General features: G+C 42.4%; 2 protein-coding genes and 1 long non-coding RNA gene across 6 annotated transcripts; 2 read left to right on the top strand and 1 right to left on the bottom strand.

The window, feature by feature from the left end:
• Positions 1 to 249,931: 249,931 nt before the first annotated feature.
• Positions 249,932 to 1,141,096, bottom strand: CACNA2D3 (calcium voltage-gated channel auxiliary subunit alpha2delta 3). Of its 4 annotated transcripts, XM_090021141.1 has the most exons (38): positions 1,140,741 to 1,141,095; positions 1,140,365 to 1,140,446; positions 945,666 to 945,782; positions 835,982 to 836,041; positions 772,885 to 773,047; positions 735,817 to 735,948; positions 733,564 to 733,624; positions 733,325 to 733,475; positions 718,938 to 719,012; positions 673,645 to 673,734; positions 660,575 to 660,688; positions 531,841 to 531,919; positions 516,073 to 516,206; positions 462,203 to 462,220; positions 445,875 to 445,946; positions 444,844 to 444,924; positions 435,401 to 435,475; positions 418,687 to 418,770; positions 412,000 to 412,071; positions 411,126 to 411,187; positions 407,518 to 407,585; positions 402,043 to 402,088; positions 401,795 to 401,892; positions 400,438 to 400,531; positions 398,181 to 398,276; positions 395,579 to 395,700; positions 392,823 to 392,912; positions 312,247 to 312,308; positions 310,539 to 310,583; positions 301,278 to 301,340; positions 296,660 to 296,730; positions 285,482 to 285,557; positions 281,838 to 281,890; positions 280,147 to 280,202; positions 276,305 to 276,416; positions 256,869 to 256,981; positions 255,652 to 255,734; positions 249,932 to 250,338 (listed from the first exon to the last, which is right to left on the bottom strand). In XM_090021141.1, the coding sequence occupies exons 1-38, from the start codon at positions 1,140,857 to 1,140,859 to the stop codon at positions 250,246 to 250,248; spliced, it is 3,282 nt and encodes a 1,093-aa protein (XP_089877267.1). In that variant the 5' UTR covers positions 1,140,860 to 1,141,095; the 3' UTR covers positions 249,932 to 250,245. The 4 variants fall into 4 exon arrangements, 3 of the variants coding, with proteins under 3 accessions (XP_089877267.1, XP_089877269.1, XP_089877268.1); XM_090021143.1 differs by lacking the exon at positions 462,203 to 462,220 and having other exon boundaries at positions 1,140,741 to 1,141,094; XR_016438419.1 differs by lacking the exons at positions 249,932 to 250,338; positions 255,652 to 255,734; positions 256,869 to 256,981 and having other exon boundaries at positions 276,333 to 276,416; positions 281,838 to 281,904; positions 1,140,741 to 1,141,096.
• LOC149855783 (uncharacterized) lies at positions 301,633 to 302,968 on the top strand. The gene is made up of 3 exons (XR_016438420.1): positions 301,633 to 301,782; positions 302,610 to 302,670; positions 302,777 to 302,968. It is a non-coding gene; the product is annotated as an uncharacterized LOC149855783 (long non-coding RNA).
• Positions 367,515 to 375,570, top strand: LRTM1 (leucine rich repeat transmembrane protein 1). Its single transcript, XM_090021144.1, has 3 exons — positions 367,515 to 367,942; positions 369,469 to 370,065; positions 374,098 to 375,570. The coding sequence occupies exons 1-3, from the start codon at positions 367,870 to 367,872 to the stop codon at positions 374,529 to 374,531; spliced, it is 1,104 nt and encodes a 367-aa protein (XP_089877270.1). The 5' UTR covers positions 367,515 to 367,869; the 3' UTR covers positions 374,532 to 375,570.
• Positions 1,141,097 to 1,153,433: the final 12,337 nt, after the last annotated feature.

Genomic DNA, 1,153,433 nt, shown 5'->3' with positions numbered 1-1,153,433 from the left:
GGCTGCACACCCTTATAACTTTGATCATTGTCCCTGAGCAGAGCTACTGCATGCTGGGCAGGACCATCCAGGACAATCTGTTCCTGCTTTAAGACCTGCTGATGGCTGCTGACCTCTTCAGTCTCAACAATGGGCTTGTCTCCTTGGGCCAGGAGAAAGCCTTCGACTGAGTCGACCATGACTACCTGCTTCAAAACCTAGAAGACTTTGGCTTCAGGCCTGTCTTCACCTCAGCCCTTTGGGTCCTGTATCAGGACATTTTGAACCTCCTGAAGGTAAACGGCATGCTCTGTGCCCCGTTCCCAACCTGCAGGGACATCTGCTTGGGCTGCCCTCTGTTGGTAAAGCTGTACACCTTGTCTACTGAGCCCCTACTCCACACACTGCAGTAGCACCTAATTGGATTAACTCATAGATTTCATAGACATTTGGGCTGGAAGGGACCCTGGAGGATCATCAAGTCCAGCCCCCTGCCCCAGGAGCAGGAAGTCAGTAGAGATCATAGGATCCCAGCAAGATAAGCATCCAAATGTGTCTTGAAGGCGTTCAAAGTAGGTGCTTGAACCACCTCCGGTGGCAGGCTATTCCAAACCTTGGGGGCTTAGACAGTGAAGAAGTTCTTTCTTATGTCCAGCCTGAATAGGTCACAGTGAAGTTTGACTGTTCGATCTTGTCATCCCTTGGGGGGGCTCTGGTGTTTCCCCAGATCCTGATGAGCACCCCTGATAAACTTATAAATGGCCACCAGGTCACCCCTGAGCCTGTGCTTGTCCAGGCTAAAGAGCCCCACTGCTCTCAGCCTCTCATCATAAGGTCTGTTTTCCTGACCTCTGATCATGCATGTGGCTCTCCTCTGCACTCTCTCAAGCTTCTCCACATCCCTTTTGAATTGTGGAGCCCAAAACTGGACGCAGTACTCCATCTGCAGCCTCACCAAAGCCGAGTACAGCAGGAGAATGATGTCCCGAGATCTGCTTGAGAAGCATCTATGGATGCGAGCCAGTGTTTTGCTCACTTTACTAGCCGCAGTATCACACTGAAGGCTCATGTTCATCTTGTGGTCAACCATGACCCCCAAATCCCTTTCATCTGTAGTGCTAACCAGCGTAGCACTGCCGAGCCTATAAGCATGGTACGGGTTTTTCCTCCCAAGGTGGAGAACCTTACATTTTTCAGTGTTGAACACCATCAGGTTCTTGTCCGCCCATTTCATGAGTCTGTCCAGATCCACCTGGATCATCCTCCTATCCTCAGGTGTGGATGCTTTACCCCAGAGTTTGGTGTCATCAGCAAACTTAGCCAGTCCGCTTCTGACACCAATGTCCACATCATTGATGAAGATGTTAAACAGTATAGGCCCTAGGACAGAGCCTTGTGGGGACCCCACTGATCACAGTGCACCAAGACAATTGGCTCCCGTAGACCACCACCCCCGGTCCTACCACGGAGCCAGTTCCCCAGCCAGCGAATCGTGGTGATGTCAAGGCTGCAGTTAGCCAGTTTAGCCAAGAGGTGATCGTGGGATACCAAATCGAAGGCTTTTTTAAAGTTGAGGTATGCAACATCGATCTCTTCCCCCTTGTCCAGGTGATAAGTCACCTGGTCATAAAAGGAAATGATTGGTCAAGCAACAAACCCATGCTGAGTATCCCTCAGGATATTCCCTTCAGCTAGTCTGTTAAGGATGGCCTCCCTGATAACCTTTTCCAAGACTTTCCCCAGGATAGAGGTCAGGCTGATGGGCCTGTAGTTTGCCGGATCTACTTTCCTCCCTTTATTGAAGATAGGCACCACACTGGCCTTCTTCCAATGGTTGGGCACTTCACCAGAGCACCAAAAGCTCTCAAAGATCCATGCCAGGGGCTAAGCTATGATGCTCTCCAGCTCCCTGAGTACCCTTGGGTGTTACCCATCAGGGCCAGCTGGCTTGAAGGTATCCAGCCTGCACAGTATTGGTTTGTAAACAAAGATATTTTTTAAAATAGGCTGCTCATCTATTTAACAGACATTAGGGATGTAAATATGATTTAAAAATGATCTGTTTAACCTCCTCTAATTATATTGGTTAAATGGTTAACAAATAATACATACCTAGTTTAGTGACCTCCAGGAGGAACAGCCCAGCCCCAGCCCCTTATGTCTTCACCGTGTGCCTAGCAGCAAGGATTCTGTGGGGTAGCATTAGGGCTGCAACAGCAGCACCCCAGGCTGAAATGGCTGTGCCAGCGCCTCTCAGGAATGCCCTGGGGCCACGCTTACTGCAAGAGGGGACAGCAGTGACATCTCAGACCTGATGCCACCTGCTCTGGCTGCTGTGGTGCCTCCTTGGGCCAAGCCAGCTGCATGCTCAACCCTGCCTCAGGGCTGGGCCAGGCCACATGCAGCCCCAGCAGCACAGACAGGAGAAGGAAGGACACAGTGTACCCAGCAGAGGCTACCCCACTGGAACTGGCCCTCCCTTTCCCGCAGGGCCAGTTGGGGAGGGCTCGGCCCAGCAGCATGGAGGAGCCTTCCAGGGTCAGACCATGGCAGCATAAATGTAGTGGGAGGCGTCAGAGGCCCATCACCCTGCCCAGCCCCTGCTGCTGTAGGGGGACAGGGAAAATCTACCACAGGGCTTGGAGTCTTGCTGCTGCATCAAGAAGGCCCCACCTGACCTCTGGGTGGGTGGGTAGGGGGTCCCAGCACCTCCCTCCCACCCATGGCACAGGGGAGGTCCACAGCTGCAGCTCCGTCCACAGCCCTAGCCCCTGCCTGCAGGGATGAGGGGAAGCCATGGCTCCGCAGTGCCCCTTAGTGCCTCGGCTGTGCTCACCTCCCCATACCCCCAGTTCCCCACCAGCAGCCTGGGGCTCACACAGCACGGGGTGCATGGTGAAGACATAAGGGACTGGTGCAGACGTGTTCCTGCCAGAGGCCACTAAAAGGTAAACAATATAAATAGAATTGTTGTTTAACTGCTTAACAGTTTACATCCTTAACAGGGATATAGTACTTGGACAATAGGTCAAACGTGTTAGACAACAAAACTAGTGAATAAGCTGCAACATTTCTTAACTATGAATAACGACACTATTTGTAATTCTTTTCAAGGAACAGGAAAAGGAGAGGGGAAAGGCTAGCAAACTAGGAATAAAGACTACCAAGGATTACTTGGACTGTGGAGTAGCACAGGGGGAATTCAATGATTAAATATGAACAAAGCTGAAATTGAAGGCAATAAGATAACATGGCTAATTTAACTTGATAAGACTAGTCTCATGGAGGTATAGCAGGTGTCTCTTGCAGAACAGATAAGGTAGATTGTTGCCCATCCCACACAGTAAAGCCTCCATTCTAGCACCCCTAGAGGCCTTGTTAAGAACTTGCAAAGCAGCTCTGTTACTGTTCTGTGTGGTGGAGGAAGTGCAATCTCCAAGTGCACTGCATAATAACTTGAAATTTGTTCTGGGATTTGGCCCAAAAAACTGTTTCAACAAGTAAGCACCGGATATACTCTGACAACAGGTTCTTATATGAATACATAATTTGAGTAATTCTAGAATATGAACAAAATACAGTGCTGGATGAGGAAAATAAAATCCAAGGCACATGTTTTTTCTTTTTCTTTTTTTTACCTCCAGCTCTGTGGGCTGCCTGTCAGTCAGACTGATGGCATATGCCAGGGTGATGTTCAGTCCTTGGCCGACTGTCAACAAGCTCTTGAGCAGACTTCTTTGACTCACATGAATGGGACCAAGAGTGACCGCCTCCTTTTTGGTCCTTGGGGCAGCCCCCTTCCCCCTAACTTTTCCAGGGATCTTTCCCAGTGTCAGTAGGACCTTAAGGTCCTGGGGGTGTTCCTTGGGCCATCAGTCTTCTTGGTGCAGAACTAGGAGGACCATGGTGCTGAGGTGGAAGCATGCCTGCAGTGATGGTACTGGTGTCTGCCCAGCATCTCCTACTGTGGGTGTCAATAACCTAGCAGCTGCAACATTGTGTCACCAGTGTTCTGTGTTGGACCCTGCACTGGACCTGCTTCAGAAGCTCCAGTGACTTTTGTGGACTTCTTTTGGGACGGGCGTCACTGGGTCCCCTGAGCCATTCTTTATTTGCCAGTGTCCAAGGGGGGACAGGGCTTAGTAGACCTAGTGGAAAGGGTGGCTGCCTTCCACCTGCAGGTCCTCCAAAGGCTCCTCTACTGTGAGGACCCCTCCCTTGGCAGGAACTAGCTAAGGTGTTTTTGTAGCAAGTAGGGGGCCTCGGTTTTGACCAGGAGCTTTTCCTTCTGGATCCCACCCTCCTGGACTGGGATATCCTCCCACCCTTCTTTCAAAGCATGGCATGGTCCTGGCAAGCTGCCTTTTGCCCCAAGCCAGGCATCTGTGGTTTTGGGAGTTACTGCAGGAGCCTCTGGTTCATAGTCTGGCCCTGCAGCATGGGCTGCTAAGCCTCGCCTGTAGTAGCCTTGTTGACTCCCTCATCTGGTTGCATATCATTCAGCTAGGACACCTCCTCAACATGACCCAGTCAGACTGGTTGTCAGCCGAAGCCCTGGCTTCCCGTTTGGGCATGCACTTGGTCTGCTGTGCCGCCCGCTTCCTAGAAGACATGTGGGCCATGCTCCCAGCAGATGTGGAAGCTGTCCTGGAGGACTTACCTCCAGGCACAGAGAGGCCTCCCTGCTGGGGATGTCTTGGGCAAGCCCTTTGCACTACTGCCCACTGTCTCGGTTGTGGACAGTCACCTGGATGGTGGGCCTGGCACTTTATTGGTTCTTCCAATGTGATGGAGGCACATGGCAGCACTGGCACTCCCACCAGCCCACCCCACCCGGCGCACACTTTACAAGCCCCCCTCTCCAAAAAGACCGGTGACCTCCAGTGGCAGTTGCTACATGAGATACTGTCCACCAGCACTCTTGTCAATTTACTTGTTCTCCCTCCCATACTGGTCAGCCAATGGGGGTATCATCTGCTTGGCCAACTTCTTACTTGGCCAGTCTAAGATGGGCATCTACAAGAGCTGCAAGAACCAGCTCACCAAGGCCGGCTCAGACGACACCCTGCAGCTCCAGTTTTTGGTATGGGCAAGCCTGTCACTGCAGTTTGAGCATGCAGTCTTTCAGCAGATGGTATCCACCTTCCAGGCACATTGGGCAATTCAGGGGGTGCTCTGCAGCATTGAAAGTGACCGTTTGGTCCTTGCATGGTGACACTGCTCCCCCTCCGCCCCCCACAACATACACACTCCTCCTGAGGTACTAGCAAGGGCCCTAGAGGATTGCTGTGGCACTGGGTGGGTTTTTTTTTGTTTTTTGTTTTGCTTCCCTCTAATAAACCTTTATAAAAAGTCAAAGTCTTTCTTTCTAGTCTTCTGTCTTTCTGTCTTTCTTTCAAAAAGTTTTTCTAGAAAGGCAAAATCACCTTGCTATCTTGAATGGAAATGCAGTGGGTGGGACTGGAAACTGATGATTCATTTTTACTACCAGTTTATGTTTATTTTCCCCAAGTCTCTAAAGCATTGATTTATTCTCCTTGCCCACAAGGATATCATCTTTCCTACTGTTGTTTAATGTTTTACAGTTTAATTAAGCTCATTCCATAATTCACAACCCACAAATAGGCAGCTTTTCATACTAAAATAAGATGGTTGCTTAGGATCAAATAAGCCACTGCTAGTGCCACCCACTACTGTGACCTAAAAGAGACTCACAACCTATACACCTGCACTGAAACAGCTGAGGAATGGAGCCTGTACTAACTGCTGGACACCAGAGACATTTTTTTGAACAGTGTGACCGAGGTAATACTTAGTAGGGAATGAATTTAAGACCTGGTTTCTCACCATGCCAACCAGATAAAGACCCGATAACTGGCCAACTCTTTCACAGTCAGGTAGTGCAGAGTGAGCTAGACAGTGTTATTTATAGTGTGCACTACTAATTAAGTGTATCAGAAAGATAAAATCAATGACCTCTGTCTGTCCTCAGTTTTCATGTGCAGAATATATTTCAGCAAGAATAATAGTAATAATGAATGGTCTCTTTCCTCTTTGCCTGACCACCAAAAAATGTTTTTCTTCTCTTGGGAAAGACTAGAATACTTTGCCAAGGGTGTGTTTGATTTCTCTCCATAGTTCTGTTTCTTTTTTTTTGTTTTTTTACCCAACACAGTACACACTCAAAATTTTTATAATGAACAAAAATACAAATCAATTAACTGTAAGATTAAGACTTTGCCTTGTTGGATTTCTTTCCAAAAGCTTCCATTTCCTAGTATTTTTAAATTTTTTTTGCCAGAAATATTCTCCTGCCATTATTCTTTTTTCAGCATTGATATATAGTGACTCCTGTTCAACTGCATAATTTCAAAATGCCTAGGTGATTGTGCATTTATGAATGCACAAAAGAGGACTACCATACTGACTGCACACAGCCCTGTCAATGCAGCTATGTCCTCATTGGTGGTATCACTGCCATTGCATTCCTGTTCCTCTGTGTATCTGAGCAGCTGTAGTTTTGCTGAAATGGCCTAGGCCATGATATGCACAAATACCACTAAAACACATTTTCACTTGTGACATAAATGTAGACTCAAGAGCTGTGATGGGCACAATAAGGATGGTTTTAGCTTTGCAAAAAAAAAAGAGAAAGAAATAAAAAAAATCTTTTAAAAATAGTGGATCGTAGTTTTGTTTTTCAAAACCAAAACTAGGCGTGGTTTGGATCTGAGCTCATTTTAGCTGAACTCCTAGCAATCAGGGCAGAGAGATCAGGGAGTAGTTCTGTGAAAAAATTCTGGCTTTAGCTAATTGCTAGATGAGAGGCAAGTGAACTAATGCACTGCATCAGCAAGACCCCTCTTTCTCTCTCGCTCTCTCTCTCTCTCTCTCTTTCTTCATCCTATTTCTTTTCAACCCACCTCAGCAATGACATTATTGGCAATGTGCCACAGATGGCAACAGCTTTTCCCCTGATGAGATGCCAGGATAACAATTAAGTAAATCTAAACCAGATTGATCCTGGAATTCATACTTAAAAACTCCAAAATGCATCACCAATTCCTCTTTTTTTTACAGGAAACCAAGTCATCAGTTCTCAAAAGCAGGAAAAAGTCTTATAAAAATGCTGTCAGGAGAGTAGTGTTTTCCCCATTTTTAGATTGTTTATTGCACTATAAAAAAGGCTTTTCTTGCCAATAATTCCCTTAGATATTCAAGATGGACTACAACAAGCTCTTCTTTCTTCTTATGGACAAGTCCTACAGATCTTAATGGAAACCAGTAAACACACACACACACACACACACACACACACACACACAATCTTGATCTTAATCTCATTTATTAACAAGTAGGAAGAACAATACATAGTATCTTGAAAACTTCTGTACCTGTACAAATAACATTAGGAGGAGTTTTGTTACTTAATTTGCATGTGTCAAATGTGTGACAAAATTTTCTAGTTTTAAAACATAGAGCACACAGAAGGGCAAATTCCATATGACCTCAAACACAGCCATCAAGAAGAACATTTTCCTCCTGAAAGTACATGCTTTCCTTTTTAATGAACACTACACTGGGATGGATGGGGCAATGATATATATAAAACAGACTACCATTATAGGACTAAGTTGCATTCAACATATTTCACATATGGCTCATACAGTATCATTACTGAAAGTGTAATAAATCTAAAATTGTGAGTGAACCTTATTCAATTTCCCCATTTCTCCTCCCCTCAAAAAGGGAGATCAGCTTAAAAAACAGGAGCTTTTTAAAATGTATTTAGTTTTTCTTCTTTGTTCAGTATTTTCTTATTCTTTTCTCTCCTCTCAGTTTGAATATGCAAGAATATGTGCAAGTGTGCATGCAGGAACAAAGAGAAGATGGCATTTGAAAATTTAGGGCAGAATCCTATTTTGCGTTGCCCAAATAACAGCATTACTACTGTTTTTGGCACTTACACACAGTTTGCGATCCTACTCTACATGCAGTACCGATGAATAAGAATCCACACTCTGACTAAGCATATTCAGCATAATGAGCTCTGGCTGGCAGGTGTGCAGCTCCTCATTTGTATACCCTGAGAGAATGTATATCATGACATTGCAAAAAGTCTGCAAAAAACCCTAATGAGTGCATGTTAGGTGGAGGAGGAGAGCCTGTCCATGTTTATCTTTCAATGTTAGGATATTTTCCTAGGAGACCAAGTGGGTGTATGGCTTGGGGACCAGGAGAAAAAAAGCAAACTAAAGGGTATGTCGCTTGATGAGACAGAACATTATGAGTTCTTGTCTAGACCACTGGTTTTCAATCTGTGGTCTACGGACCTCCAAGGGTCCACAGACTGTGTCTAAAACAGGGGCAGACAAAGTCCAATCCTGTGGGATGGATCAGGCCCACAGTGGACTCCATTTCCAAGCAGCCTCTGCCCATGTGGCTTCGGCTAGTTTCCAAGGAGATGCCAGCAGTGGCAGTGCCGTGACAGCATGCGGCCAGGGTTTCCATGGAGACTGGCCCCAACAGCACTGGCAAGGTGTGTGGCAGAGAGGGGAGCTGCTCTGTGGCTGGGACTGGGATCTTGCGGTGGTGACTGCCCCAGCTCTGGATCACACTGTCACTATCGCAAGATCCCAGCCCTGGTCATGGAGCAGCTTGCTGCCCTGCTGCGAGCCCTGCCAGCACTGCTGGGGCCAGTCTGCATGGAAATCCTTGTCCTGCACTGTCATGGCACCACTGCTGCTTGGGTCTTCATGGAAACTGGCCACAGTGATGCAGGCAGGGGCTGCTGGGAAATGGAGTTCGGCTGCCAGATGGATCTGCCATTTTGCCTACCCCTGGTCTAAGTGGTCAACGAAAGATGATTATAATCAGTCAAAAGTACGTGAATAAACCCATACTTACAGTTCAAAATTCTATACATTCATCATTTTTTCGGAGTCCACAAATGAAAAAAAGGTTGAAAACCACTGGTCTGGACCATTACTCCTAATGTGAAATCTAATGAATATTAAATGAATAATGACTCTTAAATGTAAGGTGCAGTGATTAACCTAAGGCTGGGTGATTAGAGCACTATACAGAGAGTCAAATTTCAGGCATCCAGATCTGTCAGGCATCCAGATCTCATACATATCATTCATAGGGCCTTTCTGTTTATTGAATCAAAGGCCTTTGTTAAATCAATGAAGGCCATAGATTTCATAGATTTCATAGACATTAGGATGGAAAGGACCTCAAAAGATCCAGCCCCCTGTCCAAGGGGTGTGATGTCCGCTGGAATCAAATGATCCCAGCAAGATAAGCATCCAAATATGCCTTAAAGGTGTCCAGAGTAGGTGCTTGCACCTGTCGGGACTCTGTTCCAGACTTTGGGAACTCAGATGGTAAAGAAGTCCAGTCCTTATGTCCAGTCTAAAATGGTCTTCCTGGAGTTTGTGACCATAAGACATTGTCTTCCCTTGGAGTGCCCTGCTGAACAGGTGTTCTCTAAGTTCCTAGTGCATACTTGGTTGCATACTAGTGCATACTTGGTTGCATTCCATCAGGCCAGCCGATTTGTGGATGTCCAGCCTCTCAAGGTATCCCCTCATGAGAACTTCACCAATGATAGGTGTGTGTTCGCCTATACCCTGGCAATCCTGCATCTTGTTTGGCAGGGTGATCCCTTTGGGCTTCAAGGATCATGTCCTTAAGGAGACACCACTAATGAGCAACCAGCCTCCAAGCTTATGAAAGTCAGCTTTCCTAAAATCAAGCATTTCTGCATTGAAGACTGATTTGCCAGCTTTGCAATGAATAGAGAAAGTGATCAACTCATGATCACTGTTTCCCAGCTTCCCTTTAATTCTCAGCTCACTCACTAGATCATCGCCTTTGGCCAGTACCAGATCCAGGAGCACCTTACCTGTTGTTGGTCCATAGACTTCTTGAGACAAGTAGAATTCATCAAATGCTAGGAGGTCTCTATTATCCCTATGAGATCATATTTATTTTTATTTAGCAGGAGGGCCAGTTCTTTCTGTATGTTCCCCAGGCTCCTGGCATTTGCGTATAGGCAAGTAAGTCTGCCATTGGAGGTCCTAGGCTTCCCAGCACTCCTAGAAGGGTTCCATCCCTGGGCTGGGGTAGAAGTGAGTTCCATTGGGAATTCACCTGTGTTCCCTGTGCTGCATGACTTACTAATTCTGCGGTTGTCACTTGGTGGCCTTGCACTGGTGGTTGTCTGGCCATCCCCCGGCGAGTTTAGTTTAAAGACCCGTCCGTCAAGTAGGTCAGCCATTCTGGCTGAGAAGAGCTTCTTCCCCACTGGAGTGAGGTAGAGACTGTCCCATCCCAAAAGATGGATGCCTCTATATCTGAAGTGCGGTCTACGGTCAAAGAAGCTGAAGCCTTCATGATGGTACCAGTGCCGCAGTCTTCTATTGACTTCAACAATTTGTCTCTTCCTCCTGTGCCCGTGACCTGTAACTGGGTGAATCGAGGAAAAAACTACCTGCACCCTCAGCCCCTTGAGCCCTGCTCCCAGAGCCTGGTAGTCACTCATAACCTGGCTGGGGTTGTTTCAAGCCATGTCATTTCTGCCCATATGGTTGAGGAGCATGGGGTAGAGATTAGAGGGCTGGACATGTTTTGGTATCCTTTTAGCTATATCCGGGATATGGGCCCCTGGGAGGCAGCAGACCTCACAGGCCAAGGGGTCCGGGTGACAGATTTCTCCCTCTGTCTCTCCCAAGAGGGAGTCCCCCACAATGATCACTCCGCTTTTCTTCCTTCAGGTGGTTGCAAGTTGTCTTTCTTCCCCTAGTGCTGGAGCTGGTGGCTCAGTTGGTTCTACTGGTGCTATGAGGGGTGACCTTGGTGCAGGGTGCCTTGGGGCCAGACACGACCTTTGTCCAAGCAACCCCCAGCTGGGCTTCATGGGGACACCTCTTGTACATCCTCATCCTGCTAGCCTTTCTTGCTCCTACCTCCTCATTCTTTGGACGAAGAGCCTGGTGGTAGGCACTGATCTCCTCTTCACCATCCTTGATGGCATGCAGCCTCTGCATTGCAGCCTGGAGCTCCCCTATCTGGCACTCCAGGGACTCTAATGTGGAGCACACCCCACAAGGGGAGGTGTCTTTGCTCCTGATCCTAGACACCTGCATATGTGCCAGGCAGCCCCCACAGCTGAGAGACAGAGGATCGATCTGGGTGGAGGATGGAGCCATTGGCTTCATCTGGGTATAGGCTTCAGTGGTACCAGAGGTGGGGGGCTCTAGCTGCAGGGGGAGGGGATCTTCAGGGTGCAGTGCATCACCACCATTGCACAGGTAGCAGCCTGGGCTACTGCTGTGCCAATGCTTCAAAACCTGAGAGCATTCAGGCTCACTGTTTCCCAGCTTCCCTTTAATTCTCAGCTGCCTTAGGCCCCCTCCTGCTCAACATCCTGCACAAACTCCCACACTAATTCACATGCTGGGCCCAGAGTGTGCCTGTTTGCATGCTCTGGTCAGGCAGCTCCAGCCATGCAGCTCTAGGGACTGGCCTAAGTAGGATCTTTGGGGAGATGTGACCCTCCTTGGCTCCTCTTAGCTTCCCCACTGGCTAATGCCCACCCACGGTGGGCCCCACTTACCACCCAGCTCATGCTGGCATCAGGTTGAGGGTCTGCCAGGGTCCAAGCTCACGGGGGCTTGGACCCATGCATCTCGCACCAGAGACCCAGTACCTGGGTCCCAAATGAGACCAAGCATCTGTTGATGCTGCCTTTTAAAAGCCACTCATGTGCAGTATTCCTGCTGGCGCTGTGCTGCTCTCAGGGACAGGGAACACTGGTTCCACCAGAGAAGGGGCAGGTAAGTGCCCCCCTTTCCCCTACTGCTCCCTGGCCTAAGTAGGTCCATGGTGGGGTGTGATCCTCCTCACCTCCAGTCAGCTGCCCCACTGGCTAGTGCCCACCCACTGCAGACCCCATGCTAGGGTCAAGTTGGGGGTCTGCCGGGGTATGAGCTCATGGGGGCGTGAGCCCCCAATCCATGTAAAGATTATTACAGCAATTATAGCAATGATTGTAATATTGCACTCCTATCCATGGCTGGGAAGATTCTTGTTCACATTCTTCTCAATAAACTCACTTTTCTCACTGGGGAGATTCTATCAGAGTCCCAATGTGGTTTCAGACCACTTAGAGATACAGTAGATGTCACCTTTGTTGCTAGACAACTGCAGGAGAAAGCCGTGAACAACATGGCTCAAGTATGTGTATATAGAGCCATGCACTTGCCCAACCTGTGTGCAGCCTACAGCACATGCATAATAGTTGTGTGGATGCTTATGCATTCTAACAGAGTAAAATCTCCAAATTTGTGTAAGTAAGTGTCACAAACAGCAGTTAAGGGGCTAGATAAGAGCCATTTGGGTAGGTAAAGTGAAATAGGATTTTTCCTTTAGTGTACAGTGAGATAAAGGTTATAGAAAACAGAGGCCTAAATGGAAGCAGCACTGAAGAACAATTGTGCCTTCTATCTTGAATTATATATCTTAACTATTTAGCAATAAGAAATGTTGTACTAAGAAGCAGTATAAATGAAATGAAATACCACTTCTGTTACCACAAAGTTGTTTAAATTAATTGACATTTAGGTATTTTTCTACTGTAATTGAAAATATTTTGGTTTTTAGTTTAATTTTTCTCTCGTTTGTATGAGAGACATGCTGAAAAACTCAAGTCACTTGTTTTCCATAGACAGTACATTTAGAGAGGACTGCCAACCTGGACTCCATCTAAACTTCATATAATGTTTTTAAGATTCATTTCTTATTTCTTGATGAGGTTTTTCACTACCACAGCTCACATAATAGTAATGATAATACTGTGATTATGATTGGGATGGGCCTTGTGATGGGCCTGTTCCAGGAAATACTAAGTGCCTTTGGGAGTAATGCCATTTACCTTCCCTTCTCATGGGAAGAGGTCCCAAGTAATGACACTTACTGGCTTTCACCATTTGAAATGAAAAAGCAAATGAATTTCTAAACATGCAAGACATGACAGTGAAAGTGAATAGTCCAAACTGATTGCCTCATTTGTAATAGTCTTTGAATTCTTAAATAAATAAAGATTGCATGAGAAAAAAATAAGTTTAAACTCCACCAGGCACTGTTATTTTAAGAGATATCAGCCATCTTGGAACAAATGGCCATTAGCACTACTTTTCCTTTCCTCCTCTTGTGTGGCCTCTCTGGTTACACTTACAGTAGCTTGTCAGCACTTTTTTTAAAGGTAACACAAACCCTTTTGAATTTCCCAAACTATGAAAAATGAATTATGATAATATATAATAAATAAAAGCCTCCTCTTAAATCAGTCATGATTCTTTATAAGAAGTCTCAGGACTCTTTTCCAGTTCTAGAGTAGATGTGTAGTTTAGGTCAAAATCTTTCTTAGAACAGTAACCAGAAGGTGTGGGGTTTTTTGGTGGTGGAGTGGACAGTGAGAGGAGCGTCAGCCAATGGCATAGATTGCACTCAGAGCCCAGGCATGTTGGACAAATGATTGCTTTTTCAGACCTGACAAATTCAGTGTATAAGCTGTGTCAGTTTATTGAGGGCCAAATTCTGATAGACACTCTTGGCTACACTGGGCACTGCCTTGCTTTATGTGGAACCCCACTGATTTCAGTAGAGTTGTTTGCGAAGGAAGCTTGAATCTAGCCCTCAGGCAGCCTGAGTGCTCAATGGATACATATGCTAGGAGGGTTCTCTAAACATTGTTAGAAGCTGAAATAGCTTTTTCTGAAGTTAAAAAAGTAACTAAGACGTGTGTGCTGGTAAAGGACAATCATGGAAAAATGGTGGATGAGAACAAGAAATTAGCTAATAGCTTTGTTATGTATTCTGTCTAATATTCCTTTTCCCCATCAGGGAGTATAGAAACCTCTTTCGCTAAGGCAGCCAGTGGGGAACTGGGTAATTTGAAACTTTTATCACCAGCAGGAAATGCAGCAGAATGTTAACAGCAGAGTTGGTCTGCAGTTACAGCAGAAAAAATGTTTATTGTAAGCCATTGTAGTGATCATTTCCAAAGGAAAAAAGTCATTTAACCATGTGGGAAATGAACTAGCTCTTACAGGCTCTGGTAAGAATTAGTCATTCTGTACCTTAGTACGTACTTAGGAAACTGGTGTGCCTCTTTTTGTGTTGTAGGACCAGGGAAAGTGAATGAGGAATCCTGTGGTGTACATGAATGTTGAGCACTTCACTTTTCTCAGAAGTGTCAGCAATTAAAAACTGGTGAGGCTACAAGAATAGGTAAAAAATAAATAGGTAGCGCACACATATCTGCATCTTTCACCCTTGGAAAAAGCAACTAATGGATGGCCAAGGAAAAAAAGTTGATTTAAAACTTTTACACCTTATGCATGAACTGCTTTAATGTGCTAAAAGGGGGTAAAGGGATATTAATGGCTCTCACTCAACAAAAAGCTTTCAAAGTGACTTACTTTCTGTGTGCTTCAGTATTGGCATTCTCTATATCCAGAGATTAACAGCAATTTTAAAAATGTTCTTCATATGATATTTACCCTGACTTTTGTGAAAATGAAGAAAGACCCTTCCTTAAACATGCATATACTGAAAAGCTCTGCTGTATGGCTTCCCCAATCCTCCTTGCCACTCCGCCTTCACGAGGGCTGAGTACAACAATAACTTTGGAGATCAGCAACAGAAATCATTTATTTATTTCTCAGGGCATAGAGTGAAATCAGTAAAGAAGACTAGATAACCCATGATACTAAGAGTTTGTCTGCAAAGAGCATCTTACCAAAATAAGCTATACTAATTTATTAATATTACTATAATAATACCAGTATAGCTCCGTGTGTGAACACTCCTATTCTTGAATAAGACTAGATAATTTGAGGAATCCAAAATCATGGCAGAGGTAATATCTTTTATTAGACCAACTAGATATTGCAAAAGCATGTCTTTATTTGCAAGTTTTCAGGTACAGGTATAGGAGATTGCAAAGATTGTAAAAGTTCTCCTACTATGTCTGCCTGAAAGCTTGCAAATAAAGAGAAAAAAAAAGCAAATATCTAGTTGGTCTAATAAAAGAGGCCTCTGCCATGAGTTTTGATTCCTTTTTTCTCTAGACCAATACTGCTGCAACCTGGATACCTGACACACAGATGATTTGAGCGCCTTTTTCTTTTTCCAAAACAATATATGCTAAACTGAATAAAAGTGCTCTTATTCTAAGATAAGAGAGTTGACACAGTGAGGTATACTGGTATAACTCTGATGGTATAATTATAAGGCTCTGTTTATGCTGGTACATTTCCCCATGTACACAATTGACACAAGTCCTATAGGGTTCACGTGTTGCTGGCTCTGTCAGCATTGCCCTTAAAAAGAATCACCTGAGGGGAAGATGAGTTTGAAATGCTGATGTCAACTTCACAGTTTCCTGTCCCCTCTGTTCTCTTTTTATGGTTTTCTTTGAAGGCAGGAATGATCTTGCCTGAGGGTAGGAAATGACAGACAAATGTTGTTCACAGCGGCTGCATTTACATGGGGTTTTTTTCCATTGCACATGACCACATGCAGTAAAAAAGGTTTGGCCTCAAGTCTCTGTATCTGGATCCATGAGGACTTTGCTGGTTTGATTTGACATACAAGGTGTGTCAGTAAATTGCCCCACCAGTTCAGCAGCTGACTTCTGATCCTCTTTCCCTTTCTAGGCAATATCCTCATTAAGGTTCAGAAAGTGTTTTGACATCTTTCAGAAGAAGGGGCCATTGTTAGAGTTCTTAAATAATTGAAAATGGCAGCTGTTTGTACCATTTTCAATCAGCAGCATCAATCAGATGCTTTTGACCCAAACCAGAGCACCATGCAGTAAAGGTAAGTTTTAGTGTGTGAACTTCCAAGCTGGCTCTGTTTCCATAATGGGTCAAACCAAAATCCTGGATTCTTAATACTGAAAAAATGTGCACCCAAACTACAGGATGAAAATGTTGCAGGCTTTTTGTCATTTTTTCCCCAGAAAGAAAAGATAAGGATAGAATCAGAAAAGTATGGCTGAAAAGGACCTCTAGAAGTAATCTCATCCCAACCCCCTACCTAAAACAGGCTCATCCCTGTCCAAACCTTCCTATACAGGGATGTTATCATGAGTTGGACTTGATATTTAAGCTGGTTATGCCTCAGTGTTTTAAGGTGAGGAGACATTATATTCATAAATATTGGCAAGGCAGTGCAGTATTACAATGATGACTAATATAATTAACATTACCTAGACTCTGTGACTTCCAAAGAAGAAACTGAGAGCACCTCCTGTGCATATTTTACATAAGGCAACATTGGCAACTCCTGTGTCCCACCCAGCCTTGGTTGGGCCATGCTAACTCTTTTTGGGGTCTTTTTGCATGAGAATCCTATTGGCTCAAATTCTACACCGTAAGTAAGGTAACAATATAAGGCACTGAGGATATATGAAGGTGTGTTGGAAAGTGCTTTTGGAGATGTTTGCACTTTGTATAAACATTTGGAAAGCAAGGTTTCTATCCAGGTTCCTCCCTGATAAAGAATGTTTGGCAAAGGTATGTTTTTGAGTAATTTATTATTAACATCTTGAGATATCAGAGTACAGGAAATTTCTGGCTTGGCGTTTGCAACTAGAAACTTCAGACTCAATAAAATGAAATGCAGCATTTTGGTTGTTGTGTAGGCTGGTTGATACAAGAGTATGGAATAGAAAAGCAGAAGCAGAAGAAAGCCTTCACTTTAAAATTCATGATACAGTCTATAGTCTGATCCTGTGACCCTTGCTCATGCAGACATGTTGTGCACATTGACAATTCACATGAGTAAAGATTCAAAATGGGGCCATGTGTTTGATACATTTAAAATCACTTCTTTAACTGGTTGTCAAATATTTTGGAGTGACAGATACTGAGAGATGCTTTGCTGCTTGCCTCTTCATTCAAAGCTGTCTGTTCAATTCATATATCACCTCAAGCCCACCCAAAACGGAGGGCAAGGAAGCAGCATTACACTGTGATTCAGGTACAATGAGAAACTACAGTAGGGGGTCTGCAGCTGTGGCTTTCTGAAGTATTTCTGGTCTTCATCTGTGAATATGAGTCCTTTGGCTCCCATGTGCGTGTCACATCACCAGACCAGCTGTCAGCAATCTTGTTATTTGTTATTTCTGTCCCGAAGCTTGCACTTTTAAATTTGATTTATTTGTAGTTCATTTGTCTCTTCTTTACTCCTTCACTTTCTATGTCCAGTTTCTTCTCTTGTGTGTGTTGGACTTGGAACTGAATTGTACAAACCACACACTGCCCTGGTGCAGAACTACATCATTCCTGGGAGAGGAGAGGCAGGATAACTGAGATTGGCAGGTAATAAAAGGGTAGCACAGCAAAGTAACTTAACTGAGCAGGGACTACCAGGGCAGCACCATCTGATGCACCACCTTGAGATGTTGGTGGGGGGGTGTGCACAACTATGCATTGCTGCAGCTCACAAGTGCCTGTGCCTCTGCCATCAACAGCAAAGCAGTCTGTGCTGCCCTGTATGCCACCACTGCTCAGGTCATAGCATTGCCTCTGGCTTATAGATGGGGTCTCTTCCTAAGCTAACCTTCCTTGCGGTATGTTCTCTAAGTTCTTTCAGAGAGTTGCAGGGAGGGAGCAGTCTGCAGGCACCAGTTGATCCTTCTGGGATATGTACAGGGGAAGCAAAAGCACCTTTGGCCCTATCCACCCAATGGCAAGCCACAATGGCAGTATGTCCTTAGTGCTCAAAGTCCTTTATCCTCAAGCACCAACTTTGTTGGATCAGACATGTACAGATGCCTGACCTTCAACTCCCAAAACAAGTACTCTATCCCCAGCTTAGTTGTGGCCTGAGATCTTGCAGTGGCCAGAGGAGACACTATAAGGCTACTTTAAAGGCATACCTCAAGAAAAAGGATGCCAACATAAAGAGCAATGCTCTTAACATTTGCTTCAGTAGGATACTGGCATTTGTGCAGTGATCTTCCCCTTTGATATAGAGGATTTTCCAGAGGCATCATTGGAGATACCTCTCCAGAGGTGCCTGTACATATGGAGAGGCTCTGTGTACACTGGCTGCCAAACAAGAAGCAGTGTAGCTGTGTTACTGCAGTACTATGCATGGCCCAATAAATTCTGGGCTTATTTGGGCCTTTTAAGTTGTAAATTCTGAGGAATGGAGACCAGGACTTTTGTGAAGACTTTCACAAAGGCAGTCAAAGTTGGGCATTGCATATGCATGTTAAAATGCCTAAGCAAGTCAAAGAGTGAATTATGTTTGTTGCCCCATAATGCTGTAGTTTTCAATTTTCACTTAAAAGAAAAGATGTAACTATAAGCCAACACTTCACAACTGCAACCCTTTTCTCCAGGCCAAACTTGTCAGTGATGTGTAAACAACTAAAAGCTACACTTGCAAGTGTGTACTGCTTGATATTATTTATAGGCACATTTAAGACAGACTAAACCTGGTAGACATGTCATTAAATGGGTTTAAGTTGATGTGACTGACACAAGAAGGACATGGGGCCAATAAAGAGGCATACCAGATTAAATGAGTAATAACAGTAATCTAAGAAGCTCTAAGTATAAGTAGTTGCCCTAACTTCTTGGACTGATATATTTAGGGACTAGAGGAAGATGTAATATTCACTGAAATAGACTTCCCTACACAGCTGCAGTCTCACTTAGATTCTCCTGCACCTTATGCATCATATATGAATTTGACCCCATAAATGGTGTTCTAACCTTGACAAGATTGGTACATCAATTATAGTTTTATTTGCTACCTCACAAATTCAGAATTTAGTTTTCTGACAATTGGTGAGTGAACTGAAGGCTCATAAAAATAAAGATTCAGTAGCTCAGACAGCCATGAACCAGAGTGAAATTAAACAGTACAGAGGTTTTCTCGAGCAATTTTCCAAATAACTTTATTATTGTTACAGTGTATGATAGGAAATAAGATTTGTGTATATTTCTGGACATGGAGAACAGTAGGTAAATATGTAACTCCTGTACAAACTGATTCTGGAATAAATGAAAGCATGCTGAAAACAAATACATACCTACATACATATACACACACATATAACTATAGGTATATAACTATATTTGTGTGATGTGTGTGTGTATAGTTTTCAGCTTACTTTCATTTTTTATCTATGATATTTACACACATACATACACATAAAAACTTAAAGAGGAAGAGAGCGCCTTTGTATTAGCCATTCCCTGCTATAAAGTATTTAGGAAAAATACCAATTATCTATACTAATAATACTAGCATACTAATTATCACAGTCTGAATAATTTAGTACAGATGTGTTTCCCACCAAGATGCGGAGAAGCTAAATGCCTAATTTATTTTAGCTGTGTACTCTTGTTCTCTTTGGTGTTTCATGCCAAACTGCTGTCTTTTGGTAAAAGAAATCACATACATTAAAGCAAGTATATTTTAACTGAAAATATTAAGCAGAAATTGTTCCTTTTTATTACTAACAGATTGTTGGCTAACTAAAAGAGCAGAATTTCTTACTCAGAAGGCATGTATTATTTTGGTGAAATAAAACTAAGCGTATGTGTTAAGTGGCTATGTTGACCAACCTTTTGCCTTTGCTGCTGCTACTTTGTAAACATGTGGGCCACATTTGTGATGGGTGTAAATCAGTTTACACTAGGTGAGAATTTTGACATTGAAGTCAAAGTTATTAATTTGATCTATTTGGTTTGTACATGTAGATTTCAGCTTTGTGATGAGCCCATTTGTGGTCATTATCTTAAAAATGTCATTAAAAAATATAACACCCTATTACTTATGCCAATTTTAATGGAGGTGAAACAGGGATTAATTCTGTAAAAGTAAGTTTTGTCTTTACTTATTAATAGCTTAAGTGACTAAACCAGGCAAGAAAAGTAATGATTTGTTGCAGTGCCATCCCCGGGTGTTATAATAAAGGATGTGATACTGATACAGCATAGGCTATTTTCATCATTTTCTTCCCTTATTTGTCATCTTTATCAGCGTGGTTTATGTAAACCTGACACATTTATATATGTGAAACAGATGCACAGTGAGGGGTTATGTCTATGCTGACCATGTTTTTTGAATCAAAGACATGATTTATGAAAACACTTTTTTGCTGCAAAACATTAAAAAAAACCCAAACCAAACCCACACTAATTATAAATCTAACATTCAATTTATTCTGATACTTCAGGGAAGTTGGGGATTCAGATCTTCATCTCCCTCTTCCCAGCGATTGCATGAGAGTGCTCTGAGCACACTTAACAAACAGATCAGGCCTCTCCAGGAATTTAGGTGGAGCTAGGTACCACCCCAAGTGCCCCACCACCCACCCCCAGAACTAACCTGGATCACATTAGAGCTTTTAAAATGAATAAAACTGTTTTCTATCCCACTTACATGCTGCTCTTCATTTCCACAGACCATTTCCTATAACTCTCAAATTATCAAAACCTTGGCACCTTTTTTATATGTGGAGCTGTGCTTAGGAGTTGGTTCCAGGTTCAGTGAACGATCAGTAGCTGATTGTTTCAGCCTGGTCACTGATCCCAGGATACTTTCAGGGTTTTAACCAATGACTGTATTATAAAATGTATAAAACTCCACACAGTTTGTATGGAGTGCTGGAAGTCATGACTCTTAGGACAGAGATGAGAGCCCCACTCAACACCATGGTACTGCCTACATGAGGGGTATTTTGTCCACCGCTCTGTCTTATGAAAGCTATTTCATTGGCAGAAAAGAAGGGAAGATTCATACGGGCAGGCAGTTAGAGCAAATGTTTCTGTCTTATTTGGGGCATTTGCTCTTAGAAGGATGTTTCCCATTGAACTGTCTGTCCCACCAGAGTGTTTCACTTTGTGGGCAACATTTCCTGCAAAATGCTTCAGGAGTGACTGGGGCCAGGACCAAAAGAGAAGACTCTTGGCAGCACAACTAAGGAGGCAAGAAGCAGACTTGCTCTGTAGTCCAGTTTCCCAGTATCCCCTCAGAGCTTTCAGTTCCATGTTCTGTTCTCTGCCCTGAGCATTGTTTCAGGCTTTTACCAATGAATATTTAGTTTAAAAGTGAAGTGCTAAACTTTAAATAGTTTAAAATATAGCAAAGCGCTTTGGGACCTGGGACCAGTATGTCAGACTGCATGCAAGGGCCCCAACCACCAGGCTGTAACATTCCCTATGAACAAAGGAAATAAAATCTGCCTGTTCTTCCTCTTGTACCTATGCCATTGTCAAGCATGTCAAGTCAAGCATGGTAACTACTAGCCTGGTGAAGGAGCCTGAAGGGAAGCTAAAAACTGTCTCAGGAAGCATAAGTCACCAGCTACTGCTGCTCACCACCTCTCCTCCTTACTTGGAGCATGCCCAAACCACCAAGCTATAGGCTAGGTCAGGTGTGGCCCTGTGCCACGCCTTCTAAAGTCGTGCTCCTATGGGGAGAAGATTGCAATATTTATGGGGCCTGGAGGAGTGAGGCAAGCAGGCAGCCTCACCCTGTAGCCTCAGCACTTTGGCTTGCTGCCTGGCTGCTTGGTGTTGTATGTTCTGATCTCTGAACCCGGTTATTTTTTTAAGTTCTTTTAGTCATTGCAAAATGTAAAATTCATAAGGAGTGTTGGGAACCGGGGCTTTGTTTTTATTTTATGCTGAGGACTCCCCACTTCCTAAGGCAGCGTTCCAGCCACCAAGCTAAACAGCTCCCAGCAGAGGAAGCAATCAACCTTTGCTCTTCAAGCGGTGGTACAATGCAGGCAGGAATTTAAGATTTATGAGGGCAGGGAGTGTGAGAGCTGTGAGACAACCTCTGTTGTCTCCACGTTGGAGCCTTGTTTCTAGGTTCTGAACCCTTTTTGCAGGTTATGTTCAGTTTTTTAGCCAGGTAATATCCTAAAATGTATTAAGAACAGAGGTTCAGGAAAAGAAATACCAAGCAGGAACGTGACCCTGTAGTCCTGTGTTGTGAGCTCTGTCCTTAGAGGGTGGAGTCCTTGCTTTTAAGGTTATTTCTTTTCTTTTGCCAGAGAACATCTAATGGAAAATGCTTAATTAGTCTTGGGATTCAAAAACAAATTCTAGGGATATTCCAGCTCACTGAGCTTATGGAGTTGTGATTTACTTTATTGAGAGGCACTGTTACGGGATCATAGCAAAAGCATGCTAAGTTGGTTATAGAAAGCTAGCATGCTTGTGTCTGGAGCAGTATCATAGCACTCTTTGTATAGAGAACTTATGCACCTACACCTGTCTATTGAGGTGGTCTACCTCAAGTCAGGCACTGCTCAGTGCCTGAGTGGAATGACCCCATGGCCTCCATTGGATCCAGATCTAACTCCCTCATATGCTCTGGGAGAAGGAGGGAGAATCCAACAACTATGAGTTATAGAAAAAAATTAGAAAAAAATTGTGGAAGCACAGAATGTAATGGTTGCAAGTGTCACAGAAATGAGTTCAGGTTGCTTTACCATGTTAGCTGAAAGAGAACTTTGGCTACAGTAGAGCTGTGAGAGCATTGAGGTATACAAATCTGGCAGTCAATCCAATAGAAGACAGTGGTAAATATTTGGTTTGTAGCTCACAGTTTATTTTACCATGCAAACAAAGCTGTCATTTTTCAAAGGTCTTTCCCTCAAGTCTTTGGAAATTGCTGGGGGTGAGGACTGGCAGGGAGGCTAGGAGGAGGGATTCTGTTGTTTCTATGTACATTTTGGGTAAAAGTGCTTTCAAAACTGTTTTTTTCCATAACATTTCAGAAAATGCATCTGGCATCAAAACTCATGGCAGAGGTGATATCTTTTATTAGACCAACTAGGTATTTGAAAAATAATTATCTTCATTTGCAAGCTTTCGGGCACAGGCATAGGAGATTGCACAAATTGCAAAAGTTCTCCTAGGTAGAAATGAAAATTCATATTTCACGGGAGACCTGAAGGTGTGGTAAAGTCTCCTATTTGGAACAATTCATTTTGTGCAAACTAGGCTCAGAGAAAAGTCGGAAAAGTCTTTTTACCTCGAAGTTGTGTGGTGGTAATCAGGATGTAAAATCATATTTCCTTCTGGTTATGATGTTTTATATTTTACAAGAGAGTTGAAAGATGGAATGCCCTTTTGGGCAGGAATCTGTTTTGTGGAGAGGTGTCTTTCTGCTCTGTTAGAATGTAAGTTAGCTTGAACAAAGGCAGAAGCAGGGTCTCGGGTGTCAGGTGGTAAATTTTGCCTCTTTGTGAAATTATGAAGTTTTCATTTAGAAAAGTGTCTAAAATGTGATGTCTTCTATGTGTCAGGTATCCAGATTGTAGCCATATTGCTCTAGAGGCAAAAGGAATCAAAACTTGTGGCAGAGGTGATATCTTTTATTAGACTAACAAGATATTTGCAAAATTCTTTCTTTATTTGGAAGCTTTTGGGCACAGGCACCCTTCATCAGGCAGAGGAGATTTTTACAATCTCCTATGCCCAAAAGCTTCCAAATAAAGAAAAAAATTTGCAACTATCTTGTTGGTTTAATAAAAGATATCACCTCTGCCATAAGTTTTGATTCCTTTTGCCTCTAGAGCAATATCTCAAGAATAAAAACTGCAAATTATCATAGGATAGGTATCTTCAACGGTTTACATTGTATGAAATGCGTGTTAACAGACTGTCTCATGGACACCTTACCTTCTATTACTAAGTATGTCCATTCTCATTGAATAATGATTCTAGCACAGCAGTTGCTAAAGAGGAAAGGGAACATAAGGGAAAGTATGTAAAATATTTTTTGCTGTTTTTTAATGAGAAATAGCAGGTGGAAATACAGGAATGAGAGGTAGCAGCTCACTGCAGACCACCACGGCTCTCCAGACCACAGTCTGTCATGAGGGATTTGTTTTATAAAGTTGAATTTATTTCCTGGTATTCAGGACAGCCAGATCTGTGCGTTCAAAAATCATGAATATTGAGTTATGTTCTAGCATGGTATGGAGAAAGAGGATAGTGGTTGAGATGGTTGAGACTTTAAGAAAGTTGTTCATTGATTTATCTGTGGGGTTAGTCATGGGTTTGTTAGATTTCTATTTACTTTTTAAGGTCTGAAGGACTGAAAACTCACTATGGTCAAGACTGCCCAAAGGAGGACAAGGAAAGACTAGTTTGCATGGAAAAACAAAGGTCATGGTGTCCTAGGCTTAGTGTGAAGCAGGAGATCATTGTGCGTATAATGTTGGGAGGGACAGGGAGCGCCAAATGGTCTTGACTGATTTCTCCCAATCTTTCTATCTCCTCCTCCCTATCTGTCTTTTTATAATAAGAGGAACAGAAAATAGATGGGGAGCTGTGTAAGTGTAGAGGGGTCTGGTCCATGAACATCATGAAAGAAGGATGCTTGTGTATTTTTGTGTTTGTCACAGATTTTAGGATGAGAAACATATCTTTCTAATTACAGGATTATATCTAGTTACAAAACATGTCTTAGCTCTAAACAGGGAAAAACAATCTTTTGTGTCTGATAGATACAATTTGAGAAGATTCAAATTGTCTACTGAAATTAATAGGGTTAGCTTGATTTTTTGGCCTCAACCTACAAAAACTGGGCACCCTGGGAGTTGGAGGAATCTTGAATCTCACAGGTAAACTGTGTGTGATGAGAAGTATGAAAACATGGTGCAATGCTGACAGAGCGGTATGCAGGAATTCCTGTGCATCGGCCATGTCAAAGTGTGGAGTTTATGACTGCTGTTAGTTTTTTCCTTCAGCATCAGCAGACACAATCTTTTCACTCCCTTATGCTAAATCAAACTGCTCCAAAACAAGTCATGAGTAGCAAGGGTAAATTTCCACTGGATTAATCTGATCCAAAACATTTCAGACATACACAAAATGGATAGAGCAAGACTAGTCAGCCAGATTAACAGTTCCAAAGTGGTTATTTTAAAGAGATTTTGAGCCACAATTGGTGAAATCAGGGTAGCTCCATTCACTGGCACCAAAGTAATTGGCTCTTTACTGGATTACACCAGCTGGAGATCTGGCTTTCATCTTTTCGTGGCAGACAAATTTAATATCTGACTTTTTAAAAGCTTGCTTAATTTTCTTAATGAGAGAGCTATTTTTCCTCCAGAAGAAAAATAAAAATAGTGTCTAAAATACCAATTTTACTGAAAATACAATGCACAATTTTTAAAACAAAAGTTAAGGACACCTCAGCCAATGTCACCGTGTCATGAGCTTTATAACATCCATAAAAGAGGGGAGGGTTTCTATGCTATTTCTTGAATGTAATCAGAAACTTACTTAAAATAACAAGCACATTATTTTAAAAGAATGTAATACAGGTTAGATTTAGGGAAAAAGGAAAAAATATCCAACAAAACCAGAAGGAAAAAATGCCTTTCATGCTAGCTATATATTTCTAAATTCATAGGGCATGGGTCCTAAACTGTTTTAAAATTTGGATAGGTTGACAAAATGACCAGAAGTGTGACAACACCTAAAGGTAAAAAGTCAGATCGATCGCTAAGGTAAAAATTTACTACTGTTATATAATGGAACTCAAAAAACAAGTTTTCTCAAGGAAGCAGAAACTACATATTTATGCAGTGCAGATTCTTCTTCCAATACAAACTGAATTCAGAGCAGAACCCTGTTATGTGCATGAGTGACTAGGATTTCAAAAAGGAGGGTGCAGGTGTTAATGGTATATCATCGCATAAAACAATGCATATTTCTCTCCAATGACAAAGAAACTAAAAGTTTTATTAATATGTCAGGGGCCTAGGGCTATATTAATTTTAAGATCCAGGCAAAAAAAATATAAACGAGTTTGGGAGAGGGGGAACTGCTAGCTTCAGGGTAGGACAGATACCTAGTGTCAGGGAACATAACCTCCTCCTCAGCCTGGCAACAGAGAGAACTGCACCCCAATACATGGATTCTCCAGACATTCCACCATAGCCCCAAAATGCCCCTTACTGACCTTTATGCCTCTGCCACCTCAAATACCCCCTGGTTGCACTCACTCCCCTCTTATCCTCCTGCTCAGCCCCACTCCATCATGTTCCAAGCTTCTTCAGACTCCACCCTCCCCCTTTCATCTTTCCTAGCTCCTCTGAGCACCCAAACCTCCCTGCAGGCCCTCACACTCTCTAAGCCCCTCACCAATAATCACTCTTGCTCCCAATTCCCCTCATACCCAATGTTACCTATAGTCCCCACCCCACCTCATCTAGTAACCTCATCTGCCGCTCACACATAGCCACCCCCATAATGCCCCAGCCCCTCTTCCCCTTATTCCCCTCTACCCTGTAGCTCCCCCTTACCCCCCAAAACCCCTTGGTGCCTATGATACTCCCCCACCCCCACATCCAGCCCCTTCCCATCAAAATCCTCCCCAAACAGTTCCCCCTCGCTCTTCATAGCCTTCAACCATGAGGCAGGTTGGGGATAGTGGTACTTGTTAGGCCTGTGCAAAGTGGCTAGTGGCTTTGGATTCAGATTTGGCTGATTCGGGGGATTCGGATTTGGCTGATATAGTAATTTGATTTGGCAGTTTGAATCACTGTCCTGATTTGATTTGGCCGAATCTGATTTGGAGATACAGCAGCAGCTGAATCTCCAAATCTCTGAATCATGCAGGCCAGGCCTGTCCCACCTGCCCCAGCTCCCAGCACTTGGGGGGAAAAAAACCCCTGGCTCAGCAGGTGCTGCTGGGTGGGGGGGCAATCCCCACTGCCCCATGCTGCTTGGAGGGCTCTGCACAAACCCCCAACCCCCCGCCCCCCGCTCCCCCAGCCCCCTCACATGGAGCTGTATGGGCCAGCTCTGGCCCTTTAAGGAAAAAACAAACCTGAAGAAACCCCAGGACTCACCGAGGCTGTGGGTGAGGAGTGATCCCTGCTGCCCCACGCCACGTGGGGGGTTCTGCACAAGCTCCCACAGCCCTGAGGCTGAACCAGGAGTGGTGGGTCCTGGGGATTTTCTCTGCTTTTTTTTTCTTAGAGGGTCAGAGCCCCAGCAGGCAGGGCAGCCATGGGGGGACAGGGGAGCCAGAGGGGGTTGAAGGGACTCATGCAGAGCCCCCCAAGCAGTGGAGGGCAGTGAGGGAATCACACCCTGCCCGGCAGCACTCAGTGAGCACTGGAGCTTTTTTTAAAAGCACCGGGAGCTGGGGCAGGCAGGTCAGCCATGGGGGGGCTGGGGGAGCAGGGGAGATTGGGGGGGCTGGAAGGAGTCCCCCAATGATCCCCTCCTCCCTCCCCCAGCCCCCCTCTCCCCTGCCCCTAGTACTTACCAAGTCGGAGTGGCTGCAGCTCCCTGCTGCAGCCACCAGGGACTGCCCATATCTTCAAAGCTCTCCGAATCTTTGTCGAAGATTCGGAGAGCTTTGAATCAATTTGGACCTTTAAATTGGTCCCCTGATTCAATCTGGATTTGGAGATTCAGCTACCAAATCGGGCTGAATCTTCTCTGAATTGAATCACCACCACAAACTTCGCACAGCCCTAGTAATTGTCCCCCTTCTCCTCAGTTGTTCCCCTTCTTCCTCACAGCATGCCTGTGGATGCCCTCCACCAGAAACATGCAGAAACAATTGGGGTTAGGGGCAAAGACACTTCAGCCAACTGCAACACCTCTACTTGGGGAGACCAACACTTCTGGATGCACCCAGCTGTATATAACCCTAGTTGTGCTGCTGGTTCAACCTGTGTCAATGACTAATGCAGGAAAGGGTCATTGCAGTAACTTACCTATTTGCCTCACCTTTGCAACTCCCTCCTGTGTGTGACCACTGTGCCACCACACAGTCTTCACCCCTGCCTCCTTCTTCTCTGACTGTTTTTTGGTGGGTTTGAATTCTGTAGGAAGAAAGTCACCTATGTCAGGTTCCTAGGTATCAGCATACTGCTATTGGATATGCTGGAGGGAAACATTATCATGAGTAGATAACAGCTAGGATAATTGTAGAACAAATGATAGCTTGCTTAGTGGAAAACCAAGGGTTGTTAACATTTATGGAATGAAGAGATTAGCAGGAATCAATTAGATAATAATGAGCCATGAAATTGAATGACTCCCTCAGTTCCACCTGAATAGAAATGCATCTGTTTCAACTTTGAGTGGAGCAGGAATCAAAGATTACCAGATCATTAGATGCCGGGGTAGCACTGGACATAGTCTTCCTGGACTTCCGGAAGGCATTCGACACTGTCTCTCACCCCGTTCTCATTAAGAAATGGGGGACTGTGGTGTTGACGCCCACACAGTCAATTGGGTCACCAACTGGATGGAGGGCTGCACCCAGAGGGTGGTAGTGGATGGGTCCTTTTCAACCTGGAAGGACGTGGGCAGTGGGGTTCCACAGGGCTCAGTCCTTGGGCCTGCACTGTTCAACATCTTCATCAGTGATTTGGATGAGGGGGTAAAAAGCACCCTGTTCAAATTTGCTGACGACACTAAGATGTGGGGGGATGTTGGCACACTAGAAGGAAGCATCAGGCTTCAATCAGACCTAGACAGGCTACAAGGGCAGGTGGATGTGAATAGGATGGGATTCAACACAGACAAGTGCAAGGTGATGCACCTGGGGAGGAACAACTGGCACCATTCCTACAGATTGAGGAACTCCCCTCTTGTCAGCGCGGAGGTGGAAAAGAATCTTGGAGTCTTAATTGACTCCAAGATGAACATGGACCGGCAGTGTGGGGAGGCAGTTAGGAAGGCCAACCGTACCTTGGCATGCATCCACAGATGCATCTCAAGCAGGTCCAAAGAGGTGATCCTCCCCCTCTATGCGGCACTGATCAGGCCACAGCTGGAGTTCTGGGCATCCAGTTCTGGGCGCCGCACTTCAAGAGGGATGTGGACAGCATGGAAAGGGTCCAGAGGAAGGCCACTTGCATGATCAGGGGACAGCAGGGCAGGCCCTATGAGGACAGGCTATGGGACCTGAACCTGTTCAGCCTCCAAAAGAGAAGGCTGAGGGGGGATCTAGTGGCCTGTTATAAATTAGTCAGGGGGGATCAGCAGGCACTGGGGAAGTCACTGTTTCCCCCATGCACTGCCAGCAGTGACCAGGAATAACGGTCACAAGCTGGCAGAGGGCAGGTTTAGACTAGATATCAGGAAGCACTACTTCACGGTCAGGGCGGCTAGGATCTGGAACCAGCTTCCTGGTCCTGGCTCCTACCCTGGGGGTTTTTAAGAGGAGGTTGGATGAACATCTTGCTGGGGTCGTTTGACCCGAGTATTATTTCCTGCCATGGCGGGGGGTTGCACTAGATGATCTACTCAGGTCCCTTCCGACCCTAGAAACTATGAAACTATGAAAGGTGAATGCAACTATACCACCAAACCTGCCCTGCATCCTTCCCTGGATGTATGTACCAGGAAGTTTTTTGGTTCCACCTACTGTATTGTTTGTCAACAAATGACAATTTTTCAAATAGTAATTGTATTCATTCAATGCCTAGGACCAATACTTTTGACAGGAAATGTTGATAATTTTCCATACAGCAGTTACGGCCATATTACTTTGAAATGAAGTTGCTATCATCTATGACGTAAGCTTGCCATAAAACCTTTATTTGTTCCACTTGGACCTGCTATGCATAGAAATTATTTTTCATGTGAAAAGCTTAGATGTTAAAGTTACAGTCAGTGGACAGGAAAACCCTAGGGACAAATAATCAGGGTGTGTGAAGTGAAACTTGAAGCAAATCTTGTATCAGTCAGTTTTCCTACAATAGATGTTGTTTATAACTAAGATAATAAGCCACAGAGATAAAATGATCTTAAGTATCATGGAATAAAGAGGTATATCATTGTGTCACCAAAGTAAACGTTCCTTTGTTAAACTCTGTGCCAAAAAATTTGGGGGCTGGAACCTTCACTGCACCAAACTCAGGCAAAGGTCAACCAGCAAGAAGAAGCAGAGATGGCTTTAAGCTTCCTTTATTCCTCTCCTCATCTTGGAAGCAGATAGTGCCTACCCCAGAGCAAATAGTGCCTTCCCCAGAGCACAAACTTTAGGTGACCCACAAGGTTATTCCTAATTTACATCATCAGGAATGGTCACTTACAAACCATCTGGAGTTGCTGGAGTGAAGAATATTCCCTCCTGTTCCTCTTTCTGTACCTTGGCTAGGGACAGACATTACATTTATCCCTGGGCAAGTTCTGCCTGTGTTTGTCCCTGAACAGTAATATCCTGAGATTGGCATATGCACACATCACCCTTCTAATCAGTGTTTAGTGAGAGGCTGAATGCAATGCCCTTTTCTGCCATTGAGTCAATGGTGCAATCCCAGGATAACTGTTCAGACATGCTTAGCAATGCCTGGGTAAACTGTTAATATTTCCTGTCCTGTGAACCTTTTTAGGATTCATCCCAAGACAATGGATAGAGACATCTGTATGGTTGCAGTTTTTCTTGGGATAAAATGATTTATGCCAGGAAAAATGTGACCTCTGCTTGTAGCCATGTTTCCTTATTAAGGCATCTTAAAATCCATTTAGTATTTCTGGAGCAGTGCAAAGGACCTGAGCATACCCAGCTGGTTGTGTTCCTTCCTGATCTGCATTGAAGAGCTCTTCCTGGCTTAGGAGGTTCATGGACCAACCAGAGGTAATGCTGTCCTAGACTTGGTCCTGGCCAAAGGAGATGAGCTGGTGACAAACTTAAAAATAGAGGGTAGCCTGGGCGACAGTGATCATGAAACCATCATGTTCACTGTCCATCACAAGGCAGACAAATCTGATGGCAGGGTTGAAGTCTTGGACTTCAAAAATGGAAATTTCAACAAGCTCAGGTCACTAGTAGGGGAAGTGCTGTGGGACTAGGGACCAAAGGCAAAAGGTGTGGTCGCTCCTTAAGGACACAATCCTTGAAGTGCAAAGGAAGTCCATTCCCATGTGGAGGAAAGATAGCAGAAGGACTGGGAAGCCCTGTTGGCTAAACAGGGAAATGATGGTCCTTTTAAGAAAGAAGAAAGAGTTGTACAAACAATGGAAGCTTGGGGCATGCCCCAAGGAGGACTATATAACAATGGCCCACACTTGTAGGGAACAGATTAGAAGGACTAAGGTGGCAACTGAATGAAAGTTACTAACATGGATCAAGGACAACATGAAATCCTTCTTTAGGTATGTAGGGAACAGGAGGAAAACAAATGGGAGTGTGGGGCCACTGCTCAACAACTCAGGAGAGCTGGTTACCAACACTCAGGAGAAAACTGAACTCCTGAATGACTAATTTGCCTTGGTATTTCACCAGGCCACAGGGAAAGTCATGCCGGATAGGGTACAGAATGAGAAGAGCAGCAATGACTGCCTTCCTACTGTAGCTGTAGAACTGGTGTGTGATCAATTAAAGAAATTAGACATATATAAGTCAGCAGGACAGGATGAACTCCATCCGAGGGTGCTGAAGGAGCTGGCTGACATCATCATGGAGCCCCTGGTAAAACTGTTCTAAAACTCATGGTGCTCTGTAGGTCCCTGAGAACTGGAAGAGGGCCAGTGTTGTGCCCATCTTCAAGAAGGGGAAGAAGGAGGACCTGGGTAACTATAGGCCAATTAGCCTAACTTCTATCCCAGGGAAAATCCTGGAAAAATTAATTAAGTCTATGTGCGATAGGCTTGCAGAAGATAGGATTCTGAATGACAGTCAGCATGGCTTCATTGCGGGCAGGTTTTATCTTACCAACCTCACCTCCTTTTACGATCAGGTAACATGCCATTTGGATAAGAGAGAAGTGGTGGATATTGTATACCTGGACTTCCAAAAAGCCTTTGATCTGGTATCCCATGATGTTCTCGTGAGAAAATTGGAAGATAGTGGGCTTAACTGTGAGACGCCTAGGTGGATATGAAGCTGGCTGCGGGGTAGGACCCAGAGAGTCGTAATGAATGGATCTGTGTTGTCCTGGAGTGAAGTGAGCAGCAGTGTCCTGCAGGGGTCGGTACTTGGTCCTGTACTTTTCAACATCTTTATCTATGATTTGGATGAGGGGGTGAAGAGCTCACTGGCCAAGTTCAGAGATGACACCAAGTTATGGGGAAGCGTGGCCATGCTTGAAGAGAGGCTGCAGATACAGGCAGACCTAGACATGTTGGCAAGTTGGGCAGATTGGAACCAGATGAGGTCTAACATTGAGAAATGTCAAGTGCTCCACCTGGGGACAAACAGTCCCCTGCACAACTACAGTCTTGGCAATGGCAACCTGACCAGCACTATGAATGAAAGAGACCTGGGGGTAATAATAGACCACAGAATGAATATGAGCCAGCAGTGTGACTCTGTTGCCAGCAGGGCAAATAATACTCTGGCATGCATCATTCGATGCATCTCCAGCAAGACCAAGGAGGTTGTTCTTCCGCTGTACTTGGCACAGGTGAGATCCCAACTGTGTCCAGTTCTGAGTGCCACACTTTAACAAGGACGTGGTAGAACTTGAAGAAGTCCAGAGAAGGGCTCTAGTGTGTATGACTAGAGGCTTGCATGGCAAGGCATACAAGGAAAAACTGAGGGACCTGGGATTCTTTAGGCTGAAAGGGGACTTGGTAGCAGCTTACCACTATGTCAGGGGAATACATCTGGGGCTTCATGAAGAACTGTTCACCAGGACGTCTTTGGGGAAAACCAGGAATAATGGCCACACACTTCTTGAAGACCATTAGGAAAAATGTCTTCATATTTAGGGCATCTAGACTGTGAAATAATCTCCCTCCAAAGGTGGTGCAATTGCCTACCCTGAAAATCTTCAAGAGGAGACTGGACAGTCATCTTGCTGGGGTCACCTGACCCCACCTGTCATTTTTCCTGCCCAGTGCAGGGGCTGGACTCAATGATATTCTGAGGTTCCTTCCAGCATTACAAACTATGAATCTATAAAACATTCAATAATCTTCTTAAAAGTGACATCAGGTGGTCTGATGTGGGGGCTCTGAGTCTTTCAGTCCACCGCAACACTTTACAATCTGGAGCCCAGAATTTTGAAGGTATTTAAGCATTGCTAAGCTAAGGAAACCACTCCTAGTCTGCAAAGAGCCCACTGTCTAGCAGAATTTTAAGCTCCTAGTTAGGTACTTCCGTAATTCCTGGACTCTTTATAGAGGCACAGGTGAGAGTTAAGTGTGTTAAGAAGAAATATTCAATAGTCATCCACCTGAATTAAATGCTTGCCCAAGTCAATCAGGAGGTAAATGCTTATAAGAGGGGCAGTGAAAAGAAAGAGGCTAAGCACCACCAGTGATGGCGATGGGTTAGAGAGACAACTCCCTCAGGATCTTCTCATGCCCATCTCCTGAAGTCTGGAACTTAAGTTATGCCAAACTTTAGACAGTAAAAATTATCTCCCTGATTCCCTGCTTATGCTTGATAGCTCTTCTCACCCTTCTTGTATACTTCCATGTGTCCCCTGCTGTCTTTTAGGTGGCTCCAAAAGTGTGCCCCATTGCCTGCCGGGCCTGAATGTGTCACCTCTGCTGTGCATCTCTGACAGTATGAGTTAGGCCTGCTCCAAGCATCCTGGAAGTTCAGGCCCTGTTGGTGAGACTGGCATTCCCTGCCTGGTTGGAGAATCCCACTACAGGGCTTCTTAGACATCAGCTTGAGTTTGGGCTCTGAGCAGCTCCTTAGCTGTGGAGCAGCTCATAAGATGTTTGGTCAATGCCAAGGGGTGAGAATGGTAGGGTTTGGAAACACTTTAGCTGCATCTTTCAAAACATCAATAGCGCTTCATGGTGGACTCAGACACCTGTCCACCTGTTTAGGGACCTAAATTCCTTTAAAAATCCTAAACCCTTGGCTGTTCTAGACCCTGGTTATAATTCAGTGTACGCTATTTGTATTTGGAAAAGCTAAACAAGACATTGGAGTATTTTAAGTACTTTTTGGCCACAGACCTATTGCTACAAGGATCTATAATTGGGCACTTTCTTGCTCATTATTGATTCTGCCCAGACTCCATCAACTTTCTTCAGTTCTTAGCTTTCAGCCACCCGCTGGATTGGCCTGCCCAACTCTTATTCAAATGGAAAAGTACAACGGAGTATGGACTACTCCAAATTAATTCACGTGAATTGGTGTAATTTGCAGCTTTCTAGTCAGGACATGCTGAATGGAATGGGAGACAATCATGGCAAGTCTCCATAGTACCAACCACCATTCTTGTACGTGGTGCAGACAGGGAAAGTAGCATAGAGTGATTATGGAAGACCTAATAATAATAATTGAAATGACAACATTTTTTTAGTCCTATAACCATCTAGTTGACATTTTAGGTACTTTCCAATGCAATCATAATCTAAAGTGCAACTATAAGTGAAATATATCTGTGATCTGAGAATCACTGATCTAGTGACCAAACATCAGGCACGTGATGCAAAGCATATGGCAGGACACTGGTACAATTCCATTTCACAGATATAATATCTGTTCCTTTTTGCATAACTGTTCCTCTCTAATTACTAGTGGACAGATAGTTGTTTCTGAAATTATATTCTGTATTCTTAAAGAAAGAGGAAGAAGAGATGTTGCTCCGTCAGCTAATTTTGAGAGTGCACAGAAGCCTTGTAGAGATTATGGAAGAAAGCTTAAAAAGATCTCATAGGAGAAAACAAAGATACAAGGTTAGCTTTGAACCTTAGAGTTTCCCACACCGCAAATCAATTGCATTGCCAGAAAATCACAGGTGTCCACCATATGTACAGGTTAAAATGTGGTCCCGAGTAGCGTGATGACAGTTCTGTGTTCATAATGTATATATCCCCAAGTGCACTTGTGCATCTGTTATAAATTCAGGGACTGGGGGAAGGTGGGAGAACTGAGCAAGTCCTGATATGAGTTATAATGGTGTAAATTAGCCTAACATCACTGGTTCAGTAGAATTATTTTTCCCCTAATATTTTGTTTCAGAGTTTTCCATTTTGTAATGATATCTTTTAGAGAGCAGCATTTAAATACTTAAGCACCTTTCTCCATCTGAAGACATAAAAAAGATTAGCTAGCGGCTTTGCAGTGGCATGTTAAGAATGGTGAAACCTTCTCTGAAGGTATGTAAGTGCTAAGCATGGCAGATGGTAGTTAAATGGACTGGGAAGCTCTTCATAGCTTAAGAGGGTTAATAGCTCCCAAAATGACAAAATGCAGATATAGCAAAGAGTAGCTGAACTTGTTCTGTGGTTGGAAAAGAAATGAGCATAAAGCTGGACACAAATAGAGCATAAATAGAGCATAGAAATGAGCATAAAGCTGGACACAATTTTTTTTCATATGAAAATGGGTCCACTGTATGTTTTGCATCAAAAGCATGCAGATACTCACTTTTCCCAGGCAATTTTGATGCAAAAATCACCACTGTGGAAAAACTGTATAGATTGTAAAACTTGAAGGCAGGGTGGCTATAATATCATGAGCAATGACTTATAACTAATTAGTTTTGGTTGAAAGGCTGCAAAACATATTTTTAATTCTTGCACAACTCTAATGGAGTCCAGATACCAAATGAAACTACAAGCCTCACTGATCAATCTCGTTGGGGTGGGAAGTGGAGGTTAGTGGACTGAAGCCACCAACAGGCAACACTAATGAGGTTGTGGCATCTCTCTCCCTGTGGGAGTCCTACTTATGGCTTCTTCCACAACCTCAGATCCCACAGGATAGAAAAAAAGAGACAAGAAATTTAGAACAGACTCAGTAGATATTTTGGCTCATTGTTATGCACCTAGAAATCCAAAGCAGGGATTGAGTTACGTTGTACTAGGCATATTATACATGCAACAAAAAATATGGTTCTTATCACCAAGTGTCCATAGTCAAAGTACCCTTTTACTGACTTGTTCTTTACTGAGAAGGACATGGTTTGGCCAGGTTGGACACTCACTAGTGAATTGATACAATACTGGTTGTTATTTCACATTGAAAAAACTGAGGTTAGTAAAAAGAAGACTAAAGATGTGTTTTGAACATCACTAAGAATTAAAAATATGTGGTGGGACTGGAACTAAACCACTATGTGAAATCTGCTATGAAGGTGATCAATAGCCACATTTGTTATGCATACCTCCATGTGAGAGGCTGACAGTCAGAATGGCATCATTTGTAAATAAGACAGTGGCACCAGGAAGACAGAAATATTTTCTACATTCTCTCCCATTTATTTAACCACTTTCTACTTCCTTGGGAGTATGACAGAATTGATCAGCCAAGCTGAGTGGGCAACACTAGTATTGCACACATTTATTCATACCATCTGGTAGTAAGTCAGACCCAAGTAACAAAAGCTTTTATTTTCCCACAAAGGCTGAAGGTTATATAAATGTAACCCACATACTTGTGGCATCCCAACATGTTATTCTCACGTGCTGCAAAGAGATTGACAATTCCCAGACCAATGCAAGACAGCTAACCACTGAGATTCTTGCATCATAATTGCTTATTAATGCCTCCAAATACACATTTGAAGAATGCTCAGTCTCCCTACCCCTACTGTAGAGGTAATATACACTCTTCAAGAAGAAAGGCAACACCTCTGGTGGTAATTGCAGGGCAATGCTGCTTACTTTCACTGATTTGGAATGGCTTCTTATTCAAATTTAATTATGATTAAATTTAACTCAATTTAAATACTAATTAGGCATTGTGACCTCATGAAATAAATACATTACTAGATGCTTTTACAGTGTCTTTCTCTCTCTTTCTCAGTGTATGTTGAAGTGTCTACATGAAGCCTATTATCATTAGCCATACCTACAAAGCTACCCCTGAATAAATTGAAGCCTCCATGTGAAAGACTCAGAAAAAGACAAAAACATTATTTCTTTTGGCTTATTTTCATAAAAAAAATAAGACTTTCTATAACCTCGATTTCGCAGTCTAGCCTCTACAAACATTATTAAGAACATTTTAATTGAAGCAACTTCAGGGTTGCATGAAATAAGGCTAAATGGAATTCTGCAAGGCAACACAGGAGAGGAATGTTAGAAAGAGTATGAGCACTCTGAATCTATAAATAGCCTCATTCTTTATGCACACCTGTTGCCCATCCCATTTTTATGAAATGTTCCTGCACTTATCAGTTAATCTGACTTCTGTTCCATGGAAGGAGCCTGATCTTGCTTGTACAGAACTTCTAAGGACATCACGTATTTGACTTTTAATAGAAGTTCTATATATGGAGCGGAGACCAGGCCAGCATTGTTATTTTTCTGAAGAGAGTTGCAGTAAAAATGGGGGAAAGGTAGGAAATTTCTATATTTTTAAACAAATCTAACATTTATAAATCTAAAACTAAACATTAATGGAAAACCAGATAGGGTGAAAGCTGAAACAATTGTTTTAGAAATGCAGCATGTAATGACAGTTGTAGTTCCAATGTCCCATGTCTCATTCCATGAGTGACTGGTGCCTCCTGAATTGGGGGGGGCGGGGCACCAGCCCTACCAACAGCATCAGTGTCGGCCATCGGGGGTGCCCTAGATCCATCATGCACCTGTGCACCTCCTACTAGTCGCCTATGTCTCATTCCCTTTTATAAAATTAGCTTCTTAGCCATACAATGTCTCTTACACTGCTCCAACACTTTCTTTCTTGCTAAGATGCTACAATTGCATCTTGGGTCTCCCTTGCAACCAGAAAGCATCATGGAGAACAGTGGAGCTAATTGGCATAATTTGGACCGCTCATGGACTTAACTTTAAGCATGTGCTTAATTCTCACAGAAACCTTACTTTTTCCCCATATTCCAGTTGTTCTCTCATTTTAATTTTAATCTGTACAATTTTAGATACTGCTTCTTTGTTGTCCTTTAAAATATCTTAAAACTTGAGCAACTTGCTATTTAACTCAACTTCTTATTGCTTGTCAGTTTTTAAACCATTTCAGTCTAGCTTTACTTTAATTTCTTCATGTTAATTACAGCAGGAACTGCAGTTGCAAAAGTGGGTTTAGCCAAACCTTTACTCTCCAAAACTATAAGAAGTGGTCACTTATTGACACATATGATCTAGTAGCATGGCACAAAGTTCCCAGAAGATTGGATACCACTGTGCTGCATCATGATCATGATGATTAAGAGCTGGGGCTATATTCTAGACTTAGATAATAAATCACCTTTTATTTACATGTTTGGTATGGTCATACATGTCATATTAAAGAAAATGAATGTGACAATTAACAGCAAACTATTTTCTATCTCATTCCCCTTCAATAACACTTCCTGTGGAGACGGGAAGAGATGTTCTAACCCTCTATGGACAGTTTATTAAGTTAAACTGGGCACACCATCCAGTAGGATATGATACTCCAAACCTTCCTGGTTTTCATTACCACGAGGGTTTTCCAGTGAGCGGGACAAATTTTAACTCACACTCTTATTCTGAGAAAGGACTGTGGGAGAAGGCACTTAGTGCCTTCATTAAAATCAGAGTTCTCTGTTATGTTCAATAGTACCTTTTTCATTACTAAGATACTACTGAACCTGAGTGAGGGTAGCAGAATCCGGTCCTTAATGAACTGTCTGGCCTGAAAAGATATCTCTTCGAAAATAGTGGCCCTGCTCTTGAAAAGGGGAGATATCGTACTTTTAAATTGTCTGCTATTATGTCACTTTCCATATCACAAAACCCTACACTGCTTAATCACAGTTACATAGTATGAACTCTTGGCCTTACTGAAGTCAATGGCAATATTTCCACTTGCCTTCCAGGGGGTTCAGTTTTTACCCCTAGATTTTTAGACCTGATAATCTAGATACTTCCTAATTCTAAGAATAATTTGGGCTTTGCAAAATGATGAATAAAAATAAGATAAGAAATATAGTACTTTTGGAAGCTGCTATTGAGATGGTTACACCAAAGTCACTTGACATGGGAGAAAGACAGGATGGGCAAATAAGTCAACTAATCATCCCTGGGCATTATTAATGCCATTATAAAAATCTTTTTTGAAATCTTTGAACCTGCTTTCATGCTATAGCATGATTGCCCCATAACATGATTTAACATGAACATTTTCATAAATCCCAGTTGCTGGCTACGGAATTTGTTCCACCAAAGATCAGGCTGAGCCAAGGTCTTGCTACCTTCAGAACATGGTATAAGACTCATTTTTCTGGTACAACCCCTCCTAATAATGGGAATGGTGTTGGCTGTGTGCTGTTGGAAACCAGCCAATTATATAGGATTCCTCTGAGGAAAACACGTTTAATATCCAGAAGATTGGAATGTTATTTCTCTTCCTTGAGGGAGATGATGTACTTTTAAATTTCTGAAATGATGTACAGATGTGATGGACATCTTAGAAAAGCAAATAATAATAACTAGCATCATCATCATCATCAGCAGCAGCATTATACATTTACTTTGGCTTTAAAGAAGCTTCAGATTTTTGGATGTATGCATCTTTAGAATAGAAGAGTCATGTTTCCTTTTACAGTGTTTTCCTTTCTCATGGATGTGTCTCTTTATACAAACAGAGGACATTTTTCTTCCTGTGTGCTGTCCCAGTTCTTTAACTTTTCTTATACAAATGCACCTGGGTGCATGTTGCCTATTCATTGCAGAGAGCCTTTAAAAGAAGTTGGTCAAATGGAATCAACTGATTAAAAATAATCACTGATTTAATTTATATAGGAACACTTTGTATATACCTGCTGCAATTCATCACCTGTGCTGAATTAACTCTAGCACCTTCCCTTAACCATATGTTTAGTCACCTTTAAATATTTACATTAAAAAACTGAACTCTGTACAAATGGCACAAATGTATATGAAGACACGGTTTCTTTGCTTAAAACGACATATAACAGATTCATAGAATGTAGGCTGGAAGGGACCTCAGAAGAACATCAGATCCAGCCCCCCTACACCAAGCAGGAAACACAACTGGGGTCAAGTGACCCCAGCAAGGTGATGGTCCAGTCTTCTCTTGAAGATTTCCAGGGTAAATGATTGCACCACATCTGGAGGGAGCTTATTCCACAGTCTGGACACCCTAGCTGTGAAGAAGTTTTTCCTAATGTTGAGCCTGAAATGGTCTTCCAGGAATCTGTGATCATTGTTCCTGGTTTTCCCCAAGGGTGCCCTGGTGTGGCACCCAGAACTGAATGTAGTACTCCGTCTGTGGTCTCACCAATGCCAAGTAGAGTGAGGAATCACTTCCTTGGTTTTGCTGGACATGCATTGATTGATGCATGCCAGAGTGTTATTTGCCCTGCTGGCTATAGCATTGCACTGGCGACTCATGTTCATACTGTGGTCAATTATTACTCCCTGGTCTCTTTCATTTGTAATGCTGATCAGGTTGGCATTGCCATGCCTGTAGATGTGCAGGGAATCCCAGGTGGAGCACTTTACAGTTCTCGGTGCTAAACCTCATGTGGTTTCAATGTGCCCAACTTGCCAGCCTGTCTAGGCCCGCCTGTATCTGCATCCTATCTTCAAGAGTGATCACACTTCCCCATAACTTGGTGTTGTTTGTGAATTTAGCCAGTGAGCTCTTCACCCCCACATCCAAATAATTGATGAAGGTGTTAAAAAGCACTGGACCAAGCACTGAGCCCTGAGGGACACCACTGGCCACTTCTTGCCAAGACAACACAGAACTGTTCAACAGAACTCTCTGGGTCTCACCCTGTAGTCAGCTTCTAAGCAAAGTAGTCATTCAGGAGTTCAGTTTCCTCCTGAACACAGTCCTGATTTGTTGAGCAGTGGCCCCACACTCCCATTTGTTTTCCTCCTGCTCCCTACATACCTAAAGGAGGACTTCATGTTGTTCTTGATCCCTGTTACTAACTTTCATTCAGTTGCCACCTTAGTCCTTCTAATCTGTTCCCTACAAGTGTGGGCCATTGTTATATAGTCCTCCTTGGGGCATGCCCCAAGCTTCCATTGTTTGTACAACTCTTTCTTCTTTCTTAAAAGGACCATGATTTCCCTGTTTAGCCAACAGGGCTTCTTAGTCCTTTTGCTATCTTTCCTCCACATGGGAATGCACTGTAGGGATTGTGTCCTTAGGGGACAAGCACTCTTCATGTACTCCTTTTGCCTTCAGTCCCTGGTCCAGCAGCACTTCACCTACTAGTGACCTGAGCTTGTTGAAATTTATATTTTTGAAGTCCAGAACTTCAATCCTGCTATCTAGTTTGTCTGCCTTGCAATAGACAGTGAATGTGATGATTTCATGGTCACTGTTGCCCTGGCTGCCCTCTATGTTTAAATTGATCACCAGGTCATCTCCTTTGGCCAGGACCAAGTCTAAGGTGTAGGCTTTCCAAAAGTTTATAATAATCAAAATTATTTTCTTAAGGCACTGCAAATAGAGAGATTAGCATCAAGATAAAAGGAAAGACAAGAAGAAACATAATGCTGTTATATATATATACGTAAGCTTGCAGTATCATAAAGACAGGGAGGTAGAGGGATCTGTACAATTAGGAGAGGGGGATGGTTAGAGTTAGATTTAAATATTAACCAAGCCCATTTTATCCCTTACACCAGTCCAGGCAGGGCGGGCTAGGGTCAGCCATGTCCAGGTGGGGGCAGGTATGGTTTGGCTGGTTCCACCCTGGCCTGAGTGAACCCTGGGCTTTTTGGGTCCACAGTGGGATAGGGATCATTGTGGCTAAAAAGGTGGAGCATAAGAACCAGGAACAGAACATGCCTTATAACTGCTTCAGCACTAGGCTTTTCCAGCCCCAGGTACTCAGGGGGTATGTTCTGTTCCCTGCTTCCCTGAGATTGACACACTGTCTCCCTGGACCCATGTTGGGGAAGTCAGTAGGCCTGTGCGAAGTGGGTAGTATTTGCTTCAGATTCAGATTCGGCTGATTTGGGGGACAGTGATTCAATTTGGTGATTTGAATCACTGTCCTAAATCGATTCAGCTGAATCGGATTCGGAGCTTCAGCTGCTGCTGAATCTCTGAATCTCTGAATAAGCCAGGCCCATCCCCACAGCCCAGCAATGGCTGTCCCACACACCCCAGCTCTCGGCACTTTGGGAAAAAAAAGCCTGGCTCACCAAGTGCCTACTCTGCATGAGGGGGCTCTGCATGAGCCCCCCAACCCCCCCACCCTCCCCATGGGTGCCCCACCCGGGTCAGCTCCAACCCTTTAAGAAAAAAAAAAAGAGAAAAGTCCTGCACTCACTGCTCACGCCAGTGGGGGAGCAATCCCTGCTGCTCCTAGCTTCCCTGTGCCATGTGGAGGGCTCTGCATGAGCCCCCCGCCCCCCAAAGCCCCAAGGCTGCTGCAGGAGTGGTGAGTCCTGAGGCTTGTCTCCATTTTTTTTTATTATGGGCCAGAGCTGGCCTGGGTGGGGCACCCATGGGGGGGGCTGGGTGAGTGGGGGGGGGTCAGGGGGCTCATGCAGAGTGTGAAGCAGTGGGGTTAGCAGGGATCACCCCCCCCCCCCGCCCAGCAGCACCCAGTTTAAAGCACTGGGAGCTAGAGTGGGTGGGGCAGCTATGGGGAGGGCTGGGGGAGCAGGAGGCCGGGGGGGCTGGCAGGAGTCTCCCCTTGGCCCTCTCCCCCCTCTCTCAAACCCCTCCCCAACCTCTAGTACTAACCAGTTCGGAGTCCGGCTGCAGCTGAAGCCACCGGGGACTGCCCAAATCATCAAAACTCTCCAAATCTTTTCTGAAGATTCGGAGAGTTTTGAATTGATTTGGACCTTTAAATTGGTCCCCTGATTCAATTCGGATTTGGAGATTTGGCCTTTGAATCAGGCCAAATCTTCTCCAAATTGAATCACCACCTGAAGCTTCGCATTGCACTAGAAGTCAGGGATCAAAGCTCTCTGGGATTCCAGGGGACTGTTCTGTGGCTTGTCCCTGACAGGTACTTGTACAGATGTTCAGTCTCCTGAGAGAGATTCTGTCAGGAGCCATTTCATTTGGGTTGTTCCTGAGTTATTTTTCTCTCAGAGCCACCATTTTTGCTGTGGGAAAAGAATCACGAGTGTCTCTTGGCAACTCTTCCAGGAGAAATTGAATGTCTATATGAAGCCTCTGTGGTGCTTGTACATTTGATGGGGGTTTAATCCCCAAGGTTTTATTCTATGCCCTTTAAATTGAAATGGTGGCGCATAGAATAAAACCTTGAGGACTTGAACTGTTTAAATTTTTCTGTCATGTTACAGTGAGGAATCTGTGTTGTTGTTTTTTTTCTGTTGGAGCTGGAGCCTGCCCCTTGCTGGGGGGTGAACTGCCAGTGCGCTGAGTGGCTCCTGAGCTGTAGGGGCTCTGGTCCTTCCCTCCATCATGGTGGTGTCCCCCTGGGGAAGCCTGGGTGGGCTGCTAGCAGGCCAGATGCTGCCCCAGCTCACAGGCAGCACCCAGCCAGATCCAACTTTTTCCTGAGTCTGCCAGGGCTTCCAGGACCCTGTGCACTGTTCCCACTACCTTCCTGCTACCTGGGACCACCTGGGCTTGGACTGGCTTGCCCCTGGGGGTAGCATGGGGAGGCGGAAGGAGGGTAGTTTAGTTTGCAATGTTGCACACTCATTTGAAACTCCCCAAACCTCATGTATGTGTATTGTGTAATGCTATTAAGCCACACAAAGGAATTTTTCATCATGTGTACATGGTGACTATCATTACATGTCCAAGCACCCTGTGTGTTTTTAAACAATGGAGTCATCTAAATCTATGGTAAAACTGATTTACAACTGATATGTCCTCACACAGCCATTACTGAAACAGCAGAACAAAAATTTAACTCTTCGTATGGGGCTTTTTCAAAAGCAGAAAGGGGAGGTGGGATCGCTACTTCCTATTGACTTTGAGTAGCTGCCTAACTTGATTTTTGTCAATGAAAATATCCTCCGCATTGACTGTTTTACATCTTGTACTGTTTTATTTAACCTCAGTCATAAAACTAAAATACATGTAAGTGTATATGCCATAAATGTTGCACATAGGTTTTACTATTGCACACCATTTTTACCTTCTGCAACTAAAATGTTCTTTAAAAATGGGGCTAAAGCTATATCCATGTTTGACTTGTTAATAATATCTGGGCAGAAACTTTCAGCTCTGCTATTTTAAATGGGGGCACAGCACAGAGGAGCTTTTCAGGATTGGGCTTAATAGGCCTGATTTTCATAAGCAGCTTTACTTCAGTTTTGCAAGTACAAGTCTGTAGGTGCAAATTTTATGACTGACACATCAAATTGCCTTCCAATCAGGCAGTTAGACAAGTAAATAGCATCATTTGTGGCCTGGAATTAATTGCAGGCTGCAGAATTGGAAAAACCAATCAAAGCCCTGAGGCCTTATTTAGTGAAACACTTAAGCACATGATTAAATTTAAGCATATGTTTAAGTCCCAAGAGACTTAAGCAGTCTCCTAATCAGGGCCTTAAAATTAGATGTTGAGAACCATATTTTTCCACTCTTACTTGAGTTGAATAAGTGCCCTGTGTGACTAGTTTGATTGAAATGATTGGAAGATGAAAGTACTTTTCTGGTCCTAAATGTCTACAGAACCCACCACCTAGTCTATTAGATTTTTAAGTACACTGAGCTAATAAACTTATGCTAGCCAGCAGTCAGGAAGTAGCTTGTTGAGTTTTACCTGCTTTTAACACATTCATCAACCAGACTATACACTAGATATTTTAAAAAATTCTGTTCCTTTTCTTCCTGTATATCAACATTATTTAAAGCATCCCTGAAAAAAGGGACTCTTATGTTAAACATTTATGTCTTACTGCTGGATTTTAAAAGTTACTCATCTTTAATAAAATGCCCACAAGCTGTACTATTTACGTGTGCACAACAGGAGTCTGTTTTTTCCATTTCCATAAAATATACAAAAACAGGTGTCTAGACTCCCTGAGAAAATCCATTTGAAATGTTTACTTGTTTACAGATTTAGTTAGGAATGTTAAATGGTCTTAGAAAAAAATTACAGTACTACAAGTTGCCACAGTATTTCCTTCTTTTTAAAAAAACCCAACCCTGTAGTCTTACACATTTCTAACACATTTTAATTATTCATTTTTCTATACTCAGTTGTTTTAAAATGGCATAGGATGACAGCATTGAAAGAAATGGGTTATTTCCACATGAGGTAAATATATTTTCAAGGTGGGAAAAAATCCTTTACATCAAATATTAGTAGAGAATTATGGTATATTGTAACATTTCTCAAGTAGTGGGTTAGGAAAGCTTCAATACAGAAAATATGTTTAAATATAAATTATGATCTTTCATGCCTTCCTTTAACTGTCTAATAATTTTTAAAAAATGCAACCTATGAAGAGACTTCAGTGGAAGAATGTGGGGCTGTAATTTTCAAAGAACTTAAAACTGTGATGAAAAAGTAGCAGCATTTTTTCAAAACATTTTTCTTTTCCTTTTTAAAGGCTTCACATTATTGCATCTTGATTACCCTAAGAATGGCTTGGCTAACAAAACAATAAAATCTTTTGTTTCATAAAAACTTGGAGATACCCATATATCTAAATGATATCACAATTTTATAAAGGGGCCCTTTTCCTGTGAAGTTCACAAATTAGATTTAGTTAGTGGTTATGCTGCCATTTTTGGCAAGCTTCAGTTCTATGAGGTTTTTGGCTGAGCCTCTAGTCCAAAGCTGAAATAGTTTTGTCCCCACAGTTTGCATTGTTGCATATGACAGCACAATGACATAAAATACAACAAATTTGAATTCCCCTTAAATGACACCGAGGTCTTGCAAAGAGAAGACAAGATCCTAACTGGAACAGGATAATACAAGATGCTGTCCACCACCTGTCAAATCTTTAGAGCTCTGACTCCCACTGAGTTTGATGAAATCAGAAGAGACAAGTTTTAGAAGGCATTAAGCACCTTGTAGGATAGTTTTGCCTCTTTATTCAGTCAAACTGCCATTAAGCTGCAAAGACTCCAAAATGTTGTTCTTCATTTGAATCAGAGCAGTGTTTAAGATCTTGTATAGTTTCATTTTTACCTCTTTACAAACTTAAACATGCATGCTTAATGAAAATCAGAATGAGAGGATCCTAATAGCTAACATTAGGAGAGTGGAGTGATTGAATGGAACCTGTGTGTACTATAAATTCCCAATGTTTCCTCAGAGGTCATGCACAGTAGCAGGTTCTGTGTAGCAGGTAAAGCCATTTACGTGCTTTTTTATCCTAATCAAAAGATTGTTCTATCATGCGGTAGTGCTATCCATAACAGTCTGGAAAATAACAAATTAGTAGTAAAAGCTTTATGATTTTCCCCACTTTTGGAAAACCAATGATCTAGATCTAAATACGAAAATTCTGACAACAGATTGTAGAAGCAAACAAGCTAGATAGAGCAGCTTAAAAAATGTATTTTTTCTCCTTTTTCTTTGGTGAGATGCCATCAATGCAGAATTTGAAAAAGCATAGTGTAAGTCATGTTCAAAATAGTGATTGAAATGTAGAGTTTATTACATTCCCATGTTTGTAATCGAGGTACAACTCAAGTAGATGAGAAGCAAAAAGTTATAATTTGCTGCTTAGCATCATAGCTGCTGCACATTCATTTAAATAGCTTTATTTATCTTCTTCCTCATAAAGAACTTTCCATACTGTAAATTTATTGAATGGTTAATGGCCTAAAAGTATGGGGTTCATTACAGAATGAAGTATTTATTGCAGTGTTAATTAAATAAAAGCGTTGTAATCTTTCCAAATTGAACAATTATACTCATTTGAACATTTTTAACACAAAATCTTTTATATACTAATTGAGTTGCATAATGAAAAGCACGTGTAATGGAAATTTTAATCAAAACAAATACTGAAATAATTTGAACACTTTTTACAATATAAAATGTCTACCTCAGTTTTTATTAGAGATATTATAACAGCCAGATTAGTTTCAGAACTCATGACCTTTGAGTGCGGTATATTATTTCTGAGCTGATAGGCCACCCTCACATACCAGTTGGCTAACCCCTTAAACATCAAAGTTACTGCTTGGCTACCAGCCTCAGACCATGACAGACTGGCTGCAAGCCCAAAACTTGACAGCCTGGCTCTAGGCCTACAGCCCTAGCTGACAGGCTTTTCTGCAAGGGTCTGATGAATGATTTCTGGCAACTTGTGCCGCATTTTGACTGACTGTGAGAATAGTATTCAATCAGAAAAATGTGCATGAAACCTCCACAGGTCTTTAATGGATGGCACTTTGCCTACTGCTCATATCAACTGCATGTTCACACCCAATTTTGTTTTAATATTTAAAAATTTCACCAAACAGCTCTATGGTATTTATAATTGCTGATGAGCAGAATTCCATTTTAAATAGCCAAACTACCCTGCTTGTAAAGTTTATCTTTTTTGTTTTACCATTTTTGAACACTGCTTTTGGGAAATGAGCAGCAAAAAAACCCAACCAAAACCAAAACCCACATTCATTTGTGATTCTGAGGGGAAACATTTTATAAGATAAACTTGAATCACAAAGTGCTTTAGCTAAATTCTTCCTCTTTTAATGGACTTTGTTTTATCAATGTTTTTTCCTCTGAACTTCACTTCTTAAATTCTGTTCCTCCTTTAACAGTTTGTGCCATTGAGAAAAGGATTGCAATCATTTAGATCCTTTTCCTTGCCTGAAGGATGTCATTGCACTGTAAAGGGGGCTGGTCCATTATTCTACATCAAATTTTGCTGGGATTACTGAGAGATTTATGGATAAATCTTTAGAAGAAAGCCTTATGTAATTAAAAGGTATCAACAGTAAGTTGTCAGTACATTGATGAATATGCTTTGGAAGTGAATTCTTGCTTGCTTATCCTTAAAATGAACAATTATTTATAGGAATATCCAATAGTAATCCCCACAATGACTAAACATATAAGTCTCTATTAATAAAACAGGCTTAAGTGAGTACAAGTGAAAAAATGTAATGTTATTAGGAAAAGTAAGCAGACACGTTTTACTTCTGACTGCAATGAAAACTTGGCTCATGAATCAGATGTGTAAAGAGGGATTTGAATCTATCTGAGAGAATGGAGGCACAAAAGAATGAGACAAAAGAAGTGCAGGCATATGGTTAAAGCACCCATGATGACTTCATTGTATTGTGTAGATAGATATCCATGCCAGTTGCTAGATGGTAGAGGACATTATTCTTTTACTGATATAATTGTAACATGAAAGTCTGAAAGCATTAACAGGTTTTTAGGTTTGAGTGGTTTTTTTTTTTTACATTATGCACTATTCATTTTCAGCCATTTGATTCACAGGTTGTATGAATCAACCTGAAAGTGGACATGCATAGACATTCATAGGGTACTAGTAAAGATAACTGCTTTGCCAACACGTTATGATACCAATATGACTAGATAGCTGTTAATATGATATGACGGACCCCTGAGAAGAATCAGCTATAACTTTCTTGTATATTTCAAAAGCCAGTTTCATCCCTTCTCACAGAAAGCCTGAATGGATTAAGAGAGGAACTTCCAACAGAGAAAACTTGTTCTTATTTTTCTTATATTAGCGAGGAGTAGACATCCTGCTGTTTAGAGCAGAGAGTCAGGGTAAGTGGGTTGGAGCCTCACTGGAGTCTCTCCTTAACTCATTTCTGAATTTCTACTTTGCAATCCTTTAATCCAAACACAAAGGTAATGAAAGTGGGTAAGCTTTGCTAAATAATGAATATACAAACTGAGGAGAGAATCTGTGTTTTTATGCAAAATGATGATGGAATTAAGAACTAATAAAGATATCACTTGATCCTCACTTCCTAGATACAGACTACTATAACGTCCAACTTTTAATGCCAAAGATGTGCAAGAAAATTCTATTTTCTATCAGTGTGGTTGGTAAAAGAACATTTTTATCCCTAAAATATTTGTGTTTCCTTCAAGAGCCAGGTGAAACAGACTTAGCTCAATGTACAGGGAAGTAAAGTATATACGTTTCATTTAAGAAACCAAAGAGAGGGAGATTGCCTGGCTAGGGAGCTAATCACAATCTGCTATTGTACTAAGCCCTCAAGCAGTGATTTATGTTTGAAAAGGAGACATCCAGTTGTTATGGGAGGTGCTTGAATACAGCTCACTGAAAGATCTTGACCCAGAAGGAGAAAGTGGATATAAATGAATGTCTTGAAGTAAAGCAAATTACTAGTGCTGTGCGAAACAGGCCATATTCAATTCAGATTTGGATTTGGCCCTTATCGGGGACAGTGATTCAATTAATTGATTCAGATCACTGCCCCCAAATCAATTCCACTGACTCCGAATCTGAAGATTTGATGCTGATTTGGAGAATCAGTGAGTCAGCCATAGACACAGCTTTAAATGTTTTTTCTAAGTACCTCGAGGTACCAGGCACAGCTCATAAACGTTGCGATGGTGGGGAGGATGGAGCATCCCACAGGAGTACAGGGCCCCTCCTGCATGCTTGGTGTTGTACCCAGAAGTGGACTGAAAGTACTTCCGGTCCACTTCTGGGTCCACTGGGGAGTGTGCGGGAGGGCCCCTCCTGTAGTCCCCCCAGCTCGCCTTGGCAATCAGCCATGGGTGCCCCGCCCCCAATTCAAAGGATTGACGTAGTATTGGATATATAAACTATGGGAAATTATGGCCAAAAGAAAATACAGTTATTAGGAGACCTTGTAGAGTATAATATAAGGTAGTTTTATTTAGTTGTTACAGAAAGATAGGGTCCTTCATTAAGTGCCCGTTTCTTATTTACTATGATAAAGCAGGTTTGTAGCACTGTCCGCTATGTGAGAGAGCTAGTGGAGAAGCGAAAAAAAAAGTTATCAGTTTCTGGTTCAGACATAGATTTAGTACAAGGTGTACTATTTATCTGATGCTTTATAAGAACCATAAAAGGCAATTAAAATACCTGCTGAAACAAGAAAAAACCTCATTTGATCTATTTGTCAACAAACGTCACCAGTTGTGTTTTGTTCCTAAACCCGATGGACACCTGGTGGTTTCAGGGAGCTAGAATGTTATCGGAAACCCTTCCTGGATGGAAGTGGGTCAATATTCAATTCCTAAAAACACAGTTCAGTTATTAAACTGGTAGGATTAGCAAATGGGGGAAGGAAGTTTACAAGATCTGTTTCAAACATATCCATAGGTAACAAAACAAATCAGATTCCAATTCCTAATATGTGAGTTTTGCACTATGAAGGAAAAGTGAGCACTCTTCCAAACCAAGATGTGTATGCAGAGACGATATATCTCCTAAAAGATAAAGGATGGCATTTTCAAGTCTCTCCCTGAAGTTATTTGGGATGTAACTTTCCCCTTTGTCTGTCTGGACATACTCCCCCGAGGTATTTGTGCACCAAACTTCCACTGAAATCACATGCAATTTAGTGCCTAAATATCTTTGTGGGCCTTGACCTCTGTATCTTCACTCCTCATCCTTAAAGGAGGAATAGTAGCACACTCTTATCTCACAGGTGAGTTGTGAGGTTAAATACAGAAAGATTGTGTTCACATACATCCATGACAGGTTTAAGCTGTATGACAAAAATGGACAGGCAGGACTGGGTTCCTGGTGCTAAATGGTTGCCCACTATCTGGTTCAAACTGGGCCCAATCCTCTAGTATTAACACAGGCAAAAAGGTTCAGATCAATGTGAGGTTTGCTGGGGAAAACATGCTACATAATTTCTTTCTCTTTTATCATTTGTTAGATCAGGAAACTATTCTCAGTATGCAGTATGCACAAAGGAAAGCATTTGGACAACCTACAGTAGAGCTCATCTGCTTCCTAACTGAAAGTCTTTAAAAACTGGAATGTAAATATGGTACTTCAGGCCAATTATGCGATCAGTTTTGAATGAAGTTCTGCTTAAAAAAATCAATGGCCTGGCTGGCCTCATTAGATTTCAGAAGCACCTATGATAGGGTTGTCTTCATGACGCTCTGAATTTAGAGACCCTGAAACTTCTTACGCAGGCAAATTTCACTCTGCTTTGCCTTAATAAGGAGTGGACATAAAGCCTATAAAGTTAGTTTAAGTAAAATAACTGAAGTGAGATGGCAGATTTACAGGAACAGATCTTTCTCTCTCTCTGCTTCCACTCCAGATTTACTTTAGTAGACAGGAGAACAGAACTGGACCCAGAGTGAATGATAGCTTATATTATTTGCTCATTCTACAGTTGCGCCAAGAGGCCTGACGGTGATCAGGGGTTCTTTGGGCTAGGCACTGTATAGAAACACAAAGACACCATCCTGCCCCTTAAGAACTGAATAGACACAATTGTAAAAAATGTGCACAGTAGGAAGAAACAAAGGCAGTGAGAGGTGAAGTGTTTGGCCTGTTAGGTTATACACCAAGTTACTGGCACAGCCTGAAAGAACCTAGGTGTCCTGATTCCCATATCCATGCCTTGTCAACTGGACCACACCACCACAACTGCTTTGGTTGTGTTCTTCCTTGAATAAATACTGTTATAGTACTCCTGGTAATCCTAAGCACTCTAAAGTCCCAGCCATTTATGGGATATGGAATTTCAGTGGTGTTTGTATTTCCATGTGAAAACCACTGATATGACAACTTAGTCATTTATGTAACTTTAGGGGATAGATGAAGATGGGATTCTGGCCTCCTTCCATCCTCAAACATGTCTTAGGTTTGCAACGTTATACTATGTTTGCCTAGATATATTTTTGCTGCATTGATGAACTTGTGATTAATGAGATGTTATCATAAAATTCAGTACACAACTATAAATCACATGCAATTATGTGTGAAGAAATAAAGAAAAAAATATTTGCATTGGAGTGTCCAACTTTGATTTGGCCACATTTGCTGGTGACAGGCAACTGAATCTGGTAGTTTTTCTTACAAAAACAACATAATTGAATAATAGTAAAGATACTTCTGTATGTAGACTGCATGACATAATGTAGCTCATAAAGGAGAACAACAAAGTATAGCAGGGTTCAGTTTACTCCCAGTATAACTCAAAGCTGCTCTTATCAATGGGGATACACTGGGGAGCCATTTGATCTTTAATTCATATTTTCGTCAGGGGACAGTGAAATGCAAAAGGTTCCCATCATAGGGAAAGAAGGAAAATAGCTTGGCTTTAAAATGTTGATGCCCTTTTCACATCTGCCCTTTCCCATTGCTTTCAGTGTATTTGCACAGGTGTAAACAGAGGCAGAATTTAATCCCAATGTGTAAACAGATACAGGCTATAATTTTCTATATAATAAGGAGGAGGAATGCTTTAAGTTTACCAAGACTTTAAACTGTTTGCAAACAGCCTGTCTGTAACACATCAGTTTAACTTAATTTAAACATATCCAGAGGTTCTCTTAAACTGGTTATCCTTGAACAAGAAACATAGTATGTAATGTGTTGAATAATCAGGTCCTAGAAGTGTCAGTTGTATTTAAGAAAGTAAAAAGAACAAAAAGCATTTAAAAATAAGCCTGCCTTTAACATCTTCCAAAAATTTCATAAACAAAGAATGAGCACAATTAGTCCACCTTTACAATATAGAGTAATAATTGGTTCCTCACTGGGTGCATCTACATGAGATGCTAACTGCGCAGTAGCTGATTCTACTGTCCAGTAGTGCACAGGGCAAAAACCATGCTAATACACTACTGTGCAGTAGTATTAGGCTGCTGCACAGTTAGCATCACTAAAAAACTGCACCAGTGCTACTGTGCAATAGCACCAGTTACTGCACATTGATTTAGTACTTAGTTATACAAATACCAAACTTAATGCACAGTAACTATGGTGCATTAAAGAATGTGCAGACATACCCACTCAAGTCAATAAGATTTTCATTGATTAAAATATTCTGTAGCATATTTATGGCTTCCTCAGCATGACTGTGGTAGAACAATCAAGCTCTATATGAAATAACTGAAATGATGGAAAAAAACATTGTCTTTGGGCTGTTAAGCTGATGCTGACATCTGTCTGACCTGTTCGACTAAATGCTGTTTATTAAAATGCATATGCTATTATTAAAAGGGATATTGCTAAGACTGGCACAGGCTAATTTCAGGCTTCCCTTTGGTCTAATTTGCTGGCAAAATTATACCATTATTTTATATTTCTAAGGCCAGATCCCTCCATTGTTAGACACTGATAACTCTCATTTAATTCAATGCTGGTAAGAAAATCAATTCCAGCAGCTGAGAATTCACAATAATGTCCTACAGTAAAAAACCAATATGCATACTCAGTGGAAGAAAAATAAATTCAGGGAGGCAAGATATTTCAGCTGCAAACTTCTGAGGACTTATTACAAACAACAGTGAGTCAAACGAAAAAAATCAAATTATGAAACATATATTGGCAGCTTCCTTTTCACAATTTTAAAATAAATTTATACAGATAGCAAGATTAATACAGAGCAATAATACTAAGCCATCTTGAAGTCTAGAAAATGAAATACAATAATACCCCAATGTTATATTAAGATATAATACTCCATACCCTAATTTGTGTGCAGAGTAACATGTTTTTCTTGGATAGAAACATTTTGTATCAGTTCTTAACCATGTTAAAATTTCTTCTGGCATCCAACCTTTAGAAGCAAACATTTATCTAATCAAACCATTAACACCTTACAAACCCGATTTAAAATATTTTTTCTGTAGTCCTTTCTACTAAATAAACTTACGCAAAGATTTTGGGAATTATAGAGTACTTTTTCTGGAGACTTCCTATAACTCTTACCGTTCCCAGCTACATAGTTATTTAATTTAGAAGTTGTTTTTTCCGTAACAGTACACTTCTGTGGAACACTAGAATGCTTAAAACTACAGTAATTTCCTACAGAGGAAAAGAAACAGAAGTTGTCAATATGCTTCAGATTTAATTTGTGTCAGTGTAATCATCTGTAATGATTTAGAAACTGGGACTATTTTAATCTTAATTATATCACCATTTTAAAAGAACAATGGTGTCTATATTAAACATTTGGTGTATAGATTTAAATAACTTAAACTTTAATTTGAATCTAAAAAGAATTTAGTGCCCACTAGGCAGCTTGATTTACAAAGTATCTTAACTGCAGAGACTAATATTGAATTTGGTACTAATTTTACAGAAGGTAATAATATAGCTGGCCTGTCTGACTACTGAGTTATATTACAGTTTTCTTCAGCATAAAATTCAAGTTGAGTGTTTCTGTTATAGGAGATTGCACATAGTATTATGTTTAATACAAAATCCACCCCACCCTTGTTTTAGTCAAATCTAGGTATGCAGATATTCATCAGACTGCAGCTCATTCCTACCCAGCTGTAAGGTAGCAGCCTATCAAGTGATGAGATTTTTTAGATTGATTATGTACTGGAAAGGTGCTTGAAATAGATATCACATTTTGAAAAAGTCAGTAGATAGGTATCTATAATTCAGGGTTTTCTTAAAAAAAATGTAAACCCACTCAGAATGTTTCTCCTTTTACATTAATGTAAATCAATGTACCTACCAGTCATTAAACTTCATATGGTTATGGAATAGAACATCCATCTCTGTGGAAAGCCCCATGAGAGGAAATCTCTGCAAGGGGCACTGATTTTGGGGGACTGGGAAAGTAGTGAGAGACTGTGGAAATAGCTTCCTGCTCCCAAAGGAAACATGAGAGGACAGGCCAGTCAGCTCTGGCTTGCAGCAGTCTTTCTGGCACTACAGTTCTGGGAATTACTGCTGCCTGGGGCAGCTTCCAGGGCCTTGTTAGGAGAAGGTTGCATACAACAAAATTATAGCCCATGCTGTACTACCTTTCCACCTGAAGTCTGTGGGGCCAAAAAAGGGATCATACACTTTCTGCACTGATTGTTCCCCAACTGTGAATCCCACACTTATGAAACCCTTTCTGTGGGGCTTCAGGGGCATCCACTTTCCATCTCTCCCCCAACCCTCTTCTATACAGTAGTAGAGAATTGTGAGGTGTGTAGGAGGTGTGTAAGGGGAAGAAGGAAAAAAAGGGAGGAAATTATTCCATCCTCTATTACTATGACTAACTGGAGTTCTTTACTGGTTGCACGTACCATACTCACTGAGATTTGATACGTCAAAAGTCCACTTGTCTTTAAACCATCTGTTCAGATGTACGTCTAAGACATCCAAGTTGCATTTAGACTTGTGGTTAAGTACAATACAGTATGTGTTTTGAATTCCAGAATACCTCTATTTTTGTTTCAAGGAAACACTATCTTACAGATAATTATGTTATAGCATTACTGTTGAAGCATTGCTTTTCAAACATGGTACCTTCCCTTTTACAAAATCTGTCTCAGTTTTATCTAAACCAGTAGTAGTCATAACTATCTCCCCTTTCTTCATACAAATTTGCTATCATTCCTTCTCATACTTGAACGTTCTCCCACCTGTCCTCAATTTAATCCACAAATGTAAGCACATAAATCTTCATGACATTTTGGCAGAAAGCACCTATTTTCAGATGACTCCTTTAGGAAACTCTGAATCCAGGTGTTTGGTTTTTGCATAAAGTGTTGCAAAAGGAGAATTTTAATGTGACCATGCAACTAAAGAAAAAAAACCCCAGTTAAATTTCAACTGTTTTAAGTGCATACTTAATATGTCTCTTCCACACCTTGAGTTAAATTTAGACAGCTAAATTAGAATTACAGCACTGTCTGTAAGAGGAAGAAGTGCAGTAGTTTCCTGGTAAAAGCATCTGATGTTGTAAACTTAACTTATATGTGTGTGTGTGTAAAACAAACACACATTGAATATTTAGTGAAGTTTGATAAAAGGCATGAAAATTGAATGCTGACCTCAAAACATGTTCTGAGGTTGGGGGGAAAAATGGGAGGGAGGGGAGAAGAAACAATTGTCTATTTTTCTTTAGCCAGATGGTTTCCAAACAAAGATCAGAATCTATTTGAAAGTTTTATCAGAAGGTCTTAACAAAATATTTTTGGCATAAGGGCTGCATGATTTGGAACATGAAAATGTCTTTCGCCGTGAGTTACTATGGGGCCCATAGGGAACTGTTAGCTTTACTTAATGAACACATGCTGAATGAAAAAATAGTTGCTCACGCTTTGCCCAATATGATTTACAGGCTACAAACAGACATCACACTTGTCCCAGGAAAAAGCACCCTGTTCAAATTTGCTGATGACCCTAAGATGTGGGGGGATGTGGGCACGCTAGAAGGAAGCAATAGGCTACAATTGGACCTAGACAGGTTACAAGGGTGGGCGGATGTGACTAGGATGGGATTCAACACAGACCAGTGCAAAGTGATGCACCTGGGGAGGAGGAACCAGCACCATACCTATAGGCTGGGGAACTCCCTTCTTGTCAGTACAGAGGCGGAAAAGGATCCTGGAGTCATCATTGACTCCAAGATGAACATGGGCCGGCAGTGTGGGGATGCAATCAGGAAGGCCAACCATACCTTGTCATGCATCCACAGATGCATCTTGAGCAGGTCCAAGGAGGTGATCCTCCCCCTCTATGCAGCACTGGTCAGGCCACAGCTGGAGTATTGCATCCAGTTCTGGGCGTCACACTTCAAGAGGGATGTCGACAGCAAGGAGAGGGTCCAGAGGAGGGCCACTTGTATAATCAGGGGACAACAGGGCAGGCCCTATGAGGAGAGGCTACGGGACCTGAACCTGTTCAGCCTCCACAAGAGAAGGCTGAGGGGGGATCTTGTGGCCTGTTATAAACTAGTCAGGGGGGACCAGCAGGCATTGGGGGAGTCACTGTTCCCCCAAGCACCGCCAGGAGTGACCAGGAATAACGGGCACAACCTGGCAGAGGGTAGGTTTAGGTTAGATATCAGGAGGCACTACTTCACAGTCAGGGTGGCTAGGGTCCGGAACCAGCTTCCAAGAGAAGTGCAGGCATCTACCCTGGGGGTGTTTAAGAGGAGGTTGGATGAACACCTTGCTGGGGTCGTTTGACCACAGTATTCTTTCCTGCCATGGCAGGGGGTCAGACTAGATGATCTGCTCAGGTCCCTTCTGACCCAAGAAGCTATGAAACTATTAAATTGATGTGGAGAGATTCGGAAAGATTCGGCAATTTGGACATAGACACAGTTTTAAATGTTTTTTCTATGTACCTGTAGGTAGGAGGCAGTTCATGAGTGCTAAGATGCTGGGGTGCATGGGGTGTCCCACAGAAGCATGGGGGGCTCCACAGCATGCTCAGCAGCAGACCTGGAAGTAGACCAGAAACACTTCCTGTCCACTTCTGGGTCCTCTAGAGAGCACCCTGGTGCTCCGCCATGCCTCCTGGCTTGGTGACTGGTGCCTCCTGGCTCTGGGGGGGCACCCAAGGTTGCCCTGTGGCCAATTGCTGAGCTGGGGGGTAGGGGGGGCGCACACTCCCCAGTGGACTCAGAAGTGGACCTGAAGTACTTCTGGCCCTTTTCCAGGTCTACTGCCAATCACATGGGGGCCTCCCCTGCACTCCTGTGGGATGCTTCATGCACTCCAGCATCAGACTGTTCACAAGCTATGAATGCTCGTTTTTCTACCTGCCTGGTACCTCAGGGTAAACATTTAAAGCTGTGTCTATGTCCAAATCACTGATTCTCTGAAACAGCATCAAATCTTCAATTTGGATTCAGCCAAATCAAATCAGGGACAGTAATCCAAATCAATGAATTGAATCACTGTTCCTGATTTGGACTGAATCTGAATCCAAATTGAATAGGGCCTGCTTCACACACCCCTAGCAGTAGGTACACTTAAAAATGAGAGAATCTTATGAAAACAAAACACCTGACTCTACCTACAACACCTTCATGGAGAGAGGATGATAAAATGGAGCACATTTGACAAATATTAGTTGGATCACTTAATGAACTATTGGAAGGCATTCAGACATTATGATGATGAGGGCCATGCAATAATCTGGACAAAATACAAAAGAGTACTCAGCTTATTACCCAGTTATTCTTTGAAGAAGTCCCTCCAGTGACCACTCATTCATCAAATCAGAGGACCCTTTCTCTTTCACTAGTAATTGCACTGTCCTATAAATAGTAGGGTGGTGTGAAATGGGCCCTGTTTGATTCAGATTCATTCTGAATCGGGGACAGTGATTTGATCCATTGATTTGGATCACTATTGCTGATTCTATTTGGCTAAATCCAAATCTGAAGATTCAATGCTGATTCAGTGAATCAGCAATTTGGACACAGGCACAGCTTTAAAAGTTTTTCTCTACATACCTTCAGGTAGCAGCGTGGGTTGTGATCACTGTGGTGCTGGGGCCCATGGAGTGTGCTTGGGGCTCTCCAGTGTGCTCAGCAGCAAACCCAGAAGTGGACCAGAATTACTTCTGGTCCACTTCTTGGTCTGCCAGGAAGCGTGCATGTGGGCCCCCCTCACCCTGCTGAGTGCAGCTGCAGGGTGACCCTGATCCCCCCCCAGACCCAGGAGGCACCAGTAACTGAGCTGGGAGGGTGCAGGGGCCCCCCCTGTGCACTCCCCGGTAGACCAGGAAGTGGACCAGAAGAGCTTCTGGTCCACTTCTTGGTCTGCTGCTGAGCATGCTGGGGAGCCCCGCCTTACTTCTGTGGGATGCTGCATCTGCCCCAGCATCAGTGTTCAGAGCCCCTGCTACCTAAAGGTATGTAGAAAAAAACATTAAAGCTGTATCTACTTCTGAATCTGTCCGAATCTCTTTGAATTGATTTGGAGGTTCTGAATTGATCCAAAGAGATTAAAGGGTCCTCTGATTCAGCTTGGATTCAGAGATTCAGCCATTGAATTGGGATGAATCTCCACCAAATTGAAGCAGGGACTGAAGCTTCACACAGCCCTAATAAATAGAGCTTTCTTATGAATTCACATTTTTCTATAGAGCCACGTCTCATTGTCAGTGAAAAGGCAATAATCTTTGCATCTGAAACACATTCAGGACTGGAAGAGAAATGACAGCTAGGATCTGCACCCTATATGTGACTACATTTTCAGCCTCAGCATAGTGACAGCAACTGCAGTTCTCAATATGCCCTATATGGTACTTTTGACCAATAGATCAAATTTTCACATGTACATTAAATATTGCATTAAAGCTGCTAGAACCAGGGAAGGACAATCATAGAAACTTAGAAAAGTAGGGATGGAAGGGACCTTAGGATGTCATGTAGTCCAGGGGTTCTCAATCCCTGGGCCACAATGGGTTGGCTGCCGGTTCACAGCATGGCAGCTGCTGGACTGGAAGTATCGCCCCAAGAGCTGGGTGGAGAGACCGCAGATCCTTCTGCAAGGCACACAGCAGCACAGGGTTTGGCCCGCTGTTCTGCCCCATTTTAGAGGTATCCTTACCTGTCTTCTGGCTGGAAATTCCAGCCATGGTTGGCTGTGACTGCTGGGCTGTTGTTTGCTGGGCCACAGCATAAAAACTTTGGGAACCCCTGATTTAGTCCAAACTACTGGTGAAGGCAGGATCGTCTGTGACTAAAACATAAAAGTCAAATTTTTGTCTACCCTGCTCTTAAAAGCATCTAAGGACGGAGTTTCACAGCCTATTCCAGTGCTTGACCACTCTCTTAGTGAGAAAGTTCTTCCTAATATCCAGCCTAAATTTTCCCATCCTACAACCTGCCACCACAGAAAATATGCTACTTTCGTCTTCCATATAACCATTCTTCAGGTATTTGAAGATTGTTAACAAATTCTCACCTCATTCTTCTGTTCTCCAAACTAAATAACCCTAGTTCTTTTAGCCTGTCCTCATAAGGCATGCTTCCCTGGTCTCTAATCACTTTTGGCCCCCGCTAGTCTTTTATAATGTGTCCACATCTTTCTTGCAGTGAGGGGCACAAAACAAGCAACATGTCTATTAATAAATCCCAGTATTAATATATTGGCTTGTTTTGCAACCAGAACAAATTTATATTTCCTTTATAGTCCACTGTAACCTCTGGGTCCTTTTTTGCAGTACTGCAGACTAGTTAGTCATTCCTTGAACTATATTTGTGCATGTGATTGCTCTGTTCAAGTGCAGGATTTTGCACTAATTCTTGTAGAATTTCATTTTGATAGGAGAGAAAGATACAGGGCTTGTGTCATGGTGATTTGGGCAAACTTGTTTATCATGCTATACTCTTTGGCTAAATACAGGCAGTCAAAAATCCTGAGGTTGAATTTCATAGTTTCATAGTTTCTAGGGTCAGGAGGGACCTGAGTAGATCATCTACTCCGACCCCCCGCCATGGCAGGAAATAATACTGGGGTCAAACGACCCCAGCAAGATGTTCATCCAACCTCCTCTTAAAAACCCCCAGGGTAGGAGCCAGCACCACCTCTCTTGGAAGTTGGTTCCAGATCCTAGCCACCCTGACTGTGAAGTAGTGCTTCCTGATATCTAGCCTAAACCTGCTTGTGACCGTTATTCCTGGTCACTCCTGGCAGTGCATGGGGGAATAGTGACTCCCCCAATGTCCACTGATCCCCCTCAGCCTTCTCTTTTGGAGGCTGAACAGGTTCAGGTCCCGTAGCCTCTCCTCATAGGGCCTGCCCTGCTGTCCCCTGAGCATGCGATTGGCCCTCCTCTGGACCCTCCTGATGCTGCCCACATCCCTCTTGAAGTGTGGTGCCCAGAACTGGATGCAATACTCCAGCTGTGGCCTGACCAGTGCCGCATAGAGGGGGAGGATCACCTCCTTGGACCTGCTCAAGATGCATCTGTGGATGCATGACAAGGTATGGTTGGCCTTCCTGATTGCATCCCCACACTGCCGGCCCATGTTCATCTTGGAGTCAATGATGACTCCAAGATCCTTTTCCGCCTCTGTGCTGACAAGAAGGGAGTTCCCCAACCTGTAGGTATGGTGCTGGTTCCTCCTCCCCAGGTGCATCACTTTGCACTGGTCTGTGTTGAATCCCATCCTAGTCACATCCGCCCACCTTTGTAGCCTGTCTAGGTCTGATTGTAGCCTGATGCTTCCTTCTAGTGTGCCAACATCCCCCCACATCTTAGTGTCATCAGCAAATTTATTCATTCTTCACTAGTTTCTGTGAAGATAATGATAACTGAACTCAAGTTCACTTTTCAGTTGGGAAAAGCAACCAGATGCTTTCACTGGCTCAGGCCAGAATACAGGGGGTGCTAGAGCACAGCTTCCAGCCAGCCAGCCAGCCATCGCTAAGCCCAGCTGAATAGGAGCCATCCCTGATTGGCTGCTCAACATATGCCCCAACCCCTTGCTTTCTCCCGTAAGGCAGGCCAGGCCAAGGCTGGGATAACCCTGTGAGGAGTGGGCTCTCCCCACATGGGCAGATGCCTGGTTTGGTGGGGGATCTGGAACCAACCCAGGGAACTGCTCCCCTCCCCACCTGTGGGGATGGCACTGAGCTGCAGCCTAACGATGCAGGGGAGGGAGTTGGGGGGAAATCCCCTTCTGATTCCATGGCAAAGCAGACTAGAGCTCAGGGGACCTTGACATAGGGTGAGGCAAATCCCCTGAGGCATGGGCAATGTTGGACCCCTGCTAAACCAGATGGGGCAACTGACAACTGATGCCCAGGAAAAAGTCAACCTATTAAATAGGTACTTTGCGTCAGTCTTTCATCAGTCACTTGGGATGCCCATGCCTGCTATGGGACAGGGAAATCTGGGTGAGGGGGATCCCCTACCCTCCATCAATGCTGACCTCGTGAAGGAACACCTTGAGAAGCTGGATACCTTCAAGTCAGCCGGCCCTGACAATCTGCACCCCAGGGTACACAAGGAGCTGGCGGGCGTCATAGCCCAGCCCCTGGCACGGATCTTTGAAAACTCCTGGCGCTCTGGTGTAGTGCCCAAAGACTGGAAGAAGGCCAATGTGGTGCCGATCTTCAAGAAAGGGAGGAGAGTGGATCCGGCTAACTACAGGCCCATTAGCCTGACTTCTATCCTGGGGCAGATCTTAGAAAAGTTTATTAAGGAGGCCATCCTTGAGGGACTGGCCCAGGCTAACATTCTAAGGGACAGCCAGCACGGGTTTGTTGCGGGTAGGTCTTGTTTGACCAATCTCATTTCCTTCTATGACCAAGTGACCTATCACCTGGACAAGGGAGAAGAGATTGATGTCATATATCTTGACTTCAAAAAAGCTTTTGATCTGGTATCCCATGATCACCTCTTGGCCAAACTGGCCAGTTGTGGCCTTGGCTCCACCACGATCTGCTGGCTGGGAAATTGGCTTCGTGGTCGGACCCAGAGGGCTGTGATTGATGGCAGTCACTCATCATGGTGCCCTGTGACCAGTGGGGTCCCTCAAGGCTCTGTCCTGGGACCCATACTGTTCAACATTCATTAACTATGTGGACATTGGAGTCAGGAGTGGACTGGCCAAGTTCGCCGATGACACCAAACTTTGGGGCAAAGCATCCATGCCAGAAGATAGGCGGGTGATCCAGGCTGACCTGGACAAGCTCAGCAAATGGGCAGATGAGAACCTCATGGCGTTTAACACCGATAAATGCAAGGTTCTCCACCTTGGGAGGAAAAACCTGCAGCACCCTTATAGGCTCGGCAGTGCTACGTTGGTTAGCGCTACAGAAGAAAAAGACTTGGGGGTCATCATTGACCACAAGATGAACATGAGCCTGCAGTGCGATGCTGCGGCTAGTAAAGCGACCAAAACGCTGGCGTGCATCCATAGATGCTTCTCGAGCAAATCCCGGGACGTCATTCTCCCCTTGTACTCGGCCTTGGTGAGGCCGCAGCTGGAGTACTGCGTCCAGTTTTGGGCTCCACAATTCAAAAAGGATGTGGAGAAGCTTGAGAGAGTCCAGAGGAGAGCCACGCGCATGATCAGAGGTCAGGAAAACAGATCTTACAATGACAGGCTGAGAGCCATGGGACTCTTTAGCCTGGAAAAGCGCAGGCTCAGGGGTGATCTGATGGCCACCTATAAGTTTACCGGGGTGACCACCAGGATCTGGGGGAATGTCTGTTCACCAGCGCGCCCCAAGGGATGACGAGGTCGAACGGTCACAAACTCCTGCAAGACCGTTTCAGGCTGGACATAAGGAAGAATTTCTTTACTGTCCGAGCCCCCAAGGTCTGGAACAGTCTGCCAGCGGAGGTGGTTCAAGCACCTACATTGAACACCTTCAAGAGTAAATTGGATGCTTATCTTGCTGGGATCCTATGACCCCAACTGACTTCCTGCCCTTTGGGCAGGGGGCTGTACTCGATGATCTCCCGAGGTCCCTTCCAGCCTTAATGTCTATGAAATCTATGAAATCTATGGGGCTCCCCCCTGTGGGGAGATGTCCAATGTGGGGAGTGGGCTGGCACTGGTCTGGGGGACTGCTTCCCTCCTCCCACCTGTGGGTATAGGACTGAGCAATGGCTCAACCACATAAGGTTTAGGGTAGGGGAGGGAATCCCCCTTTGCTCCTACCACAGAGCAGACTAGGGCTTGGGGGACCCTGAGCTGGGACTGGGAGCTATTTTCTCCCACTTCCTGCCTCCCTTGCAGGGCTGACAGGTGCAGGCAAAATGCAAGCTTGGGAGCAGATGCAGAGGCTTTGCTGCTTCAGCAGTGTGACAGCCTGGGGGCAGGGCCAGCTAGGCTCTTGGCTGGAGCAGTGGAATATGAGCCATGTTCTGGTGGGGTGCCCTGCGAGGGGGCGGGGCTAGTAGGGAGTCCCATAGTATCCTGAGATCCTGGGGACTACAAAGTAACTTTTTTCTGGAGGGGATCTGGGACAGAAGTTTGATGGATTGGTCTAACCTAAAGTGATTCAATCTGATTGTAAAGGCTCCCCTTTACTGTAAGGTAGAAACAAAAGCAGAGGGATCCCAAGGTTGGGAAGGCTGCTTCTTATGAGCTGCAAGAGAACAGGCTGCCAGGGACTTAGAGGCTATTTGCAGAGCCTGCTTGGGCAGCAGAGTGCCTATCACAGCATGTGGCTCTGCAATAGTACAATAGGACAGAGCCCTGCTTGAGCAATAGGGATGTAACAATATGTATAGATCTCAGAGGCAAAACCAGCAGCAGCAGAAAGGAGGAGTCTGAAAGAGGAACAGGACATGAGGGGTAGGAGACAGGAAGAGGAGGAGAGTTAGAGAGGCTGTGGGAGAACGGCAGGCCCTGTAACAGCTCTGTAAGATACTGCTATAATAAAGATACTGTTTATATTAAGTAGGGAGCTGCTCCTTGTTACCCAGCAGGGTCACATGAAACATGGTGGCAGCAGAAAGTCTGTGAGGAAGCCCAAGAGAAGAGAAGGACCTGGACTCCAGCAGGGATTCAAACAGATTGCAAGAAGCATGGAGGGACTGAAGCCTCTGGGACAGCTGGATTTCAACACAAAGAGCCTGGCACAGACATGGAAACAATGGAAGCAAGAATTCAGTCTGTATACAGTTAACCATGGCTGATAAAGAAGAGAAAATGAAGGTAAAGCTGTTTTATTATCTAGTGGAGGAAAAAGGCCATGAAGTAAGTGCAACTGATGCCAGGGAACCGAGACACACTAGAACAGTTAATAGAAGCGTTTGACCACAGGAAAAATGAGACTGTAGAGACATATCAGTTTTTCACCCAAAACCGAGAGGAAGAAGAAGGAATAGAGGCCTATATCACAGTACTGAAAACTCTGGCATCCTCATGCAGCTTTTGAAACATAAAAGACTCCCTAATCAGGGATAGGATTGTGTGTGGCACATGGGACTCTGCCCTGATGGAGAGACTGCTAAGAGAGGTAGATCTAACCCTGGAAAAGTGTCACCAAATTGCAAGAGCAGCAGAATTGTCTAAACAAAGGATCAAAATGATATCAACAGCCATGTGTACAGAGCAGGTGCACAGGCTCAACCTAAAGGATTCTGGAAAGCAGGAACCTAACAGGCCAACTGCAAACACCGACAATATGATTCAGTGCATATACTGTTTTAAGCTACATGAAAGGCGGAAGGACAAATGCCCACCCTATGGAAAAGAGTGCAAAAAATATGGAAAAAAGAATAATTTCAGGGGTCAGTGTCATAGTCACCCAAATAGAAAAAAAAAAACAGTCCATGCAGTGATGAGAGATCAGGAGACTACAGATAAGGAGGAAGCTTTCAGTATAAATTTGACAGATTCACAGATGCACAAGGATATGCACATTACAAAAAAAAAGTGGGCAACAACTCAGCCATATTTGTGACTATGATGCTAGAGAAAGACATATAAGATTCCAGGTGGATTGTGGAGCCATTTGCAATGTCCTTCCTGTGAATCTATTGACTAGCAGCATCAGAATGAAAAAATGTCACCAAGTCCTGTTAATGTATAACAAAACAACTGTGAGGCCACTGGGAAAGTGCCAGCTGACTATAATAAATCCACACAACAAGAAACTGCCTGGAATTTATAGTGATTGACAGGGCAGACACCCATCCACTGCTGGGCAACCGGGCAGCACAGGCCATGGATTTCATTACAGTGCAACCCCACAACATCCTCCAGGGCACAGAAGAGCAAGAATGGTCATTAGGTTCACTACCTAACATTCTGCTAAGATATGGAGACATATTCCAAGGCACTGGACTCTTTGAAGGTGAACTGAAGTTAGTAATAGATCCACAGGTGCAACTAGTATGACTACCAAAATGCAGAGTTCCACTAAGCCCTGCTGGAGCCACTGAGGAAAGAATTGACAAACCTGCAGAAAAAAAGCATGATCACACCAGCTGAAAAAAGGACTGACTGGATCAGCAGCCTAGTAGTAATAAGGAAGCCATCAGGCAAACTGAGAATCTGCATTGATCTGAAACCACTTAACAGGGCGCTCAAAAGAAGCCAATTCCCACTGCCAACAACTGAGGATGTACTACCTGACCTGTCTAGAGCAAAAGTGTTGCCAATTTGTGATGTCAAGAATGGATTTTGGCATGTGGAGCTATATGAATCTTCCAGCCATCTGAAAACCTTTAGTATGCTTTCGGCAGGTATCACTGGTTAAGGATACCCATTGGGATTAATCCAGCACCAGAAGTTTTCCAGCAGAAACTGAACCAAGAGCTGGAAAGTCTTCCAGGTATCAAGATTGTGGCTGATGATATTCTGGTCATAGAAGAAGGTGATAATAAGGAAGAGGCAATCCGTGACCATGACGCCAAACTGCAACAATTCCTTAACAGATGCTGGGAGAGGAACATTAGACTGAATGCTGACAAAATACAGCTGAGAAGAATGGAATTACCTTGCATTGGACATCTGCTGACTTCGGAAGGACTATGGCCAGTGTAACAGGGTCCCAACTAAAACCCTGTTACTAAAGGAACAGGGGCAGCTGAAGACAATTACAACATGGGGGTGGGCCCCGCCCATGGAGAAACAATGAGGCCCACACCCGAAGGATAAGAGGGAGAGAAGGTGAAGGAGAAATTGCCTTCGGGTGCAAGAGGACAAGCTCCAGGTTAATCGAGACCCCAGGAGAGGAAAAGTGGAAAAGGGTTCTGATCTGGGATACCGGGGAGAGCCGTGAGGTTGGGACTCCAGAAGACAGGTCAGATATGACGGATGACTGCCCAGGTAATTGAGATGCATTTTGGTGAGTACGGGGAGAAGCAGAGCCACAGCCGGCATTAACGATCGGAGAGTCTATGCTGATCCGAAAAGACAGTGGGGAGGGACAACCCCTGCCTAGACCCCTAAAGAGTCTGGGGAAGTCAGAACCCATCCTGAGTAGGGAGAGACACTGAAGGTCGAGAGGGCAAGCCCCGACCATGGGAGAGCCATGGAGCCTGCATGCCAGCTGCCAGAGAAAGACGCAGGCTGCGGCTGTAATAAGCCACTAATGAGATAATTAGCAGTGGATACCGGGACTTTGTGTGGTACTTACCGATTGTATTAGTAGACTGGGTTCAGCCTGGATACTTGGGGGGGGGGGCCCAAGATAGGTCTGTTAGACTGCTTCCTCCTCCGAAGGGGGTTCCTGTAAATAATAGAAGAGAAAAGAGCTGAATAAAAGCACCTGCATTATACTGGATCCAGCATGGTACTTCTTGCAGGTACTCTCTCAAATATCACCCCTTTCCTCCCTATTTCTATTAAGATCCAAGCTGTGGCAGGCAAGAATCAAGAGGCTTGGGGTGGGGTTCTCTGTGCAGACCTGCTGACAACCAGACTCAGAGAATGTGAGAGCCATTATGGAGATACCTGGGCTACAAGAAGTCAAAGGAGTTCAGCGCCTTATTGAGATGGTTAACTATCTATCCAAATTTTGGGCACACTTGGCTAACGCTTGTGAGCCACTCAGGTTGCTAACACACAATGATGAAGCCTGGGAATGGGCACAGACCAAGAGGAGGCATTCAAAAGAATTAAAAAACTCATCAGCGAGCCCCCAACACTGAAGTACTACAACACAGCTAAGCAACTAGTACTACAGTGTGATGTATCAGAAGGAGGTCTTGGAGCAGTCCTGATGCAGAAACCAGTGGCCCATAGCTTTTGCTATGACTGACACCGAAAGGAGATACACACAGATAGAAAAGGAGTTACTAGCAGTATTGTTTGGACTGGAATGGTTCCATCAGTTCACTTTTGGACAGAGAGTAGATGTGCAATCACATCACAAACCATAAGAGATCATAATGAAAAAACCCTTGCTGAGTGCTCCTAAGAGACTTCAGTGCATGCTGCTGAGACTTCAGGCCTTTGATGTGAGTATAAAATACTACCCAGGGAAGTCCCTGCAAGTGGCAGACACACTAAGTAGAACATACCTTCCAGAGTGCAGCACAGATGGATCTGTAGAACAGGCGATAGAGTCCATTAATATGGTACAAGACTTACCCATCTCCAGAAGCAGTCTCAAAGCAATACAAGAGTACGGAACAGGATGGTGTGCTACAAGTAGTTAAATAAACCATCCAGGAGGGTTGGCCACAGCACAAGGCACAAGTACCACCAGAAGTTTCATAGTTTCATAGTTTCTAGGGTCGGAAGGGACCTGAGCAGTTCATCTAGTCCGACCCCCTGCCATGGCAGGAAAGAATACTGGGATCAAATGACACCAGAAAGATGTGCATCTAACCTCCTCTTAAACACCCCCAGCGTAGGAGCCTGCACCACTTCTCTTGGAAGCTGGTTCTGGACCCTAGCCACCCTGACCATGAAGTAGCGCCTCCTGATATCTAACCTAAACCTACCTTCTGCCAGCTTGTGCCCGTTATTCCTGGTCACTCCTGGCGGTGCTCGGGGGAACAGGGACTGCCCCAATGCCTGCTGATCCCCCGTGACTAGTTTATAACAGGCCACAAGATCCACTTGTGGAGGCTGAACAGGTTCAGGTCCTGTAGCCTCTCCTCATAGGGCCTGCCCTGCTCCCCCCTGATCGTGTGAGTGGCCTCCTCTGGACCCTCTCCATGTTGTCCACATCCCTCTTGAAGTGCGGCGCCCAGAACTGGACGCAGTACTCCAGCTGCGGCCTGACCAGTGCCGCATAGAGGGGGAGGATCACCTCCTTGGACCTGCTCAAGATGCATCTGTGGATGCATGCCAAGGTGCGGTTGGCCTTCCTGACTGCCTCTCCACACTGCTGGCCCATGTTCATCTTGGAGTCAATGATGACCCCCAGATCCCTTTCCACCTCCGTGCTGACAAGAAGGGAGTTCCCTAACCTGTAGGTATGGTGCCGGTTGTTCCTCCTGAGGTGCATCACCTTGCACTTGTCTGTGTTGAAACCCATCCTATTCTCGCCCACCCTTGTAACCTGTCTAGGTCTGATTGTAGCCAGTTGCATTCTTCCAGTGTGCCCACAGCCCCCCACATCTTAGTGTCATCAGCAAATTTGAACAGGGTGCTTTTTACCCCCTCATCCAAATCACTGATGAAGATGTTGAACAGTGCGGGCCCGAGGACCAAGCCCTGCGGAACCCCACTGCCCACGTCCTTCCAGGTTGAGAAGGACCCATCCACTACCACCCTCTGGGTGCGGCCCTCCAGCCAGTTGGCGACCCATTTGACTGTGTGAGTGTCTACACCACAGCCCCCCAGTTTCTTAATGAGAACAGGGTGAGAGACAGTGTCAAAAGCCTTCCGGAAGTCCAGGAAGATTATATCCACTGCAACCCCTGCGTCTAACGATCTAGTGATCCGATCGTAAAAGGCCACCAGGTTGGTCTGACAGGACCTTCCACTGATGAACCCATGTTGCCCCTAAGCATGCAGTCTCCTGCTGGCCCCTCCTGGATGTGTGCCAGCATAATTTTCTCGAACAGCTTGCCTGGGATCGAGGTAAGACTAACCGGCCTGTAGTTTCCTGGGTCCTCCCTCCTGCCTTTTTTGAAGATGGGGACCACGTTGGCCCTCTTCCAGTCCTCCAGTACCTCACCAGAGCACCACGAGTGCTCATAAAGGTGTGCCAGGGGACTTACAATGACCTCAGCCAGTTCCTTTAGAACTCTAGGGTGGAGATCATTCAGGCTGGCTGACTTGAATACGTCCAACCCCTCCAGAAGCTCCCTAACTAAATCCTCGCTAACCCGTGGCCCAGGTGTGCCTCCCCCGGGGCCCGAGGGGGGCCCAGCAGGGAGGTGGCTGTTCTGGTCCCTACTTAGGAAGACGGAGGCAAAGAAATCGTTAAACATGTTAGCTTTGCCATCTGGTGTGACGACCAAGTTTCCCATGGCGTCCTGCAAGGGCCCCACATTACCCGGTACCTTCTTTTTACCCCCTATGTATTTAAAAAAGGACTTCTTATTGTCCTTAATCTGGGAAGCTAGTCCTAGTTCCATCTCTGCCTTGGCCTTCCTGACTGCCCCCCTACATCCCCAAGCAACTACAGAATAGTCCTCCCTGGTGATGACCGCTTCCTTCCATTGGGTATAAGCCTCCTTTTTAGCAAGGAGACATTCCCAGATGCTTTTGGTGAGCCACGGAGGCTTGTGTACTCTCCTGCTCCCTTTGATCCTCGTTGGGATTACCTTCCTTTGGAGCGACCACTCTCCTTGGACACCTGGCTCCCCTCCCCTCCGGGACCTCAGTGCTTCTCCAACTATCCTCATTAGCTTGTTGAAGTCTGCCCTCCTAAAATCTAGGGCCACTGCCTTACTGCATGCCTTTACCACCTTGTGCTGCATGGTGAATTCCAGCAGGCGATGATTGCTGTCGCCCAGGTGGTCAAGCACCCTCAGCCCCCTCACCAGGTCATCACCCGTGGCCAGCACTAGGTCCAACAAGGCGTCGCCCCGGTAGGGCTGTGCACCTCCTGGGTTAGATGGAGGTCCTGAACTCTAGCCAAGAACCTACGTGAGCGTTCAGACCTGGCTGACTGTTCTTTCCAGCAGATGTCGAGGAAATTCAGGTCCCCCATGGCTACCAAATCCTTAGCCTTTACTACCTCTGTGAGCTGACCCAAGAATTCCTGGTTAAGCTCTTCTCCCAGGTTGGGAGGTCTGTAGTAGACTCCCACCGTTAAGTCCCTTTCCCCTCGACTGCCTTGTACTCTAACCCAAAGCACTTCAGAGTGCCCCTCCCCTGACTCCTTGCTAATTAACGAGGATGTGTATTCCTCTTTAATATAGAGCGCCACGCCCCCACCTCTCTTTCCTATCCTGTCCCTCCTGTACAGCCTATAGCCCTTGACATTGACTGCCCAATCATGCGTTTCGTCCCACCACGTCCGGGCTGGTGTCAGCCAGCAGGAGGGTGAGTTCTTCCTGCTTGTTGCCCATACTACAAGTGTTTGTGTAGAGGCATTTGAGGCCTCCTGTGGGTGTGTGTACTGACCCCCTAGTCCCAGCGTTACCCTGGCCCCTCTCTCTTACCTGTTTGTTCGCTTCGCTCGTTTGTCTGGGCTGTAGTTGTGGGTGCTGTTTGGTCTGGCAGTCTGATGTTTCCTCCGCCCTCATCTTCCCCTTCCCCCGACGAGCCTAGTTTAAAGCCTGCTGGAGGAGGTCCACCAACCTAGAAGAAAACACACGCTTACCTTTAGGGGGAAGGTGGAGCCTGTCCCATCCCAGCATGTCTCTTGTCGTGATGTGCCGGTTGTGGCTGAGGAAGCCAAAGCCCTCCTCTAAGCACCAGTCCTGTAGCCGCCAGTTGGTCTCCGCGATGCACATTTCATGCCGTCTGCCTCGTCCACTCACTGGCAGGATAGAAGAGAAAACCACCTGTGCACCCACCTCCTTCAGCACACACCCCAGAGCGTGGTAGTCCTCCATCAGGCGATCGGGGCTCCTCCTGGCCGCATCCTTAGTGCCCACATGGACTAGGACCATGGAGTAATAATCGGTGGGCTGGATTACGGTCTGGAGCATCCCTTTCACATCCTGAATCCTCGCTCCAAGTAGGCAGTATACCTCGCGTGCCGAGGGGTCCTGGTGACAGATGGGGCCCTCCGTACCTCTCAAGATGGAGTCACCAATGATGATCACGCAACGCTTCTTCCTCCTGGCCTTCTTGCTTCCTTCAGCTTGCATGGGACACGGTGTGTGTGGAGTTGCCTCCTCCCTGGTTTCGTCCTCTCCATCCTCCTCCTCCAGGGCTGCCAGAGCTTCGTACCTGTTCTCCAGCCAGACTGTAGGAACTGGTGCTGCCATGTCTCGAGCAGCCCTGGCACGGGAGGTGACCGTCTGCCACTTAGCAGTGGAGGGCTCATCTTGAGGTGCATCCTCCTTGGTCATACAACCCTGCAGGGAAAGAAAATAGCTGTCAATTTCTTCCTCTGCCTCCCTGATTCCCCTCAGCCTGCTAACCTCCTCCTGGAGCTCCCTCACCTGCACCTTCAGGGCCCTAAGGCGGGCACCTGCAGGACAGATGTGGGGGTCTCCAGTCCCTGCCCCCCCAGGCCTTGCTGGGCAGCTCCCGCAGGCCAGGGGGTTGGGGGATGTCAGCCCCCCCGTGGGCTCCGTCTGGGTGGAGGCCTCAGACAAGCCCCGGGAAGGCCGCGCCCCCCCGGGCAGGGGCCCTGGCAGCACTCTGTGTCGACACCATCATTGGAGTTTCTAGCTGAGTTCGGATCCTCTGGCCCGCGCTAACACGAGTCAGCCTCTGGGCCCCTCCTGCTCCTCCTCCAGCGCGAATGCCGGTGCAAACACTGGCACACTCTTACAATGGTAAAGGCGCAGCATGGGATACCTGACACTGTTCTCAGCTAAGAGGGATCTGGGGGGCTTCCCTCCAGATCCGGCGGGCTTCCCCTCCGGATCTGGCTCAGCTGCGTCGGCCCCTCTGCCCCACTTACCTTAGGGGGATAAGCTGCTGCTGCCCCCGCTGCTGCTCCATTTGCCTCTGCTGCTCTCGCCTCCGCTCCGGGTCAGGTAAGGGGGCACACGTGTGTGTAAGACACACGAGTGTCTGTGTCCTTCCTCTCCTTGCTGCTCCTAGCTCCCGCTGCTCCTAGCTCCCGAGTTGCCACATACCACCAATGGAGGGATGAACTATGTACACAGGATGGAATTCTGTTCAAGGGAGATAGGGCAGTGATCTCAGCAGCTCTGCAGCTAGACATCATGAACCAACGCCATGCTTCACATATGGAAATAGAGTCATGCCTGAAGAGAGCACAGGAGTGCATCTACTGGCCAGGCATGAATGCCCACTTAAGAACATACATGGAGCAGTGTGATGTGCAAGGAATACAGTGACAAACAGCAAAAAGAGACATTGAACCCTCATGATATCCCCTCTCAGCCCTGGGAGAAGTTATGGACTGACTTGTTCAGTGCCAATGACAGAAACTATGTGGTCACTGTGGACTACTATTCCAATTTTTGGGAGGTGGATTATCTTGAAGACACTCAGCCAAGGATGGTAAAGGCTCATTTTGCGCAGCATGGGATACCTGACACTGTTCTCAGACAATGGCACACAATACATCTCAAGAGAATTAAAACAGTTCTGCACTAAATGGAAATTCTAGCACAAGACATCATCCCCTAGGTACCCACAAAGCAATGGGAAGGCTGAATCAGCGGTAAAGACAGTCAAGAGATTCTTCTTGAAGGCAAATAAGACTGCAGGGGATCCCTGCCTGGCTCTATTGGACCCCATCACAGCACACCCTCCCAATGAATGGACAGCAGATTGGATAGCCCAAAGATTAATGGGCCGGAGAACTAAGACATTACTCCCAAAGAGAGACTGTTTGCTACAACCCCAGGGGGGAAGGGGCGACAGTACATGGAAGCAGCTAAAAAAGCAACAGTCTCAGCAAGTATCACAGTATAACAAAGGATCCAGGGGCCTAAGACCACTGTGCAGAGGGGAAAAGGTCTAGGTACAACCAGTAAGTCCACATGTGAAAGAATGGCAAAAGTCCACCGTTGAGAGAGCAGTGGGAGATAGATCCTATGAGTTTGTCACAGATAGTGGACAGTGACTGAGATGTAACTGGAAGCAGCTGTGGAGAGCTAGCAGAGCAGAAATACAAGTGAGCAAAAGATTCCAGGATCAGGACCAAGACAACTTTGACAACTGGTTAGTCATTAGTGAGCCCCAGATAGGGGAGAAAGATGCCATGGGCTCCACAAAGGAAAGAGATACACAAGCAGAGTCCAGCCCACACAACAATGATATGGACAGAACAGAAGCAGGCGTAACACCCAGAAAAATCAACCAAAGAAGAAGTGGGAGGCTGGTACAACAATTAGCATACCTGGATGACTATGAGTCCTAAAGAACACTGCAGATCAGCAGTAAAGGCTCCGTCTCCACAGTGGGCTACATGCTAGCAACCTCTGGCCCAACCAGGGGAATAAGTTAATCATAGATTTCATAGATTTCATAGACATTAGGGCTGGAAGGGACCTCGGGAGATCATCGAGTCCAGCCCCTGCCCAAAGGGCAGGAAGTCAGCTGGGGTCATCTGTTTTGATGTCACAATATGTTAGGATGTCACAATATGTATAGATCTCAGAGGCAAAACCAGCAGCAGCAGAAAGGAAGAGTTTGAAGGAGGAACAGGGCATGAGGGGGAGGAGACAGGAAGAGGAGAATTAGAGAGGCTGTGGGAGAATGGCAGGGCCTGTAACAGCTCTGTAAGAAACTGCTATAATAATGACACTGTTTATATTAAGTAGGGAGCTACTCCTTGATTACCCAGACAGGGTCACATGAAACAAGGGACACTGCTAAAGCTGCTGTGGGCTGCTTTGGAGGTCAGTCAGCAAGCCAATTAGAAAAACCTGTGGGTGGCTCGGGACCCACATGACTGGAATGGATAGGGCTTGAGAGGCATGTAAGCCCAGGGCCTGAGCCAGGGCAGTCAGTTTGGCCCTGCAAGCCACAGGGGGAAGAGCTCTGCAGCAAGCTGGCTGTGGCTGAGCTAATGCTTGGGATCCTGCTATCCCTGGGACCAGCAAGTAAGGAGCCAAAGGCTCTCAGGGAGTTTTGGACCCAGGATGAGTAGGGGGGTTTGTTATACAACCAGTGTGCTGAGAGACTTAGTTCTGGCCAGAGTGTTTATGCTTTCCATTTGAGTCTTAAGTGGTGGTTTGGGTTAAGCTATTAGGGATGGTATGGGTTTCCCACTGGTTCCTGAGGGGTACGTGACTGTTTTGAGTCTAGCCAGAGGCCAGGCTCAAGGTGCTAACAGGTTGCAAAGAAAGGGAAGATACCCAGCAGAGCAGGAACCGAGTAGCCACCGGGGGTGTTAAAGCTAACACCCTGTAAAGCCCTGCTACACTGATACTACATGTCTATCTTCAGGTTTGGCCATTTTGAAACCAGTCCGTACCCACTGAGCTTCTGTTCTGTTAAAGGTTTAGGCCATTTCCTGTCACTTACACCGGTTTATATATAATTTCTGTCCATAGCCTTTGTGAACTTCTGCTGTCACCCCATCAACATTGTTATGTATGGAGTGTGTGCGTGTATGTGCATATGTGTCTGTTAAGCTTGAAGAGCATTTAGTTAAGTCTTTTGTTTCTACAGTAAAATTGGTTGCCTTGTTGCTTCCTGTTGAATCTCACTTCGATAAACAACCCTTGCAATACACAAAAAAAGCATGTCCAGGAATATTTGGGCATCTGGTGTCACCTTTGTGGTTAATTTCTAACATGGGAATGTTACAAGAAATTGAAAATAGTTCTCTGCTTCCTCTCCTCCCCCAAGCCACTGGGAAGAAGTTGGCTTTTGGATAGTCCCACAGAGCCTGTGCGACTGCTGTTTTTCTGTTATCTAAGCAACTATTCTTTTAAAATCCCAGCTTCCCATGAACTTGCCCATTCAGATTTGGATTTCTAACAGCAAGGATTCCTGCTGATCATCCTAATCTCCTGCCTCTGTAGAAAGGTTCCTTTTATGCTTATGACACAAAAGACTTTGTTGTGGTTTTACACAGAAAAGAGAAATGAACTGATCTTCTGTTTGCAAACAGGAGGAGACTTTAGTTCTTAACTATTCAATTCATATTGGCCCATTCCTTTTACTTATTTAACTAACCCCAGGATAGAGAATCACTTTCTTGCCAAAATAGAAGAATACTCCACTTCTGGAAGGAAAATAGCATTACTATTCAGAAACAACATGTTATGTTCACTATAACAATCAGAACAGCTTAGAGAAAAAACATTATTCTGCTGATAAAAAAAAAATGTGGTGAAATTCTGCCCTGAGTTCAGTGAAATTTGTCAAGGGCAATTTTTTTTTCCACCTGAAATTTCATATCGTATACTTTTTGCTACTAAGTGCACCAATATAATTTAATAATGGAAACTGCCTGATGAAATATGACACTCTTTGTGAGTTGAACATGGCATATGAAAATGAATTAACTTTTTAGAAAAGCAAGGAAAAACTTGATAGGAGAATGGAAGGTTCAGTGTTGAATGTCTAGCAGAATGGTAAATATTTCTGGTACCCAAATGGGACTGTGTTTCCTAAATGTGTTGCTATGGTATCTCTTCCAGTCCAGCCTGTAGCCAAGACACCTTGTGCCATGATCTTACCAGATCTCTTATATACCATGTAGCTAAGTCAATTCTTGCTTTAAAAAATGAATAGAATATATATAGGGGTATGTCTACACTCTAGACTTCAGTCTAGTGTAGAGATACCTAAACTAGCTGTAAACAAGCCAATAATCAAGAAAAGGATATCTGTAGTAAAGAGCTTCACTCAGGCTAATCTATTCTGTTGTGGTTAGATTACTTCTGGGGCCTCAATTAGCTCATAGACAACTATCCAATGAGCATCTACATTACATGGTAGAATATAGTGGGGGGTTTTTCATTAGGATGCTCAAAAATCATTAATTTGGTGCTCATTCATGCTTTTCATACAGCTACTAATTGGTAACAAGGACTAGGACAGGAAGACAAACCTAGTGCTGTTGGTACCAGTAAGAACTGGTTAGAACTCTTTCCTTCCTTCACAACAGCCAGCATACATTTGTAGAAATTCTTTTGTTTCAGTGTACACGTATCACACCACATTTCCTATCACTGACACTCCATCTCTCCTTCCCCCATCATTTTTCCCTGACTCTGAGGCGGTAATTGTGCTCCTGTGCAAGAGTGTCCACAAAATTAATCAAGAAACACTTGCACTAATTGACTAGTTCTGCTTCTTAGTTTTCTTGTTTGAGTACAGTTTTCAGGGTAGACTCTAGCAGCAGATTTTTTTTTTCTTAACATGGAGAAATTTTTTAGACTTGTTTGGAAGAGAAAAAAGATTTCAGAACTTTTCAATAAAAATGGAGACTTTTCTTGTACAAATTCATCTTATTTTTACCAGCTAGAATTTTGAAGTTCAAAATTTTTGATGAATGAAGGAGTGCTTTATTGGCAAATATATTCACATTTTATCCCACAGTGCAAGCAACTGTTCTTTTTATTTCCAATCAGGATGTGGTTAATTCTTGCATTTCTGACTTTGACATGAGAAATCTAAGCTGGAGAATTCAGAATCACATGATACTTAAAAATATGTTTCAGAATAATCTTTAACAGTTCCAATTTGTTTTTCACTTTTAAAATGCTTTATTAACTTTTGTCTAAATATGGGTAAAGATTAATGTACAAAATGAATAATTATATAGGCACAGTCAGTACCTCCCATATCAAGGGAAACATTATACCTTGTTTTCTGTATCAGCTGTGTTGTTGCTAATCAAATAAAATTATGTAGCCAACAAAAAGGATGTAATAATGCGTGCTCTTTCAGAATGAATCTCCTATCTGGCACCTTTGATATTTTATTTCAGTCACATTAGGCGCAACTACACATGCTGATTTAAGGTGCTTTAGCCTGTTTTAGAGTGCATTAAGGCTGAATGTCTACACATGCACACCCTTAATCCACCTTAAAAATGGTGATTTTAGACTAATCAAAAGCAGGTATCAAATTTAGGTGTGAACAGCTAAAGTGCATTATCACATGTGTAGCTGTGTTAAGGTGCATTAACAATGTGTATGGACTGACTTGGGACTAACTTTAGTCCTACATCAGTCCACGCACATGGTGTTAATTCGCTTTAATGCATGGAAGGGTAAATGCGAGCCTAAATTACCTTAATGGCATTAAGCTAATGTGCACCTAAATGTATGTGTAGACATGCCCATTGTCTCTTCAGTCACTTTTGTCCATGCAAAGTGGGTCAGTTATTGACTCTGGTCTCATGTGGTTGCAATTAATCACCAGTTTTCTCTTAATATGCACAAGTAAAATTGAGTCGTAAAAGCTGCAAATCCAAGAAGAAACTATCTCCTCTAGGATTAGGAGAAGCAGGAAATTGTTTATCAAGGAACTGAATGTGGCCAGGGTAATGAGGACAGCCACCAAAAAATAAACCCTAGTCACTCTCTCTTACTTAGTATGTGTCAAAACCTCAGAAATTAGGCTGTGTAGCCAGTTTAGGGCCACCCTGAGGATGTATGCAGAATGTCTGTCATGGGTTTCTTTTTTTTTTGCTGCATAGTCAGAGCTATGCTAAATAAGTCAGATTGGCCAATTTCCAGGTTTTAGCATGTGTTGAATGGGAGCAAGCGGATAGGGCTTGCTTCTCAGTGGTAGTCCTGAACTTAGCAGGTGCGTCTATATGTTCATTAATGCACAGTAGTTACTGCCCATTTAATGAAGTACTAACCAAACATGCAGTAACTAGAGTTACTGAACAGTAGTGCCGGTGAGCACCTTTTTAGTAACACTACTGTGCAGTAGCCTAAAAATACTGCTCAGTAGTGTATTAGCACTGCCATTTACTGTAGGATATGAAGAAAATAAGAAAAGGAGAGAAATAGAGAGAATTTATTTTAACATTCATAGTTTCAGACATTACCATCCTCTCCTAGAGAAATTTTTCTAGTAAATTAGGAAGCCCCTTGTAGGGGCCTGAGGGTCAGGAGGGACCTGAACAGATCATCTAGCCTGACCCCCTGCCACAGGCAGGAATGAATGCTGGGTTCACAAGACCCCAGACAGGTGATCATCTAACCTCTTTTTGAATTTGCCCAAGGTAGGGGTGAGGACCACTTCCCTGGGAAGCTGGTTCCAGATATCGGCCACCCTAACTAAAATATTGCCTTCTGATCTCTAACCTAAACCTATTCCCCATCAGCTTATTACCATTGTTCCTCATCATCCCAGGTGTTGCTGGGGAGAAAAGGGCTCTTCCTATTTGCTGATATCCACCAGATTTGTGCACAGGGCAGGGGAGGGTGTGGGCTGCCTGCTGTGGGCTCAGGCTCCCCACCCTGCTGCCGTCCCTCCAGGGGACTGTGGGTGGGGAGTGAGAGTCACTAGCAAGCTGGAGGGCCATTGGTGGGGACTGAAGGGCACTAGCAGGGATGGGGGGATGTAGGTAGGGAGTGAGGGGCCTGGACTTGCATCCTGGTGAGTGAAGGGGGAAAATTTTTATCTGATTTTTCATGATAAAAAGCCCCAAATCAAATACCAAAATTTAGAGTTACTTAGAATGTTTTTATTATAGTGACTGAGGTGCTGGTAGGCTTCAATTGCCTACAATTGCTTTACAATTGTAAATGTATAATTTGTTCAGTTAATGCACATTGTGTTCAGTTAATACATACATACATACATATATGTATATATATATGTGTATGTATATGTGTGTGTGTATATATATATATATATATATATAGAGAGAGAGAGAGAGGTGTTTCATTTTCATTATGGGTTTGGGGGTTTTTCCCAGAGAATTTGCAATTTTTAAACAGATAACCCAGGATCCTTGAGAAAAGCCTAAGATTGAGCCTAAGACTATTTAGTTGGAGAAGAGAAGACTAAGGGGTGATTTGTTAAGAGTCTTTGTATCCTTGAAGGGTGATTACAGAGAGGATGGAGATGGGCTTTTCTCTGTGGCTGTAGGGGACAGGGCTAGAAGCAATAGCCTCAAGCTTCAGCAGAGGAAATTTAGGTTGGAGGAGCTTTTTGTTATGAGAGGGTCAAGTGCTGGACCAGGCTTACCTAGGGAAAATGTGGAATCTGTATCCTTGAAAGCTTTAAAAGTAGGTTAGACAGACACTTTGCTGGAATGGTTTAGTCAGGGATGGTCCTACTTTGAAGAAAGGGCTGGACTAGATATCCTTGTGAGGTCCCCTCTAGCCCTCCTTTCCTATGATCTTATAATCTTCATTTTGTAGCTGTATCATTTTGCATGACCTTGCTTGATTTGTTGAAAAAATTATTTGGTTTCAGAATTTTTAAAACTTTTTAACTGTACTTGACTTTATGTAGTAGTTTAAAATGTCTTTTCAATAAATTGTAATTCATTGCTATGTGTTCAGTGTAATAGTCTGACTCTTGCAGCTGCACTGTAGTTGAAAGGCAATATACTCACAATCTGCTGTGGTTTCTCTGCGAAAGATGGTACTTGTTTAGTACTTGAGAATTCAAAAGTACACAAGATGCTGACTGCACAGTAGCCCGTGAATACTGCACAGTAGCACTGTGTGGCAGATAGTGTGTTGTGATACTACTACGCAGTAGTTTCGAGTTACTGTGCAGTCAGCATCATGAAAAAGCCATTCAGTAGCAGTACTTGTTTATACAAGTACTAAATGACTCCACTGTAACTGGAGTAGTACAGTAGTGCTACTGAATGTCTTTTTCATGATGGTGACTACACAGTAGCTCGAGACTACTGCGTAGTAGCATAACGTCACACTATCTGCCACACAATGCTGTTGTGCAGTATTCATGGGCTACTGTGCAGTCAGCATCTTGTGTAGACAGCCTGCGCATAGCAGCTACTGCACAGCACAGCAAATCAGTCTACTGCAGAGTTAGCTATATAAATTATATATTATAATTATAGTTAGTTATATAAATATAAATATAAATTTATGTAAATACAGCTGTACTAAACTAACTGTGCGGTAGTTACTGTGCAGCAGAGCTCATGTAGTTGCTGACTGGGAGCAAATTTGCTCCCAGTCAGCCATACCAGCAGAAGGCCTGGTTCTGGTCCTGCTCAGCTTCCAGCTCCTCCCTCCCCCAGGACCCAGGATCCAATCAGCGTGGGACTGGGTCCCTCTCTGCCCCCTCCCTGTCCCAGTGCTGCAAGGCTCCTGGCTCCTCACAGGAGCAGGGAGTTGAACAGCTCTGGGACTGGGGAGCTCTTGCTTCCCTACTCAGCCAGGAACTGGCCACAAGCAAGATCTTGGCCACCCCCCAGCTGGGTGGGGATTCCCTGCCCAGGCAGGAGCTCGCTGCCAGCTGCCCCACCAGCTGATCTGTCCCCTCCCCCACAGCTGTTTCCCAGCCCCTGCCCCAATCAGTGGATTGGGGTAGGGGGCTGGGAAACAATGGCGGGAGAAGGGACAATTTCCAAGTCCCAGGGCACAGGGCTGGGAAACAGTTGCCCCCCACCCTCCAGAGCCCAGGCCTGACCCTGGTGTTCTCTGCCAGTGTGGGTCTGGTACCCACCTAGAGCTCCCTCTGGCTACCATATGGCAGGATAGCAGGGCAGAGTATTCCTGCCCTGAACTGGTCCCGTTGGGAGCTAATTTGCTTCCAATTAGTGCATGTTTAGACATGCTCTCGTGGAAAGCTTACTGTGCCATACTTTACAGTGTAGTAAGCTTTCTGTGCATTAATTGCACATGTAGACATACCTTCTTAGTCTAAAAAAGATATTTGAAAAATTCAAGATGTTTTATTTCAATATTTCTGAAATAAAATGTTCAGTTTTTAAAATAATATAGGTGCTATTTTTTTAAATCTAACCAATTATTTATTTAAAAAGTAGAAAAAAGTCCCTGAGAATGAAAGGTTTAATTTTATATTGACCTCAAACAAAGATTTTTCACTGGAAAATATGCAATAGTGTTTTATTCAAGTCAACCTTAAATGTGGCTTCTACCATAGTATGTTGAACTGGAGCAGGATCATCTTCTATAGCAAATAGTCTCACAGAAGTCAAACAGCAGCAATAGCTAGAGAACACAACTGTGGCCAGGGGCTTTTAGGTCAATAGGACTACTCACAAACTTAAACTTACATTTGTGCTTTACTTAACTGCAGCCAAAGGGCACAGCACCTTGCAAAATGAATAAGATATTATATCCTAAGTTTGGTACCATCCAAAAGAGTTAAAAAAAGAAAAGAGAATTAAGACACACAGGAATAAATTCTACTGGCATTCATGAATCTACTGCACTGGTGCTCAACCTTTTTAGATTTAATTCCCTCCACCCCCCCAACTGGTTAAACCCAAGGTTGCCCTTGGAACAAGCCAGCTCCTAGTTTTCACTTATCTTTTGACTACAGAAAAATTAGAGTTTGATTCTTCTTTTGCAGAGAACTCAGAAAGATCACAACAAGTCAGTATGGGCATTTATAGATGTGCTCCAGGAGGTGCCAGGGGGCACTGTAATTTGAGCAGCTCTGAGAGCCACTCTAATTAAAACACCTAAAGTGTCATGTGAATTAGCATCCCCGTGCTGAAAAATGGTGATGGAGGTGCTTTAACTAAAGCTTGTTGAACAAGCACCCACACCATTTTTCAGTGTACAGATACTGATACATGGGATGCTGGAGTCTGCTGGAGTGTGGTAATTACAATGCTCCAGCAGATTTGATTAATCAAGTCTAACGCACTGTAATTCTTGCTGCACATGAATAGGCTCCCTATGTTTTTAATACTGTGTATTCTTATTTGAAATCTCTGGGTTTAGCTGTGAAATCATATGTAAGTTGTTTGCATATCTAACAGTGCTAATATTGCAAAGCACCCTTATAAGGCTCACACAGCACTCCAGGGTGCTGAAGCACCCTGGTTAATAATCACTGCTCAATTGACACTAATGTTATCACTTCAGAATTGTACCTGTATAATAGAGGTAAAAAATCAACCCATTTCAACAAACCTTCTTTCTCTCTGTGCCTGCATGAATCAGGCTTCACTGGAGTGAAAAAAAGGTCTGAATTTTGTAAGCTGCAGTTTGAGAATTAGGGCCCCATCAGCACTATATGGAATGTTTTGCTCATTCATGCTGTATAAATAAATATCACAAAATATTTTTTGGATTCTGCCTTGTCTGTTACAGAAACCAAAAGCATTCAGGCTTCCAAAAAGACCCACTGAGGCTTCCTTCACATTTACACAGATTTTCAAGTTGGCTGACAGCCACTGGACAACTTATTGAAAATAAGCTAGAAGCAATACATAGGTATTGTACATGAAAACACCATTTAGGAGAATTCATAAGTATTACATCTCTCATTTAAAGAAGAGAATGAGAGCAATGGATGTAGAAAATGTGCTTGTTTCTCAAAATATAAAATCCTAAAACTTTAAACTATTGTTACTCATGTGTTCTGTGAAAGCAATTCCATATGCTCCTTATAGAAAAATAAGATCTATTTTAGTTCACCACAGTTAGATCCATATTAAAATGTAATTAGGGAGTGAATCCTTTCAAGGGGATGGCATGGGTGCAAAGGCCTTCCCATGTGGTTCTCACTGTAAAACCACAGTTTAAATTTGAGAATAAAGCTGAGCCAATAATCTACCATGAATAATAATTTATTTTTCCATTCACTTGGAACTCTAGAAATACTTCACTTAATTTATTTCAAATCATTTACCAACTTTTTCATTTTTTCCCTATTTAAATAACTCACAAATCATTTATTTTAATGATTCACCGTTCATAGTTCCAAACTCTAGTTGTGCTTAGTTATGTAAATCACATGGTTTTATTTTTGTTCCCTGATTGGATGTCTTGTGTAAATAAACAACACAGCAGAAATTACAAAAGATAATACCATTCAAAATACTTTTGGAAAATATTTAAGTAGCTAGATTTACCCTGTTTCACAAGCAGTAAAACTTGAGCAAGTGGATTTTGGGAACCCCTAGTTGTTATTCTTGCTCTGCCAGAGACTTCCCATGTGAACCTGAACAAATTATTTAGGAGCAGATGCTCCTAAAGGAATTAGGTGTTTAACTATTTGACAGTACAATAATGAAGTAGGTTTTTGCCTTTGAAAGCTCTGAACCAGTTAGTCTCTCATATGACTTCCTGTCCTACCTCTGCCCAACTTCAGACTAATATGCCTAATCACCTCTACATTTGAAATCGGACCTTTAGCATCTCAGTGCTTCAAAAGCCCAATTGTAAAATAGGGATAATAGTACTTATTTAGATGTTATGAGGACTTTCCAATAGACAGATTGGCTGAGGGAGATCAGAAAGAATTTTGAAGAAGCAAAAAAGAATGCTCATTTTTTATGTCAAACCTATACTGTTCCCCCCCATTCCAGACTTCTGGACTTGGAAGACATTGAAGTAAATGGAATGGGAATTTTGTGAGCTATTCTTGTGTTCATTTTGGCTATCCATAGTTCAGACCGTTTTAAGTTCCTGAATAGCTTGAAGCAATTGTAAGGGAATTATTAGATCACCACAAGAGTCTATACTGCACGTAGCTCTGAAGATCCTGAAAGGTAAAAAACATTTTAAACTTGACCACTGTACTTATTCATTAATTATTAGCTCTTATTGCTATTTATAATTTAATTTTGTTGCTTAATTTATAAGTACCCTGTCTATATATTAGCAGGCAGATGAAATGCCCAGGAAGAGAAGACAATAGGATATTCTGTTCTCCTTTAGATCAGGAGTTAGAGAAACGTTCTTCTCAGTGATGAACATAAATGCAGTGTGACTAAGTGAGGAGTGCTTTGTCAGAAAACTTAGGTATACTTACTAAATGGTGGCTTACTGTCTTGTAGGGCTGTGTGAAGCTTTAATTACTGATTCAATTTGGCAGGGATTCGTCCTGATTTGATGGCTGAATCTCCGAATCTGAATTGAATCAGGAGACCCTTTAATCTTTCGAGATTGAATCAGAACCCTCTGAATTGATTTGGAGAGATTTGGAAAGATTTGGCGATTTGGACATAGACATAGCTTTAAATGTTTTTTCTACATACCTCAGGTGGCTCATGAATGCTGAGATGCTGGGGCAGATGGAGCATCTCACAGGAGTGAAGGCAGTGTGCTTGGCAGCAGACCCTGCCAACTTCCAGACCTGGCTTGGCAACTGGTGCCTTCTGGGTCTGGGAGGGTACCCGGAGTCCTCCCATGGCTGACTGCCAAGCCGGAAGGGTTCGGGGGGACCCACCCATGTGCTTGGTGTACTGGAAGTACTTCTGGTCCACTTCTGGGTTCATTGCTGAGCATGCAGCCTGCTCCCCGCCCCCCACCCCCCCCGTGCTCCTGTGGGATGCTCCATCCACCCCACCATCACAGCATTCACAAACTGTACTTGGTACCTCAATATGCAAAGAAAACACGAATCAGCATCAGATCTCCAGATCTGGATTCAAACAAATCAAATTGGGGATAGTGATCCAAATCAACAAATTGAATCACTATCCCTGATTCGGGCTGAATCTGAATCAAATACAGCCTGTTTCAAACACCCCTACTGTCTTACTTTGTGACCGTGGGAAGACACGTAAATATACCTGGCTATGCTGCAGTTTCTGTACCAAGGATAATGTAGATGATGATACCTGCGTTATCTGGGAAGGGATAAACGGGGTTAGACCTTGATTATTTGAATTCTTCAGAGAAAGATGCGATATTAATTCATAGTTTATAGTAGGTAGGGTCAGAAGGGACCTGAGCAGATCATCAAGTCCGACCTCCTGCCATGGGCAGGAAAGAATGCTGGGGTAAAATGAACCTGGCTAGGTGATTGTCTAGCCTCCTTTTGAAGACCCCCAGGGTAAGACTTCCTTGGAAGTTGGTTCGAGTGCCTAGCCACACTGACTGTGATCCCTGATGTCTAGCCTGAATCTACTGTCAGTCAACTTATGGCCATTATTCTTTGTTACTCCCGGTAGTGCTCGGGGCAACAGAGAATCTCCCATTGCCTGCTGGTTCCCCTTGGCAAGTTTATAGATGGTCGCCAGATCCCCTCCCAGCCTTCTCTTGTGGAGGCTGAACAGGTTCAGGTCCTGTAGCCTCTCCTCATAGGGCCTGCCCTGCTGCCCCCTGATCATGAAAGTGGCCCTCCTCTGGACCCTCTCTATGCTGTCCACATCCCTCCTCAAGCATGGTGCCCAGAACTGGATGCAATATTTCAAATTGGCGGCCCATGTTCATGTTGGAACCAATAGTGACTCCAAGATCCTTTTCTGCCTCTGTGCTGACAAGAAGGGAGTTCCCCAGCCTGTAGGTGTGCTGCTGGTTCTTCCTCCCTAGGTGCAGTACCCTGCACTTGTCAGTATTGAATCCAATCCTGTTCTCATCCACCCACCCCTGTAACCTGTCTAGATCTATTTGCAGCCTGTCCCTCTCCTCCAGCATGCCCACTTCTCCCCACATCTTAGTGTAATCCCCAAATTTGAACAAGGTGCTTTTCACCCCTTGTCCAAGCCACTGCTGAAGATGTTGAACACTGCGGGCCCCAGGACTGAGCCCTGGGGGACTCCAGTGCCCACATCCCTCCAGGTCGAAAAAGACCCACCCACCATCACTCTCTGGGTGTGGCTCTCCAGCTAATTTGTGACCCATCTGACCATGTAGGCATTGACAACACAGTCGCCTAATTTCTTAGTGAGAATGGAGTGAGAGACAGTGCTGAAGGCTTTCCTAAAGTCCAGGAAGACTATGTCCACTGCAACACCTGCATCCAAGGATTTTGTGACCTGGTCATAGAAGGCCACCAGGTTGGTCTGACAGGACCTGCCTTGAATGAACCCATGTTGGTTGCCCCTAACCATGATCTCTCCTGCTGGTCCCTTGCAGATGTGCTCCTGGATAATTTTCTCAAACAGCTTCCCCAGAACAAAGGTAAGACTAATGGGCCTGTAGTTTCCTGGGTCCTCCTTCCTCCTTTTCCTGAAAATGGGGACCACATTGGCCCTTTTCCTGTCCTCCATCACCTTGCCAGAGCACCACAAGTGCTTGTAAAAGCATGCTGGGGTCCCGCAATAACCTCTGCTAATTCCCTTAGCACTCTGGGGTGGAGATCATCAGGACCTGCTGACTTGAACATGTCTAGACCCACCAAAAGTTTCCTGACTAGGTCCTCACTGACCCTGGGCCTGGCAGCGCCTCCCCTGGGTCTGTTGGGGATCTCAGTGGGGGGGATGTCCTGGTCCCTGCTCAAAAAGATGGAGGCAAAGAAATTGTTAAAGAGATTAGATTTGTTGTCTGGTGTGACCACCAGATTTCCTAGCATATCGTGCAGAGGCCCCACGTTACTTGGTACCTTCTTTTTACCCCCTATGCATTTAGAAAAGGACTTCTTGTTATCTTTGATCTGGATTGCTAGTCCCAGTTCCATCTCCACCTTAGCCTTCCTAAGAGCCCCCCTACAGTCTTAAGCAATGGAGATAATCCTTCTTGGTAATGGCCCCTCCCTTCCATTGGGTGTACGCCTGCTTTTTAGCTTTGAGACATTTGTGGATGCTTCTGGTGAGCTATGTGGGCTTTTGAGCACTGCCTCCTTTGATCCACATGGGGATTGTCACCCTTTGGGCTTGGAGGATCGTCTCCTTAAGGAACAATCACTCTTTCTGGACACCCAACTCCCTTCCCCTCCGGGACCTCAGTGCCTCCCCAACTAGTCTCCTTACCTCATTGAAATCCACCCTCCTGAAGTCTAGGGCTGTTTGCTTGCTGCAGGCCTTGAACACCCTGTGCTGGATGGTGAATTCCAGTAGGTGATGATCACTATCGCCCAGGTGATTGAGAACCCACAGTCCCCTCACCAGGTCATTGCCTCTGGCTAGGACCAGGTCCAACAAGACATTTCTCCTGGTGGGACTGTGCACTTCCTGGGTTAAATGGAGGCCCTGTAACTCTGCTAGGAACCTATGTGAGTGGTCAGACCTGGCTGACCTGAGAATTGCCCATCTAGATCTTCCTGCTGGTTGGATGACCTGTAGTAAACCTCTACCATTAAGTTCATTTCCCACCGACCCCCTTGTAGACCCAGAGCACTTCAGACCCAGACCCAGAGCACTTCAGTCTGCCCCTCCTCTGACCCAGTGCTGTTTGTTGAGGACGTGTATGGTTCTTTGATGTAGAGCACCACACCCCCACTTTTCCTCCCTGTTCTATCCCTCCTGTACAGCCTATAGCCAATTATGTTTACTATAATTGTTAACATAATACCTTGCCTACTAAATAGACACAGACTGGGTTTTCTAAACATGGATTGCCCACTCCCTCTGCTCAAAGTACAGGGGAATCCATTGGCATCATCAGATGGATTTTCCTTCTAAGCTCCATAGAGGACATTTTGTGGGATCAGGGACCTCTGGATAGAAAGTGCTTGAATAATGGCTGGATTAGAGGAAGAGTGGGATAGGCAGGTAGATTATAGACAAGTGGATTATTGGCTCCATTACACAATCCAGAGGATTATCAGCTTTACTAGCCAGTCCCTTGTAGTCCCTGAGATCTCAAAGGACCTAGGGGACTGGTTGAATTTCTGAATGGGTTATTTCTTTTGAAGAGAGCAGAAAGGAAGAAAACTATACCCTCTCTCAACAGAACAATATGGAGGAAACATCTCGAGGGGACTTGTTCCTATATCAGGTTCTTTTTATGCCTAGTTTTGGAATTTGGTCCTGTATAGTATATTTGAAAAGAAAAAGTACGTATAACTCAGTGGAGTGTTTATGTGGATAAACTATAACTGTCTTTGATTGAGGGGGTAAAATCAAAGGAAGTCACATATCAAACCAAGCATAGAAATAGCTGAACAACCATGTGTGGATACCCCTAAACCAGTGTGGATACCCCTAAACCAGAATGAGACTATGCATACAAAGAGTTATTGAGAAATAATGATTCCAGGTTAGCTATGCTACAATAACTCCATGTATAGACATGACTCTGGCTTCCAGTTTCCACATTGTAATGCAAATCTGAAGAGTTCAAAATCTTGTTCCCTATATATGAGTCCCCTATTTTATGCATCCAGATTACATAGGAAAGAGCCATATTCTCAAAAGTAGATAAAATCCTAAAGTTTGAGTTTGAATTTTGGCATTTCCAGGTGGCTTTCATTTAGAATATACTTTGCAACCAGGCACTGGTGCACAGTACTTTGTTGACCCTAGACCAGTGTTGAGGGGGGGAAAATGATCCCTGATTTTCAACTTCTGTCATTGTCACTGCCCCTCAGCACACAGGAAAAGCATTAAGACATTTGCGTGCCTGGTGTGGAACGTGTGAGCAAAAAGTGGATGCCTGCTTACCTTCAGAGACAGTGAAGGATATTTGCCTGCAATGAAGAGATGGCACATCTGCTGTGGCCACGTTTTGTAGTATAGCATCCTGTAAGCCAGTCAGATTTTGGCAAGAATCAAAAACATTTACTGAATGTGCATTGATTTTGAATTTAATGTATTGAGTGAAGTTAAAATATGTAAGCTCATGAAACCAGGATTTTGGTTTTCTTAACAATGGGATGCCTCTAAGCAATAACAGCTCATTTACTATTTACATATGTAAAAAATGTAAAGTACTGTAAACAAGGGGATGTGTTCTGCTCTAGTTATACCAATGTAAATATGGAGTAGCTGTATTAACTTCAATGGAACTATTTCTGTTATGGACAAGTACAAATGAGCACAGAATCTGGCTCTCTGCTCTCAACATTAAAATAACAGTCAGTCATTATGTTTGGCAAATAAAGAACAGTCATTTAACCCTTTCTCATTGCCATTTCATATGTATAGTATATATCCTTTTGGTCAAACACATTATTCTAAATTCAAGTTCTGGAGTTTATTATTTTTTGTTTTCATTTTTTATGACCGCAACTATTTTTTATAAGCAGCCCCATGTAAGTATTGTCTTAGTTTGTGCCAGCGACAGAAAAAGAATAACGGGAATAAAAAATAATAAAAAATGACAATGGCAGTGACTGGCATGAATTGCCTTTTTTATTAGTATATTTATATTCCCTAGATTTTTACAATCTGGAGATATAATCCTTGGCTGATGGAAGCCATTTGAAAGTTTACTATCAACTACAATTGTGAAAAGACAAGACAAGAGTGACCACAAAATTGTGACTAGAGAAATTATTATTATTTATATGCATTGTGGTAGTACTTGGAGATAGTAGTAAGACTTTGGGTTCTTTTTTGCTAGGAGCGGTATATCCATAAATTAAAGATGGTCTACAAAGGTTTATAAAGATTCCACAGTCACACAGATTTTATACTTATCAGCAGGGATAGAAGCAAGGACTGTTTGTTCCTCTCACAATTCTCTTCTATTTAAGGTAAAGGAAAGTCTTTAGGAGAATTTGCTAAAGTTTTTAACCTTTGTGAACTAACCATCAAAAGACAATATGACCATCTACCCCACAACCCACTTAGCTGGGATATTACATTTAAAGAATGGGCAACACCAGAATCCGCACAAACCTGTAGTATACTACAGAAAAGGATAAGCTCCCTTCAGACTGATCACCAATCAAAAGACAAGTATCTGTTGTTATGGGCACCAAATACCTAGGAATGATGAGACTCACCCCTCTCCCCTTCCCACAAGGCCAGCTGAGGCATATCAGTGTTGCAGCACTATTGCATTCAGTGCAGATTCTAAAATTAATAGCCAAAAATCCCTCTCCAGAATGTCTTGTACTCCCTATTAAAACTATCCTCTGCAAAGATTTGTTGCTACTTCTAAATTTTTGCTCTTCCATGTCCTTATAGGATGTATTATAATTAAAATAGCTCTGATCCTGAATCTTACCTATATTTTAGAATGGTTTATTTTTTTACCAGTTTTATCATTTTCCAAATCACATAGCCAGGAAAAATGAAATCATATTTATAAAATGTCTATAAATGTGCTTGCACATGCTGTAATGATTCAGACTATGGGATACATTGATGCCTACTGAAACACAGACTGCCAGCTCTTGTTAAACCTTTATGAAAACAGAAAATACGGGGTCAAACATTTCACTTTTGACTTGTCTTTGAAATAACAAAATGTTAGAACAAAGACCATTCATAATTCTGCTTTCTCAGGAATGTTTTGGCTTTGAACGTTCCAGGTGAAGCGAGAGAGGCAGGGTCTGGTGCCGCAGTCTTTACTCCATTGAAAATCTAAGTAAGGATTAGATGATTGGGCTGGAAAAATCTAACCAGACAGTAAACACTCTTTCTTATATTTTTATATTATTTATATTTAAAAAAGGATTGATAGGATGGGAATAAAGCACATGGAGTACGCTTAGGTGTAATCTACTTGGCCACTGGATGTCACTGATAGCCTCAGAAACACAATGGTAAATGTTCTGCATTTGTAAGCTATGCACAGGTAATAAGAAGTTATTTTCAAATTATCCTTGGAACTTGAGCATCTTCAGTGAGGATGAAGGCAGGAAGGGAGAAAACATCCCTGAAAGGCTGAACTGCTAACTGTTTAAGTGGTCAGTGTAAACATTTTAGAGAGGATTTTTTGGCTATCAATGCCTGTGTTCTGGAGGGAAGTAGCAATACCCTCATGTAAACGATGCATTTTGGAACAATATATAGCAATAAATTGAAGGATTTGCTAATGGTCTACAGACCCGCATTTCCAGACTAGTGGTTAATATATAGCATGTGACTCAAAAAGTTAACCAAATCAATGATAAAACATTATGTGGAGGTCAAAACATTTCAGATCACTCTTTTATTTCTAAAAAAATGTTTGTTTCCATATTTCCCCTGTAATTGCCAAATTACTCCATGAAATGTCATTCTTGTGGTATTCCTGATCTAACAGGAAGTGCTGGATATCCCAATTCTGTTGGCTCAGGAAGTTTAGATAGAAATACATCTGACATTTGGGGTGTTTATCTGAACTGAAGTGAACTTCTCCATGTTTGGAGGTTTGCCACCTGTCACCACCCATGGGCTGAACACACAATGTAATGACAGAAAAGAAAATTGCTTTAATTTTGGTAGTGGAAAAATGTTAGTGTCTGATCCTTTAGTCCTCTGATGCAGGAGAATACCCAGGGCTTTTGATTCTGTTCACAATGCTTCCAGACTGCTCCACCCCACCTCCTTACATGATCAGTGGTGCAGCAATACAGTCACTGCCCACCCCACCCCCTTCTCGCCACCTCCTCCCAGCATGGAAATTACACAGTTCTGATCCATTGTGGCAGCAAAGAATTCACATAAAGAAGCAGCAGGCTAGACAGGAAGCTTTCAAAATGCCATAACTCATAGGAAAATTGCACACAGTTGTGTTCACTGCATATGCCTATGTCCTGAAGAGGTAAAACCCTCTTGGAAGTCAGTAGGAGTTTGGCTTCAATGGCTTGTACTCTACTGTATGTTTTTAACACTGCTGAAAGTCTGACTGATGATTAATTAACTAAACCACATTTCTTGAAAGAGCAAATATAAGTGCTATTGAAAGGGTCCATCTTCTTTGTATTTTCCTAGGATTCAAACTGCATGAGTAGCATTACATTGCTTCAGGTTAGAAATCAATGTATTAATATGGGACTGCCTGTACAGAAAAGGTTAAAAAAAAGGTAAATAAGGGCCTATGCAAATGCATGATAAATGCATGATAGGGAATTTTAAGCATTTGATATGACCAGTAGTAGAAATATAACTAGCAGTGTTTGGACCCTGCTGGAGAGCTGGGATGGGGAGCAGGGGGAATGCTACCAAGTGCCAGAAAAGAGTGGATGCTGGGCATGAGAGGAAGGAGACTTTCAGGAGTCTTATCTACTCTGGGGACTCAAAGTCCCAGGCTGCTGCTGCCACAAAGCAATCTATCCACCCTAGTTGTTGCTGGTACAGTAGCAGTGCAGTGTCTCTAGACCTAGTTGCTGCTGGTGGCCACAGCACATGTTCTGTAGAGAGCTGTGTTTGGTGCCTGTACTAAATTGGTGCCTGAGGGATGTTGCCTTGCTTGCCTCCTCCCTTCTCCCCACCCCCCATCCCTGACCCCCTTACATTACTGCCCAGTAGCACCTGGACGTTTCCAAAAGACTAAATAGCTTAAGACAGAGTGGAGTGCTTTTACAGCAGTGCTGGCTGGCCCTTTTTAAAATTCTAACAAACCTGAGTCTCCAGTGCTTGCTAACTGGTTGAAAGCCTTCTCCAACAGAAAATTAAGGGGTTAAATGTTCATACAGTGCTCACATTTAGAAAAACATAAAACAGATGTCCATATCAAAATATGGTATTTTTTCACTAAGACCCAAACATGAAAAAGAAGTTAAGCTAAAGCATGCATGCTAATAGTCCTTTTCAAATACTTCGGTCTTTTTCAGATGCATGCATGTTCAGCAAATCTTGGTTTAAGCAATTGTGGGTAACTTAAAAAAATCACTGCTGGGTTAAGCTAATGGAGCTGCTGCTTTATCTCAACAAGAAAGAACTTTCCCTCTATTTCACCATAGAATTCTCACTGTAAATTAACTTATTAATCAGCATGTGTGTATGTCTGTATACATAAGGATAACATGTGGCAAACAGGCTACCTGTACAGAGGTACACTGAACTCTTAATGTCCATACAAGGCAAGATGCGAATGCTATTGGGAATTAAATAATGCCATGTCCTTCTGTGGTCAAAAATAGACATATCTGGACGTGACATGATGAATCAGAAATGTAACACAAATACTGCAATATCAATGTTGATAGGAACTTAGCATTTATGACCACATTGTTGCAATTGCAGTATTAATGCTATGCTGTCATCTGGCACATGGTGCAGCTCCAGATCATTTTTAGATTCTACACATGCTCTATGTGCCTTTGTCTCTATAGATGACTAAATTGTTTTGTGCAAATCCTGCTTTCTCTTGTGCAACTAAATAACTGCATACACACATCTCAGCATACTGTTTAGAAAGATAATTTTCTTTAAGAGCCTCTTTTTGATTTTCTTAAAAGAGAGAGTGTCCTTTTCAAGTAAATGTACAAATGTACATGAAAAAGCCCATATTATAAAAGGTTAGGGACTAAGCATGTACGCATCAGCCATTGGAGGAAGCGAACTACAGAGTATGTTTCAGACATAGCAAAAAATATGCATGAGAACACAGAACCAGACTCTAACTTGTCTTTCATTCAGATAAATGCCTCATAACTCCCAATTTAGTGCAGAGTGTTGAGATCAGAGTTTAGCCTTCATTGATTAAAAAGTGTGAATGCCAGATATTAACTACTATGTAAATTATCCAAGCTACAGTTATAGCACAAATTAAATTCACAGGCTTAGTTCTCGGCTATGGCCAAAGTGCAAGCAAAGTGTCTGTGTACTAAATGTAGTTTAAAGCTTGAAGATTGCTTGGCTAAAATGTGCCAAGAACATGAAAATGAAGTCTATGATCTGTCTCATGAAAATATACCTACAATTTTCCTTTCCTTCTGCAACACTTCCATAACTACACTGAACTTGGGGATAGGACAGTTGGATAGGAACATCTGAATTTCTAGGCTTCCAGAACCAGATTTATCTTGGGAACAGATGCAGAGTAGTGCAACATAGTGTGAGCTTATGCCTCAGATATTTATCATTTCCTAAACCTTAGAGTCATTGAAATAGGATGATATTTTCTTACAGAAAATACATACAATTCCAAATGTTCCCCAAGGAATGAAAGTAGGGTGCTCACAGCATGCGAATCAGGTGGATTCATATGAAACAGATCATTCTCTGGACTTGATTTTTTGGGAAGTCCTAACATTTTTTCTTTCGAGGAAATATTAAACAAATAATTAATTGTTGGTCATGAATCATAATTGAGTTATCATGAATTCTAAAGCTTTGAGATGTACTGATAATACTAACAAGATTATTACATCAGCAGATGCCCTATACTTTATGAACTTGGCTGTGAATTTTGGTAGTCCTTTACCATATGCAGAAGAGCATTTTTTTCATTTAAAGAAAATGAGTTCTATGGCATTATAGATGAAATGAAGGAAGAGAAAATGCTTGCAGAAGAAAATGATAGTCAACAATTCTTCTTTGCCTGGCAAAATGTCTTGTAGTAATGGAAATACCCTTAGCAGGAGATAGTACTAGAGCTCTCTTTCGCCTCCATAGCCAACCACAGGTGTTAGAACAACTTTCAAGATTCCAACCCCCTTTGCATACACACATCTGACTTGTGTGCTGTGTACTTTACTCATGCCCAGTAACTTAGTCCTTAATTAATTTAGAACTTAACTTGGGCTGTGGCTCTAGTTCATTTGTTTTCTGTTTAAACACTACATCAAAATAGGTGGCTGCTAGCCTGTGTTTTGTAACTGATTCTCTTTTGTAATTTGCAGTTCAGCAAGTCTCTGTCTGCAGCATAGCTGGTACAAAAAGAAGGAAGCAAATCTGCCTATGATTTGATTGCAAATTCGAAGGGAAAGTAAAAGTATTTGGTTTACTTAAGCATGAAGGTATTATCAGAATGAAAGATGAACTAAATAGATTTGGAACTATGTCCTCAAAGGGCAGCCATTCCTTTTTTCAATCTAGTCGCTTCAGGTATTGCATCTTGTTTAATTTTACCAGTTTAATGTGGCTTTTGGCATAGCCATCAGATCCGTCTATTTCTGAATGGATCTTTTTCTAATATAATATACCTAAGGTGATGTACTCATCTTGGTGGTATCTGAGCATTGTTCTCTGAGGGCATGTCTACACATTCATTACTGTGCATTCAGTTTAGTACTTGGTTAACCAAATACTAAATCAATGTGCAGTAACTCATGTTACTGTGCAGTAGTTCCGGAGCATAGGTTTTTAGTGATGCTTACTGTGCAGCAGCCAAATCTGACTGCATGAGTAGGTCCCCAAGTGTGTATTAATATGGTTTTTGCCCAGCACACTATTGTTCAGTGTTATTAGGCAATTGCACAGTTAGCATGTCATGTAGACGCACCCTGGGGTGTATTAAAACACTCAAAGGCCATGTCTAGTAGGAGTATTTTTTAAACTGCTGCTGGGCATGTCTACACATGCATTAATACACTGTAGTTACTACATATTAAGTTTCATACCTGTAATAACAGATATTGACTCAATCCTCAGTAACTGGCACTACTGTGCAGTAGCACCAGCGCATGCCTTTTTAGTGACAGTAATGTGCAGTAGACTAATTCTACTGTGAATTAGCACATTAGCATGGCTTTTGCTGTGCTGTTAATGTGCAGTAGAATTAGTTTACTGCACATTTAGCATATAGTACAGTTCAAGCCTACCCATATTAGCACCGTGAAGATAGCTTGCTAGCTGCCATCACCAATGTAATGTATGAACATTACATTGCATAACCATGCTGAGAATAGTTCTAATCTAATCACAGTATTCCTCTTCTCCTCAGCCATATGGGCTTTGGGTAAGAAGCAGAATGGGGCTTAGCATAAGGCTAACAACTGGGGCTTAGCATAGGCTACTATTGCCCAAGCCAGCTAGTTCAAAATTAACAACTGTCCTCACTACACTCAATCCAGTAGTGCTTGCAGTAGAGACACTAAGGTGAAAAAAAAAAACATAGAGGTACACCGATACATCACTTTGATATCAGATTGGCACCAATATAAAGAAATTTTTTTGCATCGGAAATTGGTTTAATGGGCCACATAATTTGTCCAATAAATTCCCATGTGTGTACACAGCCTCAGTATAGCATGTAAGCAGTGAGGAGGAGAGCTGGCAGCATGGAATGTTGTATGCAGCTGATAAGTCTGGTGTGGTGGAAGGGGGACAAGGAGGAAGGAGTGTAGGGGGGCAGATCAAGGCTCCTGCAGTGAGGGAGGGTGTGAGGTGTGGGCTGGGGTTGGGGCAGGGGCTAGGGCAGGCATGGGATGGAGATGCATCTTATCAGAGGAAGGCATGGGAAGGGAGGGGGTGGCTTCTGCCACTGCACATGGCTCATCTGGTGCTCATCTGGCAGCTCCCACTGCTGCTCCTGCTGCTTGTTCGGGAGGACATGGGGGTGCGGGGCATGTGCCCCTAGATCTGCATGGGGGGGGCTGGGGCTGGGCTCTTTCTGGTTGGGCACATCTGGAAACACCCCCTCCCCCCACCATGCCCTCCCAGATGAGTGGCAGGAGCGGTGATAGGAGCCACCAGATGAGCACTGGATGAGCTGTGTGCAATGGCAGGAGCCACCCGCCCTCCCTTCCCAGGCCCCCTGATAAGCTGAGCCTCTGTCCTGCCCCAGCCCCGGCCCCAGCCCCAGCCCTGGCCCTGGCCCTGGCCCTGGCTCCAGCCCTGGCCCCAGTCCATGCCAGCTGGTCAGCACCTGCCCCTGCCCCAGCCCCAGCCCCTTTCCCTCCCTCACCATGGGGGCCTTGATCTGCCACTCCCACACCCCTTCCCTCCCCTCCTAGCATGCCAGACTTACCAGCTGGACACAGCTCTCCAAGGCTCTCAAGCTGAAGAGCTGTATATCAGAAATCAGATCCGTATCAGCTGATATACCTCCTTAAAAATCAGCAACCAGTATCACCCCCCAATCTCTATTGGTGCACCCCTAAAAAGCCCCTCTATATCAGTGGTTCTCAACCTTTTTAGACTCAAGGCACTCATGGTTAGACTTCAGGCAGCTCTCAGAAAATGCCAGCTTAGTTTTCAGTCATTTGACTTAGAAAAATAATAAAGCAAGTCTTCTGTTGCAAAGAACTCAGAAACTGCTAACATAACATTACATGGCAACTGTAGCACCTTTGAAAGGCTCTCAAGGCACCCCATGGTGCCACGATATCCTGACTGAGAATCATGGCTCTATACATAGGCTTTGTAATGAAAGTTATTGACAATTTGGCATAGGCAATGAGGGAGGGTGGACTTCTCAGGAAAGTGAGTTCCAGCATGCTGGGACTGTCAGCCTCCCCACTGTGGATGCTGAGTAGGTACAATACCAACTAGAAAAGCTAGACATTTGTAAGTCAGTGGGACCAGATGGACTCCATCTGAGAGGGCTGATGGAGCTGGCTGAGGTCATCGTGGAATCCCTGGCAAAGCTTTTTCAGAATTTGTGGTGCACAGGGGAGATCCCTGAAGATTGAAGAGGGCCAACATTGTGCCCATCTTTAAGAAGGGGAAGAGGGAGGACTCAGGCAACTATAGGCCAATCAGGGAAAATCCTGGATAAGCTCATTAAAGAATCTATGTGTGATACACTCACAGAAGATAAGATTCTGAATGACAGCCAGCATGGCTTTGTTGTGGGTAGGTCTTCTCTTACCAATCTCATCTCTTTCTATGACCAGGTCTCTCACCACCTGGATATGAGAGACAAGGTAGATGTTATATACCTAGACTCCAAAAGGCTTTTGATTTAGTATCCCACAATATCCTTGTGGGAAAACTGGAAGATTGCAGGCTCAGCTGCTCGACGGTTCAATGGGTGGGAAACTGGCTGCAGGTTAGGACCCAGAGAGTTCTCATGAGTGGATCCATGTTGTCTGGGTACAAATTGGCCAGGGGTGTCCGTCAGGGGTCAGTGCTTGGACCGGTGCTTTTCAACATCTTTATCAATGGGGGAGTGAAAATCTCACTGGCCAAGTTATGGGGCAGTGTGGCCATTCCAGAAGATCGGTTACTGATAAAAGCAGACCTGGACAGGCTCGAGAGCTGGGCAGACTGGAACCAGATGAAGTTTAACACTTCCAAGTGTAAGGTGCTCCATCTCGGAGCAAATAACCCTCAACATACATACAGGCTTGGAGGTGACAACCTGACTTGCACCATGGCTGAAAGGGACCTCGGGGTAATGACTGACCATCACATGAACATGAGCCCTCAATGCGATGCAGTGGCCAGCAGGACAGACAAAATGCTGGCATGCATCAACCAATGCATCTTGTGTAAAACTAAGAAAGTGGTACTCCTGCTGTACTCAGCACTGGTCAGAATGCAACTGGAGTACTGCATCCAGTTCTGGGCACTGCACTTCAATAAGGACATGCAAAAACTTGAGAGGGTCCAGAGAAGAGCCACCCATATGATCAGGGACTTGCAAGACAAGCCATGTGAGGAAAGGCTGAAGGACCTGCGCCTCTTTAGCCTAAAGAAGAGAAGGTTGAGAGGAGACTTGATAGTGACTTACCACTATATCAGAGGACTGCATCAGGAGCTAGGTGAACAGCTGTTCACCAGGACACCCCTGGGGAAGGCCAGCTCTAATGGATACAAACTCCTGGAAGGCCACTTCAGGCTTAATACCAGGAAAAACTCCTTTACAGTCAGGGTGTCCAGACTGTGGAATAACTCCCTTCAGAGGTGGTGCAGTCACCTACCCTGGAGGTTTTCAAGAGGAGACTAGACAGTCACCTCGCGGGGGTCACTTGACCCCAGTTGTCTTCCTGCCTGGTCAGAGGGCTGGGCCCAATGATCTGAAAGGTCCCTTCCAGCCCCTAACAGTCTATGAAATCTATGAAATTTCTTTCACTCAGTCAGCACTGGGATAAGCTGAACAGGAGCACAGTTTTGCCAGTAAAACTGTATCTTCACTGAGATCATTTTGTGTACAAGAACAGATATACTATCCAAGAAAGACCTGGGCTAGGCATGCAAGAACTATGAATTTGTACCCCTACTACAGTGCAGCACTTAGATTCTGAGGGAGATCAATCAAAGACCAGAAAGGCAATAGGATCCCAGTATTTCAGATACCTGTTAGGGCTAAACTGCTGAGAGTAACAGCAGACAGTGGGGCATGCTGAAACACTTCCCCATGGCAAAGAGGGCACGGGGGGAAGCAAGCTAACTAACTGTGTCTTGTTTAATTTTATCAATGCAAAAGCTAATCCACTCCTAATGTGGCTTTTGGCATAGCTATCACATCTGTCTATTGCTGAATGGATCTTTTTCTAATATAACTTAATACATGAAACATCTTGTATCAGATTACCCTGCACTGGCAGCAGCTTAGCATTTTTATATACACATATAAATTACGTATGCATGCAAACACACACGCAGGTACATTCCTATGCACATACAATGTATAGCAGGCCACTCCCTGTCATTATTCTTCTCCATCTGCTTAATGTTTCCTTCCCCCACACTATCACTGGCCAAAAGTGAAACAAATGAAGTGAAGCTGCAGAGTTGTGCTTTTTGAGATGTGTTATGTGTGAATTCTATGCATATAATATGGAATCTAACACAACTCCTGTTTATACAGATTATATATTTTTAATTGCTCAGCTGCTTCTGTTGCTTTCACCTCTTCTATTCCACTATTGTCAGAGGTCCCTTCATTCAAACTATACTTTGTGTGTCTCATTTTGTCTGGGGGCATTTGAACCCTGCTTTTTCTACCACTGCTTAAATTGCAAGTAACACACATCAACTTTGTACTTGCACATTATTCAGTTGGAAAATAGTCCGTAAAACTGGGTTTCTTTTCACTTGGGGAGGAATTTGTGACAGCTGACAAGGCAAACTGCTTTAAGGAATAACTAAAAATTCCACAGTAAAATTCACTAAAACAAACAGACATTAAAAAAGCACAAGGCAGAATCAATTTACATTACACAATTTTCTGTAAGCAACGTAGTTTAGATCAGTAGTAAGCAGCACCCTTTAGGGGGAGGGAGGCAAATCTTAGGCTAGATATAGACGTTACACTTATTAGATCATAGGGTTGCGTTCTATGCACCCTAAATTGAAACTGTGAATTTTTAATTGAAATGGTGGGTTTTATTGGGCAGCCTCAGGTACCTGCTGAAGACAGAAGTGCCAAGGGGCTTGATCCTTTTTTTCTCCAGAGCCTGCCCACCTTTTCCGCAGCCAGTGGAACATTAATTTGTGCCATTAATCTGTCAGCTCACCCTTGGCACAGCCAAGTCACCTGGACACTTACCTGGGCAACACTGAGTCACCTGGGCACCAAATCCAGGCATAGCCAGGGCACGTAGGCACCCAACCTGGGAAACACGGGATCACCCAGGCACTGCTTGGTCACCCAGGCACTCCACCTGGGAATTGCTGGTTCACCCAGGCACCTCATTTAGACACCACTGGGTCACCCTGGCTCCCAACCTGGGCACTGCTGGGTTACTTGGGCACTACTGGGTCACCTTGGTTTTCTGCCTGGGAACTGCTAGGTCACCCGGGCACCACATCTGGGCACTGTTGGATCACTTGAGTACCCCACCTTGGAATTAACTGGGAGCCCTACACAAGGCACTGCCAGGTCACCTGGGCATTGACAGGTTTCATGTTGGCATAAAAAGCTTTAGGAATAGATTTCAGACTGGATTACTCTGACCAATCATTTGACTTCCATTCACCCCACCCCTTAACTAAAATTAGTACAACACACAAGGCCACAGTACATAGTCGTGCAGCCTGTTATTAATTTATGCACTGTTAGTGTGGAGCGTGGAGTGTGGGGCTTTTAGTGTAAGAGCTTCTGGACCATACAAAAACACAGTAATCTGCTGGGGCATATACCATTGCAAGTGTGGTGGCTCTGAGCACTTTGAAGTTGGCACCTCACATCGTGCTGGTTAAACATCTTAAGGCAGCTAAACACACAGGGACTTTATTGCTGAACTTCTGAATGTGATGTTTATAGGTTAGGGAATGGTCTAGTGTGACTCCTTGAGCTTGGAGTATGCTCATGGTGACGTATGCAGTTGCCCATGATATTCAGCATGTTCTTGGCTCAATGATTGTCCAGGTAGAAGAGTGATGATACTGATTTATTGATGCTCCTCACTGAACCCATGCCTTTCAGCCCCCCTCCCCACTGCAACCCCTGCACCACTGGCGGAACCAGAGCTGAGGTGCAAGGGTTGGTACAGTTGTCAAGGCCTTATTCGTCTGTGTTACACTAAATGGGAACATAAATCTGGTTAATTAACAATTGCTCATCCTGTCACTCAGGGGCATGTTGCTTTCCTCAGAGTGCAGTGCATTGACACAGAACCACTTTACCCAAACCAGCCCACAAACAGGCACTGAAAGGCTTTTTTCAAGCCCGTAGCCAAGATGTAATCAACAGTTGCAACTTCAAGTTTTTGATGGCATGCCTCCAGGTGCTATTGCCACTGAGCCATTTGGCAGAGCACCTATATATAAGAACTGCTGCAGGTATGGTGCAGCAGAATCAGGAAAAATTCCCCCTAGGAACCCCCCGCCCTTCCTTCCCTCTCCTCCTGGAGAACTGGAGAGGGCTTATCCCTCTGGGCCCAGATGCTTGAGCACATCCTTACTCCCACAGCAGGAAGATGAAACTCAGGTGTCCGGGTTTTCCCAGGTGAGAGACAGGACCCAGGTGTTCTTTGGTGAGGTCAGTGCTGGGTTGTGAGGAACAGCTTGGCTTCCAGCTCTGGGGACTCACCATAGGTCCCTCAGCATCTCCCTTGTCTGCAGACTCCACATTTATGTGTAGGAGGTCCAGTTGTAGATGCTGAGATACTGGATCCGGGAGGGTCATCCAGACACCTGCAGAGTGCATGAGACATGAATAGACAGCACTGGCAAAATAAGGAACAAATGTGGCTCTGTGGAAGGTGGGAATGGACAGGCTAGGGACTGCTTATGCTTGTGCTGTTGCAGCACTTGAACAAGCCACCCAGACGCAGGATCGCACTGCAAAGGTCTAAGAGTGAGGTCTCCAAATGGCAACCCACTGTCTGTGGGAGGCCACCCACTGTCTGAGAGAGTCACAGTGCTAGGATAAGGAGTTTATGCACATGGTCAAAGACCACTTGGGATGCAGCTACAGCATCCCTTAGTGGAGTTAGCACCACCTTCCACAGAGAGACTGTAGTCCTGTTGGGCAAGAGTGTTGGGAAGGCTGATGACCAGTTCCCCACCATTGCATGGTGAGCCCCACTCCAGGGATTGTTCCTTGGGGCAATGTGACTGAGGGTCCCATGGGGGGAGATTCTGGATGGTACCAAAGGAGGCATGCTCTACACCATGCATTGATTGGGAGATGACGGGAGATGGAGAGGCCCAGAACAAGAGATGTGGCATGTGAGAGTCACTGACCCATGGTACAAGGAGCCAGGGAGGCATCTGGTGGGGCCTGCTCTGGGGAGCAGCAGTGCAGGAGGAAAAAGGGACCAGGTTGCCTGAGAGCCAATGGCAGGGCCGCTGGAGCCAACTCATTACCCCTGGCCACTGACAGTCACTGGAGCAGGAATAGGCCCCCCCAAGAGGTTTCAAGCTAGTCCCAGAAGGGTGCAGGGGCACTTAGAAAAGGCCACAGCCAGAGCATGACCCACCAGCCCACCAGGCCAGGCCATTCTGGGTCTGGATGCCACTCAGGGGAGCAGCATGCCTGTAGGGATGCACAGCCCTCTGGGTTTGTGTCAGAGTTTCAGAGCACATCTTTTCCCCCACTCTATTAATGTTAATTGAGCAAATGGTTCCAAGTTCCATAGTGGGCCAAGATCCACAGTTTTTCTTTAGTACTAAATGCACTAAAAATTTGGCAGATTCACTGTTTGTTTAAAATGAGGCACATCACTTCTTTAGGCCACATTCCCCCACACCCTGGTGTGTGCCCCAGTGGGGATTGGAGAGGGAGAGGGGAAGGGGAATGGTTCCTGGGCAGCCTGGGACACTCCAGGGTTCAGGACCACAGGAGGCTGGGGCTGGAGACCCAGGGCCTGGTGCCAGGGCAGGGACACTCAAAACCCTCTGGCCCTACTTATCCAGGAAGGGCTGCCAGTCCCCATGGGTGAGGAGCTAGTCAACCAGGGTTTTGCAGATCTGGACAGCATGCCATGATGTGCTGCTGCCATATCAGGTCCAGTTGAGTGGCTGTGATGTCCTGCAGCCTCCAGTGACTCACACAGGGCAACCTGTGACCTACCACAGTCCCTGGGTTCCCTGTTTGTTTAAGCATGCAGGCCAGGAAATGAAGGCAGGGTGTCGTGGGGCATAATGGCCTATTCAATCAGGCTTGGCCAGGTTGGGAGGCATGCCGGGTGGCATGCAAGAGCACCCCCCACTCCTCCCACACTGAGTTTTGCCTGTGCAGGCAGGCTCCGTGCCCCACCCCACTGAAGGGCAAAACTCAGTGTGGGAGGAGCTCTTTCACTTTAATTAGAGTGGCTCTTGGAGCTGTGCTAATTGTAGCACTTCCCTGCCCATGAAGCACATGTAAAAGTGCCCTTAAAGCTCTCAAGCAAATCCCGGGACGTCATTCTCCCCTTGTACTCAGCCTTGGTGAGGACACAGCTGGAATACTGTGTCCAGTTTTGGGCCCCACAATTCAAAAAGCATGTGGGGAAGCTTGAGAGAGTCCAGAGAAGAGCCACACACATGATCAGAGGTCAGGAAAACAGACCTTATGATGGACAACAGGCTGAGATCTGAATTCGATGATCTTCCAAGGTTTCTTCCAGCCCTAATGTTTATGAAATCTATGAAAAGTTAGAACATTCCCTTCTTGAACACATGTACTTAGTCTTAGACTGGATTCTGCCATTTTAAAATCAGCCTGTGTGTACGGAACATCTATTTTGTTATGGTTATAAACTGGTTTCTGATCACTTATACTGGTAAAAGTGTAATGTCTGAACCTGGCCTATATAACAGGAATTTTGCAAGTAATAATAGCAGCAGCAGCCCTAATATTGGTCGAAAGCAGCAAGTGTAACCAAAGAAGTAGATAGCAAGGTTGTGGCCCCTATAAAACTTCTCTTCCACTATTCTTGTATTTTCCTTGCATGAAAGTGATGAAATGTCAGCTGTTTTTGCATGTGTGAAAAGATCTTGCACAGAGGACCTATTCCTAAGAACAAGCACATGGTGTTTTTACAGCAAAAATAATGTTGGTTTGCAATGCCCACATACATAGTATTTTTACTAGAGCTGGGAGAGCTTAGAAAAACCTACTGGGCGGGCAAGCTTGTGTGTGTGTGTGTGTGTGTGTGTGTGTGTGTGTGTGCGCATGCATGTCTATGAATATACACACATGCAAATGCTTTCTCCCCCCTTAAAGCAAAGCCCATCAAAAGCTTAATTCAGGAATGAAAAATGGGGTGGAAATAACTGGAAACAAATATTAATAAAAAGCATAACAGGAGAAGGATCACCAGGGATGACTATACTGCAGTCGCTCAGGGATGTAGGGGGGCAGTCAGGAAGGCCAAGGCAGAGATGGAACTGGGACTAGCTTCCTAGATTAAAGACAATAAGAAGTCCTTTTTTAAATACATAGGGGGTAAAAAGAAGGTTCCGGGTAATGTGGGGGCCCTGCAGCACACATTCGGAAATTTGGTCGTCACACCAGATGACAAAGCCAACATATTTAACGATTTCTTTGCCTCCATTTTCCTAAGCAGGGACCGGAACAGTCACCCCCCCGCTGGGCCCCCCTCTGGTCCCAGGGAGGCACACCTAGGCCAAGGGTTAGTGAGGAACTAGTTAGGAAACTTCTGGAGGGACTGGATGTATTCAAGTCAGCTGGTCGGGATGATCTCAACCCTAGAGTACTAAGGAAATTGGCTGAGGTCATTGCAGAACCCCTGGTACGACTTTACAAGCACTCGTGGTGCGCTGGTATGGTTCCAGAGGACTGGAAGAGGGCCAATGTGGTTCCCATCCTCAAACAGGGGAAGAAGGAGGACCCGGGAAACTATAGGCCAGTTAGTCTTACCTTGATGCTAGGCAAGCTTTTTGAGAAAATTATTCTTGCGCATATCCATGAGGGACAAGCATGGGAGATCATGCTTAGGGGCAACCAACATGGGTTCATTAGTGGCTGATGAAGATGTTGAACAGTGCGGGCCTGAGGACTGAGTCCTGCTGAACCCCACTGCCCACATCTCTCCAGGTTGAAAATGACCCATCCGCTGCCACTCTCTGGGTGCGGCCTTCCAGCCAGTTGGTGACCCAATTGCCTGTGTGAGTGTCAACACCAGTTTAAGTGATCAGAAACTGGTTTAAACCTGTAACAGAACAGATGTTCAGTGCACATCAACCAGTTTGAAAATGGCTGAAACCAGTTTGAGATAAACCTGGTTGAATGTAGTATTAGACTTAACTGATTTGGGTCAATCCGGTTTATGCAATGTCTGTCCCAGACCAATTGCTAGTTTAAGTTAACTCAGACTCCCCCAGCATCCTGGCATGCTCTGTGGCTGGGCGGGGCTCTCTGCTCCATAGCAAGGCTGGCCCCTCCCTTCTTCTCCCTGGCTGCAGCTCTGGCAGAGACTGCAGGCATTTGCATGGCTTCAAAGATTGAATCAATTCAGGCTCAAGCTTATTGAATGTCTATTCCTAGCCCAGCACTTCAGGGGACAGACTTCCTTCTGTTGTCTTTCTCCTATTAGAATGTTGTAGCTCAAATAGGAAGAACGTTTCCTTTTCCAAACTTTTATTAGGGAAATTAGTTGGGGGAAAATAGAGACAAAAATGCTCCCTGGAGAGATGAGTCTGGGGAAGAAGATGCTTTGACTTTGTGTCTATTTTTTTGGAGTGGCAGGGTGCAAATTCTGGCAGTAGCTGAAAATCACCATTACCTTACCTTTAATGGGCACCAGGAAAAAAATAAAATAGCAAAACACCCAGAAGTATGTACCTATAAGTTCCATCACAGAGGGAAAGAGACAAAGAAGTATAGGCAAGGACTATATATTTTAGGTGAGATTTAGAGAGACAGAGCTAGATGGGAGTAGTGAAACAGTTTTTTAGTCATGTGGATTTCAGAGGAGAAGACATATACCAATAAAATCTTTGCAGAATAAGAAAAAAAATATAGACTGCTTTTAAAATTGTATTTGTAAAACTACCTTCTAAATTCTGAGATTGTTTTTTGTTTAATGGGCCCATTTCCATTGGCATGCCATTTCAGCATTCTCGTGCTTACAGTAACTCAGATACTTGGTAAGTTGCATATTTCTCTATTATTGTACAAAACCTCTGTATTCTGAGGTCTATCAATGAAAATAACTTCTGCAAATGACTGACTCATTGTTGTACTGTCTTGGACTTGTTAAAGTCAATATGTTAGCTGTGCATGATGATTCAAATGGTTTGATGTTTTCTATTAAGTACTGAATAAAACCCCTTTAGGGAGTCAGCTAAAAATGCATAAATTATTTAATGTGAGGTCTCTGCAGATGACTGGCTGATAAAACAAATTAGCTGCTCTGGGCTAAAGAAGAATTTGAAACAGGGTTTGCTCTGTGAAAAGACACTAGTGAATCCATGTGATTGGTTTAGATGCCAATTTTTGCATTAAAATGTAAATACTCATACAACAAAAGTAGAAGAAACTAAATGGCCTTTTCTTTTAGTGATATCTTTTAGTGATCATGTGCTCCATAGCTTTACTAGATACATTACAATGATGAACCCAGCTAAAAGCTCATTGAAGCAAGAACTTGCCATTTCATTATCTTGAATGAGCAGAAAGCAAAGTACTCTTACTACTACCAGCAGTACCTAAGTTGGCTGTTGTATTACTTGGGGCTTCCATCTATCTTCTTGGAATTGAACAGCAGGTATCAATGAAAAAGACAAGCCCTGAGGCTGGAACAGGGCTCTTAAAAACTTAGTTTCTTCCCCACATAGGAATGACTTCCAGCACCACTAGCAACTTTTCATTGGAAGATCCTGTTTTGGATTACATTGTGTATACAGTGGGAACGACTTAACTGAGGTTTCCTGAGTTTGCTAGTTCCATTCTCATGAGTTCACAGACGTTAGATCAAGTGCTTAAAAGTCAAGTGTTCCCATGGCAAATATCCACCAATGTCCCTTTCATCTAATGTAATGGCATAAGGCCCATTCTTTTGCTCCATCATTCTCTTTCAGGATGTATTCAGTTCCAGTAAAGGGTAACATCACATATTAGGCTATGTGGGAGACATCAAGCCTAATCTTAAATTTAATGGTTCTGCTTTGTATTTTGCTGACCACTGGAAACAATTACATCATAAGCAACAATGAGGATATTTGACAGCTTCCTCAGACTCCCTACACTCCATAACTTGATGGGTAATCTTTAGGTTCTTGTCCATGACAGTTAAATCCCTGTGTATTTACTAATGTCAACATCCTGATTATGGGTGAGAGCAAGGCAATTAATTTTATCTGTACTTATCATGACCTATTCACCATATCATTAGTTTTCATTTGTGTGTGAGAAGACATACTGTCTTGTTTTTGGCTTTCTGTTATATGGAAAGTACCAGAAATAAATATACCACAGACCAGTCAGTTCTTAAGCATTTGACTTGACCAATACTTCTCCAGGCTACTGCCCAACTTTTGCTTTGTGTTCAGTTACCATAGCTTTGTGTTGAAGTCTATTCCCATTAGTTATTCTCATGGTTTTGACTTTGGCCAGAAGGTCTCAAAATGTGGTCCACAGACCCTCAGTGACCAACAAACATTCAGCACATGCTTGGTTCCTCCTCCTCCTCCTTAATTCCAGTACTTGTTAGAAGAGCCTGGGAATCTAAAGAAAGCACCTCATTAGGAGGATAGAGTTAGCTTCATGGACATACATGAGCCCCAGGGTGGCTGAAACTTACACACTGACAGAAGCCAGGAACTGTGTATGGGACTGGAGCTATTGCTTTGAGAAGCAGGCCCAGGAATAGGTGGAATGAAAAGGATCAGGCAACCCAACAGTATGTTGAGAGGAAGCAAGAACTGGAAAGAGAAGATCCCAAGTTCTAGGATCCACAGAGCCAGTTATCTCATCACATAAGGCAATCAGGTTAGTCAGACATTACTTGCCCGTGGTGAATCCATGCTGACTGTTCCTAATCACTTTCTTCTCTTCCAACTGCTTAGAAATTGATTGCTTGAGGACCTGCTCCATGATTTTTCCAGGGACTGAGGTGAGGCTCACTAGTCTGTAGTTCCCTGGATCCTCCTTTTCCCTGTTCTTAAGTATGGGCACTATGCTTGCCCTTTTCCAATCTTCTAGGACCTCTCCTGATCACCATGAGTTTTCAAAGATGATGGCCAATGGCTCTGCAATCACATCAGCCAATTCCCACAGTACATTCAGGTGCATCCCTTCTGGCCCCATGGACTTGTATATGTCCAGCTTTTCTACATAGTTCCTAACCTGTTCTTTTCCCAGTGTTGGATGGTCACCTCCTCCCCAAACTGTGCTGCCTGGTGCAGCAGTTTTTGAGCTGATTTTCCTGTGAAGACTGAGATGAAAATGGCATTGAGTACTTCAGCCTTTGCTGCATCCTCTGTCACAAGATTGCCTCCCCCACTCAGTAAGGGACCCACACTTTCCCTGACCATCATCTTCTTACTGATGTACTTGTAGAAACCCTTCTTGGTACCCTTCAAATCCCTTACTAGCTGCCACTCCAGTTTCATAGTTTCATAGTTTCTAGGGTCGGAAGGGACCTGAGCAGATCATCTAGTCCGACCCCCTGCCATGGCAGGAAAGAATACTGGGGTCAAATGACCCCGGCAAGATGTTCATCTAACCTCCTCTTAAACACCCCCAGGGTAGGAGTCTGCACCACTTCTCCTGGAAGTTGGTTCCAGACCCTAGCCGCCCTGACCGTGAAGTAGCGCCTCCTGATATCTAACCTAAACCTACCCTCTGCCAGCTTGTGCCCGTTATTCCTGGTCACTCCTGGTGGTGCTCGGGGGAACAGTGACTCCCCCAATGCCTGCTGGTCCCCTCTGACTAGTTTATAACAGGCCACAAGATCCCCCCTCAGCCTTCTCTTTTGGAGGCTGAACAGGTTCAGGTCCCATAGCCTCTCCTCATAGGGCCTGCCCTGTTGTCCCCTGATCATACTAGTGGCCCTCCTCTGGACCCTCTTCATGCTGTCGACATCCCTCTTGAAGTGTGGTGCCCAGAACTGGACGCAGTACTTCAACTGCGACCTGACCAGTGCCGCATAGAGGGGGAGGATCACCTCCTTGGACCTGCTCAAGATGCATCTGTGGATGCATGACAAGGTGCGGCTGGCCTTCCTGACTGCCTCCCCACACTGCTGGCCCATGTTCATCTTGGAGTCAATGATGATCCCCAGATCCTTTTCTGTCTCTGTGCTGACAAGAGGGGAGTTCCCTAACCTGTAGGTATGGTGCCGGTTGTTCCTCCCGAGGTGTTCCTCCCTTGCACTTGTCTGTGTTGAAACCCATCCTATTCTCGTCCGCCCACCCTTGTAACCTGTCTAGGTCTGATTGTAGCCTGTTGCATCCTTCCAGTGTGCCCACATCCCCCCACATCTTAGTGTCATCAGCAAATTTGAACAGGGTGCTTTGTACCCCCTCATCCAAGTCACTGATGAAGATGTTGAACAGTGCGGGCCTGAGGACCGAGCCCTGCGGAACCCCACTGCCCACGTCCTTCCAGGTTGGGAAGGACCCATCCACTACCACCCTCTGGGTGCAGCCCTCCAGCCAGTTGGCGACCCATTTGACTGTGTGGGTGTCTACACCACAGCTCCCCAATTTCTTAATGAGAACAGGGTGACAGACAGTTACATTTTGGCCTTCCTGATTTTGTTTCTGCATGCCCCAGCAATACTTTTATACTCATCCCTAGTCATTTGTCCAAGTTTACACATCTTATAAGCTTCCTTTTTGTGTTTTAGCTGCTAAGCCAAGCTAGTCTTCTGCCATACTTGCTGGTCTTTTGTCAGACTTGCTAGTGTTCCCGGGCATCAGGATGGTTCGTTCCTGTGCCCCTAGTAATGTTTCTTTAAAATACAGCCAGCTCTCCTAGACTTCTTTCCCCTTCAGACTGGCCTCCCAGTAGATCCTGCTCATCAGTTTCCTTAGTGAGTTGAGTAAGAATCAATTCTAGAACTTGCAGAGAGCAATTCAAGGCATGCTTCTTTGCTTTTCTCCATAGCAGGAGCATCAGAATATCAAGCGCTTCTTTCCATGAGACAAGAAACAACACCAAAGTGTCCAAACCAGTGAAGTGTTACAGATGGAGTTCCTGTTAGATTTTAACTGGTGTATCTGGTGTTTGGATACTACAGTGAAGGGTAGATTGCAAATATCTAAGTACATGGAAAAGACTATGTTGATCTATCTGCTTCCATGTCCATGATGCACTGTCCTGGGCATGTAGTAATTAATTTAATGTCCTTGAATCTAGGGAATCTCTAGATTTAGTGAGAATGGATGATAGCGGCCAGTCAGAGCTCTAATATGTCTGTAATCAATTTATGGGCTGAACACTTATTAGAAAGGAGACATACTCAAGGTTTAGTAATAAGGGTAGTTATTAGGGAGACTTTACAGCGAAGTCTTGATTTGGGTCAGATAAACAGACTGGCTGACTGAAATGTATCTTAATTTATTTGGTTTTGAATAGCCTGAGAATTTATGAGCTCTCATGAAATGGTGACTAACTCCAATTATGCTCATACCACAAGAATGACAAGGAAATCAGAAGGCACTACTTCACTGTCAGGGCAGCTAGGAGCTGGAAGAAAATTCCAAGGGAAGTGGTGCTCGCCCCTACCCTGAGGGTCTTTAAAAGGAGGCTAGACAGCCACATACCTGGGGTCATTTGACCCCAGCATCCTTTCCTGCCCATGTCAGGGCATTGGACTAGATGATCTTCTCAGGTCCTTTCTGACCCTACCAACTATGAAACTATGAAATAAACTTAAAAGAAGATTAACAAAATTTGTTTAAAATCAAAACGAGATCAAGGTTGGGAGGAAAAGGTATTCGGGCACTTTTGCAAGTGACTCAGGTTAGCTTTCATTTTATTTGAATCAAACAGTGTCTTTGGACTTATTTTGGTTGAAAAATCAATGGTAGATAATGTTGGCACTGGCTTTATGACCCAGATACCTTGTTCCAAGCAGACCAAAACTCTCAGACTGAGCAAGACCTCTCGATTCAATAACAGGTGAATTTTATTGATACACGGTGATCGCAGATAAAAATAAAGTGAACAATTCTGTTCTACCAGTCCAAGGGTTTACAGAGTCAAGGTATGTCTGGCCAGTACACAAGCTTCACCCTGAAGTTCTCTTTTGAATGTCACATGTCAGCAGTCTGGGGGTCAGATGCTAAGGCCCACCACCCTGTGTGGGGTGGGTGAGATAGGCTGGTGGTGTGACCTTTGTTGCCTCAGGCTCCCCTCTCAGGGACCCTTTGCTGCTCTGAAATCCCTCCTTTTGTATCCTTTTTGTCCTCTGATGACTCTTCATCTTTGCACATTGTGGATTGATCATTATGCTGTGCACATTCTGTCCTGCCAGTATATTCTTTTGTTTCACAAGCCCATCATATGCACACATCCTAATTTGGACTTTTTCTGGTTTTCCTCCTAATTTGGTCCATCTACCAAAACCAGAAATCCCAAGGGCTCTGCAGTAAGTATTGTGACCAGCCAATGCAGCAGAGTCCCTTATCTCATGTTATGAAACACTGTGGGGTACATGTCTTTTATTTTCCCGGCCTGTGTGTCTGCTTGCTGCTTGCCTGTGTCAGACACAGTGGGCCTTGGCCTTGAGGAAATGGTCACAAGCAGGCTTTTTAGAAACCAGTTAATCCTTGTCATTGCCTTGGACCTTTGTTCTAATGAATGTCTACTTACAAGCCAGTCCCCAAAAGTAAACCTCTAAATATCATTTTCTGGTCATCAGATAAAAGCTTTACAACTTTGATATGCTACTTTTGATAGTAAACACCAGTCAACTCCTCAAAGCATTTCAATGAAAGAAATACCTAGCAGATAGAGACCTGTTGATAGTTCCCCAATTTTGAATGAACAGTAGAAAATGGCCTGAATGTAACTGGGATTAATGTGAAAGCCTGTTTTCTTTGATCAGATAAGTGTAATAAATATAAGATTGCTATGTTTAAGTGAGTAATACTGTATATACTTCCAGGAAGATTCCAAAAACCACGCAGTACATTGTGGTAGACTGCCCAAGACAATACTCACTCATTTATAACGTCTGTGTGAAAGAAGTAGCAGATTATCATCAAGATACATTTGTGTACCCAATTTGTTAGCACTCACTCCCAAATTTCTTCGCGAAGTTCCAGAGAATCTCAGTATGTTTCTGTTACCTTTTGGCTGGCTGGAACACTACAGAATAACTTTTCTGATCCTTATCAAAACACACACAAGTGAGAGGCAGCAAGAATCAGACAGAAATGTGTGAACCATGAAATAAATTCTATATTTGATTTTGCATATTGGAATTATGCAATAATTCCCATGAAGGAAATATATATTAAAAATGGCATACCTGCAAGTGATTGCAAAAGCTGATTGTCTTTTTTTTTTTACATAATTCCAAAATATGTAGTGGAATTATGCAATAATTCACACACAGGAAATTTGTGTTAAAAATGGTGTAATTGCAACTGATTGTAAACACTGATTTTCCTTTTTTTTATTTTTAAAGTTGATTTTACTAAAAAAATCACAAAGACAAACTTAAATGCATAGGATTGTATCCAACTTCATTCATTCAAATGGCCAAGCTGTTGTCATTAAGAAAAAAACATGGTAGTTATTCAGCCAACTGCATATTGTTTGTATTAAGTCATATTCTGTGAATGTTTAACAATAAATTATTGGCTGCAACCAGCCTACATCTAGAAATAATTTAAACTAAAGAACCTGGAACAAAGCAGTGACACAAAAAGGTAAAAATAAAATTCTGGTAGCATGTATTATAGAATAAAGTCATGATTGTCACCCAATATTCAGCAAGACATGTTTAACAATGCTGGTATATCAATAGTAGGTATCCTGTCCCTATTTTCATGGACTTCAAATAAATCACAAAATATCCATTCTTAAAGACATACTGCAACATTTGGACTACATGTTTATAGCCCATTAGAAAAAAAGGACTGAAAACCACATTCTGAATATAAGGACTCGCATCTCTGGTAAGCTAGCGCCAATGATTGTATTATATAGGCCCAGAAATTTAAGGGTACTTCATAAGTGCAACCAAGAGAACTTGGATATTGAACTAAATCTGAGATTGTTAGCTGAGTTTAAGGGACCTACTTCTACTATCCTTAGAAGCTGGATAAACATACATATAAAAGTGCTTTTGGAAATGTTTTTAATTTACAGTGCTTCAGCAGCGTATGCTCAGGTAAAGTATCAGAGCAAAGCACTACAGTTAACCCTATTTCATTCTGTATAATTTTTATGGGTTTGGGGCCAATTTCTAGTCCTATTACACTGCGTGTCATTTATCCATTCAATTTTTATGGTGCTTTAAAATTGTATAAAGCACACAAATATTATTTCTGCCTATGTCCTCACTTAAATTGGGTAGAATCTTCCTCTGCAAAGACTCCTGTTAAATTCTCTGGGATGGAATAAAGTATTATTCAAGGTAGGAAGGGCAACTGTCTCACACCTAAAATGGTTAAGCAGCATGTCATTCCTTCCCTATTCTAATTTTGAATAGTCATAGCCACAGTGAAGGTCCCTCAGTCTGATATTCACCCAAATGGCCATGTTTGCACCCCTCCAGACTAGCTCCATGATTTCTTCCCTCTGTCTGACTAGGCCATAACACAGTTTACATCCCCGGCCTCGCCTGACACATTTCTTGGGCACAAGCTCTTTCTCTGTCACCTCTTCTGGAAGTGAGACCTTGCAATCCAGTTTTCGTAAGCCCCAGAGAGCTGTGCTTAGTCCCGAGACTTCCCACTAGCTTAAACATGCCCTTGCCTAAAGCTCAAGACTCGTGTGGGTATTATCCTTTCCCTTTACCTCTGCAGAGACACATGATAGTCAGAGTCAACTGTAACTCTGCATAGGTTGCCCAAGAAATATGCAGAGCTAGACAAAACAGTGACTCACCTCTACATGTTTCCCTGCCTTCAGTCCCTCACCACTTTGGGGTCTTCTTTGGACTTAGGTCAAAGGTTTCTACGAAGTACACAAAAGTTTTCTTCCCCCTTCCCCTGTGCACGTGGTTTCCACTCCAGAGTATGGAGTTTCCTTTCACACCTGCAGTCAGTTCTATGCTTCTAGTCTCACCTTGTTATATCTGATCTCATTTATTCCTTTTCTCTCTCTCTTTCCTTAAAATGAAGCTGAAAGACCCTTTTACCTCTAACCTTCAGTTCCTTTGTGAAATGACTGCTGATAAACCTCACCAAGTAATTAGAATTCCTCACCAGGTGATCCACTGCTTATTTACTTCCCTGCTGAAGTTCAGATTTGAAAAACCACTTTGTCCTTAATGGTAGCCAGCTCTTGATCCATGGGTTCTCCATCTAAATGGATGATAAGCCAAATTGAATGATCCTCCATTGTTAACCCGGCGCCAGGTATAAGAATTTCTACTGTCATGTCCTATGTGAGTTTTAGTTTCATTATCAAAGCAAAAGTCAACAGAAAAGTCAACTTAATGTTACATTCAAAATGCAGTTTTCAGTCTGACAGATACTCAAGGAAAATCCATAGTATCACACAGAATTTATAAGCTGTACATAGACAGTCCCCAAATTGTGATACCAATGCAGTCAGTAAACTTGGTGAATCTCTTTACCTGCTTCTTTCCCTTCTGCCCTTTCATCATCTGTCTCTTTGTACCCAGGGTAGGGCAGTGGAATAGCATTTGGTACCACAAGAGGATCTTAACAAAAAACATGACTGCATTTATATGGGATTTCCAGTAAGCATTCAGACATTCCTCTGCTAATAAACTTCCTTACCACAACTGCTAATGTGCAGGTGTGCATTTTTAAACAATGAAATGTCAGTTTAATATGGGTTTAAACCAAATACTGCAAAAACAAGCTTAGTCCTGCATAGTGACCTTTAATGTTGATTCCCTTTATTGTTTTGTATATCTGTTAGAAACACCCTCAGCATTTTGTTTTATATGAAAAAGATGAAGAATCAGTGGACTGAAAGGTATTTCATCACCTCATGTTGCTTGGGATGAAATGCTTGTGAGAAACATGTTATGTATATGGACAATTACTGAACATGGCTTGGCTTTTGTAGACCTTTTTGTAATTCATTCCGCTCCTCTCTTTGCCCCTTCTCCCCGCAGTTCACAATTTGCTGAGTTTTCTTGTGCTTGGCAGATTGGGTGTCTTTTGAAATTTGTTTCTGTGGATATAATCTGACTGGAAGTTTGGAACAAGCTCTGAATTTGTCTGGTCTATGCATCAACCCTTGAGTGACTCAGCAATGGAATGACCCATAGAGACGAGTGTGCTGCAGCCTGGGCATGGCTGTAAAGTTAACACATTCCTGCATAGTTTTATCCTCATGGTTTTCTTTGACTTGCTGACTTTTGTTTGCTCTTTATAGCGCCTATCTAGTCAAAAACTCATGTAGACTATGAATCAAACTCACTAGGAGGTCTACACAAGGACTATAGTCTACACTCTAGCCTACACAAGGACTATAGGATCAGGCTCTTAGAAGCAGAGATACATATTCCATTATGTTGGTAGGTATATCTCATTCCTAGTCCCAAAGCTAACTTGATTTCAGTAAAGGTTATACTTACATTCTAGGATTTTTTTGTGATCAAGGAGCAGCAAGCAGAGCTTCCAGTACAGCAACATTTTTATTTGGGTACATTTTGTTTTGTTTTTTTACTGAAAACATACAACATCCTTTGCTTCACATTACATACAAAAAGAAACAGGAAAGAAATGAATAGATGAACTCATTATCACAGTGCATATCAAACCACAAAGTAGGTTTCATTCACTCCACTAAATCTTGATTTGGCATTCTTGGATCACTGATGGGAAATCTGACAAATGCGAAAGGACACCAATGGAGAGGGCTTTTTTAATGCTTCTGGAGATTTTCAGTACTTAAACCTGTTTATCTAAAACCTAACAAACCTTATCTACAATAACTTGTGCTTTTCTCATGCACTCTGTAGATTAGCAGAGCATGTTTCTAGGTTGGTTGACCTTTAATAAAAGCTAAACACTCCAGGGGAAAATAAATAGTTTTTATTCTATAGCCACAGCTCAATTTCCTTTTTGTTTGGAAACTTAGCTGGGTGCTTCTAGCATCAATGTACATTCATATGAGGTGACACTAATCACAAACTGAAATCAAAGAAGGAAGGCTTATATCTGTCTTGTAAAGATCATATTTTTTTTATAATGTTAGCTATGCTCTATAGACGGAAATACATTTTCTTAACAATTCTATTCCTATTCAGCACTTTTTTTTTTTTACATATGCCTGGCAAAAATATAGATTTCAGTGGGTTAATTAATTAGTCCAATCATTAGTCCAATCATTTGGTGTTTCAGCAACTGAATTATTGCCATTGTTTCAGGGGTTTTATATTGAAGTGTACCTCACTCAATTATGAGACCAAAATGGAGGGCAGTTTAACATACCAATTAAAACAAGATGGTTGATAATAAAGTTACAATGAAGCTTTAATACAATCTGAAACATTCATTAGGGACATTTGGAGTCATAAAGAGTCACAAAAGGCAGCAGCATAACAACACGACTGTGTGCACGGCACAGGTCCCACACACTGGGGCACTGGCACCTTACTTTGCTACTGCTGCTGTCAGCAGTTGTGTGGCAGCAGCAGCAACTGTGTTTTTTTTCATACTGTCCACACCCACAAAGTTGGGACCTGGGGCAGCTGCCCTGGTCACCCTGCCTCGTTATGCCACTGACCAGGGCCAGGGGACAAGGACATATATTATGGGTATGTACCAGTATTACATTTAGATTGCCCTAGACAAGGTTAAAGTGATCTAAATGTCCTGGCCTAAATGCCTAAAAATGTCACCCCTGATCTATAGTAGGTTCACCTCAGAGGTGAACTAACTGTAGATCAGCCTGGGATTAAACTGATCTAGCAAGGGTTAACCCAGCCTAGTGAACACCTGCATGCATTCACAGCACAGCACTGGGGCTAGTGAAGCCCAGCCACTTGTCACATCCTGCGGCTGCCTTTTTTTTAACCTTTTGACCATGACTGAGCTATTTATCCCTACCCAACTTACTCTTCTTCTGCCAGCTCCCTCCCCTACACAAACCCACCAACCACCTGGACCTACCAGTACCCCCTACCAATTTACTGCCCACACCTCCTCCCTGCAAGCAGTAAATGCAGCTTAAACTGTGCCATCTAAACCTGAGCCAGGTCTAAAAAATGCTTGCTCACACCCTGTGAAACTACACTAATGGTCCTCTCCTGAAATGTTATACTGTACTTCATAAAGCTTAACATGGTGCACTGAATCATTTTTAAAATGATCAGTGGAAGGGTAATTATATGCAGGCATCACCACTCTCTATATAATTGCACTTGTTTTTGTTGTACCTAATGAAAGTAAACCAGAGTGACACCTAAGAAATTTTAAAGCTGTAATTCTTATTACCAAGTCCTCCCAGGACATTTGGGTCTGGCCAAACAGAAGCGTTAAAACACATTTTCACTTAACAGCATATTGGCTGATCCGTTAAATGGCATCAGGAAGCATCAGACAAGGATTAAAGCATTATAAACTGTGAGCACACAATGTTAATTTTTTATGAGGTTTTAATACAGACTGCACACACTCACCTTTTCATATTTAATGTTAACTTTGGAGACACAAAACAAAAAGTATCCAAGTAACTTGTAAGGTTTACGTACGAAGTATTATAAAAAAAAGTATGTACATTTGGCTGAAAGTACAACTTATAATTTACTTACTTTACATAATTCCTCATGTATCTCCTTGCTCTACCCAAGCTTGCAAGCTTGCCTTATACTTATATTCTATTTTAATTACGTTTTATATTTGCATTGTGCTGTGTGTTGTAAGCACCTAAAACCACCACTGACTGCTGTTAAGATGAAGGAGTGTATTTATCAATGAAAAGGACAGTGCTGCTAGGCAGTGGACTTGAGGTGAAAGGTTGATTCTATTAATAAAGCTTTTTTTTTAGTACAGCTTTTTCCTACTACCTAATACATGGAAACATCTGCCACCATTTTAAACATAATATTTATATTTTCAACAACAAAATGCTACTTTTTAACACCAAACAATTTGCAAAAAAAACCCCCAAACCTCCAAAACCCCCTTGTCCTTGTTCAACAGTCCCTACAGAAATGACTTGGCTGAGTCTCTGTGCAGTCTGTAAATGAACTCCAAACCTATGCTATGAATATTACTTTGTAACGCTACTCATACAACCCTGACCACCACTGCCACCGCCCCCCTCCCCCCGATCCCCAACCCTCTTCCCACTTCTAAGTGCTAGGCTAATAGCAGATCTGCAGAGCTAGTACAAGTTTCACTGGGATTTGGAAAAATCCTTTAAATAGATTTTTATTGGTTTTTAAGAACAAGGTTATTTTGTGTTAATAATGGGCATGCATTAGGCTTTAGATAATTGCTTTATGTAACTTAAAGTTTTGGCTTTCAGCTAAATAAACACTGTATGTGTTCACAGGTGTATTGTCCTCAAGGGCATTCTGCTTTTAGGGGTGGCAGCTGTTGCCAAGGTGTTGCTGATACAGCGCTGTGTATAATTTATTGGAAACAGGTGCTGGCTTATGATGAAGATAGACAGGAAACTAAAGCAGACAACATGTTTAACCACCATTTTAAAAAGTTTAGGTTCAGAAAGACAATGTGTCTGAGATGTTTGGTGGATGTTGCCAGCATCTTAGTGAGAGTTTATAAGCTCCCACAAATCACCATAAGGAACAGATTGAGCATGAACTTCAAGAATCACATCGTGATAAGCACCAATAAGCACTATCGGTTTTAATTGATTATAGAAAAACTGTAGTTTGTATAACCCTAATAAAAATTATAAAATACTTTCCTGAGTTAATTGTTAAAAATTACATTAAAATGAAGTAATATATGTTAGAATTCTTTGGCCAATGTACATTTTGTTAGGTATGTTCATTAAAAAAATGCGAGATTTTCCTTAAAATTGGTATTTGCCTTTCAATGGGAACCAAAGGGTATTTAATACACAAAGACTATAGACTAATAACAAATAAAATAAAAATAAAATAACGTTGGAGGTCTTTCTCAAAAGTAAGGACATTCAGAATAAAAGTTGCTATGGCATCTAGAATTTGTCCCAAATCATGTATAATGCACGTTGCAGCTGACAGAGATGAGTGTGCTATTGTGTTATGTATAATAAATGCTGTAGCATATCAACACAATAGGGTAAGTGAGAACTGAAACAGGGGCCTGAACTAAAGTGAATTGAACTCAATGAAAAGACTCTTATTGACCTTCGTGGGCTTTGGATCAGATCCCAGGAGAAAAACTGAACTTCTTTATTTTTTGTGGCCAAGTTAAACCATTAATGTTACTTAAACACTGCTTTTTCATGTCTTACTTTCCTTTGCTTTTATTGTAATTTTAAAAGAAACAGATTTTTTTAAAAAATAAATACTTTCAATGGGAGTGCATGAGACTGTTTATTCATGGATAGGAGTTTGCATATTTTAGCAAGTAATCTGCAGTTTAATCTTTGCTCTCTATAAGACACATGTGTAGTAAATATGCATACTAAATATTTTTTAAAGAAGTTGTTAAAGTTCGTGCACAGTTTTTAAACCTCAAACCTTAAATATCTTGATGATTTACATTTAAAAAAATACCCAAAGGCATTAGACCACATTATGGACTAATGGCCTGCCAAATTTCATTTTTTTGAAATATTTGAGTTACAATATATGAGTGTAAAAAAGGCAACTGAAACAACAAAATTTGGTAAAGAAAATATTGACCCGAGGCTGAGACCTTATATGCCAAAAATGTTGACAAAACTTTATACCAACCCTAGCAGGCATGTCCTATTAAATATCTGTAGAATATGGAAAAAGCACTGGCAATGTAATGTTTGTATTAATTCGAAAGAATTTTATGCAGTGGATGGATGCTTTTACATTACCATTCCTAATCTATACCAGCCTTCTTTTCTTTCTCAAAGGATAAGTTATTTACAGTACTGGAAAAAACCAAGTTCTGTGAGCCTCTGAAGCCAGCTGTAGTATCCCACCCAAAGCCCCATACCTGACCTGGAAGAATCATCCCATATTATATGACAAACTCAGTTTTCATATGAAGTTTTAGGTTCTGGGATGCTCTTTGATACAAATTTAGCATTAAGAAGCAAATAATTTGTGCAAAATGTGAACCTTTTATTTAGAATACATAGGGGATTTTTATTTATAGTGACATATATTTAAATAAATACTCACATAACTTGTGCCAGGAATGATAGGAGATACATACTGTACCAAATGGTTAGATGCACTGACAGAAAACAAGTGCAGAAATCTGGTGACTGATAATATACCTGTTAAGTAAAGGCATACTATTTCATGATCAATCCTTTGTGATGAAAGTCCTATTACATAAAAGCTCAATAAGGAAATCAACCAGAGTCAGGAATCAATGGAGTATCCAGTGCAAAGCACTGCTTTAAAGATGCTTTCAAGTGGCATGTTGTGCTGAGAAATGTGGTGCTTTGCATACATGCATTGTTCTATATCAGAGATGGAGCTATGGCTATCAAGCTGATGGTGGAACATGAATCAATGGTAGAATATGCTCTGTTAGGTTATATTATGGCCATGGCTTTTGTATTCAGTAGAAAGGAATTATGATGGAGCTGCGTGTCAAGGCCACATGTGAACAGGAATAGTTATGCCATGATGATTAAAGAATGACTAAAAAGGCCACAGCTTGATTACTAAACAAACAAAAACAAACAAGCCCCACAGGCTAAAAAAGGTCTGGCATCAGATGAAAGTAGAAAAGCAAGGACAGCCCTTTTCCTCAACATCAGCCTAAGCTGTATCAGAACATATATTCCAATGAATGGGGACACTGATATCCCTAAGCTTTCCTTTAGCCTATTTGATGCTATTTATAATCCAGGTGCTACTCAGATAGGTACTGTTGAGGGTGAGACCGGGACTGACCTACAGCTATAGAATAGTTATGGTTCCTATGGAATTCCATTGAGAGTTGTTATAAGTAGACCAGCTCATGCACTCTATATGACCCAGTGGACTTGGGTCATCACCTAAGAAGGCTCTAGAAGTGAAGAGTCAGGTGCACATTTGTGTGTCATGTGCTACCTGCTGGAAGAACATGCGCAAAGGCACCCTGTGAGGGTGAGGCTCTCTTGGTGTAGGTATGGGTGCAAGTGTGAGGAGAGAGAAGTGACAGGAAGGAGAGAGAGAGAGGGTGAGTGAGAAGGAGACTGAGTATAGGATAGATTGAGAAATACAGAGAGAGAAAGAGAGAGAGAGAGACAGACTGAGACAGAGAGACAGAGTAATAGATGGAATGAAGTGAGTGACTGGGTGAAAGGCGGAAAATGAGCAGACCACAGCATGGAGCTGAGATTCCTCTCGATGCCGGCGATCATCCATCGCTGTGGCTGCCTTGAGTTGGCACCCTGACCATTCCCCATCAGATGCACGAGTGCTATAGTAGCAGGTCCCCTGATTGCAGTGTAAATATCATGCTGCCTAGGTGGGATTGGATATGGGCTGTCACTGTCCTGAAACCCTGTAAGTGAAGAAGTTTACCATACAGAAGTAGGTAAACTTTGGGTACTGGGTCGAAGGGGAGACAAAGCCAAATGCCGGTGGAGCCTTCAATAAATAAATCTTTCTCTGAATCTCTCTGGTCTTTGACAAAGTTCAGATTTATAGAATTCACTCCGTGTTTATACTTTGTTAACTTTACTGTTTTTCCCAAAGTGTGTTAATTAATAAACGGCTTTATTTGTGTACCTTAAGCAGTTCTCTTAGTGATTATTAATTAAAACAGGTGAAAGGACAGGGCACCTTTCTGGGGAGAGATCCAAAAGGAAGCAGCTGTTTGGGCTTGCTTTATGATGTGGTTTAAAAGAGTGATTTTTTTTCCCCCCAACAGTACCCACTCTTCAAATGAAGGGATGTTAGTGAGTGCAGATGTGCTGTGGGAGACATAGCTGCTTAGCTGTGCGCAGCTCCCCTCCTCTCCCTACAGAGCAGAACCAGGACACATGGTGAGCCTTAACTATGTACAGTTTAATATAATATAGAAGTTGTATATTAACTTATATACATATATTAACTTATATATATATATACACATGAAATACATGAATTAGTTGCAATCTATCTATCTACGCAAATACACACAATTAGCCCCAAACCCACACTTAGGCCGGTCCTTTGGGGCCCTCTGGGGTGGACTGCAACCCCCTGCCTCCCCACTCAGTGCCCTGCAGGCTGGCGGGACGGGGCCCTTAAGGACACAGGGATTGGTTTAGGAAATGAATAGTAGTAGGACTGGCAGTGGCAAGTTAGTGAGGAAACATTCATAACAGGGGTTTCATCAAACAGTATACATCCTTAAACAATAATATGGCACAAGGTTCACAAACAATAAAGTGAAGAGCTTATAGAGAATAAGGCACAGGGCTTACCAACAATAAGGACCAGGATTTTAGAGAAAGGGAAAGGAACAGCTTACTGCACTGGTGCAACTGCTGCACCCCTGGAAGAAACGACTCTGGAGGGGAGAGAGAGAGATAAAGAACACCCCGATACCCAGTGGGTACCCTTTTAACCCTGCTTAAATTACCCCGTTGGGAGGGCCTCAATCCAGCACCCCCCCTTTCCCTCCAGGGCTTCCCCCTCAGCTGCTTACCACAGAAGGGAGGGCCCTCCTCTCCTGTGGGAATCCCCTCCCTGGGCAACTCATGACTCCCCTAGGACCCAATGAGGCTGCACTTGTCTCCTGGGGTGAAGCGGCTCCTCCCTCTGCCACTGATCAGAAAAAAATCTCTCAGTCCTATTGTTCAGTACAACAGCTCCTACAATCCTTGTTCAGGATGTGAGGCTGAATTAGATTTTATTTTAATCCACTTCCTCCCAAGATACAAATAAGGGTAAACTGTTTGCTTACAAACTTTTTAGTTATATTTTGTAGGTTTGTTTCTTAGTTCTGACTCTATTTCAGTTCCTTTTAAAGTAAATTGAATTATACAACACATGGTAATCTCAGCAGTTTGGTGGCATAATTATGGGTGGCAAATATACTACTAAGCCCTAAACTACTCATGATACCTTTAAATTCCCACAGGAGGTTGGTCCTGGAACAAAAAGCTTCCATTTTTCATTTGTGAGATGTTGTTTTACATCATATTATATCACAATCATATAAATACAGAAAAAGAAAAAATCAAAATGAAACACTGCTGTTTTATGAAAATAAAAGCAAGCTGATAGAACCCAGGCAATTTCCCCTTCCCTCCAGAATTATCCTTCAGGAAGAACATTAACATTTTGGCTTTATTTCAACCTGGAACAAAGCTTGATTTCAAAATTCTTTATGAATCTGAATTTTGCTTAAGGTACAGCTCCAGGTGTATCTTTTAAAATTCTGACTGAAAAAACCCCCCCACCCCCATGGAAACAAATGTGCTGTTGCCCCATTGACCAAGCCTTGAAGAAACTTGGCTCCAAATTGTAAGAAACAGCAAGTGAACTTTAAACCCTTATCCAGGCTAACTTACTTCAAAGAGATGCAAAAATCTGCAGCCTAGCACCTGATTTACTACAATAATGTAACTATGGACCTACTAATAAAAAGATCATTTCCTTCCCTTCCCTTCCCTTCCCTTCCTTTGGAAATTAAAAGGAATAAAATCACCGCTGTTCATGTGGCATTGAGATTGCACATTTATTCAGTCAAAGTCAAGAAATATGAAATATAAAGCTCCCATAAATCTCTAGGAATGGACAATGAACAGAACCAGAATAAGGATGGCTAGGGCAAACCTAGGGCAAATATATACATTTTCTTTCTTTCGTAGACTGTGGGAAACACCTGGAGAAATAACTAGCACCCCAAGGCTATATTCATTTTTTGTAGTGTTTCACCCCTGCCTGTGGAGATATCTCTAAAGGGAATTCTGGAGCTTTCCTTTGGTGGAAGCCATGGAAGGAAGCCAGGAAATGCCACAGCTGGCTGAGAATCAGGAAGAGGCACAAGGTCCGCCAAGAGGATCCTCTGAGCAATCTGGTGGTTGCACCAGAGGAGAAAGCAGACCTCTTTAACCAATTCTTCATCTCTGTTTTCTTGGGCAGAGACCAGGACTTTTCCACCATGATGCAAGATGGACTTGAGGGGAACACCTCCAGACCTCAGGTTGGGGAGGACCGGGTTAGAGAGCTTCTGGAGGGGCTGGACATGTTCAAATCAGCAGGTCCAGATGCTCTCTACCCCAGGGTGTTGAGGGAGCTAGCAGGGGTTATTGCAGGGCACTTGGCACGGCTTTACGAGTGCTCGTGGTGCTCGGGCCAGGTGCCGGATGATTTGAAGGTAGCCAACGTGGTCCCCATCTTTAAAAAGGGAGGAGGGAGGACCCGGGCAACTCTGGGCCCATCCGTCTTACCTCAATCCTAGGGAAACTCTTTGAGAAGATCATCATGGAGCACATCTGTGATGGACCGGCCTCAGAGATGATGCTCATGGGCAACCAGCACAGTTCATTAGGGGCAGGTCATGTCAGACCAACCTGATTGCCTTTTATGATCAGGTCACAAAAGCCTTGGATGCAGGTGTTGCTATGGATGTCGTCTTTCTGGACTTCAGCAAGGCCTTTGACACCGTCTTCCACCCCATCCTCATTAAAATTTGGGTGACTGTGGCATTGATGCCTACACAGTCAGATGGATTGCAGATTGGCTGCAGGGTTGCACTCAGAGGGTGGTGGTGGATGGGTCATATTCAACCTGGGGAGAAGTGGGCAGCAGAGTCCTTGGGCCCACGCTGTTCAATCTCTTTATCAGAGATTTGGATGACGGGGTGAAGAGCACCCTGTTTAAATTCGCTGATGATACCAAAATTTGGGGTGAGGTGAGCATGCTAGCAGGGAGGGAAAGACTGCAGCAAGACTTGGATAGGTTACAGGGTTGGGCTAGCAAAAACAGGATGCACTTCAACACTAACAAGTGCAAGATGCTGCACTTGGGCAATAGTAATCAGCAGCACACTTATAAGATGGGAAACTCCCTTCTTGAGAGCACAGAGGCAGAAAGGGATCTTGGAGTCATTATTGACTCCAGGATGAACATGGGCCAACAATGCGAGGTCACGGTTGGCAGGGCTAACCGGACCTTGTTGTGCATCCACAGGTGCATCTCTAGCAGGGCCAAGGAGGTGTTCCTTCCCCTCTGTGCAACACTGGTCAGGCCACAGCTGGATTACTCTGTCCAGTTCTGTGCACCCCACTTCAGGAGCACTAGAGGGTCCAGAGGAGGGTCCAGAGGAGGGCCACCCGAATGATCCTAGAGGAGGGAGACCCTAGAATGAGAGACTGCGGGACCTGAACCTGTTCAGCTTTCACAAGAGAAGGCTGATGGGGGACCTGGTGACAGTCTATAAACTCACTAGGGGGGACCAGAAAGGTTTGGGAGAGACCTTGTTTCCCCTAGCGCCCCCTGGCATAACAAGGAATAACGGCCACAAGTTGTTGGAGAGGAGGTTTAGATTAGACATCCGTAAGAACTACTTCCCAGTTAGGGCGGCTAGGATCTGGAACCAACTTCCAAGGGAAGTGGTGCTGGCTCCTACCCTGGGGGTCTTTAAGAGGAGGCTTGATGCCTACTTAGCTGGCATCATTTGAGCCCATTTTTTTTCTCCTACCCTGGCAGGGGTCAGACTTGAAGATCTATAAGGTCCCTTCTGACCCTACTTCTATGATTCTATGATTCTGTGATCACTTGGGTTTGGAACTATGCCCCTCCTGCCTTTCCCAAACCTCCCCCTCTATAGTTCAGAGCTCTGCCTTCAAAAATGGAGGATGACCACACACCTTACAAAACAAGAGCTGTTCCATGCAAGCAGCTCAACAGCTTGGCACTGGTACATCTTAAAACCTTTTATCTGAGGCCATCAGAATAAAGCCAGCCAAGATCTTAGGGTGTGAATGTCATTACAATACAACAGCTCATCAGTAATATACTTTACAATGATTTAGTGTCTCAGTCCAGTTCCCAGACACCAGAACTGAAACATAAGGATGGAATGAACTAGAATACTGAGCCACCTTCTCTGGAAATAGATTGGTAAGATACTTGTGGTATTTCTAAGGCAAATCATTCCCAGACCATGATACCATTGTGATGCGTTGTACAGACACAGAACAAAAAACTTGTTTGGTCTCTAGAAGAGTTTGTAGCCTAAGCATAAGACAAAGGAACTACAGGTGGGGAACATAAGGAAACAACATGGCATTTTAAAAAAATGTACAGAAGTATTCTTATACATTACAAACTAAAGACATAATTTCAATATAAGGTAGTGAAATCAATGGAAATTTATTAGTGGAATTGGATTCTTTCATGTCACTTTTAACCCATTGTGTAAGAATTTAACTTTCAGGCTAATCTTATAACTTTCTGACAGAGAAGAATCAGTTCTTTGACCTTTCAGTACTCAAGCCAGGAGTCACAAAGTCAAGCAAGTTTTATATCTATGGATATTTCTGAAGAGTTAGGAAATGCTGGGGTTGAACTAGAGCCTGAAAATAAAAGGAAAAGCCAGTTGCAGCAGAGCACGCATTAAGAGAATGACACTAGATGGCAAGCAGGCTATGATATGAAGCATAAAGCAAGAGGCCTAGACTTCAGATGGCTAGGGTTTCAATTAATATTATTAAATAATAAATATCTATTTAAGAGACTATGGTACATACTTGTTTCATTCCCAATCCATTTTCTTCACTCTATAACACAGCTGCAGCATGGTGGGAAGCATGAAGTGATGTGCCTAGTACGCAGGTCACTATTGGAGGTTCATTTAGTACTCTGTTAAATCTGTTAATGTCAAGCTACAGCAAACGACAACAAATAAATATGCTGATTACCAAGATTGCATCTATCTGTATTGGCAAAGAAACCCCAAAGGCATGTTTTATAAGAGAAGGGGTGTCCAAGGCAAAAATTTTCCTCACCTCACACAGAAGGGTTTTCATGTTTCCAATGGCCCTCCTTGGCTGTCATCCTTTTATCTTACTGGATGTTGACTGATTTGTCATACTATGAAAGATGCAAAATCTTTGGTGTTGCTTTTAAAATCTCAAACTCCATGTGTGTTTGCAACTAGTTTGGAATTCTCCAGCATGGAAGAAAGATGCTGTACAAATGTCAGATTTCTATATATTATTAAACCTCACATAGGTGTCTGCCGATTTAGCACTTGGAGAGGAAGGGTATTGCCTTTCTCCTCATGACCAAAAAATAAATCCATCCACCTATGGTCATAGCATTCTGCCAACATAACAATTGTTCTTTTTAAAGTCACAAAATCCAGCAATTTTTATTTTAAAAGTTTGTGAAGTTCAGTGAATTTTGGCTACCTTGTTCCTGTGGATGTTTGTGTATACACAAAATCAATAGCTTGATTTCGTGAACAGATTTTGCCTCAAAATGTTTGCAAAGTAAAAACACAGACATTTTACATATTTCTGAGACCAGCTTTAGATCAAAAGGTGCAAAGATGTCCAATCAATGTCTTTATTGAAACATAGATCTAAGAGGAGACTTACAGAAAAGAGTTACATGCAACAACTATTGCAGAAATCAAAAAGTTTAGTCAGTGTCTCAGACACAAATTCAGCCCCAACAAAAAATAGGGAAAATTTCTTTGAAGGAAATATAATTTACACCTGCTTTTTCCTGGGTTTAATTTAGTACTCACAGCTGCAAGGAAAGATCACATCTCAAAAGCTAAAATTCCTTGCAAATATGATGCCTTGAAATAGATTAATTTATTAATCCAGACAACCCACAGACATGTTGATACATAGCTTGAGCTGGATATAGTAGGCTTTTTTGAGTGACAGTCCAAAGGATCTTACCAAAAGATCTGAATTTGTTTGGAGTGGAGTAAAGAATTCCTATGGAGTTTAGGGACAAGTGCACGTTCCAGCAGCAGCCTTGACTAGAGATTTTACTGGGGCTGTGTTACGGAGTTCTAAAAACACATATTCTGTGGGCGTGTCTACTCATGCATATTTACTGTGCAGTAACTTAAATTACTGCATAGTATGGCCATGTGTCTACATGTGCACGCCCATTGTGCACAGTAAATATGGTGGCTTATACCAACTTGAGCATAAATTTGATACCTGCATCATGTAGGTATCAAATTTATGCCCGATTAGTTACTGCAGATTAATGCACATGTGGATGAGTTACTGTGCAGTAACTTTAGTCCCAAGTCAGTCCCCACACAGCATTAATGCACTTTAATGTCTGCACATGTAGACACCAACCTATTTCCGCTTACTGTGCAGTAAATTTAAGCTGGCATAAATGCATGTGTAGACACACCCTGAATATACAAGCTTCCTTCCTTCCTATTGTTATTTCTTTTATCTACAGCACTGAAAAGAAGTAGGTGTGTAGTATATATAAAAAAAGACTAGGAAGAAAGAGTTGCAATCTTCACCAACACATTTTTCTACCAACAAGAATTTTACCCAGCCCAATTTTACTACAGGAAAAACCTTCTCCTCTCCATAGTGAACCTAAGCGGGGTACCAGTCCTAGCCACTGACTTAGATGGGGGCAGGCACAAAAAAAGCAGCTACCACCACTGCCAGTTTGGAGCACATGTTTAAGAAATGTACATTTGTCTTGGAGTTAAAATTCCTTAAGTTCATCAGAGGTTTGTGTTCTATCTTCATGAAACTAAAACGTCCACTAGCAAGCTATAAGGAGTAAGCTGTCTAGAGGTACATTCTGCTACCCCTGACTAGAAATACTACCAGTATAAAGTTCAGAGAGAAAAGAAATTTCAAACATGACCCATTGGAGTTCATTCCAAGTTGTTAATGAAGTTGTTGCAGGTTCTTGTTTTACCTCTATGGTTTGCTCATTTTTACTAAGAAAGCAGTACAACACTTATGCAGGTCCTCCACATATTTGAAGCAGACTGTATAAGACTATATCTAACACATCTGAATTTTTGTTCTTGTAATTTAAGGTATAACCCAACTCAGTCATACTTTTGATATTTTGAATACAAGACTAGGATTAAAGGCTTTAGGTCAAGGACTTGAAAAAATGGTAGTTCACTGCTAATACTCAGAGCCTTAGCATTCCATAAATACAGAGGACTGGAGCCCTACAATGACACTTCCAACTACTTTAAACTGAGAATTTGTCTGAGGAGTCACAGATACCCATAGGTTACTGTGCATTGTTAGCAGCTCAGCTTAACCAGTCACTTGCTAATGCATTATGTTAAGCACACGATTTTGCTGACTTCCTAGTTTTTAAGGAACTTTTTAGGGCACCTTATAGAAAAAAATAAAAATATTCTGAGTCAGATTTCCTAAGTCCAGCTGACCTGCCTTTGACACAGGATGCAAAGAAGTGGGGAAGATGCCTCTAAACCAACTCTCTTATTCCTTGATCCTGGACATGTGCTTGGCCTGACCTGGTTGATTTAGAGCTACCTTAGAAGCCTGTTTTAAGTTACACCAGCTGGAGCAGTCCCCTAGGGCCTGTTCTGCTGACAGGAGATCTCTGAAATATTGTGCACTCCAGCCACATCCCTTCATTCCCCTGGGCTAGGGAAAGCAGGTGGCAAAGAGATGGCTGGGAAATACAGGGAATCCTGTAAGTCATGAGATCCCCCACCTGTCCTGCATGGGCAATTTACAGGGTGCTCCTTTGCTGCTTGACCAGAGCAAGCAGGTGTAAGAAGAGCTGAGGATCTGACTGACCTCTTTCAACATTATTTTTTTTCCCAGCATATGATGTGGTTTGCCCCTCTCTTAAATGTCTGATACTTGAAAACAAGTTTTTTAAATCTGAAGGGCTGAATTCCATCCACAGATGGAATTCTAGCTCTCATTTTTTATAGTATATAGCTCCCATTTTTATATGCAAATTTCCCATTTTCTATGCAAATTTCCAGGGCTGGTTGAACCAACCCTAGGGCTTCCTATAAAGCCAATCAATTGATCTCTAAGCTGGAAGACTACAAATCCAGCAGACAGCCTTCCTTGTGGCTCCTGGCTCATGTTTCATTCAGGTTTGCTAAAGGGAGAAAAGGATTGAGGAGCAAAGGCAACTGTATCTCCTTAAAAACAGGATTGGAAAAAGAGACAAAGATGGTTTACACAGAGCCACTGGGGAGTTGGGTAGTGATTTCACAGGGTTGAACAGGAGAGAGCAAGTGTCTCACAGGACGGTGAAAACAGGAAGAAGAGGACCAGCCACAGGAGTGCACAGTAGCAGTTCTACCACTTTGTGTCCTTTGTAGATACCCAACATGACTCCAGTCCTAAAGAATGCTACCTCAGACAAGGGTGAAACCTCACCAGAGTACTCTGGTCTAGTCCTGTATCACAATATTTTGTTATTAAACTTTTGGAGATCTTTATTAACCTGTTAGGCAGTCTGGGGTTTAGCTTGGGAGTAGTTGAGATTCTTGGTAAAATCGCCTGAACAGTTCTCACCACAACCATCCACCCATCAGGAAAAATCTCTATGTGCTAAAAGTCACAGATGTATAGCTGAAAAAACCCATGAAAATCATGGAATCTCTGATGCTTATGACTGACAAGTCAAAAATGACTGTCTACAATAAAGTTTTCCAAGCTTGACTGCTGACTGAAAAAATATTAGTTCACTCTTCTTTTTCCAATTGCTTTTGGAATGGATTTGATAAGTCGGGGTGCTATTCCTCTGATTTTGGAGTCCATTGCTAAGCAGAACTTTAAACAAACAGTCTAAAGATTCAAGGAAGAAGCAATTAACTTGGCAAGGTCCTAATTTTCCCTTGTGATATATCCTGATAGACTGTCTGAAGAATAGTCTTTCTTATAGCAGTGCAAGCAACACAGATATTCTGCATATTCATAAATATACTGGATCAGATTTACTATACTATCTCTGATGATACAAAGTCTAACAGGAAATCAAATTCTGTGGCATAAAATATCCATAATCTACCTTATACAAAGAGCCAGAAGAAGTCACTGGGTGTGTCACATGAAATGCTAAACCTGCAATAGTCTAATACTACTGCATTGTAGCGTGTCATGCCAAAAACAGTGCTAATATGCTACTGTGCAGTAGTATTACGCTACTGAGAAATAGTGTCACTAAAAAGGTGTGTGTGGGTGCTAATGTACAGTAGCAGGGGTTACTGTGCATTGATTTAGTACTTGGTTATACAAGTAGTAACCTTAATGCTCAGTAACTACAGTGCATTAATAACTGTGTAGATGTGCCTACTGTAACCTGAAAAGTGGGTTATATTGACTGGGGCCCAGGAATTTGGGGAATCTACCTATGTAATAATTTCTCATGAAAAAGAGCACAGAATATGCAGTTTAAGGGGCCCAGTCTTGTTCTCCTTGACTTTCACAAGAATAAGATTAAGCCTGAATTCTAACTGGAAGATCAGGGACAAGAATTTTTAAATATATTTGCTTAGATTTTAATTTGCATGTATGTGAGAGGTCTTTTCTGAATATTCAAACTATTGCAGGCAGTTACATCCAAATGAATGGAGTAAAAAGATTACTAGCTAAATTAGTTGAAGAATTGGCAATCAGAGTATTGTGACCTGGGTGCAAACAGGTGGGAACTTTGAGAAATCACACATAGCTTAATTCATGGAAAAGTTATAAAAAGGAGGTTGGGGGGAGGGGGTCCTTTTCTGAGGGAGTTTGGGTGGGTGTCTGAATGAATGAGCAACCACTGAGAAAATGTAAGAGAGTCTGTTTCTTCTGTTTCACTTGATCTGCACAACAATGAATAAAAAGAAATGACATGAAAATAAGCCTTTAGTTAGTTGTTACTTTGAAATTTCCAACTACTTTAATGAAGCTCTTGAGTCTGACAAAATTTGTCAAGCTTTTCTTTTCAAAATAAGGGCAGGCTTCCTTTTCAAGGCAGGTTTCCCAGAGAAGGCAGTGCAAAGTCCCAAAGAAATACTGGACTGATCCAAAGTCCTCTGAAGTCATGGAAAAAATAAACCTGCCATTGTTTTTAGCAAGCTTTGGATCAAGTCAATAATTCTAATTTGAGCATCCATCTTAATTGTCCTTCTCTCCGTTAGTCCATATAATTAACTTTGTTTGGGGAATTAAAAGACACAGGAAAGCAGCCTTGTTCTTCCCATTGCATACATTCTTGTGCAGTCCAGGAGAAATATTACTTTATCTAATTTTAAACAAGTCTATGTGGATTTTTTCTCTCAGGAGGAGGAAAAGAAAAGATGCTGAATGAGATAAGATGAAAGAGAACAAAGCAGGATTGGGGCATGACAGGTGAAAACTGAAGAAAAGGACATCAGCTAAAACAACTCATAGGATTACAGAGAATTGAAATGATGGGAATACTTAAACTGGGCAGGCTTCTGAATCCTGTTTACTGTGGTGCAACACTAGTAATGTCAGTGGTATAGCTCTGGTTTTAGACTAAACAAAAGCAGAAGCTGACCAAGAAGATTAACAAAGGTACAAAAAGATTACATCTCTTTTGAAACTGTCACTGTCTTCAAAGAACCAGATGCTTAGGTTTTACTCAGCCTTTACTCATGCAAACTCCAAATAAAGTCAAAGCTGAATGGAAGCTCAGGATGTGGAATAGCCATGCTGACTTGTTTGGAAGTGGGAGGGTTCTGTCAGAACTGCAATTACTGTTTAACTATTGTTAAACACTTCTTTTATTTAGGATGAAGCAGGAGGATCTCCTATTTGGTTTGTCTGAGGCCTGGTGTCCATTATACTGTTTGAAGATAAGTACTTTAACCAAGCACCTGAGACAGGATTGAATTTGGCAATGGATGGATGGATATCAGTGATATCAGCGATGAGCAAAGACATTGCCATTGGGCACAAGTTGATAGCAATCATGCTACTAAGCTCAGGTTTATTCCTGGGGAACAGGCTGAGATGGAAGCTAAAGTTAAGAAATACCAAATCCCAAACATTTGGAGAACAGATTGTATAGATAAAAACCTACTGGCTAGGGACAGAAATTACACATAAATTGGTATGTGAGATTGGAAACTGCTTCAATCTGCAATGCAAGATAAACCATTTTCAAAATCACTGAAACCGGTTTAAGATAAACTTGGATGGATGTAGTATCAGACTTCATTGATTTAGGTTAAATCAGTTTATTGAAACTCTGCGCCAAATTCCATCCAGATTTAAGTTCACACACAGTCCTCCAGCATCCTAGGAAGCTTTGCACCTCCCCAGTAAACCCCCTGGCTTCTGGCCTGAGCCATTGAAGGCATGTGCTTGCATTTCCAGAATCAAAAGTGAATGTCTGTTCACTTGCTTATCAGTTCAATCTACACAGCTTCGACTAAATGGCAAAGATTGAATTTATTCAGCCTTGGGATTTTTGACTATCTGTACTTAGCCACTATGGCTGCACAGGTACATCTGTAAAAGCATTTGTCCACTAGATAATGTCTGAGAATGATTGTACCTTTGTTTTACAGGAGTTAATTGTTAATAAAGCTGTGCCTAATACCTCTATGTAACAGAGTTCTCTCCAGAGTCATACGCATTATCCAAATGTATTATTCCATAATAAATAAACAAAAGCATTTATAAAATAATACACTTTAATTTAATTAAAACGAAGAAAAATAAACACTGATAAATTGCATGCCAGATGCTTTCAACAAGATCTCTTGGACACCTAAGAAAGCACAACAAACATCTGTTTTATATCTGAACGTTAAACCTTAAAGAATGTTCTCTTGTTAAAAGTCCAACTCCTAATTTTCACTAATCACCAAGTGTTTATGAAATATCACACACTTCTGAAACAGTAGTATACAGATGAGATTAAAAACTCAGATGGGAAACAAGGCTTTACCATGTCACAAAGATACCATTAATTGATAAAGTGCCATGACAACCACTAGGAGACAAAAAGAAAGGATTATTAAGTTATTAAGAATGAGTATTAAACCCAACTATTATTACACAGAAAAATGTGGAAAAGCATAAAAGGAATTCCGGAAAGAAGCTGCAGTGAGAGTATTTGATGAAACTGTCAAAAAACTAGAGCAAAAGGGACTCAAATCATGACATCTCAACTGTTCATTTTTTCATTTGTTTAATTTAGAATGGTTTTGCAATTAGTTTTCATTCTGAGCACAAACATTTTCTTTAGACATTGCTGCATAAAAGACAAAATAACATATAATAAATGGACAAACAACAATCAATATAAATGAGAATTATGTATAGATTTGATAAGAGAAGATAAAGACCATTGTTGCATTGCTGGGGACAATAAAAATAAGCTTTTAATATACTTCAGGATCAAAATAATTACTAATGTAATATATACATCAGTAAATGTAGACATTAATAATAATATGGAAGTGGCATAAGTACTTCTGGTCTGTATTTAGAAAGAAGTAAGATGCTATATCACATGAGCAAAATGAACTGCTTTCTAATCCATTAGTGTAAGAAAGAAGTTAAACAGCATAAACATTTTCAAATCAGCCAGCCTGAAAACCTTGCTTCCAAGAGTCCTAAAGGAGCGAACAGAGAATCTCTTTCACCTGCTGTTAATTATGAATAACTTGGAATCTCCTGGGAATTTCAGAAGGGTAGAAGTATCTAATATCACAACAATATGCAGAACGACTAGCAAGTATGGCAGAAGGCCAGCTTGGCGTATCAGGGAACTCTTCAATAAGCTAAATCACAAAAAGGAAGCTTATAAGAAGTGGAAACTTGGACAAACAACTGGGGAGGAGTATGAGTATTGCTCAGGCATTCAGGATGAAGTCAGGAAGGCCAAACATTGGAGTTGCAGCTAGCAAGGGACATGAAGGGTAACAAGAAGGGTTTCGACAAGTATATCAGTAAGAAGAGGAAGATCAGGGAAAGTGTGGGTCCCTTACTGAATGGGGGAGGCAATCTTGTTTCATTGTTTCATAGTTTCATAGTTAGTAGGGTCAGAAGGGACCTGAGCAGATCATCTAGTCCGACCCCCTGCCATGGCAGGAAAGATTACTGGGGTCAAACAACCCCAGCAAGGTGTTTGTCTAGCCTGGTCTTAAAAGACCCCCAGGGTAGGAGCCAGCACCACTTTGCTTGGAAGTTGGTTTCAGATCCTAGCTGCCCTGACAGTTAAGTAGCGCCTCCTGATGTTTAATCCAAATCTACCCTTTGCCACCTTGTGACCATTATTTCTAGTCACTCCTGTAGTGCTTGGGGGAACAGGGACTCCCCCAATGCCTGCTGGTCCCCTCTGACTAGTTTGTAACAGGCCACTAGATCCCCCCTCAGCCTTCTCTTGTGGAGGCTGAACAGGTTCAGGTCCTTGTAGGGCCTGGCCTGCTGCTCCCTGATCATGAGAGTGGCCCTCCTCTGGACCCTCTCCATGTTGTCCACATTCCTTTTGAAGTGCGGCACCCAGAACTGGATGCAGTACTCTAGCTGCGGCCTGACCAGTGTTGGATAGAGGGGGAGTATCACGTCTTTGGACCTGTTTGAGATGCATCTGTGGATGCATGACAAGGTATGGTTGGCCTTCCTGACTGCATCTCCACACTGCCGGCCCATGTTCATCTTGGCATCAGTGATGATTCCAAGATCCTTTTCTGCCTCTGCACGGACGAGAAGGGAGTTCCCCAGCCTGTATGTATGGTGCTGGGTCTTCCTCCCCAGGTGCATCACCTTGCACTTGTCAGTGTTGAATCCCATCCTATTCTCATCCGCACACCCCTGTAACCTGTCTAGGTCTGATTGCAGCCTATTCCTTCCTTCTAGCGTGCTCACATCCCCCCACATCTTAGTGTCATCAACAAATTTGAACAGGGTGCTTTTTACCGCCTCGTCCAAGTCACTGATGAAGATGTTGAACACTGCGGGCCGAGGACTGAGCCCTGCAGAACTCTCCAAGTTGAAAATGACCCATCCACCACCACTCTTTGGGTGCAGTCCTCCAGCTAGTTGGTGACCCATTTGACTGTATAGGTGTCAACACCACAGTCCCCCAGTTTTTTAATGAGACTGAAGAGGATGTGACAGAGGATGAAGACCTGGCTGAACTCCTCAGTGCCTGTTTCACCTGTTTTCACAGGCAAGATCAGCTCCAAGACTACTACACCAGGCAGCACAATTTGCGGAGGAGGTGAGCAGCCAACAGTGGCAAAAAAACAGGTTAGGTACTATTTAGAAAAGCAGGACATATACAAGTCCATGGGGCTGGATGGGATGCAACAGAGGGTGTTGAGATAGTTGGTTGATGTAATTGCAGAGCCACTGGTCATCATCTGTGAAAACTCATGGATATTGGGAGAAGTCTCAGATGAATGGAAAGGGGCAAACATAGTGCCCATATTTAAAAAATGGGAAAAGGAGGATCCAAGGAATTACAGACTGGTCAACCTCATCTCAGTAACTGGAAAAACCTTGGAGCAGATCCTCAGGGAAATAATTTTGAGGCTCTTGGAGGAAAAGGTGATTAGGAACAGTCAGCATGGATTCATCAAGGGCAAGTCATGCCTGACCAAAGTGATTGCCCACCCTCACATGGCCCATAACCCCCTGCTCCCCACAGCAGCAGCCCATTGGGGTACTTGGGGCCCTCCTGGTAAAGCCCCTGCACGGTGTGAGGCAATGTTGAGCAGCATGGCTCAGCCCTGGCTGCCTGGCACCTGGAGCTACTTGTGCCAAATCATGCAGGCCAGACCTGGCTCATCACAGTGCAGTGTGCCTTTGTGCAGTTCTGGGCCACTCAGGCTGTCACCCAAGACCCCACATCACTTGCAAGGACCACCTATCATGCTGGGCCAAGTCCTGTAAGGACAATCTGCACTTGTGTGATGTGGCAGAGGCAGTACCAGGTGGCTGGGGCCAAGTTGCACTGCTGTGCACCACATGTGGGGCAGTGCCAGGAGGCCCTGAGTGCCCCAATGACCGCTGCTGCTGCTGCAGGTGAGCTATGAGCCATGTGGGGGGCTGGAGCCCTGTGGGGGGGGGGGGCTCTGGGCACTGTGGCAGGGTGGGAATGGGGGCCCTGTGGGAGGAGAAATGCGGGCCCTGTGGGGGGACTGTAACCCCTGAAGGGGAGCTTTGGCTCCTTCAGGGGGCTCCAGGCCTGTAGGTGGACTGTAACACCTGAAGGGGGGCTTTGGGCCCTGTGGAGGGGCTGTGGCCCCTATAGGGGGCTGTGGTTCTGTGAGGGGAGCTGTGGCCCCTTGGGGGGGCAGTCCATGAGCTCTGTGGGGAGGCTGCATCCTGCAGGGGGCAGGGGACCCACCCCTCCTGAGCAACTCCTCATATGGCCCCCACACACCAACAGTGATCTCACAATCCATCCACAAACCACAAACCCTTAAGCCACCCCCACAAACCCCTCATCCACATACCTAGCCTTGTGGGTCAGGAGTGAGGGGACTGGAGTGGGGGGCAGGCTGTGGGTAGAGAGTGAGGGGCAAGGATAGGGGCAGGGAATTGGCATATCAGTGATGCTCAGCACTGCACATCCTGGTGAGCAAAGCAGGTACGGGAAGATCTGATTTTTCTATGAGAAAAAAGCCAAAAGTAAATGCCAAAGTGTATAGATATTTAGAATTTATTTTATTATGATGATAGAGGCACTGGTAGGCTTCCAAATTGCTTTAACCTTGTAAATTCTATATATATCAAAGCCTTAGTCTGCTTTATTCACAGATGATTGGTTGTCTGTAATGCTTTATTCACAGATAAATTGGTTGTCTGAAACAATCAATCAGAGTGCTCCAAGAGCTTTCCAGATAGGAGGTGGCAGTGGAGGCATGCCACCATGAGTGGGACATGAGGCTAGCAGTGCTGTCCTTACCCCCTTCTGGCCCTGCTCCTTGGAGGTGGTGGCAGCATGGGGTGCTGGTGTACAGTGCTGGCCTGCCCCCCTTCAACTCTGGTGTCACTGCTGCCTCTGGGCCCCAACAAAAGCCAGCAGGGATGGGGAGGTAGGTGGGAGGCAAGCCAGAAAGGGGTGGGGGGCACAGTGGCAATGTGCCACCACCAGGCCCTGAGAACAGCTTGGGGGGAGGCTAGGGAGCCGGGGGAGGAAGGGGGCTGTGCGACTGGATGTGCAGCGGCAGCAGCATGGGGTGGTGGGTGGCGGCTGCAGCCACTGTGTGCAAGTTTCCCTCCCTCCTCCATGCCTGGGAGGTGGTGGTCCTGTGGGGTGGGGCAGGGGAGGTGTATGGAGTTGAAATGGGGGGGCGTATGGGGCCAGAGGTAGAGCAGCAGCAGTGCAGGTTGGTGGGTGGCAGTGGCTGACGCTGTGTGCAAGCTTCCCTCCCCCCATTCCTGTGAGCAGGCAGCGGCCCAGGGTGGAGTGGCTGGCGGTGGGGAGGGCCTATACCGGGAGCAGTGGGGGCTGGGGGTGAGGCACATGGGGCCAGACAGGGTGGGTGGGGAGGAGCATGGGGTGTGGGGGGAGCACATGGGGCCAGAGGCAGAGTGGCAGCATTGCAGGGCTCTGGGTGACAGTGGCTGCCACCATGCACAAGCTCCCCTCCCCCATTCCTGGGAACCAGCGGTGGCATGGGGTGGAGTGGCAAAGGGTCAGGGGGTGCACAGGGCTGCACTGGGGGCGGGGGGCCCTCGGGGCTGGACACAGTAGGTGGGGAGGCACCTGGGGCCAGAGACAGAGTGGCAGCACTGTGCAGTGCTGGGTGGTGTTGCTCCATCCCTGCCCCCCCACAATTTGACAGTATATCTATAAAACACTGCCCTACTGAGCTCTTTAAATATGGTGGCATTTCATTTTAATAGCGAAAGAACGCTATTTGAGGTGTTTTAATGAGAGAATTTGGGTTTCTTATCAGAGAATTTGCAGTTTTTAACCAGGATCTCTGCTGGTGAGACAAGTGGTGAGACACGGGCAGAGAAGCCTGTCCAGGGCCAGCACTGGGGGCCCAGATGGAGGGCAGATGAGGTAGCTGACCTCTTGGCCATTTGGAGCCAAGAGGATAGGATACACTTGGACAATTAAGACTGGGTCTCTGCAAGGAGCACATCTTCTGGGTGATAGGTGCCCAAATGGCAGTGGGGGCACCCCAGCCAGGTCTTGCAGCCATGCAGCCATGGGGCTGCAGGTCCAAGGGAGCAGGTTCCATCACAGGTGGTAGCAGGTAACAGCCAGGCAGTAGCCCCCACTGCCAGACTGCTGCAGTTGGTAGAGGGGGCAGTGGCCACACCAGGCCAGGGTTGTTTCAGCAGTCCAGCTGGCACAAGGGGTAGTGTCCCCAGATACCAACCAGCTGGGCCTCAGAAGGTTTTTATCCTGCTGAGGCCAGCACAGGTGCTGGACCCAGACTCTAGTTCCCCCTGGCTGCAGATCTGGGAGGAGATGGACAGGGTTATTTTACCCCAGGTGGCACATCTTGCGCCACACCAAAGTGCATGTCTGGGCATGTGCACTGAAGCAAAAATCTCCGGCTCATATCTGTGCCACTCCTATCTGAGCTGCTGCAAGTGCATGTGCCTGCATGTGTGGATGTGCCCCTGAGGTCCCTTCCAACCCTATTTTCTATGACTGTAATATTCAAAAAGAGAAAGTAGAAAGATCTGGGTAATTATAGGCAAGTTAGACTGATATCACTCCTCAGCAAAATAAAAACCTTATAAAGAACTCAATTTCTGAAAAATTAAGGGAGAGCTGTATAATTGGAGATAGTCAATTTAGTCTAGATAATAAGTCTTGTCAAACAAATCAAGAGAACAGGTATGAGTGAAAAACATAACTGCATAGATGAAAGACTTAGATGATTGACTTATTACAGAGCAACATTCTGCATGACACAAATACAGCTTTTATGTAAGCTTAAAAACAAAGGAGATTTGTCTGTCATTTTATGCATCTCAATTTACCTGCTTAATAGGCCTGTGCGAAGCAGCTAGTATTTGCTTCAGATTCAGATTCGGCCAATTCAGGGTTTAGTGATTCGATTTGGTGTTTCAAATCATTGTCCCAGTTCAATTCAGCTGAATCTGATTCACCTGAATCTCTGAATCAGCCAGGCCAGTCCCATCCTGGCAATGGCTGCCCCACCTGCCTCTCCTCACTTGGTGCTACCAGGTGGGGGCCGATCTCTGCTGCCCCCCACTGCCCCATATTGTAAGGGGGGCTCTGCACAAGCCCCCTAACCCACCTTCAGTCCCATAGTCCCCCCATGGGTGCCCTGCATGGACCAGCTTTGGCCCTTTAAGAAAAAAATTTGAAAAAAACCTGGGACTCACTGGTCCTGCCAGTGGGGGTGATTCCTGCTGCACCTCATTGTCCCATACCACATGGGGGGCTCTGCATAAGCCCCAAAGCTGCACCAGGAGCGATGAGTCCTGGGGCTTTTCTCAGCTTTTTTTTTTTTCTTAAAGGGGCAGAGCTGGCCCAGGTGGGGCACCTGTGGGGAGGCTGGGGGAGCAGTGGGGGGTCAAGGGGCTCATGGCAGAGTCCCCCATACAGTGTGGAGCAGTGGGGAGTAGTGGAGATTGCCCTCCCACCTTTTCTTTAAAGTACCAAGCTGGAGCAGGGGGGGCAGCCATGGTGGGCCTGGCAGGGGTCCCCCCATGGTCCGCTCCTCCCTCCCCTAGACTTCCCTCCCCTGCCCCTAATACTTACCAGCTTGGAGCCAGCTGCAGCTCCCTGCCTGCCCAAATTTGGGCACAAAGGACTGCCCAAATCATCAAACTCTCTGAATCTTTGCAGAAGATTTGGAGAGCTTTGAATCAATTCTGACCTTTAAATTGGTCCCCAGTTCCATTTGGATTCAGAGATTTGTCCATCGAATCGGGCCGAATCTCCTCTGAATCAAATCACCACCTGAAGCTTCACACAGCCCTACTGCTTAAAATTTTTCTGGTTAACTACATGAGATCAAATTGTCATCAAAAGAGGGTTGGTTCAGAAATTTGGGGGTTTGAATGCAAATTATTTAAACTGATTCCTAAAAGTGGTTACAAAATAAGTCCTGCATTATCCCACCTTGTACCTCCTACTGCACACATCATTGTGTAGCCCAACAGATTTGTGTACATATATCACAGCACACAAGCTCTGATGTCTTTACTCTCTGGAGATCATTTGATGTTTTTGTTTCTTTTGGAAGAAAATAAAATAAATGAAAAATACATAGTACTGTTGACAGAAAGATATAAAGGTAGGTTTCTAAGAATGAGGATAACTGGTTAGGAGAAACTCTCTTTTACCTAGAAATTAAATTTCTTGGTATGAGTGGTTGTCTTTTTTGTAGAATGTGCTACAGATAAAACCTTGTACCAGGCTGAATCACAAAAATACATTTTTTGACGCTCATCGCAGATCAGAAGCAACTGAGAAGAATATAGAGATATATGACAAGAAATAAGAAAAATACACTTTATTCTATTACCTGTAGGTACAGTGCTAGAAGGATTTATAACTCTTTAAATAATAATTCTTAAAAAGTATACAGAAAGTCACATTATTTTATTTTTATATCAATTTAGACCCATTAACTGGCCTTGGGTATCAAAGGTAAGGATTCACTAAGAGAAAAATTAAGGCACATGGGCTTCTCTATTATAATTTAACATGATTTTACACAAAAGTCTGAGGCTTGTATGTGGTAGCTGTTTAGAATTAAGGGGATTGCAAAACTGGATCTTCCAGTTGAGAGCAACAGAACATGATACTGTTACTTCAGCTCTCCTTGATACAAATATTAGATAAATATAAAGCCCAGACAGAGTAGTACTATAAAGCCAAAAAAGAGACACATACTCATATAAACTACAGATTATCTAAAGCCAAAATACCACAGTATTTAGGTGCCTTTAGCTGTGCAGATTACAGATTATATAAGAATCAAGATAGGCACTTAGTATAAATTTGCATCAAGCCCCATAAATACTATATTTGGGATACAAACGAAGATGTGAGGCCCTTTTACATATATGAGAAGGACTCACTGTTACATATATGAGAAGGACTCACTATATTCTTAAATTCAGAGTACCGACATGCATCATGTACCCCCTTCTATAGACTCACAGGAAGAGAAGTTACAGGGTTTGGAATGTGGATTCTGATGTGTATAGACATCTCCAAAAAGCTGCAGAATAGCTGCTCTCAATTGTTCAGCTTTGGTGTAGGGTCTGTGCAAACTGTAATTTGAAAGTAATTGTGGTAATTGCTATAACTACAAAAATTAAAAGACCAAGCTTCATTTTGCTTTTATAAAACTGTGCTGGTAATGGCACCATTCATCATTTTCCGTCAAAACAGTAACAGGTGCTAATCTACATCCAACAATGTGTGTAATGGTATTGCACAATGTGCAAAATGTCAAAAAAGAAAAACAATACTCAAACCTTAAATTTACAGAAAAACAACTTCTAGTACTATCTGGGTAATTAGACTTAACTGAAGAGTATGCAAACACATTTACCACTTTTCAGTGATGAAGACTGTTGTCATTGTCAGGTGTAGGCGCAATATGGCCATGGTCCGCACCATTAGCCCTCAGGGTACAGGACAGTACCGTCACCACCAATCTCTGATATTCTTTTCTCACCTTAATGTTCTTTTAACTGTTGGGAGCTGGATGTGTGGGTTGGCAAAGCTGGTCCTCTCGGAGGGTTTTCTTTATGGAGATCTACCTCCCCTCACATCCCACACTTATCACTTCCTGGATGACACGTCAGGGCCTGGACCTTGTATTGACCCCCTGTGCTGCTGCCAGTTAAGCACTGGCTTACCAAATGAATGTCTAGGAGTTTAAATACATTAATTTGGGCTCCCTGAGGCCCTCCTTAAGTTCATCACTCATTGGTTCGTAGGTGTATCAATTAAGATAAGTCTGCCTACAGCCAGTAAGACAAATAACCTAACATCAATTCACCCCAGGTTCCTGGGTTACTGAGTCTGGATCAGTCCGTTAAGGATCCAATCAGATCACCGAATATACCATCAAAAATTAAATTAACGCATCTGAGGTTCCTGGGCCGATCAACTGCAGTCGGTCCTTCAAGGATCCTTCAGATCATCAAGTGGAATCAATGCATTCCTGGCTCCTGGAGCAGAGCAATCAACTAAAATCAGTACCTTAAGGATGCATCAGCTAATCAGAAATGAAAACAATTTATCCCAGGCTCCTGGGTCAATCAACTCAAACTAGTGCATTCAATAATCAAACAAAATTTACTCTGCAGGGGTTTCTACCCTGCCTTGGCTCTTCCAGGTCAGGACCAACAGGAACTTTCAAGGAAAGCTGTCCTTCCTGCTACTTTCCTAGGCACAGTGAGATGGGAGTACCCCCTGCCCCCAACAAACAACCAAAAGCACAACAACAACAAAAAAGAGAGAAAAAAAGTAAAAGGGAGCCCCTGATAACTCACAGACCCATTCACAATGGCTCCAGCGCTTTAGTCTTTGCCCAGCTGTCCTCAAGTCTTTCCCTGGCTCGGCATGTCCAGGGGTTTGTCAGTGGTCCTGCAACCACTCTGGCCAGTGGGCCTGCTTGCTTCTTCTATGGTTGGCCACAGGACACTGCTGGCTGGGAAGGCCTCCGGCATCTCCTTGGTCCACTGGCTATGGTTCTTTCCCGGCTGCCCCTCTCCAGCACCAGAAATACCCGTTCTCATACTCCCTCTGCCAATCTGTGGGGACCACGTGCTGCGGAAGTGCAGCAGCTCTCTGCTCCAGCTGGGCTTCTTTCTTCACCTGGGGTAAATGTCCCTCCTTCAGGTTTCTTGGGGCTTTCTTCTTGCCCCACTCTTTTCCTTAACTTCCTTTATCCCTCTCTCTGTTACCAGTCTCCAACACCCACGCTTCTAAGTACCAGGCCTCAGAATATGAACTCTCACTTATTCAGCTCTCCCTGTTAACTTTACATACCAAAATATATAAGATATGGGCAAATACCACAGGCATAACTTTAATTTTGGTGCTCAGTGCAGCACAGAGGGAGAGAGCACTTAACTCCTCACACAGGCTGCGGCGATGGCTGATTGATTGTAAGCACCCCCAGTCTGGGCTGCAGCAATGGCACAGGCTGCCTTGGGGCTGCCATTCTGGCATCTCTCTGAATCAGCACCCAGTGCTCGTATTCCTAGATATACAAAAAACTAGAACCCTTGGTTCCAACATGATACCTTTTATAAGACCAACTAGAAAATGGCAAGAAAATTGTCCTTTTCTGCAAGCTTTTGGGATCAAAGTCCCTTTGGCAGGCTCTGGGAAAAGTATAGATGGTACAAGATGGTAAAAAGCCCTCAAAGGTAGGAAATAAACTTCATTTTTGCACATAGGGAGTTCAAGATGGAAGGCTGTCTCTCTGGGTCCATGAGAGTGTCTTTGTGAGCTGTGTTGAGTAGTTTTCCAATGTGTTGATCAGGTAGAAGTCCTTCCCTGGAGATGTTAGATGGCAGGCAGGGAGGTAAAAAAAACTTCCTTGTTGTTCTGCAATGAAGTTTAAAATTCAAAATAGATAACACTTTCAGTTTATTGTCACCCAGTTTCCAGTCTCTGTAGTGTGGCAAGCAGATGATTTCCTGACCATTAAGGCCAAGCCAGGATTTATAGAAATCCTCATATAATGACACCACACATCATGGGCTTTATCAGTCTAGGAACTAAAGAATCATGGAGAACCATAAGGGATTTCAGTGTCCAAGAAAATGATTAGATAATGCTACAACATTGTGCCACCGCTTCTTTACCTGAAGACCAAAGCTACGAGCTCCTGTTTATTCAGGGTCATTTTCTACCAATGGAAAGGAAATCATTTTTGCAAGATATAACCTTATGGTCCAACCCTGCCATTCTCTCTCTCATAAGTAAGCATCCTGAGAGAGAATTCTTTTATGGCTACTCATATTGCAGTCAGATACGCTTGGTAAAATATTGCTTGCTCAGTTGCTCATAAAAAAAGTTATTTTTTTGACAGGTGAGTAAAATAGCATTTGTTTTCCCAGAATCTTGGAAAACAGTGGAGAAGCAAAATTTAAACAGGGACTTATTAATTTTCAAGGCAATTTTGCCAGACTGCTATACATCTCACACTGTCCTCAGAGGCAGAGCATTTCTCTCAGGGTTGTACACATTAATCATAAGATTCCTGTGGTAGTTCCCAGACCTGGGTCTCTTGCACAGCAATGAGCAGCCCTATCTGCAGGGGCAAAAGGTTAGCCAAAATCTGTATTTTATTTTTAAGTGTGTAAATTAACCCAGGCAACAACCTTCCTATTTATTTGCCCTTAAGTTCATATTTAAACATTTAACAAAGCATTTCTCATGAAACATAATAAGATGCATAATCGGGTTCTTATATTGCATTGTTTGGCTACGTTCTGCATTTTGAAGAGTTCAGAAAGGTAATGTTATATTCATCTCCATGGGAGAGAGACATAAAGATATGCTTATGACAATTAGTGCATTTGTGCTTCAAGAGGCCCATGCTTTTTTACCAAAGGCACATTTCTAATTGTGGACATTGAAGATCCATTTTGGTTCAAACCACAGACCATGATCCTCATCTTGTTTGCTATCCTGTGTATACTGGGATATTATTTGGGGAAGAACATCTGGACTGGGCATAGGATACAAAGTCAGCCACATGCACTGCCTCTTGTTCCAACTGGCTGAGCAGAACACTGATACTCCCTTCTGGAGAAGCTGAGTCATGTGAACGCAAACATAATACGTGCCTCATTTCAGATCCTAAAAAAAGCACCTTTCATTCACATAACAGAAGACAATAGTATGAAGACTTTATGTTGCGGTTTGTGTGATGGTGGACCCAGGACAGGAATGTAGATATAAAAGATATACATGTTTAGCAAAAACAGGCACAGTTGGAGCAGTATCTGTCAGAGCATTATATTAATATAACTTGATATTACCATAAGTAACAGTTCATTCACTCCTTTTCCTCCTAGAACAGTATGATATAGTGTAAAAGAGTATTAAACTCATTTAAGGTGGAAGCCTTACTATATGGAAGATGAATCTACACATTTCAAATATCAATTTGGCATTTTCCAAGCCTGAAGACTGTATTTTCTGAAATACATTTATATGCTTTAATGTCAGCAGGCAAGTCTATTTGTGTGACACAGGGCAGGACTCCAGTCTGCTATTAATACTTGTAGCACTTTAGCAGGCGAGGGACAAAATCAAGACAGCAACCCCACTGCGCAGACAGACAGGTGGACTGCAGTGAAAAGGTTATAGTCTAATTTGATGTGATCTAGTGAAAAAGAGTAGATGAAAATAAGATAGACTAAGGGTAAAAAAGAAACGTTCATACAACGGTTTAACCCTATCATCACTTCCTTTAAAGAAAACTGCATGACTGAGCCCTGCCCCCATGCTGCTCTCCATTAAATTCTTCTTCTACATACTTCTAAATGAGCCTCATCCTGTGCCACTGAGGTCAATGAGACTTTGCTGTTGACTATACTGGAAACAAGATCAGGCCCTAAAAGCTAAAGTAAAAGCCAAATTTTGAGAATGGGTCTTTTCTGCCCCACTCTGGTCCCAGCTGGCTCGGTGCTGCTCCATTTCTTTACTACTCAGCAATTCCATGGCTACTCTAAACTAAGTCAGCAGGCCGCAATCACCAAGGCTGCCTCTGGCAGCTTTGTAGGGATTCCACACTCACACCCTATTAGCAAAGCACCAGGGCAGGTTTGGGTTGAAAGACTCTCCAGCAACTTCACATTACCTAATGACTCCCTTAGGCAGGAAGAATTCTCAAGTGGCCAGCTAAGATAGCTTGAGGGCAGTTTGCTCTATTCTGACAATTGTAGCTGAGGATTTGGTCTTAAAGTTTGTTGAAAGATGCATAATAGTGATACTAATAAAAAATAGTCATGCCAAGATTAAATATGCAGCACTTTTACATACTAAATTGCACATTTTTTTTTACGGAACATTAACGGTATTATCCATTTTACAGTTGGGGAAACTGAGCCACAGAGAGGGAAGTGTATATTTGCTCGCTTAATTCCATCAGCTGTGCCAATTTGTTTCCTGATTGCGCTGGCAAGGAACTTTCAGAAATTGTCAGACACCCAAATTCCCACCCAAAATTGGAAAAAAGTGTGAAATTACTCACAGAAATTAAAGTTCCTACATCTTAGGTCTCAGAACCAGTGCAAGGTTACATTTTGACAAGATCAGGTCTTTCGGCTTTCGCCACCATATTATGACAACCTAAATTACTATTTTTAACTTCATTTAAAATACAACTAAAAACACTAAAAATACTAAACATAAAAATAGAACTTTATAGCATGTATTATAATGTAGAATATAAAATATAGGGTATATTACAATATAGTAAAGGCTGTATTAAAATCAATATTAATACATTAATAGAAGATAGCATCAGCATGCACAAGTAGTTAAAATTAATTAAAATGATCAAATGAAAATGTATGATATGACATGAAAAGTTCAAACAAAATGTTCATACTTTTTCTTGTCAAAAAACCTGTTGGAATCAGCACAGTTCCATGAAATATTTTGATTTTATCTAACCTGATTTTTTGGGAGAGGAGGGGGGTGAGAAAATGGTGAAAATTTTTCATTAGGACCAGTCTTTTCTTTTTTTTGGCTTATTTCAATATGTTTAGTCTCTGTGAACCCACACCATTGGGAAACCAATGGATGAAGTCATGGTTAAGGTTTTTGGGTGTGGGTTATTAATTTTTTACACTGAGTAAACAGAGAATTCTGAGCTTGTAAAGGTTCACAGAATAACTTGGGAAATATCTAGTTAAATGAGATGCAAACCCATATGAAATCCACTGTTGTGTATGTATGTATTAAATATAAATGTGATGTATACAGGTAGAAATAAGCTCTCAAAGAACTAAGCAATTGGGAAGGTTTTCTGTTTTTTGGCAAGAACATTGCAATCAATTAAAATTCTTTGAAAAATGAGTTTAGGTTTCCTGTATGAGAAGTAGAAGACAGGTGTTAGAAGAGTGACTAACCGAGTAACTAAAGCTGAAGCAGCACACGGTGAAGCAACCAAGTCACCATCAACAACAGCTTCAGAATGTACAGTGCCAGGAATGGAAATCATAGGCTTCTGCATGCTGCTACCACCACTTCCTTGATTTACCTGACAATATGATTTAATTGCAGATTATGTAGTATTTAATTGCAGAGTATGTAATGAACATAAAAACCCCTGCAGTACATGTAAAAAAGAATACCTGCATATGTAAATGCCATTTTCTTAAGGTAAAAAATAAAAGCTACAGCATGGAACAAGCGTGGAATTTCTGGGAAAAATGTTAATATGCTCATAATTGTGCAAGAAGGAAAATCAGAATATGTAGACCATATTTAACTGGATGACACACAGGCACACAGCACATAAACACTGTTTCAGGCACCAAACAGATTTCATTTCATAGCACAAATGAGTAGGTTAGTGTATATGAATTTGATGTAATGATTGTGTTTTGTTTTTCAGGCACAAATGCATATGCATAATCACAGTGTTTATGAATGCATCTACTTTTGCATTTTACTGCAGAGTTGACTAATTAGCTCCATAGTACATGTCACCTTCTACACATGCACCAGTATTAGGGCACAATAAATTAATTAACTCTGTTGTAAGATATTAGTGTTTGGGACAATACCACCATGGCTACAACCAACAACTCTGCATCTTATGGCAGAGTCATTTATTTTGCAGAAATGCACATGTGGATAGGGACCAGGACTGCAGCAGTTTGAGGCAAGGTGGAGCAGCCTTAGGTTGGCAGCAGGTTTGTGGGGTCAGTCACATGGATCCACAGTTTCAGTACTCTTGTACCCCAGCCAGCCCCTCTACTCCCCAGTGATACCATCTGGAGCCCGGGGCTGACCCCCAGAGCCTGCTGCCAGCATGGCAGTGCTCCATCTTGGCTCAAACTGTGGTTTCCTGGGGCATGTGCAGACATCGTGCCCAGGAGCAACTGACTCCAGTGCAAACTGCACTAGAGTTTACTGAGCTGCATTAATAGCTCATGTAGATGCACCCTATGTCACCTTTTCTCTCGCTAGGCTTCTTTCCATAGTTCCTGCAATCAGGCAATACTGTACAGATAGAAGAAAACTGCTATCTGAATGTTCTCCTTATGGGAACCTTGAATTTATTTTTATAGCATTAGGCCAGGAGGAAAGTTTTAACTTAAAACCCATTGTAATATTTATGGTAGTGTTGGAATGATATTATAGCCATTATGGTCCAGGAAGTATGCAAGAAGAAAGGTTTTTTGGGAGTTGATATCTTTTTTGGACCAACTGCATGACTGGGATAAAATTAGACAAGCTTTTGAATGCAAGACAATCTTCACAAGACCTGAAGAAGAATACCTTGCATTTGAAAGTTTGTCTAACTTTATCCCAACCATGCAGTTGGTCCAATAAAAGATACCACCAAAAAAATCTTTACTTGTTTTAGTGTTTATATCAGATTGATGGAGGGGACTGAAGGACTGAGACCATGAGCATTCAGGAGGAAGGAAAAAAGGGTAAAAGAAAAATGGTAAAAGAGAAAAAGAAATGTGGACACTGGAAAAATGTTTTGCCAACCTTGGTGCATCTTCTATATTATTAACAAATCACATCCTATATACTAATCTTCATGTGTAACCACAGTGATGTCAATGGGAGTTTAATCTATATAACAGGATAGAATTAGACCCATTATTTATTATGAAGGAATCTTTAAAATATTATCATATATGTTTAGAATTACTCTATCTATCCAACACTTACAAATAGTAAATATGAACCAGATCTTAAAATAGCTTTTATATCTTCAGCTGCTTTAAACTTTAAACTTCACAGCTCCATTGGTTGGATCCCCATATGTAGGCACATGCAATTTGTGACACCACAAGCCCCTTTGTGACATCACAAACCACATGCATGGAACATTAAAAAATGCTCTCCACTGCAAATTCGCAGTACGGGACAAAAATTTGCTACTGGGATTTCTCAGTAGCAAAAAAAAAACAAACCCAGAAAAAAAAGTGGCATGGCCAAGGCTACAATAGTGTGTAATGGAATGGAGGCTTGACCCTCCAAGGGGATGCTCTGGCTGCTGGTCAGAGCATCTCCAATCCTCCATTTGTGTCCCAGAATGCTCCAGCAAGCTGGGAGGCGCTGGGCAAGGGCAGTGTGCCTAAAGTGGAACACAGTGTCCCACAACAAAATGTACATGCAGGGGCATGCACTGTGGTACAAAGTAGCAGCACAGATTTGTGCTGCTACTATTCATGCCACTGCAGGAACATGTCCCTGCGTATCTGGACACAGCCACTGACTCCAAGGAAGCTAGGCTTATATGTCCAACTGAGGCTTGGGCTGCTCATGTACGACCAAATTCAATGCTCACTGAAATCAGTGACAAGGCTTCCATTGACTTTCATGGGCTTTAAAACACACCCATAAAATATGTGTGGTCAATGTACATACTTGGATATCAGGTCAGACTTATTTGAAACTTAAGTCCTTGAGAAAGACAAGCAACTGAAGAATGCCCTGGAAACTATAAAAAATACTTGAGCAGGAAATGAGAGCCTACTTACAATACTGGAAGAAAAACTGCATATGGGTTATGTAACTCATCTGAATATAATTAGATATTGTAGATCTTCCTTCCCCTCTGACTGAATATTACAGATGAGTCAATGAGTGAAGCTTATACCAATGGGAACTGTTTTTGATTAATTTTTATATATAAAAATGACTCCAACCTATGAAACCAACCCGTGTCTTTCTCTAACAATAACTCCCTTTGAAAATATTTTACCATTATCTGAGATTTTAAAAGTAGATTTCAAAAAAGACATTTGTTATTTTACTTCAGAAAAAAACATGAAATGCTAAAATATATATCATGCAAAAGGTCCAAATGTTGACAACACTGACAAAAGCCAATAAATCCAAATGTAAAGTTCACATTCCATGTCAAGAAAAGCAGCATAAAAACAGTTAAGAGAAATGGGTCAGTCCTTTCATTACCATGTTGGTGTAAGTATACATTATTTGCATTTAAATAAAAAAAGAATTATTTTTTTAGCTTCATAATTCTTTCTAAATGACACTGCAACTCTAGCTGTTTAGCTCGCAATTGGCATGCTTTTCCTTAATTTTTGCAACTGTTGAATTTATTCTTCAATTTTTTACTAATAGGTTTCTATACCGAGACTGAATATCTATAACAAATTATTTATAGAATATAAACTCCCTTTTATTAAAATACATCTGTCCCTCTAGGTGTAAAGATAATCTTCCAAACAAAAATTGCTCCAGTAATTATTTTTATTGAATATATTGCTTAGTGTTACCCAAACTTGAGTAGAAAATATTTTGTACAATGCTGATATAGTATATATACAACTCTTGGATAAGTGAAAAAAAAGTGTAACTTGAACAAAACCTCAATAAAATAATACATTTAAAAAAGTTTTTAATCTTGGCATACATTTCTAATATTTGTCAGGCTTTGTTTTTTTCTCTCCATATCATTTCAAACAAATTCACTGTACCGTGGATTTAAAACAAAATCCTGTTTTAAATTTTAAAATAGAAATAGATCTATCAAGGCAGCTATGGCATTTCTGCATCTCCTGTCAAATGCGTCTTAAGCCCAATGAAAATTTTTTACCCCATTTCCATTGTCACCATTGACCAATATTAAATAGTAATAATTCAAAATGTTTGAAGAACCTGAAATTCATTAATTCAACAGTTAAAGTGGCCAAATTTTACTGCATTTTTAAAATGTAATTATCAGATGAGTATGCCTTGAATACTCTGTTTCCATGTTGGTCATTTTGTCATCATTTATGGCACAATAAATAAATAAAAAGAAGCCCCCCACTCATCTTTATAATGTGATTTCAAAATGGTTCCATGTGTAGGCAAGAATTCCCATGCCTTATAAACTGTAGGATCCCTGTTTTAAAACAGCATATTGTCTCTAGCTTTGGGCTGAAAAAGAAACAAGCAAGCTGTGACAGAAGTACAAAGATTTGAGATCCAGGGAAGATTCATCTGAAAAAAAAAAGTGTGCTGGACTCAGAAGTGGAATTAGGTCGAGAATCCTTGATTTAGAAGTTTAAGGTAAAATTCTGGTCCCACTGAAATCAATGACAAAACTTCCACTCATTAAAATTGTGCCTGGATTTCACTGTGTATACATCATAGAGCAAATATCTTTGATTATAAAAAGAGTGAAAAAGATAAGCTCTGCTATAGGAAAATATTATGCAAGTAATTCTTAATTCATAACACCCCCAGATGAAAAGATTAATATCATAAAGCCTCTAAACAGTATTATATTCTTCATTTCTCTTTTTAAAATATTATAATCATATGCTAATATATCGACCTAGAGCATTTCCTACTTTAATTTAATTTTTAAAAAAATCTGCATTATGACATCACCTAATCATACATCATTTCTCTGGGCTTTTATGCGAATTCTTAACATTTGCATTAACAACAGAATTTAAGAAAGTACCTAATGTAAATCCTTGAATCTCCTACGGGCTAGGAATGAAATGTAATGCTAATTTGATTTAGTAATTTGTTCTCTCTCCTCAGAAACACACAATTACTGCTTTTGAAATACTTTTTTTTCTTTTTCCATCAGGCTTGGACTAAATTGAAAGCTGAGTCGGCAAGCAAAGTCCAGGCTGGGAAATTAACAGATTTCTACTACTTGGTCTGTTACAAGCCAGAACGTACAGTGCTGTGAGATTTATTTCTGAAAACGGCATGTTCATTATCATATTTTTTAGCAAATGGAAAGAAAATAAGTGTTCTAAAGCATTCCATAATAATCTTACCGTGAAATGTGAGATGAAAAGCATTTGTGAACGTGTGTGCTTGTGTGTGTGTGTAGAAATAGTTTATCAAATGAGTGGTTTCCTGTCTTGATCTGTACATTTATTTTCTTCCATGGAAGGAAATGGAAATAATTGATCTGCCTCCCATCAGTACATAAAAGAGATTGTCGGCAATTTTGTTTTCTGCAGGAACACTTACACATTTGATGTTGTAGCAAACAGTAAAGATCACCTACAAAATCTGTAGCAATCACAAGACTCTGGGTAGGCACACCCAAGGGACTGATGCATTCCATCATTTGCAAAATATGGATTTCTTTGCTTTCTCTCTCTCTCTCCCTTTTCTCCTTCTCTCTCTTTTAAGGATACAGGATGTCCCTCCAGGTTCTGCAGTCTGGGTTTGATTAAATAATTATAAACTTCAAGCAGCAGCTGTATCATTAACGTTCCTGAACATGCCAACATGTGCCTTTTGTGGTGATGCCAACCAATACCAAAGCTTCTCTCATTATTGTCATTGAAAATACAGTGGTTCAATGTTTGTGCTATTTCCTGGATTTTGGCGATATAATGTTGCCCAGCAATTTGCTGTTGGTGCCAACGACACTAAAGAACTTTATAATAAATCCTTTCTATATTTACTCAGTCCACCACTGTGTCACTGAAATTAGCATTTTATGATCTTATGCTCCAAAGCACCTATTTTCTTTTTTAACTGCATGCTATTATGAATCTTAACAGAAAGTCCATCAAAGCCTGGTTAGCTTCAGCTTTTTTGTATAATGATTGCTGTCTGTTGTGTTTGTTTTTTGAAAGGACGTGGAGCTTGTAACTTCATGGTAGACGATAGTAAAGATAAACCAAACTAACAAACAATACAGAGCGTTTTATTTAGCAGTGCTGCAGAGACACTGCTTTAAAAGTCAGATACTGCCACTTCACGCACAGTTGAAGTACAGAAAAACATAATTCAGAAAAAGTAAAATGGCATTAAACAGAAACGTGGCCAAATCCTGCTCTGAGCTACAGGCTGGTCAGCCTCACCAAACTGGCCCAAAGGGAGCTTGGCTCATTGCCTAACTCAAAGAGTATACAACTTAAAAAGAAGGAAAATCAATGCAGGGACTTCTAAGCAGCGCTCTCCTCAGGGAGAGCTCTCCTCAGTGTGCCCCAGGCTGTCGTACGCAGCACCCATTTGAATAGTCATGGAAGCCAGGCAGCTGGATTTTTAAGCAGCAGACCGCAAAGCCTTTATTGCGTCTGCCTGCCTGGTCTCTCTCCTTGCTTAAGATTAATTGGGCAGAAATATGCTTCTGAAACCAAAGCTACCCCTGTGCAAAATGCCATCCTTTAAACTGACTAAGATTGAGGTCCTGCCCTGGATCTCCGCACAGGGATGAATTTTACCCATTGTGATATTTTAGCTTCTGCCAACCTGACGACATGCACCTGCTGATTTTTCTCATTTTCCTCTGGGGAGGGGCAGGAGCAATAGGAAGACTGAGGGGTGGGGGGGGAAGCCAGGTTTTTTCCTGCTAGCCAGGAGAGCAGAATTTGTGGAAGAAAAGCTATAAATGAGGTGGAGGTGTTTTTGTCCGTGTTTTGAGGGGAGAGAGAACATGCTTTGAGGGAAAGGAGAGAAAGCAGGCAAGCAGAGTAGGGCAAGAGTGGATAGTGAGAAGAAGAGGAGAGCGAATCTGTGAAGATGAATGTGGGGGAAGCTGAAAGAGAAGCAACTGGGAAGAGAGAACTAAAGTATCCAAGGAGGTTTGGAGACAGAAGAAAGGAAGCTGAGGAAGGAGGAGAGATGTAATGTAAATGAGGACAGATGAAAGAAAGACATTGCGAAGAGAGTAGGGAAAATTGAAGGGCACAGAGAAGGAAAGTCATGCAGAGAGAGACCCTAAAATTGAATGATTCCTATTTGTTTTGTTTGTACTTTGCCGAAAGGAGAGGCTCGACATTATTTTTAGTAACAGGGAAAATGTTATTGTTATCCTTTCATAACCCCAAAAAGGCCTAACAGATTTTGCCGAATGCTCTGGCAGAGGCCAAGCATGTAACAGTCACATCCCCAAAATTAAATGTCTGTGTGTGAATGTGTGAGGGTGTAATCAGGGGGTTAGGATGGAAACTGTACTGTACTCTTAGCTATAGTGACAAAACCAGTTCCCACAGTAACATATGATGTGGGTGCACACAACGCTGAGTAATAAGTTTTTATAGATGTAACCGACCCTTATGAAAAGCTCATTGCAAAGGAAGTTTAACTCCTTATATATACAGTCTCAGTCCCATAACACTCCCTCTTAGGAGCAGTCCTTACTCACTGAAAATTGATTCACCAAAGGCAGTAGGTCTGATTTACATTTGCTAGCACACTCCAGTTACTTACAAGTAGTTCATGTGGAACATCACTGATACTACTTACTGCATTTTATAAACTGCTGTTGTGTGTAAAAGGGTCTTAAAGTGGATGCAAATCTGAGTGCCACCTCAGTATAAATGGTTTTTAGCATAAGTGAGGGCCATGCCCACTGTACTGTCTCAGAAAAATAAGAACCACTCCTGTGGATTTATTTGAAATTTGTCATTAACTACTGAGCATTTTGGATGAAAAAGAGATCTACAAAGAACATGTCATTCCCCATTTCATGCTGAGAAAGCAGAAACCATTTGACAAAATTTAAGGTATCATCATAATAGGACATTGGCTCACCAGGGTAACCCATTATGCTCTGGGTTATAGTCTCTTCATGGGAAACTCAGGAATTTAAAGGTGCCACCTCTGACCACCAGAGGGCAGTCTTATTTTTCTTGGAAAACAATAGAACCATATTAAGACTAATAACGAAACATTAATACAGAATTAAACTTAGATGCTAGTAAAGCTGAAAAACAATGTGTTGTCTAGATCATACCAAAATCTTTGTGAATGCAAAATTTTGTAAACAACTGTCTGAATACAGTTTGGGTTTTGCCTCTTCAAAGCAAAAAGAACAAAGCAGGATATTCTTATATTTGTATTATAAACTCTGTTGGAATAAGACACCTATCAAATTATTTCTTTGTCGGTGATAATAAGCTAGCTATGTTTGAAATCACAAAGAGAATAAACATTACAATCCACTGAGTTGTCAGGCAATATACCAGATCTCCCTCCATGTCAGAACTGTGTCATGAAGAAAGAAATAGCACACTCCTTTTTCTGTTTGGTTTTAAGTCACTACTAATAACAGAAAGCAGGTCAGTATTGTAGTACAAGTAAAAACTGTGACCAAAAGCATTTGTGTAACTATGCATGTGTTTGTAGCTGCTGGTCGAGTTGATATCCAAATGTTCTTTTTTACGTGAGTAGGAAATCTAAAGCATGCATTTCAGTGTGCAAATGCACACACATTTTTATATCAATCTACATCAGGGAATCTAACTACTGGAAATATTTTCCTTTCATTAATTTATCTTTCAGTGTTTAGCTCAGGTAAAAGTGTAGAAGATCCAAAAATAATCATTATAATACTCTAAGAAGTTAAGTTTGAGAATTTGCAAAAGACTTTACACTGTATTCTAAGTTATGGTGTCAAAATTAACCTTAGTGAAACAATATCAATTTCTGTGTATCATTGTAATTACTGATATGGGAAGGAAGCTATGTTAGAGTTTTTTTCATTCTTATTGTAATAAAATACATTAAACTGGTTGCAGAACATATAGTTCTCTCCTGTTAAAGTTGTAAGGAATCACACTGGCATTTAGAAGCTGAATATAGCCATTAACTGTTTATTAAAATCTATATATAGAAACTTCTCTCTCAGCTCTACAGACGTTACTAAGAAGGAAGTCCACTATTGTAAGAGATATTACTCCTTGCTTGTACCGGTATAACGAGAGAATCTGATTCCACACATTTACATGGAAGAGGTTTGCGATATGACCAGAGACCACCCTTTTTTCCCCTGCTTCTGAATTTCTTGGATAGTAAAGACAGGGCTATTACTGAAATTCTTGAATAGAATTTTCCCACTGTGCTTTCTCTAAAAATATTCCTAACCCTATATTTAAATTTGAAACTCAAAACTTACATTCTAGCATTTTTTATAATTTTTCCTTGTTCTAAATTTAACTTAATGGAGTCAAACAAAATTAATTGTTCTAATTTATTTCAAGCTTAGGTTGTAACTGCTTCTTTTCTAGATCTGAGAAAGACATTTTTGTGCCCAAAAGCTTATCTAGCATCTATTCCAGTTGTAAATATGGTCCAGTAAGACACGTTACCAAACAAATCTCACTTCTCTCATATTCCCTGGACCATCAGGGCAACTGTATCACTACTGTAAATTTATTTCAATGTAAAAATGACAGAACTGCATCATTGAACATACTGAAATGAAAATAGAAAAACTTCCCTGTTTGACAATTATTTGTGAAAATAAAAACCTTGGACATTATTTGCCATTGCAAATCCAATTAATCACTGGATGTGTACCAGCATGTAAGCCAAACTATACGTAAATAGCTGGGGGAGGAGGGGAGGATTCCTTTATTTGAAATCTGAAGGACAGCAATTGACTTAAAAAAAGAGATACACAAAATTTCAGAGCCTTTGAAATGCTGGGGAATACAACAGATTTCAACATTTGTTTAATTTATTTTGCTTGTGTCCATCTGCACACACTGTGATGCTGGCTTGATGCAATACTTGATTTGTTATTTTATACCAGTAGGTATTGTGGTCACTTACTCTACTTATGTTTTCACTTAAGAGACACAGTTTGTTTGACAAACCACTATTGCAGGGATGATAGGGAAGTCTGTTGAAATACATGAAATCTCTCTGATAAAAAGGTGGCAATGATTATCTGTACACTGCGACCATGGAGAGGAAATCAGCTTTGGAGACCATGCTGCTGAGCAGATACAATCTGCCAGATAATCCTTTCCAGAGAAAGTGAGTTTATTTACAAGTATATTTTTGGCAGGGAATTTTTCATCACTTTTGGCAAAACAAAAGCATTCCTACACAGGTACATCTACAAACAAAGTAGCTTGTAAATAATTAACATCAGGAAGGTAAAAATCAATATATATTGTACCCTAACATTTTCTTTTAAATTGACTTTTGGCTAATCACAGGGAGCCAGATATTTGATTAGTGTAAATAAGTGTAGAACTTCTAATTTCAATAGATCTATGCTGATATATATCAGCTGAAGATCTTGCCAGAGAATATTTCAGAATCATCATATTTTCAGTTATGCCCAGGGCTTGAACTGAAAGTGAAGGTAATTTGCCAGGTGAAGGTAATTTCTTTCTTTCCTTCTACTGCCATTCATCTGCTTGCTTTGTCTGACCAAGCTGTACTCCACTGATATCTCAAGATCCTTACAGAGACCAATATCTAGAATGAAAGTAACCACCACCACTTCTGGGCAATTTCATGAAGGTTGGAGGAGATCAGAATTTGGCCCAACCTGCCTAAAGTGAAGCAAGGAAAGGAACGTATTCACTACTAGCCGGCTTGACATTTACAATAAATATGTGTTGAATAAGACCCATTTTCAATTTTGCAGTGAGCAGAGAGAGCACTGATACTAAAAATGATGCAGAATTAAAAGCATGTTGCATCATTTTCCCACCCCTTAGGATTCAATTATTCATTATATATATCCTCTCTGCACAACAAAGTATGAAATAGGAACTTTTGCAGGCAATTTCAACAGTTAAGACATGTTTTCTTCCCCCTCTACTAACCCAATCCCATTAAAGGCAATGTTCTTGTGCAAGGGAGGAAAAGTCTTGGATAGCTGTTTCTATGCACTCCATCAGTCACTGATCGCCCAAGCCATACCACACCCTTTTGGACTCTTACTACAGCCAGCTTATTTTCTACCATATCAAATTTAAATGGCATGTCCTCACCTTCAGGAGCCTGCATAAATCAGCACATTGCAGTGCTGATCTTCACTCTAATTGGATCAACAGCTGTGAAACATGGAGTGCTGGAAAAGAGTGCTGTTTATTTCCTGCCTATAATCATATGACATGGATCAGGGCTCTAGAAGGTCCTATCCATATTAAATGGCATAGGTCAGCATCCACTGAGTGTTTAAAGCACTGCTATTCTTGTTGCCTGTAGCACTAATGCCAACCACATTTTTACTACATGCATTTGACCATGCTGTCCTTCTAGGCATCACCCTTTAAAATATTTGTCCTCAAAGATATATGATATGCTCTGTATTCAAGTTGTCCCTTTCAATGCCTTTCAATGCATCTCTTCCATATGACTCACAAAAGGTGAATCAGTAATTAATTATTGTTAATAACAATTAAAATACAACAGTTTTGAAAGAACCATATAGAAGAGCATTCATCTCCACTGAGTATTAAAGATGCTAAACTTGTTCTTTCTCTCCCAAACCTCTTGGTCCTCCATCTCCTGTTTGTTATATCATATTGAAAAGGTGAGTGGAAGCCCCCGATGCCATGGTTTAGGTTTCACTAATTGCCCTTACAAGTGTCCAGTACTCTGTTGGGTGCTATTAAAAAGAGTCTTAAGTCCAAATTAAAGATTTAACAAAACTTCAGTGGAAACTTTTTGCTTGATACTATGAATAATTTCAGCTGTGATCACCTTCACCTTAGGGCTGTGATCACAGTCAAATACTATTGCTGCAAGCTAAAACAGACAATGGAAGAAGTAAATAAAACCCAAACAAGTGCTCTCTCTCCTCCATAGTTCACCACCCACACTCACCCTCCAAAGTTTGCTCCATATCCTTGGGATCTCTCTTCAAGAAATTGCTGCAGGATTTTAGTTTGCTGCTAAGGTGGAGCCTTTGCTGGCAAACTTCCAGACTGTACATCTGGGATTCTGTAATGCTTAATATTTTCTCTTTCAGGTAAAGGAGAAAAAGTCTGTGTAAGGCATGAGCAAATGGCATTCTGTAAAATAATCAAACTCCTTTCCATTGCTAACCTTTCTAAATAGAGAACAGACATAAGAACAAGACAACAGTAAGTGAAATCGATCACAAGATACCCGTGATTAGAACATCATGTGGACGAATGCATTCAGTCCTACTCGGACTCAATCTTAGCTTGGACTTAGCCTTCGGGATTGGGGGAGAGGCATCACAACATACAGACTGATGGGAAGCCATATGTTTACTTACACGATTGAACTTTTAGCTCCGTATTTCTATTTACTTACCTGAATCCAAGTAGCTATGTTTTACTCTTTTTGCTTTTGAAACAGTATTAGTTTAAATGCTTTTGAATATGCATTATAAATTTAAGTCTATAGTCTTAGCTCTTCCAGAGGCAGGAAAAGTTGCTTTAATGCACTAGCTGAGAATTCCCCTTGCTGCTAAAAACTGGCATATCCAGCCCCTATTGTCATAAGGGAAATTCTGCGGACTTGTCAGGGGATAGAACTGGAATACAGCACCCCTCAGTGAGTGTGGGTAATAAAACAGCCCCTTAAGGGTCTTTATCTACCAGCATGGGTTACAGCTAAGGCTACTTCAATTTTTGCTAGGCATGTGTTCCTGCACCCTCCAAATGGAGTGATGGGTTGCAAGGTGGCACAGAGCCACCTTCCGCCAGCACACTGGAATGCCAAACATAACAATCCTCCTACATTTGGTATTAATTTAAGAAAATTATTTGGTAACCTCAGCAGGGGACGAAGGACTGAATGAATATAGAGATTTAACATCTCCCCTTCTGAGGTGATTCCTGTAGGTGAGAGCTGAGTCACACTGGTAAGTCATTGTGAAAGACCTTTTTACTGCTATAGCTCACACTGTATCTGTTCTGCATATGTGTGCGCTTACATGTGTTGTGATAAAGGACATCAGAAACTAAACCTAAGCTTCACAGTTTCAAGCATCTTTAACTTCTCTGCTGTGAGTGAGACAGAAAAAAACATCTCCAGAGAACAGAAACAAACCCAAGAGCATCCCAAGTGAGACAGGGCTAAGACCACTATGACCATGTTACTGTAACTGTATGTCGTGGAGTGCTCCTTGGGATAGCTATCCTGAGACAAGAAGGACCACAAGAAACAGCGTTCATTACCTTCCCAGTGCAAGGGAAAGTACATCAGGTTTCTGAGCAGAGAGAGAGCTGAGAAAGCTTTATGAAAAGACCCTAAGCTAGTGCACCCATCCCTTTGGTGGGAGTTTGCATGCTCTCACAGCTCTAATAAAAACATATGGAGAAGGTAAATTAGGGCAGATGACTGCTTCTGTCAGCACTGAACAAACAGCATCTTTAAGGTTTATGTGTGACTTAGAATTCAAGAATGCAGACTTTGTTTTAGTTGATTGCCTTGGTAAAGAAAATACTTTGATAGCTCTGTAAAAAGGAGGGGATGATGAATTATATAGAAATGAGAAAAGATTAAAGCAAAGAAAGAACCCTGATGTCAGACAGGGGCTTGTTTGGTTAGGTCACTCCATAGGCTAGAAATAACTTAAAAGAAAGATGGTAAGTGAAGGATTTCAGGTGCTTCTAGATACATCATGGAGTATACCAAAGCTTGCAATACTGCAAACCAGGAGTAAAATCTTTGATGCAGATGTTGAGATCTTCTGTTGGCTGAAGGACAAGGAGAATGACTGGCATAGTGAAAGCAAACCTAACACCAAATTTGACATCAAATTCATGGAAAACTGACATTAGGGAAAACTTTCATTACTACTAGCAAGAGGTGAAATGGCCACTTTGTAGACCTTTTATACATAGCTCAATCTAGCAGATAGAACAGCTTCCGTTGCCACCCAACATGCATCCAATTCACTCCTCTATTCTGCTTCTTGTTCACCTTCACCTTAGGGCCACCCACCTGCTACCTGTTGGCCCACCCAGCCCTTTGAATTAATGAAGTAGATATTTGCCTTCAGAGTCACACCTAACAGTCCCAGGTGAGCTTCTCCTTCCCACCTCCTCACTGTATGTCCTACAGCAGAATGTGTCAGCAGATTGGCAGGTGTGGGTAAGATCAAAGGAAAACCTCCCACAGAGTTGTTGGGGATTTCCTCACTAATATGCTGATGCATACATCAGTTCTCTGAGTGACACTGCCTAAATATTTGTCCTTTACTTCCATGTGTGGCCTTGATTTTATAGCAGCTTAGGTGGTTTATGACTTAGCCTCTTTATCCTACTTTTATACATAGACTTCTCTTTGATTTTCCCCCCTTCTGCTAAACACCACAAAAAGATTAGGAGACTTGCTACCAATTAATCTTGCCTCAGCTGCCTCCTCTTCCTCTGCAAGAACTGAACAAATTCTTTTGCCCTGACAAAACTCCATTACTCATACTATAATTGATAATGAAGTATTAGTCGGGTTAAAATAAAGAAAGCAAATGAGAGGTCCATACACTATATTTTAGTTGAGTAAGAGGTCAGTTCTCATTAACTAGAGGTTAATAAACACCTGTTCATCAGGAATCTATACATCCCTTAGGTTCTTACTGGTTAGATGGTCCAGGAAACACAAAAATGTGGATACATTCTTGCAACGTATGTTCTGACTTGCACCAGAATCCAATCTGTAACCAGGACCATGCAATGTAGTCGAGCACTACTTATGAACAGACTGAGGTCTTGTACAGATATTCAGTTTATCCTGGTAGAATCATTGCTCTCCCAGGAGAAACCACAAGTATACAGATGTTCAGGCTCTTTCTCCTAGGGTAAAAATGGCTGCTCCAGGAAAACAACCAGGGTTAAAACATTCTGTACATGCCGTGACTTTTCTCAGAAAAGAACCTGCAGCATCCCCTCACTCCACCCATCACCACCCCACAGGGGTGTCACTTGCTGGACTCTGCTGCTGCAGCAGGGAGCAGAACACACCCTCTTCCCAATACCTGCACTGAGCTGCAGGGAAAGACAGGATGACCACGGGCAGTCTGGGTCAGCTAATCAGGGTTGCCTTGTGCTGCTGTCTGTTGCCAGGCAGACTAAGGAAGTATACTGAGATATATGTACAGAGTATGCTGATTCCTTGCCCCTGGCTGCACAATGTTAGCACAGCAAGGTCACTACTCTTTAGGCCCTCAGCATTCCAATGGCTGTCCACACCACTTTAAGTCAGTTTCTCTACCAGAAGAACAAACCTGGGAGAACTCTTTTTGATTATTTGAATGTGCATAGGCAGCCTGAAAAAGCAGCCTCAGTGACGCATAAAAATAAATAAGCATAATCTCTACTTTTCTTTCTGTTTGGACAATTGGTTAAGTTAGACAATTATTAAGAATATCCAGTGACTATCTTCTGACACTGCAATACATAACAACAAAACAGCAGTTCAAATTATTTCCAACATATTTGCAGTTTATTGTAGTTCACAATCTCAAAATGTATTATTAGATTTTCCTAAAATATTAAACAAAACGGGTCATTTTGATTTTTTGACTCAAAGTGATGTGATTATGCATGGTATTTAACTACAGTGATACATACATATGGTTTAGGAACTCAATTATACAAGTTTCCTCTAATAATGTTAGAACAGCTGGTTGCCAGACCCACAGATTGCTTCAACTTTGTCAGGAACATCCAGCATTTTTAAAAAAAAACCATCTTTTGACCTCATAGAGGAGGTCAAAGTTTCTCCTGGAAGCTGGCTAGTTACTTTTTAAGTGTCTTGATTTTTTCTGAGGCATAATGCAATTTTACTCATTATCACTACAGATGTCAGCTCAAGACTAGCAAGAATATAGCAGTAGCTAGAACATATGGTTGAGTCATATGAATAATAATCATAAATCCTTTTTGACACTAGCCCATTATTATATGCTGATCATGTCCCCTTGGAATCTCTTGTTTGGTAAAATGTTTAAGTCATTATAAGGTATCTCTGGAGGTCTAGATTTATAGAGAGTTGGATGGGAGAAACACAGTATTAGCAGTGTGTTTATACAAACATAAAATACATGAATAGCATATACCAATATATTTATGTGTATGTAAGTTTACAGATGTGCTGTTATTACAGACATAGATGATAGGCAACTAAGGACAGTCTCTCACAAAATACTACAAGTGTTCCAACTGACATTCAAAATGAAAAAGTAAGTTTAACAGAGACATCATCTAAACAATAATTATGAAAAAAATTGCATACTTGCTCAGCTGGAAAACTCCATCACTTTTCCTGGTCTTCATTTCAGTTAATTCACATTAGCATTGTTCTTTCTGGGGCAGGGGAGAAAACAACTGTAGGGAAAGAGTAACCTTTTATTGGATCTGAGCATTCCAAACTTCAGAAATGTCTAGATCCACATCTGAATTTAATGGATGATCTGTTAGCTCAATACTAAGCTGACTCTAGCAAAATTGGAGTCCTGACAAAATTTGTCAAGAAGGTAGATAGAAAGCTGACCGGATTGTCAGGCTCAATGGATAGTAATCAATTGCTCAATGTCTAGTTGGCAGCCGCTATCAAGTGCCCCACAGGTCAGTCCTGAGGCCAGTTTTGTTCAGTATCTTCATTAATTATCTGTACGATAGGGTAGACTGAATCCTTACCAAGTTTGTGGATGACACCAAGCTAGGGGATATAGGAGATTCACTGGAAGGTACAGCCAGGAGGGTAGAGCTAGGAGTCACAGTGACCCAGCCAAAAGAAATTTCATGAGGTTCAAAAAGGATAAGTGCAAAATTCTGCTCTTAAGATGGAAGAATCCCATGCACTGCTACAGCCTGGGGACTGACTGGTTATGCAGCAGTTCTGCAGAAAAGGACCTGGGGATTACAGTGGACAATAAGATGGATACAAGTCAGCAGTGTGCCCTTGTTGCCAAGAAGGCTAACAGCATACTGGCCACATCTACATGAGATGCTAACTGTGCACTAGCTTGTTATAACTTCACAGTAGTGTCGTGTGGCACAAAGTAATGTGATGGTACTGCACAGAAGTAATGAGCTACTGCACAGTCAGTGTCACCTAAAAGCTGTTCAGTAATGCTACTGGGCAGTAACTCCATTTATTGTGCAGTCATTTAGTACTTGTGTATGCAAGTACTAAACAACTGTGCAGTAACAACTGCACTATCAGAATCTCGTGTAGATATGGTCATTGTTCTGCATTAGTAGAAGTGTTGCCAGCAGGTCAAGGAAAGTAATTATTCTGCTCTATTCTGCACAGGTGAGGCCTCATATAGAGTACTGTGTTCAGTTTTGGGCACACCCATTATAGAAAAGATGTGGACAAGTTGGAGAGAGTCCTGTAGAGGGCACTGAAAAAGGTTTGGGTGCTAGGGCACATGACTTATAAGGAGAGGCTGAGGGAAATGGGCTTATTTTGTGTGGAGAACAAAAGACTGAGGGGGGATTTTAGCAGCCTTTAGCTAACAGAAGGATGGCTCCAAAGAGGATGGAGCTAGACTGTTCTCAGTGGTGGCAGATGACAGAACAAGGAGCAATGGACTGAAGTTGCAGCAAGAGAGGTTTAAGTTGGATATTACAAAAAACCTTCTCACTAGGAGGGTGATGAAGCACTGGAACAGGTTACTTAGAGAGGTTGTGGAATCTCCATCCTTGGAGTTTTTTAAGGCTTGATTCAACAAAACCCTGGCTGGAATGATCTAGTTGGGGAAAGTCATGCTTTGAACAAGCAGTTGGGCTAGATGACCTCCTGAGGTCCCTTCCAACCCTAATTTTCTATGATTCTAAGAACATTGGATTTATAATCATTAAATTCTCAGGTCATAATAATACCTGACCAGGGGCATTTCTTTTTATTTATCTAAATTTGGACAGAGTGGTGAAACAATTCCTACTTTTAACTTCTCTTGTTGAGGCAGTGCTGTGCTGAGTGGTCACAAAGTGGGTGACCAAGTAGACACAGTTAAGAGGAATTCAGTGTCCTGTTGCACAGACTGAAGATGCTGATGGTGTGGATACATTACAGGTTTGTGTAAAAGGAAAATTTGGAATAAGGATATTTTGTTTTCACATATCACCATCACTAGGACCTTTAGTTATGATTTTTTTCCTGCTTTATTTTGTTTGGAGTATTACAATACAGATTTTAACACTAATGTTTTATGCTCATAGTATGGGGAACAAGCAGGAGGAACTTGCCCTCCTTCTAGCTAACACAAACCCATAGTGGGGCTCACTGAAACTTGGTGGGATCCAATGCATGACTGGGTGGTAAACATCAACTGCTATAGGCTGTATAGGCGGAATAGAACGGGGAGGAAAAGTCGGGGTGTGGTGCTCTACATCAAAGGGCAATACACATCCTCAATGAACAGCACTGGGTCTGAGGTAGGGCAGACTGCGGTGCTCTGGGTCAGAATACAAGGGGGTTGTGGGGAAAGGGACTTAACAGTGGTGGTCTACTACAGGCCACACAACCAGGGGGAAGGGCATGACTGGGAATTCTCAGGTCAGCTCACGGAGGCAGTTAAGTCAAGGAACATGGTCATCATGGGTGACTTAAACTATCCAGACATCTGCTGGGAAGAGAAGTCAGCCAGGTCTGACTGCTCACATAAGTTCCTAGCAGAGTTACAGGGCCTCCATTTAACCCAGGAAGTGCACAGTCCCACCAGGGGAAATGTCTTGTGGTCCTAGCCACAGGTGATGACATGGTGAGGGGACTCTGGGTTCTCAACCACCTGGGCAATAGCGATCACCACCTACTGGAATTCACCATCCAGCACAGGGTGTTCAAGGCCTGCACCAAGCAAACAGCCCTAGACTTCAGGAGGGTGGATTTCAAAGAGGTAAGGAGGCTAGTCAGAGAGGCACTGAGGTCCCAGAGGGGAAGGGATTTGGAAGTGCAAGAACAGTGATCATTTCTTAAGGAGGCAATCCTCCAAGCCCAAAGGGTGACAATCCCCATGCAGATCAAAGGGGGCAAGAGTGCTCAAAAACTGCCATGGCACGCCAAAACCATCCAGGAACGTCTCAAAGCCAAAAAGGAGGTGCACACCCAATGGAAGGGAGGGGCTATCACCAAGGAAGGTTATACCTCCATTGCTCAAGATTGTAGGGGGCTGTTAGGAAGGCTAAGATGAAGATGGAACTGGGACTAGCAACCCGGATCAAAGATAACAAGAAGTCCTTTTCTAAATGCATAGGGGGTAAAAAGAAGGTACCGAGTAAAGTGGGGCCTCTGCAGGACACACTTGGAAATCTGGTGGTTGTACCAGACAACAAACCTAACCTCTTTAACAGATTCTTTGCTTCCATTTTTCTGAGCAGGGACAGAGACATCCCCCCACTGGGATCCTGGACAGACCCAGGGAAGGCGCAGCCAGGCCCAGGGTCAGTGAGGACCTAGTCAGGGAACTTCTGGTGGGTCTAGACATGTTCAAATCATCAGGTCCTGATGATCTCCACCCCAGAGTGCTGAGGGAATAAGCAGAGGTCATTCTGGGACCCCTGGGACAGCTTTACAAGCACTCTTGGGGCTTTGGTGAGGTGCCAGAGGACTGGAAAAGGGCCAATGTGGTCCCCCTTTCCAAAAAAGGGAGGAAAGAGGACCCAGGAAACTAGAGGCTCATTAGTCTTACCTTGGTCCTGGGAAAGCTCTTTGAGAAAATTATCCAGGAGCACATCTGCAAGGGACCAGCAGGGGAGATTATGCTTAGGGGCAATCAACATCGGTTCATTAGAGGCAGGTCCTGTTAGACCAACCTGGTGGCCTTCTATGACCAGGTCATAAAATCCTTGGACACAGGTGTTGCAGTGGAAATAGTCTTTCTGGACTTTAGGGAGGCCTTCAACACTGTCTCTCACCCCATCCTCATTAAAAAATTAGGTGACTGTGGTGTTGACACCTACACAGTCAGATGGGTCACAAATTGGCTGGAGGGCCACACCCAGAGAGTGGTGGTGGATGAGTCATTTTCGACCTGGAGGGATGTGAGCAGTGGAGTTCTGCAGGGTTCAGTCCTCGGGCCTGCATTGTTCAACATCTTCATCAGCGACTTGGACGAGGGGATGAAAAGCACCTTGTTCAAATTCATGGATGACACAAAGATGTGGGGAGAAGTGGGCATGCTAGAAGAGATGGACAGGTTACAACTAGATCTGGACAAGTTACAGAGGTGGGCAGATGAGAACAGGATAGGTTTCAATACTGACAAATGCAAGGTATTGCACCTGGGGAGGAAGAACCAGCAGCATACCTACAGGCTGGGGAACTCCCTTCTTGTCAGCACAGAGGCAGAAAAGGATCTTGGAGTCATTATTGATTCCAAAATGAACATAGGCCGCCAATGTGGGGACGCAGTCAGGAAGGCTAACCGCACCTTGCCATGCATCCATAGATGCATCACGAGCGGGTTCAAGAAGGTGATCCTCCCCCTCTATGCGATATTGGTCAGGCTGCAGTTGAAGTACTGCATCCAGTTCTGGGTGCCACACTTCAGGAGGGATGTGGACAGCATTGAGAGGGTCCAGAGGAGGGCCAGTCACATGATCGGGGCAGCAGGGTAGGCCCTATGAGGAGAGGCTACGGGACATGAACCTGATTAGCCTCCACAAGAGACGGCCGAGAGGGGATCTGGTGGCCATCAATAAACTTGCCATGGGGGACCAGCAGGCAATGGGAGATTCCCTGTTCCCGTGAGCACAACCAGGAGTAACAAAGAATAACAGGCATAAGTTGACTGAGAGTAGATTCAAGCTAGACATCAGGAAGCGCTACTTCACAGTCAGGGTGGCTAGGAGCTGGAACCAACTTCCAACAGAAGTGGTGCTTGCCCCTACCCTGGGGGTCTTCAAAAGGAGGCTAGACAATCACCTAGCCAGGGTCGTTTGACCCCAGCATTCTTTCCTGTCTATGGCAGGGGGTTGGAGTTGATGATCTGCTTAGGTCCTTTCCAACCCCACCAACTATGAAACTATATAATAAATAAGCTTAGACTCCTAGTTCCAACGACACTGGTTCTATAGACTTGTGGCTACCTTAGTTTTCAGACTTCTCTGTCTTTCTACCAGCATCTTAATATGGCAGAGTCCAGTTCTGAGTATAACCAGAAAACCTTATATCCTCTGTATCCCACTAGAGATAACCTTCCGCTATCTCACCTGCCTGGACTTTATATTATGTGTAACCATGCTCTAGTCATGCCTTCTACAATGAGCTTGAATAGGCTCTGTGGTTAGTAGGCATATCAAGAAAAAAATCTTTTCTGCCACCTTTCTGCCCTAGATTGTGTGACCCAGCATATCTCCCTTAAGACATTGTCAAAAAAGTAAAGGAAAGAACTTAGCTCAAGCCACCCTCAGGTGGATCATACTTCTGTAAAACTCATATCACACTCTGATATCCAAAATCCCACATGTCTTACTGAAAGGGAGTGCTTCATTAGAGGAACTCAAGGATATTTACTCACAGAGCAGGAAATACTTTTGCAGGACAGGGTAGATTTTACAGGACAAAAATGTACATAGATTAAGTGACTTGCCAAAAGACACAAAATGCATCTAGATCACCTGAATCCCAACCAATTGTATGATCACAGAACCATCCTTCATTTTAAGTTATGTTATTTTTTATGATACCAGGAAATATTCAACTGAGGATTAACAGACATATAACTAGAAACTATTACACCTTGGGTGGTGGCAGTGTGTAGGCTGGCAGCAACAGGTACTGTTTTTGTACCTCCTTTAACTCACTAGTTAAATTAGTTAAATCCATTTCATGATGCATCTAGCAATAAAACAGGGTAAAAATAAAATAGTTAAGTCTTATGTTTAAAGTAACCTAAGATCAAAATTATCTCAGATGTAATTGTGCTATGCCAGAAATAGGCTTTTTGAATTTAGAAGATGAGGATCAGGCTCTAATGTAATACCACATGGTAACTATTTTACACATTTAAAGATTAAAAATATGAACTACGTGTCATCAGTTAATACTGTAGGAGTGAAATTTGACTGCTATTACCTCATTGTTGCTAAAGGAAGTTTCTTCAGTCATGGTCAGTCAGTTTCTGCCATGCCTGGCACCAAACAGTCCCTTCTGTATTTAAAAATGTGCATCAAACTGTTTTGCAGCTGATCTAATCCCTTTGGATAACTGTGATGATACCAGCTGTAACAGCAACTTATTGACAACTCTCTCCCCCTTTTTTCCCTCTTTGTTCCCCCTGCTTAACTGTCTAACTTTTTTCAGTTAGACCTCCTATACTAGATATGCCAGAGGGCAGCCAGAGCATAAATGTAATATAAACAGTGCCTGAAGCACGATTAGACCATCCACTCACTGTAGGTTCCCTACTTATTTTCTCACATAGAAACAATCCAATGGATATGGCTGCAATCCTGTTACTGTCCGGATGTTAGTCACTGGGGCTTGGATAAAGCACAAATCGACAAGTCTGAAGTATATGCCAGTAAAGTTGGAAGAACAAAATCTTGAGACCTTGCACAATCCACTAGAATAAGGATTACAAAATGAATTTGATTTGTTTTTCTTTTTCTGACTAACCTGATGACAGTATCATCTTGGCCTCATTAGGAGTGAGACGATCTTTATTTGAAAGCATCTGCCAATTCTAACTCCAAGTGTAACAGAAATAAGCAAGGTAAATCTAAACATTGAAATGTTTATCTCCAATATTTGGCCAGCAGTTCTGACCGTTATTGGCAAATAAATCAAATTGTTACACCTGTGAAAATTATTTGCCATGGGACTGAAACCTGAAGAATTTAAATGATAAAGCACGTTTACTGTTGAAAATAGGATAGCCTTCTTAATAATATCAGTACAAGAATATTCATTTTAGTTTAAAATTATTACTTTGAATCTCAGGACTCAGAGTGCTTGATCTTGGCCAATCAAGAGGGCTTTTATAAGATGTATTGTGTATCCAAAAAAAAGATTTCGATTGCAGTATACAGAAGTAATTTAACAGGATACTTCATACAGATGTAACAGAGTTGACATCTTGTCATTAATAAAAGTGATATAGAGCATAGAATCATAGAAAAGTAGACCTAGAAGGGACATTTGGAGGTTATCTAGTCCAACCTCCTACCTGAGGCAGGATCATCCCTGTCAAAAGCATCCCAAACAAATTCTCATCTAACCTATTACTAAAACTACACAGGCAACCCTGTCACACAGCCACAAAGCACAACACCCTAACTTGCCACAAACAGAGCAGGGAGATAACAGTGTCCTAGTGCTTCAAGGGTTGTTAAAATACACCTGAGACTTCCAAGGAAGAGGGCCATGGCCCCCACTACTGAGTCCCTCAGTTGTGGGACTCCTGGCCCTGGATGGGAATGGTGCACTCCTGAAGCTGGGAGCCCTGCCAGCTGATGGGGCTCCCAGCCACAGGGAAATTAAAGCTTGATAGCAACCAGCTATAAATAGGGACCTACCTAAGTTGTGCTTAAACAATAGGTTTTTTGCACTCACAGCTGATTCTGAGGGATTTTTGAGGCAGCCCTGCCCCTCACCACTGGTTGATAGAGGGACTCTGGTGGCCCCACCCCTCACCCCTTGGTGGAGGGCAACTTCATTCAGTTGACATCAATACTTCTTTCTTTGTGCCGCCCCTTGCTGCTGATTGACTGAGGGCACCTTCACTCAGTCTACCTTACTACTTCTGGGGGTGGGGGTTGGGTAAATTTCATGGCAAATTGTGGCCAATGTCAGATTTCCCAGCAATCAGAGAAAATACTGTTTCTTGCAGTGTCTGTGGAACTGCAATTTAGGTAGGTCTCTAGCTATAAAGTTAGTATACATTATTGACACCTACATTTTTAGCTGGTTGGAGCTTTTAATAGTGTGACAGGTACTTTGCACACATAGCTGGTCTTACGGTAATTGTGCAATTAACCAATTCATTGTGTAATACCTGTAACATGTAGTAGCAGCCACTGTGTCCTATACCCTTGTAATTCCTTCTGAGTGCACCTCACTGATGACAGGCCTCCTCACTCTGGGTGGAAATGCATTCTGATTGCACCTTAGACTGAGGGTGCAAACAAGCATTTGCAGAATCTGGTTCAGGTTTAGGCAGCTTAGTTTAAGCCGTCTAAAACTGAGGCAGGATATGTGCATGCACACATTTGCTGTTTACCACAAGGAGGAATGGACAGCTGGAAGAAGGTAAATCAGGTGGGGAAGGTCTGGGGGTGGTTGGAGGGTCTGCGGGAGGGAGGGGGTTGATGGGTTCAGAAGTGGGTTGTCTGGCCAGGGGGAGGATAAGTTAGGGGTATGGGGTTGTGGAGGGAGGTAAAAATAGCTTGGTCAGGGTCAGGGGGTAAAAATAGCACAGCTTCTTGGCTGTGGAAAGTGACTGAGCTTCCAAGCCCTGGAGCTGTGCTATGAACATCTGGAAGCATTCACTGGACCAGGTTAACCCTTGCTAGGTTGAGTTAACCCCAGGCCAATTTAAAGTTAATTCATATCTGATGAAAACTAACTTTAGATCAGGTGTGCCATTTTTAGGACAACCTAAGCCCTGTGAACACTAGCACATCTGGACATTTAAGGTTAACCTAACCTGGTTATCAAGGTTAGGGTGATCTAAATATAATGCTTGTTCATGCCCAGTGGGTGCATCTACATGAGATACTCTACTTCACAGTAGAGCATTTTACTATGCAGTAAGCACATGCATCCACACATACACATGCTTACTGTGCAGTAAACTGTAGTAATTGTGAGTAAATTTCCTACCTGCAAATGAAAGTAGAACATTTACTCATGAGTAGTTAGTGCACAGTAGCACATGTGTAGATACCAACTGGGAGCAAATTTGCTCCCAGTCAGCCCTACCACTAGATGGCTAGCCTTAGGCCAGTCCCAGGGACCCAAGGCTGGGAGCCTGTTCTGCCCCCGGGCCTGGGCCATCTCCATGGCAGCCCAAGGTCCTTGAAAGTCTGCAGGCAGCCTGGGGTGACTTCTGGGTACTGCTGCCCCTGAAGCCTGCCTGAACCCCTGCACTGCTCCCTGGCTCTGGCCAGGCCTAGCTACAGCCAGCTCCTGGCCATGGAGGCCAGCTGGCCACAGGTAACCCCCAGCAGCCTTCCCAGACACCTTACAGTTCCATGCTGTATCCCTGCGCTGGGTGCTGCAGGCAGCTGCCCAGGCCCAGCAGCACCAGGACAGCTACATGGAGGCCTGGAGAGCTGACATGAAAGCCATGATGGCATTGCTGCTGATGCCACATGCCACCTCCTGGCATAGCAACTGGTTGATGGAGGAGACTGGCAACCTCATGGCACTGTGGGGCCAGGTGGAGGTGCAGAGGCAGTTTGCATAGGGTGGGAGCTCCAATGCGCATGTGTATGAGAGGCTGCCAGGACAAATGTGTGAACCTGGGGTTGACTGCTTGGCATGGCAGTGCCACATAAAGGTCAAAGCATTGTGGTCACAATTGGTTACCATCACCAACCACAACTGTTGGTCAGAGAGTGCCCGCAAGTTCATGCCTTTTATGTGGTAACTGGATACCATACTTATGCCCCAGAACCCAGGCCACAGCCATGCTATGTACTGCAGCACAGGCAGTCTGCCTGAGCTCCCACTATGGCCTGGCACCCACAGTGATGTGTTATCAGGGGAAGGCCCCTTGGCCCACCCCACTGAGCTCCCTGCTCCCAGCATCCTCCAGCAGCTCTGGGAGCCCAGGCCAGTGCCTGACCCAACAGCTATGCCTCAGCCCCCACCATGAGGTATAGCTGGTTATGTACCCACTGGCCACTAGCAGCACCAGCTCTTGCTTTGGCGGGAGGGACGGGAGCTATCCAGGCAGCTACACATTGCGCCCCTCTGACCAATGCCTGTACTGGGAGCTGCATGCCATTGCTGCCAGTGGGGACTGACCTGATCCACCAGACACACCAGTCCCACCCATGTGGTAAGCTCCGCACTGCAAGGAGGGCCCTCCCCACCCCATCCTTTGGTCCCTGCATCTGGCCCCTGCTCCACTTGACACAGCAATGATCTCCTAGCCCCTAGGGTTCCCCCCCACAGCATGCAGGGAGGTGGAAGACAGTGCAAAATTTCATTGAGCTGTCTGTGCCCCTGCAATGAAGTGGGCACAGGTCTCTCATGCTGAGGAATGGGTTGATGCTAGTGGTGATGTCTTCCTTGACATCAGGGGCCCAGAGGCATGTAGCACAGGCACAGTAGCAATCCATGCAGCACCAGAGATTTTGGGGCAGTGCAGGCTTGCCTTTTACACTGTTGAAGCTGAGGATCCCATGCCAGGTGCATAGGTGCACCCAGGACACCATGGCCAGCAGCAGAAGCAGGACATAGCGGGTTGGGCATTTCTCTCTGCATGGAAACAGTTCCTTGCAGTGCCCCCCCAGTCACACACAGCAGAGGCATGCTTGGGGTGTAGAGTGGCTGTGGGGAGGAGCTTGCCCTGGGGTGCCTCCTCAGAGAGGCCCCCTGCAGAGAGGGCGGGGGTGTGGGTAGCTCCACTGTGCAGTCAACCAGGACCCCCATGACCCTCCAGGCCCAGGCACCATGGGCTTGGCAACAGCACAGAAGACAGGCTGACCTACAGAAGAATAAGTGGGGGAGTGAGTCTGGTGCCATGGCAGCAGGTGCTGCCAGGATCCAGGCCTGGTCCATCCTGGGAATTGGGCAGGGGAGGCAGGCTGCCTGCAGCCAGCACCCAACATCCACTGGCCCCTAGGGAGTGAGTGGGGATTTAGGGCCTGGCCAGTGAACACCTAGGCCTAGACCTGCCTGGCAGAATTACCATGGTTCCTGTGCACCCATGTATGCATGACCCCCAATCTGAGGCTAGACAGTTCATGGGCCCCTGGTACAGAGCATCTTATCTCTGAATTGTTGCAAACTCTCACAAGCAGCTTCTATCTTATGCAGGTCTTGCAGCTGTACATGGGGGAAAGGCCACAGTTGGCATTGCCACCCACACCTGGGGCTCTGCAGATACACCAGCTCTGGAGGAGGAGGACCTAGGACCAGATCCTCCTCCTGGACCAGCTGGTGACAGCTTCAGAGGACTGGTTGGCAGATGTGTGGGCATGGTGGGTGGACATCATCATCCAGCAGGACAGGTAGTGGGGGGAGGACATCACCTGACAGGACAGGTGTCAGGTGGAGGACACTACCCATGAAGACACACGGGACTAGTGTGAGGAGGTGTGGGACTGGGCAGACTGTGAGTTTAGAGTGCAGCTCCTGGCTCTAGAGCAGCAGTGCATGGAGGGCCTGGAGCAGAAGGCTGCACTCATGGCAGGCTGCATTCATGGCAGGCCACAGAGGAGGACCGTCAAGGGCTGGACACTGTCCTGGCCCTGGCAGTCACTTTTGTACTACCTTCTGCCCTGCCTCTGACCTTAGCCCTACCTGGCCCCTGTCAGCCACTCACCACCCATCAGTAGGCCTCCGTATGGGCCTGGAGGGAGGTTCAACACCACCTCCACTAGCAAGGAACAATGTAAGGGGTCAGGCACCCTGGGATTGTAGTGGAGTGTGAGCAGCCTTGTCTGGGGTCAGGGACCCCAGGGGACTGGGATGACATGTGGAACAGGGCCTGGTGCCTGGAGCCCAAAGGGGCTGCAGAGCACATTGCAAGGTGAAGAATAGAACTCAAAATATCCTAGAATTCCAGGCTGCAAGAATAAGAATTAGAGTTAGCTAAGCTATTACCAAGTAATGTATTTATGGGGAACTGCAGTTAGTTCACACTGACAAGCTATTGGTCATGTAATATTCTTTCAAGAGCTGTTACAAAAGTCAGGAGGAGTCTGCACACAAACAAAGAAGGGAACCCAAGTTCTATCTCGGGGTGAGCAAAATACAGCCCACAAGCCAAATCCAACCTGCCAGGCAAATTAATTCAGCCCACAGGTAGGTGCCCAATTAACTGCATCTGGCCTGCCCTGCAGCTGCCCTGCTACACTCCACATGAGGCTGACCCCAGCCCATTCCCCCGGGACAGCATGATACACTGCTACACTCACCAGTGGGAGGGCCCTGGCCCCAGCCAGCGTGCACAGGGCAGTCACCACTGCTGCAGGCTTCAGCCCATGCCAGCCCCCAGCCCCAGCTCCTGCCCCCACCTGCTGGAGTGCGGTAATTGCCACAGTTCAGCAGACTTGATTAATCATGTCTGCTCTGGCACTCTGGAATTACAGTGCATCAGAGAAACCACCCTGCTCATGTATAGTCCCCCTAAAATGCTTGACTTCAGCCTAGCCTACTAGGGCTGTGCAAAGCTTTGGTTCATGATTCAGATTCAGAGATGATTTGGATGATTTGGAGGCTGAATCTATGAATCTGAATCGAATTGCTGGAAGCTTTAGGCTTTCCAAATCAATTCAGAGCTTCCAGATCAATTCAGAAAAGATTTGAAGATTCGGCTATAATGGCTATAATGGGGAATCAATGAAATATCTATAATTCTGTTGTCTTTTGGCTGATTCAGATGAAACTTGCAGTCTATGGCAGTCCTATAGATATTTATAAAGGAGAGAGATGACAACTTTTCTCTCTTCCTGTAGAGAGTAGGGCAGGTAGCAATGGTTTGAAACTGCAGCAACAAGGGTTTAGATCGACTATTAGGAAAAACTTCTTGTCTGTTAGAACAAGGAGGCAGTGGAATAGACTGCCAAGGGAAGTTGTAGAATGTCCTTCTTTGGAAGCTTTCAAAAAGAAAATTTCGTTGGATAAGCATTGCTCAGGGATGATTTAGGAGCAGGTTTTCATGAAAAGTGCTCTGTAGCCTCAAGCAGCTGTGAACTGGAGAGTACTATGCTCAGCGGCAGAAGAATGAACCAGAGCTCCACAACCACCTCGGTTGTGAAATGGATTAAAGAAGCTGAGATAAGTTTACAGAAGGGATAGAATGACAGAAAAGGGAGTTTTGGCTCTCCAGTCAGGATATGTAATGTGTGGAGTTGTGTTTGCGTTCTCTACCTTGTGGTGCCGAGTGGAGGGTGTTTGATTATCTCATATTTCTCGGTTTTGCTGGTTGACACATGAGGCTGGGAAGGAATCTTTCCCCTCCTGTTGCTATAGATGACAGGGAGTGGGTTGACTTCCTCAGAACTATTGGGTATTGACTGGATTTTGTTGATGCTCCTGTTGAGGCTTAAAAAATTCCACAGGTTCCTGGCTAGAGGGTGCTACCCTGCAGCTGAGGGTTAGTTTGATCACCACATTTGGGACCAAGAAGGAATTTCACTACATGGTCAGATTGGAATGGACCGGTAAACTGCGTATGTAGGGAGAGTGAAGGTGGGGGAAGAGAAGGGAAGGTTGCCTCTCTCAGTAGCAAGGTCATGGTCCTCTTCCTTGGATCTCTTGAGTGCAATTTAACACCCACTTCCTGTCCTTGTCTGGCAGGGCATTGACAGTGCTCTCATCTCCCTCCTTTACCTTTCCATGATTCTATATGAATCAGTGCAAGTTAGATTCGTACTTATATTTACAATTTTTCTCAAGTATCAAAAATGATATACCCCCTAACCATATTATAACTATTAGCCTAAATATGTTTACACAGAATCTAGAATGCAATTTTATAACTTTTATTTTGTTTTTATATTGTATATTTACTTGTATACAATGTTTTGAAAGACGTGCGAACAAATTCATTATTGAGATTTGCTGTGTAACAGTGTCCATTTTTTCAAAGCTAGAATTCCTTAATTGCAAGTTGTACAAATATTACAAATAACAGGTTTTATAACTAGAGTGCATCCTGTTAAAAGGCAAGAAATCAAAAAGAGAGGCTGCTCAGAGAACAGAAAACATTGTCTTGTGCAAGGCACCAGTTTTGTAAAGATATAAATGTTGTCTTGAGAAAACAGAGATTGTAGAATTTTTATGTTTGAGAAAAAGACCTAATTATGTAAAAGAATGCAAAGATATTCTCTGGTCAAGATCATGAGTCTATATTAATATGCTTAGGGAAGTAATTTCAGAGCAATAAATGAAGTCATAAAAATAGGTCCTCGTAGGTCCTTCTGTTTCCAAAACAACCTACTAATTTTAAAATCATACAAAATAGTCTAGAAATATTACTTCAACTGATATATTTTGTAAAATAAGGAAAACTTTTATGGGTGGGAAATGTTCTACATAAAGTATTAATTACTTCTAAATCTTGCTTCCACTTAAAGGGGAAAATCACTATTTTCCCTCAACTGTTTACAGTTGTATAAGCTTCTTTTTAGATGTATATTTACAAATATTTTATATTGAAATGAAAGTACCTTATAATAACTGCCTAACACCACTGCAGTGTGAATAGTAGGTCATTTTTGTATGCTATAGTAGGGTCACCTGGGCTAGGGAAAGAAGTTACACATAAACAGTTATAAGTGAACAAAAACTGGTTTAATCCTGTAACAGAACATAAGTTCAATGCACATAAACCAGTTTGAAAACACTAAAACAGGTTTGAAATAAACTTGGTTAAATGTAGTATCAAACTTAACTGCTTGAACTCAAACTGGTTTATGAAACTTCTGCCCCAGACCGTTTCTTGGTTTAAGTTAAACCAGAGTCCACCAGCATTCCAGCATGCTTTGCAGCCCTGAGCTGGGCTCTTTGCTCCAGCAGGGCAGGGCTGGCCCTGCCTCTCTTCTCCCTAGCTAAAGAATGGTGGAGGTGTGGGGGCAGGGACATGGCCAGATACTGGCCCCCCATAAGGCAAAGGTGGCAGGGAAGAGGTTTGTTTCCCATTCCCTCCCTTGTCCCACCAGCATGCACCTGCCAGACATCGCTCACTGCTTCAGCAGCGGGGAGCCTGGCCCTGGCAGTAGCCTGAAGTGAAATGGCTAGGGAGAGGCTTTAATTCCCCCCTCCCTGTTCTACCAGCACAGACCCAAGCCAGGGAGCACTTAGCACTCTCTCGTCTCTGCCACAGTGGCAGGGATGGGGGCAGAGCCAGGTGCAGGCCAGTATGGCCCCCTGAGGCAGAGGGGGCAGGAAGCAGGTTTATTCCCCCCTCCTCCCCCTCTATTCTCAGGGGACCACAGCTGGGGTCCACCAGCCCTTGACACCGCTGTTGCTGGGCAGGGCAAATGGCAGAATAAGACCCCTCCCTTCCTCCTACACAGGGTGAGCAGCAGCAGTGCTAGGAGGTCTTGGGAGGCTATGGCCACCCCTCCAAGCCTTGGTGGTGCTACTTGCATTGAGCAGGCTGTAGCAGCTCTGACTGCAGCACAACCACTCCACTGGGAAGAGGCTTGCACTCCAGGAAACATGAGAGGGGCAACTGCCCCCATCACAATCTCTCCAACTCTGCAGCTGAGGACATGCTCTAGCACCCCCCGGCTCCTGGCCTAAACAACTGAAGGCGTGTGCCTGAATTTCCTCAGTCCAGAGGAATATCTTTTCACTTGCAAATTTGTTCAGTCTAGGGAAGTTAGACTAACCCGCAAAGATTGAATCAAGTTAGGCTCGGGCTTTATGAATGTCTGTCCCTAACCCCAATGTTACAATTAGTTACTGAAATAAGAAGCCATTTATATATATAAAGACTTAGATTAATGGAAAGATCTGTTCGTTTCCCATCAATACCTAACCATTTTTTTGCTCAACTCAGAAAGACATGAAGAACATTTCCAATGCCAGGTAAAAAGTAAAAATAATAGTTTATTTTATGATCACTTAAGTTTCAAAAAAATATTTTAGGAGCTGAAAATAGTTTTATAGAAAAATGGAGTGCTTGGACTCACTTGAAACAGAATTTTCACTCTTGTTAAATCATAATAGAACTGAAGGGATAGTTCTGTCTTTAGTTTAGGAAGTGCACTGAAGAAAGAAGAGTTAACTTCCTATAAGACAGCTAGCCATTTCCCTCCCCACTTCATTATTTAAATTCCTATATTTAAAGATGTTCTAGAATCTTTCTGCACATACTTACTTAGATTGCATATTCAGTACCTGAAATACGACTATCTGGTGAGCCAATGAAAGATGATAGCAACTGATATTAGAATCCAGCCAAATCCCTGAAAGAAGGATGCCTACCACATTTAGTGGGACTGCTGGCAGAGAACAGTATATCAATTCCTCTGTGTGAAATGCACACACACGTGTAACCCTCTCACTTTACTGTCTCACACTTACTCTTATTACATTCTTATGCATTTTTGCCTTATAAACTTCCATGTACACATTATTTCCTTGTCAGCACTCAGTGTGCTATTTTCAACACTACAAGAAAGAAAATAACATTTATGTATCAGGAAAGAAGAGGAAAGCCACAATCAAGCATCGAGAATGAGCAACCATGCAGATACTTTCTATTCTCAGAATATATCACCTAGACTTCAGCATTGCTGGTGAAATAGAACTCAAAAAGAGCACTGATAAAGGGATAAGATTTTATTTTTATTGTAATAATTGTTATGGGATACAGAAATGCTATTGTAACATCATGTATTAACAGCAGCTGTTAAATTTGGAAGGTTCCAGTTTGATTTGGAGAGATTAAAGGGTCCTCTGATTCAATTCAGATTTGGCTACTGAATCAGGCCAAATCTCCACTGAATTGAATTGGGGACCAAAGCTTCATACAGCCCTACTATTCATGTCATCTATTATTCACCTCCCTGCAAATGAAATTTTCTTGTCCTATAAATTGTTTTAGGTGTCTCTGAAATGCTACAGATTTGGGGAATAATATTCTTTGGGTTTAATTTTCTTAGAGAGGACACTAAGGTAGACATGCTCTCAAAGGTGTTGGCTCCATTAAAAACTCTACAGAGACCATAACTGAAATAATCTTGGCTTACCACTTGTTTGCCTTCTGTCTTGTTTCACTTGGTTATATTTCTCTTCTTTTTTCCTTTAGTAATGTAAAGGCACTATTTTCTCGGTAAAAAGTGACAGGTTTAATATCCAGAGATTTCTACTAATACTTTAAATAATACCAGCCTGAATCCCCCTCCAGAAAACTGGGAAAACTAAATACACCATCTGGGCACTCATGAGCAAAATTTCCCAACTCACAAGCAATGGAGTCCTTGGGTTAAGCAAACAGCACTTTATTAAAGGGAAAAGGAAAATCCCTGTAAACCTAAAAAACCTGTAAAGCAAAACAATAAATTAACAGCAGCCTTTGTATCCCTCCCCCCTTGTCTATGATTGGGTAATGAGGTAGCTAGCCACTTCCCTCTTCACTTCATTATACCCCACAGCCACCCTATTCACAGTTCATCATTCAAAAGCTGAAGAGTCCAAGCTTCAGGCACACTGATCTCTTGTGAGAGTGTGTAGTTTTGTTGCAACATTTCTGGTTTAAATGTATTATTGTTGTTATCATGTCACATACCTCAGTTTCCCTGACCAGCTTGTATAAGGTGGGGAATAGGGGTAACTGGGTTCTCCTTAGAAGCCAGAGCTGCCTACCTGCTAGAAGAGATTGGATTCAGCAACAAAGGATGGAAACATTTTGTTGATGCTTCAGGTGAGCTTGGCAAACATCCCATGATAGACAACCTACTGCTCAGAAACAGCAATAAGATAAGGACAACGACGGACAGAAGGTGCTAAAAGAGTGGGTGTCAGCCTGAGAGCAGCAAAGTGGAACCATATAGGCTGGTTTGGGGACAGAGCAAGTGCTTAACACTTTGGAGGGGGCAAGAACTCTGCTTGCCTGATAAATCCCTTTTTTGAAGAAGAGCTATGTGCTTTGTGCCTGTGGACTTCACAGAGTGCTCCTTTCCCATTTGAGAAGTTGAAATCCCTCTCTCAGGAGTTGAATTTGAAGATAGCTCCCTGAAGCAGGGCCCTGAGTAAACAGAGAAGGTCAGGAACTGAAAGGCGAGATCTCAGCCCAAAGATCCAGGGTGCTGGCCTACTTTAGAAGTGTTCAGCAGGCTAGAGAGACTGACTATACAACAGTGAAGATCCTGATCAAATGTTCCCCTGGGGGAATCCATTGCACTTGTCTTTCACAAGATACAGTTTCTATGGGCTCTATTGCCTATCCCAGCTAAAGCTACTGTGGTAGACAGAGAGGACCTCACTGGAAACCATTGTCTAGACAGGTGGCTCTCTAGGTAGCTGTAAACTCAGCAGCCTTCATTACTGCCAATCTGCATTATCTTCACTCCATTATTTCTTAGCCATCTCAAAACAACCTCCACAAATATTTCAGCAGTTTTAGAGAGAATCATTGGCACACAAATGAGCAACCAAATGAGTCCTTACCATAAAAGACTTTCTCTCCCACCTTTTTTCCTCTTTCTTTAACTGCCAGCTAACTCCTGACCACTAGACTGTTTTATACTGTTTGCTTAACCCTCTACTTTCAAACATAAATAATATTGTTTATATGCTACTAGCTTCAAAGCCTAATGGTGTTTTAACAGATTATCACATAACAAATATGGAAATAATTGACACATTCATAAGACCTAACCTGCCTAATCAGTTGCTTTTGCTCATCCACAGATGCTAGTGAGCAGTTTCCTTCTCTACAGGGCCTCCATCCATCTTACATTTTAAACATCTTTGGCCAGAAAGTTCCCCACTCTTCTATAGCTTCAATCCACATGCTTACTGTAAAGAAATAGTGATAATTGTTACTTTCTATTTTACGTATCTTGAATTGGGAAGTCCTCTAAAACATGGTCAGAAAAACCCCGTTTGACTAACTGACAATAACAATGGGAATATCGTACCTGAATTCTCAGTGAAAACGACTATTGTTAACATTCACCCTACCATTGCTTGTTGTTTTAGAATTAGACTATGAAATTGATTATTTTTTGGAGAAAATTACATGTGGTTTAACAATCCCTGTTGATTAATTCTTATTTTAATTACCTTTAACTTCACTGAAGAGCTGGGATGCATAGAAAGAATTGTACCAATGAACAAATCTCCAGACTTGATTGTTGTCTTTGCAGAATGAAAAGGGTATCCATACAACATTATTAATTGGAGCCACACATTCTAAAAATATTCACTTACTGTGACCTGCACCTTTTGCCTCTCAATGTTTTCAGTATCCTAACTGTAATGTGGTACATATTAGAGATGCATGAACCAACCTGAACAAAATAAGCTCTGTGTACATCCTTGACACAAACTTCATCTTCTGACTTAGCCTACATTTTTGGCATATGTAGTTTTGTAACTTTTCTGCCTTTATTTTCTTTATTTCCTTGTTTGAACCCAACATAGCATCAGGGCCACATACTGTTTGGTGATGTAGAAATAATGTAGCATGTTACATAAGAAAGCAGTGTTGTGCTCTCTCTCTCTCTCGGCAACATGTATTTTTTAAACAAGAAGGCTCAGTTGGTAGTCTCCAATGTAATATAAAAGGCATAGATAGTATACAGTTGTTTGACTTTTGTATGGAAGTTTTAACTTTTGCAATAATCATGAAAGAAAAATGTGTTTTAAATAGCATATGCTATTTCTAGCAAAACAATATTTTCTGCTGAATTACTAGTTGCAATTTGAAAAGATCAGATGCATTTAAAGTGCATTTGTTTAAATAAAGGCACCATTAACACTGACAAATTCTGCATTTACTAAAAATTATTCAAGGTATTATTCCATACCCTAAAACCTCCTGGGAATCCATTGACAGATTTTGCTTCTATTAGGTGTATAGGGGTAACATCAGTCTCTGAGACACTGTCCTCCTGAACCCTATGGAAACAACCTCCTTCTTTCAAGTAATTCTTTGCAACACTAACCTGGCTACTTAAATCTAAACTGTCAATATATAAGACAGAAAGGATAGGAGATGGGAAAGCAATATGTCAGACTTGCTAGGAGTAGCAAAAGGCTATACTGAAAAGCATGCCATTTATTTTAAATACTTGGAGGTATTATAAAGCTAGAGAAGCTGTAGAGATGCAAAGAGGAAGATTTCTTTATAACAACAGAAAAATGTAGTGCTTAATGTCAATGGACTTTGTCTGGGGAAGTAAAGGCAGATTGGGACGTAGATGACCCATTTCAAAGATAACATGCATCTGATAGCAATTTTTTAAAAAATCAACAATTGTAATCTGACTGTCCTTACTCAGGAAAAACATCCAATTCAAAACAGATGCTGCTCCCATGATTATTTGCTGTCTCAGCAAGAAAATAATGAAGAAAGCAAGATTGTAACTTACCTTGGCACAACCCTATAAGCAAACACAATCAGCAAACAGAAGGAAAAAGCAGTGTGATATGGCTTGTTGAGTAGAACAGCAAAGAGCAGATTCAGGAAACGGATGTCTCACTAAGTCAAAGCGACTCTGCCAGTATGTATTTAGCAGTCAATGAAGCCAAAGCAAGCAAATCAAAAAGTTGATACTAAAGCAGACATACAGTGAACAGCAACGTACCACCACAGCTATCCAGGCTCCCTAAAGATTATCGCCGCAGTAGTGAAACTATGTATTGTGGTTTCCTGACTTAGTCTTTGGTACACAATTTGGGCTTCAAATGACTCATGACTGTTACGGTGCCAAGATGGAGCATACCATCTCCAACACCCAGCAACCTGCCCAAATCTATATAGGCCTCAAACCCTGGAAACCCCATTAAAAACCCTGTAACATATTGAAGAATCACTACTGTAAATTATGCAGGGCAGTTACACTGCAGTTGGAAGTGTGAGGGTCACATGGGTAGGTATTATATTGATCTAGCTAGCTTGGGTAACAAGAACAATGAGGCACTGTAGTATAGGCCTCAGCAAAAGTTTACAATTCAAGCCAGCACCTAGAGTAACCAGTCGGATTCTCAATCTCACCCCAGAAAGCCATGTCACATCATCATTACCATTAGTATCTAAATCAAAACTAACACAGGATACCTGCAGCTGTAGTCTAGCCATACTCAAAGATCCACCTTTTGCTTTCATTTTCAATGCTTTGAAATCAGTGGAGTTACACTAATGAGAAACTGGTAGGGCTGTGCGAAGCTTCAGACCCTTATTTGATTCAGCAGAGAATCAGCCTGCTTTGGTGGCTGAATCTCCAAATCCAAATCAAACCAGAGGAGCCTTTAATTTCTCCAAATCAAATCTATTTGGAGAGATTTGGTGATTAGGACACAGACACTGCTTTAAATGGGCTTTTTTCATACTTCTAGCTAGCATGCAGTTCATGAATGCTGTGATGCTGGGGCACATGGAGTGTCCCACAGAAGTGGGGGGGGTCCCCAGTGCACTCAGCAACAGACCTAGAAGTGGACCAGAAACACTTCTGGTCCGCTTCTGGCTCCACTGGAAAGCGTGCAGGGGGCCCCCCTACACCCACTGGCTTGGTGACTGGGTCTGAGGGAGCCCATAGGGTCCCCCTGTGGCTGATCACTGAGCTGGGGGGGGCATTCGGTGGAGGTCCCCCCATGCTTCTCTGGGATGCAGGCCACGCCTCCCGCATTCCTGTGGGATGCTCCATCTGCCCCAGCATTGCAGCATTCACAAAGCGTACCTGATACCTTGAGGTATGTAGAAAAAACATTTAAAGCTGTGTCTATGTCTGAATCGCTGGTTCTCTGAAGCATCAAATCTTCAGGTGTGGACTCTGTGAAATTGAATCAGGGACAGTGATCTGAATCAACTAATCGAATCAGTGTCCCTAATTTGGGCTGAATCCGAATCCAAATTGAATAGGGCCGGCTTTGCACACCCCTAGAAACTGGTATATTCAAAGCCAAGCACTGTAATGTAGTTCTAGAGTAGTAGTTCTAAAAGTCTGCAATGGCTGAAAATACCTCTGTGACTACAAAGTACTGTGTACACATCTTCAAAGACAAGGCCAGCAGATGGAATCATTTCTGTTGTCAATTCTGCAGGTTTTCAGTCTATTTTTTATGTAACTAATTTGTCAGTTGTATAATTTCCAACATGAAATGCCCTTTCATAATACACGAGTTTCTTGTTTTGATTCCTGATTCTTCACAAACATTAAAAGTTAAGGCTTCCATTCTGTAATGGGCCTCGTGCATATGGACTCCTATGCCCACACAGAATCCCTTTAAGGTCAACAGGATATATGGGCATAATTTTTTGTCTGAATTTGCAAGTTTCAGAATTAAAGCCTGTCAGTACAAGCCACTGAATACTGAACGGCTTGAGCCTGTCACGGGATTTTGGTCATCTAAATCTCATGGAAATCAAATTCCTAGGATCTCTCTAAACATTTTCCCAACATTCCCCCATCTTAAAAACAATGACATTTAGCACCATCCAGGCTAAGAAGCACCCATTCTTAAAGGCTCCACCATGTTCTGATAAACAGCAATTTCTTTTAAAATCCAGGGCTTTAACAGACAGTTTAATGATACACAGACCTAACAGTTATGAAGAATCAAGCAGACCTTTTCCCTTTCTTTTCCTTGTTTTTTTGGTACTTCCAAAAGCCTCTCTAATTCCTTCAGAACTAAGAAATATCATGCATTTTTTATCAGTAATGTATCCCATTAGGAAAAATTTATCTTTTAATTTTCATATTTCTACTTTGGTAGAATCTTGTGTAAATGACAATAAAATACACACAACTTGAGAAGATTCTTTGAAATCTTGGTTTCTAATAAGGAATTATAGCCTTTCTTTTAGCTGTTTTCAGGTGCTTAAGCTGTACTCCTTTGAAGTGCCTGTTAAAAAAGAAGTCTCACTGACAGCAAGCAACAGTAAGCTAAATACCAAAAATGGAGAACAAAGGAGACATTTGAAGGTAAACATGGAGAAATCAGAAGCTAATACTGCAGCTGTTCCACACAGTATGTATGCAGATATATTGCATTTTCTGCTCATCATAATCAGCATTATATAATATCAACCCAGGTTGAGATGCTATAGGAGAACAGAATCCAGTGAAAAGCAGTCCCACTGGAATACTCTAACAGAACTACTTAGAAACCATTGACTTCCTTGACTTGGAGATGATTAAGTACATAGCTACATATGGCATACATTAATTGCTAATTGCTTTAAAAACCAAAATACTCTAGGTTGTTTTCTTTTAGTCCTCCCTTTAGTTAAATAAATTTTGACAGATATAATTTGGAGTATCACTTCACTAGGGTGTGATAAAAATGTTGTGCTACATAAATAAAGAAACTGTGAGGAAGCTATAGACTGATCTGGCACTCTGTCAATAATGCAGTAAAAGTATCGATATTGTCTCCTATGGAATGGGTGAATCCCTAGACAGTTTTTTTTTTCCTTTGGAGATATAACCTTTTAAAATAATCATATTTATCCATTGATGAGGGTGATGTAGAAATCCATTGCCTTAGTAGGAGAATTGCGAAGCATTCTGTCATAGAAAGATCCCACTTACCCCCAAATTCTCTGGTTATACTGTTGGGGTGGTGGTGGTATATTTCCTACATGTCTTCATAGATTCATAGTTTCATAGTTTCCTAGTTTCTAGGGTCGGAAGGGACCTGAGTACATCATCTAGTCCGACCCCCTGCCATGGCAGGAAAGAGTACTGGGGTCAAACGACCCCAGCAAGGTGTACATCTAGCCTCCTCTTAAAGACCCCCAGGGTAGGAGCCAGCACCACTTCTCTTGGAAGTTGGTTCCAGATCCTAGCTGCCTTGACTGTGAAGTAGCGCCTCCTGATATCTAGCCAAAATCTACACTCTGCCAACTTGTGACCATTATTCCTGGTCACTACTGGCAATGCTCAGGGGAACAAGGACTTCCCCAGTGCCTGCTGGTCCCCTCTGACTAGTTTGTAACAGGCCACTAGCTCCCCCCTCAGCCTTCTCTTTTGGAGGCTGAACAGGTTCAGGTCCCTTAGCCTCTCCTCGTAGGGCCTACCCTGCTGCCCCCAATCATGTGAGTGGCCCTCCTTTGGACCCACTCCATGCTGTCCACATCCCTCTTGAAGTGCAGCGCCCAGAACTGGACACAGTACTCCAGCTGCGGCCCGACCAGTGCCACATAGAGGGGGAGGATCACCTCCTTGGACCTGCTTAAGATGCATCTGTGGATGCACGACAAAGTACAGTTGGCCTTCCTGATTGCATCCCCACACTGCCGGCCCATGTTCATCTTGGAGTCAATGAAGACTCCAAGATCCTTTTCTGCCTCTGTACTGACAAGATGGGAGTTCCCCAACCTGTAAGCATGGTGGCATGGTGCCAGTTGTTCCTCCCCATGTGCATCACTTTGCCCTTGTCGGTGTTGAATCCCATCCTATTCTCCTCTGCCCACCCTTGTAACCTGTCTAGTTCTGACTGCAGCCTATTCCTTCCTTCTAGCATGCCCACATCCCCCTACATCTTAGTATCATCAGCAAATTTGAACAGGGTGCTTTGTACCCCCTCATCCAAGTCACTGATGAAGATGTTGAACAGTGCGGGCCCGAGGACCGAGCCCTGTGGAACCCCGCTGCCCACATCCCTCCAAGTCGAAAAAGACCTGTCCACTACCACCCTCTGGGTGCGGCCCTCCAGCCCATTGGTGACCCAATTGACTGTGTGGGTGTCGACACCACAGTCCTCCAGTTTCTTAATGAGAACAGGGTGAGAGACAGTGTCAAAGGCCTTCCGAAAGTACAGAAAGACTATGTCCACTGATACCCCTGCATCTAGGGATTTGGTGTTCTGGTCATAGAAGGCCACCAGATTGGTCTGACAGGACCTGCCACTGATGAACCCATGTTGGTTGCTCCTAAGCATAATCTCCCCTGCTGGCCCCTTGTGGATATGCGCTAGAATAATTTTCTCAAAAAGCTTGCCCAGGACTGAGGTAAGACTAACTGGCCTATAGTTTCCCGGGTCCTCCTTCTTCCCCTTTCTGAAGATGGAAACCACATTGACCCTCTTCCAGTCCTCTGGCACCACACGAGAGCACCACCAATGCTCGCAAAGCCGTGCCAGGGGTCCTGCAATGACCTCAGCCAATTCCCTCAGTACTCTAGGGTGGAGATCGTCCAGACCAGCTGACGTGAATACATCCAGTCCCTCCAGAAGTTCCCTAACTAGTTCCTCACTAACCCTTGGCCTAGGTGAGCCTCTCCTGGGGCCTGAGGGGGACCCAGCAGGGGGATGATCGTTCTGGTCCCTGGTTAGGAAAATGGAGGCAAAGAAATTGTTAAATAAGTTGGCTTTGTCATCTGGTGTGATGACCAAATTTCCTAACGTGTCCTGCAGGGGCCCCACATTACCCGGAACCTTCTTTTTACCCCCTATGTATTTAAAAAAGGACTTCTTATCTGGGAAGCCAGTCCCAGTTCCATCTCCGCCTTGGCCTTCCTGACTGACCCCCTGCATCCCTGAGCAACTTCAGTGTAGTCCTCCCTGGTTATGGCCCCTCCCTTCCATTGGGTGTATCCCAATCCCTTTTTGCTAGGAGACATTCCTGGATGCTTTGGGCGAGTCATGGGGGCTTATGTGCCCTCCTGCTCCCTTTGATCCGTATTGGGATTACCTCCCTTTGGGCTTGGAGGATCGTCTCCTTAAGGAGCAACTACTCTCCTTGGACACCTGGCTCCCCTCCCCTTCAGGACCTCAGTGCTTCCCTGACTATTCTCCTTAGCTCATTGAAGTCTGCCCTCCTGAAATCAAGGCCTTTGCCTTGCTGTAGGCCTTTGCCACCCTGCACTGGATGATGAATTCTAGCAGGCAGTGATCACTGTTGCCCAGGTGGTTGAGCACCCACAGCCCCCTCACCAGATCATCTCCCACAGCCAGCACCAGGTCCAACAAGGCCTCTCCCCTGGTGGGGCTGTGCACCTCCTGGATTAGATGGAGGTCCTGCATTCTGGCTAGGAACCTATGTGAGTGGTCAGACCTGGCTGACTGCTCTTCCCAGCAGATGTCTGGAAAGTTCAGGTCCCCTATGATGACCACATCCTTTGAATTCACTACCTCCGTGAGCTGACTTAAGAATTGCTGGTTGAGCTCTTCCCCTTGGTTGGGAGGTCTGTAGTAGACCCCCACGGTTAAGGCTCTTTCCCCTCGACTGCCTTGTATTCTAACCCAAAGCACTTCAGAATGCCCCTCCTCTGATTCTTTGTTAATTGATGAGGATGTGTATTCCTCCTTAATATAGAGTGCCACGCCCCCACCTTTCCTTTCCTTGGAAGTGTAAAACATGTTATTCAGTTTGTTGTTATCTCAGTAGGATAACTGTCACTCTTATGAAAATAATGTGGTAACAAACTCTATATATCCACAAGCATCTGGGATGTGATTCTGGTCCACATAGAAAAAAAAATGTCTTTGGGCATTCAGGAGGACTGAAGGTCCCTAAGCAGGCTGTACCCAATAAATGTTCCTTCTGTAGCACCAGGGTGAGACATTCTCAGAAAGATACACAATGTAAATTTACCAGCACCTTGAAAACACACATTTCGTCAGTCACTTGTTTTAAGTAGCTAGTTCTATTCTGCAAAAATGTTGGTAAGTTAATATTGCTAAGCAGAAAACCACAATGAATGAGACAAAAGATTTGCATATATGTGAGTGAGGCAGGGCCAGAGTAAGGATGCAGCTGATGTGTCTCAATGGAACAGACACAACCAGTACACCCTTGCTGGACTCCTAATGGAGGGTAAATTTGTTGCTGAAATTGTATGTAGTAGCATGTGACTGATCCCAACTTACTGTTTTCAACTCATTTTGACCAAGTCTCCTCCCATCAAGAAAATATGCTTGTACTTAGAGCCCTGTTACACATTGCACTTTGAACCCAGAAGAAAGAACTTGCATTGTTCTGCTCAAATGTTGATAAGTGTTAGTGCCAGCTCAAGCTTGTAGCACTCATACCTTAAGGCTACAAACCTTCTCTGACTGTCCCCCACCTGCACAGCTGCAATTTGCCACTAGAGGGCCAATGAGTAGGACCTCAGTCCAGTCACTAGGATCTACAGTTCTGAGTTGCCACTCCAGGGCTGGTTTGTCAGGATAGGCTTCTATCCTTGCTCTAGCTGGGGGCGGGAGGGGGGGGTGGTGGTGGTGGTGGTGAGAGAACATGAAGCTGGGAGGTAGAGAGTTAATGGGATGAGGGTGGGTAATGAAATGGGAGGTGGAAAAAGAAATAGGGGTGGGGGAAGGGTGGGAAAATAAAGCAAGCCAGCTACTGAAGGATAAACTAAAAAGAAGTAAAATAATAATAATAATAATAATTGTAAAATAAATTAAAAGGCAGTCAATTAAAAGATTTCATGTTTTAATTAACTGGTATTTGGGATTGGGGTGTGGAGGGTGCTGGTTGTGCTTCCCAGAGTGTCTAGGAAATGGGAGCAGTGAGGGAACAGACTTTTGGGGGAGCTGCTTCCCTTGCTCTGGGAAAGAAGCCCCACTTCATGGGGCCCTTCCTTGTTCTCCCCCAGATCACCCCCAGATCCCATTCCTGAACTTGCCTATGACCCGTGACCTTGCTAGCTGGCATGTGCTCTGCAGGCTGTTTGCACCACTTGCACCCCTGAGGGTGGGAAGGTCACATTCATGGGGACAGAAAGGGTAGTTGGCTTGGTGCCAGAATCACTGCCTGGGCAGTAGAGTTCAGGGTGTGGAAAGTATGTTCACACAGAACAGAAGGGTGGGGAAGGGAACATTGCATGCTGGGATGCTGGAAGACTGCAATTTGGGTCCTTCATTTATAGGCAGTGGCCAGACATTAATTGAACATGAGCTGGTAACATGGATCAGAGATAAACCTGCTGTGGAGTGCTGTAACTTTAAGATGCCTGAAGTGCGGTTAAAATTAGTTTCAGGTTCTAATGTGTGGACAATCCACAGGTTAAGAGCTCCAGGAACTGCCTAAAATTAACATGTAAAAAGCCTCTAATATTTGGGAATGGTAGATTTGATAAACATATCAACAGTCAAAGTCAAATGTCTACCACACCTCAAGACCCATCAGGCTTGTGTGATTAAGGCATGTCCATTTCTGCAGTCAAGGTCACACAAAGAACTGATATGACTAGCATTGCACCTGGATGCTTCTGAGTACCTATAAAACCAGATCATTTGACTGGAAATGGCACAGGACAGGGGTGCTCAATTCCCCAATCCACTCCCCCTTCCCCTCCCCCACCAGAAGAATACCAGCTAATGCCCCCTTCTCCTTCCTCACCCTTGTAGGTCTAGGCCATGCCCCTCCCCCACACAGATTTGGCCCCTCCTCCTTCTACTCCCTCTGCCCATCTCCATAACCCGTGGGGCTAAAACAGGGCTGAGTCATGTCCCCTTGCCCCCTGCCCTGAGCCAGTTTGGGGTCAGGATAAGCCAAGCCCCCTTTTCTCCTGCATCTGGATCTGTGTGGCTGGCTAGGGCACTGCTATGCCCACACCAGGCACTGGTTTGGGCCCATCAGCCAGATACAGCCAACAGAGGGATTGGGCACTGCCCGTCCAGCCCCCTGGACAAAATGATTGAGCACCACTGACATAGGGCATGAGTTTCAAAAAAAGCTCTAGCTCACACAATTGGAGTTGTAGCAAGATGCCTTAACAGCAGTGCTACCATGTCCCTCAAATACATTAAAGCCCATAATTATATGAGTGACATTTGTATGAGTCCTAGGAAAAATTTCATACAAAAATAGTGAATAGAAGATACGCTGGCTCTTACTGAATGCTTTTAGTAACAAAATTATTTACTTTGGCTTCACACAATGTTGTCACATTTCAAATGAAAAAAATTGATAACTCCTGTAAATAAAATTATATTTTAAAACTATGTTTCAGTTGCATTAAAGTGGCTATCCAAACCAACAAGAGCTCCAGGGCTTATGACATACCACCCATAAAATTCTTACCATAGTGAAAAAAAATCATAGTGATACATACTATGTGGAATGTCAGTTTTAAGTTTGAATGCTCCACCATGGCACATGTGCCATCTGCTTGGTGGACTTTACTGAGAGAGACACACAGTCAGAGAATAAAAAGCACACCAGAGAAGTGCTACACCAAAAACACAAACACATGATCATTCTTTGGGAGACAACAATAAAAAGAAGTTAAAAGAGTGGTAAATATAAATGCCTTCTGTACAAATTAAGTATGTGAAATATTTATACTTACAAAACATCAAAAATAGAACTTAGCAAACTGCACGTCAAACAATTTAGCTGATGAATTTAGAGTTTTTGTTAGCACATTATCTGTGACCAGACTTCATTTTTTTAAAATGTATGTATTATTTAAAATTATTCCCCAATGGTTTATCGAGAACATATTTCAGCCTATGGCCTGTTTGCTATGACACAGATTTCAAATTCACTACTTGTAATACCCTATTGGTCCCAAGTATGTTATTACTGTCCCTGATTAAATAGCTCACAAACTCGCTTCCAAATAGTGACGCCAAGACTTACAGCATGAATACTTGTGACTAACAGAGTAGTATTCACAACTTTTACTCTGTCTATGAATATACCTACAAATAAAAATAAACTTGTCTGATGGCTTTCAGAAAGTAAATGAAAGGGCTGCAAATCACAAAAATGAATTGATGGAGTTTAAAAAAATATTTTTTCAGGAAATGTTGCTTTTGATATTCAGCTAGCTCTGTTTAAAATATGCATTTCTTTGTGCTGTAAGCAAAGTCATTTAGGTCAGACCAATAACATAAGAGAGAGGAGTCCACGAAGAGTGGTTACTCCTTAAGTATGTGATCCTTGAAGCACAAGGAATATCTATTCCAGCCTGAAGGAAAGGCAGCAAAAGGGTTGGGTGACCTATGTGGCTAATTAAGGGACTCATGGACCACCTGTTTCTGAAAAGCCTACAAGGGTTGGAAGTCAGGTAACATCACCAAGGAGGATTATTCAGCACCGGCCCACACCTGTAGGGAGCAAACTAGGAAAGTCAAGGCTGAAACTGAGGGCAAACTGGCTACAGGAATCAAGGACAACAAAAGGTCCTTCTTCAGATACATAGGTAGTTGGAAGAAAAACAGAGACATCATTGGACCCTTGTTAAGCCAAATGGAGCAGCTGACAACTAACACCCAGGAAAAAGCTAATGTCCTTAATGACTACTTTCCATCAGTCTTGTACCAGCCCAAGCAGATCACCCTGGCCAACAAGATGCAGGATTGCCAGGAGATGGGCAAACACACTCATCATTGGTGAAGACCTCATGAAGGGTCACCACAAATGTGGCTGGATTGTGAAGGCTGGACACTCACAAATCAGCTGGCCCAGATGGAATGCACCCAAGAGTGTTAAAAGAACTGGTGGACATCATAGTGTGGCCATTGGTGAGGATATTTTGATAACTCATGGCACTTGGGTGAGGTTCCTGAGGTTAGGAAGAGGGCCAGAGTGGTACCCATCTTCACAAAAGAGAGGAAGGAAGATCCACAGAACTACAGGCCAACCAGTTTGACCTCAATCCCTGGAAAGATATTGTTAAAAAAAATCAAAGAAACCATTAATAACAGCCTAATGGAATGCAGTATCCTGAAGGGTAGCTAACATGGCTTCATTGTGGGTAGGTCTTGCCTGGCGAACCTCATTTCCTTCTACGACCAGGTGATGCATCACCTGGAAAAAGGAGTGGAGGTTGACATCATCTACTTGGACTTCAAAAAAGTTTTTGACTTGGTCTCCCATGAAGTCCTCATGGTTAAACTGGGGAACTGTGGCCTTGACAACCTCATGTTCCAATGGCTTGGAAACTGGCGCCGTGGTCAGACCCGGAGAGTGGTAGTTGATGGAATCATGTCAACATGGTGCATGGTGACCAGTGGGGTCTGCCTGGGCTCCATACTTGGATCAGTCCTTTTAAACATATTTATAAATGAGCTGGACTCAGGTATCAGAAGTGGACTGGCTAAATTTGCTGATGACACCAAACTATGGGGAAGTGTGGTCACACTAGAGGATAGGCTGGCAATTTAGGCCAACCTGGACAGGCTTGCAAGGTAGGTGGACCAAAACCTGATAGCATTCAACACTGAGAAATGCAAAGTGCTTCACCTCGGGGAAAATAAATCCACATCACACCTATAGGCTCAGCAGTGCTACACTTGCTAGCACCACAACCAAAAGGGACTTGGGGGTCATGACTGACCACAAGATGGACATAAGCTGCCACTGTGATGCCAAAACCAGCAAAGCAAACAAAATCTTGGCTTGCATCTATTGATGAATCTCCAGCAAGACCCAGGAAGTTATCCTCCCGCTGTACTAGGTTTTGGGAAGGCCACATTCAGTTCTGGGCTCTGCACTTTAGGAAGGATGTGGAGAAGCTTGAGAGAGTCCAGAGGAGGACCATGTGCATGATGAGAGGACAAGAGAACAAGTCTTATGAGGAAAGACTGAGAGACATGGGACTCTTCAGCCTGGAAAAGTGAAGGCTCAGGGGAGACTTGGTGGTAGCCTATGAAAATATTAGGAATATGCACGAGGAACTTGGAGAACATCTGTTCACCAGGGCACTCCAAGGGAAAACAATGTCTAATGGTCACAAACTCCAGGAAGATCATTTTAGACTGGACATAAGGAAAAACTTTACCATCCAACTTCTCAAAGTCTGGAACAGATTCCCTACAGAAGTGGTGCAAGCACCTACTCTGGACACCTTTAAGGCACATTTGGATGCTTACTGTGTTGGGATCATTTGACCACAGCGGACTTCCTGCCCCTTGGGTGGGGGGCTGGACCCAATGATCTTATGAGGTTCGATCCAGCCCTAAAGTCTATGAAATCTATGAAAATGAATTACTCAGTGGAGTAACTAGGAAGGGAATGCTGGGAGCTCCCACCAGGGGTACGGACTTGAGGGGTGGAGCGGAGAACGGCTGCTCATGCAGTTGCACAACTGTATCATTGGCACAGTGGCAACTGGAAGCCCCCCCTTCCCCAGCATGTCACAACTGCCCTGGGTGCCTGGCTATGTTTTTACAGCTCTGGAACTACTCTATTAACTGCATTAAAAAGAAGGAGAACATAGGATAAATAAAGACTTACTCAAAGAATTAAAAGTTAGAGGCACAGAAACTACTAAAAAGAGAGAGCTGTAAAGCCAAAACAGTTGCAAAACAAAAGGAAAGGAAGAAAGAGAAATTTTGTGACATTTTATTTTCTCTGATCATGACTAAGATTCTGGAGTGAGTGAGACAAAACAGATAATTCTGGGAATCCTATGGGCTCATTCCTTATATACAGAGTAATGAACAAGCAAAAAACAATCCAGAGCTGTTTCAAATTCCTTTCTGGCATATGAGCTGGGCCTATGTCTAATGGAAATAACATTCTGGGTTCTGGGTTGCTTGTCAATGTATGACAATGGTTGTAAGGAAAGGATTATGATTTCAAAGGGTAGTTTTTAAATTGCAGATTGAAAGAAATCACATATGTAGACTCAACTTTCATTCTGAAAATCTGCCTGTTTGTGGGTACCCCTCAAAACCTCACTGTGCAGGATTTGGAGGTACACCAAACAGCAGGGGGCTGCAACGTCATTGCATCTTAGTAAAAACTTATTTCTTTGAGCTTTGGTAGAAGCAGTCTTTCCTCACACAAGCTATGCTATTGACTTTAATGGGATTTCTTTCATGAGGAAGCATTTCTCAGGCAAGAAGGATGACAATAAAAAACAATATTTATGAAAGGAGCATAATTATGGCATATAATGTCACCCATACCTAAGCCCCTGTATTTGTGAGTACCATATATTATCTATCTTCAGATGACATAGAAGTGTCATGATGAACACAGGTGGGATGTAGAAGAACTCAATTACCAGAAATTGATTTTGTTTTCTTAGCAAAGTTCAAAATATTTTCTTTAGTATAAAGATATTACAGTATGACAAAAGACAGCTACATCTATCACTTAAGGCAAGGAAATGAAGTTGATATGTATGGCAGGCCTTCAGAATCTGTATTAACTTACATTACCTGAATTTGGTTTTCCCTCAAAATATTTTTTAAATGACTCTGGCTGCTGCATTCAGAGCTGAGACTGATATCAACCTGTCATCCAACATGTGTGGTGCTCTCAGTTTACTGAGGCCTTTTGTACACTGTTTTCCATGCCAGAAGCAAACTGCTATTATAACTGGTTCTGCTCAGAAGTAACTCCTAACTTTAATAGCTATTCCTGTCTCTACCATTCGGACCATTATATAGTTTTAAGCACTCTGCCCATTCTTAAATAATTAAGGCATTTTCAGGAAACAATGAGATTGAACTCCTCAAGTCACTCAAGGAGTAAAAGTTTCTAATGCTGATAAGAGCTGAAAACAAGACAACATACTCCAAAGTGCTTATGAAAGTAAGTAGGAATTAGAGAAGCCCTAGCATTCTTAAGATTTATTATTCATTTTTATAACCGTATGCATTTCAGGAGTGATCCTTGAAGGCTAAAAAAAAAGTGGCAATATAATACTACAATTTAAAATAAAATCATAGATTAATACCAGAAAACTACAGACCATTCTATTTAACATCATGTGGGGAAGTCTTTGAAAGTATTTTAAGTGACACCAGCCTTTTATTTATAGAAATTGCTTAGATTTTGGTACCGAAAGCAAGGGTTCTTAACTTTCAAGTAACACTGAACCTCAAAGAGCAATAAATGATGAGGAACAAGATGGTGAGATATTAGGGCTGTGCAGAGCTTCGGGTGCTGATTCGATTCAGAGGAGATTCGGCCCGATTTGGTGGCTGAATCGCCGAATCTGAATTGAATCAGGTGACCAATTTAAAAGTCCGAATCAATTCAAAGCTCTCTGAATCTTCGGAAAAGATTTGGAGAGCTTTGATGATTTGCGCAGTCCCTGGTGGCTGTAGCAGGTAGCTGAAGCTGACTCAGATCTAGTAAGTACTAGGGGCAGAGGAGGGGGGCTGCCCCTGCCAGCCCCAGCTCAGTTCTTTAAAAAAAAGCTCCAGTGCTCACAGGGTGCTGCTGGATGGGTGGGGGGGGCAATCCCTGCTGCCCCCCACTGCCCCATGCTATATGGGGGGCTCTGCATGAGCCCCCTGATCCCCATCACTTTCCCAGCCCCCCCATGGGTCCTCTGCCCAGGCCAGCTCTTTAAGAAAAAAAACAACAAGAAAAGCCCTGGGACTCACCACTCCTGCAGCAGCCTCAGGGCTTCAGGGGACTTGTACAGAGCCCCCCATGCAGAGTGGGGCAGTGGGAGGTAGCAGGGATCACCCCATGCTGGCAGGAGCAGTGAGTCTGGGGTTTTTTCAGTTTTTTTCTTAAGGGCCAGAGCTGCCCTGGGCAGGGCACCCATGGGGGGTCTGGGGGAGCGATGGGGGGGTCAGGGCTCATGCAGAGGCCCCCACATAGTGTGGGGCAGTGGGGGTCAGTGGGGATTGTCCCCCTTCTGGCAGCACCTGCTGAGTTGGGCCTTTTTTTTTTAACAAGTGCTGGGAGCTGGGGTGAGCGAGGCAGCTGTTGCCAGGCTGGGAGAAGAGGCGGGGGATGGGCCTGGCCTGGCTGCTTCGCACAGGCCTATGAAATATTGATATAGCTATATAGATATAAACCTAACCAGATCTTTCACATATCTGCACTAGTGAGTGTGGAAGTGAATTTTAGATGCAAAGCAACCAAAAATACTGTTTGGACCCAACAAATAGACAGAGGGTGCATGTACACATGGAATTAGTGCACAAACTCCAGAGCTTATTGCACCAAGTTTTTTACTCCTTGGTGCACTGTTTGAACATGTGCCTGGGAGCAATTAACTCTGGAGCAATCATCTCCAAAGTTTATTTATGCAGACCATGTGGAACTTAGTCAGAGCATCATTAGCTGGTATGGGACCCCAAATGCTAGCTTGCCAGCCGAGGGTGCTTTGACCAGGCACAGTATGCTGTGAAGGGGCTTGCTGAGGCACAAGGGTGCTTCAAGATGGGGCTAGCCAGCAGGTAGCCCCCACACTGAAGCACCCTCGTGCCCCAGCCAACAGGGTCAATGTCTACATGTGCACTGCTGGGAATGAAAAAACTCCATAGTACTACCCTGCTGTGGAGCTTATTAGTTTCCTGTACTTTAATAGGGGCACATGTATAGATACTGAGACATTTATTGCAGAGCTAATTAGTCAGCTGCACAGTAAATGTCTCATGTAGATGTGCCCAGTGGGAGGGACATGAAAGCAAAGGGACCAATTTTTCTCCTTTCATAGGTAAAGCAAAATTGCTACAAACTACAGTAGGAGCAGGGCAATGCTGTTGTAAGGGAGCAATAACAGGGATAACTCTCCCCTGATGTTTTCATCTTACAGTTTTAGATAACAAAAAACGGTCATCTGAATCTCAGGATATATCACTCTAAAAATGAAATGTACTTTAAAGGATCAAAGGATAACTATATCCCTAGTAAAAAAAATCCCAGTCATGTAAAACTGAGGTTTGAGTCAAAACTAATTGCAATACTTTCAAAAAGGTATTTATTATAAACTTGTTACAAAGCTCTTTAAAGTCCCACTGAGCCTCTTTCTCAATCTTCTCAACCATCTTAGAGCCTCATGTTAAGCTGGAAAACATTGGAAACATTCATTATATACAATGGCCTACAGGCTTATTTGAGTACTGGGCTTGTGTTAGGCCAATAGATATAAATAATACATCTGAAAAGACACTAGAAGTCATCACCCCCCCCCCCCCCCGCCCTGCCCCCCCAGCCCAGGTCTGCTTAAATATCCCAAGTATATTTTTTGTCTTTGTAAAGGGTAAACTGTTGCAGGCTCCATGCTTTATTCATGTTGTTGATGTTATCTTTCCACTGCCAAAAATAGCCTAGATTCCTAATTTTTTAAAGGCCAGAAGGGGTCATTATGATAATTTAATCTGTCCTTCTGTATAACACAGGCCATACATATCATTCAGTGGTTCACATATCTAGCCCAATATCTTGGGGTGAAACCAGATCACATCTTTCAGAAATATTTCCAACTTTAATGTTAAAACTCTGAGCACTGGAAAATTTACCACAGTCCTTGGTTCTTGCTTCTAAAAGCTCATAGTTAGGTATACCTGAGGACTCCTTTTTAAGGAGTACTTTTGAAAATAATATAAATATAGTTTGACAAATAAGCAAATAAACTTTAACACATAACTCTTCATACCTTCATATGGCAGACAGGAGGAAGACTTGTTTCAATGAGCATTTGAATACCTAGATGCCTGACAAAGAGATAATAATTATTATCTGAAAAAATAATTATTGAAAAACAATAATAGTTCAGTTCTGCTACCTCTGAAGTGCTACAGATGCCAAGAATATGGAAAAATGGCAATAGCACATACACATTCAAGTAGAAGATTCAATTTTATCAGACACATGAAGATGTGTGCTGTGAGCCCATTCTTATTGATATGTCACTTTTAGCCATTCATATAGACTTTTTTTAAAAAAGCACAGTTTTGTCTTTTGAAGATTTTTGTAGGTTTCTCACTTAGTGGCTGCAGTTAGCTTGGTCATAGCAAGGAAAGAAACTTTTATTGTTCTGCTTCTCCTAAAACTGGTAATAACTAATCATTAGGTCATCTAGTTCAAGGGTGGCCAACCTGAGGCACGGGTGCCACAAGTGGCACACAGAAGATCAGGGAGGGGTCAGGCAGCACAGTTGCTAAAATAGGGCAGGGAGCAGAAAGAGAGGAGTCAGAAACCAGAGCAGCAGCTTGGTCAAGGTGCAGAAAGCAGATCAAGAAGTTGGGCAGAATAAGAGGATCAGAGTGGCCCTTGGGGAGTGTTTAGGTCAAATTGGTGGCACACCTACCAAAAGGGTTGCTCCCCACTGATATAATTCATCTTTGTGTTGGTGCAGGATCTTTCCCATATAGCATATCCATTACTGCTGTTTTGTTTAAGTGTCTCAGACAAGAAAGCATCCATGATTTGCTGCTTTTCCCCTAATGTTCTTTTAGGCTCTCTGCTACTATTTTTATTTCATAGATTTCATAGACATTAGGGCTGGAAGGGACCTTGGAAGATCATTGAGTCCAGCCCCCTGCCCCAGAGGCAGGAAGTCAGCAGCAATCATAGGATCCCAGCAAGATAAACATCCAAATGTCACTTTAAGGCATTCAGAGTGGTTGCTTGAACCACCTCCGGCAGTAGTCTATTCCAAACCTTGGGGGCTCGGACAGTAAAGAAGTTCTTCCTTATAGCCAGCCTGAAATGGCCATGGTGAAGTTTGTGACCATTCAACCTTGTCATCCCTTGGGGCGCTCTGGTGAACAGATGTTCCCCCAGATCCTGGTGAGCACCTCTGATAAACTTATAGGCGGCCATCAGATCACTCCAAGCCTGTGCTTTTCCAGGCTAACAAGTCCCATGGCTCTGAGCGTCTCATCATAACGTCTGTTTTCCTGACCTTTGCTTATGCATGTGGCTCTCCTTTGCACTCTCTCAAGCTTCTCCACATCCTTTTTCAATTGTAGAGCCCAAAACTGGACGCAGTACTCCAGCTGCAGCCTCACCAAGGCCAAGTATAATGGCAGAATGACATCCCGGATTTTCTTGAGAAGCATGGATGCAAACCAGTGTTTTGCTCACTTAACTAGCTGCAGCATCACATTGAAGACTCATGTTCATCGTGTGGTTAATCATGGACACAAGTCCCTTTCATCTGTAGTGCTAACCAGCGTAGCACTGCTGAGCCTATAAGGATGCTGCAGGTTTTTCTTCCCAAGATGGAGAACCTTGCATTTTTCAGTGTTAAACACCATCAAGTTCTCAGCTGCCCTGAGCCTGTCAAGGTCAGCCTGGATCACCCTCTTGTCTTCAGGTGTCGACACTTTACCCCAGAGTTTTGTGTTGTCTGCGAACTTGGCCAGTCTGCTTCTGACACCAATGTCTGCATCATTAATGAAGATGTTGAATAGTGTAGACCCAACGACAGTCTTGAAGACCCCACTGGTCACAGCACATCACAATTGACTTCCATCAACCACCACCCTCTGGGCCCTACCACGGAGCCAATTCCCCAGACAGCAGATTGTGGTGAGGCCGAGACCACAGTTAGCAAGTTTTGCCAAGAGATGATCATGGTATACCAGATTGAAGGCTTTTTTAAAGTCAAGATATATGACATCAATCTCTTCTCCCTTCTCCAGGTGATAGGTCACCTGGTTGTAAAAGGAAATAAGATTGGTCAAGCAAGACCTACCTGCAACAAACCCATGCTGGCTATCCCTCAGGATGTTGCTGTCAGCCAGTCCATTAAGAATGGCCTCTTTGATAATCTTTTCTAAGACCTTCCCAGGGATAGAGGTCAGGCTGATGGGCCTGTAGTTTGCCAGATCCACTTTCCTCCCTTTCTTGAAGATAGGCACCACATTAACCTTCTTCCAGTCTTCGGGCACTTCACCAGAGTGCCAGGAGTTCTTGAAGATCTGTGCAAGAAGCTGAGCTATGATGCTAACCAGGTCCTTGAGTACCCTGGGGTGTAAACTGTCAGGTATCCAGCATTTCAAGGTGTTCCTTCATGAGGTCAGCATTGATGGGAGGTAAGGAATCTCCCTCACCAAGGCCTCCCTGTCCCATAATAGGCAGGGATGTCCCATGGGACTGGCAAAAGACCAATGCAAAGTACCCATTTAGCAAGTTGGCTTTTTCCTGGGTGTTGGTTTTCAGTTGTCCCATCTGGTTCAGCAGGGGTCCAATGTTGCCCTTGCTTTTCCTCCGGCTCCCCACATATCTAAAAAAGGACTTTTTATTGTCCTTGATACTTGTAGCTAGTTGGAGGTTCCATTGCAACCTTGGCTTTCCTGACTCACTCCCTGCAGGTCTGGACCAGTGCAGAATATTCCTCCTTGGAGGTGGATCCAGTCTTCCATCTTTTGTAGGTCTGTCTTTTTAGATGCAGGAGGTCCACTAGTTCCCTGGAGAGCCAAGGGGGCTGCTGTGTGCTTTTGCTGCCTTTTCTCCTTAAAGATAGAAGAGAGTTGCTTTATCTTTATACATGGCAGAGAGATAAAGCAACAATGTAATTGCATAGCATTTACTAAAATTGCCTCCAGACAATTGCTCTTGAGGAAATATTCTATTTGTATGCTAAATATGGTGGCCAACAGGTATGTCTAAGATAAATAAGTCCTCAAAATGACTGCCAAAATCATAATGGAAACAAAACTTCTAACCAGAAAAGTCTTAAAACGTTGGGTAAGAAGTGTAATAGTTTCTTTCCTTTTAATATATCCAATTTTGTCTTCACTAGAGGTAACTGCAGAGGTTAAAATCAAATCTATATGTAGACATAAAAATCCATAGGATCCACCACTAGTTATTCCTGGCTTGTCAAAAACTATTAGGAAATAAGATGAAAACGAAATAATTTCAGAAGTTAAATAGAAATCAGTCTTGCAGCTTCTGTCATCCCTCCTATTCCTGTTTTAACTCTGCTGCTCCCAAAATGCTTTCCCCAACCCTCAGCCTATTCCAGCATTTTCTGGCCTTATGATTTTTCTGTCCCTCCCATTTCAGAGCCATTACCAACCTAGCTTACTGGTCTAGGGACTTAGGCCTTCATCCAGCAAACCAGTTTTGTGAGTGATACATTTTAAGTAAGTGAATTGACCATTTATTTCAGTGGGATTGTTTATATGCTTAAAGATAAGCATGTGCTTAACTACTTTGCTAGGTCAAAACCTTAGGGACAATTTGAAAAGTCAGTTAATCCCCTAGTTAAATTTACAAAAACACTTAACTAGGTTTGGTGCCCAACTAAAAGTTCTTTGTAAGCTTTTGGGCACAAGTACCCTTCTTCAGGCATAGGGCATCTCTGCTGTTCTTCAATCTCCAAGGAATGAAAACAGCTAAAAGTGTGACAGGAGATGAGTGAGAATGTAAATAGGTGGAAATTAAGAAAATAGCGGGTAGAGGGTGTGGGGCAAGGGGGAAGTACAGGCGACCCACACCATGCATGGGGGATACGTTCTTGTGATCCCTGCAAATGACGAAATCTGAAAATAAGGCACTACGTTCATGAACATAGTACCTCCAGTGGTGGGCACAGCTCCAGTGGCAGAAGCCTGGTGGCAGCAAGCGTGGAGCTCCCAAGGAGCTCCTGTAAGCAAGGTCCCCTCTAAGGCACATGTGTGTGTGGCTGCACAAAAGTCTTGCCGCACACCAACTTTTTAAGGCCATGCACCTGCTGGGATAGGAGATGGGCTGCAGCATGGGACACTTACAGAAGGTAAGCTCCTCCACAAGGCAGGGCCGGAGGTGGGGGCGGTGGCCTGGCGCGGGCTCCACCAGCTCTGGGGAACTGCTCTGCTCCCCTGCATCACCTCGGGTAGTGAAGAGGCACATGGTGCCTAGGGCTGGGGAGCGGAGCACTTCCCCAGAGCTGGTGGAGCCCACGGAGCAGTTCCTGGAGCCAGCGGGGCCCACGTCCACCCCCGGCCCCAGCCTTCATTCCTGTCTTGCCTCACATCAGAGAGGAGCCGCTGCCTGCCCCGAGTGAGGCTCTGCCAGCTCTGGAGAACTGGTCCATGAGCTCTGCCGGCTCCAGAGAAGTGCTCCACTCCCCAGCCCTGATGCCACGTTCCTCCTTGCTACATGAGGCAATGCAGGGGAGTGGAACAGTGCCCCAGAGCTGGTGGAGCCCGCGCCAGCCCCTAGCCCCCACTGCCTGCCCCAGGTGAGGAGGAGCTTACCTTCAGTAAGTGTCCCACACTGCACTGAAAGGGGGAGGCGGTACTGAAGCAGCGCACTCACGGACCACTACTCCTTAGAGGGAACATTGCCTGTAAGTGTACAAAGTATATTTAAAATGTGGGTTCAGCGACGAATAGCGACGGTTTCCTGTAATGCCAAAGGTAAGCAAGGGAGACTGCTGTAGTTGAGTCCTCCAAAGTAGAAGAGAGACAGTCTGTGAAAAAGTAAACATCTGGAAATTAGGAAGACAAAGGCTAGAGAAAGAGGGGAGGGGCAGAAGTCGGGGCGGAGTGTGAATGGTAAGGTCAGGCAGGTACCTGGTGAATCAGGTGTCAGGCAGGTTATGAGTCATAAATCCAATGTCTATATTGAGTCCATGATTTTTTTGTATCCAGTAGATTTATGAAGTGAAGTTTGTAGGATTGTCTACAAAAGATGTATTGGAAGTTCCATTTGAGGATTAGAACTGAGAGTGATTGTCTTGTGAGACATGTGCACCCATAGATAGTTGGATATTTTTGTCTTTGATGGATTTTCGGTGTGTGTTAATTCTAATGCACCGTTCTTGTTTAGTTTCTCCTACATATTTTCCATCAGGGCATTTGGTGCACTGGATAAGATATATAGCATTTCTGGAGGTGCAGGTGTAAGATCTAGGAATGGTGATATTGTTACTGTAGGGTGCAATTATTGTGGGAGTGATGGAGATGTTTTGCAGGTTTTGCATTTCTTGTCCTGGCATGGTCTGGATCCATTAGGTGTGGTTTGGGTCATACGGAGTTTGCTTCTGGTGATGAGGTTAGCAAGGTTTGTTTGGTGCTTGTTTAAAGGCTAGGATGCATGGTTCTGGAAAGATCTCTTTAAGAATGGGGTCTTCTTCTAGTATAGATTACAATTGTTTGAGGATTTTTTATGTAGGTTCCAGAAGGGTGGCATGTCATAACTAATGGTGTGCAATTTGTGGGGTTTTCTTTTTTGTACTGCAGCACATCTTCATTTGGTATCCAGGTGGCTCTTTCAAAAGTATGATCTATCTTTCTTGAGGAGTGTCCTTGTTGGGTGAAGGCCCTTTTGAGATTTGTGAGGTGGTGATCATAGGTATTCTCCTCAGTCCAAATTCGGTGGTATCAGAGAGCTTGGCTGTAAATGACAGCTTTCTTGGTGTGTTTAAGGTGATTGCTGGTTCTGTGTAGATATGTATGTTGGTCTATGAGTTTCTTGTATATGGTGGTTTATATTTTACCATTTTGGATATTGATCATGGTGTCAAAAAAGGAAAGGCTGGTCTTAGAGTATTCGAGTGATGGTTTGATGGAAGGGTGATGCTAATTGAATTTTTGGTGGAAATCAGAGATTGCAAGGTTTCCGTCTAAATAATGAAGATGTCATCTATGTATCTCAGGTGTAGCATAGATTTGATGGTAAGGTTCTTAAGGAACTCTTTTTCCAGGTGGGCCATAAACAGTTTGGCATATTGTGGGGCTATTTTGGTGCCCATAGCTTTGCCCATTGTCTGGAGGAAGTCATGGTTATTGAAACAAGTTGGTGTGTGTGAGGATGAAGTATATAAATCCAGTGATATCCTAAGGTCTGTACTTTGAGTTGTAATCTCGCTCTGTTCTGAAAGTGGAGGCAGGATGGAAAGGACACAATCTAAAGCCCATTGAAAGGAGAGGGAGTTCCAAATTATCTAGATTACCAAACACGGATATTTAGTATAAAAAAAAAATCTAGATTAGGAGGATGAAATCTTGACACCCCCCTCCCCCCCCTTGAAGCCAACAGGCGTTTTGCTGTTAACTTAAATTGGGGAACCACTTTCAGAAATAATAGAAATTACTAGTGTTACTTTTAGAGGTACTTGTTTGACCTTCATGGCCATGTTCAGATGAGCATGGCCATGCGATATGTGGCATTGCAGCCCCATCTGTGGCCCCACATGCTGCCCATTCAGGCATTTCCTGCACTGCTAGCTTGCAGAGCAGGGCTGTTTATTTTGGGGTTTTTTGACCCCAAGAGATCCCAGCGTAAAAAAAAAAACATGCAGAAAAAAAAATCAAGGGTGCGGGGGTGCACGTAGGGGCAGCGCGTGCTGCCCCAAACCTCCCAGCTGCAGGACCAATGCAGCTTCTTCCATGGCCCCTAGAATCCTAAGTAAGGCTCCTGGGTCCAGACTCCCCTACCCCACCTGGGGTAACCTGCCTCATGTCAGATGGTATGTGGGATGGGCATTCCCTGGGACAACTAGCACCAGCACAAGGTGTGCCACTGGTAGTTGTCCCTGGGGAACCAAATGTCCATGCTTGTCTGGGTGTGGCCCATGATTTTAAATTTGGGAGAAATTTGAGGGGAAATCAAATAATTTGAAAATAGTTATAAATCTATTTTAATGTTGGTGTTTTACAGTTCAGCCAACCAGTTGGAATAGTCAACTTCCTTCTTCAAAATTTTATAAATCTATTTTAATGTTGGTGTTTTACAGTTCAGCCAACCAGTTGGAATAGTCAACTTCCTTCTTCAAAATTTTTATATGTTTTTAAAGGCTTAAGACATTTTAGATACATGCAACTAAAAGAACCCTTACTCTTTTCCATCATTTTCAAGGTAGTATTTTTCCCCCATGCCCTTCAATTATTTCTGTCTACAGCTTCTTTAACTCTCTCTCTCAAATCAATTTTGCCAGCTTTAGTGGTCCTTCTTGGTAATCTGTTCAATATGTGTATTTCTCTTTGCATGAAATAGGAATTTAACACAAAACTACTGTACTGCTCCTAATTTTCTAGGCTGCTCATTATGTCATCTTATTTTTGTGTTTTTGCCATTGGGAAAAAGTTTGTCCAGATCAATTTTATCAGTCTTTTTCAGATATTCAAAAATGTCAATTAGAACACCACAAAGTTTCCTCTTTCCTAGTGAGAACAATCTTAATTTCCTCAACCATTGCTCATTATTTAAATCCTTAGTGTTAACAAGTAGCATGGTTTTGTCATTTGACACACAACTTTACTTTTGTCATGTAGTCACATGGCAAACTTGGTTTTGCATATGGCTGCAAGAACAACTGGAATACTGAAAAATTAAATCTAGCAACACACAATCCTTCTGGCAACATTTGGTAAGTTTTGCTCCCAGAGCAGAACTGCTAGTTCCCACCATCTTGAATTTCATAGAAGTATCACAAAGAAATTCTTGAGGTTAGCCCAATTAAAGTGTGGTAATACTGTACTCTGAAAAGTGACACTCTAAAAATGACATTGCGGGGTTCCATTTTTATTGTCTCTCAATGGCTTCCAGAACAAATTTGCTGAGTCAACAAGTTATACAATATTTTTCCTAGTGGCATTTTGTGCAAACTCTGTCTGGATTCTGAAAGTCAAGCCATGGCTTTAATAGGCTTCTCATCATTCTGAGTTAAGAAAAAAATCTACAATCAGAATTTACTATACAGTATAAACATGTCAAAGAAAAATCCAGCTCATTCTCCTATAGTTGTCTCTTCAGTGTTAAGAGGAATAAAAATACCATATTTACCTGTCTCATTAATTGTGAGTGAGGAGGAGCTGGCAGGAAAGAGGGAAATTGGCACGTGGGGAAACAAAGAAGATCTCTCCTCTTGCAAGGAATCTCACACAGCAGCCAGCTGGAAGGAGAATGAAGCTGACTGATTTGTGATCTCTCCTATGCTCAGTCATTTAAACATTTCCCTAGATATTTTGAACCTCTTGCTCTCTCTATTGTTCTGATCTTCCTTTATATAGCTGTGGTAGCATAGAAGCTTTGCTTTGTCAATGTTGTGGGTCTGACAGCTCATCTGTTTTGGTATCAGGAAGGATTTCCCCCCTCCTCCCGTTAGACCAAAATTAAAAGAGGTCTAGTGAGTTTTTCCTCACACCATCATGGAGTCCCAGCTTTCAGAACAGGTTTATAACTCTATTAACCAATAGATTGTGGGAATGTTTCAGTTTATCAAAGATCGGGAAACATTATTGTAGGAAACCTACAACCATGGGGTCCTGGTTGACAACTAGCATCAAGAGCAAAAGAAAGGTCCAACACACAGGCTAGGGAAGGTGAGAGTGTCCAAAGATTGAGCCTCATTTATGGGTTTATAGCAAGAGCCTGGTAACACCCATACTGGACATATATAAAGAATGGATAGTATATTAATTACTAAAGTGACCTGCCAATTAAAAAGTCACCTTTGCATCTGTCTTGTATCACTTACATGAACAGATCAACTTATTTTGTAGGACTGTCTGAAGTTTCAGGTGCTGATTCAATTTGGAGGAGATTTGGCCCAATTCAATGGCTGACTCTCCAAATCTGAATTGAATGAGGGTACCAATTAAAAGGTCTGAATCAATTCAAAGCTCTCTGAATCAATTCAGAAAATATTCGGAGAGCTTTGGTGATTTGGGCAATGAACCCATGCTGATTGCCCCTGAGCATCATCCCCTCTGCTGGCCCCCCACAGATGTGCTCCTTGATGATTTTCTCCAAGATCTTCCCGAGGACCGAGGTGAGACCTACAGGCCTATAGTTTCTTGGGTCCTCCTTCCTCCCTTTCTTAAAAATGGGGACCACATTAGCTACTTTCCAATCCCCTGGCACCTGGCCAGATGACCATGAATGCTCATACTGTCAGGCCAAGGGCTCTGCGATGACTCCTGCCAGCTCCCTCAACACCTTTGGGTGGAGGGCATCTGGACCTGCAGAGTTAAAAATGTCCAGCCCTTCCAGAAGATCCCTAACAACATCTGCATTGACATCATGGCAAAGCCCTCCACATGGTGTGGGGCAGCATGGGGGCAGTAGGGATCACCCCACTCCCTGGCAGCAGCCGGCAAGTTCGGGCTTTTTTTTTTTTTTTTAAAGGGCCAGGAGCTTGGACATGTGGGGCAGCCATGGGGGGAACTGGGAGAGTGGGTGGGGACCAGGGGGCTCATGGCAGAGCCCCCACATGGTGTGGGGCAGTGGGGTGCAGTAGAGATTGCCCCCCTGCCTGGCAGCAGCTGCTGAGTATGGGCTTTTTCCCCCAAAGAGCTGGGAACTGGGGCTGGGCTGGAAGAGCTAGCAGGGGATGGGGCCCGTGTGATTCAGAGATTTGGCTGATTCAGCAGCAGCCAAACCTCCAAATCAGAGTCAGTTGAATCAATTTGGGACAGTGATTCAAATCACCGACTAGAATCACTGTCCTCCAAATCGGCCAAATCCGAATCTTAAACAAATACTGTCCTCCAGATACTATTCTTCTCACAGACCTATTAGTTTGGTGATCAGATCAGAGATTTAGAACACATACAGGATACAGAAAGCCACAACAGGAATTATTTAAGGATGAGTAGGAAAAGGAAGCTTCTTACACTTGGAATAAATCTTTCAGATGCTCCACAGAGCAGCTGCATAATGGTGTAGCACATACACAAAAAGTAGGAAGTACAGTGGTAAGCATACCATAGTCACATACAACATGCACTGTTTTCCCAAAAAACAACTGCCAGAAATTGGAGAGGTTGCCGTTTGCCAGGTGAAACCAAAAGTAAAATGTACAGTAATCCACAGAGACTAGAAAAGCAAGCAGGCTCAAGTCCCTAGATGCTGTTATTCAAGGAAAGACTTTTTTTCCTTCATCTTGCCTTTCAAAAACAAGGTGCATTATATACTGGGGTGCATTGTATACAAGTAAATATGGTAACAACATATAAATAGTAGATATAAAAAGGAAACCCAAGTATACAGTTTAAGATGTGTTATCCTGGATACAAACACTGGTCTGTCTCTTGCTGTAATCCTTTGCTTTGGAGATGCACTGTATTCATTTCAATACTAAATACCTCATTTATTTTCTTTGGATATTAATTTGAAAACACATTCACTTCAACTATTCTGTCTTGCATTTTGTTGGTTTTTCACTAATATTCTAGAGCAGTGGTCCTCAAATTTTTTTTCCACAGACCACTTGAAAATTGCTGAGGGTGTTGGTGGGCCACTTAATAAACATTTTTTGTTCTGCAAATCAAAGCACACAACTCATATTGTAATATCAGTAGTCCTACCTTACAAGTACAGATATTCTTGACTGTTCTACCACCTTTCTGCAAACCACCTGAATGGAGCTTGCAGACCAGTGGTGGGCCACGGACCACAGTTTGAGAACCTGTTCTAGAGCATGAGATTATGAGCAGGACTCCTTCCTGAAATAGCATATTTAGAAACGAATGTTTCAGTAATGAAGTGTGATTAGGTCATTTTTAGTCTTCATACCAGAAACCTGATTCCAAGAATTATGCTCACCATGCAAGAGGAACAGAACCTACCACATGACCTATCTTGAACTGTGCATAAATAAACAGACCAAGTAGCAGTTCACATACAATGTTTGAGGAGTAATTTCAAATAAATAATACATCTGACAGAATCATCTTGCCAGCTATTTAACCATCCAATAAGGCTTTTGATTAACTTCAGATACTTTCATTGGATCAGAATAATGGAAACAAGAAGAACAAACACACTGAAATCAATCAGGATAGCACACTAAGTGGATTCTTATTTACAGCCCACATCCAACACTATTCTTTAAGATCACTATCCAATTCCCATACAGCCGCAACACCTTCCAGGCAACTGTACCATGATCACTATCTTATTTTCATTCACTCTAGTAGTACACACTCAGAGGTTATCAGCACAGTACATTATCTGAGAAAACTACACATACTTTATTCTTTTATCTACCATCAATACTCTTTTTTATTTATCAGGGTAACCTCCACTAACTGAAGGAAGCTACTAGAGCCTGAGCTCTTCCTTTGAAACAGTCTTTACTCTCTGTTAAGGAATCAACACCTTTCTGAAAATTTCCTAGTTTGTAGGCCCTTCCCCCACCTCAATCTCCTGTAACAGATGTTAGCCTTCCTGGTTTGTAATTTCCAGTATGTTTTTAGATACTCTTTCAAATAAATGATGTGCAATAGCCAATTTGCAAACCACATGTATGTTCCTCAAAGCAAGCAACAGTGAAAGCATGATTAAAATCCTTTTCAAGCTTGTACAGTGTATACACAGTACATCACATGGACAAGAGGCTTCTCATTTATATTTGTTACCTTCTCCTTAACCATTTCCTGCTTTCAGGGGCACTTTTTTGTGTGTTTTGCCAGGTGTGCCTTATGATTCTTTTTTCATTTAATTTTTCTGCAAGTAATTTATTTTCCTTCTACATAAATATTCATTAACCTTCCCCATTTTTACCCAGTTAATACTTATATTTAGAGACATAAACTCAAAGCGTAACTTATTTATTTAAATATTTTCATTTCACAACAGATTTGTTTGATGAAAGTCACTTTCCTCCCCTCTCAGGCATTCCATTTTCGAACAGGGTTTTTAGGAGCTGTCAGCAATGAAGCAATTCTGTTCCTGCTTATAATCATAAAACTCACACTGACTCAGTGGGAACAGATGAAGACTCACAATGGATGCTTTTGGAAATCTCACCTTTAAAATACATAGCTTAAGTGGTGATGTCTACTCACCTGGTCTGGGGAGGATCTTATATGCCTCTTAAGGAGCACCAAATATCCCCCTGCCGTGTATATGACAAGTCTAGAGCTAGGGACAGAAGTTACACATAAACCAGTTTAAGTGATCAGAAATGGGTTTAAACTTGTAACACAACAGAAACTCAGGTTCATTTTAAACCAGTTTCAGCCATTCAGCACTGTTTGAATGTAGTACCAGACTTAACTGATTTGGGTCAAATTGGTTTATGAACTCTGTCTCGGACCCCTTCCTGGTTCAAGTTAAATCACAATCCCCCAGCATTTTGTAGCCCTGGGCTGGGCTGTGTTGTCTGCTACAGAAAGCAGGGCTGGCCTCACCCCTCTACTCCCTAGCTGGAGCAGTGAGGGCTGACTGACAAGGAAAGGTGGGCAAGGCTAGCTGGGGATGCAGGTCAGTGTGCAGAGGGTGTGGGGACTGCTCCTCCCTCCAGAAAAATCCCATCTGGGGTTAGGGAGGGGTGGGGTTAAACATCCCTTCCCCTGTTCCAACTTACTGCTAGCTGCAACTGTGGACTACAAATCCCTGAGACACCTGGAAGCAGGGAGATGAAGCGATGAGCAACCCTGCAGAGTCTGACTGCTGTGATTTTGGACTACAAATCCCAGAGACCACAGGGGAAGAGGAAGTGAATACAGCTTATGCTGGCTATGTACCAGAGATCTGTGATCTAGCCACCTCCTGGATTCTGGCTGCATTTCCTGAATCAAAGATAAATAAATGCCTGTTCACTTCTGTTTCAATTTAATCTCTACAGCTCAGACTAACCTGCGAAGACTGAATCAATTCAGCCTCAGGCTTTTTGACTGTCTGTACTTAGCGCAGATGTGCAACTCTGCTTAACTCCTCTGTTGAGGGAATAAGTTCCACAAATTTTCATCTACCTGTGGATTTTTCATATAATGTGCTTAACACTTTATTGGATTAAGTTCAATGTGGTTTGAGGTTCAAGCAAAGCATGCTAGCACATGTTTCTGTCCCTCTCTCTTCAGCAAAGCAGATACTTATTTTTAAGCAAGTTCTTTAATGCCATTGGGCGTATCCAGATGAGCCCTCATGTGCTTCTTGCAGCATTTCAAACCCCTCTGAGAAGCTGCAAGAGGCATGTACAGGAACAGGAAAAGGTTTGTCCCACTGCAAGTTTGCGGAGTGGGGTCAAAAATAGACCCCTGGATATCCAGGGGTCTTAAAAAATGGAGTTAAAAGAAGTGGAGCAAGGAGGGTTGGTCTTCCACAGAGATGCCCTGGCTGCCAAAGTATCTCTGTGGTTGGCTCTTGCTGTGGTGCTAAAGCATGCTGCCTGCCCATGTACGGCAGCCAGCATGCCAGCAGCAGGGCTCTAGTGCTGGTAAGTAAGGGATTGCGGGGGCTGGAGGAGAGGGAAGGGGACTGTGGGGGGGACCACCACTGACACCACCCAGTCCCCCAATCCCTGCCTTACCCAGCCCCACCCCCTGCCTGCCCCCCAAACCCTCCTGATCCCTCCTCTACCTGACCCCATCCCCCCAGTCCCCTGAGCCCCCTCAATCCCTTCCCTGCCTGGCCCATTCCCCACCTGCCCCCCTGAGGCCCCCAATCCCTGCCCTCCCACCCCAGCATTCCCACAATAATAATAACCCCCCCAGCACTTACCGACAGTTCCAGCTTCCCTCTGTGTCACTGGGGCCCTGCCTGCACAATGCAGGGCAGGGGGACAGCTCTGATATCCCCAGTCTGGGCTCTGATGCCCCCTGCTGCTTGGGGAGGTCTATCAGAAGGCACCAGAGCCCCCACAGAACTTGCTTCTAGGGTGAGTAGAGGATTTTTTTTCTTTTTTTTTAAAGTGCGGGTGCCTTGGGTGGTGACGGGTAGCCATGGGGATGCAAGTGGGGGGTGGGGCTGGTGGGGCAGCCACTGTGGGGGCTACAGCAGCCAGCAGGTGGGGCAGTGATCGTGGGGCTAGGGTGGGGCATGTGGGTCCTGCAGGGGGGGTGGTAACCCCTGTGGGGGACATTTGGCCCCTGTTGGGGGCCTGTTACCCCTGTGGGGGTAACCCAAGTGGGGGTTATAGCCCTTGTGTGGGGGCTGTAGCTCTAGTGGGGGGCAACAAAATATATATTCATGTATTCACGAATACATGAAATGTGTTTAGAGGTCACTTTGTTATTATGATAGAGGCACTGGTAGTCTTCCAAATTGCTTTAACACTGTAGATATATCAATAAAACACTGCCCAACTGATTGCTGTCTCTGTGTGTCTCTCTGTTTCTGGTAGTTTTTTGTTTTAATTGTGGAGGAACATGGATTTTGGGGTATTTTACAGAGTGGCTTGGGGATTTTTTTACCAGGGATTTATCAGTTTTCCAATAGGAACACCAAAATTCCTGCTAGGGAGGCCAGTGGCAGGACCCTGCCTGCTCAGAGATGGCACCTTGGACCCAGCTGGCTGTGGATGGCCTCCTGGCCAAAGGGGGCCAGGAGGACATGCTTTGACAGTTCAAAACAGGCCACCACACTCGGAACATCTTCCAGGCGATAACTGCTGAGATGGCCAGGCAGGGAGCACATGTGGCAGTAGTGTTGCACAGAGGCCAACTCTGCAGCCACAGCCCACTGGCAGCTGGGCCAGACAGGCAGATGCCTCTATTGGCTGTGCAGTCCCCATCTGGCTCTGGCAGGTGCGCAGCAGGTCACAGCCAGGCAGCAGCCCCCACTGCCAGACTGCTGCAGTGAGTAAAGCGTGCAGGGAACTCTCAGGGCTGTTTCAGAAGTCCAGCTGACACAAGGGTTTGTGTCCCCAGGTACCAATTGGGTGGGTCCCAGAAGCTCCTGAGAGTGGGTAGCCCTGAGCCACTTGCCAAGGCAGCTTTTTGTACAGATGGGGCCAGGAAAGGACAGCTTTTTATACTGCAGGGGACAGCACAGGTGCTGGCCCTGGGTTCTAGCCCCCCCCAGCTGCAAATCTGGGAGGAGCTAGGCAGGGTTATTTTGCCTAAGTGGCACAATTTGCTCCCAAATGAAGTGCATGGCTGAGCACATGCGCTGGGGCAAAAGCTCTGGCTCAAATTTGCACTGCTTCTATTTGAGCTGCTGCAAGTACCTGTGCTTGCATGTGTGGACACGCCCATTGCAACCAACAGGACTTAAGCATTTCCTTTAAAATTAATCACGTTGTTTGGTAGTGATGCATTCAAGCACTTAGCATGTTGTAGGAGCCCATTTCAGTATATTTGAAATAAAATGAAATGAATACCAAAATTATAGTCTTAATGCATTGACTAAAGTATCATATGATTAGCAGGGAGAGCAATGCCAAGGACCTACCCCATTTCATTCCTAGAGTGCACTCCAGAGAACTGTGGGACTTCGTTACATGTCAAGCCCAAAGCATAGGTTTCCTTTAGTTTAGGTGGAAAGGAGTTAATATTTCCCCAGAGGCAACACTTTTGCCTTTGATTGCTGTCTTTTTTCCTTGTATCAGATCTATTGGATAATGTCATTCCCCTCATTCAGAGAAATAGAGCAAACAGTATGACATAGAAGATGATAATTTCAAACACTTTTTATACAAAAAACTGTCAGAACAAATCTTGAGATCTCTGAGTAAAAGTTGTAATGTTGCCTCGAGGCGGGGGGGGGGAGAGGAAATGATGTTTCATGGTGCAGTTCCCATGTAAGAACAGGGGAAGAGATCCACAGCAAAATCCCAACTCTCTTGAAATTGATTGGAATTTTGCCATTGAATTCAAGGGAGCCAGGCTTTGTATCCTGATACAGAGTACAACTAAAAAAGTTGTCAATTTCAAAGCTATAAACCTCTATGCATTCAATGCTGAAACTTTTGAATGAAAGGATATGTAGTCTTTCACATCTCACAAATGCTTTTACTTATGAACTACCCTTTTTCTTTACAGGCACTTGTTGATTCTAATAATGGCTTTTAGCAACTATACCACATTCCAGTAAAGCCTACATGAGCTATTTATTCTTATCCAACCCTATTCCTTTTCTTTTCCCTATTGGTAAAATGAACATGAATATAAATGAAAGTAAATGAAAATGATTTGGACTCTGGGTGCACTGGGGCATTTTCTGGTTTCCTGATGGTGGTAATATTTTATCATTTTGTATGCTTTTATCCCCTGCAATAAATTTAGATGGGATACTTATCTGCTTCTATTATCTCTATCATCCCAACCACTAAAAAGTTACAAATGTAGGGGAGGAAGTTTGGGGAGCTTTTATGTGGTTATTTTCATTGGGAAAACCACTTGCTTGGTGTCCATATGTTCAGCATATCTGTCTAACCTTATGTTTGACTTTTGGAGAAGTATTGCTGGAGTTTCAAGAGAAAAAAGGAAGGAATTTGGAGTGCAGCTGTATGCTTAAAATGCAAATATTCAATTAGCATAATCGATATAACATGGTATGATTAAGACAAAGCATTATGATATGCCAAGAAAAGCTAAATCTATTCCTTTCAGGACCAATCCTCAGCTGGTATAATTTGGCAGGAAAAAAGAGAAAATAACAAGCAATATATTTCACAAAATATATTTTAACAGAAGGTTTTGAGTTTTTGTTTTCATGATTTACATCCTAGCCTGATGCTTAAAAATATTCAGCTAAAAAGTGCTAAACATAGGGTCCAATATTTTTTACACATGACTGCTTAATGTTAGGTAAAAAATGCCTAACATTTGCCGCCCCCAAAGCATATTAATTAGGGCTGTGCAAAACACTATCAGTTCATTTTGACATGAATTTTGCTGTTTCACAGTGACAGTGTTTTATTTTGTAGTTTTGTTTAATTTCGAAGCACTATCCCATTTCATTTTGTCGAAACTGTGTCACTGTTTTGATGCGTTTCGATGTTTCGCCCATAGGCTATAATGGGGAATCATAAAAATGCCTAAAAGTTTGTCATTTCTTGCCTGATTTGGATCAAAATTGAAGGTTTGGTAGCCCCTTTGGATGGCATGAAGCCTGCCAAGTTTCAAGGAGATAGTTGTGGAGGCTTCTGGGAAACTGCACCTCAAATTCTTCAAAGCACTATTCCTGACACTTGCCAGCAGCAGCAGCCTCCTTTCATCTGATATGCAGATCTCGGGGCTCACAACCCTAGGAGGAGTCCAGCACAGCCCAGCAGCCCTCTTGAGGGTGTGAGCCCCTGGATCTGTGCCCCAGATGAGGGGAGGCCTCCCTGTCACCTCAGACCGTTGCTGGGCATGGGCTGCACCCAGCACTGGAGATAATTGCTGCTGCCACCTGTCCCAGGCAGCAGCTGCAGCCTCCCCTCATCCAGCATTTAGATGGGGGCTTGCACCCCTGGGAGGAATCCAGTGCAGACTGGCAGCCCTCCTGGACATGTGAGCCCCCAGATCTGAGCCCTGGATGAAAGGAAGCTACTGCTGCTGCTTGGGACAATTATCAGCCTCCTTTCATCCAGGGCCAGATCCGGGGGATCACACCCGTGGGAGGGCTGCTGGGCTGTGTCAGACTCCTCCCGGGGGTGTGAGCCCTTGGATCTGTGCACCAGATGAGGGGAGCCGGCAGCAGCAATTATCTCTAGTACTGGGTGCAGCCTGCACTCAGTGCCCATCCCAGGAAGCCTTCTCTCATCTGGGGTGCAGATCCAGGGGCTTGCCCCCCCAGGAGGATTGCTGGGCTGTGTTGGACTCCTCCCGGAGCTGCAAACCCCCAGATTTGCATGCCAGATGAGAAGAGGCTGCTGCTGTCACCTAGGACTGGCACTGAAGCCAAGTAAGCCTGGCTTTGAAACTTGAAACTTTTCAAAACTTTCAAAACATTTCAAGTGCCTCCATTTCATTTTGAAGCTGTTTCAAATCCTTTTGTTTCATTTCATTTTCATTGTTTTGAGTTTGAAAATCATGGAAATAGCTTTCAAATGAAACACCCAGCAAAGTTTGTACAGCACTAATATTAATATCAGTGGAAAGTCTCTCTCTATTAATATAAGCAATTTGTCAGATATCCTGTACTGTGGCAATCAAGTAACATAGTCTCACCTAAAACATACATTAACAATATATCAGATAATCTATATCTGAACTAAATATTCCCACAGTGGCTGCCTTTATTGACCTTTCTTCAGAGGTCAACCCAGTAGTAGTATATGAAAGCAGGAAAAGAAATGGAGAACAAAGGTGATAAAATATGGGTAAGTAAGGTAAAAACACATGCCACTTAGTAATGAGGTGTGCTTTTCTCTGTAATGAACCAAAGTCCAATACGCGCAATAATTCTCTACTACATTGATCAGTCTCATTCTGTATATATCAGCACAGGTGCCATGCATCTTCTTTTGGCTTGTCAGTTCCACAGTGAGACTTAAGGGAATTTTCCTCAGTTTTCTGTAAAAAGAAGCCCTCCATAAAAAAAATGGATAGATTCAAAAGTGAATCATTCTCATTTGCTCCAGTGTCACCCTATCAGAACAGACAGGATGAACTGGGTGCAGGAAAGAATAAAACTTTTGCTCTATGATATTGCAGGCTTGTTTCTCTGTGATCATACAGCCATGGCTTTTAAAAAGCAGCAGTTACTCATATTGGAAAAAGTAATATTTTATGGTGCATTCAGTCTGCCAATGTTTTGAAAGAAGCTATTTGAATATTCTCCATCCTGACATATTTTTCAAATTTAATGATGGACTGGTTCCTCTAGTACTTCTTCACTCTTACTTGCCTTTTTATTTTAGGGCCTGTGATATGTGACTGCCTAGCAAGATGATAGTGGCTTGTCCTGCAAAGTGGTGAGTGCTCTCAGCTCGTGGGGCATAATGGGTTATTGGTGCCTGCCATTTCTAGCCAGGCAAAAGAGAGAGAGGAGATGTAGGCACAGCCAAGAGGTTTTATTCCTTTCTGTATTGCCAACCTGAGCAAGCTGGATACTGGTAGGAGCAGCCATTCTAACTTCTTCAAGATTTGTGCAGGAACTACACTTCCAGGGTGGCTCCCAAAGTGGTAGCAGGTACTGTATTTAAGTCAGTATAAGCTTTCTTCTGTGGTGGTGAGCCTCTTCACAGCACTGTGTAACACCATGCTTATTAGTCACTGGTTTGATGTCTTCCATAATATATCATGGTGTCAATGAAACAAGCAAAGGAAATATTTTATAACTGTTTTTCTGAAATATAGCTGCAAATATCAGAGAGCTCAGGTAAGTCACATGAATTTAATAAACACATCTTTAAAATAACGCTTTTTTTGAAAATGTTTCATTGATCATAGCTTGTGAGGGAATTCTCATTAGGGGCACACATACAGCTGTCAGATTTGACATATAAAATCAAGTTATTCTGCTTCAAATTAAATTTGAGAAGAATGAGGGTTAAAATGAAACACAATTGGTTTAGAATGAAATGGCTACTTTGTAGTTCTTGACCCTTTTATTTATTGTAAATATTTGGCTTGCCTTTAAGTAATTTTTATTTTGAATGTCTGTAATTAATGACATGGTTCATTAGTTATAGGGAAGTCAGTACAGTTCTGCAATACAGTAGTTCACATAATTGTGGGAGGTAACTCATTCCACATGCTTAAACATTGCAATTCCAAAATATTTTTCTAATAGTTCTTATACAGAAATATTTCTAAGTGTACATAGAAAACTGCCTATTTCCCAGTAACATTAACAGTACATAGTTTAAGCACAGCACGTCAAAAAGTATTATTTTTGGCTTTAACAAAATTGGTATCACATGCTTTTTCTATTTTATAGACTCTATTCCTTTTTTTAACTTAGCTTTGTTATTTTATTTGAGGACAGGTATTGCCTAAAGGTACTTTTGCATAACAAGATATTGGTGTGTTCTAGGTATCCAAATTTTAACACATTTATTTTGTCTTTGTTAAAACTGTGCTGAACATATAAAACACGTGCATCAAGGTACTATTTCTACATTTATTAAATAGTTTTCCTTTGCATGGCAAATTAACAGTGTAATACAGACTTTAAAATCAGACTAGATAACTGAATGAGATTTTAAAAAATCTGCCCCGTTCACAAGATACTTTGGCTCAGTACAGACAGTCAAATATCCTATGGCTGAATTGATTCAATCTTCACAGTTTAGTCTAAACTGCATGGATTAAATCAATAAGCAAGTGAACAGACATTCACTTCTGATTCCAGAAATGCAGCCACCTGCCTGCAGTGGCTCAGGCCACAAGGTGGGGGCTCTAGAGCATGCCTCCCTGCTTGGCTGGAGCAGACAGCTTGGGTCAAGGCTAGCCCACCCACCCTGTGGGGGACAGGGGAGTTGTGGGGGAGGTGCAAAGCTTCTTGGGATGCTAGGGGACTGAGAGTTCAAACTTTAATCTGGAGGGATCAGTTCAGTCTGATACTATATCCATAAAGATTTAACTTAAACCAGCTTTGGCTATCTTGAAATCAGTTTATGTGTACTAAATGTCTGCTGTCTTACAGATTTGAACTAGTTTCTGATCACTTGTATCAGTTTATGTGTAACTTCTGTCCCTAGCCTTAATGTCCTAAAATAAGATTATATATAGAAAAGAAGAACACAAATAAAATAAACATTTAGAAATGTATAAATATTTTCCTTTATATAGGTAATTTGGCCCAGGGTCAGCAAAGAATTTAAGTGTATGCTTAACTTTAAGCATCTGAACTCTTTACTCATCCTCAATAGTGAGCTTTTCAAGGATGCCTCATGACCTATTTTCTGCTATGGTAGTGCTTGCTTGCCCCTGCTTCAGGTTTCAGGAGGCATCAAGCAGCCAGAAGATGATGGGGAAGTGCCAAAACATAACTAGAGCTTCCAATAAGGAAATAAGGACAAAGAAGCATTCTTCCTTCTTTTTTGCAGCTATTTACTTGAAGTCTAGGGGTAGAGCAGAGATGCTCTGAAAGTAAAGCAACACTGTGCTAGTTCTTATGATGGGCTCATGGGCCATATTTCTAAGTACACAAATACTATGAACTCTCAGACTCCCTGGCTACCAAAATAGAGATAATCTGAGCCTGAAGCTACACAATAATGTTTCTCCTCCTGAATTTATTCATTATGTCACCACAGGCAACCTTATATTTGTGAGTCTTTCTTCCAGTTCCGGGTAATAGACATAACCTGCTCAAACTGAATTTAGATTTGATATGCATGTTCTCTTGAATTCATAAGATAAAATTCAGCATAGCAGCCCATCAGACCATTGGCCTCTATTAACTTGACCTATTTTTATAAGAACCTGATTTAAAGCCTGTTAACTTTAAGTCAACAGGCTTTGGGTGATTTTTTTTTTGTTACTATCCAGCGATGGAAAAACTGCACAACAGTGACATTAGAAAATAAAAAGATTATTTAGTCAATGAGATGAGAAACTGATTTACAATCCAATACTTCAAAAAACCTAGATAGTAGATTTCTAAGAAAGAAGTGGACATGCTAAGATTTAGTAAGACATTTTAAGATTTACTAATCATGGAGAAATGGCTAATGATCATGTTTTCACAGAATAAGCATTTTTGAAATCAAAAGCATGGTTATATACCTAAATAGAATCACATAATGTATGACAGAGATTTATAATTAACTATGTAACTTAAAAAGAACGTATCATTTACTTACATGCTGGAAAGATATACAGAGCTGGAAAACTGATGTGTCAGTAGATACATTGGTTGAGTAATTTCATGTTTGAGGAGACAGGACTGGAGAACTATCACAGTACCTTAAAAATTCAAAGCTTGCTTTGAATTTAATTGCTTCAAAGCTGCTTTGAATTTTGTTGCATCTTGTGAAGGAACATACAACAAGCCCTTAGAAGAAACTAAATTGTTTCCTGCAGTTTTTCACATGAGACTCTTGTTGTTAAATTTCCAGAAATTATACTGTGCTATATGAATTTTATTAACATTTTATTGCAAGTTGTCCTGAGCCTGTTTGGGGGGTAACATATAAATCAAATAAATCAATAAATAAGTAAATAAAATGTTAAGTGACTTCCTATATAAACAACTCACTTCAATTTAAACAAACTGGAAATAAGTCAATTCATTTTTTAGCTTAATTGAACTACATTTATGCTAAAAAATGTACAGACATATTTCCAATTTATTAATTTTTTTTGTAATGAACAAATTTAATCCTGGAGTGCTGTTAATGGAAACATAACTGATAAGGAAAAGCACTAGACTTAACATTCAGATTTGTGGCAGCAAGAAAAAAATATTTAAAATTTCAAAATACCATGAAAGATTGTAGCCCTTATTTCAAGCCCTTCCAAGCTAGATTTCAATATCCTAATATAGTTTAAAAACTATTTTTATTATTTCTTAGTATTACCATAACATTAGAAAACCTTCTAGGAATGAGAATCCTATTACTGTGTTCATTTTTACAAACAAAACAAAAACACAGTGCCTGCTCACAAGAGCATTCATGATATTAATCAATGTAGCAGAGAAATTAAAAGGAGAATTGCTCAATCTAAGGTTGAGCATCATATTCTTCTCAAATGCTTGGAATAATTTCTAGTATAATAGTTTTCAGAATAGTATGTGCTGGTTAAGTTACAAGTTGGAAATGAATAAGGACTTCTAGTTCTGATGCACCAAAGTTTCTAGGAACATACTTACCTTTCAATATGCAAGTGTCCCACAGAAGTCAATCTAACGCCTCACATCGTCAAAATTAAGTCCATGCCTAAATACTTTGATCTCTCTAGCCTTCCTTAACATACAACTGAAAGCCCTGGCAGCTTTGGCAACATGAAGAATCTAATGTAAGGTACAATCATTTTTCTAAAGCTGCTCTGCCCACTGGAGCTCAAATTAACAGAGCTTGATGAAAATATTCTCCATTAATTTGAAATTACACTATCAAAGTATCACTGCATACTTTGGAGTTTGATGTTGTTATTCAGCATCTTATATAAAATTTGCAAAAGCTTTAAAAATGTTAACATGTATAAATACGTAAAAGTTTATATGCTGATATATTACAGACCTCCTACATAGCTTGTGAAACCACACTGATTTTTTATTTTTACATATTTTTAGTGTAACCTGAACATGCTTTTGAAGTAGAAATGTCTATTTTTATTATTAGTAATAATAAACCCTCTTTCAAATAGATATAATGTATTAATTTAAAAAAAACCTATGGAATATAAAAACCCTCAACTATTTTTTTAGGTTTTGAATTTAGAAACTCTTTCAAAATAGCTAACTTAAAATAATATGCATTTTGCATCTTCAAAGCAATTACTTAAAATTGAACCTCTCCATTACAATACATCAGTTCACAGAGACCCACACAATCTAATAGGGTAATGGGGACCTTTACACAGCATATTGTGTCCAATGAGAAATGTGATGTTTCTTGAAGTTCCAAGGGCCTAATTGAATAGACTTGTGTTTTTTTCTCTTAGCTTTTCCACATTGTATTTTTAGATATTTTAGATATTAAAACATAACCATTCCTCGACTTCTGTAAAAAACAAAACAAAGAAAAATGTAGGGGGAGGGGGGAGCAGTATAGACTATGATAGACTATGTTTAATTTGTCACAATGTTGCAGAGAGGTGGTTAGCTTTGTTAGTTTGAAATCAAGTAAAAGGTGCATTTATGCATACATATTTGTCACACATATAAACATTTATATATACATACATTTGTCTGCACTGACATGCCCAAAATTCAGCATGTGAGCTGATGCGCCTGGTGCTGTGTTGCATGTGTTTGTATAAATGGTGAAATTGTGTCAGTGCTGAGAAAGTGGTGGTGCAACTAAAATGCCTTTGATGTTTCCTTTCAAAGGTAACAACCTACTTTATCAGATGCTATCACCTGACTTCATCTGATGAAGTAGGTTGTTTCCTATGAAAACTTATGCCTCTTTAAACCACTTAGTCCCTAAAAAGTACAACCTTGTCCTATCTTCTGCTTGTCTAAATTTTAGGTGTCATCCAAAGCCCATGGAAACAAGAAGGAATCAGGCAATAGTGTCAATATGTTTTGGATGCGGACTACTATTCCTCACAAGGGAATGCGCAAACATGGGATCTTTCATGTCTATAAATACAAGACTTCTAAGCTCTTAACAGTTTGTTTTCAGCACAAGCTGAAAGAGGCCTTCAGGATAGTCCCTTCACAGCATGCAATAACCCTCTGCTTATGAAGTCTTATGCTACACATCTGATTTAGTTAGTCTATCATGTGAAAATGTATCCTGCCATCTGCCTGGCTTTATACTAACAAGTCTAACTACCTCTCCCTTCAGGATAGTGGTCACTATTAAAAATCAGTAGTGACCAACAACTACTACAAAGAAGTATCTGAGTTACAAAAGCTAGTTCTTATTTTACATTTAAAATTTAAACATTTAAAATAATTTGATATCACAGATAAAATAGCATAGTTAAAATAGGTAAAATAGTGGTAAATGTATACCACTGTATGTGATTTTCAGAAAGTTGTTTTATCTATTTTCATAAAGGAAATGCTCTTTTCTAAGTTTCCCAGTGAAATCCAACTATATGAGTTGATTTTGCATTCAAAGCAGATTAGACCTGAATACTCAGCTGGATATAGTAAGAGAACAGACTTGCTTGTATTTTTTTCTATTTTGGACATATTGAACATAAAGCATGACAGGCAGACAGTTATATTTACTTATAGCCAGGCCCTTGCCAAGGTTTAGAAACAACCTTTATCAAAAGATTTTTTGTCCGTCATATTTCTCTCTCAGATATATTTTGAATTTTCATTTCTTTTCATATTCCCTTGGATACTTTGTTGATTTTTCTCTCCTGGCAATATAGTCTATCATTATATCTTGTTTTAAAATGTGTTGAGTGATTAGAGAGGAGTCAGCATAAAAATAGCAACAGCCCATGACTGCCTGTGCCTGACAGAAAATATCCAGCCACTGAGTACTGGATGTTGAGCTGGTGAGGCCAGTGTACCTTTAATTTCAGTCCAGAATGTAGGTGACCTGAAAATAGTGCTTATAGGAGTGACAACAGAGCACTAGTCAAATTAGGTTTTCTAATACCTCTTTAAATTTGCTCCTCTGCAGACAAAAAAACTAAGCTAGTACTCCATCCTGTATAAATCATGGGCAACAAGCTAAGACTATTCTTTGATTTTTTTCTTTTCCTATGCCCTTCCTTCTTTCTGCCTCTATAGCCAATTAAAATAAAACAAAATCCTGAAATACATGTAACTAGCAAAGTAGTGCCAATTCTATACTATATTTTGCTTGTACTTGTCTTATTCTCTACCCTTCCACTACTCCTTGTATCATTTGGCTGTATGCCACTCAGGGCAGAGATTGCCCCCTTTTCTGTGTTTCTGCAATGCTTAGTCTGAAAAGATTCCAAGCTCATCATGAACTTTTTAGTACAACATCATACAAAACCAGGAGTCAGCAACATTTTTCAGCATCAGGCTGAAATGACCCAGGTCAGGTCTGAGAAAAGGTGGCACTAGGACTCAAGTGCTGCTGCCACTTCTCCATGCCACCAAACTACAGCTGGGTGTGAGCCTCTTCTTCAAAACCATTGCGAGGCAGAGCAGGTAAGTACCTGATATATATGTGACCTACCTGTCATAGTCTTAGATTAATGGTTTTAAAAATCCACTTAGCTTTCTTGCCTTTAAGCATATTAAGCATGTTGATATAGTTTGTTTAATTCATCCATTTGGGGTCCTTTCTCATAATGGAATTCCTGTCATGGTCTTGCTTAAGATTTTTAGGATAAAAGCAAACCAACTACCACATTTTCTTGTGGATGGAGCTTTGTATCTTGGCCAAAAGCCATTTATAGAAGGACTACATCAGTTGGAGGCCTTCCTCTGCAGTCTAAATGAGAAATTGCTCCTTATGTTGTCTTTCATCTTTTAAATATGCTCAGATCTGATCTGAGCAGCTGTCTATGTTAGATTGGTTCTTCTGCTTGTTCACTGATACTCTCATCTATGTTAATCACTCTTCCTTTGTGTGTCTTGAGCATTATCTTCTTAATCAAGTTAATTTTCAAACCCCATTTCTTGGCTTTCATGGTCCAGTTGCTCCATTAATTCTTGCATGTTATTTCTGTTTTTTGGGACCATCACAATGCCTGAAAATCTTATTTACTTAAATTGTTTTTGTCCATATTGAACTCTCTCATTCTCTCTCTTATTAGCACAATCTTTTTACAAACATGTTACAGAACATCCGTGAACAACTTCAAAATGCTGATATTACCTTGTTTTATTTCTTACTCTATAAATATTTAATATCCCTATGTGATTTAAACATGTGGTCAATGTCTTGCTTTACTGTATGCTTCCTGGAAGCAGGAAAAAAGTGTTACATTTTTATGTGCTTAAGCTTTTCAAAGCTCTGCATCTTGAGACTTTTCCAGCTGAATAGCTATGTTCATGCAGTCTCTGAAAACCATACAGAGAAATCAGTTCTATACTGATTCTCCACTAACTCATTAATCACTTGGGTTTTATTCATTATAAAGCACTAAAACAAAAGCAGGTCTGTTTTCATGGCTTAGCTCATGTGTGGCTATTATCACAATAAGTATCTTACACACTACACTTCTGAAAGAACACAACCCCAGCACTTACACTTTCTTTGCTATCCTGTATGCTCAGGCAGCATGAAATTGGCAGGGAATCGATTACAGCAGCTCCTGCACCATTTATTTTCCTTTTTCCTACCTGCTTCAGTTTTTTGTTTGCTTTCTTCTTGGACATCATAGAATGTGCCTTCATTGCTATTGGGCAACTGATTAGGCTCAGTGTAAACTGGCCTTATGCCAAACCACCAATATTTAGGGTTGTTTCGCTTTACTTCTCTTTCACCTGCCCTCCAAGATGGAAAACCAGCATACCTCAGTTTGCTCCCAAATCTAATGTTCTGGTCTGACCTGTGATGTAATGGACATACAACTCAAACATCCTAATTATCTCAGGCAAGCACAGAAATAGCAGTAAGATGACTGTACATTTGCGATAACTGAATATAAAGCAAATAGGTAGCCCAGGACAGTCGATCAGCTCTCTGTCATCCCTCATAGCCTGGCAAATAGCCATGAGGAAGTGGTAGAAAAAACCTTCCTCCTCCCCTTTCTCTCCCTCTGCCTTCTCAGGTACAATGTCTATAAGTAGTCAGCCTTAAGAATGCCAGGACAGCTTCATGCCCAGGACCCCAGAGATGTATTACAGGGGTCTATTATCCCCTGTAACAGGTCCATACTTAGATGGTAGAAGGGAAGGGTGACATATTATACTGTTCTTTATTACACAATGGGCTAGAATTTTGTTTGGAAAAATGATCTGCTCATTAGGAGTAGTCTGTATAGAAGGCAGACCACATATTCACTGCCACTGTTTTAGGAAGAGTGAGTCCTGCTTTATTCGTTCAAGAATTTTTGTGGGCTCCTGCCTTCAAAAGTAAATAAATTGATAGCCTCTTCAGGTAGACTTCAGATTGCACGTGGAAAGAGGTACCTTTCTGGCAGACTAGCACCTAAACCCTGGAGAGGGGTAGGAGTCTGAACATACCTCTGTATTTCATGTTTCTTACTGAGTAGGTCTAGGTGACTCCATGCTCACTCTGAAGGTTTTCAGACCAGGTGTCTGAGATGGTTTCAGCCACATGTCTCATGATTCTGGTGCCAAGTGTCGGAAGCCCAGTTGTCTGATTCTGCTTTGTCTCCCTCTAAAGGGGTCTGGCATCTAGAAGTCAGGTATTGCAGTCCATGACTTGTATGAACCTTTATGAATAGGATATTAGTTTGCTTGTGTTAGCTAACTTGGGGCAAGTAGATGTTTACTTCTGATGTTCTCTTGCAGTTTATCATGAACCTGCTTAAGCAGCATTCATTTAGAGACATAAAAAGCAATAAAACCAATCAAAGAAAGGCTTGTTACAGCTTAATTCTATTTCTGTTTCATGTCCTTTTTTTAAATTGAGGATGTCCAGGCTTATCAGCTAGGGACAGAAGTTACACATATAATGGTTTAAGTGATCAGAAACTGGTTTAAACCTGTAACAGAACAGAAGCTCAGTGTATATAAATAAATTTCAAATTGACAGAAACTGGTTTAAGATGAACCTGGTTGGATGTAGTATCAGATTTAACTGATTTGGGTCAAACTGGTTTATGAAACTTCTGTCCCAGACCCCTTCCTGGTTCAAGTTAAAGTACTGTCTCCCAGCATGTTTTCCAGCCCTGGGCTGTGCTGTCTGCTCCAGAGAGCAGGGCTGGCCCCACCCCTCTGCTCCCTAGCCAGAGTAGTAAGGGCTAGTTGACAAGGGGGTGAGGAGGGGGCAAGCCTGGCTAGGGATGCAGCCCAGTCTACAGGGGGGACTGCTCCCCACCTCCAGCAAACCCTGGCTGGGGTCTGGGGTGAGGGAGATGGGTTAAGCACCCCTTCCCCCACTGAAATTTACTGCTGGCTACAGCTGTGGACTACGAATCCCAGAGGTACCTGGAAGCAGGAAGAGGAAGTGATGAACAACCCTGAAGAGTCCTGCTGCTGTAATCCTGGACTGCAAATCTCAGGGACCTCGTGGGTAGTGGAAAGAGGAAGTGAACACACAGGCAGACATCCATGCTCTAGCATCCTCCAGCTTCTGGCTCAAGCCACTGCAGGCATGTGCCTGTATTTCCTGAATCAAAGGTAAATGCTTGTTTACTTCTGTTTCAATTTAATCTGTGCAGCTTAAAATAACCTGCAAAGTCTGCATCAATTCAGTCTCAGGCTTTTTGACTTATTTAGCCATCATGGCTCAAGACAGGAGGAGGAGAGTCTCTCATTTGGCTCATATTCAGGATTATTTGTATTTAAATTAATATTTTGGAGCACAATATATCCAAAATTAAGACATATTTAAATCAAATGGTGATTAATTACTGAGAACAGCTCAGGAACACATCATGCATACAGTTTCTGTATGATTTGTTTTGTAAAATACCAGGCTCATAAGAAGCAAAGTCCCTTAGAAAGTTAGGTCCTGAATAATTACAAGAATGGACTAAGATTAACTTTTACCCTAAATGTAATTCAACTGAAGTTCATGGGACTATATACTGACCTATCACATACATTAGTGCTTATTGGATCAGGGCCTTTGTCACACTGACTCTCAGGAATTAAAGATAATTTTTTCAGGATCGGGGTGGCTTTATGCTGGTTCAGAGATTATTTGGACCTAGCAAACTGACAGCTGTCTGGTTTGATATATTCTTTGGGATAGCCTGTTTTCTTTGCTTATATATCCTGGTTTTAATTAATCTCAGGTATGCTTAAAGTCTTGTCACTTTACTCAAACATGCTTCTCTCTTGTTATCACTGTAGCTAGTCAAAAAAATATTCTTCTATAAGAAATCTTAAAAAAAATCCTTCAATTTTTTCCAGGTTCAGATCTCTAGCTTTCTCCTGGGAAGCTTCACACCTATTCAAAGCATTTTTCTCACTAAAAATATAATTTAGTTTAATTTTTAGATGTTTTTTAAAAAGAAAAAAGGCAGTGAATCAAAACGACACAAGTCATTATTTCAAAGCACCAGAAAATGCTGTATCAATGAGGTTGCTTTTTTAAGCTGAAAGCTTGAAATAAAATTATATTTAAGCAATGGTAAATAGGGGATTTTTTTGTTTTAATTCATCAGTTCAAGAGGCACATTTATGGTTTTGATGCTCCCTGAAGAAAAACTGAAATTTTGCATCAGAACTAAAATACTGCAGGGGGGAAAATGTGGTCCCAACAAAACAGTATTAAAACTTTTGCCACAAAAATTCTTGACCTTCATTTAACCACCACCAGTTTTTGTACTGTTAATTGTCATAAAACTGGGTCATTTTATTTATAATCTAAACTCTGTACTTTCATCAAATTGATGTTCTCATTTTTACTTGCAACATACACAAATAATTCATTTTTAGAAGACAAGCTCAAAGATGATCACAAAATGACAAGCACACCAAAGAAGCACTAACATTTTATAAAAACACAAAACATTTTATTAACTACTAAATAATGAGCTATAATTATTTTTCAGAATAAAATGAAATAAAAATCTGTTCTGTGCAGTGTATTATAGTCCACTGGCCAATCCTCAAAGTATGCCAAGTAAGTTCAGGAATCAGTTAATGTATTAAACAGAGTAGAGGAAGTGGCATAAATTAACTAAGCTTCTGTATTTTGTTTTCATTTCTAACCATATTACTCAAGCTGAGGGAAAAACAGCCTGGCAATCCACATTTCCCCAAGAAGCTCTCAAGCTGAAGAGCCTAGGGAGAGCTTAATTAAAGGTACTTGCTTGCTATTGCTTTTACATATGCCTCTGATTTCAATTTTGGTTCAAGAAGTTCTGTCTCAACATTGTGTGAAAAGTCTGAGCAGGCATGTTTTAAAGCTAACAACTTTAAATATAATAATTGGTATTTATAGCTTGCTTCTCATCCCAAAGGATCTGGGAAGACTTTACAAAACAGTGCACTGATTCTGCTCTTATATAAACCAAACTCCAGCTAGTTTCAGTGAGTATTTTCCTTAAGTAAGGACTGCAGGGTTTAAGCCATAGCTAAAGATAGACGAAAACAAAGTGTGAAGAAGTTTCAAAGTGATACGTTAGACTGAAATGCTCTCACAACTGTCATTATAGGCAGCATTTTTAAGCTAATGATATCTGATGGGGTGAAGTATGATGTACAGTTGCTACAACAGGAAAATATTCTTCACTGTAGAAATTATAATTAAACAGTGCTCACCAACTATGAGGAAGGGAGCACTTTTATCACTCTCCATGATTTATTGTCACTAATTTGTGGTGGTCACCTTTTTGAGTCAAAGGACGTCAGCTAAAGACCTCAGCATGATTTATCAACCCCATACCATGTCAGCAAACTATATGAATTGCTATTCTTTATCTTATTTTCGCAATTTATTAATAACTGATTGTACTGCCAATTGCAAATGGCTTAGAGGTCCTTTGCCTTTTGAATGCGTTTAATGTGTTCATTCCTTTTTATTCGTCTTGTCTTTCTGGATGTTGCAAAACTCCATTAATCATCTATTTCTTCTGTTGGTGTCACTCTCAGTGTCACTACTGCTTGCGTGCTGAAATCTTAGTATCAAAAAGGCAGAAGTATAGTATTAAAATATATACATCAGTTAGCATTTTAATATGTACAGTACTGTCCATATTGCTCAACAATGTTTTTTTTTTTATCGCAGTGAATTTTTCAAAACAGAACAAATATAAACACTTTTTACTCCCAAGAGCCAGACCCACAAGTCTTGGCATACATTTTATTAAACTATACCACCCACAATTTGAATAAGATTTGTTTGAAATACAATGCTGCCAGTGTCTTTGATGGCATACAAGTTTACCAAGTTGTATGAACACACACTGATCAATGGCCTTACATCCACATCTGTGCACCAACCAGAATACCAAACAATAATTTAAATGGCAACTTTGCAATACATAAAATATGGAATTCCAGGCCCCTGAGCAGATGCCAGCCCCATCAATCCCCAGTTTCAACAGCAGTCATGTAAACAGATTTGTCTTGCCACTTGTTCGGAAGATTATTTTGGATAATAGGTGATGGAGCTTGTGCATACACTTTTGTTCACATAAATGGAAAGCAACTTGAATGTCCCTGCTGATCACACATGTGCCAATAAGGCTCAGAAGAGATAGTTATTCAAATGAGGAAGCCTCAAGGATTTTATATAGTTAAAAAAAATAGCATCTTAAATTCAACCTGGAAACAGATACCTACAACTCAAGGCACACTGGGACCTTGTGCTGCCACAATACAGTGTCACCTAATAGGTAGGTCATCAGTTTATGTTCCTGGACTAATTTAATATGTAGCCCACTGGGAAGTGCATTGTAGTAATCTTATTTGAAAAGTGACAACATTTATGGAGTGTATCTAAAAGAAACAGTCAGTAACCTAGCAAGGCACAAATGGTATAAAGCAGTCATGGGACACAGAAGATGCAAATATACATGAACAGTTGGAGGTGCAACACAACAGAAATCTCAGCTTGTGTATCCTGACAGCAACCAGTGGGCAACTGTTTTCATGCAAAGTGGGATATATTAGCTTTGTTGTACCTTCTGTTTGATTTCCCTAAACTACCAATGTTATTTTGGTCATGTCTATCTGGATAGAGCTTTAAGCCAGTCTCAAACTGCCCCAGACATTTGGCTAGGCATAAAACAACACTAGCTGAACTAGTAGACTTGTTGATTTAAAGCGGGGTGGCACAAGCATACAGAAAACCCTTCAGTCTACACCTCCTAATTAAGGGCTTGTCTGTACTGGGAAATTTACCAACAATGCTACACCAGTATAATTATAACTATTATAATTACAGTATCAATGTAACTCCCTACATGGACACTCTTATCCAAGAATAGGACAGCTTTTCTTTGGTTTAGCTTACGTCACTTTGAAAGCTGTGTAAACTAAATCAGAAAAAGGCACACTTGTTCTGGGGTAAATATATCCACATCAGTGATATTGGCATCAATAAGCTGGTATAACCATCCTGGCATAACTGTAATGGTAAATTTCCTTGAGTGAAAAAGCTGTAACCTTCCTAGCAGTCCCATACCCTGTTGAAGTGGATCAGTGGCAACATTAATTCTTCATTTGACTTAAAGAAACATGTTCCATCTACTTCTTCAAAAGCAACATTTTTGATGTACCTATATTTTCATTGAGATCTTCAGCCAAAAATTGACCCAGGAAACTTTGTATAAATCTGAGAAATAATCCAAGTTTATATGACAAACTTCTTATTTTAGGACGCTGAAACATGGTCCAAATAACTTCATTGGTAATAATGAGGTTTCCTTCAGTGTTTACTGAAGCTATTCAAATGTCTTGTTTTCTTTTGGTAGCTATGATTTCACCTTAAGGGCCATGATCCTTCCATTCCTGGTTTGTTTCAACAGGCTGATAATGGATCTGACTTTAAAGCAAAGTTTTGTATGCTTTCTCCTGTGGTTTATTCAATATCTTTTTGAGGGTGAGGTAGAGGGAAGGGTAGAAAGAATTTTGTACATATTGACAGTTTCTTAGGAATATGACATAATGGACTCTACATAGAAAAGTAGGTTATATCAGAAAACAGACTTTCAAAGAATTAACTTTTTAAATAAATGACAGATGTATATACCAGTTGGGCCCTTTTACAGGCAGATGAATATTAATATGAAAGTCAATTATTTTTTAAATTAATTTATCCAGTTTGCCCCTTTTGTATCTATATGTGAATATTTATTGAATGAATTTCCTGGCAGTAGTATTTTGGTAAGAATTATATTTTGATTTGAATACTAAAGAGTTTGATTTGTAAATACAACTTAAGAGTAAAAACTATTAATTTATAAATAAGGTATGAGCATGGTATTCTCAGAACATTTGCAAATATAAAATGGTGAATTTATTCAATATGTATTTTTCTGGGTTTTTTTAATCCTCCCAGCTTATTAATAGACTCTTCTTTATTCCTTCAGACCACTAGAATTCATTTGATTAAGGGAAAAATCCTTTTAGAACACAGGTTTTTCTAAATCCTCTTTAGAGTTTATTTGTTTAAAATGATTCAAGAAATTATATTCAAATGACATCTGCTGATATTTTGCAAGTTTACTGTTGCCTTTGATTGTCAAAATTTAAGAACTCTGAGTTAAAGCAAAAGGAGTTCAACCAGGCACAAACCAATTCCTCATGGAAATGGGATAGAGGACCTATGGCATGGGTGAAGATAGAATGACATATTACTAACACTGGAAATCCAGGAAATCATCTCCTGAAAACTCAAAAAGATTTACGCCTTTCTAATCCAATCATAATTCACTCCTACTAAATATGGAATGAAGTCCACAGAGAAACATCCAAGGAAATTCTTTGGAGCAGACATATGGGGAAATTCCTCAGTAAAGGTAAAAGGTCATATATTATCTTGGGACAACTGGATAAAAAAAAGGAATAATCAGGTTCTCAGACCTTTGTGAGAAGGGTAATTTTATTAGATTTGCAGAGTTGAAAGGAAGGTAAAAAAAAATAGCAGCAACCACAGCTGCAAAAAGGACATGCCTGACAATATATTCATAGCTGATGGGTTAAATTCATTGGCGCCAATAGAGCTATCACTTGAACGCATTTAAATGGGAAAAAATGTAGAGATATTACCTGAAAATCTGTTAAGGAAAATTTAAACTTCAGGAAGCCATATGAATTTAGAGCCCTGCTTTCTGTGGCCACTCAGAGCTCCCACGGATTCCAGCGTACTGCAAGATCCTTTCCTTCGATGTGCTAGAGTTTGAGCTCAGAGTCGGAGGCACCAAGCCTTTTCAAGGCAGGCTCCAGCAAACCCCATGAAAATGGGAGAAAAGAATGTCTTTGTTGTGTTCAAGCCTTTGCAAAAAGAAGACCTAGTAGTGACTAAATGCAGTTGCTCTGTTGATGGTCTCTTTTATGATTGAGCCCAAAGGGAAGATGAGTCAGCCTGATAAATCATGAAGCTTCCCTTCCATATGGGCATAAAATTTAATTTTAAAATGCACCGTGAAAAACAATCTGTTTATAATGCTTTTGCCAAGGTACTTGGAGTGGGGCACAGACAATTACAGTATTAAACAGTATAGTAATTAGAACATCATAAAATTCAAAGCTGGGATTTTCATAGGGGCCTAAAGGGTATTAAGTGATGAAACACTTTTTTTAATTCAATGGTATTTATAGGTGCCTAACTCCCCCGACTCTGAAAATAACAGCCTAAAAAAACCCAGAAAAAGGCCACTGTCCTTCAGTGGTAGAGATCTGTGCTAACTATTCCTCAAACATTCTTCAAACATTTTAGAGAAGGTCCATCCATTTGTAATTAGAGTTATAAAATATATCGAGACATAACTAAGTCTGGGAAACCAGTTCTAAAATGTATGGTTATATGGAAAGCTGGCCCACATTTCAAATTCATTTGGGATGGAAAGGAGTTGAGGATTTACATTCTCGGTTGCAGACTGGACCAGAAGATTGTGAAAGAGTTATACTGTCACTAGCGAGGCCAGGTTAAGATATATGTGGCCCATAATATTCCAAAAATTATTGCACCCAAGTGCACATGCACAGTCTAGGGTTAAGAGGGTGTAATCAGAACCAGAAAGTAAGGATGTTCTAGGATGACATTCTGCTTATCATTAACAGAATGACTAAATAAAGAATGCCCTCTCCAATGTCAATTTTTCTGAAATAAAAAAATATCCTCTGGAGAATTGCAACACAATTGAGGATAGCAAAAAATATTCAAAACCCTGAATAAAAATACATTGAGGCCATTACCATCTTAGACCTGATACTAGTTGTTTTTTGGAAATGTATGGAAAAAGGAATAAGGGATAGAAAGCAAAATGGAGGAATTTAAAAGGAGACAGAGGTCTATAAGCTCTATCAGAACAGATTCATCATGATAAAACTGGAGGAGAAACAGATGTGGGGCACAGCAGTCTGCCTAAAGACTGGGAAAAATATGGCAACTCTTCGACCATTTACTTTCCCCCCCTCTCGATAGCAGTGCAGTTCTAGTTTCTTCTGTGATTCTTTTGCTGAATACACTAAGAAATGATTTGTACTCACAATAATACTTTAAAGAAAAAAAAATCTAAATTGAAAGAAAAGCATTAGTCTATTGGTATTTCATCAGTCTCATTAAGGAGCACTTGTTTTGAATCAGAAAAATATCTTGCAGCAAAAAATTGGCTGTAGAAATAATCGTGCTTCCATCCTCTCATGTATCATAATTAAGCTTTTTTCATACTCTTTACAGTTCCTTTCCTTTCTGGTGCCAATTTTTAGGATAGCACTTCAAGTTTTGCAGGTGATTTTACAAGAGAAAAAATAAAGTGTTTGTTTCATCTTCCCAGGATTCAAAGCACTAAAAACTCAGTTCTCCAAACAGCCTTTTTTTTATCATAAGGGTATCGTTTTTATATTTCAGGGTTTTCTTTTAATGTACTTATGAGCCAGTGTCCTCATCCCCAGACCCTCCTGCTGGGTACGTGTTTGATTTCCCATGTAGGCTAATGCATCTATGCCTGGGTATAAATGGGTTTCTTGCATATATATCCATTTCCCTGTCCTTGTGGGTAGGTCTTCTGTGCTGTAGTGTGATAGTTTCTTCCATCCTTCATTTTGAAATTTCCTTTTTTACCAAAGTCATGAATATTATACTTAAACAAAAATTAAACTCCTCTCTCTTACTAACACCAAAAAACTGGCTCTTATGCCTTTTAATTTCCTTTGCATTTGTTTAGGGTTTTTTTGTTTGGTTTTTTTTGCCAGTTTTTATATCAAAAGAATTCTGGCATATAGATATTCCAAGAATATGGCATGGGACCTTCTCCTGACTGTTACCACAGGAGGACAGAAAAAAACCATGTAATTCTCCCCTTTCAAAAGGCCATGATTCTCTCTTTCCAACCCCGCTGTGTTACAAGGTAGCCTACTTCCTGTGCCTAACATTTAAGTCAGGCTGAGGGGGGTCTAAGTGGCTAGGTTTGGTTATTTCGTTGCAGGTTTTTTTCCATGAGCCTTTCCTCATATAGCTCTTTAACCTTTCCTTAGGGTATCCTGTCTATACTAATCTTAAATCTGTCAGATCCTAAGGAAGGGATTGCTGCATTTGAAAAGGCACGGGTAGGACACATTTCCAACTTTTTTGCCATGAATATCAGAAGAATAAAGCCTTCCTCTCTTAAGTGAAACAGTTAAAAAAATCCATGCTTTGTCCTAATCTGAAACAGTATTGCCTAAAGGTCCTAAATGCAGAACTGAAAGTATGCAACAATCTTTGGTTCATTAGGAATTGTAGATCATTTACATGCTTGGTGAAATGGTTTAAGATCATTGCTTACTGTTAAGAAGTCCTTAAGTGATTATTACAAAATATGTTAAATGGAAGGCTTTTAAATACTTTCCTTTAGGAAAAAAATCTTTCAAGATAGACAGATGTAAAGACATAATGATTGCCATATGTCAGAAGGATTTCATGGTTAAAAAATGGTTAAAAAAAACATTGAACAATGCCTTTCTAAGTTCCCATAAAACCGACACTTTTATAAGTTCCTGAAGTTTTCTTGCCAAGGAAGGTTTTATCACTGGAAAATAACAATTCTTGACCTTCCAATATCTTACTGAATATTTATCTTGCTAAAGAGATCTTTAGTTGCACCACCACTAATGGAGCTAGAGGATATTAACTAAATAGCTCTTTTGGAATCCATATTCATATACAGTTAAATGTATTCACTTCAGGTTTTAGGCTGAACTCAGAAGATTCTTTGCTAACCATTTTTCCAGAGGGTAGGTTTCCTGGGTGTTCTTGTAAAATTCTGCACTCAGACTTTTAAAGAGTCCAGAACAAAAGCCGGAGGAATTCTACTTTAAAATAAAACATCTTTCTGAAAACCACAAAGATCCTACAATGGAAATCACAGCCTCCATTAGGGTCTTTATCACTAGATTTTTGTAGTGCTTTATAAGTCTGTTAGAGATAATGAAATTATAAATTAATTGTGTCTCTATCTTGTTTTGGTCTCAATTTGATGCCTGGAAACTAACAATATAAGCACATTTTTCAAAAAGAATATTTCACTTGCATCTGCAGACATGAAACAGATGCACCTAAAACAGCTTCTTTAACTACAAGTGATAATACAATATTGACAGAATCTTGGGCTCCTGTCTATCTATAGTGCAGATCACATTCATGTCTCAGAGGTGGTATTAGGAGAACCAGAACTGCAGCTGGCTGCTTACAAATTTATTTTGCTTTTTTAAAAATTTTAACAAACTGATCAAATGAAAAATACCCTTTATTTTCCAGCTAAGCCTGTCTGACCCATTGCAAATATATTGACAAAGAAATTAAACCAATCTAACTCTTACTAAAGTGTGCCACTGGGGCAAACTGACCCTGCCCAGCTCCTCCTGGATCTGCAGCCAGGGGGAGCTTGAGGCTGGGGCTAGCAGGGACACTAGCCCCTTGTGCCAGCTGGACTGCTGAATCAGCCCTAACCTAGAGTGGCCCCTGCCCCCTCTGTCCACTGCAGCAGTCTGACAGTGAGGGCTACTCTCTGGCTGCCACCTGCTGCCACCTGAAATAGCACGCAGCCCCATAGCTGTGCACCTGCAAGACGCAGACAGGGACTGCACGGCTGCCTGGGCTGTGGTACTGGCACTGTCACAGAGCCTCCTGCACTTTTGGGCCAGTAGGCCGTGGCTGAACATTTGGTTTTCATGCGGTACTTCTGTCATGTGTTCCGGTGCCCCTGCCTTACCATCTGGGCAGCTATCACCCAGAACATGTGCTCATTGTGGTAGCTCACTTTGAACTGTTAAAGCATGTCCTCCTGGTCCGAAATGGCCAGGTCAGCCATCTCATCTGCCCTCTAGCTGGGTCTCCAATGCTGGCTCCTCTACCCAGGTCTTGCCACTTGTCTCACCAGCAGATATCTTGGTGTTCCCTGTTTAAAAATTGCAAATTCTGATAAACCCCCCCCCCCAAATTCTCTCATTAAAAAACCCAAAATCTGTGTTCTTCTGTGATTAAAATGAAACATCACTATATAGAGAGATCCATTTGGCAGTGTTTTATTGCTATAAATCAACTTGGAAGCCTACCAGTGCCTCTATCATCATAATAAAATGAATTCCAAATATATATATATTTTGGTGTTTGCCTTTGCTTTTTTTATCATAGAAAAATCAGAGTGGTCCCTGACCCCTTCACACACCAGGATGTGCGATGTTGAGCAGCATTGATATGCTGGTGCCCTGCCTCTCTTCTTGCACCTCACTCTCAGCCCCCACTCCTTCAGTGCCCCTCACTCATGACCCACAGCCCCTGCCTGCCCGCCATTAGCTCCCTCCTTCCAGCAGCTCCATCCCAGCGCCAGGACATGAGTCCCCAGCTGCAGCTGTTCTACCCACTGCTTTGTGGCTCTACGCAGTGGTTCCAGCCTTTGCTGTTCTGCTCCCTAAGCCTGTGTCCAGGCTCCAGCGATTCCTCATGCTGTTCCTGGAAAGCTCTTGCCTGAGGCTCAGGGAATGGGCTGGGCAAGCCTGTTCCCTTCCAGTTGAGCCTCCTCCTTCATGAGCTGCTCTAGAGGGGCAAAGGGGGTGCTAAGCCTGGTTCTGGTGGCCTCTCCTACCTGGAGCTCTCCTCCACACTGACCCCCAGACCATCACATACCCAAGTGGTTCCTGGGACCAGAAGCCTTCCCAGACTGGGGCTGCATGTCCCTGCACCAGTGTGGTCATGGGGCAGGGCTGCAGTGTGGTAGTTTCCCTTGCATCCATGGCTCCTTTCAGCAAGTCCCATCTCATCCCATTTGGCTGGCTGGGCATGCAGGGTGTAAGATTTGTGGGCCAAATGTGCAGTATTGAGGGGTTTTGTGGGTGATTGTATGCTTTGGGGTGGTGAGGTTTGTGGGCGGCTTTAGGGCTTCTGCAGGGATCTGGGGAGTGTGGGGTTTGTGGGGGTGGTTTGGGGTGTAGGGTTTGCTGGTGGATTGTGAGGGGTACTGTGTGTGGGTGGGGAGGACTGCTCTGGAGGAGTGGGTCCCTTGCCCACCACCCATTTGGCACACAGCCCCCGCAGTGCAGCATGGCCCTGGCTGCCTGAGACCCAGCGCCACCTGTACCTCAGGTTGTGGGCACAGCCTGACCTGGAATTGTGCACCTTCAGACAGAACTGGGTCACTCTTGCTGTTATCTGGGGTCCTGGCACTGCATGTAGGGGCCATGCATCTGGCAGGGCCGGGTCCTGTCTCCATGGAGCTTGCTCAGTCTGACTGCATGCAGGGCACTTGGAAGCGGGACATGGCCTGGCTTGATGCACAGCCCCTGTGTGTGTGGGCACTTGGAGGTGGGATTTGGCCTAACCTGTTGCACAGCCCCTGTGTGCAGTGCTGGGACCCCTGGGTGACAGCAAGAGCACCCCAGTTGTGCCCAAAAGTGCACACCCTTGGGCCAGCCCAGGCCCGCAACATGTGACACAGGCAGTGTTGGGTCTCAGGCAGCCAGGCCTGCCCTGTGGAGGGGGCTCTAATAGCAGCAGGACCTGTGCATCTGCTGCTGCATGGGGACTGTGCACCATGCAGGGGCTGGGAAGAGGAGCCACCCCTCCCGAGCAGTCTCCCCATCCACACAATCCCCCCCACACAACCCCTCCACCCCCACAAGCCCCCCCCCATATCCCCCCTCATCCCCACATCCTTACTTACTGGGGATAGTGCCTGGATCCAGGTCACTGCTTCAGCCTTGCCCTGCTCCTATTTGCCCCAGCATGCTGAAGCAGTGTGCTATTTCCTTTAAGTGTTATACCCAGTATATTATTGCTGCAAACTAAATCCTAATGTAGTCAAATAAAGCCAGCTTTAACCACTTGAACTCCTGGTGTTAAGGTTCAAATTTGACTTCAAATTGTCAAGTGTAACTTTTAGTAGATGACTGCTTTTGACACAATCACAAGTGCAGTTCAAGATCACATCTGGAAGGAAGGAGACAGCTCTTGAGTTTGATCTTACAGAGGCCATGTGAACCATCAGGTCTTTATATCCTCATGATAAAGAATTCAACAGAGGCTCCATGCACTTCCAAGCAAGCTGGATCAAAATGCTGCATCATGTGCTCTGGATTCTGTAGCATTGTAGTGTGACACACTGGAGACAAAATGCTGAATGCTTAAGAAAAATTCCACTTCTGAATTCCTGATAGACTAGTATTATGTATGAAAAGAAAAGCTCAAAGCTATTCTAAACTCACAATTGTGTGCATTTACAAAGACCACCCATTACTTCAGTGAAACCATTACTGTTAAAGTTTTGTTTTTTGAGGACTGACTGTGCTTTTTTGAATCCCTCCAAATACCCAAAATACCAAATACCCAAAATTTCAGGGTTTTTAGAGTCATGCATGGACAAGTCCTAATTCAACCCTTTTGGCCCCTTGGGAATAAAGTTCCCACTGAACTTAATTTTAAAACACACTGGATGCATCTACATGTGCATTAAGGCACTTTTGCTAATGTACTTTAAATTTAGCACCTCTAATGTGAGGTATTAAAGAAATGAACATTAGGCTGCTTTAATGTGCAGTAGTGAATGTGCACAGTTTTTTTTAAGTGACAGTGCACAGTAGCCTATTTTACTGAGCATTAGTGTAATCATACTTTTTTCACATGACACTTTAATGTGCAGTAAATTACGCTATTGCACATTAAAGCACAGATGTAGATGTGCCAATGAGGGAGAATGTAGGATATTTTCTGAGCGTCAATCAGTTTTGTTAGAAGCTTCTTGCAGTACTTTTGAGTACATACTTGTTGGCTTGGCTTGGTTAAAATGATACTTCTAGTCCATTTTCCATTTTTAGAAATGTAGTTGAATTAAATCTACTTTCTAAGGTGCTAAATGTTTGTGTAAATTTCTCCCTTACCACTTTCCACTAGTGGAAATTGCACTGTTTTCACCAAAGTTCAAATATTTCTTTTTATTAGTAAAAAATGTCTTCCTGAGTCATAACAAAGAACACAGATTACAGCAAGGAATAGTAGCTCACAGTGAAAGAACAATTCTTAGTTTGTGGCTGGAGCTTTACCAACATACATAAGAACCTACAGACCCATTGGGAAGACCAAGAAGATAACAAAGGTGTTCAAGATGCTACATTGGCAGAAAGGTTCAGAAAACAAAGGGCCTTGTCACACATTAAACTTAGCACATTTTATTTAGACTATAGTAAGCATGACTCTGAGTTAGAATGTTTTCTGAGAAGTTGCATGAAGACTCAGGTACAATATGGTGTGCTGCAGGGGCTGGGACTGATAAAATCTGTGTTGGTAACCTTACAATTGCATTTAACTTGTTTTTTACTGCCTGAACATTTGGGACGGGCCTACACGTGTCCTTTAATGAGCATTAGCCTATTTTAATGCACACTAAAGTGTCCCTAAAAAAAGTGCCATTTAGTTAATGTGCATTAAAAGAGGTTAATGTACAGTAAGCATCACTTAAAAACCATTCTTTTTAGTTAAGTGCATTAAGACATTAATTAATGTGCATTTTCCTAGTATAGGAAATAGATGCCTATATATTAACAGTGAGGCTGCTCTGATGTGCTGTAGTTGGAGCAGACTTACTTCTGCTAATTAAGGTTACTGTACATTGGAACAGACTTACTTCAATCTAATTAAAACACCACTCCCATTCCCAGAGCACATGTATACATGCCCTTAATGCACACTAACTAAAGTGCATTAATGTTGGTGTAGATGCGCCCTTGGACTCTGGGTTTTTAAGTACAGTTAATGCATCCTAAGTGTGACATTTATCAGGGGAGAAGCTTTCCAAATCTTTCTCTGTGTGCACATTTGATACTGGAAGAGAATGAGTCAGCATTTCTAGAAGTAGAAAAGGGCACAGGATAAAAAAGACTTGAGAATACTAAGGGACCTAGGAAAGAAAAAACAAACAAACAAGCAAGACTTCTTTTGTCTAAGCTGCTTAACCCAAATCTCCACCTTATCTGCTGAAACCAAGTAGCTGAAACAGGCCAGTATCTTGTTCTAGGGGTCTCACTGCCAGACGAAAACTGAAATGGTCTCTTGTAGCCATGTACACAATGAAACAATCATGACTGGTTTTAATATCTTTCTGCCCTAAGCAACCACCTGTTCAGCCCATTGCATACACCTATATAATATACAGATGTATACATCAGAATTGGCCCGGGCAGTGAAAGACAATGGGTTAGGCAGTCTCCAAATTACAGAAACAATGAGAGAAGATAGCACAGCTGCAGAAACCTCCCTCAGGCTCTCTGGCTTGCACAATTTTAAAGGAGTGTTTCCAACACTGACAGTTATGGATAAGCTGTTTTCCCACTCAAGCTATTAGATGGTGGCATGTCCAAGTCTGGATTTGAGCCCCAAAACAGCTTTCTCTGTATCAAGATAAAAGGAAGATTATGCAGCTGGTGCTAGTAAGTCAAAAATCTATGCCATTACCACAGGAAAAAAAAAATGCAGGAGCAGAATGCTGCAGCTATGGTGCGTATGGGTTAAAAAATGTTTTATGAAGCTGTCAGGGCTGTACCTGGATCTCGCCTGATAAAAATACAGATTTATAGTTCAACTCTTGTTATTAAATATAGTCTCTACATGTATGTGTGTGTGTATTATTTATGTATTTATATTATATTCAGTGGAGATTCAGCTCGATTCGGTGGATGAATCTCCGAATCCAAATCAAAATCAGGAGACCCTTTAATCTCTCTGAATCGAATCTGAACCCTCTGAATCAATTCAGAAAGATTAGGAGATCTGGACGTAGACACAGCATTAAATGTACTTCTACATACCTCAGGGTACCAGGTAGCTCGTCAGTGCTGTGATGCTGGGGTGGACGGAGCGTCCCACAGGAATGCAGGGGATGCCCCAGCATGCTCAGCAGCAGATGTGGAAGTGGACCAGAAGCACTTCTGGTCCACTTCCGGGTCCACCGGGGAGCATGCAGGGGGGTGTGCTGCACCCCCTCTGGCTCAGTGACTGGTGCCTCCTGTGTCTGGGGGGGCACCTGGGGTACTCCTGTGGCTGATCACCGAGCTGGGGAGTGTGCAGGGGGCCCCCCTGCACACTCCCCAGCAGACCCAGAAGTGGACCAGAATCTGCTTCCAGTCCATTTCTGGGTTCGCCACTGAGCACGTGGGCCCCCCACACACACCCTCTTGTGGGATGCTTCATCCAGCCCAGCATCACAACGTTCATGAGCTGTGCTGGTACCTTAAGGTATGTAGAAAAAACATTTAAAGCTGTGCTGAATCGATGATTCTTTGAATCAGGATTGAATTTTCAGATTTGGATTTTGCCAAATCGATTTGGGACAGTGATCAGAATCAAGAAATTGAATCACTGTCCCTAATTTGGGTTGAATCCAAATTGAATATGGCCCATTTCACACAGCCCTATATCTATCTATGTATCTATCTATCTATCTATGTGTGTGTGTGCATGCTGATTTCATCAGGCTTTTTTCATGCAGTGAAAGTCTCTTTCCAGTTGATTTTAGCCATACAGCCACTGACTGCCACAATATCTCTGAGTCTTTCAAAAGCTGGTATAATATTTCTTAGGCTGCATCCACACATGCAGGCATGTGTGCTTGCAACAGCTCAAATAGAAGAAGCACAAATTTGAGCTGTGGCTTTTTGTCTCAGCACACATGCCCAGACATGCACTTTGGTATGGGGCAAAATAATCCTATCCAGCTCCTCCTGGATCTGAAGCCAGGAAAGCTAGAGCCTGAGGCCAGCACCTGTGCTGTCCCCAGCAGTATAAAAAGCTGCCCTGGATGCAGATCCACAGGGCTACTTGCTCTCATGAACTTCTGGGGCCCGGTCACTTGGTATCTGGGGACACTACCCCTTGTGGCAGCCGGACTGCTGAAGCAGCATCCCAAATTCACTCTTTAAAACACCCCAAATCCATGTCCTTCCAGAATTAGAACAAAAGATGATTATATATCTATAGAGTGAGAGACCAAAAGAACTCTCTCTATGTGTATATATGTAGCTATATATGTGTGTGTATGTATGTGAGTGTATGTACACACACATACACACACACACACACACACATATACAGAGAGAGAGAGAGAGAGAGAGAGAGGTCTTTCTCACTGTATATATATATATATATATATATATAGTGGTCTTATAGGTGTTTATCTATATATATATACACACACAGAGAGAGAGAAATATCAGTCAAACAAGTGTTACTATATTCATAATAAAATAAATTCTATATATCTATCTGTTTTGATGTTTGATTTTTGTTTTCTTAGCACAGATGGGTCTGTGATGGGGGATGTGGGGTTTGCAGGAATGAGTGGGAAAGGGGGTAGTAGGATGCAGGTGGGTGAGTGGGTGGGTGTGGAGGGATGTGGGGGATGTGGGTCAGTGTGTGGGGGATTGTGAGGGACTGTGGGTGTGGGGGGACTTTGTGGGAGGGGCTGCTTAGGAGGGGTGGGTTCCTTGTCCCCCACAGAGCACAGCCCCTCCCACAGGGGCTACCCACCTGCTCCCCTGCATAGCCCTACCCCCCCTGCACGGCCTGAGCTTACTGCCAATGGCAGCTGTGGTTGAGGCACTCAGAGCCTTGTGGCACAGCCCCCTGTGTGGTGGGGGGCAGCAAGGCTCAACCCTAGCCACCTCCCACCGCCGCATCATGTGGGTGCAGCCCAGATCAGCAGCATGCCGCACAGCACTGTGCACTGTCTGGCAGCTCAGAGCTGCTCCAACTGTCACCTGGGGCCAGCATTGCTCAGTTGCAGTGGTCCTGAGCTGCCTGACAGTGTACGACACCACACGGTCCCCTTTTCAGCTGTGCCACACCCGAGTGATGCAGCAGTGACAGCGTAGGTGCCAGGTGGCCAGGGCTGAGCCCCACTCCCCTGCACCATGTGGGTGGGGGGGGGCTCTGCCATGAGGCTCTGAGCCCCACAATTACTGCTGCCACTGCTGGTGAGTGAAGGGTGTGTGTATGGGGGGGGGGGCTGGGGGAATGAGTCAGGAGCTGGGGAAATGAGCGGGGGATGGGGGAACAATTGGGGGAGCTGGGGGAATGAGCCGGGGACTAGGGAATGATGGGAGGAGTTGGGGAAGCTAGCAGGGGCTGGGGCTGGGCAGTGACCCCGCCCATGGATTCCCCCCCACCTCCTACAGCCCCCCACAAACCCTACTTACTTGGCATGGAGCCCAGATCTCTGCAGCCTGCAAATTTGTTGCCCTGCAGGGAGGGCAGCACACTTCAGCACCAGGGCAAGGGCTCATAGAGATGCTCTGGCTGGCTACCAAAACAGTTCTGTGGAGGACCCAAGCCTCCGGTTGCCTCAGGGCATGGTCTGGGACTGTGCCCTGCCCGGCTTTTTTTGCCAGGGTTGCATTTTGAGCCTGCACTGAAAATATGCAGTGCAGGGGACATTTTTTTGTTCCCACATGTGCATCTTGCAGCATCTCAAAGGGGCTTGAGACTCTCTCTGCAAGAGGCACGTGCAAGCTCATGTGGATGCACTGTGTTTATCCCTCTGATGCCAGTGTGTCACTGTGATTGACACTGCCACTATTTTCCCCGAAATTGTACAGCAACGATGAAGATTCATTCACAGCTGATGCTATCAGGGCTTTTGGAAGGCAGTAAGCAAGAATTTGTGTGAAGGTGGAGTTTAATCCTCTCTAACCTGCTGCAGATCACTGAACTCCAGTGCAACTCTTCTTAGCTTGTCTGCATACCTACTCAGGATTTTTGGCCCAGAGAGTCCTATGAAGTTGTAGATCTCAAAGCACCTCATCAAGCTCTCCCAGAGCTACTTCATACACCCATGACTTATTCTTACAACTTGGGATAAGGACATATAGACAGTCTTATGAATTTATAGTGCAACCAAATAAGAGGAATATCATAAATAGGAATCCCGAAGTCTGAAGACAGGCTATATTGGTAGTTTCTGCCAAACCACTGGATAGCTAAACCTGATAAAAGCCAGGAAGAAAACAAACATGTTCTAGTGGAATTTACTCAACATTTTAAAAATGTCTTCATGGGCAAACAAATGGACAGTTGTGATGAAATAGGACTTTTTGCACAAGAGTTCTTTTCTTTGCATCTTCTTGCTCTACACTGTAAATGATTTGTGCACATTAATATATTAGATCTTTATAATTTTGACTGCCTCAATAGGGACAGAAAATGAAATGTGTCATTTTTCTGAACAAGATTCATTAAGCCTGCTATGTTTAATCTTTCCTATTACTTTATTGTTCCTTTCTTACTATGTGTCTGCTGCTTTCCATATTTAACAATTTTTTTATTATTACTATGAGTGTTCACATCAGTTAAGCATAAAATCAATTTGCTCATTGACTTTTATTAGTTAAGGTTTTTTCTTCATAGCAGCAGTAGTCACTTATGATGTAGCCAGCAGATTTAAGTATTTTCAAAATCATTACTTAGATTCTTCTTCCTTTTTCCATTTACAGGAATGCTGCCTGTGCTGCATGCAGCTTTTAATTATATAAATTTACATATGAACTCGTCTGAGAAAGATCATGCCTCAGAAGTACAAGACCAATAAAACAAGCCTCTTGTTTTATATGAGGATGTTTTGGAAACTAATGGCAATTTCAAAATAAAACCATTTTGATTACATAATTTACTGGGCCACAGCACTTCTCTACATAGTCATAAACAATAGGTGTGTTTGACAAGGAGACCATCAATGTCCTCCACTGCCGTGTAGTTTTCTATTGTGTCAAAAAGAGAGAGCACAGGTAGCCCTTCTATCATTAGTTTAAAAAAGACCCTTGTATGAATGTGAGACCAGAACATTTACTAGGAGGGGAGAAAGACAACCAAATATATCGGAGAACAAAGTATTAAGATTTATTTTGGGACCATTAAGGGAAAATTATATGTGGAAAAAGATCTAATAAGGAGACTTTGTAAGATCTATAAAGATGCAAATACAGTACAATAACTTTAGTGAGGACTGGGTATGTGGTCAGGATGACAGAAGACAGATCTACTCAGAATCACTTGGAAGGCCATTCCTCCAGTTAAAATAGCATTGAGAGCCATTAATATGAATTACCAACAACAGAGAAAGTATGTCTGTCACAGAAAGAACTGGGGCCAAATGGTGAGGGTAGTCATGAGGGTGGTCCAGTGGTTGAGCTAGGCATAGTAGTAGAATATCTGAACCCCTTAATACATTAATAGTAAATAAACTTATCACCAGGTAAAAGTTTTGCTTTTTCTACGTCTTTATCTGGGTCATATCCTTTGTGACCCAGCCCTTTTCTAGCTATCTTTGTATCTCTGTTCTTATCAGCCAGGCTGATGTTAAATTCTGTTTTTATCCGAAGTATAAAGGACTTTGCCTACCACATAGAGTAAATGTCCCATATAACTTCATTAGGCAGCATTTACTGTGGAATCTAGCAATTGAGTAGGGACTCAACTGAAGTAGTTACAGTATTTTTCTAACAAGCCTGCCAAAAAAATTAAAATGTGTATAATTTTTTTCGCTCTCAAATTTCTTGGTCTGAGCAGCTGAGGTTCTGATGGAGGAATGAACAAGAAGCTTGGACTAAGGAATCTTCAGTTTTAATTCTGACTCTTTGGGCATGCCAAGAGTTAAGCAGAGGTATTTGAGCTAGGTGTGACTGGCCACTGCATTGTGCCATGCAGATAACATCCATTGCTCCTCTGCCTTACTGTGAACAAATTACAGTGTTTTTGGTTATTGATTTCCCCATAAAGAATTTAACTTCACTAGCTACTTCACAGTTCATGTATGTAAAGTGCTAACATATCATTGCTACTGTCATCATTATTATCGTTTTTATTATATTGTCTTTGTGTATATATGAATTCTGCTGTATGATTCATATTTCTAAAGGACCTGATCCAAACTTAATATGGATATTTCAATGGACTTTTTTCTCACTCCCTGAACATGACTGAATTTCTTTACATACATCAGAAAAGCACCATCCTATCCCTTTTAAAAAAACATTTAATTTGTATCCAAGGCAAATTAGCCAAAACTAATTCCAAATCCAAATGTCCAGAACCATAAGTGTCCCTACTACCGGCAAACATCCTCCACCCACACCTGGGGCTTCAGATGTTTCCAATTCAAAGTAAATTACCTGTGCCTGGCTTACCATGCTCAGTGTTAAACACATGCCCCCATTCTGTCAGCTTATTAAGATAGGGTTACAATATTTCCAGGTCCAAAATAGAGGACACCTGTCACCGGCGGGGGGGGGGGGGAGGGAGGAATATGATGGAGGGCAGGGGCAGTGACATGCTGGTGCCCTGTCCCTGCCCGTTCTGTTGCCCCTTATTGACAAGCCACATCCCACCCCCAGCCCCGCTACTGCCCTTCACTCCGGACCCACTGACCCCAGTCCTGCCATTATCCCTCACTCCCAAACAGCAGTACCTTGCCCCCCACCCCTTGCTGGTGTCCCTCACTCCCAAACCACACCCCCTGGCACCCCCAGCCCTGGAGGTGCTCCTCACTCCAGACCCACAGCCCCCTGCCCTGTCTCCCAGCCATGGCGGTGCCCCTTGCTCCCAACCTGCAGCTCCTGCATGTTGCAGCCCTCATGGTGCCCCTCACTCCCTACCTGCAAGCCCCTGGCCCCTCCAGCCCTGTTGTCCAGGCAAGCTCTTGCATTGTGCACACGCCCGCTCTCTCTCTCTCTTGCTGGAGCCCATGTGGGGAGCACATGACCCCTGACAACCAGTCAGCTTGCCTGCTGCTCCCAGCCCGGAGCAGCCAGAAGTGGACAGCAGAAAACCTGGACATTTCCTCTGATTTTAAAAACCTACCCAGATGCAACACAGGGGTCCACAAAAGAGGACATGTCCAGGAATACCCAGCCATATGGTAACCCTAATGAAGAGTAATGCAGCCTTTATTATAAAAAAAAAAAAAAGTAGCCATTATCCCCTCTATTCTCTTGCCATTATCTAAGAAATAGGTTAATGTAATGTGAAATCACCCTTAACTTGATGTATTATTTCCCTGTTTTATTTGGGGGAAAATATCTGATTGCTACATTCAAAAAGAACACTATGAAACTGTGATTTTAATATACTTTATTGAAAAAGTACAGTTTTAAATTGTTTCAATGGAACAAAGCAGAAAGTAATGGTCATCTCTGCTTATCTATTAAGTCCTGTTTTGATGAATCATGACTATCATATGGCAATTTCACATTTGCATGATTTGCAAAGTAAAAAGAGAAACCTTTTCCCACATATCTTTAAGATTTTGTATCACCAACAGTTTAAAATCATGAAATGCTGATGTTCTGACTATACTTCATGTCCTCTATGTTGTACCATTTCTCAGTTCACAGTTTATCCATGTATTTAGCATGCCAAGTGAACATATCAGTCAATGTCACCTTGAGAAAATCGTCAAAAGCAGAGGAAGAAGAACAAGAGTAGGTTTAGCACTAAGGCATAGAACACCACCACATTCTCTTGCATTCTCCTTTAAAAAAGAACAGAACATAATTAAGACAAAACATTAACAAAATTCATCATGATCCATGGATGTTTATCAAAGCATGTATGCAGGGGATACCTAAGACAAGAAAACAAAATTTGTGTGGCCTAAATGCAGAAAAATAAAGACTGTTTGTAAGCTACATTAGAATCAGTTTGTAAGCTAATAAACTTAAAACATGGAGTCTAAAGCAGCAGCGTGCTGAGACATGTTGTGCTAGCGTTGAATGGGAAACAGTCAATCTGCTTTACTTGCTTATTGGCCAGCCCACAACCTTAGACTAACAAGGCTATGCTACTTCTGATTTGGGAGATAGTATGAAAATATCTGATATGACATGTCTCAGCATAAAACCACCCTGAACCACATTCCCAGACTTCCCAACTCGTCTGTAAAGTAGACTAGCATGGTATTAATAAAAAAATCCATAATTCTAAAATCCTTATAACCTAGCAAAGATGAAAGCTTATAAAGGTCCATATTCTACTCCACCTATTGGGTGTCTCAGTAGACTTCGGTGCCCAAGTGAGAATCTATTTCACCTTGTTCAAGTGCATAAACTGACCTTGACATTGACCTAATTCTGTAACTTACCATCATCTGACTCTAAAGCAAAAGTCATAAAAAAGCAGCAAGGGAGACAAGCATCTCCCTACTTGTGTATTAACAGTTTTTCAGGGATTTCAACCAGATGGAACAGAATCACAGTTAGATGCCTAAGTCTATTTATGTGCCCAACAGTAGGCCTGTGCAAAGTGGCTAGTATTAGCTTCAGATTCAGCTTCGGCCAATTTGGGGGCCAGTGATTCGATTCAGTTATCTGAATCGCCGTCCTGATTCAATTCAGCCAAATCTCCAAATAAGCCAGGCCAGACCCATCCCCTTCCTGCTCTCCCACACTGGCAATGGCTGCCGCTTCCGCCCCAGTTCCTGGTAGTTGGGGGAAAAAACAGCCCCGATTCAGTGGGTGCTGCCAGGTGGGGGGAGATCCTTGCTGCCCCCCACTGCCCCATGCTGTATGGGAGGCTCTGCATGAGCCCCCCGCTAATCCCCTCACTTCCCCAGTGCCCCCACAGGTGCTAGCTCTGGCTCTTTAAGAAAAAAAAATTAAAAAACCCCAGACTCACCATTCCTGCTGGTGGGGGGCAATCCCTGCTGCCCCCCACTGCCCCACACCACATGGGAGGTTCTGCATGAGCCCCTGAAGCCCCAAGGCCGCACCGAGAGCAGTGAGTTTTGGGGCTTTTTTTTTCTTAAAGGGCTGGAGCTGGCCTGGGTGGGGGACCCATGTGGGGACTGGGGGAGTGGGGAGGGGTCAGGGGGCTTGTGGCAGAGCTCACCATGCAGCATGGGGCAGTGGGGATTGCCCCCCCATCTGGCAGCACCTGGTGAGTACCGGGGCAGTAGTCATAGGGGTGCTGGGGGAGCAGGGGAGTCAGAGGGGCTGGCAGAGGTCCTCCCATGGTCCCCTCTCCCTCCCCCAGCCCCCTCTCCTCTGCCCCTAGTACTTACCAGCTTGGAGTTGGCTGCAGCTCCCTATTGCAGCCACCAGGGACTGCCCGAGTCATCAAACCTCTCTGAATCTTTTCTGAAGATTCGAAGATCTCTGAATCAATTTGGGTCTTTAAATTGGTCCCCTGATTTGATTTGGATTCAGAGATTTAGCCACTGAATTGGGCCGAATCTCCTCTGAATCGAATCACTACCTGAAGCTTTGCACAGCCCTACTAACAGGTGGAACAGAATGTGGCCCAAAATATATATACTGTACAACATGGAGACCTAGTCCATATTAAGTGTTTTAAAATTGTAAATCAAATTATTAAATCATCTCATAAACATAGGGTGCCTAGAGATGTGCTCTGACATGTTCTACTTAGAATAAGTTGGGGCAGACATGATGCGAGTCTGCTCCATGTTCTAATTAGATAGCTCTACCATCACTTCAGCATCACATGTATTAAGCCCTCACCACCCCCCTATGTTTCAAAATGGCTGTGGGGACACTATAATTAAAGCACGTAAAATGAGCTTTAGCTAATTTGGCCTAAAGCCATTTTTAAGTGTGCGGGGCTTAATGCACTTGATGCTGCAGCCAGCGTTCCCTCTAAGCTGTGTGGCATGCACAGTCACACAGGTGCACTCAGGCTGCGCTGCCAGGAATGTCTGCATGGCCACACATGCTTGTGCAGCTTAGAGTGAACGCTGGCTGCAGCTTTTGAATTAGAACAGCTCTCCAGCAGCTGTTCTAATTAAAGCGTCCCCCACCCCGAGCATGTATATAAGCAGCTAAAATTGCTATAGCAAGATAATAGATATTAGGGGTGTGTGAAACAGGCCCTATTCAATTCAGATTCAGCCCAAATCAGGGACAGTGATTTGATTCCTTGATTCAGATCACTGTTCCTGATTCAATTTGGCTGAATCTGAGTCTGAAGATTCAATGTTGATTTGGAGAATCAGTGATTCAGCTATAGACACAGCTTTAAATGTTTTTTCTACATACTTTGAGGTACCAGGTGCAGCTCATGAATGCTGCAATGCTGGGGTACATGGAGCATCCCACAGGGGTGTGTGTGGGGGGTCCTCTATGTGCTCGGAGACAAATCCGGAAGTGGATCAGAAGTACTTCTGATCCACTTCCACATCTGCCAGGGAGCACGCTGCCCCCCTACTTCCCCACACCCCTCTGGCTTGGCAATTGGCCATGGGCCCCCCAAACCCAGAAGACACCAGTCGCCGAGCCGGGAGGGTGAGGGGGGCCCCCATGCACTCCCCGGTGGACTTGGAAGTGGACCAGAAGTGCTGCTTGTCCACTTCCGGGTCTGCTGCCAAGTGCATTGGGGAGCCCCCCATGCTTCTGCAGGACACTCCATGGGCCCCAGCATTGCAGCCGCCTGGTACCTAGAGGTATGTAGAAAAAACATTTAAAGCTGTGTCTGTCTGAATCGATGAATCTTTTCAAATGTCTCCAAATTGATTCAGAGGGTTTCAATTCTATTTGGAGACATTCAAAGGTCCTCTGATTTGATTAGGATTTGGAGATTCAGCCACCAAATGGAGCTGAATCTCCACCAAATCCAATCAAGGACCAAAGCTTCACACAGCCCTAATGGATATACTTAAATTATTTATCACTATAGGTGCTAAGTCATTCCCTGCATGACACCCAAGGAGCTAGGTTTACTTTTAGAAAGTTCTTTTTCCTATTTCTTTCATTGCTGTGAATGGGGTGGAAGAAAGACCCAACCCAGAACCTTAGCTAAGAGACTTTCTTAAGCTATGTGAAATCCATTTTGAAGTCCATGCACCACCTGGTTCAGATCAAAACTGGAACCTTGGGCCAGGTACAAACAGTACACTTTCACCAGTGTAAGTGCTTGGAAACTGGTCTATACCTGTAACAGTATAGAAGTTCAGTGAACATAAACTTGTTTAATAATGGTGGAACCTGGTCTAAGATGGATCTGGATTGATATACACTCAAACTGAATTGATTTAGGATAGACTGGGGAATTGAACTTCTGTGCCAGATCCCCTATTGATTCATGTTAGAATCACAGAATCATAGAACTGGAAGGGACCTGAAAGATCAAGTCTGGTCCCCTGCTGTGGGTAGGAAGTTATTGGGCTCAGACGAGCTTGACAAGGTTCCTGTCCAGCCTCTTCTTTAACACCTCTTCAAGGAGGGTGACTGTACCACCTTTGCTGGAAAGTGTTCCAGATTCTGGTGATCCTTACAGAGAAAATGCTTTTTCTTATGCCTAGCCTGAATTTACTATTAGTTTATGCTCATTGGTCCTCATCCCCCTTTGCAGTGCCTTCCTGAAGAGTTGCTCCCTTAGTTCTTGATGATCACCCCTGACACACTATCAAGTCAACTCTCAGCCTTCTTTCACTTGGACTGAACAGGCCCAGGTCCCAGCGTCTCTCTTCACAGGCCTACCCTCCATGCCCTTAGCCATACAAGTGCCCCAGCCTGTGTCTGTTTCATAGATTTCATAGACATTAGGCCTGGAAGGGACCTCGGAAGATCATCGAGTCCAACCCCCCGCCCAAAGGGCAGGAAGTCAGCTGGGGTCATAGGATCCCAGCAAGATAAGCATCCAATTTTCTCTTGAAGGTGTTCAGCATAGGTGTTTGAAGGTGTTGGGATCCTAGGAAACTTTGTGGTCTTCTGTTATCCCTCCTTGCAGGAAGGGACAATACCACTCACCTTGTGCTTGGCTGCTCTGGCCAAGCACCCAGCCAGCCCCACACCTGGGTTCTCACAGAGCCGAGTCAGCACAGTGGTTGACGATGGTGTGGCAGTGGTAGGCATGCTTGGCCATGTCCTGAAGCCCAGTTGGGAGTCCCTGGATGCGTGTGTGGAAGCCCACTAAGGAACCTCCATGCACTCCATGCAGCACCAGGGAGCATAACCAGGAACAAGCTGCCTGCAGTTGACATGCCTGTGGCTGATGATGACAGGGGAGAAGGGGAGGCATGCTTGTCTGTGCCCAGAAGACTGTCAGGGGGGCCCAGATACTCGACCATGCTTGGCTGCAATTGGCAGTCTCTGGCAGCTTGGGGAGCCCACTGGGAAGCATGCAGGAGTGCCCCCAACATGCTGGCTTCAGCCAGTGCAGGCAGCCTGTATGCCCCTCCCCACCCAAAGGGCGGATGTATGTTCTGTTTGTTCCTGAACTAACCTACGCTGCTTATGGAAACCTGCATAAGTTTGATTGATTCCACACTGGGCTTTCTGAGTGTCTGTACTTAGCTTTGGTTTTCCATATTCCAGGCAAATATCTCACCCACTCATCCATTGCCTGTGCTGTGGTGGGTTTGTCTCCCCCTTTCTGGTTTTGACCAGGAATTCCATATTGGATCTGAGAAAGCTTCCTGAACTTTGTGCCAAAATGTTCATTTCTGCTAAAAGTGTCAGTGTTGGCAAATGGGAATTTTCTACCATAACATTTCATCAAAAAATTCACAGTCATCTCCAATAAGCAATCCTGTGACTAGCATTAAAGTGAGGAGATCTCAGAAGTTCATGGTTCTCCATTCTGTTCTTAAATCATACCTGTATCTCTTACATGTTCCCTGTAGCATATGAAAGCAGCTGTTAATCGTTGTATTTAGTACAAGGCTGCTAGAAAGTGTTCACATTACTTTCAGTCAAAAAAATCACTTCTCCTTACTGCTGTTCAGAGTATCCAACACATCAGCTTTTCATCCTAGAAGATTGCTCTGTAAACGTCTACTCAATGGGAAAAAAATAGTTACCATACAGGAAAAAAAAGAATCAAAACTTACTTCAGGATGAAATCCATGGCAAGATTCTGGGCGCCTTCTAATCTTCTGAGATTTTAAACGTTCACATTTGAGAGATTCATTATGTTCACAGCAGTTAAGGAGAGATCTTATAAACATTGCATTTAAATATTCAAAGCTTGGGTTTTAAATGAAGATAAAGCATACCCATTGGTTCCTTTCTTGTCCCTCTTCTCTGAAACCCATTTGGTCAACAGAAGAAGTAGGGCACAACTCTAAAACTTTTCCCCCAGTGCTGTGTCATTTAGGCCATGTGATCTGCACTTACATTACAACTTTGCTGTTTCAGCAATCTGTAACTGCAATAAAAATACACTAGATTCCATTTTGCAAATTTCAGTTAATGAGAAGAAACAAGTCTCAGTCTGGCAATAGAAAAGCAGTGCTGAGACTATAAATTAAGTTGTACATTTACTTTGTTACAGACTGATCTTTTTCAGATATTCAGAATACAATGTTTTACAATGCTCTTACTGAACCAAGTCAGTCTTAAAAATCAAAGACTGAGATTATTTCTGAAACTCCTGTGGAAGAGGTATTCAGTGTCTACAAATTATCTTTGTCAAAATGCACAACATTTTCAAAAGTGTCCAAGTTACTTAGAAACCCACTTTCAGAACTGATCTTGGTACTTTGGGCGTGATTTACAAAGATGTATAAGCATAAAGATGGGACTTAAAACAGCACTGACTTCCCAGGGATGTTCAATGGACTTAGACACTTAAAAGCTAAGATACATTGAAAATGAGACAAAAAGGTGATCCTCATCTAACTTCAATGCAGCCAGACAATTTATAACAGCTAAAGATCACATACTTAAGCAGCATAACTTGGGGGTGGGGGGAAAAAAGGGTGCAGTGAGCAGGACACTAGCTCCAGGGGCTGATTCAGAGTGGGTACTAGAATGGTAGCCCACAGGGAGTGCATTCTGCTGCTGCTGGCACCACCACAACACAAGCCCATGTTCAGGGAACCTGTGCTGATGCAGCAGTAGCCATGCCACTGCTAAAATAGCAGTATCCCCCATGTGAGACATTAAGCCCCTGCCACATCACACATGGTGTCATCATTTCAAGTTACACCTCTGATTCCTTTCCTTTTAGGCAGAAATGGTAATTTTTACACACACACACACACAGAACAATTTTCTATATCTGAAATTTAAGCATCTCATTTATAATTTTCAAAATAAAGGATATACCTTATTTCTATGGGTTCCATTGTAATTGGTGAGACAGAGTCACATTTGCATTCATTATCTACTACCACCATGAAGAGGTTGCTGCTTGGAATTTGCTGGATAACAAAGGACCTGTAAATTTAAGAGTTAGTGATTAATGGTGACATTTTCTATTGCAAAAAGTTTCTTAGCAAAGAGTTCTGTTAAGGCTTTTTCAACATGTGAACAACAGTGAAAACAAACACAGTACACAAGAGTGCACCATTTCATATATGTAAATGAGATGTGTATGGTCATGTACAGATGATACTGTACAAGACTCTTCTCATTTCATATACCTGGAGGTGCCCTTCTTGAAGTCGAGTGACTGTGGAAAGAACAGTGACACAGAAGATGCCTACACACATCTTGACATAGAAGATGTGACATAGAAGATGTTCTATGTCAGTCAAGAACAGGGTTGTACAAAAAGATGTTTGCCAGTGAGGAAAGCTACTGGATTTCTACTGACACTTATAATCAATTCTAATGGTTTTGGGAGCCAAGAGCATTTCAAAATAGCTCATGGATTTATTTTATAAATTCCAAATCAAATATCCAGTTATATACTTGCTATTACTATTAAACATACTCTCACTTCAAGGATCCTGATCTGCCTTAAAGTTCTGCTAACCAAGAACCATGGGCATTCTCTAGCCCAGTTGTGACAACATGCAGTTCCCAACTTTACATGCATAAGTCAAATTATGGGTGGTTTTATTCACCACTGAACTTGCATTAAGCAATGTGAACTCAAGAAGAAGAACCCAGTTAGCTGACATCTTGCCCTGCTGAGAGTCATTATATTGCCAAGCCAATGGAACCAATATTATGGGTCAAAGTTTTATGAGTCAGGAGGCATGTATTGCCAGTGGTAACTAGCACTGCACTCAGGGGAGTGCTAGAAATGTTCTTTCTAGGCATAATTCAACTTTCACTAGGGCCAAAAAGTCCTTAATGATTTCAATGAGGGTTAGATTAGACCCACAATGGACCCCAGGGAGGGAGAAGACAAGAAGCCAAAGGCTGCAGCATAAAGAATAGCATGAACAGAACAATACAAGGCAGTCTGAGGCAAAAGGGACTGGGCTGCATCATAACAGCCCTATTCAAAGCCAGCCCTAATGGATACAATTCAGCCCAGGATGTAAAGTAGGATCTTTCTGGCTCAAAGCTGGTGATTTACTTATTTTTTCTTATGTCAGTATTTACCTGTCAGATCAACATAACATTGTCTTGCCACATGTAACATTTTTTAAAATTGGCACCTTCAAGACTGAGGTTTTTCCGCATGGTGAGCTGGTGAATGTGTATGAAGTTAGATCAGGGCTTGTGCATGAATTGATGTGGACAGAAACATATTTTCATTCAGACATCCCCATTTAAAATACATATTGTCTTACAAAGAAAACTCCTGGGTTTTCCAAAAATCACAGAGGATGAAATATGGGGGAAAATAAATTCTGAACCTGGCTTGAGGGAAAAAAAATTGGAAAACCTGCTATAAAAATATTGCCAACGGAAAGATTAAACATTTTTCAATATTTTTAAAACTCACTGAACCGCCATTAAAGTTACACTTTGAGAGATCTGCAATATGTTAGTGTTATGTTTATACATGAACTATACATTTATGGCATAATGTACAAGGCTGAACTTTATAAATGCACCTACAAGCAGCTGGAGCATGTAGCAAGGCTGACATCATTGTAATGGAGCATCTGTGGCTTTGTGGATTTGTGTGTGGGAGAAATGGGGCCAATAAAAGGAAAGGAAGAAAATTCTTTAACAGAAAATATCAGCAAAATAGTATATGTATGAATATCTTTAAAAAGTTATAAATAAATTAAATCTCAAAGGAGAGGAAAAATGTAATTTTAGATTATCCATCTCAGGAACTGAAGCAACCCTGTTCTGGTTTTTCTGAAAGTTATGTGTTTCTGTTCATCTCTACAAAACAAGCTAAAAAAAAAATCCAAAAGGAGGTATTCAAAAGCATTGACACAATTACTGTTTGCTGGAATTGTTTATTCTTTTTAGTTTTTTTTAAGTGACCACTCATCAGTCCAAGTTGAGGCCTGCCTGACCTCAGATGTTTTTCGTGGATTGGCCCCATTTAGAGGGTCTTTCAGACACTCAAATATGTGAGAAAGCATGTGTGTCTGGTAGTCTTTCTCGTTGGGCTTAATGTTAATATTTCATAAAACATGGACATACTTGCCATTTAATTCTTTCATGCACCCAATCCTCTGGGGCCTTGTAATGACTATACAGCATAGGATATTGCTTTGTTATAAAACATTGATTTGTGAGCTTTTCCTGTACCCTCACCTAGCTAGAATGAAGAAGGAAGTGTTTTAAGGCAGAAAGTTTACATCTGGAAGCCATGACAATGAGTAGACATCTACACAGTTTGCTTCTCTACAAAAATCAAAAGCTGCAAAGAGTGTTAGAAGCATTTAAGCCTAAGAGAGCATTTTTGTTGGTGACTTGATGCAGTCATGTACACACCTTACCTTAAAGAAACTACAGGTACATGAAGCATACAATGCACAGTATTAGTTTAATATGAAAAACCTTTCTAGGTTTGTCATATTTGTTATATGATCAGATAAATCTACAGATATGATCTGTAGTGTAAATAGGATGGAGGTTTATATGTCTTAAGTATCTAATACTATGAAGTACCTGTCTTCCAAAGAGGTTACACATATTCAAAGATTAAACACTGATATTCACAGTCCAACTACCAGTTCAACAGGAAATGCTGAGTGACAAGCACCTTGCAAGATGAAACAGCTCACTTATTTGCACCATTCTAAGGGCACCTCAAATAAAGCTTTGCTACTTCAATATGACTTTGGTTCAGTAAAGCGCCTAATTATATCCTTCACTAGGACTTAGCACATGTGTTAACATGATTCTGAATGGAAATATGTTCTTAAACTCAAACTTTCTTTGAATTTAAGGAAAACAGCTAGTGTTTTAATCATGCTCTTGCAGCTTGTAAAGCCTTTTTCACCTCTGAGAAATTCTATTCTGTTTCATCTACCACATGTAGCAAATTAATTTAACATAGACTTTTAGAAAATAAAGATTACAATTTAGGATTTACTAGGATACATTTTAAAGTATCCCGCTTATCACATTTGTTTTTCATTCACACACTTCAGCAAATTTACTTTTCATTATCCTCCAAGGGAAATTATAATGCCAAGTATATGTCTTCATCAATTACTGATTTGTGGGGTCACAGGGAAAAGATTAGAATGTCATCATTAACTAACAAAGTGGGTTGATCAAATAATTTGGAAAGAATACGTCATTTGACCAATTTAGCACTCTTTTCTACAAATGAAACAAGCAGATCAGAGATTTTGTCAACTGAAATTATTTAAAATTCTGTCATGGAGATTGGATGATTTAAAAAAAAAAAACAGAATTGATCATAAGCAAACTTCTAGTGGGTGGTTCAAAATTCAAGGTGCACTGGTTATGTGTGCCTGGCCAGATAAATTACTTGCTAACATTTCTGTCCTCCAATGGGTAAACTATACTTATGTCTGAGTCTAAAATTCAGTTGCCATAGATATATGCACATGCCACTCTGAAATGCATTTTAAGTGGCTGAATCTCAACAGTTGAACACTTACGAAAAACAAAGACAAAGAGCACACAAAGATAGTCAGAGCAAAGTCATTTCCAACTGAACTATTCAACCAAAATGTTTGGCAGTATATGCCAAGCTCTAGTTGTGAAGGAGAAAAAACTCCAAACAGGAGGCGCTTCAATGGCTGGATGGAGAAATAAAAGAAAGTTGCTGACAAAATAATGAAAATGGTCTTGGCTTTCCTCTGTGAGCCTCTAAAGTTGAGATCACAATGACTGCTTCTGAACCACCTGCTGGGTTAGGCTGTCATTTGTGTCACCAACAATATTAGAGCCAAGTATCAGTGATAGATTAAGGTCTTTTATTGAATTTTATTACTGGTTTAACAATCAAAAGAAAGTCTATGTTTAATAGCCTCTGCTTAATATTTATGGAAATGTTTCATGTTTAAAGGGTAAAGCTCTTTTTAAGTTCAGTAATGTAAATCTTTTGATTGGAGCCTTTTGCTTTACAACAGTATCAAAATCATCGTTTGATAATGATAGCACCCAGAGAGTCCTGCATACTTCTCCATACATAAAATGTAATAAACTGCTGTGATCCTTGTTCTATTGAAGCCACATTGAGTCAATGAGAACTTTATTTATCATTTCTACCCATCTTTCATCCACTGTGGAACTGGTTTGGTTTATTTTCAGTGCAGATCCTGAGGATCAAAACAACCTTGAACAGGAAACACCTCCTCACTCTGCTTTCACAGGGAAGGCATGGAAGGAAGAAATGAAAGGACCCTTAGAAAGTGGGGTAAAGGGTTCTCAAGAAAATAAGGCCAGAGAAGTACACAAAAGTAATTACTGTATTTTGGTTCACATAATTAAGCACCAATGTTTTCCCATTCGCATCCCTTGTTTTTTGGGCCATTTTGGCATCAACAGTATGAGTTCAATGCAAAATAACTCTTTGCTTGAAAACAGTTTTTGCTCACAAAATGCATGTATTTTAGTAAACTTTTCCATGAAAATGAGCCCATTTCTGAGTGTGGAACGAGATTAAAAATGTGTGTATTTTAAGAATCTAGCTTTGCTTTTGCAAGTATGTTTTCTAAACTGCTGCTTAAGCTGGCAAATTAGTATGGCGCCCTTGCAGTAAGTAATGTGCTTTTTTGTTCTTTGAGATTTCAGTATGGTTGATGCAAACTGTACAGAGGAGGTACAGTTGAGGGGTCCTACTCACCCCACCCCTCAACTGGTTGTTTCTAGCCCTTTAGGACAGCATACAAGAGAGCAGCCTGAGCATCTAGCATCCAGAAGTATCCTGCCTATGCTGTGGAACAATGCCAGACATCTAAACAATAAGACTGGCTTTGCATGGATCCAATTGCAAAACTTTCAAATTCTGTTTTAAAGTTTAAGTCTGAATTTTTCACTTTCACTCACCCATGACAAAGTTTTAATCTTGTTGTATACAACTAACAAATAATTATTTGCAATCAATGGATTGTGTTTCTGACTGTGACTGAAATGCTGCTGGCTTCAAATTTCCATTCTGCAGACACACTTTCTAAACGTATTCATTACTCATTTACTCATTCTGGAAGAAAATTTGAAAGCAGCAGAGATGGTGGTTACTTTGAACTACAGCTCCATAAATGACCATGCACAACTTTACAGAATTTAAAGTAAGCCTCCCATCCAGTCCCAAAGAGCTTCATGTCCTCCAATACTCATTGACAAAAATGTGCACAGGTGTAGCAAGGTAGAATAGGGCCTTTTGCTGTCCCGGCTATTCTAGACATGAGCCTGGTATAAAATTTGATGGGAAAATTATGGATCAATTTTATTGGAACATGCAAAATCCAGTGTGCCAGGCAGAAGATGCCTCGCTTCTCTTGCTTGCTATTTCCCCCATGTCATTCTTTTGCTGTAAACTTACTCAGCCCACAGGGGACCAAAAATGCAGTCCAGGATCAGTGTAGGCTTTATGATAAGTGACTGGATTGCTGCTGGCTTTCAGATTTCCTTTCCCAAAATCACTGGACCACAAAAGAAACTGTTGAGCTAATTTAGAATCAAATATCCAAGAAAAAATATGCTTGATCCAGCAAAGCTAACTGAATCTTCTCTATAAGGCTTAACTAAAACCACTTCTGCTAAAGGAAATCAACATTATTATTAACAGTTTTTTCCTTGGATTTCCATGCAGGCAAGGTAACCTATTTCAGTTTGCATATCAACAATATGTGCATTAAATCTAAGTCTCTCCATTATTCATAAAACAAGAAGAGAGGAGCCCCGACTCCCCAAACAAATCTTGGGGTTTAAGGCAACTGGATGGACAGGGTAGCCTACTTTGTTTGGGACTCATAGCAGCCCAGACACCTGCATGACGAACAGATAAAATCAGATTCATGGAAATCCCCAAGTTCTATGCAGCCATTAGGGTGGACAGCAGTAGTGCCTTCTCTCTGCCAATGAAACCCATGACCTATACAGGAACAAAGTTACAGCTCCAAAACAGCACTACACAAACCCTGATTTTAAAAGACATCTCTAAGGAGAAAAAACAAAAATACAAAGCTTCTATCCCTGCCACTAACTGTTTTCCCTTCCTTGTTTTGAGGCAGAGGTCATAAAGCATTCAAGCAACCCAATTTGAATGATGAATATAGGTATTTGAGGAAGCAGAATGACATAGAACTTGAGTTCATCTAAAGACAACACCTTCCTTCCACTCCATGGACTGGAAAATCTACAGACTTGTGATTTTTTGGGGAAAACTTGTGTCTAAGTAGCTCATTAACTCTGAAAACAATTAGATTAATTTTAACACCATTTAGATAGATAGATAGACTCCACTTTACCTGTGAGCAGTAAGTCTGGATGCCTGTCTGTCTATACACACACACACACACACACACACACACACACACACACACACACACACTTATATGTTGCTTGTAAAATATGCACACACAATATATTGTGTACATAATAGTTTACAAGCAACTTTTACTTGTATGCTTTTACTTCAATGTTTTGTATAGCACCTGTCATTATTAGTACAGAATAGCATCATGGAAACCTACCTTTAAAGAGATTTAAAAAGTAAAAGTGGCTTGTAAAATATAACGCGTGCACATGTGCATAATATTTTACAAGCCACTTTTACTTTTTAAATCTCTTTAAAGGTAGGTTTCCATGATGCTATTCTGTACTAATAATGACAGGTGCTATACAAAACATTATGTGGTCATAATGAATGTATGGCTTAGGTAGGGTTTTAATCCCATGATTTAAATGCTGTAGAGATCCATATTTATTTTCATGATGATGGACTCTGACCATTTGATTTAACAAAAAAATTAATTTCCAGGTTGTCTGTTTTTCATTTTGTCTATAACCATTGTGGGGACTGTTTGATACCATTGCTTAGTATCAAATGGCTGGACATATTTCTAGAGCCAGGCTATAGTTATAGATATCACTCTGCTGTGACACTGAATACCATACCAGCCAAAAATGGTCTATTGGTTCCCGCAGTTTTCTTTGCCACAGGTACTGCTGGAATGATTAATAACAACACTGTTCCAGAAAATATAACATGAAGAAAAAATGGGAAAGAATTTAATCCTTGCTGGAAAAAAACAACTTTTCTGATTTCTTACCTGGAGTGAGCAACTAAAGTTCAGACCTGAAAAAGCAGACTTATTACTAAAGTTGCTGAGCTCCTGGAGCTCCCCTGGAATTCTCTGGGAGCTCTGATTATTCAGCACCTCTGAAAATCTGGATATAGATTTTGATTGCTAACTTTGAGAAAGCAAGCCTGAAAATTCTGGCCCCCGGTGTTCAGTTGTTACTTTGGGATTTGGTTCTCATGTTTGTCAGATTTTGATCTTTCCTATTTTTAAAAGTAAAATAAAAAACCCACATGTTTACATTAGGGTACAGTAAATGGAAAATGTTGTGCACTCTACACTCAAATATCTGTTACTCACATAACTGTCGGTTGCACAGATCCAACCCTAATGGTCTGGAACAAGCTTTGCCCATTCAACTGAACTGCAGATATCCGTTGTTCTGGTTTCCAACTCCCATCATGTGTTTTCCAGGCTGCCGATTATGTTTCCAACTCACATTTCTCTCACTTACCCATTTTTAAATGAATGAATTAAAGTTAAATTACAGTAATAAATTAAACTACTTAGCCTTAAATAAAAGATGAAACAGAAAATGGAATATTTTTTTTACAGTTTATAAAAGTAATATATATCCCAATAACAAATTTTGGAGTTCCTGAACTTTCAAACTGTATGAAAAAATCCTGTGGTTGTCTGATATGGAAAGATAGATAACTTCTTGGACTTCAGTCCTGCTATCTGACCCTGGCAAGGCAAATTCTTATTATTGTTCAGAGCCCCACTGACTTCTGCTCAGTTATGTACATTCACCCTTCAGCTCATACTACAGGAGTTTAAAAGACTGTCACATTACATATTTCCTGAGAACACAGAGGAGTTGATAACTGGGTGTGAACTGCAGTAGTGATGTTGATTTGTTTCAATATGGAAATATAAATGAAGCTTCTATTAATCCCACTAATAACTAACTATAATGGAATGCCCTTCTGCTAGGCCAACGTTGTTCAAATAATAATACAGTACAACCTGCTCACTGAAAATGTTATGGGACATCCAAAACATTTGAATAAAACAGAGCTTAAAGATGGACAAGGTACTGGTGCCATGATGATCTTGCCAGTTTCCCTGGACTTCAGTCATTTCTCTTTATGGGGTTACAACCAAGCTTTAATTAATTTAGAGCTAACAGTTGACTGGGCACGTCTACACATGATACTACATCAACGTAGTGTCAAGAGGCACAAACTGTGACACTGCAGCTACATCGTCATAGCAACGTGCTCCCTTGGTATAGTGCATTGCTATGGCAACATAGCAGCTAAAATAATCACATGCCACTGGCACGTGCAGTATGGGCTGTTACTGTGCTGTCAGTTCTTTTGGAAGTACTAAATGACAGCAGTAACAACGGCATAGGGACACGTGTTGACACGCCCACTGAGTTTAAAATAGTGGGTAGTACTTAGAGCTATGTAAAATGTCTGCCATGAAACCAAACTCCCTGTAAAATATGCCTGATATTATGAACGTGAAACTTCAGCCAACCTTCCTGCACTTTTTGTATGCAATTCTAGATTCACGTTTGAATACAAATTTCTTGATTGTGAATTACCATACAAAATTAAATCAGTAGTCCATTGAACCCACCATCTATTTGCTGAGAGTGGCCAGATACTTAAAGAAACAAGACAAAAAACTCACAAGTTGTATTTAAACTAGAAAATACAGTGCTAAAAATGTATTAACTAATATGTTAATTAATGTTTTGATCCTACTTTGACAACTGCAGTCAATCCTAAGGCACCTTTCAGATAACATGCCTTTGAAAGCGATAAATCCTCTCTTCAACAGGTTCTACATGAAACCTCCTGTCTTTGTAGTCTAGACACAAAATATTGTATGATCATACACTATAGGGAAAGTTTCTCCATAATTCTGGGAGGTATCACTTTTGAACTGAAGGCAGGACAATTCCCTCCAATCATTTTCACAGTACAGGAAGAAATCTTGCTTTGCACTACACACAACTTGAAAAGAGTGAGAACACTGGTCTTCCATTGGGAGTGTGTCTACACAAAACTCTATGTCACTGTAGTGACAAGCTATGGTAATGTAGCTCATTGTTATGGTGATATAGCCATGATGCTACTGCACAGTAGGGTCAAAAATGACCCGGACATTGCTGGGACTGCGCAGTACCAGTGGGTACAGTGTAGTCACTAAATGACTGTACATTACTAAATGCGCAATCAGGGGCATGTGTAGACGTGCCCTGGAAGGGCTAGCTCAAGAGCTAATCTACTTTACACACATTATACCAGTAGATACAGTGAAGACACAACTTAAACAGCTGAAGGAGTTATTGAGAAGTATAGTCAATCACTTGCCTAATAACATCACTTTGCTGGTGAAAATATAAGGGAGAGGGGGAAATTTTCTGGTATAGCTATGTCAATTGTTTCACACCCCTAAATATGCCAGCAACACTTTGTAGTGCACAATTGACTGAACTGTACATGACCTGAACCAGTGTTTCACCTATGTATTCTAAAGAAGGAATGCAACATACTTATATCAGTATAATCAAACTTTGTATGGGTGAAGCACAAGACTGGTAAACACAGTAGGCATATGCTGTATTATAACTTGACCTGGTATAGAATTACCACAAGAAAAAGCAATATACAAATTCACTACATCAGTATAGGCACAGTGGCCACATCTACACAAGATGCTGACTGCGCAGTATAAACAAGCACTAAATGACTACGCAGTAACCCATGTTACTGTGCAGTAGCACCAACTAAGCTTTTTTTCTGATGCTGACAGCACAGTAGCCCAAGACTACTGCACAGTAGCATCACGTCATGGTTCCTGCCATGCAACACTACTGAGCAGTAGTTTCAGGCTACTGTGCAGTGAGCGTGTCATGTAGATGCAGCCATTGTGTATAAAATTATCCTGGGGTAGCCATTTGCTATAGGCACACTGCCCTATCAAAAAGTGGTTAGGCATAATAATAGTGCTTACTGAGAGCTGCCACCCTGAACAGCAGTAGTGTGAGGATGGGTGCATGAGCAGGGCACAAGCTGGGTCCTGAATTAATTGGGAGGGGCCACCAGAGTGGAGCAGGTGGAGAGGGTGCCTCACCTTCCCATCCTCCCTCAGCTCCAGCTCCAGCAAGGGGAAGGCACAGCAGGAGTGGCGGTAGTTGAGCATGTGTCCTCCATAGTACTATAGCAAGGCATGCTGTAACCTGATATCTTTATTGATTTGAGGGGGGTGGGTGGGGAGAACACAGAAGTCAGAATACACTTTGAGCAAACATTATCAATCAGAGTCTTATACAGTCTTGGAAATAATAATCCTTTAAAAATGCATTTGGCCCAGACATAAATCCTAACTCCTGGCTAATTTTCAAGTCTTTACTTATGGAGAATCATTCAGGAAGCCATCTGGAGGCACGTTGCTTGTGGCTTTTTTTTTCAAAATGCCTGCCAGATGAAGAGAGCGCTCTCCTTCCCTGTAGGAATTTATCTGGCCAGGTCACCTGATTGACCAGCCTGTACCAAGAAGAAAACTAGGAGATAAAGGGGTCACTTGTTTTGGCTCAAGTGAGGGGCAGACAGGGGGATCACTTCACAAGAGGAAGTCAAAATGTATGCAGTGTAGTGGCAAAATAGTGGCTCACCATGACTTGAAAAAGAATCAGCACCAAGGGGGATTGCATGCAATGGGTACTACTATATATCTTATGCAGACGGACTGCATTAACCTATCCAGTATGTTTGTGTTTTATAGCTGGGCTCATTGTTGGCTGTACTTAATCAACTTCCTAGTTGGTTTCCATTGCTAAGCACATGCTGCTTTTGACAGCAGTTTAATAATAATAGAATATTTAATGAGATTTCCTCATATGTGAATGTAAGATAAGAAGCTTCTCCGCCATGCAGATTTGGGGGAAAAGTCTTATCTTGTGTTCAAGTCATTGTATAACTTTCATGAAATGTTTAAAAGGCTTATCATTTAAAAATCATCTCTGTACTGTGTAAAATATCATCTTTATAATGTAGTTATTATTTGTTGCTGCTTATTGTCACATTATTACCTAAGAATTTACATTTTACAAGGAATATCAGATATGTATAACCATGATAAGTGACTGGAATGGATCATGGGCATAGAAATCATACCCTTCCAATAAAGAATTAAGGTCACCAACTTCCACAGCAGTCTTGTTCCAAGCTTCTTGGAGGGCTTTATCAAGATCTTAGTTTTGGAACCCTATAGCCAAAGCCCTTTTCAGGCAGAGAATTAGACCACATGCTCTATACTACCAAATTAAATGGTATTTGTTTACTTATGATTATTTTTGCTGACAAGATTTCATTAAAATGTCTTTCATGTCTCTGTAGAGGGAAATAAGACCAGGTGAAGGACACTCTTTAGACTGCATGTTGGTAGCACTGACAGAACACAAGTGGTGTTTAGATGGCTAATAATAAGAACATTTTTCCCGGTCACAGAGACAAAAAGCATTAAGTGAGGAATTTTCTTCTTAGATTCACAAATGTCCCTTGAAACATATTGATATGGTCAAAATTTGTATCTAATTATAAAATGCAATCAATTTAATCCACCTGATTTATTCCAAAGATGGTTATTAGCTTTTTATAAAATTTTCTAGCTAAGCAAATGAAAGCAGAATCTGAACTAACAAATTCAGATTTGTTAACAAATACAAATACAGAACTGACTTTTTCAATTCAATAGGTAAACTTAGACATATTATCTGGGTAAATAACAAAGATATATTTTGCCAGAATTGAAATATATCTTGGCAGCCTGTGACCACTAACAAATGTGAACCACGAAAAACTGAAGAAAAGCAATGAAACACTATATTTAAAGAAATGTTCTATGGATAAGAAGGAACCAGGCTACTGAATCCAGCGCACAAATAAAACCATCCCAAACTTAAAGATTGATGCTGGAATCTTTTTTCTGCTTTTAAAAATATAGCTGTCCGAGGGATTGCAAGGCTAATGACTGGTAGGTAGATACTTTTCTGGTAATTTATATACCTGCTACCCTTTTATTTCACAGTGCCATGTTTTTAAATGAAAACAGTAATTTACAACATTTCCTGTACTAGCCATTCAAAATGTAACGTTATCAAAGGGTAAAGATAAAATTACCCACACAGTGATTTTAAAATCTACTTGCCTAACAAACATTATAATCACCATTGCCTTCGGAATGAAGAGGAAGTTATTTCACCGTGCAACGGAAGGAAGCTTAAGTAATACTTAATATAGGATTCTACAGTCAGCACATAGCTTTTAATAAACAGTTTTTGTGGTTTTGATTGGATAATTTGATACAGTTTACAAAGAAAGAAGCAGAAAATGTTTTTGTATGAGATCAGCTGGAGGTTTCATTTTGGGCTACCTTAACAACCACCAATCTTGCTGTTCCTGCATGCACAAAACACACACTGATGTCTCTGAGGTTCTGTATGAGCAATGACAAAATATGCCATTTATGACTGAAAACTGTGCTACCACAAGATAGCATTCTTATCTCTTCCTTAGCTTCTGCAGCCACAGAACTTTCCTCCCAGAGGTAATTTCCAATCAGCTGGCTTTTTTAAAGTGTTTTAAGGAAGAAAAAAAAAGTCTGTTGTTCCATTAATCCAAAAGAACAAAATATATATTATCTTTCCATTTAACCAATTCATACAATTACTTACATAAAGCTTTCATTTCTTAGTGTTCATAGAATTAATATTTAATGAAATTATAAAAAAGATGTCCACATAATATAAGCCTAAGTAATTAGTTCTAGTTTAGAAAGATAATTGCCAGTTATATCAGAAATGTATTTTTCTGCTCCTTCTTCAGGATCACCCTAATTCAAGTATTACTGTTTCTATTTTAATATTTAAAAAATAGTAAGCATGCATTAAATCCACTAGCAATTTATTCGAGAACTTTAAAAGGGCCTGGAGTCAGATTCTTATTTATACTTTGGTCAAGTTATGTTGATTTGGTTGCCAGGTCAGTGTAAAGGAGTTTTAATGTGAATGAGAACTTGGCCTTTGGATTCTTTCCAATGACTGAAGTCTGAAAAATGCCTGTAATGGCCTCAATGCCCAATCAAGCCAATGAGACTTGAGGATGGTTAACCTATCCAGGGATCAGTCCCTGTTTCAACTCTTCTACCCCTTGCTATGAGAAAAGGAGTGATGATCTACCACTGCTCAATTTGAGCACCAGTCAAAACCATTTGTGCATAAGTGTACTTGGTATGACTGCTGAAACACAAGCAACTACATGAAAAAAATGCAATAACATCAACTATAGCCAAATATAAGGAAAAGCGGCTTTCCCTCATGGTCGTATAAGACAGATGTAGTAGAACAAATGGAAAACAAAACTACTTCTAATAGTTTGATTGCAATTTACTGCCCATCCCCACTCCTGGAAATCCCCACGGAGATCCTGATATATGCATGAGGAGCTTCAAGTGGGAAGAAACTGTCCACTGGTGTTTTGCTTGTTTTATGTGGCAAGCTGATTTGTTCAGAAATAAACTAACTGCATCTGAAAAGGCAAATGATTTATTTCATTTCATGGTAAATTGAACTGTGTATTTATTTACACTTTTAAACAAGATCAAGTATAGAGCAGTTTGGCAAGTCTCCGCTGAGCAACAAATGCAGAAACACTTCAACAAATAATGGTATATATAAAAAGTGAGTTTTAAAATACATTACAGTTTTAAGGTCTACAGATTGTACCATTCCTAACACTAACATAGTCCTGCCAGACAAACTCTGCACCTAACTTATGTTGTCATTTATTTCTGATCACTACTGAATAAGCAATTTTGTGGACAAATCTTAAACTTGCCATTACAAAGCTCTGTGCCAGGCTAGATGACATTACGAAATTAACTACAGCACCATCCAGCCATTTCTTGGCAAAACAAGAACCTAAACACTGGGCTGTAAAACAAGAAAGACAATACTCTTGAGGATTTACTTTTCCCCATTTATATGTGGAATTCATTGGTGTACGCTACTATCAAAGAACGGGTAAGCATATTCTGATTTCAGGCAAGCTACACATATAATATGTAAGACAACCCTTGATCAACACAGACAATTCTAATCAATATCAATCATAGTTGTGACCAGCTCAGTATAAATAGGAAAACCTAAGTTTCTTAAAACACGAGCTGTGGTCCTTAATTCATAAGTGTCTTTCTTTAAGAAAACACTTAAGCACATGCTTATGTTTTTTGGTGTCTAGCACCTTCTTAGGGTGCCTTCATAACAGGCATCAGTAGAACATATTTAAATGGGTTCTGATGGGAAAAAAGCTTATTTCTATTTACATTTCTTTTTATTTATATTTTATGACTGTTCACAAGAAAACATGTAAGGAATGAAACAATTTCTTTAGGATTTTGCTACTGTACACTTAGTTACTTGGATCCAAACCGGCTTAAATAAAAAACATATTCAAGTTTTTTACTTAAAGCAATGGGGGCAGGTCAGGTCTTAAACAATCATGCCCTAGAGTTGTAGCCGTATCTACCATGTCATGGCTGTACCCTGACAATGTAATGTGAGGCCTTTTTTTTTCAAATTTGCACGCATGCAGTTACTGTCTGATTTGCACACACAGTTGCTACAATTGAACATTCAGATCTGTCAAATATGAATTCAAATAGCTCCTTGACATTTTCAAAGCATAATTGTATTACCTGAAATTTAAGGAAGTGAGTTGTCACGCTAACCAGAATAGGTATTTTCCACATTCATATGTCCTTGAATTAATGCCAAAATTAATAATATACATCAAAGTGAAACTAACAAAAATAACAGGGTTTTAAGGTAGAATGAAGCTTATAACTGTAGGAAAAATAGCTACCATGCAGGAGAAACATTTTACCAGTTGGAATACATTGGAAAGTTTCATAGAGTTTTGTTCATCGAAATCCAGCATGCTACAGGCTACTTTCCCTGCTAATTTATAGGAATAAATTCTTTGCACTTCCAAGTTTCATCCAGGTAGTTCCCAGCACTTTGTGGTAGTATTAATTAAACCTCATAATACCGCTCCCAATGTAGGCAAAGGAGGACAAAAAAAAAGTTGTACTATGGCACTTGAAAGTAATGAGGAATTTGGTTGAAAGAATTATCTGCATTAAAATTTGGCTAACGTATTGGAATATGCCACGTATTTGTGATAGGGTTGTAGATACTTATTTAAGCAAGGACTTCAATTGGATGTTTAATTAAAAATATAACTCCAAGGAGCCTAGTATTCCTTACAAGGTTTTGTGGGGATTATGCAGTACTGGCTGAGTAGGAAGCACTGCTAACAATTGATATGCCAGTATTTCTTTTAAGCAATTGTCTATTTCCAGTACTGCAGCTGCTTCTTATTCCACGGAACATTTAACAAACTGCCATCTGAGTTTAAAATGCAACAACCCCCCCCCACACACCCCACCTTTTTTTTTTCTTTTCTTTTCTTTTTTTTTTTTTTAAGTACAAGAAAGGAATTACTTACTGGAAAATATGAACACATTTTATATTTTAAAAAATCTTCAGTTTTGTGCTCTTGTTGACAGTCTCAAATACCCAGAAAATATGGGCTGACTTGTTTTTGATTGCTGTTTAAACAACAGATTAATTTAATAATCAGTAGGGTATTGGATGACAACAAATTATTGGTTGAAGCATCCAAACCCTGACCCAAATGACATTCTTATGTTAATTCATATTTTCTTTTAGGCTCCTGCTTTCTTAATAAAACCTATATTTTTGAAAATCATTTTTAAACACTGCAAATTGTCCTGAGGTACTATTTATTTCTTTAAAGTAAGTGAAAGAGATTACATTACACAAACAGAAGAAACTATAGACGGCTGCACATGCTTAGTGCCTGCTCCAAAGCCTAGTTAAAATCAATAGGTGTCTTTCCCTTGATTTAAATGGGCTAGATTTCAACAAATGCGAAGTGAACTGCTTTTAAGGGAAGTACTAATTTACTTTATAGAGCCCTTTATGCTCTTTGTGATTTATTTCTCACCAAACATTTTTGCCATACTCAAAGTATTTGAAAATATTATGCAAACCAACTGTTAATTTTTAATTATTTGCTTTGGACTAGACTAAGCAAACTACTCTTCCTATTTAAATTTTTCTTGCATGTTCTTAAAAACAAATAATGGAAGACTGAATGCTACTGGAGTGTGTTTGAGATAAAAATTCAGCTTGAATATTTGTAAAAACCTTTGTTCCATAGTCATTCATCTCTACCTGTATCTTCTTTCAGTGAATATCATACTCAATTAATGGTAAGCGCAACACACTCTTGAATCAATGGAAAGACTCTCTAGAATCTGGATCAATTCCTTAGTGCTCCATAATGCAATGCAAAGTACCCTAACCTCCCACTAAAGATGGTAACTGTTAAGGGTACTCATCTTCCAGGATAGGACTCTCATATATGGATCAATTGAGTTCATCTTTCTTAAATTATGAGCATTGAGCAATACGCTTGCTCATAAAAATATTTACTAGTAGTGAAGCTGCGAAGCTGAAAACTGGGTCATGAGATGTGGGTCTACAAAGGACTTTGGGTCAAATATCTGAGTAGTTTTGCAGGAAAGTTTCCCAAGTTATAACAAAATATTTGGAAACCAGTGCAGTCTGCAATCTTAAATACAATCTGTAGATAGTTAATGACAGTCAGTGGGTAAACGGCATAATGAAGAGTGTTCCCATGAGAATCTATCAGTTCTTCAGAATTATTTCTTTATGGTTTGCCATTGCTTGTGGAGAAAAGTAATGGGTGCCTTGAGATCAGTTTTTTTGTTCCACTGTGGAACACAAAATGTTTTTCTATGAAAAAGATCTTAGCGCATTATTTTTAAAATACTATAATTTTCACTAAACTCAGTTTCCAACTCTCTGCTGTCCAAGAGTTGCAGAATTATGTTATTTTTGAAAGTTATTTCCTTTGACCTGAAATTACCTAAAAGCTCAGCCTTAAATCTGCATTCATTTGGGGAAAACTAGTACTATTAATCACTTTTTAATAAAATCAGGTCTTTTTCAGACTGTTCAAAAAATAAGACGCTAATTTGTTATGTGAGTTCTCTAATTATTTAAGCATCGACAATAAAATAAGGTTGCTTTATTTCTACATAGCTGGCACTGAGTATAACCATATCAGTGTAATGATAAATTGTGTTTGATATGTCAAGTTGAAATGTAATGGCATGATTTTCTTGAATTTGTATTTTCCAATCTATAAGAGATATTGTTGAACTAAAAGTGTTCCCTAGCATTAGTTTACAATGTACAGTTGCTATTTCTCTCCCCCAAAGCCATATGAAAATAATTACTCATACACAAATGCAAACATTTTCTTATAATTAAATATTAATTAGAAGTCAAAATTAATTTCCAGTGCTTTTTATCTCTGTGTTGCCATAGCAATGCTATGACCAAAATGCATTCCCACTGAACTTTACAAAATGGCAATTGGCAGTTACTGTCTTTAAAATGAAGCTGCAGCCAAAAGACTGAAAGTACCAGTATGTCCTAATTCATTTTGATCCTAGTCATCTGTACCATAATAAATATAGAATATTCAATGTTCAGACCTGCAATTACCATAGGTCACACCTTCACAATAAATGTGCATAATGATGCAATCTGTTCCACTTTATAAAAATTAGTTAGGCTACTGACAAATTACTAATTGGTCACTTAAGTAGGTTAAAGTGTATTTTCCCAGCACAGTATCCTTCTGAACTCCTGCAGTAAGTGTGGCAATAAATGTGCAAACTGAATACTTTTGACATGTGACCCACTAGCTTCAACACAACAGTGACTTCCTTGCATGATGTGCTTCACCCTTTGCCATAAGGATACAAGATCTATACTCAAAAGTTTGTCTCTTGTGATAACAGTCAGTTCATATTGATAAAATGGATTTCAGTGATGTACTTTATTGTATCTGCTTTTTAAAAAGGTGGTTGGTTTATTACAAAGCAAAAAAAATGAAAAATTTCACAGAAAACTGCAAAGCTCCAACTGTTCTCAATGGAGCAGGATTTTACCCTTGGTAGCTAACAGTATAGAGGCTCCAAATGGAAGAGCAGAGCTGTAGCAACTTTTCTTTGAACCAGATAAATCAAAGATTTCCTTTGATTTTTTTGTGGCAGTCCAGTGTTAGAAAGGATTCTTTTGCAAATGTTCATATGTTTGGGGACAATGATCACTGATCGCGGAGAAAGTTCAATTAAAAAACCGAAGGTGTAATGAAGTACAAGTGTATAGTGATTATTTGAATAAATTATGCATGTTTCAAGACCCGTCAATAAGCCATCATAGAGATCATCCTCAAATCAAGGGATTGCTGCCATTAATGTTTAAAAATAGAGCGATGTTCTACTTACAATGTACTGTCCCTGTCATAAGCAATGTCACTTTACATTGATTTAGAGAGTAAAAGCAAAGAACAGGCATATTACTTTTTTTTTTTTTTTTAAGCGGGGTGGGTTGGGATAGGAAAGCGAGCTGGGATGAATTCATTCTCTTTGAACATTTTTCTTTTAATATTCTGAGGCACTACTTTACTTGTAGTGTGGTAGAACTGACCAAACGATAACACACTTGCTGGTGAACACTGCTTTCCAGCACTAACACATTAATGCTTTGAAGAATATCATTATTCTGCTCCCATTCATTTCAGCCTAAGGACTTTAATCTGAGGACAAAATTAGAGAGAGAAACAGACCAAGCAGATATCTCTATTTCAAAAGCCAGTGGGAGGACAGCTAACTAACCTTTCAGCTGTAGAGAAATCTCAAGATTTACATTAATCTCTTGATTCATTTCAAAATTCTGTACAAGTCTGATATGTCAGTTAGCAGCAGCCTGAACTTAATCAGTGTTTTTGGGTATAGAACAATATGCACTGTTTTAGGAATATTAAACCTTTAAATGAACCCCGTAGTAACAAAACAAACAACATCCAGAGGTGAAAGTTATCCAAGACACAATGTAACAGCTAGAGCTGCATGTCATTCAACAATTCAACTGGTTTGCTACAGACTATAAAAAATAGAAAGGGCTTACTTGAAACAGTCATCACAAGCAATGTTCCCCGTGGTCTCCTTTATAGTGCGCTCAGAAACAAAAGCTGGGTATTCAGTATCACAGGGCTCTAGGGTTTGTTTCTGTCTCTGGGCTACAGGCATAGACAAAAAAATCTTGATATTAACTTGGGAAGAACAGCACACCAAATTCTGAACATTGTGAGAGATATTGTATTAAACAACTTTCACTGAATGAAAATGTTACTCAACTTCTGCCACCCTGTGATGTTTCACAGGCAGTGCATAATGCTTTATTTTTTAATTAAGAACACCCCTTCTATCTGTCATATGTCATTTTGTAAGACATTAACATTGAAGTACTTACTTATTCACAATTTAGCCTTAGCCAACCTTGCTTGCATTTGTTCACATTTTCTTCCCACGCCACAGGCAGACATGCATTGTTTTTCCATTTCAAGTGCATATATTTATTATTTAACTTCTCATTAAAAATAGTATTTAAATTCATTTTCTAATGAAGGTACCTTAATTAAGGTATATCTTATTGTAGTCAAAAATCATTTCTGTGGATGATGAGGTGGGAAACTTTGCAGGATCTCAGGACTCGCAAAGAACAATATATTTAGGGGGCCAAAATATTACCTTGGTCAGAAGTGGTTCTCATTTTCTTGGTGCCTGTATCATATTTACTTCTTTCCTTCCCAAGCATACTGAGTAGCTTTTCATAGCATTTTAAATCCATAGTTCACTTAAACTGCTTTATGGGGGAAGTTAATTATCCCTATTACCATTTAACAGATTGGGAAACTGAGGCACAGAGAAGTAGAATGACTCACTGAAGGTCAAACCACAGGCCAGTGATAGAGCTGGGAACAGAATTCAGGTGTTCTGATTCTGGCCCTAGTGCTTTATCCACTACAGGTATATGCATACATAAGCATCTTTAGACCTACCCATCTAATTTTTAGGTAGGAAAATCAGTCACCAGCTATGACAAAAACAAATCACATTGAACTCCAGGGTTTTGCTACTGAAGGCAGTTTATCTTAAAGCAAATTATAAGCCTTCTAAAGATCAATAGGAGAATGTTCTAAAGCTGGGTCTGTAGTTCAAACAGACTCTAGGACATACACTTCTGAACTTTCTGGGGACAGTGAACACCTTTTACCTAAGTGTGGTTTCTGTTTCGGGATTTACCTTCATTTGTATCTACACATGGCCTTAGTAACAAAGCTTCTGAATGGACCAGATTTTTCTATACCCCAATGTATATTTTCATTAATCACTGTAGAGCCCAAAGTTTTGAAAACCATTTATTGCCCTTCTGCAGTGTGTGACAGAGGTTATGTTGTATATGGACAGAAAAAATTTCTTAGCATGGGGTTCAGAAGTTGCCAAGTATTTGGTAAGATTTAGTATCAGCAACAATGTGAACTTCTCCTATGCTTGCCCTGACCAGGAAGGAATTTTGCCCTCAAAGAGAATGAAAATCTCTCTTGAGCCATCAGGCATTGCTAAGGAAAGTAAAGAAATCTGACATTCCTGGGGGAGTTACTTTATTTTAATTTAGTAAGGGTAGCACTGTTGGGAGCTGTACCTAAGAATTTGAAGAACATACCTGGACACTTGCCCTTTGAATACCCCATTTTTCTTTTGGCTTTGCTAGTGCAAACTGCTTTCTAGATGGCTATGCCACCAAATTTAAATTAAATAAGTGAGCTGCATCAAAATGATACATCTCCAATGAGTTGAATTAGGGGGTACTCTTTATAGTTTTATCCATTAAGGAAATGGAATGGGTGATATATATAATTACATGCTCCATTTTGAGTTACAACATGAAGGAACTTCCCTCAATCACATAGTCTCTATCTAGTGAAGTTATGGTAATTTTTTTGGCTTCAAGGAAAAAAAAGGTGGTTGTAAATTAATAAGACTGATGTGCTTGGTCATTAAAATATAACTATGATCCCAAGCAGATATTTATTACCATTCATCAAAGAATGATGCTGAACATAAAAGATTTTTTCCAGACAAATGATTGGGGTGGGTCACCTCAGGACTCATTACATCCCATGGTAATAAACACAAGGCACACCAAGGTGCAAGATGCATTGGCAAGTTGATCATGCATTTGAAAGAACATTGCAAGTCAAATCTTCAGCCAGGTCTTTGAGCTGCTCCATAGCATAAAGCAGCTGTAAAGAAGATACAGTGGCTTACCTGGGGATTCCTTTTGTGTAAGTGAATACCACATTTCCTGTGGGTAACCCAACAGCCATATATTACCCTCCCTTAAGGACATCAGCACAGGAGCACATTTTATTTGTGATTTGGTATCCTTGGCTTCCAAAAAGAGCTATTAGGGGACATGCTAGCCATGACTATGAGCTGCCCAAAAGACAAAACAGTGCCCACATAAAGCCACATATATGTTTTATGCCCCCAACCTGAATGGGGATCATCACTGGGGCAACTTAAGATCTGACCTTGTAATCCTACATTGTAATTAAAGGTCTCCATTTCTTGAAAATAAAGTACTTCAGATACAACTACATTCCTAGAAGTCATGTTATCCAATCTTCATCTGTAAGTGCCCACTTCCCATTCTTATCTTGATTTATGGTGTTTGCAATAGTTGTAACATTCCCTAGCCTTAGATCCAGATGCTGAACTGCAATTCACTGCAATCTTGAGGCAAATGACTCATTCTGGTAGGCTCCTCTGCAGAGGGCATTTGCATGCCCTGCTGAATCTCATGTGTTCTACTTTTTGCCAGGATATTGGTCTGGCATACTAATGCAAGATGAAGGCTACACAAAGGTGACATGAATTTTAAAGTTACCTTTTTAGCCCCAGTTCCAAAGTTGTGCTGTGTGCAAAACCGGACCTTTGACAGGAACTGAACTTTAAATGGTTACATTGGAAAACAGCAAGTGTTTGAAAAGATTTGTACTCTAATAAGCAATTCAAAAGCACTGTTGTTGCAACCCACCCTATTGCTTTTGAATTAATTATGAAGTATGATAGGATGTTTAATTTGGTTGAAACAGACTTTCCCTCCTGTGGGTAATTTTGAAATCTATTTTCATTCTGAACTGACCTGAATTTTAAAAAAGAGCTGTCTATGAAATTAAATGTAAAATTTGTTTTCATTTAAATGAAATCAAAGCATTTCATTTTGATTTCAATTTTCAAATTGTATATTATCTTAGAATTCATTACATCAAGTAAATTCATTCATTACGTGAAGTGAACAGTAATTTCAAAGCAAAAAAGATTTAAATTTACCACCTAAAGGTGCATTCTTTGCTTGTTTTGAGATAAACTTATGCTCAGATTGATATGTTTCTGTGAAAAATTTTGCTCTAGACATAACATTTTCCATAGAAAAATCTTCTACAAGCTCTATAAAACGTATGTTATAAACAGAATAAAATGTGACAGTAATGTTTCAGTCAGAAAGGATAGTCTGGGATGTAGGGAAAAAATAAAAGATTTGGAATCATTCCTTTTATTCTCTATTTACCTGTTTTCTCTATCAAACATCCATGGAAGTCATTCCTTTTGTTGAATCATCTTTTCTATTATGTATTTATACCATGTATTTTTAATTTTGCTTTATATTAATGTGCTATCTCTATTGCAGTACTAAAAATGCACATGAACACACACACACTTATACAACTTATATATACAACTTATTTTGTTAATAACTGAAAATATTGAAACAACAGGCAAAAAGTTACTATGAGCCATCTCAGTTTTGTATCTAAAATTCTTTTAAAATTAATGCTTGTATAAAGTTCAGTTAAATATAGACATTATTTTCTTTGGGCCATCAGCATAATTTACACCTACCTTTTGCTGTTAGATCTGAATGCCACCAACTGCATAGATTAAATTCCACCAGGAATCTAAACAAATTATCAAATATCTCCTGTTACATCACAGAGCATTTTCAAATTTCTAAATTGTCAGTAGCATGATACCATTCAACTTATTTCAAATAAAAACAAACAAAAACTTGAAGTTCATGCTGCTAGCCTAACTCCTGGGTTATTATCTTTCACTACACACATACACACACACAGACACAGATATATCTATTTATATATATTTCTCTAGTCTAATAATGAAAAGTTTTTCTGATATCTATGAAGATATTGTAGCTGTACCATTTAATAATCAAAAGCTCTATCATGAAAAGCTCATATAATTCCCAGTGCATGGTGGCCCACAGCAATTTTACAGCTGACCATTATTTATAGTTATTCTTCATTATACAGTATATTTTGATTCTCTTGTAAAAAGCCATGTGGTTATAACTTTCCTGGCCATGGTACAGAAGTACACATAAAATACTTTCTTATGATCCTTCCAGGATCCTGAACAGTAGAATATTATTTTACTTGTAGTGACTACACAAATTTACTTAACCAGTGGCTAACCAATTTTAAATATCTGTATGTGTATAATGTATTTTCCCGTGAATATATGCTGTGGCCTTATTATTAAAAGTCAACTGAAATTAATCAGATTCTTTTGTAAATGTAATGAACATGAACCCAGCATCAACAATTTTCCTTGAGATTGCAAAATGTGCAAACCCAGAGGGTTACACATGGAGATCTTGCAGCTTTTGATGTCATTACAATCAGCAACAAAACATAATTTTAACATGAATTCCCCCCCCCGATATATATATAGATATCTATATATAGAGATATATCTATCTATCTATCTAACTAGATATAATAACGCATTTAAGGTTCAGCTCTGTATACTGGTAACTGCCATCCGTTACCAACTTCTTAAATCTTATTTGCAACTGTCTTTTATGGACATTCATAACATTTGACATTAAAACCAAATAGTTTAGAGAAAAGATTGCTTTCTGTTTCTGAAGAGAAATTCCATTTGTAGCTTCAACACTGCTGTCTGAAAGTACAACAGTAAAACACATATCATAATAGCACCAAATGCAGTTTGTAATTATATGAGATTATATTTAATATTTCCCTGTGCTTTCTTAGAAAACAAGTCTAATATCTTTCAAAAGCCATGTTCACTAATGCATCATCTGTATTAATGTAAAACAATGCGGGGATTAGACAAAGTCAACAGTTAAATAACACATAAGAGGCATAATTTGATATAGCATAAGCTTTAAAGGGTTCAAGATAGAGAATACAAAGTCACAAAATAACACAACGGATGGCTAAGACAGTTGTACTGTTGACAAGAGCCCACCCAAGCAGCATTAAGAACAGCCAGACATTCATGTTAAATTTAACAGTGACCACAATAATAAATTTGGTTTGCACATCCAAGCTATTAGATGACTAAGCAAAGGCATAAGGATATAAGCGATGACCATGAATAACTTAATAGAAATTACAATTATGTACTCATATTTTAAATATTTTCTCAGATTCTAACATTATGATAGTGATTTTAAAATAAAAAAGTTACTGAATTTATAATAACAAATGATGAGAATGAGAACAAAAATACAAATATTCTTTAAATTTTTGACAAAATTTACTTACAGGACAAGTTCAGTCATTATCCATTTTACTGCAGCAAAGAAGGCATTATAAGGCTGAAGAGAAGCAACTGATTTAATGAAAAGGTAAAGCAGATAGCATTTGTACCTTAACTGAAGTCTTTATATGAAGATAATGTTATTTCAGACATATGGGTATCATGTCAAAAAAACTAGAGGAAAGCAGTGAGCTGTATCTAAGAGATTATAAAGCAAGATACTGCGTCTCAATGGTAGTATTTTAAAACATTCCATTACCCTGTCAGGAAATGTTCTTTTCAAGTAGAACAAACGTGATCCAATGTAGGGGTTATCACTTAGGTTAAAAAAAGGGAAGTTCTGCAAATGATACTTAAATATTTAACCTCTAGGGGCTACTATTTCCCAGGCTAATGCTGAAGGAGTAATACTGATAGATCATGTAAGATTTTTCAAATTGTAATTGACAGACATACCTAACTGCAGCACAAATCTCTATTCACCACCTGACTGTTATAAACTGTAAATAGGACAGGAAAACTGTACACTTTCAGTTTATCAATGAGAAACTAATTGTGGCTTCCTGGAGCCCCAGGAGTAAGCAGTATAAAGCATTTTTTTTAAAAATATGCATCAGGTCCTCCACTACCCCTCTCCCTCTGCATTTTTCTGGGATACAGCAAATTCAACACATGCTTCAAAATCATGGTTTTGCAGTATTTAACCCAGGTTTTAAATATTTTACTTTTCATTTTGGAAGTGTCTGAGTAAAAACAAATCAAATATCTTGAATTGAAATATATGAAACTCAGTCTTTTCTTTCTTTCTTTTTTTGTGATAGATATTTCAAGATGCTCTAACCTCTTCTTTTTAAAATCCCAGATTGGCATAGTAATTTAACAGGTGAGTCACAACATTTTAGCAGTCACATTTAACAGAACTATTTGCATGCTTTAAGGCAGTGGTGCTTAACCTTTTTTGTACCAGGACGCATTTGTAAACATCGATGGTCAGTCTTGACCCAGTGCCCCTCACTCCTGACCTGCTGCCCCCCACAGGCCCCAGTTTCCCATTGTGTGGGGCAGGGCTTAGGTGTTTGAGGAGGAGTAGGGGATGGTGTGGGACATGGGGGCGCTCAAGCAGCCCCTTGTAGGCTAGAACTCTGCCAGCCTGCAAGAGAAAAGCCAGTTTCCCACATTTTTCTCTTTTAAAGGAGAAACCATTTTTAAAGTTTGTTGATCCATTTATAAAGTTTGTTCATGACCCTTTCATATATTCTTGTGACCCGCTTTTGGGTTGCAACCAAGAAATGCTGCTTTAAGGTACAGTTAGCTGTAAGAGCCAGTACCTTACTGATGCCTGTGTTACAAAAACACCAGCTAGTCACAACTGAAAAAAATTAAGAACGGAATATTGATTTCAACTGATTGGTCTCTGAACTATGAGGTGGGTGTTTTAAGAGACTGCTGTCATGCATTTCCTTGTCCTACATGGAACAGAACAACCTTAATCACATAGAGGTTGTTTTGTGCACATTTGCCCTCTCACAGAAGAGGCACTTAAGAAGCAATTTGCATGAGAACAGTTATTTGCCAGCACCCTTGGAGAGGCAAGAGAAAGGGTTTTGGCAGATGGCCAATGAACCCACAGCTAATGGTACTATTCTATGCATATAACCCGAGACAAAATATTGACCTAGGAAGGACTGACTAATGGAAAAAATAAGAGAGATAAATAAGAGTAAGTGATGATTAAAGGAAGATATGATGACTCCCTAAAGCAGCTTGTTGGAAAAGAGAATTTCTATTCTCTAGGACATTTCAAAATGTGTTTTCATTTTCAGTTGAAAATGCCTGAAACACATAGGTTTAAAACCACAGAAATATTCATTCTGAAAAATTGATCTACTAAAAAAATAAATATTACATTGTATTAACTGTTAGATTCAATAGGTTATATAATTCGTATTTTAATAGAGAAAGTAAAAAACAAATCAAACATTATAAGTAAAGTGAAAAAAATTATTTTACTAAAAAACAGGAACAGGCAAACCATCTGTTTCAATGTTTTTTGTAGCAAAAATTTCTACATTTCCATAAAATACACTGATTTTGACAAAGCTCCATTGTCATACAACAACCTATTCCACTGAAGGTGGGGGGGAAGCTCACATGTGGCTGCTGCCACCCACCACCCTGTACTGCAGTCGCTCTGTATGAAGCCACTGCTGCCCCCACTTGCTCCCCCTCCCCCTCCCCTCTCCCCTCAGTAACCGGCATTTTTAGATACCTGGCAACTTCCATTCCCAACTTGTGCCGGAAAACAGGGATTTTACTGTATTTAACTGGGAATATAGTACTTTTGTGGGTTTGGGATTTTCCTGGCAAATGGAGAAGACTAGTATGAATAATAAATCTATATCTGCAGGTATGTAAGAACATTTAATACAGAAAGGACAATGTTTAGAATGCATATGATTATTTTGGCTACTGTCAAACTTTTAAATATTTACTCAAAGAGTTAAGTCACCATGCTCACAGAAATGTTAGTGCTAGTTTGTATAATTGTACTCAGGTATATTAAAAAAGAAATCCAAAACAAAACAAACAAGCAAACAAAAAATAAGGTATTTGATAACTTTTTTTGAGGACTGTTGATATCTTGAACTTTAAGATTGTGTCTATACATCACCATACGGCAATATTGCTACAGCACGTCCAAAAGGAAGTACTAAAGCACAGTACAGTATGGATGGGTACTCCACCGTGTGCATGGTGCATGGTTAAATTTTGCTGCTATATCACTGTAGCAGTGCAGTATATCCAGGGAGTGCACTGTTATGGTGATGTAGCTGATAGCTAATAATCACGTATAGACACATGTGATCACTAAGTTGCCGTAGTGTATCACTGTATATTTGCCGCAGGGCAACATGTAGATGTACCCTAAAAATGACTTTTTTCTGTGTTTATATGCATTTTTAACATTAGTTTAACATTATTGTTAAGTTCAGTTTTGATATAAAAGAAATAACTTAATTATGTCGCATCTAACAATTCCTGCCAGCCTTAAGACTTTATGAAAATTACTTTAAAACAATTAATTAAGGATGTGATCCTGCAGTGAGCAGGTACCCACCCAGAGCCGTACTGATTCATACTGACCAAACAAGTTAAAGGACTGAGGTTTAAACAGTCACTGAAATTCTATGTTAGAGGAGGAATCTGTTCTTTACTGATGAAGTGTAAATCCATTAAAATGTAGGCTTTAAAAATAGCCAAATCCTTATAACTAAAAACCCCCAAACATGAATTCTTTTTTTTTTTTAATTATAGAAGTTCTTTAATTCCAGATCTAAATATTTGAAGTAAATATTTATAGCTAATCTATGAAGTTTTGAACAAGATTCCCTAATGGGACCATGCTGACAAATCCTGAGCATTCATGGTCCTAGTGAGAAAAGCTACTGTAAAACTGAAAATACTTAATACATTATGTTTGTTTATACAGAACCATTTTTCTTATGCAGTGGGAGAGCCTAATAAATGCAAAGGTCATAAGAGTTCCAAGTTAAAATGATAAATAAATGCATAAATAAATAAATAAATATCTGCAAAACATTTCTTGGTGATTTCATGGAAGGGTGCTCATAATGTAAACTATACTTACGTCCAGTAAGCTACGGGCACTGTCGCTACTGTCTCTGTTTGTTCTACACATGGCCTGGTAGTCATAAAGTGTAATTCTATAGAGAAGAACAGAAAACTGCTTGACTAAAAGAAGAAAACATACCAGAATAAAATTGTGAAATACAACAATCTGCTCACAAAGTAGGCAGCAAACTAAATTTTAAAAAAAGGTGGGGGGGAATAAAGGGTCATTAAAATGCATTCTAGGCAAAGAAGAAGAAAGGCAAGAAAAACTGTAAAATATTGTAAAGATTGTACCAGGCTGTGGGAACAAAATGACAGTATATTTGGGAAAAGAGAAAAAGCAAGGTGGAGGTGGGAACACATACAGCATAACAGATGATGGGATAAACCATGTGAGAAGGGGAAATATACATTCAACAAAATGCTTAAACAACTACGTATTGATTCTGGACTGAACTCTAAAAATTTTCTTCCAGAGAATGAACCAACTTATGAATTTGAGGGAATACTTGCACCAACATTTTCTTGTACTCCCCAAAATACAAGGGGACACAGATGCAAGTCTAGGAAATCCACGCACAAATTATCCCATCCAAATAGATATGGATTCCTAAGACGTGGGAGGTTGAAGCTCCAGGTTATTAGCTATTGAACTATTCCAACTAGAAGAAATATAACTGTCCTTTTCACAAACACAAAATATTCAATATGTGTAATAGTTTTTGTAATAGACAACTCAGAAGGGCCTCCTCAGAGCCATGGTCAATAGGGAGCTCTGTGCCTATTTGTGATTTTACACATCTGTGACATAATTCAGAGAACTAAACAGAAAAATCAAGCGTTCAACATTATGTGGAATTGTGATAATCTCTTTAGGGCTGTCTCTCCATAAGAACAATGAATTGGTTATGCCCATTTACATAGATGGCTTTTACCATCTGTGACTGATGTAATAATGATTAGAATCTTCTTTCAGTAAATCATTCAAACAAAAGGTTACTGATAGAAATTAAATATATCCATTTAACTATTTCATCATCAGAGCCTGAGAGAATATAATTGGATGTGAATAACTTATAAAAGTGTGAGATGGAGTATATTTTCTAACATATTTCTAATGTATGTCTTGCCTCTAAGTGAAGTAAAAAAGCATATTATTCTCTGGTTTGGTCATGAAGGAATGCTAGCTCCTGACATCAAGCGGCATTCTGCTTTGCAGCCCATGAAGTGTGCAACATAACTGCAAAATGTTGTAATCTGTACTGATTTGTCACTCTTTAATTTGGCTGATCTAATTTGTGATTGAAATTGTCACTGAAAGCTTCTGAGAAATCATTCAAGTATTACATATTAGTTACACACTACTTCTTTTTGTCTCATGTACCCAGTGACTAAGTGCTTTGGATCCTGCAACATTTTGCAGGTGCTATAAAATGCTTATTTTATTAACTCCAATTTAAGTCCAGGAAAAAAAATGGCTATTAAGTCAGTGCCCTGTGGATTGGCAGAAAGAGGCACATGGTAGACAAATGCATAACTAGAGACCTACACACAGGTGTAGGTTGCACACTGACCATATTTGGCAGAATCACGCCCACAGCCAGATCCACGCACACAGATCTGCCAAGACAAACAGAGCAGTACATGTTGTAAGTTGTGCTGCCCTTGTGGCATGCAGAAATACACCACTTTTTTCCTTTTTTTTTTCCTAACCAAGATCCCAATCCAGTCAATGTGGTATATTCTTTATACTTTCTCAGCCTTCCCAGTCCAAGCACTGTTCTTCACACCTGGAACTCGCACTGGTGTCAGCAGGTATTAAGCAAACAGAGAAGGGCAGTTTACAGTTTTTAATTTCTTTGATGCAAAAAGCCAAAGGAGTCTGTCCCTATGTTTCCCCACCCCACTGTCTCTGACTAGCAAGTGAAATAGTGTTCAATTTAGTTTTCATAAATTGCATGGTGCGTTTGATCATAATTGTTTGCTAAATATGTATTTAAAAAGTGAAATCGTATAATATATTCTCAAATTCACCTGTCATAATAACTTGAATAATCTATGGACTGCTTTATACTGCACAGAGGATTGAATCAATTAGCATTACTATCTATGACTTAGGACATCTGTTAAAATTGCAATTTAGACTTCAATTAATCCTTTTTTTTTTTCTTTTTCAGTATTAGCACTTGAGCATTAAGAATGTATTTACTGAAAATTTCTTTGTTTCTGTAAAATATCTCAAAGTGAAAAGCAAATAAAACTGGAATACAGCTTGAAACTATTACAAAGTCATTTTTAAAAATAGAAACGAAACCTAATATTGTAAACCGCCTTGTTGGAAATCTGATCTTTGAGGATTTTGTTAATTCTGCATAGACAGCAGACAAGAACCTAAGATCGGCATTATAAACAGTAGGGAAAAATTAAACCTTACTACATTATGAACCACAATTTTACTTCACTGAAAGACAACAAGGGTACTTTATCCTTACGGAAGAGAAAGAGAATCATAAAAGAAAGCCTAAAATCAAAGTAGAGCACAACACAAGTGGTTGACCCTCTACTAACACCTGTGTGCTTGATACTGCAATGCATTTCTAGCCTTTTCTAAATAAATCTAAAGCTGTTACTGGATTGAAGATTCTGGTTCAAGAAAAAAAGCTTGGCCAATCTCCTTTAGATCACAGATAATGTATCCAGGTGGGAAAAAATGGCTTAAGCTGAAGGAGAGATACATGACATACACAGCTTTCCTAATAAAGGCCAGGCACAAATTCACTTTGTGAAGGCAGTAATGAGGACGTTTTCAACAATGCCTACTGAATCCTACCAGACAGCATACATTCCATATTTTGCTCCTTTTTCATGTGGCCATCTTCAGTGCTCATGAAACCTGACTGAAGTGTTTTTAAAGTCAATTCAAACAACAAGAAAGGATTTGCAGATTATATTAGCAAGGTTATTACTGTGGAACTTTGTATTAAAGCTAACTCTTCACCAGTGGGAATCAATGAGTATTTTAACTTCAGTGGTCATACTATTAGGACTATAAGCACGTTGAAATTTAAACCCTGCAACATGTTGAAACAATTCAGGAATTTAATTCTTTTTCATTGTAACCAGATATTTCAGTTCAATACAAATGGCTTCTATGGCATTCATGAATGAAGTGGGCTGCCTTTACTTTTAAAAATGTTAAAGAAAATAAAAAGTCACGTAATGCTATCATTTGCAAAAATATTATAGTATTTGTGGTAAAAGTAGTGACTTAAGATGCTACAATAATTCTATGTATAGTATTGGTTAAATGATAATAATGTCAGTCTAGGATGCTCTAAAATGTGCTTTTTCACATTTCTCATTTAGACAGATTTAACTAACTGTTAACTAAACAGTTAACAAATTTAACTAAATGTTTCAAAAAGAAAGACTTTCAGATTATTACCCTTTTTGAAGCGATTATGTAACTCTTTTAAATAACGGCTTGTGGCTACCTGTATCCTGTTCTGCTGATTATAGCTAAAGGACATGATAATTGCCTGCTTTCTCTCTGATCTAAATTTAAGCCCATCTACTTATGGCAAACCAAACCCTGATATAGCATACTACAGCACTTCACTTCAATAGGTTTTTTCTTGCTCGAGATAACATGCCTGATTATGGGTCTTTATGGCATCACCACACTGTTAACCACTCACATTTCCATACCTGCTGATCATCACTGAAGTCTATAAAACAGCTGCTTTCAAAATGAGATGTAAGCCAGATATGTAATATATGTAAGAAACTTTACCTAATGGAAAACCAATTTTCAACAACTAAATGTGCACTTCTGTTATATATACATTTGGGGGATGAACCTATTTTTATGAAACGCTGTTATAGTCAATTTCCTGATACTGCTAAGACAAATCTTGCACATTGAAATGTGCTTGCAGTAGACCAAAAGTCCAATGCAAAGAAACTGACCTAAAAATCACAAGCAGTCCACATTACATTAACAGATGCAAACACTAATTTTCATTTAGATGTTCAAGATATACTTCACCTTCTACTTTGTAATGCAAAACATTAGCATTCTCAATCACACTAGTAAAAAGATATGCATAAGAATAAAAATGAAATATTCTGTCATCACTTCAAGATATGTTGAACATGTATGTCATTTATGTAACATTCTATCTTGTAACATAATATTCTGTCTTGTAACTTACATAAGCCTGAATTCTACAAGAAAGGAGGAAATAGATGAAAGAAAGGTAGCTGGATAATTGTAAGTGAAAATAACACTGTCCCACTAGTGTCTTCTCAAATGTAGCAAACAAAACATGCTGATTTTGGGTAGCATTAGCTGATGGGGTTTACCCTATGCACATATGTTTTATTTATCTTTTAATATCACCTAATTGTGATCCCATGATCAATGCATTTGCTTCATATACAGAATTCCAAGAGCAAACATTCGTCTCAGTGATATTGAAGAAACTATTATTTTGCAGTTATCTGACAGGAGAAGCACCATAAATCAATCTGGTAAATATTTGATTATGGGGCAGCCAAGATGAGTCTGAGAGCTGGTACTGAGTTGTAGAATTTAACTTCTGTTTTGGGAATAGAAACTGCACCCAGACAGGTAATGATTGAGTAGGTACCATTGGAAGGCTAGCCAGCAGTCTATGGGAAATGAGCTGATGGGTCTCACTTCAGTTGTAATGGACAGAGATCTACATCTTCAGCCCCAGATGGCACTGTTGCTGGCATTCTCAGCCATAGGGCCAGAACTGAATGAGAATGGAGAGAAAACTAGCCTAGAGGTGGAAGCTGTAGATAACAGCCTGGACAGTAATAAAGGAGCCTGCACTGATGCTATCCAGCTTATACCTTTTCCATTGACAAATAGACTATTTAGTGTTCGTGGCCATGAGTACACTGCCTTTCACCACCACTAAGTTCATTTATATAGATATAAAAAAAAATAAATGATAGCCCTTGACAAAAATAACTTGTCATCACATGTCTTGGGCTGTGTCTTAGGAGAAGGGCTAAAATAGCTCAACTATTTCTAACTGCCAAGATGCTGCAAAACATAACATTTATAAAACCTACAACTCACCATGTATTTCTAGCATACAGAACAAGGACTCTTTTACATGGTGCACATGTTTGGGGCCTTTTTTAGCTCAGTAAAGGTATTGCCACATACCTTAATACACTGTACGAAAATGGTAGTAAAATTTACAGAGATGTAAATTTTAAAACAGGCCCAAATTCAGTTATGAGCAGTAAAGGCCAGAAGGGTAAAATACTGAGCAGACAGCCTACCACAAAGCCATGGAAATTTAGCAAGTACAAGTCACAATAGGTACCTGGTAAATTCAATCACTTAGAATAAGGCTCCTATTATCGGCCATATCTTTAGGGGAAGACATGGAGAGTATGCAAGCTAGGCATGAAGCCTACTGGTATAGCGATACATCATGGCTGCTCCCCACTCTGTATCTGACCTGCTGATGATAAGAAGACTCCATTCATCTAGGCTGTTAATTTAGCATCTTTCAGCAGCAGGAAATTCATTTGAAAATTAATAATTAAGTGAAGAGGCCTTAACATATAATGTAGACTATACAGTTCATTTGATATTTCCTATTTCAGACAGTCTGCTCACCATGACTGATTTTTTTTTTTTTTGCCAAGACAAACCTGGGGTGTATGTTAGGTCAGAACCTGCAACAATTAAACATATCACCAATGATAAGAACTGTCAGTACCAAAAATATCAAAATTGCACTTCAAAAAGTGAAAATCCATCCTGATTGTGCCTGTAACCTCATAGCACTAGTCTGCACTGAAGTATATTCTTATATTCATATACATTGCCAGAAGAAAGATGACACTTGAATTTTAAAAAGTTTGAATTTCAAAAAAAAACCTAAATCAAAACAAAACAACTCTCCCCCCCAAAACAGTGGAAAGCTAGGCATTAATGTAACGAAAACAAGATTTATGAATGTCACAGCTTAACACATTCTCTAAACATTTCTGAAGAATTTAATTAAAATGCAAATCATAATCAAGTATATCAAAATGTCTTATGCTGCACAGGTGAATATGCTTCATTAAGAGGCTAGTACACATTGCAGGTAGTAGGTAATTCATTAATAGCCAGAGATCCCATTTTTCTCTGTTTAGAAATGGCAAATTTTCTGATTTAGCTCCCCCCAAATTCCACATTTTTCTGTGATTAAAATGAAACACCATTCTATATATATGTAGATATCTATATATAGGTATTAGCTGAACACAATGTTTTATTGATGTATTTACAATTTTAAAGCCATTTGGAGGTCTACTGGTACCTCAATCATTATAATACAATAAATTTGAAGTACCTATATATTTTGATGTTTGATTTTAGTTTTTTTGATCATGGAAAATTAGAGCTGCCCATGCCCCCTTTGCTTAGCTGTGGCTGTACCCGCCACCCCTAGCAACTTTGTGGTGCTGAACAGTCCTGATATACTGGTGCCCTGTCCCTGCCCATGACATTGCCCCTCACTCCCAACCCACAGCTCCCTGGCTCCGCCAGTGCCCCTCACTCCTGACTGACTGCACCCCCAGCCATGCTGGTGCCTTTGACTCCTAACCTACTACTCCCTTCCCTGAGGACCCAGCCCCCACAGTGTATGGGTGGGTGTGTGGGGAAGGGGAGTGTAGGCCTGGGCAATGCATCTGGGGGTTGGGGGTGGAATGGCAAACCCGGGTCCCTGCTGGTAACCCAAGTGTTACACTTCATCAATATTTCACCTCCCAAAATGCTTTGTCATTTTGCAAGTCACTTTGCAAAGCTCTCAGAATTTCTTAAGCCATGTGTATCAAACTCACGTGGCACTGCAAGGTCAGATGATGGGTGTGGGTCCAGTCTGCAGGCTGAATTGGTTTCACACACAGGCCCCACATGCTGCACGCAGTCTGTGCCCTGGACCAGCCCTGTGCACTGCATGCAGTAAGTGTGCCAGCTGCATCTTCATATGCCACATGCAGCTGTGTGTGGCACACGGAACCAGTCTAGGGCACAAGCTTTGTGCCGCACCCACACTGAACTAGCCCTGCATGCTGGATCTGGGGCCAGTCCAAATTAGGCCCACAGATTGGCCCAATGTACCAGAGCCAGCATGCAGGGGCAATCCTGTGAGATACATGAACATATTGAATCTGAACATATATATCTAAAGTTACTTTCTGTCAAATCTGCTAATGCCAGTGCATGTACAGTTTTACTTTATGTCTACAATATATTCTGTGTCTGCCAATCTGGCAGCACCCTTTCCCACACTTGTGACTAGAGTCATTTATTTGTGAATGTATTGGACAAACAAAACAGGTCCGACGTGCATGTTATATGCAGTATGTGCCCCAGATGAGCCCTGTACACCACATGCAGCACACAGATGCACGCTGTATACGGGATGTGGGGTTGATCCAAGATCCATAGGCAGTGCCACGGATCAGACAATAGGGCTCTGTCGGCCAGATCCAGCCTGGGCTGTATCTTTGACACCCCTGCTTTAAGTGAACAGGATTATATCTAGGAGGCAAAATATTTGTAAGGTTTAGAGAATTTCCATTAAAGATAACTAAATCAAAAGAGTGAGAAAAAGAATATGTCCTTATGTGTGTTGAAAACATAAGTGAAGGGGCTAGAATCTACTAGACTGGAAGAGTGCAGACAGCTTGTATTATTTGCTAGGAAGCATACAATTCAGGAAAAATGAATGAAGCTGGAAGGATGAACAAGACGACAAGCTCTTAAATCAACATTAAATTGTTAGAATAAGCTTTAATAGCTGCAGAAGTTGGAACCTAGGGATCTACCACTTCAGTCTTTTGTTCTGACACTAAACTGCATTAAAGGCCATTCCTGCAGCGGGCCAGGGGAATGCCTGATAGAAAAAAAAAAGTGTCAAGAACAAAATATACCATGCTGCTGCTGCCATATTTGCTTTTAATACTTACTCACTTTTTCTTCTAAGAATGTGGGGACTTTTGTTGCTGTTGTTTTGGAGGCTTTTTGGGTTTTGTTCTAGGTTTCTCTGGGATAGTCTTCTCTTCTGGTGTTATTCAGTTTTATAATAACCATATTCCCTCCTTGACCTCCTTATTCTCTGGAGTTTATTTTTCTCTTTAAACTCCTAAACAGTATGATTTTCTTTCACCAATTAAACAGTAATTCACAGTATTATAAATTCAAAGTGTCATGAAATCCTACGAAAAGCTATGGTTTATTTTTACAAAACAGGTGTCATAGCAAAGATTTTTCATTGATAAGAGGTTTTCTTTCTAACACTGTTTCAGCACCAGGAAAAACTGAACATTTAGGGTTTATATCAGTTCTGTTCCTTCCATTTGTACATGTTAACTCAGCTGGTAACATATTTTAAAGGCTTTTTAATGACCGGATTGTATGCAATGTACAGGATGTACAATATATACTGTTTTGATAACTAAGGACTTAAAACAGACAGCACGTCATGTTATTGTAGAAGGACCCCTATGTATGGAAAAAATATATAAATATATTCCTGAAAGCAAAGTATCCAGGCAAAAGTAACAGGCATATGCTGCTCAGTTTAAAAATTAAGTATATATTTTTAAGTTCATTTCAGGCCTTGCACTAAAAGCCAAACTGCCATGAATGCATTTTGCAAGTACTGTTTTTCATGGTGGAAACAAATGAGGCCAAAGAGAAATATTCGCTTATGTCCAATGCATTCAGCCAGATCCTGCAAATGCTTAGCATTCTAATATCCCAAAATGTCAGCTGACTTGAGGAAACTAAGCCTCCCATGGGAGATCATCTCATTTCTTTTTTGGACCAGTCTCTTAGTTTGACAGCATGAATTAATGATATGGTGGAACACCGCAGTCTTGCCACTCCAGAGATACAGATTCAAGAGAAATGTTAGAAATCTACTCCCCAGAATAAACAGGGATGTCAATAAAGCATACAGGCATCATGGAAGCCAGCACTTTGCCAACGAAGTGACTGAGGAGCATAAACAGCTCAGATAAGTTTTTACAGCACTCACACCTGCTGGACGGTAGCTAACATATAAGCAGAACACTGAAAGAAAGCATGCCTCTGGCAATCATCAGAGCAAGATTCCAGAGGGTATAAAGGCAGATAAGAACCTGCTTCCTAACCCGATCACCATAACAACAATAGTAATAGGAAGCGTAATGTTCATTGTATTTATAGCAACTATTTTCCTGCACTCCCACACCAACAGTGCCTGGAATGTCGAGTTCATTCTCCTAATCCTTTGCTGCTTTGTAATTTTTTTTGTTAATCCCAATGAAAATATGCCCAGTTCATTTTCATTAAAAAGCCAGAAAAGTTTCCATTATATACTGGTAGAAAAGTTCTTTTGAAAGACCTCATCTATCACAGAGGAAAGCAGGTTTGTTTTTTTGATGCATTTTTGTGCTATCTGCTATATAGCAGAAGGAGCAGGTGGCTTGGTTAGTATAATTATACCAGTTTGCTTCTAGCCCATGTTTTAAGGCAGTTGCAATGGCTGGCTTATTGTGTTTAAATAATTGTCTTATTGTGTTTAAATGTTGCTTCCAGCATGCGACTCAGTTGCTATCAGCTAGTGGCTTTGATGTTGGCTTCATTATTTCTGATTGCCTCAGAGCTGAACACCAGTGAAACTGTGAACCATCTCAAGCTGGCTCTCGCTGTACTCTAGATGGAACACTTGAGCTATGGATCCTTCACTTTATTTATGTCAATTGTGATACTCCTCAATGTCCTGAATTTTCCAGTGCAAGCTCTGTTAAAAATGCCACTAGTCTGATATGCAAGAAAAAAGCAAGACTGATGGAAGTGGGATGTTATACTTTGCATTTGACTTGGGTTTTAAATTGGAATTAAAAAATATTTTGCTTCCTGGTCTTTTATCATCTAACCCATTTTAGAAATAGGAATTAGCTCACTTCATTTTATGGTGCCTGTTAGAAATATACAAGTAAATAAACAACACTGTCCTTGTCAGAGCATAAATTGCCACCATCAGACAACCAGGATTTGGGGCTATTCACTAAGTGCTAAATTTTGCCTTTGCAAGTTAGCTATTTATTACAGTATAGCACAGCTGTATGGCCTTAGGGAACCACAGAATTCATTCCGTCTCAAAGAGAACGAGCTGTCTGTACAAAGGAGCACACCAACTGCAACATCCTTTTAAGGAGGATGACACCATACTTTAGCTCCAGTGTCTGGTAAGAATGGAGCTCTACCTATAAATTCATAGTTGGTAGGGGCTGGAAGGGAGCTTGCAAGATCATCAGGTCCAGTCTCCCCTGCACTAAGCAAGAAAGACAACTGGGGTCAGGTGTTCTATTCCATCGGTCTTCCTTTATGTAATAGGTTCCCACAGAAGAATAAAAGGGAGTAGCCCTGGGGACATAGACTGCCTTTAAACAAGCAATGAAAGGTGAAGAAATGGGGGGGAAAGGTGTTTAGAGTTATGAAAAAGCCAGAATCAGATACTGATTTTGGGAGCCAGAGTTACTATAGCCTTGTAGAATTCCATGTGGTCACTTCCCTGGAGTGTGCAATTTATTTTATGGCCAGGCAAAAAAAAAAATTATTTTAAAATATCATGAGGATTATCAGGACCAACAAGTAGCTTTTGCTTGACCTGGTTAGTTTTCAGGACATTTTAGTGAGGCTGAGTTAATAAATGTGAGTGAAACCAAGTCAATTGCCAGTAACAACCTCCTTTTTTCTACGAGACATGGCTACTTTCTCTGCTTAAAACAGTCTTCAACATTTTGTTGGTTAAAATGCTTCCTGTTTCTTCCATGGCTTGCTTCAAATCCATTTAAAGCTACGTTGCAGAACATGGGGCTGAATCCTCCTCCTATCAAATCTGTGGAAACAGGACTGGACTCATAGTCTTTCAGTATCATACTCCAATAAACTATGCTGCAATAAGAGAAAACTCATTCATTGTATGCTGAGTCTCCAAGACTTAGCACTCTATGTGTGTGGCATCAAGTTACACTAAGATCATCTGGAACATGAACACAAGCAAAGTCCCAGCCACTTTTGGGTTTGTTTTATTTGAATTTGCTTTTATTTTATTTATGCAAACTTTTTTTAAGGGAGAGAGGGTAGTAAAATTCTTACCTTTTAAAGGAGCCCATTGTTAGCAATTTGTTCATCACAGCCCCTTCAGCCTCACCAAAGAAGTAACCAGTCTGAGAGAGAAGAACATAAGAAATGACCAGACGTGTAGACAAATGCAAAACAACAGTGGATACAATTTAAGCTGGTATATCCTGGGATCTGACAAGAGTAGCTTTTGACAGTTACATAGATAGCTTTTCAGGGCTACTGCTGCATAACAATTGAAGAGGTCTTAATAGTCATGACGAGTTATGGGGATTACCCAATAAACCCTGAGCAGATGTGAGAGCTTATACAATAGATTGAGATATATTATGTAACATCTAATATCTGAAATACACCCCCCCAAAACCTAAAGCTTCTCAAGAAAATGCACTAATCTGATCACAAATGCTTGTGATTAAAACACTACTCCCAAAAGATATAAACAGGTTTTGAAAGGATTTCCTAAACCATCATAAAAATCGTTGTTTATAATTCTACCATGACCTGTTTAAGGAACACTACATTTCATCAACCCCATAAATTTTTACTTCATTCAGAGTCACTTTATACTTAAAACCACTCAGCCTGATGAATTATCCATTTTGTCTTTGTTTACTGTATGAAAAGTTGTGAATTAATAATAAAGACAGATCTCTGATGAGAAAACAAACGTGTGCACCAAATTTGGTATCCAATCTGAGAGAGACCTTATTATCTTGGTCTTGCTGGCAATTCAAATTACATTCTTAAAATTAGACATGTATATATAGTCTTTTTCCCAGTTTGGGGACAGCATTTTCTTATTTTAGGGTCTCAATTTATCAAAAGATTGGGCATGTTCTTTGCATTTTTAAAAGGGGGGAGGGGGAAATCCCACAGTTTAAAGGTAGAAAGGGCATTGTACTCTCAAACTGCATGTATTCCATAGATTTTGTATTAGCTAAACCCATTCCATTACAAGTAACTTATATGACCTTAACTATGCACTTGGGAATTTGCAGGCAGAAAATTTACAGACCTAGCCAAAAAGAGATATTTTTGGCCTCTGAAAAGAAAGCATTGTGTAAAGCCTGCTAAAAAGCGAAGAGAGCATTTTTATTTCATGTGCCTAAATGCACTAGTTTCAATAGCACTAGCTGACTGAAGAAGAAGAATTATTTTAATTGCAGGACAGGAAGTCAGTGTCAAACAAGCCCAGACCAGAAAAGACTAGCATAACACTCAATAGCAGTAAATCTGATTTATCAAGTCATGCTTCAATTTCATTCAGGTATGTAAAGGACAGTTCTCACCACAAAATAGTCTTTCTATGTTAATAAGCTTTAGCTTTTCCCAAAAACTCAGCAATCCTTAAAATCCTTAAGTTCTTATTTTTGTGGATCTAGATCAAGTGAAGAACCGCAATGCCTGAATGCAAAGCAGGGTGTAGTGCTGTGGTGGTTACCCATGATACAAGAGTCCTCAGAGTGGTAGAAAAAGAGAATCCCAGTTATTAAGGTAACTGATAAAATCGCCCACCCCACAAAGAAGTCAGCTTTGTGTGGTGTGTAGAGTCAGGGAAGTACAGAATCTTAGGCTTAGTGCCTCAAAAGTTTTATTTTCAGTGCCTTCAATGGAAGTTCAATATGATTAACTCATTTGAAGTCTGGGCCTTAATGCCAGTGCTAAGCATTACAGAAAGAGGGGTCAGCAGTCCTCTCTTTCCAGCCGATGCTAAGAAAGGGAAGAGATCCTTGTTTTCTGGGAAGTGGTAGCAGAGGAACAGCAGTCAAGGGCTCCTATTAGCAGGACTGCTGTAATAAATGCCTCTTGCCAGTGGGGTGGCTAGAAAAGGCTCCCTGTTTGCCTGTGAGCTTGCAGCAGCGCTGTGTGGTTCTTTCTGATGTTTTCCAGTTCTACACAACAGATGTGGTTTTGTAGTGGTGATGATCATTGTAGTAGTATCTAAAGGCTCTAGTCTGGACTGGGCCTCCACTCTGTTGGATGCTATACAAACACATAGGCAGATTTGGTTCCTGCCTTAAGGCTTAAACAGACTTGGGAGATGGAAAACATGACCCATAGACAATGGATCCAAGTGATGGCCGTCAAATTTCATATAAGTTATGTGTGTTCATGTGTCTTATGGGGACAAGGCTGGGATAAGGGACAGTAGGAGAGGATGACTAAATAACTTCAAGAGAGTAAGAAAAGAAAGGAACAAGGAAAATTGAAGGGAAGTGGCCATGTGTCTAGGAAGGGAAAAAGGAGAAAAAGAAGGAGGGATGGAAGGAAGGGTAAGCCAACTAGGAGAAGGACTGTGAAGGAGAAGGCTTGAAGTAGTCAGCCTTCTGGTAGAGGGAAGAAAGTTCAGAAAGTCAATTCTATGCTATTACTGTTGTGCAGGAGCTTGTGAAAGGGAGTTTATTCACCAAGGGACCTAAAAGGCTCTGAAATGAGTGTCCTCTACTCAGTTCTGGTTGTGGAGGCCCAGTTGATCCTCTGAACTGATGCTACCTACCCTAGCTCCTCTGCAGAGTGAGTTACTCTACTTCTACGGGCTTGGTCTGACCTTGAGCATTCTGCTCTACTTCTTGTGGCCACGTAAGAGAATTTCCAACCCAGGTCCTTCTGGCTCTTCTCCTTGCTTTACTAGTGCTTTGATTTGTCAACCAGATCTTGTTGAGGGTAAACCTCTTTGCTGTGAGGTACAGCAGGATCTGCATGGTGCCACTGCCATGAAAATGAGGTGAGCATTGCTAAATGACCTCCCAGATGCTTCAAAACTGAAGCCACTGAAATCTTCTCAGCAACCTAGATCCCATCCTAGCTACCTCTGGCTAGTTCTATTCCAGTATTGTCCCTCCCAACCAGTTCTAGCACCACGCTTCTGCCCTCCATAAGTTTTAAGTCAATGCCAATTTTTCCTTCTGCCCTCTGCACTGTTCAGACTCTGCTTGCTTAAGATGCACTCACACGAGGGTCATAAACTCATGACAATATTTAAAGTGCTCAGATAAACTGTCCTTCTAGTCCAGCATCCTACACCACAGGACACAAGATGAAAGAAAGATGAAAGATAAACTCAGAACAGACAATTAAGAAAGACCCAAACTATAGGCAAAAAGTTCTTCCTAAACCTAGTTAGTAGACATGTCACATGATTTGCCTCGTTGCAGGAAGCAGAAACAGTAAAATTCTTTATTCAAGTCAAATTAAACGGTTGTGAAAATTAAAAAGAAAACAGTTTTGTGGTTACTAGAGTAAATGTTTAAAATGTATCAAGAGTACTTTGCGGTCACAACTGTTCTTAGATGGTTGCCTTTCTAAGTAGGTACATGGATCAGATAGCCAGAGAGATAGAAAGGAAAAAAATATCAACTGGCCATAACATAAAAGTGGGTAATGTCTAAGAAAAGTCATGTTAAATTGTTAATTTATATTTATAATACAGAAATGTATATTATATTTGTATTATACTTGTACATCCTGGAAGTTATATTAACAATGTACAGTATTTCCCAAATGGGCTCAGCAATGTATTTAATAAAGTAAAATAAAATAAAATAATAATTTTTACTCCTAAGTTTTCCAAGAAAAAGCCTTCTATTGTGAATAGTGACTATTGTGCTGAACAGGACAATATTTGCTTTGCAGTGAATGGTCTGATGTAGCTAAGAATTCAAAAGCGTATCAGTTAAAATCCCATGTTTTTCTTTATTGCTTTGAGGAAAAAAATTCCTTTTCCACTAACATTTTTTAAAGTCTCAACCAAAATGTGTTTTTTGCAGGGCAGGGAGATTGAGCAGGGAAGGAACTGTGGAAGTTTGGGAAAATATTCTGAAGCTACATTTTTTAGTTATTCAAAGTTGAAAAAATGTAGGCGTATTTCCTGACTTCAGCAAGTCTGTTGCTGCTCTGTGAAAGTATATATTTGCATTAATGTTTTTTTAAATGTTTGTATTAGTGTGCTTTTTTTTTTAATTTAAAGTGGAGACCAGTTCAGTTGGCTAGATCGTCAACCTTTACCAAGAATTGCCTTTATATTTCTGGATATTCCTCTAAGTTGTTTACAGAGAATCTTAAGTACTTTTAGAAACAGCTGTCTTTGTAACCTACCTAACTATATCAACCTTACGTCAACTAAGACTTAACTAGCAATATGGGGATTCCTATTCACAACTCTGCCAAGCTGAATAAGGAAGTCCCTCTCTACTACAGTACTGAGTGTTAATTTTAAAACCTTAAGGCCAGCTACAGACTTTACACTGTTACCGGTGTAAGTGATTGGAAACTGGTTTGTACACAGAACAGAACAGAAGTTTTGCACACACAGACTGGTTTAAAAATGGCAGAACCTAGTCTAAGATCATTTGCTGACAGTCCATTGGATTTGATAATTACAAGTTTGAACCTAAGGCTAACCTAAATATGGTAAAAGGCAATGGGGAATCTTTTGCTTCAAGATCAAGCTTCTTCAAAGGGAGCAACATTTCTACAGCACATAGTTCTATACTTCGAGACTTTTATGAGTTTGAGAGTACCCCTCCACATCGAGAGGTAAAAATTTGTTCAGCAAGACATGTACACCTTTCAAGGACATTATATTTCTAGCACATTACATGGTACTGGATAAAAAAAAAAAACTACTTACTTGTTCATTGTCCTCAGACACTAAAATAAATCCATTGTTATCTATGAGGTAACAGTTAATTGCCTAAAAAAATAAGACCACAATTTCAATTCTAGTTCTTAAAGCATATCATTAATTTCATTAAGCTATTCATTTTAATCCCAAATGTTCTGTAAATGGATACACATGTAGCCCTTATGGAATTACAACTACTCATGTACAACTTTCAGCTGAGTGCAGTTGTTAAGCTATTTTAAGTGTTTACTTCATGCACACAAACCCAGTGCAGACACATATAGGAATAGGAAACAGAACAGAACCACAAGGGTAAAGAAGAACAAGTGCCGTGATGTTATTAATGCATTCTTAAAAATAATTCCCTGTAACAAAGAATACAAAGGCACACAATCCTATTGTTTCTTATGGCTTGGGCTGTATTTAGAGAAAAACTTCAGCACAATGTCATTACCTTAATGATGTATTAATGAAAACATAGTGTCAGCTTGGAGGACCAACAGGGGACCAGGTAATATTTTTTTAATTTGTTCATAGAGTGAGAGGGGGTTGAGGCTTCTGTAAGAGAGGCCCCATAGGTCTCCTAAAGTTTTTCAAACTGTGTTTTTAATTGGGAGTTGGATTTTGGTGGGTCAGACTTATAAACTGCATAAAGCAAGGGAAACCCCAAATCAGTTTTCCACCTCCTCCCTCCCTCCCCCACCATGCACAGATCATTTTAACCTCAAGTGAATGAATTTGCTACAGGCTAAGATTTAATTACTGCTCTGCAAAGTTTAAGCATACAACTTAATTCAAACTCTGATATAACTTAGTTTTACCTTTATTACAGCTTTTAAAGTCTACCTCCACATTAATTTGTAGCATATTGCCATGGTAGTGCTAGTGCTAATGCAGCAAATACTGTACCATAGTTACTACCATTTTTTGTGACATTTACATAAAAATGTACCAAAAGGCTTCCAACAAAGTAAATTTCATGTTTGCTCTAAATCCAAAGCCATCCTTTCTCACTACATCTGTGGTAGACCCAGCTAGGAATAAAAGCTGAACTATGCTACATTATAGTTACCCAGAAAAAAAAATCTTTAACTTCAAAAATTCAAGCAATTTCCTTCAGAACCCAATACTGCAGTGATATAGACTAATGCTCGGGTCTACATCTTTCAAAGCATAGGACTGATTCTGATCTTGGTTCTCCATTGAAAGTTGTTAATTATTACAGCACTACAGTCCAAACATAGGACAAATAGGAAGATACAGAAATGATGTATTTGTATCAATTTTCAAACTCCATTCTAGATAAACAATCTAATTTAAAACTCTTAAACCTTCCAGGTTGCACTAGAAATCTGAGAAGATTTGGTCCATACTGAGAGAATACTATGTAGTTCTTCAGGTAAGTTTTAGACTTTTTTTACTCTTATGTTGGATAAAGTATGGAAGTGTGGGAGAGGATGTCAGACAAATACCCTCAAACTTCATGTTTGTTTCTCAAACTCCAGGGTCAACATCTGGTGCAGCTGTAACTCCACAACTCATTTAAAAGTTGTTCACTGTGACAATAGAGTGAAAGGAAAGAGAAGAAGAGAAATGTGTGAAGAATGCACCCAGGGCAGTCTCCTCTCAAACTTTCTTTCTCTCTCCTTCCTCCTGGACCTTCTGGCTTTCACACCAGGCAGGGCGCAGGAGCAGCAGCAAACAGCAGCTAAGTCAGTGTGTATAATGGACTGCCAGGTATTCTGGAAAATGTAATTTTCTAGAGTGGCATTTACTGCTGCTGCGGGGAACTTTCACCCCATTTTTTTGGCCAGTGAAGCCAGAGTCAAGAAGGCAAAAAAAATTTTTTTAGCAGAAAATATGGGGTCAGTTCTCAACCCAGCAGTAGCAAAGTCCACTGATTCTCTATAGAATTATGATTCCCATAAAATCTTGCATTCTGTGACACACACTGCCTGTGCCAGCTGAAAAATGCAGGCAAAGTGGTAAACAGGAGGGTGCGCATGCCCCACAATCTCCCCGCCACCCCGGACTTCTGGCACTCTTCCACTTAGATAGCACCTGGGGCACATACCTCACTCACCCATCCAGTGCTACTGGGAGACTGGATTTGTTTCTGGGTATGTGGGGATAGGATTTGTATAAGGAATGTTGTTCACTTCTTTTGCCTGTGGTCTATACATTTTATGGGACTATGCAGTACTTACAGGAGCGCAGTCATTTTTCTTTTGCTTGACATCAGAGGCAGATCCAGAAGGGGCGCACATCCCTATCTTAAACCATACCACAGAGGCAGCACCTGGGGATCTTTTTTAAATCCCTGAAGCAGGTAGGAGTCCCTCACCCCCACCTTGCTTCCCCTCTGTACTCAGCAGCACAACTCAACTCCCTCATTTCACCCTTCCTCACTTGCTGGTGCTACTACCTGCCCCTGCCAACCCAGAGGTAGGGGAAGCTCCAGAACTGCTTCTGTCCCACTCCAGCTGTGCTACATAAGGACCAGGTTCAGCTCAAGACAGTGGCAGTGACTGCAGCAGTGGATAGGTAACTCCACCCTGCCTTATATCCCCCAGATGTTCCCTGCCAGCCTGGGAGCAAACTCAGGGTGTGGTAACTAGCCTACTACCACCACTGTGGCTGTCCCTGGATAAGCCCTGCTCCCCATGCAGCCTGGATGGAGCAGAGGAAGAGTGGTGTTGGAGCTCCCCTGCCCTCAGGTCAGCTGGGGATGGTGGTTATTGTGGGTGGGGATCAGAATGAAAGGAAGGGGAGGGAAGCTACCATTGAGCACAAAGGGGAAGGGAGGGGATGCTGCAAGGGGTAGAGGGCAAGATTCTTACCTGCTCTGGGGACTTTTTTGGTCTGTCAGCTGTGGTGGGAGGGAAGAAGGAGGGAATGGCACGGGTTACTGTGCCTGCACCCTCTTTCCTGCATCTGAGATTGCTTGCTTAAATAAACAACTGCCTTTCTCATATAGCTCCCATTCAGGAAAGATTTTGTAAAGTGAAATGCAGCACTGGAAATGACCATTTGCAGGCATTTACCTGTCCAGCACATTAGTGTGTAATTTTGAAGCTTGAGATTCATTCTGGAGACCATACTGTTTGCATACAGTAGGCCTGTGTGAAGCAGTAGGGTGGTTCATGATTGACTAGTGTGGGGAGTGCACTAAACTCTGTCAGTTGGCTTGAAGGTTCAAGTTCAATGAACTTTTGACTTCCAGGGAAACTTTCCATATGTGCAGAGTCCCTGGATTTGTAAGCAGAGTAAGCATGAAGTGCCAAAATAATTAACAAAAATGTGGCCTTCGTTCTGAGAACATACCTAAGGAAGACCCTGAGTATTTTGCACAGCTCCAGTATATTATTGTATTAACAATAATGGAAAGTAGCATGGATTAAATGACCAAAGAGGGGGGGGAAAAAAGCCAACCTGAAAAAGCCTTAAAACACCTATAAAAATACCACTATTATACTAAATTCCTAGCCCTAACAGGAATAAATTGTGATTTCTACTTTACTGCATGTCTGGGATGTCATTATTTGAAAGCAAGACAGTCTGGGAACTGAGTTCATGACTTCTGACATGTGATATGGTGTAAGGTCCCCCCCCCCATTACTTTTTTACAGTCAAAACTTCCTTTTCCCAGCATTTCAACAGATTCTGTATTTGATGTCTTTTAAATACACGGTTTTCTTTAATTACCAAGGTTTGCACTATTGCTAAATTCCTCTACACTGTTGCATGATGTTTACTGGTGTAATTGTAAAGTGTGGCACATACTTTAATAGCTCATATGCAGCCCCAGACCTGTTCATGCACATGCAGTGTTAAGTTTCATATATGCAGTCAAGATAGCAATTGGCTTTTACAGCATGCAGTCTTTTATAGGTGATGTGATAAAACAAAGTCTTTCCTTAGTGTTTATTCATCTCACTCACAGAAAGCTGGTGAGCACTGGCACAAAATAACAAACATAATTAATATGTTCATAACCATTGAAGCAGATTTGGCAGAAAGCTACATGAGTTATCACAATAATGTGTTGCTTTAGATATAGAAATTGTGTGCTCTTCCTATGTAGCCTCTAGGACAGTCAAAGATGAAGAGATCATCTCTTCTCTGTTCACCAAAAACTGCCCTGAATGAAATGCACGTTATCTCAACCCGAACTGCCCAAAGCTATACTCAGCAAGCTCCTTGGGTATGACTGGGAGCCGATTGATGAGAATATTTAAAGGCTGTTGGAAGAGATCCAAAGTAAAGCTTTTACATTTAGATCACAGAAAGCTGGCACAAAGCTAACCCTAGTGGAGAAATACCAGGAAACATATGAAATTAACAGTTCTACAGAGCTTATTTTCTTAATGGGAACCTGATTACTTTTGAGGAGATGGGGCTGGGAGTACTCAGAGCTCTAATTAAAATTGGTTGAAATACAAATGATAACACAGAAACGAAGCCAGCAGGTTGGAGGTAGGAGCTTTAGCTTGAAATCAGAGCATCTGGGTCAAACTGATTTTTTTAATTAATTAGGAATTGCAGCAGAAAACTTAACTTTTAAGGGGTAATACAAATAATGATGGCAACTTCAAAGCAAGTAGCTTTAAGTCTTTAAAGTTAAAGATGAAAAAGACCAGTAGTGTAACTAAGGTGGGATGAGTATGGGGAGAGGGAGTGAATGTGGACAACAGGGTTGGCTCCTAGAGAGCCCAGCCATGGGGCTGTTTTTGCCTGAGCAGAGATGACACTGCTACAGAAGTGGTAGTGGTAGCAGTAGCTGGGGACGGTAAGCCTTCCCTTCCACTCACCTACATTCCCCCACCCCCCCAGATCTACAGTGGTCAGCATGCCCCTGCGTTCCCCCAGACCCTTCCCACCCAGTCTCAGGTGCTTAATAAACTTATTACACTTATGGAAAAGATCCGTTGGTTCATACAGCCCCAGACCTATTACAAAGATGTAGCATAGGCACTAACCCTTTCACAGCTGATTGCCTACTTTTGAATTTTGGCTGTCATTTTTGCAATCTGAATTGCCACACATTGAAAAAAGTGGTATCACGGTACCTATATGTATCCTGGCTGAATTTTCCAATAAAATACTTGTTCAAAGTGTACTGAATGCCGGGCTATATTGAGGTGCTGGGCATGTCTACGTGAGATGTTAATTGCACAGTTGACTAAATAACTGCACAATAAATGTCTTGGTGTCTTCATGTGCACTCCTATTAGGCTGGAGTAAACTAATTTACTCCACAGCAGGATAGCACTTGTTTTTACAAGTACTATCCTGCTGCAGGTAAAAAATTACATAGCAGTACACATAGCAGCCCATATCTAGATGCCGCCTGGCTGGCTGGGGCATGAGGTTGCTTCAGTGTGGGGGCTGCCTGCCTGCCCCTTAGCCCCACACTGAAGATGCCTCCTGCCCAGCCAGCCCCTCCATACCACAGTGACCTGCAAGGAGCAGCCTTGGGCTGGCAGGCTGATCTCCAGAGTCCTCTGTCAGCCGGACCTGCTCTGCCTGGGCTCCACATGCTGCACCTGAATAAGTTGCAGAGCTTATTGCCCAGAGTTAATTGCTCCTGGGCACACATTCAAACAGTAATGTAATTGCACATATAGACACACCCCCAGTATACAATCCTAGAAGTAGGTTTGATGAGATTCTTGGCATACCCAGTAAAAATTTTTGCAAATTAATTTCTAGAAAACTCTCATGTGAAAATGAAAATAATTTTCGCTCTTGTGAGCCAAATGCTCATTCTTATACTCAAATATGTTTCAAAATACTGTTAAGAAATTGTGCTGACCATTTTGGATAACTTCTAATGGTCTTTGCATCTTTGCATTCTAAATCAGATTTTCTTAGTGGACCTCCAGTTTGATTTTCATAACACTATGTAACTATTTTTGTCAATTATTTATATGACACTAAATAAACTTACCGCTATCCATAACACAGCATTTTTCAAGAGAGTTTACTACTGAATAGACAAAAATATGTATAGGGCAACAGTTCAAGTGTAGGAGAGTGTAGAGACTTCATTGACAAAGGCGCTATGAAGTCAAACGTAAGGAACATTTTAGACAAGAACAGGCAGTCTGTTTCACATATTGGGGATGGTCCAAAAGAGGACAGAAAGCCAAGAGCAGCAAAAAGGAGATGAAAGAGGAGAGGGAGTTGGGAGGAATTTGGACATGTATAATAATAAGGAAAGGATATATTTGAGTAATACTGTAGTGGAAGAAGTGAGAATTTAGTGACAACCTGGATAGATTTGTCAGTGAAAACTAACTGAGAAACCAGGGGCGATATATATTAACCTGGGACGGCAGGGACATTGTGCACTGATTGGGCAGAGAGGTGAGGCAATCTTATGAGGACAGAAACTAATAGACTAGTAGTCCTCAGTCTACTTAAAAACAAAACAATCTATCACTCTTATTACAATGCAATTAGCCCTTTTAAATGCCACACAACACTGATAGCTCATTTTTCTTTCAAGTCTCTTTTAGTCACTGCTTCCTAGAATTGAATCTCTACCCACCCTTATAAGTATGACCTGCATAAGTGGATGACTTTGTATTTGGCTGTATAGAAATATATGTTGTTTACTTCTACCTGGTTTACCAAACAATCTATGTCTTTCTGAAGCAATGACCTGGCCTTATTGTGGCTTACCGTTCCCAAAATCCATGCACCACAACTTTGGTGACAAGTTTTTGTTTCTTTCTATTTTCCCAACTCTTGTGTTGCTTGCAAACTTCATCGGTGATTAGTTTTTGTTCTTTCAATCCCTTAATAAAATGTTAAGAAGTGAAGAGCCAAAAACTGATCTCTGTAGGACTTCAATAGACACATACCTGCCTAACGATAACCTATTTGCAATTACATTTGGGACTTAACAACTGGCCAGTTTTTAACCCGTTTAACCATCTACAATGTAGTATTCTCAGTTTTCAATCAAAATGCCCTAAGGTATTCAGTCAAATGTCCTAGCAGCAATTTAAGCATATGATACCAAAAACAGGAGTTTTTTCAACCAAACTTGTCTCCTTAACAACATGCATATTTCCCCAAAAAATCACTCCTCTGAAATTGGGTTGCACGTCTTAAGCAGGGAAGCTGATTACAACAGTAGAAGGGAAGCATGGGGACTAGGGGTGTGCAAAGCGAGCTTTATTCAATTTGGATTTGGATTCGGCCTGAATCAGGGACAGCGATTTGATTAACTGATTCAGATCACTGTCCCTGATTTGATTCAGCCAAATCCAAATCTGAAGACTAGATGCTGATTCAGAGAATCAGTGATTCGGACATAGACACAGCTTTAGAAGTTTTTTTGACATACCTTGAGGTAGGAGGCATGGCTTGTGAATGCTGTGATGGTGGGGTGGATGGAGCACGGGGAGTTCTCCAGCATGCTTGGCAGCAAAGCTGGAAGTGGACTGGAAGTATTTCAGTATTTCCAATCCACTTCTGGGTCTGCCAGGGAGCATGGGGTGGGGAGCCTTCCCATCTCAGCATTCAGCCTCAAGGGGACCCCAGGAGCTTGCAGGGGGACAAAAAAACTTTTAAAGCTGTCTCTATGTCTGAATCTCCAGATTGATTTGGAGGGTTCTGATTCAATTCAGCAAGCTTAAAGGGTCCCCTGATTCAATTCAGATTCAGCCACTGAATTGGGCTGAATCTCCGCCAAATCAAATCAGGGACTGAAGCTTTGCATAGACCTAATGGGGACACTGAAATGGCTGCCACGCTTCTTTCTAAGCTGGTCACATGTAGGGATGGATGGAGCTCACTCTTCAGTGTCACTAAATGTTGCCAAACTGGCAGCACTTTTGACTGAGTAGTCATGGGAAGGGTGAGTAAACTGAAAAGCATACTTCCTGTATTCCATGCAGTCAGAATTCAGCTATGACTTGGCAACTGTTCTTTTCTTCATTCTACCTGCCTAAAACGTGGTGTGTGTTATACAGGAGGCAGTATGTGAATAAATATGGTATTTTTTATAAAGTCACATTATATTGACGTTATATTACTTTCCTTTTCATTATTTATTCATATATTAATTAATTATTTTTTAATGTAACACCAACTCCTTATTCAACTGCATAAGAGATGAGCTTGCATTATATACAGTTATGTAGTGTTTCGGAATATTTTTTACACTTTCCAAACCTGGCTTTATGAAATGTGTTTTCTTATTTTCTTCTGCCATTTACTTCAGATAAAGCTGTTGTAGTAGAAATTAAAAAAAATATATGTATGGTATTTAATTAGAAAAACATGTCTCAATTCATGAGCTTCATAGTGTTTAGGAGGGGTGTGCGAAATGGGCCCTACTTGATTCGGATTCAGATTTGGCCTGGATCAGGCACAGTGATTCGATCTCTTGATTCGGATCACTGTCCCTGATTCGATTTGGCTGAATCCAAATCTGACAATTTGATACTGATTTGATGAATCAGCAATTTGGACAGACACAGCTTTAAAAGCTTTTTCTACATACCTCTAGGTACCAGTGTGGCTCATGATCACTGCGGTGCTGGGGTGGATGGAGTGTCTCACAGCAGCACAAAGGGATTTTCAGAGAGCTCAGCAGCAAACCTGGCAGTGGACCAGAAGTACTTCTGGCCCACTTCTGGGTCTGCTGGGGAGCGTGCTGGGGGCCTCCCCCACATCCCCCCGGCCTGGCAATTGGCTGCAGGGGGACCCCGGATACCCTCCTTCCCAGACTCAGGAGGCACCAGTTGCCAAGCTGGAGGGCTGCAGGGGGGCCCCCTGCATACTCCCCAGTGGGCCAGGAAGTGGACCAGAAGTTCATCTGATCCACTTCTGGGTCTGCTGCTGAGCGTGCTGGGGAGCCCATGGCACTCCTGTGGAATGCTGCATCTGCCCCAGCATGGCAGTGTTCAGAGTCCCTGCTACCTAGAGATATGTAGAAAAAACATTTAAAGCTGTATCACTGAATCTGTCTGAATCTCTCCTAATCGATTCGGAGGGTTCCAAATCGATTCAGAGAGATTAAAGGGTCCTCTGATTTGATTCAGATTCAGAGACACAGCCACCAAATCAGGCTGAATCTCACTGAATCGAGTCAGAGACCAAAGCTTCACATAGTCCTAGTGTTTAGAAGGCTTGAACAGGAGGTTTGTATGGTATGAAAATCTTCACATACATGTCTATTTTGTTTTATTTGCTTAAAACTAGTACAATCAAGGTACACAATTTGAAAGAAAATGTGTGTAAAATACTTACTTCATCATCACAGCTTATGGAACATCTGCCATCAAGAGATGCGCACTGTAAAGGATACCAATAAGATGTATATTTCACACTAAGGTTTTTTTTTCTATTCTGATAATTTTATGATTTATATTTTAAACATGATAATAAGCAACATTTTTAAAAGAATGATATAACTGATTGCAGCTGAATCAATGACAGTAACTTACTGGGGAAAGGCCACAAGAGGATTTGACTGTAGCAGGAACGAGTTAAATCTAGTATAATTACATCTGCATCAAAGGGATTAGGTCATGCTATACAAATTTCAGTTGTTTGGTCCAATCTTTAAAGCCTACCTTAAATGATACATGTTCATAAACCTTACATAGAGAAGAGTTAGTTATTCCCCACAAGGGATTGCCTAAGTCACGTGTCAGTCCATATTTCAGATAATATTTTAGAGATGCTTATTCTCAAAAATAGTACAGTTCCAATTTACTCTCAAGCTGAGAATGTAATCTCTTGATCCTCTTACAATTGGATGAGATTATTTTGTTTAATAAATACACATTTTAAACCCTAAGTAAACCATTTTAAATGCAATTTATTAGAGGCTGTAAAGAAGAAGATAGCCAAACTTGATTTAATTGAGGTGGTACACCACTACATCATATTTCACATTGCTAAAAGCTAGACTACAGGTCCTGAGTAAGGGACAGGGCATGAATCTGCTGCTCAGGAATGACCAGCAACCAAAATGTGACTCAGGGTACACCTACATGTTCATTAATGTGCTTTTGCTACTACACATTACGCTTAGTACCTGCACTATAAAATACTACATAAAGGCACATTAGGCTGTCCTAATGGGCAGTAACTGAAGTGAACACTTTTTTTAGTGATGTTTAATGTAGACTAATTCTACTGTGCATTAGCATATTAGCACTGTTTTTGAGAAGATGCTCTAATGCGCAGAATAGGCTACTGAGCATTAAAGTGTACACGTAGATGCTCCCACGGCTACATTATTTAGTGTTTGATTACTTCTCCCAGTGCTGCCTGTACTACCTTGTGCACCAAAGCAGGAGTGGAGTCAGAGTTCTACCTGACTCTTGCTCACCTACCATAGATTGGGAATTGGAGCACCATGGAGGCTGCTCTCCCCTCCTAATCACCATCCATAATACAGGTAACCTGCACAAGGGAATGATTAATTCCCTGAATGAACATGAGGAGGCCCCCAGCTATGCACTTAGTAATAAGTGTGTACATTGGAAGAAAGTGAGCAAAAACTGAGCAATTTGAAATCATGTGCAGATATTTTCAATACAATGAAATCATGTTTGTATGTATTTTAATTCTGATATTAAAAAGTGTTAGCTAGTGATAAAAACATTAACACTGAAGAGGAAATTCAGAATTATTAGGTGATGATTTTGACTTTCCCTTGATTTACCCTAAAGTAATTATTCATGGCTTTGTACTTTACTTGGAGACCTGATCTTGAGAGCCCTTTCACTTCTACAAGTGAAGGATCAACACCAGAGCAATTAACCCTGTGAACATTATGTCATAATGAATTAAAAAGTAAATTGGAACAGCCTGTAGTAATAGCTTTACAGACACCCATAGGAACTCTTGCACTTCCTTGGCTAACCATATGCTCTATTCTATCATCCATACAGTAAGAGAATGAATATGGACTTATCTACATAGAAAACACCAAATGGAAACATACCTGTCTGCTGGCAGTCCAAAACTTCCGCTGGAAAAATTCAAGTTTCATCTGGATACCTACGGCTGGTAAAAACGATAAATAAAAATATGGTTTTAAAAACCCTATCGTGATTATTTAGAGTTAACCATAGTGGAAATGCTGATGAATCTTCTTGAAATCATACTAGTTTAGTTTAAGAAACCATGTGATCATACATAAAATAAGACTTACCTTTTGTTTAAAAATATCAAGACACTGATGACACAACATGTTAGGAATGCACAAACCAGGAGTTAAGAAGATTGTGCACTTATTTGCACTTAAAATAAAGGGCCTACAAACTGGCAAAAAGGAATTGGTTCCTTATTAATCCTGTTCCATTCTTAAAACCTGCTGTAGAATGCACAGGTATAACTGCGCATTTCTGCACTCTGGGTGAAGTAGTCACAGCTGGGCTGCTGCCAGCGGCCAGAAGAGCAGCAGTGGTGGCAACTATTTATGTTGCCCTTATTAAGCCCCATCTACATGTTACACTTAAGCCATGATTCAGTCAAGGCTACACACTCAGTCAATTAATGGCACAATAAGAAGAGGAATAAGCTACAAAGTCATTTCACAAAATATGTGTAATACCTTTGTAGCTGCTTCCTATCACGTCATTAACTGAAAGTGTGGCCAAGGGCCTGTGTGGCTGGGAGCCCTATCAGCTGATTGGTGAAATGCCCCCCTGCCCTCCCTTTCCCATGGCTCACAGATTGCAGCAGCTGTGGTTTCTCAGCCTCCCCCCCACTCCCCCCCCACAGCTGAGAGATCACAACAGCTGCAATCTTGCTGCTGTAGGGTGCATCCACATAGCTGAGAGCCCTGTCAGCTGACCCAGGCTCTCAGCAGGCTCTCAGCCGAGGGAACTTGTTTGCTTCTGACTCCCCCTGCACTGGGAATAAGGTGCAATGAGATCTAATGTGACCCACACAATTGTGCATCCTGCCAAGCATATGTGGCATGGCAGGAGGTGTGATTGTGTGGCTAGTGCATTAGATTCCATAATGTAAAAATTAAGTTTATTTCCTACCTATAGGGACTTTTTCCCCTGAGCCTGTTGGGCATGTGAGCCCAAAAGCTGGCAAAAAAAGGGTTTTTTTTTGCGATTTCTTAGTTGGTCTAATCAAAGGTATAATCTCTGAACCAAGAGTTCTAGGTTTTTGTATTTCTTTTTGTCTCAGACCAACACAGCTAACAAATACATCCCTGAAACATGGAAGATGTCAAATTTTAGCCAATTTTGAATTTTAAATTTCATTGCTGAACAACAAGAAAGATTTCTACACCTCCCTGCTTGCCATGTGACACCACTAGGGAAGGAATCCTGCCTCATCTGCAACAGAGGAACTCATAAAGTCACTCTCATGGACCCAAAGGGTCAGATTTCCATCTTAAGCTTCCTCTGCGCAAAAATTAAGTTTATTTCCTATCAGAGGCAAACCGAGCAGGGCCCCACCCTGCTCCAATCTCAGACCCAAAGAAGCTGCTGCTGTCATTGGTGGCAGCAGCAGCAGGGGGTGTGGGGGGGTATTGAGCGGCTGGACATGGAACTGCTGCTCCACCCAGCTCCATGCCATCACTACTCTACCTGGCTCCATGGGCCCCCCCCCCAAAGCACGGGGCCTGGGGCAGTCGCTCCGATTCATTTCCCCCCTAGGGACAGCCCTGTTTCCTATCTATGGAGACTTTTTACCATCTTTAATTTTCCTTGAGTCTGATAAAGGGTGTGTGAATCCAAAAGCTTGCAGAAAAAGATAATTTTTTTTGTGATTTCTTAGTTGGTCTAATAAAAGGTATCATCTCTGAAGCAAGAGTTCTAGATTTTTGCATTTCTTTAGATCCCATTGTGCCTTTACCTGCTTATGAGGAGCGGCCCTTAGCTATGCCACTGGTAAAATGTCCCTGGGCAGAGATACCTGCAAGTTCTGTATGCCAATTTAAGTTCTTGAAGCACTGAAGATGCTCCCTGGCAAATTCACTATATAATTTGCTACTTAAAAATAAACTATACAAAAATTCAAATTGTTCTGGGAAGTCAGCAGAGGCTTAATTCATTTTTTTTCTTGAGGATCTATGACATGAATCAACTTTAATCGTATTTGCATTTTCCACAGTCTCTTACTCCAATCAAACATTGGTCTTGTTTCACAAATATGTGGCAGATGAAATCATGAACACTTTTCATATTGTTTTCCTCATAGTGAATAAGGAAAACTATGTGCATAAAACTCATAACATACTGATAGATGTGAGGTAAAATTAAAAATAGAGGAAAGTTTCTCTATTGAATCAGCCTAAAAATATTTCTCTACCAACTGTGCCTCATATACAACACTACTTGAGAGGATAAATACGGAAATACTCTGTGAATCAGCTTCACAGCACATTTTCTCCATCTATCTTATATTATATTGTCATTTATTTTATGGTCAGTGAGGAGATGCTATCTGACAACCACGCAAAACATATTTCCTGCATCTGTTATATTCCTTTATAGCCATTTCTCACACAGAAGTAATCTGCACACTCCACTTTCTTTTTCTGAAACAGAGGCAAAATATGCACCATATTTGCAGGCTACACCGCAATAAATGCTATCTGAATATTTTTAAATCTTAACCTTATATTCCAGTTGTATTGATAGATGTATGAAACGTAGTTCACTAAAGTGTCTAGTACAGATTCTTTAAGCCAGTGGGAGACTTGATACGCAGTTCTGCATGTTTACCTATGTGTGTGCCTAGATTTAAGCATATAAGCATTTTTATTGAAGTCACTGGGGCTAGGGACAGACATTTAAAAAGCCTGAGCCTGAAGTGATTCAATCTTTGCTGGTTAGTCTAACCTGGCTAGGCTAAATCACTGTGTAACTCCATAGACATCTCAGAAATGCAGGCATATGCCTGCAGTGGCTCAGGGTAGAAGCTGGGGGGTGCTAGAGCAGCCCTCCCTTCCCTTCCAGAATGCTGAGCTGAGGAGGAGGGGGCATGGCCAGGCCCCAGCAGGATGCTCTGATTAGCCCAGCAGGGAATTGATAACAATATTTATCACCTCTCAGTGTTTATCATTCCATTAAGAAAACAACAGAGGGACAGTACCGCTACCTGGTGATTCTGCCTATTGATTCTACCTGTTGACTCAGCAGGGACCCATGGCCAGCATATGGTCTGCTAGCTGATACACAGATACCTCTCAGCAAGGCAGAGGGGAGGGGGGAATTCCTGCTTAGCAGGGAGTGGTAAGGGGGAGGGAGGAAGCAACCCGCAGTCTCTGTCAGGGTTGCATCCAGGGAGCAGAAGGGAGAGGCCAGCCCTGCTTTCGGGCAGAGAGCCTCACCTAGCCAAGAGAGCATGCCGGGATGCTGAGGGAGTTTGGTTTATCTTAAATCAGCCAGAGGTCTAGGATAGACATTGCATAAACCAGTTTGGCCCAAATCAGTTAAGTCTGATACTACATTCAACCAAGTTTATCTCAAACCAGTTTCAGCCATTTTCAAACTGGTCTATATGCACTGAACATCTATTCTGTTGCAGGTTTAAACCAGTTTCTAATCACTTAAACTGGTTTGTGTGTAAAGTCTGTTCCTAGCACAGGCATACTTGCATACTTAATATTAGGTACATGATTGCTGTATTGAAGTTTGGATTTGCCCAGTCCTGATAGGTACAAAGAACGTCAGGTGCAATATTAACTATCTTCATCTCCCCTCAATTTTAACTGATATTGATTAATGCTCAGCACCATGAAGGTTCAGACTTATTTTTAAATTGATGGGGAATGGATTACATGCCTTTCTATTCAGTATTAAAACACGATCCAGTTTCTGCAAAGAAGAAATTTTTGCAGAACTTTTCTCTGTACTCTGCAGGGGAATAACATGTATTTCTCAATCGGTGCTACTCACCTTCAAATTTTTTAACCTTTGTTCTTAAAATATATTTGGTGAGGCACAGTGGATTCTTCACTGGTTTGCCAAGTCTGTGTCATAAGGCCTACTTAGTTGTGGAGGACAGATAAAGACATGTATACAATAAAATCTCTTTCTACAGGTTATTTACTAATCTCATCTTGTGGATAACCTATGCAGAAGGGTTGAAGTACTAAGGACAAGATTTTCCAAAGTATTTTGGTGCCTGACTATATAGATTTTTCAAAAGACTCAGGTTTGGCCATTAAATCCCACAGACAGCAATGGACATGTGCATAACTTTCTTAAGTATTTTGATAAATATTGCAAATGCTTATCTGAACCTTTAGATTCCTAAGTGGCTTTGAAATGCTACAGAATAAGTTTAACAACCTACAGTTACTAAAGAGCACTTTTTATCCAAGGATGTTAAAGCACTTCAAGAACCTGTTGACTTTTACGATCAGAATCTGGTGGCCTTTTACTATCAGATCACCAGATCATTAGATGCAGGAGTAGCAGTAGATATAGTCTTCCTGGACTTCCAGAAGGCTTTTGACACTGTCTCTCACCCTGTTCTCATTAAGAAACTGGGGGGCTGTGGTGTAGACACCCACACAGTCAAATGGGTCGCCAACTGGCTGGAGGGCTGCACCCAAAGGGTGGTAGTGGATGGGTCCTTCTCAACCTGGAAGGACATGGGCAGTGGGGTTCCTCAGGGCTCTGTCCTCAGGCCCACACTGTTCAACATCTTCATCAGAGATTTGGACGAGGGGGTAAAAAGCACCCTGTTCAAATTTCCTGATGACACCAAGATGTGGGGGGACGTGGGCACACTGGAAGGATGCAACAGGCTACAATCAGACCTAGACAGGTTACAAGGGTGGGCGGATGAGACTAGGATGGGTTTCAACACAGACAAGTGCAAGGTGATGCACCTCAGGAGGAACAACCGGCACCATACCTACAGGTTAGGGAACTCCCCTCTTGTCAGCACGGAGGCGGAAAAGGATCTTGGGGTCATCATTGACTCCAAGATGAACATGGACCGGCAGTGTGGGGAGGCAGTTAGGAAGGCCAACCGCACCTTGTCATGCATCCACAGATGCATCTCGAGCAGGTCCAAAGAGGTGATCCTCCCCCTCTATGCGGCACTGGTCAGGCCGCAGCTGGAGTACTGCGTCCAGTTCTGGGCGCCGCACTTCAAGAGGGATGTGGACAGCATGGAGAGGGTCCAGAGGAGGGCCACTCGTATGATCAAGGGTCAACAGGGCAGGCCCTATGAGGAGAGGCTACGGGACCTGAACCTGTTCAGCCTCCAAAAGAGAAGGCTGAGGGGGGATCTTGTGGCCTGTTATAAACTAGTCAGGGGGGATCAGCAGGCATTGGGGGAGTCACTGTTCCCCCGAGCACTGCCAGGAGTGACCAGGAATAACGGTCACAAGCTGGCAGAGTGTAGGTTTAGGTTAGATATCAGGAGGCGCTACTTCATGGTCAGGGCGGCTAGGATCTGGAACCAACTTCCAAGAGAAGTGGTGCTGGCTCCTACCCTGGGGGTTTTTAAGAGGAGGCTACATGAACATCTTGCTGGGGTCGTTTGACCCCAGTATTCTTTCCTGCCATGGCAGGGGGTCGGACTAGATGATCTGCTCAGGTCCCTTCCAACCCTAGAAACTATGAAACTATGAAACATGGCCATCTATTATTTTACCCTCTATTGATGGAAAATGTGAAACATATAGAGAATAAAATGGCATGCTAATGCCACCCAGGCAGTCAAAAGCAAAACCTGGGGACACAATGTAGATTGGCTGACTCAAAAAACCCTGCTCTAACTACTAAACAGTGCTGACTATTTAAGAGGGCACAGCTTGTGGTCAGATATTCTTCAATTGAGGTGTAGAGTTAGGTCAATGGCAAACTTCAGAACTTAACACAAGACTGCAGTTATTAGGAAGCAAATTGTTGAGAATAGAGATGGGGTTTGTTGGCAATGAAACAGGTTAACAGTGGTTCATCCACTGCAAGTTGAGGAGACAGAGCTTTGATCAGCCCCCAGTCAGCAAGCAAGTAGTTCAAGCAGGGAGGAGCAGGAAGACAGGCAGAGCTTTCCCAGGGGACCAGACCTCAGTGCTGCAGGCAGGCCTCTAGTGCAGCCTGGCTCTGCTGCTCAGCATGAGCCCCCTCTTGGCACCGCCCCCCCCCACCCGGGCTGCATGCTGCATCCTGCTTGCTGCCACTGGCACCAGGCTGTGGCAGAATTTGCTGGGCAAGCGCTGGGCAACAGGCCCTAATCCTGCCTTTTATGGAGTCAGCCTGGTCCTGCCATCCAGCATGTCCCACAGGAGCCCAGCACCAGCGGTAGCTAAAAGGTTGCAGCAGGCAGTCCTACTGGGGTAGGTGAGGGGGTGGAGTAAGCCCACATCCTAGCTCCAGAAGCCCTTTTAGGGAGGGCTGCGACAGGGGCTTCCCTCCACATTGAGCTCCTAGCCCAGCCTGTCCCTGCCACTTGGCACAAGCCCTGCAGGGCTGACTGCTGCATCTGCTGGCTGCTGCTGGTGCCAGGCTCTGGCAAGACATGCCATGCAAGCTGGAGGCATGTGCTGGGCAACAGGGCCTAATCCTGACTTGTATGGAGCCAGCGCAGCCCTGCCACTTGATGAGTCCCACAGGAGTCCAGCACCAGTGGTAGCTGGAAGGATGCAGCAGGCAGCCGTAGGAACTTATGTTAGGCAATGAGGCCCAATCCTTCCTTTGATGCGGCCCACCTGCCTAGGTGGGAACAGGGAAATTCCCCAGGGGATAGCACAGCTTGTGGGGCTGAGACTGGGGTGGTGGAGGTGGGACTCCCTACCCTGCATTTTAATGACATGCTGGCCCAGCTGCATGGGAGGGAGTCACCACCTCCCCACATCCCTGCAGCTGGGCAGACCAGGGCTCAGGGAGATCCCATGCCAGGGAAAACCTCCCTGAAGGCCTGGAGTTTCCACAGGTGGGAAGATACTCCAGTCCAGGCTGGTCAGGGACAGGGGACTGTTTACCACCTTGTGGGGACAGCAGGAGTTTGGCGGGGGTGTGCTGACCAGCCAATTGGGGATGGTCCAGCTGCCAGCAGGCTAGGAAGCATGCTTTAGCACCCCTTGACTTTTGGCCTACACCAATGTAGGCTGCTGCCTGCTTTTCCCAACTAAAAAGTAAATGTTTGTTATGTTTGGTATCCATTCAATCTACACAGATTAGAGAAACCTTCATAGATTGAATCAATTTTGACTTGGGCCTTTTGACTCTCTGTACTTAGCCCAAAGAGACAGCTACAGGACTTCAAAGGTTCTGTGCTTTGCTACAGTAAATAGCAAATAGCTACAGTAAATTGTAGCTATGCAAACTAAATAGCAAACACCAGTAAATAATGGTGTGATCTTGATGTCACAGGCTCGTGGCCACAGGGGTAGCTGTGACACCCCCTGGTGGCCTTGCATTTCCTGCCCAGCTCAGATTCTAATGCCTCTCTCCCTAGATTGCTCCCCCACCATGCCTTATTTTTAATATTAAAGGTTGATTAAGAGAGTTGCCAACAGGCCTTAGAGTGAGACCTCATCTTAATAATTTCCCACTAGGCATCTCATAAGGCCCCACTAGCCTCAATCCAGCTCTCAGGCCTGATAGGTCCCTCTCAGTCTGCCCAGGTCCCTGTAGGGCACCTGTAGCCTTAATGGCAAATTGCATGGCTCTTTTTCCTTCCCTACACCATGCCCCAAGCTGTGCAGATGTTCTCTCCCTTTGATGTTGACTATTTATACACTCATCCCCCTTGGGCCCTTGTACCTCCTGGTCCCATACTTCCTGGTCTCCTCTAGGCCCTCAGACCCCTGGTCCTGCATGCAGCCCCTCCTCCATAATCTTGGACCCTCTAGTCCGGCTTAGCCTACTCTGGGCTTATGGAACCTCTGGCCCAGCTCAGCCCTTCGCTGGGCATGTGGACCCTATGGTCCAGGTCTCAGCCTTCCGGACCCCTTACTGGGCCCCCGTCTCAGTCTGAGGTCTCCTGGGTCAACAGTTCTCTACATAGGGTTTGAGCCTGTTACCACAGGGCTCAAGACTAAACTACCACCATAACTTAAATAAACAAGAAGAATTGCAGCCCTCCAGCGAACACCTCAAACCCACTAAGGCCTCTTAATACATAATACAAAGGCCTCTTACCTGTAAACCCAGTCTTTCTCTGCCAAGGAACCTGCCTCTATTCCCAGGCCTGCAGAGTTGTTTAGCTAAAATCAGGTCCCTTCAGGAGCCCTGTTGCCCTGAAACCAGGAGCTCCTCACTGCATGGTTGTTAGAGCAAGACCAACTGACCCGTGCAAGCTCTGAATTATGTAGCTCAAGCCTGAGCCCTCTTTCAGTCAGGTGAGTCCCTCATAAGCTCCCCTCTGCCACCTCGAAGCAGCCTATTCTCTTCCAGGGCCAGGCACATCCCAGTGCCTTGCTACACTTGAATCATGTTTTTCATTGTATTGTGAGGGTTGCATGTTCATTAGTGTCCGCTGAAGCCAGCATGAATTACCACATACATTCGGCATGTATCCAAATGGTAAAAATTCAGAAAAGGATCATAAAGCATACTGAGATAATATGATGATATATTTTATTGCTTATAAATTTCAAGATATCAACAATTTAGAAAGAACCTGTAAAGTACCTAGCAAAGGAATTTTTGTTTAAATTTCATTTTTATTCTTGTAAACCATGTTTGTAGACATGTAATAAACATGGGGAAAAAAACTTATACTGCACAACAATATTTTTCCTCTGTGCTAGTATTTTACAACCACTCAAGTTTAATGATAAACCCTTTGTAAAGAAGTGCTAAATATATGCTGATGGCCTTACTTCAATCAAAGATGAATTTATACTTAACATTTCCTAATGTCCGGTATAAATTACTTACCACATGAGAGAGAATCTGAAACTGTAATGAGATAATTATGACACAGCTCATCTGTAAAACATTTCATGTGCACTTTTTAATGAATTGCACAATGGAATGTTGGAATATAAAGACAATTGAAATCCTGGGACCAATTTCTGTAAAACTTAGAACATGCACTCTTCATGGAGATGAGAGAAGGCAGGCAGCTGCAGTTTTGTTTTTATTGGTATCAGCTCTATGAATTTCAATGCCTTTTTGGAAAGACTGGAGAAAAGCAGAGAGCAGGCAATAATATTGGGTTTGCTCTCACTACAGTAAAACTACAGTTTTAGTGGGAGTTTTGCTTGTGCAAGTACTGCAGAATGGGCTTTATACCAATTTACTTGCTATTCTGGCTTTTTAAAAACACAGTCCAGTTCATTTAACTATATGCTTCTTTGTAGAGCTTCAATATTAATCTCTGAGGTACAATATTATTTAAGCAAGGAAAACAGAAATGTAACTAATAGTTTAGCATTCTCTGGTCAAGCTATATCTCTATGGTGAAAGAGGAGGGAGAAAACACAGCTCCAGTTAACAGTTTATGGTGAAAACAGCAATTGAAGGTTTCTTTAAAGAGGCATAACCTAAGACGACATTTTAATATCATCATTTTTAATTCTGTGTTGTTTTTTGCAATATCATAGGGAACTTTACAAAGTTTTTATATGCAGTTTGAGTGAATAACTTCTTAGCATTCATTCTTCTTGACACATTGCTTTGAAAGGTCACCTGTATATGAAGTACAATAAATGGCAATTATAAATGTTTCCTACATTTCTGATTATAATTATTTGATTGAACCCATGCTCAAAAGAATTAACAGTGCTAGTGGATGGAATAATAATTTTCTTTTCAACCCCTGAGGTAATGCTAAAGCATTTTTGCAGGCTTCATATGAGGAAATATATATTCCCTCTGCTTTTCAGGAACACTGAAACTAGTACAGGATATTTTTTTTGGTCAGCTCATTTTATGCTCTAAGAACTATTCAAATATACTTCAAAAGGATTTTAGAGCCAATACGTTCTTCTGGGCAATCCCCAGTCCTTCAACATTTTAGAACTTCAGAATGAAATATTTCATCTCCAAGCTACTTAATATTTAAATCTGTGTTCTACAAATCAGCTATATGTTTAAAAAGTTATAAACCTCAAAATTATAGCTCCCATGTGACTAATTCCTTATTTAGCCCTCCCTGATGTAATAGTTACTGTAGAGGTTGGAGAAAAAAAAGTTATATATTTTTCCAAGTATTACTCAAGAATTTGTGCTGATAACATTCACATTTTAATAAAAACTTTTTTAAACTGATACTTAACTCAGATGGGAGTAAAATTTTAAAAGGCTGCTTAAAAATGTTAGATTTGACTCACCCAGTTGGCTACAGAGTTGAAACTATTTTTCACTGGCCAGTGGGGAAGGAATCACAGCTGGAGGAGGACAGTGCTTTCTACATTGCTTCCATACCCTCAGAGTTTTATTAGGGAGGACAGATTTAAATTGAAGTTGGTACCCGATTGGAGACCCACCAGTAGTGACTGAAACACCTATCTGGTGATTAAATGACTCCCCCCACCACATAAAAGGGTCTCGACATCTTCTGATACTGAAAAACTGAATTGCAACCATTCCCCTTTACCTCCCAACCTAAATAAAAATTTTGATTATTCTGTGGTAAACTGCAAACATATTCAAGTGTGAGCAAGTGGGTATATTGTAAGTTTGACTGAGTAAAACATACTGACAGAAAAATATAAGGTTTTTGCAATTACACTCTGATCCAGAAAAGCACCTCTGCACATGCTTAATTTTAAACATATGAGTATTGTTGCTGAACTGAAGAGCAAGTTTTCTGCTGGGCTGGGACCCTAGATCTGAAAGTGGCAGGGTCCATAGCCATTCTACACTGCAAGACTGAGATCCGTGGCTCCTGTACAAATCCTGTATCGTGTAGTCATGAGACCAAGTGAAACTGTCAAGCAATGCAAGGAAATTTCATAGGCAGAAAAACCCTATCCCATTGAATTCTCCAGGGGCAGACCCAGAGAGGGTGCAGTGGCATGGTTGCACCTCCTCCCCTCCCCGCTTTTGGCTGTCTGCTGCATGTGCAGTGAACTTTCGGAGCTCACCAGCATGTCAGTGAGCTCCTGCTGAGAGCTCTGCCCTATGCTGTGACCTCTATGAGCTTATGAGCTCACTGGCTGGTTGGCAAAGGGTCTGCTCTGTGTCCCTCCTTTGAAGCAGCTCCACAGTCCAAGTGATGCTTGCTCTTTCCTTCCTTCTGCTAACTGCTCTTTCTCACACTTTCCCTTCCCTCAGAATTCAGCAGCAGGGGAAAGGAGGGGACAAGTGGCCAGCTGGCAACAAGACCCTTACTTTCCATAGCTCCAAAGCCTACCGGCTGTGTATCAGTGCTGGTGGGTTGTTCCCTCCTTTCTCCTGCTGCTGTATTTGGTAAGAAGGGTTGGGGGGACATGGAAGGGAGGGGTGGGAAGGACGGAGAAGGAAAGAAAATTGCAAACGGGAGAAAAAGGGAAAGAGCAAACCTTGCTTGAGCTCTGGAGTTGCTTGAAAGCAGACCCTGTGCTGACCAGCAAGTGGGCTTTGAGACCTCACTGGCATCGGGATCACAGTGAGGGCTTGTGACACATGTGCGATGAACTCTCTTCACTGAGCATGCACCAGACAGTTGAAGGGATTGCAGCAGCACCTCCATTGCCATGATGCTGGATCTGCCCATGAAGTTCTCTGAACATCAGGGCACAAACCTTGAACCATTGAGAGGTAGTTAGCTGTGTTAATCTCAAGTCAGGCAGAAGACAAGTAGAGGTACAGTGCATTCAGTTATAAGGTGCACCCCTACTTTGCCTTCTGTTAGATTGTGCATTATGAATCTCTGGGTCAACATATTGTGACTTGTATTACTGCTATATCTTTTTTTGGTTGGGAGTGTTTTCAGGACACTTGGCTTACTTTCTAAATATGAGTTATAATAATTCAGTCTGAAGGTCATAAATGTCTGAATCACTTTAAAATGTGTGCCACTGCCATAGCAATGAAATTTCGCATGTGGGGCAAAGCCCACAGCAGCAGCCCGCCCTTGCCCCATGCACAGATCCAGGGGGCACCCCCCCCCCATGTTTGTCCAGGAGTGCATGCAGCAGCAGGAGCCATCCTTCCTCCATCCCCACGCCCCACCAGACAAGCTGCTCATAGCTCTATCCCACACCCCACCCAGCTGGGCAGCACCTGTTGGTGCCCCTTCATTTCAGCACCTACGGCCTCAGCTTGCTCGCCCCCACTTGCTACAGCACTGAAGTGGTGCATGTCCAAAGCTAGGAACAAAGATTTCTTGCCAGGCACAGATGAAATTGATACTTTTTTCTGGCATGAGTGCTTAGGTTATGAAAAGTCCAAAAGGACCCCAACCTTGTAAATGGAGCTCATAATCTGAGAACAGGTATCTTCTATAGTGGGGGATCTTAAGTAGGAGACACTTTCTTTCAAGCTTCTCCTTTTGTTTCTAACCCCACTTTCTCACCAAAGGATCTAGCTTTAGTCAATGGTTCTGCATCCAGATACAGATTCTGGCTAGATCTTCAGAAAACTGAGAGATTGTGCTGTTGACCTTTAACAGGAAGAACAGCTGAGTACTTTGTGAATTGTTCTAAGACTTCTTCCCATGTATCTCAATGTATTTCATCTTTCCAACTTACTGCTCCAGTATGGTTGTTTATAACAAAGTAAAGACATAGGGCTAGCATACAGTGCTGAGGCTTTGAAGACATGGCTTTAGCAGTACTAGTCAGCAATACTAGGGACTACTGGTAATACTAGGGACCACTTTATATTGGCAAAGGGAGTTATTGGCTGATGCAGTTAGTGCAAAACCATTTCTTCAAATGATATGCACTAAGTTGGCAATTGCCAAAATAAGCTGTATATACAAAGGAGGGAAGTGCATTTTTAGCATGACTACATCAATTAGCTGTCTCATTTTTTCCCTTCCAATTCACCTACCTATGATGGCAACACTTTGTACAGACCTTACAGAGAAAATAGGAAATCAGCACATGATAAAAACTCATTCAACAATTTCTAAATAATCCCTGCAGCCTTACCAAGAAAATACATACTAAAGGAAAAATATATTATTATTGTTGCTCCTCTTGTTAGGTCAGAAGAGGACAATGTTTTCAAATGAAATGCTACTAAAGGAACATAAATTTTGTCAGCTGCAGCTGTAATACTGAACAGTGAACAATAGAAGATAGGCAATAGAGACCCGTTTCTCCTTTGCTAAAGATAAAACCTAAGATGTTTGTAGATATTTACATCTAAAGTCATACTGGATAGCATAGCCTATGGGGTTCACTCCTGTCACAACTAGACCACCCCGGGGAAGACTGGAGAGCTGGAATCATGTTGTGTGTGTGTGTGTGGGGGGGGGGGGGGGTTGGGTTGTCAGGGCTCAAAGGGCTCCCCACAGTACAGCCATTTCCCACTACATACAATTCATTAACACATGCAAGATCTTTTGGTCTTTTTTTGTTTGCTTCTTTTATTCTTTGGTCTTTTATTTATTTTATTTCACTTCAAGAATGTGTTACATAAACTTAAACAATTTATTTTGGAATAAAAGGAGATGGAGGAGGCTAGTAGGGGGAAGTCACAGCCCTGATGCCTCTCCACCTCTTGTATCCATGCTTCTGATGTTGCAACCTTTCCGCCCTGCCCTCTCACTCACAGTGGGAATAGAGCCCAAGCATCTATGTTCCTAGTCATACCTCTAGTCACCAGCTCTCTAAATAGCAAAGAAAAGTTCTGCAGGTAAGAAACAGTATTAAGTGTTAATGTGACTGCTCACAGCATATTTTAATTTTAATACTGCTTAACATTCCACAGGAATACAATGACCTATTAGGTAGAGGCCGACATTACACATAAACTGGTTTAAGTGATCAGAAACTGGTTTAAACCTGTAATAAGCCAGAGCTCCAGCAGAGACCACAGGCACAGCAGGATCTGCTTAGCTTCCCCCTGCGCCTCCTCCCTCACCACTTGCTGCTCAAGCAGGGATCTCCCCTCTCTCCCCCTCCCATCTCCCACAGCACAGACCTCAGCCACATGGACCTTAGGTATGTGGTATGCTAATGCTAATGCTGATAGGTGTCTGTGCTGTGTGTCTCCAGTTTCACTGGGACAGGACAAAGGCAGATAGGACAGTGTCTGCTTAGGGCTTTTTGGAGCTAATCAACCGGTCATCTGGTAACGTCCCTCCATTCCTTCCTTGGAGAAATCTGTTTAAGAGCTTGAACTAATGAGAGAAGCTTTTTTTTCCCTTGATTGGCTGCTAAACAGTGTTATCAGGTCCTTGTTGACTCTGTTGCCTGTCAGGTTTGTAGACAGTAGGAAGAAGCAGGAAAAGGGAAATTGAAAAGCTCAGTATCATCAACAGATGCACACAGTCCACACCCCTGCTTTGCCTCAGAGTGCTAGCTGGGGGCTGGCAACACTCCTACCCTTTGATCAGCAAGTGGGGAAAAGCCTAGGAGTGTGCAGGCAGGGTGGGGTTTAAACCCCTTCCTAATCAGAGCATCCTGTTGGGGCCTGGCCATGCCTCACCTCAGCTCAGTACTGTGAAAGGGAAGGGAAGGCTGCTTTAGCGTCCCCTGGCTTCTAGCCACTGCAGATGAGTTAAAGAATTTCCCATTGGATCTGGTCCAAAGGTATACTTCTTCTGAACAGATACTGAATGCATGTTTGAGTAGGACAGCAAAAGAACCCCCCCCCCCCAAGTGTCAGAGTTAGGACATAGCCCTGTTTGACACCACTCTTGGTTTCAAATTCTTCTGAATGTGGCCCATCAAATGGCACCATTTCACACATACTAACATGGAACGACTTGATGAGTCAAGGAACAGATTTAAACTAAATCCCTGTCCACAGCATAGATATTGTTATCAGATCAGTGCAACTCTGAATAGAGATGAACAGCAGTATGGGGTTTGCAGTGGCTTACACTCTGTAAAGAGAAGTTGCCAATTGGCAAGGCAGCATAAAGGGGAACAGACAAGATGGTGGCTGCCCCCTCATCCCAACTCCCTATGGCAGGGCTTCTCCACTAATCAGTGTCAAGGGGCAGGGTGGCATTATGGTGGCCACCCCCTTTTCTCTTCTCCCCCTCCGCAGGGCCTATTTGCCAATCAGTGTTGAGGGGTGGGGTTGCTAATGCCCACAAAATTAGCCCTGCGTCTCGCAAGTAGTCTATGAAAAGCTCTCTGTTTCACCATGATTTAAGTAGGTGCCTATTCATATATTCTGTATGAAAGAACAGATACAGAGTTACAAGTTCAGGTCATGCTCAGGGGCAATCAGCATGGGTGCATCAAAGGCAGGTCCTGCCTGACCAACCTGATTGCCTTTTATGACTAAGTAACTAAATACTTGGATGATGGTGTCGCCATGGATGTAGTCTTTCTAGACTTTAAGAAGGCCTTTGACACTGTCTCTCACCCATCCTCATCAATAAATTAACTGACTGTGGCATTGATTCCTGCATAGTTGGATGGGTAAAAAATTGGTTGATGGGATGTACACAGAGAGTAGTGGTGCATGGGTTGTACTCAACCTGGTGAGATGTGAGCAGTGGGGTATCCCAGGGCTCAGTCCTTGGGGCCTCACTGATTAACGTCTTCATTAGCAACTTGGACGAGGGGGTGGAAAGCACGCTGTCCAAGTTTGCTGATGACACTAAGATGTGGGGTGAGGTGGACACTTGAAGGGAGAGAGAGGCTGCAAACAGATTTAGACAGACTACAAAAGTGGGCAGATGAGAATAGGACAAATGTAGACAAATGCAGGGTGCTGCACCTTGGGAGAAGGAATCCACAGCATACATACAGGCTGGGGAGTTCCCTCCTTGAAAGCACACAGGCAGAAAGGGATCTTGGAGTCATTATTGACTCCAAGATGAACATGAGCCACCAATGCCAGACCGCAGCCAACAAGGCCAGCCTTACCTTGTCATGCATCCAAAGGTGCATCTCAAGCTGGTCCAGAGAGGTGATAGTCCCTCTCTGTGCGACATTGGTCAGGCTGCAGTTGGAGTACTGTGTCCAGTACTGGGGGCTGTATGTCAAAAGGGATGTGGCCAGGGTTCAGAGGAGGACCATCCACTTGGTGAGAGGGCAGCAGGACAAGCCCTACGAGGAGATCCTGAGGGACTTGAACCTGTTCAGCCTCAGCAAGAGGCAGCTGAGCGGGGGCCTGGTGGCTGCCTACAAACTCATCAGGGGAGATCAACAGCAAATAGGTAGAGCCCTTTTCTCCCCAGCACCACCTGGGGTGACCAGAAAGATGGTAATAAGCTGATGGAGAACAGGTTTAAGTTAGAGATCAGAAGGCAATATTTTACAGTTAAGGTGGCCAAAATCTGGAACCAACTTCCCAAGGAAGTGGTCCTCGCCCCTACCTTAAGCAAATTCAAGAGGAGGTTGGATGATCACCTGTCTGGAGTTTTGTCAACCCAGCATTCATTCCTGCCTGTGGCAGGGGGGAATCAGGCTAGATGATCTGTTTAGGTCCCTCCTGAACCTAGCTACTATGAAACTATGAAAATATGAAACAAAGCAGTTACTTTCTGCCTCTTTAACTCTGAATCCTAATCTATCCAGTCATTTCATACCACAGAGATTAGACCCTAGAAAGGATTGTGATTGTTTTAGGTATCAAAATATAAAACATTGGAAGTACTTAAATCGCTTATGATTCATACAGATTACTGAGTAAAAATAATTGGTTGATGGCAATTTACAATGCAACTGCAAGAAAAACATCTCTTATTTTCGTTGGTCAGTGGATTAATTTGTCTGTGGATATTTGCCAGTACAGATGCATTATATTTAAATCATAGATGGACTGCAGAAATCACAGACAAAATGCTTTTAGTGATAAGTGAAAGCAATAAAGTTCAAGACTGCACCACAACCTTATGGATGCTTTCATTTTTCAGTCACAGTGAGACTTCATACAACTTGCAAAACTCCACAAATAATGCTTGTAAAAGCAACAGAAGTGAAAGAAATAATAGGCCTGGTTAAAAAGGCACTAAAGCACATCAGAAAAATATTAGCTTGTCTTTAAGACACTGTTTTAACTGAAATGTAATTCATATTACATTAACTGGCAAGATGAAATGTTCTGGAAAGATGCCGTATATCTTGGTGTCAGAATGTAGTGAATAGGGTTTTACGCAACAATCAGCATATATAAATGAAACAATCAGTATATATAAATATAATCCTATTTCCCATGTTGACATTATTGGAATTCCACCAACCTTAACAGAAAAAAAAATGTGTTTTTTTTCTATATTAACGAGTAGTAACAGTTTGGAACATATATTTTCACTCTGACCTGACATTCAAATTTGTTTCATCTTCCATTCCCACTTTTCAAATTCATAATTTTGAAAGCTAGTGTATTTGATGTATTTATTTAATATTCTGCATCTACTATGCAGCTGTGATGGATGAATTCTAATGACTTGGGTTGTCTAAAAGTCATCATTGAAAGACATGGATGATCTTGAAATTCAAGCAGATGAAAAGAGCCTGGGCTTAGCTAACAATAGAGACCATCCTGACCCCCTGGTTGTGAGGGAACCACAAAAAAGTGAATGTTGTACAAGCTCCTTTTTTCCATGAAAAATGGAATATGACCTATGTTTAATAACATTTTACTTACTGGTAATATTTGTTAAGTAAAAAGTAATCTTTTTACTTCATATCTACTTTATGGAAATAAGTAAATGTTTTTAATGTTCTGGTCTGGAGGTTAGAAGCTCCACAATATTTTTGTGTTCAGCACTTCCTCTTTTTCTACCAATACTTGCCTTGAATAAAACTTACAGGTCCAAAGTCAGAAATTGTGGAGACATATTTTGTGCCTGACCATGTTATTCTTGCCCTGATCCTGTTTCTAATCAAATCCTCATTTCCATGATTTAATCCATTTCCAACAACTCCAATTGTTTTCTTCCGTATCTTGTCTCCAAATGACAAATACTACAAAATTATGCTATTGTTTGCATGAAAAAAATAAAAGTCTAAGTCTGTCTGTCTGTCCATAATGCTTTATTCATGCTCTGACTGGCTGACAAACCAGGACATGAAGAAGCATTCTGACAGAAGGCAGCCTGCCGCCATAATGGTAGAGACACAGGGGATGAAGTGGGGGAGTGAGACAAGTGCAGCTCCTCCCGACCCGCCCTGCCCTGCTCCTTTGAGGTGGCAGCAACAGAGCAGATGGAAGAGGGGGGTGAGGCCAGCAGGGTTGGCCTTGCCACCTCCCTCCTCTGCTCCCTACAGGTAACGTGGGGGGGAGTGGGCCTAGGCCCAATGCAGGATCTGGGGGGGCAGCGGGCCCAGGCCCAATGTGGAACTTGCCCAAGCCAGGGGAAAAGCCAGCCCACTGCAGCGGTTGGGGGACAGTAGGCCTGCCCCAACACAACAGCTGTGGGGGGGAAGGAAGGAGCAAGTCTTCTTCCATTGGGCCTGGGCCCACTCTTCCCCTACCCCCACTCTCCCACATCAGCCCCGAGCCCACTTCTCCTGTCCCCCTGCCAATGCTGGGTCAGCCTGGGCCCGCTGCTCCCTTTTGCCCCCCTGCCACAGCAGTCCAGCTTCTCCCCCTGTATCAGGCCTGGGCCCGTTCCTCCCTTTCCCTTGCTGCTGTGGTGAGAGGGGGAGAGTGGGACCACACCCTAAGCAGCAGGAGGGAAGGGGGAGCAGGCCCGGATCAGCGAGGGGGGGGCTGAGGCTCCATTCCACCCCGTCCCTCCCCCCATCATTCTTGACGGGCAATTGGCTAGTACAGCATAAGTGTCAATAATGTACATTTATTGTGGATAAAGAGAGGACTCATCTCCAGAACTGACAGTATATAGCTTCCACAGTACTGAATTCACTCTAAAAAGTTGACTATACAGTCTTCAGTCAGTAAACATGTAGGCTAGGGACAGACAGTCAAAAACCCCAAGGCTGAATTAATTCAATTTTTGCAGGTTTCTGTAGACTGCTTAGACTGAATCAAGAAGAAAATGAACTGATTCACTTTTCAAAGATGAAAGGGAGCCAGACCCCTCCAGTGGACCATACCAGGAGCAAGGGAGTGCTTGCACATGCCTCCCAGCCTGCTGGCCAGTTGGGAGATGAGTGATTTCCCTAGCCATGCTCCCTCTTTAGTATCCACTTGGCTGAGGAGTGAGTGTGGGGGGAACCTTCCCACCAGACCTCCAGTAGGGTCTTACAAGTGCTGGGGAAGGGGGAAGAGGGAAGTCCCCAATGGGGTGCTTCTCCCTCTTTCCCTGTGCCCAGAGCAGGTCCCCCTACCCATGCCCCCCCCCTCAGTCTGAGCAGGCTGAGGAGCGGGCCTGGGGAAAAACCTGACTCTTCCCCCAGACCCCAGCCATGGTCTCCACCACAAAGAGGAAAGGAAGGAAACCCCCAGAAGGGCACTTCTTCCCCTTTCTCCCCATGCCCAGAGCTGGATCCCTAGTCATACCCCCTCAGTCTCAGCACTGGCTGAGGAAGGGATGTGGGGGGAAACCCTCCTTTCTACCTCACATTGGACTCCCAGCTGGGGTCTCCTCAGGGTTGGGAAAGGGGGAGGCAGGACCCCTAGCACAGTTCTTCCCCACCACACCCCGAACCAAGAGCTGGGCCAATCACCTGGCCATGACCCCTTCTTGGCCAGCATCCGGCTGAGGAGAGAATGGGGGAGGAATGACCCCCCACCCAGCTCTGGAATCCTAGTGGGGCTGTGCCAGGGTCAGGGACCCTTCAGTGAGCAGCATTCCCCCCCGCCCCCCACACTCCTTCCTCAGCCAAGCAGGTGCATGGCCAGGTACTTGGCCTGACTTCCAGCTGTGGGGAAGCCCACAGTGAGGACCTTACTCCCCTACTCAAGCCAGGAACCAGCTGAACATTCTGCTTGGCTGGCAGGCCAGCTGAGGAGGGAGTTGGGGGGAAACAGCCCCCCTCCCCTGCCTGGCTTTGGACGTCCAGCTGGGCTGTATCCAGCAGAGGGAGTGGGAAGCCCTCAGTGGGGGCTGTTTTCCCCCCTTTCCCTCATCAGCTAGCCTGCCAGATGAGCAGGGGGAATGGCCAGATGATTGGATTGGCTCCTGGCTCAGGTGGGGGAGTAAAGGTCCCATTAGGCTTCCTTGTAGCTGGAAGCTGAGCCAATCACCTGGCCACACCCTTTGCTCTGCTGGCAGGCTAGCTGATGGGGGTGGGGGAAAACTACCCTACTGAGGGCTTCCCACCCTCTGTACCAGGCACACCCCAGCTCAGGATCCAAACCTGGGCTGGGGGGGGGGCATTCCCCTCACCCACTGCCTGCCAGGTGACTGTGTGATCAGCCTGACTCCTAGCTGAGGGTAAGCCTATGGTGGGAGTTTTACTCTGCCATCCAAGATGGCAGCTGGGGCAGTCAACCAGCCATGCCCCCTGCTGAGTTGGCAGGCTAGTTGAGGAGGAAGTGGAGGGGAAACAGCACCCCCCGCCCCAACTTTGGATCCTCAGCCAGGCTGTGCCCATGGAAAGCCCATAAAAAGGGGCCATTTCCCCCCCCCCCCACTCCCTCCTCAGGTGGGGAGGTGGCTGGGTGAATGCCCTGGTTCCTGGCTCATGTGGCCTGGAGCTGGGCTGATCACTTGGTCAAATTTGCTCCCTGGTCAGCAGGCTGGTTGAGAAGGGATTGGGGAGGAAAAAAGGCATCCTCCTGCCCCTCCCTCTGCCATTCCTATTCCAAAACCCTGTTGCTGTCCCAGGAGCCACTTAGTGAGCATGGCTCCTAGTGCTGACGCTTCACTGGAGCCGGCTAAGGGGGTCAGAGCATTGGCTGCCCAGCATCTCTTGGGCAGAGCTGCAGCCTTTCCTGGGAGCCAGGCCCTGCTGCCCCTGCCAGCTGAGCCAGGAGTGTGGGAGGGAAAATGCCCAATCAGTGCCCTGTGGAGAAGGGAATCTGGCAGTGGGGGTTTTACTTCCCTGCCCCAGCTGGGAAGTGGGTCGATTCCCTGGCTGAGAAGGGGGAGGTGGGGAAATCTACACCTGGATGCTGGGGATGGAAAAGTCCCTGCTGGCAGCTGGGGGGCAGGGCCAGCCCTGCTCTGTTGGAGCAGAGTGTACAGCCCAGGGCTGTAGAGCATGCTGGGATGCTGGAGGACTCTGATTTAACTTAAACCAGGAAGGGGTCTGGGACAGAAGTTTCATAAACTGGTTTGATGCAAATCAGTTAAGTCTGATACCACATGCAACCAGGTAAATCTGATATTACATTCAACTAGGTTCATCATAAACCAGTTTTGGCCATTTTGAAACTGCTTTATGTGCACTGAATTCCTGTTTTCTTATGGGTTTAAACCAGTTTCTGATTACTTAAGCTGGTTTATGTGTAACTTCTGTTCCTAGCATAAAATAACAACCAAGATGTATTCTAAAACATAGAACACTGTTACACTGCTATGATTATACTTTAGAATCATCTATTGAAGCTATCAACTGAAGTACAGTAATTCTAACATCACCATGGGATGCATTAAAAATTGAGTCAGCCTTGATGTACTATTTAAACATAAAAGCCTATTCTCCAATCCTCAGATGCTTCTGATTCCAGTCTCAGCCTAGTTGCCCCAATGTCACCCCTCCCCCTGACTTCAGCTCTTAGCCCCAAATTTTCCCCATACTTGCAGTTTCCTTTTCCTGCAATAGTTGTTCTCATTCCCCATCCCAGATCTCTTACTTTGTCCCACTCTCCTTGATCAGTCAATCCCAATTCACTCCTACACTCTAGTTTCCTGGTCTGTCATCTGTCTTTGCTGTCCTGATTTTCCTGTTCACAATCCTTTGTCACTTTATAGGGATGGCATGTACAGTCCCATCAGAAATAGGAGGCATGAGAGGCTCAAACATACTCTTCATAAAGGACTCTTCAGGGAAATTCCCTGTTAAAATCTAAAAAAGTCTCTATAGAACTCATGTATGTACCAGCCACACCTATAAATATTAGGTATGTAAATACTGTGTGTTAAAAAAGCAATACAGAACCACAGAAAAGTAGAGCTGGAAGGGACCTCAGAAGGTTATCTAAGTTGACTATACAAACAACCTTGGCTCACAACAGCCAGGTGCATTCTCTCAAAACACCAAGATCACTCTAACCTACCAAAAGTAAAACAAGGGGGTAAGGGCAACATAAATACCTTATCACTGGGAGGGCAGAATTAGTTTGTTCAAATACATTCTAGAAATCCAAGGAAGAAGATCATGTTCCTTGCTGCAGAGGAACGACTATCAAATTATTCCATCCTTTCCTGCTTGAAATATTTGTTCGCAACTCTTCTACAGAACAGTAGAATTCCCTGTGAAAATTAAAATCTTTTATGGATAGATTCCTTCCAAAGCTTGGCAATTTTTGTATTGAGCACACATTTAAGCATTTCACATGTTTCATAGATTTTATAGACATTAGGGCTCGAAGGGACCTTGGAAGATCAGAGTCCAGCCCCCCGCCCAAAGGGCAGGAAGTCAGCTGGGGTCATAGGATCCCAGCAAGATAAGCATCCAATTTACTCTTGAAGGTGTTCAATGTAGGTGCTTGAACCACCTCCGCTGGCAGACTGTTCCAGACCTTGGGGGCTCGGACAGTAAAGAAATTCTTCCTTATGTCCAGCCTGAAATGGTCTTGCAGGAGTTTGTGACCGTTCGACCTCGTCATCCCTTGGGGCGCTCTGGTGAACAAATGTTCCCCCAGATCCTGGTGGTCACCCTGATAAACTTATAGGTGGCCATCAGATCCCCCCTGAGCCTGCGCTTTTCCAGGCTAAAGAGTCCCATGTCTCTCAGCCTGTCATCATAAGATCTGTTTTCCTGACCTCTGATCATATGCGTGGCTCTCCTCTGGACTCTCTCAAGCTTCTCCACATCCTTTTTGAATTGTGGAGCCCAAAACTGGATGCAGTACTCCAGCTGCAGCCTCACCAAGGCCGAGTACAAGGGGAGAATGACATCCCGGGATTTGCTCGAGATGCATCTATGGATGCACGCCAGCGTTTTGGTCACTTTACTAGCCGCAGCATCGCATTGCAGGCTCATGTTCATCTTGTGGTCAATGATGACTCCCAAGTCTCTTTCTTCTGTAGTGCTATCCAACGTAGCACTGCCAAGCCTTTAAGGATGCTGCAGGTTTTTCCTCCCAAGCTGGAGAACCTTGCATTTATCGGAGTTAAACACCATCAGGTTCTCGTCTGCCCATTTGCTGAGCTTGTCCAGGTCAGCCTGGATCACCCGCCCATCTTCTGGTGTGGATGCTTTGCCCCAAAGTTTGGTGTCATTGGCGAACTTGGCCAGTCCACTCCTGACTCCAATGTCCACATCATTAATGAAGATGTTGAACAGTACGGGTCCCAGGACAGAGCCTTGAGGGACCCCACTGGTCACAGGGCACCACGATGAGTGACTGCCATCAATCACAACCCTCTGGGTCCGACCACAGAGCCAAATTTCCCAGCCAGCGGATCGTGGTGGAGCCAAGGCCACAACTGGCCAGTTTGGCCAAGAGGTGATCATGGGATATCAGATCAAAGCTTTTTTGAAGTCAAGATATATGACATCAATCTCTTCTCCCTCGTCCAGGTGATAGGTCACCTGGTCATAGAAGGAAATGAGATTGGTCAAACAAGACCTACCCGCAACAAACCCATGCTGACTATCCCTTAGGATGTTAGCCTGGGCCAGTCCATCAAGGATGGCCTCCTTAATAAACTTTTCTAAGATCTTCCCCAGGATAGAAGTCAGGCTAATGGGCCTGTAGTTAGCCGGATCCACTCTCCTCCCTTTCTTGAAGATCGGCACCACATCGGGCTTCTTCCAGTCTTCGGGCACTACACCAGAGTGCCAGGAGTTTTCAAAGATCTGTGCCAGGGGCTGGGCTATGACGCTCGCCAGCTCCTTGAGTACCCTGGGGTGCAGATTGTCAGGGCCGGCTGACTTGAAGGTCTCCAGCTTCTCAAGATGTTCCTTCATGAGGTCAGCATTTATGGAGGGTAGGGGATCCCCATCACCCGGATCTCCCTGTCCCATAGCAGGCATGGGCGTCCCATGGGGCTGATGAAAGACTGATGCAAAGTACCTATTTAATAGGTTGGCTTTTTCCTGGGCGTCAGTTGCCCCATCTGGTTTAGCAGGGGTCCAACACTGCCCTTGCTTTTCCTCCGGCTCCCCACATATCTGAAAAAGGACTTTTTGTTGTCCTTGATGCTTGAAGCTAGTTGGAGTTCAGTTGCAGCCTTGGCTTTCCTGGTTTGCTCCCTGCAGGACCAGACCAGTGCAGAATAATCCTCCTTGGAGGTGAATCCCGTCCTCCATCCTTTGTAGGCTTTCCTTTTTAGCCGCAGGAGGTCCACTAGGTCCCTGGAGAGCCAGGAGGGCTGCTGAGCCTTCTTGCTGCCTTTCCTCCGTGTTGGAATAGATTTAGCTTGTGCATTGAGGATCGTTTCCTTGAGAAGTAATCACTCTTCTTGAGCTCCCATCTCCCTGGGGTCATGGTCCCTAAGGGCCTGACCAACAAGCCTCTTGAGCTTGTCAAAGTTGGCTTTTCTGAAGTCAAGGACTTCTGTGTTGCTGACTGACTTGCCAGCTTTACGGCGGATGGTGAAGGTGATCAGCTCGTGGTCGCTGTCACCCAGCTTCCCATTGATCACTAGGTCGCCGATTAGGTCGTCCCCCATAGCCAGTACCAGGTCAAGCAGCGCTTTGCCTCTCGTTGGCCCATAGACTTCTTGAGTCAGGTAGAGGTCATCCACGCATGAGAGAAAGCTTTGCGACCGCTCGGATTTTGCTGAGAAGTCCGGGTAATTGAAGTCACCCATGACAACCAAGGTCCTGGAGCAAGCGGCCTCAGTCAGTTCCCGGGCGAACTCCTGGTCAAGCTCAGGACTTTGAGTGGGAGGTCCATAGTAGACTCCCACCGTTGTGTCCCCTGTGCCGTATTCCCCAGGAATTTTTACCCAGGGGGTCTCTAGCTGTCCATGCTGGTCACCAACATCAGCTTGCAGGGACATGTAGCTTTCCTTTACATAGAGAGCTACACCCCCGCCCCTTTTGTCAACACGATCCCTCCTGTACAGGGTATAGCCCTCTATACCCGTGGTCCAGTCATGGGTGGAGTCCCACCAGGTCTCCGTTATCCCAATGGCGTCACAATTCTTTGCACTGAGCAGGAGGATGAGCTCCTCTTGCCTGTTGCCCAGGCATGATTATTACTATTTGCCTGTCGTATAATGTCGTATAATGTTGTAGCTAAACATTATAAAAAAACCTTTTTAAAGTGTGGAAGGCAGGGGTGGGAGGGCTAGCAATTAAAAAAATGTCAATCCACCTTGACTGTAAGGTCCCTTCCATTTTGTAGGAAAAAGAACACATCACAGATGCATATGTATGTACACATAACATACTGATGTATGTCTATAAACACACTGTTGCCTTCAAACTATCGTATTTAATCAAAAAGTAAATACAAAAAGAGTTCCCCTCCACTAGCATGTGGAAAAAAGCATGCACCTTATAACTGCATATAAGTAAACCTCAATAAATACTTTGTCTATCATTAAACTGCTAACAAAAGCAGCATGTGCTCAACAATGGACACCAACTATAATGTTGATTAAACATAGCCGACACTAAGCATTATTATAAAACACATGGCCCACATTTGGCAAACAAGCTGATAGGAACCTACCACAAGGATATGCAAGTGCAGTTCATCTGAATAAGACATGACAGTGCCCATTAAGTACAGTCCTCCTCACTGCTGACTCTTATTTCAAGTCATGTTAGCCATTACACTGTATACCCAGAATCCCCCTGTCAGCCCCTCTCTCAGCCTGGCACAGATGATTAGCATGGTTCTGCCCCCCCATGTTGTAAAGCCACACAAAATTGCCTTCTGCTTCATCTGCATATACATTTTTGGGACATCCCAGGACTTGTGACAATGGAGGCTAATTAGCACATGGACCTTTTGTGGGTAACATCAGGAGTACACATGCATATTGAGCAGTGTTGAGCTGTGTGTGTACTTCCATGGATTGAAATGTTGTTGACTTTGGTGGGGTGCAGTCCAGTGAATTATGTGGTAAATCATAAGCTTTTTGGCTTTGGACTAATATCAGGCCTAATTTGTGTTACATATAAGTAGGTGCCAATTTGCTGTTCAAACATATATTTATGGAGTACCTATGCTAAACTGTACATCAGCTTCAAAAAAAGGCAACATGCATCAATCCTGTATAAACTAAATGCATGGGTACTATATGCAAATTGCTGCAGCCATGTTTCAATTTTTGTTCCTCACTTCCATGTGCTCATGGAGAGCAGGGTCTGCTAGTAAGGAGAAGAGGAAGGGTTTGCCAGGGGAAAAAGCTGGGGGGAAGCAGAGAACAAAGGGCTACCTGATCCTCCCAGATTAAATTTTCCTTTCTATAGCAGTAGGAGAGGGACAAATTCAAGGTAAACCTCCAATAATTAGTTTGTATACTTGGAAAATAATAACTAATTTATATTTTTTCCATATATAGAATCTAATTATTGGGGGGGCTGTCTTATAATCAGGGTTGTCTTCTATTCAAGTAAATACAGTATACAGATTTTTTTTTCTAAACAGGTCCCTATTACAAACAATTTTAAAATTAAAAACCTTAATAAATATAAAACGTCAATCATGTATATGTATACATGTAACCCTGGTCGTGGCCTAATAGTTGCTACCCTTGCCCAATATCAGGGATGGCGTGGTGAGTGGGGCAGGGCTTCCAGCCAGCATTAATTTACTTTCCAGCCAGCCCCTGCTCCCCACAGAGCAGCCCATGGTCCCAAGAAGGTCTAACACTTAACTGATTTAACTATTTACCCTTTTTTTACAAAATAAGAATAATAGGAAAGGTTATTTACAAGTGAACTTAAATGGCATAACCAGAATCACAAGACAAACCAGAATGCATTAGTCAACCCTTGACTCAAGAACCATGGGTAGGGTAACCGGCAGCTTTCAGCCACTGCTGAGACGCCACCACAAGGAAGCAAGGTGCTCACTCCAGCAGCTCCAACAGGCTTTCGAATAAGTGACAGACTGCAACAGATTAAGCTCTTCTGGTCTGCAGCAATCAAATTGTATGAAACCCCAACCCCCCCAAAGAGGGGAGACCCTTTGTGGCAATCAAAAAGGCAAGCAACAAGCAACAGAGTAGGCTCCTGCAGCAATCGGCATGACCCAAGCACAAAGTTCAGGGACTCCATCTGATGACAATCGGCTACAGAATAAGGGACAGGACTGAGTCCCCACTGGAGTAGTCAGTGGCAGAGGGTCAGTAGCGCAGGCAGCTCCCAGGGGTCATTGCTTTAAACCCCTGCTCCAGATGACTGACCGGGCACCCTACATGCCTCGTGGCTCGCCAATCCCGCTCCGAGCGCTGGCCTGCGCCCCGAGCTCCTGGGGACCCTTGTCCTGGTGCTCTGCTGCTCCTCAGGATCCCAGTGGCTTGCCTGCTGCTGTTCCACTTCCCACGGGGAGGTGAGGGGTTTCCTCAGCTCACCGGCTCAGCTCCCTGCTCCTCATAAGGATGCTGCCTACGCTCCCAACTGCTGCCTCTTCTCTGCAGTGGAGTGGGGGGCCGATTGCCACCCCTAGCCTCTGGGATGCCTGGCATGTCCAGCACACTGCGATGGGGCCTTGGGGCACCAGCTGTCTGCCCCAAGCCCTTGCCACAGCTCCCTGTCTGCTGCAGGGCTGGAGGCATGGCTGCCTGCCGCTGCCCTCTTCTCCTAGGGCCTTTGAGGCTCTTCAGAGGGGTCACTCTGCTCCCTTCCATGTGAATGAGGGGACTGAAAACCCCTTCTTTAGATTGGCTTCTTCTTTTCCACAGGGCAGGGCTCCCCTACTCCACCCTTGGGTCACTCAGAGTTCACCAGCAGTGTTTCTAGACCAGATTAAGTATCTCAAACCAATCTGGTGAGACTTAATTGGCAGTCTGTTACATATATATGTGCACATGGCTTCTGATTAAACAATGTTTTTGTTTCTTAGGACTCTTAAAAAATTGTTCTTCTCATTATTATTGGTACCTTAATATTACCATTACCTGGAATGGCAGCAATGCACATTTAAATTGGTAAGCTCAGTTAAAAGATCTATAATTTTGTTAGGTGAGACAGGATAATTTACTCAAAATCATAACCTTCAAGATGATACAAACAATGTTTTTCTCATTTCAGTGATAGGGAAGTTGGGTTTAAATCATTCTTTCTCTTGCATAAGCATAGTGAAACATGGAAGTTGTGTACACTGTTCATTGTTAATATTGTACCTGCTGTACCTCCTCCAAAAAGGTTTTTGGAATCAACGGTGGGAGGAGAAATGCTGTTTGGGGGTCACCAAGGATAGAAGGGAGGCAGTGGCAAGAGATATCTCTTGGAGGCCAAGCAAAAGTGAAAGGGAGGAAATCCTACAGCTTGATGATCCCTTTGAGACCCTAAGGTCATTCAAACTGAAACCATCAAGAAAAGTTTGGTTTACAGCCAACCCCTGACAAGCTGAACCGTGGAGGTCAGTCTGTGATCATCCTCATAAACCAGACCCTCCTAGAATCTCTGACATGCATCTTCCTCCTGTACAACTAATGAAGTAGCAGTGAAAGCAGGATGAAACAAGAAAAGGAAATCAACTGAGTGAAAGCATGAAAATATATAGATGCTGCTGAATAAAAATACATTGCATTTCAAAAAGGCTTCATTGAGAAGTTTGGATGGAAAGAAGTTACCAATAAATTCTCATTTAGACAGTTATGCTATACTTTAAACTTTACAAAAAAACATTTCTTGTAAAGCCAATAATTTAACAAAGGGCTCCCACAAAAATATACTCTTTTACCTTGTGATAAACCCTTGTGTACCAGGCATAGTGCCTACAGTAGATGCTTGGGAACCTATGTGTAGTTTTCTTGTTTAAACAGAAAATCTCTCTTGGATATAATGAGGGAGGTAAAAACTGATGAAAGAAACTTAGATTAATTACACTTTGTTGGAAAGGGATACATCCTGCTCCTGAAAAATATAATGAATCCTTTGATAGCAGAAATCAGAGATTGAGCCTGTATAATTTGAAGGTGGGACAGTGTGTTGGATAGACCAATTATGGTGTCCAGAGCACCCTCCCACAATGTTAAGAAAATTCCTGACATCTCTTGCAATATTGTTCACTCCACTAGCACAAAAATTTTTCAAAGTATTTTTATTAGCTTCAGGAATGCTTTAGCAGTAGCCAGAGATGGGGTGAATGCCATCAAACCAGGAAAACTGCTGGTGGCAGAATTTTTATAGGAGAGTTCCTGTGAGCCATTGGGAACCCTCCCTTCAGCACCTCCCTACAAGTTCACTATTTTGTGGGATATTTCTGAACTAAAGTAATGAAACAATGATTGCATTTAAACAACTCCCGATTTTATAGGGTTTGGTCATTCATTTTTTGGCAATATTTAGACACAGCCCATGACTGGAACAAAAAATAAGAATAGTACATTCATAAATATTAAGGGAGGATTCCTGTAATGTCATGTATTCAAAAAAAAGTTCCATTAGCTTTACTTATGACAACTAAGGTTTTAATCTTACTTGCTAGTGTGGCTTAGCTGGTATTCCTTCACCTTAGGGCCAAAAGGGTTGTGGTTTCAAGTCCATAATTAACAAACCTCAAAAAGCTCAAAGTTCAGATAAATATCCAAGAGTCAGGATCCTCATCTGTACCCCTAATGTCTGTGAGTGGATCTTCACAACATTTCAAACTCTTTCACTTACCAGCTTGGTAAAAAAACAGCTAAAATACAGCAAGAACAATCCTCCATGCATTATCTTCTGTCTTCCAGTTCTGGCCCTGGCTACTGCTTGGGTTGTGCATAGCTGCACACTCCACAATTTTAAGACAGACTAGCTACAGAAATGGGTGATGGCTGAAATATTCTTGTCTCTCAAGATATAAGAACATATCATCTCCTAAGATATCTCCTATCACCCACTCCTGGTCCAAGTCTTATGCTAAGACTTTGAACTCCTGACTAATCTGGCCACAACAGTACACTCCTGTGAAGAATCTGCTGTTGTAGAGAGGGTATTTTTTTGGACACAATCCATTGAGGATCTGTGCAAACACTCCCCATTACATGCATGCTATTCTGAGTTTTTCTGTTTGCAATTTGGAAGCAAGCAAAAAAGTATGATGCACTTTAAAGAAAAAAATGTGCCTTTTACCTAATTATAGTAGGTGAAAGTAAAGGCAAAAGGATGGACAGCAGTCAAGATTCTCCATAAATGGTATTTGCTGTAGAACCAGTGTACTTACCTGTTTTTCATTCCTTTAATTCATCTTTTTACAAAATGCAGTTCTCCTTAATCTATACATGGGTGAGAGCAACTGAACATGTTTGTTCAGTTTAGCATGAGGCATTAAGTTGGCAAAAAGCCACATATCCTGAAAGATTCTGAAATGCAGGTTCAAGGCATGTTGAAAGAGGTAATTGTAATTAGAATACTGAAAAGATTTTTCCTGAACACTTAAAGGCAAGTGTTTTTTTATTATCCTCTCCCTAAACTCACTTTATTCACTCTAAAAAAAGGGAGGGGGCTCTTCAAAAAAGATCAGTAGTCTGAGTGCTTACAGCTTCTCGATATGTTAACCATAGGTGCACCTTGCATGGCCTAGGATTTCCGTAGGAGGTTAATAACGTTAGGAAATTTAACCCTTGACCTCTTTCACAGATTAAAAAGTGAACTATATGTAATTAAGGGACAAATATTTAGCACATACATCTACATATGCACTTTAGACTGTTTTCCAGCACATAAAAGCGTCACGTAAAAAACTGCTTAATTCACATTTGTTTAGTACCTCACATTGGGGGTACTAAATTTAATGCACATTAGGAAAAGTACCTTAATGCACATGTAGACATCCCCAGCAGGATACAAGTTGGGCCTTAAGAACAGTGACAGCCTTCATTTTGATAGTACTATTTTTATGGATTTAACAAATAATAACCTTTCAACAAGTTCTGACTGCTTTATAAACATAACCTAATTAATCCTTGTTACCCATTTGGAAAAGGGCATGGTGGTAAGTATTTAAAGTATCTTGCTATTATTCCAGTAGCATGAGATGGAGCATTATGCCAGACTCATGTTCAATATCACCCTAACTTGATTCACATGTAATGAGATACCCAGCTTTTTGGGGTCAGGACTCAGAAATGGCCAGAGGTGAAGTCTAGTAATGACATCCCTCCTACATGTGCCATTGGCTATGAAAGCTGGCATCCCTCAAACATACTAACACGATGGATGGGTCTTCTAGCCTTTGGCAGTCCATGACAAACTGATCCCTTTGTAGGTGGGTAGGTAAGTATCATGCAGAATCATGTACTAATAATATAATATTTTCATGAAAGTCAAGGAAATTATTCACATACTTAAAGTTAGGCAAGTACATAAGTGCTTACCTAGATTGCAAACTGGATTACTTCCCTGGTCCCGCAAAGCATCAAGAGAAAATTAGAGACTTATTACTGTCCAAAGGTATATAAAATTCAATTGTTATCCGAAACCTTTATGCCAAGTTGCAGCAGAGTGAATTTCCTGGTATGAGTTATTAGCTTTTGGAAATAGTGTAAGTACTGACATGATTTCTGAAACAGCAGTGCTAAGATGTTCAACTTATGTCACAAACCATTATCCAGATGCTCCAATGAGTATTATATTACAACTTATCCCCTAATGATTAGAAGGGTTTTGCTGTCAATACCAAATAAATCACATTTTAGATGTGTACATAAATATTTTGTTTGAAAGAAATCAATATCATAGACATCAGCCACAATCCTCTTTAGCAGAATGGCTTTTTTAATAAATCAGGCAGGTTTGCTGAAAGACGACTATCTTGGTCATTGTATTAAACTGAGGATTTTCCACAACCACCAGTTTCCACTTCTAGTAAGTCACAAGTGCAAATTCAGTTAGGGTTTCTGTATGACAAGTGCTGTGCATCCTTGGTGCCTGTAGCAGGACTAGGCTCAAAGGGCACCTTTGATGCCCCTGGTGGCCCTTTGACTCCTGCCCCACTCTAGCTTCTCAGGGTACCCTCCCTTTTCCTTTTTCCTTCCATGCCTTGATGGAATTAATTTATGATAGAAGGGAGGCTGCTCCAGGGTCCCAGAGTCCCTTAGCCTGCTTTGCCCAGCAGGTCCCTCCCATACTCAGCTGACTCCCTGCCATTCCTGTCTTTCCAGCCTAAGTGGGGACCTCCTTGGCCTTGTCAGTGCCTCAGGGAACCAATCACCTTCAGGGCTATGTGTGGCCCTACAGCCATGCTCATGCCTAGCAGATGTTACTCTGTCTACAGTTTAGGCCACTTTTAGAAACCTCACCCCTCTTGGCTTTAGCCTCCCCTTTACTCTGGCTACAGGTTTCCAGCCCTGGGCCCTGATTCAGGCTCAGCTTTCTCAGCCTTTTTGGTGCTTGGGATCTCCAGACCACGCAGTCCTGTCTTGCACCTTGTCTTAGCACCCCTGGAGTCCTGGACCCAGAGGGAAAGCTGATTTTGGTTCAACTCAGTCCCCTTGGCATCCTGGACTTGGAGAGAAGCTGCTCTTGGTTGAGATCAGCCCTATTGGCATCCCTGACCCAAAGTAACACTGCTCAGCTCAGTTCAGGCCCCCTTGACATCTTTGACCCAGGGCAATGCTGCTTTTGGCTTAGCTCAGCCCTTTAGCATCCTTGACCCAGGACAAGGCTACTCTTGGTTCAGCCCACCCCCTGGCATCCCTGACTCAGGGCCAAGCTACTCTTAGTTCAACCAAGCACCCCTTGGCATCACTGACCCTGGGAGGGCTCTATCTTTGGTGCCTCTGCAACATCTCTGTAGTCTCCAAGTCACCCCTATCAGCCACACCCAGTCCTCCAGTCTAAACTGGAAGAAAACACCACAAGTAGCTGCTTTAAACTCAAAATCTGCCCCTCCAGGTCAACATACTGCTGCCAAGCCACCTTTCTACTCTCTCAGCTTTCTGAAGTATTTGCTACAGCTTGCAGCTATCATTCCCCATCAGACTGAGCTGGCAGGAGCTCCTCCCTCTGCCACATTCAGGGCTGCTCTGCCTGTCTGCTTCAGGGGCCCAGACTTACATGCCCCTGGATCCTCCACTTAAGGTCAGGTGCTCCTCTGACCAGGTCTCACTGAAAGTTAAGACTTAGGGCCTGCAGTTTTGAAAATGTGTGCCCTTTCTGCCTCTAGGGCAGCTTATTGCCAATGCCCTGGCTCCTTAACCAGCGCTCTGCCCTACTCCCCTACTGCAGCCCTGCGATAAACATTGCAGCCTATAGATGCTTGGTTGCCTACTCCACTGCAGCTGGCCCATAGTGTGCTGTCTTCCCCCACCTGTGGAAATCCCTGCTGCACCTTCTCCCTTAAAGTAACAGGAGCCCCTGGCTCCCTGTTACTGCCCAGTGAAGCCAATGGAAGACTTGCAAAGAATTCTTAGTACCTTGAAGAACTGAGTCCTTTGAGAGCTTAGACATTAGAAACTGCTTTAATTTACATTAGTGTTCAAGGAGACCTTGGGCAACATAATCAAAACTGAGTAGTGTAGGGCTGTAAGTCTTATTAACTTTCAGTGAGATGTAGGCTCATAAGCATCATATTTTAATGGTATTAAGGCACCTAAAAGGTGTAGACAATGCCTAACGAGGTTTTCAAGTGTGCCTAGATATTTATGAAAAGACAGAAATGAGATTAAGATATCTGTAAAGCTTCCGAAACTCCTATGCTCCTTTCCACACAGTAGGCACCAAGATGCTTCTAAATATCTGGCTCTAAGCACCTAAATCATGTTAGAAATTGCCACTCTTAACTCATTTACATTGCTTGAGTAAATATTACCTGCTAATTCACCACACTACTGCATTATTTTCTAACATGGTCATTTTTGTCTTCTAACGCTGTCAATTATCATAGTAATGATCAAGAGCAACATTACACTTACTGGTGTTTTTCAAATAAAGATGTTATGATGCTTTACTATATTATTAAACTTTGCTATGGGCCCAACAGAGAAAGAAAGGAATTTATTCTTTTTTTTTTTTTAATAATTGGAAAGTATTACCCCACAGGAAAAAAAATTAAACAGAAATTAAACTACTGTTTTTCTGGTTTTCTATTATTTCATTAAAGATAAAACAAAACAAGCTTACTGCAAACAAATGGAATAATATTAATACAGTAATAACTCCCATAAAACATATTTTCAAGGATTTTTTATATTTTGGTCTTGTATAATTTTGTAATAATATGACAAGTAAAAGAGAGAGGGAAAAAGAGGTAGGTTATATAAAAAAAACTCTTTGTTGAGCCAAAAAGTATTTGGAAAATGGTGTCTGTAAGGAGTTTTGCTTTGAAGATTTGCATTACTTTTGCATATGTCAAGATGCTATTATAGGGTGCTGACTTCATAAGTAAGATTTTTTTTCATTTAATTCAGTCATATTAGATTATGGTACTGATTATGATCATATCCATAAATCAGTATTCTAACAGTTTCCATGGAAACACTATATGCCCATTTTAAAAATTTTTTAGACAAGGCAATGCTGTTTAACAACTTGAATAAGTTTGACGAGGACAACATGTTTTGTTTAAGTTACATTAACTGGAGCCAATATTTCCTAATTGCATTACCAGGAGAAACATTTACAGCAGTGCTTTTACCATGGAAAGCCTTCCACAGTCCAGAGTTCAATTCATTTTAATCACTGAAGGACAGGAAATATCAGCATTGCCGTTTCTTATCAAACTTAATATGTGTTAACTGGTCTTGTATCTATAAAATAATCTCCTTTATTAAATGACAAAATTGGTCTTGTTTTATAACCTTCATATACAAGAACACTTATCCCTCAGCATCTGGATTTCTGAGACGTTCCTCCCAGAGACCATATGCTTCTAAAGTCAGGGTGGTCCAGTGGCTACAGCACTGATTTGGAGCTAGGAAACTTGAATTCTGCTCCTGTCTCTGCCATTTATTTGTTGTGTGACCATGACCTTAAACAAGCTTCTGTGCCTGAGGTCCCTGTTTGTTTAATGGCACATATTGATATTTACCTGTCTTTGCAAAGTGTTTTGAACTTTACAATTGAAAGAGACATAAAAGTTAAGTAGTGAAGTGTCAACATGTTATGAAATAGAGAAGGACCCCAACTAGAAACATTTTTTTCAAATGCAACAACTTTCACGAGTAAGCACTACTCCTGTAAGAAAAAGACAGTAGGGTCAGGCTTTTAATATGCGTAGAATACAGGTAGCCCTTGTTACATAAACAGAAGCAACTCTTCAGAAAATACTGAGAATGCAGACACATACATACATGCACATGCTGTTTATAAAATAATATTTTCATTAAAGGATACAGTTGTAAATTTTTACATGTAGCATCTACAAGAAGTGGTGGTTCCTATAATAAGAATTTTTAAAAATACATAATTTTATAAAAATCATGGTTGAAGGATTTTACCAAATCTGCCAGAAGTTCCCCCCACCAGCATATAAAACATAGGGCCCAAACTAGCATGAGCCATCTATATGCCTGAAACACTAGCGGAAGCTTACAAAAATCAGCAAAGAATAGTTTAATTTTACAACATTAGACACTGGGGTAGTAACCTGAGTGGACTGAGCTGGATTTTGATACACTGAAATATACTGTGCCTAGTAAGGAAGGCTGCATTTGTTTAAAGAAACACAGTCCCTATTCATAAGCCCTTTTCTGCAGAAGTCTTCCACTGTGAATAATGCTTCTATAAAGGGTCCCTAAAAAATAAGTTCCTATTCTGATTGAAACTGGTTGAAACTCAGAATTTCTGTTTCATAGGACATTTTTAAATTTTAATTTTGAATCGAAACAAAAACAAAGAATGCCAAGATCTTCCTAAATAAAAAATTTCAAAATTAAAAAAAAAAAAAAGTTTTTCCAGAGGAATTTTTGTACAGATTGATATGATGTTGTGAAAATGTTTGGTTTCTGAAGGAAAACTGTTTTGACCAAAATTTTTGAAGCAACTCTAATCCTGACCTCCTTGATGCATCCAATTTAATTATTTACCTATTAATATATAAAACAAATTTTCTGTTTAATCATCTTTTACAGGAAAATATTTATTAAATTTAAATGGAAGAACAGCAATAACTTGTTTCATTAAATATTCAGAATAGAAGTATAGGCTCTAATGTTTAAAGCACAGAGACACAGAAATGTAATTTATATAAAATTTTGGTCAGCCATTTGCCACTTCAGAGAACTTGTATCTTGGATCAGCTGCATGCTCTGATTGATACAGCACTGGAGTCTGAAGAAAGAAAGGTGTCTGTTGCAGCATAATAAAATGATTAAAATTTCAGTAATAAGAGAGATGTGAGGTTCCCCTGAAAGCTACCAAATATTCATTAAGTATAGCATGGTGTTAAAAGTCCTCATGCCTCACAATTAAGGCATAAGGAATAAAATCTTTAATCCGAACTCTAATACTGAATTCATGATACAGTACTTACTCCTGAATCCCACCATTCTTTTTCCCTCTGGGATTATATCATAAATTTCTGATATACAGTAGATTTCTCAGAACTCCAGCTTCAGGAATCATGTTATTTCCAGCCCTATGGCTGTAGAGAAAAGCTTGAAGCCCAAGGCTCAAATCACAGAAAAAGCCAAAAAAGCAAACAAACAACACCTCCCCCCAAAATAAATCTCTCCATTTTAAAGCCAAAACAATGTTGTCTAGGTCTTGACTTGTGATTTTCAATGCTATGTCCACTCAAAGCCCATATCCACATTACCAGGAAAGCTTCTCCCCTGCATCTAAAACTTCTCCCCCATATCAAAAAAAGCTTATTTTGTGTACTTAAATTTGTAACGCTCGTCTTACAACAGTACCTAGATATCTCAGTGGTTGGAACCAGGGCTGTGCGAAACAACACCATTTCATTTCAATTTCCGTTTCACCATTTTGAAGGCACAGTGTTCTGTTTTGCTGTTTCGAAGCACCATCCTGTTTTGTTTTGTTGAAACTGGTTCGCTGTTTCAGCGCTGTTTCAATGTGTTTTGATGTTTCACCCACAGGCTATAATGGGGAATCACAAAAAAGCCTACAACTTTATCATTTCTTGCCTGGTATGGATTAAAATTGCAAGGATGGCAGCCCCTTCTGAGGGCACAAAGCCGGCCAAGTTTCAAGGAGGTAGGTGTAGGGGGTTTTGTAATACTGCACCTCAAATGGTTCAAAGGAAAACTAGTATCACTTGCAGGCAGCCACAGCATGCTGTCATCCTGCTCACAGATCCCCTGGGAGGAGCCTAGCACAGCCCTGCAGCCCTCCCAGGGGGCATGGTCCCCTGATCTATGTGCGGGAAGACATCAGGCTGCCACTGCTGGCTGGGCCAGTGCCAGTGCCAGCACTGGGTTCTTCCCAGTGCTCAGCAAGGACTGTGCTGGGCAGACTTGGGTGCTGGCGCTGGCCCCAGCTGGCAGCAGCAGCATGTTGTCATCCATATGCTCTGCAGATGGTGAGTGTGGAGCTTAAAAAAAAAAAAGCAAAAAAAAGCCCTGCACTCACCAGATCTGGCAGCAACAACTGGGGCCTCTGGGTGCTCATGACAAAGCTCCCTCCGTCATGCAGTGTGGGACAGTGGGGGGCAGCAGGGATTGCCCCCTCACCTAGCACCTGTGCGGCAGCTGCACCATCACGCAAGTGCAGTGTGGCTCAGCAGGGTACCATGCGCTGTACTGGAGCCGTGGCAGATCCACCTGTCAGCTGGAGCTCCCAGTTCAATCCCCATCTCTCTGATCATTCCCCCAACTCTTCCCGGGGGGGTGCAGCCCCCAGATCTGCATGTGGGATTTCTGCAGGCTGCTGCTGGCAGCTGGGGAAATAACCCAGAGCTGCCACCATCCCCAGCTGGCAGCAGCAACTTGCTGTCATACTGCATCATCTGGGGACCCACATCCCCTGGGAAGAGCTGGGGGAAGTGATCAGAGAGCTGGGGAATAGAACTCGGAACTGGGGGAATGTTCAGAGACCTGAACATTCCCTCAGCTCCTGATTTAATTCCACAGCTTTCAGTTCAATTCCACAGCCCCTGCTTTGATTCCTCAGCTCTGATTATTCCCCAACTTTTCCTGCAGCAGCAGCCTGCTGAAATCCCACATGCAGACTGGGGACCTGCACCCCTGGCAAGAGCTGGGAAATGAGCAGAGAGATGGGGAATCGAACTAGGAACTGGGGAATTGAACTAGGAGCTAGATGTCAGTATCAGAGCAGTCCTTCCCCAATCTTCCCCATCCCCCTGCTTAGCTTCTACTTAACTGCAAACAAGCCTGGCTTCAAAATTCAAAATGTTTTGAAACTTTCGAAATGTTTCGAGTAACCTTGTTTCATTTCAAAGACGTTTTGAAGGCTTTCATTTCATTTCAATTTCACTGTTTCTAGCTCGAAACACATCAAAACAGCTTTGAAATGAAACACCTGTTGAAATTTTGCACAGCCCTCGTTGGGAACACATATGGACAGATTTTGTTTTTACTTTAGGAAGCTGTATTTCAGTGTTAGAAAGCTGTGCAGAACAACTGATTTTAAGTAAACTGCATACATATGGAATATCACTTCATAGAAGTGATTACACATTACTTGTGTGTAACACACTGGAGTCTGCCTAACTCTTATAACCCCCTTAAGATGCTGAGCTAAAAAAAGATTGCAGAACTGTAAAAACTGGTTTTCAACCCCTCAGCTAATAAAGAAGTACTATTTGAAAGTATGAATGTTTTAAGTTAAGGTTATGTCTGAGGGTAGTATGGATATTTATTTTCCATTTAAATGCCTGCACTGCACATTGAGCTGCACTAAATACTAATAAAAGCTCAAGTGCTAGTACTTGGTACATCACATCACAGAATACAAGTTAAAGAGGGGCAGCACTCTACTTTCTTTCTCCTCTTGATAGGTCTAAACAAAGAAAGTTTGTAGCAGCAGCTAATGAAAACCTATTTGGGATTGTATTGATGCTACAAAATAGAGGCATGGAAATGATTACTACAGTAAGTCATGCAAGTAATGAAGAGCTTTTTCAACCTCTAAAAGCAGTAACTTTCCTTCCCCCAAGCCTTTTCAAGTAGAGGGGAAACCTATAATATGGCTCTTTGAACATACCTATTCTAATTCTGATGGAAATACTGAAGAAGATAGGAGCAGAGCAATGTGTTGTCATTTTGAAAACAAAAGGGATCTTGGATAAAACCTGTGTGATATAAATCCACTCTGCCGTCACATTTGAAAACTGCATACTACAAGACGGAGTACAAGCAAATGAACATATAAAAATGTACTCTTTGTGGCTCAAAAGAGCTAAAGATATTTGGATAGGAGAGGCCCTGCTGCCTTGACAGCTTTTGACATCATGCCGAAAGTTAACTAAGTTAAATAGAAGTGATTAAATTGCAAATGGGGGACACTTAACTAACTAGCTAAGAGTCTTGCATATAATTTCTAGGGCTGTGTGAAGCTTTGGGTGCTGATTCGATTCAGAGGCAATCTGGCTCGATTCGGTGGCCCAGTTTCCAAATCCGAATCAAATCAGGGTAACAATTAAAAGGTTAGAATTGATTTAAAGCTCTTCAGATCTTTGGAAAAGGTTCAGAGAGCTTTGAAACAGGGAGATGTAGCCTGACTCAGAGCTGGTAAGTAGGAGTGGGAGATGGGGGACTGAAGGAGGGGGGAGGGAACCATGGGGGAACCCCTGCTAGGCCCCATCCCCTGCCTATGCCCCCATCCACCCTAACCCCCACCCGCTTCCCCAGCCACCCCATGGCTGCCCCGCCTTCCCCAGCTCTCAGTGCTTTAAAACCCCCCCGACTCACTGGGTGCTGCCAGGCAGAGAGACAATTCCTGCTGCTCCCCACTGCCTGACATTGCATGGGGGGCTCTGCTTGAGCCCCCTGACCCTCTCCCCCCACCGCCTGCCCCAGCTCTGGCCCTTTGAGAGAATAAAAACCGGAGAAAAACCCCTGGACTCATCATGTCCTGCATGGCCTCGGGACTTCAGGAGTGCGGGGGGGGGGCTTGTGCAGAGCTCCCACATGTGGCATGGGGCAGTGAGGTGTGGCACGTGGCATGCAGCAGCAGGGATCAGACCCTGCTGGCAGGAACAGTCAGTTGGGGGGGTTTCTTGCGGGGGGGTTCTTGAAAAGCTGGACCTGGGGCAGGTGAGGCAGCCTTAGAGGGGACTGGGGGAGCAGGAGGGAGATGAGGGGCTCATGCAGAGCCCCCCATGCACTGTAGGGCAGTGGGGAATCACCCCCTGCCTGGCAGCACCCAGTCAGTTGGAGTTTTTTTCCCCCCCCAAAGAACTGGAGCTGGGGTAGGTGGGGCAGCCACTGGGAGAGCTGGGGTTGCAGGGGGGGGGGCCTGGCTGATGCAGAGATTCGGCTGCTGCTGAATCTCCAAATCAGATACATCTGAATCTATTTGGGACAGTGATTCAAATCACCGAATCAAATCACTGTCCCCTGAATTGGCCGAATCCATATCCAAAGCGAATACTAGCCGCTTTGCACAGGCCTAATAATCACCTATATATGTTAGTGTCATTCTCTGCTAATGAGGTAGAATTCAGACATAAATATTAAAGGAAAGAGGATGTGATCTACTGGTCCATCTCAAGCAAAACCAGGGATGTCATCCTCCCGCTCTACTTGGCTTTGGTGAGCTGAAGTACTGTATCCAGTTTTGGGCCTCCCATTTCAGGAGGGATGTGAAAAAGCTTGAGAGATTTCAGAGGAGACCCAAGGCCTGGAAAGCAGACCATACAAGGAGAGGCTGAGGGATTTGGGACCCTTCAGTCTGGAAAAGAAAAGGCTCAGGGGGGACTTGGTAGCAGCATATATAAAGGGGGTACATCAGGACCTGGGAGAACAGCTGTTCACCAGAGCTCCCCAAGGGATAACAAGGTCTAAACTCCAAGAAGGCTGATGTAGACTAGGCATAAGAAAAAAGTTCTTTATAGTGCTCATGTCCAGGGTCTGGAACAGACTCCCCAGAGAGGTGGTGCAAGCACCTACTCTAGACTCTTTCAAAAAACATCTGAATATTTTTCTTCCTGGGATCACTTGATCTCAGCTAACTTCCTGCCTATGGCAGGAGCGGGGAGGGGGTCTGGACTCAATGATCTCATGAGGTCCCTTCCAGCCCTTAATGTCTATGAAAGAATACTGATGTGTCTGTTCAATTTCTGTGGAAAAAGTATGGGGAAAATAACTTACTTTATATAGTATTTCTCTTTATGCTTGCCTACAGGCACTCAGTCTGCTGTCATAAATTTGTTATCCTCTTAGCTAATGCCTCTGCCTGACCCAGAATGTTCATCCTTCAAATTATTAGTATTACATAAAGGGATGACATAAAAGAACCTATACTTAAAAGCAGGCAAAAGACTTATGCTAGAGCAAACACAAACTAAGCACATCCCAGAATTATAACAATTAGGAAACATTTCCTCCTTTATACTGATCATCCTGAATTTTATTTCTAGAAAGAATTATGTTCTTATTTCTCTGTATTTGCAATTGTTCATGTGTCAACCATTTGGTAAAATTCTACTAAGATTATAATAGTGACCCCAAAATATAGCTTCTCCTCTTCATGAGGTTAAGAAAGTGGTAAGATATTGCTAGGCCCTGATTCTGTATGTAAACTGTCATTGCTATTTTGATTTTTTCAGTAGTACCCAAATGCTCCCGTGTGAATCAGAGACTCTGTGACTCTGGATATTGAACAAACACATAGAAAAATATATAAAAGGAAGAATTCCTCCTCTAATAGACAAGATAAACTGTGGCAGAATGGTAAAAACATTAATACAAATTCCAATCTTCACCTCCCAGCTCTGCTCCATTACCTCAGCCAAAATGTTTCTTCATTTTTGCTTGACCTGCCCACCCAAAAGCACATATTGTTGTTATGCTTCCTGTTGTACTTTATAACCACCACTTTTTGCTTTATTTTAATCTCTGTTATCTCCAAAGATACATTAAGTCAGCACCAAATTCCACCCCACTCCTACTATATCTCTTCACCTTTTTGGCCAGGTACAAACATTACATTTTTATAAGTGATCAGAAACCAGTCTATATGTATAATGGAACAGAAGTTCAGCATGCAGAAACTGGTTTAAAAATGGTGGAACCCAGTCTAAGATTTGACCTCTGCCTCCACCAAAGGGCAAATGTTTGTTCTATTCGCTGCTTATCTAAACTACGCTGCTCACAGAAAACCACATAACTTTGATCAATTCCACCTTTGGCTTTTTGAATGTCTATAGCTAGCCTTTGAGTCCAATTCCATTTAGTTAAAAAAGTTATGTTGACATCAGATGGGATCAAGGAAATTAAATGCTATATACATAGCAGGATTGCAATGATCCAACTAGTTCTATTTGAATATGTCTTCTCTTTTGCATTGACCAAAACTAGAATCAAAAGTATTCATGTAATTTTTTAAATTAAAATCTTCTTTGCAACAATTTTGTTCTCTTTAAGGTCCTTTTAGCAGCCTATTTTGGAAATTCTCAAGAGCTATGTCAGTATAATTCATACTGAGCTGAGTTTCACAAAGATTTATTATTTCTGACAACAGTACAACTGTGGCAAAGGAAAAGGAGTTCATCCATATACCTTGCTTTACTCTCTGGCTTCATAAAAAAGTTTTCTGTGGGAGAAAGGGAATTTTAAAAACATGGTGGGTGTTAGAAAATCTGCTTGCTGTTAAGAAGGATACCACGTGTTCTCTAAGATGTTGTGGTAGATATAAGACTCTGCAAGCCTGCTGCTACATCGTTTAGAACAGAAGGTACAACACACTGAATTTCAAAGGGAGAAGAACAGAGAGACAGGAACAGCAGCATGCCATGTACAGCCTTGTAAAATATATCTGCTATTGAAATAGAAAACAGTGCCAGCAAGCATATGTATCAATCTCATTCTTGTTCACTGGAATCATATGGAAAGTGTTTGCAACATCCCTACTCCATTTATGAAATGGTGCAGCCTGTAATGAATGGTGATGTTCCAGTTTGGACCCATCTATTATACCCACATATGCCTGAAGCTTATGAGTCTTGCATAATACATTTAAAATAAAATAGAAGAGGATGACTAGCATAGAGTAATATATGTGATAATGCTGTATACAGGATCTCTTGAATGCATTTCTTTATAAAACAAAAAGACAGAAAGCCTAATTTAAAGCCACAAAAGGGCTCAAAGCTGAGAGTTAGCAAATACTCTGATCCTGGTGCAACTTAAGCATGTGCTGGACTTCAAGCATGCGATTAGTTTGATTCATGCACTTAGTAGCTGGCACATTCGTAAGTGGTCAGTACCTTGCCAAAATTAATGAAACTTCAAATAATTAACAGAAATGCAATTTTGTATTTGAATAAAACTGTGACAGAGTCTCCTAGATTATACCCTTTGTAATCTGGTTTGTGCCTTTACACTCCATTGTTCCTACAACGGTCTTTAGTACACAGATGCTAAGCTAATGAGGAAAATCCTCATTATAACTCTGGAAAACCTGTAGTTTCAAAAATCCATCAGTCAGTTTTACTGAATTTTACATTCACTTTGTTGCAAGAAAGGTGGAAGATCTAATGAAGTAGTTACTATTATTTTGTGGTTGAGCCAGAGATCTGCAGTTCAAGAGATGGAGTAGCATGTATTTTAATTCACCGATTCTTCAATATGCATTGTGGGAGTTTTCATTGCTGCAAAAAGAACCATTAAAAAAAATCCTGACCACTCTGGTAACAGCTTACATATGAAAACAACTGTTTAGATCTCACAGACAATTAGACTGCTATACATTTAAATTTCTAATAAATTAAATTCAAAACAGTTTTCCTTTAAATTTATCACACAAGTAAATTCATGATCATCTCTGATTACCAATAAAAAAGTAGGATGAAATATTGCTATAAATACACAAAAAGCAAACAAAGCAGCAACAAAAAAGCTGTCAAATAACTTTTTGGTGCAACATGACAATCAAAAATCAAGAAGGATGAAATTTATCCCAATTTATATTTTTTTGAGAAGGGATAAAAAAAAAAACCTATCTAAAATATCTAAACAAAACAACATGTAAACCCTGTACTTGATCTCAGACATGCTTTTTCAATTCCTGGTTTTCTTGATCCTTTTGTTTCTATTACTTGTATGTCAAGCACCATCTGTTTCTATTTACTGTAACAGCAATATGAACTCACTAATTAACTTTAATCATACTTATCTGACATACATTTTATCTATATCTACAGAGATGTACAGTGCACACAACAGCCTATTGTTATAAATTGAGAATTGACTGAAAATGGAAGCCTGTTTTACCACTGCTACTCGTGATGGCACCAATACATATGCAGACACATGAAATCTGATTTAAAAGCCTCTGGCTGCAACTTTATCTGACCTGTAATTAAGTGTAAGATAATCCAGTTATGCTTGTTTCTGAAGGCCTTAGATCCTCAAAACCAGATCTACCAGTAAGACTGGGCTTACTAAGCACGGGATCCCTGCATCTGAGCCAGACTATAAAAGTCTGTTCTACAAACCTGTTCCTCACCTTCAAGCCTAGGTACAGATGTTACCCATTATCCGTAGTGAATGATTAGAAATCAAACCATTCACATAATCATACAGAAGTTTGGGACAAAGAGTCTGGTCTAAAAATGGCAGAACCCAGTCTAAAATAAACCTGGGTGGATGTGCACTCAAACTTGTTCAAATTAGGTTAGTCCAATGCATCAAATTTCTGTACCAGATCCCCTATCAAATCATGTTAGGTCGCTATCTGCCAGCTGCCCAAGCTCCTTTGAAGCCCCTGCTTCCCCTGCCTTGCAAGGAGGTGCACTGGCCATGGCCTGTGTTCAGCTGCTCTGACCAAGTGTCCAGCCAGCCGTGCCCCAGGCTCTCACAGAGCAGAGTAAGCACTGTGGCTGACAATGGCAGGGGAGGGAGGGAAGGGGAGCTCTGCTGTGCCCTACATCTCAGTCAGGCTCCCTGGGTGTGCACCTGCTTGTAGGATGTATAGGGCTCCCTGGGTGGGAGTCCACCCAGAGACCCCCATGTCCCCCATGAGCAGGCACAGAACCTGGGAGGCATGCTGGAGTGCCCCCAACCTGTTTCCCCTGGCCAGTGCAGGCAGTCTAAATGATATGCCTCCCCACCACCACCAAAGGGTGAATATGTGTTCTGTTTACTTTTGAACTGACCTATACCACATACAGAAAACTGTGTAAGCTTGATCAATTCTCCCTCAGGCTTTTTGAACATCTGTACGTAACCTAAACAACACTTACTCATTCCAACCCCATGCTGGAGCGTTTGGACTATCACAAACAACCTTGCAAGAAGCTCCCAAAAAAGAATGTAAAAACTGAATCTCCTGCTGAATTCAGAATGTCACAGGGCAGGGTCCTAAGAGCAGCCGTCATCTCTCCTAGCGCCCCCCCTACCGTGCCAAGTAGGTATCAATGCCCCCTCGATCTCTCCCGCCACATCTTTGATAAGATTTTTAAGGGAGGCTGCCTTTTTATCCTCCTTGACACAGTACCCCTGACATACTCCAATCTGTGCCCCGTCTACCATGACTCTGTGCGCTCCCACCTCAAGGGCTACGCATGGCTCATACCACCCCCAATACCACACCCCAAGTCTCTCAGATATACCAGATGTTGTCGAGTCAATTACTGTTGCCTGCACCCTCACGGACACCCTCCGGGCTTGTCTTCTACTTGTGGCCCACACCAGGGCCTTTCTTGTCTGTGTGCCCTCCCTGGGGCTTCTCTCATTATCGCCCTCCCTGGGGCTTCTCATCTATGCACCCTTCCTGGGCTTCTGGTCCGAGTGCCCTCCCTGGGTCTGGGCACTTGGAGCTCAGGTGGCCGTAGCCATGCCTGGACCCCTTAATCCCCTCCTTGGGTCTGCGCCTCCTATGGGCCTCAGGTGGCCTCGACCTTACCTGGCCCCCAGTGCGCTGTGCCCCTTCTCAGGGCTGCGGTCAGTGCATCCCTAGATGCGGTGCCCTCTCTGGCACCGGGGCCCCACACTGCTGTGGAGCCCCTAATGAGGCCTCCTCCAACCCCTATTAGCCTTACCCAGTCCTCTGGTGTAACAACCAAAAGCAATAACATAAGCCAATTGGCTGCAACTCAAAGCTAAGCCTCCTGGCTAAAACATAAACTCTAAACCATCAGGCAATTTATCAACCCAAATCCCTACCAGGGCTTCCTCCACCCAGTCTCCTCACACGGGAGCTGTTTCAGGCCATCAGGCTTCTCTGCACTGCCTGCTCCAACAGAGCTCCGACTTCCTCGGCTGCCAAAGGGGAATTGACTCTGGCCTCAGCCTGGCTTGTTTATATAGGCCAGGCCCTGCCCCCTTCTGGTCAGCTGACCAAACTGCGGTTGCCCCGGCAACCGGCACCTGTCCTTCTTTCTAGGAGCAGGGCACTTCAATGCTCTGCGACACACCTCCCCCCTTAAGTTCGAGTCTCACTAGGAGCAGGGCACGGAAGTGCCCTGCGACACAGAACTTCACAATATCTACATAAATTAGAAACCTGAAAGCCTTTGAGCAAATAACTGGCCAACAAGCAAACTGTGTCTCCTAAGTAATCCCAGCCATGAATATGAAAATGAATTTCTGTATTATATCAGTACAACAGTATATCAGTATATCAGTTCAATGTTATTTCTCAGAAAGTGGACTATTCCACTTGCTTTAAAGGAAAGAAGGTGAAAAAGCCCCAATAAAGAAGAAATATAGACTAAACTGTCCATGAATTTTGTTTGTTTTTCAGAAGCACTGTCATTTAGTGGTCAATTAAAGCCTTTAGGGGCAAGTCTACAACCCTTTCAAATTTTCATTGAACTTTTCCATAACTATGGATGCTCCTATTAGCTACATAAATGTCCAATTCAAATCTGAATCCCAATAACTTCCTGTCATGAAGGGTAACTTCTGGCAAAGAGTTTAATAGTTTAAGTATGTGCCGTGTGTTAAGTACCAGAAATATTAGGGAAAGGCCAAAACATTACTCCTGACCCAAAAAACAGGAGCACAACTTCCAAATCTTGATTATCTCCATTGTACCTGAATTAAAGAGGTTTGTTTCCCTCCCTTTATGGGTTAAATCTAAACAATTTTAGCTGCTGCCAGGAGGCAGCAGAATCACCTATAACATGGTCTCATTTAAGATATTTTGCGTAGGATTCCATGGCACAAAAATGCCATTATAATCAGACACTGTAAGATATGCAAGGACTTCATTCACCCTGTTCTCCACCACATCGTGACCAATAACCAAGAAGGAATAAGATATTTCCCCAAGATAAAGTGTATGTAACTATCATCTTTTCCCCTAGGAGACGTAGGGATTACTTGAGTATTATAAATGGACTTAATCCATTAACGTGATACGAAGAAAAGCCTAGACTACTTTGAATTCCATTAGAGTTTTCAAAGAAGAGATTATGTGTTTTACCAATCTAGGAATACGATTTAGCGGAATGGAAAACTAAGACTCACACATTTCCAGGTTAAATGACTCTTTCTGTGTTAGCCCATTACAGTTCAGGAACAAAAAGAAAGTTTAAAAAAAATATTGACACTCAGGAAGCCCTGTACTATTTGGTTCATAAGACTTTTTTTAAATTCAGTGATGCCTGTCTATACTCAACAGAAACATAGTGGAAACAGAATACTTTGTTAGTGGAATACAGTAGCTTTAAAGTATGTGAAATAGTCAGTGTTCTTTAAATAGTTTCCTCTCTGCTAGAGTTTATTTAAATCACAAGGTGTTTCTCTGTAAATGGGATGAGTCTCCTGCATATTCTTCCTTCAGAATCAGAGGAAATAAACTGTTTTTGGCTACAGCTGTGCCAAAGTAGATGCTGTATTTACTTGAATCCAAGATGAGGCTTATCCCTCTAACCAATATGGGGGAAAAAACCTCTGTCTTAGATTGGAGGGGGCAGACAGCTGCTGCAGCTCCATCTCTGGGTCTGGGGAGAAGCCAGAGGTGAACTGTCACCTGTCCAGAGTGGCTTATGGTTCAGAAAAGGGGATGTACCTAAGGGGGAAATGCAGAGGAAACCAAGCAGTGGAGGGAAGTGTGGGGAAGACCCAAGGTGGGAGGGGCATGTTGGGGAGACCATATGATGGGAGGGGCAAGTGGGAAAGACCTGTGGGGTGTGGTTTGGGAGAAATGTGGGAGAGACTGCACAACCTGCCCCCCCGCCACTTATCTTCTGCCCCAGCTCTGGTGTCAACCCTGACCCGGATCCCGAACCTGATCCCAACCTGGTCCAAAACTGCTGCTGCTTCTGCCTGGCCAGCGTGGGACTGATGCCACTAACTGCCATGGAACTAGGGACACCACAGAAGTGGCTGCGGGGGGCGGGGAGCAGAGGGGCAGGCAGTGGGGGATGGGGCAAGAGTCTGAGGGAAGGCAAGCAGCAGGGAGGCAGGTGGGTATGTGGGCAAGTAGCCAGTGCAGGCAGATAGCGGGAGGGGGCAAGTGGCTGGGGGAGGCAGAAGCAGAGAAGCTGGCACAAGCATGGTGGGGGAGAGGGACAGGGATAGGGACAGGGAAGCAAGGAGAGTGGGAGTCTGGCCACCTGCCCCCTCCATCTGTACTTTTCCTGATACAGTGCTGGGGGAAATGAATTTAAGATGCCTCCAATAATTAGATTCTATACATGGAAACTTATAAGAAATGTATAATTTTCCATGCATAGAATCTAATTATTGAGGGGTTCTTGAATTTGAAGTCATCTTGGATTTCGGTAAATGCAGTAATCATTAGCAGTACATACAACAGGGTGCACCTACCAGCAAGCAGTGGGGATAGTGGGTGTTAGTTCACTGGACTGTCTTCACATTTGTGATGGGAAATATAACCTGGTATAACAAGACACAAGTCAATTTAAGGAAAAACACAGTTGCTGCACCACATCAGACAACCGAAAGAAATCTTGATCGCTGTTTAAATGGCCAGAAGTAGAGTAGATTTCTTGGTTATTCTGTTTCTGGTAAACGTTTATCTGTGTTACTACTATAATTTTTACCACATTATTGTTTTCTCTTCTAACCAAAGTACTATAACTAATAAATGGAAACAGGACATGGATTATAGGCTGGGGAAAATTCTGTTTACAAATACATATCTTCAGTGATTGCAATATAAGGAAAAAAATAACCATATATACATAAAAAGTGAATTGACAGATTTAATAATGTGTTTCCAAATTTAAGCTTGCCATGAAGATTAAATTAAAAAAGGAATAACTTTTTAGACTACAATGCAAAATACACAAAACAAGGCTTGAGTTATTGTTGGAAATGAACCTCACACAGTGCTTAACTTTCAGTGACCTTGCCCTGCAAACATCTTTTCAATTTGTTGAGTGCTAAAAATAACACAATTGTAGCTTCAAAGGATTACCCAAACTAAAAGATCTGAGAGACATCCTTTAAAGCTTCTGTTATATCACACAAAGTGCTGCAAGAACTCAGGAAACACACCTGGCTAGCAAGTTTTTGTTGAAAGACAATAATTTAAAAAGAAAGAACAATGATCAGAACCCTGAATTCATAAGCTAAAAGAAAACTGTATCAACATCCACAGAGAACTGAAAAGTGAGAAACACTATTGGCTATAACAGGAAGCAATAGTTAAAAAGTCACCGTATCCTGTAACAAGAACAGGAATTGCTAGAAGAGCCTGATGTCAGCCCTCACAGATGCAATGGAAGAGATGTGTCAAACATGGAGGAATGTTATCTGAAGCAGGAACTATGATGAGGCAACTCTTAAGGAAAGGTCCTTCCCAAATGCTGTACCTTCAAACAGCAATGTGTAATTATAAGAACACTTCCTGATGGTTATAATTTCCGACTGACATGGTGACTCATAGTGGTCCTTACATTATCTAATTGAAACCTAATTAAAATTATTCCCTGTTGCATAGAATACATACTTAAAGTTGCATTCACAAATTGAGTATGCTGCACGCATACCTTGGGGAAGATGCAGGGAGGTATTAGAAAACAACACTTTGGGAATTGGTTTTCACCTCATTTTTCAAATTGTTTAGTATAAAGTAAAGGATTTTATTCTTTGTCTTTAACCTCACCCTCCATTTCAAAAGTCAGAACTGTTAAATGCTGGTGTGGTGTCATGTGACCAATATTCATAAGATTTCCTTTCACTACATTGTCATCTTTCATCTTGAATTCACACAATCTATAATTCACCAAGAGTATCCAGAATTATGAGGCCTAACATTGCCACCAGTATCCAGAGTATTTTCTGGATGATCCCTTGGGTTTACTTTATAGAATGTCAGCTGCTCCACATTTTTAGGCCCTGTCCAGCTCTATCCATTAATCCTTCAGTTGTCTTGTCTATTTTCTGTTCCAAGTCAGCAAAGGAATCCATGTACAGTAATAAAGTAGTGCACAGCTCTCTTAATAATTTTTCTCAACCTCCTGAACACTCAGACATATTGGTGGGGAAAGATAGGAGATGACTATAAGAGCTCCATTTTGGAAATACTGTATTTACTCAAATATAAGACAGCCCTGAATATAAGACGACCCCCTAGATTCTATATATGTAAAATGTATACATTTGTTATGGTTGTCTAGGTATACAATCTAATTATTGGAGGTTTGCCTTGAATTTGTCCCCTTCCCACTGCTACAGGAGGGAAAATAAATCTGGGGGTCAGGTAGCCCCCTTACCTTGTGCCTCCCACAACTTCTTCCCTCTGTCAGAAATTTCTTTCCCACAACATAAAAACTAGGAAAAATTTGAAAACACTTTCTTTGAAATGAACATAATTTACCATATAGGCAAATTACTATAGGTACCCATAGATTTAGTTCATCCAGAATTGATGCATTTTACCTTTTTGAATCTGCTGCAAGGTTTAGCATAGGTCCTCCATAAACATACTTTTAAGCAGCACTTTTACACCTACTTATAGGTAATATAAACTATACATAATATAAGTCCAAAGCTAAAAGTCTCATAATTTACCAGATAGGTCATTGGGCCCCAGCAGAGTCAATGGCATCTTAAGGCAAAGTGACCCCCACAACTCTGCACTGCTCACTATGTGCATCAGCAGATATTCCCCACAAAGGAACCATGTGCTAATCAGACCACCACTCACGACTGGAACCACATGTTCCTGTCAAGTCCTGGGGTGAGTCATGGGGACTTTTGCATCCTCTTGCCCCCTTTGATCCATTTTGGGATTACCTCCCTTTGGGCTTGGAGGAGCATATACCTTGTTCAGATAGGCTGCACTAATCTATTCTTATGGTAGGTTCCATGTGTGTTTTCCTTTGGAACTGCACATGGAAGAAAATGGCAAGGAACAAGCAGTACAAAGTGAAACCGTCTGGAGACAGAGGAATGTGAGAAGAATGTCAGACATCCTTCTATTTCTCTGAGCCAAGTACATGAGCCAGATTTGCAAATTGGCAAGAGGGGTAGAATCCAAAACAGCCCACTTTCTCAAGTATTTGCAGGGCAGCTGCTGCAATAGTGGTAGGTGTACATGACAACCAAAGGCAGCCCATAGGCCATGATGTCTCCATGGTTCTACAAGGTCCTGAAATGCTTCTGGGAAAAATACAAGCTGCACAGCATGACCTTAGCAACCCTGGTGAACCACCACAAGATATGGGAGGTGGTAAGGGCATCATATTGCCCATGGACTACCTGGTGACAGCTGCCAGGCCATGTAGGAGCGAATCTTCCACAAGGATCTTCAGAAGGAGCACAAAGACCTGAACTGGTAGGCAGCCCACCGGGCACTCCCTGTACAAGCCTGGAAAAACAGTGCAAGGCAGAATAGTTCTTTGAACTGCCCAAGGCAGACCTCCCAGTGGCAGGCAGAAACAATTGATCACCTCTTCTGGGACTACCCATACACCAGAGGGGTATGGAAGAAAGTAAACACATTCCTCCTGGTGGTGACATGTTTCAGAATCTGGACCAGAGACGTGGTCCTCTATGGGCACTTGACCAAACAGCAACGGGCCCTGACAGCTCGCTTCAACCAATTCAAATCATGCTTCAGGTGTGCCCTGTGGAAGGCCAGAAACCTACTCACAAACAGGCACTCAGATCCCACAGTTGAGAACTGTTTTAAAATGGGGCTGAGTGAAATGTACTGTTACTACAGGAAGACAGAAGAGGATGACAGGAAAGAAAGAGAGGGGACTGGCATAGACTTTTCAGAGGCAAATCCTCCAAAGAGAACAACAAGGTGGACAGCAGTGAGGACAGAGATGACCACGACAATGACAAATACAGCAACAATGAGTGAAAGCACTGGAATGGTGATGGGTGCATGGGTGTGCAGGTGCGTGATGTGAACTTTGTAATAGGACTAAAATAGTTTAACTGTCAAAGTGTGATTTGGTCTGTCATGTGAATCACAGTGGTCACTTGACAGGTTGATAGAGGTACAGTTATATAGGTAGTTATCTATATAGAAATAAATATTTTTGCAAAAAATAAATCTGTATGTTTGTCCAATATGGCCATGTGTTTTATAGTCATGTTCCATGTTGGCTGCTTTTCATCAGCTTCATAGTTGGTTTCCATAATGGAGCACATGGTGCTTTTGGCAGCTTTTTATGATACACCATGTATTTCCATGTATAAGAATGTGAGATGCGGGGCTTTTTCTTTGCACTGTTTTGAGGGGAACAACCTCATCTTGTATTCAAGTAAATATAATAAATGTGAATTATCAAAGTTCCTCTCTCTACCTGTACACACACAGAGGCAACTCCACCTTCATATACATATGAACTTTTGAACTAGTTCCCCCTGGATGCCTCAACAGCAGCAAGATACCAAGCAATATTCTCAGTTTATATCTGCCAGGTCCAGTCATAATTGTTAAAAGCCTTGCTTATTTATGGTTTTGTCAAATCTATGTTAGATTTGTCAAAGCTTGTTCTTGTTTTCTGTCTGTTGAAGTATAATGGTTATTCAGTGCATTTCAAGTGAAAGAGCCAGATATACACCCTACAAAGGGCTAGGGTAGAGCCTTCTCAGTGAGCTGCCTATAACTGCAAAGACAACCTTTGATGGAAATTGGGCTGAGTCCAACTTTGCCAACTACAAGCTACTTGTCTGAGCATGTATATTCTTATGGGACAAGTTGAGTCTCTCAACTCTAATTCTACCGTGAATACAGTTCTTGCCAATTACAAAAAATCCTCACAAGTGAAGGTAATTTTGGCTAGGACTGGTGCAAGACTCATGATGATATAAGAAGATCTAGTCCTTTCCTGAATTCTGGGCCTTGCGTTATGGAAAGTTCCTGTTCAGCATCCTCTTCTGCTTGCTTGGTTCCTGAGATAGAAGCCATAAATCAGAGCTTTTAATGATGTAGGTAGAGCTCTTCCCCCTTTCCTCAGCAATCCAACGCTGTTCTCAGAGGAGGAGAAGCAGGAATAGCCTGCCAAGTCTGTTCCCTTCAACCTTCCCATGAAAAATCAGAAACAGCTCCTCTCTTCCTGCCTTGCCCCTTTCAACTTCTCTGTCCTGGAAACACTTGGCCTGCAAATGGGGAGGAAAAGAGGAGGATCTTGCTGCACCTGCCACCCTAGCCTAGAAGAGGGGAGTGAACCAGAGAAGGGACAAAACTGACTAGGTCATGGAGCTACATGGGAAACGGCCAGAACAGATGGAGGTTCTGGGGTCTGATGGAGAGATCTAGGGCCTACAGGATAAGCAAAACTGATGGGAGGCCCAGGGAAGACCCGTGCAAACTGGGATTGATTGCAAACTGGGATTAATGCAAAATTGTTGCAAGGAACATAACTGAGACAGAATCTGGGGAAACAGAATGGATTTGGAGATTAGGAGAATTAGCTGCTGTTCAAGGAAAAAGGCCATTTCTGAGAAGTGAGAACTCTTGTAGAACCCAAGGGTCACTATCACCTCTCCATGTAGAGCAGAGCAATTCAAATTGTCAAATGCTCACAAAAATGAATCAATACACCTAAAACACTACAGAAACTCTTTATAAAAAAAAGAAAAATCTCAGAATGTCTGGAAGCAAACTCATTATTTTTTCAGTAGTGTGATTCATAAATTTTGACTGCTCTATATTGAGTTTAACCTTATTAATTGGAGGCTAGTTAAGAGGAGGAGGGGACTGAATTGCATTGTTTCCTATGGGAAATGATTTGTGCATTCATGCATTCTACACATTTACAAAGCACCAACCAGAGAACACAGAACTTTCAAGTTATGGTAATGAATGTTCAATAAATAATGTAAAGAAAGATTTGGTTCTTTATTTTTTTAAAGCTTGAGTTTAGAATTATCCACCAAAAATGAATCTGAGACTGATTCTGCATCATATCATACTATCCTGAATGAAACTCAGATTGTAAGCAAATTGTGACCCTGGTATGTAACACAATTTGCCCCTAGGAATGCTACTATATGCTTAGCATTTGTAGAGTGCTGCCATTTGTGGTGGTGTCATTTCTAAATCTTTCCTCATGACAAAATAAACTGATGAGGAGCACCAGGCTTTTGACCTTGAAGGTCCTCACTATCCCAGGTTTCATATTCATTTGAATGCTTCATTGCAGTTTAAATCATTTAACAGCCATACAACATTAGTCCTATTCCTTTTGTAAATGTTATGCTGTATTTTTGTTGCAGACAAAGGTAGCAGTGGCAAGATATAACCATGAAACATGAGTTTTCAATCAACTACCATTTAAAATGTCAATGAGTCTGAAAAGAAAATCCACCTAATATTTGTAGTGTCCACACAAATATGTTTACCATTCCCACTCTGGGAAGCACCAGCTCTCTGTTCCCATGCAACAAAATCCTTTCAGCACAGTTAATCCTTATAGATGCCAGAAGAATAAATCCTAGAAGAACAAACAAGTGCACTGTCAAAACTATGTCAACATGTAGGCCTATCTGTAGTGATATTATATATTCCATTGCCTCCAATCAAAGCCCAGGATAACCAGATTTCACATTTAGAGTCATCCGATCCTGCAAGGGTTGGCACAGCACAGCTAATAATTGAACAGAATTGAGAAACTAAAATGGATTTTAAAAGGGTGCTTTATTTTTGTGCACTGGATTTGAAGCAGATTAAATAATCTGGGCTATGCTATCAGGTCACGATTTGTATGTTACAGCTGTCCAGTTTGATTTAACAATCACTCTTTGCATGACCTGTTGACCAAGTAAGAGGCAGTGAAAACCTCTGAGAGTTACAGATGGACAGTGGAAACAGGAGTGCAATAAAACTGACTGCAGTGATATTGAATGCTGATGGAGTGATTCAATAGATCAAACAGCTGAGCTCCTCTGCAAGATACAGTTATTTTCTAAAATAAAGCCACAAAAGAAGCTGGATTAGCACATACCCTTGATTCCCACTTCAACTTTATAATACATGTACATTACCGTTCCACTTAACAAACTTGGACTAAACCTTCTACAAGAGAACAAGCAAACAACCATGAAAGGTGAGATATAATTCCTGTTTAGACCTATAGGAATGTACTTCTACTTTGTACAGAAATCTTGTCTTTGCCAAACATTGCCTATTTTTAACTTTATAATGGTAGCTGTATTTGTTTCTAAAAATAACTGTTGCAGAACAGCGTAACACCAGATAATGCATTTCTGCTTATATGAACACAGAATTCAAGAGCTGCAGCAAAAAACTTTGTAATTTTATTTCAACTGTAATTTCATTTTTATAGTGCATATTTAGTGGTTAGCATGTTAAATTGTAGTTACAGAAATCCAAGATTTTCTTTGATAGATTTAGTATGGTTAATACTTAAATCACATTTTGTTATTCCTTTAAGATATAGTTCCCTGTTGCTATTTAATGCTTGAGCTCAGGAAGAGAAAACATGCGTCCTTTCATTTCCAAAGCTTTTCCCTAATGATTGACTAAAAGAGTTACCATTTTGAAATAACAGATGATCAATATTGAACTGATTCACCGAGACACTGTTGAAAAGGGTCTAACAGTCTACCTGTTTCAATTTTACTGAGCCAAAATAATTAATATAAGATCATATTCCAACCATCTCAATACATCTTGATTATTTCATTGAAATAATGAAAGTACTCTGAAGTAACATAGCTTTATGCAACACACTGTGCTTTGAAGGAATACAAGCAACTACATATGATAGGTACAAGTTATTATATTAGTTCAATCAAAGCAAACTTGATTATTGTTAGGAGCAACAGCAGTAGATAATAAATTAAATATTAAATATTAGAGTAATCTTGTGACCTTATTCATCATTTTAACAACTTGACTTGAAAAATGTTTGCCTGGTAGGGGTTCAAACATCTGGAAAGTTTACAGCTGGCATTCAGGTAAGGGAATTTCAAATAATAACTATAAACATGGGTGGATACTTTAAAGGACAGCCGCTCAATAATCTGAATCCTGGGAAACTGCTGTTAAGTTCTATATAGTGAAGCTTTTGAACATTGTTTTTCCTCTAACAGAACACTAGCTTAAATCTTTATGCTGTAACATGGAATCAAAAAAGTGGCTAAATGGAGGCTGTGCTCACAACTCTTAAGATAAGGCGGTTTGGAATCATTACTTGCACTGAAAGAAAAACATTACAATTTAATAGCCCTGGGAACTCTATCAAGGCATTACATTCTCTTGGGCATGCAACAATTAGGAAATCATTCAATTTTTATGGCAAGGAGCTGATGGCAAAACATGCTAAAATTTGTTTGTATTTAAGATAAAGCCCCAAAATACAGCTGTTTGAATTTTACAGATTTATAAAATTGTCTTTAGTCTACATATAAGGATTTTAGTTTTATCTACAACTGACTCATATTATACTAGTATACGGAACTCTGAAGTAAATATACAACCTTAATGCTAATTATTTTATATTTGACATCCAATAATATACCTATACCTTTGTCTAGGTAACCAATATCTATTTTTTCAAAACATAGAGATTCTAAATGATTTCACAGCATTTTTGTATTTGTTATACAGGCTACTTGCTTTTGATTTTGAATGTTATCCTATTAATATATGAGGTTCATGGATGTCCTGAAAAGTGCCTATGCCATCCACCTTCGAAGACAGTAGACTGCAAGAATCAAGGACTTGTTGACATTCCCTCCCATTTACCTTCTGAAACTCAAATCTTACTGTTGCAGAATAACCACATTTGGAGAATCAATCAAAGTGCATTCACTGGAGCACCTTGGCTCAAAATTTTAGAGCTGTCTAATAATTCAATAACAAGTTTGGCATCAGGTGCTTTCCAAGGGCTACGATACCTACAAGTTCTAAACCTAACCAAGAACTTGATTCATTATGTAGAAAACAAGACTTTCAGTTCCCTCCCACAGCTGAAAGAACTGGATTTATCTTCCAACAAGATACTAAGTCTGCCTGAAACTTTGGGGAAAAATACCGGAAATATAACGTTATTGTCTGTGAAACATAACAAGCTTCAGAAAATGGAAAGAGTTCTTCTGGAGTCACTTCCAAACCTGAAAGTTGTTCTTTTCAAAGATAACCCATGGCAATGTAATTGCAATGTCTTTGGCCTTAAACTGTGGCTGGAGAGCTTTTTATACAGAGGTAAGTAACTTTCTTCATTAGGAAGAATGCAGGCAAACTGGCCTAGCATACCCCTTAATTGTCCTAATAGCTATGACCTTAATGCAAGAAACCATTTAAGCACACATTTAATTCCATCCCTGCTCAGAAGCACACTTACACACATGTCTTTAGAAGAGGGATGCTTACCTGAATTGGTGCGTGTGATTATTACACATAGCTCTTCTGTACTGACAATATACTACAAATAGGCATGTTTTTCTGAAGTACATCAGCATTATCTTAAATACTCACAGAAAAGACCGTGTAAATCACCATCCCATACACGTTTTATAAGTGACATCTGACTGCACAGAAAATCTGCATATAGCAATCTCTAAACCATATACATGATCCTTTCCCATGTGAAAGATTCTAATTTCAGGTATATTTAAATTAGAATACATATTTCTGAAAAGTTTCTTTGCATCTTAATAATATATTTACTATATGCAAATCAATGTACTTTGGGCATATTTATATTAAACTACTTAATAACATTCAATTCTCTCTAGCTAGCTGCAAATTCATCAGTAATTTCTTTACTTTTCTTTTTTTTGGATATTCAGAAGTTGTTTCTTTTTACTTTTGAACGGCCTTGCAGCAGTTCATGATGGGCAGTTTTAGAATCCAAAATGATTAGATTACAGCCTACAAGGGTTTATTATCCTAAAATATTCCTTTGCTCATTTGTTCTATCTGAGTTGGCAGAGTGTAAGGAGACAAAGGTATTAATGGAAGCAAGGCAGGTTTTGAGAAACTAGGAAACAAGACATCCGTTTTTTTTCCTAAAATAAACTTTGATGCTCAAATATAAGTATTTTATAAGCTTCCTATTGGCAAATGAGCTAATACACCAGCACACTACAACACAACAGTATATGTTGACTTGTTTGCTGCAAGACAACTGCTATTCAGAATCCACTGAGTTGCCTTAACTCACAGTTAAGTGATCAACCGTCTTGAAGATGATATCTCATTTGAGAACAAAAGAGTAGAGGACTAAGTTCAGACTATAATGAAGTCCTAGTAGACATACATAACCTGTGATAGTCTGCCGTTTACTATGCCTAAACAGAATTGCAGCATTCATCACTATTTTCTAGTAGCACTAAGCACAAAGAGTTACTGTGGAACTTGCCAACTAGCTTTCACTCTGGGCTATAATTTATTCTACTAATTAATTAACTACTATTTAAATAAGTTTATACGAGAATAAAGGAAAACCTCATACTTTTCTACTAGAAATGTTTATTCTTCATACATATTTCCTTGCTTAAGTTTAAAAAAAATAATCTGATGATAACCAATGCATCAATGACTAGCGAAACATCCAAATGTTACATTAGAAAGTTTCAAATATGCACCAGTTCCCAATTAGAAAAAAATAATCTCAATTTTGTCCCCATCCTTTAAAATTGTTTAATTTTAGAACATCTTTCACTAGAACACTGGTATTTTTTTTTCTTCTATGTTATATCTCTTTTTATATTGAGGTCCTGTTTCATAGGGTAACTACCTAAACATTGAGCCAGTTCCTTGGCATGCTCCAGTGTTACTGGCCACAGTGGGAAATAGCATGCTTCAACAGTACTGGCTACACTGGGAACCGGCTAGCAAAAAGGCAGTATCCAGGTAAAATACAGTCATTGCAACTGGGCACAAATTAAAGCAGTCTTGAGGCCATGCTAAATTATATTGGGAACTAAACCAGAGTAAATGGCTTGAGGAAAGCTGCTAAATAAAACATATCTGCATCTTCCAATAACATTTGTGCCAGGGAAAATACTGCCCAAAATCTGTCTCTGGTTCACTGGAGCTGTGAGGAAAGATATACATTTGATTAAGTCCATCTATTTAAGACTACTAGTGCAACTAGATAATAGTGAAAAGATGCAATTAGTTTCAGGAAGTATATCAGCAAAATTAAACAAGGTGCTTAAAGCCAACAGCCACATGCAACTAGAGTAAAACTTATCAAAATCTTCCCGTGGATGTGTTGATGGAGCAGTTTTGTAATTTAACTGACAGAAGTTATTATCTTGAAGAGATTCAGCTCCCTGAGGTAACACCTTAATATTTTATCCCCAAGCTTTTGTTAGATTTTTTCTGGACTAATTCCCCATGACAAATATCTGCAGGGGTTCCAACTTAGAATGTAAAGGTCCAAGATAAGCATATCCGATTGTCTTAATTAACATGCCAGCAACATAACTTTTTAAAATTTTATCTCTGAAAAAACAGCCACTGTTTGGCAATTCAGTAATTTTCTTCTACTACTTCCACCTTTGTATTGATCACTACAAATGAAGTGAAATATGCAACCCCCATTTAATAACCAGTTTGGAAAGAAATCGAGATGCCACAGACCCCAACATACTTACATTTCTTTATTTAGCTCTGACTTAACAGAAAATGAGTTATGTTCCACATTAATCCTTCCAATTCTTCCTCAGAAGCAGATTGCATATTTATGGCAAAGGCATGCTCTGGCCTTAGGGAACGGTGCTGTGTGCCCTAACTGAATACTGCTGGTAATGGAAAATTGTTTGATTTCAAAGAAAAAATCTTAAATGTTTCATTCATTAGAACACTAAAAATATTTAAATATTTCTGAACTAAATGTAACTCAAGCAATCGATACTTGTTGGATGTACTAAAAAAAATTTGATTGAATGCTTTACTTAAGGCAGAAATACAATTTTCCAACACAACCTTTTCAGCCACTCATAACGATAGGGGGACCATAGCTGCAAAATGTGGATCTTCATCCATATCTACATTCAGACTTCCAAGTTTGGAGGTTTTTGGACCTACATTTTTGGTTTGGCCAATTACAGATCATTGAAGCAGCAGTTACATTCAAATCCACCTTGGAACATTATCAGTACTTATGGAGAAGGTGGCCTCAGGAATTTGGCTTGGTTTGGGCTCATCTGTACTCATTCCTTTCTCAAACAAATTATTTTTAGGATGAAAATGTCCATGCATGGCTTCAGCTAAAAGGTGGTTTGTTTGGGATGAGAAAAGAAGAAAGGAGAGAAGAAATCTGAGCTGATTTGATTCAATTAATTTAATAATGCTGACATGAAAGCTCACACTATTTTAGGCACAACTTACTAACCAAGAGACCATGTCTCCAAGGGCCCATGTGTATGAGCAAGACAGGAAGCTGAGAGATTCTAGAAATGGATAAGAGTGGGGAATAATCATGCTTTACTGCTTAAGCAGAAGTAAAGACACTTCCTTTTCTGCTTCTCCCATACCAAGAGCACCCATTTAGACAAGGGCAAGACCAGCCCTAAACGAGTAACAGATGAGTCAATGAGTATCATAAAATGAGTATCATAAAATATCCACGATGTACCATGTGGACAAATACATTCTGTATAAACAACTTAACTCCTTTAATTTTCTGACTCTTGTATTCATGTTTACTCAGTTGTAATGTTGCTTTATAAATTGGTTCTTGTACATAGCATAAGTGGAACAACTTTTTTACAGGCAAGGTACTAATAAAAGTCAAAGCACATAGACCATTTGGCTTTCACAGTTTGCATCATGGCAAATATTAGCACATAATGTCAGAACAATGACTTCATGGAATATTTCTGTCAGTTCTAATGGGACATTTTTACAACAGGTATATTGTTTCCATTTATGTTTATAAGAAAAAAGTGATGGTATGAATTTGCTTGGTAACAATATATCTTTGTTTTCATTTATGAATTTATCCTATTTTATATGATTGGCAATTTTATTACAACATTTATAAAATACAAGTTAGATTATTCCTAATGAATTACTGGTTACAAACAACTTCTTATTTAAGTGATTAACGTGTCATAATCTTACCCTATAATTAATTAGAAATGTAAACTTCATAAAATATGGTTATACATTTTCAAAAGTAGAAAATCAAAGCTTTATACATTTCATTAGGCTTCTGTTAGTTTTAACATATAGATAATTCACAAAACCCAGCACTGTAAGACCTTAATATGTTATTTTCAGGAGGAATAAGCGATGGCATTATCTGTTCCACACCTGAGAATCGGAAGGGAAAGGACCTCCTCAAAGTCCCTTATGAGATCTATGGAGTATGTCCTCCTACAGCTGCTCATGTTAACCTGGCTAGTTTTCACCACCATACCTCTGAGCACAGAAATTCACTGAAGCATGCTCATCACAATGAACACGGAGACAGTAGCCATTCAGACTGTGAACCTAAACCGAAATCAAGGCCAGTTAATTTGCGTCACGCAATCGCCACTGTAGTAATAACTGGAGTTGTCTGTGGAATTGTGTGTCTAATGATGTTGGCAGCTGCTGTCTATGGTTGTGCCTATGCTGCAATTACTGCTAAATACCACAAAGAACGCTTGGCCCCCGCAATAGAACAGGGGAGTCCTGAGGAAAAAGAGCCATTTGATAGCTCCTTGGCTTGAGTGAGTTTTGTTTTTGTTTTATCTAAAATAAGAACTCCCCGTTTAGTCCAAAGCCTAGTGTCTAAGTAGGATTGATTTACTCATTACTACTATATTTTTCTTTTTCACATTAAAATGTTTCCGTGAAAATATTCTTTGGGTAGCATTTTATGTCAGGAGTATAAATAGATAAATTAAATACTTTATACTTTGTATATTCCTACATTCTGAAGTTAAACAACATGAGTTTCAAATGAAAAAAATGTTGATGTTACCACTTCCAAATATTCTGGTTTATATTAACTAGGCCCTGAGGTAAAATTGATACAATACATGGCAATTACTGAGAGTTACTAGCGAATATGAGTGAGCTTTTATGGAATGAAAGATATGAAGCAGTTTTAAGCTATTTGCTGAAACTTGCCTTATATGTACCTAGAGAAATACAATAGAAAAGAAGTTGTAAGTATAATTAATACAATAAAATTAGGCACCAGAAGCAATTTAGTCAACCAATTTGAGTATTTTAAAAATAAATTATTTACACATACTTTTTTCACTAATCTAGATGCTCCAATATATAAAATACTATTCAATGTTGCATCCACAGTGCAGCTTATGAGGTAGGAAATCTATAGTTAGGTGCAGCATTTCATTTCTGGAGTCTGGAGAGTCTGTGCAAAGACATAAATACCTTTCTCGATTTTGGGGGTAAGCAAGTGTAGAAAAGGTCAAGATGGAAAAGAAAAGAAGAATAATTTTTTAGTTGGATTATGGTACTCAAGTATCAGGAGGTCATGACAGATACAAGAGAAGCATAAATAAAATACAGACATAAAAACCACCTGTTAGTCTACAATGGACCAATATGCATATTTATAACAAACATTTCTAATGATCCTTATTCAAAAAGTTACAGAAGGCTTCCTTTTTGTCACTCTCATAGTAGGTATACGATGCTAGGTTTTGTATAATGAAAACAACACAACTACATATCCATACAGCCCAGTTCACCCCAATGCCTACCCTAACAGAAGGCATAAAGATTGCTGTAATAGAAAGGCTGCAGCCACATTTTCAACAGAAAATGAGAAGGGGATAAAAATATTTTTAAAGTGAAGTAATTTTCAAATACAACATAAAAATCTAAGACTGGAAGGTATTTTAGCAGTCATTTCATCTTCCCCTCAGCTCTCTTTTAGTTTAGCCTGTTTTAGAAAACCTCCAAAAGGGGTAGAAATGAACTATTTCTATGGTTAGATCTTCTCCTAATTTATAACCTAAGTGATCTTTACTGCAAATGCTTTCTATCTTATTGGATAGGAGACCTGAGCAGACCACAGATGAGGAAGATGTGCCGATGAAGGGAAAGGAAGTCACATTACAGGACATGATGAGGTCCTGTAATTCCTCCTAACAGGTCTTGCCTTATCACTGGCCTGCTGGAGGGAGAGAAGAGATGATAGGGTAGAGGGAAGCACGAAGCCAATCAACAACTTAAGCGCTCGTTCAAGACTCTGGTTGCCCGAGGAACAGTGAGTTTCATTAACCCCATCTGCTTGTGATTTCAGAAGACATCCCACACAGCTGTACTTGGGGCCTTTCTACTAGGGTTGTTTGAAGCTTCATTCGCTGACTCAATTTGGCACAGATTTGGCCCAATTCAGTGGCTGAATCGCTGAATCCAAATCGAATCAGGAGACTCTTTAATCTCTCCAAATTGAATTGGAACCCTCCAAATCAATTAAAAGGATTTGGAAAGGTTTGACAATCCAGAAATAGACACAGCTTTAAATGTTTTTTCTACATATGTGTAGGTATCCAGCGGCTCATGAATGCTGAGATCCTGGGGTGGATGGAACATTCCGCAGGAGCACGGGGGAGGGGGAATGTAGGGGCGGGGCCAAGCAGGCTTGGCAGCAGATCCAGAAGTGGACCAAAAGTACCTTTGCTGAGCACAGGCTCCCCACACTCCTGCGGGACTCCCCATCTGCCCAAGCGCTACAGCATCCATAAGCCACACCTGGTACCTCAAGGTATGTAGAAAAAAACATTTAAAGGTATGTCTATGGCCGAATCGCTGATTCTCCGAATTTGGGCTGAATCTGAATCTGAATTGAATAGGACCCATTCTGCACACCCCTACATTCTACAATGTATTAGACAAAATAAAGGTTGCCATATTGTCTAAAGGATTACACCACAGCTTCAGAATTGAGGCCATCTGCAATGAGCAGTGTGGAAGAAAAGGCAGGCTGCTAAATCTGCAACCACTAGTGGGAAAAATGAAGTTGGTCAAACTTCTGAGGCTTTGCTTTTATGAAAATGCTCTTCTAGCCTGCCTGAAAGCAAATCTGGGCTCACAATTCAACAAGAGAGGGAATTGAGTACATAGAACCTTCCTGGAAACTGGGCAGCCTGTAAAAAGGCAAAGGGACATTCAATACCATCAGTCAATTTTTCAGAGACAATGGGGTGCTAACATCTGGCAGAGACTGGATCAGGCAGAAATTAGATACCAGGAAGTGTGGGTTTACTAAATACAGGCATTTGAATGGAATTTGCCATTAAAAAAACAACTGCATTTTCTAGCATATGGCACACCCACGCAAACTGATCTGGGAAGACAGAATGAAGATTTTTTTTCAGAGTTCACAACTTAATTTTCATCAGATCTTGGCTGTTCAATCAAAAGCTGAAACTGTAGCTTCTGCTGAAGACCAGATTCCATGGGCAGATCTTGGATTTTGAAAAATCCAAGTCTGTCTATCTATGAAATAGGAGAAGAAAGACTAGGAGTAGCTTAGTGGCCAATTCTTCAACAAAATTATCAAAGAAAGAATAGCTTGATTAGTGGAACATCAAGATCATTAAAAAGGAGAGTGTATCATTAATACCTATGGAGTAAATAGCAATTAGCAGGAATTAAGTAGATTAAAATGAGGCATGAAGTCAATTAACTCTCTGAGCAGTGCCTGAATAGACATGCCACTGCTACTAGTTTGGGCAGAAAATCAGCTTTCCTAATTAAAACATGCATACTAAACTTTGAAAGGCTAATTCTGAGGAAAATGTACAAGTGGCATGCAAACAAATATGGTATTTAGCGATCTAGCTAGCCATCTATTTAGCTGGCTTACCCTAGGGCATTGTCAGATCCTTTAAAGGGGGCCACTCAATATAAATTCTAATATAATAAAAGCCTTAGTCCTTCTGTCTGTCTGTAATGCTCCAAGCCAAATGCACATGCCGCTTTGAGAGAGCGGGAGGTGATTGGCTGGTTTGGGAGGCCACAGACACAACTTTGTGCTGGGGTTCAGGGGACAAGGTGGAGGTGGTCAGGGAGGAGGGAGCTGTGGCACTGTGCCACCTCCCCTCCTGCCAACAACAGCTGACAGGGAGAAGAACAGGGGTTGTGGCAGCCCACTGTCCTGCCGCCACCGCCGCTGCCAAAAGGAGGACTGTGGAGGGGGGTAGTGGGGCTGGGGCTACACCAGGTGGGGAGAGGGGCAGGCTGCACTCAGGCTGGGCTGGGTTCTGGGGCAATCAGAGCCCAGCAGCTCCTCCAGAGGCGCGGTGCCGGGGTGTCAAGGGTGAGGCATGTGGCTCCCTGGTCTGTGCACAGGGCAAGGGTGGGTTGCAACCTCTGCTTCCTGTCTTGCTGCCACTGGGCAGGCTGAGCAGCGAGGCACATGGAGCCACACTGCTGTCAAAGCAGTGGCAGTAAGGCAGGGAGTAGAGGCTGCAGCCTGCCCTTGCTCCATACACAAACCAGGGGGCTATGTGCCCCCCACTTGGCTCCTCAGCATTGTCCCACAACCCAGCCTGGCCTGGCCAGGGCCCCATTTACTGTGAATGGGGCCCCAGCTGGGCCAGGCTGAGGCATGGGGCAATCAGAGCGGGTCATCCAAGGGTAAGGTGCCAGGGAGATGGGGGGGGAACATGCCCCCATCCCCCAGCTCCCCTGTGGTGCATGCAGCAGTGGCAGTGGCCTGCCCATACCCCTAGAGGAGCTGCCTGGCTTTCATTTCCCCACGACTCGGCCCAGCTGGGACCCCATTCACCATGAATGGGCCCCCAGCTTGGCTGGGTCATGGGGCAATCCCCACAGTACAGGAAGGAGTGGGCAGGTGTGAATAATTTGCCACACCCACTCCCTCCTGCACTGTGGGGGTCTCCATCTGCCCCCCCCCATGCCCAAGCAGTCAGAAGGGGGTGAAGTAGAGGGGGTGGAGCAGGGCCAGATATGGAGTAGTAGGGGGAGTGGGGCCGGACCTGGAGGGGTGGAAGAGTGGTGGGGAGAGGGGGCAGCAGAGAGGGGAGGGGAGGATTGGGGTGGAGCCTGGAGTGGCGGAGGTGGAGTGTGGCTGAGCCCATGGGGTGGAGTGGGAGAACAGGGCTGAGCATGGAGTAGTGAAGGAAGGGGAGCAGCAGAAGGTGGGGAGCAGGCCCTGGCCCAGCACAGTGGGGACAGCAGGCTCAGGCCCAGCATAACGGGGCAGTGGGCACAGGCCTGGCATGGTGGGGGCAGTGGGCACGAACCTGGGCCCTGTGGGGCAGGGAAGCGGGCCCAGGCCAGGCATGGCAGGAACAGTGGGTGCAGGCCTGGAGCAGCGTGGGAACAGGCCCAGGCCTGGCACAACAGGTGGAGTGGGCCGGGGCTTGGGCTCAATGCGGCGTGGGAAGTGGGACTGGGCCCGGTGCTGTGGTGGGTGTGCAGCTGGCCTGGAGCAGCAGGGGGAGCAGGGCCGGAGCTGCAGTGGCGGGGGGGGCTGGACCCAGAGCAGCAGCAAGGGGGGTGGCGGGTCCAGACCTGGAGCAGCAGGGGGCGACGTGGGGCTAAACATGGGGCTCCATCCTCATTGGCCCCCCACCATCATTCTTAACAGGCAGTTTGCTAGTACTGTTAAATGTGTGAACATTTACACATGATTCACAAGATGAACCCAGAGGATTCAGATAGAATTCCAGTCTTTCAAAAGCTCTCTGACCGACTGTGGTTTTTCTGAGTTCTTTGCAATAGAATTTTTCCATTATTTCTCTGGCATATTCAGAGAAGTTTTTTGAATCCCACAAGGAGTGTCCCAAGTCTAAAAAGTTTGGAACTATTGAGCTAGGGAGTCCTAGCATTATTTAGCTCTTAAACTATTACACTAGACACACGAAAACTTTATTTCCATTTACAAAATTAACATTTTGTAACATAAGAGGAAATTATTATAGATTGAGACCTGGTGGACAATAAAGCTCATTGAATTCAGAGGAACCAGAATTTTTCCTATCATGCTCCCAGTCACCCAGGCCTTAGCAGCAAAGTTTTTAATGTAAATACCCTAAGGCTTCTAAGATAACTTCCAGCAAAAGAAAGACCAAAATTGACCTTCCTGATATTTCTAAGTTAAATATACGCAGAACTTCTGCCCACCCATTAAGAAAAATAACCAAAACCTTTTAGGCCTTCTTCCATCAAAAGGAAGAAAATAAAAGGGCACAAAAATAATTTAAGAAATTCTTTCCAGGTCACATTTAAGCAGCTTCTGGCATTTTCATGCACACTTAAGCTTTAAGTCAATTTGAATTTTTGCTGTAAGGCAAGGTATTTCTGATTTTTATTAATTTAATCTTCTGTATGACTAGAATACACTAATTCAATGCTATATAATCCAATGCTATATACACTATTTGCTGTTAAAAATATATAAAGAAACATCTCGTTATAATTTGATAAAATTATATACATTTATAAATTCAGCCACAAACAGCCATTTAAGATGATAATGTTTACAACAGACATTCAACAGAGAAAATATAGATGCAATCATTTACATTAACAAATGCAGACTTATCATTTTGCAATATGAGAAATGTATACGTTTAACTGTTACAAATGCAGATGAGAAGCATAATTTACAGAGTATTTTGTAAGAACTGCAAATTATCTTTTATGATGACTGTAGTTCGCAAGGGGTAATTTTCAAACGCCATACAGATTATTTTTAGCTGATCATTGTATACTGCTGAATCCAGGGATTCTCTCCAGAAATGTCCTTAATTTGTAAAGCTTGCAGTGGACATCTGCTGTTATAATAATGAGTTGGCTACACAGATTTTTATTTTTTTTAAAGGTGGCTGGTAAACGTATTTTAACAACCCAATGTGAAGTCAACCTGTCAATATAATATTTCCCTCAATCTATATTTATACGGTAGATTTCTGAAGCACCTTTATTTCTAAAACTATCAGGACACATTATTCACAGTCTACTTTGCAATGATAGTAAAAGGAAATGTGCACTATATCCTTCAGAAGTACGCTTTACCACAGTTTTCAGATATACGAAGAAGGAAGCCAACTTTCTTGTACATTTATTTCCAGTTTAGAATGAAGATAAACACGCAGATTGCTTAGAGTTTCTATAGCAAATGCCCATAGATATCTATGTAGATAGATACAATCACAAAAACTGATTGCCTTATGTAAATTCTTTTGTTCAAAATTTAACAGAATAAAACAACAAAAATAGTCATCATCATAAATACCTCTATGTAATTCCACCTCCAGCCAAAAACAAGATATCAAAGTATGCATGTATTTACATTATATAATTTGCAATATTAACAAAATATCATTTGTAATATTAAAAGTATTAAAAATATACCAATTGTTACACAGTTAAGCCCCTCTATTTGTTGCTGGCAAGGACATAAAAGTACAGAAGATTCCTTGAAACTAGTCATCCACAAATCTTCTATAACACTTGTCTGGAAATGCTATATTAATAAAATTCACACAAAATTCATAGTACTATAAGACTGTCTGCTTATTATCAGGATGTGGCAGTAACACACCAGGAGAAAGACAGGAATGAGCAAGCCATGGACAGAGAAACCAATAACTGCATAGCCCATGACTACACCTTGCTGCCAACCAGGATTGAGTCTTTAGTTGGGTTTGCATGATGAGGGAGAGGCCTCCCCATGAACTTCTTGCCTACATGGATATTGTAGACTGAGATCCCTCCACAGAACTGTCATCCTCAGTTCAAGGAGGCAAGGAGAACCAGAGAATCCTGTGCATATTGGAAGTGAAGGCTTTTTGCAAGCAGAAGTTAAACTACTTAATCCATACGCCTTAATTTAGGCACCCAGGCAGCACCCACCCACAAGCACCCGGCCTGAGTGGTACCAGAGGGCACCACAACTGTGGAGGGAAACACTGGGCTGCAGCACAGCTCAGGGAGACAGGCAGGCTCTGGAGAGAAAAAACCCCCCAAAAAAGATCAGGCTTGCCACTACTTTTTTTCCCCTTCAATGGAGCCTGCCTGCATGAGCTGTCTACACAGCCCCTGAGATGCTCGGGGCCCAGTGTTTCCCTCTGTGGCAAACTAAACCACCCCTGAGATGTTTTATTTTGCCATGTCCTAAAGTCATGTAATGTGCATTACGCTGCCAACACGTGCAAACAGCCCACCATTAAAGCACATTACACCACTGACATGTGCAAACAGCTGCACCATTAAAGTGGTACAAAAGGGCATTAAGCTGCTTTTAGGCCAATTTTGTGGCATGTACAAATGGCCTATAAAGTCCATCCAGAGTCTCTGTCATGTGCTGTAATCAAAGACATACTTCGTTAACAGCAAAGTCCATTGGCAAAATGCCTCCAGAGTCTGATTGCTATTATACCAGGTTGCCAGACCTGCTAATACTTCCATCTTAAAAAGGGTGCATAATATTAAAAAAAACCCCAACAACACAGCAAAACTGAGGATAAGGAGCAGATCCTCACTGAACTCTATCATATGCGCCAGGCTGCAGTTTAATCTACCTATGCAGAGCTTAGATTGTATCAGGATGAGTACTGTAGAAAACCATAAAACAGATGAAGTGGGCAAAAGGTGACAGTTATGTTCAAAAGGCAAACAGGATTACATTAGCAGAGAACTACTCTAAAGACTACTGTTATTCAATAAAAAGCATCCTTTCTGAATGTAAGAGAACCTGTGTGTGTGCATGTGTCCCTGTGAAAGCCAGCAAACACTAAATGTACATTCTGTTTTTCCTTGGGCATGTAAGACATTCACATATATCTCAATATTGGATGTGTGCATACAAAGATAATATGCAGTATGTACCACAAGCTTTGGAAAGATATAAACTAGCTGTGCTTTCCACCAAAGCAAACAGAGGCATTTCCGAGGGATTTACCAAGCATTACTTTTGATTATAATCTTCAGTGGCTTGCAAACTGGAGTAAAGATTAACTAAATCACTGTCTTAACTGACAAAGAAAGTATATATTTTAAAAAGCTTCAAATCTTTGGTCAGTATTTCAGTATAATGGCATATTCATTTTCCCTTAAATCCTATTACTAGGAGAAAAATCTTTATAGTTGGGGCTGAAGCTTTTAAGGTCTTTGCTTGGCTGTAGACACTTTTGTTTGACTATTCTGAATAATATAAAGTTTTCAAAGCTAGACAAGTGGGATATAAAGGAAAGTAACATAGGTAACATGAAAAGTACATAGCAGTTTAAAGTTAATAGATATGTTTATTATGTTTATTGTAATATTTTAATGTAAGAAGTATTTAACTATGGGTGGAGCATTTACTCTCTCTCTCTCTCTCTCTCTATATATATATATTTTTGCAAATATGTGCAGTTTATGCAGTTTTAATTAACTGGTACCAACAAATTGTTACCCTGTTAAAGTTTATAGTTTAATTAATTGGGTTTACATATTCAAAAGCTCAGATATAAATGCATATACCCCACGGAGCATCCATTTTTAAAAATCTGGAGTCAAGACTTCACGATAACAATGTTGTTGAGTTAAAAGTACTGATTCTTCCTAACATATTACAAGTAGATTAAGAAAACACACCAGAGGACAGAATTTAAATTAATGGTGGATGGCTAATTATTAACAATTGCAGAAGTAGTCTGAGAATTTTTTATCTGACAATACAGTCAAATTTCATTTACCTAAAACCTGGTAAAACAAAAAACTTTGTTTCTGAAAAGCTAGGATGACCCCAGAACTTAATTTCAAGGTATAAGCCTTAGTGTGATGATTCAGGAGAAAAAAGACCCAATCAAAAAGTTTTAAGACATTGAAGAATGATCAGACGGAGAAAGATTGGGCACGTGTACACATTCATTAATGCACTGTGCTTATGGTGTATTAATGTTAGTACTAGGGCTGTGTGAAACAGCACCATTTTGTTTTGACTTCCACTTTGCCACTTTGAAGGGACAGTGTTTCATTTTGCTGTTTCAAAGCACTGTTCTGTTTCGTTTCATCAAAACTGTTTCACTGTTTTGATGCTGTTTCAACGCGTTTCAACATTTTGCTCATAGGTTATAATGGGGAATAATGAAAATACCTATAACATTGTCATTTCTTGCCTGATTTGGGTACAAATTGTCGGGATGGTAGCCTGTTCTAAGAGCAAGAAGCCTGCCCAGTTTCAAGGAGATACATGCAGGTGTTTCTGGGAAACTACACCTCTAAATGTTCAAAGCAAAACTCCTATCACTTGCTGGCAGCTGTCATCCTGCATGCAGATCCAGGGTTACACACTCCCTGAGAGAAGTGTGGTATAGCCCCACAGTCCTCCTGGGGGGTGCGGGCCCCTGGATCTGCACACAGGGTTTCTGCACCGTGCTGCTGCCAGCTGGGGAAATAGCTCACCACCACCAGCTGGCAGCAGCATCCCACTGTCATTCTGCATAATCTGGGATTGGATTCCCCAGCCTCCTGTTTGATTCCCCCAACTCTGATCATTTCCCCGGCTCTTCCTGGGGGGCACGGGCCCCTGATCTGCACGCAGGTTTTCAGCAAGCTGCCACTGCAGGCTGGGGCCAGCGGCAGCACCACAGTCTTCCCAGTGCTCAGCATGGGCTGCTTCAAGCGGCTGCCGCTGGCCCCAGCCTGCAGTGGCAGCTTGCTGAAAACCTGCGTGCAGATCAGGGGCCCGTGCCCCCCAGGAAGAGCCGGGGAAATGATCAGAGTTGGGGGAAACAATCAGAGAGCTGGGGAATCAAACCAGGAGCTAGATGTCAATATCAGAGCAGTCCTTCCCCCTTCTTCCCTCTCCCTCTCCTTAGTTTCTGTTTAGATGCAAGCAAGCCCAGCTTTGAAACTTGAAATGTTTCAAAACTTTTGAAACGTTTCAAGTGCCCTCATTTCATTTCAAAGCTGTTTCACAGCCTTTTGTTTCATTTCAATTTTGATGCTTCAAGCTCAAAACATGTTGAAATAGCCTCATAACGAAACACCCATCAATATTTTGCACAGCCCTAGTTAGTACCTATAATAACAGGTACTAACCTTAATGTGCCATAATCAGTAGTACTTTCCATTAACACAGATGCTTTTTAGATGATGCTAATGCACATTAGACTAAATCAACTTCACATTAGCACTTTAGCACAGTTTTTGCCATCCATGCTAATGCTCAGTATAATTAAGGTTTTGCGCATTAAGTGTCTCATGTAGATGTGCCTACCGAGGCCTACATTTAAGAGTGATGTGATCCAGTGTGACTCCATTTTTAATATCCAATTAAAACAGTTTAACTGGGCACTTTCAGAGAGAGTGGATGCTCACAGAAAAAAAGATCCTTTAAAAAAGTCTCAGGTGGGATAATCAAAAATTCAAAAGCTAAAAATACCTATTCACTTTTGAAAACTTAGGTTGGGAACAGCTGCAGCCTCCTTTTCTTTCGCTTATTATACGACTGGAGGAAATTGGTCAACTAAACCCTATTATTTTGGGTCACTCAACCTATCAAAATGTTTTTAGTAATTTTAACTAGAATTCTTTAAAGTCATTATAATGACTTTTTATAAAAGATCAATTTGCCCTTGAAGTGATATGAAACAGAGGGTAATTGCGGGGCTGGGAGATCTATGAAAAAGACTGATGAAAATACTATTTGTGAGTTTGAACAGCTTTGTTGCACATGGAGCACTAGTGTAGGATTAAAATATAGTGGTAATTTAGAGTGCAAGTCCTTAAAGATGCTGAACAATCATTGTACTGAACTTAGATCTCTGAAGGTGATGAATGCTTTAGAAAAGAAATAGTGGCCAAAAAAAGGATTTGGCTACATAAAGTTTAAACTGGTCAGTTGAGATTTTTTAACATTTTTTAATTCCATTTTTTCCTTTGTATGGAATAAAGATCCTCCTTGAAAAGTTAAATTTTGGAAAGGAAAAATGCTTTGGTTGTGTTTTTATATGGGATGATTTATTTAAAGACGTAAAACACATTGCTCTATGCTTGCATAATATAATTTACTTGAGAAATTAGGACTACACAATAAAAAAAAAAAATCAGAGCGAAGGGAAGAACTGCTCTATGTTGTCCTTATCTTTCTTTTCCTACATTTCATTACAAAAGTACAATACTTTTACTTTTAAAATATAAAACTTTATATTTTAAATGATCAAGCATGACTAAACAAAATAGTCCTTTCAATTACTTTCTAGTTTTAGTGGAAAGTAACTACATCTCTTGTTTTCTAAAGGGATTTCCTTAATTCTAGTAAGCTATGTACAACTTGTTCCTTTCCAAAAAAATCTTTCAACAAGAATTTATTCCTATCAACGTCACAATGTATAAGCACAGTAAACAGTACATAATCCAACACTTACAGTGTCCTTGTGCTATGTCACCAACTACTACCAAGTTATTGGCACCTGCTAAATGTGGCTTGTTATTATATAATGTTTGAAGGACAGGCTACTGGAACTTTAAATACCACATGCAAAGATAAATACACAGCATGGAGAAATTAACCATAGTGTTACCAGACAGAAAGAATCTCTCTTGTTCTTCTGTACTCTACTTAGTGTGAAAATAACTGATGTTCCTAAGACTTTGGCCAGATTCAGAAATCCTTATTCTTGCAGAGAAACAACTGGCTTCATGAATAATCCTATTGTTTTGAAAAGGAATACTTCTTCGGCTTATTCATTGTACCAATGAATGGCAAAATCTGGTCCCTAGGACTATTCTTCTCATAATATTCATGGTTATCCTGCTGGCCTAGACCCCATAAAGCTCTTGAGGACTGGCTGATCTAGAGACCACTTTTTTAAGAAAGCAGTTTTGCTCTACGTATAAAAGAAAAACAAAAAACCTAACCAAGACATTTGAAGCAGTAAAGCTGCACTCAATTACCAATACACTTCCTTGGTTTGTTCCCATGGCTCGTTGTGCATGCGTATAGAAATTGTTTCAGCCTTTTTTTTTTTTTTACAAAACTCTGGCTGAAAGGGATGATTACCAGAAAAATCTGGGTACAGTGGATACTGCTACCCTCCTTCAAGCATACATTTCCTTCTTCCCTGATTACACTGAAGTATGAGAAATCTTCAGAGCAAAGGCCCTCTTCTTTCATTTCCCCAGCTCCAATCCTTTTTGGAATTTGGGCCACAGAGCATTGGGTGGAATGCATTAAGCTAGGTGTCTCAGCTGCTTAGGCATAGATTAGGCCTGGTTTCTATTCAGATGCCGAAGCTCTTACTATATAAATAAATGTCATGATGCTTTTAAACACAATAATGTCCTGACTTAAAGACATAAATACTGAAATCATAGAAAGTTTTGCCAGCATGTAAGGTACATCTATTATTTCACTTGTGGTAGGATAAGTAATTTTAACATAAGGGTCTGACCACAAGAAGAGTTTATATTTAAAATATTTCAACAGGAAATAATCAAAACAAACACTAACCCAATAATGAGTAGCTATTTTCCTCTGCGCAGCTTCTTCCTGACCCCACTTAGGTACTATACAAACTATCGAGATCCTTTTGCACTTTTCCTTTCCAACAACAGGTGGCATTAGTCATTTCTTCTTTAGTTAGAACAGAAGACAGCTCTTAATAACTGACTTTGCAACACGAAAACACCTGTTGTTGTTACAAGCCAATTCTTCTAGTAACTATAAGCTATTTTTCTACTGTAACCTTTCTATTCTGAAACAAACATACTGATAATGTTCAAATGAGATTTTTAGAATGGCAATATCTTCTTACACACCTACTATTTAAGCTCTCTTATTTAGAAAGCTCTTTTCCAAATGGCAGAATCAGTATTTGTTAAACCGCAGAGTGTAATGCAGAGATACTTGAGAATCCTTTCAAATGCTTAAACTGCCTCACATTAACAAAGTATCACATTACTTTTGCAAATCCTGAAACATTAGACCTGTGGACACATTTCATAGTGGCTTTGTAATTGGTTTTTCTCATACTTTGCAAAGAAAATGCAACTCCTTTTGTATGCAAATACCACGCTTGTGAAAATACAAGTAGATGCAAAAGAAATTAAACATTTGTAGATTAGATGAGATTTCTCTAGAATGTCTCTGTCCCCTCACAACAGCAGTGCTCAACCTTCATCCTGCAGCCCAGATCTAGCCTGTGGGCCAGACCCAGGTCATCTGACCTGTAAGCCTCCACACAGGCCTAGAAATTTGGCAGCAGGGGACCAACAGCAGTGTTAATTGCTGTGGCAGAGCCTGGGGCACAGCAAGTAACACAGTCTCTGTCCCTCCACTGTCAAATTTCAGGAGCCCCATGAGTCAGATGAGATAGCCCCATGAGCTAGATCATGCCAGCACATGTGATCCAGCCAGCAGACTGACCCTGTGCTACTCATCTGGTCCTTGGTGCTAAAGAGGTTAAGTATAACTGTCTTACAATAAAGGGACAATAAGAGTGTTTCTCTACTCATGCCCCTGAATTAAACAACACTTTTGATGTGCCTGTACATTCTGGTCAGGTTAGCTCAGTCTTTTCTTATGGGGTAGGTCAGATGAGTACAGCAATTTATTGCTTTTGGGTCTTTTGGATGACATATGAAAATCCAAGGTACTGTCCATTCTATGGAGACAATAAAGATCCACTGATGATAATTATAAGGGCAGAAATTTGCCTCTGTCCTTTACCACATTTTCCCCCTAACAATGGCTGTGAAATTTAAGATGTAATGTTGACTCAGTAGATTTCAGTTGGGCCATTTTTCCACATAGAAAAAATGATGAAAAGCTGATTCAGAGGGAAGGCTTGAAAATGCACCTGCTTCATTCCAGGTAAGTGCTCTAACTGCTAAACTACTAGCTATTTTGGGCGATTTATCATTCTCCTTTTCATTCTCATCAATCAGAGATTCTAAGCTGGCTCTAGGAACTCTTCTCAGCTAAGATTTCTTTTTGCAAGAAGTCCCAGTTTCAAGAAATCAGAATTTTCTGGCAAAGAGTTTGTCAAAAACTTCTTGACCAGATCTAATGACGTTAGATTTTCCCTTGTTCAGGACAAGGAGTGGGATTGGGCCTTCTAACAATCCTTTATTGGGACAACCAATATTGTATCATCACTGGTTTCCATTTTTAAATGCCATTATATATAAGGGCACCTGTCAATCAGCCACCTATGGTCTGTATCCCATGAGTTACAGACTGTCTGTCTGCAGGCTGGATACAATCAGTTGGTGGGGCAGATTCAGCCCGTGGTCCATATTTTGCCCACCCCTGAATTAGATTCTATATATGGAAAATATATGCGTAGATTATAATTTTCCAGGTACAGAATCTAATTATCAGAGGGCTTTCTTAAATTCATATCCCTCTCACTGCTACAGCAGACAAAATAGTGGCTGGGAGTGTCAGGTGGCTGGGGAGGGGTAAGGGGCTCCCCTTACCCTCCATCCTCTCACTTCTTCCCTTGGCAACCTTCCTGCCCCCTACCCCTGCTACCCTCCCATCCCCCATTCCCCACATCCTCTGCCTCCTCCACATCCACATAGTCCCTGCCTCTTTACTTCCCTGTCTTTACTGTCAGACACTGCTTAGGCTCTGTTCCCTCCTGGAGCACAGCATGTGCAAGCTCAGCCCTTGGTGGGCCATGAAGCAGTGTCAGCGCTGGTGACTGGCTGGGCAGGGGTAGAATTCCCAAGTTGAGTGCCCAGGAGGGACCCCAGCCTGAGCTGGAACTGAACTGTGCCTGACAGTAAGGGAGGGAAGGGGACAGAGGGACAGAAGCTGCAGGGGACAAGTTGGAGGTAGGAGAGGAGAAGGCTGCTGTGGGCTGACTTGAACTCTGACCCAGACCCAAGCTGAGAGCCAGAGGCAGAGCCACAGCAGCCACCTCCCCTCCCCTGCTCCCTGTATGTGAATGTAAGACAAGGGCCTTTCTCCCCATGTTGATTGGGGATTTGAGTAAATACAATACAGGCTTCCCTCACTTTATGCAGGTTTTGTAGGGGCAAATTCACTCTTATGCAATGACGCTTTTTATACCAAAAATTCATTATATGCAAGGTAAATTCAGTCTTATGCAATCAGTGTGGTGGAACCCCACGGTCAGCTGCTTTGTGCGGTGCACTGTGGGAGTGACACACACCAAAATATAGTCTCCTGTATGGATCTGTGCTCCTCACTCATTGTCTGCGACACGTGTTTCTGTGGTTGCCACCACCATTATAACTTCTAAGCATCCCCCTGGCTTATCTCCCACCCATCTCCTTGGTCCCATCAACGAAGCCTTTACCACCCTCTCTTCACACCAACTAAACATTCACTACCCCCCTGTGCTTGTGTTCACTGTCTGCTGTCGGTGAGTACTAAAATTGTCTTGTAAAAGTCGTGGAAATGGGTCTGGGGGTCAGTAGAGCTGAGGTCTTGGAACGTATCCTTATTTGTTATATTCTAAAATAGGTTCCCTTTACACAAATTTGAGTTATGCACCATTTTCCAGGAATGAATGTACAGCATAAAGTGAAGGAAACCTGGAATTGCTGCTATGCATACTATAATAATGTATATCCTTTCCTTAACATATAGAAATTACCAGCTCTCCCATGTATTAATGAAGTATGTCACAGTATATATTAGCCACTGCTAATGATGCTAGAAACAAAAGTGCAATTTTAAATATGGGAAGACCCACCTCAGCAATTCAGTCATCCGGCCTCTCAGAATGAATCTGCTAAACCTAAGTGCTTGAGGAGGCTGGTTGCAATTGCTTCCCTTCCAAAGCTGGAAATACACACTACTGGTGAAATAGTGTTCATATGCATTGCAGGCTTCAATTCTACTGAGTAGCTTCAGTTTCCTCATGCATTTTTTGGAAATGGTAGCCAGTTTAGAAGAAAAAGAATAGCATTTCTACAGCAGTAACATTTTTATAATGATACAACAGGAATAAACAATTGTTAATAACTTTACCTAACCACAGCCTAATTACCTGGATTGCAGATTTGAAGGTAGGTAACAACAAGTTTTAACAATAAGGAGTGTACGAAATCAGCTCTTTGTTATTAAAATAAAATCTTAAGAAATCATATACCGAGGTAAAAATAAATCCTAGTTCACCCACCACCACATTTGGGCACTCTTCAGACCTAATTCTCTAATTCTAATTCTCTTTCCTTAAAACAAAGAACATCATATAGACTTCAATGCACTTATAAGAAGGGGTATACTCTGCTTCCACAAAAAAGGATATCTCTTTTCTCTTTCTCTTTCACAGGCTCACAAAATTTTTGGAAGTTGAGAATGTTTACAGAGAAGCAGATCACTAACAGCAAATTAAAAACCATCTAAGGCCTGCTAAAACCATACTGATTATTTAGCCTGTCCTCCTACTTGATGCTAGCTATAGGACTTTAGGACTTTCCTGAACTTACTGCTTCCTGCAAATCCAATATCTGAGGTTGAATGATGGAATATATTTAAAAAAAAAAACTTTCACTCTTGACTGACAAATGTGTTGTTCCAATGGTTAATTATTCTCCCTGGTAAAGTGTACATGTTATATCCTCAAGCACAATTATTTAATTTTAGCTTCCAACTGTTAGATTTCATGACTTTGATAGTGTTCCTTGTGTTTGTATTTATAGAGCATGAAGAAACCAGCTCTCAGTTTTCTTTTCAATAGCTAAATAAATTGAACTCCTTGGCCGCATCCAGATGAGTACGGCCAGGCAGTACGTGGTACCGCAGGCACATCTGCAACACCACAAACTGCACACTTGGGTGTTCTCCATGCTGCGAGGCAGCAGTACAGGGGTGTTTTTTGATTCTTGGATATCCAGGGTCAAAAAAACCCAAGGAAGCAAAAAGTGGAGCAGCACACATAGGGGTAGCATATGCCACTCAAAACCAAAGCCAGGCTGGCTGGAGCCATGCTCCAGCTGCCCGCCAGGCTGTGTGTGGCAGGATCTCCACTGCTGTAGCCCCAAGAGGCCCCCAGAACCCCAGGTAAGGCTGCTGAGGCCAGATCAGTGCTGATACCAACCTCCCCTACTCCACCTGAGGATGTTTGCTGCATGCCAGAGTGTGCATTTCACAGACATACCCCAGGAACAACTAGGTGGTACAAAATGTGTCACTGCTAGTTGTACCCAGGGAACCAAATGTCCACACTGGTGTGGATATGGCTCTTGGGTGCATCTACAAGTGTGCTTTACTGCAGAGTAGACTAATTAGCTCTGCAGTAAAGCATCACAGTTTACACGTGTGCTGGTTTTAGGGTGCAGCAAACTAATTAACATTGCTGTAAGATAGTACTGTTGGGGAAAGTACTATCTTATGGCAAAGTAATTTAGGTGAAAATTGTGCCTGGTCAACCCAGGCAGCATGGGACCAGACCTCTGCCTGCCACCTAGCCACATGGCTCCACACATTCAGCATTCTCGTGTCCCAGCCAGCCCCTTCACTGCCCGACACCACTGCCTGGAGCCCAAGGCTGACCCTCAAGCCTCCAGGACTGCTCCACCCCAGCTCAAAGTGCATGTAGACACTGCACCCAGGAGCAGTTGACTCTGGCGCAAACTGAACTGGAATTTTTTCCATCACCTTAAGTGCACATGTAGATGCACCCCTTGAGTCTAAGTATATCATTTAATTTTGAGAAGCAGGGTGAACCTTACTACATCAGAGAGGTTATTTCTTATGCTTATTTTTACTTGAAATAATGTGTTCTCATTTATGCTTCTGAAGATCTCTGCCTTTAGGATTTTTTCTTTGTTTTGTTCATTGCTATTGTTTCTGCTGAGTCAAACCAGCAGCTTACAGGGATTTCTGCATGTACAAGTAATGCAGGATCAAGTTCACAGAAGTGATGGCTTGCAGTGGATTCTGCATTAGGGTATTCAGTAGCATGCTGTGTATGTTCCCCCGCTCTGCATGTTCCAAGCTGTTCTTTCAATGGAAAATTTTCACTGAAGCAAAGCTGTAAGAGAATGTGAAGACTTCATATATGGCTTTTGTATAGGAGTGACCAAACAAATGTTACCTGCCACCACTGGAGATTTTCTGTCATCCAACAGCTGAATGGCAGTGCTAGCTGTCACCACATTACTTTTGTTGCTCTTGTTTTCTGTTTCTATAAAATTAAAAAAAAATATTAAAATTAAAACAACATATAGCACTGTAAAGAAGTTCAACTACAGAGGTTTTTTTAGATTGAAATATACATTACACATTGGTATAAATACAAATCTGGAAAAAATAGAAATCTGGCAATCTTTGACCCTTATTTATTGAGAGAACAACTATAGTACAGACAGAAATATTTCAAGCTTCTCTACAAAGTCCCTATGAGGTGCCTCAGTCTTTACAGCTTACCAGTTCTTGGCTTTCTTGGCTTAGAAACAGTATTTAAAGGCCTGTTTTTGGGAATTGGCTTATAGGTATAGATATATACATTATAAGAGGTCAAGATGGGCAGCAGGGGTTAAATGGATTTCTAAAGAGCATGGGAGACACATACACAGCTTCTCATGGCCCTGAAAGTAGATGGGCAGTCTAGCACAACAAGGCCAATGGATGGACACAGCCTTCAAGACAGGTTCTTGCATGTGTTCAGACAGGTTGTCTAACATAACAAGGACACATAGCCTGAAAACTGAGGAAGTATATTCCATACTGTCCCATAACATGAGATAAGTAACACCAGCTACAAAGTCACAGAGCAGCAGGGGTCCAAGTCCCACTTTTGGGGAGCAGATCAAATTAGGAGAATGCCTAGAAGGCTATGTGGACATGTGACCACAGAGAGACAACCAACCATAGATAGCCATGGATGAAGAGTCATCTGGAGACATCAAGAGGGAAAAGCAGAAACTTGAGATTAACAAAGGGGCCTCCCTTTGTCCCGTCCCTCCCTGCCCCTCTTTCTTCTCCCCAAGAGGGGTCCCCATCCCCATCCCTGTCCCCTGGGAAGGGTTCCTGTTGCCACCATGCACTGAGGGTATACCAGCATCCCATCTCATGCACTCCCCTGGAGGGGGGGCTGTGGGCTTTGGCATCCCACCTCCAGACTGCCGACACCTAAGAGAGAGAACCTCAGAGTAGAGCCTGCATCCTGACCAGATGTACTTTGTTTCTGATGACAGCCCTAGGATTGGTAGATATATAATTGTTTGATTGTTTGTATTGTTGCTTTTCTGTTATTACTCTGTATCAATAAACTTGCCTATTATCAACTGGCAGCTCTTGTGGTTGATCTGAGGGTTGTGTCCACCCAGAACAAAGGTATAATGGTTGGGTTCCTAAAATCCAGTGTTAATAGGGTTTGCTCCTAAAAGTCGTAACAAAAGGTGTCAGTGGTGCTGGTACTTTTATGTAATGTGGACACTTGCTCTTCTGGGACTTGATTCATCTTATTTTTCTTATCTTATTGAACATATCATGCTGTAAATTCAACCTATACAAAAGTTCATTGTGTTAAGAAATAATAAAGAAAATGCCAATCTACCACTTGGTGGAAGAGATTAATCAAATTATGGGTCTCTTGGCACTATCAATCCCTCAATCTCAAGGTTGATTAAGCTTTAATTTGCTTTAAAACCATGCATAGATAGGTGTATACAGATAAGGGAAGGAAGGAAAGATATTTTTTACACAGTATGACTATTGCTACAGATGCTGCAGCAACGAAGAGTTTCAAAAGTGGGTTAAAAAACTGAGCCACTCATCAAGCAGGTGATTCATTTCCACCACCTGCTTTTGAAAATTTCAGCCTAAAAACAGATTACATTCCCACATCCCCTTAAATGACTTGACACTAATTTCTCTCCAAGATATGTTCCTTCTTTTAATCCCTTTGCTGCACTTCAGTTTTTCTACTCTTTCTTTCTCCTCTATCATAAGGCAGCTAACACAATATTAATGTCAACCTTCTTGCAAAGATCTTTCATTTTTGTTATACAACTGCCTTCAGCTTTTGCCAAATCAAGGTGCTACTTAAAGCTTCCTCACTGTGTATTAAGAATATCAGTGTGTATTGGATTCTTCTCTCATTCACACTGGTTTTACAACAAAGTGTTTCTACTGACTTCAGTGAAGTTATTCCTATTTCAAATTCTTCAGGAGACAAAATCAAACTCTTCCATGTTATATCACATCTTTGGCCATGTCCACGAGTGTGGATGTTTGGTTCCCCAGGGACAATTAGCAGTGGGACACCTTGTGCCACCGCTAGTTGCCCCTGGGAAAGCCTGTGCTACGTGCACTCTGGTGCCTTCACTAGTTACCCCAGACAGGGTAGGGAAGGCTGGGACCAGCACTGGCCTGGCCCCAGAAACCTTACTTGGGGTTCTGGGAGGCTCCTGGGGCAGCAGCAGTGGCAATCCTGCTGCACAGAGCCTGGCTGGCAACTAGAGCACGGCTCCTGGTTTTGAGTGGCACGTACTGCCCCCTGCACGCGCTTCTCCATCTTTTTGTGGTGCAGGTTTTTTTGACCCCTGGATATGCAGGGGTCAAAAAAGCACTTGTGCTGTTCCCTTTCAGCATGGAAAACAGCTTAACATGTGATAAGTAGTGCCAGAGACTTGTCTGTGGCACCACGTACCACATGGCCACGCTTGTCTGGACGCAGCCTTTAGATTTAATACAGAGCATCATAGAATCCCATCTGGTCACAGAAATGCAGATTACCATGCAGATTTCAGAGCCTGAGGCTCTGATTCTCCTGATTGGAACAACATATTTGGAATCTTTCCAATAGTATGCATAGTTCATTTTTTTTTAAATGACAAGTGTACACACCTGGGCTAAATGGAATTGAGTAGACAAAGCTGCCAGGTATCTGTTCTGCAGCTCTTCTGAACCAGAGTGGAAAATGATCAGCATTAAATATGTTCTCCTTGTCTTCAGATGTCAGGAAGTCTCTTGAAACAGAAGAAAAAAGAAAAGACTTGCTGCTTTTTTGCATATCACATAATACAGTTCAAGCTTAAAAACCAAAACAAAACAAAACAAAATTCTAGCATTTGGGAAAGACACTATTTTTGGATTGGTTTCTATATTATTTGAAGAACAAAATGGTTTAATACAGTTTTTAATCATTACTCTTGATATACTTGTGGCAGCTTCTTAGACATAATGAATTTTGTAATAACCATGAATAAACTGAAAACTATGATAAAGTTGAAAAAGCCCAAGTGTGCTCAAGTGTAGTTATGTAATTTTTACTATTGTGTAAATTCAGAATTTTCAGTGTAAAATACCTTTTTCTTTCTAGCAGCATATTGAAATCCTTTAGTTTATAGCCTAACTGTGTATCATGGATGGGTGTTGTAGCAAAAGCAACTGCCTGGAGAGATTCAGGTTCCAATCTTGAGCCCGGCCAAAATGATAAGCAGCTTCCTTTGCCAAGAAAATAAAATGGGAGGTAGTGAACTATGTATTCTGGTATATTCTTCCGTGCCAAAAGGATAGCACATTGGGAAGGTCAACTTAGGTAAAAAAGGGAAGGTCTTCTTCTCAGATAAGTACCACTGACTGATACATTCAGCACATCCTCAGTTATTATACATGTAAAAAGATGATTTCCTTACATATTGACTTTACACAGGACGCATATGGATTTTCTTGATGTTTGAGGTACAATGCAAAGCATTTGCAGTGTCTACCCTAAGCAGAGGAAGGTAAAGTGTGTACATCCAAAAGTGTGTTACATCCAAAAGTGACATACAACTTAAGTGCCTTTTTTAACCCCAAATTGGCATGTCTACATGTGTTTGCATTTGCGTGTATATTTTGCATTGCCTTGGAACAGGAATTCTCCAAGGAAACAAAACCTAGAACATGTTGCAGTAAGAAGCTCAAAATGAATGGTTTCTTTCTTAAAAGCCTCTCACACTCAAATGTCTAAGCCTTTAAAGGCACTTCCACTCTTGTCAATGCAACTTAATGATAAGCAAAGTTACTTAGAAGACAAGAGACCCTTCTATTCTTACACAATGCTGAATACTATTCTAAAGTTGATTTTTCCAGAATTGCATAAAATATTACTGGTTCAATTAAAAGGATTGACGTATTCAGTGAAAAGTCTGGAGAGCTGATAAAGGATTGTAATACTGACAATGTAATATGGTGATAATAGAACATTTATTAAAAAAAGTAAAACCCCAGGGCATGTTCCTTCAGCTTTACTTTATGACATTTCAGCTCTAAAACACCAACTTGTATTGTAGTATTCCACTTACATTTTTATATATATATGGTGTAAATATCACCAACATACTATTTTTTTTTTAAATTTCATTTCAAAGACCAAATCAGTTCCACATTCTACTAGGCAAAGCTCAATAGTCAAATTCTAAATCTTGACTGAGCAGAGCTCAATTATTCAAGTCTGCGAGGCTCTACTGCCAGGCCTGTCGGTCTGGGTCTTCATATTTTCCCCCAATACATGGCAGGCATCCTATGTGCAAGCCCCAAGCCTGAAGACCTTAGGGTTCAGATGCCCCCTACTTTTGCTTGCTCTTAGTCAAAAGGCTGAGGACCAAGCCACAGGGAAAGGTAGAACACAGCCCTCATTGCAAAAAATTGTGTAGTTGACTTCTCTGCTTTTGAGGTGTCAGCCTGCCCAGAGTGACTTCTACAACAACTTGTGTTTTACACACCACTGAAACAAATGGAAGGACTGCTGACACAGCATGACACCTTCGGTACTGAATCAGTCTGGCCCCTCTTGGAACCTGGCTGTTGGTTTGGCATGACACCCCGGTGCCAACTGGACATCATTACCTGGGTGCTGGCTAGGGCTGACACCCTGAGTACCAACTTCCATAACCACTCAGATGCTGACTCAGCTTGACCACCTGTGTTTCATTTGGCGTGGCATGCAAAACTGCTGAGTTATGACCAAATGGCTAAGGTGAATAAGTATAATTAAACATTGGATTTAATAATATCACATACACTAAGTATTAACAAACCTCCCATGGGAAGCTTTTCCATAACTGGGATGACTAACTGCTAGAAATATCTGAAGGCATTTGTTTTGAGACAGGCTCAAGAGAAAATTGCACATTTCCCTTGTTTTTTGCAGCCACAGGATCTCCTTAATGATATATGTAGGAATCAAGATGTGACTCTAACTTGACTGGGATGGACAAAAATAGACATATGGACTGAACAAAGGCCCCTAATATAGCTAACAAGCAGGTGAAAAATAGCACAGTAGTCCAAGAAGATACAGTAAGAGTAACATGTAATGCAGGCCATACAGCTATTTTAAATTATTCTCGGTATTTCACTTTTCTAAAGTGAAACTTTGGGGAGGAAGAATGGGAATGTCTCCTAAAAATAAACATATTTCTTGCCCTCACATCTGCCTATCAAACATAACCATGATACTTACTGATTAGTAAGCTGTTCTGGACCCACAAACAGGTTGATACGAGATAGACCAGTCCGTGTTCCAAGGAAGGCAACTTCCACTCCCTTGTCAGAATTTCTAAAATAAACAGAGCAGCTCACCAGCAAAGATAAGATTTCCAGACAGGAGACAGATAAGGCTATTTTATGAGTCATAGAAAGTACAAGTGCACATTTTTTTAAACTGGCGTTTTGAGCGCCATCCTCTTATTCTTAAGTTTGCTGAAAAATTGGTTTCTTTTGATTGAAATAAATCCATGCAGGATAAAACCATTCCAAGGCTTTGAAAAGCTTCTTGCCCCTTCCAAGAGATCAAAGGCTTGGTTTCCTCAAACTGGCTATATATGGTTTGTGTGGTTGAATTAGATGGAGGTTGAGAGATGAAAGGTATGGCATAGCTATGCCACACAACTCCTCAAGGTTGGTATTGCAGGTCATAGGATGAATTAGGGAATGTGGCCCTGTTCGCCACTGTCCCATATCTGTGGTATTGCTACACTGCAGTTGAGCGGTACAATTGCACCTTACAGGTACACCTGCAGCTAGCTTTAAATTATCTAGCTGGGGAACCAGAAACAGTGTAGCTACCAGCAGCACAGGGTTTTGCGTGGACTGCAAAAACCACTGGAAACTTTGGGTAAATATTTCCATAGTTAGACTGGACTGAGTGCCAAGCTACTGTGGCAAACTGTTATGGATACCCAAGCTAAAGGTTAAAGCCATCCCAGGTATCCCTACAGGAGCTGCAATCCTATAGTCCCCTACTCAGATACGCAAGAACTGGAGTTCCAACGAGTAACCACACCTCTGACCATCCTGCTGCCTTTCATTTAGCTTCTTGTTTAGCAGTATAACAGCTCTAAACAGGTTCTAAAAGTCTCCTTTGCACACCCTCTTTGCAGCTGCCTTACCTGCATGTGGTGGAACTACTGCTATTCTGTTATGCTGGAGGATTACACTGACATATGTATTTAACCCACTTTGCCTAGGGTATATAAATATAACTGGTAGTTATATCTATGGCAATAATTTCTTATCTCCTAAGAGGAGAGTGATTAATCCATAGCATGTAGGCCAAGATACTATTGAAGTTGGTTATCCATTCAGTTCTAAATGATAATGGGCTTATTCACTTAATAGGCTGAATAATTAAAATACTTTATACACTGAACTTTTATTGAATATTTCTAAACTAACTTTTAATCTGTTTGAAACATTTGAGATTACGGAAACAAAATCTACACTTTACTGTGCTTTGTTTTTCTTCTCACCAACAGTTACCTGGTGCTTTTCCTAAAAGCAGAGATTAAAAAAAATGTATTTCCAGTAATTACAAAGCAGCCTCAACAAATTATTTTACCATATCATATACGGTTTTACAGTAATATACCTTTCATATAACACAGAAAATCATACCAATTTAACCAAACCTAATCTGGATAGCATCCAGAATTCCCTTTCAACAGCAATAGCTCATACAGATGCTGCTAATCAAATCACTTATTTTCCCCAATGTATGCAACATTTCTCTGTATAATGCCACAGCTTAAATGTATTATATTTTATATAGAAACTAAAATACAAGACAGCTAATGTACAGTTCAGTAACATCCTTGATTCTAAGTTAAGTTTGGAAAATTTAAATAAATGTGTCATATTTCTAGACTAATTGAATGAAAAAATAGTTATTACTTTAATTTTATGCATATAACTTATTCTCAGATACATTACAAGTTTCAATGATACATTTATTTTTTAAAAAGTAAGTAATATCTTCAAAGAATAACTCTGAACAGCTTGTTGCAAATATTTGCAATTTGTATACTGGTGGTCAGTTTCAAAATTTACATTGATAAAAAATGAAACATGACAAATCTAAACAAAATGTTTCAAAATTAGCTTTAAGTAAACATGTAAGATAAAGGTTTTATGTTAGGTTTTTTATTCGCCGTAGTAAAGATCAAGGATTTAAATTCTGAAGAAATTTAAATGACTAGGATCACATACAAAGTTGATTAGAATTTTTCTTTATAATTTTAAAATATAATCATACTTTTTGTTATTTGAATCAGCTCCTTAGATAGCCTTAATACACCATAGTATCTCATTTAAAAAAATATCTTAAAAGTTTGATATTTTTTCCAATAGCGTTTCATAACCCTTTCTAATTTTTCACTATACATACTAGCACATACTTTATTAAAACTAAATAGAATGCTCATATATATTTCACCACTTACTCTGATTTGTTTAGTGCTAGACTTGTCCAGTAAGCTTCAATTGGTGCACTCACTACTGCATCAAACAGAACTTCCTGGATCAATTCTTTATCACCTATTATTATGCATTAAAACAATAGCAAAATGCATGAGAGAGGAAATGCATATATAAGGAAAGATAATCAAATAATTTTTGGTGGCATAATGTATAACTATTAGTTATTTATACTCTATTTCCTCTACTAAAACCAGATTGGTTCTTTATAGAATTATATGAAAGTTCGCCCAAAAGGACCCCATGAGTAGGATGACCATACACCCCAGATTGGCTGGGACAGTCCTGGATTTTGTAGGCTGATTCCAGTTGGCTATTGAAGATTAAAATGAGCATCCTGGGCACAGGGCACAGTGCCGGCAGTTGGAGCTTCAGGAGTTGTGAAATAGGAAGCCTAGCAGTTAGCAACAGGTTAGTTTGATTAGTGGAATGACCATTTAAAATGGGTAGTTAACACCTGTGAAGAAAACAATGGGTCATTAATGGGCCATTGACTCTTCATCTGTCTGAATAGTAATACTAGTGTTGGCCTCCCCTCTACCCCTTTTTGCCTGCAGCAGGGGTGGGGTAGTGTCCTGGATTTCAGATTGTGTCATAAGCTTATCCTACTCATGTAGCCCACACCCCTGCTGAAGGCAGCATCATATCTAACTAAACCATCCCAGCCAAGTGTCTGTCTAATCTGCTCTTGAAAATTTCCATGGATACTGTAGATTGGATGTTACATCCTACTGTATGTAATATACACTAAAGATACAGCACAGGTTTCAAAACATACATAATGTTTTGCTCATACATAATGCTTCTGTGGAACTTGGCAGCAATTATAACTGTACCAGCAACTATTTCAGATGAAACAGTGAAGGATATCTTATCTATTTGTTATTACAACAGCATTTAGATTGATGAATGCAATTTTTCATGCTGGTATTTGAGATTTCCATGTTTTAGGCTTACATTTCATCCAAAAAGACAACCTGATATTTCAAACAAGTCCTAAAGCATTTTTGTATTTACCCTAGAAAATCCGTCTGAATGTTAACTCGTCCCAATCCTGTAAAATTAATACAATTAAGACCAAAACATGAAATGGTATGACAACATAGTATGCAATGGAAAAAACAGACCTTTATTTATCTAACACTAATTCAGATAAGTACTGTACCAATAGTTTGCTTTATACAGCTAAGGAAAAATAGAATTAGCAAAGTGATCTCAATTAACTATGGCCGTCCCATCATATTATCAACTACATTAATTATGTCAAGCTGGGAGATAATTTACAAAATTAATCAGTGTAAATATGTTTAACAATATACTTACATTGAAGCAATGGCTCTTTTCCTGTGAGGTAGAGCTTAATGGCTTCTAACTGAGTCATTTGACGGTGCTCAGGATGTAAATCGGTGTTGCAATATGACCTAAAAAATGTTGCCAAAAAATTAAAACATAAATATTTATAAGCACACTCTCTTTCTTTTTCCATGTAAAGACATGGGCACAGTAAGCACAAACAATATAAAGCAAAGATTGGTAACAGACACCAATTTCATGCTTTGTTTAAGGCTTACCATTCATCTGCCAAAGATACATCAGGGTGTTCTAAATCATGCAAACCTGTAAGAGGAATAATAATGACTTATTTAGGGACCAGTCTGGATAACAGATGATTATTTACATATACCTCATAATATAAACTCTTCATTCTTGGAAGGAGCATTATCACCATGGTATAATAAATCACAGTAAACTATGTTCAAATACATTTCAGAGTTAGTAACAAACTGCTAAAAGCCAAGTAAATTGGAATTGAGGATGAAAGGCCAGAAATAACTCATTTGTTTCTGCCTAGGTATTAACTCATATCACTGCTCCTATGATATGTTTGGAAGTCTGAAGATGACCTGAGCAAACAGAGGTGCATTAAAGTAAAATATTAGACTGAACTTTGATTTCCCTTCCTCTTATAATTTTGATTAAGCCCTTTATGTTTTAGTAACATGGTTTTAGAGATTTGGGACAGGATTGCCTCTCTCTTCAAAGTGGACTCAGTGCTCTCATGAAAGTGCAGAGTGTAAGGAGTAGCCTAGAATTAGCTTATTCTAGTGTCTTGTTTATTATAGAACCCTTACAAATATGCATTTGGCATTCTTAACCCATTTAAATCTTGTTTCAGTATATCAGAGAAAATGGTCTAATTTATCTGCATCTAACTGCTAAGATTTACCCATGAAGACATGAATTAAATAGCTAATTGTATGCATAAAGTTGGGGTTTATGCATAGAACTAAATGTGGGCACACACATTTTGTACAAGTTTTGAACATCCTGAGCAAGATTTCTTCTTTCAATGTAGTTAATTTGAGGAGTAAAAATTAATGTCATGGTCTTTAGGGGCTGAGAGGATGGTGATGAGATCACTGATAGAGAATCTGAGAAGTGGAGAAGATTGGGAAGAAAAGATCAGAGTGCTGATTGTGGCTATACTGTAGGAAATGTGATAACAAGATATCCAGACTGACTTTTAACACAGATTAGCTGATATTTGGGACTAGATGAAAGAATTCAGAAAAGAAATATGACAGAAACAACTTGTAAATAGCTGTAATTGTCTCACCATTCTACTTTTCTATCTAGACCAGGGATTATCAATCAAGGTGCTGCAGCACCCTGAGGTGCTTTGAGATACTTACAAGGGTGTCACACCATGTTAGCACTGATAGATATGCAAAAATAATTCATGTGACAAACCTAGAGATTTTATATTAGGAACCCAGAGTGATAAAAAGATTCTGATCTGCTGTGGTCTTTCTGACTTGTTTGAAGCAGAAGCATTGCTCTGTAGTAACAATTGTTCTATAGTATTGGTCTATATTAAAAAAAACAAGTGAAAACAAATGACCTTTTTGAGGGGCCTTCCTAGTGTGTCTACATGTGCCTCAAGACTGTTCAGGGATGACTTGAATCTAAAAGGCCAGGGACAGACATTCAAAAAGCCTGAGCCTGAATTAATTCAATCTTTGCAGTTAATGCAAGCTGTCTAGGTTGAACCAGTTTGCAGCTGGACAGACATTCCCTCTGGACTGAAGAAATGCAGGCATGTCCCTGCAGTGGCTCAGGCTAGAAGCTGGAGCAGCACTCCCTTCCCTTTCATAGTGCTGGGGTGGGGGATAGGCCCTGGAAGGACCTCTGATTAGGGAGGTCTGCCTGCATGGTCCCAGGTGTTGAAGTAGATTTATCCAGGCCCCTCTAACTTGACTATACATTTATCCAGGCCTTTAACTTAACTAAGGAAAAAGAGTGAAGAAAAAAAAATGGTCTTGCTTTGTATTTTAAAATGTTTTAAGATAAGAAAAACTCTTCTGCTTATTATGACTCCATGCACAGTGCTTCTGGAACAAATGTTCTTCCTTTCCTAAAAACAAAAAAGGCGATAACAGTTTTCAAAACAAAATGTGTTGCTGAGCAAGCAACTGTTATGATTTACCCCTGACTTTCTTTTCAAGGATGCTTTGTTTAAACAATTTTAGGTATAAAAAGGTATGTTAACTTGTGGGGGGGGGGTTCTGTTAGATCTCCTCCCTATGATTCTATGGTATAGTTGCCAATAAACTCAGACTGAGTCTGTGAATTCTAATACCAAGCACAATGCGAAGTTTGATTTCTTCCACACAGACTTCTCCTTGCTCACTGCTCAAGGGACAGGAGTGTTGCTAGACCCCAACCCCCAGCTACCCCTCTGAGGCAAAAGTGGGGGGCAGGTTGCAGTGCATGCATCTGTTGATGATACTGAGCTTTTCAAACTCCCTCTCCATGCTTCTTCACACTGTCTGCATCAAACCTGTCAGGTGAGGGAGCCAGCAGGGGGATGATAATGTTTATCAGCCCATCAACGAAACAAAAGCCACTCTCATTAATTCAACCTCTTCTTAAACAGCTTTTTCCAAGGAAGAAATGGAGGGGCATTACCAGCTGACCTGTTCATGAGTTCCAAAAAGCCCTAAGTGGACACTGTTCTGTCTGCCTGTCCCAGTGAGACTGGGGACACAGACATAGACACCTCTCAGCATTAGCTAGCATACCACATGCCTAGGGTCCATGGGGCTGGGGTCCATGCTGTAGGAGATAGGAGGGAGGGGGGATCCCTGCTTGAGCAGTGAGGAGTGAAGGGGCGTAGGGCAGAGGGAAGCCAAGCAGACAATGCTGTACCTGCAGTCTCTGTCGGAGTTCCAGCCAGGGAGCAGAGGGGTGGAGCAAACAGTCCATCCCATCCCATCCCAGTGCAGGACTGCAAAGCACCTGGGAGGCTGGGGAACTCTGGTTTAACTTAAACCAGGAAGAGGTCTTGGAGAGACATTGCCCAAACCCAAATCAGTTAAGTCTAATACTACATTCAACCAGATTTATCTTAAACCAGTTTTAGGCATTTTGAAACTGGTTTATGTGTACTGAACTTATGGTCTGTTACAGGTTTAAACCAGTTTCTGATCACTTAAACCACTGTATGTGTAATATCTGTCCCTAGCCAAAAGGTTAGAAACTATTGTTCTAGACACTTATATGATTTATGAGCCTCACAAAATCAAACTTATTTATCTTCACAACAGGCCTGTAAAGTAGGGAATATTGTCCCAAATTTACAGATGGGGAATTGAGGCTCACATAAATTAACTGATTGCCTGAGGTTACATAGACAATCAATGATCTCAAGAACTAGAAACTAAACCCAATCTTTTCAGTGTGTCACGGATGGCCCCGCGAGCGGCCGTGAGCTCGCGAGCGCCCCCTTGCCGTGCCAATTAGGGTGGTCTGACACCCTCTACTCGCCCGCCACATCTTTGCTGTTGAGGTTCAGAATGGGAGGCTGCCTACTTATACCTAACGGCACCTTGATGGTATCACCTCCGCTCCAAAGTGGGGGTACTCTCGCCCCAGCCTTATGGGCAAATGCGTGCCTCCAAAACCACCCCTTTAGCACGCCCCAAGCCTCGCAGCTGTCCCGGGGGACGTTGTCTGGTCCCCTGCCCCTCTGGTGCTCTCCCTCTGGCACCCTGGGCTCGTCACCCACCTGGCACCCCTGGGCCGGGCTCTCACCCACCGGCCTATTCCTGACGCCCTTGGGTCTCCCTAGCTCCTCTCACCCCTCTCGGGGTCTCCGCCGCGCCCTCTGCGCTTGCGGCCCCACTCAGGGTCTCTGCCGCATCCTCTGCGCTTGCGGATTTCCCGTGTTTGGGGCTCAGGTGGCCGTAGCCGTGCCTGGCCCCCTTGACCCTTTCCTGGGTCGTTTCTGTTCTGCGCCCTCTCCGGGCCTCGCCCTCTCTGGGGTTGTATCGCGCTCTCAGCGCTGCGCCCTCTCCGGGCCTCGCCCTCTCTGGGCCTGTACCGCGCTCTCCGCGCTGCGCCCTCTCCGGGCCTCGCCCTCTCTGGGGCCTGTACCGCGCTCTCCGCGCTGTGCCTTCTCCGGGCCACGCCCTCTCTGGGGCCTGTACCGCGCTCTCCGCGCTGCGCGCCTCCCGCGCTTGGGGCTCAGGTGGCCGTAGCCGTGCCTGGCCCCCTTGATCCTATCCTGGGTCTTTTGCCCCACTGGGCAAGGTGCCGTCCTTACGGGCCGGGGTCCAACCCCGTGCTCCGTGCCACTCCGGCACAAACCGTTGTGCCCCCCTGGCACTGTGCCCCTACTGGGCACCCGGAGCCCCCAAACTGCTGGGGAGCCCCGCTGAGGCCTCCTCGCTCCCCTACAGCCTCACCCGGTCCTCCGGTTAACTATAACTCAAACCAAGCCCGAACGGCTGTAACAAAACCAACAGAGAGCCTACCCGCTCGTAAAGCCAACTCTCAGCCCCTCTCGGGCTCCCAGCCCTACCTCTTATCAGGGTGTTCTTGTCCCTAGCATCATTGCAGCCGGTCAGTAAGGTAAGGCTGCAACCCCCGACTCTGGCCACTCAGCTCAGCCACAGAGCTCCTGCTCCTGTGGCATCCAGAAGGGTACTGCTAGCCCGGCTTTGGCCTAGCTGTTTATAAGGGCCTGGCCCTGCCCCCTCCTGGCCACATGATCTGCCTGGTTGCCCTAGCAACCCCCATCTGTGTTGCTCCAGGGTGCTTCAGCAGCCCTATTCCTCCTGCTAGTAGCAGGCACCCTGGTGCCCTGTTACACCTCTCCCCTTCCTGGGGCATCTCCTTAGGAGTGGGGCGCGGGAGTGCCCCGCGACACAGTGTCTTTCCTATGATATTACAATTACTCTCCTGAACCATATCTTTGAACTTCTCATTGTTAGAAACCTGACTTCTTTCCCTAATCCTCTCAGAACAAGGCTATTCTCTGCTGTGAAGGATCAGTGCCAAGATATAGCTGCCACAAACATGCTAGCTACCTAGATGTCCCTGAGTATCTTTGTCTCCCTAGTTTCCTATATTGTTTCTCTCCTGATTCTCTTTATGCAGGATACTCTGATTCTTCTGTTGTTTCTGACCTCATCCATGTATAGTTTCTTCTTCTCTCATTGTAGAAACGCTTGTTAATCATTGCCTTGAGTTCTCCACCCATTTGTACTATTGAATTTATCAAAAATAACAGCTCAGAAAAGAGCATTTTTTCAATTCTTTCTGTTAACTAAGAAAAAAGTGGGAGCTAAACTGCAATAATACACCACCTGTTTCATTCAGGGGTAGATTACAGTAGTTCAGCTTCACTTACTGTGGGATAGGAGCAGACAGAATGTAACCTGCGAAAAGCAAAACACCACTGTAATTGCTTCCAAAGCCTTAGTTTATAAAGCAGCTTAAAGTTTGCTCTATTAAGATTGTTAACATCAGAACTGATTTTTTTAAGAGAGACTTCTGAATAAGGAGCTTGTGGAAAGGAAAATGCGTAAGTACATTTTGACTACATGTCACATTTAAATACTGCAAAAAATCTGAAGATGGTATCTCAGAAATTATCTAATCCCCAATGGAATCTAGAGGGAAATGTACAAGCTTTAGGCCTACTAAAGAACAACAATAAAACTATTGTGCAATCACTATGAGAAAGCAGAGCGGTATCTTACCTTCTTCTATAGTTACATTCCCTCTGAAAAAATATTTGCCATGTCCTCTGGAGAGAGCCACACCTAAACTGTGCAGAGAAATAGAGCAGACCTTGAAATCTGAAGTGCAAACAATTGTAGAAACTAAACGCTATTTTTCCTGTCTAACATTTCCAGTTCACATGCAGTGAACAACTTTAATAGCTGAGTTTTTTTTAAAAGCTCACCGATTATATTTATTAAATTAGCTACTTGAATGCTATTTGGGGCTTGATGTTCCAGTAGCAACTGTCAACATTTATGTGCTTAGAAGTACAGCAAACTATTCATTTTCTGGGAAACTAGCAACCAAACTCCTTTAAATTCACTTTTGTCCAGCAGGTCCCTTCTTCCTCTTAGTCCTTAATGGGCCAAAGACCTTACAATACAAGAGAAGGTTTTTTTTGCAAATCACACTCAGCAGTTAGACCCACACTTTTACAAATAAGACCTAATGGAGCTGCTGAGAGGACAGAAACTTTAGATTCTAATGATTATATCATGATCCCATTTTCCATGTAATCATTGGCAACATATAGGGCGCACACACGGGTGCACATGCACCCCCTGAGGTTGACTATGCACCCATTGGAAGTGCCAGACACAAAACTAGAAGTACTGGTGGAAGTGCACGTCTGGTTTTGCCACTGGTGGTTCTGCGCTCGGCAATTGGTTGGGGTGGGGGTCGATGATCTGGTCCCCGCCCCCAGACTCGGGAGGCACTAGTCACCCATGCATGTAATTTCTCTGCTACTCATATTTTTGCCCAGTTTTCCTCTTTTACATTGATTTAACTTATTTTGAATACATTTTTCAAAAATTAAATACTTTTTTTTCAAATACGATATCTGCTCCCATACACTGTGATGCTATGTGTCATGCACAGGGCACTGAAAATCGCTTTTCTTTTCTGTAAATTTATATAATACCAGTATAGAATACCTTTTGTACATGCATTGACATGTGTTAAGAAAATATCTGGGTTTATAACATCTACAGGATATCAATAGCCCCCCAAAATGCATGACCTACCAGTTGAAGGACATGGTCAAGCATCCAGCCAGTGCATCTGTTGTAGTCAGCAGCATGCTTTGGGAGTGTCATGGGGCGGGGCCGCTGGGGTGGCCGTGATCCCCCTTGCGCCCCCTTACCGTGTCACATGGGCGACCTAGCACCCTCTTGTCTCACCCGCCACATCTTTGCTGTTATGGTAAGGGAGTCTGCCTACGATTCCCTTGTCCACGGTAATATGCTGGCACTATTCCCCGTCCCTTATAGGGTGACTCGGTGCACCCCAGCCTTAAGGGCTATGCATGCCTCCAAACCTCCCCTTTAGCACGCCCCAAGCCTCGCAGCTGTACCAGATGTTCTCATGTCATACACTTGCCTCTCCTGGGCTCCTATTCCCCTCTCACCCTCTCCCGGGCCTATTCGCCCCCCCGGGCTTCTGTTCGGCTCTGTCGAGCTCTTATCATTCAGGCCCCAATCTGCACGACGGCCCCTCTCCAGGCTTATGCCGCGCGCCTGCGCTTCCCGCCCTCTCTGGGGCCTGTGCCGCACTTCCTGTGCTTCTCGCCCTTACTCGGGCTTCTCAAAGTTGGGCTCAGGCGGCCCTTTCCCCACCTGGCCCAGACCTGCCTTCTCAGGCCTAGCTCACGCACCTCCCGCGCTTGTTGCCCCCTCTGGGGTCTATGCCATGCCTCTTGCGCTCGTTGCCCCTTCTGGGGCCGAGGCCTATGCCACGCCTCTTGCACCCGTTGCCCCCTCTGGGGCCTATGCCATGCCTCTCGCGCTCGTTGCCCCCTCTGGGGCCGGGGCCTATGCCACGCCTCTTGCGCCCGTTGCCCCCTCTGGGGCCTATGCCACGCTGCTCGCGCTTGTGCCGCACTTCTCGCGCCGCTCGCGCTTCTCGCACCCAGGGCTCAGGTGGCCCATAGCTGTGCCTGGCCCCTTCAGGGGCCAACTCCGTCCTCAGGGTTGGGGTCTCTGCCCCCTCACACCGCGCCTCACTGGCGCAAACAGCTGTGCCCCACTGGGCACCAGGAACCCCCAGACTATTGGGGAGCTCCCGTGAGGCCTCCTCACACCCCTACAGCCTCACCTGGTCCTCCGATGTAACCTTAACCAAACTAAACCATAAGCCTGCCGGCCGTAACATAACAATAAGCCTCCTGGCTAAAGCATCTATTCTAGGCCCACCTGGCTGTCTCGCAAGGCCTTCTAATCAGGGTCCTCTCAACCCTTGCCATGGTGCATCCCCTTGGGTGGTCAGGGTGCACTGCTCGCCTTTGCTCCACTGGACTCTCCTGCAGAGCTCCTGCACCTCAGGCTGCCGGACAGGAACTGCTAGGTAGGCTTTGGCCTAGCTGTTTATAAGGGCCTAGCCCTGCCCCTTTTGGTCATGTGACCAGCCTGGTTGCCCCAGCAACCCACATTTGTGCAGCTTCAGGGAGCTTCAGCAGCCCTATTCCTACTGCTAGTAGCAGGCACCCTGGTGCCCTGCTACAGGGAGATGCCATGCAAGTCTTTGAAAAACCAGTGTTGTGTGCTTTGTGAAGCACATTCTCCTTCTCCATCAATGAATCATCCAGGGCTTGTCAGCAGATAGCCTTGCCTACCACCCTCTCCTACCCCATTAGACACCTACCATACCCATGCTATGAGAGGCTTCAATTTGCCCTCTTGCAGGCTTTATTAATTTTTTTCTCAGTTGTTTTAGCAAAAAGTAGTCTCATTGCATGAAATATATAGTCCAAAATGTGAACCATATTACATGGATAACGGTTGACATAATCACCAAAGGCTATTGAATTTTATCATCTAGCTATAAATTTAAAAAAGCATAAGTATGTGCAGACATCTTGTGCACATAAAATTAGAAGTTTTAGTTTGCATTCTGTTTGCATTTTATCCATCCACCAGTGTGTTTCCACAAGGTTAATTTCTATTAAATAGTTCCACTGAAGAAAATTTCAGTTGAGCATTGCAGTTATCAACCACCTTCCATGAATGCAAGGTACAATTAATATTCTTTTATTAATAGATTATTTCTAACTCAAACACAGTTTATGACTTTTTGCCATGGTTTGGTAAAAGATATGCCAAAATAATATGGCTGACTTACTTAGTTTTAGTTGTACAAATACACTGAAGATAGTTCAGAGAAAGAAAATATCAAAACCTCAATTGGAAGTGAAATACTACCTCCATTTATATTGCATTTTTGTTGTGGAAAAAAAATCAAAACGGGGCTCAATATGTAGTTAGTTAAATGGATTATAGTATTTATAGCTCTCCAAGTACTTGCAAAAACCTCTTGTTCAATGTAAACCTCAAATGAATATTTTTTTAATGAAACGTAAGCCATGACAAACACAGTGAGTTTGCCTAAGTGAGCTTGCACAAACTTTCCATCCAGGGAAAAACTGAAAGGAATGCTGGAAAGCCCCTTTTCCATGCTATTTTCAGCATTGTCCAGGGATACTTCATTGTCAATTCCTTCTGATGAGTTTTTAATGAGCTCACAAAGTTTTTACAAATGCATATCCAATCAGTCTGATGAAATCTTCATTTTTTATGGTCAGCTTTACCTGAAAGGAGTACCCTTGATGTCTGTATAATAGTAGTCATTTGTCATCACCAATACCCGCTTCTAGATTCAGAAAATCAGAGCAAGAGAGAAGAAAACACCATGGTTAGTTAGGTATGAGAAACTTGTGAAAAGGTAAGTAGTTAGTCTATGGTTCCTCTCTAAACGTGCAGATAAAGGCGCAATGGGATCTCATGCACAATCCACACAATCACACCTCCTGCCATGCCAAACATGAATGGCATGAGGTATAATTGTGGGATCATGCATTAAATCCCATTGTGCCTTATTGCCAGTGCAGGGGAAGCCTGACCACAGGCTCCCCCTGTACCAGCAAGAAGCAAGCTCTCGCAGGTGGGAGCCCCCTTAGTTGCCTATGTAACTGGTCTTAAGGTAACTGCACAATTAACTAATTAATTGCACAATGCCTAAAATGTGTAGAGGAGGCCATAGATAACATTAATAGCAAAATACTGGGCATGTCTAGATGAGACGCTGATTGTGCAGTAACTGAAAAATACTGCGCAGTAGAGAGTCACAGTACAGACAGTGCTAATACATTACTGTACAGTATCAGGCTACTGCATAGTAGCATCACCTAAAAGACATTGCTGGTGCTACTGCACAGTAACTCTGGTTACTGCGCATTTATTTAGTACTTGCTAATACAAGTACCAAATAAATGTGCAGGAATGACTGCATAGTAGTATCTCATGTATATGCACCCACTGTGTGCATATCTAGTTCAAGGTTATTAAAGATTTTAAAAACATATTTAAAAAAACAACAACTTATCTTTTCCAAACAGCCTCAAAGTTATTTAAATAACCATTTGCTTTACAACTACAGCTGGAAGTATATTTTATGCACTGTACCCCTTTTTCCACAGTTTTCTTCACCTCCATGGAAAATTTTCCTGTTTTCCGATTCACCATTGCATTTCGAAGCTGAAAAGAAGAAAATCTGCATTAGAACCTTGATTTGAATACAATAATACTTTTTTCATTACAAATGTTCCAAATATTTTTATTTGGTCAAGAACACTTTTTTTGTGTGTTCACATAGTTAAAAACACTTGGTTTATAGTTACTGCTGCATTTTAAATGTATTATGATAGGGAATTCTTCTAGGGAGAAACAAAAAGAATTTCAAGCAATGCCAACAGGCCCCACAATAACAAACCAACAAAGAATAACAGTAGCTATATTTTGTTTCCATTTCAATTTGGTGCTTTAACCCACGGGCTGCGCCTTAAATCCAGCATTTGGGACTCCACAGAATGTGACTGCCTGGCACTGACAGCTTATGGTATTCTGTGGGTAGTTTACTGTACTGTGTTTATTCAAGTCCTCCTATCTGAGACTCTACCTCCTTCCTCATCCCATCAGCTAAACTGAGCAGAGGTGTCTTGAGTTGAGTCCAATGGCAAGGCATTCTCTTTAAAGAAGCCTTAGCCTTGGAATTTATTTTTTCTTGTTCCTACAAATCCCTAATATATTGAACTTGCTATTGCAAAGACTTGCTATTATGCAGTGAAATGAACAATGTCAGTGTGCATGTTTTATTTGGTTTTGTCAGGGTACAGCTACTGACCAATTTGTTGGGCCACTGCATTTTTAATTCGTGACACAGGCACCCAAAACTTAGGACCAATATTTTTTATGATATAAAATTATAAAATTCAATGGCTATGATTGTGGGATTTTGTAATAAGCAACAACTATAAATCAGTCATCAACTTATTTCTCATTACAGCTGAAACATCCCACTAACGAATCCTTGCCCACTCTGCAGGAGAAAACCTTATTTTCAGATACACTATTTTATTTTTGCTGGCAAAGAAACTTCTTTCACCAAAATATACTTGGTAGGATAAAAAGGAAAACAGAAGAAAAATGTGCTGAACAGTGCTGATGAAATGAGCATGTTGATATCTCTAAAATCACTACTATTTACAATATTTGGATACCACAGAGTTGTACATTGTGTTCTAGCAACATACATAGCTCCCTTCTCTAATACTGCAGGATATATATGACAGATTGGGCAATGCAGAGAGATTTCAATGACAATTTGCCTATCAAGGCACTATGCTGACTTTTCTAGTTAGCTGGTGTGAGTGGAGCCTGCCAAAGCCTGGCAGCGAAAAATCTGTTTTTTTGTTCATGAAAAACCTGAGTATGGCTGACCTATCAAAAACTGAAATGCTTGCAGCTTCTTAAATTTAATTCTGTGCCAGCTATATTGGAATTAACACTCTGATTCCTCTGTCAGGGAGTGTAAAAAAATATATATATATATATGTATGTATGTATGTATGTATATTAGGTGGAGGCATGCATGAAGTAAAACATACATTTTACTGCAGGGTTTTTTTTAACAATACATAATAGGCAATTCTGGAAATATTTTCCCATTTTAACTTCTGTGGTTTTGGAATCGGAGAGCTGGTCCTAATTAACAATATACTTTCTAACATTTGAAGAACTGTTCCATTTATCTTTAACATGTTTTGCATTTTTCCCCCCCTTTTGCTGCCTGCACTTATCTAGGACCCATTCCTCCCACAAGCCTCAGGCAAGTCATAGATTTACTAAAAAGTGCCTCCAAACCCTTACTAGCATTTAAGATCAAGTCTGTATGTGGGATTTAAAATTGTACTTGTCTTTCATTTTTTTTGCTTGCTGTGATTACATTTCTTGGCTTTGTCATCTGGTTTCTCAACTCTTTGACAGCTTCATCATCTCTCTTCAGTATATGCAATAAGTATTGCCTCAGTTGGCTTAGACACCTAAAATATTCATTCTCACTCTTTTATTCTTTTTTGTTTTTCTAAAGCAGCTACATTTTCCAACTACAAATTATGATAAAAGTAGTTTAGGGAGCAACTTAATAAAAATAAAACTGCCAGACAGGATTGAAATTACTTGCCTTCATGATTGTGGAATGTCCAAACAGTTGGAAAAAATCTTATCCCAATAAAATATAGCAAAGGCTTTCTATTCCTAATAAAGTTTGGGTAAGATCAAGATGGCAGTTCCTTTAAACTGAGAAACAAATTGATGAAAGGATTCCTTCAATTAATGTTTGCTGCTAGCCACCAAGGCTACTTACAGATGTTAAAAAACAAAAAAAGTTGTGGCTTTACTTTAAATGTGTCACACCTCCAATGTCAAGCCCAGCACATGCCCAGAAGAGGCATGACATTTGTTGGACCCAGCTCTCCCAATGTATGAAGAGACTGGACGCTTTAGTGGGGTTCTTTCGGTGCTGATTGAATCAGCTATTAGATTAAAAGTTCTAAAAAGCCCACTGAAGCACCCAATCCATAAAGATGTTGTGGAGCTGGGTCAAACTAATATGCTGCTTTTTCCACTAAAGCATGGGTTGTTTGTTTTTTTTTAATGTCTGTAAGGAGCCTAAAATCCTAAACACAGCTCAGAACTTTCTCTTTACTAGCCCAAAGCCCAGAATTATTTTATTCTCTACTTTGCACTCTTTATACATGACAAAATGTTCGCTTTACTGTCTGCCTTTCTGTTCTCCTCCCCACTCTTGGGGGCATTTTGAAAGCTGTGACATCATTAAACCCATGTGCCAATAAGAGATACATTCTCATATGCAGCATCAACCAAAATGTTTTGCGGGAGTAAAATAAGCCAGTCATATCAGCCAATAGCATGATTCATTATTCTAAGCAGCTTTGTGAAGCAGGTAATGTTTTTTCTCCTGAATTTGACTAACTAACATTTCACTGGTCTGGCTTGGAGTATCACAGGAGAACAAAATGCGGCCTGCATGTCAGCAAGTCATTCTGCAAACTTCTAATTCCTGAGTGAAACATTCATAAACCCCATTGAAAATTACTAACATCAAGAGGGGATTCATGTTTTCTCCTAAGGGTGGTGAAATTTATAAATGTTCCTTAGACCTTCTGACCTAAAGGATTAAACATATTGTGGCCACATCTACATGAAACATTGACTGCACAGTCATTACTGCACAGTGGCTTTGCTGAATGGCTTTTAGGAGATGGACTGCGCAGTAGATCATTACTACTATGCAGTAGTGTCACGTCACACTTCATGACATGTGATGCTACTGTGCAGTAGTAACCAGTCAGTGCAGCCATCTCATGTAGATGTGGCCAGTGTGCATGGTCATTTCTTCTTTATTTATTAGATTTGTAAGCTGCTCTTTTCAACAAAGGCTCAGAGACAGAATCACATAAAGCAAGTGGAATGGAATATGAAACAACTGATTAACGAGATCCTCCTCAAGCTGAAAATTGGTGCTCTCTCAGGCCCTTGACACACTTTCTTTTATTGGCACCGTAGGATCTGATCCATGATTTCAACAATTGTTCTTCCGGCCATGCCACACGTACATGGCAGGTGTGACTTTGGGATCAGGGATCAGATCCCAATTGTACCCTTTCTACTTGCCAGTGCAGGCAGAGCCTAGGATCATGATCCTGGACTGCCTGCGCACCAGTAAGTTGGAAGCCAGGAGCCTGCAGCCCCTCCCCCCTGTAACCCAGGGCTGTCCCAGGCACAGTTTTATATTGAGGGCTGTCCTGAGAGAAGCTGACAATCAACTTATTGTCAGCCCTTGCCCCAGAGCAGCTAGGGGCCAGTTTGAGACCTTGGGCTGTCCTGGGGTGTACAATGAACTGATTTTCAGTGCTGTTCTGGGGCAACCCTGGGGGCTGTTCCAAAGCTGGGGCTGTCTTGCAGCCTGTAATTGTCCTGGCCAAGGCCAACAATCAGCTAACTCTCAGCCATTGCCTCAAGACAAACCATGGATTTGTATAGGATGGTTTGGATAGAAACAATCCTGTCTCAGGCAGGGGGTTGGACTAGATAAGCTCTGGAGGTATCTTCCAGCTTTATTTTGTATGATTCTATCATGTTGGCAAAACAGCTGATGAATTGTATACAGATTAGATGGTCTGGCTGTATGGAATGGCAACAAACTGAATGCACAGACAGCGTTCATAGATGAACACAGTTTGCCAATTCTATCTGGAGTTTTGGTTTCACTGGGTATTTGGATAAACCCTAGATTCCAAACTAAACCTAACTGGTTCAACACTTTTTGAACCAAAATCAGCAAACAAATTGTTTAAAAAAACCCATGCAAACATAAACCCAAAGTTTCACTCAACTGTAGTTGTTAAAACTGAAATGAGATTACAAAGGAGGATTACTAAAGCAACATAAATCAAACTGAGGGAATTATGGAATAAAGCAGGAAATTCTGGGTGAAATCAAATGGGGTCAAAACAGAAGTGAAATACAAAGGAAAGATAGATTCATTAAAGCATACAGGTTGCGTGTTTAGTCTAGTAATAACACGTAAACATCAAGAGTACTTTTTAAAAAAGATCAACTGAAGATGAACAGAATGAAGTAACGTGGTAGAGGATAAGAGAAATGGCCAAGTATAAGAAGTAGAGAGGACTGCATAGATTATGGAAGGCTATTAAGGAATATGAACATATGATTAGGAAATATTTTATGTTGAATGCAATGAAAATTGCACAAGGTCAAACAAGGAACAATAAGAAATGCTTCACATGCACTCGGCAAAAAATCTCAGATATGAAGGCAGTGAGGAATGATAAGGACAATCTATCAACAGGGAGAATCGATGTTGCTAAAAGCAAAAAGAAATGGTTTCATTATTTGCAAAGGCAGAGGTGGATGGATGGCAAAAACAGATATATATTTTGCAAGGGAGAAGGAAAATACAGAGTTATGTCAGAACATGGATCAAGAAATTAGAATATCTGATGACTGACAAAACTCCTGGGACAGTTGTACGTGATCCATCCCGGATTTTGGAAGGACATGACAAAGTAAATATGGGAACCTTCTTCAGTGGATATATTCAAAACTTCTCTGGAAAAGTAGAGGTATGAGGGACTCAAGAGAAGTTAATGCAGTACTGATATTTGAGAAGGGATCTAGGAAAGATCTATGAAAAATACAGACATGCAGGCATGACTTTGCCCTGTGTGGGGAAGTTATGGAAAAAACTACATAACAGGGACAGAAGGGGAACACCTGGAAAGTTATGATTTAATTAAGGACAGTCAGCATGGACTCACACTAAATGAATCATGCCTAACAAATCAGTTTTACTGAGGAAGCAACAGAAAGACCAGGCAAAGGTTAAACTATGAACAGAGCCAGCCTTAGGGAAAATAGTGGCCTGGGAGAACTTGAATTTTGGCACCCTCCCCACCTCAAGTCACTGGGACTGCTGCAGGCAGAGGCAGGTGGGAAGGCAGAGCAGGGTGGGAAGGGGCAGGGGAGCTCAGTTGTCCAGGCATATGACCCCATCCCTAGCCACCACACTGCAGCCACCCAGCAGCTGTCAGCCCAGCCTGATGTTGCCAGAATCCCCATATGGAGTCACTGCTGAGGCTGGGAGCACTCACAACACCTCTGGCACAACTGTGTAACCAGTCCCAGCTAGGTGGGATGGTGGGGAAAGAAGAGGGGGAGCATGGCTGCCCAGGCAGATGGCTCCATCCCCAGCTCTGTCCCCAGTGCTTAGGGTGTCTCCCTGGCCCCATTACAAGAGGCAGGACATGTGCTCCTGTAGCTACCTGCACTGTCCAACCCAGCTCCTCCTGAGCTGTGGCTGGAGGCAGGGAGGCAAGATAGAGCAGGACAGGGGAAAGATGCTGCTGCTGCTGCATGTGTGTGGGTGGGTGGTTCCCCTGTGACACCCTTCCTGGCACCTCCCTGACAATGGCACTGTGGGTGGTTGCCCACGTTGCCCACCCCTAAGGTCAGCTCTGGCTTTGGATATAAGGAAAGCTTTTGATATGCTGCTACAGAAAAGATTAAGTTTACAAGATGAAAAAGGAGACAGAGGGTGATCTACAAAATAGATATGGAACTGGGATGCGGGTGGTATTTGGGTGGATCTTGGGCCTGCCAACTGCTGTGGATACCAGGAGCTGATTCATGAAGTCACACACACCTGAACTTGGGTGTTAGGAGCAAATCACCAAAAGGGGGAATCTATTTTAGCTTCCATAGTGTGAACGCAGACCCAAGGGTCCCAGGGGTAGAGGAAGTGGTTGTGGTTATTATTTTGGTTTGCGCTTTTTTATTTTGAAGTGCAGCATTGCATCAAGAGAGGTCTCATAAAATGTGGAATAGTCAAACTTCTGTCCCAATTTCTGAGTTCCATTGGACATCTGGACCAGCCCTAAACGTTATACTCCTCTCTAGTGATCAACACAATGCTGCAGAGATTCACAACAGGATACATGGAGTATGCAAGCTGGGTGATGAGTTTTGCAGATGATACAAAGTGCATGTTTGTGTGTGTGTGTGTGTGTGTCTGTCTGTCTGTCTAAGAGAGAGAAAATATCAGTACAAAACAGGAGAGTAATAAAATTCTGAATGAGGTAAAAGGAGCTATTGTCTTTCTGTTTCTGTGAGAAGTCAGGTGGCCTCTTTGCTGACTACTTGCACAGTTTCCAGGTACAGTAGTGGGATACAGCAGAGTCTTCTGACAGGGCTTTAAAACAAATCACTTACCACATCATCTCTGTCTTCCCACTCAACCTCTGAAAGATCAACACTGCTGTAGTTGGGTTTTCTTCGCTTCTTTCCCTCTTCATACTAGCATTTAAAATAAAAGATTATTGAAATGTTAGGCAGGATCAGGTTGCACTTGTGTGACGATTCTATGTCAGATGATATTAAGAGTTGCTGAACTGATGTTGGTTATATGGAATTAACATTCTCAGTGTGTGGTTTAATTAATAATAAAGTGAAGCACAAATCTAGTCAAACACTTTCAGTGAAAAGAAAAAAAACTGTTTAGTACATGTTTATATGCAAGACTCCTTTGCTATGATGTATATCTTTCCTTCATAGAGAATTCTCCTTTCTTCGTATAACTCTAGAATCACACCCCTTTCAAAAGTGTGGAAAAAGCAAAAAGCACAAGTCACTTAATGTCCTAATAAATTAATTTGTCCTCTTTCCCACATTTTATAAGTCAACTCAGCAGTTATACCTTCCACATATGGAAACTACATACGGCCTTAATTTCAAAGTTTATACTAAATGTCCCGAACTAGCTCTTTCAGCTGTACAGGAAGCTATATTTCCTACAATCTTATCAACAAAATGTTTACACTTTTCTTTTTAAATAAGATAAGATGCAAGCTTGGAAGGCTGGGTGTTAATATATGCTGATATTACATTTTATCTACAATTTCATGGGAAACAGAAAGGAACAGACTAATAATGGCAAGTTATAGTTTTTATCACTATGGTCATTGTTACTCTGTAAATCTCACATTTTAAATAAACATTCTGAATGAGAAATGGCTTCAAACTGGGGGCGGGGGGCTTATAATGTAGGAAATTCTGCCCTCTGCTGAACGTTAAAAGTCAGTGACCCCAGCAGTTTAAGAACAAACTTTTCAAGGCATGGAAGAAGACAGAGTGTTTATGCAGGATTTGCAGATAAATAAAGTAATGAATCCACATGCTAAAGTGAACTGATGGCAACATATCTGGAACACACCTACCTTTGGTGACAATATCTGTTTGCTTTAAAAGGCTGAATATTGATAATTCCAAGCTCTTTTACTGTTAATAATGGCTAAAAAGGACAAACCATATCTGTCTATTAAGTATAGCAGTGTAGCAAAACCCCCGGTTTTTTTGTTATTTATTGTAAAATGCATTCCCCTCCCTTCCCCAATTATTTCTGGCTTTTCTTTCTCTCCCTCTCTATTCCCTATAGACAAGTATAAGCAAGTTCAGACTTAGGATAAACTTTAACATTTTTATTTTGGTATTAGTTTTTGGTTTTGGATATCCACTGTTTTATATTGTATTATTATTAGGTTTGTATTGATTTGTATGTTGTATATCGTATTACTATCATTTTTGTATCGATTTTTGTTGTTTCATATAGACATTGTATGGTTTAGACCTGTGTTTGTAAGTAAACCAAAGTCCTACCAAGTTTCCATTTTATATGTCAAGCTTCCATCTTGTGTCCTCTGTCTGAGCATCCCATGTTGCAACTGTATGAGTCACGTACCCCTCCCATGTAAATTGGTTCCCCGATGAATGAGAATGATTGGGAATGATTGAAATGCAATGGTAGCAGGCCTCTACTGAATGGCCTGTAATGACTGGGCCATCACCTCACATTGATTCATCCAGGAGCTACGGACCTCACCCAGGAACGAGACAACTCAGCATTTGAAAGACAAAAGACCCTGTAGAACCAGAAACTCTACCATTGTACCCTACCATTACAGACACCCAGAACTGCACATCCCTGCATGGAGCACACTTGCTCAGTATGCCAGGGGCTGACCCTTGCCTGGGCATGCCTCCTGTCACTAGGGTCACACAAGGTCTGCCTCTATAAAAAGAGGCAGTAAAGACAGACCCAGTGGGATGCCCTCTCCATCTGGACCAGCACCATGCCACACCACCTATCCACCTAGAGGCTCTGCTGGTGACCCCCCTCTGGACAACATCTACTGGACAAGGGCCCCTTTCCAGCCTGGATAGGTAGCTATCACCCCCCACCCCCTTGTCAACCAATGACTTGGACTCTGCTTCTCTTCCCTACCAGGACTCCAACCCTTCCACTGAGTCTCTTTCTCCTGCTGCCAGTGTGTGTGTGTGTGTGTGTGTGTGCGCGCGTGCGTACCAATAACTGCATGGGGCTGTGTCGTGTGCTGTCTGTTTAATAAAACTGTTATTTGTACCCCTAAGTTGTTTTTTGCTTTACTGTGGTTTGGCCCTGCTCCAATCTCTGCTCCTTACACCTCTAACTTCCATCTCATTTCTCCCTCTCCTGCTTCTGGCTCACTGCCACCTACAACACCTGTCCTTAGCTCCTCTCTGGCTCCAAACCCCCTGTTTCTTTGCCACTGTCTTATCCCCACTGCCTTTTCCTTTTCCCCTGAGCAACCAGGTTTTTGCCTCAGTTTATTTCCTGGCTGTCTCCTCCTTGCCACCACTTATCTGCCCCCTCCCCAATATCTCGGCTGTCTGCCTCAGTTTCCAGTCCAAGTCTACCTTAAGTAAACCCAAGCCTCAGTTCTTCAGCCAGCTTCTCTGTAGGCCATCGGTTCTAATCCTGGTTCTGGCAATTTTCACTCCCTACACTCACCTTAACTCTCTCACCTTAACCTTCTGCCCAGGTACCCCAAGCACACACATACACACTGTACCATCCAAGTTTGGAACTCACCTGTGTGTATATGTAGGTGGGTTGTATGCGTGTGAACTGGTGAGAGTGTGTGTGTATATATATATACACGTGGCATTGTGTGCATGATATACAAATTAGTGATCTGGGTCTAACTTTTGGGGTGTATAGTGTATGTGCTTGAATTGGTGATAGGTATGCATGTGCCTAGGATGGTTTGGCTATGCATGTGCCAGAGCTGGTAGAGTGTGTGATTATATGTGCAATTGTGTCACACCCTCCTGTCTAACAGCACAATATTGAGATCCTGAGAGTTGGCCTGATCCCACAGGACAAAAGCAGAAGCATCTGGGACATCCTATATATTTCTGGAATCAAGTTTTTAACTCCCCAGGACAGGCATAAATGCTTGTAATGGCCATTGCACAGACTGCTGCTACAGGAATCTTCAGTTATACCTAGAGGGGTGTAGGGACATGTTAGCACTAAATATAATCCTTAAAGGAGGTTCCTGCCTTCTCTGCTGTTAAAAAAGGCTTCTTTTTCATTGAGGACCAAGCCACTGTAGTGTTAGTTTTAATCTACCACAGAATCAAGGTAAGATTCTGGGCAGTTCTAGCAGAGCAGTTGACATGTGTAAAGACCACCATCCTTTTTACTTTACAGTAAGTGGCACATACCCTAAATGGGGTGTAAAAGACATGGTGTAACTCCTGTACTAGTGCCAATGGAAAATTATATCCTTTCATACATTTAAGCGTCTGCAGGCTACACTGCATAAACCCTTACTAATGACAATGGGAGCTGTGCTCATGTGTTTGAGGACAGATTTGTTCTTCAAACTGGAGGCAACATAACCACTTTCCCCCTCCTATTAGCCCTATGGATTCCATGCCTATTGCTCAAGTAACAAAGAAACAAAGGGAGGTGAAAAAGCTGTTGACGAAACCAGAGCATGATACGTTCAGAAAATAAAATCAAAATGACATTTATAACTGAACAGCATGTGTTAAAAAATGCAGACATTACAGATAGAAACAAAATGTATATTTCAAGTAGTTTCCTAGTGTCAAGTCAGAGAGAAGAGCAGGAGACTTCCTGAGGTTCAATGAGGAACCCACCATGCAGATCTAGGAAATGCTTAGTTACTATAACAATAAACACGCATTAAAAAAAAATTCTATTGACTTTGATAGGGACAGGATCTAACTCTAAATACACAATTGAGAAAACAGTTGTACGTCTGTGGAATTCTGCTTCCATTTGCAGTCCCAAGGAGGACAATGGGAACAGTCACAGGAACTAGATTACCCATATGTGGGATTGGGCCCTAGAAACAAAAAGACTGATAGACTATGAGCTCTTGGTAATCTGGCCACTCTCCTCAATCTTCTTTCTAATTTTACTATTCACATCCTTTTTAATAGATTTATTTTTTGATGTGCAGAAACCAAGGCTGGGAATCCATTTATTTCTTCAAAAATATCTTTAAAAAATCAGTGCAACCATACTTTTCTCTTTTGTACTGAATTGAGCCTATCTTCATTTTTGTATCTATCTGGGACCCAGTGGACATGTCTACATGACATACTATGGTGATGTAGCATTGGCAGGCATGAACCTTGATGCCACCACTACTACACAGTAGTAATGAGTTACTGTGCAGCAGCTCATTGCTACTGTGTAGTAGGGTTGAAACAACCCATGCAGCACTGGGACTGCGCAGTACTGGCAGTTACTGTGAAGTCATTTAGTACTTGCTGCTAAAGCAAGTACTAAATAACTGTGCAGTAATAACTGTGCAGTCAGGCGCACGTAGAGACATGGCCACTGATGACAAAATACAGAATGAGGACTGAAGGCAGAAGCTTGGGCATGATTATTTGTACTATAATATGCTGGAATAAATTAGTAAGAAATGTACAAAAAAGATGGGAAACATTTCAAATAAGCCTGATTTAAAAGCATTCAAGGAAGGCGCAGATTAAAACTGTGAGCTGTTACTCCAGCCAGTACAAAATATATGGTGATATGATGAAGTAGCTCAACACCTGCAAAATAAGTTATACATGCTACAGGTTTTTTTGTTTTGTTTTTTAATAACTGGAATGGGATGCTGAACTCCTTATTATTCACTCTTTAAATTAAAATAGCTTTCTAATTTAAAGAATACACTTAGTGGGGGAAATTAGAAACCATTTCCTCTGGTGATTAGAATTACCTTTATCTTAATCAATGTCATTTTTCTGAAGTTTGACCAAATGATTTTAGTAGCTGATGATTTATGAACAATGTACACTATGCTTGTCTTTAAAATGGAGCCACTTTTTTCAATCACTCAATGTTCAACTATATACATGTGCCTTTATTAAGCTCCATGCTTTGTTCTTTCTTGTACCTGAACAGTCCCCTTTGGTTTAGGAAGCCTCTGCATTGAACATGACCAAGAACATCTTTCTGAAATCAGACTGAGAGTCAGCCATCTAATTTGTTGGGCAAGCTGGATCTTAAAAGTGCAAATTTAAGTGGGGGTGGTACAAATTTAGCAGACGCATATCATTTACACTATGGGTAACAGAAGACAATAAGATATTGACATAGCACCTTCTGATGTGCCAGTAATATTGTAGAGAGCCAGGCTACCCACATTTGGCAAACTCCTAGTGGAAAACTGCAAAAGCAAGTAAGTACCTAGCAACAACAACAAGGGCTAGAAAGGTGGAAATAATGTCAAGGCAAAGTTGTTGTTTACCAAAGTATTGCATCACTTACAAAAGCAAGTGATGAGGGAAAAGCATTCCAAATGATAAAAACATCGTCTGTCTGTAGCATTTCTATAGAAATCTCATACTGTTTTAAAGGAATCAAACTAGAATACAAAGTACTGTTCAACAAAGTACTTAACCATTCACTCAACTTTAAACACATATTGACCTAGTCAGGATTTAGACATGAGCCTAAAGTTAAGCAATTGTGTAAATGATGAACTTTGATGAACTGGGATTCTATAGCACTGACACATTGTAAGACGTGTGTGTGTGTGTGTGGAGAGTACAAGAGAGTGCCATCCTATTATATTCTAAGTTATAGTGACATCCTATAGACACACGATTTTCTAAGAAGTTTTATAGGTTATTAAAAGTAGATAAGATTTTACTCAAGGGTTTTAAATTACTAGAAGCAAAAACCTAATAAACAAATTGTCCTAGTTCTCTGGAAAGCCTGTTTAAAAATTTCACTGACTGGCCTTCCTGCATGCATACCAGCCGCTGGTTTCTTTACTATTCATTCCATCCAGGAAAAGCACACACCAACTGCAGATGCTTACTCAGTCTGATGAAGTATTTTTTAAACCCAAAAGACTTATTGCTTAATGCATATAGGGCCAGATAATGGGGCTTTACTCACCCACTAACTGCAGTTGGGGCTACTAGCAATTCACACTGGGTGCTGACAGAAGTTACGTTTTGTCATGCATTTGCCCTCTTGAAAGTACTTACAGCTATGTCATGATACAAGTGCACAGCTGCAGAGCACTTTAAGAGAGCCCAATCATGTGACAAATTAACCTTCATACAATGAGGGTTCAGATGAAGGCTCCAATTCACCTACCCCCAATCAAGCTCAGACTGGGAAAGCCCTAGTCCTCAGCTCCCTCTCCTCACTCCCCCCACCCCACCGTGCATACAGCACTGGAGCCATGGGGGAGGCAGGAATGGGGAGAGAAGCTACAAGCAGGCAGCTCCTCCTGGATTGGCTCCTAGGAGCTTGATCCCCCACCCACCCAGCCCAACAGCAAATGTCTGTTGGGTTATGGGTGGTTGGGGGAGGGGTCACTGTAACTCATAGCGCTTTCTGTGAAGCACCATGAGTTACAGTAGCAAGCTGCATGTTTGTCAGTGCCCACTGTGTCATCTGGAGGTGGGGTGTAAGGGCATTAAAGGAGCTTCACTAACCTTCAGAACAGCAAAGTCTATCTCTAGCATTGCTGCCTCAATTATGTCCTGGCTGCCTGGTGAGCGAGTGTACAGGGCTGTAGTCATGCATAACTTCTCTTCCCTTTTACTGGTGAGTGATATATGCCTGCAGTACGGTACCCTAGGGAGTAGTATCCATGTTTCCCAAAACAGAGGAACTGTGGAAACCCCTTTTTTGAACCACAGGAACAGAGGAAAATCCCCTCCCCTCTTCCACTTACAGGCTATCAAAAACTTCAGTGGCAGTTCTCCAAGGTACAGACTGAGAAAAACCCACAACATAAGGGGCTCAGAATTTTCTTCATATATAAGACGACTTTCTGCCCTGAAGTGCCTGCAGTTTAAATAAGACCGGACAAATACAAGACCAGCACAAGGAAATAGTTCCAGAGAGGGCGACTGTAGAGATTATTAATGAAGACAAGAAGAGAGGAGGAACTGTTTGAAGAGACCGACTTATACCCTTAGGTCTGAAAAAGTACCTTCCTGTTTCATCCGTTTACGTTAAATCACCCACAGGGACTGAGCTTTTAGTTAATATGCGCTACACAGCTCAGAAGCACTCTGCCTAGGGATGTGTGTGTGATGCTGCATCCCTTCTTAATTTAAATCTCTGCTGCCTGGCCTTTAAGCTTTTAATTTCATTTGTATTTTCTCCTCGCTGCAGGGCCCTAATTCATCTCTTGCAATACTCTGATTTTGAAACCTGCATTTATTTTGTGTCTAAGAATGATGTTTTATGGAGCTCCATTAGCCCCTGGATTTGTAGAGCATTCAAAGGTACTCAGTCATAAAAGGTGCTTATAAAAAGAAAACTAGGTTTAAAATTAAAAAATGTGACTTCTTTACTTTCTCGGAAGGAAAAAAGAACTTCCCTTTTCAAAGACAAATGTGCATGTAAAAGTATTACTTAAGACTTTAATCCAGAAGTTCCTACATTACAGTTGGCAATGAAGACCAGTTATTTTGGATTGATCTGTTCTGCCAGTTGGCACTGAGAAATTGCCATATGGAAAAATTTCTAGCCATACTGTAAAGAAAAGCTGACAAGGGAAGCCATGTAATTTAAAATGCTGAGTGAATAATGCATCCCTGAGCATCCAGTCAGGTGAACAGCAGGGACAAATAATGTACTCTATACAAGGAGAACCCTCTCAGAGAGTAATACAAGAAAATAATTTCCATGCCATGTTTGTATTTCAAACAACCTATCTAATAAAAATGTAGTATATATGTTTGATTTACAAATAGCAATGTCTAAACGGATGACATGAAGAATATAGAAATAGGAGGTGGAACCAAAGAAATAGAACATACTTTTGTGTCACATGCCTGCAAAGACTGGGTAAACAGTACACTGGTTCAGTTCACAATGTCAGTTGGATTGCACTTGATTAGTAAAGTGACATGCATTCAATTCATTTCATTGAAAAAAAAACATGGTTTAGGACTTTATTTGCATTTTTAGAACCTTATCAATCAGGATTATGTAAAACTGGCAGCTGCTTATAATTATTTTGGGTTTGAGTAGAAATAATTAAAAACATCTGCCTTTATCTTAACACTACCAGACTTAAACCCATGGCTTGGTTTTACCTAACTTCAAAGCTGAAAGCAAAGAATAAAAGAAAGTTCACATGTTACTAACAAATTTTCAGTGATTCATTTATATGTACAACCAGTTATTCCAACAGCCTTCAAACCTTTAATTATCTTTTAAATATATGTAATTTTGGACTGCTAATTAGATGGCAATTTAATGCTCTCACAGGGATTCAGATGCTCTGTCTTTTTTTAAAATGTAAACTCCAATAGGAATAATCATTGGCATTCAAATGACTGAATTCTTCAGTTATTTAAATGAACATGAGGCATTTACACTGTTCAAATCATTTAAATATTCTGCTGTCAGCTACAGCTGTAGAGTTCTACAGAGTCTCTGAATAAAGCAAGGGTAAGTGTAGGTTATCTTACGTTCCAGGCAGGACTCCCCAGAGAGAAATGAGATTTGCTGCTTATGAAAGGCTAACACTGCTTAAGTGGGGCATTAATGTTTCCTCTGAGACTTGGATTTCTCTGTTTTTCTATATTAAGAGAAACAAATTTTCCCAGAATTTACAACTATGAAAGACTTAATACTGGTTTAGCAATCTTTCAATACACTGGGTATTTTAGTTATACACAATGTATCTGGCAGTTAACATTTTAATTTAAACTCGGGGACTTAAGCAGCCAATTTGCCAGCATTTTTAGGTGAGGGTTTTACATTATATGTGCAGCCTTTGTATACCTTCCCCTATTAGGACTGATCTTCAAAAGGAATTCTATAATGATGTGCATCATTTTGAGGAAAGATAGTTCTCTCTTAGATCACGTTTTAGAATGATAAAAAGCAGTATTTATATTCAATTATTCCACATATCACTATTGCTAGCATTCCTGACCTAACATTAGCAGAACACAGAGAATGGAAAAGTTGCATTAGAACTTAGTCTAAATAGGGCAAAAAAGTGAAATTCTGGAAAAGATTCTTAAATTCTAATTCATTTGAGAAATTATCAGATTTGTCCATGAGACATGACACATGCACATTGTCAGATTCAAATACATTAAAACATGTGTGAGCTTCACAACATTCTATATATTTAGTTATCTGTATATATAAAAATAATGTAAGGAAGTTGTCCTCCCCTGATGAGACTGTGCTGGAGTACTCTTCCCTCAACTGGTAAATTAGTAACAAAGCAAAACCCCTCATTCCTATTGAATCAACAGGCCAGATTCTCATTTCAGTAACAGATAGAAAGACCAGAGACTTCAAAAAGTTGACAAAAGTTTTCTTTATTACTGTGAGAATTTATGCAGGAGGTGTCCACATACTCTGAATGATGAAAACCAGTACTGGTCTCTAAGAAAGACTGGTTCAAGATACACCGGTATAACCACAGGATAACTGCATGCAGTACAGCTTAAAAGTGACTTTCTTCAACTTTTCTGTAACTGTCTTATCCTCTCTTCAGAAGTGGCTTCTCTTATGATATCTATACAAACTGGCTAACTAACAGTGGCTAGGCTGAAAGACAACCCATATATAGCTGACGTGCATTAATTATTACATGAATATATAAATTGGAAATAATGTAATTGCAATTCTCTCTCTACCTCCCATACTGTCGAGTATCTGAACAGAAGAGTTAGTAGGTGCATGTAGACATTTATTAATGTATTTTTGCTAATGCACATTAAACTTAGTACCTCTAATGTGAGGTACTAAATAAATGTGCACTAGGCTGCCCTACTTCACAATTCAGCAAAAGCACACACTTTTCTAGTGATGCTTAATGCGAGGAGCCTGTTTTTACTATGTGCATTAGCACGATTTTTGATGTTATGCTTTAATATGCAGTAAAATAGGCTACTGCACATCAAAACACATGTGTAGACATGCCCAGCGTGTCCCTGTGCATGCAGATGGTGTCTACCACAATGAAAGTAAACAGATCATCACTCTATTGTAATAATAATAGACATATGTGCAACTAGGAGAGTAATCTGACCTTACGCGTGTCATTTCATGTATATGAAAGGATTATGGCAAACCACCAAATGCTGCCTTCAGAAACCTAAGTCTCAAACAAATAAGAAATTGTGAATAATGAAATAAAAGCAAAATGATTTTTGAAGGAGAGTCATATTCATTATCAAAATTAATGATTTTCAATCAAAATATGGCAGCCAATAATGTTCTTATAGGGCTGCCTAGATTAAAAAATAAAAACAAACTTGGGGGATAAAACATTAGGAGTTTAGCTCTGATCTCATGTACTACCAATAACATTAAATTAATTTACTTCAGATTTACAATCATTTAAATCAAATCAGAATCAGTTCGAGGAATATTCCTTGTAGCAAAACAGTTCAGAGTTACCAGGAACTAATAATAGTTTACGCATATGTGGCATTTTCATTCAGAAGATTCCCAGACTGCATTATAAGGCATGGGGCTGTTTCTTTTCTAGCTTGACACTCAGTGTGGTTGTACAAATGTAAATGAGAGAAATTTTGGGTGATATAAAACAATAGTGGGGAAAGAGGGGGAGAGAGAGAGATCATGTGCACTCGCAAGCGAAATGCAGTCACTCATGTTAGTAAGACCATATAGTGTCCTTTAGGAGAACAGATTATTTCACCCAGTAAAACTCCCAATTGCTTATTAAGACAATCTTTTATATCAGATGTGGGCTTCTACATCAAATACCATATTTATTAGTATATACGACCTTTACAGACAGTTAGGTTACAGACATCTATTCATTATGCGCAGACATAGTATCTGGAGAACAAACAACAAATAATAATATAGTAGAATCTGTACCAGCCCTGAGAAGCTTGAAGTCTAAATCAAAGAGTTATGAAACTCAACCATGATGGGAAGAACAAGAGTAAATAATGGAAAGGGAATAAAGCCATGAATAGAATGTTATTTTCTAGCAAAAGCAGATGACATAATTTGTTTAGTTTCTTATGTTTATTTGTTGCGGGCTTGCCTATATATACTTTTTCTTCTTAAGAGCACAAAAGAGATTAGTGGTGGAAAGCTGTGTGAAGGAAGTATGAGAGTGAGGCTTCTCTCAGTGTTTACCACAAAGTACATTGCTCCCTTTGCATTAATACAGTATACAATGCTACATACCGAGTGGAGGAATACTTTGATTAGCTACATAAAACTGTGAATCAACTTCTGATATATTTAGATTTTCTTTTATTCTTTCTTTGGAATGCTATTAGTTTCTTTTCGCAAAATATTTGAACTCTATATACCTTTACAAAAGATACACTACAGTTTTTCACAGTAATACTTCAAAACTCTGCCGTACCACTAGAAGAAGTAGTACTATGAAGAGACATGTTTCTTAGCGTAAAATCATTTCCTATTTATAGTACATTAGTGTTATATATTGTACATATAGAATGCAAAGTGCATTACAAAAATGGCTCTCTCATCAGAACAGGAAACATAAGATTTGTTTTCTTTTATATTTTTCTAAATTCTAGTAGAGATGTCTTTCTGCATTCTCCTTACTACAGAATAAAGGATTAGAAACACATTATGTTTCAGTTTTGACTTTCACTTTTTACATGAATCTAACATATTTAAAACAGGCATGATTTCAAGTTACATTCATATCTGTTTTGAATAAACAAAGAAATGACACTGTCTGTTTTCAGTGTCTCAGGAGGAAATGGCACAAAATAGTTACCTTGGCAGTACTAGAGTGCCACCTAATGGCAATTCTTTTTCGGTTCATCACTGGTCTATAACCATAGGGGAAGAGGAAATGCATTGTTCTGACTTGGTGCTCAAAAATCACCATGAAACAGAGAAAAGCTACTTATAATGTACAGTGCTTTTACATGCACACTCTCAGGAAGTATTACAGAGAGAAGACAAGAAAATCTATTGCTAATGTCATGGCTCCTAATTCTCCAAGCATGACTCTAGTAAACTGTTCTCTTCCTAGGATTTACTTCCAGGCATGCCCAGGTAGGGTGTAAAGAGTGGGTTCAGGGTGACGGCAAAAAAGTCAAGCAAAAATAGTCATCTCAGGAAGAGATTAAAGAGTGAGACAGTACAAAGGAAGATGGGCTCAGAAGGGGAACAGAAAAGGAATGAAGATCCAATCAGTTTTTCAAAGCATGTAAATCCTATATGTTAGAAAAATAGCTCTTAACCTAGTGCTTAAGTAGGTGATAGTGTCACCCATGTTATTTTTATTTTCTAAGAGGGTACCACAAATGCTATCCTGTTCACTGTACACCTTGATCTACAAAACCATTTCTCATAGTACTGCAACTGGATTACTCCACCAAGTTATTTGGGATAGAAATGTAATCAAGTTCAACTCTCCTTGAATGGGCCTTTCAATCCCCCCCAACAATAGCCCATCAAACCTTCCCTGCAGCACTTTTTAAAAGGTATTGTGAGAACCTTTGCAGATATTTTAAACTCACTGTGCCCTCCTTACGGTCAGAAATGAGTTTCCCTCCCTGAATTGTGCCTAGCTGTGATTACTCTTAATTACTCTGCCCAAACAACTCACATTACCTTAAATAAAAGCATATTTTACATAACAAGTAGAAAAATTTAAAAAAGCCCAATCGCTCACTAAACTTTAAATAAAATATATGCTCCCCCTCCCCCTCCCCCCTGGACTAATCAGTGCAAGAGCAGTAGCTTTCACTAGGCTCTAAGTTTAATTCAAAAGACACTTGTTAAGTAAGATAAATACTTTATATAATAGAAAATATTTTTCTACAACCAGCAGTGGTGAGCCTGTTTTTGCAGTATTCGATCAGGGAGTTTCTCAAGAAACACTGTGCCTCTCTTTCCCATGCCAGTCCAAAAATAGCAGATATGGCTCAATGGGGTTAGGCAGTCAGAAGTCTATTAGTATACTAGCATCACATCACTTCAAACAAAACTAATGATAATCTAAACCAGTTTGAATCTAGTTGATAACATTTCTGCTTGGATGTAACCCCAAACCATCCAGAATTTTGAGGGAATGTTCTCTGTTAATTATCTCATTCCAGTCCCATATGGTTAATTTAAATTTTGGTTACGGTGAACTTAATGGTAGTTTTGCCACTGGCTTGATGGGCCCAGGATTTGGTCTACAACAATTGTCTAAGGACTCAGTCCAATAATCTGTGCATTACCAGAAGTCTCACTGGAATCAATGAGAATTTTTAAATATCCAGGGATTAAAAGAACCAGATCTGAAAGAAGACTCTTCCCGAAACTGAAATGAATGCCAAGTGAATGTATTGTAGCAAGCCCACTTTAGATGACAGATTATGGGCATGCTTCTCAGTGTTTTCTCCAGGCAGACTGAGGAAGCCTGCAAAATGTGTGGAGCATCATGTCTGCAAGCTCTCTACTCTGCAGGGGCTCAGCATTCAAATGTCTTTTCAGGCACAGGCAATGCATAAGTGGTGCCAGGGAGAGGGGCACAACTCTGTGCTCCTGCTGCAGCTGGGGGGCGGGGAACAACTCATTGCCACCACTGCCAATGCTGGGCTCTGGCTCCAGCCAGGCTATAGCCCCACACCTGTGCTCTGCTGTTGGTACCACCCCCCCCCCCCGACATATCACCAATGTTTTCAGGCATCTCCAGGCAAGTTTCTCTACCAGGAAAACAAACCCGGAGAATTTTTCCAGATTAAATGTGCATACATAGACAGTGATGATCATATACTATGCAATAGTTACATGATCCCCAGAATAGATTTACAGTTTCACAGAAAGGAATAGGTCTCCTTTCTTTTCTATCACCCCAACAGAGGAGTTAATACTAGAACAGTACATAAAAAAGGGAACCTGATTAGTTTGGTACTTTATCCACAGCAAATAGTTAATAATGCTTATATTACATTAATGATCAAATAGCTAAATGAGACCATCTGTTCCTTTCCTCCAGAAAAAATACCAAAAAAGCAGGGGGGAAGAGGGGACTTAATTTAATAACATTCACTGTCTTTCATTAAGGAGTGAATTTTCACTTTTATTTTCCCTTTTCGTTCTCTTTTTCATTCTCCTTCTGTCCAACCCATTCCCATGCAAGATTTTCTTATAATTCTGCCTACCAAGCTCTTTGGGTATCATAGTTTCCACTGACATCTGATATGCTCTGATAAGGGCCTGAAATAGGTGTATATTAATATGAATACACAGTGAAAGAGGAATCAAGAAAAGGCAGTCACTGACTGTGTCTATATGAGATGCTTTACCATGCAGTAGATAAGTCTGTTGCTTTACTGCACAGCAGACTAATCTAAAGATCACCATCTACATGTGCAAATGCTTACTGCACAGCAAATTAGTCTACAGCTCAGTAAATTCACTACCTGCATATGCACAAAGATACACTACAGTATTTACAGCATAGAAAATTTACTGTGCTGTAAAGCCAAATAGCATTAATTGCACACATAGACGCACCTACTGAGTCACTGATTTCAACTTCTCCATCACCACTATCCTCTGTATCATCCTATAGTTAGTCAGGGAGAGGGAAGACTCAGGCACACCAAACTCTCAGTGCATTCCTGGCTTTGGTTTTTCATATAGACTTATGGCACATCTACACCACAGTCAGAAGTGTGACAGAAGCATGTGGAAGCATATTGTCACCACGGGCTAACAACCTGAGTACATATACTAAAACCCACCCCTGGCCCACAAGGACAGCCCATATTGCCATGTCTTTGTGGCTATTGATATTGAAGCTGCAGTCTAAAAGCTGTACATTGGGATGGACTGGGAACAAGATGGAGAATAACATGGAAAATTTGATAATGCCATTACATAAATCAGTATGACAGATCCATCTGAAACACTGGCCACTGTGTCTGAAAAAAAAAAGATATTGTTGAATTTGGGGAAGCAGAAGGAAGGAGGAGTTAGAAAAGAATAATGACCCTGATTAGGGAGATGGAAAAAGATCTCATATGGAAAGAGATTGGAGGTACCCGAGTTATTTTCCTTAGCAAAGAGATGGTTATAAGGGAACATGATTGAAATATATAAAACACTGTACTTGAGAAGCAGGGGCTCTAATTCCTCGGACTGGAAGAATTTATAACTCATCATGATGGAAGTCATTCTATGGACTGTACAGAGGCAAAATAAGGTCTTAGGGCAAAATAGGGGGGATACTGGAGCATTTGTACTCAGCTTTATGGCTGTCCTGGATCTTAGCTTGGAATTTGAAGTTAGGATCTAACGTTTCCTTGTGGGGATGGTAAGAAAAGAGGTGGGTTCATTTGCAAAGACCATTTCCAAGGACCTTATTATTTCTTGCTCTGTAATTTGCTGAATTTACTAAGGTGTCACTCCCCTTCCTACATGCTTGTGACAATTTCTATTCCAGAAACATATGATATATGTAAAAGAAGAGAAATTTTCCTAGCTATATAACACGTGCACTGAGATCATTTCTTTTAGAATTCCTTTAAACATACTATAACATCCAGTTTGCTTAGTGGCTCATCTCTATGCAAAATTTGCTGAGAAAGAAGCTATTCCATTGACGCATGTAAGTTTCAAGGTTGATCTTTTCATTTGCTTTCCTCTAGTCAAATAATAAATTAGGAAACAATCAGGGCAAATACAAATGTTAATTGACTGTGTAATTCCTAACTCAAATGTTAGACAGACAAAATGTTTGTGCTGACTGAAAATGCAGGATGTGCTAATGACTTCATAAATCATACGTTTCAATAATTTTAATTTATTTATATATTAAATTAGCCATCCAATTAATATTGCTGTTTTCTCTTAAAATATTGTTGAAATCAGATATTAACATAAGTGTCTACTTGAGAAGTACATATGGCATCCATATGTATGCTACACTGAATTCATTAATACCAATGCTTTACTGAGGGTTGATGGTGATGGAACACTTGCAAGCAATGTTCCTAAACAATGATGCAATCAGGAATGAAGCTATACTCCAGGGTGTTACATCAATAAACATTTGCATAATGGGCCCTTTTCTTTTTCTTTTTTGATTAATGCAAACAAGACAATAAGGGAAATAGAGATGAACTTTTCTTCTATTTCTCTTTTACTTAAAAAAAATCCCTTATGTCCCCCTATTTTACTAAAAATGTGTTTTATTGAAATTTCTGTATGTATTTTAAATTAGCTTTAACACTTTAACATGACAAATAGGTGTTATTACATGGTAATAAAGCATTCCAATTCAATGTAAAATGCACATAATTATAGCAATTTTTGGCTTGGCTTTTCTGCAGTAATGGAGGTCTGTATCTTTTACAGAACAACTTGTATATTTATATATAATGGAATTATTTGTGTTAACATTCATTTCTAGTCCATGGTTGAATTTACTAAGTATTATACTCAATGTTCTGTGTTCAAAAGCAGTGTTTCTCAAAAGCATGAGACTATTCTATTTTGATTTTCATTACCAATATTATATCCTTTATACATTACAACAAAAGGAACTATAATGTCTACAACTGCACAGACTAGGCTAGCAAATAGTATTCTTACCAAAGGCCTGAGCTCTGGATGAGTTAAAATGTATCCGTTGTTTGTAATTGCAAAAGCATATCCATGAATACCTAACTGTAAGAATAAATGAGAGAAGAGTATTAATTAGTCTGGTCTCCAGTGATTTCTGAAACAAAAGAGCAGACAAACATTTAGCCATTTATGGTTTAAACCTGGCATTCATAATCCTTATCAGTGTAATATTTCATTAAAATGAATGCAAAGCACCGATCCTTGACATTTTGTGAAAATGAAAACCTGCCATTGTAATGAACTTGGTAAATAGCATAATTTAAAAATGTCACACACACATGCATATGTACTTGCTATCCAAGGCACTTATTTCTTTAAATAGAAAAAAAGTTGTCAAAAAAGTATAAAATGAAAGCATAATGGATGAGAGGTGATATACTATATGCTAAAACAAAGGGACACTGGAGCTTAGGAAACTCACACTTACGTATGAATTTCTAGGTTCTGCTCACCTGCTTTATATCAATGGTCCCATTACACAAATGGAACCATCAAAATCAATGGGATTGCTTGCATAAGTGCACTGGGCAAGTGGTGGCATACTATTCAAGACATTTACATCTATCAGTCTTCAAACTATGTAATCTCTAAATGTTTTTAAGTTGACTACTACAGTCACAAAACCAGGATTATTTCTAATAAGGAAACTCATGCAATTTTCATTTTTGCACAAAAAAGTACTATGGGAAATCATCTGAGAACAATAAAGTGTTAGACAAGGCTAAAAAGTATATGTAACCCAATATAGCACTACACTTACTTAAATAACAATCCTTGCCCTTTTGACAGTATTTCTATTACAAAGCAGATTGCAGCTACTGACTTCAATAAATACCTGCAAATCACTGATGTGTTCATTAACACATTCCTTACCATAAATTTGCAGCTGATAAAGTATCTTTTGGTAGCTGTGATATATATATCCCATCCTATATATATCCCATCTTTACCAAAGGAAGGATTTTTTTATATATAAACATATATAGGCATAGATGTATATTGTGTATGTGTATGTATGTATACATAGGGCGTGTCCACACATGCAAGCATGTGTACTTGCAGCAGCTCAAATAGAAGTGCTGCAAATTTGAGCCGGGGCTTTTTGCTTCAGCGCATGTGCTTGGAAATGCACTTTGTTGTGGAGCAAACTGTGCCACTTGGGGCAAAATAACCCTGCCTGGCTCCTTCCGGATCTTCAGCCAGGTGGAGCTAGAGCCCAGGGCCAGCACCTATGCTGTCCCCAGAAGTATAAAAAGATGCCCTGTCCTGGCCCCAGCAGCATAAAAAGTCACCCTGGCAAGTAGCTCAGGGCTACTAGCTCTCAGGAGCTTCTGGGGCCCAGCCAATTGGTACCCAGGGAAACAACCCCTTGTGCCAGCTGGACTACTGAAGCAGACCTGAGAGTTCCCTGCACCTTCTACCCACTGCAGCAGTCTGGCAGTGGGGGATGCTGCCTGGCTGTGACCTGCTGCGCATCTGCCAGACTCAGATGGGGAATGCAGAGCCAGTAGAGGCATCTGCCCCTCTGACCCAGCTGCCAGTGGGCTGTGGCTGCAGGGTTAGCCTTTGTGCAGCACTACTGCCATTTGTGCCTGGCCATCTGGGAAGCTATAACCCAGAAGATGTTCCAGGTGTGGTGGCCAGCTTTGAACTGTCAAAGCATATCCCCCTGGCCCCATTTGGCCAGGAGGTCAGCCACAGCCAGCTGGGTCCAAAGTGCTAGGTCTGAGCAGGCAGGGTCCTGCCACTGGCCTCCCTAGCAGGAATTTTGGTGTTCCTCTTGGAAAACTGAAAAACCCCTGATAAAAAAATTCCAAAGCCACTCTGTAAAATACCCCAAAATCCATGTTCCTCCACAAATAAAACAAAAGACCACTATAAAAAGACAGAGAGCAAGACAGAGACATTGATCACTTGGACAATGTTTTATTGATATATCTTACAGTGTTAAAGCAAGTCTCTTCTCATAATAATGAAGTGGGCCCCACCCCCGCAACTTGCACCCCTGGGTCCCCATGGCTACCCCCACAGCCTCAGGCACCATCACTTAAAAAAAGAAACCAGAAAAAAAAACAGGAAAAAAAATGGGAAAAAAAAGCCTCCTCTGCTTACCTTAGAAGCAGGGGTCGGGGGGGGCTCCATGGCCTCCTGGCAGAGCCCCCTGGGGCAGCACAGGGCAGCGGGGGGGCAGCAGGGCCCAGGCTGGGGCTGTCACCCTGCCCCGCACTGTACGGGCGGGGCCCAGTCAGCCAGATGGCAGGTAGTGCAAGGTCTTTTTAATTTGTTTTTTTAAACAATGCAGTGGGGGGGGGCAGGGATCAGGGGGGCTTGGAGGGACGGGGCCAGCCAGGGCAAAGGTCAGGGGCCCCAGGGGGCTGGCAGAGGTACAGGCCGGCTGCAGCAGGGGTCGGGGGCTTTGGGGGGGGATTAGCGGGGGAGTGGGTGGGGCCATCAGGGGTCCCCCCCATGGTCCCCTCCCCCCTCCTCCAGCCCCCCTCACCCTTTACTCACCGGGACCGGGGCCCTGGTGCTGAAACATGCGGCCTCGCCGGCCGTGTGTTTCAGCACCAGGGCAAGGGCCAACCATAGAGACTCTCTGGCAGCCAGAGCATCTCCATGGAGGACCCCGCCTCTGGCTGCCTCAGGTCCCTGACTGTGCCCTGCTCTGCTTTTTTAAAAATCCATTTTTTTAGACCCCTGGATATCCAGGGGTCTAATTTTCTCATTTTTTTGTTTCCACATGTGCCTGTTGCTCCACCTCAAAGGGGTTTGACATGGGGCAAGAGGCACATGCACATTCATCTGGACATGCCCATAGTGTGTATATACAGTATTTGCATATATATATATATATATATGCATATATACATTTATGTATATATGTGCGTATATATATGGTGTGTGTATACACAGTGTGTGTGTGTGTGTGTGTGTGAAAAATCACTATTCTTTTTTTCAGTGAGCTATTTTAACTCTGAGCCACTATACTGCAGCACAGTGGTTCTCAACCTTTTTAGACCCAATGTACTCCTTGAAAGACTCCAGGCAGTCTTTGGAAAATTCTAACTTTGTTTTCACTCTCTTTTTGCAACACTGACAAGTACAAAGTGATGCACCTGGGGAGGAACAACCGGCACTATGCCTACAGGTTGGGGAACTCCCTTCTTGTTGAACTGGCTCCTTGAAAATATGTCTGTCACAAAATGACCTGGGTAAAAATGTTAATATTCTGAAGTCAGACCCATTTCTCACAGAAATAACCAGAAGAGCATGTTTGAAGATTTTTGTAATTTACTAAAAATATAAACCTCAACATGACATTATAGCTCCATCAGAGAGAGCTCATATCTGATTGCAATTTATGCTGTATCTCTCTAAGAATGATCAAATATATTCAGCTGTATCTGTTATAAAAAAGATTGCTTCATAAATTAGTAGCTGTAATAAGCTTTACTAAAGGGTAATAGAAGGTGATAGGCTCTTGGCATTTCTTCATACAGCAAGAAGAAACAAAGCCGTCTTGTCCATATTTTCCCTATTACATTATAATAAATGAACTTTTATGTAATTAAATATCAGCCCTCAATCATAATCGTCTTTGTTGATAATTGTGGACTGAAGTCCAAACAAGGAAAGTCAGGTAAGGAAATAAATGTGGGTGGTACACTTTAGAAAAAAATATTTATCTGTCCTAAGTGTTGTCTGTGTCCAAATGTAGTACTTCATTGTAGTTTGTACAGTACTTGAAGACTGTTTGTGCTTAAAATGTTACTTCTGTTTGGAAAGATACTATTGCTTTCAGTATCCACTATTTTAAATATAAGGGATCTCTTGGAAACTGATAGACCATTTCAAAAAGAAAGAAATTTGGTGTGACTACAGCATCATGTAAAAACTAAATATGCTTAGAGTTAAATCTCGCTGTCCTTATTCTGCACAAAAGCCCATTGAAAATCAATGGACGTTTTACCAGCACAAATACTGATAGGGATAACTCATTGCGATTATCCATATTTCTCTGCCCAAATTCCATCTCATCCAAGCTAACAGATTTTTAGGTTTTCAGAAATTTCATCCTCATACCAAAGTTATCAAATAAATGAAACAAAGTATACATTGCATCTGCATGAATGGATTCTATGGATAGTCACACTCTACCACTAGAAGAAAGCTGTTTTGCATACTACAGCCTGAAAATGGGAGTTTTAAGTCAAACCATTTTGCTGCTTTAACTGTACTACATGGTAGTCAGTGTCTGTTGCAATAATCTTCTGTCACATACCATAGTGGTATAAAGTGCACATTTTAATGACAATTCAAATGCTTAGAAAGAGGAGCAAATCCTGCCTGAATAGAATCAGACTGTCTTTAAAATCCAGTACAATTAAAACAAAGCTCCTTATAGTTTCCCAGTGAACCTTTTCCTGCTAGTTTTTATTTTTATCACTGCACACACGAACACCTGCTACTCAGGCCCATAACAAGGGGAATTCTTTTCAACACTTACCTCTTTCTAGGTTCACAAATCCAAGATATCTCTAAATTTTGCATGCTATTTCCATATAACCTCTATGTTGAGGAGAGATTGAAAGAAATAGGCATATTCCAGTTGCAGAAGTGGCAATTAAAAGAGGATGTGATACCAGTCTTCAAATATATGAAGGTGTGCCATAAAGAAGAGGAAGACTGCCTTTTTTTCACTGATGCAGGATGTGGACCTACAGCTCGGAGTTACAGCCAGTTAGGTTTAAGCTGCATATCAGGAAAAGCTTCTTGACTGTTAGAACAGTGAGGCCATGAAACAGACTGCCTACAGAAACTGTAGACTCTCCATTGTAATAATGAAAAGAGCTCCGCAACCTAAAGCAAATGGATATTGGAGATGACCATATTCAGCAGCAGAATGAAGCCAAGCTCTACAGCAGGATTAGTTATGAAAGAAGAATCAAGGAGCTGAGATGAGCTATATAGGTGGCATAGAAAAGGGAGTTCTGACTGTCCATAAAGAGGGTGTGATGTGTGGAGTTATGTTTGCTATCCCCATTTGCACAGCATAATGGAGAGTGTTTGGTATTTCCCATGCTTCTGGACTTTGCTGGTTGTCACACAGAGCCAGGAAGGAATTTATTTCCCCTTGCTGTTGCTTCATATGTCAGAAGGTTATTCCTCAGAGGCACTGTGTATTGGCTACAGCCAACACTGGGGATTTTGAATTGGATGTGCCAGAACTAAAACTCAGAGATTCTTGGTTAGAGGATCTTGACCCACAGCGTCAAACCAATAATCACATTTGGGATCAGGAAGGAATTTTATTTCATGGTCACAATGGTACAGAGTGTAGGTGTTTTGCCTTCCTCTGTGGCAAAGGGCATGGTCCTCTTCCTTGGATCTCTCAAATGCATTTTAATGATATTTGCAGCAGCACAACACTGACCACCGTTGTCTCTCTGCTTTACCTCTCATTGGTTAGAGTGCTATGCCTTGTAGCCTCAGGTGACATATAGGGGGTGTACAGGGATGCATGTGCACCTCCTGAAAGTGCTGGTGATGGGTGGGGGGGCAGGCCCTCCCCCCCCTCAAGAAGTGCCACCAGCACTTCCAGACTCAACCTCCAGCTGCAAGGGGGATTCCCCCCACTGCCAACACCACTGTGGCTGCCTGTGGACCATCCCTGCTTGGCCTGCCCTCACTGCTGACGTCAGCATGGCTGCTTGTGGGTGGTTTCTGCTTGCCTCTGCCACGCCCCTGGTGCTGACACTGCCTGCAGGCAATCACTGTGCCCTTCAAGCCTTGGGAGGCATGTGTTGCCTATGCTTATAACTGTGTGTCAGGGTTCATTGTGTAGTTTTAGTAACAGGTTAGACAAGGTTTTGAATGGGATGGTTTGCATAGGGATGATCCTGCCTCAAATAGGGGGTTGAGACTAGATGACCTTCAGAGGTGCCTTTTAGCCCTGCTTTTCTATGATCCTACACTAGGGCCTTTCCTATTTGACCACACAGATAAAACTATCCAGTTCTTATCATCTTGCATATCGATTACTGAAACAGCCTTCTTTCTGGCTTTGATAAATCAATATTTGCCTCGGATCATTTCGTAGCCTGCCCATCATGTCATCCCTTTCGTTGCACCTCTCCAATAGTTTTCCCTTTCTGGGTTAACCCAGAGGGCTGGATTCAAATAGCCCAAGACAAATAAGCTGTCTCTGCCCATCTATACCTATACTTTGTAACTGCTACCCTGCTTCCTGTTCTTTAAGAAGACAACATCTCAGGATCAATCTGTCAACTATGAGCATGTCTACCATGCCCCAGTATAGGGAATGCTGCAGTGAGATATAAAGCGCCTACCCCATCACTGCATCTCCCCAAACTAGAAACAGCATCACCAGCTTAGTGAAGTACTCGGCACACAGGGATTCTCCCTGGCATGCACCCAGCATCACATAGCTCTGTCAATACAATTATTACATGCTATACTTTGCTACTCCATTAATGGATTTATCATGAACAGAGGTTGCCTCTGGTGTCAAATTACTTGGTTATTCTGTTGCAAAAAAAAAAAAAAATCAATTTAAGATTAGAGTGAAACCATAAATTTAATTTTTACTTGTGACTGAAACATGATTATAATATAGCATATCAGAGGCAGAGAACTGCTGAATTAATAATGTACTATATCTAACAATTCAAAAGTATCACCACCTTTGCATTCATCTGAAACATATTTTTGCAAATTTACAAATGATTCAAGATCAGATCATTTATTCTGCCTGATCTATTTTATTCATAGTTCTTTTTCAAGAGTTTTTTTTGTAAGAGGCAACTATAATTTTGCAAAACTAAGTATTGGGGAACACCTAAAATACATTAAACAAGAAAGACAATGGCAGTAAGCTGTCTCAGCAGGCTGTAACAAGTCTATGAAAAATAGCACTAGTTTTTACTCAGTGTTTAGGATTAACTCAGGACAGAGGAGATTCAAGACAATAAGAATTAAGCAGTGCTGGAAGTCATGTTAATAACTGAATTAGTACCTCCATAAAGATCTTTGAAATGTAATTCTGATTATTTTGTGAGAGATACTTTAGAATGGAATCATGTTGGTGATTTTATTAAATTCAGTCTTTAATGACTCCCTTCCAGCCCTAAACTTCTGTGAATCTGTGAATATTAATTGGTAGAGTATAAAAGCTTGAATAATTTAGAACGCTATAACACAAATTAACTGACACCTGCCATTCAGGTGACGGGATTCACCTCCAAGGAGGATTACTCCGCGCTGGTCCGGTCCTGCAGGGACCAAACCAGGAAAGCCAAGGCTGCAACTGAACTCCAACTAGCTTCAGGCATCAAGGACAACAAAAAGTCCTTTTTCAGATACATGGGGAGCCGGAGGAAAAGCAAGGGCAATGTTGGACCCCTGCTAAACCAGATGGGGCAACTGACAACTGACGCCCAGGAAAAAGCCAACCTATTAAATAGGTACTTTGCGTCAGTCTTTCATCAGTCACATGGGATGCCCATGCCTGCTATGGGACAGGGAAATCTGGGTGAGGGGGATCCCCTACCCTCCATCAATGCTGACCTCGTGAAGGAACACCTTGAGAAGCTGGATACCTTCAAGTCAGCCGGCCCTGACAATCTGCACCCCAGGGTACTCAAGGAGCTGGCGAGCGTCATAGCCCAGCCCCTGGCACGGATCTTTGAAAACTCCTGGCACTCTGGTGTAGTGCCCGAAGACTGGAAGAAGGCCAACGTGGTGCCGATCTTCAAGAAAGGGAGGAGAGTGGATCCGGCTAACTACAGGCCCATTAGCCTGACTTCTATCCTGGGGAAGATCTTAGAAAAGTTTGTTAAGGAGGCCATCCTTGAGGGACTGGCCCAGGCTAACATTCTAAGGGACAGCCAGCACGGGTTTGTTGCGGGTAGGTCTTGTTTGACCAATCTCATTTCCTTCTATGACCAAGTGACCTATCACCTGGACAAGGGAGAAGAGATTGATGTCATATATCTTGACTTCAAAAAAGCTTTTGATCTGGTATCCCATGATCACCTCTTGGCCAAACTGGCCAGTTGTGGCCTTGGCTCCACCACGATCTGCTGGCTGGGAAATTGGCTTCGTGGTCGGACCCAGAGGGCTGTGATTAATGGCAGTCACTCGTCATGGTGCCCTGTCACCAGTGGGGTCCCTCAAGGCTCTGTCCTGGGACCCATACTGTTCAACATCTTCATTAACGATGTGGACATTGGAGTCAGGAGTGGACTGGCCAAGTTCACCGATGACACCAAACTTTGGGGCAAAGCATCCATGCCAGAAGATAGGCGGGTGATCCAGGCTGACCTGGACAAGCTCAGCAAATGGGCAGACGAGAACCTGATGGTGTTTAACTCCGATAAATGCAAGGTTCTCCACCTTGGGAGGAAAAACCTGCAGCATCCTTATAGGCTCGGCAGTGTTACGTTGGTTAGCACTACAGAAGAAAAAGACTTGGGGGTCATCATTGACCACAAGATGAACATGAGCCTCCAATGCGATGCTGCGGCTAGTAAAGCAACCAAAATGCTGGCGTGCATCCATAGATGTTTTTCGAGCAAATCCCAGGACGTCATTCTCCCCTTGTACTCGGCCTTGGTGAGGCCGCAGCTGGAGTACTGCGTCCAGTTTTGGGACCCACAATTCAAAAAGGATGTGGAGAAGCTTGAGAGAGTCCAGAGGAGAGCCACGCACACGATCAGAGGTCAGGAAAACAGATCTTACGATGATAGGCTGAGAGCCATGGGACTCTTTAGCCTGGAAAAGCGTAGGCTCAGGGGTGATCTGATGGCCACCTATAAGTTTATCAGGGTGACCACCAGGATCTGGGGGAACGTCTGTTCACCAGAGCGCCCCAAGGGATGACGAGGTCGAACGGTCACAAACTCCTGCAAGACCGTTTCAGGCTGGACATAAGGAAGAATTTCTTTACTGTCCGAGCCCCCAAGGTCTGGAACAGTCTGCCAGCGGAGGTGGTTCAAGCACCTACATTGAACACCTTCAAGAGTAAATTGGATGCTTATCTTGCTGGGATCCTATGACCCCAGCTGACTTCCTGCCCTTTGGGCAGAGGGCTGGACTTAATGATCTCCCGAGGTCCCTTCCAGCCCTAATGTCTATGAAATCTATGAAATCTATGAAATTTGGAGCGAATCATTAAAGCAACAAAGCTAGGACTCCCAGGACAAAATCAGAGAGGTAAAAAGGGCTACTAAGGATTTGCCTTAAAATCATTTTGTATGGAATTTGTGTCCTGAATTCCATTTTTGATTCTGTCATTAATTTTCATATACAAATTGGATGCTAAATAATTGTAAGATATTGTTAATTCCATTCTATACTGTATGTTACATTTGAAATTGTATGAGAATTACCTTATATTTTGGAATTGTCTTTAAAAGTTCTTTAACTGGTACATCTGTGCCAACCACACCCAGAAGAATCCCTTTCGATCTCTATTTGAAAATGAAAATGAAAAAAACACAGATCACTCAGAAGAGTAAACAATCACTGTCAAAACAATGCATGCCATCAACAACTGTTTTCACTTTACAGAAACTATATTAAAGTGAACAGATAACAACCTCATTCTACATACTATTTAAAAATCTAATGGATGGTTGCAGCTAATCTGGTCACCACCCTCTCCCCTCCCCTCCCCCCCATGCCCTGTAGCTTCCTTTCCTTATCCTGCAAATGAAAACAAGGAAGCAGGTGAAGTTTCAGGAGATAAAGAGCCCCTCAATTAAACACTTCTGTATGTGAAGTAGCTTTAAGATGAAAAGCTACAGATAAAAATTTGACATATCCTCTTCTGTCCCAATTTATACTGCCATTAGGTAGTCACAAGAGAAGGATTAAACATTGAGGGAGAAGTGCACATAATTACCTTTAATAATTTATCAGGTTTTAAAACAAGAAAGATATAACTACATATAAACACATCTGTGTACTTTGCTAATGCACTGGACAGTTCTGATGAAAGCAAGTGAATTTGAAAATGAGAAGGGATATAGATTTCTTGGTGCAAGGAAGGTAATGTAGAAGTAAGTTCCACACAGGTGGAACTAATAGCACTGGATCACATTTATCATCTGGGTGATTCTCTCCTAATCATAACAGCATTAACCTTTAATTTTGGTACCTACAGGGTTTCTAGACTAATTTTTTGTACATAAAGATATCTACCATCTAAAATCTACCAATAAAATCTACCAATTTTATTCTAACAACATGTGCAAATGGCTAATAAAATAGCAACCACAGCAATAATAAGAATAAGAATAACAACCATGACAAAAAAGAACCCCAAGCAGGCCAAAATCCCATTAGGCTCCTGGAAGTTGCTAACTTTCACTGTAGTCAGTAGAGTATCACATGGTAGGAATATAATTTGAATACTTACAGTCTCATTTTGCTTACTAAATACTGGCATGGCAACAGTAGTCATCAAAACCAATCCCTGATCATCAGCAAGCTATATTTGAAAAGAAATAGATATTACCTCTAAGAATCTTCTGCATATTAGTGACTCATAATTATACACAAATTCTTCATTTCAACTGAAATTAGACATTCAGGGCTTCTATACATGTGCAGGGAGGCTGATCCAAGGCGCTGTAATTACAGGACGTTGGAGCAGACTAAATTAATCAAATCTGCTGGATTGTGGTAACTGGAGCACTCTAGCATCACATTTTTCAGTGCAGGGATGCTGATACACGGCAGTGGGGGCACTTTAACTGAAGCTCATTTAACCGGCTTTAGTTAAAGCACCCCCACCACCATTTTTCAGTGTGGTGACATTGATACACAAAACACTCTGAGCACATTAATTAAGATGACTCTCGAAGCCACGCTAATTAAAGTGCCCCCCACTTCCCCCCAGAGCATGTCTATAAATACCCTCTATTTAAATGAGTTCTTCAATGTTAAAACATGAATCCAGCAATGCCCCCATTTCCATCCCCAACAGTGCCCCACCACACATCAACCTTGCCACCCTGGGTGATGCCTGGCCAGGGTATCTTTGCTGGAGTCTCCCAAGAGAGATACTGGGAGCTGAAATGAGAGTTATGGAAGCAACATGTGTAACAGCCAAGCAGTAGGAGCTCTGTTCTACTTCATTCCCACTAACAGCTCTGCCATGTTTTCCTCTGCCTGTTTTCTCCCAGCAAAGAGCAAAAGGTCATGGGTGAAGACGCTTTATCTCAGGAACTCATCACCTAGTGCAGATTCATGGGGATGACAGTCAGCCAGGATCCCAGGAGCACCTCTGGTGCTTTAGCATCCAGCAAGTTTCAGGTTGTTGTGCTAGTCAGTGGCATCAAGAACCAGATGGTTCTGTGCATCAGGTTTCTTCAGTTAGGGAAGAGACCTATGGCCCATCAGAGAGAACCACACAATGCTTTATCATTCTGGAAAAGAGAGTAGCATTACTAAGGGAATTTTGTCTTCACACCTTCTGGCCTTTGTCACACGACACATGATGCAGGGGGTATGATGAACTTCAAGTTCATAGGTCAGACGTGTACTGCTATGTTACTTTGCAACCCTTGAGGGTCTCCATCATCAGAATATGAAGGAGAAATCAGTCAAGAAGTGAGAGTTTTGCTTAAAGCAGCATTTTACCTGTTAATTTGCATTCCATTTAATGGTTAGTGAGGCTATCACAGCTGGAAAGAGTATTTAATATTTAGATACAAAAAAGATCAAGTATAGGAAAGATTTGCACCAGGTTATATGTAAATTTTTCCAAAAAGAGGGAGAAAACAACCTTACCCCCCAGAAGCGGCACTTGGATGAGCTGTAGGTACAGTTGCTATTGCAAATTGCAATGAACTAGCTATGCTACTCCCTTCTACTGCTGCCGCCCCTATACTGGGATACATCCTTTCCCATACAACTTCAATATTTGTTCATATTTTGTGGCATCTTGGCAATTTTTGTTTCCCAAACCAAACCTTCCTGGATACAATCCTTCCTTTATCAGGTCAGTAATGGCTATTGCATGCTCAGATCCGCAAAACAGAAATGTCATAGTCTTTGACTGCTGCTGATCTGATCATTTTAATAAACAGAATATTGAGAACCTTAACATTTAACTTTTGATAGTTTCCAAATTATTCTCTGGTTTCATTCTTCCAAGCAGATGTGTACCATGGGATGCAGCACCATCCCCTGGGTGAGAAAAAGATTTTTCCAGCCATCGGATTTAGGGAATGAGAAGGCCTACAGTTGATGGGAGACATACAAGAACATTAAGTAGAACCAACTCATGCTCTTAGTTTTTTACAAGAAGAGGTGCTTCCTAGCACCTAATGTAAACTTTGCCTTATTTAGCAGTAAATAATCTACTTAGATATACAAAAAGGGGCAAAGGTAATAAACAGAGTCAAGTATGATTGGACCAGACTAAAAACTCTCTTTGGCCAGTGTAGTATGATCAAGCATGCTGATATGATGCAGCCAATAGGCCTAGAATACATGTAAATCAAAAAGTGAAAAGGCATTCCATTGATTATGGGGGGTGACATCTTGGAGAAACAAAGATTTTGTATGATTGCCCAGGGTTATTTAACTCTGACAGCATGTGTTTGTCAGGTATCAGTGTGACATTATTAATCTATACATCCAATTCAGATTCAAAGGATATCTGGAAACAATTTATTTCCTGGAATGGCAAGTTAGAAATTGCTAGTGATATCTGTTGAAATTATGCCATCCTTAAAATAGAGGAAACCAGACCAGACTTTGGCTGAAAGCTTTGAAGAAAGAGTCACCAACACCCAGAATATACTCTGGAGCATGAGCACAACAATGCTGTGTAACAGTGATATCTATCAATAAAAACTGAGGAGGACATGGGGGGAAGGGGGAGCTAGTTGCTCTAACCTCATATTTGGGGTAGAAATGTGGGCTTATGGTCCATGTTTTGCATATCATTCGAGGTGGGTAGATGGTTTCAAATGGGCTGTTGGCCATTTTCATGATAATGGAATTAGCAAAAGATTGGCTGAATGGAGTGATTGAACACAACCACCACCTTATTCTTGATCAATTATTTTGTGCTGAATGTCATTTGTTTATTAAAGCTGTAGTCCTTCCGTCATAAATTGAATTAACCTTTGAGGAATTTTCATGAGTGATTCCCTGGGCAATGATGTTTTGGTGGAAATACTTTGAAATAGTAGAATGATAGCCACTGGGTATTTCCATCAGCACCCACTGTGAGATATTTAACACTAGAGTATGTCAGCAAACTACAAAGGAAGCAATGCACTAGGAATTTTACACTGATATTTGTTAAGTTTTTGAATCCGTTATGCTATATGAAATAGAGTTGTATGATGATGGCTGAAAATCTTCCAACTGTTTGAACAAAACTGGTGTGCTCTGAGAAGTAAAAATGGAGAAGGTTTTTGCTGAAGAATACTATAACTAAAATTCAGCTGATATTAATAAGACTGGAATCAACATACATCACTGATATCTATAGATCAGGTTATGATTTATGTCTTGTATCCCCAGTATACACTTAATTAGATATAACTGTTTAAAATGTGTTCTTTTGTGCAAATGTAGGAATTTAGATAATACAAGCCCTTAAATAAGCCAAAATGTATTTATATCCTCTATTGTGTGATACTATTTATTTAAAAACTCAAAGACTACAGTGCAATTACTAAGACCTACCAATTATTCAAATACTGAAAATCCATTCTTTCCGGGAGAAGATGTAGACAAGGGAAGATTGATGACTTCCAAATCCATCAAAATAGCATCAAGGGCTGCATCTACATGAGCGTGGTCATTTGAGTCCCTGGGGACAACTAGCAGTGGCACACCTGTGCCATGTGCTCGCTGGTGCGTGGCAGATTATACTGGATGGGGTAGGACAGGCTGGGTCCAGCACTGGGCTGGCCCCAGCAGCCTTGCCTGGGGTCCTGCGAGCCTCCTGGGGATGCAGCAGCAATGATCCTGCCGCTCGGAGCCTGGCCAGCAACCAGAACACGGCTCGGGCTAGCCCAGCTTCGTTTTTTTGCACAAGTTTTTTTAACCGCTGGATATCGAGGGGTCAACCCCCCCTGCAAACTGCTCTCTTGCATTATGGGGACCACCTGAATGTGCAGCATGTCGCACCGCAGATTTGTCTGTGGCACCAAATGCCACACATCCATACTCATCTGGACCAAGCCAAAATGTCATCGGTTTATAAACAAACTATTATGCATAAATACTTCCATTGCAAAACTGTACACAAAGAACACAAAGAAACAGAGGTAAGCATTCTTTTTTTTTTACCATCAAATGTGCAGATAAATGTTTCTATGTAGATTATAAATGACAGCTTAGTCATATGTACATGACAGAAAAGAAAAAAAAAAAACTTACTGCAAATGCTTTTGACAATCATATGGAATGGCATTCGTCTACTAATGTAGTGCAACAGTCTTATCATTTTCAGTCATATATATTGGAGGCTCCTTGGGAATGACTATAATCCAAAACAGCATGATTTTAATCTGCTGCTGTGAATATGTTCTGACCTCAATTTAATTATCAATTTTGTCTTCTCATTTTTGGTTGTCAGTATCATTCAGTAGGAATATATACTAGCTGGTGCTACACAGGTGTTCTATTAAGTAATATAGTAATTTCTTATACATTGTGAAAAGTGATAATTTAATGCTTTTGTATAGATGTGGTAAATACTGCTTGAAACATGCTTTTTGGCCCAAGAACCAGTAAGGTACACATATTCAACAAGACACAAGAAGTATCCCTGAAAAAATGTATGCAGCACCATTTCCTTCACTGCATTCATGGTTAGGATCTTTTAAAAAATGTGTAAAATAACACAGATCGACCAACTTTGTTTACAAATAAAGAATAGACTTACCAAAACTTTGAGACCCTGGCCCCCCACCCCAGATTAACAAGCATGACTATAAAATATCATCTTTTTAGCTTTAATTTTCTTTCCAATTTCCCTCTCCAGATAGACCACTATGTCTTCTTGATCTCCCTGTTCTATCATGCTACTGTTTTTTCAGAGCTGAATAAGAAACTTCAGCGTTTTGAAACTTCAGAATCATCACATTAGATTAGAGAATCCAGCTTTCATCTACTACCCTGTTCAAATTTGCTGATGACACTAAGATGTGGGGGGATGTGGGCACGCTAGATGGAAGCAACAGACTACAATCGGACCTGGACAGGTTACAACGGTGGGCAGATGAGAACAGGATGGGATTCAACACAGACAAGTGCAAGGTGATGCACCTGGGGAGGAACAACCGGTTCCTACAGGTTGGGGAACTCCCCTCTTATCAGCACGGAGGCGGAAAAGGATCTTAGAGTCATCATTGACTCCAAGATGAACATGGGCCGGCAGTGTGGGGAGGCAGTCAGGAAGGCCAACCGTACCTTGTCATGCATCCACAGACGCATCTCGAGCAGGTCCAAGGAGGTGATCCTCCCCCTCTATGCGGCACTGGTCAGGCCACAGCTGGAGTATTGCGTCCAGTTCTGGGCGCCACACTTCAGGAGGGATGTGGGCAGCATGGAGAGGGTCCAGAGGAGGGCCACTCGCATGATCGGGGGGCAGCAGGGGAGGTCCTACGAGGAGAGGCTATGGGACCTGAACCTGTTCAGTCTCCAAAAGAGAAGGCTGAGGGGGGATCTAGTGGCCTGTTATAAACTACTCAGGGGGGGCCAGCAGGCATTGGGGGAGTCCCTGTTCCCCCGAGCACCGCCCAGAGTGACCAGGAATAACGGTCACAAGCTGGCAGAGGGTAGATTTAGGCTGAATATCAGGAGGCGCTACTTCATGGTCAGGGCAGCTAGGATCTGGAACCAACTTCCAAGAGAAGTGGTGCAGGCTCCTACCCTGGGGGGGTTTAAGAGGAGGTTAGATGAACACCTTGCTGGGGTCGTTTGACCCCAGTACTCCTTCCTGCCATGGCAGAGGGTCGGACTAGATGATCTACTCAGGTCCCTTCCAACCCTAGAAACTATGAAACTTAAATCCTTGTTTCCTTCATAAGGCCTGAGGCCCTCCATGCCTGGAGCACCAGCCACATCAGTTAACATGCATAGGCTCTAACTGACATTAAAGCATTGCTGCATTTTTACTTACTTCATTTAGTTGCGTTTTGTGTGTATTTATAATACAAGAAAAAAAAACTGTTCAAGAAAGAGAAAAATACAAACGCCACTGGCAAGCTCAAAGAGTTGGGGGTATGGGCATACATGAATTGGGGAAAGAACATGTGCTTTGAAGTGTTTACAAAAAATATTTTAAAACACAGTATATTTTTGGCTATACATTTAAGTAATAAAAAAGCTGAAACCAAATGCTTTTAAAAGACATCTGAGGCCCAGCAAACCACCTGAGTGGACATTAGGCGGTTTACAGTATTAGTAAAAGCAATAGAAATGGGTTCAGGAAGTCATTTTTCATCCATTCATGTAACCACTAAAGTCAATTTAATAATTTAAATTCAGTGTCAAGGAGTTTGTTTGCCAACTTTTACTGTTGTTCCTTGAGCCTGGAATTTCCAAAGCAGTCTCAGGGACCCAAGCAGTAGCCGTGTTGGTCTGAGCACAAAAGGGAGGCAAAGTCTTTGAGTAGAGGTGATCTCTTTTATTAGACAAACTACACAGTTGCAAAAAACAATTTTTTGCAACTACTTGGTTGGTTTAATAAACAATATCAACTCTAGTCAAAGACTTTTCCTGCCAAAGGACCCTCAGGAATTTTGTCATCAAAATCCTAATGAATTCTACTGGGAGTTGTGCACTTAAGTTCCTTAGGCCTCTTTGCAAATCCCTCCCTCATTTTAGTGAATAATTGCAGTAGTTAGCTGATCAAGCATTCGCTGAATAATATTTGATTGGTTCTAGTAGCTAATAACAGCATTTATGCAACAATTTTAAGCAAAAGTATGATTGTTTTGACTTCATAAGTCTCTTCCATTTCCAAAGGATTAATTCACTAGCTCTTGAGATGGAAATTAAGTCCATCCCTTTTTCTTGTTGCAATATTAGTGAAAACAGAAGGAAACAAGAACATATAAAAATGGAAATTCAGGAATTATGTCTTAGGCAGAAATTTTTAAGTCAGAGACTTTGGTTAGCAATGGATACAATTAATTACTGGCAAAATAATCAATGCAATACCAGGTGACATGGAGGCATGCTATTCACATTTTACAGACAAATAATGAAAAGAAGTTATCAAGGCTGCCTATACATAAGCAGGGAAGCTGCTGTGACATGCTGTAATTCCAGTGCATTGAAACAGACTTGATTAATTGAGACTGCTAGAGAGTGTGGCAATTACCATGCTCCAGGAGCCTCCCACATCTTGTGTCTCAGAGTCCCTGCACTTCAAAATGGTGATGGGGGCACTGTTACGTAAAGCTTGTCAAATGGGGATGTGCTTTAGATAAAGTGCTTTATCTAAAGCTTGCCACCATTTTGAAGTGCAGAGATGGTGATACACGAGATGCTCCAGGCACTTTAATTAGAGCGGCTCTTGGAGCTGCTCTAATTAACGTGCTTCCCCCCCCCACACACATTCCCAGAGCACATGTATAGAGGTTCAAAGACATTCTATGCTGCCTTTACTTAAGGTATTAGAGGTGTCTTAATCACTTCCTTGACAGAGAACAAGCTCCTACATAAAGAAGATACAGCCAGGCCTGTAATATTTAGGCCGTGGATCCTGTGACAGGAAGGGACATTACCCTCATGTAGACTCTGACTTCAGAGGATCTCTCTGCATGTGTGGTAGGCCATTTGTGTGCTACACAATAAAAGGATTATACAATATTGCTACACAATAGAAGGAGTTCTGCAGATGGCTATACAAGGAGCTTTTCCCTTTTAAATTCTTCTTGTAATTCAGGATATTTCCTCACCAAGGAAGAGCAGGATGCTTCAGAATAAAAGAAATTCCTTTCTAAAAGGATAAAAGGGACCAAAACTGAACATTAATATTAAAAAAGTTCCTAACTGAACAGTGAATATTAAGAAAATACCACTGTAGGAATGAACATCTATTATCTTTCACTTTATTCCAAAATTAGAATTTGATCTGAGGGACATGTTGACTAATAAAGTGATTTCTCCTTTATCATTATGAACCCAGTTTAAAAAAATAGCACATCTCAATATTTCATTTGGGTGTACACATGTGTATTTTGAAACAGAATATTGGAACATGTATTATAATTGGAACTCCATTAAGATACAGCATTCAAAAATATGTGTATTGGTCAGAAAACTGAAATGTTTTGTTCAGCACCCATGAAAAGTAAGAAGGAGAAAGAGGATGGCCTCATAAAACATATCAGACAGTATTTCTAGGAACAATGCAAGCTTTACAATCTTACTATCCAGGCTTGTGACTATACTAAAAGAAATCATAGGTGCATTCATTTTGGTTAAGGAAAGTAATATCTTCACCTTATCTGCTTTTTTCAGTAATAAATCATAAAGATGCCTAAGTTAAGTGTCAATATACAAAAGAGAGAATGAACAATGAACAAGAGAGAATGAATTTCCAACCTTCCATCCATCTTTTATTTTAAAGCAAGGGAGGCAAGTTGGAAAGACTTAGCCCCACTTATTCTCAGAGAATACAGACCAAGAGTCAATGTCCAAATAATCCATTCCCTGGGAATTCATTTTTACAGGCTTGAGTATAAAATAGATAAAATAGTATAAACAGTCAGTTTGTGCTTTCTCTTTAAGTCTATCTGTCCCTAAATATCTCAAACTCTATCCTACTAGTCAGGATGAGAATCTGACTGCCTATTCCCTCAGGCAAGGATGTGAGTCAAAGGATGTGTCTGGGAGTCCCCACAGACATAAATGACCTGTCCTCTTTCACAGTGGTTTGGCTCTGACTAAGATCTTTCCTAGTAATGTATAAACAAGCCTCAAATGCAGTAGACTGAACACCATCCTCCCTCCTTGTGTTATCAGCACAATATATCCTGGCGCTCATGGCCAACTACATGTCCTTAAATTCAGAAACCTGTGGAAACAAGATTTTTTTCCTGTCTTCAAGTCTCTGGTGTGAAAACACAGGTTAGGAGGATTAGTGCTAACTTGAGTGAGCATCTGGTTCCCCTCTGTTGTTCCTTGTAGAGCTGGAGTCAGAAACTGAGGCACAAATTCTTGTTTTAGTATAAGGCTAAGGACTTCATAGCAAGCACTGACCCAGAGTTTTACAAATAAGAAACTCCTCCTGGGGTTTTCTTGATTAATTACACAACAGCAACACAATGAACCTGAATTTAGATATTTTCCAAAACCTTAGCCTTTACCTAGGATGTCCCTTAGGTCCATGTGTTCTCTTCTCCACAAAGCCATTCCAACCTCCATTATATCACAGTTGAGGTCAAGAAGCAACATCTCATCAGCCAAACTTCAGCAACTTTAAGCTGGCTTTAATGTTTGCCAACAAAGTTGATCAAGAGACGTCTTGACATTTACAGCAAATAATTGTATGGCATTCTTACATGCAACTACTTGAGAGTGGTGCGTAGATAAGCCTTCTTATAAAAATCCTGTCAGAATAGTCATTTGGGATTTGGTACTGTAATATATTAAATAAGAAGGAACTTTAAATTTATCTATGCAAAGCTGGTCCTATAATGTAAACAGATGACTGGGAGACTAGATCTAGATTTGACTTTAAATAGTGATGGGTAAATCTCAAAACACCTGTTCACTCCAAGCTTTCATATGCTTATCTTAAACCTCTGAAGTCTGGAACTGGAGCTGGAAATTTCACCGGACCTACAGAATTTCTTGGTTTGGGCTAGGTTAGATATATTAACTTAGCTCAGGGTGTTTCAACTTCTTATTGAAATTAAGAATTACACAACTTTATTTTCAGTTTCTTTGAAGTCTGGGCTGATGTTTTGTAAAAGTTGTAATTCACAGGTTTGCTATGCCTTCTTCTAATACAGACAAGCAAATAGCTGGCTGTTTTATAATCGATAAATTATTCTTTTGGTCCTGCAATTAAAGGGCTAGTTTTCATGAGATTTAGAAAACAGAATTAAAAAAAAAAAAGTAAAGAAATCTAATTCTCTCTCATGTGGACGCTAAGGGTTTTAAAATTATCACTTTCTTTTTTTCTAACTCCTAGAAATTTAAGAATGAGACAGTCAGGGAATGTGGTTTCCCTCAGAAAGCTATTTTATTCAAGAAGTGTACTGATTTTTTAATGCAGGAAACTGCATAAGACCCTTGAAGTTATGACCCTAAGTAGTATGTCATAATATACTTAGCAAATAATAATGAAAACCACAAAAATGATGTAGTAGGGATAGGAAAAATGCATTCTTTGGCTAAGAAATTACTGAATGTTTAGAACCAAGAAATGCAATCTGCGGAGAAAAAATTCCCTGGCTTATACCCTCAAATAAATCACTGGCCCGTGCTGCCTAGCAATAGCATGAGTATTATAGCTGGGAAATAAACCCCCTTAGAGAAATTTCATTCATAGTTTTAACGGCTGCACTTTTCCCTCTTTGTCATGTCTGTATCTCACTCGACCCTCTATCACCAGTTCCTGAAAAATCCCATAAAAACATTCCCCTAGGTTTTGTATATATTTTCTATATAGGTTTCAACTCTTCCACTTTTCCCTTTTTTATTCTTCTGACAAAAAAATACCCCCCTAACATACACAAACCAGTAATGTTTAATCTCACTCAAGATACCAACATCTATTTGCTGGAACAAAAATGCAGAAGATTATGCACAGAAAAGAATGATCAAACTGTTAGGTGTCTTCAGTACAATAAAAAAGAGCTTAGAAATGACTCCCAAAAGCACTTTCCATAGGAATGAATATATAACCAAGGCTAGTGTTTTAGTTTAGAATTCTAAACTAAAGCTACCACTGTCTGAATTTGTTTTTGTCAAAACCATGCTATTCTCATTTACATGTCTTGTGTAAGAGTTATAATAAATCTGCAGGCAGCCAGCTTCAAGTGGAAGGGTATGTGTCTGTCTTTTGATATGCAAGAATTATTAAGGACAATAAGAGAGTCCAGATATTTTTTCATATAGCTTTTTGATTGTCGAAATGAATAGAAATGCTGCTTCAATTTTAACATCTGTTACAATGAGGTATTTTTTTTTATTTCACAAGACATGTTTGTTTTCTAATTGTTATTGATGATTAAAAGAAGAGAAAGTAAACAATATACAAATAATTTGAATCAAAGCAAACTTTGAAGGCATAATTCAGAGGGTTTTTTATAAAAATAAAGTATAATTAAGCCTCAAAGAGAACTCATTTGAGAACTTAATGCTCTTTGCTTAGTATTTTTCAGAGTTTACAGACTGCTTCTCAAAAACACGAGTTGCATCTGTTTTAACAAAAAAATTTCACCCATTTTTTAAGTTCATTTTTACAAGCATTCATGTACGAAGTTATTAGATTTGAAATACCAAAATACCTGCTTTCTGCTAAAATAAGTTACAAAATGCATATAGAAAGCACAAAGCCACAAAGAACACAGTTCAGAAGTTAACTTGTATAATGCTTTTGTTATTCAGCCCCCTTTTCCTACTTTTCAGAGCTTTTTAGAAGATAAGAGAATTTTGTTTCTCTCAATAATTGCCATCATCTTAGAGATGTTCTAAGATTATCATTAGACCACATACATCTTGCAGGGGTTCTTTTTATACTGGATTATTCCTCAGAGCATGACATTCAATCTGTGTCTGAGAAAACAACAGGATATATTTACTGTGCAAGAAAACTAATGTAGAGATCATGAATCAGTTGATGTAGCGTTCTAATGTGAAGCCCTACAGGGTAAATAGACAATGTAAACGCAGTCATATGTACGGGCTTCTGATGGGGATATAGGCTGTAGGGATGGGCAAGGAAGAAAACTGGGTTATACATGCAAAATGAGCCAAGGGAATGTGGTTTGTGGATATGAAAGAAATGGGATTTGAGTTAAGGGAGAAGCAGAAGAAAGGGAGAAGCAGAAGAAAGAGAAGCCTTGTGAAGGAAGCACAGACAAAGGAGTGAGGAACGCTGTCCTGTGCTGCGGAGCTTGCAATGGCCTGGAGCTGCAGTGGCACAGTAGCCCAATAAACTCTGTTGTGATATTCCTACAGCAGTTCTCCCCTGATGCTCTGATACAGAAGTAGACAGATCCCTTTACTTCTCCAACTTATCTTCGCTATTTTCCACATTTCCCCTGCCTCCTCTCTATTGCCCACTTTACTGCAAGCCCCAGATCATCCTGTGGCCTATCCTGCCTCCCTACTTTTCTGTGCTGGGTAGAGTCAATGAGACAAGCTGGCAGCATCAGAAAAATAAATAACAATTTTGTTGCCTGTTTTTATTGCACCATATGGAAAATAATCATAACAAGGACTAGCTCTTTTTGTATTTAAATATATAGCCAAGCTGGAATGTTGCAGGACTATGTGTGTGCATGTAAAGCCTGTAGGGACCTTATTTCTTTAGGGAAAAGAATCATGGAGTGTCAATTTATAAAAGGGCTCCTTTTTCAAAAGTTTATATAGTCATATTTGTGAATCTCTAAGACACAGATACTGAAAATAAAAATTGGCTGCTGAGGAGTCTGTTGAAAATATGGAAACTAAATTCAGTACAAGTGTGAAATACAAGGACTGAAGTGCAAATTTCAATGCAACTTCCATTACAGAGGCAATAGGGTGGTTTGATTATAGATGAGATTTTAAAAATAGAAAAAATATTAGCCTCCATGAAGAATGAGAAACACAGGAAAGTAAAGGAATAATAAAACAGGGTCAAATGTAAATATTTACTACATGATTATTTTGTACTTCATTTGATTAAATTTAGCTTCTTATATCATTTTAATAAAAATGCTAAGATTACTAGTCTTGCATTTCAGTGAAAATAGCTGCTTTGCAAATTTTCAATTTTCTATTCCCAGTGACGGTTAATTCAACACTTCAAAGTATAAAAAAGGTAAATGAGGCGAGGAATGATAAATGATGCTCCCAAATTGCTGAAATATGATGGCATCAAGAGAAAAAGAGGGTGAAACTCTACTTACACAAGTTAAAGGATAACAGAGGAAGAAAGAAGAAAGCTGTCAGGAACTTTTGGGAAACAAACATCACCAAAGACATTTTTTACTTGCAGGAGACATGATTCCTTTCATTTGAAAACCATTTTAAAAGTCCCAGAAGATTTTTTTTAAAGCATACATATACTTAAAACAGCTATCTACCTCCATTTCCATATCTAATTTATATACTTCTGTGTCTTTATGCAAGTTCAGTAGAACAAAATATCACAGGAGGAGTAGGACAAGAGATCTTGAACCCTGCTGTGTTTGTTCGAGAATGCAAGTAAAGCTATTCTTTACAGGACTGAAAACACCCTTCTGGGCTATTAGAGAGGAATAGCTTTTCCTAGTCAGTGAAGCCCAGAGTATGTCAATTGTCATTCAAATTGATGCAAAGATATGGCCCACTTTACCTATAATTTTGAAAGCCATAATGGAAAAATGTGGAAATTTGGTAAAATAAATCATGTGATTTTCACAACGTTGTGGGGTGGTCACTTAACATGCTGCACAATAGTAATGTGGACTACACATTGAAATCATGTATTATATTTCTAGCACCAGAAATGAATGAATAGGTTTAGAGGAAAAATCCTCTCTCTCTTACACAGGAATCACAATTAAAAATACCTGCAGCCTATATGTCTATGACTGCATTTGTGGTAGTTTCCATTTTATATATAAGGAATAATCCATGCAAACACCTTGGTAAAAACAAATACCATGGTACAGTAACTATCCAATTCATGCTGCACTCATTTAATGGCACCAGAATTCCAATTTCAAAACAGATCTTCAAGTGAATAATCCAGCAATTTAAACATCAACTTTTGATTCAGATTGAATTGCTACAAACTACATTTTAAGAAGATTCACAAAGAGCAGCTAATGGCTACAGAAGAGTTACTGAATGTTTAAAAGACTGTCTCCAAAACTATTGCACACAAGTAACTCACACGCATTTTATAATGATGACAAAGGGACAAAAGATATATAATGGATATAAAATAGTAAAGGTAAACTTGGATGGTACATTTTTTATTTCAGATCATTCAAAGATAAAGTGAACATGTTTGGAGACATGACTGTTTGAAATGTTTGTAGAGAAAACACTTTTGGATGATACACAGACTCCAACAAAAACACAGTACAAGTCAAAATACCATATGGCAAAACATGTATGCTAGTGACTAAGTCATTCATAAAGACATTCATCAGCCCTGTGCTGCTTCCCCTCACCTTGCAAACAGCAAGGGATTCCCTGATTTGGAAGTTGCTCACCATGGCCTGGTTTGCTGGAAAAATGTCTGGACATTAAACATTTTCCTGTGTCACAGGTAATGGGAAAAAGCCCCCTAATTAGTCACCCACAAAGTCCTATTTATGTCTGAAATTTTACATCATGACTCATGTTAACCAACAAGCAACTTTTCATTGCTTGATACAGAACTGTGGCAAACAGTTGGTCAGAGTCATAAACACTTAAGGGCCAGCCTAGTAGCTGTAAGGCATACCTTGACTCCAGATGCAACACTCAGTCGATCTTGTACTTGTGCAACAGTAAATGAGGAAAAGGGCACCAGAGGAATACTGGTATGATACCAAGAATCTACTGAGGATTACTTAGTAGGAGAACAGACAAAAGAGACTCAGGGGGGATTATCAAAGATACATTTGGGGAAAAAAAAAAAAAAAAATTCAGGTGGCTTTCGGGAGCAGAGAAAGCATTGCTGGCATGGGCAGGAGAGAGAGGGTATTACTAGGAAGCACTGAATGAGGCAGTGTATTAGGGAACTGGAAAGGACTGCCACAAGTAAAACCACCAAATGAGAAACAAGAAGGTCCTCTACCCTTTCTACAGATATCAAGAGTAGAATTTTCTTACCTGGTAGGAGATCTATGAAAATCCTGTGTGAACTATTTGTACCCATCTTCTTTGCCCCCTCGTGCTCCTCCACTATTTTTCCCTCCACCCCATTTCCTCCCTAAAGCAGGATGTAGACTAGCAAATACCAAACAAAAAATGCACGTGGCTTGAGTTTTGTAATAGCTTGCTTAAGGGGTGTAACATATTGAAAACCGGCTTTTGTGGCCTTTCATGTAAGCCCAGCATAGTTTCTGCTGACCTAGAACTTGAATAATTATCCTGGAACACTGCTTGATACCTCAGCATTGTGGTACATCAGAGCATATGACACAACATCAAATGACATGATCTGCCAAACATTTTAAAACACTGAGGGGGTTAAGGCACTTACAAACCACCCTCATGTAACCTCTTTCTTTGCTTAGATTGTTAGAGAAGCATTTGGCATGAACTCTTAGACAAAAGGGTAATGATGAAAAGGTTATACTCTAGTTGAAGTTAGCCAGTCTTTAATTCCTCCCACTTACACAGGAAGCTGTAAACAAAGTGTTTTTAAACCAGCCATTTCCAAAAAAGACCCTGTTTTCACCAGATGTCATACTGGGTGCACTCTGCATCAGAACAAAAAAAAAAAAAAAAAAACAACTTATGGACTATGGGCACAGACCAGTGTCATATGGAAATACATTATGTGGGCACTAGAAATGGGATGTTTTGCAGGCCACAGGGAAGGAAATCAAAAGGAAATGGTCACATGTTCAGGCTTCCTGCCTTTTTCTTAAGTGTTTGAAATATATCCAACAACTATTGAAAGGTTTGGGGGGCCTTAGGGTGTCCATTCATTCTGAACAGGCTGTTTGTTAAAGGATACTATACTTTAGTTCTCATACAGAGAACCAAAATAATGAGTCGTGAGTGTCTACTCATGACTTTACCTATTGGAAGCATGACTTTAGCATAACTTTACCTACTGAAAGTGCTTTTCCTTAGAACAATTAGAATAAACTAGAAAAATAGAGAGTACTGTGATTTTCAGGTTTTCCCATTAAACTCTTTGAACATAGAAGAGCATGCCCTAAACCACAAAACAGTATCCTATGTATGGAAATAATTATATTTGCTTGAAGTTTTGATTATATTTGTGAAATATACAAGAATGATGCAACAAGCATCAAGTGATGTGTTGTGCACACCACAATCATATTGTGATATCATGATATGCAATGGTGACTCTGGTATCATACCATACCAATGCAGAAGCTGTACAAGGACAAGAACATACTGCACAAAACCTTCTTGAACACTTACATGTTAGATATATCAAGAGGCTTTTTCATAGATAATACAATGGGGACCAGTGATAGGGTATAGCTATGCCACGGGTTCCTCTGCTTCTATATTAGAGAATGCAAGGATCCATGGATGGTTCACCTGGGTAATCATGTCAATTTGTAGCTTACTTATTAGTTTTGAATTGCTGACAAAATTGCTCCCCTACTGTTTTCAAGTGACAGGTCACTACTTGTCAATTTTGTTCAAATAGCTGTCACATTGTTCTTGAATCACAGCTCTAAGCAGATGGCTCAGCAGCTCACAACGTAGATATCAGCTTTTTCTTTCTGCTCCATTCCTCTGGAACTCTGATGGTGAACCATTGCACTGATCACCACTGTACCATATTCACAACACTGTGGAAACATGAAGAGTGGGTGACTGCTTTGAATGATTAAGATTTGAGTGAAAATAGTTTACCTTTTGAGCCTGAGGGAGCTGGAAAACAACAAAACAGAACAAGCAATCATTATATGTTAAATTAATTTGAAATGTGAAAGCTAGTTTAGCTGTTGTATCAATAATAAAATTACAAACTTAATAAAAAGAAAGCAAAGAACAAAATAAAGGAACTGTTGGAACTAAATTTACAATGCCAATTGATTTCACTTACAGGATAAATATGGGGCAACATGAACTTAGGGTTTCTGGTTTGACAGCTTCTTTGCTAGGTATCACAAAAGCACCATGCAATTTGTTAAAATACCACAATGCTAGCATAGGGACTGCGTTCCCAACAAACGTGGTATCACACTTGAACTGTGATGTTCCATCTTCCTGTACACAAATATAATTCAGCACGGGAAAGTTGAAGTTTTAAATTCAAATTCTTGATTTTAAAGTCTCAATAGCTTTGTGAATCTGGAGCAGCACATTTAAAACTATGTGGAAGATTTCAATTTCAATGAGACAAATAATGGGAAGAAACAAACAACAGGAAGGTGCTGTAAAATGATAAACAGTGTTTATGAAAACATTTTACCATTATATATAATATGATGTATTCATGGAGATATAAACACCTATATACTAAACACACAAGGGTGATGTATACTTCATATGTGTCCAACTACATACATACAATTATACTGTGTGTGTGTTCACGTGTGTATACCTATATCATACAGTTGTAACTTTGTAAACTGAAGCCATATTTACAATGTAATGAAAAGCGTTAGAGTTAAATACTGAATTACATACAATACTTGGCACATTAATCGGGCTAAATATGTAACCTCTGACACTAAAAAGAACCATCAAACACAACCCTTACTCCACACATTTTTGTTCAACAGCAATCAGCACTGCATTGTACAGGGAAAATTATAAAATGTAAAGTTAAAAAAAGAAAACAGTAATAATAACAACGTGAAAAAGCCAACTGTCCTATAATATTAAATCTCCTATAAACACAATATAAGAAATTATCATATTAAAAGATGATTTATATGTGGGGGAGGGGGTTGAGAAACTGTTTGTTTTGAATAACTTCTATAAATATGATATGCAAGAGTTGCTATGGGAATTACAGAAGCTTAATGAACTGTGAAGTAAACACCAGAGTTAAATCTTGAATCAAGTACCAAAGCACAAGTTAGAGCTGCTTCAAGCTTTTCTGCACATTTATCTATTTATTACTCACTTTATCTATTTATTAACCACTTTAACTCTTATAAGTGTATATTCAGATTTTTTATAAGTTTTTTTGACATAGTCCATGTACACTGTCTCCTTTCACAGAAGAGTAGAGGAGGGTGCAGCATGAACACTTGAATTGCCTTTTATGGTTCTGCCTGAAATTCTCTCTCTAAACTCCTCCTTATTTAAAAGTTATGGAAACAACAAATTTGATACAACTAACATAATTAAGAGCATTATTGGCAGCTCACACTATAATGATAGATATACAAAACAATGCCCAGAACTAGTACCCCAGAGCAGAAACTTTCAGAACTCTAACATTTGTCTGAATCACTGGACATTGCCACGTTGAATGTTTTTATGATCAGTCGGTTTGCATGTAGTGGCCTCTAGGACAGTATTTAAAAGGAGAGACAATACATAACAGGTGAATATATACAATACCACAGACAGCATTTTCATTTCAGGAGTGCTGACTTCTGGATTTTATGCAAACTAAATAACAAAATCAAGAACTAAAACAAAATAATATCTCCTAACTAATATCCAAAGTCACAAAAAACAGATCCAGATAGCAAGCATGTAAAACAGCTCTGCTGTTTTCAGACAGTTTACACTATTAAATAAAATATAATAATTTCCTTTACAGTGTCTCAGGTATTTTATTAACTATTTTTGGAACTGCTCTTTCGAGATTTGTGTTTTTCCTCCCAAGAAATTTACTTAAGTGAAAGTTACGTTCAAATAGAGCAGAGGGAGGGTTTCCTAATGATAGTCACTTTACAGAACTGTCTTCTCTGGGACTATTCTTATGAGTGTGTTAATGAGGATTTTCAGAATTAGAGCCCAAATTTCTTGCTCAGCATAATTTATCAATTCCTTGTTACAGACTTTTTGTAAAATTAGAAATGCTCCTTTGCTTTGATCTTTATCCTTTGAAAGATTAGTAATTATGGCTTGGATTAAGAATATCAGTCAGAACACAAGTTTTGCTTTGGACTTCAATGGGGAGGTCTTTTCATTTTCCATTTAGAACTTCTATATTCAGGTTCAAATTATTTTCCTTGAAAAAGAGGATTCTGTAATGGCCAGATAAAACTTCATTCTGAAGCTGGTTTGAAACTTGGTTGTTACATTATCCAATATGTCGGCAATTCAGTTCAATAATTGTTACAAATTCCTTTGAAATAAACTATGAATTTTGCCTGAAATTACACGTTCTGGGCCACCATAGAAAACAAATAATTCTCCTAACAATAATAGTAATAGGCTTCTGGGCTGACCCTTCCTTGCAGAATCTAACTACTGCTTGTCTCTGTGTAAAACCCAGTGGGTTCTTCTGATTCCTGTGGTTTGCTCACATGCTGCCAAGAAGGCAGTGTTTCAATAAACTACAAGATCTTTCCCTGGTCCTCAAAAACATATTGTAGCCATTTCTATTCTACTTACATCTACTGTAAATTATGCTATTTTCATGTCTTCTCTCAGCCTTAACCAGACAAAGCAGCCTCAACTTACGTTTCTTTTCCATTTCACCGTTTTCATATGCAACGCTGGGCGTGTCTGTCTAAGCATCACAAAAAAAACACCTGTGCTTTTTAGATAATGTACATTAAACTGGCTAATGGGCCTTCTTCTAGTACCTCACAATGGAGGTGCTAAATTTAATTAACATTACCTAAAGTGCATTAGTGAGCATATAGATGGGCCCACTGAGAAATACATTTTGGAAGAATTTCAGTAATGGTATCTTGCAACTTACCATACACTCAACTCTTATACATAATCATAGTTATGTTTTTAACCTTTGCCATATCTAAGCCTGTAATGTGTTATGTGGCAAACTAAAATACATAGGATGTGTTTTAGTTTGCCATGTAAAAAAGTCATTCAAATTGAAATTTGCCTCCAAACGTGTACACTGTTATGAAATCTAATCATAACATGCTGCCAAACGTGTACACTGTAACACAATTAGACAAGTGGTTAGACAAGTGGGCAGAAAACAACAGAATGCAGTTCAACAAGGAGAAATGCAAAGTGCTGCATCTAGGGAGGAAAAATGTCCAGCACACCTACAGCCTAGGAAATGACCTGCTGGGTGGCACGGAAGTGGAAAGGGATCTTGGAGTCCTAGTGGACTCCAAGATGAACATGAGTCGGCAGTGTGACGAAACCATCAGAAAAGCCAATGGCACTTTATCGTGCATCAGCAGATGCATGACAAATAGGTCCAAGGAGGTGATACTTCCCCTCTATCGGGCGCTGGTCAGACCGCAGCTGGAGTACTGCGTGCAATTCTGGGCGCCGCACTTCAAGAAGGATGCGGATAACCTGGAGAGGGTCCAGAGAAGGGCCACTCGTATGGTTAAGGGCCTGCAGGCCAAGCCCTACGAGGAGAGATTAGAGAAGCTGGACCTTTTCAGCCTCCGCAAGAGAAGGTTGAGAGGCGACCTGGTGGCTGCCTATAAGTTCGTCAGGGGGGCACAGAAGGGAATTGGTGAGTATTTATTCACCAAGGCGCCCCCGGGGGTTACAAGAAATAATGGCCACAAGCTAGAGGAGAGCAGATTTAGATTGGATATTAGGAGGAACTTCTTCACAGTTCGAGTGGCCAAGGTCTGGAACGGGCTCCCAAGGGAGGTGGTGCTCTCCCCTACCCTGGGGGTATTCAAGAGAAGGTTGGATGTGTATCTAGCTGGGGTAATGTAGGCCCAGCACTCTTTCCTGCTTATGCAGGGGGTCGGACTCGATGATCTATTGAGGTCCCTTCCGACCCTAGCATCTATGAATCTATGAATTAAATCAAGAAAAGGGCAACTGAATCACTAAAAGGGTCAATTTCCTCATGTACAAGTGCCCTTAGTCATGCGTACAAAGCCCCTCTTATTTTATGAGTATGAACAAGTCACAATGTCAGACTTTTGACAAAATATGTATTTATATTCCTAAGCCTGTATTTAGACATGGATGGCTTTGTATAGCCTCTCTGAGGGGGAGAAGTTTTGATTCCATTAAAATAGTCAATCAAAGGATAAACCAAAAATCCTGTATTTATATAAATATTTTTTTTAATAAAAATTTAATCACAAACATTTTGCAAGTTTCAGCTTGTAGTTAGATATAGATTCATATACATTAGGGCTGGAAGGGACCTTGGAAGATCATCGAGTCCAACCACCTGCCCCAGGGGCAGAAAGTCATCAGGGATCATAGGATCCCAGCAAGATAAACATCCAGATGTCTTTTGAAGGCGTTCAGAGTGGGTGCTTGAACCACCTCCTGTAGCAATCTATTCCAGACCTAGGGGGCTCAGACCGTAAAGAAGTTCTTCCTTATATTCAGCCTGAATTGCTCATGGAAGACTTTGTGACCATTCGACCATGTCATCTATATCAAACCAGGAAAGCCAAGGCTGCAACTGAACTCCAACTAGCTTTGAGCATCAAGGACAATAAAAAGTCCTTTTTCAGATATGTGGGGAGCCAGAGGAAAAGCAAGGGCAACACTGGACCCCTGCTGAACCAGACGGGACAACTGATGCCCAGGAAAAAGTCAACCTATTAAATGGGTACTTTGCATCAGTCTTTCATCAGTCCCATGAGACGCCCATGCCCTTCACAGGACACGGCGGTCTGGGAGAGGGAAATCCCCTGCTCTCCATTAATGCTGACCTTGTGAAGAAACACCTTGAGAAGCTGGATACCTTCAAGGCAGCCGACCCTGACAATCTACACCCCAGGGTACTCAAGGACCTGGCGAGCATCATAGCCCAGCCCCTGGCATGGATCTTTGAAAACTCCTGGTGCTCTGGTGTAGTGCCCAAAGACTGGAAGAAGGCCAATGTGGTGCCGATCTTCAAGAAAGGGAGGAAAGTGGATCCGGCTAACTACAGGCCCATCAGCCTGACTTCTATCCCGAGGATGATCTTAGAAAAGTTTATTAAAGAGGTGATACTTAACAGACTGGCTGATGCCAACATTCTAAAGGATAGCCAGCATGGGTTTGTTGTGGGTAGGTCTTGCTTGACCAATCTCATTTCCTTTTATGACCAGGTGACCTATCACCTGGACAAGGGAAAAAGAGATTGATGTCATATATCTTGACTTCAAAAAAGCCTTCGATCTGGTATCCTATGATCACCTCTTGGTGAAACTGGCCAATTGTGGCCTTGGGTCCACCATGATCCACTGGCTGGGAAATTGGCTCCATGGTCAGACCCAGTGGGTACTGACTGATGGAAGTGAATCATCATGGTGTCCTACGACCAGTGGGATCCCCCAAGGCTCTGTCCTTGGACCCATATTGTTCAACATCTTCATTAACATCTCCAATTCTGACACTGGAATCAGAAGCAGACTGGCCAAGTTTCATAGTTTCTAGGGTCAGAAGGGACCCGAGTAGATCATCTAGTCTGACCCCCCACCATGGCAGGAAGGAGTACTGGGGTCAAACAACCCCAGCAAGATGTTCATCCAACCTCCTCTTAAAAACTCCCAGGGTAGGAGCCAGGACCACCTCTCTTGGAAGTTGGTTCCAGATCCTAGCCGCCCTGACCGTGAAGTAGTGCTTCCTGATATCTAGCCTAAACCTTCCCTTTGCCAGCTTGTGATCGTTATTCCTGTCACTCTTGGCAGTGCACAGGGGAACAGTGACTCCCCCAATGCTTGGTGATCCCCCCTGACTAGTTTATAACAGGCCACTAGATCCCCCCTCAGCCTTCTCTTCTGGAGGCTGAACAGGTTCAGGTCCCATAGCCTCTCCTCGTAGGACCTCCCCTGCTGTCCCCTGATCATGCGAGTGGCCCTCCACTGGACCCTCTCCATGCTGACCACATCCCTCTTGAAATGCGGTGCCCAGAACTGGACACAGTACTCCAGTTGCAGCCTGACTGGTGCTGCATGCAGTGGGAGGATCACCTCTTTGGACCTACTTGAGATGCATCTGTGACAAGGTACAGTTGGCCTTCCTGACTGCCTCCCCACACTGCCGGCCCATGTTCATCTTGGAGTCAATGACGACTCCAAGACCCTTTTTGGCCTCCGTGCTGACAAGAGGGGTGTTCCCCAACCTGTAGGTATGGTGCTGGTTGTTCCTCCCCAGGTGCATCACCTTGCACTTGTCTGTGTTGAATCCCACCCTATTCACATCCGCCCACCCTTGTAGCCTGTCTAGGTCTGATTGAAGCCTGATGCTACCTTCTAGTGTGCCCACATCTTAGTGTTATCAGCAAATTTGAACAGGGTGCTTTTTACCCCCTCGTCCAAATCACTGATCAAGATGTTGAACAGCGCAGGCCCAAGGACCAAGCCCTGCGGAACCCCACTGCCCACGTCCTTCCAGGTTGAGAAGGACCCATCCACTACTACCCTCTGGGTGCTGCCCTCCAGCCAGTTGGCGACCCAATTGACTGTGTGAGCGTCGACACCACAGTCCCCCAGTTTCTTAATGAGAACGGGGTGAGAGACAGTGTCGAATGCCTTCCAGAAGTCCAGGAAGACTATGTCCACTGCTACCCCTGCATCTAATGATCTGGTAACCTGATCATAGAAGGCCACCAGGCTGGTCTGACAGGACTTATGAACCACTGATGAACCTGTGTTGGTTGCCCCTAAGCATGCAGTCCCCAGCTGGCCCCTCATGGATGTGTGCCAGCATAATTTTCTTAAACAGCTTGCCCAGGATCAAGGTAAGACTGACTGGCCTATATTTTCCTGGGTCCTCCTTCCTCCCCTTTTTCAAGATTGGAATCACGTTGGCCCTCTCCCCGTTCACCGAGGACACCAAACTTTGGGACAAAGCATCCATGCCAGAAGACAGACAGGTGATCCAGGCTGACCTGGACAAGCTCAGCAAATGGGCGGATGAGAACCTGATGATGTTTAACACTGAAAAATGCAAGGTTCTCCACCTTGGGAGGAAAAACCTGCAGCATCCTTATAGGCTTGGCAATGCTACGCTGGCTAGCACTATGGAAGAAGGAGACTTGGGGGTCATCATTGACCACAAGATGAACGTAAGCCTGCAATGTGATGCTGCACTTAGTAAAGTGACCAAAATACTGGCTTGCAGCCATAGATGCTTCTCAAGCAAAATCTGGGACATCAGTCTCCCCTTGTACTAGGCCTTGGTGAGACCACAGCTGGAGTACCGCGTCCAGTTTTGGACTCCACAATTCAAAAAGGATGTGGAGAAGCTTGATAGAGTTCAGAGGAGTGCCACGCACAAGATCAGAGGTCAGGAAAACAGACCTTACGACAACAGGCGAGAGCCATGGGGCTCTTTAGCCTGGAAAAGCGCAGGCTCAGGGGTGATCTGATGGCCACCTATAAGTTTATCAGGGGTGACCACCACTACCTGGGGGAACATTTGTTCACCAGAGTACCCCAAAGGATGACGAGGTCGAACGGTCACGAACTCCTGCAAGACCGTTTCAGGTTGGACATAAGGAAGAATTTCTTTACTGTCCGAGCCCCCAAGGTCTGGAACAGCCTGCCATCGGAGGTTGTTCAAGCACCTACATTGAACACCTTTACAATTTATCAAGAGTAAATTGGATGCTTATCTTGCTGGGATCCTATGACCCCAGCTGACTTCCTGCCCTTTGGGCAGGGGGCTGGACTCAATGAACTTCCGAGGTCCCTCCGAGCCCTAATGTCTATGAAAACTATGAAATCCCTTGGGGTGCTCTGGTGAACAGATATTCCCCCAGATCCTGGTAAGCACCCCTGATGAACTTATAGGTGGCCACCAGATCACCCCTGAGCCTGCACTTTTCCAGATTGAAGAGTCCCATGGCTCTCAGCCTCTCATCATAAGGTCTCCTTTCCTGACCTCTGATTATGTGCATGGCCCTCCTCTGAACCCTCTCAAGCTTCTCTACATCCTTTTTGAATTGTGGAGCCAAAACTGGATGCAGTACTTCAGCTGTGGCCTCACCAAGGCTGAGTACAATGGGAGGATGACGTCCTGGTATTTACTTGAGAAGCACCTATGGATGCAAGGAAGCACGTGTGGATGCAAGGAAGCATTTTACTAGCAGCAGTATCACATTGTAGGCTCATGTTCAGTCATGACCCCCAAGTCCCCTTCATCCGTATTGCTCGCCAGCGTAGCACTGTCAAGCCTATAAGGGTGCTGCAGGTTTTTCTTTCCGAAGTGGAGAACCTTGCATTTTTTGGTGTTAGACACTATCAGGTTCTCAGTCGCCCATTTCCTGAGCTTGTCAAGGTCAGCCTGGATCACCCTCCAGTCTTCAGGTGTGGACGCTTTACCACAGAGTTTGGTGTCATCGGCATATGACTCTCTGATTCAGATTTGTAAACTAAAATCTACCCTTCTTGAGCATTTGACAGTGTCTCCAATACTTCACTGTCAGTAATTTTTATACCTGAGCTAATAGTACCATGCCTGAATTTAGATTTTTAGCTAGAACTAAAAATAGTTTGCAGGGCTGTGAAATAGAAGGGAGACATTACCAGAAATGGATAGTACACAGCAAAAATGAAGAAGAAAGGATCATTTTAAGAGTGGAACATCACAACCATTAAAAAGGAGAAAGGGTTGTTAACATTTGTGAAGTGAAGAGAAATTAGTGGGAGTCAGGTAGATTATAAAGACCCACATAGTCAAAGTCATATGCCACATCCACATGAGTGAGCACATGTCCATTGTGGCATCTCAAAGCAGTTTGAGACATTGCAAAAGACATGCCATGAACTAAAAAAATATTCCCTATACTGCATATTTGCGTGCTGCAAGAAAAAATGGGACATGGCTGGCAGCAGTGGCTTATAGGTCTCTGGGACCTAAGCTCTGTATCCATTAAGCAGGGATGTGGGGGTGGGGGAGACTGTGTGGTGTTTCATTTTAATAATTTTCATTTAGCCAACTGGCAGCTGGCCCAGAGGTACAGGTGGCTCTGCTACAGTGCCCATACCACAGCCCAGGTGGCCATGCGGTCCCTGTTCAGGTCTGGCGGGTATGTAGCCATGAGGCCACAGGTCCAAGGGGGTGAATGCTGTCCAGGTGGCAGCAGATCACAGCCAGACAGAAGCCCCCCACTGCCAGACTGCTGCAGTGGGTAAAGGGTGCAGGGGCCACTCTAGGTTAGGGCTGCTTCAGCAGTCCAGCTGGCAGAAGGGGCTAATGTCCCCAGATACCAACTGGCTGGGCTCCAGAAGCTCCTGAGGGCAAGTAGCCCTGAACTGCTTGCCAGGGCAGCTTTTTATACCACTGGGGCCAGCACCTGTGGGAATTTGTTCACCAGAGTACCCCACCTGCACTGGCCCCAGCCTCTAGCTCCCCCTGGCTGAAGATCTGGGAGTAGCTGGGCAGAGTCAGTTCGCCCCAAGGGGCACAATTTGCCCCACATGAAAGTGCATGTTCAGGCATGGGTGCTGAGGAACAAATCTCCGGCACAAAGTTGTGCTGATGCTACTTGAGCCTGCGCCTGCTTGTGTAGACATGCCCATAAAGTTATAGAACCATAAAGAAGCAGGGCTGGAAGGGATCTTGAACAGTCATCTAGTCCAAATCTCTGTCTGAGGCAGGATCATCCCTACCAAACCACCCTATACAAATGCATAATATAACTTCTTAGTAAAACTACCATCAATCCTGCCACAAGACATAACACCCTATCCTGCAACAGGTAAAGTCAATTAATTCCCTCAGCACTATCTGGATAGAAATGCTTCTGCTCTTCCTAGGCAGCTAGTTTTAAAGTTTGGGTAGACCAGGAATCAAAGGAGGGAGGTTGCAGTTGCATCCCCCCTTCATCCACTTCTGCAGGCTCCCCTAAATCCCCCCCATTTTATATACCTGAAAACATAGTAATCCTCCTTAGGATATTCTTTTATGGAGTGAGAAGACATAACTTAAAATAAGGGAGGTTAGTCCTTTCTTATCCTAAGGTCCATTTTAATCACTCATCTTTCCAAAGAGAATGAAGAAAAGATTAAGCTCCTTAAAGAAGCTGATGGATACTGGCCACATCTTCATCAGATGCCGACCTTGCAGTTGTTATTGTGCAATCATTTAGTACCTGCATAACCAAGTACTAAATGACTGTTCCGTAACCAACTCTACTACACAGCAGCATTTCAGCATGGTTGCCTATTGGCACATAATGCGTAGTGGCACATTACTAGTGCACAGTAGCATTGCATCATGGTTCATGCCTGGTGACACTGGTGAGCAGTAGTAACGAGCTGCTGCACAGTAAGCATCTTGTGTAGATGCAGCCACAGAAACTTAATCGACAAGCAAGGTAGTTATTCTTTCCAATTTTGTCTACCTTGATTTTATTCTTCAATTAATAAGCAGACTCTTTCAGTCCATGAGTAGTTCTTGATTTTCTGAAGTGAAAAGAGAGACAGCAATTCAAGTGCAATTACTACAAGAGGTATGACTCTGGTTATTTAAAGATGTGGATATCTGCCCATATAGCATATGGGAAGATTTTATTTTATTTTATTTCCTGTAAGTATACTCCAGAAAACACTGTTAATTATTTTGGCATATTATCATATTGATATTTTGCCATGATCCAGAATCACTTTAAACATATTATAAATACAAGGGGTGCTGATTTGAAAAAGAGCATGCACACACAAAAAATGTTTCTGTTCCACTTGTTCAGTCTTTATACTAGAAAAGTGAGGGTTGACTTGATCCAAATATTCTGGCAGGAAGTTGAACGTAAAGGAGACCCCCCATGTTTTATTCTCTCTTCTAAAATAAAATCCACAAGACCTGAATCCAAGGTTATAATCCACTATCCAGTTCATCCATTATCCTTTTTTTTTGAAATCCTAATTGAAGTCTGAAGTGCACAGTCTCACTTCATTTCTCTGCACTAAGAGATTATGAAATGTGATTGAAGATTTGATCAGAGTGGAGCAAATTCATCAGCTCTCTCATTTTCTATAGCCTAATGGCAACTGGCAAATCCCACCTGTTTTCTGTGTATCGGTTTGCCTTGACCCTGTCTAGTTCCTAAGTCAAGCCAGAATTTTTGTGCCTGTGTAATGAAAGAGATTGTTCTGTAATGATCATCCTAAATCTTCCCACTTCGGGGATTACAATATCAAATTCATTCATCCAGTCAATTAAAAAGTGAGAAGTCAAAATATCATTAAGTGCCTAAGGCAACTTCGGCACTAGTTCCACTGAAAACAATTCATTAAATGTAATGGGAAATCCATCCTCTTTACAAGAGGTTAGTGCTTTCAATGCTTTGATTGTAAACTCTAGCTCCATGCATACTCTCTCTCTCAAAAAAAAAAAAAAAAAGAAAGCCTTTTGAGTGGACAAGGAAGATGAACTCAAAGTATGAGAGATTTTGTTTCTATGATACATCGTTTTTTGCGCTTCAGATAATACAAATCAGACTAAGTTTCTTTGGTAGTATAGATGTTGATCCCAAAGAGGTTTTAATTCTCACTGATATTTTTCTTTCAACACTTAGACTAAGGCTTTTTATCACACATTTTGATTTTTTCTTAATAAAAGCTTTCTGTAGCCACAATTTCAAATTCTGATTTGCTCAATCTAATGATATTTATTTCTCCTATATTATTGTAATTTGTCCCATAGTAATATAGCCTAAATCAAAAGCATGTATTATTTTCCAGCTCAGTTTGAAGTTACTTGTTTGGTAACTGTTAATTCAGTCTTATTCAAATAGATTTGCTCCTTGTCACTGCTTATGCTAGAATCCACAGAAAGTGTAGGAAAATCATTGAGATGGGCCTACCCATGAGCACAGAGGCTGCTCCAACACACTGTAATTTCAGCATGTTTGAGCAGACTCGATTAATCAAGTATGACAATTACTGCACTCCAGCAGCTTCCTCCATCTCATGAATCAGCATCCCCGTGCTTCAAAATGGCACCAGGGGTGCTATATCGAAAATGCATTCAATGAGCTTTATTTCATAGACATTAGGGCTGGAAGGGACCTTGGAAGATCATTGAGTCCAGACCCCTGCCCAAAGGGCAGGAAGTCAGCTGGGGTCATAGGATCCCAGCAAGATAATGATTTAATTTGCTCTTGAAGGTGTTCAATGTAGGTGCCTAAACAACCTCTGATGGCAGGCTATTCCAGACCTTGGGGGCTTGGACAGTAAAGAAATTCTTCCTTATGTCCAGCCTGAAACAGTCTTGCAGTAGTTTATAACCATCATCTCTTGGGGTGCTCTGGTGAACAAATGTTCCCCCAGGTAGTGGTGGTCACCCCGATAAACTTATAGGTGGCCATCAGATCACCCCTGAGCCTGTGCTTTTCCAGGCTAAAGAGCCCTGTGGCTCTCAGCCTGTCGTAAGATCAGTTTTCCTGACCTCTGATCATATGCGTGGCTCTTCTCTGGAGTCTCTCAAGCTTCTCCACATCCTTTTTGAATTGTGGGTCCCAAAACTGGACGCAGTACTCCAGCTGTGGTCTCACCAAGGCCGAGTTCAAGGGGAGAATGACGTCCCGGGATTTGTTTGAGAAGCATGTATGGATACAAGCCAGCCTTTTGGTTGCTTTACTAGCCACAGCATCATATTGCAGGCTCATGTTCATCTTGTGGTCAATGATGACCCCCAAGTCTCCTTCTTCCATAGTGCTAGCCAGCGTAGCACTGCTGAGCCTATAAGGATGCTGCAGGTTTTTCCTCCCAAGGTTGAGAACCTTGCATTTTTCAGTGTTAAACACCATCAGGTTCTCGTCTGCCCATTTGCTGAGCTTGTCCAGGTCAGCCTGGATTGCCCTCCCGTCTTCTGGTGTAGATGCTTTGCCCCAAAGTTTGGTGTCATTGGCGAACTTGGCCAGTCCGCTTCTGACTCCCATGTCCACATCATTAATGAAGATGTTGAAAAATATGGGTCCAAAGAAAGAGCATTGGGAGAACCCACTGGTCACTGGGCACCATGAAGATTAACTTCCATCAATTACTACCCTCTGGGTCCAACCACAGAGCCAGTTCTCCAGCCAGTGGATTGTGGTGGACCCGAGGCCACAATTTGCCAGTTTCACCAAGAGGTGATCATGGGATACCAGATCAAAGGCTTTTTTGAAGTCAAGATATATGACATCAATCTCTTCTCCCTTGTCCAGGTGATAGGTCACCTGGTCGTAGAAGGTAATAAGATTTGTCAAGCAAGACCCACTCGCAACAAACCCATGCCTATCCCTCAGGATGCTGGCATCTGCCAGTCCATTAAGGATGGCCTCTTAAATAAACTTTTCTAAGACCTTCCCTGGGATAGAAGTCAGGTTGATGGGCCTATAGTTAGCCGGATCCACTTTCCTCTCATTCTTGAAGATCGGCATCCACATTGGCCTTCTTCCAGTCTTCGGGCACTACACCAGAGCGCCAGGAGTTTTCAAAGATCCATGCCAGAGGCTGGGCTATAATGCTCGCCAGGTCCTTGAGTACGCTGGGGTATAGATTGCCAGGGTCGGCTGACTTGAACATATCCAGCCTCTCAAGGTGTTCTTTCATGAGGTCAGCATTAATGGAGGGCAGGGGATCTCCCTCACCAGAACCTCCCTGTTCCGTGGTGGGCATGGGCATCCCATGGGACAGGCGAAAGACTGACACAAAGTACCCATTTAATAGGTTGGCTTTTTCCTGGGTGTCACTTGTCAGCTGTCCCAGAGGTCCAATGCTTTTCCTCCAGCTCCCCACATATATAAAAGATATAGATAAAACACCCTTGCCACCCATTTGAAGTATGGGGAAACTGATACATGAGACACTCTAGGCACTTTAATTAGAGCAGCTCTTGGAGCCACTATAATTAAAATGCCCCCTCACTACTTCTGGAGCACATGTATAAACACCTGTGTAAAATTCTATGTAAATGCCACATAAATGCTCTGCTTTATACAGTTTCTGACTGCTGTATATAATAATCAATAACCTCTTTCAACACTAACAGAAACCTTCAGAAGAAAGCTATTCAGTGAACCTTGAAGCTCCATATATTTTAGCTGCAGTACTAGAGGGGTACACTCAGAAATGACAATGGAATCAGCTATATTGGCATCTAGGAGAAATCACAAGTTAAACCCTTAATTTCTGTAGATGCTGACTGTCCATTCAAGAACAAGGTATAATTCATTCAAAACGGTGAAGGCAATTGATATCAGTCATTCTTCCATTCTATAGAGATGGCAAAGATCATCCCTTATAGTTATAACAGAATGGGCAGCTGAGCCCCTGGGAAGCTAGGATTATGATGAAGTTATATTCTAGGACAACAGTTCCTGGTGCATATGAACTCAAAGAGTTTGTTTCTTGCCTGTCACATTAGTCTACAGCATGAACTCTCTAAGTGCACCCCATCATACACACTGGATATGCTCTTCTACAGCCCTGGGCTTAAAGGACTATAGTTAGAACTGTTTCACTGTCTCCTTACACGCTTGCTTTTCAATTTGTTCTTTGTTCTTTTTGGCCTTTTAAAGCATTAATGTTATAAACATTGCTTATGTCACTGGCATTATTACGCAAATAACCATAACTGTTTGGATTTATACAACCTTCACAGGCCATTATTTTGCAAATATCTTGACATACCATAACCTAAATATTCAAAAAAAGAAATCTGATCAATTCACAGGTTACTAAAACACCTTCCAGACATCAAAATGATGCATTTCAGACACTACACAGGTACAGAAAACCAAGAACCAGGGCATGCTAAAGAAAATCTGTGTTGAAGCCTAATCAAGCTTTCATTTGCATGCAATCCATAAGAAGGAACACTAAATTCACCTATTCAGAATCAATATGTCCTATCATTTACCTGGACACACAGAAATATTCAAGAAATTCACATTTATCTTTAATAATACTTGATAAATAAGTATTACTGGCTTTGTGGTTTTCTAAGGATGATACACATTTAATCACCATCAGTCATCATAATTATTGGAAGATCTAGAAGTAAAATTAGTCAATAATAAATAACAGCTCTTTCTGCATTCTAGGACCTCAATTCCAGCATCCGTCCCTGTTCAGTCAAGCATTTCAGTATAGGCTTAACTTTAAAACACACTTAAGTCCTATTGACCAAATGGTTAACATTTAAGAATGCAGTTCTCCCTCGTGCAGCTTCTGGCCGGCCAGCCTTACAATTTATGCATACTTGAGGTTTTGAATGCAGTCTGAAATGGTATGACCAGTGTATGCTACAGATTACCCTGTAGAAAACACAGAGTCAGCAAGAGCATTTGATAACAGACACCTTTGGAAGCTGCACTTTTAAGACAGATGTTAAATAGGGAGGCATACAGGGTTGGTACTGTATGTAGTGACATAAGGAGGAAAGTAAATTGTATATTATCTGAAAGTTGCTTATGCTATGGCATCTAGTATCCCCAGCCCCTACACATTGGCCAAGATGTTTTATAACCCAGCTGTTTTTCTGGAGACCCTCAGTCATGAAGGTATTTAAGCATTTGCTTACTCTGTGGCCATGGACAGGCATTCATTTCTACTGCTACAGATTTCTGAGAAATTTGGAATGGTAGAAATCACAGAGAGATATTCCAGCCTGTACACACCCAGGGTGTTTTTCACATGCAAGTGCCAAAGTGACATGTGCTTTAAAAAGTGCTCAGCACTGAGACAGTTGCAGTTGTATAAGTGGCAAAATGCATGCCGGCACTGAGAAAAAGGTAGCGGCATGCTTTTGAACGAAAACACATTGGAGATGCTTTAGTTCAAAAGCACATTGCCACCATTTTTTGTGTGCTGATGATGCACATTTTGCAGCTTATACAACTGCACGTGGTGCAGTGCAGCTTGCCTCATCTCACATGCAGAGCAGACTTGATTAATCTGAACCTTTCGGCTCCATATATTCTAACTGCAATACTAGAGGGTCACACCACTAGAAGGGCAGATTAATCAAGTCTGCTCCAAAGTGGCAGATCCTCCGGTGCATCATGGAACAAAAAAGTATGTGTATAAATGTCCTCAATCACAGAGGAGTTGAGCATACTGGCTTTCATTACAATGAGGGAAACTCTCATGCAGGAGACATCTTTTAAGTTTCAGGGTGGAATATATTTTTCATTGATGTGGCATGTTTCCTCTGCAAGAAGATTGTCTTAACACCTGTATCCTGGCCATTTCTACCAGGAAAGAAGCAATTCTTCCAGCAGAAATGTAATGCCTGTACATGGTCTTCAGCTATGTCCTATATTAAATCAGTACAGTTAATTGTATATTCGAGTGCATTTGTAATTTGGATTTGGGTTGATCACACTAGAATGTAACATAGGCAACTGTCAGATAATATACCGTATTGCGTTAATAGTTTATGGTAACAGAAAGTATAGGGAAATAAAATACACCGCCAAAATGAGGTTGCATATTTATATGTACAAACTATGGGCATCCTCACATATTGCTTGATAGGCTTTCCATAGCCCCAGCTGAAAAATAAATCTGAGTGTACAAAGAAAAAAGGCCTATATTAGTGCTCAGTTTTTAGTACGTGATTGTGTTATGCAAATAGCATAAATACCAGCTTGATGTTAGGTAAACAACATGGAAAAAGACTTTTGCCTCTTGCTTTTAATCTTATGTATTTTCTTGAGTTTTGTATTTCTTTAAGAAACTCCATTTTGTATTGCTGTGTAATAAGAGCAATAAGAGCTCGAACTTTTACTCTTTTGTAGGCTGTATGGGTGAGAGTGTGTTTGTGGAAAAGGAAAACATCAGCTGGCAACTAGCTGAAGAATGCAGACAGATAAAAGACCAAACAAGAAGAATCTACCCCAGGACAGCAAGAGAACAATGGCAATCAACCTTCAAGAAAGAACACAGTGATAACCAGTAAAAGCCCAGAGGCCTGAGTGAATCGACAAGACTATAAAAGATGGAGTGACACGCATCAATTTTGGTCTTGCTCTGCATGTCATCCTGGAGCATTGTTCGTCTGACAAGATGGACCAGCAGGAGCCTGGCACCCACTCGTGATCAACTTGGCAGGCCACTAACTTGATCTGAGCACCAATAAGACTGGTAACGTATACCAGTGCAGAACAGAAATTGGGGTATGAACATGGTGTGCGTGTGCATGCATTATGTGCTTAATCAAAAAATGCAGCATCTTGCCTTATCCTCCCTCATAAAGTCTCACTCATGATTTGAGCAATTGGCAACTTGTGTAACAATTGGAGGGTTTAAGTCCCTCTGATTTATTTACCTGCTCCAACCTGTACTGTTTACATACTACAAACTTGACAACTTTCTTTTGACAAATAAATTTATTTTACTTTCCCTAGACCTATGTACCTAATCTTGGCATTATGAAGAATTATATGCATACTGAGAGGAAGCAGTAAAATCCAACCACCTACTGGGATGCTCCTGATTTCAAAGCAAATATTAAACAGGGTGTCATTACCCTGCAGGTTACAAGACTAACATCTGGAAGAAACATGCACTTGATTTTCCAGGGACTCACTACTGTGTCTTCTTTTGTTCATATAACCATGCCAATCCATATCTTGCAGTAGCCAAATTATCTCAGTTAAGAGGTTATTAAACCAAAGATAGATTTTGCATTGTGTATAAAGCATTACTTCTAGAAGAAAATATAAACGTTGCTATGGAGAACAGAGTGCTAAAACATACCTAAGAGCTAAAATTCGAGTCTCTTTATTTAAATCTAATTCTCTAAAGACTTATAGGAAGTAAAAACGACAGGAAAAGAAACCAAAAAAGAACAACAAGGGCACCTAGACTAAAATTCAGAAATAAATGAAAGCAGAGGGTATGTTTTATTACAACTTTATCTTGAATGATCACAGCTGGCCATCTGAAACTATGGTACATTCTCTATTCTAAATACAGTTTTATTACGATGTGTACTGAGGGCACACTTGAAACAGGCATGGTTATATTTTGAATTTAAACAATTCTTAAAAAAGGGAATATCAAAATACTGTTAATTTTTAAATTGATTAAATCACATATATAAGCACCTAATCACTGTCCTCTGTCCTTAAGTTAAAACAAAACAAAAAAAATCCAAAGTGTCAGTAATGTCCTTTTAATTGCATAAACTGTTTTCACTTTCTAATGAAAGCAAACTGTTTAGAGAAAAGATTGTATTTAAATCACCCTGAGTGATCATTTTAAATGCATAGTTTGGTTAAAAGCTTTAGACATAACACCTGTTTCTTCTTTTTTAAAAGAACTATACTACTCTTGCAAATAAGCCATAGTACCAAAGATGGAAAGAACAGAGCTGAGTTACGGGATTAGACTAGTTCCATAGTACAGTGTAGCAAAGTGGGACTCCCTGCCAAGCCACAGTGCTATGTTCCCCACTTGTCTTAGGGCACACCCCCACCTGACTCATCTGCCATGCCTTGTTCTTAATTAATTATGATGTTAATTAAGGCAGGAGGCTGCCCATTCTTGCCCTGATGCCAGGGGGCAGTATTTGCTGCTCCATACCTTCCCTACACCACAGCCTATGCCTCGCAGTTGCAGTCCAGCTGTTGATCTCACCAGCCCCACACTGGGCCTCAGAATCCTCCAATACAGAGCCTCTAAGATCCCTGTATTCAGGCAGCCTACCCTGCCTTCATTCAGGCTGTCTGGCTCCCTGAAACCATTCTCCTTCTCGGGCATGGTCCCCCAGGTACCTTTGGCCACACATGTCCTGGCCTCACCCCCAAGGCCAGTTGGGACCCCAGGCCCTCAGCTCTGGGCACCCCTCATGGAGGGCTTCTGGCCCTTTGACCTTTTTGGTCCTGGCCCCAGCATTGACCAGTTGAGGGTATTCTACTTCAGGCCTCTGCCACCAGCTCCTTCACTGTCTTGGGTCCACTTTCTGGCCCCCACTAGGGGTTAAGCCACCTGGTTGTGGGAGCTGGGGTACCTCACATCACAACTGGTGTTCCAGGGTCTCACAGGGACTCTCACTCCCCCCCAGAGCAACATGTCATTGTGCTCACTCTAGATCTTGCCTTTGACCCACACTCAGCCTCGCAGCAGTGGAGGACTTACTGGGGTCAGGACTCACCCCTCTCTCTTGGCCTGAGCCCCCCTTTACTTGGCCTCTGGCCCAAACTTCAACCTCAAGCATCTAGAGACACATCTTGGCCTACTCCCCTCACTTGGGGCTCCAGACCTCTGCCCCCCTCACTTGGGGCTCCAGGGCTTCCTCCCCAGTGGGCTCAGGTGGCCATAGCTATGCCTGGCCCCCACTACTTTTGCACAGGGTCTTGCACACCACAGGGCTCAGGTGGCCGCAGCCATGCCTGTCCCCCAACTACCTCCAGTGTTAGGCAAACCCACCCAAAGGTGAGGGCTAGGGTTAAGGCACTCCTACCCACCTTTCACTGGGGTGATCACTGGCCCGGCATTTCCTAGGGGCTCCCACACCACTGAGAGCCGCACCGGGCCACCCACTCCCAGCAGGGTGTAGTTTTAGGTCATGCCCAGGACCAGGAGCCTCCTAATCATCCCCTACAGCTCCTCCCTTACCTCAAGGATGATACCAGCAGTCTTACAGCCAGGCAATGTTGCTGCTTCCCCTGCCAGCAGTGAACTGCCCTGTTTATATAGGCAGCCCTGAATCTAAAATGGCTGCCGCAATCAGGTACCTGCTGGCTGCTTGGCCTATGTCTTAAAGTGGCAGGTACCAACAGTGTCCTGCTACATCCAGGAACAAGATTCTGGATTCATTCACATCAGTGTGAAAAGAAAAATGATATCACAGAAGTAATTTTGGATTTACACCCATAATCAAGAACATAATAGCAGTGTCTACATGAGGTGCTGACTGCACAGGTGTTACTGGGAAGTCATTTAGTACTTATATAAATGAGTACTAAATGACTGCACAGTAAACCGAGTTACTGTGCAGTAGCGCTGAACACTGTTTTTTGTGATGCTGACTGCGCCGTAGCTCAAGACACTGTACAGTCAGTGTCTTGTGTAGACATGGCCAATTTAATGTCAGGACAGTAATACGTTATTAATCTTATACTCTGTTACATATATCCTTATTTCTATCACTATACATAAAACCTCACCTGTTCTATTGCAGACTCTATCCTTAGGAATAAAAGCTGTGAACATGGTTACGTTCAGAAGTGGAATTTTGATCATGGCCTTTATTTAGAAAACAACCAGCGCATCTACATACACTATTAATGCAAAGCAATAAACTCTGGTGCTTATCACACCAGAGTTTATTGCTCCCAGGTACACCATCTGAATGTGCCTGGGACCACAGCGAGTTGCTCTGGGTCAGAGCAGCCCTGGCTGGCAGGGGGCTCCAGGAGTTATCCTGCCAGCCACGTCTGCTCCAGCTCGACTCAAAGTGCTGTGGAGTGGCTGGCTGGGGCACGGGGGTGCTCCAATGCAAGGCTAGTCAGCAGACAGCCCCTGCACTGAAGCACCCTCATGCCTCAGCCAGTTGAATCAGCATCTACACGTGTGCTGCTCCGGACTAAAAACTCAATAGCAGCATAGTACTTTTATTTACAAGTTATGAGTTTTGTATTTATGAATTTATTAGTTTACTCCAGCCTAATAGACCTAAATGTATAGATGTGAGATGTTTACTGCAGAGCTAATTAGTCTACTCCACAGTAAACATCTCATGGAGACATGCCCAAAGAGTATTTTAAAACAAAATGAACCATTTTGAATCCTAATGAATGCACCTATATGGAGAAAAGACAGAAAACAAAGAAGCCACATTCTATTCCATCCATAGGCATGTAGGTAGACATTAGCACTTAAGTGTGATCCTATTCCACCCTGCTCAAGTCCCCAAAAGATTGTTAATTCTTCTTCTCTTCTTCATTGTTTTATTGTGACATAATCTTAAGGGAAAGGTGTTATGTTACAAAAGTAGCTGCATTAATGGATTTTCAGGGATTTGAACAGTGTGGAATATAATCACACTGAAGTACACAGGTTCACTCCTGCACTAATGGATGGCATAAAGTCTGGCCCTCAGGCCCCTGTCACACGTTACAGGCATCATGCAATTAACTGGTTAACTGTGCAACTATTTGAAGACCACCTCTCCATGCAAAGTAGCTATCAAGCTGTGAAAAGTTCCAACCACCTATAAAGACAGACCTTGAAAATATGTACTAACTTTATAGCTGGTTGCTATTCAGCTTATATTTGCACATGTAGCAGGGTCTCTCCTGCACCTGGGAGCCCCATCAACTGATAGGGCTCTCAGTCACAGGGGTGCACCATGGCCAGCTGGGGCTGGGAATCCCGTAACTGAGGGGACTTTCAACCCAGAAACTGCCAGCTCTGGGTCCTGGTACCACAGAAGCCCAGAGTACTACAGCTTGGATGCTGGGTAACGAGACTCAGCTGGGTCCCAGCAGCCAGGGGGGCACGTTTGCCCCAGGGGTGCATGAAATACTCAGGCCTGGGGGATCATGGCTACCATGATCCCCCAGGCCTAGGGGTCTGTGAAACCCCTGGGGCTAGGGGAACACAGCTGCCACAATCCCACAGGGTGGGGGATCATAGCTGTCATGATCTCCCAGGCTCAGGGGTGCATGAAACCCCTAGGTTTGGGGATCAAAGCTACTGCAATCTCCCAAGCTTGGGGGTGCATGATACCCCCAAGCCTGGGAAATCATGGCAGCTATGATTTCCCATACCAGGGGCTTTCATGCACCCCTGAGCCTGGGAAATCATTGCACCTTTACCTGCATATATAGCCCATAAAGGACAATTAGGATTTGGGTATTTGATTCTTTTACTGCATTTAGTGAAACATGAGAATTAGCAACATTTCAAAAATGCTAAAAATAGGATCAGTAATACTGAGGATAATAACTGAAATTACTATTAAAGGTAGCAGAATTAAGAAAACCATTTTCAAACATTTAGGGAATCTATAGGCATAGAATGTTGACAGTGACTGCCTTCAAGTTATGGAGACAACTAGGTACTTGAATTCGATAAAAACAACATAAAAAAGAACTTAAACATAGGTACATTATAATACCTAACAGTGCTACCATTAAAAACAGCAACTTTATGCTGTTTTATGAGGCAATAAATACGATTTCTTTAAAGCTTTCTTCTATTGGGTTTATCTTTGGAAGCCACTCAAAAAGTCAGCTCATATTGAGTGACTTGGTAAACAACTTGGTGGATACAAGTGTTGAAAGCACACTGAATTTGAACTATATGCCTGGTCCAGACTTCCAGTCCTTTTTGGTTCACAGTTTAAGGTGTTGCAAATGGTCTGGGTAACAAAGTAATAAACTAGGAGTATTTCAGAGACTGCAGCTCCTGCAAGTCTTATAAAAGTCTAGAGGTCTAACATTAAATTTATAGGGACAGATGGATGGGCATTCCCATTGAATAGTCATTGCTAGCAATCATTCTTCATTCTTTGTAAAGGTTCAGTGACCACAACCCACTAGTTAGACATGTACCTGATTACTGGTGTTTGAATTAGTAAATTCTTGTGGTACCACATAGTTTCATGGTAGTGTTTTTCTAATGTATACACTCAGGGTTGAAATGTCTCTGTCTTTGATCACTGGTTCAGAACTAGTTCTAGGTCTAAAAGCAATCTACACCACGTATCCCTGTGTATCATCCTATTACATCCCCATCCTCTCAATGATACTATGATCCTAAGTCATCAATAATTCACAAACTGCTTCAGTTAGAGGTGAATTATAAAATATGATTTGCAATCCTGAATGTCAAGCATTTGGTTATGCTTGTTTGTATTTTAGAAGTTACTGTATTTACTTATATGTACTACATATACCCTGTTCTCAAAAATCAGCCCTTCAAATTGGGCTGCATGTCTTAAATGGGGAGACATTTTTTTCTTCTCTAGAATAGAAGCATGGAGGAATAGAAGCAGGGAGATACTGCTACAAAATGGCTGCTGTGCTTCTCCTTCCAGCCTCAGGGAGGGAAGGAGCAGAGTTCACCCTTCAGAGAGAGAGTTACAGTGGTAACCTTCTCACAGCCACAGCCATTGCAGTTTCGCTCCTCTGTAATTAGCATTCAGTCATCATGACTGGAAAAATCTTCTTCTCCTCCTTCCTTATTTGGGGACATGCACTTTGTGCAAACATATGTAATAAGGACCCTGGCAGATGCTACATCTGTCACATGTTGCATGTGAGTATCCTGTGAAAAATCATAACATGCCAACTGTCCACACATTAAAATTACTAAGAGATACTTCTGTATCACAAAAAAGTTGCTGTTCAACTTTTGTGGCTGATCCAGTCTTTATCCAGGAATACAGTAGTTTCACATCTGGCTGGTTACAATTTATCACATAGCAAACTTCCTCCACATGCAGATTTAAACTTGCCAAGTGGGAGAAGCAAAGACAGGTATGGAAAAAAACACAGAAAACAAAGAGCTAGTCCATGGCATGCATGGGTTTAAACTTGCTGAGCAGGGGAAGCCAATCACCTGTAAACCTGAGCACCCTGCCATACATTCATTTTAAACCAATGTACAAACCATGAAAACCAGTCACAAAGTTGTTGTAAAATAGATCAACTAGCCAGTCAGTCTGGCAGCTTTTTTATATCACTTGTTGGCAGCTGAATATAGCAAAGTAGACCCTTAAGGCATGTAATTTTTAATCTCTGCTTTCACTGTGGGAAGTATATAGGGTTTATACCTCTTAATTTTAGTACAGTCCTAGATGTTATAGTGGATAATAAATGTACCTTAAAATAAATATCATTAAATAATATTGTTTAGTACAGTTTTGTACCTTCTGATTAGGATTACTGTAGAGAAAACAACCATGTGGCCTCTGCTGTAAATTAAGTTCATTCATTTCTCTGTGCTGTATGCTTCTTAATTGGAGCACTTTGTAATTGCTATATGTTTTCCTTTTCAGATAAATTGTATTACTTTTTTGCATTTTAATCAAGTCCAAAAGTGGCTTGGAGTACTTAGTCTTTTATCATTCCAATAAATAAATCAAATATGTTTGTACAAAGGACAGTTTAATGTGTGTATGTGGCAGAGGAGGTTGCCTGCCTGCAATTCCAGGCTGTGTTCAACATGGACTATGGATACAAAACTGTATTTTGAGGAGGTGAAAACTTTTCTCAGTTATGTCATTTAAAGTACACTACACCTCATTACAATGAACACCCCAGGGACTGGGCAAAAAGTTAATTAAGGAGCACATTCTCTATATTAATGCTAGGCAATTTGCTATATCATAATAACAAAATAGTTTTCTTCGGTTGGGATTCTTAAAACTGGGGGGCTATTATAAACATTTCAAAGATGTAAACTTATTTCAAACATAACAAGATTTTTTTAAAACTTTGCTTTTTAAGTAATTTTTAATTTTTTTTTAATGGATAAATTAGTTGGGTCCAGAGAAATTAAGAAGGTGTAAACAGCTGGTTTTAGGTAAGGAAGGGATATAAGGCAGTATCAGAGAACATGTTAAATAAATACTGAAGGAGAAAGGAGAAAGATATTTGAAAGGTTTTTGGTGTATAACTCATTCCAAACTCTCTTTTGTCACCCAATCAGTGTAACATTTAAATGTTACCAAAAAAAAAGTCTGATCTTTTTTCTCGCTTCTACCCCCTTACTTTTACACACAGAATTATTCAAATATATGAATCACAGCTCCATTTTATAGAATAATTTATCCTGTATGTTCAAACAAGCTTTTTTCAAGATTTTAAGACACAAAGCAGGAAATAATCAAGATAGCCTTAACAGGTTTTAGTTCTAGAAAATGCAGTCACCCCAGGTGAAAGTTGATAGAAAAACAAAGTATAATTTATTCTATAAATGAAACATAATTATTGACATGTTATTCAAACTTAAAGTTTAAGATTCTTCTAATAGTATCACTCATGTACCAATTTGTTCCACAGATATATAGGAATACAAAAGACAACAGTGTATATCAGGGGTTTTCAACCTTTTTCAAAGTGCACCCCCAAAGGCTGGGAGCAGAGTGAGGGAGAGGGGTGGCGCGTGGCTGGACATGGAGTGAAGGCAGAGTAGGGTGGTGGATGGTGGCGCTGCTGCCTCATGCAAGCTTCCCCCACCCTTGCATCTAACTGGCCAGGCAGTGCCTGTGTGGCCCGCAGCAGAGCACCACTGCCCTTGCCCCACCTTGGCCCTGCTCCTGGGAGGCAGTGGCACAGGGTGGTATATGGTGGCACTCCATCCCTGCCTATCTGCATGTACCCTCTAAGGCCTTCCCAAGAACCCCTGGGGTACATGTACCACTGGATGACAACCCCTGGTGTATATGTATTAAAGAAAAATGCCAAAATCCAGTGAATTTTGGGTAAATATAGCATTACATCCAACATGCATCTTATTGTAAGAATGATTCTCCTTCACATAAAAATGGCATTAAATTATATGGCTGGGCTTTTTTCCCCTTACTACTGTTTTTTTGCTGTTAGTATTGGCTATTGTACAGCCCATGGTGCCATTTCAATTACTACAAACTCTAATTATTTCTAAATGAGTGATTCATGAAGATTGATGGGAAAGCAATACACAGTGTTGTGAATAATGTCTCAGAAAAGTCTGTCCCGCAAGAGAAAGTAGATCTCAAAAAATATTTCAATTGGCTCTTAAATATCTCTGTCTTTTAAATATAAATTTTAAATTATGTTGACTGGGAGACAGAATTAAGGACTATAGATATCTGCTCTTTTGTTTTTGCTCCAAAGGGTATTCCAAGCTAGTGCTGTAGGAAATAAATATGACTTCTGAATCACAATCCAGTTTCGTAATTATTGACATGTTATTCAGCTTGTGTTCCCCTGGTTTGGTTGTTTTCTGTCACGGCAAATTCTCTCTGATCTTCAAGCTAGAGTGTGTAAACTGCTTACTGAAAAGGACCTGATCCACCCCCTACTGGAGTCAATGAGAATTTTCCATGGCTGCAGGACAAGAGACCTTGGAATTTAAAACACACGCTCATTTCAACGGGATTCTGGCCAGAATAAAGACTGGGTGAAGCCTTCACATGCAGCATGGTTTCTATGGCATAAGATGCTTAATGTACTTAATGAATCAGCTTTTCCCCAATCATCTTTGCATACTGAACGTTACACAAATGAGGTAGACAAATGAGGCAAATTGCCTTTACAAATAAATGTACATCTAATTTTTTCATTAGGTTCACTGTGTTTAATGTTGGTATGAAGTTCACAGGCTATGCTACCCTGATTTAGAGATGCTGTCTTTTACATTTAACAAATATCATCACAGAATTACTAACCATTAGGGCTGTGCAAAGCTTTGGTCCCTGATTCAATTTGGCGGAGATTTGGTCCAATTTGGTGGATGAATCTGCAGATCCGAATTGAATCAGGAAGCCCTTTAATCTCTCTGAATCGAATCAGAACCCTCCAAATCAATTCACAGAGATTCGGAAAGACTTGATGATTGGGACATAGACACAGCTTTAAATGTTTTTTCTACATACCTCTAGGTAGCAGGCGCTCATGAGTGCTGTGATGTTAGGGCGCATGGAGCATCCCACAGGAGCACGGGGGCAGGGCTCCCTAGTGCACTCGGCAGCAGACCCAGAAGTGGACCAGAAGCACTGCTGGTCCGCTTCTGGGTCCCCCAGGAGTGCACTGGGGTCTCCCTGCACCCCATCGGCTTGATGACTGATGCTTCCTGGGTCTAAGCGAGAGCATCTGGGTCCCCTCATGGCCAATCACCAAGCTGGGGAGGCACAGGAGGGGCCTGCAGTGCACTCTCTGGCAGACCCAGAAGTGGATCGGAAGTACTTCTGGTCCACTTCCAGATTCACCGCCAAGCACGTGAAGGACCCCCCTGCACTCCTGTGGGATGCTTGATGTGCCCCAGCATCGCAGTGTTCACAAGCCACGTCTGCTACTTCAAGGTATGTAGAAATAACTTTTAAAGCTGTGTCTATGTCTGAATCATTGATTGTCTGAATCAGCATTGAATCTTCAGGTTCGGATTTGGCTGAATCAAATCAAGGACAGTGACCTGAATCAACAAATTGAATCAGTGTCCCCAGTTCAGGCCAAATCCAAATTGGAATCAAATAGGGCCCACTTCGCACACCCCTACTAACCATTATTGAATACATGTTTACCAAGGTTTGAATGAATGGCAGTTATGAATGTGCTTAATGCAACCCTTCAAAACAAGTCAGTAACAGCTCTTCCCCCGTCATGCAGGACAGTGAGATTCTCTATATCTCTACTTTGTTCTGTTCATACAAGCATATGCAGCGCATACCTATATTCCTATTCTTCCTGCAGTGACTATCTGGGAGAGGAAGGAGCAGATACTGGAAAGAAAAATGGGAGACCTTGCACTTTCCAGTAAGGAGCTGGGGATGGGGCAGAAAGTGGCTGAGTGGATATAGAAGAGGGAGGATTCATCTACATGTGCGCCCAACTGCATAGTTGTTACTGTTCAGTCATTTAGTACTTCCTTTATCAAGTGCTAAATGACTGTGCAGTAACTCCACTCAGGGTCTCAGCTTATATCCTAAGCCCAGCCCTCTCCTAGTTAGGTGAAGCTCTCATTAGCCCTGCTTTTCAGGCTACCTATCCTTTTAAAATGGCAGGCACCATAAACATCCTGCCACACTATAAACATGGCCTCAATGCCACTGGTGTTTGCTTCAGCCAGAACACTGCCATTTGTTCTTCTGTCCTTCCAACTGATATAAAGGATTTTCTGAAGACATCACTGATAGTAACATTCCAAAGCTTTCACCTGTTTCCAGTATGTCATCCAAGTTTCACACCCACACAGTGGGTTAAGGATGACAACAGCCTGGTAGATGAGAAGTTTGGTTTCAGTCCTGATATCATGATCATTGAAGATACAGTTGCAGGGATTCTCAAAGGCAGCACTGCTAGATTTTATCTGTTGTTGAATATTGTTCTCTATTTATATTTTTGGGGGAAGTTGGTTACCTAGGTAAAGGGGGGAAAAATTCAGTTTGAATTGATTTCCCTACCTCTTCCTTTCCATGTGTTCCTTTCCATAGCTCAGAGTCCCTGCCCACTCTGGATACTGAAATCACCAAGAAGAATTATCTTATCTTATCTTACCTTATCTTGGGACAGAAGACAGGACTCAGTCCATTTTAGAATAGAATTCTTTTTTTGTTTCTTCATCTGCATCAAGGTTCAGGGCATATGCTCTGATGACCACTGCATGTTGTCTGTTGGTCAGTTGAAGACAAAGGGTCATGAGATGATCATTGAATGCAACTGGATATTCCAACATTTGAATAACTATCTTGGTAGCAAAACCAAAGCTATGGATGTGTCTTTGTCTCTTCCCTTCCAAAAGGAGGTGCAGCCACCACTATGCTCTGTGAGCTGCCACACTCCTGCACATCTGGTCTCACTAAATGCAGAACTGTCCACATCAAATCTTGCACATTCTCTGAGCATGTGCTGTCCTTCACTCTGTTCAGTCACTGATAGGGTTGTCCATCAGGGTGTGGACACTCCAAGTTGCAAACATCATGACTTGATTTGGATGGCAGAAAGAGTGATCCCACAGGATGCAGTTTTCCAGTCAGGTGAAATGAGACAGACTTTGTTTACAGCAACTTTTCTAGCACTCACCCCATATGGGGTGAGCAGAGTGGAGTCCAAATAGACCTGCTAGTTATGATTGTGACTAAAAAATTACATATCTGTCTCAGTTCTAAGTACAAAACTACTATCATACAACCATCACCTCCATGTAGGCCCATGGTTAGTGGCTTCCAGTAATCACTAGCACCTGCCTGTATTACAACTTGCCCATCACCCCAGGACTTGCTATTGAAGGAAGAGGCTTGCACGTGTCTTCTTTGAATGTGGAAATGCTGTTACTTCAGCAACTGCATGCTATCTCATGGGAAGAAAACCTTAATTTAATGGCAAGGAAAACCTAGATGATGGGAGTTTCCATTCCACTGCAGCCTTCAGCCTTCTTTGCAGTCATTGTGAAGTATTCCTTCATTTGCCTACTTCAGAATTGAGAACTTTTATTTTTTAATAACAATTAGTCTGAAAACCTTGCTGCAATAGGTGACCTTACCAAGAGTACAAGACTCCAGATGGCATGACTCTTAAAGTCCTTGGTATTACAAAAGCTTGCAATCCTTGGGAAGCATGAAAGTTCAGGGACTTTGTATATCATAGTGGGCTTATCAGTGTTGTTGCACATTCACTTAACACAGTTTATCTACTTTAAGAGAATGGTGGACTAATGTGATTTTTCCTGAACATGAATCTACAGTTTAAACTCTAAGAATTTCAAGATGGAGTGGAAGTAAATGTCACTGATATCATTTTTTTCTTTTGAGAGTAAAAGTAGGAAGGGAAAGAGTTTGTTCTATATCAGGGGTAGGCAACTGCCAGCACGTGTGCCAGATCATGGCACAATAAAGCATCTTCCTTGGCACCAGTGCCTTGGGGCAGAGGGTGGGGGAGCTGCAAAGAGGCCGATCCTTGTAGTAGCAGTGCAGCCCCAACCCCAGCCCCAGCCCTGCTGTCTGTCTCGAGATATGCATGCACTCGTCACTGGCAAAGAGCCAGACCAGGGCTCCGTGGACTCAAATGCAGTTGCTTGCAGCTTCCCTGCAACCTGCTGTGAGTAGCTCAGGCTCTGTGGTGGTCAGTAGGGGCCTGCCCAAAGCCCAGGGTGGTGATGGGAGGCAGCCAGGACACTGTAACTGTCTGCACCGGGATCCGCAGAGTTCCAGCCTGACTTGCTGCTGGTAGTGGATCCATGCATGCTTTAGGGCAGACAGCAAAGGGGCAAGGGCTGTGCTGCCACAGCAAAGACCAGCCCCTCATGGCCTCCCTGCCGCTGCCCCTGGCACACTAACATCTCACAAGTTGAGGCTGTCAACCCCATTCTGTATAAAATTTATAATGATCCTATGTTTAGAAGTAGATTCCTCTAAACAATATTTTAAGACCAATAATTTCATTTTAGCAATCTGCCATAGATTTTGACCTAAATCTGAAATTTAGTGAAAACTAATGGAGGTCATAATCACCCTGAATTAGACTATTTTTTTAAATATAGGAAACAATTTCTACATATTAAATGTGTTAATGAGTTGCAAAGTTCTGCACCTTGGGAGGAGAAAACTGCAGCATTCTTATAGGCTCAGCAGTGCTACGCTGGTTAGCACTACAGATGAAAGCGACTTGGGGTCATGATTGACCACAAGATGAACATGAGCCTGCAATGCGATGCTGTGGCTGGTAAAGCGAGCAAAATGCTGGCTTGCATCCATAGATGCTTCTCGAGCAAATCCCAGAATGTCATTCTCCCATTGTACTCAGCCTTGGTGAGGCCACAGCTGGAGTACTACATCCAGTTTTGGGCTCCACAATTCAAAAAGGATGTGGAGAAGCTTGAGAGGGTCCAGAGGAGAGCCACGCGCATGATCAGAGGTCAGGAAAACAGACCTTATGATGAGAGTTTGAGAGCCATGCGACTCTTTAGCAAGACAAGATCAAACGGTCACAAATTCCACTGTGACCGCTTCAGGCTGGACATAAAGAAGAATTTCTTTACTGTATGAGCCCCCAAGGTTTGGAATACACTGCTGCCAGAGGCAGTTCAAGCACCCACTTTGAATGCCTTTAAGACACATTTGGATGTGTATCTTGCTACAATCCTATGCTCCCTGCTGGCTTCCTGCCCCTGGGTCAAGGGGCTGGATTCAATGATCTTTCGGCGTCCCTTCCAGCCCAAATGTCTATGAAATCTATGAAACCTAGGATACCTGGAGGTGGATATCTGCGAGACCAGGGCTGCCAAAGGGGTTGGGGCCAGGCTCAGTGTTTGGCTGCCATCGCCCAGGCTGTGCCATTCATAGATGCCAGGGCCAGGCTCAGTGCTCAACTGGGGTGGCCCAGGCAGTGTCACTCGCAGTGGCTGGGGCCAGCATTGCCTGGGCCATGCCAGCTGAGTGGTGAGCCCAACCCCGGCCCCAGCCCCAGCCCCATCATGATAGAGGTGGGCTGGGCAGGCCATGCTCCTCACTGCTGCACACAGGCAGGGGGCAGGGAAGGTAGCCAGCTCCAGAATGCACGGCTCCCCCTTGTGACACATAAGCACTGGCAGAACCGCATGCCATAGGGTGGTAATGCCTGCACAGACCATGAGCACCTGCTGGCCACTATGTGCCATGGGGGAGAGGGAGTGTGGGGGTGTCCACCCCACCACCTTCCCTCACACCCAACACATCCACACCCTCCCCCTCACCCACACTCTGCCCACCTGGGCTCTGCACTCCCACTGCCCCCATGAGTGCAGGCTTCATGCTCCTGCCAGCCTCAGCCCCACACACTGCACTACAGGACCTTTGGCCCCACCGCTTCCCTTCCCAATGCCCTGAATGTTGTAGCAGGGAGACAAGGAGCTGCTGGATGCCAGGAAATCTGAGCACCCCAGCAGCTATAGCAGTGACAGTAGCAGCCCTGACCAGAAACTCTGTGCTGGCTGGGCCGGGCCCTGGATATGGTGTATAAGTTGAGGTAGAAATTTAAGGTCACTATTTGGGCTTCAAACCTCAACTTATACACCATGCAATATGGTATCTAATTGATTGTATAAGAGATCCTGGTTCTCTTAAAACCTGGATTGTCCACATATTAACACCTAAAACTAGTTTTAAGCACTTGTTAGGCAGCTCAAAGTCATGCTACTCGAAGGCAGGATTATCTCTGATCTGTGTTACCCAGCTCATGTTACACTAAGGTGTAGCCACTCTAGGCTACACCTTAGCATAAACATCCCATCCACTCCTCTCCTCCACTGGCCTGGATCTGGCCCACTGACCCCTCCCCCAACTCCCTACATCCCCACTTACTTGTGGCTGCCTGCGTCTGTCCTGGGGAAGGAGGAAGGGAAAAGTTTGGGGTCAGGCTCAGCCCACAGAAGACCAGCTTCTTGACAGAGAGTGATGGGGTGGGGGGTTAGGGGGGTAGGCAGGCAGCTTAACCCTTCCTTGCCTGCTCAGATGCAGGAGCCAGAAGTAAATGGCAGATGGGCCAACAGGAAGGCCAGAATGGGATTGAAGTTATTCTTACCTTTCAGTCTTCCAGGGCCCTGCTGGTTTGAACATGTGGCTGCTCCAAACTTGACCTAGCACTAACACCAAACAACATTAGTGCAGATCAGTGTAAGGTATAACAAGGACCTTACTGAATTTTTATACAGGTCCCCAGGCTTTTTACTTACCTCTTGGCTTTTGTCTCCATTCCCCAGTTAAGGGTGTAGTACAAATATGCTACCTACCAAACTCTGGAATCTTTACCCATGCTGTGACACTGTATTATGTTATAGCCTTTTCCCCCACACTTTTTTTAAAGTTTTGAATAAGATACTCCCTGCCTGAATGTTTTTCCTTTTTAAAATACATTGAAGGTCAAACTAGCAAGCTATACTGCTCAGATCCACACTGAATGAAACAGTATGCTGCAAGGAGTAATGGGGTGGCTACCATATGCTCATGAGTTTATTTGAGCTCATAAACAATAGGGAACAAGTTATAGAGGAGAGAAGTCAGACACAAAATAATTGCTGGTGCAATTTCATTACAGAAAAAGTAATTAGTATGTATTGAATTGCACTGCCAAGAACAGCACTGGTAGCTGGCAAAAAAGGCAGCTTGGGTGAAACTATTAATGAAAGGAGGTGAAAAAGAGATCTACCTTGAGAGTAACATTTTGTCCCTGCTAGAACACCCTCAAGAATGACCAAATACATAAAAGAAGCACTCTGGCTATACTATGTAGGGAGAGTTGAGGTGAATAGGGTAAAAATAAGAGAAAGGAACAAACCATGTGAGCACATGACTACTTTACTCCCGTCAGAGGCTCACACATTGGGATGCAGATCTTCAGATGCCCTGTTAAGGCTTGTCAGGAAATGTCCCATCTTCCTGAGGTTAAACACCACTCAGTATATAGCATATCATGCACATTCTTTAAGACTCAAGCATCCAGTTCATATTTTGGAAATAACTTTACAATGTAATTGAGCTCTCATACAGAGAAAGTCATTGTGTGTCTTGTGGACTCAGCAGCTGCATACATGCGCTTGAGTTTTGCATGGATAAACACAGCTAAAGAAGATACACAGCATCAGAGGAAAGGCTTAAGTCACTTATAATGTTACTAGCACTGTTACGTTAAATATATCTTAAAAGAAAACAGTGAAAAATCAAAATGTAATAAGGAAGCTCCATCATATAACATTCTGAAATCTTTCTTAGTCCAACCAACTGTAACCTAACAGTAGCGTCTCTGTTTTTTTGTAGCGCACACACACACTACAAAAAAGAGAGAGACTGTACTATATATAACATAGTAATACTATATATATATATGTATAAACACACACACACACACACACACACACACACACATATATACATATTAGTAATTTGGGAGAATTGCTATTCTGGCATGTCTTACTGGCATGGTCAGCTGCTAACATGGTGCCATCAATGCTTCTTATTGATCATTAGCTTCACTGTGAGGAACAGCGCGTCAACATCTTCATAAGTATAGCTAATGGTTCACCCTTCTAGTTTTACATCTAGATTTTATAGCTATACTTCATCAGTAGGGCCATGGAGCATTTTATAGATGCCTTACACACTGAATTCAGAAAGCTATACAAAGGTTTCTTCATTTTGCATACAGAACTATATTCCTCATTATACTTTCTATTTTAAAAGAATTACTTTAATGCTGTTCTGTACAACTCAAGGCTATTAATGAAAGGTGACTAAAAGCTAAGCAACCTTCTGATCTGATGGACACCATCTAGGACTCTCAGCTATGAATGAAGACAAAGGTAAACTTAATGTGCTTCTCACTGATTGGTATAATGCTTCTGCTCTCCAGTTTCTATTATAACAGAAGGTCTTGGCCTCAGAGAACAGTATCTGCATTTCCTTTTGCTCCCTTTATTGTGTTACCTAGGGAGTCAAGAAATTTTACTTTCGAAACTTCATGTTTTCATCTCAAGATTTTACAGGAAACAGGTTGTAATCAGATTAGGCCATCACAGAGAAGTTGTAGAAGTATATTTACTAAATATATTGGGAGAAATATATTTACTAAATGTAGACTATAATAACCAATATAATAATAAGGTTCATAAAGTTTCATGAAACTAGTGACTCAACAGGATGCAAATATAGAAAGGGGGGAGAAAACAGGAGTTAAATATTCCTTCAAAATAAAACAGTGTGATATTTACTGTAACAATCGCCCTTTTGAAGCCTTAACGTCAAAAGCAGAATCTTATAAAAGCATAAGTCTAACTCCAGTGATTTAATGCAGTTTGTTACCATGCAAAGTATATGAAGTACTACTACCAATTTGTGTGCAAGGTGCTTGAAATCAAACTCAGCATACAGTGCCTGCTTAAACTACGCAATCTCTCAAGACAGGGTGACACTGAAGATCAAGTTAAGCTTGTGGCTGAAAATATGATTCAGTTCATGGAGCTTCTAATGTGGTTTGAAAGTCAGCAGGCTTTGATCTACCAAGCACACAACAAGCTGATGGATTTGATAAATTGGGTTAAAGACATTGCATTACAACAATTTTAAAACTATCAACAAGAAAACCAGTGGAGACAAGAACTGTTCTAGGCAATAGCTGCAAAGTTGAATCGACACTACAAGTATACTACAAGTCACTACCACCATGGTTTAAATCGATATAAGTCACTACCACCATGGTTTAAACAACCAGCTGCTTCCTTTTATAGCATTGTTCACATTTTTTACTCCAATCAGGTGCCTTTTGTGAGTTTGGACCTTCAGCTACTGAAATCAGCCTCTGCATGGCAGAAAGAGCATGACAAGGAATGTGCTGCTTACATGAACTTTGTCAAAGAATGCCAGATACCTTTGACTGCGACAGTGTTTTGGTGTCTGTTTCTGATCGTTTTCCACATCTCTACAACTTGGCAAAATACTGCCTTACCATCAGCTTGTTGTGTGCTTGGTGTATCAAAGCCTGCTGACTTTTAAGCCATGTTAGAAACTCCATGAACTGGATCTTCAGTGTCACCATGTCTTAAAAGACAACATAGGATAAGTCTGTACTGTGTGCTAGGTGTGATTTCAAACTACACACATGCAAATTGCTGGTAGTACTTCATATTCTTTGTGTGGTAATGAACTGCATTAAACCACAATTCCACTTTGTAAGCACTGGCTCTGGTGCAAGAGACAGTCACATACAGATCCCTGCTTTGATTGGTGATGTACTCCCCATATCAAAGCTTACAGCCTGGATAATGTTTGAATGCTTTTTTAAAAAGAGAAAACCAGAATATCTACATCAGGAAAATGTGTACACCAGATGTCACTTTGGACTAAAAAAAAGGATGTGTGCATTGCCAGTAACATGAATTGCATTGGGCATCATTCCATGGAGCACAACAGAGAAAATTTTGCACATATACATTGCATTATCAGACCCAAATGCTGAGATCTTGTTAAATTCTAAGCCATAGTTTACAACGCCCTTCACTGCAGCCTGTGCCACAGTAGAAAAATTGACAGACGTGAGGCGAACTGCCTCTGCTTGAAAAACAGGGAGGTTGCAGCCTGTCCAGCTCCCAGGTACAAATAAAATGTGCAGGACATAGATATCTTGGGCATCTGTTGCTTTTAATCAAGATTGATTCATATTCTGCCAATGCAGATGTTGTAGCCTGAACATGTGAAGCAATTATTTCTGGTAGATAATCTTGGCAAAGCTTGTTTGGACATGGGAAACTACCAGGATTTGGCATGTGTTTGTTCAAGTAGTCCCTTAATTTGGGGTTATCAATTTTCTCCAGAGGAATGTTAGTGGCTGTGAATGCCTCCACTGCACAAATGTAGCCTCTCTTGTCAAACTGCTCTCAGTGTTTTTTTTAAAGATTGAAGACATTGTTTCTTGCTCTGACTTTCAATCTCCGCAGCAGTCTTTCACTTTATATGTGATTGAGACTCTAAATGCTGTTTTTCCTTGACATATCCAGAGTCACATTGCACAATGAACAAAACATTTTACTGCCATCTGCATGCAAGGTCCCTACAGGGCACTGCCTTACATGATCCTGAGCTGAAATGTATTTAGCTTTCTCAGATTTCTTTTCACTCATTATCTTCAGATGACAGCATTACTGCAGCATTACATCTGGCTTCTTAAAGGATGGCACCAAAACCCTTTTGCTTATTTGCCTCATGTCTTCACTGAGTCTACACCACTAGCTCAGCTGCACAGTAGTTCTCTGTCAAACCCCGTGCTCTATGACTGCTGGGACTGCTGTACTTCCTTGGTATTCCAGTAAGCTTTTGTTTCATGTGATTCCATGCAAAATTGCGGGAAACGTTATTCTTTGTGATGATCATGAAAACCACCATTTTTCATCGTTTCTGCAAAACCACAATTTAAGCAGGCCCCTATCTTCTTCATAGTTCTTCAAGAAATGTACGCTAAAAACTGGAGTTTCTAATTAAACGAAAATAACTGAATACAACAGCATGCTAAAACCTTTGTATGGTAAGGAAATGCAGTTTAGATGAAACCGAGATGGATCATGACTGAAAGAATAATCATCCATGGCTCCATGTCTTAGTGGGAGGAAATATCAAGGGGGGCCTCCTAGAAGTCCAGTATTGTATACTATCTACATTAATGATTTGTAGGATGGAACTGAGTGCACAGTTAGCAAATCTGCAAATGACACCAAGATAGATGGCGTAGCAGACCTTCGGAAGATTAGGATTTAGAATGACCTTGATAATGTGGAGAAATGGTCCAAATTTAATTGTATGAAATTCAACAAAGATAAGTACAAAGTCATGCACTTAGGGCAGAATAATCAAATGCACAAATAGACAAATGCACAAAATGAAATATGATTAGCTAGGCTGCACTACCACAGAAAAGGACCAGGTGGTTATAATCGACAAACTGAATATGAGTCAAGAGTCTGTGCACTATTAAAAAAAATAGCCAATAGCATGCTGGGTTGAATTAAGAGAAGTGATACTTGCAAATGATTCTTCTACTTCATTTAGTGAGGCCTCACCTTGAGTACTGTGTCTGGTTTTAGGAACCATGCCTCAAGAAAGAAAAATTTTGGAAAGGGTCCAGGGGAGTGCAACAAAAATGATCAGAGGTCTAGAAAACGTAATTCACAAGAAAAGATTGAGAGAGCTGGAGTTATTTAGTCTGGAGAAAAGGAAGCTGAGGGGGGAATTTGATAAAAGTCAAACAAATGAAGGAGATGGCGATCAGACAGGGCAAGTTAGGGTCTTAAATTGGAACCAAGGGAATTTAGCTTGGATATTAGAAAAACCTTCCTCACTATGTGGGTGGTTAAACTTTGGAACTGATTACCAAGAGAGGCTGTGGAATCTTCATTCTTAAAAGTTTTTAAAAGCAAGGTATACAAACAGTTGTCTGGAATGGTTTAAGCAGGAATGATCCTGCTTTGGGCCACGGGTTGGATTAAATGATCCCTCATGGTCCCTTCCGGGCCTATTTTTCTATGATTCTAAAACATAAGACAGGTCGCAGGATTGCCAAGAAGTAAGATTTCTACCTTGCTCTAAATGTTATATTGTTTTGTCAGTAATCTCTGGCTGCCACTACAAAAAGACAATTTTTAATGTATCAAAACTGGCTTATCTATCAAGCAAACTACTTTTCCTGACTGAAAACAAACTCATGCACAATTATCAAGTTAAATGGAGTCTTCCTGCCAAACAACCCCATTGTCAACTCCTAGCCTGGCAAAGCCTATGGCGTCATCAAAGTTGATGGTTTAGAATTAGGCTCATTGAGCAGTCTCATTTATAATAAATAGTCTCAATAATACAATTTGGGGTCTAAATAAATCATGTCCTTCTGCTGAACAAAATGAAAGGAGTACCACAAGCCAGAGTCCTCAACTGAGAGCTGCTTTCTGTGGGCCCTCAACTGTTTAAAACTAGGAATCATTAACAAGAAGCAGTTTAAGATGATCTGCACTGCCTTGGTACTTTATGGAGGGAAAAGTGTTCATTTCTGCAGCCAGAACATGACCCATAGGAAGTGAATCAACACCTGGAACTAGACAGAAACTTAGTATTGTCTTATGGGGAAAAAGTGGTCTCTATCTTTGCTGCTGAAACTATTGGCACATTGACAACTACATTTTGTAGTAGCTGATGCTTCTAAGCAATGTCCAAGTTCAGCTCCTTGCAGAGCCCACAGCAATAATCTGGCCTAATTAACAATATGCCAGTAAAGTCTTCTCTCTACAGAAATACTCAAACGTGCATTCTCACCATTTCTATAATATCCTGAGTTCTCATGAAGGAGCTATTTAATCAATTCTCAAAATCTCCAAGCCGCAGCTCAGTGACACACAAGTAAGAAAAGTATCCCCTGACACTTCACTTAAGACATTTCAGAAGTTTTCAAGTTTTTCCCACTGACCCTGAGGCTTTGAGGGCACACACCACACACAATTAACTCAACTTGATAGAACATCCTTGGAATGTTTCCACTGGAAAAGCTGTTTTGATAGGGCATAATGGTGAGGAGGCAGGTCAATCAGTAACAGCTAGAACATTTGGGAGCAAGCTTCCTACAAAATAGTATGCCTTGTATACAGAGTCATACATTTTATATCTTTGCAGTAAGATGCAGTTAAGACCTTGAAAATAAAGGAAAAAAAATTGTGAATTAATTCTCAATAAACAGCTCAACCTCTCTATAAATATTATTCCCAATTAATTATCTGACCAGCTCTTATCTTTACATGTATCCACACATATTATATATATAAAATCTGACAATTTGGGGAGAAAAGAGCTATTAATAGATAGTTCAGCCTTGACACCTACAGAACAACAGGAAAAAAGATTACAGCTTTCCTTTTATGCTAACTCACTGTTCCTCTCTGCTTTCACTCTGCCACAGCTATAAAACCCAAATCGCTCTGATGATTTAATGAATCTTTTCTTCTTTATTTCAGTCCTTTCCTTCAGTAGTTCAGATAAAATGTATTTTATCTTCCCTGCACTCTTTCTCTTGGAATGTCATAGAATGAGACATAGAAGAACAAAGGATGGTATTTGATAGATTGTATTAAATTCATTGCCTTCCTGAATTATCATTCTACCCTAAATAATTCTTTATGTGAAAATGAAATATGAAAAATGTGATATATCTAGCAAAATAGCTTCAATTTCTTTATAATCAGCTCAACTTCATTCAGAATGCCTGTCTTTGGTCTTATTATTATAAAACAGATACAAGCTGTGAAGTGTTTAAATAGCTGTTTTGATTGGGTAAGGAGAAATGTTTCTCGAATGTCTGATTCAACACAGTGAAGGAAAAAACCTAAAAACAAGTTTTCCTTCTGTTTAGTGACCTGTTACCATTTAATTTTCAACTTTGTCTCATGACATGAACAGTAAATTCCCTGTGAAACTCAAACTGGAAATGAAAAACATTCTCTGTCCCTTTACCTAAACACACTGCCTGCTGCTGGCAGGCTGCAGCTGGAAAAGATCCCAAGTTAGTCTATCTCTAGCATGCAGGTGTCTGGAAGCAAGACTGGTACCCTTTTGGCATGGATATGCTTGTAAATCAAATTCAACACTACAGCATCTCTATGTAACATGTATAGCTACTGGCAGGAGAGCATCCAGCAGGCAAAATGTCTCAGACATTGGTACTTCAATGGATTACTGTCAAAATGCAATCTTATCTTTACATATAGAGTAACTGCAATTCCATATAAGTAATTATAATACAAGCCAGAAATTGTGTATGGTAAGGGAGCCACAGGAAAAAAACCAAAATAAACAAAGCTGGCAACTCGTGACAAACCTCTTACATGATGGTTCAAAAAAATGTTTATTAGGGTATAGCTCTCATAATGGAAGAATGTGTTCCTCTAGTATTTTAACCCAAGTGAATTTCTTAGTTCCTAAATTTTACCACAGAACATGTTCTGTGTGTGCAATTGCTTTGAAATGTGAATAGTACTAAACAATAATGCAGATAGGCCAAGCTGGGGCTACCAAAATAATTTCATAATATCAAGTTAATCACAAAAGGAAGGACTTCATTACCCACAAGTTCTGGGCAAGTAACCTTAGTCTGGGAATGGAGTATGAGTAAAAGCAAGCCTTAGAGATATATGAAAGCACCTTGCACGTTCTCTAATGCTGCTTTTCATTCTTGACATAATCACTTATAAAAATGCCTCATTATCCTCCTTCAACACTCTCTGGACAACTCTTTGCCTTGATACTTACCAAACCCTGATAATGGTTATGTCACTGGTATACCAAGACCACTGCCTAGCAAAATGACCAATGCTATCTCATAGTTTCCTTGTAGTCACCTCAGCTTTTGGAGCAGAGACAATTTTTGCTCCCTCTACTTAATCCATAGCACACCAGAGAACTCATAACTGGGTTGGGCTCCAAGCTATTCTGGAGAGAGAATGGGTTTATCTACACATGCACTTTACTGCAGATTTGACTAATTAATTCCACAGTAAAGTATTACCATCTACACGTGCGCCCACATTAGGGTGCAGTAAATTAATTAACTCTGCTGTAGGATAGTATCATCCAGGACAAGTACTATCTTACAGTGGAGTAATTTACACCACCACAATTCACATGTAGTTGGTAACCAGGGCTGGCTAGGGCATAAAGGTGCTACAGCAGGGGCTGCCTCCTGGCTAGTCCAACAGCATAGCATCCTTGTACTCCAGTCAGCCTCTCTGCTGTCCAGTACTGCCACCCAGAGCCTGCGGCTGACCCCCCCCGGGGGTTCCCTGTCAGCCCAGGGCTGCTCTACCCTGGATCAATGTGCTACAGTCCTGGGTACATGGAGAAATGCTGTGGTTTGGAGAAATGAACTCCAGCACAAACTGTGCTAAAGTTTATTTCTTTGCCCTAATAACACATGTAGATGCACCCATTTATAATAAGAGGAACAGGAATAGACTGGAAGTAAAGATTGCGAAGACAGGCAAACAAAAGGGGAGTGAAAAAGAAAAGTGAGATCTGTGGTTGGAACAGAGTGAGTGCAAGAGTGAGAATGAAAGTGCCTGGTCACAGGGTTCAGGAAGGAAGAAGAAAGGTCTAGGGGAGTCATGCAATCCAATAGGCAACACTGAATTAGTAAATTCATTTCTCATGATTTGTTTTCATTTTAGGACTAGTACATATCCCCTTAGAAGAAAACAGAATGTTATCACTCTACTCCAAATCTTGAACATTTACACGTTCCTCATACCTTTTAAAACCAAATTGCAAGGAGCACTCGAAATGTTTATCTAAACCAGTGGTTTTTGACTTTTTTCATTTGCATATCCCTAAAAAAATGTGAATGGAGGTGCAGACCCCTTTGAATTGTAAGTGAGGCTATTCACATATTTTTGATTGATCATAGTCATCTTTTAGACATAGTCTGTGGTCCCCCAAGGTTCCACAGACCACAGGTTGAAAACCACTGATCTAAACAATTATAAGAACATTTCAGAAATGGATTATTTTTATTTCATGTACTTAAATATTTGAAAATACAGACCCAGTATTTTGATGTGAAACAAGATTGCAAACTCTCTGCAGATCAGTGCCAAAAATGACCTCAGATTATGCTCAAATTGGAATTACCTATCCACATAAAATAACAGAAGAAAAATATCAATTTTCAGCCAAAAGCTATGTACTAATATTGTTTTGATTTTCTTTATACAGCTTAATATGTTGCTTGTCTTCTACTGGGAATGCTGGAAGCAAAATTTCCACAGATCCAGCTTCATGTTCTTGCATTTCAGTTGCTTGCTGATGTTGCAGATAATTTTTTTTAAAAAGAGGGAGGGTGGTGGGGAAATGATGTCCCATATGAAAATCTGGGAGTGTAAGAGAACTATGAAATACCTCCAAAAAATGTACCGAACCTCTGAAAATCTAAAAAATAGGATTTGTATTCTGCATGTTCGAAGTAACTGTATACAAGCAAAAATAATTATAATAGTAACCTGTTTCAATGAAAATAAAGTACTGTAATATTTATAGCCTGTGCCAGAGTTATAATGGCTGTGGGGTGAGAAGTGAAGTGTCACAGCATGTTCCACATGTTTTTAACACTGTTTCTAAAGGCTCTGGAGGCTATTAAATTTAATGAACCCATCTGCTATGAAATAGAGGCCCAAACATAATCAGTTTTCTCAGTGCCATATAATACAGATGGCATTCCATGTTCCACATTCCCAGCAGGAATTTTATGTTCCTCTTTAAGTGCAGAATTTTTGTTTTTGTTTTTTGATGTTTTGAACATCTTTTTGATCTGTGGCATTTTATTGTGCAAATACTGTATACAGTGATGCATATCAAAAGTGTTAACTCATTAAAATAAATACTGCCATCTCCTTAAAACCTTTTTTTTTCTAGTAGCTTTGACAACTAGCAATTAGCTCTGCATGGTAATATTCTGTGGCTAATGCAATCATTGAAAATTGCCCTAACAGCATACTTTCCAGTACTAGCACTGGAGTAAAAGCAAACATGCAATTTATTAAACAAGAAAGGGTTTATTTCAAGAGCTGAAAGGTGTATATATAGACACATTTGTCTATGTGCAAATTGTACATAATACATTTGTTTACATGTCTTAAATTGCAGCTTTTGTATGTATCAGCAAGGAAATTTTGCAAAAATAATCATTCATATTACAGTTAGATTATTGCAGACTTCATTTTTCCATGCATGCCCCTGTTTTCTTCTTAAGGGTTTCAATTTGTTGCTTTATTGGGTCATGCTGCTCAGTGACTCTTGTACCTACATTGTGTGATCAGGAGCTCTCAGCCTCCATTTAAGTGGCACAGCATTCCTTGCTCTGATTAGCACCCAACTGCCAGGCATAAGTAATTCAGGTTGTGCATTTGCTTACAAAAAAGGAACCCATTCTCTTGTTAATGATATCTTTTAGGTGCAGCTGAAAATAATGAGCATGCATGAATTCTATTCAGCTGAGAGGTTTAGGCATTTACAATCTTGAGCATTCATTATGTTTTGTCAGTTGATACACAGATCTTACTGGATTTAAGACAATTAATGTTGTTAATAGTAATTCATTTATTCTGCATTCAGCAGTAAGGCAAATAGATTAGAACAGCTTAACAGAAAACTGGAATGTTTAATCATGATGACTGGGCCAGGCAGTTCTCAAAACCTGTGTGTGTAAGTTTTTGCATTGGACCCTCTAAGAGAATTGCTTCAGAGTCTCCAGAACAAAACCCATTGGCATGCATGTACACATATATGCATGCATGTGGGTATTTGAATATGCCCTTGTTTTGGGGTGTGAGAAGGTGCACTGCCTCACTGAAGTAGAGGTCTTGATACCCATTCTAAACCTATCAGCCCCAGCTGCAAAAAGCCACAGATATCTGAGCAAAAAGTCAAACTAGTTGTGGTCCATGAAAGCATGGTTTCAGTGGAACTGCATTACCAAGATGCCTTCGACATGTACCTGTATTTGGCTAAGATCGTTGGAAAAGGCAAAACAGCCTGGGGCTGTATTATTTCTTCCCACCAAATTAGTGGAGGTTGGAAAGTAGGTGGGTGATAGGCAAACTCCAAGGCCAACTCCATCTTTTCTGCAGATCAGGGGAGAAGGAATGGTGCTGTGGAGGTGCCCAACCACCTTTCCACCTGGTAGAAAGCTGAGATCCACATACGGAAGACCCCCTCTATGACCAAAATAGGTACCATTCTGGCCCTTTGTTAGCAATGGAAGAAAATTCTTGGATTCCTGGTGAAGACATACAGGAAATCTTATTAAAACTAGGATACAGAACCAAAATCATCCAAATGAATTTTGGAGTGAGCAGGTGCTACTCTCAGGGGATTACTGGGAACCTCTCCAATGATGGGCAGTAATTTCTAGACATTAAGGGATACTGAGTTGGCCACAAGAAAGTATTTCCCTTGTTCTTTATGTGTGCCCTGCTGTTCTGCGGGGCACACACAAAGAAGTGTCTGCCACTCTCAAGGCCTTTACGTTGGCAAGGTAGAGTTGCATCTTTATAGACTAACTAAATCAGAAATGTGTAGCATAAGCTTTCATAAGCAGAGGAGTTACTTCCTCAGATGCTGTGAAGGGACTGCTGGAAGCTGACTGCTAACTTAAAAGCAGGAGTTACGATAAAAAACGTAAGGAAATGCGGACAAAAAAGAAGGAGACACTGCTGGGAGAGGCAATGTGGGTACAAGAGAGAAAAACAAATCAGTTAACCCATTGAGACATAGGGCACATATACACATGCCAGACATCTGCTCTGAAACGTGATAATTAACATGTATCAGTGCAGATTCAATTAATCAAGTCTGCTGGACATCCACATGACACAGTTCAGCCTATGAATGATTTCTTGTTCTGCAATTTCCCATTCAAGTTTTGTTTTTAAAGTTTTGTTGTCTAAAGGACAGCTACTCTGAGGTCAAGAATGGAATGTCCTGGGGAGTTTAAAGTGTTCTTCTACCGGCATGTCTTTCCTTCTGGTATTGATGTCAGATCAGTGTTCATTCATTCTTATACATAGGGATTGCCCTGTCTATCCACTGAAGACAGCAGAGGGACACTGTAAGCAGGTGATGGCATACATGACCCTGGTAGAGGAGTAACTGAATAAACCTCAGATCTGTGCTATTTGATCCAGTGATGAGGAGAAGAAACAGCAGGCATCTTGGTCTGAAGCAAGGTATGGTGACTTGGGGTGAGATATTTTATTGTTGGAGAGACTCCACTTGAAGTTAGAGTGCCTTGAGGCAGTTGTCTTTTTCCAGGAGGTGCTGGAGGGTCACTAATGATGTGTTTGAGGTATTTAAGATGGGGTCTGAGGTGACAATCCCAGGGGATTTTGCTGTTCTTCTCTTGGGGTTGATATTGTAGTGGGTTGGAGAAGGGTTTGAGTCTGGGTCTGTTGATCTGAGGGGCTACAGTTTTAGGATAGTAGTATAATTGTAAGAATCCCTGTATCAGATCCTTAAGGTATGCATCTTGGTCAGTGGGATCAGAGCAGTTGTAATGTAAAGCTTGGCTGTAGATGATGGGTTTAGTGGTGTACTTAGGATGAGAGCTGTTGGCACAGAGGCAGCTGTAGTGGTCAGTTGGTTTCAAATACAATGTGGTGGTGTTAGGTCTATTGCAAACTTTCACAGTGGTGTCCAAGAATTGAATGTACTGGGAGGAGTCTCCCAGAGTCAGTTTGATAGAGGAGTAGAAGTTATTAAAGGCCTGATGGAATTTCTCTTAATATTCTTTCCCACGTGTCCATATGATGAAGATGTTATTAATGTACCTGAAGTATAAAATGGGGATGAGAGAACAACTATGGATGAAGCAGACATCAATGTCTGTCATAAATATCCTGACAGACTGGGGGACTGTACGTGTGCCTCTAGCAGTGCCATTTATCTGTAGGAGTCCTAAAATCTATTTACAAAGCCTATACTATATATCCCTGATTTATTTAACCCATAAATAGGGACCTACTGAATTCACAGTGGAAGTGGGGTGCACAGTGACTTCTTTAATTTTGCAGGTTTCCACATGTGGCCCTCCTTTCCCCCTGCTGCTGATTAGCAGAGGTGCCCCACTGCTTCCTACTTGCTCATAGTTGGTGGGGAAGTTAAAAGTGCCGCTTTAAATATGAAACTCTTTTTGCCTCCCACTGCTGATTGTCCGAGGGGCCCTGACAGCCCCGCTGCTTGCTGCTGACAAGTAGGGAGGAAAAAATGGTGCCATATTTAAAACTGAAGTTTTCACTTCCACCAATCAGAAGCAAGTGGGAAGTGGGGAGCAGCAGGGCCCCTCTGCCAATCAGTGGTGGAGGGGGCACATAGGGGAAACGCCAAGATTACAGGAGCCATGGCATACCCCACTTCTACTGAGGATTCAGTAGGTCTTTACCTATAAAGGTGCAATTTCTGTGCCTTCTGCTTGACTCCAGACTAATATGGTTAAATACCTCTCTCTGCTAAAGGATAGCAGGGACCCTTCCCTAACAGTTTGCTAAAGCTTCACAATGGTGACTTTCAGAAAGGTCCTTGATATAAGGAACAGGCAATATAATCCCTTTGCATAAAGGCCAGAAGCTCAGAGGAGGTAGAGAAGGAAAGTGACTTTCAGGTCAGTATTTTGGAGGGTTCATTGCCCATTAATCTTGAATACAAAGCCACTAGGAATAAGAAGAGATAAATGCATGCAGGGGAGCATACAGAAACTACAGTCAGAGAAGTAAGTACAGCACAGGGAGAGCAGGAGCCATAGCAGAAGTGTGGGACTAAAAATAAAACAGCTTAGACTCTTGTGAGTTTTCACGATAAAACTAGCATCAAATCAAATTTGTGGATTGTGTATACATATTCTTTTCACAGCTGTTAGATGGTATTTAGGACATGTCAAGACTCAGATCTAAGGCTCATCTTTAGATCATCCACAATCAGCTTAAGCCACAAACCAGCCTGCCTTGTCAACGTCATTCATTGTAACTTCTTACAAAGCTGTCTACATTGTGTTCTTAAGCAACACCCTAGGATGAATCCTTTGCATCTTGAAAAACAAGGTTTCCTTGTGCCATACAAAACAAAGTCCTTCTAGGAACTGGTTTGAAGGCTATTTGTTTTTTCTTCTGAGAAGTAAAGATAGAACTTTGGATGGAACAGATATATGCCATAGAGAACTGGATTTAAAACAACTAATGTTATAGAGAACTGTATTTAGAGCCATAGAGAACTGTGAAATCATTGCTGGCATTTCCTGGGCTCAAGGTCTCCATTGTAAGTACCAAACACAGTGTAAGGAAGGAAGGGCTAGAAGGCCAGCAGCTGCAATTTTGTACCTACAATTTAAGCACTCCATTGAACTGAATCCAGAATTTGAACTTTGGGGTTTACAGGAGAAGATTGCAATGACCTAGCTCAGATCGGAGGCGGGCAGACGCTAGGACACAGCCACTGATGCTGCTTTTCCCTGCTGCTACGCTGTGGTAGACTGAAAGCAGCATGGTACAGGCAGAACTCCCCTTCCACTGAAGCCTCCATCACCCAACTGCAGTACAATTCAGGGAGACCCCCTGCTGCCAAATGCTGAAGCCAGTGCTCTGTGGGCCATAGGTTGCCAACCCTTGCTATAAGTCATAGAACTGTGTGCGACTAAGGAGGAAAGAGTGATATAAATAAGGGATTGAGAGAACTTAGAGAATCCTACTCATACATATCCACATGGACTCAAGCTGTCTAGCTTGTGATGACTTGGAGGCAGAGTACATTTTTAAAATACTGCCATTTTATGCTCCAAAATGAAAGCTCAATAAATTGCTGTTAGTTCAGTTCCCAGCCTCCTTACTGCATTGGAGCCTTAAACCAGTTCTGGTGTGATCCCAGCTGATTTTGAGATCCCAGCCTATTTTAGGTCTGAGCCATGGGACCCCACCAATGTCTGGAACCAGCTCCAGTGGGATCCCAGGGCTGAGACCAAAAAATTCAGGACTCCAGTGGAGTACCACATTCTGTGTTTAAATCGCAGTAAGCATTACCATGCAACTGGTCAAAAACTCTCTAAGCCATATTATTATAGGCTGCTTACGGATGTTAATAAACAAACCCCTCCCCCTCACACACTTTACTGGAAGAAGCAGTGCATTACTTCAGGCTGGCTCTGCAGCATCTGTAAAGACTGAGTGCTTCAGTGTGGCTTTTTGGCCCTTTTAGCTGCAGATGATTCAGTCAGCTATTAGAAAAAAGTGCTATAAAAGCCCTACCAAAGTGTTGGATCTTTACAGGCACCAAGCAAACTGGGCTGAAGTAATGTGCTGCCTTTTGTGTTTGGTAGAGGAACACGATGAGTTTAAAGTAAAGTGCCATTTTGTAGTGGTTGGGGGATGGGGGGACAACTGCAAGCTCCCATAAGGTTTACTATAACTTAAATACAACATGTGCTAAGTGTAACATGAAACAATAATCAGACAAGGCCATATGTCACAGATCGCTTAGCAATACTCCACGTGATGCAGGTACACTATCATGGGTTTGTGGTACGTACCTGGTTTCTGTGACAAAAATATTAGTTGTTTTACTGAAAAAGCAGAAAGCTAATAATAGCTTAATGTCTTGCATATGCCACCAGGAAAGACTCCTCATTTTGTTCTCTTAAGAAGATACAGATTAGTTTGAAGAAAAAGTCATTTTTTGAGCGAAGTCTGAAAGAATATTGTCATTTCTGGCCACTCCCAATTCAGAGCTCTGATGGGCACAATTCAAAATGATGATTTTGTAATGGTGACACAAAGTCTAGCATTTTCAACACCCCTAGCTAGTGGTACCCCAGTGAAGAAATGTTTCAAATTACTGATTATGTACCTCTTATCATAGGCCTGAAAAGTCCCATTACATGATAAAAAGCAAGAAAGCAATATGCAAAAGCATGAAAATGAAAACCCCTGCTTGGTTGCAAAGAGGGAATATATTGATAGTAATGCTGGATCACCAGAGCTATATGAAACTCTGCCGTAATAAGCCTACCTCTTTTAAGTCTCAGGCAAAGGGGAAAAAAGGTAGGAGACTGAATATTTTAAAACTTTTTCTCTATTCTTCTCCTAGTCCTTCCCTCTAGCATTCCTTATATTGGTTCCAGCTGGAACTCCAGTACCCCTCTGTTCTTCCATTCTTCAAGAACAAGGATAGTTTCCAGCAATGGCATAGGTCCTAAGCATACCACGGAGAAGTAGTTTCTCTTCACATTTGAATAATGGAAAGCAGTCCTAATACAACCAGTATCCCAACAAAAATTAAAAATTTACACTTAAAAAAAAGAAAAACATTCTTCAGTTAACAGTCCAACTTTTTTACTTTTGGTCTGAAAACTAAGAAGCTCTTTCTATTGCAGCCAGCCAAACAAAGTGCTGCTAGCCAAGCTTAGAAGGCTCAGCATCCAAGGAACTGCAGGCAAAGTATTATACTTATGCACTTTAAACATTTTGAACACCATTTTTCATCATAAAAAACTGACAAAGGCATGGATTGGCCAAATTTCACTATCAGGCTCTTTCTTAAAATGAAAACTCTGAGGTACCACTTCCGCTTTTTTATCTTTTTACACATACAGGAAAGGCCACCTTTGTCCCTCCACATTCCTGCTGTACATAAGTTCTTAGTAGACCTACTCTAATTTCTCTCTAATTATCTTTGGCCTGAAGGGGCCATTGTTATGACCAAGGATCACTGGAGTGCAAGAAGTAGTGTAAGGTGAGCAGGGCACTGGTCTCAGACACCAATGTACAGAGGGAAACTACACCATGGCTTTCTAGCACCCCCTACCCTGGGCAATAAATAATTGCTATAATTATAACTCTGAGTGGGAGACTGTCCACCCATCTTCCCAAACTATCCTCTCTTGCACTGGCAGTCAACAGCTAATACCTAAACCAGTTCATTTTCAAAAATTAAACTGGACACTCTCTCTCACTTCTTAATTCACCCCTAATTAAATGAAGCATTCCAATTGGTTTCTTATGATCAGGCATATAAAGCAATATGTAGGCAGAGCTTTAGGTACAACCTGAGCACCTGTAGTGACCAGGGGAAGCATATTAGCAGGACCAAGACACTGGGTCTGAGACTTACACAGAGCTTTTGTTCTGGGGCACACAGAAAGTCCTTGACAACTGCTGTTTCACCAGGGTTTGGTTTACATGTTTCCTGTACAATCTCTCTGATTATTTTGGGGGAAAAAATAAAGGTATTTATAACTGAGCCCATTCTTCTACTTTTAAATTCTTCCCTGTACCACCCAGCCCCATAGGGCCCCAATCCTTATTGGAAATCCCATGACCTTCCAAAATGTAAATAAATAACATATATATTTTTCCTATGTTCTCTTCCAGACTTCTCTAAGCTCCCCCTAGTCTTCCCATGTATATACTGCATTTACTTAGTATATACTAAGAACATAAGAATTGCCATTTATTGGGTCAGACCACAGGTCCATCTTGCTTAGTATCCTGTGACAGGAGCAGAAGGTAGATGCTGAAAAGGAGAGTGAATTGGGTATCATAAGGGATTTTTGCACTGCTCCTCTCTCACTTGCAGCCTCTAATTTATAAGGTCTAGGAAATTCTAATTCAAATGCTGTATTCATTACTCCCTGTTCAATAGTTACTAATGCCCCTTTCCTTCAAGAATGTGTCCAATCCCTTTTTGAATCTGGCTAAACCATCAGCTTCCACAGCATCTGGTGGCAATGAGTTCAGCACTTCAGTGACAAACTTTATGAAAATGAACTTCCTTTCATTCACTTACTACCTACTAAACTGACTACCTATTTACTACCTGATGGCTAGAAAATGGTATTTAGAGGTTTGCTTTCAGGAACTGGCTTGTAGGTAAAAGTAGATATGCAGTAGAACAATGGTCCAGGGCAATGGCAAGGGTTAACTGATTTCTAAAAGACTGTTTGTGATAGTGTCTTCAAGGTCCACTGTGTCTGACACAGGCAAGCAGGAAGCAGACACACAGGTTAGGAAATTGAACACATATACCACACTGTTCCATAACAGAGATAAGGGTCTCTGCCACGTTGGCTGGGTCACAGTGCCCAGCTCCAGAGCCCTTGGGATTTCCAGTTTTGGTAGATGGACCAAATTAGGAGAAACTGGTAAAGCCCAAATTAGGATGTGTGCATGTGATAGGTTTGTGAAACAAAGGAATATGCTGACATGACAGAACGTGGATAGTATGATGACCACAGGGAAACTGATCAGCAATGCCCAAAGATGAAGAGTCATCAGAAGAGGCAAAGAATAAAAAAAGGAAGGATTTCAGAGCAGTAAAGGGTCCCTGAGAGGGAAACCCAGGGCCACCATGGACTGAGGGCACACCACCAGCCTCCCTTACCCACCCTGCCGGTTGGGGAGGAGGGGTGGCAAATGGACCCCAGCCTCCAATCTCTGGGCTGCTGACATCTGATATGCAAGAGAGAACTTCAGAGCGAAGCTTGCCTACTGGCCAGACATACCTTGACCCTTTAAGCCCTGGTAGATATAGAATAGTTTATATATTTCTTATCTGCCATTACTGTTGTGACAGGGGGCCAACTAAAGGCCAGGTCTCAGCATTGGCCCATCCACCTGTCTATATGGGGCAGTTCACCCAGTCTCACCTGTCATGACTTGCTGTTTTGTCAAACTGGTGTAGAATGCAGGAGAATGCCCATTTTTAACTCCCCGATGCCAGAGACCTCTATACATGACTCTGACCTTCCCTTATCATATCCCATGCCTTGCAGATGGATCCAGTTTATTATTATAGCTCCAGCTTGAGGCCAGGCCAAACTCCATTGTTGGGCCTTTCACATTTGGGGTCCCCTATTTGGGGTCACACTTATAGAGCCCCTCTCCCCCCCCCACTGGAGCCTATTCTAATCTGTCCTCTCTCACTGGGCTTCTTGCACACTGCCCCTCACTGGGTCACACCTAACCTGCCCTGCTCCCTCAGGCAACCACGTAGGCCATTAGGCTTGCCTACTTTCATTCCCTGACTGGCTGGCACACAGCCTCTAGGGCCCTCCACGACCCTCATCTGGATGGTGACCAGCCTCTGAGCTGACTCTGCCCCTATCCCCTCACCAGGAAACTGGTACCCAAAAGTGCCCTGCCACAACTGTATATCAATAAAATTTGCCTATTATCAAATGGAGAAGTTGTGATCAGTCTGAGGGTTTGGGTCATAAACCCAGTGCCACTGCTACCAACATACTTCTTCCTGGTTATCCATTATATGCAATGCTTTCCACTCATCTCTATTTATCTAGAGGAGTAGTACTGAACTTTAAGCTAATCTTTCCAGTTTTTCTCCTCTCAAATCATGAAAGAAATGGGGACTAGAGTGTACAACATAAAATTTATTCAACAACAGCATTTTGAACCAGATTTTGTTGAAAGAAAGGAAAAGAGAAAAAACAGCAGTTTTATCCAAGTTTAGAGTGACAAACATGAGAATCAGAGTTGACCTCCAAGACATCATTTATAGAGAGTTTTCCCAACAAACTGTCAGAAATTCAAAGAGGAAATGTTAATGGACATGTCAAACAAGACTAGTGATTACTTAAAGTATATGAAAGAAAGCAAGAAATGCACAAGAACCAAAAAGGCACAAATTTAAATTCTACCTTTTCAAAAAACATTTTGAATAAAGGGACTGTAAAAATAAGTATTTTTGCCTTCTGGTTCAGTGAAAAGAGGATGAGGGAGAGTATGGATTAACCCATGCTTTTTAAGTACTACTTAGGAATAAATCTGCCTCAAACAAAGAAACAAACAAACAAACAAACAGGAAATATGAAATAAGTGAATTCCCTCCAGGACAACATTTCCAAATGAGGTTTTGTTTCTCCACAGTAACTGTAGTTCATATTTGTTTTCCATTATTTGATCCAACACCACAACTAAGGAATAAAAAAGGAAAGACTTAAGTAAATCTAAGACTGAAATAAAATAGCATTTGTAATTATTTCTTTTTCAGGAAGAATTTCTTTTGATTTGAATTTAAATTTGCTGGAGGTGTCGCATTCTGGCAAAGTTTAAACCTTTTTTTTCTTTAAAGAAAAAGTGAGTTTGAGCTCACCTGCTGGGGTTCTCTCAGCTTGCCCTGTTCTTATGAGGGTTGAAAAAACAGTTAAAACAATAAATGATTTTTGCTGATTATGACCTGTAATTTTCTATTATTCATAATCAATATACAGCACTAAATATTTGCACTAAATTAAGAATATGTTACATCTCCAGGTGCATGAACAATATATGTAATAGTTTGTTATTCCTAATTAGGCACATGAGGAAAAGAAAAAAGAAAAGATAAAAAGAAATCTTGATAGAACTACTGAAATCAAAGATCAGATGCAACTTACCAAAATATATTCTAAAAACAGTATGCTGTTTCTGTCCAAAATAGAAAATGTGCATTGAATCTAACTGTTCCCAAAGCTTTAAACTAAAAATTATACAACAATAAGGTAAAAAGTCACCAGATTCCATCGGGACAATATGCTTGTCTTGTTTTAAATGTTAATTTGTGCAGCATTTCAATATCTTTCTCTGTAAAGCATTACAGTAGTCATATGGCCATTGGTCTAATTTTCACAATAGACATATTAATGATTGCTGGAAGACTGTAATTTGATATAATTTTATTTACCTATTTTGAAAAGCATTTGGAAACAACAATGATTACTCAGAGTTGGTAATCTATACTCCACTTCCTGACAAACAAACTACACATCTGATGGTCATAAAGACAGTGATGGCACTGCATATTAGGCTTTATCTTCTAATTGCTACGTTATTTGAAAATGTAAATACTTCCTAAGTGCTTTACCTGGAGTTAGTTAATGCAAACCATACAGAAGTCAAAATCTGTGCAGGGGCACATTCAGATAATGGAAATCAAATTCACAACTAACATTGTTATCCACAAAAAGACCTTTGATTCTAAATCCTCATTTTGTGCTGTGAGCATATATGAAATATTTTCTCATGTGGACTTACAGTGCTGTCAATATATGCCTCAGTCCATACCACATCATGCTCCTGGTCAATCACTTTTGGACGGCTAAGAACATGGAGATATTCCATGACATTTTCCTGTACATCGGCTAAGGTAGAAATCTGAGTAAAAAACCCTGTGAAAACCAATAAATAAATAAATAAAGTTATAAAACAGGTGGAATAAATTAAGGCAGATCGTAACAATGCATGATGCACGTTATATCTGCTACATTTTCTATTTATCTGTCTCTAAAGGAGAAATGCAAAAAGATGGTGTCAGATGAGAAACAGCCTCAACCAGTATTAATCTGTGAAAGCAAAAGTCTGTGAAACTATGTGTTAGTCCTGAAAGGCTCAATGCCTGAGACTGTTATACATCATTGCACAGCCTGTCCTAAATGTTCAGTTCCAAGACAGCTTTGCTATTTCATAGTAAAGTAGAAGCTCAGGGATATTTTCATATGGTAGCTGCTTTATAATAATTAGAGCTGAATTAACTTTTCCAATACCCCAAACATAACCCCTCCGATTCCTCTCCCCACCGCCCCGACATGCACACCTTACCTAGTGCAGGTATCATTACAGACTTGAATATGGAAAATATAGCAATGGTACATCATTCCAGATTTGTGCACTGGAGATGTAGAAATGATTTGGACTCAGATTAATTGCAACAGGAGGTAGGCACCTAAATGCCATTGTACATCTGGGCTTTAATCTTTTGATGCTTACGTCCTCCAGATGTCTAATGAGGTAATAGGACTCCCCAATCTCACATGGGTGTTGGGAGGATAAATAGAGCAAAGAACATGAAGCACTCAGATACTGTAATAAGGATGCCATAAAAGTACCATAGATGGATACTCAGAGGAAATCATTAACTCAAGCTATTTCACTCACCCAAAACAAGTAGTTTCAGTTAATTGATGACCTTAAAAACTAGAAAACTTTACTTTTAGACCTAAAATGCTGAACTGTGGTTGCTACTGAATGGGCAACCAGAAGTTACACTTCAGGGAAGTAGAGGAGCTGCTCTAATTAAAATCAATTCACCCATAAATAAATAAAGGATCAGGAACTAGCTGCAGCCACAGCCCTTCTTCCCCTCCACATTCACAAACAGTAAGAGAAGAAACTGCACTCTGAAGGAGACAGGTAGCACACCAAGCTTCCTCTTGCAATTAGGTAGCTTTAAGAAGTGTTCTCTTCTTTTTAATCATATTTGTTCCACAACACCACAGTTTACTAAGGTCTTAATACTATTACCATGACCTAGCCCAAAGCAAGGGGTGAATTCCAGCCATCTTTGTCACAATGCAGCATCAAAAGGAAAAGAAAAACAGAACAACGGAAGATACTCCTGACTAGACAAACAGCTTGGTTACTTTTCATTACAGGCCCAAACAGTGGACTCTCAGTAACATGATACTGAAAAAAACAGTTCAGAGAAGATGCACATAGACATGTAATCAGGTCTAAAGCCTGTTTTGTTTGGTGCATATATTCAGCACTTGATTGGAAAAGGCAGAGTCAAATTAATCTGATCACTTTCACTTTGGATTCTCATTCTTCCAGCATTAATTCTCCATTTCACTGTATTTTTAGTTTATTAAAAATTTTATTTTTATTTACTAACCATGGTGTTCTGTACATATAGTCGCATACTGATATGTATTCTCAATGTTAATACTTTAAAAAATGTTTTTTGGCTGGGGCTTTCAAAGCTTTGGCATCACTGAAGTGCAATGATTGACATAACCTTAACTGGGAAACCTGTATTTGGGAAATCTACGTGAGCAGATTGCTAACTTTACCCTTATTTTGTGCATCCAGGACTTGAGAGAGTCCAGAGAAGAACCACTCGTATGATTACAGGCCTGAAGAGCAAATCATACAAGGCAAGGTTGGCATATATGGGACTGTTCAGCCTAGAAAAGAGAAGACTTCAGGGGGATTTGGTGGCAGCTTACAAACATATCAGGGGAGAGCATTAGGGGCTAGGTGAACAACTGTTCACCAAAGCGCCCAAGAGGAAACGCAGGAGCAATGGTCATAAACTCCTAGAAGAAGGTTTTAGCCTGGAGATAAGGAAAAATTTCTTCATGTTAAGCCTGTGCGAATAGGGAAGTAGTCAATTTGGATTTGGATTTGGCCTATGTGGAGGACAGTGATTCAATTCAGAGATTTGGGTCAGTGTCCCAAATCAATTTGGCTGAATCAGCTTCGGAAGATGCGGTGCTGATTTGGAGCGATTTGGTGATTCGCCGTAGACTATAATGGGGAATCATTGAAATACCTATAACTTTGTCATTTTTTGGCAGATTTAGATGAAAACAGTAGGGATGGTCGCCCCTTCTGAGAGCACGAAGCCTGCCAAGGTTCAAGGAGTTGGGTGCAGGGGTTTCTGGGAAACTGCACCTCAATGTGCTGACAAACAAAACTTGTGACGTGTGACTTTGTGTGTGTGTTACGGTGCAGTGGGGTGAAAACAGAAGGCATGGTAGCCCCTTCTGAGACCATGAAGCCTGCCACATTTCAAGGAGATAGTTGCAGGGGTTTCTCGGAAACTGCACCTCAAGCTTCTGAAAGCCAAACTCGTGACGTGTGATGTTGTGTGTGTCTTAAGGCACAGCAGGATAAAAACAGCAGGGATGGCAGCCTGTAACAGGAGGCCTTCCCAGTGCTCAGGCAGAAACAGTTCACACAAGGGACAGAAAGGCTGCAGGCAGAGGCTTATGTGCTGTTTCTACATCCTTCCCCGAGAGCACTCTGATTGGAAGGGGACTCAGGGAAAGATCACAGTCACTGGGCAGCTACAGATATCAACCTTTCCCCTCCTACTCTCTCTCCCTCTTCTCAGTTTCTGTTCCCCTGAAAGACTGCCTTCTGAATTTCTAAATCTTTTTCGAATTGATTCGGAGGCTCTGAATTGATTTAGTGGGGTTTTTTTGGTCTCCCAATTTGATTCAGATTTGGTGATTCTGCCTCCAAATCGGGCCAAATCTTCTCTGAATTAAATCAGAGACCAATGCTTTGCACACCCCTACTTCACGGTTCATGTGACCAGACTCTGGAATAGATCCAAGCAGAGGTAGTGCAGAGACATACCCTGGAGACTTTCAAAAGGAGAATGGACACACACATTGCTGGAGTTGTTTGACCCTAGCAGTCTTTCCTGTGCAGACCAGTGGGGCTGAAACCAATCATCTCAAAAGTCCACTTCCAGCCCTGAAGTTCTGTGAATCTGTGGCCATGGAGAGATTAATATTTACTGGTATTATTTTTTCTTTTCCAAATATTTTCAAGTCAGAATTATAGGATAGTTTTAAATGTTGCAAACCTATTAAACTGAGTATTCTTAATAGATTTATTCAAGAAGTTTCTGAATTTCAGTGCCAAGAAGTTTCCTTTACCACAAACCAGTATGCTACTTTTGAGACAGAATATACTTCAGAAAAACAGCACACACGCTACTGCTTCATGTAAGACTTTTATGTCAATATATATCTTTTCAATAGTGTTGGAGTGATGTTGTAGCAGTGATGGACCAAGTTAAAAAGCAAGCAGCAAGGAATTTTGTATGTGATATTTTCAATTGATCCAACTGTGAAGTTGGGAGGGATACAGACAAGGGCTTCTTTGGGTACCAGGTACCTATCCTCAGGTCACATGCCTACCTTTTCAATGTAATTGTTTTAGTTTGTTTTGTTTTCTTTCTTTTTAAAAAATGTTTTCATTTTTAAGGAAGAGAAAAAACGGGAAATAATCCAAAGTAACTCAGCAGTGATAAGGGAAGAAGCCACTTTTTGAACATCTATTTTATTTTAAATTAGTGCTGTGGACTTGAGTGCACAGATACTAACTTAACTGTCAGAGCATACACATGTATGTGGAGCAGAGTTGACCTGAATGCAGCACAAGATAATACATCACTGAAGTCTTGACTTAAGTCACATTACTTAAGTCACACTACTTGAGTCAACTTAGTTCACAAGGACTGCATGAGTAGTGGACTGCACAGTTGTTACTGTGTAGTTACTGTGCAGTACTGTTGCCACATGGTTTTTCCTCTGACGCTACTGCACAGCAGCAATGAGCTACTGCACAGTATCTTCTTAGTACTTCACAGTAGCATCACATGGTTAGTGCTTGGCAACACTACTGCATAGTAGCAATGAGCTACAGCACAATAGCTCATTTAGTGTCTTGTGTAGATGCACCCAAGGGGCACAAACAGAAGTGATAATTTTTGCACAATCTAGCCACAGAAAGCAGTCTATAGCCTTAACCAAAAACAAATGCATGGCTGCAAATAGCTTAAAAATGGCTGATCAGGTGAAAATATGAACCCTTATTGCATGAGGAGTCAGATGAAGACATTTCAAATTAAAGTGTCTTCTGTAACTTCTGTCTGTGCTGCCAGCAAGCCTCAAGCTGTTTTCAGAGTGGGAGGGGGAAATGGAACCAGAGAGAGTTCGGTCTGGGTTTTAGCCCCCGCTGAAGGGTTGAGCAGGTTTATTGGTGCCTCCCTGCCCCAGTTGCCAAGGTGAGGGACTCCAATTCATCCACCCCACCCTCCAACTAGCTATAAACCCATAGAATGAGCTCCCTCTGCTCCCTTTTCCCCCTCCCATTCTGAAAACTTTACAGGCTCACAGGGAGGAAGGACCATTGGTAGGGGAAACCATCTGCAGGCAGCTAGATTCCCCTCCCCCTTAGAACCAACAGTGAACTTCTGGTTGGTCCAAGGGATTGTTGTAACTCAGAACACTTCCTGCAAAGTGTTCTCCATTACAGCGTGGAGCTGCACTTCTGTCTGCAGCCAATATGGCTGCCACCATGTCAAGGAGCTGCATATGTGTATGCTTCAACATAGATTAAATTAAGTTGATTTAGTTAAGTCATCATATTTTAAATCAGTTTAGTACATGTGTATACACCTATAGATACAAATACTAAATGCTGACAAAAGCAATTAAACTCCCCCTCCCTCCCTCTCCCCCTTTTTTTTGCCGATAGTGGTTTTTGAGCTAATGTAGACCACTTCCCTTTTACAAGGGCATACATATCTAACCAAGAAGGTAATTCTTATCTATATCCCATACATATATACAGTAGTCACTCTTAAGGATACATAGAGAGGAATATTGTATAGTTGATATGCTAAGACTGACACTACTGGAAGTATCTAGGCACCATGGCACAAATAATAATGCTTCATTTCTTGTTGGAACCGTGCACAACATTCCACAGATTCTGAACAAAACTTTGTAGCAAATAATTTTTCATGACTTAAGCCAGCACTATAGATGGATTAAAGGTGGAAAGCTCAGCAGAAAAAGTATATACGAGATGCTGACCACAGAGTAGCCCAGAAAAAGTATATACGAGATGCTGACCACAGAGTAGCCCATGACTTCTGTGCAGTAGCACTGCATGGCAGAAAGTGTGATGTGATGCTACTATGCAGTAGTTATGAGCTACTGCACAGTCAGCATCATAAAAAAGCTGTTCCTCAGCATGACCACATAGTAACTTCAGTTACTGCGCAGTCAATGTCTCATGCAGACATGGCCACTGGTAACCAAATTTGCTTAATCACTTGCCTTTTACAAAATCTTTTTTAAGGCAATTTTTGCAAGACTTTTATTAAGAAATGTAATATTTGATTGATAATAGGAAGCAATGTAGTGTTCCAGGGCTGGGTTTGATTGAGGGGGGAGAGACAGAGGGGGTTTAATTTTTTTTCATTGTAGGTTTCTGATTATTTAGTCTCCATTTTAATGTGTAGGAAAGACTTCATGGCTCAGGTTAAAAAGTCTGAAATGATTTTATAATTTCTATTAACCATAATTAATAGTGCAGTTAGCTGCTTGTTATAAACTTTTAGCTCATTTTCCTAGAAAGCATTGATTTATTTACTTTCTTGCTAGACAAAATTGTTACTCCTGAACTTTAGCACTCACTACAAGGAAACTTAATGAGTTGCAGGAGTGGACATTAGAGGGAGAAAAACTTATGGGCAAGTGGGCCACAAATTAATCCTGCAGCCTATTTAAGTGCTACTCTGCTCTCTGTGTGGTCTGCTTCTCTGCTTTCTGCTTCCTGTCTGATTTGCTGCATGACACACACAAAGTTTACCCCTGCCACTTGTAGCATGGTGCCACAGGTTGGAAGCTCCTGGCTTACATGATGGAAATTTTCAGTTTTTGTATGCTTGTTTTAATATTTATTCCTGTGCTTTTTTATTTTGGGACAACTCTACCTGTAAATTATTACATTAGAGTCAAAAGCAATGATAGACAATGGCCTTACAGTGTATTTTCACTGAACCTTAGGACTTTTTAATGAGTTATGTGTGTGGGTAACAACATGTTATAAAAATCAAACCTCAGCATAGCCGTTTAAATCAACCTTTGTAAGCAGAGGTCAGGTGTGCCTATTTGATTGTTACACATTACTCTTTAGACAGGGAATTTCATCTGCACATAAAAACTTAAGCTTTGACATCCTTAGGTAGAGCTACTGGGGCCACATGCATTATGCCAGGAAAGCCCAGGCTTTAACTCAAGGATGTCCAACATCGGTGTGGTTGGGGGTTGCACTGGGTCACAGGCTGCACGAGTGATGTCCCCAAGATACCACCATGTGGGCTGTACTGGTACTATGCTCCTCCCCTACCACATAGCCTGTGCTGGTGCCACATGGTCCCCCTGCCTGCCATGTGGGCTGTGCAGACCCTCAGGTTTTTCCTGCCATTTAGCAGCAGGAGAGGAGGTTGTTGGAGCCTGTGGCCTGCTTTAGCTTACATAGTCTAATGTCTCCTTGTGTATAAGTTATACTATCTAAAAGATCCCTACACTTACAGCTACTTTTATAAGTAATGACTTATATAAGTTGTCCAGCCCTCTGACAACTACCCATGGTCCTCATCCATGTGGGAACAAATGATGCAGCCAGGAGTAGTCCAGACTGTATCATGAGTGACTACAGGGCTCTAGGGACCAGGCTTAGGAAGATGGGGGGGCACAGGTGGTCTTCTTGTCAATCCTCCCAGTCTGTGGTCGCAGTACGCATCACATCATCTGTGTCAGAGAACTCAACCCAGGGCTCCAGAGTTGGTGCCATTGTGCAGGTTTTGGCTTCCTAGACCACAATCCACACTTCTGTACAAGGGACCTCCTGGGACATGATGGGCTTCATCTCTCCACAAAAGGTAAGAGTCTCTTTTCTTACAGGTTGGCAGACTTGCTTTAAACTAAGTTTGACAGGGGATGAGGAGGCAGGAGATGGAAGGAGTCTAGAACCTACAAACTGTGAGACATGCAACAGTACATCCCAGTACTTCCTAAGGGGCCCTTTGGGCATAAGAATGGGGGGAGCACCAAAGGAACCATTCAGAGGGCTCAGGTGCCTCTATACTAATGCTAGGAGCATGGGAAACAAGCAGGACGAATTCACACTTCAGCTTGCAGATATTAACTTTGATTTGGTGGGACTAACAGAAACCTGGTGGGACTCTATCGATGACTGGGCAGTACACCTTGAAGACTTAAGGTTGTACAGAAGGGACAGAGTAGGGAGGAAAGGGGGTGGGGTTGCTTTCTATGTAAAGGAGCATTATACATCTACCCTAATCAAAATGGGAGCAGAGGAGGAGAAAGTTGAGGCATTGTGGGTTAGGATACATGGAGGTCAAGGGGAAAGGGACTTGGTGGTGAGGGTCTGCTACAGAACACCACACCAAGAGGAAAAGCCAGACTTGGAATGCTTGAGGCAGCTCTCAGAGGCCATACAGTCTAGGGACGTGGTTGTCAATTGGGACCTAAAGTACCCTAACATCTGCTGGGAGGAGCACTCAGCCAAATCCAACCATTCATGTAGGTTCTTAACCTGCATGCAGGACCTTCACCTAATGCAGAAGGTATACGGTCCCACTAGGGGGAATGCCTTACTGGACCCGGTGCTAGCTACAGGAGATGACCTGGTAGGGGACCTACAGACCTGTGGTCACGCTGGGGACAGTGACCACCAACCAACTGAATTCAACATATGGCGTAGGATGGGTAAGATAACTAGTAGGTTGGAAGTGCTTGATTTTAGGAAGGCTAACTTTAGTGAGCTTAGGAGTTTAGTCAATGAAATACCGCAGGATAGGAGTATTGGCAAGATGCGAGTCTAGGAAGGGCAGTCATTCCTAAGGAAGCAAACCTTCAGGCGCAGAGGGAGATGAATCCAGTACAACTGAAAAGGGGGAAAGGAGCCAAAAAAACTTCCTTGGCTAAATAGAGAAGTCTAGGGGAGCCTAAGGGCAAGAAAGAAGGCATACAGGTGGTGGAGCCAAGGGGATACCTACGTGGTGGATACCTACTTGGCCTGCACTTTCAGAGTTTCATAGTTGTAGGGTTGGAAGGAACCTGAGCAGATCATCAAGTCTGTTTCCCTACCTTGGCAGGAAAGAGTACTGGGGTCAAACAGCCCCAGCAAGGTGTTCACCTAGCCTTGTCTTAAAGACCCCCAGGGTAGGAGCCAGCACCATTTCACTTGGAAGTTGGTTCCAGATCCTAGCCACCCTGACAGTGAAGTAGCGCCTCCTGATGTCTAGTCTGAATCTACCCTCTGCCAGCTTGTGACCATTATTTCTAGTCACTCCTGGGAGTGCTCGGAGGAACAGGGACTCCCCCAATGCCTGCTGGTCCCCTCTGACTAGTTTGTAACAGGCCACTAGATCCCCCCTCAGCCTTCTCTTGTGGAGGCTGAACAGGTTCAGGTCCTGTAGCCTCTCCTCGTAGGGCCTGCCCTGCTGCCCCTGATCATGTGAGTGGCCCTCCTATGGACCCTCTTCATGTTGTCCACATCCCTCCTGAAGTGCAATGCCCAGAACTGGATGCAATACTCCAGCTGCGACCTGACCAGTGTCACATACAGGGGGAGTATCACCTCCTTGGACCTGCTTGAGATGCATCTGTGGATGCATGACAAGGTATGGTTGGCCTTCCTGACTGCATCCCCACACTGCCAGCCCATGTTCATCTTGGCATCAATCATGACTCCAAGATCCTTTTCTGCCTCTGCACTGATGAGAAGGGAGTTCCCCAGCCTGCAGGTCTGCTGCTGGTTCTTCCTCCCCAGGTGCATCACCTTGCACTTGTCAGTGTTGAATCCCATCCTGTTCTCATCCGCCCACCCCTGTAACCTGTCTAGGTCCAATTGCAGCCTATTTCTCCCTTCTAGCATGCCCACATCCCCCCACATCTTGGTGTCATCAGCAAATTTGAACAGGGTGGTTTTTACCCTCTTGTCCAAGTCACTGATGAAATTGTTGAACTGTGCGGGCCCGAGGACCTAGCCCTGCGGAACCCCACTACCCACATCCCTCCAGGTCGAAAATGATCCATCCACCACTACTATCTGAGTGCAGCCCTCCAGCTAACTAGTGACCCATTTGACTGTGTAGGTGTCGACACCACAGTCCCCCAGTTTTTTAATGAGAACGGGGTGAGAGACAGTGTCAAAGTCCTTCCTAAAGTCCAGGAAGACTACATCCACAGCTACCCCTGTGTCTAAGGATTTTGTGACCTGGTCATAGAAGGCCACCAGGTTGGTCTGACAGGACCTGCCTCTAAAGAACCCATGTTCATTAGAGGCAGCATAAGCATAAGCTCCCTTGCTGGCCCCTTGTGGACATATGCCAGGATAATTTTCTCAAAAAGCTTACCCAGGATAAAGGTAAGACCAGCTGGCCTAGAGTTTCCTGAGTCCTTCTTCCTCCCTTTTTTGAAGATGGCCCTCTTCCAGTCCTCTGGCACCACACCAGAGCACCATGAGTGCTTGTAAAGCCGTGCCAGGGATCCTGCAATGACCTCAGCTAATTCCCTCAGCACTCTGGGGTGGAGATCATCCAGACCAGCTAATTTAAATACACCCAGTTCCTTCAGAAGCTCCCTGACTAGATCGTTGCAGGGAGGCAGTTAGAAAGACCAAAGCAACTATGGAGCTGAGGCTGACAACACAAATTAAAGACAACAAAGAGTCTTTTTTTAGGTATGTAGGGAGTAAAAGAAAGGTCCAGGGCAGCAAAGGACCCCTACTGAACAAGAAGGAGCAATTAGTGACAGATGGGGGGACAAGGCTGAGCTATTCAATGAGTTTTTTGCCTCAGTGTTTTTGAACAGGAATCAAGATAAGTTTCCTAACAGGTTCTTAGATGGGCATCAGAGGGGCACCAGCCCACCAACTGTTGACACTGACTTGGTGCAGCATCACGTGGATGGACTGGTTGTGTTCCAGTCAGCAGGCCCGGATGAGATGCATCCAAGATAACTGAAGGAATTGACTGGTGTCATAGCAGAACCACTGGCACAGCTGTTTGAGCACTTGTGGCACTTGGGTCAAGTCCTGGAGGACTGGAAAATGGCCAATGTGGTCTCTATTTTCAAAAAGGGAAGGAAGGAGGATCCGAGTAATTATAGGTCAGTCAGTCTCACCTCCATCCTTGGAAAGGTCTTTGAAAAGATTACAAAGGATATTTGTGGGCGTCCAGCAGGAAAAATAATGCAGCAGGGCAACCAGCATGGGTTCATAGCAGGTAGATCATGCCTGACCAATCTGGTTTTGTTTTATGACAGAGTCACAAAATACTTAGACACAGGAGTAGAAGTGGATGTCATTTTCTTGGCTTTTAGCAATGTCTTCAATATGGTATCTCATCCCATTCTCATAAATACATTAAAAGGCTGTGACATTGATGTTTACATGGTCCGGTGGGTGGCAAATTGGCTTAGCGGTCATACCAGAGACTGGTAGTAGGCAGGTTAGTATTGACCTGGAAGGATGTGGGTAGTGGGGTCCTGGAGGGTTTGGTCCTTGAACCTGTACTCTTCAATATCTTCATCAGTGACTTGGATGTGGGTGTGAAGTGTACTCTGTCCAAGGTTGTGGATGATACTAAATTATGGGGGAATGATTGTAGGCAGACCTGGACAGGTTAGAAAAGTGGGCAGTATGGAATAGGCTGCAGTACAACAAGGAAAAATGCAGAGTGCTGCAACTGGGGTGCAAAAATATCCAGCACACCTACTAGCTAGAAAGTGACCCTCTCAGCAGCACAGAAGTGGAAAGGGATCTCAGAGTCACAGAGGATTCAAGATGAACATAAGTCGTCAGTGTGACAAAATCATCAGCAAAGATAACCGCACTTTATCACTCATCAGCAGATGAATGACAAATAGAACCAAAGAGGTGATACTTTCTCTATGAGGCATTGGTCAGACCACAGTTGGAGTACTGCATCCAGTTTTGGGTCCTGTACTTCAAGAAAGAGGTTTGTGGCCGGGTGGGGATGAATACCAAAATCTCTCTCCATGGAGCTCGCTGCCACGCTTTGGATTGATGGAAGAGTAAGTAGTTAAGTCCCCAGTGAGAGATGGTGTAGTAAATCACCCCAGAAGCAGGATAAAAGGAAACTGGTTTATTAGTAACTTCCCTGCAGGTTGTGGAGAACCTTGGCTATTCTCACAGCTTGCGGCCCTCCTTTCGCCCTCCACCACTGTGCAGCACATCCCCCAAGCCAGTAAGCTTCACTCCAGTCCCACTCTCTTTTCTCTTTCTTGCTGGTGCCAGCAGATCTTTTCTCCATGGGACCTTCTCTCAGACAGTGAGTTTCTCCTCTCTTCCTCACCTCCTTGTTTCACCAGTTGTTGTGGTTACCTACACCCAATCAGCCAGTCTTATCAACAAGCTGCTCCAGCACTGGGTCTGCCATTTCCGGAGTCCCTGCTGAATGTCTTGCTGTGGATTTAAGTAACTGCTGGTTCCTAATCAGTTAACATTCATCCCGATGCAATTCTCTCCCCAACTGTGTTTACTGTGTAATTAACTTTGCCCTGTCCCTCACCTGACTTTCCCCTGTACTTGCAACTTTGTAACATCAAAGGAACAGGGCTGTCTTTGTCCTGTTACAATGTTGATAGACTTGAGAGGGTCCAGAGAAGGGCCACTCATATGGTTAGGGGCTTACAGGACAAGCCCTATTAGGAGAGACTGAGGGACCTAGATCTCTTCAGCCTCCACATGAGAAGGCTGAGAGGTGATCTTGTGGCCACCTACAAATTCATCAGGGGGACACAGGAAGGGATTGGAGATACTCTGTTCACCAGGGTGCCTCTTGGGGAAACATGAAACAATGGTCACAAACTGACAGAGAGCAGATTTAGGCTAGATATCAGGAAAAACTTCTTCATGGTAAGGATGGCCAGAATTTGGAATGGGCTTCCAAGGGAGGTGGTGCTCTCCCCTATCTTGGGGGTCTTTAAGAGAAGGCTGGATAGGCATCTGGCTGGGGTCATCTGACCCTCGATGATCTGTTGAGGTCCCTTCTGACCCTAGCATCTATGAGTCTGTGAAAGCCCTTTAAGGAAATATATAACATTTGATAAGAAGGAGCATAATTATTTGGTTTGTTATAAATTATTATTCTTTGGGGCTGGCATTCACTTGCATATTATCACCCTCATAAGAATGGTGGTTTTCAATATAATGACAATAGTTTCATCAGACCCAGGACTACTGAAAACAACCAAAAGCTGTTTCTAAGCATGGTGCACTATGCTGATGGTCAGAAGCTCCCATAAAGAATGTTGCCAGTATAAGAGACCTTTCAGTTAGGTGAGCAGTATACATAAATGGCTCCCCAGGGAAGCCTACAATGCAGGCGGTGCTAAGGTTATGTGAGTGGACATGGTTGAAGATTCTTACATCCCAACTATTGGTTGCTCATACAACAAGCCCTGGAGCTGTTGTAACTGGGGCACAATTTGGGGAAGCCCTTAGGGCTGCTGCAACCTCTGCTAGCAATTTGACCAGCTCCTACAGTTAGGGAAGGTCCAAGCCTCTCTTCCTTCATTCCTTTGCCAAGCTCTGCACTTGTGCATAGATTAATCTTTCCTTTGTCTTTCTCTATGTTCTGTAACATGCCAACTTCCCTGATGGTGCCTAATTAATAAAAAATAAACAAACATTAAAAAGTGGGGTTGTCAAATGACTAAATTGATACAGACCTTTACAAAAAAATGTGTTTAATAGAGGCTGTTTTGTAAGTTACTAAAACATTAAGGCCCATCTTTATTTGTACAGCTGGCCAACCTTCTGCTGGAAGAAACTGTTGAGGGAAAGGCAGTGGATGCTTACTTTAAAACTTGGCTTGTTGAACATTAGGAAACTTTTACCTTTGTTCACTTGAGGATCTTAGTAAATCTCCATTTCTTGTTATTTTTCCTTCATGTGCACTTGCTTACAGAATAGCAAAGAAAATAATTGTAACTCATAAACTGCTTGACTGGAGCTTTGCGGGCCCTCAATTGTTTTAATGTATTTAAAATGGTTTGCTGCTTTGGTTCATTAAGCCCATGGTCCCTGAAGCTGCACCCTACTTATGCCTGAATTTTAATAGAGAAAAGTGCCTGGGCAGGGGGGTCTCATAGTTTCACTATTAGAATTCAGAAGTTAAGAAACTTTTGCAAGGTGGTATAAATTTCCCTTGTGATCCATTTCAAAGGAAAGGGCTGTCCACAGTCCAGTCAGCTAGAAAGCTTGCACACAGTCTTCATCTATGCTGTGCTTCCAAGGGGAAAATCACTGCAAAGAAAATTGATTTTAGGTCCATTGACCTCAGTGACAACAACATGGTTGGCCCACCCATGTAAGAAGTAAACTGCAGTGCAGTCATTCAGCCATTCTGCAGATCAGTTTTACTAGGTCTCTCTTCTCTCAAAACTGTAATACTTCATTGGGCTAAAGAAAACAACTAAACCAGAGCTGAAAACTGTAAGGGGAAGTTCTTAATCCAAGATCTGAGATGAAGACTCATCCTCCTTCCCAGATTATAACTTCTGAAACTATAAAAACTCATTTACTTATTGATCAGAGTTACAAGAAATTTACATTATGTAGTATTATGAAGCAAGTACTGTAACAGATTAAATCTAAGAGAAAAGTTTATAGAGACAATGATAATTAAAATACATTATTTTGTTGACATCTAGGGGCTAGAGATTGTTCCTGTTTATACTGAATTAGAGTAGGAGAGTTGTCTGTGGTAGATTTAATACAACTTTAGCCAGATTGTAACTGGGTGCCTCTACACGTGCATTAAGGCACTTTTCCTAATATACATTCTATTTAGTACCTCCAATGTGAGGTACTAAACAAATGTGCATTAGGTTTCCTGAATGCACAGTAACATTTGTGCATGGTTTTTAGGTTATGCTTAATGAGCAGTAGCCTATTTTACTGTGCATTAGTGTAATAGCATGGTTTTTTAAGTGACACTTTAATGCATAGTAAAATAGGGCACTGCACATTAAAGAGCACATGTGGACATGCCCACTGAGAACTAATGTTTGACCCTATCTCTGACAATGACAAAACCAAAATTGTTCAGTAGGAAAGTTTTTTTAAAAAGCAGTCTCCTGGGGATAGTGAAGAACAAAGATGTCCACATTTCCCATATTTCAAATAAAGCACACACATACCAGATGAACTAGTCAGACAGCTCTTACGGCCTGGCCCTAATTTTTCAGTTGCTATGCTTAGAACTTTATGCATCTATAGCACTGTACTCGCTGAAAAGGTTTGTTGATTAAATTTTCTACAAAAAGATGCATCAAAGGATTCTTATACAATGACTAAACTAAATTATGGTGTAATATTAGCTGATTAAGACAAGACTTCAAACTGACTAATTTCCATCAGCTGGACACAACAGTAGTTAAAGCTATAAATGACTAATGGATAGTGCCTGATGCAATTCATCATAAAGTGATGTGGCACAGGGGGAAAAACATTTCAAGGACAGAGATAAAGAAAAAGCTTCACCTTAATCAGTGCTTCAAAATTATTCTTACTTAAACTGTCCATCTTACATGTACTATTATGATCACTACTACATAGTATCTTAGCCTTCCTACCCTTTAGTATTTTTGTCTTTAATGAAAATAATAGTAGTAGTAGACTCATGGCTGTCTTTTCTCCTCAGCTTTTAAGCTTTTCAGGGGAGAAAATGTCTCTCACTGTAGTTTGCATGCAATGAGACCTTACCTTATTTGGGGTCTCTAAGCACTATGGGCATTTATAGATGTGCTGGGGGTGGCAGATGGGGACGCTTTAATTAGAGTGGCTCCAAGACCTGTTCTAATTAAAGCACGCAGAGTGTCATTCATGTGTATTAGTGTCCCCACACTAAAAAATGGCCATGGGGGTGTTTTAAATAAAGCTCTTTGAATGAGGTTTAAAGTGCCCCCACCACTATTTTGCAGTGCAGGGATGCTGATTCATGTGACAATGGAGTCTGCTGGAGTGCAGTAATTACCACACTCCAGCTGACTTGATTAATCACAGCGTGTAATTACAGTGTGTTGGAGCAGCCTTGCTGAACTTGTATATGCACCCTATGTTCTTTTCAGTTCCATAAAAACAATAGGAAAAACATTTTGTAATTAAAATTAATTCTTTGTGATTTTCAATTTCTGCTTCACTCACAACCATGAAACAGTTTAAGTTCATTTTAATGAAATAACATTTCTTTAAAATGTTTAAAGACCTGCATACTCTAGATGTGCTTTTGTAAACAAACCTATTCTCTTCCTGAAAAAACAATTGATCCCCTCAAAACTGTTGACATTGAGATGATTTTTGTACAAGTTTTCAATTTTTCTAGAAGACTTCAAGATTTTTGCAAATAAGATTTTCAGTTAAAGAAGGTTAACCAACCTTTGTTAGCACAGGCCATCCATTTCAGGTTATCAGCAAAAGCAGTTTCTCTGCCTATCAGATAGGTAAAAATCCGAATCTGAAAGTAAAATACAAGAGATTAAGTCACTTCACAGTATAATTACTTACTTAAAGCTCATGCAGTTGAATTTGCTTGCATGTGGACAGTTCACTTATATAAAAACACACCAGAAAAGCCTAAGCATAGGTAGTTTAAAAGAAAGCTATGCCAATAAGATATTCATGCCAAGATCTTTTTCTTTTTTCTGTTTAACAAAATGGTTTATCTCTGTGGAGGTTTTTATATCTGGCATTTAACCAAAGTCATAAGTAAGGATAAATGAGAACAAATTAAAACCACCAGGCCACAATATGAAGTTACATATTTCAGATGTCTGCTCTGCACTTGTGAATTCAGAAAATGGCTACAGTCTTGGGGTTATATTTTATTTAATTATTAAGCCTATTTTTACTATAGATGTGGGAAGCTGAAACAACCTGCTTGCAAGACCGTTCTGTCTTTTGTGTACACCTGTATTTCTGTCTACACAGTGGTTGGTACACACATATCATTCTGATGATACTGGGGTGATAAATTACAGACCCATGTGACAAATAAAAAGCATTTTGACTGCCCTATTGCACTCTGCCCACCACACCACCCTACTGGGATGGGAATCCTAGCATTTCATTACTGAGCAGCTTCAGACAGTTGACATAAAAAATAAAACTACCCACAGAAATAGTTCCTCCTTTTTGTCTCTCATCTAAATTTGTCTGTCAAAATCCTTGCCTATTGTTTCAAATGTTGACACATACATGGCTCCATTAACTTACTAGATGAATCTTTGCAAACACTGGGGAATTTATCCTTTCAATTCTGGAGATGTAGGGAATGTTTAACCCCATTTTACAGATGGGTATCAACAATAGACAAAAGCAAAGGAACTAGAAAATAAGAACAGATTAATTCTACAACAGAGCTACAATTAAACAGCTTTTCTGGGTCCCAAAACTTCCATTTTTAGAAACTGTCTTTGGCTCAAATATATACCTGCTTCCACTTCTACCTGCTGATGGGCTGGGCACACGGAATAAATTAATTTAAGTTCCCAATGACCATCTATAAAAGAACTTCCAATGGTATAGAGGGTATAGTCACGGGGTCCATGACTGTCTACCATGACTTTTTTGCCCTTCTAGGTTAGACTTAACTTCCTCCTACGCCTATGTCATTCTATTGGAATCACTCTCTCAATCTCTAGCAGTTTACTGTCATGCTTCTTCATAAATCACACACTCAACTGTGAACTGCCCTTTTTCTAATGCATCTAATGGCCATTGATAGACATTATGGCTGCTTGCAGAAGTAGAACCCCTCCCAAGCCCCCCTCCCCCTCCCCCCCGGCACTTTACTTTAAATTTGGCACACTCCTGCAGTGCATTAGTTGTGCCTGGTTTTCCCAACCTCTGTAGAAATCAGGTGCTTTAGTGGGGCATTTTTAGTGTTTTTATCCAATAACTGTTTGAATCAGCTATAGCTAAAAGCACCAAAAAGGCCTGCTGAAGCACCCAATCCATACAGACTCTGTGAAGCTGGGTCAAAGTAATGCACTGATTGAGGATGAAAGGTAATGCAGACCAGGGCAATCCAAATTAAGCAATTTAAACCGTATTCATTAACATGTATTTAGGCAGTTGCTTTTAGGAAAAACAGAATGTAGGAACTCAGATTAGCAGATAAGCATTGCAAATATCACTCCCAACATGGGAAACTCGATTGGGTTTTTGCAACACATCAGGCAGAAAGTAACACATTTATAAAGTCAAACATGTCAACAAAACCTTAACATGACTAAGTATTAGGTCAATTACAGCTTCTGGAACAGAACTTTAAATAATTGCAACAATGGAGTAGGCCTTAAACAGACATATTATTACAAGTCCATGCCCTTTATGCAGCAGCTGAATCAGACCCTTGTACCCTGGGACCTTTGCTGCTGTGTGCAAGAAAACATGGCTGCACGACAGCTGCACCACATATTCCAGCAAAGGTGGCCTGCCCAAGCCTCCACTGTATCCTGGCAGTAGCAATGAGGTGTCAGCCGGGGAGGGCCCCTCAGGATGCCAGGAGCCTGTCCTGCCATGGTCCCCACCCCCAGCATCATCCAGTAGCTCTGTAGCCCTGGACAATGCCTGCCCTGCCAGTTTTGAGTGTGAAGTTCCACCTATGGCACCACCGGCCCTCAGCAGCTCCAGCTCCTCCCTGGAGGGGGCCCCTACCAAGGCAGCCAGGCACTGCACCCCTGCACCCCAAAAAACCACCAGGAGCTGTAGGTCTCTGACACCAGCAGGGATAGACTCAGGCCACAAGGCACACCTGCCACACCCACCCAGTCCCAGGAATCCCTGCACTGGAGCAGGGCCCTCCCTATCCCTGCCCTTGACCCTCCCCTCCCTGCCTAGCTCAGCCAAGTTCCCCTGGCCCCTGGAATTCCCCTCCACAGCAAACAGGGAGGTGGGAGGGTGTGCAAAACTTTATTGAGCAGCCTGTGCCCCCCTCAGCTAGGCAGGCACAGGCCTCTCACACATGGAGAAACTTGTCAATGCCTGCAACTATGTCATCCTCAGCTGTGGGGGAAAAAGACATGTAGCATAGGCACAAGTATATGTCTAGGCAGTAGTGAACATTGTAGGGAAGTAGGAGCTTGCCCTCTGCACTGTCAAAGTTCAGGGTCCTGAGCCAGGTTCTCAGGTGCTCCAGGGACAGAATGGCAATCAGCACCAGCAAGGTGTAGTGGGATGGGCACCCCTCAGCCTGTGCAAACAGCTCCTTGTGGTGTGCCTGAGATACTCTCACCAGGGACGTGCTTGAGATGCAAGGCATGCATCGGGTGGGGGGGCAGCCCTGGGGTACTTTTCTGCAGAAGTCCCTGGGTGGGGGGAAGGGGGCATCATCAGCTCAGTGTCCCAGTCTGTTGGGAGCTCCTCAGCTCCTGAGCACGGGCACCATGATCCTGGCGGGGCAAGGGAAGAAATGGCCTGGCCAGCAGGAGGAGAATGAGAGAAGTGGGTCTGAAGCCGTGGCAGCAGATGCTTCCAGAAGCCAGGCCTGTTCCAGCTTGGGAAGGGGGCAGGGAAGGCAAGCTGCCTGTGGCAAGCACCCAGCAGCCCACCTACCCCTAAGGAGTGAGCAGGGATGGGGGACTTGGCTGGTGGGCCAGGGCCTGCCTGCCTGACTTACCATGGTTCCTGGACACCTGTGCATGAATGACCCCTGATCTGAGGCAAGGCAGCACACAACCCCTTGGCATGTTATAGTGCATGTTTTCTCAGAAATGTTGTAAACTCTCAGAAACAGCCTCTTCAGGTCCAGCAGCTACACATGGGGGGAGAGGCATCATCTGCACATGGGGATATGCTGTCAGGGTCACTACCAGTCTTGGCCAGAGTCCTTCATAAGCACCAGCTTTGGCAGCAGTGGTCCCAGGACTTGATGCAGCTGCTGGACCAGCTGGTCACCATGGTGGAGGAGTAGCTGGCAGACTCATAGGCCTGATGCATGGAGGACACTGCACACAAGCGGGAGTGGGACTGGACAGACCAGGCGTTCTGGAACAGGCTTCTGGCTTTCAAGGAGAAGCACATGGAGACCAAAGAGCAGCAGGCCACCATGGTGGAGGCTGCAGAGGACTGCCAGATGCTGAACACCATCCTGGCCCTAGAGGTTGCCTTTATACCCTCCACTGCCCAGCCCCTGGCCATAGCCCCACCTCCCCCTGGCAGCCAACCACCACACAAGAAGATGCAGGCATTGTGGGTGCTGCCAACCCAGCTAGTGCTCACACTGGTGAAGGTGCTGTGGTGGTTGATGATGGCCTGTAACTCGATAGAGTGAAAGCCCCATCAGCTGTACAAGGGGTGTAGCAGGTTACAAGGATATGGGTTCTGTCCAGGGCCCTGATTCACTGGGGGAAGGCCAGGGCATGGAACCCCAACACCATCTCCAGGGGATCATGCACCCAGAGCACAGTGTTCCTTGGCAAATCCTGGAGACAACCCTCCAAGATGGCCTCCCTGGTCAAGAGGAGGCTGATACAGCACAGGCTGGCAGGTGTGGGTGGCCAGCTTCAGTAGGGCAATCACCAACTGTGTCTCACCAGGAAGGGGGAGCCACATAGTGGTGGCCTGATGGTCCAGGTGCAAGTGGAGCTGGGGTCCAGGTGCAGCATGGGGCCTGGGTGACAGCAGAGTGTGGGGCAGGGTGCCTCAGGCACCATGGTGAGCATGGCCACATGCAGGGCTGGCTCATCCTATCTTGTGAAAGTTGTGGCCACAGGGGGCCCCACAGCCAAGGGGACCCCTGCAGCCATGAACAATCCAGTGCCACCCCCTGTCCCACCACTGCCAGGTTCTCCATGTCAGAGGGCCACAAAACTATAACTTGCGGGGGGACTCAGAAAAGTGTGGACTGGCTGTGCCCACATGGATGCACATGTGGGTGGAGGCAGGGCTGAGACTAACCTGGGCCAGGCACTGGTCTCTACAGCGGTGAAGCACAGGAAGCAGCATGGCAAGCAGGGACCTAGGGCATGGGTTGTCCCTGCTGGGGCCTGGGGGTGAAGCAGCCATTATATGGTATGTAGTTTTGTTATTATTACTGTTTTTGGGTGTTTTTTTACTTAGGTCAAGTGCAGTGTTAAATTTGTCAGTATCGTCAATTAGAGGACTCTGTTCTGATCTTTAAAGGCAATGGACTTGACCTAATAGACTTCTTTTCTCTAACTTTCATGAACATGGTATTAAAGCTTCATGTATTGCAGCAAATCCAGATGAACACACAATTTTTTGCAAATAAAAACCTTTTCCCAGCATGTATTTTTAAAAGCATACATAAGAAAAAGTAAAGACTTAAAACTCTCTGTAGTTTGAGAAGAAATTAAATTTGCACCACTGAGGCAACGGGGCTCCAAAAAATGTATACTAAGGCTGCTCCAATGCACTATAATTACAATGCGTTGGAGTAAACTCAATTAATCAAGCCTGCTGAATGTGATAACTACTGTGCTCCAGCAGTCTCCAAAGTCATGTGTATCAGTGTCTCTACACTGGAAAATGTTGGTGGGGGCACTTTAACTAAAGCTAATTTGATGAGTTTTAGTTAAAGAGCCCCCGCCACCATGTTTCAGCATAAGGACACTGATACACATGAGTCTGTCACTCTGGGCTCCTTAACTAGAGAGTCTCACAATTTTTTCCTCTTGCTAGGGGAACAGGTGAATTGATGGATCCATACACAGACACATACTAGGGCTGTGCAAAACTTCAGGTGCTGATTTGATTCAGAGGAGATTTGGCCCAATTCAGTGGCCGAATCTCTGCGAATCAAATCAGGAGACCAAGTAAAAGGTCTGAATTGATTCAAAGCTCTTCAAATCAATTCAGAAAAGATTTGTAGAGCTTCAGAGATTTGGGCAGTCCCCACTCACTACTGCAGGCTCTTTAAAAACAAAAAATGGCCCCACACTCACTAGCTCCTGCAGTGGCCTCAGGGCTTCTTGGGGCTCGTAGCAGAGCCCCCCATGCAGCATGAGGCAGTGTGGGAGCATCAGAGATCACCTCCCCCCCCGGCAGCAGCTAGTGAGTTGGGTCTTTTTTTTTTTTAAAGAGCTGAGAGCTGGGGATGGAAGAGTAGGTGGAGAATGGGGGTTTGTGACAGAGTCCCCCACATGGCGTGGGGCAATGAGGGGCAGTGGGGATCACCCCCCACACACACACCTGGCAGCAGCCAGTGAGTGCTATTTTTTTTTTCAAAGAACTGGGAGCTGGGGCCAGGCAGGGCACCCACTGTTGCAGCTGGGAGAGCGAATGAGGGATGCAGCTGATTTGGAGATTTGGACAATTCAGCTGCAGCCAAATCTCCAAATCACATACAGCTGAATCAATTTGGGACAGTGATTTGAATCACCAAATCAAATCAATGTCCCCTGAATCAGCTGAATCCGAATCCCAAACAAATACTAGCCACTTTGCACAGGCCTAACACATAAATGCATGCATGTACACACACACACACACACACACACACACACACACACGCACATTAATGTACACATTTAAACTGGAAGATTCAGTTGAACACTAGCAATAAAACATTTCCCCAGCATTTATTCATAACAATAATCCATAAGTTCCTCAAAACCTGATCAAATAGGTACCTGAAATTAAAAGAAAGGCCAGTCTCTGGATCAGTGAGAAAACTGTTATCAATCAAGACTGAAGGCAAAACTAGACACTAGCAGTTTTTGGCAACAAGATGTAAAACTTGACTCATTTTCCCATAGCCCTAAATGTGTCTGTTTTCCAGATTCCCAAAGAGGAAGAAACTTTAATTAAACTCAGGAACATACTAAACACACTTTTGTAGCAAAAACATGTTTCCGATACTGTATGAGTGAAAAAAAGAAAATGATGACCTCCAATATTATAAAATTAAATCCAATATCAAACCCCCTTACCTTCTATTAGTAGAGGACAACATAGCTTATCAGACCATCACTGTCCAAAAACCTTACTACAGGTACTAAGTTGGAATATGTTAGATAATATGTTTGCCTTTAAAAAATGAAATAAAATGGCCTGTGTATTCAATAGTTAATTTAGTTCTCGCAGTCACAAAGTAGGTGCACACATTATCTGGGAACCTAATTTAGCTCAAAGGAATGTCAAGATGTAAGGAATTTATTAAATTCTCAAATTTAGTTCATTTATGATGGCAACAACAAAAGAATACAATTTCTTTCAGCTTTTCTATTTGCAATTCCTTCTCACTTGAAAGCTAAATGATTTACATGCCATAACTGTATATTAAACTTCACATACTCAGTGATTTTCACACCAGATTGTCAAAATATTATTTTGCTTTTTATTTCTTTGGATAATATTTTAAGGGCCATGTGACTTTTCCCAAAAGTAACTCTTGTCACTCTGCTTTCACAATTTGGCCCCAATTATTTCCCCTTTTTTTCAGAATGAAAAGTAGAAAATACCACCACAAATTATTCTTTTTTAATAATAATAAAAAATATGTACTAATTATTTGTGTTACTGCTTTGATTTGTTGATAGCCAGCTAAGGCATTGGTAAACAAAACCTTCAGTTTCTAAACAAGAAAAATAATATAATCCATTTTATATTCCAAATACAACATAAATCAGGGTCACAGTTTATCTTCCTGAAAACAGTGCTAGAGTATAGCCTATGTGGAGACTGAATCTGAGAGATTTATGTCTAATGGTCTACTTTAATCTACAAACAATCAAACTACAACTGGATTTTTAATGAAAGGAGACCAGCTCTATCTAAAAAGAAAGAGTGGCAAATACAGTAACATACTAAAACGGCAACCAACTGCATTAAACCTACAAGTAATAGAATTTCAACAAACAGGTATCATAGATCATCATGAGAAATGGACTGCCATTGTGGCTGTATTGGAAGGATATTAATGATTTCTCCCTGAACCTATTTTACATGCATGTTTCATGTGGTGTTAGAAGTATTCCTAGAAAATATTTTAAGTATCAAAATAAGTACTACTAATTGCTTAGCAGCTGCTATTTTTAATGTATTTTGTTTTAAATAAGAATTACAGCCTTGGATGTGACAGATCAGAGTTTACTTAAATACTGTGGTTTTTTTTCCTTATCTTAATGATTGAATCATTATTCAGTCAAGTCAGGGATTATTAAAGTATTATATATGCATTAACCTTGCCCATGAAATACAAAATCATAAAAAATCAATTTTGTATTTTATAAAATGTAATATTAAGTAACTAATCCTTATAAAATATCACTTAGTTTAATGCTTGGAATAGTCCAAGAAGTAGATAAAAGTATAACAACAAAGGTCACAAGTTTTAAAAAGGAACTCCCTCTCCCCCACAAAAGCAGAGAAACCAAATAATCTTTTATTTTATTAAATTATTTTGGATATAGCAGCGAAGTAACAGACTTACATGAGAATTATAATGCTGAGCCTCAACATTGGCTTTGAGGATAACAATTCTGATTATCTTACTGCTTTTAAAAGTTTCATCTGATTAGTTCACTGAACTAAGTAGCTTCAGTGAATTTGTAGTGGGAAGTTTTCATAAGTGCCAGGCAATTCAATGTAATGACAACTTCACAAAAGCAAATGCATATCACAGTTATTTTCTGTTCTTAAATCATAGAATCAATGAGTTGGAAGGGACCTAAACAGATCATTGAGTCCGACCCCCTGCCATGGGCAGGAATGAGCACTGCGGGTGGAAGGGGTCGTAAGACCCCAGCCAGATATCATATAATGGAGTACATATAAAAAGACAACAGGGTAAACATTTCAAATGGACCTAAGTAAACTGGTGATTAAGTCCCTTTTTCAAAGCAGACATAAGTGTTGGGCAGACAGAGCTTTGTACTTGTACTTACACACACACACACACACACACACACACACACACACACACACATATACACACTAGGGGTGTGTGAAATGGGCCCTGTTTGATTCGAATTCAGCCTGAACTGGGGACACTGATTCAATTTGCTGATTCAAATTACTGTCCCCAGTTAGATTCGGCTGAATCTGAATCTGAATCTGAACACTCAATGCTGATTCAGAGAATCAGTGATTAGGACACAGACATAGCTTTAAATGTTTTTTCTACATATCTCGAGGTATCAGGTGCAGCTCATGAATGTTGGGATGGATGGAGCATCCCACAGAAGCATGCCCACCCCATGTGCTTGGCAGTGAACCTGGTGACTAACTTGGCAGCAGACCCAGAAATGGACAAGAAGCACTTCCAGTCCACTTCCAGGTCTGCTGGGGAGCATGTGGGGGGCCCCCCCATGCTCTCCTGGCTCAGTAATCAGCCACAGGGGGATCCTGGGTGACACCCCAGAACCAGAAGGCACTAATCACCTGGTGCTCTCCCCAGCAGACCCAGAAGAGGACCGGAAGTGCTTCTGGTCCATGTCTGGGTCTGCTGCTGAGTATGCTGGGGAGCCCCCCACACTCCTGTGGGACACTCCATCCACCCCAGCATCACAGCATTCATGAGCTGCCTGCTACCTAGAGGTATATAGAAAAAACATCTAAAGCTGTGTCTATGTCCCAATCACTAAATCTTTCTGAATTGATTCAGAGGGTTCCAATTCGATTCAGAGAGATTAAAGGGTTTCCTGATTCAATTTGATTTTGGAAATTCGGCCACTGAATTGGGCCAAATCTCCACTGAATCAAATAAGGGACTGATGCTTCACACAGCCCTAATACACACACATATGTATACACACACATATATAAACACACATACATACGTGTGTGTGAGTATAACATTTTACGCAGTTATTACCTGTAGTTGTCCCAGAACAATCCCTAGTGTGGTTATAGTTACACTAATAAGAGGGCGTCTGAAATTGGTATAGCATATTGCCATTCATGTATGGGAATACCTCTGTCTGTATAAAGTATACCTATGCAATACATTTGTGTCACTGGATGCAACTACATGTGTTATTACTGTAATGCGATAAACTCTGAAGCAGTTCACACAAGAGTTAACATCTGCTAGATGCAGTGTCTACAACTGCACCCAGGACTGTGGCAGTTTGAGCTGAGGCGGAGCAGTCTTGGACTGGCAGCTGCAGGCTTGGGAGATCACAGTGTTAGGCAGCAGAGGGCCCGACTGGGGTACAAGAGTGCCCAAAGAGTGGAGCCCTGTGACTATGTGATAGCTTGGGCAGCCAAGGTGTTGGGGGTTCCAGTGATGCACCACATTGCAGCGTTCAGCTGGATGTCAGTTAGTCAAGTGTGACTGCTTCTGGTCTACACTGGTGCACAATACTTGGCTATGGAGTATGCAAGGGCCAGCACTGTTACTGATGCTGCTACTCCCTGATTTGGACTAAATTGATCCTTATCTGTGTCTTGGCTGCTAGTTTTTTCAGGTGGCTGTGAAAAGTTAATGTGCGCTTCAACCCCACTCCAAGATAAAATGGAGATGCCACGCAGCACTGTCGCAAAAAGCTATCTTCAGGATAGGCTTAGCATTATTAAGATGCAATACACTGATTGTTGTTTTGTGGGTATTTGGCTTGAGACTCTATTTCCAAAAATATTGTTTCTATTACCCAGTGTTACAGTGTTAATAGAACTGGGAGTGACATACCTAAATTAACATTACAGAACCTAAAAGCCTGCTGGAACAAAAGCTTGTTACTAACATTTTTTACTCGTAATAACTTTTTTTCTTAATTCCAAGGTGGATTTGGTATTGACTGTAGCATTTGACACCGATGCCCTTTATGCCTCTTTAAAGCAGCCTCTGTAGAAACTTACCACAGTCTACCTCACTATGGCTTAGTTTTGAAATGGAAAGAACACTTCCTTTGGGTGAACACTTTCCATAAAGTTAGATTCCTCTCTAAAGATTTTGCTAACAAGCATTCAAACCAGAAAGAATAAGATTAATTCCAATTATTCACTTTGTATAGGCCAGATTCTTTTTGGATATATTCCTGCTTTTTTATTATATGTGTGATTAAACATGTTGTTCAAGAAAAACAGCCTGTTGTAGTGGGCTCTAGAAATAAATCATAACAAATCTTAACAATTTCCCTGACATATTAGTGCTCTTAACCCTATTCATTTGGTCAAACAATGCAACTGATGCCAAGGTGTGAATAGTTGAAACAGAACTGAAATATAAATACTATACAAAAAGAATATTAACGTAGGTGACCCCAGAATGACTAATTAAATTGCCAGGAGGAATGGAAATATTAATTACATATGTTCTCAATAAAAAGACACTTCCATCCTCATTTCTTGTTTGCTATTGACACTTTGAAGAGGTAGGAAGACAGACACACCAACATTAGCATCCTTCTGCAAACAAATACCATGAGTATTGAGGTAAAGATGATCAACTTTGCTTGGTAACATCAACTTTGCTGGGCCGGCCATGTCATCTAGATGTCTGATTCTAGACTCCCAAAGAAAATTTTATTCTCCCAGTTCAGCCAGTGTGTACACACAAGAGGAAGGAAGAGAAAGTACTTTGGGAACATCTTCAAGGCCAGTTTAAAAAAATGCAACAATGATGTCAACTCATTGAAGAATATTGCCCAGGACTGCCACAAATGGAGCAAGAGTCTGATGCAGGGATCTCAGCACTTTGAAACCTCACAGCAGCCACAGGAGATGGAAAAGCAGGAGTGGAGGAAACAGCACGTTGTGTACCAAATCAAGAATCCAGTGCCACACACCCTACATGGAAAAACATGTTCAAACTGCAGTAGAGTCTGTTAATCCCAGATAGGCCTCAACCATCTTTGTACACACAGAAAAAACAATTATGGAAGACAGTCATTCTCAACTGTGAGGGATTGCCGAAGAAAAAGATTTACATTGATGTCTTATGTTAGAATGGATTGTAACTTATCACTTTCTACATGTGGCTTACCAAGGTGTTTTCTCTAGCATACTTCTGACCCCTCAAATTTTAAGAAACAAAAGGATTTGTTTAAAATGAAGGTTCTATGCCTTATGGCTGGGCTCAGCTTTGAATTTTAAACTAATGCAACATTATCTCAATTTGCTTACAAGACCAACAGCCAAAACAATAAATTTTAGAGAGACAGGCCAATTCTTCTCAATGTGGTACTAACAGTAAAAAACTATCAATAATGATTTTCATGACAACCGTTCCAGAGCTAATCACTTTCTAGGGAACATCCAAATTAGTTTATCTAATATTTTAGGGTGTTGATGGTAGCTGTGTTGGTCATAGCCATGTTGGCCTAAGGACATAGGCAGAAACGATTCTCTGGATAAATGCAATATCTTTTATTAGAACAACTAAACAGTTCAAAAAAATGTTCTTTGCAAGCTTTCGGGTACAAACATTCTTCTTCAGGCAGAGGGAAATTTGGAATGGAAATCTGTCCAACTATTTATTTGGTCTAATAAAAGATATCAAATTTACCCACAAAAACATGTCTGCCTTTGTTTCTTTAATGCATCTGGATCCTGCACTACAGAAGCTAGAGAGGGAGAAGACCCAGTCAACATGATTTTTATAACCAAAAGACCCTGAAATGAACTCTCCTTTGGTCCTCCAAGTTGTAATAAGGGGGAGGCAAATAGCAACTTTCTCTTTTCTCTGCTGAAGAAGAAATGTAGATCCAGTGGCAGTTGCAACAGTTAGTCAAGAAATTTTATGGAACGCTTGTCTCACAGTTAGTTCTACAGGGTTCATCTGCAGTATTTTATTCATTGCAGCTGGTTAAAAAAGTGTTTTCAGATACTTAAATGTGCAAGAGGTAAAAGGGGGCTTCTGTGTGCAGCTGACAGTGGAGTGGAGACCTTTGTTTGCAGCTGTAAGCTATTTTATGAACATCAGCAGCAGCATAGACTTTCCTCTTTGACCTGCGAAAAAATGACTGTTGCCTCTTTGTTGAACTGGTCAAGACAATTCAATATTAATTTGATCAATGGATAAGAGAATATTTAAGGAACAAATATATTCAAGTTCCTTGCAGACTCCTTTTCAACAGCACCACAAAAAGCTTGAAGCCAAAGTTTATTTAGAATTAACTGACATTGCAGTACCCCAAGATTAACTGAAGGATTTCAAGAAATACCTGAAATTCATGAACCTCTTCCTGAGAGGGGACTGTTATTTCTTTACACCTCTTTGGAAATATTTATATTTGTGAACAGAACTTTGGGACTCCAAAGCTAAACAAACCAAAACGCTGCTGCTACCCAACAACTCTAATCTGCATTGCATGTAGTCACCTGAAAGGTAGAGACAGACATTGAAAAGTATGTTTTCAGAAAAGCATGATAATTTTTTCCATTGATACTCTTCCCCTGCAGTGCTAAAAGCATGAATCATTATTGTGCTTTGTAAGGCTCCGGGTACACTCACAGAACTCTGTACAGAGAAAGAAAATAGAGTGCATTTATCGTTGATTAAAAGGTAGATCTAAGTGATTAATAACCTGCCTTAGGAAGCTGGTCCACTGCCACCCCTATAAACACAGCCTCCAGTTACATTCTCAAACACTTGAAAGCAAGAGAGTTGGTTCAGCTCTTTCTCAACACATGTGAGAGCCTATGGGAAGGAGCAGGAAAAATCACAGAGAATAAAAAGAAGGGAAAGGAATGGGAACCACTGTTGTCCACTATAAAATTCCCTTGTTTGCCTCTAGAAATCTGTACCATTTTCCACTCAGAACACAGTCAGACTTTTCTTAGAGGGTGGTCTCCTTGTTCCTAGAAAGCCTACAAAGGAAGTCAAGTAATCAAGAGAGACAAAAAATGAAATAAAACTAAGGACTGCCCTTTTTGAAAGAAAATGTAATAATACCACCACACAAACAGAGCTTCTTTTACTACATTAATAGTCTGGGTCTACCTCTTATGCTACTGTTCTGCTAATGTTGAGTTTTGAGCTATAAAGTTATTTGTCTCTTTCCTAGTTCAGAAAAATCTCTCTCTCACTTTATCAATCAATTATTTATATGCTATTCCCTCTGGCTGTTAATGAAAATAAGATATATAATGACAGCTTTTCTGTCATTATTTTTCTATTTTATGTATCAAGCAATATCTTCTTTCTGGGTTCCTGTTTCTTTATCATTTTTCTTCCCTTTTAAATTTAATTTTCAAAAGAGGTCAAGGTTTCATTTATGCTAGTACTGCAAAAGAATAATCTTTTCCTGAAACGGTAATAAACCATTTATTTCAAAAGAATTCTTAAGCATTTCTTTTCAGGGTCACCCTGGAGGATCTTTGAATTTTGTGTCTTATTTGTCTTATTTTTGGGGTGTTAAAACTAAGGAACATTAGGCATGTCTACACATGCATTTACTCTGACCTAGATTTACTCTGCAGTAAGCTACTACACAGTAAGCATGTCTACACATATATTTATGTGCCTAAACTTAATGTGCCTTTGCCTCAGCCACATTAAGGCAATTTAGGCATGCATCTACACATGGGTGCATTAATGTGCATTAAGGCTGAGCTCTGTGGGGCTGGACAAGTCACTCTGAGCACAGCCCGGTGGCAGGAGGTGGGGGAAAGCCAGAGAAGCAGCCTCTCTCCTGTGTCCAGATGCTAGACCTGAGAAGCCATGAATCAGAAGTTTTTTGTGAGTGTTTGCAACATTTCACAGATAAGATGCTCTGCACCAAAGGCCCTGCACTGCCCAGCCTCATATCAGTGGTTGGCCATGCACAGGTGCCTAGGGACCAGGGTAAGTTGAGTAGGCATGCCTGGGCCCAGGCAGCTGCTGGCTGAACCCCACATCCCTGCATGCTTCCCTGGAGCCAGGTGGGTGCCAGCTGCAGCCAGCCTACCTCCACTGACCTGTTCCCAGGGTGGGACATGCCAGGCTCCTAGCAGCACCTGCTGTTATGGCTCCAGACCCTGCTCCCTCCCAGTGTGGGGCTTACCATGTATCCAGGGCTGGCATGGCTGGTAGCTTGGAGTAGTTCCCCCAGTAGGCAAAGGTGTGTGGCTGTAGCCTGTGGCCTTAGCCCACGGGGTGTGGCATGAAGGCACCCGGCTGGCTCCCAACCTCGCAGGGAGGAGCTGGTGCTGCTGATGGCTGGTGGTGACATGGCTGGTCCTGGGGCTGCACAGCTCCTGAGGCAGGCACTGGGCAGGCCTCCGAGCTGCTGGTGGAGGGAACAGCCAGGAACCTGTTTGGGATAGAACACTGAACGTCCAAAGGTCCCTCCTCCACTGATGTGTCATTGGAAGTGCCAGGGCAAGACAGGGGCTGTGCTGGTATAAACTGCACAGTTGTGGCCTGAGTCCCAGGGCACCACAGAGATCAGATGACACATAAAGGACATGGACTTGTAGGCATGGCCAGAGCGATGATTGTGGGCAGTCACAGCCACCCACTGTGCCCACAAAACCTTGACCTTTATGCATCACTGCTTCACTGACCAGTTGTGCCCTCAGTCACACATCCTGGCCTACAGGGCCTCATAAATGTGGGGACTGGAGCACCTGCCCTTGTAAAACTGGCACAGCACCTCTGCCTTGCCCCAGAGTGCCATAAGGTCACCAACCTCCTTCTGACTCCAGCTGGGGCCCTGGTTGGAGGGCACAGGTGTGAACTCATGGATGGTGATGGGCCTGGATGTCAAGGATGAGGCCATGCTGCTTGGTCCCATGCTGGTTCTCTGGGCCCCTGCATGGCTGTTCCACTGAGGCCGGCCCTGGCGAGCTGCCAGCAGTACCCAGCACAGGGGCACACCAAGAGACTGGAAGCTGTGGCAGAGACTCTGCCCTGCAGCACCTGCAGGAGCAGGGAAGGCTGCTGGGAGTGTGCAGCAAGCAGGTGGTGCTGGCCCTGCTGCCAGAAGCAACCTGCAGGTAACCCTGGGTACTGGCAAGCCTGGACAAAGGCTTCACCAGGCTGCAGAAGGCTGCTGACCCTGAAGACACAGCCTTTTATAGCCTGCAGATAGAAGCTGCCATAGACACAACCGAGTCTTGAAGCAGGAGAAGCTCCTAGGCTGCACGGGGGCAGCCCCCAAGTGGCTATGCAGACCCAGTAGCAAATTTGCTGACAGGTCCCAACTACACATGCGTTATTGCACAGTTACTAATCACACTTAAATTTGCCACCTGCATTTGCAGGTGGCAAATTTAATTCTGATTAAGGATTTTTACTGCACAGTAAGTGCACATATGTGTATGTGTGTGCTTACTACACAGTAAACTAGGCAACTGTGCAGTAATGTGTCTCATGTAGACGTGCCTATTACATATTCCCCACACCATGCAGCAGAGATATTAAGGAAATCATTTAAATAAGCATTAATTAAGGAAACAAAAACATCATTTTAAAGTTTGCATACAATGTGTAAGGATCTATGGAATTCATGGCAGAAGTGGTGTGTTGTGGGTCCTTTAATCTTGCAGGTTCCCCCATGTCCCTCTCATGCTGACTGGTGGAGGACCCCCACTTGAGACTCACTCCACATCAATGAGGAGCTGAAACTGCAGTTTTAAATGTGTCGTTTTTGCTTCCTGCCACTAAATTCCTGAGGGGCCCCAGACAGCCCTGATGTTTGCTGCTGACTGGCAGGGAGGCAAAAATGGCACTATGTTTAAAACTGCAGTTTTAGCTTCCCTGCTGATCAGGAGGGAGTGGTATGGTCCTCTGCTAATCAGCAGTGTGGAGGGAGGCGGGGAAGCAGTGAGCCGCATATGGGGGAACATGCAAGAACAGTCACGCAGTCTACTTCTACCAGGAATTCAGTAGGTCCCTATGTCAGATGAAGCAATTACATTGTTCCAGCATATTACAGAATCTGTCCTGCAAAGTATCTAATCACATGTGAGGGAGAAATGTAAGTAGCATCATGATTAGTTTCCTTTGGGTGTGTCTACACAAGATGCTACATTGCTGTACTGACAAGGTATGTCACTGTAGCTTATTGTTACAATAACATAGCATCACTGGGTACTAATCATGACACCAATACTATTGCACAGTAGCAATGACCTACTGTGCAGTAGCTCACTGCTACAGCACCGTAGCATGGGAAAAACCCACGTGGCATTGGGACTGTGCAGTAATGCCAGTTACTGTGCAGTTATTTAGTACTTAAGTAAGCAAGTACTAAATGACTGTGCACTAACAAATGCACAGTCCAGCACAGATATAGGCATGCCCTTTGACTATGAAATCCAGACCTCTACTTATAGCTGGGTGGACTGGACTTTGCTTTTAACATGAGACCAGAGTTAAGCTCTTCACACTTATAGAACTATATTGCGACATATTAACTCCTATGAAATACTGAACTTCTAGTGAGAAAGGATTGATAATGAAGGTTAAAAGGTAATCAACATTGCAAGATTACAGGAAGAAATCATCCTAAAAACCTTAAGAATACTCAAACAATGTTATAGTTGTTTGTTTATTGTGGCTGCATGCTTCTTACAATGTCAGAAATGCTTCTTCTAAAACCATTTGTTTTTATATACTAATTTGTATTTTTCACTTCCTCTAATTACGTGCTGTGTCTGGACTGTATTTTCACACCAATATTCTTGGGGGTTTTTTAATGTTCTTGATGCTGTAAAGACACAGTGAACTGATGGGATGGCTCAAAAGATACACACGTAATTCACAAGTGTGATGGATTGGAACCCAAAATAGTCTAGGCAAAAACATTAACAAAAATACAACACTTTCTCAGCCTGGAGATCATCCAGTATCAGGGCCAGCTGCTGAGTATTCTCTCTCACATATCCACCTCTGTCTGTCTTCCCTGCAACCTTCTACTGTGCTGTTCCCCCCAAATTCATGCAAGAGAGAAGAAATTCATGATGTAGTCCTTTGTGTTCTGGAGACCACAATACTGTGTCAGTCTTTTCTGTGAAGAAGAACACTGAATCTAATAATTCTGATCATTTATAGCAAAGTCTGGAAAATACCTATGACCCTACAGACTTCAAATCAATCATTTTTTTTTGAAAATATGGACCATTTAATTCACAAAGATATACCTAGTTTATAAAAAATGTTATTGATGAATTTGCAAAAAAAATGGAGTCAGCAGCTGACATTTTTGAGAACTAATTTCTCATTGTTAATATTCCCCACTGCAACTGGGGAATAAAATGGCAGGGGAATGTAATGTCTCTCTGCTATCTTACAACATTAGGACAAATAAGTAACAAAACCCCACTCAAATCTACAATGACACAAAGCCTTTACCAGTCTCAGTAGAAGGAATGAGGAGCTGTTTGAGTTTGAACTAAACTCTTCCTCAGTGTATGCCCTAAATGGGTGCTTGTACATATGCGTTTTAGTGCACAGTAGCCTATTATATATATAAGGGCAGCATAAAACTCCATGCTTGGAAGCAAATGCACAGTAAAACAGGCTACTATGCATGAAGCATCGCCTAAAAAGCATGCATGTGCACTACTGCATGCTATGGTAGTTTATAGTGCATTATTTTAGTACCTTACATTGGAGGTACTAAATTTAATGCATATTAGGAAAAATTCATTAATGCACATGTAGACACACCCAATCACTGCAAGCACTGATTATTTGGGTACTTGAAGATGACGTTTCCCTATCACGGTGGTGGAACGGCCACTTTCAAGGGTATAATCAGAGTTAATTGTCCAATTATATGTAGAGTGGATTGATGACACAGGTGAACTACAGCAACATCATATTAAATTTTCACATATTTTGCTAATATGAATCCTCTGGTTTGAGATCAAGCCTGTAAAGTTTTGTCCCAAAGAGACCATGTTCCAGAAAGTTATGATTATCTGGAAACCAGAGATTACAAGGAAAATCAATTTGTAACACTGTAGTTTTCCAGGAAAATCTGTAATATTTTTCCTGCTTTTAAAAAATACATTGAGATCATTTGGTTAAAGATATTATAAATATTTTAGATAGATTTATGGAGAGAGTGCTAATTAAACTTTTATATCACACTATCAAATACTTTAAAAACTTTTAAAAACATTTCTAAAATAGATCTTTTGTAAAAATATATGAGGGTGTGTGTGTGCATACACACACACATACCCTCCCCCCATATACTTTTACAGAAGAGCTATTTTAATAGATTTCATAGACATTACAGGCTGGAAGGGGTCTCGCAAGATCATCAAGTCCAACCTCCCTGCCATAGGCAGGAAGTCTGCTGGGGTCAAATGATCCCAGGAAGATAAACATCCAGACACCTTTGAATGAGTCTAGGGTAGGTGCTTGCACCACTTCTGGGGGGAGTCTGTTCTAGACCCTGGGCACACGGACCACAAAGAAGTTTTTTCTTATGTCCAGTCTAAATTAGTCTTCCAGGGGTTTGTGGCCATTAGACCTTGTTATTCCTTGGGGAGCCCTGGTGAACAATTGTTCTCCCAGGCCCTGATGCAGACCCCTTTATATACTTGTAGGCTGCCACCAAGTCTCCCCTGAGAGTCCAACGTCCCTCAGACTCTTCTTGTAAGGCTTGCCCTCTTGGCCTTTGATCATAGGGGTGGCTCTCCTTTAGATTCTCTCAATCTTGTCCACATCCCTCCTGAAGTAGATGACACAAAACTGGATGCAGTACTCCAGCTGCAGCCTCACCAAACATTTGAGAAATGTTTAAAATTTTTAAAGAGTTTTTAAAGTTTTACTGGCACTGTTTTAATATCCTTTCATGAGTATAGCCATGACTAAAATCAGCCAAAATACAAGTTCAACTATATACAGAACAGAGGGAAGAGTAAAGTTAAGCATACTTGAAAAAAAATTACCTAAACTTACTAATGCAGACAGTGTCCCACCCAATTTGACACAGTGTCCCACCCAATTCTGGTGGGCAAGCTGAGGGACTGCGGCATTGACGAATGCACAGTCACATGGGTGGCAAACTGGCTGCAGGGGCGCACCCAGAGGGTGGTAGTGGATGGGACGATGTCGACCTGGGAGGGTGTGGGCAGCAGAGTCCCCCAGGGCTCGGTCCTAGGACCGGTGCTGTTCAACATCTTCATTAGCGACCTGGACGAGGGTGTGGCGAGCACCCTGTTCAAGTTCACTGATGACACCAAGCTGTGGGGTAAAAATAATACACCAGCAGGCAGGGACCACATCCAGGCAGACCTGGATAGGTTAGAGAATTGGGTGGATCTGAACAGGATGCGGTTCAACAAGGACAAGTGCAGGGTGCTGCACCTGGGGAGAGGAAACCAGCATTATGGTTATAGGTTAGGGGCTGATCCTCTCGGCAGCACAGAGGCAGAGAGGAATCTTGGAGTCAGGATTGACTCCAGGATGAATATAAGTCGCCAATGCAATGAAGCAACAGGCAGAGCCAACTGCACCCTGTCATTCATCAACAGGGGCATCACTAACAGGTCCAGAGAGGTCTTGCTCCCCCTCTATGCGGCGCTGGTCAGGCTGCAGCTTGAGTACTGTGTTGAGTTCTGGGTGCCGCACTTCAAGAAGGACGTAGAGAACCTGGAGAGGGTCCAGAGGAGGGTCACGCGTATGGTTGAGGACCTCCGTGGCCAGCCCTATGAGGAGAGGCTGAGGGACCTGAATCTCTTCAGTCTCCACAAGAGGAGACTGAGAGGGGGATCTTGTGGCTGCCTACAACCTTATCAGGGGCCAGGAGAAAGTCTGTTCACCATGGTCCCCCTTGGAGTCACCAGGAACAATGGCCACAAGCTGAGGGAGGACACGTTTAGGTTGGATATTAGGAGGAACTACTTCACTGTAAGGGTGGCCAGAGCCTGAAATAGGCTTCCCAGAGAGGTGGTGCTGTCACCTTCCCTGGAGATCTTCAAGAGGAGACTGAATGGGCACCTGGCTGGGGTCTTATGACCCCTCCTACCCTCAGCGCTCCTTCCTGCCCATGGTGGGGGGTCGGACTAGATGATCTGTCTAGGTCCCTTCCGATTCATTGATTCTATGATTCTCTGATTCCATGAATGCTACAAATTTAAAGTCCGTTACTTTACAATCTATTGGAAGTAGAAACCAATGCCTTTCTTAGCATTTTAGCAGATGACAAGTGCCTGTTTCTGCCCCAGTGAGTAGTGAGAGTAGATCCTAGATGCATTGTCAAGAATTGTGAATAGTAAATCATCAGAAAGATCATACATTCTTAGAGACTTAGGTCTAGAATCTTGTTCCTTCATCTTCAAAACCACAGGTGACTATTAGTTGAGCCAAAGGAGATTTCCTTTAGAATAATAATTCTTCTGAGTATTCAAACCACAAATGAATGATTATCTTCTCTTTTTTGCCACTGAATATTCCCGTTTCAAACTTGTGTTCACATAACCACAAAGCAGAAGTAATACCCTGTGACTTATTGTATTGGCAAATATTCATTTTTAGTGCTACAAAATGCCTCAGCATTTTTTAGCACTACGAATTCTATGGCAGTATACAGATGTTCCAAGCCCCCTGGCTAAAGAACTATGAAGTTACCTCAGGATGAGCTCCCCAGTCAGTGGTGATATGGGGCTCCCTGAATCAAGTCCCTCCTTCCCCCAACCTGTGACAACCTGTGTTCTCCCCTTCTGGGGAAGGGATTGGGTAAGCAGCATGTGCTGAAGACAGCCCCCTTCCTCCTTCCACTGCCTGCCAGGGTGGCAGGATGACCACTCTCCTTACTCCACTACCAGACAGCGTCACTGCCACAGCCCTTACAGTAGTGGCAGAAATTCCTTCAACCTAACACTAACCCTCCACCTTTCCCCCTTTGCCTACCCCCGGCCCTCTCCATCTATCAGGTATGGAGCTACTGGGGCCAACATAACTGCCAGGGCCTGGTTCCACTGATCAGCTGAAGAGAGGGAGAGTGGAGGACTGTGGGATGCTGAGAGTCCAAAAGTGGCCTTGTAGCACTACTTCTAACTTTACAGGCATTACACATAGCATTACAAAAGATGTTCCTCTTTGAACGAGATGCATCATGTAGAGCTTTCATCATCTTTGTGATGCTGCAAATACCTTGAATAGCTGCATGCTCACTCTCGGTAGTGTTATAGCAGTGGAATTAATGTTACAAATGTAGCACCTGTCTATAGCTTTAGATAATCAATATATACACAGCAAACATTAAAAAAAAAAAAAGAAAAAGCATCAGGATTTTTTTCCCACATTCACTACGTTGAGAACTAGTATACATAAATATAGTATCAAAATCAGATTGTAAATTACCTGTGAACAAGGAAGACTCATATTTTCACCCAACAGCATTTACAATTAATTAAACCAGTCTTAATTGTGATTATTCTTTAGATTCAGTGGATTTACTTTAGATTTTATGTGCAAAATATCAGCCTGAGCAAGTAAATATAGCTTAATTATAAACTATTGGAGGATGGGGAGAGGAGAAGATTGGAACAGAAACAATGACATATTAACTAATAATAACATTGGATCTAGCTGAATCTCACATAGCTGCAGAATCTGCCACTACACAACTTAATTTGTTGCACAATGAGTAATTATTTTGCAAAAAGTCCATGGGAAAAAAATCAAGATCAGATAGAATTTTAACTAAGCCAATGCTATTGATTTCCCCACTATTTGATAGTTACAGGATGTAATACAGAACAACAGTAACACTTTCACAGTACATTTCACTGTCCATGGTGCAGACACAGATTAGGGGAATGACATAATGGATAAAGCACTGGCCTTTTACCCCTGGGAATCTGTCCAGTTTACAGTACTATCAGATAATGAGTTTGGCAATCTACTCCTAGACTTTTTGGACACTAATCCCCATTACAGAATCCCTATAATTCATCATATAATTTAATGCACCTGGCAGCCTTACCACCAGTTCATGCTTTTGTTATATAATAGCCCAAAGTGAAGTCAAGGGTGGTTAATGCTCTGACAACCAGCTATTATCTCCCATGGCAGCTGATTTTGAGGGAATTATTGCAGTCATAAACCATTTTATAAAATCTGGCAACTGGATCCCGTGTAACAAAACAAGGTGATACTTGGAAGTTTTATCACTGATTTTCCACCAATCTGAAGGGAGTCTCGAGCATCCAAAAAATGCTAGAGAGGAAACCTGAGATTAAAGGTAGAGGTCATGAGCCAGGAATCTGAGACCAGCCTAATCTTAAAGACTGTATGGGTTAGGACTATTTTAAGATTACTGCTGCCTTTTTTCAGTTGGCTTGTGCTCAATGAAACTTCTGGCCTATTTTTTCTACACTTTGTCTCTTACTCTCTTAATTTAGTTTAGTCCTTCTCTTTATCGGCTTTTATTTTCTTTTAATTATGAAACACACTGCCAAGTTCATTGCTCCAGGTGGAAGTCCACTCTCTTGCTCACACAGGAGAAAGAGACTTTGCTTTCACTGGGATTAATTTAGCTGTGGTAGTGATAATTAATGGATTGAAGATAATTAATGCTGGAGGACTAGAACTGAATATATGGGAAAAAAAGTGGGGGTCAACAAATAGACCAGAGAAACTCCAGTCTGGACTGAAATGTCATTGGCATTTAAACAGAGAAGCGATATAAGGTTTTCCAAGTATAAGAATTGTGGTTGCATAAGACCCCTTAAACATTGATGGGAACAAGGCCAACAAATTCCTAAGGCAGCCAAGAATTCTAGCTAAGACGTCCCAGGAAGTAAAGCAGTAAACGGGACTCACCTGCAGCTCCGGACGAGACGTGCACGAGGCGGAGGGAGGAGCCTACGCGTCTCATTAGCCGCCTTTTTATTCAATTACAACCAGCTGGTGATGTCACAGACGGATGCTGGACGGCAGCAATAAAAACAGCGGCTGCAGCTGCGGAGGGGGTGGATAGCCCAGGCAAGGAGCAGCAACCATCACCAACAGCAAGAGCAGCAGCAGCTGCAAACAACGTGGAGCCAAGAGAGCCAGCAGAGGTGTGGATGGAGCAGAACCAGACCTCTTGGCTGGAGACTGCCCCAGACAACGCAGGAGCTAGAGGCACGGCACCTGAGGACGCGGCGGGAAGGATACCAGGGAGTGAAGCAACCCGCAGGTGGGGTGCTGGAACGATGGGGCATGGAGACAGCCTCACCAAGGAGGAGAGACCCCAGGAGAACCCCAAGGGGGTACTACCGGGGCGGGCATCGCTGCCAGGCAAATAGAGTATTGAGCAGGAGGCGGGACCGTTGCAGGTGATTGGTCCGGGATGGGCCAGAAGGAAGCCGGGCAGGGCTCAAAGTAGACTGCTTAGCGGATAGGAAGACACTGGGCGGGCAGCATTTCTTTTGGTTGTTTTGTTCGTTTAACCCTAGCTAAGGGAGAGAGAGCTAGGGGAGTGTGCCCTCAGATTGAGGCTGAAGGGAAGCCTCTATGAGGTCTGAGTTTTTCTTTGATTTTCCTGAAGGGAGGGCAGCAGACAAGAAGGGCTGTGGGGCCAAACTGGCTGGTGATCACCACGACCGGGAGTCATGATCGCTTAAGGGTAGGCCAGGCGGTGTCAACCCACAGCTGGGGAACAAGAACCGGAAATGAGGGACGCACTGAAGGTGGCATGAGGCCAGGATGTAGTGGTGGTGGAGCCCTGTGAAGTGACCGCCGAAAGATCCTGGGCCATGGAGTATACTGCGAACTAACCCCTTACACTGAGGAACATCAAGTCGTGCCGGGTGAGAACAGGGTTGGGGACACAGAGAGAAGAGAGCTACTCCGACACCAACAAGATCCCAACAGGTGTTTGACATCTACTTGCAAGGCAAAAACTGATTGAGAACAGTTAATTGAAGCCTGGCAGTCACAACTTAATAGCATGCAATAGCCCTCAAAATATTACCTTCTCTGAGCACTTGTGGAGTCATTCAGAGAGAAAGAGTTACTTTTTCTGTGTCTGGAGAAGGGTATTTGTATCCAAAAGCTTGCAAAGAACAATTGTTCCAGCTATTTAGCTGATCTAATAAAAGATATCATATTTGTCTAAAGAACCTTGTCTGCCATGGTGTATAGAACTCATAGTAGAGCAAAGAAAGAAAACTAGATTTAACTAGAGCCACTGTAGTTTGAGGGAATGAAGACTCTGCATCTACATACCTTATGTATGTACTGTCTGATTCAGGTGTAGGGAATCATTTTGTGGAAGCTATAAAGACGGTTAGTAAGTGAGTAGCTATACTTAATGACATAAAGAGCCTGATTGAGCACCACTGAAATCTATGAAAGAAACAAAAATATAAAAATGTTTAAAACGGAAGAAGAAGGGAAAAAAAAGAAGAGAAAAAGGCAGCAACAAAAGGCCTGTGAAACGGCAGATGACAAAGTTGGAGGTGTGTTCATCCAGGGAAGTATTATGAGAGTTGTAGGAGTAATAGACTAGGTTTGAAAGCCTCATTTGCAGGAAAAAGAATTTCCTCCAGAAATTCTAAAAATGCCCATCTCATGTCACAGCAATTTAAGAAAAACCTGTTCTTGCATTATTATGTCTTATTGCACAACTTTTTACTACTATTAAAAAATCATTTGTGTTTGTATCTGGCAGAGAGCATTTCACACTCAACAAACACAGTGTTGGCATCCAATGGACATAAAAGTAATTTCCAGCTGGAAACCTAGTTCACTTCTTACAGGCTTGGTTTGCAGGAACCTTGGCAAAAGAGAATGAAAAGGTCCAGCATTGAGACACAGCCAAAGTGGAAGGTTGCAAACACAGAAACTTCACTGAATGGCAGATCCAGTATTTGGCAGTCTGCTACGAATGTCTGTTTACTAGGCCTATGCGAAAGCAGTTAGTATTTGCTTCAGATTTGGCTGATTCGGGGGACAGTGATTCGATTTTGTGAATCCTAGCCCTGTCAATGGCTGCCCCACCCGGTCCCAGGTTCCCAGCTCTTTAAAAAAAAATTCTTGCTGCACCCAACTGGCCCACACTGCATGGGGTACTCTGCCATGAACCCCTATCCTCTGCCCATTCTCCCAGCCCCAGCATCCCGGCTCTTAAAAAAAAAAAAAAGCCGCCACTAATCAGCTGCTGTGTGGAGGGGGGGCAATCTCCACTACACCCATTGCCCTGTGCTGCCATGAGCCCCTGATCCCCACCAACTTTAAGAAAAAATGGCCAATGCTTGCTGTATGCTGTAGCAACCAGTGAGTGCGGGGCTTTTTTTTTTAAAGAGGCAGAAACTGGGGCCAGGCAGAGCAGCCACGCAGGGGCTGGAATAGAGGGTGGGGTTCAGAGGCGCTCCGGGGCGCTGGTGGAGCAGGCAGGGGATGGGACCTAGTGGGGGTCCCCCCTATGGTTCCCTCCCTTCTCCTCCAGCCCACCCTCCCCGCCCCCTACTTACCAGCAGAATCTGGGTCCAGCTCCCTGTAGTGGCAAGCAGGGACTGCCTGAATTTATGAAGCTCTCCAAATCTTTTCCAAATTGATTCAGAGAACTTTAAATCAATTTGGACCTTTTATTGGTTTCCTGATTCAATTTGGATTTGGAGATTCAGCCACTGAATCAGGCTGAGTCTCCTCCAAATTGAATCAGCACCCGAAGCTTTGCACAACCCTACTGTTTACTTACAGGCATCCTAAAAGTGGGTAATCAAAATCATTTTAACCAAGAGGTTCCACTGCCATTTGAGGAAATCTCTAGAACATTATTGCAATGGTACATGGGAAAAATAAATGTGCTTTTAAATAAAAGCTCTCTACTATGCCGAAGATCATTCATTTCTTCATCTGCAGTATATATAAAACAAGAATTTTTTGAACCCTTAAAATATTATAATGATGAAATGAAATAGACATGAGATTCCTATATCGTAACATTTCAGTGGACTAGAAGCAATTGCTGCTCAGTGTCAGGCTACACCAGTCAGCACTAAAAATATTATGCTGCCTATAAGTTTATTTTTTATTAAAATTAAATTTAACTCTCCTTTATCATTTGATGTAGCCCTCCAGCATCCGTGAGTTCTCACAGTTAAATGAGTCAGACTAAATATTTAATACACTGTTCTAATTAGCTACAAACTGTTACCTGATTTCAATCTGTAAATGAATGTGAAATGGCTCTGGAGGCCTAATGTTAACCTTCATCCACTCTGGTTATATGAGAAAAATTACAGGCTCTAATTAGACTCTTCAAATTGCAAAGAAATAGAATTTTCATAACTGCCTTATTAAAAAGTGAAGGCCCCCTTGGGACAGGACAAATTGCATCTACCCTGATCCACTTATCCTTATACAACACCATACAGAAGACTCATGTTGTCTGACTTATACAGCTCATATTTCTCCCAAATTAATGAGCACTCAAATTATTCCAGCTGCCCCCTTGGCATGGGGAAAAATTGAAAATCCATGGCTGCCAAGTGACGTGTATAGCCCAGCTGCTAAATAAATGTGCTTAAGGGAACACAGCTGTTGAGGTGCCTATTTGCATTAAAATAACTAAGTCCATGAATACAGAACAAATGCCTAAAGACAGCAAACAACATATAACACTTTATTTAACCCTTTCTTTCCACCAGGTCACAGGAGGCTACTCCATCATTTACAGTCTGGACATAAAGGCATGACCTTTCAACCTTATGATTTACTCTAATTTGTTCAAAGTGCCAAAAAAGTTACTTGTCTAATCCTATCCTGGAAACTTCATGATTTTACTTTGAAGAAGGGGGCATTCAGAAGAATCACATTAAGTATTTCAGTTCACATTTCCAAGAAGAAAGCTGATTTGTCAAAATGCCGGTAATTGAAAAAATAACATGAAAAAATTAACATCCTGTTGTCTTATCATGAGTAAAACTTATGCACAAACTTGTAGAGGCAGACCAATTAGAATATGCTTCATCTGCTTCCCTTAACTCATGTTAACCTGATTCATTTTCATATGAGTTGAAGGTGACTTGCTAGTCTCTGAAAAAGCCTTAAAAGAAGATTCCTATTACACCAAGAGGTTAGAAAAGTTCCAAGAACCCTCATGACATTGTTATTCATAAATTTAAGACCAGAAGGAACTGTCTAGCTTAATGCTCTGTATTTCTACATTAAACCCATACCTTCTTGTTTGTGACAGATACTTTTTTGTTTGTTTTTACAAGATAACCAGTTTTCAATAAAAGATTTCAAGCAATGGAAAATCTACCAAATCCTGGGGGCAACTAGTAAGTATCCTCCTTGTTTAAAGAAAGTCATGCTCTATTTCTTGTCTGAATGTATCTAGCTTTGGATTCCATACACTGAATCTTTTTATGCTTTTATCTGGTAAATGAAATGACTCACACCAGTAGCAATTCTTTTACCCACACAGGTACTGGTCATGATCAAGTCACCTTAGTCTTCACTTTCAGAAGTTAAATAGTTTCAGTCTTTTCAGTCTCACAGTGATAGGTTTTCTCAACCTCAAATCAGTTTTGCAGATCTCTTTGAACTCTTCTGATTCTCCCCATTCTTTTTGAAGAGTTACTAAAGTCAAACACAACTGATTTTGCCTCAAGTTTAGGTTGAGCAAAGCTTCTGTTTAACAGCAGATTTTTCAAAGTGCTGTAAAGTCCTCTGGTATGCTCCAATTATCTTGAAAATGTAACAGTTGAGGGCCATGATAATATTAGTGGGACAAATATAATGTGTTTTTCAAGGGAGAAATGCATTGGGCAGTGTGTGCGTAAAGCTCAACTCTTGACAGCCTTTAAACTCACCTGATGTCTGAAACCTAGATTTGCTTCAAATCTTAGTAATTTAAGAGATTTTAGGTCTGCATTATGTAAGTACAATGCAAAGATTCTAAGCAATGAAAATGTATTTAGGGTTTCCTTTATAGTACTGAAAAGGCTACTGTAAAATATGTGTGTAAAGCAAAATTTAAAGTGCTCTAAAATCCACAGAAATTGCCACACTTTGGGCACCTCTATGTGTGATATTAATGTGCATGAATAAAGTTCAGCACTTACTGCTCTTGAGTTTATTCTGTCTTCACATGTGCCCGGGACCACATTGAGCAACGTTGGAGCAGCCCCAGCTGGCAGGAGGCCCAAGAGGTCCGCCTGCCAGCCTAGGGTTGCCTCCTTAGCTCAATGTGCTCCAGAGGGGTTGGCTGGGGCATGAGGATGCTTCAGTGTGGGGCTAGCCAGTAGGTAGCCCCCACTGAAGCACCTTCATGCCCCAGCCAGCCCTGTCAGAGTCTACACGTGTGCTACTGCCGAGTAAAAAACTCCACAGCAGGATAGTACTTGTATTTACAAGTACTACTATCTTGCTGCAGAGTTAATTAGTTTACTCCAACCTAATAAGGGTGCACGTGTAGATGTGCAACTAATTAGTCTACTGTGCAGCAAATGTTTCATGTTGACACACCCAGAGACATTAATTTAGAATCTTTAGGTCAAAGAGTTCCTAAGAAATAATTCTCCAAAAGTAAAGTATGTATATATGTATTTATTTATTTACAGATTAAAAAATGTTTTCACAAAATTACAAAGGTAAAATATGACTGGTATACAATACTGAATCAACCCTCTCCTCAGCTGCTCAAAAGTATCAATAGCAATTTTAGAAAGTCTGTGGTATTAAATTTACTGCACCACATAAGCTTTAACAACACTACTTTTGGACACTCCAGCTTCTCTTTTTTATCCCCAGCCATGTGCATTTCTGAGAAGTTCAGCATCCTGCCAGTTTGTTCCCCCATACCATCCACCCATTGTCTGCCTCCCATGCTAGGACAGTTTGACAGGTGGTGCTGTGCCCAGAATATATGATCTGATACGTTCTTGTGGGGCAGCGCTAACATGGCAGAGACTTGTTGACACATTTAAACTATTACAGCAATAATATTGCTGATCTGACAAAAAAAGCATTACAGGACACTGAGTCATCAACCTAATGAGAACTTTAAACATCTGAAGGGAATAGTGGCAAAACAGTGATCAAGTCAAAGAAATTAAATTGGGGAAAGAAGACAGGAAGGGATGGGAAACTGTTAGGGTAGAAACAAAGGTAGATCCCAGGGCCTGGGATGGTGTGGGAGCTGAACCAGATCCTGTACTGTCCTGCACCTTCCTGACCCGTGATGCATTAGGCAGAGAAAACCCAGGTTCCCTGCTTAAAGAGGCACTTCTCCCCAGGATCTCCCCTGTCCTTAACCAGGGAACCCTGGACTTTCCTAGCTTACAGACACATGCTGGGGAGATCCTAGCAGCATGCTTCCATAAGCAGGAAACTCTGGGCTTTGCCTGCTTACAAGAGAGATGCCAGAGTGATCCTGGAGGTATGTCTCCATAAACTGGGAACCCTGAACTTTCCCTGCTTAAGGAAATGCTTCCCTGGAATCTCCCTGGTTTGACTCCTTAAGCAGGGAACCCCAGACTTTCCCTGCATATGGAGACATTCTGGGAACATCTCAGGAGTACATCTCCGTAGGTGGGACTTATTTTGTAGCCATGTTGGTCTGACAAAAAAAGAAATACAAAAGTCTTGGTGCAGAGGTGATACCTTTCATTAGACCCTGCACCAAGATTTTTGTATTGCTCTTTTTCTCAGACCAACATGGCTACAAAATGAATCCCTGAAACATGGAAGATATTGTAGTTTAGCCATTTTTGGAAAAATAAATTTCATTGCTAAATGAGAAAGTAAGTTTTTTGCACCTCCCTGCCTGCTTCTAACATCTGGCACCTCCAAGGAAGTAGACAGCCTTACCCGCACATCGAAGAGCAACTCACACAAAAGGACTCTCACAGACCCAGGGGAATATACTTCCAGCCTCAACTTCCCCTGCGCAAAATGGAGTTTATTTTCTACTGAAGTGGACTTTAAAAATCTTTAATTTCTCCTCAGTCTGAAGAAAGGTGCATGTGCCCAAAATCTTGCAAAGAAAGACTTTTTTTTGCTAGTTTTAGTTGGCCTAATAAAAGGTATCACCTCTGAACCAAGAGTTCTCTATTTCTCCATAAGTGAGGAATTTGGGGGAAATGTGGCATGACAAAGGATAAAGGCAGCACAAGGGTAGGAAAAGGCAGCATCTGCTTCCACCCTTAGAAGACTAATGGGACAATCTCCTGAACAATGAAATATCTTTATATCAGTACCCAAAGCACATGGAGAAAACAAGAAGAATGTTAAGCTGTAAGGCGCAACCAAAGCATTTACTTCATTAAAATCTCAAGGATCTGATGGGCTAAATCACAGGATTGGAACACTAGTGGAGAGGGATACAGGTTTTTCAGGAAGGACAGAACAGCACTGCATACATAGAAAGAATGTAAATACTTGCTCTGAAGCCCAAGAAGAGCGAAGAGGCAGGGGATAAAAGAGGAACAGAACATGGGCAATGTCATGATGGAGCTCTACTACAATATGCCTGTGGCTAAGGTATATGAAGCTTTTTTGACAAATTATTACGGGTATCCAAAGTTCAGGATCTGATGGCAAATGCAGTTTGAGACTTTGCAGATATTGGTTCAAAAAGTAATATTGGCAGGAAAAAGATTGTTTAAACACGTTCTAGGAACATGTCAGAAAAACATTTTATTTCCGAAGATGCAGAAGGCAATGGTGGGTGGCTATTTTATATTTGATTCTGACAAATAAGGAATGGCTGAAAATGAGAAAGTGTAATGTTAGGGTGCAATTACACATTACACTAAGACCCTGTTAGGAGCACTTAAAATAAAATGATGGCACGTTAAGGCTTGTTAACAAGTGCTAAGAGCTCTCTAGGCATCTTAAATTTATATCACTTCGGGCAAGGATTACCTTTCAGCTGTGTTACCTAGTTCAGGTTAAGTTTAGAATCTTACAGTATCCCAGGAGGCACTGCTCCCAGGTCAACTAGCCATCATTCAGGGCTCTACAGTCCAAGACTGGCAGCTGGAGACAGCAAGGCAGCACCTAAGTTGGGAGGGAGTGAATGGAGAAGGTAGGAAAAGAGGCAAAGAGAGTAGAGAGGCCAGGGGAAAGGGTGCAGGAGTGAAGGTGGAAGTTTGAGGGGGAGGGGGAGAAGGGGAGATGCTGGGCTGCTGTGGGTGGGCAGGCAACTGCCAAGCTGCTGTCCCTTCTGCCCCAATCAGGCCCTGGATTGCCACCCTGCCACCCCAATCAGTCTGAGACTAGCAGCAGCAGGTGGAGGGTGAGAAGTTCTCCCAGGCTCACTAAAACCTGTGCTGCCTTTGTGTGCCTGGATCCAGCTCCCACCAGGTCCTGTAGCTTCCCCACCAACTCCTTTCCCCCCATCCCCCCACCTTCCCTGGGACCCAGTGGAGTAGTGAGGGGGCAATTGGGTGGTGGGAGGTGGGAGTGATTGGGGGCAATTGGTGGCAGAGAGATCTAAGGAGGGCAAGAGGTGGCACCCTTCCCACCTCCCTCCAGCTAGAGAGCAGGTACATAGAGCAGGCATGGAAAAGACTTGCCAGCTCTTAGCCATGTCCCTGCTTATCAGCCCTCTAGGGGCAGGTCCAAGCAGTACATGTTAGAGAGAGTATTAACCTTTAATGTGCAACTTCAACACAGTCTAAAATTCCTTAGAATTAACACGTGCTAATTGTAACATGTAATCTTATCTTAATTCGGATCAAAGTATTTAGAAAATAATAGACTTCAAAACTCAAAGGAAAAGAAGGAATGAAAACATATGAATAAGTTCAACAGACATCAGAAGTGCAAGCATCAACACAGGGAATGTAAGAGGTCTTCAGAAGAAACTGAAAGAGAAAACTAAATGCAGGAGAGCTGGCAATTGCTGAACAAGACTACATGAAAAGTAGAATGGCAAGGTATAATAATAAGGAGGAAAAGAAGAATGAAGGACTGGTTTGGCTGTATCAGTTCTTTCACATCCTAAGAATTAAAAAGTACACTACAAAATGTGGAAGCAAGGCCATATGAGTAAGGCTAATTATGGAAGAAGAGTGTAAGCTGCTTAATGATAAAATCAGAGAGACTGAGATACATAATGCGCTTTGATTCGTAAGGGATATAAAAGCGTAAGAGAGAGTATAGCTACTCTAGGCTACACATTAATGTAAACATCTCACTCACCCTCTCTTTCCCTGCCAGCCCAGATCAGCCCACTATCCCTGTCCCACAGCACCCCAGATCCCCACTCACCTCCGCTAAACTGCCCCTACCGCAGCTTACTTTTGGCTGCTGGTGCTATCCCAGGGGAGCAGGAAGGGAAGAGGAACCTGCCTACCTAGTGCTGTTTGGGCTGGGTAGGCAGCTACAAGTAAGCCAGGGGACATGGGTGAGCCACAGGGATTGGGAGGTAGAGGGGTAGGAGGTGGGGGGCAGAAAGAGGAGGAACCCCAGGGGGCAGGAAGGAAGCTGAAATAGGCAGAAAGGGGAGGAGAGATTCTAAGGTCCTCAAGGCCCCTGCTGGCTTGAATATGAGACTGCTCCAAACTCAGTCTAGCACTAAAACCAATCAAGATTTGACCATCTCAAAGTACAAGATGTAACATACTCCATATAGTAGTTTATGGTGTAAGTTATGCTGCTTGCTTTTTAAAGAAATAAGAATCAGCCCAATCAATTATGTGTGTCCCTCTGTTCATGGTGACCAAAAGGCATACACATTTTTGGAGATACCCTATTTTATATCAAGGCAGTTAACGTTTATGATCAAACTTGTAATCTCAGCAAAAAAACAATATCAGGGTTGTTTAATAAGATCTATTTTCCAGTCAGATGTTAAGACATCCATGATATTACTGTCTTTGTATTCCATACTGACTGCATTCTACACAAGCCATTTAATGTTTTTGTCTGTGGCTAATTTGAGGAGATGTGATCTATAGTTACTCAAACCATCCTATTTGCTCTTTTTAAACAGTAACATAATTTTAGCTTTTTACCAGTCCTTTTAAACTTTCTTAGTATTCCAAGATTGATTAAAAATCAACATCAGCGGCTTAGGGGCTTGGAAGGAGCACTTTTGTTGAACTGTTCCAAAGCTGATGCATGCAAGAATTAGGAGCCAAATACCTCTAGATACTAAATATGAAAAAGAAAATGTTTGGTGAGGCTCGTCTTTTTAGCTCTGTTCTGCAATAAGCTTTTTTATGGGAATCACAAGCTATAGTCCACATTCTGTGGTTGTGGTTAATTATAAAAACATGCTCTGTTTGCTCTCCCCTTCATTTGCACAGCTAGTTTTTGCATTGTCCAAACCAACTAAAAGTATGCAGTGATGTCACTGAATGTATCATTCACAGGGGAAACAGATGAGTATTCTATAAACACTCTTCACTCCTAGAACATGTAGCCTAAACAAAAGACTTCCTCCTCCTTTTAGAAGATGGGAAGAATGAGAACTGGCAAACAAACTGAGGACATTTGAGCATCAACACACATTTGACAATGATTTAAAAAGCAGAGAAAATGTTGGTTAGTGGTGAAAATGCAGAACTCCAAAGTTAAAAGAAAAAGCAAGGCATCTTGCTGAAAGTTTGAGAGAAGCTAATTGTGTCTATTCAAAAGCATCTTATTTGACATTTTACTGCCTGCATGAGTAACCCAGTTACTATGTTTAGAAAAGTATCAGTGAATCAAGGTTCTTGGATGTTTTAATAGGTATCACTGTTCTGAAAACCTAAAAGCTCCTAAACCTTTCATCAGATGCTTGCTGCTCATTCTACCTAAGGGTCCAAATACAAATGAAAGTCTTAGTAGATGTACAAGTAGAATTGGTGGGGGCTTGGCTCAGTGCGGCAGAGGCAGCAGGCATGGGCCTGGGCCCTGTGTGTCAGGAGAGAGGGGCCCAGGCGTGGTGTGGTGGGGGCAGTGGGCATGGGCCTGGAGTGGCGGGGGAGTGGGCCCAGGCCCAACATGGCAGAGGCAGCAGGCCATGGCACAGCAGCAGCACCAGACATGGGCATGGGCCTGGGCCTGGGCCCTGGCCTGGCGTGGCAGGGAATGCGGGGCTGGGCCCCATGCAGTGCGGGGAGTGTGGCTGACCCAGAGATGTGGGGGGAGCAGAGCCAGAGGTGTAGTGATGGGGGGTGTAGGGCTGGACCCAGAGAAGCGGGGGAGTGTGGGGGGGAGTGGGTCTGGTCCCAGATCAGTGCCGGGGGGGGCAGGGAGGGGCTGGACACAGGGCTTGACATGTAATTTGCTTGTATAAATAAACAGATCTTTATATAGATAAATAGATCTATCAAGTTAGGAACTTCATCGATAATTAAAAATAAATGTAGATTTAGAGCTTGAGAAAACAGGGTCGAATATGCAAGAAATTGAGAGGGGGTACATATTTTTCACCCCTGAAATTAAATGGATTAGATAGAAAGTGTGGGGGGGAGAGGGGGGGGAAGGAATACAATTAAAGCTGAAACCGCACTGACTATTACCAAAATAGTAATTGAGCCACTCGACAACATTCAACTCCTGGGGACTCAACCTCCACCCTGAGAAGCTGAAGGAACCATAAATCCAAGAGATCAAGTAGTAGTGGCAGCTGCCACAAATGTCTTGAAGACTGGCCTCCTTCCTGCCTGATTACTCTGAACAAGGAAAGAGGAAAAAGAAGGAAAATACTGAAGGAGAGAGTGAATAGCCAGCACAGAGCAAAGAAACCACTGGAAATTCCAGTGACTGCAGGAATAGGATACTATGCCTGGCAGCCCCACCAAAACTAACTACCTTTTCTCAGCTGCTGGTCCAGTTATCTGAGTGTACCTCACGTAAGTTATTCTTTACTTTCCCTCTTAAAGGAATAGGAGGTACTTGCATTTTTTTTGCTAATAAAATACAAGTGAAATACAAATACAAGTGGAAAGAGATATTCAGGTCTTGTCTACCAGTTGAAAGTTGACATGGATTAAGGAAGAGTGTAAATTCAAAGCAGAGTAGCTATTCCTAAATCACTCTGTGAGTGGACACTCTTTTCCCAGTAGAATACCTTCTTCCTGCTTAGCTTAATCCACTTTGAAAGGCACTTTAAATTAAACTGTAACAAGGCACGACTGTAGAGAGAATGACTACACCTGATGATATACAGGACTATTTCCTTAGTAGCAAGTCCTAAATAACTCCATATATAGGGTTATCTAAGTTGAGGAGAGATACCAGCGAGAAAGAAGCTTCTATTATTTAGTCTTTTCCTTTGCAACTTTTTGTTCTGCTACCAGCCACTTTATTGAGGAAGAGCACATAGTTTGTGTTATAATTAGGGTCAGGAAAATTTAGAAAAAGTCTGAACTTTTCCTGCTTCCCCCAAAACCCTATACTGTAATATTGTACTCAAACAGGTATTTTGAAGATGATTATACCACAGTCCATATTGAGTTAATTTTCTTCTTAACATCAAATAGAATACAATCTTTAAACTACAACACCCCAATCTGTGGAAAATAACATGAGAATAGTGTCACTGTCTCCATTTTGTTGTTGTTGTTGTTGTTACAAGTCTTTATCTTTACTCACATTGTTTCTATCACTAGATTAATAAATATCTGCACGGTTGGAGCTCAGAGCACAAAACAACCCTAAGTCCTTCATTATACATTAGACTAAATTTCTCAAATGCTGATTAGTGTTAGCTTTAGCTTGACTTTAGAGTAGTTGCACATTCAGACTAAAAACCTTCTCTGACTGTATCCAACCAGCATAGCTGTGACTTGCCACTTGAGGGCTTGTGAGCAGGGGTCTGACTAGGAGCTACAGTTACAAGTTTCCATTAGAGGGTTGGCAGGCAAGGGCAGCCTTCTATCCCTGCTCTAGGTGGGGATGAGAGCATGGGGCAAGAGGAAGAGTTTTAACAATGGGAACTGGGGAATGAAATGGGAGATGGAGAGGCAATGGGTTGGAATGATAGCTGTGGGCTGGATGGTGAAATGAAGAAAGCCAGCCACTGAATCCACTAAAGGATACAGTAAAAAGAAGTAAAAAAAAAATTTAAAGAAATAACTGGCAATAATATTAAAGAAAGTCTCATGTTTTAATAAATCCTGACTGAGACGGGCTGGGATTGCGAAGACCCAGTTTATGGGGATGCTGCTCCTGCTCTGTGAGGGAAGTCCTAGCTTATGGGGACCCTGATTTGGCCACCTAACCCTCCCTCCCACACCAGTCTGTGCCCCTGCAAGTTTCTAGGCAGGTCACAGCACCAGGGGTGAGAGGGGGAGTTGGTTTGATGCTAGTACCATTCCATGGGTAGTAGAGATTAAGGGGTGGAAAGTCTGTACACACAGAACAGGAGGATAGATGAGGGGGACGCTGCATCCTGGGATGCTGGAAGACCAAAACTTATCTGTGGGGAGTAGCTACATACACTCTAATAAAAGATGGGTAACACGGATCAGAGATAAAACTGCCCTGGAAGTGTGTAACTTTAAGATGCCTGAAAAGTGCTTAAAACTAATTTACACATCTTAACGTGTGAACAATCCAGGGGTTAAGAGCTCCTAATATTAATGCGTAACAAAGCCCTAACTTCCATATTCTACCAATGCCTATTTTATATTTAATCTATATGCCAACTTGCAGCAAAACTCCTGACTTCCCTCTTTTCTTTTTCTTGGATCATGTCACTGTGATGTACATTGTGACAAACCTCAGGGGGTCTGCAGAGCATGTCTAGGGGGTCCATGAAAGGTGGATGTAAAGATAGCCTCACTCAAAGGGAAAGCACCGCTGATTCTGCTGCTGCTCCAGCTCCCCCATGGCCAGAGGCTGCCTGAGCACCAGTACCAGGCACCCCAGTGCCAGCAGGCAGAGTGCAGCCAGGCAGCCCCCCTCATCCTGCCACCACCGCTGCTTCACACAGGACCCAGAGACACTGCAGCTCCCTGGTCCCTCCACTTGCCTGGTAATATCCATCTACAAACTGAAACAGGCACATGTGTGCACATGTGACAGAGAAAGAGAGAGACAGAAAAAGCATACCAGTTTGAATAGAATTTCCACTGGAAACATTGGCAGGGTCTTGAGGCACTTATAGAAAGCTTAAATTGGAACAATAAGTACTGGACATATTTTAAGTGTAAGTTTAGGTGCTACAACACTGATGGGAGGCCACAAGCAAAAGTCTGGTGGAGTTTAGGGATATTTATTTCCCCCACTTTTCATCTTCACAGCACATCTACATGTGAATGTGTGAGGGTTTGATGTGGCAATCTGGGGGAATCCCTGGGTAAATGGTTGCCTGTGTATGCAGGGGACTCTACCTGATGGCTTTCATCAAGAAGCTTCAACTCTAGGTTTTGCAAGTAAGAGAAAATAACTTTGACACATTCAAAGCCCTTGACAGCTTTTTGGCTCAAAACAAGCTGACACTAGACAGTGATGTGAAAAGCAAAATGGAGAAATATTTAATGGTGCTCAAATCTCAGTTTTGCCAGTACTTTCTGAAATGGACAATGAGAGTGAATGGATACGTAACCCTTTTGTAACAGACTGCAACTCTAGGCCCTGTTTAACAGCTAAAGAAGAGCAATTTGTTAAGTTATTCCGTGATGAGGGACTGAAACTTGAATTCAAGCAGGAACCTCTTGCCTGATGCTTTTAGGAGTGTTCGTGAGAAGCTATTAAATGAAGCTTTCAAAATGCTGCCAACACCCAGCTATCTCTATCTCCCCTGATCCACCTAGAGCTGGTGATCAGAGGGAGATGACAGATACCTGGCTGGCATTCACTCTGGGTAAGAGTAGGGTAATGTTATTAGGCTGAAGGAAGCAGCCAGATGATATACTGAGGCCAATATTTCCCACTTTCAATTCAGGGTATATTCCCACCATTTGTTAAATGTGTTTGCAATACAGGGGTTGCACGCATCTTCAGCTACTGCTGAACCATCCAATAAGCTGCAGCATTCAAGAAAGCTTTTTACATCTGCAACTGGCCAGGAGACCGTGACCACTTCTTGTGGACTACTGTGATCAAAATCTCTGACACCTCATGTTAGCTCTATATAGAGACACATCCCTAGTGAAATCCAAAATGTAAGATGGTGCACCGTGAGTGGCCCTGAGTCATAGAAGGAGTGTAGATACCTTCAGAGAATGCTCAAGGCTCTATTTGTTTCAAACAGTGTCCTGGAGAGGCGGGCTTTGAATGAAATCAATATATAAGACACTGAGAGAAGGGCTTGGTGTTATGCAGTGATTAACTCCATTTTAGTCATTTATGTGAATGTCACCCAGAATCTCAATTGACCACCCTTTGTTAACTAATACACTTAATATTGAGTTAACAGTAGATACAGTAACTGGGGAAGTGTATCCAAAGTATAAGGCATCTGACTGAAGGAGAACTGAAATTTATTCTGAGTTCTGCTAATAATTTTTTGCATCATCCTTTAAAATTCACTGAATCTATCTTTGCCTCCCATCCTTACCTTTATTTAAACTGGATATTTAAACATCACAATTGCCTCTGGGACAGGAACCCTCTTTTCCTCTGTGCTTCCCATTACAAGCTGTAGTAAAATAGTCATTTAAAAAACTCCATTTATCAATCTCTACTCAAGAAAAGCCTCAACTAGGAGAGAAGAATAACGGTTCATTACTTGACATCACAGTATAAAGATGTTTGTGTAGCCACCATACATATCATGCTTGGCTCAAGCCTGTTCTACCAGTCCCCCATTTTCATGTCCAATGAATTCATACAAAATAATTATTGTTACTATTTTTAAATAACTGTCACTTTCAAATGCAGCAGTTCTGATTCTTTGGAAAACATTTTAAAGATGAAATCATATTTGAAGCAATTTTTACAAATCATGATGGAAGAAGGAAAAAAGCACTTGAAGGCTTGAATTATTGTATAATAATTTGCATCTCAATGCTGTGTTAGTACTCTGTCTTTTGCTTATGTACTGTCACAGACCTATATGTGAATTATTACATAATAATTATTTTTATGCCATATTCTACTGTTTCATTAATCATTTAATTCAAAAGCATATTATAACAAACCTTGACATCCTCCAAACTACTACCTGGTTTTACCAGCTAATGGTTATTGGGCTAAATCTGCATTTCACTGAAGTCAGTCAACTTATTCTAGAAGCAATGGATTTGAGGGTGCTATATTTTATTGGGCCAACTGCATGGTTGGGATAGCTTTAAACAAGCTTTGTAAATAGTGTAAACTTGTGTAAGGCTGCCCCAACAGTGCAGTAGGTCCAATAAAAAATAATCACCCAGAAAAATCCTTGCCTCTCATATACTATATTTACTCAAATACAAGATGCAGTTTTTTCCCCCCCACAATAGCCATGGGAGGGAAAGCCCCTTGCCTGTATCAGCTTTCCTTATATGCCCATTTGCATATAAGGAAACCATTAAATAAGCAGGCTGCATCTACATGAGATGCTGACCATGCAGTTGTTACTGTGCAGTCATTTAGTATTTGTATAAACAATTACTAAATGCCTGTGTGTTAATCAGACAGTAATGGCTTTTTCATGATGTTGACTGCGCAGTAGCTCATGACTACTACGCTGTACCACTGCATCATGTTTCCTACCACGTGAGGCTACTGCACAGTCAGAGTCTTGTGTAGACACAGCCAGTATTTATCATTAAACTACAGCCAAAAACAGCATGTGCTCAGTAATGGAAACCAGCTCTGAAGTTGACTAAATACAGCCAACACTGAGCATAACTATAAAATACATGACACCCACATGGGGCAATATACCTTTTTTTTTTTCTTTTTAAAGGAAAATTTTTCATGTCCCCCGTCAAATCAGCCAAATCAATCCCAAATCCATGAGTCATTCAAGAACCATATGTAGCCCTACTACTAGCAAGCATCCTCCATCCCTGCCTGGGGATTCAGATGATTCCAAATCCTTAGGCATCCTACATGCCCAAGCCCAGAGGCTTGGGGTTCAGATGCCCCTGAGTTTTGCTTGCCCTCAGGCATACAGCTGCAGAAGCAAAAGCTAGGGAGGAGTCTCCCATTTACATAAAGTCAATGTATAGCCAAGATATTCCCACTGGAAGTGAAAGTGAGAGACTAAATATGCATTACCTCCGTCAAGGTAGACCCCCTGCCAAGAAAGTGGTTTTCCTCTGCCAGTAGGAAAGCCACCACAGTGGTTATGATATTTCACCTGCCAGGTAAGGTTTGGATTGGTTTGGTTAAGAAAAATGTATCATGTTCCAAGCCAGATCAACCAAATCAATCCCAAATCCATGAGTCATTCAAAAACCATATGTGGCCCTAGCAGAGTCAACATTTGTTTCCAGCCATGGTGACCCCACAGCTCAGCACTGCTCAGAATTTGTGTGTACTCCAGATACCCCTCTACTTCAGGGGCTTCAGATGCTTCTAAAACATCCTCTACTTCAGGGGCTTCAGATGCTTCTAAACCTTTTGGTGGGCATCTTAAATGCAGGCCCAAGTTCAGAGGTTTGGGTGCCCAAGTTTCCCAGCCCTTAGCTGCATGGCTGCAGGGCCAAGCCAGGGAGGTGTCTCCCATTTCTATAAAGTGGAAGTATAGACAAGATCTTCCCACTGGTAGAGAAAGTGGGAGACTATATCTTACGTCAGTCAAGGTATTACCCCCTGCCAAGAAAGTGGTTTTCCCCTACAACTAGAAAAAACCACCTGATTGGTCATGGTATTTCCCCTGCCAGGTTAAGTATGATAGAGATTAATGTAGCTCATCTGAACAAGATAGACGTCAGCACCTATTTCACTCAATTCACCTCAGCACTAACTCTTTGTCAAGTCATAGTGAGCCACCACATTGAACACATTTCTACTTCCTCTTCGTTCTCACAGCTGAGCTGCACTTCTCTCCCTCCCCCATTTCCAGTGATTCCTGTTTCTTCACTATCCTTAAATGTCTTGCAAAAATCACCAAACAAGGCCTCAAACAGTTTACTCAGAATTCTTCTATTGCCCCCCCCCGACCTCTAAGCCTGTCAAATATGATTGGTGTGGCCCTGCCCTCCAGGAGGTAGAGTCAGACCAGATCATCCTGCACCTCCTCTGAATATAAAGTTTTGGAGGATCCCATAACTTGTGACAAGAACACCCAGTCATGAGTGTAGAGCTAATTAGCACATGGCTCCTTTGGTGGATGGTGGGGGGTATCTGGAGTACACACAAATTCTGAGCAGTGCTGAGCTGTGGGGTCACCATGGCTGGAAACAAATGTTGACTCTGCTAGGGCCCAGCCCAATGAACTATATGGTAAACCACAAACCTTTTGGCTTTGCACTAGTATCTAAGTAGGTATAGAAGTGCTGCTTAAAAGTATGTTTATGAAGTACCTGTGCTAAAACTTGCAGCAGTTTCAAAAAAAGGTAAAGTGCATCAATTCTCAGTGAATTAAGTCCATGGATACCTATAATAATTTCCCTATATATAAGTTACTACAGGTATGTTTATTTCAAGATCAGCATTTTGAAATGCGCCCCTCACTTCCATGTGCTCAAGGAGAGCAGGGTCCAACAGTGAGGAGCGTGAGGGGGCTGCAGAAGGATGAAATTAAAGGGGGGCGAGAGGCAGAGGACAAGGAGGCTACCAGACTCACACTTATTTTCCCAATTGTAGCAGTGGGAGGGGGACAAATTCAAGCCAAACCTCCAATAAGTAAATTATATATCTGGAAAATTATAAAAAATTTATAAATTGTCCATATATAGAATGTATTTATTGTGGGGGTCATCTTATATTCAAATAAATACAGTATTTCCTGGCCCATCACAGATACAATACCAGTCCAACACTAACAGAGTTTCTTATGTTCAGGGTCATCTTATATTCCAGTAAATATGTTATCTCCTGGCCCATTACAGGTACAGTATCAGTCCAACACTAACAGAGTTACTCTAGAATTTCAGCTATGAAACAAATCAGAATTTGATTCACTCCCTCCAATAAGCCCGTTTTAATTGGTTATTAAAAGATTGAATATACTTATCTATTAACCAAACAAAAATTCCTTAAGCCATTTTCCCTTTTCAAAGCCAAGAATAAGTTTTTTATAGTCACTCTTTCTTAAGCCCTTCCATGTCATCTCTGCATACTCCACTTCAAAAACCTATCACCATCCAAGTCACCTTTGACTACAAGGAGACATCTCTCTTTCCCTTTCCTTCTTGGCTTGACTTTCCTTTATCATGACTGGCCATTCTCTTCACTATCTTATATCTTCACTCCTATGATTCTCTGTCTCTGTGTTTCCCTTGCATGCCTGCTAGCATGCTGACACTATTTTTTTTCCAGCATCTGCTTTGGTGATTTTACCCCTCTGGGCATTCATCAGGCTTCTGTCAGTAAGCAGTCATAATACTACACTATTATCTAAGTCTTGTGCTGTACTGTCCTAGAGTGTACTTTGCAGTACTATGCAAAAAACAAGCCCTATGTGGGAAAAATTACTACAGTATAATGCTCAATGGGAAACAGTAAGGATAAATGTTCAGAAACACAAAGTTTCACCAATATGCACTTTTAAACATAAAATTCAAAACTGATATTATAATTCACAAAAAGTATTTTAGTCTCTAGAAAGAACAAACAAGGGAAGACTCTCAAGAGACAGACAATGTTACCAACATAAAGAGAAAAAGCTGGACATTTTTTCATATGGATTTTTTTCCATTTCGATTTTTATTTTTAATCTTCTGGACTAAAATATAGAAAGCCGTGACTACTATTCTAGGCAATCAACTCCCATCTAGAGAACGTCCGCCCCACCATTGCAGGATTCACGAGCCACGCCTGGTACCTCAAGGTATGTAGACAAAACATTTAAAGTTGTATCAATGGCTGAATTGCTGATTCTCTGAATCAGCATTGAATCTTCAGATTCGGATTTGGCTGAATTGAATCAGGGGCAGTTATCTGAATCAATGAATTGAATGACTGTCCCGAATTCGGGCTAAATCCAAATCGAATACAGCCCATCTCACACACCCTTAAAAACTGATTAACTTTTTCTTGAATGCCTATTCCCTTTTCTATCTTTAAGTTTTCTTTATGGATTTGGGTCTAGAATCTTACATGAATATCCATATTTTCTAATTCAGATTCAGATCCAACTGAAATTCTGCCAAGATTTGTTTCTTTCTTCTTTTTTTATTAAAAAAGATTCAAAATTAGTTTGACTGAATGAGAATCAGACTCAGTTTCTGTTGAAATTTCAAGAAAAGCCATGTCCTTACACCTCTTTACAACATGTAGTTATGAGAAGAGAAGAACATATTTTAAGAACAGAGCCAAATTAAAACTCCATGGCTGAAAATAAAAGAATTGCTGAAGACCTATGAAAGCCTGTTCAAATTTTGAACCCCCACCATGAACTCAGTGGGTGGATAAAACTTCAGAATCTCCTGTGATTAAGGTGTTAAAATTATTTCTTAACTTACAAACATGCATTTAAAGGCATCCTGCTCTAAAAGATTTAATTGATCTGTCCCCTATCCAAATAGTGCTCTCCATCTTTTTGCATACCTTGGCATGGGCTGGGGGTACAGCAGTGTTAAAACTGTAACTTTCATGCTCCTCTCCTCAGTCAACACATACCTATTATAAACATCCAAAAACCCAGTTTGGCAGTAATCCCAAATGCTCCAGTCAAAGGGATTTTGTTCAGTTTTATCCATTCCATGTCAGGTTTATTTTTGTTATTTTTCTGTCATTTCTGTCTTTAGTAGCTGTACAAAATCCCAGAACCAAGTGGCCACTAATCTATACCTTAAAGTTATCTATCTTTGAATTGAAATTTCCATATTTTATTAGAACATGCATGCAAAATTTTGGCTACACTGTATCAGATTGGATACACCATTAAATTTGTAACAGGACAGACCCTCCAGATATTTCTTATTCAAGCAAGTTACAGATCAGTTCAATGGAATGAATTTATCCAGTCATGACTCCAAAAAATGGAAATTTGGTGGGTTTATTTATTCCTCAATTTAAAAGAGCCAAGATATGCAGAACTCCAGGGGGCCTAAGCAGACCCCTGACTCTTGGCCCTGAAACAAGGAAGGAACAGAATTCTAATCATTCCCTTTTTGAGCTATGGTCTTAGTTGTTTTTAAAATATGTACAATATTTTAAGTCTAAAGCAGATTTCAGGATTATAATGTACAGGATCATGAACAGAAACCTACACTCAAGAGTTTGGATTGCAATAGCTAGTGCCCAGTTTAAGCAAGGGAGCAAAGCCAGTGCAATGTGTCTGAAGAGAAAGTGCAGTCTGATCATGAAATGAAAAGCCACTGAAAACTTCAGATTTATTTACATTTATGCTAACTTTTTCTGTAGTGCTTAATAATGTAAAGACAGAACACAAAATCAATATAGGTAGTCCTTAGACCACACTCTCTGATAACAAGTTTTGGGCCCATTCCACTGCATAAAGTTACAGGATTTTCCAGGATTTTGTAGAGATTTTATTTAAGTGGAAAATCCATTAAAAATCTTTTAGAGAAAATGTAGCACAGCTTTTATTGAATGAATGAAATTGTCAGCTATCCTTGAAAAATGGCACTTGCTCTGTGGATGGCAACTACTGTGCATCATGTTACCATATGCCATAATAATTCTGTATACTGATGAAAATACTGCTCACCTTAGAGAATCAGTAAAAGAAGGTCCTTATTTATTAGTTTATTTATTACTAAGGAACTTGTCCTACAAAAATTTATGCACATGCTGAAGCTTTAGCTTAGTACCATTATTTCCAAAAATCAGACAGTACTCTCCATAAAGACTATTCACAGAACAAGATAAGTCAAGCTACTGCAAGATCAGGGGTTATGTTAAAGAATAACATAATGAGCAACAGCAAAATATGGGGAGGAAAGAAAAATGAGAACTAAAACAGTAACAACACTGTTTTAGTGCTGCATATATGGATCACAGCACTTTCTGATAGACAAAATTCATAATTATTAGTAGAATGTTTCTGCACATTACTTGACAATTCATTACTTTTACAGTAGGCACCATTAATATCTCAATTATACCAATCCACACTGATGGTGGTAATACAGTATCTTCTAAGAAACCACCAGGACTACAGCAAGTTAGGATGGGAAAATTTTAAAGAAATGCATTTCTGATTCTTGTTTAAAACCCCAAAACAGCTATGCAAATACACAATAATTATGAAATGACAGCTTACCACTGGGTCGATAACAAGGGTATATAACAAGTACAGCAGGGTTGATACAAGTTACACAGCAAGTTAAAAGAAAAAAGGAAATCCAAGTTTAAAAACTTGTTCTTTCTGCATCACTATGACTTCCTACTAAGCAGTAAGTTAGAGGAGATTACTTAAACAGCAAAAAATACTAATGCCCATTAGCTTGAACTATGAGTGCTATCTCCAATTCTAAAAGCAGGCTTGCAAATGGAGACCTAACTAAGTCCAAGTATCAGTATACCCAAGTTATGTTTAATATAACTAGCTCAGATAAAATCACAGTGAAGATTCAGCAGCAAAGGCCTCAAGTGCAGTCATGACACTTCAGTAAGTATCTAGTTGACTTGTACAACCCAACTAGCCCCCAGTTCAGACATCTACATTTGTTGAACTCACACCACCCAACTGCAATGCAGAAATACCATCAGTAGCAAGGAGAAAAAAGCAGATGTAAGGAAAAGAGTAATATATTATCTCAGAAAACAGAAATAGATTTGACCTCTGATAGTGGCCATGGGTAGATGGAAACTAGAAGGACACTTCCACCCAGCAATCAATAGGTATTATTAAGAGTGAATAGATTGTCTCTCCTTGTATGCCTCATCTGACTGCTCATTCTGTATTCTTTGAAATAGGATCCTGTCCTTATCATGTAAGTATCCTGTCCTTAGTATTTGTGAAAATTGTCCATCTCAAGGCAAAAGATACAGCAGATGGCATGCAAGATTCTCCATACTCTTTGTCAATGTGTTTTACCTAGGATTTCAATAAGCATTTTTCTGTGCATTCAGCCATCCTCAACAATCTCTGAAACATGACAGCCAGGCAAGAAATCCTTCTCTCCAGTTATGGAGCTAGACAGAATTATTCCTTGTATGGTTCTTGGCCTCCAGAACACGGAGACTGGAGGTCAAAAACACAGGGGAACACTCACTGTCTGCCCACTCAGTTCTCACCACACACACACACACACCCCTGCAGGACCAAGCAACCCCTTATACACTCTGGCTGGAAAGCACACTGCTGCATGCCATCTAGGGGATTTTTAACAGTGTCGGGTAGCCACTGGGTATGGATGTGTGTTTTTATGTCCTGATGACATCCACTGTCCCCCTCAGGGCGACTGCAACCCAGTTTGATCGGTCTAGGTGGGGTCCAGTGCTCTCTCTTCCCACCTGCCACGACTTTGATGTTTAAAAGGTATTAAATGAGAGGGAGGTGGTGACTACCCACCTCTACCTAGACGAACCGTGCAAGGTGATGCACCTGGGGAGGAACAACCGGCACCATACCTACAGGTTAGGTAACTCCCCTCTTGTCAGCACGGAAGCAGAAAAGGTTCTTGGAGTCATCAGTGACTCCAAGATGAACATGGGCCGGCAGTGTGGGGAGGCAGTCAGGAAGGCCAACCGCACCTTAGCATGCATCCACAGATACATCTCGAGCAGGTCCAAAGAGGTGATTCTCCCCTTCTATGCACCACTGGTCAGGCCACAGTTGGAGTACTGCGTCCAGTTCTGGGCGCCGCACTTCAAGAGGGATGTGGACGGCATGGAAAGGGTCCAGAGGAGGGCCACTCGCATGATCAGGGGACAGCAGGGCAGGCCCTATAAGGAGAGGCTACGGGACCTGAACCTGTTCAGCCTCCAAAAGAGAAGGCTGAGGGGGGATCTTGTGGCCTGTTATAAACTAGTCAGGGGGGATCAGCAGGCATTGGGGGAGTCACTGTTCCCCCGAGCACTGCCTGGAGTGACCAGGAATAATGGTCACAAGCTGGCAGAGGGTAGGTGTAGGTTAGATATCAGGAGGTGCTACTTCACAGTCAGGGCGGCTAGGGTCTGGAACCAACTTCCAAGAGAAGTAGTGCAGGCTCCTACCCTGTGGGGTTTTAAGAGGAGGTTAGTTGAACACCTTGCTGGGGTCGTTTGACCCCAGTGCTCTTTCCTGTCATGGCTAGATTATCTGCTCAGGTCCCTTCTGACCCTAGAAACTATGAAACTATGAAGTTCCACCATGACACCCAAGGCTTTGGAGAAGGGATGATACCGGAAATAACCAGCCCAAAGCAACTCTTTCCTTTTTCCTTTTTTTCTTTTATTTATTGTTGCCCCTTTTTCCCAGTGAAAAACCAAAGAAGGGTTTTTTAGTCCTGGGGAACTAGGTTCCAGACGTCCCCTGGGGGCTCCTTGGAGGCTTCCCCATGCTTCTTCCTAATTGCAGCCATGCCTGGCTTAATTGACAGTGCATGAGCGCTTAATGAGTGTGGGAACTCCCGTCTTCAGCTGAACAGCTGGAGGGAGGGCTGTCTCCACCTTTCTCACTCCAGCAGCAAACGATCCACCACTCTGAATAAATGCAGGATCAAAAGAAAAGAAAAGAAAATGCAGCTGGCTGCTTGGGGGTATCCGCCTCTTCCACCTTCCCTGGGATCACCTCTTATCTTCCTTCTTCCTCTCTTCCTCACTCCCACAGCAGGGCCATCACTGCTTCTTCAGTGCCCTCCCAGACGCTTACCCTGGCAGTGGGGCATTCTCTTGGCATCTTGGGCACCCCAGCCCCGTTCTCCTCACCCTCCCACCGCCGGTTTCCTCTCGCCCTTTTCTCTGTCTCTGGCCCCTGGATATTGCCCCAGCTGTGGGCTCCCACCAATCTGCTTCACCTGCTGAGGTGGTAAAGGCAGTCAGGGGTGGATAGGGAGCTCACCTGGGGGAGTGTCCTAGGTAAGTACTACTCGGATCCCCACAAAGTACATCAGTGGAATTTGTAGGTTTAGGGTGGGGAGGGAGCACCTTGTCTGGAGCATTCTGAATTTGAGGTGCTCCAAAGTGGAAGGCAATTGGAGTCCCCTAGATAGAAATCTGTTCATGGCCCTGGAGAGACCTCATGTTAGTAGTGAGACACTGAAAATGCTAATAAAGATGCTATTTTCTGTTCATCATGGAGATGTTTTTATGATGAAGATAACTATCCACCGGGAAGTCATTTCATAGCCCATCAAACACATGTTCTATCAACTGCCATGACATAACAACTAAAGTTAAATACATTCAGTCAGCTACACACCTGACCTGGATTTGTAATAGTAGTGCAAATGTAATTTATTTCATACTTTGAAAATTGACTCTGGTCACCAGAATATCATAAAAAGCAAAAGAAATATTAAATCCAAGCCTAGACAGCACACTTGTGTTAGCAGTTGAAACCAACACCTCTACACACTGGATACAGACAGACATAACAATTGTCTCAATATTAAATGACATTGCTTTCAGCTCTCATATCAATTATGTCTGCATGCTTCCATAGAGATACAAGTATAGCAAAGCCATTGCAATTTTGACCCTGTTTTATTCATGGATAAAGTTATAGTGATTTAGCTAACCTATATCACTACAGAAACATGAAAAAATAACCATTATTACATCATAACAGCTGATGTGGACTTTGAAGCAGCAGTTCCTTCCCCCACCCCCTTTAAAGCAGTTTAAAGGTATGTTCTTCCATGGTCTCTGAAAGGAAAGCATATATGAAAAAATCAAACATCTCTCCCAACACTATCTGAATACACTATTTACTTTCTTACTACACAAATGTAACCGAGAGACTACCTACCGGTAAGCAACTCTAAGGGTCACAAATGTCATACAGTGGGTGCATCTACACAGATGCTTTACTGCACAACAGACTAATTTGCTCCACAGTAAAGCTTCATTGTTTACATGTGTGTGGTATTTAGGGTGCATTACATTAATTTAGCATGCTGCCAAATAGTCCTGTCAGATACAAATGGTATCCATCAGTGCAGGAAATTACTGCACTTAAATGCATGTGTAGATGGTGATGTAGGGATTAGTTTACTCTGGCTCAAATTGAGTTGGATTATATATAAATGCATGTAAATACACCCAACAGGTACTCATTTTCCTGCTGTTGCCATGTGGTAGTCATTTTTTTTCAACTAAATGGAATACCTTTTCAGTGTACTGCTCTGAGTCTTAGTAGCCAGTAACTGATTTGATCATTGATTGAGTCAGGCAAAATGCCATTCAATTTTCTATTATCTTTTGCAGGGAGGGCAAAGCATGGAACCACAACCAAGCAAAACCCTTCCAGTTATTAATATAATCCAAAATGGGATAAGAAAAGTCTTGAATCCAGTAAGACTTTTCAGGACAGATTAATCTTATAAAAAGCCTGAATTTTATCACAATATATGCCAGAAACTCATGTGCAACCACATTATCTCAATAGTGCAGCATTGTTTTAGTCTGTTGGATGGTGCTGGATTTTTAGAAGACAATATGTTGAGATCTTTATAACAGTTTAACTTTATGGCCTAAATCCATTTAAAAACCTATGCTGGCAAAAAAGAACCCCCCCCCCCCAACAGAAGAAAAACCTAGGAAGTTGGCTATTAAATAGCCAAAAGGCAATACCAATTTTGAGAGAGCTCCAGAACACTGGCATAACAAATATGCAATCCTATGATATGCTCTTCTCCTAAATTAACAGTTCAGATTAAGTGATCATTTAAGAACTGTTCCTACTATAGGAAAAAAATGAAATAGTTCATTAAAAGTAGAGAACGCAAACAAAACTTTTTGCGTCTCATATGTCAAATAACATATTCTGAGACTTGCCTTAAATTTTGACCTCTCCTTATGAATAGGAATGATGCACTCATTTCTTCGTCAATATTATGAGGACAAAATTACCACCCCTTTTCCCTACTTTAAAGGGGCAGGCTGAGGATGTATTAGTTAATGAAAGGATTTGAATGGATACATACAAATACCAGGTATTCCTAGTAGTATTTGACTGTTGGCATAAATAATAAAAAGCAATAACACAAATAAATAAAACAGTAAATCTTTGAAGATGTGTCACCTTTTTAAATCCATATTTATAATTTATTTTCTGTGCCCCCTGGCAGATGTGCAAATAAAATCATGATGGGATCTGATGTGTTGAGTTGCACTTTCTGTCATGCTACATGTGTATGGCAGGAGGCAAGTCACGCATCAGATCCCATCCTATTTTATTGCTGATGACAGGATCATGATCATGGTCCCCCTGCACCAGAAAATAGCAAGTTCCCATAACCGAGAGTCCCAGCCTGGCAACATATCCAATTTCATAGATTTCATAGACCTTAGGGCTGGAATGGACCTCGGAAGATCATCAAGTCCAGCCCCCTACCCTAGGGGCAGGAGGTCAGCAGGGGTCATAGGATCCCAGCAAGATAAACATCCAACTTTCTCTTGAAGGCATTCAAAGTGGGTGCTTGAGCTATCTCCGCTGGCAGGCTATTTCAGACCTTGGGGGCTCAGACAGAAAAGTTCTTCCTTACGTCCAGCCTGAAACAGTCTTGAAGGAATATATGACTGTTTGATCTTGTCATTCCTTGGGGTGCTCTGGTGAACAAACATTCCCCCAGATCCTGGTAAGCACCCATGATAAACTCATAGGTGGCCACCAGATTGCCCCTGAGGGTGCACTTTTCCAGGCTGAAGAGTCCCATGGCTCTCGGCCTTTCATCATAAGGTCAGTTTTCCTGACCTCTGATCATGCGTGTGGCTCTCCTCTGGACTCTCTCAAGCTTCTTCATATCCTTTTTGAATTGAGGAGCTCAAAACTGGATGCGGTACTCCAGCTGCGGCCTCACCAAGGCTGAATACAAGGGGAGAATGACATCCCGGGATTTGCTCAAGAAGCATCTATGGATGTAAACCAGCATTTTGCTTGCTTTACTTGCTGCACCATCACTTTGAAGGCTCATGTTCATCTTGTGGTCAATCATGACCCCCAAGTACCTTTCATCCATAGTGCTAGCCAGTGTAGCACTGCTGGGCCTATAAGCATGCTGTGGGTTTTGTTTCCCAAGGTGGAGAACCTTGCATTTTTCAGTGTTAAACACCATCAGGTTCTCATCTGCCAATTTCTTGAGCATGTCAAGGTCAGCCTGGATCGCTCTCCTGTCCTCAGGTGTGGATGCTTTACCCCAAAGTTTGGTGTCATTAGCAAACTTGGCCAGTCCGTTTCTGACTCCAATGTCCACATCATCAATGAAGATGTTGAATAATATAGGTCCAAGGACAGAGCCTTGAGTGATCCCACTGGTCACAGGGCACCACGCCAATTGACTTCCATCAACCACAAACCTCTAGGTTCAACCACGGAGCCAATTCCGCAGCCAGCAGATCATGGTGGACCCAAGGCCACAGTTGGTCAGTTTTGCCAAGAGGCGATCATGGTATACCAGACTGAAGGCTTTTTTAAAGTCAAGATATATGACATCAATCTCCTCTACCTTGTCCAGGTGATAGGTCACTTGGTCGTAAAATGAAATAAGATTGGTCAAGCAAGACCCACCCACAACAAACCCATGCTGGCTATCCCTCAGGATGTTGCCGTTGACCAGTCCATTAAGAACAGCCTCTTTGATAATCTTTTCTAAGACCTTCCCCGGAATAGAGGTTAGGCTTATGGGCCTGTAGTTTGCCAGATCCACTTTCCTCCCTTTCTTGAAGACAGGCATGACATTGGCCTTCTTCCAGTCTTCATGCACTTCACCAGAATGCCAGAAGTTCTCAAAGATTCGTGCTAGGGGCTATGCTATGATGCTAGCCAGCTCTTTGAGTACCCTTGGGTGTAGACTGTCAGGGCCAGATGACAGTGACCTTGTGAGGGAACTGCATGTTCTTGACTATCTGGGCAATAGCAATCATTGCCTACTGGAATTCACCATCCAGCACGGGGTGTCAAAGGCCTGCAGCAAGGCAGCAGCCCTTGACTTCAGGAGGGCCGATTTCAATGAGTTAAGGAGATTAGTTAGGGTGGCACTGAGGTCCCAGAGAGGAGGGGATTTGGGAGTCCAAGAATAGTGGTCATTCCTTAAAGAGATGATCCTCTGAGCCCAGAGGGTGACAGTCCCAACACAATTCAAAGGAGACAAGAGTGCTCAAAATCCCCCATGGATCACCAGAGGCATTCAGGAATTTCTGAAAGCTAAAAAGGAGGCGTACACCCAATGGAAGGGAGGGACGGGCTACAGCTAGATCTGGACAGGTTACAGGGGTGGGCAGATGAGAATAGAATGGGTTTCAATATTGACAAGTGCAAGGTACTGCACCTAGGGAGGAAGAACCAGCAGCACACCTACAGGCTGGGGAACTCCCTTCTTGTCAGCACAGAGGCAGAAAAGGATCTAGGAGTCATTATTGATTCTAAAATGAACATGGGCTCCCAATGTGAGGACGTGGTCAGTAAGGCTAACTGCACCTTGTCATGCATCCATAGATGCATCATGAGCAGGTCCAAGGAGGTGATCCTCCCTCTCTATGCGACATTGGTAAGGCTACAGTTAGAGTACTGCATCCAGTTCTGAGTGCTGCACTTCAGGAGGTATGTGGACAGCATTGAGAGGGTCCAGAGGAGGGCCACTCACATGATCAGGAGGCAACAGGGCAGGCCCTATGAGGAGAGGCTACGGGATCTGAACCTGTTCAGCCTCCACAAGAGAAGGCTGAGAGGGGATCTGGTGGCTGTCTCTAAACTTACCAAGAGGAAACAGTGGGGAATGGGAGAGGCCCTGTTCCCTGAGCACTACCAGAAGTAACTAGGAATAATGGCCATAAGTTGACTGAGAGTAGATTCAGGCTAGACATCAGGAGGCGCTACTTCACTGTCAGGGAGGCTAGGATCTGGAACTAACTTTCAAGGGAAGTGGTGCTGACTCCTACCCTGGGGGTCTTCAGAATGAGGCTAGATAATCACCTAGCCAGGGTCGTTTGACCCCAGCATCCTTTCCTGCCCATGGCAGGGGGTCAGACTTAGTGATCTGCTCAGGTCTCTTCCGACCCTACCAACTATGAAACTATGTTAGATATAGCACATGTGCCAGCTCCAGCCCCATACACCACATACAGTACATGCTAGCCCTGGCCTTAGATGATGAATGCAACATACGGGCTGGCATGTACTGCTTGTGGTGTGTAGGGCTAGACCCAGTGTGCATACTGTATGTAGTGCATGAGCTGTTCTGGGATATGCACTACCTGTGCTAGACCAGCCCTGCAGGCTGGAACTGGTGCGTGGGGCCAATCTGCACATGCCCTGGATTGATTATGTAGGGTCAGTCTGCCATGGGTGTCACATTCAATGCGTGTCCCAGGCCAACCCACAGATCATATGCTGCACATACTAGAATTGCTCCTGGTGCTATGTGCAGCATATGAGGCCAGGCCCAGCACATACTGAATACAATGCACAGGTCCAGTTTGAGATCCACAGGCAGAACCACAGGTCAGATGACAGGGCTCTGCAAGCTCTGTCTTTGACACCCCTGGCCTAGTGATTTTAGGTCACCAGAATAGCTTTATAACTAAATACTTGTGCAAAAATCACCTATCAAAGTGTGTAAGATTGCTTGCAAGGAACAACAATCACCCCCATCCCTCTAACGTTAGTCCCTCGCTCGGGTGATATGTATTTCCCTACCAGCTTTGTCATCCTTTTTGGGTTCACAATCCTAAACATCTACTAATTAAAGTCATTCTGTTCTCCCACCCCTGGGCTTAGTTGGCTAACACTGTATTTTCTGTAACCTAGTTGCATTACCCTCCTCACCTCCATCCCTCTAATGTTAGTCCCTTGCTCAGGCACTTTGTATTTCCCTACTGGCTTTGTCATCTTTTTGAATTCACAATCCTAAACATCTACTAATATAATTTCAATATTAGCAAATAGTATCATCCATGTAAAGTGGAGAGAAAACTGGCTGGATCATTGGGCTCAGAGTCAATGGCTCAAGTTTAGCTGGCAGCCAGTATCAAGTGGAGTGCCCCAGGGGTTGGTTCTGGGGATGATTTTGTTCAACATCTTCATCAATGACCTAGAAGATGGCATACAGTGCAATCTCAGCAAGTTTGCAGATGACACACCAAGCTCAGGGGAGTCATAGATACACTTGAGGATATGGTTAGGATTCAGAGAGACCTAGACAAATTGGAGGACTGGACCAAAAGAAATCTCATGGGGCACATCCACACATGCAAGCACATGCGCTTGCAGCACCTCAAATAGAAACAGTGCACATTTGAGCTGAGGTTCTTTGCCTCAGCACACGTGCTTGGACATGCACTTTGTTGTGGAGCAAATTGTGCCATTTAGGACAAAATAGCCCCGCCTGGTTCCTCCTGGATCTGCAGCCAGGAGGAGCTAGAACCCAGGGCCAGCACCTGTGCTGTTCCCAGCAGTATAAAAAACCACCCTGTCCTGGCCCCACTGGTACAAAAAGCTGCCCTGGCAAGTAGCTCAGGGCTACTCACTCTCAGGAGCTTCTGAGGCCCAGCCAACTGGTACCTGGGGATACCACCCCTTGTGACAGCTGGACTGCTGAAGCAGACCTGAGAGTTCCCTGCACCCTTTACCTACTGCAGCAGTCTGGCAGTGGAGGAAACTGCCTTGCTGTGACCTGCTGGGCACCTGCCAGACCTACAGGGAGATTGCACACCCAGTAGAAGCATCTTCCCCTCTGGGCCATTTGCCAGTGGGCTGTGGCTGCAGAGTTGGCTTCTGTACGGCACTACTGCCATGTGTGCTCCTGGCCCGGCCATCTGGGCAGCTATCTGAAAGATGTTCCAGGTGTGGTGGCCTGCTTTGAACTGTCAGAGCATATCCTCCTGGCCCCATTTGGCTGGGAGATCAGCCACAGCCAGCTGGGACCAAGGTGCCAGCTCTGAGCAAGCAGAGTTCTGCCACTGGCCTCCCTAGCAGGAAGGCCTGTGGGGGAGGGGGGACATAGCTCCTGTGGGGGTCATAGCCCCTGTTCAGGGGCTGTAGACCCTGAGGATGGGGGGCTGTAGGTTTTTAAGAACCTGGCTAGACAAAGCTTTGGCTGGGATGATCTAGGTGGAGCTGGTCCTGCTTCGAGCAGGGGGTTGGACTAGATGACCTCTTAAGGTCCCTTCCAGCCCAAATTTTCTATGATTCTATCAACTGCATAGCAACAATGAAACAAATAAACTTGTGGATAACAAATGAAGGAACAAAAACTCTCCCAGCTAGCCAGCATAAACTATTTTTCTTACCAGAAAAGCTGTACCTTTAAGAAGTTATAAATGGTCAAGAAATATACTTGTTTAGCATTTTAAATGTGCCAGTAGTACATTTAATATAGAAAAGGTGCTTTTTTAAAAAGGATATTGGTTCCAGAAAAGTGATGGTTCTCAAACTACACATTGTGTATCCCTTTGTAAGTTGGCCACATCATTGGGTAATCTTAATTCCCTCTGAAGTAAGACAGAGAAGTATTTTGCTAGGTCAGTCTGAAGTCAGACAGGAGGCAGGGTGGAAACGATCCAACGTTCATTTTTTACACAAAAAATACCACATTATGGCAGTATAACTACATTGTGATCACACCAACCACATATAACAAGCTGTAGAGTTGTTCTTAACTTTTTCTTTTTCTTCCTTGTGCATTGTATTTCCTCTTCCCTTATTTCTGCTTTCCCATTCTTTCCTTCCTCTTACCCTTTAGAAGGTCACCAAATAGTTCAACTTGAGAAACTGCCTCTAAGGGTCTTTTGTTTAGAAACAATTGTATTTCTTTTATTCAGTTCAACATTACTGACTGACTATCCTTTTAATTTTGTCCAGTAATGTTTCCCTTACATTTGCATTGGCATTCCCTACTATTGCAGCCATTTCAAAGGTTAGACCTTGAGCCTTTTATACCACATTTTCCCTTCAGCTAATTCTGTAGTTGATAGAACTGGCGTTTCTATGAAACTGTCTGCACAAGTGAAAATACTTGCCCTTTAAAAAAAAAAACAAGATTAAAAATAGAGTCTCTGTTGTACATGTCTTTTCTTGAGGCTCTGGTAAGTAATAAAGTGGCTTCTTGTTTCCTAATGTTGTACATAGCCAAAAAAAAAAAAGGATTTATAAAGAACACATGTTAATGTCACACACTTCTTCCTATTGCACCCTAAACAGCAAGTCAGACTTGGAATAGCTGCTTTGTTTGTGCCCTTTTGTCAGCCACCCTGAATCTAAATTTTGTAACTCCTTATTGGGGATTGAACAGCATTTATGGCAAACCTCCAGCTACCAAACTGAATACCGTGTATGTAGTGCAGTATTTCATCTGTCTCTTTTACTCTTTTCTAATTCCTAAAAATGATAAAACATTAAACATTAAAATCTTCACATGTATAATAAGGAGTAAATGTAGGAGATAAGAAGCAGAAATTCTCTAGAGAAAATTAGGGCTTGAATGTCAAATAACTTTGCTGATGTATCCCACTGAAAGTCATTACACTCCAGCATTATTCTCATATAGTTTCTCAAATTGTAAGAGCTTAAAAAAATGCAGGCTGATTTACAATCAACCCAGTCAAAACAATGATCCGACTATTTGGTAGTAACAAAACTATGGAGAGAGAATATAAACCATAGGGAATAAAATAATTTAACAAATCTTTGAAATGTAACATTCTGGTTAGCACATTAAAAGTAATGTCATTCAGGAAATAAAGTTGCTGAACCTGCAAGGTGTTGAGAGCCCTCAAAACAAGCTGAAGTCACCTGGAGTTACAAGCATGGACTTGGCATTTAGGAGGAGTGTCAGCAAGTTTCAGAGTGATCTGATTTAGGCTTCAATCCCAGAAATTTCTGCAGGTGTAACAGAACAGACTTACTGGAAAGCCCCTGGGTCAATGGGGTTTCATAAGGATGCAGCAATCTACTTAACCAGCCAAGTTGCTGATTATAGCCCTATGCTGTGTACAAGTGTCAAGTCATTTATAAGTAATATATTTAATCATGGAATTAAACAGGGTTCTAAACTATCCTTCCTTTTTATTATTTACTTTAAAATGATAACTATATTTTTAGAGGCCAAGATTTTTGTGGGTGATATTTTCTATTAGACCATCTATATAGCTGGGAGGGTATTAAGAACCTTCCATCAGAAATCATTTAATGAAGAGGATCAGTTGTGCCAAAATGTGTCCCAACACAGGTGGTTCACTTTATTGGGCAAAAAAGACATCACTCATTGTCCCCCAGGGCTTGGCCCCTGCCACCCCTCTGCTAGCAGAGAAACCCAGGTACATTCCCCATCCACATACATGATCCTGGGGAATCCCAAATGGTGAAATGTGAGCAAGCACTGCTGGGGCTTCAGGGACCCAATCCTGAACACACTGGAAATGGGAATTCCCTGGGTTTTCAGGGTCAGGCCCCTTAAGCCATCGTAGTGCCTGTCCAGGAAAGCTGGAAATCACAGACAGCTCTGGACTGCCCATGCTTTCCAAATAGACACCTGCTGCAAAATATCAGCACAAATTCATATTGCCAATTGCACAGTCACAAATGTTGTGAATCTGTAGGCCTACGAGGGGCATGAACATCTCTTTACTTGTCCTTCTTACTGCCATAAAAAAATTATGGCAGTACAAAGTCTGTTCCTACCCTCAGAAAAAAAGCAGACACAGCTAGAGCTATAAAGGAGATAGAACAAAGTTCTGTGGAAAACACCAATGTAAATAAAAACAGGGTATAAGGGATATTATCAGGTAGCCAATAGCCTGGAGAAATGCAGTAGAAAGGATAACATGGGAAAAGCAAGATCAATCAAAAGCTCATTATCACTTATGTTCTGTAGAAAGATTAGTTGGGATCAAGTAGACTATAATTGACCATGAAGTTAACGTTTGTGTTAAATCCTGATTTTTATTGTCCAGTAAGCTAATACTTTTTTGTTCTCAGGTCTCTTGTATTTAATTCCTTGCCTCTCATTTTTTCCCCCGGACTATGATGGTTGCAACATCACCTGAACTGTACCACAATTATATTTTTACACAACTGGGGACTCTGAAGATGTGGATTATACTCCTGGCTTTGGTTGTGAACAAGTTATTCCATCTCCTAAAAACTTAATTTCCAATTAGTAAAATGGGCATGATAATACCTGCCTCCTTTGAAAAGCACTTTAAAAACTACTGATGAAATGCACTACAAACACGTGACGTCTAGTAATTATTTTTATTGTCCCCATAACAAGTGTTGACAATTCAAAAGCTATTTCAAAATGTTTAGACATTTTATTTCATGAATTCTTTGTAAAATCCTAGAGTAAAACATCTTTTTTCTCTAAAGAAATAAGGTATAGTGACATACAAAATCTCAGCCATACTTGGCACATAATTTTAATCTGTTCATTTTTTATGCTGTTTCCAATAAGACAGATTTTTATGCCAAATAGGGTGGCATCCAGAACCAGAGAATTTCATTTAGTTTAAATTGTCATCTTCTTATTAAATGTTGACTATTTTCAGCTTTCAGGTGTGTTGTCTATTAGAATCCATCTCTTTTTTAAGGGAATATGTAGATATCAAATGTGCAAAACATGAAACATAACAAAGAATGATGGCAATTCAACCAAAACATATGTTGGTACTGAAGACATGTTTAGCGTTATGAACTAATGAAGAAAGAAACTAATTGAAAAATTCTTTGATGTGAGCAAAGGAACAATGAAAAGTCCTATTTCTTCAACAGCAACCATGGCCACTAATAACTCACTTTAGTTTTGTCAACCCTTTTGCCTAGGCAAACCCAAAAGTGGCACTAAGATAATATTTTCCACTAAACAGTGGCTGTATATAGTTGCTGGCCAGGGTTTCTTATAAGGAAGGGACCTTTTGAAGTTATTTTCAGCACCCGTGTGAAACCCTTTAAGTGTATATTGCAATACATGCAAATCTATTGTGTAGAGAATACATGCAATCTATAATAGTATTTATTAAGAACTACAAATATTATTCCAAATCAGAAACAATAGGAAGTTGATGAAGGAAAGGACAAAGACAGAAAGATTGGCAGTCTCTACTTTGAATGCATTCTAATATTATAAAAGCCTAAGTCTGTTTGTCTGTCTGTCCATAACGCTTTATTCACACTCTGATTGCCTGATGGAAACAGCCAATCAGAGGGTTCCAAGCGTGGGGGAGCACTGCCATGCTTCCGAAGCTGTGCCAAGGACCAGACAGGGTGCGGGAGCTGAAGGCAGCAGCATTGGCATCGGCTCCCCCACCTCACTCCCTATAAGAGGCAGAACAGCAGCATTGGGCATTAGGTGGTGGCACTCCATCCCTCCCCCGTCCCCATAATTCTTGATGGCTAATTGGCTGGTATATAAATAATAATGGCAAGTTACATCACTACATTTCTCCAATTAAATGCAACAACTGCCCACTAGAATACACACCAAAAATCTATCAAAGACATTAATACCCAACTACCTGTGGGGGCACACTTCTCACAGGACAATCACTCCCTCTCTGATCTCTCAGTTCTAGTCCTCAAAGGGAACTTACAACACACCTTTCATAGACAAGCCTATGAACTTCACCTCATCAATCTACTGGATACGAAAAATCATGGACTCAATATAGACATTGGATTTATGATACATTACAACCTGCCTGACATCTGATTCACCTGGCACCTGCCTCACCTGACCTCTTACATCTCTCTTTCCCCACACACTTTTTCTCCTCACCCATCCCCCTCTTTTTTCCCCTTTTTCTTGCTGAATCCCTACCATTTCCTTTTTATTCATAGCCCATTTTTTACCTCATTATGACCACTGTAGTGTTTTCCCATTGGCCTTTTTTGTCCCATTTTTCTTTGCTCTCCCTTCCCTGCTTTACCTTTTGTTGTTCTAATTTCTACCCTTGTATATTTTCACTGACAACCTGTCACATTTTTAGCTTCTCTCATTTCTGCTTTCCTCATCTCCAACTATTACCATTTTTACAGGCAGCCTCTTTTCCACCTTGTATTCTATCACTGTTGTCTCCCTATTTTTTTTGTCTTTCCCCTGCTCTCTTCCCCCACCTCTCCCCTGTTTTACCTTTTGTCTTGCTTATCTATACCTATTTACATTTTCACTGATATCCTATTACACTTTTAACTTCTCTCATTCCTTGGAGTCTCAGACCAGCAGAGACTCCCTATGCCTGACAAAGGGTGCCTGAAAGTTTGCTAAGAACTCTTCCCCCAACTACTCAGTTGGTCTAATAAAAGATATCACATCTAACCAAAGAACCTTGCCTACCTGCATATCCACAATAGCTTGTTCATTCATATAAGACAAGACTGGTTTTCTAAGTTACTTAATACAGAGATGTTTAGCTCTGTTAGTCTGAAGTCAGGCAGAGGCAGGGCAGGAGGGCACTTCAGCAACTAACTGGTTTAAAGTTGCCTGACCTTTCATAGGAAATAGGCCTATGTGAATCAGTATTCACTAGTATTCACTTTGGATTTGGATTCGGCCAATTTGGGGGGCAATGATTCAATAGGGTGATTTGAATCACTGTCCAAAATTGATTAGGACAAATCTGATTTGGAGATTCTAAGGCTGCCAAATTGGCTGAATCTCTGAATTGGAAAGTTCCCATCCCCTGCTCACTGCCCCAGCCCTGTCAATGGCTGACCAGCCTGGCCCCAGCTCCCACATATATAAAAAAAACTCAGAAGTCACCAGCTGCTGCCACATGGGGGAGGTGTGATCCTCGCTGCCCCCCACTGCCACAGATTGTGTGCGGGGGGGGGGGGGCTCTGTCACAAGCTCCCAACCCTGCCAAGCTCCAGCTTCCAACCCTTTTAAAAAAAAAAAAGCTTTGACTCACCGGCTCCTGCTGGGGGGGGGGCAAGTCCCACTGCCTCCCACTGCCCCATGCTGCATGGGGGGGCTCTGCCAAGAGCCCCCTAGAACCCCAATGGCTGCTGAAGCAGCTGGTGAATGAAGGGGTGAAGGTTTGTTTTTTTTGTGTTTTTTTTTTTTTTAAGAACCAGGAGCTGGGCCGGGCAGGGCAGGTATGGGGGGGGGGGGGGCTCAGGGAGCAGGCGGCAGTCAGGGGGCTCATGAGCCCCCCATGCAGCAGTAGGGGGAAGCAAGGATCTTCCCCATGCTTGGCAGGAGCCAGGGAGTGGGGGCTTTTTTTTTTTTTTTTTTGAAGAGCCAGGAGCTGGGGCTGGGTGGGGCAGCCATGCGGGGAGGGCTAGGAGAATGGGCAGGTGGGACTCATGGGGCTGGGGGATCAGGCATGGGATAAGCCTGACAGAGGTCCCTCCCCTTCCTCCAGCCCCCCCCTTCCCTGCCCCTACTTACGAGTCTGGAGTCAGGGTCCAGCTCCCTACGGCAGTGAGTGGGGACTGCCTGAATCTCCAAAGCTCTCCAAAACTTTTCTGAATCTATTTGGAGAGCTTTGAATCAATTTAGACCTTTTTATTGATCTAATTTGATTTGGATTTCGAGATTCTACCGCCGCATCGGGCCATCTATGAAAGCCCATGCCTCACAGAATCAGTCTACATGGTGCCACCCTACCCTACCTTCTGCCTAAGTCATTTAACCAACTCCCCACTATAGGAGCTGCTTTGGATTTATATTGGTAATGAGAATAACATCTATTCTCTGAAGTATAATTTTCTTTCGCATTTCTGTTCTGATAATGCATTTAGAAACTACCTCCCTTTTAACTCATGCTTATCCAACTTTAAAATTTTTTCTGCAAATGTAGTACTTTCTCCTCAAACTGCCTGTAAACACCTGCTATATAATTCCTCTTTTTATAGTCTGTCAGATTTCTGCTTTTGTATTTTTAAACTCTAAAGGGACCAAACATCAAAATGAACTTCAGATCATCCTCCAAGCAAAATGATCAACATTTACCTATATTTTTTATTAATCAATTATTTTTTGCCCTATAGTCTAGCAACATTGGGAACAAAAAGGTCATGAAAACAAGACAATTTGTGCTGTAGCGTTTTTTCTTTCGGTCTTATAGACAGTTCTGGTAAAATCTTCAAAGCATATCTGAATTGTGACTAATCTTTAAAACAACAACAACAACAACAATCCTGTGTATCAAAAACGTAACCACTCCCCCAGGGATTTCTAATAATAATGAGCAACCCTAAATGATTTAGAAATTTCCGGCATGGTTTTAACTGATGGAAGTTCAGGTACCTGAGAAACATTTGGCTAATATCCACCCTCCACCTCACCATTTCTGTGATGCCAGAGCCAACAGGTAGCTCATTTTTAGACTACTTGTAGATCAAGTGTTTCGTAATATACCATGAATTTTAAAGGAAGGTTTATATAATAACATCAGGGCAATGCCAAGAGAACAATACAAAATTTGCAAGTATGGTAAACTTTATGGCCTATGTGCCAGAATCCTCCATATTAAAGCAAGCTGTTGTTCAATGAACAGGTTAAACATGTTTTGTGAAATATACATGAATGGATGATCAGCAATTTCAATTTTGTTTTGTTACTGCCCCCTGGCTAAGACAGACACTGACTAAGAATACTAAGCTATCTGGATCTGCAACAGAATCAGCTGTTATCACTTTAATACTTAAAGAAAAAACATTCCTTCTTCCCTCCAGCAGTAGTTTTGTTATCCATTAAAATGGGGGATTTGAAGGCATGGAGGGTAGTTCTTATATGCGCAGAAGGCCACAAATCTTTTTCTTCTTTGGAATGCATGAAAAATAAGTAAAGTCTGTTCTGTTCTTGTTCTTAAAATGAGCGGTGAGCATGGCAAAATGAATAAGGTCACTTCCAAAAATAAAAAGCAGTAAGAGTTCTTATTCAGACCCCAAACAATTTATATTAACAAGAGGCATTCAAGACAGACATCCAGAGGCACTGGGCACTGGGCCTTTAAGTGGGATGCTGTATGACTATTATTCATACGTTAAAGTTGATTGAATTTTTTTGTGGAATTTTAACAGAAACACACAAAAATAAGTTGCTGAATGAGATTGGTTCTCCTCCCTTCCTTCACCCCACTCTCAAATTTTGTTAATTCCTTCGAAGCTGCTTTTTGAGGATTTTTTAACCTGGTCTATTTTCACAGGTTTTTGAATTCTTAATTGAAACATTCAACATAAAAGATTATGTATAGCCAGGTCTTGTAGTGCCGCTGATCCACAGAGAACCCTAGTTTGTGGTATTGTGCAAAGATGCCTTAAGCCAAGGGTTATCAAAATCACTTTGTCCCCAAGGCCAGATCCAGACCACAGGTCATCTCACAGGGCAGATCTGGATGCAATAGTGGGCACTAATGTAGCCACCAACTCACCCTCTGGCATCAATACTTGTGCCCCAGAGGGCTCTGTGCCCTGGATTTAGATGGCAGGCCCTACCCCAACTTGTCCCATCTCTCAGTTCTCAGCCATTCTTACAGCACCATGGGACAACATGGCACTGCTTTATGGGCCATACATTTGAGAACCCAGCTTAACATCTGCTGTGTCTGCAGGCAGGACTATTTTCGCAGTCCTAAGTTTCAGCAGCTTAAGGCCCCTGATACATATTCATTTAATGGCACAAAGGGATCTGCTCCCTGATCCCAGCAACTATGTTTCCTCCAGTGCCACATATGCATGGCAGGAGATGAGATTATTGGGATTGGGGATCTGATGCCAATAATGTCATTACCACTTGCCAATACAGAGGGAGCTCCTGGCTCCCCATTCCCCACATCACAAAGCAATGCCTGCATCTGGGGAGCAGGGAGCTGTCAGCTCACCAGATGCCATTTCCACAGGCATCCTGGAAATTTAAAAAATTACCCCACCAAATCAGGGGCAGTAAGCCAAAAATCAGAGAGAACTTCTCAGCTGTCAGGCTCACAGTCCACTTCCACCTCTATCTGTCTGCAGGGATTGGGCAGGGGCACCAGGTCTAGGGCCTGGTAGGGAATGGCTATGTTCTGGACCTTGGCACTACCTGATGCTGGACCTCTATCCTCACCTGGACATTAGGATCTGTCGTAGGTCAGCCTTGACATGCCACATAGACAATTTAAGGCATGATAGAAATGAGCCGTAAAGACGTTACACATTATAAGTGTATCTTTGTGACTTGCAAGGGCTGTGTAAGGGATGTTATATTTTTACCCACTTGTAAATGTATACAAAGGGCCAAAACTGCAGCTGACAATGGAGTAACATAAAGTAATACTGTTCATACCCTTTTCCACTTGAATTAAGTTCCTTTTTATCTTGGAGAAGGAGACAGATGTAACAACCTCTATTAATCTCTAACACCCAAGGACAGAGAGATAATTTTTGGGACCAATTCTGCTATATTGTCAGATTTTGCCAGCACCATGATGCAAAACAGCATCCTCCAAAGAATATATCTTCCTGGATTTAAGTAACTTCTGGCACATTAAGAAATAGTGTCTATTAGCCTCTATTTCCTTGAGATAGTAAGGAAACATCTCCTTATTTTCCAAATCAGAGAACAGTTAGTAAAGGCTCAATTCTCCATTTTGGCTGAATGGAACTGGGATGTAATAAATTGGGAGTCCTGAAAAAAGAAGGTCCCTATTTTCAGTTGTTACCTTAGCAGACATCCCTGATAAAATGCTCCATGTTTCTTGAGAATGGCTTGCTGGGGAACCCACACTCAGCTATGCCTTCCCCTTTCTTAAACTCCCCTCTTGTGACATTGCCTGTCCCCTCTCTCTCCTAGCTCCAACATGCTGTCTGAGTCAGGAAGCATACTTCCACTGGACAGTGACAGCGGTGCTACCTCCCTCCACCCACCTTTGTGGTATTGAACTCTCCAGCACAAATCTTTGGTCATTCAACAGTCTGTACAATCTAGGTAAAAATGCTAGATTTTACAGTCAGGAAAAGGGATAGCTTCTTTGCCATTAGATTATTCTCCCTTTCATTTTCTGTGCTTTCATATTTTTATTCCTGCTAGTATTGCACAGCCATGGGAGTTTGAGTTGTTTTCATTTCTAACTCTTGCATCACCAACTGAAGTGTTGACTTCAGTTCCACTTTCATTCCTACTGAAGTCAAGTGGGGTTCTTTCCTTTTCTTCTTTGAGTTTTCCTCTCTTCTTTTTCCTTCTCTCACACCTCTCTTTTCATCACTAATGAAGTCAGCCCCAACAGTTTCAGACATTTCATTTTTTGCACATATTTCCTATTAATTTCTCCAAGGAATCTTTCAATATCTATTTTCCTATTTCAGTGAAATACATTGGAATAAAGCCTGTGTCAACTAAAGACGATTACATGAAGAAGTTGTGAGCACTCAAGCTGGTGAGTATTTTTTAAGTAAAGAAACCAGATTTTCATCTATCCTGTGATAGCTTTCACAGGAAATAGAAATAAATTGTTGCCAATAAATACATAATAGTACTATAAGCATGATTCTTTAGTATGTTTTAGAAGCTAAAAATATCCCCATAATGTTACAGCATACACAGATTTTTTTTTCCCATTCAGGCTAAAAGATAAATTTGCAAGAATTTTACCATTCTCCTTTCAGATTATAGATTTTGAACCAGATTTTTAAAAACATATGCAAGACTAATGATACAGATGGGTTCCTAGTGGAATTTGCAAAAGGCTCCTAAATCCTTCTGAAATCAATTGGACTCCAACTGCAAAAGCACATTTGGAATGTGTATCTACATCCTGAGAAATCTAAAAACCTTGCAAAACTTGGCACTAAATACAATGACAGTTCTAGATATTGCCATCAAAGTTCACATCTTTAGATAACTCATTAAATCAAAGAAAAAGTTTTGTGTAACACTTTTTTCAATCAACCAGAAAAATATCAAGAAAGCTCTCTCATTCATAGGATTTCATAGACATTAGGGCTGGAAGGGACCTTGGAAGATCATCGAGTCCAGCCCCCTGCCCAAAGGGCAGGAAGTCAGATGGGGTCATAGGATCCCAGCAAGATAAGCATCCAATTTACTCTTGAAGGTGTTCAATGTAGGTGCTTGAACCACCTCCAATGGCAGGCTGTTCCAGACCTTGGGACCGGAGACAGTAAAGAAATTCTTCCTTATGCCCAACCTGAAACGTCTCACAGTAGTTTATGACTGTTTGACCTCATCATCCCTTGGGGCACTCTGGTGAACAAACATTCCCCCAGATACTGGTGGTCACCCCTGATAAACTTATTGGTGGCCATCAGATCACCCCTGAGCCTGCGCTTTTCCAGGCTAAAGAGCCCCATGACTCTCAGCCTGTCATCGTAAGGTCTGCTTTCCTGACCTCTGATCATGTGTGTGGCTCTTCTCTGGAGTCTCTCAAGCTTCTCCACATCCTTTTTGAATTGTGGAGCCCAAAACTGGACGCAATACTCCAGCTGCAGCCTCACCAAGGCCGAGTACAGGGGGAGAATGACGTCCTGGGATTTGCTCGAGAAGCATCTATGGATGCACGCCAGCATTTTGGTCACGTTACTAGCCGCAGCATTGCACTGCAGGCTCATGTTCATCTTGTCGTCAGCGATGACCCCCAAGTCTCTTTCTTCTGTAGTGCTAGCCAGCATAGCATGGCCGAGCCTATAAGGATGCTGCAGGGTTTTTTTTCCCCAAGGTGGAGAACCTTGCATTTTTTGGTGTTAAACATCATCAGGTTCTCGTCTGCCCATTTGCTGAGCCTATCCAGGTCAACCTGGATCACCCGCCTGTCTTATGGCGTGAATGCTTTGCCCCAAAGTTTGGTGTCATCAGTGAACATAGCCAGTCCATTCCTGACTCCAATGTCCACATCATTAATGAAGCTGTTGAACAATATGGGTCCAAGAATAGAGCCTTGGGGGACCCCACTGATCACAGGATGCCAGGATGGTCCCTTCCTGACTGGTGCCCTTCTACTGAGAGATGACAGGATAGGGATTTGGAAAGTATCATTCAGATATGTTGGGAAGTTTCTCTCTTGCCCACCACTACTTTGCTTTTATTGGCAGCCAGTTCCCCTCTGAGTGACACTCTGGGCCCGTGACACCAGTCTCTTCATGGGGCTTCTCCTCCCCTACACCCCACCCTAACCACTTCCTTGGTGACAGATCTTATAGATTTGATAGGAGGAAGGCTGCAAGGTTTTCCCCTTCTTTCATTCCTCCCCTCCTTGCTTCTGGGCCAATGACAATGGTAGCTCCTGCTATCAGCTGAGAGCCTAAAGCCTTTCAGGTAGCTGGACTGAGGTGGATCCTTCTGGCTCCCCCTCTTTGGCTCAGAGCCCTTTTTAACTCAGTTCCACCAGAGTCCCCTCACTGGAAAATGGTGGCAAGGGTGCTCTAACTAAAGCTAATTTGAGAAACTTTAGTTAAAACACCTGCTCCTCCATTTTTCAGCACAGGGACACTGAAACACATGACACTTCAGGTGCTTTAATTAGAACTGCTCTAATTAAAGCCACCCTGCCACCCTATGCATGTATAAATGCCTAGACTAAAGGTGTGACTGCTCCAAATTGAGCTAGCACTAAGCCAATCAACATTTGTGCAGCTCAAAGTACAATGTGTAACAAGGCCCACACTGGCTTTGCAATAGGGTAAGTAAACCTCTCTCTGACAGTGGGATATTGCAGGGTCTGTTCTACCCCATCTTGCAACCTGTTTATACCACCAGAGCAGCATAAAGCAGCTGCAGTATTTGGTTTTCTGCAGTGTTCCATTTTCCTTTTTATGCCAATGATGTTACTGGAGGATTTATTTGAACTTGCACATATTTAGAGCATGTTTCATTGTTGCTCTTTAAAATTTTCTTTGTAATAAACTTCTGCAAAATCAAATAGAAAAACCACCACTACAACCAGCCAAGACAACACGTACAAAACAGAAACAGGAACAAATTATGTAATAGACAAGAACAAATTTTAAAATGGTACAAAACAGACCTAAAAGGAACACTTATAAGATAAACGACTTATCTGTAACTCATACCAATGCCTAATTATTCAGATGACAACTATTTTAGTTTTGCGGGGGAAAAAATCCAAAATCAACATATACTTCACAGTCCAAGTAAACAGGTAAAGGCTGACAAAACAATATATATCCCAAAGATCTCATATGTTTTCATCAGAGAATATATGTTAAACAGCAGCCAGACAAAAGACAGTATGCACCATACTAATAGGTATTTGAGCAAAAAAAGGAGTATTTAAGCCTTTCAGAGGAATAAGTATAGTATTCTCAAGGATTATGTACTATATATATCAAAATAAGTTGTCATTGTGAGGAATGAGAAAGAAGAGGCACAATTATTTTTTTAAGTTTATATTTAAAGCCCAGAGCAATTTGATGTCAGCTTTATTCAAGTTATCCTTTCACTTGTAACCAATTTTATTGCCAAACTGTGGCCAGTCTAAGTTGCTGTCTCTTTGAGAGCTGTTAATTGTGGCTTGTGACTTTTTTGTAGTTCACCCATTCAAATTGCTTTTGTTTTTTAATTGCTTCCACTTTCTTTTTTCTTGTGAAGTTGCCAGCTCTTTGCTTCTATAGCTGCATGGCAGATCACAGACACAGCGTGGGTGGGGGGCCTTGGGCCAGTGGGACAATGCTGGACTATCCCACTCTCCTGCAGTGCTGGCCAGTGACTGGACATAATTCATTCGAAAACCTAGTGTGTGTATAAACACAGATGTGGTGCTCCAAGACTTAATTAATTTTGAAAACCTAGAGCATGCAAACACAGATGCAACACTCCAAAAATAAACAAGTTTAAATTTTATAAACTTATTTAATGTAATGAGTATTAAAACCCATGGTGTGTACAGGCATCCCTTGAGACCAATCATTTCAGTTGGGCTAGGGATGGAAATTACACATAAACTGGTATAAGTAACCAGAAATCAGTTCAAATCTAAAACACAAGAGAAGTTCAGTGCACATAAGCCACTTTCAAAATGCCAGAAACCAGTTTAAGATAAACCTGGATAGATGTATTACCAGACTTAACTGATTTAGGTTAAATTGGTTTATTGGACTTCTGTCCCAGATCCCCACTAGATTTAGGTTCACTCAGTCCCCCAGCATCCCAGGATGCTTTGCAACTCCCCTGCAAACCACCCTCTTGCAGAATGGGCAGGCTAGCATTGGCCCAAGCTGTCTGCTCTAGCCAAGCAGGGAGATATGCTCTAGCACTCCTAGGCTTCTGGCCTGGGCCACTGCTAGCATGTGGCTGCATTTCCAGAATCAAAAGTAAATGCCTATTTGCTTGCTTATCAGTTCAATCTATGCAACCTAGACTAGTCTTCGAAGATTTAATCAATTCAGCCTCCGGCATTTTTACTGTCTGTACTTAGCCTTGGTGCCCTGATTTCCCACCCCTAGTTCTGTTGCTGCTATACATTACAAATATCAGGACTAATATTTCTCACACAGTTGAGGATGAAATTTAGCTTTCCAAAAAGCTCATATTTTGTAATGCCTATCAACTGCTATAGGACCTATGCACATGAACTAGGGAACATAATTCAGCCTGCAAAATCCACATAAACTCTGGCATGTGTAGCAAAACATTTTTTATCTTGTGTTCAGTATGCCTTGCAAGATGGATCTACAGTACAAGTGGTTGACCCCTGGGTCTGAGCACCCTGATTAGCCCAGCCAAGGCATGAATATCCTCACTGCAGAGCCCTACCTGTAGGCATTATTATGCCTTTACTCTGTCTGCACTCACCTGGGGTTATCTGGGGACACACTGCATGGCTCTTTATATTAATATGTTTTCATTTTTTTCCTCACAGTCAACTAAGAGAGAGAGAGAGAGAGAGACCTGTCCTTCAAGAATTTTGATAAGGCATTAGAAACATTTGCATTGCAAAATGGGTGGCTTACAGGCTAGGACCCCAAGCTTTAAACTATAACTCAGATAAATTAGCCTGGACTTAATGTCTCTTCAAACATAGGTAAGAGATTGTACTGAGTAGATAAGGGGATTTGGGCTAAAACCCAAGTAAAGAGCCTGGATTAAACCTACAGTGAAAACATACCCTTCAACTCAGGCCCTTAAGCTACTCTTGGTGTTAACAGTTATGGTCGTGGTATTACACCAAGTGAGTTATTACTGCATGATCTCATTAAGTAACAGAACTACTTTTTCAAATGTTTCAAAATTTGACTTCTTTGTTTCTCAGAGTGTTGTATTATATTTTAATGCATTTATTATAGCAATGTAATATTCCATACTGTTTTTACTTCACACAGTGTTCTCGGAGAGTTTGCAAGAAAAGCAGTCAAGCAGGATGCATCCCATGCAGGTGCATAATTTGTGGTAAAACAGTTCATGAATGGAACAAAAATGAACAACAATTAAGGTTTTAATACTCTTTATCAAACAGGGAATTTATGTGCTCACTTTCTGGTCTTAGTGCTAACATATAAATGCAAAGTCATAACTCTGAACATATAACAGTAAGACTTTCACTCAGCACTTTTAGCCACTTTAGAAATCCTTAGGGATAATCTTTTTATGCTTAGTCCTTTCAGTGATGGTGTTATTTGTGAAATGCTGCACTATGGCTGACTGCCAAACAACCGTATCCTGTCCACATACAAAAGTTACAGCCTCTGAATTGACATTTTCTCAAAATTAAGCACTTCTAACCCTTTTACTTTTAGAGGTAAAAGCATTTTTAACAGTTCCAGGCAACATAAATGGGTAGGAAGCATACAACAAATGAACAGAAGGAACAGAACAGTAATTATGTCATTCTCAGCTTTTGCTTTGGGAGAGTGACTAAAGGCAACATTTAAAAAGGAGAGTTTTTCACATCACCATGGAGTAACAGATTTTAGAAAGCCTGTATTACTTGACTGCTTTTCTAAAAGTACACTGAATTAAAGGAGGGAGGGAAAAAACATGTCTCAAGTCCAGCTTCTCTTTGGCCTGAGAACCAGAGACTGAGAGAAAGTGAACTGAAGGAATCCTTTGCCAGGTCCCAGATAGGCTTTCTCCTTGTTTGGTTCTGGGGGTCATCCTGCAGTTTTATGGCTCCATTTCCCAAAAATCTCCTTCTGCAAGTGGGGTGGATGGATCTGCAAAGCCACCCTGGCTACTGCATTTTGTCATGCAGGAAACAAATGTGAAACTGTGCAATGAAATGAATACTTCTTCCTCAATTGCCATCACCAAATCCTGGTATTTTTGAGTGACACACTTGCCACAGAAATGGATTATTTCTACACGCCTATTTCTGCTTTCTTTACCATTGTTTGTGTATTGAGTGTCCCCTATTTGCTCTCTGTTGCATACAGCAGATTAACTTTAGTGGGAGCTTTGGGTGCATATGATTTGGACTTTAAATTAACTTTTTAGAATTTTATACAGTTGCTGTGCTGGAGCTCAGGAGTAAAGTTCTCAGCTTTTTCCATACTCAAAATACATCTATTCTATGCTGGAGACACTTGGGAGTCTAACACTTTTAGCTAATCATTTAATAGAAAGGGCAATTTTTTACCTCAGAGTGCCATAAAACACTTCACAGAAGACGTGGAAAGATGCAATCTTTGTTACAGACATCTTAAAATTCAAATAGGATAATTTGGCTACTTTTTCCTGTGAAACTAATTTAGCTAGGACATAAGAAATGTAAATAGTTGATCCAAAAAGGCACTAATCACACAGGTCCTATGGCTGATGTGATGGCAAAATGCAGATGTACAAGATCAAAACCATATGCAACTTATAAAAACAAAACATAGGACACCTGTTGGCTGTTGGTATGTAAGGAAGGAATATATTGCTTAAGAGCAAACCCTATTATATCAGTGTAAGTATGAGTGCAAGTGCAATGTTATTACTAACTTCAAGTCATACCAACTATGTATTATATAACAAGCACCCAAAAAAACCATGCCTTAAATTCTAGGGCAAAAAAAATGCTTTTCTTTAATTAGAAAATAATATATTTACTATGCTTGTGTAGTCCAGGTGTACTCAGGTATACACTTCCTTTATCCAATTGAAGGGAATTGTTAGCTGGCAGGTGTGCTATGGAGAAACTGCAGACCACTCAGTTCCCCCCCAACCCTGTAAAACCAGGTGTCGCTGTCCCCTGGAACAGGGCTCTATTATGCAGGGCTTTTGGGGCTTCTGGCTTGGCCCTATCTGCTGGCTCAGTAGCCCAAACACTGTCTTGCTCCCTGGACTCAAACTTTTGCTATGGGTTGGAGGCCTGGGCCAACTTTGCAGCACTGGGCTCGGCCCGCAACCAGACCCTCCAGGCAGCGCCTCCTGCACTGAGCTCCCAGCCTCATGCCAGTGGATGGGGACCTGAGCCGATGAAGCACTCCAAAGATCCTGCTCTGTGCACTGGCCTGTGCACCGTGTCTCTGGCTGCATACCAGAGATTGCAGACCAGAGCTGCCTCATGCAGCTCCCAGGGTTTGGACACTATGCACCATGCTGTGCACTGAAAGCCTAGCCACTGGAGCGGGCTGCTGTTCCCCACCAATGGAAATCTTCAGGGGTGCTTCTGAGCTGGTTCACCCTGCTGAGCAGCTTTCCTCAGCTCTTCTAAGCCTCACTCTTCTCTCTTCTCTGTCCTGGATGCATCTCCCTCATGCTGGGCATGCAGCTCCTTTTATACTCTCCAGGGCTCTGCCCCTGAAGTCTTCTGGATCTAACAGTGTTGCAGTCTACAATCAGATCCAGAGGAAGCTCCTCTCTCCCTCCCCTCAGGAAAAGGGTGCAACTTAACTCCTCTTGCTGCCTCCTGATTGGTGGGTAGGCTCTACCAATCAAAACAGCAAAATCTCAAGCCTGGGACTCAACCCAAGCTCCAAAAGGCAAGCCTGCTATACTTGCAGATGAAATGGAATTAGACTCCTATGTTACCAAATAGAAAAAGGGACTTTGGGTTTTCCACAACTTTCCAAATATGCATAGTTTCTTTTATTTTCCCCTCCATAAAGGTGAGATGGTAGTTGTAGCTACTGCTTGAAGAGAATCAGTGTCTTTGAGCTCACGAATACTGTAGACCTGAAAAGACTTTTACATTCTGCATAATTTTTAACATGAAAAAAAAATCATTTTCTGCATTAGATTAAACCCCCAACTTCTAAAGTTTATTAATGAAAGACAAAAACTCCCCACCTGCCATTAAAGCCAGTAGTTTTCAAAGAGGGCTCAGATAAGTTAATCCCATGCCTACAATATGGGATATTAAAGTGTGAAAAAGGGGATAAAATGGATTCTTGCTTTGATTTAAAATATCTTTTTGGAGGTTGACATTTAACAGCTATAATTAACAAGATGCTGTTTGTGGGGAATTATTTTGGTTAGGGTACTAGGATATCATTTTTCAAAACAGAAGAAACATGACCCTCACTCAGGATTGGAGTCAAAAAACGGTGACATTTCAGTCAAAGCTGGGGAATAAATAAGTCACAGGAGTCGGAAAAGTTTGTGTTTCTTTTTCATACTTTGCTTTCAACTGGTAACTTAAGAAACTAAGAGAAATGGTAAATAAATGTACATATAAATTCCACAGCCAATTCATTCATAAAACAGAACACCATAATCCATTAATTCATTCAGTCCTGGGGATGAAATCATTTCATGAAGGACATCACTGCATTATTGGTCTCATGATGTTACATGAAGGACTGAAAAGAAAGCATTCTAAAACCAAGCCTAGAGCAGAAAATCAAGATTCAACATAAACTTCATTCCATATTGGTATAACCTAAACCACTGCCCAGATACAAACTCTGAAAGTCTTTTTTTCCCAAAAATTTTAGGTGGATTCCCACAAAATTCTGAAAAGTTTTATTTAAACCTTAGCGCAAGACAGACAGAATAAAAGTCCAAAGTAAAAGGTGCCACATAAGAGTTATATATGAAAAAAGATTTTTAAAAGCTCTGGGACTACTGTATTTGACTGAAAGGAAATACAGTCATTGCTTCCTGAAGCAAACACAGTTTTTCAACCCCTGGATAAATTGTGAGATTTTTTTATCCTTCTGCCAACAGAGGAAATTTACCACCATTATTAAAAATATGAAATGATACTGTATTTGTATTTTATTTTGGATATATATTTGCATGAAAGAAACATTAAGACTTTGGAAGACACTGAGATGTGAAGAGAAATGGCAAGACAAATCCATTCCATTCTATGTTAAACAATGTCAGGTCCAGGGAGGATGGAAATAAAAGGTAAGTAGAAAGATTTGGAATCAGCAGAGGGCAGGATTAAAACATGATGAGCAAATAGAGATTAAATATAAACAGGGACCTAGCTATATAGATCTTTGACAGAACATGTTGACTAGAATATATGCAGAATAGGATGTGAAACCAATCCATGTACTCAGAACAGAGTAGAAACGAGGCAGGCAATGAAGATTGAGTTTGCAGACAACATTTCCAAGAGATTGGCAAGCAGCCATCTGGAAGATTTGTGAAAGGAAAGCCAGAATAAAAGGTTATAGTAGTCAAAGCAGAAAAGTATCAAAGCACAGACAATTTTTGGAAACAGGCACAGAAAAAAAAACAGCTGGAGTTGAAATATGTTTTAAGAAAGAAAATGGTGGCTGTAGTGACAACCTGAAAAAAAATTCTTCTCACTAAACCATAATCCAACTTTATATTAACAATAATAATAAGTTCCTATACAGCAGTTTGCATCAATAGGCCTCCAACACTTTGTACAGGAGGTCACTCTCATCATCATCCCCTTTAAAGATCAAGAAACAGAGGCATAGAGCATGGAAGGAATTAGCTTTAATCACCAAGCAGGTCAGTCGGAGAGATAAGGACAAGCCACTGAGGTCTCCTGCACCGATACTGCAAGGCTAGGGACAGAAATTGAACATAAACTGGTGTAAGTGACTGGAAACGGGTTCATATCTGTAACGTAATAGAAATTCAGTGCACATAAACTGCTTTCATAATGGTCAAAACCAGTATAAGATAAACCAGGATGGATGTAGTATCAGACTTAACTGATTTAGGTTAAAACAGTTTATTGAACTTCTGGTACCAGAATCCCCTGAAGATTTATATATTTACAGTCCCCCAGCATCCCAGGATGCTTTGCATCTCCCCTGCAAACCCTTCCCCCCACAAGGCGGATGTGTTAGCCTTGGCCCAAGGTGTGTGCTCCAGCTGAGCATGGCGGCATGCTCTAGTGCCCCCCAGCTTGTGGCCTGGGCCACTGCAGGCATGTGGCTATATTTCTGGATTCAAAAGTGCACATCTGATCACTTGCTTATCAGTCCAGTCTACACAGCTTAGACCTGTGAAGATTGAATAGATTCAGCTTCATGTTTTTTGGCTGTCTGTACTTACCCCAACTGAACAAAGCTCACCACTAGCAATCATTTTATTATCCTCTTTACTCTGTCTTTCACTTAGATCACTTAACCATGCCTTTAGCACAACCAAAGCTATCTATAGGCCAAGCAAACAAGAAGCCATCCCTTTGAGGTTCCAGGATGAAACAAGACTTCTTAAATAAAGCTCCACCAGCAATGTGTAGTAAAAGGAGCATTTTCAAGAGCTTCTGAACCAAGACTGTAATGTCAAAGACAATACCATCAATGCTATTTCACAACACCCCATTAAGGACTAACTTGCAGATGCATCAAGGTATCAAGAGGCCTTGAAAGCCATTAAGCAAATGAAGAAAAACAAAGTATGATGTCTTGATGAAATACCAGCTGAAATGTATAAGAATGGTGGAAAAAAGCTCTCTACAACCAGATGCCATTATTATGAAAATCTGGAAATGAACAGATTCCCAGTGACTTTAGAGATACCAGAGTTGATACCATATTCAAGAAAGGACTATAGATCAGATTGCAGCAGTTACCATGGCATTGCACTTCTGTCTGTAGCTGGGAAGATACATACATACATACATTCTCCTCAATAGACTCATTGTCCTCCCTGAGGAGATTCTACTCGAGTCCCAAAGAGATTTCAGACCACTCAGAGGTACAATAGATATGATTTTTGTTGCTAGACAGCTGCAGGAAGAATGCCACAAGCAACACTAAGACCTTTACATGGCCTTCATAGATCTGACTAAGGCTCTTGATTCATTCAACAGAGTCCCTATGGAAGATCTGGATGAGATTTGGATGCAACCAAAATTTGTTATAATTATCAGACTCCTTTATGATGACACGACAACAGCTATCCCAAGTAATGACTTGGAAATGGACTCCTTCAGTATTAAAGCTAGAGTTGAACAAAGATGTATGACTGAACTAACACTCTTTTTCCATCTGTAATGAGGAAAGAAGAAGGGGAAAGAATATTTGGGGAAGACTATTTGGCCAGAACCCTGGACCCAATTGGTCCCAATCAAAAGGTAAGGGTAAGTCATCCCCTAAACAAGTTCCACCTGCAGCAAGCCTAGCAATGCCCTGGTCCTAGATGGGCTGAGTAAGGCAATCAGGGAGGGCTGAAACCACAGGTAGCCAGCCACACCAACTCCAGCCCATAAAAGCCAGACCCAGAGTGTAGTCTCCTTGTCCGGGCAAAATCTTTGCTCCTGACCTTCCTATGTATGTTCCTATCTGATCTTTTACTTTTGACTCTGGCTCTGACTCTGGCTTCTGACTCTAGCAAGCCACTTGACATTGCCTGATTCCAGTTCCCTGCTCTTGATTCTGGTTTGACCTTCAGATCCAGCTTCTGATTCTAGTCAACCCTCGGGTTACCCTATCTCCACCTTTGGCTTCTGACCCAGGCTTGTTCTGACTTTTGCTACTAAACCATAAAATCAGTTCTGACAGCAGACCCCTCCAGACCCCAGCTCTCTGGGAAATCAGCCTGGAATACACCTGTGCTTTGAGTAAGTAATCTCTAGGCAATGCTGCCCCAAACTGAACTTCTTGTCTACCAGGCTGTTGTTATCTTTAACCTGTTAGATGGATGAGAAATTTGGATGACATAACAAAAACACCTGAAATCTTTGGAATAGTACCATCACTGATGTCTTTGGAAAATACTCCACATCACCTGGAATGACAGAACAATGAATGCCAGTGTGCTGGCTCAAGCAAACACTACAAGCATTGAAACCATGTTTATATAGCACTAAATCTGAAAAACAGAACATGTAATAAGGATACCTCATAACTGGCTCTCAAAACAGGTCTTGTACTCCAAACTCACTGATGTCACCTCCCTAGAGCAGGCAAAGGAAGAGATTCAAGAAAACCTTGAAAGGCAATATGAAGTAATATGATATTAACATAAATACCATGGAGATTCAAGCACAGAATCATATGAATGGTGCCGTGATGCATGATAAGGTATTGATCGTTCTAAGCAAACTTGGCTCACTTTGGAGGAAGACAGACAGGAAAAACAAAGAGTTAAGTGTTGTGACCCAACATCATCAGGGTCTACTCCTTCCTTCTGGAACTGCTTGCCATATCTGCAAATAAGCATGCAGATTTTGGATCAGCCTCCTCAGTCATTTACGAACTCACCAATGACTTCTCTATTTACTGAATGACTGTTGTCCTTGTAGCAAAGGATTGTGTTCTTTTTTTTCCACTTGGATCACTAAATCATGCCTCCTTATTTCTTAAATTAAAGAAAAAGCTGGCTTGTTCACCATTCAGACACCTGTTTCACACTGATATAAGCAGTTCCTGAAACAAGTTCTATCCCTTTGTTGTACATCATGCCATTGTGCTGTAATCATCTCACAGTAAATTACCTCTACTTCAACATTTCAATTAACTGAACAAAAATATTTTTAAAAATAGTTCTCGCACTTCTAGTTTCATCTTCTTTTCCTTCTAAAAAGAGTACTATAATTAACTCAAATTAAAGATGAGATTTTTCCTTCAATGAGCTTGTGGAGTCATCTTCAATTTAAGTACTGGAATGAAGCGGCTCTTTGTCCCTGGGCTCAAATGGCGATAGCTGCCACCTGCCCCTAGCTGGAATGACTCATTTGGTGAGAGAGAGGGGCTCTCAGCTGGAGAAGTATGGGGAAGACCATGGGTTATGGGAGGAGGTGGAACCTGCACTCCCATCCTTTGCCCCTCATGCCTGTGCCTTCACCCCCATCCCATGCCCTCCCCCTCCCCACTTTACCTTCTGCTTCAGCCCTGGCCCCTCCAGCTTTTTCACAGCACTGCCAGGAGTTGCTACCACTTCCCTCTGGCTGGGCTGAGGCTGGGCCAGGACCAGGCTGATGCTGACTGCCCCAGAGGAGCAGAGCTGCAGTAGAAGGGGAGAGGCAGGGAGAGGAGGAGGGTATGTGGGGGAACAGGAAGCAGGGGAAACCATGAATGGAAGGTAAGGGGGTAGGCTGCAGGGAGGGCAAGAGGTGGGTGACAGGCTGCAGGGGGGAAGGAACAGAGGTCACAGGCATAGGGAATACAAAGGGCAAGGTTTTGGCTTGCCCCCTGCCACTGCTTTCCCTACCACAGCAGTGGGAGGAGGGACAAATTTAAGACAACCTTCCTCTAAATAGTTTCTATACATGGAAAATAATAACATATTTAAATTTTTCCATCTTCAAGTTGACATCATCTTAGATTCAGGTAAATTGGGTATCACCCATTTTCTGATCTATAAACACACACCCCTCCCCCTTGATAGTCTGACTCATCTGTTTTTCAATATTTTTATTCTTTACATAAATACCATATTAATTCAAATAGAAAAGGACTCACAATAATTAGAGTCTATATATGGAAACATTATACATTTGTAATAATTTCCATGTATAGAATTTAATTATTGGAAGTTTGCCTTGAATTTGACCCCCTCCCACTGCTACAGCAGGGAAAATAAATTAAATGGCCCTTTCCTCTCCACTTTCCCCCAGCTTTTTCTCCTGGCAGCCCCTTCCCTCTCCCCGTACTGGCAGACCTGCTCTCCCTGAGCACATGGAAGTGAGGAGCAAATCAAACATCACTGTAGCAAATTTCATACAGTACCTATAAACTTAGTACATCCAGAATTAAATTAATGCCTGTTACCTTTCTTTCTGAAGCTTCTGCAAATTGTTGCATAAGTAGGGTGACCATGTTATATTTACAGAAATCTGGGAAAGGAATAAGGAAATCTGGGATGGGGAGCGGCACCATGCATACACACACACACACCCATGCACCACCCTTTTCCTCCACATACCCCGAAAAAAGAGGCAGGGATCCCAAAGCACATTGCTAGTCATGCATGCAGGAAGGAGCTACTGGAGCTGCTGGTACTGCAGAGAGTATGTGTGGGCCTGGATTGTGCCCAGAAAGTAGCACATGATGCAGCTGCCTCCTGGGGCTTGGCTTCTCCCCTGTGGGTGGCACAGGGCAGATAACAGGGCAGGGCACTCACCCTATGGTGGTTGGTGTCCCAAAGGTGCATCAATAGGCAGAGAGCAGCAGAGCAGGGCTGGGGGAGGGGAGTGGGCTATTATGGGCAGTCAGGTGGTAGCCTCCAGAGGAACTGAGTGTAGTGCAGCCCCATGGGGCACAGTGGTCCTGAGCTGCACCAGCCCCACTCACAGAAATACATGCCACTGCTGCAGCCAAGGTTTGGGGGTGAGAAAATTATACATTTTTGCTGTGAGTTGTTTGCCCATGAGGGAGCCATCTAGGATCCAGCCCGGCCCCAGCTTGTGTGGAGCAGCAGGGTGTACCTGAGCCACCTGAGAAGGGACAGGTACTGCAGCTCAGGCCCACTCAGCTCAGCAGCCACTTCCAGAGTGTGGGAGCCAGTGAAGCCAGGGCTGCTCTGGGGACAGGAGGGGCTGGGACACTGCAGGCTCAGGGAGCACACCAATCTGCATTCTCCAAGGGCAGCTCTGGCACTGCTCTGCACCAGGGCCAGAGCGAGACCAGCATAGGGGTCTACTGAGCCTGAGCAGGGGCTGCTCACACCCAGACAGGGTGTGAGCTGCAGTGCACACCAAGGCATGTGGCACACATACACCCACTAGAATAGTTCCCAGGAGTCCTGACAGTGGAGCATAATAGGGCAGGACAGCACAGTGGTCCTCAGCAGGGCTCCATCCCCTGCATACGGAGGCTGGAGCTGACTGGGAATGGCCCCTGTGTGATGCCCTCTGGCCTTCACCAACAATTCTATGCAGCCACATGGCCCCTCCTCCCTGCAACTGGCAGCCACACAGGACTGCCATGCATAGTTCAGGGCTTCCAAGCAGCCACAGTAGCAGAGCATGGGTCTGTCAGCAGTGGGTAGCCATCTTGGCTTGCCTGACAGAGCACCAGCCTTGTCTTGTATTAAGAGTAAATATGGTACATACAGCTATAATGTACCCTCTTCCTCACTGGACTGTGCCTCCTTTTCAGCCACAACAATTAATTTTGGTTAGGTATGCCATTTCCTACATTATACTTTTAGTTGCATGGTTTAAAATAGCTCACTGGAGTTAAAAATATCTTTGGCTATAAAAAAAAGAGACTTTCAAGAGGACAGCAGTACATTTTGTGAGTAGTTAGTAACACCACACATTATTATTTCCTGTTTTAAACTATTGTTTTACTCTTTTCATCCTGAATTGTCAGCCATTATCATGAGGGGTGCAAGTTGTTTCTTGTAAGGGGAGAAATAGACTGTAGACAGGTATTTTTTTAGGCAATCCTGGTCACCCAAATTGTTATTTTCATGAATTCATTGGGAAACAAAGACGAGCAGGAGTGGATCTTTGTCTGCAATTCCAAACTGTTTTCCACGGATGTAACTGGACCCCTGAACACTCTGGAGAACATAGTGCAGCATCAGTGGCTGGACTGCCAAGGGTGCAGCAGTGGCCAGGCCGGCTGTTATTTTTGAGCCCACTCAAGGATCAGCACCAGGGCAACACCATGGTCACCCCCATTCTATTACCCTATTGCTCTTTCCAACCAACAATCTGCCCAATAAATTGTCTCTCCTGGTTCCTGGCATGCACTTGCACTCTCTCTGGGCCACATAGCAAATGCCTCTCTTTGTTGTCTCTCGGATCCCTGATACTCTCTCTTCTTGGTTTTTGGCTGCTCCTCATTCAGAGACACATTTCTATAACTCTGCCAATTAAAACCTTGCATTGGCATTTAAGTTCCAAGGAAAAAAAATCTGGACTGCATGCCTCAGCTCCTACTCCTGCCTTGCTCACCTAGTCTGAAAAATGGGCTCGTTTCTATTGTTACAGTTACAGCTATCATTAAATGAAGTAAGGACAAAGTGCCCAACAGCTTGCCTAACTTCTCCCACAATGAATACAGTTGGACCAGTAAAAGATATCTCCATAAACCCCTTGCTTCTTGCCTATTTCCTGGACCATCACTGCTACAATACTCCAACCCTACTATGTTAATCAAAAGATGATTTGTCTAACTTTGAATGAAAGAAGACTTCTCATTCACAAAAAAGATCTCAAGGTCATATAGTCCAACCACCTGCACACATGAAGGATGCACTATTTCAAAACCACACCAATCAAATGCTTATATCTAATGTCTTTTCAAAAACCTCCACAGAAGAAGATTCCGTAAGTTCCCTAAGCAGCTTGTGCCATTGTCCTACAGCACTTACAGGTAGGAATTCCTTTTGGAGATTTAATCTAAATCTCTTTTGAGGCAGCTACAACCCATTGCTTCATGTCCTTCCCTCTGTGACAAGGGAGAGAAGTTGTTCTCCTTCATCTTTATGCCAGCTTTTCAAATATCTGAATATTGCTATCATGTCCCTTTTTAATCTCCCTTTCTCTAAACCAAACATACAGAGTTCCCTTGACCTTTCCTCATATGGCTTGCATTCCAGGCTTGCATTCACTAGCTTCAAGGATTTTTGTGATTGCCCTTAAATCATTGACACTCTCCTGGAAACTGCTAAATTTTCAGAATAATAGTAGCAATCTATGCCCAATTACTTTATTAAATGAACAGGATTAAGACTCTAAACTGGTTCTATTCCAAAATAAGGCACTAAAGTTTGCCATGTTGTTTTACTTAACTCTCCTGACCCCAGTTTCACATTTGTAAAAAACAAATAAAGCACCACTTCTCAAGTCATTTTTTACTATGTCACTTAGGAAAGAGGAATCATTAGAGCAGTGGTTCCAGTACCATACCTAAAGTCCCAGCAGCCACCAGAAAAAACTTTTAGTATCAGGCCCCAAGATAATGATAATAATAAAAAAAATATCATTTTTGGGCCCCCTTTCTTCCCAGGTGGCTGCCCAGTTTACCCATGCCTGTGTTTGACCCTGAGTGGTTCTCAACCTTTTTGGACTCCAAGCACCCCGCATTGGACTTGAAGCACCTATCCATAACTTTTGTGAATTAGTTAGTTTCAAAAACTAATTTATATATTATGGTGCTTACCTTCTTATGCTGGGGCTGGGAAGTCAGTGGGAAATCATGCAGGCAAGAACAAGCCTGAGCCTGGATTACTTGCTTGACTTATCTGCTTATCTCCTCACACCTCACTTATCTCCTTACAGCAACAGCCTTCAAAGGATCTGGTGGCACCCCAGCACCCTGGCTGAGAATCACTGCACTAAAGAGTACATTATTACTTCTTTACTAAATCACATGACAGTGTCCCACTGCTTCTTCCTAGCTGAGTCTCATTGAGAATGCAATTACTGTGTATGGTCAGAGAGAGGCTCAGGTGTGAAAATAGGACAAACCGTAGCAGAATGGAGACCTAAACATGAATAAAGAAACTGAAATAACTAAAAATAAAAGCATATGAAGAAATAAGCTGAATCTTTTCAGTTATTAATAACTGAGTCATATTAGGATCACATAATGTATTTGTTCAAATTCCAAATCTGAGAAGTGCGCATTTTATGAAAATGATAAGAGAAGAGTGATCAACTACAAACTATTGTTTTAAATGTAAGAAGTACAGATTAGGAATAAGACTAAATAAGACTTAACAGCTAAGAACATCCATTAAACATAAACTGGCTTAAGTCATCAGAAACCGGTTTAAACCTGTAACAAAACAGGTGTTCAGTGCACATAAACCAGTTTCAAAATGGCCGAAACTGGTTTGAGGTAAACCTGGTTGAATGTGGTATCAGACTTAACTGATTTGGATCAAACCACTTTATGCAATGTCTGTCCCAGACCAATAAGACTTACTAGAAAATTCATAGGTATAAACAATCATAAAATAAAAATGTTAAAGAAAAGATTGAGGTCTTTCCCACTTGTGGCCACTAAAAAATCTCTTGGCACTTTTCACTGAAATACAGTAGTGTGTCCAAGTCCTGAACAGATTCCTGCTCAGATGATTACATTTTCCTGTCTGAAATTCTGCTTGTAGAGTTTAAACTGGAGGAATTATTTTTAGATTTCCTCTCCAAAAATCTGTTGTGTACTGCTGTTGGCATAGAATGAATACCTGCATTCCTGAGATGGATGAGTGATACCTAAATATACAGACTGTAAAGTACAGAGGCATTCTTCTGGATGAAAGACACTGTGTAAATATAAAGTATAAGGTAGTACTATAGGTAAAGTAAAAATCGTACAAGACTTGTCACACTTCAGAGATGTAACACTAAACTCGTTTCCTTTCTTCTCTGATGTCTTTTCACTTTCCTGCTTAGTGGTAATTACACAAATGATACCAATCAGAACATTTTTAGGATTAGAGATGAAAGCGGGGTATAGTCAATATGGGTGCCTTTTAATATTATGGACATCTTTTAAATGGCAGGGGAGAGGGAGAACGAGAGACTGCTTTGATATCAGTCAATGGCACAATTAGGAATGATGGCCAGTCACTGTTTTGAAATGCTGTATTGTAGTTTCTTTTTGTGTCAGTTTAAAAGGAAAGCCACACTTCTTAGAGGGAAGGAAAAGGAGACGAGGCAGATCAGAATGACCAAAGAAAAATAAATTAAGAAGATAAATAACAGCAGCACTGAACTGTTCCACAGGTCAAGAGCTCCCTGCAATTATACTGGTAACTCAGGTGACTAAGCCTCATATTGAACCAGAGCAGGAAGAGGAAGAGTCAGAATAGGGTTGAAAACAGCCTTATCCTAGAGCCAGCCAGCAATCCTAAACCTAGAGAAATTTTAAAAAAAAGGAAATATGAGCTTGAGAGCAAGGCTGTGATGCAAAAGGATCTTGTACATGCAGCAGGAAAGGTGTAGCAGACCTCAGTTGGGCAGACCTGAACTATAGACCTCAGAAACAACAAATTAATGGTAAAAGGCTTTCAAATAGGCTTTGTCATGATGCTGTTCATTTGTTAAGCAAATCTGACCCAAGAAGAGGTTTTACAGCAAGTTTTGTAAATCACCTGCTTATTGCCAGGGGCTAGAAACCAGACTTCAGGGACCATGGGTCCAATCTGGTATGCCATATCCTATATATCCATCATATGTTTCAAAAGTGCTTCTGCACCAAAATGCATGTAGCTCATTCATCTGCAATTAAAAAAAAGCTCCTGGCCTTTACTGTTTACCTTTGTCAAATTCACTCCAAAAAAAAATCACTTTAGATCAAATTAATGGAAAACAAAAGTATTTTTAAAAGGGTCCTTAACAGAGCCCTGGATGTCTGACTGAGCAAGATAAATACAGTCACGCACAGTATCTAACCAATAGGGTTCAATATAATCTGCACAAATCAGTTCACATAGCTTTTGATGCAGGAGCACACAGCCTTGATGGAGAGGTGGAGAAAAACTTGGCAGCACGGCTAATAAATGTAATTATAATGATAAAAGCCCATAAATGGCTTCATTCTGCACTGTCACTCACAGCCCAGCCTGCTATAGCTCACTCCTGCTACATACAATGACCTTCGTTATGCTTGAGAAAACAGCTTCCCACTGCGATTTGACTCTTACTGAGTGGCCAGATGGGGCAGTTTTGCTTCATTATTTGCGTCTGTGAAGTGGAAATGCCAACAGAAAGATTCATTACTGTCAAGACCATCTCTGCAAAGCTCCTCTGATTTATTAGGGCATAAACTGTTATACCCGCTGTAATGAGACATAAATGTTCTGTAAGGCCTATGAACTCAAGAAAGAAATACACTGCCATCAAGAGGCTATGTGCCAGTGCAGTCACGGCAGTCACAGAAAAAACTGTCAGCAAAATGCATTGCAGTATTTGTGCTCCTGGTAAAAAAAAATCCATGTAAAATATATCAGACATTAGGAGATAGACTGGTCAATGGCACATTTGCACAAAAACATCATCTCTAATTTTTCTTTGCTTTCCAGAGGGAAAGAAAGATGCAGTGGAAATGCTACACTTCACCTGCTTGTTACTAAATACATTAAAATATTAACATTTTTACAATGGAATTTAATTAAACATAAGGCCATGGCCATGACAAGAGACAAGAAATAGAAAATTAAGTCTCACAATTTGTTTGTCTCACATATTTTGACATCAGACGTAGCAGGATTTCAGAGCACTCTGGCTTTCTGTACTTACATACTACGAGACAGCCCAGATCCTCCCATGTCTTTGGGTTCCTAGGGCCTGTCTGTGTACATAAAAGTTGCATCATTTTAACTATACTAATATAGTTAAAACAGTGTAATGTCCATAGGATATAAACATTTATACTGGGAGAGAGGAGTTATACCAGCACAGTGTACTCCTGCATGGAGAGAAAATAAACTACAGTGGTATAATTTTACACTTTTACAATGGCGTAATTTTGTCCACATTAGCTGTAGCAATATAGAAAAAGTATACCAAGCGAGTATCTAGTATGAACAAAACTATACTGAAATTACTCTTCCCCACAAGCAAACCAGTTACACTGAGCATGACTTTTGCCAGTATAACTATGCCTATGCTTACATCTCCTACAGCTGTAACTGGTATTTACTCCTCTCTCCAAAACCCTGACACAGCTGGACCAGCAGAAGTCTATAGCAGACCTGGCCTGGGGCATGTATTAGTATTAACATAAAAGAAGATGTGCTGAGTTTTCTTTCAAAAAAGGAAAACATCCATCCCAACTGCAGCACTTAACTACCTAAACTAAACTTGCAAAATAATCTTTAGTCCTGAAACCTGTGAAAATAGAAGCAACTTGAATTAAGCAAATTAAAAGTATGTGGATATCTATGTGTGACAGCACTCTAACCTTATCTATACCTTTAATTTAGTAATCCACCTCTACCTCAGAGGGCAGAAACAATTAGTACCAACAGAGTGCCTGTTGGCAGTTCTGGGTCTTGTAGATATTATAGTGCTGTTAGCGCTTGATTAAATATTAAGCTGGGAATGAAGGCCAGGTTCTTTTGCCACTCAACAGCTCATTAATCAATCATGCTAGAGGAAGGAAGGAAGTAAGGAAGGAAATAAGGAAGGAGGGAAGGAAGGCTAAAGCCATTTGTGTTCTGTTGAGCTACCTTCTTTTGGTAAATCTAACTCCATATGCTCATGGAAAAAATGAGTTCATTAGTATTTTTAACCTACTTCCATGGCTTGTTTTACATTACTATTCCCTTATGCCTATTAAGCATTCTCACATTTAAAATACTGTGAACTTAGCTACAGCTAAAACCAAGTCTATTGTCATCTATTTCTCATTGTGTTATAATAAGTTACGTAGGCTATTTACTGCTGATCTATGCATTGCTTATTTTATTGCTTATTTTTATTTTTTAAAAGTTTATTGCGTAAGATTCCAATGTATTGGATCCTATAACAAATACATGACCTTAATTAAATCAATATAGAAACAGGAAGTAATAACTCAGAATGCTGAAGCAGTTACTACATTTCCTTCTTTTGCTATTGACTTTATATTAATTTTTAGTGGCTGCTGAAAGGGAAAAAAGAACACTTGTCTTAAAATACCTTTTGTTCATACACAGCAATGCAAGTATACGTTTCCTAGACACATAATTCAGATTCAGCAGTTCAGTGCAACTATGAAGAAAAATACCAGTTTAACTATGAAATTAACAGTTGACTTTTCTGGAAGCTGACAACAGATTTAATAAATACCCTCTTTTCCTCATGAGGTCGAACTAATATTTAGCCGCTGCACTTCTGGTTTTCACCCACAGACTGGTCCATTTCAGCACAATCCTCTGCTAGAGAGGACCATACTCTGCCCACAGACTTTGGAACTCTGTAAACCCACTTAAATAATGAAGGAAGCAGTTCTTGTACCAATCCTGCCTGGCTTTTAGAGAAAATGGGTGGAAGCTGGGGTACAAAATCACCATCCAGGATTCTAACCATACCAGGACAGAAGCCCCTTTATCCCCTCATCCCCACAGCTGGGGAAAGCAAGACAATATTGCCAGTCCCACAATATTCAAAACCCCTGTGAAAACCCCCCACAAAATCAAGAATTATAAAGGACCAAATGGCACAACAACTGGCAATACTACCATCTCCCAAAAGACCAAAGCATTGTCATGAAGTCCCATTTTTCCATCATGAATGGCAGTGGGAAAACCCTCCTTGCTGAAGCAGCAGAAGTGGCAGTGAGGCTTCCACCTATAACTGATACCTAGAACTATTTGGGCAGGGAGTCTGGCCCACTGGACTCAGCCTCCTGTCCCACAGCAGATTTCCCACGTCTCTTCTCTCTCACCTCCCCACCAAGAGTACTTTCGAGTTAAAACCCAATATCGATACCTGCAGTTGATATGACTTATATTTGAAATCAGTAAGGGGTGAGTGATTTAGGGAAAGGGGTTACTTAAAGGACAAGTCAGAAATTGGGTTTAAATGATGGGAATTTTACAGGAGCATATTTCTCTTCACAAAATGAAATCATTCCATTGGCCGGTCCATAGAAGGAAACAGAATCATGACACTGGTCTCCCTAACCCATTCCCTTTCCAGAAAGTTATTCCCTTGGAGGACAGGGTACTGGGCAATCTTTTGGAGCCAGAGGGGAAGGACAAGGGCAAAAGGAAAGAGGATGTTTCTTGTGTTCTGCTATCATACAACCAAGTAAGGGATATCTTTGGTCTGTACATGTCTACTAATATAGGAAAGTATATGAAAACTTTATTGTGGAACTAAACTAACACTACACAAAATAATTATGTTCATGATTTCCTATTAATAATGCAAACAGAGCAAATAGCTGATCTGAGATTTCATTTTGAGTTTCACTTTTCTAAATGACTGTGTATTATATATATCTATGGGGCATCCTAGAATAAGCCCTGATTATTTTGACCTGGTGGGTTATTTGATGTCACTCTTGCTGCATACAAATATAGAGCTAAGTGCATTTTTTCTAGCTGAAATTACACTAGCCTGACATTTCACAAAGAGAGCCTCAAATATTTGGCTCATCCCTACTTTCCATACATAACCTTTTAAGGACAGTTTAGGTCAGCCTTCTTAAAACAACTAACTTCAAAATGGGGTGCCATATGTCAAAATGCACTTAGCTAACCAGTATCATTTTAGCCAAAAATTCAGTATTATCAGAAGTTATGCTGAAATAAATCCCTGTAGCCACAGATTTCTCAGGCTTTGTGTATATATATTTGAATGTGTATATTCGTGTGTGTGTGTGTGTGTGTACACTAACTAGGTTTTCACTGGCTAAAATAATCAAACTATAAATAAACAAAAATAATTATAATAGCAATCATGCTATTAGTGATCATAAATAACAAGATCACTAACTAGTACAAAATTTCTGTTATTACCCTTTATATCCCCAGTTCTGCTACCCTGCCAATGCTGAAAAGTCCCATTGGACTCTTGGAGTATTTCAGATTCTGGCCTTCAGATCACACAATTGATAAAGTATGCTTATGAGTGTGGGACAGAAGGTAAGATAAAAGCATACTTTTTGCTATATATCTTTGTGGAAATTCACACAAGATGGTGACAAGACCAAGAGTCAGTCCCATAGTCAATGACAGAAGCCATGAGAAACTGGGGCAGCCTGCACATAGGCTCTATGTCTGTGCAAGTTCCCATGGCATTCGCTTATATGCCTAGCTCTTAGGGACCTCTTAAGCTTTGCTGTTTCATTGGGATCCAGACAGTTTGGTGTTGGAATATATGCCTTGGAAGGCCTTCGGGAGGAGCGGGGGGTTCTCTCCTGCCACATTTTTGGTGGAAAAGTAAGTTAAAATAAGTTATTACCAGGGTTAGGTTGTTATGTCCCACCTTCCCTGGAGTCTTCCGAAACCAGTCTAGTCCGGTTTCCTGATTTGGGGCTCCGCCTCCCCTACACCCCACGTTATGTCAACCCTAAGATGTTATCTTCTGCTCACCTCTAAGGTGAGCTCCAGTGATAATTGTTTTTGTCTTTGTTTTTTTTTTGTTTTAAAGGACCTCACTTGGCCTGTGCTCCTCATTGTAGCAAAAACTTGCTTGTGCTCCCTGATATCCCTGGGTTACCTTGTTACAAGTGACACCCTTGCTTCTCTGTTATGTGGTTATTTTTGGTCCAAACTCCCAGCTCTCTGTTCCCTTTGCAGGGTTCTTAGCCATGCACTCCTGTCAGGAGTCATCTGGGATCCACACCTCATCTTCAGGTATACTTTAGCCCTTGTGGGCTTTTTCCTTCTTCATGTGCCCACACCTGGGGCAGCCACCACTGCTCCTCTCTGCAGTTCCCTCCTCCTCAGGGATCTTCTGGCCCCACTGGAAGCCTCACTTCCAGTCCCCCTGACTCCACCCCAGTGGAGCTTTTAACTCTTCCCTAAGGGTCCAGGCAGAGAATAGCACTGGCATGCCACCATAAAACAGGCCCATGCCAAGGCAGGAGCCAACCCTGGCTCTTCCTGGACCTGCTGTGCTTTTTCTTTCTTTCTTTCCTTCTTTTTTTTTTTTCTTTTCGCTTCTTTCATTGCCCTGGCGTTTTTCTCTGCTGCAGTTTTGTTCTTGTTGAACTTCCAGTTTGCAGCCATGTCCCACGAGTTCTGGAGCTCTTCCCTTTCAGGTAAGTTTTCCTTCGGGGCATTGCCCCTATCACAGTCTGTAGAAGCACTCTTTAAATTCTAAAGTAACACAACTGCAAAGGAGCTGAACAGACAATGTTCCTACAGAATGGCGATTGGCCTTTTAAATGAGCTCTCCAATGTGGAGATGAAATGAAGGGGTGCAAAGATAATATAATCAAAAATGTATTTACTAGGGCTGTGCAAAATGGCTTTGGATGCAGCCATTTCAGACAACAGTGATTCATTTCAGTGTTTTGGATCACTGTCCATTTCGATTCGGCTGAACCTGTTTTGGAGTTTCAATGCTGTTTCGATGATTCAGCCATAGTTTATAATGGGGAACCTGGTTACTTTGTCATTTCTTGCCTTATTTGAATGAAAATTGCAGGGATGGTAGCCCACTCAAATCAAAACTCATGACATGTGATTTTATGTATGTGTTAAGGTGGAGCAAGATGAAACCGATCACAGACACTGGCCAGTTATGTGTATCAATATCAGAGCAGTCCTTCCCCCCCCCTTTTCTGAGTTTCTGTTTCCCGCAAGCTTGCCTCTGAAATATTCCAAGACATCCAAAATGTTTCAAAACGTTCCAGATGGTTCCATTTTGTTTCAGAGATTTTTCTGAGCCTTCTGTTCTGATTCAGATTTGGTGTTTCAGGTACCAAAATGGGCCGAAATACCTCCGAAACAAAACTACTGAAGTTTTGCACAGCCCTAGTATTTACACACATGATTAAATTTGCCTTCCACAAATTTTGGTGCCTATAAAACTTGACTGCACAAGTGTTTGAGAAAATTAACACAAAAATAGTGTAAGCTTAGCCAAAGCAAATGTTTACAATATTCACCCATCTCTATCACAGATGCTTTGGCAACCATGATTTAGACCGCATTCTCATTTTAGAGAAAAATCAACTACATTTTTTTCATAATGAAAGGAAATGTAATAAAATTAATGTAGTTGTTTTCACTGTTAGCATCACCTTGAGAGACAGAATTAAGAGAACAAGAATATTATCTGTGAAATTCCGTATTTTTTAAAGAGAGCTGAAAATAGCTATGTTCCTACAGAAGCTTAGTACCATAGACACTTTGAAGATGGTTAGGGCCATATTTGTTGACAACGTGTGATCTGGGGAAACTGAGGAGTTCAATACTGGCAAGCTGGAACTTTGTCCAAGCAACATGCTATGACTAACATATAATCCATCATTTGACCGGTGCTTCACATATCTGTGAACATAAAGAACACTGTAGTGACAGGTCTGCTGCAGCTATGAATTTTATAATCTGGTTGTTGGAAACCACATCAAATGGCAACATCAGTCCACAGTTTGGCGATGTTTTTCTTCCAAGCCTTTGCAGATGGATAATTCACTGTATACTTGCTTTTCATAGCTAGCATTCCATGCCGTTTTATGTCTCAATTCTGCGCAATAGAAAACCTTTTCCTCATTCTACATCTTCAGTAATTCCTACCAACACCTACATTTTCTTACATACTTATAATTTTTAAACTCCTAAAAGTTCTATTAAACATTTAGATAGAAAAGACTGACAGAGGTAACATTACAACAATCCACCAGAACTTACATTAACTGTTCTGTTTCTTCCTTTTACTCTTCTTTCCATTACTTCAGGGAAGAAGAGACATTTACAAAAATAAATAGAGGAGCTTCTGAGTTTCAAACTTGCCCGGTCCACTTACTCACTGCATATCTTGGTGAAAGTAACTTAGCTTTTCAGCTTGCCCCTCTATAAAATGAGGAAACTAACAAGTACCTGTTTCACATGGTGATTATGAAGATTAGGTAAACTGCTAAACTTTAAATGGGTAATTAATAGCAAAATACTGTGTTCTGTTTTTTCATTTGTTTATCCAAGGCCCAGCAAAATGGACCTGCCTCAGGTGGCAATTACCAGATAAATGCCCAAAGTTAATAACCACAACAGATGCACTTCTTGTGTTCCCATAATTAAGGTTCTGCTGATATTTGTCTTAACCCAGATAGTCAATCACTAGTAGATCTCCTCAAACTCACAGCACATACTCTGGACCTTCAGTAAACATAAATCTATTATTGAGCTTATTTCAAAGTGTTAGCTTCCTGTATCAGATCATGATTTTGTTTTAAATGTTGATAGTGCTAGCTCTTCAGGTTTTCCATATATGTAAAGCTCACTGAAATCTTGTACATAAAATTATGACCAAAAGCATATTTGCCATTTTTCTGAAAGTGAAAGCTTTTCCTTCATCAGGGCCTTAAACATCTTATACTACAGAGGATTCAAGGAAGAGTCACTGTCTCACTGTTCTCAGTGATGCCAAGACAACAGACTGCTATTAGCAGATATAGCATCTATCTCCATTCATATACTATTCAAAGTATTCCTTCCTGTATCCTGACAGCAAAGAGGGCCATCATCTTCTCTGAGGGATCTTACAGCCTCAGTCAACTAAGAATAAAGAATGTTCTTGTAAAATCTGCAACACAAGAAAGCTGTGTAAATGATCACATAAGATGCTGAGTGTCCTCAAATCCTCTGAAGTGGAAGATATAGTCACGCTGCAATTTGCAAGTGATGTAATTCTCCACAACACCAAGGCATAAGCAGCTTTTGTCTCTAGTTACATCACATGAGTTGTAAATCCATGAATACAAGTTAGAAATCCTAACACTGTAATCATTAAAACAATTTCTTTCCATCACTGACAAGACCTATTAATTTATTTTAGTCACAGAAAGGCATATGCTTGAGAACTGATTTCTAAAAGAAAAACCTACTCATCTTTCATAAGCTAACAGAATAATACAGAAAAATTTAAATTCTCAGACTTAGAATACACTTCTAAGTTTCCTTCCATGAGTTCTGTTATGGACTTGACCTATTTTACTACACCTCAATGTGACATGTTTTGAAGTATATATTATAATAATGTGGGTATTTGTGACCACTTCTATTTTTACAACAGAATGCCAAACTGCAGCCAGCGGCAAATACAATTTATAATTAAAATATATTACAATACACTCATCAGTAATGAATCCCTGTTAAGTCAGGATCCTTAAGTTTTTTTTCCAAGGTATGAAATGTTGAAGGACATGAGATAATGTAACAAAGACTACAACACTGTGGAGCATACAACAATGAACCAAACTCAACTTTTATGTTAAAAGCTAGGAAGAAGGATTCAACAGGTCTTTAGGGGAAATCTCGGAGGTTGAGTTTAAAGCTTAACAGATGTCAAGCCCAAAGTGACACAGATTTATTTATTCAGAAGCATAAATCATATTATGTCACTTTTATAGATAAATGATTATGGTAAGGGTAGCAGAGAGGATTATGTGATGCTGGCAAAACTCATCTCATAATCTGGCATTTGGAATTCTTATAGACAACTGCAGGTTTTTATGAGTTTGAGAAGAAGTTTGCAGCTGGAAGTGGACACAGAAGTTAAAGTCTATAGAAAGTCTTGTATTTTTCAAAAGTCTGAGAGTACAGGTAAGTGCTTTCATGCTAGTTTACAAAATATCTCTCTCTCCATCCATCTATAAATAAAATAAAATAAACAAATGGTTCTATCTAAGTGGAAATTGTGTAAAATACAGAACACGGATAATGTATAACTACATATTTTATATACATTCACAGAGTAAGAAACAGACTCCCAATTTTCAAACGGTGGGATACTAAGAAATTAAACATTTGTTTAGTCTTGAATTCAGTAAAACATTTGAGTGCATCCTTAAATTATAGGTAAGGCTGTGTTTAAATACTTTGTTTAACAGGGGTGGGATTAGCCACACCCTTAAGGAGCATAATGTACATGTGTGAACTGTGCAAATGAATTATGAATTTTCAATACAAACCATTTACATTCATTGTAGGATTACCAGATAGTCAGGTGGTAGAGGATACTATCAATAATCTGGGTAAAGAAAAGCTCGGTTTGTCTTTCATAATTCCACCGATAACATTTGCCAACTCTGAGCAAGGTAAGTAGGAAATATAAAACAAATATATGATAAGACAGTAAAAACAGAATGTCAGGTATACTATAGCAAGTTTTATTACAACTTTTATTCCTGGGGCTTAGTATTTAAACACAAACTACTAACCTCAATTAAAATTATCCAAAAACGTAAATTTAAGCATCTGAATCCAAAAAGAAAGAATTGGCTTAGATTTTTTATTTCTGCCAGTACTATATACATACAAAGGTATATTGTTGGCATTCAGGTAAAAGTTCTAACAAATGAAGTAAAAATGTATGTGAAGGGACTGCAGAAGGAGGCAGATAAACTCTGCAGCTAGACTGCCATTCCAAAAAACAAAAAGAACAACTTTTTTTCCAACTGCTTATATGTTTTAATCAGTTATGTAACAACTACTCTGCCAGACCAGACTTATTTATCCATCTGATCCATTAGCCAGAGGAAAGTGCAAGAAACCACATAAGATTTTGTCTCCTAATTCCCGCCCATTGAAAGCTATTTTCATATTCTCCTCTATTTTACGACCTAACATAATTGTGGATGTTCTCATTATCCATAAAAATGTCTAACTCTTGGCATCAGCAATATCATATAGCATTTAACTATGCATTGTTTAACAATTAGAAAACTGAAATTCTATTACATTATTTCCTAAAGGATATGAGAGAGGATATATGCTAATTATAATAGAGCTTTTAAACATCTGCTCTGGACAAGATTTTCACTAGTCCTTTCTGACAAAACAAATCAGCATAGGGGTAGGGGGGGATTAAGGGGAATACTTTCCCTTCCTATCTTTTGCAGAGCTGTACCACATAGCATGGAGGAGTAAGAAAGCAGATTTATTAGATCGCTGCTGCTCCATGGCGGTGGATGAAAGACAGAAACAAACTGAGTAGAAGATTACTTCTACCTCTCCACCAATGTGCAGGTCAGTGTTGCTGTGACAGGTGATGTACGATGCACCAGCCTGCCGCACTGCAGTTTGCGTCCTCCCTGCTGCAGAAGCAAACAGAAGCTGCCCCTTGCTCTGTTCAGAACGTCAAGTGACAATTACTCTCTATTACATACTCAAACTGTTTTGAAGTGTTAGGACTCAAACTTTAGAAGAGGTGATTTATGAAGATGCTTAATCTAACATTTACCTGTTCAAGTGCTTCCAGTTTGTACCATTATTTATTACCCTACTATACTGATTGGAATATTATGTTAAATAATTTCACTTTGTACATCAAGACCCTATTATCATAGCTGTTAAGTATTTATAGTTATATTTCCAGTAGTGCACAATTCACAATGTGCATTATGCACCACCTTCCTTCATGACTTTGCATGGAGTTACTTTTATACACTGGATTGCTTCTGGCCATGCCTCTAAAATCTCTCTTTTCCTCATCTTAAGTCAGAAGATACATACAGTGTAAGCAAAAGTAATTAAAAATAAACAGACTGTGAACTGTGTCCTGGCTTGCAGTATAATTGCTGCAGTGTTCACGTTTAACCGCAATGACTAAAATACAGTTTTATCATGCTGCCGAAGGACTACAAGAAATAAATGATCTCATTACTTCCCTAAATTATGACATAATTCATCACAAAACCACCACCTCTAGAATAAAGGTCTTAGCTTGAGTACATTTTGCAAAAAGAAATGGGCATATTTGGTGAAACAGTCATTCTTAAAGAGGCCACGCGGAACTAATTTATAAGACAGATTTAAGTTTTTACAGCATGATATCAAAGTCTACTGCAACTTTCTTGTGTCTGGTATGCCTGCTCTGTAATAGTGAAGGAATGAAAATCATTAACATTCTAATATTATCCAAATATCTCACAGTGGTTTAAAAGAAAAAATGCCTCTGTGAATCAGGTTATATTATGTCCATTATACACATGAATCTAGTAAGACACACAGGCATAAAGTACCCATTGTGAGATCTCTGGTATTTGAGTTTGCTCTTTAAAAATCATGATTTTTATCAGCGTGTAACTAATTCATACTTGATGCAGATCATGGTTACCTTGAGTAATGCATGTCCTAATCTATAACCTAACTCTTGGAGCTCTCTGAACGGTTTCCCATATATGTTACTATGGGCCTTGTTACATGGTCATTTTGAGCAACTGCTGGGACTCTTAACACCTGGACTATCTGCGATTTAACATCTGAAACTAGTTTTAAGTGTTCGTGAGGCAGCACAAAGTTACCCCACTCCAGGACCAAATTATCTCTGGCTATACCTCTCCCCCTCCCCACCCTCTGCCTTGTGGCTGCTTGCCTTGTCTGTCCCAGGGAGCCAGCAGGGAAGAGTTTACCTGCCTGCCCAGCTACTGCCACTGCTTGCTGTTCTTTGAACTGGGCTCTCATCTTTCAGTCCTCCAGGCCCCTGATAGCCTGAAGTGTGACAGTTCCAAACTCAACCTAGTACTAACACCCATCAACATTTGTGCTGCTCACAGTGTAAGGTGTAACAAGGCCCTATCATTATCAAACTATATGAGTTACTATAAATTGAAGCTGTGGCAGAATACCATCTCTGTCTCTCCCCAAACTCTGCTATCTGACAATTTGGTTACCATGGTCACTTCAAAGGGCAGATTCTTCTGCCCCATCTCTTCAGGTAACCCTGAGTTGTAACCTGAGCTGGATGCATTCCTGAGGGAAGTGGGAAACCTGCTCCCTCTGCCAGCGTGACTGGCATCACATACCTGGATGGAGGTTTAAACTCCCTATTGTGCCAATGCCAACATGACTGGGAGGGGGCTAAAGACCCTGCCAGTCTACCCAGCAACCAGTGATATATTCCAAATTGTTGGAGGGAAGCCAACAGTTGCTGGCCTTCATTAGATCAGGTAATGAGGTCATAAGGTCTATATAAGTTAAGGACTGCCCAGGAGTAGGGGCAGTAGTCATGATGAAAACTCAAAGAGAGAAGAGAGAAGCTGGACCATCTGAAACTCTCTCTCTCTCTCGAAACTCATGATCAATGAACTGCTTGTCTCCATAGGGAATCTCCACCTGCCTCTGGATGATACTTGTGAGTAAGCTACCTGAGATCTAACTAGATATATAGCTTGCAGTAAATCAGATGCATGATCAAAGGCTACCATGACACTGTTTACTCTAAGGTATTTCCCTGATATTGCTCTACCCTGTACCCTATTCCAAACCTAGTCCTTGTAAACAATGAAGTGCTCATTTGTACCTAGCATGGGAGACTTATTGGGAAAGGGTGTAGATTATGCTTTGGGGTCCTCTTGTTTAAGCTGACTAAGGGTGACCCCTATTTGTGCTTCAGACTGACGGAAGCACCTCCAAGTTCTTGTAGCGGGTCAAGCACCCTCAAGGGCTAATAGGCCTGTGTTTCCCAGGATCAGTCCAGACTCTGGGTGGTGGTAGCATTAGCCCCAGGCTAGCAGCTGTGCTCCAGGAAGGGGGTTGGCCAGACATGAGGTGGCCCCAGGGAGGCACTTGGAGTCTGGAAAGTGATCAGGAGCAGTGACGTGCATGGCTCAGCACTGGAGCATCCCCAACTGGCCCACCACAGACACTGCATTCATTATTTTATTTTTTTTAATTAGAAACTTTATCCTGATTTTTTCTTCAAATGTGTTTATTTCTCATGAGCAACTGCCAAATAGCATGGGCAAACTATTCCATATTATAAGTTATTCTCTGTTCATATAACCACACTGTACACATGATAATCTACTTCACTTCATGTTTCTATTCCTTATTGAATATCAAACATTTTAAATGAGGTAATAATGACCCCTTTGAGTATGCATCAGAATTGAGCATAAACAATAAACTACACTAAAATTCTTGAAATGATCAGCCAGTGTGAAGAAATATATCATTCTAACCATCCAAATAAAGTCCACTTGACTGCGGCAAATCATTTACACTTGGAAGGGTGGGATTCAGTTCCGTCCTATTAACTATTTTCCCTCATGTCTTAATCTTATGCAGTGGGGAAGGGCTATTCATGACAAATTAAGTTAATGGCCTTAAAAGAAAACTTAAACTTAGGAACTAGGAATTCAGTATTGGGGGTAAAACTTTGAATGGCTGATTTACAAGAAGCTACTTTTGGAAAAGCAAGCCATGCCCCCCCCCCCTTTTTTTTTTAACTGAGTAGAGGAGAAACAAGGTGAACAAGTTCTTCTTGTGAAAAGCTTATTACACATAAAAGTAATTCCTAGCTGTGGTTTTTCAGCATTGCTTCAATAGTCAGACAGGAAAAAAATAAAACAAATTAAATAAAATAAAACAGGACTCAGAGTAATTTCTACCATCAGCAGCTTTCCTTTATCACACAATCAAGAATAGCTTTTGTGTGGCCTCACTACATAATCTGTTCATATACTACAGAGAGACCCACAAAGGTGGATAATAAACCTAAGTCATTTTCTAGCTCACAAAGAACTACAAAATGTCTAGCATCTTTCCTTTTGTTCTTGAGAAAACTAATAATAAAATACACAGTGCACATAATAGTGACAACATTTGCCTCTGAAATACTTCATCCCTCTTAGAAAAAAAATCAATTTAATAACACCAAGACTACAGCATAGTCAGGACATTCAGTGTGCTATACTAATGTTCCATGTTCGCAACATCAGCATGTTTCTACACTAGTGAGAGTTGTGTAAAATTCTGAAGAATGCTTAATATCCTTGTGGATGACAGACCTAAAGAATAGACAAATTATCACTGCTATGATGTCATTATGCAAGGATCCATATTCCCTTAGCCTTTTGTCATGGTGCATGTTTTATTTCACATTTGCGGTTAAGGTTGTTTACAGGCAAAAAAAAATGACAAAAACTTTAATATTTTGGTTTATCTTGTGAAAAGGAGAGTAAGAACGCCTCCTCTCTCCCCATCTCAATGCAAGGCACTAAGATATTAACATGCATAGACACTCATTTCATGTATATCACTTTAAAGCCAATAGGTTTTAAGTCCATCATATTAACTCATTGAGTGCATCTATATAAGACACTTAACTTTACATTAGCAAAGTTTATTGTGAAGTAAGCATGCGCATCTACACATGCGCACACTTACTTCACAGTAAACCTCCCTAATGTTAAGTAAATTTGCTACCTACAAATGCAAGTAGCAAATTTACTTGGGATTAGTAACAGTGTCATAGTGCTCATGTAGATATCTGACTGGAAGCAAAATCTGCTCCTTGTCAACCATCCACTGATGGGTGGGAGATAGCTTCCTGCCCCCCCGGGAACTGTCTGCTGTCAAGGTGGGCTCCACCACAGAAGCCTGGGAAGGAACTATGTCCCCTTGCCTCAGCAGCAGAAAGCTACAAGCCCCCTGCTCTGAGATCGCAATTGGGGAGCAGGGGCTGGGAGAGCTTCTCTCTCAGTCCCTACTTTGCCATCATGATTGGAGGGTGGGGGACCATATCTCTCAGTAGCAGCTCCATGACTGCAGGAATGCTGCTGGGATATGCTTTTCTCTCAGCCTGAGCCCTGCAGTTGGTGGGCTGAGGCTGGAAAAAAAAGGGTCTCCCAGCCCAAGCCCCACAACCACAGGGCTGAGGCTGGGAGATAAGCATCTCCCAGAAGTGGCCCCATGGTCACAAAGCCACTCTTTGGAGATAAAAGTCTGCGAGCCTGAACCCCACAACTGCAGAGCTCAGGCTGGGAGATAAGCCATGAGTTAGAGGCCCCCCTCAACCAACAGACGCTTGTCTGTTTTGTCTGTTGGGTTCTGGGGAATGAAACCTGCCTGCACCAGCTTTGTTCCCCTTTCCCAGCCCAGCCCTGCCCCCCCCGCCCCAGCTCCAGGGCTGTCAGTAGGGGAGGGACGGGGAAAGGAACATAAAGAAGCTGCTGGTTGGGCTTTGCCTGGCTGGAGCTGGAAGCAGGGGCAAGGATGGAATGCCCCTCACCCCTCCAACTGCTCCACGCTGCTTCCTTCCTCTTCCCTCCTCAATTGACAGCCCCAGGGGTGGGCTTGCACTGGTGTTCACCAGCATGACCACCAGCCCAGACTTCCCCCCCCCAAAAAAAATAACCCGTGAGGAAAAACGAGTTGCGTTTGATGAGTGTTAATTTTTCTCATGATCAGCCATTTTAAAAGTGATCTACAGCCATGCATGTGTGTTATGCCATGTTTGCAGATCACTTTCAGGGGCTCAATCATGCAAAATATGTAACTTGTGTAAGTGCCCTAGAAGCCAAACCTGAGCTGTCTTCAAGGATTACTTTCAGACACCAGAAAAGGCTACAGTGGTCCTGAACATGCTACTCCCTGACACTGAGCAATTATATTCGTTTCATTTCTAATGTCAAGAATTCTGTGCAGACAAAACTGTAGGCCATATTAGCTGGTAAGGGGTTTCAGCCTCATGGACAATCTAGTTGTAAAGACTCCCTCTCATTATATCCAATTTTGAACTAAGTCACTGTTAAGACCATAAAAGCCTTTCTTAATTCCTGACCATTGCAAAGGCTTGCAAGCAGAAAAGAACACAAAGAAAATACTTCCATTCTGTACAAACAGCAAGACAGAAGATCCCCAGAGCATTAAAGAATAGGGGAGAGAGAAGTAGCTAGAGTGGTAACTGAGTAGTGCCTCTCTACTAGTTAGAGGCTTCCACAAAAGAAATGCATCTAGCTCCCAACCTGGATCAAATGTGATGGTGAACAGTAAGTACTAGATAGTAAAAAGGATTCAGTTTGCTTCCACGCAGCAGAAAAAAGAGCAAATGCACTCCAGAGTGCATCCCATTCCATCTTTCCTGCCTTCTATTAACCAAAGTCTAATAGGAAGAATCCTAACCGAACCATCAGGATTCCTTTAAGATTTGAAATGCTACATAGGGTCTTGGTTTCCCCTCATTTTACCAATCAAGAAAGGATTGTTTATGTTCTGTATACATCTACTGTGGTGAGAAGCACTTTAAATAGTATATCCAATTACAAATATGAATTTTCTAGCTAGAGATTAGAGAAGAAGCTAGTGGAGTGTGTTACAGATCAGTAAGCTTAATGCTTCATCTTCCAGGGACTGAGTGTGCTACTCTTTACCAAATGAAAGCTGAGATTCAGAAATGGCCCAGATCATTAAAACAAACAAACAAACAAACAAACCAGTCTCTCCTCACTCTTCCTGGCTACTTGCACGCTGTTCTAATCCATATGTAAAACAAAATAATCTGACAAAAAGCAAATCAAGAAGATTGCATTCAAACCAAACAGGGGCTCTGATTCAGTAAAGCGTTCAAGCAGAGCACTAGAAGCGTGTGCTTTATTCCCACTGATTTCAGTGGAACTTTAAGCATGTGCTTAGGTGTCTTCATGAAATAGTCCCAGAGTGCATACACTGAAATGAAGACTAGCAGATACAATGAAAAAGAAGGCTATATAAAAACCTAGAAACAGAAAGCTATACAGACAGGCAAGATGATAGGGCAGGCTGAATTACTAGAGCTTTTAAAAGCTTCCTTGTTCCTTTATATAAAACATCAACCCATAATGTTTTCCATTTCTATGTCACACTCCATTCATAACCCTCAAGAGCTTTTATCACTTTGGAATCCCCTTAAAGTATAGATATTTCTGAAGGTGTAGTCCACTTTGGGCTGAGTTATTAATATTCAATCAATACCCTACTTGACATTAGAGAATATGATGCTGCAGGAAGTTTGGACTTTCAGTCAAAGAGTAATTACTGAGCCAGTGAAGATATGAGATCATTAAAGAGGTCATAATCTTTAAGTAATATCAACTGTAGTTGTATTTCATCACAGCTTTGAGTTTCTTTTCTAAGGCACTGTAATTGTGGTATTTATGTGAAGAGAAATATTGTTATCAAGTACTTTGGGGAACCAGTGTTTCCTTATACAAATATTTTTTCAAACAGTGATTTTCTCTTCATATGTTTTAAAGTGGACTTAAGTACACAATTGAATACATAAGATGGATACTTTACATGATTTCCTACAGTATAGTTGATTTACTAATGAAGTCATATGAGATAAAAAGAACATGTGTCAAGTCCTCCTACTTCTTTAGCTGCTATTGAAAACAACCTTGGGAATCTGAGACTATTTATCTTGGAATGGAAAGTACCATCTACTACAAAAAGACATCATGACTACAAACATTATCATTGTACTATTCTTTTAAAAAATAACTTTCTGCTGCTTATTGGAAAGCTGTTCTCTTGTATGAATATATATAATAGTGGAGCTGGGTTCATATTTTATCACTTTCTGTTACAGAGCTGTTATAAATGAAGTAGAGGAACTTGAAAATAGTGAACGTAGATTATGTGAATGAGAAAAAATATGTAACATGATACAAAACTCATTTATACCATGTGATGTGCTAGCTGTTCAAAATGTTACCATTTCAGTTAGGACTAATTAAAAAGTTGATAAATAAAGAGATATTAACAGCTTAGTGAATCAGTCGTGTCAAAAAAACATGGTGTGTCATACAAATTTCATTTACCAGATTTACCCATTAAAGTGGAGAATTCAGTATAAAATACTGCAGTGGAGCCTCTCCCCTCTATAAAAAAATTAAAAGAAAATATTATTCAATGAAGGAACAGCCTAAAAACCAGTTAAAAATAGCCCTTCTATGGTCAAAATTCTTCCAATAAGACACAAAAACTGGCCTGATTTCACCCAAATGATCACTATTGATTTTATGCTAACTGGTTTTTAGGAACTGACTGGAACCAGAGAATTTAAATTTCAGAGTTTTTTCTCCAGGGGAATTCCTTTATTTTTACATAAAGTATTATCTATTACGAGCAGATTTTGCCAGATGGAATATTTCTGTGATGGTAAAAATAAAGAGCTTTTATCCATGATTATACAGATTTTAAGAAAAAATTTCTTTTGCCTAAGGCAGAGAGATAAGGATTGACAGTTTGACAATAAGGATTAAATATGTAAGTATGTTTTTATTCTTGTCAGCTTGAAAAAGATCTTTTATGAACAAAAAAAAAATGGCAAAGGCATCAAAGTCCTATAAAGAAATATGTCCACTCTGTTTACAGAATCTGTCCCTCTCTGTATGTGACAAGATATAACTGCAACAAAATATGGCGTATAGAAAACTGATTAAAATAGATAACTATGTGCCAAGGAATTAATCTAGGCACAAGCAAGTTGCTTTACATACTATGGTGGCAGGCATTTATTTATTTTTTTTACCATCACCGTATACCAAAGTATGAAAGTCATAATAATAAATGCTAAGAAACACATAATTTGCAAACAGACAGTTTGCAAATACCAAGATCATTTGAGTGATTTTGTATAGCATAAAAAGTTTTCATATTAATAATTTAATGCATAGTTAAACAATTCTTAGCAACATCTATGGACTAGCAGACTGTTGGACAAACAATAGATCAGCTCTGGAAATCGGTTTTTCTGATTTCAAAATTCCTTCCAATTTGAGACAGAATAAAAAAAAGAATCAAATTTCCCCACATTGAAATAAAAAAACAAAAGACCACTACACACACACACACACACACACACACACACACACATCTGGAGAGAGAGAGCAATCAGTTGGGCAATGCTTTGTTGGTATATTTACAATGTTAAAGCAATGTGGAAGCCTACTAGTATCTATCATTATGATAAAATAAATTCTGAATACATATATGTGTTGATGTGTACTTTTGGTTTTCTTCGCACATGATGGGTGTGTGATGGGGGAGATGTGGTCTTTGCAGGAAGGGGGTGGGAAGGGGTGTGGAAGAAGGTTGGTGGGTATGTGTAGAGGGATGTGGGCTGGTGTGTGGGTAGGTGTGGGGTGATTGATGCAGGGACTGTGGGTGTGGGGGACTTTTAGGGCCTTCTCAGGAGGGGGGGGTCCCCTGGCCCCCACAGGGTGCAGCCCCCACACACAGCACATGGAATGGCCCCCCCACAGTGTCACAGCTCCGCCCTGGAGGGGCACAGCCTCTATCCCCTACAGGGCCCCAGCTCCCCCACCCAGGATCCCAGCTCCCCCTGGAGGACCCCAGCCCCTCCACCCAGGGTTCCATGATCCCCCTGAAGGGCCACAGCTCCCCCAGCCCAGGGTCCCAGGCAACCTGGAGGGCCCCGGCCTCCCTGCCCAGGGCCCATAACTTACCTCTAGCAGCAGCAGTGGGAGTGGGGCGCTCTGACCCATGGCAGCAAGACCTGGCATGGCATGCGGGGACCACACGCTGGGTCCAGCCAGGTCCTGCCAGTCCCAGGGGCCATCTGCCACCCAGCTGGGCCAGGCTCTTGGTGGCAGGATCCAGCACGGCACATGGGGACTGCATGCCGGGCCCAGCCAGGTCCTGGGGCCTCTCTGCTGCTGGGCCGGGCCCTTGGTGGCAGAACCCGGCACAGCATGTGGTCCCTGCATCCAGACCCAGCTGGGCCCTGATGCCCTTGGGGCCCCTGTACCACCCAGCCAAGCCAGGTCCAGGGCAGGAGCAGCCCCAGGGGTGGCAGAATTGGGTGTCTGGGGGGCTGGCAGGGGGAGAGGCCAGGCAAGGCATGGATTGGAGGGGCTGGGGGAGTGGGCAGGGTCAGCAGGGGTCCCCCTCCATGGTCCCTTCACCCCTTCTCCAGCCCCCGCAACCCCTTATGCACCATCACTGGAGCCCTGGTGCTAAACAGGCAGCCTGGCCAGCCGCATGTTTCAGCACCAGGGTGAGGGGCCAACCATGGAGATGCTCTGGCATGGAGAGTGTCTCCCTGGAGGACCCAGCCTCTGGTTTCCTCAGGGCACAGTCCTGGGGCCCTTGTGCTGGGGTTCCTGTGCCTGCCCTGCTTTGTTCTGTTTTGTTTTTTTTAGACCCCAGTATATCCAAGGGTCTAATTTTCTCCCTGCACTGCAAACTTGCAGTGCAGGGAACATTTCAAAATTCCCACACATGCCTCTTGCCCCACCTCAAAGGGGTTTGGGGCAGGGCAGGAGGCACATGCATGCTCATCTGGACATGCCCTATGACTTCTTTCTAACCGCAGCATATGTCCTAGCTATCAGTGACCACAAGGTTTACAAAGGTAACCATCTCTCTTGGCTGCTGGGGAAAGATGCTCCTTGACTGCTTACTAAAAAGAGAAAGATATTTCTTTCCTCTGCCCTCTTCCTTTTCTTATGAATAATTTCAACAGAGAACAGGATTTATCCCTACTCCTAACACAGGAACCAAGAGCAGAGAATATATGCTTCTAGCTTCCTTAGAGACAAGGAATATGCTAGATATATCCAAAAGCTATCACAAAATACCTGGATATAGGAAAGAGACAACAGATTATATCAAAGTAACCAATAGAAGAAAAGTTCTCCATTCTGAAGATGCTCTTGGTTAAATAGTATTGTTATATTTGTTTATTATTTCTAAGATTCAGTTACAGCTTTTTCTTTTTTAAGGAAAGTACAGATTTATTTGGGTCAATCTTTTATATAAAAACTGAGGAGTCAGAAAAGAATGGCAGCGACATACATTCAGAATATAACTTAGACACAACCACGTTCCTCAGCTTCTTTGTTTGTGTTGAATGGTTTAGACATATTAATATATAAATTTACTAGTTCATATAATAAATTCTATAAATATTACCTTATTAATATTGTATACGTTTAATATTTGGAAAAATAAATTTAAGTTTGATTGCTCAACTATTTAAATTGCATATATGTATGCATTTATATATCAGTTGTAATATTTGCAATCATTGTTCTGTGGATTACTCATAAAAATCTGCTGCTCAGGGAACATAAATACCAGTCTGTGACTTAATTAACTAAACAATACAGTGTAAATGTTGAAGTCCATAGGGTATTCACACAAAAGAAAACTGTATACCAATATCTATGGATAATTCTGACTAGGAAATAAAGTTCAGGATTGTGTTATCTTTCATAGAAAAGAAGATAATGTGTAATCATTCATTTCAAATAATTAGCTAAGCAGTAATGACAACCGAGTTATCTCATAAAACATAACTAGACAGAAGTGAGTATGGGAGGGAGGAGAAGTGAAACATTTATTTACACTTTGAATGCAGTTATTTCTGGTGCATTTGTACCCCTATGTGTAGTCAGACATTTATTTATGGAAAACAGGCATCTTTAAAAGCCAGATGACAATTTTATTAATTAAAGGTATTAATCATTTAAAGCACATCATGACAGGATTGTATACCATATTTACTAAAATACAGATGAGGCAAACATCATGGGGACAAAAGCCACTCATCTTACTTTTGCATTCAAAGAAAGGTCTATCATTAAACTGCTTCCAAAAGCAGCATGTGCTCAGTAATGCATCAACCTTCCACACAAGACAAAACCTTACAGAAATCTTTTTCTTCATGCAGAACCCCATGAACAACAGTTTCCTCGGTAATTCCCTGAAAACTCTCTGCCCTGCCCATGAGTCCTCTCTGTTGGTTTAATGAAACAAGTGCCAGAGGGTCAGTCTGTTGAGCATCAGACTCCTCAGCCACTGAAGAAGCTGTGGTCGTATCTGGTAACCTACCAAGGGTACAATCCCTATGGCCTCTCAAGACCAATGGCTGCCAATGAATGAACAGTTCCATGTCACACACAAAGAGTAGTGGCAACAGGAGACACCCTTGTCTAATCCCTGTATTCATTTCAAAGGCCCTGTTTAGGTGCCCATTAATTTGGACTTGACTCTCTGCTTCTCTATACAAAAACTTTATCCAACATATACGGTTCTCTGGGAATCCCATTTTCTTATCACCCTGAACATGTAGTCATGATCCACCCTGTCATACACTCTTTCTAAATTTTGGTTGGCTAGAAGTGTTTGTTTTTCTTTCTTGGATGTGAGACTGTGCATCTCTGATCACTCTGATGGCTTCAGATATCCTTCAACCTGTTATGGCCCATACTTAGTCTTCATGTATCATCTTTTAGAAGTTTTTCCTCATCCTCAATGCCAGCATCTTGGCCATTAATATACAGTCCATATTAAGGAGTAATCAGTCCAGTTTTTCAGAAGTTCCTTCTGCCCTTTTTTGAAGAGTAAGATTACAACGCCTCTTCTAAAGTCTTTCCCTGCCTTTCCTGTTTTTGCCATTTCCTCAAAAACTTCCACTATATCCTTCCTACCCCTGCCCAAAACCTCTCATAAAATTCAATAGGCAGTCCAGCTGCTCCTTGTGATTTTCATCTTTTAGAGGTTATTAAGCATTCATCTACTTTCTTTAAACTTATCTTCTCTTCCACCTGTCAGAGAAATTTGCTCTGAGTATGCTGCCAAGACAGAAGCTGCCAGGCATGCGCCATGGCGACGGGCCTTGCAGGTGTCCTTTGCGCAACCTCTTGGCTTGTCAATCAAGGCTGACCTAGTTTTTCTCTGGCGCAGACTCAGTTGCCTCAGACAGCTGGCGACTGGGCATGCTCAGAGAACAACTGAAGTGAGGTCACCCTTCTAGAAAATTAATTCAGTCAAGCAGCCTGATTGGCCACAGGACTGCTTTAAAAAGTTAGTCAGCCCCTCCCTCGGGGGAGACCCGGTAGCTCTGTGGCAGAGACTGGCTTGCCAGATACTGTACCAGAGACGACCCGCATAGCTAGAGTCAGTGACTGCTTGTCACAGCACTGTCTTTTAGCTAGACCCTTAGGTCTTTTGGTCTCCTCCTCAATTGCCTCTCGGTTCGTTTCGACTTTGCTTTTTGGTTCTGATCTACTGGCATTCGACCTTTGGCTCATTCAACTCGACTACGATTTCGGACCACCCTTGGAACTCTCGTTATACCTCGACTGGCTCTTCAACCTCAGCATCCGTTCATTGATCATCCCATTGTTAGAAATATTATTAAAAATGCATAATGAATAGAGTGTTGTTAGAACTGCACAGTTTACATCTCGTACCTGATAAAAAGAAACACTACCAAGGACTCTTTGTTCTAAAGTATCACTCCCTTTGCCAATCTGTCAGCCGTTCTTACACTAAATCACTCTCAACCCTCATACTCCTCCAGTCTCTCTCTGCTTTTTATCATGTAGATTACAGAAGTTGTAATTCAATTGGCTGTGTCCTTGGAAGAGGGAGAATTTCAACTTTTGGTGACCTAGGGGCTTTTCTGAGCGTGCGTAATTAGCTGATGCATATATGCCTATCCGCTCCGCATACTTAAGTAGTTAATTATAATGAACATGCGACGTATGAAGTGACGTATTTACATATATGTTTGTATGAACCGGAAATAAGTTGTAAGAGTTCCTGTTTCTGCACACGTGCCCAGGGGGGAGAGTATATAGAGCCAGCTGAGAGGTTTCCTCGGGGGCAGAGTAATCTGAGATTCCCTGTCTCTGCTCTGACCCTATTTGCAAATATACCTTTTGTGTTGCTAATAGTGTGTGCCTGAGGAATTATTATTCGCGAGCCTCCAAAAGAAACGAACCGCAATTTTCGCATCAGATTTTGGAGAGCCAGGCAGGAGATTTTTGGACGACCCCGAAATCCAGTGACAAATCGCCTCTGGCATGACGGGGAGTGCGCACCGAGCCAACTTTTTGGGCTTGCCCTAAGGTCTGAGACGTGAGTCAGGATATTCAGGACGTTAAAGGCTCCTGTGCAAATTTTTAGTTTCTGGAGTCACCAGGCACACATTCCGGTATTCTGATCGAGATCTCTGGGGTATCTGAGTGAGTATACGAATTCCCTTTGCCCAATTTGGTGTATGGATCCAAAACAAAGGATGTGAGTGACTGCTGAGGAACTTTTGGCTTGCTTTCATTGTAAATCATCTGTTGTTAAGGATCTTTTGGTATTTGGTGTGCCTTGGGTGCACATTTGTGGGCAATGGGTGCAGGTAGCTCCCGTGTAGAAATCCCGGATACACCCTTAAAATGCATGTTATGGAATTTTAATAAGTTTGCAAAGCCGGCAGATTATGGAGTGAAGATGAAAAAAAATGATTTAATTAAGTTTTGTCAACTCGAGTGGCCAACATTTGGGGTCCACTGGACCCCGAAAGGATCCTTTGTAGTAAAAGAAGTGATAGCTATCCATGAAATAGTTATGCAGAACGGGTATTGGAATCAGTTTCCTTATATTGATTGTTGGTTGTGGGTGGTTCAAAATCAACCACCTTGGATTAAAAAAAGCTTAGTAAAGTCTCATGTGATGGTTGTTAAAGGAAAGACTCAAGGAGGACCTACTGTACTCCCTGAGTCTAATGAGGGGGGGGATTCTGAATTGGCTGAGTATCGGACCCGCTCTCCGGTTGCCCTGTCAGGTAGTGAAGATGAATCAGACACCTCCTCGGAATCCAGTCCCTCTGCACCACCACTCCCTCCCTCAGGGAGACCACCACCGGCGTATCAAAGCATACCTAATGATTTAGAGCGTGAGCCTCAGCCAAGTGCCCTATCTGAATCAGGGAACAAGGGTTATTATTTGTGCAAGCCTATAGAGTCACAGCCGGTGCTGAACTGCCCGATGCGAGAGGTTATCGGAGAGGGGGGCAATGCAACCTTTGTCTACACCCCATTTAGTACTTCAGATTTATTTAACTGGAAGAATCAGAGCCCCTCTTTTCGTGAAGACCCTGAAAAGATGAGGGACCTGTTTCGATCTATTGGGCAGACTCATCGACCCACTTGGGCTGATGTCCAGATGATGCTCCAGACCCTCCTGACCCCGGAGGAGAGGAGATTAGTGTTGGGGACGGCAGAACGTATTGCAGTAGCCAGAGTTGAGGCAGAGGGAGCTGCTGGTCGTACCCTGCATGATACCTGTCCTGTTGAGGAACCGAGATGGGATAATCATACTGCAGAAGGAAGAGAGCTGAGTGCACAGTATCTGGGGATTATAGTGGAAGCAATGGGGAAGGCAGTGCCTCGGGTTACTAATCTGTCTAAGTTGTATGAAGTGAGACAGGGAAGAGAGGAGGATCCCTCAGCTTTCCTCGGGAGGCTGTATGAGGCGTTTCGCAGGTTTTCGGACCTAGATCCAGAAGCCCCAGATAATCAACGCATGGTAAATCTTATGTTTATTGGTCAATCCGCTGCTGATATCCATAAGAAGTTACAAAAAACTGAGGGAGGTGCTGGGAAACGGATTTCAGAGCTGGTGGAAATTGCATATAAGGTATATGGGAATCGTGAGCACGTGCAGGAGCGCAAGGAGGATAAAAAGGCTCAGCGACAGATGGCAGCACTGGCAGCTGCTATAACTAGAGGTAACCCTGGAAAGGCTGGGATACAGAAGGGGAAAGGAGAAAGAGTGGGAGCAGATGTTTGTGCTTATTACAAAGAGAAAGGACACTGGAAGAGGGAATGCCCAAAGTTGAAGAAGAGAGCGGGGGAACCGAGAGGTCACCTCATGCGGGCAGAAGAAAAGGGTGAGGACACAGAATGAAGGGGACAGGGATCTAAGACCACTACCCTTCGGGTTGTAGCCCAAGAAGATCCCATGGTAACCATTAGGGTTGGTGGCAAAAACTTTGAAGACTTGGTGGATACTGGGGTTACATTTTCAATGATTCCAGAAAAACCCCTCTGTGCAGGAACTAGTGAACAGCATGTACTTGTGGAAGGGATTGAGGGAACGCAATCCCAACTCCCTGTTTGTAAACCACTCCTCACCAAAGTGGGGGACCATTTGCTCGAGCATTCCTTTGTGTATTCTCCAAGTTGCCCGGTTGCACTCCTTGGGCGGGACTTACTCACAAAATTGCAAGCTGAGATCTTTTTCAGAGACGATCAGATGGTGGTCCAGCTACCTGTCAAGCAGAGCTCGAACTATCAGATGGCTCTCCTGGAGGACCAACGCCCTGCAGTAAGTTTGGAAGGTCACATGACTGGAGTAGCCCTTCGGTATGGGCTGATGGAACCCCTGCACGAGCTAAGTCGATCTCCCCGGTAAGGATCATACTCAAGGATGGGGAGGGGCCCGTTCGGGTAAAACAGTACCCACTCAGCCGAGCGGCCAGAGCTGGACTCAAGCCGTTAATAGAGAAATACAAGAGGTGCGGATGGCTAGTGGAAGGGTCCTCACCCTATAACACCCCCATCCTTGGAGTGCCGAAGGCAGATGGGGTCTCATACAGACTGGTCCAAGACCTACGAGCAGTAAATAAGAAGGTCCTTTCAGACCATCCTGTAGTCCCGAACCCTCACACGATTTTGACACAAGTACCGGGGGAAGCTGAAATATTTTCAGTGCTAGATTTGAAAGATGCTTTCTTCTCCATTCCCCTTCACCGAGAGAGTCAAAAATTGTTTGCTTTTGAATGGGAGGATCCAGATACTTTCCATAAAGTCCAACTCATGTGGACGGTTCTTCCACAAGGATTCATAGCAGCCCCCCATATTTTCGGACTTGCCCTTCAGAAGGACTTGGAGGAGTGGAAGGGATCACACCCCACAGTGACTCTCCTCCAGTATGTGGATGACCTGCTAGTTGCAAGCCCAAACTTGCAGCTCTGCGAGGAAGCCACCAGGTCACTGCTAAACACTCTGGGGGAAAAAGGATATAAGGTCTCTAGAGAGAAAGCCCAAATATGTCAGCCTCAAGTCACATTTTTGGGATATAAGCTCTCAAAAGGAGTCAGAGCCCTGAGTGCAGATCGCATACAGGCAATCCAAGGTCTAACCCCACCTAAGTCACCCAAGGAGTTACGGGCATTCCTAGGGCTAACTGGGTTTTGTCGACTATGGATACCAGATTATGGTGGGAAGGCTAGACCATTGTATGACTCACTAACTAAGGAGAGTCTCACTAAATGGAAATGGAATAAAGAAATGCAGCATGCCTTTGATCTGCTGAAGGCAGCATTAATCCAGCCCCCTGCCCTGGCCATCCCAAATAGTAAAAAGCCATATCGACTGTATGTTCATGAGAATCGAGGGGTTGCATCAGGGGTGCTGACACAGCCATCAGTCCCGACCTGGAGACCCGCGGGATATTACTCAAAGGTTCTAGATCCAGTTGCACTCGGGTGGCCAGCCTGTCTTCGGGCTGTGGCAGCCACAGCAGTGGTTGTTGAAGAAGCCCAGAAGATAGTCATGGGTGCAGATATGGAAATACTCACCCCTCATGGAGTTCCCCAGATTCTAGGGACTGAGGGAGGAAAGTTTCTTAACCCCTCCAGACAATCATGGTATGAGATATTCTTGCTCTCTAATTCAGGACTTACTTTCAAACATACTACAGCCTTAAACCCTGCAACCTTGCTGCCAGAGCCAGGGAAACCGACGCATGACTGCCTTGAGGTCCTGAATCAAACCACACAGGTGCAGCCTGATCTTGCTGAGGACCCAATTGAAGACCCAGATGCTGAATACTTCGTAGACAGCTCCAGCTCTGTCATTGATGGAAAAAGATGAACAGGATGTGCAGTGGAGATCATTCCCCGGTATTCCCTGCCTGAGTCCATTGAGTCGGATCCAGGACAACACTTTGTGGGAAAAGTGGTTCAAGAAGTCGCACAAACTCTCAAGATCACTTGGAAACTACACACACCATGGAGACCACAGAGTTCAGGACAAGTGGAACACATGAATAGGACCTTAAAGACTCTGCTTACCAAAATCTGTATCGAAACACGCCTTAAGTGGCCTCAAGCATTGCCGCTAGCTCTTACTTGCATTCGAAACACTCCCCGACGGGGCCTCAAATTGACCCCATATGAAATTATGTTTGGCAAACTGCCTCGAGTCTTACCCCCTGGGATGCAAGAAAATGTAACTTTTGAATTAGGTAATAGTGAGCTTCATATGTATGTTATTGCTTTGCAGTCTGTCTTGTCTTCTCTTCACAGGTATGCAGCCTCCTTTCAGCGTCTGCCTTTAGACGTACCGGTACATGACTTCTCCCCGGGAGACTGGGTCTTGGTGCAGCGGTGGAAAAAGGAACCTTTGACTGAGAGGTGGAGTGGCCCTTTTCAGGTACTTCTAACAACCCACACCGCTGTAAAGATTGCTGGCCATGACCATTGGATACACCATACCCGTGTGAAACAACATCCACGAGCGTCAGAGGACATCAACTCCCAAGACGAGCTCACTCTGGAAGCTGAGTCGTCTTCGGAACAAGAAGCCAGCAAGTGGAGCTGTGAACCTACTGGTGATCTCCAAGTGCGCCTGAGACGGCTTAATCAAAGTTCAGAAAATTAGACAAGAAAGTAAAAAGGGAAACATTTAGACTGTGTTTGATCTCATGAAAGGGAAAATATGGTGGGAATCTTATTGTGCCTTGTTGTTATCTGTATAGTGAAAGAAGCAGGATTGAGCAGCCTTAGTCGCTGGCCTATACCCCCGCTTTCCCCAATTGCTCCCCTAGGGACAAATTTGTATGTTGACATGATGGAAAGAATTGCAGGTACTTTCAATCTTACCAACTGCTGGGCCTGTGGGGGGCTCCGAGAGGCCGGAGGCCGGTGGCCTTGGAGGGCTTTTCCTTTGGCCCCAAAGTGGCTAGTGAGTAGTAAGGCAGATACTAAGAGTACTAGTCAAAAATGGGATGAGAACCACAGCTGGGAGCTTTCCCAAGTGGCATTGGGAGAGTATTGCATCAGTAATAATGGTACAGGAAAAAGCTTGGGACACAGCCGTTGCATATGGACTTTAAAAGTAAGATGGATGAACCTTACAAAATTAGAACAGCTTTATTATCCTAACAGCCCAGGGTATAATCGGCTAGAGTGGCAGCATCCTAATGGAACAATTGCATGGTTTAATAAGTATTAGAGTGCCACAAATCAAAGTAATGATTGGACAGATTGTACAGACAAGAACCAGGATGGACTATGGGAATGTTCCATGAAAGGAGGCCTCGCAGCCGCTGGTCCTTTGGGTCCAGAAGGAGGCTTGGGGTTTCCCGAGATGCCCTATGGTTGGGCCCCTCCAAATGCCACTAATAGAGAAAATAGGGCCTTAAGAGGATACTATTGGATTTGCAGACGACGGGCCTATACGATACTACCACAAGGGTGGACAGGAACTTGCTGTATTGGAGTAATTGTACCAGCTTTCTTTTTGCTACCGTCAGAGGTTGGAAATGAGTTGGGAGTCTCTTTGTATGATGATTGGAAAAGGGCCAAGAGAAGTATTGATGTAAGTTTAACACAGGGTGGCTCTCAAAAATGGAAGGAGGACGAGTGGCCTCCTCAAAGGATTATTGAGTATTATGGACCAGCTACATGGGCTAATGATGGGAGTTGGGGATATCGGACACCAATATATATGCTAAATAGAATCATCCAGTTACAGGCAGTCTTGGAAATAATTACTAACCAGACTGCCACTGCTCTCGAGTTACTGGCCCGACAGAGCTCTCAGATGAGAGCAGCCATATACCAAAATCGGATGGCCTTAGACTATTTACTCGCAGAGGATGGCGGAGTCTGCGGAAAGCTCAACCTTTCTAATTGTTGCCTCCAAATAGACAATAATGGAAAAGCAGTCTTAGAGATTGCCAAAGAGATCAGAAAAATAGCCCATGTACCAATACAAATGTGGGAAAACACATGGGGTAAAGACTGGTGGTTTAAATTATTTGGAGGACCCTGGTGGAGAAAAGTAGGGTTTGTGCTTTTGTGTGCTCTGACTGGTTTGATTTTTATCCCTTGCCTTATTCCTTGTTTCACTAGATTGATAACCACCACAGTAGAAGGGATGCAAGTTGCAGCAGTCCCCCTTAAAGCACAGACTGCAGCAAAAGTCATGGTCCTCAGAAAAATTCCTCGTAATTATCTTGATTTGCCTAAATGAAGTAAGGAGCAGAAAGCATCTTGAGGGGGGATATTGTTAGAAATATTATTAAAAATGCATAATGAATAGAGTGTTGTTAGAACTGCACAGTTTACATCTCGTACCTGATAAAAAGAAACACTACCAAGGACTCTTTGTGCTAAAGTATCACTCCCTTTGCTAATCTGTCAGCCATTCTTACACTAAATCACTCTCAACCCTCATACTCCTCCAGTCTCTCTCTGCTTTTTATCATGTAGATTACAGAAGTTGTAATTCAATTGGCTGTGTCCTTGGAAGAGGGAGAATTTCAACTTTTGGTGACCCAGGGGCTTTTCTGAGCGTGCGTAATTAGCTGATGCATATATGCCTATCCGCTCTGCATACTTAAGTAGTTAATTATAATGAACATGCGACGTATGAAGTGACGTATTTACATATATGTTTGTATGAACCGGAAATAAGTTGTAAGAGTTCCTGTTTCTGCACACGTGCCCAGGGGGGAGAGTATATAGAGCCGGCTGAGAGGTTTCCTCGGGGGCAGAGTAATCTGAGATTCTCTGTCTCTGCTCTGACCCTATTTGCAAATATACCTTTTGTGTTGCTAGTAGTGTGTGCCTGAGGAATTATTATTCGTGAGCCTCCAAAAGAAACGAACTGCAATTTTCGCATCACCATTGTCCATCCTGGACTGGCGTCACGACCGTGTGTTACAGTTTACGTCCTGTTCGTTTTATCCCAGTTTATGAGCTGTTGACCAGCCCTGGGACTAGGTCTTCGGACTGAACCCAGTGGGCCAAAAGACCCCCTCTGTTGTATTCGCGTTATACAACTGTAACTGAAGACATCAATACCTACGCCTTCAAAGCGTAAGTCAATAAATCTACTTTATTTGCAACCGTTACGCCTTCGTGCCTCAGACTCCATCGCACCAAACTCCCACCTGTCCGTGCCAATAGCCACCACCCGCCTGTACCACCGTGACCGTGACACCAAGCTTGGCTTGCCCGCTCTGCCAGGTTATCTGCGACACCATCCTCTCTTCTTCCTCCTCTTCTACTTCCTCTTCAATCTCTTCCAAGAAATACTTCATTCTCTTCTTGTCTATTTCCTTCTTCTAGTATAGCTCTTCATAAAATCTTCTTGTCACCTTCAACACCTCCTCCTGCTTTTCCATCTGGGCACCAACATCTTCTTCCTGCGCTGCTTTAAATTCTCCTTTTCCCACCCTCACTCTGGCCAAAAACTATCATGACCACTCTTCATTTTCTCCTACGCAGGATGTTGTGCTAAGAACATTTTCCCTCTTGTCTTTCTTTTAAATCAAGTTTCTAACTCTTGTCTGTTTTAGCTTTTCTTGTACCTGTCTTCCTTCTGCAGCTTCATTTAGCAGCTCTTGCATCTTTCTTTGCAGCTCTCTTAGCCCTTTAATTCTTTTCCCTTTGCATCTTCAGCCTTCCTTCCTAAATAATTCTCCTGACTTTCTTCAGTGTCATCCACCATTCTCTGATACTCCCATAATATTTCTTCAGTGTTCACCACCACTCATACTATCTAGCATGTGTTTGATATCTCTTCACCTTGTAAATAACTGCACATTTAACTGCCCCAGTCCTTTGCTTCTCATGGGACTCTTATCAAGACTCAGTTCTACCTTTAGCATCCAGTGATCACTAAAAGCCACAGGATAGGGCTGTTTGAAACATCACTGTTTTGTTTCAGCGCCCACTTTGCCATTTCTAAGGGACAGTGTTTTGTTTCATCATTTCATTTTGAAGCACCATCCCATTTCATTTCATCAAAACTGTGTTGCTGTTTTGACATTTTGCCCATAGGCTATAAGGGGAATCATGAAAATGCCTAAAACATTGTCATTCTTGCCTGATTCTGATGCAAATTCAGGGATGGTAGCCCCTTCTGAGGGCATGAAGCCTGCCAAGTTTCAAGGAGATAGGCAGAGCACAGTGCTGGCTCTGCACACCTCCCGACATCAGGCTGAGCTCCATGGGGCTGGTGAAGCTGATCGGAACACAGACTGGTGGCAGGAAGCAAGCATAGCTGGTGCTGTGCTCTGATTGGCTCTGCCAGCCCCACAGAGCTTAGCCTGGAGGTGGGAGGTGGGGAGAGCCAGGGCTGTGCTCCCCACCCGACTGAGCTACATGGGCTGCGGAGCCACTTGGAGTGCAGCACCTGCCTCCCACCACTGGCTGCTTTGAAAATTTTCAAAACATTTCGAGTGCCCTCATTTTGTTTTGAAGCTGTTTCAATGCTTTTTGTTTTGTTTTGATTTCATTGTTTCGAGCTTGAAACACATCATAACAGCTTCAAAACATAACACTTAGCAAAATTTTGCACAGCCCTAACGTATGGCTTATTTCTTCCCTATTTTTTTTATACAAACACTAAGTCAATTCTCAATTGTTTCTTTCCACAGGGGTCTGTTCTAGTGAAAACTTTCTCCACTGTCCACATATCTCTTGGGCTAAGGACAGACATTCAAAAAACCTGAGCCTGAATTGATTCAAACTTTGCAGGTTAGTCTAACCTGGCTAAGCTAAATCAGTTTTGTAACTGGACAGACATCCCTGAAATGCAGGCACATGCCTGCAGTAGCTCAGGCTAGAAGCCAGAAGGCACTAGAACAGCCCTCTCTCCCTTCCACAGCATGGAGCTGAGGCGGCATGACCAGGCTCCAGCAGGATGCTGTGATTAACTCAGCAGGGAATTGATAACAGTGTTTATCTCCCAATTAAGAAAATAACAGAGGGACATTACAAGCTACTTGTTGATTCAGCCTGTTGATTCCACCTGTTGATTCAGCATAGACCATAGCGAGCATGTAATCTGCTAGCTAATACACAGACACCTCCTCACCAAGACAGAGGGAAGGGTGGAATTTCTGCTTAGCAGGGAGTGGTGAAGGGGAAGGGGGAAGCAGCCGACAGTCTCTGGTGCTCCAGTGAGGGAGCAGAAAGGAGAGGGCCAACCCTGCTGTGGAGCAGAAAGCCCAGCCCAGCCCAGCCCAAAGATCATGCCAGGATGCTGGGAGTGTCTGGTTTATCTTAAACCAACAAGGGGTCTGGGACAAACATTGCATAAACTGGTTTGAGCCAAATCAGTTAAGTCTGATACTACATTTAACCAGCTTTATCTCAGACTGACTTCAGCCATTCTCAAACTGGTTTATGTGCACTGAGCACCTGTTTTGTTACAGGTTTAAACCAGTTTCTGATCACTGAAATTGGTTTATGTGTAATCTCTGTCCCTAGCCTTACTAACTCTTCTTTTACTATATTTGTTTACAGTCTGGATGAGCTTTCAAAAGTTCCACTTCCTCCTTCCCCTGTTGTGCAACCACTTGGATTACACAATTGATATCTCTTGCTATCATGTGACATCTCTGCAACACATCAGGGGCCCAGGGGGCCTGTGATGCCCCCTGGTGGCTCCACGGCCATGCCTTGCACCACCCCTAGGGTGCTCTCCCTGTCTTTCCTGCCAAATGTTGATGGCTAATAAAGAGGGAGGCTGCCCCCTGGATCTTTCATAGTTTCATAGTTTCTAGGGTCGGAAGAGATCTGAGCAGATCTCCATGGCAGGAAAGAGTACTGGGGTCAAACGACCCCAGCAAGGTGTTCATCTAGCCTCCTCTTAAAAACCCCCAGGGTAGGAGCCTGCACCACTTCTCTTGGAAGTTGGTTTCAGACCCTAGCCGGCCTGACCGTGAAGTAGCACCTCCTGATATCTAACCTAAACCTACCCTCTGCCAGCTTGTGACCGTTATTCCTGGTCACTCCTGGCAGTGCTCGGGGGAACAGTGACTCCCCCAATGCCTGCTGATCCCCCTTGACTAGTTTATAACAGGCCACAAGATCCCCCCTCAGCCTTCTCTTTTGGAGGCTGAACAGGATCAGGTCCTGTAGCCTCTCCTCATAGGGTCTGCCCTGCTGTCCTATGATCTTTGCTAGACTTTGCTCTCACTGGTCTTAGGCCCCTGGCTGAGCCTCTGTAATCTCAGGCCCCTGGCTGGGCCTTTATGTTCTCAGGCCCCCTGGCTGGGCCTTTACGTTCTCAGGCCCCCTGGCTGGGCCTCTATAGTCTACTGTGCCCAGCTGGTCACCCAAAGCCTTATAGGCTGATTTCGTGGCTCCGTAACCTCTCCTTTCCCATGCCTCATGCCTCATGGGTGTTACCAGTACAATATTGCTTTGTTGGGGCCTCAGCCTCCTTGGCTTCTGCCCTTTCAATGTAGGTAGACTTAGCAGCCTAGGCCCACTCTATAGGACATGGCTTCAAGGCACTAGCTTCCCTTGTCTGTTTGCAAGTTACTGAGCCTCTGGTTTCTGTATACTGGGCCCCTGGCCCTTCTGTGTGTGTGCCTTTGCTGACACTGGGCCCCTGGTCCCTCTGTTTATGCACTCTCACTGGTGCTGGGCCCCTGGCCCCTTTGTGGCTCACTTAGCTGTCAAGCCTTACGCCTGCCCCTGGCAGGACTCAAGGTGATTAAATGCCCCTTTGGACACCAATGGGGCCTCCACCTTCCCTACAGCCTCTTCCACAAACCACTGGTGAACATAACATAAATACAAGCCTCTGAGCTAAAATAATATGCAGCATCCTTCTGCCCCTTTAATAATATAAGCCTCTGCTTAACCCAGTATCCCAGCTTCCCTGAGCAAGAGCTCCTTCTCTGGTGGCAACCAGGGAGAGACTGCCCCTGGTAGCTCCCCTGGTGCTGCCTGCATCTGGTCATCTGACCAAATTACCAAATTAGCCGGTTGCCCTGACAACCTGCAGCTGCAACACACTGCCTGCCTGCAGAGCTCCCTTTCTAGGCTGCTTCGCTCTACAAGTAACAGACAGCCTGGGGCTCTCTATTACAGTCTCCCTCCAACCACATAAACTGCTAGCTTTCTAAGGAGCACATTCCTTCCCTCTCTTTCTCTAGTGGTGCATATAAGTTGAAAATTTCTAATTCTGTTCTCCCAACTGATAGTATCTTTCATTGCAATCTGCCTGCTGATTACTGTCCTTCTACCTGCTTTCCTCTCAGCTCTGGATTCTTGAATAATATTGCTACCCCTGCTACTTTGTCCTTATTTGTCTCTGACCACCCTATCTGCACATTATAATCCCTCTCCTCTGGCATACCACATTCTTGTAGGCAAATTATGTTCGCCCTTACAAGGATTGACACTGGTTCAATCTGTTCCCATCTGTTCCTTAAGATACTCCTGATGTTAAGTGAAACTATTGTCAATGCTATTTATGCTTGTTTTAAAATGAATGTGCCTGTCCCTTTAAGGTTCATCCATGCATACTTTGAGCTGAGTGCCCCTGTCCCTTTAAGGTTCATCTGTGCCACTGCTCGTCCCAGTCCCTCATTTGTATTCCTGTAGCCTTTGCAAGCTGCTAGATCACTTTCTCATTTAGCCAGGCTTCTGCCTCTCACCTCCCTGCCATTTCGAGGCTTCTGGCCTCCATTCCGGGCTGGAGCCCAGAGGTGTTAGTGGCAGGAAACTGCTTTCCAGGTTTTCTTCTCCATCACCTCCCTCATTATCAGGTTTCCTCTTCCTACTCCTTTTCATGCGTGTTTTATTTCTTTTCCCAGACTGTCTCTCTTGTTCTTTCTTTTGCTCCAGCTCCACTTCTGTTGTCTGCAGGGTGTCTTCTCACTTTCCTACCCCCGTCCATGTCTGAGCTGTTTGCTGTTCCCACCTTCATTTCCATTCTGCTCCCATCTCCTCCTGTGCTGCCTCAATCACTGATTTTTTTCTCCCTTCCTTCTCTGTTTAACCCTCCTGAAGAGTTTCTTCCCTATTTCTACGTCAGTGTATAACCCCTTCTCTCCTCAGCTCTTCTCTGGGTTTTGCTGTTCCTCAGAGGGTCTGATTATATTTACAAAAGCCTTGGGGCACCTACGATACAAGCGTCCCTCTCCCTTACAAACAGTGCATTTTAGGAACTCCTGGCACTTTGTTGCTCTATGTCCTGTCCCTTCACCTCTGTAGCACATTGTAAGGGCATAGTGTGCAGACAGATGCCCTACCTTTCCTCATTTGCTGCACCATTTTGATTGCCTGTAGTATATTATAAAACCCCACTGTCCTCCAATCTGGATCACTGATGGGAAGTGCAGCTCCCCATCTGGACTTCACTCATCTGCTTGTAACACTATTTATGCCCTCCAAGAACCTATCCAGATACCACATTAGTCTCTTACTTTCTCTACCAACATTACCCTTTGGACATACTTTTCCATCCATCTTTCTGTCTTCTGCCTCTAGTAAATCCATGTATATTCAAACTATAATCAATGTATTTATGACTTTTTCTCTGCTATGAACTTTATTTTTTAAAATTCCTCCCTCCCACATTCCTCTGCATATTTCTTCCAAAAGTTCTCATACCCTTCTCCATCCCAGTAAGTCAATTCCCAAGTCTTTTAGTTTAAGAAAGGTATCAGGCTGGTGAGATGCTCTGCTTGCACCTGCAAAATCTCAAACAGTACCTTTTCCAGGAAAAAAATCCTGTCTGCCTCCCATTGCCACTTAAAGTTGTCTTTAACCACAGCCTCTACTCTTCTCTTGCTTCACTTGATGCCTCTTCTATTTTTTACCTACCATGCCTCTCCTGGTGGGACTGCTTGCTACCATGTTCCTGCTGTCCTCTGCTTCTTGCCCAAGGTACTTTTTCCTGCTGCTCTCACTCTGTCATCACTCGCATCATTGCAACCTCCACTATCACCTTCTTTCTTCCTTTCTTCTCCACCTTTGTATATTCTACATCCGTCTCAAGTTCTTCATTTCTACTCTTCAACTTTTTTTCCACCCCAAGCTTATTTACCAAAATGGCCATTGTTTTGAGCTTTGCATCTCCCTCCTCCACTCCTTATACCCTGACACTCTGTCAATTCCTTTCACTGCTTTAAGACATTAATAAGGCATTCAATGCTGCTGGGAACCTGCCACAAGTACAGGTCAGTGAAGTCCATCTGAATAAGATATACGGTAGTGCCCAATGAGCTCAATGCCCCTCAGTGCCTACTCTTTTTAAAGTCATGGTGAGCCACTACATTGAATCTACGTTGACAGCTTCACTCCAACAGCTGAACTGGACCTCTCTTTTCCATCTCCAGTGACTCCTGTTTCTTTACCAGCCTTAAATATCTCCAAAAATAACCAAATAGAGTCCCAGCCAGTTCACTCAGAACCCCTGTGTCACCCCCGCTCTCACCCTGTAGCATATGATTAGTATGGTCCCACCCCTCAGGAGGTGGAGCCAGATGAGGTAGCCCTACACCTCTTCTATACATATATTTTTGGAGCACCTCAGGACTTGTGATAATAACACCTGGTTCCAGTCATGAAAGGATGCTAATTAACACATGGGGACCTATCCGGAGTACACATACTCAGCAGTGCTGAAATGTGGGATCACCCTGGTTTGAAATACTATTGACTCTACTGGGGCCCAGCCCAATGACCTATATGGTAAATCATAAGCCTTCCACTTTAAACTAATATCGTGCACATTGGGCACATTTACAAAAGATGCTAACTGAACAGTAGCTTAACTAAAAAGGTGGGCACTGGTGCTACTGTGCAGTAATGCTGGTTACTGTGCATTAATTTAGTACTTGCTTATAGTTTCATAGTTTCTAGGGTCAGAAGGGACCTGAGCAGATCGAGTCCAACCCCCTGCCATGGCAGGAAAAAGAACTAGAGTCAAACAACCCCAGCAAGATGTACATCTAGCCTCCTCTTAAAGACCTCCAGGGTAGGAGCCAGCACCACTTCTCTTGGAAGTAGGTTCCAGATCCTAGCCACCCTGACAGTGAAGTAGCGCCTCCTGATATCTAGCCTAAATCTACCCTCTGCCAGCTTGGGACCGTTATTCCTGGTCACTCCTGGTACTGCTCGGGGGAACAGTGACTTCCCCAGTGCCTGCTGGTCCCCTCTGACTAGTTTGTAACAGGCCACTAGATCCCCTCTCAGCCTTCTCTTCTGGAGGCTGAACAGATTCAAGTCCCGTAGCCTCTCCTCATAGGGCCTGCCCTGCTGCCCCCTGAGCATGCGAGTGGCCCTCCTCTGGACCCTCTCCATGTTGTCCACATCCCTCTTGAAGTGCAGCACCCAGAACTGGATGCAGTACTCCAGATGCAGCCTGAACAGTGCTGCATAGAGGGGGAGTATCACCTCCTTGAGATGCATCTGTGGATGCACGACAAAGTACAGTTGGCCTTCCTGACTGCATCCCCACACTGCTGGCCCACGTTCATCTAGGAGTCAATGATGACTCCTTTTCTGCCTCTATACTGACAAGAAGGGAGTTCCCCAACCTGTAGGTATGGTGCCGGTTGTTCCTCCCCAGGTGCATCATTTTGCACTTGTTGGTGTTGAATCCCATCCTATTCTCATCCGCCCACCCCTGTAACCTGTCTAGGTCCAATTGCAGCCTGTTCCTCCCTTCTAGCATGCCCACAACCCCCTACATCTTAGTGTCGTCAGCAAATTTGAACAGGGTGCTTTTTACTCCCTCATCCAAGTCACTGATGAAGACATTGAACAGTGCGGGCCAGAGGACCGAGCCCTGTGGAAACCCACTGCCCACATCCCTCCAAGTCGAAAATGACCCATCCACCACCACTCTTTGGGTGCGGCCCTCCAGCCAGTTGGCACCCCAATTGACTGTGTGGGTGTTGACACCACAATCCCCCAGTTTCTTAATGAGAACAGGGTGAGAGACAGTGTCAAAGGCCTTCCGAAGTCCAGGAAGACAATGTCCACTGCTACCCCTGCATCTAAGGATTTGGTGATCTGGTCACAGAAGGCCACCAGGTTGGTCTGACAGGACCTGCTGCTAATGAACCCATGTTGGTTGCCCCTAAGCATATTCTCCCCTGCTGGCCCCTTGTGGATATGCACCAGAATAATTTTCTCAAAAAGCTTGCCCAGGATCAAGGTAAGACTAACTGGCCTATGGTTTCCCGAGTCCTCCTTCCTCCCCTTTTTGAAGATGGGAACCACATTGGCCCTCTTCCAGTCCTCTGGCACCACACCAGAGCACCATGAGTGCTCATAAATCCGTGCTGGGGTCCCACAATGACCTCAGCCAATTCCCTCAGTACTCGGGGGTGGAGATCATCTGGACCAGCTGATTTGAATACATCCAGTCCTTCCAGAAATTCCCTAACTAGTTCCTCACTAACCCTTGGCCTAGGTGCTCCTCCCTTGGGATCTAAGACGGGCCCAGAGGGAGGGTGACTGTTCCGGTCCCTGCTCAGGAAAATGGAGGCAAAGAAATCGTTAAATATGTTGGCTTTGTTGTCTGGTGTGACGAACAAATTTCCTAGCGTGTCCTGCAGGGGCCCCACATTACCTGGAACCTTCTTTTTGCCCCCTATGTATTTGAAAAAGGACTTCTTGTTGTCCTTGATCTGGGAAGCTAGTCCCAGTTCCATCTCCGCCTATACACATCCTAAATTAATACACAGTAACTACAGTACATTAATGAAAGTGTAGAAGTGCTTTGTTTGTAATACATATAAGTAAGGAAGTGCTGTTCAGAAGGGTGTATATATATTACCTATGCCAAAACTTGCAGCCATTACAAAAAACAGTACATCAATTCTGCATGAACTAAGTCAATGTCTACTAGATGTGGATAACTACAGGTATGTCTATTTCAAAATCAGTGTTTTCAAATTTGCCCCTCATATCCACATGCTCATGGAGAGCTAAGTCTGACAGTAAGGAGAGGGGGAAGTTGTTGTAGTGGGAAGATGACAACAAGGGAGCTATCTGAACCCCCAAACTTACTTTCCCTGCTATAGCAATGGGGGGGTGGGAATTCAAGGGAAACTTCCATGTATTAGATTCTATGCCTGGAAAATTACAACAAATCTATATATTTTCCATATATATAGTCTAATTATGTATGTATGGGGGGGAGGTGGCGGGGCATTTTATATCCAGGGTTGCTTTATATTTGTAAATAAAGTAATTCTTGTCCATTTGGAGACAGGAAACATCATCTGAGCCATGTAATAAGAAAGGGCAAATGTAGAATATTCAAACTTCTAGCACACAAATTACATTCCCACAGAGTACTGCATTGTTCCCATCATTATTAGGTGAATGATTTCAGTGAAAAAATACACTCAAGAAAGTCAAATTTTGCTTGTAGGTAACTTGGAAACAAAAAAATTGGTAAAAATTTTGTTTTTGAAAAATTATTAATTCTTTATTCAGCTTTAATAGAAAAAAAAATTTATGTATTCAACATAATGTTTTTTAAAAGCCTGCTAACTATGTATCTGAAAAGTTGGGAAACTCAGAATCAAAGGCCACATGCTATTCTAGCTTTTCTTGTATGGAGCCTGAAGATGCTTCCTGAAATATAACACTGGATAGTAAAAACATTTCTGTTATATGTCAACAAAAATTAGTAATTGCTGACTGAGCTATGACTCATTGAATTATATGAAGTACCTATACAAATACAAATTTTGACATGGAATGGGATTTCTTTGATACAATCCATTTCATAACCTAGACTAATCACTTTTAGGGACGCTGCGACATGAAGCAGCAAGGTGACTGGGACCACAAATCAGTGCCAAGCAATTAGCAAATATTGACTTTTCCATTATTTTTCCTAAGCAGAATAAGTCTCTTCAGAAAACTATTACTGATCTTCTTACATATGCAAATGAAATCTTACTTCTGCATTTTAACAGATGACATGCCTTTTACTATGTACTTGTAGGCCAGATCCAGATGTGCAGGCATGTGTGGTTTGTGGTGCCAAAAACCTTTGTGACACCACAAACTGCACATCTTGCATTTCAAACTGTATCCCATGCTGCTAATTTTCAACACCAAGGCAAAATTTGCTACAGGGATAAAACCCTGAGGAAAAAAAGTGGCACAAAGCATGCCAAAGTGCTGTGTGCTGCTGTGTGCTGGGACAAATGTGGAGATGGGGGAGCAGGCAGCCCAGGCTGGATGCTCTCCTGTCTCCGTGTGCCTCATTGTGAGGACTCTGTTGTGGAGACACTGCACTGAGGCACATGGAGCCCCCATCTCAAGGTACACCATGACCCAGCTAGCTATGGAGCAGCTGGCTGGGGCGCAATGTGCCTTGAGATGGGGGAGCAGGCAGCCTTGGCTGGCTGCCCCACTGTCTCCACAAGCCTTAACGCAAGGGCTCCATTGCAGAGCCCCCATACCAAGTCATGTGAAACCCCTCTCTCAAGGCACCCTGTGCCCCAGCCAACCAGGGAGCTGGGGCGCAGGGTACCACAGCGCAGGGCCTCCACAGCACACAGAGATGGGGGAGCAAGGAGCCTAGGGCTTCCTGCTCCCCCATCTTGAGGCACACTGTGCCCCAGCCAGCTGCTCCACAAACAAAAGTGCTAGATAAGAGGCTGGATAATGTCTGACCTAGGGTGTGATGATTAGAGTGTTATGCAGGTCAGTCTCACAGACCCATATTCAAATACCCAATTGGCTGTGCTGGGTGCAGTGGGCCTCAAGACAGGGCTCCTGGGTTGCCTTCCCCGCCCCACCTGTATGTGCCACTCCCCAGCTGAATGGGGTGGCTCAGGGCACATCAGGGTGCCTCAGTGTTCAGGGGCACAGGATAGCTCTGCACTGAGGTGCCCTGTGCCAGATAGCTCTGCACTGAGGTGCCCTGTGCCCCAGCCTGCAGCACATGAAGCAGCGAGACAATGTGTCCTGCTGCACATACCATGAACAAATCTGTGCTGCTACTATTTGTGCTGCTGCAAACACATGGCCTTGCTCATGTGGACACAGCTGCAAAAACACAGAAGTGATTAACTTTTTATGGATAAAATTACATAAAGGATTGAGTAAGGTCTTTGAAGAGGGAAACAGGTTTTTAGATGCTGTTACAGTCATTATTGTATATTCTCAAAATAAAAGCTCTTCACCAGCAAGAAATGGCATAGATTTTTGTCAGTTTTTAGCACATGAAATGACACTAATTAACATAACGTTTCCAAGAATGTGTGTAGAAGAACACGAAAAACAGTAAGAAAGCCATCCAATTTTCCATTCTTTCTCATTCCCTAATTACTTATGGATGAGGTTGAGTTCACATTAAGAAAAGGAAAAATGTGCAGTAAACAAATGAAATGTAACAAGTAAAATACATTTGACTAAAATATACAAGCCAAAATGTAGTTATATTAAGTCCTATTTCATAACTGTTGAAGCCCCATATCTCACTTTCACATTAATCAATCATGGGTGATGTTTTATTCTTTCCTGGTCATCTAAGTGTCCAGATTTGGTCACTTACATTGTTGTCTAAGTGCCAAAATTGACATTTATCCACAGACTGGAATTCTATTCTTGGGTGTTTACCAAAAATGTGTGAACCACTACATACATATGTACCTAGGTTGAACATACGCACTAGCAACAAAGTGAGAGAGAAAGCACTTTTCTCTTTTCTCCAGTAGATCAGTGGCTACTGTACTTATGTAGGAAGCCAAAAGCCCTGGGTTCTGGGCATTTGAATATGGGTCTGTCTGACCTCCCTGCATATAACACACTAATCATCACACCATAGGTCAGCCATTATCCAGTCACTTATCCAGCACCACTTTTGAAGCTGATGTCCTGGGTAGCCATAAGAGGGGTATATCTAGAAGATATGTGGAGCCAGAAGGAAAAAAGCTAGCCAGAGGGTGTGTGGTTCTTTAGGGTAGCTGTGGACCCAGAAGGGGCAGAGGGTGTGGATTCTAGCTGGGGCTCTGGCTCCCAATGAAACAGAAGCTTTCCTCCTTTATGGCCCTCTATTAATTTATTTTCAGTGATTATGTGGTAGTGGTTCAGCTTCAAAAGGAGCACTGGAGAAAGGGCTGAATAATGCCTGACCTGTCTCATAACAGTTGGAGTACTATCCAGGCTCAAAGCCCCTCTGGGGAAGAGCGGTTTGGACACCAGGACCTCTAGCTTCCTAGGTAAAAGCCCTAACCACTGAGATACTGGGGAGAAAAGGAAAATACACTTTTTTTGGTTTCCTTTTTGGTTCCTAGTTCCAGCAGTCTTGGGTTTTGACTAACTGGATTTCTTGATGTGTTACACTGCACATACCCAATTATTCAGTCTTCTATATTCACAGGAACAGAACACCCACAGATTTTTTGCACTTAGATGACCAAAAACACCATGTAGACCACCATGTAGATGGTTAGATGACCAGGAAAGAAAAAGAATGCCACCCTGCATACTTAAATAGAACTTAAAGTTGTGATGTTAAAGTTTAGCAAGTCCATAAAGCCATGGAGATATCAAAATACAGAATGTGGGAAAAATAAAATTATTAATCTTTGAAAGGGCCCCCCCCCCCCCGCCATCTGCCTCTGGCATGCCAACAACTTACAGGTTAAGGTTGTGGGTTTTTGGCACTCTGTCCAAAAAAACATTGCCAACCTCTGTGCTATCTCTATCCCTAAACAATGCCATTTACATTTTTGTTTTTTGTGGCGGTTTTTTGTCATTAGAAAAACATCCAGCAACCAAAATAATGTCTAAACTATTGGACAGATCTTTAGGTATTTTTGCATTAATCATGGATAAGGAAAATTGGATTTTTCATCAAAGAGCATCTACTATACTTACCTTCCTGTCCGGCCAATTATACTTTGCAAATATTGTATCGTATGTGTCCACAGCTCCATCAGTAATCAGCATTATGGCCTGGCTGCAAATGCTTCCTTGTCCTGTGTGATTGAACTGTGAACAGAAACAAACAAATTTAAATACCAGGTATTTCTGTCAGGTAAATATGTAGATTTGATGGAGAAGTTTGACTGTGCCCAATCAGACAGGTAAAAGATAATTCCACTTTTTCTATCTTTTATCATACATGGTATGCACCTATCATATTGTGATTTGTTAGCTGTATAATAGAAAAGACATAGCTATTATTTAACTCCTGAGAGGATTCTAAGATAAATTAGAAGATATATATTTATTAATATAGCATTTCCCCACAGATAAACTGTACATGAAGCCCAGATGTGATCTACTCCTCCTCTTGCACAGGTGAGTTGTATTGTGGAATACTGTGGGGGTGGGGAGCTAGGGTTGTTTTAAAATATATTTCAGATAAGGCCAGGCTACATAGAAATAATAAGGAATACTAAAATGAAGTACTGTGATACACATCTAGATTACATATGGGCTTTACATGTAGCTTTTTCATTTATGTATCTATCTATCCATACTACATGTCCATATCGATATCCATGTATCTCTATCAACAGGTATCTATAAATTGATAAATGCATACATACACATGCACACACACCACAGTAGATAATCAGCTATTCAAGAGAAGAGTACTTTCCATAAGAAGTCTTTGTATTACACATTTTACTGTGGAAGAATTTAGTATGTATTTATGCATATCTTCAAATTTATCAAGCTGTTCTACCATTCTCACTGGATAAATAATAAATAAGTGATGTATCTACTATTGTACAAACACAGAGAATAGTGCCACAAGTGCCTCACAAACATCAATCAGGGTATCCACTGGAATGTGTGAGAAAGTATCAATAGTCCCATTTTACAAATGAGAAAATGGCACAAACAAATAAGAACTCAGTTGCCCAAGATCACAGATTAAGTTAGTAGTTGAGCCAAGGGCTGAAATCAGATAATTCAAGTCTATGTCTGGTGCTTTAACTAAAGAGTCAGCCTTCCTGTCCAAAAAACCCTTACTACATCATGCTAAAGGGATGTTCTAAACTTGTCCACATATCCTTTTTATTTATCTAGGAAAACTTACTACAAAGAAATCAAAGTAAACAAATAATTCCTTAAATGCTCTGAACACAGAAGAAAAAAACTCCAGAAACCAATAACTTGCAATCACGAATGCTTGCTCCATTATCTAGACTGGTGCTCTGACCCAACTGTGAGACTACCCTTTTTCCCTCTCCCCACTATTCAGAAGTCTCATTCTGGTCCCAGTCTGGTGTGGACAAAGATCCCTTCACCCTCCTCTCAGCTCCCTTACCGTGCTGAGCAGGGCCAGGATCTGGTGGATTCCTGACTGGCTCTAGGTTCTCTCACCCGTCCTAAGGCATAGTCTGATAGTATTGCTTGGAGCTATAGCCAATCTAAATCTGGCTCTCTATAAAAGCCTGCCTCCCTTTTACTCCTTTGAAACTGCTCTTGCCAAGATCTCTAATGACCCTTGTCCTACAAAAGAGCTCCAAGCCACTACTTTATCCTCATTTCTTTCAGCTGTCAGCTACATGTGACAGTCAGTAAAGTTCTTATTAAAATCTCTTGGCTTCCATGATCCTACCTTCTCTTGATTCTTCTCCTAGTTCTTTAATAATGGTTCAGCCTACCTTTTAAAGGACTCTCCTTATACTCTCTCTGGGCTTTTTGTGGGATTCATCAGCACTCCATTATTATTTCTCTTTTCTTCTCCCTCTGTAGCAGGGGTGGGCAAAATGGCAGATCCAATCAATGGCTGGACTTCATTTCCCGGTAGCCCTGCTCACATGGCTGGGGCCAGTTTACATGGAGACCCCAGCAGCAGCTGCACTGTGAAAGCAGGAGGCCAGAGTTTCCATGGAGGCAGGCTGGGATTTTGCAGTAATGACAGCATGGTCCAGAGCCAGGGCAGAACCATGATCTGCAGCCTGCATGCTCTGGGCAGGGACATGCAGGCAGCACCCGGCTTCTTGCAGCGGTGACAGCATGGTCTGAAGCTGGGGCAGAGCCGTGATCCGCTGCCTGCATGCCCCTGCCCAGGGTCTGCAGATCGCAGCTCTGCCCTGGCTCTGGACCACACTGTCACCACTGCGAGATCCCAGCCTAGCTCTGTAGCAGATCCCTGCCCTGCCAGAAGGGATAACACTATGGGGGGGCTTGGGAGGGAGCTATAGCCACCCCAAAATTCCCCATAGTCCCCTGTAGCATCCCCCTCCCAGCAACCATGTTACCACCACCACTGCTGCTGCCCACCCGGCACAGGTGGTGGAAGTTGAGCCTGCCCCACTCCTGCCCACAGCACAGCCCCCTCTCAGCACCCCCACCAGGAAGAGGCTGGCACCACTACTGCCTGCCAGTGCTGCTGGAGCCGTTCTCCATGGAAAACCCATCGCCCTGTTATTACAGTGTGGCTGCTGCTGGGGTCTCCATGGAAACCGACCCCAGCCACATGGGCAGGGGCTGCTGGGAAATAGAGTCCACTGCCTGCCAGATCTGGCCCATGGGTCAGACTTTGTCCACCCATGCTCAATAGCACCCTCTTGGTTTTGTCATCCATCCCCACAAATTAAATTGCCATCACCATGCTGGCAATTCACCAATCTAGCTTTCTACTACAGACCTATCTTCTTGCGTCCAAACTAAATTGTTGACCAGTATTTTTGACATTTCCATAGAGATATTTGCAGAGTTTTTAATCTTTTTCAGCCTTCCTTGCTATCTCCTTTCAGAGCAACACCAAGGTCCTATCAGTCACTCAACCTCATGACCTGGACATCATCTTAAACTTAGACCTGACTTTCAGTCTTCACATCCAAGCTGTATCTACATTTTGCAAAATCTTTTTGACCTCTGCATTAACAGCCCTTCCGCTTAATTCAGGTAAAGTTTACCGTCTAGACTCTCATCATCTCATATCTTGATTATTCCAATATCCTTCTTCTGTCCTTGACAAGTGCCCTGATCATATCTATTTCAGAATAAAGCTGTAAAGATCATTTGGCCATGTTACTCTTCTCTTTACAGCCCTCCTCTAGCTCTCTCTTTCTGTCCCATTAAGTATACGCTATTTGTCTTCATTTTGAAGGCCTAGTGATGCCAGCTTCAATTGCCCACTTGTTTACTTTTTGTAGAGTTATACTTCGACTTCGGTAGCCCACTCATGCTATAAAGAAGCTCCCCATAACTATCCTCCAAACTACATCATATGCTCTTTCAAAACACTCCTCATAAATCTCCGCCTTCTCAACTGCTACACAAAATTTCATAATGGTTAGGTCACTGATGTAGTGAGACCACTACCTATCGTTCTGACAAACATTCTCTTTTTGTGTGCTTGTACTTTCCTGTTTGGTTGTATCCATCTGTTATCTCTTGTCTTATACTCAGATTTTGACCTTTCTGGGGTAAGGACTTGTAAGTGGCTCACTTACCCTACTGCCTTAGGAGTCCGCTCTAGTTTCAGATTCTCAGACCAATTTATTCTACACAAAGCAATCTTGCTTCCACAATGAACACAAGAAACAAATTCCAAAACCCATTGTCTTCTATCAGAAATTGACAGAGACAGTTTTAGTTTTGGCCTTCTCCCAGACCTAGCAGCTTCTCTTCTCCTCCTCCATTACTCCCTACTGGGGTTCTTAAGCCTCTTTGTGGTTCCACCTTCACTAGCAGTTTATCATGTCCATCTGGCCCCCAGCCTCCCAGCCAGTCATATATCATCTGCCAGCTGTCTCCAGCTGGATTCCAAGCCTGTGATAGCCACACACATTCTTACAGGTCTGTTTTTTGCTGTCTTTATACTGCATAGCAGAGTAGGGTCCTTAATAAAGATTAACAACTACTTCTACAGTTGCTGACATTCAAAAACATTAAAATCTGTGATTTGCTGGAAGACTGTCCTCCTTGTACTGAGGGGCCACCACTGCCACCAACATCAGTTCAAGTGGACAGAGGCCACTGTAACAGTTGTTACACAGAATTTTGGGGGGCAATTACTGGAGGACAACCACAGGTATCACCTTCTACAGAAGTTCATGATGTAACACATTTGGTTTGGTATATCTAAGCAAAATATACACCTGAAAAGCAGATACTCCCTGCCCAAGTTAAAGGAAGTTCACTTTCTACACAGCTTGTAGATAGATGATATCACATAAAATATGTAATCTGTGGATGGTTCTCATTGGCACTTTATTCTGTTTCCCAAATTGAATTTAAATGTGAGTACAGGTTTAATTCTCTATTTATTTTGAATCTTATTTACTCTTTAATGAACCTCCAAGATCCTATTCCATACACCCAAGGGAAAAGGTACTTATCGTCTTCAGCAAGCTGACACTGAATGCTCTGTGTAATCCTGAGGTCAGGCTATTTGTGTTGAAGCCACAGAACAGCTGTACTTTCTCTTTCTATCCAATGCCTCCAGAAGTGTGCACTGTAAGCAGATTTGGAAGTGAAATGATGGTGCTTGAGTTACTGAAAAAATGGGCTGTCCCCATTTAGGAACCTCTACAGTTACTTCAAGGGGCTTTGCATCAGTTCTTAGGTCACCAGGAAATAAAATTCTGAGTCTTTCCAACATCACTACAAATGGCTGTGGCATCCTGTGGTCCCTATCCTTGTATAGCTGTAATTCCTAAATTTTAGGCCTCTCTATTCCAGTCCTGTTTATCAGTGAGAGGGGCAAGATTTTTTTCATTAGAATGACTGCAGAGTTATCATTATCCCTGTATCCAGTCAGCTACTTGGACAAAGATTCTGCACATTGACCATTATCTTTTAATTATCTGAGCTAAATTAGATAGGAAGAGGAAAAATATTTTGAAAGAATGGCAACTGGCAGAGCTGGGATATCTTCACATATTTATTTTAACACATTACTTTACTCCATTGCATCCACATTATTCTACATAGTTATCTGTTGAGTATTTTGAAGAATTTGATTGAATTCAACTGCTTTGATGAGCAATATCTTCTCACATTTGTCTAGAACTTTATTTATTGAATAGCAAAAGTGATGAAAGTGTTTTCCATAATAATAACAATGACAAGGGACTTCTGATGAACTACAATTAACTCAGTGATTCATCAGTTCGAAGTGAAAATGTCAATGCATCCTGACATTTAGAGCATTTGGTTGTGATTAACAGTCTTTGAAATGTCACAGAATTTTATTTAATTGGCAATGAATTTTTTTTTAAAGGTAATCACTGCAGAGATCGCATTCATCCCCAAAAGAGATAATTGCAGTTGTCACATGATATAGTAGGTACTAACTACTGTACCAAGCACTTCTGTATTCTTGCAACAACTAATGAACACTGCATAAATCAAGGGTCGGAAAAAACTTGCAAGTGGATTTTAATGTGCTTTTCAAAGACATTATTATCAACAACTTCAAGTCTTAACAATCTAGGCAAATAATGAAACTGAAATGCAGGTAATTGCAAGACAAAATTAACTGAGTTTAATTAGTGTAACCTCTGAACCAGTCTAAAACCCAGAATCTCAATAGACTGTTTATAAGAGAAATAAGGCGGCTTTTATGTATGTCTAAGACACCTTTAGCTATCATGTACTGTAATTCATGACACTAGATATTTGGCATTTAAAAATCAGATACTGTAGATGAAGTAGACAAAAATTAAAGGTATTCTTTTAAGGAAGATAATCCAGTATTCAACTGGATTAAGCTGTTTAAAAAGAAAATTATAAATATATGAAAGTAAGATAAATATTTTAAAATTATAAATAATAAAATCAGATTAGCCTAAATTCATTAAATTATTATTAACTTTGCCTTTATAAAAGAAATGGAGGCAGACGTTACTTCTTCTTGGTGTGGTCTGATGTATGTAACATGGTTCATGACTGCCTTTGCAAATGAAAGATGCTCACTCATCATGACTATAATTCAACAGAACATGATTTCACTTTATTCTCACACCTAGGTTTTTAACTGCATTCATCACTGTGATGTCATGGTGCCTTACATGTTGGGATTTTTTTTAAATCCCTAAGATTGCAGCTTATCCCAACCACATTGTGGCAGAGCACTGATGGTACCTGCCACTTTAAGGTTAGTCAGAAAGCCTGGCAGATGAGGCGGGCCCTCATTAGAGCAGCCTGCTACTTGAGAGGTGGGCAAGTGATGCCAATAAAAAGCCTTATATTACTGCCGGGCAGGAAGCTGGCTAAAGGTGCCAGGGCTGGGTTCAGGCCCGAGCTCAGGCAGAGGGCTGCAGTCTAGGAGTTACATCACAGGAACTGAAGGAGTTACAGCACGCAGTTTGAGGACTATAGCTCCTGGGACAAGTGAAGGAAGGGGTAAGAACTCCTGGGGATGAAGGAGGTTCCAGGAGACCACCAGGGGGTCCTTAGCCTGACTGGGATGGAGAGAGTGCGGTCATGTGACCAGGACCCCAGAGAGCACCCTGTGGACATGGAGAGAGTGATGCCTGGCCAGCCGGCTACCAGATGAATTGGAATAGGCCTATGGAGATTGGAAGCTGAATACACGAGCAGAACAGTACCAGGCAAAAGGGGTACCAGTAGAGTGCTGAGGGTGAAGAACATACGGGACTTTAGGCCCTGGAATTGGTGTAAGGGTACATGGCTCTGAGAGTAAGACCCAGGTGAGTGAGAGGGTAGGCGGACAGGGTGGCAACGTAGCAGCTTGACTGGCCCAGGCTGAGGCCAGGGCCTCAGGGCCAAGGAAGGGCCAAAGGGCAAAGGTGCCCACTGTGAGGAGTGGGCCAATGCCATAGAAGGCCTGGCACCCTAACTGGATGGAAAGAGAGGTTAGGCCTAGACAAGTGATGGTCCCTCAAGTGGGGGACCACTGGTGAGAGGCGAAGTGGGTGAGTAGAGCCACCTGAAAATCTGGATGCAAGAGACTGGGCATATGGCTGAATGGGGGCCATAGTGAGCCCAATGGAGAACTAGGGCCCAGAGAAGAGAAGTGTCCCAGATGGGAGGAGATGTACCCCAATGGAAAGCTCTAGAATAGGGCAGGGTAGTCTGCCACCAGTTCTGGGTAAGACCTGAAAACTAGACCCTGCTGGGGTTGGTTGGTGTGGTTGGACTGCTGGTAGTGTGGTAGCCCCCCAAAAATGCCACACTTGTGTCTCCCCAGTGAAAAGTGAAGATGGAGTGCCGGAAAGTCTCAGCCCCCGCTGCCTTGTGGGTGACCTCATGGAGGCAAAAAGCTAGACCACACCCTGACAGAAAAGAGCTATGGAGCCAAGGCCCACAGCGTGGGGCCTGAGGGGCAAAAGGCCCAGGGAGGGCCAAGGTCCACTGAGGTGGGCCTGATGCCTAAAGAGCATGAGTGTGTGGTCCAGTGAAGGGTCAGAGTGTGGCCCAGTGAGGGGCCAAGGCCAAGGGACATGGTGTATAAGGCATGGGATATGGTGTAGGGCTGGTTGAGAGTGGTGTTTGGCCCAAAGCACCAGGGCCGCAAATGGGGCAGCCTCCTGCAATTACATTTATTCATTTTACATCAAAGGCATGGCAGGAGGGAACAGGGAAGACTGCCATAAATAGCAGGGAAGGCAATCTCTATGGGTGCCTGGGTACCCCTCCCTGTGACACGCATGCAAGGAAGGTGGGAAAAGCCCTCAAGTTCAGGTTAGGACAGTAGGATCTTTTGTGAAGGTCATAGAATCATAGAAGTAGGGTCAGAAAGGACCTTATAGATCTTCAAGTCCGACCCCCTGCCTGGCAGGAGAAAAAACTGGGCTCAAATGATCCCAGCTAGGTAGGCGTCAAGCCTCCTCTCAAAGACCCCCAGGGTAGGAGCCAGCACCACTTCCCCTGGAAGTTGGTTCCAGATCCTAGCCGCCCTAACTGTGAAGTAGTTCTTATGGATGTCTAATCTAAACCTACTCTCCAACAACTCGTGGCCGTTATTCCTTGTTATGCCAGGGGGCACCAGGGGAAACAACATCTCTCCCAAACCCTTCTGGTCCCCCCCAGTGAGTTTATAGACTGTCACCAGGTCCCCCCTCAGCCTTCTCTTGTGAAGGCTAAACAGGTTCAGGTCCCACAATCTCTCATTGTAGGGTCTGCCCTGCTGTCCCCAGATCATTCGGGTGGCCCTCCTCTGGACCCTCTCAATGTTGTCCAAATCCTTCCTGAAGTGGGGTGCACAGAACTGGACACAGTACTCCAGCTGTGGCCTGACCAGTGTTGCATAGAGGGGGAGGATCACCTCCTTGGCCCTGCTAGAGATGTGCTTGTGGATGCATGACAAGGTCTGGTTAGCCCTGCCAACCATGACCTCGCATTGTTGGCCCATGTTCCTCTTGGAGTCAATAATGACTCCAAGATCCCTTTCTGCCTCTGTGCTCTCAAGAAGGGAGTTTCCCATCTTATAAGTGTGCTGCTGATAACTATTGCCCAAGTGCAGCATCTTGCACTTGTTAGTGTTGAAGTGCATCCTGATTTTGCTAGCCCACCCCTGTAACCTATCCAAGTCTTGCTGCAGTCTTTCCCTCCCTGCTAGTGTGCTCACCTCACCCCAAATTTTGGTATAATCAGCGAATTTAAACAGGGTGCTTTTCACCCTGTCATCCAAATTGCTGATAAAGAGATTGAACAGCACAGGCCCAAGGACCAAGCCCTGGGGGACTCCGCTGCCCACTTCTCCCCAGGTTGAATATGACCCATCCACTACCACCCTCTGAGTGAGAGCCTTCAGCCAATCTGCAATCCATCTGACTGTGTAGGCATCAATGCCATGGTCACCCAATTTCTTAATGAGGATGGGGTGGGAGACGGTGTCAAAGGCCTTGCTGAAGTCCAGAAAGACTACATCCACAGCAACACCTGCATCCAAGGCTTTTGTGACCTGATCATAAAAGGCAATCAGGTTGGTCTGACATGATCTGCCGCTAATGAAACCATGCTGGTTGCTCTTCTCTTCTCTCATCTCTGAGGCCGGCCTATCACAGATGTGCTCTATGATGATCTTCTCAAAGAGTTTCCCTAGGATTGAGGTAAGACTAACGGGCCTATAGTTGCCTGGGTCCTTCCTCCTCCCTTTTTTAAAGATGGGGACCACGTTGGCTACCTTCCAATCATCAGGCACCTGGCCCGAGCACCATGAGTGCTCGTAAAGCCGTGCCAAGGGCCATGCAATAACCCCTGCTAGCTCCCTCAACACCCTGGGTCCCTTAAGAATAATCTAGCCTTTGAATTAGAGTTAGTTTTGGATTTCATACAGTATTCCATTAGAATTACCTTGCTACTGGCAAGATAGTCTTTGGATTGGTTTCTGGGGGTTATAGTGTAAAAATAATTAAGGCTGAGGCATCTGACCCCTAAAAGCTGGAATTCTACCACAGGACTTTTGGGACCTGGGCAGAAACTAAACTAACCACCTTTACCACCCTGAAGATTGGAGTCTAAAGATAGTAAGTATAGCAACACAGTCACATTCCTTGCCCATCTCTAATCCAATCTGTGGCACTTTCCATAATTGCCTTTGCTACTCATATCATGCTTGATAAGCCTTACCATAGTTTCAGATTAAGATATTTTACAATTTACATGTGTTTATCCATGTGGGGATCTTGGTATTGGTGGATCCAGGACTTTAAAAAGCGGGGTGCAGGAGCAGCAATCAGCAGTACAGGCGTGGCTGCACTCCCGCTCTGTTTCCCATCACCAAGGTGGACAGACCATGCTGCAGGAGTAGCAGCCAGGGACCTTTTCTTAAGTCCCAAAATAGGCAAGATTCTTCCCCACCTCACTCTTGGCACTCCCTTCCCTCCCTTCCATGCTCAATGGTATGCCTCCTCCCTCTCCACTCCCTTTCCCCTGCCCACCACTGTCCCCAGCTGTGCTATGGGCATAGACAGCTTCAGAGCTAGTCCTGCCCTGCTCTGGCCCTAATGTGTGGGTAGCTGGGCTCAGCTGGGGACAGCAGCACTGGTGGCAGGTAGGTTCCCCCTCTCTAAGCCTGGTCCTGAGCTGGTAGGGAACACCTGGGGAAACCAAGCAGGAAGAGAGAATCCACCTGCCTGTCCTCCACTGCTGTCCTGGGCTGAGCCTGGCTCCCCATGCAGCCCAGTTGGAACACAGCAGAAGCAGCTCTGAAGCTACTTTCTCATCCCTGGGTCAGCCAGGGACAGCAGCTGTGGTAGGTGGAGGAGAAAGGAGCGGGAGGGGAGAGGATACACTGCTTAGCATGGAGGGGAGTGGGTCATTACATGCTTCAAGGACTTTAACAAAAAAGAAGTTCCTGGCTGCTACTCCTGTGGTATGGAGTGCTGCCACACTACTCCTAGATCCACCCCTGGAGCTTGGTATAGGAAAGCACGTGCTTTCTCCAGACTGTAACAAATCCAAAGCAAAACACCTCAAGGGAAGGTTTTGGCCTGAGGGTCAAAATGAAAAGCGATGCATTAGTTGGCATAGGCATTTTGCCATGAGTCCCTCAAGAGGTTACAGAGAAACAAGGAACTAGCTGTAAATATCACTGTCACCCAATGGCTTTAAACCTAAATCATCCTCTGAAGGTTTTAATTGGTTCCATGATAAGTAAAATGTTATATTTTACTTATCAAGGGGCCAATTAAAACCTTCAGAGGATGGCAATAGCATTCTAGATTCATTTTGTTTCTCTCTCATATCATTTCTCTTTCCATTTTTTTATTTTTATTTTCCATTTGTTTGATTATTCTTGCCAATTTTTAGGGAATTGCATAGTTAATTGAATTTTTTTAAAGATTGTATATATTATGATAACCATATATAGTATGATAACCTATTTCATGTTTGCCAGGAATGATAAAAAAGTGATTCATTTGAATTATACTACATGAAGTCATTTCTCAGTAACCATTACTCTGATGCTCACTTTGTGAGGAAAAAGATCTTGGCCAATTCAATGGACCTGATTTTAATTAAAATATTCCTTTCTGTTCTCTAGGAGATAGTCTTTCAAAGAATAGAATATTAATTTAATATGGTAGTAAGGATGGGAGACTGCAATAAGTTATCCCTATTATCATGATGCTCTTACTATAATGACCGTCTTCCTGTACATAGACATTTTTCAGAGCAACTTTATCAGAAATCAAAAGCTAGCCTCAGGTTTTGGCAGATATAACAGAAATAATATTAATAATTCTGAACTGAGAAAAATGCTTCCAAATGCTCCAAGTGTTCTGCTTCTAGACTGAAAGAGAAGTTTGCACAGCACTGGAAACAACAATAAATAACAAAAAGTCTACAGATAACTCCTTGTATAACAATGAGCAACCATTTGTTAAATTCTGATAATACTGTATGTTCTCTAAAGGCTTTTCAAACATTAGCTTTACCCTTTATATTTTCAAAAAAATAATCTATCAGGAACATTAATCATAATAAGAGACAAATAGAATAATTTAAAGTGAAACACTCACTTTTAACTAGTGTAATGTGAATGAAAGCCACTTAAATCATTTTGATAATGTGTATTAATATAAAATGTCAGAGATTTGTTGCTTCCATTGGATATAATAATTTTCAATTATTGATCTAAAGACCACATCCCGAAACATTCTTTTTGATCACCACCACCACCATCAGGGGTTTTATGAAGGAGTAAGTTGTGGTTTATTGCTTTGTTATTAGAGTATGTGACAGGGGCCAATTCAGCCCATCTAACTGTAGCCCTCCCCCGTCTAGGGCACTCCGTCCCCCTGGCTCTCCTACCACACGTTCAGTGCATCTAATTAGTTGTTGTTTGTAAGTCGGTAGGCTGCCCGTTGTGCTTCCCATGTTACTGCCCAATGTCAAGGGCGTTATACATAGCTCCAAGCCTCCCCTTATACTATGTCCCAGGTCCCTTGCAAATGGCAGCTATGTGGCTTCAGCCCCACAATGGACCTCACTCTCTGCCTGCCTGGCATTCGGACCCCACCTGGATCCCTCCTTCTCAGGCAGTCTACTCTGCACTCATTCTCAGCAGTCAAGCTCCCTGAACCCTTCTCCCTCTCGGCAATGGCCCCCTATGGGACCTTTGGCCACACAGGCCCGGACCTTGCCTCTAGGCCAGTTGGAACCCCTAGCTCTGAGTGTCCCTCACAGTGGCCACTCCGTCCCTTTGACCATCCTGGTCCCAACCTGAGCATTGACCAGTTGAGGGTTTCTCTGGTCAGGTTTCTGAGCAGCTAACCCATTCCCTCTCATATGGGTCTGCCTTCTCAGGCCACTCCAAACACATCTAACTCTATCTCTAGGCCAGCCTATGTGCAGTCATTCAGGCCCACCCATGAGGATCCTACTTTACATAGCCCATGTGCAGTCCTTCAGGCCCCTCACACGGACTCTATTCTATGCAGCCTACTGCTCACATGTCCCCTCACTGGGGCCCACTACTCTGCCCCCTCACTGGGGCTCTCAGCTTGACAGCCCTTGGGTCTCAGGCCTGATGACATGCCTGAACCCCTCACCTGTCCCTTCTAAAGGGTAATCCACCAGGTTGTAGGGGCTGAGGCTATATAGCACCCATACTCGCCTTTCACTAGGGAGGTACTGGTGTGACATTTCTGTGGACCACCCCACCATACCATCCTGTCTTAGCAGGGTATAGTTTTAGGTCATTCCCCAGGACCAGGAACCTCCTCCATCCCCACAGTTTCTACCCTTAACCTCCAGGTATTCTGGAAGCAGCTCCAGATGGAAATGTTCTTTCTCTGGCTTCCTCCAACAACTGCCCATTCAGCTCTGAGGGCCTCGGTTTATACTGAGGCTGCTCAGCCCCATTCTCCAATCAAGGAGCTCTCCCACAGTCATATGACCACCTCATTGGGCTGCATTGTACCTGCCAGCAGCTCCACAGTGTGCTCAAACCTTTTAAAGTGGCAGGCACCAAAGATGCCCTGCCAGAGTAAAAAATAATGTCATCAGTTACGATAATAAAAATTATGTAGTTAAGTGCTTAAAAAAAGATATAGACTTACTTCACTGAGCATGTTGAAAGCTTCATTTAAAGCTATATCCAGCATTCCGATTCCTTTTGCAAAAAGTTTGTCAAGGTGTTCCCTGAAGTGCTGAAACATCAAACAATACAGGTCGTGAAAATGAATGTCTTAAGAGACTCTGAATAGTATGTTAATATACTCAGTTGTATGGTTGAAAAGGTAAATGCCTGAAGATTTATGGAGTATTTTAATACCCATATCATTGATTAAGTAGTACAAACTAAATTCAAATTTAGGATAAACATGAAATGACAATTTTCTTCCTTACCATTTGTTTTACCTCATATATTTCAAAAGCCAAATCCTGACACTGATGGAGAGCTATCCTTCAGTTGTCAACACAAAGGCAGCTATCTAAATTATTTTAGGGTACATCTATACCATCCACTTATCATACCAGCCAGCACCACAATCAAATACTCCCAGGTTGTGTAACAACGGGGAGCTTCAATATGCTCCCAGGGGATGTTCCAAAATTTCAAGGTAAAATTCCCCACCATCTATTCTCAGTTGTAACATATATTTATTAACAGTAATTTCATGGATGGAATAAAAGCGGGTAGACTGGAGATATGCAAAGAGGCAACTTTGTTATTTTATAGTTTCTATGTTGTTAGTCAAATGCAAAATAGTAGTGTTACAACCAGGGATCCAGGTTTTCTGTTTGTCACATAAAAACAAATTTTATCATTTAAAGAAGAAAAATGTGGGAAACAGCAAGTTTTCCTTTGCAGGCTGGAAGAGTTCCAGCCTCCAAGGGGCTGCTTGGGTATGGGAGGAGTAGAATGCAAGGGGAAGGAGGTGCCATGTTTATTTATGCTTGCACACATGCATGTGACAACCAGAAAGTGTGGTGGAGAGCAGCTCCTGCAGCTTCCTCCACCTAAGTATATGGGGGCGGGAGGGGGGACATAAGCAACATGGACAGGCAGCGGGGCATAGGTCCCATTGCCCTGTTGCTGCCCCTCACTCCCACCTGCTACTCCCCACCCCCAGCTCCCCAGTGTGTGGCAAGAGTATGTAGGGAAGGAGAGGTATGGGCATAGGTGACCTGTGGAGGGAGCAGGGGGGACAGAAATGATGTGTCAGGGGGTGGGGGGCATATGTCCCTCAGATTTATGCACCCACACTGGGGTGTAGGGCACAGGGCTGTAGCCTGGCTGGACAAGCTCTGGATACAAGCCACCTCCATGGCCCAGCAAGCAGGATCTGGCATGGGAGGGAGCGCCGTGTTACCATGACTGCCAAAGTGAGGCCTGGCATCAGTGGCATAACTCTGTGCCGCTGCTGCCATGCCTCACCTTGGTGGCCATGACAGTGCTGCACCCACTCCCATGCTGGGTTCCACCAACCAGGCCATAGAGGTGGCTCTGACCCAGAGCTAGTCCAGCTAGGCTGCAACCCTATGCCCCACTGTGGGTACATAAATCTGGGAGGCACATGCCCTCCACAACCCCTGCCACATTGCTTGTTCCCCTTGCCCGCCACATGGTCTGTGCACTTCTCACCCCCCTCCCCATGTATCACCTGTGCCCACACCCACCCCTTTCCCTACACTGGATGTCTGAGACCTGGGGGTGGGGTGCAGTGGGTTGGGAGTGAGAGGCACCAATAGGGTTGGGGGCATTGGGGCTGTAGGTTGGGAGTAGAGGACATGGAGTAGATGGGGACCTGCAGGTCAGGAGTGAGAGGCACCAGCAGGGAGTGGTGAGGAGGCTGTGGCTTGGGAGTGAAGGGCACCAGCATATCAGGTCTCTGCAGCACCACAAAGCATCAGAAGGAGACATCCGCAATTGGACCTACAACCTGGTGAGCAAAGGTGGCAGGGGGAGCTCTGATTTTCCATGATAAAAAAAGAAATCAAATTCCAAAATATAAAGGTATTTAGAATTTATTTTTTTATAATGATTGAGGCACTGGTAGGCTTCCAAACTGCTTTATAATGGGCAATATATCAATAAAACATTTTGTTCAACTGATCCTATATCTATAGTTTCATTTTAATCACCAAAAAAATGCAGATTTCGGGTTTTTTAATCAGAGAAATTTGGATTTTTAAACAAAAAGGCAGGATCCCTTGGTATGACAGAAGAGAAATTAGAAGTATATTAGTGCACACCTTAGAAATGTGTATTAGTCTTATTCTGATTTATTTAAATTATGTTGTTATGACTTCAAGAAAAAACTACACTACAAAAGAAAAAAATGTGCAATTCTCAACTGTTTTCAAACCAATGAAAAAAATACTCATAGGGAAAAATATAGAATCAGGGAGAAAGAATTTGTATGAGCTATGAGTCAGGCCCCATCTACACATTATATACCCAAGAGATAATTAACCAGTTAATCACAGCTACATGTTCAATCCATTAATGGTACGATAAAAGAAGAAATAAGCCACAAAGTTATTCCACAAAATATGTGGCTCATTGCTTCATGCCATTAACTGAATATCTAACCAGGGGCCCCTGTGGCTAGCAGATCTTTCAGCTGATAAGGGCTCCCAGCCACAGGGCCAACCCAGCCATGGAGATGCACGCAAACACCCCTGTAGCTGGGAGATTGCATCAGCTGCAGTCTCCCAGGCACCCCCACAGCTGGGAAATCACATCCACTGTAGTTTCCCAGATGGGGAGATCCCTGGGGCATCCCCACAGCTAGAAGCCTGGGTCAGCTGATGGGGCTTTGAGCCACAGGAGCTTGCTACTTGCCAGGGTAGGGAGAGCTCAGGATCATGATCCCAAACTTCTCGTGCACTGGCAATAAAGTATGATGGGATCTAATTCACAATCCCACAATCACACCTCCTGCCATGCACATGTGGCACTGCAGGAAGCATGAGTGTGTAGATTGCATATCAGATTCCATCAAGCCTTTACCTGCACATCTATAGGAGGCCTAAGCATTAGCAGCAAATACAAAGCACTTGTTATAGGAAAAAGAAATCAGTAGTTGGCATCAAGTTTTTCAGCCAGGGCTTATGGAGAATTTAAATGGGGACCCAGCTTGAATTGTTGTTTCTTTTTTGAGCTCATAACTCCTGAACATTCTATGCTGTGTCATCCCAAAGGACCAAGCATGTTAATCTGTAAACCATAAATTAATTCCTGGTACAACTCAACTGACTCTATTGAGAAATAACAGGAATGCATCTTAGCCAGTAATTCAATATCCAGGACCACAAATTTCAGAGAATATGTTTTTATCTTAAATATATTAATGCATCTAGGAGACAAGGACTTTGTGGGTGATACCTTTTATTGGACCAACCGTATTGTTAGGAAGGACACAGACAAGCTTTTGCATACCACTGTGGGCATATTTACATGAGGCACTTTACTGTGTAGTAGCACTTGCTTACTGCACAGTAAACCTTGCTAATCATGAGTAAATTTGCTACCTGAAAATGCAAGGAGCAAATTTACTTAAGATCAGTAATGGTGCAGTAGCACTCATATAGATGTCTGACTGGAAGCAAATCTGCTCCCAGTCAGCTGGTCACCAGGGGGTGGGAGATTGCTCCATGCCCCTGAGAGCTGCCTGCTTCCAGGGAAGGCTCTGCCACTGGAACATGGGTGGAGACTATGCCCCGCTGCATCAGCAGCAGGAATTTACAAGCCCCCAGCTCCGAGATCATGATCAGGGAGAGGGGAACAGGCTGGAAAGCTACCCAGCTTGTACCCCACCCAGCTCCATGCTCACAAAGCTGAGCAGGGAACAAACTTTCCAGCCTGTTCCCCACCCAGCTCTGTGCTCATGGAGCTGAGTGGGGAACAAGCTCCCCAGCCAGCCTCCACCAAGTAATTACAGAGTGGGAGCTGGGAACTGTCCTGTTCAGAGGCAGGTCCCAGCCCCATGCCCCAGTTGGGTGATCGAGGCACAGGGCTTGGAAAGAGATGCAGGGGTGGGATAGGTCCCAGCCTCCTGCCCCAATCCAGCAGTGGGACAGCTAGCAGTGACCTAGCTGCTAGTGCCCCACCAGTGGATCAGGGAAGGGGCCTGGGACCTGCCTCTCCCCTGCATCTCTTTCCAAGTTCTCTGTCCTTGGTTGGGGAGCCAGGGCCAGAGTTCCCTACTGCCAGGGCAGGGGAACATTATCCCTGCCTCAGCAGTAGGTAGCCCCTGGGGGTAGGATGTAATGTCCCAGTTCTGTCTAGTAGACAGCTGTCTTCTGGCCTGATGCTCCCTGCCAGTCCCTGGGCTAGCACCCAAGGGGAGCCTACAGCTCCTCCTACTGGTGGCAGGTGCCCACTGCAGGGCCCCAGGAAGTAAAAGCAGTTTGCTGCCTTTAGCAGCATATCTGGTCCCGCTTCCCTGCATGTGTAGACACCTCCCCAGGCATGTTTCCTCGTGAATAGCTTAGTCATGAGTAAACTGATCATGGATCAGCTGCATGTGTAGACTGCCCTGTATCATTCATGTATCTAGCTATTTAACCAAGTTTGGTTTTTTTGCTTTGTTTTCCATCATGAATATTTATACTTTTTTTTGCCTTAATATAGTAGCCTTTGTATAGTTTTTAAAGTTCTTACTCACAGAGCCTTTGTCTTTAGTTCCCAGTTACCTCATATTTTTTAAGTCATCCTACCTGAAGGTGAGTACTAAGATACTGCTTTCTACTGTGCACTCACTTATCTTTACATATACTTCATCACTGTAATTTGATAGCTCAACTACAGTTATTTCTCAACTAATTCCAATGAAATACCTAAAAACTAGAGAGCAACTCTTTTACACAATAGCTGAAATATGCTTAATGGAATTGAGTGTGGTATAGACAGTACTCCAAATGTATGCGCCATCAAAGACTCACCACCCCATTAAAGCCTGCTTTGTGGTTTAAAGCCCTTGTGCTAGCTATCCTCACAATGTAGAATTTTATCCATAGAGCAGCAGGCCAGAGTCCAAGGAAACTTGCACTCTGACTTCCCATTCTCTAGCAGTTAGATGCCTACACAGACTTCATGTTCTAGAATTATCAAAAATGTGTACCTTTAGTGAATATTAAATTCACTAGTAATATAAAAATAACACTACTATATAAAATGAGATCAAAATATAGATAGGATATACTGTGAATTAAATCATAGAATAATAGAATCATAGAAAATTAGGGTTAGAAGGAACCTCAGAAGGTTATCTAGTCCAAACCCCTAATCAAAGCAAAACCATCCCCTAGAAGATCATATTAGCCAAGAATTTGTCTACCTGGGTGAGAAGGAGTACAAACAAAAAACCAAATGCAAAAACAGGAAAGGAGATAGAGCGGGGAGAACAGCACTTCAGAAGCGACTGTTCCCTGCAGATAAAAAAGCCCAGAGCGGGATGATGAGGCACAGAGGAGAAGACAGGAGCAAAAGGCTACTCCGGGAGTGAGAGTTGGGAGAAGACTACTGGGTCAGGGACATCCTAGGGGTCAGTCCAGCATGCCGGAGAAGGCACGACTGAGGAAGGAAGCTGGAAGTCTCCAGGGTATGTAAATTGACCCCCCCGATCGCTCGGGGGAAGAGAGGTACAAACAAAAGGAGCCATGGATGCTCCTGAGAGAAAAAAAACCAAGTTGATGTTACTCTGGTTTGCTTTTGTTTTTGTTTTACGTTGATGGGGACTAACTGTTCTTCAAGGGTGTTCAAGGAGAGAACGAGGAGAGAGCCAGAGTTAAGGCTACTTCCTCACCCTAGTAGAAAGAATGCATGAGTTGCCCGAAGATTTCATAGAAATTAGGGCTGGAAGGGATCTCAGAAGATCATCGAGTTCAGCCTCCCGCCTGAAAGGCAGGAAGTCAGCTGGGGTCATAGGATCCCAGCAAGGTAAGCATACAATTTGCTCTTGAAGGTGTTCAATGTAGGTGCTTGAACCACCACCGATGGCAGACTGTTCCAGACCTTGGGGGCTTGGACAGTAAAGAAATTCTTCCTTATGTTCAGCCTGAAACCATCTTGCAGTAGTTTATGACCATTCAACCTCGGCAGTCTGCTGAACAAACATTCCCCGAGATCCTAGTGAACACCCTGATAAACTTATAGGTGGCCATCAGATCACCCCTGAGCCTGTGCTTTTCCAGGCTAAAGAGCCCCATGGCTCTCAACCTGTCATTGTAAGGTCTGTTTTCCTGACCTCTGATCATGCATGTGGCTCTTCTCTGGACTCTCTCAAGCTTCTCCACATCCTTTTTGAATTGTGGAGCCCAAAATTGGATGCAGTACTCCAGCTGCGGCCTCACCAAGGCCAAGTACAAGGGGAGAATCACATTCCAGTATTTCCTTGAGAAGCATCTATGGATGCACACCAGCATTTTGGTCGCTTTACTAGCCACAGCATTGCATTGCAGGCTCATGTTCATCTTGTGGTCAATGATGACCCCCAAGTCTTTCTTCCGTAGTGCTAGCCAGTGTAGCACTGCCAAGTCTATAAGGACGCTGCAGGTTTTTCTTCCCAAGGTGGAGAACCTTGCATTTTTCGGTGTAAACACCATCAGATTCTCATCCGCCTATTTGCTGAGTCTGTCCAGGTCAGCCTGGATCACCCTCATGTCTTCTGGCGTGGATGCTTTGCCCCAAAGCTTGGTGTCATCGGCGAACTTGGCCAGTCCGCTCCTGACTCCAACGTCCACATCATTAATGAAGATGTTGAACAATATGGGTCCAAGGACAGAGCCTTGGAGGACCCCCACCAGTCACAGGACACCATGATGATTGACTTCCATCAATTACTACCCTCTGGGTCTGACCACGGAGCCAATTTCCCAGCCAGCAGATCATGATGGACCCAAGGCCACAACTGGCCAGTTTCTCCAAGAGGTGATCATGGGATACCAGATCGAGGGCTTTTTTGAAGTCAAGATATATGACACCAATCTCTTCTCCCTTGTCCAGGTGATGGGTCACCTGGTCATAGAAGGAAATGAGATTGGTCAAGCAAGACCTACCCACAGTAATCCATTAAGTATGGTCTCTTTAATAAACTTTTCTAAGAACTTCCCCAGGATAGAAGTCAGGCTGATGGGCCTATAATTTGCCAGATCCACTTTCCTCCCTTCCTTGAAGAGATTAACATGACAAGATATTGCATAAGAAGAAAGAAAGAAACTGAAAGTAAAATTTTCAGTTTAGTTAAAGATACTGTTCCATAGTTAAGTTTATACTGTTGTGTATTACTAAAAAAGAAATGTTATAAAAGGTGTTTTCAAAAGACAATTAGAAAGTAAAAAAACAAAAAAACCCAACAGTTTGAAATAGCCACGTTCCATATGTTTGTGAGCTAGTTGTGAATGTAAAAGAAAAAAAAATTATAAAGAGAACTGTTTGACTCAAATAAGAGTGGGATTCGATTGATGACGTAAATCTGCGGTGTTGGTCAAGAGAGTCATCGAATAGGTGGTACCAGTGATAGGAACCTCGATAGATTACCAGTGTCCTACTGCAGCAATAATACCTCCCAACTAATAACATCAAAATTAATAAAGACGTGGCAGAAGAGAGTCAGAATAGACCACAAGACGCCATAGACAAGGCAATCAGTGGGAACATCACACTGGGTCTTAAAAACATCTGAGGATGGAGATTCCACAGCATCTCTAGGTAGCCTGTTCCCATGTTTTACTACCCTCCTAGTGAAAAAAAGTTTCCCCTAATATCTAACCTAAACTTCCTTTGTTACAATTTGAGACCATTGCTCCTTGTTCTATCATGTGCCACCTTGAGAATAGTCTAGAACCATCCTCTTTGGAACCATCCTTTAGGTAGTTGAGTTTTCTTGTCAAATCCCCCTGTCTCCTCTTCTTCAGACTAAAGAAGCTGAGTACCCTCAGGCTCTCCTCAGAAATCATGTACCCCAGTTGCCTATTTCCCATGCCCTCTGCTGGACACATCCTTTGTCCACATCCTTTCTACAGTAGGGGTCCCAAAACTGGACATAGTACTCCAGATGTGGACTCATCAATGCTGAATAGAGGGAAAGAATCATTTCCTTTGATCAGCATTCCTTCTAAGTTGTATGGCATGCACAGCCATGCAGGTGCACTCATGTGTGCTGCCAGGCATGCTTGCATGTCTGCACATGCCACGCAGCTTAGAGGGAATGCTGCCCTTAATCTGCTGGCAATGCTCTTACTAATGCCATTGGCCTTCTTTGCAATAAGGGTGCGCTGTTGGCTCATATTCAGCTTACTATTTGCTGTAACCCCCAGGTCCTTTTCTGCAGAGCTGTTGCTTAGCTGTTGCTTAGCCAGTCATTCCCCAGCCTGTACTGGTGCATAGTTTTTTTTTGTCCTAAGTGCAGAACTCTGCACTTGTCCTTATTGAATTTCATGAGGGTTTTTTTGGCCCAATCCTCCAATTTGTCTAGGTTTCTCTGGGGTGCTATGTCACCATAGCAGTATGCTATGTTGATGTAGCATCTATGGGCATCTACACATGACCAGCAGCTACTTTGCTGTAGCAACACACTCCCCCAGTATAGTGCACCGCTATGGTGAAGTAGCTGCTAAAAGTAACTGTGCGCCATATGTGTGACAGACTACGGGCTGTTACTGCACTGTGATTTAGTATTTCCAAAAGTAAGTACTAAATCACAGTGCAGTAACAACTTTGCCATAAGTACATGTGTATATGCACCCTGTAAATCCTAGTCCTACCCTCCAAGGGGCAAACTTTTAAGACAAACTGTACAGTATCAAGCATGCAGTTCAATTTTAAAACCAAACCACTTCACTGGATCTCTTTCCAAAAAAAACTGTTCTTTATATTAACAAATCATGTTGTCTGGATATATAATGGAGACTAACTCATTACTAAATACAGTGTAATGGACAGTACTCCTATAAAAGTTATATCGCCTAATATGAATTGCTGCTTTAAATGTTCTATGATACAAACTTTTTTTCTTACCTGGAAATTAAAAGGATATTATACAGTTTACTAGAAGCCCAAAAACTTTCTATTTTATTATTAACTATACTAAATCGGAGGGTAAAAAAATTAAATCTCAGCTCCAGGCAATTTTGAAGCAAGTGATCTGACCAAAACAGGCTGTTTTCCCAAAACAGTTACTGTAGTTTAATGCTCATAGTGACCTAGTAAATGTGGTTCGTACAACTCAATATTTCTAATAGCCAAAAGGCAAAACCTTGTTTATCTAAATATGCAAGAACGACATAAAACGCAATACAACCTAAATTATGAAATGCTTTGGCCTTCAGTACCAGGTCATTAACACAAACCAAATCAATAAATATCAGTATAGTAATATCAAAGTGAACTTTAACTGCAATGTTTTCTGACTGTTCATAGTCATAATAAATTATCTGAAACAAGTAAAAGAAGAGATAGAGAGGCTGGGCAGGGAGACAATATGTTGGGAAGAAAGTTTCACACTATATTTGTTTTTATCATGTTTCTACAATTAGGCAAATATGATAGCATGGTAACGAAATGAACAGATGGTCTGTCCCAGTAGGGAATATCTAACATATATTTCTATATAACCAAGGATTACTTTTATTCAATAAATCTTGTTTTCAAACAATACAAAAGCAAATAAAATAAATGGTAATTAAATTATTGGTTACCTCTATTTTATTCGCATTGTACCAGTTTTACAGGCCTAACAAAAATGAGAACAATAAAATATTCAACATATTAATACATGAACTGAAGTTGTATTATTTTGTAGCCTATTGAACACTTAAAAATACTCTGAAATACAGATTTAAAATTGACAGCAAACTGCTAAACCACATTCTTAAGTGTACCCAATACACACGAGGCATACCAAGGAAAAGGAAGTGAGAACAGAAAGATGGTAATTCCCCAAGTATAGGTTCATTCTGACACCAGTTCAGTCCTTAGCAGAATTCAACACAAGGCTATTCAAAACATCAATAGCTGACCAACCATGAGATTCAAATTCCACTGGCTCTCATTGTCACCAATGGATATAGGTCCAATGTCCTGAATAGGACTGTCCCAAACATTAAAGTTGATCAGAGGATATAGAAAATGTCAACTTATTTTTCAGAATTTTTTTTTTAAATGATGGTTTTCAGTAGGGCTGTGAGAAACTTCAGTTGCTGATTTGATTCAGAGGAGATTCGGCCCAATTTGGCAGCTAAGTCTCCAAATCTGAATCAAATCAGGAGACCCTTTAATCTCTCCAAATTGAATTGGAACCCTCCAAATTGATTTGGAGAGATTTGGAAAGACTTGATGATTCGAACATCAACACAGTTTGAAATGTTTTTTCAACATACCTCCGCTTGTGAATGCTGAGATGCTGGGGCAGATAGAGCATCCCATGGGAGTGTGGGTGGTGGGTCTGCCGCATGCTTGGCAGCAGACCCAGAAGTGGACCAGAAGCACTTCCAGTCCACTTTGGGGTCCGCCTGGAAGTGCTCAGGGGACCCTCCTCCCCACCCCCTGCCTTGACAACTGGTGCCTCCTCAGTCTGCCGGGGGGGGGCATCCAGGTTCCCCCCATGGCCAAATCCTGAGCTGGGGGGGGAGGATCCTGAGTGCTCAGTGGCAAACCCGGAAGTGGACCAGAACTAATTCTGGTCCACTTCCGGGTTTGCCACCGAACACATGGAGGGGGCATGCTCCTGTGGGATGCTTCATCCATCCCACCATCACACCATTCACAAGCCACACCTGGCACCTCAAGGTATGTAGAAAAAACTTTTAAAGCTGTGTCTATGGCCAAATCACTGATTCTCCAAATCAGCATTGAATCTTCAGATTTGGATTCAGCCCAATTGAATTGGGACAGTGATCCAAATCAATGAATCAAATCGCTGTCCCCAGTTTGATCCAGATCCAAATCCAAATCCAAATCGAATGCGGCCCATTTTGCACAACCCTAATTTTTAGTATTTCCCAATTTGGCTTTACAATAAAAATCCATTTTATTGCAAGAGGTAAAGACTATTGTGCATGATATCTTTTTTTGGACCAGTCACATGGCTGGAATAGATTTAGACAAGATTTAAATGCAGGGCATTCTTCAGATGACCTGAAGGAAATGGTCTGTAATCAAAGCTTATCTAAATCTATCCCAACCATGGAGTTGGTCCAATAAAAGATATCACCCTCAACAATGCTTGCTTCTTGCATATTCCCTGTACCATCACAGCTACAACATCACTCCAAGACTACCTCAAAATTCTTGGGCTTTTTTCAAAAAGAACAAAATCTAAGAAAAAATCCATTTGAATTATTTGAAAGATTGCACCATTTTACTGAAAAAAAATCACCAATGTTTTTGTTCATATTTTCACTGAAAAATATAGGGGAAAATGACAAAAAAACCCATATTTTTGTGAATTTTTCAATTTTGTGTCAGAAAGCATTTACTAAAAATGTATTGATAAGAAAATTTTGACTGGTGCACTAATTTGCCCTCTCTCTCAGACAGGTTTGGTATTAACTGCTGTTCCCTCATCCAAGGATTCTCCCAAACAGGTGATACAAGACAGAGAAAGATTCTAATCTTTTAATTTTCCATAAATAAGGTGATTTACAATAAACAGTTAAGCACCCAACCACTTTTTTTCATTTGAAATACAACCTAGTTTTGCAAACATTAATTAAACTAACAATGATATTCTATAAAATAAATCTCCATTATAGTTTATAAAGGCTCAGAACATTTCACAGACTGTTTTCACTAGCATCAAGGAAACTTTCTAAAAGTACGTATACCATCACATAAGAACATAAGGTATAAGAAAACAGATTACCTAAAATTACCAATAAACTGTATAATCTTTAATATATAATGGAGTTTATGGGATTTGCCAGAAGAACAAATATTTTCTCTTGGTAGCTTCATGCATACATTCTGAAAAAATACACTGTTGATATAGGTATAAATATAATACTGACATTTGTTTGATATACAAAATGGTAAACATGGATTTCATGTGCTATGAATTTTAATGGACGCATGTTTTCTGCCTTGAGGCTTCATAGTGAGCAGATGCTACTAGGTGATTCTGCAGAAGGTTTGAATTAATGAAGTGTTCTTTACACTGAGCCTGTATTCTCTGCCCTTCAACAGTTTTCAATCTTTTCTTTGTTGTTTGAGACTGGTAGTCACGTTCCAACACTATGTTTATTTGTCCACTAGGAAAATTATATAACAATATTCAAATTGTCTCCAAATTGCTCAGCTCTCCTTTTCCTGTATGCACAGCAGTAACAGGAGCTATGCCAAAGGAAGTTATACACTGTTTTAATGGTGGTTCAAAGGCCAGCTTTCTCAAGCAGTTATCCTATGTCTCTATAAGATTATGTTAGTTTGAAAACAGTTGGTGTACTGGTGTCCCTTAGACTTTATATAGAGCTATTTTTAATGTCCTTAATCATAATAAGTAGTATTGTATTCCGTGAAAAGCCTTAGTGGCTACTGATGTCATTAATGAAACCAAACAAACAATTATTATTTCAAAGGGAATAGAAAAAAAGATGGGGGTGAGGAGTAGGGCAGGAGAGGGGAACAATCTTTTCCAGACACTCAAGTTGCTCCTGTTCTGTATTTCCAGCTATTTATCCCTTTGCACTGAGGAGCGCTATAAATCATATGATAGCACTCCTTCAGTTAGTGAAGAAGTACAATTGCACTACAGTTTCCAAAAAGCTCCTTCTCATTGGGATGTGAGAGTTCCAGTATTACATCTCGGTGTACTCTATCAAAATTTCTAGGCTTGTTAATCAAATTGTCATCTCTAAACATCATTCAATATAAATACCAGGAAACGCACACTGGAATACCAGGAATACTAAATATATTAACAGTATATTGAAGCTATCGAGTGCTTTTCAGCAGTTTGGTGTATTCCAAACACCTTGAAAGATATGTAAGTGTAGCCAAACCATTTTACAACTTGGAGAAATGGAGAAAAGTGTTTAAAGCTACACCATAACTTTGAAAATATATTTTCATACAATTTGTCTTCAGCATAATACATATTCATAAAGCAGCAACATTACGGCTGCACCGACAGCTGCAGATGACAAGGTAAATAACATTAAGCATAATTTTTGCACCAGGATTTCTATGACTTGATAAAGGGGAAATGGAATTATAGATTTGTAAAAATACACTCCAATTCTGCTATATACACAGAGTAGAGTTTGGCTGTAGACATTTCTTTTATCCCAGGACAAAGTGAAAGCATACAGACATCCATGTCCTCTATTCCAAGATAAAGTCTTTAAAAGTTTACTGGATAAAAGGTAGTAAAACAGTTTATCCTGGAATATAGCAAAGAACACCTGTACAGTTATCCTGGGATACTATCATTGACTCAATGGCAGGAAAGTGGTACTGCATTCATGTGCTTACTAAATCTTTATTAGAAAGTCAATGCGGGCATGCACCAAACCCAGGATATTTTTGTTCCAGGACGAACACAGGCACAATATATCCAGGGATAAATGCTAGGAGTGTGCAAAATGGGCTGTATTTGACTTGGATTTGGCCCAAATCAGGGACAGTAATTCAATTTGTTGATTCAGATCACGGTGTCTGATTCAATTTGTCTCCACCAAATCAAATTAGGAACTGAAGCTTTGCATAGCCCTAATAAATACAACATCTGTTTCTAACCTTTGAACCTTGCTCCTCTAGGAGCATATCTACACATTGCCCTAGGGCAATGCAACAACATGCTATGTTGCCATACAGAGCGCTATGGGAATTTAGTGATCACATGGGTCTACATGTGATCACCAGCTATGTCACCATAGTGGCATGCTACCCGGGTATAGCATGTCGTTATGGCAAAGTCGTGCCAAAATCTACCCAAGTGCCACACACACAGCACAGTAACCACCCATACTGAAGTGTGCTGTAGTACTTCCAAAAGGAAGTACTAAAGTACAGTGATGTGTAGACATGCCCTAGGACTCTGGTATAGACTCAGATTTCCTGAAAAGAACTACACCACATTAGGTAGCATAGGGGAAAAAATGATCTGAGAGAAGCCCAGGATACTGTTGTCATTTCCTAGATGCAGGGTTCAACAATCAGGAAATACCCATCCCAGATTTCTCCCAGAAGTGAGGACTTTTGCCCATGTAGTATCCCTATCTCTCTTCCAAATTTCAAAGGGTTGCTGCATACAAAAATGAGAGAGCTCTTCATAAAAAGTCGAAAGACACTGTATAATGAAAATCATTAGGGCAACCTAAACACAGGGGTCACTGCTACCTCCCCATGTAATAAAAACAAAAACATATTGGCAAATACTACAGGTTCAAAAAACATCAACCAAAAGCACAGATTGAAGTTGACAATCTTCCTTTATGTGATTTGTCAAAGTCAAATAGAGCCCAGAATAGAATTCAGGACTAACCTGCTCTTTACCACTAAAGTAACCTTCATGCTTCATTTTGTTTTTGTATTATGTTAAAACTGCTATTTTGGTGTTGTGTAGTATAAGAAATCATCTAACTTGTCTTTCTGTCTATCTCAGGTCTTTTCTTTAACCCCCATTCAGCAGAAAATAAGAGCACTTGCAGCAGTATGTGAAAGCTTTAAGTTTGCATTGGCTACCTCTCCTTATGTTCAACTGTGAGCACAAGCATTTAGATGCAACTGTATGCCTAATTTCCATGTGCAATTACCACTAGCGCAATGTCTACTTGTGGACTCAAATAACTAATTTACATGCATAATTTTGGTAATTTTGAATGCAAATTAGACACACAATTATGACAATCAGATTTTGATATCTGATTACAAAATTACAGGTCCATAACACATACAAGAAAAGTTGTGACTTCATTACAATATAGAAATGTGAAAGAATTCAGCTGAATCTATGTATACTTTATTCAGAGCTGGTTGGAAAATGGAGGGCAAAGAAAGGGATTTTACAAACTTTTGGTAAAATACATCTTTCTGTCAAAGGCCAGAACTCCATACATACAGCAAACAGCATTCACCTGGGGAAGCAGTGGATATATACTATACCCAAGCACTCAATATACTGATGATATTTACCCTTTAAAAAAAAAAAAGAAGTAAATATGTTACAGGTTTATTTTAATGAAAAATTACTGATCAGTTTAAGAGGCAATAACGAAATACTTGTTAAAGTTGTTCTACTTGAGTAAATCCACTTTTGTAATCCATTGGATTGCAGTAGCTCCACATGAGAGAGAGATTAAGACAATGTAATGGATTGAAAGTACTGCCTAAGGTCCCTTCTACACATGCAGGTAAAGAAATGATTGGATCTAATGTTCGATTCACACAATTACATACTAGATCTAACCATGCCTTATTGCTGGTATACGAGAAGCCCAATACTGGGCTCCCCCTGCAATGATAGGCTCACGTGGCTGGGAGCCCCCTTTGCTGATAGGGCTCCCACCTGCAGGGACCATGTACAATGTGCAGCCAAGACCGAGAACCTCCATACCTGATAGGGCAAATATGGCACAACTAGAACTGACAGCTCTATCAGTTGCGGGACTCTGCCCCCACAGCTGTGGGGCACTGATGTGTTATCCTAGTCATGGGGATGCCCCATGGCTGGGAGATCACAGCAGATGCAATCTTCTGGCCACTGCCTGGAATACCTGCCTCCCCCCACTCCCCACACACACTTGTGGCTGGAAGACCACAGCTGCTATGATCTCCCAACTCTGGGACTGCTTTGTGCTTCCCAGCCACTGAAAGATCTGTGGCCAAGGTCTCCCAGCTGCAGGACTGCCTACATATGTTAATTAAAACTCGGTAGAAACCAGCTATAAAGTTATTAAGCATTTTTTAGCAATAACTTTATTTTAAGGCACAATAATTAATTTGCATGTGTAGCCAGTCTAAATTTATTGCACAAATAACAAGATAATTACACAATGATATAACGTGTAGAAAGGGCCTAATATGTTTGATGACTGATAAACAGTATGAATTGTATTAACAATATTGTACCAGAGGGAGAAAGCCAATGGAAGGAAGTAGAGCAGCACACTGACCCATAAAATCCTATTTCTTTACAAAACTAGCATGCTCCCAATAGGCATATGGGATTTTCCCACAGTCTTACTATAACCAAAGAACACATGATTGAATTTTAATTTCTCCTTTACAGATACTTCTAAAAAGTTCTGGATGAATATTGACATATAAACTACCTTGCCAAACCCACAAAGTGACACCTCAATGACTGTGTAAGACTCCAGATTATACTTGGTTGAATGAGTCTGTTTCAATTTCACTTTCCATAAAAGATAGGGTAAGAACTTCTGGGCAACATGTGATGTCAAGTCAGCTTTCTCTTACTTTTCACCTTTTTAACCTTTTCTTTTCATCCTGAAGATTAATTTACTCCATCTTAATAGTTAACTACCTAAAATAAAATTCTTCAACCTCTTTATTTTAACACAGTTATGCAATTAGGGGATAGTCTATGATGCATACAAATTTTGAATGATTCAGAGCCCTTTCTTGAATGGTCTGTGACCCAGAACTTTGATTTATATCCGGTGATGCATAATTGGAATATGTTGTGTGTGTTGGTTGGCTAAAAAAGGCCTTAAGTTTATGTCCTCATTCCAGGGCTAGGGAACAATTTGAAAACTGTTGTTTGAGAAGAAGACTAAAGATCTTTCATTTCATTTAGCTTACTCTATACAGAAGTGGATACCACAACTAGTTTATCGTACTTTCTGTTCAAGAGAGCAGCCAGCAACCCTAGCACTGAGTATACAAAGCAGCACCCTGCAGCAGCTCTAATCTTTAATTGGCCAAATTAATTTTGCATGCTGGGTCACTGTCAATACTTTCCTTCTTGGCAGCTACTCCCAGCTTTGTGGCCAGAATGGCACACTGATTTATTTGGCCCAAAATAAAATGGAAGAATGATTTACTGGTCTAGAAGCAATTCTTGAAGAAATTCAATGGCGTGTCTTTGTGTCAGTCTATACACTAGGTCTAATATATTTTACATGACTGTTCCAAGGTCTCCAGAAGCCTTGGTGTTTCTGTATTTTTTTAACTACCTGGCATCTATGGTTCTGGATATGAGTCTAACAGAGCTTTCATGGACATTTTTTCTAGACTCTTTCCTAGTCCATACAGACATTAGAGAGGATTTAGGAATAGACCATTTTTTGTGGTATAATAAAAGAAAACAGAAGTTGAAGAGCATATACATCAATTAAGCAGCATTGGAGTCAATTCCTCCAGGTTATGTGACCCTGCATGTGTTTGCACTGAAGTTATTAAACAAGTCTTTTACAGCAAGGTAAATCTTGAGCTTCTGAAGGTGCTTAAAGCGCCACCCAGTACAAGAAGTACTAATGGGAGCAAACAAACTTTTGTCCCAACCCTGGACATTCCAGAGCACCTGGTTGATTTTTTTTTTTAAACAGGCCACAAAAAAGGATTTTTTTTACATAAGATTTACTCATTTTTATTAGGTGAAGTCTATGATAGGGCTATAGTCCTTTCTGTACAGACATACATAAAAACAGCTATGATCTTCAGTCATGGTTGGGTATGGAAAGGGACCTAACTTAAGAACTTGTTTAGAGCTTGAACATTTCTGTGAGTAGCATCAGCTCATAGAATGAACTAGGGGCTAAGCACAGTGCTGGCATTCCCACAGAGTTCTGGTGACTGAACTGATTTACAAAATTACACATCTGAAGTATTTATTTAATCCCCATCTTGTAACTTCACAAACTTTAATATATTTATCTTTCCAGCACCCTTCTGAGGTAGGGCAATACTGTAAACTCCATTTTATAGATGAAGAACTCAGGCATACAGATACCAAGACCAGTTCTGTTCACTAAATATGCCATGCCTGGTGGCATCACTCACAAGCATACCAGGCTGCCAAGCAGAGGCTACCACCTACACCTGTACCAGTGTATTCAACCCAACCAGCATTTTGGGCATGCAAATCATCACTGAGCAACAGTTTCAATAAGCCCAGATGTAGCTATATTGCTGGTTTAGGAGGCAACACAGAACAGTGAAGAATGTCTGAGACTGCTACTGCCTGGCACAGTATGTCTACTGTGTAGACATGGCCCAAGGTCACATCAGAATCTGCAACAAAGCTGAGAACTGAGCCCTGGCATCCCAAGTGTCAGAATCTGCCAAGTGTGGTCAGAGGCAGGAGTGAAGTAGTACTGGTCATGTCAGGCCCCCTCAGTTGGATGGTCCCCGCATGCCCTGTCAGGATACTATCAGTGATATTATAGTACCTCTCCTATTAGCTGTCACCAGCTGCAGTTCTTAGTAATAAGAACTATTTGAGGTTGTTTGTTCATGAACACTAGGCACTAATGCCATGCTCCATTCAGGCAGGGCATTAGCTAAGTGCTCCGTTAAACAAGGCACCAACATAAACCATAGCTCAGTGCAAAGTATTCAGGGTCTACAGGCCCTTTTCATACATTTATCGAAACAACTTCATGTTTACCGACCCCACATCCTAGTTCTCACCCTCAAACAGCTTTAGGTGTCAGTAGGCATGTCTACATGAGCCCCTACAGTGCCATTGTTACCGTGCTGTCATTTAATACTTATTTTTCCTTTTGTCTTATTCCCATTTTATCCATAGTATTCCATCCATTGGCCTTCTGAGGTTGTACCCATCTTATACATTATTTTCTATCCATTGGTCATGTGTTATTACTGTGCATGAATAAACTGAGGCCTACTTTGGTTCAGGCTGCTAATAGCTGTCTCTGTATGATTTCCACATGCACTGGTTCATGGCTGCACCAATCCATTCTCCAGCAAGGACTATACCAAATACTAAACTAACATCCTAATCACTGGACCAAGTTACCTTTTAGATGAGCTGAAACACAGAATAATGGAATCATAGAAAATGAGGATTAGAAGGGACCTCAGGAGGTTATCTAGTATAACCCACTGCTCAAGACAAGCCCATCCCCAACTAGATCATCCCAGCCAAACCTTTGTTTAGCCAGGTCTTAAAAAACTCCATGGATGAAGATTCCACAACCTCTCTGGGTAACCTGTTCCAGCATTTTATTATGCTCCTAGTAAGAATTTTTTTCCTAATATCTAACCTAAACTTCCCTTGGTGTAACTTGAGACCATTGAGCCTTGTTCTGTCATCTGCCGCCACTGAGAACAGTCCAGCTCCATCCTCTTTCAAACCCCCGTTTGGTTAGTTGAAGGCTGCTATTAAATCCTCTCTCAGTCTCCACTTCTCTAGACTAAATAAGCCCAGTTCCCTCAGTCTTTCCTCCTAAGTCATGTCCTTTAGCTCCCTCACCATTTTTTGCCCACCACTGGACCCTCTCCAATTTGTCCACATCCTTTCTGTAGCGGGAGGCCCAAAACTGAACACAGTACTCCAGATGTGGCTTTATCAGTACTGAATAGAGGGAAATAATCACTTTCCTTGGCATGCTGGCAACACACCTACAGATACGGTCCAGTATTCCTTTAGCCTTCTTTGCAACAAGGACAAACCATTGGCTCAGATTCAGCTTATCATTCACTGTAACTCCCAGGTCCTTTTCTGCAGAGCTGCTGCCCAGCCAGTCAACCCCCAGCCTGGACTGGTGCATTGGATTGTTCCATTTTAAGTGCAGCACTTTACACTTGTCCTTGTTGAACCTCATGAGATTTCTTTTGGCCCAATCCTCCAATTTGTCTAAGTCACCTTGAATCCTAGCCCTATCCTTCAGCATATCTACTATTCCCCCCAGTTTGGTGTGTCACCTGCAAACTTGCTGAGGGTGCACTCTATGATATCTTCCAAGTCATTGATGTACTAGGACCAACCCCTAGGGTGCTCCACTTGATACTGGCTGCCAGCTAAACGTCAAGCCATTGATTACTACCATCTGAGCCTGATGCTTCAGCCAGTTTTCTATCCACCTTACTATCCACCTTCATCCAGCCTGTACTTCCTTAGCTTACCTGCAAGAAGGTTGTGGGAGACCATAAATCAAGACCCTTGCTAAAAATCAGGGTATATCACATCCACTAGTCTCCCCACCTCCATAGAGCCAGTCACCTCATCATAGAAGGCATCAGGTTGGTCAGGCATGACTTGCCCTTGGTTAATACATGCTGACTGTTCCTAATCACCTTCTTCTCCTCCAAGTGCTTAGAAATGGATTCCTTGAGGATCTGCTTCATGATTTTTCCAGGGACTAATGTGAGGCTGACTGGTCTGTAGTTCCCTGGATCTTTCTTCTTCCCTTTCTTAAATACGGGCACTGTTTTCCCTTTTTCAATCATCCAGGGTCTCTCCTGCTTGCCATGAGTTCTCAAAGATGATGGCCAATGGATCTGCAACCTCATCAGCCAACTCCCTCAGCACCCTAGGGTGCATCCTGTCGAGCCCCATGAACTTGTATATGTCCAGCTTTTCTAAATAGGCCCCTACCTCTTCTTTTGCCACTGTTGGCTGCTCACCTACCTCCTCCCCAAAATGTGATGCCTGATGCAATAATCTGGAAGCTGACCTTGCCTGTGAAAACTGAGGCCACGAAGGCACTTAAGCCTTTTCTGCATCCTCTGTCACAAAGTTCCCTCCCTCTTTCAGTAAGGGACCCACGCTTTCCTTGATCCTCCTCTTGCTACTGACATAGTTATAGAAACCTTTCTTGTTACCCTTCACATCCTTTACCAGCTGCAACTCCAATTGCACTTTGGCTTTCTTGACATCATCCCTATATGCCTGAGCAATGCTCTTATACTCCTTCCCATTTTTTTTCCAAGTTTCCACTTGTTAGAAGCTTTATTTTTGTGACTTAGTTTACTGAAGAGTTCCCTGTTGAGCCAAGCTGGTCTTCTAATATACTTGCTAGTCTTCCTGCTCAATGGAATGATTTGTTCCTGTGCTCTCAGTAAGGCTTCTTTGAAGTACAGCCAGCTCTCCTGGACTCCTTTCCCCCCAGTCTGGCTTCCCAGGGGATCCTGCCCATTAATTCCCTGAGTGAGTTTAAGTCTGCTTTTCTGAAGTCCAGGATCCTTACTCCGCTGCTCTCCATCCTTCCTTTCCACAGGATCCTGAACTCAATCATCTCATGGTCACTGCTGCCCAAGTTGCTATCCTCTGCTACTTTCCCCACCAATTTTTCCCCATTTGTGACAAGGAGGTCAAGAAGAGCATGGCCCCTACTTGGTTGCTCCCACACTTGCACCAGGAAGTTGTCCTCAAAATTCTCCAAAAAACTTCCTGGATTGCCTATGCACTGCTGTATTGCTCTCAGTAACATTGGTCTGCTGCTGAGATTTGCCTGTGCAGCCTGCACTACTACACTGGAAAAGAAAAAAAAACAAAAAAACTGATGTAGTGTGCACAACAGTCACCACCAGAAAAAATTTGTTAGGAGGTAAAAGCAAGATCTCCTGAGCAGGTTAGAAAAGCTCTCAGCAGCCTCTCTCAGCAGCTCTTGAGTACAGCATAACCCCAAATGTTTCTGGATTATACATAGGCAGAGAGCTGCCAGATCAGTTTGAGACTGACTGCATCAGGAAAGAAGCCAACAGCAGAATAGGCAAGAGCAGAATTTCTATATTGGAATAGTAAGAGCCACAAATTCATCTCCTGGAGGGTCACCCAGTGGTGATGACATCTGCTACACTGGCATTCACATCCATGCTGTGGATTTGGATATTTTCTTATTACCTGTCCTGAACTAACCATGGCAGTTACTTGCTATAATCTCATTCTGTTACAGGGGTAGATTTATGTGCAGTAGTTTTGCATTTCAGGAGATTACAACTTAACCTCAAACCAAGCACTTTACTATGAGTAACCAGATCAAGGTTCAGCAGGCTTTAAGACTGGTTAGTAATGTTTTGAGACTCAAGGTGTTTCTCATTAGTCAAGACAGCCCTCAGAAAATGCCTGTTTTTAGCTTTCATCAATTTTTTTGACTATGGAAAAAGAATAGAACAGTTCTTCTGTTGCAAAGAACCCTGAAAGACTACAACAGATCAGAATGTTTTTGACACTACAAATTCCTGTTTGAAATCTCTAGGTTTATCTTGTGAATTATAGTGGCGTTTGCACACCTAACAGTGATATTTCACAGTACCCCACAGCAGCCATAAAAGGCTGTCACAGCACCCCAAGATGTTGAAGCACCCTAGTTAAGAATCACTACTTTGTGATATCTACAGTAATTATTAAGCTAAATTAGTCATGTGGGCCAGGGATAAGCTAGAGGCCTCTGGTACATGTCTCAGGAGGTTGGGATTACTTGGAACCCTGCCTAGGTTCCTGCCCATTAGGGCCCTTGAATAAAGGAAAGCTGACTACAGCGGGATTTTAATAAACCCTGCAGTCTTCCCGAATTACATATATATTTATATGTACAGCCATTCACTTTGACAAAAGTAAGTATGCAGAGTTTTTATTTACCAGCCTTTCAATGATAATTTCAAACAACTTAATTGCTGCATCAGTTCTTTGGTGATTTAATTTCAGGTAATTACACAAAGAAAAAAAGACACTCACTGAAGCTATTATACACCAATTCTTGTCTATTTCTGTTATTTTAATTTACATAAGGGTAGCACTCTACTGAGTTTTAGTTATTATCACTATCTATGCATCTAAAGATACTCATTTCATCTGGAAACATTTACAGGATAATGTCTTCAATCCACGTATTGTATATTTAAAAAAGATATAAAGGAAGAAGGTATACTGTGATATTGTTACTTTAAATCTGGAGTTACATTAAATCAGATTGTCATCTGAGTCCTGTGGGATAGGTTTTCATCTTTGAGAAACTCCATGTTGCAATTTACCTCTTGGCCCAAAACAACTAGAATTAAAATAGGCAGTCCCACATGTTTGTAATTTTGAAGAGAAAGTGCAGACAGTGACAGAAGAGCATCTGAACTATTTCCCACTTTTTTATTTGTGTATAACAAATTGATATGTTTCAAGGTAGCAGCTGTTTAATGCTAATGCCAAATCATAAATAATCTAGGTACTATGCAAATAAATAATACACATCTTACCTTATTCATCACATTTAAGACACACAGATTCATTTGAATCTCTTTTTTTGATGCCTAGATTAATTATTACGGGGGTTATTCCTGGTGATGAACTAGATGGAGATCAAATTGTACACATTCTATAAGCATACATTTGTGAGGATATCAATCCATTCATACAGAACTGCACATTACTTCTGAAAATAAGCAAAGCTCAGGATGACATGGTTAAGAGAAACAGCCTCATTATGAATGAAGGACAATATACAGAAATGTAGTTTAGCCAGCTATCACATCTCAGTCCCTGCTGTATCACCTGTATACAACAAATATTCCCAAACTAATCATAATAATGATATACCATGAAATCTTTAAGTGTTTTAGAATCAAAGCCAAAATATTGCACACTGGAGGGACAATTAAGTTATGGGATGCCTGCTTTGCGTCTCAATTCAGATGTGACATGCATGTAAACAATATTTCATATCTCTGTTGCATTTGAAGTTGTAAGTTCACCTTTCATAAACTTTATACAAATCTCTGATTTGATTCAAACAGTCATAGGGAAAATGCTTCCATCAGATGCATACCACAGTAACAGAAGCCAGAAGCTTAGTTAGGTCAAGCTGAGTGCAACATTTTTACCAAAACAACATTTGATTTTTGTGGCAAGAATTTCAAACTACTGTATATTTCTAAATGTGATACCAATGTTTCTTATTTGGGAATTAATATTAATGATTTACAGGTCAAGACTGTAGTGCTGTTCCCTGAGCAGGCAGGGAATAAACCATGACTGTTAGACTCATCATTCATTTCCTTATTCCCCACCTCTCCCTGGGGAAGACACGTCCTGATCAGCGTGCCGGGGTTGAGAGGATAGAATTCACCTAGTCTCCAACTGCTGTCTGTTCACATCCAAGCCATCATAAAAATCATTAATGCCTTTAATTAATATTTAGCTAACAGTTTAAAACCATTTGGAGATCCAAGCTACATAACACAAAACCGATCTATTCCCAACATTGTATGATATCCAGTATATATTTGTCCAGAAAGCTTGATCAATAGGAACCCTGCTGGTGGAACAAAGGCTATGACTTCTGAAAAAAACCCTCAAAAGGTGTGATTTATGTTGCAAAAATCCCAGCCACGACATACTGATAATAATCTGAGTCCCTGTCAGTTTTCAAACTGTTACCATTAATAAAAAAATCATTTTGAATTATCAAAAGATCCTGGAATCAAGAACTGACAATAACAATGATGGTGAGGTAACTGTGTTACCTCAGGCTCTTTTGTCATATAAATCAATAATGAAATAAGCTAAGTTATGACCCATTGTGAAAAGGTTCATTTTGGTTGGAATGGCATGAATATGGCAGAAAAGACCTCAGACTTCAGCTACTGGAAAACAGCAAAATGGTTGCATAATTTACATGACAACTGCACATTATGGGATGTAATGGGTACAGGTTCATCATTAAAGCTGAGTTTTCACTTAAAGTAAAGGAACTCCAGCCAAGTATGCCAGAGAGCAGGAATGTCTCCAAGCTCTGGGTTTTAGGTGAGCGTGCCAAAGGGTCACAGAGGAAGGGAGAGTAGAAGGACTGCAAAGTTCTAGGGAGTAGAGGCTGCATGTGTGTGCGTCTGTATAACAGTCTTCTTCTAAACATGTACCCTAGTCATGCTGCCGAAAACAGGACAATGGATGCCCAGGATTCACAGGCCTGTCCCAGAAAATATGAGACATGCTCACCCTAACTTAAGGTGAGGATTCCACTGTATTCTTCTAACTGAAGAATACTGTGGGTCTTCTCCTCCACCAAGATACAGCAAATGCTCTGAGTGCAGAACATTTACAAACCGCCCCCCCCCCAAAAAAACACGACATTTATCAATTAATGAGTTAAAATTAATTTTAAAATGGGTCCTTAAAAAATTTAGCTACTGGTGTCAGGAATATTTTTGTCCTGGATGGTAAAGATTAAGAAAAATGAACTGGATAACAGTATCTTTAAAAACCAGTTTCTTCTCATTTGGAAGCACAAAATGAAAATGTGTTGGTGTCACCATTGAGTGTACTTAAGTATTCTGAACGTCCTAACTGCATTTATCTACCTTAACATCTCCAGATATCTTTTAGATTTAACTAACTTCTGAATTACTTGGTCTTTGTAATGCTTGTTTAAGGAAAATTTATTTGGCATATGGAATTATTTTTATGCTTGGCTACATTATACATACCAGAGCCATTCAACTTCTGAGTGGTAGAGAACCACATCCCATGCTACGTGGGCCTCTAGGTCCTCCTTCCACTGCGCACAGGTTGGGGCAGGAAGCAGAAGTTATAGGATAGAAAGGGAGCCCAGAGACCCTAGCAGCAGCAAGTGGTGGTAGTAATGGGATCCAGACAGAAGCCTCTGGGCTGGGCCACCAGTTGGAGACCCCTGTTATATACAATTAACTACAGCTAGGGAAAAAATGACATGTTTTGTAAATCTGCGTATTTAACTAAATGGTCAAAAATGAAAAAAATTCAGCAAGTCATATTTTGTTCAGAAAGGTGGCTCTCAACCAGGGTACTGCAGCCCTCTCAGCCCCTTAGCAGTATCATGATCCAGGCACTGCCACCCAGATAAAACTGCCCTACATGTGGGGGTGTGGCATATGTGCATACTCCTCTTGCATTAGGGTTCTCTGACAACCTTCAAGCAGACAGAAGAGTTGATACATGCTGTAGCTCTTCCTGGTTCAACCCCACCCACTCTACTCCCAGACACAGAAACATACAGAATAGTTGCACCTGTCCTGCATGCTTTTGTTTCTGGGAGAGGCCATGTATGGTTAGACCAGGAAGGGCTGCAATATAAGCCAGCTGTCATGCCTGCTTGAGGCTTAAGAGCAGAGAACCTTAATGAGGCAGGAGAACCTACATGTGCCTCAGCCCTTCCTGGTGTGTCAGCAGGTGCATGGGGCAGTTTTAACTGGTCACAGTGGCACCTGGTTTAGAACTGAGCACAACAGGTTTTCAATTTCAGATGCCACCACATTCAAGAAGTACATGGTATGTTGAATCTCAGAAGTTTGAGAACTACTGGTTTATAGTCTGAATAGAAGGTTTTGATTCAAAATGACTTTGTGTTTCAAAAATATTTTCACTTCCATTTAAAAAAAAAGATATTTCCAAATAAAATATTTTGTTTCAGGTGAAATGGAAACAAAATTAGCCCCTTTGTGATTACTCTGAACAAAGTGTACCGAAATATAGATACTGTTTCTGTATTGACATCTGTCCTACTGTTTTGAAATGAAGAAGAAAGACTCCAACATGAAATGAAAGAAACATTAATAGCTTTACTTAAAGTGACTTTCCACAGTAGAAAACCTTCATTTACACATATATACAGAGCAAACAGTTTTTTAGTAAATGCTAAGGACATATAAAGTTTGGGATACTGATCCTACAACAAGTAAATCATGTTCAGAGTTACTAAAACATCTGCTTCCCTCACTATGGTAAAAAGCCATAATTAGATAACTGAAGTAATTCTTCGTTTTTGCTTCTAAGGAGGTTGCTCATCTGTCCCACATAAGAAACAGGAATGTGAATCTAACAGGATACAGTTAGCAAGAATTTTAAAAAGTTTCTTAAAACAAGGCCAACATAATACTAATTTTCAATATTAGCACCGAGCTAATACAATGAGAGATGTATTAGAAATGGTTATAAAGTACACAAAAACAATGCTAACAGAATAATGCAGATTAAAAATCAGTTTGCACAGCATATTTTAAGTATATAGCATTTGGTATAAATCTTTCGATATACAGTTCCAGTAATAAATGTTGCATCAGGAAAATAAAAGACCTGGTAAGGCCATTTGTCTGACACCATTAGAAAATAAAAATGATACAAGCAACCTATTAAAAATTCACTGTTTCCCAAGAGTTACCACAGATATGCCCTTTGTCCCATATTTGGAAAAACTGTGGCCATACTGAATATCATTATATGGCAACATCTACCCAATGCTGGTTTTAATTGTGGAACTGTATTTAGCTTATTGGGAATACCATATTTGGTATCTCAATAAGTTTCAAAGAATATAAAAGTTATTTTTAGGTTTTATAGGGTCCTGCTACATGTTACATTTATGTCACAATTCAGGCATTAATTGTGGTGTGAAGAGCAAGGGTGCTACACACGAACCAATTTTAGATGCCCTAAAATGGTATATCAACCATAAAAAATGTTCCATATATACTGGAAAATATTTTTATGGAGGGTTTATATGGTGCTTTAATCTGACATATAGCAGGTGTGTCTACACATGCAATTAATGCAAAGCAATAAACTCTGGTGCTTATCACAACACAGTGTATTGCTCCCAGATGCACCGTTTAAAATTTGTGCCTAGGACTGCAGTATGTTGAGCCAGGTTGGAGCAGCCCCGCCTGGCAGGAGATGTGGGGGTTAGCCTGCCAGCCTGGGGCTGCTCCTGCCCAGCTCAATATGTAGGGGGGTTGTCTGGGGCACGAGGGTGCTCCAGCATGGGCCTAGCTGGCAGGCAGCCCCCACCCTGAAGCACCCTCATGCCCTAGCCAATCCCATCTGCCTCTACACATGCATTACTGTGCATGAAAAAACTCCGCAGTGGGATAGTACTTGTAAATACAAGTACTAACCTACTGTGGTGTTTATTAGTTTCCTTCAGCCTAATGGGGCTGCATGTATAGACACCGAGACATTTGCTGCACAGCTAATTAGGCAGCTCCACAGTAAACATCTTGTGTAGATGCACCCAGCACATCAGGAGCTGCCCGAGGGTTTGGGCCAACAAGCTGATTGTCAGTCCCAGCCTTCAGACCATCCAGGGGAATCAAACTGACTAGGGCAATTGTCAGCTCTGGACCTGGGACCATACCAGCAAACACTAGGCTGTAGGCACCCAGCTTTCAACCTGCCAGTGTAGGTGGAACTCAGGATCATAATCATGATTTTAGGCTGGACACGATTTCCCTACACTGGCAAGGACAAAGGGGACAACTTAGGTTGGGATCCCCTAATCCCAAAATTTTGCCTCCTGACATGCAAGTGTGGGAAGAGGCATTTACTTGAAGGACTTCATGATTTTTCTCTTTGAAGCCATACCAGCCTATGTATTAAGACTTGATAAGTGAAGCTATAACACTTATCCAACAGCCTTCAATATGTTTTTCAAAAGATTTGCCCATCTTTCACCTGTTCTGATGACTTGTCAGAGTTGTGTGTATTGGTGCTTAAAAGTATAAAAACCAAATAAAAATATTTGCAACAGTTGGTCAAAAAATATAATGGGAAATTGTACTTATCTGCTACTGGTTTTGTTATGACATTTCTGCTGTCATGTAAACAAAGACCAGAATACATGCGTTCACCAGTGAAAATGCAGAAGCTTATCTATGTGACACGTAAAAGGAATTTAACTATCATCTACTTTTACATGAAAACAAAATTGTGCTAAGAGGCAAACTCACTTAGACATGAACACAAACTTGTTTCACACAAGACAGAGTTTCCAGTCAGAAAGTTTGGGGCTGGCCCTAGTAGAGGTGAAATTAACCATTTAGTGTAGTGATTTACATCTTTTAAATGTATTGTGTTTCCTGCTAATCTTTTTCATTCAAAAGTTCTTTGAAATAGTATGGATGAGCAATTTTCAGTTTATGAGTTATTTAACAAGAGGCTTGCTTTGCTGGTTAATTATTTTTGTCGTGTGATAAGTCATTTAAGTCACGTGTAACTGGGTACACATACTCCTGACTAGGTGTCTAATGCTTCCTAAAGAGGATAACAACACACAACAAAATGTTCCTCCTAAAAATGAAACCAAATTGTATTCTACAGCAGAACCAAGAAATCAAATGGTAGTTTATTTTGCTACAAAGCTTACTGTGACTTTGACAGCTGAATTTGCTAACACTTTTCTTTCTGGCAAAATTACTTGCCTTTGAAATATCTGAGTACAGCTGATAGCTTACCAGCCTTATTTCTCTTTAAAAAAAAAAAAAAAAAAAAAAACACATACTGTGCCCTACAACAGCTGCTGCATTTGAGAGATTCTGAAAGTTGCCATTAAGCTTATTCTGGTTTGGCTGGAAAATTCAACTATTGCTTGTCTTCGTAGCAGATAAAACTGCCTTTGAAGTACATGATTGCTGCTGAAAAGTCTAGCCCCAATCTCTTTCCACAGCTCTTGGTTAAGGGCAGTGACCACACTTTCAAACTGAGGATCAGAACTTCAGACAGATTCATTGGACTAGGTCAACTGCCTCACAGGTTTTATCCTCTTCGTCCCAAGGTGTGATTTTTGCCTGAAACTCATTCCTGCAGGAAAGGGTGCCTTTGAGAATGTGTTTGTTTGTAGGCGAGAGGCAGGTAAATGCCAAACTTAGGCAGTCTAGAATCTCAAAGCTGCATTAGGGATACTTTCTCTCCAAAACATCAATTAATTATACTCTGCTGAATGTTCAACAGAAATCATGGAAGATTTTTAAGGCATGAATGTGACCACCACTTCTGCAACTTGCATGGTTTCATGTTCTAAAAGGTTTGTTCCTAGTATCAAGAAAGCAGGGACTTTTGCCAAACCATTCAACTTCAAACACAGCAGTCCAAACAAAATACCTTATATGATTATGATTTCATATTTAACATATGAATATCTGTATATGTGGTTCTTGACAGAGAAAATAAAGCACATTCACATCCTGTGATCTTGGATGACACTTCAGGAAGAATATTTGGCTGAAGTGTTTCGAAAGGGCCTTAGATGCCCAAGTCCTGCTGAAGTATCCACCTTTTTTCATCCCTGTTCCCAAAGAATAAATTCAGATGCATTGTCCTGAAGGTACAGCAACTGCTCAAAACAGCTAAAATTTTTGATATTTTGACCAGTTATTAAATCTGTGTATTAATAGGTTTTTTGGATATTTTTCTCTAAATACCTCACCCACAAACATTAAAGTCAATAAAAATCTTTCCATGAATGTCAGTAGTTTGATTCAGGCCCCACGTGATTTTTCTTGCATGGACATAGCCCAAATGTTCTGTATGCAGACTTACAAATACATCAGACAATTCAGCAAGCCAAGTTTGTAGTTCTGCATCTCAAGGGCCTGTGAACAAAATAGTCATGATAGCCGTCACTGCTCACTGGTTTTCTTTATCTTCATTTAATGTAAACCCTTGAGCCTCATTATTGACGACAACATTCCTGTGCCTGAAAGTATTTAAGCAAATACACTGTTTAACATGTTAGGAAACCTAAAATAAGATTTAAAAAAAAATACAATAAGATTATTTGCAGGAACTACAACCTGAAAGTAAAGTGACAAACTATGTGCTGGCATATTAAGACTACTTGCAGATTACACATGCTACATATCTCAGCCTTACTCTGTAATTCTTGACTTTCAGGAAAAAGAACAATAATTAACAAACCTGGCTTTAGCTGGCAAAAAGTATTATTAATTATGGTCTCAAAACCTGGAACTTTTTTATTTAACTTTAAAAAAGCATGCAGAAACCGATTCCAGATTACAAAATGGAATTCTGCCAAATGTAAATTGCCGTGGCATATTCCAAAGAATGAAATGTGAAATTGCACTTTGCTATTTTGAATAAATAATGTTCATAATATTTGAGCATCATCTGGGTGGCATAAAAACTTTTTGATCAATTAAATTAAAATGAATCAGACAAAGTAACACATGGACATGTGGTAAATGCATTTAAATCAGTTGCAGAGTGATGGGAAGTTTTACAGTAGGATTAATTCCAGATATTACATCTGGGCAGTATTTTTTTTTAATCTTCAATACTAGATCTAGGACTTACACAGTTTCCACATGGCTCATTAGATGTACCCACAATAAAGTAAATGTTCAGGAAACTCAGTCACAATTCACAAATAAGAATCTTGGAAACTAGATGCATAAAAATAATGCCAGTTTTTACCATGTCATATTGTAAGAAATACCCAGTAGCATAACAGGAGGGAGAAGGAGGCAACCAGAATAGCAGTACAGAGCTGCCCTTCTCCACCTTTTAAACAGTCATTTTGATCCTCTACAGTTCAAAAGGGAAAACACTGATTTTTGTAGAGAAAGTTATCCATACTGCTTCCATGAGGAATAGGTCCTACAAAAGCACACTAATAATGTAAGTGATTGTGAAGGACTGTTTCTGGGTTAACCACCCACCTCTCTCACCTGCCATGCCTTGATGATGCATAATTATGGTGTTAATTAGGCGGGAGGCTGCCCATTTCCTGCCCCATGCCAGAGGGCATTATCTGCAGCTCCAACCCTCCCCTACACTGCAGCCCATGCCTCACAGATGGCATCTAAGTTCTTACAGGTCCACACTGGGCCCATAACACTCTGCTCTGAACACCAATCAGACCCCTTCCCATCAGGCAGCCTACTCTGTCTTCATTCTGGGCTGTCAAGCTACCTGCACTCTTCCCCCTCTCAGGTGTACCCCCTCCCCCCAGGGACCTTTGGCCACACAGGCCCTGGCCTCATCTCCAAGGCCAGTCAGAACCCTGGGCCCCTGGCTCTGGGGGTCCCTCATGGTGGGCCCCAGCCCTTTTGACCCTTCTGGTCCTGACCCCAGTGGAGAGTGCCTCAAGGCAGGCTTCTGAGCAACTAGCCCACACTCTTACATGGGTCTGCCTTCTCAGGCACTACTATGGTGTTACCCACCTGGTTCTGGGGTTATTAAGGCACCCCAACACACCTTTCACCGGGGTGGTAACTGGTAGTGGTGTGCAAAATGGGTCGTATTCAATTAAGATTATGATTCAGCTTGAATCAGGGACAGTGATTCAATCCATTGATTCAGATAACTGTCCCCAATTTGATTCTGAATCTGAAGATTTGATGCCGATTCAGAGAATTAGCGATTCCACCATAGAAACAGCTTTAAAGTGTTTTTTCTACATACCTCAAGGTACCAGGTGTAGCTCATGAATGCTGCGACGCTGGTGCGGATGGAGCATCCCACAAGTGCGCCCCTCCCCCTATGTACTCTGTGACAAACCCAGAAGCAGACTGGAAGTACTTCAGGTGCACTTCTGGGTCTACCAGGGAGTGTGCCAGGGCCTGGGGAGCATGCCAGGGCCCCCCCAGACCCAGGAGGTATGAATCACCAACCTGAGAGAATGCAGGGGCCCCACCACACACTTCCTGGTGGACCCAGAAGTAGACTGGAACAGCTTCTAGTCCACTTCCAGTTCTGCTGCCAAGCATGCTGGGGACCTGCCCCCCCATGCACTCCTGTGGGATGCTCCATCTGCCCCAGCATCACAGCATTCATGAGCTGCCTAGTACCTTGAGGTATGTAGACAGAGCTTTAAATGTTTTTTATGTCCAAATGACTGAATTTTTCCAAATCGATTCAGAGGGTTCCGATTCAATTTGGAGAGATTAGAGGGTGTCCTGGGTTGATTTGGACTCAGAGATTTGGCCACTGAATCGGGCCAAATCTCCACCAAATTAAATCAGGGATCGAAGCTTCATACAAGTCTAGTAACTGGCCTGGCATTTCCTGCGGGCTCCCACATCACAAGGAGCCCCACCAGGCCACCCATCCCGAGCAGGGTGCAAGTTTAGGTCGTGCACAGGACCATGAGCCTCCTCCATCCCCATAGCCCCAGCCCATAAATCTCCAAGCTGTTCCTGAGGCTCAGCTCTGCTGGCAGATACCTCTCCCAAGGCTGCCATCAGCAAATTGCCGCTTCACCCTATAAATATCCTGGGTCTCAAAATGGCTGCTGTACTCAAGGATCTGGCTGCTGCCTGCTCCAGCCCTTAAAGTGGCAGGCACCAACAGTGCCCTGCCAGAGAGGGAATGGGGGCTGTGGCCAAGCTGCCTAGTGCAGTGCAGCAGCCCCATCCCAGGTTGTGGGGTGGCACAAGCTTCCCCTCCTCTTTCCTCCAGCCTGCACTGGGGCCAGACACACTCTGCCACCACCTGCATGAGATGGAGCCGCTGCACTCTGGCCCACTCAGGACGGGAACAGATAGGGCCCACTTTTTTTCCACTTTTTGTGGGAAGTTTTTATATTTCAAAGAGGGCAATTAGCACATCCGCAGGCTAAGCTTCATCTAGTCTCCAAAAGCAGCTAAGGGGTTTTCTTCCCCTGCTCCCCACAACCCACCCAGAGGCAGGCATTATCTCTGCTTCCCAACAAAGCAGGAAGACAGACAGTTTTATTGCACTGGAGAGATTTGGACAATGACATACTGGTTTCCTGATTTTGCCCATTCTGCTTCCCCTCACTGCCAAGGCACAGCCCCCACCCAGCACTGCTGCTGCCCTTTACTCCCAACCCACTGACCCCAGCCCTGCCAGTGCCTCTCACTCCGGACCCCCAGCTCCCTGCCCCCGCCCTTCCAGTGTCCTTCATTCCTGATCTGCAGCCCCTTGCCCCCCCCAGCCCTGCCAATACCCCTCACTCCTGGCCTGAAGCCTCCTGTGCCCCCAGCCCTGTGAGTGCCCACCCTGCACTGCTGTCCCATAGCCCCTCCTGCCCCCCCAGACCTACAGGAGGGCCCCTTGCTTTTCCCTGTGCTTCCTGGGAGTTCCCCACTGCCCTCAAAGGCAACCCCTGCCCCCCCTGCCTTGTAGCAGCTCCAGCCTCTGCCCCCTGTGGAAGCAGGAGAAGGGAAGGAGGGATGATCAAAAGCCATAAATAAATAAACAAATAAATAAGCAAACAATCAAGCAGCAAATAACAGTGGTGCCTAGTGCCCAAAAGTACGAACTACAGAAATAGCCCAGCACCACCTTGTGGCAAAGTAAGGTCTTTGAGTCACTTGGCATTTACATACTACTAATCCATAAATATGATGATGTAACTGGCAGTGATGCAAACTAACCTATGTCCAAGCAGTTTTAGTTTGATGCGCCGCAAAGACTTTTAAAGCAGCAGGAAATCCTGCTCATGCAAACACAAATGCAGTTGCATTGGTGTAAATGGGAAATCTCATGTCTTGTACAAACACCCAAAGACACCAATGAGGAGAGAAAGCTCTTCTTGACTTACTGCTCACAAACAGGAAGGAATTGGTTGAGAATGTAAAGGTGGAAGATAACTTAAGTGACAGTGGGCATGTCTACATGAGAATCTAACTGCGCAATAGCTGGATAATACTGTGCAGTAACGCATCACAGCACCAGAGTTAATACACTACTGAGCAGTATTTTTAGGTTACTGCACAGTAGCATCACTAAAAAGGTGTTTGGCAGTGCTACTGTGCAGCAACTCTGATTACTGTGCAGTATTAAATAAATGTGCAGCAGTGTCTCATGCAGATGTGCCCAGTGACTATGAAATAATTAAATTCAAGAGCCTAAGGAGTGGAAGGGAAAAGAGTAGCAGAATAAAGACACTGGACTTCAGAAAAAACAGATTTAGCAAATTCAGGGAACTGGTGGATAACATCTCCTGTGAGGCAAATCTGAGAAGGAAAGAAGTCCAAGAGAACTGTCTTTACTGTAAAGAGGCCCTCTTAAGGGTGCAGGAGCAAGCTGTCCCATTATGATGCAAGAATGGGAAGTTCAACAGGAAGCTAGACTGGCTAGACAGCAATCTTGTCAACGACTTGAAATACAAAAAGGGAATCTTCTAGAAAGTGGGAACTTGGCCACAGTAGTAGGGAAAAGTATAAGAGTATTGCACCAGCACACAGGGAGAAAATTAGGGAGGCAAAGACACAACTTGAGATACAACTAGCAAGAGTCATCAATGACAATAAGCATGTCAAAAGTAAGAGAAAGACCAGAGAAACCAGCAGTCCCTTATGGAATAAAGAAGGCTATCTAGTTACAGATAATTCAGAGAAGACTGAAGTAATTAATGACTTAATTGACTTCAGTTTTCACAAATAAAGGGCAGCTACTAGATACAGCTACCAGAGTGCAATTGGCAGCAAAGATAGAGAAAGAGGGGGAAAAAAAGCCTAAAGTAGTAGAAGAACAGGTTAGGAATTATTTGGAGAAGTTAGATGTTTTCAAGTCAGTAGGGTCAGATGGGATGCAACCTTGGATACTGAAGGAATTATCTGAGGTAGTTTCAGAGCTATTGGCTATCCTCTGATAACTCATGGGGCACATCCATACATGCGAGCATGTTCACTTGCAGCAGCTGAAATAGAAGCGGTGCAAATTTGAGCTTGGGCTTTTGCCTCAGCACACATGCTTGGACATGCACTTCATTGTGGAGCATATTGTACCACTTGGAGGCAAAATAACCCTGCCTGGCTCCTCCCAGATCTGCAACCAGGGGGAGCTAGAGACGGGGGCCAGCACCTCTGCAGTCCCCAGCAATATAAAAAAGCTGCCCTGTCCTGATCACAGCAGTACAAAAACCTGCCCTGGCCAGCAGCTCAGGGTTACTTGACCTCAGGAGCTTCTGGGGCCCAGGCAATTGGTATCTGGGGACATTAGCCCCTTGTGTCAGCTAGACTGCTGAGGCATCATTCCGAATTCACTTTTTAAAATACCCCCCAAAACCACATTTTTCCACAATTAGAACTAAAGCGAATGAGAGAGAGAGAGACAAAGTGGGACTGATCAGATGGGCAATGTTTTATTGCTATATTTACAACGTTAAAGAAATTTGGAAGCCTACCAGTGTCTCTAGTATCATAATAAAATAAATCCTAAATACCTATATGTTTTAATGTTTGCTTTGGGTTTCCTTATCACATGGTGGGTGTGTGATGGGGAGATGTGGGGGGATGAATCACTATGTGGGTATGTTTGGGGGGACTGAGGGTGAGGGGACTGCTTAGAATGGGTGGGTCCCCAGCATGAATGCTGCATGCCCCTGGTGGCTGGTGGGGTATGGTGGTACTGACGGCGACAGGAGCATGGTGGCAGTGGTAAGTGGAGAGCTCCCGCAAACACCACCGGCACTATCAGCAGTGGGGGGAGGGGTGGCAAGCAGCAAGCACCCACAGACACCTGCAGCAGCAACAGAAGTGGCCAGTGGTGATCACTGACTGACTACAGACACCACTGGTGGTGAAGGGGGGTGGGTTGCAAGCGGCAACTACCTACAGGCACCACTGACAGTGTGAGCAACACCTTTTTTTGAGGAGATGCACTGCTAAGTTCAGGGGGTGCACATGCACCCCCTACACATTGCCAATGGTCCCCTGCCCCCCACAGGACACAGCCCCCCCACAGCACATGGACTACCCTGCCTGCAGGATCCCAGGACCCACCCCCCAGAGTTTACAGCTCCCCCCCACCCCTCACTGGTCTCAAGCTTCCTGTTCATTCCCCTGCTCTTCTCCAGCCTCTGGAGGTTGTTCTCCTGTTCATTTCCAATCAGGAGGCTGAAGAGAATAGGAGAATTAACAGGAGGCTCATTTCCCCCCCATCCCCATTGGTTCCCCATTCATTCCCCTGCTCTCCCCATCTCCTGTTCATCCCCACACACACACCCTTTGGTCATTCCCCCAGCTCCCTGCTTGCTCTCCCAGGACATCCACCGGCAGTAGCAGAGAATGAGCAGGAGGCTGGAGGAAGCAGGGGAAGTCTCCAGCTTATCTCCAGGGGCTTGTCTTCAGCATCCTGCTGGTCTCTAGCCCCCCGATCCTTTCCTTGATGTCTCCAGCCTTGGGAGGTTGAAGAAAGCAGGGGAACCAGCAGGAGGCTGGAGACATCTCCTGGGGACATTCCCCTACTGTCTCCAGCCCCCTGTTGCTTCCCCTCCTTGTCTCCAGCCTTGGGAGGAACCAGGGGGCTGGAGACATTCCCCTGCTGTCCCCTGCTCTCCCCAGGCTGGAGGCAGAAGGTGAAGGAGCAGGGGGCTGGAGGCAGCAGGGGTATGTTTCCGAGCCTGTCTCCAGCCTCCTGCTCATTCTCTGGTACTGCCAGTGAGTGTGCAGGGGCTGGGAGAGCCAGCAGGGAGCTAGAAGAACAAATGGGGCAGGGAGAACTAACTGGGGCTGGGGTGATGAATGGGGAGTGAACCAGGAGCTAGAGGAATTAACTGGGAGTAAGGAGAACAAATAAGGGGTTGGGGGAAGGTCCCCTCCTGCGTCCTCCAGCCCCCCAACCCCCTGCTTACCTGGAAAAAGCTGGGTCCTGGTCCCCGGAGCTTGCACTGCTGCCTGCCCAGCATGGGCAGGCATCATGCTTCAGGGCCAATCACAAAGATATTCTGGCACACTGAAGGACTAAGCCTCCAGTTGCCTCAGGGAATGGTCTGGGATCATGCCCCGATTCATTTTTTTCCCCTGGGTTTTTGGTCTAATTTTGCTCCCCTGCTGCAAATTTGCAGTGGGGGGAACATTTTTTTGTTCCTGCATGTGCCTCTTGCAGTCTTTCAAATCCCTTTGAGATGCTGCAAGAGGCACATGCAGGCTCATCTGGACGCACTCATAGAGGTTGAGTGAGGGCTCATATGACCTGAAAAGGGCAAGAATAGCGCCCATCTTTAAGAAAGGAAAGAATGTGAATCCTGGAAATTACAGACCAGTCAACCTGACATCAATACCTGGAAAGAGCATGAAGCAGGTCCTCAGGGAATCTGTTGTGAAGTATATAGAAGAGAAAAAGTTGATCAGGAACAGACAACATGGATTCACCAAGAGCAAGTGATGCCTGGCCAACCTCATTTCCTTCTTCAACAAGGTGACAGGCTTTGTGGATAGGGAACCTATCTACTCATTTCCTGAATCTGTTCTGATATACCTTGATTTGAGTATGACTTTTGACATGGTCTCCCATGACATTCTTACTAACAAGCGAAGGACATACAGACTAGATGAAAGTACTGTATAGTAGATACGTAATGGGTTGGATCATCCTGCTACAAGTAGTCATCAGTGATTCAGATTCTAAAAGTTAGGTCTAAGTTCCTCATCAGTCTGTCCTGGGTCCAGTATTGTTTAATATCTTTGTTAATGATTTGGATAATGGGACTGAGTACACACTTAGCAAATTTGAGAATGACACCAAGTTGGGTGGAGTTGCAGATACTGGAGGGCAGGGCTAGGATCCCGAATGACCTGGACAGACTAGACAAATGGTCATATGAGATTCAAAAGACAAGTCCTGAACTTGGGACATAATAAATTTCATGCACAAATACAGACTGGGGAATACTTGACTAGGCTGCTCTACTGAAGATAAAGACCTAGTTGTGGTTCGACAAGGACAAGTGCAGGGTGCTGCACCTGGGGAGAGGGAACCAGCATTATGGTTATAGGTTAGGGGCTGACCCTCTTGGCAGCACAGAGGCAGAGAGGGATCTTGGAGTCACGATTGACTCCAGGATGAATGAGTTGCCAATGTGATGAAGCAACAGGCAAAGCCAACCACACCCTGTCATGCATCAACAGGGGCATCACTAACAGGTCCAGAGAGGTCTTGCTGCCCCTCTATGCAGCGCTGGTCAGGCCACAGCTGAAGTACTGTGCCCAGTTCTGGGTGCTGCACTTCAAGAGGGATGTGGAGAACGTGGAGAGGGTTCAGAGGAGGGCCACTTTTATGGCTGGGGGGCCTTCATGGCCAGCCCTATGAGGAGAGGCTGAAGGACCTGAATCTCTTCAGTCTCCACAAGAGGAGACTGAGGGGGGATCTTGTGGCTGCCTGCAACCTTATCAGGGGCCACCAGCAGGGACTCGGGGAAAGTCTGTTCACCAGGGCCCCCCTTGGAGTCACCAGGAACAATGGCCACAACCTGAGGGAGGATAGGTTTAGGTTGGATATTAGGAAGAACTACTTCACTGTAAGGGTGGCCAGAGCCTGGAATAGGCTTCCCAGAGAGGTGGTGCTCTCACCTTCCCTGGACATCTTCAAGAGGAGACTGGATAGGCACCTGGCTGGGGTCTTATGACCCCTGCCACCCCCCATACTCCTTCCTGCCCATGGCAGGGGGTCGGACTAGATGTTCTGTCTAGGTCCCTTCCGACTCATTGATTCTATGATTCTATGACCTGGACCATAAGCCAAATCTGAGCCAAAATTGTGCTCTTGTTGGGGAAAAAAGGCCAACAACATACAGGTTTGTATTAATATGAGTGTCACTTGGAATCAAGGATGATTTCACTCTGTTCAGCAATGGTGAGGCCTCACATGGAGTACTGTGTCCAGTTTTGGGTCCCACATTTCAAAGACAGACAGTTTGGAAAGAGTCCAGTGCAAAGGAACAAAAATTCTTACTGGCTTCTTTTGTAGAATCATATAACTGAGCAGAAACCTATGCAGGAGAATCCAGTGTAAGGCTGAAACCCACTCAGGGATACTGTAGTTTGGTTTGTTTTTTCCCCCCTGAGAACGTATGCCATCCTTTCCATTAAAATGGGACAGATCTAACTAGAAATCTATAAGTAACTGAAGACACCTTCAAATTTCTCATTCAGCTCTACAAACCTCTCCACTGTCTGGCAATAAATAATACTGCAGCCACTGGAGTTTTCTAATACTGCAAGGGGGTATATCAATTTGCATGACAAAATTACAACTGGTACAGGCATCTAAGGAGAACTTTGTTCACTTTCTTAGCCACAAAATAGCTCTATGCTTTAGTTATTGCTTGGTTCAAAAATTATTTCAATGAAAGTAATTTCTCAAAAATAAAGTTGTTCAAGTAAGAAAACTCTAGACGTCTCCAGATATACCATGAAAAAACATTCAGTGTTTCTTCAGACTTCAGTATTCCTTTCACATTGCTCTAATACTTTTGTCATCTTTGGCCTCAGCAGCTGTTCTGCCAGATAACATGTATGGATCTAGTCTACTGTATTATTCTGCTTGTTCAGCCCAATCATCAGACCCAAACAAATGACAGTCTTTATAGCAGGCCACATTTTGTTTTATGAGAATGCTTTCACAATTAATCTGCAGGCTATTCACTGGTCTGATTACTATGGCATCAAGTACTAATTAACAAGTACGTAATGAAATAATGTAGCATTAAACCTTTCAGTAATTTGTCATCGCTCATTTTAACTACATTTGGCAAAAGCAACAAGTTTTAATGCTCAAAAATAATTAAAATCAACAAGCAAGCTAAAAAAAAGCTATGAATAGGGCTTGCTATTTTCTTAGGGTATCATCAAAAGAACAGTCACAGATGCATTTAAAGAAAGATATCAAGAAAGGAAAACAGTAGATTAAAAGGACACGTAATACTCTCATTATTAAATAGTTGTCAGTCTACTTATCTAGTACATCAAGTACATCGACATAGAGAATATATTTAATGCTAAAACTTTTTTTTCATAAGCAGTTGCTGTTATAAAGACAGCATTCACTTATTTTTGCTTGTGACCCTGTTTTTTTTTATTTAGATTTTTTTATACCAGTTCCATCTTCATAGCTTCTAAAGTACTTTTTTTTTTCTATTTTAGGTTTAGAGGGAGGGGTAGTGGGTTCCTTTAGATACCTTTAGATACCACTGTCATATACCAAATGCTGGAATGTGCCTACAGTTTAATATTCTGATTCTCTATACTGTACATAATCAGTAATGAAAACACAAAGTTTACAGTGTAGCTTATAGTCCATAAATTTATGTGCAGTTCATTTAAATAAGGCTAAAAACACTTGTTCATGAAGTCAATAAAGAAGTGGAGCTGTCCTTAAAAAATTAAGAGGCACTGAGCCTGCTTGAAGATCTGCCATTATCACCAGAATGAGGCTCAATTTAAATGCTGATGGACAGGCTAAGCAGAGCAGTGCCACTTCGTTTCTAAGCAGCAGCACAGCATGGCATCTTGCTAAGAACATCTGTCAAGGTTTCTGACCCACAGAAGACCTTGTAGCCTCTTTCCCAACCTCATTCATGTGCTGCTGCTCTGTTCCAGACATCCCCTGTCTGTAACAGCTGCTCAGTGCTTACTTCAAAATTATGCAAGTGTGCATGGACCAGAGATGGCCAGGTAGGACAAGGAGGGAGGCAGGGAAGCCAAGATAGAGCTGCAAAGCTGGAAGTGTGGTCATGGAGGGAGAGAGGGCAGGATGATGCTAAGGCTGGTCCATGTGCAGGCACTGGAGAATGACATGGATCTGGCACTGTGTGAGCAGAGGGGAATGATGTAGATGTGGTCCATGTCCCCAGTGGGTGCCAATTTCTGCCTGCACTAATACAGGATCTCCTCTGGGCATGGGCCAGAGCCCTGGGTCAGGATGCAATGGGATCCCAGCAACTTGCCTGTGAGAGATGTGTTGTGGGGGCTCTGTTGTCGGGTAGGGCATATCTGGGTTCCCACAATAGGGAAGGAAGTTTAGGCTGCTGTGTAGTAGGGCTGTGTGAAGCTTTAGGTGGTGATTCAATTTGGAGGAGATTCAGCTCAATTTGGTGGCCGAATCTCTAAATCCAAATCAAATCAGGGGACCAATTTAAGGGTCGGAATCGATTCAAAGTTCTCCAAATCTTCAGAAAAGATTCTGAGAGCTTTGATGATTCAGGCAATCCCCAGTGGCTGCAGCATGGAGCTGCAGCCTGGACTTAGAGTTGGTAAGAATTAAGGGTGGGGGAGGGGGGAAGGGGCCCATGGGGGGGACCCCTGGCAGCCACCCTGACACCCCCACTGCAACAGCCCCCCTGACTCCTGCCTGCTCCCCCAGCCCTCCCATTGTTGTCCCCCCCTGCTCCAGCTTGGTACTTTAAAGAAAAGCCCCAGTGCTCACAGGGTGCTGCCGGGTGGGGGAGTCAATCCCTGCTGTGCCCCATACTGCATGGGGGGGCTCTGCCACAAGTCCCCCTACCCCCTCAGCCTCCCCCATGGGTGCTCTGCCTGGACCAGCTCTGGCCCTTTAAGAAAAAAAAAACCCAGAGAAAAGCCCCAAATTCACTGCTCCTGCAGCAGCCTTGGGGCTTCAGGGGCTTGTACAGAAACCTCCCCCCATGTGATGCAGGACAGTGCAGGGATTGATCCCCACTGGCCGGAGCGATGAGTCCTGGGGGGGGGTTTCTTAAAGGTCTGAAGTGGGTGGGGCTCCCATGGGGGGGCTGACAGAACAACGGGGGGTCAGGGGAGCCCCCCATGCAGTGGGGGGGCAGCAGGGATCACGCCCTACCCAGCAGCACCTGGTGAGCTCGGGCCTTTTTTTTTTTTTTTTCCTAAGTGCCAGGAGCTAGGGCAGCCATTACCAGGCTGGGAAAGGGGTGAGGAATGGGCCTGGTGTGGCTGATTGAGAGATTCAGCTACTGCCAAATCTCTGAATGAGATCTGTCTAAATTGAATCAAGATAGTGATTCGAATCACCAAATTGAATCACTGTGCCCTGAATCAGCTGAATCCAAATCCAAAACGAATACTAGCTGCTTCATACAGGCCTACTGTATGTAGTGCAGCTCAGCTGGCATGGGACCCCACTGCCATTCTGCTCCATGACAGGGGGTGGGAGGTGGGATCTTGTTCTGAAAGGCTGCCTGCACAGCCCGGATGATGGCTTTCTCCCCACTCCCCAAAAGCTGTAGCCACATCTGTGGATTCTGGTATACAGCACAGAGGTTGTTTCCTGCCATGCTTTGACCCTTCCAAGATCAGGGTGTGAGCTCCAACCATCCTCCTTGGTCTGCCTTTTCCCAGGTAGAAAGCTGGTGGATTCAGCCAGTGCCAGCTGCTCACAGACCCCAGGACTCCAGCCCAGCCAGCTGTGCCAGCTCCAAGGGGCCCTTTCAGAGCAGAGCACCCCAAAAGCTCCATATGAGGGGGAGGCAAGTACTAGCTGGGGGGCAGGAGTCAAAAGAGAGGAGAGAAAGGTGCCTTCACTCCAATGTACCCTTAGATCACAAAGGGGTCTCTGCAGGTAGTCACTGCCCCACCCCTCTCTGCTGACCCAGTGCCCACAGACTCTGAAAAGGGGCTGCACTTCTTTATGTGGCTTCCCCACCCCAAGCCTTCCTTGCACCATGGTGCCCAAGGTTCCCAACCCAGGATTTTTTATTTATTTATTTATTTTTTACTAATAATCTGCAAACTTTTAACTAAAAACAAACTTTTTACTGTGATGGTTGTTAAACCACTACATTTGAGCTCAGCCCTTCCAACTACCATCCATAGGGCCTGGCAGAAGGGTTAGATTTACATTATGTAAAAACTGTATCAGCAAAAACTTGTGTTAATAAAAAAAGGTTGCCAGTAAAAAGTCTGCAGCTTGTCAGTAAAATATTTTGGGGTTGGTAACCCTGAACAACATGCATGTTCAACACTGATACCAAATCAATAAATAACTGAAGCACTGTAGTGTTAACAGTGCTAATGAAAATATATACCCATTAGTATGGCACTATATAGTTATGCGTATAAATATATGTATTCTATGAGGTTACACCAACTACTGGCCTGAGCAAATCCGAAATTAAGCCTAAATGGTTTAAGGCCAAGAATTTCAAATGTGAGTAGTGAGTCTGAGTGTCAAAAGTGAAATGTGTTAAGATTTTCTGAAGGTGGTGATTCAGCACTTTCTGAAAATCCAGTCTTTTTCAGGTGCTTCAAATACATCTGAAAAAGAGGCCATACAGAACTGAGGCACTCAGACAAAAGGCACTTGGAAAACTTAGCCATTCCCTAAATTATAAATCAACAACTGTATTTTCTAATGTTTCAGGAACTTATTTTATCACGGGTGGTAATATTTTGGTAAACTCTTTTCCAGATACTAAAAGGACTAATTCATATTTATATCTTCTCAGTTTAAAAGCTGTTCTACACTTAGTATTTCAGATTCTGCCCTTTAGCAAACTCATTTTCTTCTAAAATGTAAAAGATTGAATATCACTTATTATAAAACCGAAGAGACAGTTTTTAAATGTTTTGACAAAAATATTAAAGTTTAATTTCTTTAGAAAATCATGATAAATGGATTCAGGAATTTTTGCAGCTGTCAAAATTGTCATAATAAGAAAAATAGTCATAATCTAAGCTCAAAACATGGAGCAAAAGAAACAGGATTAGGTACTGACTTACATTTCATTTGATAATTTGACACATACATTTATAAATACATGAATACTTGCCTAAGGAAAAGCTTTGCACTGTCCCTGCCAGTCATAGGAACTGGGCAATCACCCCACCAATCAGTGCATCTGGGAGGTGGGGGAAAAATGGAGCGTGCAGAATGGTGCTTCCCCTACCTCACCCCACATAAGCCTTGGCTGCTGTGGGAAAAAACCTCATTGAGAACTGTATGCCACTGATTCCTTCCAACTGTTTTCCAAAGTCATCTGCCTTTTGAGTACCATACATACCAAAAATCACCATACAATGAAATCAGTTATAGCTAGTTTTACCTTCCTGTCTCAAGGACTATTGCATAGCTCTCCTGGCATTAGCATCCTCTACAGTGTCTAGTCATGTAGGGCGTGTGTATACATGCATTTAGGTGTGCCTAAACTTAATGCACATTAGCTGAATGTGCATCAAGACCATTTAGACTTGCAACTACATGTGCACGTGTTAAAGCATATTAACACTGTGTGTGTGGGTGATGTAGGACTAAAGTTACTCTTAAGTCAGTCCATACACAGTCCTAATGCATCTTAACACATCTATGTGTGTGTTAATGTGCTTTAGCTATTCGCCCTTAAATTTGATACCTGCTTTTGCAGGTATCAAATTTAAGGGTGTGCACATGTAGACGTGTGCCCTTAACGAACCTTGAATCATGCTAAAGTGCTTTAAAATTAGCATGTGTAGATGAACCTGTAGTTCTTATCTTTTACTGAAGTTAATGTGAATTTTTCCTAAGAAGTGACTGCAAGACTGAGCTCACAGTTTGCTCACTGTTTTGAAAACTTTCTAGATGAAAGGCACTATTTTTTTTACTTTGAGATACTGGCTTGTAAAGGTGCAATTTGTCTTAGATAGTGAGCTACAGTTGTATTAATTTGTTTCAAGATTTTTGTTTTAACACAACTTTTTGTGCTTCAAAAAGGAATCTCTTTTTGTGTATCTTTTGGGAACAGTAAGGCAGTCATAATTTAGAGCAATTTAAACCAGAATAATGTACTTAGAAGTGACTAAACTTTAATAATATCCCCCAAATATTTTAGATGATTTATATAGCTTTTCAAGTAAGCCTATTTGATCAAAGTACTGGTAACTAAATGAACTTTTCTTTTTCTTGCCTATTGAGCCATATAACAGGCCTTTTTAAAATAGGATGAGAACAATTTATTTAATTAATTCAAATACTAGGATTTCTTTTATTAGAAAAGATCATTATAATACAAAGATATGCATCAAATCTTATGTCCCTTTTCTTTTGTTACTTTCATTCCTTACCTCTTTGTTAGCTCTGTCTGCTTGTACTAATGTTCCATTCAGGCATGGCTCTACATAGTGAAGTTCTTCATTATACTGTAGAGAGAGAAAGAGAGATGAATATTTTAATTAAGGGCTTTGTAAGATACAATTTAATTTAATGATTTAGAGCTACAGTGCAACATGAACAAGAAGCAAAAACAATAGGATTTAGTTCATTTTTAAAAACTGGGAAATGTATTTCCCCCCTTCGCACAGTCCTTTCATTTTCAAAGGCTTAAAGCTTAAAAATAGAGAACTTGATGGAATGTGTTCCAGTAGACAGGTGGATTTGTGAACACTGTACATAGTTAAACCATGCAACAGCAACTAATACAACGCTTGGACTCTCAGAAAGGCTAGCTAATAGTAAAACCTCCCAGGTTGGAATCTGGATAGTATTAATACAGTGCTGATACAGTCCCAGCTCATAACTCCCAGGCTTCTGCTTCATTTGAGCAAACACTGACAAATAGTTGAGTCAAAGCCTAACACATTTTTTGGAGTTAGTAAGTAGGTACTGAGCCAAAACGCTATGAATTTGAACCCTTCTGGAAATGTTTTAAAGTAATCATACAGAGATTTTCAGTCATAAAGCTATTTTAAAGCGCTTAGGCCAGATTTTCAAAGGTATCAGGCACTGCTCTGCTCAGTGTTGCAAGGCCTATGTGACACGGCCAGCTAAGTCCCATTTTCAAACATGGTTTAAGCATCTAGAAGCCCAAGTCACTTTAAAAAAAATGGAACTTAGCTAAGTCACTTAAGTTTTACAAGTCTAAGCAGAGCAATGCCCAATACCCTTAAAAATACGTTCTGTCATCTTGCATATCAGTTTCTTTTAATTTTCTTTCTATTGTCCTTCGGCAGAGTTACCATAGGCCAAAACATGGCGGTGGGGGGAGGGGTTCTGCTCCATTCAGTCCTACTTGGTTTCACCTTTCCACAGTAGAATAATGGTAGCCAATGAAAGAGGACAAGTTCAGCCAAAAATATTCAGAGAAAACATTTCATATGATTAATGTAAGTGCTCACTCTCCCTCCCCACTTCTTAGTGGGAAATCGATTCTTACAATGATTCATTGCAAAACGTTTCTTACTCAAGGTTCTTCAATCATTACAAGTTCCCATTGTGTCTCTCTCCAATTTTAGCATAGTTCTTGCCTCCTCCCATATGCCTAACCCTAAACCTCCTGCAACCTGCTCCACACTGGACATCTGTCATCACTCATGTGGACATTGCAATGCCCTCTTACAGTCAGTAATTAGATCACTGCTGCATGGAAAAGTGTTTTCAGTTTTCATTCTGGTCTATACCAACAATGTTGTGAAGAGTGTGCCAAACTCTATTCTTCATTATTACACAATAACAAACCCAGAGTAACTCCAATAAGTTAAAATAAAGTTAACTTGTCTTCATACCTGCAAAATGCAGGTTATCTATCACTGGCATTCTGTGGTAAATTCATGTATATCCCTTATTATTTCATTCTACTCTTTTATGAAAACACTTATACACACTTTAGGGCTCCACAAGTCAAATGAAAAACAATGGGAGACCTGCACTACTTGAAAAACATTAATGTTTTTGCAATTGTCTGATATGCATCTCAATATTATACCAGTTCCTTGATCTGATAAATACAATACTTTTGCCTACACTTCCCATTAGGGCTGTGCAAAGCTTTGGTCCCTGATTTGATTCAGTGGTAATTTGGCCTGATTCAGTTGGCCGAATCTCTAATCCAAATCAAATCAGAGGAACCTTGAATCTCTCTGAATTGAATTGGAACCCTCTGAATTGATTCAGAGAGATTCAGAAAGATTTGGAGATTAGGACATAGACACAGCTTTAAATGTGCTTTCTACATACCTCTAGATAGCAAGCGGCTTATGAATGTTGTGATGCTGGGGTGCATGGAGTGTCCAACAGGAGCATGGGGGGCTCCCCAGTGTGCTTGGCAGCAGACCCAGAAGTGGACCAGAAGCACTTCCAGTCCACTTCCGGGTCTGCTGGGGAGCTTGCTGGGGGACTCCCCAACAATCCCCTAGCTCAGTAACTGGTGCCTTCCGGATCTGGGGGTGGGGCATCCACCCCCCATGGCTTATTGCTAAACCAGGGAGGAGCGTGGGGGGGGGGTCCCAAGCACGCTTCCCAATGGACCAAGAAGTGGACCAGAAGTACCTCCAACCCACTTTCAGGTTTGCCACTGAGCACTCCCATGGGACACTCAATGCACCCCAGCATCACAGCATTCACAAGTTGTGCTGGTACCTCGAGAGATGTAGAAAAAACATTTAAAGTTGTGTCTATGTCCAAATCGCTGATTCTCTGAATCAACATCAAATCTTAAGTTTCAGATTCAGACAAACAGAACCAGGAACAGTGATCCAAATCAATTAATTGAATCACCATCCATGATTCAGGCTGAATCCAAATTGAATAGGGCCAGCTTTATACATCCCTACTTCCCATCTCTTCACCATCCATCAGGTTCTTTAGATGGAAAGTACCTGCTAAGCTAGGATGTTAAATCCATGCCTCATTCTTCATTCTAATAGCTCTTCAGGACCTTCTTTTTCTTTGGATACTACAAAACCCTAAATATCCATGGCATCTATTGCCTCATCAACACAAATTTAAGCTTACTGGTGCCTTTCTGGGTTCTGTTTCCAAGTCCTTTTCCTGCCTCTATTTGCTGTTTATGCCTGATTCTGCACCATAATCTATGCAGGAAAATATTGGTACCTATATCATTTGAAGGATCAAGGCTTTAAAATATGCAAATAACCTCCTTTGGACATGGGTGGTATAACAAGGGGCCTTCTTGGGGCTGATCTTTTCTGTGCCCCACCCACCTGCTTCTGGGTCAACCGCCTGCCTTCTTGCCTGCCACACCTTGATGACATTTAATTAAACTGCTAATTAAGCAGGAGCCTGCCTGTTTCTTGCCTGGATGCCAGGGGGCACTATCTGCAGCTCTGTACCTCCCCTATACCGCAGTCCATGCCTCACAGATGACATCTAGCTGTTACTCTCACCAGCCCCACACTGGGCCTCAGAATCCTCCCATCAGGACCCCCTAAGATCCCTCCACTCAGGCAGCCTATCCTGTCTTCATTGGGGTGCCTGGCTCCCTGGAACCATTTCCCCTCTCAGGCCCTTTGACCACCCAGGCCCTGGCTTCACCTTCAAGGCCAGTCAGAACCCCAGACCTGCAGCTCTGGGCATTCCTCACAGTGAGCCCCTGACCCATTTGACTGTTCTGGTCCTGGCCTTTGCCCTGACCAGTCAAGGGTACTCTATGTCAGGCCTCTGCCACTCTAACTGCATTCTCACACCTGAGGTCTGCCTTCTGGCCCCTACTAGGGGTTAACCCACCCAGTTGTTGGAGCTGGGGTTAAAGCCCCTTTCATCAGGGTGGTAACTGGCCTAGCATTTCCTGGGGGCTCCCATGCCACTGACAGCCCCACCAGGCCACTCAGTCCCAGCAGGGTGCAGTTTTAGGTCATACCCAGGACCAGGAACCCCCAGTCCATCCCCTACAGCTCCTCCCTTACCTCCAGGGTGTTCCAAGAAGCCTCACAGCCAGGCAACATTGCTGCCTGCCTGCCAGCAGCAAAATGCCCTGTTTTTATAGGCAGCCCTGAATCTAAAATGGCTGCTGCAATCAGGCACCTGCTGGCTGCTTGGCTCAAGGCTCTTAATGCAGATAGTGGTCTGCATTTTCATGTCTTATACAGTCCCAAGCTCACAGCAAACAAAATATAAAATGTGGAACCTGTCCATTGCTACTTTAATCACTACTTTGTCCCTAAGATCTCAATACATGTAAGCAAAATAATTTCTAATAACTGCAGCAGTAGCCCATGCTCATCACTGCTGGAGATCAAGTGAATTGTGACTTCCTACTTTATTACAAGTTATAGCTAAGCAACTTAATATCAGTCTGTAAGAACCCTATGAGGGCCCTGTTTAGTACTATTTTAAATGACCAAGTATGGTTACAGCTATCCAGGACAGGTGGACTAGTGTTCCCTGTGTGCCCTCCAGTTTCATCATAACCCAAACATATTCCTAGCGATAACTTCACCAGTACTGTGCTTAGGGCATTCACACAGTATGAATTAAGCTCACAAAATTTGCTTTGAGTCCTTACCATTTTAGGGAAGGAGTCTCTTCTTCTAGATAGAATAGTTCATTCTGGCATCATGGATAGAAAAGTTCATTCTGGCATTTGAAGCCAAGCTACGCACATAGCAGAACACAGCAGAAGCATTTCCAGTATCATTATGTACAAAAAAAAAAAAAAAGGCAAAGCAGCTCATTCCTCTGAATCCCAGCCAAATTGTTAGTGGCACTCTTTCAGTTTGCAGCTTCTAATTTACCTTGACTGCATTAGCATAAGAGTATTTAAAGCAATTTGTTATGTGTTGCATCACAAAAGAAATGAGATTGTACTAAGCTGTATAATCAGATATTTTATGTAATGTTGTTTTGCTGGTAAGAAGTATAACCAAAAGCACTCTTGCTACCCAGAAGTTTTTCCTTTGCTATTTAGGAGGAGTCAAATGCATACTAAGGAATCGATGATATAAAAAATGCAACTGCATTTGATAATTGCACCTTTACAGAGCTGGATTGTTCTAGTTCATTTGAATTATTACTGTATAATACTACCACATTTATTTTTACATGTGCTGTACTGTTACATATGCCATATTCTTCTTTTGGGACATATTTGAATTACAACAATATAAAAAAATACTGGATGCAAAAAATATTTGAATACAAAAAATGCACTGAATGCAAAGCTGAACAAAATGATATCAAAATGACAAAACAGTGACCCCTGCCTCCTCCAAATCTAAGACAATTTTGGAGAGACAGAGTGCTGCACATTGTCCACAGAAAAAACAAACAAACAAGCAAACAAGGACTTTTGTTCCAGAATGTATGCATCTTCTGGCAGATGTGCAATCAGAAAATGAACTAGTCTCATGACTTAATCTGCAATTTCAGTATAAATGTTGTCTGCTAGGTTTGTCGCTTCAGTTCATTTGATGATTTCCAGTAAATTCCATGGTTTCTCAGGCATCATATCACAAAAGTGAAACTATTCTGACTGGTTTGGGTACCCTTTCCCAAATGAAGGGAAGTTTTACACATCTCAGCTAGAGCAGATGATAGAGGGAATATTGCCCTTTTTATTGAGCGTCTGTATCATTTCTCACAAGTGTGTCTAAAATAGTAGTGATATTTTAGTTAAGAGATCACCAGCATCTGCTTTTACTACCATTAAACTAGAAAGGTGCAATCTTTTCTTTTGGATGCTGGTCTTGCTACTGTCACAATTGCCTTCATATTTCATTAAGATTAGATGATTACAATGCACTCCACATGGAGAAAACACCTTAAAAGCATTCAGACACTAAAGCTGGCATACTGCAAAGTTACTTGCTTAGTAAGGGCTTCTTGCTGGAATACATGAAACTAGTGTTCACAGATTTGCTCTGGCTGTCCACTGGCTTCCATAGGGGGTCTAAGGTATTCAGTATAATATCATGATTTCAAATAACATAACAGGTTAAATGTCAGCTAAGGGCCTGCCTACAAGGGACTGGCCCTCTTTCTGACACACTTCAGTAACTGTAAACAGCAGAAGACCTTGATCTTCTTATTTTTAACATAAAGGAAAGAAGGAAGGATCCAAGACTTCAGAATTAGCTTCTCTTCCTTCGACTGGAACAACAAAAGCCTAATGACCTTCAGGTCAAGCCGTAAAAGCAATTTATTCAACAGGGCTTTTAGGGAAGGTAAAGAGTGTATTTCCTGAGGCTGAGGCTGGAAATAAGCCCTTGTGTTACTCTGCTTTACTGGCTGGTTGAGGTCATGTTGCTTTTATTTCACGAATGCCACCTGTGGATTGAGTTTGTGCGTGATACCTGCAAGATTTTGTAATCTCTGTTTAGTGCCCATTGTTATGTTACATGAAACATGAATAGAGCATGTTGGATGGGTTTTGTTTTAAATGATTCAATCTGAAAAAATAAGCAAATCCAGACCTCTGTTTACTCTGAACCATACACCTTCTGGATATGAGTAATCTGAAAATTCATTCCTACGGTGTGAGGTGTATGAATTCTGTTGCCTTTTGTATAACTTTCCCTTGGGTTTTATGTCTCTCCAACTAAATATTATTTTCTAAAACTAAATAGCAAAAAATTTGGTAGGAATCTCTTTGTGACAATATTCTCAGAAGGAATTGCATTGACCACCCCTTCCTCTTCCCACCATGAAAGTCTCTGAGTATAATCTCAATCACTGAAATTCATGACAGCCTTCCATTGATATTTTTTCTAAATATGACCCGATTTCCCTCAATAACAAATTCAAACTTGTTCTTTACCTGAGAATAAAAACACACTCACAACCTCCAGCTTATTGGCTGTACTTTACCCTTGGATCTCTTCCCATTTGTGAAATCCAGCCATTTTCCTCAGTCTTCCTCCTTGAACCTGCCTGTCTTTTAGGACAGTGATTCTCAACCAGGATGCCAAGGTGTTAGGTGTACAAACACCTACACATGATGGCCAAATGGTCTTTAAACATCTTGACAGATGAAAGAAAACTCGATAAAGTCAGTCAGTCAACAGTGCTTGGCAGTGATGTGGGAGATAAATCCACTGATTTATCATGTTTACATGATAAATCCAGAGATCTAAGCTAGGAATCCATAGTGTCAGAAACATTCCAACCTGTTGTGGTCTTTCTGAGACCTTTGCAAACTGAAAAATTGTTTTATTATGTCTCCATAGTGAAAAAAAACCCACTGAATGCTAGAAGCTGGCATGAAGGGTGCCTTGAGACTAACAAAGAGTTTCTTTAGTCTAAAATATTGAAAACCACTGTTTTAGGCAAAGGATGTCCATCAGCATGACCAAAGTTGAATTTGAACTGCTTCTTCCCAAAACATCACCTAATTGGAATGTTTTGTCTTCTAACCCTCTCTTTATCCACTCTTGAGATCTGTGGCATATCTCATTGTTTGCCAGATCAAAACAAATATTCTGTCCCAGACTGGTGATTTTATACTCCCTGTATCTGCTCATAATACCTTAATTATGACCTTATACTTCTCCAGCAATACAAAACACAACAAATGTTTAAACTGTATGTTAATATATTAATACTGACTATTTGTTAATGCCAGGCTCTGCTCCGTCACTGTCACTACCACCTCCAGGCTGTCCCGCAGGGCAGCAGTGGCAGTGCAGAGGACCTTGGGGCAGCCCAGACATTGCCTCTGGGTGGCTGCAGGGAGGGGTGCACACAGACACAGACAGACAGCTGCAGGCAGCCAGGAACACAGCCCAGTGACATGTGGAGCAGCACCCAGCAGGCAAGTCTGTGAAGAGGAAGGGATGTGGCGGAGGGAAGCGACATGGGGGAATGGAAGGGACATGTGTGAAGCAGCAAATATTCAATTCAGCTTAGGATTCAGGCAATTTGGAGGGACAGTGATTTGATTTGGCGATATGGATCACTGTCTCGATTCAATTCGGCCAATTCAGATTTGGAAATTTGGCAGGTGAATTGGACTGAATCTCCTCCGAATCGAACAGGTGGCAGCATTTTGATGGTGGTGGGAGGTGGCAGCAGCAAGTGAGGCCCCACTCCCCACCCATTCCCCCAACCTCCCGATGGCTGCCCCACCCAGCCCCAATGTCCTGGCACTTTAAAAAAAAAAAAAAGTCCTGCACTCACTGGATACAGCAACAGTGATCAAGGCCTCTGAGGACTCATAGCAGAGCCCCCCTGCACAGCATAGGGATCATAGTAGCAGGGCACAGAACCCAGCATGCAGTAGCAGCCCACCTCCACCCTGTGCACAAATCTGGGGGAACATGCCCCCCCCATGCCTCAGGGGTGTGCACAGCAGCAGGAACACCCCCCCAAGTCCCTGCAGCTCTGCCCCATGACCCGCTCCAGCTCCTGAGGCCCCATTCACTCCAGTCCCTGCCCCTGCCTCTGCCCAACTCCTTCCCTTATCATGGGGACCTCAATCTTCCCCATGCCCCTTCCCTTCCCCCACAGCTATTCCCCTCACATACACTTACCTGCTCTGTCTGTGTGTGCTCATGCACATCTCTGCCCTGCAGCTGCCCATCACTCCTGACTCACAGTACCCCACATCCTGCCAGGGTATACCCCCCCACACACATACACTCGTAGTTCCACACACCTTCACAAATTCCCTCCCACACCTCCCACAAACATACAAGGTACCTACATAATTTTGCATAAACTTGGAGTTTTTTCATGCATAATTTTGAGTTTTTAGTTGTGCAATTAAAATTGCAATTAATTTTTTAAATTGCACAACTAATTGCAATCAATTTTTTTTAATTGTTTGACAGCCCTAATTATTGTTTGGCTTTTTCTTACTGAAATTTAAAAAAATTTTGGTCTGAATACAATATATAAAAACAACTAGAAACAACACCTAGTTTATAGGTCCATTTTTTGTCCATTCGGGGAATTGTTAAAAGAACGAGATGGCTAGTCTTAGGCACAAAACACTTGGAGGTGGGGGCGCTGAAGAAGAAAGGGGTTGATACACTTTTGATGGAATAGAACAGGCATTGGAGCATTCTTTCAGAACATGAGAGTCCTACTTCTCACCTGTCTTAAAAGAGATGTTAATCCATATCTCCAGGCATCTAAGAGAGATGTATGCTACGGGGGTGGTGTGCTTTTAATCTGTCCTATTGATGCTACTCCACTTTGAATAAATACTAATTTATTTACTGAACCAAATAAGAAATGTGATGATGACTCTATAGATTGATGATCAAGTCATTCATCTATCACGTAGGACATCTACTTTTCAGTTTTTTCTATAAATCAGAGACAACGTGGATTTAACTTGGATCTTCCATATCCCAACAAAAGGCTAACAACTAGACCAAAGATCATTCTCACTCAGTTAGTATTTGACGTATTTGTACAAAGTTTAGAAGTGTGAACAGGACAGTTTGGGAACAACCCACCCCACACTACAATAGTTTGGTAGTATATACACTCTCCTGGGATCAAATGCCTCAAAGAGGAGGAGAGAATAAATAATGTTTTCCCACACCATGGATTAGAGCCTTATTCATAGTGATACTATGCGAGAGAGGAACTATTTTCATCACTTAAAAAAAAAAAATCAATCTAGTTTGAACTTCCTGCAGGGAGTTGCAGGAAGGGGCTACCTGAGGTGCTGGGGGAGCCCATGGCTGAAAAGGTGAAGGGGGCCCACATGCATGTATGCAAGTACAGTGGAGGGGGGCCCTCCCACTCATGCCAAGTGAGCTTATGGTGCAGTATAGTGCAGGACCCCATGTTCAGGGAAGACACCTCTGTCACACTGGGGTGGCCCACAACTTATACCAAGTTGGACAGCTCTTGTCTGTGGTGTCTGAAGGCCACCAACCCATGATAAGGGCTTCAAAAGATGACCAATTTCCACTCTAACAGAAGCTCCCTCTCTCCTATATATTGGTATTATTGACTAATAAACAGCTGTCTAACTGACCCAATACTATTTATTTATACTATCTTAGAATACATTAAGCCAAGAATTCACATTCCTGTAGCATAAAGCAAACCACTTTACAAGGCAAAAGTCACATCTAAGAAAAAAGGAAACCCAGTTATAAAAAGTTCTGAATGCCACTGAGTATGTTTTAAGCCCCTTTCAGCCCTTGAACCCAATACCATGGAAAAATCAGGCACTTACAAAAGATTTTGCGAAGACTTCTGAATAATATTAATGATCCTGTATCAACTGACAAGTTCCTGTCTGCTTGATGAGCTGTAGACCTCCAAAGTTAACTGGGTAAGGATACTGAAAAATCCAATTCCCTCCTTCAATATAAAGCTGTCACCTCTCAACTTTCACACACCCTATCACAACATAAAATTTACCAAAAGTAAAAAGAATAAGCTCTAAAGTAAGAGCCTTGGAGTCTTGCATTTCAATTATGTTTTCTTGTGTTCTCTTTTATCACATATTCCTTGTGGTATTCTAGCCCTCAGTGTTTTCTGTCTATCCCACAAATGAAACAGGTATAAGAGAGGAGGAAGAAAGCTTCTTTGTGCTGAAAAGTAGAGTAGTACAACAAATTAGCAACATTCCCTCTCTCCTCTTACCTCCCAAGAAATTTAAAATTAGCTCAAGCCCAAAGCTACCTTTTCCCCTCTACTATTACTTAAATCAAAATTAGTGTGTTAATAACTAAATCTGGTTAACTAGGACACCTTATTCATGTAGAAGGGCATGTATTCTAGTACATAATTAGAGTCCTACCAAATTCATGGTGAAAGTGGGGTGTGTGGCAGCTCCTTTAATCTTGCAGACTCCCCCATATGTTAAAAGCTATGGTTAAAAACTATGGTTTTAAACATAGCACCATTTTTGCCTCCCTGATGGTCAGCAGCAAGCAGTGGGACTGTCAGGTCAGGGCCCCTTGGCCCATCAGGAATGGAAAGCAAAAATTGCACCATATTTAGAACCACAGTTTTCACTTCCCCACTGATCAGGAGTGAGCCACAAGCTGGGCCCATCCACCAATCAGCGGCAAGGGGGTGTGCAGAGGAACCTGTGAGATACCCCATTTCTGCCATGAATTCAGTAGGGCCCTATAGATAATTCTGTAATCTCTGCACTTGATCTTGGAAATGGAACTTAGAATTTTCTGTTGTAGCTAGTACATGCTGTTATACTGTATTATCATATAATATGAATGTTTTGAAAATATGGCTTGAGGTGAGTGCCCAGCAGAGCTAAGCAAGCAATTACAATTTACTTAAGTGCCTTCCATATTTCTTCGTCATATCTACAAACTCTAGGCTGCAAACCATAAAAACAGACACATGAAACTCACTCACATAAGACCTTCTTATACATCACAAAACAGTAAAGAGGCATCTCTCACAGCTTAAGACAAGCACAACCAAGGTCAAAACAGGGGAGGGACTATGTGATGTTGTACAGTTTTGCCTCACTTTACGTGGGTTCTGTATGTGTGAATTCACTCATATGCAATGAACCTTTTTATACCAAAAATTTGATATATGCAAGGTAAATTCACACTTACATGATCGGTGTGGTGGAAGCCTGTAGTCAGCTGCTGTGTGCAGTGCATTGAGAGTGTGACACGCACCAAAATACAGTCTCCTGTGTGAATCTGTGCTTCTCGCTTGTTGTTTGTGACGTGCTCCTGTAGTTGCCATCTCCATTATGGTAACATTCACTACCACCCTGTGCTTGTGTGTTCTGTCTGCTGTTGGCGAGTACCAAAATTGTCTTGCAAAAGTAGTAGAAATGGGACTAGGGGGTGAGTACAGCTGAGGTCTTGGAACGTATACCTATTTGTTACATTGTAAAGTGGTTTCCCTTTATCCGAATTTGAGTTATGTGCCATTTTCCAGGAAAGCGCATAAAGCAAAGAAAACCCATATTTCTTTGTTTCTAGCAGGTCTGTCATATCAGGCATATGCAACAGAAATTGTAGCAACTATGTCATTCTGCAGGCAAGCTCGGGGAGGGAGGGAGTTGCACTGCACACCGGCTCTGGGTTGAGTTTGTTGGATTTCACCTCACTTCAGCCCATCCACACTTTACCTACACAAAGCCTAATAATTTATTGAGCCAGGCTATTTAAATAAATAAAGGGGGTTCAAAAGAAGTGATCCCAGATGATCACAACTTAACTTTATAGACATTGGTAGAATGGAAATTCTGCAAATGAAAATGAGAGTTACTATGCCTTCAGCTGACAACGAATGCTCTTCCTCTAATCACCGCGGGTAAAAATGGTTTGTCTGAAGCATCAAAATTGATTTAACAATGTCAGCTCAGTTAATATTTTTTTTCATTTAATGTATGGTTTTATGCTTCTATAAAAGCATTTTTTAAATTTCAGCATTGGACAGAATTAGCACTCTGTTTTTTGTGATAATATTGTTAATTTAATGCATGACTTGGAGTTATACTTCAAAGCAAATGGGGAAAATATGGCTTTTCTCTTGTTGCGGATAACTCAGTTCACGCACTGACGATCTGACCTTAAATTTTAGCTTAGACTGCACAAAATCACTCATATTTCAACAATTCTTTGTAATTTAATTGTCTAGTCTATCAATTTTAGATAGATTTTGCAATAACTTATCCAAGAAAGCCAAAATGATTTTTAACATTCTCTTTTTATGTTTAAGATTACCCTGGAAAGACCTGCATTAGATTCCTTGTTGTGTTGTATATACACATATAGAAAAAAAATTAGTGAAAAATTAAGTGGGGCTAATATATAGCAAACATATCTAGTATACTGCTGGTAAATTCTTCACCATCCAATGGCATACTGTTAAGTGTTAAGTGAATTTTTAATGAAATTATTGTAGTGACGCTAACTCCCATTACAGTAAATGAAATATCCAGACTTGATTCTGTGCAAGGAGTACTAATCATGTTTCATAAATACTTGAAAGGCTTTTCAAACTCTTTAAACTTCTATAATATTTTTAACAGTGAGATGCATAAACAGGGTGGAGGAAAACCAAAACTGGCTACAACTACAACTATAGATCCTATTACTGTATTTTCCCAAATCCAAGAATATTTCAAATTTAAGACAAACCCCCCAAAATTAGTTGCTACAGCAGTATAAATAAATACAGTACTAGAATACAGTTTATGGTGCATCCACAATCCACTGATACAAGTGTTACGTCTTTATTAGTGTCCAGTTAGCACCTCCTAGGATGTTGCATCAAAAAAGCACACTGTGCTTAAATGCTCTGAATTGACTAGGAGTTAAAAGAATAATTACTTTAAAAGTGGTTGACACAGGGCACATTTAAACATGCCCCCCATGGTGCAGTTGTTACTGGCATCATTTAGTACTTGCTTTAGGAAGTACTAAATGACAGCACAGTAAAAGCCATTAACGTGCCATCCTGGTAGCGCACAGTTATTTTTAGCAGCTATATCACCATGGCAACATGTTATAGTGAGGTAGCTCATAGCTATGGCGATGTTGCGGGTTTGTGCCCGCTGATGCTATGTTGCCATAGTGACAAGCTACATTGCCACAGCACATTGCTACAGCAAATGTAGTATCACATATAGATGCACCCACTGTCTCTTAAATGAAGCACTTGGTAGCTAAATATGCTGTAATAAAACAAACTCTTTTTATAGTCCCATAATACCTCAAGCATATTCTATCTCTATAGTTTTAGAAGAATAACAGTATAGTTGCTGTAATAAGTTAAGCACACTATAGCTGTATGGTTAACTAAAATATTAATGGAAGGCGTTCTAACTAACACATCTTTTTGTCAAAGTCACTAGTTTTTTGTGCAGTTTTTAGACACACAAGCCTACTGGCCTTCTCCACGATTCCTCCCTCTATGAAATGCATTTAATTTTCTCCCTGACTCATTTAGAATAACAGACAAAACCACTGATAAGCATCATCATTACCCACTAAACATGACTGTTTAAATACCTTAATAATAATTTAGTTGATACATTTTGCCACTTCAGAAACTTATTTAGATTATTTAAGTTAATCACTGTTCTACCGAAGGACAATAAGCTTTTCCTGATACAGAAAGCAATTATGCATTCCTATTATATGAGTTTGTGCTAATTATGTAATGAGAAATTAAAGATTAATAAGTAAGATATTCTAAACTATCTGTCTGTTATCAGTTAAAAATAGAGCAAAGGCTTACATACTTAGGGCCTATTTAGTTATTTTTTTTTGCATAAAGCATGCATTTAATTCGGGTCACTTTTCATTATACATAATGTACTTGCTTGCAACTAAACCACCTCCTGACAGTCTATAGAATTAAATAGGGAAAAACACCAGGGAATAATTCATTATTAGGAAAAAAATCTTAAAAAATAGAGACTGTGTAGAAAGTCTGTACAATAACAAAGAAGAACTCTTCTGGTCACAACTCAGACAATAAGAATAAGCTATTAACACAGTGACAATTGCAATTCCCAGAGTAACATCCTGAAAAATATGACCATCTGATATAGAAAGCTGTTATGTGTTGGAATCAGAGAGGGGACATATCCACAGAGTTCCACTATGACAAGGGGCAGCAATAGGTAAAGTTGCATTGGAAGAAATCATAGGATGTCTCTCTCATCACCAAGATTCAGTGGTATAATAAGCCAATGCACAGTCTTTACCACCTGTCCTCTACATCATTCAAGCACAAAGCAGGATATAAAGTATGACAGACAATGGCAAAGGACCTAATAAAAAAAGGGAGACAAAAAGAGATAGAAAAACCTCACAGCAATTATGTTGAAAAAGTCATCATCTCCAAGGGTATCCAAAATAGATGAAACAGTTTGTTTAGCAATTGTCAGACGAAGTCCTTTCATGCTGCCGCTAACATCAACTAAAATGACCACATCTTTTGGAGAAGTAGCTGCTTGGATGTACCTAAACCAAGAAGAATATAGATCAATCTTAAAAAATGTGCTTTTTATCTTATATTATTTTGAAAAAAAGGGGGTTGCGTAATACCTACCATTTTCGATTTCTACAGTCAAATGCAATAACTCCATTCTCATCTGGTTCCCATTTAATTCCTATTTAAAAAAAAAAGGATTAGCTTACAATAGTTTGAAAAACTAAATGCGTCTTTGCTAGTAGTGGAAATTAATGTTTAAAAGTTTCTAAAATTGTATCAACTTATCAGGCATACTTAATTCATATATCATGTACAAACTCACTGGTCACATTGTGCTATCTCTGGAAAAATGATTTAACAAAACAGGATTCCAGGATATGCAATCATCTCTCAGTTGTTTTCAGCCCACTGTAAGGTAAAGGCTTCTTTCAAGGCTATTCTGCTGATCACACTAAAGAGCATTACTTAAGCCTCACTTTGCTTGGCCAGGGGAGTTGGCAGACTTGTTATAATGCTGGCCAATTCCTTTTCCCCAGTGCTCTTTTCCTCCATGGCTGAACCTCCCCAAAATTGTCATCCTCGATGGCATCACTCTCAAGTTCCGTGCCGGATAGTTTGCCACTGATCGCTTGACTACAATGAGGTAATGTCTCCAAATTGTAGGCCAGAGGAAATACAATACTTGATTTCAAGTTAAGAACACCAACAGACCAATTCCCCCTGTTTTTTAAATCAAGACATTTCTGGACTTGCATTCTATTTCTAGCATAAAAATATATACTCTTAAAATAAAGAAGCTACAGTTTCCACTATTGCAATGTCACTGGGCTTTAAAAAAAAAACAACCCACAGTCCACTTAGCTAATGGTGTTCCATTATTGCTCTGATCCTGAACTACTGAAGTCACTGACATGAACACCACAGCAGCAGTAGACTCTAGCACAATTAAAAGGATGAAGAATAATATGTGGAACCACTCCAAATATTTTGTTAAAGCAAAATCAGTACTAAGTAATATACGTTTAAAATGATCCACTGAGATCATCAGATGACATCAGACAAAAGATACCAGGTAAGTGCAAATTAAAATAAAGGGTAAATGAAGAAGTAGTACAATTGCTAACATAAAACAGATTATACAAGATGGCACTATATGAAGGATCTGAATTATCTTCCTTTTTCTTCAAATACTGTTTTTTCTTATATTCTTATTTCAAAGTATTTTCCCCCCAAAACAGAGGCAGCCAGACACACAGACATCTCAAGTGTCTCCAAGAGTTTTTAAGTGCTTTAAAATTTTAGTTATATTCTCATTCATTTCAAAGACAATCATCTGTTCTGATTATTTACTCCAAAGAAACAGAATTCAAATTCATGTCATCCTCTATCTTGAACTTTGCATGAGTGCTACAGGTTTAACGGTGAACCATATCTATCTTGCCCTATGGAGAGAGGAATCTCAGAGCTATGAGTATGTCCTTTAAGTAGTATGATTAAAGAAATTATTAGAAGGAAGGATGAATATCTTATTTAGCATAGAAATAAAAGTTGTGAAGTAATTACCTGTACTTATTCACAAATATGAAACAGCTCAGACTCCCAAATTATACATTTTTACATTATTTAAGCTTTTTAAATTCTATTTCTACAGCTGCAGTGTTGTAATCTATCACCTGAAGTTTTCATAACTCAGGCAAAATTAATACTCCTTTTTATTAAAAATTCAAATCCAGCTAAATTAAATCATCTCATATTATACAGAAGTAGCAAGAAGAACCTCCCAAAGGCTTTTCCTGCTCATCAAGAATAATGAGCACACCCTGCAATTCTGATTTTTTTCTTCTCCTTTTGTTTCATTTGTGTGTTTGTATGTGTGCTTGTCGGGTGTTTACTGGAACCAGCATTATCTCAGGTAGACAATTCACTTTAAATTTCTGCACACACATGTTCCACAGTGAGAATATGGTGGCCCTGCAAAAAGATTTGCAGTTTTTAAAGAGAAAAATTGAGGGCACTGTCTCAATTTCTTTTATATCTTCTTACCATTCTTGTTAGTGTTTTAACTTTCTAATCCTTTTTTCTTTTGTTTTGCTTTAATGGCAATATGTAAATTGTAGCCTCAATCCACTACATTGGGCAAAAGTAAAAAGATAAAAAGTTGGGGGTTCTACTATAAATATGAATTGGGTGGTAAATGAACAAGGTATTTATAGCATTGACTAGAGGACTCCCTTCAAGGAAAACTCCATAAATCACTGGAAGTGGCACCTGCTAACTGCTCGTCAGAATCAAGGTCTAAGCCATTAAATACTTCTTGGAAAGAAAAGTACCAGTACCAGTCACCTATTTTATTTTAATTTATAATCTTACCTGGATACTGCCTAAAAAATCCCTTTGCACTTCCAAAATACTGCCATATGAGAGAAGGGTCACGGTCAAAGTTATCAACGAACACCTTGTTTAATGATTCTGACCAATAGACTCCATTTACGATAGCTGGATCTGAAAAAAAAATTATAATTATGATCACTTGATAGAATCTTATGTAGGATATACTCTCTGGCTGATTCATCAGTGGTCTTAAAGGTGTAGCTTGTAAGTTGCATGTAACTCTTTCAGTTACTTCTGTGAAACCCACCGATTTAAATTTTCTGCATGTAAGCTCACAGGATTTTCTGGATTCCTACATTAAATAACTTGCTATATAGGAGCCTCTGGGAAAGACTTTTTCACTGCTCACTCCCAGCATCCAGGAGATGAGTCATGGAACATGCAAGAAAATGTCCTTCAGTACCTAACAGAGAAGGGCTAAAGATCAAAAACATTCACTCAAACTAGCTTCCCAATGGCCTGTACAAAGTAAAAGGATGCAAATAATGTTGTTGTTAATGTATTATAACGACGCAATAAGGTTGAATTGTGATGATGTGACATCAGTCATGTATTAAAGCAATATCACAACATAAGTAATCTATGACATCTCAAGAAGTTATCTGATTTTGTATGACATGTATGACTTTTTCATGATGTTGCTTGGCAGCTGTGAAGGACACAAACATTTTCAACATTATGTTCTTCGCATGGTAAAAGCACATACAGAGCAGAGAAACGTTAATGACACATTTTAAGTAGCTGCACGATATATTTTGTGGATAAGAAATCAAGTCATTCATTATAATATGGAACTCACTATTAGTGTGAAGAGAACTTTAACTCAGGTTGCTTTAATTCAGTTTCCTGACCTTGTAAGGCTCAGGATTTTTTATGGCAATATTCTTTATGTGTTCATGTAAATATATTTGATATTTAGTATGACCATCCTAACTGTGTGTTAAAAGTTTATTTGTGAGAAAGAAACATATGAAATAGGCCTGTCAACAGACAGACCCTGCTTCACCATGTTGTGACTTGCACACAGGCACTCTTCCATTTTTTTAGAAAACTTTAGAGAGAGACCCTCTGCATAGAAGTTTGTTTTTTCAGTACCATGGAGTCCAATGTATGTTTTACTTCATAAAATTAAGATAATAGTCAGCATGGAAAATAGAAAGTGGAAGTGCCTTTCATTTCCTGTTTGAGTTTGGGTATGTACATTGATTTCCTCTAGTGCTATATACGTTGTTCAGATGAATGAACAGCAAACATGGAAGAGGACTAATTATTATGTGAAAAACTATGGGCCTGAATTTCTTAACAATGACTTCATATTATTTTTGATTCCCATATGCAGTGCAGACCATAAAAGCACATTAAAACTTGATGTACAAGAAGAGCCTATTTGTTTTAATACAGCACAGTATTTCCATCTGGCAATTTTTGAAAGTCTAATAATATGTCCTAGTGCTTTTGTGTACTGTGAAGGTCAATTGTTATACAGCTGGCAAAATAAAAAACGTATCTAACCATATTAGTTTAATTTATGTTAAATTAATATGTGAGCTGGATATGAAATATGTTTTCCAAATGAAACACTAAAGAGAGATGGTCCATATTCCCTATATGTTCTGCATATAAAGACAAAGGTTTATCAAAAAGAAACAAAGTTAACTTAAATGAGAGTTATAGAATACATTTTTAAGTGTGTGCATGCGTGCTTGCACCCATGCACATCCACACTCTCTCTCACCCACCCACACACACTGAGTTTTTCAAGTGTTTGAAATAATGCTTCCATTGACTTGTAAAATAATGGTACTTCATATTGATTTCAGGAGAGTGCTTAGAATGTAATTTTAATAGAGTGGAGAAAAGGTGAACTGTTTTCTATCCTTAAATTCAGTGTGAACACACCAGCGTGAAAAAGGGAAATCTCAGCAACACATCTTTGAGCACCGCTTCCATCTAAATATTTAGATTTACGTAGAGGGACTGCTGAGAAAGCAAGAGCAACAAAGCTGTTTTTTGTTTTTAAAACATGACCAGTACAGTTACACATTTTCCTAGAAAATGCAATGTACATTAAAAAAAACTTAGAACCTGTCAAGCTAGACATATACCAAGCAGAAATGTGGGTTATTGCCAAAAACTCTACTATATGAAACAGATGGGCCAACAAGCTGCATTAAAAAAAAAAAATCTCCTGAACTGAAGAATCTTTCTTGCCTAACCGACAAGTGACACAGCATCCATTTGGATGTTCCTCATCTAACACAATCTGCAAATGTCTGATTGTATAGCACTTAGCAGTGCTGAGACAATATGACTTCAGCATTAGAAGCATGATCATGTTCTTACCTCACCCTAACACTAGCTAGAGTATTGTGAGTCTGGAACTGCTACATCATACTTGTTCAGCTGGAAGGACATGATTACTAAAGAGAACAATAGCTTTGATGACTCATTGCTGTAGCAAAGATGACTGAAGTTCAATTTACACTTTAAACACAAAATTTGATGTTAGCTTCCTTAGTTTGTTCCTTCTCTGGAAGTATCTATGGGAATGTCTCTACACCAGAGGAAGGATGTCCACCCTTCACTTCTCAGATCACCTAAGCTGCTTGAGTGCTCATCAGAATTATGACCCTGTAAGCCATCCATGGTTGAATATCACTGCTTTTACAATTCAGTGGCAATGCATAGGGGGTGCACGTGCACCCCTGAGAGTGCTAGTACACCCCCTGTCAGGCCGTGTTTCCTGTTTAGCCGGTGGGCAGAGGGGCAGGAGGGGGTGTCAGTGCCCCCCCTGCAAGCGCTGGCTGGAGAGTACGGCCACCAAGAAAAGTGGAAATGGTCGCAGGTGAGTGCGATTGGCTGTCCCCCGCCCCCCCCCCGGTCAGTGGGATCCACTGGCAGGGAACCCTCGGTCGCTGACTAGTGTCAAGAGTGCCCCAATTCAAGAGGCACTAGTTGCCCATGTTACAATTTGTATATTTAAAAAGGCGTTCTGAGGCAACTTACATCTGCAACTCATACCAAGTTCATGGTAAAATCTCAAGATGCTTCCAAGCTCAAATTGTTTCTATCCTAGGTACCTCAGACCCAAAACTCTGACATCTTTTCTCCAGCCCTGCACAACCAATCTATATCACATACCTAAAGTTTTGTTTAATTTTGCTGCAAAACTTCATAGCCCGGGCTACTTAAGGACAACGGTAGAATATGAGTGCTTGATATTAGGTTTTGAAGAAAAAAGCATATTTTAAAATAAATAATATTATAGTTGATGAAAACCCAAGCAAACGAAGGTTGATAAATTAAGATGTATTTAAATATCCATACCTCTAATTGTAAATGACTTCTTATTAGTTCGTCTACAAAAATTATTTTAACGTGTTTATGTATCTATGCCACTGATCAGAAAACTCTATTGCAATACAACTGAGAGAGCTACCCAAACAAACTTGGTTTAGCATATTTTCTGCATTAAATTAACAATGTTAATTACAGGGTATCCACAGCTTGATCAGTTAAAGCATTAATCCAGTGACACTGAAACTAATAAGAGTTTGTTGCTGAAAGAAGCATTAAGCAGAGAATTTTAAATAAGGGAGAACAATTTAAAAAGCTCTGTGACAAGACAAGTTCCTTCAAAATGAATCCTGGGGTTGATTTACTACCTTTACAGAGCATGCAGATTATGCTGGCTGTACAGGTAACAATAATATGCTCTGAGTGAACTGAAGGTGACATTTCATGCAATGACTTTTCATATGAAGACATATTAGGCCAGACTTTGCTTGATCCTTGCAGCAAAGCACTAGAAACAGTGAGGTAATGGAAAACTACCTAGTGTTGTGGCCCTTCCCAAGAACTGGACGCAACTATAGTCGCTGTACTCTATAATGTACTCTGTCTCATACACTGCAAGAAATTGCTAAAGGGTAGGGAAAGAAAAGGTGAAAGATGAAACCAATAGCATGTTTCCCCTTGTTTGTCAGTGGCTCTGAGAGTTATACTGTGGGCATATGCCCTCCCCATACTTCTGCATATAGAGGGACTAGTAGCTACTGCCCCTCAATGCAGTGGTGGTCATAAAGCAAGGTCTACTGCCTAATATTTACCGTTGAGAATCTTTACTATTTAGTGTATGATAAACCAAATACATCTCAGTCTCAAATTGCATGTCATAAAGTATTGGTATTTGAAGAAACTTCTCTTTCATGTGTCCTCCAAACTACATCTGAGACCCTGACCACTAGCCCTCATTAAAAATCTCACTGCATGTCTTCTAGCAGTAGATAGGTTTGTCCTGTTGTCCTTGCCAAGTTCAAATTCCAGTTGTGGTAATTACATCTTGCTTAAATGGCCCTTGCTGCTTCATTTGGAAACCATATACTTCATTTTCTCTCATAAGCTTCTCTTTATTGCCACTGTACACTGCTTGCATTTCCAAGAATGGTTACATTTTAAGAGATCCTTGTGAATATTTGAGGGATGAAAAGCTTAGTGTAAATGAAAAATCATTAGCATGATGTTATGATGCAGACCCAAGAACAATAAATGTAAATAGCTTCTACTATAATTCCTGAATTACAATTCCTGTTCTCATTTTGCAAAAAATCTTCCTGGCAATAAGCTTTAAAATAATATTATAATATTCCCTTTTCCCCCACCCCAGCTTCTAGACAGGATGCCCTGTGGCTATATATGATTTTGTTCTAGTGTCATTTATAAAGACACTAGCAGCTTTTTACTGATATTTAATATAAACAAAAGCTCCAGGCAAACAGGTACACTGATGGGAATCTGAAATATAATTGCCAAGGAACCGTCCAAATGCATGTAGCAATTAAGTAGCTGTCATAGATAATATTGACCCTAAAAAGCAGGCAAGATGTATAGGCTGAAAGAATGCAAGAATAAAGACAATGACTGGCACTGGAATAAAATGCACATTATTCCATAGGTTTCACAAGGAATTCACATGCACATTTAATTTGTTATGTTACACCTATGGCAAGAGACTAATATTTATATTTTGAATTGTGTGGTTTGTATGCTAGTTATTCCAGCATTATTTATAATACATTTGATAGCGACTGTGCAATGTAGTAACTATGAAAGAAATACAAAAGGCAATGTCCATGTGCATGTTCCCACAATGTCTTGGGCCATCTCTCTTATTCTTGAGAGTGAGAATTAACCAAGATACTAAATTTATTCCATAGTGAATTGGGGTTGAGATAAGATCATTAGCTTCTGCATGGACTGCTATCAGAGATGCACAAAAGGCTCCCCTCTGCAGTGTCTCACCTGAAGGACACCATCAGTGTAGGGCAATGATCTAGTGCTGCAGAGCAATTTCAGCACTGCATATAAGACTAAGTTCCATATGAGACTTAAAATCCAACACACTCTGGGCTCAAAGGTGACAGCCCAACTGCTCAGTCATGCTGACACAGACAATATATTTAGTCTGAGGTTATTATAAGAACAACAAAATCAATCTCATGGCTTGAACACAGACTGCTAATATAACACTCATGACATTCAGTCCTAAAATGAGTGATTCATATTCTGAAAGTGCTACATGAAAATTAACTACTTCATCTTTGGCAACACTCCTGTGTTTTAGCTCAGAATTCTAAGGGTTGTGGAAACTTGAGACCCTGTATTTTCACCTATAGAGGTCTCCCCACTAATATTGGGACCAATTCAATACTCAAAAAATCTTCTCTCTTAAGGCACGAACAGATAACTCTTGTGCCACCATAAAAATGTTTATGGCAGCACAAGCTGCAAAAAAATGTCCTAGTCCCTTTTCATACTCCAAGAGCACAACCACACATACAAGCATGTGTGCTGGCAGCAGCTCAAACAGAAGCGGCACAAATTTAGGGCTGGGACTTTTTGCCTCAGCACACATGCCTGGACATACATTTTGGTGTGGGGCAAATTGTGTCACTTGCGGCAAAATAACCCTGCCTGGGTCCTCCCAGATCTGCAGCCAGGGTGAGCTAGAGGCAGGCAGAGTGCTTCAGCACCAGGGCAAGGGCTGGCCATAGAGTGCTGCAGGAGCAATGTGGGACCTGGCATCGGGTGGGAGAGTGATCAGGGAGCTGGGGAAGTGGCAAGTGGCACCCTTGTTCACTAGCCCTGCATCAGGCTCACTACGAGGCCATCTCTGTGGAGGACCCAAGCTTCCGGTTGCCTCAAGGCATGGTCTGGGACCATGCCCTGCCCTGCTTTTCTCCCGCTGGGGTATTTTTGATACCTGGATCTCCTGGAACTTTTTTTTTGTTCCCAGCATGAGTTTTGCAGCAAGCTCATGCAGACTTTTGGGCACTTGGGATGCGTCTCAAGTGCCCAAAAGTGTTGCTGAGACCAAACGTAGTTACAGTTTGTGACACCTTATAGGAGAGGACATCTATTTTCTTATTGCACACCCTAGGAATCTCACTGCAAGGGATTCCCTCAGCATGTATATCAGGCTGCCACACCCCAACTTGGAGCATGTGTCTGCAAGTGTGGGAACATTCCCTCCATGGGTTCTGGCTAAGGGGGGTTCTGCTGTTATTCTGCAGGTTCAGGCTCCTGGAGCTTTGGGAGGGGCCCAACCTGGCCCTGGACAACATCTAAAAATGCCAGTGAAGAAGATCAGCTGTGCCGGGACACATCCCAGCACAGCTGATTCTGCTCCAAAGACAACATCTGTGTTTATCCCTAATGAATCATTAGAACACTTCTTGCAACACCTGTATTTACCATTGAGGTCTCCCAGCTGACTGCAAACCTGTTTAGCTTTCTCAGTTTGTGAAATGTAGTATCACAAACTAATGCAACTGCAGACTACAGGACTGGTTCTAAATTTTAGAGAAATATAACACCAATTTTATAGGGATGCTAATAGAGGGGAAGCAATGGTGAAAGACATGGTGTGCACTTCTAACGAAATACCTCACCACAAAGTTTTAGAGTATCAAGGTATGGCTGAGATGGTAAGAACAGTGGAAGCAGTAGACCATGGTTACAACCACAACTTTCCAGACAAGGAAAGGAAAGGAAAGGAAAGGAAAGGAAAAAGCACAGTACTGCTCAGTAAACCCACCTTGAAAGGAGACCCCGACAACAACGAATTCAACACAAAAGTAAAATAGGCCTCAGAAATGGAAAAGATAGTAGGAGCTAATTCCTGTACTTAGGAAATATTTGAAGAAGCTTTCAAGCAAACTGGATGGAACTGTATCTATTATTTGCCAGAGATTCAGAAATCTAAAACTATGCAGGTGGCATGAAAAGCAAACTGCTTGACAAACTATTCAGGAAGCCAGCAGAACACACTGTAAATCACAGCAAAAGAAAGCAAATGTCAATGCTACTAAAGGAAACCAACCATGCCATAAAATATTTAAGGCACAACATACCAAGAGACATAGTTGTAGCACAGCTGCTGTCAAAGTGATATATGACAAGGACAAGGTACAGCCTTGGAAATAAGAATGAAGATCCCAGAAACCGCTCAAGGACAACCTGTACGCATTTTATTTTCCTGGAACTGTTTTACAAGTTAGTAGAAATAACTGCATTTAAAAAAAGAAACCAACAAAAAAAACAAGCCCCAAAATATAGATCTGTACATTAATGTTTTACAGTACATGCCTGATTATTTTTGTTCTGTTACTTATTAGAAAACCACAAATGTACACAACCAAAGAGATATGATGGAATCTCAGGAAAGGGGAGGGGGCATTTCCTTTTGCTAAAGTGTACTTAGATCATCTTGGACTACAGTAAAATACATAAATTTACCAAAACGTGCACACAGGAAGGTACCTAAACACCGAGTATATGAATCTGTGTTAGATCCACGTCAGACAGAATGATGCCTGTTCTCCAATTGTCGATTTTTGTGACTATTCGTTATCTCATTCTCATAATTTATTGGTCCCTGAAAGAGTCACTAGCTAAGGTGTTTCTAGCTGGGTGCTTGTGATGCTTCTTAGAAGGCTTTGTTTAGCACATCTTACATAGGTAAAATTCCCAGTGCCTTCAGTGGAAGTTTTGCTTGAGTTAAATTGGTTAGGAAAAGCCTCTCAGATGTGAAAATGTTCAGTGACTTAACAATCCTTAAAACCACTATAAACATATGGAAACATTGAACAGATACAAAAGTGCATCCTGGGATGAATGCATTACAGCCTCAATTATGGAGTCTAAAACATTATTTGCTCCTTTTGAAATGTGCCAAATAAAAACCATAAGAAAGATACCTAGATAAACGAAGTGCAGACAGCGTAAAAATGCCTTAGTAGGTTTTCAGACAAACTATTCTAAAATGTTTTATATTCTCAACAAGTATATTAATACTAGACCACAGGAGCAAGCTCCCTTTTTCTTCACACAATACAGATCCCAGAAAAATCAAAGATGGTCTGTGTTATGTAGCAGGGTGGATGACAAATAATGACTGTACTCTCATATGATAGACAAAATGAAGAAAATGTAATCTTAAGATAAGTGCCTATGCATCTTTATGTGAATGTTGATCTTTTCTACCCCACAGTAAACAAAAAGCTACAGTTTTACATTTGCCATACAACCATTTCAGCAAATATCTTGGCATATCCCATACTGAGGAATTTCAGAAACCCAGGATGTCAGTTATCACTAAATGTGAAGTGGAAATTTAAACTACTTCTCTAACATATGGGGGAGGGGAGGAGGCATGAAGGCAAGAAGGAAAAGAATAAACCCTTGAAAGTCTTTCATACATGAACACACTCACAATCAAAATCCATCAGCAAGAAAACCTTGTATAGCTATGTAAGCCTGAGTTCACTTTTGATGATTCCTATGCAAACCTAGGCTCACCATGGATTTTTAAAAATCCAACAGTTGACCAAATCCTGTTTACTAAGTCCATGTTAAGTTACTGGTAATATTTAAATATGTGAGGTCAACAGTAATGCAAAGTAATTACTGTCTATTTCCATATATATCCCCACACTCTTTATTAAAATTGTTATAGATAAAGGTTCTAGTGGATTGCACATTAGAGGGCACTGATGCATAATCACAAGGGATGACATCCTTGACAGAAATAGTTAAAAGATGAAAGTAACTGCCATCACGAAACATATTGTATGGGTCTGTACCATTACACCTTTCAGCGTTTCCCTCACATTTCAATGCCACTGCATAACGGAAAAAAAAACTAGCAGCCAGATCTCCTCTTCGAAACAGGGTCTGAGGAAAACCACTGACTATGCATTTCCCAGATGTAAAATGCAGGAGGTGAGGGAGAAAAAGGAGGAAAAAGATACATTTATATACTTGTTTGCCTGAAACAGAGGCTAATTTGTGGGTAGGGCAGCGATCCCATTTCTGAAGATTTCTATAAACCTGCTTCATCTAGTATGATACTATTGTTATTCAAGGCAACAGGACTTTGGTACATTTTGTAAATACTGGTTGTTTTTTTAGTTACAAAGCATATGCAATTCCCATTTCCATGAAATGACATAGACTTTGCATTGCTAATTTCTGTTCCAAACGGAAAACTGATCTGCAATATCACAAAAAATCTGTTCCCACTTGGCAAAATGGGATGAGTTATGTTTGTATTTCAGAGGAAGCCACAATTAAACTTTAATTAAAATGTATGTGTAGATAGATTAGTAATTTTTCTTGTCTCCTTATGTTTACATTTGGTCTAAAAACTGTACTGTCCCCCAACTCTTTCCAGCATGATAAATCAACATAAACCATATGTTATAAACATGTTTTCACCATACAGTTAACACCAGTAATTGGCACCTAGGTCTGAGCACTTGAGTGAGCAACCCTACTGCAAAGTCAAACTTGTTTGTCTGTATTTATCATTCCTACACTTGCATTTGTTGTGGGGCATATCGATTTTTGTGCTGAATTTCATCGATTTCATAGACTTTAGGGCTGGAAGGGACCTCGGAAGATGATGGAGTTCAGCCCCCTGCCCCAGGGGCAGGAAGTCAGCTGGGGTCATAGGATCCCAACAAGATAAACATCCAACTTTCGCTTGAAGGCATTCAAGGTAAGTGCTTGAACCACCTACGGTGGCTATCTATTCCAGGCCTTGGGGGCTCAGACAGTAAAGAAGTTCTTCCTTATGTCCAGCCTGAAATGGTCATGGAGGAGTTTGTGACTGTTTGACCTTGTCACCCCTTAGGGAGCTCTGGTGAACAGATGTTCCCCCAGATCCTGATGAGCACCCCTGACAAATTTATAGGTGGCCACTAAATCACCCCTGAGCCTGTGCTTTTCCAGGCTGAAGAGTCCCATAGCTCTCAGCCTCTCATCATAAGGTCTGTTTTCCTGACCTCTGATCATGCACGTGGCTTTTCTCTGGACTCTCTCAAGCTTCTCCACAACTCTTTTGAACTGTGGAGCCCAAAACTGGATGCAGTACTCCAGCTGCAGCCTCACCAAGGTTGTGTACAGGGGGAGAAGGACAACCTGGGATTTACTTAAGGAGGATCTATGAGTGCAAGCCAGCGTTTTGCCTGCTTTACTAGCTGCAGAATCATAATGAAGGCTCATATTCATCTTGTGGTCAATCATGACCCCCAAGTCCTTTTCATCCATAGTCCTAGCCAGTGTAGCACTGCTGAGCCTATAAGGATGCTGCAAGTTTTTCTTCCCAAGGTGGAGATCCTTGAATTTTTCAGTGTTGAACACCATCAGGTTCTCATCTGCCCATTTCCTGAGCCTGTCAAGGTCAGCCTGGATCACTCTCCTGTCCTCCAGTGTGGATGCTTTACCCCAAAGTTTGGAGTCATCAACAAACTTGGCCAGTCCGCTTCTGACTCCAACGTCCACATCATTGATGAAGATGTTGAATAGCGTTGGCCCAAGGACAGAGCCTTGGGGGACCCCACTGGTCACAGGGCACCATGACAATTGACTTCCATGAACCACCACCAATTGGGTCTGACCATGGAGCCAATTCCCCAGCCAGTGGATCGTGGTGAAGCTAAGGCTGCAGTTGGCCAGTTTTGCCAAGAGGTGATCATGGGATACAAGATTGAAGGCTTTCTTAAAGTCAAGATATATGAATTCCGGCAGGATTTTTTCCCAGTCAGTTGTGTGAATTGAGAGAATTTTCTGTTCTTAAGGAGTACTTGCAGACAAATTATTGAAGGACTACCAGCATTAGAGTGATTTTTGTCTGCATCCTCAGTGCAAAGTAGGCAAGTTTCAAACCAACTGGGCATGTCTACACATACATTTACGCTGGTTTAAATTTACTGCACAGAAGTTACTGCACGGTAAGCAGGAATAGGCTGGCAGCTACATATGCAGACATTAAAAGGGCATTAACACTGTATGTGGACTGACTCGGGACTAAAGTTAGCCCCAAGTCAGTCTACAAGCAATGTTATTCACAGTACGGCACCTACACTAATCGAGTGTACATTTCATACATTCATAATGCAGGTATCAAATTTACGCTCAAGTCAGCATAAGTCACAATATTTACTGCGCAGTATTGGGCATGCATGTGTAGCTGCACACCCGTACTGTGTAGTAGGCCCATGTGAAGCAGCTAGTATTCGATTTGGATTTGGCCTATTTGGGAGAGTGATTCGATTTGGTGATTCGTATTACTGTCCCGAATCAATTCAGCTGAATCCAATTCAGAGACTCAACTACTGATGAATCAGCCAAATCTCCAAAAAATACAGGCCCCATCTCCTGCCCGCTCTCCATGGCTGCTTTGCCCAGCTCCAGCTCCTGGGTCTTTGAAGAAAAAAAAAACAAAAACCCTACTCACTGGCTCCTACCCAATGGGGGGCAATCCCCACTGCCCCCCACTGCCCCATGCTACATGGGGGGGCGCTGCCACAAGCCCCCTGACACCTTCCCACTATCCCAGCACCCCTGCCCCAAGGCTGCCCTGCCTGCCCCAGCTCCCTGCAATTAAAAAAAAAACCAAAAAAACCCTGACTCACTGCATGTCCTGACTCACCCAGATGCTGCCAGGTGGGGGGAGATCTGAGCTGCCCTGCACTGCCCCACACTGCATGGGGGTCTCTGCCACAAGCCCCCAGAAGCCCCAAGGCTGCTGCAGCAGCCAGTGAGTCCAGGGGTTTTTTTTGTTTGTTTTTTTAAAGGCCAAGAGCTGGGATGGACAAGGCAGCCATGGGAGAGTGGGCAGTGGGTGGGGGGCACTCAGGGAGGCTGGGGTAACAGGCAGGGGATGGGACCTGGCAGGGGTCCCCCCATGGTCCCCTTCACTCCCCTCCAGCCCCCCCTCTCCTACCCCCTACTTACCAGCATGGACTCCGGGTCCAGCTCCCTACTGTAGCTAATGGGAACTACCAAAAATTGCTAAACATCTCCAAATCTTTTCTAAATTGATTCAGAGAACTTCAAATAGATTCAGACCTTTTAATTGGTCCCGATTCAATTCAGATTCAGAGATTCGGCCACTGAATTGCACCAAATCTCCCCTGAATCAAATCAGCACCCAAAGCTTTGCATAGCCCTACGGTGCAGTATTTTTGGTTATTGAACAGTAATGTGCACCTGTAGAAGTACCCACTGACAAGGAAGCCCAGGTGAGTAGATATCCTATATGAATAGGAAGGGGCAGAGATTAAAACCTAGATAACTTCCTGGGGTTAGCTGCCCATTCAACAAGACCACTTTCCCCAGACTCATCTCTGCCTTATATTTTACCTCTATTCTTGATCTAGTAATCTCTTACAACTCTGTGCTTCATTCACTTTAGACAGCACACATGTCTGTCTTTATAAATTCTTTTTTTGAGGAATGTACCTAAACATTAATTTAGGCAGTTATAGAACTGCATGATGATTCTAGAAGGCTAGGAGACAGGATAGGAAACTTAGAAAATAACAGTTCCCATTGCACATTTAGCAACCTGGTAGAGCACAGATCCTAGTGCAAAGGAATAGCAGAGCAATGTGTTCACTTACTCCCTTCATAGGGTAAATGAAGCAGTGGCCAGACTCTATTCAGTGAACAGGGAAGGGAAATAGTGGTGGTAATAACTTCCTGATTTTTATAAGCAAGTGGTAAAATAACCACTACTGACCCTTGGGGGCAACAGGGGAGTCACCATCACTTACAACTGTGTCTCAATGCCTCTTAAAGTTACACCTGCCTCTTAGACTTACCCAATAATGTACTGAGGGGTGGGTGACTGAGGCACCAATGCCAAGTGCCCCCTTGGAGAGGACATGAGAATGGCTGCCAGGGCTGCTACAATAGCCATCCCAGCCCCTACCACCACTGCTACCCAAGTTGCAGACTCTAGCTGTTATGTCTTTAATCATACCTAAGGTGTTGCAAACCTCACACTATCTCTTGCTCAGTACTGTGCCCAAACACAGAGTCTAGCCTTAAGTAACTAAGCAACAGCTGCTAAATCAAAGAGTGTTGAGAGTAGGGCCTTTTAAAGAAGAAAAAAAAGTGTAACTACTTAGCTTGTAGCTGACATCTAGTTGCCATGGCAATACAGATGCATTAGAAATATACAGATGAGATAAAGATAGACAGGCTACGATATAGGAGAGATAAAGCACACATCCTGAGTAATGATGCTAACATTTCCCAGAGCCCATTTTCAGTGCTTCCAGACAGGGGTTGAAAAACAAGAAAGAGAAATCTATGAAGCTAAAGCTCTTTACAAGAACAAAGCAGCAGCCACAAGAGACATTGTGAACAGGATCTGATGCACAGAAGTTTAGCAAAATCTGATGCAACAAGTGGACAATTTCTGTGCTTCTTTGTCCAATAGGCAATAAGAATTTAAACAAAGGTATGTGGGATGACAGGAAGTTCCCTCCAATCTTTACTGAATCTGTCAAGGTAAGCAGGTCTTTTCTCAAAGAATAAAGGATGGAAGTGCCTTAATATGGGAATGCTACTGCTAGTACCCACATATTTTCTTTATCTGAGGCGAGACTGTAGCTGGTAAAGCCAGAAACATGGGAAGCTGTGGACTAGTAGACCATTAAATTAAACAATGAACTAGAATTACAGGAAGCAGGTTTGGAGAAAATATCAAGTGTGACTGGAAATAGCAATACTCCAGAGAACACCATTCTATTTGGTCAGATTGAAGAAACAGTGGTGCTAATGGCAGAAGGCACAATTCTGTGATCAGGGATCAGATCCCAATTATATCCTGTCTACTTCCAGTGAAGGATCAAGTTCCCAGGCTTCAACTACAAAAACAAGTTGAAAGCTGCATGTCTGCAGTTCCCCATGGCCCAGGGCTAAAATCAACCATTGGTCAGCCCCAGCCCCAGTTAGAGACCCAGGTCTTTCCAGTCTGGGGCCAGGACCAAGAAAGAGCTGACTGTCAGCCCTGGGCCTGGGACAGTGCTGTGGCTCATTTGAGCACTCCTCTCCGAGCAGTTTAAACCCCATGCCTGGCAGCTCCAGGACTACCAGGCACAGGGAATTAGAGGTTCCTGGTGAGAGAAGCTGAAAAATGTGGAACATTTTTATGGCTGTGTCACGAAGGCACTTGGATGCCCCGTGTCTTGGAGGAAATAAGGGCAACTGCTGCACTTAAGGCTGCCCAGGTGCCGGTTGCTGGGGCAACCAGGCAGGTCAGGTGACCTGAAGGGGGCAGGGCCAGGCCTTAATAAACAGCCCAGGCCGGAGCCAGAGTAGCAGCTCCCTTCTGGCTGCTGCAGGAATAGGAGCTCTGCAGGGAAGCTGAGCAGCCTGAGTCAATGGTTGTGGTCTGACCACCCTGACTGGCTGCAATGATGCAGGCAAGTGAACCCCATAAGAGACTGTGACTAAGGAGCTGTGTGAGTGTTGTGTTATAAGCTGGTAGGCTTCTTGTTTGTGTTGCAGCCACTTGGCTCATGGTTTTGTTATAGTTATGCTGGAGGACCGGGTGAAGCTGTAGGGGTGTGAGGAGGCCTCACAGGAGCTCCTCAATAATCTGGGGGTTCCTGGTGCCCAGCAGGGCACAGCTAGCGGTGCCGGGTGGGCACAGCTCTTTGTGCCCGTAGGGCGCGTGTTGAGGGGTGTTGACCCCCGCCCTGTGGGACGAGACGTGAGAGAAGCCCTAATAGGGCAAGGGACCGAGACGGTGGTCCTGGGGGCCAGGCACGGCTGCGGCCACCTGAGCCCCAACCGGGTGTAGGACCAGGAGAGAGTCCCAGAGGGCTCCATAGTGCTGGGGACTCTAGTGCCACAGTGGGCATGGCGAGCGAGCGCCGTAGAGGTGCTTGATTGTATAGGGGTTGAGGCCCCAGCCCCAGAGAGGGGGCAACGAGTGCGAGAGGCGCGGCATAGGCCCCAGAGAGGGGGCAACGAGTGCGAGAGGCGCGGCATAGGCTCCAGAGGGGGCAGAAAGCACGAGAAGCGCGCATAGGCCCCAGGAGCGGGCGCAAGTAACTGTCAGACACCCAGTGGGGTGTGGGCTAGAGAGGACCCCGAAGGGTCAAGGGGGCCAGGTAAGGTTCAGGCAGCCTGAGCCCGATCGGAAGAGTACTGCTAGCGGGCCCGAGAGGGCCAGCAAGCACAGGGGCACCGGGTGTGAGAAGCCCGGGGGCGCCAGAGGGGCGCCAAAGGGCAAGGACCCAAGAACATCCGGGAACAGCTGCAAGGCTTGGGGTGTGCTGAAGGGGAGGCAGGAGGCACGCATTGCCCATAAGGCTGGGGGTGAGAGCACCCCACTAGGAACGGAGGTAAACATTGGCGCAGTGTCAAAGGCGCAAGTAGGTAGCCTCCCATAACTGAACTCATAAGATCAAAGACGTGGCGGGTGAGTCGAGGGTGCTGGATCACCTTAATTGACACGGCAGGGGGCGCTAGGGAGCTTCACGGCGGCTCCCAGGTCCTGCTCCGTGACAGGCTGCTTTGCCATTTTACAAAGCCTTAACTTGGGCGTACATGTAGCACCCTTGCCATTTATGGCATGATTAACAAATTAATCATAGCATAAATATAATGTGGCCAGGGGTCCTTCTTGTTCAGTCTCTTGACACGTCTGCAGCACCACATGCTGTGTGTTCACTTGTTCTCCACGCTGCAAGGGAGCAACACAGAGGGGGGTTTTTTGACTTCTAGATATTAAAAAAAAAAAAAAAAAAAAAACCAAAAAAAACCTGTGGAAAGAAAAAAGCAGAGTGGCATGCACGGCAGCAGTATGAGCTGCCCAAAGCCAGAGCCTGGCCAGCCAGAGCCATACTCCACTGCTGGCCAGGCTCTGCACAGCAGGATTACTGCTGCTGCAGCCCCAGGAGGCTCCCAGGACCACAGGTAAGGCTGCTGGAGCCAGCCCAGTGCTGGTACCAGCCTCCCCTACCATCTCCCCCTCCCCCCCACCCTCCAGAGTAACTTGCTGCATGCCAGAGCGCAAATGGCAAGGTGCGCCACTTCTAGTTGTCCCTGGGAAACCAAACGTAGATGCACATTGGGATATGACCAGAGATTTCAGTTTGTCTGCATCTCTTTATGAACTAACATACCTGGGCCTTGATCATTTTTTGGAGGAACAGAGAAGATTGCAAATATCACTGTAGCATTCACTATGGGTTGAAGAGTTGTGACATTGAATACTCTTTATTACAAATATCAAAATGAAATATGAGAACAGCAAAATATAATTACTATACCTATGTCAACACAACTCGAAGTAAGAAAACTGAAGTATATAGTTTACAATGTATTCCCTTTATGCTTATAAAACCAGTAACGATCTGAAAGACTTAAGCATTTCTGTTTTGCCTACATTTCTACAGACTGTATTATGCATAAAGGTCAGACACTATATTAACTGGTTTCAAGTATCACCCAAAGTACGCCGAGCATTTTTTTCCAACAGAGTGCTCTAAGACTCATACAATTTATAGACAGAGTTTAAAGAAAAGGTTTCAACATACAAGTACAGTGGTCAAGGTGATATTTGGCCATACCTATTTTCAAAATTCTCAGCATGTCAAATTTGCAGAAGCATGGTCCATGAAGGATTATAAAGTATGGCAGTTAAAATTACATACTATAGCAACAGGCAAGATTTTATTTCTTAATTTCACACTTTTCAGGAAAGGATTTTTACATATCTACTAGTTGTAGATAATAATCATTGTGCATCACTTCGGGGAATATTTTTTTTTTTTGGTTCTAATATTGTAGAAAATAGGTAATCTTGGCTTGACAGCCACTTGGAAGGAGTTGATAGGGAAGTATGACTGAATGATATTCATAGTTCCTTTTAAGTGGCAAATTGAAAAAAAAACTTAATCAAAAATGGCTGTGGTTCATCACATTTCAATATCTTTTTGAGAAGGCTCTATTACACTCAGAAGATTTTTTTTTTTTTTTCCCCTTTGCAAGCAAAACTTTTGATTATGGTCTGCATTTATCAACTTGTAGTGAATAAACTCATCTTTTAACATGCCAGTGAAAACCATACTGCGGATATGCCATTTGCTACAGGTGATATTTTCTGACTAGACTACAAAGTGTTCTAAGGAAAACTCAAGTATATGTCTGTAAAATCCCATTTATAAAGTCCAAGTTTACAATGCTTCTTCTGCTAAAGAAAGGAAATAGATAAATTACAAATGTAATAGAATTGCACATTCTGTAAGACAGAACCCAAATTAATTAAGACAATAGAAGGCTGAACCTAAAGAACTATCCATCTAGACTATAAAATATCATACAGTTCATCAATATGGAACTGTTTTCTTTTGTATTACTCGTCCATTATTTGATTTCAGTTATTGCAATATAACCTATCCTTTCATAGCTCTAAGAGTGTGAGGAAAGTCAGAAGGATCTATTGTTCCTATTTGCAGAGAAATGCCTGGGGCTGGGGGAAGGGCTTTTAAGCCCTCTTTTTGGGTGCCCAGGGGGCAATCATCTTCTCCTGCACTGCTTTATGTATGTAATTCCACAACTGACACACCTACTTCTCCTCCTCAAGCCCGCAGGGAAACTGAGGAGCCATAAGGAAGGGGAGAAAAGTTCTTAAGGGGTTTTCTTCTTTTTCACTGGCTCAGAAAAATCCTCTTCACTTCTGACACTGCAGAGGTGCCCAATGATCGTTTATTTTCATTGAAAGCGTCATCCAGGCATTCAGTGAACTGTTGTTTTAACATGTAGTTTATAAGGCTCTTACATGATGGCTTTTTATTTTGTCCTGGTCTCACCACATGCTGTTCATTCTGTTAAGTTTCACTGTTAGTTTTCAGCTATGGTTGCTGCCATGACCGTAGGCCTTCTCCACTGAAATAATTCACACTTCTAGTGGAATTAAGAGTGGAAAATCATGCCAATGTATCCCATTAGTTTATATTTACTATATCATAAACATAGAAAACAGAATATTTTACTTAGTACCAAATATCAGAGGTACATTTTCAAACTACTTAAAGGGATTAAATGGGGAACTCTCAATGGACCCCCAAAGCTTTGAAGATCTCACCCTAAGAAGATACATAATGACACTAGATTTTGTAATCAACTGATACTGACTTTTTCCCCCCAGAAGTGAATGAATTAGAGAAAAGAATATTCCAGTGATGATTTGTATCAATACCATATTCATAGCTGTTCTAATATCCAAAATTTAACCTAAGCTGATGTATACAATGTGATTTTACAGTTCTAAAAGGCCAGTGGCCATAAGAGAAAATCTATTGGATTGGATGCAAGAGCAAAACTTAGCCAGCACAGTTTGATATTTCTATGCAGAATTTTAATGCATTACAGCCCAAATTAGGAAACATGAATGAACCATGTTTCCCTATTTCCTGTTCCAAAGGTAAAGTTACACCATAGACACATGAGTATGTTACAGTTCTATAATGCCAAAGTGAAAAATGTCTTCCAATCAGTAAAATCTAGGGTTTGGGGTTTTTTTAATTATTCCTTGGCTGTAGCCTGTTGTTTACAAATAAGCCTATTAGATTCAAGCTGTAATCGCATAAGTTGGATCACACCACTTGCCTGGTCACCTTTTGATTACGTTAATAGAAATAATTAAGATTGCCATTTCTATCTTTTCTTTTTTTTTTTTTTAAAGTAAAGAATTAATGAGTTTCTGTCCCCTTAATGTAGTATGAAACTTAAAATGTCTAAAAAAGGCTCAAAATTCACTCACTTATGTTGCTAGTCTTTGAATGACTGTCAGACAGAATTGTACTAGAAGATCCAAAGAAAAAACTATTGAAGTCTAAGTAATTCTGATGTTAATATTTAAAAATACTCAGTGTCAGCAGTGTGCTAAATGTCTGCATAATTTTCATAGTCTAGAATTTTCTTAACTGAGAAACAAATCAAAATATATCTCTGTACAGTAAGCTAAAGTTGGATTGCAACTTTCCAGATTTGCTGAGAGCTTCTGAAGATATCTGATCTCTTATTTTGACAAGTTTTCAGTAAAATCAGTATTTGATTCTAACATGTTTAAATTTCACTGCTGTAAAGCAAACCTCCTTAATGAAGTGGAATGCATCACTTCCTGGATGGGGCAGTCACTAACATCAGTTTTCTGAGAAATGATAGCTTAATTTGAATAAGTCTCTGCTTATACTCAAAGCCTGGTAATTTAATACAAATTGAGTAACAAGTAAACAAGCATGGGGCTGTGTTTAAACTGGTTTCTTGAATTAAAGCCATTGGAAATGGTAATCAGCACAGATTTTACTATATGCGAAATAATTTAAAGTGTTTTCTATGATGTATTACATACTTAATTCTGCTCTCCTTCACACTGATCACAAACTTGAAAGGCAACAGCCAGTTTTCTTCAAATAAGAAATTCTGTGTAAAAGGGATTTTTCTGACCAAAATGTATAAGGAAGACAAGAGAATTTCAAAACTGAAGCTATGCATGTGTAAGTCTAATTTATGTGTTCAAAGCCCGGTCTTTAACTCACCTGTACAAGTTGGACACTTCTGAAGGGCACATATTCAACAACAGTCATCTATATCATTATCCATCACTTAATCTAGGCCTTCTAAGATGAATACAAGGCTGTACAACCTCAGAGAAATTGGGGGCCACACGTCACACTGGTCGTGGGCCCTGGACCACACACCACCCAGGCTACATGCCACGGGGCCTTACTGTGCAAAGCTATGCACCCCCTCTTCTTTCAACCACCACTGGACAAGCCGTTTGTTGCCACTACTATGTGGACAGCCCCCACCCCAACCCACTGCAGGCATGCAAGTAGCATGAACCATCCTGTTGTTTCCACCACACAGGTGAGCCTCTAGCTGCTGCTGCTGCTGAGCAAGACTGCAAGTGTGGCATGCATAGCAGGCTTACCAGGCCACTCTGGCCATGCTTCCCTGTCCCAGAAATTTCAGCTGCCACCTCAGCAACAGGAGCAATAGGAAGAGCGGCAGCCCAGCAGGAACCTGCAGGCTGCAATTTAAAACTTCCGTGGGCTGGATGCAGTTGGCAAACTGCCAGTCAGACAGCTCGGAACAGCTTGTCCTAAAGGTCAGCATCCCTAGTTCCACAAAACTCTTGTGTTTGCTTCAGACCATACACATCCAGCAAAGCAGGGCAGTCCAACTTCCAAGTGGTATCTCCCACCACCACCAACTGCTGCATGGAGTCCCCTTATGTGGACACCCCCTGACTCCTGCACCATGTGCCTGTGCAGCCAAGACTCCATGCCCCATGCCTTATACTGCATTGCTCGACTCCCTGGGGTATGGCCAGGAAGCAAGAAGGAGCCCAAAGACCAGTTGGAGCTGCTGAGGTGATAAGGAGAGTGGTGGTCAGAGCAGGGGCTGCAGCTTAAACCCTTGAAGGCAGCATGTGGGTCCAGTTGCACACTCTGCAACAAGGCATTTTAGCTTTTAAGTCAATTAAAGTCAACAGGATGTAAATATTTACTTGAAGCTAAGCAAACACTTGCATGATTTCCTAAATAGGGAACTAAGAACCCTGTGAGTCAGGTACCAAAAAGGGACACAGAGCAGGAACTTCAGTGCATGTTTTTGAAACTTGTGCCCTGGAACAGAATAAAATCCAAGTGGAAGCTTTAGCTATAGATTGAGGACTATTGCTCTGTAAAAGAGAGCACCAAAATCATTAAATGTAAGTGTTCTTTCCTTCCTGACATGCAATACGTTTGAAAGAAGTAGGAAAAAGATAAACAGAGCAGTAAGTGGTTTGACATCTGAAGTTTTTCCCGGTACTAACTTAGTTTTGCCGCCTCAATTTCTTACAGTAAGGATATTTTGCACAGAACAGAATAACTCAATAGATAACTACATTTTGCACATAGTCCACATTTAATTTCACTGCTAGATGGGTTAACCAAGTTTGTTCTCCAGTAAATATTTGGACATTACAATACTCAGTAAGACAAGATCACATATAGTTAACTGTAAACAAGTATAAAAAGTAAAACTCCCATTAACTTAGATCAATTTAGCTAATCCTAGTTGCTTTCCACTGCTCAGAAAAATTTAAGTCATTTCAATGAAGTTTCTTGTAAGTTACTTTATTATATTCCTTTAAATAGTTTTTTTTTTTAAATCCACAACATCTAAATAAATCCTTATTAAATATTCCACAACATTTAATAAACCCTTGCTATGTTGTAACACTGAGCTACAGGGAATGGTACAGATGTGGGGAGCCAGAGCCAGACTGACCCTTTAGTGGGCCCTAGGCAAACAAACTTGTAAGCCCCTACTTTTTTCACTCAGTAATTATAATAGTAAAATAAGCACAGCAGGGCCCCTTCTTCACTTAGGCCCTAGGCATGTGCCTAGTTTGCCTATGCATTAATCCAGCCCTGCAGGGGCCTCTATTTCAAGGTTATGGCTCACACTGGGGTCTGATGAACAAATGATGGCTAAAATGAGTTAATACATCATTTCAGAGGAAACTAGTACAATCCTGGAGGGGAAGCTCAACCAGACAGAGTATCATTGTAGGACACACCAGAAGAAACCAGGAAAAGAAGCTTTACTTGGGACAAACCTGAGGAAGGGCCACATATCAAGATTTAGGATTTGGAAATGAATGGCAAGACCTGTGAGAAAACAGTATGTTTAACTTGACAGTGGATTATTTAACAAAGCAGCCCTGCAGAAGGAACCATATAAGTCTTATGGAATGTGAGTTGGGCAGCCAGGTGGGAAAAATTGGCTCTGTTACATGCTCATGTTTTATTAAGAAGGATATCTAACTCTTTGGGGTGATCTGCTTATCTTTTCAGCCTATGGATAAAAAAAAAGTGATTTTTTTTCTTTATAGTGAAATCAGTTTTCACAGTGAACTACTGTATTTACTCAAAAACTTACCCAAGACAAGATTTTTTTCCCCCATTCAACACAGAGATAAGCCCCCCAATCTTAGATTTGAGTACAAGCAGGGAGGCAGGAGTGGGAGGCAGGTGCTGTGGCTGTAACTCCAGGCCTGACCTGGGTTTGGGGTTGTAGCTGGAACAGCTGCTGTTGCCTTCCCCAACCTGCCCCTCCACACTTTGCCTGCTGCCCTTGCCCCATGCCTCTCACCCCGCCCGACTCACTATCTTCCTTGTCCACTGCTTACCCTCTGTTGTGACTCCAGCTCTGGTCGCACTTTGACTGCTACCCATAGCAGCAGTGGCAGCAGGTCTGAAGGCTAGAGTTGCCACAGCCTCAAGTACTGCTGACCAGCTGAATAGCGGGCAGAGCAACAATGGCTGGAATGAGGCTGGAGCTGGAGCCATGAAGGAGAGTAAGCAGCAGTGGCTGGGGAGGGCAGGAAGGGGAAAAGTGGAGCAGGCAGGTGCCAGGTGATGGGGGAAAGGCACCAGGGGGCACAGGCATGGGCAGGCAAGCAGTAGGACAGGCAGAAAACTGTAGCAAATCTGTACAATTTTCCATGTATAGAATCTAATTCTTGGGGGTGGGGGCATCTTAAAATTTGAAGTCACCTTGGATTTGGGTAAACACAGTAGGGCTGTGCGAAACAGCACTGTTTCATTTTGACTTCTGCTTCACCAGGACAATGTTTTGTTTCATTTCAAAAGCACTATTCCGTTTTGTTTCACTGTTCCAACGCTTTTTTGATGTTTTGCCCATAAGCTATAATGGGGAAGCATGAAACTGCCTATAACTTTGTCATTTCTTGCCTGATTTAGATGAAACTTGCATGGATGGTAGGCCCTTCCGAGGCCATGAAGGGGCCTACCATGAAGCCTACCATGTTTCAAGGAGATGGGTGCATGGGTTTCTGGGACACTGCATCTTAAACTGTTCAGAGCAAAACTTGTTTCACTTATAACTGTGAAGACACAGAGAAAGCTCAGTTCAAACAATGCTTTTTATGCCATTTTTCCATCCCTCCCCTAGAGCACTGGGATTGGAAGGGACCTTAGGGAAGGAGCACAGTCACTGGCCAGCTACAGTCAATGTCGGAGTGGTCCTTCCCCCCCTCTTCCCCCTCCCCCTCCTTGGTTTCTCTTTAGCTGCAAGCAAGCCCAGCTTCAAAACTCAAAACATTTTGAAACGTTTCAACTGCCCTCATTTTGTTTCAAGGCTGCTTTGAAGCCTTTTGTTTCATTTCAAATTTTGCTGTTTCGAGCTCGAAACAAGTCGAAACAGCGTTGAAATGAAACAGCTGGCAAAATTTCATGCAGCCCTAGTTTACAATACAGAGTTGCCCTGGGGCAACTCTGCATAAGCCATTTTCTTCCTGCCAACTGGCAAAGCAGAGGGCAGTAAACCACAGAATGATGTGGTTTTATAATCCTGGCCAGTGACAGCTCTTTGAGAATTGCTCTTATGTTTTGCAAGGCAGCAGGTCTGGAGCTGTTCTAACTGCTAAAATGGCTCCTTGAAGTATCCAAGAATGGAGAAAAGGTAATAAGGTAGCAAAAAGAGCCATCTCTGCTGGCCTTCCTCAGATGGCCAAGTCCTGCTATGATACATCTAAGGATCTGGCTATATGTGTTTTTGTGATATGCAAGGTGTGATCCCAAATCACACAAGCTTAACACTACTGCAATAGCATTGACTTTAATGGTTATCCCGATCAGCAGCATATGAGAAAGAAGCTTTACTCCCAGGGCCTTCATTAAACAGTAAAGTAATCTAATTCTTGTTCAGTATTATTTTTAGACAGAAAGAATATAAAATAATAACTACAAAGGGCTACAGAATTGATAACCACAGAAACATTCCTAAGAAAAAGAACTCTGAGTGAGAAAGAGAGAGATTTTCTGACATCTGAAGGTTCCTGGCATATAATCCAATACATCATGTGAGCAGCTTCCTCCCACCACCATCTAGAAGCATAATATCTACCTTCTGCACAGTTTGATCAACTATTGGACAAAAGAAGGTCACAAGCAGTTACACAAAATAAAGCTCATATTACTTGATGCAAGTTCATTTATTCATCAAACTATGAACCCTTTTCAATTTCCAAGGGAAAACTGTTACTACTGGTTCTGTACCGTAGTCCAGTTTCCCTCAAGCCATATCTTTCAGGATTTTCTCAGTTTGATGCGTCTTTCTGATCTATCCGTGCTGTCTACATTTCTCTGAAATTCTGAAGATTTAGAGAAACAATTTGCAACAGTATCACATTATTTACCTAGATATTCATAACCATCTATTTCAAAAATTGCATTAAATTTTGTGTATGTAAAGCTAATAGTTAAAGAACATCATGTCACTACTGAATGGATGCATAAGTAAACAATACTATCTAGGCCACAAAAAAGAAAACTGAAAAGGGGGGCATCAGCTCCTACATTATTGCATATGTATTTTGGATATCAAGTTTAAAAGTTTATCCCATTTGAATTTGGATAATATATTATATAATCTTTTACCTTTTATTTGCTAATATCTGCAGGACCCAGATTGAGAATTTTTAGACCCTCTGTCCTGTTCATCTCCTTCAACATTTCCTCACTTCTTCTGCACTTCTTCAATAGAAAAGAACTTCTATCTTCCATTTGTAAGTCTGGCTCCAGACATGGCCTCTCTATGCAGGTGATGTGCAAATCTGCTATCTGATTACCTATTCTCAGTCCTCTCTCACATTTCCAGGTATAGCTAAGTATCCCATTTCCATCTCAAAGATTATAAAACTAATTTTGAAAACATGGACAAGCAAAGTCCTTACCCAAAAATGCTTATATAAGGGGAACATATCATGAAAAAAGCAATTATGATGCACACATATTAAGTAAATGTGTATTATCCATTATTCATAGTACATAACAAAATATGTGAAAGTTGTATAGGCATAGGACTGGCTATCAGAGTTTCTGAGTGGAAAATGACACAAAATGGTCAAATGATGCACGTATAAGTAAAATTATCAAAATAGCAACCAGCACATACTTTGTGAGCTTTTATTTCACATCATTATGCTACTCATGCACAGGGCACTTCAACATGCACTATTAATGTACCTGAATAAACTCCAGCACAGTTTACACTGGAGTAAGCTGCTTCCCAGGCACACTGTCTTCATGTGTGCCTGGGACTGAAGCAATTTGAGCCAAGGAGGAGCAGCCCTGGGCTGACAGCCCCATGTTCTTGGTGGTAGCATTGGGTAGTGGAGGGACTGGCTGAGGCATGAGGGTACTACAAATACAAGGCTAGGAGACAGGTAGCCTCTGTACAGTAGCATCCTCATTCCACAGCCAGCCCCAGCAACAATCTGCGCAAGTGTCTGAGCACACATAATTACTCCACTGCAAGATAGTACTTGTCCTGAACAGTACTTTCCTACAGTGGAGTTAATTAATTTAGTGTACTTTAGTGTACCACAATACAGGCATATATGTAGACTCAGACACTTTACTGCAGATCTAATTAGTCAACTGCAGTAAAGCACATGTGTAAAAGCACCCACCGGGTACATCCAGATGAGCGCGCACGTGCCTCTTGCCCCTTTGAGATGGGGCAAGACACACGAGTGGGAACGAAAAAATGTTCCCCACATTACAAACTTGCAGTGTGGGGAGAAAATTAGATTTGAGGGATCTAAAAAAAATGAAATTTAAAAAAGCTGGGCAGGGTACAGTCCCAAACCATGCCCTGAAGCAGCCAGAGGCTGGGACCTCCACAGAGATGCTCTGGCTGCCAGAGCATCTCTATGGTTGACCCCTCGCCCTGGTGCTGAAACATGGCCTGCCAGACAGCTCCAGCACCAGGGCTCCAGTGCCATAAGTAAAGGGTCGGGGGGCTGGAGGAGGGGAACCATTGGGGGGATCCCTGCTGACTCCCCTAGCCCCCCTGATCCCTCATCTGCCCAGCCCCACCCCCACCTGCCCCCCTGACCCTCCTGATCACTTCCCTGCCTGGCCTTACATCCTGCCCACCACCAACTCCAGCATCACTTTCCTGCCCAGCCCCACCCCCACCTGCTCCCTGACCCCCCAAACCCTGCCCAACCGAGCACCATACTGCCTGGCCCCCCAATCCCTGCCCCCCACCCCAGCATCCCCATATTTCTCCCTCCAGCACTTACCGGCAGTTGTAGCTGCCATCTGGATCACTTGGGCCCTGCCCACACAGCATGGGGCAGAGGGACAACCCCAGCAGTTCCAATCCAGGCCCTCTTGTCCCCCACTGCCCTGTGCTACCCAGAGGGGCTCTGCCAGGAGGCACCAGAGCACCCTAGAAGCAGGGCTGGAGGAAGTAGAGGCTTTTTTTTCTGTTTTTTTTCTTTAAAGTGATGGTGCCTGGGGTTGGGGGGTAGCCATGGGGACTGAGGGTGCTGCAACAGCTGGAGGATGATGGGGCCAGGTGGGGCAGCAATCAGGGGCTGGGATGGGGCATGTGGGCCTTGTGGGGGAGTGGTAGCCCCTGCTAGAGCCATTTGGCCCCTGTTGGGTGGCCGTAACCCTTGTTGTGGGGCCATAGCCCCTGTGGGAGGGCAGAAAAATATATATTCATGAATTCATGCAACATGTATTTAGAGTTCACTTTATTATTATAATAACAGGCATGCTTTAACACTATAGATATAATCAATAAAACATTGTCCAACTCATTGCTGTCTCTGTGTGTGTGTCTCTCTCTCTTTATAGCTGTCTTGTGTTTTCCTTGTGGAGGAACATGGATTTTGGGGTATTTTACAGAGGGACTTCGGGATTTTTTTTTAATCAGGGATTTTTCAGTTTTCCAACAGGGAACACCAGAACTCCTGCTAGGGACACCAGTGGTAGGACCCTGCCTGCTCAGATCTGGCACCTTGGACCCAGCTGGCTGTGGCTGACCTCCTGGCCAAATGGGGCTAGGAGGACATGCTTGGACAGTTCAAAGCAGGTCACCACATCTGGCACATCTGGGCAATAGCTGCCCAGATGGCTGGGCAGGAGCACACGTGGCAATAGTGCTGCACAGAGGCTAACTCTGCAGCCACAGCCCACTGGCATCTGGCCCAGAGGGGCAGATGCCTCTACTGGCTGTGCAGACCCCATCCAGGTCTGGCAGGTCCACAGCAGGTGACAGCCAGGCAGCAGCCCCCACTGCCAGACTGCTGCAGTGGGTAGAGGGTCCAGGGAACTCTCAGGGTGGCTTCAGCAGTGCAGCTGGCACAAGGGGTAGTGTCCGCAGGTACCAATTGGCTGGGCCCCAGAGTCTTCTGAGAGCTAGTAGCCCTGAGCTACTTGCCAGAGCAGCTTTTTATACTTCTGGGGACAGGACAGGGCAGCTTTTTATACTGCTGGAGCAGCACAGGTGCTGGCCCCAGGCTCTAGCACCTGCTGGCTGCAGATCCAGGAGGAGCCAGGCAGGATTATTTTGCCCCAAGTGTCACGATTTGCTCCACAGCAAAGTGCATGTCCGAGCATGAGCACTGTAGCAAAAAGCCCCGGCTCAAATTTGCACTTCTATTTGAGCTGCTGCAAGTGCATGCGCTTGCATGCATGGACGCGCCCACTGTGTACAAATCAATTCTTATGTCGGACTGCTTTGCCTTCATTTTGCATTACTAGAAATAGACTTCAAACTTCTGGGCACCAAACAATTTATTTTCTTTAATTATGCAATGAGCTATGTTTATGTTTATTATTTGAATATTAATAATTTCCTTACTTCTCTCTTTCCCTTTAGATGACAAGACATGCATGATACAGCCGTTAAGGGGAATTAATGATCAAACCATCCCGGCCATCCAATTCTAATTTAGGACTGTCAAGGGTCCTCCACGCAAATAGATTTCTGTCAGCTGTCACATCCATGGGGACAGAAGCAGGTCTGGAATACCAGTTTCCTCTGAGACTTGCCCTACACCCTTCCATTTATACTCAATCACTTGTTCACTGTTTAAAGTAACATCATAATGTGATCCTTAGCACCACATCTATAAACTGTCTGCTTAAACAGAACATGTATGATGGCTGAGTTGACAGATTTCAAATTTCCACACTTTTTAAACTCTTTAAAAACCAAACAGTATAATAAACAGACATTTTCCAGAGACGTAGAGGTGGCCCATTCCCTCAAACGGTTTTGCATTTGAAATAACTCAGTGCACCAGCAACTATATATAAATATTTCATTTTGCTCTTAGAAATGGAACACAAACCCTGCTGTGAAATAGCTGAGAGTTGGAAGATTCTTTTCTGTGGGCATGTCTACACATGCATTTACTACAGAGTGGGTTTACTCTAGAGGCATCTACATGCGCAGGGGTGTGGGAGAAGATCTGCTGCTCCTGGCAGCAGCCGACTCCCACCCCCATCAGCCTTGCACTATCCCCCTGCAGCAGCCAGGGAGTGTTCTAGGCTCCCCTGGGGTGCTAACCCACGGGCAGGCAGGGAGCATGGCACCAGAATACGGGGGCTAAAAGATTTCTCCCTACCCTTGAGAGATGCCTGCTGCCAGGGCGGGCTTCACCACAAGAGCCCAGGCAAGGAAAATGTCCTCTTGCCTTGGCAGCAGGAAGCTTCTGGCCCTCACCCCCCAAATCAAGGAGCATCAAGGACAATGAAAAGTCCTTTTTCAGATATGTGGGGAGCTGGAGGAAAAGCAAGGGCAACACTGGACCCCTGCTGAACCAGATGGGACAGCTGACAAGTGACACCCAGAAAAAAGCCAACCTATTAGGTGGGTACTTTGTGTTGGTCCCATGGGATGCCCATGCCCACCACAGGACAGGGAGGTCCAGGTGAGGGAGATCCCTGCCCTCCATTAATGCTGACCTCGTGAAGGAACACCTTGAGAGGCTGGATACCTTCAAGTCAGCCGGCCCTGACAATCTACACCCCAGGGTACTCAAGGAGCTGGCAAGCATCATAGCCCAGTCTCTGGCACAGATCTTTGAAAACTCCTGGAACTCTGGTCTAGTGCCCGAAGACTGGAAGAAAGCCAATGGGGTGCCGATCTTCAAGAAAGGGAGGAAAGTGGATTCGGCTAACTACAGGCCCATCAGCCTGACTTCTATCCCAAGGAAGGTCTTAGAAAAGTTTATTAAAGAGGCCATCCTTAATGGACTGGCCGATGCCAACATCCTGAGGGATAGCCAGCACAGATTTGTTGCAGGTAGGTCTTGCTTGACCACTCTCATTTCCTTTTACGACCAGGTGACCTATATCACCTGAACAAGGGAGAAGAGATTGATGTCATATAACTTGACTTCAAAAAAGCTTTTGATCTGGTATCCTATGATCACCTCTTGGCAAAATTGGACAATGGTAGCCTTCAGTCCACCATGATCCACTGGCTAGGAAATTGGCTCCATGGTCAGACCCAGAGGGTGGTAATTGACGGAAGTCAATCGTCATGGTGCCCTGTGACCAGTGGGATCCCCCAAGGCTTTGTTCTTGGACTCATATTGTTCAACATCTTCATTAATGATCTGGTCATTGGAGCCAGAAGCGGACTGGCCAAGTTCACTGATGACACCAAACTCTGGGGCAAAGCATCCACACCCAAAGACAGGAGGGCGATCCAGGCTGACCTGGACAGGCTCAGCAAATGGGTGGATGAGAACCTGTTGGTGTTCAACACTGAAAAATGCAAGGTTCTCCACCTTGGGAGGAAAAACCTGCAGCATCCTTATAGGCTCAACAGTGCTACACTGGCTAGCACTATAAAAGAAAGAGACTTGGGGGTCATCATTGACCACAAGTTGTACATGACCACAAGTTGTACATGAGCCTGCAATGCAATGCTGCGGCTAGTAAAGCAACCAAAATGCTGGCTTACATCCATAGATGCTTCTCAAGCAAATCCCGGGACATCATTCTCCCCTTGTACTCGGCCTTGGTGAGGCTGCAGCTGGAGTACTGCGTCCAGTTTGGGGCTCCGCAATTCAAAAGGGGTGTGGAGAAGCTTGAGAGAGATCAGAGAAGAGCCACGCGTATGATCAGAGGTCAGGACAGCAGACCTTACGATGACAGGCTGAGAGACTTCCTGCCCTTTGGGCAGGGGGCTGGACTTGATGATCTTCTGAGGTCCCTTCCAGCCCTAATGTCTATGAACATGTGGGCTGGAAGGGACCTTGGGGGACCCCACTGGTCACAGGGCACCATGAAGATTGACTTCCATCAATTACCACCCTCTGGGTCCAACCACGGAGCCAGTTCTCCAGCCAGCGGATTGTGGTGGACCCAAGGCCACAATTGGCCAGTTTCACCAAGAGGTGATCATGGGATACCAGATTGAAGGCTTTTTTGAAGTCAAGATATATGACATCAATCTCTTCTCCCTTGTCCAGGTGATAGGTCACCTAGTCATAAAAGGAAATGAGATTGGTCAAGCAAGACCTACCCGCAGCAAACCCATGCTGGCTATTCCTCAGGATGTTGGCGTCAGCCTGTCCATTAAAGTTGCTGTCACGCAGCTTCCATCGATCACTAGGTCACTGATTAGGTCATCCCCAGTAGCCAGTATCAAGTCAAGCAGCACTTTCTCTCTCATTGGCCTGTAGACTTCTTGAGTCAGGTAGAGGTCATCCACACATGATAGGAAGCTTTGCAACCACTTGGATTTCGCTGAGTGATCCTCCCACGAGATGTCTGGGTAGCTGAAGTCACCCGTGACAACCATGGTCCTGAAGCATGCAGCCTCAGCCAGTTCCTGGGCGAACTCCTGGTCAAGCTCTTGATTTTGGGTGGGAGGTCTGTAGTATACTTCTACTGTTGTGTCCCCTTTCCCATTCCCCACAGATTTTAATCAAGAGGGTCTCCAGTTGTCCACCCTGGTCGCCAATATCAGCTTGCAGGGACGCGTAGCTTTCATTAACATGGAGAGCTACACCCCCGCCTCTTTTATCTATTCGATCTCTCCTGTACAAGGTATAGCCATTTTTACCCATGGTCCAGTCATGGGTGGAGTCCCACCAGGTCTCTGTTATCCCTATGATGTCATAATTATTTGCGTTAAGCAGGACAAGTTCCTCCTGCTTATTCCCCAAGCTCCTGGCATTTTTGTACAGGCAGGCAAGTGTCCCCTTGGGGGCTCTTACCTTGCCCAAAGATGGTACCAGGGCTGGGGCAGGGGTGGGTTCCCTTAAGTGCCTTGGCCTGCTGGCTTTGCAAGGGATGCTCAGTGGGCCAGCAGTGGCAGTAGTCCCCCCATCCCCCATCAGGCTTAGTTTAAAGGCCAGTGGAGCAGGTCAGCCAGTCTGACTGAGAAGAGCCTCCTCCCCAGTGGAGAGAGGTGCATGCTCCTTAACCATCTCTTCCTAGCAGCTTGCTGCTTCTCTCACCAAAGAGCAGGCTGTGGTCATGGAAGCCAAAGCCTTCCTGATAACACCAGCGCCACAGTCCCAAACCTGTTCTCAAACCACAACCACAGGAAAGGCTAGGAAAAAAATCTCTATAACTTTTATAACATGTACTTGCACATACAAAATGATTAATGGTCTCAAGAACTAAAATGTTTTCTCAACTGGGTTGCATGGTTTCTTAGTAAGTATGTTTATGTAGACAAAATGTGAAAGTGCATATAGTAGTGCTAGAGTGACGTAGCCATAACAGTCCAGGAATTACAAGAGAGGCAAAGATTTGGGGGGTGGGGCTGATATCTTTTGTTGGACCAACTGTGTGGTTGAAATGAAATTAGACAAATAAAATTAGACAGACTTCTGAATGCAAGGCATTCTTCCTCAGGTCTGAGAAGGGAAGTCAGCATAGCAACAGTTGACAATTGAGAACAGAGAATAAAGCTGTCAGGCTTGGGGAGAAAGAAGCTATCAGGGTCAATAGACAAACAATTAGCAGAAGGAAAAAAGCTTGATTACTTCAGTCTGTTCCACAAAAATAAAACTAAGCAATCTGCAGTCCTTCCAGCCACCCCACACTCAGGTGAGGATAGAGCCCAGACAGAAGTAACAATTTTCACCCAATCTGGCTACAGAAAGTGGTCTATAGCTATGACCAAACACAAGTGTACAGCTGCAGGCAGCTTAAAAAATGGCCAACCAGGTGAAAATCTGAGCCTTCATTGCATGAGGGGTCAAAGGAATTTGTTTCAAAACAGCATGTTCTGTAACTTGTGTCTGCCTGCCTGCCTGCTGCTGTTTTCAGAATGGGAGGAGGGAAAGAGAGTGGAGGGAGTTCAGTCTGGGGGCTTTTCAGCCGCTGCTGGAGGGTGAGGAGGGTGTACTCAGGAGCCCCCTGAGTACTTTAAGCTTGCATAAACAGCCATTGCTTTTTCTAGCAGGGTGGGGTCCCTAGGGCCATGTTACCCCTAGGCTCCTTAACCATGCCAGTCTTGCCCTACAGGAACCCTCTATCCCACCCACCACATCTTGTTGGTATAACTGATATAGGGAGGCTGCCCTTGATTTTTGGGTTTAGACACAGTCTGACAAGATCTTATGGAACCCTGTGGTTCATAGACCCCCTGGAGTCCCATGCTACAGTGGATGGTTCCCGAGTCTCTCATCCTTATGGGCTATATGCGTGGTTCCAAACCACCCCTTTACCATGCTCCAAGCCTCACAGATGTTATTGGCATTGTCTTGCCTAGGCCTCATTATAATTCGGCCCCCTTGTCCTCACTGGGCTCTCCGCAACCCAGTTGCCCCACCCTCCCTGGCACTGGGGTCCCCACACTGTAGTGGGCCCCCAGTGAGGCGTCCTACTTCCCCAAATAGCCTCACCAAAACCACCGGTGTTATTAGACAGCAAACAAACATGAGCCCCTGAGCTATAACATAACACAAAATTCAAGGCATGCTCTGCCCCTTTAAAAGAATAGAACTTCTGCTCTAATGTTAGATGGCTAGTGGGCAAGGGTACCTTATGGGCTCCTGGTGCCCCATTAGCCCTAAGGGTAACATAGCTGACGGCTGTAGTGCCTCTGGGCACTTCCTTCCTGAAAGCTCTTTCACCTTCAGCTGCTGGTAGGGAGCTGACCTACCTGGTCCCACCCCTAGGGTTTATATGGGCCTAGGGCCCTGCCGCTTCCAGCCAGCTGACCAGGTACAGGTGTGGCCAATTCCCACATTAGCCAGTTGCCATGGCAACCTGCACCCGGGCTCTTATCTGGCTCTTTGTGTTCCCTCCCCGGGCAGTCTCTGCTCTAAGAGGAGCAGGCACCTTAGTGCCCTATGACACTTTTCTAAAACTCACTTAATCCTTAAGTATGCCCACCCCATGAAACAAAGATAAATTGGAGAACTACAATTATATAGAAATGTTTCTAAAATAGGTAACCATCAAGTTGTATTTAGAAACTGTCCATGAAACAAACATATGAAGAAAATGATTGCATAAGACGTTTAATGCCAAAGTGTCCTAAACAGACCAAAAAGGGAATGTATGTATGACAAAGTAAGTGTGCCTGTGCTTGTGCCTGTACATCAAGGGTAGAAGGGAGTAACTAGAGCTATACAGAATTCCCATGTAATGAAGCAATCAATTTACAGAGCAGGTGGCAATACTTGATTCTGCTCCACTGGCTAATTATTATAGCCACAATCAATGGTGATAACTTACTGTTCTGAAATTCTATTTATTAAGCTGCTTAAATATAGAAAGCTTTCAAATTGGATGCATAACATTTTCCTAGTTAAAATAAAGGCTATATCAAAGTGGTGGCCTCTATCTAAGTACACTGCAACCTGGATCATTCATATCTGAGGGGTTCTCAACTCTCTTGGTTCCCAGAGGGTTGCCAAATTAAGAATGAGCTGCTCAGCTGTCGGCTGTGGCTTTTATTTCAAAGGGCACTACTTCTCCCCTCAGCTGGAGCACCACACAGCTGTTCACTTTAGCCACACATAGCCCTAGTTAATTTGAAAATCCTCATCTTTGCGGTGGAAAGTAAGGAACTTAACCCTTCAAGGAATCTGGGTTCTACTGTATTTCAGACTATGTCTATGGCTGAACTGCTGATTCTCTAAATCAGGATCGAATCTTAAGTTTTGGATTCGGCCGAATCGAATCGGGGCAGTGATCCAAAATCAATTAATCAATTCACTGTCCCTGATTTGGGCCAAATCCAAATCCGAATCAATTATGGCCCATTTTGCACACCCCTACTGTCTACTACCTATACCTTAGTCAAGGGTTTGATTAACTTACCAGCACCCTACCACTGTTGTAAATGAACATGAACATGGACTGCCAAAAAACTAAGTATATGGACCACTGCACTTGGCTGAGGACAAAGTTTCTCAAGTTAATGTGAACATCCAAGCTGTAGCCATATTCCCATATGAAAAATGTAAAGAGTAATCAAGATTTCAGCAGCTGAAAGAAATTCAAAAGATTAAAATGCATTTCTGCAGCTTCATGAAGTAATTATTTTGGCTGGTCCAAATTAGACACAGGGAACCAGGAATCACACCACTATGCTCACAAATATCTCTATAAACAACTTTTACTTTACTGGCCAAAACGAGACTCAGCAACCCAGCTGACTTTGGCCTGATTGTGGAGTTCATTCAGGTCCAAAAGAGGGCTCGGTATATAAATATATTGTATATTATTTAATAGTTTCATTATAATAAAATACTCACCACCTCAATTTTCAGACCAGTTAAAATTGCTCTGTAGTAAGGATTGTTTGAGTATTCCTATATTCTATATTTTTCTCTGCTTTATTTTTCTTTTAATAAGGACAGCATATGTATATGGCAATTCTGGAATGAGTTCATTTAAGAAGCATAAGAAGAAAAATATTAGCATTTTTTTAAAAGTGTCACAGAAATCATTTGATAGCTTTACAAGCTTTAAGTACTTTCTAAATCTCTTTAAAATATTCCTTTTTAATGATTTCTCCAGGAAGCTGTTATTTGTAATCCCTAATTTAAAATGTTTATGTAAGGTTTCTGGGTTCTCAACAGGCTCCATAGTGGAAATCACAGAAACGAAACTGTCTTATTATCACCTCCTCTCCCAATACAAACTATTTATATTATTTCTCCTCTCTTTCATGATTTCATAACATCTCTGTGTGAATTAGCAAAATGTCTAATGTGGTATGTACTGTTAGGAAAGTATTTCCTCTATTTTTAGCTGTCTTTTAATACCTTTCAAACAAGGAGGAAGAGCAAGATAATGTGATCAGCCAGCTCACCATAGACCACTGACAAATGCTCTGTGGTCCATAGTTGGAAGTTTCATATGATGGTGGAGGGCGCAATGAAATGTCAGTGCCCTGCTCCTGCCCCCCCCAGCCCTGCTGCTGTCCCTCACTCTGTCCCTCTGCCCCCAGCCATGCCAGTGTCCCTCACTCCCAAACAGTAGTACCCTGCCCCCCACCCTTTGCTGGTGGCCACAGCTCCCTGGCACTGCCAGTGCCCTGCATACCCAACCACAGCCACCTGTCAGGTCTCCCATGCCCCTCACTCCTGATTCATAGCCCACTGCCCCCCTCCCAGCCCTGACAGTGCCCCTTATTCCCTACCCACAATCCCTGCACCTGTCCCAGCCCTGCTGGTGACCCTCACTCCTGATCCGCAGCCCCATGCCCCCACAGCCCTGCCAGTGCCCCTCACTCCCAACTCATAGCCCCATGCCCTGCCCCCCAGCCCTGTCAGTGCCACTCACTCCCAACCTACAGACCCCTGCCACCCCCAGCCCTCCTGCTCAAGCAGCTCCCACATTACTCTCTCTCTCTCTCGCTCTCTTGCCCACACAGGGAGCATGTGACCGCAGACAGCCAATAACCAGACCCCCTGCTCCCAGCTTGAAACAGCTACCCTGGGAGAGGAGAAAACGTGGACATTTGCTCTTATTTTAAAAACCTGCCTGGACACAGCACAGAGGTCCAAAAAAGAGGACATGTCTGGGAAAACCTGGACATATGATAACCCTAGAAAAGGGGTGAAGAGGAGGTCCCCTCAAGAGCCCAGGTGGGCTCCAATATGAAGAGAGTGACAGAGAGTCAAAGAGCATAGAGTAAAAAGGCCACAGAAGGGCCATAGAAAGCATGGTGAGCAACTGAGCCATGGTAAGCCCAGAGCAGGCAGGGCACAGCAAGGCCCTTCCAAGAGAGAAGAGAGCACAGAAGGCTGGGAAACAGTGAAGCCTATAGTTTGGACTGGAGGGCCAAATGGACTACAAGAGAGAGAAAAGACAGCATCAAAGTAATGCCCTCATGAGCCACAAGCAGCCTCCCTTCTCAAATTAATATCTACTCTGAACTAGATCACATGGTGGGCACTAGAACAGAGGCGAACTTTGCTCAGGACGAGTTCCAGGGTAGGAAGAAAGAGAAGCATAGCACCTGTTTTGTGACAAGCACAATTCCACTTTGTTCCACTTAGAAGTTTCATTTAGGCTAACAGTAAATAGGGAATCTAGTTGGTGAATGACATTTTAAGGCTGGTTAGCTAATCTCAAAATCCAAGAGAGCAATTTGCTACAAGTAATCTTATTTCCAGTCATAGAATGTGTGGTGTAAATTCACTGTATTAGGTCACTAAGTTACAGCCATGTTAAAAAAAATATTCAGAACTGTTGCCCTTGTCACCTTTACCATGTCTGAAGACTAAGAGGGGGTCTAACCTTAACAAATCATACAATGTGTTGTTATTAAATTAACATATTTTATAGCTAATATTATAAGCTAACACATTGCTAAAATATCAGAAAGTTGTGGGGTGCTGAATGAAAGGAGACCTTCACTTACCTTTATTATACATGTTCGTTGGTACTTGGACATCGCTCAGGCTAATGTTCACAGGCAAATTATTGAAGTGGTCATTTGGAACTAGAATGAACTCCTTTCCCAGTTCCAAGTAGTTTCCTTCTTCATCCCGTTCATTTATGAGAACAGCATTGAAATATTCATACTGCAACAGAAGTTCACATTTATTTACTTTTTACATTATCTTATGCAATTTTCTTATATTTTAATGCATTCATTCATTTACTCAAATACTTAGCAACTCATTCCCTTTTCTGTCTTCACTAGAAGGTCATAATATGAAAAGTTACATGTTTTAGCTCCTCAAACCACTGTTGGTAATATTGGTTCAAAATTCTGAACTAACAAAAATCTCCTCGGAGCTTAATATTTCTATGAGTTAAGAACTGCTGTTAGTGGTGAATTTAGGACTTGATGAGACAAAAGCATTCCAACTGCACAAGAGAAGTTGAAGGAAACCAGCAAAAATTTGAGAGACACCAGAATTTCATACCCCTCTTCTTCCCTCAGTTTTTATATTTCTTCAACCTTCCTTGAAGAAAAGGAGTTATTTATTTAATGCTGAACACCACAAGGTCATATAACAAAAGCCACCATAAAATAATGCACAATCAACTTCTAGTTTAGCACTGGCATTTAAACCCAGATTTGATGTTTTTTCTGAAAAAAGAAATTATCATTTGTATCTATATAGACAATTCAAGAATCTTTGGCTTTTTCTGGATAAAACTATAACAAGATAAGCAAAAGCAATTTAGATAAAATTATTGATTGTTTCTGACCTAACTCAGGCAGAAGTTGTCAAATTCAATAGGCAACACACAGTAGCATAGTCCTCCTTTCCCCCCTCAAGATCTGTATTCTCTCAGATAGCCTTAATCTTTGGCATCAACAGAAAGATTTCCAAGTATTTGTTAACTATAGTGGATCAATATAAAATGTCTTTGAAGAACCCCATGAAGTTGAATCCTAAGTTACTGCAATAAATAAGTATAAAATTATAAATAATATTGGGACTCATGGAGACTTTATACCCTATGCTGAGAAAATTACCTTTATTGGATTTTACCTCAATAGTTATTAAGCCAACATATAGCTACTGAATTTAAGAACTTAAATAAATGATAGGTAACAGACCCATAGTTTTTTTCAAATGCTGTCAGTATTTCTTAGCTGTGTATGCAGCTAGTTTTACTCAGCAAAAAAGTCACTAGTATCTTGCCATTTATTGCAGTTGTATTTCCATCAAACAGTATGACAAGAGTACTGAATACACCTAGAAAGAACCATAAAGCATGTTTCCCACAGATCACTCATGAAGCTATTCTTTTCAAAATATTAAACCTATATTTTGGTCACCAAGGAAAAAATAATGTAAACAAAGCTATTATATAATAATTGTTACTACTGTGTCTCCTCTTAAAAATGTACAATTGTTCATTCACTTATTCCATACACTATTTTTCAAAAACCAAGAGTATGGATAGATATTAATATCTGAAACTGGCTTTAAAACAAAAGCATCTGATGCCATCAAACCATTGACCTAGTTGCTGGTAATGCCGTCTCTTGAGAGTGTAGGAGCCAACAAGGTAAGTTTACCCTTTTGGCCTGCATTAATCCCCCTCCTCACACCCACAGGGTGTCCACAAGAGTTCCCATGAAGTAGGGAGGACTACACCTCCCTTATTTCCTAATTTTCAAAGGCACCACAGCTACATTTCTAATTCTGCTAGCCCTGACAAAGCCTCCCCAGCTAGCTCTAAGGTCACAATATGGGCAAGGTCCCAGTGCTACTTAAAACTGCTAGATCCTAATATACTCATAATAAACACTATTTGCTTATTTAATCATAAGATTTTAAAATGAGTGAAATATAAAGTTCACTGCACAAACACAATGAGATTTTATTGATTTTATTTTAAAGACTACCATTAAAATATTCCATAAACATGTAAATCAGTACCCAGCCATAAAAGCTAGACAGTAGAGAGTCAATTATCTCAGCTAACTGAGAGCCAAACCTGTTCATAAAATCAGATTCCTCAGTTGATGAACCTAGTATTAAACAAAGGAACTCCAGCACCACAGTCTAAAGCAAGTTTTTTCATTATTTCAATGTTTGTTTGTTTTTTGGGGGGGAGGGGGTTCTTTCTTTCTTTCTTTTTTTTGTAAGACTTGTTCTCAGGTGTTCTCTTAGTCAACACTGCACTTGCTGTTGCCACATAGCACCACAGAACACCTTGCATTCAGATAGCTGAATGATTTGGATAAACAATGTTTGGATAATTGACACTCTGCTACTGTAATTATTACTTCGTACCTTCCAGGAAACAAATTTGCACTGAAGTCAGCAATCTTACCTTTTCATTTTATTTAATTATATACAGGGTGCACCTATATGTACAATTAAAGTATTTAATCTTACTGCACAGCAAATTACTGAGCAGTAAGCCAGCCCTGGGAAGGCATCTACACATGCACCCTGTTGGGAGCAGATTTGCTGCTTACAGGATTAAGCATATCCAGGCATGCTCCTGCTCTGCTCTGACCTCCTTTAGCAGCAAGGGGGCGCTGAAGCTCCAGGTGTAGCTGCCTGGGTGCCAGGCATTTCCAGGGGGTGGGTTTGGAGGGGGCTGGCCCCCTGCTAGCTGACCAGGAGCAAATTTGTTCCTAGTCGGCATCTACACATGCAATACTCCATGTTAGCTAACGCACGGTAAATCTACTATTTGTAAATACAGATAGTAGATTTACTGAGCATTAGCAAATTTTACTACACAGGAGTTCAGCGCACCGTTACATAGTGATGCTTTACTGCACAGTAGGTTAGTCTACTGTGAAATAAAGCATCTTGTGTAGATGCACCCACAGTGAAGTACTTCTGTTCTAACTGGGATGTACAACATTGACTTCAGTAATTCAAATGAAAACAAAATTTGGCCCATGCTATTTAGAATATTAAGATCTTGAAACAGAATGATATGAATGGAATAATATGGAAATGGTCAATTTTAAAGTAATTTCTTAGATAGTATTTTGCCAATCAAAACAATCAAAACGTCAGTCACCAATAAAAGCACATTATTGGCATACTTTGTTTTCTTTCATCAACATGTTTATTCTTTTCCTAAAGGGATTAATCAGTAGACACCCTCCTTCATCATGTTCTTCTGGAAGGAAAAGTAATTTTCACTTGTAAATGTTAAATGGCAAAGCTAGCTGTGCATTAAATTTTGTTACACTGTAAATAAAATACACTACTAGATTTCCAATTAAACATTTTTGTTTGCTTGTTTGATTGAGTTTACTAGTACTGTTTACATTAAAATATTCCATGAACATTTCTTGAACTATAAAACAGAAAATACAGCTTCAGGCCAAAATAATCAAATTGCAGTGCATTGTCTTCCATCAGTTATTCTAAAGACCTTAAAATCCTCAACAAGTAACAAAACATTATATTACATTGTGCTTTGCCAAAACCTATTTTCATGTAAATGTGAAACAAAATGAAAGAATATAGGCCCTTCTATAAGCCCTAAAGAACAAGAATCAGATAATCTATATAGTTCAAAAGAGCTAATGCTGAGTTTAGGAAAAGGCTAGTGTTTATGCAGTAGTGTTGTATTGCAGCTCCTTGTGTGCTCTTTTGCTATAGCAAGGAAAACACTGCATTTGACAGCTAAAAGGTGGTACGAAGAAAATTAAAAAATAAAAATTAGATTAAAAAAGAAAAAGAAATCCATCTGGCATTTTGACACTGCATTTGGAATAATGCCCTAGGGAAACGGGATAAAGTCCTATTTGCTGACAACACAGATACTGTAGTGACTAAACTCTAAGAGAAAATGACTTCAATTTAATCTTGTCAAGGAAGGTCAATCTTTGATGTAACCTTAACAAGGTGAGCTCCCACAGCGCACAATATGACATGCCAGAAACATATTAGCCTAATAAACAGCAAAATAATTATTTAGAAGTACTGCAAGACTGACTGTGACATTACCAGAAAGCAAGATTATTCTAAATTTGTACATAAAGACACGCATGAGTGACAAACCAGAGGGTAAGCATTGTAAGGAAATCCATTCATGTAACTTATTACAGAGATACCACTGAAGGTTTGTTCATAAATATTTATATTCTAATATATTTATTGCTGTTCATGTGTAAACAAACTATATTTTATACATTCATTACTATGCAGTAACACTTTCCTTAACATGAAGCCTCCTGAAAATTTGAGCAATCACGTTTTATTTCCACTCCTTACATAACTGACAAATTATTGGCACCAGCAAGATCATGGAAACTTGGGAGAATTATAAGTCTTTGCTTTCATTTTTAAAGACATTTCTTTTTCTTTCCCCTGTGACAAAAAAAATCTGAAGATACATCAATAGAAGTTGAGCTCTAAAAAACAGAGAGACAGCTAGACCCTTCTTCAGTAAGAAACCTAAAGAGCTGTCAACATGCATATTTAATGTAAAATGACTCAATATGTTTGAAGCCCATCTCAACAAATAGTGCTACTAAAGTAACTAAAATCTTTATATCAGTCTATACATAGTGGTGTGATAAGAACAAAAGGAATCTCATGTGTGGGTGAGGTTAGGATGTGCAGGTTCACTCAAACAGGCAGAGGGTGATCAACAAAGGAAAGCTGCAACTACAGGAAATGTTATTTTAGAACATAGCTACAGACAGACATTTGTGATAAATTGCTGTCACAACAGCTGTTGGGTATTGTCTGGTATCTTTCGACATCTATGAAGCATAAACTGCTAGAGAGCCAGAGGCATGCAAAGAGTGAAGTGGAAAAACGCCTTGGAGAGCAGACCAGCACCACAAGTGAAAGATCTCTGGAGGTAACCGATCTGCAGGGGCCTGATCTGCAATAGCCCCCAATGCAGTAAGGTGCTTAGACCTGCATTAATTAGAAGACAGGAGTTACACTGACTGCAGCGGGTGCCTTGGTTCATTTACCAAGTACTGTAAATGAACTATTTTACTATAGCTCAGTAAGAACTGTTGCAGGTGACTGCCATTCTTTTGAATGTTTTCACGTTTTTATTTACTTCAGGGTAATGAAAAATCTTGGGATGCTTAGGTTATTTATCAACTATTCTTAAATATTTTAAAGCAATGTTTGCTTATTGAAACAAATATTTACTCTTCTACTTAAAAGAAAAATATGTTATGACCCTGACTTTGCTTACATGGTCAATACTCTCTTTATATTGTAATACTAAACACATTTTGGTTGGCTGTCTTCTTACTTAAAATTTTAAAGGAACTATATTCTTTCTTTCACCTTGTTCTGAAATACTGTGATTCTCAATTTTATTTCAATGTGACATTTCTTCAGCAGGTATAAATAAAGTGACTTTCCAAGTCAATACAAGAAAAATAAAGCACATACACACTTCCCAGAACTACTAAAACCTAAATAAACTGCATGGGAAGAAAAAAATGACAGTGAAAACTGCAGTTAGTTACAGGGACAGTGACATACTTGTATGACAAGTATGCTGCTTATTGCCATCACACTCATTTGCCTTACCATGCAATAATTATATAATTGCAGAGACTACACAAAACTGAGTACTTTAAGTTGTTTTATCAATACATTTGATATGTCATATGAACCATGCGTTGTGTCTGAAGGACACCTTTTAAAGCAGAACAAATCTACAACTAACCAAAAACTACAGGATATTTGGGCTTTCCCAAGTATATGAAGGAATTAAGTCACCGTGAACACCTTGGTAGGCTAGTTAATGCACACTAGGGCTATATGAAGCTTTGGTAGCCAATTCAATATGGAGATTCGGCCCGATTAAGCGGTTGAATCTTCGAATCTGAATTGAATCGGGAGACCCATTAAAAGATCTGAATCGAATAGGAGAAATTCAAAGATTCAGAAGGCTTGCAGCAAACAGAAACTGAAAAGAGGGAAGGGGGTAGAGTATATGGAAAAGGCTAAGGGGGGGAAAGCCTGCTCTGATATTGACATCTGTAGCTGGCCAGTGACTGTGATCTTTCTCTCAGTTCCCTTTCAATCACAGTGCTCCGGGGAGACATGTAGAAACAACATATAAAGCTTTGTCTGAAGTGATCTGTGCCTTTTGTGAGCTGTCTCTCTCTCAGAGCACCAGCGTCTGAAAGGTGCTGGCTTGCCAGCTAGTCTCTTACTAGCTAGTCTCTCTTCTTGTAAGTTGTATCCAATCCTTTCCTACTTACCCTTGCCTACAATCCCTATTGTTATCCCTATCCAGTCCTTTCAACTTATTATTCCCCCAAAAGCCTCTTATTTGTTCTTGTTAATTTATCTTGATTCCTTCCCCCCACAAAAAAAACCTCTGGGTTTTCCCTGACAGTGTGTCATCACTGTGCAGGAAAGCACAACATATATTACACACACAGATTTTGCAGCACACCAAACATGAAGTGTGCTGGAAAGTCAGGTGCCAGGTCTTCTGGCAGGGGAGACAGAGGGGCCAGAGGGAGAGCTGCAAGTTCTCCCCACCCCAAACATAGACACACCCTCTTTCCTGGCAGTGATGAGTCTTCTGCTGCTAGTGAGAGCAACAAGGTGGTAGCAGTGCCTACACCTACACCACCACCATTAACACCACTAACACGAAACAGCATGACATTCTCCACCCCAATTTTGGTTCCCAGCATGAGGCTTCCAGTGCCGAGGAGGAGGTGGATCTGGAAGCAGAGGAGCTGAGGGGCATAGTGAAGGAAATTCTGGGGAAGGAAAGGGAATCTGAATTTGTGCTCCACATGCCTCAAAGTTCCCCTAGAGGCAGATCTCTTTCTTTGGAAGGCACTTCAGAGAAGGTTGTGAGGGCATGTGGCTCAGCTCCTCTAGTTGTTGTGCCCCTGCCTGGTGAGGAGGGGGATAAGCCAGGATCCCCACCTTAACCCAGAAGCTGGAGGGTAGTGTAGTGTGTGATCATTTTGAGGTAGCAGATGATCCCAAGTATGCTACCTGCTAGCACTGCCAAAGGCAGATCAGCTGGGGCAAAGATATGAAATACTTCACCACCACGGCGATGCTGCTGCATCTCAGGAGGCAGCACTCCCTTGCCCTTGTTCCTTCTTAGTTTGGCACCAGTGGGAGCCTGCCTAAAAAGAAGTCCCCCTCTTACTCCAAAGCCCCGGGCCCCAAGAAGCAGAGGCAGGCTACCCTGGACTATTGGGGAAAGGCAGAAACAAAGGCGGGGTGCATTCCAAAGGTGAGCAAGGTCACTCAGAGCACTGGATAGATGCTTGCTCTGGATGGCCAGTCCTTCTCCTTTGTTAAGCATCCAGGGTTCAGGTGGGTCATGGCACTCATGGCCCCATTGTACCAAGTGGCTGCACGCACCACCTTTAGCAGGACAGTGGTATGAGGCATGCAGGGAGTACTTGAGGGAGGAAATGAGAAAGGCACGTCCACAGCTCTTTGTGGCTCCATCAGAGAAGGAGGAGATGCACAGAAATATATACTTTGATAGCTCTAAAATGCATCCAATCTTTGGTCCTAGAAATGATAGTGCTGGCACATTGTTCAAAATAACGCATCTGTTTAAGGCATTATTATCAAATTGGGTGATTACCATATTTACTCATATCCAAGCTGAGGTTATTCCCCCAGTCAACATGGGGAGGAAGCTTCACCTCGGATTTGAGTACCAGCCCAGGCAGTGGCTCACAGCTCTGGGTAGCCCAAGCTGAGCTGCTACCTGATCCAGGCTGGAATTACTCGTTTTGTAGGGAAGTGTGGGGAAACTGAGGGGAGAGGGGGAAACCTGCAGCTGGCACCCCTACCCCAGCCCTCCAATGCTTGTGCCTGGCTCCACATCTCCTGTTTGCCCCTGCTGCCTGGCTCCTCCCTCCCTTACCTTCAACACTTAGTTGATGAATAGCAAAAAGGCTAACTTTACAAAACTAAAATGACAGAAAATGATTCTTTCCCAATATAAAATGAGCTATTAGTTTTTGTATTATTTTAGCTGCAAAGAGATTTTTACCCAATGCAGGCAGGAAGCAGTTCTTGTACAGCCTCATAGTGTGACTCCTTCACTTATCGGCTCGGTGGCAGGATGGCTTCTTGGTGTTCCCTGAACTGCACACATCTTGCTGGCAGTTCTGTCTTGCTTTATACTGTTTAATTATATAGCTTCAAAAGCTTTTTCCTCAATGGGTGACCAACTAAAGTTCAAACAAAACAGGGAAGAAAAGGGTAACCATCATAATGCAATTGTTAAATTGCCTGGCTCCTGGTTTTGGATTTGTCTAGGTGTGAAGACTTGTGTTCTTTCAGAGCCACTGCAATTAAAGGTCAGTTACACATGATGGGCCTGAAGTGGTCAAACAGGATGTTCAAAGGCAGTGGTTACTGGAAGCGTCTTTGGGTATGCATTTATCAATGGGGCAAATTTGCAGTAGCTTGTACCAGTGATGGTCCATTTACAAAACTCTAGACATACGTTGAATGATCAAGACATTTGTAACACCTTAGACATTGGATCCCTATTTTGAGAGATGTGAGGATGTCACATACAGGACATTTTTCCTATATTCAAGGCACCTTTTACAGGTTTTGCTTGAAATGTATATTTAGTCTTTTGTTTTCTTTAGTTGCTAGCTCAGTTGAAACATATATGTAGTTTCTTTTCCTTCAGTTACACTGGCTCAGCTTTTCTCTCTGGCTTTTTTACTTCAGAGGTACAAATGTGATGAGTGTGTCAAGTCTCTGCCAACAATTTTAACCATAATTTTTATTATTTTATCCCATGGTTTTGGTATTGGGTACCTCAAGCTCTACTGTCTCAATGCCTAATGGGGTGCAGGCCATTAGCAGAGTTTAATTTTCTTGTGGCAGTCTTGTCACCACAGCTCAGTCTTGCCCCAGCCATTGTCTCGCATTTTTGTGCAAGAGACACTGTCCAAGCTTTCAGTTTTCCTACCCAGCAGTCCCCTTCTGGATACATTAAAGCATTTATATAGCATTACCAAACCATTTTGTGCATACATTAGTTATTAACATTTTGTTGCAAAAGTGATGCATTTAATTTTAGTGTTACTGGAGCTATATTAGGATATAGCTATGGCTTAATTTGGATAGGCTGTTAGTTTACCAAGGCACAAAAGATATAAAATTACCACTACTAATTAATAAAACATTACAAAAACATTGATTAATAATAATACATTTTTAGTGTATGCCCAAACAATCTGCTGAGAAAGAGCTAAATATTTAAGAGTGTTACATGCATGTTAAGATACCAGAAGACATTTGTTACTTGAACTAAACACCTGGACAGGAACAGTTTTGTTTATTTTTTAATAGGGACCTAGCTGAAAGCATGTATTAATGCTACTGAACACCATGGCTCAGCTTTATAGAAAGGAGGCATATTACCTTTATCTGCTTTCGAAGTTAGAAGAAATTAAAAGACTAACTTGGGAAAAAGAAAAGGTAACAAAATTAAATAGCAAGGTATTAATTAAATACAACTTTGACATTTATTATAAAAACCTGTATGATTTTTTTCAGTGGAATATATATGCTGGCCAATTTATGAGAAATACATTTGTAAATAACTTGGGTCGCAAAAGGAAGACCTACCTTTTAATTTGCCATGATTTCATATCCAGGATTACCTCCTGCTGCTCCTTTTCCTACCACAACAGTGGGGGGATGAATTTAAGATGACTTCCCATTAATCAGATTTTATGCATGAATAATTATAACAAACATTTTCCATGTACAAACTCTAATTATTGGGGGGGTCATCTGAAATTCAGAGTCATCTTGGGTTTGGGGAAATATGGAAATAATTTTAAAGGCAATGTTACTGAGATTCTTACAGGGAATTTAATATTCCAGAAAGGAAGGCAGAGTGAATATCCATATAAATCTATACTATATAATATCTACAGGTCAATGTACATTAGATGAGACAGAAACAAACTTGTGTATCACCAAAAGAGCCACTGGCATTCTTATAATGCTATGTAAGAACAGCTAGACTAAAAAATATAAAACATTTCTTCCAAGGTTACACTGACCCTTGCTGAAGGCATTGGTGAGATACTAAATAAGACAATGCTTATGGCAGCCACACTGAACTTTAATCACTGGACCATTAGAAAGAAAATAAAGGTGTAATAAAGAATAAGGAAACAGTCAGAAGAAAGAACCAGCAGGTGACAGCAAACCAAGTAGAGGGCAATAGAATTAAAAATATCAGCAAGACAACAAAAGCCAACAGTTGTTTGGGAGAAAAAAAGGAAAATCTGCTGTGAAAGCTTCTCCAGACTGAGACACGGAAGTTAACAAAGATGATCAGCAATGTTTGAAAGCTCAAAGATTTGTTATGTGAAGGAAATCTTGCCCAGTACATTCTTACAGACTGCTGGAAACTTTCCTTCTACAAAATACACTAATAATGGTTTCCCCTTGTGAATTCCCATGACGATAAACAGACAGAGGTTTGAATGACTATTAACCTCATAGGCTCTAACAAAAAAAAAAAAACAGCTTCATTTAGCAGCTGTCCAGTATTAGGCATTTATTACTATCTTGTCCTTAAGCACATGCATTCAAATACTTACCTTGGTTTTTAGAGAACAAGTTTGATAGGCTGTGAAAACAAATTGCCCATTTCACAGCTGGACAGTTTATAATTTTTAAAAGTGTTTTTTAAAAACTGAGAAATCTTCCTTAGAAGTTACTATTCTTTTCCATTTGCTGTCAAGGAGCTCTGAGAAGCTCCATAACAGGTTCTACACACTACATGTTCTCTTTGTTTAGGGGGATTTGGCCCAAAATCCAAGCAACGTGCTCTGTAACAAATTGTTTTTAGTGAGGACTGAAACAACATTCTCAGCCTGACATTCTCAAAGGCTCCTTACAGACATGGAAAAGAAACAACAGCCCTTCACGTTCAGCTTGGCGTGGACCTGTGCTGACTGGAGCGCATGCCCAGAAGAGCCATTGTGTTAGCTGGCCCAACATCTGTATAGGTTGTGTGCTTCAGCAGGGCTTTTTGATACTTTTGTCTAATAACTGATTGAATCAGCTTTAGATAAAAGCACTAAAAAGCCCCGCTGAACCACCGAATCTAAATAGACACTGGGGGGGGGGCAGGTGAAACTAACACCCCCCCCTTCACGTAAAGTGCTGTTTTTAGTGGAAGGGTGGGGGAGGGGCGGAGTCACATCTGTAAGCACACAAAGTGCTAAACTGTTAGTGATGCTGCCTGGATCTTTACAAAGATAGCTGACAGAGTTTTCCTTACAGTGAGATTAAATTCACTCTCGTTTTTCAAACCATTCATTCCTTTCCTTTCCAACTATATCATTACACCTTTAAAATACGATAAATAAATACAAATTTATTATATAATAATGTACCAAATAAAACAACATGTATATTGACAATACTCACCAAGCTCTAAGTGTTCATGTAAGGATTAATTGATTTATGTATGTAAATATTTCCAAAGATAGAAAGCAACTAGGACTGTTTTGAAGTACCTACGACTGTTCAGAATGAAAATACATTCATTCAATTACAAGTGTCAAGTATAACCTCCTTCACTCTCCACATCTATAACTTTCAAAAACATTTACAAAGGCATCTCGGAAAATGATTGAAGTACAGTCATTTTTACTGAGATATTGTTTAAAAAAATTATTGGAGCCAGGATTTTATCTCTCAAGTGCAAGAGTGGACACAAGTAAATCAAATCCAGCCATCAAAAAAACCCTACAAGAACAAAAAGCAGAGCAGCATACGCATGGGCAGTGTGCCCATGCAGCATGGAGAACACCTAACTGTGCAGCACCACCTACCGCATGGCCATGCTCATCTGGATGTGCTTACAGGGCGCACCTACGTGAGATGCTTTACTGTGAAGTAGCATGCTCTACATGTGTAGAGTTATGTAACTGTGCCCTTGTTGATTTAATGGTGGTGGTAGAAGGTGATTAGCTGACCATTTTTTTCTGGGCAACATAAACATTAGGGGTTTCCTGTGTTTTGAATGACTGATCTCACAGTCAACAAGAATTCTGCATGAATGCTGGGTAGTGTTTGTAACAAGGGTGAAATGTTCAAAAGCACCCATGTCTCATTTCTAAAAGTGACTTTGGCATTTGGAAATGTAAGTGTCATTACATTTTAATGAGAGTTATGCTCCCAAATGCTTAAATCACTGGATGAACTACAAAAAACCATGCTGAGAAATACTGTTTTGAGGTTTTTTCCTTTTAATAAACATGACAGCTTTATTACTTTTTACTTAACTCACACTTTTGAGAGAATCAGCAACATGCCCATAGCTTTTAACTTGAAAAGAGCACTCCTTCAACAGCAAGAAAAAAAGATCAATACTACTCATTGCTTCTAAATTACCTTTTGCTTAAGGAACTCAAAACACTTTTACACACACTTTTAAAACAGACTTCACAATAAATAACCCTGTAGGACAGGAATAAATGTTTCTTATTTTGTAGAGACGGGAATATGAGGCATGATGTTACAAAGTCACGGCATCTTCTGGCTTCATAGCTGATCATATTTTTTTCTCAAGGGAATATGTATATAATATTCACAGCACAAGAAAAGAACACTTTATTTTAATCCTGCATAAAAGTAAATATCCCATCAATGCAGTCTAAATCAGAAGGCATGTGCAAAATGTTTGACAAAGTTCCCAACAACATAAACTTACAGGGTTTACAAGCTTGAATCAAGTTTCAGGAATATCTAGACCCTGTGCTTAGCAAATTTAAGCCAACTTGTCTGATGGAAACCATGTGAAATGAGTTGTACAATGATTTGGCTTAAAAATGAAGTAAAACCCAATGAGTTTTCACTTGGAACTGAAATTTTAAGCAAAAACTGCCAGTGGAATGTTACATGCAATGTAAACTAAAAAGAAATGTTCTCAAAACACCTTGGAAAATAAAGACTTCGAAATTCCTCTCAGCTTTATTAGCATCGTCATCCAAAAAAACACATGAACTTGAAATGTATTCTTTTCTATGCTACAAGCACCAAATATAAACTGAGGTTCAGCTGGACATACAGTCCAAACAGGAGTACACAGGGCAGTCAACAAACTTCATTCTATGTTATCTGAATATTTACAATCAATTTAATGAAACAACATCACCAAATGTTTCAAGAATGTTAATGGATCAGGCCTCAGTCTCATAAAGGTTTACATCAGCTTAAATATGGACCTCAAGGTTTTGTATGTGCTGAAGGCTTTGTAGCACTCTGGAATGATACTATTTTTACATAAGAGCTTTTCCAAGTAACATGTAACACTTGTGATTAATCTACTTTCACGCTGGCTCCAATCAGTTTCACAAAAAATAAATCAATAATGATTCAGCTTCTTTTATAAACCTTGCAGTATATTTTTATTCCCCTTCATAGATGCAAAAAAAGCTCATCATTACATTGCCTTTTATACAATAGCACATACTGTCTGAGCTCCCAAGGTTGGGAATAAACTGCCACCAGAGGTGGTTCAAGCACCTACTTTGAACACCTTTGAGAGATATTTGGATGTTTATCTTGCTGGGATCCTATGATCCCTGCTGACTTCCTGCCCCTGGGCAGGGGGCTGGACTCAATGATCTTCCGAGGTCCCTTCCAGCCCCACTGTCTATGAATCTATGAATCCATTACCAGCCAGAATCATAAACCTGCATCACCTTCCTTGAATTGCCTTTAGATTGTATCTTAGAATTTAGGTAAGCTGCCCCTGTAGAGACGGGAGTGAAGAGCAAAGCAGGAATGAAGTCAATGTAATATAGTCTCCTTAAGTCCATCAGTCTTATACAGAGACAACCCATTCTCACCCTGATAGACAAGTTATAAAAATGCTACTGTTAAAAACAAAAAAACAAACAAACTACTATTAAAAAAAAAAAAGGAAAGGACAAGGGAAATCCAATTGATCCTTGGATTTGGGTAAATACTGTATCGGACTGACCCCTAGTAATTTGATTCTAGATATAGAAAATTATAAATTTGTTATAAAATTCCACGTCTAGAATATTCCTATAGGAGAATCATCTTAAATTCATTCTCCACAATCCAGTGCTGCAGTGGGAAAGCAGCAGCAGGGGGGGAATGGTGGACAAAGCAGGGGTGGGGGGAGTGGTAAGGAAGCAAGCAGTATGGAGAGTAGACAGCCTAATCCTGGTCCTTTGCCCATTCCTGAGCATTAGTCCCTCTAGCACTTGCCTCCCCACTTGTCCCCACTTCCACTGGTGTCCCAGGCTGCAGAGGGAACCCCAAGCCCTCGCTCAGCCAGGGATAATGGGGGGCAGTGAGGTTTCTCCTTCCAGCTCTTGATCTCTGCCCTCCCTTCCCACACTCTCTGACTCCCCTGCTGGAGTAGGAGCTGGAAGGAGAAGCCTATATAACACTGCCACTGTCCCCTGCTGATGCAGGCACAGAGGGAGTCCCAGAGCCACTCCTGTCCCACTCCCACACCATGCTGCAGGGAGCAGCTGTCCTGGAAGCCCAGCTCAGCTGGGACAGTACGTGGGTTTCTCCTTCCTTGCCCAGCCCTCCCCCACTGGCTGGGAGCAGACTGGAAGGACAAAACTGTGGGCTGCTATAGCTGCTCGTTGCAGCACAGAGGAGGAGTGGCTCTGAGGCTCCCCCATGCCTACACCAGCTGGGAGTTGGATCACTCTAGCTGGGAGCTGTGGGAAGCAGCAGTGAAGGGTGAATGGCTTGGCAAGGGACAGGAGCAACAGAATATAGATTCTGTCTCCAATGTCTGCTCCCTGCCTGGTTCTCCTCCTCTCCTGCAATCTCCCTCACTGGTATGGAGTCAGGTAGGGAAGGAAGAATCTGTGGGGCTAGCCAAGCCAGCCTCCTTGCACAGCTACTGCCCATAGCTCCCAGCTAGAGCTGTCTGATGTTTTCCTCATGTTAAATGGGTGGGGGAAAAAATCATCTTGGAACTGAGTAAATATAATATGGTGGATATGTTGAGATCTTTTCAATAAAATTGTTGCAGTTCTATGTAGGCATTTGCCTGCACACAGTCAGTTGCACTCCTCAGGCCTACAGCTACAAAGCAAGGCAATCAGAAGGCAGAAAAGGCAGGAGTAAAATTAAAGGTGCCCTGTAGTGTTTTGTTACTACACATCCCCCACCTTGACACCTATTGAACAAGGCAGGACTTTTTGGATGGAGGCCCTAGAAACAGCATTACAGTTTAAGATCATATCACCTTGTCACAGTATTACTCTTATAAGAAACTGCACTCACAGGCCACGTCCAGACAGGTGTAGACATTTGGTTCCTAGGGAGAAGTAGCAGGGGTGCACCTTGCACCACAGTTACTTGTCCCTGGGGAACACCTGTGCCACGCACACAGTAGGAAAGGCAGAAGGGGAGGCTAGGGCTAGCACTGTGCTGGCCCCAGAAACCTAACCTGAGGTCCTGGGGGGGCTTCCCAGGGCTGAAGCAGCAACCGTGCTGCTGAGTGGAGCCTGACTGACAGCCACAGCACGGCTCTGGGAGGCCCAGCTCTGCATTTCAATGGTGTTTGCTGCCCATGAGTGCACTGCTCTGCTTTTTTTCCCAATGGTTTTTTTGATGGCTGGATATCCATCAAAACCCTACAGGAACAAAAAGCAGGGCAGCATACACATGGGCAGTGTGCCCATGCAGCATGGAGAACACCTAACTGTGAAGTATGTGGCACTGCAGAAGTATGTGCAGCACCACTTACCGCCTGGCCATGCTCATCTGGATGTGCCTACAGGGTGCATCTATGTGAGACGCTTTATTGTGAAGTAGCATACTTTACTGTGCAGTAAGCATGTACCTCTACATATGCACATGCTTACTGTACAGTAAACCTTGCTAATCATGAATAAATTTGCTACCTGCAAATGCAAGTAACAAATTTACTTAAGATTACTAACTGCACAGTAGTGCTCATGTAGATGCCTGACTGGGAGCAAATCTGATCTTGGTCAACTGGTCACCAGGGGATGGGAGAATGCTCCCTATCCCTGGGAGCTGTCTGCTGCCACAGTGGGCTCTACCACCAATGCCTGGGTGGCAACTATGTCCCTTTGCCACAGCAGCAGGGAGTTCCAAGCCCCAATTCTGAGATCATGATCAAGGAGCAGGGGTTGGGAAATTCTTATCTCCCAGCCCTGCTTTGCTATTGTGATCAGGGAATGGGAGGCTGGGAGACCTTCACCTCCCAGCACCAGCTGCATGGCAGCAGGGCTGGCACTGGGAGATCCTTATCTCCCTGCCCAAGCTCCACTGTCACGGGGTTTGGGCCGGAAAATAAGGGTCTCATAGCACCGGCTCTGTCACGAGCACCAGCCTCATGGTTGCAGAAGGATGGGAATCCCCTACTGGTTAGGGCTGAGGATCCTGTTTCCTGCCCAGCTCCATAATCATGGAGATGGGTGGAAAACAGATTAGGGATCCTGCAGAATAGGGTAGGGGGCTGGAACCTGCTCTTCCCCTGCAGCTCTTTCCAAGTCCCCTGCCCTGATCAGAGAATCAGGGCTGGGAGCTCCCTGCTGCCAGGGCAGGGGAATGTTGTCCCTGCCCCGGCAGTAGGCAGCCCCTCAGGGGCAAGCAGCAATGTCCCAGCCCTGGATAGGAGACAGTTGTCTCCCAGCCCCGTGCTCCATGCTAGCATCCAGGGGGAGTCTACAGCTCCCCCTGGTGATGGGAGGGGTCTATTGCAGGGTCCCAGGAGGCAAGAGCAGTTTGCTGCCATTAGCAGCAAATCTGTTCCTGCATCCCTATGCAGGTAGACACTTGCCCAAGAACATTTACTCATGAGTAGTTCACTCACAAGTGAACTGCTCCCAGATCTAATGCACATGTAGATACACCCACAGTGTGCAAGAACTCTGTTTTACAAAGCTGAAACAGTTATTGAAGTTTGTGAATAAATCCCTCGGACTTAAGGGAGGACTTGGGTACTCACAAACTGATCAAAATTCAGAGCACCAGGTGGCTGTACAGAGCAACACTGATGGGATTGCTGTCAAAGATTCATGAATAGGAAGACAAAGTTCCTGTTTAGCAAAACTACAAGTATTTCTTATCAGAACTTTTTTATCAACAAAATAAGCTTCTTGACACAATACAACATCTTCATGAAAATTACAGGGAGGGGGGTTTAAACCAGAACCCTGAAAAACATCGTAAACAATAAACAAACATAAATTTGTCCTGGAAAATGTAGGAACCTCCAGGGATCCTGAAAGATAAAGCATGAGTTGAATGGAAGAGATTGGAAAAAGCATCAACAAAGTCTGTTTATCTCTAGCAGGCCAAGAATTACAAAATGCAGTAGAAGGAACTGTGCAAACAGGTGCTGCAATAACAAGACAGATTTGATTAAAGCTGAACCAAGCCCCCATGTCATTGCCCAGCTCTGAGTACACGATCAGTGTAATGAGATCCACAGCAGGGAGGAGGTACTGCAGAAGACTGCCAGCCACTCAGTTTTCAGATCAACTAGTTTGATTCTGGTGGGGTCCCAAAGAGAGCTATAACACAATCTAAGCAAACCTGGCAAGTGGTCATATCTGACTGACTTCCTAGCTTCTTCAACAATTCCCTCCAGCTTCCATACAGGAGGATGCAGAGGGATAAAGTATTTCCCAACCCACTCCATCATTTAGCTTTTTCTCTATCTCTGGTGGGACAGAGGATATAAATCCTTCAAGGTACAAGCCATGGGCATACTGATGCACCTCACCCATGGAAAAGTACACTAATCTTGCGGAGCTCTGCGCAGGCACAGTATACCACTTGTGCATTGTCTATTTCTAGATTATGGCTGTAAAGACTATTACTAATTAAACAAAAAGTAACAGGTCACTTGCACCTATTTGGACAGAAACTGTCATCCTGAGCAATGAATTAAACAATGCAAATTACTGTTTTTTCGTTGCAAGGGCAATAATCAAAATCGTTAAATAATGAACAATGAAAACAGACCAGAATTTCCATAGTGCTCATTATATTTCAGGGCTTTTTTTGTTCCTCTACCCATGCCACACACACAACAAATTAAATTAATATTATTGGCTGTATGAGCGAGCGAGAGAGAGAGAGAATGTGCACAACGTTATTGAACTGATGGGAAAGTGAGAGATGAGATGTTGAGCAACTGAACATACACAAATGTTCTTCAAATGATTTATGACTCTAGCTTGTAATACAAAAGTCTGGTCAGTTTAGCTTGCAGTCAAAATAACAAGGCCATATGATGAGTTAATTTATTAACAAAAAAACCTACGTCTCTCGAGCCACAGAGGTCTCCAAAAACAAAACAACTAAATGCATTTTATTCATAAATGCTCTGCTATTTTAAACAATGATAAAACATACTACACAGATATAAATTACATGTAATTCAAATAATGGTATCCAGAAAAGAAAAATTAAACTACATAGGGATTTTCAAATTTTAGGTCTCTACAAACATATCAGACAACTCATAAATATTCTGTCCTCAGGTATAAATTAAAAATGTTACCCCCAGAAAATCAAGCATAAGGCCGATATATAAATTTACATTTTTTTTAATGCTGAGTAAAATATTTTTGTTGCTCTGATTTGTGTTGACTGTACTGTTAAACTACATTTAAAAAAATATATAAATCTCAGAATAGCACCCGATTTTTTTAAAATCTTGAATCAAGAAGTCTGAATGTCACCACATGGACATATGAAGAGAAGTGTACAAGACTATTCATAAGATCTGCCAGTATATTTTAGGCTGAGATGGACTGGTTTTAATTTTATAGTTTTAAAACATGGCTATTGAAAACTACCTATAATACTCACTGCTCCAAATTCCTAAAATATACAGTTTTATATTTTATAGTCTCATGCGATTTTTCATATCAAATAAAGATAGACCAAACAAATAAAACAAACAATCCAGCAGCAATTTAAGGGTAGGTCATGTAAAAAAAGATTTGCCAGACTCAAGTCCACATGCTGCTGTATTACCCTTTCTATACTATATTTGGGGATTTGAAGGTTTAGTTGCTAGATTAGAATATAAAGCATTATGAAAAAAATCTGGCTGACTAAATAATTGGTAGTTTTAGTAATTAACACCCTCAAACCTAACTTATTTCCAAATACATTTTTCATGTGTTTTAAGGGGCCCAGGTAGGAAACATGGGGAAAAAAAATATTGTTTGAGAAATGCAAGTCTAAAGAACCAGATATACACAGAGACAAAATTTCATAAGGGTGTCTGCAAAGAGTCCAGAAACTTAAAGCATGGAAATTACGGTGCAAATTCTGAGGATGTATAATTTTCTTCCTTTTTTTTTTTTATCCCCTTCCCCCCAGGCATCAAGACAAGAAAGATCATACAAGTTGATGGTTTGTGCCTTATAGCCACCTCAACAAAATGAAAAATATTTTTGCAGCTCTCTATTTAGCTAAACTTTCCAAACATTCTAATTCCAATTTTACCTCTCCCGTCCTGTCTTGGGTAAAGAATAAATTGGAAACAAGACAGGAGAGAGAATGCAGTAGCACTCTGTAACAAATGAGCTTGAAATGTTCATCTAGTAACACACATGAAGAAATCCTCATTTCTACCAGATGTGTATCAAAAACCTTGCTATTCTGGTTACTTCATCAGGGTTAGTGGCAAGTGATAATCAATTTTAGAGACATGCAGTTCTTATCTCACCTGCTATTATGTTCTTACTGGTCATCAGATCTGTAAATATATTTTAAGACATATACTGGGTTCCAAATGATTACATCTATATGCAATTACTTCATTATATGAAGTTGATAAAGATTATTTTAATCAAAATTCTAAATCTGTTTTAAATATTCATTTCAGAAATAAAGACCTCTAGTATGCTAAAGCAGAACACAATTCTTGGTTTTAAAAAAAATATATAGTTTGAATTTCTTGCAGTTAAATGTACTGCCATAGCTAACACAGTGTTAATTTAGAAAAAATAATTAATTGTACATAATGGTTTTTAAATTGCTCTTTTAATGGGTGATTAATAGATTTAACATATTCCATTATTGTATTAATGCAAATGTATAATGATAATACCATGCAATGGTACTACCTCTACCTTCCTTTAAATGTACAAATACACTTTCCTAGAAAACAGCTCATCTGCAAGCCCAATAAACCATTTAACCACTGACATTCAATGCAATCTTTGAATATAAACCTTATCTGAGAGCACAGAATATTTCAAATCATGAATAGTATATTTGTTTGGCCCAGTGTTCATCAATTCTGACTTTCCTGATATAAATTTGCTCCATAGTTGACTTACTGTATATAGATTCCAAGGGCAAAATTATATAGTTAGATTATCTTTGGACTGTCAGAAAAAAGATCCTCCCTTTTAAATAAGGTGCCATTAAAACACTTTTTTAAGCAACCACTTGTCATTGGTTAGTCCACAGCAGCAATTTATGGAGTGATTGGACTACACAGTGATCTTAACAACAATCCATATAGCATATTATGAAGAAATTCTGAAAAAGCGTATACATCTTTACTTGTTACTGATTTGTAGTTTAATCAAACACAGACTCCTTTTTAACTTTAGGGACAAAAGTAATTTCAAACAAAGAGGTATTTATGCTAATGAATACCATTCAAATTCCTAAAATAACACGTATCTACTTTCAGTAGAAATATATCAAGAATAATGTTAATGCTTCAACAAACATTCAGACACTTACTGTACAAATACAGGCTTAGACTTACCCGTATTACAGGATGAAATTTCCTGAAATCTGTTCTGAGTAAACTGATGCATGGTAATGAAATGGCACCCACATAATCTCTCTAATTCCAATGATGAATTCTTGTTTATTTTTAAAAGGTTTTGATACAGGAAGGTTTACTATTTATATAACTTTATTTTCTAATGAAAACAATATCTCCATTTATGTATGTTCTGCATTTTAATTGTTTTGCAAGGTAATATGCATATTTGTCAGCATCTTGAATTCAATTAGTTGGTGACAAGCACTGAATACTTTAAGGAAGTAAAACTTACTCTGCAGGCCAAGTTCTGTTCTCAGCTGTAACATTGCAGACCTTCTGAACTTAACTGGATCACACTGACATAACTCAAATTAACAACTGGCCCTTTATATTCAAATATATACCGTATTTACTTGAATAGAAGATGAGGATTTTTTTCCCCATCAATTGGCATAGGGAAAAAGTCCCTCATCTTATAATCGCATACAAGGAAATCTCACTAAATATGTTGCCTTTCATTAAATTGCTGCCAAAAGCAGCATGTGCCCAGCAATGGGAACCAATTGCAAAATTGATTAAATGCAGACAACACTGAGCATGACTATAAAACATATGGCCTACATTGGGCAAACATGTTGATGGAAACCTACCACAAGAATGAGTTAGTATGGCCCACCTGAATAAGATCTATGGTAGTGCCCAATACATGCAGTCTCTCTAACTGCCAACTTTTTCAAGTCATGGTAAGCCTCAACATTGAATACTATTCATCCAGAATCCTTCTGTCTCCCCCTTCTCTCAACCGAGGGCATATGATTGGTTTGGTTCCTCCCCCCATGAAGTGAAGCTGGACCAGGTTGCCCTGTGCCTCATTTGCATATACATTTTTGGAGCACCCCAGGTCTTGTGACAAGAACACTCAGTTCCAGTTATCATGAGTAGGGCCTAATCAGTACATGTATCATTTGTGGCAGGTAACTGGAGTATACACACATACTGAGCAGTGCTAACTTGTTGGGTCACCATGGCTTGAAATATTGTTGACTCTGGTGGGGCCCAGCCCAATGAACTATGTGGTAAATGACAAATCTTTGACTTTGGACTAATATCATATACAGTTTGTACTCTAAAAAAGTAGGTGCCAAAGATCTATACACGCTCAAAAATGCATGTATAGATCACCTGTGCTAAAACTTGCAGCAGTAGCAAAAAAAGTATAATGCATCAATTCTGGATGAACTAAGTGCATGGGTACTACATGCAAATTGCTACAGCCTTGTTTAATTGCAAGGTCATTGTTTTTTATTTTGTTCCTTATTTCCATATACTCAGGGAGAGCAGGGTTGGACAGTAAGTAGACGGGGAAGGGCCTGCCAGGGTAAAAAGTTGAGGGGAAGCAGAGGGCTATCTGCCCCTCTTCCCCACCCCCCTGACCTCCCTCCCAATTTATTTTCCTTGCTATAGCAGTGGAAGGGAGATAAAGTCAAAGCAAACCTTCAATAATTAGATACTATACCTGGAAAATGATAACAAATTTATAATTTTTCCATATATAGAAACTAATTATGGTAGGGGGATCATCTTATAAGCAGGGTCATCTATTCAAGTAAATACAGTAAATATGCATATATTTGAGCAGTTAACACCTTCTAGTGATGCCACCTGAAATTTGCAAAAGAAAGCAATCATTTTATTTAGAGGTTCTGAATCTACATATTTTACCTTATTAAGAGAAGTTAATTCCAAGTAACAGGAGATCTTTGAGATGTACTGTCCATATGCACATTCCACGTGTACCTTAAACCCTTGAGCCCAGCAACACTTGGTCCTTACAATACCCATATAATACCCCAGAGCATGGCTTGCTTTTCTATATGCTCTGCACAGACATTATGAATGGTGATGGGCACTTCTCACTCATTAGTTTCCTCTCAGCTGCAGACTGCCAGACTGTCAAGCACTCCAAGGAAAAGGGGAGAGCAGGTGGATATAAAATGTGCATGTGTAATATTCATCTCAAAAGAATGTCATTCTTGTTCAGATTGGGTCCCATATTGCTGGTCTAGCTTTCGTACCACTAGTTCTTCGCAAAATTTTGTTTTTTCCTTCTTGGCTTCAGTTCAAAACTGCCTTATCTCAACAAACACCATAACTCAATTCAAGTTAGACAAGTACTAAGACAAGGCCAGTTCTCCATTTTCTTTCTTGCTCTATGGTTGTTAACCATGGTAGGTTTTCAGAGAAACCAACTGCAGCATGAGAGCTGGCATTCAATATTAAGTAGCCCTCCTAAAGAATTATGAGGGAAGGGGAAAATGATCTCCCTTTCTATTTCTCCCTAATGGATCTTTTTCCCAAACCTAATGCAAGGAATGTATGAATGGATTCCTTTGTGGTAACCATACCATACAGAGCTGGTGCCAAATAGCTAGCAGCAGAGATTAAGCAAGAAACGTAAAAATAGATTAATTAGACTTCATACTAACCTCCCCAGAGCTTTTGTCTCAGGGCACTAATATTAACTACAAATGTTCTGTTCACATGACTCAAAGACGAGTACTACCACTGTCTGGCTTCAACTCTAAAGGAGGGCTTCTATTCATTTTCAATATACACAAAAGTTCTGTTGCTGCTTGGATTAGGAGAACACAAATACCTATCAAAATGCATAATACCTTAATATACCCGTAATGGAAATGTACTCAAAAATATGTTGAATTCACAATAGATTTTGACCTTTTACCATCTGCTTAAAAGGCCAGCAGGAGACAACAATGGATATTTTGCTCCCTTCAGGGAATCGACGGCTGTGGCTGGATTATTTTCTTTGCTTTGTTTTGTTTTTATTCAAAAGGGATATGCAGAGACATAGTGAGGTCCTGCAGTGCCCAGGGCAGGGTGATGATGATGCCTGTAGAGCAAGGAGGGGGGAGAGCAGAACACCATACACTGTTAGTAGCAGCCCTACAGTGTGGGCTCCTCAGCCCTACAGTGCTGGCTCCCTGATGCCTTGTTCCCTCCATACCCCACTCCATCATATATGCTACTGGGTAGGGAGCTGTGCCTCCCCAGACAAAAATCCCAGCATGGGGGCTGCCATTCTGCCCAACCTCTTTGCCCTCTATACCGCTGGGTGCAGGTCTGCACAGCTTTTATGCCTGAACTACATCTCCTGTTGCAAAGACCCCTGGAGGTGCGGGAGCGATTCTTGCACTCCCTGTACATTGGCATCTGGAATAGGTACCCTGCTTGCACCTCACCTCCACCCCCATGTCCTGCCCCCAGTTATGTTAGTAGGGATATATAACTTTTTGCTCCACCCCAAAACCCCTACAGCAATAGCAGACCTTGCAAAAATACTAATATAAACCAAGCAATCCCCCGCTATTAATTCCGGCTGCAGACTCTCAAGACTTTTCTCTTGTCTCTTTCTTTCTCATCATTCCTTTAAATAATCTGCATTACACGCAGGTAGTCTTTAAGCCTTGCTGAACTCTTTCACCCTCTCACAGGCCAAATCTTCCCAAAATAATCAAAGCACTCACACATACACATGACACGAACACACTCATGTAGTTTATTTCTCATTCTATTTTCACTGTAGTTCCAAACAGTCCTGAGAACATATTAAACATTAGGGATCTGCGAAGGTTCAGTCCCTGATTTGATTTGGTGGAGATTTGGCCCAATTCAGTGGCCAAATCTCCAAATCCAAATAGAATCAGAGGACCCTTTAATCTCTTCAAATTGAATCATAACCCTCCAAATTGATTTGGAGAGATTTGGAAAGATTCAGATATTTGGACATAGACAAAGCTTTAAATGTTTTTTCTACATACCTCTAGGTACCAGGCAGCTCATGAACACTGCAGTGGTGGGGCTCATAGAGTGTGTCCCACAGAAGCATGGGGGGCTCCACAGTGTGCTCAGCAGAAGCCCTAGAAGTGGACCAGAAGCACTGCTGGTCAACTTCTGAGTCCACTAGAGAGCATGCTGGGGGGTCCCCCCACTCCTCCCCAGCTCATCGACTAGTGCCTCCTGGGTCTGGAGGGGCACCGGGGTTTCCCCATGGGTGATTGCTGACCCAGGGGGGCCCAGGTAACTACTTCCAGTCCACTTCCAGATTCATCAACGAGCATGTGGGCCCAACCCCCGCACTCCTGTGTGACTCTCCATCTGCCCCAGAATTACAGTGTTTATGAGCCGTGCCTGGTACCTCATGGTATGTAGAAAAAACATTTAAAGCTGTGTCTATGGCCAAATCACTGATTCTCCAAATCAGCATCAAATCTTCAGATTCGGATTAGGCCGAATCGAATTGGGAGAGTGATCCAAATCAACTAATTGAATCACTGTCCCCAATTTGGGCTGAATCAAATAGGGCTCGTTTCGCACACCCTTACTAAACATACGTTACATAAGAACATAAGAACTGCTATGTAAGACAAAAGGGATCCTTGCAGGCGGTCCTTAACTTGAGACTTTTCAAGTTACAATGAACATCACTTACAACATTTATAAATTGACAACCTGTTTCAACATTCCAGCGTGGGTTTTGACTTTATGATAGTCGATAAAACTGTCCAGCTGGTAAGTCTGTTGTGGCGGAAGGGGAGGGGAAGGGGGGTGCAGATCAAGGCCTCTGTGGTGAGGGAGGGACAAAGGCTGGGGCTGGGGGTGGGTCAAGCACTGCCCAGCCGAGGCCGGGCATGGGACTGAGATACAGTTCATTGGGGGAGCACAGGGAGAGAGCAGGAGGTGGCTGCTGCTGCTCCATGCTGCTCATCTGGCAGCTTATCCAGCAGTTCCTGCCGCTGCTCCTGCTACTTGTATGGGAGGGCATGGGGGTCATGTGTCCTGGATCTACACAAGGCAGGGTTGGTAGAGCTGAGCCTGCACCAGACTGTGTTCCAGGAGGGCAGCAGGGACTACAGCCAATTTTTGAGTGGCTGCAGCTGCCCCATTGCCCCCACTCTGACACCCATCCTAACCAAATCTGAGGGCACATGGCCTCCCCCATGCCCTCCTGCTGCTCACCCAGCCAGGGCAGAGCAGGTCTGGGACAAAGCTGTGGCTCATCCAGATGGTGTGGGGAGAGCAGGGCAGCTCCCACCACTGTGCACCACTTGTCCAGAGGCAGTGCAGTGGCTTCATCTACTGCCTGCCCTTCCCTGGCTGGGTGAGTGGTGGGAGGGCTTAGCCCCTGCTCCCAGCACCACCAGCTCAGAACACAGCTCAGTGTAACCCTGGCCCTGCCATGGTCACCCCACCCCACACAGATCTGAGGAGATACGCCCCCCAGTGGCTGGAACCATTAGACAAGCCACCAGATGAGCAGTGTACAGCAGTGGGACCCACTGCCCCCTCCCTCCCCACACCCTTCCCCTGACAAATTGCAGCTCAGTCCTGTGCCTGTCCAGCTCTGACTGGGCAGTGCTTGCCCCAGCCCCAGCTTCAGCCTCTTCCTCACTGTGGGGGGTGTTGATCTCCCCCCCACCACCCTTCCCTCCCCCCTCCCCTTTCACCACAGTGGACTTACCAGCTGGACACAGCTGCATTGAGCCTCGTAAGGGAACCAATCCCCCATTTAGAACACTGGGAAAATTGGTTCTGACTTATGTTATTTCAATTTAAGATGCAGTTTTCAGGAACCAATTGTGTCATAAGTCTAGGAGCTGCCTGTATTTTCAACCCTAGCCAGCTACACATGCTGCAGAATGAAGTAAGTGAATTTGAAGTTTAGCTTTAAGCAAACTTTGATCCTCTTTGATCACATTCTGACAAGACTACATCACTACACAACAGCATGGGCAACTGGTGCTTCCTGAGTCAGGGGGGTACTTGCCCCCCAGCCCCCAGTGGCCTATCAGTGACTGGCATCCCCCCCTGCAGCCAATCCTGGCAGCCCAGAAATACCAGCAGCACTTCTCTTGGTGCCCCCACTTCCCAGCTGGCACTCTCAGGGTGGACACCAGCACTCCCTCCTGTCATCTAAGTGGGGAACGCTGGCTGTCAGGGGATGCACCAACACTCTCAGGGAGTGCATGTACCCCCCCGTGCACCCCTTATGTGTCGCCAGTGTGCAATAGTATGAGATAATGGTTGTTCCCTAGCAATTTGTGCCCTGAATGGCTCATGTTTCGAGGACAGCTCTCAGGTGGTGGATAAATCATGTGCCCTTCTCATGAAAGGAGCTTTTAAGTGGGCAGTGTTGTAGTATGTAAACAAAATCACCCAAAGTTGCCATGCTTTAACATTACTCAGTAGAGTATTACTGTGTACAGAAGAAACTAAAGAGGAATAAGTAGATACAAAAACAGACAATTGTTATTTAATATTTGCATTGCAGTTAGAGATGTAACTTGTAGCTTGAGACCCCTGGGCAGCAGCAGCACACAAGACAGGGACAAGGGCTGCAGTACTGGAGGCAGCAGTGGCAGCCAGGCTGGCAGTATAACTCCTACTGTTTTTCCACCCCACGCCTGGGTTATATTACTGATTGTTAGGTGTCTACCAAACTTGAGGAGGTGACTGACGGATTTCATGGACAGATCCTAAGGCTGGCTGCCATTTTTGTGGGCTGAGTGCGGCAGGGCCCCACTATGCCTCTGATTGGCTGAGGGGCCCCAGCAGTCCCGGCCCCTCCATGCAGATTTCCAGATGGCCTGAAACTGCAGCTTAATTGGCTGCCAGATGGCCTGAAAGTGCAGCATGTTATTAATAGCTTCCCCAGGCCTAATCGGGAAATTAAGCTGAGGTTTTAAGCCATCCCCAATTGAGGAGGCTGCACAAGCAGCTTCAGTGGGGTCCCGAGCTGGCCATGAAGGTAGCCAGGAGGCTGCAAATGTCTGTATGGGGTCCACACAGCCCCAGCACAACCCCTTGCCAGTGATGGATGCATGTACACAACAAACTGGGCTGGGGCACTGTGGACCCTGGGGCAGGCACTTGCACGCTCCCAGCTGCTTACCACAGCCAGTTCAGGACCCCAGTCCACCCTGCCATCTGCTGTGAGCTGTTTCCCACTTCTCCCTGCCCATGTTCCAAGACTACAGAGCTTCCTACCCTTTTCTCTGCTTGCTAGAAAGTTGTTTTTGTTTGGGCGGGGGCTGATTGGGGTTTTTTTGTTTTCCATGAAAACATGCAATCACAAATTTGGTAGATCGCTACTGATTATACTTGCACCCGAGGCATTCAATAACGATCAGGTACTACAAACAAAAATCACAGCCTGCATATCTAGCAATTACTTTTAACTGAACTGTCTGTCTAATGAGTTACAGTTGGGAAGGAATCCTCATACACTACCTTATATATAACTGGAAATAGTAGCCAATAGCTGCATTAAGAGGACTGATCACCTTCCTCTGATGTATCTGTTAAAATAACATCCTTCACCCCAAAGGTCAGCTGGTAGCTGCTTTTAAGAGTGACAAATTTATAATATAACTACTTTTCAATATCCAGACGAATTCTTTCTTTTGACCGAGTAGTGATAAGCAAGGTGATCAAAAAGTAGCCTCATTAAAAATTAATTCTAAGGCAATCTATTAAATACCAGACAGATACCTTGCTATTACAGTTATTTAATACTGCTAAGATATCCGTAGTACTTTTTCAAAGCAAGTTTTAAACAACAAAATCAACAAGATTGATTTTGTCAGTTGTGTGAATGTCTCCAGTTTCAGAATGCAGAATTAAAAAAAAAGAAACAATAGCGGCATTCTATAAGTTTTCTATCAAACTAGTAACTCAGGAATTGTCATGAGTCATAGAGGTTAACTAATGGGTGATAAAACTGTGTTGAAATCATCAACGTCAAACGGTTTTGAATCACTCAGACAACAGGCCGGAATTTAATTTATTTATATTAAGCTTCAACACTTCTAAAGACTTAGTTTTGCTCAGATACTTCCCTGAAAGTGTAAATCACCAAAGTACATGAGTAAATCTGCAGAACATAACTGGTTTTGAATATGACGCATAGCTAACAATTACAAATTCACATACGCAGACTCATTGTCAAACTTGCTTGAGGCTTGGAAATGTCTTCACATTTTTCCACAGTTTATACAGGAATTTGGTATGTAGCAAGTATATAATTAGTATTAAATGTGATTAATTCATACTGTGGGAAAATAGAGGAAGAACTGAAATAGAGCTCTGTGGATTCTTTTCACCTCTCTCCACCCAAATTGCAATCAAGCATATGTATACATGACTCTCTGAACATAAAGCCAGAACAATTATGGAGGCTGGCTTTTTTCTCCCTTGGCTGAAGTAATGAATGTTCCATTTTTCACTGTCACACTGCTTACCACCTATGTATTGTTCAGAGTTTATTTTAGTCAGAACATTTCACAGTATGGTCACTCCGTTGGCTGGCTCACCCCGATACCACTTCCTATGTTTCTTCTCATCTTCCCTCCTCCACTCTTTCTCATTTCTCACAACATTATTTTACCATTCTATTATCTATATTTGCCAATTAAGAATGAAAAATTCTAGGTACCTTTAATGTTCTAAGCAAATGCATACATCTGTTTATGCATGATACACATCACCAGAGCTCTAAGAAAGTCTGAAGGTTTGGTGTGCAGGTTTGAGAGAACATTTTTTTTTATTTTGATTCACGTTTGTTCAAACCTCCCTCTGTTATGAGTTAGAATGAACCTGAAATCTTAAAGGTTCACCTGGTTTCATGTTGAAAATGTAAAAATCACCATTTTTTCCAGGATTTTTATATGAAACAACCCCCAGATTAATGCCCTTGGCTCAGATTTCCTTCTATATTTTGCAAGCCTTAGGTGTGGTTTTCAGCATGCTTAAAAAAAGTTTTGTGAGGTTTTGACAAGAGCATGGTTTTTAGTAGTATTTATTTGTGTACAGTAAGCAGTAACAATCCCAACACCTACTGAATGTGTAAGTTATATATTTCATTGCATTATACCCTAGCAGAAGCAAAGAGATAGCATGGGGATGGGAAGTGGTAGAACTAAATCTTGTTCCCAGGTCCAACTACATCTGCCCCAGCATCACAGTTTTCATGAGCCACACCTGGTACCTTGAGATGTGTAGAAAAAACATTAAAAGATATGTCTATGTCCGAATCACTGATTCTCTGAATCAGCATAAAATCTTTGTATTCAGATTCAGCAGAATCAAATCAGGGACAGTGATCTAAATCAACGAATCAAATCGCCGTCCCTGATTTGGGTCAAATCCGAATCGGATATGGCCCGTTTCACACACCCTTAGTGCTTACGTCATTGCTGAATATGGGACTTAGGAAATTTTGAAAATGCTATTTAGCAGTTGTAATGAGTATTATAAGACATATTTATGTTTGTAACACTCAAGTGAAAAGAGCTATTTTTTTCATCTGCTGTACTACTATATGTTTTTTTGGAAAGATATGTGGAAAGGCATTTGATACCCAAAATCTTGTCTAAGAGTTTTGCCAACTATATAGTCAATCCAATAAAAGATAGCATAAAATATCCTTGCCTCTTAGAAAGTCCTTTTATAAGTCCATGCTTTAGATAAACAGCATGTTATAATTTTAGAAATAACAAAATTCTAAAGCCAGAAATATTTTTTTAAATAGATAATACTGATCTTTCAAAGTGCTCTCTCATATTCTGATAATAAATATAAATGTATTTGGGTTACCATAAAAATAGTCACCTGTTATCTAACATGTGGGTCACTACACCGATATACATACAAATAGTGGTTTAATAGCAGTTTTTATTTTCATTTAAAAATCATCTTAATTTTAGAAACTGAAAGAGCAGAAAGCTTATGAAAATAAAAGCTGGGTCCTAATAATGTTGGATTGTACTTTCTAGTTAGGGTTTGTCTGATATTCATTAACTTTATTTTAAATTATGTACATACTAAAGATTTCAGAATAAACACCCACTCATATTGGCAAGGCCTAATATTGACTCAGAAATCATATGGGGAATTCTTTCCCCATTTTTTCACTTGGGTTCAAATTACAAAACATTTTATATACTGCAAGCATTCTGAAAATAAGTTTGAGATGACATTTTACTTGAATACAGTTAAAATCTCTTTAAAATGTTCTTCTTTTAAACTGGAGGGGGGATTCTGAATTAACAAGATTTTGAGAGGAGAAAAAAGTAATTAATCAGGGGCTGTTGTCATTGGTAGACTGTTCTTGCAGTGTGAATGTGGGGAAGAGTTTTGTCTCACTGGTACAAAAGCGAAGGGGTCATGAACAAAGGGATGAAAAGTGTGGCAAATCACCAACACACCAAAGAGAGCTAAAGGACCCTCTTATCACAGGCCAAAAACCCTGTATTGTAAAGTCAAGTTATGGAGGGACAATAGGGTGCATCTCTCCAGCTAGGGAGCAGTTCAAATTTTAGCTAGTTTAGCTGTTAGCTATCTGGGAACTTCTCTGAGGTTGGGGAAGAGGGAAGGAGTGGGGGCGTGGAGCAAGGAAGGAACCAGCTAATTGCTGGTATCCCTTTTGATAGGTGTCCAGTACACGTGCTTGTTCCAGATGGCTTTTGTGGAAGTACATGGAAGTAGACATAGAAGAACACATCATCTAAGAAAGCTAATACAGTGGGGAAACAGAGGCTTTTCCTTCAGTTCTCACTTCACATATGTATGAAAGGAAGCCAATGGGGTTCTGGCAATGGGTTAGGACAAGCTTAGGAGGAGGGAGATCTCACAGTAGTCTTCCTAAAACAGGTGGTAAAAATTAATGGAAAGACCGATGACCTCTACCATCTGATTTATTGCTGGGTAGTTTTCCCAGATGAGTTAATAGAAGTTGCATCTTAATTAAACCACATCCCTTACAGCTTGTCTTTCTTCCAGCAAGGCCAAAGCACTGTATACAAACAGAGGTCATATTTGTCAATGACCACATAAAATGTTAAGATGCAGAGCAGCAGATAGGCTCTAGTCACTAAACAGTGACTATAGTGAGTCACTGATTGCACTCTTCCCTACATATGTAATGCATTAAGTATTCATCACAAAAATTTAAATAAGTTACCATTCCATTAAAAATGACAAAAAGAGAACTTTCAAATTGCACAATTATTTCTCAGAGGTATGGAAATAATGAAGTTCCATATGTATCCTCATCCCTGTCTTTATTCTGTATTATAATGTCATCTAATTCCATATATCATTACATCTTAAGCAAAAGAACAAGAGTTATTTTTATAATGAGCTTTAGACCCACAAAGTATCTTGAATTATATTCTAATTCTTATTGAATAAGAATCAGATCAGTATCAGCATTACTGACAATTTTACACAATACATTATGTTTCCTGTGTGCATGCGGATGTTTTATGCTCCATTCCTACCATCATATTATTGCGTTTGGAGCCATTATTTTTTATTGGAGGGAGGGGGAGGTGGTTGGAAGGGGCATTTTAGGGTGGTGGGGGAGGGGAGGTTGTTTGCTTTTTTGATCCCTGGAGAGCTTTTCTGATTTATTTTTTTCAAAGAAGGTTAAAAGGAAATTCCACAGTGCAATTTTTTCTTAGAAACTGTAGATCAGTGGTGCTCAAACTGTGGCCCATGGGCCAGATCAAGCCTTTGGGGCTCCCCATAGGTCTGAAAATTTGGTGGCAAGGGAGTGGTAAAACTGCTCCCCTCCTGGCAAATTTCCAGACCTGTGGGGCACCTCAGATCCTATGCATTGGATGATGCAGGGGCAGCACTGGGCCACAGGGCCCAATCCTGGCATGTGGGGGAGCTGGAAGAAGGCAGCACCAATCCCAGTGTGGGAGGCCCAGAAAGGGCAGTGCCAAGCTCCTACGGACTAATCCCAGTGCACAGGGGGAGGGAGAAAGCAATGCTAGAAACCAAGGCCTGATCCTGGCAGACAGGGCTCAATCTGGGCTATAGACCATCCTTGCACCATTCATCTGGCCTGCAGAGCCAAAAAGTTGAACACCACTGCTGTAGCCTATAGTATGCCTCAGGTTGTTTAAAGGCAATATGGCATTTGTTTACATTCACTTGAGCAAGAATAGGCATATGAATATTAATCAGAGTAGCATCTCTTAGGACTGCTTTTACATTTCTTTACCTTATTTAGTAAGCTTTTTGATAATTGAATCAGGCCATAAAGTATCAAGATCTGGGTCTTTCTCAGAATCTTTGCCCTTTACTCTTAAACTACAGTTCTTACTGAATAGCTCATCTGCAGATGAACTGAGATAAAGAACACTTTATCAAGGCCCATTGATCATCTCATTTCCATGGACTCATGCAAAACAACGTCTTCCCTGGCTGAGCACTTCAGACTTAATCCTGCTATCAAAGAACTCTCTTACTCTGGACACTTACTCTGACATTTTTGGGAGCTGTAGTAGGCTGTTTATAAGGATGGAGAGAAAAAGGGGTATGCGAAACATGCTACTTGGTTCCAAGCTTTTGTTACTCCTCTGGCTGGTGCTACCCAGAAGGCTCAGCTGAGTCAGTAGGGTGGGGAGCTGAAGGTGGCTTTAAATTACCCTTGTACTGCTCAGATTTGGGGATGGCTAAGAGCCAACACAGGCTTCATCATAAACCAGAAAAGACTTAACTGAGAACTCAACTTGCAGCAGAACCCAGCATCTTGCCTACCGGGCCTATCAGCCTGGAAGCATCTCAGAATTTGCAGAGGCAAATGCTACAAAACCACATCCTTCTGCTGTACTGATCACAGCCATAATTCAAAGATGCTGCAAAGGACAACAGAGAGTTATTGCAACATCCTGACTCTGTTCTTGTCCCAGAAGAATGTTTCTCCAGTCAACTTGTGCCTTTTCAAAACCTGAACAAAATGCAGGAGCCAGTCAAGTGGGTAAACCTGTTTTCATATTCAGAGTGTTGTGTCCAAAGATATAGAATTTGGTGAAATCAAGGCAATTTTCACTAAAGTACAGAAAAAAGGCATTACTCTATGAGGACTATGGACATGCCAAATTTAGTCTATTCTTTCACTCATTTTTATACCAGAACTAGTTTTAAAGGTCTCAAATAATGTTTTAGAAAGGGAGAGAATGAATAATTATAACACTTCTTTTTCTAAAGCGGCTCAGCAACATTTATTTACACTTGCTTAAAAAATAACTTCCTAATAAACGTGAGTTTTGGAATAACTGTTTGAAAAAAGGAGATTAGAATAGGAACTTCATCCAACCTTGACTATAACACTTCCTAGAAAACATTGATAAGAAATGCAATTGTTTCTGAAAATTTCCCACAGTATCTTGCTTCCAAAAAAAGACGAGACACTTTGTAGAACCAAAAAAAAAGGAGTGCAGCTAAGATTTAAAGGTTATTGCAATATAAGTGCCTGTGAAATTGATCAGAAAGCCAGATGAACACATGCGCCAAAATTCTCTGAGTTCCATCCAAGGAGAAAAATAAGACATAACATGGGGGCTATGCAAGAGGCGTGCAACAAATCTTTATCTTGGTCTAGTTCTAAATTATTTATAAACAAGTGTAAAAATTATTGGAGCAGGAAAGTATACTTTAAACAATAAGGTCATATTGTAACTTAAACATACACACATGCAATAGCTAGACCTCCTCTATCCCCAAATGTGACATTTTTAAAGTTCTTTTTTTAAACAATCATAAATACTTCCACAGCTGTTTTGAAGTGAAACAAGAGCGGCATCTAGTGGCTAGTAATGTAATGGTACTTGTTCCAGTTGAACAGCTGGGATGTGTTCCAGACTTGCTTTTCTACAGTATCTTGTTACAATTGTCTGGATTATAATTGGGTAGCTGGCAACAATCTTCCTAGTAAAACATGAAGTAACAATTAACTTTTTAAGGAATAAAGAGGCAAAAATTTATTCTCTGTTTATCTGCATTTTGTTAGTGTCTTAAATTAGAAGAAAATAGAAATTCTGTTAAGTGACTTTGAAAAATTGACAAGGAAATATTGCTCAGGGTGTCTAACAAAATCTTTAACTCAGTTATTAAACTAATATAGAACAATCTTCTAGACACTCACATTTTGGTTTCCTCTTACTATTGAAAGAGAATAGTCAGAGGATAAAGAATGAACACAGTATTTATCTGACTGTGCCAAAGGTTATTTCACCCATCAAGCAGGTTTTCATGACATTTTTCAAAACCACTTGACATTTTTTGTGAGAGGTATATGCAAGTTTCTTCCACTTAAAGCAGCTTGTGAAGGGTTCCCTCCCTTTTGAGTTCTGGAAACTCCTCATGGGAATTCAGATGTCCCAGATTTCCTGCAGAATCCCTCAGATCCTTGGACATCACTATTCTGCAGGCTAAGCAAGAGAGTACTATATACCTATTTATTCATACATAATCTGGAGCTCATATGATCTAATAAGTATTTGGTCCTAGTGTTATTCTTATATACATTATTAATCACTAGACAGGTAGGGGAGAAAAACTGTGACTATGTAACAAAGTACAGAAGAAGACTTTTTTCTCTTTAATCTAAAAGTGTTTTCCTTGGATTGAGGTGGTGTATGTTATACATGGAAGCGTAAATACACATCCTCCAAATTTTAAAATAAGAAAAGGAATGAAAAAACCCCCATGTACCTTATTTTTAAAAATTAGAGTTAAAATATTAGAGTCTTTATTTTCTAAGGATCATTTGGATGACAGCTGTGAATTCATATTAAAAAAGCCACTCTAGGTTAAGTAATATAATTTGACTTTGCAATTACAATTCACATTTTCATTTCAGCTGCTCTTTCCTATGCCAGTAATACAATTTCTCTCTTAATCATTGCACATAAATATCTATAATCATAAGTTACATATTAATCAGTGGTAGTATTTATGGCTATATAATGACAATGATAGTGAATGTTGGAAGCTCTGTTATTAATATCAACAGTTCAGAATAGTCTGGCAGGAAAATGTAAATGTAATTGAAGTCACATGCAAAATGATTGTGCTAATATTTAAAACTAGGGCTCAATTATTTAATATTAACATGGATATAAACAAATTCATTTTTCAAAATATAAAAAGATCCTGTCAACTATAGCAGTAAAAAAGAATTGTTGTTCAAGTTCAATTCGCTATGCAATTGGAAAGTGATAATTTATCACTATTCCAGAAAAAACTGAAATGTAAATTATTGCAATCTCAGATACTACTTTACTCCTTGCAAACATTCACTTCCGTAAATTACAAATGTCAAACCCTTTGTTCATTAACTTCTGCTGTGGAAAGCTGCTCACCTGCTTAATACAGTACATCTAATACCATAAAATCAAGAGTATTAATCCCTGTAAAATAAAAGGAATCAAAGGAAGTTGATCCAAAAACTAGCAGGAAATGAATTCATGAATGACTAGATTATCAAATAATACAGTGCAGTGGCTAAAAACAAACATTAGCTTGGCTTCCAATTCTGGCCCAATAAAGCCCTGCGTAGGTCCTTAGACCAATACAGCTACAGCCTATGTCCCTGTAACATTCTATTTGACAATATTTACTTTTTAAAAATTTGGTTAGTTTTGTTAACATGTTGTGTCCTGTAAGAAGCTAATTTCATCTCAACAGATACCAAATCAAAATGAATAGTTACAATCATTAAGGTCACACAGTCTAATCTGAAATGGATACCACATGCATCCTAGCACTCTAGGGACAGCAGAAAGTATCCCTGCTAGGCTACAGACACAGCTCTGCACCCTGCTCTTCATCCACAGTTTGTCTGTCCCTAGTGCCAGATGAGCATTCACTTTTCCCCCATGTTTCAAAAGTTCTTTAACTTCATGTTCTTGGCTGGACAATACATGTCATAGAGGAGTCATAAGAAGAAAAATCCTCAAAACAATATGAGGTGCAGAAAAGGTAAAAGAAAAGTAGAGGAAAAATTAGGAATGTATAATTAACTGCTTCCTTAGACAACATAGGTTATATATTTTAAGTAATAAAAGGTACTGACTGCCTGGTATTGTACAATAGGGATGTGCAAAATTTCACCAAGTGTCTCATTTCAAAGCTGTTTCAATACATTTTGAGCACAAAACAGCGAAATCAAAACTAAACAAAAGTCTTCAAAACACCTTCAAAATGAAACGAGGGTACTCAAAATGTTTTGAAAGTTTCAGAGCATTTTGAGTTTTGAAACCAGGCTTACTTGGCTTCAGCACCAGTCCCAGCAGCAGAGGTAGCCTCCTGTTATCCAGTGTGCAGATCTGGGGGCCCACACCCCCAGGAGGGCTGCAGGGTTGTGCTGGACTCCTCCTGGGGGTGCAAGCCCACAAATCTGCAGGCCAGATGACAGGAGGCTGCAACCTGGGACTGGTAGCAGCAGCAACCTTCCCCGGCACTGGGCGCAGGCTGCACCCAGAGCTGATTCCAGGAAGCAGCAGCAGCCTCCTGTCATCCAGCGTGGAGATCCAGGGTCCCGCATCCTCAGCAAGAGTCTGGCACAGCCCTGCAGCCCACCTGGGAGTGCAGGCCCTCGGATCTGTGCACCGGATGAGAGGAGGCTACCACTGCTAGCAAGTGTGAAGAGTTTGGCTTTGAACAGTTTGAGGTTTAGTTTCTGAGAAACCTCTACACCTATCTCCTTGAAACTTGGCAGGTGTCATGCCCTCAGAAGGGGCTACCATCTCTGAAATTTTCATCCAAATCAGGCAAGAAATGACGAAAGTTTAGGCATTTTCATAATTCCCCATTATAGCCTATGGGTGAAACATCAAAACGCGTCGAACAGCAAAACAGTTTCAACAAAACGAAATGGAACTGTGTTTCAAAATGAAATGAAATGATTAAATGAAACACTGTCCCTTCAAAATGTTGAAATGGAAATCAAAACGTACAATGGAGCTGTGCGAAACAGCACCATTTCAACTACTGTAACTGTTGTTACAATTTGCTGTAATTGTAAACTTTATGGATAATATAGTTTCTTAGAAAGAAATTACAAATAAAAAATATTTTCAAATCTCAGTCAAAACATAGGACTTCTGATATACCACAATTCTATGTTGGTATATTATTTTTGTTATTAAAATTCCCACATTTGTCCTGTGAGTATTCAGAAGAAAACATTTGTACAGCCCTTCAGACTTGTCTACCAAATTCAGAAAATCAGGTTTGCTTTATTTTTTAATTTTAGGTTAACTGTACATGCTAGAAGCCTTCTAACCCTGGTTTATTTAATTCAGTTGTGTTTAGTACATTTTAATATGATACACTTGCCAAACTGGAATAGTTCAGACACAATGTTTTTTGGTCTTTTTTTTAAATGGATGCTATAGTTTAAATTCATTTTTTATATAAATGAATGTCATCTAGGAACCCCAATTCTGAACTAACAGTTTGCCATGTAAGTATAAAACAAGAGACTAGAAAAGGAATGCAGAGACAGGCAGATGAACAGCACAACTAAACAATAAGACAGTACTGGTCAGCATGATAAGCAAAGGTTTCAGCATAGCAGCTGTGTTAACCATTGTGAGGGGTTTTTGCAGGTACTTAGCTGAAAAGCCAAGGCCATAAAGAAACATGCAATTAAATGGAAACATTTAAAACGTGAAAAACAAACATCTTATTCCCAGTTGTAATCATTGGAGTTTCTGTGGAGCTCAAGATACAATACAATTACATTGATTTCTGGCAAAGCTTGTCTATTGCCAATTCTGGATGCCTGATGAACTGAACATCTGCAGAATCTAGTACAATACCTACCCTGAATGAATGAAATCTTTCTCCCTCTAGCTGAAGTTATGGAGCCACGGTTTTAGTTAATACAAGCTAGTTCTACTGGTAAATGTTATTTAATCAATAGTACTTCAATATCCATTCTAGTGTCAAGGCAGAGTTGCACTTTCACGTGTGGGGTAACTATAATGAAAAACAGAACTTGCCATTATGTATCATTAAAGCATAATCAATTACAGATATTTGTTAATGCTTTCTCTTCAGAGAGACAACCATCAGGAAACTCAATCTATTTATATATCCAGATAACAAAAGGAAATGATTTTTAAAACAAGGCAGTTAGGTTGAAAACCTTTTTTTCTTTGAGACAAACATTAACAGACTTCCTGACCTCATTTTAGTAACATAAAAGTCAAAATAAACAAAAACTTTGTTTTTTATATTCCTACACTGGAATATGGAAGTTCATATTAAACCTGGACCTGCACTTTCCAAACAGCTTCCAAGATCACATTTGCTATATTCAATATTACATTTGTGTCTCTCCATACAATTATGTCATTGTTTATGACATCATAAAACTCAATTAACAATACCAAGTTTTATGCCATCCTGCTTGCTGAATTCACAAGGAAGTGTCAAGGCTTATCTCAAAACATGGATATGTATGGAGGGTTTAGACAAGCACATAGTTGCGTATAAAAGGCAACGTGACTGTGAGAAACATTCTTTCTTCCCTACACAAGGACTGGCCACTGCAGGAATGTTTAGTCAGTCAATAACAAAAAGGTACTTTACCTCACTTTGCAAAAAAATGGGCAAAAAAACACAGGAGAGAAGGAGATAGCACCTCAACTGCCTGCCTGACTCCCCCTTCCTCCAAATAGGCAGTAGTGTACCTTCACTGAGATTATTCTAGCTTAATTTTATTTAGGAAAACATTAAACACTGTCCCGCTAAGAACACATTTAACAGTGATTCACAGCTAACAGATTTTTACAACTGACCCAATAAAATATAAGGATAAATTTTCAATAAGCATGAAGGGGAGATAGACCTTTGATGGGAATGTACTTAGCCTTTGTGGCTTTGAATATTTATGCCACTATTAATAAATCAATAACTCTCCATTCTATGGATGCAAACAAGTGTTCGCAGGATCTGGCTTAGATTTAGACAGCTTAGTTTAAGCCACCTAAAACAGGAACCATGTATGCAGACATTTGCCTCCTGCTGGGAGCAGCAGGGGCAGCCAGAGGCAAGAAACTTCACAGCAGGATGGGGGAGAGGGAAGCTGGAGGGTCTAGGGGGCTAAAAACATCCCAGTCAGGGTTGATGGGTGGGAGGGAGGGGGAAAGGAGGTAAAAACAGCATAGCCCTGGGGTTGTGGCAAGTGGCTGGGCTATGCTTGAACGTAAATGCAAATGTTCCCTAGGACAAATTAATCCTTGATAGATCAGGTGAACCCTATATCAATCTACAGTTAGTTCACCTCAGAAGTAACTCACTTTAGATTGGACACACCATTTTTAGGCTGACCTAAGCCCTGGGCAAGCTGGGCCACTTTGATTACCTTAGCACTGGTTAGGTTGTTCTAAATGTAACACCTATATATTCCCTATGGTTAGGGCTCTACCCAACTCAAGGAGATAGACGCCAATTTCATAGGCAGATTGTGCTCCCTATGCCCCTGATTGGTGGAGAGGACTGCCCATCATATGGCCTCACCCTTGTTGCTGATTGGTGGAGAAGGGCAGGGCCACACAACAGACAGCCTTCTCAGTCAATCACTGGCAATGGGCAGGTGCAGCAACCCATCTTGCCTGCTTGACTTAGTGCCAAAAGGCTCCCTCCCTCCTTCCACCCAGTAGGCTGTGCAGCCAGGAGGACTGCTGGCTCCCACTTGGGAGCCAGCATTTTATTTTTAGTATTTTTTTTCCCCACATTGATTTCACAGAGCTTACCTGATTTCATGACTTCCACAAAACCCATGAAATTGTGATTTGAGTAGTTCCCTACTTATGGGACTATTCACGTACTCAAATTTAAGCATACTTGTTCTTGCAGTTTTAGGATCCCAGAGCCAAACTGAGCCCTTTGAATCAGGCACTGTATAAGCCCACATGTGGTGGTTGAGTTAAGAAAAGATTCACAAGAATTAGAACTACATCACACACATAATACACAAAATATTGTGCAACTTACTTCTAAAAGAGTATGTATACAGCAGCAGCTTTGCACATTAATGTATATTCACAAAACAAAGATCACCAGCACTACTGATGTACATAGTTTAGGCGCATTGTAAAATTCCTTTTGCATGCGTGCCAGGCTTAGACTAGGATTTCAAATTTTCTATCTGAGCTGAAGATTGGTAGAGCCCTATCCAGAAACCAGTCAGCTTGGCAGATTGAATTTCATACATTTCTGTTTTAAATTGAATATTAAATCAAACTAATGTTATTGCAATTGTTTTAATATTTACTATAAGCCACGCTCAATCAAAACTTTGTTAGTATGTAGAGATAAGTTTAGAAAGTTGAATAAGTTGTCTAATGTTTCTATAGGTTCCCTGAAGAATTACTATACTTGAACATATCAGTTCAGCACAAAGACCCTGATAACTGTTAACTGTACCCCTAAGGAATTAATAGGTCTTTTCATTGTTTTATATTAGCATCCAGCATTAAAATAGATATGATAATCATTATTATTATGGATTCCAAATTTTTTTAGCAATATCCTAAAGTTTTAAATTGATGAACATCTATTTTACAACTAGAAGCTTTTACAGCTATCTTTAAAATAAGCATACAAATATACTTTTAGCTAGAAAAAGATCACAGCCTAATGAATTCAGTCAACCCCTGAATTCTAAGAATTGTCCCTCATGGCTAATGAAATGATATGTAAAAATACTGGTTGAAGCAAAGCAACCTCCGTGATCTCAGAAAATTTTCAGACAATCATTACTAGGTTTAATTAACTTCAATAGAGAAGTGGGGGCTCCTTCTATTTCGAGTCAAGGAAGCTCAACATGTAGACATCACTATTAGAAACAAAGCAAAATATAAAGCAAGTCACATCTGAAGACTGAAATAATGAGCATGTTATTTTAATTTTGCAGTACCAATTACATGAGATTCAGAACCAAAAACAACAAAACAGTGCATCCCATAAGATCTGAACAGCATCCCATTCAGATGTTATGGGATGGGTATAGCTGATTCCTCACCCATTATCTCCTTATAAACCATGCACAAGAAATTTTTTTTCAGGTGTCTAATGCTTTGGAAATCTTTTACGGTCCTCTAAGATTTACTCACATTTGCATGTTACAATTCAGAGATGGGAATTCATCTAAAGCAATGCATTGCTCAGTGACGTCTATCTTGCCTCCCTCATATATATTCATTAAATCTTTGTCTACACTATTATTTTGCCCTTTCAAAATGATAGTTATGTAGCAAAGAAACTGGTCTTGCACAAAAATGAAAAAAAAAAAAACTTTAGATTACCTCACCCATTTTTAATACTTTGTCTACTTCTACCTACCTTAATCTCACCATGAAGCACCTTGCAAAAAAAGCCCAAGAAGAACAAGGATGTTCTGCCATTTATTCCTCCCATTTATAGCTTATTAAACTTAAACAAAATAGAAAAAAGGTGGAAAAAAGAGCAGAGTATGGCTGGGCTCTAGTATCAAGTATCATTGCTTATTACTGGCTATATGCCTAGTAATCATAAATCCCTACAGTAATATTCTAAAATCTGTTGTTTTTCAGGTAGGTGTGAGCCAAAAAAAAGTTTAATTTTCTATGAAGAGCAGGAAATAGCAAGCACAGCATAACTGGGTACTAGGATGCATAAATATTTCTGATTACTCTTTCACATAAAGCAAACAGGAAGGGTTTGAAGTTAACAGCGTATACATCATGCCAAAGCTATCTCTGTCCCAAAAAGATAGCTACCACAAAGGCTATGAATGAACTGCTCCAAATAAATTACAGTATTCCTCTGAGGAAATAAGAGAGCAATGTTATAAACAGCAACTTCAGAAAAGTGAGAACAATAGGGCATTGAATTTTGCAGGAATGAATTAAGATTTTTTTTCCCTTGTTGGAATGAAGCTCAGCATTATTGACCAATGAGTATTATAGATACAAAAGTTTAACCATTACTCCATCCATCCTCAAACATCTAGATATATAATCCTTGCAACATATCAAAGTTTTAAACAAATAAGTTAGAAAGATACTTTATACACACACACACATATGCATATATACACATACATATGCATACTAGTCAATTGCCCATAAAGAATGATGGGGGGAGAGCAGGTGGGGATGGACCCCTGTGTTCTTACCCTCCCACCCCCTATCCAGGCTGCTCCCCCTTTCCCCACTACGGCAGCGTGGGGAGAGGAGGAGCAGGCCTGGGTCTGATGCAGGGTTGTGGGGGAGGACCAGGCCTGAGGGTGGGAAGAGGTCAGCCCACCTCAGTGGTGGGGGAGGAGCAGAGGGCCCAGTCCAACACAGTGGCAGCAGGGGGATGGGAGAAGCGGGCTCAGGGCCTACACAGGGGTGGTGGAGTGGGGCAGGAATTGGCCCAGGCCTGGAGGGGGAGGAGGCCTCCTCCTCCCCTCCCCCTGCTGCTGCTGTATTGGGTTGGGGCTGGCAGGGAAGGGGTGAGTGGGCCTGGCCCCCAAGCAGCAGGAGGGAAGGGGGGAGTGGGCCCAGATAGGGGGGACAGGACACAAGTTTCTGTCCCCACCTGCTCCACCCCCTCATCATTCTTGATGGGCAACTGGCTACTGTATATATTGTATGTAGCTATGTATATATATGCATGTGTGTGTGGGCCGGCCTCTCCCCCCACAACATTGAGCCTGGGCTCACTCCTCCCCTCCCCTCACTGCCATCACACTGGCCCAGGTCCACTCTTCCCCCACCTTGCTGCTGTGCCATGCCCACTCCTCCCCACGCCACCACCATGTCAGCCCTGCAGGTCGCAACAATGGAGGCAGGAGGTGCAGGCCGAGGTCAGCGCCGGTGGCCTTGCTCCACCCCTGTGGAGTCCTGACCTCATTCCACACCCCATGCTGCTTCTGCAACCTCCAAGGAACAAGGACGAGGGGGTGAGGCCAGCTCTGGTGGCCTCACCTCCCCATTCCATCCTCTCCATTGCTGCCGCCACTGTTGCTGCCACTGCCTCCATTGCCATCTGCTCCATTGCCACCGCCCCTCCCTACATCCCCTGTGCCCTCACCATCATGGCAGCACTCTGCTGTGCCACCACTTCCTGTCTCAATGCTGTATTTGCACTCTGATTAGTTGTTTCAGTCAGCCAATCAGAGTGTGAATACAGTGTTATGGACAGATAGACTTTTATAATATTAGAATATTTCACAAGCAGTTTAGATGGTATATAAAGTAGGCAAATACAGAATAGTGGGGATCCAACTGTGATAAAAGAATCATTCTATATCTCCTTACAAAAGTCTTCACAAATCAGAAAGCAATAAACTTTCTAGATCACTATCACCTCTCATCATCAAATACAGAGCTAAGCTGCTGTGGTATTTTCCAAACCAAACCAATATTATCAGAATACTCAGAACTGTCATTTTCCTTTGGCATTACTGAAATCAAGGAAAAGACTCTCCCTAAAACATTCACAGAGAACTAAGCTTGGATAAAATGGCATGTTTGAGAGCATCTGAGCTGTAATTCTAGTGCCCAGCAGAAAGTGAACAATGCTGTTTGCTCAGATGGCTGCAACAGTCAGCTGAAGGACAAAAGACACTTAAGCCTGGATTCAGAAAAGTGAAGGAAGGTTGAAAATGTCTGCAACATAAAACCACATGTCAGTAGAGGGCTTTCCAATGTTGAAATGTCCCCCTTTTTCCAAGTTGAGACCTGTTACAGAGTTAAACCAATTGTCATTAGGCCTGCGTGAGTCGACAGCGATCCAATCTGGCTTCGGATCTGGCCGCTTCAGATGCCAGGGGTCTGCGGACCAGGTTCCTGCTTCGATCCTGCCAAAGTGGCTCCAAAGCTTCGGAGCCACCTTGGAGATCCAGCCATAGGGTATAATGGGAATCAATGAAATATCTATAACTTTTTTGGTTTTTGTCTGATTTGGATTAAACATGCAGGAGCGGTAGCCTCTGCAGAGAGCATGAAGTCTGCCAAACTTCAAGAACATCAGTGCAGGGACTTGGGGGGAACTGCACCCCAAATTCTTGAAAGCAAAACTCATGTCATGTCTACGTATTACAACACAGGGGGTCAAAACTGCAGGGTTACTAGACCCTGCTGAGGCCACAAACCCTGCCAAGTTTCAAGAAGATTGGGTGCAGGGGTTTTGGGGGAACTGCACCTCAAGCAGGCAAAACTCGTGACATGGGTGATCCTGTGTGTGTTAAGGTGCAGCAGGATGAAAGCTGCAGGGGTGGTGGCCCTTGCTGAGGCCACGAAGCCTGCCGGCTGTTAAGGGGATCGGTGCAGAGGGGTTCTGGGGCCCTGCAGCCCCAGCTGCTGATGGACAGAACTTGTGACTTGGGTGCTTGTGCAACTGACTGTCTCTGTCTTGGGGCAGTTGATTGTCTTTATTGATTATTTCCTCCCCTTAGTCTCTGCTTTTGTAGTTGTTAATTGATGGTAATTAACTGGTTACATTAGCTAGGTCCTATTGAGCTGGTCCCTGCATGAGTCATGATTGATTGATTGGTAACTGGTAACAGTAGCTTAGCAGCCAGGTCTGCAATAGTGTCTCCCACGCCCCAAGACAGAGACAGTCAGTTGCACAAGCACCCATGTCAGGACTTTTGCCTGTCAGCAGCTAGAGGTGCAGGGCCCCAGAAGCCAGAACCCCTGCACTGATCTCCTCGACAGCTGGCAGGCTTCATGGCCGCAGCAGGGTCTACCATGCCTGTAGCTTTCACCCTGCTGCACCTTAACACACACAGTGTCACCCATGTAAAGAGTTTTGCTTGTCCACAGCTTGAGGTACGGTTCCCCTCAAACCCTCACACCGATCTTCTTGAAACTTGGCAGGCTTTGTGGCCTCATCCAGGGCCACCATTCCTGCAGTTTTCACTCCCCTGTGATGTAACACATACACGTGACATCAGTTTTACTTTCAAGAATGTGGGGTGCATTCCCCCTGAACCCCTGCACCGATCTTCTTGAAACTTGACAAGCTTCATTCTCTCAGAAGAGACTACAATACCTGCAAATTTCATCCATATCAGACAAAGAACAACAAAGTTATAGATATTTCATTGTTTCCCCATTACACCCTACGGCTGGATCTCCGAAGCGGCTCCGAAGCTTTTCTGAAGCGCTTCGGGAGCTCTGAACCACTTCGGAAAGCCTAAAGAAGCCAGCACTTCAATCCAGACATACTGTTTCAGATGCCAAAGTGTCCAAAGCTTCTCCAGATCCAAAGCTCTATCCGAAGCCTTGCACAGCCCTAATTCTCATACATGTGCATCTCATGAAGCCCCACATCAACTGTAAAATAATTTCCTCTAATTCCAATTAATATTTGAAATCTCCAGTATTCCCAGTATTAGACACCAGCAATTCTGTCACAGCACTGTATGTGGCCATTTTACAAGGGGCAGCACCTCATCCTCTATCTCTCTGGCTCTTTATTTGTCTTGCTTATAACAGTTATGATCAGAAACTCTTAGTAATGTAACCACAGGACATCTTCACTAGTTGTTTATTAGGGTACTTCAATTTTGTTTGCTTTCAAAATCAGCACAGTGCCCTTTTTTGATAATTAGGACATGATTTTGCTGGATATGGTTCTAGGTTCACAGTCACATTTGCCATATCATTTCTCCATTGTTTTCCAAACCTAAATTTTTGTTAAGCAAAAGAAAATAAGACTTAATCATTCAAAAGGTGGATATCATTTCATGAGCACCATACCATCATTATTATTTCTGGCAGCATATTATAGTTGTAGCTGCCAGCCCTGGGCTGTTGTATAGCTCTTGTACAATGTGTGCTTCCTGGGTGGCTGCCTCATAAAGAGCAAAATTGCCCAGATATCCAAAACAAATAATTTAGCACTAGAAAACCTATGCCTACATTTGTGAAAAATATTGTACTGCATCCCTAGCTAAAAGACAAGAGGTTCTAATACATGCACAACAACAGTTTACCATATTGTTAAAACTTAAAACTTGGGAAGCAGAAATGATAATTATATAACTTTTGTAAGATACTCTGGGTTATATTTGTTTATTCGTATTCCTGAGGTGACTTGGCATTAAAAACCCAAAGGAAGGGGGAAATGGAAGGAAATATACCAGATGATCAAGGTTGCTTTAAATATTGCAACTGAAAAAAGTTAAGAGACTGTGATTTCTCTTAGGGAAGAGCTAATTCTTAGGGCTGTGTGAAGCAGGCCCTATTTGATTCAGATTCGGCCCAAATCAGGGACAGAGATTCAATTCATTGATTCGGACTGCTGTCCCCGATTCAATCCAGCCAAATCCGAATCTGAAGATTTGATGCTGAATCAGCAATTCAGACACAGAGACAACTTTAGAAGTTTTTTTCTACATACCTTGAGTTAGCAGGCACAGCTCATGATCGCAGCGATACTGGGGCACATGGAGCATTCCATGGTGGGTGGGCCATCTACATGCTCGGTGGTGAACCCAGGAGTGGACCGGAAGTACTTCTGGTCCACTTCTGGGCCCACCAGGGAGTGCACTGGGTGGGGGCCCTGCAGCCCCCAGACCCAGGAGGCAACAGTCACTGAGCCAGGGGAGCGCAGAAAGGGGGCCCTGCTTACTCCCCAGTGGACCCAGAAGTGGACCAGAAGTGCTTCTGGTCCACTTCTACATCTGCTGCTGAGCATGCTGGGGAACCCCCCATGCTTATGTGGGATACTCCATGCACCCCAGTATTGCAGCATTCATGAGCCCCTGCCACCTAGAGGTATGTAGAAAAAACATTTAAAGCTGTCTCTATGTCTGAATCGCTTCATCTTTCCAAATCTGTCCAAACCAGTTTAGAAGGTTCTGATTTGATTCAGAGACCTTAAAGGGTCTTCTGATTTGATTCGTAGATTCAGCCACCAAATCAGGCCGAATCGCCGCCGAATTGAATCAGGGACCAAAGCTTCACACAGCCCAACTAACTGTGCCTTATTAATGTTGGCCTCTTTCTTTTTTATTTTTCTAGTCAATTACTGCAAATACAGAAATCAGATATAACAACTTCAAGAAGAAATTCAGCATGGTACCTCCATCTTCTGCATTTTCTGGGCACAGACAGACATTCACTTCCAGTGTTAAGAATTTCTCTGAAAAACAGCAATAGAAAGAATAGCCCAGGAGCTGGGGCGTACATGCATTCCAGCCCCATGGCTGGAGAGCTACACAAGCAAACTCTCCAGCCTAGAGGCACTCAAGAAATGATCCCTGGGCCACCCCTGCACTTAGGAGAGCCCACTAATTGACAGCCTGCCCTTTCTCTTTCCTAGGAAGGGGGCAAGCTGTCAATAGGCAGCACCCTCTCGCTTTTAAATAGATACCTGTGCAGCCCAGATCAATTGTACAGGTGGCCATTTAAAGCTAGAGGCAAAGGGAAATGGGGCCAAGGAAGCTCTCCCAGCCCCCATGTGCCTTTAAATCATCCTTCAGGGAAAATTCCATCCACCACTTTTGATCAGGTGATTAGCAGGGGTAGGGGGATTAACTGGGTAAAACTAAGAAACCCTTCACTCTGGGCCCACTGAAGTCAATGGACATTTAGGTAAATTAAAACTAAAAATGTTGACCTTTCCTGCTATTAGGGTAGGTTTGCTAAATGGTTTAACTAACAGAGTACGAATTTGGGTTAATGTTGTGATCATTTAAGATACTAGAGCCTAGAGCTGCTTTATGCTTCAGTGACTCAGAATATTTATGGTTCACTACGCAGGGAATGAAGGAGAGAGCCTTTCCTGCTCTCATTCTCCTTTATCATCTTAACCCATAAACTATAATGCATGTCTGAAAAATTACTTTTTAAAAATGACTCTGATGTTTTCTGTGTTTATTGCATCTCACTTCTTTCTCATCACTTTTGCTCAACACTGAAATAAACTCTGTAAACCCATCCTTTGTTCCTTTGGGCACCAGCAAATCATTCCTCAGTTCCTTGTCCATCAGGAATTATAATTCTGCAGGTATGGCAATGTCTTTGCAACCTCCCAATATTCAGATTACACTTTCAGTTACATAGGTGAAAACCCAATGATGACTACCAGCACAATACAGGTGTAGTTAAAGAGCAATTTAGCCTGTAGAATAAGCACATTAGATGAGTAAGCCCCAGTACACAATATAGGCCCTGTATTCCTCTTTTAAAATCCACCACTTCAAAATGCCTTTTAAATCCTTGATTCTATGAGATTGTGAGATATAATATAAGATATTCAGGACTTCTCAAGATCACGCTTCAGAAGCATCACTACTTGTAATATTTAATAAACTATTAATACCACTGGAGTATAAATCTAGTTGCTGTGTGCATCATTCAAAAGTACTGCAATAACAAATATGTAAATAGACTTCACCAAATACACTATCATTAAATTAATGCATGTTTTAATGTAATACTCCGCTGTAGCTGCACCCAGTAATATTTCTTCTTCCCCTGCCCCAGTAGTTAACATCTACATTATTATAGTCTGTTTGATTACATTGTAATAAAGTACCTAAAAACTGCAACAAGGCATCAATAAAAATGTAATTATGAATTTCCTCCTAGGAACCATGTAGTGTTATCTCTTCCCTTAATCGTGTACACTTGTAAAATAGGAATTCCAAATCCCAGGGCAAAGCCAGCTGGAAACTAAGGACACTACAACTAACACAGGCATAAACGCAATAGGGACTTGTAAGACGTAATGATCTCAGTATTACTAGCTGTTTATTTGAAATCCATCTTATCTACTGTGGCAGAGCACCTTTGGTGTCTGCCACTTTAAGGCTGAGTTCAGGCAGCCAGTGGGTGCAGGCCAGCTCTGATGAGGTGCCCATTTTAGATCCAAGCTATCAGGACAGAGGCAGTAGTCTGCTGCTGCAGCCAAAGAAACAATACCCAGCTGAGCTGTTGCTCACAACACTGTGGAGGTAAGGGGGAACTATGGGAATGGTAGGAGGTTCCTAGGGGCCCAGTGAGGTCCCAAACCCCAGAGAGAAGGCTTTGGGCTTAAAGAAAGCAAGGCCAAACCTAGGCATGGGACTAACAGCTTGTAGGCCTACAAAGGGACAAGGCATGCCCCTGAGTAGATATAGCAGGGGTGAAACAAGAGGCTCAGGTGAGCCCAGTTGAGCTAGGCCTCAGCCAGCATTGTGGGGGCATTAGACCAAGCCAGATTAGGGTGAAGGCTCTATGGTGGGACCCAGGAGGGGCTCCTCTGGAGCAGTGCTGCCTCTAAGCAGCATGGCGTGTATAGCCATGCAGGCATACTTATGCCGCACTGCCAGATGTGCCTGCATGACTGCGCATGCCATGTAGTTTAGAGGGAACGCTGCTCTGGAGTATGGGGGTCAGCAGCTGCTAGGCTGACTTTCAGATCCCTTGCACTGGTCAATGCAAGAGGGCAAGGGCTGGAAGGCCAAAGGGCAATTGGGGCATGCCAAGGCCATGGTGAGCTATCTGGCACCCTGACTGGCCTGGAAGCAGGGCCAGAGCCCATAAGGGCTGAAGGTCCCTTTGATGGAGGGGACATCACAGCCAAAGAGGGTAGGGGTCAGCCAGCAAGCAAGCTGTTATGAAATCCAAATGCAGTCAGAGAGAGAGCTGGGCCCAAGGAGAGAGATGCTCCAAGTACATCATTTAGGAGCCCTAATGAAGGAACTAGACCAGGGCAGGTAGGCCTGCATGGTCCTGGGCATTACAGGAAACTGCACCTTGCTGTGGAAAGTTGGTCTGGTGGGGCTGGCCGTGGCAGGATAGTCCCCTAGAACTGCCAAGCCAATTACCTCCCCAGTGAAGGGCAGGTAGGTGTGCCTGATAACCCCAGCCCCCACCATATGGTGAGTCATTAAGACTGGAGAATACTGGGGCCAGGCATGCCTAGGGAGAGGCACCTGAGCCAAGTGTGCATAGTGGGTGCCAGGTATGCTTGGCCAGAAGTACCTGAATCCCATGTGGGGGCATAAGGCTCCAGTGGTTCTAGTCAGGGGCCACAGTAGTGAGGCCCCGGAGAAGGGGTGGTGAGTGGCAGGCCCTAGGGTGAGGGCATGAGTGGAAGTCCTAGGAGGGATCAGTGAGGCCAACGTTGATCTATGGATACCTGAGGCCATAGTTAGGCCCGAGGCCAACTGATGCGGCTCAAAGGGAGTCATGGGTGGAACAGGGTGAGTAGCTGGCCCTAATGAGGAGGTGAGAGTGATGAATTAGTTACCTGGAGAGGGGTTTGGGTCAGAGCTCTATCTAGGGTGAGGTGAATTGACCTGAATGTCAATTCACAAGTCCTGAATATCTTAAATTATATATTTGGGGCCAGTACTGTGACCGGGCCCCAAGAGTTGCCCTCTGTTACATTTGCTTTCATACAATCAATTCATTCTTTTTCTCACACCTACCTTTCCTTCCTCTTTTCCCTTCTCCTGCCTTTTTCCATGTAGCTAAGTCCCTCAAAGTAAAAGAGGCCCAAAATTGGGGAAAAAACAACCTGTGAAATTACCAAGATTCCTGGAAATTCCATTAACCCTTGTCACTGTTCATATGCTCTATCTTTCCCCTAGCCTTTGCTTATCTTCTCTAGCTGCCTATGGCCAATTTTGATTTCCAATCAAATCTTCTGATGGAGTTTGAAATTCCATAATATGTTGCATTTTCCATAACAGCCAAATATGTATAAACAAGAAATAATTAAGTAGCTTGCTTAGGATGCCCTAATTATAGTGCTATAAGGTGCTTTATAGTGCTTTAGGAGATCAAACTGTTTCCAAAGTCTGCATAATATTCTGTGACTGAAAAAATACTTTTCCTGAAACACAGAGTGTTTAGTCATGCAACTACCCATTATATAGAAAGAATGTGGTATCTAACTGCCCTCTGTGTGTTCACAAACCTCTTCTGAAAGTACTGGTGTCATTTTTGTAAGACTTTTTCAAGAATGTATCACACATCTATCATGCAAAGAGATTCAACTTAAAATCACAGCTTTTCTAGAGCCAGTTCTCAACCAGTAAATGAACAAAACCAGAAAAACATGTATAATTAATTGGATTGCTTCTATTTATCAATCCTGAAACACTAACTACAGCATTCTGTATATTCTGAAAACGACTGACATCTATCAGATTCTAACACCTTTCACTTAAAGTGGCATCAAGTATATTTTAATTTGGATGCTACCAAAAATCCAAATGTTTTAAATTTATTATCCCACATTTGTATGGGGAAACTCAGACCTGGAAAGCACTGCAAGTGAAGTCATATATTGTATTAGCATCTGCACAAAATGAATGATCACAAAACAGATGTGTATAATGAAATAGCTTATCCAAACACAAATATACAGTGTGAAATGGTTAATCAAATATATCAACATACTATAGCTAGTGCCAGGGGTATGGAATGCAAGGAAGACTAAATGAGAAATGACCCAAACCCCAACAGAAAACAAAAAAGCATTTATTTTAACTTTTAAATCTATCAGACTTAAGTTGCTTTTATTCCTCTACAGCAACCTCATCTGCTTTATTTCTGCTTTTTTATGTTATTCAAAAGGAGAAATGGCTTCAAAGATGCTATTTTTCACATTGCTCTAATCCAAACAGGCCCCAGGTATATAGAAATCTCATGAGAAAAAGCTCAGCTATTGCTGTGTGCTACCGTGATATTGGAGAAAGCATTGTCCAGTGATTGGTTTAGATTGGTACTGCACTTGGTGGCATCACTAAATCTTTTAAAGAGAAGATATTAGCACATGATTATAGTAGTAACTACATATAGGCGTTAGTTAGATAACACTGGACATGACTACATGAGACACTGACTGCACAGGAGCATCATCTGGCAAAAAACATGACACGACACTGCTGAGCAGTAGTATTAAGTTACTGTGCAGTAACGTCACAAAAATGGTGTTTGCCAAGTGCTACTGTGCAGTAACTCAGGTTACTCCACATTTATTACTTTTTTACACAACTACTAAATAAATGTATAGTAACCACTACACAGTAGTGTGTCATATAGATGCGGCCACTTAGGGAGGCTTTATGCTATAAGAATTTACTAGTTTCAAGGTTGGGTGGGATTATTACTTTCCCTGATGGGAACCTTCTGCTAAATTCTGAATAGGGAGAACCCAGTGTGGTGCTTCAGTGAATTTTACTGAAGGCTTTCCAATTTAAGTAATTGATATTCGAGCACTAGTATGAGTTAGTTATATCACAAATATGTTAGATTTCAGCCAAGAGGATTGATTTTTCTTGTAGATTATTTATAAATTCTTTTCAATCCATTTAGGAAGACTTGACTTCTATCCTCTTTTCTTTTCATCTCTCTGTAAAGCATGTGTGTGCTGGAAAATTTACCAAAGCTAACACAAAAATATAAGAGGTCTATTATAAAACTATGAAGAACCTGAGTTATCCTGTACCCTTCCTCTGTCTTTGCAATATAGTCTGTCTCCATATTGCTTTTCTCTGTCTATGAGCTCTAAGGAAATAATCATTTCTTTTTCTATTTTATATGAAGGCAGTTATATAGTCAGCATTTAATAAATGAAAATACTAAATCCCACTATACAAGCCATTCAGCAATGATCAGTAATCTTACAAGTGTACAGAAATACTTCCATAAAGCAATTGACCTAAACCAGGGGTCAGCAAATTATGGTCTGCAGGGTGGCCATTTACCAGCCCATGGATATAGGGCTTTGATGGCATTTGGAGGCAGGGAGCTTCTGCACCAGTTGCTTCCCCATGCTGCCAGGGGAACAAGTGCCAGCTGCACGCATTCCCCTCATGCCAGTGCTGGAGAAAGCAGTGATGGTGGCTGCAACCAGGCGCCCATCCACCCACTCAACTCTGACCCAAACAGGATAACTCCAGCCTGCAGCCTTAAAAGGTTGCTGACCACTGCCCTAAACAATATGAATAGTGATTAATATTATTTCCTCCAAATATTCTTGTTGTGCAGAATTCATTAATTTAGTCAAGTGAAACAAAAAGGTACCATCCTACACAGCATAATTTTGAAATCATCCACTCTGGTGGAAGGAAAGGATCATTTGGGATTAAGAGTTTATACCCAGATGTTTAAAAGTTTATTTACTTCGAATTTGCTACACCTTCAGCTCTGGCATCACATCCCTCTAGAAACAGATGTAACAGACTGCCCATGCAGGCTCACCAGATTGGCTTGAGATACTTACCCTGGGCTAGAAACAGTGCTGGTGAACTCTGAGTGACCCCTCTGAAGAGCCTTGAAGGCCCTGGGAGAAGGCGGCAACGGCAGTCGGCCATGCCTCCAGCCCTGCAGCAGAAAGGGAGCTGCGGCCAGGGCTTGGGGCAGAGAGCTGGTGCCCCAAGGCCCCATGGCAGTGTGCTGGACATGCCAGGCATCCCAGAGGCTAGGGGTGGCAGTTGGTCCCCCACTCCACTGCGGAGAAGAGGCAGTGGCCAGGAGCGCAGGCAGAATCCTTATCCAGAGCAGGGAGCTGGGCTGGTGAGTTGAGGACAGCCAAGTATAGGAAGTTAAAGCTCTAAACTCAAATACCCCTAAGTTTGAGATCCCTCTCATTAAACAAACAAGTAGGATTTGATGCTGAGTACAACTTTGCATCAGTCTGATTTATTTCTTTCAAATAATGGACAGGTTTATTTTTGTCTATTATTGTAAGTATTTTGTTGTTAGTTTCAGTATATTCAACATTCTGAATATACATTCAGAAAATGTATAAACATTCAAAATTTTAGATTACTATTTTTCACGATAGTGTATTGATTAGAATTCCAGTAGAATTACTAAGAATAAAACAAATAACACTGTTGGTAATACATCCCATAAGGGACTGAATTTGATGCACTAGAAAACAGAATTTCATTGTTACCAAAAAGAATCCTGACAGTCTGAAAGATGAACTCCACCACTTACTGTTTTTATAACTTGGTATTTCTCCACAGTCCATAAAAAATATTAATATAATTTTATTTCTCCCTTACATCATTTTTATCTACTGATATAAAATTGGCTATAATTGCTTCAGAACTACAAAGAATGATTCTGGACTAGAAAGAAAAATAAAACCACAAAAGCAGTTTATCTGCTTTTTGCATTTCAAAATAGTGGAGATCAAACAGACAGCTATAACTGGTGCTGTATAGAGTACAGTTAATTCAAACTTCTTTAATACTGTCTCCCTTATGTATGGTACACCAAAAGCAGATCTACAAACTTCCCTTCCAGAGTAAAATTACTGAAAGCCTTCCAGCCTCCCTCCAACCTGAATGTACACTATCAAATCATTGTGGTTATTATTTTATATTGAGCAGATGGTATTATGAGATTTTTGATAAAGAACAACAATCTCCCAGCAAGGGTTGTAGAGGGGTCGCCAAAACCAAGATTAACAACTGATTAGCCTTAATGGACCATGGCAGTAATAAACAACATAGCTCTACAAAGATTGTCCTGTTAATGCTGCTGACACAAATAGCTTTTAACTGGCTTCCTAAAAGTGTTAATATCTTCAGAGCCTCAACAAACTGAAGACTTTGTCAAAGTGAGAATGATCCTGTAGTGGAGCATCAATCACTGTACACCTTTAAAAAGGTCTTCCATAAATGTGTTTCTGATTTATTTCGATAACAGAGGGCACATCTGCACAAGACGCTTTACTGTAGGGCTGTGCGAAGCGTTGGGTGCTGATTCAATTCAGAGGATTCAGCCCAACTTGGTGGCCAAATCTCTAAATCTGAATCAAATCAGAGGACCAATAACAATAACAATTTGAAGCCCTCTGAATCGACTTGGAAAAGATTTGGAGAGCTTCGACGATTCAGGCACTCCCCAGTCACTGCAGCAGGGAGCTGGAGCCAGACTCGGAGCTGGTAAGTAGGGGGTGGGGGAGGGGAGGCTGGAGGAGTGGGTAGGGGACCATGGGGGGACCCCTGCCAGGCTTATCCCCTGCCTGCTCCCACAGCCCCCCCACCCCCATGGCTGCTGTGGCCCACCCCAGCTCCCGGTGCTTTAAAAAAAAGCCCCTACTCACCAGGTGCTGCCTGGCGGGGGGGGTGATCCCCACTGCCCCACACTGAATGGGGGGCTCTGTCATGATCCCCCCAACCCCCCTGCTCTCCCAGTCCCTCCCCATAACTGGCCCCTGCCCCAGCTCCTGGCCCTTTAAGAAAAAAAAAACCCCAAAACCCCAAGCTCACTGGCTCAAGCAGCAGTCTCAGGGCTTTGGTGGGCTTGTGCAGACCCCTCACCAGAGCGCAGGGCAGTGGGGGGCAGTGGGGATCACCCCCCGCTGGGCAGTGTAAAGGGGTTCCAGGGGCAGCCACCAGGGGAATTAAGTGTATATATACACAAATGCCAGGAGCATGGGAAACAAGCAGGAAGATCTAGAAATCTTGCTTACCAGCAGTAACTTTGACCTAATGGGACTAACTGAAACCTGGTGGGACTCTACTCATGAGTGGGTGGTAGGAATAGAGGACCATAGGTTGTATGGGAGAGATAGAGGAGAGAAAAAAGGAGGGGGTGTTGTTCTCTATGTTAAAGAACAGTACACATCTTCCCTAATCAAATTGGGATCAGAGGATGGACAAGCAGAGACTATGGGTTAGGATCCAAGGGAGTTGTGGGGAAAGAGACCTGGTGGTGAGGATCTACTACAGGCCTCTGCACCAAGAGGATGCACCATGAGGATGGGGATCAATTGCTGTGTGGTCTAGAGACATGGTAGTCATGGGGGACTTCAACTACCCAGACATATGCTGGGAGGAACAGACAACTAGATCTAACCATTCATGCAGGTTCTTAACCTGTATTCAGGACCTCCACCTAACACAGGAGGTAAGGAGTCCCAGCAGGGGTAACGCCTTGCTTGACTTGATGTTGGCCACAGCGGATGGATGACCTGGTGGGGGACCTGCAGATTCAAGGCAACTTAGGGGACAGCGATTACCAAATGATAAAATTCACTATCCAGAGAAGGGCAGGCACTATACCTAGCAGGACACAGGTGCTGAACTTTAAAAAGGCTGACTTGAATAGGCTTGTGGGATGGGTTAGTAGGGTACTAGGAACCAAGAGCCTGGATGCTTTGGGGGTCCAGGATGGGTGGTCATTCCTCAAGGCTACCATTCTTTGGGCTCAGAGTGAGACAATCCCATGGCAGAGGTAGGGGAGCAAAGGGATCAGAAAGCCCCTTTGGCTAACCAGGGATATACAGGATACCTTAAGGGCAAAAAAAGAAGTATACAGGAAGTGGAAGCAGGGAGTAGCTAGCAAGGAGGAGTACATTTCCTTGGCCTGCACCTGCAGGGAGTCTTTCAGGAAGGTCAAGGCAGCTCTGGAATTCAGGCTAGCAGCAGGGATTAAGGACAATAAAAAGTCTTTCTTTAGGTACGCTGGGAGCAAAAAGAGGCTGCAGGGTAGCATAGGACCCCTACAGGACAGGTAGGGGGGCTTAGTGATGGATTGCAGGGACAAGGCAGTGATCTTCAATGAGTTTTTTGCCTCTGTCTTCTTAAATTGGAATCTAGATGAACCCTCAATATGCATCACAGATACCAGCAAGGGGAACATCAGCTGACTAATGGTCAGTGCTGACACGGTAAAGGGACACTTGGAAGTTCAAATCAGTGGGACCAGATGGATCCCACCCACGGGTAATGAAGGAATTAGCGAGTGTCATAGCAAAACCACTAGCAAGGATATATGAGCACTCATGGTGCTCAGTTCAGGTCCCAGAGGATTGAAAAAAAGCCAACATCATCCCAATCTTTAAGAAGGGGAGGAAGAAGGATCTGGGGAATGATAGGCCAGTCAACCTTACATCTGTCCTTGGGAAAATCCTTGAAAAAATTATCAAGGAACACATCTGTGGGAGCCTGCTGGCTAATGTGATGCAGAAGGGTAACCAACATGGGTTTATAGCAGGCAGGTCCTGCCTTACTAACCTAGGTTATTTTTATGACAAGGCCACTGTAACAGGGGACCCTAGCCCTGTTACCAGAAGGCACATCCACCCCTTTAAAGCCAGAACTTTCTGGGCACAGAGGGCTGGAAAAGAAGGGGTTAAATGCTGAGCCTGGCCAGCTAGTCAGCTGACTGGAAGTGGCAGGACTATAAAAATCCTAGGCCGAGCAGCAGTTAGGGAGGTAGCTGCTGAAAGGGAAGGAGTGCCTCAGAGAGCTCCATGAAGGTGTGGGCCAAAGGCGGGAAGAAGGGAGCCCCAGAAGCCACAGAGAGGCAGACAACCACATCATAGCAAGGATGTGAGCTGATGGTAGGGAGCTGAACCAGGGACCCTGTGAATGTAAGCTGACATGATTTTTTTTTCTTTTTCACATTAGCTTGGGGCAGTTATTACCCATGGATGGGACTGTTCATGTTTTTTTCTTTTTTGATTAATGAATAAGACTAGTGGCTTGGGTGAGGCTATTAGGGGAAGGAGGAGGCCTCATTTCGGGGACCCACTATGGAGTGGGGACCCTGGTGCCAGTGAGGGCATGGCTTTTGGGGGGACACAGACCCCAGTGCCCCAAAGTGTGATCTTAAAAAGGCCAGGGAGGTCTGGCACACCTGAGGTGCAGTCTTATTTTGGTTTTTTGGAACCACTGGGAGGGTGTGAGTTCAGGGTTGTCCCCTGGCTTTGAACTTGAAGCTTCCTGGCTGTGAGGCCAGTGCCCAGATCTTGGGGTCAGGGGGAGCCAGGCTTGAGATTGGAGCAGAAAAGGGGGCCATGAGCCTTGAGACACCAGAAAAGGCTAGAGCCTCAGAGTCAAACCCTGTTTAGTGGGTTTAGACAGGGAGGCCTAGCTAGAGAAAACCAGGGGTAAGGCCCATATAGGGGAAAGGCCCCAACATACACAATACAATAGGCAGCCTCCCACTCACAAGAACATCATCATAATAATTTCCATCAAGACATGGCAGGTGGGACATAAGAACCCCAGAGAACGCTCGAAGGGTGCCCCATGGAAGGCGTGGATTAGGAAGACGGTACTGGGAAGGGCGACCTGTTACAGCCACCAAATGTTTAGATGCAGAAGTTGAAGTGGCTGTTATCTATCTTGACTTCAGAAGGCCTTTGACACGGTATCCCATACAATCCTTCTAAATAAGCTGAGGAGATTTGCCTTGGCTGACTATATGGTAGACTGGGTAGCAAACTGGCTCAAGGGTCACACTCAGAGGGTGTTAGTGGATGGGTCAATGTCAACCTGGAAAGATGTGGGCAGTTGAGTCCTTCAGGGCTCAGTTCTGGGGCTGGTGCTGTTCAGCTTCTTCATCAGTGATCTGGATGAAGGGGTGGGAAGCACCCTATCCAAATTCACAGAAGACCCAAAAATATGGGGTGAAGCTAACTCCCTGGAGAGGAGGAACCAAATCCAGGTTGACCTAGACAGGTTGGGGAAGTGGGCAGAGAGCAACAGGATGCAATTCAATAAGGACACATGCAAGGTGCTGCATCTAGGGAGAAAGAACTGCCACCATACCTATAGGCTGGGGGGAGACCTTCTCAGCACCACTGAGGCAGAAAGAGATCTTGGAACCACTGCAGACTCTAGGATAAACATGAGTCATCAATGTGATGAAGTAGTTGGCAGAGCCAATCGCATCTTGTCGTGCATCCACAGGTGCTTCACAAACAGGTCCAGGGAGGTGATTCTCCCTCTCTGTGCAGCACTGGTCAGGCCTCAGCTGGAGTACTGTGTCCAGTTCTGGATGCCGCAGTTCAAGCGGGATGTGGACAACCTTGAAGAGCCATTCATCTGACTGGAGGCCTGCAGGGAAGGCCCTATAAGGAAAAGCTAAGGGACCTTAACCTCTTCAGCCTCTCCAAGAGAAGTCTGAGAGGGAACCTTGTGGCGGTGTACAAATTTATAAGGGGAGGGCAACAGTGATCTGTTTCCCAGGGCACCACCTGGAATGACAAGGAACAATGACCGTAAGCTACTAGAGAGAAGGTTTAGCTGGACATTAGAAAAAAGTTCTTCACAGTTGAGGTTTCCAGGATCTGGAATGGGCTCCCAAGGTAGCTGGTGCTTGTCCCATCCTTGGGGGTCTTCAAGAGGAGACTGGACAGGCGCCTGACTAGGATCATATGATCCCAGGTTTGGGGACCCTTTTCTTGCCTGCCAGGGGCAGGGAGTTGGACAAGATGACCCACTGAGGTCCCTTCCAACCCTAGAATCTATGAATCGGTGAGCCCCAAGTTTGGGGGTGGGGGGGGTTTCTTAAAGGGCCAGGAGCTGGGGCAGGTGGGGCAGCCATGGTGGGGCTGGGGGAGCAGGCATGGTGTTCAGGGGTTCATGCAGAATCCCCCCACATGGCATGGGGTAGTGGGGGGCAGTGGGGATCACCCCCCACCCAGCAGCACCCAGTGAGTGGGGGCTTTTTTTTCTCAAAGTGCCAGGAGCTGGGGAGGGCAGAGCAGCCATTGCTTGGGCTGGGAGACGGGGTAGGGGATGGGGCCTGTGTGATTCAGAGATTCAACTGATTCAGCAGTGGCTGAATCACCAAATCAAATTTGTCTGAATTGATTTGGGACAGTGATTTGAATTGCTGAATCAAATCACTGACCCCCGAACTAGCCAAATCTGAAGCAAATACTAGCCACTTCACACAGACCTACTTTACTGCACAATAGACTAATCTGCTGCACAGGGGGTGTGTCTACATGTTGCCATATAGGGACATTGTTAAGGCACCATACTTTAGTACTTCCTTTATAAAGTGCTGAAGCACAGTGCAGTTTAGGTGGTTACTGCACCATATGTACGGTTAGATTTCACCACCATGTGCCCTATAACTGGGGAGCAGGCCACTATTGCAATGTAGCTAACAATCATGTGTAGACTTATGTAATCACTCTATAGCCAGAACATGCCATACAGTTATCTAGCTCATTACTATGTCACCGTAGGATGTGTAGATGCACCCAGTAAAGCATCACTATGTAACCGTACTGAGCTACTGTGCAGTAAAACTCCTACTCAGCCAGACCAGCAGAGGGCCATCCTCCTGCCAGGGGCACAGAAACATGGCTTGGAGTCCCTCCAGCCACAGGTCAGGGACAGCTCTTTAGCAGTCCCTAGTGGCCTTTAGGCCACTGACTTGACCCCTGGGGCCTAGGACAGCTGATGCCTGCTTCTGGCCACTGTATGCTGGTGTGGTGGGCATGTGTTTGTTGCAGCAGCACTGAAGAGTCCTGGCTTCTACCAGCTGCTGCCTGGCTCCTGTGCACCGTGCCCCTATACTGCACACATGTACTGGCTCCAGCAGTCCTGCAGGCCGTCGTGCATGAGTAGAAAATGGACCAAGAGGACTTTGCCTTCCAGGACAGGCTCCTCACCTTTGAGAGGCACACTGTCTTCCTTGAGAGGATGCTGGAGGTGTAGGAGAAGCAGGCTGCTGTGGTGGCCCAGACAGTGGAGGCTATTGAGGAGAACTTCAGGGTGCTGGATGCCATCCTGGCCCTAGCAGTTATCTTTGTGGTGCCTGCCACCCAGGCCACAGGTTTGGCCCCATCTGCCACCTGGCAGCTGCCCACCACTCAGCCTCTACACCTGGCCCCAGCCCCGGCCCCGGCTCTGACCCCGGCTCCAGCTGCTGCCTGGCAGCCACTTGAAGCCCTGTGCCAAACCCCACAGTGGGCAGGGAGGTCCAGCAGCACCTGCAGTGGCTACAGCCCCCTCCCCCTGCTCCCAAGCTCAGTCCCCCAGCAGCTAGGCTACCCACATGGGCTGCTGCAGACATGGTGCCCTGTCAGCTGTTGCTGGGGGGAGAGCAGGGAGCATCCATGGTGTACTTGCCGCAGGCTTGTGGGACAGCATCCCAAGCTAGGCTGAGCCTGCCCTGCCTGGAGGCCCCTACCAGCCTGAGCCTGTCCCCTTGAAGACTGCTACCAGCCTGAGGCCTCCCCCCTTGGCACCCAGGCAGCTGCATCCAGAGCTTGAAGCTCCCCCTGGCTGCTGCAGGAGGTCAGAGCAGGGCAGAAGCATGCTATAAGGAGCAAATCTGCTCCCAACAGGGCACACATGTAGATGCCTTCCCAGGGTTGGCTTACTGTGCAGTAAATTACAATGTGGTGAGTCTAAATAGCATTAGTTACATGTATAGATGCATCCAGGTTCAATTCTTTTCTTGGCATGACGTTCATAGAAGAAAATGCAGCAAAGCTCTCAAAAGCTAAAATGCAATAGAACTCTAAACCATTTGAATACATACAAATGGAAAGCCTTATTAAAATATGAAGAATTGTTTCCAGTGCACCCATTTCCTGGGTGCTTCAAAATGTTTGAAAGATTTAACTTCAAAGATTTCTAAACCAGCCTTCTTAGCATTAATTCAGAAGAGGTTGCTCTTAAGGCTCTGTTCCTATATCAGATAATGCAGCATTTTCACAAGGGATCAGTATTCCATACCATATTTCCCTTATAAAAACAATATGCTGATTACTGGAAGTAATCACTGCAAGTTCTAAAAGCAATACTTACTGTGTTGTATGCTTTCACAACAGATTCTAAGTATGGAAAAAATGTTCACTTTCTTCACTTTCCTTTAAACCTATTTCCCTCAAATGTTTATTGCTCAAAACTAAGAGAGGCTTGATGGACAGCCATAAGAAACTGCAGAAAATATGTCAGAGTGCAACTAAATAATACTGTTATTTATTATGACATTCAGGAAACCACTAGTTAGGAAAACATTTACTTCTTGAACACTGAGTTACAGTACCTATTTAATATTTGTATTATTAACTTCTATTTTTTTCAATGACTTGTCTTTGCAGAGGCCTTGTCTTATTTTCTCAAGGCTTTTCCAGCATTTTTTCCTAAGATTTGTTGTCCAATTCTGCTTATTTCCTTCCTTTCTTTACATTCCAACTAATACACATGAAAAGGCACCATTTTGAGAAAACAATGATGCAATACCTAAGGCTCCTGGGTAAAAAAAAGGTCTTGTCTGCTTTAGTCTCAGATCCAAACACAAACTGTTTGCATAATGCAAAGTCACTCTAATCCCCTCCCTGTGGGTTTTCACCCCATCTACAAATTCAACTCTCCAAAGAGTGATTCCTTGCCAGTATACTGCAAGTACAAAATATGCAGCTAATTACTGTGTTTAAAAATCTTGACCTTAGTTATGCAGGGAATTTCAACAAAATCTGTAGAAGAGCAAAATCTACCTATTAGGTCTCTGAACACGCAAACACTAAATGCACAACCTGTCAAAATGCTAAGCCAGCCACCATTATTTCCATGTTCTGTAATCAGCATCCCTCTATTACTCACATGCTTGACTTTCCACAGCAGTCCTTGGAGTAAGCTATTGTGTAATTCTTTATTATATATTCTGATAAGTATTTTTTTAAGTAATCACCTGTAAATCAGCATCAAATTCATGCTTCAAGTGAGCATCCTCTGCTGCTTCAACAAGACGCTGCAAAAAAGAAGAAAACAAAAAATATATTGTTGGAATAACTGATATCATCTTTAAATCCCAGTGCTTCCTCCAGTGTGATTTTAAAAAAAAACCCAAGATCGCTAGTGAGCCATAACATTAATTGTCACTGTATGCTATGGTGCTTCATTGACACTGGGTCAGATTTTCAAGAGTTTAAAGCCCAGATATTTTAAGTGTTCAGCACCCAAAAGTAAAGGTAAATTTTCAAAAGAGCTCAACAGCTATTGAAGCACAAAGAATGATAGGTTCATGAGTGCACAGCATCCAGCAGCGTCCATTGCAACATTTCTGGCTAGCTTTTCAAAATAATACCACATTGTGCTTAGATCTTTGGAATGCATGTCCACTTCTTTTCATGCCAGTGCAGAAGCTAAGACATTTTCAAGTCTTTTTCTAAATGTAAAGCAGACAGCTTTTCTTAAAAGGGTAGTAATTCTTGTTTACAAACATTTGAACTTTAAAAAGGGATTCTATAGAGGGGATTAAAACCTAGAGATTTGTTTATTTACTTCACATGCATTAGATATTGTGCACACTTCTTTAACATGTTTATAATGATAAGATTTTCTGCTAGAAAAGAATTATTCCATTTATTTCTAATCCATATCCATAGTAAATATTAGCTTCTTAACCACTAACCTTGTTTAAAGGAAGAGAAAACCTCTTATATTTTTCATTCGTTCAATGTCAACTTTAAAATGTTCTGTTCTGGGCTTCCTTACAACTCACATCTCAACCAAAATAATTGTTTTGCTAAGATTTAGTCATTATCTCTCAATTCTTATTCAAAATAATGCAACAGAAAACAAGGTTTGAATTCAGCCATTTTATTCTATGAAAAGATGATATTTCAAAAAAGTTTGGGTTGTTTTAGGGGTTTTGTACTCTTATAATTCTGAATATTCTTCTTACCTATAGAAATGGTTGATTTTTTTTTTTTTTTTTTTTTTTATTTAAACATGCTTTGTAAAAGAGCTAGATAATTCATGACCAATAATGAAACTTCCTCAAACAGATGAAAATATAATAATTGTATGTAACAACCTAAGCTTTAAGAAAGATAATTAAGGCCCTTGCTTCACTGAAGCGGTGGCTTAACTGGGTAACTGGAGGGAAGGAAGGGGAAGACCAGGGCAACCACTCTGAACACCAGCTCAGGGGAGGAATGAAAAAAAGTGGCTGCTGCTGGCAGCTAGACATTACTTCAGGCTTTCACTTTGTCCTGAACACCCACCCATGTCCCCATACAGCTGTGCTGAATAAAGCAAGCATAATAAAATCATGGAAAGGATTCAAACTCCCAGCTCACAGATGCATCTTTACTATGTTTATGGAAAGATTTTTCTTTTTTTTCTTTGATGCATCAGGTCTCAGCATATACATATTCACGTCATAGGAAAAAGGCCCACACATAAGTTACTTAAGCACTAAACTCTTCTCTAGTAATGTTGGGCATTACATAGCTAACAACTCTGGATGGTTTTTAAAAGGTGTCCCTTTAGAGAAATGCAAGCCTTACAGTCCTAAAATGTGAGACAGACCCAAACATTCTGCCTCTCAAGTAAAAATAAAACATTAAATAAAGACAGCAACATTAAATAAGAAAGCAACTGCTATAGTACAGAGAAGTCTTTTGACCTTTTTTACCTCAAATGTAATATGTAAGTTGATACACTTTTTTAAAAAGTGCCTTATATTCAAAGACAAATACCTGTGCCATACCTCTGTGTGGCAAGACAAACAACAAATAATTGTGAATCACAGCAGACACTGCGATACAAAATAATACTATTTCACACATAAAAGAAAAAATAAATAAAAATTAGCTGTGTCTATGAACTGACTATAATAGTGATGCTCCAACTATATAAATGTGAATACATGTAAGTACTTTTGTACTATATGAGAATCATACCTATTAAAGATAAATTCTAAGAGTTATTTCAATCTACAAATAAATCAGGCAGCTTTTTAGACACACACACACACACTCTCTCTCTCTCTCTCTCTCTCTCTCTCTCTCTCTCTCTCTCTCTCTCTCTCTCTCTCAAAAAAGTAAATACAAAACCTATGCATATATTGGGATGGGCAAATTACAAATAGACTCTAGAGAGTTTTTAAATTTGATCATTGCCACCAGCAGATTAGCTCTGTCCCAAAGCAGCATGGTAAAGCAAGTTTAATTTTGCTAGCCTTATTTTAGTAATTAAATATTTAACACATTAGCAAAATAACATACAACTTGATATATTCCTGTAAAAACTTTTTAAAAAAGCAAAGATGACCTACAAAAATGCTTGCTTGAAGGCTCCTATTTGAGCCTACAACATGGAAAACTGACTGTGATGGGTATATTTAATTAAAAATTAAAGCAATGGAATTGAAGAAGGGTCAAAAGACTCCTTCATACAAAAGCAAATTTGAGACACAGAGAAAACAGGCATCTAGTTCTTCCTTCACTCTGAAGCATGTACTTATTCAGTGGAAAAAAATATTATTCTACTATATCATGAGGTATCTAATTCCTGGAACATGGTACCTATTGGTTAGAAGCTGTAATTCATAGCTTTTGATTTTGTTTGTATTGACCCCATGTTTCTAAATTACATTTTTCTTTTTAATGAAATAAATTTAAACCAAGATTATCTCTGCAGATGAGAAATTACCCATCTTCTGCTTCCTCCAATAATGTTAGTGGCAATCCACTTTGGAGGGGAGAACAAAAATGAAGTGTGCTCTTTGATTCGTACCTTTGACTTTTAGATGCAAGTATTTAAGGTTGTTCTTTTTAAAAATATATGTCTCCTTTGTGTATCCAATACGCCCATGGTACAGCCCTTTGAACCAGGGCAGCACTAAAAGGATTGGGGATGGAACAAAAGTTAAGAGATCCACACACAAAGAGTTTTCTTCCTCATGTAGATCAGGGTTGGGATAGGGATACACACTCCACTTACTCAACAAGGTAACCCGGGATAAAAGCATTACACAAAGGATACAGACCAAAGAAAAATATCCTGCATGTTCTATACAATGCTGCCCATAAAACACGTGTGTGCGTACATGTCTGTATGATTTTAATCTCTCGAAACCAATATAGACTAAAAGTAAGGAATGTGGGGAGGGGTGTGGAAAAGGTGAACCAGTCATGAGTCTACCAAATGACATTAGATTTGTGCAGATTTTGTCAGAATGATCAAATTGTATACAAATGTAGTTTTATTTTGTTTTTTGTGGGGTTTTTTATTTTATAAGAGTCCCCAGAGGGATGAGGCATTATGGAAGAAATTCCTTCAAGTGCTTTGAGACAAGAATATAAAAACCATATGTAACACTGCAACATTTTTATGTTAAAACTAAAACCCCCCATTTAAAATACTTTCATGACAGAACTCTGTATCTAGCAATGAATTCTCAACATTCCCAATGATTGGTGATTTTCACTTAGTGTTTTATAATGATATATTTAATACAAATGCTAATGTATTTTTATTAGAGTATATCTGCTCTGAAAGCTTTGCTCAGTGAATCTTGCCTATTCTGAAGGGAGTTGCAAGTGATCTATATACATACACACTGAAGGAATTGCAAACTTTGAGTAGGCTAGTATAGGGAGTAAACTATTTAAAGGGCATATATTACTACCACCCCATCTCAGTCTTTTCTTCTCCAGACTAAAGCAGCCCAGTTCCCTCAGCCTCTCCTCAGAAGTCACATGCCCCAGGCCCTGAACCATTTGCATTGCCTTCTGCTGGACTCCCTCCAATTTGTCCACATCCTTTCTGCAGTGGGGAATCCAAAACTGGACACAGAATTCCAGATGTGGCCTCACCGGGGCTGAATAAAAGGAAAGAATCACTTCCTTTGATCTGGCAGCAGTACCCCTACTAATGAAGCACAGTATGCTGTTAACCTTCTTACCAACAAGGATACACTGTTGGCTCACATTCAGCTTATTGCCCACTAGATCATCCAAGTCCTTTTCAGCAGAGCTGCTGCTTAGCCTGTCAGTCCCCAGATTGTTGTGTCCTAAGTGCAGGACTTTGCACTTGCCCTTATTGAACCTCATGGGTACATTCACACATGCAGGCATATGCTCTTGCAGCAACAAAAATAGCAGCAGCACAAATTTGTTCCAGAAATTTTTGCCTCAGCACACAGGCCTGAACATGCAATTTGTTGTGGGCAAGTTGTGCCACTTGGGGCAAACTAACCCTGTCCAGCTCCTCCCAGATCTGCAGCCAGGGAAAACTCCTCTGCTGGCCCTAGCAGTATAAAAAGCTGCCCTGGTGAGCAACTCAGGGCTACTTGCTCTCAGGAGGTTCTAGGGGAGGAGCCTCTGGGACAAAGTTAGCCACAAGCTTGGTCTCAGGACCTTCTGGGGAGAAGATGGCCAGGCCCTTTCCTACCTCTGGCTACTGCTAGCTTGTTCTCAGAGGTTTGGGGGGTAAGCTGGCTGCATCCCTTCCTGCCCTGGGCTGCTGCTGCTACTGTTGCTGTCCCCTCCATGGGGTGTCCTCTACTACACACTGTTGCCCCCTTCCCCCAGGGATGGGCACACCACAGCCCAGCACTGCACCCCAGCTTCTGCACCCCTGTTCTAGCCTGCTGCCCAGCCCACTGCCAAGTTGCAGTCAGAGGACAGCCTGAAGAGGAAGCATGCACTGCCCCTCCCCCACCATCACTGCCAGAGCTTAAAGGTGCCTTGCCTGCCCCAGCTGCCTTGGCAGGACACCCTACCTTTACCTCTACTTTCACGTCAAGCACAAACTGAGTGACTGAACTGGATGGCTGTTACCACCACTGCTGCTGCTGCCATTGTTCTGCTGCTGCCCCCTCTCAGGAAAGAGAGAGATTCCCTGCTGCACCACCTTGCACCACTAAACACCACACCTGCACTGCATTACTCCCTAATTGACTGATTGCGCCTGTACTCCTCCACAGCTGCCTCAGTGCATCTAATCCTGCTTTGTTTTCCTGCCTACTGCTATGCTGCTGAGTGCCTGGCTGGAGGGCTGAGGGGCTCCTAGACTGACCTTCAACAAACAAAGTCTCTCCATTGCTTCAGCAGCCTTCCCTGTGTGTTTTTGCCCTTGTGTGGTAAGTCCTGTAGTCCACTGCCATTTCCCTGGTGTTTGTTGTGTGGCTGAGTAAGCCAGCTCAAGTCTCCCCAGCCCTTCTGTGTATGTTTTCCACCTTCCCCACATTCCCTAAGCACAGCCCCTCCCCCTGGGGTTTTTTTTTTTCCCTGTAGGGCTGTAGCTCAGTGAGCTTCAACCCCTTCTCCCCCTCCATTTCCCCAACAACCCCAGGCTGCCCCTATTAGATTCATCAGCCCCACTGTATATTTTTGTTTTCTTTTATTGTTTTCCCCTCCCTCATGTGAAGCAATGGCAGGGCAGGAACTTTCTGGGGGGGAAGATCCCAGCCAAGCCCCCAAGGGAACATATGCCCCTGCAGCCCCCACCCCAGAGGCAGAGTTCAATCAACCTCCTCCCAGTGTAGAGAAGCCTGCAACCTCTGCTACAGGGGCAGGTGGGACTCTGGCAGGGAGCCAACAGGGCTGTGGAGTTTCCCACCTCCCCTGGGGGGTTCCCAAGTCCCCTCCCTCCACCATCATGGATCAAGGGCAAGGGCAGTGGGAAGGGCTCCTCTTCAGCCTCCTCCACAGCTGGGGGTGGGAAGGGGAAGGGCCTCACCCATGAGCCTAGACCACTGGTGCTGCCCACTGGTGCTCTGCCTGGAAATGTGCACAGACAAGTGAGAGGAAAGTGGCCCCATCATCTCCAAGTACCTTCCCAGCTTCCTTCCTGGTCGAGTACAGGGAGAAAGTCCTGTGAGAAGTCTGGCAGCCCTCGCAGGTCCTTCAGGGAGAAGCCCTGCAGGCTGTCAGTTATATTGGAGCCCCCAGAGGTGGTGGAGGAAGGCACACCCCATGTGGCCTGGCTACTGATACGGTATAGCAGTTGTTGCAGGGCCTGAAGGCAGAACATCAGGACCTGGCTGCAGAGGCAAACCAGGCCCTGGCCACCCTCCCACAAGGGGAGGCTTAGGACTTCCACAGAGACCCAGTCTTGTCCTGGCCAGAAAAATTTCAGTGCCCATCTTGGAAGCCCTGCCAGGATCTCAGGGGGACCAGGAAGATTGTATAAGTGGTGCCAGAGCATAAACAGGCCCAGCTGGTTCAGCACTAGCACTCTCCCATGCAGGATCCCTGCCCATGCCAAGAACCACTCCACCACCCTTGCTTCCAGCTGGTGGCAGTTCTCCGGCAGGGAGGGCTCTGTGGGGGATGGGTAGACCCCCAAGTAGAGCAGCAAGCCTATCACCCATCACCCATTGCCAGACCAAAGCTCTTGACCTCTGCATGAAGAAGGGCTCCAGGGCCAAGGTGTACAGCTGGCCTGACGGCGGACAGCCTTGATACAACCCTGTCCTGAAAAGGATGGGCTCTGTCAGGGTCTAGTTGAGCTTGACCAAACACTATGCAGAGTCATACAGCACCTGGAGAGCCTGCACAAAGTGGGGCCCAAAGCCAAAGACCTGTAGCATCCCTGTTCCTGATGTGTTAGCTCCAGGAGGTCCCAAACCAGGTACAGGTTGTCCAAAATGAAACATCTGGGCACTGTGTACCTCTGGTCAGGATGGATCATGTCAGTCAACACAGATAGCAGGTGCAGTGAGATAGCTTTCACTGCCACCTTGTAGTCTATGCAGAGGAGGGATGCCAATTCCTCAGGTTGTGGGTATCTCCCTTCTTTGGCAGGAGGGTCAGCATGGCCCTCTGGCATGACGATCCACTAAGACCCCAGACTCCACTGGGCTTGGGAGAGCTCTGGAGCCCCTTGGGACAGGGGTGGGGATGGAGCTCCTTCACTGCGAGGGCACTGGTGGGGGAAGGCAAAGGGCCCAAAAGCTGCAATGCCTGTATCTATAGGCAGGCCCAGAGTTTCATAGATGCCCTCTATACTTATGTGAGGGTGCTGCGCAAGCCAGCGAATCCCACACCAAACATTGAGATGTGTGGGGCCTCTGCTGAACCATCCACTCCACCTGCCCCAGCCATGAGGTCATTTAAGGTCATGACCCTAAACATCCACAGCTGCAAGAAGGGTCTCTGGAGATGCCAGGTGCTCTCCTTCCTTCAGGAGGGGTGCACCCATAGTATTCTTGCAGGAGACCCTGATGACTCCAGCCAAAGAGCTTTATTGTCAGCTGGAGTGGGGAGGGAGGGTCTTTTTTTTATGCACCTCTTGGCCACCTCTTGTGGGGTGGTCACCTTATTCTCCCCAGGCCTGTAGCCAGAGGTTCTCCAGAACACTAAGGTGGTGCTGGGCTGCCTGGTGCACCTTTAGGTCCAAGTTCAAGGCCTGGTTCTGAACCTTCTGAACATGTATGCCCATGAGAAGGACCTGGGATTGGACATTTTTTCCACTCGCATCAGCACCCTTAACCCTCGTGAGTGCCTGGTTCTTGGTGGGGACTCTAACGCCACCCTAGATGCACAAGACCAGTTGGGCAGGGAGCTGAACCAGGCCACTGTAGGCATCCTTGGCGAGATCCTGACAGACTACTCCCTGATGGACGGCTGGCGTGCCTGTCAGCCTACCAACCGCCCTGCCATAGCCTATGTGAAGGTTGGGGAGGAGCAGGCATGCCACTCCCAGTTGGACCAGATTTATATCTCTTTACTGCACTTTGTTCAGGCCCACTCCTCTGACATCTGGCTGACTCCTTTCAGAGATCACCACCTTGTCTGGGCCCAGGCCACACTAGGGCCTAGGCATCCGGGGTCAGCCTATTGGTTTTTCAATGCCAGTCTGCCAGAGGATGTGGGCTTCAGGGAGGCCTTCCAGGACTTCTGGCTGGCCTGGCAGGAGCAACGGGAAGCTTTTCCCCCAGTTCTGAGATGGTGGGATGTGGGGAAGGCGCGCACCTGGCTTTTTTGCCACAGCTATACTCAGGGGCATACCCGGCAGAGGGAGGTGGTCTGGGAGCAGCTCAAGCAGGATGTGCTAGAGCTAGAAATTCCACAGAAAGGCCACCTATATATTTTAGAACACAAATGTGTGTGTTTTCATACAAACAAATAAACTAAATTTTAAAGATGGCAAGTGTAAGAACAAAATATTTGCATTCTCTCTCTGTAGAGTTTTTTTTTCCTTCATTATTTGATATATAACACCCCTTTACTGGCACATTGCCAGACAGAAAATGGGTAAGAACTTATTACATGAAAAATTACTTACAATAAGTAACAAGTCATCCTTTATCAGGTGAACTACTCAGTCACAGTATGCTTGAATTAATCTCTATTATCAATATGAATATCTAATTCCCAATCAAAATATATCACACAATACACTGCACTGGTGCTGTGTATATGCCAAAGAGCACTTGTTAAATCTGCAGCTAAATAACTCTTCAAAATGTCATTTAATGGTTCAGCATGGTCTTTGGAGGAAAGACAGAATGTGTGTTTCAGTCATAAGAGCAATTTTCTTCACTGGCTCCATCATCAAAGGACTGTGTGGTGCACATGGAAGCATTCAAGAACAAATTACTAAAGTTAAAAGCACATTACCAAGATACCCTTCCATGATTTCCCCATTTTGAGGTTCACTTCAAAAGTGAAAGAGAGATTTCACTTCCAGAAATTCTGAACGGTTGTAGGTGTTTGGGCAACTTTTGAAAAAGTTGTAGTTTGCAGGGAAGGAAAAAGATTTATCTGTGTTGAGTGGGTTATGTAATATTCTGGTATAGGTGGCATCTGCTGCAAGCTCTTCTGTCAAAGTTCTGGGACTTGCTTGTTTCACAGCTCATTTAGTGAATAAGGTAAAGAAGCCAACTGTGAACATGTGATGTTGTTCATAAGTTTCACCATAATTTTTTATGCTTGAAGACAATATAATATAAAGTGGCAATGAGTGCACTGATGTGAGAACAGGCTCTCAGTCTTACTATTTTATTGCAAATAGCCTTGTACATGCTTCCTATAATAATACAGATATAGTCTAAATTTCAGGTAACAGCTCTGACCTTGAAGGGGTTATCTACTACTATTAGCTGCGCATGGCTTTACAGACAGGCCAGCAACAGCGTTCCCATTTGCTGTATATTTTGCCAATTTTCCTCCCTTTGGAGAACTCAGAAGCATATTCATTTCCCAGAATGGTCTTAGATGCAGGGAATAGGTTAGAGATTTCCTATTTGTGAAACTAACATATTACCAAAGCTGTTGTTTCAGTGAGATACACTGAAAGTTCTTTAGCTCCTGCTCCCTTGATATCAGAGATTCTGGTGGGTCATGTGGGTTAAGACAGAGATATTAGAACTGCAATTAGTCACACCCTGGCATGTCTCCCTTCTTTAAGGCTGGTAACAAATACTAATATGTACACTGCTTACCAAAGCAGACAGTGTCCACTGACATGCTAACCCAAGCAGCACACTGACTGCATGATCCTCTAAAGTTATGAATGATAAATACAGCCTTCCCAAGAACAACTTTTATCATGTCCTTGCATTTGTTCATAATCAACAGTATTTTCAGGTTGAGGACTGTGAAAGCAAATATTTCTGACGCAGGATAAAGAACTCATTTTTCACTAGAAAGCTGAACATTCGAAAATGAAAATTATAAAAAAAGATTAAAGTTCATTTAAAGTGCTTCTACTTCTGTAACATTATTTAAGATAATCATGCTGTAATTAGATGCATTCGTAACCCAACTGGGCCATTACAGTACCGACTGCAGTGTCATAGGCTGGAATTTTGGGCACAGAGGAAGAGGAACAGAGAATAGAGATGCCTCGTGAGTATTAATGGGCTTGTAGCTGTACAAAAGGGCCATATCAAATAAAATGTACACAGAAGGTCACATCTGACCAGGCCAAGCTAGACTTAGCATAAGGCAGGGAGGAGGCATTGTGTTAAATACCATGACACCCCATTTTTATTCCTTTTTAATTCTGGGGCTGGCCATGGATCAATTTAACTGCAGGCATAACTTAGAACAGTTGCAGGGATGGTTAAATTATTCTTATGCGAGTGTGGCACCAGAGAACTTTTTCAGCAGCTGAGGAGTGCCATGACTCCAGGCATTATTCTTTCCCCTGCCCAAAACTCCCAGCCCAGGGGCCTGGAGGTAGGAAGCAGAAGAGTTTTTGTACCAGTTCTACACCACCTAAAACAGTGGTGGCCAACGATTTTGCTTCTTGTGCCACAGCTTAAGCCCAACACCTCCCTGATCATGACTAACCCATAGAACATGCTGTTACCTCTCAGCTCCATGTTCTTGGGCAATCCTGACACAGGACGCAGACTGTCTGACTCACAAAGAATCCCCCCCCACCTAAACAGAAACTGATTAAAATGCAGTGAGAGACGCACCTAAAACCCTCCAGATATGGGTGACAAAAGCGAAACAACTGCCCTTGGTCTCATTTGCATCCAAGATGGAACAGGATGACCATTCATTTACATAAGAGATGGAGAACAGAAAGCCTGAAGCAGAGACTGCAGTGAATTCTGGGATCAGAGAAGCAGGGGAGCGCTGCATGATGGGGAATCTGTGCTCCAAATGCTAATCAACCCACACACCCAGCTCAGCATTTATCAGACCAGTTCTAATCTGGATTTACAAAGGACTTTTCCTCTCCCCCCCCCAAACACACACACACCTATAAGCAGAAGTAAGTTTAATAGGCATCTTGGGCCGTACATTCCCCGGTCCCACTATGGGAGGCCTATTTAAACTTAATTGGCTAAAACTCGGTTGCTGGGTTAGGGAATGCTGAGGCAATAGACCGAGTCAGAGGGGGTATGGGCAACATTTGAACAATGGTAAAGGGTTCATCACAGCGTCCAGCCCGGTGGAGCCCTGACCACAAGTGTTGTCATACTTTTCCTGGGGCAACTGGTGGAAGTCCTCTCCACAGAAGGTTATGAACACTCCAATAATTGCCTTAAGTCTGTTAAAAGACTACAGTAAGATCTGGAAAAGTCATGCTAAGCTGAGGCTTGTTCACAACAAGTAAAAATCCAAAACCCTGATGCTGCAAGCTATCTATTGTTTCTGAAGACACAAGAAGATATCCCATCCATGTATCTGCTATCCATACGAATGTCAAGTTGGCTCCTAAGTATGTGTTTCCTGAGTATCAATCAGTTTCCTTAGATGTTCCAACCAGATAACCCCTTGTCAATAGAAAAGACAATTTGATTTACACTATTGAGAATGCTTGAAAGAAGCTGAACTGGGGGTATAAAAAACTATAAAAGAAGCAGCAGTGTGTGTGCTGACACCACTCGCTTTCTTCTGGAGAGCCTGAAGGAGGCAGATCTTCTCCCTTCAAGGATCGTGCTGAGAACTTTAACCTGTCAGCTTTGCAACCCGAGTGCCTTGGACTGGTGAGATCCCAGCTCTCTCTCTCTCTTCTCTTCTCTCTCTCCAAGCATAGATTTCTGAACCTGAACTATATTAGTTAAGCTTGAGCTAAGTTTCCCCAAATACTTAGTGAAACCAGGGTATACTGATTGTTTGTGTTTGTTTTTCCTTTGCATGTCTATTACTGCTAGTGCTATTGTATATTTCATATACTTAGCAATAAATAACTTTTATAGTCAAACTGATGGTAACTGGGTATATTTTTTCTTCTTTATTTCTCCTTCCCCACTTGCTCTGCAGCAATGCTTCTTTTACCTAAGCTAAAGATCCCTATGTAGCCCAGAAGTACTGTTGGGTCTGCTCATCAACAGGCTAAAAGATTGGGATGTGCTGAGTTTGAAACACATAAGGGGATCAGCTTGTACAGGCTGATAGACCCAGTTTGGCTCAGACATGCCCTGATGAACTGAATGCTGGCCCATGAGGGTGTCAGCTGGACACCCAGCTGGATGCAGAGGTTTACCTGTGCGCTTGTGTCTGACTGCAGTTATTGTTGCTCTGATGAACTGATTCTTGGCATATGAGGGTGTCAGCCTGTCCATGCTGATCAACCCGGCCAGGTCAGGCATATCACTTTAATCTGGGTGTGTTTGTATGTATGACTGATTTGGGGACTGGAGGAACCCAGCCCCACTGAACTGAGTCCTGCAAGATAGCTCCATTGGGGTGAGGGCTTGCAAAGGGAGAGATACAGTTCCGTATAGAAACACAAGTAACACAAGCAGCACATTAACAGAATTACCAAGACCCTAACCCTAATAAATGAGCACACCCCAAAGTAGTGGGCAAATCTGGTAGCAATGCCATACTACTCTAATCCCCATCCCCAGAGGTGTACTTGACAGATTTTATGCCCCAGGGCATTAGAATGGAGGCAGTGGGGCTCAAGCCTCCAGGTGCAGCCCCAAGGAGCAGAGCATGGGCAGGGGGAGGACCCTGTTTGAACAGAAGAGGTCAACACCAGGAGTTGGGTTAACCCCACCCTGGCCTCAACTGCTGCAAATGATCCAAATTTCTGAATTCAGCACTGACTCCAGAGCCAGGAAAGGGTTAAACTGGCTATTAACAATGACAGTTGAGATGTACTTTTACAGCAGGTCCAAGGCCCTGCTTCACACCAGAGAGAGCTAAGGTATGCACATTAGAAATCTACAGGCATTATAAAGACCCACCTCCATGACCCACCCCCCTCACCCCACCCATCCTCAAGGCCTAGCAGGTGAATAAGTATGTTATTAGAGGATTTTATTTTTCTGCTCTAACCCTGTAATCTAAAATATTTGGAAAATTAACCTAATTAAAAAGTTCCAACAATTAAGCATTATTTAGTTGATAAGAATGAGAAGTCCACTTAATTAAATAGATTTACACAATTTTGTCTAGATATGTTTGCATTGTTTTTCAGAATCCTGACAACAGGGCACAAATGCTTTTATGTATTATATTGTTGTCTACAATGAAGTCCCTTTTTATGGCCTTGACTTTGAATCCAAAGTGTAAAAAGCTTAAATAACAAAATACAAAATGATTATGGTGCATGAGTCTGATGCTGGTTCATCTGGCATATTTTCTCTTTCCAGTAATGCACGAGATAAACTATTAAGGAATGAAACTGAAAATGTATCACTAATGACAGCACCAGACAATTATACGCATGCATATATTTTTATTCTAAGTATTATTATTACTATTGTAATGGACAGACCCTGGAAATCATCACAAAGCCTAAGCTATCAGAATCAGCACTATGGTTCTCCTCAAGGAATCATCATACTTCCAAAGCATTGATTTGCGTGTCACTGAAGCCCTGGGGCAGAGGCAGAGGCAGAAAGGGAAGCCAGACAGAAGGGAAGCCCGGAGCCCTGGCTGCTGCTACAGCTGGAGCAATGTGGGGCATAGAGGTCAGGTGGAAACCTGGGCATTGCACATTAACCCCTCACACGCCACATATGGCTGACTGGCTGCCAGTCTGATAGCCATGTTCTCTGGAATACAAAGGGTGCATACTCCCCGTGAAGTTCCTCTGCTGGCTTACCTTTCCAAACAGCTAAAGCACATTATTTCTCCATAGTGTGAGGATCTACAGCATCGATAGATTATGGGAAAGGATGGAACTCTGTTGCTGAATATTTCTAGGAATCATAGGAAAGTAGGGCTGGAAAGGACCTCACAAGGTCATCTAATCCAGCCTCTTCCTTAAGGCAGGACCATCCCTGACTAAACTATCCCAGACAAGTGTCTGACCAACCTCCTCCTGAAAACTTCCAAGAATGGTGATTCCACAAATTCTCTAAGTAGCCTGTTCAAATGTTTCACCAACCTCATAGTCAGAAAATTCCTCCTAATATCCAAACCTGAATTTCCCCTGCTGTGCCTGAAGCCATTGTTCCTAGTCCTGTTTCCTACAGCCACAGAGAAAAGCCCATCTCAATCTTCTCTATAATCACCCTTCAGGTATTTGAAGATTCTTATCAAATCTCTACCCCCTTCCTCCACCCAGTCTTCTCTTCTCCAGACAAAATAACCCAAGTTCTTTCAGCCTTTCCTCATAAGCTTTGCCTCCCAGGCCCCAAATCATGTTTGTTGCCTTGCAATGGACACTTTCCAAACTGTCCACATCCTTCTTGAAGCATGAAGCCCAAGTACTAGACACACTACTCCAGGTAAGCCCTTGCTAGTGCTGAAGAATCACTACCCTCAATTTGCTGGTGACACTCCAGTATTGCTGTTGGCCTGTCTGCAAGAAGATCACAGTGTTGGATCACATTCAGTTGGTAGTCCATTGTAACCCCCCATATCCTTCTCTGAAGTACTGTGGCCTAGGCACTCATAGCCTAATCTGTATGTGTACATGTGGTTAATCCATCCCAAATACAAGACTTTGCACTTGTCCTTGTTGAATCTCATCTGATTGACTGTGAACCATTTATCCAGTCTATCCAAATTACTCTGGGTCCTAGCCCTACCCACCAGCATGCCTGCAACTCCACCCAACTTGGTGTCATCAGCAAATTTGCTGAACATGCAATCAATGCCAACATCCAAATAATTAATGAAGCTATTAAACAATACCAGACCCAAGACAGACCCCTGGGGAACCCAACTTGCTATCTCCCCGCAACTAGACATTGAGCCATTGAGGACTACTTGCTGAGTACAATGATCCATCCAGCTATGTAAACATACATATATGCTTAATACGTAACAAACAGCTTAGAATGATGCCATATTGCTTCATAATCATTTCCAATTTACTACAGAATAATGCCCTGTCTGCATTAAGGTCAAGCTAGAAGAGTCAAAGATGTGAACTCATCTTTTCCATTTCCTTCCTCATGTATTTCTCAACTGTGCAATTTTAACACTATATTTCTGTTAATGCCTTATTTACATTTCCTAACATTTAAAAAAAATGCACAACCTTATGGAAAGCATTGATTGCCATTTCCCATGACTAGCTGTCATAGAATAGTGCCAGCACCTGAAGGTTAAAGAAATGTGGAACTAGATAAAAATTGACAAAACACTCGACGTTCAGGTTGATTAAAACCAATTCACAGATCATTTGGGGGGGGGTCCATCTCTGATCAGAAGGCTAGTTCCAACTAAGTGAGATATTTATGTAATCTGCTGGCTATGAGTATCAAATTGAGAGAAGGGGATTTATTTATTTTTGCCAATAATAAAATGGAAGAGAATAGAAGTGAATGGAAGAGAATTCAGAAATTCATGCTGAATTGCCAAATACTGTCAGGCAGAAAAAAGGAGAGGCAATTGGTTACAAACCATGAAACATTTCACTTCGATTCTTTCCTAACATTTCACTTTCACTTTTCCTTTTGAAATATTTTATTATTATTTTAAAATAAATCTAAATGTAAGAAAAAGGATGAACAAGAAATGTTAGCAATCGCAAACTTAAATATTTCATTTTAAGCCACTATGTTTATTTTTTTCTCTCCCCCCTTTTCCCTCTCCCATTTGCTGTAAAAATGAATAATTTTCATTTTGGTTTTGACCCAAAACCAAATGTTGTCTTATTTTTCATTTTAGCACCAAAGCTAAAAATCTACTGCTGGCCAAATGGGTTGAGGCTAGTGTTTTACATTACCAGCTACTGCTGGCCAGTAGTGAAATCACTCTTTTCAGGCACATGGCAGCCTATGTACAAATAAACTAGGGCTGTGCAAAATTTCACCAGCTATTTTGTTTCGATGCTGTTTCAACTAGTTTCAAGCTCAAAACAGCAAACCAAAATGAAATGAAGGGCTTTGAAACAGCCTTGAAATTAACCAAAGGCAGTCAAAATGTATCAAAAGTTTCAAAACATTTCGAGTTTTGAAGCTCAAGCTGGGCTTGCCTGCAGGGAAACAGAAAGTAAGGAGAGGGAGAGGGGACGGGGGGGAAGGACTGTTCTCATACTGCCTGTGTAGCTCGCCAGTGATTGTGATCCTTCCCTGAGGTCCCTTTCAATCCCAGTGCTCTGGGGGAGGGATGAAAAACACACACAGTCACACATATGACAAGTTTTGTTTGTCATCAGCCTGAGGTGCAGTTTCCCAGAAACCCCTTCACCTATGTCCTTTAAACTTGGCAGACTTTGTGGCCTGAGCAGGGGCTACATCCCTGCAATTTTCACCCCTCTGTGCCTTAACACACGTATGTGACATGAATTTTGCTTTCAAGACTTTGAGGTGCAGTTTCCCAGACACCCCTGCACCTGTCTCCTTGAAGTGTGGCAGGCTTCCTGATCTCAGAAAGGACTACCATCTCTACAAGTTTCATCTGAATCAGGCTTGAAATGACAAATTTATAGGCAGTTTTGTGCTTCCCCATTATAGCCTATGGGTAAAATGTCAAAACGGTGTAAAAACAGTGAAACGGTTTCAACAAAACAAAATGGAACAGTGTTTTCAAAATGAAATGAAACTCAAAATGCAAAGCTGTTCCATCAAAATAGCAAAATACAAGTCAAAAAGAAATGGTGTTGTTTCGCACAGGCCTAATATAAACCTACATAGCACAACAAATAATCTGATACACATTTATATATGTAACAGGAGTAAATTAAAAAGAGTGTGGGATTATTGACATGCTGAAAGTAGACTTGAGACTAGTGAGGACCTCAAAGTTTATCCTGCTACTCCCAGCTTCTCACCTTCTCTTCACTCATGTCAAGACCTTTCTAAACCTGTGGAGACCAGGAAGATAGATATCACTCTAACATTGACTAAAAGACATAGGACAGCACATAAAGATGGTATAGCTCCGGAATTTCTTCTAGAATTCAGCCCAAATGGAAGGGGGTGGCTGGCAGAACTCTTCACAAATATCATAGATTCAGGTCATATCCCCAAAATTTGGAAAGTGGAAAAAATTATTGCAGTTCTCAAACCAGGGAATCCCGTGGATGATGTAAAGAGTTTCAGGCCTATCTGTGCATGACTTCAAAACACTTTGAAAGAGTTCTCTTGTTGAGAATTAGCTCTAGCCTAGAGCCCAGGCTTCCTGCAGACCAGGTGGGCTTTAGAACAGGGAAAAGGTTCTTGCTCTCACCTCCCCTTCTGAAGCAGGATTTCAAAGAAAAGACCGGAACAACCTTTACTGATCTAATTTCAGCTTATGACACAGTATGAATAATGGGTCTTGTGGTTGAATTGATAAAGACTATCAGGTGCAAAAAGATTATTACAATACTGTTTAATATTTTGTCCAAACTGTCATTTGGTTGCTGTATTCCATACAAATAATACCAATAAGTAATTGATGGGATGGAGCAAACTGCAGCTTGCAATACCTCAGTCAAGCTAGCCTTGGGGCCCTTTCTGAATTCCCAGACAAGATATTATGAAGAAATAGAAACTATTTATTACCAAGAACACCAACAGTCTGGTGACCTTTGCTGAAACAATATCATCTCTGATACACGGTCCAACACTCAGTTACAAAAATGTGTGTTGCCTCGCTTTCCATCAATGAGAGAACACACTAGGAATAATTCCTTTCTTCATTTAAGTGACTGGGAATTTTGCTGTTGTCTCCATTGGGCCAGGAGTTCAATAACTGATTTTCAACTAAACTAACATATTAACATAGAAATTAAAAATGAAAACATACCCACCAAATCAATCACTTTTCACCAACAGATCTCCCTATACCACATACATGGGGTAGAGGCAACAAAGTATCTCTAGGGTTACACAGTGAAGAGTTCAGGGTAATTCCACTTAGCCACAAAAAGAACCTTATAAAAGTACAGGGCTTTAGTAGATAGAGGGAATAATTTCCCAGGTGGAATATGGCCAGAACGTTAATATCCCAGATTTTTCAATAAGGTTTCTGGAAGCTATATTACAGAAACATATTTCAGCATAAACATCCCCACCCTTCTATAATTACACAACATATTACATAAAAACATGATTAAAGATGCAAGGTCAAGCATGCAAAAGTTAGAAAATGTTAGCATTAAGCTGCCTATGTAAGCGTAGTTCAGCTCCTTGTGTAGATCCAACACTATCCATTCTTTAATGACATGATCACATAGTATTTTTCCCCCGGGACTTTGCCTGACTTGGAACTGTTAAGAGTTATTGCACAGATATGTGCAACTTAAGCTAACAGGGTAGTAGTTTGTCATCCTCTATGTGTACATGCACTATGGTGAGATATGTTTCCTCCCTATCAGAAAATATCTGTGAAACTTCCTGCAAAACACAAAAGACTTATACATTTTTGGTTACATTTTAAGCTGTGAAGGAGAATGTGCTCTAGTTGAGAGTTCTATCTATTACCCTCCAAGCTTGATATCCTGACCTCCTGTGCCTGCTCAGGACTGTCTCCCTCTCCCCAGCTCCATACGCCACTTTAATTCTCCTTGCTTAGCCAATAACAAATTTTCAGTCATCAGCTTCCCCTGCCCACTGATTTTCTGTTTCCAACTCCTAACTTCTTCCTTGTTCCCAAGCCTTTGCCAGTCTATGCCCAGTTCCCTGCTTCTCAGATCTCTCCCATTCCCATCCCATGCCATCACATTTCCTACCCGTCCTATGCCTTCCCCAACTTCAATAGCACTGTTCCAATCTCCCTCTTTTCTTGGTCAATACCAGTGCCCTCTCCTGGCTTTATGTGCCAATATCCTTCCCCAGTCAGTCCTTGTCTCACCGATAAAAATAGCTTCCTCCCTTCAATACTCTTTCCTCCTGTGCAGTCAAATTTGGACATTTTCCCTACCATGTTCTCAGGGCTCAACTGGGGGGAGGGAGGGGGTGGAACTACAGCACAGAACAAATAGTCTCCCTTCTCTTAATTCTGGTTCATAGACCTGGTCCAAGATTTAGTAGCTTACAGTTTTGCTTGACCACAGATTTCAGGTGCAAAGTTCAATTATGTCTACAAAGAGCATGCACAGACTGATAATTTCCTAACTGGTTCAATGTGGATTTGTATGGATACATCTCTGGCATAAAAAAAAAATCCCCTAGACAGTTTTCAATTGTCTACTTCTAAACCCATGGATGTTATAGGCTCTCAAAGAAAAAGATCCCCAGAATTATTTAACAGTGTATTTCCCTCCAGCCTTGCTCTCACAAACATTAAGCTATATAACTAAAATTTGCCCCCCTCAAAAAAACAAAACAAAACACCCCCCCCCAAAAAAAAACCCACCTGAAGAAAAAACACCAGGTATGTAAAATTTCAGGCCAAATTTAAAACTTTGTAAGCAAGTGAAAATGGGATGTTAATGTTGCTATAAGACATAGGTAGAGATTGGGGTGACCTCTGCTCTAAGTCATCCGACATCTGCAAGTTCCCATAGATGTTAGTGACGGCTGCATAGCATAATAGATAAAGTGTCTGCTTTCTTTTGTAAAGATAATGAGATCAAATCCAGTGGGATTTTGTTTTTATTAAGAAATTCTCATATCTTTTGTTCTCCTCATATCTGACACATCGTCTAGCCTCCAAAAATACTCTGCATTTCATGGCCATATTTAAACAACTCTGTTTACAAAGCAAAGCATGCAAAGTCACTTTTCATTTTCATTGAACTTTTCATGCCCCACTCTTGCTGGGAACTAGAAAACACACCTCTTGAATTTTGTAGCACATTCTAGTTTTATTATTATTTTTCTTTCCAGTTTTCAATATATTTCTAACTACATTCAGGGAACAATGTTAGAGACCCCAAGCAGCTATTTTAACACACGCAAGTTCCCAAAAGTGAGAAAGCAGAGTCTCTATAGTCAATCTGATAACATTAATATGTGGCTTTGCAGAAAAGATGAAGTAATTGTAATTATAGTTGGCCATTTATTACAATTTTTATTTTATTGTAAGATATTCCTTCACTAACAATAAGAAGAAAGAGCCAAAGTTAGGAAAAATAGTATAGTAGTACTTGATGTTAGAGGGCAGTGTTTTTACTCCACAAGCCACATGGGTGGTGTCCAGTCTGTCCAAAGGCCAGATCCTGTCGGTGGGCCTGATCCAGCCCCACAACCAGGAGCGGGATCCCCAATCTAGTTTCAGGGGTGGAAGGAAGAGGGGGAGGGGGAAAGGGCATGGGCCAGACCCAATATGGTCACATGGGAGGAAGACGGCCCTAATCTAGCTGCGTGGAGTGAACAAGCATGGCCCAGCCCCAATCCAGTTATATAGGACTTGGGAACATCATAGTGGGGGAAGGGTAGCAGTATTAAGTGCCACTGCTCCTCTACCACCAAACTTCCTGGGCTGAATGGCATTGCTATGCAAGCTATGGGTTGGGTACCCCTAGTCAAGGGAATATGCAAACGTGGGGCCAGGAGACTGTGGGTTGGGAGTGAGGAGCACCAGTAGGGCTGGTGGGGTGTAACAGGGCCCTGAACTGTTACTAGGCTTGCAGGGGAGTCTGAACAGCCCCACCCCACAGAAGCACCTCTGCACACTCACCCCAGACCTAGGAGGACTCACCAGAGGCTAGGGAACCAGATCCTGGGAGTCTCCCAGGAAGGGAGCTGACACAGGTGTGAGAGTGAGAAAGAGCCATGTGAGGCTGGAATGGGAAGGATAAAAGATACTGATAGCAGCCTCAAGGGACTGCACCTTGCCGGGAAGCAGACTGCCTGGAGCCTGGAGTTACCAGGGGTTAAGCAGCCACCAGGGGAGCTCAGGGAGGGCACACTTCTGTTCCTTTGCTTGCTTGTTTGCTTTGTTGCACAAGCCCACAGGCTCTGCAAAGCCTCTGAAATATAAGAGGCAACCAGAAGATGAAGCCTGGAAGAACTACTGGAGGACACCTAAGTGATAGCTTATTTGTTTAACTTCCCAGGGTGGCTTTTCGGTGTTATCTACTAGCCTGGCTGCAGCAGAGGCTAGGGCCCTGAACAGTGGGTCTTTGGCCAAAGGCAGCAGCAAAAGTAAAATTGGCCAGATCAACTAGCTTAACCAAACATACCCTGTTGTGATCTGCCCAGAATCTGCCCATAGCAGCTTACAGGGGGACTGTGGCTTGGGAGTGATGGGCACCAGCAGGGCCAGAGGGCTGCAAATCAGGAGTGAGGACCATCAGTAGGGCTGGGGGCGGGGGAGGGAGGCTGGGTGTTGGAAGTGAAGGGCAACAGCAGGGGTAGGGCACCAACATATCACAGCTGCTCAGTGCCACAAAGCAGTGGGAGGGATAGACTCACATCCTGGTGAGCAAAGGGGGCAGGAAGAGCTCTGATTTTCCATGATAAAGATCCAAACTCAAACACTAAAATATATAGGCATTTATAATTTATTTTATTATAGTTATTGGGGCACAGATAGGCATTAAAATTGCTTTAAAATTGTAAATATATGAATAAAACATTGTGTTCAACTGATATCTATATGTATAGTAAGTAGTGTTTCATTTTACTCATAGAAAACCCAGGTGTTGGGGTTTTTAAATCAGAAAATTTTGGAATTTTAACAGAGAAAAACAGGACCCCCCAGTTATATCATAGGAAGAAGTAGTCTTCGTTTGCTATTAATTTCTTGCATGGAGGAGGGAGAAGAAGCCATGGGTGCAGGTCACAAAAAAGACCTTATTTGGGAACTATTTTCAAGAAATTCCTGTGCCACTTGGAAAGAGAGAAACACATGCCAAATGCCAACCGTGCAAGAAAGATGAAAGGCCTGATAGCCCATATGAAGCAACATTTGAAAAACACTTCTCAGAAGGCAATGAACTTAAAAATAGTGATGTGGACACATCTGAGCCATCTAGATAAGTTGGCTAGTAACCTTACTATTTTTGAGCCATTCTTATGAATTGCATCCCATATATTGCAATGCTAGGTAAATGATCAATTTGTAACAATAATGTTAGTTATTTTGGGTAGATTACTTATGAATTTAAAAATGTTTTTGTTTAAAACCTAATGGATGTACTAGTTTGTGGGAGCATTTGTCAATTATACATTTTTAGTATTACCCCTGCATTTCTGAAATGAGTTGTAGTGCTCCGTGTAAGCTAATATACAAGTTGTAGGTAAAGCTGTCCTATAAAGAATAAAATGTTAATAGGAATTTATTAATTTTAAATTAAATATGTCAATGTTTTTTTCAAGCCATTTTATATCAGTAAAGAGTTTAAATAGAAGAAGAAAACCTTTATGATTAACTAAATATTTTCACTACAGAACTAGGTTTTGAAAAATGCCATTGTAGCAAAAAGCCCTCTTTCTACATTTCCCTTCTGGACACGGATATAACAGAAGCCCCTTCTTGCCTGCAAATTTTGTGCCTTTCTTTTCCTTCTAAATACTGACAGAGACCTCTCATTGCATGGATGTGGCAAGACTCAGAGCAAACCAGAAAGCTGAAGTGGCTTTCTGTAGGAGAAACCTAGAAATTACATCTACATATCAATTAAGCTCATTGTCACTAAAGAAAACAAAAGAACTAAAATATCCACTGTAAATATATCCTGTGCTAACCTAACTCACTTACTGCCCCGATTAGCCTTTGAGCCTCACTACCTCTCATGGCATTTTTATATATTTCTCATAGTGCATTTTCATATTTCATCTGTCTCATCTTTACCATGGCATTTTGTATTTCATATTTTATACTTTCAAGGAATTGCTCTTAAGAAATGTACTCCCTGTAGAATGAAGTTACACCCTGGACGATTGTTAACACTGCATTGAAATTGTAATTGTAAAGTGATAAAATCTGTTGAGTGAATGTGAGTGAATGATGCTCATCAGTAGACAATAGCTTAGCCAAAAGAACTCAATTTTAAGCTAATCAGGCTAAAGAATTGGTTTTTGGAACTTGACAACTCACCCTATGGACTATTCCTGTATCCCATGACAATACAGCTATTAATTCAGTAAGTCAAGGATGGACTCCCAAAACTTCAGGTACAACCAGGCAGAGACCCCTGTAACTAACAGCTGTCAGGTACTACTCAAGACCCACATGGGACAGCAACCTCCAGATTGGGTAGCCAAGATGATGCTGGGGCATCACACAAGTCTGCCAGAAAGGCACAAAAGGTAGTGAAGCGTGACCCTCAGGGGTGCCCTCTCACCCAGCACCTGAGCTACCGAGACAGAAAGACAAGAAGGCGACCCTCCTTCTGGAGAAGACATCACCTTGAAGCAAACTGACCACCAACAGCAGACTCCAGGGCCTCAGATAGGGAGATATGCTGACACCAATGCTCACAATCGCTACAGCAGCCACTACACAATACATGCTATACTACATGGGTTTGAATGAGTGAGTGCATGTGGTAAGGTGACCCAGTACCACCCATAACTCAAAGTTTGTATTTATGATTTTATTGGTAACTTCACATCCCATCCAATAAACTAGAATTTATTATGATCCCATGAGTTGGTCCTTTGTAGCCAATAACATCATTTAAATACTGGTTAAAGAATGTCTGCTATAGAACTGGTTATTTATGGTCTCATTTTTTATAAATAATGCACTGATTAATACTCTGTGTGCATGACTTAACAATTTTGTTTCAGGGTCCAGCTTAGACATAAGAAATAATACATGTCTAATATCTACACTGGCATGCAACTTCTGAATCATCTACTGGTACCACCAACAGTTCCACAACTAAACACACCTTAGACAGGGAATTACCTGTACCAAAAAAGAGACTTTCTTCATTATTAAATAAAACTATGAATAAGTTTGTAATTAGGACCAGCAAAGTCCAACAAGACAGCATAGATGTAAAGATTTCTTTGTTCATTTATGCAACAAATTCTCCCTTTTGTCTTGTTCAAAACAAACATTTCACTGGTATGGTTCAGTTTTTACAACCAGATTACACTCCACCCAGCAGAAAAGATATTGCTAGAAGGTTTTGGGAAACCGTGTATGAAAAGTGGGGCAGGAAACTAAACAGTGTGAAAAAAACATTGAAAGAAAAAGTGTTAATTTGAGTCTTGATGAATGTAGCAATCTATACAACAATCCAGTAATATGTGCTTGTGTGACAACAGGAGATAGGACTGTTTATCTCTCAGAAACAAATGATACATCAGGAAATGCCTATATTGCAGAACATGTACAAGTAGCAGTAAAAGCTATAACAAACTGTGAGCAAAAATGTAAGTGGCATGTGTATAACCTTGTCACAGATAATGCTGCAAATGTAGCAAAGATGAGAAGAAACTTGGAAGGTAACAAAGCAAACCTGAAATTTATAGCATATAGTGCAGTGCTCATTTGTTGCATCTTTTAGCCAAAGACTTAAGTACTCCAGGAATAAAGGAAAATATTATTGAAATTGTGATGTCCATAACAACCTATTTGTTTCAACTTCACTGAAAAGAGCTGGAATATCCAAGCTAATTCTCTCCTAAGATGTATGATATGACAGAATTCAACAGTTGCTCACTTTGAGCTGTTTATTAAGAACTGGCCTATTCTGATGACCATCTTTGTTACTCAGAGACACTGCGGAATTTCCATCTTTGCAGGTTTTTAAGACCAGGCTAGACAAAGCCTTGGCTGGGTTGATATAGTTGGGGATGATCCTGCTCTGAAGAGCAGGTTGAACTAGATGACCTCCTGAGGTCCCTTCCAACTCTAATTTTCTATGATCTGTAATGAAAATCATGGCAAAATTAATGGGAGTATCACAGAGAGAGTAGTCAACATTAGACTAAAGAGAAACGTAAAAAGATATTAAAACGTATTTACATAGCCTCGAACAAACTACAGAAGGATTGCTGCTGTGTTATGCATACTGCTGAAATTTTGGGAAGAACTTCAAAAAACATTAAAGTAAGAAATAACCCGACAGCAAAATTAAATTATGGGCAGTAAAACAGCAGGTAGATCAAGCACTTCAACAACTTAATTCTCTTGCCAATATTCTTAGCACAAAGTAGATGCCTAACTGCTGAAGAAGAAAATACTGCTATGACATGGGACTCTATTAATCACCCATCAGTCATGAAAACCATGATAAATTTCAGGGCTAGAAGTGAATTATTCAAGCAGTACTTGTTTGCTGAGAAGGCCTTAAAGGAAGTCACACTATTGTACTAGTGGAAGTCACCAGCAAAGCACCAGGAACCAGAGTCTGTTGAAATGCTAAATCACTTTTTACCAGCATTAGTACTCTCTTCTGTACATATAGAACTATTTACTTCATTCAGAGCTGAGAAATCCATTGGGAGTTGAACAAGCAGGCATATGTTTGGGGGGGGTTTTCTCTTCCAGTCTATAAAGAAAAATGGGGAAGAGGATGCAATTTATGACCTCAAAGAATTGAAAGGGGACAATATTTTTCAAAACAACCTAGGTAGAAAAAAAAAGACTGTCTAATTTTAAAGAGAATTAGACAAGTAGAAACTTAAGCTCAAATGACTATCACTTAGATATTTTCAGTGGCATACTGATGGGGGGTGCGCAGTAATCTAACTGTAAAAAGAACTGTAAATCAGCATGTTTCAATTGTTACATCAACCAATGAAAATACACCTTTCTTTAAAAAGAAAAACAAATACACTGGGAAAGTTGATTTTAAAAAATCAATTATTTAAATTAGGTTTGTGGCTTGTTGCTTTCAATCTTGATTTAAATCCATGATTAATATCAACTTGATTTAAATCAATACACCCTATGGGAGATGGTTCTTCAGTTAAGCTAGTTAGTTAGAGAAAAGGATTGCAAAGGTTGCCTACTGGTCTGCAATTTTAAGTTTGTTCTTTAGTTCTTTTCATTCACTCTATACCTTTTACTGAACCTCATGATCACTACATGGTGTTAGAAGTAGCAAATGACAAAGAACTTGAAAGAACTTGAGTGCCAAACTGAAAAAGAAGTTGGACACTGAGACCAAGTGGAACAATGCAGCCACATGGAAGGACAAAGGTAAGTGATCTTCCTGCCCAGTCACAGTCTAAGTAAATGCACAGTTAGCCCGTGTGTAGACAAAACGAGGGGCATGTGTGCACACTTTAAAGCAAGTTAAATGCTTCTGCACTGCTTTAATAGCGTCAGTGTTTGCACGCATCAGCGGTGTATTGCACAGTAATTCCAGGTGCTGTAGCAAATTCAGCAGCGTAATGCACCTTAAATGAATTGGGGCACAGCAAACTAAAACACTGAGGAGGAGTTTTAGTTTGTTGTCAGAGTTTCAGTTTGCTGCCCTATAGCCATGGAGCAAAACACCAGGCTTTGTGCAGCTCAGAGGCTCTTCAGGAAGACCATGCAGGCAGCTTGGCAGCAGCCCAGGAAAGCAGGCTCCACCCAAGATCTTTTTTTTTTGTCCCCTAGAGCCTGCCTGCCTACCTGAGCTGCACAGGGGCCTGGTGCATCCCTCCCTCCGGGTACCTGCAGGGAGATGCCGCCTGGGGGAGCTACCACTGCCACAGAGGGAAGCACCAGCCCCCCAGCCCATGGACTGCTCTGTCCACCAGCAGCTCGCCCTCCCCTCCCCGCCACCAGAGAAGCAGGTAAGATTGGGTGTTTGTATGACACGGGGGTTTAAAAGGCCTTAAATTGAAGCAGTATTTTTAAAAACCCACCACTTCAATTTAGGATCCCTGTTTTGTCTACACATGCCCTTAGTTATGAACATTTTGCAACTTCCACCTGACCTTCTGATGTCAGGTAATATACCACAGAACTGGAAGGCATTTAGATAAAGTTTTGAGTGGTTCATGCAACCACCAAGGCAGAAGAGAAAAAATGAGGAAGTCAAATTTTCAATCTTCTTACATATTGTTGGGGAGGAAGCCCTGGTCAAATGTGCAAAGTACTGCATGCCAAAAAGGAATCAAATGCTTGAAAGTCACACAACATAATAAAGTATACATCAGTATGTTACTAAACTAAAGAGACTGAGTAAAAACTGCCCATTTAGGAATTTGACAGACTTTCTGATTAGAAATAGGATTATTCTTTTGTTGTGTCGCAAAAGCCTCTTTCGAAAAAAGGCTATTGAATGAGGAAGACTTGTCCTAGATAACACTGTCCAAATGTGCAAAGCAGCAAAAATTGTGAAGGCCCACACTGCAGAGATGAATGCACCAAAAGGGGTCATCCATGCAGTAGATATGAAAAATTATGGCCAGAAAAAAAGTCTCACAGGGTGAAATTTTCCATTGGCAAGCAGAATGATAAGGGGAAAAGACCACGTAAATAGACGCATACCATGTACAGAAGGCAACATGGCTGTTGGCACTGGTTGTTACAAGCCAGTCCTATTACCTTATTCCGGGCAGGCCCAGCTTTCTTTAGACCAACTACAACATCTCCATTCGATAAGAGGAGAACTTTATTGATACAGGGAATGTCAAAATGTGCATTAATGAGCTGTATTTATGTAGCAAAACCCCCAGGTTTTTTTTATTATTATTTTAAAATGCATTCCCTCCCCTTCCCCAAACATTTCTAACTTTTTATCTCCCTCTCTATTCCCTATAGATAAGTATAAGTAAGCTAAGATGTAGGATAAGCTTTAAACATTTTTATTTTGGTAGTAAGTTTTTGGTTTTGGATATCCACTGTTTTATATTGTATTATTATTAGGTTTGTATTGATTTTTACTGTTGTATATTGTATTATTATCATTTTTGTATTTATTTTTATTGTTTCATATGGATATTGTATGGTTTAGGCCTGTATTTGTAAGTGAACCAAAGTCATGTGAAATTTCCATTTTATATGTCAAGTCTCCATCTTGTGTCCTCTGCCCAGACATCCCCTGTGTATGAGTCACGTATCCCTCCCATGTAAATTGGTTCCCCGATGAATGAATGTGATTGGGAATGATTGAAATGCAATGGTAGCAGGCCTCTACTGAATGGCCTGTAATGACTGGGCCATCACCTCACATTGATTCATCCAGGAACAGAGACAAGACCAGCATTTGAAAGACAAAAGACCCTGCAGAACCAGCAACACTCACTATTACAGAAACTGCACATCCCTGCATGGAGCACACATGCTCAGTACGCCAGGAGATGACCCTTGCCTGGGCATGCCTCCTGTCACTAGGGTCACACAAGGTCTGCCCCTATAAAAAGGGGCAGTGAAGACAGACCCAGTGAGATGTCCTCTCCATCTGCCACACCAGCATCATGCCACACCACCTATCCACCCAGAGGCCCTGCCGGCGACCCCCCTCTGGACAACATCTACTGGACAAGGGCCCCTTTTCCAGCCTGGATAGGTAGATATTACCTGCACACCTCTGCCTACAATTTGGACTTTCTCTCTCTCTGTCTTTCTCTCTCTTCCTCAACTTCAGTGGACTTCAGCCCCTGCATCAAGCCTCTCTAACCCCTGCTGCCATTGTGTGTGCATGTGGGTGGGTGGGTGCAAGGGAACCATTAAGACATTGTGCCACCATCTCCCCTGTTCAATAAAACCACTGTCATTTGCAACCCCGAGCTGGGTCATGTTTAACTAAATCCCAGTCCCTTCCTTATCTTAAATTCCAGCCTCATTCTTTCTCTCTCTCTCTCAGTTCTAGTCCCCACCCTCTCTGCTAGTTTCCGAATCTCCTCCCAGTTCCATCTCCCCTTTTCTGCCACCTCTCATCCTCCCCTGCTCCTAATGCCTTTTTCCTGTGACTTTCTGCTGCCTTCCTCTGCTTTCCTGGTGCCCTGCCCCCTGCTGATTTTCCTGTGATTTTCTACTGTCCATCTCTCTGTTTTCAGGCTTCCTTCACACCTTCTGCAATTCCCCGCCCCCCCAGCTTCCTAGCTCCTCTTAGCTGTCCTGCAGTTTTCTCCAGCAGCTGGAGCCTTTCTCCAGCTTCCAGCACCTACTGCTGCACCCTGCAACTTCTCTAGCTGTCCTGGAGCCATCCCCTGGCTCCCCACACCCAGAGCCCCTCTTTAACACCCACACTTTACCTTAGTCCCATTTTCCCTCCTCTCCCCATCTACATTTTCAGCTCCCCCATAGCTCTGGCTCCAGTCCCAGACTCTGTGCCAGCATGCTTCCCTGTTCTTCAGGCTTTGGGCACTGTCTTTTAATCAATTAAGATCAATTAACCTAAAGTTACCCCGAGCCTCACTTCTTCAGCCCAGGCCCCTTTAGTCTACTTGTTTTAATCCGAGTCCTGGTAACTTTAACTACCTATACTTCTACTTTCTTACCTTAACCTTTCCCCAGGTATCCCAAGTATACCAAGCACATACATAAATACATACATATCACAATACCCAACTTAGGAACTCAGTTGTATATATGTGTAGGTGGGTGGTATGTGTGTAAATTAGTGAATACACATACACATTATATTATACACAAACACACACACATATATATAGACATCATTGTGTGTGGGGGGGGTATATGAATTAGCAATCCACGTATGTGTATTGGATGTGCAGGTGTTGGTAACTGGTAACTGATTCTGTATAAATTTGGTGTGTGTAGCGAGTATGGGCTTAAACTCGTGATAGGTGTGCATGAACCTAAACTAGTTATTTTGAATGTGTGTGTATCTCAGTTGCTAGTCTAAGTGGTGTGTGTGTGTATATGGCATTGTGTGCATGATATACGAATTAGTGATCTGCGTCTAACTTCTGGGGTGTATAGTGTATGCGCTTGAATTGGTAATAGGTATGCATGTGCCTAGGTTGGTTTGGATGTGTATATGCCTGAGCTGGTAGTGTGAGTGTGTATGCCTAGTAGAGGTGTATGCACCTAGTGAGTATATGTGTGCTTAATTGATTTTTCTGTGTGCATGTGCAATTGTATACCACACCCTCCTGTCTAACAGCGCAATATTGAGATCCTGAGCATTGGCCTGACCCCTGAGGGCAACAATTATGGCACGTTAGATTTAGTACTATTGCGCAGTAGCACTGGTGTGTATCTTTTAGGTGACACTAATGTGCAGTAGACTAATTATCTATGGATTAGCACAGCTTTTGCTGTCATGCACTAATGCACAGTAGAATTGGTCTACTAAGGTTTTAGCATCTTGTGTAGACATGATCACATAGTGATAGCACATAAGACAAGCAAAGCAAGCAAAATGACTACTCAATCATATTATGCACCAGTCCTAGGATTTTACAGAGAGATGGAACATCTGGCCAGTACGCAAACATCACCTTGTGGTTCTTGCTTAAAGGACTTCAGGGTCAATGCCCACCCCTTCCTACAGGGCGGCTGAGTGAGATGGGCCAAACTATCTACCCTCTACCCACAGTGGCCTCAAGATTCCACTTTTTGTATTTTCTTTCTCTGGGTGACTCTTTATTTTTGGGTATTCTTGATTGGTTTTCGTGTGGTCATCATGCCATCCATGTTCTGCGCTGTTTGCATAATTAGTTTCTTGAACACATCTTGTATACATCTTAATTTGGTCATTTGCCAGTGTCTTACTTTGGGTCCTTCTGGTCTCCTGATTTGGTCATTTCACCAAAACCAGGGACTTCTCATCAAGTTGTTCACTGTGACCTGATACTAAGTCTCCTATCCTGTTATGGATTTTAAGGGAACACACTGGCTGTTTTGTTACATGTTTAAGTTTCCCAGGATGTATGTTCCTGTTTGGCTGATACAGCAATGAGAAGGTGAATCTTTGCCATAGATGTTAGAAACCAATTAACCCTTGCCATTCCCTTAGACCACTGTTCTAATGCAATATTTACTTTAACTACAAGTCAATTTCTAAAAGCAAATTCCTAAATATTATTTTCTAGCATCAATGGTCACATATTTTGTGCTGCCTTTGGAAAGCTGTTTTAATCATAACAAGAGGAACCACTTTGCCAGGCACTACAGATCCCAAACAAAAATCCTCAAGTGCTGAAAGCATACCAAATGAATTTCAAAGAGATGGTAGAATCAAGAAAGGTCAGTGAGAGGGACTGGATTTTCCAAGTGGAAGGAACAGTGGTTTCATATAGATTGGACACCGGTTAATATTTCACTAAAGCAGGAACATAAAAAAAAATAAGTTGAAAATTAGAATAAAAAATGAGTCCACTAAACACTAAAAGAGTGGAAACAAATATCCCACTTAAAAGGAAACATCAATAGCACCCCAGTATAAAAACAAAGTATACAAACCCCAATTCATTGTGTTACCTAGAGAGGTGACACCAATTTTGGAACTGAAATGTTGTGCAAAACTAACTGAATTTAGATGTGTGTGTGCTTGCAGTACAACATTCATGCCTCCTGATGATCCTCTTGGCTGTCACAGCCCAAACCTGGACAATTTTCTTAGGAAGAAACCAATTGTTCCAGAACACAAAAAAGCAATCACGTCATTATGGGAATAAATGTACTTATGGGACACAAATGAAAACACTGTCATGCAGAAAGAGGAAATGAGCCCCAGTGGTCCATAGCTAATGAACTTAGTGCTATGTGCAGAAGCACAGCTGCCAAAAGTGCAGTCAATTAGATCCCAGTATAAAGACCCAAGTCTATTGAGACCTGGAGGAAAAGTTCCCACCAAAAACAAGTCAGAAATTGGATCTAATACTTTGTAGGTCTGAGAAGAAAGTAAAACTTCCCAGAAGACTCACAGAGACTTGTTAGGAGCTGCAGAAAAGGAGGAATAGGAGAGTAAGTGGTACAGATTCACTCCAGGGTAAGATGCTAGTAACCTCTTCTTTGTAGATGTGTTAATCACTTTTTGTGTAGATTGTTTTTTGTAGTTATTGTTCAGAAGAAAGATGTAGTAATAGAAGTTATAATTTAAAAACATTCCCTTACTTAGAGGGATACAGAGGATGAGGACTGGGAGATGGTCCCCCGGTTAGAACACTCTGTGAGAGAGACAAAGGGTCTGTAAGTTGCCTACTGTTCCATAATTAAATTTTACTCTTCAGTTTTTCTCATTCACTGTATGCCTGTATTTACTGTAGTAATCACTGGGTTCAACTTGTTCATATCACCCTTAAGGGGAAATTTTCTAATTTTCTAGATTAACTTTGATATCATGACCTTAATGATTAGAAAGGCAGTGTTTAGCCATTTTTAGAGATATATTTATAATGTTTATCTTTCTCTACCACTATCTATTTATTGGAACTTCTAGAATCAAGATAGCCTGACTTTATCAGTGAAGGGGTACAAAAAATAGCACCATATGGGCACATCCAGACATGCATGGACCTTTGGTTCCCTGGGGACAAGTAGTGGCAGCACACCTTGCACCACTGCTTTTTGTGTCCGGGGAACGCCTGTTCCATGTGCACTTTGGTGCACGGCAAGTTGCCCCAGGCGGTATAAGGGAGGCTGGGGCCAGCACTGTGCTGGCTCCAGAAACTTTACCTGGGGTCCTGGGGGCCTCCTGGAGCTAGAGGCATGGCAATCCTGCCAAGTGGAGCCTGGCTGGTAGCCACAGCATGACTCTGAGAGGCCCAGCACTGCTTTTTGACAGCGCATGTTGCCTGAGTGTGTGTTGCCTCAGGGTTTTTTCCCAGCAATTTTTTTTTGACCTCTGGATATCTAGGGGTCGAAATAAACCATTGGGGGGTGGGGGGGATAAAATAGAGCAGTACACACTTGGGCAGCATGCCCTTGCAGCACGGAGAACTCTGGACAGTGCAGTATGTGGCACTGCATACAACTAGCTAACACACAGAGCCTGACTTTAATTTTACTCTTGTATAAATCAGAACTCACTCCATTTAAATCAACAGAAGCCTTTTTTTTTGTTCCATTTTGTTTTTTAAACAGTGACTGACCTAGTGGTTGTGTGTCACGCCATTAAGACTGAAATTTCTCATCCAGTGGCTATTAGAATGTATAAATCTGCTGGGCAATTTAAATCTCTTTTAAAGACTTATTTGACTTGGCTTTTAATTAGAATCTTTTATGCTTCTTTAGCTGTAACAACCCATTTCAGTGTATATGGCTGAATTACAAAGTGATTTAAAACATGTAATGTAAAATACTAGGTAAATACTATCAAACTAAAAAAGGTTAAATAAACCGTATTATTATTTTCACTAATTTTTATAATCTCGTCTTATTTCTGTTGCAGAAATGTAACAGTTATTATTTTTAATGCATGTGGTTACTAAGAAAACTAAAGACTAAAATATATGCAATAGTAATTGAGCAGTTGTCACAGATCCCAGGAAAAAAATCACCAAATTAAGGGAAAAAGAACAATTTTAGGTAGCATTTTTACAAGGTTCAGAATAAGTTCTCACTAATTAGCTTTCATCTGCAGCTGATACATAATATAGAACACACAAAATAATGTGTTTTAATTAAAACTTTCACCACAGTAAAAAACACAGTAAAAGAAAGACCAATGACCACTAGTTTTCAGAGATTCTTGAGGTAATTACTGCAGTGAAACTGAACCTAGACTTGTACTGCAGGTTAAACCAGAAATAACACTATACCAAAAAGATTTAGGAATAGGATATACCTTGATATTAGTAATATGATGTATCCTAATTCATGTTCACAGCATTTTGTAAACATTACCTTACTAATCATCTCTGAGGTAGATAAACACAGTTGTTCCCATTTTATACATAGGCAAAATATAGGATAACAACTGAAATTTACAATTAAAAACAAGTGGTAAACTGACTTATGCAGATCCATACAAGTAAACCAGTGTTAGAATTGGCAGAATTTTGAAATTCCAAATTCCCACTGGTTGGCAGTAGATAACGCCAAATACTGGAGCCTACAGTGTAGGTTCTTGATTGAGACCTAATGAATTAAGCCATAGGTGATCATTTCTAAGGGTGCACAAAGCTTTGGTCATTGATTTGCTCCAGAGGAGATTCAGCCCAATTCTGCAGCCAAATCTCCAAATCCAAATCAGGAAACCCATTAATCTCTCCGAACTGAATTGGAAGTCTCCGAATCAATTTGGAGAGATTTGATGGTTCAGCCATAGACACCGCTTTGTATGTTTTTTCTACATACCTTTAGGTACCAGGCGTGGCTTGTGAACACTGAGATAGTGGGGCAGATGGAGCATCCCACAGGATCAAGGGGGGTCCCCCACATGCTCGGTAGCGGACCCGGAAGTGGACCAGAAGTATTTCCGGTCTACTTCTGGGTTCACTGCCGAGTGCTCAGGGGACCCTCCCATGGGATGCTCCATCCACCTCACCATCTCAATGTTCACAATACGTGCCTGGTACCTCAAGGTATGTAGAAAAAACATATAAAGCTGTGTCTATGGCCAAATCACTTATTCTCCAAATCAGAAGTGAATCTGCAGATTCATATTTGACTGAATCAAATCAGGACAGTGATCCGAATCAACGAATCAGGCCAAATCCAAATTGAATAGTGCCCACTTTGCACACCCCTAATAATTTCTGTAAAGAGTTCTATCTCCATATTCCAGCTGGAACCATACAAGCTAGACAGCCAGCAGCATTTACAAAGAGAAACTGGATGACCTAAATTATTTAAGGGAAAAAGCTTTATCAGAAAACTGTAAGCTCAGGTTTGCCAAAAATAAATGTCTATTTCTTTTTTTCCCACGCCCTTTCCAGACTCTGGTAGCTTTCAGACCTGCCAAGAAGTGGGCATATGCCATACTTAGAATGAGATAAAGAGAACAAATAGAATTGCGCCAGACCCACAGAACTCAAATCTGGGGTTTTGATCACTGCAAGCTGCACCCACATTTTAGATGTCTCTACTGTTGAATTGTGACTTCCCTAGAGATGTTGAGTAAAGTACAGTTAATTTTATTTAATCCCTTACTCTCTTGATATATGCCAAATTATTTCCATTTTTATGATCCCCTCAAGTCTCATAAAATTCATGCTTTTGCATATGCATGGAGACCTGAACATAAGCCGAACATTTTTCCCAGTGCTCAGGTACAAAAGCAAAACACCCCTGGTCATGCATCAATGCACTGACACAAGGACATGCCTCAGGTACAGTAAGTACTGAGGTTTTCTGAAATATTTTTTCAAAATTTTAAGAGAAGGTGCCTCAGGAAATGCCTATCTTAGAAAGTAGTAATATAATTAATAAAAATGAGAGACTAGATTTTAATAAGTCCCCTAATTTTTCCTTAGCCATGCTTCATCTGTAGTTCTATGGAGAAGCTAAGCAGTGAAATTTCATTGCAATCTCTCTCTCCATTCACTATTTATTAAAATATCTGTGGCATCAATAACATCTACCTGAAACTTTCAAGATTTCAACGTCACTTAAAAAAAATTAAGCTCCTAATGAGTTTAACTTATTCATGCTACATAAAAGCCAACATGAGGGACATATTGAGCACCTATACATGTGTACAATGTCTGGCAGGGCTCTTCATGGTATGACTGCAGGCAGCCAGGTGCTACTCTGTTCCCCCCACCTCCAATGGGAGCTGATAGTTAGTGGTATTTAGAGTTTTGCTTTTGTGAATTGGCTTGTAGGTAAAGTAGATATTGCTTTAGAACAAGGATCCAGGGCAATAGCAAGGGTTAATCAATTTCTAAAAGTTGGTTTGTGACAGTTTCTTTCAAAGTCCACTGTATCTGACACAGGCAAGCAGCAAGTGAACACACAGGCTGGGAAATTGAAGACATGTACCACATGAAATAAGAGACTTTGCTGTGTTGGCTAGGTCACACTGCCCAGCTGCAGAGCCCTTAGGATTTCTGGTTTTGGGAAACAGATCAAGTTGGGAAAAGACTGGTAAAGCCCAAATTAGGAACTGTGTATGTGGCGGGTCTGTGAAACAAAGGAATATGCTGACATGACAGAACTTGGACAGTATGATGACAATAGGTAGACCAATCAATGATACCCAAAGATGAATACTCATCAGAGGAGGCAAAGGATACTAAAAGAAGGACCTCAGAGCAGCACAGGATCCCTGACAGGGGAATCCAAGGCCACCATGGACAGAGGGCACACCACCAGCCCATCTTACTCACCCCACTGGGGGTTGGGCCTCAGCCTTCAACCTTCAGGCTGCTGATATCTGACATCCAAGAGACAACCTCAGAGCGTAACTTTGCATGCTGGCCAGACATACCTTGACTGTGAACCTTGGGACTGGTAAATAAAGAATTGTTTGGGATATTCTGAACTGCTATCACTGTGTATCAATAAAATTTGCCTATTATCCAATGAAGAGGTTGTGTACCTGGAACAAAGTATCTAGGTCAGAAATTCAGTGCCAACAGGAGCCACTCAACTGAAGTTTTCCCCCTACCCACTCATCTGGAGTGGCACAGCAGGGGCAGGGACCACCGCTGGAGGTCAGGGGAGCAGAGCAGCACCCAGCCAGCTGTAGCTGCACCAGAAACAGCCCCACCAGAAGCTGCACTTGGTGGCTGGGGCTTGGGCCAGCAGGGCTGTTCTGTTCCCCTTGCCACCAGTGTCAGCTTCTCCTCCTACTTCTGCTGCTCCCCCCACCCTGCCACACCACTCTGAAGGAGGGAGATTCAGCTGTGAGGCTTCTGCCTCAGAATTCAGGGGTCTGCTTCCAGTTCCTGCCTGCCTTCCATCCATTCCACCTGCCTGGCCCAATGAGCAGCCACCTGTGGGCCCCGGCTCTGGCCCGGGCCCCAGCCAGCACACAGCTTCTGGTGGGGCTGTTCCCAGTGCAGCATCAGCCAACTGCATGCTACTCTGCTCCCCTCATCTGCAGTAGTCAATCCTCTTCTTGCTCCTGGCCTTGTTGTGTCTTTTGGGGTGGGAAGCTTCAGCCTGGCAGTTCTCACTGGAGGCAAGGAGAGCAGAGCAGCAACAGGAACAGCTCCACCAGAAGCTGCACATGCTGGTCAGGGCCTGGGCCAGTGGGCACAGGTGGAAGCAGGTCATGGGCTCTCACAGAAGGAGTGGGTAGAGCTTGGCACCATGCAGAGTGCTGCAGGGGCAGCCACAGGCAAAATCCAGTCAGTTGGTGGGACAGATCCAGCCTGCAGGCCATATTTTGCCCACCCCTGCCATATATCCACTCTTCAGGTATTTGAAAACAGTTATCAAATCTCTCTGCAGTATTTTCTTCTCCAGACTGAATAATCCTAGTTCTTTCAACATTTCTTCATGTCATGTTTCCCAAATCTCTGATCATTTTTGTTGCTTTCTGCTTGACTCATTCTAATTTTTCCACATCTTTCTTGAAGGGTAGGACCCAAAACTGGACACAGTACTCCAGGTGAGACACTCCTGTTAATATAACAGTATGCTGTTGTTTTTCTTTTTTGTTGTAACAAGAGCACACTGTTGGCTCATACTCAGCTTATGGTCCACTGAAACTGTCAGGTCCTTTTCTGCAATACTATAGCCTAGTCAGCCATTCCCTAGTCTGTATTTGTGCATATGATTGTTCCATCCCAAGTGCAGAACTCTGTCTTTGTCCTTACTGAATTTAATTCAGTTGATTTTGGAACAGTTCTCTGGTTTTATCAAGGTCATACTGATATCTAGCTTAAGCCTTCAGAATATCTAAAAATCCACCCAACTTGGTGTCATCTGTAAATTTGAAATGTGTACACTGAATCCCATAATTTGAATCACTTATGAAAATATTAAATAATATGGGACCCAGGACAGACCTCTGAGAAAATTCACCAAACTTGCACAGCTGTTATCCATATTTTCCTGATTACCGTAAGTATCTAACTTCCTTCTTCTTAGCCTTTGTTAGATCTTTGTGTATTGTGCCATAAACTGAATATGTGGCATGTGCCCCAGACCCCTCCCCCACCCCAATTCCAATGATCAGCTGTTCACTAGGATGTGGCAGCGGGCAGCTTCCAACACAAATGCAGCACCTCCTCCCTGCCCCCCTCCCCAGTTGTGGAGAGGCAGATATGCCAGGGCTGCAATGACATGTCTTTCAACTTGCCCACATGCCAGGAACCAGCCATTGGTGGCTGGACTCCCAGCATGCCAGCCACCTGAAAGGGTGCCATGGACCTCTAAATAGCCCTGCCAGTTGTGCAGTAAGAATCTGAGAAACGTTATGCCCCATTCCAAAAATTACACATCCTGCCACACACATCTGGCATGACAAGACATGATTTTTTGGATTAGGAATAAAATTTCAGAGATCCCAATTGCACAATTATATTAAAATCTGCAATTGGTCTTGGAGACTGAAAGCTACTCACATGGCTAACCACCTCTCTCTATATTTCTTTATTGTAGGCCACAAAAATGCTTTGGTAATTTTCCTGAGTAGTGACAGTTCAGCCTGGTTCACATAGTGTTAATTCTTTTTTCTAAACTGTTCTGTCTTGCTTTTATTTATGCGCTGGATAAGGAGGACCTTCTTAGGTCCTTCTGAGGTTTCTCTGAATCCTCTTTATTCTCAGATGAATACTGTTGTACCATCAGAAAAACCTACCATTTCCCTATTTAACCACAGCTTCTCAGACTATTTGTGTATTAAGCAGAGGCCCTTTCAATAACCCTTGAAACATGCTGAAGCACTAGTGCACCCTTCTTAGTCCTCATTTCTTATCTCGGGTGATTTAAGAGTATGGCCATAAGTCAGAATCTATTATATACATGAGACAAAAAGAACATCTGAGCAGTGAACTAAATATAATGTTCCACAATTTTTACAACCGTAGAAAGGCTATATTGCACCTGCGAATTTCCATTAAGAACACAAGGAGTTTAAAAGCAAGTATTACATAACCTATAAGACTACTGTGTATATACAAGCCAATGGGAAGTAATAGCTCAGGGCAACAAGTTCAGTCTTTCTGTTCTGGTTATAAACAGCACTTCACACAATGGAGTCCCAGTCTGTCATGTGGGCTTTTAAGCCTGATTGCAGTGCAAATAATAAATCACAAAAGAGACAAAGTAACCAGCTGAAAATATAAATGCACCCCTCCTCAAATAAATAGGACAGAATTTACTAAATAACATGTTGGCTGTGCTTAAGGCATGTCAAGAAAAATTATTTGGGTTTTGTCTGTGAATTTTACCTGTTTTAACTTTTGTCCCTAGTTGTCCAACCCTGAGAATCTATGAGTAACACTGTTCTGCTGATTCACCATGGCAGCCGGATCTCATGGGTCCAACTTAATTCAGGTCAAGCATATACAATTTTTAAAACCTCTCTAAGGCAAAAGGGAAAAAAAAAAACAGGAGGAAATATTCTAAGACTAGCCAAACACATGAGGACAATCAAGCTTTAAGTACATTGTTACTAAAATTCTAAGTATAGGGAATCCCTATGAAGGGGAAAAATAACCTAGTGAAGATATGCTAAACAGACTGTGGGCAGCCACCATACCAGCTAAATTACATTAGTATGAAGTCTTATAGTAAAGAAAAGAAAGCAGTTTGCCCTTCTTTTTGTATTTTGGTCATTTTCACTAATAAACAGCTGACTGAAACCAAATGTATTATGCAAATCTGTTAGTCCTGATGGGAGGAAATCTTAATGTAATGAATATGAGTAGTGTTATCGTTTAGTTTACCCAGCCCTTCCCCAGATGCTTATTACTCTTCACTAGTTGATCACCTCTGGGGATAAGGAGTAGTTATGTTTCAGTATTTCAGACCAGGAAACATTAAAAAGTTTGGTGCATGGACATTAAGACTACCCAGAAGCAGAATTTAAAAAAATCAGCAGAATTCACCTCTGTATTATTCACAAATGAATCAGAAAGAACTGTGAATGTCCATGCACCACAGTTATGGGAACAGGAAAACCAAAATATGTTTTCAGCCAAATAAATAGTATGTATTTATAAATGCATCTGCACTCAGATACATATATTAACCTAGAACTACATATGTCAATCATTTAAATGAATATTTATATTATTCACAGAACGGGATACCAACAAAATTACACTTGAAATATAAACATCAAGTCTGCCACCTGAGAATAGATTAATACCTGATGTAACTTCAGTGATTGATTTAAATTGACTTTAGTAAATACAGACCAGGGATTGATCTGGACACATGTCCAAAAGTCACATCACCATACCTTTATTCCTTCCATTCCATGAAGACAAAGTGTCAGACTTGATTTGAAATATAAATGGCATCAATTGCTACATTAGTCACTTAATTTCAATACTGTATCTTTATTTACCAGTATATGTATTATTTTATTAGTGGTCCTATAAAGTAATTTTTTAAACTTTAAGCTCCAAGTCAGGGGTCAGCGACATACAGCCTGTGTGCCAGATCTGCACATAGAGCCATTGGATCCATCCCGTGGAACCAGAAAGTGAACAGCATTCCAGTGGGTTCGTTTTCTGCTTTTGCCCATGACTGTATCAGCACTGGAGCCAGAATATAGGCTCTGCATCACGGTTTGGCAGCTAGGCGCTGCACCTGCACTGCCACCACTTCTCCCTACCTTCTCAACTCCCAGCTATGGTACAGGCAGCAGACAAAGATTGCTGACATACTACCCCCAGCCTGGGCTAGGTTGTTCTGGTGCATGGCCTGGAAAAGTTGTTGGCTGCTGCTCAAAGATACATAAGCAAACAAAGTTATTGAAAACAAAATAAACAAAGTACTCAAAGACTGAGCACTGACTGAACTTGATGCATAAGAAGTCCCTGTTCATTAGCAGTATACTTTGTGAAGTGCTCTTTCCATACATACCACTGATTTTCTCTTACAAGCCTTGTTATGTAGCATTCCACTGACAAAGTGAAATAAAACTACTGTAATGTTATTCTTAAATGTTAAAATTTTGACATTTTTCTTATGTCTATATACTTTTAAAGACTAGAGAAAAACATGACACAATTAAGAACACTTTCTAGATCCTACACAGGAAATAATTTGGGGGGAGAAAGACTGCCACCTTTTGGTTGTATTCTGAAACAACAGGCATTCTGCATAAAAACAAATGCTGCAAATTTGATTCTGCATAAAAATAAATGCTGTATTTTTTTCATATCTTTTTATGATTACTTGTGCTACAGTAGTGCCTAGCAAGCACACTTAAGAAAGTAAGTGACATAAGGCCTAACTAAAGGCAACTGGAGAAAAGTTGTATGAAAGATGATATATTACACAAAGCTGGTTAGCTTAGAACCATCAGACCATGATTTGTCTGAATGATCATTATAATTAGTGGAAGTGTAATACAGTAAATATTGCAAAAACACTGAATGTATTTAAAGGTATGTAAGAGCAGCCTGGAAATGATATTTGCCTACTAAATCATCTTGTACATTTTATACATACATCTCCATATATTTCAAAACATTTTACTTAGGAGGTCAGCGTCACTGATCCCATTTTACAGATTGGCACAGGGACAGAAGAGATTTGCCAAGGTCATGCCTACAAAAAATGTTCTTCATAAAAGCTTGACTCCATCGATAGTCAGAAACCACCATGCTGCTTTGTTATATAATAAGCAGAAAATTCTGTGGAGGTTTTAGAGTATGCTGATAGTGAGCATGTCTATATGAGATGCTTAACTTTGCATTACCATAGTTTACTGCAAAGTAAACATGTGTGTCTACATGTGCATATGCTTACCCTGCAGTAAAGCTCCCTAATATTTAGTAAATTTGCTTGCAAGTAGCAAATTTACTTGGCGTTAGTAATGGCACCATAGCTAAGGTGGGCTTTGCCACATGAGCCCAGGCAGAGACTATGTCCTCCCTGTCCCAGCAGCAGGGAGCTCCAAGCCCCCTTCTCTGAAATTGCGATGGGGGTACAGGGGGCTGGGAAATCCTTATCTCCCAGCTCCCACTCCACCATCATGATCAGGCAGTGGGGGCCTGGGAGATCCTCTACACGTGCACATTTACTGCACAGTAACTGAAAGTACTCCACGGTATGGGCATGCGTCTACACATGCATGCCCATATTGCACAGAAAATATGGTGACTTACACCAACTTGAGCATAAATTTGACACCTGCATCATGAGATCACCTCTTGGCCAAACTGCCCAGTTGTGGCCTTGGCTCCACCACGATCCGCTGGCTGGGAAATTGGCTTCGTGGTTGGACCCAGAGGGTTGTGATTGATGGCAGTCACTCATTGTGGTGCCCTGTGACCAGCGGGGTCCCTCAAGGCTCTGTCCTGGGACCCATACTGTTCAACATCTTCATTAACGATGTGGACATTGCAGTCAGGAGTGGACTGGCCAAGTTCGCCGATGACACCAAACTTTGGGGCAAAGCATCCACGCCAGAAGATAGGCGGGTGATCCAGGCTGACCTGGACAAGCTCAGCAAATGGGCAGACGAGAAAACACCAAAAAATGCAAGGTTCTCCACCTTGGGAGGAAAAACCTGCAGCACCCTTATAGGCTCGGCAGTGCTATGTTGGTTAGCACTACAGAAGAAAAAGACTTGGGGGTCATCATTGACCACAAGATGAACATGGGCCTCCAATGCGATGCTGCGGCTAGTAAAGCGACCAAAATGCTGGCGTGCATCCATAGATGCTTCTCGAGCAAATCCCGGGACGTCATTCTCCCCTTGTACTCGGCCTTGGTGAGGCCGCAGCTGGAGTACTGCGTCCAGCTTTGGGCTCCACAATTCAAAAAGGATGTGGAGAAGCTTGAGAGGGTCCAGAGGAGAGCCACGTGCATGATCAGAGGTCAGGAAAACAGATCTTACGATGACAGGCTGAGAGCCATGGGACTCTTTAGCCTGGAAAAGCGCAGGCTCAGGGGTGATCTGATGGCCACCTATAAGTTTATCGGGGTGACCATCAGGATCTGGGGGAACGTCTGTTCACCAGAGCGCCCCAAGGGATGACGAGGTTGAACGGTCACAAACTCCTGCAAGACCGTTTCAGGCTGGACATAAGGAAGAATTTCTTTACTGTCCGAGCTCCCAAGGTCTGGAACAGTCCGCCAGCGGAGGTGGTTCAAGCACCTACATTGAACACCTTCAAGAGTAAATTGGATGCTTATCTTGCTGGGATCCTATGACCACAGCTGACTTCCTGCCCTTTGGGCAGGGGGCTGGACTCGATGATCTCCCGAGGTCCCTTCCAGCCCTAATGTCTATGAAATCTATGAAATCTATGAGATCATGGAGCTGGGCAAGGAAGCTGCCCAGTCCCCACCAGCAGTGAACTCTCAGTGCAAACTCTGCAATCACAGGCCAGTGCTGGGAGACCCTTATCTCCCAGCACTGGCCCTGCAGTCATGGAGCTGGCACTAGGAGATAAGGGACTCCCAGTGCCAGCTCTGTGGTCATGGAGCTGGCCCTGAGAGATAATGGTCTTCCAGCACTGGTCCTGCCATTGTGGAGTTGGCACTGGGAGCTCCCCTCTGGCAGGTGCTAGGGAGCTTTTTCCCCACCTAGCTCCATAAGTGCATGATGCAGGTATCAAATTTATGTTCAAGTCAGTGTAAGTCACAATATTTCCTGCACAGTATGGGCATACACGTATAGATGCATGCCAATACTGAGCGATAATTTAGGTAACTGCGCAGTAAATGTGCACATGTAGATGCACCCACTGTGAAGTATCTTACTGCACAGTAAATCTAGGCTGAACTAAATGCATATGTAGACCTGCTCACTGAGTAGGAGACCATCAGGATTACAAGAAAGAGGCACAGAACACATAACAGGAACAAGAGGGAGTTTACTGAAGATTATAGAAAAGCAACTGAGTGTCAATGTTTGCTAAGGATTCTTTACAAGATGGAATCAGTCCGATGTCAAGGAATATCAGCATTATGCCAGTAAGAGAGGACAAGAGACTGATAAGAAAAGCAAAAACTACTACCTGCATGGAGAAAACATAGCAGTATGAAAGTACTGATACGGATAAGGGATGTATTTGGTAGCCGTGTTAGTTTGAGACATTAAAAAAAAGCTTTTTTTGAGATTTCTTAGTTGGTCTAATAAAAGGTATCATCTGTGAACCAAGAGCTCTAGAGTTTTGCATTTCTAATAATGATAAAGCATTTTACAAGCATAGAGGGAGATAACTGCGAGTGTGATTAAAAACAAACAAACCTGGATATCTCATAGTTACAAAGAATGCAATTAAAAAAAGATGGCAGGAATACTTTAAACAACTCCTCACTGACAAAATAGATAAAGACAAACAATAATGAACCAATTTCCAGACAGCTAAGCTGTTTGTGGAAAAAACAGATTTTGAAGAGATTCAAAAGGCAATCAGAACACTGAAAAACAACAAAAGCACAGGTGTTGACAGTCTTCCCACTGAATTATTAAAATCAGAAGAGAATAAACTAACCGAAAGATTTTAGAAATTTGAATTATTTTCCAAGGAAATGGAAGGAGATTGTTAACTGGTCAATTTTTAAAAAAGGACAAAATGAAGTGTAAGAGCTACTGGGACAGGTCCCTTCTCGGAATGGCTTCTCAAATTCCTTTCTACTTTATTTTTACAGGCTAAGTCAGGGGTGTTCAGCCCCAAGCCTAAGGGTCAGAGCTAGCCCAGTCAGCCATGTAATCCAACCTGCAGGTCTCCCCACAGGTCCAGAATTTTGGCAGTGTAGGAGTGGCAGCAATCACCACTACCAACACTCCCCTGCTACCAAATTGCTCAGCCCCATGTAGTTTGATCAGCCCTGGCTGGGCCAGTCCCACACAGAGGGATTGCGCCCCATTCCTGCACTGCAGGATTGAACCAGAGCCCAATGCAGCCACAAAGAAATGACCTAGCCAAGGCCTGATGCAGCGGTGGAGTGCTGAGCTGGCCCCACCTGGCTGCATCAAGCCCCAGCTGGGCTAGCCCCGTTCAACTGCATCAGGCCCACAGACCAGATACGGCACTACCACCCAGCCCACCAGCCAAAAAGGTCACATACCACTGGACTATGCTTTTTCTTCCTCTACATGGAAGAGACAGTAGAAGAGTTCTGTTATGGGTTCTGGAAAAATAAATTTACTGTGAATCAAACGGTAGTGAGACTGTGAATCTACCACACACACTGATTTGTTGTGTTTTAAGACAGAAAGCCTGACAGTATATTGTTAGAAGGCCTTTAGGTTTCACCAAAAGAATTTCTAGTTTTAGGTAAAATTACTGCATGCAATTCTACAAAGTACAGTACATGTATGAAAGGAAATTGCTGCTCCATCTTACTTCCATATGGGATTAAAGCAGAGAGATGCACTATCCAGTATTCTTTAATATGGGAGCAATCATCGTGAAATTTTTGGGACACAGTTTTAGGCCAGTGAGATCTAGGAGAGGCTTATCTTGCAACCGGGGGAAAACAGAACTGGAAGGGACATCCTGAGTTATTAATGCACTTTCCTACAATTAGGCAACCATGCAATAAACATTTGTACAAAAGAGTCCTGAAAAGACATCCATTCTGGGCCCACAGACCACAGTCATAAAGTATCCTATAACAAACTTAGAATACCTTAAACTAAAAAAAATCCGACATTGTGCCATAGGAAGAGCTGAGAGGCAAGGGTGTCACACTGCACTACCACACAGCACTTTCCATCTATTTATCTCAGTGCACTTCACTTACATTGATACATCTCCTCTTCACTATTCCATTGATAGGGAACATGAAGATTAGGAAAAGAGATTTGCTTCACATCATAATATAGTGTAGTTGGTAACAGAACCTAATTTCTAATGGACAATGGCACTTAGAAAGCAACCAAGAGACTGTAGTCACTTTGCTTGAGGCTCTGTCCACTGAATATTGCTTAAAAAACAAATCAAGGTATGTAGTAATTTTACTGACAGAGAGCCAGACAAGTGCAAACACCATTTAACTTCTAATAATTTTAACCACAATTCTGAATGCATGACATTCAAATAACAAGATCAATTTTAACACGCCGAGAAGGAATATGTTGTTTTGTGTTCATTTTAGATAAAACACCTCGTTGATATACAGAATACCAACCAGAGAAGCAACACGACTTTTATGACATTCTAATCAATTATGCTACATCAGCACAAGCATATCTTTTACCGTTACTTTTTTCTTTTTTAATACGTGAGAGGCCCATAGCTTCAGTGACATAAATGTGGCCCCACTATGGATTTCGAGCAGGTAAGTGTCCTTCAGATAAATGTTCACTGTTTAATGATAACTGTCGTCCATGTTGAAATCTCAGATGTGATTCCTTTGACATTAATGAACTCCAGTGACATAATCCTGCACTACCTGTGGGAACTATGAAGGACAAAGTGGGGTGGTAGACCTCAGTGGTGCCAGCTACCCATCTAACACAAGAGCTGTCCTGTATGTACGTAGGGCTCAGGGCAGCCTGCCACATCACGCTGTTTACTTTTCCTCTGAGCAGCAGCACACTATGTGCTGCACATAAGCATTTGCTGAGGACAGCAGCGTATGCACTAGGGAAACCTGGGGACTGGCATGCCCCCAACCCACAAACCAACCCCTTTTGAGAATGCTGTGTATGCCAGTGTACTAACCAGGTACACTTTCTTCAACACTATGTTGTGCTGGTCAGGGTATATGACTTTAATATCCTGCCCTGCTGCTTTTTCCATTAAAAGGAAAACTTCTTCCTTCTCTGGTGAACCAGAGAAAATGTTAGTTATAATTCGTGAATAGAATGCTTAGGACAATGGGTGTGAAGGAAAATTATTATGAAGAGCCTTAACAATGAATTTCCTTGTTTCTTTGTTTGTGTTGCTTGTTCCATTATTTTAACCTTTATTTCAGCTGGTGCTTAGGCTCTTGTAGGAAATATTTACATCAAAATACACATTGAAGGTATTCCCCACTAGATGTATGTTTGAAAGGTGCTAAAGTTGAATAAACCATCAAAGCCCTGAAGAGTAGCAGTAGAAATATGCAAGGGTAATTTAATTACATGTATTACAGGTATTTTAAATGGCAGAGACATCTCCCCAAAATTTCTTTCTATTTTATAAAAGTTATGATAATGTTTTATTCTTATGGAAGTGAGTTATTCATACCAGGATTTTTCTTAAAGTGACTGAACTTGGATTCCTAAGTCTGCACTTGAGAACAAAAATAAGTGGCCCATTTTAAAGCTGGGTATACAGCTGGTCTCATCAAAGCCAGTGCAAAATGTTGGGTATCCAACTTCTTCAAAAATCAAACCACTTAGGTTGGCTACATTTGGATTTAGAAGTCTAAATTTAGGCACCTACTCAATAACTTTAGCCTAATAATTTTGATTTGGAAGGAGAAGGGGGGTACTACATAAGCTTTCACACATTGTTCTCTAAGTACACTTCAATCCTTGTCTGCATCATCTGTTAGCCTATATTTAAATCCTGGTACACATTCTGTAGCAGGTATTGTTTTTAGATATAATCTTCACCGTTTCTATAGAAATTCTCCTGTATTGTATCAACATTAGCTCAATCTTTGTAACGAAAGTTTCTCCTAATTCAGACTTTATCTAAATCCCAAACCAGACACTGAGTAAACTGCACAATTGCAGTAACTGGATCCAACAGATCTCAGCAAGATATTGAAGGCATTCAGGCCCATAGTTCCTGACTATCACTAGTAATGATCTCATATCTTTGTTAATAGAAGCAATGAAATGACAGAACCTTGTGGTATTTTGCATAAGAGTGCCTCGGGGCAGGCAAGAATTCACACAGCTATTTTCTAAGAAATAAAAAAGCAGTGCCACAAGAGAGTACTGAAGTCCTATGTTTCTCTCCCTTTTCCCCAGCTCAACACACCCACATTCTGACAAATGTGGGTTGCAGGTGGGAAGCTGTGCAAACAGCAAAAGCAGATGAGTTATAACTGAAAAGGAAAATCCTTTATACAACGCAACAACAATTTGCACTATTCCAGATTTGGCGATGGAGACATTCTAACCGAATCAGGACTTCCTGTACAATATTCTGTTGCTCTTGTGCTTCCCAGTGCACTGAGTATAGTGTTCAAGACCAAACAAAGTGAATTTTGGTTTCAAGACCTACAGTTCCATATGAAGGGCCTGATCTTGTACCTTCTTCTATTCCAATAATCTGTATTATTGAATCCTACTTTATTCTTTTTAACTATCAGTTTCTAGTTTTTCCCACTCTCATCTGTAAAGTGGGGATAAGGATACTGCTTTATTTGTAAAGCATGTTGAGATCTACCAATGAGAAGTGCTATACAGAACTGGAGTATTACTAAGGGCGTCTCACTACTGTTGCACCACCAACTGTAAAATTTATTGCACTATGTAAAAATGTGATAGAAATGGTTAAAGAAAAAAGCAGCAGCAGCAACAAAAATAGCAATATACTCATTGATCAACTACAGCTCTTGTTATTCAAGGTGAAATATACTGGCCACTTTATATTTTATTAAGATACCAAAACTTCAAACAAGAATAAATCAGCTGACAATTGCCTCCAATTTTTATTAATTAAACCAACTCCTCTCTACAACTTGGCAAAATCCTGTGAAACCAAGTTAAGCCCCATTGCTAGTTCATTAACTGCAGCCTAACAGAACTGAATTACTTTTTTGCAAAGAGTATGACCTGCAATCTGAGAACTTGCAGCCAAAATTTTGCCTCAATTAGTTTTCAGACCACAAGGATATTAACTGCCAAATATAAGGCCTACATACAGGAGGTTTCCAGAGAGTGTATTGGAACCCACAGGTTACAATCATGACATCCAGCAACATCTTGATCGCAGATGGGACCACCTCCATCACTACCAGTTCAGCAGCATTTTTTAAACCTCCATCTAAAGAATCAAGCATCCTTAATGACAGTGCTAATACTCTCTAGGACTAGGGATAGATATTCAAAAAGCCTGAGCCTGAATGGATTCAATCTTTGCAAGTTAGTCTAACCTAGCTAGGCTAAATCAGTTTTGTAACCAGACAGACATCCTAGAAATGCAGGCATATGCCTGCAGTGGGTCAGGCTAGAAGCCGGTGGGTGCTAGAACAGCCCTCCCTTCCTTCCGCAGCATGGAGCTAAGGGGCGCGTAGCCATGCTTGGGCAGGAGCTCTGATTAGCCCAGCAGGGAGTTGATAGCTAATACACAGACATCCTCAGGAAGGCAGAGGTGAGGGGGGAATTCCTGCTTAGCAAGGAGTGGTGAGGGGTGGGAAGAAGCAGCCTGCAGTATCTGGAGCTCCAGCCAGCAAGCAGAGGGGTGGGGCCAGCTCTGTTATGGAGGAGAGAGCCCCGCTCAGCCCAGAGAGCATGCGGTGATGCTAGAGGTGTCTGGCTGATCTTAAACCAGCAATGAGTCTGGGACAGACATTGCATAAACTGGTTTGAGCTAAATCAGTTAAGTCTGATACTACGTTCAACCAGGTTTATCTCAAACCAGTTTCAGCCATTCTCAAACTGGTTTATGTGTACTGAGCATCTCTTCTGTTACAGGTTTAAACTAGTTTTTGATCATTTAAACCAGTTTATGTATAATGTTGGTCCCTAGCCCATGACAACAGTAGTACAGCAGTACTGGAAAGGAACTGGCACCTTGCTCAGACACCCAAAATTCATTTTAACACTTTGAGACAAAAGTTACTTTTACTCTAATCTTGCTGTACTACCTAATAATTATATGGGGTGGTCAAAAAAGGGTCCAAAGTCCAGAACAATTAATTGACTTTGCTATATACATCATGCCCAATACTTTCTGTCACAAAGTCATAGTATATTAGCAAACTCGCATGTCCAGCCACTTTCACACTAGCAGGTATTTAGGCATTAAAGGATCTACTTGCCAGTCATCCATTAGTCAAAAAGATTACTGCCTATACTATTTCACCAGAAAGAACCTGCCTATTATTTCTGCTCTGTTGTACTTACAAATGGAATCAATACAATATGCAACAAATCTCATTAAATATAAATAGATTAATAAATGGTGCCAAAATAAAAACTCAGGTTCTAAACAAGCCTATCCTTCAGTTAGTACCTTAAACCTATGAACTCACCCACATATAGTGCACCCAGGTAAAACTCACTGATCAAGGTACAGTTTAGCAATTCAGAAAGAGAAAAATGACAGCAGAAATGTATATACACCAATAGAAGTAAGTGGCATATGTATAACACCATATTGCTCTGCTCATAATCACTTATCTCTGGCTTCTTTTACATTTACCATGCCACATGCAACTGGAAAGTAAGACTTACCCACCATTTGCCACCATTTGCCACCCTTGCTGAAACAATGCTCTCTGTTCTTCCTTACATAGAATCCAATGAAAACCACTAAAACTTATGATAATGATAAGCCACCATGACAATGCCAAATAACATTTTAAAGGTGAAATGTAGAGGTTTTTAATAACATTGGTAAGTTCTTTAATAACCTTCATTCTTCCTGAAACATCTTTAGAGTGAAAATCACCCCTTTCTGCATCATAAAATAGTATTCGGACTTGGTAATAAGGAAATAAACCTCAAAGTTCTATTTTTATACACATACATCTGAAGTACATTAAAAGATGCTGCTTCTCTAAAATAAGCAGTATTGTGTTTCATGTTCAACAGTGTTAAAAGGAACAATTGAATGATTATAAAAGGTACCTGAGCACTGTAAGATAGTTAATTGCTTTCTACAATTACATTACTAATACTGTACAAAAATGTCTTCATCAACTTTAACAAATTGCAGTGTTAAATGTGTTTGATTGGCAATTGTTACATTCAACTTGTTACATTAAATCTTGTTTATGTATCAAAATTAAACCTTGAAAAATTGTTACCAGCTTTGTTCTGTAGCTATGTCTAACCTTATTTATGTCCCCAAACTAGCTTGAAATCATTATAGGAGTTCTTTACTCCTCAGTTCATTTAACAGATTTTGCATAGATTTATTCCACCTCAGTTATTATTGCCTTCATTATGAACTGTGAAATTCTTTCCCCTTAGAGAACTAATATTAGCAACATTACCAATTCACTTTCACTTTTAAATAATAATATGAAGCACTTTTGGCATACTGCCATATTTTATAATATGAAGTATTTTATTCTGTATACTTTGTATTTTCCTAGTGGTGTATGCAAATAGGTTAAAGAGCTCTTCTCTAAAAATTCTAATTGCAAAGAGCCTAATATTTGGCAAGGTATATTTTTTCATAAGGTTAGACCAATAGATATGCCAAACACTAAAAATGCATTACTTCTAAATTACACCAAGAGTGATAAACTAAATATATTTATAAACTGGTGATCCTTAAATTAAACTGCCAGGACAGTTATATTGAGAGTTAACTATTTTAGCTATAGTTATTAATAGGTCCAAACTGCACTTTGAAATCCTGACCTGGATGCTTAATACTTCAAATCTGGATGGAGATTTATTCTGTTCTATATAGGCTCTAGTATTACACTCCTTACCATAACATCTGAGTTCCTCATAGCAGTATATTAAGCAATAGGAAGCATTTATTAAGCAGTATATCAAGAGTAAACATTTATTTCTGTATCGTCTTCCCTCCTGAAAACAGAAGCTCAAACAGAAGTGTTTGATTTTTTTTAAGGTTTCAGAGGAAAAGTGGGGGGAATTGTTTGGTCCTCTCCGCCCAAAAAAGAACAAACCACACACAGAGAACAATATCTATATTTATATTATGAAAAGCAAGGTGAATGAAAAGTACCCTGTACTTGGAATAGAAGGTTGTGATGTTTGTAATGGTCCTCACTTTCTAAAAACGTTCATCCCACAGACTTGACTGTTTCTGAATCTATGAACAGATGTAAACTTTGAAGTACTCCATGTACATTCTTAAGCAGAGAAACTTTTTTTCACTGGAATAGAAGCATGGAGGTTGTTCACTCTAAGGGCTGCCTCAGTGGCTCCTGCTTCTCTCTGGCTGAGAAAACAGGAGGGAGAGAATGCAGTGTTAATCCTCACCAACACTAAGGAGTTGGCAGTAGCTATTGGTTGAGCAGCCAAAAGGTGCTACCAATTTCTTAGTGGTTGTGAGAGGGTTAACACTACAGCTTATGCCTAAAGCAGCATCTTTTTTCTCTGTTCTCCCTTCCAAAAACCAGGTGTGTGTCTTATGTTGATGTGTGTGTTTATAAGACAATGTAGTGACAAAATGAAGGTCCCCAAGAATCTGTCTTCTGCTCTGCCTCAAAGGCTCCTTCATGTGATTAGACCCGAACATGGGAACCTGACTGCCATTCCTCTACCACACACAAATTCCTGCCTAGGGGCATGTGTAGACAGAACAAGGACCCTAAACTGAAGCAGTGTGTTTTAAAAAACATCATTTCAATTTAGGGTGTCATACACATACCTAACCTGCCTCTCAGGTGGTCCAAGGGGGTACTGCATCCGTGGAAGGAAGCATCAGATCCCCACACAGCTCAGGCAAGCAGGGTTGGGTGGGGAGGAGGGGAAGATCAGGCTTGCTGCTTTTCCTGGGTGAAACTTGCTTTCCCAGGCTGCTGCCAGGCTTCCTGCAGGGCTTCCTACAGAGCTAAGGCATGCAAAAGCGTTTAGCCTGCTTTAAAGTGTCACGCACACGCACTTCTCATTTCATCTACACACAACTTAGGAAGTGACAACCAAGCGTCCGGAAAGACCAAGATAAAGGTAAAGCTCAGTGGTGTCCAGGCAGGTCCCAGTGCTGTCCAGTAGGCTGTGATGGGTATGTTTCTACCCCACTGCCTCTCAGAGGTGGACAGCTAGCAAGGGGGTGGGTTTGAGACAATCTCAGTCCAGCTCCAAGATGCGGGGGGCAAAACACACTCCAGTGGGGGCTTCTCCCCTGCACCAGGTAGACCTCAGTTGTGGGGCCAGTGCTGGGCTAGAAGGTACATTCCCACCCTATGCCCCCTCCACCTCTTGGTGGCAGATGGCGGGGCAAGAAGCAGGGATGGGGTGATCCCAGCCCCATTCCAGGCTGTGGGGGATGAAAAGCCCCACTATGGGGGGCTTTCCTCCTGTGCTGTGAAGACCCTGGCTTGTGGGGGGAGCACTAAGTGCATTCTCCCCATCTCTGAGAGATGGGGGTTGGGGAGGAGGTGGGGTTGGGGAAAGCTTGTGAAGCATGTGGGGGCATGTTTCCAGCAACCAATCAGACCTGGGCTGCCACTGTGCTGGATTCAGCAAGCTTAGGCAGCATGGTCATGATGAGTGCATGTGAATGCCACCTGGGCCAGTTCAGGCTTCTGTTGTCTTGGCTACCTGAACACTGAACGTCAGTTCAGTTTTTATTGGTTCAATCTACACAGCTTAGAAAAACCTGTTGATTTTGAAATAGATTTTGCCTGGGGCTTTTTGAGCCTCTGTCACAAAGCATGTTAAGAGCGACAGAACTTAGCCCCAATATTCTCAAAATGTTCAACAACCAAGCTGCATAAAAGACACTAGTCCATGCTGGGTATTAAAACATATATTAGTTATATATGAAAAATTAAGTAGTTCAGACAGCAAATGGATGATTAATAGATTTTAATGGCAGAAGAAAGCATTAGAATCAGCTGATCTGACCACCTGCATAACACAAACCATAGAACTTTATCCAGTAATTTCTGCATCAACCCTAGAACTTCTGGTTGAGGGAATTTTACTACTTGTGCAAGGGAACCACTAAAGCTAATAAACAATGATCACCCGCACATAAAACGGGTACCTTTCAACAGCACCACCAAAACAACACATTGATATGCTCAAGTTCATCAGACAAATATGGAGCAGAACTGGGAATAACATCAGCAGTCCTGCCTCCAAGATAGGTACATTATCTATTGACCACACTGCTACAACTAAAGACATTCAATACAGAAATGGGTTAAAACTCACCATTCAGTTTGGAAGGGAAAACAGAGGAATCCCCATTCAAAACAGGTTTTGAACTATTACATTAAATGCCTGATTTATCAATGGAGCTGTGCAATTTGTTCATGTTAATAACAGTGTACATGTACACTGCTGGGGGTGTTTTTGTTTGTTTCTTTTGGGGGGGATGGTTAAGTACAAAACTGGTGTACACAGTTACAGCTTTAAATATTTATTTCATACCATCTAGTAAAACATGCTTTCAGAAATACAAACCCCTTTTCCCCCATCACCACTCATCCTATCCCAAATTAATAGCATCTATAAGCTTGCCAGTATCAACTGTTAGCAAAGAGGAAATTGAGTACAAGGTAATAGTAGAGTTCAACCAGCCTCACAGTTATTGGAGCCAGAGGTAACTCAGAAGTCATCAGCAGAATTGCTTATGATACTTGCAATGCAAAGGAACCAGATACTGCAGGACAAATAGCTTTCATTTATATCTTTGTACATGCTCTGGCACAGACAAAATATTTGGAATTGTGAATGCTGACCCTGCTAGCAGAGAGGAGTGCTGATGAATGGCGATGGGGAAAAGGGAGTGATTTGATTTTATTAATATTTTTAATTTACGCTAAGCTTAAACTATAACATGGAGCCCACTGTCTCATATGGGTCATCATGTGTTGCTGATTAGAATGCTTGCTATATAAACTTCCTGTCATTTTTGCTAGCGATGAGAAAATCTTAACCTAGTACATGGAAGTTTATCCAAACCTTAACTTAAATATTCAAAATGTGTATGTCGGCAAACCTAGTATTTTGCCACTTTTGTTCTCTACTGGAATTAGAAGGTATAGAACATGTGAGAGAATGGAAATCATGTCACTCTAAAAAGGGCCTGTGTTATCAAAAAGTGACTACTTATTTCTTTTTGTTATCTCATCCATATGGAAGCAAACTGATTTACTCAAAACAATTTTAAAATCTAAATAACGAAACTACACATGGTATGCTTGTTTATATTGGCTCCTTTATTTTTGAATGCCATAGTGTTCAAATATATAGAACTGTTCAGAGATTTTCAACAAAAGCCTAAAAATTATACAAGTTTTGTTTTGAGTAGACTGGTGCAAAAATTGGTTTTCTGGCTCACTCACCAAATTGATAAAAACAAAACATATTGTTGGAGGGTTTTGTTTTGAATGTTTTAATATATATTTTAATTAAATTGTGGGTATTGTTTGTCTTGAAACTTCTTTTATAAAATTTATTTAGAAAATGCAGATTTCATGTATTTTGAATTTTCAGTTTTTTTACTTTTTCAGCTGAGACTTTTTAGTAGATTCAATAAATTCATGGATATTTTCAGTTAATCCAAATCCACATTTTTATTAATAAAATATTTAATCACAATATTTCACCTAGCTGTAGTTACGAGCAGCTAACTAATGAGTACACTGAACAAGACAGACTCAATGTTTTAAGGCTCTATTCCAGAGAATGAACATGTAAAAAGGGATAAGGACCAAGAATCTGTCAATCTGTCTACCAGTCCAATAATAATATTGTTTTAAAATCATAATCAAGAAGGGAGGCAGTACCATATTTTCTGATATGTTTCTTATTGAGGAATTTCACTAATCTTCAATACTCAATGCAAATCTAGACAATTTGAAAGGTAAAAAAAAAGGCTCTTCAGAAGCATATTTATGAGATATAGTATGAAAGTCATCGCTTGCGTGGAAGATTTAACAGTGTCCAGAAGTAAGTGGTCAGAGACAAGGAAATAAAACCAATCTCCTCTTCAATTTAACAGCAGGATTTTAACCAGGGGTTCTAAAGAATGCCTTCTGGCAGCATATCACTGGTTTGAGGCAAGGATTATGCCTGCACAAAGGCTTGTTCCCAGTTGATCTTTTTTACCGCTTTCATGTGGGTTACACTTTTTGGGGAAGTCCAGTGGCCATCGGATTCCATCATTCTGTCTTAAAAATTATGCAGACAGTGGATTACTATGGTTGATGTCTCACACTCTGAATGATGGGCAGAGGACAACTTTTTCTGATCATGAGAATACAGGCCATGCAACAGATAGATTTAAACATTAAAACTGTATTCATTACTTTTTAAAATATATTAAGACCCCACCGAATCCCAAGCACATAAGGAACTAGGTTACTCCAAGTTGGATTAATTCTACCAAAAAGGTAAAACACTCAACTGCCAAAGAACTGTGGGCTTTCTTCACTTTAGCATAAGTAAAGAGGACAAAGTGATGGAAGGCTACATCTCCCAGACCCATCTCTACAGAAAGCAACTAAATCTGGACACTGCATACCTCAGAGGGATTATTACAAATGGGGCTGCTTCATTATTTTCATGATTAAAATGATGCAACTGCTCAGTTGCTCTTTTAATTTCTAAGTTTATTTCAAACAAAACCAAAATGGAGAACAATGAAAGCATTAACTTATAACTATCAAGTTTCACATAGCTACAATTACAAGTTAACACATATTGCAATACTTTATGTTTGCTTTTCTTTCCAAGTAGGTTTTCTCCAGGTAGAACAGCTTGCACAATTACAATTTTAAAAAATACACCAAAGCATATTACCAGTGTATGGTGTTCAGCAACCCCAGTGCAGACAACTGAGAGCATTTTTCCAAGAGACCATCAACTGTTAGATATTTTATTGTTCTGAGATAAAATTTGTTGATAGTTCCATACACTAGATGAAAAGTGCTATGCAGCATTTCTTTCATCTTCAGTTCTTTTTGCAAAATGGTAATTTTGCAGATACTGTACATACAAATGACACAGTACTCCCATAGACTGCATGTCACTATATTAGGTGAAGGTAAGAATCAAAATCCAATTTGCAAGGTGGCCTAAGTATAGCAGCTTCATTTAACAGATTGCCCTAAAATTTTATTAACATACTCTACTTACAAAATTACAGTTTCAGTAGTTAGCAGACAGAACAAAACTGGGGAATGCTCAGTTGCCAAATTCTGGAATGCAGGTAGGCTGGTCATCAGATAAAGTCCATGGTTGTACCTCCATTTAGATGCTGCTGCTGAAGGAGTTCTGCATTGCTCCAATTATTCTCCATTACAGACACTATCTTACATAATTAGGGACTGCTGTAATTCAGGCTCCAGCAGGGGGGAAGTGGGTTCCCTGCAGTCTTGCTGGAGCCAATTTCAGGCACGTTTCAGGGTGGGCTCTCCCACGCCTCTGGTTGAGGGAGCCCAACATGGGGCTGATTACCATTGAACAGCAGCACACAGGCTATTCTTCAGCTGTTCTAAGGAAGTAAAGCCTTAGTAAACAACAACCTTTAAGTAAAGCTCACCACTTAGAATACTTAATGAAACCATAATAAATAAACTTCATTGAACAACTTTTATTGAGTGCTAACTTGCAGGAAATGCTGACTGTCAGCCAAAGTCCACTGCTGCAAAATCCATGTTAAAGATTGAAAATGAGCATGGAGAAGCTGCTGACATTTCCTGGTGACATAGCTTGTTTTTGTGGAGCGAACACTTGGCCATAGATGGAGATGGGGCACTCCGTATTCACCAAATTCATGAGGACTGTGAGGCACTGTCTTACCAGAATGTATATAGCTCTGGGAACCGTTGCCTGAGAGAGTCCCTGAATATAGTCACATGCACGGCAGGTGGGCACTCTTTGACACTGCTTACAAAAGCAGGATATTCATGCTCATGTTAATTTCCCCACCCAGGAATGGACTTGAGCAGCTGAGCATCAAAGCTCAGCACAGCCACCTGGTTTGGGTCAAAAATTCACACTGCCCAAAGGAACGAAGCAACCAGTTGCCAGAACCTTGGCAGATTGGAGGGATTGTATCTATAATATTGGTGCAGCTTGGTAGCTACTGCCTGAAACACTTCCCTTCTCTGCTGGTTTTCTCATCAACACTTGGAAAGTTTGTGTAATGATGCCCTGGCTTTAACCGAACTTAGTAGGTCCATCACTTTGTTGTGAGCCTGATGTATGGAAGGCTGCTGGCCCTCAAACCAGGTGAGGAGCTCCATGAATTTTGTGGCATTTTCTTCCACAAAGGATACTTGTTGTTTAATGTCCCCCTTCTCCAGGAAATCCCTTAGCTACAGCGTGCACTGCATACCCAGTGTGACGTCCCAACTCCTTGGTCACAAACTGCCAGTAGTACAGGATGTGTTCAGCATTGAACCATGAATTCCAGTGGGTGAGCACAGGCTCTGGTGGCAGTGGAAAAGTAGCATGTGGTTCCTTACACTGATTGATGGTGGACTCCCTGTACGAAAACTGACAGCCAGAAGAGTGTTTGAAGGCTTTCTCCAGGCAGGACACCAGGCTATCCACATCATGGAAATGCACGCACCAATGACAGGATGCATGTGTTGCAGGTGACATTTAAAGAGTTGGGTATCACTCTCTGAATCATATTGGTGAAAGCCTTGTGCACGTACCTGGCATTGTTGGAAAGGAAGGCCGAGATCTTACTGAAGTCTAAACTGTAGGTAAAAGCAACTTTCCTGACTGCCTGCGCAACTGTTGAAAAACAGACAGCCTCTAGGTAGACTGGCTCAGACTGAAAAACAAGCAGATTACTGCCTGTCGAGCTCCTACCTACAAATAAAATATGCATCACAGTTTTCCTAACTACCCATGGCTTCATCAACCACAATGGAAATGGAGTCAAACTCTGCCAGCGCAGCTTTTGTGGACTGCATGTGTGGAGCTGTCACAAGCAGAAGACATTTTTCCCAAAGCCTGCTAGCTGTTGGTATACTTCCCCCATTTAGCATGTTGTCCTGCAAGTACTGTCCCAGGATCAGGTGGTCAAGCTTCTGCAGAGGGCACTTGCGACTGTAAATGCCTTGACCAGAGAAAACAGACTCTCTCCTTGCTAAACTGCTTTCAGTTGTCTATTTGAACATCAAGGACAGGGTGGTTTGTTGCTTGCTCTGTCCTTCAGCCTCTGAAGCAACCTTTCTTTTCTGGCGTAATTCTGAGTCTAAATGGCAATCAATACTATTTTTTCTCATCAGATCCAGAGTCGCATTACACAAGGAGCAGAAGAGCTTGACCCATGTGAAGACTGCCTGCAGGAAACTGATTCACTTGATCCATGGCAGAAATTTGATTTGCTATGTGAGGCATGTTCACACTGCTCTTGCTCATCTTTCCAGCTTGCACTGCACAAAATGCTGAAATCATAGAAATTTGGGGTTGGCGGGGACCTCAGGAGGTCATCTAGTCCAAACTCCTGCTCAAACTAGGACCAGCCCCAATTAGATCATCTCAATCAAGGCTTTGCTTAGCTGGCTGGATGTGAGATGAATGGGGTGAGGATCTGACGGAGTGGGGAGGAGGGTTCCCCCCTGCCGGGTGCTGCCCCACAGCTGGGTGTAGGGCAGGGGCTTCCCTCGGCCCAATGCAGGATCTCCTGGGCCCTGCTTTGCTATGCTGCTCCACAGGAGACCAGGGGGAATTTCTCCCTCCCCTTTTCTGCATGATGAGGCAGTATGGGGCTTGGAAGACTCCTGCCAGATGCCCACCCCCATAGCCAGGCATGGGGCACAAGGTGCCCCCTCCAAAGAGACTCCCCTCTACCTGGTATGGCTCCCCAGAGCCCCATTCTGGCCTACCATGCAGAAAAGGGTAGGGGAAAATGCCCCTCCACTCCCATATGGCAGCAAATCAAACTGAGCCTTTGGAGAGCCGTGCCAGGAAAGGGGAAGCCCTGTGGCAGGGACACCCTGTCCACCATGCCTGGCTGTGACGTTGGGTGCCCAGCATGCCTATGCCTGCAGTCCCTAGGGCAGGAGGTACTTACTGTTCTGGGCAAGGCTTTTAAACTTCCTGACAAAGCAGCAAATCAAACAACCTGACTGGCTGACTCCCAGCACAGGCCCAGCCTGTATTAGTAGGCTGCCCCTGAAAACACATGGGCTTTCACAGTGTTTCCAGGGCTCTGCTGCCTTTCTTCTCCATGCTTCAGGTAAGTTTTGGGGTTTTAATTTTTTTTTCCTGTACTCCCTCTCCCCAGTGGTTTCAGGCCATGTCCAGCCAAATCACAGTTTTCCAGGGCTTCAAGCAAAACACTAAAGTTTGGGTTTTCCCCTGAAATCCCCTGAAGCCCAAATTACAGTGATCTCTATACATAATTTCCCCTTTTGAGCTAAACAAGATCCTCGTATAATATAATTCATTCATTTTCTGATATTCACTTCTTAAAGAATTTCTAGAAAGCACTCAAGGGGTCCTTATCTCCAGGACTCTCCATTTCCATGCAATTTGAGAAATGCTCTGCTTATCATTGTTTTCCAGGAAATATGTACTACATTTACTGCATAAAAGGGTCTCACAAAAGTAACACCATGATTTCATGGAAGACTATAGCTTATCTACATTTTTTTGGTATGAACAACCCTTTTAAAATGTCTATATATAGAGGGATTTTTTCGGCTACAGAAATCTAACTAGTAAGCATCCACACAATAACTATAATACAATATGTTAATTTACATGATCCTTAAATCATGCGATTCTTTTCACCTTTATAAATACTACTGTGTTTTGAGGGAGGGGAAGAGGCTACATTCTTCTGAGGGATTGGGATGTTGGCCACAAATAAGGCTGGGAAGTGCACTGTTGCTCTTGCCAATAACAGAAAACACAGAGGTTCCTAGCTAGAGAGTCAGTTGTCCCACAGACAATTGACAAATTAGGGGTCAGGAAAAAAATCCTGGGAAAATTAGCTCTTACTGTGTTGGGGGAGGAAGGTGGGTACTCTGTTTGGATCATGTGATATGGTCCTTTTCCTAGGAACACAGAACTACTCTGTTGTTAGCAGGACATTGGCAGTGCCCTCATCTCCTCTGCTTTTACCTATTGCAGGTTACATGTAGAATGTACAAGTAGTCTGTATCTTGGATGTTATAATTTGTAGTTGCATGACAATTACTTGCACCAGAAGTGGTGATTTTAGGGATTCCTTTGATTAATGACTGCTTGCAAAGGCAGGGTCTGGACTCAAGGGTCTAGGGAGCTCCTTCCAAATTTATTGTCTTATATTTCTAATAGTTTTTTATCAAAGAATCACAATCCAGTTTTCCTAATAGTTTAAATGAGATATGTAAATAGTCTCTTCTTCTTCCAAAGCTCTGTATGTTCTATGCAAGATACTATTTTGCCAACAGTTATTCCTTCTCAGCATATTTCACACTGCTGTAGAGATCAAAACTCATGTTAGCTACACTCTATAATGTTAGGACAGATAGGAGGGATATTAGATAGTTCACTGTGGCAAAACATGTATTCACTTATAAAATGAGCAAAGATCTAAAAGCATTGCCTGGGGACACATTTTCAACAGCACTTCTTACAATTGACAGCAACAGGTTTCTGGGGAAAATTGGTATTTGATGACCCCTTAGAGATAATCAGCATGCAAGTTTTGTACGTATGTGAAGAGCAAAGAAGACGTGCCACTGAGACCTTAGAGTTTAAGTTTTTTTGGCAAACTATTTCTTCTTGTCAAAAAATACCAACAGATCAAAATGAAAATTGGGCCATTTGGGATCTGCAGCTCAAACTGCTCTTCCAGACAACCCAGAGCCAAGGATCCTAGAATTTCTAGGGTAGGTGGCAGTGGGATAGTCAAGCCATGTAGACTCAGCGCTCACAAGAGTCCACACCTATGGGAATTCCCTGCTGTGCCAATGCTTCCGAAGTGCCACTGCTAAAATAATCCATTTTCAAATCAGCACCTGCTGGGGTCCCATGGAACATGTTTTGTTTTAAACACAAAAGCTTATGTTTGAAATGTTCAGCTCATAGGAAATACCTAAAACAATAACCAAAATTTCAAAACATTACAATTTCCTGTATACCAGAAATGTTAAATTTAGTGTAGCACTATAGGTGGCCACTGGGATATTGGTTATCCTGGAGTATAAGTTTGTGCCCTGTTCCCATAACCATTTTTTATTAAAAAAACATACTGAAAGGTATTTCAAACATGGAAAGAAAACAATTAAAAAACCTCAGCATGTTTCACTAGCCAACTCTGAGAAAGGAAATTCTTCTATCAAATGTTTTAAGGCATTTCTTAGTAACTGAAAAGATATAAATTCTATAGAAAATAGCTGTTTGGGAGAGAAAGAAAAAGAGAATACAGTGTACAGCATCATCATGTATGTGGGGGAGTTTTGTCCCAGAAGCCCAGAAAAAGGAGTGTGGGAATGCTGAACAACACACGGGGGCACCATAAGTTGAGCCCTGATAACATGGGTACCTATACAGATGCTCCAGTGCATTCTAATTAGAACTACCTAATATCCCTCCTATCTGTGCTAATATTTCAAAGTGTAGCTAACATGGCTTTTGATCTCTATAGTGATTCATCGAGTTTGCTCTGTGTTCTATTTAGAACTCTCTAGTATTGCTGCAGTACCACATGTATAAACCCCTGTGGGAGTGTCCAGACGAGCACACACTTGCCTCTTGCAGCATCTCAAAGCCCCCCAAAAAGTTCCCTGTAATGCAAACTGTGCCAGGGCAAAATTAGCCCCCTGGATATCCAGGGGTTAAAAAATACCTGAGGGGAAAAAAGTGGGGCAGGATACAGTCACACCTGGAGCCTCAGGTCCTCCACAGAGAAACCAACTGGCGGCTACAGGAATGGTGCTTCGAGGAGGGCTTTGGCTTCCTCAGCCACGACCGGCACATCACGACGAGAGACATGCTGGGGTGGGACGGGCTCCACCTTTCCCCTAAAGGTAAGCGTGTGTTCTCTTCTAGGTTGGCGGACCTCCTCCGACGGGCTTTAAACTAGGCTCATCGGGGGAAGGGGAAGATGAGGGCGGAGGAAATATCAGACTGCCAGACCAAACAGCACCCACAACTACAACCCAGCCCAGACCGACGAGCGAAGCAATCAAACAGGTAAGAGAGAGGGGCCAGGGTAACGTTGGGACTAGGGGGTCAGTACACACACTCACAGGAGGCCTCAAATGCCTCTACACAAACGCTCGTAGTATGGGCAACAAGCAGGAGGAACTCACCCTCCTGCTGGCTGACGCCAGCCCAGACATAGTGGGGATTACGGAAACGTGGTGGGATGAAACGCATAATTGGGAGGTCAATGTCAAGGGCTATACAGGAGGGACAGGATAGGAAAGAGGGGTGGGGGCGTGGCGCTCTATATTAAGGAGGAATACACATCCTCGTTAATTAGCAAGGAGCCAGGGAAGGGACACTCTGAAGTGCTTTGGGTTAGAGTACAAGGCAGTCGAGGAGAGAGGGACTTAACGGTGGGAGTCTACTACAGACCTCCCAACCAGGGTGAAGAGCTTGACCAGGAATTCTTGGGTCAGCTCACAGAGGTAGTGAAGGCTAAGGATGTGGTTGTCATGGGGGACCTGAATTTCCCGGACATCTGCTGGGAAGAGCAGTCAGCCAGGTCTGAACGCTCACGTAGGTTCTTGGCCAGAGTGCAGGACCTCCATCTAACCCAGGAGGTGCACAGCCCCAGCAGGGGGGACGCCTTGTTGGACCTAGTGCTGGCCACGGGTGATGACCTGGTGACGGGGCTGCGAGTGCTCAACCACCTGGGCGACAGCGATCATCGCCTGCTGGAATTCACCATCCAGCGCAAGGTGGCAAAGGCATGCAGTAAGGCAGCGGCCCTAGATTTTAGGAGGGCAGACTTCAACGAGCTAAGGAGGATAGTTGGAGAAGCGCTGAGGTCCCGGAGGGGACAGCCAGGTGTCCAAGGAGAGTGGTCACTCCTCAAGGAGACGATCCTCCAAGCCCAAAGGAAGGTAATCCCAATGAGGGTCAAAGGGAGCAGGAGAGCACACGAGCCTCTGTGGCTCACCAAAAGCATCCGGGAATGTCTCCTTGCTAAAAAGGAGGCTTATACCCAGTGGAAAGAAGGGGTCATCACCAAGGAGGACTATTCTGTAGTTGCTCAGGGATGTAGGGGTGCACTTAGGAAGGCCAAGGCAGAGATGGAACTGGGACTAGCTTCCCAGATTAAGGACAATTAAGAAGTCTTTTTTTAAATACATAGGGGGTAAAAAGAAGGTCCCAGGTAATGTGGGGCCCTTGCAGGACAACATGGGTAACTTGGTCGTCACACCAGACGGCAAAGCTAACATGTTTAACGATTTCTTTGCCTCCATCTTCCTAAGTAGGGACCAGAACAGCCACCTCCCTGCTGGGGCCCCCTCAGGCCCCGGGGGAGGCACACATGGGCCACGGGTTAGCGAGGATTTAGTTAGGGAGCTTCTGGAGGGGTTGGACGTATTCAAGTCAGCCGGCCCGGATGATCTCCACCCTAGAGTTCTAAAGGAACTGGCTGAGGTCATTGCAAGTCCCCTGGCACAACTTTATGAGCACTCGTGGTGCTCTGGTGAGGTACCGGAGGACTGGAAGAGGGCCATCGTGGTCCCCATCTTCAAAAAAGGCAGGAAGGAGGACCCGGGAAACTATAGGCCGGTTAGTCTCACCTCGATCCTAGGCAAGCTGTTCGAGAAAATTATGCTGGCACACATCCAGGAGGGGCCAACAGGAGACTGCATGCTTAGGGGCAACCAACATGGGTTCATCAGTGGAAGGTCCTGTCAGACCAACCTGGTGGCCTTTTACGATCAGATCACCAGATCGTTAGACGCAGGGGTACCAGTGGATATAATCTTCCTGGACTTCCGGAAGGCTTTTGACACTGTCTCTCACCCCGTTCTCATTAAGAAACTGGGGGGCTGTGGTGTAGACACCCACACAGTCAAATGGGTCGCCAACTGGCTGGAGGGCTGCACCCAGAGGGTGGTAGTAGATGGGTCCTTCTCAACCTGGAAGGACGTGGGCAGTGGGGTTCCGCAGGGCTCGGTCCTTGGGCCCGCACTGTTCAACACCTTCATCAGCAATTTGGATGAGGGGGTAAAAAGCACCCTGTTCAAATTTGCTGATGACACTAAGATGTGGGGGGATGTGGGTACATTGGAAGGATGCAACAGGCTACAATCAGACCTCGACAGGTTACAAGGGTGGGCGGACGAGAATAGGATGGGTTTCAACACAGACAAGTGCAAGGTGATGCACCTGGGGAGGAACAACCGGCACCATTCCTACAGGTTGGGGAACTCCCCTCTTATCAGCACGGAGGCGGAAAGGGATATGGGGGTCATCATTGACTCCAAGATGAACATGGGCCGGCAGTATGGAGAGGCAGTCAGGAAGGCCAACCGCGCCTTGGCATGCATCCACAGATGCATCTTGAGCAGGTCCAAGGAGGTGATCCTCCCCCTCTATGCAGCAGTGGTCAGGCCGCAGCTGGAGTACTGCGTCCAATTCTGGGCGCCGCACTTCAAGAGGGATGTCGACAGCATGGAAAGGGTCCAGAGGAGGGCCACTCGTATGATCAGGGGACAGCAGGGCAGGCCCTATGAGGGCAGGCTGCAGGACCTGAACCTGTTCAGCCTCCAAAAGAGATGGCTGAGGGGGGATCTTGTGGCCTGTTATAAACTAGTCAGGGGGGATCAGCAGGCATTGGGGAAGTCACTGTTTCCCCGAGCACCGCCAGGAGTGACCAGGAATAACGGTCACAAGCTGGCAGAGGGTAGATTTAGGTTAGATATCAGGAGGCGCTACTTCACAGTCAGGGCGGCTAGGGTCTGGAACCAGCTTCCAAGAGAAGTGGTGCAGGCTCCTACCCTGGGGGTGTTTAAGAGGAGGTTAGATGAACATCTTGCTGGGGTCATTTGACCCCAGTATTCTTTCCTGCCATGGCAAGGGGTTGGACTAGATGATCTGCTCAGGTCCCTTCCGACCCTACAAACTATGAAACTATGAAACTCTGGTAGCCAGCCAGAGTGTCTCTATGGTTGGCTCTTGCCCCAGTGCTGAAGCACACTGCCTGCCCATGCAGGGCAGGCAGCATGCCAGTCACAGGAAGCTGGACCCAGGCTCTGTGGTGGTAAGTACGGGGTGGGGAGGGGCTGGGAGAGGGGGACCTCCACTGGTCCCATCCCCCACCTGCTCCCCCAGCCCGCCCCAGATGGCTGCCTCACCCAGCCCCATCCCCTACCTGCCCCCGAGCCCCCCGGTCACTTCCCCAGCTAACCCCGTCCCCCTCCACCCACCCCCCATCACTACCCCACCCAGCCCCAGCAATTAAAAAAAAAGCCCCGCATTCACCAACAGGAGCAGTGGCAGTAAGGGTGACTGGGGCCTTGTGGCAGAGCCCCCACAACACAGCACAGGGCAACAGAGGGCAGCAGGGACCAGCCCAGCCACTTGGCATTCCCACTGCCACTGACCCATCGCGCACAGGTGCAGCCTGGGTCAGCAGAGCACCGCATGGCTCCACATACTGGTGGGAAGTTTGGGCTGCTTGGGCTGGGCAGTGCTGGGCCCTGGGTGATACCCTCAGTGGCCCACGCTGCTCAACAGTGCACAAAGCTGTGCGGCGCCCTGCTGATGCGGATCATACCCACACTATGGGGTAGTGGCACTGCAGGTGACAGGCAGCTGGGGACGGTCCCCGCTACAGGGAGGGCAGCTATTGTGGGGGGCTGCAGGAGCTGGCAGGGGCTGGGGCTGGGCAGGGCAGCAATCCAGGGGGCTGGGGGAGCAAGCAGGGGTGGGGCATGTGGGACCCTAATTTTCTCCTCATGCTGCAAACATTTTTCCATTCCTGCACGTGCCTCTTGCCCCATCTCAAAGGGGTTTGAGATGGGGCAAGAGGCACGTCCACGCTCATCTGGATGCACCCTGTGGGTTTAAAAATAGTTGCTTGTGGGGGGGCGGCATTCTAATTAGCTGATCCTAGAGTGTTCCAATTCCTGTGGCTCTCCAGGAACCACTCTACTTAAAACATCCCCTTGCCCTGAGTATGTGTATAGGCACACCTGGGCTCTATTCTCAACTGAGACACAAATTTACTGCTTAATCTTAGTTTTCTCTTCCACGAAATAGAAATAATGTTTACCATAACCACAATATTTATCACAGAGCTTTGTCAATCGTAATTCATGATGGTTTATAACATCCTTTGAGATCCTGAGATGAAAGGACTTCTAAAAAGAAAACTATATTTATATCAGGAAGACTCAGGTTTGAATGAAAACTGACAAGATCAGCTTTATTTTTCACAATGCCAAGAATAGCATCCTCACTAAAATTAACAAAAATTATATGTTTAATAAATGATTTAAACATATAGAAAAATACATTTTACCTGTAAAGATGATCATCAAGGCCCCAACTATAGCCATGTATAACAACATTTGAGGATATTAATTTTCTTCACTATAACCCCTCTCAAACACCATTGTTTTATTATTTTATGCGACTTACCATGCCTGTGAATGGTCAAGTTATTTACCAGATTTTACTAGAATGGTGGTACATTCTCAGACACTGCCAAGTTATGATTTATTAAGCAGAGTCAAGGTTTGACCTTCGTGCCAATAAAGATTCATTAAGTATGAAATACAATATCAGCAGTGTCTTTGTAATGACCTGAGCACTAATTTTCACTCAGAGTTCTCTCAGCGCTTGGTAAAATGAAAGGTAAAGTGTAGTGTCTTAACAGCTTTTTAATCAGAAATGCGATAGTGTGTGAAATAATCAGAAAAAGAGGCCCTAAGGTAAACAAAACAGAAGGCAGAAAATAAAACTATTCCATAAATTTAAATTCATGCTGTTTGAGTCTCATTTTAATTAATCTTTTTACTCATGTACAAAGAATGATTCAGTATCTCAGTTATTTTAAAGCTACTGTACAATTACTGTGCCAAAAATATCATATTAAAATTACTTAAATCATTTAATTCATACACCATGCCACAAGAAAAGGATAACACACATTTAGTTAATATGATGACACCTAGAGTATAGGGTGAGATTCCTGCATAAATCTTCTGTTCTAAGTGATTCATAAATAAATGGCATCAGAAATAATTAACTAGTACAAAGGATGTGTTAGATATTTTCAATAGAAGCAGAGCTGCGTAGGAGGGTTCGCTGAAGTTGACAAGTCTCTTCTAGAGAAAGTGAAAATTAAACAAATATATGAAACAGGATGGAGCAAAAAGTATGGACCATGGTTGGCAAAGCTGACAGATTAATAGCTTTCTGTGTTTATTGAATTTTTATACAGTCTTTTTGCACCACTGGATTATACTTGTTTGCTTCTTGTATTATGCAGAGAGAACTGCAAGCCACTGATTGTAAATGCAGATAGAATGAAATTTCATTTAAAGTGAACTTTCATATCAATTCAGAACAGACTGGAACTCAATTTTCATCAACCTTTTGTTTATGGTGTAATTGTTTGATGTAATAATATCCCCTGCAATATTGTTTCAATTGCATCCTGTAACAAACCTACCTGTAAAACTTTTGACATCTTTATGGTTGCAAATATTTCCTTCAGATACAAACAATGGAGTAAAGGCTAACAATTTCAAAGCTAGATGCCTAATTCATAGGATCATAGAAAGTTCAAGTTGTAAAGGACTGCAGGAGGTCATCTAGTCCAGCCCCCAGTTCAAAGAAGGACCATTCCCAACTAGATCATCTCAGCCAAGATTTTGACTACCTGTCTTAAAAGCCTCCAAAGGATGGAGATTCCATAACATCTCTGAGTAACCTGTGCCAGTGCTTTACTACCCACCCAGTGAGAGAGTTTTTCATGATACCTAACCTAAACACCCCTTGCTGCAACTTGAGACCATTACTCCACGTTCTGTCATCTGCCACCACTGAGAACAGTCCAGCTCCATCCTCTTTCGAACCAACCTTCAGGTAGTTGAAGGCTGCTATTCTCAGGCTTCTCTTCTCCGGACTAGAGTAGCGCAGTTCCATCAGCCTCTCCTCAGAAATCATGTGCCCCAGTCCCCAAATCACTTTTGTTGCCCTCCACTGGACTCTCCAATTTGTCCACACCCTTTCTGCAGTTGGGGGCCCAAAACAGGACACAGGACTCCAAATGTGGTCTCACCAGTGCCAAATAGAGAGGAATAATAACTTCCCTCCATCTGTTGGCAATGTTCCCACTAATGCAGCCCAGTATGCCATTAGCCTTCTTTAAAACAAAGGCACACTGTTGGCTCAGATTCAGTTTACTAACCACTATAACCCTCAGGTCCTCTTCTAAAGAGCTGCTGCTTAGTCAGTCCTAGACCAATGTATCTACTACTCCCCTCAGCTTGTTGTCATATGAAAACTTGCTGGGGATACACTCCATCTCACCTTCCAGACATGGATGAAAACACTGAACAAAACAGGCCCCAGGGCTGACACCTGGGGCACTCCACTTCATACCAGCTACCAATTAGACACTGAGCCATTGATTAGTACCCTTTAAGCCTGACAATTCAGCCAGTTTTCTATCCACTTCACAGTCCATCCAGCCCATACTTCCTTAGCTTGCCTGTGAGAATGTTGTGGGACACTGAATCTGAAGCATTGCTTAAGTCAAGGTATAACATGCCCACTGCGCTCCCTGCATCCACAGAGCCAGTCATCTCATCATAGAAGGTATTTAGGTTAGTAAGGCATGACTTGCTCTTGGTGAATCTATGCCTATTGTTCCGATTCATCTTTTTCTCCTTCAAATGATTAGAAATGGATTCCTTGGAGGACTTGCTTCATGATTTTTCCAAGGAATGAGGTGACGCTGACCAGTCCGCAGTTCCCCAGATTATCCTTCTTCCCTTTCTTAAAGATGGACATTATATATGCCCTTTTCCAATCATCTAGGACCTCTCCCACCTGCCATGAGTTTTCAAAGATAATGGCCAGTGGCTCTGCAATCACATTGGCTAACTCCCTCAGCACCCTCAGATGCATCCTGTCCAGCCTCCTGGACTTGTACACATCCATCTTTTCTAAATAGTCCCTAGTCTGTTCTGTAAACTGTCAGTTGCTCACCTCCTTCCCAAACCATGCTGCCAGTTACAGTAGTCTGGGACCTGACTTTGACTGTGGAGACTGAGGTAAAAAAGACACTGAGTACTTCAGTCTTTTCCACATATTCTGTCACAGAATTACTCCCTAGGCCTGTGCGAAGTGGCAAGTATTCAGTTTGGATTCGGCCAATTCTGAAGGACAGAGATTTGATTCGGTGATTTGAATCACTGTCCCAATTTGATTAGGCTGAATCAGATCCAAAGATTCGGTGCCGCTTCAGAGATTTGCCCAGAAACGAAAGAGTCAGCAGTCCTCAATGTTGGACAATGTTGGTAAGTCTCTTGTGGTGGGCACAGGGGGGAGGGAAGCGGCATGGAGGGCAGCAGATCAACACCCCCACAGTGAGGGAGAGTTTGGGACTGAGGCTAGAACAAGCTGCCCAGCTGGGGTCACAGGGTGCGGGACTCAGGGAGCAGGGCTCCTGCCACTGCACATTGCTATTCACTGCCAGTCTGGGAGGGCATAGGAGCAGGTGTGTGCCCCTGGATCTGGGTCGGTGGGCTGCCCGCTGCTAGCCTAGGCTATGCTCTCTGCAGGACAGGCAGAGCCAGGGCTGTGCTCTGGGCTGCTGCTGAGGCTAGCCACCTGGAGTACAGCCCTGGCTCCACCTGTCCCGTGGAGCACAGCCCCGCAGCCGGCTACTGGGGCTAGTCTCCCAGAGCACAGCCATGGCTCTGCTTGTACCACAGAGCACAGCCCAGCAGAGGGGGCTTGCTACCTGGAGCGCAGCACTGGCCAGGGAGTGGGTGGGGCAGCTCATGCTGCTGCACACTGCTGGTCTGGGAGCTGCTCATGTTGCAGTTTGCCCAGCAGCTCTTGCTGCTGCTCCTGCCACCAGTCCAGGAGGGCATGGGGTGGGGGCATGTGCCCCAAGATCTGCATGGGGCAGGCAGGGTCAGGGCTGCACTGGGCAAAAGGCAGAAAGCGCTGGGAGCAGGAGCTATGCCCCACCACCACTAGCCCAGCTAGCGTGGGGCCAGCACAAGACTGAGCCCCTGTGCTCCCTCTGGACATCCAGTGTGCAGCAGCAGGAACCAGCCCAGTCTCCCCACGCCTCACGGATGAGCAGCGGTTTTGGCCTGGTTGGGTGAAAGTCAGCAGGGCGTTGGGGGGGGGGGGGTGGGGCATGTGCCATCCAAAAACTTGCTGCAGCCCCCTCCATACTCCCCACACTGCCACTCGTGCCACTGCGCACTGTTTGTCCAGAGGCTGTGCAGGGGTACCGCACTGGTACCAGCATGAGACTGAGCCCCTGCACAGCGAGCGGCAGAGGTGCATAAGCCCTGCTCCCAGTGCCTTCCACCTGGCACATTCCCAGCCCTGCCCACTCCATACAGATCCTGGGCCACCCCCCACCCCCCCTTACTAGTGGCAGGAACAGGGGCAAGAGTTGCTAGACAAGCGGACACATGAGCAGCTCCCAGACTGGTGGCACACAGCACACCCTCCCCATCCCCTCCCTGGGCAGCAGTTGCCCCAGCCCAGGTCCCAGACCCAGCCCAAATCCCTCCCTCACTGTGGAGGCATTAATCTATCCCTCCTGACCCCTTCCCTCCCCGCTCCACCCACCACAACAGACTTACCAGGTGGAGGCAGCTGCATACAGTGTCCTCAAGGACTGCTGCCTATTTAATCTATGGCCAAATCTCCAAATCAGCACTAAAACTTTTCCAAATTGATTCAGAGGCTTCCAATTAGATTCAGAGCTTTAATGGTTCTCCTGCTTCGATTTGTATTTGGAGATTCAGCTGCCGAATTGGGTCAAATCTCCTCTGAATTGAATCGACTACCAAACCTTTGCAGAGCCCTATTGCCTCCCCCATTCAGTAAGAAACCCACACTTTCCCTGATCTTCCTTTTTTTGCTCACATAATTGTAGAAAACCTTCTTGTTACCCTATAAACCCCTTGTTAGCTGCAACTCCAATTGCACTTTGGCCTCCCTGGCCACATCCATACAAGTGTGAACATGTGGTTCTCTGGAGAACACATCTGCCAAACGTGCTTTGGCCCACAGCAAGTTATCCTGGGTGGGGTAGGAGAGACTGGCCACAGCAGCATTACCTGCAGTCCTGGGAGCCCCCTGGGGCTGCAGCAATGGCAGTTCTGCCATGTAGCACCTGGGTCCACTTTTGAGCAGCTGCCTGTGCATGCACTTCTCCATTTTGTTTTTTTCCCATGGGTTTGTTTGACCCTGGATAGCCTGCTGTCATATCTTATGGTGTCCCTGCTCTTCCGTCTGGGCAGCTATCTCCCAGAAATACGTTTGGTGTGGTGACCCACTTTAAACTGTCAAACTTCTTGGCCCCAAATGGTCAGGTCAGCCACCTCGTCTGCCTTCCAACTCAGTCCCCAGTTCTGGTCCTGGGCAGGATCCTCTGCCTGGGTCTTACCACTTGTCTCACGAGCAGAGATCCTGGTGTTTCCCATTTAAAAATTGCAAACTCTCTGATAAAAAGAACTCAAATTCTCTCATTAAAATACTCAAAAGCTGTGTTCTTTCAGGATTAAAATGAAATGCCACTCTATATGGAGAGATCAGTTAGGCAATATTTTATTGATATATTTACAATTTTAAAGCAATTTGGAAGCCTACCAGTGCCTCTGTTATCGTAATAAATCAGTTCTAAATATCTATATACTTTGACATTTGCTTTTGGGGTTTTTTTATCATAGAAAAATCAGAGCTGCCTCTGCCCCCTTTGGTCACCAGGATGTGGGGTGCTGAGCAGCACTGATATGCCCCTGCCCTTGCCCCTCACTCTTAATCCACCCCCCCAGTGCCACTTACTCCTGACCCACAGCCCCTGCCTGCCCCCCACTTGCTCCCTCCCAACACCAGGATATGGATCCAGCTGCAGCTGTATCACCAGCTGCTTTGTGGCTCTAAGCTGTGCCAGCCCTTTCTGTTCTGCTCCCTGCATCTCTGCCCAGGCCCCAGCAATCCCCATGCCATTCCTGGGAAGCCTTTGAGTGGGGCTCAGGGTCTGAGCTGAGCAAGCCCCTTCCCTTCTAGGCTGGCCTCCCCCAAACAGGCTGTTTGTTTTGGGGGGACAGGGAGGCTCTAAGCCTGGCTCTGGTGGCATCTCTGACCCAGAGCACTCCCCCACCCCAACCCCCATTTCTCTCTCTCTCTGTGTCTCTCACACACACACCCCTCTGCTGCCACCTCCACCCCTCACCCCAGCCTATCACACCGCTCAAGTGGTTCCTGGAACCAGGAAACCTCCCCCAGGCTACGGCCGCATGTCCCAGCACTGGTGTGGGCATAGGGAAGTGCTCCAGTGTGGCACTTGCCCTTCCAGCCACAGCTCTTCCCAGCAGGTCCCGTCCCATCTCATTTGGCTGGCTGGGCACACAGGGTGTGATATGGGGTGGGATATGAGGTTGCGGGAGGGGCGTGGGGGGTTTAGGGTTTGTGGAGGTGAGTTTTGAGGGGGTATGGGGCTTGGGGCTTGTGCATGGATTGGGGGGTGAGTGTGGGGGGAACTGTGTGGAGGTGGTGAGGACTGCTCAGTGGGGATCGATGCCCTACCCTCCACCCCTGCAGCAGCAGTAGTAGCGGCCATCAGGCACTCAGGGCCTGCTGCTGGCAGAGCCTCCAACAGTATGATGCAGCCCCAGACACCTGAAACCCAGCACCACCTCTGCCACATGTTGAGGGCCTGGCTTGGGGGCGTGCACTTGGGGCAGAACCGGCCCGCTCTTGCTGTCACTGGGAGTCCTGGCACTGCACACAGGGGCCACACACAGGGTCAGGCCATGTCCTGCCTCCAAGTGCCCCATGTGCTGTCAAGCTGGGCCTTCTCCATGGAGGCAGGAGTCATCCTAACCCAACACGTGGCCCCTTCATTCGGTACTGGGACCCCTGGTGCCTGGCTCCTCTTCCTCTTCCCTTTTCTCCTCTTGCTTCCAGTGAACTGCTCACAAAGTGCCCTGTTTGCTGCCCCTGTTTGCAAACTGAGACTCCAAAATCCATATTTAAGTGCCTATAAAGTTACTTAGAAAACCTGAAGACACAACAACTCAGGCTAACATCAATGACCATGATTAGATGTTTAATAATTTGGAACTCTGGTCACCTATTTAAATACTTCATTGTAGACACTAATTTTAGGCACATATCCGGGAAGTGCAAGGTACTGCATCTAGGGAGAATGAACCAGCAACACACCTATAGGCTGGGGAATACCCTTCTTGTCAACACAGTGGCAGAAAGGGATTTTGGAGTCATTGTTGACCTCAGGATAAACATGAGCCGCCAATGCAAGGAAGCAGTCAGTAAGGCCAAGCGCACCTGTTCATGCATCTACAGATGCATCACAAGCAGGTCCAGGGAGGTGATCCTTCCCCTCTATGTGGCTTTGGTCAGGCCACAGTTGGAGTTCTGTGTCCAGTTCAAGAGGGATGTAGCTAGCAGTGAGAGGGTCCAGAGGAGGGCCACTTGCATGATCAAGGGGCCTTAGGGCAGGCCCTACAAAGAGAGGCTAAAAGGCCTGAACCTATTCAGCCTCCACAAGAGAACGCTGAGAGGGGTTCTAGTCGCCATTTACAAACTGAGGGGGGACCAGGGGGGACCAGCAGGAATTGGGGGAGGCTCTGTTCCCCCTGGCACCACCCAGGGTTACTAGGAATAACAGCCACAAATTGTTAGAGAGAAGGTTCAGGCTGGACATCAGGAGACATTACTTTGCAGTTAGGGCTGCCAGACTCTGGAATGGGCTCCCAAATGAGGTGGTGCTCTCTCCAACCTTGGGGGTCTTCAAGAGGAGACTGGACAGATATTTGGCTGGGGTGATATGATTCCTGCACCCATTCCTGCCCAGGGCAGGAGGTTGGATCTGATGATCTGTTTAGGTCCCTTCCAACCCTAAGTACCATGATACTATAATATCTTACATGCTACTTGCACACATGGGGGGAAAATAACAGAAATTTAAACTTGCAAGCTCCAGCACCAAGCCCAGCACATGACCAGAAGAGGCAGTGCATTAATTGCACCCAGCTTTCTCAACGTCTGTATAGATTAGGCATTTTAGTGGGGCTTTTTTGGATTGAATCACCTACTAGATAAAAGTCCCAAAAAGCCCCACTGAACCACCCAATCTATACAAATGTTACAGATCTCATTCCAACTAATGTGCTACAGTAAAACATGTTTTTCTTTTTTCCCCACATCTGTTAGCACAAATAATTAATAAGGCACAATGTAGGATTTTTGATGAGCACAGAAACCATTGTCTTTGAAAAAAATTAAAATAAAAAAAGACCATTAAACCAGCTGGCATTTACTTGTAATATTCTAAAGTATTTGTTCTAGAAAGTTCCTCTGACTTAAGTCCTCAGCTGACCATCCAGATCTCATTCTATATTAATTTGAAAACAAAGTTACTCAGTGAGAACTTGTGATAGATTACAGATCCTTTCACCTCTGTACCATTGATTTAAACTCAGTCCTGTCAGCACTGACCAGAAGTTTTTGTCTGCAGGCTGGTTGATGTCCAGTATGAAATGAGTGACTGGTCTTAATACATTTCTTATTGGACAAATGACAACATCATGATCAATATCATCTAAAAAGTAAGCTAGCAGTTACAGTCAGAACACCAAGGATTAACTGGGCATTGGCATTACATAACTATCTCCTCTTTATGAGGTAGTCTTGTACAGTATAACCAAATTCCTTGTGTATATATACAATTAAAAGAGGTATATTGAGTTGACAATAGTACTTCCCTTTTCTGGAAGAATAACGTAATATTTTATGTGGTGATTTAAAAAGGAAAAAGTATCAATCAATATTTTTAATCAATCCTGTGAATGTCTTCATATTGTGCCTTATTTCACATACTACACTCACCCTTTTCCCAAAAATTGAGGATCACAAATCAGGATACGGTTCTTAAACTAGGGAAACTGATTCTGAGCAGACTGGTTACATGGAATTTTTTCCCTCTTCATTCTCCCTTCCCAAAACAAGGTGCGTCTTATTTGGGGGTGTCCAGCATGCAGATAAAAACCACATATGGGATTGGGCCACTACAGATTTTTCCACATTTGAGATACTTACTCCATAGCAATTTAAGATTCAGGAAAAATCAACATTCGTCCAATAGGAATGTTACAGTTTATGGAAAAATAATAAAGATAAATATCATTCTTTAAGTGTCATTGTGATTTTATTCTATACCACATTAAAGTTTTGCTTATGATTTAAATCAGCTCTGGCAGATTCACAGTCAATTAATGTCTGCAAATGTACTCTTATAACTGACTTGCAAGTGCTTTTCTAAAGCAATATTAAAATTCATTCCCAATGTAAAGCTTATGAAGTTTAATACAGAATATATTTTTCATTTCTGTATATTGGATGTTTCCACACAGTACATGGAGAAATAAGAGATGACATGATCAATCTACACACTTAATAGTACCAACTAGGATTGTGACCCTAACAGGGCCCTGCATCTTGTGAACAACCCCAGTTTCCTTTCAAAGGTCAGAAAATGGATGTAATATGCCTGCAAAGATACTCTGGCAGGACTGGGGCTCTAGAAGATGACCATGGCTATAGATATTTATAAAGCACTTATCTTTACGGATATTTTAGAATGTTTCTGTGGCTAGATTTATACTCTGGAATCTTCCAATGTCTCTTGCGTTTGTATGTTACAGTATAAAGGACTAATTATTACAGAATCAAGACAAGTCCTGTTTTATAAGCAAATCTTTACTTTTCCCTTCACAAAATATACTATTTTCAAACTATACTATTTTGTAATGGAATTTCAACATCTTCTACTATGAAAGGATACTTTAGGACTGTTTTTCACATCATGCATAACACATAAACAATTTCTATTTCAAATTTTATTGTCTTCATTTTCAGAATGGAAAATAGTGCATTGTGGCCTGACGCTTCTGCATACTGTCTGTATGTAGATATGGTGTTTGTTGTGCCCATGCTGGATAATCTTGAAGTTTTAGATTTCCATTTGCCCTGAAGGTTTAAAGATTTTCTTTCCTTCTTTCTTTTAAACAGGGACTCAATTTGATTCAGTAGATTTAAGCCTGCAGCATAGCAGGGAGTATTTTACAGAACAGGCTGGATTTTAAGATTCTGGCGCAGTATCAGTGAATTATTTTTTATTTGAAATTTTAAAGTATCTGCTCAGCACAGTTCTAGAATATTAGCATCAAAATGCGCATGTCTACTCATTGGGAGCTGACAGAATTACCTGATTATATTTTTTACACATGAACTCTTTTAATGCCATATAATATATTTCCCCAGTATACCTCATGACATTATTTAAAAACATAAATTATATTTTGTTTCTTCACTGCCTTAACAAAAGCCCCAGTTGCTGTTTTATGCAACTATCAGGAACTATAAATAGGCATTTGCAATAACACACAGAATACCCACCCCCTCTTTTATTCACATACACACACATGCACACACATACATGCACATACATTTATAGGGTTTGAGGTATTGCTTACCTGACAAAACTCGATTTTCATAGATTGCCATTAGATAACCTATCCTTATAACATTCTTCTCTTCTTTAAAAATCTATTCTAATAAACTGGAAATATCTCTCACACCTCAGGAAGATTATAATTTTCCCTCACTGTACATCAAATTATTGCACTATGTAAAAATACCTTTCAACCTGTGGCAATATACTCTAGTGCCTTCACATTTTGTTTCTTCCCAAAAACTGATCAACATTTTACTCCTTATTTCTGCTTGGAAGACACACACTATGTATATAACTGAAAAGACACAGGGAAGTCTACATTAACCTGCTTGTTTAAAAAATACCCTCTAATTATGCACTCAATTTTAGGTGTCCAAATCGTAGCCATATTGGCCTAGAGGAAAAGGCAATCAGGACTCGTAGTAGAAATTATATCTTTTATTAGACCAACAAGATTTTTGCAAAAAAAATTCTTTAATTGCAAGCTTTCGGGGGAACCCCCCGCAAAAAAAAATATTGTAATTAAGATGTAAAAGCAATATGAGAAAAAACTCACAAAGGAATTAAAGGAATGAAGTAGTGGGAAAATAAGGCAAAAAGGATTTGGAAATTAAAGCAATGTAAGATAAAAAAACCAGCATAAGAATGAAGTAGGCTTAAATTTGATTAAGGAGAAAAAGAATAATTCACAGGAGATTCAAGAGATCAGGGAATGAGGATAATAAAAAGTGAGACAGCCCAAAATTAAAGGAGTGCAATGAAATAAAGATAAAATAGGAAGAAGTTCTTTAAAGAGATAAGCAGCAAATAGACTGGCAGAGAGGCAACCAGGCCATTAAGTGATGTGAGAAGAGTGACAGACAGCATTGATATAACAGAGATCAAATGAATTCCTTGCATAAGAACTCAATAAAGAATCAACCTATCAGAGATCAGGACATGCTTTCTGGAGGAGAATGAGAATGTACAAAGCAAGGAAGGGTCAAAATAATTTAACCACTTCCATGAATTTTCCAATTTAAAAGGCTCCAATAATATCAGACTTTGATAAGTCAAAACAATATCAGACTGTTTTGCAAGAGCCTAAAACCAGACTATGAAAGTACTGACAGTTTCTTTGATGGAGCGTTTTAATCAGAATAGTCCCCAAGCCCTTCACAGAGAAGCTATAGTAGCTAGCTAAACAAAATTATTACTGTATTTACCTGTATATAAAGCTACTCCCAATAATTAGATTCTATTAATAGAAAACCTATACATTTGTTATAATTTTCTATATAAAGAATCTAATTATTGGAGGTTTGTCTTACATCCATCCCCACCAAAACTGCAGGCAGTGGAGGCAGGGCAGGCAATGGGGAGGGTAGTAGGCAGTAATGGGGCAGGCAGTTGTGGGACAGATAGTGGAGAAGACAGATAGGTATATGGCTGGGCAAGTGGGGGGCAGCAATGGGGCAGGCAGTGAGGCGGAATGACAGAGGCAGTAAGAGGGAAGGCAGTGAGGGAAGCAAGCAGCTTGCCCCTTGCCCCCCACTCCACTTACCCATCTTGTGCCTGCCCCTGCAGCCTCAGGCCCCTACCCCCTGGCCCCTCTACACTTCTGCCCCTATCCCCTGCAGTCTTGGGTTACTAGCAAAGACAGAACAATGAAGCATATTCCTAACAAGAAAATATTTCTTCAAGCAAACCAGAAACAGTGGTGGGAAAACTCTTGTGCTGGTTACATGTAGTCAAAAAGCAACTGAATATGATAAGCATGTGTTCTGATATAGAAACAGATCTCCTTGAAGCAATCAAGACTAATACTTTGAATGATATGAAAATAAGCTAGTGCTTACACTCTTGTAGTCAAATAATCTTCTGTACTAAATGTAATATACACAATAGATCAGCTGAGCTTTGTGGAATAAAAAATAATCAGACTATGTTAAACTTGAGTACTTATTGGCTTCAGTCAAACTTTGATTTACAGGCTTGAGATTGTCTTGAAGGAATAACAAACTTCAAAGTGCTTGTTTGACAAAACTGAATCAGGTTTGTTAAAATGTATGCATACTGTAGGTTGATATGGTTAGTGGGATGTTTACTGTACAAATAGATTTGTTTAGTTGAATATGGGACTATAAGAAAACAAACAGGCAGGACAGAGTGACTCAAATAACCTATTTCCCAGAAAACACTTGCAAGTAGTTAGGAAGCAACGCTAGGACATGAAAGGCCAGCACTGGGGATCAGAAGGAATGTGGCAGATTTAAAAAGAAACACAATCTTAGGAAAACAAACATTTGTCTGACAGGAGCCAGGTTACAAGCCAGGCTTTTCCTGGTACCTGAGGAAATTAGGGCCATATAACCTACCATCAGGAAATGGCAAGTTGTAAGCTCCTGTTTTTACAAATACTTTCTCATTCCTACTAGTAAAGAAGGCACTTTGGACATTATATAGCCCACTGCTTGCATACGCTTGAAGGGAAGAACCATATGCCTGTGCTAAAAGATTTATGGCCATATCCTATACCATCCATTACTGGAAGGTGCCTGGCTTTAACCTTTCCAAGGGAACCAACTGACTCTCTCCACTGGGGCTGTACCGTGCCCAACTTTCAATTTGCTGGTGCACCTGGAGCCCTGGATCGTGATCCTAGGCTGCAAGTGTACTGGCAAATTGAAAGGGCAGCATGGCTGCACCAGTCAGGTGTAATTGGGATATATCTGATCCCCAATGTTGTGCATCCTTTCATGCATGTGAAGCATGATAGAAGGTATGATTGCTGGGATCAGGCCTCAGATCCCATCACACCATTAAGATAACCTCTGCTAGGGACGTAATAGTTGGAATAGAATCTGTCTCTAGCTAGCATTCTCTTTCACGTTGCTCATGTTTGTGGCACAAGATGGTTTCACTCTAAAGGGTTTGCTTCATTTTGGGCACATCTACGTGTGATGTTACGCTGCCATAGCAACATGCTACAGTGATGTAGCATCCATAGTCTACGTGTGACCAGCAGTTATTTTGTCATAGCAGCACACTCCCCCAGTATAGCATGACACTACAGCAAAGTAGCTGTTAAAAATAACCATGCACAGCATGTATGGTGCAGTATGGGTGGTTACTGCTTTAGTACGGCACAGTAACAATGTTGCCATAGGGCAATGTGTAGGTGTGCCCCTTTTATGAATAAAAATTCAAATGTCTTTCAGTATGTTTCTTTGAGTTGGTTCACCTATATCATCTGTATGGATTGCTTTCTCTTTGGACACAGATGAGATGTTAGAAAGGAAGATATTTTAGTTTCAGCTTCATATTAGTGTGACAAGGCTATAGAGTACATCAAGGCCATCCAACTGATGACCCATGAACAGCCCCCAAGGTGTTAACCTGCAGCAGTTCAGCTCCTGGTCTGGGGCCTTGCTCCTTTTATCACTTTCCTCTTGCTCCTATCAAGGTTTCCAGGCTCCCCTTCTCTCTTCCATTGACTTCTTCCTGTCCTCACCTCTAGACAGGAAGGTCCTTTTTAAGGTTCTTCTTTTCAAAAAGATCTGGAGTTGCTAAGATGTTAAGTGTGGTACCAAACTTAACTATGAAGTATGCAACCTCCATTTATAAACTCTTAAGTTTTCAGTATTTGGGAGCTTTTTTTTTTTTTTTTAAAGTAATGCCCATCATGTCTGAGCAACCTGAACTCTAAGGTAATACCTTTTTTTGTGCACAGAATAAAATATAATCATGTACTAAAAAGTATAAACAGCTTTTAAACACTGTTATTGTGTACAACATGGAGAGGGTCCAGAGGAGGGCCACTCGCATGATCGGGGACAGCAGGGCAGGCCCTATGAGGAGAGGCTACGGGACCTGAACCTGTTCAGCCTCCACAAGAGAAGGCTGAGGGGGGATCTAGTCGCCTGTTACAAACTGGTCAGAGGGGACCAGCCGGCAGTTGGGAAGTCCCTGTTCCCCCTAGCACTACCAGGAGTGACCAGGAATAACGGTCACAAGCTGGCAGAGGGTAGGTTTAGGTTAGATATCAAGAGGCACTACTTCACTGTCAGGGCGGCTAGGATCTGGAACCAACTTCCAAGAGAAGTGGTGCAGGCTCCTACCCTGGGGGGTTTTAAGAGGAGGTTGGATAAACATCTTGCTGGGGTTGTTTGACCCCAGTACTCTTTCCTGCCATGGCAGGGGGTCAGACTTGATGATCTGCTCAGGTCGCTTCCAACCCTAGAAACTATGAAACTCTGCAGAGTATGTTCTCCATTCCAAGGGCACAGTGTTTATTAACTAATAGTATAATTGAACCCTTACCAGCTTTACTGAATTACAACAACTAAAGGGAATTACAGGTTAAAGCATGAATCAATTTTAAGAACCAGAGGATGTGATTTTCCTGGAGAAAATACTTAAGTATTCCTCTTAGTCCCACATATGCAAAAACATTTAAAATTAAATTCAGACTACCAGACAGTTCAAAACTAAGACAGTGTTGCTTTTTCCCACATGTCAAAAATATTTGCAATAAATTAAGATACTAAGATAGGTTAGGAAGTAAACGTGAAGTAAACATAGCACTAATGATAATTCTCAAGTGTAGAAAAGAAGCAAAGACCCATACATATCTGGAAGTGTAAAGCCAGTAGAGCTGGCCCACAAAGCTGGGTTTTCTGGACTGCAGACTACCCCAACCCTGGCTGCAATGGGGGTTCTTCCAGCAGCAGCAGCTGGGCACCTGGGTAAGAGCTGCAGTTCTGAAGCTCTAGCAGTACTACACGAACAAGCCTGGTGCTGTGGTTTGTTCCCTTGGAGGCAGCCAAGCATATGCAATACTGGGCTTCTTCCAGCGGCATTCCTGCTCTCATTCAGGCACTTTCCTGCCACTGCAGTAACATGCTGTGGTGCCCAGCTTCTTTCTGCAGTGCTATTGGGGCTCCAGTGCTGCAACTCCCACCTGGGCAACTAGCTGCTACCACAAAAACAAGCCACAGTGCTGCTGGCTCTTGGGGTGTCACAGTTCATACCCATGTGGCTGCCAAGCACCCAAGTGGAAGCAGCAGTGCTGGAGCCCCTGCAGCACTGTGAAAAGAAGCCCAGCACTATGGATTCTTCCCATGGTGACAGCCAAGCACCCAGGATGCAGAGCTTCATCCTGCTGGGTCCCTAATGGACTGGTCCCATCCCACTCATCCAGCCTGCAGGGCCAGGTACATTTGACACCCTTGTTTTAAAGCAATCAAGATTAATGCAAAAGCAATGACTTTAGGGTTATTTATTAACTGGCATCGTTACAAAATACTAAACTACACATTTCTCACTTAGACATATGTAGGGACCTACCAAATTCATGGAGGAAGTGGGCTGCATGGCAGCTCCTTTAATTTTGCAGGTTCCCCTGCACCCTCCTTCCCCCCCCCCGCCCCCCTTGCTGATTAGCTGAGGGGTGCCAGGGGCTCTGCTGCTTGCTGCTGACTGGCCAGGAGGCAAAAATGGTACCATAATTAAAATTGTGGTTTTCACCTCCCTACCAATCAGAAGTGAGCAACAGGGCCCCTCCACCAATTAGCAGGACAGGGTGCATGGGGGAAAGCTGCAAAATTAAAGGAGCTGGTGTGCAGCCCAATTCTGCTGTGAATTCAGTAGGTCCCTAGACATAAATATAAAGATTGATAAAAAAATGTGAGTTCCCAAAAATAAGCCTCAGTTTCCTATACTGGTAAGCCAGCACTGGTAATTTGGACTTTCTTCTGTTCTACTGGCTATGCTCATTTGTGATTCACTCTAGTCCACATATGCCCAGTCCTCACAGTGTAGGTTTATAAAATCAATGAGAAAGCCACCATGAGACACTCGCAAAGGAAAAATTGGCTAAGCAAGACATTGCTAATCTCCCATCTGCTGTCAAATATTTGACAGCTTCCAGACCATATAGAAAAAGTGGCCAGCATCAGGAATAGAAAGATACCAAAGCAGAATTCTCAAACCCAAAACACAGTGTGGTCAATCCTTAGGTACATCCCTGTGAAGCCCTATGCGACTCCTCTACAGTTACAGAGTCAACCAGAGGTAGCATGGCTGCACAGCCCTTCTTACCAGGTCTGTTACATTGCATAGGAAGAAAAATCTCTGCATACCATGGCTCGGTGTGGTCTTTGTGGTTTCAGTGATGCTGGGGAGTTCGTCCTCCATTACTTTTTCATTTCATATGACTCCATAGCCTTTGTTAAGTTATAGTTATGATGTATTTTGCTTCAGTTTTCCTCAGTTGTCAAAATATTTTCCTATTTAAAGATCAGCAATTTCTTCCAAGATGAGTCAATGGTATCTGAAAGGCTAGGAGTATTTTAATTCATGCAGAAGTCCTATAACTTGATCTCAACATGTAAAATTCTCACTAGCAGGCCAAGCAGTTGAAGTGACATGGATAAGGTTACTAGACACAAGGCTTCATAAATTAACTGATGTATAGGTTATTTTTGTCAGATAATAGGAAACTTAGGGTGTAGGGACTTTGGCGAGTTTATGTGCTTGCCATCAGTCATGGCTTGGCATTATGTTTTAACTGAGTACCCGTAAGCCTGATATGAATATGAACAAGATAAATGCTGGAAGAGTGAAGTAAGTATATATGATGCCATTTAAGTGCAGTTTTTGTATTCTTCTGTAGCAAAGATTGCTTCTACAAACCAAGTTTGTTTTAAAAACAAATATGTATTACAGGTACATGGTAGTTCATTTTCTTCTTCCTTCTTAATGCTTTATTTTGTTATCCTACTGAAATGACCCCAGCAATGCAGGGTAAAAAACTGTTCCATAATGGAGTCTTACTATAGTGCTTTGTGCTTCAATGATTGCTGTAATTTAACCTTCACAATAAAACACAGAAACATCACTAAAACTACAGTTTACAGTACAGGTTTGAACCTGTTTGGTTCTTCCATCCAGCTCTATTTTGATTGTAATTCATTAGTAGTGTTTGTCCTTGGGGAACATATACACAGCATTACCAAAAGCAAGCATGCATTGTATTAACTTAAAGCACAGAGAAATGAGTCCGATTCTAGAGAATCTCTCTGAATGTCTGTGAAAAGATATGTAGCTCTGTCTACTCACAGAGACAGTGAAATGAATTAAAACATTATTTTTATGATTTAGCTGCTGCTTCTATTCTATATAATTTATTTTATAATATGTACTGAAGTTGTTGTTATATAATTATACATTCTTTATGATGGAAAGCAGGATCCTACTTTAAATAATTACTTCATTTCACTGGTTTACTATTGGAAATAATGCTAAAGGCAAAATGCAGAAAATAAATGAAGACTTAATGAAAGAGACACACACTCTCCTTGTACATCTGCAATATACTTGCTTCCAAATTATTTAAGGTACACCATCTTGAAGGGGGGTGTTTAATAACCAAAAATTCATGCATCCACCTAACTTCTTATTAAAACTTTGAAAACCGGTCAGGGAACGTCTCTTTGGGGGCTGGACTCGATGATCTCCCAAGGTCCCTTCCAGCCCTGATGTCTATGAAATCTATTTCCAAAACACAGAAACACCCTCAACACACAACATTATGCATACAGTGTGCTGCCCTAAAAAAATTGCTTCATAGTAATTTTCTATGGAAAAGAGTTCTCAGCCCTTTTTATACTGTTAGTCTCAATACTGCTACATAAGGAGAAGTGGAACTTCCACAAGACAGACCAGACTGAACCTATTTATTAATTGCCACTTTCAGAAACCATGTTAAGGTACAATATAATATAGTCTTAGATTAGTTGCATAGGACAGTAAGTATGCAGGCTTTTGGTTATGCTGTTGCCTCCTGAAGTGGTTACAGTAATTCAGTAATGTTGAAAAGTTCCCATTAACACCAACTTAATCTCTGGCATCAGCCAAGGTGAGGTTCTCATAAATTGGGACTCAGAATTTGTGGAGCATCAGATGGTAAACATCCTCTGTCCAACAGAAACACATAACCAAATGATTAAGGGGTGTTGTGTGTTTCAATCTGCACATGACCTAAGTACGTTCCAGTCACAGGAGCTGTTTAGTTATGGCTTCAGAGACACTGACTTCTAACTTCTTTAAAAACAAGTGTTTGGGGTAAAAAGTCATGTACCCTGAAGCTAGAGGTTGTAAGAGATTTGCGTTTTTATGGATGTAGCATTAAAAAACCCCTTGATGCGCTGTTTCTATGGGCTTTGGCAGGTGTTAAAACAATGACATAACTGGGACCAGAGGAATTGTATACCCCATCCTAAAAATCATTCTTTCTATCATGTCAGATGTGCATGGCAGGTAGCACAATGCTGGGGATGGGATATAAAATTCCTCCAATCGCAACTGAGCTACCCTGGAGCTGCCTTCAGCCCAATCTTGCAGACTGGGCAGGGGACAGCTCTGTCCCAGACCCAGGGCTGCCTGCTGTCCATAGCAGCTCCCAGTCCAGGAACTATCAGGGCCAGAGCTAACAATCAGCTGACTGTCAGACCAGGCTGCAGACAGTTTTGGGTCCCATTCCACACCCCAGTCTGTCCAGAATAGGTTCAAGACCCCAGACTGCCCAGACCTAGGTCCAACAACTGATTGGACCTAGCCTTGGGCAATCCAGGTTCAATTCCATACCCCTGGCTGTCTGGGGCAGGTCTGACAATAAAATGATTGTTGACCTGGCCCTGGACCACCCCAAGATTTGTTCTTTAGAAGTTTTTGGACTCTGGGACCCCAGGAATGAAGAGCTTCGCCTCAATCCCAGTATCTCAGTACCCTGGGATATCTAAAAACCATCTGTGCAACCCAGTTCCCTAGGACGAAGATTTGAAAGTGCTTTGCCCCTTGGCTCCCACTGCCTGGGAACCTTCCAACCTGCTCCCCTAGCTGCCTATTTTCAGCATCAGCAACTGGTCCCAATCCTGATCCCCCTCCCCTGCAATGCTGATGCTGACAATAAGCTGACTGTCAGCACCAGAATGGAGGGTGGTACATATTAAATTTATGGCACCACACAAACACGACACTTTTGTGGAATATCTTTGTGGCTAGTTTGCTACTTAACAGCACCCTGAATCAGCTGAAGATGTAACATTGTTACAATTCATGGTATAATTAACACATTAATCACACTATAATTGTAACATGTGCCAGGGGCCTTTTGGTAACAAAAGAGGCAGTAGTAGAACACAACAAACCACATTTTCAGATATATAGGCTATTTATTTTATATAAAGACACATTCTGATGTGCAAAAAACCCCCAAATTTCAATGTGTTTAATATGACAAATGTCTCAAACAAGTACGTAGTTACCTATAAAACATCCAAAGAGAAAAATATGGCACCCAAAGTGAAACATCCAAGCATAAAACTTGGCCCTTCTATATGCTTTATTAGAGAAAATATCTACAGTTGCTCAAAGGCAAAAACATGTGCGTCTTATAACTGCACATGACCTATACTGTTTTTCTGTAATAACAGATATCTTTCCCCTATGAGAATTCGTTAACTCTGGAAAAGATAAAGATAAGGCATAGGAGAGAGAAATATTTGTAAGGCTACTTTCTGCTACTTCTCCAAGGAGACCCAGCAATTCACCTCTTTTTCAATCTGTTTTAGTCTCCCAGAAGACTGTTTCATGTGCTACTAGGCCAGTCTTGATAACTCTGCACTTCTGATTTACTCAAGGAGAAATCATGTAGATCTCAAACTCAGTGTCACTATGGAGAGCTGCTTCAACTCCCATTTGGCACTACCTCAAAAGATTAGCAAGGCAGTATGCTTGAAAGCACATTACTAGAATCCTTCTGGCTTCCCAATCTTAAATAGATTTGCTGTACTGGAAGAAGACAGGGAGGAACATTAAAAAAAAATCCATATGGTAGCTGGATTTATTTTTAATAATATCTGGCAGATATACCCAAATATACATATTAAATATCCAAATACATGTTCTTCCTATAGGCCTCTGTCTGGAGGAAAAATAAACCAAACATACAAAATCCAAAGGATGGCTTGTTATACATTCACATCTTATTACTGAGAAGTGATGGAAACTGTACTGACTAGCACTGTAGAGTTTACTAAAGACTAAATAAAGACCAATCATTGGTTAAAATATTCTAATTATGAATATATTGTTCCATCAAATTACACTGCAGTTAAATAAACTAAGTATATGTGGGAATGAAGAAAATGAATGTTTTTTTTCTCCCTCTCTCATTTATGAAAAAAAGTCCCTTTATAGTTGTGCAACACTTGCAGTCAGGCCATTACACCTGATCTGACATGTTGCATGCTAGTAGTTGTTCTAATGGAAGTAGGAAGCAGAATGAGTACAGAACAGCCACAATACAAGTAATGCTGAGCTGTAGGGCTGTGCAAAGCTTCAGCCCTGATTGGATTTGGCGGAGATTGCTGGGGTGCATGGAGTGTCCCACAGCAGTGCAGAGGACTCCCCAGTGTGCTCAGCAGCAGATCCAGAAGCACTTCTGGTCCATTTCCGGGTCCACTGGGGAGCGCGCTGCGGGCCCCCCCACCCTCCCCCAGCTCAGTGACTAGTGCCTCCTGGGGTCCCCCTGTAGCCAATGCAGGGAGGCACAGGGGGGCCCCCAGCATGCTCCTTGGCAGATCCGGAAGTGGACCAGTCCACTTCTGGGTTCACCACTGAGCATGTGGAGGGCCCCCGGCACTCCTGTGGGATGCTCCATGCACCCCAACATCCCAGCGATCATGCACCACACCTGCTACCTCAAAGTATTAGAAAAAGCTTGTAAAGCCGTGTCATCTATGTCCGAATCACTAATTCTCCAAATCAACATCAAATCTTCAGATTCATATTTGGCCAAATCAAATCAGGAACAGTGATCCAAATCAATGAATCGAATCACTGTCCCTGATGTGGGCCGAATCTGTATCCAAATCGAATAGAGCCCACTTCATACACCCCTACTGAGCTGTTACTATTATACTAGTTATTCAAAAGTGTCTCAATGCAAATCACAAAATACCGTGTACAATTGACCAATAATACTTGGTCCAATTTTAAATAAACACAATTATGGACTGAAATCATGGGTTTAAACTGATGCCAAATTATTTTGAGACTTTGGTCCATTTCTACTTTAATGCAGTCATTTTTTTAGTAATTGTTTTGAAACACAGCATTGATGACTTGATCCTCATGTCTTGTTACTAGAGGAGCCAGCAACTCTATTATCTAGGAATATTTTAGAGGTGCTCATGCAATGGGATACCATACTCTGCAGTCCAATGTATTATTACACTAATTCATACTACAACTCCTCGTCCCTCAGCAGGAGCCACCTGCAGTTTTTGGACCCTCTTGATTATTAAAAATTAATTTTCCTAAATAAACAGGCTCTAACAATTGCACCAAAATGACCTTAAACCAGGAGAAATGTAGATGCAACCTAATTCAATAAACCTCACTATCAGAACCCCCAAAGTCCCCTTACTATCACCCCTGAACCTCATATAACCTCCTACAAGTCAAACAGAAAAGATGGGCCATACAACATGCCTCAGTGGTTAAAAACAGACTCTTAAGAACCAGAGTGGATGGCCGGAGGTAGCAAGATGAAAAGGTATATTGTACTAATGCAAAATGCCCTTCAGCAGCCTTTATACAGTTTATACATATTTCCAAAATGCTGTTATTGCATTAACCACATCAGAAACTATATGCAATGTATTTTGCGTCTCTAGAAACAGTACATTTAAAAAAAATCCTATTATATAAATCTAAGTTAAGCCACAAATAAAGCTATTTTTCTTGGTCCTTTTGTCACTGATCTATGGGATGTTTAGATTTCTAAACTCTGGGACTCAACATACTCCTCATTTCTGCTTGACAAAGGAAAATCCCAGCTTGCAAGGCTCTGGGAAGGGACACACACACATGTATCCTTGAATCAGCTATTCAAACTGCACAAACTACTCCAGATTTGCTCATTGAAAACCAAAACCTAACTAATGACATTGCAAAAGCAACTTTCCAATTTCACCTATTTCTGATTTGCAGAGAATGTTTCTGCTATTAGATTGAGGTGCCAACATTTATAAAATCAGGAATAATTGTAATGAATTCCAAATGTAGCTTTAACAACATGTATTTAAAATAGGATATAAAATCTTAATTGATAAAATGCTCAGGAGACAGCTGTGGAAATGATTTTTGCAGAGACCATATCTGTGATTAAATATTAGTTTTAAAATGTGAAGATTTTAAGTAGTTATTATAAATAATACAAATGAACACCAGTGAGGCAATAAGAAAATCTTTGTTAAAATCATTATTTATACTAACGTGAAATAATAAAATATGCTAATGCCCTAAACAGTGCTAAAAAGGCAGGATGCATGGACCTAATATCTTCTTGTTAATTCTTTTTTAAAAATTACTCCTTAATTGTTTTTTCCTGCTGTGTGGAGAGCTGTTTTATGTTGGTGATGATGAAGGCTTAATGTTACATACTTTTGTAGCAAGGTTTGACAAATGACTCAGTTTGTGAGGTGGTTAGTTTGTTTTTGCCTTTGCCTGAATATGAAGATAAACAGAATATACTTTAATGCACCAGCTTGAAGTATTTTTCACTTTTGCAGTACTGGAGATGAAAACGTCATATAATCATTCCAACAGCAAAAGACTTTTTTTTTCTTATAAGTCTCTGCTCTCTCTTCCATCCTGTTTATGATTTTTTTTTCCTACAGTCAACCCTGCTGAAAAAATTCACAAACCTTCCTTCCCAGTGGATATTGGGGGGGGGGGGGGGGGGGGAAGGGGGGAGTTGTTTGCATGTTTGCTTTTTTGTGTGTTTTTTTTGGTTTTGTTTTGTTTTTTAAGGAACCAAAATTCAAACTGTTTTAGTATTTTAGGTGGATTGTCACTCATGGATCAAACAGCTTCCATAAATGTTAACTGGAATTAATTACTTGTAATACAGAAGAAAGTGTATTTGGGAACATACTTATCTCAATACTGAATATATGGACTTGCATACATTACTCACAGAACATCCAAATAAATACTCCCAAATTTCCTACGTACTGTCAAAAGGAAGTACAATCTTTATTTTCAAACACAAATGAATAACCGTTTGTTTTTCTTTCACTATTACAAGTCATATCTGAAGACTAACAGTAAAATAACTCTGAAGGGGAAATTCATTTGCACACTTCTGTTGCTCAAGATTACAGATCCTATTCCAAAGGATAACAGATGAAAGAGTATAAAACATGCAAATGACCTTCCTGCAGGTGTATTTTATTTTGTTTTGTCTTTCTTTTGATTCTATGAAAATTAAACAGATTGAAATTCATGAAGTGAGTGAAAGGGCAGATTGTCAACTGTTCTTACCCATCCAGAAAACAGTTTCTTGTAATCCATGGTAACTGGGCCCTCATGACAAAAGTCAAACAAAGGCCTACAATTTTCTTAAGATGCCCCAGCTGTGATTCATGGAAGCGTATCATACAAAATTCCCAACATTAATGGGAGCACTAGCATGAGTAGAGATTATTCATGTGAATAAGGATTATAGGATGAGGCTCAGGCAGAATATACAAAAACAGAGTCAGCCGGTGTTTGCTCAGATTACTGATATACAAAGGGAATGAAGGCAAAGTGTTGGAAAGAGACCTCTCCTACATTCATATGCTTCATTTGTAAGGGCCTGAAACAACAGAAATGATCCAGGGAGTTCACACCCATCCTACAGGCATGGAATGGAGTCAGATCCTTGTCCTGCCTGCTCCTTCCAAGACAAATACACATGAAGCAAGCTGCACTGCTGTACCCTTAGTGATTGGCAACAGCCTCACCATGGGCTAGTGGCTCCATAACACAGTTAGCTCAGAGTGAAGTTTCAGAATGGGAAAGAAAACAAGAAACAATCAAAAAAGGATGCAAATAAATAATGACAGGAAACAGGAATTCTTCCTCTCAAGCAGTCACACAACAATGTTCAACCTGCTTTTCACTTTCAAACACAGTAGATCAGTGGTCTCCAACCTTTTTGGTTAGGAAATCACTTTTTGAATTAAAAAGCAACCCAAGATCTATCCTAAGCTGCCGATGCCGCCACCACCACCCCCCACAACCCCGAGCCCACAGGTCAGTTTGTATGTGGGGAATGGGAGAGGGCAGATCAAGGCAGAGGGAGAAAAAATATTTGGGGGCTCGCCAGCAGGTAAGTCTGTGGGGGATGGGGTTCAGGTGAGGGAAAAGGGCCGTGGCAGGGAACAGGCAGAAGCAGGGGCTGGGGGGAGTGGGCCTGGCTGGGCTATGTGGTAGAATAAATGGAGGCCCAGGGGCCATGTGCCCCCCAGGCCTCCACTTGTCCCCCACTCCCCCCAGCCCCTTGCTCCTACCTGTGCCCTGCACCCTCCCTCACTGCTGGGGCCTCAATCTGTCCCCCTCCTCCCCCACAGCAGTGAGGGAGGGAGTGGAGTAGGGGCAGGCCCTGCACAGCTGGGGCAGGCACAGGATGGAGCCACAAGCAGTTCATCCAGAGGGTGTGGGGTGGGGCACACAGCCCAGGAGGGCATGGGAGGTGCATGTCCCTGGATCTGCAGCGGGGTGGGGTGGACTGGGGCTGGGGTGGCACCAGGTTCTTCCTGGTGTAGCTCTTCAGCTGCATGGCTTTCAGGCTGGATGGCAGCAGGATCATTGCTGGTGGCAGTGGCACTGAGAGGGGGCAGGGGGGCTAAGGCAAATTTTCAGGTGAATCTGTGCTCCCAGCACTGCCACCGCTGCCCACCCTGAGAGCCACACAACTGAAGAGCCACACCAGAAACAGCCTGGCACAGCCCTGGCCCCAGCCCACCCCAACTTGCAGATCCAGGGGCATGCACCCCCCCCAGTGCACTCCCAGGCTGCATGCCCCCACTCCCTGTGCCCCCCAGATGAGCCACTCACAGCTCCATCCTGTGCCTGCCCTGACTGTGCAGGGCTTGCCCCTGCCTCACTCCCCACTTCACTGCTGTGCACGCACCCCTCTCCACCCCTGCAGCAACTGCTGGAAGCCCGCAGCTGGGCTGCCTTGTGGCCCTAATGCTGCCCTAGGGATAAACTCCATTAGCTCCCCTCTTCCACCACCTATGGTCCTGCACTCCCTGCCACTGGGTGACTGGGGTCCCGGCTGGGCCAGGGGAGGGTCAGAGCCTGGGCAGCTCATCCAGGCATGCAGGGGGGCTCCTGCCACTGCAAGGGCCTGGGGCATGTGCCCCCCTGATCTGTGCACAGGGTTCAGGGCACAAAGCCCAGTATGCAGCGGTAGCTGCCTCTGCCCCATGCACAGATCAGGAAGACACGTGGCCCCCAGGCCTCTGCCGGGGTGTGTGCAGTGAGGGAGTGCCCCCCCCCACACCCCTGGATGAACTGCCCAGGCTGTAACCCTCCTCTGGCCCCCCACTCTGTATGTGTGTCCCACCACTCCTGATCCTGGAGCCTCTGACAGTTCATCTTAGTCTGGGGGTGGGGCACTGAGCACACACACGCTCAGCCCCCATTGACTGAGATAGATTGTCAGAGGTTCCATGATCAACCAGTTAGCCACGATCAACCGGTTGGTGGCCACTGCAGTAGACAAACCAACAGTGTTGCCAGCTCTTCTGATTATATCCAAAATTTAACAATATATCCTGATTTCTTCAAAGCCCCAGGTCTGAATTAGGACTGCAAAACTCTGATCTATATATTTTTTAAAGTTTCTAATCATCATAGTTAAAGGGGAAAAATGGGTGAAAACAGGACCCACAGGCATCCTGAACATTTAGGAATAAAAAAGAAATCTAAATTTAACATTTTAAAGAACCTGCTAATTTTTGGGCCTGACTCATGATTTTCAGTCACTTTCAGTTAGGAATAGTTGGCAATGATAACTATCTAGATGCATCTAAAAGTTTCTCTTCTCTGTAATAATGCATTCAAACAGTAGAAACAAAACTAGTATAGTTTAACAGTGCCTCTTTGTTACACACTATAGCTGAACAATGCTGTATTTTGCCACATTTTCTATCAAACCTCCATATCTTTCATTATTGCTCCCTTCTAATTTTAAAAAATGTATACATATTGTTGAGGTCAGACTGTAGTTGACCAAACCACCTTTTTCCCCTCACCCTTTCTTAAATATAGGTATTATATTTGCTCTTCACTTATACAGTACCATCTCTGACTAGATGGTCATTAAAGTCCTTGCCATAAGACCTGAAATTTCTCTGACAGCTCTTCTATAGTTTCAGAAGTGTCTGCCCAAGTGTGCATATAACTGATGGTAAAAGCCAAATGAACTGAAAATCCAAACAAAAAATGTGTACGAGTTAAATGAATTTAAAAAATGTAACTGAATGAGCTGCCTACTACATTATTTTATGAAGGCCTTTATTTTTCTGTATTTGGCAAAAATATTAATTAAGACACAAACAAGTAAAAAGCAAATAAGAAAACTATTTGCTGATTTTAAATATAGCTCAAGATATGATCATCAAGGGTTTTGCATTACACTGCTAAACGTACCATAAATTGCATGAATTACTAACCACCTTTTCGTTTTCCCCATTTAGCCTAATTTACCAAACGGAAGTAAAGCTCTTACTGCTTTTCAGCACAGAGATTCATCACTTCCATTTGAGAATTGGTCAAACTATGAATAAAAATCAAATTACACTAAAAGCAAATAGCAACAATCTTATTTAAAATATAAAATGTGAATGCAAAAATATTGCTGAAAACCTTTAATTTGTTGGCAGTAATTAACACAATTATAGCCATCTCTTCTTTATTCATTAAGTCCTTATTCTGTCATTTGGAACTATTTATAGAGACACTGGGTTGATTCATTATAATTTCCTCCCACCCACAATCATTTTACAATTCTTTCCTCCAATTTTATAAATGTAAGAGCATTGTTTTTTCATTTATCCTGATCATAAAATAATCCTGTTTTAAATATTCAAAAATCAGAGATTAAAACTCTTTTCTGGTATCATTGTATCTATGACCTAATGGTCCATATGCAACACTATCTTATACAGCATGTGTTGATGCTCGCCTTCCATCTTCCTAATATTTACAGTGCAAATTACCTGAATATAATACATTCAGTGATAATATATTTATTACACACTTAGATGAAAAGAGTTTGGTAAGGTAACTAATTTTCACATTACAACCTTTTTTTTCTTTTTTTGTATTTTATTATAAAACAGGGAGGTGAAGCCTGAGTGATCATTTGTTTTTCTTCTCAAGAATGCCATTTCCAATCTAGCCTCAACTAAAGTGACAGGAAATCATTCTAAACAGAATAAAAATAGGATGTAATGAAATTCACAGAGGACATGGGAAACATGATTAGAACTGACATTTCATTTTGGGCATGAGGTTAATCATCTTCCACTCCCCAACATTATAAATTTAAAGGTCCTGAAAAATGTGCTATTGACAGTAACTGCCCTTTTGGAGTTTGGACACTGTTTTTTCTCCCCCTTTTATGGAGAGGGGTTGGCACAGAGAAGAAGGGAAAGGGCAGGGAGCAGGGATATAGAAATCTCAAAATGTGACACTCACAGCATGGTAAGGAAAATTCCTCAGTGTGAGAACTAAGGATTATATTGCACTAGTTTGTAATGTACATAGTGATGATCTGGCTGAAAATAACTCATAAATTAAATGCAATAAAACATACATCAAGATGCAAAAATTAAGTAGAGGCAATATCAGAAAGATTGTATTACATATAGTTATGTCTTCACAAGAGCAGATGTGACCAAAGAGGCTAAATGGGACTGCAGCTCTTATGGAAAACACTTTACAGGACTCAGTGTCAGCAATTTCTTAAATACAACATCTAGGTGCCCTTTTTACCCCAGGGGAAGATAGCAGTCTGGACCTGGTAGCAGACCATAAAAACTGCTCCCTGATTAGTACCCCATGACATTATGTTTAATTTTGGGGGGTAAGTATAAGTCCCTGTGCTGACTACTATACCTTTATAACAGGTTTGCTGCAAGTGTGGCATGCAGAGGAGAAAGACTGAGGCTCTGGGAGGGCTGAGGAAAGAATAGGTACTCCCTGGGAGTAGAGAAGGCCAGAGTGGACTTTCCAAGGAAGGGCAGAGGGAACTGTGGTGGCTGTTCGGAGCTGAGCAGTCTGCTTTGCTGTTTGGGACTTCAGCAGTCTGACCTTCCCCACCTTCCCAGTTTGAAGAAGAAAGCACAACCCCTTCCCAGGAGGTGACCAAAAAGGAGCTCTCCAAGGTGGAGTGCTATGGATAGCTTGGAAAGCCCGGGACAGAGAAGAGTTAGAGTGTCAATGCCAGATGCCTTCCCCTTATGAAGACAAACCAGGGATAGCTTCAAGGGATCCTTCAGGATAGGGAGACCAAATAAAGCTTCTTCTTGAGGAGTTCCAAGGCAGAGCTTCCTCTGAAAGGAATGTGATCCATGACAGTAGGTCACTTTGTTGGGACAACATACAACCCAAACCTCCCATCCCTACCCAATAAAAGGCTGAAGTCCTTCTGTACCACTCTGTCACTAATATTGGGGTTTCATGACAGATTCTTTTCTGCCTCCAAATGCTTCTATACATATGCAGTCAAATGCACACTCAATACTATAAAGCATGTGCAATTTAAGCTTTCTAAACTTCCCAGCATTCAGAAAGGATAATTTTATGGTTAATGAAACATTAAACACAGTCAGCATAGTTCTAAAGCTTGATACCTGGTTTTAGTCAGAAATGTAACTTTTAAATCTGGCAGCTTCTTATTCAGCAGAAGCCCTCCTTATGCATTCAGAATCATATCTGTTTCAGCAGCAACATAACTCTATTAATATTTAGGAATGATGCTTAACCTACAGTCCATGGGCCAGATTTGTCCCCCAAAGTGACTAAATCTGGCCCAGAGCATGAAGAATCAGCAGCAAGCAGCTGGCCTGTGCTGTACTGTTGATCCCTACAGTAGCCCTCCCTACCTTCTTTGTCTCCCCTCCCCTACAGCAGGCCCTACTTACTCTCTCCCTTTTTCTCCCTCCATACCTGCCAGCTCTTCTCCCCCTTCCCTACCAAAGGGGAGTTGTGGTCCATGGCGCAGTCAGGTCTCAAGCACCTGGCCCACTGTTCCAAAAGGTTGAGCTCTACTGTTTTTGGTTATACTAGCTATGTTAAAGTCAGATCCACTGTGTGGAAAGAACTGGTTTTTATATTAGCTCATCCTCATCAGAACTGTTAACATTTACAGCATAGTATATTCTGCTCTGTCACCTCTGTGCAAGGTGTAACCCTACCAAAGACAATGTGATGCATTACATTAATAAAGCTCAAGACTTCAAGCACCCCTTGCAATTTTACCAATTGACATTAGTGTCTGCACCCAGGCCCAAAAGTTCAGTTTGATTATTAGATCCCCATGGTGTTTGAAGGGCCTGCAGTTCTACAAACCAACTTCCCTTTTTGCTTACTGACAAAATTTGATACTAAAAACTATAAAGTATGAAATAAAAAGCCATTTTATGCAGACACTTATAGAACAATTTTACAATTTTAAAAAGGGGGAGGGAGCTTTAATTGCAAAAATTAATCGTACAGACTTCTCATCATGGTGATTCACAATGTAGAGAGTCTATTCTGACAGTATAGAAACAAAGTGATTTGCTCAAGGGAAGCTAAAGCTCTTTTTAATATAATTTAATTTTAATATAATTTAATGTGGCCCTTTTGGAAAGCCTAGTGTATTCAACTGATTCTTTAAAAATGCTCTTTGTGAACAAGGGACAAATGTAATCCCTGGCACAGATGATATAGCCACATTAAGAGAGAACTGACTCCAAACCAGTCTGAAACTTTTTGGAGCAGAACTCCCACATGAGATTCATAGGATCAAGAACTTCATGACAGGTCCTCTAGAAACGGAGGAGGTTGTCAGTTCAAGTAAGGGTCAACAACATAGCAGTCATGTAAAGGAAATGTTCATACTTCAAATTTCAGTCACAAAAGGTCCACTCTGGAAGCTTGTCTGACTTGCCCATAGCAAGGGAAGGATAAAACATTAAGAAAAAAAATGTAGACATGAAACTGAATCCTTCCAGTCATTCATCTAGAGAAGGGGTGGCCAACCTCCAGCCACACATGCCACAAGTAGCTCAAACAGCCTGTGTGTGTGGCACATGACAGATGAGGGAGGGGGCTGAAAGCAAAAATAGAGCAGCAGAGCAGGCAGGGGATGAGGACTGAAATAGCACTTGGGGAGGGCATGGGGTTTACTTTCTGGAACACCTGCAAAAAAGGTTGGCCCCCACTGAGTAGATAGTGGGTAGTTTTAATACTAGTGCTAAAAATAGTAAGATATTTCTTTCAAAATTAGAGAGAGGTGAAATAAGTCAAGGAAAATTGAAACAGCCTAAATAAATCAAATTTTTGAACAAAAGAGCATGCTTAGGTTTTACTTTATTTTTAGCGTCTTTCCTTTTTTTCTGTTAGATTATTTTCCCTCTTTCTGCTTCTAATTTATTCTGTCCCAGTACAAATAGGCTCCTTTTACTTTTACTTCTTCCTTTTCCCCACAAGTTTTAAGGGTCCCCAAAAATGCTCCCTCCTCCTCACATAATTGTTAATGACCTCCTCAAATCTGTACCTTTATACATTCCCTTATCCTTTCATCTTCACCCTACAAGTAGGATTTCCATACTCTCCATCTCCACCCTTAATTGGGGATCCGCAATTATTCTCTCCTCTTCTTTCCAGCTCACAACGGGCTGTAGGATAAGTAAAGATGGACTGTTTTTGTGGTCAAGAACTTCCCTACTACATACTCTGCACATTCTCCACCCAAAAAGACAAGTGGATGGGGGAACATATTGCTGCTGAAGACAGAACAGGTGAGGGAGGCAGCCTCAACTAAAAAAGTAAAAAAGTATAGTGTTGATATAGCGTCCTCCACATATCCTAGTAAATACAGAGTCAGGTTCAATATTCTTTGGATATGTTAAGCTTACTCAGTTACCTTTCTGTGATTAGTCTAATGCCACTGAACTCATTCACTAATCAGAAAGATCAAACTAGTGAATAATAAAAAATATATAAAAAAATGTGATACCACAAATTTCCTACCTTTTGTATCTTCAATTATTTATCCTAGAGACCAAGTTATAAAAGCTATTTTCTTCCAACCAAAAAACCCCCCTCAACATATGGCCTATACATCCATTAAAAACAAAACCACACTACAATTAAAATTATTAATACTCTAAACAAGGTGCTCACCAACAATCTACAGAACAAGAATTATTCAAATACCAAATACATTCAAGAAAATTGTAAGCTGTGCTTGGAGGCAATTTGTAAACAGAAGCTAACATCACAAAATAATTATTCAATGTGAATTTGTGCTCGGCTTTAAAAAATAGATTGCAGCACTACAAAATAACTGCCTAAGGGTAAAAATAGTTTCATTTATGTGCTACTGCTCTTAACTCTGGAGTGCTGGCCAGGATATATCTGTCCATCATTTCTTCTATCCAAATCCATTCTATACTCATTACCAAGGTACCTGAACCCTGTTTCTCACAATCAGTTTTAATTACTGGTAGGTTGCTATTTTACTGTTATACCCTTTGGAGATTGTATACTTTATTAATATTCACAGAAGTATGCCCATACAAATAAATACACAGGTTGTATATGTTTATATATACAATAAATATTGTCTATGTAAACAAAATTATTCTAATGGTATCTCAAAGTAGTTTTGAAGACTGGTGTAAAAAACATCTATGGAAAAAAGCCATTTCCCTTCTATTGTAAATGTTTATTAAATGTAAATGCTGATATTCTGCTCCTTGGAAAAATATGTCGCAGCATGTGGAATTTTGTGATAAAAAGCTTTAAAGTCCCAGGTTCCTCTAGATAAATCCTAGTGGTTTACTGATGCGTGAATGCACTGAAATTGAATTACTGTACAACAGCAATTACTTTTCACAGTACAGCTATAATAAGAATCAGTTCCACAATGAAAATCAGGTAGCTATAGGAGGAAAAAGTTGATAAAAAACTATTTATTTACTTTTTTTTACATTTTCCTCTGAAGCAATGTTTGTTTTAAAGCATAAACACTCTCCAGTGCTTGTTTTGTCATCCTAGCAAGTAAATTTAGAAGCAGCTATTTTTACAGGATACTCTCTACTTAAAATGAAATTTAAATGCTAAAAACCTTCTATGAATGTAATAGTAGAAGCTTATCATGAATTTTAGTAGAAGCTGGATGAATGTTCCTTAATAATAAATTGACTTTACCACACTTTAAACATTGCCAATCATGTACTCTGTTTGCACTAGGTTGGTGTTTTTTTGAGAGGGACTGATTTTCTTTTTCTCACTACCTTAACTAGTGAAAGTAAAATGGAGACCACCAGAAACTGGTGTCCTTCAAGCTGTAGCGTCCATACCACCATACCTCCTATGCATGTGCATGTGCAGTAGCATTTGACCTCGGAGACCTTCTGTTTTAGCAGTACCCATTGGACAGCCCCACCCTTCTTCATGCTATGTACTGAGGGGGTAAAGGCTGGTGCCTACTTCCTGCTCCTCAGAGCTCTGAAGTTGAGATGCAGTTAAGTTACAAGTAACGTCAAGAAAGAGGGGAACTAGGGAGACAAAATAGTGCTGTGTATATGGACAACTACTCATAATGAACTCTAGTTGTTGGCAAGTAATTTGCTTTCTCCTTTGCATGCCTCAAAAGCAATGCCCACGTGCATATGGGTGGATCTCAGAGTCCCCTAAGTGAACAGAAACTGCACTCAAGTTTCTCTGCAACAATGCAGTGTTTGGTGATAATAAAAAAGAATTCTCTTTTGCTGCCCTGCAGGTATTGGTTGGGGAACAGCACAGGGAGACAGAGGCAATGGCAGTTGCTTGGTCTGAAGGAATTAATTCATAAGGGTGGGGGGTGGCTGCTTAAAGCCAAAGCTCCCTGGTACAATCCATAGGTGTTCCCTCCTTAACCCATTTTTGGCTCCAGAAACAGTTTCCCCTATACAGTAAAGGGCAGCTGCACATACTGAGATGAGAAATATACAGGAGATATGAGAAAATGTACATCAGCCCATAGCTGGAGAATCATAAGCTAAGAAACCAGTTAAATGCACTTTGAGCAGACTTGTTTATATCTATGGAACTTTTGCTACTTCCTAGGAAGTTCCAGAAGCCAAACGAAAAGAAGCAAGAGAGAACAGAACAGATGGAAGTACCTCCATATAAGGCATGCCTGTAATGGTACTTATTTTGCAGTGCTAGGGAAGTCACACCAACAGGGCATTAGGGCTAGGGACAGAAAGTACATATAAACCGGTATAAGCGATCAGAAACTGGTCCAAATCTGAAACACAGCAGGCGCATTTACACATGCAAATACTCTAGGGTCAGTTTATCAGTAAACTTACCCAGACACATATCTACACATGCAGGGACATGGGAGCAGACTTGCTGCTCCTAGCAGTAGTCTGCTCCCATTCCCTGCAGCCCTGCACCAGGCCCCTGCTGCCATCAGGGGGAGCTGGAGGCTCAGGCCACAGCTGCCTGAAGGCAGAAGCCATCTTCAAAAGGCAGCCCCAAGCACTGCAGCCACCTTTACCAATGTTTGCTGCTGCCAGAGCCTAGCAAGTACATCTCAGTGGGGGGAGGGGCAGGAGGGATGGTTTTAAAGCATAAACTACAAGGTTCACTGGAAGAGCTCCCACCCAAAAGTCATGCCAACCCCACCCAGCCCTCCTGCATATCATGCTAGCCTTCCCCACCACCCTTCATGGGTCATACCTGCTCCCCATCTGCTGGTGGACCCCTGATCCCCTCCAGGATGCTGGACCCCCCAACCCCACAACAGCACTACCATCTTGACTTACATGATATTGGCAAGCCATTTTGATCTATTTTAGCCTCTCCCAATGTCCCCAAATGTCTGTACTTATGCCAGAAGTTCAGTGCACATAAACTGCTTTCAAAATGACCAAAACCAGTTTAAGATAAACCCGGATGGATGCAGTATCAGACTTAACTGATTTAAGTTTAATTGGTTTATTGAATTTCTGTCCCAGTTCCATTCCAGATTCAAGTTAACTCACAGACCCCCAGCATCCCAAGATGCTTTGCACCACCCCTGTAGGCCCCCTGTTCACAGGATGGGTAGGCTAATTCTGGCCCAATCTGTCTGCTCCAGCTGAGCAGGGGAGGCATGCTTTAGTGTCCCCCCATTTCTGGCCTTGGCCACTGAAGGTATGTGACTGCATTTCCAGAATCAGAAATGAATGTCTGTTTACTTGCTTATTGGTTCAATCTATGCAGCTTAGACTAACCTGAGAAGACTGAATCAATTCAGCCTTGGGCTTTCTGACTGTCGGTACATAACCTAGGTGGCATTAGCATGTGAAGAGTCTTCTTTGTTTTTATATTGAAAATCTCCTCTCTTGAAGGAGAGATACCTATGTGCTGAACCACTTAAAAATCCAGAACTCTACAGCCCGGAAGAATGCCCCATGACTGTGGTGTATACTGCCTAATGAACATAGGGCCACATATACCATATCTAAAGCCATGAAAGGATGTACAGAGGGACAATCAATTTAAAGGGAAAAGACAGTTTTAACTTTTCCTCTCTTCTAAGGTCAGATTTGATGCGATAGGAAGGTGATCAAGTGTAGTGTATAACAATATTAAGGTTGTTCAAGGGTTTTGCTTATGAAGACAATCACATATGCACACAATCAAAGGCATTTGGGCAACACTGTGAAGAGCAGGGGTGAATGACATCAGGCTTCAATATGAGTTCAAATTGGCTACAACTTCACCATAACTTGAGAAACCAACACAAGCCATGCTAAACGAATCAAATCTGACAACAATGAGGATCATTTCATGAAGAGGACTGCTTATACCAGATAAGCTATTTTGAATCTGATCATCAGGGTCTGGGACAGGCACTGCATAAACTAGTTTGACCCAAATCAGTTAAGTCTGATACTACATCCAATCAGGTTTATCTTAAACCAGTTTCAGCCATTTTGAAACTGGTTTATGCACACTGAACTGTTACAGGTTTAAAGTAGTTTCTGATCACTTAAACAGGTTAAACAGTGTAATGTCTGTCCCTAGCCCAGAATGGACATGAGCTTAAGACAGCCACTGCTTTTTTTAATACTTCTAGTTTAACATACTCTTCCTCTTACAATCAAATCAAAATTTGTCCTGAAGTCACAAATGATGGCCGGAAAGTTGCATCATTATTGAACAGCCCAGACAATATTTCTGCGTTCTTAATTTTAAGATTTTTCTTCATCCTAATAGTAGTTGACATTGACAGATTACACTCTTCATTATTACAAACAATTAAGAATTGCAGCATTGTAAATGTCCCACTTTTAGTTTAGCCTTTTTCTTAAAGCACTACAAAAAAATTTCCAGAACAGATACTGCAGCCAAATCACCTGCTATTGCATTAAATAAGTGGAGGAAAATATTAGTTAATGAGAACATCTTGTACACTTGATATATTAACTAGATCCAGATTCATTTGTAAATAATGAACACAGCAAAAAAAGTTGCTTATAAAAGCATACATCACTAAGTAGATGACAAAAGGTTATATAATTGGTTTAGCACTTTTAGTTTTTCATTTACTTTACACATCTGACAGCAAGAAAATAGGACTTTGTGAGATAGAATAATTACATACTGAAGAGTAATTCACATAGTGGATGAGGATGATAAGAATCACACTGAATCAACTAATCACTATGAAAAGTGATGAGGGAAAGATTAAAAAAAAAAAAAAAAAATCAAGCCAGACTACAAGCAGGAGAACAAGTTCAACACTGATTTGCAGCTAAGAACAAACTGGTGGGTTAAAAAAAAAAATCTTGAAAATACAGAAATAGAGTTTTTTTACATCCAAGTTTTATCAGAACCCATTTCCCATAGATAAAAATCGCACACCACCAGGATTTTCATAATTACCACCACCTGCTTTTTGTGCTAAATGTTGACAACGCATGGTTAGAAATTGACGGGCAGATAATTTCATTTTTTTTAAATGATTTCAATCAAAATGTGGATTTTTTCATAGGTGCTACCTGCAGTTAATTCAGTTAATAATTACAAGTGTTTGTCAAACTGTGGTACCATTAGAAATATTTGGATCTTGATGTCTTTTGAAGGAAATCTTGCAGAATTTTTTTTTGTTTTTTGTTTTTTTTGTGTGTGGTTATTTTGGCATTTTCCCAGACTGTCAGGACACTGGCAGTTCATTTAAAAGTTAGGTTTTAAAATTAGTTTTTTGGAATAAGCATAGCTCTTGGGATAGGTGTTTCTATGAAACTAAATAAATACCTGAAACCTGCAAGATTAAAAATCCATTACTCCAGGGCCAGTTGAACACCTCACGGTTTTCAGCTCAGTGAGGATCACAAACAAAATTAGCTAACTGTAGCTGTGTTACACAGAAGATGGAATACATATAAAACTGGCACTGTGCCACAGCATTTTAGTGCTTTTCAGGCTATAACTGGCTAATCAACAGTCCTTCTCATTTTAAATGTAGAGCAGTAGTTTGAAAGCATTCCATTCCATCACTACGCTTCTATGGAAATAAGCCCCTTACCTGTCCCTCCAGCAGTCATCTCATAATAGCCAGGATGAGCACATTAAGTCACTGTTTGCAAAGACAACACCTAGGCAGATTTTCAGGACAGTAATCATTTCCAAATTGTACCTGGTTTTCAAAATTTTCTCTCAAAGACTAGGAAAAACCAAGACAAATATTTATCAAACCTCACAAAAACGATACTGTTATTGTATCTGAATTTCATAGAACTCTGCCTGTTTTGTTGTTAGAACATTATGGTCCAGATGAAGCATTTTATTTCCTAAAGACCCACAACATTTCTGTAAAGAAAGCCAGAACATTTCTAACCACCTCACAAATTCACATTAAAAAATTTTCACAACACTGCTGTAATAAAGGCCAGGTACAGACATTACACTTCTACTGGTGTAAGTGCTAGGAACCAGTCTAAACCCATAACAGAACAGAAGTTCAGCACACTTCTGAACTTCTAATAATGGCAGAACCCAGTCTACAATAGACCTGGAACAATGTGAACTCAGACTTAATCAATTTATGTTAGACCAGTGCATTGAACTTCAGTACCAGTTCCCCTCTTGATTCAAGTTAGGTTGCTGGCTGGTGGCACCCCAGGCTCTTTTGCACCCTGCCCCCACTGTCCCCCCCACCTTGCAGGGAGGCACTGTAGCACTCACTCCACTCTTAGCCACTCTAGATGAGTGCCCAGCATGCCCCACGCAGGGATGTCACAGAGCCAAGTCAGCACAGGTCCTTTCTAGCACAGACCCTCTGCACAGCTCCACCCCCTGCCTCCAACCAGCTATCAGGTGCAGGCAGACACCTCAGGGAGGTAAGGGAGGCATCTGTGTCCCTGAACAAACCCTGTCACAAAGGCACCCCACAATATACACACAGATCTGACGTTGAGCCCAGGAGAACGCTCATGAGCAAGTGCAGCCCCACTGAGCCTGACTGGGCTGCCAGGCACGAGTATTCCCCTTCCCCATGCCACGTGGTTTGCCAGCCACAAGCAGGCAGCATATGGGAGGGGAGAGGGAATGTTTGCCCATCCCCGACAGCCCAGTCAAGCTCTGTGGGGCTGTGCTCACTCATGGGTGTTCTCCTGGTCTCAGTGTTAGATCTGTGTATATTCATGGGGTGCTTTGTGCCAGGGCTTGTGCAAGAACACAAATGCCACCGTTCACCGCCCTTCCCCCCCACAACACCGGCACTGCCTGCCTACAGCTGACATGCCTGTGGCTGACAAAGCAGCAGGGGGAGGAGGGAGGAGGATGCTTGCCCATGTTCAGCAATCTTAGGCAGTCCAGGGAGTCCACAGAGCCTGCTGCAAGGCATGCAGGAGCACCATCAACCTGCTGGCCTCAGCCAGTACAGGCAGCTTCCATGAACCCCGCCACAAAAAGGCAAGTACATGTTCTGTTCACTACCAATCTAACCTACATCATTTACAGAAAACCATGTAACCTAGATTGTTTCCACCTCAGGATTTTTGAATATCTGTTCTTAGTCTGAGAGACCAATTGCTCTCTCCTACTGACTCTCCATTCCTATGAAACAGACATAATCTTTCATTGCCTACTAATCATTGGTAGTTATAAATGGCAGGGCTGTACTGAAGATGTTTTTCAACATTTTTCTGGTCTTGAATCAGTACTTTGCTTCCTGATAAGGGACAAAGAAACTGATTCTTTCGGTTCCAATCATTTGCAAGCTTCCTCAAGTTACCACACAAGATTTTCAAATGCAGTTCTGTTCTAAACAGAGCCTATAAAAAGATCATTATTAAGTCCCATTATTTATTATTTTACAATGTTTCTCCACTATGTATAATCAGTTTACAAGTTAAATGATATTATATTTCACTTTCAGACCAAAACACATAACCCAGGATCTGAAAATGTAGCATTTTTTTTTCCTTCTTATGCACTAACACTAAGAATCAATCTGTCTGTAGTTGTCACACCTGTGAAACCCAGTCTTTAAAAGTTGCTTTCAGTGATGTTTTTGGAATATTAAAGCATTCAGTGTATTCGCCCTAGTTAAGTGATTGTGAGTTAAACAATTATTGATGGTACAAGAAAAGAAACAAAATCCAGCCAGCTCTACTATGTTTGTTATGCTACTCTAAACAGAAATCATTTTTTTCATTGAAGTCTAGTATAACTGATTTTACAATGACTGACACTTTAGCCAATACATACACTACTGCCCAGAGGAATTTTAACAATATAAAACAAAGACAACATCATGTAAGTAAAAACACTTGCCAGCCTTCACAACACATTTACCATGAATAACTCCTATTTACAAGTACAGGTAGAAACAGGATCAGTCACAAGGGCTAGATAAAATAAAACCCTTTATTTTATTAAACAGAAGCCCGGCCACAGAACAGAATCCAGAAAAAACCATGTACTGAGCAGGGAGATGTCCAGAACAAACCAATAAGAAAAATGAAGCACCGACATTTATCTGAATTCTTGTTCTAGCTTTGCTCCTGGGTTCTGGTCCCTTCTCCCAGGACTATTTCTCTGTTTTTAACTAATGACTGCCTATAGCCTAGAATTTTGGGAGCTGTGGACATGAACATCCATCTGCTGTGGAGGGAAATTAATCTGGATCTCTCACATTCTAGGTAAATGCTTTAACCTATAGGGTGTTATATAAAAGGTGGCTACCACTACCACCTCTTCTGCCTTTTGCCATATTTTTAGTAAAGAACTAGCCATAACAGCATTTTGCAAGAGGACCTGATGCTGTTGATTAATGTAAGGCAGTGTCAAGCCTCTCAAAGTGCTTAGACCAGTGATTCTCAACCAGGGCGCCAAGACATCCTGGAGTGCTTCCAGATCCTTTAAAGGTGCCCCAAATTGTATAAGGAGATAAGATGGTAAGCTAAGAAGATAAGCACAGGCTCATGCTTGTTCATACCTGGATGATGCCTCACCCCCATCATCCGGCCAATCTGCAAGGAGGTTAACATTCCAATACATAAATTAGTTTTTGAAACCGGGAGCCAGTCAATTCACAAACTTATGCAGGGGTACCTCAGATCCAGTGAGGACTGCCTCAAGTCCAAAAAGGTTGAGAACTATGGCTGTGCAAAGCTTCAGGTGGCGATTCAATTTAGAGGAGATTCAGCCCTATTCGGTGGCCGAATCTTCAAATCCAAATCAAATCAGGAGACCAATGAAAAGGTCTGAATTGATTCAAAGAGCTTTGGTGATTTGGACAGCCCCACCCGCTGCAGCAGGATGCTGCAGCTGGACTAGAAGCCATTAAGTAGTGGCTGTGGGAGTGGGGGGGGGGCTCAGGAAGGGGACCATGGGGGGACCCCTGCCAGGTCCCATCCCCTCCCTTCTCCCCCAACCCCTCTGACCTCCTCCCCACTCCCCCAGCCCCCCCATGGCTGCCCTGCCTGCCCCAGCTGCCAGTGGTCTGTCATGATCCCCCAAATCCCCCGCCACTCCCCCAGGTCCCCCACGGCTGCCCCACCTGGCCCAGCTCTGGCCTTTTAAGGAAAAAAAGACCAGGACAAACCACAGGATTCATCGCTCCTGATGTGGCCTCGAGGCTTTGGGAGGCTCATGTAGAGCCCCCCCCACATAGCGTGGGGCTGTGCGGGGCAGCGGAAATCACCCCTCACCTGGCAGGAACACTGAGTCTGGGGGGGCGTTTCTTGGGGGGGGTTCTTAAAGGGACAGAGCTGAGGTGGGCGGGGCAGCCATAGGGGGACTGGGGGAGTGGGCAGAGGTCAGGGGGCTCGTGCAGAGCCCCCCATGCAGCATAGGGCAGTGGGGGGCAGCAGGGATTGCCCCCCCCCACCTGGCAGCACCCAGTGAGTTGGGGCTGTTTTCTTTTTCAAAGTGCTGGGAGCTGGGGTGGGTGGAGCAGCCATTGGCAGCAGGGAGAATGGGCGGAGGATGGGCCTGGGTGATTTGGAGGTTTGACAGCAGCCAAATCTCTGAATCAGATTTAGCCAAATCGAATTGGGACAGCGATGTGAATCACTTAATCAAATCACTGTCCCCGAACTGGCCGAATCCAAAGGGAATATTAGCCACAGACCTATTGAGAACCACTGGCTTAGGCACTTCTTCATTTTGTTTCTAGATCCCAAAAAGGGTTTGGCAGGATTTCTGTGCCTAGCGGCTCAGGTCACCTCAATTCTGGGCATGCATAGAGCAGCGGCATAACTGTAGGCACAATGAAATCTTTCAGTTCAAACCAGGAGATGAGAGGTGAGTTTAGAGCAGGGTGGGCAATTATTTGGACTGGAAGGCTGCTTGAGAAGTTCTGGTGAGCTGATGAGGGCTGGGGGAGGGGGATACTGACCCAACCTCAGCCCCTGTAACAGCTTTTTACACTGCCTGGTGTGGTGGGGAGCAGGGCCAATGAGATGCCAATTGATCCTATTCAGCCCTGGGCCCATCTGCCCCACACCCACTGGGTAAGGTCTCCATGGCCCCAGAACCCTATACGGCAGGGCATACTCAGCCAGGCAGATGGGATGGGGCTGCAAGCGAGAGGGAAGTGGTATCTGGGAGGAGGGCAGGCAGACAAGGTCAGGGCCAGGATTACAGCACAGTGACAGTGCAGAACTAGGGACTGGTTCAGAGCCACAATCCACTCCCCGCTCATCCCTGAAATGAGCACCAATTCCGCTCTGTCACTGCTCTGTGATCCTGGCCCCGGCCCTGGCCCCAGCCCCAGCCCCAGCCCCACATCCCACTCCTGGACACTGCTCCTTGCTCACCTGTGGCCCCATCCCATCCACCTGGCCAAGAGCACTCTGCCCATGGGGGTCCTGGGCCAGTCTCTATGAAGACCATGCCCACCCATTCACCCATTCCATCCAGCCCCTCAGTGGTCGGTGTGGGGTAGATGAGCTAAGATGCCCACAGAACCAGCACCCATCACAGGGACATATGAGGAGTGGATTGCAGCTCTGCCCTGGGCCCTGGCCTCACGCAGTCACCTCCCCACAATCTCAGCCCCACCTGCCTGCCCCACTCTGACATCACTCCCCACCTGCCTGTGGCCCCATACCATCTACCTGGCCAAGCTCACCCAGCCACAGAGGTCCCGAGCTGATCTTCATGGAGACCTTGTCTGCCCACCCACTCCATATGGAGCCCCTGGTGGTGGGTGCAGGGTGGACAGGCTGGGAAGCCCAGGCAATGGGGCCAGATGTGGCAGCAGTGCAGATATTGGCAGCAGCACTGGAAGGAGCTGCTGTGGGGGCTGTCAGGAAACAAAGCCCAGCCATTGCACTACCTCCACCCCCACAGACTACAGCTTCCAGCCTGCCTGAGAGCTGTGTGTCGGGATAGAGCAGGCTTCACTCTGTGCCTAGCAGCACCTCCGGGCCTGGGGCAGTAAAACCAGCCACATGTGCCAGGGCCTGGGCTGCCCCCTACACTTGGGCTGGGCAGGGCTGAGGGACCTGCCATGGGACAAAAGGAATCACTCAGCAGACAAGACTCAGCCTGTAGGCCGTATTTTGCTTGCCCTTGGTTTAGAACTAGGCAGTCAGTCCTTTCTTGGATATGGTCAAAGAAAGACAATAAGAAACCTTCTAATATTATTTCTATAGCTCTACAAAAAATCAAAATTAATTCTGCTTTGGTTTCACTTTAATTCCTCAAATGCACTATACTTTTCTACAGAACCATGTGCTTGTACCCATCATCTTTTCACCAAAAAAAGACACATTTATAATCCACTGGATTTTCAAAACTTGCTGCATATACAAAACTTGTACTTTTCATATAAAAACATGGTACTAAGTTTATCTTATTAATAGTATCCATAATTCTCTGGGAGTTGGACCCTAAATCACTTCCGGAGTCCTTCAGCACTTTCACATCACTAACTTCAATTAACAGGATATGAGCTCCTCAACACCTTACATGTTTTTTTCACCGCACAAAACATAGAAGTCAATCTAGTACTTACTCTTACAGCTTCAGACTTTTTATGAAACATTTCTTCCATATTCTTTGCTAGCTTTTTCACCAGCTGAAGGCCATCTATTTCTTCAATAGCCACATCCTTCTCATATTCTTTGTATTTCTAGAAGAAAATACAATAATAAAGGAAAGTTATATAGCAAAACAACTTGTAACTAGATGTACATTTAGTTTCCCTGGTTTCTGTAACATCTACTTGGTGTTTATTTGGGTGACAGATGCCATCAGTGAGATGGCGCCATCAGGTAAGTACCAGAACCCCCACAGTAAATCATGGATGAAAATCTATTCATTATACTTGGTATAGATAAAAAAAACCCAAACCAGTCCCCAAAACTGGCCACCCATAAGAGAAAAAGTACACACAAAGTCCTAAAAGACCTTATTTCAACCTAGTAACATGCTGTTAGCTGGCTCCAATTTTAGATCTTCCAAGATACTTGCTTAGATTGATATTCTTGTTTTCATTGGCTTATTGGGTTTTAAACAGAACTCATTTATTCCAGTTCTTTGGTCATACGTGGAAAACCATGCAAGTATATACTTAACTAAGCCACGTATAAGATTTCTGGAACAATAAAGTTCATTTTCACAGAAATAAATGAAAATACATGCGCCATTTGGTGATCTATTTTCATTGTACTGGTAACTCTAAGTAGCATGAATAAAAATTAGACAATGACATGGAATTAGTCATAGAAAAGCCAATATACCCAACAGCAGGTAAATAAATTATTTTGGCTTCCTTTTATATTTTCCTTTTCCTGCATTTCAAAATTTTAATTCTCATGGCTGATATTTACTAGAATAAGAATAACACATCTCTGTTTTGCTTGGAGATAATCCTGAAAATGCTTCATACTGAGCTTATTCCACCCTACTGTGAAAAAGTCCATTTAAGTCAATACCATCAGCACATACAGGGTTTTCTGACTCTGAGTATTGTTTTATATTTGACTCCACCTCCTTGTGAGCACTGAGTGAAGTCATTAGCAAAACTGTCATTATAGGAAGATAAATCTTATAATATTAAACTTTAAACTTAGTATCATAGATCACCTTACCTTTATTATAGTTCTATAGCAGTGGGGGCCAAGCTTTTTTGGTAGGTGAGCCACAAAATAGCCCCATACCCTCCTAGCCCCAAGTTTCCTTTGTCCCCTCTTCCACTGACCAATTGATAGCTCTGCTTTCTCCTCTCAGCCCTGTGCTCCCCACCTGATCTGCTGCTCTTTCCTCCTTTCTTCCCTGCTTCCTGTCCTATCTGCCACTGTGCTGCCTATCCCCTGCCCAATCTGCTATGTGCCACTTTAAAAGAATTCCCATGCTGCAGGTGAGCCATCCCTATTCTATAGCATGGATTTAGTTACTTCTTAAGTAAATGAAACACTAGGGGTGTGCAAAACGGGCTGTATTCAATTCAGATTCAGCCCAAATCAGGGACAGTGATTCAATTCATTGATTTGAATCACTGTCCCCAATTTGATTTGGCCAAGTCCAAATTTGCAGATTCGATGCTGATTCAGAGAATCAGCGATTTGGACATAGACACAGCTTTACATATTTTTTCTACATACCTCAAGGTACCAGGCATGGCTCATGAATGATGCGATGCTGGGGCAGATGGAGCATCCCACAGAAGCATGGGGCAGGGAGGGGTCATGTGCTCGGCAGCAATCCCAGAAGTGGACCACAGATATTTCCAGTCCACTTTTGGGTCTGCCGTTGAGTGCGCCAGGACACCCTCTCCCCTCCCCCCGCACCTCCTCAGCTTGGTGATCAGCCACAGGCGGACCTCAGGTGCCTCCCCCAGAATCAGAAGGCACCAGTTGCCAAGCTGAGAAGATGCGGGGGGGGGGCCCTCACACACTCCTCAGAGGAACTGGAAGAGGACTGGAAGTGCTTTTGGTCCACTCCCAGGTCTGCTGCTGAGCATGCTGGGGGGCCCCCCACGCTCCATCTGTCCCAGCATCACAGCATTCACAAGTCATCTGATATCCTTGAGGTATGTAGAAAAAACATTTAAAGCTTTGTCTATATCTGAGTCACTGAATCTTTCTGAATCTCTCCGAATCGATTCAGAGGGTTCCGATTCAATTTGGAGAGATTAAGGGGTCCCCTGAGTTAATTTGGAGATTCGGCCATCAAATTGGGCCAAATCTCTCCGGAATCGAATCAGGGACCAAAACTTTGCACAGTCCTATCAAACAGCCATAGACAAAGCATAGCCACAGCTTTATCAGGAACAAGAGCAGGCACCTTGTTATCATTACTTTATAAAGATCAAGTACATTGCATGTCTTCCAGAACAAAGAAATAAGCAATTTTTGGTTCCTGCGCTAACAGTTCTACCATTGAGTATCCAGCATTTTTTTATAAGAGTGTTCCAATTAAAAAATGTAAGCGGTAAAGTGTAAAAAATCAAATTAACTGCACACATTATGTTATAGCTCTGTAAATGAAAATAAATGCTATAAAAAATGTTTTCAGGATTGGAACCACAATTACTGCAATGGGACAACTGATGATTATATTCTTTAAGATACTCTTATCTTCTTAACAGCAGACATACTAAGCTACCAGATGCCACCAAATAATAAGCATTTCTATTGCATCCAAATGGAAAATGGGTGAACTAACAAACACAGTGTATTTATTGTACTGTGCCTCAGTTACTAATATGTTTGACCTTCACTTGTCAACAGTAGGCTATGATACTGTTAAACATATCAGGGTGCTAAAAAGCAGCATGCTTAAAACCTTTGCTGGTTAATCAATTCCATTAGAAGTTGCTTGTTTCCCTCAGGGATTCGAGATTTTTTAAGAAGTCCAGATCTAAAAGGACAGCCTTGAAGAACTGCTGTCTTCTTTGTATCAATACCTCAGCAAGCATAGAGGTAATCCCACAAATTGCTTATTTCAGGCTGCATAATCAGTGTTCAACATGTCAGATTCTGATAAAATGGTTTCCCTAACAATTGACCTTTGGGTTCCTAGAAAGTCTTCTAAAAATGCAGTGTTTTAAGAAACTCATCTTATGATCATGTAACTTATTGATTTAAACTTTGCTATTTAAATGAAGAAAACGATAAATTTATTAATTGTGTCTGTGGAAACTGGCCAACACTGCTTTAAATTAGAAACAATTTGTTTAGCCACTTCATTTTCCAACTCGTCTCAGTCTATTGTGAGAACCTATTATAAAAATACTTCAAAAATATATTTAAAGATCTAAATATGGGGAAACATTAAGCTCTTTTGCTTAACATAAAGAATGTACAAGCTGATAACAATGTTAGGCTTTATACAGTGTATCATGAATAGTGCCAGTTATTCATGATACAAATTTAAACTAAGGAAATAAAGAAAATACTGCATGTTTCAACATAAAGGAAGAATTGTAACAAAACCAGCAGATATTTAAGCTCTAATTTAAAAAAACCATGCATCTTGTATGACTCAAAAATATAAGTGATTGTTGGAAGCCTTCAAGAATATTGCAACAAAGAGTATTTACTTCATTTTGAGGATCCTGGCAGCTAAGATATTTACTTAATAGGTATTTTACATTTGTCATTTAATTGCTATGAAAATACTAATATTGGTTTTTTAGTCAACAAAGGAAGGTTTCAAAACAGGAGAAATTCTGTGGTTGGAAAGAACACCAGCTAGTTTCAGCAGCCCAGCACCCTAGCAACTTTTTTTGGTGGTATGAGGTCCTAGTTGCATTTTTGCGTGTCAATGCAATTTCTCTGCAGTGCTTCCTATACATGAAACTTGGAACCCAGGCTGATTTCGGAAACAAGTTGGATTTAAATGTTAAACACATCGTCTGAATTGTAAAACCACAGAAGAAAAAGGCATAATAAATAACAGATCTTCCCCTTTCCACTAGGAGCAGTCTGAATCAACTTGCCACTATTCTCCTGACATTGCAGATTTGAACTATCCATTCTATTAATTTGTCTGATTTGTTTAAAAAAAGGGAATTCACAACATGAGTATTTCTGCTACCATGATCCTAAGAAACTGTCACCTCCCCATCAAAGTTGAAATCAAGCCACAACCAGAAAGGCTTGAGAAAGAAGCCAAGGATTACAGTTCAGACTGCCCTTTCTGTTCTGCCAAAGGAAACTCTCCTAGCATTACTGCCTCAGAGACCTCCTTAAAATATCACCTTGTTAAGCTCCTCTCCTTTTCAGTGCCTCAATTAATTTGCAGGAATAATATATTTTTTAAATTTTAATAATATATTTTTGTATCTTTTCCAATATTCTATATTTTCCTTTAGTTTATAAAATAGTGAAATACTTTTATCAATATTCTTTCTAAAGCCCATGGAGATACATGTGTACTGTTACTGAAGGAAGAAAACAGATTTAGCAGTAAATAACTGGTTTGCAGTAGCACACCATCTTATGAAAGGTTAAGGTCATAGCTCAGCATTTCCTCTTATAAGTGGGTTTCTAGTTGTCTTCAAGATTGAGTAGATATGGTCTAAGCAACTTTTGATTCGCTGCATTACAAGAAATCTCTGAAACATGGATTCTTTCTGTTAGTGGAATCAGCATTTGTTAAGAAATCCTCCATAGAGCAAGGAACATTTATCATTTGAGAAAGCAGACACAAAAATACATTATTTCTGCAGCATCTATTTTGCCAGACCATTTCACACAAGTACCAGGAAAAGAAAAACAGTACTTCACTGTCAGAAGTTTTAATGTTGTTCATGTATTTGGATCATTTTTTCCCTTGCATACTGACTGAACATTTAGGAATAACATACCAGAAAGCAACTTAAACAGAACTGGAATCTGAAGCATTCCTTGTAATCCAAACAATTGGAAACAGAGTGTCAACAAAAAAAGACAGTTTGAGTGAGTAGGGAAATGAAATAAATACTCTCTCAAAGCTTCAGAAAGAAACTATATAATCACCTATATTTGGAAGGTTAACAGGGGCAGTTGTGCTCACAGGCACTCATATCTGTACCTACTGTGCGGGTACAGTCTTTAGGATGCCTATATACTATGCACACTAAATGAATATATAATAAAGGCTCAGCCTAAAATTAAGAACTGTAATAAATGTCATCTGATAAAGCAGGCTATCATCTAAGAAAGCTTATATCTCTCTGAACCAGTTAATCCTGGGGTGGGCAAAATACTGCCTGTGGACCGAATCCGGCCCACCACCTGATTGTGTCTGGACTACAGGTTGGCCACCTCAAAGTCATGGAATCTGGCATGCAGAGAACCGGCAGCTCCAGCTGCTGTGTCATAGTGGGCAGGCAGTTGTGCCCCAGCCCCATCCACAGTTTACACCAGCTCCTGCTCTACTCACCACAAGCAGTGCCAGGCACATGTTGGCATCAGCTGGACATGCTGTCAGCAGGTTCCCACTGGGGACTGGGGCAACTACGCAAGACCGCAGCTGATGTGCCCATGTGCCAGAACCACCTGCAGACCCAGGAGGATGCCCAAATCCCCAGCAGGAACCTTCTGATTGTATCCACAGCTGGTGCCAGTACACCCATGGCTCTGCTTCCAGAACGCAGGCCAGAAGCTGGTGTGACCTGAGGGGACGTGCTATAGGTGTAGGACGGTTCAGGTGTGGGGGAATGGGAAAGGGAGAGAGACAGAGAAAGACAACCTTGTCCACCCCTTGCCCACAAGAAGCAGCAGTGGCTGATGCTGGGTGCTGAAAAAAAGTGGGACTTGGCTGTGGCCACCCATGGGCTGCCCTGTAGCTTCTCCTTGCTACTGCTGCTGCCCACCAGCACCATCTCTGGGCCGCCCCAGGCCCACAGGGTGGCAGCAGGGAGGAGCCACAGTGCAGCCCTAGTGGGAGCTCCAGGTGGCCCAGCAGCAGCGAGTGCACCACTGCCAGGGACCACTTTTTCCTGTTGCCCAGCACAGGCCACTGCCACTCATCATAGGCAAGACCACCTCTCTATGTGCCTCTGTATCGTTTTTGAGATCATTCTCCAATCAAAACAAGTTGGGGTTGATTTTGATATCCAACACCCATGTTCTAGGCTTGGTACACATTTTCCTGGTCAACACTCACAATTAGAATAGTAAACATGAAAGGAAACTTTTCATGGTAAAGTTAGAAGTTTCAGAGCAGGCTGGTTATCTCAAGACACTCACTCCATAGTTAAAACTACGTTTCCTCTCATTCCCCAAATGCTCATGAGCTTTAAGACATTATTCTTAGTTTTCCAGAAGAAGAGGAAGCTCTAAGTTTCCCTGTGAATTAAGTTAAACATATTTTAAAACCTTGACACTTTTTCCTTCTTCCTCTGTCTACTATACTGCAGCATGAGTTGATATACACCTTAAACATCCTCAAAACACCTCAAATGCCTTCCACCACTGTAGATGGATGTACATGAAAAAATAAGGCTATTCTCTTTCAGCTGTTTCTTGTTCCCATGCATTTATGTTTTCACCAGAGACCCACAGGATAATATTCCAACTATCTACACTTTGTCATTTACTACCACCTGAAAACTGATTTACAATTGACTGTTCTAAACTGCATGTTATAAAAATTTTTGTTTTGCAGGGGAACATAGCCCCATCCTGAGAAAGATTAGAGTTCTATTACATTGTACTATGACTACACAAGCCTAGTGTTTGTATATTGTTGACCTGCCACAGACCTTTACTCCTCTATGATTTAGTTCTCCTGTCCAGAAATCTTGGTAGTTACTTTAACAGAACTGATTTAATCAGAAATTCTTTAGGAAGTTCAAAGGAGCAAAAGCAGCAGAAGCAACTGTATGGTAGAAAATGGAACCACCTCCCCACTGAGTAGGAACTCCATTAGTGAGTATCAGCAACCCATGCTGCTGTAGATCTAATTGCCAGCTCGCTTATCCTTCTCAACATGTGTTACATAATATTGGACTGCAAAATGATTTAGCTACAGGACAAAAATCAACTGTCAGAAATTTTCATGAATTCAACATGTCTGAATTGTACCAAAACGTGAGAAAATTAGCATTCTCTTTTTCACACATAAGTCACCTTTACAGGATTTTCTCATGACATGACTGTCTTCCAATTTTTAATGCAGAAAATCAAACTATACTAACATTAATTAGGGTGATCAGTACTAGAGCTTCTAAGAATAGTGATAAACATCATGGTACTTCCACCATACTTGAAGCTATTGGGCTACTGAAAAAGAAAAACAAGTAGCTGATATCATTCATCTACCTTTGTAAACTTATACAAGAAATTAATTTGGTCAAATGTGTTTAAGATAATTCTCTACAGCAACTTTCTCCTAGCATAGATAGTCTTTGGTAAGGCTCCACTGCAAACAAAGCATCTGGTACCAGTTTAAAATGGGAACGTATTTCTTTTCCCCCATGATATATTGTTAGAATAAATAATTAAGTCTAATTTCACATTTTAATATTCAGCACATGGTTACTGTGCTGAATGTTACTTATAAATTACAGGACACCAATGAAAGCAATCTTAACCTAAAGAAAAACAAAGTTATTAAGTTCTAGACTCCAAGCAGGCCTCAGACATGAATGCAACCCAAGCACTTGCATATAACAGAGCTTTCATACATAGTAGCCAAGCAATGGCTGCCCCATAATATGCCGTGATGAATCACTCACTAGAAAGAGTACACTAGAAAACACATTTTTGTCTGAACTATTTAAACTTAGTTGAGATAATCTGCCTTTTAAGTACTGTCAGTGACCCCCTTTGGTGCAGAAATGTTAGTTTGAAGTGCCACGTAAGTTAATTAGCTCATCTGTAGTCTTTTAAATTCTATAGTCAGGATGTCCTGACAATCGAATGTAATCAATGAGTAAGTCTGCTAGATTGTAACAAGCTTAAAGCTAATATAATTTGCAGATGCTAATGTCGTTTCTTTCATTACACAGCCAAAAGCTATGTCAGTGTTAAACAACAAAGAGCTGTTTCTCAATGAATTCTTAGCCCGTAAACCCACAGGGCCATCAGAAAGTGCTACCTTTTTTTATTCAAACTGCCCTGGATTTTAATTTTAAAACCTCTATAATCCAGAACATCTATATGCTGAGAATTCATTGTACATTTTATGGCTCGGGAATATTGTTTAATCTCTTTCCTATTGACTCACTGATCACCACATCCTACAAATAAAACATATAATTTCCACTGATTTTTTAAAAACACTTCTTTCATTTTAAAGATTTTTTTAAATGATCTGCTATTATCTTCCTCAAACAAAAGATTTAACATAATTTTGATAGATGGTGTTGAACAACATGCTACATTTTGCTATTCAAGACCATGGTTTGGTTTGGTTGAAATAAAAATAGCTTGACAAACTTGTGTTTGCTTCTAGCTGTTTAGGCTGTGATACTTTTATTCATTCTAAGTAGTTCTTTATGTGAAGAAGTCGAGAAAACTATAGTATAAACACAGTGAGCTATTATTCAGCAACAGCCCAATGTTTGTGCATTACAAATGTCCAAAACTATAAATCTCTTCTTTTGTGAAAAAAAATGAGGCAAGGAATTTGCAAACCTGATTTTTTTATAACAAAAAGGAATTTGCAAACTGATATATCACCAGTTGAAAAAAAGTGAACATTAGAAAATTCTGAATGTTTTGCTATCGTGAGTTGTTTTATTCTTTTTAATTGTGTTTTCCCATTAAGTAATTTTCATCTGGCTCCTTAATCTAGATTCTTATTGGCAAAGCAATTTTGAGGATCTTAGAAAAATACATGTTATTAAACATAAGACAAACATGTCTACACTGGGAGTAGGTTGATGATAAAATTATTTATCCATCAAAATCTAGCACTTTGCAGCCTTACAATCGCAAAGAGCCTTACAAAAGGTAGGCTCATAGGATCCTAGGAAAGTAAGGTTAGAAGGGACATCACAAGGTAATATCTTCAAAGTAGAACCATCCCTGACTAAACCATCACAGCCAAGTGTCTGCTCAATCTCCTCCTGAAAACTGCTAAGGATGAAGATTCCACAACTTCTCCAGGTAGCTAGATCCCTCAGTCAGAAAATTCCTCCTAATCTCCCACCTAAATTTTACCTCCTGCAGTCTGAGGCCACTGCTCCTAGTCCAGTCCTACAGTGACAGAGAAAAGCCCATCCCCACCCTCTCTGGGTACTGATAGACATGCAGCTCCCTGCCATAACACATGGTGCTTCACAGGGACAATGCATGCCCCTGGAGGCTGGGGGGGCATGGCGACGACTCGCAGGCAGCTGCAGCTGTGTCAGCAGCAGATTGGTGGGGGGATGGGGAGCGCCAAACCGCAGTTGACGACCACCCACAGACACCGCCGGCACTGGCGGCAATGGCCAGTGGCAACCAGTGACCGCCCGCAAACACTGTCAGTGGTGTCAGCAGCAACGGGGGTGAGTGGCAGCTGCCCACAGATGGCACTGGCAGCATCACCAGTGGCCAATTGCAGGGAGTGCACCGCCAATCTCACCCCCTACGCTTTGCCAGTGCATTAGTATCCCTCCAACTTCAACCCAAAAGATGTTCTCTGTTGGATCTGGGGAGCTGGGGGATTGAGCTCCAGTTTGGAACTCACTGCATGTCTGCAGCCTCTCACCCCTAGCCCTGCCCCCTCCCCCCAGCTCTGGAGCCATCTTCAGGATGGAAGCAGGGTGAAAGGAGTTGAGGGAACTCAGTCTGCGGTTTGCCTAGGCTTCGCTGGGGAGGAGGGTCAAGTGAACTGGAGCCCCCCCACTGTGGGTCTGGGTTGCATCAGCCCAGCCCTGCTCCTGAGCAGGGACTGACAGAAGTTAATGAAAGTGCTCTGCTTTGAAGCACCTTCATCTGAACCTTCATGTAATGAGAATTAATTTGTCATGCAGCCATGCCCTTCTGTCAGGGCATGGCTGTAGAGCACTTTCAGAGAGCCGAACACATGATAAAATGTCAATTCTGTCAGCACCATCTATAATCACCCTTTAGTTATTTGAAGACTGTTATCAAATTCCCCCTCAGTCTTCTCTTTTCCAAACTAAACCTTAATTCTTTCAGCCTTTCCTCATAAAAGTCTTCCCTCCCAGGCCCCTAATCATTTTTGTTGCTCTACATGGGACCCCTTCCAAACTGTCCACATCCTTCTTGAAGTGTGTGGTCCAAAACTGGACACAGTACTCCATGTGAGGCCCTGCCAGTGTTAAAGAAAGTGGGAGAATCACTTTTCTTGATTTGTAACATTCCTGTTAACAAGAGGTGGAGAATTATTTCAGCTGGAGGGCCACTTAATGAGTTTTGGTGAGTTGTTGAGGACTGCATGGGTAGCCCTGCCCCTTAACAGTTGCCCAGCCCCCTGGTTGCCATATTGGAACTAGATGTCTCACCCTAAAAACCCTGACCTTTGCCACCAGAAGTCCCTCCCCTTGCCCCCACGAACTACTCCTTTAGGATGGGGAGGGTTGCCATCTTGGAACCTGAAAAAAATTCAAATCGTAGACTAAAAGTCAAAAACTTACTATAGCATAATTTTATTACTGTAGCAATGCACTTTTGGGTCCCTGCCACTTTAAGGGCCTGAGCAGGCTGCAGATAGCCTGCAGGTAGGAGCAGACCCAATCTGGCACTCGCATGGTACCGAGGAGACTCCCTGATTGGTAGAGGGCTGGATATCCTGGGTATAAGACTAGGCCCTGACAGCAGTGCTGGCCAGTTGCAACTGGGGAGCTGAAGGTTGAACATCACCTGGCCTTAGTACTGCTGCTCCCAGAATACCCAAAGGTTAGGGTAGGAACTATGAAGAAGGAGGAGGTTCCTGGGGATGCAGGGGAGTCCAGGGCCCCTAGGAAGGGGCTGAAGGCCTGGGGCTATGGAAAGACCAGCTTACAGTTAGGAGCTGTGTAGACAGAAGACCAAGAGAGATGCCAGGATGGCCTATTGAGAGAGTCTGGGTAGACAAGGGCCCAGAGAAGACACAGGCCAGCCTGAGCAAAAAGGGCTTAGAATTTGCAGGTCTACAGGGGGGCTAGGTAAACCCTGGATAGAACTGTTGAGAGCATGGGTAACTGAGAAAGGCATGGATTGGAGGGATTAGAGCTGACCCTGGAGGGGTCTGTGGAGGGATGAGCATAGTTAAGTAAAGGGATGGTTTATACCAGATCTCCAAGGCTTTAAGCAAACCCAATATGAGACCAATGATTTATGGAGGGTCTAGAAAAGTAGGGAGAGTGGGAGGAGAAAAATCCACACTTGCTGCCTTCCCCTTAGTATCTGGAAGTCAAGCGGCCCCAACGGTAAAGGGGCAGGCACCAGGAGTGTTTGAAACAGGGGAACTGCAGAACTTGCTCAGAGGCAGCAAACAGAGGAAGCCCCTAGACAGGTCTGGGAATATAGAGAGAACTAAACCCTTACCTGAAGAGCAGTCTAAGGTGAAGGGGAGAAGTATCTCCGCAGAAAAAGCCTGTGTTGCAGAGAGCCACAGGAGAACCCAGAGACAGTACAGCCCCCTTAAGGTTCCCACTGGGAAACAGAATCCCTGGAAGGGGAAAGTCCTATTTCAAACACTGAGATGGGGCTGGAATGAGCCCAACACCCTGCCCTGGGCAGCAAAGAGTGCTGGGGTCAGATTACCCCAGCCAGGTGTTTGTCCAATCTCCTCTTAAATACCTCCAAAGAAGGGGACAGCACCACCTCCCTTGGAAGCATATTCCGTATTTTGGCAACCCTCACTGTAAAGAATTTTTTCCTGATGTCCAATCTAAATTTGCTCTCCTTCAATTTGTGGCCATTGCTCTTAGTTACCCTGATGGATGCCCTGGTAAACATCATATCCCCTATTTCCTGCTGTCCCCCTCGATGAGTTTGTAGACAGCCACAAGATCACCTCTCAGCTTTCTCTTCAGCCTGTGGAGGCTGAAGAGATTCAGGTGCCTCAGCTGGTCCTCATAGGTTTTTTTCTATAGGCCTTTAACTAGACAGGTGGGCCTTCTCTGAACTCTTTCCAAGTTATCTACATCCCTCCTGAAGTGCACCACCCAAAACTGGACGCAGTACTCCAGCTACCGCCTGACCAATGCTGCACAGAAGGGAAGTATCACCTCCCTAGACCTGTTTGTGATGCACCTATTTATGCAAGAAAGAGTGTGGTTACCTTTACTTATTACCTCATCACATTGGTGACTCATGTTCATTTTGGAGTCAACTACAACTCCGAGATCCCTTTCCACAGTTGTACTACTTAAAATGGTACCTCCCAGGTTATAGGAGTGTTGATGATTCTACCTCCCTACATGCAACACATGTAACTTATCTTTGTTAAACTGCATCTTATTCTGTTCCACCCGCTTCCCCAGTCTGTCCAAATCTGCCTGGATTTGCTCCCTGCCCTCTAGTTTTGTTTACCTCCCCCCATAGTTTGGTGTCATCTGCAAACTTGGACAGGGTGCTTTCTACTCCCTCATCCAAGTCACTAATGAAGATATTGAACAGTACTGGTCCCAGGACAGGGGCCTTGGGGGACTCCGCTGCCCACATTTCTCCAGGTAGAAACTGACCATCCACCACCACTCTCTGGGTGCATCCCATAAACTAATTTTCTATCCACTGGACTGTGTAATAATCTACATTGCAACTGTTTAGTTTATTTATAAGAATTGGGTGTAACACTGTGTCAAAGGCCTTTTTAAAATCTAAGTAAATAACATCTACTCTATTCCTTCACCCAAGCATTTTGTGACCCAGTTGGAAAAAAGAAACCAGGTTAGTCAGGCAGGATCTGCCTGCTATAAACCCATGCTGGTTGCCCCACAAATGGTAGCACTATTTTACCCGCTGGTCCCCCACAAATGTGAGCCTTAACAATTTTCTCAAAGGTCTTGCCAAGGATAGAGGTGAGGCTAACCAGCCTATAGTTACCTGGTTCTCCTTCCTCCCCTTCTTTCTAATGAACTGCAGTTTCCAATGAACAGTTTCTAATGAGGCTTCCTGGGAGTCATCCAGGAAAGTACTGAGAGCTGCTCCTAGCTGTGATGCCTTAGCAGCAGGAGCCTGGACCTAAATCCTGGAGGACTGTAGTGGGGGTACTGCCACTGGGGGAGCTCCCTGGAAGGCCTGTGAGGCTCATAACTGATTATTTTGGATTATTGGACACATCTCTGATGGCAGAGCTGGTTTTCCTTCTTAGGGATGAATTCTCCAATGATTACAATCAAGTCATGGCAGGAAAGTGCCCCAAGGAGATTGTGTACCCCTTTAGGGTTGCACAGTGCTGGTCAAGCCACATACAAAGGGACTCATCCACAGAGGAGCCTAGGGGAAACCCCTATCAAGTGAAAGGGCCAGATGTTTGTGGATTGACCCAGGGCTCTAAACTGGCCCAAGCTTGGGCCAGGTCCTGAGTCATCAAAGGGCAAGTATGCCCACCATGAGGGGCAAGCCAGGGCAGCAGAGAGCCCTCACACCCCATCTGTCCAGAAAGTGGGGCCTGGATCCAGTGAGCAAAGTTCTCTCAAAGGAGAGATCACCAGCAAACATGTAAGGGGGTTGGTCAGCAAGCAGTCTGGAATGATGCAGGCTGAATCTCAGCTACCTGAGACAGGACATATCCTGTAAGGGGTCTAAGAGAGAGAGATGAGGCCAGTGGCTGAGAGTCATGTTATGAGGTGGAGGCTGGAACAGAGTATCCAGGAGTAAGCAGCCCAGGAAGAACTTCAAGGATCCCAGGGAGGGTAAAGGAAGACCAGGGCAGGTAGGCCTGCAGTGGGTCCTGTGGCATAACCTAAAACTACAGCCTGCTGGATTTGGATGGTGTGGTGGAGCAGTCTCTAGAAAATGCCACACCTGTGCCTTCCTAGTGAAAGGTAAGTATGGGGCACCAGAACACTTCAGCCCCCACTGCCTTGTGGGTGACCCTGTAGAGGGGAAAGCCTAGACCACACCCTGAGACAAAAGCACTAGACTTGAGTGGTGACACAGAGGCAGGAGAGCCCAAGGCCCAAAGCCTGAGAGAGTGAAGCTTGGGTGACAACACAGGGACCAGGAGGGCCCCAAGGCCTAATGAGAGGCCTGAATGCAAGTGAGGGCTAGTGGGAGGCCTAAATACAAGGTCCAGGAACGTCAAGAGACACCTGAGGCCTGAGTCACTATAGGCTGAGTTAGGGGCCCAGGCACATTGACAGATAACAGATGCCTAAGGAGCATAAGGCCCAGAAGCCCCAGTGAGGGGACAGAGTAGTGACCCCAGTGAGGGGGCAGAGTGTGAGGGGCAAGATGCCTAATGAGAGGCAAGGAGGCAGAGTATGTGTGAAAGTAGAGGCCCCATAAAGGGGCAGAGCAGAGGCTCCGGGCACATGGCTTAGACACATCTAAGGACACCTGAGGCCAAGTTTGGGCCAGTGGCCATGTGCAACCCAGCAATGGGGCTCGGGGAGTTTTTTTTAATGCAATCCGCAAGGCATGGGACAAGGTGTATGGATGGTTCAGAGTCATGTATTACGCCCTTGGTATCAGGGCATTAAATGGGCAGCCTCCCACCTAGGAACAACTATTCAACTTCAACAAGGGCATGGCAGGTGAGTCAGGTGGGCAGACTGCCCGAGTCAGGTGGGTGGGCTGACAATGGGACTGGCCTCAAGATGGCCCCTACCACAATTACAAAAAATATTTGTCATGATTTGTGTTTGCATACTGTATATAAAGGTGATTGCATATTAACTCAAAAATAAAGTCACTCTTGAATATTGAGGAGGGTGGAATATGGTTGGGGATATGGAAGGGTGTGTATGGTGAGGTGTGGGGGGCTTAAGGGGATATGACTGTGTGTGGGGGTGTTAGAGTATGTTGGGAGGTGTGTATATGTAGGGCTTGTGGGGCTAGGATGCAGGTGTGTGAGTTTTGTGGTGTCTGAGGGAGAGTGCAGGTGTGGAAACCCCCTCACACACTCCTCCACATGATGTGCAGCCCCCACTGCTGGCAGCAGCAGCATGCAAGGGCACTTGTGACTCGCATAGCCCCTGGTGCCAGGGGCACATGGCTCCAGACTGTGGTGCACATGGAGGCAAGGAGTGCAGCCTACCAGACTGGCCTCTACTGTGGGGGCTTCATGCAGCTCCCACACTCATGCCTTCCCTGCCCCCTACTGCACAGGTCCCAGGACTCTGCCAGGAGTGGAGGGAACCCTGCCCCCTGCTTCCCCGCAGCGTCCCAGGACCTGTGTGGCAGGGGGCAGGGAAGGCAGCCAGGTCCAGCATGGGGCTTCCCCTGGTGCTGTGAGAGTATGGGAACTGCATGCACCCATGTGGAGCCCCTGTTATAGAGGCAGGCCTGGCAGGCTGTGCTCCTCACCCCCATATGCAGCATTAGCCATAGCCATGTGCCACTGGGTGCCAGCACTTGCATGCAGCACAAGTGACCCGCCTGCTGCTTTTGCCAGTGGTGGGAGCTACAAGCCATGAGGGGGAGTGTGTGGGGGTCCCCATGCCCCCCACCACCCTCACACCCACACCTTGCCCACCTGTGAGGGAGTGGGGCCTAGGAGTGGCCATGAACTCCCTAGCACCCCCCTACCGTCACTTAAGGTGGACTCAGCACCCTCTGCCCGCCACGTCTTTGCTGGTAATAAGTTTAGATGGGAGGCTGCCTCTACCCCCTTGGTGAACTGTGCGTGTTACTAACCCTACTCCGTAAGGGCAATGCGTGCCTCCTACCTCCACTTTAGCATGCCCCAAGCCTTGCAATTGTTCTCTGGACATTGTTTGGTCCCTTGCCCTCCAGCGCCCTCTCTGGCGCCCCTGGGCCTGTCATGCCCTGGTGCCCCTCTCTGGCACCCCTGGGCTTACCACACACTTGGTGCCCCGAGACTGTCCCGCCCCAGCGCCCCTCTCTAGAACTTCTGTTGTTACCGGCACCCCTGAGCCTGGCACGTAGCCGCTGCCCTGTTACCGGCACCCCTGAGCCTGTTGCACCCTTGGGCTACCACTCAGCCCACTGCCCCACTCCGGGGCCTATGCCACGCTCTTTGCGCCTGCTGCCCCCTTCTGGGTCTATGCCGCGCTCTTCGCGCCTGCTGCCCCCTTCTGGGGCCTATGCCGTGCCTCACACGCGCTCGTTGCCTTCTCTAGGGCCTGTGTCGCGCTTCTCGCACCCACTGCCCACTTCCGGAGCAGTGCCTCGCGCGCCCTGCTGCCCTTCTCTGGGGCCTATGCTACGCTCCGCACACCTGTTGCCCTCTCTAGGGCCTGTGCCGCGCCTCTTGTGCCCACTGCCCGCTTCCAGAGCCTAAGCCGTGCTTCCCGTGCTGAGGCTACAACCCCCGCTCACCGAGCACCTCTCTGGCACTCGTCCGCTGTGTCCCCCGCTGGGCACCAGGAGCCCCCAAGCCACTGGGGTGCTCCTGTGAGGCTTCCTCACGCCCCTACAGCCTCACCCGGTCCTCCAGTTCTAACCATAAATAAACCAAACAGTCAGCCAGCCGGCTACAACACAACAAAAGGCCTACCGGCTTATAATCCAAACTTCACCCAGTGCTAACTCTCAGTCATACCGCTGTCCGGACTCTTTCTCTTTCTCTCTCTCTCTCTCTCTCTCTCTCTCCCCTCGCATCATTGCAGCCAGCCAAACCACCATCAATGACCCTGCTGCTCAGCTCTCCCACAGAGCTGCGGCTCCTACTGCTGCTAGGCCCCAGCCTGAGCTGTTGTAAAGGGCCCAGACCTGCCCCCTTCCAGTCACCTGACTGGCTGGTTGCCATACCAACCCACAGCTGCACTGCCCTGTTGATTGACAGCTCTGTTACTTTCACTTACATGGCACAGGACACCTTGGTGCTCCCGTGACACCACCCAAGCTCCACACTCCTGCCAACCCCCTGGGCACAGGCTCTGCGCTGCCACCAGCCCTCTGCCCCACACTCTCTGCCTCCACACAGCTGCAGCTCCCCCCCCACTCCCACCCCACATGCACACCTACTTCCCTACCTGCTTCCCAGAGCAAGTGGGACTCCATGGAAGCCAAGCAGTTCCTCCTGTGGTGGCTGCATCAGCAGAAGCAGCAGTCCCACCTGAAACCCGCTGCTGGCCAGACTGGGTCCTTCAACCCATGAGGGTGAGAGCAAGATGCAATATGATATGTTGTGGGGGTGTATACATGGGCACCTCACTCCTACCTTCATAGGCAGAAGGGCTGGGTGGGGTACAATTCATTGGTGGGTGCCTGTGGGCTGGGTCTGGTTCACGGGTCATGTTTTGCCTGCCCCTATGTTAACAGAACCCAGTATGCTATTGGGATTTTTTTGCAACAAGAGCACACTCTTGGCTCATAGTCAGCTTATATAACCCCCAGGTCGTTCTGTGCAGTATTGCAGCCCAGCCACAAATTCCCATCTCTGAATTTAATTATCTACATCAGTGGTTCCCAAACTCTGGCAGATGGAGTACCACCAATTTAAAATGATACAGCCTTACATATCACCAGCAAATTTTTCATACACATAGGTAATACGCTATGTATTAAAACAACTTACAAAACATTTAGTAATCATAAATAATGTTTTATCAGTTACGGTAGTCATATAAAACAGTTGTAAATTGGAAAAAAGACAGTGTAAACCAGGGGTAGGCAACATTTTTGGCTGGAGTACTGAAAAAGCTGCAACGTGAACCCTGTAAGGTGCTGGTACACCAAAAAAACAAAACTGGGTCAGAGGGCACATGGCAGGATGCTCTGCATATTAATATAGTTAATAATTATAAATGTTGCTCTTTTTTTTTTTTTGTTTGGTTTCTGTTTTTGTTTTTTTTTTTACAGTAAATACCAGGTTTTCTAAAAATTCTAAACCTGGTGACAATAAATAAAACTTCATCTACTACCTTGGTTCTTGTGTATTCTTTTTTGTTAAGCATATTGTGATGAGAGGGAGGGGAAGAGAGGGGAGAGAAGAAAGAGAGAGAAGAGAGAAAAGAGATGGAGGGAAGACAGAGATGGAGAGAGGTGTGGGGAGAGCAGACATGCTCTGTGAGAAGGCTGGCCCAGCTGGGCCCTTGGGAAGACAGCAGCCAGAGAAGAGCAGGGGATGGGCAGGGAGTGGGAGCTGCCCAGGGGCTTTGCAGACTCAGGCCACAGTGGGGGTACTCAGTGGCACCAGAGATGGGGCCTGGCCCGAGTTGTGCAGCTCCACGGGGGTGAGAACACTGCCTAACTGGAGCAGGATGTCAGTCCTGAGGGGCTCCCAGCACAGCCTGTGCACACCAGGTGCAGCATGAGCAGCATGGAGCCCCTGAGGTGGCAGCTGTGCCTCCCTGGGTTCTGGGAACAGCTGCTGCAGGTGGCACTCAGAGCCAAGCTGGCCAGGAGCCCACAGTACAGTGGCCCAGTGCAGCGCCTGCCCTGGCCCCAACCCCTTGAGGGGAGCTGCGGATGAGCAAAGCCAGGGCTTAGGCAGGCTCAGGCAACTATGTCAGCTGGTCCAGGAGCTCCTGTGGCCAGGCCCTTGCAGCAAGGCTGGCTCTGCCCCACTCACCCGGAGCCAAACCCCCAAGCCCAGCATCGTGCCTCAGCCAGGCAGCATCCCCTCATGGAGCTGCATGGGCCCAACCAGGCCCCACCCCAACCAGGCCCCCCTGCCTACCTGCCCACCCTGGCCCTTCCTGGGGTAATCTGGGCCTTTCCAGGGGCATGAGGGGCCCCACCACTGTGCGCACCCTGGGGTAAGCATGGGGGCCACTTATCCCCCAGACTTATGTGCAAGGCAGAGGGGTTGTCGTTGGGCTCTGCTCCTTGACAGCTGCACACAATGCCATGTGCTTTCCACCGCTGGGCAGCCAATGCACAGAAGGCACATGGCACTGCATGCAGCCATGAGGCAATGGTAGCCACCTCTGCCCTGCGCACAAACCCAGGGGGGAGGAGATACCCGCTGTGCCTACCCCAGGGTGCTCTGCAGTATATATATTATAATGATATATATAATGAGGCAGCTTCCCTCCCTTGAGTGGCTGCCTTCCTTCCTTGGGTGCCCCCAACTATAGGGTCCCCTGCCAGCTCGGTATCTGCATCCATTGGTGATTTTTATATATGAAAGTTCTGCAACTTCTCTGGTCAGATGAAGTACATATGGGCAATTTAGGCTTTCTGCATAGTCAAAAATAACATTTAGATCGTTCTTCAGCTCAGAGATGCCCATTTCTACAACTTAATAAATAGTGTCTGTTGAATTATCTTTCAGAAATGAAAAAGAAGACATTTTTCTTGGCAACGTACCAGTTCAAAAATAACCTTCCTGCAATATTAATAATAATAATAATAATAATCTACCTCTAATAATAATAACCTGCCTCTAATACTAATTAATAATCAGTGTCAGGGGGAGGGTGCCCTGCTGTTGCATAATAATGATTGTGCTCTTCTGTAGCTTGTGAGAGCCCAATTAGGTCCATCTAGTTTAGGGAAGCATGCTGTTAAACACTTGCTGTGGCACACTTCCAGGCCTGCCTCTCTGTTGTGCTTCGCTACCTCAGGTGACCGTCTTCCTTCCTTGGGTGCCTGCCCCAAACTATGGGATCCCCTCCCAGCTTGGTATCTGTGTCCAGGGGGTGGGTGTCTGCCCTTTTTCCTAATAATCATTAGAAATAATTGATAAAATAATCAATAGAAATAATCTATCAGAAATGTCTGTGAAGAATGCAGTGTGTGTTACACTTCCAGGGCTGCCTCTGTGCTCTGCCTCTCAAGCCCATGTGCTGCCTCCCTCCCTTGGGTGTCTGCCTTCTTTCACCAAAGTATGGGGTCCCCTGTCTGCTCAGTGTCTGCATCCAGGGAGTGGTTGCCCTGTTGCCTAATAAAAATGATTGTGCTGTTTTGTATGCATCTTGTAAGAACAATGAGCTCTACCTTTGAAAATATGTCCATGAAGCATGTTCTGTCATGCTCTAGCCAAGTTTCAAAAAATATATTAATGCTAATGATAAATGACAATGATAATCATGGTAACGATAAATGATAGAGTGCTAGAGTGGAGATGTTGCCAATTTACACCAGCCAGGTGCCTCTATCTCCTCTCAGCCTTTCTATCCTACTTCCCTTGAGTGTCTGCTCAAATGGGATTGGAGTCCCCTGTCTGCTGAGTGTCCTGCAGCAGGGGGGTGTTATCGAACAATAATAATAATGGATAACTGTAGTTGCTGAAATGTGAATAGAGCATGTTTTCTCTGCTTGGATTTCTACAAATGTAACTGTGTCACTCATGTTTACTAAGATGAACAAAATAAAAGGGGAATAAACCATTAAAGATTAATTCTATGAAAAAGAATGAATGATCAGCCTCCTTTGTCTTTTGTGTCTGCTATCTATCTATCCTCACTTGAAACAGCAAAGAACGTCAAACCCCAGGGAATCCCCAAGCTGAGCAGCTGGAGTGGGGGGTAGGGGAGCAGGGGTGGATTAAGAGTCCTTAGAGTCCTTGGATCCCCATCCTACAGTGTCCCACACCCACACTGTGCCCAGGACAGCTGCCCTCCCCCCAGCCTGGCTTGGGACCCCCCATTGTGCCCCACCTGCATGAAGCTGTGGGTGCCAGGAGCCAGGCGGCAGTGCAGGACAGCAGGATGAGCTGCACCCCCAATCCGGCTGGGGACCTCCACACTGCCCTGCCTGCATGAAGCTGTGAGAGTGGGTAGCTGGGCTACAGTGTTGGTCAGCAAAATGAGCTGCACCTCCGCCCAAACGGGGACCCCCACAACATGCCCTGCCTGCACATAGCTGTTGAAGCAGGGAGCTGGGCGGCGGAGCAGGACAGTGGAATGAGCTCCATCCCTCTCCCCAGCCAGGCAGGGGCAAAAAAAAACAAAAACAAAAAATCAGCAGCAATCCAAAGTGGCATCTGGTGGACAAACAGGTGAACTACAAAAAAAACTGCATTACCACCTGGAGGAAAAGGGGCAATTACACGTCTTTGAGTGCCTTTGTGTTTGCATGCAGTGAACCTATGGATGAGATACTTTAATTCCCAGCGAGCCAAAATCAACTAGATCTGAGGAGTTTTACTTTGATGTACAAGAAAGACTTTTAAACTGTTGGGAAATCCCGTTCGTGCAAACAGACATGCAGTTGCAGTGCATGAAAGGGCAAAAATCATGACGTGTACATACAGCCTAAGTTACAAATTGTTAAAGGTTGATTTTATATATATTTCCTCACTTTCTCATATCTGGGGGTTTAAATGACAGCACATCACTCCTATTGGCCTATGTTATGCTTTTTCATGTTGACAAAACTCATCAGAATTGACCAATTTTCTAGTTTTCATAGATTTCATAGACATTAGGGGCTGAAAGGGACCTTGCAAGATCATCGAGTACAGCCCCACCGCCATAGACAGGAAGTCTGCTGGGGTCAAATGATCCCAGAAAGATAAACACCCAGATGCCTTTTGAATGAGTCCAGAGTAGGTGCTTGCACCACCTCTGGGGGGAGTCTCTTCTAGACCCGGAGCACATAGACTGTAAATAAACTATTTCTTATGTCCAGGCTAAATCAGCCTTCCACGAGTTTGTGGCCGTTAGACCTTATTATCCCATGGGGGGCTTTGGTGAACAACTGTTCTCCCAGGTCCTGATGCACCCCCTGCCCTCCCTTATATACTTGTAGGCTGCCACCAAGTCCCCACATGAGCCTTCTCTTCTCCAGGCTGAAGAATACCAAGTCCCTCAGCTTCTCCCCGTAAGACTTGCCTTCTAGACCTTTGATCACATGGACAGCTCTCCTTTGGACTCTCTCAAGCTTATCCACATCCCACCCTCAGCAGTGAGAGACGCGCGGGTGAAGCCCGCTGCACCCCCGCTCCCCTGAAGCCCCCCAGACACCCCCTCAGCAGCCGCAGAGCCCCCTGCCGACCCCCAGCACAGCCAGAGGTAAGCCGGCTCGTGGTGGGAAGAGGTTAACTCCTCGCTCCCTGGGACGAGGCGGCTGCGTGGAGCCGGGCCGGGTCAAGCCCCCGCCCAGGCCCCTACTTGGCCCAGCCCCCCAGGGAGCCACGTGACCAGAGTCGCGCGAACAGGCTGCGTAAACAGGCGCTCAAGTTAGCACGGAGTTCACACAGGAGAGGGCGTGGGAGGGCATGAGAACCTGCCTGCGACCCCCCCAGAGTAGTCAGCCCCAGCCATAGCCAGCCTACCAGAGGCGTGACACGGATGGGCACGTGCAGCACCCTGAGGGTCCCCTCGGGCTCTGCAGCCCTCCCATCGGGCACCTCAGAGACGGCCATCCAGACGGAGCCCATGGTCCCGGGCTCCACGCACACGGAGCCCCTGGCTCTTGGCTGCGGGGGATGCCTGTCCCTTTTTCAGGCTCTGGGGCCCGGGAGCATGGCCACCTCCCCTTGCGGGCTCTACTCCCTACTGGGGTCTCTGGCGCACCAGCTGGAGGAGCTCCAGGCCACAGTCCAGAGACTGTGTGCCATCAGGGACTGTGAGCAGGAGATAGACTCCTACTGCCAGGCCCTTCTCCCCCGGGAGCCACAGGGTAGAGCACCGTCTCCCTCCAGGACTAAGGAGGACTCTGGGACCTCCCGCTATGGCCAGTCAGGGGCATGGACCAAGGTGGTCAAGGGCCCTAAGGCCCGCCACACCAAGGCCCCTCCCTCACTGGAGCATAGCAACAGCTTCGCACTTCTTGCAGCCCCAGCAGAGCCTGCTCAGTTGCTGGCTCCCGCAGGCAACCCAGGCTTAACCACAGCTACTGCCCCCACTCTCCCCAAGACAAAGCGAAAGGTGTTTGTTGTGGGAGACTCCATCCTGCGGCGCACTGAGGGGACAATCTGCCACCCCGACCCCTTAGCCCGGGAAGTCTGCTGCTTCCTGGGGGCCCGCATCCGAGACATTGCGGAGAGGATCCCACAGCTTCTCCGGCCCACAGACCACTACCCCATGTTCCTTATTCACGTGGGCACCAATGACATGGCTCGGAGCACCCCCAGCCAGGTCATGAGGTGCTACAGGGATTTGGGAGTGGGGCTTAGGGGTCTGGGAGCTCAGGTGGTGTTTTCATCGATCCTCCCAGTCTCGGGCTATGGGCTGAGGAGGGAGAGGAGGATCCATGCAGTGAACCAAAGGACTGTGGAGCTGGTGTCATCGGGAAGGCTTTGGCTTCCATGACCACAGCCCACTCTTTGGAGAGAGAGGCAGTGAGCTGCTGGGAAGAGATGGCTTCCACCTCTCTCCCCTGGGAAGGAGGCTCTTCTCAGCCAGGCTGGCTGACCTGCTCCACTGGGCTTTAAACTAAGCCTGCTGGGGGATGGGGGGATTACTGCCACTGCTGGCCCGCGGAGCAACCCTTGCAAAGCCAGAAGACCAAGGCACTTAAGGGAGCCCACCCCTGCCCCAGCCCTGGCACAATCTGTGGGCAAGGCAAGAGCCCCCAAGGGGACACTTGCCTGCCTGTACACTAATGCCAGGAGCCTGGGCAACAAGCAGGAGGAGCTCATCCTCCTGCTCAGTGCAAAGAATTATGAGGTCATTGGGATAACGGAGACCTGGTGGGACTCCACCCATGACTGGACCATGGGTATAGAGGGCTATACCCTGTACAGGAGGGATCGTGTTGACAAAAGGGGCAGGGGTGAAGGAAAGCTACATGTCCCTGCAAGCTGATGTTGGTGACCAGCATGGACAGCTAGAGACCATCTGGGTAAAAATTCATGGGGAATACGGCACAGGGGACACAACAGTGGGAGTCTACTACGGACCTCCCACTCAAAGTCCTGAGCTTGACCAGGAGTTCACCCAGGAACTGACTGAGGCCACTTGCTCCAGGACCTTGGTTGTCATGGGTGACTTCAATTACCCGGACATCTCGTGGGAGGATCACTCAGCAAAATCCGAGTGGTCGCAAAGCTCTCTCTCATGCGTGGATGACCTCTACCTGACTCAAGAAGTCTATGAGCCAACGAGAGGCAAAGTGCTGCTCGACCTGGTACTGGCTATGGGGGATGACCTAATCGGTGACCTAGCGATCGATGGGAAGCTGGGTGACAGCGACCAGGAGCTGATCACCTTCACCATCTGCCATAAAGCTGGCAAGTCAGTCAGCAACACAGAAGTCCTTGACTTCAGAAAAGCCGACTTTGACAAGCTCAAGAGGCTTGTCGGTCAGGCCCTCAGGGACCATGACCCCAGGGAGATGGGAGTTCAAGAAGAGTGGTTGCTTCTCAAGGAAGCGATCCTCAATGCACAAGCTAAATCTATTCCAACATGGAGGAAAGGCAGCAAGAAAGCACAGCAGCCCTCCTGGCTCTCCAGGGACCTAGCGGACCCTCTGTGGCTAAAAAGGAAAGCCTACAAAGGATGGAGGACGGGATTCACCTCCAAGGAGAATTATTCTGCGCTGGTCCAGTCCTGCAGGGAGCAAACCAGGAAAGCCAAGACTGCAACTGAACTCCAACTAGCTTCAAGCATCAAGGACAACAAAAAGTCCTTTTTCAGATATGTGGGGAGCCGGAGGAAAAGCAAGGGCAACGCTGGACCCCTGCTAAACCAGATGGGGCAACTGACAACTGACGCCCAGGAAAAAGCCAACCTATTAAATAGGTACTTTGCGTCAGTCTTTCATCAGTCCCATGGGACGCCCATGCCTGCTGTGGGACAGGGAGATCCGGGTGATGGGAATCCCCTACCCTCCATAAATGCTGACCTCGTGAAGGAACACCTTGAGAAGCTGGATACCTTCAAGTCAGCCGGCCCTGACAATCTGCACCCCAGGGTACTCAAGGAGCTGGCGAGCGTCATAGCCCAGCCCCTGGCATGGATCTTTGAAAACTCCTGGCACTCTGGTGTAGTGCCCAAAGACTGGAAGAAGGCCAACGTGGTGCCGATCTTCAAGAAAGGGAGGAGAGTGGATCCGGCTAACTACAGGCCCATTAGCCTGACTTCTATCCTGGGGAAGATCTTAGAAAAGTTTATTAAGGAGGCCTTCCTTGATGGACTGGCCCAGGCTAACATTCTAAGGGATAGCCAGCACGGGTTTGTTGTGGGTAGGTCTTGTTTGACCAATCTCATTTCCTTCTATGACCAGGTGACCTATCACCTGGACAAGGGAGAAGAGATTGATGTCATATATCTTGACTTCAAAAAAGCTTTTGATCTGGTATCCCATGATCACCTCTTGGCCAAACTGGCCAGTTGTGGCCTTGGCTCCACCACGATCCCCTGGCTGGGAAATTGGCTCCGTGGTCAGACCCAGAGGGTTGTGATTGATGGCAGTCACTCATCATGGTGCCCTGTGACCAGTGGGGTCCCTCAAGGCTCTGTCCTGGGACCCATACTGTTCAACATCTTCATTAACGATGTGGACATTGGAGTCAGGAGTGGACTGGCCAAGTTCGCTGATGACACCAAACTTTGGGGCAAAGCATCCACGCCAGAAGATAGGCGGGTGATCTAGGCTGACCTGGACATGCTCAGTAAATGGGCGGACGAGAACCTGATGGTGTTTAACACCGAAAAATCCAAGGTTCTCCACCTTGGGAGGAAAAACCTGCAGCATCCTTATAGGCTCGGCAGTGCTACGCTGGTTAGCACTACAGAAGAAAGAGACTTGGGGGTCATCATTGACCACAAGATGAACATGAGCCTGAAATGCGATGCTGCGGCTAATAAAGCAACCAAAACGCTGGCTTGCATCCATAGATGCTTCTCGAGCAAATCCCGGGACGTCATTCTCCCCTTGTACTCGGCCTTGGTGAGGCCGCAGCTGGAGTACTGCGTCCAGCTTTGGGCTCCACAATTCAAAAAGGATGTGGAGAAGCTTGAGAGAGTCCAGAGGAGAGCCACACGCATGATCAGAGGTCAGGAAAACAGATCTTACGATGACAGGCTGAGAGCCACGGGACTCTTTAGCCTGGAAAAGCGCAGGCTCAGGGGTGATCTGATGGCCACCTATAAGTTTATCAAGGGTGACCACCAGGATCTGGGGGAACGTTTGTTCACCAGAGCACCCCAAGGGATGACTAGGTCGAACGGTCACAAACTCCTGCAAGACCGTTTCAGCCTGGACATAAGGAAGAATTTCTTTACTGTCCGAGCCCCCAAGGTCTGGAACAGTCCGCCAGCGGAAGTGGTTCAAGCACCTACATTGAACACCTTCAAGAGTAAATTGGATGCTTACCTTGCTGGGATCCTATGACCCCAGCTGACTTCCTGCCCTTTGGGCAGGGGGCTGGACTCGATGATCTCCCAAGGTCCCTTCCAGCCCTGATGTCTATGAAGTGAGGGGCCCAAAACTGGACACACTACTCCAGCTGCAACCTCACTAAGGCCGAGTAAAGCAGGAGGATAACATCCCTGGTTTTGCTTGAGATACACTGATGGATGCATGACAGAGTTTGTTTTGCTTTTCCAACAACAGCTCTGCATTGTTGGCTCATATTCTTCTTGTGGTCAATCAAGACCCCCATGTCTCTTTCAGTTGTGGTGCTAGTGAGTGTAGCACTGCCAAGCCTATAAGTATGCTGCTGGTTCTTCCTCCCAAGGTGGAGCACCCTGATCTTCTCTACACTGAAAGCCATCAGGTTTTGGTCTCCCCACCTTGTGAGTGTGTCCAGGTCAGCCTGTAACCCCGGCCTCTCTTCCAGTGTTACCGCTTTCCCTCATAATTTAGTGTCAGTCCACATTTGGTGCCTGAATCCAGATCATTAATGAAGATGTTGAAGAGTACTGGCCCAAGTACTGAGCCCTGAGGGATGCCACGGGTCACCTTGCACCACGTTGATTTGCTCCCATCAACTAGTACTCTTTGGGTCCAATGCCGGAGCCAGTTCCCCAGCCATTGGACCATGTGATGGTCAAAGCTGCAGCTCCCCAGCTTAACCGTGAGGACATCATGGGAGACTAAGTCAAAAGCTTTCTTCAAATCCAGATATATGACATCTCAACTCCCTTGTCCAGGCAGTGTGTCACCTGGTCATAGAAGAAGACGAGGCCAGTCAGGCAAGACCTACCAGTAACAAAGCCATGTTGGCTGGTATTCAGAAGGTTGCCTTCCATTAGCCTGTTGCTGATGGATCCCTTGATGATTTTCTCCAAGATCTTTCCAGGGATGGACATCAGACTGATTAGACTATAATTCCCCAGATCCTCCTTCCTTCCTTTTTTAAATATTGGAACTACGTTGGCTCTTTTCCAGTTGTCCGGAATCTAAGTGCCAGGAATTTTCAAATATCTTCGCCTAGGGTGTGCTATGATGCCCGTCAGCTCCTTCAAGACTCTTGGGTCCATTTCACCTGGGCCCACAGACTTACGGATGTCTAGCCTCTCAAGGTGTCTCTCGAGAGTATACCATGGTTGTGAATACCAGTTTATCATATCTGACCATTCCCACACAGTATTATCTGAGACCCCACAACTGCTGCCTAACCTACTTATTTACTTGTCTTATGAAAGATGAGCATTCTAGAATGCAAATGAAGCACTTGCTGTACATAATGTTATGCTTATTAATTATATATAGCCATACCTGGCACATAGGAGCAAAGACCAAACATCCAGGGAATTACATTATCCTCAGCAGACTCAGCAGGATAGTTACTGCACCATTTTTTAAAAATAATTTGCCTACAATTAATGTATCTTTTGGGATTTTTTTCTGCTATTTTTGCATCATAACCCCAATTTATGTTATGCTTTGTTATAAAGATATTTATATCTGACCTATTCTTCCATGGTTTTGTATAACCTTTAACATGTAGCACCCTCCCCACTCCCAAGAACATCCCCCTCAGCCACTGGCAGCTATACCAGCCAGTGGTACAGGGAGAAGGCCTTAATCTTCCCCACAATTAACCAGAGTAGGTGAGGTACTGCAGAGAGGAAAACTCATCTGTACTAAATACAGGGCTGGGACAGATTACTGCCCATCCACAATACTGATGGGAAGATGAAGGGATCACACTGTAATATCTATATTAAAATATGTTCTGAGAGTTAGCGAGATATTAAGTGCTAGGGCTGTGTGAAATTTCGTCAGCTGTTTCATTTTGATGCTGTTTCAACTCATTTCGAGCTCAAAACAGCAAAATTGAAATGAAAGGCTTTGAAACAGCCTCAAAACGAAATGAGGGCAGTTGAAACATTTTGAAAGTTTTTAAAAGTTTTGAGTTTTGAAGCTGGGCTTGCTTGCAGATAAACAAAAACTAAGGAAAGGGAGGAGGAAGAGGGGAGAATGACTGCTCTGATATTGATTGTGTATCCTTGTGTATCCTAGCCAGTGACTGTGATCCTTCCTTGAGGTCCTTTCTAATCCCACAGCTCTGGGGGAGGGATGGAAAAACAGCATAAAAAGCATTGTTTGAACTGAGTTTTTTCTGTGCCTTCACACTTACAAGTGACACAAGTTGTGCTCTGAACAGTTTGAGGTGCAGTTTCCCAGGGGCACCTGCACCTATCTCCTTGAAACTTGGCAGGCTTCATGGCCTCAGCAGGAGCTACCATCCCTGTGATTTTCACCCCACTGTGCCTTAACATGCATACAGTCACACATGTCAAGAGTTTTGCTTGTCAGCACCCTACAGTGCAATTTCCCAGAAACCCCTATACCTATCTCCTTGAAACCTGGCACGCTTCATGGCCTCAGTACGAGCTACCATCCCGCAGTTTTCACCCTGCTGTGCTTTAATGCACATACGTGACATGAGTTTTGCTTGTCAGCAACGTGAGGTGATGTTTCCCAGAAATGCCTGCACCTATCTTCTTGAAACTTGGCAGGCTCCAGGGCCTCAGAAGAAGATACCATCCTTGCAAGTTTCACCTGAATCAGGCAAGAAATGATGAAGTTATAGGCTATAATGTGGAAGCACAAAACTGCCTATGAGCGAAACGTCAAAACAGCATCGAAACAGAGAAACAGTTTCAACAAAATGAAACAGAACAGTGCTTTCAAAACAAAATGAAATTCAAAATGAAACACTCTTCCATCAAAATGGCAAAATGGAAGTTCAAACAAAAGAGTGCTGTTTTGCGCAGCCCAACTTAGTGCTCCTATGGATTCCAAAACTTGTTTTACTTTTTACATTATTTCTATGCATTCGTCATTATTTAATGTTAGTAAAAAAAAAAAAAAACCCAAAAAAACATTAATTTTAGGAATGGCTTTATTTTATTCATTGACTTCCTGCAAGGGAATCAGCAATTTGAAACATGCTGGTCATTCCATTGCATTTTTCTAATGCCCCCCCCCCCCTCTATTTACTAGGCTTTTTTTTCCTGAATCAAGCTGCCCTGCTTTCAGTGAGCTACTAGTATCCCCAGGACCAACTCAACAAACTAAATGCTCTGTCCAAACCTGTGTATCACACTGTGGAGATCATACTCACAGTAACTGTCATCTCACTACACAATTTATTCCACTGAGTTAATGTAAGATACTGCTCCCCAGGAATAAAGGTATTTCAGTTTGGCCTTCCACTGGTAGCTAGAACCAGAAGGAAACAGATAATGTTATTTAAGAATGGAAATTTAACTAGAGAAAAGGGAAGAAAGAAAGCCAACCTTCTATCAGCCGGCTGAATAATTTATCTAAGGGCTATTATATGTTATTTTAACTAGACATAAAGAGAGTTGCAATCAGAAACTTAAGTCTGGCAAACAAGGCCCTCCAAATTTATGCTTTCACTGTAATTTTTCTTCAATCAGTTGGTAAAAACAAGAATGAGGTGATGTGACTGACTACATGCTTTATGGTGCTATTTCTACTAACTGTGTTCACATTGTTGTTATAATATTATGTGACTTTCATTACCTCCTTAGCCTGTGCACAGAGAAGGAGGGGATAAGTGCCAAGACTGGCTACAGGAGAGATGAGATGTACCTTTAGCACCAACAGTTGTGAATGGCGTTGTTGACCTACAAACAGAGGTGACATGGTCAAGATCCAGGAGGCTTCCAGAGGAAATAAGCACAATAAAAAGTAGAGCAGGCTGGAAAAAGCAGTCTAACATATCTGGGGCCGGAAGAATCTAGGGTGAGAGAAAGAAGAGAGAATCTTTATGGGTGCTCTTGACTATGCAGGCTGAATTGAGAATGGAAGGACTGCTAGTGAAGGGGCAGAAAACCTCCAGCTGGGCAGGCTTTGCCCCAATAAGTGCCTTTACTGAAGAGACAGCCAGCTATGCTGCTTGAAACTTTGGGTTGTGCTTAGTCCCCACTCCAAAAAAAGATGAAGCCCCTGTCTCATGAGCAGAACTGGGTGCTCACTCCTTGAGTCGAGGCCATGGAGAACCAGGGAAGGTGAGAGACTGAAAGGCTGGGGTCTCAGAGTAGGAAGGAACCCAGCTCTAGAAGCCAAGCCTGGACTGGCTTCAAAGTACTCGCAGAGATCAGACAAGGCTGTATTAGTCCTGAGTAAGCAGACCCTAGGAGGGCACTCAGTAACAAGTGGGCCTTTTGCACCAGGAGAGCTAAGAAAGATCTGTATTAACACAACGCAATTCACCTAGAAGCTAAAATGAAGCTCATCATGCTTGGGGTTCTCTTTGATCACTCCAGGTCAGAATAGAGTTTTTCAACTATGTCAGTCTCTATAAGTGGACAGTTGCATTATGGATACTTTCCCCTTCTTTTGAAGCATCAGGGCAACCCAATGCTCAAGCAGGATATTGCACTTAACAGATTAGTCACATCTGCCTGGACAATCCTCTACGCTCACTTTTCTAACTAGGAAATAGGGTAGTGTGCTATGGCTCAGGATCAACAAATGTGAGATCAGCATGTTCTCAAACAAGACACTTAAGAGTAAAAATAGCTTTGTTGTTTTTAGAATCTGTGATTCTTTTTGCAGAAAAAGAAAGCCAGATCACTAGCTATTTTTCCCTGTCTTGACAAATCTTGCAACAAGTGAGTTGCATATAGTACTTTAAAGAATTGCCAATTTGGGTTATTTAGTATACAGTTGCTTCTCAGGCTGGAGGTCAAATTGATTTAGTTGCTCTCATGCAACCATGAATTTTCAGAGGTCATCTCAGATCTTGTACTTGTAAATAAACACTTCCACAAATATTTTGTAGCATTTAAACTTAAGCACACGATCAGGTCTACTCAGAACTCAATGTTATGATTTCAATACACAGAATTGCTCCAATTACTACACGCTTCAGAAAAAAAATGTAGATCAACCCCCATACCCACAAAGCCCAGTTGAGACCCTATGGACAATGAGGGATAGACCACTTTTATTCTTGAAGTCAGCAGCACAGACTTAAGATTGCATTTTCAGAAGAAAAAAAAAGGAACCATGATCTTAGAAGCAAGCTAAAAAAAAAGCTTCATGATATGTAAGAATATAAAAACTTAAATATACAAATCTTTTTTCATTATACTCAAAACTAATAAGTTCTTTAAACAACATTGGCATGAAACCCAAATGTCTGTTCTCTACTTTATATTGAGCCCATTAAGTTTTGAATGATTTAATGACGAGGCTTTCTCAATCTTCCTGAGAAAGTAGGGCAATCAGCTAGTTACCTCAGGTGCCTGTACACAAATGCTCAGAGCCTGGGAAACAATCAGGAAGAATTGGAAGTCCTTGCACAGTCACGGCATTATGATATGATTGAAATAACAGAGACTCGGTGGGAGCTCGCATGACTGGAGCACTGTCATGGATGGGTACAAACTGTTCAGGAAGGACAGGCAGGGGATGAGAGGAGGAGTTACTCTATGTAAAGAGCCATGTGATTGCTCAGAGCTTCAGTATGAAACTGGAGATAGGTCCATTGAAATCTCTGGCTTAGGGTCAGAGGGGAAAGCAGTAAAGGTGATGTCATGGTGGGAGTCTGCTATAGACCACCAGACTAGGAAGATGAGGCTTTCTTCATACAACTAGTGGAAGTTTCCAGATCACAGGCCCTGCTACTCATGGGGAAATTCAGTCACCCTGACATTTGATGAGAGGGCAATGCAGCAGTGCACAGGCAATCCAGGAAGTTTCTGGAGAGCACTGGAGACAAATTCCTGGTGCAGCTAGTTACCTCCAGCATCTGTACACAAATGCACGGAGCTTGGGAAACAAGCAGGAAGAATTGGAAGTCCTCGCACAGTCACAGAACTATGACATGATTGGAATAACAGAGACCTGGTGGGAACTCGCATGACCAAAGCACTCTCATGGATGGATAGAAATGGTAGAAATGGCTCAGGAAGGGCAGGTTGTGGAGAAGAGGAGAAGGAGTTGTCCTTTATGTAAAAGACCCATATGGTTGCTCACAGCTCCAGTATGAAACTGGAGATAGGCCTGTTGAAAGTCTCTGGGTTATGGTCAGAGAAGATAGCAACAAGGGTGATGTCACAGTTGGTGTCTGCTATAGACCACCAGACCAGGAGGATGAGGTGGGTGAGGCTTTCTTCAGGCAGCTAGCTGAAGTTTAGACCCAGCTAGACAAAGCCTTGGGTGGGGTGATCTAGTTGCGGGTAGTCCTGCTTTGAGCAGGGGGTTGGACTGGATGACCTCCTGAGCTCCCTTCCAACTCTAATTTTCTATGATTCTGTGATTCTGTCATAAAAATGTATACAATATCTGACTAAGAGCAGCATCAAAGAACTATACTGCTCTGAGAAGGAAATACAAAGTTCATTGTATCGTTTTTAAATACATTAACATTTAATCCATTTTATACATATGAGTTCCATGTTCTACCATACATTTCCTTTCCAGACAAAGAGAAAACCCTTACAGAATTCACTTCTAGAATATGTATTCACCAAATACATTTTGATTTTCCAACATTATATATGCAGTTGATTTGTTAATTTATACTTACTACAGTTCATAAAATCTCCTTTTTTTAATCGTCTTTCTCCTTTAGGACTGAGGTTTTATATTTACGGGCCTCTGCAAATCTTTATTGCAAAGAGAAGGCAGCTTCTCTCTATGGCTGTGAACAACTTGCCATTTTATTTCAGTTTTGACATGCACTTCTAATTTCCGTAAAAATCCTTTCATCTTCAACCTTGTAAGGTATGGGGTAAAAAGGGTGGGATGCCCCGTTCAGAGGCTGAGATTAATCAAGAGCACCCGTTTCTGATATTTCTCATATAAACAAAATTGGTATAAATCACATTTGAAAAGTTCTTGTCTATACAGGATCATTCTTGGGAACGGGGGACTTTTTGTACAGAAGAAATGCATCACTTTAAGTAACTTTAGTTTCTTGCCTCCACAGCTCTTCTGTGGCATTAGAGGACTGGACTGGCAAGCAGGGCCTGGCTAAGAGCCAGGATCATGGATTCTGCGAAATACATTGCAAAATATAAGAAGAAATATACAAATGGACAGTGTTACAAACCCTACCAAATTTGGGAGGAGTTTGTATGATACCATGCAGATTTAATGGGATTTATTTCACTAATACAGAGTATGACGGTCTCATTAGAAAGCTCGTGTTATGCTGTATCCATTTATGTTGCTTTTGTCGCTGTATACATTATGTTATGCTGTCTGTATATATCTTTATGATTTTGGACATGGTTTAGTCAAAGGAACTGAGGGATGCATACTTAAGGAAAAGGTAGTAGGCAAAACTGATAAGTATCACATTGTTTCACTAAGGCAAGGGCAACTGTCACTCCCAATCACAGAAAGAAGGGGACACTGGTGGGATGAGCATCCATGTTGTCTGCTTGTAATGGCAACTGATTTCAAGGCAAGTGATATTCCCAGCTAACCCATTCTATGGAAGTGGGACCTAAAATTTCTTTTCACAACACAAAGGGAATCTCTTACTTCCTGAGAGTATTAAACTGATACACTCCCCCAACAGCAAATTCAATACTGTTTAAAGAAAATGAGAAGGGAAAGCAGGGGAAATATTATAAATACATTGCTGTTAGGAGCCCAAGGTGCCAACGGTGAATTTTAATAATCAATCCATTAAAATTATTAAAGAAACATTTGTACAAAAGCTCATGATGTCAATATTTGCCATACAATAATTTTGTTTAAAAATGCAACAATGTAATTTAAACACAAAAGTAGCATTGGCATTTTCCTGAAAACTGTTCTTTCCATAAAGAGACATATACTAATACTGCAGACTTACTAGTGTTTCAAGAAAAGAACTTATTTGAGCAAATGTGTGAATACTGAATAAAATTAAAATCTGCTGCACTTTAAGAATACATAACATGTATGTCCAAATAGCTTTTGTTCAACAGAAATGCTAAATGCTACTTCCAAAGGATGGTGGGCATATTAGGAGCTGCTATTAAAGGTGTAGCAGGTCAAGCTTAACCGCATGTACGTCTACAAGCTTTGTTGCCTTCACTGATGCCTGATTACTGCTTTTGCTTTGTATAGGAGTCATGAGTAGGGAACTGAAAACTTATTTTTCATTTACTCCTTAGTTGGAAGCATGTCCTGAACTTTTATTTTGCATACTAAATACACACCCACAAACTAGTTCTTCAGCTGCACACTAGGGTGAAGTTACTAGGATGAAGTTACATGTTAAGTTTAGAACAGACTAAATTGGTGGAATGTTAAACAGTGTTAAAGTTAGAACATGCTGTTGTTGGTGTCACTGGGCATAACCCTGGGTAACTCAGAGGGATGGAAGACCACGAGTGTTGAGGAAGTCCTTCTGCTCCAGGCTCAGAAGAGCCAAAAACCCCCCTTGCCCAACCTTTGTAACCCTTTCTTTGGCGCCTGCAATCTCCTGTCCTTCTGGAAAGCAGGCGAGCTAAAACTGTTATCTGTGGAATGCAAGAGCACCGCTGGGAGAGAGAAAGGAGGAGGGAAAGGGGAGAAAGAGGGGGGCCAGCTGGTGGAAAATCACTGGCAGTTAAACTGACCGGGGTATAAAGATCCTGCTGTTGCAGGGTTAGGTGTGCAGGATTTGAGACCATACAGTCTCCCTGTGCCTTTTACTTGAGCTCAAATAAACTCTGTCTGCTTCTCCCCCAGTGTGTTTATTTGGCGCAACGCACACCGGGCAACGAACCCAACTGTTGCCTCCCTCGGGCACCTAGTGCCGGCAACAGTTTTGGCGCCCAACGTGGGGCTCGAGGCTAACATTTTGCCTTGCCCGGATCCCTCTTGGGGTCGACAACTTGCGGCAACAACCGACGCCCAGCACGCACCGGTGGTTTCATCAGGGGCCTCGGCAGAGACATGGTTTGATCGACCCTGGAGGGCACAACGGTGCAACGTGCTCTAATAGTGGAGAAGCGATCGTGGGCAACGGTGTGAAACCGGTCCCTCGGATAAGGTAGGATAAGCTCAGAGTATTGTCTGTTAAGACCTGGGGACGCCCAGTATCTCCCTGGAGTATGGGGCAGGGACAGAGTACGGTTGGCAGGGCACGGTGTACACCCTTAGAATGCATTCTAATTGGAAACTGTTTAAGTCAGATCTAATGACTAAAAATGATCTTAAAAGGTTCTGTACAGTGGAATGGCCTCAATATCAACTGGAGGATCAGGAAAGGTGGCCTCCGGAAGGGTCAATTAACTACAATACAATTCTCCAATTACTCCTGTTTTGTCAGCGGATGGGTAAGTGGAATGAACATTTGTATGCACAATTGTTTATGGCTTTATGGAACAAGACAGATATTTTGCAGAAGTGTATTTTGACTCCGACAGGATCAGTAGTTGTTAGTGTTGAGTCTCAGATCCCCCCATTGCTTTAATGCCAGAGTCGGCATGCCCTTCGGCTTTAACACCTCCACCATATAAAGGTCAGAAGCCCCCAGTCCCAGAGATCCCTCCCTCAGTGGGATTTTATCCTTTACTTACTGAAACTGTAATAGCCCGGCCTGGGGCAGATAGGCATGCAGCCCAGACCATGCAAGTATACACCCATGTACCTTTTAACCCAGTGGACCTGGCGGCTTTTAAAGCACAGGCTGGAGAATTTTCAACTAGCCCGAGTAAGTTTATCTCTGTCTTTGAGGGATGTTTAGCTAGTCACAAGCCTGATTGGGACGATTGTAATATCCTTATGCGAACCTTATTATCTGAAGTAGAGCGGAACCAAGTTATTTCCAAAGCAAGGGAGGAAGCACAGCAGAGGCATGAAAGGGATCCTGTCAATGTTCCTGTTCCGGCAGATGTGGTTCCCCTAGCAGACCCTAGATGGGACCCTAACAATCCTGTGGATCATACCCGTCTTACCTCTTACAAAGAACTACTTATGCATGGGCTCAGGCACTCAGCTGTCCGACATAATAACTGGGCAAAGCCGTATGAAATAGTACAGGAGCCGAAGGAAAGTCCCTTGCATTCCTACAGCGCATCCGGGACGCCATTCGGCAAAATACCAATGCAGACCCTGATTATCAGGCGATGGAGGCAATTATAAAGGGTATTTTTACCAGCCGTGCAGCCCCTGATATAAAGAGGAAGTTACAAAAGAAGGAAGACTTAATGGGTATGTCTGTAGCACAAATCCTGGAAACTGCAAACAGGGCGTATACTCTCAGAGAAGGAGAAAAGGACAAGAGACAAGTTAGAATGCTAGTAGCAGCAGTACAGGCCGGAGTCAGAGAAAGGCCACAAGAAGGTGGGAGAGGCAGAGGTATAAGGGGTCGTGGGTGCGGGCGCCTTGGCCCACAAGAAAGACGCCTGGGACGGAACCAGTGTGCCTTACGCTGGCAAGAGGGACACTGGAAGAATGAATGCCCAGAGAAAGGGAGAGACTGCACTCCTGTAATGGCAGCGGAAGGACAGGAGTAGGGGTGTCAGGGGAAATGGACCACCCCACCCCCGGAACCCCGAGTAAAAATGCGGGTGGGGAATTCAGAAATTGATTTTTTGATAGACTCCAGGGCAGCACGGACCGCTGTAAATCAACCTCTTCAACTTCCCGTAGCGGACTCTCTCACCGTGGTGAGTGCCACGGGAAAAAAGACTCAGTGCCCAGTGTATGCTCCTGCAGAATGTGCTCTGGGAGACCGGGCTCTCTCTCACAAATTGGTCTACCTTCCAGATTGCCCAACACCCCTGCTAGGATGAGACCTGCTTTGTCGATTAGGTGCATCACTGCATTTTACCCAGGATGAAATAACCCTCACATTGCCCCCTGAAAATGCATGGATAATGACCCTTGTGGTTGAACCCTCGGCTATGAACGCTCCCCCGGAGTGGAACCAGTGGGAAGACCAGGTATACCCTTTGGTATGGGCAGAGGGGGTCCCTGGAAAGGCTACACATCAAACCCCCATTAATATCCAACTACTGCCAGGAAAAGGTCCAGTATGAATCAAGCAGTACCCAATCAAAAGGGAAGCCAGAGAGGGACTGCAGGAGACTATAGACCGTTTCCTAAAGTACGGCATACTGCAAGAGTGTCAGTTGGCCTGGAACACTCCTATCTTGCCTGTACTAAAGCCTGATGGCACATATCGACTGGTGCAGGACCTAAGGGCGGTTAACGAACGGGTTAAAACTATTCATCCCCTCGTCCCAAACCCGTATACCTTGCTGGCCTCCGTAACGGGACAGTATACTCATTTCTCAGTTCTTGATTTGAAAGACGCTTTCTTTACGATTCCAGTTGACCCCCCCTCTCAGGAGATATTCTCTTTTGAATGGGAGGACAGAAAAAGGGTTAAGAAACAACTTTGTTGGACAGTATTAGCCCAGGGATTTAAGAACTCTCCTACCCTTTTCGGCCAGTCCTTAGCTAAAGACTTGGAGGAGTGGAATAATGAGCATGAAGTTTTCTTGTTACAATATGTAGATGATTTATTAATTGCTGCCATAGATTTAAACTCTTGCCTTAACGCCACAGTAAGCCTCCTAAACTTTATTGGACTTCGAGGATATCGGGTGGCTCGAAATAAAGCTCAAATTGCTCTCCCCGAAGTACAATACCTGGGATTTCACATAAGACAGGGGGAGCGCCAGCTTTCAAGCGAGCGAAAGGAGGCTATATCCCAGGTTCCCATTCCAAGCAACCTTAAGCAGCTCAGGGCGTTTCTTGGCATGGCAGGTTTTTGCAGAATATGGATCCCTGAATTTGGACTATGGGCAAAACCACTATATGACTGTGTGAAAGGGGCAGACCATGACCCCTTTTATTGGACTCCAGAAGCCGACAAGGCATTTAAGATACTAAAAAGGAAACTAATGGAAACCCCCACCCTGGGGTTACCGGACCTTTCTAAACCTTTCCAATTGTATGTGCATGAATGAAAAGGGATGGCTCTGGGAGTGCTTACTCAATTGTTGGGGGCGTGGAAACGTCCCGTTGCTTATTTCTCCAAACAGCTTGATCCAGTTGCCAAGGGATGGCCAGAGTGTTTACAAGCAGTTGCGGCAACTGCCCTAATACTTGAGGAAGCTGAAAAGTTAACGCTTGGAGGAGTTGTGCAGGTGTATACCCCACATATGGTCCAGGCTCTGCTAGACGCGAAGGGGGGTCTCTGGCTCACCCAGGCTCGGGTGGCTCGGTACCAAGCTAAGTTGTTAGAGAACCCTGAAGTGACTCTGCAGCCCTGCCCCTCCCTCAACCCGGCTACTCTCTTACCTGAAACGGAAGAACAAGAGCATGATTGTTTAGACATCATAGATGCACAGTACTCCAGCCATGCAGACCTACAGGATCAGCCACTTCTGAATGCTGATTGTGAGTGGTACACTGATGGCAGTAGCATTGTTGTAGAAGGGCAAAGGAGGGCAGGTTATGCTGCTGTGACCCTCTATGATGTTGTTGAGGCCAACGGTTTGCCCGCCGGAACATCTGCTCAACTTGCTGAACTGGTGGCCCTGACCCGGGCGCTAGAACTGTCAAAAGGGAAACAGGTCAACATCTATACCGACTCTAGGTATGCTTTTGGAGTACTGCATGCCCATGCTGGCCTATGGAAACAAAGGGGACTGCTGACAGCCCAAGACTCCCCAGTGAAGTATGGACCCCAAATTTTCCGACTCTTGGAAGCTGTTCAACTTCCCTCGGCAGTGGCAGTAATGCACCGTAAGGCGCATCAGAAAGAGGGTCAAGACGTAGCCAGGGGTAATGCCCGGGCAGACAGAGAAGCTAAAATTGCTGCCACCCTGAGGACGCCGAGACCTGCTGACATCCCTATGCATGCTCTCATTCCATCAGTGGGGGAGCTCCCGAATCCCCAGTACTCATATGAAGAAAAAGAACTAGCCAACAAGCTTGGTCTCCAAGAAAAGAAGGGATGGCTCTGCTCCACGGACGGGAGGATCCTCCTACCAAAGAGCCTGACCCGGCCGGTGTTGCAACGGCTACATCAAACTACTCACGCTGGAAAAGAAGCTCTCACTCTGTTGGTGAACAAATATTTTCTAAACTCTGGACTTCGACCTCTGGCCTCCCAGATACAGGCCAGCTGTTCGATTTGTCAAAAGAATAACCCTCGACCCGGTCTCTCAGTACCTCCAGCCACTTTGGAACCTACTCCAGGCCCAGGACTGGTTTGACAAATAGACTTTACTGAGTTCCCCCAAACTCAAGGATTTAAGTATCTCCTTGTTATAGTAGATCGATTTAGCGGATGGCCTGAAGCCTTTCCACGTTGCAATTGTACAGCCAAGACTGTAGCTCTAAAATTCGTCCGGGAAGTTATTCCCCGCTTCGGACTTCCCCAGTGGATGGAATCTGACAACGGAACACATTTCACTTCAAAGATCATCCAAAACATCTCAGATGCCTTACAGATCCCCTGGAAACTCCATACTCCATGGTGACCACAAGCTAGTGGTGTAGTAGAATGTACAAATCAGACCCTCAAGCGTCATCTATCAAAGATCTGCCAGAAGGCCCAATGCTTTGCCCCTTGCTCTGCTTCATATCCGTGCCCTCCCCAAGGGAAGATTAGGGCTCAGCCCCTGTGAGATTATGTTTGGAAGGGCATGGCCTATGAACGGGATGCCGGTTCTAGCAGGGGAGTGGGAAATAGGATGTAGTATTTTGTCACGTTATATGTGCTCTCTGTCTGCTGTTCTTTCTTCTCTCCATAGGTATACTAAAGACTTGCAGCCTCTTCTGCTGGATGCTCCAGTCCACTCATTACAACCGGGAGATTCTGTGCTCATTCGTACCTGGAAGAATAAGCCCCTCCAAGAGAAGTGGAAAGGACGCACACCGGGCAACGAACCCAATTGTTGCCTCCCTTGGGTACCTTGTGCCGGCAACACTGTGAATAGTTGCATGCTATAGGTTAATACCATTTCTTGCCTGCACAGCTCTTATGTGGCATTAGAGGACTGGCAAGCAGGGATGTGGCTAGGAGCCAAGATACCAAGGCTCTATCCCTGCTCGGAGGCAGGGGGAGTAGTGGCTGGGAGCAGTGCATCCTGGGATACTGAAGGACTGCAAATTGCTCATTTTATCTCTGTGGAGCAAACTGAAGTTACTCTAACATAAGCTAGGTAGCAGGACCTAGAGTCAACCCTTGCCTGAAGTTGTACACCTGAGAAGCTCAGAGGGTACTTAGCAGGGATTAATGAGCTTTAACATGTCAATTTTTGCATTTTAAGTGCCCTTAGTATGGTCTAAGTGTAACATAAAAATTGACCCTTATACTATGCAATATCTATTTCCACTGCAGACAGCTCAATATGTCTAAACTACTTCCCTGCATTTTCCTAGTGCCCCTCAGGGTGAGCAACAAAAGGACCTGAGTAATGGCGAGAAATGGAAAAGAATTGAGAAAGGAGGGGGGAAGGAAAGAGAGAGAGAGAAAAACCAACTAAGAAAAGGAACAAAGGAATCCCTACTGAGAACACATTGACATCAATTGCACATCTACAAATTAAAAGCTGGATCAAGCAAGAATCACAGAATAATAGAAAATTAGGGTTGGAAGGAAGGACTTCTGGAGGTCATCTTGTTCAACCTCCTGCTCAAAGCAGGACCATCCCCAGCTAGATCATCCCAGCCAAAGCTTTGTCTAGCCGGGTCTTGAAAACCTCTAAGAATGGAGATTCCAGAACCTCTCTGGGTAACCTGTTCCAGTGTTTTACAACCCTCCTAGTGAGAAATTTCTTCCTAATATATAACCTAAATTTCCCTTGCTGCAACTTGAGACGGTTGCTCCTTGTTCTGTCACCTGCCACCACTGAGAACAGTCTAGCTGCATCCTCTAGCTCCATCATCTAGTTCCAGTATAGCTTCATCCCCTTGATTTAGAATAGTTAACAGCAGTTATCTATTAGAAGTAGAAACATGTACTTCCATCTCCTCAAACTCAACTTACATTTATCCATTCAGTAATGTTCTAGTAAACCTTCACTTCAACATTAATTCTTATGTTGGTCTTATTTCACTGACTGTAACTGTCAGGGACAAAAAACACTGACTTCTGTACCACACTGGTGCACTATCAAGCCACAGCACCTTTTTTTTTTACCATCCTGAAATATTCACATTCAGACAAGCTTCTGAAATACATGTATCAAGGATAACCCTGGTAATTATAAACTGTGACAAAACTGTACATTTTATTTGTGCTGTTTCTGTGTTAACCATATTCAGGGTATAATAATATTGTGTGACTCTGTTTACCTTATTAGCCTGCACCCAAAGAATGAAGGGTTGAGTGCCATGAATAGCTACATGACAAAGGAGACAAGACAGACTTTTATCACCAACAGTCTTGAATGGCTTTCTTGACAGATCAACAAAGGTGGGATGCAGGTGTCCAGAGAAGATAAATATGATTTCTCCCTAGCTGGCTCCTTGGGTCTTTTGGCTAAGGGCAAGCAAAACTCAGGGGCATCTGAACCCTAAGATCTCTGGGCATGGTGCTTGCACATAGGGTGCCTGCCATGGATTTGGAAGTATCTGAAGCCTCAAGCTAAAGGGTCCAGGATGTAAAATACTTGCCACTGGTAACATTACATGAACCTAAACAACTGAGCTCTGCTCAGTTGATGGAATTTGGAACTGATTTGGCTAATATGGTCTGAGACATGAAATTACAAAAAACAGAGTGGGGAGATATACATGACAATGGGAGAGCTGGCTGGGGGAAAAAGCAGCATGAAAGCTCCTGCCCAGAACAGTTTAGGGACTAAAAAAAGTGGAGGAGCTTTGAAGAGCAGGAAAGACTGAAAAGAAAAGAATATCTTTGTGGGTGCTAAGAGCAGTGTGGGCTGAAGTAGGGACAACTTATCCCCACTGGAGGGGAACAAGAACCTCTGCCCAGCCTCTGCCCTAATAAATGCCTTTACTGAAGAGACTCTCTCAGGGACCAGACAAAGCCACAGCGGTCCTGAGCAAACACCCCTGGAGGCACTCCATGACATTAACAAAAGAATAATTCAGTTTGGGTACCTATATTTAGGCTTCTAAATCTGTGCTTCCATGCCTAATTAACGCCCCCCCCCCCCTTTGTTTATGGGAGAGCTAAACCCCTGCAAATCAAACTAAATTTAATAACAACTGTAAATTCTTGATATCTTTGAAAATGAGGCCTTTTTCCTCCTCAAAGAAGGATTCAGGAGGCACAATTTAGGAGCCCAGGTTTGAAAATTTTGGCTTATATTCTTATCAAAAAGCAATTGGCATGCTGACAGCATAAAAATGTGAATTCTTATCTCAAAAGAACGGTACCAATAATTTGAAATTACATATAATTCTTTTCTTCCATAGATTGGAAAGGTTTGCAAAGATGGGTCAGATTACTAATGGTGACATTTACTCTTGGTGAGTGAACAAATGTCACAATGACTGGCCCAATGTCACATAAGAAATTGGCAACCAAGTTAAAAATGCAAGTTAGGTTTTGCCAGTCAGTACTCAATCCAGTATTTGAAAAATGCCATTTAAAAAAATATAAGAAAACCCTAACTAAAATGTTGAATAACACATCTTGTTCAAGGTTTCTGTTTGTCCTACTTAGTCCAAATGTGGTGGCTTCTTGTCAGCATTTACAGATTGTCAGTTCTAATTTTTTTTCTCTTAAACACAATTTTTCTCTCTTGCTTTTAGTTAAAAATGGAGGAGATGAAGCTTGAAACCTAATTAAGGAAATGGCCTGTGCAAAAGACAACAGCCAGAGCTCATTATTCAAGTTGCAGCTCTCATTAGTTTTCTGGGGAAATCTGATGAATAAACTACTGCATGATGGTCTTTGTATTGTATTGTATCACATACACACTACATTATCACCAGGTATTACAATAAACACAATGTTTTGTAAAAAATTGCAACTGGAAGAAAAACAGCCACGTTTCACCCTTGTTTCTTAGGTTTAAAATATATGACAAGTAAATTTTCTAAATGCAAAAACACTCTAGGGTATTTTTATCTCTCCTTGCTAAGTGCACGTAACTACCCAATGATACCACCTGGTGTTGAGCATGTGTTAACGACTGACTAGGACCCAGATCCTCTGTTTTTGTAAATTACTGTAGCTTCAGATTATACTTGAACGATCTTCCCCACTTTTCACTCAACAAAGGAAGTCCCAGAAAAGCAGCTGAATTGATTACAGAACCAGGAAGTTCCTTCCCCCACCCCCAAGTTTGTCAGTATTTAATCAGACTGGAAGCAATTTCAGCAACAGTGGGCATGTCAACATGAGACGCTGACTGCACAATAGCCTGATACTACTGCACAGTAGTGTTGTATGGCAAAAACTGTGCCAAGGCACTACTGTGCAGTAATATTAGGCTACTGAGCAGTAGTATTACTTAAAAGGCGCTCACTGGCACTACTGCGCAGTAACTCCGGTTACTGCACAATTATTTAGTATTTGTATAAGCAAGAACGAAATAAATGTGCAGTAACCACTGCACAGTAGCATCTCATGTAGATGCGTCCAATATACTGTACACTTTCAGTTGGGAAATTTGTAAAATTAAACAAATGTTTTCAGGTTAAAAACTGAATCAAGCGTAGCTGTACATTCAAGTGTTCAAGGCACATCTCTTAATTTAAATGGGCTGACAGAAATATTTCATTATGTTTTGGGCATGCAAATATGAATGTTTCGGGCATGCACTTAGGCAGCTTCTGTTTGCTTCTCACAGCCTGAGAACATGTCTCTGAAACCCTTGAACTGAATATAGTGCTAGAGATCACCTCACCAAAAAAAGAATACAAAAAGTGGACTGTCAGTGTACAATGGAGGAAGAAACTGGTGTTTTCATATATTAACAGAAATGATACCAACATACATTTCTCAGAAAAATTACTGAGCTTCTGCACTAAAAAGCTTTGTTGGGAACCATTTTGTTTTTCTTGATCAATAAACCTCTATTAATGATAATGTAACTACAAATTAAAGATGTATCAATCTGCATGAAAGGAGAATAGAAGCCACTAATAACAGTCAAATCAATACTATAAAGTCATAAAGAGTGCAGCCTGTTCTCCTTCAGGCTGAGGGTAATTAACTTTATTTTTTTTTTTCCTCCCTAAACCAAGGAAACCTAGAACAAAATGGTTAATCACAAAGTCCTTTAATTAGAAAGCAGTCCATTAAGTAGTTAGTTTAGTTTATTGCACTTTATTTAGTTTTCACATCCATCCACACAATAGGAGCACAGGTGTTTAGAGAGATTTCTAAAGAATAGCATGTTCGAGATAATATTTAAAATATAGCCACTCATTTGTATTTTGGAGCATGTTTTTGCAACGTAACTATCCCAACTGTAAGTAATATGCAGATATCTATGTCAGTATGACCTCACATATGATATGCGTGTTCTATCCAACATTCTATCACACAAAACAGTAAACTTTGAAAATGTATGTTTTTTTCTGAGTTGGTAGTGCTGGGTGTTTTGTTGCTGCTGCAGCTGCTGTTTTTTCTTCAACTACACTAGCCAACAAAAGTTCTTTAGCATAACATTTTAAAAAGTAGATTTAAATACAATGTTCCTGATAATGGCATCTCTGTCTCTTGGAAAATTTAACAGATATCATTGGCCTTCATGCCTTTCAGGACTAGACTCCCCTATACAAGCAACCTACTAAACAATACAGTGCACCTCTATTCTGCTTTCAGCAAAACAATGTGACAGTTCAACAACATGTCAAACCATTCATCTTCTGGTTCTAAAAGAAAAAAAAAATTTTTTTTTTAAGGCTAGAATCTGCAAATTCTTAGTGTGCATTCCCTATTATAATGTTCAACAAACAATCGTTAAAGATCACTGGTTTTGTGGGCTTTTCTGCTCAAAAACATGTATATAAAAAAACATTTGAGGTCCGTCTCCATTTTGCTAACTGTCTCTGAACAACAAACAATGCAACCCTGAGTTACTGGATAATTTTGCTGAACAACAGCCTTGGTGAACTACATTCAAGTCTCAAGTCAATAAAGCAAAAAAAGGGGAGTGCCTAGTTTAGTCCAGTGAGGTAAATGGGATAGTTCATGCACTTAAAGTATATGTCCATATTCCAAAACCTCATTACTTGAGGGCCTCAAGAGTCATTTCCTCATGTCATTTTGCTAATGGCATCAAACTCAAATTTCACACCTTCAATTTTAGAATTTCACTGGTGACTGTATTAAAGATATATAACCTGCAGTCAAATCTCCATCTTGCAAGGTTACTGAGAGTCTTATTGAGGCAATGCAATGTTGTGGCAGGACACATTATTAGGCACCAATAGCAGATTTTTTTTCATTTTAACCTGAGGTAGAATGATTATATTTACAAATCAGATTCTTTAATCTATTAATCCTGTTTATTTGTTAGATGCTCATCAGATTCTAACATATACTATTAACATCCTGGCTTCATTTGCACGCTTACTCATTTTATAAAATATGATTTGTTCTCTGTTAGTGTGAATCTGCACAGAGCAGTGTACGTCAACAAAATATAATCGTGGCAAACTGGGCATTCTGTTTGCATTTGGAGGTTCTGCAGAGTATGTGCAGCATACACAAGACTGCCAGAGGCATACATCTGTTTGTGCAGTTCTAGTTCAGTAGTTTATGGAATGAAGTATCACCTCATTATAGAACTGCCATGTATGAGTGAATTTGTGGAGCTTGCCCTCCTCACAGTCAGACAGTTCTAATCTCCTTGCAACCCACAGTGGCAGTACAGAGATGAAGTGTTAAGCTTATCAGGCCTCATCTGTACCATCACCTACTTAGTTAAACCCAGGCCATCTATTACCCTGACATTTCTTTGTTCCTGAGATGGCTGAATGTATAATAGCCAATACTGAAAGACACAAGATATCTTTAAGACTTCAAAAGATGAACATTCAACACATTTTAAAAAAGTAGCTTGAAAGCAAACTGAAAGCAATTCACAAGTAGCCTTTTATGTATGGGTGGTTCTAAATTGATCTTTCTTCAAAGATCTGTTATATAGCATAATTGTTTTACACTATAATTGAATATGTTTTATACTATAATTGAATAGTTTATTAAAATAACAAGACTATTTAGATGTTTCAAATGGGTGTTACCCTTTCAATGTTTGCACAGACAATTCTTATTTAGTACAAAGGGCTCTGGAGTGGGGGTGCTGTCATAACAGTCTATAATTAACTTATGATTTCACTGAATAAGAAAGATAATTTCCATTTTTACACTCCATTGTTTGTGGGAAAGTATTAACAGATCAATCAACCAGTATTTTTGTCCAAAATAAGGATGGCACCTCCAGTATTGGGATTCAGCAGCATTCAAATAACCTGTTCTAAAAATACATGGTTGACACATCTTGTATTCATTGAACATAAGATTGGGGAGGGGGTGTTAATACCATGGTAATTCAATTTGCAAGAATTCATGAAATTTTCCCTCAGAAGAAAGACACAAAACCCTGTGTACTAGCAATTTTGTCCCACAAACTGAGGGATTTCCAAACACTTAGCCAGCAATTAATTTATTGCAGGATTTGCAAAAGCTAAAAACAGCTCTTTCCAAATTCTGGTGGGCTAAGTGTCTAGCCTTACCCTAGATATCCACATGCTGCTTCAGGAATGGATCAGGAGGCAGAATGAAGCTTGGAGAAAAACATTCTGTCTCCTGTTTCCCCCCTCAGTTCAAGAGCGTAGCGTCCTTCAAAGTGTAAAATACATCAGGGTAGAGTCAATTTATGCCACAAGTGGCACAGGCAGCTGCTGTGTCAGATCAGGGAGGGTACAGATAGCACAGCAGCAGAAACAACAGGAAGCGGAAAAGGAGATCAAGCAAGGGGCCAAAGTGCTAGAAGCAGAAAGCAGAGGAAGAGAATGGGCAAGGAGTATAGGAAGTAGTAAACAGAGCAGCAGATTGCACAGAAGGGGATCAGTGAGGCAGTTAGGGAGGGTACTGGGCTAATGTGCGGCATGCCTGCTAAAAAGGTTACCCTTCCTGCTCCCCCCGACTAGCATACATCATCTGAGAAACTGGCATTGGTTCTTAAGACAGAGAATGAAACCAAAGCTTTTCCTATGGTATACCCTAAGTCCTACCTACATGTGTGGAGCACAGGGTTGTAGCAGTTTTGCAAAGGTTGTTTCTCCCTGTGCTGCTACCCAGAGAAATAAGAAGATAACCACACTTCCTTATTCTCCTGTCTAGGTACAGATATCAGGCCAAAAGTTAGCTTCTTGCAATGAAAGTCTAATTATTTTTTTCATGGCCAGCACAGAATCAGAAGGGGTTCTAACAATGGAAAATGTTAACCGCAGAAATCAGCTGCAAAAAACAACAGCTAAAGCATATCAGTGTTACACTAACTCTTGCATATCCTGAGCCAGAGGAAATTACTGGGCATGTCTACACATACATTTGATCCGGCCTAAATTAACTCTGGTGTAAGATACTCTGGAGTAAGTGCATTCAGGCAAGCATCTACACATGCAAGGAGCAGGGAGCAGATTTGCTGCTCTTTGTATGAAGTTTCCTGTAGCCTTGTAATGGGCTCATGCCACCACTGGGGGGAGCGTGAGGCTTCCCTTGGATGGTAGCCCAGGGGCTGACAGGGAATACCAGGCCAGGAGGGGGCTGCCTGCTGCTGCAGTGAGGACAATGTCTCCCTGCCCCAGCAGCAGGGGAGGCAGGTCCCAGCTCCCTGCCCCAATCCACCAGTGAGGCAGCTAGTAGCCCAGCCCCTGGTCCTTGATTGTGATTTCAGAGAAGGGGGCTTTAAGCTCCCTGCTGTGGGGCAGGGGGATATAGTCCCTGCCCAGGCTCCTGTGGCAGAGCATGTCCCAGTGGCAGGCAACTCCCAGGGGCAGGGAGGTATCTCCTACCCCTGGTGGATAGCTGACTAGAGCAGATTTTGCTCCTTGTCAGGTGTCTGCACAAGCACTATTGTGCCATTACTAATCTCAAGTAAATTTGCTACTTGCATTTGCAGGTAGCAAATTTACTCAGGATTAAGGAGGTTTACTGTGTGGTAAGCATGTGTATATGTAGACACACATACTTTGCAGTAAACTGTGTTATTGTATAGTTAAGTGTCTCATGTAGATGCACCCATTGAGTGTTATTTATCCAGTACAAGTTACTTAGATTGTCATGTTACATCCCTGGAATACCCTACATACTTGTCCTGGAAGGCACCTTGGTTCAATTATTAACATTTATAGCTTTTTAGCTTTTTTTTTGTTAACTATTAGGAATCAGCAATTTGGACTTGGCTTATTTTTCAGTATTTTGCTGATCCAGCTGAAGAATAAGAGTCAAAGTATAAGGATGCTGCCAATCTCTCCATCATTAGATCCTTGCAAGTAAGAAAAATAGAAATTATAGATTTACGAGAGAGAGATCATTTATAGCAATTAATCAGATCATTTTGCAACAACAGCGTACTTTAAAGACTGCTTATTTGATTCCTGTCAGCTCTGCAGCTCACTGCCAATACTGCATTGAAAAAAAGAAGTCATGAAAAGAGAAAGACGAAGAGATGCTAATCACAGCGCATGGCATTTACATCCTTGTTTTAACAAAGAGTTCTTAGCAATAGTCTTAGAAAAGATGTGCAGTTGACAAAGTTTATTTTTGATGTTATCCATATATGGATATGTGAATGAACCCACTTTTATTAAGTGTTAACTAAAGCTGATGGTTGTATTCAAACATTTATGATATCAAATGGTACATACTACTTAAAATACCCCAAGATGCTCACAGGGTGTTTTCTGTTAGAAAGAAATCATGACCAAAAATCTCACACAAGCAAAAAATTGTGTGTGCAGTGTATTTGGGTGCATTCCTTGCAGCCTATTATTCAAGATTTTTTTTTAAACTCTTTCATTTTAATGTATTTATTTATGTATCTATTTGTCCTCTTATTTATTTTTATAGTACACTCAAGTACTCCAAATAATCTCAAGCTACCAATTTTGGAATAGTTCAAAGTCTCTGATATCTAGGCAGACATCCTCAGCCAACTATCATCATCTTCTGCCAAAAAGACTGAGGCTACCCATGATACTACTGTGTATTTCTGAGGGTGACTCATTTCACTGTAAACTGCTTATTATATGATTAGTGGCTAAAGAAGTCCCTCATCCTCCATTGCTTTTGTGAGCCATTAACATCCTATTAAGGAGACTAGGGCTAAACTACTTTCTCCTTCCCATATGCTTCTGCTGATCTAGTGCATAGAATTACTCTCTGGAAAAAAGCTACAGGGACTGTGTGTGGCAGCTCATACCCTGAGGAGGGCTGCAGGGCTGTGCTGGACTCCTCCTGGGGTTACAGACCCCAGGATCTATGCCATGTGACAGGAGACTGCCATTGCCGCCTGGGACCTGCGCTGGGCACAGCCCACACCCAGTTCAGGGGAAGACAAATGCTGCCACTGGCCCCAGGCAGCAGTAGCAGCCTCCTGTCATCCAGGCACAAATCCGGAGGCCTGCACCCCTGGCAGGGCTGTAGGGCTGTGCTATACTCCTCCTGTGAGTGCAGGCCCTCGGATCTGCACTGGATGACAAGAGGTTGCTGCTGCCACCTGGGACAGGAAACGTTTTGAAATGTTTCCAGTGCCTTCATTTCATTTCAAAGCTGTTTCAATGCTTTGTTTCATTTCAATTTTGCTGTTTTGAGCTCAAAATGTATAGAAACAGCTTTGAAACAAAACACTCAGCAAAACTTCGCACAGCTCTAATAATCATCTCACAAGAACACCAGTGACACTTAATTAATATTGACTTTAATATTAGACACAGAAGAGATGGGAGAAAACTATGGTTATCATATATGTCTACCTCAGTTAGTCTTTTGACTTAATGCCCTTAACATTTTTAAGCTGTTCTTTCAAATTTAAATCCCTGAAATTTTATGTGTACGAGGCAAAGCTTGCTTATTTGTTTTAATCTACACTTATTAATATTTTGCACTTACATTGAATCTTTCAACCACTGACCTCCAGGCACTTTCCAAAAAAAATTAGCATATTAACTTATTTAGAATACCAGGAAACAAAATTCATTTGTTCACAGCTACACAGTACAGCAGTAAGAGTCCAGTTTTCTCAACTCAAACTCCTTTTTCCTGAATACAAGACCATACTGTTGCTATTTCCTTAACAGATTTTTTTCTCCATATCTAATTTGTGTTATAACATTCCATCACCCAAAATTGTTTCTACTAAAAGATTTACTTTTTGATAAGATTTACTGCCCTAAAAGTTACATGCGTTTCTTAATGCAATGGAACTTTTATCACTTCCTACAGCACATGATTCCACAACTGAAAGTCTCATTTTCAGAGAACGTGCTTAAATGTTTCTTCATATGACCATGTTACATCTATGTAAGCACTACTTTATGCAACCGTAAATACTTAGTTTTCCTCTGTGTTTACAGCCCCTGCTATTTCTCCATTAATCATGTCCCCAGTTATTGTTTGAACCACATTTTTATGTCTCTATACAAGATCTTCAAGAGCATATAGTGGGTTTAATCAATGGCTAAAACAAAAAATAAAGTACTCTAACATTAGGAGCTAAGTAATTTTAACAGTAAAATGAAATACAAATAAAATTCATGTTTAGATGCAGACAAATACTCAATGACTGGGAAAAATGCATACATTTTTAATTTTTAAATCATCTTTGAAAAATCAAGGAAACATCATGCAAAGGATTTCATTTTATTTATGGAAAATAGCATAGCTGAAACCGAGGGCTACAATAAAGCCCATACGTCTAAAGAAAGAATTGTCATATGGTTAAGACGTTAATCCTGGAGTCAAAGACTTGGGCTCCATTTCCAGTTTTGCTACAGAGTTCCTGTATGATCTGAAAACAAGTCACTTAATCTCTTCACTCTTATTTCCAGATAAAGAATTCCAAATGAAATTTTATAGAACAAAAAAGAATTTGTACAGTACATAAATGCACCAAGATTTGCCACAGCTAAAATAGAATGCAGTATACCTTATGAGAATTGTAAAAGTAGAAAAAATAAGATGACAGTCTGATGTTAAAATACCCTGTCTATTCAGATAAAACAGTATTTTTTGTGTTTATCTGCTATGAAATACATGTATATCCAATCTATTTTGCAGTTTATAAAAAGTTTTCCACTTCCCAAATATATACCATCTACCCATCTTAAAACAGCCAAAGCAGGCCAGCCCACACTTTTTTCAGGCCCCCTGCAAGATATAGTTTTGGGACTCCCTGATGCACTGAAAAATCAACATTGTCATTAATTGAGGTATAAACTCACTGAAATAAAATAGTTGGGGCTGGGCTGCATGCACATGGGCTGTAATTTGGGGGGTGCAGGGTTGAGGCAGCACATGCTGGGGATGCCTGGGTTTCCCCACCGGAGCCGGAGCCGGAGCCGGAGCCGGAGCCAGAACTGGGGTGGGAGCGGAGCTGGGAACTCCTCCCCCGCTCAGCCAGGAGGGGACTCCCTGCCTGTATTGAGCTCTTTAAACATGGTGCAGGCAGCAGGGAGCGAACAGGGCACGGCCCCTTGACTGTGGGGCCCCCTGGGGCCACAGATTCCACAGGATAGGACACGGGCCAGCCATAAGCCAAAGTATTTGCTGCTACCATGACATTTTTCAGATGGACTCAAAACAAGAAATCCTATCTTCACACCATTTTGATCATCCAAAAGGAAGAACAAAAAAAAGGAACATCATCACATTGAATAGCATTAATTTTCAGTGACTAACACTCATCTCTGATAGCTTAGGCAAGAACACATATACAAAAAGTTTGCCCTATATTTTAAGTGTGGTCATGTGTACACACACACACACACACACACACACACACACACACACACACTCTATACTTACTCAAATATTAAGATAAGCTTCCCCCCGGTTGAGTGTAGAAAAAATGCCCTATCTTATATTTGCATATAAGCAAACCTTATTATTATCTATTATTAAACAGCTGCCAAAAACCAGATTGTGCTCAGTAATAGAAGCCAACTATGAAGTTGATTAAATGCATCCAGTACTGAGCACATGTATAAAACATGTGGCCTATGTTGGACAAACATACTGATTTATTTTTGCAAATATTTTATTGATATATAAATAAACAAATATATATGAGGGGCAAAATTATAATTTTGCCATCCATCTATTTGGGATTGAATATATGAAGGAGAATACTCTGTGTATGGTGTGAAATTTGGTATACACCAAAATTCTAGACTGTAGACTTTAAAGTGGCAATGCTAGTATTCCTAATGCCTAGTGAATATGATCATGCTTTTTTCTATTATTAACTTCTAGTTGTTCCCCAAGTTAAAAAACAAAGAAGCCATTTTCTTCTTTTTTTTATTTATGAGTTTTTCAAACTTTTCCTGTAGTAGGAACTAAGAAAGATACACCCTTTAAAATATGCTCATACTGAAGTAGTGTGTTTAAAAATGAAATAATGAAATTGCGTGTTATTTTTTTCTCCATAATTTCCAAAGCAAATTTCTTACTTCCTGATGATCTGCAAAATAGTTCCTTTAACTGTGCTATTTAGCTTGGTTTTAGAGTCCAGGGCATGTTCTTTTCTTCTCATAAATATATTACTATCGAAAATGCTGTTTCAAATTGTGCCTAGTTAGCCATTTCTTTCATGAAGAAGGCAGAATGTAATCCAGGTTCCTTTTTCATAGATGCATTGGATGGTAGTGTTGAAGGGAGAAAAAGCAAACACAGATATTATTCCAAGGACTGATAGGGAACAGGACTGTTGAAAATCAAAGTGCCATCTTATATAGGCTTTTTGTGGCCATAGCAGTTTCTAAAGGTTTTTTTCCAGCATATACATCTCTCTGACAAAAAGGATGTCTAAGAGTAGCAAGTAAAAAGGTAATTAATGTTGTTTTGGAAGAAAAAAGAGAGGATTTCCCTCCTCCTTAGAGACAAACAAGCACCATAAATTGTCTTTTTTTCTGATAAGAAAATCCAAATCTTCAAACTGTGATCTGACAAAGATTTTCCTAGAAAAAGTATAAAATTTCAGCTAGCCTCTTTATGCTTCCTGGTATTAAAGCCTTTCTTTTGGGGGTTTTCCTCTACCCACCTAGAGCCAGAAGGGGGGCTGGAGTCCCCCAGTCATGCCATTTCCCTATCTCTGGGCCAGCTGAGCGGTAGGCAGCAGAAGCCATCACTGGAGCCAAAAGTCAGGAGTGGGGCTACTGTCTCCCAGCCATTCCCTGCCCCCCAGTCTCTGGCCAGAGGCAGAGGAGGGGGCATGGGTGACTGGTGCCTCCCAAGTCGGGGGGGGTGGGCACCAGATCACTGATGTAGGGGTGTTCCCCAGTGGCCAATCGCCGACTGGGGTGGGGGGCAGCTGATCACTGAGCCAGCTGCACTTCTGCTGGCACTTCCAGTTTCGCAGCTGGCACTTCCAGAGGGTGCACGGCTGATCTCAAGGGGTGCACATGCACCCTATGCATCGTCAATGGGAGGGGGTGGGGCTGGGGGATTCTAGCCCATTACTGACTCCTGGATCCAGGAGGCAGAGCCAAAGCCCAGTGCAGGCCTCCCTTGTCCCCTGCCCCCCTACCCAGGGTATAACTGGGAGAGTCCAGTCCTGCTTTTGGCTGGACTCTTCTTGGTTCTGTGATATCAGATTTTGGTGCATAGTGAATGACTGCACATGCATGTAATACTATAAGACTGAGGCCCCTGCCTGCCTGATGCTCTACTTGTGTGTGCCATTGGCAAAACCCAGGGACTACTGCCTCAGGGGGTTTACTTTTGCCCACCAGGTCTTGATGGTTCTTTTATTATTGGGAGCTGGATGTAGGATGAAAAACAATTCCACTGAGTCCTTCCCTGGGGTTTCCTTCATAGGTCTCCTCCTCTCTTTACACCACACCCCTACCATATCCAGATGATACATTTCAAGGTCTTGATCTTGTGTCAATCAACTGGGCTGCTGACAGTTAATTCATTATCTTATTAAATGAAGGCATAAATATGCTCAAATCAATTAATCCAGACTCTATAAGGCCTTCAACTTGAATCAGATCAACCAACTATATCACTTCACCGAAGGGTCCAAAATGTAATCAACTTAAATCACTTTGCTTCCAATTCAAGGGCCAATGAATTTAGACCAATTCATTTAAGGTCCATAAGACAATCAACTTAAATTAAATCTCTTCCAGGTTCATAAATTACTCAGTTTAAACCAGTTCAACCAAAAGTCCATAGAACGGTCAACTTAAATCAATTCAGTCCCATTTATGAGCATCTGGGCCACATCAGATTGTTTCCCCACAGGGATAATGAACCTTTCTCATCCTCAGTTTCACTCCCACTTGGCTCCTCATGACCTGGACAAGCTGGGCTCCTGCAAAGGGAAAGCTCCTCTCTTGCCCCCTTTCCCAGTCCAGCAAGAGAAGAGCAAAAGAGAAGGAAGAAAAACCTAACAAAAAGGGGCTGTGCCTTTAATAACCTTCAGACTCACTCACAGTGATGGATCTCTCTCTCCCTCACTCTCTCTGCTGGCTTCTTGCCTCTGTTCTCACCACTACAGTCTTCCATTCACTGGACCTGATCAGCTCCCTGGATATGTAGGGCTTTGGCAGTGGTCCTCTGATCACCCTTGGCCAGTGGGCCTCACCCTCTTCACCCACAGATGGCTGCAAGGCACTGCCAACCAGGAGGATCTCTAGCACTACCTCTCCTAGTCTGCCACAGTCCGTCCCTGGCTGCCCCCTCCAGGGCTCTAGAAATATTTCTCTCTGTGCTCTGCCCACCAATCTGGAGTGAGTAGATGCAGAATCATGCCATCTTACTCCCAACACCCGTTTTACTCTCCTGCATACCTATAGTGTACAATTCCCTCAGGACTTTGTCCTGGCCTCGATCTCTTTTCTTCAGTGTGCCATGTGTGATTTTGGGGCACGGCAAGCAGTTTTGAGGTGCCACAAACCACATGTGCATGTTCATCTGGATGTGTCCTGAGGTCAACCAATACTTTCCCTGGTTGTGAAGATAAGTTTGGAGAGTTCTTGAAGCAGCCCCAGATAAGGACAACTCTGCAAAGAGTACTGCAGTCACTGGTAAAGAAGTTAGGTGGAATGGGAAGCCAAGGTTTAGGTGGGCTAGGAGGGGAAGGGATGAGAGAATCTCTTAAATTTTGCAACAACCTTCCCAGTAGCATTTAGCAGTAAATCCAGTGACTTCTATGGAGTCATATGTTTGAAACTGAAACCAGAATTTGGCCAGTGATCATATTTTCAAGCCAAAACATATTTCAAAAGTTTGTTAGCTGTTTAAGTGATCTCTTAGCTGAAAATCATGCTGCAAAAGGTCTTAGCTTAGCAACAGGTACTTTGGTTTTGTTTTTTTAATATTTAAAATCCTTTTTTATTTCTTTTTCAAACCATGCAATAAACCTCTAACTCTTTCTCCTTTTGTAGCAGAAAATGCTGAGTTTTAATCCACAAAATGGGTAATTTACTTTGGAAATTTGAGGGAAAACATAAATAAAAAATACCTATGAGTAGGGTAATTTTTTTGAAAAGTGGCCAACATATATGTGCAAAAACACTGTTTCTAACAAAAATTCCTTAATGCTAGATTATAGAGTATGCATAGAAGTCAGATAGGCACGGTGAAAAATATAGTAGTTTCTCTTAGTGTGTTGGGCTAATAATACATATACTAAATATAGATGTAAATATAGAAAAATATAGAATGCGAATTATGGCAGTAGAATTTAATCAATGGTATACATTGGGATATATATCCTGAGATTTTAGGAGAATAATCAATCTGAAATATTCCAAATATCCTATTTTACTACAGCAAAACTACCACTGAGAACACTGGGAGCTTCACCTGAGTGAGGACTGTGGGAACAAGCCATTGAAATATGTATTTTCCAGTGTCTTTTTTAGATGTTGAACAAAAATTCATTTGTAGATTCTAATTAAATTAAGAAATATGAAGAAGTGAAAAATGTGTGTTTTTATGCAGGTGAAAATGCTGAGAGTGTTTAGATGTTATGATACTGGATAATGGTGAAGTTGTTTGTACTTTTCAGGAAAGAAATCCCATAATTCCAGAATGGTAGGTGGGGCTTTTTTGTTTTTTTTTTAAAGTGTACGATATTGTTCTATTGTTCTTCTATAATGTATAGCAGCAGCATGAGAAATGCTGATTAGTTCAAGTAAGTCCAGAACAGTCCAGAACAGATCAGACAGTTCATTATATCAAGGCTGCATATTTTAAAACCTATTCATTATTTGCAGTGAATAAAATATCGAATATGGTAACTGGATTAACAATTATTTCTCATCTTGCCCTCTCACAGAATAGATATAGTATTAAAATGCTGTGCTGTAAAACTGTACATTTTTTATCTGCATTTCAGTGAAAGAATGACTGTTTAAAAGAGTATTTTGAAATGTCTATGATTTTTCTGTGGTTCTGTTGGGCTGCTATTTCAATTCTTTAATGCTATATTTGCAATATTTTGGAATATTTATTAGTTTCTGCACAATTTAAAATCACATTCTTGCAAGTCTTACTCAAGTGAGTAACCTCAACACATGCAGAAGTCCACTGATATCACTGTAACAACATTTAGGTAAGGAAAAGGTAGCAGGCATGGGTCCTATGTTACTTGCTTTATTTTTGCTTAGTTGGTGGGTCATTAGGAAGCAACTCAGTGCTATAGTACATCAAATATGGAACATTTCAGTTTTCTGAAACATCTACTCCTCTTAACTAGATGAATGATATTTTTCAGCTTGATTTTAAAATACTATTTTTCATTAGTATCACGACAAAGGTTGAGCAAGTAGATTTTGTACCCAGGTTGGTAAATTTTCAAGACTATTGAATTCATTATTAATCAATGATATAACTCAATCCATACTGCTATAGTTAATGTTGACAGTGGTTTTTAATTCCCATGCATTTGTATTAACCCACTTGTTAACATTATGATTTGCTCTGACAGTACATGGAATATATAAAGCTTTATAGCTGTGCGTGTTTGTTTATGACTTCCAAGAAATTGGATAAAGTCAAACAAAGTTAGTACTGCAGGAAAAGAAGTGCACAGAATTGGGTTTAAACTTCTATTGTTTTTGGAAGACAACACTGACACACAAGAAAATTGCTTATGCAGTTAGATTTTGTTATTTTCCCATTGGGAAGGATTCCACATTTGACTCAAAAAGGAAAAACTGATGATTTATGCAGGCACATAATGGTCCATGGGTCATGTGTACGTGAGTACATATGACTTAGAGATGAAATACAGGAAACCATAATGTACAGATTAAATATAGGCAACTGTGAATTACAGACCTATAATTCCAGAGAGGGGTCCTGCTGGCAACATAAACTTCAAAAATGAAGTTCAAGTGGTTTATGATGTACAGCCACCAGAAACCAAAAGTGGAATTATAGCTCCATAATTCCAAATCTGCATGCATTTTAAAATGCTAATCAACACATGGATCTCATCTCCAGTCCACTTTGACTCCTTGTTTCCATCTTTCTCCATTACAACAGTACCATTTCATTTCCAAGTTTGCTTTCCATCTGTCCCATTCCATCTGCTAGCAATCCTTTTTTCCCCACCATTCAGACTATCGCAGGAAAACAATCAAGACCAAAGAAGCAGCTGCATGTGATATAGATGGGAAGTTTTAATAGGTTGCATTTGAGAACCCATGCATGTGACATCTTGCCAATCAGTTCATCAGTGCACTTTCACAATTCATGGCCATGATATTGCATAAAAATTAGGAGCCTTACATCACATTTTTGTTGATTCAGTGAAACTTATCTGAAAGAGTTTTGTGACTCTCATTTTCTGTATTAATGTAACATATTAAAGTTCAGTAGTTTGATGGCGCTGTGCAAAATATATTTAAGTAAATACTACAGCATATATATAAGATGACTTCCCCCCCAAAATGTATAAATTTGTTATAACTTTCCAGGTATAGAATCTAATTACTGGAGGTTTGCCTTTAATTTGTCCCCCTCTCACTGCTACAGTAGAGTAAAATCTGGGGAAAGGCAGCTGGCTCCTTTGCTCTCTGCCTCCTCAACTCCTCCCCATCCCCAGTCCTTCCCACATCTTACTGTCAGACCTTGCTCTTCCTGAGCACATGGAAATAAGGGACAAATTTGAAAACACTGACCTTGAAATAAACATACATATAGTATTTTTCATATAGACAAATTACTGTGGGTATGCATAGACTTTTATATTTTTTATATTTTTTGAAACTGCTACAAGGTTTAGCACAGATACTCCATAAACACACTTTTAAGGAGCATTTTTATACCCAATTATAGATAGTATAAATTATGCCTAATGTTAATCCAAAGCCAAAAGACTCATGATTTACTATACAGTTCATTGTGCTGGGCCCCACCAGTCAACAGCATTTCAAGTCACAGTGACCCTGTAGCTCAGCACTGCTCACTATGTGTGTGTACTCCAGATAGCACCCATAAAGGAGCCATGTGTTAATTAGCTCACCCTTCAACCCCCTGGCCTCCCCATCCCCCACTCACAATGACTGGAACTGGGTGTTCTTGTCATGAGTCCTAGGATCCCCCAAATATTTATAGACAAAAGAGGTGCAGGGCAACCTGGTCTGATTCTACTTCATGGAGGGCAGGGCCACACAAATCACATCTAATAGGCTTAGAGAGAAGACAACAGAGGGATTCTGGGTGAACTGTTTGGGACCCTGCTTGGTGATGTTTGCCAGACATTTAGGGTGTCTGTACGTAAGCTGGAGGGCTGTTCTGATTTTGCTCTGTAATTACAGTGTTTCAAAGCAAACTCAATTAATCAATTATAATCAATTAATTAAGTCTGCTAGAGTGTGATAATTAACCATGCTCCACCCAGCCTCCACATCTCATTTATCAGCATCCCCACAGTTCAGAATTGTGGCAGGGGCACTTTAACTAAAGCTCATTTGACAAACTTTAGATAAAGTGTCCCCACTACCATTTTGAAATGTGGGGACACTGATACACGAGACTCTCCAGGCACCTTAATTACAGAGGCTCACGAAGATTCCTGGTGGACAAACAGGGATCACCAGAAATGGAAAAGGAGGCACAGCTTAGCTGTGGGAGTCAAAAGCAAATCATCATGTGTTCAGTGTAGTGGCTCACCATGACTTTGAAAAAGGTTAGCCCTGAGGGTTACTGAGTGAAATGGACACTACCATATTGCGCCCACTTAAGCTTGAGCAGCTGCTCCCAAGCAGCTCGGGGCCAGGTGGTTGTGGCTTGGGCTTGCAATAGCACTTGCATTCACTGTGCATCACCTCCTAAGGGAAGCTCCCGATACTTGCCTGCCACATCTTGTTCTTAAGTTTAACAGCAAGAGGTTCTCGCCTAGTTAGGACTTCCTTGGAGGTGTCATGTGTGGACATCCTTGGGACTCCACCTCTCCTACCCCTCTGCCATGTGCCAACCTAATGGACTTGGCCGTACGATAGATGGCTAGGATTCTCTTTATGCCAGTATGTGTGTACAGCCCCAATTGGGCCTCAAATGAATTTTTAATACCCCCAGCATCTGGGTGCACACTGGTCAGAGGACAGTGGCTCTTCGTGTGGTGTTCTGCCTATAAGATGCTCAACAGATACACAGGGACACTTCCCCTCCTTATAATCATGTTTCCTAAGTCAGCCAGACAAGCCTGTTGAGTCAGCCCGGTCTTCTGCCTCAGAGTCCCCGAGGGCCCCTGGTCCCTCAGCCCCAGGAGTAAAGGCCTTAAATATGACCACGGTCTCTGGCCCCAGGAGTAAAATCAAACTATAAAAGAAAAAATATATCTGGGAAATAGAAGTCTCTCCTCCCTACTCATGCACTGCTTATAGGGAAGGCAAACTCCGCTTCAGGACTCTGCTTGATGTCCCTGGCTTGAAGCACCACCAGGTGTGCCGGCCGGGAGCACACAGCTGCCTCCAAGCTGTTGCTCCCTGGCTTCTTCCCAGCAGCCAACTTTCAGAGCTGACAAACCACATGGGTGGCTTCTCCTGCAGTTCCATGTTCTTCACTGTCATGCCTGCACCAGGTGAATATCCCCTGGTCATGGGGCTTTTAGGGCCATTTCCCCAGGATCACAGGACTCTCCTGTTGTTGTTCTGGCCCCAGAAAGGGGTTTCCACCCCTTTTTGCTCATTGCTCTGTGAAACATACATCTTATTTAGGCTATACTAACCTATCATTGTAGTAGGTTGCATAATTGTGTTGGTTTCAAGGTGATAATAATGAGTGTGTGGGTGCATGGTACAGTCTTTGTAATGGGACTAAGAATGATGCAACTGTAACAGTGTGTTTTGGACTGTCAAGTGAACCATAGTAGTCACAAGCCAGGATGTTAGAGGTATATATATAACATTTATACACGATATATAATTATATATGATGTGTAATATATAATTACTATAATAGATTATAATATTTGCACAAAACAAAAATCAGTATGTTTGCCCAGTATAGGCCATGTGTTTTATACTTGAGCATGAATATTTGCCAGTGTGTTTTGGATTGTCAAGTGAACCACATACCATATAGTAGTCACAAGGCAGGTTGTTAGAGGTATAGTTTTATTTATATATTTGGTTCACTTGACAGTCCAAAACACACTTTTACAGTTACATTATTCCTTGTCCCATTACAAAGACCCACATGACCCACATTCCCGCAAGCCCACACATGCATTACCATTATCTAGAAACCATCACAATTATGCAACCTACTACAAGAACAGGTTAGTATAGAACAGCATTTCCCAATCAGTGTGCTGCAGCACACTGGTGTGCTGTCAGACATGTCCAGGTGTGCTGTGGGATTTTGGGCTGGAGCCAAGCCCCCTGCCATGCCCCCAACCAACCAGATGGGGAGCATGGCTCCAGCCAGTGATTCATGTGCCACGCCAAACACTCCCTGCTGCTTTGTGTTCAGCCATTCACCCCCACAACCCTGGCTCTGCATTCAGCCGGTGTGCCACAGGGTGGGAGACACAATGTAAGTGCGCCATGTGGTCAAAAAGGTTGGAAAATGCTGGTATAGCCTATCTAAATAGCATATGGTCATATGGTCGTGTACATTTCACTCAGTACCCCTCAGAGCTGACTCTTTTTCAAAGTCCTGGTGAGCCACTAAACTGAATACTTTCTGATTTCCTCTTCACTCCTAAAGCTGAACTGTGTCTCTTTCCTATGTCTGGCGATTCCTGTACACAAAGTATTCTTTTTCATAAATTCAATCCCAAATGGATTGATATATAAATTATAATTTTGCCCCTCATTATATATCTGTGTTCATTTCGCATAGACAGAACTCAAGGGAAGAACTGGATATTTAATATAAATGACAAAAGCATAGTATCAAGTTAAAATAGCTTTTGGATAAATAAGGATGTAACAAACATACTTAGTTGTATGGAAGTATCTAACTAACTATTTAGGCATTATAAAGCATGCTCTCTACCACTGCAATGTACCATAACCCTGATGAAGTATACAGAGGTATGCCAGATTTTACCAGCTGAATATCTGTCACTTTGATAACCCACACATATATTTTAAAAATACCCAGTGAAATCTTGACTCTGTTGAAGTCACAGATTAGTGATTACTGAAGTAAAGAAATACATGCAAGAAGTTATTCATGACTCTGGCAGAGTGTGTTGTATAAATCTGAATGAATGGTGTTACTTGGCTGTCATTGGGCACTTGTACATGTGACAGGAGTTTAATCCCCAAGGTTTTATTCTATGCCCCTTAAATTGAAACAGTGGGGCATACAATAAAACCCTGAAGTCTAAACCATTTCAATTTTTCCATCCAATCCTTTTTTCTTTTTCTTTTTTCTTTTTTGTTGGAAACAGAGCCTGCACACAGCTGGGGGACAAGCTGCTGGAAAGCTGAGCAGCCCCTGAGTGGTCCTTCCCTCCACAGTGTTTGTGACCCTCAGGGACTCCTGGGTGGGCTGCTAGTGGGTTGGGTGCTGCCCCAGCATGGAGGCACCCAACCCAACTTCCCCACAAGCCCACCCAGGCTTCCAGTGCCTCACCCACCATCTTCTCCCACTACCAAGGCACCCAGCCACCCTCCTGCCACCTCCCCGTACAGCCCTTGGGGCAACCCAGCCCTTTCCTGGACAGCTCTAGGCATCCTGCCAGCCACAGCAAGCTGATAGAGGCACAAGAGGCAAGGGTCCCAATCCTGCTTCTGGCAGAGTCTACCTGCTGACCCCCTCCCCACTCCTCATGGCCGAGGGATGAGGCACCAGTGGGCTGAGCAGCTCCTCAGCTGCAGGGGGCCCCAGTCCTTCCTTCTGTAGCAGCAGTGCCCCCAGGAACACCCCAGCTCAGAGGCAGCACCCAACCCAATCTGACCATTCCATGACCATGCCTGGGGAGCAGTACCTGGCAGGCTTCCAGTGCACAGGCTTGGGGAACACTTGGATCAGGCCGGGTGCTGCCTGCTTCCAAGCTAGGGCACCACACAGGCCTCTAGCAGCCTGCCCAGGTGGCCCCAGGGAGTGCCACCACCACAGAGGGAATGGCCAGGGTCCCCATAACGCAGGGGCCACTCAGCCCAACAGGACCTTACCCCACAGTCACTGGGGGGATGACAAAGCTCCACAACAGCAAGAAGAAGGAACCTTACCACTTATTTTTGAAAGCAGGGTCTTGTGGCCAGCAGGACATCTGGAGCTGCTCAAGAATGGGCTGACTTGCCCCTGGGGGAGCATGGGAAGGTAGAAGGAGGGTGGCTGGGTTTGCTGGTGGCCAGATAAATCACTGGGGATGGTTAACGCGGTGCTGGAAGCCTGGGTAGGCTTGGGGAAGGATTGGATAGGGCACCTCTGAACTGGTGCAGCACCTGGCCAGCTAGCACCCTGCCTGAGCTTCCAGTGTCCTGTGCATGATCCCTGATGCCCTATCTAGCTACCAGAAAACCCAGCCAACTCCCTGCTGCCTTTCCATGCTTTCCCAGGGGCAAGGCAGTCCATTTCTGGGCAGCCCCAGGTGTCCTGCCAACCACAGGAGTCTGCTGAAGGGAAAGGCAGTGAGGGGCCAGATCCTTCTTTTCTGTGGAGCCTGCCTGCCTCTCCTACAGATGGGGGTCAAGCTGTCAGTTGCATCTTTGCAATCTGCCACACTGAAAACTAAACTACACCCAGATGTAGTTTAGTTTGCAAAACACAAAGTCATTTAAAACCCCCCAAAGTCTTGCACATGTAGACTGTGATGCCATTAAGCCACACAAAGTGATGTTTCCATCATGTGTACACGTTAATGGCATCACATGTACAAGTACCCATTGTTACTGCTCCTTTTGCTAATAAGTAGGCTTTTGCTTTTTGGCACACCCAAAAATAATCCTGCAATAAACATGGATGCGGAGGACAGGGAATCTATTGTGAGAACAGAATGCCAGCATGACTTTGCATCTTTAACAGGAGTTTTCAGCTTTGAAGGAATTCTTTGGTTTTGTTTCTTAGAAAGAACAAATGAAGAAATGAAACATAAATTTTATTCAACTCAAACACAGCTGGAACATATAATGATTATTGTGTTGCTCAAGATACGTTATCCTATTTGTAAGTCAAATGTTTGCAGCTTTCATTATGTCTAGACTGCAAACATACTGTGGAGGACATCAGCAACCTCAGACACACGCTGCAGTGTGCTATGCAGGCTGCTCCTCAGAGTGAAAGCAGAGTAACCAAGTCCATGCAGCACTGATGCCAGGCCAAGTGACAATGATGCTTAGGAGTGCTAATTAGTAGGGATGTGCAGGGCGGGCCCCATTCAATTTGGATTCAGCCCAAATTGGGGACAGTGATTTGATTTGTTAATTCAGATCACTGTCCCTGATTCAATTCAGCTGAAACCAAATCTGAAGAATCCATGCAGTGATTCGGACATAGACAAAGCTTTAAATGTTTTTTCTACATACCTCAAGATACCAGAGTGGCTTGTGAATGTTGCAATGCTGGAACACATGGAGCACCCCACAGGAATGCAGGGTGGCCCTCCACGTGCTTGGCAGCGAACCTGGAAGTGGACCAGAAGTACTTGGGTGTCCCACTCCCAGACCCAGGATGCACAAGTCACTGAGCCAGGGACGGCTTGGGGGATGGGGGGCCCACACGCTCCCCAGTGGACCTGAAAGTGGACCAGAAGTGGTTCTGGTCCACTTCCAGCTCTTCTGCTGAGTGTGCTGAGGAGCCCCCCTTGCTCCTGTGGGATAGTGCATCTGCCCCAGCAACGCAGTGTTCACGAGCTACCTGCTACCTAGATGTATGTAGAAAAAACTTTTAAAGCTGTCTCTATGTCTGAACACTGAATCTTTCTGAATCTCTCCAAATCAATTCAGAGGGTTCCAATTTAATTTGGCAAGATTAAAAGGTCCTTCAATTTGATTCAGATCTGGAGATTCAGCCAACAAATAGGCTGAATCTCTGCCTAATTGAATCAGGGGCTGAAGCATCGTGCAGCCCTACTAATTAGCTCACCCCAGCACTGTATGGAAGCATTTCTATCTGAGGCAGCACATGGGGAGCTATGTATCTTTTATCTCTTTGGCGCCCTCTTCTGGTATCACCACTTCTAAGATGTGAGAGCAAAAGCACAAATACAAAAATAATCGTTGGGCTAGATAGTAATCCTTGTTTGTGTATTAAATTAACAGTTAGTGCCTTAAACTTGGCAGGGGTACTACTTTTTGGTGTCTTGGTTTCTTTTCATAGCTACTTTTCAGAACAAATTGTCTGTATATAATTATTTCTTGGTTTTCATGGAAATATCCTACCCCCACATCCACCCATCCAAATAAAAAAGGAAACCATTCCAATACCACTAGCTAATCCCATATAGACCACTGTGGCTTAAACCCAATCATGGAGAAAACTACCCTTACAAACACAGCATTCCCTAGATACTGCGGGAACACTAACACACATTGCCAACCATGTTCGGTATAATCCTGTACAATAAAATGAGGTGACCCTGCCTACAGACCAGGGGTTTGGATTAGATTACCTCTTTTTATGTCCCTTCCAGCCTTATTTTTTTTACAGTTCTATGGCATACACCTTGGACAACAGAAACTGAGTACAGAGAACTGAAATCAAAATGGCTGTTACTGGACTTTTTGGGTCAAAAAAGTCAAAAGTTAAAATACCAGAATTCTGTGCAGGACAGAAACTCCATTTTCCTTTCATTATCTGCCAAAACCACTACCAGATGTAGAAACTGATGTAAGAATAGTGCTGACACCCACAGAGGACCCAGTTGAAAACCCATTCTATAACTAATGAAAGCCTTGCTTTTGATGGTCTTCAAATGAGACTCAGAGGCATAAAAATAAAGAATGCAAAGCACACATTAGTCTATCAAAAACAGAAAACAATAATTCCATGATATCTATTCATTTACCTTGATGTGGGTGCATCTTCACATGCATTTGCACCAGCCAAGATTTACTTCTGTGTAAACTAAGCCAGAGTAAGTGTTTTTGGATAGGTGTCTACACATATGAGGATTAAGAAGATTTGCTCCTAGTTCCCTGCAGCCCTGCAATTGGCCCCAACCACCACCAGTGGGAGCTCTGGGCTCACCCTGGATGTTAGCCCAGGGCCTGGCAGGGAACACCAGCCAGGAGACAACTGCCTCCTGGCCCTGCGGGGCTGCCTGCTGCTGGGGTGGGGACAATGTCTCTCTGCCCTGGAAGCAGGGAGTTCCCGGCCCTGGCTACCCAATCAGGGGCACAGGGCTTGAAAGGAGCTGCAGGGGAGGGGCAGGTCCCAGCCCCCTGCCCCAATCCATTAGTGGAGCAGCTAGCAGCTAACATACTGCTAGCTGCCCCACCAGCCAGTCAGGGCAGGGGGTTGGGACTGCACCCCAGCAGTTCTTTCCAAGCCCCATACCTTAATCACTCATTTCAGGAATGGGGCTGGAGCCTGCTCCTGACTTGGACAGCTCCTGGCCAGCCCTAGGCTATGCAAGGAAGTGGAGCCTGGAGCTGGCTGGGGATTGCCCAAAACAGGACAGTCCCCAGACCCCTCCAGGCTGCACATGCTTCCCTGCATAGCTGCACAGCAATCATAATTGCAATCACAGACTGAGGGCTGGAAACAGGTTGTTCTCCAGCCCCAGCTCCACGCTTGTGAAGGTGAGATCAGGAACAGGCTCCCCTGCCCCCACCAGCAGGGAGTTCCCAGTGCCAGCTCCATGGTTGTGGGGCTTGGTTTGAGAGACCCTTATCACCCAGCAGCAGCTCCACGATCATGGGGCTGCTGCTGGAAGATACTTAACTCCCAGTTTGAGCCATGCAGTTACAGGGCTCGGGCTGCGAGACTCTAATCTCCCAGCAGCAGCTCCACAACTATGAGGCCACTGCTGGTAGATGCTTATGTCCCAGACCAAGCCCTGTGGGTGTAGGGCTCAGGCTGGGAGATAAGCATCTTCCAGCAGCAGCCTGTGGTCACAAAGCCGCTGCTCAGATTCTTAGACTCATAGATTCATAGATGTAAGGTTGGAAGGGACCTCAGAAGATCATCAAGTCCAGCCCCCTGCACTCACCACCTGGATAAGAAGGATAAGGTCAACATTGTATAGAAGTTACATAGGTGGCGAGTTACCTGATCGTAAAAGCAGATGAGGTTGGTAAGTCAAGACCTGCTTGCAATGAAGCCATGCTGGCTGTCATTCAGAATCCTACCTTCTGCAAGCCTATTGCATATAGACTCCTTAATACATTTTTCCAGGATTTTCCCTGGGTTGGAAGTTAAGCTAATTGGCCTATAGTTACCCAGGTCCTCCCTCTTCCCCTTCTTGAAGATGGGGACAACACTGGCCCTTTTCCAGTTCTTAGGGACCTGTGTGGAGCATCATGACTTTGGGAAGAGTTTTGCCAGGGGTTCTGTGATGACTTTGACCAGCTTCTTCAGCACTCTTGGATGGTGTTCATCCGGTCCTGCTGACTTATATATGTGTAATTTCTTTAATTAATCACATGCCAGTTCTACACCAATAGTAGGAAAGCAGTCATTCCTGCCCTGTTCATTCTGTACTCTATCTGGCATGATTTTCCCCTTAGCTCAGTGAAATACCAAGGCAAAGTAGTAATTCAGGAGTTCAGTTTTCTCCTGAGTAATGGTAACCAGCTGTCCTGAGTTGCTGAGCAGTGGCTCCACTTTCCCATTTGTTTTCCTCCTGTTCCCTACGTACTTAAAGAAGGACTTCTTGTTGTCCTTGATTCCTGTTGCTAATTTTTCAGTTGTCACCTTAGCCTTTCTAATTTGTTACCTATGAGTGTGGGCTGTTCTTGTATAGTCCTCCTTGGGGCCTATCCCAAGCTTCCATTGTTTGTACACCTCTATTTTCTTAGGAGGACCGTGATTTCCCTGTTTAGCCAAGAGGGCTTCCCAGCACTTCTGTTACCTTTCGTCAGAATGGACTTCCTTTGTACTTCAAAGATAGTGTCCTTAAGGAACAACCACTCTTCATGCACTCCTTTCACCTTTGGTCCCTTGTCCCACAGTGCTACCCCTACTAGTGACCTGAACTTGCTGAAATTTGCATTTTTGAAGTCCAAAACTTCAACCTTGCTATCTGATTTGTCTGACTTGCAACAGACAACGAATGTGTTGGTTTCATGGTTGCTATTGCCCAGGCAACCCTCTATATTTGAAGGAGATGGGAGATAAGAGTCTGGGAAATAAGGGTTGCCCAGCCCCCCACACCCTGATTGTGACCTCACAGTAGAGAGGCTTGGAGCTACCTGCTGCTTGGGCAGGGGGACACAGTCTCCACCCAGGCTCCTGTGGCAGAGCCCACCCTGGCAGCAGGCAGCTCCTGGGGGCACGGAGCTGGCTGGGAGCAGATTTTTCTCCAGTCAGGCATCTACATGGGTGCTATGGGGCCATTACTAATCCCAAGTAAATTTGCCACTTGCATTTGCACATAGCAAATTTACTTGAGATTAGGGAGGTTTGCTGCAAAGTAAGCATGTGCACATGCTTACTTCAAAGTAAATTATGCTAATGTAAAGTTAAGCATTTTATGTAGATGTACCCTGTATGTTTAAAAGCACTTTTGTTTCTTACTTTGTAAGAAAACTAAACTGAAACCTTAACTATTTTTTCAAGTCAGTTTTTGTTAAAAAAAGCAAACAAAAAAATAAAAAATCCAGTATCGGCATTTGTTAAAGAGTCAATATAATACTTTGTCATTTTTAAAAGGTCTTAATGAAAAAATCCCACAATACTATGAAGTGCAGGTAGTAAGCTATCTATACATCATAAAGTTCTTTTCAACAGCAAGTCCATTAATAGTGAGATTCAGTCTATCTACCAATCATCTCAAATAATGAAAAATATTTCAAGCCAAAATTTTATTTCCACCATTCAGAAATGGAAAGGATTACATAAATTAAGAGGGGGGGTATCTGTTCTCCATTTGTAAGATACTTCCCCAAAGCAAAGCTGTCCAAAATAAATATCTGTCATATGTACATTTAAGCCAACTACAACTTACTACAGCATGGTCCAACATGACTATTATTTTGCCCTATAAATCTGGCTGCACTGATTTATAAAGAAAAAATCATGTTCTTTGATTTTCCTAGTTTACTTTCCTGGTGTGAGTGACATTTCTTCACTGTGGACTGTAGAGTTGTAAGACATCAAACAAGTAAACCTTTGAATTCCCTCTCCTTACAATTTAATAAAGCAAAAACAAAACAAAAAAAATCAATAAATGTAGAAACAATCTTAGAACTATAAGTGTCTGAGGGTGTACTACATCTGATACAGTAGATAAAACTGTGTGATCACAAATCATATATTTTAACAGTACCAAAGCAGACAAGATTATGGTAATTAAGAGATGCTCACAGATCAGTAGAATATGTGCAATATGTTAGATAGTCAGCAAATAGCTATGCGGTCTATTACTTGAGCAAGGACAGTCTGATCATTTTCTGTTACCACTGGCAAAATCTGTCTCTAGGAAGATGCTTGGTTGAACATTTGTCTACTGGTGAATTCAAGATAAATGTTAAATTATGAGCTACACCATGCTTTTTGCAATGTATAAGTAAAGCACTTGGCCATAATGCAGCAAAAAGTAATGGATAAGAACCACATACTTCCCCTTTTATCCAGGGAAACACAAGTAAAATCCTTCAGTTTAATTAATAGTGTTCATTTAATATAGACAGACATTGGGAACAGTAAGCAATGTTGCATGTTATAAATTTTTATTAAAAACATTCAGTGTTAAGTGCACAGATCTGACAGATTCCCAAATAATGATCCTGCAGAATGAAGTTCTAATTATTCACAGAAACAAGTATGAAACATGAAAAGGTCATACATGTTTCCTCCTACCCATTCTTTAGTAACCCCAATGTAAACCAAAGGAACTCACTGTGCAGCCATGAACAGGCAGTCCAGTTTCCCTGCTCACTGAAAATTTAGCCTCTCTTCTAACTACATAAACGACTGAAAGCTCAACTAGAGATCATAAGGAAGGTCATTTTTTGCAATTTGGACTGCCAATTCATGCCCCATGTTTAATGATGGGGTAGCTCAAAACATCTTGTTCAAAAAAAGTTTCTGCAATGCCATGGCACAGCAAGACATTTGGAGATGAGGAGAGGAAATGAAATGTCTCTGGAAGATACCACAACTTGACAGTGTCCCGGACTTCTGGACACTGTCAAGTTCTGGTATCTTCCAGACATCTTCCAGTCCAAATACTTCCATATTCTACTTAGAATCTGTGTTCAAACCACCAGACTTGGATCATATATCGAGGTATATTCATTATAGCTAAAACATAGTGTTTTACCTAAATGGGCTGTGGTACTAGCAAATTTGTCTTAAAAATATGTGTATTTTTAAAAGCCTTTATGGCAATTTGAAAGTATACATATACTGAAATAAGGTTTTTATCAAGTAGACTTTATATTGTGTGTGTTTCTTCAACATCATTTTTATAATGCACATTTCTTATGCTCTTGTTATAAAAATCACTTTTAACAACAATAATCATAAGTCAATGGAAAAGCTTTTTAACAAGGTATTGTTAGTTCCATGGGACCAATATAAATGAGCTGATTTCTATTTCAACAGCAGTGTTTACCCATTGGAAATGCTCTTGATCTTGTTCTCCTGCAAACAAAATGGCCCAGATTCTACTAGCTTTTGCCTCTATGCAATGAACACTGTATTTCAGGTGTGGGCAAATATTTTGGCTGGAGGGCCACTTAACAACTTTTGGTGAGCTGCTGAATGTTGCAAGGGTACACCCCTTGTCAAACTGCTAAGCCCTGATCCTTGACAGGTGCCCCACCCCTGGTTGCTACTTTGGAACCAGAAGTCCCCCCCCTCCAAACCCTGACCTTTGCACCAGAAGTCCCTCCCTTAGCACCAGAAGTACTCCTTTTGGGAGGGGGTGGTTGCCATCTTGAATCCAGAAGTCCCATCCTGTCACATGGTCCATGACATAAGAAGGCCCACCCACCTGCCACCAAACCTTGCCCTGCTTGCCATGTTGGACCCAGAAGCCCCTGTTTCCATCACATGGTCCCTGACATCAGAAGGTCCACCCCTTGACTGGGAAACACTGCCCCTCCACAGGGATGTAGTTGAGGGGGTGTGGCGGGGGCTAGTGGGGTGCAGTGGGGTATGGTGTGGTGTGAGTGGTGAGTTGGGTGTGTGTATATGGGGAGTCTGTCCAAGCATTAGGTTTTGGGAGCTGGCCGGGGTGGGTGGGGGGAAGGAGGGCAAGGGTGTGAGGGTGTGTGCAGCAGAACTCACCTAGATGGTGCAGGTGAAGTCCACTCCCCCGCCCCCCAGCATGCAGCTGCTCCCTGGCATTCTACATCAGGCCAAACCTCACAAATCCAACTTGGGGCAGCCCACCCTGTACTCCAGCCCCACGCTCCACTCTGCAACTGCCCTGTACCCCAGCCTGCAAATGCCCCACACTCCCACCTGCACCTACCCCAGCCACAATCACCTTCCACCCACTCAGCCACCCACAGGTAGCTGCTGATCATGCCAGATAGGCAGACTGGATGGAATGCAGCCAGGACGTGGAGCTCTATGTACTGGAGCAGGAGCCCACAGCTGCAGCTGCCACTTCTCACCACCATTTCCCCATTCCCTGTCACTTCCCCAGCAGCAAGGGGAGACCCATGCAATAGAGCCAGGCTGGCCAGCTGGCTCTAACCATTACTCCTTCCACCTAGCATGGATAGCGAAGGGCTCATGTATCTCCTCTCCTCTCCATCCACCATCTCCCACACCCTGCAGCCCCTTCCCCACACAGTGGGAGCGAGAAGGGCTCCAGCTCATCATGCGGGGCTCCTGCCACCACCTGCAGCAGAAGCAACAGGTGGCAGCCTCTCAGGGTGCTCATGGTGGCATGAGGTTCCCAGCCAAATTCTGGGAGCTATACATGGCAGCAGAGAGCAAGGCTGAACCAGCCCAACTCTATGGTCATAGCTTCTGGCCAAGTCCTAGGAGTTCCATTTGGCAGCACAGAATGGCTCCCTGCCAGCATCTGTGGCTTCCAGAACCCAGCAAGGACCCTTGCACCACTGGGGAGCTCTACCTGCCACAGGCCATGAATGCCCCAAGAGGCCACCACTTATTTCCCCTGCTTCACCCCGCCCCCACTGGCTGCCACTTCCCCTCCCTACCTGCTGCCCGGAGTGCTGTAATAGGGACAGAAGGAGGAGGAGGAGGAGCTACTGGAGGCGAGGGGACCCTAACATTTCCCCAGGTGGCTACAGCAGCAGCAGCAGCCCCACCTGGATGCTCTGAGTGCTTGTCAGGGCTGCGGCCAAGGCCAGGTCCAAGGCCCTTTGGCAGGGAAGTGTAGGAGCAGGTGGGGCTTAAGCCAATTTGGAGCACAGCAGGGGCAGGCATGGCTGGGCCAGATACAATTAATTGGTGGGCACCTGCTTGTGGGCTGGATACCAGCTGGTGGACCCAATCCAGCCTGTAGGCTGTATTTTGTCCACCCCTGCTGTATTTGGTCCAAAATGTGTGGACTCTACTCATTATAAAGGCAGTCCACTTACTACTAACCAAAGCAGCTGCGTAATGTCAGGGAAATTCTCGCCCCTAGATTTAACAATTTTACAGGCAAATGTACTTTTCACTCCAGTTCATATTTTTGTGCATGGTTATTAACTACAACTGGTATCAGCTAGGGTGTTTGGTAAGTGTTCGATGAATATTTTGCAAATACTTACTCAGGTGGACTGAAAATGTCTTTTTAGTAGACGCAAAGACATTTTCAGTTACAAGCACCACCAATTTTTCCATTTTCTTTGGGAACATTTTCCTCCTATCAGTCCTTGATACCACAGAACTGTCTAACACCAACAACAAAAGAGAGAGAGAGAATTGCTAGTCAAAAGTACCATAAAACTAAGCACTAAAAAAATAAGTGGGAAGGCAGTCTTGATGTGGATTGCTATACAAACCACAGACAAGAAATATTAGTTTCTTTTTCTACTCCATGAATTTGTCTATCAGGAAATGTTAAAAGGCATATTGTAGATGTTGTCTGTGTTAGTTATATAAGGTTGACTCAAAAGCAGCTGTAGAGGGAGAAAGGACAGAGCAGTCATTATTGCCAGGTTTTTTACCATGTTCATTTGCTAAAATACATCTCCAGCTTTGGAAATGCATTAGTATAGATAATCAAATTATAACCCATTTATCTGAAGCCTCAGCCAGACGTATGTAGGCTACAAATCTGATCAAGAAATCATATAACAACTCCTTTTATCTGTAATTTATGATCTGATTATTTGATAGACACAAAAAATATTATAATTATTCATAATACCATGAACACCTATAAGTCATAAACAATGCTGATGGTTATAAAAACTATCCACATAGAGAGAAGGGAGGAGGGGAGGGGAGATACAGACAGTCCCCCTTCCCAAGGATTCTTCTATCAGATTCTGCCATTTCTTCTTTTGAAAGAACTAGGGCTAAAATGTCCGAAAAGAAGTGAAACTAAAAAGAGCTTTCTAAATATTCACCTCTACTTCCAGATCACAGGTATTCAGCTTAATTTTGACTAGCGAATACAGGGGACATAACATTGTACTGAATAGGCAATATCATGGCCCATAAAATTCAGTTTTAACAAACATAAATGCCATTTTAAATAGTCTGTATTTCTCTATTCCATTATAGTCACCTTATTTCAAAGAGGATATAGAGGGCAAAGGAGATTCAAAGATGAAAGACAAATTTCAGAGATTTATTAAAAGAAACAAAAAATGTATGCCTGCTCAGCAGAATTCTGTAAAGAATTGGCTGTTTATATGAGAATATATGCAGTTATTTGAGCTAGGATTTCCAAAAGTTAGAAGGGATATATATAACATGAAACATGACTGTTTAAGTCAACAACTACTTGACATGTATAAGAAAGAAGCTTTTTTATGGACAAGTTGTTCCACAATTATCCACAGCAAGAACATATCACTTTTCTCTAAAACACCTAGCCATTGTCTGAGAAAGGATACTGGAATAAGGCCATGGAGAGATGAACATTTGGAACACTTCAAATTTAGAGCACTTCAATGGCATGCAACACCCAAATGTCAGCCTCCTACCACTGTACTTAAGAGTTGCTGCAACAGTGCTGTCCAGCCAAAGGGTGCATTATGGGGCTGCTTCCCCCAGCATCCCCCAGTGCTCTGCATTTGGGGCATGGGGACAAGAAGCAAAGCACTGTGGGATACTGGAGGACTGAGAAACCCTATCAAAATCCATGGAGTATATTTCAGAAAGTATATTTTAAAATGTTCCTCATTTTTTGAGGATTATTTCTGCATTTTGACTCTTTTGAGGCACTTCTTCAGCCATGCACATCTGAACATGTACTGCCATACTGCCTAAAGTGTTTGGAGTACTTCAAACATTACATCTTTCTAGGGCCTAAATGACCACTTATCTAATCTGGTACGGCAATTTCTATATTGGTTCATTTTGAGTTGGGAAGCAGGTACATTGATAAATTGGCATACTTATTGACTGTTATCCATCACTTGATTCTATTACATTAAAAAAAAATCCAATAACATTCATAAAAACCTTGTAGGATAGAGCTGCTCTTAAATTTTCAGAAGGCACACGAAGTGAAAATAAAAATAGCACCTTTTCCATTTTCCCATCAGTACTATAGGCATGCAACAGAAGCCCTATAAAGAAATCCAAATAGTTCTTCCTACCACCCTACAGCTAAAGGCTGTGTTAAAGGGTACTAAACAAGTTAGTACAAAAAAAGGGCTTAATGAAAGCCCGCATCTGAAACTGAAGCGGAATCTGACCTTAAGGGAAAAAATGACAAAATGAATAATGTGATTTTGTGCAACTTACTATAATCATTACTACAAAATCATAATAAATATAACTTAATCCTTAGCATTCATTTTTTAATAAGCCATTTGACCAATGGTATAATGTAATCAACTGACTTGATCCACATATACTCCTAATATATTTCCTTTAGTAATAAGCAATTTGCAAATAGACTTTCACTATATCCGTGAACAAATGTATCTCGGTATTTCAGAGGAAGCTATTTCTGCTTCCAAATGTTAGTGATTATTTTTTTATTCTATGATTTGGTTTTCTCTTGCCTCTGTTTTGCCCATTTCTAAAATCCATTCTGCATTTTTAAACTTCCAATTGTTTGACATCATAAAATGTATTTTTCTGTTACTGAAACATTTTTCTCCTGAAACAAAAAAGAGTATGGAAACTTGCTGAATCATTTTAATGGATCCTCTTAATAAAACTCATTTTGATACTTAAGGAAATGAAAGAATAGCTCTTGCGGTAAATAAGACAAGGACCAAAAGAGAAAAAACCCTAGAAAACTACACCTAACAGTGCTGAGGTTGTACTGTTTGCAGGCTACACACAGCAACAAATTACTCTCTCAAAAGAAGAATGCAGGTCTTACATGAAGTGGAACAATTAATTTCATGCTTGTCATCCCAGCCTCAATAGTGTGTTGATTTGAATCAGATATTTGTGGTGCATTACCACATGCAGCAGACAGTCTTGATGCCTCCCGAGCAGACATATTGCAATGATGACTCCCATTGTGAAACAATCCATCAATAAGAGTAATTACAGTATTGATCAAAATGGCTGGCTGTTTCATATCAGAATCAATTCCCAGGAATTGCCAGAAACAGAAATGTCTAATGGACTATTCCATCACTGCAGCAACTGAACCAGCTAATATTCTGGAAAGCTCTTAATAATTACTCATTGACTCCAGGTTTCTGCTTCAGTGGTTAACTATACCCTGCTTACTGTTGCTTGAAAGTCAGTCTTGGTGGTAGAAGTAAGGTCCCCATGCAAATTTATGAAGTGCTAAGACTTGCAAAAAGTATGAAAAATACCTTAAATAATTTTATTGCGTTCAGCTAATCAGAGAATCTAATTATGTTTCTTATTACATTGTTCCTGGGTGAAAAAAAGCATTTTGAATGTAGACAGCTCATTTGACAGTGACTGAGTTTACAGTACAGGCATACCTCAGAGATATTGCGGGTTCGGTTCCAGACCACCGCAATAAAGCGAATATCACAATAAAGTGAGTCACACGAATTTTTTGGTTTCCCAGTGCATATAAAAGTTATATTTACACTATACTGTAGTCTATTAAGTGTGCAATAGCATTATGTCTAAAAAAACAATGTACATACCTTAATTAAAAAATACTTTATTGCTAAAAAATGCTAACCATCATCTGAGCCTTCAGCGAGTCATAATCTTTTTGCTGGTGGAGGGTCTTGCCTCGATGTTGATGGCTGCTGACTGATCAGGGTGGTGGTTGCTGAAGGTTGGGGTGGCTGTGGCAATTTCTTAAAACAAGACAACAGTGAAGTTTGCCACATCGATTGGCTCTTCCTTTCACAAAAGAGTTCTCTGTAGCATGCGATGCTGTTTTTATCCACAGTAGAACTTCTTTCAAAATTGGAGTCAATCCTCTCAAACCCTGCCGCTGCTTCATCAACTAAGTTTATGTAATATTCTAAATCCTTTGTTGTCATTTCAACAATGTTCACAGCATCTTCACCAGGAGTAGATTCCATCTCAAGAAACCACTTTTTTTGCTCATCCATAAGAAGCAACTCCTCATCCGGTAAAGTTTTATCATGAGATTGCAGCAATTCAGTCACATCTTCAGGCTCCACTTCTAATTCTAGTTCGCTTGCTATTTCCACCACATCTGCAGTTACTTCCTCCACTGAAGTCTTGAACCCCTCAAAGTCATCCATGAGGGTTGGAATCAACTTCTTCCAAACTCCTGTTAATGTTGATATTTTGACCTCCTCCCATGAATCACGAATGTTCTTAATGGCATCTAGAATGGTGAATCCTTTCCAGAAGGTTTTCAATTTACTTTGCCCAGATCCATCAGAGGAATCACTATCTATGGCACCTATAGCCTTACGAAATGTATTTCTTAAATAATAAGACTTGAAAGTCAAAATTACTCCTTGATCCATGGGCTGCAGAATGGATGTTGTGTTAGCAGGCATGAAAACAACATTAATCTCATTGTACATCTCCATCAGAGCTCTTGGGTGACCAGTTGCATTGTCAATGAGCAGTAATATTTTGAAAGGAATCTTTTTTTCTGAGCAGTAGGTCTCAACAGTGGGCTTAAAATATTCAGTAAACCATGTTGTAAACAGATGTCCTGTCATCCAGGCTTCTTTGTTCCATTTATAGAGCACAGGCAGAGTAGAATTAGCGTAATTCGTAAGGCCCCTAGGATTTTCGGAATGGTAAATGAGCATTGGCTTCAACTTAAAGTCACCAGCTGCATTAGCCCCTAACAAGAGAGTCAGCCTGTCCTTTGAAGCCAGGCATTGACTTCTCTCTAGCTATGAAAGTCCTAGATGGCATCTTCTTCCAATATAAGGCTGTTTCGTCTACACTGAAAATCTGTTGTTTAGTGTAGCCACCTTCATCAATTATCTTAGCTAGATCTTCTGGATAACTTGCTGCAGCTTCTACATCAGCACTTGCTTCTTCACCTTGCACTTTTATGTTATGGAGACGGCTTCTTTCCTTAAACCTCATGAACCAACCTCTGCCAGCTTCAAACTTTTCTTCTGCAGCTTCCTCACCTCCCTCAGCCTTCATAGAATTGAAGAGAGTTAGGGCCTTGCTCTGGATTAGGCTTTGGGTTAAGGGAATGTTGTGGCTGGTTTGATCTTCTATCCAAACCACTAAAACTTCCTCCATATCAGCAATAAGGCTGTTTCGCTTTCTTATCATTCGTGTGTTCACTGGAGTAGCACTTTTAATTTCCTTCAAGAACTTTTCCTTTGCATTCACAACTTGGCTAACTGTCTGGCGCAAGAGCCCTAGCTTTCGGCCTATCTCGGCTTTCGACATGCGTGCGACTCTTCCTTTCACTTGAACACTTAGAGGCCATCGTAGGGTTATTAATAGGCCTAATTTCAATATTGTTGTGTCTCAGGGAACAGGGAGGCCCGAGGAGAGGGAGAGAGACGGGGGAACAGCTGGTCAGTAGAGCAGTCAGAACACACACAACATTTATCAATTAAGTTCGCTGTCTTATATGGGCACGGTTCGTGGCGCCCCAAAACAATTACAATAGTAACATCAAAGATCACAGATCACCATAACAAATATAATAATAATGAAAAAGTTTGAAATATTGTGAGAATTACCAAAATGTGACACAGAGACACAAAGTGAGCAAATGCTGTTGGAAAAATGGCGTCGATAGACTTGCTCGACACAGGGTTGTCACAAACCTTCAATTTGTAAAAAAACGCAATATCTGCGAAGCGCAATAAAACGAGGTATGCCTGTATTCTGCAATAGGCAGGGCGGAATGTACCAATGTTGAGATTGTAAACAATAAAAAGCATAACGCTATTAACGTGAACTTTTCCTATCAATGTTACTCACTAGATTACATGCTAAGGCAGACTCTGATCTTACTGCTGCATTATAAACTCTTGAAGATATCTTCATAACGTCTTCCTGGTTTTTTTCTCAGACCTATCTTTCCTCCCATATAAACTACATTAATATTGACCTATAGTAAAATCAGGCTACTTTTCCGTATCTTATTTTAAGACATGTTTCATGTCAAACCTAGGTTTCATGACAAACTTAAGTAGCAAATAAAAAACACATTTAAATTAATAAAGTAATACATTAATTAATACACAAATACAATGAAAGATAGAAGCATGTTAAATATAATTACTTTGCCTCCAACATTAATGCTATCGCCAATACTAAGATCATTAATATTTCCTTTGGTGTTTGCTGAAGTAGCATTAATTATTGTCGCTTTCTTTGGGTATTCATGTACCATCAATGTCATTAATTTGGAGTTTACCAAAGCATGAAATGTTCTCATTTATAACAGAATTCCCAGAACACCAAGAAGTGGTTGACCTTAAAATGTGCCAATTTTGCCTTGAATAAAATGAGAAGTTTAGCTCAGCATTGCAGTAGTATCCCCAGGAATAAGTAGAGGGAAGTATAGGAAACAATGCAAAGTTAGAGGAAATCTTTTGATACATTTCCAATAAGTGTGATATAAATACCTCTGTAGTTAGAGTGATCAACAAGCAAAATGTTAACTTTAAATAGGCATATACTTTATACACTATGTAGGTAAGTTCTGGATTCTGTGTGGTGATTTTTTTTTTAAATCAGTTTCTTGGTTTACCTGACCTTAAAAACGGATATCTCTTGGGATTGCTGAAGTTTTAAAACCTTTGCACTATATAATGAAATTAGAACATGAATAAAATTTTGCAAACTGAACAAAGTAGGAACCAGGAAGACTTCTATCTTACATGTTTGCTCCCATGTGTGGAAATGATTAAATCTCAATAAGCTAATATAGAGCCTGTTTTAAAAACTCACTGAAGTTTACAAGAGTCTTCTCCTCAACTTCAGTGGTCTTCATGCCCATACTGTATCTACACTGCCAGAAATGCTGATAGAAATACAATTATAGATTAACAGTTAGAATTGATAGAAATACAATTATAGCTTAACAGTTATATAGGGTATTCATGTAACTTAGGGTTACCATACATCTGGATTTTCCTGGACATGTCCTCTTTCTGGGTCCTCCCATCCCTGTCTGGGCAGTTTTTTAAAATATGAACAAGTATCCAGGATTTTGCTCTGCCTCTGCTGAGCATCAAAGTTTTTCGCGGCACTTCCTAGCTTGACCTAGCAAGGAGCTACCTGGGGCTGGGGGAAGCAACAAAGGGCAACCAGAGGCAGGGGCATCAAATGCATCTGTGTGCATGTTCCAGCACCTGCATGCAAGTAAGTCTATGGGGACCGGGGGTTGGAGAGCCAGGGATTGAGCACTGTCTTGTGGGGTGGGGGGGTGCTGCTGGCACTGGGGAAAGCTGTCTGGGTGCTGGGGCTGCAGCAGAGCAGGGAGGCAATGGAGGTGCCTGGCCCTCCAGTGGGGGAAGGGGATGGGGAAGTTCTTTGGGGGCAGCAGGAAGCTGTGGGGGCAGCAGGATTGTGGGGGCAGGGAGCTGAGAGTCAGGAGTACAGGCCACATGCTGGGCCAGGGGCCTGCAGGTTGGGAATGAGGGACACCAGAATGGTGTGGGTCAGAACGGAGGGGCAGGGGTAGGGCATGGACATATCACTTCCCACCCCCCCAATCATATTATCCCACCCCAAAAGGTGTCCTCTTTTTTGAAAAAGGAAATATGGTAACTCTAATATAACTAAACAGCTTTCTCCATGTGGTTCTATTTCTGCCCTATAAGCTGTCCATATTACTAACATTTTTTCTCTCTCAAAAGGAACTGCATTCCCATCCTAATGATACCCAGCAGTCACTGTTTAAAAATTAACACCTTGTGATTTTATTACACAGTAGCATCCAAGATGCCAGTTATTTACCATGTTTAGCATTTAGGAAATTATAGTGACCACTGTATTTTACAAGGTAAATAATACATTAGAATAAAAGATATCACTGTCAACATTATGCCTTTAAACTACGAAGTAATGGGGGCAAATACTGCCAAGCAGTGACTTTTGGTAAATACTTACTTTTTATTGGTCATCATTTTATTTAACTGCAATACTAATGGATTAAATCAACAGGCACAACCCGTTTCCTTGGCTCTCCTTAAACTGTAGCCCTAAATCATTCCACAGAAACAAGAGGAAAAGCTTACAAAAAGTATGAACCTAAACTTAGAAAAAAAATTTAGAAGCACAGAAACAATCTTGTTCTTAAACAACTTGTATTCCACGTCATGCATGTTAATGAAGTAGAGTCTATGCAAGTCACTTTATTACAAGGTATTACAAAGACCTTAAAAAGCCATTGCCTATGTAAGTCATCAGCCCATAAGATGACCCTCATTATAAGACAATCTTGCAATAATTAGCTTCTACATATGGAAAATGTATAAATTATAATTTTCCAGGTAGTTCTAAATCTCTTGGAGGTTTATCTTGAATTTATCCCTCTTCCACAGCTACAAGAGAGAAAATAAGTCTGGGGGCGGAGCACGCTGCCTCTTTGCCCTCTCATCCCCCTCAACTTCTCCCACTCCTTACTGTGAGACCCTTCTCTCCCTGAGCATAAGAAAATGAGGAAATTTGAAATAAAAATAGCTGTAGCAATTATACAGTAACCACAGACTTACTTCATCCAGAATTGATCATTTGACTTTTTTGGGAAACTGCTGCAAGTTTTAGCACAGAGACTCCATACACACACTTCTAAGCAGCATTTTAGCTTAATGAACCCATTACAAAACACACACCCGCGGGCCTGTGATCCCATACAACCACCCTCCAGCCTCCCTACCCTGAACACACAGTCACTTAGTCCACATCCCAGTTACGGGGTTTAAAGTTTCAATTCATCCATTGTCACTGTCATTCCCGCTGAAGGATTGGCTGTTGCTGTCACTGCTGCTATCCTTGTTGCTGTTCTCTGTTATCCAGTTGTTCATCGTCCTCTTCATTGTTGCTGTCCATTTACTCATGGGGGGGTCTTGGAAAATTCTGTGCCAAGTGCCCCTCTGCCAGGTGGATCTGGCCGTGTCCTCACCTTCCTCTGCTATCGATTTCTGGTAGTAGGAACCGAGTTTGCTTAGGGCCATTTTAACACAGTCTACTACCTCTAGGTTCCGGCGTCTGTACATCAGGAGGTTCCTGGATTTCCACAGTGCATTCCTGATGCAGGACACAAACTGATTGAAGAGGGCCAACGTGCTCCTCTGGTGTCCATATTGCACTGCCTCTCTGGTCAGCCATTGGATCCCTGCCATCACTTCACAGAGCTCCTTTGCCTTTTCCCATACCTCCTTGGCATAGGGGCAGAGTCAGAGGAGATAGTCATTTTGGTGGTTCCTTGGCATGTTACCTTTGGGCAACTGGGTCTCCCCAGCTGCCCCTCTTTATGTCTCTGAGCCTTCACTGGAAGTGCTCGGTGGGCTACCAACCAGTTCAAATGATGGATGGTATTAGTCCAAAGCCAAAAGGCTCATGATTTACCATGTAGGTCATTGGGCTGGGCCCCAGCAGAGTCAACAGTATTTCAAGCCATAGTGACCCCATAGCTCAGCACTGCTCACTCTTGTGTGTGAGGAATTCAAGATACGCCCCCACAAAGGATCCATGTACTAATTTGCACCCCACTCATGACTGAACCAGACCTTCTTGTCATGAGTCTTGGGATCCTCCAAAAAATTATATTCAGAAAAGGTGCAGGGTAACCTAACCCAGCTCCACCTCACAGATGGCAGGGCCATATTAATCACATGTGAGAGGCTGAGACGGTAACAAATTCTGGGTGAAATTTTCAGGGCCCCATTTGGTGATGATTGCCAGACATTTAAATCTGGTAAAGAAACAGGGATCACTGGAAATGGGACAGAAAGTCGAGAAAATTATTCTGGCACACATCCAGGAGGGGCCAGCAGGGGACTGCATGCTTGGGGCAACCAACACGGGTTCATCAGCGGCAGGTCCTGTCAGACCAACCTGGTGGCCTTTTACGATCAGAACACCAGATCATTAGATGCAGGGGTAGCAGTGGACATAGTCTTCCTGGACTTCCGGAAGGCTTTTGACACTGTCTCTCACCCTGTTCTCATTAAGAAACTGGGGGGCTGTGGTATAGACATCCACACAGTCAAATGGGTCGCCAACTGGCTGGAGGGCCGCACCCAGAGGGTGGTGGTGGATGGGTCCTTCTCGACCTGGAAGGACGCGGGCAGTGGAGTTCTGCAGGGCTCGGTCCTCGGGCCCGCACTGTTCAACATCATCAGTGATTTGGATGAGGGGGTAAAAAGCACCCTGTTCAAATTTGCTGATGACACTAAGATGTGGGGGGACGTGGGCACACTGGAAGGATGCAACAGGCTACAATCAGACCTAGACAGGTTACAAGGGTGGGCGGATGTGAATAGGATGGGATTCAACACAGACAATTGCAAGGTGATGCACCTGGGGAGGAACAACCGGCACCATTCCTACAGGTTGGGGAACTCCCCTCTTGTCAGCACGGAGGCGGAAAAGGATCTTGGAGTCATAATTGACTCCAAGATGAACATGGGCTGGCAGTGTGGAGAGGCAGTCAGGAAGGTGAACCGCACCTTGGCATGCATCCACAGATGCATCTCAAGCAGGTCCAAGGAGGTGATCCTCCCCCTCTGTGCGGCACTGGTCAGGCCGCAGCTGGAGTATTGCATCCAGTTCTGGGCGCCACGCTTCAGAAGGGATGTCGACAGCATGCAGAGGGTCCAGAGGAGGGCCACTCGCATGATCAGGGGACAACAGGGTAGGCCCTATGAGGAGAGGCTACAGGACCTGAACCTGTTCAGCCTCCAAAAGAGAAGGCTGAGGGGGGATCTTGTGGCCTGTTATAAACTAGTCAGGGGGGATCAGCAGGCATTGGGGGAGTCACTGTTCCCCCGAGCACTGCCAGGAGTGACCAGGAATAACGGTCACAAGCTGGCAGAGGGTAGGTTTAGGTTAGATATCAGGAGGCGCTGCTTCACGGTCAGGGTGGCTAGGATCTGGAACCAGCTTCCAAAGAAGTGGTCCTGGCTCCTACCCTGGGGGTGTTTAAGAGGAGGTTAGATAAACATCTTGCTGGGGTCTTTTGACCCCAGTACTCTTTCCTGTCATGGCAAGGGGTTGGACTAGATGATCTGCTCAGGTCTCTTCCGACCCTAGAAACTATGAAACTATGAAACCAGGCATAAATGGAATAAAATTTCCCATTTTTTTGAATAACATGATTGCTGTAGAATATTTGCATACATTTTTTCCATACATGCAGCATTCTTTTCTTGGTTTTTTAAGCTTCTTAATGTTCATCCTGGTGTGATTTCTTGCTATCTTACTACTTCAGCAAACTTCTAGATACAAGTCAATTAAGAATTTCATTTAAACAAACAAGTGTGTGTTGCAGGGGAAGGTATATAGTGACCAAAGAAGACACATTAATTTTATTATTCTTTTGACTACTAAGGCAGCTTTTAGTGTGTTCTGGGTGCAAAAGAGACTGCACCATCCTGGATTTCAACAGAAAAATCCCTAAAAAATCTTACAGCAGGTCTCTGTGAAAATCTGAATAAAAGAACATACTAACAACTTACATAGGTATTACTTTACAGTAAAGTATTACTACTCATAAAGCACACTATGAAATGTGAATTTATGAAATGTCAGTTCTTCAGTATACCTCTCCTTTATCCTAACCTCTTCTCAAGTTAAATCTTTTCAGCGCTATTCACTGTACAATAATAGTTTTAAAATGGACCATCTTTAAATACATGCATTGATTTTATTTTCAAAAGTGGATATAGAGCTGTGAATCTAAGAAAAAGTGCAAAATTAAAATCTCTCAGTAAAGGGTAATGCATTCTTTCTTTAAATCATTCCATTTTGCCTTGTGCAGAACCTTTGCATTTGAAATCCTTTTAAAATATGCAGTAACAAAATGACTGAAGCTAAAATTGAAAATGTAAATCTCAAGGCAGAACTTAACTTTCTTCTTGCCTTCATCCTTTCATCTCAAATCAGTATGGGCAATAATTGTAAAACTGAGAGCACCAAGATTCTTATTACACCAGTATATTGTTTCCAAACTCCTTACTTCCCTTGATAAAATGGTCTTCATAAAATTTCTTCTCAAGATTTAAAGCAAAAGAATTAGGAAAGTAAACAACCAAGTTAAGCAGAACTGCATGATATCCCTATGAAGATCTAAATAAAACTGTCTCTTGGCTGTTAACATCCTGGCCCTAACCTTCTATTTTAGATGTAAAAAAATTGAACGGTTCTGGGGAGAAAAACTGGCATTCACTGAAGTCTCCAAACTTCTTTGGTTACTCTCAGCTACATTTTAAACCATAGTATGGCAACAAGGGTCCAATTCATGAAACTGAGAATGACTGTAGCTTTGAATAGGAATGGCTTTCTTTATGGACATTCGAGTGATGGACATTGTTTTAGATACTTCTTAAGGATACAGGGTGTGACCGACTCCCAAGTCATCATTTTATAAGATGGGAGGTTGCCTTTTTGAGAACCTGGATCAGACAGTAACTAAACACCCCACTTAAGAAAACTATCACTATTTAGGAATTTAAAAATGCAGGACTGTAATTCTCATATGGCAAAAATCTCACTAAAATTAATTAAGTTAGGCACATCTGTAATGTTAAGCATTTGCTTAACTGACTTCCTGAATTAAGACCTTGGATGAGCTGTTTGATGCTTAATACTAATGATATTAACGGGAAATACAGATAACTCAGACAGTCAAAATGAATAGTTAGCAAACAGGGCATAAGCTCAATACCTGTCCATAGTGAGCAAATATGAACAATAATTTAATGAAATCAAAACAATGTTATATTTAATTTCTGCATAGAAAAAGGTGCTAAATTCTGCACATGAACTGCTTGCTGAAAACCTTTCACCCAGGCTTAGTACTTCTATCTGCCATAAATTCCAAGCTTACATAAAATTACAAAATGTTAAAAACCATGTAATATTGATAACTTTATATTTAACCCTGAACAGAAATTAACTTTTAAAAAACACCATATTTTTCACATGGAACACACACTCCAGAACAAAATATGTACTTTTTTTAAAGGCAGAATGAAGAAAAGAAAAATCCTGCCTTGTTTAGGGTCTCAAGGGAATCAACAGGGCATTTTCAGAGCAGACTTCATTAATATCATTGTTTTAACATTAGAGTTGTTTGGGGGGGATGGTTTTTCCAGTCACATCAGACTCTATATGTTGGATGGTCTGTGCTCATACCGTCAAGATTGCATCTGTGATGTTGTGTCTCTAACAACCTTAATGTGACACAAGAGAGACCACAGGCTTAGATTTTTAGGATGATTGCAGGTTTTAAAAAAAAAAAAATTAAAAAGTGCTTTACCAGAGGCAGCAGTGCATTACTTCAATCCGGCTCTGCAGTGCCTCTGTAGATCAGGGGATTCAGTTGTGCTTTTTGTCACTTTTATCTAAAGCTAAGTCAATCAGCTATTAGATAAAAGTGCCAAAAAAGCCGCACTAAAGGACTTAATCTATACAGATCTTAGGCAAGCCAGATCCAACTAAGGTACTGCCTCTTCCAGGCATGTGCTGGGCTTGGCATGGAAGCGCGCCAAGTTTAAAGTAAAGCACCACTTTTTCTTTTTTTTTAAATGTCTGTAAGCAGCCTTAGTGACAAAGACCTCAGCCAGGTTTATTGTCTACAAACAAGCCTAAAAATTAACATTCAACTGGTGCCTGGTGTGAGGTGAGTCATTTGCAGACATTATACAAGCATGAACATTACCCTTAAGACTAATCTAATGCACAGTAAAGCATCACCATCTACACATACAACAATTACTGCCCATTAGATTAGTTTAATGTGATGTTTGCTAGTGCCAATACGCTAGAAAAATCTCACATTAACTAACACAATAGCACACACGTAGACAGTGACATTGGGTGCAAACTATGTCCAGTCAGCCGCACCAGCAGTGGACCAGCCTCCTGCTTGGTGCAGAGGCATGTGGCTAGCAGCTTCTGCAGTCATATGACAGGGACAGCTCACTGTCCCAAGATGGCCTCTAGACCCCTCACCTGACCCCTGGGGCAATGCCAGCTACTGCCTGCTCCTTGGGCACCATGCCCCACCAATGCAGGCACGTGCTGGGCACCGCAAACCCATGGACCCATGCCTGCAGCTGCCTGGCCCATGGGATCCATCCCTTATTGCTGCAGGCACATGCTAGGTCCTGCAGCCTCATGGACCCCGGCTCTTCCACCCAGGACTCCAGACAGGCAGAGTCTCCCCATGCCAGCAGGCACATACCAGCCAATGCCAGCACCCAGAGCCCCAGCCTGATGTCCCTCCCCCACACAGCCCTTGGCAACAGCTACTCTATCAGCCTTCCCAATGGTGAAGACAGCAGCCCAGGGGCCAAATTAGATTGAGCTACAGACCACAGACCTTATCACAATGTGGGGAGACACAAAGGTCCAACAACAGTTTGGCTACACCACCAGGGCCACATATACATGGCCATGGCAGAGCACATGTGGAAGCATGGACACCAGCACTCCAGCCAGTAGTGCTGAACAAAGCTTAAGGCCTTGTGGGCACAGTGGGTCCAGGGCTGCCCATGTCCTTTCTGGGCACAGCGGGTCCAGGGCAGGTCCATGTCTTTTCTGCGGCAGCTAGATCGGTTTCCTGGAGCCAGTGGACCCTGACAAGGCCCACCACACGTATTCTAGCATGGGTGGACTACCAGAGCCTGTGCCATAGCCCAGCAAGAACAAGGACTCAGTGGAGGAGAGTCCCTTCAATCTCCAGGACCAGGTTCTTAGCACTCCTGGTTCTTAGCCTCACCTGGCAGCTCAGGCAGCCCAGTCACCACCTGTCCTGGCAACTCAGGCAGTGGGCCAGCAGCAAGAAGAGCAATAAACTACAGAGTTTATCGCTTTGCATTAATTGCATATGCAGACGTGTTCACTGAGTAGCAGCAGATAGATACCTGAGCTTTCTCATTGTTCTGCTCCCTGTGAGTTGCCTGCAAATTTTACTTTTTCTGCCTGACAAGGCAGAAAATACTCTAACCATATTTTTTGCATATAATGTGCATTACAATTTCCAGATGTTTTTTAGAAAAAAGGTGCATGGTACAGTATATGCAAGAAGCACTTTTTCCCTTGTATGAGAATCTAGTACACAAAGAATATGGGTTTTTTCCTTATATAATTTTCAGTGCTTAGTGTTTGGAGGTTGCCATTCACATAAAATCAAGGGGAAACTAGAGGTGGTTAAAACTCAGACTCAGAAAATAAATCTGAAAGGGACCCCTAGAAAACATCAAATCCAAACCCTGGGAAGGATCATCACAGTCAAAGCCATACTAGTCAAAGTGACTAATACACAATTAGTGGATTCTCTCCAAGAATTCCAATTCCACCACCTCTCAAGGTAACTGGTTCCAATGTTTAACGGCACTCATAGTTAGAAAGTTCCTCCTGAACCTGGACATCTTTCAGAAGTGCTGTTACACTTTCCTGTTTGGCCTAGCACTTAGCGAAAAAAGCTAATACTGTTGCTGTTGTTGTTATATTGTTTTGTTAGGGGAGGGTCCTGTTTTAATACTGACATCCTAGTTGCTTTTTAAGTTGTTTTGTTCTCTTGTTCATTCTCCTCTGTTATAATTTATTCTGTTCTCTTATTTTCAACTATTCTAAACCTTTTTTGGAAAGGACAGTATGAAAATAAATAAATAAATCAATACCATGCAACGTAAATCTTCCCTGGTGAAACTTCGGCCCATTACTTTTTGTCCTGCACCCTGTGGAATAGTCAATCATCTTCCTCTTTCTAACAATCCTCTTTTGTATTTAAAGGCTATTATCAGATCAACCTCAAATCATGTTGGCTCTTGGAAGACATTACTTTTTTAGCATGACACAATAAATTGTAACTTGCCACAAGTGGCAGTGATTTACAGCAGGATAAAATGACAAACCAGCCATAAAGATATTACACATGGAAACTGAACATGCAGCATGCAACTTGACCATGGATCAATTGGCCATCAGGAACAGGGCAGCCCTAGGGTCTGTGACAGGCCCCAAGGCTACCCTGTGCCCAGTCCCATGGATCAGCTGGACAGAGGGCAGCCTCCAAGTCTAGAATACACCTGCACCCTACCTGTTGAAAAGGTGCACCAGTGCAGCTCAGCATTAGGGACCAGGAAGTAAGGAGCAAGTCCACAGTTTTCAGGTTCCCTGTGCTCCAGCAACTTGACAGTATCGTGGGAAGCATGGCATCAGGGACCCATCCCCAATGATACAATTCCCATAGCACACTTTGAAGGTCCAGTAAAGATGGCAGTTGCACAATTGGGATCTGAGGATTTTCATCCCCAATCAATCCGGGAGTGGTGGGATGCATGAGGCTGGTCTGAGCCATGTCCCCTGCCACCAGGCCTGGGCCATGGCCCTACTGCCCTGTGGTGAGGGAGGGACTGGGGCAAGAGCAGGCGTAAGTGGGGCCCCAGTGGGGCCAGGGGAGGGTCGGAGCCCAGGCAGCTCATCCAGGGATGCAGGGGGGCTACCACACTGCACGCACCCCGATGGAGGCCCAAGAACCATGTGCCCTCCTGGTCTGTGTGCAAGGCAGAGGCAGATGCTGCTGCATGCTGGGCTTTGTGCCCCAAGCCCCACGCATAGATCAGGAGGGCATGTGCCCCCCAGGATCTCCACTGGGATGCATGCAACAGTGGGAACCCCCTCCCCGTGCACCTGAGCCGCCCAGGCTCCAACCCTCCCTTACCCTGGCCAGGGTCCCATTCACCCAGTGGCAAGGGGAATGGGGGCATAGGTAGAAGAAGGAGGGGGCTAACAGGGCTCAGCCCCTACCAATGCAAGGCACTGGTAGGGCTGCAATGCAGCCTGGCCGGGGAGGGGTGTGTGCACAGCTGTGAGAGGGGGGAGTGAGGTAGGGGCAGGCCCTGTACAGCTGGGATGGGAGCAAGATAGACCTACGAGTGGCTCATCCAAGGGGTGTGGGAAGGGGGGGCACACAGCCCAGGAAAGTATGGGGGAGTGCATGCCTCCAGATCAGCATGCAGGGTGGGCTGGAACAGTGCCAGGCTCTTCCCTGCGTGGCTCTTCAGCCACACGGTGGCACAGAGTGGGGCTACAGGCACCCAAAAATTTGCCGTAGACCTCTGCTCGGTCCCAACACCACTGCTGTTGCCACCACCACCCAGCTGAAAAGCTGCACTGCGAAGAGCCTGATGCTGCCCTGGCCCCAGCCTTCCCTGCCCCACAGGCAAATCTGGGGGCACATGCCCCCTGCCATGCCCTCCCAGGCTGCGTGCCCCCCCCCACACAAACCCTCCAGACTAATCGCTCATTGCTCTGTCCTGCACCCACCTTGGCTGTGCAGAGCCTGCCCCTGCTCTACTCCCTCACTCACCACCATGGGGGGGCAGGGATAGATTGAGGCACCAGCACTGAGGGAGGGAGCGGAGCACAGGTAAGAGCAGGGGCTAGGGTAGTAGGGGACAAGGAGCTGGGTGCTCACCCCCCCCAGCACACAAGTCTGTGGGAGATGAGGCAGATCAAGACCCCAGCAGTGAGGGAGGGAGCCAGGCATAGACAGGAGCAGGGACTGGGGGGAGTGGGCCTGAGTGCACTGTGTGATGGGACAAACAGAGGCATGTGCCACCCCCAAATAATTTTTTCTCCCTCCACCTCAATCTGACCCCCTTCCCTGTACACAGACTGCCCCAGGGGTGGGGGGAGTGGTGACAAAGGGTAGATCTCAGGTTGTATTTTAATTCAAAAATTGATGTACTTAAAAAGGTTGGAGACCACTGCTTCAGATGAAACTCCCAAAAATCACATGTCCTGTCGCATGTCAGATCCCAATCCCAATCACACAATTATATAAGTGTTTTCTAGGAGCTGTCTTCTTGGAACTCAGTGGTCCCAGTTATTCCATTCTTTCGTTGTAAATCAAATTTCTAGCCCTGTAATCCCTTTCACTGCTTCTCAGGATTCTCTCCAATTTGTTTACAACTTCTTGTGGAGTAGTGCCCAAGACTGGACACACGATGCTTCACCAATGCTAAACAGAGTTGAAGAATCATTTCCCACGACTTTCATACAAGATTTGTGTTAACAGACCACAGTAAATTATTGGCTTTTTCACACCACTAGCACACAACTGACTTATTTGGCTGGTAGTCAGTGATAATCACAAGGTCCTTGTCTGCTGTACTGCAGTCTAGCCAGTTATTTTCCAATTTGTATCTGTGTGTTTATGGTTCCACCCTAAGTGCAGGACTTTACACTTGTCCTTACAGAACTTTATTCAATTTATTTCAGACTTTTTCCTCCAATTTATCCAAGGCAGTTTGAAACCCAATCCTAACATTCGAAGTGGCTGCTTACCCCCTACCTGCAAGCACTTTGTGTCATCTGCAAATTTTACTAAGCAAGCACTCAAGTCCATCCTCTAATTCACTTACTTAAGCTATGCTATAGCAAGTCAGAAGATAGGATTTTAATAATCCCTTCACAATAATCTTCATATATTTATCAGGCACATACAAAGTGTTTGCAAGTGACACAGAACTACTTAAAAGGCTATAACTGTTTACCAATAATGGAAACAAATGAGTAGACTTGGACCCACAAGCTTATAGTGTGACTTCCTGCTGTAAACACCTGCTAATGGATGCAGACCCACTGAAGCCACATACAACACTTGAGTTGATAACAGTTCACATTTAATTGGTTCACTTCTTTGATTAAAATCATCTGGATCTACTCTGAAATATTAGTCCATTAATTTAGAAGACAGTATACACAGTGGAAATGGTGCCTATAGTGCATCAAATCTTAAGATTCGGATTCGGCCAAATCGAATCAGAGACAGTGATCCAAATCAACGAATCAAATCGCTGTCCCCAATTCAGGCTGAATCCAAAATGAATAGGGCCTGCTTTGCACACCCCTACCACCTGCCTCTTTAAAATTCACCTCAAAGCACATATTTCCAGCTTGTATTTGGCTGAACTATAAAAAGCTACCCTTAAGTAGAAGGGGATCTAACCCTTATATTTCATCCTGGGAAACAGCACAGAAAACAAATTTCAAAATTTTAAACAAATATGCATTCTTCTAGATCAGGGGTATCAAACTCACCTGCATCCCTCAACTGGATCTAGACTGTGGGGCTTTTTGTAAGCCAAATCCAGACTACATGGGGCCTCCCAGGCCAGAGCCAGACCTGGTGCTCACACCAACACAACCAGCAGTGCAGAGGTTAACAGCTGTCATTCACACTCCCCACTGCTTCCTGTCTAACATGTACCCATCAAGGCTCCATTGCTGGCAACCTGGCAGCAGTCCCCATCCCTGCCTACCCTGCTCCTGAATTTCCAACACTTCTGGCAGCCCAAAGGACCCTGTTCTATACAATTTTGTAGGAACACAAGTATGCAGTTGGCTACCATTCTGGAAAACTGAAGGGAAGAGAAGCCTGTAGATCCACTATCTCATGCAAAAAAACCCCAAACTCTCTTTTTAAAAGAAAATTTTAAAAGAGAAAGAGATACTTGGGTGCTTTGGGTCAAAACCTTATACAGTTAACATGGTTAGAGTATGAAAAATTGCAAACACTTGAGGGAAGTTCCTCACAACATTAACTCTTAGCCTTGCAGAATAATATTCATTATTATATGATCCTATGGCTGAAAATTAATGTACTGTGAATTATATACCACTTCATTATAATTCAAATTACTTTTTCTTTCTTTTTACAATTTCTTTGTAAAATATGCCTAATTCCTTAGACAGCAAAAGAGTAATGGCTATGTTCATCAAACAACATATTAAATATTCAACAATCTATATCATGTGTGTGGTTGAATATTTTTAAAATACATTATTCAATGAATATGACTATTGTTCACATTGAAATATTACTTGTCGGGCAGGGGAACCAAAAAAAAAATAAAGGCGCAGTATTCTTTAAGGAAAAAAAATGCTGTTTTCATCATTGTATGTGTCACCTTGAAAACTGGTACATGGCAAAAAGTTCTTTAAAGTCCATTCTATAAAAATATTTCTCACTTTGTACTTTAAACCCGGGGTACCTCAGCTCCCCAACAACAGCCAGTGTCTGTTGTATGTTAGATTACACTAGATTTCTGTGTCTGGTGTTGATAGACTTCTTATTTCATTTTAGAGAAAATTAATGGGATAGTCAGGCAAATAACCTATGCTAATTTTAAATATCTCCAATCAGTCTTCCCCAGTGTTCTTCAAGATTCAATTTTGCTGTTCCTCAGAAAAAGCAAGATCTCTTAAGCTCCAAGTATTCACTCTTTCCTGCACTGTCTGCCTTACTACAGACTGTAATTTTCTGTCCACCAAAATATTAACCTGAAGACTGGTGAAAATACCTTCTTGAATTAATGCACACAAGCAGATAAATTCCATTCAAAAGAGTCTCTTGATATTTTATAGGAATAGTTTAACTTCCTGAAGTTTTCCCCAATGATCTTGGAGAACCCTAAGCTGTGAAGCAGAAAAGAACATTTGTATCAAAGAACAGAATAGAGATTCCCCAGAATGCTTCCTTCAAATTCAACAGGCCCAAACTTGAGACAAAAAAGCCTCTTGTTGTTTCAGTGTACCAAGAAGTTATACCCTTTTTTGCTCTATTTTAACTATAAATATCACTGTCACTATGCCCCCAAAATAACGATCATCATTTTGAAAACATAGGTCTTCACTTTCACTCAGGTGCAACTACAGAAGACACTTTGCTGCACAGTAGCGCAATTTACTGTGCAGTAAGTGTGCAAGTCTATACCTGCACATGCTTACTACACAGTAAACTTTGTTATTTGCGATTAAATTTATGAGTTTTTACTTGTAAGTAGTTACTGTGCTGTAGCACACATTCAGCCTTGCCACTACAGGGCCAGCCTCAGCCTTGCCCTAGCCTTGCCCTGTGGAGCCTCTCCTGCCAGCTCTTTGCCTGCCCCAGCCCAAGACCTTAAAAGCCTGCAGACAGTCTGAGCCCTGGGGCACATGCACAGGGAGCCTGGAGCAACTGCTGGCCACTGCTCTCCGTGCACAGGCTGCAAACAAGCTCTGCCAGCCTGCCTGCACCCCAGTACCATTCCCTGGCACCACAGTGCCATACAGCTGCAGGAGCCATGCCATCCAGCCCTGCAGGGTGCTTCAGGCTCCTGCCAGGCCTGCCAGCACCCAGGCCCAGCTGCAGCCAGCTCCTGGCCACTGAGGCCAGCTCCAGCTGGTCACATTGCCCACCCCCTGCAGGTGCTGTGGGGCATTGCCTCAACACACAGAAGCTAGTCCTGCACTGTGCCACTTCACTGGGCAATGCAGGCAGCTGCCCAGGCCCAGCAACACCAGGACTGCACAGTCCAAGACAGCCAGCGCAGGAGCCCCAGTGGCTTTGTTGCTGATGCCAAACATCATCTCCCATGGCCCCAACTGGTCACAGGACAGACTGGTAACCTTGTGGCACTGTGGGGCAAGGCAGAGGTACAGAGGCAGTTAGCGTGGGGTGGGCACTCTAATGCATATATGTATGAGGACCTGTCCAGCTGAATGGCGGGAGTTGAAGCATGACCGGTCAGTGCAGCAGTACTGCATAAAGGTCAAGGCATTGAAGGCACAGTGGGTCACCATCACCAACCCCAACTGTCATTCAGGGAGTGCCCAAGAGCCCATGCTTTTTATGAGGCAACTGGATGCCATCCTTGTGCTCCAGGACCCAGGCTGTAGCCGTGCTGTGTGCTGCAGCATGGGCAGCCTGCCCCAGCCCCACTGCGGCCTGACACCCACAGTGACACATCACCAGGAGAGGGGCTCTCAGGCTACAAGCAGCCCATCCCACCAAGCTCCCTGTCCTGCGAGTCCTACAGCAGCTTGGGGAGACCAGGCCCTACCTCACTCCCCACCCAGCCCAGCAGCGCTCCCCTGAACCCAGGTTCTCCCCATCCCCAGCATACACAGAGGCAGGAGACAGTGCAAAACTTTATTGAGCAGCCTGTCTCCCCCACAGCTAGGTGGGCACAGGCCTCTCGCACGCAAGGAATGTGTTGATGCTGGTAGCGATGCCCTCCTTGGCTGTGAGAGGCAGGGACATGTAGCACAGCCACAGGTAGCCCTCCAGGTGGCAGAGGAGGTTGTGGGGTAGCGCGGGGTAGCCCACCACATGGTCAAAGCTCAGGGTCCCAAGCCAGGTACACAGGTGTGCCCAGGGCACCACAGCCACCAGGAACAGCAGGGCATAGTGGGTCAGTTACCCCTTGGTCTGCACAAACACATCCTTGTGCTGTGTCCTGGACATGCATAGCAGAAAAGGGACATGTTCGGGGCACAAAGAGGCCGCTAAGGGGGAGATGGCCCTGGGGTAGAGGAGGCCCCCTGCTGGGAGGGTGGAGGTACAAGCAACTCTGTATCCCAGTCGTCTGGGAGCCTTGTGCCCCTTGAACCCTTTTCTAAGTTTAGCATATGTAGAGTAGGAGCACATAGGTGAAGACATTTATCAGTAGCACGTTCAAAAGCCACCCTGCAGCACTTTCAAAAGAAGTCCATGCAGAGCTCTGAACCCCAGTCATCCAGGTGCCCTGTGCCCCCGATCTCTTTTCCAAGTCTAGCATATATACAGTAGGAGAACACAGACGAAGACGTTTATCAGCATCACTTTTAAAAGGAGCCCAGAAGAAGTGGCAGAAACACCCTAAAGGAATCAGAATTTGTAGCATAGGTGATACCTTTTATTAGACTAACGATGTATTTCCAAAAAATCTTCTTTATTTGCAAGCTTTTGGGCAACTTAGTCTTCTTCAGGCATAGGAAAATGCAAAGATTGTAAAATTTCTCCTAGGTGTAAATGAAAATTTATATTTCACAGGAAAGCTGAAGGTATTGTAAGATCTCCTGGCTGGAAAAGTTTATTTTATGCAAATTAGGCTCAGATAAAAGTTAGAAGAGTCTTTTAACCTAGAAGTTGTCTACTGGCAAACAGGATGTAGAAATATGTTTCCTTCTGGTTATGATGTTTCATATTTCACAGGAGAGCGGAGAGATGGAATGTTCTCCTGTGCAAGGAATCTCTCCTGTGTTGAGGTGCCTGTGAGCTCTGTGAAAATGCAAATTTCACTCAAACAAAAGGAAGGAGCAAGGTATCAGCTTTCAGACATCCTGTTTGACACACAGTTTTTGTACAGATTTGACCTATATCACTTGCGGTGGGATCTTTTTCCTATGATAATTTAAAAATATGCAAAGATCAGTCATTTCCTCTTCCAATGTAGCTAATTCCTGTAAATGTACAGAGGGCTGGTCAGCAGTGTTAGTCTGAAGTCAAACAGAAGGCAGGGCAGGGTTCCACCTTAGAGACTAACTCAGAAGTCCATTCATAGCATCTGATTTGATTTGGCAGAGATTCAGCCCGATTCAGTGGCCGAATCTCTGAATCCAAATTGAATCGGAGGACCCTTTAAATCAATCTGAATTAAATCTGAACCCTCCAAATTGATTCAGAGAGATTCAGAAAGATTCAGAGATTTGGACGTAGACACAGCTTTTAATGTTTTTTCTATATAACTCGAGGTAGCAGGGGCTTATAAGTTCTATGATGCTGAGGTGCATGGAGTGTCCCACAGAAGCACAGGGGACTTCCCAGCAGACCCAGAAGTGAACCGGAAGTACATCTGGCCCACTTCCAGGTTCGCCGCTGAGCATGTGTAGGGTCCCCTGCACTCCTGTGGGATGCTCCATGAGCCCCAGAATCACAGTAATCATGAGCCACACCTTCTACCTCGAGGTATGTAGAAAAACCTTTTAAAGCTGTGTCTATGTCCGAATTGCTGATTCTCTGAATCCACATCGAATCTTCGGATTCTGATTCAGCTGAATTGAATCAGGGACAGTGATCCGAATCAACGAATCGAATCACAGTATATGATTCAGACTGAATCTGAATTGAATAGGGTCTGCTTTGCACACTCCTATTATGCATCCCTCAATGAATTAGCCTATAAGGTGCCACCCGCCCTCCCACTTCCTCTGCAACTATACAGAAATAAGATATTCCAATTTAGCACAGTATAACAACATCTGTATGGAATAGCAGTACTGTGTATAATTCATTTCAAAACAAAATAGATGTAATAGAAAAAACGCGTAGTCACTTTTCAAAGTATTACCTTATATCTTGTTTACCCATTCTTTTTCTTGGAACTATAGATATTTCCCACTCCTATGCCCTCCAATTTCCTTCTAACAATATAAAAGTTCCTTTGTTCCTATGCAGATGTCAGCCAATAATGCAAAAATCTGTGCGCATGCTGACCTAGGCACAAAAAACTCATTAGCATATTAATAGATCTTTCCCTGACATTGCCTTCCCTAAAGAATCAGACAATAGTCCATTTTTACAGGTTCAGACTGGCTTTAGATTTTTTTTCTCAATTCAGATTATTCCCTTTTACTATTTTTTCATTATTTGGTGGATCAAAATTCTTCCCATCATGTGATCAAAGGGATACATATATATTAAATACATATAATTAATTACTGGTAGCATAAGAGCAATATTTAAAAAAAAATACTCCCCAGTTCACCTCTGGTCCAAATGCTGGCAACTGAATCAGTTTAGTCTTGAAATGGAACAGTAAATCCAAGAATCCTTCTAAAAAACTGCAGAAAAGGAATTTACAGTTTAACTACTAGATATGGAAATTCTAATAACCACACATTGCTACCAATGTTTACACTAAAATTACTTTACTACACATTTCTAACACAGAACACCTTCCTTTCAACCACAAGGGAAGGCATATTGAGGCAATATGGTGCCAGGTTCTTCTTTCACACACAGTTATAGTGTTTCCTCACTCTAAGGAAAACAAGCTTAATGAGACTAAAAAATTGCAACCGCTCTCATACGGTCAGATGGAAAGAGGTTTTAAAGCACCCCTGTCATACAGTGTCTGCAAAATTATTTAAACATGCTAGAAAAGTGAATCCCTATCAGATCTGGCAATGACATAATTTTTTAACCATTTGTGTTTAAAAAAAATGACCTTTTCAATTGTGCAAAGTATTTTGTTAAGGGACATCAGCTCATTTGCAGCAGACCAGGCTGGATTCTGAATTTTGATCTGATACACGAATTCATTCAGCTGACTTCAAATTTAAGAAAAACTGCCTAGGTAATAGCTTTTTAAAGTTTCATAACAAATGGGATAAACTTTGGGGGGGAAATTCAGATTAGACTATAAAACTTTCTGAGTTTTGTAAATGTAGCAAAAACCTGTATTCATTCCAGCACTCCTGGCTTAAGGGAAAGAGCAAACATTGACAGCACTTAACATCATTTTTAAATAGTCCAAATCCTAACAATACTCTGATGACATTTATTTAAGGAAAAAATCTGAGGTTTGGCTTCCAGTTAGAAAATATAAGTTATATGGATTTTACAGTAGAGCATCTATTCCAAAAATCTTCTGAATGTTTAGGTACCATCATTGAAATACGGAAAACTTCCTAATGATTTGAAACCATAGTGTTAACAAAATTTAAGAAGTGCTTAATGCTCAAGACTTAAGTTCCAATTAGTACCATGGAGTATCTATGACTCCATGGTTCTAGTTTACATCGTATTATAACTATAGCACCAGCAAACTTTACATTAGGATTATTTTTCAATTAAAACTGAACACTTGGAAAAAATATAGCCAGGGAAATTTGAGGTGAAATACACAGTAAGAAATGTTGCAGGGCCCAATTTATATATTACATTTTCTTATTCAAGTGGGGAATAAATGTTGGCAGAAAAGACTGAAGGCAATTGCAAGAGGCTTGTTTTGTTGAAATCAAAGCAACATGCTGTGGAAAATATCTTATCTCTAAGGATTTTATACACCCACTCATTAATATAATATCTGAGTACTTCCTAGATAAAATCCACATCAATTATGGACTTCATCAAGTTTCTAGAATTTCTCCCTTTTCACGGGAAAAACTATACTTACTGTACTATGGGTTTGTCATTTTTAAGGTTGATTTTTGCTTAAAGGGACTGCCCTTCTAACTATATTACTTTATCTATTGAACAATTTAGGCATTAATCCTGCAAACATTTCCACTGAGGTGAAATTCAAAAGATAGGTACACACAATTTTAAGCATGTGATTAATTGTAGAACAGTACCCAAGTCCCAGTTCCCCTCTTAGTGGTGCAGATCCATAGTAACTGGTTTCCTAATACACTACCTTGCAGAAGAGCCAGTTTATTCAAGATTTGCACTGTTGTAAACAACTGTCTGACAGGTGCTCAAATCCCTTTACCGGAGTCCACTTTATATTGTGATCTACTCAAATAAATATCACTCTTTAAACACAGCCAGGAAAATGCATTTGCCACAGTACAAAACTCATTAATTATAAGCAACTACAATGAGGTGTTAACGAAGTTACATATCGTGCTGTCTTATAGAATTACATCTATGCCACCTTCCATACTGCTGGGTTCTTGACTTCTAGCAAGGCAGCAGTTATAAATGGATAATGCATCTTTAAAGATACTCTAAATCAGCACTTACTCAAATTAGTGTGCTAACATGAAGAGTGAAGAACTGTTTAGTCTTCTATCATAATTTTATAGCCCCAAATGTTAATTTCAGGATTGGATTGGTTGTTAGTTATGTTCTCATTTACCTCCACATATTTTTATTGAGCGCTAAGACCAAACATATGCAGTGTTGCTGTGTGTTCTACATCTGCCCAGGATAAGTCACAAAGTTATTGTGAACCAGTCACTTATGGTATTACATGTGTTTTGGAATAAGAAAAAATATATATTATTATGTTTTCTCCTTAGTTTACAGAGCCAAAAAAGCTCAATTCTTGATACTGTTCCAAGGATGCCATGAAAAACAAAGGAGAATTTAAATGCAAGTCTACTGTACAGAAAACTGGTGAAACTAAATTGCATATTCAACCCTAAACTTTAAAAAATGTAAAGCAATAGAATTACTCTAACACACATAATTACCAAAAGTAATCATAAATTTTGTAGCTCATTAGGTATTATAATAGTATTTTAGATTAAAAATCAAGAACTAAATGAACAGTATGTAAATTATAAAAAAGGAGGAAAATTATATCAAGATTTTTAATTTCACAGAACAACAACATTGCATGCATCATTTCCTCATTCATTACAAAAAAGGAATAGATACTTGAAATTTTGAAATAAAAAAGTTTTGTTACTAAATATAATGGGCAAAACATTTGATACAACATTGGCATTCAAGTACCTGCTGAAATAGACGGTTACCTTCATAGTGCCTATTCATTTTCAGAACTTTTACAATACACAGAGAAAACACTTAGGGCCTCATTTAAATTACAATTTCACATTTTTCATGAAAATCATGAAATTAAGTGATTTTCACAAAATTGTGATTTACAACGAAATGCCAAAATACAGCTGCTAACTAGGGACTTCCCCAGCAAGGGGCCATATTACGGCATTTTGTTGCAACAAAAATGGCTGCTTCAGGCTGGGGAAAGCATTCCCTAGCCAGCAGCAAAAGCCTGGCAGCCCAGGGGAGCGGGGGACAGGTGGCAAAAGGGACAGGGGAGGAGACTGCTTAGGGATGGGTACGAGAGGAGCTGTTTGCTCCTCTGGGTAGGAAAACTGGGGCAAAGGGGTTGGGAGAGCCTAGGGGCTGCCTTGGCAGATGCCCCTGGCACCAGGTAGGGCAGGGACTATTTGCTCCTCTACACATGTGTTCTCTCTCCCCAACCCCTGGCACCCCAGTTTTCCTACCTGGAATAAACAGCCCCTTCCCTACCCAGTGCCAAGCCCAGGGCCATCTGCCAAGGCAGCCCAGGCACCCCAGTTTTCCAGTCTCAAGGAGCTAACAGCCCTTCCTCTACCTATCCCCAAGCTCTTTTCTCCCTGTCCTTTTTGTAACCCCTTCCCACCTCCCCTGGGCTGTTGTGGGGAGGGAGGAACATGGGCTCTTCAGCAGTGATCAGAGGCCTTGAGAACAAGACCTCTGCTGCTGCAAATAACCTGGCCCTAAACCTTCCCCCTCGGCTAGTCAGGGTGCATGGCAGGGCACCACAAACTGGGTGCAAAAATGGCAGTCCCCATCACGACCAGGCCATGATATTAGCGAGCTGGGCCCCGATTTAAACTAGGCCCTGCTTATATGTTACTAAAACTTCTGAATTAAAACACACTCTTGTCTCAGTAAACTAAATTTAAATGACATTCATTTCCAGATCAAGGCTTTATCCCACAGAGTAACCCACTTAATTCAAAGGAGTTAGTCACAAAGGCATTAGAGTCCTCCAAAGAACAGAAAAGTCTTCCTACTTGTCAGTGACAAAGAATGGGCCTGTAGCAGACAGAAAAAACAATGCTACCTGGCAGTCTTCTGATCCTGTGGTAGCCTTTCTCCATTATACCAACTAATCATCTTTAGAGTGCTTGTTCCGAGAGTAGCTAGGACAGAGACATAGATATCTGATACGCCTGTGCAAAGTGGCTAGTATTCACTTCAGATTTGGACTTGGCCAGTTTGAGGGACAGTGATCTAATTTGGTCATTAGAATCACTGTCCCAATTGGATTCAGACGAATCTCCGAATCAGCCAGGGCAGACCCATCCCCCACCCCTCTCCCAGCCTGGCAATGGCTACCCCAGCTGCTGGCACTTGTTAAAAAAAGCCCCAGTTCACCAGGTACTGCCAGGTGGGGGGCAATCCCTACTGCCCCCCACTGCATGGGGGGTGCTCTGCACAAGCCCCCCTGACCTCACACCCTTTGCTCCTCCAGCCCCCCCACAGGTGTCCCACCCAGGCCAACTCTGGCCCTTTAAGTAAAAAAAAAAGGAAAGAGAAAAAGAAAAAAAACCCAGACTCACCGTTCCTGCCAACAGGGGCAATCCCCACTGCCCCATGACCTGTGAGGGGCTCTGCACAAATGCCCCCAAATCCCCGAGGCCACTGCAGGAGCAGTGAGTCCCAGGGCTTTTCTTGGATTTTTTTTCTTAAGGGGCCAGGGAAGTGAGGAGGGCAGTCAGGGGGCTCATGCAGAGCCCTCCATGCAGTGTGGGGCAGTAGGGGGCAGCACAGATTCCCCCCCTACCCAGCAGCACCTGGTGAGCACTGGGACTTTTTTTTTAAAGTATCAAGCTGAGGTGGGCAGGGCACCTATGGGGGCAGGGGCTGAGGGAGCGGGGAGGGTCAGTGGGGCTGGCAGCGGTCTCCTCCCCCATCTCTCCTTCCCCGCCTCTTGTACTTACCAGCTTGGAGTCAGCTGCAGCTCCCCGCTGCAGGCACCGGGGACTGCGCAAATCATCAAAGCTCTCCAAATCTTTTCCAAAGATTCAAAGAGCTTTGAATCAATTCAGACCTTTAAACTGATCCCTTGATTTAATTCGGATTTGGAGATTCAGCCACTGAATTGGGCTGAATCTCCTCCAAATTAAATCACCACCTGAAGCTTCACACAGCCCTAATATCTGATAGTATGATGATGGCCACTGCGAGGATAACACCCTGTTCCTAGGAAAGCAAGGTGGTAGGAAGGGGCTAAGATCACAAAGTAGAGCAGTAGTGATAGTGCTGAAGTGAAGTTGTAGCCATGATGGTCATATCCTTCATTGGGCAGAGAAGTACAGAAGTAAGGCAATTTTCCACGCAATCTTAATTTTTACACTGATACATGTTACATATAAACATGACTGAGCATAAAGAGATTGGCTAAAGTTTTTATACATGTAATCCCAATCTTGTCATGATTTCTGTTAAATATTAGTACAGCATTATCATTCTAAAACTAATTTTTCTCATCATTTGGGGAATGCTGGCAATAATCTATTATTTTCTGCAATCACTTAGTCATATGGAACATTACTGCTAGTTATATAGTCAATCGCCAAATTTACATGGAGGACAAAATATGCTTCTTAGTTTTAGAAACATGAAACAATCATCATCTCAATTCAGCAAAGATTCCTTGAGCTGTGCAAGTAAATAAATATATCTGTGATTATGGCCATGGGAACAGAACAGGAAATAGGCTGTTATCTTCTCCAAACAGACTCTTATCACCACTTCCATTAAAGAACAGGAAACTGCTACCAACGATAAAATTACTGGTAAGGAATTTTAAATGCACTATTGATGTTATACTGAAAAAGAAGCTTTAACCCATGGTAGTAAATATATATGTTAAATGAATAGTGATGTTCCTAACATGTTGCATAAAAATTATTAGCATTCTCAGTTCAACTCATTAGCACTGCATACTTCCTTTCTTAGGGACCAACCCCATATCAGGCTGAGTGGCTTCAACTTCCTTTCAAGTAACTGAAAACTGAAGGATGTTGAAGCCATTTAGCATCTTGCAAGGGATCCCAGGATCATAGAAAATAGGTCTGGACCTCATGAGGCCCATCTAATCCAGTTCTCTGCTCAAGGCATGAGTCACTCCAGTACATAGCCAAATTTATCCTACAGTAAGTGAGAAATAACTATAGAACAGTACACACCACACCAGTATAACCATATGTGTGTCTGCTCCCCTGGTCAACATCATCCTGAGGTAGCCCTTCACTCACTGTAAGCCAACTCCCCTGCCACCTACTAGACAGGCATTGTAATGGCAAGCTCCATAGCTGTCAGTACTAGGCCTGTGCAAAGCAGCAAGTATTTCCTTTGGATTCAGATTCGGCCGATTCGGAGGGACAGCAATTTGATTTGGTGATTCAAATCACTGTCCTGATTCAATTCGAATCTGGAGACTTGGCACTGATTTGGTGATTCAGCCATAGACTATACAGGCAGCAGTCCAGCGGGTGGAAAGAAGGATGCGGGGAGGGCAGATCAACACCCCCACAGTGAGAGAGGGATTGGAGGTGGGGCTGGGACAAGCAGCCCAGGTGGGGTGGGGGCACAGTACTTGGGGAGGGGGGCTCCCATCACTGCTTGCTGCAAGTCCAAGAGCTGCTCTTCTGGTGGCTCCTCAGTGGCTCTTGCCAAAGGTCCAGGAGGGCATGGGAGCAGGTGTGTGCCCCCAGATCTGTGCAGGGTGGGCTAGGCTGGGCTGTGCTCCAGACGGGCAGCTCAAGGTGCTGGAAGCAAGAGCTATGCCCTCCCACTGCTCACACATCCAAGGCAGGGAGGTGCAGGACAGTGCCACTGCACTGAATCAGCTGAGTGGAAGCCACCCCATCCTCCCCATCCCTCCTGGACAAGCCACAGCTTCGGTCCTCCCCAACTGGCCAGGCAAAGAGCAACCTGGATTGAGGTGGGGTTGGTAGCAAAGGCTATGGGAAATTTTAGGGCGGCTACAGCCCACTCATAACCCCCACTCCACTGCACTCTGCAGGATGGGCGGAGCCAGAACTGTGCTCCAGGCTGAGGCTGGGGCGAGCCACCCAGAGCACGGTCCTGAATCCACCTGCTCTGTGGAGCACAGCCCAGTGGTGGGCAGCTGGGGCTAGCCTCCTGAAGCACAACCTGGCCCAGCCTTCCCTGCACAGATCCGGGGGCACATGCCCACTCCCATGCCCTCCCAGACCAGCAGTCAGAGCCACTGGTGGAGCCACTGGAAGGGAAGATCCCAGACTGGTGGCAAGGAGCAGCGCAGACTGGCAGAAGCCTCCCTCCCCAAGTCCTGCGCCCCGCCACCCCAGCTGGGCAGCTTTGTCCCAGCCCCAGCCCCAATCCTGCCCTCACTGTGGTGGTGTTGATCTGCCTCCCACCCCCACATCCCTTCCCTCCCCCCTGCACCCACCACAACAGACTTACCAGCTGAAGGCAGCTGTGTCCAGTGTCATCGAGGATTGCTGCCTGTATAGTCTATGCCCAAATCTCTCACTCTCTCCTAATGGATTCAGAGGCTTCCAGTTCAATTCAGACCTTTTAATGGGTCTTCCGAGTCAATCTGGATTCAGAGATTTGACCACCAAATAGGGTCGAATCTCCTCTGAATCGAATCAGCTATCAATTCTTCACACAGCCCTACCAAGTACAGCCTTGTTTTTCAACTTTCTAATAGAGGGTGACACAAAGTCTTCACTTAGACATTGTAATTTTTTTTCTTTAGAAGACAACTGCCATTTCTTCTGAGGCTGTCAAATAAACAGCACATTCAGTCTGCTTTCTGTCCCTTGTAACTACGCTTCTGTTAAAGCACAAATTAAGCATGCAGGATAAATTACTATTTGTCTAGAATCGTAAATATTGATGGCTGTTTAGTTTACCATCCTTACTGTAATTATTACTAGGTGGCTGTTGCTGTTTTAAATCACCATGCCCTCTGGGTCCATTACTTGACTATTTAATTCTAATATAATTTTCCAGCTAGGTATAGTTTGAATACTCTGGTGCTTTTTTCTAAATAAATTATAATACTAATTATCTTTTGGAGAGCTGTAATCTGTCACAGGGTGAACAGAAGGTAGACAGGGTCCATATTTAATGATTTGATAGAACCTGGAAGAAAATTACTTGGAGCCACCTGGGTTCTCTAGACTAGATTTAAGATTTTTTCTAAATAGCAGTCTACTACACTCAAGGAGGTGGCCAGTCAATTTCCTGGACAAATCCCAGAGCTAGCTGCCATTTTTTCAGCTGAAATCAGCAGTATCTCCCCACACCTCTGACTGACCAGGGGGCCCCTGCAGTCTCACCCCTCCCCCAGATTGCCACGTGGCCTGAAACCATGGCTTAATTACCCTGATTAAGACTGGGTAAACTATTAATCCACGCCTGGAATTAATGGATTCCCCAGGCTTAATCAGGGTAATCAAGCCATGGTTTCAGGCCATCCCCAAGCAGGAGGCATGAAGGCTGCAGGCAAGTGCATCATGGTCCTGGGTTGGGTGTATCAGGGAGCTGGGAGGCTGCACCCCTGTCTGCAGAGCCCCAGCCCAGCTGCACTATGCACAGAAAGCTGGACTGGGGCTCTGCAGACAGGGGTGCAGCCCCCCTGCTGCCTGCCACACCTGGCCCAGGACCACAATGTAGTTGGCTGCAGCCTCCACAACTCCTGCTGTAAGCAGCCGTACTTCCTCCTCCCTGCCCCCTCCCCTATCCACTCCACCCTCTGAATCCAATCTTGCAAGGGGCTCCACTGTCTGACACAAGGACAGGTATTTGGTGAGTTTGCCTTCCCTGATTCTGACATTATGACAATATGTGATGGGGGCGTGTCTACACGTGACGATATGTCACCTTAGCAATGTACTATGGCGATGTAGTGTCCACAGGCATCTACACATGACAAGCAGCTATTTCAGAGTCATTAATGGAATCATTATTGACTCCAAGATGAACATGAGCTGCCAATGCCAGACCGAAGCCAGCAAAGCCAACCATATCTTGCCATGCATCCAAAGATGCATCTCAAACCGGTCCAGAGAGGTGATACTCCCCCTCTACATGACATTGGTCCAGCCTCAATTGGAGTACTGTGTCCAATTCTGGGCACCGCACTTTAAGAAAGATGTGGCCTGCCTTGAGAGGGTTCACCCACTTAGTTGGAGGGCAACAGGGCAGGCCCTGTGAGGACAGACTGAGGGACCTGAACCTGTTCAGCCTCAGCAAGCAGAGGCTGAGAGGGAATTTGGTGGCTAGCTACAAACTCATTAGGGGAGATCAGCAGCAAATAGGAAGGGTTCTATTCCCCCCAGAAGCAACTGGGGTGACAAGGAACAATGGCCAGAAGCTGCTGGAGAATAGGTTCAGGTTAGAGATTAGGAAGCACTATTTCACTGTTAGGGTGGCTAGGATCTGGAACCAACTTCCTAGGGAAGTAGTCCTCACTCCTACCTTGGGTAAATTCAAAAAGAGGTTGGATGAACACCTGTCTGGGGTCATATGAGTCCAGCGTGTGCTCCGGCCAGTGGCGGGGGGTTAGACTAGATGATCTATTCAGGTCCCTTCTGACCCCTACTATGAAACCATAGCAACACACTTCCCTGGTATAGCATGCCACTATGGTGAAGTAGCTGCTAAAAACAACTGTGCACCATGCATACAGCATAGTACTGGCTGTTACTACAATTAGTAACAAAAGGAAGTACTAAATCATGGTGCAGTAACAATGTTGCCATAGTGACATAGTGTTATGTAGATGTGCCATGGGGTGGCTGCGAAGCCCCTGGAGTCCCTTCAGCCATTACCCACTCTGGTCTCTGTGGGCATCACCTCTTCATTCTTCCCCCACACCTTGATATATTTGCTTTTATACAAGGGAAGCTGCCCCAGGGCTTCCCAATCTGCTTTCAGTCTAATGACCACCAGGGGTCTGTGCTCATTGCCTTATTGGCTAATCGCATGACTGTCCACTGCTGCACTATGCCCCATGCCTCACAGGTGTCAATACTCACTAATGTTCACTCCACATACTCAGCCACACACTGGCTCCTGGACCTCCTGGTCCCACACACTGTGCTTCTGCACTTATGCACTCCCTTCTGGGCCTGTCTCTCTCTCTCTCTCAGCTCCTGCACTCCCTGCTGAGCTTCTAGGGACCTCCTCCAACCCCTTAGTCCCTTCCCAAACCTCCAGACTACTGCTGGCTATATTCTTCACATTGGCATTCCAAAGCTGCAGCCATCCTGCTTAAGAGATGTTCTCTCAGCATCCTCCAGGATCTTACTGCATACTCTGCTAAGGGTCTGGTCTTATATCCTGTCTAAGCCCAGTCCTCTCCTACTCAGGTGAGGCTCTTATTCACCCCCTGTCCCCCCTCCACCGCCTCTTGGCACCTGCAGGTTGCTTTTCTGGGTGCCTCTCCTCTTAAAGCAGCAGGCACACTAAGCGTCCTGCCACACACTATCAGAAAGAAGGGTAACTATTTTTATGGACTATCTATCTGAAACGTGGTATGCTCCAAAAATAAGTTTAAACTATTCCTCCCTTCTACTTTCCTATAAATGCTACTTCTGCCTGCACCCTCAGAGATATTTTTTTCTAGGTTATAGCCTGATATATGTAGTCTTAAAAGAACTGTTAATGAATTCTATGTACAGACTCGCTATTGTTGGTAGGGGCCCATGACCTAAAAGAGTCCAACTTGATCTTCAGATTCCAAGGAGTTTGCAGGGCAGTCAAATGAAAAAATTATTCATTTTGTTGGAAATTGAACATATTTGATATAGAAGTCATTCTGCACATTAAGCATCGAAGCCATTTTACTATCAGTTTTCATACTACATAATATACCAGGGGCAGGCAAAATACAGCATGTGGGCTGGATCTGGCCCACCAAGCAATTCTATCTGGCTTGTGGTTGCCCCTCTGAAGGAGAATAATCTCTGGACCACAAATGCCCCTTTGAAGGCTGGCAACTCTTTGCCCTCTGTGCAGTTGCTAGATACCCAAACGCCCTCCCCAGCACAGCCCAACCCACCTTCAGCCCCAAGGCAGGGGGCACTGGAGACAGGAAGCTTCTGTGGTCACCCTGTGGCTGCTTGCAGTGGAAACAGCACACACTCTCATAGCTGAAGTGCAGGTATGGGTCCAACCCAGCCATATGCCAGAAATGTGTGTTCAGGGGAAGGGAAGCCACAGTTTATCTGGGAAGCCATGGATTATCTGGGAAGTATAATTAGCCCTGGAAGCCACGGATTATCCAGGGCTGCCTGGGACAGGCCAGGCCCCACTGTGTGTCACCATGTATAGCTGACACAGCAACCTGGCTGCACACCCAGGAACTGTAAGTGATACAGGCTGGGCCTAGCTAGGGATGCAGGCACCACTAACAGCCATGCTGCATCCCCTGCTGCAGCTGCTGGCCCATGTATGCCTGCACTTCATGTGCCACTTTGTGCACAGGAGTCTGATTGTTCAAGATTATAAATAGACTTGAAGGCTGCAGCTGGACAGAGAAGCATGCATTGAGAGGCTATGATGCTCTACTTGCCCCCCACACCTAGGCTCCATAGCCATAGATGTCCCTTTCCCGAAAGAGCATGGACGGTCCCTTTGGGAGCTGGGCTTCCATAGCATCTTCAGAGCATAAGAGTGGCTCAGACCACATGTCCCTACTGCCCAGGATGCTGTGCCCAACAGTGGCAGGAAGCAGAGACTTAGAGGGAAAGAGAATGGGGTCTGACCAGTGTGTTATATTGGTTATGGTTAACCAATATAATTAGAAGACTTAATTTTGGTTTGGTGCCAGGTGGGTGGGCCTTCTTATGTCATGCACAACATAACAATGCAGGACTTCTGATTCCAAGATGGCAATTCCCTTCCCCCCACCTCCCCAAAGGAGTACTTCCAGGGCACTGGACTTCCAGTGGCAAAGGTCAAAGGTTAGAGACAGGATTTCTGGTCCCAAGACAGTGGCCAAAGAGTGGGGCACCTGTCAAGAGGCAGGGCTTATCCATTTGACAAGAGGTGAACCATTGTGGCTTTTAACAGCTCACCAGAACTTAAGTGATCCTCCAGCCCAAATACTTGCCTACTCTTTTAATATACCCATTCAACTGTCCATAGAGCTGGGATCTGCTTTCCCCATTTTTTAAGAATCATGTGTACATTGTTGCTCTGTCCATTCATACTAAAAAGAAGCAACACAAACAGCACTGAACATATGATTATAAAAAATTGGTAATGGGAAAGGTCACTGGGACCATATGAAACCAGTTCAGTCCAGTCCAGTCCAACTTCTCTGCTAAATGTTCTACCATCATTTGCATTAATAACACAGTTGAAACTAATGAGTCACATAAATGCCTTAAACAGACATCTGAGAAATAATGAAAGCTGCCATACTACTCTTTTTTTAAGAGTGCAGAGTCAGAAAAAATATGATGGTGCTGACTGGGGGCAAAGGGAGGAGCCCCATCAGCTTACTCCCCTGTTTTTAAAATCACTTTTCAAGAAACATTTTGGCTCTGGCTTTCTTATTAACCCGTATCTTGCAGTTTGTCCTATTACATGTCAACCAGCTGCTGCACATGCCCTCTGTGCTGCCATCCCACAGGATACAGAATTGCTCAGTTACACGTCTGACACTAGCAGTTCACACTTCTGTTATTTAGACATATAAATTGTTCTATGTAACAATTAAAGAGGTTGGAAAATTCAGGGATATTGTACCTCTGCCAAAAAATCTTCCTAGTAATTTCATTTACTAAACTACAAGTCAGCTTTCTTCTCAACTGAGCTATTTTGAATGCTCCTTTTTCCCCTAAATATTAATAAAGTACTTACAGGATAAATTAACTGAACAGTAATGCACTTGTTTTTTAAAAGACAGTAGATAGATTCATTTTTTTCAGACTTGGGGCTTTAATGTTCCTGTTGAATGCACAGTATTTATATTTAAATACTTGTAATATATTGGGTTTGGAAAGCTTATCAGCAAAAAGGACATAAAATTCCATAAAGAGTGAGCTAATAATTTAGGTCCAAATAATCCTAAACATGTATCTGAAGAACTTTTGTAGGTGATTTCATATTAATAATTTGTACTAAGGTGGTAATGAAATAATTTGTCGTTATTCAGTTTTTTACTTAAACAGAAAACCAGCAATATGCTTTTGGAAAAAAAGTTAGAGGATTTTATCCTATACTGAAAACTGAGTAATTGGTGTGGTTTTCTCTAAATATGGAGTGGAATTTCTTAACCTCCATAGGCACATCTGTACGAGATGTTTACTGTGGAACTGGTTAAGTAGTTCCACAATACAGTCTCAGTGTCTACACGTGCAGCCCTATTAAGTCGCAGAAAACTAATTAACTCCACGGGTTAATTCTTGTAAATACAAGTGCTATCCAATGGCAGTGTTCTTTAGTGTGCAGCAATGCACGTGTAGATGCTGACAGGGCAGGATGGAGCATGCTTCAGTGTGGGGCTGCTTGCTAGCTAGCCCCTCGCTGAAGCATCCTTTTGCCCCAGCCAGCCCCTTTGCAGCATGTTGAGCCAGGTCAGAGGAGTCCTGGGCTGGCAGACTGATCCCTTGAACCCCTTGCCAGCCAGGACTGCTCTGACCTGGCTCAGTGTGTAAACCTAGTGCCCAGGAGTGACTGAACTATGACACCATATGTTCTGGAGTTTATTGCTTTGCATTAATTTCACATGCAGGTACATCCTGTGCGATTGTAGTGGCCTAGTTTTTCTATATGCACTTGTTCTGATGGCACACTTCTGTTATTCCAGTTCTGACACTACAAAAGCTGGTTGAATAACTGCTGAACACGTGAATTAGGCTGCCTTTATACTCTCTCACCAAAGAAAAAAAATAAAATGGACAATGACTTGCTTATATCTATTCACATCACTTTGCCTGGTCAGATTTGTTTACACTATATTTCTATAAACTAGAAATCAAACTACCCTGAATTGGGGGAGCCAATTGAAAAAAAGAGACCACGTGAATATTGGAGACTCTGTAAAGCATTTTGCATTAAATGAGCTAAAAATAAACTCAGACATGTCACATTTTCACCCCTGTTCCTAAATATTGTACTTTGCTTGTATATTTGTCTTTGCATGCAGTTAACAAACTTCAGTAGAGGGCATATGCACCAGCTGGCTGACATGTAACAGGACAAACTGCAAGATATGGGTTAATAAGAAAGCCAGAGCCAAAATGTTAGTTGAAAGGTGATTTTAAAAATTCAGCAGGAAGCAAGTGGGTTGGGAGTGTGGGGCGGGGGGGGGGAGGCAAATGGGTTAAACAACTCTGTTGCCAAGAAAAAACGCTACTGGAGGGGCAGAATTTCTGGCCACTGCCACCCTCGTGGCTGCTGCTCTGTCCTCCTGCACATATGCTCAGAACCACATCTGGCTTTGGGCGCCACTGCATGAAAGGTGTGGGGGAGCAGGGAATAAGATGATGAGGCTCCTCCCTCTGCCCCTAGTCAGCACCATCATATTTTTTCTGGCATCACACCTCTTTTTGCATGCTTTGCATGAATGCTCTAGGTCCCTAGACTGAGTTGGCAAATATGCTTATTTATATGCCTCTTCCCAAAATAGCATTATTTTAGGAAAAAGCTGCATTTGCAATAGCAAGGAGTCATGCAAAAAGTCCAGTGTAATTTCACTAGCTAAGCTAAATGAAGTAGAAGAGAAAGAAAAGGAAGAAAGAAAAAGAGATGAATGTGAAGAGAGATCAGATTTTCTTAATTTTTATTACTACTATTATTTGGGAGAGGGTGAAATTGGTGACTCAGTTGAAGAAGGGGGATGAAAACAGTTTTATATATGATATTATCAAAATGTGGCTTTAAAAATAGCACCTAAGCACACTGAAGAGTTTGAAAATAAGTACGTTAGAATGCTATACAAAACAGATTATTAAGTCAAAAGTGCCAGCTCTTTATTGCAACTGTCAATCTGACCTGTTTATTTGACATCTGGGAATATAAGCTCCTTAGAGCACATAAATCACAAAATGAAACTCGGGACATACAGAAAAAGGAATGCCATAAAAATGGTCTATGGGAAAGATAAATTGTAGAATGATATTTAAGCCAGGAGAGTAATTTTATCACTGCAATGTTGAACAAAAAATTAGAGATACAACTGAAGAGCTAGAGTTGAATTCACTCCCTGATGGTCTAATCCTGCACACTGCTGAGTTTTGTTTTAATTCCCAATGACTTCATTGGGTATTGAGAGAACCTGTCACTTCAGAAAAGATGTTCTGTGCTACACAGGGAAAGTACCTGACTGCAACATTATTCTCCAGTTTCCATAGTTCTACTGCCTAATGAAAAATACTAAAGAAAGCAGGCCTAAAAATGGGTTCTTTCCCCCTCTTAACTCTTCCATGTATTCTAAGCTGATGACAAAGAGACCCATACAGAGAATACTACGTGATAAAATACTGAAGGTAAAAAAATGCTAAAGTACATTCCCAACCCAGATTGTTTAAAGTGAATAACAGATCCACTTAAGCAAAATATTTTATTTCCTATATCTTGAATAATTAACAGAAAAAAGTGTTTACCAACAATTCTACAACAGCTTTTATACTAACACAAGGAGAGGAAAAAACATTTAACATTGACTCATAAATAATTCAAAAGTCCTAATTTACCATAATCATGTCTGGCATTTATCTTCAGTAAATAATGTATTAGGCATATACTGTATACTATTTTCTAAAGTAACTACTTAAGAGCATCAGGAAAAAAAACCCATCTGTGTTTAGGATTTTGTAAATCATGACAGCCCTTGCATACATAATATGATTTCCAGTGAAGACATTTACCTGTAAATGGATGGAAATTACATCATTTAATGTAAACTAAATAAAAACTATAAAAAGTGCAACAGAGATGAGGGTTTTTTACAACATAAATATTCATAACTTGCAAACCAACAAAGCATGCTGCAGAAACCATAGGAACCACCACATGAAGAGAGCTGGGTCTTCCTCATTCAGTGTGCCACTGACAGGTTAATTTGCATAAGAGAAAATTAACATCTCAAAAGTCTTGTCTAAGCTGCATTTTTTTTTCCAAGAAATCACCACCACCCACCCAACCACACTAAAATCAACGCAGTTTCACTGATGATTGGGGATACTGGTTTTCTCTGTTTATATATTGCAAATTCACTTATAAACACCAAAATTCTCCAATTTAAAAACCTAACATTCGTATTTTTTTTGCAATGAAAATGAAATGCCACTATATATAGAGGTATCAGTTGAACACAATGTTTTATTGATACATTTACAATTTTGAAGCCTACCAGTACCTCAATCGTTATAATAACATAAATTCTAAGTACTTACATATTTTGGCATTTGATTTTGATGTTTTATCAGAAAATGAGAGCTCCCCCTGTCTTCTTTGCTCACCAAATGGGGGTCCAACAACAGCTCCCCCCACTGCTCTGTGACACTGAGCAGCCTTGATACACCAGAGCCCTGCCCCTGCCCATGCTGGTGCCCCTCACTCCCAACCCTCCTGGTTCCTCTCACTTATGCCCCACAGCCCCTTGCCCCACCAGCCCTGCCAGAAGGAACCCCCAGCTGCCAGGGCTTTGGGACTGGGGCCAGGGCCTGAGCCCCCTGCCCTGCTCAGCAGCACCTGAGCCCAAGCTGCCACCTGTGGGAGGTGGTGGCTGCTGCAACCAGAGCAAAGCACAGCATCTGGCTCCCCTGACAGGTGGCACAGCCACAGCAGGGCCTGTTGGGTGGGGTGGGGGGAATGCGGAATACCCATTGTAGCCTTGGAGCCCTTCCTTTGGGAGCCTCCATGGCCTAATAAGCAGGACCCAGCACAGGAGGGTGTGATGTGTATGTAGCAAGAAACCCTTTTGTTTGCCCCTCTCTCAAATGTGAAGCTCCTCCATATGGCAAAAGCCCCTCTATTAGTATTTGCCCCCTTTTGGGGATGCTTTCTCTTTTCTACCTTTTTCCTTCCTGTCTCTTTTTCTTTTATCATATCATCATTATTATTTTTATATAAGGTGCATTTGTAGTGAAAATAGAGCTTGTAGATGTTTTTACAAATGTACTTTAAGTTTAAAAGTAAGTTGTACCATGTAACTATGTTAGCAAGAGCAGGAATCTCTGTATGGAGCAGGTCCCCTGAATGAATCATGGTTGATTGTGTAACACAGTAGCTAGCTGGATAAGTACGTTAATGAGCAGCAATTACCACCTACAAAATCAGAGACAAAGGAGAAGAATCAATAAAGAGCCAGGAATTCCTGAAAACTTCATTGTTAAAGGTACAGAAGCCCCCATTTGAACTAATCAACTCTGGAAACAGACTCCTGGGGCTGAAATACCCCCTGATCAACCACTTCCAGAGCCCTATTCATCATGGCAGTGAATCAATCAAAATTCATCAACAGACTCCTGAAACTGCATGTATGTGCAGACGTGGCCCCTGGGGCCGACAGCTGCCATCTAGCAACTACCAAGAGGGACGTCCCTTGAGGTCAACGACCCCTGAATTGGGTAAGCTGAAGAATTGGGAAGTCACCAAAGTCTGCCAGAGAGGATAAAATGGGGATAAAATGGCACCCTCTTTGACCTAAGCAGCACCCTGCCTGTCCAGCCAGAAGGACCAACTAGCAACCCCCTTCTGCACTGGCCTGGCTGGACAGAGTCACCAGAGTCACCTCCTGCCCATTCCCTCCTTCCCCATGGGGGCCTCAATCTGCCTCCCTCCCCTCCAACAGACTTACTTGGAGGGAGCTACAAGAGTTGCTCTGCACAATACCTAGCTGCCACATAGTGTCCCCTGCCTGATCACCCTCCTCCCGCTTCCCCAGCCCCTTGCACAGCCTCTTGCAAGCAGCCCCTTTTGCAGGCTGGAACTCTATCAGCCTGCAGAGGAAACTTACCATTTCCTACATTTTTCTCCTTTAAAAGAAGAAAATCTGTGATTTGAAAAGATCTGTGAAAAGGAGAAAATCCACATTTTTCTGCTGTGAACAGAAAACCTGGATCCCTGCCGATGGTGGCAACAGTGGGAGTACTAGTATAGTCCAGACTTAAAAATCTTTAATTCTAGTGTGATACCAACCCCATTTGTAGCACCTGTTGTCACCAAAGTATGTCAGTCACAGCCACAAAAGAAAAATAATATTTTTTTTTATATTCCTGAAGTCTGAAGCTTGCACACAGAAGTTATAATCTGTGGGTATCCCAATAATAGTCAATTTCCCTAAAACATTTATTGCACATATCTTCCCACAACAGAAGAATTGTCTAGTTTGGAATGTGACCAATGATTTAACCATGCCTTTGTGAATATGGTTAACCCAATCAGTAAGATACCAAAGAAAACAGATTACCTTTCAAATTAAAGCTTCCCTCATGGTTATCCAGAATGCTTTCAACAGTGCATGTAAGCCATTAGATGGATAAGCAAAGCAGTTAAAGCAGGGTTCTCCAGAATTCCAGTATTTCATTCTAAATGTTGAAATGTTTACATGTTGACCGTGCATTTTGATGCTATAAGTTGTGACTGCTTACCCAAAATGTGTAATAAGTTCCCCACATTCTGAAATAAATATTATAGATGAACCTTTCATATAATCAAATCATGTATGGATGATTATATTAAATATCTTAAATTAACTGCATCGTTACATGTAAAATCTACATTCACTGTATGTTTGCTTTAAGTGGTAAAATTCACATAAAATTATCAAAAGCTGTTTTCAAGAACTGTAGGAAAGATGCCTACATTAATTATACCATGGAGTAGGCTGAAGAGTGCACAATTTTACCAGAACAAATGCAATATGACCTACATTATTTCTTACAATGGATTCGTTTTAACTAGCATTTATTTTTCTACTACTATTTTATTTCAACATACAATGAAAAATAGTTAACAAGAAAAAAAATCCATGGAAATTGACAAAACCACAATTTTCACAACATCTTTTTGATATCTCTGGATCATGAAAAAACATGATTTTAGACCCTCAGTGACAAGAAGATTCATGAAAGGAAAGTGGTCCTACATCATTCAAAGACAACTCAGACCATAAACTGTAAAAGGGCCAGCAGCAACAGAGATAGAGAAGTGTTGCTATTCTCAATGAAGGGCAAGAGCAACAATGACTCCAATAACAGTTCAATAAAAGAAGGGCTTTTCTTGCTTCAACTGAGCTGACCCCCAAAAGTATTAATGAGAGAAGCCTGCTAGCTATCCAAGAATTTGGGATCACGTACAGGCCAAATGCAAGCCAGGCTTCAGATTGATTTGAGTGAGTTTGAAGTTTCTATAATGAAAAATATTTGGTGTCTAGAATACTAATTCAATATGCATTCTAGCCCTTAAAAGTTAACCCTCACATTAGGGGTGCACCGATAAAGATTTTGAGGTCTGATACCAATAGCTGATTTTTAAGGAGGCATATCGGCCGATACCAATTCAATTTCCAATATGCAGCCCCGCAGCTTGAAGAGCTGTGTCCAGCTGGTACGTCTGTTGTGGTGGAAAGGGAAGGGAAGGATGCGGGGGGTGCAAATCGAAAACCCTGCAATGAGGGAAGGAGTGGGGCTGGGGCTGGGGCAGGCTCTGGCCAGCTGGGGTGAGATGAGCGTGAGACGGACCTAGTCTGGGGGGGCATGGGTAGGGGGGGCAGCTCCCACCACTGTGTGCACCCTGGAAGGGCACATGGGGGGGAGGTGCCCCTGTGCCTGCATGAGGGGGGCTGGGAGGGCTGCAGCTGGAGCAGTGCTGGTCTCTTCCCAGCTGGGGGTGGGCCAGGCTGTGCTCAGGGCAGGCAGCGGCAGCGCTGGGAGAGGGGCTACATGGGAGGCTACAGCCACCCTAAAATTCACCATAGTCCCCCTACCCACCTTCCAGCACCACCATCACCCACCCCAAGCACAACGCCAGCCCAACCCTCCCCCCCACATGCTGGGAAGAGCCTGATGCAGCCCTGGTCCCAGACCCAGATTGCAGTGGCAGCCTGCCCCACTCACACCCCATGCAGATCCAGGGTACATGCCCTCCTGTGGTGCTTGCAGCAGAGGGCACTTCCCCCCCTCCCTACACTCCCCAAATGAGCTGCAGCTCCGTCCTGTGCCCCAACCGGAAACAACATGTGGTTACCAGGTAGAAGAATATGAAGGATACATGGGAGAAAAGCAAATGAGGAACACAGGCAGTGAAAGAAAAGATACAAGGCCCTGTCAATGTACAGTTTAAATGGCAATGTACGAGGTCACATCCCCAAACATGCACAGGAGACTTGAAGTAGGTTTCACAAAAGAGAAGTTTTATTCATTTTGGGGATTTTTTAAAGCAAGACACTATGTAAAGATGTGGATTCTAACTGCAGAGACACCAAAGGCCCTCCTTTAACTACCAATGAAAAGATTACTAAATTAGAGATGCACCAATACATTTTTAAATTATAAATGGGTTGGACTAGATGACCTCCTGAGGTCCCTTCCAATCCTAATTTTCCATGATTCCATAAATGAACAACTCAATTGGTAATAATTTTTTCTCAAGTTTCTAACCACTGCTTTACAGGTCCTACTTGCTGTATGTGCAGCACAGATGCACTAGATCTTGTTCTATCCCACCCCACCTGCAAATAGCAACCTTGTTACTACATATTTAAGAGCTGGTCAAAATAAAGAAGAAATAATGCAGATGAGGAAAGCCTCCACACATACCAAACCAGAAACTCAAGTAAGATTTAATAGAAAGAGCAGGTGAGAGTTGAAATGCACTCAGATCTATATATGATTAATATATTGCTTATGACAAAGTGGCACACATCTGGAAAGTGCAGACAGTCACAGTACGATACATCCATAGATCAATCAAAGTCCTTGACATACCTTGACTTGCTTCTCCCAAGCCACTCTCCTGCAGCACCATTGCCAACTGCCTTATTTTCTCTCTACTACTCTGAAACTCCAGCTAATCCCCTTGCCTGCTTTCACCCATTTTAAAACAAACTTTCAGCCTGTTCAGACTACTTTGAGAATTCTACTGTCACTGGAACCTTCACTTCACTCAGACATTCTTAAAAGGTGTTACATTCCCACTTTCCTCCCTTATCCATGGGCAGCTTAGTGAATAATGCTAAGACCGGACTTTGCAGCACAATGGTGATAACAGTCACTAAGCAATAGTAAAAGAATCAAGAGAAACAGTAATGAAATAATGAGGTTGCTTTTGTTGGTAACAAGAGTCTAATGAAGATTACAAAATTCAAGTCAATTCCTAATATCATGCAATATATTTGCAATACTGGAAGGCTCAGACTCATGGTCACAGATCTTCAGGACAGGACCAGTGTTATACTTATGTCTTAAACACTGTGCATGTTAATCATGCTACAGAAATACAAAGTAATTTAACAGAGAGGAACTTGTTCTTTCAAGTTCCACAAATTTTGCAACAGTAATTAGGATGATCCACTGAAAACTTGAGCCAATCTCTAAAGGCAACAGTTTAGAGCATCTTTAATAATTAGAGCTGCTAAGCACACTTTCTTCTGAACACCTGTGCAAAGAACAGAATAATAATGATAAGCCCTTGTTCACAAAGAACAGGTAGTGTCCTGACATTCTGTAACTCTACCCAATTAAAAAACCTAGATAGCAAAAAGTGTATTGCAATGTCTTTATTAATGATGGTGTGAATATGGCAAATTTGGCTGCTTCTTTTTTTTTAACAATCATTTACTAACAAGATTACATAAATCATTGTTTATTTTCTGAATACAATCAAAAAGAATGTGTCTGAAGTAAGATGCTGTATCAAAAGGAGTTTTATACAAGTTAAAGTGAAAGCTGAAGTTAAATAGTTGGCAAAATACCATCATCAAAAATGTTAAGGCTTTGCATAATTTCATAGGACATAATTTAACGTATAAAATTCACAACTAATATCTGTAATATATTTTCACTTATTTGCAAAGGCTGCTTAAAATTAAGTGCATTTACGAGTCAGTCAGCAAAACACCTTGTTCATGTAGTAAAACTCATCAACATTCAACACTCCTGCAGACCAGCACAGTAGAGGATTTAGCCATTTTAAATGAGATTTTGCTTGACTGCTCTTTTTATTGGGAAATCCAATTTTATTTCTTTGTCTCATACAGTAATGAGCTTTTTGTCAACATTTACTGTTATGTACAAAGAGAAAATATAACAAATGGCATTCTTTAGCAAGATAGAGCAGTAAATTAAATTATGTCAGATGCTGCAAGTCCTAGTTAATACTCTGCACGAAGTAAGAATTTCTCATATTCTTTCTGTTTGTTTTAGGTGAGGCAAATTTAGTTCAGGCATTGAGAGTTGTTTCATGTTTTATTTCATAAAGCTTGTGAATCCCGACATCCTACCAAAAGCACAATTACAAAAAACGCTCATGCAATACACAACTCGGATCACTCTGAGTTTGGAGAATAAAACTGTCCTCTCCAATAAGCTGTTTCTCAGTTCAATGCATCTATTTGAAGTGTTATATGATCATAAATTCGGTTTTCTATGTCTTGTACTAATAAACTGCTGAAGTCACTAGAGCAGCACCTGCACACTCACAGTTTTAATTGCAAGTCTTAAGTTTTCTGGTATCTTTCTTAAAGACCTGTTGCTGGAGTGAAGTAATTACCCAAGAATTTTAATTTTAACCAAAAATATGTACTTCTTTCTATCTGTTGTAACTTCCCAGTCCATCTTGAAAAATATTGACTGTAAAGACTCAAAAAAAGTCAGAGCAAATAATGAGAACCCTATTCTTATTTTTATAATCTCATCATTTGTGGCAACCTGCCTCATAATTTTTAGATGCTTGAGGTTGGTAAGTCACTAGGAAAGAAGGGTATGCTCTCTTGTGGTCTGTAAGCCCAGAGACCAAATGGGTATCAGAATGAGAATCATCACATCAAAAAGCAATGTTAAAAAGGCAGATCGCTCTAATCAGCACCAATTTTAATTTTCCAATTTATATTTGTAAATTGTAACCTAAACCTGCAAGAGCTATTGTGTTAATCTGACAACAATTTCTGGCATTTTTTCAAGAATAAGCATTCATAGTTTCATAGTAGCTAGAGTCGGAAGGGACCTAGGTAGATCATCTAGTTCGACCCCCTGCCTTGCTCATCTAACTTCCTTTTAAAAATCCCCAGGCTAGGAGCCTGCACCACTTCCCCTGGAAGCTGGCTCCAGGCCCTAGCCGCCCTGACTGTGAAGTAGCGCCTCCTAATATCTAATCTAAACTTACCCTCCGCCAGCTTGTGACCTTTATTCCTGGTCACTCCTGGGAGCGCACGGGGGAACAGGGACTCCCCCAATACCTGCTGATCCCCCCTGACCAGTTTGTAGCAGGCCACAAGGTCCCCCCTTAACCTTCTCTTGTGGAGGCTAAACAGGTTCAGGTCCCGTAGCCTCTCCTCATAAGGCCTGCCCTGCTGACCCTTGATCATACGAGTGGCCCTCCTCTGAACTCTTTCCATATCGTCCACGTCCCTCTTGAAGTGTGGCGCCCAGAACTGGACGCAGTACTCCAGCTGCGGCCTGACCAGTGCCTCATAGAGGGGGAGGATCACCTCCCTGGACCTGCTCGAGATGCATCTGTGGATGCATGACAGGGTACGGTTGGCCTTCTTGACTGCCTCCCCACACTGCCGGCCCATGTTCATTGTGGAGTCAATGACGACTCCAAGATCCTTTTCCGTCTCCGTGCTGGCAAGAGGGGAGTTCCCCAACCTGTAAGTGTGGTGCCGGTTCTTCCTCCCCATGTGCAACACCTTGCACTTATCAGTGGTAAACCCCATCCTATTCTCATCCGCCCACCGCTGCAACCTGTCAAGGTCAGCTTGTAGCCTATTGCACCCTTCTAGTGCACCCACATCCCCCCACATCTTAGTGTCATCAGCAAACTTGAACAGGGTGCTTTCTACCCCCTCATCCAAGTCACTGATGAAGATGTTGAACAGTGCGGGCCCGAGGACCGAGCCCTGCGGAACCCCACTGCCCACGTCCTTCCAGGTCGAGAAGAACCCATCCGCTACCACCCTCTGGGTGCGGCCCTCCAACCAGTTGGCGACCCATTTGACTGTGTGGGCATCGACACCACAGTCTCCCAGCTTTTTGATGAGGACAGGGTGAGAGACAGTGTCGAAAGCCTTCCGGAAGTCCAGAAAGACTACATCCACAGCAACCCCTGCGTCTAATGATTTGGTGACCTGATCGTAAAAGGCCACCAGGTTGGTCTGACAAGACCTGCCACTGATGAACCCATGTTGGTTGCCCCTGAGCATGCATTCCCCCGCAAGGCCCTCCTGGATGTGTGCCAGGAGAATTTTTTCAAAGAGCTTACCCGGGATTGAGGTAAGACTAACTGGCCTGTAATTTCCCGGGTCCTCTTTTTTTCCCTTTTTGAAGATAGGGACCACATTGGCCCTCTTCCAGTCCTCTGGCACCTCACCAGAGCACCACGAGTGCTCATAGAGCCACGCCAGGGGTCCCGCAATGACCTCAGCCAGTTCCTGTAGAACCCTAGGGTGAAGATCGTCCGGACCAGCGGACTTGAACACGTCCAGCCTCTCCAGAAGTACCCTAACTAACTCCTCGCTAACCCCTGGCCCAGGCGTGTCTCTCCCGGGGCCCGAGTGGGGCCCAGCAGGGAGGTGGCTGAACTGGTCCCTACTTAGGAAGACAGAGGCAAAGAAATCGTTAAATATGTTAGCTTTATCATCTGGCATGATGACTAAGTTGCCCATCGTGTCCTGCAGGGGCCCCACATTACCCGGGACCCTCTTTTTACCCCCTATGTATTTGAAGAAGGACTTCTTATTGTCCTTAATCCGGGAAGCTAGTCTTATCTCCATCTCTGCCTTGGCCCTCCTGACTGCCCCCCTACATCCTCGGGCGACTGTAACATAGTCCTTCTTGGTGATGACCCCATCTCTCCATTGGGTATATGCCTCCCTTTTAGCAACCTCATTATTTCATTACTGTTTCTCTTGATTCTTTTACTATTGCTTATTTAGTAGAACATGCTGGCTTCTTAAGTTTGGCATTTCCTCCATAAAAGAGAGAAGGATAGGCAAGACTTTTTCACCCAGCAAGCTGTTCTTCACCATTGTTTCTGATCATGGAAACAAGTGAGCTTAAGCATCATTCTGCTCTACACATTGTTTAATTGCATGAATTACTAACATGTTAGTAACATATTACATTCAGAAAACTGAACGTTTGATAAATCTAATATTTTTCTATTGGCATCTTTACTTTGGTTAGTGCATTCTCTCACTCTGTATATAAACTAGAGTGACTCTTTCACTCCAGAGAATTCCATTTTCTCATATGTGAGCATAATACTGTTCAGGCTTTTGGCACCATGGGAAAGGTTTTATTTTGTACTTTAAAGTGTTTTATGTTGATTCTGTTAAAGCAGCACCATTCAGTTTTAGTTTGACAATTCTCACACAAAGTCCTACTTAAATGCCTACTCTACTTGAAAGTTCCCCTTTAAGTAAATTGCTATTCATTTAGCAATTTACCAAATGGGACAGTTGGGATTTATTTTTTATTTCCAAAACAGGAAGAGATGCAGTTGAGGCTAGAACAGATGCTGTGGTGTAGTCTCAGTCAGAGTAGCTGTAATTATATAATTTTAGCAATTAATTCTGACTGAGGTTTTGCTTGGTTCTAACTGAATGTTTTGCAGATGACTGTAGAAAGTGGCCTCTTGTGATCAGATTCTTCTCTGCAGACAAACATTCAGATGGCAACATTTGCCTACTATAGCACAAGAAAGGAAAATAAATCCTGAGAACTCTTTAGGACGTAAGTGATAATTTGAAAAGCACAAACAAAGCACCAGTTGGTTAACAAATAAAGGAAATATGAGTACAAATCACTGTTCATCAGGGTAACACTAAACCTTGAGTTCCTGTCACAGCACTTAAGGGAGTTTGGATCTAACTTTTGGTTCAGATCCATCCTGATCCAAATACCTGCGCCCCAGTGTAATGGAAAGAAATCCAAGATGAATAAAAATTAACAACAATAGGGAAAAATAATTCTATAGGGCTAGGTTTGTCAAGGCCAGGGGATGGCAGTGAGTAAATAGCATGAGCCCAGGCTAACAAATTATTTTGAAACTTAAACTGATATTCACTGGGCAATACCATGTGAATCCTATTTCACATGGGTAAAAATTATTGTAGAATATTCTGTGCAGACTTTCAAGAACTGAAAGCCTGTTTTCTTTTTTATGATTATATCATTAGCTCTTACAGAAAGTGCTGGGAGAAGAGTTTGTCTTGGACTACTTTGCTAAAATTTTCTCCCCCATTATTCTTGTACAGCATATTTTCCAGGTTAGCTGCTATTTACTACAAGCATAGTTGCATTGCAATGATGGCATATACTCGTAAAGTACTTTGGGCTCAACTGAGAGGAAATAATATATACATGTAGAAATAATTATTAATTCATTCAAATGTACACAATTTCACTTTGCAAATGATAGATGTTTTTCTCTTGGCAATGCTTTTTATCAGTCATTCATCTACACAGTTTCAGAAAATATGTAATTAGACAACTGCAAACACTGCACCTTCAAACTACAAAAATAGAATTGTTTGTTATTTTGTATGAAATCTATATACAGAAAAGTTTCTTAAAATAGCTTTCATTTGAAAATTACCTCTGTACTAAAAACTAGAGAAATTTCTTTGTTTTAAGTACCCAGTAATTACTGAGATTTAACAAAAATTAATCTAGAACAAAATTAGCAGGGCATATGACATCAGAGTGTGTATGGCTAGATAGGATCTCTGACAGAGATTTTCTCTCCCCTGTCCTCCTGACATCCAACTAACTCAAACCACAAAGGAAAAGAAGACAAATACTCTGAAGTTCAGATTGTATAATAATCAGGATTAGCAAAAAGAATACCAGAATTTGTTCTAAGTGTCTTTATGTCAACTCAGCAACACTCCTCATTAACTGCAGTTTCATTAACAAATTTGTTGAACAACCTACGGAATTATAAATAATTTGGTGAGATGTATGTGAAACTGAATAAAACATATACTTTTCTTCCTCACAAACTTTTATTTAATTAACAGAGACCATGGGATTAAAAATATGGCTATGATGATTAATACTGTCAGAGTAATTGGTGTCCAATGTCTATTCATCACAGGGGTTCAATTTATTTATAGAATTCCTCCTTATGTAATAAATATAGGACTTCCATGTTGTACCTGACAGATTGATTAATGATGCTACAGCTAGAGTCTTTCACACAATAAGCATGGTGTAAGTATTGTAAATGTCAGCTGTTCTGTCCAGTTTCAAGTCGATTTAGTTCTGTTCACCCTTAATAAAAAGCAAGAAGTGAAAAACTATGTCTATTATTAAAGTTCCTTTAAAATTATGAATTATAGCAGTGCCCAGCTTTGCCAGTCTACCTACAGGTTTGGTGAAAACTTGAAGCTCAGTCTAAGTTTACCTGAAGTCTAACCAGGTAAATACAGTAACACGCTTGAAATATATGTAAAATATGCTTATAACAATGGGCCATAAATAACATTATGTTAACACTGTAAAGACTGAGTTAGTCACCTCAGATACTTGTTTATGAAAACCACACTCAAATATTAAATCTAAAACTGCATGATGCAAACCAACAGAATGCAAAATATTCAGGTTCATAATTTACAATCCATTTATAACTCAGTCATGACAGCCAGAACCAAAGGGATTAATAAGCAATAAATATGTGCTTCTTGGAGGCATTTAGTTTTTTGTTTAACAGGCAATATTCGCTAATATTAAGCTTGTAAGCTTGTAACCTGCGAATGTAACTTGTCTGTCATAAGTTTAACCAAAATGATAAAACTAACTATTCATGGAATTGACTTGGCCCCAAAGGCAAAGCTATAGCTGCAAAATTGGCCAGCTTTACGGTCTTTGCTCAGGGTTCAGCCTTGCCAATAAAACTGGATCCAACCACCTGGCACACTCAACACATTCCAGGAAAGCACATCTCAAGAAAGCATATTCAGAAAAACCTAAAAGGGTTCGGTTTAGTAATGTTAATTTCAAACCTAAAAATGCTGCACTGTAAGTTGATTATTGGATAAACCCAAGCCTGGGTAGTAATTTTTTATGATAATTTTTAACACCTTTCAATCCCATAGGGTAACAGCTATAGGGCAAAATTGTGAGTGGCTCTAAAGCCAACAGATTAGCATAAGACTAGGTATAAAAAGCGTGTGCATCAGGTGACCAGCAGGAAGAAGTTAACAGAACCGTTATTGCTATTCCAAGCCCAGACTCTCGGTGTGAGTAAGGATCAGATCCTGATCAAGGGACCCTCCCAGGTAATCCCTCCCACAGCATCGACTGGGGACACCTGACTTCGCTGGAATCACTTGGTGCACACCTGGCATCTAGGGACTATTGATAAATTGCCAACCCATGTCTGTCTAATCTGTTGTTTTAAACAGCCCAGTGGCTGATACCCTCACACTGCCCACTGGCCCGCAACAGAATCGGTCCATCTATCTGTTGTTAGTATCTGTTATTATTTACTATTAGTTCTTTAATACTGCATTATCAGCTTATCACATTTATCTTTTTGTTAACTGTTGTGTGTGTAAACTATAATAGATTTCATAGACATTAGGGCTGGAAGGGACCTCAGAAGATCATCGAGTCCAGCCCCCGCCCAAAGGGCAGGAAGTCAGCTGGGGTCATAGGATCCCAGCAAGATAAGCATCCAATTTGCTCCTGAAAGTGTTCAATGTAGGTGCTTGAACCACCTCCGATGGCAAGCTGTTCCAGACGTTGGGGGCTCGGACAGTAAAGAAATTCTTCCTTATGTCCAGTCTGAAACGGTCTCGCAGTAGTTTATGACTGTTCGACCTTGTCATCCCTTGGGGATGAAACATTCCCCCAGACACTGGTGGTCACCCTTGATAAACTTATAGGTGGACATTAGGTCACCCCTGAGCCTGCGCTTTTCCAGGCTAAAGAGTGCCATGGCTCTCAGCCTGTCGTTGTAAGGTCTGTTTTCCTGGCCTCCGATCACGCGCATGGCTCTTCTCTAGACTCTCTCAAGCTTTTCCACATGCTTTTTGAATTGCGGAGCCCAAAACTGGATGCAGTATTCCAGCTGCCGCTTCACCAAGGCCGAATACAGGGGAAAAAGGACATCCTGGGATTTGCTTGAGAAGCATCTATGGATGCAAGCCAGTGTTTTGGTCACTTTAGTAGTTGCAGCATCATATTGCAGGCTGTTGCCGCCGGGACACAACTAGCTGTTCTCGGGCCGCTCTTCCCCGTGGGGTTAGTGTTATCCCTTGTCAGCGCTCCCGCCGCTGCCCGAGCGAATGTTCTCTGCCCGACTCCTTGACCCCGTTCCTTCCTGCCACGACTTGATGTTATCAGTGTTAGGGGTTAATCGTCGTGCGTGCCCATGGCCCAGGGTTCCCCGGCAGTCACACTCGGGGCTCCGTCTCCTGCACCCCGGTCTCACACCTCCTTACGGTGCCACCAAGCTGTTAGCTGTCTTGCTCTAGGATTATTACTGAAATAGGGGCCAGCTTCCCTTCTGCGACCAAGACTACACCTACTACCGGTCTAATGCCCCCTGGTCTCCCCTAGAACTCAGGGAATAGATAAGCATAACACAAAACAAGAAAAAAAGGCTCAACACAAACTGGGCGTACCACCCCTTTAACTGTCCCCCCCACACACCTTACGGAAGCCCCGTCTGCTTCATGCCTAGGCATTCAGTTCTAGCCCCATTCCCCGGCTCCTCCCGGTCCAGCGACGGTGTGTCCTCCGGAGGCACTTCTCTCTGGGGCTTCCCCGTAGGCTGTGATACCCTCTGTAGTACTACAGGGGCGATCCCGGGTCTCCCGGCCAGTTGCCTCTGCGGCGATGCTCCCGCGGCATCCCTGCCTCTTCTTTTCCCCGTTCGGGGTGCTTCTCCCTTCGTGCTCCGCAGTTCTTGCTGGTCCAAGTGGCAAGGGCATTGGGAGCAGCGTCTCCCCCTTCTCCCTCCCTCCCGTGGCATGTGCCGCCATTTTTATTTGTGCTGGCCAGCACTCCGTGCTTGCGTCACCAGCCGGCCGCAGCTGTATAAACAAGCGGCTGATGAGCCACGCGGGTTTCGCCTTGTGGTCTCCCTTCCCTGGATCAGGAGTTGCTGGTAAGTATCTTTGTGTCCCGGGACATAACCCCCCCCGCCAGTTGCCTTGTGGCGGTTTTTCAGGATACCGGTTGGTGGCACTAGTGCCTCGCTGTATGACAGGATGTTGTGGGCTGTCAACCTTCAGCTCTGGGTCTTCACCGCACCTAGACAAGAAGTCAGCCGTTATGTTATCCTTTCCTGGTCGGTACTGGACTTGGAACTTGAAAGGTTGTAATGCTAGCACCCAGCGCATGATCCGCATGTTGTCCGTTTTGGTGGAACTAAGCCACTTTAAGGGTGCATGGTCGGTGATAAGGGTGAACTTCCGGCCTAGTAGATAATACCGAAAGTGTTCCACTGCCCACCGGATAGCCAGGCATTTCCTCTCTATTGTTGCATACCTGTGTCATGGAAAATTTCACATGTATGCTGGCAAAACAGGAGTGGAGAATTGAATTGGCTGTAATGAGCATGCGCCATAGTAACAGGCCTAGCATGTGTCCTCTGTGTGACCTGCAGACCTGTCACTCAAGCTTGACCTACTTTTTGTTTGACGCAGACTCAGTCTGCGGCAGCGCATGCTCATTGGTTCCATGGCATGAGGTAATTCTTCTAGAGAATTCTGTCCACCAAGCAACCTGACTGGTCACAGGGCTGCTTTAAAAAAGGTTAGTGAGCCCCTCCCGGAACAGATCCGTTTGAACTGAGAACAGAAGCTGGTCTCAGGATCTGCCTCTCAGTAAGGCTTCTCAGCCTGTCGGCTTTCTCCAGTGGGGACTCTGGCTTTTTTTGCTGTGTCTTCACTCCCGATTACACTGTTTGTTTGTTGTATCGATTCTCCGGTTTATGAACTGTTTTGATTTCAACTTCAGCTTATGACTGTTCCTGCTATCTCCAGCTTCCTACTTACCTGGCGCTAACTGACATTGGCTTCGTTTCTTGACCACGATCCGGCCCGATTCTGCATACCTTGATCCTGCCTTCGTTACATCACATTCCGGTTTTCGACTTCAGCTATCCTCAAGATTACGCCGATTATCTGACTGGCACCACATCTCGCTATCCTCTACGGGTTACAGTTTTGTTGTGTTGTGTGTTCGTCCATCCCTTTTATGAGCTGTTGACCAGCCCTGAGACTTAACCAACAGGCAGGCAAGGTCTTGTTGGGGAACCTCGTGGGCCAACAGACCCCCCCCATGTTGTTGTTTGTTTGTGTTATCGCACCACTGTAACTGAAGAATTACCGTGCCTACACCTCGCTAAGCGTAAGTCAATAAACCATCTTGTTATTTTGAAACCGCGCACCTTAGTGCCGCTCAGAACTCCGCCGCCGCTAATCCCAACCTGTTCATTCATGTCTCCAATTGCCACCCCGTTCCACCGTGACCCCTGGAACCCTTCACGGGGAGGGTATCCCAACAACCTGGTCTCAGTGGGCAACAGTTTTCAGCTTGCATACGCTACCGGTCGGTCTATGTTGTCATCACGTTGCGTTAGAATGGCCCCAATGGCGGTGCTGGAGGCATTGGTCTGCAATGTGAAAGGTTTGTTAAAACCTGGTGAATGTATAATAACATCATCGCAGAGGGCCTTTTTCAAGGCTTGGAAGCTTTGGAGCATTGCTCTCGTCTAGAATATCTCTTTCTAAGGCTGCCCCTTCAAAGCTTCTGACAAAGGTGTGGCTATTTCAGTGAATTGTGGCACAAACCTATGGTAATAATTTACTAGGCCTAAGAAGGACCTTAGTTGTTTAAGTGTGTGTGGGGCCTGGAAGGTCCATATAGCCTGGACCTTATCTTCCAGGGGTCGAATGGTCCCCTGGCACACCCAGAAACCCAGGTATTTGGTAGAAGTGTGGGCGATAGCGCATTTACACAGGGTCGCCGTTAGGCCCTCCTGCCGCAACTCAGTTAATACAGCCCTTAGGGCACGTAAGTGTTGACTCCAGGACCGGGTAAAAATAACAATGTCGCTGATGTATGTGGCTGCATACTCCGCGTGCAGTGCTAGAAGACGGTCCATTAGCTGCTGGAAAGTTGCAGCTGCACCATGCAACCCAAAAGGCATTCACACAAATTCATATAAACCCCATGGGATCCCAAAAGCGGTCTTAGGTTGGTCACAGGGCCGCACCGGTATCTGCCAGTATCCCCTTGCCAGGTCTAGCGTTGTTATAAATTGGGCTGCTTCAATTCGTTCTACTAGCTCCGTTACCTGAGGCATGGGGAAGGCATCGAATGTAGCAACTGAGTTCAATTTACAATAATCGATACACAATCAGTGTTCCATCAGGCTTTTGCACAGGTACGAGGGCACTTCACCAGGGGCTTCAAGAAGGCTTGATGACGCCGAGGGCTTGCATTTTTTCTACTTCTGTTTTCATTTCGGATGTTAGGTGATGCGGCAGAGGTTCCCGGAGGCGTCAGAATTGGGTGAAATGCATTCTTCACCTTCCCTGGGTTTTCTGAAAAGACCTCCTGGAATTCCCTAAGGAGCTCCCATACTTCTTTCTTTTGGGCCAGTGTGAGCTCGGTGCCTATACAAAGCTCTTTCATTGACTCAGGAGTTTCCTTTTCCTTGTCAGGATCTTGTAACCTCGAGTTCTTGGCCAACTTGGTCATGAAAGCGGCCCAGCCCTCAGGCTGGTGCCACTCCCGCAATAGGTTGACATGATATATTTGCCTGGGTCTTAGATGGCCTGGACGATGGACTTCATAATCAACTGGGCCAACTCTCCATGTAATTTCGAAGGGGCCTTGCCACTGGGTCAGGAGTTTGCTAGGTGAGGTGAGCCACAGGACCAGTACCTTTTGTCCAGGTTGAAATTCACCCTCCTTAGCGTGGGCATTGTATCTTTCCTTCTGATGTTGTTGGGCCTGTCATAAATTACCTGCGGCCAATTCTTGTGCATTCTGGACCTGTTGTTGGAACGCCTGCTGATATCTTGAGGGATTGTTGATAACTGTCGGGCCTTGTTCCCATCCCTCACAAAGAATCTGCAGTAGTCCTCGCGGCTGATGGCCCAATACCAATTCAAATGGGGAGTGTCCTAATGGCTCGGAAGGGGCATCTCTCAGCACCAATAAGGCTAGCGGTAGCATCAGGTCCCTCCGCCGCGGGTCCCCTTGTATACACCTCCTCAGCACCCTCTTCAGCGTTCCTTCAGCCGTTCTACCGTGGCAAACGGACGTCCGCAGCTGCTTGACTTGCAGGGTCTGGCAGACTCCCCGTAGAACTCCGGACACGAAGTTCCTGCCCTGATCCGTAAGTATCTCGTGGGGAATCCCCATGCGAGAGATCCATTTCACTAACTCTTCTTCTATTTTTGGAGCCGTTACTGTTCTCAGGGGTACGGCATCAGGGTATCTTGTGGCATAGTCGATAAACACCAAAATGTATTGATACCCATTGCTACTGTGTGGTAGTGGCCCTACTTTGTCCATCGCGACTCTTGAAAAAGGCAAGTTGATTATTGGCATCGGCCTCAGAGGGGCACAAGGTGGTCGGTCTTCTCGGGCCTTTTGGCAGACGGGCCATTGTGCACACCGGCGGGCTATGTCCTCACCTATTTTAGGCCAAAAGAACCACCTCAATATTTTCTCTAATGTGCGGTCCCTCCCCAAGTGGCCTCCAGCTGGACTGGCATGGGCCAATACCCACACAGCTCTCCGGAAACATTCCGGCACCACTAGTTGCCTCTTCTCTTCCTCTCCAGCCCTATCCAACAATACCCTATAGAGGAGGTTGTTCCTTACCTCAAAATATCTGGCTGGGCCTGCCCCAGATGTTTGTCATGAGGATCCGTCCATGGCTTGATCCCAGGGTCCTCACAATCCTGAGTCGTCTTCTTGGGCCTGCCTAAACTGCTGGCCACTGGCGAGGTCACGTAGATCAACAAAAGGCTCTTCCGTCTCATCCACAGGGTTGTTCCCCTCTCTGGTGTCGCCAAGCCAGCCTTCCCAGGTTCTCAGGGCTCTCCGGGTGGTCTCCACATCCCGCACCCTGTCCATGATGTCATATAGAGGGGCCCAGTCCCAGCCCAACAGCATGTCACAGGCCAGACACGGGGCTAAGCCCACTGACAAGTCTCCCTGGTATTACATAACCCAGAGATCAAGCCACACTCGATGCATAGCTTGAGACTCCCCATGGAGACACGCAATGTTCACCAGCTCAGCCCAGCGGTTCCGATGTTCCTTCACCAGACTGGCTTTTACCATCGATTGGGCACACCCAGAGTCTAACACAGCCTTTACCGGGCGGCCCTCAATCCAAGCCTTTACTACTGGGCGCTGCCACACCAGGCCCTCGCCTCCAACCCCATAACTGCAATCCATCAGCTCGCCTTGGGTGGGCTCCCTTCCTAGTTCTTTTCCTCCCCTCGGGGAACTACGTGACCGCCACCTTTCTGCACCCCTTTCTGGACACTCTCGTGCGAAATGCCCCCCTCGTCTGCACTGATAGCAGACTATGTCTCCGCCTTGATTCTTGGGGCCGGTTTTCTGCTGCTCGGCTTCCCTGGCAGCTGGCACCAGAGGTGTGGTCCCACGCCTCTCGCGTGGGTAGCATGCCTCCGCAGCTGTGAAGGCCTCGGCTAGTTTTAATGCTTCATCACAAGAGGGGGGTGAGTGCTGACGGACCCATCTCTGGGTCCTTTCCTCCAAGTCAATTAAGAACTGTTCTAATATAACCTTATCGACTATCATAGCAACCATACATGAAGGCAAACTAACCAATATCCCAAAGAGATCTTGTAACCATTGCAGGAGGAGTCTTGACCGTCTCTCTTCTGGCCCTTTCTTGGCCCTAAAAAGCCATCGATAATGTTCTGGACTAATTTCTAATTGGTAGAGAATGGCTTCCTTGACAGCCTCATAATCCAGGGCTTCCTCACGTGTGAGAGCCCTATACACGGCCTGGGCTTTGCCCACCACCAGAGCCCCTAACTGACTTGCCCATAATCGCCTATCGAGGCCAGTGCTAACCGCGTGTCGTTCAAAGGCCTCAACGTAAGCCTTGGGATCATCCTCTGATGTCATCTTTGGCATCTGTGAAGTGGACGAGCTCTGCTGCATCCAGTCTTGTTGCCGTTCCAGCATCCTCTGCTGGGTCCCGGCAAGCTGTGTCAGAACCTGGAGATTCTGCCCCAACAGGTCAGTCATCGCCATCTCCGTCAGTTGCATTTTCTTTAGGTAATCCCCTGACAGTTTCCCAGCCAATGCACCACCTCTGTCGCCACCGGGATGCGACTAGCTGTTCTCAGGCCGCTCTTCCCCGTGGGCTTGGTGTTATCCCTTGTCGGCGCTCCCGCCGCTGCCCGAGCGAATGTTCTCTGCCCGACTCCTTGACCCCATGCTCTGGGAGGCGTGCTGAGGGAGATGGGCTCACAGGCAGTCTTCTCTTCCATCCTGCCAGTGAGCGGTCGAGGCAGACGCCACGAGATGTGCATAGCGGAGACCAACTGGAGGCTACAGGAATGGTGCTTCGAGGTGGGCTTTGGCTTCCTCAGCCATGACCGGCACATCGTGATGAGAGACATGCTGGGATGGGATGGGCTCCACCTTTCCCCTAAAGGTAAGTGTGTGTTCTCTTCCAGGTTGGTGAACCTCCTTCGGCGGGCTTTAAACTAGGCTCATCGGGGGAGGGGGAAGATGAGGGCGGAGGAGACGATGAACTACCAGGCCCAGCAACAGCCAGCGAGCCCAGACCAATGGTCAAAAGGGAGAAACAGGTAAGTGATGGGGGACGGGGCATTGCTGAGACTAGGGGGTCAGTGGGCACAACTGTTGGAGGCCTCAAATGCCTCTACATGAATGCTCGAAGTATGGGGAAGAAGCAGGAGGAACTCGCCCTCCTCCTAGCTGTCACCAGCCCTGACATAGTGGGGATCACAGAAACGTGGTGGGACTCCAAGCATGACTGGGCAGTGAGTGTCAAGGGCTATAGGCTATACAGGAGGGACAGGATAGGAAGGAAAGGTGGAGGAGTAGCACTCTACATCAAGGAGGAATATACTTCCTCGTCAATTAGCAAGGGGGTAGAGGGGGGGCACTCTGAGGTGCTCTGGGTTAGAGTAAAAGGCAGTCCAGGGGATAGAGACTTAATGGTGGGAGTCTACTATAGACCTCCCAACCAGGGAGAAGAGCTTGACCAGGAATTCTTAGGTCAGCTCACAGAGGCAGTGAGGGCTAAGGATGTGGTCATCATGGGGGACCTGAACTTCCCAGACATCTGCTGGGAGGAGCAGTCAGCCAAGTCTGACCGCTCACGTCGGTTCTTAGCCAGAGTGCAGGACCTCCATCTAACCCAGGAGGTGCACAGCCCCACCAGGGGAGACGCCTTGTTGGACCTGGTGCTGGCCACGGGTGACGACCTGGTGAGGGGGCTGCGGGTGATGGGCCACCTGGGAGACAGTGATCATCGCTTGCTGGAATTCACCATCCAGCATAAGGTGGCAAAGGGCTGCAGCAAGGCAACAGCCCTAGACTTTAGGAGGGCTGACTTCAACAAGCTAAGGAGGATCGTTGGGGAAGCGCTGAGGACCCAGAGGGGAAGGGAGCCAGATGTCCAAGGTGAGTGGTTGCTCCTTAAGGAGACGATCCTCCATGCCCAAAGGGAGGTAATCCCAATAAGGGTCAAAGGGAGCAGGAGGGCACATAAACCCCCATGGCTCACTAGGAGCATCCGGGAATGTCTCCTTGCTAAAAGGGAGGCATACACCCAATGGAGGGATGGGGTCATCACCAAGAAGGACTATGTTACAGTCGCCCGAGGATGTAGGGGGGCAGTCAGGAAGGCCAAGGCAGAGATGGAGATAGGACTAGCTTCCCAGATTACGGACAATAAGAAGTCCTTCTTCAAATACATAGGGGGTAAAAAGAGGGTCCCGGGTAATGTGGGGCCCCTGCAGGGCACGATGGGCAATTTAGTCGTCATGCCAGATGACAAAGCTAACATATTTAACGATTTCTTTGCCTCTGTCTTCCTAAGTAGGGACCAGTTCAGCCACCTCCCTGCTGGGCCCCACTCGGGCCCCGGGAGAGACACGCCTGGGCCAGGGGTTAGCGAGGAGTTAGTTAGGGTACTTCTGGAGAGGCTGGACGTGTTCAAGTCCGCTGGTCCGGACGATCTTCACCCTAGGGTTCTACAGGAACTGGCCGAGGTCATTGCGGGACCCCTGGCGCGGCTCTATGAGCACTCGTGGTGCTCTGGTGAGGTGCCAGAGGACTGGAAGAGGGCCAATGTGGTCCCTATCTTCAAAAAGGGAAAAAAAGAGGACCCGGGAAATTACAGGCCAGTTAGTCTTACCTCAATCCCGGGTAAGCTCTTTGAAAAAATTCTCCTGGCACACATCCAGGAGGGCCTTGCGGGGGAATGCATGCTCAGGGGCAACCAACATGGGTTCATCAGTGGCAGGTCTTGTCAGACCAACCTGGTGGCCTTTTACGATCAGGTCACCAAATCATTAGACGCAGGGGTTGCTGTGGATGTAGTCTTTCTGGACTTCCGGAAGGCTTTCGACACTGTCTCTCACCCTGTCCTCATCAAAAAGCTGGGAGACTGTGGTGTCGATGCCCACACGGTCAAATGGGTCGCCAACTGGTTGGAGGGCCGCACCCAGAGGGTGGTAGTGGATGGGTTCTTCTCGACCTGGAAGGACGTGGGCAGTGGGGTTCCGCAGGGCTCGGTCCTCGGGCCCGCACTGTTCAACATCTTCATCAGTGACTTGGATGAGGGGGTAGAAAGCACCCTGTTCAAGTTTGCTGATGACACTAAGATGTGGGGGGATGTGGGTGCACTAGAAGGGTGCAATAGGCTACAAGCTGACCTTGACAGGTTGCAACGGTGGGCGGATGAGAATAGGATGGGGTTTAACACTGATAAGTGCAAGGTGTTGCACATGGGGAGGAAGAACCGGCACCACACTTACAGGTTGGGGAACTCCCCTCTTGCCAGCACGGAGACGGAAAAGGATCTTGGAGTCGTCATTGACTCCACGATGAACATGGGCCGGCAGTGTGGGGAGGCAGTCAAGAAGGCCAACCGTACCCTGTCATGCATCCACAGATGCATCTCGAGCAGGTCCAGGGAGGTGATCCTCCCCCTCTATGCGGCACTGGTCAGGCCGCAGCTGGAGTACTGCGTCCAGTTCTGGGCGCCACACTTCAAGAGGGACGTGGACGATATGGAAAGAGTTCAGAGGAGGGCCACTCGTATGATCAGGGGTCAGCAGGGCAGGCCCTATGAGGAGAGGCTACGGGACCTGAACCTGTTTAGCATCCACAAGAGAAGGTTAAGGGGGGACCTTGTGGCCTGCTACAAACTGGTCAGGGGGGATCAGCAGGTATTGGGGGAGTCCCTGTTCCCCCGTGTGCTGCCAGGAGTGACCAGGAATAACGGTCACAAGCTGGCGGAGGGTAGGTTTAGATTAGATATTAGGAGGCGCTACTTCACAGTCAGGGCGGCTAGGGCCTGGAACCGGCTTCCAGGGGAAGTGGTGCAGGCTCCTAGCCTGGGGATTTTTAAAAGGAAGTTAGATGAGCACCTTGCCGGGGTCATCTGACCCCGGTGCTCTTTCCTGCCAAGGCAGGGGGTCGGACTAGATGATCTACCTAGGTCCCTTCCGACTCTAGCTACTATGAAACTATGAAACCCCGTTCCTTCCTGCCACGACTTGATGTTATCAGTGTTAGGGGTTCATCGTCGTGCATGCCCATGGCCCAGGGTTCCCCGGCGGTCACATTCAGGGCTCCGTCACTCCTGCACCCTGGTCTCACACCTCCTTACGGTGCTACCAAGCTGTTAGTTGTCTTGCTCTAGGATTATTACTGAAATAGGGCCAGCTTCCCTTCTGCGACCAAGACTACACCTACTACCAGTCTAATGCCCCCTGGTCTCCCCTAGAACTCAGGGAATAGATAAGCATAACACAAAACAAGAAAAAACGGCTCAACAAAAACTGGGCATACCGCCCCTTTAATTGCCCCCCCCCACACCTTACAGAAGCCCTGTCTGCTTCATGCCTAGGCGTTCAGTTCTAGCCCCATTCCCTGGCACCTCCCAGTCCAGCGATGGCGTGTCCTCCAGAGGCACTTCTCTCTGGGGCTTCCCCGTAGGCTGTCTGCCTCTGTCTGCTGTCATCGGGGATACCCTCTGTAGTACTACAGGGGTGATCCCGGGTCTCCTGGCCAGTTGCCTCTGCGGCGATGCTCCCGCGGCATCCCTGCCTCTTCTTTTCCCCGTTCGGGGTGCTTCTCCCCTCGTGCTCCACTGTTCTTGCTGGTCCGAGCGGCGAGGGCATTGGGAGCAGCGTCTCCCCCTTCTCCCTCCCTCCCGCAGCATGTGCAGGCATTTTTATTCATGCTGGCCGGCACTCCGCGCTTACGTCACCAGCTGGCCGCAGCTGTATAAACAAGCGGCTGATGAGCCACACGGGTTTCGCCTCATAGTCTCCCCTCCCTGGCTCAGGAGTTGCTGGTAAGTATATTTGCATCCCGGAACACAGGCTTATGTTCATCTTGTGGTCAATGATGACCCCCAAGTGTTTCTTCCGTAGTGCTAGCCAGTGTAGCACTGCCGAGCCTATAAGGATGCTGCAGGGTTTTTTTTCCCCAAGGTGGAGAACCTTGCATTTTTCGGTGTTAAACACCATCAGGTTCTCGTCTGCCCATTTGCTGAGCTTGTCCAGGTCAGCCTGGATCACCCGCCTTCTGGCATGGATGCTTTCCCCAAAGTTTGGTGTCATCAGCAAACTTGGCCAGTCCACTCCTGACTCCAATGTCCACATCATTAATGAAGATGTTGAACAAAATGGGTCCAAGGACAGAGCTTTGGGGAACCCCACTGGTCACCATGATGAGTGACTTTCATCAATTACTGCCCTCTTGGTCTGACCATGGAGCCAATTTCCCAGCCAGCAGATCATGGTGGACCCAAGGCCACAACTGGCCAGTTTTGCCAGGAGGTGATCATAGGATACCAGATCTAAGGCTTTTTTGAAGATATATGACATCAATCTCTTCTCCCTTGTCCAGGTGATAGGTCACCTAGTCGTAGAAGGAAATGAGATTGGTCAAGAAAGACCTACCCACAACAAAATTGTGCTGGCTATCCCTCAGGATGTTGGCATTGGCCAGTCCATTAAGGATGGCCTCTTTAATAAACTTTTCTAAGACCTTCCCTGGGATAGAAGTCAGGCTGATGGGCCGGTAGTTAGCTGGATCCACTTTACTCCCTTTCTTGAAGATAGGCACCACATTGGCCTTCTGCCAGTCTTCAGGCACTACACCAGAGCTCCAGGAGTTTTCAAAGATCCGTGCCAGGGGCTGGGTAATGATGCTTACCAGCTCCTTGAGTACCGTGGGATGTCGATGGTCAGGGCCAGCTGACTTGAAGGTATCCAGCTTCTCAAGATGTTCCTTCACGAAGTCAGCATGAATGGAGGGCAGGGGATCTCCCTCACCTGGACCTCCCTGTCCCATAGCGGGCATGGGCAACCCATGGGACTGATAAAAGACTGATGCAAAGTACCCATTTAATAGGTTGGCTTTTTCCTGGGCGTCAGTTGCCCCATCTGGTTCAGCAGGGGTCCAATGTTGCCCTTGCTTTTCCTCCAGCTCCCCACATATCTGAAAAAGGACTTTTTATTGCCCTTGATGCTTGAAGCTAGTTGGAGTTCAGTTGAAGCCTTGGCTTTCCTGGTTTGCTCCCTGCAGGACCGGACCAGTGCAGAATAATCCTCCTTGGAGGTGAATCCCGCCCTCCATCCTTTGTAGGCCTTTCTTTTTAGCCTCAGGAGGTCTGTTAGGTCCCTGGAGAGCCAGGGGAGCTGCTGTGCCCTCTTGCTGCCTTTCCTCCGAGATGGAATAGACTTAGCTTGTGCACTGAGGATCGCTCCCTTGAGGAGCAACCACTCTTATTGAACTCCCCTCTCCCTGGGGTCATGGTCCCTTAGGGCCTGACTGACAAGCCTCCTGAGCTTGTCAAAGTCAGCTTTCCTGAAGTTAAGGACTTCCATGTTGCTGACTTGCCAGCTTTACGGGAGATGGTGAAGGTCGCTGTCACCCAGCTTCCCATCAATCACTAGGTCGCTGATTAAGTCATCCCCAGTAGCCAGTACCAGGTCGAGCAGTGCTTTGCCTCTTGCTGACAAATAAATTTGCCTTTGCTTCACTCCCAACTCTGCCTCCTCAATCCCGAACCAAACAGCCCAGTGGCTGATACAATTGCAGCACCCAGTCAGCCTACAACTAAATTGATACACTCACAGTGCCCAGCTGGCCTGTGACACTCAGTACTATGTCTGCATATAGCAGTTCTTCAGCACATGCACAAGCTGATCAGTGATCACCCTGCTCTTCAGACATTGAATTATCCTGGGAGAAGATTCCTGTACAAGGGGTTATATTCTTAATCCTGCATTTCCCGTTTTGTCAGTTTGAGTCAAGCTCAGTATTTTCAAATGGTGTTTGTTCGGTTTTTTATGTGAATTGACTTTTCTAAATTATTTTCACTGACCTCTCCTATTATGCAGGCTCTAGCAAATTATTTTATCAAGGAATACAAATCTAATTCAACTAATGTAAACATAATCCACAATTTCATGGCAAATGACTTGACAAAGTAACTGTTGGAAATAAACAGGCTACTGTAATTTGCAGTGAACATGCAAGACCTGTTTAAGTCCCCTCTTATATGTGATATATGCATTACATGCCAAGAGCATTGCAACAGAATTATAAAATAAATCACAAAACCAAGAGTGCAGTCATGGCATAAACATGAACCAAAATGTTTGGTGCTATAAATTACTGTGCAATGCCTATGCCATGAAAGTTATATTCAGTGAAGCATGGTTATACAGTATAAAAGTAGAATGACTGCATTTTAAAAAATCATGCTGCAGTAAAATCTGGTTAATTCATCACTCCAGGGGAATGATAATAATAGCTAATTTTCTGCATGTGATTAATTATCAGTAGTTAGCCATTTTCAACATTTTTAAATATGTACTTTTCATGTCATGTTGAGAGACAAAATAACAGTTTTAGACATGTATAATGAGAAATACATATTAAAAAATTCCAAATGTGATTTGTACAAACTCTGGCCCACTATGTGAGAAGTATATGATTATACAGATAAGTACTTACTGTGCAATTTCTTACTACAAAACTTCAGTGTTAACTATGTAAGAATTATACTACACTGGAGCTAAATAATCCGTCAAAGATTTTTTGCTTTACATCCGTCAAAGATTTTTTGCTTTACATTCTTTCATGCACACGTTACCAAAACAAAAGATAATTTGAATAGCTGTTCATCTACCTTTTTAGACTGAAAAAGAAATTGTCAGCTCTTACTTTTCCCTTGATTTTACTACAGAAAAATAATAAAGCATTTTTTCTGTACTGAAGGACTCAGGAAGACCACAACAGGTCAGAACATTTTTGACACTATGGATTCCTATTTCAAATCACTGGGTTTACCTTGTGAATCAGATTTATATAACTAACAGTGCTAATGTTGTGTGACACCCCTGAAAGGATCTCAAAGCACCCCAGAGTGCCATGGCATCCTGGCTGAGAATCACGACAGGACAGTAAAAAAAGAAGGGTAAAGTTATGGCAATGAGTTGCCTATGTGGAAATAAGTGTCACCAGCTTGTTTCGGGTATAAGTGGTCTACCTGTATCAGAAAAGTCATGTTGCTAATCTGACAAGTAGTGCATATAGCTGCCATGCTGAAATTCAAGACTTGTTAACAGCCAGCTTTTCTAAATAGTCCGTAGCCTGTTCTTTCACCATTGAAGTCTGCTTACCTCCTCCTCAAACTATGCTGCCTGGTGCAGTAGTCTGGGAGCTGACCTTATCTGTGAATACTGAGGCAAAAAAAGCTTTGAGCACTTTAGCCTTTTTTGCATCTTCTATCACAAGGTTGCCTCCCCCATTAAAAAGAACTAATCATACTTTAACAGATGCAAATAAAAGTGTTTCATAAAACTCTAGCAGGAATTCAGTGCATGGCCTACAAACTCTTCATTAGTAGTTCTCTGACAAATTATTACAGGGATTTTCTCCCTTAACCTCACTCAGGGAAATAGACAAAATAAAGAGAGCAAGTTCTCCATGCAGCCGAAAACATATAGAATAAACTTCCTAGAATCCCTCTAAAGACATGAGTGGAGCACTCCTCAGACAAAAAGTTAAAAGGAACGAAGTTATACAGAACGCATTAGGATAAAGTATTCAATTGTACTGGATTTGTATAATGCAGGTAGATTTCAAGTCATGTGACCAAGTTCATAGTATTTTAGTACCCTCCAGCCCATGGAATGAATGTTGCAGTAAGGCACATGTAGAAGCCTTACTGTGCAATAACACTGTATGTGGACTGACTTGGACTAACTTTAATCCCAAATCAGACCACACACAGTCCTAATGCACTTAATGCCTGCATGTGTAAACACCGGCCTATCCCCACTTACTGTGCAGTAATTTACTGTGCAGTAAATTTAATGCATGTGCAGAAATGCATGTGCAGAAATGCCCTCCTAAAAGCAAGCTGTAACAGCACATGGAGTGTGCTTTGTTACTGAAAGGGGCATGAGCCAAGCAGCTTGCAGGTGGCTGTGCTCCCAATCAGGGAGCAATTACCTGATTGGAAACAGGACCCAGCTGTTTATTATAAAAAGCTGGGCTCTGAGCAGTGTAGCCATCTGTCTGCTGCTAGCTGCTGGGAGAACACCACCCAGCTGGAGCTGCTGCTTGTGACATCTTCCAGAATCTGGAATGGGCTTCCAAAAGAAGTGGTACTATCACCTAACTTGGAGGTCTTCAAGAGGAGGCTTGATAGACACCTGGCTGGGGTTGTCTGACCTCGGTCCTCTTTCATCCCGGGGCAGGGGGTCGGACATGATAATCCTTTGTGGTCCCTTCTGACTCTACAATCGATATATCTATGAATCTTGAAGGTACAGGGTAAAGCTATGGAGATGGTAGAGACTCCTGGTCCTGAGGAATGACCTAAAACTACACCCTGCTGAGAAGTATGGTGTGGTGGGACTGCCAGTGGGCCTCCCTAGTGAACAGCAAATATGGGGCACCGGGAAAAAGCCTCAGCCCCACTGCCTTGTGGGTGACCCTGTGTAGGGGAAAGGCTAGGGGAGCATACTCCAAAGAACAAAGCAGGAGCCCAGGCTCATGGAGAGGCCTAATGCAGGGCCCAGGTCAGGAAGAGACCTGAGGCAGCTTCCAGGCTCACAGTGAATTCAGAATTGCATTAGGGAGCTGGGTATGAGACTCCAGGGGGGTGAGGCCCTGAGCCTATGGGGAGCTAGTTGTGAAGCTCCTGGGGCAAGGAGGTAAGGGGATTGTGAACCCAGTGTCAGGCAGGCGATAAGGCCCCAGTGTGGGGGTGTTAGGGGACCAAAAGTGTCCCGAGCTGCGTACAGAGTCCAAGGAACAGGGAAGGGCTGGAAGCCCTGACTGACTGAGTGGCTGGATGTTAGGTCAGGCAAACTATAGGCCGGGTGTTAGGGCATGGATGCCATCTGTGAGGCATGGGACGTGGAATAGGGGAGGTCAGAGCTTTGTATATATGCCCTCAGCATCAGGGCAAGTAAATAGGCAGCCTCCCACCTTGTTATCATTATCTAATTAATATCATCAAAGGCATGACAAGGCAGATAGGTGGGCAGTTAGCCCTGAGACAAGTAAGCAGGCCAAGCACTTTTCAAATCCTCAAGAGAAATCCAGGAGATTTCTATAGAGCATCTCAAAATGTTTCTTTTTTCAAAACAGTTTTTAAACAAACAGAGAAAGTCCTACCAATTTATGAGAAGGGATATTTAGGGCAGCAATAGAAAAAATTACCATGAACATATTTAAAAATAGAATAATAATTGGGAGAAAGATTCTGGTAAGACAAAGGTAGCTCTTAGGAAGAGACATGCCCACTCAAAATGAACTCCTGCAGACCCTTTTATCTTCAAACATCCTTGGCATACAGAAATAAGACTTCTAAAACTCTTCCACAGCTGACAATTACCTGGACTTCACAAAGGAGTAACTGTTTTCACTGAAGTTTGCTCAACCATGACTTCTAATTATTACAAGCAAGCTTTCCTCAAAGCTTTGAGTCTATTGCAGTTGCCATAACAACAGTGGTTCAGCCATTATATCATATTCCACTTATGGAAATTTATGATTATACATATGCACCTGTCAAGGAAAGCATCCTTCTAAGCTAGTACTTCAGTGGCACATCACAGAACACTGATTAATGTCAAAAGAATACCTACTTATATGGTGCCCTCTGACTTAGGATGCCAAGTTTCATCTCTCAATTTTTTGTTAAAGTGTTCATCTTTACTGCCATCCCTCACTGAAGTTCTCACATTCATGTTTGAATGTAAAGACGAAAACAATGTTTTGCATCCTGTAATGAAATTCCATTCAGGGGAGAGAGTACAGGGCTCTAATCATAAGTAGCAAAAACATACAATGTAGAAGGGTTTGTTTTTTTCCTGCTCCAGAGTGTCCTATCTGACAAAAAGATCAAACACACACTAAACTTCAATCCCATCCCATCCTTTTACTGCACCAGAGCCTTAAAGTGCATGCTCAGTCTTTCACTATTTTATGGCATAGGGGTAGGCAAAATACGGCCTGTGGACCAAATCCAGCCCACCAGGCAATTTCATTCAGCTCGCAAGTGGGTGCCTTTCAATTCACTGTATCTGGCTCTGCTTGCATGGGGCCAAGCCCCACTCACTCCTGAGGGAGCAGCACACACTGCACTCCAACCCTCACCTGCAAGACCACCATGACCCCGGCCTGCAGGTAGGGAAGTGGTGGCAGGCAGGGGAAGAGTGGCAGTGGCAAGCAAGAAAAGTAGTGGCAGTGGCGGGCAGTGAGGGGGCCAGACCAGTGAGGTGAGGGGAGGGAAGGGGGCCAGCGAGTGGCTGGGAAGGTAGGGAAGCAACAGGGGAAGTGCAGCAGTGGTGGTGGGCAGGGGCAGAGGAAATGGTGTTGGTGGTAGCAGCAGTGGGCAGGAGCACAGGGCCCACAACACTGACCCAGGGCTGCAGCTTCTGGGGACCCAGGGCAGGGAGGCAGAAGCCCAAGGCCAGAGCTGGCAGGGTCCACCTGGCTCCATTGCATGGGGCTCACATGCACTTCCCAGGTTCTCTGCCTGAGCTCAAAGGGCAGGGCTACCCTTGCAGCCCTTGACAGCTCACCAAAACTCTTTAAGTGACCCTTCAACTGAAATAATTGCCCACCCATAATATAGCTCATAGGCTGTTGCAGAAAGTTAACCTTGCCACACTGACATAACTCCTTGACCTGTAATAAAATGTGTCACACTAGGGAGTAGAAACAGGAAAAACAGTTCAAATTAATAACAATCTTAAATTCAGTTCCACATTTGAGCTTCCAAAGTTGAGGCCTTGACAAAACAGTTATTAGACATGAAAAATTGTTAAATTCTTCAAGAAACTGTTTTGGAAGCCAAGGTTTTAGTAAGATTCCATCTGCAGTTCAGATAGAATAAAAAATCCCCAGGTATTCACCTGATATCAGATCCAGACCTTTAAGAACCTACAAAATAGATCAGGAAAGTATCCTTTTATATGACAAATGCCTTGGAGAAAGAGGAAAAAAAAGAGGGGGACCTCTATTAAAGACCATTGTGGAAGGTCAAGCCCTGGTGTTTGCCAGCCAAAGCTTACATAAGAGCACGTGTCAAAATCTTGACTTAAAGCAAACATGAATGCCCTATATAAATAATTTATTCTTTGCCAATTCAAATTCATGCATGTCTTTCAACCCTGATTTACATTGGCAATCAAACCGGAGTAAACAGTATTACCAGCTTTTGGAAAAAGGGGAAGTGCAGGGATACTTTAAGTAAACCACCAAATGAAAGTTTCAAAATGCAGGGTAAACACTGTTAAGTGTATTGGTAAGCAATACAAATTCATGATGACAACAGGAATTCTGTCACTAGTAATACATCACTCCAAAAGAGACAGCTAAATCAACTGGGAAGACAGAACTTGATGTCAGGCAATACTGAGGGTATTAAAAGAGCGACGTAAGTGATGGCTCTCATGACTCCATCTGTGACACAGAGGACCCCACTGTTGTGAAAGAAAGACTAAAAAGTCAACTTACTTAGCAAAATAAAACCAACTACCTGACATAAACTGGGGCATAAACTGGAGTTCAGCATAAAACTAAGTGATGTGCTGATCATTTCCCTTTTCTCTATACTGCTGGCATGTTCTTTGAGTGTGGTGGTGGTGGTAGTGGTGGTGTTCATTCATCGAATTCAAAGATGACCATGACATCACTGGTTGGTTTGGTTTCTGGGAGCATGAGAGTGACTGATCAAGCCAATTTGTGCTTTGAACTGTCTGTGGCACACTGAGCAAGAGATGCTGCTTTGGGTTGTGTGATGCCAGACGGACTCGAGGGGAACGCCTCCAGACCTCAGGCTGGGGAGGACCGGGTTAGAGAGCTTCTGGAGGGGCTGGATGTGTTCAAGTCAGCGGGTCCAGATGCTCTCCACCCCAGGGTGTTGAGGGAGCTAGCTGGGGTTATTGCAGGGCTCTTGGCACGGCTTTATGAGCGCTCGTGGTGCTCAGGCCAGGTGCCAGATGAATGGAAGATAGCTAATGTAGTCCCCATCTTCAAAAAAGGGAAGAGAGAGGACCCGGGCAACTATAGGCCCATCAGTCTTATCTCTTGGGAAACTCTTTGAGAAGATCCTCAAGGAGAGCATCTGTGATGGGCCGGCTTCAGGGATGATGCTCAAGGGCAACCAGCACGGTTTCATTAGGGGCAGGTCATGTCAGACCAACCTGACTGCCTTTATCATCAGGTCACAAAGGCAATGGATGCAGGTGTCACCGTGGACGTAGTCTTTCTAGACTTCAGCAAGGCCTTTGACACCATCTCCCACCCCATCCTCATTAAAAAACTAGGCGACTGTGGCATTGATGCCTACACAGTCAGATGGACTGCAGATTGGCTAAAGGGTCGTACTCAGAGGGCGGTGGTGGATGGGTCATATTCACCCTGGGAGGAAGTGGGCAGAGGAGTCCCCCAGGGCTTGGTCCTTGGGCCCACGCTATTCAATTTCTTCATCAGTGATTTGGATGACGGGGTGAAATGCAACCTATTTAAATTCGCTGATGATACCAAAATTTGGGGTAAGGTTAGCATGCTAGAAGGGAGGGAAAGATTGCAGCAAGATCTGGATAGGTTACAGGAGTGGGCTAACATAAACAGGATGCGTTTCAATACTGAGAAGTGCAGGGTGCTGCACTTAGGCAGCAGAAACCAGCAGCACACTTATAGAATGGGAAACTCCCTTCTTGAGAGCACAGAGGCAGAAAGGGATCTTGGAGTCATCATTGACTCCAAGATGACATGGGCCGACAACGCGAGGTCTCGGTTGGCAGGGCTAACCGCACCTTGTCGTGCATCCACAGATGCATCTCAGGTAGAGCCAGGGAGGTGATCCTCCCCCTCTATGCAACACTGGTCAGGCCACAGCTGGAGTACTGTGTCCAGTTCTGTGCACCCCACTTCAGGAGGGATGTGGACAACATTGAGAGGGTCCAGAGGAGGACCACCCGCATGATCCAGGGACAACAGGGCAGACCCTACAATGAAAGACTGCGGGACCTAAACCTGTATAGCCTTCACAAGAGAAGGTTGAGGAGGGACCTGGTGACTGTCTATAAACTCACTAGGGGGGACCAGAAGGGTTTGGGGGAGACACTGTTTCCCCTAGCACCCCCTGGCATGACAGGGAACAATGGACACAAATTATTGGAGAGTAGGTTTAGATTAGACATCCGCAAGAACTACTTCACAGTTAGGGCAGCTAGGAGCTGGAACCAACTTCCAAGGGAAGTGGTGCTGGCTCCTACCCCGGGGGTCTTTAAGAAGAGGCTTGATGCCTACCTGGCTGGACTCATTTGAGTCCAGTTTTTTTTCTCCTGCCCAGGCAGGGGGTCAGACTTGAAGATCTACAAGGTCCCTTCGACCCTACTTCTATGATTCTATGATCAACAGCAGACATGCTGCTATTGCAATATTTGTGCTGCTTCAGCTTCTGGCCTGCCTCAGCAGCTCTCTTACGTTCATAGACTGTAGCTCCAGTATGGATGAGGCTTTGTCAGGTGAAATGATCATGAGCAAAATCTTCCCAAGACTTCAGGTCAACGTTGAAACACTTTATGGATGACTTGAGGAAGTCCTTGATAGGTTTCTTCTGGCTTCCCTGAGAGTGCTTTCCATCCTTTAGCTCACAGAAGAAGATCTTCTTTGGTAGTCGTTCATCTGACATCCTGGTGACACGGCCTGCCCAATTTATCTGTGATTTCATCAAGAGAGTGCGGATGCTTGGAATGCCTGCCCATATGAGAACCTCAGTATCTGAGACCTTGTCTTGCCATTTTCTCCTCTACATATGCATAATGTATTAATTAGTAGTAGTATTGCTAATATTAACTAGTATTAATATCAGTATTGGCATCAATATGAATTATCAATCAACTAATAAGAAATGAATAATTGCTGTGAATCAATAATTACCACTAGTAATTAATATTGGTGATGCTAATTGATTTTATTATCAATGTATTAATTAATATCAATTAATATTAGGCTATATAATATAATGCATTAATTTGCTATGGCAAATACAAAAATCAGTCTTCTATGCTTTTTAGACTGCCTTGTCTGCTGAAGAGAGTTGAATAGATGAGTGCCTTGGGAAAATATTGAAAAAATTGAAATATTGAAAATTTGTACCTGAAAGCATGCAATTAAAAGAATTTTTTTTCAAAAATCTTCCTGGTCTAATAAAAGGTATCATCTCTGCTACAAGTCCTAATTGCATGCTTATGAGAATTAACTAGCCATTTATATTTCTTAATACCTGCCTTTGATATTGTAGTACACAGCTGTACTCTGCACCCTGATTTCCAGATCTTTGATGAAAATGTTGAATAAAATTGTGGCCTGTACAGATCCCTACAGAACCCTACTTCTGACCTCCCTGCATCCTGAAAAGTGATCATTTAGCCCTAACCTGCACTTCCTACCTTTTAACCAGCTTTCAATCCGTGAAAGAACCTCTTCGACAATACAGTTTTCTTTGGTCCATTCAGTGAGGGGCTTTGTTGAAACCTTTTTAAATGTCCAAATATATTTATGTCATTAAAGCATTTAAACTTGACTTTTTAAAACAATTTAGCGTTTAAATCTTTTTCTCTCAAATCTGAAACAAACATCAGTTTCTCTCTGCTATAATTTTGCTACCACAAAATAAACATCACAGTGCCTGCATTTAAAATTACCCACAAGCTTGACTTTTCTCATTATCTACCTGTTACAAAACTGTCTTATTTATATTCATTGTTATCATCAGGCTCTTAAACCACTAAAAAAAGGCTCTATAATGTGGGGTGGTTGGGGGAGAAGGGAAAGGGCAGTCGGGAAGATAGAGACAGAGAGAGAGATTGGTCCTATTAGCATTTAGAATTTTCTTCTTAGATTTGTCATTAGATTTTGTCATTTTAAGTCACAAGCTGAATAATTCTGATTATTTTTCTTCCATTTTTGAAATGTTACACAATAAAAAGAGAAAGTATATATTCCTATGAGCAAAGAATACTTTTTGTGAGGCATAACAGCTTGTATTTACCAACTCCAAAATGATTTGGGGCCAGCACTTTTATCTATGAACAATCAAAGAGGGATAAAAAGAAAGCTGAACAGAAAAAAAAATTATTCTGTATTGGGAAAATGTGAAGCTGTAATTCTTTTGTAGTGAAAGCTGTATTTAGACAGGTCATAGGTGTTTTAGATACCAGGGAAGTAAAACCACCTGTAACTTGTCTACAGCATAGTTACCCCTAGCTTTCTTTGCTTGAGTAATACAGGTGTGAATGGTCATGGGACAAAGATTCATCCAGGGTGTCCAGAAAACAGGAAGGAGACATAAGCACAGCAAGGTACTCCTTGTTCAGGAATACAATATAGAAGTGTAGGGCAAGGTTGGCTATAGATGTACTCAACCAAGGAGCAGCTGGTGTATATTATATATTCTCTTGGCATCAACTGAGAATTCAGTAGAAAATTTCTCATCTCAATACCATGATTTATTTCCTTTCACTCTAATCTGTTCTTCCTGAATGGTAGAAACAACAGAACAATTCCCAACCAAGCCATAAAACCAGGCACAGGGGGGATCTCAATTATTAACCACAGATACCCCCAAAACCATAGAGAATTCAAGTACAGTCATTTTCCTGTCTATAGTCTGCCTCCTTCTAAACATTTACTTAAACTTCTCCTGTGTGGGAGAATGCAGTAGCAGCTCTGAGCTAAATCTCAGAGTTTTTGGAATATTGTTTCTTCTCCTCTGGGTTTTTCAAGAAACACATAGCATTTCATTCATAAATAACAAGGGATGATTAACTAGGCTGTTTTATGGAATTGGGAATGGCATCTCTAGAAAAACTAACATTTCCTGAAGGATAAGAAAACATCTTGTAGGATGATTTCCAATGAACAACATTTGACAATTTATGAGCACCCTGCATTAAGGGTATTAAATCTGTTTAGTTAATGTGGTTGTATTGATGTGTGCTTGGATCCTTTTTGTATGTTTTGTCCAATGTTTATGCTTTTCAAACTCTGCAGCTGTGCCCTGTTTTTCTGGAATATTTCCAAGCCTTAAACATTTTTAACTCTGTATCTAAATAAAATCATAAGGAAACACCTAACTTTCCTCCTCTTTTACAGCTGATACACAAATCCCAGTAACAACTATGTCAGTACTGCTATGCTGAAGAAATACAATGCTAGGCAGTGTTAGAAAGAGGCAATGATGAGAATCTAACCATAAAATCCTGAATGCCTAAAGTGTATTTTCTAAGGTACTGATTATGAAAGTGATAAATGAAAACGGCATTTGTTTCTTTAAAACTCATTACAATGTTAATATGAGACATAATATCCATTAGAGCAGGGATGTCAGAGAGCCAGCCCCATGGGCCCGATCTTGTCGAAGGACCCACATCATCTGCCCCCCACCTGCCGCCTCCTCCCCTCAACCAGCGCTGCACCCAGGCAGTGCCTCCTCTCCCCCACTGGCTGGATTCAGCACCCACTCCAACCAGTCCCGGACTGAGGGACTGTGCTGCACGCAGCACCCACTTCAGCCAGTCCAAGATGTGAACCTAATTCAGCACCCACTCCAGCTGGTCCAGGGCAGACACCACATGCAGCATGGGTTCCAGAGCAGGTACCACACACAGTGCAGCCCCAAACTGGCCAGAACAAACACTGGATCCAGCATGCAGAAGGAGCAAACAGGTGTTCTGTATGTCTCCAGCATATCTAGCACCCACTCTGGCCAGTCTGGGACTGAGCTACCACAGCATCCACCCCAGATCAGCCAGAGTAGGCACCTGCATCCCAGTCTGGCCAGAGTGGGTACCACATACAGCGCAGTCCTGGACTAGTCAGAGCAAGTGTCACAGGCACTGAATCCAGCATACAAAAGGGAAGGGGGGTCCTGGACCAAAATAGCCCATGAGGCTTGCCCTCCACTATTTATCCAGCCCATAAACTGGACCTGAGCCACACATCTGGCCCTCTAGGCCAAATGAATTTGACATGTGCATTAGAGCCAGAACTCAAGAGCATTTCCATGAGTATCTGCTCTTTTAAGGAAACAGTTCTGTTGAGTGGTGCAAACTTTAAAGCAGTTTTAAATAGCTGCCACTTCTGTTTTTAAAATCAACCTGCCTATGAAATGTTGTGAACACCATGACAGTTGCAACCCCAAGGTAAAAATCTCCCACTTTTGAACCGTTGCATATTTGAAGATTACATGGAGGGTTAGTAATCACAGAAACTGAGCAGTGCCCCTGAATGCAAAAAGCAAATGTAGAAATAAAATTGTGTTCTTTCTTACAGAAAAAATGAAGAAACAAAGGCTGCCTCTGTCTTTAACACCAAAAGCTGAAAACCTACTTCCAACTGGGAACACAACACTAGGATCTCACAGAAGCTCACTGCTGCTGTCTCTGTCAGAGCCATCTCTCATATCTAACAAACTAGTTTTAAACAGAATCTCCATCCAGACAAATATATTTTTACCGTTTTTGTTATACCCTTCTGTAACAGAGCCAGCAGGGACTCTAAAATTAACTAATGCAGCCTTACAATGTCATACATGAATACCCCAGTTTTACAGATGAGAGAACTGAAATGCAAAGAAATTTAGAACTCAGCAGGCTTGATAGATGCTGAGCTCTACTCAAACTCTCATCCTCACTTAGTTACTCACTGGGAGCTGAGGTCTTGAGATTGAGCTCTTGAAACTTTACAGTTAGCTTTTTGAAAATCTAGCCCCAGACAAATTACAGTGGGGAAAATGAATTAGAAATTGACCTCCACTCCACAAACACCACCTTAAGCCATTTCTATTTCAACCACATGAAATTTTCTTACATAGTGCTTCAGCAACATGAATATTTAAATCCTATTTAATAAAAGCAAGCTACCTCAAATATTATTTACGAGTTCCAACCATCTCATTTAGGTCATTATAAAATGTAAAATTCCTGTTCCTGGCAGGAAACAATGTACAAGCTTCAGATGCACCTTAGCCAAGTGAACACAGCTGTTGTTTCAGTTCTTCTGGCTCAAAGGAAAGCAGAAGCCCAAAGCCTTTAGATCCCTTCTGAACATTCTTTTATCTTTAGTGACTCTCAGGCTCAGAAGCACATCTACCCTCTCTCACCCAATGGAAAAAAAAAATCACAGTGTAATTCCATAATCCAAATAGGGGTGTAAAAGTTAACCAATGAAAAAGTAATTATATTTATATCATTTAATGTTTACCATGTACCTCCCAGGTCAGTGCTGCCCACTGCTGGGAGAGCGGCAGGGGCTGCCCAGGTGGCAGCATGGATCCAAGCTGCAGCATCACGTGGCTACAATGGCAGGGGGGGTAGCTAAATGTTACCTAGGGGAGCAGAGCTGGACAAAGTTGTGCACTAAAGCCAGCAGGACTTAAATAGGAGTGAGTGCAGCAGCAGGGCTTCCATTGTGTGCCAGAGAAGGAGGCTACATAAAGCAGCCTCCCCACCTCCCCCCCAGTACCTACAAGGGCTCCCTCCTGTTGGGACAGCTGCGCTGCACCCAGGCAATGCCTGCAGGCTGCAGGCACTCAGAGCTCAGAGTGACGCTTCCCTCCCACCCACCCACCCACCCACCCCTCCAGGTTCTGGCAGCTGCCGCTCAGCAAAAACTTGCAGCGGGTCTCCCAGCCCGGAGGTGTGGCAGACGAATGTGCTGCATAAGATCACCCGAGGTATCCACCTGTGGGCTGAACATCCTCTGCTGGAAGCTGCAGCAGTGAGCCAAGCCCTCAGCTGACTCCTCAGCGGGAGGAGTGCGGCACCAGCCATGCTTCTGGCTGCATGTGGACGGGGAAGGGACCTGCCTGCTCACCGTGCAGAGGCTGTTGCAGCCACAGACTTCGGTCCCGGCTGGTGGTGCAATTCACTGCAATCTCACATATCACCCCAGCCCTGGCTCCCTGCCCCTCTGCCACAGGGCCATTTAACCACTTAACCAATATAATTAGAGGAGTTTAAACAGGTAATTTTTACATGCTGTTTACAAATACTAATTCACAAACTTTCTACTCCATATGCAGGGAAACATCACTCAGCATTACTGAAAGACAGCTGCCCTGTGATGAGCTCCATCCATGCCCATTCCCTTCTTTTGTAGGCATTCAGCATTAGCATTTCTGAATTTAAAATATACAGCTTCCTTCAGGTTCAGTTGATGAAGACAGAAAACTAAAAGAATAATTTAGCAGGTTAAAGGAAATACTGCAAAAAAATAAAGTAGTAGAAAGATCAGTTGAATCATGGCTCATTTAGAAACAGAAGCATTTCCTTTGCCAGACATAAAATTTATTTCTTATATCAATGAGTTCTAGATTTAAACCATAACTAGACTCTATTTATCTCTGGCAACAATGATGTTCTAGGCGGACAATTATTTTGTATACCCTCTCTCAAACAAAAAAGAAAAAGAGAAAAAGAAAAAGACTGATAATCCATTTATAACTTAAATCTATTGAACAAAAATCTCATGTTTAGCAAGAAATCCCACCAGATGCTTTAGATTAATGGAAATATGCTGAAGCATATCATCCAAGTTCATTCATTCAATTGTAAATAACTGTAACAGCAATAATAGTAAAAAACAACAATTGATAATTTTACAGATTAACAAAAGAATAATAATCAATTCTTTCTATAGTCATACTAAAGCAATCAATAGAATAGCCTTATACTTTTCATAAAATAACCAGACAAATGCAGTAAGCATTTCAGTCTTTGGATTCCATTACAAATAGTATTGCAATGAAACTGACACGTGCTGCTGGTGATGTTTTAATAAATATTATCTATGATTTGTGACACTGGGAATGAAAGAAAGGGAGAGAAGGAACATCTGTCCTTAAATCACATCTCCAAATTACTAACATTACTATTCAACTGAGATGCTACCTAAGAAATATCTAAGTTTTAAAAAAATCGCATTTAAAAATAAAATGTGACTTCATCCGGAAATTAATGACAATTTCTGAATTTAGCTACTGCATTTTCAATTAATATACAGTGTCAGATGTTAGGATAATTTTTGTTTCTATTCACAGGCTTTCAAGGTGAATGGCTAATAATCTGCAATAAGTTACTTGCTTAAGATTAATAGTATTCAGTGTAGAGTATTATAATTTAGTGCCGCCATCCTTAGTAGGATACATGGTTGAATGAACATGATGAAAGAAGCCTGCCAACAGTCTTCAAGACCACCAGGCACACACTGAACAAAGCGGTGATTTTTTCAACCTTGGTCTTGACCTTTGAAATAAAGTGCCAGTATAAATAAAAGAGGGTCAGCACTGAATATATTTATGTACAAAATTTGCATTTGCTTCTCCATATTAGCACATCTACCCAGTAGTTGGTAAATTTGGTACTTGTCAATCCACAGACAGCTTAATCCCTAAAATCATTCCCAGTGTTAGTGTCTAATACAGGCATACAGGAATCCTAACCCAAATATATTTTACGGGTTTTTTTATTCTGACATTTCATGTTTCAGCAGTAGCTTACATTGTAATCAAAAAGATATGCTGTGAGCTGACATAAAGACTACTGAACTCAGTAAAAGTCTAACATTCAGTTTGAAAAGCTTCGGATCAACCCTATACAGGACTAAATCATGCAAGGTGCTGTGTGCCTCTTGCATTCAACTGCAGGTGCTAGTGTTCATCTCCTCTTGGGATCAGGCACAAAGTAATTTCTTCAGTGATGTCTTTAAAAATAGCTTTGGCATTTTCTTACAAAAGCACAAAGCTATTTGAGTCACAGGGTACAAAGCACAACATGCTAAAATGAAAGGTTCATCTTCAAATAAAATGAGAGAGACACCACAGGTGAAAAAAAAAAAAAAACAGAACGATTGGGGTGCCGGTCATATGCTTTAAAAAAATGAGGAAAACTAAAGGGGGCCATGAGAAGGGAACCCTAGAAAACAGGAAAAACAGAAGTTGAAGGAGTTAATAGACATCAGCCAAAGGAACTCTATCCAGATGTTTAGAAGGATAGGACAGGAGACTGGGAGAAGAGGCCCCATAAGAAAAGAGAACCTCCCCCCATTTCACTTCCTCCTCCAAGAATGATACACGCCCATGTCAGCCATTGCCAGGAAGAGGCTTCTGAGAAGGATCAAGACTTGGGAAGAATATGCAGGAAGTGTTGCCAGGACCCTTGAAGGTAGAAAAGAGGCTGCAACTTAGCAGTGCTGATACCTGAGCATCAGACTTTCTCCCTTACTACAGAGGCAGGCTTCCAAGAATGACAACTCTAGAGACCCAAGTCCTCTACTTAACTATTTTGGATACAGTATAATCAACTGCAACATCTTTAACAAAGCCCTGCACACATCCCTCAAACTAGATCCAGAGAGAGAAAGTTTCACAAACGTTAGGTCTGGTGTTTCCATTCATCTGCTTTGCTGGATATTAAATTCTTCTACCTTTAATTCTGGCTCTTCTGCTACTGTGCACATAATGCTAATTAAAAAAAAATAGCTTAATACAATCCAAAAAGAATACGAAAGGGTGGTGTCAGGGCTGGCTCTGGCCCTCCCCATGCTGGCCAGTATTACACTACCTTCAGGCCTGGTGCTAGTCCCCTGTGGAGGGAACACCCATCCTTTCTTTTTTCTTTTTTCTTTTTTTGGTTTTTTTTTTTTTTTTTTTTGGGGGGGGAGGGAAGGCACATGGTTGGAATTTAAAGGAGGGGGTGGGGAGGAAAAGCCTCCCAATGTTCCCCAAATATGAACAATATATTTTTTACTTATGCTCAGTGTAGGCTGCATTTAATCAACTTCATAACTGGTTTCCTTTACTGAGCACATGCTGCTTTTGGCAGCAGTTTAATGATAGACACTGTATTTAGTAGAGTTTCTTTGTAGGCAAATATAAGATGAGGAGCTTTGTTCCCCATGCTGACTGGGGGAAAAAACTTCATATTTGAGTAAATATGGTATTTTTTGTTTTCTTGAAGAACTCCTACAGGACTTGTTTAACCATTATATGTAAACTCATTAAAAAGATATTCCTAATTCATACCCCTGTGCCTTCTCTCTCTCTCTCTCTCACCTTTCGGATCCAACATAGAATTTTTATCCTCTGCTCAGCAAAGCATTCCTCCTTTTGTTGGGCAGTGAACTAGCATGGTGGTCTTCCAGCCCCTTCCTATGTGTTCTTGGCACAGAGGAAGAAATGCTACCTCTTCTTTCTTGAATACAAAAGTAAACATATGCTAGACTTTTCCTCCTAGCTCCCAAAACTGTCTACATCTGCTTTTCAGTTGGGAAGTTAAGTATGGCCCCATAGAAATGGAAGACTAAAAAATTAATGTACTTTGGGGGAGAGGGGCAAGCAGTTGCAACAGTGACACTTTGTCTCCCTTTATCATAAGCTGAAAGCTGGACAGAGGTTATTTGTTGCTCCTTCTCACCAATAGTCTGAGCATTGGACAAAAATGTCCCTCTGTTCCATCCAAAGGTGAGAATAAAGTACAGGCTGAGATTTAACCAACTCAGGTTCATTAAAGACCCCCCTTCTTGTTGCCAGAACATCTTCACTGCGATTTTGTGAAGAATCCACAAAAAAAGCATTTCAAGTTCATTGAGGGTATATTTCTCACAAAAAGATTGACACTTAAAAAAGCCCACTAGATGTGCTACATGACAATTGTTCTTACAATGAAACAAAAAAGAAGAAACAAATCTAAATACCATCGTGTTAGACGAGGCAACTATAAGACCAGAGAAGCAGGAAGCCAAGGCACATAGGATGGTTATGCTTTAGCTGAAAACTGCATTGCAAACATGCAGTCTCTACATACTGACTATAATACTTGTCTCAGCTGCCATAGATTACAGAGAAAATGAGAGAAAGAGCAGCATTCACCACATCAATCAGCACAAAAATGCTGTGTTCCCAGTTCAATGTTTGCAATTTTCTTTAGAAATGTGTAGTTACTTTTAAAATTACACATTCTGTCCAACAAACTTTAGAATCTCTGCATGTACATATGGAAATTGCCAGTAGCAGGTGGCTGAAGACAGAGGTTGTTTTTGTTTTTAAGCAGAATGCTGCTGTTTTCATCATCCCCTTGAAAGCCTGCTACAGCTGATCATCCCACTCCAACTCAAAAACTAACCAACTCAATCAAGTTTGACAGCTGTCAGCTGACTCATGAAATGCACTATGTAACAGTTCAACACCAACACTGATTTTTTTTCTGCTGCAGCAAGAACTGGCTGCCTCTGCTTCTTTACTTCATATAAAGTCTTACCATCTCCATTACGTATTTATACGTTAAAACTTTTTGTGTCTTAAGGTACATGCAGATGTTTGTTATACACCCTCTATAATCACATGGCTTACTTTAAACCACATGATCACAGATAGTAGAGCAGGTAGTGCACATTAGCCAGTGCTGCCAGCCACTCCAAAAACCCAGTATAAGTAATGAGAGTGGGGAAAGGGGCAGGTGAGATTTGGGGTAGGGGTTTACAGGCCCACAGTAGGGGGGGTTGGTGGGGTCAGTGGGGGCTGGCAGATCTGCAGCGGAGTTGGGAGGCTAAAAATAGCCTGTCAGAGTCAGGGGGTTAGAAAAGCATAGCCCTGGGGCTGATGTTGAGCGGCTGGGCTTCCTTGGCTCCAGGGCTATGCTGCAAATAGGCAGATGTTCGGTAAATCAGATTAATCCATTCCCCTCAGGTGAATGAATTTAGATTAGGCCAGCCATTTTTTGCTCAATTTAACCATCCTGAAAGTCTGCGAAGATTAGCACGTAGACAGACCTTACATAGGTTGAACTAAAACTAACATCTGCATGTGTTAAAGGTGAAAGTACCTTCAAGACTTCCTGCAATAGTAAGCTAGACTTCTTTGGTCTCAAATTTTCAAGTTTGTGTTATAAATTCCCCCCTCTATTTCTTTCCCTAAAATAGTGACTGTTTAAATATGTCAGTAAATTACAATGGTCCATTAGCATCGTATTTCAATTATATTTGGCCCCAGTATTTGAAATCATTAGATATTTTAACTACCTCAATCAATTCACATTGATTGAAAGTTGGCTTTTCTTTACTTCCTAAAGTTGGCTTTTCTTTACTTCCGTCTCATTTTGATTTCTTTACAGTAGAATTTAACAACATTAACCTTTAAAAAGGGATCATACTCTTAACATATCAGACACTTGATTAACTAAACAACAGTGTACTGTCCTTCAAATAGAAGATGCACTTGAATTTAAGATGGACCCAATTTTCTGTGATTCAAGTAAGGGTACAGCTATAGCGCATATAAAAACTCCCTCTGCAGGGAGGGAGAAGAGACCCCGCCCCCCCCCCCCCCCACAGTGCAAAGAAGTCCATAGTGAAGAGCAAGAGATGCCCTGCCATTCTGATGACAAAGCACAATAAGTGGATGAGCATGAGTTATACAGAGGGATTATAAAGGATGCCACAGCAGAATTCCTTCCTCCACTGATATGTCCATGTCATTTTTTTGGTATTTATTTTTTTTTGGTATAAGAGATAAATTCTCAAAATATAAAAACCAATTTTGGTGTTAAGTATCTGGAGTCGAAACAGCACTATTTATTGTTCTATATTATTTGCCCACACACTGCCAATGATTCACTGTTAGTTCTACCGTGATTTATTATTGGTATTACTGTAGCACCCACGATCCCCAGTCATGCATACAGGTCCCACTAGGCTAGACACTATCAACTGTAAGTTCATCTAAAAGCTCAGTATGCAAAGTACGTGTTTAACTGTAGGTACATCCTCATGCCTTATCTATAAAAAGGAAGCTAATGCAAAGCATGGTACAATGTGAGCTCAGCACCCTTGCTACTCTGCAATGCCCACCCCCTGTCATGTTGGCACTCTCAGTCCACCACAAGCATGCCTTTATGCAATACAGCTTACTATTACTGGGCCCTTTAACCAAAATAAAAACAAAACAGACCTAATTTCTCTCTTCTTGGCGACATCATCAAGGAAATGGTCACACGTTTTAATCTTTTCATGACAACTATGCTATAAAGACAACCATTAAAAAGAGATCATTTCTACATTACATTTGTTATACTGCATAATAACCAAAATCATATACAGGTCTTCTCAGGGCAGATTAAGTGCAGCTACATGAGACACTTACTGTGGAGTTACCCAATTAGCTCCATAGTAAAGCATCACTGTCTACATAGCAGTACTATTAGGTGGGATTAAACTAATTAACTCCACCATAGAGTAGTACTGCCCAACACAAGTACTATTCTATGACAGTTATTTATTCCACCACAATGCATGTGTAGATGGTAAATGGGGCTAGCTAGGTCACAAGGATGCTACAGTGCAAGGCTGGTTGCCAACTAGTCAAACACTGTAGCATCACAATGCCCCAAGCCGCTCTGCAGTGTAGTGAGCTGGGGTGAAGCAGCTCCAGGTTGGCAGGCTGACCTCCCGGGTCCCCCACCACCTGGGGCTGTGCCATCCCAGCTCAACATGCTTTGGTCTCAGGTGCACATGTAAACACTGTGCCCGAGAGCAATAAACTCCAGCACAAACTGTACCAGAATTTATTGCACCAAATTAATTTCATGTGTAGATGCACCCACTAAGAGTTAGTATGGAGTGAATGTGGAGTGATAAATTTGCCAGCTTCCCACACACTAACTTTCTGCGTAGACTAGTGCCCACAGTCATTTAGTATTTCTTTCTCGACTTCCCACCTCTACCCAACAAACTAGGAATGAGATGGGAGACACCCAATATCATCTGGGTGACCAGAAGCTGAAGTTGCTTTAATCCAAAAGTAATGTTACTGGATTACAACATGGCCTTGGTTGACCGATGTGAATCTTCCCAGCAAAATCTCTTGGACACATTTTCTGAGTCATGCAAGAGCTTTGAGATGGCAATTAGTCTCAAGAAAATTATCATTGTACACCAAGGAGTGAAAAAACCAATACCTGACATCACTCTGGACAGTAAATCTGTTGATATTGTTGACAGTTTTTGCTACTTGGATTCTATGATCAGTAGGAATCTTACAGAATTGGAAAAGCAGCTAAGAATTGGGGCTATTACATAAATGTACATGGAATAACAGCAAACTATCACCTAAGATCAAGATTCAAATCTATGAGACTTGTGTGCTGTCACCTCTGTTTTATGATTCAGAAACATGAACAACATATGCTAGGCACATGACGAGACTGAACAATTTGCGCATGAGATGTTGGCATAAGATCCCGAAAATAAAGCAGGAAGACAGAATACCAAACACAGAGGTACTCAAGCACACAGGACTGACATGCTTAAAAACCACTATCAAGAAGAGGAAGTTGCAATGAGTTGGCCATGTCAGGAGAATGCAAGTAGACTGTGTGCCCAAGAAAATTTTGTATAGTGAGATTCAAGATGGCTCTAGAAAGGAGGGTTGCCCTCTATGGAAGTACCACAATATGTGCAAAAATTATATGAAGTCATTCAATACTAACATTTAGAGATGAGAGGAACATGCTGAATCGTGTCTGCTCTGGAGGGAACATCTGGCACTGGCTAGAGCTCAACTTGAAGCACCTTTGATTAAGAGGATGGAAGCAAAGCAAGAAAGAAGAAAGCAGCATTCAGCAAAACTTGGACTCCAACTCAGGCATGTGAATCTGTAAAACTTGTAACAAACTGCATCACTCTTGAATTGGGCTTGTCAGCTATAAACGGATTCATCAGGCATCCGACTAGACCTCTTACATGTACAACATAATCCAGAGGATCAACAGTTACCTACTGATGGTACTAAAAGCACTGTATCTGCACACACATGTACCCTCTAGTACTCCTGCATCTAGAGGCTTCCTTGCATAAATAGTTCAAAACTGAATTAACAGCTTTCAATTTCTTGTTGCTGCTACTGCAAAATACAGGTCTCTGAGGATCCCAGATTCATTTTCATGCTGCCTAAGCCTCACAGAAGAAGGTGGCTGCATTACCATTTGAAGAGACCTAACAATGGTTGGAGGATATATTCAAATGCTACTTGTACATCTAATAGGCATATTGTAAGGCATCAATAGATGAAATTGTTCACATGTTTTTTGTGAATACAGACGTATTACTAACAAAACCATCAAACAAATTAGAGCTGAAATAACATTCAATGCCCAGAAAATGAATAGTAAGGACATGAACCGCTTGGGGAATAAAATGAGCAAAGTAATAGAGTTCATAAATGTAAATCTGCATAGCGTGCAGTGTAGCTAAACCTTCTAAAAAACTCACAGGCAGCTGAGTGCACTGCAAAGGAAGTATGTTCAGATATTGAATGGTGACAAGAGTTGTCACGTTGCTCATTTGTGGCCTCTCTGGCTAACCTAGCAACAACACTGATGACTTCTACAGGGAGCAATTTGCAGCCCTCCTCAGCTAAAGCAATTAGCGGGTTTCATGCAGGCTTGGATACTGTTGTACAACTTTAGTGATTTAGGAAGGTACAAAAAATCTGCAGAAGAAAAATGACTGATCAAACGAAAGTGATCAAAGACATCACTGATTTTCCAGATTGTTTGTGTGTTAAGTGAGAGTCTGTTATACTGGGGACCAAGGTTTTTTGACAGGTGGTGCCACAAATTAGCCTCTAGCCACCCACAAATGCCACTCAGATCCCTTCCTTCTGCCCAGTCTTCTACATGAGACACTGACTGCACAGTGGTTACTGTGCTGTCATTTAGTACTTTAAACAAGCAGTAAATGTCTACACAGTAACCTGAGTTACTGCACAGTCACACCAAGGAATGGGTTTTTTGTGATGCTGACTGAGCAATAGTTCGTGACTACTGCACAGAAGCAACAAGTCATGCTTCCCACCACATGATGCTACTGTGCAGTAGTCACAGGCTACCGCACAATCAGCATCTGGTGTAGATGTGACCCCAGAAAAGAGAAGTTAGGCCCTTTTTCTATCTCCTCTTTTGGTTAAAGAGTGGGGGAATCCTGAAATATGAAGAAAAGGAGCCCTCTTTCAATTCTTAAGCTGTCTGGGGGTACTTCTACATTGCATGGAAAATGGTAGATAAGGCCAGGCACAGCCTAATGGTAACACAGCCATACTTCTGATACCTGACCTGCCTAATTTAGTGCAACCTTAGATATCTCCCCGAGGCACAGCACTGCGTTGTGCAGACAGGGTTTTCTTTTTCTGCAGGAAAAAAGACAAAGCATTTATTTCCCAGATTGCTATATAGATTACTCTCAGAAGAAAAAGGGCCAATGTTTTCACTGTACTCTCCCTAATACTGTAATAGGAACCTTAAAATCAGACCTGTTTTAGGCGAGAGACTTGAATCCCCATTTTGGAGCAATCAACACAAATTTTCCCAGCCACATTCTGTACAAATGACCTAGCTTCTGCAGAAGGTTCTAGCAATAGCCCCCAGAAAGTAGTAAGCAGGCAGGATGCAAGGAAAGGAGAGCACACAGACCAGATGAAAGGAAGAAAGGCTGTTATCAGAGGACTGTGCCTGTAGGTAACAAATGACTCGAAATTACTGAGTGATAGGTGATGAGCTGGAAAAAGCTCTGAGCCATCTTATGCTTCAGCTTATGCCCTACCTTTTTGTTGTCAACATTTTCAAAAAGGTTAAAGCAACAGATGGCTCTACTATACCAACAAAATAAAACTATAATCTTTGCAACAATGAAAACAAGAGTCAGATAGGCAGTACTGTAGGCCAGATGATTGGGTTCCATGGGCCAGATCCAGCTTACGGACCATTATCTTTGACACCCCTATTCTAGAGGATTTAGGTGGGCTCATATTCTATGGTTCTTGCACTGACCCAGAAATTCTTCATGAATAATGCCTGTAGAATCCATCCTTGTCAATAGGGATCCATTTCAATTAGAGATGAAGCCAACTTGCAAGTTCTTATCTGGAGCTTTACTTTCCCAATACTCAGAGATGTTAAATTCAGGCTTATTTATACATTTTCTGAACCAACACCCTTCCCCCTGAAAAAAGGAAAAAATCCACAAAAACCTTATTTTTTAACATGTCAATGTAAGAAGATTTCCAGATCCCACAGAGCACACAGAATGAACATCTGTGTGACAGAGTTCTAATCTGAGAACTAGGATATCAGCGTATGCAAATTGGGCTCATACCATCTAGAAAACCAACACAGCGTAGAATTCTTATCTCTCAGTTGAAATGTGGAAGTTTTTCCCTTGCTTCTTCATTGCTTTTATCATTCAGCTTACATAATCAATTAAGTGCCTTGGGAACTTAAGGTCATGTAGGCTTTGGGAAGCAACACTGCACCTGATCCCTCATCATAAAGAGCAACATGCTATCACTACAAAAATTTTCAGAACCTGTCAACAAGGACACAAGGCTACTCTTACTAATGCTGCCATCCTGTGACAGAAAATGGTAAATGCAAGAATAAAATCCCACAGCAAAACAAACTATAAACTACAAAGTTCTGTTGTTAAAACTGAGAAAACACAGAAGAAATCTTGCATTAAAAATAAAAAAGTCAAGATGATCAATATCTTAGGGAGCAAATTAGCTTTACACTGCTCATCAGCTACATCAGTATTAAGCCAACTACATCACACATTGTATTTAGGAGTTTTTAATAACATGAAGAAAGAGTAGGAAGTGGGCCAAATAAATAAAAGCCTACTACAGCTCTTTTTCTTCTTATCCATGACTATAAACAGGATGGCAACATTTTTTTTGAAAGGCCACAACCTGTAAAGCAGCCCTGGATCCTCTAAGAAAAGGTTAAAATGGCTCTGTTGACTCACTGAAGCAAGTTATTCCATGTACCACATGGGTATTGAGACACTGGAAATGGTACTTTAATGAGGATCAGGGCTATAAGTTGACCAGTTCTAAGAGAGAAATCTTTTGAGCAGCAAAGCAAGCCAAAGTTTGAGATGAATTATTAATGTATTTGTTCATAAAGCTAAATTATAGAACAGGGAAGAACATTTGTCTCTGCACAGGAGTCAGCTGGGAACTGAACAATATTCAGAGACTACCTTGAAGCAACAGGTCACTGTTATACAGTATGACAACTGGTCTTGCGCTATAAAATAAGAGAGAAAAACTTCATATCAGGCATTATGTAAACCTTTTACATCCTGAAAGGCCAACAGAGCCAAACTTCCTCAGCCAGCTGGGCATGTCTAAGCAAAAAAAATTAGAGAGCACTGCTTCCCTCCACCCTTGAAAGTGTGCGTTTGAAGAATGGGGGCAGAGATAACACACAGAGGGATGGAACGTGCCCCCAACTTAATAACAGAGAATCCTGCAGTCATACAAAGGCCATGAAGTCTGCATCTCATGGAGTCTTTTCATCAGGGACAGGGGAGGAGAAAAGGGTAAGTACACATCCTGGAGAGTGTGGAAAGATCAGGTTAAAGATTACTTACATAAAGTAGATGTTTTCAAATGAGCAGAGATGGATAAGATTTATCCTAGAGTACCCAAGGAATTGGCTAAAGTAACTGAATAGCTATTGGCTTTTCTCTCTGAGAGCTCATGAAGGTCAGGTAAGGCCCCAGGAGAATGGAAAAGGGCAAATATAAAGCCTACCTTTAAAAAAGTGGAAGAGCAGGACTTGGGGAATTACAAACCAGTCAGTTTAACTTCAATACCTGCAGAGGTACTGAAGCATATCAAACAATCCATTTGTAAGCACCTAGAGGATAATAAGGTGATAAGTAACAGCCAACATGAATATGTCAAAACCAATTCATCCCTAACCAACATGATTTCCACTAAGACAAGGTTACAGGCTTTGCGGAGAGCAGGGAGTAGTAGTTGGAACATGCCTCGACTTCAGCAAGGCTTTGACACTATTTCTTATGATAGTATCATAAAAAAGGAAGTATATACCGTCTCAATGAAGCAAATATGTGATGGCTGCATAGCTGGTTGAATAATCATGTTCAGAACACCAGTGTCTCATAGGTCAAACAGAGGATGCATTAATAGGGTTCCCACCAGTCTGTTCTGGACTGGTACTGGTCTAATATTTACTTTAATGACTTGGAGGATGGGACTGAGTATACATTTAGTATATATACCTACCAATCTGGGTGGAGTAGACTTGTCCTTTAGACACTTTAGAGGACAAGATTAAATTTCTTACAAGGGAACATATATACAAAATAGGAGAGGGAAACCTAGCAAGTTCGTCTTGTGCATGGTTCAAGATATAGCAGCATACCAGAAAACGACAGAAGTTGTTTTATATTTTTCACTCAGGTAAGAAAAGGTTAATGCTTCTGCTGAGTATTCAAAATTGGGGCTTCATTTCCTCAAACTCACTATGATCAGTCATTTTGTTTTTTTTAAATCCTTCTTAAAGGGCATTTTACATGCATTGTTCGGGTGTGGCACTGGGCACTTTAATTAGCAAGCTACGCCAATTAAAAATGCCTGCACATCATGTGCATCAGAGTCTCCACACTGAAAAAAATGATAGTGGGGTACTTTGAACTAAAGCTCATTGAACATGTTTTATTTCAAAGTGCCCTGCTGCCATTTTTTTCAGCGTGAGGACACGTGGGGACACTGATACACAAGATGCAGAAGGCTACTGGAGCATGTCTATTTTCATGTTCCAGCAGACTCGAATAATCGAGTCTTCTCCAACGTGCTGGATTTCCAGCGCATCGAAGCAGGCCCCCTGCACAACTATAGGAGCCCAAAGTTTCTCTAATTTAAACATGTTTCAAAATTTCCCAGTCATTATTCCATCCAGCTCAAGAAAAGCTCTCTAGAGAGCAAGGTTTTAAGACACAGGCTATGCCACCTTGGAGTCAGAACCAGAGGGGCAGCAAAGCCAGGTAGGAGACCTGAGCTATGCTTTGTTGTATTACTGTTAACTTATTCATTTTTAAACTAAACCCTCCTTTTAACTTTGTGTGTCGAACCTTTGTTATAAAGATGCTGTAAAATGGACCACAATTCACTGCAGACCAGAATGGAAGCCCCTTGCTCTGAGTTCATATTACTCAGGCAACTGGCTTCTGTGAAATTTATGCAAGTATTCTTAATCTGACCCTATACTCTCAGGACTGCCAATATCACTTGAACAGGACACAAGAAATATTTTACTGGAAGAACATATTTTCCTGTGATGGAAGAAAGAAGTACACAGCCACACATACACAGGGACAGATGAATAGAAGCCAGTGGGAAAAGACAGATGTGTTGAGATGTTCCCAACACAAAAGCACTCCCTAGACACCTTAATTTGCAAATATACAATGAACGTGGGATATGAGATAGAAAAGATTTAAAAAATAAATAGGCCACCTTGAACAAAGAGCAATGAGCAATAAATTTTATTTGTTCAGGTATGTGTATATGGGTGGATAATGTTATATGTGACTAAGTGCAAAAGATATCAAAGGAGAGTTTATACTAACATTCTTTTTCCATTTCACAACAGATACCGAACTAAGACTTTATACAAAATCCAAGTAAGGTGTCTTGAAATGTTTCCAATTCTTTCAACATTTGCACTTAGCCTAGTTTTCACTTATCTGAAAAGTGTCAAGGCCAAGAAGATTCTAAAATAATTTTTGCTTCATTTGGCAGTCATTTTTATTTAAATATTCTTGCTCTAGGAGACCTCACAATAGAGGTCTGCCAAGACTAGAATATCCACACATACTGCTAAAAGGATGGCAGTCTGCCTGCTTGTAGTGAAGAAGAGAACCAATACGTTCCAGAAGTTACAAATAAATGCTATCCTGTGCCTTTCACATATTTTCACTCTGGTGTACTAAACTAGCTTCTGAAGTACCACAATATGCTAGTATTGATGGATGAACCTTCAAAGTTGTAGAATGTGGCTACACTTAAAGACCTCCAAAAATTTACAGTTATCTGAAGCTAATCCAAACCACCAAACCCATAAGGCTACACAATTAAGCAGGAAATGTCATGAGAGCAGGTTTCCCCACAGGTGTCCAGTCCTAGGCAGAAATATAACATTGTCAGTTAATCCCCCGGTTTGAAGTAACTTTTAGTGCTAGGAGATCACAGGGGGAAAGGAGGCCAAGGAGGCAGCAGGGAAATAAAACAAAAAGTAGTGCACTTTAAAAGCTTTTAAAACCTGGCATATTCATATAATGCAATCAAAGCAAAGAGATGGTCAATAATAATTCCCATCCTTTGGTTTTGATAGTCTGATAACCACAACAAATCAGATGCAAAAAGACCCTGAAAAGCTGTCCAAACAGAATTCGCAAGACAGTGGATGTTGCTATCAATGTCACAATCTGTCCTGATGTCTGGATACAAAGCAGTTACTGCAAATTAAAAATTGTTCAGTTTATATTCCATAGCTCACTCTCTGAATGTACCCATTGCATAAGACTTCACTAGTTTTACAGCATGATAAAAGATATTTATGTGAACTGACTATTGTATTTTAGCATTATTTTTTCAAGTCTGCATATCTGATACCCAACTAAGTGCTCCTAGAATACTGAGTGCTACCTGATATACAAGGTTGTATGCTTTAGTTTAAGAACCTGTCGGTTGTTCTGAGCAATCTAATATTATAAAAATAAAAGCAATTAAAGCACAAGGGATAACCCCTCAAAAGCAAGCTCAGGGGAAATGTTTGCCATTTTTATAGTTGAATATGGTTCATTTTAGCCATATTTTGACTTCCTACAAAACGGTCATTACACACTTCCATGACCCAACTCCCATACCCAAAGGGTTGTTCCTTTTCAATCTCAAACGAAAATGAAGGCAGGATAATTTTACTGAGCTTTACAATGTGCTACTACAACAATCTCCATAGTCAATCAACATCATGCTGGAGCATCAAAATAAACTATCCTTGTCTAATCAGGAGACAGGCCATGCATCATTGGGCTCACAGAAATCACACAATATAGAATTTTTAGAAGTTTTCTCCTTCAGTTATACATGTGTTTTTGGTTTTGGAATGTAGATAGAGTAGGATAGGGAGCCTGGCAGAAGATGGAAGCAGCAGCTCAAACTCTATATTCACGCATTTCAGGATGTCTCCAATGGAACCCTTGTACAATAGAAAACAATTGATGACTAGGAAAAATCACCAGACAAATTCCTAGATGTTGGTTTACATTTCAAAGAATGTATCTGCAACAAAAAATATGTAACAGCTTTTCTTAAACATTTGCACTTTTTTAAAATAATGGACAGTATTTTCAGTTACACCCTGTCACTTCTGATCCAGAAATTTTCTTCTAGTGACGTTTTCATATATTAGCAAATTTGCATAAAAATACACAAAACTTTACTTTCCTTTTTCAGACCTCTGACAAAAGGTAAAAACACAGATGGAAATAACTAAAAATGTTTAAAATCCAACTTAGTAAAGGAATATTTTTCTACTCATATTTTCATTCATAATTCATATGCAAAGGAGTAATTTTTCTGTAACAGGAGCCGCGTCTACACGAGATGCTGACTGTGCAGTAGCCCAAGGCCACTGCACAGTAGCGTTGCATGACAGAAACCATGATGCGATGCTACTGAGCAGTAGTCTCAGGCAACTGCGCAGTCACCATCATGAAAAAGCATTTCGGCAATGCAGCCAATATCTCATATAGACGTGGCCAGACTGACAAAAATAATTATCCAAAAATGCATGGAAAGCATTTTTCAAAGCATTTTAACTCAAAAACACGTTACTTAACCCTGAGCTTTCCAAACATATACAAACTCCTCCATTGGGAAGGTAGAGAAATTCTACACTGAAAGGAGCTCTCCACACAGAGTTTACCGGGGATCTAAAAATTGTGATTTTAGAGTATAGAATGAAATCCTGCACTAGCAGCATCTCAACTATGAAAGACTCGGATTGCCTAGTGTAGGGAGAGCTGGTATTGAACTGCAACTACTGCACTTTTTAAATTTACTGTACTCTCTCGCATGCAACATGCTCCAGAATAAGATACGCACCTTGTTTTTAAAAGGCAGAATCCCTCCTTGTGGAAAATAATTGAGTAGCAGCTGCTACAGAGTAGAGACTGCTCACTGTTCTGCTCCATGTGGGTTTGTGCACAATTACTTCTTTCACCCAGCAAAAGTTTCAGCAGCAGAAACTGCTATTACCATATTTCCTTGCTTATAATGCACAACCGAATTTCCAGCAACTAGTTTTTGAAAAAATGATGTGTGTTGTATGAGAGAAAATGAAGCCTTACCATTAGGTTCCATGAGACTACAAGTAAAAGAGTGGAACAGGGCAGCATTTGCTTTGCCTAATTCTAGATGCATGTAAATAACAAGAGAGAAAGTCTTCATGCCCAGATAAGCACTGCTTGCATTTCAACTAATATCTTCAATGGAGTGTAGTTGTTTAGTTTTAGTTTAATTTATAAATGGAGTGCAGAAAGGAAATATACAATATAACTAATCCCCCTTAACATTTCCTCCACCTAAGTCTTAATAAATATGACTCTTTAGTCTGCAAAAAATAAACAATGTACCAAGAACCCATACTGTCACTTTATACAATTAAAATACAAGAAAAAAAATTGGTAGTATTACTCCATTAAGTATTTTGAGAGAGATAACAACATATAATCAAAGAAATATGCAACCTGAGCTGATGATAAAGTCCACATTTTCAGAAATACAATTCATTCAATATTTGGTTAACTGATCCTATTAACACTGTAATATAATTTTATAGCTTCTTTCATTACACTGGATCAGAAACTGCTTTATCCAATTACAGAACACAGGAAAATCCAAAAAATATGGCATTAAATTACAAAAAGAATTGTGTATGACCATCATGAGAAATACATTATATACTTCACTCCAAAGCCAAAAACAAGGAGAGAGTTTAAGATGTATAACATAAGGGTTAATCAGGTTTTAAAATGTTATTTTAAAAGATGGAGTAAGAAGAAAAAAGTGTAAACCTATATAAAGGTTATTGTTTTACCTTTTGATCAATCAGCCAGTGTTCACATCTTGTAGGTCATTTCAATTACAAGAAGAAATTTGTATTTACAAAGAGCATGTAGCATCCTAATTCCCCAAACACAAAAAGAATCCAAACAACAGATTTTTTCTTGTTCACAATTCCATATCTGTCTTCAGAGAGCAATCTATTCAAAACCTCTACAAGTGCTTTCCTAGCTATCCCTTAAACTTTCTTGCTATCTTTTCCACCTGCTACTCTTGGTACTTCCGTTGCTCTGCACATATGACATTTATTAAACAATACCTTGCCTCCTCCTGTATTTGCATTTGATTCAGAGGGAAGGTTCCACCCATTCAGTGTGATTTCTTAATCAGCCTTGCACCTGGCCTGTATTTGGGTAGTTGCTTTTACTGTTACAGTTATATATTCCATAGTAAAGAACACAACTGCTTTGCACATTTATTCCAAGAAAAGGATCACTGTTAAGCATTCTAGCTTCAAAGATGTTCCATAATTGTTCTAGACTGAGCTGCAGAGGAAGGTTCTTGCAGAAGGAAAGTGCGAATATGCAAAAAAACTGAAAATAAAAACCAAAAATAATAACAAATAATCATCATAAGGTCCTGATCATGCAAACACTTTTAGGCTAGGGACAAAAGTTACAGGGACAGAAGTTTAAGTGATCCGAAACTGGTTTAAACCTGTAACAGAATAGAAGTTCAGTACACATAAACCAGTTTCAAAACAGCCAAAACTGGTTTAAGATAAACCTGGATGAGTGTAGTATCAGCCTTAACTGATTTGGGTCAAACCAGGTCATGAAACTTCTGTCCTGGACCTCTTCCTGGTTCAAGTTAAATCACAGTTCCCTGGTATCCCAGAATGCTTTCCAGCCCTTGGCTGTGCTGTCTGCTCCAGCAGAGAAGGGTTCGGGGAAGTGGGGTTGGGGAAGGCAAGGACGACTCCTCTCCCCCTTCCCCAATGCAAGCAAACTCCAGCTGGGGTCTGAGGCCAGAGAGAGGGGTTAAACTTCCCTTCCCTGGAGTAAAGAGCTGCCTGGCCATACCCTGCTCTGCTAAAAACTTACTGCTGGCTGCAATTGTGGACTACAAATCCCACAGGCACCTGGAAGCAGAAAGAGGGAGTGATGAGCAACCCTGGAAAGTCCTGTTGTTGTAATTCTGGACTGCAAATCCCAGAGACCTAGGGGGTAGCAGGAAGAGGAAGTGAACACACAGCCCGTGCTATGTGCTAGTCAGCTGTGCTCTGGTACCCCCCAGCTTCTGGCCTGAGTCACTGCAGGTATGTGGCTACATTTCCTGTATCAAAAGCAAATGTCTATCCAGATTTTCTCAGTTTAATCTTTGCAGCTTAGACTAACCTGCAAAGACTGAATCGATTCAACCTCAGGTTTTTTGACTGTCTGTACTTAGCCTTACGTACAGAGAGAGCATCACAGCAAGCCCACTGATATAAAAGGGATTATGCACCTAATGTTAGCTAGCAATGTGTTTTATTAGGATCAGGTAAAAATCAACAAAGAGATCAAGGCAAAGAATAATGCAAAGCAAGATCCACAAAAGAATGATGAGGCAAGGGAAAGGTTTAAAAAAAGAAAGCACAGAACAAAGATTTTGAGATGGCTCTTGAAAAGTAGGCTACAATTAGCTGAGAGTAGACTGGTTTCATCTCTTGCTATATCCAGACATTATTTCTAGTGGAGAATCAGTGCAAAGACATCCAGCTTTTTCTCCCACCACAAATCCTACGGTAGTTCTGAAAGAAACAGAACCTAATTCTAACCAGGCAGAAGTCACCGCCAGGCGGGTTCTTCCTGGGAGAATGAAGGTCTGTACACTTTTGTGGAGCTTAACTCCTCCTGGACACTGGGACAATGTATGACAATGGTTTTGTGGAATCTGGAGAACTAGGACTTCAAGGCTCTGATATCAAAGTTTTAACACTGGGAATGAAGTTTAGTGAAGATGACAGCACAAATGACTGTTTCAGCAAAGGCTGAGTTGATGTGGAGATGTCACATGGACATTTACTAAAACATAAAACATTTAGAGCGGTAGAAAGTGGTAGTTAGCCAACATTTAAAATAAAAAATGGACTAGACATATCAAAAGCGAGTAAAACAAACAGAGGTACCAGAGGACAAGAGTAAAAGCAAGAAGTATATATTATTACTGAACTTAGCTAGATATACTATTAAGAGGCTGAATCAAATGTGTTTAAATATGTAAACCAACCAATAATTCTTAATAGCCACTTCCCAATTCATAACATTTCTTGATTAAGTGGCTTTCATTAGCAGATCTCAAAGCATTTCTTTAAAAAGGTCAGTACCAATATCATATTACAGACTGTAAATGCACAGAGAAGCAAAGAGAGCAGTTTAAAATCATCTACAGCCAAAAATAGTTATCTATGTTGCTTGAGTCCCAGTGTAGTGCTCTGTCTCTCAGGCCATATTCCCTTTCATCACTGTCATTGATTTATTAACTTCATCATGAAGAAGTGTATCTTGAGAAGAAACTTCAAGGACAAGGAAGTAGTTTTATGATCTGTTTTGGGGAAGATATGCAACATTTTGGGGGCAGGAAGAAAGCACTGGAGAAGTAACACGTGAACATTCATTGCCAATGACATGACAAAGGAACAGATGGTTTGTGATAGACTGTAAAGGAGAGGGTGTAAAGCTTGAACCTGAGCCCTGGAAAAGGTAACACAGAAAAAGGATTTCCAATAATGGCTTTAACATAGCAGGAAAGAATATGGGGACAGAACTAAAAAACTGAAATAAAGGAGGTCAAGGGTAGGTACTGTTTTCTGAAGGGAGATAGTATCAGGTAATATTAGAAAAAAAGTTTGAAATTTGGGAATAGAAAAGAATGGAACAGAAGTATAAACAAGAGGTGTTCAAGGTGGAGAATATCAAGACAATTATATTAAAAAGAAGGAAATTAAAAAAAAACCCAAACACATTCACAATTTCCAAAAGGAAAAAGGAATGGTGTCATGCAAGAAATGTAAAGTAGACCACCAGCACCTTCGGAAGTTAGAAAAGAATTAGGAAGCCATACACAGATATCACCAAGTGAGATGCAGGGAAGTCTCCCTTACTTTGTAACTCATCTAACTCAAACAAACGCTTTGTTGACTTAGTGCTCGATTTAGGCAATCAGACAACAAAAATAAAAGGCTATCTTCCTACTCTGACTTCTCAGTGATCCAAGAAGAAAGGTGAAATCATGAACAGTGCATGCATTTGTGCAGTTAAAATAAATTACATTTTGATTTAATGTGCAGCAGTCAAAGAGATTTATAATTACTCTCAGTATTTAAGTCATAGAATTTGATCATTTTTCCATCTTAAAGAGTGTTGAAATCCTCTAGCACACCACCCATTTCTCTACAGAAGCAAAGCCTCATTAAAGATAACAGCCTCATTACTGTGCATGTCTATTGTGCATATAAAAGAAAACATACAGACAGAAGATCCACTCCTTTCATAATCTACACAATTACCAGAGTGCTGAATGCATACTGTTTTAACGTCTATAAACAAGTATGCAAGTCATACGGCATGCTGCAACAGAACTCATAAGTCTTCAGTGTATTTGCAAGCAATTTTTACTTGAATGTAAAATAACTAGCTGCTGTTTCAGTATTACCTACTTTCCTCAGGAACAATATTTCTAGTTCCTTATTCACATTATGTCTGACATTAACAGTCATGACATTTCCCCTAGGCAGGTGATGTAGTACTAATCCTAACCTTGACTCCTTCAATCAGTTATTATTTTGACATATTTGAGCTGATAAAAATATTTTTTTAATTTGTATTCATGAATACCAATACTTTTATTTGAAAGTCACAGATATTTGGTTAATTAAAAGCACCATCAGACTTCATATTTTATAAATATACTAAGGTAACTGCAGAAATACTAATAATGGAGATCAGCATCTGGCCCAGCTCCTCCTGTCCTCATGAGACCATTCTTATTAAGGATTAATTAAATAATTGACATTTAAAAAGTGGTCTTGTCATTTCTGAATTGTCCTGCTTTGGGCAAATTTAATTCAAATCCTTAATCCTTTGAAGACAGAGGACTCAGTATTCAGACTCCAGATGTATTCAATTCTTATTATTTCAGTCCTTAAATGGAAGGTCAGGACTGCCAGTAACAATAGTTGTTTTAAGAATGTGGACATCAGGCCACTGGAAAATATATTTACCATTCAACTAGCTCACATTTTTAAATGTATATTTTAATTAGTTACACCATACAGTGCATGTCTACATTGTAGTGATCACTGGGTTCAATAAACACAGGCGTACATGAATGAGAACTAAGCAACAAATTTCAGTTGTGGGACAGTGGGCAACCTTTGCAGACCCTCTGTATCTCTCTAACTAGCTAGAGGCTCCCTAACTGAGGGACCATATCCTAATTCCTAACCCCATCAGTCTGTTAGGGAGTATCTCTACATTTTAACTTGTATCACTACATTGATGATAAACATACCCAGCTCTCAGGCAGCCCATTTTCATCAACAGGATGACATACTTGCGTACTAAAATAATTGTTAAAATTAATGGCATGGAATGCTAATGTGGAAAAATCTAGATAAAATATAAAAAGACAGAGCTCATACACTCTGTCAAGAATTATTACTTGAACATCCACATGATAAATAACAACATTTTCCATTTATATAGGGGCAGACCGTGAAGTCCTTATTCCCCACTGATGAACAGTTAATTGAATGAACAGTTTCATTGACTTCAGTGGGTCTTCCTGAATGAATAATTCCCCCCTAAAAGAAACAAGGGAGCCACAGTCTGGACCATAGTGACTACAATGGCAAAGTTGTACTACACTGTTTGTCCACAATTTGTTATCTGGGCACACAATCCAGGGGTTGCACAGGATTCCCAGCTTCTGTTGAACAATTACATACCAACATTTTCTGTATATGTTTTACTCCATCTGCGCCTGGCAACTATTTCTTTTAAATGCAGTTATGTCAGCCATGAACTGTACCTTTGACAATGCATAGAGACACCTGAGCTAGCTCTAAATAAACTAGATATAGTACTGGAAGCAGTACTGATGTTTTAGCACAGTGCTCTACACAGGCTAACCTGCCATCCTGTACTGTGCCATGTATGTATATCCTGCAGCACTGAAATGCAGTCTATAAAATTATCTAGAAACTTATGCTTTTGCTCTAGGGAAGCGAACAAAGATTGCAAAGTTTAAGGTTTGGGTTTTTACCCATGAAGTACCAACAGCTTGTTATTTGGTTGAGATACTGCCTTCTTCCATGCCAGACTGCCAAATTTACCATCAATGGAAGTGTGAAATTGGAATTCATCTCCTAATTTAAAGGACTGCAACCAGTGGAAAAGCACTTTCTGCAGGTGTCTTAAGCAAGCTGATTTTTCTTTGCTGGAATAGAAGCACACAGATATGGTGCTGTAGTAAGTGTCAAAATGGCTATCATTTCTCTCTGGGACAGCAAGCAGCAGGGGTGGAGTCCAGTGTTAACCTTCCCTCAACTGCTGAATTGGCAGCAGCTTCTGGCTGACCAATCAAAAGCTACACCAATTCAGCAGTGGCTATGCAAGAGTTAACACTAACTTTTGCCTGAACAGGAATGGTGAGGATTCAGTCATGCAGAATTCAGCCATGACCCTGGAAAAATCTTTTTTATTTTCATTCTGCCTTTTCCCAAAACAAGGTCCATGTTTTACAGGGGGACAAAGGAGCTTTGCATTCCAATGTGTTCAAAATACAAGCGTCTTCTCAAATGTCAGGGTGCTTGGTTTCCAGTTATTTGCCTCTCTCCTATATTTATTAACTAAAATACATATATTCCAATCTGACAGAAACCCACATACAAGCAGCTTTCCATAGAAGGACAGTCCCTTTGAATTAAACGAGTCTTCACATTTAAGTATTTCCTGGATTGAGCCCTTGGAACCCACTCCAAGTTTTTACTTAGACAAAACCACCATGATTCCCTGTAGTTCCGCTGGAATTTTTCCTGTGTAATACTGCATGGCTGGGTCTTGCACTCAGGGTTCTCCCACACATTCAAATTAAAGCCAGATAGAAACTAGCTATAAGGTCAGTCCTCATTTTAAAGCAGTAACTGTGTAGCCGGTTGGCTCATTTTATAGATATTTTTATGCGATAATTATTTTTCATGTGTGGCTGGTTTAAATTTATTGTGTGATTAACCATTTAATTGCATAATATATGTAACATGTGGCAGGGGCCTAAAATAAAGTGTATTTTTTTTTCTTAGCACAACAACAGGAGTAAAGAGCAGAAAGACAAGAGTATTTCTGCATAGCATTAAAAGTGCAGGGGGAATTTAGATGGACAGGGCACAACTAAATGAACGGAAATGTTGCTGTTGAATACTCTGGTTGACACATCTAGTCTTACACAATTCACTATAAAAATCTTCAGTAAGTGATAAGACCCTCAATTTTCCACCTTATCCAAATGTTGATTCTCCCAGTACCTCATTTCAAGTCATTTGGGAGCCAACCCTTACAAGTACAGGGCCTCTCAGTGAATCAACATTACCACTTCTGTAGTACACCGTTGGGTTTTTTTGAGGTCTTCTACCCAAGGATTGAAACAGCATAGCCCTAATTGACTCTGGAGGTTTCATAGGAATAAAGCACAAGTTATAGCTGCAGCTAACCTCCACCCTTATTCTACCATAATGGTGTAGAATAAAAATTCTCTGACAGACTCAAGGGCTGGCCAAACTTCAACTCTGTTTATATTCTTCATGCTAATTAGAGGTCCAGTTTCCAACTTTTACAAACGTTTGCCTTTTATCATGAAAATTGGTTTCACTTTCTAACCTAACCATTCAATAAGTAGTAAACCAGGAACTAAATGGGGAAAGAAGCACTGCTTTTGGAGGTAGTTAACTTCTAAGGCTATGAGCAACACGTATGGAGCAAAGCAGCGATAAAGCTGTTCAGTTTTCAAAATGCTGTTCCTCTTGCTTTTTCTATTCATTGATATTTATACAGTTTGCTCAGTTTTGACACACAGCTGGTTTTTTTTAATCTAAATATCTGTATTCACCTGTGAATGAAACCTTCCTATCCGCAAACAAGACTATTTAACATTCTTTTTTAATCTATCATCATTTTCATGCCTTAGACATTGTAGTCACTTAAGCTGCTCATTCCCTTTCTAATTAGAACATGTCAGAGCCGACTCAATTAACTGTAAAGGTTATTAGAAGCCTCCAGTGTCACCTCAGCGTCACGTGCATTAAACTCCCACACATTTTAAAATGACTGAAGGGGCGATTTTATCTAAACTGCATCAAATGAACTTTATTGAAAGCTCATTCAATGCGGTTTAAATAAAGCACACCTGTGGCCATTTTAAAACATGTGGGAGCTTAATACACATGACAATGAGCTGTTTTAATTAGAGTGGCTGTCTGGGAACCACTCTAATTAAAACACCCTCCCTCCTACCCCCACACACGCATATAGGCAGCCCAAGGAAAGAAGCAAAAACAGTGCCTTCCACATGCCTTTGGTGACTTAGTCATACTATTTAAATAAATAATGATCAACTGAACTGAGCTTCTTAATAATATATAGGTCAATGTGTTCACTCAAAGCTTTTAGACACTCATCAATAAATATAATCATAAAAGACTAAGTTCATTCAAACATTATTTTGGGGGGCCAAAAGCCTTCATTCAAGAGTTATTTTGTTTTCACTCTCCAGTCCATGTCACTTGTCATGTTTACTTTTCAACTGTATTTAGCACCTTGTCCAAAATTAAGCAGCCAGCTGCAAAACAGAAAACGTTCTGCTGCAATTCAGACTTTATTATCAGTCTGAATGCTTTTTGTTAACTCAAGGTTTTGACTGCCATGAAAATTGCATCTGTCCACAAAAAAGAAGCAGACTGTAGTTTGGGATTAACAAGATTGTGTGTTTTTTAGATTTTTTTGCTGTAAACCGCAACATAGTTATACATCTCTGACATGAGTTCTATCCCACTTATATGGCATAGAACCTGAGAACAGAAAACCTCTGTTCTATGACTTCCAATCTCTGAGTATCTGGTCTCTCAGCAGTGTCTTTTATTTCTCCTAATACATTCTTAGGGGTTCTGGCCAAGTTTCACAAATCCTAGTTCATGCTGTACTATCGCTCTTGTTCAATGGTTTTCAAAATGGGTACACACAGCGCATTACACAGTACTTTACCAAATGGTATGTGCCTAGAGTTTAATAATTGTGAAGGAGCTCCTGATTAGCCAATGACCAACACACAATGGCTTTGCATGTTGATATCAGGGAAGATGTATCATACATAGAAGATAAGAGCTGCAGTATTTTGCAGGTAAAGGGTACAGAGCCCAAAAAGATTGAAAACCACTTCTCTATTTGTCAGTATCCCCTATTTCCTGTTCTAATACAGAATGACTTCTGTAAAACAGCTCCCAGTAAGAATACAGGCTCCCATTCAAAACAAAAGTCTTTTTTTACACTCTCTGCTTCAATATGGATTTTTTTTCTCCTAGAGAAACGATACTCTCAGCAGGAACTACCAGGTCTCAAGAGCAATTGCCAACATGCTGGTTTCCTGAACTCCAGGATTATTTTTTTTTAAATTTGTCATGGGTATATAGAAGTTTTCTCTTCCTTACGGTTCAACCATCTTTCCTCCTCTGCCCCTCTTGCTTCCTGCTTACTGTACTCTACATATATTTTATTATATGTTATTAGGCACTGTGTTTAAATAAACTCAGTACTGTACTGTAATAATTTGTAGTTAGGCTTCCTGTCTCCTGTTCGAACTTCTCTTCTGTTCAGTCTCTATACCAACAGTCAGTGAGCTTCTGCTTAGGTTTATGCACTAAAAGGCATCCCACCTGTTTCTCTAAAGCACAGGAAAAGTAACTACATGCTAATAATTTCTCCAACCTATTACCTTCAATACCTTTGGCAGTGGCACCCAAAGACATTTTCAAACTTTACTTGGAGCCTTACCAGGTGCAGCTGGTGAACTCAGACTGGCAGGGCAGTGGAGCATCCCATGGGAGCCCCATGGGGGCAGCGGAGAGGAGGTCTGCAGCCAGCTGGGAGCAGGGTGAGGTTGCTGCAAAACCCCCCTGTTTCCAGCCGGTGGCAGCCACACCCCCATGGCGGGACGCTCCACCACCCCAGCAGTCTGAGTTCACCAGTCACGCCTGAGCCTTACAGCATGGAAGCCTCCCAACACTAGATATTTTTAGACTGAGTCCCTAACTATTCTCTCTGAGATTCCACATCCAGGTACCTACTATGATTAAATTAGGGGTTAATTTTCTGGACTTCCCCCCCAACACACGCACAAAAGTTACGTACTGAGATAATTAAAATTTTGCTTTTAGTGGAATATTCTGCACTGTTTGCAGAAATGTGATTTTATCTTTTATAGTTAAAAGACATCAAAGATGAAAAGCAAGAATATTCAAACGTCATCTTTACCATCCTTGAAGCCAAATGACTATCATTTTATGACAGCTGTGCAAAATCTATGACCGCTGAACTGTTTTTACATGATGCTATCGTATTACATTAATAGAAATTTTCACAGATAATGGAAACTGGTAGGAGGCTAAGAGTAAAGCTTTATGTTATGACTTGAAGCCATGGACTATCTGCATCCAACAGATTTATTACCTCCTACACATATTGTGCCTTTTACAATATTTTCTGCCTCCACCTCAACAAAGCACAATACAAAAGATGTTTTGTAGATTTCACTATAATAAAGAACCTGAGCTCCACTTCATATTTCAAACTTTCACCTACCTTTACAAATTACAGTACATTTATAAAGTGAAAGTAGAGGTGAGTTCTAGCTTTTCCTTGAATTACTTCTGTGCAAAATGTGCTCCAAAAATACACATTATTACTCTAAAGAATGTCATGTTCCCTGCACATTTTGTAAAACACTGATACAATTATACTAAACTACATTACAAGGGCCCTGTTTAGTCAAAGATTCCAGCACTACAGAAGATACTACCTACTGCCCACCCTATATCTTGCCACAGAATTAAGATCCAGAATCTCAGTTTTCATTGAAAGAAAATTATATGCCAAAGTACTCAAGAGGATCAATATAGGCAGTTTCAGCTATAAGTGGGATATTCTGACAACTGAGACAAAGTATTCAGATACTTAAATATGGATGGTCACCAGCCAGACTTGAAAATCTGGATGGTTTTAGCTGTCATGCATGTGAAAATACCCCTTAGAAAATGGCCAAATGTAAACTGATGTATCGTTTGTCTGAATCTGCAGACTGACTGAAATAATAGTTTTGGGAACTGAAGTTCCATTTTTATCTTGCTGGTCACTCAGGAGCCTAAAAATGACAGTGTTAATGTAGTGGGGTCGGAGTGTTGTTGTAGCCACAGTGGTCCAGGTAAATGCAAGCAGTAAGAGTTTTTGATAATATTTATTATTAAACCAACTGAATAGTTAGAAGAGAGGTCTGACAAACTTTTAAACAGACTTGAGGAAGCGTACTTTGTTCCCTGGAAGCTTATCAGAGATCTCCCACAATTATTTACTTGATCCAACAAAATATATCAACAGTTTTAATGTCAGCATTGTTAACTATTCAAGTTATGAATCCTGTAGCAGAAGAATTCAACTTGTGGTTATCCCACCATGAGTCTCCTAAAATGTCCTCACCATCAGCTTTGCCATTATTTCTCTGGTGCAGCTTTCAGTGTTGATTAAAAAGTTCTTTGCAAATGAAAAGCAAGGGGAAAAACATCATGAAAAGTTTCAGTATCAAAATACTCCTTTAATTAAGGCTGCTATAAAATTTCCCATTTGTTAGATAAGAGCAGCACAGAAGCCCATTCCATTGTGCTGCTGTTCAATCCCCAGTAAAGGAAAAGCATTAAACTACAACTAAGGAGATCTGGGCTCTGTTTATCTGGGCAAAAGACTCTCTGGCCGTGACATCCAGACGAGCGTGGCCATGAGGTATGTGGCACTACAGATATGTCTGCAGCACCACATACCGCATATTCAATGTTCTCCACACTGCCCATACATGTGCTGCTCCATTTATTACCATGAGGTTTTTTTGACCCCTAGAGATCCAGGGATTTTAAAAAAAACAACACATAAAAATATTGGAACAGCACAGACATGGGCAGGATGCAACACTCAAAAGCAGAGCTGGGCCACCCAGAGCAGCGCTGCGGCTGCCAGCCAGGATCCACGTGGCAGAATCACAGCTGCTGCAGCCCCAGGAGGTCCCCAGAACCTCGGGTAAGTCTGCTGGGGCCTCCCCTACTCCACCCAGGGAAACATGCCATGCGCCAAAGTGCACGTGGCATAGGCATTCCTCGGGGCCAAGTACATTTACACAGCTCTGATATTAGTATCAGAAAAATCAAGTGAAAAAACACACAACTGATCAGCTCTAATTACAAAAGCATGAAAAAAGCATTAAGCCTTCCTACTAAGTCAAGAGGACAAGGAAATAATTTTATAACGGTTGAAATAAAAACTGACCATTTTTACTTAATGGTCTTATAAGATATTGTTAAATACATTTGTAGCATTTTGCCTGCAAGGGGCATTCATCCCTTTCCTCCCAGGTTTTTACCTTCTTCCCGCACCCTGTATATAAAATGATTTACTGTAGGGATAAGTGAACCCAGTTCTTAATTTGCAGAAGTCACTCATTTGAAAACTTATTTTCCCGTGTAATTTAAACCCATTTCTCCCTCTTGAAATTCAGTTCTACACAAATATATTTCAGGTAAAATTAAGTCAGCTATATATTAAGAGAAGGCTGCCACAAGCAACTACCTACTACCTGATTTTTTTCCGGGTTACTTTAGGTTGTGAAAGGAAACAAAATAAAAGTTCAAGTCTTCATAATCACTGCACTAAACTCTGTTTAGACTAGTTTATAATTTCAAAATTAATTTCTAGCCATGTCTTGAGAGTCAGCATGATCAAATTTGAAGTATAAATTATCCAACTATTTCTAAGTAGGTATTTTGCTACAGCAGGGGTATCCAACCTTTTTGAATGTGGGGCCAGATCATGAACTTTTTATCACCCAGTGGGCCGGCAAGCCATATTCAAAGACCTCACAGGAAGCGGTATCACATCACCCCTCCCCCCCCGAAGCGAAAGTACAGTATTTACTTTCATTTCCTATTGCAGCACCTTGGGCCTCAGAAAACAGCTTAGAGGGCCACGTGGCGGCTCACGGACTGTATGTTGGACAAGCCTGTGCTACACAAACAAAAAGAGCAGAGGCTGATGGAGTAAACGATTCCCAATGGTGAAGAGATAGCATCTCTGATGTTGCTGCTTTTTTAATATAATGATTTTGTACAAAGATCAAAAATAAAGAGTTTTAAAAACAATAAGACACATTCTATATCCCCTAATCTGTATAATCTTTTTGGTCATTCTTTAACTGTCAAACTTGAAAGGTTTTCCCCACCTCCAAAATCCTGGTTTCCCACGGTGTTCTACTGATAATACCTTCCTCAGTATTAAACACCCAACACACACAAATGTAGGTACATTATACTCCAAACCAGGAAGAAAGGTTTAGACTACAGCATCCTTTCAATGATCGTAAGACCTGTAAACAACAATCAGTATCAGAAACTTAATGCAGTCTATTAAAATAGTTCAAAAAGGCAGCAAGTTCACATAAAGGTAGTAAGGTAAACAAGGACAGAATTTATCAGGAGAGTAGGAGTCGAATGGCAGAGGAAAGAGTTCTCATTTTCCTTTGTGCCATAATATAGCTTCAGATTATATTGGTGTGTAATTCAATCATAATCTGTAGTCTATTTAAATATATCAATTTGACAAATGTATTTGGAAAATTATAGTGTTTTTTTTCCACAGACCTTAAAAATTAAAGCAAAGGCAATCAATCTTGCTGTTTTTAAAGGTTCAAATACCAGGGAACAGTTTTGTGACTTGAAGACTTTTGCTAACAGTAATATGTTGAGTAGAAATGTAGTGAGAAAATGGAATTTCAGATTAATTTTAAATTTTAAAATAACCTTTAATCTTCAGTAGACAAAATTGTGCTGGAAATGTCATGAGTAAAGACAGCGTAAAGGCAAAAGTTTCATCTTTGCAATAGGCAGACAAGGTTCTTTAGGTAAATCTGATATCACATAGTTGGAAAAACTCTTCTTTGCAAGCTTTTGGGTACATATAGCCTTCATCAGGCTAAGGAAGCATCTGCAGTTAGTCTGTGCTCCTCCTGGATGGAATAGTAGCCAGAAGCCAGTATGCATGCCAGAATGCCAGTCAGTAAAAATGTAAATTGAGGTAGTCAAGGGGTGAGAGACAGGTAGGGAAGGGGGAGAAGGGGAATGAATATAGCTGCTAAATAGAGAGGTGAACTGGGGAATCAGATGTTAGGCAGGTTATAATGTGTCATAAATCCAATGCTTATATTCAGTCCATGATTTTTTTGTATCCAGTAGGTTGATGAAGTGAACTTTGTAGGCTCATCTGTGAAAGGTGTTAGGTAAATTCCCTTTCAGGATCAGAACTGAGAGACTGGAGAGAGAGTGATTTTCTTGTGAGAAGGTTAGGGACAGAAATTATACATAAACCGGTATACATGCTACAGATTCAAACCAGTTTCTGATCATAACAGACGTTCAGTGCACAAAAAGTGATTTCAAAATAGCTGAAACCAGTTTAAGATAAACCTGGATGGAGGCAGTATCAGACTTAATAGGTTTAGGTTAAACTGGTTTATTGACTTTCTGTCCCAGAGCCCCTCCAGATTCAAGTTAACTCACAGGCCCCCAGTGTCCCAGGACTCCCCCACGAATCCCCCCTCCCAGCTTCTGGGCCACTACAGGTATGTAGCTGTATTTCCAGAATCGAAAGTGAATGTCTGTTCACTTGCTTATTGGCTCAGTCTACATAGGTTAGACTAAACTGTGGAGACTGAATTGATTCAGACTCAGGCTTTTTGACTGTCTGTACTTAGCCTTTATAGTCATGGATGAAGCAAAACAGCTTTCTCATAAGATTTCAAAAATCCTACTTCTAGGATCAGCTGTAAAACAGAAAGGAAAAGAATGGCCGTGACATTCCACTTCTTCTGGGAGAAAAACCCTTTACCTAGCACAAAAAGAACTGTATGGATATTCAAAACACTTCTGAAGGAAGAGAACCATCTCTTCTGCAAGAAGTTAAATCAGATACCTATAAGGAAGATTTCCGTCCTCCCAAAGGAATATTTGCGCTTGTCAGGTGCAGAGTACACCCGATATCCCACCCCTGGCTCCCTGACAGCACACCCAGGGGTGAGCTGTCAGGGAGCCTTGCGGGGACCTGCCCTGACAAATTACCCACCTTTCCCACCAATCAGCTGATTGATTGGGAGAGAAGGAGAGTCTCCTACACAAGGTAACTTTCTGGGAAGAGGTTCCCCCAGCAGGAGAATGGCTTCCAACAGGCAGTGAGGGGTGCATTCTCCTGAAGTGAGAACCTTCCCAGAAGGCACTCCTGCTATAGCAGAATTCTCCCACCTCATCCACACTGCTCCAGGGCAGCATGGGCCAAGGCAGGTTGCCAGGCCATGGCAGCAAGGTTCAGGCAGTCTGCCTTGTCCTGTACTGCTCTAGGCTGACCTGGATCACTGTGAGTAAGGCAGAGATATTGTGCCATGGTGGCAACCCCTTCTGGGAGGGTTCCTCCAGCAGGAGAATGCCTCTCTGCCAATGAGCTGATTGGCAGCAGAAGGGGACTAGTCTCCCTCTGAAGGAACTCAGGCTGGGGGCTTCTCCCCCTGTACGAGAATCTCCCCACCTCCCCGCACCCATCATGCCTTGCCTGCCACTGCTTCTCTGTGACTCAAAATAATTCAGGGTGAGGAAGGTGTTGTGTTCCAGCAGCAAGGGTCTCTGAGCCTTGCAACCACAAAAACATCCTCTCCCCACGACCCCAACCCTTGCTTCCTCCCTCCGCACACACACAACTCCAGATCAGTCTGGAGCAGTGCAAGGAGCAGGGGCAATTCTCCTGAGACAGGAAACATAAGGGTTCCCACCGCAGAAAAATGGTTCCTCCTCTTACCAATCAGCTGATTGGTGAAATGGGGGGCTTTCTCTCACGGTGGGAACCCTCTCACCACACTGTCTGTGGCAGAGAAGAGGACAGGCTTGCAATTCATGGGCTCCCCTAGAGGGTAGAAATGGCTTTGAGAACAGCCATCTAGTGCTGCCCTGGCTAAAGAGCTCACCTGCAAAACTCTCCTGGCATGGGATTGGAACTCTAGCTCCTGGGCTATTTTTCTACCAGTAACAATTACCAAGAATTCAGAAATTCTCTGAAATTCTTACCAGTAGAAACAAACATCAGTAAACAGCCAAGCAACCACTTAAAGGTTTTTAAACTTCAGAAAAAAGTCACCCAGATGTAAGTACAACAGAAGGAGGGCTGACAGTGCTATCTGAATCAGAACCAGTTTTTTAAGTCATTAATATTACATGTGCACAAGTCCTAGTTATGAACAGGGGTCTGGGTTTTCCATTTGCCATGGAAAAATGCAGATTTTTCTCTCTTTAAAGGAGAAAAGAGAAAAAAGGGTGGGAGGGGAAGGAACCCTTAAAGGAAAAAGAAACCCAGGAAACTTTGGGTTTCCCCTTGCAGGCTGGCAGAATTCCAGCCTGAAAGGGGCTCCTTGGGGCTGGGGGGGAGCAGCACACAGGGGGCAGAGGGAGCCACATATATGTGCACACATACACATGCATGTGGCAGCCAGGCAGCTTTGAAGAGCAGCTCCAGCAGCCCCCTCCAGGTAAGTCTATGGAGGTGGGGCACAGGCAACGCATCAGGGTGTCAGGGGGTAACACAGGCCACATGTGGGGAGGTGGGGAGAGCACAGGTGATATGTGGGGAGGGGCACATCCCCCCCCCAGATTTCTGCACCCATAGTGGGGCATGGGGATGCAACTGGGCTGAACCAGCTCCAGGCACCACACTATCATGGCCACCAAGGTGAGGCACAGCAGTAGCAGCATGGAGTAGTGTCCCAGCCTGGCTATAGCCCCACACACCACTGTGGGCACCCCTAGGGAGGCACATGTCCCCTATGTATCACCTGTGCCCACCCCAACCCCGCTCATGGCCTGTGCACCCTGTCACCTGTGCCCACACACCCATCCTCTTCCTCATGCACTGCAGGGGCTGAGGGCTGGGGGCACTGGTTTGGGAGTGAGGGGCGCCGGGAGGGATGGGGGAGAGACTGTGAATTGAGAGTGTGAGGGGCAACGGCATATCAGGGCTGCTCAGCACTACAAAGCAGTGGGGGGAGGGGAGGACAGCCATGGCTGGACCTGCATCCTGGTAAACAAAGGGGGCAGGGGGAGTCTAATCTTACACGATGAAAAAAACAAAACACATTAGGTATTTAGAATGTATTTTATTATAATGACTGAGGCATGAGTAGGCTTCCAAATGGCTTTAAAATTGTAAATATATCGATAAAACTTTATGGTGAACTGATAGATAGAGTGGAGGAAAAACATGGATTTGGGTTTTTTAAATCAGAGAGTCTGAGATTTTTTTTAATCAGAGAATTCACAATTTTTAAACAGAGGAAACAAGAAACCTGGTTATGACTAAGACTCCAACTAGTTTTCACATTTAACGTTCTCTCTCTGTCTCCATAGGTACCATATCCAAACAGGACATTGGTGACCATGGTCTTCCACAGCTCTCTTCTCTTAAGGCATACAGAATTTCCAGTGTCAATACACTCATCCATTTAGAGAGACTCTTGACATAAGTCAACCTCTGTCTTCCACAATCTCTCCTTCATTGAATCTATCCATTTACAACCAGACTTTCAATTTCTTTTTTCCTCATAACGTGTCCAAGAAACTCCAGTGTCTCATTCTGATGTTAATCAGTAGCTTCCTCCTGCAGCCTGATCTTAACAAAATATCTTCATTTGAAGTTGGACTTATCCAACATACCTTCAAGATGCACCTTAAGAACCACATCCCAGTTGCTTCAGTTCTTTTCCATGAATTCTCTTTCCATACCTGGCAATATTGTCCAATATTCTGATTCATATATGAGAACTGGTATAACTTAGGAATTCAGAACTCTCAACTTTGTCCCAATAGAAATTTTACTATTTGTCAGTATCTTTTGCCATCCCTATTCTCCATTTTATTTCATGATCACATTTACCATCTAATGTTATCCAGGCTCCCAAGTAGTTAAATATATTGACCTGTCTTATCTATTCCTTTCCACTTTGATGTTGCACACTCTTCTTCTTTGTAATTACCATGCATTCTGTTTTTCTACAGCTAATACTTAGACCCTTCTTCTTGCGTTCACAAACAATTTTGTCTAAAAATTCCTTGCAACTTCTCTTCTGAATCAGCTATAAAGACTGTGTCATCAGCATAATGCATTTAACATCACAGTTTTCTGAAGAACATTTACAAGAGAAAAATGTATTTAGACATTATAGAAAACAGTACGAATTCAGTACCAGCTACCTATATATATCTCACAGAAACCATCAAATGTTACATTTCTAGAACACCAACAAAAGAACCCTTGTCTGATAGGGCTGTATGAAGCCCTGTTCAGTGGAGATTTGGCCCGATTCAGTGGCCGAATCTGAAATGAATCAGAAGACCCTTTAATCTCTCCAAATCAGAACCCTCCAAATCAATTTGGAGAGAGTCAGAAAGATTTGGCCATTCAGACATAGACACAGCTTTAAATATTTTTTCTACATACCTCTAGGTACCAGGCTGCTTGTCATCTTTATGTCTTTCACTTCCTGAATTCAGGTGCATCTCCAAGGGGTCATAATCTAGTTCAAAGAATATAACCACTTTCTTTTCAAGTACATCCCTGCTTTGCAAACTAATCTACATACAAATACTGGGCATCAGCATTCAAAAATGCTATTTCTGTCCATCATGTTTGCCTCATTTTAAAACACATGTGAGTTTAAAGGTTCTTGGAAGAGATAAATATGCTGAGGCCCAAAGAAAGGGAGAAGAGATACAGACCATAAGTTTGCATTTCACAAATTAGAAGGCTAGAGTACACCATATCAGTAAGACTGTGACTACTATCACACAGATGAAACAGCCTTATACAGTAATAATTTTTAATAGTCTGTATTGTCCTGATTAACGGAATGATGCTTTCTCCATTAATCTATTTGCTTCACTCAGATATCTCACTCATATACTGTTGTCTTCACAGCAAATACTCAAGAGCTGTTTAGGGAAAGAATGACAGAACATCTAGCTTTGAAAAAATAGCCATGATCCATCAGACACAAAATTACCAAGAATTATGACAAGGGTTTGAAAATGGTACTCTTGTTGCATAAGGAAGATAAGGAAGAAACCAGAATCTGACAGAAAAATCCAATGAGGACACCTGGAGAAACCAGGCATGCCTACATCTCACCATCACAAAATTGCAGGACAATAGGTTAAGTTCTTATCTCTCTAACGTTTTGTTCCTGCTATTAATTTAAAAAAAAAACCAAAAACCTTGTATTATAAGAAGTCTGGTGACAGACTCTAAAAGAAAAAGAATGAAGATGCCTATTTGACCCACATGGTAACAAGTGATTGACATATGCCTGGTGCCATACCCAAATTGTAGTTCAAGAGCAAAAGAATTACCAAATAAGGGAAGTAAGGGCCTAAGGTCCCATATCTGTGTGGGTACACTCAAAAGACCAGAAAAGGAATATAAGGGGCCTTATATATGTGACAACTATTTTCATGACTGAGGACATCTGGGTGCTGATTATCAAAGGATTGTTTGCAAACAACTGAACTTACTATAGACTCATTTCTACTCCTGCATTTCCTAAGAGTATCTGCAACTGGGTTGTTTCTTCTGTCAGTGTGGAACTTGTTGAGATCACCACCAATTCTTTTATCATCACAAACCTATATAGCCACAGAGGGTCTGCCTGAGGCTATTCAAAAGATCCAACAACTATGACATGAAGCTGCTTACCTCTTAAGCAGGACAGATTTTTGAAAATATATCACACATGTATTCTGGACTCCTCACTGGCTGCTGATTCACTCCCAGGTGAAACCTGAGATGCCAGCTGCCATCTGTACACTCCTAATGTGGACTAAACCTTGGTTGTCTGAAATTATGCCTCTGTTCATGCTTCATCCTGTCACCAACACTCAAAAGGAATGGACTGGCTTTCCCATCCTAAGAAAACTTGCATGAAATCTAAAGTAAGAGGGACTTTTATCTCGGGAAGAGATTCCTTCCAATTATAAACACAAGACCCCATCCAGCTACATTCAGAGCACACTAAGGTAGATGTTTGCTCAGGCTTTCTATGAACTCAAGGCCTTGCAATCCCCTTAGCATTCAGGCTGATATTCACTATACTTAGCCTTTTCAAAATAACTAGTTAGATCCTATTCACAAAAAATGAGCCCTATTCAGGAAAAAAAAAGTTACACATGATCTAAATTCTTTATGCCTACTATAGTGATAGGGCCCTTTTAAGTGCAACAGGGTGACAATCAAAACATTTTATGCAGGCTTTTTGGTAAAACATCTCTAGAAACCGAGAATATAGTCCATCCTATAAATTCCTAACGGTCTTTTGTGTTCTACAATATGTAACCATTTATTATCAACAACAAAAACTGTATCCTACATAATGGGAATGACATTTGAAAGTGTAGAGTATTGATTAGCAGTTGCTTAAAAGTGAGTCACTATAACAATGCAGCATCTATTCATGGTTCTACCTACCTTCACCATGAAGATAATTTGCATGGAGACTGGCTCTTAACCTTGAAACGTTAGTATTTTCCAATACAGGATGTGAAAACAACCAACCATAAATACATTAAGTGAGGGAAAAGGCATTCATTTCTGTTTAAGAGCTAATGTTTTCCAGTTGGATCATCCACTCAAAAATTTCCATACTGAAAGTCATTATTGAGATTATAAAGCATATACTTTAAACTTATGGAAGCCATCTGCTAACTTTTCCTTTAAATAATACAGGTAATACCATTCTGTGCTTGCAGAACCCTTTGAAGAGCAGACAGTACTAATGTGAACAAGCAGAAAATTCAGCTTGGTTAAACAGACATTTTCTTTTTGCTTCAGAATTTTTTTTTAAAGTAAAATGCTACTGAGATTCAGGCAAGATTAGATTGTATAGGTATGCCATTACAAATATTAAGAAACTGTGATTTTCATTCTAACACCATTGTGCAATACTGGCTCCTTCAAAGGCAATGGCAGCTATGCCATTGATTTCAATAGACTTAAGACTTTACCCTAAGAAGGAAGGGGGAAAAAATCCTTTATTTGATGATGGAAAAGACAAGGCATTATTGAAAATGAGGTAATACAGCAACACCTTAGCTCTCTGGTTGAAGAGCCAATCTGAAATGAGGACCTTCTCTGAAATGTTGTACTGCATATTTCAGCTTCTTCAGTACAATAGACTGTAGTGTGTTCCACATACACACATTTTTTCCTTCTTGAAAACAGGAAAATAAGAAATATTCTTCCAGAAGAACTCACTTTTATGATTTCATGCAATATCCTAGTGCAGTAAACGCCTAGTAATCAGTCTGGTGTGAAGAATAACCCTGCATGCATATGGCTCAAATGCACTGAAATATTAAAAGGAGTTAAAGTCTCAAGTTTTGTATATGGCACTTTGAAATAACTTTAGCAAAATCCTAGGATTAAAGTGTTTGTACATCTTTGCATGTATATTTTGTCATTGGGCAAATGGTCCAAAAAACATATAAGAAACAGGAGTTTTGCTGAATCCAAACTTCAAGTGATTTATTTATAACTGGCTTAACATGAGTGTTGGCATGATTAATACCATTTACCATGCTAATTTTCTTAATCACAAGCATATTAACTTGTAACATTATTTTTATATTAGTTACTTCTTACAAGGAAGTTCAGTATTGCTTAACTGCATAATTAAAATTATTAATCAGAATACACATAACATGTAAAACTCATGTTTAGCAAAGAAGTTATTCATAGCTGCATCTCAATATGAACCAGCACAATAATCCTCAAGACCCTTCCCCAAAACTGATACAAATAGTTGCATTAGCTCAAATAGAAGAAAATCAAGGTTTTTTAAAAAAAGTGGGCTGCATAAGGCTGAAAAGAGAGGGAAATGCAATTAATGTCAAAATGATTTGACTAAATTTCTCTAAATCAATATAAAGTGAACTTTGCAAAAATTTAAATTACCATTATGTATTTTAAAACTAAAGATAGATGTTCTGTATGAATCAGATGCACCAGCTGAATGCTAATTGATCTAAATCTCCTTGTTATGATAATGTTATAGTGACATTTCAAGAGTTGTAAGAAACTAAAAGATATAGCAGCTATTGGAGTCAGCACACCAAATAAAAATGTAAAGGTTTAAAAATGGATATGCAGACTAGAAGTGTTATTTTGAGAAAGAGAGATTTGAGGAACTCTAATCTATAAAAGAACTTGCAGTTGACACATGCATACTATATAGAGTTTGAATAAAGTAGCACATAGTTATGCAACAGGGAAGGTTCAGTTAAGCAAGTACCTTATGAAAGGAAAACTTATAGGACCTTCAAATAAACTTGTGTCTAAGTCAGCAACCTTTATGGCAAGTGCTGATAGAATTAATGGTTATTTTAATAATAAATAAAGTGCCCCATACTATTGAGAAAATGAAATAATAATATTGCCCAATTCTGTCCTGAATGACACAATGTCAAGGCGCCAAGTACAGAAAAAATGTCTCTGTGATAGAAACCTGAGAAAGCACAAACCGGTCTGTGTACTCAAAGAACCAGCTACTCTATCAGGGCTAGAGGAGCTTTACTGCATAAACATCAATTATTTCTGTTGGAGGAAGGCACTTTACCTGCATTTCCTACTTACATTTTATGACCACCATTGTTTTGCCACAGTATTGAAATCAAAACTATTATATACCATAGAACATGAACATCATAATTTCCCAATTCACTTCTTCCAATATCCTTATTAAAGCAGGTAAAGTAAACATTAACTGTGTTTAAACTCAGCTTTTAATCCTGTACACAGAAGTCTGGCTATTCCAGCAGACTTTGCTCGCTTACCTAGTGCAGTTGTAATTAGCCATAATTACTATATTAGACATATGTTTCTTAGTAGCATGCCAAGATACAAAAATAAAGCTATGGATTTTTGAAGCATAAGGAAAACAATGGCTTCCTGAACAGTTACACAACTCTATGTATCACATAGGAGTGTTACACACAGAACTGAACATTAGGCCCCAGCGGTACTTGCTAAGTAAAAGGTATGCACGTCTCTACAGACGCAGGCAGACAATTTATTTTATGGTGCCAAATCTACATGACAACTGTAAAACCTCACTAAAAATAGATACGTTTTAAACAATATTTTCCTCTATTCAGTGTTCTTAACTTCAGTGGTACTTATTTGTTTTAAAAATAAATTATTAAATATAAAAATGAAGTATAGCTTTACAGAAAGCTACTGTTTTCAAGCAGCTAGTCTCAATTTCCACAAATTAAAAATATATGAAAGTTTATGGATTTCATCTAGAGCCAACATCATCATATGCCCCATATATTTCTATAGCATTTAGACCATACTGCTAGAAATATAATAGAATGCTAAAATGTGTTGTACATGCATACATTTTTATTTACATATAGCCACTTCCATTTTTACCTACAGATTTGTATGCATATACATTTTTACCTACAGATCATTTCAGAGGCGTTATTAGTTATAATTTCTATATAAGCATCTGAAGGGCAGCAATCCCTTAGTCATTTAATGTTCAAAGTACAGTAGCAATTTTAACCCGCAGCAGTACTTCAGTTTAATTGCTATTATTAAATTATTTTTCATAGTAGTAACTTTGCAAAGTTTTGCCTTAGTAACCTATTTAAATTTCCATTTCCAGAATTTAATTTAGCAAATCATCACATGATACCCAATATATAGAATATTTTATACCACTGCTACAGTCTCAATTTCAAATGTATTTCTGTGAAAGAACAAATTTCCTTACTGTATGTGAAAAACCTGATGGAATTACCTTCGTATGATGGTTTTCATTTAGAAATACTTTATTAAACCTCACTTTAAAAGAGTTTATAGCTAGCATACCTATATGGACTAAACACAGCACATTTACATATACTTTCTAATTTCATCTGTTATTTTTTGTAATTTACTGGACAGTATAGTTTTATCCACTGAAAATATGATAAAATAAAGATAAATGTTTAAAAAAAAAACCAGAATCCTGATTTCAGAAATACACTAATACCTATTTCTAGTGCAGAAATTCCAAATAGATCCTTAAATGACTGGACACTGGGGAAAAAAGTTAATGTTTGGAATACGACTGTATTAGTACTTTGCCAAATGCTGTGATTAACTTCTGCCCCTCAATTTGAGTACTGAAAATTGTTCTCATCTATATTTCTAAACAATTAAGCTTGATGATTTATATAAAATGGACTTTAAAGATAGCTGAGGTACAATACTCCATGCTAACAAAGCTTTTCTTTGTTTTGTGAGTATTTTTGGTGTGTTTGCTATCAGTCAACCAGGTTCATCCACCAAAAATAAGGGAAAAATAATACAGAACTTTAAAGACCATGGCCCGAATTTTATCTAAAATTAAAATAGAATGCACTGAGAGCACCTATTCGTATCGTGCCCACCAAGATGCTAATAGGGAGCGGGGGAAGGGAAGAAATAACATTTTCCGCAGTACAGCCCTAAACACTTATCACTACCATGACTGAGCCCTTCCCCCCCCCCTTGGTATCATGAAATACCATAGAAAGAGAAAATAAATTAAAATCAAATAGCTGGGATTAATCATTACGTCAATCTTAAAAAAAAAAAGACCCCATGCATTCACTGGTAAAAGAACTGAAGAAAAAAAAAGGAAAAAATGTTGAAATACATTGCTATGGTAGCTACCAATTACCTATGTTATAATCAGCTAAAAGAAAGAAAACTTACTTCAGAGGGAAACACGTTAGACACTGATACAATATCCTCTAAAAGGAGAGGAAAAAAAGAGTGATTAAGTATTTTATATTGACACTGGATCTTAAGTGCTTCAAGAAACTAAATCTGTTTTGTATTTTTCTATTAAGCACAGGGCAGTTTATGTGCAGGGGGGTAATTTTTGTGTGCGCAAAGGTTATCACTTACAAAGAGTTCCAAAGTTAAATAAAACTTAGCACCCAATGAAAAATTAACATGTTTGAAAAGCAAAAGACTACTTCTACAGCCAAGATAGAATAAGATTTGATTAGATATTTGACAGCAATTCAAAAAATTAGAGTAATTTGTTTATGAATAAAAAGAGTTCCTATAACAACACAGAGTATACACAAGAATGTACAAAAGCTGGACATTAGTGAAAGTAGCATCCTGAATGTCAGATACCAAATGTTGAAGTCCAATAATTTAGTAGCTTTGGAAGCACAAACACACACCAAATACTTTTGTTCCTAAGAATCTCGGTATTTTAAACAGTTGCAAGAACTGACCTTCACTAAGTACACAACATTGAAAACAGCAGTACCTGCGTCACGAGTTTCTTATACAACGATCGTTAATGCAGCCCCTCCAATTTTAATTTTAACTTAAGCTTTTTGTTTGATTTTCCAGGCAAAGCCATGATTACATAATTTCCCAGTGATATCAGTCTTTCAAAGCAACTGCCATAAACATTAAGGCCAGTTCATTACCACACAGACCATACAACACACGTTACTTTGGGCTAAAATCCTATCTGAGAAAAATGGCCAAAAATTAGCTTGAGAAATCACGGGCTTCTTATTCTGGAAACATCCCTACACTCTTGACTTCCTATGTCATGCTTTCAAGATAACATTTTAAATGCAGCAGAATTGCATTCTCGAAGTCGTTTCCTCCTTCCTTCCCTCCTCCCTCACTAGTTTTAATTATTCACCTGCTATAAACACAGATTACAAGAATGTGGAACTTTTATACAAGTTGCCTACTTAATTGAGAACAGATTCAGCTCCTGATAGAAGCTGAATAATCAATTCCACCTTCTCATTACGCTTCAGAAGGATGTAGACTTAGACCAATTCCTCAAGTTTTTGAGCTCCTTTAGTAGGTTATTACCCAGCTGTGCAGCTGAGCAGGCAGATAACCACATTCATGCCTCTTATCTGTAATACTGTAATACATCCCAGCACTGGGTTGAGATGATTGGGGAATAATGGGATTGTAAAAACTGCCGAGATGACAATAGTGCAGCCTTCTTTCCCTGCTACAGTGAGCTGCATGCCTTCAGCACTGGGCGAGAACGAAGGATGACACACGGGCAAACCGCTCTTGAAAGGAGTTCCCAATGTTTCACAGAGAAGCACCCACCACCCCCACAGCTGTACAAAACAGGCCTGATCTAGGCTTCAACCTGGATTTGGCAAGCCGGTAATTTCGGTTTACATCTGCGTGGGTAACCAAGTCATCTACAAATAACTGGTTCATCAAGCAGCCTGCAGACAGTGCGGTGTAAGGACTCGGCGGGGACCGGGACTGTGCGTGCGGTGCCAAAACCAACCCACCCCCTGCCCACGGGCAGCGCCGCGCCGCGCCGCTCTCCCGTTTGCTTAGAAAACTCAGTCTGCCTCCATTTTCTGGGCTCCAACCACTGCTCCCGACACTTGGCGAGATCCTTACCTTCTGCAGGAGCTGGGAGCCCGAGTACTTGGCAGCGATGGATTTGATCTCCCCACCGAAAGCCGAGGCCCAGAGCTTGACCCTGCGGAGGGGAGAGGGGAGGGCGACATGTCACACACGTGCCGGGCCCGGGGCCGGGGCTAGGTGCGCGCCGCGCGGGGGCAGCCGCTGCGGCCGCACTTGCCTCCTCCTGGCGGGAAGGGGCCGGGGCCGGGGCCGGGCCCGGGGGATGGAGGGAGCGGCTCTCGCTTCATCCCTGCCCGGGAGTTCAGCACCAACTTGGTGGAAAAGCCCGGGGCCGGAGGGCGGGAGTGGAGCCGGGGGCAGCGCGGGCATCCCGCCGCCAAGTTGTGCCCCGCCGCCCCGCCGCACTTACACGGACAAGGGGATCTGCTGCTCCGAGCCCACCACGTCCACCAGCGCCGTGTTAAAAGCGGCGCCGAAAATCAAGAAGACCCCCCAGAAAGCCCGCAGGAGCCGCCACATCCCCGGCATGGTGGCGCGTGTGCGCAGAGCCGGGCGCGGTGCGGGTGCGGGTGCGGGTGCGGTGCGGACGCGGGCTCCTCCGCAGCGGGGCTCACGGCTGCATGGCGGGCACCGGGCGCCGCGCGTGTCCTTGGCAACAGCCACGCGCCCCTCGGCCCGCGGGAGCGGCGCCCTGGGCGCGGGGCGGCGGGGCCGGGGCCGGGCGAAGTGTGCGGGAGCGCGAAGTGCGACTCGGAGCTTCCCGGGAGCGGGCGGGGGCGGGGCGGGGACACCCACCCGGGCCGCCCCGCGCCGCGCCGCGCCGCGCCGCGTGACAAGCAGCTGTCAGGCCGCCCCGAGACGGACGCGGGAGGGGAGGGGAGGGGCGGCCCCCGGGGGCAGCGCTGCCCCGCTCCGCCCGGCACGGCAGGAAATGCAGCGCGAGGCGATCGATGCGGGCCCCGGCCGGGGGCCCCCTTTGCTTCCCTTCCTCTAGCGCTCCCCCGCCCCCTCCCTTCAGCTCAAGGACTTAAAATAGCAATTGAAGTTCCGTGTAAATAAGCAGGGCCGGGGCTGAGTCATCCTCGCGCGGTCCTACGAGGCGCCCCCGAGCCCCCGCCTCCGCGGCCGCTTCTGCCGGGCGCCGGGCAGCCCCCGGCCCCTGCCCTGCCGCACCGCGCGCAGCCCCACGGCTGCGAGGGCTTTGCTCCAAGGGCAGCGCCCTCCCCTCCCCGGGCCTGCTCAGCACTTCAGGTAGGTCCGAGCCTGGCCGCGCCACGTGTTCAGGGCGGAGGTAAAGGCCTGGAGCCGCTCCGGTCGAGAGAAAGAGAGGTTCCCCTTCAGGCAGCTGGACAGCTCCTGGGAGCAAACGGAGCATTGACCCTGGAAGTACCTGTCCTCTTCCTCTCCAGTCATAGCTTGCTGCGGGAGAGAGAAGCAAAGTTTTTGATGGGTTTTTTGCTTTCAAGGAAGACGACCTCCCTCCCCACCCCACGGCTTTGTGCATTACAGAGTGGTTGAGTTAGCCAGCATGTTTGTTGTTCAGCAAATGTTTTGTAAGCAGTAGTTTCAGCATAGTACTGCCCTAGAACTGGGCGCTCAGCCCATCTTCAAGCAGGAGTTATAAAACCCTGTATAAAGAATTACACTAGTTTTGTAGCTGGGGATAGGTATCATCATAGGATGTGTTCAAAAGCAGACTCAGCTTCAAAACTAGACGAGAACTGCAGCACTGGGCCTCGGGCAGGGGTTACTTATATGAGCCTGATGTCAATGAGGATATAGATTATGGAAACTGAAGTTTTTAACCTCCTTCCTGTCACCATATCATTCATTGTTCACAAGTGTGGTTTAGAAAGCAGCTAGGTTCCTCAAAACGCTTATATGAAATCCTAAAAATACTTTTTAAATGTATATGCAGCACATCTACATGTTCTCAACACGTCCTTCCAAGATACCGATAAGTGAAAACATCAAAATAAAAAAAGATAGTACCCTGTGTAAAGACTCGGCTTCACATTTATTATATACGTGTAGAATGTTCTTAACTGTAACATTTGCAATGCTTCCCTATAGAAAATGCATTTCTTCTATTACTCTTCAGTTCCCAGAAAAAGTTCACTTGAAATTTAAATGGAGTAAAGACACGTTAGACAATCCAGCACTGGCCACTTCTTTTTTTTTTTTTTGTCACCAGATGTCTATTTTCCATTATAATACTAAAACTTGTTTTCACTGTCTTATTCATTTATGTATTTTAGTATATTTATATAATTTTGACTTTAGTAGTGCAGAATAAGCCAACACTGCATTGCCGATTTATTATACTATCACCATAAATCACTGAAATGAACAGATGTTAAGAAGTTGGCCTGACTACTTAACTATTAACTGCGTTAACAATTGGCCCACACAACTTCTTCTGTTTATGTCAGAGATCCACTGGCTGAAATGCAGTCTTCAAAATTATGGCACTGCCAGTTGGGAGTTTTAATGGCACAGAAATATCTTCAGAAAACAGATACACTATTTTTAAAAAAGGGACCAGAGGGGAGAAAAGGAAAGGAGGGACACCAATATTGGGAATAGTACTGCATTTCACAGTATAGCAGCAAGTAGTGGCAGTGAGGATGGGAGGGCAAGAGGGTCAGAATTTCAATGCACAGCAATCAAGTTTTAAATATAAATGCAATTTGTATCTACTATTCACTTATGCTTTTCTCTTACTGCTACTCAGAAATAGCTCAGAAACTTATAAAGTGTCACGTGCCACAAGAAAATGCACACAAATAAACAAGAGTGATGCATGGTGTCAATACTTGCATCAAATTATATTCTTAACCATGAGTCTCAGGAGCAAATGCAGGTTGATTATTGGCCTGCAAGAATTAAGGCCTATTTTCCTATTTGCAGCAGATGTTGTCAAAACTATTATTTCATGCCCCAAACTCACATGTTGTTTACATAACTGGGTACAAGATAAGAAATTACAAGTATGCATAGTATTGTACAAAAATATGAACGAAGATTCCTGCCCCATGGGAGATAAAAATGTAACTTGGATATGCCACATAAACAAAAAACTGCTGCAGTAGAAAGGATTGCAGGCATGGTCAGTGAAACAATGACTGCTGGAAGCCATCAAAAAAAGAACACTAAATAAGGGAATGACGGAAGGGTGCAACAAAAAGGAAGACTGACAAGGGGTAAAAGTGGCGTGAGAAGCTACAAAAGTCAGAATAAAAGATACTGACTGAAGGCCAAGTATTGTAACTACCTGTGCAAGCAATTCCATCAGCCTTTCCTTTCAAGTATATTTGTACATGTAAAAAGTGCACAAGGAGATGGTCATAGTCCCTGCTTCACAATACACAGACAAATCTTCTGATGAGACGCACACATTGAGCCTAGTAAAGAGTGAAGCATTGTGGGAACATATGGAGCAAAGGAGGGGAGTAGGAGGAAATGAAATAATTAACACAAATGTTTATTGTATTTCTTTTTTTTCAGATACTTCCTCTCAACAATGAGCCCTATCCAGATAAAGGGAATAAATGCAGTAGTCTAAGGCACTGAAACCACTGCTTAAAGATACAGGCTGCCTCTACCTGGAATTATATTTTTTAAACCCAACAGGAATGTCTTATAACTGGCTTTATTCCATAATAGTAGATGCACATACCACAAAGAAAAGAAAAGATGTGTCCTAATTGCACTGTATAGTGCTAAGATTCACAATTTGAAGGCACTAAAATTGTATGTCTGAAAGGGAGTATCCTACATCATATTTGCTTTACTAATATGAAAACAACATGATATTCTTCCCTGAAATGCATCTAGCATCAGATATAAGCCCCAAAGTGACCCCACAAAGAAGAAATGGGTGGAAAAAAGGAAGAAACATAGGAAAGTGAAGGGATGCATTTGTCTTCTACAGTATTACAATGTAAATTTGATGCATTGTACTGCAAATCTTTCTAGCATTTCTTCACCTTGCATTTTCCTTTTTCTCAATTTACTTCCTTCTTTCAAGTACATGTAAAATGGAAACAGAACAAAGGTCATACCTCTCTCCTTTTTATATCTCAACTTCATGAAGAATGCACACTACAAATTAAAGGCATAATACAAATACTAAGCATTATTTGGAAATAACCGAACTGCAAAATGCAAAAGGATTTGTAAAAGAAAATAAAATGCTTAAAAAAAAATCACTTTTGGCACAGCTTAAGAATATAGGTTGTATTTATTGCAACTGAACTGGGCATCTGAGAACATAGGTCTGCATACTAGACCTCTTCTGCACAGACAACATATGTTCACACATTGCTGAAATTTTACAAAGGTCCCTAGAGGATAAATCCAAGAGTTTATTGATATGGGAATGCCCAATTATAGACTGATCCCAACTCACTTAGGACCAAGATGGAGGTCAAGTAACAGTCATAAGATTAAGTGAATATGATACTTCATAATATGTATGATTTATTGATTTATATCCTTTAAGATTTATAAAATTTCAGTCATGATTCTGAAAGTGTACCTATATTATGTCTAAAGTTTTGCAGCATCATTCTTAAATGTTTGTTGGTTTTGATTCAATAATAAAATCCACAAAAATATTCCAGAGTATATAGTACATGCAAACCATGTTTATAATTATTTACTGAGAACAATTACATTAAAATAAAAGCTGAAGAACACAGTAAAACAGTACCCTCCAAATACATGATTAGGTCAATATTTTGGACACATGGTGGTTAGGTAGTGTTATGTTACCTTTGGCATAGTTCAACCCCAAATAAAATCTCACAGTTTGCCATACACCCTAAGGACTGCATGGTTAATTTAGTTTGCACAAAGCCTGTGTTCAGCTCGCTTCAGCATCTCCACAAGGAGTTAAAATGTAAAAGAGCAAAGCATTATCACATCCCAGCCTATAAGCTCTCACACTGCATGGGTAAGCTAGAATGCTTTAAGCTAATGATGTTTATAGCTAACCAAATCCAATTTAAGCAGTCCACTGTAGCTCTAGCCTGTTAGTCCCATTTCACATAGGTTTCATTTATTTAAAATTTTCAACTCTAGAGACAAAGTCTGTTTTTTTGTTTCTTTTGAGTGTCAAGCCAGAAAATGAACTCTTCCTTTAGTAAATGAATCTTTTTTTTTTTTTTTTTTTTTTTTTACACCTAAGGCTAGTGTTATGTTTTAAATGTTAATGTTTTCATTACATTCTAAATACTTGAGAACTGCAGCTAGAAGTTAAAATAAAAAACTGCAGTTGAGAACACATTACAGACGAGACTATTACGAGACTATTACGGAAGAGTCAAACGTTGCCTTCTGTGACAAAAAAACTGACAAAGGTGACAGAATAGTAAGTGATAATCTACGTTGCCCATAGACTAGAGGAATAAAACTTATCACTTTGGTTACCTCCTCCAATTTAGCTCCTTTAAAAATGGCCATTTTGAAAAATATTCACTTGAAAGATTATTTGGGGTGCTATGGCTCTTCAGATCTAGCTGAACTACAAGATTATATTTGTGATACAAGACATATGACAATACAGTGTCAGGGATTATGGTTGATTAAAAAAAGAAGAATCAAGGGAGGGGATGAAAGACTGAGCCACCTTCAGAAACGAACCTTTAAAATGGTGATTATTTGGAAAAGAAGTGTGTTTGCTTTAAATAAAAAACCCTTAATTTAACTGGATCAAGAATCAAACTTCATTACGTCCAATAATACAAAGAGTTCAAATACTCAAGAGTGCCTGCAGTTCTGTGGCTCGACAATCAAATGCCTGTAGAAAAAGTGAGGGATTCCAGAAAAAACAAACATTTCTCAAGTCACTACGTATGGAATACAGCACCGTTTTGAAAATATATTTACAGAAATTTGATTTTGTGCAACTTCAGAGTGTCAGCCACTAACATATAATTTATTTCTTCTTTCTCACTAAGTTCGATGATTCTGTCTTATTTATCATGAACACTGACTGATCTTGAAAGTCCAAAATTATATAGGAAAAAAGACACATAAGGAAACAAGCAAATTATAATAATGATTTCCACTGAATCATTACACAAGAGCATCAGCTTAAGGAACAAACACACAAAAAGGCAGCATTTTAAATTCAGGATATTAGATGGTCTTAAGCATTTGGTCAGTGACAGTCACATGAGCACAATTAAAAACAGTAATAAATCCAAACATTACAATATCATGACTCTAATCTATGGCATGTTGAACATACATTGTGAAATACTACTGCAACTTATATTCAGGTGTACTATTAGTAGTTCTATCACAAAACCAGTCAAAAACCATTTAACTGTGGAACCAGATGCAGACCATCATCAACAACTTGAAGGCTGCCGGACAGACTCTTATAAGTTGTGTAATAATATTACTAGAAACTGCAATTTACTTCATATGTACGATAACAGTACCAATACTGTTTATGTAATCTTAAAAAGGAGATATACTAACATTAAATTTCTTGATATGCCATTAGACATGAGAAAAGTCACTTAAATACGTTAAGCTTGCTTAGCATTAGTTATTCTGCTTCTCTAGCAAAACCAGGAAACATTCCTCCTGTGAGGCCGTGCTCAAGGCCTGCTGAATGTCTGCATTAATTCTTCGTTCTCCTGGATGACCGCTAGTTCTGGCAAATGGAAAAGAGGACCTTATTGCCTGTAAAGCAGAAAGCGATCCATTTACTTGGGACTAATCTTATGTAATCTATTGTTTGGTCCAAGGGAAGTAATGAACTAAACACCATATATGATTGAGCCCCTAGGTTAAATCAGAAAAGTGATTTGTTTACACATGACTGATCAGCTACTGATATCACAAGAAATGCTAGATCCTTGATCAACAAGATGGTTACAACATGGGATTTAAAATTCTTACAGTTGTATACAATGGTGCAACTTTCCAGTCCTCTATACCTCATGCAATAAATGGAAATTTGCATAACATGTAATTAAAAAAAAAAAAAAAAAAAAGAGACCTCTCAGGAATCACTTATAGGAGTAAAGGGAAGTTTACATTTTTAAAAGATGCATTACTATTAAAAGGAAAATGAATAATATTTGTAAATGTATTTATGGTTATGTATAATATTTGCCAAAGTATGTATTTCTAGTTTATAGACCATTAATCCATCACATTGACACTAATGTTGCAAGAAACACATTTATCAGGCTGCTAGGCCCATTACTTTTTAATGGATCACTCCATTTTAAGCAATAAGACGAACACATTCAGGCCATAATACAGTCATCTTCCAAGGGACAAGAAACCACAAAGTCTTCATGAATGCCATCTTAGATTGTGTGTCTGGTATCAGGCAACCTCTGTATTATGTAGTCCATAGTAAATATCAGAAGTTAGGGATACAGCATTCTCAGGAGGAGCAGTTTGGCACTTGTCCACATGGCACTACAGAAGGATTAAAAGGGCATCCTGCCATTATTTCATAATATAGTCTAAAGCAGCAGTGCTTCTCTTGGGTATAATATATATGGTTTCACAATTCAAAACCTGCTCATATCAGACTCCTCATTTTCCTCCATTGTCCATAATCATTACCCCACACTGTATTCTTCCTCTAATCATCCATGTCTGCATGTCTGACACCAGGAGTCGCTACACATTCCCACAAATTTGTCACTGCCTCAGCTTTACATGAAATGGTAACAGCTGCCAAGTATTACAAATACTACATCTCCCAGTTCTAAGATTAAAGAAACACTTTGGTAATTTGTGACAAATATGTTAAGTGATGAAAAAATATTTTCTAGCAATGACAAATTTGGATCGAAATCTTTGTGTGCCACCATCTCATTTCACCTTTCATCTCCCTTTCATCAAACCCAAGGTTACCAGACTAACATGGACAGAATGCATGTGTCCATCATCATCTCATTTTTAACATGCAATTTTACCAAAAACGTCAAACATTTCAATTGACTACCTTGCATCTCAGGATCCACCTCCAAATTGCTCCCCTTGTTTATAAATATACACCTAATTCTCTGTTAAAAACATTGTTTCCCTTACAGCTAACAATTATGCCAGATAACAATTATGTCAGCTCATCTCCCATCTTAATTTACAGTGGCTATTCTACTCTGGGAAATGGCTTTGTTAAGAAAGGTATTGTTTCAATATTTTCCTTGTGGCTCACTGTCATGATTTTGTTGTGTGTGGTGATACTTTGCACATTTCTTAGAGCCCCTGCTGAGAGAATTAAGGAGTTTCTCCAATACCTCCACTTAAAAAAACAAAACAAAACATATTTTATACATACATACATACATACATACATACATACATATATATATATACACACACACACACACACACATACACACCCCCTTCATGGGTACAGAGAAAAGTTAAAATAAAAAACAAAACAAAGCCACCCTGTAATATACTCTAAAGGCTGAACAAGCATAAGGTAACGAATGCAAAATTATTGTTTTTTCCCCTTCCTTTAAGGTCATGATTCTGGGGAGCTTTTCTCATGATTTTGGAATGCCTGGAGATGGCAATACTGTAAATACTTGTAAACCTAGGAAGTCTGATGTGGAAAGATTGCTTTTCTAAGGGCTCATCTGCCCACAACAGTTGTGTCAACTTAATTCCATTGATTTAATCAGCAAATTGGCCTGATCAGTAGAAACTCATCAAATATTTTTATTTCAGATAAAGAGTACTTTCTACTCAATTTAAAGTAAAAAAGATTCAGATAAATCAAAAGAGAGCATGCTCAATTATAAAAAGTGATTTCCAGACAAGGGTATGTTGTTTCTTACCAGATCTAATTAAATCTGTGTTCAGGTTACACGCAAAATCAGGCCTAACTACCAACCCTTCAAACTTAGAATCTGCAAGTCAAGCTGGAGCATACATCAGTGATAATGATGACGATTCAGTAAGCCAGATGCTGCCCTCAGTCACACGTCTGCAACCCCACTGTCCATAAATTAGGCAGAGTTACATAAACTCTATTGCTTATTCTGACAGGTGCTATACTAGATTGCATTTATTGGAGAAGATATGAAAAACAAATGAAATTAAAATCCGAATATGCTTGCAAGTCATCGCTTTAAACAATTCAGCTGAGATCACCAGTCAGATTTACAAAAGATGAAAACCCTGGCAGATTCCCAGTGGGGCTACATGGAAAAAGGTTCAATGGCTCAACAGTAGCACTCTCTCTCTCTCTCTCCCTCCAACTAACTTCATGTAAAGCACTCCACAGTGTTGGGAATATTTATATGGGAGAGAAAGTGTTCTGGGAGAAGCATACTGTTCTCACCATTTCCCATCACAGAAACGAGTGGGAATTCAAGGAAACCAGAGACGAAATCTTTATCACATTTCTCCACCAGTTCTGGGAATAGCTGCCTGTACCAACAGCTCTGGCACAGCAGATTCGCTAAAAGTGAGAGTCAAAGCTTTAAATTCTTTGAGGACAAACTGGTTTCCATGCCATTAGGGCAGGATTAAACATAATTTCCCCTTTTCCTATAAACCGACAATAAAATGCCGCAGAAGTTGGCCTTTATCTGATTTAACTGTGTGGGGGATAATCTGGCATAATCATTAGCTGGATGCTAGCTGCAAATTCAAGACAAAAAATGTCTGATTGCAAAATAATCTTTTGTTTGATAACCAGGAACTCAGGCAGGGGTTCCTAATTTTTTGAGGGACTCAGTGATTCTATTAATTGGAAACACTAACTGAACTCTACTACATGCACACACGGTCTATTAGTTACGTACTTCCTCTTTCAAAAATGCATTGATCCTTATGTCTTCACTGGGGGAGGGCAAAGACATCAAATCAGGCTCCAAAACTGAAAATGCCAGAAATGTGTAATGGGCCTCCTTTATACCAAATGCACTGATGTCCCCGTGATACTCACTAGTGTGTCAAGCATCAAAGCTACAAGCTCACCAAGCAGAGTACCTATTAACACCAGCAACTGATCAAACAGTACTGGCCTGCTCATCAGTGCAAAACTAATTCCCCCTGGGAGCTGTCATTCTAAGATGTCTATTTACTTACATTGTTTAAAATTCTCCTCCCAGACAGCTGGTTTAGGAAGTTTCCTGCTTTCTTTCAAGTCGTTTCAAGTCTAAAAAACAAAACGTTTTACATTGTCAGTTCAACACAGCATTGCTGCTAGTGTAAACATGCAACAAACAAAACCTATCCCTTAGGAGTGCAATTATTTCAGAAGACCAGTGCTCTCTACACAGGATCACGTTAAAAAGTTATCTAGTATTTCACTGAGATACTTGATAAAATACCCCTAATTTTGTTAAGCAAACCAGCTTACATTAACTCATTTCATTACATGGATTTAAATTCTTATCAAGTCAGCAACAACTGTTGAAATTTAGCTGTTGATCCCTTTAGTAGACTTAGCTTTATAAAGGAACACACTTGGAAATCAAAATGCAAGAAAAACCATAATCAAATGCAAATACATATAGTATTCAGATAATAGATAAAGTCAGAACGAGAGGCAGGGGGTGGGGGGAGGGAGTGCAAGGGAGTTTTTTAGGGTGGAATGTTTTATCTAAACAGCATTGAATGCAAACGATTAAGGGGAAAAGTCAACCCAAGACTGGGTGCCTTCCTAGAAGATAAGTTTTCATCAAGCAAATAAAGGAGTACTGGAGCCCATTGGTGAAATACTATGACTTCTATTATACGGAAAGTCGGGGTAGATGTGATCCAATTGTTCCACATGACTTTTAATCAATTAAGTAGTCCAGTACTTTAATCTGCATTATTAACCCAACTAATGAACTTTAGGAAAAGGGAATGGGATTGTAAAAGTAATTGGCCTTTGACAAAGAAGATACTCTTGGGTACCTCTCAACTAACCCTATATTCAATACTCCATATTTTTGGTTCCTGCAAGATCAGTATCTTATGTAGAAGTCTGTCAGGGCCATAAAGTAGAATGAATGAGAAAATGTTAGTTTATCCTCACACACAAAACAGGGCATTTCACTTTAAACAAATCCAGAATTAAATAAATAATGAATGATATATAGTACAGCTCACCACCAGACAACCCCTCCACCAATAAACTATGCTGGTACTGACCTAAAACTATAGCTTCAGCCTCAAATATTCTTGAGCCAAGAGCACCAAAGAAATCATAACTTCAGATCAAATTAACTTATTGAAAACTCTTTCAGGAGAAACCTTATTTGGTATTAGTCCAGAAGCAAATACAAAGGAGTCCTAATCCATGACCGGGAAGCATATTATTATTTCCATAATAGAATAATACACAAAACAATAATGAATTCTGAAAGATCCACTGATACCTGCAGTTTAACACAACAAATATTTGTTTAATAAGCACCAACAAATATTATTTGGTGCCCCAAATAACAGAAGCCCCAAACAAGATTTGGATCCCATTCTACAATATGCAAACAAGAAGCAGTCCTTGCTCATTAAAAATCAAATTAGCCAAGGGAGACAAGCACCAGCAGGGAATACAGAAGAGCGGGTGTAACATTTTTCAGGTCAGCGGTGAAACCAAAAAAATAGCACCCAGCTCTGTTGGCTCCCATTTCACTGTTTTCTCTGCTAAAGCAAGGTGCTTCCCTCCAGAGTTAAAATCAAAATGGTTGCTATAGGGAATGTTTAATGACAGATATATAATCAATAGTTTATTAACACAGTAGATATAAAGGTATGACCAGAACATGCAAGGTCAGGCCTTCAGCCTAGGGAGTCACATCCCATGGGGTTAGGAACACACAGGTCAAGGAAACAAAGCTCCAGACTATAGCCAGGGGATCAGGAGGAGATGAATCATTCAGTAGGCTGAGGTTTAGGGGCCTGGGACATCTGAGGTAGAATCACAGGCCAGGGAGAAACATGGGGAGAGGGGCAGTGGGGGTTCAGGAACAGGGGAAAGGGATCTAAACTAGTGTCACTAGCCAGGGTGTCTAGAGCAGGCAGCTATAGCTAAATGGGACTAGGATAGAAGCCATAGCCTAGCTGAGCCACAAGCCAGGACCTAGCTGTCAGACGACAGGGCCTAGAGTCACAAGAGATCAAAGAGCTGGCAAGGCAGGCTAGAGCACAAGGGGTCAAGGAGCTGTCAAGCCAGATTGGAAGCACAAGAATCTGGGACAGAATCCAGAGCCAGGAACAGATGGGCAGGACCTAGGATGAAGTCAAGAAGCACAATCCAGTGTACAAGAAACCAGGAACAAGCAATCTGGAATAAAAACAGGAAATCATATCTCCCTGCCTAGTCCTGAGCATTTGTCTTGTTGAGTAGCCTGCTGGGCAATAAAAAGACTGCTGCTTAAAAGCAGGCAGTCACACCAGCAGGCAACTGGAACCAGCTGAGAGCACTTAGACCACTGGCAGCCAGGCCCACTCAGATAACTAGGGTCAGTAGGCAACAATTTGGCTAGCCTGCTGCCTTGGCCCTTGACGTGGGGAGGGGTGTGGGGAAGACATTTCCAATCCCATCACTTTGCAGGAGTGATCCGTTCAGTGTGCAGCATGCTGTACTGCATAGAATTGGAACAGTCTTGCGTCTAGCATGCTATCACTGAATAGTGCAGAAGCATATGCTGAATCCTCCCTGAAAGAGATGTTCTTACCTCTCCTTTAAGTCCAAGAGGCTTTTCTCTCAGAACTGGGAATGACCGCAAGTTCATAGTTCTGGATCATAATACAAGCAAATGTTGAGATTGCCTAATATGCTGTAAACCTCATTTGCTGTCTAGCAGCCTGTCTAGTGGAAAAAGGTTTCAGACAGAACTCAGTCTCAACTGAGGCTCTGATGTTTAACTTCCCAACAGTTCTCAGTCCACAGATACCTGGGACTACTTCCTACTTCTCCATTTCTTGACCTTAATGCCACAGTCCCTTGGTTGTGCTTGCCTCTAATCTTTGCAGTTGCTACTTGCAATGCATCCTCTCCCCTTAAGATCTTAGGACCTGAAACCTCTCTCTATAGTGGGGCCCTTTTTTGATTGTCCAGACCTACCCTTTATCCTCTGAGCCTGACCCTTGTTCAGATATTTGAGCAAAT

This window comes from Crocodylus siamensis, chromosome 11 (genome assembly GCF_052110815.1).
Source record: "Crocodylus siamensis isolate JL-2025a chromosome 11, ASM5211081v1, whole genome shotgun sequence".
Taxonomy (NCBI): Eukaryota; Metazoa; Chordata; order Crocodylia; family Crocodylidae; genus Crocodylus; species Crocodylus siamensis.
Note: the sequence above shows the minus strand (reverse complement) of the source record. Positions and strands in the feature narration are given on the sequence as shown.

Bases quoted from the DNA above. Each gene is read 5' to 3' on its own strand.
- LRTM1 (XM_090021144.1), top strand. From the start codon at position 367,870: ATGTACATTACCGTTCCACTTAACAAACTTGGACTAAACCTTCTACAA. The intron at 367,943-369,468 runs GTGAGATATAAT...TTTGTTATACAG, and splicing joins CAAGCAAACAACCATGAAAG to GCTACTTGCTTTTGATTTTG. The intron at 370,066-374,097 runs GTAAGTAACTTT...TGTTATTTTCAG, and splicing joins GGAGAGCTTTTTATACAGAG to GAGGAATAAGCGATGGCATT.
- CACNA2D3 (XM_090021141.1), bottom strand. From the start codon at position 1,140,859: ATGCCGGGGATGTGGCGGCTCCTGCGGGCTTTCTGGGGGGTCTTCTTG. The intron at 412,072-418,686 runs GTAAGTGATTTG...TCTTCTTTTCAG, and splicing joins GGGAAGACAGAGATGATGTG to CTTCGAAATGCAATGGTGAA. The intron at 392,913-395,578 runs GTGTGTACACTT...TTAATTTTATAG, and splicing joins CTCAATTCCATTTAGCCCAG to AAACAGAAAACAAGAGCAAC.